This window comes from Diorhabda carinulata, chromosome X, assembly GCF_026250575.1.
Source record: "Diorhabda carinulata isolate Delta chromosome X, icDioCari1.1, whole genome shotgun sequence".
Classification (NCBI taxonomy): Eukaryota; Metazoa; Arthropoda; class Insecta; order Coleoptera; family Chrysomelidae; genus Diorhabda; species Diorhabda carinulata.
In genome coordinates this window covers 33,875,674-34,784,864 of record NC_079472.1, presented here as the reverse complement: position 1 = coordinate 34,784,864, position 909,191 = coordinate 33,875,674, and the positions used below count along the sequence as shown (strand labels likewise).

The 909,191-nt window shown below is 31.5% G+C and overlaps 12 protein-coding genes, 1 long non-coding RNA gene, 1 other non-coding gene and 1 pseudogene across 20 annotated transcripts; 6 read left to right on the top strand and 9 right to left on the bottom strand.

The window, feature by feature from the left end:
• Positions 1-5,121: 5,121 nt before the first annotated feature.
• Positions 5,122-11,133, bottom strand: LOC130901008 (uncharacterized). Its single transcript, XM_057812049.1, has 2 exons — positions 10,348-11,133; positions 5,122-5,686 (listed from the first exon to the last, which is right to left on the bottom strand). Exons 1-2 carry the CDS (start codon positions 11,086-11,088, stop codon positions 5,243-5,245), a joined length of 1,185 nt encoding a protein of 394 aa, XP_057668032.1. The 5' UTR covers positions 11,089-11,133; the 3' UTR covers positions 5,122-5,242.
• A 39,087-nt stretch (positions 11,134-50,220) lies between these two features.
• On the top strand, positions 50,221-266,105 carry LOC130901084 (diuretic hormone receptor-like). Of its 3 annotated transcripts, none has more exons than XM_057812175.1 (10): positions 50,221-50,361; positions 184,434-184,757; positions 195,983-196,160; positions 209,004-209,094; positions 212,265-212,355; positions 219,080-219,160; positions 222,102-222,178; positions 241,225-241,512; positions 261,844-262,010; positions 263,276-266,105. In XM_057812175.1, exons 2-10 carry the CDS (start codon positions 184,532-184,534, stop codon positions 263,448-263,450), a joined length of 1,374 nt encoding a protein of 457 aa, XP_057668158.1. In that variant the 5' UTR covers positions 50,221-50,361; positions 184,434-184,531; the 3' UTR covers positions 263,451-266,105. The 3 variants fall into 3 exon arrangements, with proteins under 3 accessions (XP_057668158.1, XP_057668155.1, XP_057668156.1); XM_057812172.1 differs by lacking the exon at positions 50,221-50,361 and adding an exon at positions 143,325-143,437; XM_057812173.1 differs by lacking the exon at positions 50,221-50,361 and adding an exon at positions 143,340-143,461.
• On the top strand, positions 117,114-129,381 carry LOC130900509 (clotting factor G beta subunit-like). The gene is made up of 7 exons (XM_057811199.1): positions 117,114-117,192; positions 119,541-119,708; positions 120,480-120,614; positions 123,030-123,136; positions 123,300-123,409; positions 128,238-128,658; positions 129,115-129,381. Exons 1-7 carry the CDS (start codon positions 117,114-117,116, stop codon positions 129,274-129,276), a joined length of 1,182 nt encoding a protein of 393 aa, XP_057667182.1. The 3' UTR covers positions 129,277-129,381.
• LOC130901085 (phenoloxidase-activating factor 2-like) lies at positions 130,675-136,367 on the bottom strand. Its single transcript, XM_057812176.1, has 4 exons — positions 136,020-136,367; positions 132,435-132,758; positions 131,759-132,243; positions 130,675-130,950 (listed from the first exon to the last, which is right to left on the bottom strand). Exons 1-4 carry the CDS (start codon positions 136,298-136,300, stop codon positions 130,778-130,780), a joined length of 1,263 nt encoding a protein of 420 aa, XP_057668159.1. The 5' UTR covers positions 136,301-136,367; the 3' UTR covers positions 130,675-130,777.
• Positions 266,106-297,171: 31,066 nt separating the features above from the next.
• On the bottom strand, positions 297,172-316,235 carry LOC130901703 (tetraspanin-9-like). The gene is made up of 5 exons (XM_057813242.1): positions 316,007-316,235; positions 309,927-310,115; positions 301,465-301,629; positions 297,725-297,973; positions 297,172-297,559 (listed from the first exon to the last, which is right to left on the bottom strand). The coding sequence occupies exons 1-5, from the start codon at positions 316,082-316,084 to the stop codon at positions 297,383-297,385; spliced, it is 858 nt and encodes a 285-aa protein (XP_057669225.1). The 5' UTR covers positions 316,085-316,235; the 3' UTR covers positions 297,172-297,382.
• On the bottom strand, positions 301,855-306,062 carry LOC130901702 (beta-mannosidase-like). Of its 2 annotated transcripts, XM_057813240.1 has the most exons (2): positions 302,531-306,062; positions 302,320-302,472 (listed from the first exon to the last, which is right to left on the bottom strand). In XM_057813240.1, exons 1-2 carry the CDS (start codon positions 304,613-304,615, stop codon positions 302,455-302,457), a joined length of 2,103 nt encoding a protein of 700 aa, XP_057669223.1. In that variant the 5' UTR covers positions 304,616-306,062; the 3' UTR covers positions 302,320-302,454. The 2 variants fall into 2 exon arrangements, with proteins under 2 accessions (XP_057669222.1, XP_057669223.1); XM_057813239.1 differs by having other exon boundaries at positions 301,855-306,062.
• A 42,499-nt stretch (positions 316,236-358,734) lies between the features above and the next one.
• Positions 358,735-748,552, top strand: LOC130901269 (lachesin-like). Of its 2 annotated transcripts, none has more exons than XM_057812492.1 (6): positions 358,735-359,281; positions 647,412-647,572; positions 702,455-702,665; positions 710,930-711,057; positions 730,139-730,307; positions 740,299-748,552. In XM_057812492.1, the coding sequence occupies exons 1-6, from the start codon at positions 359,227-359,229 to the stop codon at positions 740,397-740,399; spliced, it is 825 nt and encodes a 274-aa protein (XP_057668475.1). In that variant the 5' UTR covers positions 358,735-359,226; the 3' UTR covers positions 740,400-748,552. The 2 variants fall into 2 exon arrangements, with proteins under 2 accessions (XP_057668475.1, XP_057668474.1); XM_057812491.1 differs by having other exon boundaries at positions 702,443-702,665.
• On the bottom strand, positions 361,629-361,731 carry LOC130902813 (U6 spliceosomal RNA). Its single transcript, XR_009060469.1, has one exon. It is a non-coding gene; the product is annotated as a U6 spliceosomal RNA (small nuclear RNA).
• On the bottom strand, positions 372,686-480,404 carry LOC130901270 (uncharacterized). 2 transcript variants are annotated; one of them, XR_009060260.1, is made up of 4 exons: positions 480,256-480,404; positions 479,489-479,644; positions 473,841-474,020; positions 372,686-375,232 (listed from the first exon to the last, which is right to left on the bottom strand). It is a non-coding gene; the product is annotated as an uncharacterized LOC130901270 (long non-coding RNA). The 2 variants fall into 2 exon arrangements; XR_009060261.1 differs by lacking the exon at positions 372,686-375,232 and adding an exon at positions 425,151-425,479.
• On the top strand, positions 519,993-525,939 carry LOC130901142 (cyclin-C-like; annotated as a pseudogene).
• A 2,581-nt stretch (positions 748,553-751,133) lies between the features above and the next one.
• LOC130900745 (serine protease Hayan-like) lies at positions 751,134-757,628 on the top strand. The gene is made up of 6 exons (XM_057811563.1): positions 751,134-751,330; positions 753,306-753,584; positions 754,596-754,750; positions 755,949-756,058; positions 756,306-756,732; positions 757,399-757,628. Exons 1-6 carry the CDS (start codon positions 751,255-751,257, stop codon positions 757,582-757,584), a joined length of 1,233 nt encoding a protein of 410 aa, XP_057667546.1. The 5' UTR covers positions 751,134-751,254; the 3' UTR covers positions 757,585-757,628.
• A 1,604-nt stretch (positions 757,629-759,232) lies between these two features.
• LOC130900844 (proto-oncogene tyrosine-protein kinase receptor Ret) lies at positions 759,233-832,486 on the bottom strand. The gene is made up of 19 exons (XM_057811751.1): positions 832,293-832,486; positions 799,583-799,825; positions 795,552-795,803; positions 791,767-792,026; positions 782,541-782,700; positions 780,543-780,643; positions 780,379-780,467; positions 779,930-780,103; positions 779,514-779,717; positions 779,276-779,433; positions 778,807-779,052; positions 774,246-774,520; positions 772,475-772,589; positions 766,447-766,636; positions 765,655-765,832; positions 763,372-763,501; positions 763,027-763,228; positions 762,492-762,664; positions 759,233-762,305 (listed from the first exon to the last, which is right to left on the bottom strand). Exons 1-19 carry the CDS (start codon positions 832,348-832,350, stop codon positions 762,067-762,069), a joined length of 3,447 nt encoding a protein of 1,148 aa, XP_057667734.1. The 5' UTR covers positions 832,351-832,486; the 3' UTR covers positions 759,233-762,066.
• Positions 832,487-850,501: 18,015 nt separating this feature from the next.
• LOC130901811 (uncharacterized) lies at positions 850,502-854,968 on the bottom strand. Its single transcript, XM_057813418.1, has 5 exons — positions 854,845-854,968; positions 853,031-853,175; positions 851,051-851,248; positions 850,833-850,947; positions 850,502-850,738 (listed from the first exon to the last, which is right to left on the bottom strand). The coding sequence occupies exons 1-5, from the start codon at positions 854,894-854,896 to the stop codon at positions 850,535-850,537; spliced, it is 714 nt and encodes a 237-aa protein (XP_057669401.1). The 5' UTR covers positions 854,897-854,968; the 3' UTR covers positions 850,502-850,534.
• Positions 854,969-864,025: 9,057 nt separating this feature from the next.
• LOC130900760 (serine/threonine-protein kinase fused) lies at positions 864,026-872,829 on the bottom strand. Of its 2 annotated transcripts, none has more exons than XM_057811619.1 (11): positions 872,605-872,829; positions 872,425-872,538; positions 872,223-872,368; positions 872,031-872,143; positions 871,736-871,947; positions 870,959-871,146; positions 870,243-870,526; positions 869,747-870,009; positions 866,667-866,967; positions 866,306-866,613; positions 864,026-864,255 (listed from the first exon to the last, which is right to left on the bottom strand). In XM_057811619.1, exons 1-11 carry the CDS (start codon positions 872,713-872,715, stop codon positions 864,196-864,198), a joined length of 2,100 nt encoding a protein of 699 aa, XP_057667602.1. In that variant the 5' UTR covers positions 872,716-872,829; the 3' UTR covers positions 864,026-864,195. The 2 variants fall into 2 exon arrangements, with proteins under 2 accessions (XP_057667602.1, XP_057667603.1); XM_057811620.1 differs by having other exon boundaries at positions 872,425-872,561; positions 872,605-872,688.
• Positions 872,830-873,084: 255 nt separating this feature from the next.
• On the top strand, positions 873,085-875,817 carry LOC130901262 (uncharacterized). The gene is made up of 3 exons (XM_057812484.1): positions 873,085-873,232; positions 873,288-873,773; positions 875,442-875,817. The coding sequence occupies exons 1-3, from the start codon at positions 873,136-873,138 to the stop codon at positions 875,648-875,650; spliced, it is 792 nt and encodes a 263-aa protein (XP_057668467.1). The 5' UTR covers positions 873,085-873,135; the 3' UTR covers positions 875,651-875,817.
• Positions 875,818-909,191: the final 33,374 nt, after the last annotated feature.

Genomic DNA, 909,191 nt, shown 5'->3' with positions numbered 1-909,191 from the left:
ATAGTAAATAGTGAAACTTGTGGACTGAATTCTTTCACTTCTTAAGCATCATCTCGTTTCTCAAGAAATTGATTGTCTTGAATTATTATCAACAGACTGATCCGATCTAAGTATTTAAGAATATACAATGTTGGTATAATGTCGAAATCTAATATACTGTTAAACAAGTTCAAATCATAATAAAATGAAGAAATATATTTTGAATATCAATAAAATGGGCTCTATTCGATGGAAAATTTTATGACATTAATGTTTAAATATGATTTAGGCGATAGGACCTCCATGGCTGGCGAGTACAAGGGGTGATCTGTAACATCGTTTTTCACAAAGTTTTCGGAGTCGTATATCACTAATAACTGTTCGAATGTTATTTCTGGTTATTTATCTACGTGAATTTATATAAACCCAACGAAAATAGTTCAATGGGGCTAACTCAGAAGATCTTGGTGATCAATTAATTTTCCTCTTTGTTTCATCCAAGTTAAGTGGTTTCTGTTTATATTCTTTTCCTAACAATTTTATTATCTCGTTCTTTTGAATTCTGTCTCTTTTTGTGCTTTGTTCATTATTGTTAGACTGCCCAGTTCTCTCTCTGATTGTACTTCATATCTGCTTCATATCTGTTCAATATTCCTTTTCCTTCTAGTTTCTAAGTTAAGTAACATATAATTTTTCTCTTTTTGATGGATCTCAATATGTGATACCTCCATCTTGTCTTCTAATAATATGTTTGTTACTTATCATTGTTTTGTACCAATGACTTGTCAGTCCATAGAGCAAACCAAATAGTAATTTCCCATGTTTAGACAAGTTGTATTTTCTCACGTATTCATTTAGCTAAAAATGGGCTTAATCGGAAAACTTAATTTGAAATGGACATGGACATGGACATCAATATCAACTTGTACTTCAGCACATTCGTCGAATTGGCGATACATGCGGTGGTCGTTTGCTGAATAAGTTGAATGTTGGAAGCTTTTAATCTAAAGTCCCTGCGTAAAATCTACCATAAAGTGGAAGAACATAATCCTAATTACTAAGAACATCGAAAAATTCAATGTTTTGTATATATTTGAATACTTATATACCGTCTATAGTTTCTTCAGAGAGCACTGCTTAACGTGGAACCATTACTTTTATATTTTGAATACTAACACCTTGTAAAATTTACTTTGATACAAGGCTAAGTTATTAAATTGGTTGTAAAATTTAGCATAGTTGCCAACTGAAGCTAGCAAACCCCCTAAAAAAACTTTGTACATCATTGTTGACATACATCTATATTTATGTTGTGTTTTCATATCATATTTGGAATAGTATTCGAGGAAAATAGATTCAATTAAAGGTTATTCCAATCTAATATATATATCCTAAATTATTATTTAATACTTCGTTATAAAGCAAAATATTGTGATATTTCGATTCCTAGTTTTAAAAATTGAGGCTACGACACTGTATTGTCTCTTAGCTTCAAACCGCCTACGTTATCTATGTTGTCCAGCACTTTCAAAATAAATCAAGTTCCTTATGAACCCTCGTCCAGTTTATATGTGGAAAATGTCATCTTGTTATTCCCGAGTTTATATGTCCTCAACTAAGATCATGTTTTATCTAAGGGAAATCCTGTCGGCTTGTTACTCATAATGTTCTCATCGAAATGTTAAATGGGGATTCGTGTCCAAATTTATCATTAGTAATTATCCAAAAACAAAGTCCTTTCTTATAACAGTCATTTGAGATTTTGATTAATTAAATTTATAAGTCGATCATAGTTTGCTCAATTTCCATTAAATTCTCTAATTAAAAAATGTATTGAATATAGTTTGGGTAAAATTCATACGAAACTAAATAATTAATTCGTATTAATGGGGAGCAGTATAACTAATAAAGGCAATCACCAAAGTGAGAACAGAAGCTGGGAAAGTCGGCCTAGAAATAAACCAAGAAAAAACCAAATCATTGTTGAGTAGAAGAGTAGTTTCAACTTAGCAAAAGTGAAATGTCTGTGCAGCGTAGGCAAACAGCAGCTGCGAGTTTCATGGTCAACATGGGCTAGACTTCACATATTTTTAATGATTCATCAAATATTGAAAGAGTTCAGTTGAAGTATGTTGTTATTTTCAGTGGGTTTGGGTTCTTTGTTGAGAAATGATTAACAAAACTCTTGCTGAACAATCGTCGGATTGTGGCTCAATACTTAAAAATTCTTAAAACTACAAATTGTATCACGTTTTTGCTTCATACTATCACAGTCACTTAAACATATTTAAGAGTGCTTATCGCCTGTCAACTTAACTAAATTATCTGTTTTTATTGACAAAGTAGTGTGTTTTTCTAATAAATAGTATGGAGTGCCATAAATACAAATCGAGTCATAATTGGAAACAAAAGTTTGCAGAAACCGCGGCAGCAATTAAAGTGTAAGTGGAAGAAGACACAGTTAATGAGCGAACGGCTCATTAACTGTGTTGTAATCCTTTTATTAGTGAATATTTGACGCTTGAAGATCGTTCGCGTACAGGTCGTCCATCAGCGTGAGATATTGAGGTTACAATGGGAGCAATAGAAAACCATTCTAGTATTGGTACTGCCGATTATTGGAGTCTCTGGGACCTCGTAAAGATACTATATATCGCCAGTTAGAGTCATCAAGTAAGATCTATGAAATTTTAAAATGAAATGTCGAGTAGAGGTGTGGTGTGGTGTATGAGGCTTTATTTGAAAAGTATCAAGGTTGAGTTAACCTAAAGCAGTACCTCTTACAATACTAAACCACATAAACTCCTACAGTACGGATCTTGCACCGTCAGATTACTATTTATTCAGAACCGTGAGGGAATTCTTGGAAAAAAATTGAGTTCAAAGGAAATGTTGAAAATGTAGTGCGACAATTTTTTACATCCAAGCAATCGTGAAAATTATTTGAATTAGTTTTTCTTCAAGAAACACCCGAGTTTCACACGTGGAATGCAAATGTATATTCAATTATTTAAAATTTATATCAACAAATTCACTTTGAAAATCATGAATCAAGAAATTATTACTCGTCAATCCAATACTCCACAAAGTTCACAAGCAGGTGAAATAGTTCTTCATCTATCTTGTAACTAAAAATAAAGTTACGATTATGTTAGGGGAATCACGAGTGCTCATATGAAATCTTGCCGCGTATTATCGTTGACCGCTATTTAAGACATACGTGTCCGTTACATCTCAAGCTCATTCTAGTGTTGCTAAATTCTAATTACACCTACTAAATTAATTTGAGGCTTCGTTAGCTCAGTTAACTAATGTTGAAGTTTTACGGCACGCCCCTTAGGGAATCATTACCTAATGATAGTTGGAGAGTGCGACGAAAATTAGTTTCAGTCCCGTTTTGATGATACTCGTTAGTGTAAAGAGAGACATACTATGCTCGAGAATGAACAATCAGATATTTTTTCAACGTTTCGAGTATCGGTGATTTATTCCAATCCTTTATATAATACAATATATTTCAATGCCCGTTACCATTATATCTACATCAATATTATTTATAAATTTATCCAATTGATAATTGGATAATAATTTTGTAAAATTGTCATATGAAAAGTCACAGGTGGTAAGCTATGAGCAAAACAACTGCTCTGTTTCTAAAACTTGCGTCGTTCATTTTGCTGGTCATCGGTAATAATTTATGTGAGTGGGTGAAACTGAAGCTAAGCTGCCATGATATTCTGAGCCAGAAATTGTAGAAGGATAAGAATATTTTTAACTTTATTTTGATAAATAATATATTTTTTAATACAAGATATTTTCTAGTTTCGATGATAGTCGAAGGCTTACTTATGAGAGATACAGTGTAACAACTCGTAAGCCGATCGAAATTTTTTTCTCAAATCTTGAAACTAACAGTCTTAAAGTTGCGAGAGAAAGAGAGATATTCGATAGGAATTTTTGGGTAGGGTAAGGAAATTTTTTTTTATAGGAAGGTTTGTTAGAGTTGGCACTGATATAGGATTGGCTCTTCTGTAGGGCTGAGATTGTGGTGAATTGGTTTGTGATTGTGCTGTCTAAGCTACGGAAGAAAGAAGAAACGAAGACCAAGTGGTTCGAAGAAGACGAAAAGAGATATCCAGTCTAAGTAAAAACGGTTCCTTTCATTTTGGGGATATATTTTTGTATTTTTTTGTTGTTTTTCTGTTTATTTGTTTTGAAAATTTTCTTTTCTATTTATTTTTAATTAGAAAGCAGGTGATTGGGCAGCGGACGGGTACAGCATCGGCTGCGTTATTCGCTATTGTTTGCCATTTGACTAGTGAACTGGCTCACCAGATTAAAGGCTTAATGTTCCTAAAAACAAATTAAATATCCATCCATTACTATACCAAATTTCCTACTTCATTAATAAAACTTCAAACGTATATGAAACATTTAGAAAAATTGTGATTTATCGTAAAAACCTAAAGGATTTCTAAAATCACAAAATATAATTGCTTTCTCCTATTTTTTTGGTATCAGTTTTGAAAATAAAACACCACGGCGGAAATAGGCGCAATAACCTGTTAAGTAAATTCAAAGTTGACGAATTCTCAGTTTAATTTATTGCCGTGGTTTTATCGACTGGCCCTCTCGATCACCCGAATCCTTTAGACTATTTTCTGTGAAATCACTTAAAAAACATAGTTTATAAAACAAAACCTGCCAATAAAAAAATCAGTATTTTTTAAGGATTTTTACAAACACCAAAATATATAGGGTTATCCAATTAAAATAACAAAGCTCATTATTTTTCCGGAAAAAGAAAAGATCTGACAACAATGTAGATCGTTGCGCAAACTTTTTCAAACTAACCTAAAATTCTATTTTGATTTAAAAAGCTCTCTTCAGTCATTATAATTAAGTAGAATAACCATTGTAGTTTCCATGAGTCATTTTTGCATAAATACATACTTTGAAGTTTGATATCAAGCATTTGACATACTAATAGTGTAGTGATTCATCTCACAATATTTTATGGTTTCACTGTACGTATAATTTTTTTGAATTTTGACAAAATTAGAAGTTTGATTTATCTTGCTGCTCAAACTTCCTATTAATACTTACTTCCAAAATTACACAAGGTATTGAAGAAAGTGGTCATCGTTTTCATCAATTTTATTGTTTGAACTAAAAACTTCAATTATAAACATTACTAGATAAACTGTGATACATATTAAATTTTACGAAATTGTGAAACAAAAACTGAATCCTCGTATCCTCATCAAAATCTTATTTCAGACTCTAAAAAACCTTCTACAATCTTCTCCAACTTTTTTCTATAAGCTATAATATTTTCTGATCGAGGTTCTCGTGGAGCTTTTTGTACAGCTTCACCTCTTTCCTCTCCTTTTTTGAATTCTGTTAATACGTCATCTAATTTGAGCGATCCTAATTCTAAAGATGCTATGGCAAAACAGAATCCGTAAAAGGAGTATCTTTGCCAGTGGTCGAGGAGGGTGTTAACGGAAAATATTTCTTCAACGTTACATCCCAATGTTTTCAAAAATGAAGCAAGTTCTTCATGATAAAATTTCAAAAAGTCGGTTACTCCAGAAAAATAATCATTACCAATACCACTGAAGTAGTAGTGAGATAGATCGATTATTGGAGAATGAAGACCTGATGTCTGAAAACCTTCTAGAGCTACATCGGTGGCATTTTCTCCCTGAAAAAAAAAATAATACTAGCAGTTCCTAAAATCTTAATGAATGACAAAGTTCGTGAAACTGGTGGAAAAGTAAGAGAGAGTTTGATTATTATAAAACATAGGCCACGAATGTTATCAACGAATTTAGCTACTGGTTCGTGGTTATAATTGCTCAGGTGTCTAATTTTTTTGCGAATGTTAGTTTGATAATTTCTGAGCTGAATGCATCATTTTTTGATACCAGTTTCATTTAATACTTTGTTTTGGTACATTTCAAATATTTACCTAACTATTTCTGAAGGTACAGGTTGTTGTGACAATGATCCTCAAATAAATTTTAGTTTTATAAAACAAAAACATGTTTTATCACTATTATAAAACCGTAGGGCGCTTTTTATGACATTTTCAAACAAACTTTTCGTTTTGTAACCAATAGATTTGATCCACACTGTTCACACTACTACTACATCAACATTCACAGCAGTCTTCAGAGACGATAACGAAGACGATAACGAATACGATAAACAAGACGGCAACGAAGATATAACGAAGATGATAACATGGTTATCGAAACGCGCGACAAACAGTGTAATTGTGAGTGTTGGTGTAGTACTAGTGTAAATAATGTGTTCATTATGACTATCACCAACGGTTCCAGAAATTCCAGCTTTGTCCCTGTTAATAGGTTTGCAAACCGTCATAATTTTCGGTACTGGAACAGTAAGAATCCCAAACTGAATCACTAGAAACCTCTGCATATGCTTTAAGTGACGTTATGGTAGCAATCTCGGGCAGAGGAACGATTGGTCCTTTTATTTTAAAAATGCACAGAAAGGTTTTTGTTAATACTGACCACTAAGTTACGATATTGGATGTTTTTCTAGTTCCAGATGTAAAAACTTCACAAATAGTGAATTTAAGGACTTGGTTTCAACCAACCACACGTCACATGATTCCATGGTGGTTGTGAACCAGATGTTCCCAGGTAGACTGATTTCGAAAAGAGGTGATTAATAGAATTACATATTCATTATTGTTTGTGAAATTAGTGATAAAATAAAACATGTTGAAATGTTGTTTTTGTATTTTTTTATAAAGATATGTAAATATATGTTATTATTATATGAAGTGGAAGAGATTATTTCGATAAGAGGGTGAATAGTAGACAAAGTTCAATATTGCTTGACATTGCTTTATAAAGATAGAAATACAACACTCGAATTTGACAAAAAAGGGATTAAGAATTATGTAAGATGACTAGAGTAATTTTTTCTACTCTAGAAGCGGTGGACTTGATTTGTATACTGGGTATTTATTATGAAAATTGTTTGCTTTCAACTAAAATCTATTATTAAAGATTTCTATACCGCAATAAACCTGAACCTAATCCCGAAAATAAACACTTCAATAGTAGCAGAAAAATACAAATAAAAATGTGAAAAAACTGGTGCTGGGTGTCTGCGTACAAAATCTATCAGAAAGGTTGATCATAGCACGTTTAAAAGAATCATCAAAAAACGTTTACTTGGTAAGAAAATGTAATCGGTTGATATTGATTCTGATTCATGATAGATATTATAAAATCTGTTTTTATAAAATTTGGGTATAAGGAATGCTTAACAAAAATTGAATTTAAGCATTCTATTTGTACTGTAAAATACTATAAATGAATAAAAACTTCAAAATGCAGGTAATACCGATAAACACAAAATTTGATTTGACACAGAATTTCTAAACTCGTGGTCATAATTAGACGAACAAATTGCACGACGTTGAAAAGTTTGATTTGCAATTTAGGAGATTGTTTGAACTATGTTTTTCAAAATCTGTGGTTTTAATTTTTAATTGGGGTGAACCTACTCGAAACATGTTTATTATTTTTATTGAGCTTTACTAACAAACTAACTAAAAACATGAAAAATAATTCAAAATTGTATGAAACACATTTTTTGTATGAAAACGTTCTCTTTGTCTGTGTGTGTGTGTGTTGCCCCATGCTGCTTTTAAAATTATCTGCCCATGGTCTCAAAATTTGAGCATATCCTCAACTACCCCCTTGTAGTTTTCAACTTCAAAATTTCCTAGAAATCCAAAAACTACTGCTTTATAACTAATTCCACTTGATTTTTGACTACGATACAGAAACATTGGGAATTTTTCATCGAAGAAATATGTCTAATTTTCAAATCAAAAAGCCCAACCTCAACTTTTGTTTCAGATAAATTCAAGGAAAATTTTTTCAACCAAATATATCTAAAGCTGAAGTCTTTCAAAAAAATTGAATTTAATGTGTAAATATGGTATTAACTTCAACAATCGACTGAAAGTTCTCTTTTCTAACCAAAAATACTGTTTTTACAGGCAATGATGCATACAGATCATACGGATGCTTCAAATATTCGCTCTGTGGTTCCAGTTAAAATCTCATACTTTCTATATCACCAATCAGTTTTACTTACCATACTTCAAAAATTCAAGTAAAAGCCGCTTGATATATATAACGTGCAATGCAATACAAGGCGCGCAGATTAAGTGCAGCTGATTGTTTCATGCAAGATCTTGCACTTGCAATATTATTAGTTTGGTGTCATTTTTATTGCTGCGATTCTAGCTTAAAATCTAAAGAAACTTTTGACTTACCAAACAACTTGTCCATGGGCTTCAAAAACAAGCCCAATGACCTGAGTTTTTTCATTCTCATTTTTAAACCGGTATAAAAATATTAAACAAAATTTGATGTTAGGAAATTTTACTAATGGAATTTTTGTTAGTGTTAACTATGATGCAATCGCAAAAGTTTTTAATAATGTCAAATGACGTGCAATATTCATTTATGGAATATTTCACAATTTACTGAACGCCCCATGTTAAGCGGGATTTACTTGACACGAGTTGCACGTCGTTTGTAAGTCTCTTGGCATTGCATTATGGTTGCCACTTCCAAACCTCAAATTTTATTTAATATTTTGTGCGGACCCTGGAACGAGGATCAGGCTCGTGACCCCCCTTTATGTTATGCAAACATTGCAAACAATAGCTAGCACGTGTGCACCTAATTAAATAGTAATTAACCTAGATCAAGAATTTTCATAAATCTATGAAAATGTGACATTGTCATAATTATAGATTTGAATCTACGGTAAAATATTCTTCAATAAATTAAAAAGTTGCATTAAAAGAGAGTTAGGCCCGGCCCCCGTGGGCCCGTGCCCTGTGACCAAAGTTGCACCAGTCCCACCCTTGATTTTGTAGGCATTTTCAAAATGAAAATAACAAAGCTAATTAAAGTAAACAAAAAAAGTGCAGATGTCTTGCTTTTGGAATCTGATGGACAGTTTAGCTAGAGAATTAGACAAGAAAAATTGGTTGAGAATGCATGAAGAAACATTTGAAAACTTCTGAGAAAAATAAAGCAAAATATCAGCAGATTAGAAACTCATTTCTCTCTTGCAACTTGCAAGCAATAAAAATGTCATAAAATCGATAAAGTTGTAAGTATGAGCTTTCACGCTTTTTGTGGGGAAGCAACATTTGCTAGGATATTCCAGGACCGTCTAAATATGCTTCCTAGGTTCCATAGTAACATAAGTTTGTATCTTACTTCTCGAACTTTTATTAAACTTATTTATTAAACTCATCAGCGTTAAGGTTTTTCTCGATGGCATTTAAAGTTTTTCTAGACTTGTAGAAAACACCTGATTGTTAATAATAATGTTAATAATCTGAATGTAAAACTATAATCACGCAATATTTTGGAATATATTAAAGTTGATTAGAATTTTAGAAAAAAAAAACCAAATCCTGTATTTATACCAAAATACGGTGTTTCCTTTTTGTTTGTGTGCTAATTAACTTGGAAATGTAAGGAAAAATAACGAATATTTTTCCAGTAATGGATGAATGTTATAGATTGATTCCTATTTTAGCAAAATGAACGATGAAAAATAATCAGCAACCAGTAAACAGGACTCTATCCAAATAGACAAAGTTTGTTTTCAGGACATGAAATGCGAAATTAAATCTAAATTGCTAAGTACGTAGAAAAACAATCTGAAACAAATCGAACAGTCAGTGAATCCTTGGCCACAACCAAAATCAAACAGATCACACCAAGTGAGGCTTACTGACTAACCAAAAGGCGAAGCCTGTGATGTAGAACTTAGTGGTAAACATATACTAACTCTAGGTGAAAGCATGGATGTAGAAAATATAATTGGTTATTTAAAGAACACCGGCTCATTGCGGCGACTAAAAAAAGAAGCGATGGAAAATAAATTTGTAAACTTTTTGTACAGGAGGACTGCTTAACAATAATTCTATTTTAATTATAAAATATAGAGTATTACATTTAGAAGAAGAAAGGAAATCAGTCCGTTCCATTTAACCTGTATACAAAAGAGAAATTTTAACAAATTATGTTAGGTGAAATAATTTTTTTTTTATAACGTACATTGAGCTAACTGAACATCATACTCACAATAAGCTTCAAATGTCTGACACAATATTGAAGGACATAATTAATTTACAAATGACAATTATATATCGGCATGCGCAGAAACGACATTACTTTCTAGTTTCTAATCTTTTGCATCTCAGTTCACAGGAATATAAAAGCTTTGTTACCATTATTAGACTACACAATACGATGGAGCAGTAGTATATAACAATTAGGTACACACCTGAAGTTTCAATAATACACTGTTGTGATGAAAGTTACCGTGAACCAATACTGATTTTTCTACTGTTTCATTCAAGATTTCTAAAATCTTGTTTCCACTGAAATTCTCAAGTGCTTTATCGAATTTTTTCAATAAATCCAATCTCATACGCAATTTCAAATTGAATTTCAGCTTTTCCATACGAGATGTGAAAAACTGTGCTAGCTCTTCAAACATGTTTTTACTAATCATACGACAATTTCCAAGTAGTTCGTCGAATTTGTTACGGTGTAGATGACGTAATCCAAGGGATAGACCATGAAACTTCGCAATTGTTTTTAGTACAAATTTGTAGTTGTGTTCATTTAAATCACCTTCTATTTTGGTATATCCAGCTTTTTCCAAATTTTCAAGTAATAAAATTACAATTCCGTCTTTATCCAGATAATTGTAACATTTTGGAAATGTTGTTAAAGGATTTTGTATCTTCAAATACTTCTGCAAGTCTAGAAATAGTGGAATTACATTTTTTAATATATATGCTTCTCTTTTAAATGCTTCCAAAACATTTTCACTCTTTCCTATATTAGCCACTAGTTTTAAATCTTCAGAAACACCCTGCTTTGATGCTGTTACTTTAACTAATGCCTGATTGGTTTCTAAAGATTCTTCTATTTCAACATTTATATCTTCAAAGGTATCTGCGAATAATATTGTTTTCAATGCTTCTTCTATATTTACGTTCAAACTATTTTCACTCATGATGAAAGCGTTAGGTGCGATTTCACTGGTTTTTTTTTGTATTGAAGTGAGATTTAAAAGTGGCAATTCATAGTTTATATTGTCGGTAGTACTAAGAGATTAATTGATAACTGATATATAATTATTTTATAATCTCACCACTCCTGGATTGTAGATAGGAAATTGATAATTGTATAAATTTACAAAGGTTTCAATTATCTATGGATTTTTGTTAAATAAAAATCGTTGTAAGAAATAGAAGAACATGAAAATAGATTAAGATGAGTATGAACTGTTTTAAAATTTTGAAACAGAAGAGACCTAAAATCAAGAACATGCATTAATAAATCAAAAGGACTGAGAAATAAAAAATTTATTTAGCGTTATCCATTAATTTTTATTAATCTGAAAATTGATATGTAAATCGAATATACTGCAACAAAGGTAGTTTGAAAGTGTTGGTCGTTTTGATGATCCTGCGAGATGAAGTGATTTTTGTTACCAGGATCATTTTAATATAAGTGAGATTCAAACTAAACTTATTTTAATATTTTATAGTAATTTGCGTAATACAACATATTTTTTATGATTTTGTTGGAACTTCCCATAACATTTTGATAAAATTCTACATAGATGTGTTTTGGAAGCTGATACATCCCAATGAACCTGATTCTATATCTGAATCTCATAGAGGTCGCTATTTACACGGTCCGTACCAATCAGCATTGAACATTTGAACTTTTTCTAAGGTTAGATTCCTCAATCTACATTTCGAGTAAGGAAAAATTTATTGATTAAACAAAAAATTAGAAGGAGAATATTGAAATAAAGACTAAGAACATAAAATAAATCAAGTGTTCAAAGTATCCTCATTATTCACAAATATACAAGTTTATACTTTTTTCTTAATCGTATGAACTGTTCGGGATCAGCAATAAAGTCATTGAAGTGACGTTGAATTAATTCCGTCTTTCAATTCTTGACGTGAATTCACCTCTATAGTCCAGAGGATTACAACCGCATGACCAAGAAAGCCAATGAATCAGTTTCTGCAACTCTACCAATCCATCATTCTGGAAAGGTTACTCAATTACGATACCCTCTATCAAAGTACGGCGGACTGTACATATCACCATTCAAATTCCCTTGTAGAACGTGAAAATCTATTAATTCTGCATCTAAAGTTGCCGTCTCAGTATTAACTTTAATCGAGTGTTTACCTTGCATCATGCATCATGTCGCGAAAAGGTGGCCCCGGTATAAAAAGAATTCATTTCAACAAAATTGGGTTTAAAAACCTAATCATTGTTAACTTATCTTCATAACTATCAATTCCGGGGCATGAAGATAAACAAATTAATAGTAATAAATATTTTTTCTCAAACGCTACATGCAAGGAAAGCCCTCCAATGCCAATTTTTTAAAATGTATTCGTTTTATAAATGGTCTCATTTACAAAAACCATTGAAATTATATTAATGCATACTAATTAATAATTACAGAGAGTTTCTTATATGTAATGTTTGTGTCCATATGTGAAAATCGAAGGAAAATATACAGTTAATAAGCGAACGGCACAGTTTTGGTAATCATTGTAATTAATAGTGGAGATTTGATGCTTGAAGATCACGCTCAGATTCTTTCCTCTTCATGGGATATTAAGGTTACAAGGGAAACAGTAGGAAACAAATTTGGTACCAGCCTTTGTCGATTTTTGGACTTTTATGAATATTCTAAAGATATTAAAGGTATAATTATATTATATTATATTAGGTAAGATCCATGTATTAACTGAGATTCTTGCTATGTGTCTGGTGGAATTATGCACATTCAGTGTACTCAGAAATCATTTTAGATAATAAAGTCAACAAAGCCAAGTTATTTAGTATATGTATGAGGTTTTTATGAAAAAGCAGTTAACCAAAAACAGGTTCACTTATAACAAAATAATGCTAAACTACATATTGCAAAAGATACGCGGAATAAGATCGAAACGTTTGTTGGTGTTCAACTTCTACCTCATCTAGCATTTAAGTCGGACCTTGTACCGACAGATTACTAATTATTGAGATCCATGACAAAAATTTGCATCCAAAGGAAATGTTCTAAATACAGTGTGATGAGATCAGAGAATGGTTACACCAAAGCCTCAAAGAGTTCGCTGAACATTTGGTCAAACTATAGAATACGATAAGCTATAATTCGAATATGGAAGCTTCCTTTTTTATGATTATTATTATACTATTAAATAAACAAAGTGCACACTGGAAACTAATGTTATCCATAAGACACACTCTATAATAACTTCATCATTACATTATACCATCAACATATTTCATAATTTTCTAATGGAAATAATCTAAGAACAATACACAATATCGAATTTTCGAAATATAAGGTAACTTTTTGGTTAAAATTGAATGATATGTATGTTCACTCGAAGTTTTTGATTGATAAATCCAATCTCAAAAAACTTATGTTCAATACTATTTGTTACGAATAACAAGCGCCCTTTAAGAGAGTCCGATATAAAAACACATTCATGGGATGTGTCAGATCCAAAACATACTGATTCGCCTGAAATGTAATTTTAAGGAATATAAATGCAGACGTCAACATTTTTTTCTTCAACGCACTTATCCTTGAATACGGATAACGTTATCTGTCCTTGAGATAGGGTCACACCTTGTCGAAGACAAAACATGATAGTTCTTTATCTTGGGTACTTTGATATTGTTAAATTAGTGGAATGTGACAATTTGAACAAGATATGTTCCTGTTAATTAATTCTATAAAAATGAGTTTCCCTTACTGAATACACTATTTTCACCACCATTACACCAACACTCACGATTATACTGTCTGACGCGCGTTTCGATAACCAAGTTATCGTCTTCAGAGACTGAAGATAAGTTCACCAGTTTACCAGTTTCTGAAGACGATAACTTGGTTACTGAAACGCTAGCCAGACAGTGTAATTGTGAGTGTTGGTGTAGTGGTGGTGTAAACATTGTATTCAGCCAACGGTTCAAGAAATTCCAACTTGAGTTTCCCTTAAATTATTTGCACTAACATTTCACCTCGTAAGTCTTATTGATGCATATGGATAGAATTATATTGTCAATCATTGCAAATTCCTGTGGTTTACCTTGAACTAGAATATATTTTCATCCGAAAGTATGAACGAAAATAATAGATACATCTGCATAGTTTCTTTATATAAATATTTGTATAAAGAATGTTTGGTGAAGTAATCTTGCACATTAACTGTAATTCCGTACATAAGTTGTATAAACATTATGCGAAAAATCATTTTAGATAACGGTAATCTAAATGCCAGTTGGTTTATTCAAATACGTGTCGACTAGAATGATTTATGATTTTTGCAAATCGCTATTCTGGAGTTTCAGGATAAAATGAATATTTATAATAGAATTACATAATTTGTTTTTATAATTCTATATTCATTTAGAATATTGACGGGAATCTTTGTATGAAACACAAAACTTAATCAATAACAAAACAATAATCCACCAAAATCATTGACCAAAACATTCTTTAAGTTTTCTAATAATAATTGATATCAGTAGTTGCCTTAACCTCCCATCAAATTGATTACCCAATCGAGCTTCATCGGAAAAAATATACATAGTAAGTACTAAATATATGTATTGATACTACAATCTATTCTTATAATGACAGTAAACAGTTACAATAATTTTGAAAATGATACTGTCGTGTAAAATAATATTTTGTATGAACACAATTAATATATAGGGTGTATAGTTATATTTTCATCCAATTAATCTGCTTCTAAAAGGATGAATATAAAGAAAGCCAATTTTTTCTATTATATTATATTTTTTCACATGGTATGTTAAGAATATTATATCATACTGCTTATATAGATTTGAAACTTGAAACTTTGATTTTGAAGAGTTATTTTTCCCATTTTTTTTAATGACGAAAACAAAAAAATAAAATTCTTCTCCCATAGAACCGGGGTAAAACTAAATATTCTTCGAATTTAGCTAATTCTGTAAATTCCCGCTACTTTCGTTGAGGACAATTTTCCTAAAAGTCTCGAGTAATTATACAGTTCTAAGGAAGATTTATTATTTGTTCGAACATCAACATTCATGTTCTCATATTAATCAACTAGTTGATTAAAAAGCCAATAAACCACCTTTAACAAAACCATTTAAACTGTCTATTCCCCTTTCCTGTTGGTTGATTGTTGGTAGATAAATTATATAGAAAAGCTGGTCTTCAACTTGTAATGGTTCTATCTTGTCAAAATTTATTTGGTGTTGGTCCCTAGTTGATCCATTTTTCATTTAAATAAAATAAAAAAATCAAAGTCTTTCTATCAAATAAAATACTATTCAAAATTTCGGAATTATTATTTTTATTTCCATTGTCTTATTTTCTACAACTGCGATATCACTATCTACAAATTTTTTTGCCCTTAAGGAACTTTAAAGATAAATAATTCAAATTCAAATTAAACAATAATGTCTGTCACTATAATTTCTGAGCGACATGGTATCCGAAATCCAAAAATATTACATCAAATAAACATTAAGTTGCCAGTCAATTCACAGATTCATAAAAATCATTTCTCGCTAATCTATTTTGTGTATTTGCTCAAATTGAATTTCAATTTTCACCATGTAATTCAGGACGACAGTTGAAGAAAGTATTTTAAAAATTATAGATGATAAATTCATTTAATGTTATTGCCGTTGACGGATGTTTGAATTAAAAATATACTCCATATATTCAAAAACTGTAATATATTTCTAAATATAATCGATGGGGTATGTGCAGACAACCTAAAAATAGTTATAACACATACCATAATAAAAAAAGATCATCGTAGTGTTGTGGCATGGTGCTCTACCTACAAAATAAGTTGGTCTGGGCTATAGGTCTCTTGTTTTGGAATGCCGAAGTCTGTCCGTAGTATTACACAGTATTACACAGTAATGGCCAGCATTTACCATTTCACCAAGTGGAAGTTACAGCACATCGCGCATGTCAGTTTTTTTACCGTAAGCGTTTATTTGAAATTCGAATTATCCAGAAGTCTTTAATGAACTCACTACTGTTTAGTTTCCTCGATTTTGTGCGAAGTTCAAGTTATATCGCAAGTGACGACGATATCTAGGAATTCGTCGCCGTTATTGAGATATCATTGCAGAAATGTCAGTGCTACACCTAAGTATTGAATTTTGTGTTGTTGTGACAACGATCATTATCTAACAAACAGAATTCAACAAGATCAACGTTGATGAGGAAGAGTCTCCACAGTATTCTTCATAATAGACACTTTGACGACCTTTGGAAATCTTTTTATACCAGCAATGCATCATCTACTATCTTATAATATTAGAATATTGGACAGATAAGTTTCATTTAGTATAATGCTTTGCGCATTCAAGACCAATAATCGACCAAACCTCAAAGGCGGCGAGAGGAGGAATAAGAGTTTCCATTCCAGATAACTACAGCTACGCTACCGATACGGACCTGTCTTAATAGTATATGATAGAGCTGTCATAAATCTGTTACACATTGACAAAGAGGGAACCTCGAAGTTGAAATTTGCAGAAAGAAAATCGTTCAATTAGACGCATTGTTACTTGCGATGAAACATGAAAAGAAAGGTTGATTCGAGCGGAGTCTTGTTATGTGTCTGATGGAGGTTTAATGCACTTCTAGATCATTCCAGATGGTCGAGCTATTGATGCTGAACGCTGAGGTATATAGTAAACAGCTGATACGAATGCGGAGAAATACCAGGTTTAGTTAACCGGAAGCATCAATATAATTTTGAACCATATACAGCGAAAGTTACACGGAATAAGATCCAGCACTTAGTACTATCAAATTACTATTCATCGCATTAACATATTCTTGTGTGTATAGGAGTTGTTGGAAAATCAATACGACAATTTTTTGCATCTAGGCTGAAATAATGGTTTTACCAAGGTCACAAAGAGCTTACTGAACAATGGGTTAAAACCATACGATGGGTTATACTTCGAATATTAACGCTTTCTGTTTATATAATTATTTTATAAACAAGGTGAAGATTGGAGATCGACATTACTTGTTTAATTTTCTTCTTCCTAATATTATCACGCAAACTTTCATACATTCGACATAATAGATTATTTCCCTACATACATAATTCAGCATTTCTCGGAACTCATCTAATTTTCTTTAGGGTCAGAAATTCACTGGTTGTTATATCCGTTCCGAATTATTTGTGCTTGGCCTCCGACTACATAACTGATATTATCTTTATCTCCTCGGGACTGAATCTTTATCCGCTTTGTTAAATGCATTAGGATGTAACTGAAAAGCCATCTGACGTCCTGTTTGGTTCCGCAGATAGCGTAATTCTAATTTAATATAACGATTAGATCGGGATCCGTTTCATTTGAAGATATTTATTGCTCCAGTTGTTCGAAAAAAACAAAATCATTCAATATGATAATTAATATAATCGGTTCTTATAATGCATCTCATTTATTTCATTCATTAATAGTAAATTACGTTTGTCACTTTTTTTAAAGATTTTTAAAATAGTTTTAACACCAAAATAGTAACAAACTGTACAAATATTTTGAAATTAAAATTTGTTATTATTTTATCATCAGAGCAAAACTGAAACAGAAGATGATTACAAAGTTTTCATTTAACTTTTTCAAGAACCCATATACCTTATTCTTCTTTTCGAACATCTTCGTTATGAGTAACATAGACCAAGATAATTTAATTTGAAATTTTTGGCAAACGTTTGAATGGAGTTTTTCTGCTACATTTTGACTCAGAGATTACGACGAATGAAAATTGCGAAAAAAGCCGCAAAATCACATGCTCTTTTTTGGTCCTGCGTATATTTTGCGAAGCTAGGTCTTGTATAAGTTTGGTACTACTCGGCCTTGTTTCGGTTTTGAGAACCTGAAGTGGGTCTAACTTTTTGACAATAGATCAAGACTACAAGACAAAGACCAGTCTCGCTCATCACTAAGTACGTGTGGCAGCTTTAGCTTTTTCTACCATCTGTGGCAGAGTGACCATTATTTAATGACAGAATAGGATAGGATAATATTTTGTTACAAAAATTGACAACAGAAATGTCATGACGTTTATTTCCATAATAAGATAAAAAAATGCTACTAATTTTATGAAAAATTAGGAACTATCACTATTTTAATTTAAAGTATGGAAATAGATCAAATAAAGTCATATGTAGATAACAAATTGATTGTCATTCAATTCAGTCAAAAACATGTTACTGTTAAATATCACTTACAAGGAAGATTGACAGAGTAGTTTTGATTTTTGCTGGCTTGGCCATAGAAATATTTATTTATATTAAAAGTCATGTCGAGAACGATTATGCGCCGGAGCGACCATGTAGGAGCCCCCAGACTTGAACGATGGGGCTTAGCTTGGGTCAACGCTGGGACACCAGGTCTTGGCACACCTGGTTGGAATCTGAGTAACTTAGCGCCGGCCATTATATAGTCATCCAAGCCGGGCTGAACTCTGGGTAACCCGACCTCGGCCATCTTCTGGTCAGCCAGGCTTGGCATAATTATGAGTAACCCGGCCTCCGCCATCGTATATTCACCCAAGCCGGGCTGAACTCTGGGTATCCCGACCTTGGCCATCCTATAGTCAGCCAGGCCTGGCAGAACTCTGAATAACTATATAAAGTTTCATTATAGTATCTTATCTATAATACATATCTCAACATTTAAAGTAATAATTTTTTTTAAATAAAATTATTTTATACATAAAAGAATGAAAAATAAAATAATAAAAAATAGTATCATTTCTTTATATGTATTATTTAACTAACATTTATATGTATTTATAGAAATTAATAGAAACCAGTCTTAAGTTTATGTAGGCAACCAGGTCCAGGCTTGCGAACCAAACGAGGGACATAGTTATCATCCCAGAGTCTCACCAAATCTGGGCTAATAATGGCTTCCAAGCTATGGCCATAGTTGTACATACTTTGCCCAAGCTTGCGCCTATATTGGGCCCATCGTAAAATCCTGTATGGGCGATTGCTAGGGCTGACAATAAAGATCGAGATTTGTAGATGTATTTACTCTGAGGTGATTATACTTTTCGCATGAAACAGATTTTACCGGTTTCTATAGCAATACAAGCTTTGTTATTCTATCAATAACGTCAAACTGACATTTTATTGTCAAAAACTGAAATTTTGATTAGTACGACAGTCAAATTATTTAGAAGAATCAGCAAATATTGCTTCTATGTTGCTTATGTCGAGGTAGATGTATAAAGCAGCGTTTTAATACTTCAAGAAAATGTGTCAAATGAAAACTGAATTTCCAGAAACCGTACTAAAATCTCTACGAATGTGGTGTTAGTATTTCATAGTCAAGGTATTAGATACCTTTTCGGTAATTTACGTCCTATGAAGTAGGTTCAAAGTAGGGAGGAGAATACAGTTGATTTTTGGGTATTTTGCAGTCCAAATCGATTGTTCTGACTATGGACGAAACCTGAGGAAAGACGAAGACAATCTAGCCCTACCAACTAACTCCTAAAAATATTATTGTATGATCAACGGCGATGATTTGAGTTCTGCTGGTGATATAATTTGAGTGTCGCATTTAAAATCAAAACAATTTCATATTTCTGATATTTTAGGTCGACAAATGTGTCAAATGAGAATTCATCATATCAGCAAATCGGGCAAATCTATGCATATAATTTCTCAACTTATAATCTAAGCTTGATATTGACCGAATTCCATTTCAAACATAACAGTATTGTAATGAAATGATTAAAAATTGTTGTGGAAATGAGTACACCAGATTAAAATAATATTCTGAAAAACATTTTGCAATCATTTTGTCGATATCTATGAATTTTCAACTGATTATCATGGTTTTGAGTACCAGACAATCTTATCAATTTTTTTATATCTCGAAATTTTGTTTGTAGCACTGGCTGTATTGTAGCTTCACAGGAAATAGTTATCAAGTCAAGTATTTATAGCAATATATTTCAATACTATAAAAGTCAAAATTTAAGTTTAAATAAGAGAATTAACTAAACTACAATCATACGAGAAAGAATTATAAAATTGTTGATGTAACGGTTCCTTTGGAGTGATTATAGATTGGAGAGTATGTAGAGAAGTGCTTTACCCATATCCTCCACATAAAGGGATCAAAAAGTTTGAATATGAAGGTCTTTTCTTCACTATATGTTGAAAATTCTTCGATTTAGTATTAAAAAAACTATATTTCCAGTCTAAGATTTTACAAAGCTTGTTATGTTTTTTTAGAACAATTTTTTGCTTGCCTCAAAATTTTATTGTGTTTTAGAGATTACTTTCTCATTTAATTTATATATTTCTCTATTTTTCCAAATTTACAAATACTCCGAAGTCCATTTTTCATAATTCTACTATCTACTACCATTTTTATTATGTGTCTTGAATAGTGAATTATTTATTTTGTATATGAGGCTCTTGCTTAATGGTTTATTCTCCAATCAGACCAATACATAGAGTGAGACTCATTCTTAATTATGTCCATTAACATTATGCTACGCGAATTCCCAAATAAAACATTGCAGACACTTTTAGGGGCTGTGCGAATAAACAGAGGAAGTCGATAATTTTTCATTGTAGAAAATCACCCGAAGCTTTTGTAAACATGTGGTCTAAATAACAAAGAAAACTTTGATTTTATTCCAGGAGATTTTAGATAATTGATTTGATTTTCATATTATTGTCGGTGTAAGCAAATGAACGAACAACTAATGATTTTTTATTGGAGAAAATCTCCTGATTGTAATGTTACTTATTAATTTAAATCACTTCTGAAATCATACTTTTTGGTAACTTTCTCTTTCTGTGATGATGAACATAAACTACGACCGGAGAGTTACCCAGCGTTTTATGTAAATATTATCGCAGAAACTTCTCACCACATAATAATTGAATTTTGTTAATAGAGCTTCCCTAAAACACTAGTCAATTAGAAACGGTGTGAACTAAATGGATGATCGTCCAGACAGGGTTTTAGCTAAACAATCGTACAGGTTCCTACTTTAAAATTCCATACAACTCAAAATATGATCAACATTACATTTCTAGGTTATATTTATATTTGGTGAGTAATTTTCAAGTGCGAAAATCTATTTCAAAATCAAAATAAAATACCGGATACTTTGTATATTAGAGACAGGTGACATTTTTGTTTTGAGGATTTTGATGATGCACTTTTGGTAAAACCTCTAAAAGGACTAACTTCAAAACGATCTATGCACTATTCTATATTTCTCTGGCTATTTTTAATAGTTCCAAAAGAATAGAAAATCGTTTTCTATGCTTATATGGGTCAATTATACAAGATTTAAAAACCATTTTCATTATTTTGAAAGAATCAGAAATGTTTCCTATTTTTTTTTTGAGCGAAAGGGATTGATAAAACATAAAAATAACATGTAAATGTGTAAGAAAAACTACTGAAAAATTAATCATCGAGTTTCAAAAACTCCCTCTTAATTCTCTCTAATATATAGATTCTGGAAAATTTCGTATCAGAGATAGTAGGCAGGCTTCATATCCCAAAAACCCTACTCCTTGAAACTCCTGATGCATACACTCATCTTTACTGATATCTCCCAAAGTTTCAAGAAACTTGTCCAGATGATTATGGAGGAAGTGAAGTTTTAATCTCATATTGCACTACATATCTTTGAATTGTAGCAGGTCTTCTACAAGTTCAATATAATTTTCAGATTTTATATTTCCGAGGTAATTCTCCATTACAGAAACAAAAGCTGTCAAAGCCTTTAATTCTAATTTAGGAAATTTTTGGCAAAAGTGAGAAAAGCTGTAATTGTAACTAATGAATTTTGCACTACATTTTTCTTACCCTCTCCATTATATTCTCTCAAGGGCTAGTTTCTTCTACCCTACACTCTTATTCAGCTCTAATGTCCCCAAACGTATAAAATAGAGAAACTTAGTGTAACCACTTTGTGGACCGAATAAGAATGTTCACTATATTAAAAAAGACACAAATTTGCTAAAATACGCTTGTTATCGATTAATATGTACTCACACTTGAATGTCAAGAATCACGAACAAAGTAACTTTGATGTTAAAAAAATTTGAGGGTAGATCTGATGAAAACAAATCATTGGTGAACATTATCAAGCAAAAAAAGTGTTCACAATTCACAAAAAAAGAATCCAAAAGTAATGTTTCTATTCTTTTTATTAATTGGAATGCATAAATAATGAACATGCATAAATTGGGACCGATTTTTTATAAATTGATTTCTTAAGAAACCGAATCTAAAAGCCTTTACTGGTTTGAATTAGTCCCATCTATTGCTATACAGGTTATAAAAGATACCGATGCTGTGTACGATTATAAAGACAATGATATTTTGGATCTTGGAGACAACAATGTACTAAATCTAGATTATCAATTCCACAAATATAACATTCAAAAAGCACCATGAGCTGCTATAGTGCGAATTTTACATTTATGAAATAGAATTTCACTTTCTACTCTAGAGAAGCTTAATAGACGAAGGCTTATTCCTTTGATTTGTCTTTTCAATACAAAAATTGACAGTGATCAATTTCATTATTCAATATACTCTTAATTAAAAATCCTACATTGTTTACATTGATATTCAAACTCTTCTAACCACTGATTCACCCCATATATGACTATATTTTCTAAAGAAAATCATAAACTACGATAGTGCTCTTTAAGTTGTTTCAAACAATCGGTTATCGCTGAAATTTGAAGAATAAGGCTGACGCTCAATTGATTTCAAGCTTGCTTGAGCTTATGATCCTGTGACTTTGTGCGTTATCTTTTTCTTCTTCTTCTTCTTCTTGTAGTAGGGCGAGGTCCTGTCAGGTCTGCCCTCTTGTGACGCCGATGTCCAGCTATCGTACCAGCGTTTTGGGGGCCTACCGATTGGGCGTCTTGTACTCCCAGTTCTCTTAAGGTATCTGTGTTGGGTATTCTATCGTGGAGTGTGGTACCCTTTATTGTTCGTAATATCTTCATCTCTGCTGTTCTCATTTTTCTCTTTGTTTGTGTTGTGTCTGCCCTTGTTTCTGCGGCATAGGTTAGTATGGGTCTGATACAGGTCTTGTAGATTCGCGTCTTACTTTCTATGCTCATATATTTATTTCTCCATATAATGTCCCGTGAATATCCCGATATTCTAGTTGCTTTCTTGATCTGCTTATCTATCTCGTCCGTTATGTTTCTGCTGCTCGTTGTTTCTACGCCCAAGTAGTTGAAATTCATTACTTGCTCTATAATGCGCTCATTTACTACCAACTTGCATCTTATTGGGTCTTTGGATATTACCATGCTTTGTGTTTTCTCGCATGAGATTTGCATGTTAAGTCTCTGTGCCGTCAGGTTAAATTTATGAAGGAGGCGTTGTAGATCGTCTTCATTTTCAGTTATAAGTACAGCGTCATCTGCGTAGCAAAGGATTCTCAGGCGACGGTTATTTATTTCGAATCCTGCATTAACTTCGTTTACGCTCTCAATTATTTGGTCCATTATTACGTTGAAAAGGCATGGGCTGAGGCTATCTCCCTGTCTTATGCCGGATGAGACTTTGAGTTCTCTTGTTAGCCCACAGTCTGTTTTTATTCTTGTTTTGGTGTTGATGTTAAGTTGCCTTACTAGATTTGTATAATGCTTCTTGACGCCTTTTTGGTTTAGTCGGTGGATTACATCGTTGAGTTTTACTCTATCGAATGCTTGCTTTAGATCTACGAAACATGTGTACATGGGTTTATTGTATTCTATGGATTTCTCTATCAACTGGCGTAATATAAATATTGCGTCTAAAGTGGATCTGTTTGGGCGGAAGCCTTGTTGCTCTTCTGAGATGCCTACCTTAGCAGTTATCTTATTTGCAAGTATCTTGGTAAATAACTTTAACACACTACTAAGTAGCGTTATGCCTCTGTAATTCTTCGGATCTGATTTTAAACCTTTCTTGTATAGTTATACTAGTTCTCCATTCTTCGGGTATTACTCCAGTTCTTTCTATTTTATTGTACAGTTTTATTAATTCTTTTTCGATTTCTGGGCCCCCGTTCTTCAGTAGTTCATTTTGGATATTGTCTGTACCTGGTGATTTTCTATTCTTTAGTTTCTTTATGGTTGTTTGTACTTCTTCTAATGTGATGGTTTCTTGCTGTTCGTTTGGGGATGGCGGGTTTGCGACTTCTTCTTCGTCCCTGCTTCCGTTGTTATCATATAGGATCTCAAAATGTGCTGCCCATGTTTCCTGATTTATAACATTTATCACTACCTCCTCGTTGATTGGTTTCTTCCTTTTTCGTATCATGTTCCATATTTTTTTCTGGCCTCCGTACAAATCATGTTCCATTTCCACTGAGAAATTTTCCCAGTATGTTTTTTTCAGTTCTTTTATTGTGTTGGTTGTTCTATTTCTCACTCTTTTATAGACTTCGTATTCTTCCTGTGTTCTATTGGTAATGTATTTTATGTACGCTTTCTTTTTTTCATTTGCCAGTTCCTTAATTTCTAGAGTGAACCAGGGTTTATTGTGTGTTCTATTCGTGTCTATTGTTCTTTCTCCTAGGGATTCCTTTGCGCTGTTCTTTATATTATTCTTTAGTTTCTCCCAGGCGGCTTCTACGTTGTCGGTTTCTTTTATAGGGTTTTGGACAATTTTTTCGCGGAGTCTGTTTTGATAGAGGTATTTAATGCTTTCATCCTTAAGCGACTCTATATTAAATTTCGATACGTAGTTGGGTGTTTTTCTTTTCTTCATTATGTGGGATACGCGGTATTTACACAATACTAAACCGTGTTGTGTGCCGATATTTGCCGATGTTAATACCCGTACGTCAAGTATCTGGGAGGGGTGGACTTTCCTGTTTGTAATTATGTAGTCAATAGTTGATTTTTGGCCTCTCGTGTTAGCGAAGGTGTACTTTTGTTGTTCCTTATGATCAAAATATGTGTTGTTGATACGTAATTCGTTGAGGGCGCATACATCTATCAATATATCTCCATTATCATTCACTGCTTCTTCGTTGAAACTATGCATGATTCCTGGGATAACTGTGTTTCCAATTCTTGAGTTAAAGTCGCCCATAATAAACACTTTGCCTTTACTGAGTATTTTGTCTAACGTAGCTTGCAAGGCATCAAAAAAAGCTTCCCTTTCTTCTTTCGGTTTGCTTACATCCGGTGCATATATACTTAGTAGGTGTGTTCTTTCGTTGGCCAGCTCTACTGTTATCTGTATGATGCTATATGCTTATATACTGTACTTCATTAATATCTTTTTCAAATTTTTTATTCACTAGTAACCCTACTCCTCCCCGTGCTCGCAAGTTCTTGTCGACTCCACTATAAAACAGTATGTAGTTTTGGTACCTTTGACTGCCATGGCCTTTCTTCTTGGTCTCTGAAAGTACGCAGAAATCTATTTTGTTTTTCTCTATTTCTAAGACCACCTCATAGTCTTTGTTGCTCCATGATGTAATGTTCCAACTTCCGAGTCTTACTATATTTTCTTTCCATACTCGTTTTTTCCGTTTTCGTGCCGTGTCGTCGTCAATGCTCCGTCCAGTTTCCGAGGCTAATGTGACAGTTCTGTGAGCGTTTTTTCTTTTTACGAGGGGCAGGTTGCTGGCCTCACCCCTTAACCCTCCTCCTTTATCCGGGCTTGGGACCGGCAGTGATAGTCAATGGGCTACTCAATCCACCCATCATCCACCCTAGGCGGAGTTTTTGTGCGTTATCCTGATATAATAACCAATCAAACTAAGTCTTCATAATCCCAAATACGGTTAGAATGGCTGAAGTATCCGTCTTGATATTCTCTCTTGATATTTAACGTATCTTCATGACTGTGTTATTATGGTGGTCAAGATGAGGTGGTGATAGAAATTCAGATAGAAAAGATAAGAATGATAAATATTTTATCCTTTATTATCGTTAATACGCCAAGTATTGTATCATTACAAAGACTAGACCAATGAAAGATGAAGGAAGAGTGAAGAGAAGAAGCGGCAAAAGTTGACATAAAAGCAATATGATTACTGAAAATTGTAAGTGGAAAAAAAGAAGAAGTCTATAACCTCAAATAATTACAAAGGTTCTAAATGGAAAGCGAAATAAATTAATTCATGACATTAGGAAAGTGAACAAAAGCAAACTTAATTAAATAAAACAACGGAATACTTTTTAAGAGTCTATTTAGATATCGATAATTTAGTGACGTGAGAATCATCACATTTTTCAACAATTGATTTATTATATCCTGCAAATATTGATGTAATCAAAATCGTCTATGTCTAATTATTGGAATCTGGGTTGTTACAGAATTTATTCATTTCGGGAATTTTCACAGGAATGCTTATATCAATTTTCTTTCTGTGAAAGTTTGACCCTGCTCACAACAAACGCGATTGTAGACATTGTAATGGTCAGAAATAGTCGATCGCTTGACCTGGAATTTTACTAAATTGTCATCCCTTCAGCATCTAAAATTAGATTAAAGGAACAGTAAGTGGATGTAAGGGGAGTGAGATCAGTCGCAACCGTAGTCGGATTATGAACACATTATTCACCTAAGTTAGCAGAAATTATGGAGGTTTCAATAAATTTTGATTTTCTAGTTGATGTTTTAATCAAATCGCCAACAATATGGGTTCAAATTAGGTCCAATGAGAAATGTTTGAATTGGAATTATTTGTTTATTTTTTTATTTTTTCTGTTCATTCAGTATACAATGATTATTAATTGCTCCTCCATAGCAATATTTTATATTTGACTTGAATGAGACATTGTTCTCTATGAAATTTATGAGCAACATTCCCGCCTCTATAATTATTTGCCAGATGACGAAAATTTGCTTAATTATTTCTGCCTCTTTGATGTCTCAGATCGGAGGGAATAGGAGCACAAGCGGCGGTTTCCTAATATTGTTTACACTATATAAAAAAATCTAATTTTTAATTATTAAGACATTTTTTCCAATCTCACTTTTTTGTCAATCTAAAATTACGAATCACAGAACGTATTTGGTAAAAAAATTAATACAAACGGTTAATGGACAATATTTATTAACAAAGATAATAATTGATGGAAAGCTGGATGGATTTTTTGATATATTTGTTACTTTTTGCATGTCGGTCTGTTTGTTGATTCATATCGTAAACTAAATATCATAACAAGTCAATTTGTCTTCAGTATAAATTTTTACTAAATGGTTGAAAATGTATGCATATTAGACTTATCGATACGACAATGATAAATATATTTTTTTGTGTTATGAGTACAGTAATTTGAAGAATCTATCATGTTATACTGTTTACTTCCTACCAACGTTATCTGATAACACATTTTTTCCATGACCGTTTTTATTCTTCAAAATAGTCTCCTTTTAAGTCTATACAGGGTGTTCCAGGACGTGAAAATACTATCTGAAGGCCAAGGGGACAACCTGTACAATCTTAATAAAGCAAAAATGAATTTTTCATTCCATTTTTAGAAGGTACTATTTGTTTAACTCGATAAAATATATGTAAGTTTTTAGATCGTTGTACGGGGTCCTTCACGACGAGCTGACTGACTGACGACAGCAACTAGCGTTCTGAAAATTTGCTTTCATGGGTTTTCCGAAATGCTTGGTAGGTTTCAATTTACTGCACGGCTTACAATTATGAATGAGCCACGTAAGTGTATCAGAGGTAGGTCATGGTATATTCGGATATTGCAGACGGAAAATATCGTTTTTTCAAGTTTCTAAAAAAAACCGTTAATTTGAGATATATGAATTTACCCTTAATTTAAAGCGTAGAATCCAATGGTAAAGAGAAAAATGGAGGTTGCCATTTGCAAAAATGAAGTTTTCGAAATTTTCAGATAGTGAAATTCGGCACCATTTTCTGAATACCCTATATAAATTTTTGTCAAGGTTTTCACAGATTTTGAAAGCTATAAGTGTTATTTGTACATATGGGTGATTCCGTTCTAACTGTGATTTTTTGTATTCAAAATTTCAAGATTTTAAAATTTAACTTTTCTAACTTTTTTATGCATATTATTCATCTATTTTACTGTAAAAATAAAACTCTAAGAGGAATTTACTACAACTTCAAAGTATCACGAGCAAGACACAAATGTCGGATTTTGAGTTCCACGGTATTGACTCATTTATCCACGGTACTGACATGGTAACTTAAGATATTAAACAACAAGTGCATCAATTTTCCTCAGTTTGATCATAAACATTAGAATTTATAAGGTAATTAGTTTAAATCATTTGTTACGACAAAAAAAATTAATAATTTATCGGTAAATTCTAGGAATGGACATGACACGGTACTGACATTCAAGTGATGTAGTATAAGTTTTCTTTAAGTGGCAAGTTATATTGTATAAAAATAATGTTTAAATATCTTAAGAATTATTCAATTAACACAAAATTTTTATTAATTGATTATTAATTAATGACTAGTACAAAAAAACAATACAGGACATTGAATATCACAGTTAGAACGGAATCACCCATATCCCAAAAATATTATACCTGACTCACTCAAACCAAGATTCTATCTTAAGCGTCACAAGTTTATTCTATTGTTAATTTCGTTGCTTGTGTAGTATATAACAAGCTTTTAAGGAATCCCTAGAAAATTGAATCCGTTATATTTAATACAGGGGAACGAAAATGGATCTCACCGACCAATCCACCTATTAAGGAAAATGTTATTATCATGTTTCAAATTTTAAGTATTTTCCATACATTACAATTTATGATAATTTTCATCAGAATGTTTCTTTATGGCGAACGGTTTTTTGGGATGTACAACGATCTAAAAGTTTACATATCTCTTAATCGTAAATTTTATCGAGCGGAACAAAGAGTACCTTTTTGTTCAACTTGTTACTAAATATTTTCCATAGTTCCTATTTCGCAGCATTGAATGCCTGTAGCTCAGAAACTAGGAGTCTTATGAGGGAATTTTTTCTCTTCAAAAGGAGAATTTCTTTTGCTTCAAATGCAATCAATCTCTTTCAATGTCTGTGAAAAATCGTCACTGATTTCATTATGAGTTCTTGCTACCTAATGTACTATCAAAACATTTTCAACTTTTAGTTAATAGATGAAATCAGTATTCCACATTCTTTTTTCACTCTGTGATTGAATCCGCAAGTTTAATTTGATTTGTTTCTCAAATTAGCTTTAAACAAATCTAACAATATACTGTACTTTCAGTTCTTGACATTCAATTTTGATTAAAAAAGCTCACTTTGGTAACAATAAGATTAAAATAAAATAAGAGTACTATAGTTTTTACGTAAAAAGAACATTTTTTGCACAAATACATATTTTGTAAACTTGATTTTAAGTATTTATCATTTTGTAATAGGAGTTTATTCAGATACCAACGAAATGGAGAAAAAAATTTCTTATGAAATACACAATTAAGTTTTATATTATGGCATTATTATTACCTGATATGTAGTATGTCCAGAAGCATCAATTTTTTAAACAATGCAAAGAGCGAAGTGGAAGAAAATAATGTTAAAATAATTTCGTCTTTATACGGTATTATTTGTTTTTTAGACTAAAATTCAGCACGTAGAAAGTACTTTGCCATGCTATATAGTATTTTATTATTCTATTTTGATAAAAAATAATAGAATATGGTCTTCTAATCAAATAAAAGAAGTAGTAAGAGGTTCAATACATAATCGTCCAGTAGTTTAGTGCTTTCCAATTTGTTTCCGACAAAGGCACGCCTTCGTTTATACGCCAGCATGAGAATCATTTTTATTCAGTTATTTATTTCGAGTGTAGGTAATGATGTAGACGCCGAGAATAGTATGTCTTATAGAAAACCATTGAACGCATATATAGTACAGTAAAATTAGATTCTGGAATAAAAATGGGTAGCTGAAGAAGAAAACAATTTCAAATGAAAAAAGTATTCGAATTCTGAAGCACTGTTGTTAAAAAATAAAAGTTCATTGAATGTTCTAAGAAAATTTAATTATTTTCTCACGAAATCCAATTGATATCCCGGATGCAGGATTCCTTGCTCATTTTTTCGTTGGATTGCTGCAGTACAGGAAAACAAACAAACTTCAACTTCAATGACTTTGTTGAAAATGATCGTAGAGACAAGCATAGAAGTACGTTGTGTTTCTTAAGACGTTCAGTTTATTTCCCAATCAAAGTTTCTTGGACCCACTGTGAAAAAGGTTTTTAAGTAGTAGTAGTAGTTGTATCTTTTCGTGCCATTCCAGGTGACTTCTTGAAATTGATAAAACTCTTATTAAGTTATATTTACAAATTATAATGACAAATTAAACACAATCACTCTGTTTTACTACCCGAAGACAGAAGAAAATTGAATTATATGAATCCCTATTTTCTTGACTCGAACAAATTTCACGTAGAAAATAATCTTTAATATACGTTTTATATGAAAAGTGGAGATATCAGATTCAAGTCGCTGTGTCTAGCCTTTCTGGAAGCAAGTAATTGGAATGAAGCTAGGATCTAAAAAAACTTAGGTAGATTCAAAAATACATTGTCCAGAAGGAAATGAATTTATTTTTCTTTCCCATGAAGAAATTATCCCTGAAGATTAACGGAGTACAAGATTAAATCAATTCTTTTGGACTTCTTTTTCGGTATCCTTTTTTTAAATATGGAAAAATAGTTCTAAAGTAGAGTTTCCGAAAAAAAAATCAATAGGAAATAAATACAGCGTACTTTGATGCGATTATTTTCAGTAACTAACTAATGGTCTATAGGTAAGATTGCCAAAAAGGACAAGATATTGTTTCTGTAGGAGATTTAAGAAACTTTCATTCTGTTAGAGCAATTTCTTTCTAAGAGCTTCGGTTTTCAAAAGTATAATTTTTTTTTTTCAATTTTAAACACAAAAGTTTTGTGCCTGTCGCCACTTCTTTTTCAGTGAAACAATTTGTGCTCTTTAAAAGGCATTTTATCAAGAAAGTGTGCGCTAATATTCACTTCTAACTTTACAATTCTGGCTATTTTCTGCCTTCTATTCCTGTACTAATATATGAACCCAAAAAAACTAATTCAGTCTTGATAAAATTCGTTCAAAATATAACATAAAATTATTATAATTTTGACAAATTCATTAGAAACTCAACTTTTTGAAAATTCTGTGAATTTTGCGTTATTTTAAATATTTCCAATTTCAATTTCCAGCTAATTAATATCATATTAAGATTAAAAAGGATATTTTCACCTTATAAAATCTGATTTAATTGATAAAGTGCCTTCTCTATATCAAATTAGTGTCGAATTGCTGTTTGAGTCAAAGAGCTGGTTCCCTTATTAAAAGATGTTCCAATCTTGGTGACAGAATATTTGAAATTAGTTCACATTCTCTTTTCCGTCCGCTATGACAATTAATATCGAAGTAATAGTTAAAACATATCAATTTATTCCTCTATTGAAGGAAAATATATTTAATTAAGGCATTATACATAACGATATATAGGCGATAAGGAGATTACGGCAATAATTAAATTTCCACTAACATTTGAGAAATATTGGATGATGAAATTTTCCAACTTTTATTTGGAATGGTTAGAGTGATATCTTCCTGTTTATTATCATTTATTATTATATTGGACACAGTAGGAAACAACGTATCCGTATTACAAGAAATTGGTTCACGTACAAGGCTGCTAACCAGAATAAATCGCATGTATCTGCAGTACCTGGTACATATAGCTAGAAGATCAATGCCCAAGAGGCAGATCTCTAACTAGACCAAACAAAACCCTTAATAAATATGAGACTGCATCATGCGAAAAAGATTGCACAATATAGACAAGCAAGGAAACAACTGCTGAATCAAATACAAATGGTTCACTTCAACCTTTGGAGGATAATGGAATGAGGAAGAGGAAGAGATATTATTAGATGAAAAAACTTTTAAGATGAAGGATGTATTCTTTTGGAGTTGCTCTCAAATCAATAATGAATTGTTCCAATCATCTTACCTCTGACGAAAACAATTGGGCTAACAAGATACAAAATCATCATAGATTTGAGCATTCGACTCTATGATTGGAATTAATAAGACATGGCACCTGGAATATTGTAAATATAAACTAAATTATATGAGTTTTTTATATCTCTAGTGTTCTATTCTGACAGGAGTATTCCTTTTTTCTTTTCCTTCCTCAACAATACCATCGTCATAGCGTCAAATGCAGCACTCGTTGTTAATGGCATCACATGTCTCGCATAAAACGTTTCGTCTAGACGCCCAAAGACATTTTCACAAAGTGACCACCCTCCATTAGGACAAACTATAACAAGAGCTCTCCTATCCACGGTTTGTGGATCGAATGACTTTCAAAGAAAATAATGAGAACGATAATTAGTTTCCCAGTGGTTATAACCGCATCCAAAGAACTCAAAAGATTGGAAATAGGTTAATTAATGTAGAAAGTATTTGATCAATGTGGTTTTTCAAGTATCGTGATACTTAGCAATCAATTATACATAAAAATCAATAATAAAGGAATCAGTAATAAAAGGAAAATTTTCGAAAATAATATACAAAGTTAAAAGAGCAAAATTCAATGTGGAATAACCTCTAATACGTCGTTTTCTAAGATGAAGCAAATTAGGGAGAAAGTTCAAGCGACACATTGGGAAAATTACTACAAACAGATAGATAAAAGGCCGATCCCATCGTATCGTAGTCGACAAAATCGAATTAAAATCACTTAGATGAAATTATACATATCAAATTACAAATTTTCCAACGATAATTTTTCATACTACGTTCACTTATCAGAAACAAATTGAAAATCGATTTTCTATCAACCTTGTTATATTTATTAATATCAGTTAATTTATGCGTAGAAACTGTTAAGTCGTTTAATACCCGCCGTATCTAATTTCATGATTAATAAGATAGAAATGGGGATCGTAATATTTTTATATGTTCTATTTCTAGCTGCCTATCCCTCTATGTGTGATAATGTAGAATTCGCGAGTCTAATACTACCGATACAATCAACAGTTTACTTCGTTATCAGGGAATTATTTTTTATTGAACCAAAAAGGATTCATTCGAAGTCATATTTTCATTTCGAGGTTTTAATACACATAAATAAATACAGTAATAGTAGAGTCATTTAAGCTTAAATCTATAAATACTTAAATATTGACACCTTAAAAATTTTCTCAAAACCTACATATGATATGGTGTACGCAACTATTAAATTTCAAGGTCAAATGTCACAAAAATCGGTTTTTTGTGCTTTTTTTTTGTAGATATCTCATTTCCTATGGTTCTTTTGCTATATATGTTTATTATTATTATTTTAATTTTACGAACAAAAAAATTTTCTTTAAAAAAGTTGGGAAAGGAAATGTGAAAACGGAGATATACTCGACTAAAAGTTTTGATAATTATCCTCATTCCAAAACACATATTTTATTTCTGTACGCATTTAGTGGCTGTGACACAACTTCTGTGCTTTTTAAAAAAGAAAAAAAATCATTTTTAAAAGTTTTTGAGGAACTGGCAAATTTGGATGAACTAACTGCAACATTTGAGGAAGAAAATTGTTCGGCCCAGAGATTATTAGTGAGTGAAACTCAAACCTTTTTGGGAGTCTATAATGCTCCGAAATCAGTGAAAAGTCTCGATTACCTTCGTTATATGCATTGCGTCAAGTCTACAAAATTTAATAAACCTGTGCAGCTTTCAAATATTCCACCAACAAGTGCAGCTGCTCATTAACAGTTCAAACGTATATATTATCGAGTTCAAACTTGGTTAGGGCATGATTTGGAACCCCAGGTATGGGGTTGGGCAATGCGAAACGATTTTCTGGGGCCTATCATGAAAATTTTACCACCTGCTCCAGAAGATTTGCTAAATACAATTTTCTGCAATTACAAGAATGGTTGTGGCTCACGATGCGTATGCAGGAAAGCGGGCTTGCAATGCTCTTTAGCTTGTGGCCAATGTAATGGGCAAGCTTGTCTTAATGCTCTACCATATCAGAGCGACATTAATGAAGATGGAACCTTTGACCCCAAAAGCATGGAAGAATTGGAGACAAATGTCGTTGAAGACGATAAAATGAAGACCAGTTTGAAATTTACCAGCAGCCGGAAGACGACGATAAAGAGGAAGAAAATGATTAAAATTATAAATTATAGTTTTTTACCTTTTATTCCATTTTTTTTTACTTTTAATAAAAATAAATGTATTAAATGATATTTTTCAATAAAAAGATTAATTCATAATTCATTTGTTTTTTTTTCATCATGTAAGAAGTTATTAATATTAATTAGGTTAAAATTCAAATATAATTCCTATATTTTCATTAAGAATTCTGCAATTACATGGGCAGGTAAGTGTTGTTAATACTGAATAAAAAGTGTATAGGTTAGGAAAAAAATGATAAAACATAATAAAATAGTTAATAAAAATTGACAAATATTTATAATCATTGATTTATCGATAGTTCATCAACTATATATGGCGCGTTTTCAACTGGAGACACCCACCGGTTGACTTGAAGTGATCCTGTGACCGCGCTCTCTCTGCCCTCTATCTCGAAAACGGTTCCTATATAAAAAATTTTTTTAATCAAAATGTGTAGAGAATTTTTTATTCTATAATATTGATAATAAATACAAACATCAAAAATCCATATGAAATGAGATATTTACAAATATAGCGCAAAAAACCGATTTTTGTGACCTTTGACCTTGAAACTTAATAGTTGCGAATACCCTACCATATGTAGGTTTTGAGACCTCTTTTAGGGTGTCATTATACAAGTATTTACAGACTTGAAGCTGGGCATTTCGAATTCCGAGGTGCACTTACTATAAGGACATTGGACTATAAGGTGCAAATGAAAGGAGATAAACCGATATCCGTCGAATATGCGTTGTGATACATTAATTGGAAGGTATTTCTTTTATTTATTCAGCCATCTCAGTATATCTCAGAAGCCTAAACTGAGTGCTCCAATTGTTCACCTTTAGCTAAAATATAATGAAACGTGCCACGAACCCTTCTCAGTACGTGTCCTTTCTATATTGGTACACTTAAATTTTCAAGTATCCCCATAAAAAGAAATCAAGATGAGTCAAATCAGGTGACCTAGGCGGCCATTCTATTGTTCCTCTTTGACCAATCTACCGATTTGAAAAGACGTTGTTGCGCAACAAGACAGCATGGTGTGGAAGCGCACCATATTATTGCAGTCAAAAATCATTTATGTTTGGAAACAACAGGTTCAATTCGGAGATCAAGAAATTAAAAAGAAATTTTAGATATCCTGTCGTCGAAAAAGTATGGTCGTATTTTCCGTAACAATAGCAACGCAACTACTGGCATACGCAGAAGATGTAGTAACCCTTTCAACATCGGAAAACGAGCTTAAGCAAACCTGCAGAGCCTTCACAGAAATGGCAAAGACAGTGAATCTACGAGTCAACGAAGATAAATCGAGGTTCATGATAATGACAACACCACAAAGTAAAATAGCAATGAGAAGTTTGTCGATACAACTGAACGAAGAAAAGGCAATGAGCTTAGAACAAGTTCAAAGTTATGTATGTCTTGTAGTGGTTATTAAGAACCACGCTAATGAGGGATAAAACCTAGAAGCGAGGATGACGAGAGGAAGTGAAGAGTTGGAAACACTGGACGCGTTAATAAGATCCCAAAAAATCTCCAGAAAAGTGAAGCTACATCTATACAACACAATAATAAGACCAACAGTGAGCCGTGGAAGCGAAACGTGGAAGGAAAGGACAAAAGGCGGTAAAAAGGAGGTAGATTTGTGGCTGAGGAGAACAAATAATAAATTAAAGAATCTATTTGGAGATGCAGATCTAAGCAGAATAATAAGATGCAAACGAATAGAGTGGATGGGTCATATACAGAGAATGCCAGAGAAGCACAAAAAATTGTGGACATAGAACGAGGAAAAAAAGAAGACCAAGGAAAAGATGGTAGGCAGAAGTGATGGAGTACATAAGAGAGATAGAGAGGAATTTAGGATTGGAAAACGAAAGTAAAAAATAGGAAAGAGTGGAAGGGAAGCACATTTTATTGCCCTAAAAGTGCTGCATCATTACGAACAAATGTGACCAAAATAGACAACGAAATATCACTGAAATCAAAGATAGGATAGTGAGGTTACATAATATGGAAGTTGTAAAGAAGGTTTGAGAACAGGTCACGGCATGTTTAATCATTGAATAACAGCTGAAGTTAAAAATTTGAGCACTCAATTTGGGTTTCGTTGTATTGAGTGGATTTATTGTAATAAAACAAGTATATCAATTTTTCAGAAGAATACACACAAAAATTTATGCAATGACGTCATCACGATCACATAGATTGCGTCAAAAACAAAAAGGTATATCCTCAAAGTCGCCGGTTCATAAAATACTGAATTTATTCCTTTCATTTGCACCTAACTGTATATAATTCAATGGAACTGGTTCAAAAATTGAATTCTTATACACCAAGTCGACTTGTTAACTTGGAATATCTAGAAGCGTAGGTGATATTTATACTAAATACACTGTTTACTATCTTCACTACACAATTCGTAATTACATTATCTTCTACGCGTTTTGATTACCAAATCTTTAGACACTTTTAGAGGAACTAAAATCTACCTATATACACTAATTTTCTTGCACAAATCACGCTTTCCAGCGAGAAAACCTATTTCTCACATGCCTATCTAATAAATTTTTAAATAGGTTGTGAGGAATTGGTCTCTTGTCTCTATTTGACTGACATATTTTAAATGAGTAGGTGGTCTTTATGCGGAAATTAACAGATCTCCTTGTTTGTCCAACAAATTTCATGTCATAAGCATAGCTAATTTTGTGAATACCACTTTTCTAAATACAGTATGTTATCCAAAACAAATTTTTCAAAGTGTTGTTTTTTTGGATTAATTTCAAAGCTATTCTATTGAAAAGTGTGTCCTACTATAAGTAAAGAATAAAGAGATTTCTTATACTTATGATTAATATGTACTCTTATATACTTTTTTCCTTTCACAACTTAACGATTATGGAACGGTTTTGTCCACAATCAAATTTGTCACTTTGTTGATTCTTTTGATATTGGGGAATCAATTAAACTATTTATAAAGGAATGGAAATTGGTTAGTTTATGAATTTCTCTATTCACCTTGCTTCGTTTTTTGTTTGTTGATGAATTTGGAATCTCGTAACGCAATTTTTAATTGTATTATGACTTCAAACTTGAGGCACGTACTTCAAATTGATGTATTTCTTGTTCCTAATATTATATTTTGATTAAAAAACTCCACTTCAGACATAACAATTAATTGAAATAATCATAATTTCCACGTGAGTATTTTTTTCGCATAAGTACTTAATACTAAGTACTAAAATAAATTTCTCAGAAGAAGTGGTACTAAATCGAGAAAGAAAAAAGAAAAAGAAGTAGCATCTCATATCTTTTGGTTACATTCCATCATACATGATCCTTTAAGGATTAGTAGCTGAATACACTGCGCGAATAACTCTCATAGTTTTTCAGTTTTTAATAATGTCAGTTAGTTTTTTCGTGGATCAAATATTTTTACCAAGATTTCACGTTTTTAGTTACTGTAAGCAACACTCTTATAGCCATAAATGGAGGGTTCAGTTTCACTTATTATCACCCGTGTGAAGAGGAATCGCTTTTTTACATCGGCAGCGGTAGCGACAGTCAACCACAAACGTTCGACTGACTGTTGTCAGCTTCGATTAGAAAGTCGTCCTTCTGAGACCGACATTAATCGTTTGCAGCGTCTAAAATCAGTCTCCTTTCAGTTATTTTATCTCTTCCCGTGCTTTTTATGGAATTTTTAAACTAGTACAAATAGTTGATATAAACTTACCAATAAAAAAACGTTTCTATTATAATAGGAATTCTAAATATTTCTGCGGATATAAACTTTTTGTTTTATTATACTTTATTAAGAGATAAATGAAATTTCTATATCAAAGAGTATCATGCAATATGAAAAGATTGGACAGTCATATTTGATTTACAAAAGTTGCAAAAGAAGAAGACATACGTGACTAGATGAAGAATAAGAAACAAAAATAGAAGTAGAGACTATCACAATGCTTAAAATTTTACTGTAGAAATAAAATATATTAAACACTCATTCCATTATTAACAGGTGTTACTTCATTTAATGAATATCAACAATTCAATGGCGACTAGTTGTTTGCAATGTTTACAAAAACAAACTAACTTTGTACAATGTTTCTCCCTTTTTGTCAGATTTCCATTGATTTTATCGACTTAAATTATGGATCGTTTGAATGGTTACCACACAGGAAAAATGCATACTTCAATTTTATAGTCTTCAAAGAAATTTCTATATTTCTATATTCAGAGATGTTATTAACACCTTGAACAGATTAAACAATTCTTAAAACTTACAACGCTGACAGATTTTTCTCTATACTAACATATGCTTCGAGACTCACTCAGAGTTGTACCTAAATTAGCCGAAACTTTCGTAGGGTTAGCGATGAGTTGCCTCAAAAAACTGCTCCTATAAATAAATCTAATACTATCATTTATTTACAACAAAGTGTACCTATTTTTTTCATTATGCTTGTTTATATTTAATGAATGACCGTAATTTAATCGGGCCGTAATATTGGTTTATCCCATGTAATTATTAAGATTGCTTTTGGAGTCTTTCTTTCTTTCTTTTGAAGTTTGACTGTTTGTTTATCTTCAAAATTAAGTGCTCTAGATCGGTGACTTCTGTATATTTACGCTTCATCGCTACCAAAAAGTGGGCAGGGAAAACAATATAATGCATTTTTATAACAATAATAACAACTATTTTTGGCATGATTCTCTTGTGTAGTTTTTTCTCCTACCTAAATATTTATGATTTCCTATAATAATATTAGGTAATTCCCCACATTTAGATTTCAATTCCATCTTTTCTTCGTATGAATATTTACAAAATATTTTAGTATTTAAATTAACAACAACTGCTGCATTCTGATCTTCAGTAAGATTATGTTTCAACGTCTTTTGTTGATCACAGTTAATGAAGAATACTTTTTAATAGATGGATAATATCAATACATATTTTGATGGCAAAGTTACTGTTAGAGCAGTTTTTTCCGGAGGAATACGTATATCCGATTAATATTTTGATATCACTAGATTGCAATTTGAAATTAAAATTAATGTGAAAAAATATATTAGGTATGCAGATGACGACACTGTAATACTAGCTCACACCATTCAAGATATTCAACAGCTATTAAACAGAGTAAATACTATCAGTGAAAATCACGGACTTAAAATGAACTACAGTAAAACGATTCATGGTATTCATAATTCATGGTAATATCGAAAACTAGTATAAATAATGTGTCGCTATTAATTAATAACCAACCCATAGAGAGAGTACACCGTTTCAAGTATTTGGGAAGCTAGCTAAATGACGAGTGGGACCCAGATGAAGAAATAAGGACAAGAATAGAGATAGCCAGGAGCACGTTTATTAAATTAAACTCGCTTCTCACAAGTAAGGATCCTCCCCCTGTTCCTCACTCATACTTCTCAAGTTATGAGAGAAAATATTCAAGTGTTAGTGCAGAAAATGAATCTTCTATCAGTTACTTTTTAATTAGTATACTTTCAGTCTCCGATGACGATAACTTGGATATGTAGGGGCAGACAATGTAATTATGATTGTTGGTGTAGTGATATATAAGAAAAATCGTACAAATTACTAAAAATAGAATTCCAGCATCACTTTCTTTCCCATATTCTAATATATTTTGATTAGAATTATTGGGACAAGTTGAATTTAGAAGATCTTTCGATTCAGTTAGAGACGAAACATCGGCATATACAATAGTATTTTTATATATCGTATTTTTTTCCACCTTTCATCGTATCACAAAACTAACAGTCATTAACAGTGATCACAAAACACATGTGGTAGCCAATTTTTTTCTTAGTTCTCAATAATCATCATGATTATGCCGTTCAATCTCTTGGATTATGAATAGCGCTTCAATTTTCTGAGTTTATTTGGTGTTTCAAAACATTTTTTGTCTATTAATTAAGTCAAACGGGCTTTTAAAATAAATAAACATCATGTGTTACCATGTTTTTTTTGACTATTTGATCCATTGTGTAGATCATCTGGTCTGAACCCATCTAGGCATATTGTCTCGATGAGTTGATGAATTTGTCTTTTTATTTGTTTTCCTTCATATTTTAACAGCTCAACCTCTATTCCATCTTCTTCAAGGGCTTTCCCATCTCGCAGATTTTCTTTTTCTTTTTCTATCTGAGTTTTGTTTTTTCCTCTTATTTTTTTGTCATGTCTGAATGTCTGTCCACATGTTTTTACGTCTTTGATGTTTTAGATCTTCATAAAATTGTCTCATATTTGTTTCACGTCCCTTTTGGTCTATCTTTTCTAATTTATATGTAACCATGTTAAATTTGCTGTTTCTTTTCCTCTCTTAATCTCTTCTGAATTGTTCTTCTCGTTTATCGATCCGTCTAATTCTTGCCTTGTTTATTGGTTTTCTGGCTTCTTCACACTCTTCGTCGTACCATTCTTCATTTATATTCTTGCATGTTTTCTTTGTTAATATTTGTTCTGCGCTTTTTATTTTCTTATTTTGTAGTTTTCCATTGCTTTTCTATATTGTATCCATTATAATCTCATTTTATATAGGTAATCCAAAATAATGAACGAACAAACTTTTAACAAATCTATGGGGTTTCTTCTCTTCATCTGTCATCTGAGAAAAAAAAATGATTTGGTTGAAGCAAATAAATAATAATAATAACATAATGGAGTATTTCTGCTACTTTTTAGTTTATGTAAGGTAGTTTCAGACATTTAAACATTTGCTTTGGGGTAAATAAAAAATGACAAAATATATAACTAGTGTTATCTAAATGTGTTACAGATGGAATTGTTATGTAACGTTTCATGTACAGTAAGATTGCTTTGAATTCTTTGCAAGAATATACGATTTTCATGAAAGAATAACATCTTTCATAACCATTTGATATGTTTGTGGAGCAAATTAAAGTTTTGTTTGACTCAATAAAACGGAATTATTGAAAATAAAACTATAAAATATTCATCTCTCACTATAATAATCTAATTGATTCTCCATCAAATACTATCGTTCAATAAACTAGCCTGTATCTTGAGGGAAATTTCAGTTAAGTTATAAAAATGATATAAAAAAGATTCCAGTTCTTATCGATACTATGTTGCATTGACCTACATTTTTAGACGATATCGCTCTATCAACGTTGAAGGCTAATAGCACGTTGAAATTTCATGTCTTTATTTAAAGTTTAAAGGATATAATATTGACTGAACTTTATCATCATGTTTTCACAATCACAGAAAACAAAAGTAAAATATAATGACTATAATCACGAATATATACAAACGTAGCAAGGAAAGAACGAGGTCATGCACACACTATGCGAAAATAAATAGTGTTTGATTCCCTTCACAAATAATTAAAAGAAATGGGATTTTATGTACAAAAGCATTAAAGATGAGAAATGAATAATTTTCGACTTGTAGATATTAAAAAAATTAGAATATATATTGAAATCGAAATCTATCTATTGATTCTGACTAATTTAACCGTTGTAAACAAAATTCTACTAACAAAATTATTATTGAGACAACTGAAGTTATATTTCATATTTCTGCTATATAGACACCCAATTTCTATAAATTTTTGAAATAGTTGAGATTTCACGTGGATCGAAAGTATAAATACGCATATCTATTCACTTGCTAAGTAGATGATAGTACGTTTTCAAGAGGAAACAAAGCTGTCTGGTAAGGAATCAAGAGAATGATTGATGACATAGCTCATAAGAGAGTTTGGAAAACAATAACTAGTGACCTGAAATACAAATAAAACCAAGAAATAACAACCAGATTAATACGAGCTCGATTCAAAATATGGGATGTTATAATACAACATCTATTATCAAAAGTAATAATCCAAGGACATTGATAATTGTTAGAGAGAATTTTATTACATATTTTGAAAGCTTGCTGATTGGAAAGTGGCCGACGCCGTAGACCGCAGGCAGCGGTTTGTTACCTATAAACAACAAGCTTGAGAAAGTTGTTATAAAATTTTTTCGAACAATATTGCTGTTAATAATTTGTTTATTCGTTAATATTCAAGTAGAGTTTTATTGAGTTGGCATTGTTGTGACTCGCAATTTTTATCAGCCTTGATTTTGTACACTACTTTTTGGCAATCGACGTTTAACCCCCTCAACTCCGATCACCTTTAAATTTTAATATGTTGTATATGGGTGATTCCGTTCTAACTGTGATATTCAATGTCCTGTATTGTTTTTTTGTACTAGTCATTAATTAATAATCAATTAATAAAAATTTTGTGTTAATTGAATAATTCTTAAGATATTTAAACATTATTTTTATACAATATAACTTGCCACTTAAAGAAAACTTATACTACATCACTTGAATGTCAGTACCGTGTCATGTCCATTCCTAGAATTTACCGATAAATTATTAATTTTTTTTGTCGTAACAAATGATTTAAACTAATTACCTTATAAATTCTAATGTTTATGATCAAACTGAGGAAAATTGATGCACTTGTTGTTAATATCTTAAGTTACCATGTCAGTACCGTGGATAAATGAGTCAGTACCGTGGAACTCAAAATCCGACATTTGTGTCTTGCTCGTGATACTTTGAAGTTGTAGTAAATTCCTCTTAGAGTTTTATTTTTACAGTAAAATAGATGAATAATATGCATAAAAAAGTTAGAAAAGTTAAATTTTAAAATCTTGAAATTTTGAATACAAAAAATCACAGTTAGAACGGAATCACCCATATGCTGAACAAGAAGAACTTCAATATATTTTCTGAGCTTTCGACTAATTATGTATTCATCTTCTGTGAAATAAATAATTTGATTTTTGATATTTTTAATGCTTGTATAAATTTTTAAAATCATAGAATTAAAAATTCAATATTAAAATTGTCGTTGAAATATTCTAATATTTCTATCAACGTCAATATATTTCTAATTAATATATTTATACACCTCTATCATTTATAAAATCAGTTACATCTAAACTTTCTGGTATCTTTAAACAGCACACAATAAAATAGCATACAGTCAATTACTCAATATTCAATCTATTTTTACTAATTTAAAAGATAAAACACCAATCAATAAATTACCTAACATAGAATATGAAATACCTTGTTTAAATTGTGACAAAAAGTTCATTGGTCAGTCGAAAGGTCACTGATCAGTCGGATAATTTTCCACAAGAGTGATAGCAGATTATATTCTGATAGATGTTCATTAGTGACTCATGTCTATCATGACACAATATGAATTATGAATCTGCCAAAATTTTGACAACTGAAAAAAACTACAAAAAACGTTTATTTTTAGAAACAACATATATTATCCAAAATTATCAATGCATTAGTTAAAAAAACGTTAGTGTAATTTATGCATATTTTTTAGATTTTGAAAAAACAAATTCTATAAAAATTCAACGCCATTAACAACCAACTAAACTCACCTATCCCATAAATTTCAACTTCAATTATAACGACCTTATCTATAAAATTTATTGTCTTTTATATTTTAGCCAATGAATATTCAACTACATTCATAACGACCTAACCTATTGAAGTTTAATGTTATCCATAAATTTACCAATCAATATTGAACATCATTCACTACAACTTATCCTTATCTAACCTATAAAAAGTCAACTTCATTCAGAATCTAACCAATTAAAAATTAATGAAAACGTGGCAAGGAAACATCAAAGTGGACTAACTTTAATATATTTTTTCTAGCATTCAAATATTTATGTATGCATCGTCTGGAAAATAACTAATTAAGATTTTCGGTGGTTTTGGATAGAATAAATAGGATTCAAAATTCACTATTCAAATTGACGTTTATAGAAATATTGATTGATATTGAAATATCGATTCAAAAGTTGTCTAGTTTCTTAACACCCCCTCCCGTCCCTACTCGCAAATTTCTTCTGCATTTTTTGCGTTGGAAAATAAAATAAAGACAATAACTTAATTTTATGGTAAATATATTCCTTAAAAAAATAAATAGAAACATAACCTAACTAGTCAAATAATAATTTTCTCCCAGCCCCTATTCACAACTTCTTTTTGCATCTTCTTCATATATCTTCTATAATAGAAATAATAATTTTTATATTTGAGCCTCTTTTTGACATCAATTTTTCCAGTAATCTGGACAAACCTTCTTGTCATTTTCTATTAAAAATTTAGCTTTCAGTATATATTGCTGACTCACCTTGGCAAGTCTTGTTGAATACAGGGTTATATTCTTGTTTTGTACAGAACCATCGTTGTTATACAAGAGAAGTCAGTCAACAAAGCAGCATCTTCCCCACCTCGCAAAGCTAATTCTACCGCAGCTATGCGATTGAATTCCGGTTGCAGCTCTCAGAGATGTTTTCATTTAATAACTTTATCATTTTCTTTATTTCTACAGAGCTTAATGATGTCGAACTTTCTTTCCTTTTACATTTGATTGCAGTTTTCGTCGTACAGATTGACGGAGAGATCGCGCTTTTTGAAATACAATACTTTTGAATGGATTAATAATAACTTTCATTTCTTTATAATATTATCCTTGTGAAAGTTTACTTGATAGATTCCACATAGTTTTGACCGTAGTTTCTTTAAACCCTGGACCATCTTTTATTCTCCTGTTCATAGCCCAATCCTTTAAAATCAATGTCAATTCTTCCGCCGTTAGACAACTATAAAGAGCTTACAAGAATACTGTATATTGAGTATAGAAGCCGAAAATAATGGTAGAGAAAAAAGATGTTGATAGAGGTAATCAATTTTTATCAAAATTTTGAGTAAAAATTTATATATATTTATGTTTGGAGTGATAATCGTTACAGCAAAATATATTTCATACATTAATCATGGGATTTAAATGGTTACGTGTCTGCTTATTATGAATTAGGATCAATTATGAAAATAGCTTGAAAATTTTGAAATCTTCCATAACATTTAAATTAGAATATTTTTTGTTGAGCTCCAAATTAAATTGCTGTGGGCATCGTTAAGTGATTTAAATACAGACGAAGAGTTTCAAATTCTCTTTCAATTGCATTGCGGAAGTCTAGAAGGGTGCGCGGTCTTTTAGAAGGCCCTACAGGATGAAGAAATCACAGGGTATCAGGTCATATGAGCGTACTGGCCACTCAACGAGTCCTCATCTATTCATTGTCCAAAATAAACATTGAATTACACATAACGCGTAGTGCACGATGCTCCATCTTGCTTTGCTGTATATTGCTATTATTAGGAAAATTTCAAATCTCAGATCTCCTTTCCTAAGTCTTGGGGTTTTAGTAAGATTATGGAATGTTATTTATTGTTTATTCGGTCATTACTAAGATTTCCACAAGTGAATTTCTGTTTCTACCACATTTATATTTATCGTTACAAATTTAGAAAGTCCGCTAATCCGATTTATCCCGACGCTTCCATTTACAGAGACTTGATTTTTTTATTTTTCTTTTCCAATAACTTGGTTGTATTCGAAATGAATGTTTTCTTATATTCCCTAGTTAAGCGTTGGCAAGAATTCGTTGAATTGATCACTATAATTGAATTAACAAGAATGTTTGTGAACATGTTATTGATTTTTGCAGTTCTTCATAAATGTCAGTCTATAGAACAAAGAAATAAGACCACAATTTACTAAAATAAGATGAGAAATTTGGGTGACTAATCCGTAGATTTGCTGCAAAATGAGTCACTTAATGCTTAATAAATATACTGTTTTTTTCCAATGTATACAAATTTTTCAAATAGAAAATGTTTTAGTGAAACAATTAGTTAATTGATAAGTTGACTTTATAAATGTCCATATTTCACTTGTACTTAGTTACCGAATATACTGCTTACTACAACTACACCAACATACAATTATACGATGAAACTGCTTACCTTTGTCTTTTAACAGATTACATCAAGGAAGAGGACAGCGTAAGGCTTATTACTACCCAACATTCCAAGTACATTTTTCCGTCGATATGTCATAATAGATGTACACCATTATATCGCAGAAACAAAAATACAGTCAAGACAATGGATTTTCTCATACTCACAAGCAAACACAAATCGGATCTTTAGCAAATAAGATCCTGTACAAAATGCTTTAATTGCGTTTTAATGTTCCATTAGTAAGTGTTGCAGAACTACGTAACAATATAGAGAAAAATGCTTTATTGTCAAAAAATTGTTACAATTTGTAGACAAAAGCTTGTATAAACAAACATAAAAATAACCAATTAAAAATAAAATAATTGAAATAAAATTTCAATATACAGAATAAAACCACAATGAGTAACTAAATTATAGGTTATAGCAATAGGTAATAATTAGTAAATAAATCCATAGCAAAAATTAAAGCAGTATGCACCATGCACAAAATTAAATATTATTATTAGAAAAGCACTTTCCAGTCAATATGCCCTCAAATTATTGCGGAATGCGGGAAAAGATGATATCGATTTAATTTCAATTGGTAAGTGATTGTGCATTTTTTTTGTATTGTAATATATTGAGCCCTTAACTAATTCTGAACGTGGAGTAGGTAGGTAGAGGTCGTGCTTCACGTTCCTAAGTGGATAGCCTTACAACCACCTTTCTGAAATTGGAGAAGCGTACTTACGAATTAAATAAGGCAAAGAGATTCAAAGATGAAAAGGAAGAAAGAGTCAGAATTTTTAATCTTTTAAAGAAGTCCCTACAGTGTGCCCTGATGTTGAGTCCGAGTAAATAAAACGTTGGTTTTAGAAACATTGAGACAGAGGTTAGAATCGTACCAGGATTTAAGGGTGATTAGGTCACTAGATTTAATCCTATGAAGTGCCGTGAGATCAGGGCTGCTCAAAGAGAAGCTAGTGTCGTCTGCCATTGATGTCTAGATAGACGATGTCGTTTATAAACAGAAGAAACAAAATAGAGCCTAGTACTAAGCCTTGGGGCACTCCACATTCTATTGGATAACATCGTTGTATCAACTCTTACAAGCTAGTTAACGTGGGAAACAGTGCAATTGGGCGATAATTAAACGCTTGTTTTTTATGGTGCCATTTTCAAATGAAACGTTAATTAAAGTGGTAAGAAAATTTAATGAGTATTTATTTTTGATGTCATTAATTGTACTGCGAAGCTCTGTTGAAACTACGGGCCTAAAGAAGAAACTGTGTAAGTTAGCATTAGCATCAGGTAGATATGAAAGCGGATTATGAGAAGGAGTTAAAGAATTTGATAATTTCCTCAGCCACTATATTCACCAGATCCTGCTTTTCAGATCAATATTTATTTCCAAGCTTAAAAAAATGGCTTAGGAGGAAAACGATGCCAGACAAATGAGGATATGGCAGGGACAAACCTGTATTTTCGCGAATCACTCAAAGATTATGGTTGAGAAAATTGGTTGCTGGTTTAATGCGTTGAATGGAGATTATATCAAGTAACTTTTTTACTTAAAGTCGCTATTTCATTAAAACGAATAAACTGAACGTTATTTCGTCAAATCTTCAATGATTAGATTAAAATATTTAAATACCAATAAGGACTGAATCTACAGGTTTTCACTTTGTTTTATGTTCGCCTTATTAATCTTACTGTTAATGATATCTCTAGAAACAGTCACTAACGCTGCCAATAGCAAATTAACCGGATTGATAAATGAGTTAAAAATATTATTTACTGATGTTTGAATGAAAATATATTTGTACAATAATCTTAAGAAATTTTAAAGTCTAGAAAACGATACGCAGAAATTAGCAATCAAGTATTTATCAATTTAAAAACACATGGAATCTGCGCCACGTGATTTGCGATTTCGTTATGTTCTTTGAACTCTAATATTCCCCAAAATTCATTTATAGAGCTATATTTAAATATACTGTATCAAAAATTTGCATAACGGACACTGGATTGATGAGGTGATAGAAAAAAATTCTATTATAGTTGTCAGCTAAATTGGAATAACAAGAAAAATACCAATTTATTCTGTTAAACTCAGTTACTTAACCTTTATAACTTTCTAGCCCTCTGTGTGAAGCATGTAGGCTGAGTTTCTTTTTTCTTTATGTCTTTTTTCAATAATTATCTCAATTTCTGTCGATTCTTCGTTTGTGATAACATTTTATTTAGTACATTCTCTCCATTCTCACTTGATTTTGTCTATACGGGTCTTCCTTGGCCTTTATCTAGTTCGCTTCTTATTGTTTTGACTTCGAATATTTTTTCTATCACTCTTTCCTCTTCAAAATATCGAAAGATCTTAGCAGGTTTCATTTTTAATATTTGTCCATTTGTTTCTTTCTTCTTCTTCCTCCTCAATTTTATGGAGGAATTCCATTGCTGTATCTTTTTTCTTATGTTTTTCGCTGGTCCATCCCATAAAAATGGGTGTAATTTCCCTTTATATTTTTAGGTATTTCATTTTCACCTATTAATGATATTACGATCGAATTGAATAATTTTCCTGCGCTTGTTGTCCTTTCTGTGATTTCTTTGTCACATTTTCAATATCCCACTATCTTTTAACCTAGATTGTCAAAGTTTCAGTTTTCTTTTTCATATTTTAATATAATGCATTTTTGCTTCCGTGCTTCTGATAGTTGCCTTGGTTTTATTCATACTTTATTTTAGGTTTGGTTGTACAATTTGAGATTGAGATTTAAGATTCCTATACCTTTTTTATGGCTTTATCTTCTATATGTCTTATCTGCTTCATATTATTTTGTCTTACACCATACATATTCTTCATCTTTCATGTTTACATTATGATTTTTGATGTTGAACAAACTTGTAATGATTCCGTTAGATTTTGATTAATTCTTCTTTGTTCTAATATCATCCAAAGATCTCCTCTATTTATTGTATCAGGCTTTTGTTGATCAAAGAAATTTTTTTTCTTGTTGTTTATCCGATGTTTGTCTCATTCTTAATATTGCCTCTATTGGGTAGAAATCTGATTGTCTTCTAGAGTACCATTTAATTTCTCCTTTAACCTTTATTTGTGATATTTGCAAATACTTTCGCTACGTTGCTCAAAAATGGTTTTGTGATTATTATATTCCTTACTGACTCCTTTTCTGTATATTGATTAAAAGATTGAAAACTTTAGGGAGCTGTTGTAATTTTCATTATATTATTCATTAGATGTTGTAAGTACTTTAGAGTGCAGTAATTTTATAATTTAGTTTGGCTTAACGTTTTAAATTTAGAATTTCTTTCAATGTGATTTTCTCTTTTAGGTAATGTTCTCTTTTTTGTTTTTCTTCACTTTCGTCTTCTCTATTAAAAAGATTTTTGAAGTATTTTCGCCACATTTTCATAAATTAGCCTTTCTTCGTGATTACTATGTCTTTTATTAGCTCTATGTTTATGTTGTTCATGTTCCTTAATGTGTTAAAATAACTTTTGATCACATATTTATGCTGTTGTAATTTTTTGTTCGAAATTTTTTCTAAATCAATTTTCCAAATTTTGTTCTTTTCAATTTGTATTTTCCATAGTTTTCTTGTTTTTCTAATTTAAAAATCTTTTCTGATCTATATTTTGGTTTCCAACTGCCGTTCTTATACTTTTGTTGTTTCACAGTATTGTGACCTCACTGGTGCAAGTATATTGCACTGAATAATTAAAATAATTGCTCTACATTGGATAAAAAAATCGTTTTCTAAAATCTTCTGTCCAGCACACCAATAATTTTCTTTTATTACTAAATTTTAAATAGCTCGTGTTCGGTTCATTAGACATAGTTGCAAAAATACAAGATACAGTAATTTGTTCTTCAAGTTGCATGCCTGAAGTGCGCATGAAGTGAAACAGATACCCGAGACGCTCATTTAAACGAACAAATTCAGCGTCGCAGTGTTCCCAAACCAACGCAACAGTTGCTGTTGGATTCGCGAATATCTTCCTTCTGACGCGGAACGAAAAATTTTGAAAATTTAAAAGTTCTTAAGACAATCATTTTGTTGGATAGAGAATTGTTTTTTTGGGATATTTTACTATATTTTTATGTAAGTTCATGCATGAACTGTTATTTATGTGACTATACTATGTTATAAATATAGGAAATCGGGTATTTAATAAAAAATTTTTTTTATACTGCAAATAAAAAGCATGCAAAAAATTCAACGCCACATTAAATAGATAAAATTGAGGTTACGGGAAATTGCAAACTTTCTATATTTTATGGATTTAAATTGTTTTTAATAGGTATGCTGCTATAAAAATTGGATTCCACTTAAACTCCAATTATATTCGACACAAAATCCACAATGGCTCTACAAATGAATTCAGAACGATGTATGTCGTATTACACTGACTAAATTTGTGTGTTGTGTTGTTCCAGCATATTGATTCAATAAAGCGATTATAAAATCATAACTATTGAAACGGAAATGATTTTGTTCTTTATTACTTGTGTGATAAAAAAAACTTTCACTATCAAATTCACTATTAAAATATTTGATTTGATTATTTCGAGAATTAGTATCTACCTATTAGACCTGTAATTGAGATCATAAATATCCAATCCACCTGTTGCTATCACCTTAGTTGTACAAATTCAATGGCTGTAATAACGTTTGTCCTCCTTATTTTTGTCATTATTTTGTACTGTTAGTTTCCCAATTTTATTACTATTAGTATAATAAGAGTCAAAATGATTATTCTTCGCTCAAATACATACTTTTAAGACTTTACATTAAGTCTTATATATTCCATTCTTAATATACGTTTAAGTTTAAGTTTAAGTCACTATATCACTAAAACTTTCTGGGATTATTATTATTATAGACGAATTCTGTTTATAGTGAATAACATTTTTTTTTTTGCATATTCAATGTGCACCATAGGAAGAACTGATAAATGTACTTTCTCTAGATACTTTAACAGGCGTTAATAACTAAACAGACTGATATTTATATAGAATGTGCAATAAAGCTCTTTAAGCTTCTGGTGAAACCATTGGGTACAAGGCTCCGTCTAAATACTGGTTGTTTTAGGAGTTCAATACCATCAAGGTCTTCGATCTTATTCGCACTATGTGGTTTAACGTTGTCTTGTTGTAAGAGAATTTCTCCAAAATAACCTCATACATTGGCATCAGCTGTCCTCAATATACTCAGATAGCTTGATGGTTAGAAATGATCTCGATGTACATTAAACCTCAATAATTCCACCAGATACAATACAACATTTTCCTTCCGAATAGATCTCTCTTTGCGACGGGTTCTGGTAATTGTATGTAGTATGAATGCTTATTAATTTATTCATCAGTTCTCCAAGAAATGTTTGATTGTGTTTTAATACCCCCTTTAAGTATTTTCAATAAATAATTACAATTCATGATAATTTTCTTCAGAATGTCTTTTTATGGCGAATGACACGTACAACGATTTAAAAATTTAGAAATCTTTTATACTATAAATTTTATCCAGTTTGGCAAATAGTTTCTGTTGAATAATCGATTGAAAAATTCAAGTTTGTTACCTTTAGATTGTAAAGATTATCCCTGTAAATGTTAAGTATTGTTAACAATTAACTACAGACTCCAGGAACACCCTGTACATTCTGTTGAAATACTTTGATAATTTTAATTTTATAGTTTTCAATTGAGAATTTCTCGTATTGTGAATGATCAAAATCCTTTTGTCTCCGATCGTTATAAAGAAAATAATCGAAAAGTATACATTACAATTAGCAACAATCTATACGTATGCTATAAACATTGTTATTTTTTTCTTATTATCGTTGCTTCAAACTCTATTTGCTGAGCCAACAACAGCAACAAAGCGAAAATGTTATTTGATTTTCATCCAACGTACTCCCATTTTGGCGTTTATATAATAAAAATGATTTCATGCGAATTAATTCAACTGTAGTTGAATTATTTACTAAATTTGCATACTAGATGGCAAACTGAATTAGAGCCATTTTTCTAGACAACTGTTCCATTTCCAGATTCTCTTTTTTTTGGAAAATATTCAAGCCGAACATATGCATGAAGTTGAAATCATGAGTTTTTATGTAGATATGGTAATTTTAGACCGTGAAAACTCACCAGAACTTTTTGTTTTTTCAACCATCACCGTCACGTTCTAAATGTTATTATAGTTCCAGATTATGACAGAATCAACAATGTTTCAAGTTTATTTAGATCATTATTACAGATACTTTACTTTGTTTGATCTCTATTTCCATGCGACATTTATAGATATGTGAGAATACTTTGAATTCAATTATATCTACGTGTAATAACTATGTTTTAAGTCATTCATACGAGGTTTCTATAGTTTTAACATAATTCGGTACCTTTCCAACTTCCTGCTAATATTATTATACGATTCTTGGTGATTCTTATAAATTATTTCTGTCAACTTATATATTTTCGTAGTATGAATGTGGCCAAAATGTACTAACTCTAATATATCCCAAGCTATCGTATACTTATGTATTCATCGTCTGGGAATCAATTAGTATAAAATTGCAGTGTTATAAAATTTGTAATATCTTTCAAAAAGCATTCGTTCATCTTTTTGTCATTCATTGTAGTCTGTATTAACTGTAGTATATTGTATTTTCTTAACTTTTCAATCTCCTTGTCGTGGATGATATTCTGTTATATCTAGCTGACAAAAAATTGTTTTTTAAATAATTTTTAATTCTCTTGTCCGTTGCTTTTGAAAATAAATTTTCCATAGTTCAGGTGATTTATGGAATATTTTTTGACATCAATGGATCCTAAAATATGTGTTTGAAGCAAGCATTAACTTTTTTCCTTCGATTACCTTAACTTAACTAACAAACAGTTCTGCTTTTGAATTCCGAAATCTCGATGTAAACATTGTCTTTGGAAGAAAAACAAATAAAAAAGAGCTTGAATGAACAATAATTTTAGTATAACAAAAAGTGGATAGTGTGAAAAAGTCAGTTGGGTGCATATGGTTTTGTTTAAGGAAGAAACAGAAATATGTGGCTGCTAGGTAATGAAATATCAACGGTAAAATGATAAACTAACAAAATAAATTTGATTTACAGTACTACAATATTCCGTCGAGGGGTTAACAAAAGATGAATTACTGAATTCGTGGGTAGGCTGACACTCATACATTCCTTTTCATCCGGTTAACTTCTCACAGGAGATCCTCTTAAGTGCCTACTACCAAATCCTATTTTATAGACTTTTCGTATAAAAAGTTAGAGCATTGGATGGATCTGCCAGTATAAGAGAATTTCACACAAAACTGTATTGGTATACATTGTACAGTTTCTCTTGATTGATGAGTATCGTTATGTTGTGCTCGTGTTTTTCTATCTTTTTGATTATATAATCTTCTGCACCTCAACACCCAACAAGCGAATTGACAGCGATGGGGATATTTTATAGTTAGATAGATTACTTCTACTCCATTCCAGAATGTATTCAAGATGGTTATTGATGGTGATGATCTGGAATTTCTGGAACCGTTGGCGATATTCATACTGAATATATTGTTCACACCACCACTACACCAACACTAACAATTATACTGTCTCAGTCTCTGAAGACGATAACTTGGTTATCGTAACGCGCGTAAGACAGTATAATTGTTAGTATTGGTGTAGTGGTGGTGTAAACAGTATATTCAGTGTGATGATCTGTTGCTACCAACGGATTTGGGTGTTAATCGAGTTTATTAGGGTGGTTGATTTGAACGACGACACCACTATCGTCGTCTAAACTATAGATCGGGTTTGTAGTTTTATCTAGTAGATCGTTGATGTACAGGAGAAAGAGACTAGTTGACAAGATGCATCCCAGAAGAACAGTATCGTTGACTTCAAACCTTTCTGAGGTGTCTCCATCGATGGCGACCTGGATGGATGGATGTTTGAGAAAGCTACTAAGCCAATTAATAAGTGAGGACGACAAATCGTACGATCTTAATTTATTTAGAACTTGGTCATGCCAAACCCTGTCAAAAGCCTTCGATATGTCCAGAGCGATTTCTCTGGATTCCCCATATTTCTCTATAGCTTCAGTCTATACGTTGGTGACATAGGCTAGGAAGTCCCCGGTTGATCTATGTTTACGGAAGCCGTACTGTTGGTCGCTATTGATGTTAGCAGACTCAAGATATCTCATAACTCATACTTCGATCCCTACCAATAGCACACTCCTACTACTTGTTAAAGAAAACCTACCAATATCATTGACTCTGCTCCAAAATATGCCCAAGAGTTTATAGAGCTGGAAACTATGTTTTAGATGGTCCAACTTTGGCACTGTATAAACTCAATGTTTTTGTTCTTACATTCCGAATTGTTCATATTTCTATTCAGGTAAGATAATATAAAAAAATTAGTACAAAATGCATAAAATATTTGAAAGGTTATCAGCTGAAAATTTATAAAGTCATAATGGTTTTTGAGGAAAAAATTATTATTCATATGTTTCATTCATATTCATATTCATATTATAATAATGTTACTTGTAGTTTGAATGTTATTCATGAGTGTATTTATGCAGTCAAGGAGTCAAAGGAATATTGATTAAAACATTATATGCGGCAAGGTGAAATAATATACAGAAGTTAATTATTTTGCAGAATATTAATTTAATATGCTGCACTCTGCTGTAACTATATGTATTCAATAGAATGAAGCTTATAAGTATATTCATATAGTCGACTTGCAACTAAATGGTAATATTACCAAATAATGTTGATACTGTTTGCAAAAACAACTTTAATTCAAACATAACATACGATGTTAACTATAAGTAAAAAAGAAAATTTTCAGATAATTATATCGATTTATTTTTTGATGGAAGGAGACATACATCTATTTGATGGTCCATATTTTCAACGTTTTGACGTGACCTCCTTTCCCAAAACAAGTCTAGTGGACACGGCGTTTTATTGACATCCCCACAAAGTGATACATCGCCATTAAATTTGTTTAATTGGTTGTCTGGTACCATCTTGTTGGAACAATATTTCATTAGGCACCGTATACTCAATTTTTGGTTACATAAAGTCCGTTATCACCATTCAAGGATACTACTTGGCCAACTTCATTTTCAAAGAGCTAAGGGCCATGATTCCGCTAGTCCATAAAACGTATATATTCATGGAAGCATCGGTTTTTTTTTAAATAGTCATTCGTGGATTCTTATTTGGTGATTTTATAACTGCTTGAAGTCACTTCTGTTCGTTCATTTTATATTAGGCTTATTGTCTATACTTTAACTGGTCAGTAGGTTTGGTTAATTGACCTTGTAAGTGTGTAAATTCAAGCTTCTATTCAAAATTATCGAATTGTTCAGTATGACATGAATCGAAACCATTGATAATATGAATTAAAAGATGTAACAGTTGTTATCACAAGTTTGAAGTTATCGATTCTTCCTATTGAATTTTGTTTTAGATGCTTTCCATACGTTTTGATTCTCGAGTTAATTGAATCTTGTAAGCGTGTAAATTCTAGCTTTTATTCAAAATTATCCAATTGCTTAGTACGACATGAATCGAAACCATTGATAATATGAATCAAAAGATGTAACAGTTGTTATTACAAGTTTGAATTTACCGATTCTTCCTATTGAATTTTGTTTTGGATACTTTTCATATGTTTTGGTTCTCGAGTTAATTGAATTTTGTAATCGTTTGAATTCAAGCTTCTATTCAAAATCATCCAATTGTTCAGTACGACATGAATCGAAGTCCTTCTATCTTCTAACGCGATTGTCTTCCGCAGAACGAAATGAACAATCATGCTTAGCTGAACTCACATCTCTTAAAGACCCGGTTTGTTGAAATTTGCGTACAAAATCTCCCGATTGTGGATACATTTGATCGATTACTGTGACATAAAAAAATCTCGTAATACAATACGTTTTAATTTGGATATTAATTTTCTTAGCAGGTTACAACCAGCTTGCGCTGCTTAAATTGAGTCCTTTCATGTTTGAAGATTTCAAAAACTAGAAGAAAGAAATGTTAAATGAAATTGGGCAAGAAACTCGTTGTTAAAGTATGAATAATAATTAGAATTTGCGTTTTCTCCCTATCTTACATGTTATATTTCAGATATTAGGGATATTTAAGATGGCGGGCATAATTAAGTTCTATCAATTTTGTTTGGTTTCCTCTGGGAACTATTTAACTATTTATTGAAACTAAACATTAATTGATAATATAAATCGTAAATCTGTAATAGTAGTAATTACAAGTTTGACGTTACCGATTCTTTCTATTGAATTTTGTTTTGGATGCTGTTCATAGCCAAACATTTCGTCAATAATATTACCCTGCGGCTTGACGTAATAAACGCTTTTACTGATACAGTTTAATTTCAAATATAAAGCCAGTAACCTACGCTATTTCTCATTTAAACGTTCATAAAAAAGTGACTATTTTTAATATAGACCAATAAGAAACAATTTAATTATGTGAGGTCGAACCCGAGCGACGATAAGTAGAAGGTATTAACAAATTTTAAATGCGCGAAAGGAAGATTCCATTTACTGATCAGTATAAATTGTTTCCAAAGCCGCTTATTTTGGAACAACGTTATAAAAATTTTGTTACTTTGCGTTAAGCTGCTCTAAGAGGCTTGAAGTAAAAAGAGCCTGATGGAATACAATACAAATTTCAATTCAATTGCCTGTCAGAGGCGGTACATTAAGAATTCAAAATATGAAAATATGAAAGTTACATTTGACCGGATGGAAAAGGTTTGTTTTAGACGGTCAGCCAGTCATATAGCTTCAAGAATTCCAACAGTTTCAATTATATAAGGCCAACAATTAACAATAATAATAATAAAAGGCTTCCCAATGAAAGCGGAATAGTAGGTTGGAACAAATTATTGGAATCGAGGGTACACCAAAAACAGGCAAAGATACAAGTATACAGAACAGTAATTAGATTATTAGTAACATACAGTTGGAAAATTAAGTAATAAAGAGGTAGGGAAAGCTTGTAATGAGACACAACTCATCATATACAGAAACAAAGAAAATTAGCTGGGGTATATAGACGAAAAAGTTATATGTCAGTAAAGTTCTTTTGAAAGAAAGATGGGAAGGGTAAAAGCACCGACGGAATTGTAAGTGGTAACAGGTAGAAACAATGAATTTGAATAGAAATAAGTGATGAAGGATAGTAGTAAAACGTATAGAAGATTAATTGTAATTGTAATTTTTTCAAACTTGTATGTGAAGTATGGAAAGATAATGGTAAAACAAAAAGTATGGGAGATGAGATATATTGAAACATGTGGTGAAAAGAGAAAATAACTGAACATGTATGAATATTCATGAAGAATGGATGAAAACATATTGGAGAAAAAGGAGAAAGAAATGAAGAGAAGGAATATGACAATCTTATATGAAGTTGAGGTCGCTATAGGAGAAACATATTTGATTTTTCATTCAAAAAAAAATTGATTTGTACGTCAATTAAAAAGCTAAGAAAAGTAGAAGTCATTGTAGGTTAATTTTCCGTATATTCTAAAGTAATATAAAGAGAAATATTGAATTAATTGGCTATATTATTTCAATGAAACATTTGCTATGGTTACGGCAAGTGCAAATAAACCGAAAATGCTCGTGATGTTGAAAATGACAGAATAATTTCGCAATGGTGATTACTTTGTCATTTGGCAAAAGGTTAACATAAATGCGACATTTTTGATACCAATATGAGAAGTACTATTTTCGTTATTGGGTGAATATCGATTTTCTCTCAAAACAATGACATAGTGGAAAGTGATTCCAGAAAAAAAATAAATTATAGCAAAGACAAATCCGTATATTGCATCAAAATTCGAAAGGTTATTTTCTGTATAGTTTAAAAATAGTGGAAACTAATAATTGGAGGGAGGACCTTAGAGAAGATTATACTGAAATATAATGAAGCTTTAAAATATAATGAAACTTCGTCGATAAAATTGTACAAATTAATTTAACTATCACTCCTCTATTGTGGGATCCCGCTTTTTATATGATTTTGCGATGTTTCAAATCATGATAGAATCTTCTGTGTCTAGGTACAGTTATCTTTTACTTTCAAATACATCTGGAACAAAAATTCAATGGTTACTCACTAGAAGGAGCCGCTTACATAGATAACGTAGATAGGGCTGTGTCACAATATGTTTTTGCGCAGAACTTAAATAAATGCGACCGCATTTATTGAAGAAAACAGTTTTATTCCAAATACATTACCATTTTTCACCGCATCTGCCATATTTATATGATTTCTCTCCCTCTTCCCAAACGTGAAAAAAAATTCGTTAGAGAAGTATTTCAGACTAATTTTGAGATTATACGCGTATTTTGCCTAACTTCAGTGAGACTATATTTTGGATATTTTGAAACTGAGCTGAGTATTTAGAATTTAAAGGTAGTTATATTGAAAAATAACTTTTTGATTGACTTTTTTGTTAAACTACCCTCGTACACATATCGTGCGATTACGACTGTTTAATAAATAGTTTCGCAAGGTCAGCCTTTTTTATAAAAAAATCAATTAAACGCAGAAAAACAGAGAACAGAGTCACGTATCGATATGAATAAATTCATAAGACTTTGAATACCGTTTATTACAGTATGATCACATAACATAACACAAATATTCTCAACGAAATATCTTGAAGTTATAAAGAAAAGAGTGACATGAAATTAAAACTCTTCAAAGAATTCCGTAATAGGATAGAAATGAGATAAAATGGTATCGTCAAAGGATGTCAGCTCCTTTAGGGAATATTTTTTTATAAATATCTTATTTGAGTTTTATATTCTGTTTTACCATTGTATGAAATTTATGTAATTCCGTATAAATTGACTACAGAATGTTTACGCTTCCCTTCCTGGGTATAATAATGATCTCATACAAGGATTCAAGGAAGGAGCAAATGTGACTTTATTGAGATAAAATTAATAAGAAAAGATCAAACAAGATCATTTTCTGTGATATAAATCGTTTCCAGTTTTTGTATGAAGCTTTTTGTACTTTGCATATTACGATGACATATCCAGAAAGTATTAAGCTGCTCTTTGGTTCATGAAAATGTTTTTTAATCCGAATGTTCTTAGGTCATCATGATCTGAATTGAATAAAGATCATCATCATCATATTATCATTCATAAATAATGATAATAATGTATTTCTCTATCAATTATTTTGATAGTATAAGAACAAGAGAAGATGTGAATTGATAAAAATTGAATTAAATTAAATATAGGTGAAAGTGAATGAATTACTAATAACATCAAAAATAAATCTAATAAAGAAGTTAAATTTAACAAATAAATAAAAAACTGAAAGAACTGTGAAACCTTGTTCTTCTTTTCAATGTCTTTATGCTTTTTCGAAACTTAGAGCATTATTTTTCACTCTCTTATGTTATTTTGCTTTTGTCACTTTTCTTATTAGTCTTATTTTGTTTGCTATCGGTTATCATTTGAGCTTATCTATAATTATCTCATTTTTTATCTTGTCCATCCTCGTTTTTTCTTTTATTTTCATTAGTTGTTTCAACGCTGCTGTTATTATTCATACGGTCAGTACTATTTGAAACGAAATATATTTCATTAGCTCTTCTTACTCTGTTCGATATATCTATGTTTGAATTTTTATTATTTCTGCTAATGCAGTTATTTGTATTTTATTGATGACTTTTTAATCTATCTTTTAAATATTCACATGTCTGCCCTATGTAAATTTATTCAAATTGAGGTTTACAAGCCAAGAATATTACTATTTGATTGTTTGTATGAAATCAAAATAGACATTTCCGATTATTAATGAAACAGTATTAAGATAAACGTTTTTGAGTAGCTCTAAGTTCAAAGTAAACAAAGAGATTATCTATTCGATAAAAGTATGCGGCTAATTGAGGTGATCGAATGCTAAATAAATTCAAATTTCCCATCAATCACCGCCTAGTAATCTAGATTATAATTATACGAGAATAGAGAACCAAAATTTCAGCACATACATTATTGAAGATAATCAACAATCTATTCGATATATGATTTACGAAAGAATATTTATCAAATAGAAATGAATGGATATCCAGAGGAACTTCTTGGTTTTTAAGCAGCATATAATTCAAATAGAAATTTAGAGAAAATATATTCTATCAGTTATTAGTCCGAAACGACAGAGTGCACTGTTAGTGAAAAAGAAAATACCATCGATAAAAAAAGTAAATACAATCGAAGAGGGAGAATACCGCATAGTGAGAGTGAGAGAAGAATTTAGGTAAGAAGAAAATATACCAAACAATATAGCGATTAGTTCATTTAAGTATAACAGCTAAATTCTCACAAATATTTGAATAAACAAACAGTTTAGAATTGAAAAGGGGAACTTTTTGATCCACATGATTTATTAGAATTCGACTAACAAACGTACTTCGAACAGCACATAATACTGACAAAGTAGCAGAAGAATATTAGAAGACGCAAATAAGACTAGTATACCAAATCAGTCAACTGATGCTCTAACAAGTGAATACATTCCATAACCATCCATGGTTTCTATCAGAGTAATATGAAACAAAACGATCACTGCCTCAAGATGCATAAGACCTCAAAGCTCCATCAGTGGCCTCAGGTTTGAGAGAAGCAGAAGGCATCTAACCAGCAGATAGGGCCCCACGTGAATATCCGCATTAGCGCTCCTAAAATGAAAAACCTAAAGAAAAGCCGAACTTCAATGGCATAACAACCCGTATGCAAGTATCCTAAACATGATTTTTATAAATATTTAAAAAAGAAGCGAGCTTTTTTCACAAAAGTTATAACTTTCATAAGAAGATTTAAAAATGGAGAACATGTTTGCAATTTGTGACTTGAGTTGCATGAAGTACAAGTCACTGTATACGACTCGAAGAATTAAAAGTACGATCCGGTGGACCTTTCAGTATGATAGCTTCTATGAGAGTTAAGTTTTTCGACTTGCCACTCACTCAAAAATTTGAATTGGGTTTAAATTATTAGGATGACAGCTTCGAGTACAAAATGACCGGTAACAAATTGAGACTCTTTAAGGTTATATCCAACTCAACCAAAAACGATTTCAGGGAGCTTTTTCAAGACAGTTTCGTCTACCAATTGGCAGTCTTTTTATATAACAAGGAAAAACGTAGAAAAGTGGAAAATTAATACCTGCAAATTAAGTAGATATGACAATTCGACAAGCTTAAGTCCCTTTTTAAAATTGCTTGAATTTGTTCGAAGCACGAAGATAAAGTGGGATCTCTAGCGAACGCGATCATAAAATGCTTGTTGTTTAGGTTGTCTACATCGTAGCAAAATAATTGAGAATTTTCATACTTCTAATAGAAATCTTCCTGTTCTATACAATTTTTAATTCAGTGCGAAATTCAAATGTCTGCTCAAATACATACTAAATATATTGAAAAAAACCTCTTCTAGATCCTTCAATTTTGAAGTAAGTACCATAATCACATCAATCCTCTTATTTCTCTATAATTACGTATCATTAACCTTATTATCATATTATTACTTGATTTACGGAATAGAAAGATTTGGAAGTAAACTATTTGCCATCGTGAGTTCCTTCTATTAAACGCAGTTAATTCCCACGGGAAAGCAATGAACTGCGAAAGCGAGATCTTCCAAAAGCAAAATGTAATAAGATTTTCTTTGGGAGCCGTTGTTGTTCGATTTTCTTAACGCTTCAACTTGGGAATTTGAGTGGATTTCCAGTATGCCAGAGAAATCGTGTGAAGTTGGATCACATTTTATTATTAAAGATCAGTTCTAATGATATCTATAAAAGTTGTGATGTTATAATATTATTATAATATTATAATATCAATATAAATTCAAGATGGATACAAAATATGGTTCCTGAAGTACCTGGCCTAACCTAGAGATGGCGGTAGCTGCTTGAAAAATACTACTGCTTTGAAAAGTACACAATTTTTACAGCATATGTTTCAAGACGCCACGTTGATAACTATTTGTTTGGCAGCTATTAATAGTGAACGTTTTCAGTGAATTTATAAACATGAAAAAAATTGGTCATCGCTATGTGATAAAACACTTTTATTTGAAAGGCATTAGTCCAACAAATATAGAAGCTGAACTAGATTCTATTCTGGGTGGGACTGATAAACAGTAAAATATTGGAAGGCAGAGTTTGAATGAGGCCGTACGACCTGCGAAGACCAGTATCGTACTAAATGAGGAATAAAAAATCCACAAAGCAGTAGATGCTATCGGCAGTCAACAGCTGTTTTGAGAAGCTTGATGATTATTATTATTATTAATGTGTATCGAACTTATTGAACATCGTTGGGAAAAATGAATGGGTCTAAAAGGAGATTACGTTGAAAAATAAATAATTTTTTTCAAAATTTTTGTGGGCCAGGTATTTGAGACCATTTTAGTATTTATCAGAGAATAGACAAGCAATTGATTAAGTACGAAAAATATGGTATATACCTTAACTTATCTTAACACGCAACACAAGAATCGTTGTGTGGGCCTTGACTCCCTCAATAACGAACCTCCATAGCATTTTGTTCCTTGACTAGGAGCACCATCCCGTAATTCGTATATTTCGGATATCAACCGTGACACTGTCTTATCATCTAATTTGTGGCCTCCCTATTCTTCTCGTCCTCTATTCTTCAATATTTACCACTCTCTTGGCATTCGGGAGTGTCTTAAATACGTTAATTATGTCCAAATCCTTTTCTTTGAAATCCGTTTGTTCTTCAGTAAGCTGAGATTTGAATAGTAGATCCAGTTTATATGAATGCTGTGCAGTTTGAATTGTTATCTATTAAATTAAAAAGTTACTTGACGATTGTTACTTCCGTGAAGTTACTGTTTTCTATTGCAAGGTCTAATATGGTTCAAGTTTTATCCGCTGAAGTCATATAATATGTTTCCATTAAATAAGAATCACCCCTCTCTAGCTTTCTCTTCTATTCCTACGAATGACATCAGTTTAGTTTGGATTCTTGATATCACTGCAATATCATCAGCATATGTTGATTTGTTAGATATTGTATATTGTCGGGGTTATGTTTTAATTTACTATAATAATGTTTTATTTCAATTTTATTATTAACAATACCGTTTTTAACATTCTACGTTATCGTTTTCCTTTCCCAGATAATACTAGAGTAGATGAGTTTTGGATACCATTGGTGAAGTATATTTCATATTTTTCGTATATTAAATGAAATTTTTCATGAATGTTGCGTTAACTTTCTCAACACTTGTTGTTGGTTATATAAGTGCAGTAATAAATAGGTGATTCACCCTAGCAGTTAAATTAACTAACCCAAAGATCTCTGTGAGCCAGACATTATTTCATAACTTGATATCATAAATTTCAAATTGTTCTGGTCGTAGCAACATTCTCCAGTAACTTCAAAACTACAATAATTTCATACTTGTGTATTATTTGAAGTGGTAATTACTACAATTAACACAAGAGAGGAAGATAAGGTTAGCATCTAGACTCATAAAATATGAGTTAATGCAGAAATAATGGATATTCATAATCTAGCATGCAATTAAAATTACCAGCGAATACTTAGGAGAGGAAGACGAGTACATCATACTTAAAACGAGTTAAGCTTTCTCGTACCATTAATCTTATAAACGATTATTAAAGTGCCAAAAATTGGCGAACATTGATATGAATGACGTGAATAGTATTGAATTTATATAAAATTGTATAAAACTTTTAGGTATGTGTCAAGTCGATTGTAATGTGAGCGAAAGCAGATCCTCACATCTGCAAGGTATATTCACAATTTAAGTTCAGATTCAATATCACCGGCAGTTGCTGCTGCTATTGCAGTTCCGATCATTCACGGAATTTACTTTGACTCAAGTAAAAGAAATGTTCCACTTTTAGATCGCTGCTGCCAACGTGTTCTTTGCTGTGCTTTCTTTATAATCTCAGTTTTAATGGAAAATACCGCTGCTCGTGAAATCAGATCTATGATTCGTCTTCTAAATGCAAAGAAATTTAAATTAAGTAGAATTTATTGGAGGACAAGATACAACGAGTGATTAAATGAATATAAGATAAGTCCAATAGTTCAAATTTAAAAAGAAACAAAAGACCGTATAAACCACCATATGATATTGGCGGACGTTTACAAATCACCAAACGGAGTTACCCCAAACACTTGCTTAAAATTCAATTCCACTTCTACATCCACTGCAAAAATATATGCAATGCACCTAGCACTCATTCATATTGAGGAATAAAAGAAGTTTCCATCTCTAATATTAACAGATTCACTTAGCTCATTTCAAACCAACTAGTATACGAGGTCTGGCTATTACATAACGAGACTGGTTACGAAAAAGGGTTTTATTATAAAACTATTCTACATTCGACTGCTCCCCTTAAATATACTCCCCTCCTCTCGCTACACACCTTTCCATACGCTTTTTCCATTGATTGAAGCGGTGCTGGAAGTCTTCTTTGGTCTCAAATCGGGTCCCTTGCAAAGCATATTTTTTTTTCGGAAATAAAAAAAATCGTTCGGTGCCAAATCTGATGAAAGCAGCGATTGTTCGAGCACTGGATTGTGCTTACTAGCCAAATAATGCCTCATAGATAGCTCGTTTTGGGCAGGTGCGTTCTCCTGGTGCAAAAACGGACCGTTTTTTACGAACTCTTTCTCGCAGTGATGCCAAAACTAACAGTCTGGTTGACAGTCTGATCCTCTGGAATCCATACAGTCATCACCATTCCGTTAATATCGAAATGAACGATCAACATTGCCTTGAATTTTGATTTGCTCTTTAGGCTCACACTAAAGCGCTAGCACTAGTTAAAAACAAGCGCATGAGATAGAGAATTGTCCCCATAGGCCTCTTGCAACAATTTGTAGCACTCAGTCGGAGTTTTTTTCAATTTAACGATAAATTTGAGTTTGATACGTTGCTCCTGTTTTTCATCACACATCGGCACGAGAAAAAATACGTTCATTTCAAACCGCTACTGCATAAATACTATAATAGGAACGGAAACTTGTATAGACAAGATATCTAGATTCCCTCCCTGTCTAGGGCGCCCTCTAAGCGCGAAGTCGCGTATACCAACAACCCAATTACTTTACTGATCAAAGCAAAAATATCCGACTAACAAATTGAAGAAGCCCCCATCGAAATTGTGTTTACCTTCTGGTATGGAAGCAAATGAGGGGATAGACCAGCGACTCTGTCCAAATAGACAAAGTTTTTTTCTATGACATGAAATGTGAAACTAGTGTTGAGTGTGTGGCAAAACATATAGAGTCCAACTCAAAACAATCAGTGAATCCTCGGCCCCAACCGACACCAAACATGCCACACCAAGAAGGAATGTAACACTAACGACTGGGCCATAGCAATTTTTTTTATATTTATTTACCAAATTTCTTTACAATCTATTTCTAAGTGGAACAATAAGTGAATCGCAGGTGACTACAGAAAAATAACAAGTAGAGTAGAACTAATATAAAAAAACATGTATGAAAAATGGAGATATATCAAAATTGGTGTAGTTACTTAAAAGATAACAGTTAACGTAGATGGCATTAACGTTCCTAGTCAATTTAAAAAAATTAAATATGCTAGAATGTAATATGTAGTAAACATAGAAGAAACTTCTCAACTAAAACTTCAAATAAAATATAATTAAATCTGCTAGCGATGTCATACGTTGTAAATCTTTTGTATCTACGTCGGATAATAGATTCTAGCTCTAGCTGAATTCCATATGTCCACCAATAACTTATTCTCGATAAATAGTTGTTATTTTCTGCCAATTATCCAATATAGTTTACTAAGTTTATACCCCAAGCTATTTTCTTTCAGTGAAGAGGTGTTTGTGATGCAGCTAGAGGATCTCGTTGTGGAGCTAGTAAATCAGCGTCATCAGCATATGATTCACTCCTCTGTTTGTTTTCTGATGTGGGTAAATCAGCTGTATATTGAACATATAGTAGCGGAATCAAAACGCTACCAAGTAGAACACCTGCTCTGAGTAGATAAATCGAAAAATGGTAGTATTTCAATCCATAAAAGTCTTATAACACCAACTGAGTTACCAAGATCATAAGAATGTTGGGAACAAACATGTACTGTGTGTAAACAATATGAGGTCACAAGAGAGAAATACGACATTTCAGTGGATTCAGCGGACACTCACAAGGTGAAATCATGAATATAGAAAACATAATTGGTGATTAGTGATTCGAAGGTTGATAAATATTTGTAAAATGTACTTCAATATAATGTGTATCTTCTGTCGTTAATAAAAGTAGCTGAAGCGACTAGAAATAATAAACAAAGAAGACTATACAGTTCATCAATTTGGAAAAAAAATATGAAAAATATTGAACTATTCTCATTTTAGAATGATATAATGCGGAAACAAAAACATAAGTTTTTACATAATGGTCTCTTTTTATAATTTCATCATCTCGAGATTGAAGACGTAATCGATAACATTGTCAGACATATTATTCATTCTATTCTATTCAAATAGCCATAAGCAACTACTGAATGAATAAAATGAAGATATATTGGAATATAAAGAATATATACATTTTGAAAAATAGGATACATTTATATTTTTCTCTTTCGCAATATCCATTTGATAATATAGGGATGATTGAATATCGTATACTATCCATTTTATCTTTATTTGTCCAATTTTGTGACTTCTTTTGTCGATTGCTGAGCCGTTGCATACATACCCAGAATCTACGCTCAAAAGAGTAGGTAGTGATAAGATCAGGAAACCTTTTTTCTGTGTTGTATCGGATATCGAAAGTGGGTTGATAATAGAGAATGTCCTTAAAGAGGATTATTCGTATCAAAATAGCTTGACTCTCTTTTTAGAGGTTTTCATTTTATCAATAATTGATGAAAATTGTAAGACAGATTCTATTGAAATACATTGATTGTTTTAGAGACTTGTTGTTTGAGCAATAAGGTTATATTTCGCAATTCAGCAATATTCTCAGCCAACAAAGCAGCTTTAAAAAACTATTGCAACAGTTGGAATGAAATTTAAGAGATTACGTGATTAAGTCATGATGTCGGTTGTTGATTATCCACTTCACAAATTTTACAAACACGAACTGTGTTGTGAGCACATGTACACGACATTTATTTGGGGAAACAATTATCATTTAATAGTAAAAATGATTTGAAGAAGCATCCTATGGAAAGTGGAATTATCTTCAATCAAAAAAGTTTCATGAGATAAAAGAAGGGAAATTGATCAGAGCCCCAACAGGACTTACAAGGAACTAATCTTTGTCGTCCATCAAGAAGCAATAAAAGTAGTAAATTGATAATATTGTTGGTGAGGACGTGGAGGAGTTTTCAGATCAGGTTTATGTAAGAAAATACTAAAAATTCATCCTCTACAACTCTGCATATACATAGGAAACGTTCTGATGCTTTAGTCTAACAACTTGGTGACATATATTGTAGTTGTTTTTGAAACTGTACCTATTTAAGATATAGTTAATTCAAGAATTGAAAGTATATGATTAAATTTCAATTAGTGAATGAATGAACATTTTGGTCTTAGAAGAAGCCTTGAAATTTTTGAGTAGAGCATATGCTGAATTGGAACACCTGCATTTTCCTGCATTTCACCTGCAGTTATGGTTTGGGTGACATTTTCTTCAAAGGATATAATTGGCTTGTACCTTTTTGAAGATGCATGCCGTGATTCAGTTACTATCAACTTTGTAGAATATGTGAGAATACTACTAGATTTTTTAAACCAAAGTTACAATATTGTGAAGGTTACAATATTAGAGCATGCAGCACATCCAACTAGAGTTGAAGAAATGTTCCTAAATAAATATCTTACCCAGAGGAGATATTCCATGGCTTCTACCTATATATCTCCATTTTTTTTCTAGAAATGATACTCCCATCAAAGCAAAACATTCGTGAGGTAATGGTTGAGATAACTTGCGATATGTATCAAAGAAAAAATCTCAGGGCCAGATTTTCTTATTTTAGTTTGAATAACATTTGTTTGAGTACGCCTTGCTTTCATATTTTATAAACAAATGATAAATAATGTCAAATACATAAGCTTTGTAGTAAAATCACTTTTTTATATTCCCCTTCCAGAATATTAACAATAGCTTGGTAATTTTATAGAAAGAAGATTGAATTTTATTCAAAATATACATATAATAAAGATGTTGGACGAACCTAACCTTAAATTCTTCGAAATTGGGTAAAAAAATATATTCTCTTTCAATATTCATTTATCGCTGTCAATTAATTTACATTCAGACCGTATTCATTTTTTAAGCTATCTCAGATTTTTTTGTTGAAATTCTGAAATACCCCACGAAACAAATCGTCCAAGAAAGATAAATGGCTTGCAACCACTTTTTCGCTTTACATCCCTTAAACAAATTAGCAATTTGATTTTCATCAGAACTTCGGCGTGTATCGTTAACGTTTTATTCATAAATATCTTGATTTCAGGTCTATTTTAATTGATAACGTCTTTGTAAGAAATATTTTTGACGTTTCGACTTTCTTTTCTCTTTTATATAAATATAATCTGATATTGACATCAAGATATATAAGTTAATAGATCATCTATCATATTAAAATCAAAACAAAATCTGTTTCAACTATACAAAGATTTTACCTCGTTAATTGTTCTTGTTAAATTCTCAATCAGAAGTCTACGGGACGCCCAAGATCAACAGGAACAAAAGACACAATTCATTTCAATTAGAGCTTCAGTTCAACGTAATCCTGGTTATCGACTCGCAGCAGAACTTGTGGTATCTAGAATATCTTTGTCGAATTTTATTGAGAGATCTGAAATTACATCCGTATAAAATTCAACTTCAACAATAAATTACAGCCAAATGATTTAATTTTGAGACGAGCTTTTGTTGGAATATTCTGTTCTCCAACGATGCCCATTTTCACTCAAATGAGCATGTCACTAGACAGATTTGCCGTTGCTGGGCTGCAGAGAACCCACGTTTGGGCGGACATATCAGCGCACGGATTCATCGGACCCTATTTTTTTCAAAATCACTGTCACTGTAAATTCTGAACGATACATAGCCATACAAGATGGAGCGACATTTCATATTTCTAATGCCTCTTTGGCGGTCGTAAACCAGATGTTTGCTGGAAAACTAATATCTCACCGAGGTGACATTGCATGGCCGCCTAGAAGTCCGGACCTAACACCAACGGATTTTTTTATGTGGGGATACCTAAAAACTAGAGTCTACTGCAATAACCCAACTACGCTTAATCAGTCCAATAGCCGAGAAGAAATAGCAGCAATTCCCCGCGCAATATGCCAGCGAGTTTTAACCTAATTGAGATCTAGATTTGAGGAATGTTTGCAGCGCGATGGTGCACACCTGGATGATGTTCTTTTTAAGAAATGAGGTTCCCAGATGTTTGTTTAAAAAAAAAATAAAAAATTATATGTGGATTATGTTTAGTTTTTTTATCATTATTTTTTTAAATGCGCAAATCTTTCTGGCTATAATTTCATCCAGAATAACAAACTTTCAATATTGAGTGGAAAAACTTGATTAGTCTTTCTTTAATAACTATTGTAGTTATAGTCTATGTGGAAGCCCCTACATTATCGTTTACTTTGCTCAAGGTTGACAGTTATTTCTTCTAATGATTATTACTCTTAAATTCAAGGCATCTTGTGTAATTTTAAAATTCTTTCGTGTCTAGCCTAGCTGGCTTGAGTGTTACGACCATCCAAATTGTTTTCATTAAACTTAATTGTACATCATTTCAGATCAGAAATATTTTTTTCCAATTTATTAAAGCAACAATAAAATGTTCGTGATAATATCTGGTGAACCATTTCAAAAAATATGGTTACTCAACGCCGTTGCCACTTTGCGGCGTGAAGGAATTTCCTTTAGGATAATTATACTGAAAAAATATTCAGCGAAGAGCGAAGAAGACAGAGTTGTTGTTAATTTTTATCTTTTTTATAGCACAGCGATTGAATTGGAAAAGGAGAAATGGAAGCCGATCGATAAATGGCCTATTTACATTTTATAACCTCACGCTTGATGGGAACGTTTAAATTTTTATCGTTTCAAGAATAAATCTCCGTAACTGTCTCAGTTATATGGTCCAATTATTGTTCAATTCTGGATAATTGAGATTTTGAAATTAATTGTTTGCAAACGAGCTAATAAGAGTTTCGCCATATAGCCAATATTTGAATATGAATCAACTTCATTTTATTGGTAAAACAGAAAATTAACGTCTGAAATTTATTAGTGCCTATTCTGCTTATTTGAACTAATCTATTCACTTTTGAATAATAAATAGAAAGTACAGCATTTTTGCACAGAGTTACGTTTTAGCAATTGATTAGCAGATCCTAGACTCTCTAGGTACTACAATTATTTTTTCACTTCTTTCACGCAGCTCGTAACCGAATAAATCGAGAGTGAGGAAGGCTAGCAATCCTGCAACCACCTCTTGTAAAGACTCGTGTCTAGAGGTTCTAGATTCGGGCAATATATATAATCGGAGTACTGATTGAGGTTCATATTTCTTTGGACTCGCAACGTCGAGGTTTCATTGCATCGTTTATCTACAGAACGTTTTGGGAGTTGTTGGTGTAAATATCTAAATAAGCAAAGAAGCTACCTTACTGTCATGACACGTGTCTTTGTAATTGCAGGCGGTAGGTGTGCTAGCCATCAACACTCTCCATTTTTTCAGTTGCATGCTACGTTTCTACCATCATTAAAATTGCTTGTTGTACAACAGACAACATAAAACTGCGTGAGTGCCAGAGTTTGCATGGTACTTTCGCACTGGCATTCCCTCGAGTAGCTTAAAAATTGATCATTCAGTTAGACATATCAAATGAGTGAATAAATATTGAGAATGATTGAATTTTGATCGATCAGAACAAAGTTTTGCTATAATTAACATGTAATAAAGTGAATTATATTCTTTTATATGATCTTATTAAATTTGATTCTACTTTCTATTAATTAGCAACCGAAATATTTTTCATATTGAAGTGAATTGATCAGTCGAGGGATTTCGTCTAGATTCTTAGGCAGGCGTAAATAATGTGAAGTGACTGATTTAATTAGATACTCAATAACTGATACTTTAGTTTGGATAAGAGATTGGTTTTTTAGAAAGTAATTTTGTTTGTTTTATCACCAGGACAATATAAAAGAACAATTTTTTTATTCAACTGGTTGAGAAAAAACATTATTTTGTTATTTACAGTTACAACAATTACGTTTTTAAGACAATTTACTAGTTACTGTATCGATTTGATTGAATTTGCATTCGAATTGATTATTTCCTCACATCTGGAAATTTTTTCAAATTTCATATGTTAAAAGTATGTTTTCATTATACACTGAAAGTAGTAACGAATTCTTTATCTCGTGTTGTAAGTGTTATTTGAAAGAAATACGAAGAACATATTATTACAAATTATTGTCGCGCCAACAAAAGATATCAAACATGGAAAATCTTCACAATTGATACCGTTCCACTATTCAAATATCTCTGTGAGCGGAAAATATTTTAATGCCGGCGACGATCTAGCCGACGTTGTGGCTTTTCAGTTTTTCGCCAACCTCTCATTGCTAGGTTTACGGAAAGCTTTTGTTCGAATCCTTTAAATATATGAGTCTTTTTGTCGTAATATCAAACTTTATCCATGAAAGCATATTTCCGTATTCATAGGAATATGTAAAAATGAAAGAATCACATATTTAAATTGAGCAACTATCCGTTTCATGGTCGATATAACTTATAGCTATAAACCTTACATGTATATAAATTTTTATTGAACAAAATTAGATTCATATGGAGAATGGCGAATTGTTATGTGTTTCTAAATCAATAGTAATAATACTAGATCCAAAGTAAGAAGATGTGCCATTCGTTTTGGTACAATTTTTGCACTTTTGATTTAATTAGTGGCTTTCTATCGTTGTATACTATCTGTACAGTAATTTTACTAATTATTTTTATACTATTTTACTTTTACTAATTACTGCTTCATAAAAACGAACCCAAACTATTTCCACAATGCTACACATACGTTTCAATTGTGATAATTCGACTTAAAAATGCTGTTCGGCGTGTGGGATAAAATTGAATTGTTTTTATGTAATTAAGTGCAGAATTATACTTTTTCAGTGCAGACGCTGCATGTTTCAGGTAACACATCAAGTGCTCTTTTGCATATTCAACTGCTATGCCGTCAGTGGTTTCGGATGCATCTGCATATGCATAGTGAAATGTGAAAACTTATCAAGCCTAGGGGCAAATGCTTTCTTAATTAGGAGGGGAGTTTCTAATTGTTAAATTTGCACATTGAAATGTAGTAATTCCAATTTTGTTAGAAAGAAGATTGGGAGCAATGAGCTTAAATCATTAAATTTTTACCTTTTTATTAACAATTCAAACAAAGAAAAACGCATTTCTCTATAATTTGTAGTACAGAAAATAAACAAGTGATTTATTAAAGAGCAACTAAGAAATACGAATTTTCTCATACAACCATTATCTCGAATAATTAATCTGCCCAAACTTTGTTATAATCGTAGGGAATTTCTAGAAATGCGGGACTTTTCTGTATACCTGTATATACCTTCGTTGTAATTTAATTTTCTACTGGTTTTTTGGTTTTGTTCCTTTCTTTATCGAATAACCCTCAAGAAAAACGATACTTCTCAAATGGATATTGGTTTTATTTCCAACATAAAAAGTTTGAGTAATCAAAAAAGGTTTTACAACGTTGTTAACTCATTTTCAACAGATTGTCAATACCATCAAAAGGATAACACGTACAGACAATTTGGAAGGGATGCTCAAAAATTGCCCTTGTAGCCACCGAATCCAGAGGGAGTTATATTGATAATGTTTTTATGTTAGTCCCTTTTCTCAGAGCCACTAAAAAAGTTCATAACAAAATAGATTCCATGCTTTCAGATTTATTTTTAGAATTAGAATAGTTAATATTATTTCTATTTTTTTACATAGGTATACATAAAAATGTATGATATTTCCGGGCAATTTTCACGGAAAAAATAAATCGTAGCCATTTCCTTTTTATTAAATGTTGCATGCGGTTGATTTTTCTATACAATTTTTCTACATAACTTTTTCGTTTCAACTTTTTTCTTGCTTTCTCAATTCTTATCTCATTCGAATCCGTATCTAGCTAGGCTTTGCACCTTGTTTTTGATCTTCTGTTGCTCTCCTCATTCTCAATCTGTTATTTTCCTTAGTGGAAATGTCTCCGTATCGTCCTAATCTGCGTGTTATTAACAATTTCTTCAAGTCTTCTCCATTATTATTTCTCGCTATTCCATAATTCTTTCTCTGTTGTTTTAACTAGTCCGTAAATTTGTCTTTTCGACCCCTTCAATTTATTTCTTGTGTCTTATCATATTGGTGCTTTATGTTCTGTCATTTTTGTTGTGTTTTTTTTTAAATTGATTTAAATATTTTGTTCCATTTTTATGCAAACAAGGGAAAATTTTTCGATAAAATTTAGTTTTTCTTTTCATGCTCGAATAAAATTCAATTCAATTAGTTTTATTTCTGAAAATTACAACGATTTTTGTAAAAGTTTTCATTAATCTTTGATCCAAGTGAGAAGTCCAATGTAAAATAGCCTCGGTAGATCAATAGTTCACGAACGCAGTTTACATTTTGTTTGGTAGATCTAATCGCTATAGAGATGTGTATATAAAAGTCGATTTTTCTGAAAAAAAACTTCACTTCCAAACTATATTTATTATTATACAGAGAGTTAATTACAAAATTTACTCTTAAATTCTTTTTTGCTAAAATCTGTAATAATCAGACTTTAAAATTCATATGAACAAAAGTACTTTCGAACCTAGTACGTACTTCTAATGATTAGCTGAAAATTCTGATATCGAGTGAACTCAAAATACTAAACTAAAGTAATATTGAGGACTAGCTATCAAAATATGAGATGATTAGTACATCTAGGAATTCAGAATTATAATTTGAAATAATTTATCTAATTTTGTATTATAAATTTCTTGCTGATTCTCTATGAATTGCTTATTTTATCGATTGAAAAAGAGACAACAACCTTCCAGCTTATTATTTGTACAAATATATTGTTAACAAGCCGCACATGAAATCTATTTGAAACGGCACTGATAGGGATGGATGTTCGAGGTCATAAATAAAAGCAGATAATCCAAGGGAAGAAGCATTGGACTAACTCAACCCTATCCATCCACCACATTACAGTTGACCGAACCCTAGATTATTTTTCAGGCGTAACCACCTTAACTTAGTCCATTCTAAGGTTTCTACAAAGTATTAGATCATTCATTCGTAATGAATAGAAGATTAGATTAGAAGAATAGATTTTTAAGAAATTAACATACAAAATGTTTCTAAATCCATGCGACAAAATTCCGGAGTGATTGCTCGTATGGAATTAAAATGGGTCTTTCCTATAACAAAATTTCATCAACTCACACCTTTCCAGCTGGTGACTAAAATAGAGTTTTAATTTTTTTTCCAAAAATTTCAGTGAAGCTAGAAATTTGAAATTCTGTAATTTTCGTACACACGTAAAAGATTAAGATCATTTCCAGTATCTAACATGAATCGTATTACATTTTACCTACTACCAATATTGAATATCAAACATTACGATAGTAATATGAGTTTCGTAATGAGATACTTTACCACACTAGTGGAATGAACTCACGAATAAAAAATTAAACCTCATTTATTATAATAACTAAGCATAACACCTGTACAATTAGTTTTTATTCCAGCTGACGTGAGGCAATTCGAGAATTGTAGTTTTAAATTTCAATTGAATTTTTTGTAGAAACGATTTCTCCTCCTATTATTTTGGTAGGTAGCTATATTTTTTTTGTTTTCTAAGGATGTTTCTACATATCCTTCAGCGACACTACTGGATTTCCATCCACCATGTCTCTTCAAAATTTGCATATCAACACATACCAATTGGTTGAGAAAAACATTTTCCATTTTTATATAAAATAAAAAACCGGTCATGGACTATATTTTGAGGTCGAAGTCGAACATATTTTCGGACGTTATTCAAACAGTCAAAACCAACGATGTTTCTTTTAGTAATAGCAAATTCACCTTATTTATGAATAAAAGAGGTAAGAACCTCCATCATCAAGAATTGATCATCATTGGCTTCTTTAAAAAATCTGTGTATATTTTCCTTTGAAAATATACTGAATTTTTTCGGCTTGTGACCTTCACTTTTCCGCTCCAAAAAAGCCAATAGATGTGAATATTTACTTATGTCCACATTTTTCTTCACAGATGTTATTGTTCTCAGCATACTTTAATTTGTCCATAATGATGATGCCTTTTCTTTTTCAGCTTTCCCAGCAAAATAAGCTAATAAAATTTTCTCCGATATATCACGGACTTTTTTTTAACTTTTAGCGGGTACTGGGGTTTGTATTGCGTTATTTGCAGCAAGTTCTATATCAGAATTCACACTTTCATAGTCGGAACTCATGTCGATACAATTATACCAAACTGAATTGAACGCGTCAAAATTGATAGTTCGCAATATAAATCAACAATGAGCACAACGTTTGCTTGTTACATGATTCTAATATCATTAATTTCAGGAATATTGACTAATTTTGAGTAAATAACTAACATTATTGGTAGTAGGTAAAATAATGTACTATATTCGTAAATTCATATTACGATATTCAATGGGTTGACAAATTTCCCATCTCATTTCGAAATATGAATCTTTACGACACTTATATCGTAAATATCTATTATATCTTTACTGTTTCCTTCTCTATTTATTCAAAAAAAATTATGAATTATAGTAGTTTTTACTTTACTTTATAAAACTTCATCTTAAAAAATTTTTGATGTGTAATAAAGTGAGGGTTGCCTATTTCACCCCCATAATATAATGGGAATATTGAAAAAAACCGCAGTTATTCTTTAGCAACAGCACAAAAATTACTGAGATTTTAGAAAAAAGTAGAAACTCAATTTTTCTTACTAAATTTTAATGATGATATCTCGGAATGGGATGGGCCGAGAAAATTTTGTCCCATCTATATTTCATACGTACAATCACCCCCTGAATTTTTTCACATGAATTTAGAAACACCCTGTATCTATCACGATGCAGACATCAGTTGTTAGAAACCCCAATTCTCAAATAGGCAATATACCAAGCGTAGCACACCATATGAAAAGCCTTTATATGAGTATTTAGATATAACAGCCGTCAATGATTTTTTTATTGATAAGAACAATCCATGAAAATTGAACGCAATGAACGCCTATGGTGAATTGAAACAAATATTAGTTATTTGATTTGACAGTTGGTTCGAAAAACTTGTTTATATAATTATATATGTTGATGTTTGGCGGCTATACGGCTTACCACTTTTGGTTCTAAAAAGCGTGAATGTGTGTAGCTCAACTTTTGTCGAGAGACAGCTTCACTTTCAACTTTTCAACTTCTATTTCCACTTTTTCTTGATTTTGATAGCTTCTTGGGAGATCTCTAGAAGGTAGAAGAAGATGTCCTGTCTTTCTTCGATCGGATTGTGACGAATTCCCACTTCAGAGTAACTTTTTTGCTTGCTGCAGCGAACTCACCGATTGCTTAAATCTCCATACTAGCTTTGATTAAATTTTATAGGAGTCAAGTGCTTGTGGCTTCCACTGCCACACAAAGTACTCATAACGCTCTTGTTATTGCAGAGAGTCTCCTTTTGTAGATTATTTGGGGTCATTCACCCAATGTTGATTTTTATCTTGCCACCATATAAAATCTAAATAGCTTATGATAGGTAGCGCAATAGATTTCTTCCTTTCATCTGAAATCAATTTTAATTATTGTACAGTAGCAGCATTTCCTCTTGCTTGCAGGTGCTGTCTTCAAGTCAGTCTCTGGTCGTAAGTCACCTTGAGATATCTGTACCTTAGAACCAGATGAACGTAAGTCCATATATTACAATTTTCAGGTTAATACCACCATTGTATGAAGAATTTGGTTTTACATTGAGCCATAACAACTTAAGTCCTCTGAAAAATCCCCTTTTATATTTTGAAAGGGTTGTAAGAGCATAAGTCCTCACCTATGATTGAGCCAAACGAACTTAAATCAACTTAGCTTGTTGTGGCTCTAAATATTTTTAAATACTCAAGGCATACTCTTTTCTTCTTGGCACCTTTTTTCTTTGTATTAAAAAATCAGCTGTGTCTCACTCTTGTTTACTTACCGAATCCTGTTAATTTGATAACCTATTGTTCTTTCATAACTTGAGTGTATAATTAAGTTGAAGATAAATTTGAAATGAGTGAATACAATAGAGGAAGATTAGTATTATGTTTACTACAAAATAATAACAACTTAAATAATAATAATGGTGAGGAAGATGTTACAAAGGAATAATTTAAATATTTCTATAATGCACTCAATGTATATACAAGAGTGCAAGAAAGATAACTTCAAACCAAGGGTCTATTCCAAAGTGTTTAAAGAATACTTCAACTTATCTTTCCACTTTCCAGACAATGACACTTGCGATGTTTGTGACGAACTGGACTGCCAAATTAAAAGTAAAAAAAATGATGCAAAACTTAATGAGCTCAAATTACAAAAAGGAAATTACCTGAAAGAAGCTTCACTTGAATATGAAATGAAGAAAGAAGACAAGGTAAAAGCTTGTGCTACTGACGGCTTTAGAGTTGTTATGTCTGATATCCAAAAGTGCCTTCCAACTCCAGATTTGAAGAATTCTCAAAGCTTTTATTCTAGAAAACTTTGAACATTAAATAGCAAAATTTATGATGCCACCGTGGATAAAACTTGGTGTATGATCTGAGATGAAACTACAGCCGGTCGAGGAGTAGCTGAAATTGCATCATGTTTATTTACTTGGTCATAATGAAGAGTTTAGAAATCCTGAGAAACTTGTTGAAATTTGACAGTCTGGACAGATAACTGTAGTGGTCAGAACAGGAATATCAACATGGTCTTTATGTATTTATGGCTGCTGGAAAAGGTTACGACACTGAAACAAGTCAATCAGGTAGTGTGTTCGAAAGAGCAAAAAAAATCGAAAACCACACTATTTTTACCACAAATCACTGGGCTAATTTTATTGCTTCATGCTCTAAAAAGAACTCATTTGTTGTGAGAAGGATGCTAGATTTTCTTCACTTGATGAATAATGACCCCCCATTTATTTCAAGCAAGAAAATAATGACAATGAGTCATTTTTAATATCACATGCAGTCTGGTTACAGTTATCTATGGGATGTTAGCCTTTTAGAACAAAACACATGATTGCTGTGTAATGTTTATAAACATACCTTGTCATAGTCCTAAAACGATGTATAGTTAAAAAAACGTAAGTCCAGTCCTGCTTAAATAAGTCGTTGATTCTAAACGAAATACCTATGAATGGTTTAATTATATAAAAATTTAATAATCTCAATAATTTTTTACTGACTGATTCAATTATAAGCACTGCAGCCAGACCTAGAGTTCAAATCTTACAGAGGTACAGTATTTAGCATTTGTTTTAACACGTTGAGCCCCAATCAAACTTGATAAACTTTTCCCTGGGCCCAAAAATATTTTTCTATTCTTATGTGGTGTGGATTCAAGAAAAAATTATTTGAAATAAAATCAGCGAACAAATGATGTTTTTTGTGTGCGGTTACAAGGCGCGTTTTGGGTCTGAAGTGAAGTTTACCGTTAAAACTTTCCCCAGGGCCCAGAACGAGAGATGTTGATGCTTTCCAAAAAGCATGCTGATGAGACAGTAGGGAATGACACACGATTAATTGTGGTTGTAAAGCCTCAAACCGTGGTTGACTATAACAAAGGCGATCTATCTGACCAAATAGCAAATTACACAAGCAACACTTTTTTGAGAAAGACGTTGATTTGGTAAAGATAAATTGCAATTGAGCTGTTATTTGCTATAGAAATGATAATAAAAAGAGAATATAGCAATTACTGATGTTTTAAGTGTAGCAAATAAGTTACTGAAGAAAGAAACTATGCATGTTTGTAATCAAAAGACGCCAAAATCAAAAAACCCATTACCTAGTCAGCGAAAAAAAAAATTATTGTAAAATTCAAAGTGAAAAAAGTGATTACTTATTGCAGTGTTTGTCTTGTGAAACCACATTATTGTAATTAGTGTTATGCGAAAAATAGAAATAATTTAGATTTCAGTAACAATTTTTCAATTTTATATTTATATTAAAATATGTTTTTCGTCATGTTTTTTTTATACAAAATTAATAATTATGTCTAAGAAAACAAAAAATATGAAAACTAAAATAAAATGAAATGAACCGACTGTAGGGTAATGTTCCGAGGACCCAGGACGGTCCATCCTAACTGTAAAATATATTTAAATACGGTTCCTTGGTCGTGAAGAAGGTTTGGATTGAAATATATCTATAGGACCACTTTGGTTTGTGGGGAAAGTTCAGTTGCGGGCCTATGGATCGCATCAGAGCTCAACGTGTTAAGCATCCAGTTCAGTCTCAGGAACTGGATGGAATGGGTTCCTCCTAGTAAAGACAATTAGGGTGTTTCATGAATATAAAAATGATCTATTCTCTTGTATAACGAACTGCGATTGTTTCCATAATTTTATGGTGAACACACTATTAATTACTACTACCTCACTAAAACTTATATTGAGCTGTCTGATGCGTGTTTATATAATAAAGTTATAGTCTTCAGATATAGAAATTAAACATGATTATTCTCTTTACGGACTCCACATCTTCGTTGATTCTCCATAAGACTTCACAATACTTCCAAGTGATTCATTTTCTGGATCAAATTTTCCATTTTCTAGAATATAATAATTCTACATGTTGAGTTATACACTTATTTTTATGAAAATAAATTTCGTCATTCTTTTCCTACATTTAATTTCTATGTTTGGATTCATTTGAAATTCTCTTTACAGGATGCTGGCAACGTATGTAGAATCTCACTAGTGAAACAAGCAGTTCACAAAGAACGCGTTTGAAATCCTGCGCATTCCTTTCTCTCTAGTTTTAATTATAAAGTCACGCTATTTATTCCTACTTGTACCATATATCAGTGCCTCTGTTCTATTTTTTACATAAATGTTTCCATTTCCCGTGAAATTATAAAATTTCACATCCATTCTCATAATTTTTTTTCTATTTTTTTTTTAAATTTTTTCCATTATATCCCGACAGTGAATTTTTTAAATTTCGAATTTCTTACTATTACAATGAAAAGCGTTTTGGTATGTTTAATATATATTTTAATCTCCTGAACTCCTTATGTGATCCACGATATGTACGAAGACTAAGATTGATGTTTTAATCATATCATTTCATGCTGTCACATAATTTATACTTATACTCTGGGTTTCTTCGAACTCTAGTCTACATAATTCGTCTGAAGTTAATCGCATTTCTTTTCAAGCTGTCCTCTTGTCTGTATATTGATCTCTGATTTCTAAAACGATTTTGTACGAGGTGTTTCATAAAAAATTAAGTGTTGATGTAATAATAAAATTTAATGAGAATAAAAAACGTTTTGGACTGTTTTTTATTTCGTCTATCTTAATCGTCGTAAATCGTCTATTTAAGCGAACAGATTTGTCCATTTTGCAATTTTTTTTTTAGTTTTTGAGATCGAATCACGTCACGAACCTTTATTATCCTAAAATCACTTTAAAATCACTCATACCAGTCATAAAAAGTCTACTACATTATTACTATAGAGAGATTTTAATATTTTATAAGCATCTTTGGTAATCTTTTTAAAACTCAATGTTAATAACCTGTTCAATATTCATGTTTCACTAGAGACACGATCTCACTAAAACTCGTGTAGTAACAGATGACCCAAATTTGTCGGTATTTGTCTCGAAATATAAAGGCATCAAATATACAAGTTGAAATAAACACAAGTAATTGTATTATAAAAATGCAATCGCTGATTTTTTTTATCAAACTCAAAACAGATAATATTAATTCTGACTTCTGTGCTTCAGTAAATGGAGAGTCCCCTACTTCCCTAATTTGTGCCGCTGTTTGTCCCGTATTTTCACGAGTAACAAAATTAAAAAGAAAATAAATGAAAAGTTACATAAAATGTTTTAGTAAACATTGTATTATGCCAGGAAGGAGTGGGGTAAAGGCTTAAACCATGTATAGGTAATGTTCACAAGGCCTCATGCAAATATTACTATTGCTCAATGAGATCGTAGTGATGTTACTCAACATTCACAAAGTGGAGAACATAAAAGAAATAAAGTTACTGCTACTTCCCGTTCTTCGATAAGGATTTTTTTAGGAATTGAAAGTGACATGCTAGCTTTGGCAGAGTTAACCTCTGTATTTCATACAGTTGAACATAATTTATCTTATATGTCAATGGATTGTAGTCATAAGCTTTTACCTAAACTATATGATGACTCAAAAGTGGCCACAAAAGTTAATCTGAGGCTTTTTCTGCTGATACTATAAATCCAAACATGGGTAAGAACCAGTCAGCATTCACTTTGTTGAAAGATAAAAATCCAAACTTGTTAAAAGCAGGCTGTTTATGCCATGTTATTCATAATACTTTCTGCCATGTGCTGTTCGGCGAGATTCTTTGAAAGACATTTGAATATATTGATGAAGAGTACAACTATAAGGAACTTCTAATGCATGTTATTATTCGTACAAAGTTGTTTAGTTTGGCACCTCCTGTTGGTAGAGTTATTAGAAACTAGTCAGCTTTGATGGCATTTTTCTTTTCAGAAAAGAACAATGTTCCATAAATAAGAAAAATGTTTTTTTTTGTCAGAAGAAACAGTATTGAAGTAAATGAACTTTCTATAGCTCTACACTTTATTAGTAATGTGTCCGTGGTCTTTGAAGCTACCAGCAGAAAATTGCTAAATGGACTAACGACAGCAGGTGAAATTTATGATTTAATGGTTAATTTTGTTAAGCACGTAGAGAGCAAGGTAAATGATGGGTTTTATTGGTCCTTTGTATCAAAAACTTATAATGAAGAAAATTCTACATCATAAGACCAATGAGCTTAAGTCATGATTTGATTTTCATGATTTAATTAGAATTGTTCATCAGCTTCATATTGAAAATAACATAGTAGTAGACAATATATATGAGAAATTTTTGATTGTAACGGACGTCCTTAAATATTTAACACAACAAAAAGAAATCGATGTTGGTTCTAAGTAGATGTTGTTTGAGAAGAGCACGGCCGATCTATCAAAAATATTCAAGTTTGTTTCTTATTGACTAAGCATACATCCCTCAAATGCCTCTGAGAAAAAAATATTCTTAACTTCACTTGAAGTGGACGGATATTAGAAACAGCTGCACACCTGAACTTATCTAGGCGGAGCTAATTGTAGCAATTAATTCATCTGTTCGGATTATTTTTAAATATTAGAGTTAACGAAAACAAACAAAAAAATTATTGAAGCAGTGCAATCTAACAACAAATATCAATTCAATGTATACCACAAAGTGAAGTTATATTATATTGTTTTTTCAATTACAAAGAAAAGAAAATAAGTAAAAGCTATTTTAATACTCTCTAAGTAGTGTTCTTTTTACCGAACCTAAATTTGAATTATGAAAAAGCTTTCGCTTAAAAATTTTTTTATTTAAAAAAGAAAAAAGTTCATTCAAACCAAACTTTCGTTTATTTATTATTATATTTTAATAATTTGAATAGAAAGTGGTTAAATAATTAATACTTATTATATTAATATTAAGGTCCATATAATACATTTTAGGAAAATACGTTTAAAAGGTTTTTTTTTCAACCTTATGTTTCTTTATTTCTATGAAGATTTTACCACTCTTTGTTTTCGAGAGGGGAGGGTAGATTGTCTGGTATTCAGGAACCAAGGATCTGGCAATGTGTAGGCATGTCTTCAAATGTTTGTTTCCGTATGATTTGCATAACTGTACCAATTTATGGTGAAATTAGATCCAGAAAAACCTGTATCTTTGATAAAGTTAGACAATGGGAAATTTTTTTGCAATATTCCATAAAATGGTTATTGATATAAATGATAACAAATTCAGTGCACTACCTCTAAATTTGTTTCCATAAATACAAATTGAATGAGCTATAATTATTCACAAAGAAACAATGTTTATGTATATTGATGCTTTTAAGTTCTTAAATACAACACAGCTGGAATTAATGGAATTTTTATTTTGAAATCTTGTTACCCTTATCGCGAGCTGGTGTTATAGGCTATTCAGAATTTATGATACCTTGAAAGTTATGCTTTTATAAATTTTTTAATCATCATATCATGACCCCTATATTATTGAATACAGTCATGTAATAAATATTTAATTGTAATAATATTGAATATGAATTAATTGGACTTCTGAATTTTTATATAAAATAAGAATGAACTTTGTGACTAATACTAAAATATGGTAAAAATACTCACATATTTTGAATCTAATAATTTTCAATTTCTAGCCTCTTAAGGGGAGACAATCGAAATTATTCAAATTTCTCCATTTTCCTTGGATTGCATATTTTGCTATTTTTCACGATCGAGATAAGCACTCATCTCAATATCCATTCTTCAACTTTAATCTCATCTGCGATATAAATATTTATACTTCTACTTGTAGCTTATTAACTTCCACAATTCACACTTCCTGGGAAAGTTGTTAACATTCTTTGCAAAGATATAATAATATTAGAAATTGAAAAATATATTTATACAGTCTTCGAAAGATATTCTCGTTACATACAAGAATATTTGCTTAGGAAGAATATTCTTTGTACAAAACATAAAAGAAAACTTTCAAACTCCTTGGTTAACAAGATATTTCGTTATTGAAGGAAGTTGTTTTGCATGAATAAGTATATAAACCATTAATTTTTATAAGAATTAAAATTCGTATTGAAAACTAATCTCCTTTCTTTATAAAAGTTTTTAATTAATCTTCGCGTCTTCAATAACTAAGGTGATACCGAATTAGATAAAATACTATACCTGGAGAATATTTCTACTACGTTCTCTATGTTATCTCAAGTTCTATGAATCATTTAACAATGTAGAGAGTGATAAAATCAGCTTAGTTAGCTGTACAGGACAATCAAAAAGGTTTGGACTAGTCCTGTGTATCAACCTATTAAATACCGGTACCAAAAATGGTGACATCCAAACCAGTTTTTCTTTGGAAATAGTTTATTCACTCACAGTTCTACATAAAAGTAAAAAGGAACAAATTATTTGCCTCATATTTTTTGAAGAGTCTTATATATGGGAAAACAGAATCACAAAATGTAAAAATTTTTTTGTGTGATATGGTTCAAAACATTCTACGTACAACGTAACATTACATTTAGAGCAAAATACCTCTGTACTGGCACCTTCTATGATTGTTTCTGCGTGGAATCCAGAGATGTTTTTCTTCTTGCCCAATGTCTGCAGCATGCGTTTTCAGTTCTGTATAATTGCTGTTGATTTTTAAATATGGCACAGCAACTAATTATTGATTGTGCTCCATATCCACGCATTGGTAACAGCCATATCTATTACACCAATGAATATTGGCCAGTACCAGTTTTTCCATGGAACTGAATTACATATTTTCCCAATAAACAATCTTGATGATCAACTCCTCCCATATGCTGGCACATTTTTCCTTTCCTGGGACTGCTCCGACGACTAGCTCGTCCCTATGGTTCGTACCCATGATGTATACCTTGATTGTCAAATTTAAAATAGTAAGAATCGCGTGCTTCTCTTCTTAATAGTTTTGAAGATTTTAGTGGACACGTTTTTGCATAGTTTGCCTTAAATTTTTAAAATGTATTGGCAGTTCTTGATTAGAAAAAAAATATCAAAGTACACCACGTGATCCTGAGGTACAGCGATATATTTAAAGAGGTTGATAACAATTTCCAGCCCAGTGCTGTCGTCTGTCGTACTCTCTCCAGAGAAATTAAAGTTGTAATCACTAGAGCTGCAAAGTGCTCAAAATTTGTAGCCAAATCTAATCGGCTTGCCATGATGAAATGTTTCAATCTACTCGTTTTATGGCCATTATATTTAACAATAATTACATCAATGAAGATATTTGTAGAAAAAACTCCCCACTGTTGATAGACTTTGTTGATGTTTTGAATTAGAGGACGCACTTTAAAACATTTATTTTCAGAGCCTACGTAATCGTTATTGGTAAAATGTAATACTCATTTTATCTATAAGTAGGTATTTCTTGACATTGCTTTTTTCACAAATGCTAGGCCTAGATCTTCATCAATTTAATAACATAATTTCTCAGACGACAGAGTAGGGTACCCCAATAAAAATTTTGAGATTGTCAATTTCATCAATGTCATCAAAATTGAAGTCGTTTTTCACACGTTTTGCATAGTGGATAGTTTCGGAGCGAACATCATCGTCCAAAAATTGTTTTAATAATTGAAGCGGTGTAAACTTTTTCATATAACTTTTCAACCTCAGTTTACCCAGACTCAATAGTTCGTAACATGTTTTTACAAACAGGAATTTTTTTTATCCATTTTGGTGCAACTTCTGTTAGTTTTCTTGTTCTTCTACCACAACTAGTAATAAATAATCTTCACCAGCTTCAATTTTTGGTCTCTAAGTCTCAGTTTTCTCAGCTTTAGCAATGTATTAAGAGTCTAAATTAGCAGTTCTACTTAGATGACATTGATATGTGATGGGTTGAAGATTGCGTACACGTATCATAAGATTTTTTACTATAAGTACCAATAAAAGTGATAAACTTTGTTTTATTTTAATTTCTATAATCTCTTTCCGACAAATCCGACAAATTTCACGAAAAATACGATATTAGGTTTTTCCATATAGTATAGAGGATCAAGTCTATTCTTACCAGCTTAGTTGCAGCTAGCAACGTGGAGTGTGCAATCCACTGTGAATTCTAGTGTAATTATTAATGATATAATGCAATGTAATCGTCAGAAAAAAGGTTCTTCAACAGTTAATGCCACAAATAAATATCTAATTGTTAACACATGCAAACAAACTTTCATGTAAATGTATTATTGATACAGTGGAATTAGTAGGTAGTACGAATAGGTGTTGGTATTCTACGAATTACACACTTGAACAAAAGAAACGTGAAAAATTTCAAAGAGTGAGCTACAAAAAATCAAAATTTTAATTAAAAAATCATTTGAAAGGAAGACTTTCGAGGTAAATATATGGGTTCTTCTTTAGATAGAATTTCCGATGGTACACACTCTATGGAAACTCTTGGAAAAAAAAGCAGTTGATAGAAAGAAATGATGTTGTAATATGGAGGAGAAATAGTAGAAACCAAAGTAGAAATATATTCTATTTATATAAAACATAAATCAATGAAGTACGTGCACTAAATATATATTGGTTTGATGGAACTGTTAGTTTTTTTAGATAATTCATCTACTCATCTACTGTTTCAAATCTACCAACAGGAAAAGGGAGCAGATTAATAATAGTTCATATCAGCTGATCATACAGTTTTGTTAAAAGTGTTTTATTGACTTTTGAATCTATTCGTTCCTTTGACTACCATGAGGTAATGAATGCTGAAGTTTTTCAAGAATGGTTCGCACAATTAATATATATTCTTCCTCAGAAATACATTATAGGAATGGGTAATGCAAGTTACCACTCGAGAATTTTAGATAACTTTCCCACTACCAAGTGGTTGAAAAATTACAGAATTAGTAAGTTCAAAAAATATTGAGTTACATCCCGGTTCTGTGAGAGAAGAACTGTATTCTTTGTATTTCTTTTATGGTGAAATTGCAAAAAAATCGAGTGACGGTGGTTATATATCCACCATATCATTGTGAAATAAACTTGATTGAACTGGTATAGACACAGTTGAAAAAATAATTGTTTTTAAATGAGTGAAGTTGAAAATTTGTCTGAAAATGTGGAATTTCGACAATATACTGATGAAATGATCCCACTCATTGTGATTATAGGTTGCAGCGGTTAATCTTCTGATTTCGATTCTAATTTGGATTTATGGAAAGTAGCTTGACTTATAATGAGTTATATTAACTTTTCATATTGAAATTATTCTTTATGAAGCGTGAGGTTGTGCAATAATCACCCTTTGGAAAGGTTTAACTTGATCTGTCAACTAAAACAAGTGTTACGCTTATGGATTACGAATGCCTCTTAATTTTATTACTCTCTGATTCATACAAATAGACTATAAGAACGGGGCATCAATCAAATGACACTTAATTAGTTGGTTAAAAGAGGTCTAAAGGAACCAGCAGCTAGTATATAAAATATGTAGTCTAGTGGAATCTTGGTTAGTCTTCATAATATCATTCAATGGAATGTTTGGACAAATTATTGAATGTATTTTTAAATTCCATTTACATTTCCATTTCACATACAATCGTTCGTTATTATATTAAATTGATAAAAGCTTTCAAAATTTACACAAATCCAGATTTATAGCGGAAATATATGAAGTTAATGGTTTCTTGGAAAATAAGAGTCGATTGCAAATAACATTCTTGAGGAAAACAATTTACTGTGAACGATATAGTTCAACACAAAGTTAATACTTACTGAGCTGAATCAGCATCTGATAATTTCATGGCTTGAAACAAAGTTTCAGTCGATTTGCTTTAGGTTTCGGAACACTGATTAAACAAGTAAATTGCAAATCTCCTTTCTTCTACAATTTCTAATCCTGACACGTTTCTTGATGATTACCAGAACGTTGATCAAAAATCGATTGTCCGGAATAATTAACAAAGGAACTAGAAATTGTAATTTGATTCGATGTTATGTAGTAGCTCTGATTAAATTTGTATGTCACATATTTTTTGAAGATTAGATTGCCTGCTCATGTTCACACATTAAATTTTTAAATATACTGAAGGTAGAAGATTCTGAATTCGTTTTTCGCATTATACAATCTACACCTAAAAGGAAAGTTATGAATTTATATGAAAAAGTTAACATCTAGATAAAGGTAACATATTATTTTCGTTCTGCAAAGCGGTGAGGCCCCCATGAGAGGCAACACTTATTTGTCATAATGTTTGTTTTACTAAATATCCATACTTTTTAATGACGAATCATTATTGTTTCAATAAAAATGATAATTACAGAGTATTTTATTCAATTTATCTATTTATTTTGGCTTTCCAGATATACTATAATGTTTAGAGTAGGCCTTACTAGTTCAATCTGGAGTGCGCGTATTTATATCAGGATCAATAGTTTATGGTTTATCTAATCGAGCTTAGGACAAATTAGTTTGGACAAGGCTATACTAGTTAATCCAATCGTGTATAGGAAAAACTTGTTGATCCTAGTCAAATCTAGTTTGTCCTGAGGTAATCAGGTTCAGCCGGTAACATATATAAGTTTTCACTTCATTACTTTTTAATTTTCTTCATAACCTTTATCCTTTTTAGATTAAATGATTTCAATAGTTTCATTCAACTAAATTTTCTGGCACTAGTAGCTTTTTAAGCAGACGTACAGCAATGTATTTGTCTAAAATTCGCCTGATTAAACTCAAACTATGTTTTTTTGTGGTTTCTGACGAAGTTTATTTGACTTTAATAGACGTCCAAACGGCTGATTTACAATTTAAATGGACTCTCCTGATTTTATATTGATCTTTGTGTTTCTTTGAATTGATATCAAGTTAGTTTTAAATTTCATCATAATTTGATGTCTCATCAATATATATTTCTCTCTATATCCTATATTTTCATGTGCTATCATATAATTCTTATAATATTATGTTCACTTAGTATGATATGAGTAGTAATATATTGAAAAATATACACCCCACAAAAATTATCGCATTACCCATTATTTTTTAGATATTTTAAATGTGTTGTCTGTTTTTAAAATTTTATTATTATTACGAATAAAAATGCCAATAGGCCTTTTGCAACATTTATTTTTATCAGTTTAATCTTCAGAGGACAAAAAGTTTGATTTACCAAAATATAGAAAATATTAAAAAAATTGTACAAAGCATCTATACAAAAATATGAACGGTGCTTAAACTAAAACCAGCCAATGAAATTCTAATAGCGTGTGTTGCCGCCCCTCGCTCTAATTACAGCTTCCATTCTTTTTGGAAGGCTTCTAAACAGGTTCTGGACATATCCTTACGGCATGTTTTCCCAGAAGTTAAAAAGAATATTTTGAACATCATCTAGTGTTCTTATTGGTGCCGGATGTTGCTGAATTTGCCATCCTAGATGGTCCTGACATGCTCTATTGGGTTAAGGTTCGGGCTACGTGCAGGCCAATTCAGGGTGGGTATCTCGACCTCTTCTAAGTACTGCCGAACTACATAGGGCACTACATGGGGCTCTAGGATATTGGATATGTACCAGTCAGCATGCAGTCTTCCATCATTCACTAATACTTACTCCGTGCGACCCTTGAAAGAAATTCCTCCCCAAACAATGATAGAGCCACCACCAAAGCTTTCAGTTTGACAAAAATTAACCTGCTCGTGCCGTTCACCATGTCGCCTACATACTGGTACACGCCTATCTGATTAATACAGACAAAATATTGATTCATCCATGAATAAAATATTGGACCAATCTTGAATATTCCAGTTTACGTGTTCTCGAGCAAATTTCAATCTTGCTACTCTGTTCTCTGGTAAGACGTGGACCTCTAGCTGGCACTCTAACTCGTATACCTGCTTTTCTCAGCTTATTTCGAACTGTTAGTAAGCTTATTCGATCATTACGAGCACTCAATAGATCTATTCGCAGCCTTCGAGCGGTGGTATGCCTAATTCTTAACCTCAAATAACGATCATCTACTACCGAAGAAGTTACCCTTCCGCGGCCTTGTCCGGGTCTTCTGGTTAGTTGCTCTGTTTCTTGGTAGCGAATAACAACTCTGGATATGGTGCTTTGTTGAACTCCAATCATCCCGGCGACTTATCTTTGACTGCGGCCATCTTGTAAGAGAGCCATGATTCTAGCGGTTTCTTAATTCGTCACATGTCTTGTTAAACGTTGAGGCACATCCATTATTAACAAAATAAATTTTAATTTTCACTATACAATAACACAATTTCTTCTCGACCTCATTGCACTCTCCAAGACAGAAATGATTTACTCGAGCATTTTTGCTTTCAAAAAAATTTGTAAGAAATTATGAGAATTTTTTGCCCATAATAAGAAACCAGAAATATCTATTGAGTTGATACATACATAGATTGTCCAAAAAAAACTAAAATTAAGTATTAAAAATATCCTAAAATACCAGTGATGCGATAATTTTTGTGGGGTGGTTATTTTTCTGTGTGTATGTTGGTACAATTGGTAGTATAATTTGAAATAATGCATGCTAATGATGACAAGGTCGGTACAGTATATTTTGAGGATATAGGTACTGAAATGTTTGTCTTAGAGAAATTAAATCTTTAATTATTGAAAAATCCGATCTTAAGTAAAATTGTTACATATGAATCTAGTTCTTTTTCAAGTCTATAAAGTTTGTACGGCCATCTGTAACATTTTCGACCAATGTAAATGATACTTTACATTATTCTTCTCAAAATATCAAAATAGACGTTCACGTATGCGATAATTTTCTCATTTAATATTAATCGCTCTCCTTCAAGTGAAACTTTAAGGTTAAGAAACAGAAAATAGTCACTTAGGACCAGGTCTAGTTAACACTGTGGGTGGTCAGTTTCATTTTTACTTATTCCCTTCAAAGTATTAGGCAACGATCCGTAATATTTTTTGCTTTTGTTTTACCTTGTAAGAAAATTTTTTTTTCCAGTCGATGAAACCGTCTTTGTCTTCTTTGAAGCAGTTTTAAGCTTTCACCTTATACATTTGAATTTTTATCACTATACATTTCACTTTCAGATGTATCATATATTTTCCATATTCCTATGGACGTTATTATTTTTAATGAAATTTGTACGTCACAAAATAATATCCCTATCCTCTTCAAAAATAGGTACTATTGTTTTTTTAGATATTTACTAGCTAATATACAAGTTAATTTCATGTAGAATTTTTTTCCCATGTTATAGATACTTAGGTTTAGGCCTCTATGTATTTTATTTGAAAAATAATTTAAGCAGTTAATCTTTTATGTTTCCAAGAGACAGGTTGCCGTAGTATCGAATACCTGATATTAGTATTGATCAATTTATAGCATGATTATACTTTCCATGACTAAGAATTGTTTTCGGAAGTTATTGAATGCTTGAAGGTATTGGAATGATAGTTCTAATGATCCACGCTGCTTTCATATTTTTATACATTTTTTATTTGTTTCTTAAAGTTGAAATTTGTGAGTGATTAATAGAATATTGACACTTCTCAGTATAAATAACTTTTATACTATTTAAAAATTGCTTTGAGCCGTAGTATATTCAGTTCTTGTTATCGATTGATTCAGTATATTTATAATGACGAATGAAAAAGCGGACAAGTTACTTTGTAAGTAGATAGGAAATTTTTTCTGCAATCTTCCCGAAGGTCTTGATATAATCTTGACAAAATGTAACAGAGCAAATCATTTCTTACATTTTTACATTTGAGACAAGGATAAGGAAGTTATGAATAATGAAAGAGAACAAACAAAAACGTATGCTGATTTATATGAATACGTTCACAAAAAGATCTAATTTCTTATAACCTGGATGAATGTAAAAGCTAAGAAAACTTTTTTAATATAAAATCATCCACAGGTGAATGAATACACAGCTTGAAATTTTGTAGAGGAATTTAAAATGAAATCTTTTTCATATCAAACCAACTCAAATACTCACTAAAAACTATTTAATAATAAAATCCATCGTTTTGTGATGATTAGTTTTGAAATATTGATTATTGTTATTAAACCGTCCATTATTGTAGATGATCATTGCTCTAAAATTAAGGAAAAGCTTGATACATCAAAACTGATAACATTAATTAGGTACCTTTAAATAAAAAATCTATAAATTCGAAATAAAAATTGAAATCTTACATTACACCGACGAGCTGGATGGTTTTTGAATTCAGCCTTTATCTATTATCTATTAGAATTATGCGGTATATTTTCAGGACAAACAGCGTATGAATAGGGATGAAAATAATAACTATAAACTTAATGAAAGTAATAATTCTACAAGAGTCGGGTAGTAAACCAAGCAACCTTTTTTGTTATTAGTACCCATAGGAAGTGCCCATGAATTCTAATTTTATAGTTCCGCTTTATCTAGAATTTTTTGTTAAAAAATTAGTATATTTCGAAGCATATCTAAAAAAGCAGTTATCCAACTTTTATAATTTAGATATTTTGTAAAATAATAGGAAGATTATCCTATAAAGTAAAGTTAATTATAATAATTTAAGTATTATGCTCTGAAAACATGATAGTTCGTGTGTTTGTTCTTAGCTGTTTCTTTGAAATTTGATAAAACCTAATACATCGAAACATTTAATAAATTTTTGAAAATTTCCAGGTCTTAGTTTCATTTTGTAGCTTCTCAATATAATTATAATAAATAATCAGAATTTCATTGGAATTCAACCATAGTTTCCTTTCTTTGACTTCAACATACAATCTTTCAACAACTGGAGAATGGTATACGAACTTAATTCATACAGTTGCTTAGATTTTAATGCAATAAATTGGGAAGTGAGTGCATGACGTAGAAATAATACTATGACATAAAACAAGTTCTCATATGACCATTCCGTTCTGAGTTCTGAGTTCTAGACATTTAAAGGTGCTTATATTCAAGTATATTTTCTAAAGTATACTTTCGAATATTATGAATTTTTTATGAATGATTACGTATGTCCATGTAGTGCTTTTGTCAGAATAAATATTATGCCCAATAGTTAACAGTCTGTAACGTTTAGAGTGACAACCTGTACAATCTAAAAAAAAAAATAAATTTTTAATCGATTTTTCAATAAAAATGTACTCTATATTTACCTCGATAAAATTTATGTATATATGTAGATTTTTAAACACAAGGAACGAAACGATCGATAGAATAAACTTCCATTGTGATGCTATAAAGCAGAATTTTGGAATATCCTTCCAAGTTCAAACTCCGGAAGTGCAAGACGCTCACACTGAAAATTTATTTTTTTGTTTTTATTTGAAGAGTTGTAGGCCAACCAACTAAAATTTTCTCTCTACATTTCAATTTTTCCTCAAGTACACGATGTTTGACAGTATGCAGTTCAATGTTTGATTATATTTTAATACCTCTTGTAAGTATTTTCAATAAATAATCACAATTTATGATAATAGTCCACAGAATTTTATCTGTGTATAAATACACTACATGGACATACGTAAACATTCATTGAAAATTCATAATATATGATTCAGAAAACACACTTAAATAAGTTCTGAGTTCGCAACTTCAAATGCCTATAACTCAAAAGCGTATTTTGTATTAGTTTTTTTTCATGTAACACCATTAATTTAACGTCTTATACTCACTACCAAATTTTTGTCCCATATATTAGCTTCGTACTTATGAGGAATAGTCTTGTAACTAGAGCGTTTTATTTTCAATAAATAAGCATACATTTCCTTGAGTTTCATTTATCTTGCGTTCATTATACCACTCGAGTAAACATCCGAGGTTGTATCTCTATTCAACAAGTTTTGATCATTAAGAGACTTTCCTTTTCAATAGCGACAATAATCAAGGATGAAGAAATATGGATAATAACTATATAATAAGAAGGCCTCAATTTATGTATCAGTTTTTTAAATTACAGGGTAAACGAAAAAGAGTTGTTCTCCATTTAAGGACGCTTTTTATTCAAAGCTAAAATATTATGAAGATTTTATTGTTACGAACAAGTTCAAGACTTGTGCCGTGAAGCCAGTCCTGTCCGGTTGTAATGGAATTCTAAAGTTTGACGCATTTACGACGCTTTGATGATTATTTTATCATAGCAGATATTCGTTTGTCAGTTTATTTTCTAGAATCTTTGAGAAATTCGTTTTGGGTATGTAAAGGATTTTGTTTAGCGAAGTTAGTTTATAATAAATAGTCATAGTGAAAGGAACGAAATAGAAAAGTAACTAATTAATTATTGTAGAAATTAGTTAGTTCTAGTGTTGGTGCTTAAATAAAATAAGTAAGGAAAAGATAGTGCTTAAAAATTCACCCCACCGATAGAAATAGTAAAAAAAAAGAAGAAAAACATTGAATTGTAATTAAATATTTCTCTAACTAAAATTCATACAATGTGAATAATTTCTTTCTGCCTTTTATCACATAATAACATTTCTCAGTAATATGGTAGAATAATTTTCATGAAATAAAGTTTGCCTAATATTTCTACTCTGACAAAAAAAGTTTCAAGGTCTAATCCATCCCGTCAAACTTCCTTAAAACACTTATGATCCTTCTTTCATGAGTTTTTTATTTATAGCTTTTCATATGTCCATGTTCTGTGGATATACATCAGACACATAAGTAACAACTTGATGGAACTTACCAATTAATCATCCAATTTCTTGTTGAGTTTACCTTACAGTATCTTTTATTTCATTTAAAATAATGCATATATACTTATAAATTAAATTCAATATTGTTATGCTTTCATTTAAAGTTATATTAATTCTCTTTCGATTAACATTGTAGAACTATAACCCAAAACTGTAAATGAAGTACTAAAGCCAAATATACATACCTTTGTTTCCGTTTAATTCCAGAATCTACTAGAACTATTAATTACCTCAACTATACGCAAGAACAACAAACTAAAAACTTAATTAACTTGATAACTTGCTGTCATACACGGAGATGTTGGTTTAACAATTTAATACCAAACAGCAGTTCACCCTTTATGTTATATATATTGTATAGTGTATAGTGACCCTTTCACCGCACAATGCATATCAAACCTGACCCCGTAATATAGACATATGAATAATGGATTGTCAACCCTCAAATGAGCTAACGACTTTAATGTAACTAATATGTTTGACTAATTATAGAACTGCCCTTCGTGCGTATGATCCATGAACTGAATTTATATAAATACGAGACAGAATAACTGTTATAAGTATATAAGTATCTTATAGATTTTAAGTCTTATTCGACATGTGACTTATATTAACTCGTAGCCATACATAACGCACCACCCTTTATTTCAATATCAAAACCTAAAATGTTAATCTTTTTTTCTATCACAAAAAGTTAGAGTGTCTTAAATGTTATCGATTAAATGTAGCAAAATTTCTTATCAGCAAATTGTTTCTTTATTCTATTGTTGTACCAACTTGTGGACAGCAGTAATTTAAGTAAATCAAGGTGTGTTAAAGTCAAGACTAGTTAAACAAAATATGAATAGAGTTAGGCAGTTAAGTGAGCGCGAAACTGAAAGAATAGCCGAGTTGGTAGGGAGGGAAAAAGTTATCGTGTAGTGGCAAATCTGCGTACACCACACAACCATTGGCAGATTGTTGCAAATATTTCGAGAGACCGCTTCACATTCTAGGAGGCCTGAACAAGGACGTCCTTCAGTTGTAACTCCTCGAGATGACCGTTTTTTGCAATTAAATTCATTAAGAAATCGGTCAAAGACAAGTGTCCAGCTCAACAACCTTTTACGAGAATCTCGAAATGTAAATATCTCTGATAGATCAATAAGACGACACCTTCAGAATGCTGGTCTCCACAGCAGAAGAGCTCTTCAGGCACCTTTCCTAACTAGGCAGTATCGTGTTGCTAGACTAAGATTTGCAAGGCAGCATTAAGATTGGAATTTAAAAAATTGGTGCCAAGTTTTATTTACTGATGAGACAAGAATCAGTCTAAGTGGTCCAGATGGACGTAATCAAATTCGAAGACGGCGAGGAGAAAGATTTTGCGGCGCAGTCTTGTATTATTCCCTGGTTGCCGTTCCAAGAAGGGTCTATCATGTTTTGGGGAGGAATTTGTTTTGATGCCCGCATAAAATTAGTGTCTCTTCCTAGATCCCTCCTTAACACAGGAAGTTACATATATGACATTCTTGAAAATCATTCGTTCTTTTTGGGCCATTTATTAGTGATAATTCCCGTTTAATGCATGATAATGCTAGACAGCACGTTGCGGCAGATGTTCTGAATAACCTAAATGAAGTAGGAATAGCCTGGACTGGCCATCAAGAAGTCCAGATATGAATCCTATCGTGCATGTCTAGGATATTTTAAAACGCCGCATTCGTTATATTCTACTCATAAAGTAGAATCTCTTCCAAACTACAACAAATTAAAGTTTCCAAAAAATATTTACTGTTCTCTATTGATAATATTATTTGCAGAAGATTGAATAATTTCATAGCAACGGTTCCTGATATACAACTATAACAAAAAATATAGTTTTTAGATAAATCTCTTTCCGAATTCCAGTTTTGATCATTTATATTTAGTACTAGCTGTCCCTCGTCCGTTACGCGTGGCGTAAAATATAGATAGAGCTATTAAATTTTGATATAAGTAGAATATAAACGGATTTTACCAAATTCTCGCACGCGGATGATAAATTAGGATCTTATAAATTAATGATTTCACAAAAAAAGAATAACACAGTTTTCCGCATCACCCATGAGATGCGATAGGATGTGTCCCCTTTGTTTAACGTGGCGGGATCCTCTGTAGGCTTATACCATGGACGCCAGCATTAATACCATTGGCTCAAATCTTTTCAATACTTCTCAATTTATTTTCTTAATCAGGGATTCCGCATGGACCAATGTATTGTTGCATATAACTTAACAAATAAATAAGTTATAATATAAATATATAAAGTTATAAATAAGTTAAGTTATTTTGATTTTCTATCAACCAATTATACTCATGATTCATTTATAATTGAATATGAGATATTACAGTGAAACTAGATTTTTTTTTGCTTCAATATGATTTTATTGTAATAACTTTAAAAAATAGTAAATACAATTTTCATATATTTAGCTTCATAATTATGTTGAGATTATTTGTAATTGCCTGGCAAGCGAAATTTGATGGAATTTGTTTTTAGTCCTGAAAATAATATTTGTACCTAACCAAGTTTCAATTTTATAGCAGCTACAGATTTAAAGTAAGAAATTTCTTTTATTCTTAACGCCCTCGCGTTGTGTTAATGTTATTTCGTAAAATTTGTTTCTGGGGAAGTTTATTACATCAAAACGAATATCTTAACCAAGTCTTGAATCTATAAGAGCTATAAAATAAAAACGTGAGTTTTTTTAATTCAACTCCCCCGCAACTCCTTCATATGGTTCAGGAGATATCGTGATTAGTACAAAAATGGGATTATTGCTTATGGAGTTATTCTTGAATGAACCAGTCTTCTATTTTCTCGATATGACAAACATTTTTCCTTTTCAAATTTAGCAATTTTTAGCAGTTGGAATTTTGTAGAGTTTCTACTTTCAACCAAATAAAAATTCCATGTTTCGTTAAATAATTAGAAAGCTGCTTTACTAAAAATATATTATGGTAAGGTGCATTATCCATTATTTATAATGAGTTTCCTTGATATGGCTAGAAGTTGATAATATATTGAATTTTTACTTATTAAAATAGAATAGAAAAGTGAAAAGGTTAATAGAGTACCCAAATTTCCAAACAATTCGCGAAATAATGTGCAATAATTAAAAAAAAGGATACACAACATATTTTTATGTGTATATAGGCGTCAAAAAAATTATTTCTTTAATCTTTTTGTTCTATTGCGAATGACTAATGGCTGGATTAAGTTTAGACCTTTTTCTGTAATTAGAAGCACCAACTGAGTATATATAATCGGCGTTTATACCATAAGCATGTATTAATTTTTATTTTTTCAATATACACACATACACACACATCTGCTTAAATCAATTAGCTAAGAATTGCGGAGTATTAAATTCGATTATATATTTTGAAAAACATTACATTAATCTACTTCAAAATTCAATATTCAAATTGACGCTTACTACAAATATTGATTTGAATTTATCCTAGTTACTATAAAAATCGTTATTAATTTCCATTGGTTATATTATGAGAGACATTAAATTCTTTATAGGCTACGTCGTTATGAATGGAGATGACACATTTATTGATTCGATTTTGAATGACATTAAATTAGGTCGTTATTAGTTAAGTTGAATTTAATAGGTTAGGTAAGGTTAGTTAAATTAGTTTAAGACTATAGCTTAGCATCTATTTCAACACAAAAATATATTATTTTAAGAAAAATAGATTTTTCACGTTAGTATTTTGAATTTTTAGAAATGAACTTGAAATTAACCGCAAAAAAGGCCAAGATGTCATGGCGTCTTGAATGACGTCACACCTCGCGAATCATCTGTGTTTGTTAAGGACAGTCAATTGTGTTTTTTGATAAATAATGAATTCCTCGTATTATAAATGCTGTATAGTGCCCCAATGTGGAAGTATAACGATAAAAACGCCAGACAAATTATTCGTATACGTTCCAAACAATAAAGAAATACGAAGAAAGTGGTTAAAAATGGCAAAGAGACAATATGCTCTTACTTTATCAACTAATTCCACAAATTATTTCTGTTAAGATCACTTTGATGTATCAAACAAAACTTGTATCTATTTATAATTGTATAGTGAGAAGAATGAATTTTGCAAAATCTACCACAATATACCACACATAACATATAAAACGTTATGACATAATCATGTTAAAGTTATTGAAACTTTGTATTCGTTAACCTCAAAATCACTTAAGTATTCTCATCCCACAGTGGGTACATTGGACTCTTCTTCACAAAATACTTACATATAAGTTTTCACACTGCGGACTTCCAATGAACAAAAGTAGGTGTTCATTGCAAAAAATTTGTATAGCATAACGACGTTAATTTGGGGCAAATTACTGCAGTTTGCTTTGTTAAATCCTGATTCCATGGCAAATTATACCTGTCTTTCAAGATTAAACTAAAAACGAACTTTATTAATTTAACAATAATTGCTTGAAAACTCGAAATAACCTGGTAACTTTATACGAAGATGACAGCTACAACATAGCGTTTCACGAGGTGTGACGTCACGCTTTTCTGATTGGTATTTATTGTCACGTGATTAAACGCCTCATTTTGTCGATTTTATTTTCCAAAAAATTTATTAATCTTTTATTATTTTTGTAGAAAAGTAACTCAAAGCCATCCGATTCATTCTTACTGGAAACAATCCTATTGGTTGCCGATGGCGTTGAGTTTCTTCTACAAAATTTGTTTTTTCAAAAATAAAAAATAGGCATATATTAATGCAGTAAGAACAAACGATTTTTACAGTTGTCAAAACCTACAAATTGATAATTTATAGTATGCCCTTCATAATCGCTAATGAACACCTATCAGGATATATTTTACTATCGCTTTTGTGGGAGATTATCCAACTGACCACTTCACTATTTGTCACAATTTAAACAAGGAATTTCATTTACTATGCAAGGCGATTTATTGGTTGTTGTTCAAAGATTCTAGAAATCTTAGGAGTAACTGATTTTATATATTGTGAGGTGCATATATAGGTGAGACATAAATAGATATCGGTACGATGGCAAAGTCAGTGTCAGATCTTTTATACATAATTCATTAAAAAGATATGGAACTTTTTATAAAAAAGTTTGTAAGGTATTTTAAGGTTCTTTCATAAAATATAGGATCAGATATTTTAAGGACTCTATTCATCTGTTTGATCAAATTAATCAAAGTGTCACTTGGGTGATATGAATGATAATATATATCTTCCAGAACTTATTAGTTTTCTATACCAGTTAATTAAAATTTTATTATCTTCGTTTCCAATAAATCTAGTGCCAAGAAAGGATAACGATTTTTCAATATTCTCCTCTTCTCTAATGAATTGTGTATAACGATCGAAACTATTAGTTGTGTAGAGAGTTGGATCATTAGTCAATTCTATCTGGGCTTACTCGTAAATATTACCACAACGTCCATGAAGAAATGGGAAAAATATTGATTTCCAAAAAGGTACGTTTACGCAGTAAGCACTATAAATATAGAAATCATGTTGTTTCTTCATAAAATACCAATGATCCCTATCTTTACAAAGGTATTGAAATCGGAAACGTGGACAATAACTTCATGGAAACTTCCTATCAACTTTCTAAGTCAAAAGTCAAAGGACATATGTGACAATGGAAAAAGCGATAGTGACAGCTATTGAAGTGGAACGAACCAGGTGTGCATGTGTACATACCGCATGAATTTGTCTACCTGAAAATATTATGACAACCAATACGAAGATGAAGACAAGAATCAACAAAAGGATGTTGGAGTAGGATGAAATTTAGGGCTTTTAGGCTTAAAACGTTAGAAAGAACGAGTTTTCTTGACTTGTGTTTTGACCATTTTGAATAGAAATTAATTTCCTGTTATACTTCTTTCTCATTCTCTATTCAGGGATCTTGAATTTTTAATGATATGATTTCGTTTAGACTCGGAAAATGTTTGACTGATGAGTTGAGTTCAAGAATAATTAAAGTTTGAATGAATGCATTTTTGAAAAAATATATGAATTAACGAAAAAATAACAAAAAGAATATTGAACTGTTAACATTTATCTATTAACCTCTAATTTCTTAATGCTTCCGATTGTCATCAGTTGTTAATTTTATTATGAAGGTTTGTTTTTCCGAAAGCGAAATAATTCATAATTTATATAAAAAAAGCACTCAACACATCTGAATCTCCTAAAATTTGTGATACCGAAACACAGGATAACCCTACATCGAGAAATGTACAAGGATGATCCCCATAGCCAAATGCTGATTTTCAGAAGTTTCAGACCATCTTTTTATTTAAGTTGATTATTTCAAGATGACATCGCCATATATTAATTGATCAATAAATTTTCAAATCGATCTGATACTTCTTGGAAACTGTCCGAAACCTCCAAAGAAATACGGAAAGTTGTCGAATTATTGAGAAAATACTTACGTGAGCTATTAAACTGCACTTTGCTTGAGCATCACTCCTCCAAATATACCATGAAAGTAATGCAGGAGACGTAGTAGCAATTTAAGTGTTAAGAAATTTGTTATACTATTTTTTATCCAACTAGTAAGATCAGTTTTATCCTTCAGTGCGTTCTAAGCTTCCGTCTATGTAGTCTGGAAGCTTTCTGGTGAAATAAAAACTTTTAAACAATTTCCGTAAGTTATATTCGTTAATAAATATTCGAAAATTCTTCTTGTAATGATATTCCTCCCAATTGGAACTTAACTACAAGCTGTGAACGAGTATTCATTAGAGATCGAGGGATAGGAAATGATATTGCTTGGGATGTGTTCAGGCTCGATTGATCTTGTTTGTATATTTGAATTGAACTTTTTTAATCATACAATATTATTTTTTTTGACGTATAGTATCACAAAAGCGATATAAATGTCATAATTGATCATATTTTTCTTCAAGTTAACAGAAAATTTGTAGCCATACTGTATATTATTGATCGAGGAAATGGTTCTATTGTGGGTGTGAAACTTCACAGTTTTTTTTCATTTTTTATTTGATCCTGAGCTAGCTTATCGTGCGGTATGTAGTTGTCAAGTCATATAATTTTTCCTCCACGCCTTTCTTTCTTCCGTTTGTTCTTTTATTCCACCCTGTTCTTTATTCCTTTTATCACAGCAACTTCTATTGTATTTTCTATGCATGCTTTTCTTGTTCTGCATCCATAATTTTTACCTGCTGTTCTGTATTCCAACCTAATAATTTTTCCATTGCATTTAATAATTTACCCACTTTTCCTTTTTTTTTATTTATTTCCTGCTTGTCTTTCATATTATAGTAATTTATTTCATAATTATAAAGTTGCCATACTCGAATTAAAAACTATGGTTTGAAATGTTGTTTGCAAAGTGTAATGGATGGATTCAAAAAGTTTCTAAATGTATGTGTTCCATCGCATATGAATAATATAATTAAATTATGTCTATTCGCATATTTCAAATATTTTACCAATAAACTAATAGTTATAATGTAGTTTTCTAATCATTACATTATTCCATATAATATTTCAAAATATCAAAATAAGTAATTTAAATTACAATTTCGACGGTATTACTTTTTGGGAAGTTCGAAAAAACATTTGCCCGTCATGTTATCTACATAAAAATAAGTGAAGCACATTTCTTCATAATGCAATAGTTGCTTCGTTATATTTTACTTATCAGATCACGGCACTTTCATTATAAACACTATTGTCTATGAATACGAAAAATCTATCATCTCTTAACATCCTCTCAACCCTTTCTTATATAAGAAAATGAATATTTAATAAAACGAAACCTTTTCCAATATCCTTTCGCATCAAATAAAAAATATCTACTTCGAGTATCACGAAGGATTATTCGTATTTCATTGTTTGGGTCGAATGAGTAAAAGTCGGATGAGATCCTTATCCGCTATTGGGATTACCTACCTATATATTAATTAACTGTAATCTTACAGGGTTGGTTTCATTGTCAGAAAGATTTAATTTGGTAGTATGTAGTTTGTAGTATTTTATATAATACTCTAGGAGTTTCAGTCAGTACAGTAACTGTAATTTAGTTTTGTTTAGTGTTTTTGTGAGGAAGTGAACTAAATTCTAATAAACACGCCCAATTATCGGCGTTGAAAGTTTTAATTGAGCTACTTTGTCAAACTAAGCTTTAAAATTTTACCATACTGCCCTATCCAACCAGTGGCAACTAATAATACATTCTAAAAATATATTCTAATATCTAAAATACATACAACAATCATTTTCAGAAAAATCTGTGCTTAGAACGTTGTGAGACAGGTTTGTTTAACCCCACTCGAGCGGGTAATGGTGCGAAGCTACCATCCATGGGAAATGCATGAACGCCTCTAAGGCCGTATCCTTTCTGGTCAAAGAGATAAACTATATCTCTTGTAGTTCGGAGAGGTGAAAACTGAAAACAATTTGAGTTTTTATGAGATATTATCTGTGGACGGTGGGATCGATCCTTGCTATGTACGACACGATCTTTGAATAGACGAAAATGAGACAATCATTTCGATGCTAGAGCTTGAAATGGTCTGTAGACGGCGTACGTACCTTGTAGGGAGTTGTAAATGGTGTACATAATAAAATATACGAGTATAGAATGTGCCATTCATGATCCAATATCAAAAACTGTTTCTTCGAATGAAAATGTTATGAAAAGTTCCTTGAGTAAATTTATTCCATATACTTTTCCCGTTGTAATGGGATTAAACTTCTCAAATTAAAAGAATGCATTGTAAGAATCAATGAATAAATTTGATTCCGTATAATCAAAGGAATTAAAACGTGGAGCTACTCAGAAAGAACATCAACTCAAATCAATTTTTGAATTATTTTAATGAAATAACTGTTTGTTAATATCAGTCTTACAATTACCCATACCAATTTTATTATTATAGCCCTTATAACTGAGAGAAAAGCGAAATGAATTTTAATAATAGTAAATTATTGCAACAGACTTGGGAGTCATTGAATAACATGTGCTTCACGTAACGAAATTTTAAAAGATCTCGAAATAATAGAAGTACAATGAACAGGATGCTGCAAAATTTAATCGTCAAAGATGCTCCAAAATCTTGACGTCCAGAAATAACTACTCTGTGATTCACATACTATATAAGTTATAGTATCTGAGAACAGTACGTTTTTTCCCTGTTTCAAGGGTATTGCCAATAACTTTGACCCACTATCAGAACAATAGAAGTTTGACCAAATTACACACTACTCCAAATAAGTGATATACAAAAAGGTAGAGATAAATTATCAGAATTTCCCCGCTCTACAATGATTAACTAAGCCACTCATCAGTCAAACTTCGCAAAAAAAGCTCTACAACGTTAAAGTTACGAATTATAAATAAGAATTGTCGACAGCTATGATTACAAAAAAAGCTTCAGCATCCTCTTATATATGGAAGGCCACTTTTCAAACTAGACGTGTTAAAGTGAAGAATGGAACAAAAATTATGTGCCTATATCTAAGAGCATGTAGAGTGATACCTACTTTGACGTATTTCTTCGACAAAGTCATCCTGAACTTGACGAGGAAAACATTTCTTTAATGCTGACAACTCTAACCAAGATTCATTTCAATACAAAAAAGATAGAGTAAATCAGAAGCGAGTGGATGAAAAGGAGTATATTTTCACCAGATCCAGAAAAATTCAGCTCTTCTCAAAAGAAACAGCAGAGATGATCATTGACAAATATTCGTACTACATGTAATCTACGGTGCATAAACTATTGTTGTTTGGTGCTGAAATAGTCCAGAAGTTGATTCTCCCAGTTGGAATATTGTCGGAAGAGGCACAGAAAAGTAGAACTTAGACTTTCAGGATCATACACTCGCAGAAAATATCTCGAACATGAGACTGGAACCAGAGAAAAAGCACCTGAAAATCAGTGATGCAGTTAAGGGACTGTTAATCTAATTTCCTTGAATTTGAAATCGTAAGTTCAAAGTGAACAACTTTTGTCACTGAATTTTAAATTGTAAGCATTATTTAATTGAAATATACGTTTCAAATATGAATTTGTTGTAAATTTGATATGAAGTACCTATCATAAAATTTTCAGGAATCTTATCTTGCCAATAGTAATTCCATTCCTCATCAGTTCGTCAATTTTCTTAGAAATTCCAATTAAAACAGTTCAACTTGATGAATTTGTTACTCTGAGACTATTGAGATCTCCCGAGGTTCAACTTCACAAAATATTGGGGGATGATCCACAGACGTGTGAAATATTCATTGTGATGAAAATCCAAATCCAAATATTGAAATATTTTCAAGCGAAGCAGTTTTCTTTAAGAAATTTATTAAATTGGTACAATTATCGCTACTGGACAAAACACACCCAGCGTCTTAAAAAATTAATGTCTGGGAAGGAATAGTCGGGGAAAGATTAATGGGTACTTATTTCTTTCGGTAAAATTCTGCTGGTATATCTTTATTTGGCGGTGTTTCCGGACCTAATTGCGCTATTTTCTAATGCAACTAATAGGAAAACCTGGCCACCTAGTTCATCTGATCATAACCTTCTCGATGTTTTTCTAAAATAAACTTATGTAACCGGAGAACTTAAAAGACTTAATAGATCGAATTAGACATGACATTAGACTCCACATATGACAGTTTATTTGTTTGACTCATGTCAAAAGACGTGGAATAAAATGAACAGTTTGATGTATTTCTACATGATCATTGTACGTTTTATGAATTTTGTACATAACTTAATGATAATCTTAATCAGTTATATTCGTGACGTTACAGATTATATCTCCCCGTATATCGTGAAGAAAATAAAAAGTAATAAGAATCATAAATTGGGGCGCTCCTGCGATTGCAAGTATTCCTTGGGGCTTACTTCATATACACTTGGTTAAAATGCATTAAAGTTTCCAAACTGCAGCGTAAATTATAATTTCTAATTCTATTTGTAGAATCTGTAGGACCAATTCAGAAAATCAAAATGAAATTTACGTTTTATGACATTTTTAAGTATTGGAGAGTAGTTTGGGAAGAAATATGCTTTTGTGGGTCATTTGGCGAACTCGTAATAAGAAACAAAGTTTCTGAAGTTTCTTTTTCATGTTTACATCAAATATTACTTATGCGGGAGTCGAAACTTTCGATTGTTATGTTAAGTATAAGAACTTAAACTTTGTACTATTGAAATTTGCATTTTCGTGCTTGTAAATCAAGAAAAAAATATATTCAAATTCAAGTTGTTACTCCTTACCGTGATATATAAATTGGAAATTAACCCAGTGATGGGAAAATAATACAAAACAATTGCGTGGTTGTGAAAAGCACGAGCAAGATTAATGTCTCCCCGAGTTTCTATTTAAAAAACCACTCATCATAAAAGTGTTACTTCGAGAAAAAAAATCACCTTGCAAAGTTTCTCATGATTAAATATTTCAGCCTATTCTTATTTCTTTAAAAATTCGAGGCACACAAAGCATAAAATGATAATATTAATGATGTTCTTGACGTTAAATTATTTCGAAACATAGGTTTTTTGGAAGTACACCATTTTGGTAGGAGATACCAGACATGTTAATTATTCAAACGTTGTATACTTCTCAAATTCTTTTTACTCTTTTTTTTTCTAATTTATATTTCACGCAGATGAAATCCAATTATTTGTTCACTTTCTATAGCTTTTAAAACCACGAATAATTGCATAACATCTGAATTTCAGCTGAATTTTCCAATTGATACGGGTTGAACAAAAGCTCATTCATTTACCAAAAAAATATTTAGTTAAGGTAGACAATAGATAATACATTTATTATGATTGATAAGATGAGAGAATGAATAGACAACATGGAAGTGTGAAGGAAAATAAATAAACCAAAAGAATTTTCGAAAAATAAGAGGGAAATAATGCAAATAAAGAGCAAAGATAAGAAAGTAGATTCAAAGCTAAAAAAAATATTGACAGTGAAAATTGGGATTGCGACATCAAATAGAAGTAGAATAAATGGAAATTCTACTGGTTTGATAATTGAGAAAAAAAATTCAAAATAAGATCACTCAGCTTGGGAAAGAGGGAAAGATAACTGAATCGGTTCGTGAAGAATATTTTATGGAGACATATTTGCAAAATGTTTAATGAAGAACATGCCCTAAGTTTTCTTATTACGAAAAATCAATATATGAACTAGGCGAATCAAGTCAAATATTCGAGGATAAATTGATAGACTACGTAACAGAATTATTCAAAAGAAAAGGTAATAACGAGAAAATCTACATATCACATATAAGGACGTAGAGGTTACCAATCAATACCTGATGACCTTATAAAATAGAAAATATTCCGGACAGGATAGGCTCCATATTGAACTAATGAAGTATGGTGGACAACATCTCAAACAAGTACTAATATGAGAAACGAATACAATTATACTCATGGTGGACAAAAGAGATAGAAAAGAATCGGCTAACTACAGGGGATTAAATCTGCTGGATACAACCATAAATCTCGTCGAAAAAATTATTAATAATAAAATTAACTCGTTCGCAATACTAGGAGACGAGCACTGAGGATTGAGATCAGGAGGATCCTACGTAGATGCAGTAGCTATTCTACGACATAATACTACTACGACATAATCTCGATTGAGAGCAGCCCCTGCATAACAATACCAAAAGAGCCCATTAAATGAAAATTAGAATTTGAAGGACAAATAATAGAGCAAAGACGTAGAAGGGCAGAACAAGTAGCCAGAGCAAATGATGTCGCTGGATGTCTTTAAAACGTCGTATGGTGTAAGATAAAAGACAAAGGCTTAATTTACAAAGCAACATTTGGACCTATAATACATTAGAAACTAGGCCAGAATCATCAGAAACGAAACAACTCTCAGAACACAGACGATCGTGTGGCATAGATAATATCAATGAATGGGTACAGCAGCGTAAAAAACAATGGAACCAACATATAATTTGAATGACAGACGGAGTAGTAGTCGAAATGAAAAGTGAGGATGAGAAGAGATATCGAAGAAGGGTGAAGCAATAGATTTATTATGGAAGAAAGCAGAAGAAGCATGAAATTTATAGTATTAGTTCTATTGTTTAATGATTATCACGTTACTAAGAACTCTAACATGATTGGGTTCGAAACTGACGTTGAAAAAAATCTTAGTTTACATTGATCATAACCATATTATTTTTATATTAAATTTGGTTATACTGCTACAAAAAATGTAGATAAACTATCAATAATAATGTATGAAACTCAAAAAAAAAACTACGAGACGAGAATATGGGTTGATTTATCCTAATCGATCGACCCCTTCGGCAACAAAATTTTTATATACTTATCGTAGTGTCATAAATAATAAAAATTATAGCATCATATAACATCTTAAAGGAGTTCTTTAAACTTTGTTTTTAAAGTATATGAATAAGATTCATTTTCACGTGGAAATTATACTAGTAATTTGAATTAATTATTGTGACTCCATTGAGTAGAGTATTATGAAAAAACCATACATCTATTTCGATAAGTGTTTTAAGATTGACAAGAATTTTCCGAGTTCAAATATTTCAAAATTCTAATCGAAATCGTATCGCGAGATGATTATCGACATATAAGACAATATATGAGAAGGTGAAGAATTTACAATGTTGCATATATTCAGTGATTCGTTTATTATAATAACTTATTAGTAATTAATTAAATACTTGCTCTTTGACATATTATGCTTCTACAAGGTTTGAAATCGATTTCACTGTATAAGGATCTTATTCGGAAATTTCGAATAGAATCATACTGTAGTAAATTTCTTGAGCTTTGGTTTCCCTTGGAAATTTCGCAATTCAGCTAGAGGAAATGAACTTTGAGAATCATCTAGAATAACTATAAATGTCATAGTAACGAAGCTTGTGTTTTATTTTTATTTTCAAACCCCGAGAAATTTCTGTGTCAGCGGAACAATTGGGAGCTATAATATCACTTACGTATTGAGAATAGAAACCAACAGAGTTTAATTGATAATTTGAAGCTCGGTAAACTATAATCTTGAGTTCTAGATATCTAATTAAGTCGTTGATAATGCTTTTATATAAAAACATTTGATAAGCTATAAAATGGAATTCAGCGAGTTGTGGAGAATTCCTAAATATTCATTCATCTCCATCGATAACATTCAAATTTTATCTTTGGAATGAAATAGTGCCTTTATCAGGCTCTTTAAATTGTACTTGTTATAGAGTTATGCATTATCATCCAGTATTATTGGCATTATCTTATGAGATAAGTAAGAATGAGTCCAGCCTTTGTTAAACACTATTTTCTGACTTTTATGCCTTTTATGTGGCGAATACAACAATAAGTTATTGATGTCACTTATTCAGGATCAACATTTGACCAAACACAAGGTTAACCGGACAACTCGAATTTGAAATTTTTTATGTTAATTCCTAAAATCAAAGACTGATATTTGTGTCAAAGTCATAGAAAACACGTGGTATCCATACAATTTGACGAAAAAGGCAAAGAATCCATATTACAACATGAAACACCCATTATAGGATAACAGAAAAGCTTATGATGAAACTAATGAAGATTTTGTTTTAGTTGCTTTAATTTGAATAGATGCAGATGCCAAAATGTTTTAAGAAGTCATTGTGTAATTACAGCGTAATGAGTAACGTAATTATTTACAAAAAAATTATTAAAGGTGTTTTGTCTTTGTAAAACTGTTGATATTAAAGCTAAGTCAATCTTCATTTTGTAATTAAAGCAGGAAGGTAGTATTTCAAAAAAGTGAATGTTGGGCGTGCCGTGTCTTACGAGCTAGGAACATCCTTTAAATACCCATTCCAGCATTATGGCCGCCCTGCTCATTCTACACAGAAGATTCATGTTTGGGTAAAACAAATGGTTCATCAAGTATGTATTCCAAATGATGGTGAAGATAAGTAGCTTTTTGATAATTCCGAAAACATATTGAAAATGCGCATCGCCTAACCTCTACTGTGAGGTTTTTAACTTATTCAAATATCACTAATTAATGTTATGCCAGTAGTCATAAGCTGACTGTATTTATGTTTTATATTACAATAAATATTGGAAATTTTAATGCTTAACTTATTTCGAAATTTGGTGGATAACGTTTATTGTAAACAGCTTTTCTTGATGACTCTATTTATTAATTTCCACAAAAAATGTACTCTAGTCTTCAGAAAATTTGACTTTCCAAATTTATACACCATTTATAATGAGTGTAAGAATCGGTTTTTCAGAACACACTGTAAAAAAAATTAAAAACTAGTAGACTACATAATATATGTAACTTTATTGAGACAGTGAATCATGTTCAATATTTTTCTTATTTTTTCCCATTCTCGTAATTCTGAGATATCCGATGTCTGTTTTTGGATGATCAATTTAACAACGTTGACAAACATCAGCAATATTTTTTAACACAAATTGACTTATTTGTCACGTAGCTATTTTCAACGGAAAAAGATTTCCACAAACTCATTCATATCTATCAAGATTTCAGTCATTTGAAAGCAGTTTTCGCAAGAGATAAAAGTTGAATTTTCATAATAATACGCTAGGGACATACAAATAAACTTGTAAGAATCGTTTGTATGCATGAAACGGCTTGAAAAAGTTTTAATTGCTTTTATACGTTTTTGCTCAATCTTTGCAGACAGGATTATATCACTGCTTAGTTAAAATTAGCAGAAAAAAAAACACTTTTCCTCTTGAAATCATGGTAAATAATTGACTCGTCTAATACAGCTGAATTATTGCGTTATATTATTGATAGAACACAATTTTATAAATTTAATCACCACATTTATTTCACAAAAGAATCACAATATATTTCTAAGCATAAAAATAAATGGATAAAAGGTGTTTATAGGAAAATTATTTGTGGTTTCGCCTCTAATGTATGAAAACAAAAAATGTATGAAAAATGATGTAATACTAACATCATTGTTTGTATGTTAATATCTAATATTGAACATAAGAGACTTTACTTACTTCTCTATTTATTTAATTACACACTTACACACTGAACTATTCACTAACACAACTAAGCTATTCACCAATACTTAACTTACTAATTCATTTAAGTACACCGTTTGGTTTAGTTTTCACTATCAGGATTTGTTCACTATGAACTCACCTTGTTTTATTCACTCAGTTCACATTTTATATAAAATTCCTATTCCAAAATCTTCACCTAGCGTAAATAGGCAGACCTAGTAAATACAACAAATGACCCGGCGAACACATTGGCTTCCAAATTCATAGATACCCATGAAGAAGTTCGACTATAGTCTATATTTACAAGTCTCAACTCAGATCTGACAAAAATTCAATTACCTATATGCCCCTTTGGCCCTCGGCTTCGAGATCATTCGCTATTTCTATCCATTTTTCCCATTGTTGACCCCATTTTGACATTCCTTCACTTCCATTATTCTCAAATCTTTTCTAACCTTTTCTAAATCCTTTTTTTCTTGGTCGTCCTCTTCTATCATCTATCATCATCATCGTTTGCACTACACATTCTTTAATAATATTTAATTCCATCGTAAATCTTAATTATTTTGCCGTTTTTTGGTACAATCTAATTTTAAATTTTCGCGATACATCTTTCGATTATAATATATTTAATACCCGTTGCTGTTTTCATTCATAAAATAATTTCTTTATGATTTGCAATCATTTGTAATTAGTCTACTTCTTGTTAGTTTTTTTGTCCATGAAATTGTGAAATTTTCTTTTTTGTCTTAATCGTAAAAATGAATTGAGTTGAAAAAATTGTAGTTATGTTATCAATTGGAGATATGACCTCATATCATTAATATAAGAAACTTGCGCAACACAGGATGAAATGAAGAGAGAACTCGATTGATTCGTAAGTAAACAAAAACCCTTCATGCTGTTTTATTAAAATTTGTCTAGTGAATAATTGATCCTTTTCAACAAATTTTCGGTATTATTGAAGAAATTGGCGTATTGTTGACTTCAAATAAAACATTTAGCGAACTTTTAGAAATATAAAGGAAACTTTGAAGGATCAATGTTTAAAAAGAGCTTCAGTTTATTTAAGGATTCTACATTCAAGAAGAATCGTTGCACATCCAATTCTATTCAATGATCGTTTTTTAATTTTTTGTAGTTACGGAAATTTTCCCTATTCAATTATAATATAAAAAGAACAGCTCGAGAATGGTATTGATGAGAAATCAATATTACTTTGATCAGGAATAAGAGTTTGAGAAAATTGAAAATGAATAGAATAATAATATAGTAGACATAAACATCGTTTACTAGGTAATGACGTTACTTCAATATTCTAATTAATTGGATTTTATTTGTTAGTTTTTTTCATAATATCCAAAAAATTTAAAATTATTAAAAATGTTCCTATCCCTTCATTTTTATTTTTTTGTTGTATTTAGACTGTAAAATATGAAGATCATACTTTACAATTGTTTTTCAACCAATTCAAATTGTTTTTATTTGTATTTAGAAATGAACAAAATAAAATATCGGACTCACTAGATTTCTTTTTATTCAGAAAAGAATCGTAAAATTTTATAGAAATCAAGGACAATTACGGTTTGTATTCAAAATATTCAGCAATTATCGTTAAAATAAGTGATAAGAAGCTATGTCTTTCTTAGTTGAAAAACCCATCAACTGAAAATTTTTTAAATTGAGTAATAAAAAAAATGTAAATGCAAATATTAGACTGGAAAATAAATAAGTATCAGCTCAATTGAAATTAGACAGGAAAAGAAAACAGAAAACCTAGAAGATGTTGATGATGGTAACGGAATCAGGCAGATGAATCTATCAAAAATGATGAAACACAAAAACCAAAAGATGAAAACATGAAGATTAAATAGGAATCACTTATCTCTTACCATAAAAAAACTCACAATTGTAGAGAAACAGACTACTTCGTCCGGATAGCCATTCCAAACTCAAAAAGCAGATATTACCAGTACCTTCGATCAGACATGGTAACATGGGCGAAAGATAACGAAGAAAAAACAGAGTATGGTTCAAACCCAATAAAATGAATTTCAATAGCTTTAGTGGAGTTAACAACCATGATCAATAGAGTATTGGTTAGTAATTCCAAAAGAAGTACCAGTGAAACGTAAATCCCAACAATTCACCAAAATTTCAACCAAATTCTCAACCAATACAACTGCTCCTATTCATATCGAAATTATTTGAAAAATGAATACTTTGATAGAAAACCAAAAACTTATCCCAAATTTTCAGTTGGGCTTTTGGCAAAAACAATCTACAATAAGGTAAATCGTAACACCAATTTAATAGAATCTGCATAAGAATTGAAATAAAAATATTCGACAGTATTTTTAGATGTGACCCAGTGACAGAGTTTAGCATGAAGATTATGCGTAAGCTAAACAAGATGTTGCCCAATCAATATCCTGAAATACTGACATCATATGTTTCACATAGCAAGGATCTAATTTAGGATCTATTCTCTATTCCTTGTTCACCAGTGGATATTCCAGATATAGGAAAAAACGTAATAGCCATATTCGTAGATAACACTAAATAAAAATAAATTAATGCTGAAAGGGGAAAATTCTACTAATCTAGTTATTAAATGAACTTTAGATTATGAAATCACAATAAAAGAATAAAAATCTGTACAACATGAAGATCTAACGAATTAGATAAACTAACCCAAAGGTATTGAGCCCCTTAACAAATAGAAAAAAAAGTGAAGTATTCAGGTGTATCTTTTGTTGTTGCACTCATAAGAAAGAGCATGTTTCAAAGAAATATATTTAAATATATTAATACTTGTTATTATGCCGTAGTCCAATTTATTTTATATTCAATTTAATATTTAATCGGTTAATAAATTCTGTGTGACTTTTTGGAATATACGTGTGGTGATGTAGGAACATCAATATTAAGAACATTTACACTGTTCAAAACTAAGTATTACGCAATAAGGTAAGTGTCCTATAAGTAACAAGAATCTTCAGAAAAATTTAGATAAAGAGGAAATAAGGAGATTGTTTGGTAAGCACGCAGCCCGACCACATCTTCTGAGGAACAACTTTGGAGACTTTCTCTCGGATTCGTTATTTGTTTTTTCACATGACAAATAATGTTCAATCTTCACTCCAAATTCATTTCTCTCCATATTCACTCAACATCGATTTATTTTCCTTCATATGAGTAGAAAAACGAAAATGTCTGTCAGATTTGAAAAAAATTTTGAAGAGATATGAAGAAAATCAAAAATATAAACACCATGTTCATAGTATTACTGAAAAAGTTTCTAATTTTTTAAAATATCCTCGTATTTGGAAATTTCTTTGACCTAACTTACATTATATAAGAGAAAGGAATCAATTCAAATACTAACAAACACGTTTCATGAAACCTCCTACATACGTTTCGCTTCCAGCAGATTTATGAATCAACTAGAACAATTGAGCACGTTCGTAGTTATTGTAAGGACACCTTTACCTGGATAATAACATATCAGGTAGCAAGATCTATGGTGGGTTTTTACAAAACTAAATGGAAATAAGATGACAGTGTAGAATGCTTTTTTTATTGTATCTTGTTTGGGAAACTTCCCACGGTTTCCAACTATTCTGCGACTACCGCAAAAAATGAATGGATCTAACGGACGAGCTGGAATTCTGCCAAAACATTCTTGATTAACGAAACTATGGAAAAACTAAAAAGAAAAAAGTTATAGAAAGTTGGGCTAATTGAGAATAGTCTCAATCTGTATTTATATTTATTTCTTGTTAATTCAAACTCCCATTTCGATTACAAAATATAAGTAGAAATCGAGTAAGTGATTAAAAAAATCAAATTTCTATGAGAAAATTTTTCCAGTTGAATATTTTCAGATAGAATGATTACAACTATTATAAACAGGAAAAGCTCGAAATAGATGGTGCTTAGAACTAAATCAGGTTTAATATTATCATTCGAAATGAATAGTTAAAAATGTACATTGTTCTGAAAAATACTACACTAGGTAACCAATTGCACCATCAGTATAGGAAAAATGATACACTTAATATTATTGACAACGCAAGAAAAGGAAATAATGAAACATTTCAGTTATTATAATGAGTAATTCATATTCAAAATAACATTATCATGCAGATACGATTTCTGTATATTCTGTTCATTATTTTCTATGTATTATTTCATAATAAATGACTAAATTGTAGGTAATAATATGTATAAATTTAAGGGGTCGGTTTATCATTGTGAAGCTGCTTTCATCATAGATCTTATTTTTTGGTAAAACCAAGTTATATCTATTCACTATTGTATTGACATTGCATTCCGAAATTAGGTTTAGAAAAAACTTATATAAACTATAAATTGTATATAGTCTATACAGAAAAAATAAGTTCACTTTTCCCAAGAATATCTTCACGTTGATTTGAATAGAAAATATCTAAGATAAGACAACCTTGAATCCAGTGCAGATGTTTAAGTTCATTAAAACGTGGAAATATTGTTGAAAACGGCTCTGATGAAAGGCATAATAATCATAAAGTTTCAGTACAATTCTACATCTATTGAAATTTCGACACTAGATCCCATTGGTAGGCTTGGACGGAACAGGCTTTAGCGGAGGACACCGCTAGATAAGTAGACTTCGCTGTGATCAACCCCATAGAATCACAATCATTTCATTGGCACTTGGGAAACAAGAAAGCTGATTCCTCTGCCAAACAAGGATAAGTAAAACCATAAACCGCTTAGAAGTCTGCTCGCAAGACATCCTCCACGAAAATAGATGGAAACACCTTGCATGAGACAAGGTAAGGTACATATCAGATCAAAAACTATGATCAGCTGATAGGTTGATTCATTTGCCTATGGTTTTTTGAATTTCAGAACTCATTTATACTTCCTAAATGGCTGCCTACTATTAATTCCCATGAGTAGCGTCATTAATAGTTAATTTTCCGTTTCCATACTTTTCAGCCATTCAGCATAATAATAGATTATCGGTTTTAAATTTAAGTGTAAAATCCGTAAATAGTTGATAACTGCTTATTAATAACAATTATTAAACATATAGATTCTATTATACAATTAAGTAAAAATCATCATTCAATAAAAAAGTGATAAAAATCAAAAGTTTTTGTAGATCATGTTTCAAATTTGAAATTTCCACCGAAAATTGATTGTGACGTTCGGAAACTGCAATCGAAATCTCATTCTGGGCTAGGGTCTGCAATTAACTGATCTATCTGACCACAGTATCCGAAAAGTCCTATAGATGGGTCTGTTGAATGTCTTAACAATGCCGTTGGTGCATGAATGATAAAGAACTGCAAACTACGTGTTAAGTTTAAGCCCATGGGCAAACCTTTGGCAAACCATGGGCAACAATTTATTTAGACTAAAATCAAGGTGTATGATTACCTTTCCTAAGAACATTAGCTTACGGTAACGGTTTATTAGGAGGCATATGTGAGTAACTGTTCCTGACCACCCACTGTCTTAACCATTGGGTATCCTACGGGTATGTCCAGAACAAGATGTTGACAATATGAAAAGTAAAGATACTGACAAGAAAAGCAAAAAGATACTTGAAAATCTAGTAGTAAATTGAAATTATTCGAAACCTTAGTTCCAGTGAATAAACGAATAATATTGTGAAAAAAAGAACGGAAGAGCTAATTCAACTGAAACAACACATACCTGCCAGTCGTTAAAATAATTATATTTTATACCTTTTACTATATTTGACATATAAGTAATCTTAAATATGAAATATATGAAATTCGCATGGATGTACTATTCTACTATTTAGAACTTAAAAATATGACATGTGATGTTATTATTGATGATAATTTGTTAGTTAGAATTCTTGTGACATACGGTAAAACCCATTATTTATATTAAAAATGTCATATTTGTATCGAGGTCGGTTGCTAAATACATCTATTTATTCAACATTTTTAGTCAATATAATATAATAAAAATAATTATCAAATTAACTTTTGTTAGAAATACATGCTTCCGTTTTTCACATCATAGTAGCGTCTAGTTGTTAATAAACTCAGATTATTTTATTCAGTACTGAAAACATGTTGGGTAACAAATTTTTTGACAAAATAATTTTTATAATTCTGTGGTGTACAACAGGGAATCCGGTTGCAGTGAAAAGTAAGTCCTACGGGAATTTTATTAAAGCAACTCGTTGTTAGAAAATACTGTCAAAACATCACTTCCAACGGTTTGTTTATGAAATCTAATGAAATTTTCATCTCTTAGTTTTAAGAAAATGGGACAACCCTGAAGTATTTATTTGATTTAATTAAATCAGAATTTGTAGTTTAATTTTACGGAAATATTTCGGATATAAAAAAATCAAATAACGCATATGAACTTGATTGTTTGGAACATTGTGTTCCAATGAAAATATGCAAACTAAGCTGTTAAAGAAAGTGCCTCTTTGATCATTCAGCTTACAAATCGACTCGTCTCCTTCATACTTAAACAGAATATATTACGTGCTTTTTACATTATCTTAGCATAAATTCAAGTATAATCAAAGCAGAAAAGGAAATAATTTCACTCTACTTTTTTAAAATGATACACTTAGGAGAAGTAATTTCTTGACTCTGATATCAACGTTTTATTGTTGACTTTGTTCAATAATTGTCAGAGAATACCAGTTTAGAAAAGTTCGCAAGTTTGGGGATTTCAAAATTATCATCATGGTAACAACAGGGACAAACGGAGGTGTACCACCAATGGTGCATTCCACTAAGTACTCACGACAATCATGTTCACGTCCACGGTCTTTTTCTTTCCAGTTAGCCCAGATCGTAATATTCGAAAACCCAAGTGGAATAGATTATGAAACCTTTTGAGCGTTGGGGTCAATAATAACAAAAAATAAAACAAAAAATTTAAGAGGTTATGATACAATTTATAAGTCATTGAATTTTTGAGTTGAGGATTTAACTAAATTACATGGTGGTCCGTCGAAAGTACTTATAATATCCCTTTCTGCATCTAATAATGAGATATATTCACATGAACCCATCTCTTGACATGGATCATCGTGAGCGTTAGTAATGACTAGTCATTAATGACCCTAATGATGGTAGTCCCCATGTGGAACGCCCAAAAGAGTAATTGAGATCATAAGTATAAATTTTTTGTAAAAATTTGCGACTAATTATTTTAGAAAAGAGCTGAGTCCTGCATATCATATCTCCTCATTTTAATCTTTGGTCTCTTTCCATTCCATCTATGATTACAGCTTCCAATAACTGCAGAGCACTGTGTGGTTGACCGTTTTATAAAGAGTTATGGAAGCGATGTGATTTAATATTGAAAGGTATGTGTACAAGACTATTTGAGTAATGGTTTGGTCGATATTTGAAGTAGCCCCTGGTTACCAGATTCAAAATCTGGGGAACATATGTGGGATATGATGAAGAGAAGATGGTTCAATTTTGCACCATTCTACATAAATAGTTAATTCTCGGAGATTTATACCATATCCTTTTGTTGACAAGTATAGGTATAAGTCAGATTGTGATCACATTGTGATTGTGATTGGCACATATTAATGAAATATCATCATTCTGTTCAAGAAGGTTATGACAATACCAAGAAATCATTACTTCTGGATATTTGTGACAATGTTACTGAGTATATTATTATCCAGAGGAGCGTTCTACTGCTACATTTTGAATCGATTCTTAGTTGTATAGAGGCGTATTTGCTCTATATAAGTATATAAAAGAATTAGTGCATGAAAATGTTTATAGGTAATTGTGTTGTCCGAAACCTGTCCTAATATCAGATAACATATAAAAGATTAGATGGTTTGATATATGAAAAAAGCCATAAAAAACGCTATAGATTCATTCACTTCTACCTATATATGTCATGACGATACCTATAAATAATAAAAAATTATTGAAATAAAATGGTTTTCATATCAAAGCAAAAATATTGTTGTTTAGTATATTGCTTGACTTCATTCCAACTAATTTCCAAATTATAAAAAATTATCAATTATATCGTCACAATTGCAAAGAAGAAGAGTATTAATAATGCAGAGAATTTCAACTAAGATCAACGACACGAAAATTTTTACTGAGTGGCATAACAAAAAAAATATTATTCATTAGCTCATTACTGCATCTTATTCGAACTAATTCATAAACCGTAAAATATACAGCGTGTTCCTGGACTTGATCTAGAAAATTCGGGAGTGAGTGGATGACATGAAAATATGACATAAAAAAATTTATCATACGACCTCTTGCTTCTGAGTTATCAGAACTCAGAAGAAGAAGAACTTGCCTTAGATCAGAACTTATAAATAATTGCATTGCTCAATGTTTCATTTCAACTGCTGTTTCTCTAGGGTACATATACAAAATTTCTGAAATTCTTTAATTGTGAAACAAACTATTCAAAACAACAAATTTCATATTATATTTGTGTCTATTTATAGAATATACAATTATTTTCATAAAATGAAATTTTAGAAGCAAGTATTATAACAACTGAGGGGGATACGCCAAATAACCAACAGTGGTCTCTTCCTTTCTTTGATAATAATTTCGGACTTATCTCTAATGGAGCAGCAATAACACCATCGCCCCCACGAGTATCAATTGTATCAACAGCACCACCAACACTATCGACAATTATCGGTAGGACAAATAGTATTAATACAGCACCTGCTTTTGTTTCTAATAGTAATATGAATCAACCTAATTCACAATTACCTCCAGTACCTATTATCAACCCTACGGCTACTTCACCAGAAACAATAGAGAAACCAACAACAGTCCATCCGATTGCGCTTGTCGTTGATCCAAATTATATGCTCAAATATTTGTCAGTTGTACCTACAATTACTTCAACTAGTGAAAAATCTTTCAATGCAACACCTTCTACCAAATCTTCATTTTTTGTTGTCGATCCATCGTATTTTCTCAATTATACTACTGGGATTTACCCTCTAGTATCCACTACAGCTACTTCTAGTACTACGGTAGTTTCTACTACTACAATTCCAATAAAATCAAATATTACAACTGAAATTACTGAAACTACTGAAACTACAATAATTCCCGTCAACGTTTCAACTACGGTTTCTAATACTGTAGCTACTACTCTATCGTCTACTGTTTCACTGAATGAAACAACTTCATTAAATAATACATCTTCAAATCCATTGTGTACTAGTACTTCTTCGTATAGGCCCCTTGGTCTCGATTGTGACTATAAATCAACAGAGCTCGTTACCACAGAAAGTACTTCAGAAAATTTTCAAATAGAAGTTCCCGCTGTAATTAAATTTGATTTGAATATAACATCTATACCGAATTATATAGTGAATTTATCCCCTGTTACCCAGAGTGACTTAGATATAATAGAAATAATCAGTTCCTCATCTAATAAGTTAGTATCTTCAATAGAAACCTCCTCAACTTCTGCAAGTACTGTTAATATCGATCTCTCTAACACGGAACTTAATATAGGATGGAGGAGTTCGTCGGTATTACCAACATTTGCAACTGCTCCGCCACCACGGAACAAAATATCTCAAAATAGTGAATATTTTTTTGCTAAATAAAACATACATGGATACTAGAATATCACTGAGGAATTTACAGTGCGGAAAAGCCAAATACAAACGATATATCAATCAAAGGGTATTTTATGTTCAAGTTTGATGTACCTATTACGAGATTTTTTCGAAACATGTGTGCCAGACGACATAATAAATTCATTATTTGGCTTTTCCATAATGTTCCATATGAATGTATCTTCGATAAAATTATTGATGATAAATTCTAGGTAATGCAATTTGGGGATACTGACTTTTTTGAGCAATGTATGAGACAACTAACTTTGGGAAATATTATATTCATAGGAATCAAATTAGTTTGATTCAGGTGTTGATATTTTAAAAGCCACTTTTTTTGAATTCGTTACATATCAAGTAAATTCTTTTTTACGTATGTTGTTAAATTGTAGCTTAATTTGATGTACTATAGGTTATGATAATAGGCAACTGAACGTTCGTATTTAGTTATTTAATTCCTAAATCTCGCGCTCGATTCCTATCGTTATTCAGTCATATTTTTACGGATATTCAGAAGAACTAAATATAGTATAATAGAATATCTCAGTTTCAATATTGGAATAGTATGTTAAGATCTAAAGAGAATAGAGGAGTTTAATATAATATAATGTATATAATATAATATAATATAGACAAAAATTTGCCATAAATGAAAAGTGAGGTTAGAATTTCGGCATTTTATAAACAACTGAACTAAATTGTGTTCGTGATTTAGTTAATATGTAGATAAATTCAATTAATAATTTTGTTTCAATCTTGTCAACAATATATGGTATATATGATAATTTCAACATTTGAAGTTAGTAATGATATCAATCTATAATTTATGATATTTCGAAGGAAGAGACAATTTTTTACAGTGACAATGTGTAATATTGAAGTAAATTTTAATGGCACATATAATTAACATATCGACCTTCGCTATGACCATGTATATGAGAACTGACAGAAAAATTAATTATAATCAAATTAACGAAAATAGAATGTCATGCTGGCATCTTCGAAAAGAATAAAAAGTGAAGTGAGATTGGATGAATATTTGAGAGAGATTCATGAAAAAACTGTGGGAAAAAATTGATAAATAAACATTTGAATTCAGAATGAGTAGAGAAATCGTCTGTTTAACTGAACTTTTATTTGTGAAATATGCTATAGAAAAGTCGATAAATAAGATATTTGCTGAAAGGTATGAGAATAGACTAGACAGTCTATAAAATAAAAGGTTAAAATAAAATTAAGCACAGTTTAACATAATTTGTTATCAATAGTTATATAACTAATATTAAAATGTAATTATATCATACATCTACCTACATATGTGATCTTAAATAAGATCTAATAAACTCACAAATCAAAGTTTAATAAATCCAATTCTGAAAGAGTAGATCATTAACCTACAAAATATTGCGAATCCTTTTAGATTATAGATCTACCAACTAAACATATATTCCTATTATATTGTATTTATGGTGAAATATCAATATTTCTTTCAAAATTTGTGTTTATTTAGGTATATGTTTACATTACTTTAATTAAGTTGTGAGATACGAAAATGATTCAAATACTGTGATTAATAGTTGAATTTCCAAAAGTAGAGGACCTTATCTACCTCATAATTTAATTATTCCTTCATATATAGGGTCAAACAATAGTTAGATGACTTGGTAGTGAACACCAAAACAAAGAACGTCCTTCTTCTTCTTCATCGTACGTAGGACTTGTACTGTTTTTGCATCATTGGTTGCCTAGTTGCAGCTGGGAGACCAGCTTTCACACCAACTTTCAGTCGTCCTGGCGGTCGCGATGTATTCGGTTTTTCTTCCTTTGCAATCTTTGCCAACCTGTAATCTGACATTCTATCCACGTGGTCTCTCCTCTCTTTTCGTCGATTTCTCGCCCATCTCACTACATCCTGGATATCACATATCTTCCTTATTTCATCATTTCTCTTGTGTAAGTTAGAATTTGTGAAAAGGTTGGTGATAATCATACTGAATACACTGTTCACACCATCACTACACCAACACTCATAATTACATTGTCTGTCGCGCGTCGTGGTGTAGTGGTATTTCTCAGTATTTCTCTTGTGGTGAAATAATATGTGTCCCGCTAATGATCTCAGCGTTCGCATTTCATTAGTTCTTAAAAGCTGATTAGTTATGGTATTCTGTACTCTGGTCTCACACAGGTCTTGTATATTCTGATATTGCTCCTGGTAGCTCTCTCATAACATATTCAAAGTAAATGTTAATAATTATTGATGAAATATATTAATAACTGCTCAATATGAAAATTTTACTTTTTGAATATGAATATTTATCTATGTTTTCAAGTTTTTTCGAAATTTCTAATTGTTTGTTCAAAGTTCATTGATCTACAGAATGTGCTGAATACTATAGCACTGGAAGAAGAGCTACCAGAACATCGAAAGTACAAGTTTTTATTATTAATGGTGAAATTTCTAAACAAAAAGAGTTTCCTCATATGGTAAGTTTCAACTTTTTTTATGAAAATAAAAAAAATAATATAAAAATATGCAGAAAAGTTAGAAGCTTCATATAATTTGAGAAAATTGAAATTTTTAATAAACAATTTGGATAATCCAAACATTTTCACTAAAATGGATCTAAGTTTCAATTGAAATTTTAAGGCAGCTTTGGGTTATGGTGCAAAGAATGACAATCAGTGGTTGTGCGGAGGAAGTTTGATAAGTGAAAACTACGTTGTAACAGCAGCTCATTGTTTATCAACTAAATCTTTGTAAGTATACTATTTCCAGTTGAGGTGGCTATGTTTAAGTTGTAATTTTTTGATGCAATTTCTAGCTCTTGCTTGATCATTATTTCTAAATAATGGTAGCAGCAAAGTGAATCTGAAGCACATGTTTTTGTTCTCAGTGTCTGGTGTTCAAGAGAAGAAAAGAATTTGAAAACTTGGAATGTTGCTCTAGATCTAAGACGTTCAATTGTAGCTTTAGACCAAAATTAGAGAGTATGCTTGATCAGCTCATTTAATCCTACCATCGTATCTATCAACTGGTTCTCGATGTATTGTTTTAGTTATAGAGAATATTTTTCTTTTCCATTTTGAACCATTTCCTTTTACAATCGATCCAATTATTATATCAAGCGTCTCAAAAAATAGAGATGCCATAACTTTGACCGCAGACTGCTTTTTTTGCTTGAATTGAATGGCTTTCGGCGGGTACAAGCCAATCAAATGAATACATCGTAGTGGAGAGGTCATGTCGCATCTGATATTACGTCTCGACACAAAAATTCATTTTTTTTTTGCCTCAACACCTCTAAACAATGCTTTAACCAATCAATTATTTATCCAAAAAGAGGCTATTTCAGCATCGAATACTCATGTGAAGTTATGTGGATCCTCACATCTAATATTTGTGTCTACTGTATGTTTTTAATATCACTTTCAGGTTCTCTATCACAATTTTTGTGGTATAACTACCTCTTTGGAACATTTTCTGTGATTGATTTCCTCACAATTAGTGGTGGCTCATGTTTAGCAATGTTTCCATCAAAGTTTACCTTGTACAAGGCTTATCGTCTCTAATTTTATCGGCTTCTGTACTAAAACTATGGATCCGTTGCAATTGCCACACAAAATAAAATATGAACCAGGTCTTCACTATACTCGACTAATTCAATTTTTTGTTTTTGCAGAAAATTAGCATTTTTCAATTTCCAATAAAATTATAAATAGCTTACACAAATTCAATACTTCCATTAATCTAAACGTGTTGAGAGAGTGTTGACTAAATTAAGGTATTCTACGGGACTCACTTACATCTAATTTAGAAGAGTCTAGGAACTATTATTGGAAATGTCGCTTTAGTCATGTCTGCGGAGAGCTAATTTCAATGCCACACAAAATTAGATACGATACAATTTTCACGATATATACCTATTCTTCGACATATTTTTATTATGCCTAGATTGAAACAATGAGCAGAATTTAATTCAGCCATAATATTGGTTGATCCTAATAGTGCATAAAGTTTGGGTCACATATATCTTACACATTTCCGATCAGGCTTCCATCATACAATCGGCCAAGTATCTGAGGAGTAATTTCTCAAATGACTTCAATTGGTATTGTTCAGATTTTTCAGAACGACTTCGAACTCCCTCCTAACCGTCTCCAATCTTCCATATGATCATGTTCCAATTAAGTAATTAATTGTATCTCGATACGCGTGTGGCGAGGCATTTTCTTTATCGATAAAGTGTTTCAAAATACTGAAAAAAATTTATCTCTTCGTCCAACAGATGACGTAAGATTGTGGAATATACTCCTGTAGATTATGTAGAGTCGGTGTTTTCTGCTATCCTCCACTGAAGCTCCGAGATTTTCTTAATTTTCTTCTCCAAAATACAATGCGATCATTGTTACATAGCAATCAGTAAATTTTTCAAAAATTTACGCACGAAACCACTCACAATATTGATTGAATCAATACTGGCAATAGTGACAGCGAGTATAAGACATATTGAGACATAGTCAGAGCAACGCACTGCAGCAAAGAGCAGAGTAGTTTTTGTTGTTTCGTATTCTCTGGAGCGCGCGCAAATTGTGGCGCAAGAGAGGACAGAAGAGCCCAGCGCTTGGACTGTCTTGTACATGTGACCTAGGCACAGAAACTGTGTTAGATTGTTCACTAGCAATGGTATATGCTAGAATTTGATAATGGATCAAGAAAATTGAAGTGGTGCGTGTTAATTCAGTTTTTATGCTACCAGGTATAGTAAATAAATGATAACCAAAAACAAGCAATAAATCTTCGAGAAAACAACCTGAAATTGTGGATGTTGATGAACTTTGTGTGGCTAGAAAAAAATATTTCCCTTTATAGTCACAATAGCTCACATTGCTTTCCAATATACGAGTACGATGCAGAATTTTGGCTGACCTGTGATGTGATGCGCTGCCCGGACACATGAGACACACAGCTCAATATGCGCCCAACCTAATCAAATATCTAAGAGAGACGGATCTGTTTTCGAGAGGCATCATCGGCATCGGATCGGAAGTGTATATGATATATTATAAGTGTTCCAGCCTTAACGTTCTCCAAAAGATGAGTGTGATGTGATAAAAATATATGATAATTTTCAGAAAATGTCATTTAAATTACGAATTTATAATTTTTTTTTTATTTTTTTGCTGTAGTGCTTATGCAAAAACCTCCTCTGCTCAAATAATATTTTTAAGCAAAGTCTTTGCTTCTGCGGCATGTATCGATTCAAATAGAATGTTTGATAAACACACGGAAATCTTTCTTTTTGATTCTAACTACTAGAGGAAAAGAAATAAAAATTTGACAGCTTTTCTTTTGAATAATGGTAGTTGAAACTTTAAAAATTTTCTCATTCTATTCGTATTTGAAATCTCTGCTTTCAATTTTATTCAAATCGGTTTTTCTCATTATAGTACACCCATATTTTGGAATAATCTCGACTAAAACAGAGAGCTTTATATCTCCTGTAAAAACCAAACACAATGGGTTTCTTTGGAATGATAACTGCTGTTAATATTTATTATTGTACCTTCGAATAACCCTTATATCAAACTTCGTCATAAGATTTGTACAACTTGTAGATTCTTCCATCCTCGTCAACGAATAAAATGTAAAATATTCTATTTTAACTATCTCTAATAGCCTTTTTGTAGTTGTGAAAGTAAATAAGGATATTAGAGACTCATATAATCCCAAGTATCCTATTAAAAAGTGATAAATTACTGAAAAGATATATTACAGAGTTTGGAATGAATAATAAATCAATATTTGTACCTAAACGCGCTTTGCTACAGGACAATCAATATCTGTGATGATTGATTTAATTTTATATAAGATACAATATGAAGTGATAACATGATGTGCTCTCTTGTTCACCCTGAGCAATTTATCGTAAAATTCGTCGTCTTAAATCGTAAATCTTGTCATAAAAACATGAGCCACAAAGAATGAGTCGTTTATATCGTTATTAAATTCATTATGTTTCTAATCTAGTACAGTCTTTATTTAAAAATTGTGAGAAATACGATATAACGAATGCAATTTATTGTTTAGGAATATGAATTCCGTTATATTTTTCGCTCCTTTTCCAAGTGTTCTGGTTAGCAATGAAATCTCCACTGAATCCTTTTATTCCCAGGATATCGAGCGATTTGTAAATATATGAAAATCTCCTATTCTTTCAAGGCTTCTGACTTGTTGACGGTAAGGCGCTCAAATAATTCTATTGAAGCAAAAAATCGTGATATTTAATAATAAATTCAACTTTTGAGACTACTGAATCTACTTTTAAATAAACGAATGTCAAAATATATATAGATGAAAATGAAACCCAATATTTGAATTAATAACTTTGAGCTATGAGGTTTAAAGGTTCAATTTTCCGTTCAAATTTTGGAAACTATGCGTACTAAGTTAAACTTTCCAATGATTAGTATTGTCTCTTGAAAGTATGTAGCTTTGGAAAAAATTCACTTTTTTCACCATTTAACTTTATAAATATGTATCTAACAAGTTAATGCTATCCAGACCGTTGAAGAACATTAAACCCTTGTCAATAATAAGAATCAAATAACTATTCGAGCTACGCTACTTTTCTTCTATATGTTTTTGTCGTATGGAAATATCAGATCTAATCACGATATGTACTTTAGCCACACAAACACGCTCCGGTATTCCCATAAAGTAATCTTCTTTAAGATAAGTCTCACATACTTCAAGGTAAATCGAAAGGCTTTCGATTGGTTAAGAAATGGCCGATAAACGGTGACGCAATCCCTTAAGTTGGTTTGCTAGACACAGTTAATTATCACATAATTTTTTCTTTTGCCAACTGATTCCTTTATGACATCGGGTTCGAACTCCATGAAGATATCAAACGCATTAACGTACTGGTCAACAATAATATGAAGATGACCGGAGAAGTGTCGACGCTCTCTACTCAGAGAATCAGCCTGAACGATCAAAAAATTGTATGTCGACGCCTACCACTCAGAGATCAGCCAAACTATCTAAAAAATTGTATATCGACGCTTCCTACTCAGAAACTCAGCTAGAACGATCTAAAAAATTGTATGTCGGTGCTCTCCACTCAGAGACTCAGCCAGAACAATCTAAAAAATTGTATGTCGATGCTCTCCACTCAGAGACTCAGCCAGAACGATCTAAAAAATTGTATGTCAACGCTCTCCACTCAGAGACTCAGCCAGAACGATCTAAAAAATGTATAGTAACTCAATTACACGTATAGATCTAAACTCTTGCGCATGTGAGAGAATTTAATTTGTGTGATTTAATATGTATGATTGATGAGAAAATCATTGTGATTGAAGGAAATGTGGAGAAAGGTAAAATCTACCGTTGTTTTCAAAACATTTTTATTGGAAAGTAGTCTTGAAGGAGGTACATTCCAGACCGCATTTTCACAATTCTTTTCTATTTTATTTTTCTTGCGAGAACTATGATGTATTTTTGAAAAGTAACAACTTTTTTTTGTGTTAATTGTATTTGGCTGGAGGTAAAATTTTGCTTTTGTTGGACTCTTTATTTCAGAGGTCCCGTTCAATACGTTAGACTAGGAACAACAACTTTACAGACCGAAACCTTACAATCTGAAGATTATAATGTGATTCAGAGAATTCCATATCCAAGTTATGTAGAAGGTCGCCAATATGATGATATTGCTCTTCTTCGACTGGATAGATCAGTAGAGTTTTCCGACTATATAGCTCCTATATGCCTTCATTCATCAACTGTTCCAGACAGCGTTAAATTAACAGCGACTGGGTGGGGAAGAACTACTCCTACTGGAAATACTGCCGAAGAGTTAAGAAAAGTTGAGCTGGACGTTGTTTCGTTCTATGTTTGTCAAAAAGCTTATAGTGTAGCATCAAAGGAGGAGCTACCTTATGGTATTGTGGAAAATTCGCAAATTTGCGCTGGATCTTCTGACGGATCTAAAGATACATGTCAGGTATTTACTTATATTAAGAAACATAATGAATAAAATCAATTGTATAAGATTGAATGATAACTTCTAATACAATAAAGTATCGGAAAACTTTTTGAATAAAAAGGTAATACATGGATAGCGATTAGGTTTCTTATTGAGGAAGTGAATTTTGGAAAATTCCGAGAAATTTCTTTTTCAAAACCAAAGACTGATACAAATTTTGATAACGTAAGACTATAAACCCTTTGAGAAGTTTATATGTATATATCTAATAAAACTTTCTGTTTTTATGATACATAAAACGGAATATAAACTTTATATGATGAAAACAAATAGAAATACTGAGGCAACATACTCGTATTAAGTGATCCAAATTCAATAGAACTGCCTAATCTGGTTCAAATGTACTGCACACAAACTTTCTTGAAGCGTTTAAATCTATACACCTGATAATTCAAATATAAATTCACTTTTTAGGGTGATTCCGGTGGGCCACTTTCATTAGTACGAGAAGGAAGATTATATTTGGTGGGAATTACTTCATTTGGAATTGGTTGTGCTAAGCCTGGAATTCCTGGGGTATATACTAGAGTTTCACATTACGTACCTTGGTTAGAACAAACAGTTTGGGGGCAATGATGAATTTTGTGGTCCGTTCACTTGGATAGCTCATTTTCGTTTATTATTGTGAATAGAAAGTCCAATCTGACAAAATATTAGTCTACAATTATGGTTAATTTGTTGTAATAAAAAAAATAATCAAATACTATTTGCATTAATACATTATTTTGGTATTTTTTTACACTTGGTGCGAGTCTGAAGAATAAGCCAAAAAATTGTCGAATTATTATAACGTATTTCATCTCCTAATGCAGAAATACTACACTTATTCGGAGTAATTTTTTTAACGAAGTAAAAAATGCATATTAATGTCCAGAAAATATGGACCAAACATTATACTGGCATAATTGGGTTTGTAATTGCAGAAGTTTTTGTTTTGCTTACGCGGTTTACGTTTCGATGACATAAGAAATAGAGAGATAACTAAAAAGCTTCATAAATTAGATGGTATATCAGAGTAATTGAATAATACGTTGATGCGGTTTTATATAGAATATGCCATAAAGCTATGTGTGATAGCGATAACTTCTATCCTTATTTTATTTTATTTTAAATTCACTGTAGAATACAATGTGACCAACCTTACAAGGTATCCTATGAATCTTGAGAATTTTGAGAGAAAGATGTGACTTCACTACACTAGTTATCAGCTTATCTTCTATTTGATAGTATAGATAGTAAAGAAAAAACATATTCACCAACTAAACTGATTTTACTTTGATACATAAAAATGTCTGTCTATCCACTATAATTTCGAAAATCAATACTTCGAATATGTTTTTCAACAACTTTCCTGGCTAATGCCTCGACGAATATTGAATTACAACCTATATGAAGAGCATGTTGTAAATCAACCTTTTGGTCAATATTAACATTCCCAATAGCTCGCAATTGCAAGGAGAGGGTGCAACTACTGACCAGTTTCGACTTTATAACGTCTGATCAGAGCAGTTTAAGACCCCTCGTTCGGGCCCGAAACCCAAACTGAAGACAACGTCGCATTTGATACATGTAGTTAAACATTTCCCAGCGTATGTGAATTATTGGTCATGTAGAAATCTAGCGTAGTCGCTGATAATACAGATTTAGTTGGTAAAGAAGGTGTGCAAAATGTATAAAAATAAAGGTTTTCTACTATTCATCTCTGAAATAATTTCGAAAATGTATTCCGCCGTTCTTCGAAGGAGAAAACGACTACTTTCCTGGCTAATGCCTCGACGATTAATCAATGACTCCTCTGAAGAGCGTGATGTAAATCGACCTTTTTGTCCACATTCTCAATTCAGAACCATGTCATTCAATTCTTTGATAGTTATTAGTACCTTTCGTTTCATGTAAGAATAAACTATTTTGTCTAAACTTTAAAACGAAGAAGCTTCCATTTTTGGGTTTGTTAAAATAAGAAAACAAAAATTCTATTATTTTATCAGTTTTTATTCATAAAAAATTCCTACATCCTTAACTTGAATACTCACAATTATATAATAGAAAGAAATTCTAAAGTTAAATACTACTTATCCTACATTCTTTCGCCTTTCATCCGTGGTACAAAAGGATTGTCCCGATCGTAAAATAAAGTTGGTAACCTATGCACCGTCATCTGATTATCGATCCAATTCCTGAATTCTGTAATATCTACGTAAACGCCTGGTATATCTTTTTGGGCACATCCAATTCCCCAAGCAGCCACACCTACAACAAGAGTGAAATTTAGAACTTATGTGCTCTTATGCTCTATGTCTTAAAGAATCATTTTCAATGGGATGAATAGGCTCTAATTACGTGTTTCTAGACTCATTCTGCTTAGCTATACTTGAGATACCTAAATTCTATTGTAAAGATCGTCATCAAGCTTTCACGATTTTAAAACAAGTAATAGTAACATAGTAATTAATAATGAAGAAGAATTCTCCATTTTGATATGATATGATACTCCTCCATTAAATACGCCGTTGCCGATCGAGTAAATAAGAAACATAACCTCAAATTAATGCTAAAGTGCAGTTTGTTTGTTAGTGGTTTTTGTATTATTCACACAAAATTTGTAAGGAAATCATTTTTTGTAAGAATGGAGGCTGATCAGCATTTACTTTATAAGCATACTTTTGAAAAAAAATAAAAAATAATTACGTTGATTGGTAATCATTTTACCACCGTCTTGACTACTGAGCAATATTTAAATATTTAAAGTCAAGTGAAGGATAGTAAGAGAAAGAACCAATGTAATAAAAAGCTGACCTATCAAAATTATAGACGTCTAAATAGTTTTGGAATTATAAAGATAGGGGAGAGAGAAAATCTTATTGCGAAACGTAACAACGATGCTTCATTAAGGTATTATTACTGGTCAAAAAAGAAGATTACGTATGGAAAAAAATTGTTAAAAAGCGTAATTGAATAGTATATCTGTTTCGGCATCTGGCGTGTCTAGTTTGGACCTATGGCGATACGTCCGCGGGCAATGTGCCTTCATCATAACCAACAAAAAAGTATAACATACCTGCAAAGTAGTATCTCTTTGGATCATCATTCCATGGACAAACTAATGGACTACCACCGTCACCGTTACACGCATCTTTACCCTCTTCACCTCCAGCACACATGAAGCTGTGGTGTAGTTCGAAGAATTGCCCAAGTCTAGTATTTCTTAGTAACTCTTGACATTTAGATTTGTCGATATAAGGAAGGTCCACCTTCTTCAAAATACCTTGATAAACTCCTTTTTTTCCATATTTATTCTTACCCCAGCCTGTGAAGTAGCACCGATTTTGAGAAGTGTGTTGGTAACTTTGAGGTGGCAAACAAATTGTGTCGATGTTTTTAGTCAAATTAACAGCTTGTTTGAGTTTAAGGAAAGCAATATCGTTGAATAAGGCTCTTGCGTAGTAGTTTTCATGAAGTGTGATCGATTCTACTTCTACTTCTTGAACTGGATACACTTCAATTTTTTTGACGATGTCCCATTCACCAGCACGAACTTTCCATCTAAACAAATTATTTCATTGTAATAGAAACTTTCATATAGTGTCATATATCAATTTAATATTTGCTCCTCTCGCAATTTTGGCAGATGAGAATTTTGCTAATCAGTCAAAATTGGAATCCATTCATATAACGTGTAGAGTGAATAATCACTAAGAAATACTGTGTGTGAAGTATCACATATAACTAATTACCTCTTAGTCATGTCAGCTACACAATGAGCTGCTGTAATAACTGCTTGTGGATGAATCAAAGCACCGCCACAAACAGGTCTATCGTTAGGGGCATTGGGTTGTGTATGTATCGAGACCATCCAAGGAAATTCAGCATATTGAGCCTCGTTATCTTTAGTACCTGTAATTTGAAACTCCACTCCGTCTACTCTTCGATAACCACATCCTCTGGGGTCGGTAGTTTCCGTAGGAGATGTATTTGGATTCGTAGTAAAACGGTTATCCGTAACAGATTGCTTTTTACAGCAGACAAGAAGAGCATTACCACATGGTCCGTCATTTAACCTGCAAATTTCAATTAGAACAAATGAAAGAACAAGATGATCCTATATTTGAACGCGATTGAAAATTACGAGGGTTATTTTGAGATTAAGGAGGTTTTGGGTGGGTTCTTAGTCATCACAACGTTACAACGTTACGTTACAACAGTAACGAAGTGATTTAAAAATTTTTTAAGAATTGGAAAATAATAGATATTGATGATAAATACCACCAAAAGCATAAAAATGCTTTTGAGAACTAGATTATACAAACTCGAATTGATTTTACAAAATAAACAGTAAAATACCAATTGGTGGAATGTAAATGTTGTTTTCAATTAATCCGAAATACGAAACAAGTTTCCAACACACGGAAATTCATATAGAATTTTTCATTAAACATAATTTTTATCTGAGGAATTTTTTTCAATTTATATAGGATACTATTAGATTATATCAAATATCAAAAAAACAGAATTCACTTCTATAATTTAAAGAATTATTGTGAGAGAAAACTCATCGGGCTCTGGGTATGTCATTAAATTCATATCTTTTTCCGTTTTAAGCACCCATTTTTCATGAGAACATTTTATAACTCGGAGAATGTATAGAAATTGGCGTCAATATTGTACGACGCTTGTTTTGAAATACATTAGGGACGGAAACGTTATTGTCTAGCAAAGAAGAATGGATATAAGTGAAGAAGACATCTAATACAGAATTTTCAATTACTGCAATATACATTCGCTTATAATTATTGACCCATCAATAGTGGATAAACTGAATATTGCAATATCCACATAATGATATTTGACAAAGTTGTAAAATGTTTGGTGTATCTACACGTTTATAAATAAATGAAAGGCTTTGATGACATAAATCATTTCTCGCACATAAAGTCAAATCAAGTCGTGACGATTCTAATTCTGCTCTCTAGAACTAGAACGAAAATTTCCGAAAGAATCAATTAATGAGGCAGGTAACATAGCAGAAATCAAAAACCTCCAAAAGAAGTGATAATCAAAATAAGTGGAAAGTTTTAAAAATGAACTAGATAGATTAGATGTATAATGAGCACAAGAAAAGAAATGATTGGGATGAGGAGCTTCAAATACTCGAGTTTTAGTGAAAAAAAATGAGGCGGACAACATCAGTGACCAGAAAAAAATTAGAAATAGAGCATACTGAAAACTGAAAAAGCAACTGATATAAGAGAGAACGGCGTCAAGTGAACAAATATTTACGAAGCAGCCATTAAACTTTGTAAAAAATGAGAAAATTGATGAGATAATGTAAATATAAGACATATTTAAGCGAAGGGGAGGAAATGACATGTAAAAATTTGGCAGCAACCTATAATAGGTAAAGACTTGGAGATCGATGGAAAATAGATGAAAAGGATTTCCAATAATAAGGTAGGAAGAACGAAAAAAAGACAAACACTCGTAAATTTGATATTCAAGTCATTAGACACCAGGTCAGCAAAAGGAGAACATGGAAGAAGCTATGAGCCACAAAAATCTTTAGAAAAATAGAGGAGACGAGGAACTATAAGAAGGCAATTAAGTCAAGCATTTTGCAAACATTTACAGATTAGTTTACAGCTTATTCTGAAACAACAATAAATATTAACTTGAATTTGGCCTGGATTCTACTATAAATTATATTCTCAATTTCTAGACAATCTCCATTATTATTATTAACTGTTTCTTTAGGTCTCTCGTTTGTGTGTGAATTTTTGTCGAAACGTGTGAACTATTGGAAGCTTTGTCCACAATGGGTATTGAAAAAAAAATAGAATATAATCATAAAATCAAGCGTATAGACAGTGATTCACTTTTTATTGTAGCACGATGAAAAAAGCGTGGATAATACACCCTCTCATCTCCTCTCATTTCTTCTATAAAGGACACTATTTCTATTGTCACTTATAAAGACTTCAAAACTAGACGTATCATTCCCTTCCACAGTTTTATTTATATAGTCGATGAAGGTTTCCTTTCATCCAAATAAAACTATACGTATCACACAAAGTAGTTTTCCAAAACTCTTACCTCATAAACTTGTACGAAGAGAATCCGGATATGTGGATATTGAGGTTTCTGCAGCAGTATTTTATAGTGATCTCAACTGGCCATAATTAGTATACATTTTTAGTTTCATTATTTTTTTTAAGGCTGTTCTGTCTTTATAGTTGTTTCCTCTTTTATTTCTTTCACATTGTATCTTCATATGTTTAATAATTCTATAATTTCGAGATATGACTTCCTTCTTCTAGTTTTGTCATCAATTATTCCACCCTCTGCCATTTTTCATTTAATTACATTAGCTACAGCATAAAATTATGATATTCGCTGCCCTCGATATGAGCTAATAATAAATTTATTCAAACTATGATTTTTATATATTGAGGATATATCCCTCCTCTACCAAAATTAGAGAATATCTTTTATTGTCATGTAAATAGTTACTATTGCAGTATCTTTATCAGTTGAAAATTAAAGTTGGAATTAATTTCAAATGCTTATTTTTCAACAGTTTTTCTTTTCGACTTATGACTATTTGAGCTGAGTTGCGATATGAGTGAATGAGACAGAAATTGTTAGTTGACGAGTTTTTTTTTGAACTTACTTCAATCACCTGTAAGTGTGCTACATTGTTTCTTTGCAACAAACTCCTTCAGAATCTATTTAGTTCATTAACTTGAAATGATCAGATTGCATCAAAATTAGGTAGGTTAATCAATAATTAATAGTAATTCAATAGAATTGATTAACATCAAAATCTTTCATTTATAATAGAATAAGATTATTATAAAAATTCTACCTGGCTCAAATGATGTTAACAAACATTTTTTATTTTTAATTGTGAAACTTTAGCTAGAATTTGTGCTTACAAGCTTTGTATAAAAATTTTGCTCCAATTTGCTTGTATAGCTTACGGAAAAGTGAGAAAAAGTTGGTACAGAAAAATCAGAAACACATTTCCATATCAAATTAAAGAGAGCTCTGAAGGTTTTCTAAATTGTATTCATAATTAAGTATATGTTATCCAAAGTAGTTATTCAAAATATTTTGTACAAATTTTAACTCAATTATGTAAGCTTCTATTTTCAATTGAAATATAGCATCACCTTCTTTAACGTGTTCTGATTGAAGTAATAAAATTTAGTAGATGTGAATATTGAATTAAAACAGTCATCGTTATCGGTCGAAATATTCATCTAATATTTTGAATACTAAAGTTCAATAATTATTATGAATCATTGATAGTGGTATGAACTAACCTGATATCAATTATATTAACCCCGTTGGTATTCAGTTTTCCATCGCGACATTGAAAAAAAGGTACGCAAAAATGTGGACACTCCGTAACTCCACTGGGCATTTCATAGGGATTTTTCGGTGTAGAATCATCGTTAATAGGCTGGAGTGATACTGTAGTAGACGTTTGTTTATCTTCGGAATGAAGTTCGTCGAGTATTTGATTGACTTCTTGTTCTAATTGTCCATTACAAACACGTAGCACGAAAAAATTTAAAAAAAGAATGAGAAATCTTGTGGTCATTTCTATACACTTGAATAATGTATCTCATATAAAGCTAACTAGCAGCTTGTCTGACTTCTTGTATACTAAATGTTAAAAACAAAATTTTAATGTAAACGGGTTTCACAAACTGGTATCAAGAAACTAATGACCATGGTATATCTCTTATTAATGATGTTCTGGGAATGCATTTCAAATTTTAATTAAGAGAAAGAGACCAGATTCAACAGTTTTCGTGTTTTACTGTTATTAATTTTTAATTAAATTAAAATTAAAAACCTCTAATCCGAAAAGTTATGATATTGTAATAACCCGACATTGTTCTATACCAAGAGAAATATAAAATATTGCATCACTATCACTAATTTACATAGTTTTTGATACCCACCTGAGAATTATCGATTATTGTTCACTTAGATTATACTGGTTACACTCAGACAAAAGGAAAGATGAAAATGTTCTTAATAAGAAAAAAAATGTTTTCTCTTATTTCAGATCAAAGTAATATCCTACTATTATATTGGTCTCAATATCCCTGATAGAACTCTTCAAAAATCTTCTCCCCATTTATCATTCATACTTCATAAGTAGTCAGAGAAAAATCATACGTACAGGAAATAGTCAAAGACAAATCGCATCCTGTCTGTTATTTTTCAATAATTCACCCACGGTCTCTCATAATTTTGTACTTTTTTATTTTTCAGAGGGTCCTAGTCAACCTTATTCAATAACTTCTCAGCAGTTTTTCTATTGGCAGATAAAAGACTTTCAAACCGAGTTTTTTTTTAACTTTACGAGAACCAATGAATATCTCTTCTCCTAGTTTTACTCCTACGATCTTTATATCTGAATATTTACGGTTATGAATGACATCATATTTTATAAGTTAGGTCATTACGATTGGAGTTGAATTTTTTATAAAATTTCTTTTTACAAAATCTCAAAGATATGCATAGATTAGTCTAAGATTATTTAAATCAGTTTTTTTATTAATGCATTGATCATTTTGGGCAATATATGTTTGTTAAAAATAGACTTTTTTGTAGTTTCTCTAAGTTGTGAAAACTATGGCAAATTCATAATTCATATTGTATCATTCATAGTAAACATGTGTCGCTAATGAGCATCTGTCAGGATATAAACTGCTATCACTCTTGTGAGAGGTTATCCGATCGGTGAGAGACCTCTTCGAATGACCAATGTATTTTTTGGTACAATTTATACCAGGAATTTCATATTTTATGTTGGGTGATTTATTTATTGGTGTTTTATCTTGTATTTTAGTGAAAATAGAACGTTATCTTAATATTGTGTTGTTTAAGGGTAACTGATTTTATTTATGTATTATATATAATACATAATGTTTTTGACATATTCATATTCAAATCCTATTTTACATATTCGTCGTCAAATTTTCTAAGCATATAATCTGCATCGTCCTCGTCGCAAGTTATCACTTGGTCGTCTACGAAACGTTGTTAGTAAGTTGTTATGAACTTATCCTCAAATAATGTTGGTGATAAACTGTACCCTTGTCTCAAAGCTTTCGAATAATAGAATGGTTTCGAAATGGTACTTCCTACTCCCTCCAAAAGGGCATCCACCAACGCCACTAATATTCTCTGTTATTTTTGCCTGCAGTATATTTGTTTCTAATAGGCCAATAACTTCTTACAAAATGATTCTTTGTAGCTCTACTGTCCCATACACAAAAGAAAAAAAAATATTTGGCGAATCCACCATTAACATACACATTGATTCACAGCTTTCTCTACAATGTACTGCGTGTCCCATAGGTTTAGACAGTTTCTTATTCCCGTTGCGCTATAAAACAACTTTAAGATTGAATTTCGAAGAAGCAACCGATTAGTTTCATTCTGTTTCATTATAGTTTTGATTCATTGCTTCAAATGTCTGGGACTGTTGGAACCGAAATCCAAGAAGTAATGCTTTAATTTTGCAGGGATTCCAAGAATCAAATTTTATGTTCTATAGTTTTCCATTAAAGTTTTAATACTCACAGTAATATGTTTTATATTTCCATATAAAACAAGTAAGTGAACTGTTTTATTTTGGATATACTGTATACATGAACTTAGGCTCTTCCAAAGACACAGTGTATATTTAAATCTAGTCATAGCACCAAACATTGTCAATCTATTACTGGAAAAAATGATAGCTTTAATCAAAGAATAGAATAATGTCTTTTAACAAATTGAGGCCTTCTATGAGTCGTTGGAGCCGCGCTCATTCTCAAGGATTGAATTTAGTTTGGTCTGCAAAAAAGTATCTCCAAAATGGAATGAAAATATAGAAATATTTTCTCAAGGGACTAACACATTTAACTAAAAATTAACTAGTCGTTCAAGTTCCATTAGAGATTTTTGATTCTCTTATCTAATACTATGTTATGACACGCTTGAAAATGTGTTACAAAGAAGCTTGATATAATAACAAAAGGAGGTGGATAGTCAGTTAATTGAAAAATTAATGATGCAAAACGTAGTTTTTTTACATCTCCGAATCATCTAACAATACGTTTTATAATAAAACCGTCTGTTCCATAAACAACAAGGGAAAAAAAAACAAACGAATTCAAGTACTCTCAAATTGTGTATTTCAGAGTGGAGTTTATCCCATTTGTCTTGCTAAAAACCGGCTTCAACCGTTTTAAGTATTACAAATTTACATAGTGAAGTGTTTTGATGAAAGTAAATTCATATACCGCTTCAAGTCAATAACATTCAATTCAGGAATTGGTAGATTGCTTTTGAATACATAATTGACAGACAAAAGTACCCAATTCCATTCTATAATAAAACTGGTTATATTTGGATCAAATAATTAATTAAATACTTTAAATCAATAACAAATCTTACTGTGAGGGTCAAACAACGAATTAATTATAATATCAAAAAAAGGTTATTCCAAACGTGAAAAAAATTGACAAAGAACTTGAACAAGCTAATAAAAAATACTGGGGAGCTTGAGAATAGGAAAATGGAGTGGAAGATATTTTAAAAGGTATGTGAGTCAAAAAAATATTTGAACATATGAAACTAACAATGGAGCATATACATTAAGACTCACAAAACTATCATTTCAATTCTACGGTGTTCTAAAAAGATATGTAAAGTTCTGCACTTGCATAGGATTTATATAAAATCTCAAATTAAATAGAAATGAGAAACTTCAGGAGGAAATACAAACTGAAATACTGATTATAAAATAAAATGGCTGAATAAATTAAACCAGAGAGGCAGTTATTTATAATATCGAATGAAATCGATATAATAAAAAGCAACGAGGATGCTTGGAAAATAGATATATACTGTTGGAAAATTAGCAGTAAACGTATATTTGTCATCAAATTTGGAAACGCAACACCTAAAAAATTGATATAAGCAGAGCTACATTACAATAATCTTCAAGGGGGACAATTTCTAGGTAAATAGAAATTAGGGTTGAGTATTACATCATTTCAAAGCTTATTTAACTTTATAATCTGAATTAGTGAAATTTTTTTAATGTTTCTGGTATAATATAATAAAATGGGAAAAGGAATCTGAATCCAGCGAACTTAGCTTCCATTCTATTGATCCTCTTCGACTAAGCTATCTGTCAGAAAATATTTCATTAACTAGAGGACATCTCAGAAACTATGGTCAGGTTAACTCAATCGTGATCTGAATTTACGGAAACTAACGTCACGTTAATTGTTCTCGGACCCGTTAGATCCGTGGCTAAATACGATCATCTGACTGGTTTCATTTGCCTATAGTTTTATGAAATTTGAAAATTATTTATTCTCCTCATGTAGTTAACTAATATCAATTTTCATGAACAGCGCTATTGATAAGCTACTGAGGTTTGTGGTTTTCACTGGTATTTTATCAATAAAATAGCTGATTAGTATAAAACTTTCGTGCAAAATCTGTGTGAGGGAGTAAATAGTTGATACTGCTCTATTACAATCATTAAACATCTGAAATCTATTACACAACTAAATAAATATCATGAAAGAAACAAAAAAGTTATAGAAATCAAAAGTTCTTGTAACTTGTAAATTTGGAATTTTTTCCGAAAATTGAACGCAACTTTCGGAAATGGTTGTTTGAATCTCGTTCTGGAATCTACAAGCAGCTGAAGACTGATCCACCTTAACCCGTGTTATCGTTTGCAAGAAGTCGTTTCGAAGTAAATCACAATCATGTTAGTACAAACTTTTGAAGAAAACTTAATTAAGGATCACCACTTAGATTTTTCTCAAAGAATACCGGTCCAATAATACTATTTCGAGGAATATCAGTCCAAACGCTCATTTTATTTGAAATCTGTGTACAACTTGTGATTTCACGTGTTTTTAATATGCCCTTGAAATCTTAATACACAAATTTCTAGTTTCGTTTTTTTTACTTAGTTATCATTTTACGTTTTATTCCATCTCTACTCTAAGTTATCAGTTTTTTATGTCAGCCGACAACATCGTAACAAACATAATATAATGATTAGACGAAAAGCACGCGAGTTTTAGTTGTTCACAAGACGTTTAAAATATTTTGTGGTACCGAAAGTCGTAAAGTTTCCTGAGAGAAGACTGAGAAGACGTAAAGACGACGGATCGCTTAAATGTTAGACTTAAGGCTTGGACACATCTATCATGCATCGTTCCGATCCCACTACGATCATACAATCGGACGAGTGTCTCCTACACGATTCTGGTCATACATCAGATCGTGTTCCGATCGTGCAGTCGGCTACAGGACGCGTGTCGGCTGGAATTTGTAATAGTATTTTTTAGTTTTGCAGTGTTTGTTTTCTTTACTTAATTCGCAATAATGTCAGGTATAAAACCGGAATAGCTCATTGAAGCAGTGAGGAAGTATCCAGTACTGTATGACCAAACCAACTAGCAGTACCGAAATGCCATCTACAAAGACATGATCTAGAGAAAAGTTGCGAAGGAATCATAATCAAACGTACAATATAGATTAGAATATTGTCCTTACTTATAACATAAAGACATAAATATTTAGTGAAATTTTCATTTCATATAGGACATAAGGGCTCACCCCCTACGATCCCACAACGATCCTTTCTTTGCTAGTGTGTCCCGATCTTTAGATATGTGGGTCGACCAATATTTAATTTCGTTGCCTTGTTATTTCAATTGTTATTTCTTTTGTTTTAAACTTTATATCGTTACCGTTTTTGTTGATATAAAATTTTCAACTAACGTACCAAATGTTGCATTCTAAATAATACCCTAGGCAACAGGAACTAAATTAGAACTCTACAAATAGAATATTCTACTTTTCAAGGAAGACATTATAGTTTAACAAAGTTTAATTCAAATCTTCGTCAAAAACCAGATCGACTGGATACATTAACTGATTCCAGGACATATTTATGATGCAAGTTAGTGTTCAGTTATTATTTATCAATTATTATCATTCATAATAATTGAACATAATTTCGATTATTTCGTGAAGTATAAACACTATTTGGATAATAATGAACATAATAACACATGGATTATTCTTTCCACGTTATAACTACAAAGAAATTACCTTCTTTCTAATAATACTAATCACTTTCTTATAACAAGATTTCATTCATTTCAGTTGATACAAACGATATCTAGTACTTAAAACTTATTTACATATTGCAAGTGATTTATTCATATTTATTTATTTAATTAGTATGGGAATTTTCGAACATTTGTACTGCACTCAGGCTGCGATATTAGAGATGAAATTTCTATTGAACGATATATTCGCTGCATCAAAAGTTCAAAAGTTGTCCTTGTTCCACAATTCCGGATATGCCCCATCAAACAAATAAAAGAGCCTTCTCCAGATGTAAACCCGGCTTTGAAGTGGGAACGCGTTTGGAGAGAGCCACTGCCTTATTCATTATAAAATAAGAGTCACTTTTTATCTCCAACTATTCGTTGAAGCGAGACGATGCATATAATTGATCGGTTGATTTTGTCATTGGTCGACTAAGGTTGCTTAGAAATGTTTGTCGTTTGTATGACATTAATTTGCTCTAATTTCTGCTTATAGCTGGTTATTTCATCCCAAATTGCAGAAAAGTCTCATAATCAATTAATCATAGTCAACAAAAATAATTATTGCTAATATACTCATGAAATACCCCTATCTCGGCAATCCATAATACATATTTCCAGCTTTTATACCATTATGAATCGGATTACATTTAACATTTTTACTGTGTTGTACTCAATCTATTATAAAAGAATATAAATGGTGTTTATATTTTCCATGCAGCCGAAGTAAGGGCTGCTAATTGAACCCCCGTATAATGTAACAGGAATATTGAAATAATACCCGTGGTTAGCCCATATATTACAGAATTTCAAGTCACTCAATTTTAGTCACAACCTTTTAAGGGTGATGTCCTAGAATTGGGTGGGTTGAAGAAATTTTGTTATAGGAAAGACCCTGTATATTGAAAATAGTTGAAAAATTAAGGTGATAATATGGAATAGAGACAGCATAAATAAATAGACAATTGATAAGATGGAATTGAGAATAAGAACACTAACATTTATAGGGTTGAGAGCTTGTATACTTTTGACAGGCAATTTCTGAAAAGCTACATCAACTGAATACGTTCTGTTTTTTGGTCAATAATTGATGTAAAATATGGATATATCTGAATAGTAGGAAGCAACCAATATTCAGTGTGTTTCAAACAACTAGAAATGTCATAGCATTAATGAAATCATCGCTTTTACGACCAATTAGACATAATATCTTACTAAAATTGAAGTTTATTGATAATTATCACGAAGCACTGTAATAATGATAGGAGAAAATATAATTTGAATATTTTTCTTTGATTTTTGTGTTGCTTTAAATATAAACTCAATGTTTTTAATAAACAAAGGTCAAACTGATTGCATAATAAATGTATAAACAATCATACATCAGTAGTGAATAGATGTTCCTAGCAACCATCCTCAATTTAATAATAAATAATCTTTAATACTTAATTCATTTATTATTATTTGGTTCATGTTCAGTAGTTAACCGTCCTGTTATACGATGTGAGTTGTTATAAAATGAACGGTCTCAACTATTTGTTTAATTTGTGATGTGGTTTATTCTAATAAACTTTTAACTTTTGAAGGTAACTAATTCTCTGAGAGCATAGGTGAATAAATTTATATGATAATGAATATGTTGTTTTGGTTATAGATGGGTTTTTTAATCTAATACATTTATCTCTGAAGATTTCAATATTATCGTGATTTTTTGTTTTTCCACAAAAATTATAGTGAAAGTCTGTATAATGGAATAGACGATCATGATTTTATGAAATTCTTCACTTCATTCTATAATTATTGATTGACACAGTAGAAATTACCGGCTAGAATAAAATTATTATTTTCACTGTATTATACATCATAATTGAATAAATATTTCTTCTATTGAAACCAAATGTTGAATATTCATAGGACTTTTTGTATTTTTATTGAATCAAGTTGTAATATAGAACAATATATGAATGTCAATAGTGAGGTAGTTTTTATTTTGGAGCATATTATTTTAATATAATTACTTTCCCCGAAGTAACAAATTATAATTATAGAGAAGGAAAAAACACTATAGTCTAAGAGATGGTCGCCACTTCGACTAAGGTACTTTCACAAGGCTGAAACTTTTTCAATATATATAAAGTAGGAAATTAAACTTCTGTTAGGATTAGCGCGGTTGCAACAATATCCACTGTTTTTTGCATGTTGCAAATTTTTTATTTGAAAAAATATATCTTTACAAATATGGCTTTCGAGAATTTTCTGATTAGACAATTTTGAATATGAAAAAAAAATTGCCAGATGAATTGCAAATATCTGCAAAATGGATCGAAAATTGCTAACAAAAAACAACTTTTCATATAAATGATAGTTTTCTGGAGAGCTTTTGACCTAACAAAGAAATCAGACCTTTTTTTTGGATCTCGATAGATAACCGACCTGTCATCATGACGACGTAATGATTTTATCACGTCTAAGAAAATGAGATTACTCTGCACGGAGTAGATACTTTAAACACACTTTCGAGTGCCTAAAACTTTAAGTACCACTTACCAATAAACACTAGCGCATAAAGAAACAAACTTTGAGCAGTAGTGCATTAAAAAAATTATTTTAAAGTCTCCGTAGCGTTGTGGGTAGAGTATAAGGCTTACATGCGGGAGGTCCCAGGTTCAAGTCGCGCTCATTCCAATTTTTTTCCACTTATCTAGTAATAATTATTTTTAGATGGAATCTATGCATGCCCAAAAGGAAAAATTTAATTATTGCACAAAGTGCACCTTTAATATTAGTATTGTTACTAGTTGAATTCGTTAATTTTTGTGTTAATTTGTTCTAGTCTTGATTAGAATAATCAAAATATCAATAAATATATAATATTTTTTATGAGGAATCAATAAAAGAGTTGTAGTTTCTTATAATAAAATATAAAACTTACTCTACGCAATAGTGCGTGAAGAAAGTTACCACTAAATACTAATAGAAAAAATATTGTATACTGTTCGCGTATAAATGTCTTTGACATATGTCATAAGAAGGATACTCTATACATGTGTTACATAAATGACTATTTTGGCTCTTCATCTATGTATTATCTATGTATTAAGCTGATGTGACCATACGACGTAGAACTGCGCCAACACATCGAAAATATCGAGTTAATTGTCAAGTATCATTCATTACTTGAGATTATTGTGTTTCTAAGATGTTTGAATTTTATGCTATCTTAGTTTTATCTTCTGATTGGATTGGAATTAAGTAAAAATAAGAAGTTTATACATTTCATTCATATTTTACAAAAACCATATAAACTCCTTTGAATAAACGCACTCCAAATATTGAAAAAAAAACATTTTTCTTTCCAAATACATCTTCGTTTTTCCTTTGCAGTCATTTTTCTGTTTGTAATCGTCAATTTTAACGTAAACTGCCGACGATTACTCCGCCCAGACAGATTTTTCTTAATTCTGAATTCGACGACCGTGCATAAATTAGTATATTTTTTTCAGTTTTAACGACTAAATCTGCTTACAGAAGAGTTATCTAATTATTCTTTCCAACAATTTCACAGGAAACTTTTAGTTAGAAGCATTTTTTATCTTTATTGAGGAGGTATGCTAAAAGCTACTCGTTTGCTTCATCAAAGGATTCAACAAAAAATAAAAATTCGTATTACATAATGACACGAGTTGATGTTTTATTTTCCAAGTTAAAACGATCTGCTACAAATTAAAAATTACTATCAAGGGATAAAGTAGAGTGACAAACTTAATCATTTGGGTATAAATTTAGATCGATTATAAACGATATGGTTTAAAAATTTTATTTAGGATATATCCCTGTATTCGAGAAAATTTAAATTACCTAGGTACGAAGTGTGGCTGTTAAGTAACGAGATTAGCGCTGCTACAGAATAAGATAACGCATGCGCGAAATGTTGACGACTGCTAGCTGTCTAAAGCCTACTCTTTCGAATGCGATATCTACCATGTCTGTATACAAACCAGTATAGCCGTAACTTTTTTGTATAGGGGCTGGTTTTTGTTTTACAGGAAAAATTACTTGATGTGAAGTTTCATATGGAACTTGGAGAAATTGCAACTGAAATTATGATTTATTAAAACAAGTATATGGCAATGAGTTTTTATACCGTTCACGTGTTTTTTAGTGACTTAAGCGCTTTCAAGATGGCCGAGAAGATGTTGATTCAAGCTCGAGTCGTTCTTCCACGCCAAAAACGGGTGAAACTATGGAAAGTCTCAGTAATCTTGTTCTTTTGATAGCTGAATCTATAAGAATTAACAAAGAACGTGTGCGGTGTATTGTATATCAAAAATTTAACATGCGAAAAGTGTGTACAAAACTAGTGCCTAAAATTATTTGAAAATGTAATAACGTGTGACAAAAGTTGTGAAAGAGAAAGCAGCGTGCGTCCTGAAGGAACTGATAGAAAAAGACTGGACTGTTCAGGGAATAATCGCGTAGAGCAATGTAGGGTATATATTAGTGATAATAGAGTAATTCAATTACCTAATATCAAAATAAACTGTTTAATAAGATCCCCAATATTGTTAATCAATAGCCACACCTCCAATTGATATTGCTACTTTTTTTTACCGAAGCATATCTTTTATTTTCAATGACGATCATAGGGAATTCAAGAAGTCCTATGAAATTTTGTACCCTGGATTTCTCAAGGACACTTTATCATCCTTTCCTGATAGTCGCGCTGCAACCATATAAAAGTGGAGTTTATTAATTTCTGGGCAGGATTTGATTCCTTTATTTGTCTTACTAGGATTTTCTCTACAATTGAGCGACTTTATGAAGATATTATTTATATGAAGCAGCATCAAATGTATTCACAAAGAAGTCACTTCCCAAGTATCTGGGTATATCAGTGCATCTATTTGTCATATTGTAGTTCTTGTATTTAAATTCAATATTCTTTCATCGACGGATCGATTCCACGTAGCCCAACAATCTGACCTCTCTTAGTCACTTAAGTAGAGCAACTGACCTGTGCAAAGCACTTGAAGTCTTTTCCTCGACTCATAAATTTTAAAATCAAAACCATTCTTGCTAATGATTGAATCACTTCAATAACCATCAAAATAATTAACAAATAAACCTAAAAATTTAATTGGATTTTCATTTTGTGGTGTTTGGGGTTTTTTTGCCGAACTGTATATTCACGTGTCCCCTACATTGTTTCGCAGAAAGGATGTTTATTACTTCAAATATCTAGTGCGGTCATAACTGTAAATAAGTAGTAAAATTTGTCTAGTTCATATAATTTCGTTGGCGTAAAATTAGTAACATAATTATCCTTATTAAAATATGTATGGCGTGTAATTTCAGAGTCGGAATAATTTCTGAATGGACACTAAATCAACAAACATAATAGTTATTTATGCAACAAGTGAGTAAAGTAATACTTTTTTTCACGAGTAGGAAGGTTTGACCAATTGCAATTCCTACGAGGGAAAAAAAGCTACTTTACTTACGAGATTCCTACAACTTTTACGTTACTATAGTTACATTACTATTGGTACTTGAATTTAACGAGTTCAAAGGAATAACATCGTCTATAGTTGTATTAGTGCTTTAAGTCGAACTAGTTGTTCCCGTTAAAATTTTCACTGCGGATTCCATTTTATTTTTTATTGAATCGTCTACGTTACCGTCCGCAACTGTGGATTTCCACCCACCGTGCTTCTTTAGTTGAATTATATCACTACCGGAATCTACTATTAGAGACTCCGAAGAGCGTCGAAATATATGCCCAGGGTAGTTTTTTCTATTAGGTCAATTAGTCAACTGAAATGACTTTTTGAAAAATAATTGATACCTACAGCTTGGGTTTCGCATTTCCCGTTTCTATACTGAAAAAAGAAATGATCTATTTTGACATTTGTGGATCGTTGATTTTTATATTTTTTATAAATGTTTACCAAGTTTCAGATATTTCACCAATAACACTAAATCGACGTTGAACATGAGTTTTTGTATTGAGTACTGTGATAATTAAAACATTTCCGGTATTATTAATATCGTTACACTTCATTTCATATAATTCCTCCAGAGCTCCTGCGATTCCGAATATTGAAGCAACCTGGAAGATGTTACAAATACAGCTTACATTAAAATTTCTTCATAGGCAAATGTTTTAGATTTCTTCGGTCTATATCCATCCGATTTATTTTTCAAATATGCAATGAGTTTCGAGTATTTACTTATGTCTACGTCGTTATTTATCATTAGGGTGCCTTTCAATTTTGAATAAGTCGACCAAAGTGTTGAAGACTTCCACATTTTGAATTTAGTTTCAAAGTAAGCTAGAAACACTCTTTCTGTGAAGCTGATTACTCCTTCTTTACTACGCCATTCCATAAAAAAAGTATTTTCCTTTAAATAATGTTCCCTAGATTTCTCAGTGAGAAGATTCATAGTTGCTGCAGCTGTTGATTCAACATCTTCTGGTGGGCAGTTTAAACTGCCTTCACTATTACTCTCCATCACTAATAATAATACTACACTCCTTTTAATTAGACACAAAACGGATTTTCTTGAACGAATATCAAGAACTAAAAGTGTGACAGTTTATCGAAGAAACGAATTGACATAAGAAAGAAAGCGTTCACGGTCCACTATTTTGATAAAATAATTTTAAAACTGCGTTAAAAAATGACACGTTGCGGCACTTTTTTTAACGAAAAATCGTGAAAAAATGAACCGCTACGGTACTTTTTTCAAGCTTTTTGGACAGATTCAGAAAGTACATTTTTTATGGATGCAAAAAAATAAATATTATAAATAAAATAATATTTAGTAATATGACACACTTCATATAATATAGAAATACAATAATTTGTTATCCTATTATTTCTGAGATTCTCGTAGATTTTTGTATCTGGATGAAATCCGGTGCCTAATAATTTCGTTCGATATATGCTCCAATTTAATGGAAAAAATCACACGTTTTCATTTTATCTGCTTCGACTCCTTTTTAGGCTACTATCTCCTTGCCAACCTGTAAACAGTTTTATCATGGCAAATGACACCCATTGAGAAATATATCTTCTTCTTTTCGTTTCTTGTTATTTATGGCTTCATTTGCCTTTACAGTGATTTTTTGTGTATATGAATGATGTTATTATATCAAATTTCCACAGTATTGTTGAAGCGACATTGAAGAATTATATTGAAGGTTGAGCGTTTTAGATACTGAAAGGTTGGATCATAAAATGTTCTTAAAAAATTTGATGAAATTTCAGACGTGACCTACTCTAATAAGATATTTGAAGATGATATTGTGATAAAAGAATATTTATTTTTGAAATATTTATACTTGATTCTCACAAAATCAATATGAATGTTTTCAACTTAAGTTTTATCTTTTTATTGGAAATTAGTTATTGCAAAAGGTAAAAATATCGACATTTCGACTTATTTCGGTCTTCATCAAAATATTACTTGATACTGACCCATTCCATAATTATATCAATCAATAGATCATCTACAACATGAATATTGAGTTTGTTTCAAAGTTGTCATATCTCAGAAACAAGTATTAACCGTTGATTCAATTATTCATGATTAGTTCGAAACTTTGAAGAAGAATTATAAATGTTTCTCCAATTGCTGTTTTCATCATTGACAGCTTTCTCGTTAGTTAATGCCGATTTTTCCTCATTTTGATGACCTTTTAATGTATTTTTTGAATACTTAGATCTCCATCTTATGTAAATAGCACCTGATTTATTATAAGGTACTTGATATATAATATGTTTTCTTTTCGTTCACTGAAATATTGCGATAATATATTATGTCTAATTTCTAATATCTATCTAATACGGTATCTAATACGATTGTAGATTTTTTTAGTAGAAACTACATAGTTGGAGGTGCCTAATTGACTGCTTGGCATATTCTACCTAGTTAAGCCTCAGAAGGGCACAAACTAGACCTTAATGAGTCGCATTAGGACAACCACATCGCCTTAAGGATTGGGAAATTCCGGTGAAAAAGTTCTTTCAAATAGAATCAGTTATTATTATCTAAATACAAGGCTGATAATAATATTGCTTAATGAAATACCAGAAACCAATCATATCTATCATAATATAGACATCAAACTCATATAGTAGGATATCTATAATCCTGAAAAAAAATTGATATTTACTTTTGTCTAAATTCACATTTAAAGACACTTCATGTGGTAATTTCCTTAGCACTTACTTGACAGCTATATTTTCCACCACGTTTAATAGCTGCTCAGAGATATTGATCAATGATTCTTTTTTCCTTTTGAGACATTCGAATAACTGATATTTTCTTCCAACAACTTTTCGCTTTCAACTATTTTTCAATAAATAGGTATAGTGAAGTGAAAAATGATGAATAATTTTCACATTTAACTGGAGGAAGACATTCACAGGGATTTACGTGTTTCACAATAATGATAATTATTCCATAAATATAAAATTTCCAGCCAGTCACTCAATTTTTTTTCTTATCTAATTACTCGAAGGTTCAGTTCAATGTTCCTTTTTTTTCTAAAATTGTTGGAATAATTTATCATATAGCTACTCTTATCGTACAGTTTATAAAATATTTTAGGGTTTCCTGGCGGCACCTAATTATAAGTTTCTCAATGTTAAAAATGTTTTCGAGATTAAACATTATGACTATGAAATATGATGATATTTTTCAGTATTTTTGAATATTCTTTCCATAAATACATGTATTCCTATGATATATTGATGTTTTAATTCAGCAGGAACTAACATGTTTCATAAAGTTTCATAAACTCTAATGATTAACTTCTTCCTGAACTTTAGAATAAAAAGCCATCAACTGATATCTTCTTCGCTACTTACCTTTACATACGAGTAAACACATTATTTTTTATCATTTGAATAGTCATATATTAACTCATGAAGTTTGGTTCTTCTGTCATCTAATATAAATAGAATTATTATATTTCATTTGAATGTGTTTTTTCTATACTTTACTATGGTGCTCATAAATTATCATCTAAACTGTTAGTTTATTTCCATATCACTCTTAATGATAAATTAAGTTAATTAAATAATTCATCGATCAATCAATGTGACCAATTGTGAAATGTATTTTTCATTGGGCGACGTTCGTGGTTGAAATTGTACAAGTTGAGTGTACACTTAAAACGTTATTAAACTACAAATACCTAATTACCAACTAATTACCACACAATACAAAAATTTCACATTAGATGTCACCTTTTTACTACCCGGATAACTTGTATCGTTCTTGTATTCAATGTTCAGGAAACTGCTTTATGATAAGATCCTGCTATGCTTTTGAAATATTTCCAGAACATTGTATAACTTCCATGTCTAGTTACAGTTGACTTATTTTTCCAGAAACTTCAAGCACAATAGCCCAATAATTCAATAATAGATGGAGCCATTCACCATAGGTTCGATAGAACTGACTAAATTTTCTCATCTATCTATTACAAAATTAGATGAAGGATTGAATGTGAAAAATATCAAGTTTGAAAGAAGCTGAAGTTCTATTGTAACAATAAACAGGAGCTTTGGGATAAATTAGAGGCCTCTCTGATTAGTTCAAGGGTCACAATAGTATGAAAAAAAATCATCAGACAATGTTTTCAGTGAGTGATAAGATTAAATGACCAATTATCTTACACAATATATTATTTAATTTGATCTATTGTATTTGACTTTTCTAAGAACGTTCATTCTGGTCTCATTATGTATTTTTTGTATATTTCATCATTATCATTACTGCTACATAAGTGAGTGCGGGTTTAATAAGCTAAGAAAAAATCATTTTGTGTGTTTGCATTAAGACTACTCGTTGAAAGATGCAGGTTGTGTGAAAGTTTTTCAAAATTTTTGTAACTTTGTTTGTTATGAACAATTTTCACCATCGATAATACTTTTAATGTTATTAATACTTCACTTAACTATGTATGCAAGATTTTCATGTTTTGTTCTGTTTTCTATATTGGTTTAACTGATGTGCATGGCAAATAATAGGTTAGTCCGGATCGTTAACCTTCTAATAGACCTGTCGTCCGCAATTTACTATTAACTAACAGAGGCCGATGTCCTTTGGAAAGCTAATCAGTCACTTTGACTTTATCCTTTTGAACTTTATCCTCAGCAAAAATTGATATCTTTTCTACATTTCTATTATTATACGTTGATGATAATTCTTTGTAGCTATAAGCTGGTCCTGAATCGCGTACATTAATCATTGCATTCAGTTGTCCTTTTTCAAGCTGCCATATACCACGGTAATTATTAAATATCTTGTGTCGCTTTCTACCTTCCTATTTATACTGTTGTTGTGTTCTAAGTATTGTAATTTTTCCATACATTTCTTTGACAGCCATGTCCAATTGTGAGTGAGTTTTCGTTTCAGTAGTTATAACCCAAGGACATTAATAGTTGTTCGTAAAAATTTTATAACAGATTTCGAAAGGTGTTTGCTTGGAAACAGACCCACGCCGTACGCCGTAGGTTGCTTATAAGTAACAATTATTAATACTCAAGGGCTCCTAAGATAGTCAATATTTTTGCAAATTATAGAAAAAATACAGAGAAACAGCAATTTATCCAGACGTGTTAATTTCTGTAAGTGATGCAGATGTATACGCTAATATTATTGTGACCCGTGATTTTTATGAGCTCTTACTTTTGTACACCAATTTTGAACAATCTACGATTCGTGGTCGATCTGTTGGGGTGACAAGCAACTTTTTTTCCTTGTTGCTCGAGCCAATCGCTTCGCCAGACGATTTTGTCAAATTCCAAATTGTGTTTCCTCCACTGATTATCATATCATTGATCATTTTCGGATTTTCAGTGACGATTTTTTCTTGGTAATGATCTTGTTGATTTTGATATTTGGGCCCTTCGTCTATATCAAGTTTTTATATAATCTGACAAGACAAACGTTGCTGTCATTGTTTTCTATTGGAAATTTGCTTTCATACATTCTTGAACCACCTTGCAAGCCATATACTGTATTTGATGGCTCGTACACCTTCAGTCGACAATCATTCAGTACAAGTGTTAATTTTCTTCAACATTTCTGTCGTAACCTCATTTGATTGACTACCCAATATTTTACTGTTAATTAACGAAGGAGCTGTCTCACCTAGTGTAGAATCTAGTGTAGCTTTTATATTGGTTAGGCCAACACCTTTTAAATGAAAGTATTGTATCACTTAACGATGATCAATTTTTTCCATGTTCAAAAATTTAGAGAAAACTTTGAACAAATAGCTGTATAGATTGTGTACTCTCTAAATCAGTGGTATTTTTCAAACAACTACCAACCAAACAACTCTCTAGGTCAGACCAGGTAATACTTGGATCATTTTCGTATTTACTTAAGGTTAAATAGAAAGAAATAAATTTAGTGAGGGCATCTGATTCGTCGTTTTTTAATTATTCTGCCACACATAGTTTTTCTCTGTTTACTGACATTACTGAAAGAACTTTAAGTTTCAACCTAAATAACCACTTTTCCGAGAATCTACACTCACATCTTCGTAGCTACTTGAAGCAAATAACTTCATATATCAATTAATTTTATAGTGATCCCAAACTATAAATTTTCTAACGTTATTTCACCACAAAGTATCTTCTAAATTACAAGATCTCATGCAAATGCCAAAGATATTATCCTGTATAATCTAATCACTTTGTGATAAACTTCCAAATAAACGATTTGACATTTGATAGTCTCTAATTTTCCTCGAACAACTGACTTATCTGAACTTGAAGCTATTAGGTAAATTAATTAGTGACCTATTTGTGAGAAATACTAGACACACGTATAGAAGTGTAGTTTATCAGTGTACTCAATTGATTGGTTATAGATTCTACTGTTAAATCCTTTAAGAATTGACGTTTGATCTTATATTTCAGTTGAACTATCTTGTACTCTAGAAGGCAAGGAAATATATGAGTTTTAAAGGGAATTTGGTTCTGGTAATTTAGGTGTAGAAGATTATCTTTGGCACATAATGTATTTTTTGCATATTTGTTATAGTGTACTTATAAATGGGAATAGTATAGTATGCAACAAGTGGAGAAAGTTCATATTATTGTCACTCGTGAAAAAAGTACGTTCTCCACATGTTGTACAATATACTTTTTCTTCAACTGCACAAATTTGTGAATACGAGTAAAGAAGCTTGGTATTCATTTTTACGGTTAGTAGATCAAAACGAACTAATCTGTTAAATATTCCGTTTCAAATTATAGTTGATTTTATATGCTGAAATTTCGAACGTCAATTTTTTCCAGTAAATTCTCTGTTATATTGATTGTAGAAGTTGATGAACAATTTCAATAGAGTAGAATATTTTGACAGCATTAATTTTATTGTTATTAGAGTCTTTGACGTATCTTTTTCCACAGAACGGAATTACCATACTCCAGAGTGATTTAATGTTTATATACCTATTCACTTTAATTGCTAGCGAAGAACGTCTGAAGCAGTGACCTGTATATAGATGGAATGGCTTTCTAATTTGAAAAAAACTTTCAATTTTGTTTGAAATCCTACCGAATTCGTTGAAACCAACTACATATATAATAGGTACATTTTCTATAACAATTTCGATAGATTATCGTCCCCTATTTGGTTCTATTTGCTTTTCAGGATATTCCAAAAATGTGACGGAAAAGTAGGACACGACTTTCTGACATTCCTGACAATTTCTCCCACAACAACGCAATCGGGTTGAGGTTGATGTTGATGGCCGAATCAATATTTCAGTGCATTCTCCCCTTCCAATTCTTTCAAATCCTTTTTGCACAGAATCGAGGAATGCTTGGAATAGTTGTTATTTTGGTGATAGATAAATTTTGTTCCAATCAGGCGCTGACCAAAACGTACTACGTTTTCCTTCAATATTTTTTACAGTCCTTGCTCCAAAACATCCACAAACCATCACCAAGTATCATCACATCATACCTGGATCTGACAAACGTTTTTCCTTTGACTTCCTCTTACATCCAAAAATCTCAAACTTTGACTCATGACTCCATAAAACTGTCTCCCATTCTTCATGCGTCCAATTTTTATGTTTTTTGGTCTACTGCAACCTCTGAATTTTTCTTTATTGCCACCCTTCAAAAAATGCCAGCTTTTCTCAATCTCTCATTCAAGCTAGAAATACTCAGATCCTCCTGAGCTGTTATCTCTGGGCCGTGAGTCGTCGATTACGTTTACTGATCAATACAAAATGTTTATTCTCAGCTCTGGAGGTTTTCTATCGCCAAAGCTGCTTGTGGCATATTTTTTCACGTTGTAGTCCATTCTACGTCGAAGTATTTCTAATTATGTAGCAATTGTATGGTGTACTCATTTTCAAATTCACAAATCTGAGTTTGCGACAACAAAAACAAACCGTATACGAAAAAAGATGTCTAGTCCAAAAGATATAAACAACATCACGTTCTTGCATCTCGCAGGTCTAACTAGAATCATAAATAGGAAGAAATAATTCACAATTAAAGAGTAATAAACAAATAAACCGATTCTTGAAAGTACAACAAAATATAAAAATGTACTAGTATAAAGTAAACATATAACGGACACTATTATTTTTGGTTTATAAGACACCGTTTCGGCCTACGCTTGACAATAAGAAAAAGAAATTCAATTTAATGATTGACTTATGAGATGGCTAATGACTTTTGACCGGTAGTGTATATTATGAAATTTTGTCGTTAACGTAAACGTTTTTGGTTACTTATTTTTGTGTAATTTTTAACAGTATTGCTGAATTTTTAATTGTAAGGGACTAAATAAATATCTTTGACAATTAGAACCATCTTAAGTCTCGATTTTTCTGAAATGAGAGGGATTGATAGATCACCACTAAAGTTTGAGCATCCCTAATGCCATAGAAAGAAAGTAGTAGATAAGAAATGATGTCCTTTAATCTAAAAAACAAAGTAAAAATTTACAAACAACAGCAAAAATTAGAATAAAAAGCTTGTGGTTCCGTGCAAATCATTATAAAAGATAATTCGTGTTTGAATTTGTATGAAATTGAAAAGTCATATTCGTGCAGATCCATGCTCAATTGCCAAAATAATTACGGTAGAACATCGGTCAATGGCTATGATACTAAGGCTAAATCAAAGGTCAGCTCTAAATTGTAATTATCTTTTTCTTAAAAGTACTGTTAATATTCATTAATGAGGCTGTAACTATCGCTTTCTTTTATTGCGACTGCAAATTGCAATAAGAGATTGTTGAAAGTAGAACATGTATTAACATATTTGGCAAACATCTTTATCTAATTGTTTCCAAAATATATTTTACAAATGGAACATTTGCATTTTTATGTCATTTTATAAAACAGGACGTGGTTGGTTGATACATACATAAGTTTAGAGTCTTAAGGTCGCTTGACATGATGCAAGACAACGTGCAAGAAATTGCATGCAATTTATTGCAAGTTCAATGTATTTCATAGATGAATATTTTATTTTATTTAATATTTGTGTGCGGTTTAAAAATGAAAATAATAAAACTAGGTGACGTAAACAAGAAAAAAGTGGTCAATTCATCACTAGCTTTGATTATAACTCCTGCTACTTTGCTTTTGGAGTGTGATAGATAGGAAAAATTATTAATCAAACTCCTAGCCTCAAATTTCATTCAGTAAAGTTGTACGAAAATTAGCCGATCTGTTGGGCCAAAAGTAACTAAATTTCTCCCTAGAACTGCAACTATTACACACAATGAAATGACATCAAACCGATAAAGCTGCAAGTACGATATTTTGCATTAAACAATTAGCTAAACTTCATCTGCGCATGCTTTTGATCAAGAAATATTGCGTCTTGCATTGCATTGCACGTTGTCTTGCATCATTTCAAGCAGCCTTTATTGAATTTTTATTAGTGACACAGCCATGTTGCAATGACACGAGACATGCGACGTGCAATATTCATCTATGCAAAGCGGCCTTTAATAAAATATCTTTAGACTTAGCGAGAAAAATGTGTATGATAACAACCTTTTCATGGTTATTTTCTGACGATTTGCGGTGATTTTCAGAACTTTTTTCTCATTAGTAATATAAAGAGTTCAAGACAGCCGTCTACAGAATGATAAAACAAAATAAAATAGTCATTTATATCAAGCAAATAATGAAAACACCAACACAATAATTTTACAAGAATTTGAACTAATATGATAAATATTGCGTCTCAGACTGAAAAAAAACTTATTCTCACAGCTACATAAATAACTGACACTTGACAATAATAAAAAAACGATAAGTTCGGATGGGAGTGAGCGAACATAAATTTTTCAAGTTGACTCGATGGCCTCATTAGTTTTTTTATTAATACAAAGAACGTGCATCGAAGCTATTTTTATGTTGTTTGAGCAAACTACGGTTTTATTAATATATACGGGGTTGAACCAATGATTAATTTGAAGTATATCTAGGTGATCGACGTAATTTTGACGGTACTTGACTAGTACAGATTCAGGGTTTTGTTTTATTTCTGTTTATTTTAAATAATTATTTGGAGGTAATCGTATAATTTAGTTTATCACACTTGTTGACGGCTGCTTGATTTTGGCGTATTGTCCAAATGAAGTTCAATACTTCATTTTTATCCTAATAGCATTACTTAGAGATAACAGCAGTCTATGCTTCGAATAGTTTATTTAGTGGAATGTTTTGAAGTGATTGAGTTCAGGGTTTCAAAATTGAGAAACAATTGCGTTGAGGCAAAAGCTTGGCACAAATATTATTGTAGTTAATAGTATCAAAAATTACAAATTATTAGCTTAGCCGTACTATCACTGATGATGCCCAATGTCAAGAGGGGGTCACAAAATTGAAAAAGTACTGAAAATTCTGATGGAAAGTCAAATTATTCATCGTACGTTAAGACTTGTTTACATTAATGGTTGCTTAGCTGCAGCTGGGATGATGCAGAACAGCTTTTATACCATCCTGGTGATCAGGATGTATTCGGTTTTTCTTCCTTTGCAATCTTTGCCAACTGGTCATCTGACATTTTGTCCACGGATTCTCTCTATTTCCTTCGCCGATTTCTCGCCCCTCTCACTACATCTTGTTTTTGAAAGCTGCTTTGTTGTGGTGGTCCCTGCTCTGATCTTTATCCATCTCTATCAGAAATATTCTACATAAATCTAAATGAGAATTTCAATCCGAAGAATAATTGATTATTTGAAGCGATGTTTGGAGATGCTTAGTTTAGACAAACTACCGAAAAATCGGAGGGCAAGGCTAGAAAAATGAACATTAATTAACAGTAACTATAAAAGTGTATTTTAAACTTTTTGTAGAAGAAAATCACTGAAGAAAGGCCCTATTTTATTTCTATGATTTTCAAATTCAATGAATTGCTTCTGTACCTGCCTTATTTTTCCGGTGCGTCCATTCTTTAATAAATTAGTTTGAAAACATAAAAAAACGCACTTTCAGCAATAGGCAAACTGAAAAGTAGAAAATAATTCTCAGCATAAGAATAAAATTATTGATGATAAAACTAATTTCAATATGACATATTGTGTGCTTGGTATGATATTTTTAAACTAACTTTGAGTTTCATAACCAATAGATCTGAGTCTGGTGTGATCCCCCAGGGATGCCTAACTTATTTTTTCGATTGATGAAAATTAATTGAAAAGGACTTCCCTTCCCACCATTCTATTTCTTACCCATTTTCTCAATAAAATCAAAATGACTCTAGACGATAAGTTGGACGGTAGTGTTTCTCGGTGGGTCTTTTATGTTGATGACCGAAATATAAATTCACCAGATTCAGGACTCGATGTATAATTTTAACTAGATTCATTCCGAAGCTTAGAGTTAAATGCAAAATGTCACAGAAAATACCCCACTAGCTCTATTTACCTACAAGTAAATAATAAAAAAGGGCTTTAAGAGTCCTGATGAATCTAATCAGTATAATCAGATATCTTGATGAAATTATTACACTGTCGTCAGTCTTTGAGAAGTGTGGGGAGTTTGAATTGAATTTAATCGTTCAAAGTAGGCCAAGAAATCAGTTACAAGCAATCAAACTTAAGATACTAATAAAAGCATGTAGAAATGATTCAAAGAAATATTGATTAATCCGGTTTCCCAAGGACATGCTATATTTGTCCCAAAACTTAATTGTTTGGAATTTACTATTCTGATATGATGTGTATATTTCACCCTTAAGTAATTGAACTAATAATCATCATCATCATCATCTATCAGCCATCTTCCATCCACTACTGGATATAGGCCTCCTCTAGTTTAAACCATCTATCTCTATCTTGAGCTGTATGTATCCAATTTCCTACAATTTTCTTTACATCGTCACTCCATCTTGTTGGCGGCCTGCCTCTACTTCTCTTATCCATTCTTGGCCTCCACTCCAATATTCTTTTCGTCCATCTATTATCCGTCATTCGGGCTACATGGCCTGCCCATTTCCATTTCTTTTGGGCTATAATTTCAATAATGTCCTTAACGTTTGTTCTTCTTCTTATGTTCTCATTTATAATTCTATCCCTTCTCGTAATTCCCAACATTGCCCTTTCCATTGCCCGTTGCGCCACTCTCATCTTTCCTGCAGTTTGTCTCGTGAGGGTAAGCGACTCTGCCCCATAGGACATCACAGGTATAAATAATAATACAAAACTATAACTTGCAAATTCTCGGTAATTCCAGCAGTTCCGCATCTTCAAGGACTTTCATTCTCTTTGCATGTAATTCGTTCTAGATCATATTTAGTTTACACCACATCACGAATCAAATATTCATCTGTTTTATTTTGTTCACTGGAATTTCGCCTCTCCTATCTAGAATTCGTTCAATAATTATTTATTCTTATTGCATATATTAGAAGAATTGTTGTAATTGTTGCTGGTAGATACAATTCTTATTGACTTTATTTAATTAATCAGCCGGGATGTACCTACACTTAACGGTGTTTTTCCTAAATACATCGAATTCTAGCCTATTACTATTTTTAATTACTAAAATATCTAAAAATGGTAACTGTCCATTATTTTCCATTCAATAGGTGAATTTCATAGATGGATATTTTGAATTAAATTCCAAAATGAATTTTTCTACGTTTGCCATAGCAATAATTTGCAATATACGCGGTATAAGAACAATAAATTGTATTCTTATTTGTAGTAATTTCAATTATTTATCGAGCTCTAGTTGTTACTTTTGAAAAATATCCAATTTTCGAGAACTATTCTCACAAAATCTTGCTACGTCCCGGTAAGCACAAAATGGCAGTTTTAATATTGAATATCACATCAACCTCACCAGTATGCGTAACCTCATGTCATAGTTTAGAGCATGACAAAACCAATTTGTGTGACGGATAGGATTTTTCCAGTCTCTCCGTTCCAGCTTTTAGTGTTATATATCGTTATATCTCCATGATAGGTACAGAAAATGTTAATTAAGGTACATTTCTATCACAACAAAACTTATTGTGAGAAGTAATGCAATTTATTACATTCAAAAGCCAATTGAGTGGAAAATACGTCTTATGAATATGTCACGAACAAGCCAACGATGTGAAAGATGAGGATATGAATTAAAGGGAACAGCTGTCATGAAATTAGGAATATTATTTGATGTTACAATAAGTATAACTGAAAAGCACCGACTTTCCAAACAATATATTCATGGAATTTCAATCTAAAATTCCACTGTCATTATTGTGAATTGAATTTTCAGTCAGTTTTAGAATCGTATCATCAATTTACGTTTATTATGAACAGGGATTTATTCAAATAACTAATCTAGAAATCAGAGATTTAAGTAAAATTTGAATACTTATCTTCAGTCGATAATTCAATAGAAACATCGCTTATATAAGTTACGTATCGTTTTTAGAGATAAAAAAGTTGATTTTGTTTCAAAAATCATTATTTCGGAATACTCATTTCTTCCAATTGCCTCATCCTTCAAAAGTGACGCTAGTAAATCGCTGATTACTTCCCAATTCAGCCCCAATATTGCATTTTATAGTTGAAACGGTAAAGAAAATGTATTTTTCTGTGGTTGGGATGATTCAACTCATCCATTAATTCGATTTCCTTTTCGAATAGATATTAGCATCCTTAGAATTAGATTCCATAAATATGAAGAGAATGCATAATAATTCAAGACGTACCTTGTAATTCATTCAAGCCCAAAGAGGCGTTGCACACATAATGGGTCTTGGATAAGTTGTTAATTTTTAAGCCTCATTTGTACATCAAGAAGTGGAATTTGGCTCTTTGTAATCGAATCTATTATTTCACACAAATAATTCTATTATCTTTCATTTTATCTCAACCGAAGAATGGTAAACTCAAAACTGTCCTCATCAGCAACATCATTTGTAATTTTCCCAAATATCCGGATGAAATTGAGAATACATACAATGGAAATAACTTGAGGAGAGTCTCACGTTGGAACGTAATTTGTAACCTTGAAACCCTCAGTTGGAAACTCTTCTTCAGTTAGTGGTATTCAGTTGAAGTATATACTACTTAAACAAAAATTATATACCAAACACAACTAATCAATTATGTGGTGATAATAATTCTAGACATCCATATGTGAAGTTATCTAAAGATCGTTGGATTTTTTATAGCTCTCCCTTATGAGGGAAAAACAGGCAGATAGGAGAGAACTGAGTAGAAAGAACCTTAAACTGAATTTGATTTGTATTTAGCAATAGAGAGAAGACTAAGATATAAACAGAGATTACAAATTTTCACGGATTTGATTCCACGGAGCTGAAAAAGGGAATAGATAAAAAATACCACCACAAATCTATTTTGATAATCAATTATCTGATGTCTGGGAGGCATGGAAGAAAAGAGAGTTTGAAAATCAAAGTCTATTCTCAGAAAACGAGATTGAAGAGAGGAATCGACAAATCAATTTCTGTTACGTTGTGATGTGGCTATACAACAAAAAATACTCCTGCGCTACAATAAATACTTAACTGTATGAAAAGAATCAGAATTAACAACAAATTAGAATTAAGGAAATGTTTTTGAGGTCTCTAATTATCATCAACATTAAAGTGCTGAAAATAAGATTGAAAACGCATCCCTTTTTATTCAACTTTTCATAGGGGTAGCTATTACCCTTAGGAGAATGCAGTATTCTCAATCCGTATTCATGATTACGCGAAAAAAGAATTTATTTGTTACAATAAGACCTTACTGGGTGTAAAACTGAATTTCAATCATCTACAATTGTATTCTCTTTCCAAGACGGCAATATTATTCTGATAACGTATTTTCCAACTAACAATTAAAGTTTTTCGTTATCTTAATTACTCACAGAAGCATAATACTCAAGAGAATAAATAAATAAACTAACGAAGAACATTTCTAATTCTTCATCTGATGTGAAATGTTATTGTTTCACTTCTAATTCCACGCTGACGTAAAAGTTTTTCTAAAGAATGAGTCGGTTTGAAATTGAAAGACGGTGTGCTATAACCGTTTCGTATATTCTCAGTTTGCTCGTTCATTACCCTTGCCTCGAACTTTGGAGTGAATCAAGGATTTATTGTACTCATTGTATAATATATTAGCAACCTCCAGATATTTAAGACTTTCAGTTACTCCAAGTTACAAATTACTCAATTGGTCTGTGTTTTGTATCGGTACAGTCATTCAATGAATATAAATATTACTTGTGACAAAATATAAACCAAGATGAAAACTTATCAATACTTATGATTACTCGGTTCCGCTACATCCATTCATAAAGAATCAACAGTAAAGTGCTTGACATGGAGAATGTTATTTCATTATTTAGAATATTAATAACATTTTCAGTTTTATTCTCATACTGCTTGTTGTGGATCGTTGCTATTAAATATAAATTTACCTATAAGTCATGTAATTTATTACGAAAAATCATACTATATTCTCAGAATTGGTTCTATGAATCTTATAAAACAGTGAAAACAGAGAATGTTTATCTTTTTTAGAAGACTGGTCACAGCAATTCAAAAACTACTACATTTGCAAATTTGGTAAAATAGCTTCGGGAATTTTTGCAGTGTACTTTTGAAAATACTGATACTTTGTTTTATAGTTTTGTGAAGCTCAAATACTCAACTTTAAGGATGCAATAAAGTTTTACGTAAAAAACTATTATGGGTTGGCTAGAAAGTAATTTCGGTTTTGTATTATAATAAAACCCTTTTGTTAACAAAGAATAGTTTTCAATCAATTACGAGTTTATATTTTCCACTTTGCTCAATGACCTTTTGCCATCTTTCTTTCAGCTTCAGGTCATCGTCATTTGAAAACTTTGACCATTTAAAGAATTCTGCAATCTCTAAAATACATGGTGATCAGATTGTGCCAGATAAGGGCTATATGGGAGGTGTGGCATCACTTTTCAGCTAAGCTCCAGTAGCTTCCCACGAATTGCAGACGATGTTTGAGACGTTGCATTATTATAGTGGAACACTAAACCTGACAATTCTGGTCGTTTCATATCAGAATTGATCGTTTGGTTTATTGGAAGCAGCTCAAAAAACACAAAACTTTTTTGATCCCACCAAACTGAGAGCATGAGCTTTATTTGTTGTTTTACAGCTTTCGATGTGGTTTGTGCTGGTTTATCGTGTTTGCACCATGATCGTTTTCGAACTATGTAACTGTACAGGACCCATTTTTTACCGCCAGTGATGATTCTTTTCAAGAAAGGGTAGGTTTAATTTTTTTAAGATGCATATCGCAAATGTTGATTCTTTGTGTTGAATGAATTTCTTTCAAGTCGTGAGGTACCCAAGCTTCTTCACTAGCCCAAGAAATTTTAAGTGTTTTCCTGTTGTTCTATATGATACATGTCACCTTTTCCCAACCTTTCGACGATCTTCTCCAATTATGACTTTGATTTGGTCATCATCAACTTCAGTAGGTCGACAAGAAGGTTATTGAGAAAAAAATTTGCAAATCGGAATTTCTCATACCAATTTTAACTATAACTGTTAAGCATCTCAACACAGGATGTATGTGTAAAAATCTCATTTTTAGAATATTCATAATTCCAAGGTCTATATTACCAGATAGGATGATTCCTGAGAAAATTATGAATTTCATTGCAAATATATTTTTCAGTTATTTTTCTATTTATATCTAAGTATCTACGTACATTACGCAATGAGCTTATCTCCGTCTATATACTTTCTCGAAGTTTTATTTTCCATGATGTGAATTGTTTTCCATTTCTAATTCCATAATACCCCAGATAATTACTAAGCATTTGCTGCCAAGGTTTTTAAATATGAATTCCAATATCATTGAATAGAAACGTTGTAGATTTTTTAAGCGTTATATAGTTTTGTTCTTTCTTGTGAATATCGATATGTTCACTTTAAACCTTCATTCAATTATGTTCGATATTGGATATCAAGAAAGCATTTTATAGAGTTACTTCAATATGACACACACATGGGAAATAGATTCAGATCTTCTATTGAATTTTTTATTCTCAATTTCAAAGGCAATTGTTTCGTAAATTTCATCAGTAAGCTTCAAGCATTACTTAGATTTCGAAATGATATAAAACATTTGTATTATCTCGGAGAAAATATGAAGTTATCAGATTTTTCGAGATAGTTTAAACATGATTTCTATTTGCGTAGAAAGAATCTGATAAATGACAATTTCTAAAATTTCGCAATGCGTTTTCCATGTTTGACTTGAAGTAATAAAGAAGCATTTACTATGATTGAGTTATTTCTGAATCATCAAATCAAAGTGAAACCGGAAAGTAATGCAACTTCTAACTAAGTTTTTGGATTCGATAAATAATCTAATTGCCTTCATTATCACAAAATTTTGTCACCTGGTGTTTCAATTTTTAATTCCAGACCGATGAAAATCAAATGATGTTTAAATAAAATATTTCGTGATGTCAATTTAAACATCACTAAAAAATTTAGAGAATGAAAATCTGAAGCAGTGCCTCTCACTCCAATTAATCGATATTGCAATTTCATGCAACTTTTCTGTTGACCATCTACAAATACTTATCGATTCAAGATTGGTTCACTCGATCTTAACTAAAAAATTGTATTAACAGTTTATTCCAGCACTTCAAAATAAATAATAAATAATAAACCAGGGTTCGAAGTACTTCGTGGTGATTTATTTGGAGAAAGTCACTGCCTTTTTCATATTGAGTTATCATATCAGATCCATTTTCTGTTTACATCAATAAAATGGCAAAAAAACTATTATGGATGATGCTAGATTTGTTTTGTTCGGGCAGATTATGGTGGACCTAATTGTTCTTTGATGATCGACCGAAGTTATAAAAAGCTTTGAGGGTTTCTTGTTATCTGACATGGATCTGTATCCACTTCTACCTTCAGCAACTCGTTGTCAAATGTTGTTGGTCTTTTTGAAAAATAGAGTCAGACACATCGAATCTATGGAATCTAAACCTAAAGCACAATATTTATACGTTTAATGCGTTTCGATAAATACCTCAAATACTTTTGTTGACAACTGTTACGTTACTACCCTTGCAAAATTCAAAATCAGGTTGTATATGCTTTTTTAGTATGTATTATGTTAGCATTTTAACCCAATTCCTAATAAACTTAAAATGTCTTTGATACGTTCACAATGAGAAACAAATATTGAAAAGCGCGAAAAATTGCTTTCTAATCTACAAATAATTCCGAGCTGTCAAAATTGACACATCGATGAAATATTGTAACAGAGTCAAAATTCGTAATTTGTACTAAGTTTGACATTTCAATAGAGTTACATTAAGAGGAGGTGATTAGAATAAATCTGTAGAGAGTGGGAGGAAAATTGAACGAAATGAGTTGATGAAAATTGAAGTTAAATTTCTATTATTTTGTTTCGTTAAGAAAACTGATCAATTGTTACCTATTTATGATAAAGATTTATGAATTTATGATACAAGTAAAATTAGTATAACAAAGAATAATATAAAAAATATGACCTAGAAAAACAGCTTGTTACTTATTTCAGATCCTTAAAAAACTCTAATTAGTTAATATCGTAGTTATTCATTATCATTTTCTGAAATCGAGATAAAACAGGAGTTTTCTAGTTGGAAAAAGATTTAGAAATTTTCATTATATAAATTAAGGAGATTGGGTTTTAGTTTAGCGTAGAAGGTTGTCGGTCTTATTTACTTTTTAAAGTTGTTTAGAAAGGCTCCGAGTTAATTGGTTTGGGTTTGTTTTGCTTCCGAATCAAAGCAGGTTTGCTCAGAATTATTTAAGAACCACTCCGTTCACTCAGTAAGCTTTTTTATTCATCGAGCTTTCTAGAAAATTAGTATATAGAAAATTTGTATGACCAATTAGAATTATTCATTGTTATTATCAATCAAGCATAATGTGATATACCATTTCAATCTAAAATGGAGTGTGCAGAAAAGATTATAGGAGGGCATTTTAACGGAAGGATGATTTATAACAGGTTGACACCATACTGAACATACTGCTCAAACTACCACTCTACACCAACACCCACAATTAAACTGTCTGACGCGCCTTTCGATAACCAAGTTATAGTCTTCAGTTTATCTTCCATTTCAACTTGGAAGCGCACATATTAATTTTAGACATGATAATTCTGGTAGTTATTAGAAAAAGCAATGAGAAAACATGTAGAAAAAAAATGATGTAATAGCTTAACTCATAGTTTTTCATAAAAAACAAATTTACAATAATATTAACCTGAAACCGTTTTATAAAAATAGTTATTAATGGCTATTTGAAAAAAAATGAAGCAACTACCGTAGAATTTCAAACGAGTTGCAATAAATTGCATGAAAACGTTACATATGAAAAAGCTAACTCAAAGTTATGTGTTGTGATGTTTGATGCTGATCAAAAGCTTATTCGCAATAAGTGACTTTATTCGTAATGGCAGATACAAACGCATATTAGAAAAGTTACAACGTTATATAAAACAGTGATTTGAAATTATATATGGCTCATTCCGTGAGAACTATTTTTTAACAAATCCCACCTCACATGCAGTTATTTCAAAAATTATAACGCAAAGATATGCCGAGAAACTTTGAGGTAATCCATACTTCAGTGACTATACTTCATTGATATAACCACATATCAAAAATGTTGTTCATTTTCAGAAAGAAAATCGAAAATATTAACATAATCTAATATAACCTAACTAAAAGTGGTATAGTGGATGGTGAAACATGTTGTAGCTTGGGAGAACTGGTTTCAAAGCCAAGATAGGAAAGAATATTTTTATTAAAAATTCAATATCAACTATGATATTGCGATAGCAGTGGCAGCGTCGTCGTCGTAGATTGAGTTGTGAGAATCGAAAATTCATAATAATTAAGAGGAATTTTTTCTAATAAAATTTGAGTGCGTGGACGGTTATGGTTATTTTCACAGTACATTTTATATTATTAAAATTTGGGAGGGTTATTTATTGAATGATAAATATCTCTGTATTTGCGTGCGTTTACGAATTCCTCCCATTCCACCCAGTTGTTATTTCCAGGATGTAAATATGTTAATCAAGCTTCACCTACAGCACCTATGTCAAAAAAGTTCAACAAACCGAAATAATTCTGAAATAAAAAGTATACTGCATCACCAATTAGTTTATACAACATAGAAAATGTACTGGACTAGTAGTAGTTGGTAAAAAAGCTACGAAAACAAAAATAACCATAACGGTTTCCCTTACATGTAAATCATGGGAATTAATAAAACCGTCACGTGTGAAACCGGCTTCATCAGTAAAAAGTACTTTTCTAACAAATGTATTATCAAGTCGTTGTTTATTTAGAAACCAACCAGCGTAGGTCAGTCTTGCTGGATAAGTCTTCCACGGCACGCACTTTCTGAATATAAAAGGAGTAAAGAACTTCCTCCTGGATTTCTGATTTCGCAACTTTAAAGGTCTACAACTCAATAACGAGGAGTCGTATGAGAAAATTTTTGTCACTTCCGAATTTTCTACATCAAGCCCCGGAAAACCCTCTATAGGTTACCAACTTGGTTATCAATTTTAGTGTCAACAGTAAGAAGATAATAATTATAGAGCGTCAAGTAATCCAGTGCCATGGCAGAAGGTTAAAGTTGTAATAAAATGGTCAATTCTATGGTTAGAGGTTTGAAATTATATTTGAAGTTCAAACTATGTACGCTATACGTTCAGACCAATAATTCATATCGTTACAATTCAATTTTTTCAAGTTTTCAAGTTTTCTCCACATAAACTCGACAAACGCAACTCAACTTAAGGGAAACGAGAAACTGAAATTTCTGATCTCACTTTTCGTAACTCACAATGAGAATCCCCATAATTAATTTATATTTGCAAGTTTCTCAATATAATTTAAGGTCATTTCTGTCAGAATAATAACCCGAGGAGTTATTATATTTTTCAATTAATTGAATGAACAAGAAAATCGTGAGGAGAACTAAATTTAGCTAGAGATGGGAAACAATGAGAAGTTCACTTCCTCTTCTTGCAACTGAAACTGAAGGCATGTTTTCTAATGATTGAAATTTATTGAAATAAGGGTATATGATAAAGTAATTCAATTTTTCATGGGAACAAACAATTTCTATAATAATTTTTACCAATAGTGAGGTATTTGTCTTATCCTTTTGCTTATAGCCTTCAGATAATTCTGACATCTGAATTGACATCACGACTCCACTTAATTCATTTTGACATCGTCGTCCTTGTCACTCAACGTTCCGGTTTTAGCTTGTCGATGGTCGCTCTTCTCATAAACTGATTTTTCATCACAAGGAAAGTGAAAGCATTATCCAAACACTTGATTTCGTACATCTTCGTTAAAATTTATAGTGACCAAAGTGAATGAACGATGTTTGAATCATGGGTGGGTAACTTTTTGTGTATCGATTACGGTTCATTTCTCAGACGCAGTTATTCAAGTTCTTCATTTCAGTTTTAGAAACTACATTTTCCAATAGAGCTGTTTATAATGATAATTTATACCAAATAAGGTTAAAATGTACTGTGTTATATAAACGAATTATCATTTTCTGTGTTTGGAAAATGAAACAACTGAGTTTTTTTAATACTTTTGTTCACAATGTGGTGTTTCAACTATTGAAAATATAAAGGAAGGTGCTCAGTTCTATAATTCGTGCCCAACTTCATTCGGGGTAATCACAGCATTAGAACTCACTAAGTTTGTTATGCTTTTGAATCTAAATTATGAAGGAGTACCTATTCTAATATGTTTATCCGAGTATAGGCTCATATGCAGATTATTTAGGTCCATAGCCTTGTCACTTCCATGCAACTAGTTTGAAGAGCCTGCTTCGTCCATTCGTTCTAAGTGATCTAGTCATTGCAATCTTTTTGTTGCGCAGAAAGATGAGTAAAAACATCTTACATAGGACACATCTTACGCAACGACAAATACCTACCGATAAAGAACATAATGCAGGGTAAAGTAGTGGGAAAGAAAGACATCGACAGGAAGAAGATATCCTGGATCCGCAACATAATAGAATGGACAAATCTCAGTGCTGAAGAATTGTTATATGTTGCGATAGACGCAATCAAAAACAAGGTTGCCAATCTTCAATGAGAAAACGGCATGAGAAGAAGAAGAAACGCGCTGATTGATACCTCATTGAAAATTGTATAAATTCCATGATTTTATTTTCTCTCCAATCCTAGCTTTATTCGCTTTCCTCCAAAAATTCGTCTTAATATGTTTCTCTCCCCGTTATCCATTTTCTGTAATTTTATTCAATTCTATTATACGTGCCCACCTTCATTCGGTATAATCACAGCATTAGAACTCACTACCTTTGTTATAATTTTGATTCTAAATTATGAATGAGTAATTATTCTAATATATTTACTAAAATTAAAGGTTATTTTAGTTATGTCAAATTTTTTTATTTGGATAGGTCTTGTAGAATGTTTGGAATGTTAGCTTGTGAGCCGAAGATGGTCCACCTATATGATATGATCGTTTGGTATGAAATACTGAGAGAAACTCCATGGAATTGATCAGTTGAATCATAAAGCATCCATATTATTTGATGCTTCAGTCAATTTGTGTAACTCTCGTTGCAGATTTCCTTAAGGGTAATTACTTATGGAACATACCTAGTATCCGGTATGTTGACTTATAAGCAGGTCTCCAAACAACTGGTTTCGGATAAAATGCACTTCTTAGATGAATGATATTTAAACTTGAACTCTAAAAAAGTAACAAAGCTATTGTAATATTCAATTTTTCATTTTTCTACATTCGTTTGTGTATTTTTTATTTTGGTACTTTATTTTGTCGCTTTGGTGAACAAAATGGGAAATATTGATGTCAAAATTAATATTTTTTGTATAAATAAATACTTTTGAGACTTGATATTAAGCTTATACATAGGAGATTCATGTCACATGTGAAGGATTTGTTTTATTCGATACCTAATTTTACCATAAGATTCAATAAAATTGTTTTAACTACGAAAACGAAATTAATTATATTTGTATGCTTATTACCTGAAATTTTGTAAAGTTTGAATAGTAATTCTATTTCTACTATGACCATATATCTTTTCAATAAAACAATCGATTTCCTAACAATGTGAAAGTTGATTCTAATTTATTTAACAGATGCATGAAAAGGAAAGGACAATTGAGACATTTATCCAAAAATGATTTTGTGCCCGTATAGAGACTTTATATCAAAATTTAAACAACAACAACAAGTTATGTAAGCTATATTAAAAAAATATCATATCTTTTCTGGACAAATTCACTCAAATTTGTCTTATGATATCAAAACATGAAGTAGTTTAATGAACCGCATTTTTTCACCCTCTTATCTCTTGGGGTTACATGCTATTCAAGTTTCGAATGAATATAATATACCGTTCATCAAAGACTATTATGTTTGACACTACTGTTACAAAGGACTTCAGATAAAATAATAGCCTCAATACTTGAAATTTCACGTTTCTGCAAACAACGACTGTTTTTATTTGCATTTATTTCCAGATAAAATGTTCCACAACGAAAAAGTATTGATAGAAAGGAAACATTGTTTATAAAAGAGAAAATGTGATAATGAATATAATTTGGGTTTCATTCCATTTAAAATATTTTTTAAAAAAATGATGCAGAGTTGTTCAATGCAATTATGCTGTTGTATAAACATTGAAATCACCAAGATGATGCTAGTCATTGCTTGCAAGTGAATCAGTGCAATAAAGATCTCCAAAAGTTTGCAAAATCCACAGCCTTGGTATTCATATATCGGATTATGGATCTATGTATAGGTCTTTCAAGATGAGTCAAATACAACAAAAGTTATTCGCGCACGAAGCACTCCGAAGTCAATGGTTCTAAAGGGTATAATTATTGACACAGAAATCGCAGCACCAAGATATGATGATGATAGTCATTGCTTGCAAATGAATCAGTGGAATATTCATCTAGAAAGTGTGCAGATTCTACAGTCTTGGTATTCATATATCTGATTATCAATTGGTGCCCAGTTCGAAATCTGTACGAAAATCTATATATGTCTTTGATCACACGCCAACTCGACATATGGGTGATATTCAATTGCAAAACCTAAAAGTCGCACGTCCGTAGCTGACAATCATTCTACTGAACACATTGATTACTGCTGTCAGTACACAAATAAACCAGTGTAGAGGCGCGATTGGAAAGCCACGAAAGAGCAATGATCTTCGATATGAGGATCTATATTCCTGTTTAATTCAATGAGAAAAACAAATAATAGGAGTTAGGATCTCTCTAAGTGTTGAAGATAAACACCTATTTCAACGTTTTTTCAAATTGAACCTCTAAAAGTGAATAGGTGGATGAAAGTGTCCATTTTGTGCTTGAGCTAGAAATTGGAAAAATAATAAACTCGCTACTAGGATTTTCCTAAAGGGTAAAAAGTCCTTCAATTTGCCTTAACGAGTTTCTTCTACTAAAGATCATTTCCGTCAAATTCATTAGCACTTTGTGACTCAAATAAATTCATCAGTTCAGAATGGGTGGATGTCAGAATCTCAAGTGAAAACAATAAAATTTTCAAAAATATTGAATAATATAAGAAAACATTTTATGAAATCTAGCTATGTTATTATTTATAATAATTATAAAAAACTATGCGAGCAAAGCCGCGTACAACTGCTAGTTAGGAATAAATAAACGTAATGTCGTGTATTGAGATTTATAACATGATACTCCGATCAATCCCTACCGCTTGCATTTTGATAACATCAAATATTCCACTTTCAACATCCCGTGCTTGAAATCTCCTAGAAACACAAGGTAGATGGCATTGTTCATTAATATAGTATTTATTTTCTATACTACTCTTCAAATTTAGTTAAGGAATTCGTACCAAATAAATTTTTGAATGTACGTGCAGCCAGTCAAAAAGATATTGAAGGTTGAAAGTAACAGGTGAAGTTTCCTTATCCATCATATTATAAGTAGTACTTCCTAGGGTTGGTGTACTATGTATTATTGTTAGCATTCCGTATAGTGCAGATCAGTATTAGTTTTGGTGACAAGTATCTTGACTGAAAGAGCTTCGTTGTTTTTTTCTATATCTGCAATTTTTATGAAATCTAATTTTGGTGAAAAGAAATTAATGATTTGGCTCTCCTTTTAAAAAATTTATTTCGTGGCTTTTTTGTTAGTAGCTTGTGAACTGGAATTTCAGGTAACCTTGTAGATCAATTTGATGTTCAGTTGGATATTATGGTGCCTATTCTAAGGTAAGTTCAAGTTACAAAATACATGAAAACCACAAATATGAGAGAGAATTCCCAAAAATTCTTGTATTTACTTTTGAAGGTATCAGATTCTTAAGAGTGATTATTTTCATTATTTCTCAATATTCTCCATTTATTATGTAAAAGTCTTAAACACAAGTATTTGATCTAATGTATAAATCAAAAAGTTCATAATACGCAAATAAGTAAAATTCAATAGCAATCATATGAAGTTCAATGCGTTTCTTAATCAATGTCTTCAGAGCATTAGGCACTCGATGTCACCTTTTAAGTTTGTCCAGCACATGCTTAATTGGTGACAAATCTGGAAATGATTGGGAAAAGGAGTAAGATTTAATGCGCAATTTGGTGAAAATAGTCCAAGGTTTGTCTGGATATAGCAATATCTTCTTGAAAAGTTTAATTTTGATGAAGAATCGAAAGAGTTCTGAATATTTTTTGAATGTTTCTTTGATATCAAGACCGATTTTATCGGAGGAAAGATGGAAAACTTTGATATCAAGGTGAAATCCAGTTAAAGATTTGATAAAAAAATGGAAATGTCACATTGTTTCTATTAGAAATTGAAAATTATAACACTGCCAGAGTGCGTCAATTGTTTTAATAGCTTTCCACGTTTCGTATCGATTTTGTGGTTCGTTGTGTGGAATACATTATGGTGAGGGGTGGAAATGTCGCCAATATGCAATCTATTCATGATTGTGTGTCCTTTCAACCGGAAAGTTGAGTGTAGCTTTAACTGACAACACTATTTCTCTAGCATTCGTTTGGTATGATACGATATCTCGTAAATATGAAGAGCTTTACTAAATATTGATAGCACACAAATTTTATCAGAACAAAAAATGTTTGGAGACTTGCTACTTAAATTTTGAAATGTAACAACACTGTTGTGGATATGTCAAATTTGCCATTGCCATCATGAAATATGAAGTTTTAAATGGTTAACTTGCTCAGAATGTGTTGCTATGTGAATGGTTTACAGATACTTACAACATTCGTCTTGATAAAACAATTGAATTGAATAACGAACATTTTCATTCGAATATTTTCTAAGACTTTCGACGTGTATGAAACCAACAACGGTGTGCCAATCAACTCGCTTTTTATTTTATATTTATGGAGCACCATGTCGAGCCATAGTTTTTCGCTGGTTTTCTGAATCAAATCGTTGTCGCACTTCAATACCGGATAATTTTCAAGGAGGTCGTCCAAAATCGGCTGTGCGTAAACTGATATTGCATAATTATTTGGCTGTCAAAAAGATTTGTTCGATCTTGACTGACGACGAATTATGGATCTATGTATAGGTCTCTCAATAAGAGTCAAATGCAACAAAATTCGAGCACGAAGTAAATGATCGCCAGCGTTCCATTGGAGCAACGTAGAACGGACAATTCTAAATAGTACATCTGCATTTGTTTGCCAAAAAACTGATTGCAGAAGACGGATCATTCTCCACAACGAAAATGCGACCTCCTCAAACAAAAACATTTGGGAATAGTCAAAACATCGAATTCATAGATCCTCCAATGTGCTGTTTTTGGTGGCTCCCAGTGATTTCTTCCTATTCCTGAAGATCATAAATACATGGCGAGGTCAGTTTTTCTACAACTGAAGAAGCGGTTGATGCGTTCAAAGATCCTCAATCATAATGGAAAAAATGCTTTAACAACTAGTTCAAGCACATGCAAAATTGAATTGAAGGTCAATGGAGAATATTTTGAAAAACCATGATGCCGTAACCAATTACAAATATTTGTTTTTATTCTTTTATCTCAAAACTCAAGTAGAAACCTATCGAACATATAACAGAATTCGAATGAATTCATTTCAGCACAAAGTTCTTCTTTCGCTTATATACAAAATATATAAGTTGAGGATAGATGTGAGATTTCACGTAATTTTCCAATGCTTTCGTAAAATGGGATTCATGTTGTCCCTCTCAAACTATAAAATTTAAATGAATTGTGAAACAATATTCAGTTTTCGAACTGAATTAAATCTAATGTTTACGATATAAAATTCTGTTCAATGTTCATTAATTTAAACGGTTTACTTTAAACTTGTTGTATAGCTACTTTCAAATTTATATCAAAGAATTCTGATCTTCTCATCTTATAATATTTGATAGAAATCGTTTACTTTCAAAACATTCCAAAACGTACAAAGATTTAAGTGATGAAAAAAATAAAATAAAATGCGAAACTCGAATTGAAAGCTATTCTTCCATCAGATTAGATTGAATTTTGACGCAGTCAAATTATAATGCTCAGAATACGAATGGATACTTTATTTGATAAGTCGATAACATTTAACATCTGTTTTTAAACTTACATCGCGATAGTGAAAATGGATAAGATTTGGTTGTCAGCTTCGTATTGACTACGTTTTCAAATAAATATATTCAATAGTTATTCAAAATTAACTTTTAATTCAAATCAACAATCAACACTTCTATTTGTTACTTAGTCGAGCCTATTTTCTCCAAGTGATCTATGTATTTATATGAGTCTGTAGCTGGTAATATTTGATCATCTTCATTATGATAACAAATTCTCAAATATTTCATTCAAAACTACTCATGTAGTAGGAAAAAAAAGAAAATTTTCTCCATTTGTGGTATTAACTTCATTGTATTTATGTATGACCACTACTCACGTTTCACGTAGAACTCATTTTTGTTTCAATTAATCACAAAAATTTCCGTTCCTCTTCACAAAATCTTTGGTACAAGACGTGCACTTTCAAGGGTTCATCACTTACTTTATTTTTATCATCAAAAAAGGAGGAGAGAATAATTTTTGACAGGTACAATAAATATCCTAGAATGCACAAATAAATGTCTTAATTCACATTTTTGGAGTTATCCAAGAATATAAATCTATTGTTGTACACTGGATTCGTCCTGCAGAAAGGTTTTAAATTGATTTCCGAATAAGTAAATTTAGGACGTATACGGTCTTCATGCACTTCACTTCTAAAGGCAACTTTTCTTTTTTGGTATTCTTGTTAGGTACTCTTTTTAGTATTACCATCATTCTTTTGTGATTGTCTTTGATTGCAAGTCAATAAGTTAACTTCAAAAGAAGTTTGCTGTTCCAAATGTTTTGTCTGTTATTTTTTCATTGATTAGAGTGTAATTTATGCAAATCTGAACTATATTACAATCGATAGAGATCTAGTCTTAAAGCTTTCGAATAACACCATATTTGGTTCACATAAAATTTCAAGTAATTTAACAACAACCTAAAGCACAATTCAAATAATTCCTGGAAAGAGCAACCTTCTATTTATATCTTGGTAATAAAATTAGTTGCTTCAAAACAAAATACGATTTTAGTGATTTATTCATATAAATGAAGAGAATTATAATTCAACAAATCCAAATTTTCAGACAGATATTAGATATGTTGCGAACAACATAGTAACTTATTATTCAGAGGAGACATGGGTCAATGTTGAACATACAGCAGTAAAAGTTAATTTTGGAGGTTCAACAACAGGTTTCCAAATACAAGTAGTGGATTTCCGAAGTAATGTAGAATGATATTTATATCTATAAAAACTTTACGACACCGTTTCGAACTGGAATTCAAAATTGTTTTGCATCTTGTTGAAGAACAGTCTATTTTTGTATCAAATAACAATTTGTACCATAGTCCCTGAAGTGAAGATATTCTTAGTACAATCAAAGCAAATTTCATGTGAAAACTATCGACTAACAACATTCCTGGCTACGGAATATAAGAGACTGATGTGGCGTTCAAGGTGCGGCAATAATTATTTGCAAAAGAGAGGTGCTTTCAGATAATAGATTAGAAGTTTTGGATAAGAACACACTTACACGCTGCAAAATGTATGGTACTTGAAGAAGAAGAAGAATTCAACTATATCAAACGCATAGCAATCAATAAGTTAGCGATGGAATGGAACAGTAATTTAAATTTCATAGTTGTAGTATCATCGCGCATTTCAGTACACGAAAAGATTTTCGTGGATCATCATAATAAAAATCAAAAGTGTTACAGATTAAGTTACAAGATGAAGAAATATGAGAAAATTAGATTTTCTACTAGATGCGATGTTGTGAATCAAGTTGGGAATGATAATAGTGACAACGATAGTCTTATTGATGAAATTTGAATCATTACTTTATTATTGTTACAAACAAGCTCACGAAAAGGGTCGTCAGGATAGCCCTGTATAGCTACAATGAAATTTTCAAATTGGGTGAATTCGCAATGTCTTTCATTGGTTTCTTTGTAAATGGTGGATGCGCCTTTGAAGAAGTTTTATTATAAAGGCGGTTTATTACAGTAATTCTATTAAATAATTTCTAGGAAAATCTATTTATTTATTTCTTGTGTTACTTTTTATTCTAGAACTTTGTAGAACTATATTTGTGGTATATAAATAAGTTTATGTAGCGCAGTTGGTTAGTTTTAAATAAATAGTCATATTGAAAAGAACGAATTAGTGAAAGTAGTTGCAGAAATTATTTAATTTATATTTATAAGTAAATTATCATAAGTTAAGTGTATTGTATAGTGTGTAAATAAATTAAGAGCGTTAGAGTCAGTGTGTATTAATTTAATCCACGAATAGAAATCGTATAAATAAATTAGTAAAACGTTACATTATAAATATCTCATATTTGTAAAATATCGGACATAGAAAAATGTTTTTTTTGTGCTCAATAATTTATTTCAAATCAAGAATAGAAATGGCTAGGAGGGATGAAATTTTTGATAGTGTTTCGTGGATATACCAATTTGGTTTAATAGAGATTGTTACAGATCATTATTTTCATTATCGTATTTCTAAAATACGACCATGGACGTTTCTAGGTACTTGCAGTGTTAATGATAACAAAAAAATCAATTTATGGTCAAATAATATTCAATTTGCAAGAATATTCTAATCATCCCATTCATTGAACATAAACGCACTCAAGTGTCATAAGTAATATTATTTGATTCTATTGAAGGATAAGAAAATAATTATATCTCTTGGTTTATCAACAAAATGATATACGATAGCCTACTTGTTGCTTTCTTTATAATGATTTATCTATTTGTACTAAAGTAGAAATAGTATCAACAAGTATCAACTTTTATGGAGAAGTACATCATGAAACTCTAAATTTGGAAGCTATCTAAATAGTAATTTGAAAATCCCACATCAGTACATGTAGTTCATGTGAACAGTTTGCTAATTCGAAGGCAAATCTATATAATGATTTCATTCGATTGTATATAGATCTATTATGAAATGTTCGGTTCCTTGAGTTAGTCATTGAATTGATATTTGATTAAAGCTAGAGACATTAATTTAATGAAAGTAGTACAAGTAGAATAGGAAACAACCCGAAATTTAATTCGGTGCTTCTGATTTTCCAAATTTTCAGAGGTTTCCAGTTACTGAATGAGCTGAATGAACCGGCACAGATTTTCGAAATTTTGGATCTCAAACAGATTTTTAATATCTCGTAAAGTAAGAGGAATTCGAAAAAGACTGTGTCGACAAAAATGTAGAGCATAACATTTTCTGAGTGAAATGCATCATGATCTACAAGATATCTATTTTCTTCTCGGCTGAGCTAGTGTATTTTTTGACTTACATCACTCGTCATATAAACAAGCTAATCCAACGAGAGATTTATCGTTCGTGTTATTATCAAAATTTTCGTGTATATAAAATACATGAAGTACTGCTTGGTTTCACATGAACTAACTTTCATGTACACTATCTTCTTTCTCGGTTGATTTTTAATCAAATATTCACAGACTTTTCAATAGTTTTCTTTCATAAAAGTGTGGCTACTCATTTTGTGCTCTACAGCTTTGGCTCCGGCACTTTTTTTCGAATTCTACATAGTTTTCAAGATTTAAAATATTTTTGACCGTTCAAATCCATTTTATAATGGAAATTTTGAGATTAGGAAAAAATTGAAACTTTTTTTATGCAGAATGTTGTGCTTCACATTTTTTATCCCTGCAGTTTGTGTCGAATTCCTCATATTGTTCGAGTTATCGGCAATTCAAAATGTTTTTAAGTACATTAATCTATTTTACGTTGAAAATTTTGAGGTTAGGAAAAAATTCTAATTTGTGAACAATTTTGCGCCGTACATTTTTTGCCTCAGCACTCAGATAATTTTTTGTAGAGAATTTTGTAACTTACATTTTTTGTTACGGCAGTTTATTCGAATACCTCATAGTTTTCGAGTTATTTACGTTTCAAAATTTTTTGTCAGTAACAAAATTTCGAAAACTCGTGCCCATAATTTTGTTAAGAGTTGTTAGATTTATTTAGTATGAAACAATCTAGAAAATCAAAACCGCCTAATTCAATGTAAGGTTTTAGCTCAAGATTTCACTATATTATAGATAAAAAATCAAAAATATTTCTTTTGAACAGGTATTTATAAATGAGTAAAAGTAGTTTTATGTACATGATACTTAAATTCTCGCCACATAACTTCCGAGGAAAAATGTATAGTATTTCACATTTTCAAACATTTAGATTTCGAAAACGAATATCAACATGTCACTGCAATAATTAATTCCACAGAAAATATCCTTCCGCTCTCTTTGCGTCCTTTTAAAACGGAAGGAAAAATTTCAAATATACTCACTGATGATTAAAGGGCTTATAAAGTTCTGAAGTCATTTCAATGCTCTTATCTTGAACGTGAATTTAATCATAATTCATAGATAATCATATATCTCCACTGCCAAGTGTCAAGGAAAATCATTACAATGGGAGGAAAAAATTTTTCTCATGGTGTGACACATAAAATGCATTTATGAAATATTGGAGTTTTTAGGTCGTATACAACACAAGGGTAGCCCAAGGGGTTAAATGGGGATTTACTTGATAGTCGTGGGGACCGAGTGCATTGTGAAGATTAGGTGATAAGGATAAAAAAATGTCATGTAATGCATATCATTGAAGCGGTGAGGGAAGTTATTGATATTATATAACTCCCATGTGACCCTCATTGCAAAGTTATATTAGACTGTTAACAGTATTGAGTAGTGGTAAGTAGGAGGCGGTTCAACCAACCTGGGAGGTTAATTAGGAGTACCATAACCTTGAAGCTTAACAGTTTCTTCTCTGTCAGTTGTTTTGGAATAAATATTCTCAAACCATTCATAATTTAATTCAAAAACTTTTCTACTGTCATCATTTTTCGTAAAACTTCATTTCCAAGGTTAATTAAAAACATGATTTCAGCAATATTATTCAAAGTAACAAAAAAGTCAAGAAATGCTATGAACTTATTATATTGGATGGATATTTTATTGGTTTCTTCTAAGAGAACTGTAAAAGTGTGCAAAAATATTGTAAGTGGTTTTCCAATCCTGTGGTTTCTTAAGAGAAACGTTTGGTACTGTTAGAAAATGGGCTTTTAAATAAGAAATTTTTTTGGTATTGATCGGGAACGTCCTGTTCAAATGGGTGAACAAAAACTTATTTTCGATTCCATTAACGATTATGGCATATTAGCAACAGAAATCTATCTAAGCAAAGTGGCATATGAAGATCATCTATATCCTGAGCTATTAGATGAAATTCCGTTTATCCATATCATGCCTAAAATGTGGAAGAATTGGTTCTTTAAGATTTAGTTCAGCGAGTGAATTTCTGTTGATTTATTTTACGCATATTCACTTTCGACTAATGAAGCTCGTGGAGGTATAACAAATATACATAAATTTTAAGAGTTTTTGGGCGAAAATCTCCATTTATAACGTAAGTTTAAGATCAATGTTTGATTATTTTATTGAAATAGGTTTTTTTCCAAACCGATTCAATCGACGATTTGCCATTATAATTGAGATGGGAAAATTGTTTTACGCATGGTAGAGTAACACGTCATTCACGTAGGAGACACATTTAACCTCCAATATCTAAATAAGTAAATTGGATAGAGAAGTAATTGTCCTTAAATTAGCTTCAATGGAGAATTAAAATCCCGAGAAGAATCCTGGAATCGTGATATAGACAAATGCTATCTAACTAAAAAAATGATCATAAGCTTCTGGCTAGAAGCAGAAAATAATTTGTGTCCGAGATAAGATAGTGATTTTCATCAACAATTTCTTCAAATTATACAAATTCATGTTTATCTACAATATTATTAATTTAGATTCCCAGTAGATTATTCTTATTGAAAATTATTTTTCAATTTGGTAAATATTTAAAAAAAATTTATAACTCACTTTGTGTGCCAATATTTCTTCAAATGAACTGAAATTACAAGTGTGAGGATGAAGGATAAAATGGATGTTACATATTTCCGCCTCATCTAAAAAATTAAGTTCCTCCTGTTTTTGCGCCGAGATCAGTTTCCAGAGAACTGAAAATCCACCTAATTAACAGTTTAGTATTGAGTCGCATCTACGATATGGTGCGATTCAACTCTAGCGAATCTACAAACTACAGAAGAGAACTGTTAGATATTCACTTGGATCAAACAGTAGGGCATTCTGCAACACTTCTTAAAAAGATTGAAAATTCTGACTCTTCCTTCCTTATTCATCTTTGAATCCGTTTACCTAATACGTAAGCACGCTTCTCCAATTTCAGAAAAATCGTTGCACTATATATGGCTATACACTTAGGAGCACGGGGCACGACCTTTACCTTCCTACTCCTCGTTCAGAATTAGTTGAAGGCTCAATATTTTACAATGCAGAGTTATTTTTGTGTTTGTTTTTTAGTTTTTAAAAGCTTTTTTTTACAAATTGTAAGAATTTCTTGACATTAAAGCATTTCCCTCTTTTTCTTTCTTCTTAAAACTAACATTATCCGATGCAGTCAACAGTTTATTACAGTGTATATAATTAAGTATTTTAAAGTTAAAAGTATTTTCGTCTCCTTTATATACCTCGATTTTGTGTCGGTTCTTATGGGAAGCACCTTGTATATCACCGTTAATAATAAACATAAATCCAAAAATTTGCTGAAATTTTTGAAATGCGAACATAAGGGTGAATCATCATGATTCTTGAAATCGGAACTTTCCATTTATCAGAAGAGTAGTTTCAACTTCCACCTTTCAGCTATAGAATATTCACAAACCCGGCTTCACAATCAAAGGAAATATCAATCATTTCGAATGAATCATGTATATGAACTTTTGATAGAAATAGATATCTGGTTCTTAATGGACTCCTATCACAGTATTCATCAGATTTAATATACCATATACGGTGACTTAAGAATGATGAGCAAATTTAGAATCGAATAGTTTAGTTTATATGCAGAAATTTATCAACAAAATCTGTCGATAACAAATTTTGTATTCTTAGGTCTCAACAGTAATTTGATGTTTAGAATCAACCATAGAATTGCTAAAAAAAATTAATATTAGTGACGCATTTATTATGAAATTAACAGCAACTATGTCTTGTGATATTAGGTAAATACACTATTAAAAAAATAATGAATGCGCAATTACGGATATGCCATAACTTTTACTCATTTGCTAAAAATGGAGAATGCGCCTAAAGACCACCTTTAAATACTAAATAATTAAAGGAAAGAAAAAATTTGTATTTACTGACTTAGCTTAGCTGTTATTGCATTATGATCGTATTTTATTTTGTATTGAGTATTGGCTGACTGTAATGAGATGCTAGAGAAATAAACACCCACAGTTATTGATAGAAACGACATTCAAACAAACCAAAATAGAATAAAGTATTTTTGTATGACATAGAATAAACTGAAACGGAACCATCTAGTTGGATAAATTTACCTGATGCTTCAATTATATATCAATTCAATAAGCAGCATCAATTACTTGAGGCTTATTATTGAATATCCACAGTGAATTATATCCTATCAATATCCTATTATTCACAAATAATAATAGAATCTAAAGGTACTGAGTATGATAGATACATACACAGAACTAATAAAAACATCATATGTAGGTCAAATAGTGAGAAAATTTGCAAATGATTGAAGAATGTGACATGATAATATACAAAATATTTGAATGAAAAGAAAGTAAGGATGATCGAGGGAGAAATCTATAATAGATGACACCCTGTCTCAATAATCTCTATCAATACACAAAACAAAATGATTTTTAGTGAAAAAGTCACCCACAATAATGTGTACATTGTTTGTATTTAATCCACACTATACAGGGTGTTCCACGACGAGTTAAAACTATCTCTATATGACAAAATACTTATAGTAAAATCATGAACATTTCTACGTTTGGGTTTCCGGATCTACAGGAAATCAACTGTAAATTCGTTATTTTAAATAAAACACCCTGTATACCAATACATTGAAATCTACGTGAAATTTTAGTATCCTTCTTTGAAAAAATGCATACTTTTCGAGTTATTAATTTTATTGTAAAAAAGTTTACATCTGCAGACCCTTAGAAATTATTTCTCTTCCTTTGCTCTTAACAAGGTCAGGCTTATTTGAATCTATGTTGAAAATTTTTCATTTAATGCAGGGTGTGTATAAAAAGTGTTCAAAGTTTAACTTCATAAATATTAAATTTCTTTATTTTTTTAAAAAGAACCATCTGGTTTTTTCCATTTTAATGCATTCTGCATTGATACAAACACTAAGAAATAAAAATGTATATTTTTTTATCTTGTCAAGGTCTGTAAAAATCAAATCAAATTGTATTTACTAATCCTATTCCAACTTTAGTCGTTTTCTAGATATTTGAGGCTTTAAATTATTATTGTATTTTTTAACAAGTTAAAATGACACTTATACAACTATCACTAGTGATTTGTTGATACTTTTAAAAATCTTCGAAATGGCTCGTTCTCAATTTAACAACGAATAGAAAGATTTAGACCACACCTGCATCTCTAAAAATGTACATAAAATATTTAATGTCTGGATAACGATAACAATTAGATATAGGAAAGTATACATGAATTTTCTACCCCTAAATGCATTAAAATAGAAAAAAACTGGGTGGTTCTCTCTAAAAAAATAAAGAAATTTGAAATTTATGGAGTTAAACTTTGAACACTTTTTATACACACCCTGCATTAAATGAAAAATTTTTTAAAAATATTGTCCGACCTCACTAAGAGCGAAAGAACAGAAACAATTTTTATATCTTCGAGGGTATGTTTGGAAAAAAATTATTTTTAAGGTTCTTCAACAGTCCAATTTTTTATAAAAAAATTAATAACCCAAAAAGTATGCATTTTTCGAAAAATATTTCAGACAAAAGTATACTGGAATTTCACGTAGATTTCAAAAATGTATTAATATACAGAATGTTCTATTCAAAATAACAAAGTTACAGTCGACTTCCGGTAGAACAAGAAGTCGACCATCTTTGAAAATATTTTAATTAAACAGATCATATCCGAAAACTCAAACGTAGAAGTTTTCATGTTTTTACTATGAGTATTTTGCCATACACATAAAATTTTAACTCTTCGTGGGACACCTTGTATATGTTGTTCTGATGAAATAAGAAAAATAAGAGAACAAGCAAGCACCATATTGATTCTTTATTTTATGCGGAAAATTCTTCCGAACATGGAAATCAATGGAAAAAAAACATTATTGCTTCGGGCTCACGGAGAAATATATTCAAAAATGCGAACGAAACCAAATATTCAGCAAGAAGTTTCGTATTAGTGAAATTCTGAATATCGATTTTAATAAATTATTTCCGTTCCAAAATACCCAAATATTTATATATTTATATCTTTTTCAGATCCTGTCACAACTGCAAACATCTTCAACTCCAAGTTAATATGATTGCAGCTTCCTAACATTCGAATTCACGAGACGTTTCGTATCCTGTGAATTAATATGAACACCTCATTACTTGAAGATGAAATATTCAGGACCAATCTCACTATAGATCAGTGCAAAGCAAAGTATGCTACTGAAACTCAGAATTTATCGGAAACTCAGCCCCAACGATTTTGTAAAGTCATATCGGATAGTGTTTTGTGTTGGCCACCTACTCCTTATAACAGCACTGCTACAATTAGATGTTTTTCTGAGTTATTCAATATCAAGTATGATGACACACGTAAGTATATGGTTTAGTTTCTAATATGTTCAAATTATTATCATGTGTTCTTCGAAATAATTATAGATATTCATATGTTTTGTAACTTCTTATTTATTTTATGTTTTTGTTACTAAAAAGTCATAGGTGTCCTATGTTTGAAAATTAGTTTTTGAAACAGGTAAAAAATATGACTTGACATTAACAACACAGTATACAAAATATTTCATAGAACTAAAATCTAAAACATTCAAAAACATAATTATACAATTTGTTAATACCAAATCGCATTTTGATAAAAATCGAAATAGGTTAGAACGTCAATTTTCATTTGTTTGGAAAACTAATTAAAATCAGTGAAGAGGATTTAGCAGAAGATTTATTCAGACATATATCTATCGAATAAACTAAAAATATTGGAAATTATAAGGAGAAGGGAATAACAGCAACAGTAATTTTCATCATTTGATTTCATACATCATTCGACAAGCAATTCAAAATTATACACCGGCGAGCAAAAAATTGAGGTCACTTTAAAATTTTCAAGTTCTTTGAAATTTTACGTTTTCAGATAGTATTCACAAACTGTACATCATTGCATGTGCTATTCTAAGCTGAATGTTATACTCTGCTACTAAAGAAAAATGTATTTTTTTCTTTGAAGTGATGATTTATTCTGAAAAAGCAACAAACTAACATTTTGGGCGAAATTCAACATTTTGTTATTAGGGAAGCTATGGAACTTAATTGATGACTGCTTGAAGTCGGCGCGGCATACTTTAAATTTTGTTGCGGATCACATTCTGGTCGATGTTATCCCATTCCTGCAGCAGCAATCTTCTCAGCTCCTGAGCAGTTATTGGTGCTGGTTATTGTCTGCGGATCAGTTGTCCTAACTTGTCCCAGACATGTTCTATGGGATCTATGGGATTCATGTTTGTGCAAATTTCCTCAATATTATGAACTAGGTCCCTTGCTTCTTTCTAGTTTATTGTTCGTTCATTCATTATTTCTGTTATAATTATATCCCACGTTGTTCTTGGTCTACCTCTTTTTCTGTTTTCCCCAGTTTTTGCTTTCCATATTCGTTCTTCATTCATCCGTTGTAAGTATCCCCACCATTTCAGTTGTCATTTCTGTATATAAGCTAATGTAGGTTGTATATCTAGATCTTCTCTTATTTCTATGTTTTCATTTTTTTTGTGAGTTACAAATAAGATCACACAATATTGAAATGAGACACTGAATACCAGTTTCTTAACTCACCAAAAATACTCGTTAATCAAATCAAACATCAAAGTCAACGTCATTGTTTTCTTCAATCGTTCTGTTAACTGTGAACTGGATCTTGGAAGGTCTGAGTTTGCTAAAGCCGTTGGACAATATTCTTGGCGTTAAGAAGGCCGCTTCAAAGCAGATGAAAGCTATCACTAGAAAAGCCTTCCAGTAATACGTCCAGTTAATCGTGTATGAATGCAATGTTAGATAAAAACATCATTTTGTATTGAATCAAAATATCACTTCTCCATAATCACATATCATGGTCAATGAACTAACAATTCCTTCTCACATATTCTTATAGACTGAAGGTATAATCATGTTTAGCGACATATTGAAACTATCTTAATAAATAATATAAAATAACATAAATTTGTCGCTGCACATATTAGATTATTTTCAATATTAACAATGATGTTGAACTTAAAGAGATACGATGTATTTGAAATTCGTTCAATCTGATAAAAAATTATCCAAACACACACCTTTTATAGTAGGGATATTATTGAAATATTTCTATACCTAACGAGAAACCTCGTTTATTATAATTTATATGGGGTAAATATAAATGAGATTAATAAATTCTTACCGCATTCAAAAGGAACTGCACAATGAATTAGGCTTTTAGCTAATGCTCTGATAAAACATTCTGTGTTTGCCATGCTATTTAATTTTCTACTTACCTTAGAGCATACGGTAGTCCAAGTTCTGCTCGGTTATCTGTATGGCCTTCGGGCACTAAAGTTGAATATAATTTTAATTTTCAGATTTCCTGGAAAACGGAACGAATTTTCTTTTACAAAATATGAATTCAAATTAGATAATTTCAATATTTTAATTGAAAATCACGTAAAAATGAAGAGTATGCGTAATGGAAAAATATTATGATGTCTTCCAATTTCTTCCTAGCAATTTTATTTCTATTGAAAACGTTAGACAAATAGCTCATGTGATTTAGTGTTAGAAAAGTCCTGCAAGGAGTTTGATCATGAAATTTTCCACAACAGAAAGCATTCATTATAAAAAGAAAGATACAGAAGCTTTTGATGAAACTTTCACTATCATCCGATTTATAAAATCGCAAAGAATATGATGGATAAAACGAATGAAAAATAATAGTTAAAAAAATAACAAAATGGAAGTTTGTGGATATTGGAGTAATACCCAAGACGGAAGATGAAAAAAATGGGAAAAATAACAGAAAAACCAAAACATGTAGGAAACTAGTTTGAAAAATAAAGGAGAATGAATGTAACGTGGATTGACTCATTACAAGAAACGACTAAAAGAGCTGAAGAGCTCTTATTCTTATTATATATATATATATATATATATATATATATATATATATATATATATATATATATATATATATATATATACAAACCAATGTCATATCTTGGAAGGAGTTATATCCAATTTTGCTGGAAATATGAACAATATTCAATTTAAATGTATTGAAAAGCAAAAAAATGTATTAGGATTACTCTAAAAAAGAAGTGTTCCGTTTTTTCCACTGTCTGTTAAGAATATCATCTCGTTGTCAACTCAGTTACAACTCAAGCATGAAATTTCAATTTAAATTCTGTATCGAACAACGTTGTTTTATTTTTTTTAGTGTGACTGAAATATCTGGATAAGGCGTGCTCTTTTACATTCTGATAGAAAGAATTTTCATTTCTTTCAATAATATTGTATATCCCTCAATTAAAACTTATATTTCGATCATTTTTCCAATTTTTAACGGGTACTGAATCTTGGAAAAGGGCGTTATTTCAATGAATTCATCATCGTTCCAATTCATTTTATTAAGGTTAATAGAATGGACACAATTATCAATCGAATTTCAATTTGCATGAATTTTGTCTTGTCTTATTCCCTGTAGTATTGGGAAAGCATTCAAAACTGTATATTTTTGACAAAAAAGATGTTATTTGCATACAAAATATCCCGTTTTTGCGTAATCTGTTTCGCAAATAGTACAATCACCTACAAATTCACTTAAACTTATTGTTACGATTTCATCTTGTTCCTGGAGTCAGTCCTGCTTGGATATAGTAGAATTCTAAAATTCGGCGATGGCGCCGCCTTCGATGAAATACCTGGAATTAATTTAATTTTTGATTTTATAGCAAGCGGTTTATTTACATTGTTTCTTTTGAATAATTTCTAGGTAGGTCTATTTACTCATTTGTTTTGTTTCTTCATTTTTCTAAATCTTTGGAGAGTATTCTTTGGATATATAAGGAGCTTTTGTTCAGTATATGATAAATAGTCGTAGTGAACAGACCGAATTAGCAAAGTAACTTAAATAAATTATCAGGTAAACAGTTTACCTTCAGTCTCTGAAGACGATAACTTGGTTATTGAAACGCGCGTCAGACATTGTAATTGTGAGTGTTGATGTAGTGGTGGTGTAAAGAGTGTATTCAAAATGAATATCGCCAACGGCTCCAGAAATTCCAACTTACTTAGACTTTTTGATATGTTATGTTTACAAATTGATTTCAGGTCTATGCTATTTTAAAATTAGTTTTTTCATAATTGTTGAAAGACAGATTAAAATTTGTCGTTTCTGGGTGTTGCGTTCTTCATCAAAATATTTCAATGAAAATAATCTCTCTGTGATTTCTTAAGGAATATGATTTTGTGAAGATCCATGGAGATTCATGATATATCTACCAGGCATAGTATTTTCTTGAGAAATGCAGTAGTTTATAGATGAATATTCGTATTTTCTGTATTAATCTCTCAATTTACTCCCATCTACATCTTAATCCCGTATATTACCATTGAATGTAAGAAATATCTCGTCACTTATTGCTTCAATTATATCAACACGGGAGTGAACTATGAATATATTGAATATATTCCTCAGAACCTAATCACATTCAGATTTGTTATCCACTTATTGTTAAGTTTACACCCACAGTTAATAGCTATTTAGTTAAAAGGTCATATAATATTGTTTATTGAATGTTCCCGTAGATTTCGCAATAAATGACAGCTCATTATTGTCTCTAACGTACATCACTGGCAGGAAGTCAATAAAGGAGCTCCGACGCCCATTACAAAGCGAAGTTGTTATGAAAATAGCAACACCATTTCTGCTTATTGACTTTGAATGAAACACTATGACACAATACCCTAAAAGTTACATGGTGTGGTGAAGATAAATCGATACAATTTGTATATTTCTTAAAAGAAATGTATGTTTGTTCCTACCAAAATTATTCCAAATACAATTATTCTGCATCTCTTATTGAGAAGCTTTCAAGAACCTGCGACATTGTTAGCAAGTTATCTATTCGGATATTTTGCTTTTTATTTGACAATAAATTTGCATGATTCGATAAGCTCATTCCGACATCTACCGAGGTAACTAGAACATATACAAAGTGAATGAATCAATTCTGAAATATTGTACCTATATCAATTTCAATGTGTCCTCTCAAAACTTCATGAGCTTTCTCGTTGATTTTGAAACTACCGTTTAACGGTTAAACAGTTTCTATTTACCAATGACACCTAAAGCTTTTGTTAACATATTTTGTGCCTTTGCAATAACTTTTTTAATTCGTCTACATTACATCAGAAAATTCTCATCTAATATGTAACTCTGTTATAACCATGAACTGAACAAATCACTTCAACTAAATTAAGATAATTTAGTTTGTTGCCATGTTTCAACCATATAAGAGGCGGTATCTGATACCATAAATGAAATTTTTTCCTTGGGTCCATAAAAATTCATGAAACATCTATTAACAAATCTTAAAATACGATAGTAATCAGTTTACTCTAATTGTCGGCATGCTATTAAAAATGATTCACAATTTTTGTGAATACTTTAGAGTTCTATAGATTTTTATTTGAGGAAATGTTTGCGCAAATTATGCATAAGCATTAAAGTCTAGTCGTTCATCAGAACGATGGTTGACCGTCTAAGGGTAGTTGAATTTTTTTCGATTCATTGAGATTTTTGCATTTTGACTTGTGGAATTCTGTTCCGACATTTCACTACAGGTTTTACAGAATATTTTTTTAATGGTTGTGAGCAAGCTTCTCGTCTGGGAATTAATCAAACTCGAATTATCCTTTGGCATTTTGAACTTCTCAGAAACAATACTTGTAGCGAAAAATTTAACGTTCAAATTGATAAACTATCGGTCACTGATGAAGTGGTTAATTATTAAACAGAATAGCAAACATCAACCCCTATTAAGAAAATAGATATAAACCCCTAATTAACTACCTGCATTATTCTACTCGATTGAAACGGAAAGAGGCGCTAACTAGACCATAATGGGTTGCATTAGGACAACCAAATATAGGTGAATTATGAAATTCAGGTGGAAATCTATTCATTCCATCAAAAATTCTTCCAAATATGCATATATTTATAGAAATGTGCATAAAACTGACAAAATGTCCAAATTGGCATATGGATTTAGCATAGAATATAAGTTTAATTACTTTAGACTTCACCAACAATTCAACATGTCCAACTTAATTTTGATTTAAAATGAACGTGTGTTGCTTCTCAAACCATCGATTCATTAAATATCATTACATTGTCCAAGTGTCAAACTCCGGAAATCAATTTTTTCACTAGCCACACTCTATTTCCATATCACCGTTAATTCCCGTGGTTGCACTTTGGATGCATTTTGAAATAAAAAAAAACTCATTAGAATCTCTAGCTCACACAGAATAATGAGATTACTGTTATATTTCTGCATTTTTTCATCCACTAGAAAGGCGGATTGCTTTTGAATCTCGAAACCGACATAAAATATAGATGTGCTTCCAGCTAAGTGGTGAAACAAAAACAAATTGTTTGTACTTCAACAATTTCAACAGACAGTTAGTGACTTATCAATGTCATCTAATGTAATACATACTCCACGTTTTTGCTCTCGAAGGAATAAAAAGATAAAATACTAAAAAGCGTCCATATAAAATTCTGAAAAAAAATATTTCATGAAATAAGTCAACTTTTCTTTCAACATACTAACTGTTTAAAGTGATAAATACGTTAAGGGAGAATCAAAACCGCAAAATGATATTGAGAAGACCACGATTTTATATTTAAAGAGAAAAGTAACCAAATATTGGCCAACATTCTGTTTTTGTCACAAAAATAAAAATCAATTCAAAAATTAACAGGCTTTATAATACATTTGAAGAAAGATTTAAATTTAAAGTTCTGATTAAATTAAATCTCGCCTTTCATAATTGTCATTTAGTCTAATTGTTTATTTAATTCGAATTCTAAGGTGAAGTCGGAAATGATTTACTCCAGCACATTGAAGTTTCCTTTAGCGGTAAACGTAAGTTGGGAAAAAATGGCAAAATTACTATATATCATGCTTAATCAAGTTCGAACTCAAGCTAATCCGAAGAGGAAAATATTGTTCGGAGACGACATAGAAAAATCTTCTTAGAAATATACGTCGATTTATTTGTTGCTCAATTTTCAGTAACATCTTTATATATCTTCACCTCATCAATCAATAAAAGTAGCCCTAAAATTACTATTATTAATTCTTTTTGCATTCATTGCTAATAACGAACTTGGATTAGAAAAATATTATAATTGAAAATAAATCATGTGAAACCTTTAATAGTTATTATTACAAAGTAAAAAAACAATTGTTGGATAAAACGTTTTTAACGTCTTTAAGGAGCCTTTACTCGAGAAACCATATTACAAATCGGTTATGGGACCATTTCAATCTCAAGGAACCTTCAGTTGAAGTGCCAGCTAGGGTAAGATTATGACACCGGTTTAAACACTGGGTACTTCAGTATCGCAGCAAGAAAGGGGGACAAAGTGTATGCGAGACCCAATAAATAGACGTTACATATCTAAGAGATGTTCAAATATACACATACTTATAATATTTTGTAAGAAATTGTTCATATCATAAGAGCTGAAATTTCTAATATGAATAGCTCAAAGAAACTTCTCAGTTTACAAAGATCACAGTTCTTCTGCTGCGTTTTCGGAAAAAAATCCTGACATACCCGCTGCACCGGCAGAGTCAGGAGCTTCTCTCCCTATGGAGTATCTGGTTAACTATCTGATCAAACTCGATATCTTCTTCACCTTCATTTTCAGTGTTCCTGGTCTTGGTTTTCTAATTTCTTATATTACTTTTCTTTTGTTTGTGTTCATTTTTTTCGTCTCATTTGTTTCAAAAAGGTCATTTCTACACGACGACGAAGTTATAATTAAGGCCACAGAATATAATTCTAGAGTCTAGAGTTCTAGACGTAGACTGCTGAAATCAATCCCGGAAGACGAATGTTTATTGTCATATGTTTGTTCATGTCCAATTGAGGAGCATTTTTTGTTTCAGGTCTAGTCAATATTTAGGACCCTATTTAAGGCCCATATGCGAATATCTTCACCAACATCAACTTGATTGGGCACTTTACAAATCATGTATAACAAACAATAAATCATCTGAAATTCATAAAATTGAACTAATTCTCTATAATAAAACACAGTTACAGTATTTAGATATTTTCGAAGGTTGCAACACAAGTATGGCCGACAACTCGCATCCAACTGACTGGACAAAATGAATGAGATGTTGAAGCGAATGAATATGATATACGTTTGTACCCCAGATCAACGCCTATAGCGTCTTTTGATTGTTGATTGTTGAGAATTGAACTAGTCCATATCAAAACCCGAGCTCCCATTTAGTTACTCCCGTCCAGATGTGTCTTGTTTTACTACTAGTAGTGTAGTTATATATAAGAGATAATAGACACACGGAAAACTTGAAGTTTAAGTTGATTATAGCAATTTCAGACAGGTAATTGCTAGTGAAATGAGAAAAGTTGAACCATCTATTTCAAGTTGGAAAATCTTTAGCATTTATATATTTTATTTTATTAATATTAGACGTAAAAATTTTTATTTTGCATTATCTCGTAATGACCACCCCGCTCTATCGTATTTTGATATTAATGAAAATCAATTGATTGCGTGGGAAATATAATATCATTAATTATTTAGTACATCATTGGATTCGAAGCAACTATAGTTGCAGTTTAATTAAGTGAAAGATAGAATCACAGAATTTAGCAGAGCACTAATGCTATTGGGACGTAAAATATGTTTATTTCGAAATATGAATGAAGCCCCTGGTTTCTCAACAATGAAGCTATTCATGATCTTTGTGTATAGTCTACGCGTGAACAATTCGGATGATTCACAATGGGAATATTAAAATTTAGTATGGCAACATTGTGAAAAGTATTACTTTAGAAAGAGACATCAAAATTAATTGTTCATTTAATATGTATTCTTCATTAATAATTTCATATGAATGGATCAATAAAACAATTTGAATATCTAGAATTTTGTTGTTTATGACATATTTCATTGCTTGATAAGGCGTTATACGAGGGCTACTAGTTGAGATAGACAAATAACAAATATTAATAATTTGATACGGTTTTATTGTTTTTCAATATATTCTCCATTAAGATAAATAAACTTTTGCATGTGATCCAATTGTCGAAGCATTTTTTCCATTCCGAATGAGGTACCTCCAAAACATGTGGTTTGAACGCATCAACCGCTTCTTCCGGGGTAAAAAAACTTTGAACTCGCAATTTATTTTTGATCTGCGGTAATAAGATTGTTTTTGTGAAAAATGATTCGTGTTCTGGTTTCCCTAATTGTTTCAAAGATTTCTGGCCAAGAAATACTGGTGTACCATTCTGAATTGACCGTCCCCCTTTGCTTTAATGGAACCTTGGTATCATGTTATTCCGAAAAAACAGGTGGATGGTCTTGAAAGACCCATACAATCGACTGTTGTTTAGTTTTGTGTCCATATGCATCGATCCATGATTAGTCGTTTATCAAGATATTATAGACTTCCTTTGCTCCAATAGACATGAGATTTTTTTGTTTTTTGAGCAATAATCAAATTATGTGCAATCCAACGCCTATAAATCTCTATGACAGCCAAACCTACAAGCCATATTGAATGTATGTGAGTGAAACTAATACCCAAGTATGCCTCAGTCTCACATGAAGATCTTGCAACATCAGCTCACGCACAATATCAATGCTTTATGGCACAACAGCACTGTAGCTCGAGATGGTGCTTCATCATCAAAATTCGAAGCTAATTAATCGGCTCGCTGCACTTGGTTTAATCCACTTAATCAAGAAATTCATCGCGCGAAAATGTTCACGCTTCAATTCCATTATTAACCAAGATGAATGTTTAAAGTTTCTGTAAGCAACTCAAATAACTGAGTACGTTCACTATTAAAAATGTCAGATTTGCCACAATCACATCAGTGTTGCCATATCTCAAAACTTAAGTAGCAACCCTCGAATGAGTGATATCTCAGTGGATGCTAAATTTTTTGACAAAATTCATTTAATAAAAAATCTATGATAATGCTCATTTGACTATAATCTAGAGTATTGAATCATCATAATAAATAGAGAAAAACGGAACGAAACCAAATCAAATTACTACTAACTATATTATATTGCCTTTTAGACTGTGTACTGCACGTAGTGGTCTTGGCATACTATCAATCAACGTTTGGCAGTCAAGTGGTATGAAACTGTTCCAAATTTCTTGGAGGTGACTTCGCAAACCTGGAACGATTCTTCTGGGACTTGTTATCTTTTTCTTCATGTAACGTATCGATGTTTTAATCAGTGAGAAATCTAATTTTTCGGCTCCTCAGCAGTACGAAAAGTGATACCATTAATAGAATGTATGTTTTCAATTTGAGGTGTTAAGCACATTAAGGGAGTCATCTGCACTCGAAATACCTTCCACGAAGTGTGTTTCAATTTATTAGCTGGTATGGATACCATATCAAAAAGGAAAACTTCACTTTTTATTGAAGCTAGTCGTTTAGAAACAGTTTTCATAACACGACTCCCAGTTTTATCAATGCATATCAAATGATGAAAGTCTATTGGTTCGGATAATCTGTTTTTCTACTCTGAGTTTTGTCAACAAGAGATTCTATTCAAACTATGAAATAATGATTCAACTACTGATCAAAAAAAACTTTCTAGGCTCCTGAATCTAGCTTTTTGGACGTTAAAGCTGCGTCATTCCATATGTACAATTCGTTGTTCGAGTATGTAGTATGCCAATTTTGATTATAAACCTTTCAAACACTGTTAAGTTGCTTTTGGAATACTACGGCTTTGTATGATTTCATATTGTTTCTAATGGTATATATATTTTTATTCATTTTACGATATCCAATTTTACTTCTAGTAAACAGAAACTGATCAATCAACTCAATTCATAAGGGGACATTAAACGAAAAAAAGAAATTGTAATATCATGTTTTGAGTAGTTGGGTTAACTTCTTTGTGCCATACAGAAGACATTTATCTACTATTGTATACAAGGATTGCAACTCAAGTTTTGAAATATGGCAACACTCATGTGAATATGTCAAAACTGACAGTGCCATAATGGAGTTTGACACTTTTAATGATGAACATTTTGAATTGTTGCATGGTTGTAAGGTATAATTGCACAGTAAATATCATGCAAGCTCTCTTGGGTAGTTTATCATATGAGCGGCCACTAAAGGAACTCAATTTTTCAATGAAAAATCCAGCTGGCTATAATATAATCGTTTTTATATGAGCAAGGAATCTGGTATTTGAGAGAGCTGGACGAATTGTAATTCAGCACATATTTTGAATCTTCTAACTAAAATTGATATAAATATAAATTGAGTCTTGATATGAAACAAGATCTCTTTGTATATGTCATGAGGGGCATACGTATTTTCTGGAAATATTTGATGCATAGTTTTTGTTTACAAAACTTATATTTGAAATGTCTCATACATTCAATTTCTTCTCCCATAATTTCATTATACGACAATATGAAATCAGTGAGATACATTTATCCTTTAACACCTATAATTGTTTTTCATTTTTTCAGAAAACGCAACAAGAGAATGTCTTTGGAACGGTACGTGGTCTAAATCCAATTATTCAGCTTGCAGAGAAATCATTGCGTTACCTGCAGATGTTGAGACACAGACAACAATCTACTTTATTGGATATACGTTAAGTCTGGTAACTCTAGCTATAGCGATGACTATATTCACATATTTCAAGTAAGTTCATATATAACTATCACATTGGTTTTATTGTTGTTGACAATTTTCGTGACTTATGTATTAAATACATTGAAAATGTTTAACCTCTATCATAAAGTAAGGAACGCCTGCAAATGAATCTTTCTTCAGGTCTTGTATGGCCTCACTTCGGTTAGTAATAAGTTGTGTATTTTGTTGCTGTGTATTATTCAATCCAAATCTTCTGCTTTAACAATCTAAATAAACTTTTTCTATATGAAAGTAACTGCTAGTTACTCCTATTTTCCATCTTCACTTTCTGCTTCATATTTTACGAAACCGCATCTTTTTATTTATACGACGATTGCTCAATACCGGCTAATTATATACGTTTTCTTGCTAGTGTCTGGTAAAAAGTTTGATTTGTAAATCTCATTTTTGTTGAAAATTGTTGTATATCCAAAAAAAAAAACGTAGTACTGAACTATTATTTCATTGTTGCACACTGGTTTTGTTAATAACATAAGAAAAAAAATTAAATTCATACTTCTTTTACAATTTGTAATGTTTCCTCAAAAATTTTCCAGAAAAATATCCCAGATTTGTTACTGAATGATTTATATTTAATGGCAACGCTGTCGGAAAAGAGTTATGATGATAACACGTGCTCTTCGAGTAGACGTGATTTCAGAATAAATAATCGATACAAGTTATCGCTTTTTTTGTTACATCGTTTATCGGATCATGAAATAATGTTGACCTAATTTCAACTACAATTTCCGAACTTGTCGCTACCAAATCGTTCAACAGTATGAAGAAGTGACACCCGTGATTTCTTTCTGTGGGCCTTCTCAGGGACCACGTTTGCAAGACCACGCATCCTTCTCGACCTCCGAACCGCAATTGAAGAAGAATTCGAAACTCCCAGCGGGCAGCTTGATATACTTCGTCGGACCTACCTATCCGTTGAGAAACGTAGCCTTAAATGTATTGATGGGCATCAATTTTAACATTTACAGAAACCTTTTTCGAATCCCGTTAACACGTAAAACTTAAAAATTAAAATTTTGTTAACTAGCCTAAGCGATTGTATTGATTCGAAAATAATTATATAAATCAGATCTCAAAGGAACTTATCATAAATTGTCGTTATTTGCATACTTCAACAAATATACCAATATTATTTGATTAATTATATAAATTAATTCACAATAAATAAATTACTAGCTTTTAGCTGTGGCTTAGCTCGCATAGAAGCCACTAAATAAGAGAAAGAGATCATTACAATAGAAATGACTCCATATGATTGAAAGCAAACGTTATACTTTCTTACTTAACAATTAAGTTTTTAAGAGCTCTTCTGGTTCACCAAGTAATGGAAGTGAAACTTTACTACAGGAACAGCACATTCTAACAGTTTGATCTTTCCATTTGAAAGCATTACAATAGTGACATTATGTATTGAGCCAATAACAATCAAAAGATGATTATTTAATGCGTAAGGATTAGTCAGTATTGGATAGTACTAGGTTCCAATATGATCCTTCAATAACAATCAAAGGATGATTGCGATATTAAATTGAAGGATTATATCGAAACCTATTACAATTAAATACCGACTAATCGTTAAGCATGAAATTTCGACGACGCGTGATCTGAATTTCTACATTATGAATTCTTCTCGTCTGCTATTGTTTTGGCGTTTCTATCGCTCTTCTAGCTGCCTGCAGCGTAGCTTGTCTTTCTTAACGAACTAATACTACTTTTGCTGCACGGGGCTTTTACTTCCGAGGCAAAAGAAGAACAGAGTAAGAATGAAAACCAAAGAGTAAGATATAAAATAATGAAGAGCATGTAATCAGAAAAATGACACCTACCACAAAAATTCAAATAGTTCTATACTGCATATATAATGACAGAAAAAAATAACAATAAATAAAGAAAAATTCCTGAAACTATAGTCAATTGCATTGGATATTGACGTGACAGTCGGTATTACAGTATTCACGGCTAGAACTTCATTACTGGAATGCTAGATCGTGTTGGTGAAGTTATATTTTGAGATTTTTTGACAAATAATCGTGTTATATTTCGTAAAAAATAATTTTTTTTATATAAAAAGTATCCTATATTATTTCTAATACCACCAAGAATATGTGTACAAAGTTTTATGATGATAGGTTAAGTAGTGTGAAAACAAACAAACTTACATTCACATTTATAATATTAAGTGAGGATCTAATATTATTCTGAAATTTTTCCTCTTATTAATTTAGCTGAAACTAGTTTCGAACCATGTATATAACGAATGTATTGAATATATATTTTAAAGTTGACTTACGTTCAAATTGAGTATGAAAAACATGAAATAAAATATAATTGAAATTTCCGGATATTGTTCACAAAGATAGTTAATATTATCTAACCCCAATATCCGCCGAAAACCGAATTGAGGATAATTCTATTTCCTCGACAACCTTCATAACCTTCATAAGTTTGGATTAATTCCTAGAAGCAATCCAATTTCCTTTATCTGGACGAAGCTCATTGCACATTTAAAAGAAATTGTTGCACCAAAAATAAAAGAAAGTAAATTGACTGCAGTCGCTATAGTTATTGTTTCTGAGAATAGTTCATTGATAAAAGTTTTAAAATATACGATATTTATTAACAATAATACTTCAAAATATCAATCTTAGTGAGCACAAGTGAAAAGGCTGGTGAAAAAAAAAATATCCTAAAATAAACAGAAAAACATTTATCAATGACTCCACTTCGATACTATTATTTGCTGATGTACAAGGATGGTCTAAGAAGTATCTGGCTCAAGAGAGAAAATACGAAAATTTTGAAAAAAAGTATATTTATTTTTCTGCTTTTGGCTCCACACACTTTCCCCAACGATATTTAATAGTTTCGATGAATCGCTGAATCTGGCGAATAGGGTGCATGAAGTAACAATGCAAACTTAAATTCATTAATTTTGGCCATGTGTGAGCTGGTGCATTGTCTTGATGAAACAACACTTTCTTCTTAGCCAATTGCAGCCGTTTTGCTTTATTTCTTCTTTCAAACGTTGCAATAAATTTGCATAAGACTTGTCGTTGATATTTGTTCCTTTTTCAAGATATTGAAAAAAAATTATCTCACGGGTATCCAAAAAAAAACCGATGCTATGACCTTGCCAACAGATGGAACGGAATGGAATGTTTTGATTGTTCTTTTGTTTCGGGTGTGAAGTGATCAACCAACGTTCTATCCATGCTTATGAAAACATGGCTTTATTTCTGTAAAACATTGTCAAGCACTCGATGGAAACATCTTAACCACGCTGTTTTTGTTGCATTTCGAGCGGCATCCATCTTGCGCACAGCTTTCTCATGGTCAAATTACAAAGCCACGCTTTTTAAACACCTACTATGTCAACTAGCTCGCGTACGTTCAGTCGACGATCATCTAGTACCGATTTGTGGATTTTCTTTAACATTTTTGGGGTCGTCAACTCATTTGGTCAACCACTGCGATGCTGGTCTTCGAAGATCGTACGGCCTCGTTTGAACTCTGCTCCCCAATATTTTACTATTGATAACTTGATAACGGAGGAGCACTCTCACCCAGAGTAGAATCCAGTTCGACTTTCATATTGATTCAGTTAAGGCATTCCAAATGATAATATCACAAAACGATGATAAATTTTTTCCAAGCTTACAAATTCACTGGAAACGTTCACTATTGATGGATGCCAAACAAATACTAAACAACGTGACATCTTCAAACTTGAAATATATGCCGTATGAATTGTATACTTTCTAATAAAGCACATGCCGCCATCTTTAGGTCAAGATACTTCTCGGACTATCCTCATAAGCAGATTCGATACTTCAAAAGCTCTTATGAAAAATAAATATGGAAATATCAATTTATGTATATGAAAATGCGATGAAATTCATAGTTTAGAATTTTCTTCTCGACATCAATTATGTGATAGACAGTTTCAGTCGTCAATTCCCTCTTTCCCAGCCATACTCGAGTACTAGATCAGTCGCTCTGTATCAATCAATTAAATATGTCGATTAGTGTTGTTTCAGATATAAAAAATTTATATTGCAAAAGTTAAAGAAATTATTCAACCTTATCACGTAAATGAGGAAAGAGTATGTAATTTTCTCACGTGTCGTGAACTGTACTTTTTCTATGGATGTATTGTTTGAATTTTTTTGTGTGCGAAACGTGATTCAAAATTAAAATGCATATCATTTACTTATTCTACTCACTCATATATCGATTATAAGTGTAATCAGGAGTTATATAATAATTATTTTATTTTAGCTCTAGTGTCGCTGGAAGCCGAATCAATTCTGCAACACTTTTCAAAATTCTGTCAGCTTCAAAGTAATCGATATCTGATTCAACAACAATTCACCTTGTCTTGCATTCTTTTATCCGTAAAGTTCCTATATTTTCTATATACGACTATCCTTCAGTTTTGCATAATATCGCTGACTTTAAAAGCGAATGTTTTCGGACTTATTGTGTGAAAAGAGGAATTTTCCAGGAAATTTTTACCCAATTGACCTAACTCAGAAGAATAATCAAACTATCGCAAAATCTGTTTCGTATGATCAAACCCCTCTACCAAGCAAGCTCCAGGAATTAATGTTTCGCTATCGTGTTATAGCATGTGGTTGGTTTCATGCAGAATTTTAGCTCTACTGCTCAGTAGCAAAACCCCTAGCTATGCCATCAAATTCGAATTTCTGAGATGTTCCCTGTTTCTAAGTAGTGGAAAAAGTTCAGACAAGAATGTGAAAAACCAACTGATAATCGAAAATTGCTAGCCGAAGGTGATTCTTCCCAAGCTCCGGATGTTAATGGTGCATTGGTCGTTGGTGCTGATCAATGTGATTATAGTGACCGTTTTAAGCGGTTTATCTCCGAAATTTAGTCGAAAACTTCATTTTTCAAGTCTATTGTGAATAATCGTTCTGGTTCCAGTCGTCGAGTTATTTCAACTCAATTAGTTCACTATTATATAACATCAGTTTCCATCGCAGCCCATCTGTATCAGTCACAACAATACTTTAGGATTATCCACGTCGCATCATACAAAAGTTTTAGATATTAGTTCATCAATAAACGAAATTATTATCAAAATCACTCATTCAATTTGCGTTTGAATTTTTTCATTGAGTATTCTAAATATGTTATTAACTGATAGGTTAGAGTAGTATTTGAAAGTTTTCAGTGTGAGTGGATTTTAGTTGAATGTTAATGAGGAAAGTTGAGTAACAAATGCAGAAATGTCACAAGTTTTGAAACTTGAACTTCCCCCACATCGAAAACTAGAGGAGATAATAGAATTGAGTTTCATACCTGGAAGAGATGTTTCATAAAATTCATTACCTCCAAGAAAATTTCTTTTTTTTTTATTTAATAATAATAATAAGTTCCACTGAAAAACGATCGCTTAAAGGGAGATAAACACTAAAACCTAAAATTCCATATCCAAATTCCCAATCCCGACTTCGAAAATCACAAATCAATTATCACAATTTTCTTCATGCATCAATTGCAGGTCGTCTGAGGAAGAAATAGTTTTCTTGGATCAATATAATGTGTTCACAAATTTTTTCGAAAGCTCGCTGATATGATTTTTAATAACATTGAAGACAATAGAAAATTCACGGTAATTATATACGACGATATTACTGAGAGAAGGAATAAGGGAATTAAAACTGAATTTTTAATACGCTGATAGTCACGATGAACCCATTACTGCTTTTCCTCAATCATTGGCTTGCAAACATTTATAGGAGCTCATACTGTGAAAAATAGTTGGAAAAAAATTATTACATAACTGGAAATTGCGTCTGCTAAGTTCATAATCTCTGTCTCTTTTATATGTCCACTAGGAAGCCCCTTACATTCAAAATAGGATCCAAATTTAGACTTTTTGTCTATAAATTTGAGGATTATTTTAACTGAGTTCAATATTAACATTTAGGAGTATTTGTTCGGAAGTTACAATAAAGACTATGTCATTTATTAAAAATGTATGTACAGTTTCAAACTTTTGTAATATAATTTGCTACAAATAGAAAAGGAATGTTTTGAAAAGGAGCACATTATTCTGCTTGTTGTGAAAGTATTGAAAGCAGAAAGAGAGAATTAGATTTCATGATGCGTCTGCTTGCGTTTTCGTCTGTTTATAAAAAATATTATGATTAGACAAATTTTACGAGAGTAGTAGTTTTACTTTGGACTTCCTAATAATTTTTTCAAAAGGATTTTCCTGACATTTGAATCAGCATTTACATTAATTGAAGTATAATTTTCTCTAAAATTCCAGTTAGATGTAAACACTCATTGTTTTTGGCGTACATTTTGGTGCAAAAATTGCTGATAATGATTGAATGAAGTAAAAATTCCAGAAATGTGGAGGGAAGTTGGTCAAGTAGAAAATATGATAGTTCGTAACGAGATCCTCACATCTCACTTGATAATATTCAATCAATACAAATTGAATGTGTGGTAATGTGAAAAAACTCATTGAATAAATCCCACAGCCACTACACTACACTACAACACATTGATGTGTTGTAGTGACAGACAATAAAATAATCGTTGGAATCTTGAATAGTGGATATATATTGATTAATAAATATCATGATACATTAATATTTCAAATCCAATTTCAAAATTTCATTATGAGAGGAATTAATTATTGAAAATAAGTCCACTAAATGGACCGGGCAGTCAGTTCTGTTCGGCTATAATAGAAGAGTTTAAAGTTTGGCGAATGCGTCAGTTCTCTAAAATCTATTGATATTCGTTTTTTACATATTTTTGTATGTACAGCGAAAAAATTCACCCAATCGTTAGAAAAAGGTCGAGAAAATAAGTAAACTAATCCACTATAATGGTTTTTGAAATAATTATTGAAATATATTTTTCAACTTTATCTTCATCATCATCTACTATTTGATTTATTATTGAAGACAAGCTTTATCAAGATTTACGACAAAAAGTTTATTGCAGTAAAAGATGGTTTCTCAATTCACCTTATTTTAAATATTAAACTGGAAACAGTCTTAGAAGAATTCAGAACTTTTAGGAAAAACTCACTTTTCTATTCACTTCTCCATACTGACAATAGGATTGTAAGCTGCGTTTACGAATCATTAGTCTTCCAAAGATATTTTACATTTGGGAGTTATTTATTTGACAAAAAATCTTCAAAAAATATGAGAAATTGAGGTAGAATCACTATTATATACTGGCATACATCTAAAATAGAACATATACTCGTAGATATCAAGTTAATTAATTTAATCAATCTTATAAAAAGTTTCAACAATTTTTTGAATGAATCAAATGTTCTTATCAGAAGCGAGAAATCAAGGAGATAAATGAACAAGCAGACAGTTAGACAAGTTAATTGAGTTAAAAAGAGTGTGGTAAGACATGATGAAAACATGCGGATAGAAGACTTGACGAACAATATGGAATAATTTAATGAAAAATATAAGTTACAATAAACAGAGGACATTTGAAAGAATGTTTACCCTGTACAGAGCCAAACAATCTGAATGGATATTGAAATGGTCTCTATGAATTGAATTCAGCTAGTGGGCGTAATTACATACAGTATAAAATTAAGATCAATTTTGGTTAAACAAAAAGTCATGACTGCATTATTGTTTCATTCTATATTAGGATATCACTACTAGTTTAATATCAAGATGCTTATTCCAATTATTCCGGATATTTCAGAATAAGAAATTGTATGTGAAAAAACTAATTTGGACTCAAAATTTTACATACATCAAATGCAATTGATTGATTCAATACATATTGATTGATTTATTGGTTGGTATCACTAGGATTTAGATGATATGAACAATACTCTATTATATCGATTTCTGGTGATGTTTTTCATCGTATCCATAAATAAAGATTACAGTATTATTATACAAACAGATTTGTTGGAAATTATTACTTCAACTGTAGCAATCAACGTAATTCGTAAATATATGTAACAATGTGTTTGTTAATAATCAGCGAATTCGTTTGATTTCCTTACATTTTGCTCGCATGGCTACTTCCTCGTTTATTTGCGTATATTGATACATATTGAGTAGTTTTCAACTTAGTTATATATGCATTGGTCTATGTTATTACATCAGGTAATCCATTGGAGGAATGTTATATTCATGTGTTCCCAAGGGAATATCTTTCTAATTTGATAAGATCATGAAAAATTGCTATTAATAACAACAACGTTCTTGGTAATTCATAAAAAAGTCTTATATCTACTAACTTGCTATGGTTACCACTAACTTTTTTAAAGCGACGTACGCTATACGAGGATGGTTCCAGAAGTACTTGACCCGGTAAAGAAATCACAGAAATTCTGGAACAAAATAAATTTATTTCTAAGTTCTATACCCTTCTTATAATAAGAATCGTCAAGGTCAATCTTTTACCACTGAGCCACTTTTTTTCAAGTCTGGGAACAGAAAATGATGCGATGGGCCAAATTTGGTGAATAAGGCGTATGAGGTAGCACTTCAAACTTCAATTCATTAAGTTTGGCCCTTGTAATATGATGGGTGAGCTGATACATTGATGAAACACTTTCTTCTTAGCCAAATACCGTTTTTGCTGGATTCTTGGCTAAAACGTTGAAATTAGTTTGTATATTACTCGCTGTAGGAAGTTTTTCCTTTTTCAAGTTAATTAATGAAAATTATCTAACCAAATACCCGATGGAAACGTCTTCACTACGCTGTTTTTGTTCCATTGTGAGCAAACGCGGCAACCATGTTGCGCACAACTTTCTCATGTCCAAATTTTTAGTTAATCGCGATGTTCCGCACTTTTTGAAATGCCTAATATGCCTGTTGACTGTATTCAGTCGACCACTGCGATGCTGATTTTCGCTGAGGTCGTACGGCCTGGTTTAAATTGCCACCCAATATTTCACTACTGATAACGAAGGAGCAGTCTCACCTACAGTAGAATAGCTTTCATATAGGTTGGGCTAATGTCTTTCTTTTCAATAAATGTATTGTATCGATATCGATGATCAATTTTTTCCATGTTTACAAATTAACTGAAAACGTTCACTATTTAAGGCTGTCAAACAAATACTAAATACGTGGCACCTTCCAACTTTAAACATATGCTATATAGATTGTATGCTTTCTAATTCAGTGGTATTTTCAAGTAACTACTGCCATCTCTAGGTTAGGGCAGGTACTGGGACCATCCTGGTATTTCAAAATAGTTTTATCCAAAAAACTAAGATAACACACATGGTGTATTATGTTTATCAATAACAAATAACAAAAAACTTATGATGCAATTCAAAAAACGTCAATGGGTTACCAATAGTCTAACTTCGTATGTCAAAATTGTAATTTTCACATTGTTCGTTGATTTTCCCTGTGACTCACTGTTAGCTATTTCGAAAGTTTAGTTGTAAACGACGATGCCAACAGCATCTCATCTTGCCACTTAACAAACTTGAAATGAAATTGATTTATGTGGTCATTCAATTCTGAAGTACATTAGAACCTTCGAAGTTTGCAACTGCACACTTCAAAGGCAAGTTATCTGAAGTTATCTGAAGTTTAAATTATCATCAGTTGAATTATCACATAGATGTTGGAGAGATTTCATATTATAGGTATGCATAATGACTCAAAAATATTGAGAAAATTTGTTGTCATAATGATAAATAAATTTAATAATCTTTTTCCTTCTATATTGTAAACAACACATTTTGACACTGTTTTAAGGAACCTAAAAGTACCAAAAAAGTATCGGTTGTCCTTGTTAATAATGCACTTTGAATCAACTTACCACACATAGGAAATACTCATAGTAATTTTGTATACCATTAACATAAAACTATTAAAGAATTGTAACAATTGAGTCATATCAAGTGATGAAGATAATAAATATTAATAGTATAATTATTAGTACTTAGAACATTGTTGTGTCTCGTGAATTATATTTTGATTGACAAATCAAAGATTTGTACTACGATTCCAGGGGAACACCTCTCGTAGATTTTAAGTCATACCTTAGCAACATAAGTCAGCTTGTAAAGGTTAATCTAACGGTATCTTCTAGAAATTCAATAAAAGGTGGATGGCTCAAGGTTCAGTACTAGGCCCTATATTGATTCTTCTGTCCATTAACGACCTTGCCTATCTATACATCAGCGGTGAAATATATCTCATTGAAGACGATAAATCATCGTGCGATTCTTATCTTCTGTACCGCAACGTTTCTAAAACTAAAGTCTTGTCAATGCACAATCATTTGCCAATTTAAATTAAATCAATTGGGAAGTGCCTCCTACCATACGCTGGTTTGATAATAATATTGATTTTCAATACAGTTTTTCATATATTTTAGGATTGTCGTAAATTTAACTTTCTTACCTGGTTTATTAAATTTGTGACAATGTGACATGTACTGTATATTACCTATAAAAATGTCGGCAATGTACATTTTAGAAAGTATTATCTTATTAATTATATTTTTAGTGTATATATTTTATATTCAAATTTTATTTTGTTTTCATTTAGTTGTTTGTGTTTGTTTTGTAGTTATACACAAGCTGTTTTCGACAAATTGTGTACAATGTTTTAGCAATGAAGAAAATTTAAAGAAATGTTTTTTCGTTTTCTGTTAGTTTATGTGAAATGTTCTGACTCTCCATTTCTAATTAAATGTTCTGACTCTCCATTTCTAATTAAATGTTCTGACTCTCCATTTCTAACTGTTCTGTTACTTGTAGTGCGGGAAACTTCTGGCTCCGTTATATGGTATGAAATGTTATTTGCAAACTAGCTGGGGTTCTCTTTTTAGTTCCTCTGGAACTAGGCACTGATAAGCAATATTTGCCGATAATTCTACATCCATTTGGCTGTTATACAAATCAATAATTCCAATTTCTGTCAATTTTTTATATCAAACTGTCAACTTAAGGTTGTTGATGAAATAACAACGGTTATAATGCTATCAAAACAGTCAAAGCTATCCAGAATTTCAAGAAAAGAATGTCGAATCAATGAAAATGAATATAAATCAAAGCCTACAAGATGTGATAACATTTACTTGTGTTAAACTTTATTGCCGGTAAAATCGTTCTCGACTTGTAAATAAAACTTACATTCCCTGTAGTATAAACAGCAATTTTTATACCTATTTTCGTAAATCGAAATACATAATTGGTGATCACAACAAACAAATGCCGATTTAATAGTAAATTATATTTCTATATTCCAATAAATCCACGTATCTTTAAAAACAGTATTTTGTTGGTATTATATATTGCATGGAAACATTCTCAATTTCCTGTTAGGAGAGATTAATTACATCACATGGTTATTTGCAGTTTATTTTACAGGTATTTGCTTTCAAAAGGTGGTAAACAGACCGTTGCTCTTTACAACTATTTCCATTAGTATTATAATTAATTTGAGATTGAAAATATACACTGCAGGCATATCTTCAATATTTGTTACTATGCCAAATATATTTCTAATGATTGTGGACTTTATATAAAACAAATAATGACGGCATTCCTATTATCTGATATGCACATACCCATAAAAGAATGAAGGAGATGAAAAAAAAAAGATTATCAGTAAGTATACTTCAATTGCGAGTATATGTATCAATTGCTCTGAATAATAAATTTGTAAAATCAAAACTCACTTCGCTGAGGTTAACAGTGATACTGGCATTGATAAGAAATTTGAACAAGAATGCGAGCTTCGGCGCCTTCAAGGAGTCACGACAGATTTATAGGATGAAGTGCAATGTCATGTTTGGTTACTTTTGTAATAAAATACAAATTTGGGGTTGAGGAGCTGTAGAAGTAAATGTGATCAAAATACCAAATAAGAAATAAAGAGAAATGATACCAAATGGTACAAAGATTGTCCCAATCCAGCAAACCAAATCAAACAATTGGATAGCTTTTGCAAAACAATATTTTTCAGAAATATATGCAACTAAAAAATGTATTAAGTTCAACTTGGAGAGGAATTATCGCAAATAGAAGATTACCATCTTATCAAATAGTTAAGCAACTGTTAGAACTTTGAGCTACAATTTCATAAGATTCAAGCTGATTTGGGAATGTTGAACTTGTGAAATGCATCAAGAAAAAAGAAGTTTAGATCAGGTATTTTCCAAGCACTTCCGAGGAATATGCTATAGAGCAATGTAGAAAACATTTAAAAAACTGTTACTGGCAAAATTTGCAGAACTTGAGGCAGAAAAAAATATTCCTGGGAAATTAATACCATAAATGGTCGACTGACTATCAATTTATGTGATAACATTTTGTTAATAGTTACAGGATATTCAAAACACACCTGAAGATTATCAAATCTCAATCCATATTCTCTAAAGGAGCATATCGAATAGAAGATAACGATGTTTTGGCTAGTGTCAACCGATGTTTTCAGCTTCTGGAATTGTAATAATAGATTATTCCCAGTGCCTCAGCAAAGGGGACACGATAGATAAGGATCTATATACACACTATTCCAAGTTATTTCTTCTGGAATCTGTTCTCAATAAATAAAAAACAAGTTATTAAATTTCCATTGAATTCATTTGAATATTATACAAAAATATAATATGTAATTGAATAATCTCACAATCAATGTGTCGCATTTGAGATTTTTCTGCTGTTATTGTTTATAAATCACTTTTGAATTGGTACGGTTATTTTGAATAATTTTGAATGAAATTTAGAACTTTCATTCAGTATACTATGAGCTGATTACTATTTATTCTGTACTTCATAACCATGTAAATACTTCACAGAAAGATATTTATTTATTTTTTCAGGGAACTACGCTGTTTACGAAACACAATACACATGAATCTGATGTTATCGTACATACTCACGTACTGCATGTGGATTGTTACTCTAATATCGGTAAGTGACATTTTCACTATTCCACACAGTAATTATTCTTCCATACTAGGTAAATCACAAAAAAAAAATGTGTTATTTCAATAGTTGCTTCAACAGAAAGTATAGAGAAGAGAGAATCGATTCACTCCAATTAAAATCGGCTGATGAAGTCATCAGTAAACGGATCAGATTGCCGACTAGCGTAGTAGACTCAGTTGTTTGTATGAAATACAATATATAAAATTCTTATTTAGCTAATCAATCTGGAAACATTTTCAAAAATCATCGTAAAAATTTGTCTTATCAGATAAACAATTGGATCGAGCAGGTTAATAAATTGTAGTTATGAATGGTTTTCTCTTGGTTTTGGAAAATACGATTCCCACCAGAAATATTTTACAACAAAGTATACCTAACAAAAACTGGAAATCTCTGGAGCAGTATCGTTTCCGAAAGATAGGGTTAATATACAAGACCAAAGGAATCAGGTTTTCTACACAAAAGTTTCATCAATATTCTATTCTCACCCTTCATTTACCAAACTTATATATATATATATATATATTAAAATACTCAGGTTCATTATATTATATAAAAACAAGTACGCCGAGTTTGTTGGAGAACGAAAATGCACCCAATATTTTATTAATCCAATAATCAATCAATATTTGATTTGTGCTTTCGAAAAATATTCAATCTATTCTTAGATTATAATATTTGGCTTAAGATTTAGTCATGTTGTCGAGACTTTTAAATAGTTAATGGTTAATAATTGTTCCATTTATTTTTTCTGTAATTTCAAATGCTATATTTCCAACTTATAAAGTATTTCAGATATTTCCAAGCCAGTTTTGTCAAAATATCATAAATTGACCGTTCTTTGATTGGAAGAAAATGACGAGCAATTCAAGAAATATATCAATCAACAACCTTGCATTTTTCATGTCTTTACGTTGACTTTAGATATACTATAAGACCAGGAACCAGCAGTAAAGTAAAAAACTTTTGTTATTCAACGCCGATTTTCATGAAACTTCATGTTCAAGCTCTACTTACCCCTTCATTCCAAATCTACCCTGTGCCAAACCGGGCTTTTTATATTTTAGAGGTGTCATAAAAAATCGTTAAAAATTTAAAAATTGTAGCATCTATTTCAGTAAAATGGAGTTTAAATGTATTATTCGTGAATCTTTTGACATTCTCAAATACATTTATGATCAATTAGATTCCTAAAACTACTCCAAATCATCCCCTAATCGTATGAAAGAATGATCTCAACGATTCTTTTATAATTGAAAATTATTAAAAAAAGTTTGTTTATTGTTGAGAATATTTCATCAGTATTTTTAAGAAGTGTTGCTTTTTATATATTTCAACCCTTATGAAACCCTCTTTCAATGACCAAAAATTTCAAAATTGCAGTTGTAATTTTTTTACAGAAATAATAAAGAAATGAAAATAAAAAAATTTTTGAGATCAAATGATTTTTTATTTAGAAAATATAATGAAAAAAAAGCAGTTGGTTCTTCGACAATAACTCGCTCAATTTTCAAGCTAGAAACTTTTATAAAAAACTGTTTTTTGTAAGAGATTTCAAGTACTTCAACGTAATATTGATTGAAGCTTTTTTCGGTTTTGAAAAGGGTGCAGCTCAAAGGGGTTGCATTTGGTAAGTGAATGCAAACTTTGAACTAATGTATATCATTCAATTTTTATAATATATGAATTTGAAAAAGCTCAAAATGATTGGTAAAAAAAAACCCTACAACTAATATCTGAAACTTTTTCTCATAGCATGGATAGTTTTTGGTTTATTAAAGACAAGTTCATTATTTTTCAAGATTAGGGAAATATAATGTTCAATTTGATCAATTATTTTTTCTAAAACAATAATACATAAATAAAGTTACTTACAAGTGGATTACGATCAATTTCAATTAGGGTGGTAAAGGCGAGGGTATAATTATTACATTTAAAAAAAAGGGAATAGAAGAAACTTTATTTATGTTATAAATAAGTCAACTTTTTCGCGAAAGAATTTTGACAGTGCTCATTTTAAAGTTCCTTTAAAAAGATCTCTCGCATTTTTTTCCAAAAGTTTCCATCAATTTCAAGTTATTTGAGGTTAAATGTTCTCAATTGAGGGGTTCCCGAAAAATAACCATCCTTCAATGAGCAATAACTCAGTTATTATTAAATTTACAGAGGTACTTAGAAATCTAATCTCTTTGTTTTTTCAGCTACATTTTTGTTTTCAATTATTTTGCTGATAAAATGGAAACTTTTTAAGTTATTGATGAAAAACTTATATAAAAAATATATGCGTTTTTACTCTAAAAGTACCAACTTTAGAGAAAAACTTTGTACAATAAAAATTATTTACAATTAGTCAATCTATCGAACTACGGGATTATTTTGATGAAATAAATTTTCATCTCCAAGAAGTGGCTTTCGCCCCCGGACAAAAGCACCGTTCGGCAGAGGGTAGATTTTGAAAAAGGTTTTAAATACTACCTTAATACCAATTTTCAAGGAAATCGACCAAAATTCCGCGAGAAATCGGCTGGTACCTGACCTATATAGCTGATATGTTCCAAAATTAAATCTAACATAAATCAGCATTTATAGTCAATAGTCAACCTTGTAATTGATATTATATCTTCGTTTCTACTATTTATTGTTGTAAGAATACATTATTTCCATTCTTGGTAGAAATTCAAACCAAATCAAAACGACTAGAATTTTATTCATTACGTTGGAGCTCTTTAGAAGTCTCATTCATATTCCATGAATCAAGTCCCTTTTCCACTCATCATTCTCGTCTCTTGCTTAAATTTCACATCGAATTTATTTTGTCCAAAAGAAATATCTCCAGTTCTAGCCTAGCTTACTAGATTTCCTATTTTCTATATTTAATATTGTATTACAAAATATTTTTAATGATAATTCTGGGGCTAATTTCTTTATGTCTTGAGCTACTTTCGATGTCTTATAATTGATGAAAACCAACATTTAATAAAACAATCAGTAAAAAAGGAAACCATTGTTGTGAGAGTGTGAGAGATACTTGTATCGAAGTTGATAAAGAACAAAATACTCAACATATGTCAACGTCATTCAACAAAATAGTTTGCTGATAGAATTCAAAATTATACAAATCTTTGTTTTCCAATCATGCTTGTTTGTTTCAGTTGAATTTTGGAGGTAGCATTCTATGTATATTCATCGTAACATTACTTCACTATTTCCACATCACAACTTTCTTCTGGATGTTTGTTGAAGGTAAGAATAAAAATATTAAAAGGCATTGCTGACGTTCTGTAAACATTTTTGTTAACATTATTATTTCTTATCTTATAATAATTAAATCTGACAAACACGATTCAACAAACTCAATAATCATAACACGGTTCATACAGAGTGGAACAGCCAGTGAAACACCAATTTCACATTTTACGACGTGGAAATGTCATACTTCTACAACTTCCAAATTTACAAGTTTTGTAATATTGTGATTTCATTCTCTTAGCTTCCTTCTAATTGCAGAATTTTTTTTCTTATACCATTATCCAAAGTGGAATCAAACAACATAGTAAAGTAGTTTCTGATAAACTATATTTTTCGTTTTGTGGTGCGTAAATAAACAAAGATGACGGTTTTCCGACGCGTGAACACGCGACGAATAATTGTTTATGCGCAAAATAGGGAAACTCAAAGTTGATTCCACAAACTTCCAACGACTATCCTTGCGATTTATTTATTGTCATTGCAAGGGCCAGACATACCGGAAATTGTAAACGTTTAAAAGCAAATGGTGAATCCCTTGGAATCATCGGTACAGGAGGGATCAAGACATTCTCATCTGTATTTTCCCTTTATGATTGTTGCCTCGATGACGTTAATCATTACCTGTTTCACAGCCAGTCTTGTTCTATTGTACAGTCGAAGTTGATTAATGTAACGCAGCATGATCTTGCTTTTAACTGCAAATTGTGAGGTGGTAATCCAGGTGATGAATTCAAATAGGAATAGTTGACTACGTCATCCTGGTTCATAATGGGGTTGACTGATTTGAAGGATATCAACTGTCCCGAAAATTCTGAATGGTCATATTGAGATCTTCGACATCTTCATTTCTCACCGCTAATATCGCTCGTTCACACGCTGAATAAGCTCCTCTTTTGAGTCCGTGATGTGACAGAAATCGGTGGGTAATGTGATGAATCCGGTCGAGGTGTCCACTGTGACTTTATTATATCCAATGTCTAACAACTGCTTCGCAGACATATTTGCAGTTTTCGAAGGATCATTTGAGTGAAGAAGCTTCGCGCGCACATATTAGTTGGTTGTCAAATCTCAAATATTATCGTTGCGTTCAGAAATTTAGTTTGTGACAAAACATGAAGGAAAAACAAAATTATTGTTTCCAATTTATTTCGAGCATTTTCATATTTATTCACCTTTTAAACCTTCTCTGAATTTCCACAAATATTTCAAGACCAAAATTAGCCAAATCGGTCCAGCCGTTCTCGAGTTTCCGCGTTATTTATGTGTACAAGAATACATGTTTCTCCTTAGTGTATCTAAGTTACGTACTATTTTTTAGCTTTAGTACATCTTTTGTTACTTCAGTCACATCAGTTTTCGACCACAAAATATGTAGACATAATTTTTGTTTATGCTAGATAATAGCAAAGGAAATTGCCTGATCGTCGAACTTACAGCCATCTAACATTCCGGTCAGTTTTCAATTATTTGTTAGAAAACAGTACTTTTCCCAGTCGAAGAACAGAACGTCATATAAATGGAGCGCAGGAAGATGACATTGACGCTACTATGAACTCTAAAATAAGAACTAGAGAACTTAATGCTAGTAAACCAAAAGTAAGTAGAGTCTTACAAAAAAATCATCGATATCCATGTCATAATCGAATGGTTCAGCGAATGTATCTTGCAGATGGAATCCATGGGTTGGAATTTTGTAGATGGATTCACAATCATCGTATAGGTCACTATTTACAGATGAAGCGCAATTTATGAGAGACATTATAAATAAAAATAGCCATGCTATTCGACAATGTAGTTACCACCTGAGTTTATCTGTTAACGTTTGGATTGGTGTCTTAAATTACCAATCAGTAGATCCTCACTTTTTTAGTAGTGCTTGACAACGTGAACGTTGTTATCCGAGGGATGGATTTGCAGCATCATAAGCCATCCCGCACTTTAAACTGGCAATGAAAAAACATCTACACAATGTATATCAACAAAAAACAAAAATGTGTAGAGGCTGCTAAGTTCCCTTTCAAGAATCTACTATAAATTATTTTTATTCCGTTGCAATTATTATATTTTTTTAGTTCTTATTTTACGTCTCAACTACATAATTTTAGTTATTGTTCTAAAATTGTTGCTAGTTATTATTATTTCTGTTTTTTGTTGTTTGGTGTTTGTTGTTATTGAAAATTAGAAACAGTTTATCATTGTAGTAAAAAACTCGAAATTCAAAACATTTATCATTTGTTCGGTTATACCTCGAAAATGTTATAACAAGATAATATAAACAGACTGTAAATTCCGATAATACATATAAATTCCGTATTTGAATTCACTTAGACGACTTCACGAAATTGCGTTACGCTGTCACCTCTTATTAGTGACATCAAAGGCATGCATAGGTACATATTAGATTCTACTTTAAATATACCCACACGCAATTTATCAACCGAGACAGCTGTCGGCAATGATTACGGAATATATTAATTCTCTCATTATTGATTGAATCCAACGTCTTTTAAACATATACCCATTCCTTGACTCAACCGTATTATTAAATAAATTGAAATTTCGGTACAGAATCTACTTAGAAACACATTTTAGTGAGTATAGATTTGTATTAAGGTATCAAAAACTTATTTTAAATAGACTACATGACTGTTCTATAATAATTAACTCCTCTTGCTGGCTAGCATTAATATAAAATACAGTGCAACTTATCCTTTTTTGGTCGTAAATTTCCTCAAAAATTATTTTATATTCTCATCTCCTCTTTTTAGATTGATTACAATTTGAAAAAAAAATTCATTCTATACGGAAATACCCTCACCAAAAAGCAACTTATCGACATAAATATTCAAGAAATGTTTCAACTCAGTCACGGAATATCAATAACAAATCAGACGTTATAAATATATTGTGCGGCAATTTTTGAATCAAAATTCGAATGAATAAACATTGAGTGGAAGTGATTGCAGGAACGGAATATAAAGAGTTGATGGATTAAATTAATTTACAAAACGGAGAATGAAGATAAATTAACTAGTGATTGTTCTAGAAATAATGGAAATTGAAACAATAGGGAATGTGATAAACATCATAATATAAAACGAATAATGGCATAACACAATAGGAAAAAAATGTGGTTACCTCTAAGATATATTACATTTGTTTCGTTGTTAGTTTTTTTGTGAGTAAATTCACAATTTTGATATGGTATACTTTGACCCCTTTCAACTATAATGAACAATAATTTCAAATGAATGAATTTTTCTGTTATCAATAAACTATTATTATAAACAAGCTCACTTTCTTAATTAATTGAAATGAGATTAATTCTACTTAGATATCTTCCTTATCCACTAAATTTTCTTTTGACTCCTTAAAAACTATTTTATAGCGAACAATAACAGCATGAAGTTTTATATATGACTGTCAAAAATGCAAAGAAGCAAATAATTCTGGAGTGCTTGTACAACCAACAATCATCCGTTTGAGGTGCTTTAGCAGACGTCAATAACGAAGCACGAAGATCATTTTTATATTACCTGATATTTTAATTTGCATAGTGGATAATTTCCTTGTAAACAGTAATTTTATTTGTATTATGACAAGAATTATTTTTCTTAATTGAACAAAATCATCAAAGATTAACTGCCAATATCTCGTAGAAGAATATTGGAAAATCAATTTTTGTTTGGTGTTATCGCTTAGGTATATATGTTACAATGGGAATGGAGAATAGAAGAATTATACAAATGAATGATTGAGTCTTACACATTGTTAAAAACGGACACTGATTCCGTGATTTGAATAAAATCAATTTTGGGAATTTCAACTACATTTTCTAAGAAAATAAATATCAAAATAATAATTTACAGAGAAATGAAGTCCCTAATACAATTTTTGGGGAATTATACAGATTCACTTAATGTTAAAGTTGTAAACTGTATCTAATGCTTGTAGCATTCGCCTGAGGGAAATGGTGTAGAGGGTACTTCATAACATTCGCGATTGTAATTAAAAAAACGTAGAACATTCCATGTCCCAAGTCTGTTATAAGGTCTTTTTATGAGTACAAAGTCTGTAACCTAGAAAAAGAGCTCAAATACTAAAACAATTCTTGAGAAATACTCGTCTATTATTATTTTGCTTTAGAATAATAGTATACAGGTGTCAATTCAAATTAATGAATCGTTGATATGAAATAGTAACCCTTTCACTATTGTCTTTATAAAGTGTGTAAGTTTGAACTACCAAATAGAAACGTCTCACAATTGAGTAAAATTATAGTTATCAAAAACTTCAGACTATTCAACAATATTCTAAATATGACTCAATTCATTTTGGATATTTCTGATGACGAAATTAATCTATTCTCATTTCTCATTCCTCCTTTCTCAATACATGTTGGTTTGGACACTATCTGGGTATCTTGGTGGTAACTTAAGAGCTCCCCATCTTATCTATTTGCGTGGAAATATAGCTTGAGAGACCCTCGAACAGGACTCGCGAAAGGAAGAGCTGCGAGATGTGTTTAATGACTCCTCGAGACATTAACATATACCGAGCTAAGAATAAATATTGAAGATTTAATTATTTTCGTAAGACTTCCAAATTTGGTACTCCGTTTATAGTTTTAGCAAAGAAAATTGGTCATTCATCACACCAGAGAAAGATATATTTATCTGGTAATACCATAATTAGTTCATGAAGTTGCAGCATCATCTTCCCATAATTCCTGAAGAATTGTAAGTTGTAAATCATGAGATACCATATGATATATACATCAGTATTTTCTAGAGTAGTACATCCACCACTTATTTGACAATTAGTTTCAACTCAAATGGATGTAACCAGAGTAGTCACTTTTTATTGGCCAAATGTGGCAGCTATTTCTTCAATTTGGCATCGAATCGGCCCAATAATACTGCCCTTTGACCTTTCTGTTTTTCTTTAGGTAGATCATAGCGTATAAATTTCATAAAACTGTGGCCATGACCTTTCCATCCGATAATACTATGTTTCGACTATTCCTCGGTCTCTAATGTGAATCCAGTGAATTCGTATTTCGTCGGATATCACGAACAATGTGCAGATTCCTTCAGCGGTCCGCCTATACAAGATCGTAGACTTTTGTCATGTTATCTTTTGGGGCATCTTGATATAGCTCATGAAATCACGATGAAATTTCTTAAACGAATTTTCGATGGTCATTATTGAAGGAGAAGCTCTTTACAAAAAATAAGATTGACTGACAGACACTGATATTTTGCAACATAACTACGAATCCGATTCAGGGATAATTTGGATAGTAGCTTTCCACGAGAATATACTACACAATTGTGAATTGCTCTTGAAGTACTGGCAATGTCGAGCGGTGACGCTAAGTACTTATAAAACTATCATTAAACGTTTTTTTATATATAATTAGGTACCAAAAAGTAATTTGTAGTAATTTCTACCACCGATATTATCAATAAACTTTCTAATACAACTCTTAGGTAATGTCACTCTATAACAAAAATAATGAGTACGTCACTGATCTAAGAGTATATCATCGAAAACAATTAATTCCCGAGAGGCGGTTACCTCGTTGATTACAGAACCTCCCCATACACATTGTTTCTAACTAAGTGTTTGTATGCTACTTCGGATAACATTTCTATTTGTAGCATTTCTGTCTTGAAGATTTATTTTTTTATTGTTCAGCCCATACGAATGAGGAACTTGTAAAATATATTATAAGATCGTGTGAAAATTAGTTTTACTAAAAAAAGGCTTTTTAAACAGCTAACGCACTTTGACTCTATCCAAAGTTATCGTTTTTGTTCATGTTAAGACCCGGTGTCTCATTAATAGTAAATGATCAAGATTTGTTCCTCTGATTTTATTTCTAAGAATAGTAGGTGTGTTATCATTTTTATCGATTGTAGTTTTAAGAAGGCTAGCTACTGTTTGGTAGAACTCCTATATAGAAGCACATCATTAGTTGCAATTTATCAGGATATTGTACATATGCAATTATATAGTGATCTACAGAACGTTTGTCCTTCCACCACCTTTTAAATATACCATGTGTGCCATCATTAGAAAGAAATTTGGATCGAACATTCAGGCATAATCGATGTCAATTATTTTTTTGGATATTGTGTTTAGTTTTCTTCTATGAAAGGAATTGCACTTTTTATTGATCAATTGTTTCGTAAAAATAACTTTGTCTGAATACTACATCCAAATTCTATTATTTTGATGTAATATTGAAAATAATGGGCTGGGGAAATTTAACGGAAGGTATTGACGATATTGACAAATGATAAATGTATCGTAATTTTATTTCTTTTCTTTAGGAAAAAGATAAGCGTGTTTAATAATTCACTAAAAATCTAATTAATACTTCTGAATATCATGCTGGTCTATATTTTGTGGCCCATTCTTCATATTTCAGTATATAAAGATTTCATTCAATCACTGTATAATAAATATTAAATAACAAATTGACTTGGATAACAATTGTTGGTTTTCAAATATTCAATAAAATGTTTTGCATTATTTTGTCGTATTCACTGGATGATAATGTCCAATTTATGTCAATTTCCCTAAAGAATCCAATTCCATTACTTTTATAGAGCATTGATGCGATATAAAGTACTGGCTTTAGTAAAACGATTTAAAATTTCAATTTTAACCGAGTGAACATAATTAGTAATTAATGCTGGTGTTTTTCCAGGTCTCTACCTTTATATTCTGGTCGTGGAAACGCTCACTAGGGAGAATTTCAAATTGAGAGTATACGCCTTTATAGGATGGGGTGAGTTTTGTTTAAAGTTCGAAGATTAAAGTTCTGTTTAAGAAATTAGGTCTTTTAGAATGGTACCTACGCATAAATAGAATTTTCAAGAAGTAATAACTAGAAATAAATTAAGTTTCAAATTTACAACAGTTGAAAAGAAATTTTTTCCTCATGATTTTTAGTAGGTGTTCCCTTTTATACATAAATTTACAATGGTATACATTCAATCGTTCAAATTGAGCTCTTTTGGTTTGAAGGAGAGTAGCTCAAATTATAACACTACCAACTACAGGTTATCACATTTACATTTATCTGTCCCTATCGTATACTCATTTTATATACTCTACAATCTGATCTTTCCAGCTACTGTACAGTTTACCTGGCAATATTTCCTCGTTATATTTCACTATGAAATCTTCTTCATCCCTTATCCGTTACCATAATACTTTTAGTATTCATTATATGCTTCATAGCACGTTTGAATCCAAGTACTCAAAGATATCGATTATTTTAATTAATTTGTCTTTACGTGCTCTTGATGCTAAACATACTTTTATTAAACTGTCTTCCGTTATTTATTATTGATCAAATTCTCCTATTACTTTTTCTAAGGTTTCTCCAAAATTCGGTTTACTATTAATATAGTTAAATCATTGGTATATGATATCATCGAATATAATTCTATACATATCAAAAAAGTCCTTATTATGCCATGCTGAGAGCAGTTGTTTGTTTTTACTTATCCCAGGGTATCATCAATTTCCATTCCAAGTATTATTTTTTCTGTATACGTCCAAAACAATTTTTTTTCTCAACAGACTGTCGAATGCTTGTTTGATTTCAATGAATAGCATTTGGAATTTCGCTTATAAAAAAGTATTCATAGAACGTAGTACATCCTGTTCAATTTATTTTCTAACTAATTTATGGGAGTTATTGATAATAATAAGTGATGAAAAAGCAAGCAGATTCTCGATTCACATTACTGTCAAATGTTTCGCTACCAATATTGATAATTCAAAATTATTTCGTTTAGTCTCTAGTGCCTCAATGAGATTTTACATATTGGTTTCGGTAATGTTCAGTTCTTATGCATATTGTATTCTTTTTTGTAAAATTAACACCATGAATCTTATTCAGATGGATAATCACACGATTGAATATTGGTGCTTGCTGAATGACCAGCTGTTTCTGTTCCAAGGTTATTTATTTAAAAAACTAGAAGAAACAATATTTGTGGAGTTGTTCAAATACATTAATTTTATTTCATATTTAGCTGCTTCATTGTTTGTATTATCTTTCTAATTCCACTTAAATCTTTCAATTACAATGTTATTGTTTGGGTTTTCTATGTTATTCTCGTCTATTTTCAATATTGATGCTATTATTACGTATTATCTATTCCACCTCTTTCAAATGGTTTGAAGATTTTCACCATAACGATTGTTTTTTTGCAGTTGCTAGTCGCTGTTCTATTGTTTACTATCACTATCATTGGATACTGCCTTTCTTGTTTCCTGTAAATATCTAAAAATATGCAGATAGCTGCATATTCACATTTTAATTATTCCTGTTGATTTCACTATTCTCTGTTAAATATCGTGTCCACAATCATGACTCCGTCAATGGATACAATTTTCAAACATTTATTTTATTAATTGTGATGAATGGAAACCTTTTTTATGGATCATAAAATCTCCCTATTCAATTCATTTTATTTAAGTTAAATTTAGTAATAAAAACCTCAACTGTTTTCGCCACATTAGTTTTAACGTCTTTTTTATGTGATACGAAAAAAATTAGAGTAATTGTGGGCTTTGCGTTTAATATTATAAATCTATTAAAAAATTCACTCATAACAAGAATTTTCCAAATACTTCATTTTACATTTGGACGAATTGGTAAAAGTTTCTTGTACCAATTTCTTCGTTTTCCAATTACGTAGCCTCATTCCATTACCAATCTTTACCTTCAGCTGTTTCTTTTTCATTTTTCTATTGTTGTTTCTACGTTCTTATTCCTGTTCCACTTGATTGTTTCGCCATTCTTCTCAGTTAAATAATCTGCTTGTAGTTTATGTGAACAGATCTTTCCTTCGAATTGTCTTCTAATAACACCAAGATGCAAAATACAAGGGCTGGTCTGAAAGTAGTTAGACTGGTTTTTTCCTGCGGACATGTAGACGAGAGGCAATCTGCTTGCATACGGTTGGAGAAGATTGGCAACACCTGAAAAATCGTCAGTCAGCTTACTGCTGTTGAAGAGAGCAGATTACTTTTACTGTTAATGCTTGTCTAAACGCCACGTTACGTTTAATCATGGAGCGATTACTGGAGGCGATGAGATTCATGATATGAATACGGAGACCTACGGTGATGCTGTCATGGCTAGAGCGGTTGTTTTCAGAGACAGAAAACTTAGCTATGAGGAAAGCTATCTTTCAGGATCTTTTTGGTTATACTAGACTTTTTCTATTTTCAAGAATAAAATAAACGCTCAGGAGAGGAGGTCCAACAGACCGAGGCGCAGGAGCTGAATAACATTCCGGTTCAGACGTTCCTGGAGGCGTACGAAAACTGAAAACTCGCAGGAGTGTATAGTTGCAGGAGAGTGCTAAAATTCTAATCGTTTTTACTGTTTGAATCTTAATTTCAGAACAGACACGATATGCAGATGTCATTGTTTCAGAATTTCTTTTGGTAAATTGATGGTTTTGATTCTAGTTTCTTTCCATCATTTCGGTTTTATATCTGTTGATAGAAGGATCGTAGCTGAGAAAATTGCATCATAAGTTGAATCAGTATTTTTTTTGGCAATTAATTCCTAATTAATTGAATAATATCAATTAAAATATCTGACCTTTCTTGGACTCAATAAAAAGCAGTTGTTTCTCTTCTCAATAATATTTTAGTGTTAAATATACTTTTCCAATAAAAATATCTATTATATTTTTTTCCAGGAATGCCGATGATTTTTGTACTGATATGGGCGTCGGTTAAATCTGTTATTCCTGCTAATGATGACCTCGCGAATACTGTAAGTATAAATATGTATTTTTACATATAGGCTGTCGCTAATCAAGTCGGAGAAAATCGATTGTTCAGATCGCTGCATTGCTTATTTCCTACAAAACTGTCTTTATTTCAGTTTATAGCGTTATAATTCATGGCGTTTTTTTGTTTATCGTGAATAACTGTGTTCCTTTAGTTCACTAACACAACTGAACCTACGGAGCTGCAAACTCTATTCTTATCATGCAGCAGCTATCTCTTTGACGTCCCAATAGACCTCCAATTAATAGTTATCTTTGTATTAACTAAGAAATATGAGAAACAAATGACCCCACTTCTTATTTTGTGCTCGCAGAACTGGATTTTCAAAACAATTATTAGGATTTTACTGTAAAGACTGACTGCTAGTATTCTAAGTTTCCAAGGTCGATTCTTGACATCCCACCCCTAATTTTATTATTTGTTCTCCTCTTCGAAGCATATATCAGATAGGAGAACGTGCATATTATTTTAATTACTTTGATTTGTCTTTTTTTTCAAATTGAATAATATGTAGTTATCAGCTTATTTGCAATTCTCAACTTCACATTATCACACAACACAGGACATCCGTAAAATACAAAAATATATCAGAGAAGGTCAATAAAAACAACAAACAGATCAAAACCCAACTGGGTTTTACCGAACCATCTCCAATACTAACAGGAATTTGACAAAGTGACAGTCTGAGCCAATTCTTGATAAATTCAAATATGAATAAAATAATTGATAGCGCCAATAGTTAGTTTCTGGAGGATACTAGATGGGAAGAAGATCAATAAAAATATTGTTCTATGCCGACGACGCTAGGAAGACCTGCAGCGTTTGCAATATCAGTTCCAAGCAATAGTGGAAAACCTTGATATGTAGGTATCTGAAGAAAAAATAGAATCAATGATAATAGTAAAAGAACCTATAAGATGAAAACTAGTTGTGAACAACAACTCCATTCTCCACTATAAGCAATGTACATACTTAGCAGTCAAGATCATATGCGACAGAAAGTTACAATAAGAGATACAAACCTAAGTAAATGAAGAGTCAAGAATCTCTGGCTACCTGGGGGATCTCATATGGAAAAACAAATATAAGTTCATCGATAGTAAAGTCGAGAGACATTGAGAACTTTTGAAGGAGTAACCCAAAGAGATCAAATAAGGAGCAAAACTATAAGAGAAGATCTGAGAATTCAGAACATAGTACTATTCACGAGATCGAGATTACGTCCATAGAAAGATGGGATAAGAATGAAAAACATACTTTAAGGAGACTCCCGGCCGACTTCCCAGTAAATGACACGGAAACTGGATATCTACTACTCATGAGGCTGAATAGTGGAAGCAACAAGACTGAGTCACAAGCAAATAAAAAGAACTAATAATAATTGCTACCAACACCATTTTGTGTAAAAATCCGAAAATACTCTTTATATAACCAATTATATCTAAAAATGGTGAAAAAATTCAATTGCGTCACTTCAAAAGACGTCTATGCGATTGCGACAGATTACGATTCATAAATCTATCCATATTAACCCAGAACTGAATCGACTGTATGGGTCTTTCAAAACGAGCAAATCCAACAAAAGTTGATCTCGCACGAAGTACTTCGAAGTAAATGGTCGGAATAACTAGACATTTCGTCATTGTTCCATTAAAGCAACGTGCAACGGTAAATTTTGAATAATACACCAAGCTTTCATTTGTCAGAAGTTTTCGAGAAAAATCAGAGAAACCAATCCAAGAAAACGAATCATTTTCCAGCATCTCACCACATCAGTTCGAACAAAAAGGCTTTTAAACAGTCAAAACATCAAATTGATAGGTCTTTTGCCATACACTCCTTTTTTGGTACTCTAGGATTACTGCTTATTCCTGCAGATCGAAAATAAATTACCAGGTCGTTTTTCTACACCTGAAGAAACAGTTGATACTTTTAATTCACATGTTTTGGAGGTACCGCAATCAAAATGGTGAAAATGCTTCGACAATTAGTTCTATTGCATGTAGAAGTGTTTTTAATGAAGAATATTTTAGAAAACGATAAAAGCTTCATCTGATTTAATAAATATAAGCTCAAAATATACGATTAACACATATTTCAATCTCTGTTTATTTTTTGGGATTTTTAAATTACTTACTACAACTACAAAGAAGACATTTCATCTGAAACTGTAGCAATATTGAAATATTTTTCATGGAATAACTCAGATTAAGATTGTCAATTTTCTGTCTACGTTTATCACATGAAGCTGAAATTCTATTTCTAGTGTTATTACTTTACAAAATAGCAAAACTCATATACTTGTATCTAGAATTCCAATGTACATGTTCGGAGTTGATATGTAGTAGATATGACTTTTTTATCAACTTCGGATTCAATTAAAAACAAATGACAACTAAGTTTCACAATTACACCTTAAAACAACTTGGAAAAAATTTACCAGAGTCATCAAATATACAGTGTACAAAATTTCGTAATTAACACCAGAATATAGTTAAATCTGCAAAATATTTGATATACAATGCAAGAGAGGTAATAAATTCTTTTATAAAAGATCCTTCAGGAGTGATACGAGTGGGCAGAAGGAGAGTTTAGAGTGGTTTAGAATTCAACCTATAAAAAAATCACTTTTTCTGATATGCTATTAATAAAATGGAAATTAACATTAGGAAAGGACAAGCATTCTAAGAAAAACTATTCAATCAGACGAACTTTTCATCGATTCACTTATTAACTTATTGATGTATGCTTCACAAAAATTGTAACAGTGAAAATCTTAAATCAAATCAACAGAAGATAATTGTTTGTATACACTTAATTTTTCAAACAATAGTTCGTAGTCGAGAAATAAATGGATCATTCAGTATTATGTCAACTCTACAGTCTTAAACAAACTTCACACCCTTTAACTAGTTTTTCTTCGAGTGACAAAAAAGTTTCAAGACAAAGTTTGTGAACCGTTTTCTTTTGTTACTTAGCTTTACGAGCCTACTTTTAGGGTGAAAGTGTGAGGAATTTGCGAGAGCCGAATGAAATCACACCAAATTGAATATGAGGAGAAAGCTCGAAGCCAGAGAACTTCAGTGAGCGTTAACCTCTCCCAAAATGATTTTCAAGAGTTTTCTGGGAACAAAATACTTTTTATGAAAAGAGCTTGAACACTAAAATCCATTTATCATTATTTGTTGGAAAGATTCACATGAAACGATATCAAAATTCACAATAATTCACATAATTTCTAAAATGCCATTTCAAAGTGTCTCTTATTTGAAGAAGGGTAGTATGAATATTTTACATCACATGTATCACTCCCCATATTACAAAATTTTCTGAGTCGACCCTCTTTGGAGATTTTAACCCTACAAGATGGTAAGTAGAAATGTTTTTTTCTATAAATTTGAATGCTGATAGAATAAAACATTACTTCAAATTTTATGCAATAACAAAGGTCTATTTACAAGTATTTTTTCACCACTATCTTAATATTATAAAAGGGTTCCTGATATTAGTAACCCTCACCTGAGTTATGATCAGATTTATTTCCAAAATTTAGTTTTTTAAAACAAGAATACATCATATTATAGTAAGTTAATCTCGGTGAAATATTTTCCAACCTGATAATTCATGATCTAATTTCGTCATACTACTTTAAAAGCTCAAACGTAAAGTAGGAGAAGATCTGAGTTATACAGCTGTTTCAAAAATTCATAAATGTCGGAAGTCAATATTGAGCTGAAACGCTTTCAGTTAATTAAAATTTAATACAGCTCATTCACCTTTGTAACAGGATGTGCTAGATTACGATATACTTTTTGCATATTAGATAATTTATTGAGTTCCACTTCAAAACAGGTGTAGACGAATAATTTGAAACTGTTTTATGAACCACAGATTATAGTATAATAGAATATTATCGATAAGCAAATAATGACGGCTATTACTCCTGTAATTTATCGGTAGTGTAATAGCCATTACTAGCAAATCAAATACTATATTTCATTTATAACTATGAAGAAAACTGGATTTTCTCTGCCCGTCATATCATAAATAGTACTTCTCGTGTCGGTGGTGATAAATTGTGATATTGTTAACTTTGTATGATACAGTAAACTCTGTTAATTAATCCAAAACAAAAATTTTGAAGACAAATATATTCATTACACAACGTCATTTCATTTTAGCTACATAAACTTCTCGGATAAGTCAATAAGTTCGATATCCTTTTCATACTAAGAATCGTCAAACTCCTCAAAATAGCCACCAACTGTCGCCATCACCTCTTCATTTTTAAAAAATCTTCAACAGAAAATAATCCGAGAGAATTAAATCTCGCAAATATGCCACATAAGGTGGCAGTCCAAACTTTAATGCATTAATTTTGGCCATTGCAATAACGGATGTGTGTACTGGTGCATTAACTTAATGAAACACCACTTCTCAGTTAAATGCAGTCATTTGTACCTCATTTCTTCGTTCAAACTTTGCAATGAGTTCACATATTACTCGCCGTCGATATTTTTCACTTTTCCAAGATAGTCAAAGAGCGCAATTCAAAAAATCCGACGCCATGACATTGTCTGCAGATGGAACGGTCTTTGCCTTCTTTGGATCCGGTTCTTCCTTTTCAGTCCATTGCTTTGATTGTTCCCTGGGGAACATTGCCAAAAACTAGATAGAAACATCTTCCCCGCTCTGTTTTTATTCTTTTCTGAGCAAACGCGGCATCCATCTTGCGCACAATTTTCTCATATTCAAATTTTTAGTTAATATGCGATATACCACACTTATTGGAATACCTACAAGGTCTGCTAGCTTGTACATTTTCAGCCGACGATCATCCATTACCGCTTTGTGGATTTTCTCCAGCATTTCTAGAGTCGTCACCTCATTTGGTAGAGCACTACGATTCTGGTCGTCGCAGGTCGTACGGCCTCGCTTAAACTCCTCTACTCAATATTTTACTATTGATAACGAAGGAGTAGTCTCAGCCAAAGTAGAATCTAGTTCAGCTTTTATATTGGTTGGGCTAAGGCCTTTCCAATAAATGTATTGATTTACATTTTTTCATGTGAACAAATTCACTGAAAATGTTTACTACTGATGGCTGCCAAACAAATACTAAACAACGTGGTGTCTTCAAATTTGAAACATATGCTGTTTAGAGTATTTGATAAACTGGATTTTTCAAGCAATCTCTATCTCCGCTATCTCTATGTCAGTCCAGGTATTTCTGGTACTTCTCATAAAATTCCGATCTTAGGTGGTAAAAAATTATTAGAAAATTTTTCAATCAATTAATTTGTGGTCTACAGGATTAACTTATTTGAAACGACTTGAAAGAAAATTTGATATGAAGTTCCCGTGGCTTTCCTTGTTTCTATAAATTTCGCAGAGATCACCAGAATGAACTATCTAGCTGGCTTTGTATTGGTGGCAGGTGTATTGACTATAAGAAGTATTTTTTAATTTTCTTTCCAAAGGATAGATCCATTCAACCCATGATTATTGCAATCTGTGGAAAACTACTGAAATATTTTTAAATTTCCTTCTAATGTCCGTTTCACCTAAGGGAAGAAAACAGAAATTATACAGCCTATGATCCGGCGAATAAAGCGAATGGTCTGCCATAGGAATGTTAAATTTGGCGAAAAATGAACAAAGCGGAATGAGCCGTCGCCTTGTTTGATTGATTATTCATCAATTCCTTCTTAACATGCGCGTTTGTCTCAATAATGATACGTGTAACTTCTAAACAATATATTCATATATAATCAACAAAAGACTTTAATGGTGAATTTGTAGGAATATCTTTGTTGTTATAATAGGTAATCTCCCCAGGGAACCAAAGTTTTAATGTTTGTAATATCTACATTATCATTAGTATTATCCATAAATCCCATCCTTATTACACGTAATAGGAGGACCTTATGGCAGACAGGAATGAATCATGTTAGTTCAATTTTTTTTGGAAAAATTTTTAGAAAATCCATAAATAAGCTTTTGTGTAATCTATTAATTTTTTTTATTCCTGCTGTGATTAAACGATAATTATCGCAGTCCCTTAAAATATAAAATTTGCCGTTAATAAATGAATTGTATCGTCAAAATGTTTTTAAAGAAAAATATTGTTACTATATGTGAATATTCCATTTTTTCACAATTTAGGTAATCAGGATTAATGGAGAATACATTATACATATAGAGTTTTCTGTCTGCTCATCTCATAGGGACGTATTATAAAAAAAATGTTTCTAAATTTTCTAGTAATATGTAAAATTTATAAGATGTGGTGTACGTGTTGAGGGTTTCAATTTTGAATGAAAAATACATGAGTAGGAGGTACGTCTTTAGTGTGCGTTAGTGAGAGAAACATTTGAATGTATTTGACGCTGATACAAGCATTTCATGTAAACTAGAACTCTTGATATAAGTTTCATGAAAGTTTTTATTTTTAACAATGTATGTCGTGATATATCGTGACGTCTCCTATTAGTCACCTATTACGGACGTCAGAATGAAAAAGAATTTCTCAAAAACGTGGGAACAACATTATTGAAAAATGTGCTTATAGTATATAACGGAATGGATAATAGCATTTCATTTTCCAGTTTTAGATAAGGGAATTAAAATTTCTTACTATTGAACTTACATTCCAAGAGGTGAGAAATCATTTTGTATTATATTGAGAAAACAGCATAAATGATTTTTTTGAATGGCCATTCAGTTGGTGGACGTGAGGCAATGAAGTTTTATCAAGGCACAGTCCATTGGCCTTCATGCACTGGAATACTGCTATTGAAGTTTGCTTTTCCAGAGGATTTCCCTTTGGAACTCAATTCCATGTGAATCATCATGTTTAGACAAACAGCGGTTAATCTGCTGGAGTCTTTCTGCCCATCAACTGAGAACACTGAAGCAGTGAGATATTTAATGTCCACCACGGCGTTCTGCACACAAACATGCGTCTGATCTTCTATTTTCTGATCAATCTGTGAGTAAAATTGGCTGCGAAGATCTACATTTATATCCTTTCAAATTTGTGCTTGTACAGAAACTCTTAGAAAGTCACTACAATTCCATTAGGCACGCGTGTGAGATTCTTATGGATGTAGTTGTTAGTCGAATTTTTCGAAGAACAATTAGACTATTACGGTCGGGTCGGCATGACTAGAAGAAAAATGGGGGGCACATCATTTTTCCCATGTTTTGGGAAAAATATATATCTGTTTAAGCTACAATTCTTATTTTCGTCTCTCGAGCAATTGCTATGGGTGCGATTTGGTTCAAAATTAGCATAAATGGCTTTTTTGGCGGCGGATTGATGTTATTAGAGTTTGGTTGAAAACAAATGAATATTTCAAGAGGTCGCAGTTCAAAAAAAGTGGTTTTTGACCTTTGCTCATCTCTGCAGGTCAAACGAAAAGCGACAGAAAAATGAAATTTCACATGTAGGTTCAATTAGTTGCGAGATGATTTCCTGTCTAGGGTCGAAACTTTTCATCTCCCTCCCTCTCCATTTTATGGTCATTTTTGTTATATTTTCTTATTTTTTGGCCAGAAAAAGTTTAACTAGAGGGTTCGAACTTCGCATGCAAGTAGGGGTGATGTTGAAGAATTGTCTTTCTCAAGTTCAAAGTTTTCTTCTTCAGTTCTTCTAGCACAAAACGCCCGAAATCATTTTGATCGTTGTAATTGTTGAATTGGACCGCCTCCTATTTAATGAATAATACGAGTATGATCGTTGCTAGGGTGATTTTTTTTACTTCCCATTTTCGAAACTTCTTGTCATTATGACAATTTTTTCTTTGTTGTCAATTGGAATTGAACAAGAGGGTTCGCGAGACCACTGGGTCTATTGAAATTATGAATTTTCATTCGAGAGAGAGAGTTAACTTGTGAAATGAAAAGTTATTGAGGAATAGCAAATTTTCCATATAAAGAAATAAAATTGAGAATTGATATCATTTCCAAGAAATTAATTTTATGGAAAGATTTGTTTGTGTATTAGTTAAATTCTTCATTCGACGAAAAATTCGATTTTCGTGATGGAGCTCTGCTGCTCACGGCTTTTTTTTTCTTTTTTATTAATGAAACTCGTTCCTATTTTTGCGGGTCCACTGATAAACAAAATATGTGCTATTGTGCTGACTTGAATCTACCAGGATTCTATAAAAAGCTTCTATATCCACTTTAAGTCAGAGGGGTGTGCAATTTTTTCAGCTGCTATTATTGGTCACTAATCCTTTGAAGGAAATGTCGCAGTGTCAATGAGTTCGGGCCAGTATTCAAACATGTTGTTGATCTTGAAGGACTTTGGTTCCAACAAGATAGTGCAATTAGCACAGTATAAATGACTCCTTCGAGGCAGCACTTCCCAGAGGCCTCACAAAAACCCTGTTTTTTTTCCTTGTGATTTTTTTCATGATTTGAAGAATAAAATCTAGGAAAAAATTGGAAGCGTCAAGAAAATCGCCATGATTCTGTATATTCAATATATTGAGAATGAGGGACGACACCCTATATAATTTGTTCTAAATATGTGAACCCACATAAAAAAGCCAGAGTGAACTTACTGATTCATAGAGCGAGGAAAATTTATCTCAAGCTTTCTTCAATAGACCAATAGACCTGTACAGCAAGGAACAGTCAGGATTACAGAAATAGGAGTTTAAGGTATTGTATAGGTACTATTTTCAACTTATCATGAAACTATAGCTAGAAATTTGATACTGGGAAAGTTTTCATATGGTGCATACAAATATTTTCGTTAGTTTAATTAACTAAATATCGAATCATTCATAATAAAACGAAATTTTGTATAGTGTTGGTTTGTATGGATATAATGGGAAAACTCATTTGCATACCATAAAATATACATTATGGTTAACATCCATTTTGATTTGTAAATACAATCTCATTATTTTGTAAATCGGTAACTGAATTTGAATCGAAACCATTGTTGGATAGATGGAATTTGTTTTAATTATGGTTCTATTAAAAAAACATCAGTCTGCAGCATCTACTCAAATTCAATTAAATCCTGATAGCACATTCCTGTCAATTACAAGCTTATTAGGACATATTGGACAAAATGTTTGTGATCGTTCGAAAAGAAATTTACAGAAAAAGCAATTCGAAATAAAAATAATGAATGTACAGCCTTCAACTCGAAAACTATTCTACAATATAGTAATGGCGAATAGAATGGTGTCATGAATGATAAATTTTGATAAAAAGCTCAAAAATGTTATGCTTGAAATATTTTCTCCAAGTTATAACCCTGGACACAAACAAATCAAGAAAGACGACGAGATGAGAAGAAAAAAGAGAGTAATGAATTTGGAAAATATAAAAAAAGAAGGCTAATTGAAAAAAAAAATACTTATCAATTAAAGATATCTGGAGGAAGCTTCAAAAGGCTTTGGTACAAACAGCGAACTTTTGTATATAAAAGCAAAAGCAGAAATATGAAGAAAACATAGTTTGATGAGCGCAAGGTAGCATTCAATGAAAAAATGGCAAACCACATCTGCAGAACTCTAGAAAAACACTTGAAACAAAATGACAAATCATTACTACTATAAAAAGAGGAATTTCTTTAGAGAAACGAAGTAAGGGTAAGATATGATGACAAAAACTAATTATTGTAGATACAAAGAAGACCAGGAGTCACAAAGGATAAACTAGACAGATGGGCAGGGTATTCTAAGAAAATATACAGGAAGTACCGAGAGATAAAGGGGATCGAAATGATGGAAAACTAACTTAAAAACGAACTGATGAAGAGCCAGAGAAAATGAGATCCTTTCAAAAATAGGATGTAAAAAATGGTAGTAGACTTATCGCCGAATTGATAAGAAATACGTTAGGGAAGTATGGATATAATTGTAGAATGCCTTGAAGGTTTTAGAGCAGGGCGAACAACTGAACTCGATGCGAAAAATTCGAAAAATAATACTGTGACTTAAAAAAATGCCCGTACCCCTCATCTCTGAGTTATAGACCGTTAAAATTGCCAAATCAGACCTTTTTGATATATGAATTTTTAATGGATGATTACGTATGTCCATTTAGTAAGTTTGATGGAAAAAAAATTCTACGCTACTATCTGAAGGCTAGTGGCGGCTCATACATAATAATTAACAATCTACAACTTTTACAATGACAACCTGTACAATTTAAAGATAACAAAAATAAATTTTTCAATATCTTTTTAAGAAAAAGGTACTCTTTGTTTGAGTCGATTAAATTTATGACTTAGGAGATATATAGATTTCTAGATCGTTGCACATGCCAAAAAAACCGCTTACCATAAAGAAATATTAAGAAAAAAATTATCATAAATTGTAATTATTCATTGAATATATTGAATTAAAAAACAATAAAAAATTTCTAATTGGGCTGCATACTGTCGAATATCTTGTTATTTACCTAAAAAAGAAATTTAAATCTAAAAAATTTATTGGTTGGTTCAGGAACACCCTGTAGAACAGAACATAGAATGTATGCCTACATATTTACGATCTTTACGACTCAATACAAAAATTGACTTGTATGTGATGCGAGCGAAGTTTCATACATTTCAAATCATCATATGGAAACTTTGTTACAGTTTTTACCAATTTGCACGCAAACTGCTAAAAAAAGATGAAGTCTGATGTATGTTAAAATGTTGTTGAAACATCATTTAGAATGAAGTATCAGTAAACCGCCGTTTCTATCATCATAATCATAATCAGCCTAAAATCTATGTGTCTCTGGAAAAATTGTTATGTCTTTTATATCTTTGAATTTACTATGAAGGCAATAACCAAAATGACATCGTAACATTCACTATTATTGCGATTGATATAACATAAGAGAATATTATTGACTGTTCCATTGTAGCTGCTTCATACTTTGACAAACTTTTCATTGTATCATCTCAGAAGTTGTATATTGTTGCTATGTTAATACTATTCAAAAACTATGACACATAACAGTAGTTGTCAGTTTATGGGAAAAACAATTTAGCGAACTTTATTCGAACAAATCAATACCAACGTCCAATAAAAATGTTGTACCTATTTATATGAGTTTCAGAACTACATAAATGTGGTTGATCGAACTGTCTTTGCATCATTATCAGTGAAATGAAAATCAAAATTAGTTTTTGATAGCCCTATAAATTGATATCATCCAACAAAGCTTCGAGACTATTAATTATGAAACTCTTCACAATATATGACATCGTGTCCCTTGTCTGGCGGGCTTGGAAACTTGTTAGAGAGGATATCATTGAATGTCCGTCATCCACATTCAAGTAATACCACTCATTCCCATTAGGGAAATGCCTGTACTACCAATTGTTGCTAGTGTTAATATCCCGTATTGGATATTTTAATTGCTTGGACATTTTTTACACGTAGATGTAATTATTTCCAAGCACTTAATTTTCATCGAAAACAGAGAAGTGGATGTGACTTGGATATGTTGAAAATCACGTATCTAAAATTAAAAAAATAATCAATTTGATTGAGAGTTTATTAGTAAATAAATAAAATAGAATACCAATATCCGAGATAACTGGTATATCGGAGTTTTCGAATGAAACTCAACAGCTCTATACAGCTGCAATCACCTCAATGTGTTAGCACGTGCTAAAAACTCTGCCTAAAAAATATACTAGCTTAATATGAACGCAAATTGTTATAATTTTAATTGTGTGCGAGATAATATTTTAAATGGTGTTTCTATATTCGACCGACAACGCTCTCCCACAGAGAGATCTCAATAAATGATTCATTTTGATATAGGAACACAAATTTTTACGGAGCTTAGTTGCTGAGATATAAAGTGTTCAAAATTTTAAATCAAAAATTTGCCATAAATCAAGAATCCCTTAGAATTTTGTTTTATAATTTGGTGACCAATATGATACTCAATAGAGAAATATTTTGACGTAAACAAAATTTGGAAAAATTTAACCAGTGGCGCAATTGAAGCAAATTCTTTTTTTATTTTGCCTCTAAACAAAAGTCTGCAAACACGTAAGTAATTTATAAATAAATTAATTATTCATTTAATTTCGAATATTGATCAAGCATAAGTAGTTCAAAACAAATAAAAATTATTCATAATCTCAATTTCAGACAAAATGTACTACAATAATAACAAAATTGTCAATGAAAATAAAAATAATAATTGCACAAATTAAATTTAAACAACTCTATATCACAATTATGAATAATTTTTATTTGTTTCAAACTACTTACGCTTAATTATTATTCAATATTAAATTATTAATTAATTAATTTGTGAGTCACTTACGTGCTAGAGGCAAATGTCTAGAACACCGTTCATTTTAGCTCCATAAAGGGTCATTAGTTTTTTAACTAAAAATATTCAGGCAATTTAAAACAAAATTAAAAAAAGAATTTGCTCCAGTGGCGTAAAAAATAGAGGAATCACAGTGACACTAACCCCGACAGCGCGCCACTGGTTTAATTGTTCCAAAGTTTGTTCATGTCAAAATATTACTGTATTAAGGAGCATATTGGTTACCAAATTTGAAAAAAAATCTGAAGGCATTCTTGATTCATGGAAAATTTTTAATTTTGATTTAAGATCTTGATATCTCAGCAGTAAAGGTTCGTATTCCTATATCAAAATGAATCAATTATTGAGATCTCTTTGTGGTAGAGCATTGTCGGTCGAATATAGAAATACAATATATAATAACTAACAAATATTCGTTGCTACTAGTTCCAAAATAATAGAATGGTGAGAAAAATTATGAATATGCAATATTTTTTCACGAAAATTGTACTCGCTTGGAATAGTAACAGAAATTTAGAGTAATATCAAAAGTTATATGTGAGTTAGTCAAGAATTTCTCACACTTTTCTTTATACAACTTCATTATACCAAAATTTATTTACAATATAAAAAATTATTCAATTCAGTCTCCAGCTTTTAGCAATGCACTTGATCTAGCAGCCACAAGCCTTCATCGTAGAAAGTTTTCAGTTGGTTATCAATCCACTTTGCACTGCATCCCGAATGTCCTTGTCTAAGGCAAATTGCCCACATCTTGAAGCTGCCTTGACCGGCTCTAAACGATGAGAGCTGTACGGAGGATATTCCAGAGTCTCAAAGCCCAATTAATAGATGTTTCCATAGTACGATGGAACGTGTATGATTGCAAGTTATTGTATAACTACAAAATTTTATTTCAGAGCAGACCACGGCGTATGTTTCGAATTTTCGGCTTAAGCTTATTAGCTAACAACTTCTCGGACTACTTATGGTTGTTCACCCTTGTGATATAATTATATGGCAAAGCTAACGTACTTATGCTATATCTAGACGACTATTATTCCGAGCGCAATTGCATAAACTTGACGCATTCGCTTGCAGTAGTCTTGCATCTTTATTCATAAAAGCTGGAGAACAAAAAGTAGTTTTCGATTTACCTCAGTATATCCACGTGTCATAAAGAAAGCTAGACAAAAAGATCTTTAAAAAATTATATCATAAACATATATATAAAACAATAATTAAAAAGAACGGACCTTTTATTATTTGAATTATTGTGTCTCGATAACTGAGATTAATGATACAGGGTTATAATAAAATTTTAACGTAGAATTTAACTATGACATCTTATCATCAATTTTTGACAAACTGCTCAGAAGTGAGAAGTTAAATGTCATTATATAGATGCCTTTTGAATAATGGATTAGGCATTGTAAATGTTCCGCAAAATTTTTAATTTTTTAGCTTAATCTGGCAATGCTGACATTTGGTAATGTCAGTAGAGACCAAAAAATGAGTCAGTCGAGTATGCCTCATACTGTATCTGCGTATCTTTTCGGCTCAAGGAAGGTAGTTTTTTTAAATCAATGGACTCTGAATTTCATATAGCTTAGTGCTACCACTTACCCAAGAAATTTGTTAATCGGTGGATTGTCTTATCCTAGTTATCAGATTTTTGCCAATTTATCACTTTGGTGGCTAGCTTTCGAAGTTTCTTTGGTAGTTTGACCTGGTATTTTATTTCCATATAAGGCGGTAGCGGAATTGAATAAATGTAACATCAGTGCTTGCAACACAGTGAATAGTGTCATGAATTTTCCGATTAGTAGGATTTATGAGGTATATTTGTCTAATGAAGTTTATTGATGTGAGAGAGTCGGTGCATATAGCTGATTGTTTGTCGTCAGGGGAAAGACAATTTAGAGCTTGGAGGATTGCGTATAACTCTCCTGTGTAGACGTTAGCGAAGGATGGTAGATGATGTTGTTTAATTATTTGATGGAAATTGGTTACGGCACAACCTACGCTTGCCTCTGATTTAGAGACATGTGTATTCAGAATTGATTTAATAATATTTACCAATCATTGTTTCCATATATCGCTTTGTAATTCATGCTTGAACGGAAATTCAGGCTATATCAAAATTTATTTTCCTAATTCCTCCAATTGAAATGATTTTGTTATCAAAGAAATTTTAGTCGGCAAAAATTAATCAATGATCAAGTTCTGGTTCAGTAGTGTCTGATTGGATCACAGGGAGTTTATATTCAAAACTTGGAATGGATTAAAACATAATAAAAAATATAAAAAATAAAATGTCAATTTGAATATTGTTGTTTATAAGATGAGTTTCTAAGATGTCGCAGTAACTGCTTTGGTGATTGGAAATCAATAATTGAGAGGATTTGATTTAGTCGTAACTGATAAATTGACACCGGAAAGAAAAATCCAAGAAGTTTCATTTTAATTGTTTGTTTTTTATTAATATTGCTTTGCATTGAAAATATATTGGACACGTATTTAGCATTGTTAACTTAGAGTATTCCTATTCCAATCAAATGTTCTTTGATAAAAATTTTAAAAAAATGGAGAAGATAAGTCAACTTTATAACTCTATGGAGAATTTCAATACTGTACCATTATACAACGAAAAAATAATACCAAATATATTGAATTAGAACTAAAATCAAGCAAAAACCTTCGTGTTTTTGTACTGACAACTAAGTACTTGTATCACGATTAATATAATAGATAATTTTCTAGAAACAATGTTTAGAGACAAACCAATTTTACTATTGATTATGATTTTATATAATTAATCCACCTATCAACAGGTGTGATGCTTCATGTCATCCTAATTTTGATTAATATTGAAAAGAGAATATCAAGTTACATAAGTTGTATTTCTTAAATGTTTGCGGTTGTGGAAAAAAGTATAATATGCAAATTATCCAGGAAATTATTTTTCAGCTGTGTGTTTGCTTGTTGCAAAAATTTTTATATTCGTGACAAAAATTGACTGTTTCCAAGAAGAATTGATTCTTTTTGAAACGCAATACGTACGTGAACGAAATAACATATAGATTCAATATTCTAGTCACAAGAAAACTTTCTCAGTCGAACAGGGAAATTTATAGATAAAACGTTTAAGCAACAACTTCAAATCCTTTTTATGCTATTTTCCCAAATAAACTGCAATGAATAAAATGAATTTTGTGCTTATAAAATTTCACTCAAATCTGACATGAACCATTATTTGGTTCTATAGACATCGACTAGTAAGAAATGTGGAATTTGTTCGTCTTGCGGTATTGCATAATAATTTCTTTATATAAAAATTATTCGAGGAGCTATGATTTTCTTTGTTATAAATATATAATATATATTATTGTTATTTTTCTAGTATTCGTGCATATTTCGGAAGCTCTCAAATTTTTGAGACAAAAGACATCATTGAGGAATAAATGATAAGTTGGTTCCGGAAAAGTCAGGTTCCAAATAAATATGACATTGGAAAAATACAGTTTTCAAATACCACCCACGATTTGTTCTTGAAAAAGATAACTTTCAAGAACACATAATGATTAGATATACTTATCTTTAATTATGGTCAAGAACAGGTTAGTCTTAGTCTTCCAAGTGTGATCTTGATCTTAGTTTAGTATTGTAATAAGTGGTCTTTGTTTCGCAGGTTCCAGTTTTAATATTGGCCTTGCACCAAGACCCTTGTCTTGTACTTTCTTGGAAGATTTTGAAAATAGTTTTAAAAAGATTCAAAGTGAATTTGTGATTGAGAAATAAGGAATTCGATTTATATGGTATGAATATTATGAAAAGTTTTTAGAAATATGTCGCAGGTTAACAGCAGATCTAAATAAACGGTGCTTACGTGATTCTAGAATCATTTTTTAGAATACACATCATCTTCTCAAAATGTTTAACTTGTATGAGAGCTCTGTAAATAAAAAGTAGTTACTCCCTGAATACTCAATATTACTACTTGAGAAGGAGTCTTAGAACATACTACTTCTGTTAATTACTATAGCTGGTACTACACGATGCGTCCAAAGTTTGCGCCATTATTCACGTTCTAACGTACGACTTAACGTTAGACTTTACTTGAACTTATCTAAGGAAATGAAAACATGGCTAAGAAGTGATGAACAGCATACAACAGATATAAATTGTTTTAAAATGCATAGATGATACTGTCAATTTTGCTTTTCCATATAAAACAAATTGCATTCACAAGCAAAAGGCCAAAAAGTTTAGTGTGTAATTTTACGACAAGTGTTAATTCTATATTTATTCCAATGTTGGGTATTTCTTTGACCAACTTCACAAGGCCAACGTTCAAATTCCAACATTGGAACTGGAACATTAATCGAATGCCATGCTCCCTACGATCACACAATGGATTGGACACATCGTGTGGTACCGGCTTAACACCAGCCAAATAACACAAAGTAGGTGCGAGGAACAAGGAAAGGACGACTGTTGAACTCTTTATATTTTATAGGGACAAACAAAATCTATGATTATTCAGATCCAACGTTTTTGCTTTTTCCATTTTATTATAGTTCTTCATGTAATTCATGAATCATAAATTGTGAATTTGTTGCTAAGTCAGTATTAAAATAGAATTGTTTTCCATTCAACTTTTTTCTTTCTCTTTTAGTTTTCAAGATTCCAAATACCCAAAAATTTTTCCTCTATATTCTGACTCTAAAATTAAAAAAGAAAGTATTGAAACTAATAAAAATTGAGAGAAAAACTGCAGGCTTGATCTTGGTCTTGCGTAAAATTTGCAATACTAGGTTTTCATCTTATATAAATCTTGCACTGCTCGATCTTAATCTTGCGGAACTAAAATTGGTCTTGTACAAGGTTTTCCAGAGGAGACCAGAGAAGACCAGGATAAGCTTTAGGTCTTATTCTTACTCTTACTTTTCAATCAAGACTAAGATTGCAAGACCAAAATCAGCTTTGCGCATCACCAAACATATTTACCCAATAAAGATCTGCTGATATACTTGCATATGATTTGAGGAACAATAACCTACTCTAACCATTCGAAAATAAGAATCAATCTTGGAATAAAGGGTTTTCATGGATTCTGCACCCAAACATAACATACAGTATGATGCAAATGAATGGAATAAGGAATAAAACCAGCTAGTCTTAAGGATACCTTTTTATTTTTAACGTGATCTATTTGAGCGTGATGACGTCATCGCTAAAATTTTTGAAGGGAAATGAGGGTGTTGTAATATATTATTTGAAAGGTCTTTCAAATACCTATTCAGCCATATCAATATGTAGAGTAATTGATTTTTGTATTTGTTCAAAAAATTACTCATTAAATACAACGAAATCTGAATTAATCAAATTGTTGACCTTCAGCTAAAATACAATGAGAAAGACGTGCCGCGAACTCTTCTCGAACCTTCTCTATAACTTCCGGAGTTATTTGTGCAATCTCAATACGTATCCTTTCTTTGAGTCCATTGATATTTTGTGGTCTATTTTGATATATTTTACTTTTCATGTATTTCCATAAAAAGAATCCAGAGGAGTCAAATCAAGTGACCTAGGCGGCCATTCTATTGTTCCTCTTCGACCTATCCACCAATTTCGTAAGACGTTGGTCAAAAAGTTGGGCACCAATACAGCATAGTGTGGAGGCGCGTCATCTTGCTGCAGCCATAAATCATTTCTGTTTAAAAACAGCCGGTTCAATTCAGATATCAAGAAGTTTTGAAGAAGTTTTAAATATCGAGGACCTATTAAGGTTTCTGTCATTATCTAATGCTACTTGCCGTGAACTGGTATGAGGATTATCTTTAAAGGCTAATACAACATCTAGTTGTTTGTTTTCTGATATTGATTTTCTACTACCTTTAGGAAGGTCTTTCACAAGACCCGTTTCTCTGAATTTCTTCTCAATTTTGCTTATAGTGGATTGTGAAATTGTTTCTTGGTTAGGGTATTTATTATCAAATAACGTACATACTTCTTTCTGCGTACGTGCTTTATCTGCACAACCAATCATTATTAGAATTTCAACTCTTCGCGTTCCAGTCAGCTTCAGGTTGATAGATTCAAAGACTTTTTGAATTCGTCTAATACAATAATACCCTCAATCATTTGACAGAAAGTTAATTATGTCCAAGTAAAAAGTAGGTAGATAAGACATTTCATTACTAGTGACGGCCTTCACAAAATTTATTTTTGTGTGTTAATAAATACATCAAACCAATACTTAATACATTTTATTAAGAAATCTGTTGAAATTTCATAAATAATATTTGTGACAATACGCAAACCATTTACTGTACATATTGTACACATACACATATTGTACTGTACATAGACCTTTCAAATAATGTATCACAACACCCACATTTCCATTTAAAAATTTTAGCGATGACGTCATCAGGCCCATATAGATGACATCAAAAATAAAAAGGTATCCTAACGAATAGCCTGTTTTAAAATAAAAATCGACGGGTTTCAGGATTGTTCCGGCTAAAGTCGCCGGCTTACACGAAATAACGAATTTATTCCTTTTATTTGCACCATACTGTATATGTTGCCTTGTGCTAATCTTTTTTAGTTCATAAGTCTCTTCATGTCACAATCGACAACTATTATGAGAGATGTTAACTTGCTTAACGATAACTTTGTGGAGACATCATTAAATGTTTATTAATTTGTTATTTTTTTTTTCAGTGTCGTTGGTTTGAAAGCCACACTATCGACTGGATATTTCAGGCACCGACATTAATTGTCCTGCTATTGAATCTCGTTTTCCTACTCTGCATCATGTGGGTCTTAATCACAAAACTCCGTTCTGCCAATACAGTAGAAACGCAGCAATATCACAAAGCAGCTAAAGCTCTTCTAGTCCTCATGCCTTTGTTGGGTATAACATATGTAATCACTATTTATGCACCGACTCCTGATAAGACTTCTATCAACGTATTTGAATGCACTAGAGCAGTTCTTTTATCAACGCAGGTGAGCTTAATACTTTTACATAATATGAAAAAACACTCAGTACAAATAGTGAAGTACGGGTCGTCGCTAAGTTTTAATTAATATTATAACTCACCTGAATAGACAGTATAAGTATATGGTGGTTGCGAAAAGTGGAAATGAGTTAGGAGTTGTTGTTTTAAGTACTTTTAATTAATGTGTGAATGGATAAAGCCCCACATTCTCCACTGAATAAATTTGTTACAACATATCCCTTAAAATATCAATGCTATCTCCTGATAGAATATAACTTTGCATTTAGAGTGTCACTCAACTTGATTAAATCGTTGAGTCTCGCCCTATTGAGTAATTTTGTTTCAATTATGTTAACAAGAGGCTGAACGGGTTCAAACGATTTGAAGGTCATTGTATTCCATTACAATTATGTAATTAAACTACTAAAAATAACATCCTCGTCGAGCATTTCTTTAATGATGAATATGAATGGTTGATTTCTTTAATTTCTTATTTCTCAGACCCTTTGATATATTGATACATCTAAATAATCTTTATTTTAGGTCTCTCCTATTTTCAAATTAGTTTTTATAATAATATTTTGATAAAGACTTGAAGAATAGTCCAAACGTCAAATTTCTTTCTTTTTTTTTAATTCCTTCTTCCATCCAAAAATTATTGAGAAAATTAATTGTAAAACAGAAGAGATCTAAAATCAAGAACATTTAGATGCATTAAATGATTGATTCCTTACTGAAAGTTTTCTTTTTTGGTCTTGGAATCAAGTTAACGCATATATGTCAACCTCCTGATAATGAAAATTGTTCTACAAGATTAATGGAAAGTTCAGTATTCACTATCTAGAGAGATCTGTTAATTTCCATCAATGATCTTATTTATAATTCAATTATGAGTTATTTATGAGACATCCTATATAAAATGGTAAATATATAAGAAGTAATGATACAAATCCATCCATCCGTTGGCGATATAGAGATGGCGGCAGTGGAAAAATAGCACCTTTGCAGTGGTCGACCAAATGAGGTGACGACTCCAGAAATGTTGAAGGAGGCATTTCAGAAAGTGCTAACTAGATAATGAGATTTTATCAGGTATATACCAGTTCCTGCAGAATATCTATCAGATACGATACCACTTTTTCCCATATTTACAAATTAATTGAAAAAGTTCTCTACTGATGGCTGCTAAACGAATACTAACCAATGTGGCGTCTTCAAACATATGCTGTGTACTTTCTAATATTTTTCAAGTAACTACCGCCATTTCTAGATCAGGCCAAGTACTTCTGGGAGCAATGTCGTATGTATAATGTGAAAGATAAAGAAATTATTAAGACGTGGATTTAGCTCATATTTTTTCAAAAACTTATTCATATATTAGATGAGAAAATGATTTGATATATAAAAAAAACTGGATCAATCATCATTGAAAATTATATTATAAACAGACAAAAAATTTACTTTTTAGAAATTGAGTAGGTACTGAGGATATTATAATTTCTATTTGATACCTACTTTGAACATACTTTTCTCTTTGAAAATGGGGTAATTACAGGCTTATTCAACGCTTGAAAATATAACCTCTTTAGTCCTTTGCATATATATGTTCCTTTTCTTAACTCGTCGAAAACTATAATAACACAATAAGAAGAGTGGGAAACAGTGTTAGGTTGAAATATTCAAAACTAGACGACCACAATTTTTTTCAAATTCTCTCAGGATTTACATATAAAAAGCTCATATTCGTCGTTATTATGTGAAATATGTGGGACTTCTTTTCAATACAACGACTGATTTCACAATTATGGATCCAATTTCGTGTTCGATAGCTACACTATGCTGGCATATATTTTTTTCAGAGGTTTACCCGTGGGAGATCGAGTCAAAATAGTAATTTTACTCCAGAAAATGGAGTAGCTTTGATGAAGTATGAATTGGAAATACTACGGAAACTTTGGATGAAATTTCTTGATAAACTTTTCTGAACAATTTTGTTAGCAGCTAATTTCCCCAACCGACATAAATTCAGGAAGGTTTCATAGGATTCGGGTCGTTTAATTTATTTTTTGATTAGAGAAACACTCTACAGTTTGAAGAGGTTATAGTTGATTCATTCTCTTCCTTGTTTATACTTTACGAGTTTGAAATATTCAGTTACCTTTATGCTGTTTCTGATTCTTGATTTGTTGTATTTACTCAATGAATAACATTTTAATTGGAATTTTCGGAACCGTTTGTTCATTGTGTGTGTAATTGTGTAGCTAGCCGCAAAGCGACCAAAATCATAAGGTCGCATCGCATTACATATTATAGTTTAATGTCGAAAGAATTGGAATAATCAGAATAACATTAAGATTTTTACATCCGTTTTTAAAATCACAGTCATTTTCATCACGACTATATCAGATTTGCACGTTAGTTTTGTATAATTTTTGTCCAATCTGTAGCTTTGGACGTGGTCAAAGAGTAGGAACACGTTAAAAGGATTTTATTTCTAATTAAAAACCACCGTGAAAATCCGAAAAAAGTGACTCACGAAATTATAAAGGAGCTGCTGTTGTTGCAGAGGAAGTCGGACTGGGGGAGGACATTACATCAATGCCGCGTATTATGAGGAAACAACGTCATATAAGCAATCATTCAGCAGAAAGCCCTTTACAATACTGGGAGAGGTCTTTAGCAATAACATATTTGGATTCAATTATCACCTCCCTTGAAGTACGTTTTGCTGAAGAAAACACACCATCATTCGCATTATCTAAGGTACATCCGGCGCAGATGCAAGAGATGACAACTGAAACCAAACTAAAACCAACTTGTGAATATATTGCCCAGTTTTATGATTCACCGAACATAAAGAATGAAATCGAACTTTGGCAACAATTGTGGTACGAGAGGCTTAATTTAAGAAATCTAACAGTTGTTGATGTCCTAAAAGGAATAAATTCCTCCATTCCCAAAACGGAAAAAGCATTAAAAATTATGATCCCTTTACTATGTTCGACCTGTACAGTAGAGTGATAGCTTAGCAGCCTCAGAAGACAAAAAACATGGCTAAGAAGCACCATGGCAGAAGATCACTTTAATGGTCTACACAGAGCTATAATAAATAAAAACCTAAATAAGTTCAATGATAAAGTGGTTGAAAGTTTTGCGAAAAATCCCCGCAGTTTATCTTTTAATTGAATATTATTTTTGTTATAATAAATAATTATTACTGTGTTTGAAAGTTTGATTTAGTTATTGTGCTTCGGGGGCTTATAAAGTTTTATACATTGATATTGATATTAGAACCGTTCTTATTACAATCGTCATCGATGCAAAGACTTCCAAAGTGTAACGCTTCATGCTCTCGACTGTAATAGTCGTTCATATTTTTTATCCTGCATAATATTGCCCCATTGTCTCCTCCTTAGTCATAAGCAGTCGACGCCCTTGGTTGTCAACATAGGAAGTCCGAGTAAACTTTTTTTAAACGATTACCAAATGTGGACACATTTCATTATTAATCCACTAATACAAATTTCAAGAATGTACTTTCACCCTTCTGCTGCCTTTTCACTTTCAGAAAAGAATCGATTTGTTCATTTGTTTATTACAGTGGTGACTTCCACAAATTATAACACTGATTATAACCAGTTATCACATTAGTAAAGTCAAGCTGAAAAAAAAGGAACAAGCCCAGAAACTGAACATAAGAATTTCAACGGTAATGAATTATATAAAAAGTAAAATTTTCGAATGATGATTCTGCGTTAGATTTTTCTTGCACACATTATAGGTTTTGAATTGTCACTTCATTTTTAAAAAAGAAATTATACACTAAAATCACTTCTGTTATGAGAGCAGTAATTAAGCTGATTCGCATCCGCAAATTTCTCTACAGAGTGTACAACTACAAAAACAAAAACAGTTTACCAAAGCTTAATTGAACCTGATGCAGTTTACATTGTTTGTCTTAGTCATCGAACGTTCTTCACTACTTTTAATGGATAAAGATTCCGAAACGTGAAAGGTACGAAGGAATGTAGAAAAATTATTTGATTGAAGTTCCATTCAACTTCTTAGAACTTCGATTAAAGCTACTACAGGAAAAGCTGTTTTGTCTTAATTGAGTTTACTTTTCAATTAAAAATAGAGTTTTAATTAAAATTTTCCACAATTTTATGGAGTAGAAACAAGTAACAATCGTTTAGTTTTAGTTTTCAATAAAAACATTTCATAATTTCATGAAGAAACGATATTCTCGAAAAGGAACTTAGCTCAGCTATGCTCATACCTTGTTACTTTTTTCTAAAACAGTGATTTTCAACAATGTACTCAAGTAACTGAAGCAATAACTCAGTTTCTTCTACTGCCCGAAAACGGATAGTTGAAGGGATGGACATGTGGATTGGATTCGAGCATATTGTTTCTTTTGTACGTTAAAATAATTTAAACAATAGAAATTTAATAGCTCAATGAGTTCAATTTTAACACCAACATATTGAATTCATCTTTTATAAATATATTTTTTAATTGGGATAAACGTTGCTTCCAAAAAAAGGATTGGAGTTAATCTTCAACATGAAAGAAAGTATTGTGATTCAAATTTGAAATTCACTTTCAATTACTGAAATAATACTCATGAGGGATTTACTATGCTGAAATTAATCAATTTATGAAGACGAAAGGATAATATACGACAAAAGAAACAATTATAAGAACGAATGAGAACGGAAGCGGTTAGAAGGATGGATATTATTCTGTTTGAATTTCAACGTTATTCTTAATCGAAATGTACAATTCTGGAATTAATTCGTCAGACCAAGTTTATCCTGTGAACAAAGTAATATGTATTGGAATTATTTTTTGTCTTGATGAATGTAATTATTACAGTAAATAAAACATCAATTTTCATTTATTTTTCAAAATTTATGAAGAATTCCAAAGCTTACCTGAATTTCATAATACAGGAATATGAGTTCAGCATTTGTTTAATCAACAGAACTCGCGTAAACCTGTCGTATTATTCACAAGAATTTTAGAATTACAAAAAAATAAAGAGAAATGCAGTGAATAGATTGATAAAAATTTTTGTTGGATTGATAGGTACTGTGGAATTGAGATACAAATAATATGACAAGACTTTGAAGATTGGATGATTGAAATATAAACCTATCAGTCGGAACAACAAAATGTTTTAGAATGATAAAAGTAAATGTTTTATATCGAAAAATGATCTAGAAAATGTTGAAAAGGTCTTTGATTTGTAGTTAATGTTTTTGAACGTCGGTAATTTATGACCCCTTGTGCTTTTATCGAACTACTTACATTGATTTGGAAAATTGGAATAAAAACAATCAATGTAATAACAGTTCATGAAATTCGTCGAAACATTTATCTTTAGTGGAACTGGATAACTCTCGCAAACTTCTTCACATCCCATTTATTACACATTTTTACTGCATGGATTTGGGCCACATCTATTTTAATTTTGTCTTTAGACTGAAATCTTTCACATTTGGGTCTCATCTACTGTATCATCAATAATTCCGCTTATTCCTCTTTTCCAATTAACTAATTCACATTTCATGGTCTGCTTTCCCCAACTGCTCCGAAGTTTATCTGGGTTAAATCATATATCCACTTCACCGAGGTAAGACGTTATGAAAATATAATGAAAAGCCTCAATCAGGATATTTTTTGTGTAAAAAATCAACAAATTTTAGCACAAAATATTCCACAATACCTCGACTTTCTATGGTCGTTTCTTTGTCTTTTCATCCTTTAAAAATGCATTCATTCTCAGCCGTATTTTCGCCATTATGTCCAGAAGAGTTATGTATATACCTTCTGAAAGAAATTGAGGACCATGTACGTCCAAATTCTCGGCTTTCTCTAGCCGTTCAGCAACTGAGAGGCTTCTTTCTGAAAACGTCAGAATTGTGAATAGTTCGATGGATGGTCGTTAACAACCCATCGAACACAAACGTTTCATCATTCACGTATATCATGCCCAAATCAGATCAAATGAAGTCATATATTTAAAAAAAAATCAAACAAAGATATAAATATTAATATATGAACAAATAAATAACACGAAAGTTTCTAAACAATTATAGTTTGGACAAATCGGTTCTTTTCATATTTACATTGGTAATTCGTATCATCTAGAAACTATAAAGCAAGTACTTCATTCTCGACGGACGTAATTTCAGTGCCCTCTTCAAATGACACTGGTTAATAGATTCTTTTTCAGTCTGGGAATCAATAACGACCCATTGGGCAGTAATAGATCAATTTATATTTTAAGTCGGCATTAATATCGAATTTGATTGACGCAGCTATAGTTACATTAATAAATACATGTTTGAGAAAAATGTTTTAACAACAAAATAAAATGGAAACTACCGATGATAGATTCCGTTCATAGCAAAAGTAGTAAATTTTGGTATAATTGATCTGAAATGATTCACATAATATATAGTGTTGATAAGTAAGTTTGAAAAAGTATATTTTGAAAATAAATGTGTCATATCAGAACTATAACTTTCTAGTTATGTATTGAATTAAGTTAAAAGTCATTGTCATTCACACTGAAGTACAATGTGACAAAGTTGAAATTATGAAAAAAATTTTTTCAATTTAAAGCGTCCATGATTTACAATATAATTTAAACAGGACAAAATCAATTCGATATTCTTTACTTATGCACCTTACCATTTAAGTTGAATTTAGAATAAAACTGTGTTAACAATTTCTCAAAAATTGCTGATTGAAGCAAACTATTGAAAGTAAGCTGTTGATTGTAATTTTGAAAAAAATTAACTTGACTATCCTGAATGAAGGATAATCGATGCGATATGTTGCTGGTTTGTTAGGAAGACATCATTCCAGCATCGATCGCATAGTGAAGCGATATAATGCAACGGGTTGGTACCATCGAAAACTAGTACCAGGGCGAAAACTTTGAACTAATCAAATTGTTTTTTGAGACAACGTGCTCTGAGAAATAAGAGAATCACCAGCAATCTGCTGGAAAATGAATTATCCAATACTCGAAATATTGATATACCGTCCCTAACCGTTGGAAGACGTTTACATAAAGCAGGGTTAAGCAACAGAAAACCAGTCAAAAAAGACTTGTTCACCAGGTAACTAGAGCTAGACTTAAAGCTTCAGATGAACGTGAGAGTAGATGACGAAGACAAGAAGGAAGGTTTGTCAGCTGTAATATCTCTTTTAAAGTGCCTTCTGGTGGTGGCTCTAAAATGTACTGAAATGTTCATCATACACGAATGAATGCCCAATATTACTTAGACAACATCATGTAATGCCTTTTGATCCGTTTGCTGGGCCTAATTTTTTATTGATGCAGGATAACGCTCGTCCCTCGTAGCGAACAGGTTATTGGCTACTTACATGATGTCAATATCTATTTATTAGAGTGACCACCTAACAGTTCCGATAAGAATCCCATAGAACATCTATGGGACTATCTCAAAAAGAGGATTCGAAGTTATAGTCTTCCTGTTTCTAATCACAATCAACTGATATAGGTCGCTATTGAAGAATTGGAGAATATACCGCAAGCTTTCGTTGAACAGTTGAGAGAAGGGCCTACGCGGTATTAGGGTTGATATATGCGTTTATTCTCCTTCAGTTATTTTTCTTCAATTTGGATAAAAGCTTATTTATGCATTTTGAGCACAAACAAACTTTTATGAGAATCATAAGGAAAATTAAGGTTGAGGTCATATTCACCTAATTTGTAGGTGTTTATTATTATTTCAACGTAATTTAGTTGTATCTTGTGTAAATATTGTGAATATTTAGATTGTTAAAAGTGGTGCGTTAATTTTGTCTAGGAGTTTATTATGAAAATAGTAATAATGCGGACTCACTTCTAGATGAAAATTTTCAGCACAAATGCAAAATAAGAAAAGGCACACTCGACAAAATAATGATCATTCTAGGAATAATTTCTATTGAGTCATGTAGTTAAGCAAAGGTTGAAAACACAAAACTACATTTAATTAAATTCGATAAATTTAAAAATCTCTTATCCTAGAAGAGATTCAATTCTCGTTTCTAAACATGAGATACAGAAAAGAGGAATAAATAAGATCTCGGAATAGATTAAGCTTAATAGCAGAGAATGTTAATTCTTGTTCTGAAATTTTACTTTGTTTTCACTATGTTTTCGGCTAGTCAAAATCCACACGTTTTGACTCTGTGAGAGTCACAAAAGGAGTCGTTAATAGTCTTTCAGAAACTAATTTGAAAATATAAAATAAGGATTTTCATGGTTTTTCACCAATTTTGACTCAAAATGTTTTTGCAGCCATAATAATACGATTTATTCCAAGCTACAATCTAGTATCAAAACTTGTTCAATAGTTTCTATTAGAAATTAGTTATAAAGTAGTTGACAACTGATACTTCTAAGACCGTTATTTATATTTCTTGTATATCTGTTTCGTCAGTTCTTGTCAAGTATGGGAAGCATAAGATGCATAAGTTTAAAAAAAATCTGCTCTATATGCCTTATTGAAATAAATAAAGATTCCATTCAATAAATTTTCGAGAGATTTGAGAGTAGATACTTCAGGAATATCTCATATTATTGACCGAATGGAAGACGATTGAGATTTTTAAACTGCCTGTAATTTTATGAAATTTTGTAGTAATAATCGATCGTTTTGAAATGTTTCCCAATTATGACTGACATCACTTCTATTCATTATATATTCAAAAATTAATTGTAATCAAACCATACATCAGTGAAAATCTGCTTTTATTAGGACATTTAAGTACATAATGAAATTTCGATTCTGAACCGTACACAAAATGCCAGAAAAAACGTTGAAAATACATTCTCAATATAAAAATCATAAATATTTTGTGGATATCTTATAGTGGATATTCTCAGGATCTCAGTAGACTCGATAAATTAATACCTCATAGATAGTAAAAATTATGTTTATAAACTAAGTAACAAAATGTTGTTCACTATATATTATATCATGAAACATTGATTAAGTTTTCTCTTGAGTTTATAAGTCGGAAAATTAGATTACTCTCACTGTACCTTCTGAGAGATCCATAAAAGAGGCTGCCTCTGCAAAATGGAAATAACATTAACATGGTAAATAAAGTTTTGGTGGGTTTTTCATTCGATATTTTCTATGAAGCTTCGTTAGATACTCTAACATTTGACCCAATACCAACTTCTTTAATATTTTAACCAATTTGGGAACGAAAAAGCTTTTATAGGTTACGTTTTTTTAGATATATTTCTGATCTGATGTATATTACCAAATACCTTATTTAAAATATAAGTACAAAAATTTTATGAAATGAGATCGTATCAAAGAAATCTAGTATATGAATCATATGAGGTATGTTTCTACTCCCATACTATTAATCCATCCTAAATTCCAATTTTCAAATTTATATTCTCTTGTAAAATATAACACATTGTTCAAAAATCGTTTTTTCACGACTTTTGAGACTAAAGCTCTATAAGTAACACAAACAATCTAGAAAGTGAGTTGCTCTTCACTTTTCTTTGATAGTAATCTACGATCACACAGTATGGAGTAAGCTATTTACGTCTATTCCTGGAAGGTGGTCACATGGAAGAGATCCACAGAGTGAACTAACACTCTAACACAACTTTAGTTAAATTAATAACCAAAAATTCAATGAAAAATTAACTGTGATGAGAAATTTTGAATCTAAAATTTCGAAACAAATCATCTAAGAGATGAAGGTGATGCAGATGGAAGTTTTTATCCGACGACCATAATAATAAGAAGCACCTTCAATGTTTTTAGTGATATCTTTAGAAGAACTACTAATATTGACGAGTCGGAATTTGTTACCCACATCAATAGGATTGAAAAATAATTAATCAACATGTTCATGTTCAACATAAATTGAATCTATCCCCAATCTTTGCTCAATATTTGAGATATATTGAGAGTTTCTACAATCCGACAATTCATTTTCGTGAAATTGAATGTACTATAATGTTAAAAAGTTTAATGTCAAATAGTTATTCGCTTATGATAACCGTGTATAGATACCGATAACCACATTTTATCAAAAAATGGTTGGTATCACTAATTTTAGTGACATCAATAGGCATTACATCTCACAAATTCTGCTTACGAACTAGGAAATTGAAACTTGATCAATTTTAGTTTTCAAAAGAAGTGTATGACCACGTACAGATATAAAATTCAATGCCTCAATGCATTTTTAAAAAAATCATAATTATTTCTTTATTTCTTTGTTACCAAAGTTTCATGAAATATCACTATAACGTTTATAAGTGTTCTGCCGGAAGCTTCAAATTAAATGGAAAAAGTTTGCATCGATCCGTTTGGGCCTAAATTCCTATTTTCCAATGTTTCTAGCTCGAAGCGGTCTTTATAAACACATATTGTTGAATATTGACTAGGTTATACACGTTGATTTTGTTTCCTACATACATATTCCTATATAGATATAGCCTATAAATTTATGGAACTCTATTTTGGATAAAAATTCCAAACGTAATTTCTCACTACTTTCAACGAGAGCTCTCTTGCAAGCTCAAAGTTGGAAGACAGAAATCAATCGCTTGGGTCCAGATCTCTTGAAGACGTTGGGTGATCCACCAATTCCAAGTGCAATTTCTGAATTTCTGAAGACTTATTTTTGTCATTCCTCAAAAGCAGCTACCTTATAAGGCAAAAATGCGTAGTACTACTCTATGCTATTGTACCGTTTTGAGGATATTCATTGAAAATATTCCATAACTATTTCAAAAATCAGTCGCCAACACTTCAACGGACATGTTTGTCCACTGCTTTGACTGTTTTTTTATTTCGGTAATGTTTAGTGAATCCCAATTTTATATGCAGCTATAAATCGACACAGAATTCCGACCCATTTTCATCAAATTGTTTCAATAAGGCCTGAGCTTAAACTAACGTGCTTCTGTTTCAAACTGAGCAAACGCGGCATCTTGAGAACAAGCCAAATGAGGTCTATTGATAACCTTAACATTTAACCGGAAAACTACATTTCTGGAGGACACGTATATTTCGTTTATATCACTTGCGTCATCTTCGGCTTCATCAAACCCCTGCATCACAGTTTTAATCACCAGAGTACAATCTTTTACTATCCAATCATTCTTTATAATTCTAAAAATTCACACTAACAGAAAGGTAGCTAGGGATACACTGATTTAAATCTCAATTATCCATCTCAATTAGAAATCCGAAAATGGGAGATAAGAAAGATGCCCAATCACTCAAGGATTATATGGCGTGACCGTGCCTTAGTTTGCCATTTGCCACCTTTCCGGTTAAGGGTTAATCCAACAATCGTTCAGTATCATTTGGTGAATCTCTGTACACAATGTCTAGCTCGATGTTCAACGTTTCCTATTTTCCATTATCAAACAAAAAGAAAACGACCAGAAGAGTGAAATTTTAGTGAGTCAATCAAGGCATATGCAATTAAACATCTGATATATTGATAAGTGCTTCCGTCTCCTCTCTTAGTCCTCTTTCGCTTATCGATCGTTTTATTCTTTCCATCCATGTTATCCTTGGTCTTCGTCTTCCTCTTTTTCCATTAAGTGCTTTTATTATTTGTTTTGCCTTGATTCTTCTCGATTTTATTTCGGCGTCATCGGTTCTTTGTTTATTGAAATTCACGCTTAAATAGCTACAGCTATCACATTTTTTTTATTGTTTCATTATATTACAGAACAAGTCTCTTTCATCAATGCACAGATTTTGTCTTTTCGTGAAATTGATTTTTCGTACTCTTCTTCAAGTTTACTCGCCATGTATTCAAGATCCTCTTTCTGGTCATCGGTGAATTGTAGAGTGTGAAAGCAAGTATTGTCGTCAATCTGTATGTCCATACCTCTCTTTCCTTTCCATGGAGAGAAGAAGTATCCTTGTCGCACACCTTTGTCAATTTTAAATCTCTGATGTTTAATTACCTATTTTTACATAAGATCTCATATCCGTATTTAGATTCTGAATGGTTTCTACAAGCGTATGATTTATAACTGTTTCTCGGAGTACTTCCTCTAATTTCAAAATGGATACGCTATCGTAAGATTTCAGAAGTCTAAGAACAATAGATGTGTTGCCTCATTTTTTTTAACGTATATGTTCAATCTCATAGATTTTTAAATCTTTCAAACAAAAGATTATCAAGTTCATATCATTCTAGAGCTCATGACACTTTTTCTATAGACCAATTTCTTATTTCACTTGTAATTATTAATTCTTTCATTTTATTGATGACATTAATCAAAAACAAAAGCCCGGACACAATCAAAACATTTCAAAGTTTCTTCTTAACTTGTCATCTCGACGAATTTTCCAATTTCTCTTACACCGTTTGTCGCTGACAGTTTTGGTCGTACTCAATTCAACGAGAATTGGAAGCAATTTTTATTCAGAAAACGACAACTCACTACAGGATGCCATGTATGCTTGCTTATTATGAGGATAGAGTTTTTTGGAAGTAACTTGTTGAAAATATGTCAGGTTTCCTGAAATCGTTGGAAAAGAAAATAATATAAAGTTATATTTTCAATACAAAATCCTTTTATAAAGAGGTGTAATTTAAAGGGATTGGGAAGGAGACTATAGTAGATATAATACAAAATTTGAAACGCAGCGAATCGAAAGACGTTGTTAGCTAAATCACAGAAAAATCAAAAGAGTTGTGAACATTATTAGAAACCATAAATTTTTTATTAGTTCTTTACTTTAATCACATTATATCGACCATTCTCATTGTTCTCCCAACCCCGACTTAAGAAATTAACGATGATATGGTACCACATTTTTTTCAAAAGAAGATCCAATCAATTTTAATCAATAATTTTGGATATATTTGAACACTTCTTCGATAATTGTGCTCAAACATCGTTTGAATTATCATCTGAAACATTCAGAAATTGACAAACTCACCAGGACATTCTCAAAATTAACAACGTGATTACAGTTAGAGCTCTGTAGCTTTCTAATTAACTAAGAAATCGACAGAGTAATTTAATCATCTCTATCCAAGATAGGGTTTTATTTAGATTTGGTACGGTAGTATTGAATAAGGAGTAACTTATATAATACTGGTGAATTAAGAAGATTAGTCACAAACTTTTGGGGAATTGAGGCATGAAGGTCATAAACAGTATAATAATTAAACCTGTTACGAACATTTTAATTGTCAGTGACAGGATAACAGTGGTAATCCTTTCACGGTACAAATATATAAAATATCTGAATGATTATGGCATAGAAATAAATTGTAAAACAATGTTTTGAATCGCACGTATTCTCTACATTATATGATTGAAATTTTTTCACAGCCACGTGCTAATAGTTATTAGTAGCCACGAAAAGTTTCATTTTCTATACTATGGAATAATAACGATGATAAAGGGTGGGTTTTCTTGAAGAATAATAAAAGAATAACATTAGTGGCCTGATTTCGATTTTTGTAAATTATAGTAGCTGAAATATACATAGTAAAATTTTACTACATTCATTTATAATATAAAACTCTATAGTTCACCTATTGCTACAAGAATTTCAGTAGCCAAAGTAATTAATTCCTATTGCTCCATCACGACTGAATGAATTCACTTTGTTGTAGCTTGAATTTCTGCAATTGTGATAAGATTTCATAGTGTTTTATACATAGTATTTTCTTGTCAATACTGAATTTTTACGAGTATACTAGCTGACTAGTTTTGCCATACACATTATTTCTAGGAAATATTTTTTTAGGAACTATTTTTAAAAATAGCTAACAGTATAAGTGTGTGGGGATACAATTATAATTGAAAGAGGAATGAACTGATTAGTAAGTTGTGTAATACAATTGGTGTTGTCTACGAAAAATTGTAAAATGACTTCAAACTCAAGAATGATCATTTGATGGCAAAAAAGTTATTGATTATCATTACTGCATAACCCGATCATTGCTCAAAATAATTCTCTTGTCGATTGCATCGACATTATTTTGTGCCGAAAACAAGTAGCAATTAACTGCAAGGTTTTTCAAAACAAAATCCATATACTTAACAAATCCATAAGCAGTTTTCACAATCAAAATGCATTGTTTGAGATACCTTAGTAGGATTGAGAAGAGTATTTTGGGTAAGAAGCAAATAAAAAAGTAGATTGATTTTAATGAAGAATATTTCCAATAAACAAAGGACATAGTATTGAACATGATTCCTTCATTTTCTAATGTAGGGCTAGAAATCTGAATAGTACCCCTCATATGAAGGATATAAGCTATATCCAATTCTTAATTATAATTTCACAAATATTTCCTACTTTCTTACTGACCTTTTCACCTGATATGTGTGGTGTCAGAGCGTTCTATACTAGAAAATTTACTTTCTAGGTACACACGTTTTTCGTATTCTGATTAATTCTTCATTCTTGTCACCTACAAAGAAATGCTTGACACGCCAGTGCTATTTAGAAGTGGATTAATGCGAAGCCTCTTTATATACTTCAGTATAGAATTTTTATCAAAATCTCGTGTACAATAGCAATTTATTCTAGATTGTATCCTAGGTATTTCAACGTCTTAGCTCCCATTGCAGGTTTTCTTAAAGAATGAGATTTATTGTGATGATTGTAATTAATTTAATCAACAAAAAAAATGTATGATGGCGTATTCATAAAATTGAGTGCTTCTATTTGTATCATATCAATATAAGGATATGGAAAGTGGAAATATAAAATTCTGTGAAATCTTGTATGAAGTCGAAAAATGGTAGAATACGATGAAAGCCTTTTTAGCAGATTCGCCTCATATGTATAAGTATGGAATCTTCTTCATAAAAATATATTTGTGAACATATGAAGATATCCAATTTGAACGAAGATAATACGACTATGAATACTTATTATGGGTATACAAGCAGGTAGTTGCCCTATTCGAAAGTATCGTTTACACTGTTACAAATCGTGTAGTTGTTACTTAATATTTCCTTATATTTATCGCTTGAGTGAACCATAAAGGACAATAACATATTGTCTTGCTTTCTCGTTTGTTTAATCCAAAATTTAGACAAGAAATCGATTATAAAAAATGTTGACAATCTAGCAACTTTTAACGAAATGATTCCTCATGATCTCCTCCTCTTGAAAGCAAAGTCATAACTCATATTATTATTATATCTGTTGCTCAATCCACCAACTTCGTAAATCTACTCGAACGAGGCTGTAGTAGCGGCATAGTGAAAGTGGAAATAGTGAAATGGATGAGTTGATTCAATTTGCATGTACATCAGAAGATAGGAAGTTTTTTTTGACAGATACAAATTAATCTTACGATTAAACGACATTTTACATTTAACCTCTACTACTCTACTGTCCTAAGTATTCCCAATGGTTCACTTAAGAAATTAGTATATTATATTATAAGGATTAGAAGTGCATATTTTTTTACGAGCAATATTTGCAGTTGCGAGGCGGAGCGCAGTGCAGCCGAGTGAATGCAAAATTGCATATCAGCTATTCATGGATTGATGTAAAGAAAAAAATGTACAAAACTATGTGGAGAGTGTTATTATGGTGTATTTCTCAAATTTAACGAAGACCGTCAAGCCATCCACTCTTTGATCACAGTATTCAATGTTGCGATTCACACTGGATATCAAAAAAGGTGTGGATATTAGTAAATATTCAAAGCATTTTTAAAAAGGCAAAGTGATAGATACACCTAAAAAGTCTAGGGTTTTTACAAAGGAGGAAGTGGATCGGTTCCTGGATATGGCACCTGATAATTTATATTTGACGATAAAGGTTGAGGTATTGAAGGGGCTGTGCGTTGTGACGAAATAGTTTATTTGAAAATTGATGACAATGAGGATATCGACTTGGTCCTGGTGGTAAAAATTTTGCAGACAAAAAACAAAAAACCTTGTTTGTTTACCATTATAGGCGATAATTATTTTGCCTTTAATTCGAAAATTTCAAAAATATGTTGCACTACGGCCATCAAATATACAGGAACTTTGTTTATTTTTGAAGTATGTTAATGGGAAGTGTCAAAGAATGGTTCTTGGTATTCACAAAATTAGTGCCGTGCCGCAAGAAATGCAAAATTTTTGAGGTTAGAATATTGGATGGAGTATACTGGACATTCGCTGAGAAGAATATCTGCTACACTTCTTATTGGTGGTGGAGGTGACCTCACTTCACGTATCAACAAAGAGAATACTGCCAGAAAAATATTGCAACCTGACAAAGAAGGTACAAGTACCTGATGAGATATTTCCTCGAATGTTTCATCAACAGTTGCGAAGAATATTTTGAGTTGTTCTAACATTAATGAAAATCTTTTGAATTGTTCGAAAATTGTTGATGATTATTTCAGTGGTGCTTTGAATTTTGGCAATAATTGTTCCAATTGGACATTCAATTTAACTATAAATAACAAATAAATACCTATATATAGTTGCCCAATTAGTTTGTTTTACTAAGTTTGTAATAGACAATGCTTTTTTCTTCAAATTTCAATTAGAGAGCTCAAATGCAAATACTTTTAGTCCTAAGATTGAAAGTAGCCTTTTTAATCCCAGGATTAAAAGTGTTGCTAAGCAACGAGCAAATTGTTGTACGGTAAGGGAATTGATGGCTTTTGCACCCGAAAAAAGTACAAAAATGTCAACATTTTTTGATGGTTCGAGAAAATAAAGGTTTATGCACATTTCACTAGTGTAGCTACTAACTATTGAACTGGGTTAAAACTGTTAGTGTTCACACAAGTTCGAAAGGCTTGGTGCGTTTGAGCTTGCGGAGTGTGTCTTGATTATCGAGAAGTTCCAACATTTCGTTATTTATGTAGTTATGGAATCGTTCTTTGTGACCTTCAGCAATAGTTTTTATCTCTTCTATGACTGTTTTTATATGAAGTTCTAAGTGCAGATCTCTATTGCTGACATACTGCGGGGCGTTAACTATATTCCATAGTATTCGGTTTTCAACTCTTTGATGGCAAGCATAATTACTTTCACCTTAATTACCCCATTGTTGTAAACCTAAAGTCCATACTGGTTAGGTATGTATACTAGCACCTTATTTTTAATAATAAGATGCGAGCTTCTTCCTAGTAAGCAATAGAGTTTTTATATGTTCCTGGCCCTTTAGTTTATATGGGCAGATTTTACTTCATTGATTTTCCACGTCAGTAGATTTTTTTCCATGTCAGTAGTTTTGGTAAGACGCAAATGCATTCGCCTTTTTAGAATCATCACGTGCCCAATAACTGGCGGTGGCTAATAGAATATTGTAGAAGGATAAAAGCTACTGAAAATGATCTTTTCAATGATTATAACGATATACAAAAACCATTAAGTCAAGAGAAAAAATAATACTCTAAAGAATGAATCTTGTACCTTTACAAAAATTTTGAAACGTACACATTGGACCCGCCATTAACTGTTAATTCAATTTCTGCACATTGTATCATGATTGAGATACAGAAATTTTATTGTTTCTCCGTACCACTAACCCTAATCCGGTAAAATTACTTTTTACTAACTTTGTATGAGAATTATTGTTCAGTAGCAATAATTCTTTAGTTTATTACTGAAATTACTCTCGTTGATTGGAAATGGGAGAACATTTCATTATAATGAACAATAAGCTGAGAATGGTAGGGTCTAGTGACCCTATTATTATATGAAACTTCTACTTCAGTGATATATCTCGCTCCTTATATTCCTTTGGGCAGTTTTTGCAATAAAGAACTCAGTATCATAGAATGAATTGTTATTAATTATCCATCATTCTTTACGAATTGATCAATAAAAGAGAAAAAGAAGATATTTACTGGAAATTAATTTCGTATTGGATTTTGGAAAATAATCTCATAATCTACTTCATATTCTCCACATAATTCTATAAGAAACCTTCATAATGTGTTAGATAAGTTATAGCGGATTTCATAGGTTCACAATTGATTTTTTACTGAAAAAATGTTTTGTAAGAAAGTAATTTTCCAAAAATTACGTCAGTACATCAACGGTTTTCATCTCAAGAAGTGAAATATATCTATACTTATTATAAAATAACTGTAACTTCTTAGATCGCTGAAAATCTGCTAATTGTTTACGAAGATGGTTGAAATATGAACCGAAATTTTTGAATAAACGCGCGAAAAATTTAATATCGTGAAAGTGGCAGCATTAGATGTTAGACTAATATGTTACGTTATCTGTTAGATAAGTTAAATCCGCGGAAATTTTTTGAAAATTACTGCAGCAATTCGAAGATAAATGCCTCCCATGACTCAAGTGTATGAATTTCTTTCCGAAAAGGCCAATGTGTAACTGATAATAACGTCAGCGCTAAAGAAAAACTCATTTTGGAAGAACGACTGAACGCGGCATGGCTGAAGAATTGGACATCAGCTTAGGTAGTATTGAGCAAATAGTTCATGAAAAGCTGGGAAATTTCAGCCAGATGAGTCAAGGCATGTGAATTTTCAGCACAAATTCACACACTTGGAAGTTTGCTCGCTTCTCCCGCATCAGTATAAAGAGAAACAAAAAATTTATTCACCACAGACACCATGCGACTATTACTTATTTGGTTCATTGGGAGTTTGACGCAAACTATCTAGAAAAACTATAAGAAATTTCAGCTCGGTGACTCAATAATAAAATTTCGGTTTATTTTTGAACCGACCTCGTACAATTATTATGGGAAGGCTATAAATCTTATATTATGCAAAAAATTGAGGAATACAATAGTTATTTTGAATTCTCTGTATCTGGATATTTTTAAAAACAAATTTTCAAAGATAGTTTCGTATAGTTCTTCTTTGAATGTTTATAGAATCTTTAAACAAATATTAATCTGAATTCAGGTACATAATAAATATGTGTAATATCAAAAATAGTATCTACAAAAATATCACTAATGAAAAAATCTAAAAATACGCATCCAATAATCACGTAATGAAAACCGAATTAAAGCGATCAATACATAGAGTTAATGAGAACTCAATCATTTAATCAGTTCTTCTCGTATTAATTAAGTTATCACTTTCAATTCAATAAAGAGTTCTTTATACCTTCCGAGGAATTTCGATAAGTTATTATTAGAAAAAGTACCCATTGTAGCAGACACGCTCAATTGAATTGGATGGGAAAATCCAGAGCATTAATTGCCTCACATTGACATTGTTTTGTGATGGGAGAAAGTGAAGCCTAGTTGCTTCACCTTATAAAACCAGTATATAATGAATAAATAATCAACCGTGCACTTAACCAAACAATATCACTTCTCTCATTTGTAATTATTACTTTCTATAATATTACTAAACCGTCTAACTGTTTACTTCTTTATTTTTTTCCAAACGTGATAGTAGTCCTGGCTGCCTAACTACTCGTATACGTTTACTATTAGATGAATTTCAAATCTGGATTTAGTCAGAAAACAAAACTGTCAACAATTGATCTCCAGACTAATTTATGCTAAGTGATGAAGGTTTCCTGATATGTGCATTAACTTTATGCAAACGTCCTCTCATTATTTGGCTTTCAATCGTTTCTGTACCCAAATATTTCGGACTTACACTATTTGGGTCACAATATTTTGATGTTTGCCTTCTTTACTTATACTACTTCTAACGGTGGGGTGAATTTAAAAACACTGTCTTTGTCTTACTTGATTTATTTGAGCACTGCACTGGACTTAACTAACTCATATGATAATTAACTTATCACAACCTGTATAATCAATTATTTATTCACTACTTTATAAATACTTTTAAAGTTTACTTAAATTCACTGATTACTTTTCTATTTCGTTCCGTTCACTATGACTTTTTAATATAAACCAAACTCTCGCTGTTAAATAAGTTGGGAATTTATATCAAAATAAATGAACGGCGCCGACAAACATTAAACGATTCGGTGTTTTCGCCAAATTTTAGATTTCCAATAAAACCAGATAGAACCTGCTTCACGACCCATGTTGTGGACGATTTCGTATCAGTATCTTTGCCCGACTGGACTAATAACACTTTGAATTATACTATTTGAATTTTAGTAGAAAATGAATGCATCTTACTTTCAAGAACAGTTCAGAAAACCTCTTTCTACTCTTATTTTTTTACTTGGAAATGATTGAATTACTTGTTCATAAATAGCAACTCAATTATGTCTTCTATAGAGTGTATATACATTCTCTATTGACGTTGATAATTACGATAATTAATTCATGCATTTGTACGCTTGATGATGAAAAAAAATTCGTGTTAAAGTCATTCAGCTATTTAAAATAATTATTAATTCCAGGGATTCACTGTTGCTTTATTCTACTGTTTTCTGAACACTGAAGTTCAAAATACTCTTCGACATCATTTCGAAAATTGGAAAACAAGAAGATCATTGGGACCAAGAAGTCTTCGATCTGGGAGTAGGAGTAAAGACTGGTCACCAAGATCAAGAACTGAAAGTATTAGGTGAGAAAATATTGATTTCTTTCAAAATAGTATTTAATTTCTTCTAATTTCAACATTCGAAAAGTGTATACAAAACCGCTGCCTAAAATCCTCAAATTTGAAAAACAAGTAGTCTTCAAAAAAATTTGTATTAACAATTTAAAATGAAAAAAAATGGTTTATGTAATAGCCAAGCATTTTATTTTAATTATTTGTTTGAGAAAGCAATCAACAGTGATTCTATAGTTAACTCTTACTTTGGGTAGGATATCTCCAGGATCTACTTATATTCTGTGTTTCTAACTGATATAAATCATTGTCCCACTCTTGTCTTTTTTATTAGTAATTATATAATTGTAGAGTGTGCAAGCTGCTATATTCGAAAAGACAAAGTACGGAAATTAGTCGACGAAAAAAGCTTCCCCAATTATATTTTCGATGGCCGAAAATATGTTTTTAAAAACTTTATTATCTCAAAATTAGAATTAATTTCACAAGCGAATTAACTATAATTTATTGAATGAACTATATATTCAAGAACGATACATATTTTCTCTATGCAACTCCCTTAAGCAAACCAAATATGCGTTTTTTGCGTACGATGATTTTTGCTGATCAACCAAGAAATTCTTATTTTCCTAATTACTGAAGATCAAGAAACAGGAACATCGTGTAAACAATATATTATGTTCGATTTTGTTATAAAGTTCTCGAAAAATTTTTTGCAATTCCACTGAATTTAGAATTATGATTAATATATTATGGAGATGCAGTTTTCAGATATATTTAGTGTTTGTTTTGGAAGAGATATCATAATTTAATTAATCAAAATGTAGGCAAAAAGACTAAAGGCTCATTCATAAACTTGATTTTCCGTTTGCCGTTGCCGTAAACGTTTGCCCTTACAAAATTGAAAATATTGATTTGCACAAGACTATTCATAGTTGCCGTTTAACATCGCCGTCTTCCATTAGTGATTTGTGGTGATTTTCCATAATATCATCGATACACACCGGATTACAAACAAACACACAAAAAATACCAGGAAAACAGAAAGCAGTATACACGTCAAGAAGAATAACAAAATTTTTAGGTTAACGGCAGTAACGTCAAGTTTATGAATAGGGTCAATAGACGTCAAACGGTAAACGTCACCCGTGAACGGCAACGTCAAGTTTATGAATGAAAACTTGCATCTGTAATAACCTAATTTAATTTAATATCAAATGAAATGATAAAAAAGTTGTGTTGGCGTATGTATGTACGAATTTAATCATTATTTTCAGGTTATATAGTCAGCCAACGAATATATATCACAAAAGGGAATCTTGCACTTCGGAACTTACAACTACGACTGTAGTAACTGTCAACGGGGGAGGAACAAGGCCGACAAACGGAACCCCTAAAACAAGAAGCCCATTTTTGTATCCACCCAGGCCTAGTTACGGAGGAAGTGTGTGAACTTTAAGAAGAAATACTATGTAATTTCTTTTCCGTTCAAAAATATGCAACAGGTGGACCAGTTAATAAAAAAATATGGTTTATTTTGAAAAATATTCAAATTAAATGTTGAAATATAATTTTATAAATCTATATTTAAATGAGATTTCGGTTGTAAGACATACTTAAATGAAAAAAAAATAATGGAAATTTGAAACGAAAGAATAAAATTTCTTCTGTTTTCTTGAAGTAATTAACAGAATTTAGTACGAACGTAATGAGAGAATATATTTATGTAGCCACCGAGTTTGCTAATTAAATTTTTTTATATTCCCCAAATGATTAAAGTTATAATTTGAAATTACACATTATTACGAACTACCCTTTCTATGATACTGTACTGTGTGGTAATAAACTAACTTGCCATTAACTGTTGGGTTATTTATGATCTATCAAATTACGATTACAACTGACGGGACACTTTACAGCTATTGGAAAAAAAATAGATTACAAATGACATTTCTTCTTCTTATTGGTAGATTCCAAATTTATAATCAATTATCATCATCATCAATCAATTTGTCAATATTCTATTTGTCATTCACAATATACACTACCGGGTCTGAAGTTGTTCACACCATAATCCAGTCATTAAATTTCAAAATAATATACAATTGTCTCATTAATATTGTCAAACAAAGGTCGAAACAGTGTCTTACAAACTAATAATAGTGTCCGTTATATGTTTACTTCATACGAGTGCATTTTAATCGGTGTTTATGATTGTAGTTTAGTCCCAGTTAGTCCTATGAGACGCAAGAACGTGCAGTGACTTAGACTTTTTGGATTAAGATATCTGTTTGTGGAATTTTGTATATGGAATGTTTTCGTTCCCGCAAATTTAGACTCGTAAGTTCTAAATGAGTAAAACCAAGAAACAAACGGTTGAAACTCGAATATTAATCACAATTCCTTAGTCGATATAAAAGTAACCGTATCGTTGCAGATGTATTGAAAATACCTCGACGTACTTTGGATTACAACGTGAACAAATATGCATCATCGCGAGTTTTGACGATAGAAAACATTTAGGACGGCCATGAAAAATCAAAATCGTTAAAGATAAACGTATTGTTTTGATTTGACTTTGAGTGTTTGTGCGCGGGTCAAAAGATGTTAGATCTATGTTTAAATCCGATTGTAAGACATGAAGGCTCGGTGATATTTTGGAGGAAAGATGTCTGGAGACCTTGTGAAAATTGAAGGAATTTTGAAGAAAGAAGACTATAAAAAATGTTGGAGGAGAATATAGGGCTTTCTTGTTCGGCAATAAATATATCTTCCAAAATGATAACGATCTCAATCATTCCTCGAAGCTATACAAGTAATATTTGAAATGATTGGGAAAGAAGAATGTACTAAAAGTAATGATTTGGGCACCAGAGTCGCCCGACCTCAACAAGATTAAGTTTTTGTGGGACAAATTGGAGAGGGAATTCAAAATACAGTGTCCTCCTTTTATTTCTTCTTTGGAATATCCTGAAAAATGAATGGAATGCCAAACTTTATATCAAAATAATTAAAGCAAACCGAGGTTACATCGAATCAAAATAAAAGTGAATAATAACAAATATGTAACAATTACAGACTTTTGACCTGTAGTGTATTTTCAAACTAGCATTTATAAAGAACCTTATTCTTATCTAACTTTTAATCCACATATCTTCTTTATGAACAAAAATCAAAGTAACTTTTTGAATTCACTCTATAATTCAACCAGCACAAATTTTTGGAATAACTAATAGATGTTGCTACCTCATAATTTTTTTTCAGTTTATTGATCAGAACGTATATTTCCAGTTTTCATGAACAGATCTATGATTAGATCAACTCAATTAATTTTTTAAACAAATGTAACCGCAAGTTTTTCCATCTCTCTTGAAGTTTCTTGTTTTAATATTTGAAAATAATGCTTATCGGCAAATCCAATGTGAAATGAATTTCAATCCGAAAGTTAAAGAATTTACTTTAAAAAATTAGTTAAGAAATATAATTCGTTGTCAAATAAAAAATCTGATTGTAAAACTAAATTTCTGAAAAACGTTTCGTTTCTCCAACAGAAATAGAGAAAACAAATAGAAATTGAACGAAAATGTTCGAGTTATATTTCAATAAGAAAAGTATCTGAGATTTCAAAATGAAATATTCAAAAGTATGTTGCGTATTGAAATAAAACTAGTTAGTAACATAAAATAGCACTCCATGAAGCAAAATAAAAAAAAGAATATTGTAACCTTTAAACTCAACATAAAAAAAATTTTTGCCTTTATTCCATTTTCTCCTATCCGTTTTTAAATATATATATTAATCAGTACATCCAGTATGATGATTACTATTATTATTAATATCAGAGAAAGTGCTATTTTTTTATTTCTCAAAGTTTTTGTAATAAACTTCCCGAGAAGTCATCGGTGAACGTATTTATTTTGACCAAAACGTACATAACGTATTTACATCAGAAGCTTGGTAAATTGAGATGAATATTTATGAGTCAATGTTATTTCAGCTTTGACGATACTCAGCCTGGACAGGCGATTAATTAGAAAAAATAAAGTTACAACAAGCTGTTAATAAAAAACAGATATTTGAAAATATAACTTTTGAAAATAAATAAAATCTGTTTTTCTTCTATCCTAAAGTATGTAATAATGAGAAAACAATGTATCACATTTTCTATTATCTGATAATATACTCATAAAATCAAATGGATTCCTATCCTATCAAGTTCCAATTTTGTTGATTTATCTATGAATAAATAATGTAATGGATTGTATTGTATTCCATTTTAAATCCATTTATTAGCATCCATTTTGAAGGAGTGTTGAATACAAAAAATAAATCTGTCTAACAATCAATCAATACTCTGAGAATTATAAATATCAGCTGGAAAAATGAATCAGTTGTGAGAGTTGTTTCCTCTCTCATGTTTTTTGATTTAATCATGATTGTAATAATTATCATTAATTGAGCCCATAAAAAACAGAAGTTCATCCTACTATCTTCGATTCCATTTATAATTATAAATTTCTTCAAGACTCGTATCTACATTTTCCGAGAAAAAATAAAGCGATGTTGATAATATGTTTTCTAAGCATCATTATCCATTTGCAATGCTTTTTCAACTATGTCATTTGAATGTTATAATACAAGGAAAAAAATAACAAAAAATCAGAAGACTTGAAACAGATTTAATAAAAATATTGAATTTTCAATCTGTGCAATTAGAAAATATTCGATATGTAATATGATTTCTTCTATTTTAGCGTGACTGACAAAATTAAACAACCAATCAACTCTTCAGGAGTAGCGTCACTGTCTTCCCTAATTATTATAATCATTTCTTGAGAAGTGAACTGTTATTTCGATCTCTGCTTTTCTATCCTGTATCTTTGCTGACCAATCTGATTCTTGCGCAGTTGATTATTTTCAAACGTAAAAATTCTAATTATATTTTAGTTATTGTAAAAATCTTCTATAGCTAGGTAGATTTAATTTTAATTTAATATTGTCCCCTAAATACTCTGTACTTGTTCATTCGAACCTAGATATTTCTCCTCTTCAGTGAAAACTAATTTAGAAGCTGTATATTTCACGTATGGCAACCATGTGTTTTCTATAGAGTCAAGACACCATGGGAAATCTAAATTTTCAATTGTTGTAACAACTTTTCAATTTAATCCAAACTTTAAGTGTCTAAAGTGTATTATGAATGTTGGGGTTACGTTGTACAAATTTTGCCAATTTTGCTTTTTGTTACTCATTATCAGATAATCTGTGTATGCATAATGTTTTCAAAATTCGGCAAAATGACGTTGATGATAAATTATCATTTAGAATTATTAGAGATATATTTAGATTAATAAAATTTTGTTTTGGAACTTAGAACTGACAAATTTGATCAAATGATGTGCTAAAATTTTGTATTGTCTTATACGAGGGAGGTCAAAGAGTTTGGCTAGGAGTAAATCATGAAATTAGTACTGTTTTGCTGATATTTCAAATTCAATACTTCGTAAATGATTCATCGTTCTGCTATATATCTGTCTTTCTTTTTTCTTTCTCTCTGTCTCATTTTCATCTAGAATGTAAATATATCAGAATTGTATCGAAAAAATAACGCATGAATTTAATTTCATTCATTTTATCATCATCAAAGCATTTCAATCTAAGAATTGTACATCAAGGACTCCTTTTGTGTTATTGAAAGTCTTTTCTACCATTTTTTTTCTAAACATGTGATACTTCTTCATTTACTTTCACATCTTTGAGTGAGGCTTACAACAAATAGTTTTGAAGTTCTACTACAAAAAGTCACACAGCTATAAATTCAGCGAACGTGTAGATCAATGGAGATTCTATTACCCAAACGTAAAAACATGGTTAAGGAAACATATAACATACTTTTTAGGGTTGCAGCTGTCTCATGGAACTGTGTTTTGCCGTGTTGATCACATTAACTGCAAAAATTTACGTAGTATTTCTACAACTATTGATTGTTACACCACCTTCTTCGAAAAAATTGGATAACAAAAGTACCAATTACTCCAATCAGATTGTAGCTAAAGATATGTGCAGTAATCTATGATGCAATTCCTGTCAGCTATTGAATAAAAGAAGGTTTCATCATTATCATCATGCTTTTATCCACGTTATAGAAAATAAGCTTTCCAATGTTTTGACTATTTCTTTACAAATGTGATATATTGCATAGAGTTTAATCGTCTTTATTGTATCATATGGAAAAATGAATCTTAATGTTAAATTTATTAAATGTAAGAGTAAAATTATTTATTAAATAGTATTACTCAAAATATATCTGAATTATTTCAGAATTATTGTAATTTACTACCTATCCATTGTCTGTTTATGTGGAAAGATAAATTTTAATAAAAAATAAGTCCAAGACTATTTGTTTTCCTAGTTTCCTCACATAATTTCAATATTCCACTAATTGGTTTTTTCTGAAAGTACAAGAAAAAAGCATAAATTTGGCACACACGTATTTTTAAATAAATTTTCATGAGTGAAGTGGTAGTGGTTTTAAAAAAATAACCGTACCAAATGAAAAAGCGTGATATTCTGCATTAGGAATGATTTTTTAGATTCTCAAAATGTTTTTTCTTGGTCGAATGAATTTTTTATTGAAATTCTAGCGTTAAAGCGCGCGAGCTTGATTATTATAAATTTTAAACGTCTTTTTCTTTCTCAACTTATGCGTGTTTAAGAAATCCCAAAAAATTATACAAAATTGCAAAGTAGGTACTTCCAAAAATTTTTAATTCATCAGAGATAGTTTCTTCTCTGCGGTCAACCCTCATAATGGATTCTTCTATTATCTGCTTTAAGGTGCCAATTACTACAACTATGTAGAATTTCAGTTCATTTTCTCGCAATTCCAGCTCGGAGTGATTTTTGATTCCAAGTGACTGGACTTTAATTTTATCCTGTTACTTTTAAGTCTTTATGAGTTTGTTAGAATTGATGATTAAACATTCAGTTTTGCTATAAATTTATAGAGCGCCACCTACATGTCAGTAGCTGAAATTGCTTAACGTATACAAATAGGAATCCTCAAATCAATAATTATAAAAAAATTATATTTGGCCAAAAATTATAACAATTCATAAAAATGACGAGGTGGGTCACATCTATTAATTTTCTTTCAAACTTTAATAGAGGTGAGCAACAATGCCAAATACGAAGTAATTTTGTTGTTTTATAAACAATAGAAGGTGTGATTTGAAACTTTAGTATAAATTAAAAACGTGGTGAAAGTTGTAATACACTTTTTTGTAGTTTTTTGTAGATCTTCAAATCTCTTCCTCCCGTACCAACATGAACAAATTCATTGCAAATTTTTAACTATATTATTCAGATTAATTCTTTTCTCATGAGACTGGGAAATTAGACCTGACGTCTGTAGGCACAAACTTTTGATGATTTTTGGATTTTTTCCTCCTAGGTCACGTAATACTATATGTTCCACTTTCAAAACCGTTTGATCTTCTTTTACTGGTCTGCTTCTGACTCCAATATATTCAATGATGATAAAAAGGGCTACTTCAATTTTCGTCATTTTCAGATCGATTCTTGAACAGAACTTTTTGCTATAACAAGTTCAAATAATAACAATAATCATAAAAATAGAGAAAATCCTACCAAAAACACATGAAAAACTAAACAGCATCAAACACCTTTCCAGATTCCATTGCTGTTTACCACTATAGAAGCCAAATTCAGTGACACGTGATTTTCGATAAGAGAATATTAATCTCATATGAAGAATTGGGTCAAACTAAAATTTGGATAAATTAGTTAAGAGGAGAAGGGTATTAGAGAAAGGCGGTAGTTGATTCTTAAATTTACAGCACATTTTTTAGACTCTTGTTTAGTATTTAGTAATGATAAATGATAAAAATGAAAATGGAGAAAATAATATTTGGGAGCCGTTTAAATGAAGCCAAACGAGAATACAAGATGCAATACATCGTGCAATGCAATGCAAGACGCACTATTTCTTGATCAAAAGTTCATCTGATTGTTTTATGTAAGATCTTGACATTATCGGTTTTGTGCCAATTATCTGGCGTGCAAGTTACAATCTAGTTTTGGGTTAACAGATCAGCTGACTCTCGTAAAACTTTGCTTTGTTATTTTAATTGTTAAATTCGTACAAAATATTAGATGAAATGTGAATTTGGGAATTTGTATACTTTTACTGTTTACAGAGACTTGAATGTAATCTCTTGAACGTTGTATTGCATGATGTGAAGAGAACCAATAAGTTACAATCCAATTTTGTATACTCGTATGATTCAGTTCGAAATTAGTTGAATTAGGTGACTGAATTAGAAAAATTCACTCACACTATTACACCTTTTTCAAAAGACTACTAACATAATAAGTAACGAATCATAAGAAATGTAATCGTTCTAATCCTGGTTTTCCTTCAGAATTTCCTTAGTACATGACTACAATAGAAAGTTTTGATAGGAATATGTTACTATATATAAATATTCAAGTGGATTGAAACCAAATGTGTTTCAAATATATTCGAACAAGAGAACTGGGTTAACATAACTTCAGTTTTAACGATCAATATTGCTGGAAATCTGAATAACTTGTTAGACCGTCTAGCTTAATTTGATATGGATAGCCACAAATTGAAATTTGAATTATTTAAAATCTGCGGGTATCTTATTATCGATTTAACATTGTGGACTTTTGCCATCTATAAGATAGTAGAACAACTAATTGAAGATTGGCATATTTCTACGATAATACCGGCTTACAAAGATCATTACATAAAACTCAGTTAGGATTTTGGAAAATAGATGACACGTAAAGCGAGAAACGATTCATATGCTGTAAATCTGGGAAAGTTTAAAAAAAGTACAATTGTTTATTATTTCTTAACATTCACATGTAACACTAATATGAATGGTATGACCTAATTGGTAAAGAAAATTGATCAAAACTATAATTAATAACATAAAAATGAATGAGAAAAACATTAACTCAATCTTGTGTTCTATTTTTCTTTATTGACACCTGCCGAAGCATATCGCATATAGTACCGATAAAAATCCTCAATGTTATTAGTCAAATTTATTGGAAGTCAAAGGTATATAAATGAAATTAGTCTTAGTCATATGGTATATATTTTGTGTCCAATCTAAAAGATTTAATATCAAGCCTCAAAAGTATATATTTGTGCAAAAAATATTCATCAACACATGAATATTACAATGTTTATTTTAACCAATTATTTTCCCTAATATGAGCTTTTTAAATGAAAAATACATCCATTCAAAGAGAGAATATTGAGTTTTACAAGAGTTTCAGGCATCTATGTACCCCAAACTTCAAATCAAAATTGAGAAGCTTGTTTCCAAAAATTTTCAAATCCAAATGATGAGTTTTTTTTCAAGAATATCAATTACTTGATCGGCTGGAATGTATGATTTACCACTTTCTGGAAAAAACCATTCAAAGTTGAGTTTATACTTTCGCACTTTACGAAAAGATAACCAAATAGTTTTTATATTCCTAACAATAATTATAGTTTTCAAGAAATGCGTTACGACGTGTATTACTTGAAATTGATAACTTGCCAAATTATATTGATTAATGGATTACCTACAACATGGAAATCAATGCTACTAAAAAAATTGCATTGACAGCCTTCACTTATTTTTGGAAACAACAACTGAAAACCAACATAAAAAAATCGTTGTGGTTAAAACAGATTTTTATTATGATATTCATATAGAAAATCTGACAGCTAGGTAGTCACTGTTATTAAAACAATTGATATCATATTGTTCTCATAACAGAAAATTTACAGCTTTTTGTCACAAAATGTAATCGAAGTGGAAAAGTTAAACTGTTAAACCACAGTAACCACACCTGTCAAAAATATAAGACATCTGGTTAATGTGTTTTCACATAGGAGTATATCAAATCGACTGTCAGAAATTGCTCACTTCTATTTCATTATCAACATCTTTCTTCAACGAAATTGAAATAATACCCGACTACATGACAACCTTGTGAAACGTATTTTCCTGTAAATATCGATAAAATAATATAGAAGTCGAAACGTTAAATTATTGTAACTGATTTCAACAACATGTACATTTCGAAGAAATATGTCTCCATCGCAGGTCAATATACTGAATACATCTGATTGACAGTTGGAATGAAAAAGATATACTGGATTTTCATAGAAGAGTCATGTTATCAAATTTAGAACTAAATTTATGAAAATACAATCAGAAATTTTTAACTAAAATTGGAAGTACTGTACATCTTGTTATATTTTAGATTTATTGTATAAAATTTAAAAATTTTTCGAATAAATTGATACAATTTCAAATTAATTAGTATAAAATAAAAATTTGGCCTACTGGTAATGATAACTATAAAACGATATTGATGTCTTACTCCGAATTGAATATTGAAATATGCAAGTCTATAGTTGATTATAGAAAGGATGTTGGCGACGAAATTAGCGAGGCTGATGAAACAAAGTCAACTTGAACAGGTGTTTTAAATAATATTGAAGAGAAAACAAAGACATGATTATAGTTGACAAGATCGATTAACGAAATAGTAAGATCCTGAAGAATAGAGTGGGTAGGGTTCAAATGAAAAATTATGGAATATACGCAGGATCAAAAAAATATAGTGGTAATATAACATTGAAGAGAGAGAAGGAAGGAAGAGGTAATAATAAAATTCAAGAAGGGAAAACTAAGGGAAATTATGGGAAAGATAAGAAAGGAAATCACTTCCAGGCTAACGACTTAAACGGTATATTGTAGTATTTGATCCATTGCATATACTGAATATAAGAAACTTTCAATTTTTTCAAAAAATCTTTCGATGAAAGAGGTTTTTAGAAAAAAATAGACACTAACTGTTCAGATTGATTCGATACTTATATCCAGAAGAACATATACGATTGAGATTAGGAAAGATGTTACTAAATCAGTTGATAGAAAGGATGTACTAAGAAGGCAGTTCTTTTTGGGTCCGATGGTTGATAATTCAATAGGACACTTGCCTAGACGAAGCGCGATCATATTTTAGACTTTCAGGAAACTTTAGGCATTATCGTCATGACATGATCAGAATCATCCACTGGGCCCACTGGATTTGATGCATCTCTTGTCATAGCTTTTTCCAGTTGTGTACAATTCTTTTTTTGTTTTCGAATTTTCATTATAATTAGCATTTCCAGATTCGATTGTAGTAATTTTAGTGCTCAAGTCGGTTTTCCTAACTGTGAATTGAGAAATTCAATGTTTTCACTATAATTTTATTCGCTATTCATTATTATATTTCACTTTCATTCTTGTTGATGTTTTCTCGTATATCTAAAACTAAATCACTCTGCATTATTTTATTCCAATAACTATGTTGGTTGCAGTTAAATATTTAAAATAAACCTCTAGTTATCATGGATGTTCAATATCGTTGTTTCCTGGTAATTTATAATGTTAGAGGTCGTTTGTTTGACACATCGAAACGAAACGACATCAATAATTTCTCTGATCTTGAATGCTTCGCTTAGCATCACACTAAGAATGAATGTTGTTATATAATCCTCTCATGTAATTCCTTCCTCTTTTATTCAGTTACTTAATAATATAGGTCATATGAATCATATTTTCATACATTCATTAATCAATTTACGAGTAAGACTTGATTCTCTAGAAACTATTCATACTGATAACTTTGAACTAGTGTTTTTTTAGTAAAGAATAACGGTCTAGTATTCCTAACACGCAGTAATCTCAAGTGAATGTAAAATCTTAGATGGAAGGTTCATTATAAAAGTCGGAATAGGGTGGATATATTTCTAGAGAGTGAATGCATGTAGTAAAACTTCCAAATTATTTTTTTATGCTTGGAAGGCGAGAACTGTTACTATGGTAACAAATACATAGAAAATTAATATCATAGTAACGTGACAAATATACATGTTTTTATTTTGAATTGTGATGTTTCTATAAATATTTCTATGTAACATACAAGAAGCAAATTTCTAATTCTTATCAACTCTTTGTTTAATTCTTTGTAGTTTTATACTTCGTAAGCTATTTTTGGAAACTATTATTCCCGCAAAGTTTTTGAAGTTCATGATAAACTTACGTATTTATTATCGCATTACTAAACAAATCTAAAAATTTTGATCATCACATATTGCCTTTTGAAAAGAACATTCCAATAATAACACTGTCACCAATAATGTATTTTCAAATAGTAATATAAAGACCTAAGCTGAATAACTTAAATCACTACTTTGAAAAAACAATTTATTGAGCAAAAAATAATTAAATAACTCAATAATCTGACTAGCGTAAAATATAAAATTGATGCTCATGATATTTTATGCGTGTGAATTCTGAAAACGATAACCTATTGTTGAATTTTTATCAAAAATTATTTAGAAATAATTAAACTCTCAGATGAGAAAGTAAAATGAACGCAGACAAAAATATATTAAGGTCTCCCATCAAAGGGTCTAGCAACCGTTTAAATTTTGAAACAACACGACTACCCTCGAGTTTAAAACAAATTATTGTCCTTTGTTTTACTTCTCTTCTAACATTTTCGGGTAATAAAACCAATAAACCAATTTTTACGTAATTAGACTGTGTTTCCACAAACAACCACTGCGCAAATCAAATACTTTCTGGCAAACCTAATTAGAAGTTGTAAGTATCCCAGTCATGTATCAGACGGTACTGGGTCGGAGAATGAGCACCTGGTGCACAAATCCCTGTTTCTACATTAGCGTGTATTATTACACCAAATTAGGGAAATTAAAAATGTTGATACTGGTTAATTATCTAAGTTAATTACTTTACTTGATAACTTTAGTTGAAACTGCTCTACTATTCTGTGCTCGGAAGGATTAATTATTAAGATTGTGAAGAAAATATAGTTTGTAGTGCAATAGATCCATATATTTTTTATCCTATAAATTGGAATCCTTTGACCTTGTTATTAAGTATCACATGGTTATTTTGTTTACAAAGAAATATTGATTAGTTTGATATTGTTTTTAAATACAGTTTTGTTGTCTTTATTGATGAATAACTTGAATTTTTTTGAATGATTTTTAAATTTTGTGCACCTTATCATGAAACTACAAACAAAATTATTTTCGTTCGTAAATATATGAAATTTTGTAAAAGAAATCAGATCTAACGATTTAACTTGGCAGCGAAATAATTCCAATTTTGTTGAAAATGCCGGGTAATATGATTTTTGAGTTTGATTCAGCAAGAATAGAAACCTTACATAAACAAGATTTATCTAATCACCACATTGCCCTTCATCTGAATATATCACTTCGGTGAGGTGGCCCTTTTCCAGGAAACTGGTAGCGTTGCGCGAAAGACCGCGAAAGATGGGTCATCCCAGAGTTACATCAGATAAGGAAGACCCTTAAATAGTTAATTTCATCCGAAGAAACCGATTTATAATGGTAAAGGTCGTTGTGAAGTCACTTTTTGTTAACATACCGAAGGGTATGTATGATGGTAGCAGTACCATCAGAAGAAGATTATATTCATCGAATATAAGGACAAAAAGACCTTATAAGCTGCCAAGACACATAGCTGCCCATCTCCAATAGGGTGGAGAGCGGGTTATTCAATAATGGTGTATCGTTCTTTGTTATGCAGCAAATTTCATTGCCAGACCACATTGCACGGAATTCGTATAAAACATCCTAGAGGAAGGAAAGAATCGGCCAGCAAATTCACTAGACATGCATTACGTAAATTTAAAATTTTTCTCTTGACATATATTGGTATCACATTTAAGAATAAGATTGAGCACATTTTATGAATTTAAAAATATTTTTTTATTAAATAACCAGGGATGGCCAAGACTTTTGGAGATATGAGTCTATTCTGTATATCTTCAACTAAATTTATATTATAATCCAATTGAATTACGTTGAAATCTGAGGATAAATTAGTGTCATTTATGAATATTAAGTATTCCAAATTTTCTTATTTCCTTGACTCGTTCTACCTGTAAATACTTTCTCAGTCGGTTTTCTTTACGGTACCATATTAGGTATTCAGAATGTTGAACAATTTTTTTCGGAATTATCTTTTTTAGCGTCTCAATTATTGCTTCTGCATTTTATTGTCGCAATACTGTTTCTTCGCGCAACTTCTATCAATTGGTATCCTGATCGTTACTAAGAACTGGTTAACTGGTTGCTCTATAAATCTTCACAGGATTTTTTCAACTTTTGTTTCACAGTTATCAATCAGATTAACCCAAATAATTCAAAAATATACTGATAATAATTGAATTTATATCCTTTTACCAAGAACAAACCAAATTATAAATGATACAATGATTTATGCTAGATCACTAGAGTGTAATTAGCTTTATTGAATTAATCCTCCACCACTGTCCGTTCAACCACGAAATCTGCTTACTTATTCAAAATAGAGAGCTGTACACAGTTTACATGTATAATAAGACAAGCTACCGATTTGGCAATTATGCTAGAAAATTACTAATTGTGCAAGCAGAAAAATAGGATTAATTAAATGTTATGATTGTTGATAGTTAATTATCTACAAAAAAATACAAAAACGGAAATGAATCGATGTTATGTCACTATTTAATCATTGTATTTATCTATGAATGTAACATTGTACGTCATCGATTTAGTGCATAATATTCATTATTGCCAAAATAACATTTATATATGCACAAATTATTTTATTAACTCATTGCCAATTCTCTATTTTCTTCTATCTGCCGAGACAAGTACATCAAACTAATAATTTTAGTTTTGAGAATAGATAAAAATCGGCCAAAGTTATACGAGTATTGGATTTGATTTTTTCAAATTGTAATTATTCCTTTTTGTTTGTTTGTTGTATCCTAATAAATCAAAACCTATCACAATTCTTATTATATTATATTAACCAATATTGCAATTGACTGATTTTAGCGTGTATTCTTAAATGCAGGTGTGTCATATAACAATTTTTTGGAAGGAGAAAATTTGATCAATTAAATAACTCTCTCTTAAACTTAGAGTACAGTTAAAGACACCGATCATTGTCTGATGGACAAGAAACTTTCCGGAATGTCTCAAATATATTTAAACGCTGTGTTTTATTAATTTTCACATCTAGAAACCTCTGGAAAATATCGTTGTTTAATAATTACAGCCGTGTTGAGATGCCTGTTTATATTGATCTTGAACTTCTGTAGATTGTAGAGCTCAGAAGAGCCATTCCACAGGCTTGCACTTTTCCAAATAAATGATTGTGTTCTTGGCATCTGTAGGCGAACTCGGATTGAATCGAGCATCTTAGAAGCCTTACTCCAAATATGCGAGCGTTATTCTAAAGATGGACAACCATTGGTCTTGTAGAGGATTAGAAGCAGTTGCAGGGTATATAGCTTTTTGGTTTCAAAGAGGACTTCAAGTTTGTGTGAAACTGTCTACATCGGCTACGTTACTATGATAGGACATATTACTTCAAACCTCAACACTCAACAAGCGAATTTGCGATGATGGTAATATGTTATGTTATGTTATGTTCAGAGTATAGTATCAACTGTATATAAAAACAAATCACGTAAACCTGGGAGTGATCACAGCACAAGAGGATATCCAAAAGAGGATCATCCAACATCCTTAAAGCATATAAACTTAGCCAAATCCATTACTACAGCAATTGTTAAGACAAAAAAATTGGTCAATAGACCTTGTATGAAGTATAGATTTACATCCAATGGATGTAAACCAAGTTATTGCAGATTCTAAATTATCTAGCACTCGCGAACAACTTAACTTAAATATTCCGATTGTTAAAAATAGTTTGTTATGGAAAAATCATAATTGGTGTCGTTTTTCGTTGAAAATAATGGAATAGAAAAGTATATATGATTTTGTAAATTTTCAGAACAAACATTGTAGAGTAATGAATATTTCAGCACATTGTAATACTTTATACGCGGTTAGAAAAAATTATATTTTTTAGAAAATACTAGAAAAAAAGTAATCCCAATCACACATGACCGAATCAGGAGATTAAGCTGGATTTATAAACTCTTACGTTCATGCCCGCGCTCTTGCTCATGTTCGAGCTTGAGTTCGCGTTAGAAACTATTTTAAAATTTAAAAATTTCTTTTGTCACTGGAGATTTAATTGACGGGTACTACTTTGATAAATTAGACCGATTAGACCAAGTTTGAGCATTTTTTAAATTAGTTAATGTTGTTTTCATTCTAGTTATGGTTGAATTTGGTACACGTGGATACCTGTTTTCATTCACTGAGCGCTAGAACACGAGGGTCGAACATAAAAGTTGGGCATCATACAGCGCGAACTTGGTGTGAACTGAAAAGCGAGCACGGGCATTTATGTTTATAAATCACATGCCGTAATCTGTTTAATTTACGTTAGATGCGAACGATAGGTTTAGCGAGGGCGTGAGCGCTTATAATTGACCTTTGGAGTGGATGTTGAAAATATATCTGCTGTGTGACAGTATATTATCGTGAAGAACCTCTAATACTTAAATATTGATCGACTCAAGTAGTGTGAGTGTAACATTTTTTGTGTAGCAGTGTATGTTGTTCAAGATAAATTCCTTTTAATAATCTCATAGTACAGAAGAAAACAGATTACATAACTTTAGTGACAGACCTTTGCTTTTTAACGTGAAGTTGATCATGTAAAATTGAGTTTACTGTGATAAATCTAGCGCAAATAGTTTCGTCAATCGCTTGATTGGTGCGTATTCCATCATGTATTCCACTCTAACGTTTCCAACAGTAACTAGAGGACAGGGATGATCAGCACGTGTCTTGCCTCGAAATAATATGTGCCTTCTTTTTAACACAATTGCTTGTTGCTTGTTGGTCGTTGCTTTTATTCACATGAACTGACGTTAACATCATAGTAGATCATATCGCGAATGTCTTCTATTTATTTATGTTCATATTTCAATAGCAAACTGTATGCACTATTTACAATGAAAGCAGCGACTTAGTAATATCTCAAAATAGACATAGTAGCCCTTAAGTTCATTAAATTTTCCCCAATAAATTTAGAGGAATTTTATTCCTTATTACATATCTTTCAGCAGTAGCTGACGAAGATAACATCAATAATACGGAAAAAAAGACAGTTTGGTACTAAAGTGTATTTCATACTAGTTTAAAAAAATGGGAGTACTAGATTCGGTCAGAATTTCTTCTTGATGATTCACGGATAAATTGCGGAATTTATATCAAGATATTTATCGAGACAGAGATAGCAGGCGTCATGATGATTTTGAAATTTCTTTTTCCAATTTTCCACATACATAGACCTTATTTTGAAATGATGATAATTATGAGTTTTCTCCACAATTTACTATTTTACTGTACAATCGGTAGTTGATCATATGGAGTGAATTAAATTTATGAATGAATCAACTGAATATTTGTGACACTAAAATTTCTATTGTCGAATAATGAGACAAAGACATAGCCGCATATCGGTCCACTTAATGTGGTTCCAACTATTGGGTAGCTATTAAACTACTGTTCTAGATGTTTCTGGAGGAAAAACGTTACTATTACCAAATACTTTGGAAGGTTCTACTATATTCTGCGACATCGCAAAAGTATATGTAAAGTAGGAGCTCACAGAAGAAGGATCCATAAATCGATATATGAAGTGAAGTAATGGTTACTAAATTATTAGTAACAAAGTAATTAGTGTAATAATTGCTGTGCAATAAAGTAATAAATTGACTTCTGAACCTTTACCAAAAAAACATTACAATAGTATGAAATTTAATACCAAATCAATATTACTAAGTTTTTCTAATTGAATATTAAAGTCTTGGATATAAAAGAGTTCTAATAAATAAATAAATAAATAAATAAATAAATATATATATATATATATATATATATATATATATATATATATATATATATATATTTATATATATATATATATATATATATATATATATATATATATATATATATATATATATTAGTACGTCCAGAATATTTTGTTTGTCTGAATTGTGGTGAAAAGTTTTCTAATAAGAACTGTGGTATTTGTTACCGTTCATAAAGGAACAGATAGGGACTCCTATATCAGCACGGGTCTAATACAGACGTATAAGATAGATTTATGATCATTGCTTCTAGCTAACGCTGAGTTAGTTCTTCTAGTCGTTCAGCAGGACAGGATCCAGTTCTTCAGACAATTCTTATTAAGATACATTTTTACAGAAATAATTCTATTTCGAAAATGTGACTATATGAAAAATTATGATTTTAAATTATTGTATTATAAAATGTGATAAATAAAACAGTTCTTTATATAACTAAACAAATCGAATTCAATGTCATAGATTTGATTTCAATTGGCAAATGAAAAAAAAAAGTATATTTTTTCTCATTGCACAGTATAGAGCCTTTAACTAATACTGTATTTGAAGTAGGTGAATAAAGATCATTCTCTGGCCTTCTAAGCAGATAGCTGTGCAAAGACTTTTCTAGAATAGGGGAAGCGTACTTACGGATTATGGACACCGATATAAATATGAGTAAGATTCAATATTTTGAATATTTTAAAGACGTTCCTGTATGAAGTTCTACTGTTTAGTCTAAGTAAATATCTAGCATCTTTTTTTTTGTAGTTTTTAGTTCCTTGGAAACTGATTTTATTACTAAACAGGCTGATCTTAATTTTCTAGATAGAGCAGTATTATGTAACTCCCATTTCAAGAAATTATCTATAACAAGCACTAAGAATTCTAGTTATCAAAATTATTTGAATATGATTGAGTCGCTAGCTATGAAGTGCCATGACATCAGGGTTGCTACAAGAGAAACTAGGGTCGTTCGCAAAGAATCATTCCGCCACTGATTTCTAGATAAGCAACGTTTGATAAACAGAAGAAGCAAAGTATGGCCTAGTGTTGAGCCTTGGGCATTCCACAGTATATTAACTTGCAAGCAGATATCGTTATACTAACTCTTAACCCCAAGCTGACTTCTGTTGATAAGGGATGACTAAAACCATGCAAGGGGTTACCCTGAATTTGTAATACTGCAATTTGTTCATTAAAAAAAGTAGGATTCACACAATCAAAATCCTTAGAAAACTCACAGTACGTTGTTGCATTGGAGTGATGGTTGTTTAGGCTGGAGTAAACATTATTTAGGAGAAAGAATATAGAATCATTTGTGCATTTTTTACTCAAACACGTAAATTGGTGAGTAGTGGATATTTTATATTTAAACTCAAAGGATTAGAGCCTTTTTTGACGAATTTTATATAACGTAGGAATAAGTGCGATTGAATACAGAGACTTACTATTACTATTTTCAAAAATAAATAACATATTAGAATTTGAATTCAGTTCTACTAAAAGCAAATTAACGAAGTATGATTTAAGCTGAGTGAGCCCCTGAAAAGAATATTTTTGGTATACGATAACATGGACTGTCGATTCAGGAAGACTTATTATCTTTTATTTGTCGCATTCTGGATCCCTCTCAAAAATTAATCGAAATACCTGTACAAAGGTGAATTGAAATACTTGAAGTTGAACAAAACCGGTGATTGGATTATATGAAATACTCGAGAAAAATAGACTATTGACCAAGGACGACAACGTACCAGGAAGTCCAAATGAAAATCGGCAGTTGATAAAAGCATCACACGATAACCCGATAACCGCGAAATGAATAGTTATGATAATTTTCTTGGTAAATTATTTTATTTTAATTAAAAAGGGAAAAGCCATAATTCTATAACATATAATGTTTTTTGTAAATGAGTGGATTATTTCTAATTTGGTCTAAGTTACACACCCCAAATATTTTGTTAATCATCTAATGTTGAGAATCTAGTTTTTTCCCGTGACAGTAGCACGTTTATTTGAAAACTCCCAATCTCTTTCACACCTGAAACCTCCAAAAGAGCACATCTAGAAAATATATGCCAAAATGGTAAAAGTTAAAAAAAGTTGCAGATTTTCTAGAAAAAGTTGAGAATTCCAAGATTCCAATATTATTAGTACATCATATGGATACTTTTTAAAAACGTTACAAAACGTTATTCATCAAACGTCATGAATTGCCCATCACGAGCATTCCCTCATGTTATTAGCTATAATTTCCTCACTTTTAAGTTTATAAAGGAATCTTTTAAGTTGCTTTGAATGAATTACTATTACGATCAGTGTATTAGTACCACATTTATAACAAAATGTTAAAAAAAAATACTACCCTCATTCACTCTTTAACTTTCAATCTAACAACCATAGGATGTAAGCCGCAATCATGAACCATTGAGCTATGGAAGCTATTTTATATTTAAAAACTCATTGACATTAAATCGTTATAAATTAAATTTAATTACTATTAAAGAATGGATAAGCACATTTTGTGAATTGATTGATGAAAGGAGAAAAATTATTACGAATTACGAATATAGAAAAAAACCTTACAAAGAACAAAAATAAAAGTGTACGTGTTCTAAAGGCCGCTTGACATGATGTAAGACAACGTACCAGAAATTGTATGCAATTTCTTGCAAGACCAAGATATAACATAGACTAATATTTCACGTTGCTTCTCATTACGCTAGTCTCTTGCGAATCAAAATTCCATAAGAAACAATAAAGAATTTCCTAACCTCAAATTGCTTTTCATGTATTTGTGGGTGGCTTAAAAATGAAGCTAACAATAGTAGGTATATTAAACAAGGAAAAGTGATCATGCTGCCACCTTGCTGATGGGTAGAGGGGAGCACCCAGGCGTTGGGAAGTCAAGCCTTGACTAGATAGAACAAGGGGAGTTTAGTTGGATGGATGAAGAAACATTCGAGAAACTCTTAAGGAAAATAAAACATAAAATAACTAGGAATCCTTGACGAGAAACGTAATAACAGCAGAGCAGAATTTTCTCCTAGAATTACAACTTAAGGCCGCTTAACATGATGCAAGACAATGTCTAGGAAATTGCATGCAATTTATTGCAAGTTCAATACATTGCATAGATAAATATTGCATTTTATTTAATACTTGTATGCGGTAAATAACAATAACAACAACAGAGAAGAGTATCAATTAAAATTCTAACCTCAAATTTCATTTAATATTTTGTGCCTAGCTTAATAATGAAACTGAAGCACAGTTTTACGAAAGTCAGTTAATCTGTTGAGCTAAAAGTAACTAGATAATGTTGCTAGTGCGAGATCTTGAATTAAAAAATCAGCTGAACTTCATCTGGACATACCTCTGATGAAGAGGTATTGCGTCTTTATATATAATATTGAATGAATCTTCTAAATTCAACAAATTTGTTATAAGATTCACGACCAAGTACAAATGAGCAACAATATTTACCTTTTCAATAAATGTTTGATGTATAAATAAACAAAACTATCCCACTCTCAAGTAACTACTCATCAATATTGAGTACTATACTTTTATATTAATTTTTATTGTTTGTTTGGCGCTAAATATTTTTCTACTAGGATAGTTGATATTCTGCAGTCCACGAATCGAATCAAATAGAGTAATCCCAGCAATCACATCCGTCATACAAATACTCAGTAGTTAAGTGATTTCACATTAATAATTTATATAATTTTACAATTCAAATTGATTTCTATAGTAAGGAATAAATTAATTTTACCAAAGCTTGCTGGATTGGTTTTAATGGTATTCATGTATTAACTACTAATACCTATGTATAGTAGGAAGAGGATACATCAGATGCTTGGGGAACATACGTAGAAGTGTTAAGATGAATTAAGCATGATTGATAAATGTGGTAGTGCAATTAACTGGTAAATCTTCTCAACACGTCTTTGTAGATCATATACAGAGAAATACGTTAGAATAATTAATCACAGTTAGCGCTGAGAATTTGGATTAAAAATAATTGAAGAACAAGTCATGATGAAAAGGAATAAAATGGAAAAGTTTCGATATTCATATCATGCAATGTTGTTATATGTGTGGGAGTAGGATTGGTCTCAGAATAAGGCTATGGCCGGACATTTTCTTTTTATATTGTACCTAATGAATGCTTCCTTGACGTTATCGCAGCTGCAAAATGGTGACTGTAATAGCCAGTGCACTGGAAATAGTCTAGATTTAACTTTAGTCGCGTTATTATTACTGTGAATTTTTTACTATAATCAAAATTTGTTATATGTGAAATACTCAATCTGATTATAATACTTTTCTCTGTGACCTTTCACCCAAATGAGAATAATTCGTTTATTATCAATTTTCAATTGATAAAATGAGTTTTTCTACGTCCGTTATAATATGCCCGTTTTTTTTTTCATTCTTGTATTCCCAAATGATGTATTTTATGGATCGGTCAAAAAGCGTAAAAAACATCACCGTAGTGGTTCATTTTTTTACGCTATTGTGTTAAAAAAGTCCGTTACGTGCATTTTTTAACGCAATAATAAGATTGTTTTATCGAAATACTGGGCTGTGAACGTTTTCTCTCTCATGTCAATTCGTTTCTTCGATAAACTGTCACACTTTTATTTCTTAATAATCGTTCAAGAAAATCTGTTTTCTGTCTAATTAAATGGAGGGTAGTATTATTATTGGTGATGTAGAGTTATAGTAAAGAAAGTTTAAACTCCACACCAAAAGATGTTGTTGAATCGACAACTGCAGAGACTATGAATCTTCTCCATGAGAAATCCAGAGAACAATATTTAAAGGTATATAATTCTTTTATGGAGTGGTGTACTAAAAAAGGCATAAACAGCTTTAATGAAAGAGTGTTACTACCTTACTTTGAAACTAAATCTAAAACGTGGAAGTCTTCAATACTTTGGTAGACTTATTCAAAACTGAAAGGCACCCTAATGGTAAATAACGACATAGGCATCAGTAAATACTCGAAACTCATTGCATATTTAAAAAATTAATCGGTTGGCTATTATAGACCCAAAAAATCTAAAACATTTGTCCGTGAAAAATAAATAAGTTCATGCATAAAGTATGACAGCAAAAAAATTGATGTAAACTTAGATATTATTTGTAACATCTCTCAGGCTTTAATATTCGGAATCACAGGAGCTCTGCGGAGGAAGGCATTATATAAAATGGAGTGTAACGTTTATTAATAAAACCGGAGATGTTTTAATAATCACAGTAGCTGATAAAAAACTCATGTTCAACGTCGATTCACTGTTATTGGTGAAATATCTGATAATAGATTAAACTTGGTAAACATTTATAAAAAAATATATAATCCAACGACCCACAAATAACAAAATATATCATTCCTTTTTGCAGTATAGAAATGAAAATGCGAAATACAATTTGTAGGTATCAATATGTTTTTAAAAAATCCCTCGCTTATTGCAACATATTTGAATTTACCTAACCTAAAAAACTACACAGGGTATACATTTCGACGCGATTCGGAGTCTTTATTAGCGGATTGTGGTGGTGATATAATTCAACAAAAGAAGCAGGGTGGGTGGGTCGCAGAGGGTTACGTGGACGACTCAATAAAAAATAAAATTAATTCCGCAGTGAAAATTTTAACAACAACTAGTTCGACTAAAGCATCATTGTAAATGTTCACGATCTAATAAGTACTAATACAACTATAGACGATGTTATTTTTTTGCACTCGTCAAATGTTGCCAATTCAAGTACCAATAGTTAAGTAACTTCTTCTTCACTTCAAATTAATAATGCTCACAGCAGTACTTTTGATATTACTATTACAAAATAAAAATTGATAAAAGTTTGTCGAATTTTTTCAAGTTTACAGACGTAGAAAAAAATTTTCTATGAAAATCGTGAGTAAAGTAACTTTTTTTCACTCGTAGGAATTACTCATGTGAAAAAGTATTCTCACTTTTTGCATAATTAACTGTTTTTATTTTGAAAATCAGTTCATGATTAAAAAATTTTTATTGGAGATCATTCGAAAGCTTGTAAAATTGATTTTGAGCCTGTCATTATAGCAACAGTTTAAACTTGATTTAGTACGTACCATAATAAGCATTGTTTTGCCAACGATTCGGAGGAGTTAACTCAAAAAATGTTTGCAATTCAAAATTTTCTAACATGATTTATATTTGAAACAAAAAATGCTGCTCATGTTCCATCGTCACATTTAGACCCATCTGTAAATATTTTGATTACATTATCTACGAAATCATTCAGTATGGTTGTATTAAGTATTAAATTATTTAATCCATGTCGCAAGAATGTTTATATCCAGTGACATTTATCAAAAACTGATAAATAAACAAAACAAAGTAGTTGCTTGCAGTGATTCTGCATCCCAAATAATGAGAAATCTACTAACGTCGTATAGAGACAATGGTCAGTTAAAAAACATTTGGGCGATTGAAACACAAAGATGTTCAAAATAGTAAGATATAGGAGATTCAGAAAAATCATTGGTGCTGGGTGTGTTCTTCACAATTAACACAATGAACCACGAGCAGTGTTTTATAGTCGTCTATTTAGGATCTAGTATTTCTTTATCTACTTTATGCCGCCTTGATGATACAAATGCATCTTTAATTTCAACTCAAAAATAAATAACAACAATCATTATATTATAACATTATATATAACATTAAATAACATTTGAAAAGAAGAATATGATTTTTAACGAAAAGATGAGTTTTTTCAACAAAACTGAATAGTTCGACCAACGACTTGATCAAACAAGTCTCTCTAAAATTCACTCAGGTATCTCAGAAAAATGAGAATTTAAAAAAATTCCAGAAAACTTCAATGGTAAGAGTATGATAAGCCATTGATGATACGAGAAATCGATTTATCATATCCATTTTTTGCGGAAACATTTACTTCCATAAATACCGGAAGTGGCCATTATCTCAGGAAGGCTAACAGATATCGTACCATGGATAACTTTGTTAAATAGATCTTATCAAGATCTATCTGTGTGTGAAAGTATTGAACTTTCATTTGCAATTTGATGCTCTCTCTATCAACATATTGTGTTATTCCTCAATATTTCATTCATTCGGAAGATTAGGAGGACAAAATCATAGAATATACATGGCGATGAGGATGACATGAATCTGAATAAAAAATAGGCTCATTCATTTCATTGATAAAAGAAATCAAAAAGAGATTTTCAAATGTGAAAGTTATAGATTTAAGTCCAATTAAAATATTTGAAGAAAATTATTTTTGTATCCTTCCATTTCAGACTTTAGCACAATCTAACCTAACCTAACCTTACAAAAATTACTAAATTTTCATTTTATTTATTGATTTTTCATGAAAATAATGCATTTGAATACTTTTTCCACAGAAATCTGCGTATGCGTCAATCATCAAAATTTTTCACACACAGATAGATCTTGATAAGATCTATCGAACAAAGTAATCCGTGGTTCGATATCTGTAAGCCTTCCTGAGATAATGGCCACTTCTGGTATTTCCGGAAGTAAATGTATAAAATAGATACGATAAATCGATTTCTGGTTATTTCAATAGTCTAAGTTCTCGTATAGAGAGTTTCATGATGATCGTTATGGGGTGGCTTATCATATTTGTGCCATTTCACTAATTAATTAAGACGAGAAGATTACCCTTCGCAGAAGCCTCACCATATTCTTCCTAAGGGGCTCTTCATATTGTAAAAGTAAAGTAAAGTTCCTCATGACTCACCCTGTATGCAATACTATACGTAGTTATTATAAAACAGTGTCTGTTACAATATATTATGTCTCATATATCCCTTTATTCACAAAAAAAAACAATTGAAATATAAATCTATTTCGTTTGTATTTGTTCTCATACCAGCAACTGCATTTGACTAATTAACAGGAATGTCACACGGGAGCACACACTATATATTCATCAAAGGAATAGAGCTCCGAATTTGTTTTTGTTATCCTCTGAGGTTGGCAGCGCTGCTCTTTACACACATAAAAGACTTGCATTCAATGCCGATGCTATTTATCGATTCCGTATATCTGTAAAATTGAGTATTGTGATATCAGGTTCTGTTCGTCTGCTCATATCATACGACAGGGAAATTCAATAAATTTAAGAAGCTTTTGTAGTTTATATATCAGTCGAATGTGGAGTATAATTAGGTAAGGAAATCGATAAGATGATATACAAAGTTTAAATTAAAACTTTATCATAATGACTGCATCTTCATTTTTATACAGATAAGTTAACTCCAATATGAAATGTATCACTCAAAAATGACTGTTTTGTCATTTTGACAGCGTTAAAAAAGGTGCATCGTTTTTTATCGCTCATAAAAACGGCTGTTTATCTTAAGCGTCTTTAATGTCTGCCTTGTCAGTTATTTAAGTATTGTTGATAATTGATACTAAAACGTTATAAAATGAGTCGTTTTAGGGTAGTTTTGACTCAACAAATGAAAAAAGTATAGAAAAAGCAATCCCGCAAACCACAAAAAATTCTGAAGCGTCAATATAGAGACAATTTATGAAGTTTTGTACGAACTTCGAAATTACAAACTGTCTAAAATAATTCGGTTACAAAAAGTAGCAGATATATCAAAGGAGTGGGCCTATAATATGAAAAAGACGAATGGAGAAAATTATAAAGGATATGCAGTTAAATCAATTTAGAATTCAACTGCAAAGACGATTCAAAAAAAATATTTCAATGTATACAATATTAATTTTGATCCTTTTGTCGACATAAGTTTTGAAGAATCACGCGATGCGAGAAATAGTAAACGGAAAAAATCACAAGTTATTCCAGAGAAAAGAAAACTAAGTTCTATAGCATTGGAAAAGAAAGATATAGTGAAAATGGCCAAATTGTGAAAAAGAAACGGATTACAAAAAAGATTCCTTCATATGGCTTCTTACGGGTTAGCTTGGAAGGTGAGAAAAACTGTAAAATTACCAGTTTTAAAAATAAAAAAAATCAAGATGGAACTTCAACAAAATTTGAATACAATACAATATTTTCAAAGACGACACAGGGTGGATGGAAAAAATTGACAGACAGCAAATGGCTAACAAAAAATGAAACGGATGAAGGTATTTGTCCCGTTGCATTGTTAAAATTAACATTTGATCGACTTTTTTAACTCCAAATCCCTTTAGAAAAAGAAAAATTCTAAAGGTTGGTACAAAAATGTTTCACTGGGTATTAATACAACTACTACTTGGACCAAATATTCTGCAACTAAAATTGGACTTGACGTTACAAATAATAAAATTACCGATCATCATCTTCTACCTACCTTCAAATCGATTCTGAACATCTAAAAATCTTATTAGTTCCTTACGAGCTTCGAGTGAGATAAATCAAAAAGAATATTCTACATGTGTGAATACCAGGGAAGAAAATTTTGAAATTAGTACACCAAACCAAACAATTTAGAAAAATTGTGTACTTAGTAATTGTTCGTTTAAGTTAATTGTATCAATATAGATAAATATTGTTGTTGTTCATTCATATATTCGGTAGTTAATTTATCTTGCCAAAAAACACTCGAGCTTCTCTTTTAAGGATATATTTCTTTTTAACTATCAGTAATTTTGCTCGAAAAACTGACATTTGACAAAATTACTCGACCTTCGGTCTCGCGATCGCAGTTTTTCTCGTAAAATTACTGATTGGCGAAATTATTTCGTTACTAATAGAAATTTGCCCGATAAACAGAAGCTTTTGTATTTTTACTGTTGAACATTACATATGAAGAACTTTGTATACGTAACATTAATAAAAGTTTCCCATATTTCCATACGTTGAGAGGAAGGCATATTTTATTTGACTCCAATGGAACAAGTTTCATATAAACCTCAAGATAAAATTTCCACTGGTCTCTACAGTAAAAGTAATATTTCCTAGTCATTGAACTGAAGATATACGTAAGGCATATCTATACATTCAACTTATAGTCTTAACTCTTATAACTGAACGAAGCCATAAGCTCAATTCAAAAAAGGCACGAAACGGAACTAGGAGAGATCGTTTTGTTTTATTTTTATTAGGAAGTTTTGTCTGCGATGACTTTTGCGGTGTGTGAATTCCCAAGGGATGGCAAAAAGGATATCATTCTCCTACAATTTTTATTTAACTTTCCGACGTTTTGTTCCATATAATACTAGAAATAAACGTGTGGGCTCAATTTCGGATGAAAAGTGTTATGAAACAAATCAATTTCTTTGAATTATATGAAATATGAAGATGACTACACAAGATAAATTGAGTGAGAAAATATGCACTTCGAAGGAAAAACTGTTTGAAAAAATGACAACTTGAGACTACCTCTCTATTAAGAAGGTTTTTGATTATCGAAAACTTCTGTCATATTTCCATAGCCTTCAACAGTCATTCGAGGACACTTCTTATCTAATTAGTTAACGTGTTTTTTGGTTCCTCTCAAGCTGTTGTGCTTATGTATATTTTGGATTCCCGGCTTCTGCAGGTCATAATTCTCTATTGAATAGGACGTTCTCCTCCTCTCCTTCCAGCAATGTCATAAACAGCAACAGCAAAAAAACATTTCAATACATAAGGCAGCCTTGACGATTTTTTGATATTTTGAATATGGTTTTTAGTGAAATTCAATGGTCGCTACAAATAGTGTTTTGTTATAGTTCTAGAATCATCTTATAATAATATGAGCCTTATGGTTCCATTATCCATTTCCTGAACTATGCTAGCATTACACTAGGTTGAATATGATTCTGTTTTCGTTTTCATCTATGTTTCCTGTAACTGTCTTTCCCTCGAGTTTTTAATCACTTTTTGATAGCAGTTTAGCTCACGAGCAATTTGACTTCAGGTCAACCCTTCTTTCTAAGTCCATAATTCCGAGTTTAATCCAGCGCTGTATTGTTTTAAAAACAAAAAAGACTAATTCACACGAAACGTCTTAGTGTAAAAATCGAACACATGTACACAGTTAGAAAACAACTGAGTTAGTAATAATTCTTGAATACACCTTACAACAAAAAGTAAACATTGCAATTTCACTTATTCGCAGGTCATAATATACAGTTTTTTTGCAAAATCTGATGTCTGTTAATTATAAAAATATATAAAACCAAAGGGCATGTGAAGCTATTAGACGTTCTGATATCATGAGAACAGACTGTGCAATTAACTAAATTACCTATTAATTTCATGACTACTTCTATTAAATCAGAAATTAATCCCGATGAGATATTTTCCCCATAAAAGTGGTTCAATATTCTCATACAAAAGTATTACACATCTCAATCTCTCTGCTGTGAAAGAGGGTTTTAAAAACAAGATTAGGCATGGTTGTATGTATTTGATTGTGGGGAAATTATAACAGTTTATTTAACGATAAAACTAAAATTTTATATTCTCATACGATATATCATAAGTTTTGTTACAATAAATTTCCAACTTAACCTCATGTCAATTAAAACGTTCTCATTTTTCAATTTTACTTCTATAAATAAATGAACGCTGAAATTTAGCATTATTAGTTATTTTTAATTTGGAGGAGATTCTTCTATTTTTTATAAGAAAATTTTCTAATAAAATATTTTGATTGAATTGCAATAACTGCTGTTGGTTTAATCTATGTCGAATGTTATAGAAAATCAACGCTTGAAAGTTCAATTCCATTTTTTGACCAAGATGAATGTTTCATGTAATCTTTGATTTTGTTTTTCATCTGCTTTGCTTAAAGTCCATGTTTCCGCTGCAATGGGGAAGTTGAGGGCATAAACTAGACGAAGTTTCGTTGTTTTCGTGATAAATTTGTCTTTCAAATTTTATTTAACTTGGTCGTTGATCTTGCCATAGTCAGAAGACGGCGTATTTCGCTTTCGCATTTCCCAGTGTTGTATATGTTGAGTACGTTCACCATTGAAAAAGTCAAACTTTATGATTTGACATGTTCATATCTGTATTGCTATATGTCAAAACTTTTTTTGTGTTTCGTCGTTTCATGTTCATGAAAATGTTTGTATAACAATATTATTCACGCTCATCTTTGATATCGTTGGCCATTGCTGGTCATTTCAACGTTTTTTCAGTTAATATTTCTCCTCAAGGAATGAATACAGAATAAAGTTCATAATTATGTGTTTCATTGTTATTGAATATATGAATAATATTAAAAATACCAACGATATGATAAAATGATAAAGTAAAACAAAAAAGTAAAAAATCTAGGAACGTTTCAAAATAAAACAGTTTTATTTTTCCTCATCATAATACATACTGTCACTACTACAAGCCCAGATATAGTATGTTTTTGAGCAGTAAAATAAACAATATTCTACTGGAGTCTGAGTATTTTATAGCTTTTACTGATTTTACATCACCGAACTTCGAGTGAAAATGTGTTTTAAAGTTTCAAAGTACTGAATTCCCATCGATTTCAATTTACATGGATTTCGTAACAGTTTGAAATAATTTCCGTTCCATAACGACAATTAAAGTATTTTCTTGGAACGAAATATCGTAGAACGGAGTACAATTTGTTGAACATGGATTCTCGTATGATTCAAATTCAAGAGGTCAGTATAGACAGGAGGATCGAATGCAATACACTGTAAAATAGAGTCAACACTCTACTACTTGAATAAATTGTATACATTAGTATACGAAATATTATAAAGATTCGATAAAATGGTCTTTACGTGTTACGTTTTTTCAGTTTGCTAATATAATTGCTGTAATCACTGAGCAACTCTAAGCTTTGTTTCATTCTAAAGTACTTGCGTTTTAAATGTGTAAAAAGGCAGAACTCAAAATCTCGTACAGGTACGGAAGATATCTAAAAAAGGGGAAAACCGTCTTTCTATTTATTATTACAGAAGTGCGTTTGATTTGCTACTTTTTGGCCACTGTTTATTTACATCCCACCCATTTAAGCTCCATACGACTATTACCTCTCCTCAAAAATTTCGTTAGATGCTCCAAGTTCTGTTTTTAACATTGAGATTAATGCCTGATTCGATATAAGCAGTGATTTTCAATATTAATTGTAACGAAGTTGACTTGGAAAATAAGCATATCTGACTCACAAGGCACAATTAGGTTGAATATAGTATAAGAGAAAAGAACCTGAACTTTAATATGCTTGAACTCCATAACACATAATTTAATCAGACAAAATAATAAATCTTTATCACCTTCGGAATATCTAAATATGGATTCTGGATATTTCTAGTTTGAAAGCATTGACAAGCATAACAAAAAATATACTAATGAAAATATGTCAATATTATATGACTTTTTTACAAGCATGGAATTCTAGTCCCTAATTGGACAAATGTACTTATTGAATACGATTGGTATACCAATAAGAAATCTACAACTGGATGATAAAGCAGTTAATTGATAATCATATACCTGTCCTAACCAAAACAGCTGTGCCAATCTTGACCCAAAATTGAGCAGAAAATTGAGATTAAAATATTTTCGACCTGATTGTATTACCGATACCAAATTACATTAAATTTCACTTAGAGCAACATTTGCAAGATGTATGAGGATGTATTGATATCTAATTAGCCTAGACCAGTTTCATGCATAAACATAATATTGCGTTACCATAGCAACGAACAATAACTTATTAGAAGTGTCAGTACAAAGTTTGACGTCAAAAAAGTAAACCAAAGTTATGCAAAAATTAAAAGAAAAAAGATGTCCACCGAAATTGTGAAAATCGAAAAAATTGAAGTATCGAGCCATCATCAATTACCTATATTTAAAAGAGTTAAGAGGTAAGCAGATTTACGAAGATATGCTCAATACCCTTGGTGATCAATGTCCTTCATATGCGACCGTAAAAAATTGGACTGCAAGCTTCAAAAGAGGTGAATTTTCCATTGAATATGATGAGTGATCGGAAAGGCCAGTTTCTGTGGCCCCAAAAATATCGATGCAGTTCATGATTTTATCAGACCGTCGAATTGGGCTAAAACGGATATCTGAAGCACTGAATATTTCATACGAAGGCGTTCATCATATAATTCACATCAATTTGGACATGAGAAAAACTATGGATGAGACTTGGGTATATTTCTACGATCCAGAAAGAAAGCAACAATGGATGGAATGGCGACACTCTGGTTCTCCAAGATCTAAGAAGTTTCGTGTCCAAAAATCTGCTGGAAAAGTTCTGGCTTCAGTTTTTTGGTAATCATAATTGATTTTTTGGATAAGGGTAGAACAATAACTGAAGATTACTATTCGATATTACTGACCACTCTACATGAAAAAATTGAAAAGAAAAGACGAAAAGCTATCATGCACACAAATCTCATGTTGCCATGCAAAGAATTCGTGATTTAGGGTTTGAATTACTGGAATGCCCCCATTATTCACCAGATTTGGCTCCGTCCGACCATCATCTGTTTTCTCAACTGAAAAAAAGTTTAGAAGATCATAATTTTTCTTCCAATGAGGAGGTAATAAAAGCTACGGAGGTCTGGTTTGCAGAGCAAGAAGAAATATTTTTTTAAAGGTCTAGAGATGTTGCAGGTTTGCCGTAATAAATGTATCCAATTAAGAGGAGAATATGTTGAGTAATAAAATATTTTGACATTGAAATTTTGTTTGGTGGTTTATGAACAGTGTACTACTAAGGTACATTTCCGAACTCTACAGCTTAGTTCATATCCATAGGCACTTTGCACATAGCGTTCACCCTCACTCTACTTGCTTTTCACAGCAAAATTGCATTACTCATTATGGACCACAGACTCAATGCAAAAAAGGACATAAGAATAAAACATATAACGTATAATGAAATTTAAGGGGTCGAAGGAATGTATAACGTCAAAAAAATTGATGTATCGATGACTTGATGAGAATTTTTTAATGATATTGAATTCAGTTATAAGAAATTTCACATTTGATCTCAATATACATGAATGAAATTTTGAAGTGTACCGACTATGTAAGCCAGAAAGTTCGTATTGGCAGTTACGTATAGATCGTGAAAACCAACCATTGTAGTATAACCGACCTTTGATAGCGAAAAAGAATAAAAGAAAATCCTTCATTTTTCTCCCGTGAATTTTTATAGGCTACCAAAATTGCCATTATTTACAACAAAACTTTTGTAGGATATGAAATATAAATCAAAGAGGAATATGTAAGTTTGGCAGCAGTATTAGTTTAATACTTATCCATAAAATATTTATTATTCCTATTTCCTTTATATAAATTTATTCAAAGATATATACAGGGTGTTCTCGGACTTGAAAAAATACATTTAAACAAAGGATGATTACGTAGGTCCTTGCAGTGTGTTTGACGGAATAAATAACTCTACACTACCATCTGGAAATTAGAAGCGGCTCATTTCCAATGGTTAATAATCCGTAAATTTCACATGGAAAATCTAAATATAACAAAAATTTTATCTATATTTTCAAAACTCGGCAGCTTTACTGGAATATACAGTATTCAACATACATCTAACTATTTTCATTTAAGCTAACTATTACCGAAATGGCGGCGAATGTCCATTAATACAACCAACCAATAATTGTACGTTAAGTGGTTCGGCAGTGACAGTTTGGTTTAGATTAGAATGGAGTTGTAGCGCTTCGCATCATTGACGAAACCCGTTAATAGATTAAACTGACCAGTCCCGAAAATTCGAAGGGAATTTGCGGAAATGAAGGGGTTATTACGGGAGATGTAATTCTCTGATAAAATGAGCCAACATTTACTATCAAATCCTTAGTTCAACCCTTTCTATTATGCTACATAATAGGTAAACGTATGTAATAGGAAACAACTAAATTTATTTCTAATTTAAATGGACTCAACAGGTTATTCAATATCAAATATAATTATACCAAGAATTTAAGAATTGCTTCATTGTAAGTAAAGATATATTTGGAGGTTCTTGATATCTAAATTCATTTGGCACATATTTTCAATTGTTTTTCATGAAAAATTTCTGGCTTCACAGAGTATTGCGCTCGACTTATACTTGTCTTGCTCTTTTTACTTGCATTCTGCAGACAATTCTGATTCAAAAATTCTGTTTGAAGACTGTCTTGAAGCAGTGGAAAGAGAGTATTACACTATAGTGAAGGAGGATTTTGGTGAAGACAGGCATCCAGCAAAAAGTTTATCTTATCAGAAGGTCTTAGAAATCCAAGGTAATTTAAAACTAAACAGGGCAGCAGTATTTGATTGATTACAGTAGAACACTTCATAATAGTTAGTGAAAATATAATTGTTGGCTATTGTTAGCAAATATATAACAAACTACAACAATAGACAAAAAGGCTAAATAAATGAAATAGGATTATTGAGCTCATAGAAACCACACATCTTATGAATTGGTTTCTATAATTATTCTAAGAGGAAAGTCCCAGAAGTACCTGGTCCAACAAAGAAAACACAGAAATTTTAGGAGAAAATATATTTATCTTCCAACGGAACCTCCTTTCAGTTTCATACACTTTTTCAGTAATGTTCAATAAGTTCGGAACCCTTTTTATAATAAGAATCATCAAGTTTGTCGAAATAACCATTAACCGGCGACATCACCACGTTGCATAAGGTAGCAATTTCAACTTAAATTTGTTAATTTTTGCCATTGCAATAACGGATGTGTGAGCTGGGGCATTGACTTTCTCGTTCGATGTAGGTATATAATATGCTTCAGTTACCTTGGTAGATGTTAAAAGAAGCTTTTCGAATAATTAAATAAATTTTCAGATGTGAGGTAAAGTTCTGGATAGATAACTTGGAAAACCACCCAACATAAATTGTTATAGAAGGTTTTTTGTTAAAATAATATAAAAATCCGCAATTTGTGGGTGCAGCTTTCTGAATATATCTGTTGTTATAAACAAAAAAAAAATTCTTCACAATTAGTTGTAACAAACACAACCACAAATAAGTCGGCAACTGTGAATATAACTACTTTTGTTGCCAAAATTGTTTACAGTCAATTTATTAACAAGTAAAAAAATAAAGTCATTCCCAACATATTTTTGGATGTAATGGTTATAGAAAAATTATAGGATACCACTCGCGTACGGATAGAAGCATAAAGTACGTTATTGTGACCAATAGCCATTACTTTCTACTAATCAACATAAAAATATGAGAATTTATTATTGTTTCTTTGTTTAGGATCGTGGTAGGTACGAATTGATAAAAAACATTGATAATTTAATATGTATATATTTCAAGGTTAGGTATAATAAAATTCATTAATTTTTACATTGAAAATTGAATATCTAATTGTAAATCATGTATATCAAGTAGAAATTCTAATTTAAAAAAAACTTTATAGATAACAAATATATGGAAAAAAATTATTTAATTATAACATATTGTGATGAAATTACAACAAATGTTGAAGTCTCACATTTTCAAGCTTCAGAACTAGAGGGCACATAAAGCACCGGACTAGTTTTCTCTTTTAAGTTAGCTGCGATGGAAAGGGACTCGTACAGTTCTTGTCTTCTTGTACTTCTATCAAGTTCGATTTGAGTTTTCAATTTTCTTATAGATCTGGCCAATAGATGAGCAAATATTGCACCAAGTATCTGAAAATTCAGTTGAAATTGAAATGATTTCATTAACTATTATGATAACAAAACAAAAATACATGGAAATAATAATAGGAAAATTGAGGAAAAAGATCAAGGAAATCTTTGAACATTCATGTTTGATTCGATGTGTGATGTTATTTATAAGTATAATGAACGTACCTGAATAAAAGTAATGCACATCGCCCCTACACCCAACAACAGGGCACTTTGTGAAATAATGAAAATTATTTTAGGAAGACATCCTTTAAAGTAGAGGCTATTGAGGTTGTTACAATGTTCATATACGCAGCATGATGCTGGCACATAGTAAGGATCAGAATCTGTGGAGTTGATTGTAGAGAAATTATAACCATCTTGGTCTCCATATTGATTCCAGTCAGAAGGTCCATTTACACCGCAACAGTGCAACTGAAAAAAGACAAGAACATGATTAGTTTAAATAAATTACCCAATTATATATTGGAGACAGGAAATTTGTTGGTTCGGGGATAGCCATGCAGTGCAAATTGTGGAATCGACAAATTAATAATCGAAGAGTCGAGTTAGAAAATATATAGAGTAAGAAAAGATGCCTGGTATTGAAGTTGACATGAGATCGGAGAGAATATACAGGATCAGACTGAATGGTAATTATATATAATTGAGGAATGATAATATTGATAATAAACATACAAGAAAAAATGTTAATACTCTTTTAATAAATACAATAAAATAATAAAATGCACAATACAGAACCATAAACATAACCATAACAAGTGTTGTTGAACTACACAATAAGAACAATAACAGAAAACAAGATAGGAGAAACCAATGAGAAGTTAGGAGAAATTAACAAAAACATCACCAATAAAATAATAGGTAATCAAATGGATTGAACGGAAAAGAATACAAAGAGACCAATTATGAGTGTGAAAATTGATTGAAAAATCAAGAATATAGATGTAGGAGAAGGTAGGAGAAGAATTCATACAGAAAATTGAAATATATATAAATGAATTTCGATGATGGAATAAAAGAAAATAAGTTAATGGAATACCAAAGAGAGAAGGTACAGCAGTAGAATAAAATGCATGTAGGCATGGAGGAAAACAATATGGATCAACATTAGTGACTTTGCGAGAATTAAGTGCTAAAAATTGAATAATAGTTATGGATATTAATGGAAAATAAATATATTCATAAAAAAGCGGGGAAATGGAAGTGAAAAATTAGGTACATGAATTGAAATTAAAATACTTTTTAGCAAAGATATATTGTACTTTGAGAAGTGGATAGAATTAAAGTAAGAGAAGAATTAGGAAAAATGATTGAGAAAGCTGATACGTTGGGCATACAAGCACGAAATTACAATGAGAATCACCAATTAAAAATCAATGTATATGAGAATAAGAAACATTTTTAAAAATCATAAGAATTTTATAGGAAATAATTATTTTGCATAAAGAATGTGAGGAATATGGACAAAGCGGCATGTAAGTGGAAATTTACTATTAGATGAGAGGGAAGAGCAGTGGTTCACCAATCTCTATCTATTTCTACTCGCCAATAAAAACAAAACGTATGATTCTCCTCCTATCGCGTTCCAACCAGTCGAAATTTTGACATCATATCAACCCAAGTAGAGAGAAATAGAGAGTGGTATATCGACATTCTTTTCCAGTCTATCAATGTCTCGGGCTCACATAAACAAGTTCCTATATCTCCATCTTTAATATTAGTTCCATCGATTATTCCGTTGCTTGACCGTATTTCGTTACAATTATATAATCAATTTTTCCTATTCACAAAATTTTTATAATGAAAATCATTACAAATAAATATCTTTATTCAATGCAATTTGATAATTCGTATACTTTGATAATAATAGGTTGACACGACATGTTTTTATCACTTATTTAGAATTGATTGCTAATAAAAAGAGACCTAAAATCAAGAATCATATATAATTTTCAATATTTCAAGTTCCTTTTGCAAGTATTTTTGGATAAATGTTGAAAAACTGATTAAAATTGTTATGGCTCCAGCGCAGATGACGTTGAGAAGCGATCGGCGTATATGTCTAGTTCGTTCACACTATAGATACGGCCCGCGGGCCGCTTACGGCTCCCAGGTCGTATCAATAAGGCCCGCGATCGCAATGTGTCACAGAAAGGAGAATCATGTTTTTTAGAACTTTTAGACTTCATTCGATTCCTCTACGGATGTCTTAAATACACGTACTCTCAAGTCTACGGATGTTTATGGAAAGAAAGACAGTATCGCCATCTTTTAGCAACAAGCGAAAATCCTATTATTTTTGTCGAGAATGATAGAATCTATCACGCGCTTCGAGTCTAGACTAGAACTTTTCTTAACCATATAAAACAAGTGCCTCGAAGCGACGTGAGTCAGTTGAGTCGAGTAATCGAAGCGATACGATTGGAGAAGGATTTTAATTGTACTGCTCAACTTGCTCGTTTTATACGAGGCATTAACAGTAACTTTGAAATAACTGAAGAGCTATTGAAGTGCGTTCTATTAACAGGTACTACAAAAGCAAGTGATATCTATTCTGGAATTAAGCATTTGATAACAGAATATGAACTCGGTTGGAATATACTTAGCAGCACAACTACATATGGCGCTCCTACCCTGCCTAGCAAACATTCGCCGTTATAACTAAATTAAAACAAAAAACATCAAGGAATTTTATGGAACAGAGGACTAAATCACCAACAATTTAGGCAATTTTTACAAGAGCTGGACGAAAAGTTTCCTGATGTTCCTTATTCCACCGAAGTTCGTTGGTTCTGTCGAGGAGTAGTTTTAGAAAGATTTTTTGTATTACGTGACCCTATTCAAGCTTTCATGTTAGAAAAGCAAACCAATTGATTATGACAATGACTAGTGGATTGATTGTGCCTTTTTGGTAGATACTCGTATGAATAAACACTTGACTGATCTGAATATAAAGTTACAGGGTAAAAATCTGATTGTCACTCCAATGTATTCATATATTTAGCCTTTGAAACATAGTTGAGGTTGTGGGAAAATCAGATAAAAAATCAAACTTTGGACCATTTTCCTCATTAAAAATCATTTGGCATAGTAAACCAATAAAAACTGGATGAATATTCTCAACTTCTGCAAAATTTGATTGGGGAATTCAACAATTGTTTCAAAGCCTTCACAAAATGAATGGAATGGAATCTTTTCAATTTTGAAGCTTCATAGGCAACCGTTCATTTGCAAATGGAGTTGATAGATCTTCAATCGAACAGTATTTTGTAAGACAAAGTTAATGAGATTAACGCTCTTACATTTTATACACAATATTTCAAGAGTTTGGATAATTACCCGGAATTAAAAAGCATGCAACACGCGTTCTCTACATATTTGGTAGCACGTATTTATGTCAGCAGATGAAAAACATCGCATAAGACTCATGAATGAACATCTCCAATCAATTATCAAAATAACTACAACGAATATTATACCTGATATCAATGAGCTTGTCGAAAACAAGAGACGTCAGGTATCTTTGATATAATTTTTAACAACCGTATATTATGTACTTATATAATTTAATAAATAAAATGTTATAATTCAGTTCATTTTTTTATTTCCCTTCTGGTCCACCTATGAATCCAAAATTTAATATATTGCCCTCTGCAAAATTGAGTTTGAAACCTCTGCTATAGATATAATTGCTCCACGTATTTATAAAATATTTAGGAGCCATTTCGAATTTATAAACGTTTTCTGACTTTTTAAGAAACTTGTTACTACCATAACACATATTAATAGCTTATCTATACACCGTGAAGATGATCCATTTTTTCAAGAATCAATGATAATTGATATTTAAAAACAAATGACTGCTGTAAATAGAGTAAAAAATGTTGATTGCATATACTTACATTGTACTGAGTAGCCCTCCATATGTAATTGGTTTCAGTAGGATAATAATCCATACTAATCAACATATCTTCTTTGACAGTTTTCTGCAAGTTAGATCTCGAACGGTAAGCTGTGATAGTTATGGCTACTTCCAATATCACAATTACCAAAAGAAGAAGAGCATACTGAAACATAATCGATTGGTCATAAAAAGTTTCGAAGTTCAGTATTTCTCTAATGATAAGTAATATTGAGATTCGATAAGATCCAAATAATTAGAAAATTGATAATTCTATTATATTAATCTTCATTCAAAGGAACTATACCTTCTCATTTCTTGTTCTAGCAAATGGATTTTAATGTAGTGAGAAAATGTTTAAGTTGTTTTCTAGGTGGAAAAAAGACCCAACTCACTATTATTAGCATAATATATTACATATTTTCATATATTACAAATCTAGAGGTTATGAAAAAACATCATTATTCATTGGTGAAATATTTTTGGTTCAATAAATGAGTGATTGTGATAGTTTTCAACAAATATTCGGTAGAAGTTTGTTCTTCCGAATTGAAAAAAACAACTCTTTTCGGTTGTACCATCAAGAATCCATTTTCTGAAAAATTTCCTCGTATATCAAGAGACTCCAACCACACGAATAAAGCGATTTGATCTGTACTTATTTCAATAATGAACACACCAGCATCACTAATTTTCCTGATGTCATCAATTTTAACATGGGCAGTAGTAATATTTGAATCTTTTAATGCGTCTGGAAAAACGAAATTATCAGGTGACACTTTAACTTCGTTTTTTGTCACAGAAAGGTAGAAAAAACAATTGGTCCGAGCACTAGATAGAGTACCGCAGCCTAAAGCGGACAAATAATCGTCGGTATTGTAGGTTTTGATATTTTGAGACGATCCGCTTTCAATAGTTTTAGTGAGATTTTCAACATTCACCGGTTCGCAGGAATTCCAATTGTACACAGTGATAGAAATGGTCAAATTCATTAACGGAGATGGTAGATCTGAAATCAAGTATATTTCCAAAGTACGGTCTACTTTCAAACGACTCGTTACTATTACCGGAGCGAAAAATTCCATACTATGATATTGCAGCATTTTCCACCGACCTAGATAATCTATACTTGACCAAGAAGGTGCCACCCACACATCATTAAGCTGCCAATACAAAGCTCCCATTGTATATCCTTCTCCGTTTTCCTCTAACGAGCTCCGACAGCTACGATAATGTTCTGTTTCTATTTTCACGGCAAATGCTTGCGCTATTTGCGTATAATAAATGAAAGCTTCATTGAAATATTTATTCGATTCTTCTGGTACGGCGAAAAAATACAACAATAGGGCTTTTAGTTCCAAATTTCCTAAAGGATGATGTTGTCTATGGTTCATAAATATACTATTGATACTAGTATCTTCTGTATTATTTGTAACAGTAAACCAAGATTGAAGACTTGGTAATGATTGATAACCGTATTCTGAAGAAAATCTTGGTGTGGGATAAAAATTTGTGTTGAAGGGATTCAGTATGTAATTATAAAAATGGACATCGCCGTAAAGTGAACTACCTGGATTTTCAGCTACGTAGTTTTCACTATCAGACTTCTTACCATTGGTAGGACTAGACGTGATGAAAATACCCCTGTTATGAGTTATTCTCAGAAATTCAGATTTTATAGTGGTAATATATAATTTAACGTAATCCTCGTAGTACGTAGAGTAATTTTGTGCTGTATTATACCAATTTTGCCGAAGAGCTCCCTCATTTTCATTATTACCTGAAAATACTGCCAAACTCGAATGACTATATAATCTTCTCACTTGATGTCTTACTTCTTCTACGACATTTTTCAAATACGAATCGGTTGTGGGATACATCGCACAGGCAAACATAAAATCCTGCCAGATTAAAATACCTAATTCACTTGTTAATTCATAGAAATAATCCGATTCATATACACCCCCTCCCCAAACTCTTATCATATTAATATGAGAAGCATGAGCGGCTAAAAGAAGTTGCTTTACTTTTGTTTTATTTTGCCCTTTCTCTGGTAAAATATCTATGGGTATTTCGTTAGTGCCTTTCATGAATATCGGTACATCGTTAACTTTGAAGTAAAAAGTCAAACCCAAATCAAGCTTTTCTTGTACTAGTTCGATTTTTCGAAAACCTATTCTACTCTTCTTGATACTAATGTCTGATTTATCTTCATTCACATAAGTTACTTCAAAGTTATATAATTTACTCGCTCCATATCCGTTTGGCCACCAGCTGTTCACATAAGCTTTCAAAATATCCATATCAACATTGATCATAATCTCACCGTTTTCGTCAGGTTTTCCATTCACTTCAATAATTTTCGTTATATTCATCAAGTTTGTTTCTAAATCAACTTTCACTCTACCTGTTACTCGATTTTTATTGTTGTTTGCCATATATATGTCAACGTTGAGAGTCCAATGGTCTGTATCTTTATCAATGACATCACTAACCACGTATCTTATGACTGAATCATTATAAGCTTCTATATATACGTTTTTCCAAATTCCTATCGAAGGAAATGATGGTCCCCAATCCCAGGCAAAAGAAGATTGCATTTTCCTTATCATATTAACATGGCATTCTCCGTTGTATTCTAATGGAGGACAAGTTGGTGGGATTGTATAATTTTTTGATTGTTCTTCGTGTAATTTTTTGGCTACTTTCACCGGAGAGGAGAAATGAACTTCTATTTCGTTGATTCCTGCGTTGAGATATTTTTTTATATCAAAAATATATTGTACAAACATATTTTCTGACGAACCAACTTTGTTACCATTCACTATTATAGAAGAAAAAGTATCTAAACCCTCAAATATCAAATTAACATTCTCTTGATTCAAAAACTCGGATGAAATAGAAACGTTCTTGTAATAAACCCAATTCAAATTTTGTATCCATTTCAATTCGACATCATTATTTCCATAAAAAATATCTCCGATTATACCATTGTTCATTAAATCACTGTATATTCCACCAGGCACTGTCGCCTTCATATTTTTATATTGATTCGTATCTTCACTAACAATCCATTCTCCATTTAAATTCACTATTTTTGTACTGGCACACAAATTGGAGTATAATATAATAATACACAATAACTTTGACATGACTACAAGTTAACAATGATTTGTTTTAATGGACAGTTTATTGTTGTTTTGTTAACATTCAAATAACTATTACGGTCTCATCTCCTATTATCAGTGGAATTTGAATAAATGAAACAAGATATGTTGTCATGGGCGTAGATAAAGGATCAGGTTCGTTTTGCAAAATCTATGTCTGCTCTAATGATGCTGAAGCTTATGAAAGTTAATCTGAAGATAGAAGGGAAAAAGTTATCTTGACGACAGTAGTTGACTTCAAACCTACAATAAAGTACTACGCTAAAAGATTATTTACACGACAATTTTTTTACAGACGATTCAATGACAATAGCTGTTTCTGAAATCTTTTTTGAACTGATTCTATATTTGCTTTTCGTATATCTCCATTGCGTCTAGATTTTGTACAATTTCATACTCTAATTTCAATATATGAATTTCATGAAGAAAAACACTTTTTTTCGCACATGAACAATACAAATTTTGATTTCAAAATTAGTTTACGTGTACAGAGATGTATGAAGGAAAATGAATAGTTGACAAAAGATGAAATTTTAATCAATTTTTAAAAAAATTATGAAGAAAAAGAGAAGTACATTCATGCACATGTTGAATCCAAGATTTCTGTAATGGTGTAACATTTTTTCTATTAGATTTTCGAACTTGAGATCTTTATTATTGCCCAGAAAACCGCGCACAATTTTTTAAAAGCTTATCCAAGCTACTTACTTTTCTTAAAATATGAGTCTTCCATCAAAATGAAGAGACCTTCTTTTTGCCTTGGTTTTTTCTGTGGTAGCGCGGGTAAATTTTTCTAAAAGATACCTGCAGCAGGCGCATTCCTTTGATAAAACGGGGTCACAAATTATTTCACAAATACGAAATTTATGTGCAGTGATGGTAGAAAAATCTACGAATGCGTACATCGAGCGCACTTGAGTCGAGGGCACGGTGGTTCGAGCGCACAAATTATATAGGAGGCTGCATCGAGCGCACATTTATACTTATAAAAACGATATCTTCAATTCCTGTATTCAGCTTGAAATGTTTATTACCGTAAATAAAAAGGAAACCTAACCCAACTAAAGAAAAAGTTTTTCTATGAATTTTTGTTCAATATTTTATATAATATTGAACATTTGCTCATTTTGGAAAATTTTGCAGATGGTTTTTCGTTTTGTTTTAATGATAATAATTATTCCAGAGTTCGTATGCCCATCTCTATGACTTTCAATCTTTCGGATTCGACACAGTTAGTAAGTGCTAGCTGTACGAATTGTTTTCTAAATTCGATTGTGCGCTCGAAGCACGTGGGCTCCTCGCACCCCACGAAATCTACTCAGGGTCAATAATTTTTCATATAAGGTAAAGAAATGTTGTCGATAAAGGCCCCGATTTGTTTGTGTCCCATTATTCAGCGGCCGGGAACGAATCATCACGAAAGAAATTATCGACTTGTGAGTTAACCAAATGTGGTAGAAAAAATTGCATTTTTGTCATCAAATACACATCGTTTATTATAACTAGTACGGAAGCAGAGCTTTGACTTACAGTTGTTGGGATGGGATTTCTTCTAAATTTGCTAAACTATCCTCAAAATAATTTTTTTCATGAAAATAGGGGGGTTGAGGGAATTAGAATGTTGCGAGAGCTAGCACAGCACACAGTGACAATTTGTCACAAACTCAGAAATGATAAGCAATTTGTTTTCTGATTTCCTCGGGAAAAATCGGGAATTCATTCCGATTTAAAACTAATATTTTCGACTGTTACCTGTTGAGTCATTTGATTGAAACGAATACAAAACGAATCAAATTTTTCTTCTATTACTTTTGCATCCCCTCGCTTGCGATGAAATAAATTCACGAATGAAAATCTGCTTGAGCTTCCTAATTTCTACGCCTATGAGCTACGATTAAATCTATATAAGTACACTCTCCAAATGCCTTTTTATTGTTGTTTAACGTAATATAATAAAATTTAATGATAAGGTGAGTATTCAATTGCCTGATAATTAATAATAAAACCATTTTATTAGTTATTTTCTCAATAACCACCGCTTTTTATTTGGGACTGATCAAACAAATAAATAAGTTTTAGACTTATTTTTATCTGATACTAGTAGCGCTTCGGAAAATTAAATTTAAATTTCAGTTAATAGTGATTAATTTGGGAATCAACTGAACAAATTTATTCACGCTTTTGAAAAGATGTACCTTTATAACTACATGACAAGACTTATGGTAATAGTACATCTAACTATTTTTGGCGTGTATTACAATGCTATTATAAGCTGTGACAGAAAGAAAGAGATTCGTTGGATAGAATTTTGTAGGATAAGGAAAATTTTTATAGGAGGAGGATTTGTTGGAGTGGGCCCTGATATGGGAATTGCTCCTCTGCAGGGCTGGAGTGTTGGTGGTTGCGTGGGGTTGTGTTTGCAAACTTTTCTGGAAAAGGAAAAGATTTGGGATTTTTGGCCAGTAGAAAACGAAAAGGGAGCTTGCAAGTAAAATCGGTTCTTTTCGGTTTGGGTTTTTTTTTATTTTTACAGCTGCGGCTACGTTATTCCCCATCTTCGTTCATTTGGCTGGGGAACCGTTTCAACAGGTTTCAGTGAAACTATAGAAAACCTGCAACACCGGCGATCGACGAAGAGTGTGTAGGGCGAGTGAGTTATTTGATTCGATGGTACGATCATATAACGGGCTTGGAGGTGATTTAGGCGGCTTCAAAAGAGGGTTATGTCTGTATTGACATAAACGGTGTTGCTAGGGCTGAATTTATACTTGTATTGGCGATACCTGAGAATATAAGCTGTGAACGTCTCTCTTTCTTATATAAAACAAAGCAATAATGAGCAAATATTAGTTATTAATTCGGATAATAGTTATCAATCATTATATCACAGTAAAAAAACGCGTATTTCTTTTTTATACAAACAATTCATTTCTATGATTACAGCCACTTCTAACATAGACTCACAAAGCTTAAGAAATTGTCGTCAGAAATTCAATAAATGTTTATAAATAATTTTAACTGAGTTAACTGACTCTGCTCAATCAAATGGTTCACATTACTTACATTCTCGGTATACAGATCTTCTCCTCATATACCTGCCTTATCTCCACTAATTTTTATTACAGGAATATAGCTTGGTGTATTTCAGATCGATTCGATGTATTTCCATCACCATCTACCAGAAGCATTAATAATGAATATCTTCTTTCTCCTCTCCCTTCCATAGTAGGTCTAACGCTTGTTCCTTCTTCATTGTCACTTTCGTGGTCGACTGCGTGCTCCAATTAAAGATTTCTCCCTTGATATCTTCATCAGTACACCTTCTGTAATTCGACTTATATGTTGATTGCATTGTTTTTGCCCTATGATACCCATTATCTACGTCACGCAATCTTCTGATGTTTTCGCTTTTATCTCGGTCTAATAGTATTTTTCCCGTTATACACTGTGGTTTCCAAGAGTTTCGTTTTCAATGTTTCTTGTCTTGTTTTTGATTTATAGGTCATTATAGGTCTGATTGTCGTTTTGTAAATTCATGCCTTTGATTCTTCTCTTAAATTACTTTCTGAAGACATCTCGCGACCTTATTTGTTCTTTTACCTACGTCCCAAAACTGATTATGTAAATTCTTGTTGTATTATTTGACTCTCTAGTTCTAATTTGCATCTAATGGGCTCATTGGATGATGCTGTCATGGATACGGTTTTTCCAGTCGAGATACTCATATTGAATTTTTTGCTGTGAGATTAAATTTAATATTCAATAATTTTTCAAGATAATCTTTATTTTTGGCACTTATGGTGGCCAGCGGGGACATTATCTGGACAAAAGGGCAAAAGTTAGACTGTTAGACCTGCGTTAGACCCATATTGACATAAGCTATAGAAGCAAGAGCGGACAACAAAAGATCTAAAAACATAATTCGAACAACAGAAATGAAAATACTCAGAAACATATGCGGATACATACTAAGAGACAGAAAGAGAAACGGACACGAATGTAAGGTGGAACACATAGTCAGATGGGGACGTAAACGTAGAAGAGCTTGGAACGAACACGTGGACAGGATGGCCAAAGAAAGATTAGCAAAGATTACACAAGATGGTAAACCAGGGACACAACGACCTTTGCGGAGACCTCCAAAAAGATGGATAGATTCATGGACCTAAACATCTCAAGGATGACAAGCTGGAAACTACATGCATATGGCCTATAAGACGTTGAATAAGAAGAAGATCATGACGTTTTCGTCAGCTTTTTATGATCTCATTCATTATTATGTTGAAAAACATCGAACTAAGAGAGTCTGCTTGTCGGTCTGCTTGTCGGTCAAAGACTTTTGTGAGGCCAATGCAGCATAAGAATGTTGGTATGTTATATTCTATGGATTTCTCAACTAGATTTCGTAGGGTGAATATTGCATCTATACTGAATCCTTGCTGCTTGTCTTCTACTGTTGTTTTTATTTCGTAGGTAATAATTTTTGTAACTAGTTTCCATGCAGTACCCATAAAAATTCAGCTCCCAGTAGTTAGCCCTATCTTTTCACTTTCTATCTCAAATATGAGTATAGTTGTTTTGGTTCGCCATTTGTCAGGTATTTTAAAACGTAGCAGAATTTTTCGGGTTAGATTTGTTAATTCTTATGTGATATGCTATATATAATATACGCCTTGAACTACTAATCTCAAAGATGGCAATGAAACTTCGATGGCTGCAGTCAAAGAGCTTTTTTCAGATAAGTTCCACATCTAATTTTTTTTCACAATAAATATATTAAAACTAGAAATTTCAATGAATAAAAGCTCAATAATAATTATTCACATGATATGAGCCTCTCAGGAGGTTATAATTTGCAAACAGATCAAACGAAACGGTTCTACTTTAAACAAGAATTCTATGTTAGATAAGAACAATTTACAATTCTCTGAAGTCGAAATTATTATTTGTATGTGCTTTTGATGTACAAATTAAATGAATCTATGTAATTTCTTTCTTAAAACTAGTTAATAGAAAATATTCTAGGAATAGATTAAAATATAATGAATAAATATTAATCATTCAGTTTCTATTTGTAAATATTGCATTAACTTTGAAATTTAATTTGATAAGTAGAATTGATAGAGAGTCAGTACATAACAACTTTTTTGATATCTACAATACGTTAAAACGTAGATTAAGATAAATGATGAACAGATCGCTTATCGTTAGTTTCTAGAAAATCGAATCGTTGTGATAGAGATTATTATGTTTTTTATTTTGGAGAACAAAAATAAAGCTTATTCTGAATACTCACCAAGTTAACGAGGCAAACGCTTCCTTTCAAAGCTCCAATACATCCGAATAAAGCTACTATGAGGATTATTATTCCTACTGCTACGGTTAAATCGGATGCTTTGTAATTGTGGCTACTTAGGAAGGCATCAAAATCATTGTAGATAGCTTTGATAGTGTAACCAATAGATATCAGCAGAAAACCAATTAACTGTGACAATAAATACAAAATTAGAAAAAATTAAATATCACATCTACCTGTATATGATAACTTTCCCTCTCTTTACTGTGAAATTGGTATAAGTATTCAAAAATGTATCCTTCTGAGATTTAATTTAAAAAGATTCCTCACAAATATTTAAAGATATATAAACATTGAAACAATCTTTCGAAGTTAGAGTGCGGTTTCAATTCGATTGTTCAATACAGAATACATAGCCTGGATTATAATTTTGGATATTTATTTTGTTCACTTGTTCACAACTAGATTTCTTTCGTGATTCCCAATCCTTCTGGATCAATGAAGCAACTAAACTGAAAAATTCAACACGACAGATCAAACCTTTACCTGATGGTAGCTTTATAAAAAAGAAGATTATCAAAATTCAGCTGCAATTATAAAACAGTTGAAATCTGTTATAGTGCAATATATACTTAATTTTCCAAAAGCATCATTAGCAAATGAATATGAACGTAGAAATTTGGAGAGAGATTCTCAGTCTCAAACATTTATTTGAAGTAGGAATTTTAAAAAAGGACATTATTTAGAGTTAACTTCAAGTAGAAGAATGTTACCATCTGTAAGTAAGCATTTTCAAGGAATAAGTGTGAACCTAAGAATTTATCGATCCTTATTTTCGGCAAGATGCAGTATCAGCTCTAAATAACTTACCTAAAATACATGTATCTTTGTCTTGAATGAATAATCTTAATTTTAAGTAAATTTTGATAAATGATGTGTTTTTTAAAGGAAAAAATTTAGGTATACATCCTAATTTCAGTCGGGACCACAATATTTTGATGCATACCAAAATTTCATTTCATGTAAAAAAATATTTTAAACAATAAGCATTGAAGAAATTTGAGTTATTGTATATGATAGAAGTTATGGAAACTGTTTGGAATTTTTTCCAAAAATTATAGCACGTTTCTTCCAGAGTTGAAATATTTAGAACAAAAAATATGACAATATCCGAATTCATAATGTTATCTAGGTTAGGTGGGTACTAGTAACCTCGATCTAAATTCGTGGTTCACTTAATTCTCCACAATCTGGAAATTTGGTTAACTACCTAACCACCCTGCCATAAATTCCCTTTTTATAGATCATTTTGATACATTTACAATTTAAAATGGAATGTTTAACTCTATTCCTCTAATTCTGCTATTTCTTTGAGAGAATATACCGTGGGATCAATCATCTCTTCTTCTCTCTAACACTTTCTTCGCCTTCTCCATTTCTGGAGTCATTTGTCCAGAGAAAACTTTAATGGTATTTTGTATTGAATATTTCATGAATCGTAGTATTTTTTTCAGTTGTATCTCTACTGATCCTTCGCCAAATTGTGTACTCTCTTTTGTTTGATCATATATCCTGATCTCTGTATCAATAGCAGCTACTAACAATTCAACCAATACTAACACTATAACTGAATCTTCGGCATCTTTCCCCATTGTCTCACTTTTTGTAATATCAATTGCATTATAATTCTTTTCAACTTTATAGTATCTACGTAAACAGTAGAAGCCTATTCTAGTGATTCATTACTTTTCCTCAACAGAAAAATCAATTATCATTAAGCAAATTCTACATATTTATCGCTTAATTTAGTGAGAGGTACTAGTAATCACATGAAGTAAAGAACAATCAAATTTAACAATACCAAATTTCTAATTCTCGAAGCCACGTATACTCGGTGACATCCCAACTCGCATATATTCATAAACCACTTGAAATTTGAAAAAAACACGTCGATTTGTATTGGGGGGAATGTTTAACAAAATTCCCAAAAAAAGTCTTTGCTGTCCTGCATCAGTCTCGTCCTTTGTTTCAAAAAACAAAGTGTGGTCGAGTGAAAAAATCAGTTGAAAGGTAATCACACAACATAGCGATTTCTTTCAGTCCACTGGGGCTGCTACTTAAGTTATGAGTCAAATAAAAAATAATATTTATAATTGTATGTGATTTTATTGTTTATCAAAATATGTGATCTAAATGTATCAACCGCTTCTTCAGGTCTAGAAAAACGTTAACCTCGTAATTTATTTTTGATCTATGGGAATAAGGAGAAATCATTGGGTGTACAGTGGATGACCAATCAATTCGAAATTAGGACTGATAAAAAACGTTTTTGTTTGAACTGAAATGTTGTTAGAGCTCGTATTGTCGTGGTAGAGGATGATTCGTCATCTGCGATTAATTTTTTTGAATACTTCTGACAAACGAATGCTGGTGTATCATTCAGAATTAACCTGTCATGCCAGATTCAGATATTCCATTAAACAGGTAACCATTCGCTTTGTAGTGCTTCGTGCTCGTAGATAATTGTTTAGTATCGAGTTCACATGCAGAGATCGATGACCCATCGCCTGTCACGATCTTATAGACGTCCTTCAAAGCACAGCATTTCTTTGTACCAATAAACACGAATCCAACGTGAACAAATATTTTTAACAGCCAAATATTCATGGAATATTAAATTCCCAGGTATGCCTCCATCTTAAGGTATGTCCCATGAAGATCTGGCGTGCCGATGTTTTCTTACACAACAGCGGATTTTGGACGATTTTCACGAAATACATTATGTAGAGAGCGACGAGCACGATTAAGTTCAGAAAACCAGCGAAACACGGTGGTTCGATATGATGCTTCACCACCAAAAGTCGAGCGAATTGATCGGCACAATTCTATTGGTTTAATCTACGTCAAAAGTAAAAAATCGTCGCAATAGAATGCTCGCGATTTAGTCCCAAGATCAAAATGAATGCTATAAGTATCTATAAACAACTCAAATAACTTTCGTTTGCCACTTTTATAATGTCAATGTCAAAGTTTACATATTCACATCAGTGTTGCCATCTTAAAACTTAAGTAGCAACTCTCATATAAAATAACTTAGTAGTGGTACTAGAAGTGGAAATAGAACTATCAAATCTCTATTATTTCTATTTCATAAGCATGCTAGAAAAATAATAAATCGTATAAATTTATCAATACTACTGTGTTGAAACTGTCAATAAACGGAATGAAACAATTTACTGAACTAAACTCAAACCGATACGTTTATCCAACATTATTGATCAGTCCACTATATCCAGAGCCTATTCATTTAAACTTAATGTGTGCTGCTAAACACCAGTACATCGATAAACTCATCAATACGCACTGAATAATTTGTACGATTCAATTAAGAATATAATTGACCAACAGCATCATCCGTAAAATAGGAAACTGTGCATAAACACTGACAAATTGTAATGAATTACTTTGTAACAATAATTAAACGTCCATTGATTGTATCGAAGAATATATTTTGGGAATTACGACATTAATATACTCTATATTTTTCTATGTTTCTCTTTCCGTCTGTCGAAAGAGTAACCACATGTTTAGTTTTGACCAACTGTTTTACAAGGGTTGTCTGAAAAGTCTTATCTATATAAGTTGGGAAATTGAGGTTGCGTTCTGACTTAAGTTTCAGCTATTTTGAATGAAAAATTTCTGTTCAACAATCGTATGAGTGAGTCGTTGTGAATATTGTTCTGAGAAGGAAAAAATGAGTATCGAGCTGTCATTAATGAAAGAGGAGCTATAGTCTGTTTATTGTGACCATCATTTACAACTTTGGGCAGCTGAACTCAAACAAAGCCGTATCAGCTTGTATTGAAGAAAATTTCACTTAATGGTTCTGGAAGACCATCAAATTAAGATGAGTTGGAGAAAGAGACAAAGGGAAGAGACTTTCTAAAGTTTGCAAGCGTAAGATATCCTCGATTATGGAAAAAATGTCTTGCATCTTTGTTAGGCTTCAACAACCCTCGCATTTTATGTGGTAAATAATAAAAAAAACCGAGAAAAAGTTACGAAAATATTATCTTCTTTCGTTCTTCGTACCATTAAAAGATTTGTTGTTATTGTTCTCTGCTTTAAAAAGGGGTCGTGTGAACACGATTAACGTTTAGGATCGTCATTCACGTACTCCAGGAATTATTTGTGAAATACTTGCTCTTGTACTCAGCTATTATCGAATAAAAGTGCGTGAGGAAAATTCTCCTTAAAATTGGTGTCGCGATTGGTTAATGATAATATGAAGCTCCAGCGCATAAAAAACTCAAACGTTGGTTTGGATATTATAAAACGTATTCCAAGTGCATGTTTCTGTAGAGGAATTTTAAACTCCGCGTAAACAAAAAGACTGTCAAAACAATGGTTTTGATATAAAAGACCTGCTCCTAAGAAAGTTATAACCGTGTTTCGAAATTCTAGATTTCATTTTTTTTGAATATTTAGAAAAGAGCAGTACGATAAATACGATAAATAGCTAATATCAAAAAGATGACCATGCTGATTTGCTGACACATTTTCATGACAAACTCAAGAAAGAAAAGACTTTGCTCTATCATGACAATACGCTGAAGAAAAATTAACCGTTACCACTCGGTCCATTCAACATACTCACCTGATCTTACTCCCTCCGATAACTTAAAATTAACAAATGATTTGGTGGAAAAAAGATTATCTTTAAGATGTTTTGTTAGAAATTAATGATAATTGAACAAAATATATTAAAGAAAGATAACGCACAAATTACGAATAATCATTAAAATGAGGTATGACTGTGCAAAAATCCAAATGTGATTTCCTTGAGATGATAACAAAAATAAAATCTTGGAAAAGGAAAATTTATCAACTAATTGCAACGTTTGGGAGAAATAATCATGTAAAAACGGTCGCATTTGGCTAAGAAGACAATGAACCAGCTCACACATCCCTTATTGCAATGGCAAAAATTAATGAATTAAGGTTTTGAATTGCTACCTTATACACCCTATTCGCCAGATTTAGCTCTCTCTCTGATTATTTTCTGTTCACAGACTTGAAAAATGGTTGAAACTAGAAGAATTTCACTTTTAATTTTATATGCCGATATGGATACATTGCTTATTGAAGAATTTAAAAGAAAATTAAGTGGGTGAGTGAATTTTGGCAGAGGATAAAATAATAAATATAAATGTAAATCAATCTGAAGTTTCCGTTAAACGTTAAGAAGAGAAGAAAATCTGAATATTTGGAAAATTGTTGCAAATTGCAATATCTTTTTGAATCAACATATTCAAGTTTTGAAAAACTTGCTGCATCAGTCGCCCTTAAGGAATGAAAATTTGGCAGCACCTGCTATCTACCAATGCCTCTTCGAAAACATAGATAATATTGATTCAACTGTATCAAGATATTTTTTATTGATAGAGAGAGATGTTTGTCAATTTTTTTGTGTTTGGAACGAGGATATTAATCATATGAGGAAAATGATTTAGTAGGTTTGTCCTTGACATAGGAAATATTCTTTTGCAGGGAAAATATTGAGAAAGTTTCAACCATTATTACCTTCATCATTTCCGTGACTAATTTATGTATCGTTTTCAATAACTTTTTCAAAAACGGTATGTTTCTGATAAGGATAAGGAGATTCAGAAGAATTATGATATGAATTGGCTCGAAGTAAAAAAAAAATAATTTGCCGGATTAAAGATGAATTGTCGATATTACATTATTTATTATATTTTGTAGACGTGTTAAAATTAGGATCACTTATTGCTGTTCAATCTCAATTAATCATCCTATTGATCATTGTTCTCATCATATCTAAAGATATTTGCATATCAATTTATATATTTTTGGCAATAAAGTAGCCATTTTATGATGAATAAATTGTGTAATTTCTGTCTCGCTAAAATTTTCAAATAATTAAACAATGTTAGTTATTGTTCTAGTTTATAGATGATAAACCCGCAAAAATTTATTTATACTTTTATGATGAAACTTCAATAAATCTTTATCAACATAACAGATGCTACGTGTTTATAAAATAATTATACACTCACCATAAACATGAAATTAGCTACGAAAATCATATATTTCACACAACGCATACCTAGTTTTAGCTCGCGTGTTTTGGTCATTTTGAAAAAAAAATCGTTCAAATTAAAACGCAAAACTAAAATTATTAACTAAATACACGAAATGGAAGGAAAGTAGAACTGACTAGTGCTATTGTTGTCACCTGATTGAACTTCTGCTTATCTGTAATAATGATAAGATAGCAGGTTGTATGTAGGCAAGCGAGAATTTATTTATGTAGTTAGTGAATAATAAAAATAGATTTAAAATAAACTTGTTTATATTGTACTGAGTGTAGTAGATATTTCTATTTTCTACGATGTTTATGATTAATATTTTCTACCAAATATTAGCTAAATTAGTTTTTTCAAATGTGCAATAGCTTTGCGCATATTCTGTTGTCAGAACAGTGTTTGTGTAGGAGTTCCTCATTTGGTGGGAATTACATTTTTTTCATCATTCTATACAATAGTAAAACTTTTATTACTTCAATTTCTTATGTCTTAGACCTTTTGATATATTAATGCATCTAAATGTTCTTGATTTCAGGTCTCTTCTGTTTAAAAGTTAGTTCTTTTTTGATAATTTTTAAAAGAAAGATAAAAGTTTCGACTTTTCTTTAAGTCTTTATCAAAATATGATATTGACACTGACAATTAACTTTATTTATATTGATCTATAGATCACCATCATAATGAATATCAAAATAAGAATAAAATCAACTAAGAACTTTGTTCCAATAAGAAAAATTAATTTTTCCTTGGTTTCCACATCTCAAATATATTAAATTTATTAGAATTTACAAGATAGAGCTTTAAATTCCACTTAAATTACTTAGATCTTTTTTATCATTTATAGCTTTTTCGTTCTTATTAATGTGAAATATTTCTAAAAATTCACTTTTTTCGTGCATAAGATTCCGTTTCTAGAATTTTTGAATCTTCATAATTGAATTTATATTTTTTTGATATCTCATGGTTCGTTAATGCAGTTCTATATTTTTTATGGTATTAATGACTTCTTAGTCTATTTTATAAATACTGAGATGTTTGCCCTAGGTAGACAGCGTCACAATTAGTACAAGGCACTTGATATATACTTTTTTTGTTTTTTAGTGTTTTAGATTTCAATTTAGTGAAGTAATTTCAAACAGAATAGAACCAAAATAAAAAATATTTAGATGCATTAACACTTAATACTAGACTGTTTATTAGGAGAGGGTATTATTTTCCCAGAAAACAATGTTTTGTAAATGCACTTCATCTTTCAAATATCATTTTTTTCTTAAAAATTATAGTAGCCTCTATTTTCATTTCAAACTAAATTACAGAATTCTTGTTAAACGAATTCCAAATATCGTTTGAGAGGTTCGTATAAGTTTGTTGATCCTGCAAATTGATTTTCTACAATCCAATTCACTTTTTCTGAGCATCAGGTATGGCCTTCCATCATCCAGTGTGGATTCTTCTCCACCCCAATATTCATTTCCTGTAAACAAAAGATTTTCTACTACAAAGACCTTCGTGTCTAATTTATCCATCATTTGTTCTCAAAACTGGAAATTTCTAAAGATGCAATTTATGTGATACTGACGACTAGTTTATTCCAACATCATCAAATTTTGTTATCAACTATCGACTTTATTCAATATTACAGACTCACATTGTATAACAAAATCCACATATAATCTGAAACTACTATAGAAGGTAATTGACATTTCTACAACTCGTTTTTTCTTGCCAATTATCTAATTGAAGGGTCTAATAAGCAGCATTGATGAAATTATAACATTCTCCAATCAATTTTCAGCTAATTGAAAGTTATGAACAGCATGAAGGAAAATTAATCATATTTATCACTTTTGGATAGCTTTGATATGTCAGAATTAATTGCATTGGAATTATTTTGAAAGTGCTTTGAGACAAACACAGGAATTGCCAATCAGCTCGACCATGCCTTGCTAAATACTTACCAATCTACAATTTTTTTCTCTCCAATCAATTTTATTTTAAAAATCTTGTTCTCAATCTGAGAACGTAATTTCCATTTACAACTCGCCTTTAATGTCTGGATTTTTCAATTAACCCAAAGAGGTTAAGTATTTAATTGACCTTAATCTATGAAGGCCTGTTGTAAAAATGACAACACGGGAAATCGGGCTTTTGTTGACTTTTGTAATGTTACGAACGATTTCGCGATATGGCCGGTCTTGTCCGGTTGTATTGTAATTCTCAAATTCAGTGAAGGCGCAACACGAGTTATATACGTTTGATGTACCCGGAATTCGTTTGATGTTTGTTTTTATATAAGTTTTTATCATAGCAGACGATTTGTTCACGCTTTTATTTGAACTAATTTCTTGAAAGGTCTATTTGTATGGATACTCGTATGTGTGAAATGGGGTTAGGCAGAACCTTTTGTTTAAAAGAGATATTAAGAACAGCTAAAGCTCGCTTTTTGAGAATTAAAAGTAATTTATACGTTGTTTCTTGATAATATTATCTTTTTTTCACGAAAAATATTGACAAAACTATTAATAAATACCCATGCGACGTACACTAATGATGTTAGAGGTTGCATACGACTCTAACTGCAGAAGATCAGAGAGAAAAATGCCCAGTTGTCGTCCATCTTGGTCTTGTAATGCACACCAACTGATTTAAAGACATCGAGACGATAACCGGCCAAAAGTGATTATCTAAGGAAATTGCCTGAACATTAGAAAAAAATAGAAGAAAAAATATATTAGCGTCAAGTGTGCTGTAGAAACAGTAAATGTTACCACAACTGCTCCTAAATATATTGAATTCATAATAAGAGTAAAGCTCGAGAAGGATCTAAATTCTTGAAACTGAATATTTGGAAAATTCACATTGACTGGAAAATAATTAAAAGACATAAAACTGAATTATTTCTATTTTTTTTTTTTCATATGGGATAAAATTAATCATACGTAAATCTATTTGAAAATATCAACTTTAGTAGACATAGAAATTCGAATGTAAAGCTGAAAATATTTACATTCTAGATGAGAAAAAGCTTTAAAACATCTCTCAGTGATTATTGAATGTGTTCAATTTTCGACCAGAATAATTTCAGTTGGTTGCTCTACTATTTATATCGAAGTCTCAATTTCAGATTTCAGGAATATTTCATTTTTGTTTGTTTTTTTCTATCCATTATATTTTATCAATTACAGTTACGATAAAAACTACATTCCGCCAACATTCACATTTAAAATGCGATATGTCGTGTTTTCGATTCATTCTATATTCATATCATAGGGAATATTTTTAGGAGGTCTCTTTGGAACGTCACCAACTATTTTAAATATGGTTTTTACCGTTAGTATATTATGCTATGAACATTTGTATTGTGTATATTAGACAATATCATCCAAATCAAGCTTTTATAATTCCCCAACGATCCATAAATTTTGTGTAAATCAAAAAGGGGAGAGAGAGGGAGGGAGACATAAAATTTGCAGGTCACCAATGTTTACAGGATGATATCCTGGGAATGACGTTAATTAAGCCTTCACTGTCGGCAGATATTTATAAGATTTATCGTAGAGCGGTTAATTAGCAAACTTCTTGATTCTTCCTTCCAATATAAAAGAGAAGTGTAAAAGATTTATAAACAATATGAAAATAAACGAAAACATTGCCCATATATTTGTAGTAATACAATAATACTGGGTGCCCAATTGAGACTGTAAGGTGGATAACCCATCAATTCGATGTTTTGTTTGAACTGATGTGTAAGAGCTCACACTAGAAATTAATTGAAATTTGTAAATTAGAAAACAAGTTGGGAAAGCTTAAAGTGCGAATATTTAAAAGTCACAATTTAGATTTGTAATTATTACATTTTTACACAGCTATGTAAACTATACAGCTTCATAGCACAAAACAAAAGATGAAAAGTCTTCATTCACCCAATATTCTCCTCATATTTAATCTTGGTTGGCAAGATATACGTTGATTCAACATTTTTTTTCTCCAAATTATGTCATACTGGTCTGCAGGTATCCAAACACTGCGATGAACATAAAGCCTGCTCCGAGTTTTATGAAGAGATATCTTTCAATAGGAAGAATTTATTATAAGAAATATAGAAAGGTGATAATGAGATTGGAGCACATACTTAATTTACTTTGAATTAGTCAAACATCTTTAAAAAAAATTTATCCAGGCAAAGTCAAAATTTATCGCACTTTGTAAAGAACGAACGCAGTAAGAAGATTGCAATTCTGTTTTTCATTAGAGAAACAAATTTTGAGGGGCAGACATTTTTATAAACGAAAATTTCTCTCTGACGGAAGTTCTTATACCACAAATGGTGTTCCATCTTCCTAAAATTAGCCATATTAGAGAAATAGGCTATCTCCATTACGTAATTAAAACAAAATTGTAGTATGTGAAAAAAGTTAAATCACACGAATTATCGAACCATTCTTTATTAAAGGAACGTTAGATTAGCCTATTACTTACAGATTCTGCGAATATTTATCTATGACTTTCCTCTAAATATTCGAGTAATTTTTTTCAACATGCCGGCTGCCCTGTTTATACTTCACGGATTGGCTAAATCTGTCCACAGATTTAAAAAATTTGTTACTTTTTATGGGAAGGAATAAAACATGTAGTTTATCAACAACACATTCCTATTTATAGAGAAATACTAAAAAGCAGGATCACGCAGTTTGATATCATATGCAAGGAGCTTTCTTGGGAGCTTAATATTTAATCCGGGATTTCCAAGTATAATTTTTTATTATGATAAAAATTGAAAATGATACTTGACAACTGATCTCGAAATTTGCCGTGTGGGCATATATTTGTTGATTCTAAACAACTGTTTTGCGTTGTAGCCACATAGAACACATTTTACTCTACAGAGAAATAGTTTTTTTTAGAAAATGTCCGAAGCATACTTGATTTTCATCATGTTAAAAATTGGATTTTCATGAAGCAGGCCCAAATATTTAAAAATAAACATTTGAATCGAGATATTTGCGATTTTTTTGGAACCTAAGAAAAATTTGGGAATATTCATTTACATTTATTGAGTTTATCTGCTCACGAGTGTTAGATAATATCACATCTATAATGTATTGATGAGGTTTACATTCATTGATGTAACCTCTAATAACTTGTACTAAAAGTATTGGTGATTTTTCTAGTCTTGTGTTTTTTTGGTCTTAACAATTCCTCTAGTTCTAGATTTGGGTGAGTTCCTATAGTTTTTTGATATTTAAAATGATCCTATGTTCAATATTTTCCATTTAGGATCTCTATATAATACTTATGTTCTTAAATTGAACTCCCACAGCTTAATACCATATGTCCATATAAGTTTTATGACAGACTTTATTTACGTAATATTCTTTTCGAAACTAAATAATCAATAACCAATCACCATTATTTTTTTCCAAATAGTCCGCATTTCTATTAATATAATCATTCATTGAGAAAGATATGTATGAAGTAATAATTATAGCATAGTTCTTTTTAAATGAGATTTTGTTTATCAGATGAATGGCCCTATACATTTCATAGTTCACCTATAAAATAGGATACAGGACACCGACGATCCGCATCACATAATGACTTCGACAGGGTCTCTATCGCGCGGCTTAATTAAAAGATAAAGTAATCAATAGGGCGTTTATCAGGACCGTAATATGCTTATCTTTCGTCCGATAAGCTACCAACTAATGGGTCGACAATGCTTCGACACAATCGGGTGGTAGTAAAGTATTTCTCAACGGATTTCCAGGATACTTAAAGTACTGTTGGAGTTGTGTTTTGTACCGGAAGTCACCCTCTATCTACACGGTCGTGTTTTCGGGTGGCGCAGATCAAACTTATTAGGGATTATTTTTTAAGAGTAAATATTATGAGCAACTCGCTCATAAGTGTCTCAATGATACATATTATTCTAAATATGAATAGAATCACACACTATTTACATGGTTTATATCCCAATTTTTACTACCAGAGCCTTCTAGAATATTTAGATGTACATCACTCCAATTTGGTTCTTTTATACCAATAACATTTGCATATATTTTGGAACTTTCTAAATCTATCCAAAAATTTCTTGAGCTCTCTAGAACATTTTAAATAGCTTATAGTAGATTGTACTGATTTTAGAATTATCTGAATCATTATAGAAATTTATAGAACTTTATCGTACATTTTAAATCGATCATAATAAATTGCACTCATTTTGTAATTTTCTAGATCATTTGGGAACTTTTTTGAACATTTTAAATCGATTATGATAAATTGTATCCATTTTGGAGCTTTCCATATCATTCCATAAATTTTTAGAGCTTGTTAGAACATTCTAAATCGATTATAATAGTTAACACCTATTAGAGCTTTCTAGACTTTTCCAGAAACCTTGAGATCGTTTCAGAAGTCCTCATGCGTTAGAAAAGGATACAAATTTCACATCATCAATTGAACAGCGCTATTCAAACTATTTCGGATTTTCTGTGAGGAACCAAAATGAATCCTGGGCTCTACAACTGTGTCTTAAAATGCAGTGGATTTGTATATTTGGAAGAGATGTTCCCAAACTAAGGGACAAAAATTTAAAAGGGAATATTTGTAAGTTCACAAATATCGCAAATGATAAAGGTTAATAGTTTTGAAGGAAAACTAAGTGATCAGGTAAAACTCGCCTGGAAATTTTTTGTAAGATTGTCCAAAAGAAAAAGTAAATCGAAAAGATAAACTAATTTATAATGTCATATAAAGCTTCGAACTCTTAAAAATACTTATGCCGGACTTTCTGAATTTCCTTTCGGTACACTTGGGTGCTGTGATTGACGAACAAGGCGAGAGGCTCCATCAGATATTTCCTTGATAGAATAGCGCTATCAAGGAAAACGGGAGTCAAGTAATGCAGATTTTTGTTGAGACTTAGGAAAAACTTTCCAGGAGCCAAATATTTATTCTAAATCAACCAAAATTTCTAAATATAGCTGTTGAAAATAGAAGTTTAGATGTGACGAGGAAACCTAACGTGTCAATTTAATATACATAAAACGAGAATATCATTACAAGCAAGATATTTCTATAGTTCTATCACTTACTGTTAAATTTGAGGAGAGTTGATTTCAGAAATAATTCCAAAATTTAAGGTTTTTCCTCCGATGACATTTTTCTTCGGGGATATTCAGAAGTTAAACGATTTCATAGCATAAAAAGCTGCTTTTCTTAACGGAAGATTGAAAAAAATATTATAACTTATATATAAATAGCTGTGTAAGTTGTATAATGGATTTTGGTATTGGTCAACTCAATATTTGAGGTTTTATAGCGATAAGGTTATATTAAAAAATTCTTCTCAATACATTATGGTTAAATACAGTTTCTTCTATTCATTATTTTCTTCTTGTCATTTTTCTTAAACTGCATTATTTTGATACAGATATTGCCATAAATTGAGATAAATATTCTCAGTTTTGTGCAATCGATGTACATCACCTCGCTCTTGTTTGAACAAGGAAAGATTTTTATTTTATTGAGTAAGGTACTCAAAAAGTGGAGTGAAAATCCAGTTTAACATTTCGGTTTCTAGTAATTTTATCATAATTCATGGTAGTTCTATCGAAATATGCACTAGTAGATTGGAAAAAGGTTGTTTAAAGATGGTAGAAGGCAGAGATCATAGTTTGATTAGCTTAACGTTATATTTTTTATCACCCTATTATGTTTTATTTCATTGAAATAATTATTGCGTAGTCTTTAAATGACACCAATAAAAAGAACCATTTATTTATAGCATCAACTATTCTTGTAGATTCTGTAGCAAGATTCATCGGTCTTTTCCACAAACATTTTCCACTAAATTCGAATAAACATAATGATAGATATGAGATAATTCAACTTTCCAGTTGGTTAATAAACAGTCATCTCCTCTATTTTTAGAGAGGAAATAACTTTAAAACGCAAATAAATGTTTTTTCATTACTCTAAATTGAAGATAACTTCATTATGATTAATTTGCTAAAAATATTTTCAACTATGGAAGATATAATCCATGTTATATCCATTTCTGTAAAACACAGAACTACTGGCTGCTAGACAATCTAAGAAATTGAGTTACCCTTCAAACGATCCACTTAATTGGGGTTCTTGACTGGATAGGATCTAAGAGCTGTAGGATGCGAAACTTATTCCGGTAGTTAATGCAAATATGTGAATGTAGAAAGTTCATTTTGGAATTTATTGAAATATCAAAGTAGTTGATACTACAACAAACAACATTGTAAATGCCTATAATAATTCATAGAGCCAATAGCCAGACACCACAAGTTTTTTTTGGTCGGTCAATTTGATATGTGAATAGATTATTTTGTAAGGCCATATTAGGGATGGAGTGTAGAAATAAAATAATTCTCATAACTTTTTCGTCGGTAACTTTTTTCAGGTCATGAATATTTCTCCAGTTTTATTTAGATTATGTGTACAAAAAATATTTATAAGATTAATCAAGGTCTGATAATAATCGATTGTTGATGAAAACATAACAAAAAATAATCATGTGGAATATTGACATGGAATATGGAAATGGAGAATTTCAATACCATATTAATATGAGTGGCACTTATCTGATTGCCTGTTTGATTGCATCTCGAAGTACTTGGTGTACTTATTATAGAACTACCTAATATAGAAAAATTTTTTCACTCAACGTTATTTAAAATAAATATAATTGTAGCTGCTAAAAATTACATAATAAAATTCGTATTATCTGATTGAATCGTGAATAATTAGTGAATAAAATTTGTGTTCCCTTTTTTATTAAAAATTTTGAGGTTTTCTGAATTATCTGTTTTCTCTATTTTTGTCGGCTGCTTTTATAACCAATTCGATTTCCTCTTTCGTATTTCATTGAATTGAAAACATTTCTAAATTTTCGATAAGTGCATAATCATTTGAATAAACTCCGAGTTCCACGGAACAGAAGAATGAGCTCCTTATAATCAGTTTTTCTGGGAAAACTGTACACCATAAGTAGTATCTACTCAGAAAATTTGTTAAAGTAATATAATTCTATATAAGACAGCTTTTGTACATACTAGATCCGGTACCATCTTGTACATCAAGAAACGAGGTTTTAATTTCTAATCCCAGAACTATGAACTTTCATGGAACTGTTATTTCTCATCACTTACTTAAACTCGTTCTGGAATTGTCATCACTGTTGTCCTACTCTGTTGAACGTTCACCTCTGTTCAATCTAAGCAGTAGCACCGTTCAATTGCATAGTTATATCCAACACTTTCGATGCAGCTTCTATTATTGTGGTAATCATTTTCGATCTCCCTTGGTACCTCCAGTCTTCAATTCTTTACTTCAACTCACTTATTTCCTCATTAAGTTTCTTAATGTCAAACAAACCTCACATCGAACCCTTATTCGTAATGAACGATTTGGGTAGACCAGAGCTACAGTCTTTGCAAATGGTACAGTATAAAAAAATCGCTAAAAACATCGGTGCGATTTTTGTTCATTGGAGTCTCTGCTTTCCAATGGTGTGAAAAATATGGTTTTCACAGTAAATTTACTCAGATAATAAATGAAAAACAAAAAACCAGAATCCAAAAATTTGTTTCTTATCATTACAATTTGTAAGTATTTATTAAAATTTCACTTCTTAATTACCTATTTTCAGGAATGTAACATGTAACAGTTAAAAATGATACATGCGTGAAATTAAGAAACTTTTTCACAAGTTACGAAATTTTTTATTACTCACATCCATTTTCCATAGGATTTGAAGATTCACCGCAAAGAGCGTTAAGCCGTTTTCACCCTCAAAATCTCACTCCCTTCCACTTCTTGACCAGAGGTTGACCATAAATTATTTTTCTTCCACTTTTATTATATTCTATTCCTTGTCAAATAAGTTTCGTCCCACTGCTATTTTATTTTGTTTCAAAAATTGTCGCCCCTGGTCTGAGGATCGACTGATTTATTTCAGATTTTAAATACTAACAGAAATTTATAGTTTGTCTTTATTACAATCTATAAACTTTTTTTCTACTCCTGTTAAGAAAAACAGATAACTTTGAAATAAACAACCTATCCTATATTTCTGAGGAATTCCTTCATTTTATTTGAATTAATCGTCTTAAGTCGATGATTTGTGCTAGATTCTTTTCAAAACAGAATAAGAGTGAAAATTTTAGAGCTGATTGTAATTTATTACATATCAATACATGAAATTTGAAACAACCATATCTGCAAAATACAAACGTTCAATCAATATTTAAATATTATTACAAGGATTTCATCTACAAGTTAGTAAAAGCGGAAGTCACCTCTAGCGATTCCTGGTTGGTGCAGCTATGTATTACGAGAATTGTATTGCATTTGGAAAGACAAATACATATTTGATTTTAACAAACTCCATCCCTTAACGTTAATTAAACATCCTAGCACTTAAACTATCCAATAGGTCGTAACTCGCTCTGGTTATCGAAGGAAAATTTATGTGTCGTATTTCATGGTCTGGAAAATTCTCGAAAGAAAAAACGAGTCGGTTTGATAGTTCCATCTGCTCAATACATGTGAAATTGCCATAAGAAAAATAGAAAAGGATATAACGGTTTTGGTCTAACACTTAGTGGGTCAGCAAAGGAAAGAATAATATTAAAATTACAGGCTGACTTCTAGTTTTGTTTTCGCGGATAGGAGAGCTATCCACTTAATTGTATTTATTTGTTCAAAATTTTGCGACTGATTATATATATTTGCTTCTTTTGATCCCAAAAATTTGAACTTACACATCTTGATATGTGTAATGATGGGTCAGTTGAAATGTAGTACATTAAAAAAATGTAATAAAATCTGGAAGTTTGCGATTTTAATTTTTTTTGTAAGAATAAAATAAAATATAAACCGTTTAAATGGATGTTCTGACTCTTTTGAGCATATCCTGACCATAAATATACTCTATTCTTGAGGAAAATAATGGAACGTGAAATGAAGAGGAACACATTTGGAAAAGTGAACATATGAACAACAATTAAACATAACCTAAATTTAACTATACCTTTCTGGCTTCAGATTAATCGAATCTTTTTCTTCTGTTCTCCAGAGCTTGGATTAGCTATTAATGCAGAGAAAAAATAAATAAACACAGCTAGGTCGAAGTAAGTGAATTTAAAAAGCCTTTATTTCTGGAATAAGTAATTGAAACCCTACAAATACGAGTAGGTGTCGGGTATAAAGCTGCCTAAATTATTGATTACGTATAGAAAAACGATTACCGAATTTATTGAAATGGGATTTAAAATGTGAGAAACGAAACGTTGGGTTGTAAGATAAGGGTATAGGAATCATCTAGTCAGACATTTGTAACGGTTCGGTTCATTATAAGAATACTCCAGTGTACTCGTCATTTGGCTGAATAGATCTTCATATCACAAAAATGTGAAAGGCTTGTTTGGTAATGAAAAAACAGTAAATTATCAAACTGCAGACAAGCAGACAAGCCCCTTTTAATTTTGGGGATATAATGATTTAGTAAATTGATAAAACATACTGGAGACTAGTCAATGCAACTCATTTAAGATGGAAATTAATATAATCGGAATACTATCAGTGATGTAGAGTGATTAGAGGAAAACTGATTCTAAGGAGGTAACAAGATATATTATTCTTCTTTTACCTCTTGATCTCTACTTAAATAACTACGCAACCAAGAGGTGATATGGTGAAACTGCGAGAATATTCTTGTGGATTCAATTATGGAGGGTAAAGGTAAGGAGGACCATCTCATATGGGAGCTTAGCTTAAAAACTATCCGCTTGTAGACGGTAAATCAAAATTCAAAATTTGACCAGAATGGCGCTTCTGTCGGAAGAGATATCATATGAACTAGTTATTTTAGATAGAGTGAAGTATGCTGTGTAAGAACATTGAATATTTCAAATGACTAGGCTGGTTAATTAAATATTCGTATACAAAATCTGAACTATTCACGTAGTCCAAAATAATTTTGTAAATATAACTTTGAAAAGCTACTGTGAGATAACGCAGAATGTTAATTGATTATTGTCAATTTGAAACAATTTTTGCAAGTAATTATAAAGTGTCGATTATCTTAAAACTTTGATAGACAATAGATACATAATGGGAAAAATTTTCTCAGTGAAAAGTTGTCCAAGCGGACTTAAAAAAAGAAATCATTATCTTTCTTTAAACTCATGCTATAGTAGCACCTCCCTAACGTAAATGATTTGATGGACACTTTCTGTAGCACAGAGACGGTTCTCCTTACATCTATCTCCCATAAATTCAATATTGATATTTTAGTTTGAGCTACAACTTTCCCTCATACTATTTTCCATTTTCAAAACAAAAATCTAGAATTAGTTTCATTTAGATAATATTTCATTATAAAGATTTGATTGATGGGTGTTAATATAGTGAAGTTATTGCAAATGACAATTTAAACTAGATTCTGAATCTATTTTGAATTAATTAGCATTCTTTATACAACTAACATCATCGTTTAGGATCTCATATATATAAGCGCGTTCCAAATAAAGATGTTAAAGTTGATAAAACGCCCTATTATGTTCCTTATGCCCTCTGTAAATTCACATTTCACCCTATCCATTGCTTCAATATCGTTCGATTAGTCAGAAAATCTTCTTTGATTAAAATTCTCCATGGGGACAACCTGACAAGTCTCGGAGACTAAGGAGCTTAAGAGGCGCCTGAAATTATGCAACCCTTAAGATACCTTGTGAATCTGTCGTGATAAATAGGGCTTAAAAATGGAAGATAAAGTGTAAGATACTCGTTTCAAGAGTATATTTGTAGATGGCATTAAAGTGAACAATTTTCGGTTAATTGAATTGAAAATATTTATTGTTCTGGTCTGAAATTGTGAAATAATTTTCAAATCTAATTCATTTATCCCAGATTCCATAGATACATTGAATCGTACATTAATATGTGATGCTAACTAGAAATAATTTATTGCAAAGGGTTTATTATCGCTATAAATGCGGGTGAGCTCGTCTTTCCTTTCTCAAGACTCTTGTTCCCCTGTTTCGTATATAGAAATACCAGCTCGAAGGTATTTCATAAAGGGAATGAATTAACCTTCTGAACTTTATTAAACTAACAAAAAATTTTAGTAGAGAAGATATTTGCCGAATTTTATTGGAAACAAATATTTTGAATCAGTTTTTTAGTTCTTAAAATCAATTGTATGACAATTTTTCTAACATTACTAGCATAAATAAAGCCTAGAAATTTATTAATTACAACAACCTGGAATATTTTAATGAGTAAAAGACTAACGTTACCTGGTCTAAATTGTTCTATAGACTGTGATATACTGAATATATTCAATTATGATGCCATATATTAAGGAGAGCCTCAGCCTATTTTATACTGTTTCGTTTTCCATTATTCTCCTCCTACTTTGAATTACAAGTCTCATGCTTTCATTGACGTTTCTGCTCATCTTTTAATATTCTTCTGTTCATATTATTCTTTCTGTTCTTTTCTATGCTTATCATTCGAACTAAATGTTTCCATCGTATATATTTGTAATTCAGGATGTCTATTGTATCAGTTTTTCTTGCCTTCATAAAGGGGACAATCAATGCTTATTCCGGGACTATTAATCTACGTTTTCTCAGAAAGATCGGAATGTCATATGAGTTAGCTGCCCAATGTCTTCATTTTCCATATTATACATCCCCAGCTACAATTACTCTGGAGTTCCATGAAGGTTCCTTCCTCTTCGTGGCAAAAATTACTCGTTTCATCCTTTTGCTCGCCATCATAAATGTGATCAGTGCTTTTTCCAGGACTAATCTACGTTTCCTCAGAAAGTACAGAATTGTACGGATGAGTTGACTGCTCAAGATCTTCATTTTCCGTATCAAATATATTCAGGTATTTATCTCTGGAGTTTCGGAAATGTTTCACCCTCCTTGTAGCAAACGCTATTCGTAGCATCCTCTGCTAAACCGTTAAGCATAGCGGTGTCCATCGAGGCTACAACACTCCTGTTAATATTTGTAATTTGTTAGTACTTACGCTGATACAATCGTTAGATCATAGATTTTATTTAGTTGTTAGTTCCAGAAGAATAAATACCTGTCTCAGCCTCTGTAGATTATTGAACTGGAACCCATTGAAAAGTATTTTCATTATAATTGCCTAGCTCGATTAACTTATGCAAGCATTTCCAAACTAGTTTAAAGCTTAAAACGTAAAGATACCTTTGAAATTCAGATTTGTCTTATTTTTAACTCAATCATTTCGATCTATTTCTGTGACTCCAAATACGATGATGGTCTTAAAGTACCAAAAAAATATATTTACTTTTCAACGTAATTTCCTTTTAGTTCCATACACTGTTTCCAGCGCTAAGCAATAAATTCTCTTCATTTTTGGATAAAACAACACTTTCTTCTTAGTCAAATTCGACCGTTTTTGATTGATTCCTTCGCTCAATCATTGCAATAAGTTCGCATAATACTCGCTGTTGATAGTTTTTTCTTTTTTTAAAAAAGGCAATGAAAATTATCTTGCGCATCTCAAAAAACCGACGCCATGATCTTGTCTGCACATGGAACGGTTCTTGTCTCCTTTGTAGCCGGTTCTACCTTTTCAATAAATTCCTTTGATTGTTCTTTTGTATGAAATGATTGATCTACATTTCATCGGCTTTATATTTATAGAACATTGCCAAATACTCGTCAGAAACATCTTCACAGAACAGTTTTTGTTCAATTGTGAGTAAACGCGGTACCTATCTTGCTCAGATTTTTCCAAATGTCCAAATTTTCAGTTAATATACGATGTACTACATTTCTGGAATCGTCACCTAATTTGGTGAACTACTGCGATGCTGGTCTTTTCAGGTTGACAACAAGGGAGCAGTCTCACCCAGAGTGAAAAATAACTCAGATTTTATATTCGTTGCCTAATCTCTCCAATTTAAAAATTAACTGAAAACGTTCATTTTCGATGGCTGCCAAACAAATACTACATTGTGTTCCATTGTTTCAATCTTTTGTATATTATTTCAATGATTGAAATTTTGATCTTGGGAACTACATTATTATTTCATTGCTTTTTCTGTTTCTATTCTTATCGTGTTTAATAGCTATTAGAATTTTTTCACTAGTTCGATTATATGTTCTCCCATTTCCTTCATCTATTGGTAGGCTTTTCATTGCTCGCTAAATTATCAGTGAAGGTCTCTAATGCTGTGTTGCGAGACAGACAAAAATTGGAATTGTTGCCACGTTCTCATTAAAAGAAAATATATAATAATCTCTAATAAATAATAATTTGTTCTAGGCATTTACTAATAGGAGAAATCTCTTCTACTATCGACTTGGATGATGAAGTAATTATTATCGTGATATTTGATGAACATTTTTTTGAATACCACTACTACTGTACATAGTTCATGAAATGCGAATTAATTCGCTCACTTTCCGTTTAAAGAATTCGATTCAATTCCACGAAGCATATATCAAACAATACATGTCTTTTTATTGGACGCAGTATTCCTACTGTGTATTCTTGTCTCGAAAAGAATAAGTATTAAGGCGACACAAAGAACTGCTTCCTTGAATTTCATTAGCGGCCTAAACGGTCTGCTCGAATTTATTGCAGTTTTTGTTAGTCGAATTATTCCTTTCCTGGACTTTTCTTGTACGGTTTCTTGAAAACATAACAAATTGTATATAGAACAATGTTTCTGTTAATGAGATAGAGATGGATAAAATAAGAAATATTCAAAGTATATTGTGAATATTTCTCGAAGAATCTAGATCTTATCACAAATTCAAGATAAGATCGTGATATTTCCAGATGAAGGATTCTTCTTAGATTCAAGATCGCAGAATTTCCCACAGCACTTAATTTTGTTGGAAATCTTATTAGTTACTGAAAGTGAAATAGATCAGATCAAAATACTTTTTCAGATGAACATCATCATTTATGAAATATTTTGTTTCTAATATTGAAAATGTTACTTTACATAGCATATGGAAACATTTCCACTTGGCGCATTTTTCGTTGTTTCCCTGGTAGGTATACAATATTATCTTATAATACGGGTGGTCCAATAGAACTTGCATTTATCAAGTATAAGATAAAAAATAAATACATAAGGTATTGTTGAAATAAAAGATATGATGATTAGGTAATTGAATGAAGGGCCCTCTCAAAGGAGGCATAACTCTAAACGCGAACGCAGATTTGTGAAAACTATTGTCAATAAATCTGGGGTGATTGCTGCCATTTCCCGGCGGATTATTTTCCTTTAGTTGACTGTTATCCCGTGGATTGGTCTTGTAGACTTTATGTTTGAGGTCTCCCCATAAAAAAATCAAGGGGCGTTAAGTAAGGGCTACGTGGGGATCAAGGGATATCACTTCTTTTGGAAATTAGTCTTGTAGGAAACATCTGTCTCATTGCCGCCATAAAGTCATTTGATGTGTGACAGGTCGCTCCGACTTGTTGGAATCAAGTTCTCGTGTTCGCTATTCTTCATCTCGCATATTCTGGAGTCAAATATCCCTATAACGGTCGGTGTTAACGGTGATATTTCGTCCACGTGAATCTTCAAAGAAGAAAGGGCCAATAATTCTTTTGCTTGAGATTGCTGCCTATACCGTTACTTTAGGACTATGCAGTGGTTTTTAATGTTCCATTTTTGAATTTTTTTCGGTCCAATAACGGAAAAGTGGAAAATTTGCGCTGTGAGCTTTATTAATGTGTCTTAATCCATATTCTCAATGATACAGTCGCCTTGTCAAGACTTATGAACGACCGTTCTAGTAAAACGTGCGAACACAAAAAGCGCAACGCTTTCCGTTGAAGTGACTCATGGCTACTAAAACTCCACGAGTGCAACTATCCAACCCTGCTAGGCTCCTCCGCTCACGCACCGTTTACCTCACGGAAACAGATGATGTAATATGCACGTTCTATTGCGCTACCCGTTATTATTTTTTGTGTTGTCTCTAAATGGTGATCTCCACATTCTGATACAGTTCCCAAAAATTAAATTAACAATCACCAAAAAGGTATCAATTGTCCTTGACAACGGGCTGTTAATCAATTCAAAACACTTAGGGGTGATAATTCATGCGATATTTACCTAAAAAACATTTCATCAAGTTTCAACTAAAAAAATAGGAAATGCCTCCAAGTTTTCAATTCAACAGGAACATCAGAATGTAAACGATTTATGAAAATTGAGTAATATTAGCAGATATGAATATTAATGGTATAATTATTAGAATTATGAATATTATTTTGAAATGTTCCTTTTTCTTAATTTGTATAAAATGATCAGATTTTGTGAATCCTCGACCAAATTTTCCTCTACTTTTTAGTACAGCTGCGATCTTCTGGCTTCGTTATATTGTATTAAATGAAATATCTATTTGGCAGTAATACACATTTAAAATTCCTCTCAATTTATGGTGATAATCTGTCAACTTAACGTTGTTGATACAATGAAAAAAATACTTATGATGCTTTTGAAACCAGTCAAACCTATCCATAATAGTCATGAATAACTAGACCTCATTTCAAATAACTAATCTCAAATATAAACAAATTGATGAACTTGAGTTAGGATTTTCGACAATTGATATGACATTCAGCTTCAGCACCGACTAAATCTAACTCAAAATCAATTCGTGCTGCAACAGCTTCTGCTATGCTTCGGAAAAGGTTCGAGATTCTCTCTAAATAGTTCCCTTGAATGAAAAATCCATAATTCATAAATTTCAAGTGTAAAAATTAGATATCGAGTGAAGATTTCCCTTTTATTTTTCTATAGAAGACAGAGAAATTAATGAAGTATAAAAATTTTTGTTTATTTGATTCTCAAACATTTCAGAATTGTAGTTTTTCTATTTCATATCAAAATTGATTCAAAATATATCATTCCTATATCCTTAATAAGTAATTTTGGGAGACTCAAAATATCCACATTGTGATAAAGTTCAATTCACTCATTTGTAAATAGATTGAAGCTAACTTGTAAGTTAGGATGGAATAATCCACTATAGATAAAGCCACCATCAAAGCGAAAGCCGATAGAGAATACCATGAATAACTTCAGTTGACCATCATGACATAGTGTTCAAAAAAAGGTTGCATTAATGGTTTAAGAACGAATGTGGACAGCTTACATACTTTTGAGTAGTGTTAACAAGAGGAAATTGAAGTCGTTGCTCAGAAAACATATGTGGCTAACTTAACTATTCAGCTGATATTTTCAGTTCTAGAAACACCAGATTCCGTAACGGAGATTGCATTTGTCACAGAAATGAAATACTCACGCACAAAAGCTACCGTGTCCTTGGATAAATGGAAAAGAATGTGTAATAAGAGCGGATTGATTTGAGCTCGACAAATCCTGATGCACTTCAATTCAAAAGACCACACGAAATCTATTTTCTGGAGATTTGAGAATATCAGTTTTCAAACTGGAAATAAATTTTTAACAGATATTTACAGATTGGACCGTTATTGGAGCTAAATTTTTGTATGGAGCTACAGCATATTAAAAATTCCATTTTCTCAAGAATATCATGCCTTGGTATTGCCAGAAGTTAATTGAATCACTGAATCCGTCTACAATTTTCAAATTGAAAAGCTCTATTTAACATGGAATATTGCTAGAAATTTTGGAAATACATAATTTTTTTGCTCAATTTCTGTTTTTTTATCAATAACATATTTATTAATTGATGAAAAATATTGTATATACAGACGACTTTATTCTCAAATACGTATTTCAACATCAAAATTCTTTGTTGTAGAAACATATTTGCTTTAAAAAGAAAATTTTGGTCCAGCACTGTAGACTATATTCAAAATAAAGAGCCAATACTTTTTCGTGATTAAGATATAATCGAAATCTTGAGATTGCATAAAAGTAACAAGTTTAATTGTATTTCTAAAATCGATATCTGAATGATTTCGGTCATTTATTAGAGAAGAAAATCCATTGCTTAGATTCCCTTGGATACATCCAGTTATTACGAACGAAGACACAATTAAAAGGCGAAACGTGTTGTATTTCTGGCCGATTGAATTTCAAGGATGCTACTACAAAACTCGAAGTATGAAGGAAAAGAGGAGTAGAGTTTCCTGAGTTACCGAACGGTGGGTCCTTTGATCTCATTTTACCTGTCGGCAATGTCTGCTGCAGTCATTTTATTCCATGAATTTTAAATCTTCATAGACTGAATAAGCTTATAATTCGAAATGAGCATGAAAACGTCCATGTAGTTATTATAAAAAGTTATTTGGATCCAAGCGAATTTGTATATTTTCTAAAGTATATACAATATCTCCACGTAAATATGAAAAAAGTTTTAGCACTAAAACTTTTTTTTATTTTAACTAATGGATGTACTTACTGGTACAGCTTCACTCTACAGAAAGATTGAATTTCAACAAAAAAAAAGGAATTTATCCACAGGACAATCAGGAGTCTGCATTGGGTGTGTCAAAAAATGGGGGTTGACAATCATAAGCATGGATCCATGAAAATTTACTTGGTTTCAATAGTGAAAAACTAAAATGCTGGCTTGACTTCTCCTATTAATATAGGCAGATAATATTTTAAGTATCTCAGCGACTGTAACTTGTAAACACGAACATTTTCCGTATTCAGTACAACGCGTCGAGAGTTGCTGTTACCGCGCTGGACGCTGTCCCGTCCGCAACGCTTGTTCAGACGTGAAAATTAATACGACTTGTAGTGTATGTACTCGCAATCTAGCGTGAACTTGTTCGATTCTTCAACGATATAAATACGAATGTCAAAAATCAACGTAACTTATTTGTTCCCAAAATTTCAAAGAGAAAATGAATCGATGTTAGTGTTGCCAGTGACGAAATTTGTTTCCTGACTTTTTAAAAGAAAAGTGAAGTGAATCGATACCAGTGATTGCCAGTGACCGAAAAGTATTTTTATCTTTCAAAAATTATTAAAAAAAATAATTTAAAAACAGAAAAAATTGAGAACATTTAGGAGCATGAATATATTATTCATTTTACAATTTATTTTAAACAAAAAATGGAAATTAAATGGAAAGAAATCTCTTCCGAATAATCTGCTATATTGGAATGGGTGAAGAAATTCATGACGAGCTATTATTTGTGAAAACTTTGAAGGTGAATCAATATTTAATGTCTTGAGGAAAAACTGATTCCATTCAGAAACATTATTACACTGGCAAAAAATGACATCAACAACAACTGACATATAGTAACGAAAAATTTGAGTGATATGAAAATTATGAAGACCAATTGCTATTACATACCAAAGTATGTTGGTTATGGAAAGGTGCATGTTTATGAAGATACTATTCACTTCTGATTCTGGAGATCTTGATTTAGAAGAAAACCCCGACCAATTTTGAAGCAGGACTCGCGAATATGACAGGACAACTCACAATTACAAGGAGGCAGCCTCAATTCAATAAAAACACCGTGAGTAATTCCTGCTTTTCTTGGTTAATTGAAATTTATGAAAGTAAGGATATTGATTGGCGCGATTTTCCACAGTTTTCAAATAGAATGTCTTGCTGAAGATATTCAGACATACGGTCAACGTTTGATCGCCCCGCATGATGATTTTATAATCAGATCTGAAGAAAGAAATACCACCATGGATCATAAATTTTTTTGATGAAACGAAAGTGGAGAATGTGATATTACAAAAGGTGCTACTCGAGCTTAGTACTAATGACGAACCGAAAATTTTGGTTGCAGGTAGTGAAACCCTAAATATATGCTGAGCTGTCGAAAAAAGTTTTAGTGCTGTTATAAACTTGTTAATAAGTAAAACCGATTGAATATCCTAGCACGGACAATGAGAAGTTTTCTAAAAACAATTTGTGAAAATTGATTAGTTTTTGTGCTGTGAGTTACTGTAGATTTTAAAAAAGTAAAGTTTGATGGAGTCACTTATTTGATTCGCTTTTTTGATATCCCCTCACAGCACATTTTAATTGAAAATTTGCTTAGTTGATTCTATTATCAAATAAATAACTCCATCAAGCAATCAACTTCAACCATTTGTTTCTCGAAAACTGTTAATTCATCGTTGAAATTCACTTTTTTTCAAAATTTGGAAATTGTTAACTAACGGATTCCAAGAAAATTTTGAAACTGGTCTATAAAACGAAAAAGAATTAATGAGAAGCAATGAGTTAGAGTTGTGTTCTTTTATAAACTTGAAAATGATCCCCTCGGTTCATTATATATATATATATATATATATATATATATATATATATATATATATATATATATATATATATTTCCGTAATAGTCGACAGGCACTGAAGTAACTTGTTGAATTAACCACTAGAGGCGCGGACCGGGTAGCTATTATTGTAGATTGAGTACAAGCAGTAATTTTTGTGCTCGCTTAGGGCCATAATGTGGTTCTTTGCTGTGCAATCAAAACATAGCTAGTAAAAGTGGAAGATTGGCCTGCATACCCAATATATAAGCAGTATGAAATCAAATCAAATGTGGTGTAAGAACAAAAATGTATGAAGTTGTTCAGAAAATGTATCCATAGCCTTCCTCTCTGAGAAAGCGATTAGTTGTAAATCCTCTAAGCTTTGGAGCAAGTATACGATGTTAAAATCTACACTTTTAATCAATTTTAATAAATAAACACCTCGGCAACTGATCTCCAGGCTCGCGACAAATGTATGTATGTCTTGTTACATATTTAACCATTTTTCTAGAATAATCTACATTTACATCAAATCGAATCCAATTCGATTTCAATGTACAAATTAGTTTTTACGTTTGGTAGTATTCTTGCAGAATATTCTCAAAAATCGTTTATAGATTAGAAATTTGATTTACGAGAAACGCTGGATTGAAACTGACCCTCCAAACAGTTGTCAATTTTCTTCATTATCTGCAGTATTTTCCCTTTATTAGAATTTGTTTTTCATTCATTGTTATCATCAATGAGTAGAAGTAAGTACCATATAATATGAAATTTTGGATTCGGGATGAAAATTACTGGCATTATACATCACATCCTATTTAAGCAGAATCGGCAAAAGGACTACAGAACAGAACAAAATTGATTTATACATATTGAGGGCTATTAAGCTACAGATTTATATTTTTTTTCTTTCGACAAGATTTGAAAAAAGTTCAAAAACTATTTACATATTTATATACTATATGTTTTTCATCTTGTCCAATAGATCGTTAAGTTGGAATTAGCTTATCCTATTTGACAATGTTGCTGTTGCTTGCATTGAAAATAAGGTCTTCTTGTACTCCGTGAGTCACAATATTGAATAAGGTAAGAGAATAGTTGGGATTCAACCATTCATTATTTCAATATTTTTTTCTATTCATAAAATACATCAACAGGCTTTTTATTCAGTCGTTCATTGTACGTCGAAGATTGGATCTGATTAGTCAATTCTCTGCTTCACCAAAGCGACGTCTATGTGCACATGAAATCTGTGCACTTGTAGCTCGTGAATGTAATTATCTATATAGATATATATGAAATGACGAACAATAGCGTGTAATATTAGAATATAATTTTTTTAACCATCTTACATAATCCTGAAATCTGAAATCAAGTGTATTGACTTAGATTGTAGATAAATACAAAAATCGTGGATGAAAACATGGAAAATTTTACTAATTAACAGACGTGATGTGAGTGATATTCTTTGCTTCTTTTTTATTCCGTAGTGATAGAGACTCAACATGATCTGGCGTTAAGGATACAATATCGATACAAACTTTCCTCGGAAAAATAATGTTATCGAAACACAATCGATTCAAGAGCTCCAAAATTGTAATGAAGTAGTTATTGATGAATTCATTTGGAAATTAACATAAACTATTATCTGTAAATAGAATTTTTTTGTCGGGGCTCATTAGAATTAATAACATTATTATAATTAATAACCAATATTGACGGTTAACAACGCCAAAAAAGAATATTTTTGTCCTGAATCATGTGGCACCCATTCTTTTACCTCACGTTGTACATTTTCAAAGAATTAACTATTCGCTGCCTTCGGTGTTCATCAGGATAACTTTTTTATTTACTTAGAAAACTATTATCAAAATAGTTCTTTTGGGGAAGATTTCATTTAATACGTTTGTTTTAATCATTATCTTGGTATCAAGTTATTTACTTCGATTCGTCAATATTCTGGACGTTATTAACCGGAAAATTTACGGAATAGTTCCCCACACCTACTAAAAATAGCCACGGAGAGCCTAGAAAACCTTATCAATGATCGCTATTTCGCAATATACCAGTGCGCGCAACTATTCCAAATTGCAAAGTCGTAATAACGGTAAATAGATATCCTAGACACGTTCGTATCCTACGTTGTTGGCAAACAAAATAATAAATTAAAACAAAAATTGCTCACGTATGTTGAAAGTTTGACCAAATTCAGTTAAAAGATAGTCGAACATAAACCACGAATTACGACTGAATGTTATTCTCAGCTGAATGGTTAAAAGAAATAGCGTGACGTGCCGAAAGAAAACCGTTGCAAGATTACAAGTTAAGAATATTAATGCAGAATATTATCCTCCTGGAGATAAAGAGAATAATTAAAAAAAACTTTCCACATTTCAATAATTAATCAATAATTGTGAAACCAAAAGGCAACTGTTTCATGGGAAAGTTATAGTGGAACTTTCGGCGATAACTATAATCCACAATTTACAAATTTGAAATCTAGGACTTAATGAGAAGAGAATAGAGAAGACAGTGTGATAATTAATTCAAATGAGTTCTCAAATAATGCACATCTAGGTTCGTATAGTTGGCCATTATTTAATACAAATAACTTTTTACTGATGGTAACTAAAAATAAGTGCAAGTAACATTTCTATCCTATAGGCTGCGCCAGATAGTTAATTGAATTTCGAACTATGCGAAAAAATCTATATTGAGAAAATATCTGTGAGCTTTTTATAAGAATTGAACCTATGGAATCGACTGCTTGTTTATAAATATATCTAAAAATAACGACTTCTTCCAAATTTATATGATTTCATATCTAATTCTGCACGCCATAAGCGTTACATTTTGCTGTCTCCAGTTCTGGTTTTGTTTTGGAATTTCTAGAAACGAGTTGCTACACTAGAGCTGACTGCAATTTATGGAAATTAATTTTCTTTTCTTTGAAAGGAAATCAGTAGGAATTTTGAAATAAGCAGGAGCAGTTCAATGGAGATAGCATTGAATAATGTCAGTTTTAATCGAATTTCAATAAGCTGTGTTGTTTAAGGAGATAGTGCTATTGGATTAATGCTATAGTTACCTGAGAGTGTTGACACATCACGGTATGTTTGTGATTAATTAAAATTGAATATAATGCAATGATAAAATTATTAGTTTTGGAAGATGTATCACCAAAATAATCCTATGAAAAATAGTAGAAAATATTTAAGGATTCTTCGCCTTCAATTCAAACAGCTATTGCATTCAAAACTGGTCTTAGCTACATAAAGTCTACTGATAGAACATACAAAAAGTATCAACATAATAAAACATAGCGAAAACATTGAAAATATACCTAGAGAGATTAAGTTAGAGCTTAGCATCTTTTGTTTGGAATCAAATTATCGGATAAGACTATCTCAATAACAATTGAAATATTTGAGAAAGGATAAATATGATTTTGTACACAGTTTCACGAATATATATGAGATTTGGATATACTATTGTGATCCAAATAAAATTAAAAAGCTAACCATAAGAACCCTTCACTTTGGCTCTAGAGTGAGTTGGGGTCCTGAAATTGGGCAAGAAGATGTCAGTTTTTGAAGATGCAGAGGGACTTCGCTTATAAATTATCTCAACAATTGGAGTATTTAGAGAAAATAAACATTATTTCACGAATATATATGAGATTTGGATATACTATTGTGATCCAAATAAAATTAAAAAGCTAACCATAAGAACCCTTCACTTTGGCTCTAGAGTGAGTTGGGGTCCTGAAATTGGGCAAGAAGATGTCAGTTTTTGAAGATGCAGAGGGACTTCGCTTATAAATTATCTCAACAATTGGAGTATTTAGAGAAAATAAACATTATTTCACGAATATAGATTAGATTTGGATTCACTATTACAATCCTGAAAAAAGTTAAGAAGCCAACGAGCAATGTGAGCTCTTTAATTTGGCTCTAACACGGGCTAGGTTCTTGGGCAAGAAAATGTTAGTTTTTGAGTATACAGGCTTTCGCTTGAATATTATCTCAACCAAGCCAACGAACAGTGCGAGCTTTTTATTTTGGCTCTAAAGAGGGTTAGGGTCCAGGGCAAGAGAATGTCGGTTTTTGATGAAAACATACAACAATTAATGAACATTATTTTGTGCATAGTCTTACAAATTTCAACTAGATTTGAATTCATTAACACGAGTTTGAATCAAGCCAAGAAGCTAAGGAGCGGCGAGATAGGGTTCTAGATTGGATAAGAAAAGATACTTTCGCTTATGGATTATATCCTCACTAGTAAAATAATTAACACAGAGTATAATTGTACTTTTTGGAATACCTTGAAGTGTAAAAGTTATAAAAAAAATTCTGTTACACAGTTCGAGAAAAATATTTTAGAATTTGAGTACAAAATTTTGGAAAATCTACCCTATTATATCGACTATTATCAAAAAACAAATTCTTGCGCGATAACGATTTCCATTCAATACCATGAGATTTTTACATATTACAGAATATAACGAATGATTGGATTTTTCCATAATAAAAGAAATTTTTCAAGTTTTTCATAAAGAGAAATATACAAAAAGAACATACCAACAACATTGATCTTAGAGAATGACTTTTATTTCCAAATAAGACCTTATTAACCTAACCAATGGAATGTATGAACTTTCGAAAACTATTTTTGAATATCATAACAATTAGATATGGAACTCATCAGATTTTTGAGACCAGTGAAAATACATAATCATTCAAATTATTCAGTTCTCAAAATCAGAATATTTATTTTTGATAAATCGTCTTGATTTTGGAAAAGATAATTTTCTTGATCTTAAGCCCCTTTATCTTTAATATACTATGTTGAACTTAGTTGGATACATAGCCATTAATGACATATTTCTGATATTCCGGAACAACATGTGGATAGATTTTTTCAATTGAACAAGTTGCCTCGCGGTAGATTCATAACAAACAAATTCTGGGAGAAAAGTACATAATATCAAAATAGCTTTCATTACAAAAAAAGGAGGAAACACAAAGAAAATACAGCACACAAATAACTGCGAAAGAATTTGAATTTTTGTGAAAAACAATGAATATTTTAACGAGGATAAGTGAATGGTAGATAGATATACGTAGATTTAATTAATTAGTTTAAAATTTACTCGAAAGTATTAAGACACTGAAATTGACGAATCGGAATATCGTAAAAGTCTCATTATTGTCTCATAAGGGCTAGGGCGAATTGAAAATCATTTTTTTAAACAATCATTTAAACATCATTTTGACTTCATCTTTCAATTCTTTACGAGAAATAAAAAAAAACTTATGGTTTTCATGAGTGTGATAGGTAATGATGGTAATCAAATTACTTGTTTTGGTGACAATTAAAAGTTTCCATTACTAAAAATGCGTATTATTGATATTTTGAGTGTCGAATATATTTCCATCACATTGTGGAAAGTTAAGTACTTCTCCAAATATGAGACAGTAATTGGAGTTTCAAATTCCTCAAATTAGGGTTAATAGATAGTTAATCGTCTGAAGTAATTTGTGTTTAGGTGAATTCAGTTGATTATTGTTCAATCTACTGGAATTAAACATGACAATTCCATTGTAGTATTGTATTCATACTCTTCAATGCATCATATAGTCATTTCTTTTATGCATCCTTATTTTCATTACAGTATGTTGAATTACTATGAAAAAGAGAAATTTAATTGCTTGGGAATTTTTTGTTGATACTCACAATTATATATTCATATATCACTTACCGACATTATTGACATTATCTAATGTTAATCGATTGTTAGTTAAGTCTCTAAAATTATATACAGATTGGACTATTTTCTAAGATATCAATTATTTTATGTGCTTAATTTTTTTCGTTGGTGTAATTAATATGGTAGGTATCATAAAATTGTAATTTTTATTTCCACCAAACAATGAATTTACAATTAAACGACGCATGATTAAACTTATCAAAAAACTTGATCAAATCAAGAAAAATTACAACCACAAGATGACAGTGAAATACCAAGCGAAGCTTTGCTAATATGTAATCGAAGAAAAACTTTTATGGAAACAATGAAAAATCAACGAAATTTTAAACCCTTTTAAGTTTGTAATAAAAACGTTATGTCAATGTACCTTCTTGGATTTATGTAAGTAAAAAGAGGTGCGTCGATGCAAATATTTCAGAAACTGATTTTCAGTAGACAGTCTTATTGATTATGAGTTATCTGATATTTTGTAAGACCTTATTAGAAAACGCTCTGCAAATCCTGGGGATTAGTTTACTGTTAAAATTTCTGCTATTCATTCAATGAGAATCATCACTGGATGAGCGTAGAATATACTCAATATCCTGAAAAATAATTATTTGGACAGAAATTTTTGAAAATCATATCGTAGGTCTTTTTTTAATTGTTGTTGTTGTTGTTAAGATAAATATTTAAAACTACTCTAAAATAATAAAATTGACAAATTTATATTCTGATCCATTAAATCTACAAAATGTAGCAACATCCCATTACCAAATAAATATACTGTACTTGGACAGTACCTGAGCCATTTTTTCCAAATAAGGAAGTGAGGATCGATAGAAGGGCCACCACGATCTTCTGATCTAACGCCATTTGTGTTTTTGGGAATATGTCGATAGTATTTTACACAAAATTGAATCCGTTAACACAGATTTGATTAGTTTTTTGTTTTATTTGCGTTATTAAGAAATAATCCATATCAATAGTTAGGCTTTTAACTTCAAAATTGAGCATTTGAAGATAGGTATAGAAGATTTAACATGAATTATATTTAGAATTTTCCAAAGTAGCTAACAGTACTTTATTTTATTCTGTAATCAATGAGCCATGATACAGATTCAGTTTTACCAATCCATACATCAGATTATCTTCATTTAAATTTTAGAAGGTTTCAGAAAATGTCTTCCAAAAATCTCTATCCATACGCCAATTTTTTCTAAGAAGTTGTTTCTTCTGTTTAGGTGAATATGGATACGTATTTTCCCAATAATGTCGATCTTAAGAATATGCAATACCTTTTCTCGTGAATCAACTTTCTTCTGACCATAAAATATGATGCCACGAAAATAGAAGAATTAGAGCCGTCTTTCGGTGGTGAACTTCGACTGCAGCTATCACAGAATGGATAATGGTGAATATAATTTGTCATCGAAAGAAAATATGCGCGTACTATGATTTACAATGATTTAAAATCAGTTTAAGTTGACAACAAAGTTTTAAACGGTTGCAATGGCACTGGTGAGAGCAATTAAGATTGTACATTAACGTATAGTTACAGCAAACGGGTACACCACTACAATAAATACAACACACACTACATAGCTCATTGAACATCCATCTTATTCTCCAGATTTGGTCTTCTGGTTATTTTTTACCTAAAGAAACATTTTCGTGGTTGGCGTTTCATGAAAGCGTTATTCAATAGAAGTAGAAATTGAATTGAAAATACAATCAACAGCATAATAACAATCAAATATATAACAATATAATAATTATTCTTATAACGTATGAGCTGGTGAAATAAAAGGTGAATACGCTTAAATGGATTCATTGTTTTACAGAAACATACGATCGAATTTCGAACATTTAATTCCAAAATTCCACTTATTACCGAGAAAACAATGGCATCAAATATTTATTCTCTCGCTGGGAGAAGTATTGTGTTGAATAAGAATGAAAGCCTGTAACGGTCCTCCGAAAAGCTTCTCAAATTTATAAGATTGAACGCTATCTACGCTTCCTTGTCGTTGAGATTTCCTTCCTTAGAAAGATGAGAGAGTCGTATTTGTGGTTTTTGTTCGATTGTCAAATGCGGATTTCGTCGATTTTGATCCCCGCTAATTAGTTGCAAGTTAATAACTGCTCAAAAAGTTTGTATTTTTGCTAAAACAGATTATTTTTTTGTTATATTCAGTATTTTATTGGGGGAAAAGTGAAATTTATACTTTATACTACATTGAGTACTACGAAATTTTCACCAAGTTTTTCATATAACTTTCGATGTATGGGTAAACTCTGATGTATAAAATTACTCCATTCAATAAGAATTTTTACCAGTTTTTTTATATTACAATCGATGAAAAAAAAATCGAAACAAACCGATAAGTATATACGGTTTGCAATAGCACAAGTTGGAAAAATATATATTAAGTGAGGAGGAAAAGTCATTTTCTCACGTGTCGTTCATTGTTCTATTTCTACCTATTTATTTTTTTTTATGTGTTTAAAACGAGGTTTAGAATTAAAAAGCATATTACATTTAACATCAACTTATACAAGGATAGAGCCAGAAGTATCTGGTCCGACAAAAAATTTTGGAAAAAAATGTATTTATTTTTCAACGTACTCTACTTTCAGTACCATAAACTTTTCTCGGCAATACCCTTTTTATAATAAGAATAGTCTAGTTTCTCAAAATAGCCATTAACTTATCACATCACAATGTTATTGCTGGAAAACTGAGCTATTTCTTGAGTCTGGAAGAAAAAATAATCCGAGGGGGCCAAATCTAGTGAACAATTTGCATTAGGTAGCAATTTGACCTTCAATTCATTAATTTTGGCCATTGCAATAATGGATGTATCAGCTGGTGCAGTATCTTGATTAAACAACATCTTCTAAGTCAAATGCGGCCGTTTTACTTGGTTTCCTCGCTCAAACGTTGCAATAAGTTCGGGTTTCACTCTCTGTGTTTTTCCTTTTTCGAAAGAGTCAATGGAAATTATTCCATGCGCATCCCAAAAAACGGACGCCATGACCTTAACTGCAAGTGGTACGGTCCTTTGGTCCTTGCTTTCTTTGCCATTCTATCAAGTCCGGGAACAGAAAATAATCCAAGGTGGCTAAACCTGCATGAGGTAGCCATTCAAGCTTTAGTTAATTAATTTTGTCACCTCATCGATACCACTAAGATACTGGTCTACACATGTCGTACGATTCGCTTAAACTCTGCTACTTAATATTTTACTGTTTATAACGAAGGAGCATCTTCATTGGTTAGGATAAGGCCTTTCAAATAAAAATATTGTATCATATAACGATAAGAAACTTTTTCTACGTTTAAAAACTCACTAAAACGTTCACTAATGATGGTTGCCTAACAAATAATAAACCACGTGGCGTTTTCAAATATATGGTGTATAGGTTGTCAAGCTGCTACTGCCATCTCTAGGCCAGCTCAGGTACATCTAATTAAAAATTGTAATTAACAATTAGCCATGAAGTTATTGATATGTAATGCAGCAGCATTGCTAAATTTTCAACAACCATACCGGCTTAGTCTTCCCTTGTATTTACTAAAAAAATCGCAAATGACTTTTGGAAACATTATATAATTTCGGTTTAGGCAATAATTTCGAAATATGTCCATTTAGGTGAAGTGAATGTCCAGCAAATTTCATAGAAGGTTGAGAAAGACAAAAAGAGATTTGAAGTTGTATAAAACATATAAGTGGAAAGGGTGTTTGACTACTTTCATTTACCAGAGACTTCATTTACTCATGTTTCTTCAAACATTCTTCGTTATTGAAGTTCGGAAGATTAGTTCTCTCAACGATTTCTTAAAATTCTTAAGTCTGAATAATTAGAGAGTGGTAAAAGGTAAAACTTTGGAGGCTACCTAATCAAATATACCCATACAAGTTATGTTTAAATCAAGTGGAAAGTCAATCCAGATCTATTTTCAGAATTAACATTTGCGTCTGTGCGGCATGAAGATAACAACACCTGAAATTTGACCACGATACAACAATCCTCTGGAACTTCTAAGAAAGAAAAAGTATTGGATGTATATGTGATATTATATATGGACACATTCGCATTTTACACAATTTTGAACTTACGTCATAGTTAGTCTCTCATCCGGCATCGTGAAATCTTTGGATATTTTTTTATCAATTCAGTGAAATTACTAAGAAATTTTGTTCAAGCATCGAGTAATTTTATTGAAGGAATCAAAATGTAAGTTTCCATGTCATCAATATTTTGCCTATATGAAGCGATAATTCTGACTTAGAAACCAAAAATGAAATTTTTTCAAACACACCTTTACGAGCCAATACTTTACAAGAAGTGTATCTCTTAGAATTTTTTATGGTAGTCTTCAGCATTCAAAACTGGGATCATGAAAGTGAATGTTCTATTTTTCTTATAAATTCTTCAAATAAACATAGCAAACGATTTTCAGAGAGAAAATTCACCATGACTTGCATTCTCTCACGTTATTTTAAGCAATTTTATTTTTTTGTCCTTATGTACTTTGTAACCAGTTATTACAAACCGTGGATGCTTCAAAAGAAAAATATTTGGAGGATAATTTTCAAACTGTAAATCTTCATAATTCATAATAACTAATAATAAACAACTCGGAGGTCTTGGTGCGAGAGACTATAGCCCATTTTTTACCTTTAGCTACCAGTAAATATTAACAAAAATCTTCTATTCATAAAACGAAGTTTCCATGGAAAACGGAACGAAAAAAATAACGTGAATAATTTCATTTATTCAATAATTCTATATTCTTCCTTGACAATTCTTGACAATAATAATTGGTTTATGAAATCTAAAATGACCTCATATGACATTAGTTGATTTCCATTGACGCCTATTAATATATTTTCATATAATTTGATGTCACTTGCCCAATGAGATTATGTTTTGCGTAATTCAATTGATTTTTTCCTAATAATGCCTGAAATTTCTTTCACTTGGGCACATCTACAGGTATACAAGAATTAAGTGCAAAAACTCCAGCTCGCCACATGCTTCCTGTGAGGAGATATCGCTGCTACTGATATACGGACGAGTATTTAATTTCTACTATATCCTTTCAAACTTGGGTAGGTAATATTTCAACTTATGTAAAATAAACGAAAAACTTGATATAAAATAAGAAAAATAGTTTAGCGACAGGGCCGGCATGAAGATTAAGAATGCACAAATATATCGAAAGGACAAAAAGTTAGTAATACTAATAAATATAAAACATGATTAACATATTATAATTGCAGATGATTCCCCGGTCTGAACTTCTGATTTTTCATCATTAGATTCTATGAAATCTCTCATTTTTTTGTTCTTGCATTGTAAAACCTGAAAATAATTGGGAAAATAGCAACCTCTTGTGCAAATCTTGGAACAAACATAAGTAATTTAAATCTATAATCAACCGTCAAATTATTTACAAAAAGTTGAGACTATTCGATCCTATTTTCATTAGTTGTCTTGCATATTAAACATTCATCATCAATTTAGACAATAACAAAGTAGGACATCGTCTGGAAAAGTATAAGAATTGCAAACACATATTAAAGGTGTAAACATTTGATCCAAAAAGAAAGTTAACTACAAGAACACTTTTTTATGGATGAATTTCCCAGGTACAACTATATTTTTTCTTACATAGAATTGGGATATGAATTTCAAAGTTCCACTAATAAAGCTTTTCCACGTGACCATGATATATCTGATGTTAATCATTATGTTACTGAATATTACATGACGAGATTATCAAATTAATTCGCGAGAATTACTTTCCCAAATATGTGTATCATTCGTGTTTATCATTGATCACGTATACATTATAATAGGGTGGATGTGCTACTGTGTCAATAATAGAATTTGTTAAGCTATTTCAGGGGGTTTATCATTACACCAACAACATATAATATGTTCCTAGATTAGTTGAACAACATGATATTCAGTCGGAAACTTTGGAAAAGTGATTTGTATACTTCTAAATTCTCAATTGTTACACTATATTTTGTATATAATGTCAAATGAGTATTTCTGCTCATGTAAAATGTACTTTCACAGCGAAAACAACAACAATATTCAAAAGGTTGTACAGTTGGTTATTTCTCTACTCCAACTATCAGTTGGAAGCAATAAGAAATATAAGTTTTTATTATAAAATAAAAAAAATTACAACTCTTGAAATATGAATAACCGACAGTGTTTGTTTTTAACTGTCAACTTGAGGTTGAAATACATTGACTGTTCTGTTTATTAGCATTCTTGGGCTAGATCTGTCGAATTGGGTACATAAGGTAGCAATTTCAACTTAAATTTGTTAATTTTTGCCATTGCAATAACGGATTTGTGAGCTGGTGCATTTTCTTAATGAATCAGCGTGAAAATTCTGCTTCATTTCTGTAACACATTGCCAAATACTCGATGGAAACATCTTCATGACGCTGTTTTTCTTCCATTGTGAGCAAACGCGGCAACCATCTTGCGCACAGCTTTCTCATGTCCAAATTTTCAATTTATTTGCGGTGTATCTCACTTTTTGAAAAGCGTACTATGTCTGCTAGCTCGCGCACTTTCAGTCGATGATCATCCAGCACTGCTACCATTTTGGTTGGCCTAAGACTTTTGCAAATAAACATGTTGTATCCCTTAACGATGACCAATTTTTGCAATGTTTACAAAGTCACTGAAAACGTTCACTATTGATCTCTATGTCAAGTCAGGTACTTCTGAGATCATCTTCATCCTGATAAAAAAACTTTGGCTAAAACTGAAGATAAACAAATCATATTATTTTATATGTAATGAGGTGAAAGAATTCTATACAGGTGCAATTATTTATTTATTTTGAGAGGAAATAGTTGTATTTTGAAACTTACAAATGCACAATGGTACAACAATGGGTTTCTAAAGCTACCAGTTGTTTGAAGCACATCAAACATTATCTACAAAACAATTTTATTGTGAGTATAACTTTTTTATACCCAGCACTGGCTGCTAGGTAAATGATGTCAGGAGATTGGCATGCGACGAATTTATCATAAAATGAATATATACTTGAAAAGGAATGTTCCATAAGAAAATATGTCGGTTTTTCGAAGAAAAAATGAAATAGCTTAGGGTCAAACATTTGATGTTTATCCCGAATTTAAAAAGCTTTTTGAGTTCAAAATTTATAGAAGTCAAAGTTAAATAATTTGGGTGAATCAATTATGTTTTTAAATTGTTTCAAAAGAAGAAAATATGTTTCAAAATATATAATTCCTCATTATATACAAATGTTGTGTCCAAATTATCTGAAACTCACGTTATCAAGTATTGAAACATAAACATTGTATTGAAAATTGACAAAAAAATTCCTATATTTGAGATGCTCTCATATAACTTATATTATTCACCACACGTGTGAGACCATAAAAAAAGTTTTTGTAACTGTGCCTCAATAACCACTATTGTTGTTAAGTCACTTTCAAAATATGAAAGAAATTAATTTGTGGACACTCACACATGAACACCGTTCGATTGGTTTAAAATAACAAAAGATAATTTTCAAACGCTCTGTACTATTCTACACATCTTCTCTAATATGATGTGAATGTCCAGTGTTAATGAGACTGCTTCTTCATACTTCTCATTCTAAAAAGAAAGAACGAATTATATTTACAAACACAAAACAACACCTTCACGACTGCAATTTTCCATCCCATCTAATTCGTTCCGCCACTGAAAGCACAGAAATTCTCAATTTTCTTTAGATTCAACCGCATTTAACCCTCCGACGCCAACGCGTAAACGTCGTCCGTTTCTAAAAGAGAGGAAATGTAGAGATTCGACCCGCATTTCTGTTTGTGTCCTTCGATGATAACCTTACACTTCAAAGGAAGTTTTTTGTAATTTGTTCTTAGGTCGAAAATGTTGATACTGATACTACAACTACATATTTTTGTGTTAAGAGTGTATTGAAATTCAGTTTTAATAAAATCACTATATTGAATTGATTTAGCTATACAGAAAAATGAAGAAAGAAAATTTAAATGTAATAAATTGACGTAATGGAATCATCAGGAACAATAAAGAAGTTAATTGATCACAAGATTTTATTTGGAAATCTAATACTATAATGTGACAATTTTTTCCCTCAGAAAGTTTTTCGTGCTTGAAAACATTCAGTAATCACCGAAGACAAGAGCTGGAGGCGCAAAAGAAGTCAGCGCTACTATATTTTTCAAGTTTAGTCTTTTTCAATTGTTTGTCAGTCTACTTATTTATAAGAACGGGGACTTACTGAGAAATATATATATATATATATATATATATATATATATATATATATATATATATATATATATATGTTGTAAATGTAACTATCTGAATAAATAAATGATAAACATCGAGATTTGATCAACAGTTTAGTATAGAGCTAAATATTTTTTTTACTTTGATTTCACATTTATATTTCGGTTATATTTCCATTTCTTTGAATTCATCTTAATTTTACTGACCTAACACAAACAACGTGATGAAATATTGATTTAATTTTCAAAGTAGATGTTATGAGGAAAATAAAAATCGAGAACTATTAATTTAATTAATTTATTTACTACATTATCTCAACTATATGAAAATATGTAGAAAGTTCTAGCAATAACATACACCAGCTGCTTACTGTATGAACTAATACCAATAAATTGGAACTGCGCCAACATAATTCTAATACACAAAAAAGGTAGCAAAGAAGACATCAAGAACTATCAACCAATAAGCCAGCTACCAGTCATGTAAGAAGTATTTACAAAAATTGTTAATAACAGAATACTAGGCACACATACATAAGCTTAGAGAAGTTATGAATCGACGAAAAGAATCGATTTCGAGAAGGCCTTTGACTCGATATACCTCAAAGCAATTATAGAATAAGAAAATAATTTTAGGAATCGGCAAATCATACATGGAAACTCTCACCAGCATATACGAGAAAACTGTAGCGAGATTTATGACATAAAATAGAAAAAATTAGAAAATAGAATCTTATAGTTTAAGCCCGATTCTTATGTATGGGAAGGTACTATCAGATAACTCTCCCATTCCCCTGACAAAAAGCTGTGTAACAATCTTAGTTTAAACATGACTTTCCTTTTTTGGATTTCAACCGTTTATAACGATTTTTGTATGAGTTACAGGCTATATTTTTTTTTTAATTGAATTAAAAAAATTATCACATACCTATTACATTTTTCGGATATTTTCACGAATATAACAATAAGAAGACACATTCACAGACAATAGCGAAACTTTCGACTTGATTCGGATTTCCAAATATTTTAATCAAACAGCCTCTGTCGAATAGTTGTACAAGCCGCAATCCGTTCGAAGGCACTGTTCCGGGAATTATTTTTGGGAAATTGTTAAGCGGTTAACCGATCACACTCTTTCGTTTGCATTGGAGTTTCGCTGAAAAATAGTGCCGCTGAACTTAAACTTGCCCCAGCAAATCCATGTTACAAATTACTACTCACTTTGATACACAAAATTTATGGGTCGGTGAAATAGGAGGGGAATTTTCGGAGGTTTTGCGAAACCGGGTTGAATATCCAATACACTTCTGTGAAGTATTACTAACTGAAATGTGATATTACGCTTAGGTTCGATAATATTGAAAATGAAATATGCTAAAATCTAAAATATGCTTTTTAATTATATGTAATTAAAATAATGAAATCTCCAGAGTAGATTGGTATCATTTCACGTGAATTCTTGCAATATAATTTAAAATAAATTCCTTTACTCAAACCAAAATTAAAGATCCTTGTGGTAAATTATATAAAAGGTGTTCATAGCACCAAGAATACGAAAATATTATGCATTTAAAATTATTGCTAGTTGACTTCCATGTGTTTGTTTTCAAGAAGAGAAATTTCTGGTAGTGTAGAAACTATAAGCAGATGTTGTCAGACATACCTAGTACCAAGAAAACCGAATAGGATTATTCTCAAGCGCAAGTGATCTAGTCAACATTGGTATTGAAGATCGTCGCATAAGTTAGTTCTAAGAAATCATTACCTATCGACAAAAATAGCTCAGTGATTTGAAACGATGGAATACGAAGTGTTTATAGACTAAATACGTTTGGAATATTGTTAATAGCAATTTCTATTCGTTTCAATTTTTACTCTAGATTATCAAAAAAAAAACAAACTTTATATATATTGATAATTAAAATAATCAGTGATGACTCCAGGTCCTTCTCATAGATAATTGCCAAATTATGGAAAAGATACGAAGCGAATGTCGTGAATATCTATTTTATGTTGATGTACATCGTACTTATAGAGTTGTTGTTTACATGTCAATGCTCACAGCTCTAAGTAACCATTAGAATTAATCGATAGCAAATCGATTATTATAAATCGATCTACTCAAGATTTAGTAGAACCTCAAATGATTCCCTTCATCAGGACACATCCTACTTCTCAGATAATATTTAGCTTCATATAGATACATGAACATCTGAGCATTTCCAACAAGCTCAAATACACTTCCAGCTTTGTTCCTAAATTCTAGAATCAGTTCCTACAATATTCGATACAAGCTTAAGACGCTTATCAAAATCTGCCAGTTCTCCCACTTGAAATAGCGTGTGCAGGGATTCAGATAACTTTATAATTAGTATACTTAGATGCATCAAGGAATGTGTAGTAAAGAGTGTAGATTGATCCAAATATTGAAGTTGATAATTTAATATACTTCTTATTCCATAATTCATTTAAAATGTCTTTCAACGGCTGGTCATATTTATACTCAATGACTTTCACTTAATTCATTTAAACACTTACACTAGACTTAACTAACTTAAGTTATCACTACTTATATAATTCACTATTTTCTAATTTATGTATATAAACTTACTTTAGCTGATCAACAAATTAGTTTTTATGCCCAAAACGATTTTTTAAAAGATTCTAGAATATAAACAAATAGATAGAAGCACCTTTCCTTGAATAACAATATAAACATCTCGCCGCTGTGATAAAAACATGTGAAACCATGGGGACCAGCGTTTTCGTCAAATTTTAGACTTCCATTATAACCAGAGAGGATCGGCTTCACGGTCTATGTCGTGGAGCAGATTCTTCGTTAATTTGGATTGAGAATTTCTACAAAATTTTGATCGTTAGTAGACGGCAGCTTGCTACTTAGTATAAATTCACATTTTCTGTTCATCCGCTAATTCCTTCTTAGCCATGATATGAATTCCAATGGGGTTTATAAATTCATTTTGTTCAAATTTTAAGATTATAAATTCGAAAAAAATGTTATTTTGTTTCGTTACCGTAGTATTGCTACTAATTCCTATTCTAGTAGAGCAATAAAAATGTAAATATTCTCAGCTGACCGCGTTGTTGCCAGATTCTCATTATACAACAGCAATAAAAAGTTCATATTTTTTTCCTTTATTAATAATACTGGATGCAATACCTTGGTTAGTTGTTGACATCAGTCTAGATCATTTTTTAGGGCGAATTATATTTTGAGTAAATTGTACTAGAATTACAGAATTGATCAGATAGCCAAATTATTTTGTTTTTATTTTTACTTCTCATCATTTTTCACTATCCAATTATGTAATGAAGAAGTCTATCAAATATATGTTGTACTAGTACGAAATATGAGAACTTTTGGAAATAATACCGAAAATGGATGGGAGACTACCTGATATGAACTATCTTCGTCCATGCTGAGACATTCAAGTTTCCTATACGATATTACGTATTCATTTGGATCACTGAAAAGCGAATTTATCTCTTATTATCGCATCGTTCCAAAGGTAACTCATTATGTCATTATCTTTCGATATTCCACACTCATTAAGGCCGGGACACACTTATCATACGATCCGACTCCGGTCCGATTTCCCGCTCCTGCTCGATACATGCGACTTTCGGTACTCTCGATTCAATGAACATGTCTGCAACTGCGATTTAGTCATAATGGGACTTTGTTTAGAAGGGGAAGATGTACCTTTGACAATTTAATCCATCGCAGATTTTTTCCAGATCAGTTCTTTCGTCGTTTCGATTCTGCTCGTTTGTCTGGTTAGTACTGGAAACTAACACACTTCTCCAAAAAGTTCTTTCGGATTTATATCCGACATTATTACCAATTTTTCTAAAAAAATCAATCACTATGAAAACTTTGAAATATTATTATAAAATCCAACCAATACGCTACCTACAGCCGGGACACATGTCGGAAAGATGTATATTTTCTCTCTCAGACACTAGTCCGACTGTATGATCGTAGTCGGATCGGAATGATGCATGATAGGTGTGCCACGGCCTTTAAGCATAAATGAAATTTTGTTATCGTTTACTTAGGTACCTCATACTTATTAATTCTGTCAATTTATCGAAATATCATTATCCATCTTGTATATTTTCAAAAAAATTGATTTGTTTGAACCTTGAACCAACGCACTTTCTAAACACACTAATAAGTTGTATTAGAAGTTATTACGATAAAGTATCTTACGCAGTTCTTGTAAAACACGGCTATAAAAGTATCTCTATAATAAAGGTAGTTTCGCGAATATAGTTGAAACAAAGAATTTCTGTTTCTGAGACATATTCTGTAAATATCAAAAGTTTATTATATCTGAAGAATTTCCATATGTTTTGTTATGACGGTTTCCTTTTCAATTATATTGTCGTCGAGAATATTCGTAAACTTTGGGAATGCTATTTGGTAACGTTGAGGATACATTTCTCTTCAGATTTTGTAACTTTACATAATAATTAGGAGAACACTTATTTACGATTCACAATTCTATGATTTAAATTATTTTTAACAAACTAATTCTAATTTAGAAATAATAAAGTGAAAAATTGATTCTTAGACAATTTCCAATACATAAGTACAACACATCTGATCAATTATGGTCTGAGTATAAACAGAATTATTGTTCAAAGAATTAAACTGCAATTTTACCCAAAATATTGAGTATACTTAGCTATTCCTAAAACAAAATTTATCAGTTTACTTCGTTTTTGACGCTTGTCAAGGCATCTAACCAAAGTACCCCGAAATTTGGAAAGGATTTGAAAGGTACACCAAAATTTCAATGAAAATTATGTCTTCAGATTGCAGATTCTCTCACAACAAATAACAAAGCAGAATAAAGAAAATGTAGTAAACAACAAAAAAAACTTCTGCTAATCATTATATGTCAAATAAGCGGTAATCAACTAAAAAAACTACGGTTTATTTATGCAATGAAACTTTTAATATAAAAATGTTTTATACTCTGTTCAAAGACGCCACTAAAATCAAATTCACACGAGTGAGGTTCATAAGTATATCATGTGTAGAATTGCATATCTCACTCTAGAATCTAGATATATGGTAATGAACCAAAAGAAGCAAGCCTGAGACAATTTTTTCTATTTTCTTCGTTATTTGCTTCAAACAGTTCATCTACGATATAACCAATAGTATAGTCGTAGAATGTACATCGATATAAAAATAGTAAAACGCGTAGAATAAGAATTCATATGAAAAATATTCGTTATTTCTCAACTAATGTTAGATACCTTCAAATGATAAATAAGTTATCCACAACTTCTGAGCTGGACATATATTTTCCGATCAACTTCGACGTTCTTATGGAAATATTATTGAAAGTGAATATAAAAACTACAATTTACGTATAATTTCACACACAAAATAAATTTAGAAATTCTATTAATTTATCGATCGATATCCAATATGTGACTTCATTCTGTTGACATAACAAAATGGGATGAAACTCAGTTTCTGATGGATGGCTTTACTCAAAATTATCCTCAAATTTACTTTTCATAAAGGCATAGTTCCAGCAATGTCACGTACTTTCATATAAATTTTATATTTTGAGTAATCCATCTCGTCGTTTAATGACATTCTAAGCTCAAACTTCTTTCCAAATATTATGATAAATATTTTCTGATGAACATTGTTTTTCAAAACAGCACGAGTATTACTAACCAATTGAAAATATTACCATTTCTAAAATCACCGTGAGATGAAGAAGGATTTTTTTCAATTTTCACACATTGATACAGTTCTATTCATTCGAAAGAAATTATGAGATTATTGAAAAGCGAAGAGCTTGAGAGCTTGAGATATATCTCATTAGGTAATCTTCCTAGTGATCAAAAGAAGGTTTTCAATAGGATGCTAAGTATGAATACAACTTAAAGAAGGAAATATTCCATTCAAAACTCTTAGAAAAAGATCACTCAATCGTATACAAGAGCAGGATATGCTGCTGAAGAATCCGAGCCTGATAACTGAAGCTCTTTACCGCGATGCTCCTTACAAACATATTTCAGACAAAGATATTTGCCTTGGAAGGATGTGTGGATGTAAATCCAAGGAGAAATGTGTAATGACAATGAGGTTTATTTCGTTTGCTTCCAGGACATTTGGGAATCAGGGGTCAATATAATGGCCAAGGAAAGAAAAAGAAAGCTTTCCATTGAACAGTAGCTTTTCCGTGGCAAAGAAAAGTGCAACGATAAGAAGTAATTTCATGTAATATGAAGATCTGAATGAGAATTACTTCATTGGATGTTTCCAGGATTGGCTAACAACAATTTGTTTTGTAACTAGAATATTGTGAGATCTGAAAAATATGCTACGTCTTCGTAGTAAATTTTTTATAGGATGTTCCAGATTCAGAAATCACCTTAAGAGACATAAACTGACAAGTCTAGATTTTGTTAAGAGAGGAAAAAACTCTAGTTCACTTAATTACAAAATAAATTACCGTTATAGAACGAAGAAGAAAATGCTTCAGAGATAAATTTTCATATGACATCTTAGAAGTAAGCCTAGATTCAAGAACTCTTAAATACTCTAGGAGAACGAGTTTTGAATGATACTCGATAGAAGTTTATCTGTAAATTCACCATCTATCCAGCTTTTCATATATCTATATATCCATTTTTTTCTAGGTTTACTTGTATAAAATCATTGGTAGCTTTCATTTTACCTAACCTGTATATTTATTAGCGAAATTATTCCTATTTGTATCCTTTTCATTATTATACTTCTAACAATTTCATTCTAATTCCTAAATAAGCACTATAAAAGTGTTTAATTAGGAATTAGAATTTGTTTTTTTTACAAATCGAAGCTATTTCTTTACTTTTTATTTCATCATTTTCAATCTCGAGATGCTGTTCTCCATTATTCAATTCTAAAAATTCGCTCTTTTATCTCCATTACATTTTTAAGAAGTCCTCAAAAAGATTTATCATTCCCTCATATTTTTCAAAATATTGTTTAATCAACATCCCCGTTCGAAGGAGATATATCTCTCATTAAAAACCTTTAATTATTTTTTAACATCATCAAACTTTCTATTTAGAGTGCTGGTTTTATGATATTAGAAATTCATAGATGAATTAAAATCTCATCCGGGTATCATCAGTTTCATAATGATGCTTCTATCTAAGTAAAAAATAGAATCAACGTAATCTTGCCGCGCTTCTAAGCAATACATATTTTGATTGCGCTAAATTTAGATTCCCGAGTAGTTGGGTTCCCAGTCTCAATGACAAATGAAATGGAAACAACTTATTTAACATTTTTATTCTCTTAGTGAGAATACAGCGTTCAAAAGCCGTAAATATATTATACAATTGCTGGAAACAAATTGACCCTATACAGCGAGTTTTTCAAGAATTTTTCATTTAAAAAGATTAGATGAGTATAAGTTGGGTATAGATCGTCTGCGTTGCGCCTGTGTCGTTATATTTTCGTAGGTTCTCACCGCCGTCAGGGTGGCGTGACGCTCAGTGTGCAGAATTTCACCCCTAACAGAACACGGCATGACTACAACTATGCAGTTCCACTATTTAAATTGACCGCGTTTCAAGAGAAAAACAATAAACATAAATAATTCATGACGATTCTTGTTGCAACTGTTAGAATGGTGTACTATCCCATTTAGGAAGGTATATATATTCGGTAAAAACATTGCCACGTGACTTTAGATGAACGTTGTTTTTGAAAAAATGTGAGTGATGTGAGTTTTATTTTGGTGACAGAATAAATTGAGGATAGCTTCTTTTGAGTGACATAATGTCTATAAGGCGGATTTTTGGGCTGGTTGCAGTTGCGCTGCTTTCAAATACAGGTAAAATACACGTAGATGGCCTAATTATATTTATATGTTATCGAGTAATTTGAATATTTTGTTATACGAAAATATCAATTTTTCTCCTATTATGAGTATTAGCGATCTCTTTTGAGTAAATATTTAAAAAAGCAACAATCTAAGTTTGCTACCTCGATGAATTGATAAACTCCACGCTGATAATAATTCAACAAATTTTCTGATTACAAAAATGACGAATCTATGAGTTATAAAATCTGTTGAATGAAAAGGTTTCTAAAATGCAAAGGTATAAATTTGCGATAGGTTTTTTTTTTATAATAATGAAAACCTTTTTAATAAACTCATTATCCAACTTACACCAATATTCTTCTTTGTGTAGAATGTCGCTTCATATATACTTATGCATCTTCTTTTGTAGTTGAATACAAAAAGTGTTCAACACACATCCAAATAGGAGTTATAACTTGCTGATATGAAAATTTTCTTGGAGAAATACGTGTACAGAATTCACTTCTTCTTTTCTTTTTGATTTCTAGCATGTATCATCTTAGTCTGTTGTCCGTAGTTTCCTTTTTTGATAACAGTCTTCATTATCATTATTACTATCATTTTTCATTTCGTCTCCAGCGTTTCCTGAGTTTGCCTACTTCTACTTGCAAATTTGTTAGTGTAATTCCCTTTTCCACACATTATATTATTTATCATAATAATAAAGTCCATTATGCCCAATCGATATAAACTATTCTATTTATAGAAACTTTTTTCTATAAAATTCTATAGGAGAGAACCCAGCTAATTCTGGTTAAATGGCATTTTTCTAGGTGAAGCACCTGGCCTGACCTAGAGATGGCGGTATTTTCTTGAAAAATACAACGTACACAATTTATACAGCATATGTCTGTAGACGCCACATTGTTCAGTATTTCTTTGGCAGCCATAAATAGCGAACATTTTCAGTGATACAATATGTTGCAAAGATCTTATGCCAACTAATATAGAAGCTGAACTAGATTTCACTCTCTTTCGTTATAAACAGTAAAAATAGCGTCGTGAAGATATTTCATTGAGTTTCACAGAATCTATGCATCGTTTCATAACCATGGATGAAATGTGGGTCTATCACTTCGCACCCGGAGCTAGGAAACAATCAAAACAATGGACTTAAAAGGGAAAACCGGCTCCAAAGAAAGCAAATACCATTTCATATGCAGGCAAGGTCGAGGCGTCGGTTTTTTGGGATTAACATGGGATAATTTTCATTGACGATATTTGAAAAGAAAAACTTGAAAGGCTTAGTATTATGCGAACTTATTGTAACGTTCCAGCGCATTTGGCTTAGAAGAGTTGTTTAATCAAGAAAAAGTAACAGCTCACAAATCCATTATTTATTTTCTTCAATAAAAAAAAACCGCGTCAACCATGAAAGGTTATTGGCGGCAGGACAATATGAGTAAAGTCCTAATTTAAGTTGACAATACAATCAAGCACTATATTAATTTGAACAAGCTTTAGAAACTTAATTATTTAAACACTGTTGACATAATCCAGCGCACTTTTCATTTCACGAGGAAGTTCACTTTCTAGTCGTTCCTGATGGTAGAGCGGACATTTGACACTAATATGTTCTACTGTTAAAGAAGCATCGCAGTCGAAGCACAGTTTCGGTTGCTCTTTCTTCAAGAGGTACCCATGGGTTAACTTGGTGTGTCCTATTCTGATGCGATGCGATGTATCACTTGATCGCGTCGTCTGATGTTTTCCTTTTCTGGTAGTAAATTTAGGTTCAAACGTTGGAGTTTATTGTCCTAGAACCTTCTGATTGTAAGAGGTGGTTCATTAGCTTCCACATAGAGGTTTCCACTAGACTGGTTCTGTAAGCTCCAAGTACAAGTCTTAATGCATTGTTTTGTATGATGTACAGTTGCTTCAATAGGCAACCTTTGGCTGAAGAGTACACTATAGAACTATAATCTAGCTTGCTTCGAATTTGTGTTTTATAAACAGTTAGTAATTATGATTTGCTAATACTTTAAGAATGTTCATGTTTTGCCTGCAGGATTTTTTAAGTTGTTGAATGTGACTGTACCACGTTAGTTTTGGATCCAGAGTCATTCTCAGGAATCTGTGTTCTCTTACGTACTGCAAATTCTCAATTCTCTTTGTATAATGTCAAATTGGGTAGGTTTGTTTGGTTTTCTTACCATCCTTCTAGAGACTGGTTGGATTGTTGTAATATAATTGCAGCCGTGTGAATATTTCTGTTACTAACAAGATCATCGGAGTATAAACAAGTTTTAGCCGGAGTACAAATATGGTCTAGTATTTGATGAATTGCTACTAAGAAAAGTAATGTACTGAGTGTTGAAAAAATGTGGAACGCTTCAAGATTTTGCGTGTCATCCTTGCGCAGGGGCCACGCTAATATTTTGTGTATCGTTCCAATTTTAGTGTATGTACTGTATACATACACTAGATACAAAAACATCCTTCATTGCAATGGCCAAATTAATGAATTAAAGTTTGAGTTGGTACCTCATGCAGCCAATTCCCCTTATTTAACCCTCTCGGATTATTTTTTTTTTCCCAAGCTTTAAAAATGGCTTGTTGGTCAAGGAAGAAGATGTGATATAGGCAGTTAATGGCTATTTTAAGGAGCTTGATGATTCTAATAAAAAAAAGGAATCGGACTCATAGAACATCGCTGGAAAAGGAGGTACTTCTAGGACCATCCTCGTAGATTAAATATAGTATTCCATTCGCGGGTTTGCAAGTTATATAAAAAATAATATTCTATATAGTTTCCGTAATTAATCAAATAAGTATTTTTTATTGATTACATTATTTTAAAAAAGTTGATATATTGTCTTCACTTATCTATAATCGCTATTGAATTAACATATTCTCTTTGTCTGACAAGTGAAGGATTTGATGTCGTGTTGAAGCTATATTAGTCTTCGCCATAATATATTTTCGATTCGCGTTCTGTTTGATATATAGCATGTATTGGTAATACGAGAAAAATATTTGATTAATACATTTATTTCAGACATATCGTCTGTTATTTCGTTCTTTTTTGTGATAGAATGCAAGAAAATTCTTTTTTCATTTTTTTTATTCATATTTTTTTATTGCTTCTATATTGTTTTTATGTCGACTCGTATGAACAACCTCATTTTTTGTTTCGTTGTTAGTAATTCTTATAACTTCTGATGCTCCTTTTTGTTTCCCATATATTAATTTCCTCTATCCTACAATTTGTCCAGTATTCACTTCATACCGCGCTATCTACAAATGTAACCTGAAAACAATAACAATGATGAGAGCGATGTATCTACAAAAATAATAAAAAAATGTGGTACCGGCAAAAAGCAAGGAATCTAGCAAATTTACCACTAAAATAGGTGTCAAACAAGTATGTATTAACCCTAGTACTGTTCTCAATAGTGATAGAACAATAAAAAGAACAAAGGATCAGATGAGAAAATTCAGTATAATAACTTGGAGGATGAAATTAGAACATATAACGGATTTGATATGCGCAGATGATTTGATATTATCGAAATCGGAAGATGATCTATAATATAATCTAGAATCAAATACTGAAATTAACGAAATGAATATCTTAAATTGAATACAAAAAGAATAAAAAGAATGATAATAGCAAGAATGAAGTATATATTAATCAAATATTAATCAAATATAAATAAAACAAATTGAATGAGTGAAAATCTATTATTATCTAGGTGCCATAATGAAAGTAATGAAAAGTTGATTCTTCTGTTTTTAAAAGTAATTGATTATTGATGTTTCGTCAACCAATTCTCCAAAATGTATTAGTTGTACATAACCATTTTATTATCTCAAATGGAAGCAGAGCTCTTAATTATTCAATATAAATTGCGAGAAAGAGATAAACAAGTTAATTCAACTTCATCTACTGATTTAATTAATTTGAATTAATTAGCTTTTCTGTTCCGTTTACCAGTAAACGAATGAGAATTTGATGTTTGATAATCATACATACTTACTTAAGGTTATTCGAAAATGGCTGTATAGATTTTAATGGATTGGTCCCGTGATACGCTCTCTTGGTTTTGCTAATTAGACAAACTTTTGTTGAATTCAAGTTAGATTATAAGTGGATTTAAGACTCAGTGAGTTCAAAACACCTATGATAGAAAACTCAAATTTAATTACTGGAATATTTTCGTATAACAGACACATGTTTTTTGATATATTGAAGTTTAGGCTCAGATTACTGAAATTTGACTCTTTCCAAAAATTCTAAATTATTTCTAAATTATGTATCGTTGTGTTTAATTTAAAAAATTAGAAAAATAAAACTAATTTTAGATTGATCAGTTATCCCTCAGTTTTGTGTTTCTTCTTAATTAGTTTCAAAATAGTGCAATTTTATTAACGGCTACTATGAGCAAAAGTTAATTGAAACTAAAAATTAATAGTTCAATTAAAAATTTCATGTACGACAATGTTTATAATTTATAAATTAAATTTTTTCTTGTACCAAAATTCACTTATTTCGAACATAGCTGTGTTACGAATGATGTTATTGAAAGCAGTAAAGGTTTTTATTTTTATTAAACATTTACAGACTACATTAAATTTTTTTAGCCCTGTAAGCTTATTAACCTATTGATGTAGAGAAGTTTCAGAAAAGCTGAGCCACGAATTTTTATTAAGTTTGAGACGGACTTTAGAAAAATGAGACATTGGGCTAGTTCAAGGACAACTTTCAATTCCCGATTTTATTAATTTCATCACGGGGGGTCTCGGTACCGAACTTTGGAGTAGACCGCCAGGAGACATCGAATTCCTTATTTTCTTCCATCCCGATTCTCTGAATTAAATTAAACATTCGCAAGACTATACCAGAGTATTATATATGGAACGGATCAATTATCTTAAAACTTTTTGAATTATTTGTGTAAATTTTTATCTAAACGGGTGTGGCCAATATCGTGTTATCCCCGTTTTTGTGAGATCTGGTTTATAATATATTGGAATTTTCAATTTCGGATTGATCACATTTTGGAGATGTTTTTAGGGATTTTATATTTATCGGGGCATTTTATTGGATATTTATAACCTGAAGTATTTATTTTCCTCATTTCAAACCAAACAAAATAAAGGTGTATCAGTATCAGATTTGAGGAAAACCATTTGTTACTTGTTTTCGATAATCACGAAAAAAGAATTTCAAAAAATGATGTTTCTGGAATAAATTATTCATTGATTGTTTAATGGTATTCTATCATTTTTATTGTATTATTGATTTAAAAAAATTTATACATTTATATTATAAATATTGAAATTTTTTTAGGAAGAATCTCTAGTATTTGCGGGGATTTTAGTGGTTTTTGATTAGGGCTTAGGGGAGATAGATTTTTGAGAAATGGAAACACTGTAAGTAACATTAGTAACAATTCTGAAATACGAATTGCTACTTGGATTAGTAGACACAAAAATAACAAATATTTATAACTGGATATTGATTCTCTGTTTTTCAAAATATTCTCCATTAAGAACGATACGAGCTTTCTTTCAGCGGTATCCATCTCAAGACTTACGTAGCAGCCCTCGTATACTTATTGAGTAACAAAAATGAGAACCAAAACTGATGTTGACTGCTAATAAAGTTGTATTCACTTATTTGGAAAATAATGAATTGAGATTTAAAATTAGTTTATATATATATATATATATATATATATATATATATATATATATATATATATATATATATATATATATAAACTGAAACAGATTGGTTCTGTGAAAGATTTCTACAAATTAGGTCGTAAAAAATCGGTTTCGAGTGAAAAGTAATCTTTAGATATTTTTCTTATATTATAAAACGATCCATACGTGAGATTCGGATGAATTTCCAGGAAATTTGATGTTTCTCAAACTTCCGTAATGAGAATTTTACATGGTAATATATTCCATCTATGCAAAGTGAGGTTGATTCAAGAGAGTTGTCAGATGATCATTTCAATAGGAGCTGGTGTTTGCTGACAAAATGATGAAGAAATGATTCAAATATTTTGAAGTGATGTTTTTAGATGAGGTCATTTTTAGTATTAATGGAAATATTCTCGGAATTATTTTAAATACTAATCACATTTCGTGTGTTTGAAAGATGGTGTCAAAAATCTAATAAGATTCAAAACGAGTATATTTGTTATCCTTGGAAGCTGCTAGTCTACAGGAGAATTGGCTCAATTACTGAATAAGCACAATTTGTCAAAAAACTCACTTATTATTAAGCTAAAGTAGCTTCGGCATAGAGATAGGCTAAGAGCAATAATCACAATTTTTAGTTAGATTTCACAATAATAATCGTTATCGTTATATAGAAATCACCAAATTATGAAAATTTTCAACATTGAAATAAATTTTCATACAACCGACAGTTGAAATCCATTCGGCACTTTTTTCAGTCAGTCAACATTATTGTGAACTTGTTTGTCTGCAAACAATATTTTTTAAAGAGCCTTTTTTTCGCATTCCTCAAGAAAGTTATTATTCTTTAATTGAAAAACAGCGTTCGGCCTCTAATGTCAACATATTTCAACAAAAAACTTATTTAGTAAATTTTTTCTGCAAACTTTTCAACGTTAAATAGGTCCAGAGTCCAATAGAAGAGAATGTCATTCGTAATTACAGTATAATAATATTTCAAACTTCCAATATTTTTTCATTTGAAAAGCTACTGTCAATTTGGCGTTTTTTAAAGAGGATATCTCATGAGAAACATGCAATTTCTAATCGTTAATTATATTATCTATTGGTAAGAATTTTTGGTATTGGTTTTTCAAATTTTCTAAATGTTGTGGATTGATCTGTTTTTGTTTTGTTGTTGTGTTTGTAATTGTTGGAATATTATATCGACACGAGGCATAATTTTCTAGGAAATTGTCAAATGAAAAATGAAATCAGTTAACCCAAATGATAAAGCGCCGATATCATTGGGATTTAATGTAACACTCATAAATTCAATTAGTTCTTTTTTAATTTCGTGAAGGGTATTAACTTCTCTGGAAATATCATCTAGTCCGTGACGATTGGGAAATATTTTAACATTAAGAGTGGCTACAACTACGAAGTTTTTATATTTTTCTGGATGGTTATGAACGACTATCCAATAACAAGGTGTAATTTGTTACTTATCTACATCTGTAGTTCTATCAAAAGGAATAGCAATATGTTTACTTTTATTATTTTAAACTTTATGTAAACACAAAAAAAATGTTACAACTCACAATTAAGCAGTCTCTCCAATAATTATCAATTTACAAACGTGAAGTAATTTCTGTTGAACTCTAAGATGGACTAACGTCGTATAATCAGCATATTCACCTTAAAAAACCTCCCCGTACCTCGCGAACCTGCTGCAACTTATAACTTGACGAAACAAATTTTTTTTCATTATCCATAGCAAAATACGGAGTATTAGTGTACATATAAGTAGGAGCATTGCTTTACATGACTGATAACAAAACCTGTAAAGCACGGCAAAACATTTCTACAAGCCGCTGCAAGAAAGATTTATATATAGACAATGATATATTCGAAACTTAAATAGTGATTGCTCATTCGAATGCTTTGGAAAAAAGTAGGTTATCAAATATATTTAACAAGAACGTCCATTATTCCAAACTCTCAGACAATAATATTCAGCTTTTGTTATGTAATTTTTGCTAGGACGTGAATGAAAAAATGATTCAATATGATCATCGCAATCTGTTATTTTATCTTCTTTATATTGTTCCTTGTAAGGTCTCTCTGCCGTTGGCAATCATAATAACAACCTGCTCCTTGTTTTCTGCTTCTCTTAGCAACTGTTTGCTGTTCCTTAACTAGATTTTTTTTCTATGCTTCTCTAGCCCTCTATTTTACCATTCATTATAAGTTATAGAATCCTGTAACGATTTTTTCTGAGAACTTCACCGAGTAATGACAATTTTCAGCATTTAAATATCAAAAGTTTATGATCTGCATGTGCTCTATACAAGATTTCCTCATTTCCTCGCCAAGTCATCCGTGGTATTCTCAGCATTCGTCTATGTAACCACATTTCTAATGTTACTACACCAACCCCAAGTGTCCAGATTTCAGCTCCTTACAACAGCACAGACCAAATAAAACATTTAATCATTCCTTGTGTCAGTTTTGAGTTCACACTATTGTTAAAAAGCAGTGATCTTATTCTCTGAAGAGTTGCACAGGCCGATTCAATCCTGCATCTAATTTCCTTATTCGGATCCAAATAGTCTTTTGAGTATTTAAAATTTGATACTCTCTTAACGTTGTCCATTTATCTTATATTTGCCTAAGCAACATTTATATTCAGACCCATTTCATACCTCTCTGCATTAAAAGAATTCATGAGATTTTGGAGAACCAGAAGGTTATCACACAAAACAGCGGTATCGTCAGGAGCAGCGAGTTCTGTTAATTAGTTCACCGTTGACTTTGATACTGATGTCCTTTTACTATGAGTTTATTTAAAATCTTTGTCGGAATATAGAAATTCTTGTCGAATGCCTCGTTGGATTTAATGTTAATTTGGTTGTTTATTACACGTGGGTCATTTCCATCAACACCAGCATCTCTCAGTATATATAAATATATATAAGCTTGTCGTATTACACTCTGTCGAACTCCTCTTCATAAAGCACAAGAAATCAGCTTTACGGTGGTCGTGACAGTTCTGGAGAAGAATATTCAGAACGAACATTGCTTTCCTGGTACCAAGGGTAATTCAAAAACCGAACAGCGACACGTCTATATCATTTTCGCATTTGTTTCTTATTGAAGAGTTTATGATGTTAAAAAACGCTATTAGTATGTGGATCATTAGAATTTTCAATCTATGATCGTTACAACCCCTTGCATGTTGTATTTTGGGATCTGTTTTTAACTTTTTAATATATTGCGAATGTTGTACTCAGAAATTATAATAACTAGATGTAGATGAGAATATATTTAGCAATGCTTCGGGTTTTTATGGAAAAAACCGTCTTTTACCAACAGGTAAAAAGAGTTAACTTTTAAATTACCGCTTAGCCATTGGAATATATGATTCTCGGCATCTATTACGGAATTTCACCTTTTCTTTCTACAAGTAGAAATTATTTAGGTTTGGAAAAAAGCTAAAATATTATCCATTTATAATACAAATATACACATGCTTAAATTTGTTGTCAAGTAATTTGAACGATCGTAACATTCATCATCGAAATTTGAACATATAGACACATGAATATATGTGATTGATGAACATATTATGATGCATATATGATTTATGATAAGCGAAAAATGTATGTTACAGTTTTGAGGATTAGCAGCAATTGTAATTCTCTTTTGTTTCGTATTCTGTTGTGAGTGGGTGCTAAAAATCTCGATAGGCCAGGATGTTATACTTAGAGATACTGAGAAAAATAGGTGAAGAATTCTAAGATATAGTTATTATTTTATCGTTTGTTAGCACGTGGAAGTTCTAGAAAATAGCCAAGAATTATGTCTTCATGATTCAGTTCTGCAATATGGCACAAAAAATATTTTCTCACTAAAACGATCAGAAATATTAACAGAAAAAAATCATAATTCTATCATAAATTGGTTTCTCATCACATTATTATTTGAAAGAACCTGAAGTCAAATGAGTATCGTTCACAATATGAATTGTAATTTGTAATCATAAATTTAGTCAAACATTCCAATCAACTGATTTATACACTATACAAAGATAATTAAACCATAAACTAAGTTATGTCTAATCTACCATTACTAATTTTCATAAAATCTGATTATATATTATGATAACCTTGGTTTTACATTGTTAAATGAGGGCGTGTGAAATGGATCAGTTTTCTGTTTATTAACTTGCAATGTAGTCATAACCTGATATATTGTAATTTAGAGAAAAATATGAACCAACGGAAAAGAAATAGATATATTAATGGTAATCAATATTAGTTGGGCTAGACTATCTAAATATGAAGAAATATTAAACTCCAAAAGTAACATATTTTCATTTCCTTTTTAATGCATTCTATAACTTCTATGGAGAGTTTCGAAAAGCTAATATGAAAAATAAAAGTTGCATTCTATAGGGTTAATTTGGTTTTCAAGAAATTTTATTTTTGATATCAGTATACTTTTAAATTCTAATATATACGAATAATAGTAGCTGTTTGACACTTATATTCAACAGAGGTAAAATTAATTTAATAGTATTTCTGTTATACTAGATACAGAATATCTACTTTTGTCATTTTCGTATGACAGAAAGTTTAAGCATCAACATTCTCTAGTAGTATTTATTCATGCGCAGTAGATCTGCAAAAATTCCAAACCTTTGGAAAAAATGTCGTTAACATGAAATCATGGGATGCTTTTTTCATAATTTTATATAAAATTGGATTTGATATAAAAATTTGTCCAAAGATTAGAATTGAGAAGTTGACAAGCATCTAAATACTAGAAAGTAATTGAGTGATGAAAAATGGCGAAATTCATAGAGCGAAGTGAATATCTCAACCCTTCTGAGAAAAATGTTTTCCAACCTCTTGTGGAACCAAAACATGCTTTCTTCAATAGAAAGCTACGTCATGAACAGTAAAGAGCAAACTTTTAACAGTTTTAATGATTAAGAGATGGGAAAAGTCGAGGAAGATTGATTTGTTGATCCTCGGAGTCGTCAACTGGCTGACGATATTAAAATAGTTTTATCACGAAACACAGAAATCCATGTCATCTATCAATCTATTGCCTTCACTAACTTCATTTTAATTCTGAAACTGTACATTGCGACTATAAATGGAAATATTAAGGTTATTGAAATTAAATAATACTAGCTGGCTACTACCCGTTTGACTGTTAAGATACAGGAGAAATGCCAAAAACAACGAGTTTATAACGGTAACAGAAGACTTTTTCAACAATAAAGAATATAGAATCAACTTATGAAAAGCTTGAGTTTATTATATCACAGCAAATATAGCAGATGAAGTTTTTGTCGATCTTATCTATATCGGAATTAACCTATTCAGTAAAAAAAATTTATTGGTGTTGAACACTACATCTCTAAATTTAGAATATGTAGGTACTAATCATTGTAATCTGGTGAAATAAAGAAATGAATTTTTGTTCTGTTGGTGAGAAATTTGTTCTTTCTAATGCAAATTACACATCGCAATTTCAACCTAAAATATCGAACCTTGAGAAATTTTGAAAATAAAAAGTTTTGGGGAAAAGTATTTCTTAGATATTACTTACTAAATAAACCAATTAAGAATATAAAAATAACCTTTTTAGATACAATATACGACCAAATAAAAGCCAATTCTTTGGTATTTGTCCAGGTAGTGTATTGGGGATCATCCATAAATTGAGACACACGAATTTTAGGATATTCCAACCCTTTCCCCTGATATAACATCACACATCACGAGATTATGTATATATTAAAAAATAATCACGAGAAAACAGTTATTTTTATTTTTTTTATTTTATAATCCTTAAAAAAATCAACATAAATTCCAATATTTTTGATATCGGAAAAAACAAACCACTAATGAGAAAGCAATGAATGACTATTTATGTTAATTGAAGATACAAAACTCATTTATTTTGTGTCCATGGATTTTGGACTCACTGCTTTATATTAGCTATGTCTGGTAAATGAGACACTTCATTTTCGTACTGAATTTGAACATCAGGAACATCTTTAGTGTCTATGTCGTTTTTTTCATTCATAAATAATCGTCATCATTCATTAAACAAAGAATTTATTAGGTACGTCTAGCTGCAAGTTTTTTAGAACGAATTTGTGCAATAGGTAGCAGAATTTATTTAAACCCATACCAATCAGTACTAGATGCAAACTGTTGTTGATTGAGAGAAAATTTCATATCGAGAATGGTAAATTACTAATAAATATAAACCAAGTTTGTAAATCTTTCGAGTTTTTTTATTCATATATGAATTTCGCGTTATGGATTTTTAATGTTAACATGTGATGTCACAAAGTTTCTGACTACCCCTTGCCTCTGGGGATACCCTTCCCCCAGTAAACATGTGACATTATTCATGGATAACACTTTGACCACAAATAGGCCTCGTACTATTCGTTTCATCTCTACAGTCAATAATACTATCACTTCTTTCTTCTATCAAATGACCTCTCAGATCACAAGAATCTTCCTCGATGACTTTTTTATCTGAGGTATTGAAAACAATCCATCTGCATGGATTTGAAATAGTAACAGATATCGAAACATTAAGGGAAAAAAATAATCTTAATAACTTTGTTGTAGTACTGACTACCACTGGGTTGTAGATTAAGGAATCATTCAGCGGAAAGAGATAAATCATTTGCGCTTATATTGTTCTTCCATCGTGATTAACTCTTTTTTTTGGTAATGATCGATATAGTTTAGAAGTAGATGAATGGGATTCCAGTAAGTTTACCATAATATATCGAAATGTTTCATGGAGTTCTACCCTAGTAGAATAACAGCAAGTTGGTTATAATGTTTACGATGATATTCTGTAAATTTATTCCCAGGGAAATATTAATTTAGTTCATAAGTTCACATAATGTCAACTAAAATGAATCTCAACTAAATCTCAAATACATAAAATAGAATTATTTTATCAACAAATATTCACAATTCAGATAAATAAACTGGACTATTACGGAAATTATAATGGTCTTTCGTTTAACGGTCTGTTTGTTTGGGAAAAAGTCTTAATGTTACACGTTGACAGCGTTTAACATTTATAGAATAAATGAGTGTGGAATAAAAGCGCAAAAGAGAAATGCTAAACGCACACATTAATATGTTTTTTTGCTGGTAAAGCAAGGGTGATGTGATGAATGAAAAAATAATCATCCTCGTGGAAAGTATTAGTTATACTTTATTCTTCATGTTGTTGGATTGTTCAATTTTTTAATGAAATAAATTTTTAATCTTTGCGTGTTTCTCAACTTCCATTTTCGTATCTACCAACCTTTTTTTGTTAATATCATTAATTTATGCAACTCCAATATCAAGTAAATAATATCTATATCATTATACCGTTGTTGTTTGATCTGACTTAAACCTTCTCCTTACAGTTGATTAATCTTTATCAATAAATATGAACTTTGTTTCATTCTATTACTAACACAACTTATAAATCCATTTCTCTCTTTATATTCCAAAATAATCAAAGTTTCTACCAATATATTCTGTCTTGACTTACTACCTACAAACCGACAATGATCTCTGTGGAAAAAGTCCTTATTAAAGCTGGTGGGTTTGTTGATGAAGCCCTTACTAAACCCTAAAGCTTTTCTTTTCTTTGTTAGTAAAGAAATGAAAGGGATGAGGTTAATTAAGACTTAAATTCACTTGGTTGTTTATTTACGTTAACTAACAGAATTACTAAATCACTTCAATAAAGAACACGATTTTAAACAGGCATGAAAGCTCTGAGAATAATCAAACAGTTTAATATATTTTGAGAGGCACTCTTCAATTTTAGAAAAGATTGAAAATAAATGAAAGGAGAGTTTCAAAGGGGCAAGGGTAAATATATACATTACAAATTAAATATATTGTCGCAATCAATTTTTGTAGAACAACTCAGATAAAAATTTGGATATGAAATGAATAACACATTTTCTATAATAATTTTAGTATCGCTGTTGTCTTTATTGAGGTTAATAACCATTCTGGGATTCGTTTCACATTACATTAGTTTCTGTCCAACTAGAAATTATAACTACCCTATAATCACTTTTATCAAGGTAATTAAGTTACTGCCTCTGATGTTATAATAAAGTTGTACGTCCAATTTAGCTGACCTTAGAATCTATTCCATCCATACTTCTGCTAAATTCTCAGTATTAATATTTGACCGTCCCAAATCTCTTTTTAGAAAATCCACCATATTTGCGATTCTACAAGGTTCAAAGTGAAATAAACAACACTACCTGGTAACTACATTTGTACATATTTGTAACCGTAGGCAATATTTACACACGTTGAATGGAAAGGGTGGAAATCAATTAAAGTCGTGTTGAATTAGACCTTAGAAAATTTTGAAACTTGAAATAGGCTCATTCACTTCATTCATATTTCCACTAGTCACCTCTGAAATAATTTCTAAATTCAATATTTCGAAAATAGGAGGAGAAAACAACTACTTTCCTGTGTAAGCTTTCTGAAAACTGTAGAGTCTTTTCTACTGGGGTTTCAACTTCAAATATGACTGAGTTGCCATTCTGTCTTGGTTAAGACAGTTCACCTAAACAAATAATTGACTCATTTGACCTCCACCATTAATATCATCTAACAGAGTTTCATAACTTACCTCAACCTCATGTGGTACCTGTAAAAGTTGATAAATTATAGAATCATAGACATCACATGATATCATCATGTGATCATCATCCATAATCAATGTGACTTAGTTATTGCGAATATCTTCCAACGATTATTGCTAGCAATAGTACATTAACATCTAGGAATCATTCTCAAATTGAACGTAAGTCACTTTTTGGCATACTATTGTTCCTTATTATCCTGTTCCAAACTTTGTAGATCACATCCAGTAGTGCTATACCCTGTGGTTTTCATAGCAGTTTTTCTCACCTTTCTTATAAACAGGGCATATTACAGCGTTGTTACAATCATCTGGTAACCGCCCCTCTTCCCAAATATTTCTTATCGATCTGCAGTTCCTTTTTTGCAGCTTTCTCTCACCTATTTTCAAAATCTCTGCTGTGATACCATTTTATGCTCCAATTTAATTATTTTCATTTGCCTTATTTCACGTTTTATCTCTGAGTCTGAAGGTTCTTCTAATTTCTTCCATCATCCTGTTCTGCTGACTGTTGATCCATGATATTAGAGTTTTCTCTGTCGCCCAGTATATTATCGACATATTTATTTCTACAGTGTCTTACTGCTCTTTAGTTTCTACTTTGTGCTCTTCACCAAGAGGTGGAACCTTTTGGTGAAAATTTCTCATTTCTTTGTTCACATTCTTTTCTTCTATTGCTTTCAGTTTCTCCTCCATGCGTCTTTTCTCGGCATTCTGTTTTTGCCAGTTCTTTCGCTTCACTATATCTGTCTTGGTTTTCCTTTTTAGTAAACCAATCCTTTTCTGTTATTTTTCTTCGCCTGTACAAGAGATTCTTGCAAGATTTTTATCAATGATGAGTTTGCTTCCATTCCTCAACATCCTCTATTTTTGGCTTTTCATTCAACTTTGTTATTGATGTGTTCTTGTTTGAATGAGTCAGTCTGCAGTTTGAGGATCTCAAAGTTAGGCTAGTAAAGCAAAGTTATCGGCATATGTTAAGTGTTTCATCTGATATAAACGTTGTGAATCTTGTGAAACAGTTGCGTTAATATTAGATGTTTTATTTTGATACTTGACCTTGAAATAACGATCCTCAGAGTAGGAATTGGGAACGACGAAATAATTTGGGGAGAGGAATTTTCTTAGTTTGTAAAGTAGAATCAAATGCCAGAGTAATCTAGCGCTTGATTTACAGGAATATCCCGGAACAGTACTTTTTATCTTCCAGATCTTGCATGATTGATCTTGTATTTGCACAAAGGTAGCATGTTCCGCTTTGAATTTGAATTGGTGGTTCGGAATCACTTCGCTTTTATCAAGAATGGATATTGATCTGATTTTCATTAGCTTCTCTAACAGTTGTATTGGAGAAATTTTGAATTGAAGATTTAAAAACATTACCAACAGATTGGTTGACATAGGTATGTACATATGTCTCCATCACTCAATCATAATCTGGGATAATGATATTATATTAAGTCTCAATTCCTTTGTTTTTTAATCGGAATAGATTCCGTGTTAACTTGGCTACATACTCACCTACCGTTTCTAATTGTATCCCCTTTTTCATTATCTTCACTACCTCTCCTGGAAAATAAGAAATTACGCAAGATTACCATAAATTTGCATAGTTACATGCAACTAAACAAACTCGAAGGATCAAAGAGTTAAAACACCATTAAAGACCTTGTTATAAATATAAATGAGTTAGCATAAAGTTAAGTAAATTCTTTGATAATTCCGTTTGGATATTATAGTCATAGAGTAGCAAAGTAGGTATCACAAATTATGTTACATACTGTAATGTTTTTCTTCTCTATTTATACGATTTCTATTCGTGGGGTGAATTAATATACACTGACTCTTACAATTTTAATTTATTTAAATACCTCACACTACAATCAACTAATTTATATAATTCACTCATCACTATCACTTAACGAACTTTAATAATTTATACAGATTCAAATTTATGAAACGAAGACAAAGAGTACTCGCATTTGAGGACTGTGTGCATGTATGCAATTCCTCAACAGTTTTTTGTTTCAAATATTTAATTATTATCTACTGATCTTATCATTTATCCGAAAGTGTGTTCTATTTATTCATTATTAAACAGCTAATGTATTGTTGGATAAATGAGATTAGACAAGTTGCTGAATAACTTGACTTTGCCAATATTCTCTTTTCTCGAGTTTTTGATTTATGTGCGTATTTCGAAAACTGCAGCATTTTGAACTTTCTTTTATAAAATAATGATGGTATTCGATCGAATCACAAGCGAAACTGATTCAACACTGAGATGGAATTTTGTAATTCTCACAGTCACTAAAATCTTTATTATGTCAATAGGAGAAGTAAGAAATCTTGAAGCAGATCTGGCAAGATACACTTTTTTGAGTTTAATCACAGAGCTAATGAATTCTATCTCCGTCAACAAATCTATTAATCTGTTTCTGTTATCTGGGACAATCAAATTCACAGAATTTACAGTCAAATAGAGTCTTCTAAATAGTTGCAAAGAAACTTGGCAAATAGTTTCGGGCGATTACATAGAAAACCTGCGAAAAATGGCAACTTTCCTGAATTTGATTTTCTTTCTGGTATTGCTTTCTACAAGTTTTGTGTAAATTGTAAATTCAATCCCGATACTACTAAAACGGCTAAGAGATATAAGTTTTTATAGTCAACGCAAAACTGGTGCTTCTTTAAGTTCTGCTGCTGCTGGATTTGGACTTGAATCTAGAGAATATGATCCTGGACGAATTGAGGTTTCTTCCCTCATTCATTAGTCAGCCTGTTTAACATGAAAGTTCAATGAGGAATACTTCAAAAATAACGAATTTGATATTCGAAAATGAAGATCGATAAATCCAAATAAAAATATCGATCTTATTCATCAATTATTTACTGGAAAATTTCATCAAGTTATAAGATTAATTTTAGTAAACTAAAAATTATTTGAATGCTCTGTGAGACACAATTCATCAAAACTCGCAATCTTAGCGGAAAATAATCGATCGGCATACGAGATTATTTCTGCCACAACCATAGATTCAATTGTAGAGAAAAATTTTTACTTTCCAGAATGAAATATGTTAATTTCGGAATTATCCAAGTAAAAAAAAGGGACCTCAACTAGTTCAGCCGATGAATTATTTTAACAGTTTTCCATTAATCATTAATATCATAGAATGGCACTAAACATTATGGTATGCCTACAATGTCGTTATACATATGAGGATTGAACTGGGGATGAATATCTGTTTAATCGTTATCCATAGTGAATTATGCTATTAAGTTATTAGCATATTTTCACATTATAAGATCATATTTCACGCTATATGTTATAATTAATATCAATTCACAGATTCCAATTTGTATAATATCCATACAGAGTACTGTATATAATAAATTGGCTTTAGAAAGCCGATAAGTCTTTACACAATTTGTAGAACTCCTATTATGGGATTAGGTATATTATCCACCTTTTTGATACCTTATTACGCAATAGTGATTTGTCTTTGTTGATTGTGTATACATGTGATGAATGAAAATCTCACTATAGAAATATACACGACTCACAACTGATTAATCTACCCTAAGTAATATCTATCAAATGATTAAAATATGTGGTGATGCAGAAACCCAAATCAAAACTCGTTTACAAAACGAACTGAGGCCAATCTGGACGTAAGGATTTGAGATCTTGAGCAATCTGTACGAGCATTCTGAGAATTAAACGATTCCAGGTAAAAAGACAGCAACAGCTAATAGCATCATTCACCATAATATTTCACATACAGTAAAATATTCCATCATCTCTATTAGAACTATGAACCTAGATTAACTGGAAATCTACAATATATTCGCAGACTCAGGATTTGGTCATTTCGTTCCCACTGCTTTTATCTGTAATATCACTAAATATTTTATGGAAGATATGTTGTAACGATAAAGGTTTGAATAAAACAATTTAAAGCGTCCCATTTCGAAATATAATTGTGTATGTGCATCACACCAATAATATGTAATAACTTCTCAATGTCCTCCCAGTTTAGGTATCACGTAGTTTCTGTATTCAGTACCACTGAGCAAAAAGAGAACGCAGTGTTTTATAAAAATTAAAATTAACGTTATATGAACTGTCCTCTATGCTTCAATTTCTTAATCGTGAGGAGGATACAATATAATTGCTAGCTTTTATCAATGTTTTCTAATTGGTGTTTTGGAGTTTATCTTTAAGATATCCCAATTACTTTAGTCTTGGTCTGACGCGAACGGTCTCTGTTTAAACATTGAGAAAACTTCAACAACAATGACTTAATATGATCCTCAAATTCGAAGTTTCTTGGTCTGTATATTGACTGTGCTCCTCAATGGTCTATATATGTATCCTAAGCGAAAAGCGAAAACTAGCACGTCTATTCATTCAATACACACAGACAATGCACGAAACGTAAATATACACGACTATCTTCTACAACTGCCACTATTGTACTGACAGCTTTATTATCGCTTTAACAACTTACTACTCGTTGTGCGAATTGTATCTTCACTATGGTTTGCCTTTCTGAGGGTCTTCTGGTTTGATCCTCTTCGAATCTATCTTCAAATTACAAAAAGAAGCTTTTCGTTATAATCATGGATTGATATTTCTGTTCTGATTTAAAAAACACAGAAATTCAAATCTCCTTGCTTTTCTCATATTACAATCCGTTTGTTTGGTTGGCAATCAATTTCACAACTTAACTGAGGGACCATAAATCCAGTATTTTTATAAAAGTGAAAACTCTGGATAATTCAATGGGAATTCAATGCATATTATTTATTTAATTCTGATGCATAATCCTTCTGGAGCCACATTTAGTTTGGCACCTGATTCCAGTTAAAATAAATTTCCAATTTTCTTACATGAAATTCGGTGTGTGAGGACATCTTCTTAATTAAAACAAAGTAAGTTAGCTAAATGTCAGTTTACATTGTTTGTGTAGTTGAATATTGTGAAAACTGAAGGTTCTTAACTCAAACAGAACATTACAAGCTAAGTCAACATAAAAGCGGACATTCAAATTTGTTCTCATTGTATTAAGGAGTCCTGTTCTCTACTATAAACATTATTCGCAGGAATACGTGACGTTATCTCTCTTGTTAGAGATTCACTTCGACTTTGAATAGTGTAATTTTCAGGACGATATTACGGAATATGTACATCTTCGAAAATATTGTTTATCTATGGAACAAGCATCACACGTTCATACACTGGTTTCATACCCGAAATTAACACAGGTGAACGATTAGAATACTTCCTTATTGAAAATTCATTATAAAGTTGAAATTAAAGGAAAAGTCTTATGGATGTGAATGATTCAACAGCACAGGTAAAACACACTTTTTGATCAAAAAGTTACGTTTTCTACAGGTAGGTATGACTAACATAACAAAACTGGCTAAAAATAACGCTGCTTAATTTGACTAAAAACTTTTCGACAGTCACTATTTTGATGGATTGAATAATCTAGCACATTTTCTTGATAAAGAATACCATTTTCAATATTTTCTTATGTAGAAGAAAAAAATATATCTTCAATTGATAATGGCTAGTTGACGACTGGTAGTATTGGATTTCTATCAACTAAAACAACACACCATTGCTTTTTCTTCTCCATAATTTTTAATGGAACAGGTATAAGCATCTAACATCGTTGTTATGAAATTTTACTTAAATAACCGATCTTCTCTCGCCAATTGTATGCGCCAAGAATATTTAATTGATGATTACTTCGAGTTGTTTTTTCTAGAAGATAAAATCCATTTACGCACGAAGTATTGGACTAAAAACTCTCTTCCCAAAGATCAACCCGAAACTGCTCAACACGTTATTTCGATTTAAGATCCCACTTTGGTTCTCTATTCTCAACATCTTCATCACATCACTGTGTACTCTCATAATTAGCTGATGTACGATTCTAATTACTTTCTGACAATATTCCATGTTCACAATAGAAGAATTTATGCAAGGACTCATCCTGCACCTTTGCCCATCCTCTGTAAGTAGCGTGCAAAATACTCATGTCCAGATATAAATTGTTCGAAGTTGGTGATTTCGAATTAGATCATCCATGTTTTCCATTTTGTCAATTGGATTTGACATCAGAAACTAGGCTAGAAAATTCGGAAACGAAACGTTTGAGGACCAAAGAAGTGAAAATTCTTAGCCGAATGTCAGGAAAAACATTAGAAGATGAAGAAAGAAGCGTAGAATAAGAAGCGATATACCCATTACGAAAAAAAAGGAGATCTATACTGGAAGACTGGAATCATCATAAATATATTCTTGGTAATCTTTGAAAAGCTTAAATTACTCATAAACACATGTAAGTGATACAAACTTATACTTTACAATCCTTAATTCAATAATTAATAGTTTCAAATGAGGTATCACAAAAATTTCGTTGCTCATTAACTCTAAAGCGGATGAAAACAACGGCTAAACTGATTTGGTTACCGTACCGAAACAAAAAGTGCCGTTTGTGCACATTTATTATAAAGCATTGTAAGAAGCGGAGAAAAGCCATCACTTGACTAAATGTTTTTATGTCACCACTCTTTTTAGTTATGTACACTTGAGTTTCTTTTTCATGGATAGCTCTTAAAAATTGAAATTGTGCAAGATTCTAATCCTCCTGAGAACGTAAACGTTTGAAATGTACCCTATTCCAATGATAGATTACAATCTACTATTAGTGTGATAAGTAACTAACAAATAACTTCCTTAGTAATGATTTTTTCGATATCCTATTAATCTTAGCATTGTCACCCATTTGTATAATTAAACATGAAATTTATCTATAATTATTAAGAATAACCTCTTATTAGTCAATTGAATTGTTTTCATCATATTTTATAATATTTTTTAATTTACTTTACTAAATATATCTGTTAGGAATTGTAAACCTTAATTACAAAATCCGATGAAACTTTCTCTTTCAAAACTCACCCCAAAACGTGCTAACGACAGGAAAACGTGTTAGTTACATTCAAAAGAAACCCTTTCAAATATTTAACAAATAAATCAGCCGCCCAATAAATTGAGAGGCGTTTTTACAATGTTGAAGATTCGTGAGATGGAATGAAAAGGATTCTTGTAAATAGCCATGACTCGCGGATTGCTTACTTCGTATAACTTATTTTAAAAAATTAAAACTCGACATTTTTCTTTAAAGCGAAATATTCAAACTTATCTTTATAATAAAGTCTTTAAGAAAAACTTCCTTGAAACGAATGAAATTAGGAAAATATTTGCAGTTTTTTCATGTTCTTTGAGATGGAATAGTTGCAAAGTTCACAGTAGCAGCGTAAAAATCGAGACTTTACTATTTTGACGAGATAGATAAATAAATTATATTTTAAATATACTAAAGAACACGCTTTCAGCAACAATCAAAAAGAAAAGTGAAAATTAATGTCATTATTATATAAACGTGGGATGCTTTCTATGACAGTCTTTGACGAGTGTACAAAGTTTAAATCTGATCGTTCGAAGTAAGATAAAATGAATGCAATACAAACTCACAGGTTTCTTTTTTATTATTAAACACTCCTAGAGAGTAATGTTTTGTTACATTACCATCTAATAAAAAAGAGATCAATGAACAATATTATTCTAACTTAAATTACTAAGATTTGAAAACTTAAAACTAGGGTCTTAATAACTAATTTTTCAAAAACAACAGCATGTTAAACTTATCTGCACTATGCTCTGCTTTCTCACTAAATAATTATTGCACTTACTCGAAGGGTTTAATCATCTTAAGTCTTCTGGTCACGTTTGTATTGTTTAGAATCTGGATTGCCTCGACGTTCACATGATGATGTTCATAGCATCTGGATATTTGGTTGTCGTTGGGTTCAGTTTTCATCTGAAGATCCCGATAGATGTCTCTGTTTCAGCAGTGCCAAGGCCCATCTATGATGTTCCTTATTATCTATTCTGGGATCGTTGAATAATTTCTCTTACTAACACAACCCCTTAGTTTTATGCCATAACTTCAAATTGGTCTCAATATTTGCTTGGATAAAAGTACATGGAATTTCATCCTGGTAGTCAATACATCGTTTAATATTTAATAACAAGCTCTTCGCGTTTCATCTCGATATGGACTATCCAACGAAGTTTCACATCGAGTGTCATACCCAGATATTTTGCTGTATTAACATAAGGAATATTAATATTAGGGCTGGTAGCACATCTGAGAAGACAGTTGAACAGAACTTTTTTTCTTCTAAGGATTTCTCGATACTAACCGTGATTCTATGGACTTGATCTATGGTCGATTAGTTTTCCTTAAAACCAAATTAATGGGTGGGAATCAATTTCCTATCTTCTATTATCTGCTGCAATGTCTTGAGAAGCAGTTTTCATAGAGCTTTGATATGACAGGCAGCAATAGATGAAGCGTCATGAAGAGCCATTCCAGGTTTGAGGATCATGATAATTTCGGCAACTTTCTACATCTTAGGAACATATCCTATCTTAATAAAGCGTTTCACTATTGACTTTTTTGGTACTTGTTTTATAACTTCGCCAGTGATCATATCAAAGCTAGAGGCTTTGGAAATTCCAACATCTTCTGGCTCTGGTTCATTTCTATATTTCTATCTTCAGGATCTTCTCCATCATTCCATTGGAAGATCGTCTGTAGATGACAAACTTACAGGTGAAACTAATTATCGTGTTGAAATAGATACCTAGTGAAGTTTTTGCTGGTAATGTATAATTTCTGTATGATTTTTTTATCGAGCTTCTAGAACTCATTGAGATACTAGATACATTCGATATTCCTGGAAATTCAAGCTACCTTTATCGTAGAATATGAAATGCTTTTCTAAAAAACGAAACGAACGAAAAATGTTCATTCAAAGTATATTTGTTATAGAAAAATTTCATTTTCTACAGTTATGAATGAAAATTCTGTTAGTGATTCATCACTTATTCATCTGAAGGAAATTAGGCATCACAAAAACTACTCATTTGAATAGAGAAAAGTTACCCAACATCTAATTTTTGATATTTCATTAATTAGTAATGGAATGCTCATGATTTGATCCACGTAATTTGTAAATTTGCAGGACTTAAAAAGTTGGTATTGTTGGTAATGCTATTTAGGATTTTTTGAAATTCTAAGTAAATATGGATGACATCACAGAAAAAATTGAAATGTTTTTATAATTGTGAATTTGGATTCTAGTTATTTTAAGGGTTATATATACTATTAACCATAAAATAAATATTAACAAATGAATCTATATGAAATAATTGATCCTTCTATATACGGGGGTTGATATTTTTAATAGTGAAATCACTCAGGACGTGTTGTGATACGAGTGCTATTTGAGTTGTTCACACATACTTGGAACATTCATCTTGGTAACAAAATGGAGTTAAATCGCGAATATTTTCTCGTGATGATTTCCTATGACTTAAGATACGTGGATTAAACCAACAGCAGTGTGCCAATCAACTCGTTTCAACTTTGGTGATGAAGCATCATCATATTTCATTGGTTATCGGAACTCAATCGTGGTCGCACTTTGCTAAAAGATGAAAAATGTGAAGATCATCATCCAAATTCAGCTGTTGTACCTGAAATTATCGATGTTGTGCGTGAATTGATATCGCAAGATCATCATGTGTCAAACTGTAAGATGTGGACATACTTGGTTGTTAGTTCCTCTCGTATACATTTAACCCTTCATGAACATGTGGTTGTTAAAAAGATTTACTTAATATAACAACAATCGACTGTATGGGTCTTTCAAGACGAGCCAAATACAATAAAAGTTGTTCATGCTCGAAGAACTTCTAAGTAGAACGATCGATTCTGAATGATACACCAACGTTTGTTTGCTAGAAGTGGAGCCAATCGCAAAACGACATTCTCCACGGCGACAATGCGGTAGTTCAAACAAGCATTGAAAAAAAATTAAATCAATTGATTCGCGACCATTCACAGAAACTGCAGAAACTGGATTGTATTCTTCAGGTTAATGTACAATTTCACGAGAAAAAATCAGTTTAAGAACTTTTAAGATACAGTTTGTGAAGAAATTGAAGCCAAACAACTATCGATGTGCCACCATATCACTCGAATAGGCTGAAGTAAAACTTCAAATTGGTATTGAATCTCGCTACAAATGTTTGTTCTCCAGTGAAACTTAATTTTGATGGAATAGGTATGTATATAAACAAAATTTGGAGTGATTATTATTACATTTTTTAATATGTTGATGATCAGAATATTACTGTGAATTTTAAACGTTGAAGGTACCAAATATATTTCAATGAATCATTACTCAAAGAGCTATTGGCATATGTACCAAAAAGTTTGTGAAAAGTGATATTCCAATTTGCGGATTCTATGCGACCTCATGGTCGAAATAATATTTAAATATGTATGGTACAAAATTTTCTATCCCATAAGGGCAAAAGTATATTTTTTTCTGTGATATTATGATTTGAACTTGTGTGTATGTGAAAAAGCACCCCTTATTTGAACCCATAATGAGCACCCTCATAAATTTACCTTTATATTGATTTTCAATCACCGCAATTGTAGATATTGTTTTTGGGTGGGAAGTTTCGTATCTTTCTTTGAATTAGAACGTAGCAATGTATTTATTTTTGATGATATATCAAAGCTCCTGCAAAAATAGCTGCAGTTGGTTCCATAGGAATGGTGTTTCACTGTTTAAAAATTATTCAAATGAAGTTTTTCAATATAGGTGTATTGGAAGAACGGGCGCAATCTATGTCAAAAAAAATAAGTATCTTCACATTAGGGATATCACGGACGACCCGAAGTACCCCTAGTGCGTCATCTATCTTAACAGTTTGTCATCGAAAGGTTCAAGCCTCACCTGCTATAACTCAATATTTCTAATCGGTTTATCTAACATTATTCTAATATTTGCAAAAAATAAAGTCACTGTTGTTGAAAATCATTAGAATGGATAAAAGTGGAAAATTCCTGTTTTGTATCACAAAATTTTTCACATAATCAAATACAAAACCATTTTTTGGGAGAGTGTACAATTGAAATATCATGCTGGTCATATTTCTGTAACCGAAAAGACCATAAAATATATTTTATGTGATTTTACTATTAAGGTACCTGTTTGTAGTTACATCTTTCCGTTGATTTATCTGATGCAGAAAATTTATTCATAGAATTAAGTTGTTTTGAAATTGAATATTATTACAGGAAAGTTGGGTTTACTGAAGTATATGCAAATGTTGGAACGGTTATGCAAGATCCGCAAGTTATTTTAGGACTTTGATTCCTTCGGGAAATTTAATGTGGAAAAATAAAATGAAAGTACATTTGCAGGAAACAGGCTGATATATTTACCGAGGTTATGGAAATTCAACAGTTAAATTGTCGTTTTCATCTAATACCGATCTTCAAAATTACTACTAGAAACAAAAACAAAATTATCTAGTGATATGTATCTAACGGAATTTGATTACATTACAAACATTAACTTTCTGTGCTTTGTTTGTAATCACTACACTACATGAAAAGTGTTAATCCTTTACATAATATAGTAGATGATGGCTTCTGACTTCATCAAATATATTCTTCAAGCTTATGTATAAAAAATAATAAATATTGTTAGTTTTTATACCAGATTGTTTTCCAGTCTACTGGTCAAAAAAGGTCCTAAGCAAAAACATCGATGTCTCGGGAGTTCTTATAATACCACGAACCAGAGACGAAAAAGGTTATATATTCAATCTTGATTGGTAGGTCGTGATAGACCCTTGACCTTATTATAAATAGGGATACAAATGTCTGAAAATTGACTTGAAACTCACAAATTCAGTGACTAAAACTAGAAAAACGATCAATAATCCATTTAAATATTTATGAAGTATTCATTCTTTAAAAGAAGGCGTGTATTTGACGGCTTGAAATCAAATCCCAAGACTACACCGGGAAATAAAATACTCAAATTGATTAGGTATAAGGTTACTGTTTAGATAATAAAAAACTCTATATCTATAAGGTGTTTTTTCCATTTTCCAATTATCCCGAGAATCAAAAAGTCTCCATAGACAATAATTATGGTTACGAAAAATAACTTTCAATTTATAGCTAATGTTTCAGTAGTTATTTCAAGTATTATATAAGGGCCTATCGCTTTACTCGATCCATGACCTATTTATAGTATAGAACTGGCGTCTTTAATAACATTAACACATATTTCTAGGAATCTTCATTCGCCTTGAGAGAAAGATTATTAAGTCTTATATAACTTCATCATCCGAAGAAAATTAGTTACCATATAATCAGTAGTATTTGGTGGAAAGCGAATTTTGAAAAAATGATGAATAGTTAACTAATTAGAAAGCTGACTGTGATTAGCTTTCACTCAGCATTATTTTTGCATAGACTCATCCTATTTTGTAATTAGATAAGCATATTAAGCACCTGTAATTAGATGTGATATTATCCAGGGTCTTAAAATATGGTTATTTCTCTACTAAAAATTGCATCATGATATTTTTTCGCCGTCACTGAACCTGGATGTTTCCACATTTTTATAATGCATTTGGTCTCTACCTCATAGTGACTCATGTACAGTTAATCATATTACTGAAGAATTGAGTTCGTCTTGTCAAGAGTGCTTTTTTTGAGATTGAGAAAATAAAAATCCAGTTCCGCTAAAGATACGAAAAATGAGCTCAATAATTTTAAAGATATACGATATACAAATAAGAAAGCTATATGATAATCCAGAATTCCTGGTCTGAAGATATGGTAGATATGAAGATAAGATATTATATTATAAAATAATCGGTTACTTAGGCCTTTTTAGGGCTATTCTACAAGAGCGACAAGAACGCGACCGTTCAATCGCCCAAACGCATAAAAATTATGCACATTCTACACGAGCGTTTTTTGTTTTGTTACGAACAGAAGTGCATGGAGTGATAGAATACATACAATCATTTTAGCTGAGAGTTTACGAAAATACTACGTTTATCTTTACGTAAGAATCTTATTGTGAATCATTAAGATCTTCCTTAGCAATCTGCGGAAGTTTGTTGCTATATATATATATATATATATATATATATATATATATATATATATATATAGAGCTTAAAAAGAATATTTTAATAGCTACTAATCATGAAAATAAAAACAGCTGAGATTGAGTTAGTTATTTTATTTTGCTTTTCCAGAGTTTTTCCACGAATAATATCCCTAGCATGTCAATTTCACTTAACGAGAAATACTATTTATATATTGTTTTCAAGGAAAAATCAAATATTATTTTAATTCTGAATTGGTTGTTTATACTACTATTTACTGACATTATTTTATTTCATATTAATCACGTCAAGAACGAAGAAAACAATTTATGACTCTATTCAATCAACACGGACCAATGGATATATTACTGATAATATAATCAACTTCACAACAACTGTAACGAGTATCAGATACAACAAAATCTTTTCAACGTATTTCTTTTCATCTCTTTACACTTTTTGTGGCGAATTCAATAAATCCAATACCCTTTTTATAATAGCTCTTCAAAATGGCTATAAAATACCAACATAGCTTCTCTATTATTGGAAAATCTTTGACCATTGACCATTTTTTCAAATTTAGCGACAAACAATAATCTTAGGGAGTTAATCTGGTGAATAGGTATCAATTCAAGCTTTAATTCAGTAAATAGGGCCTATTTAGTAATAAATTTGAAAGTTTGTACATTATCTTCAAATAACAACAATATTTTTACTCTTCGTTGAACGTTCCATAGTCGCATAGAACTTAATCTGGATAAATTTTAATGTTTTAAGATAGTACATGAAAATTATCTCATTCACTATGACTTCATACACAGGTTAAAAGTTCTTCACATTCCTTGAAATCGGTTCTCAGCAACCAATTCATTATTTTCATTGTTATTTTGTGTCTATTTGGCAGTTATGAATCCGTTATACATTAATGGTAATAGAGCGGAACAAAAACTTTATTCATATCAATTGAAATATTCTATAACTATTTTTGTTACTTAGCTTTTTTTAAATTAATCGTTGTTAAGAACGATTATGACAACCATAGAACTCGCATAATGCCAGATATATCTAGACTGGAGTCAACCAAAATAACTTTGAATTTGAAAACGTTTCACCATCTTTTCCAGCTAACTTGACATATTTGAACCGATTCAATCAAAATTTCTATTGATCGATGAAAGCTAAACGTTTAATGTTTTCTTTTAGGACTTTTTAATGTAGCAGGCAGTTTATTAACAGTATTTATTTTGAATAATTTCTAGGAAAGTCTATTTATCTATTTGTTCTGTTTTTTTATTCCAGAGGTTTGTAGAATTAGTTAAGTGATATTTATGAGTGAGTTATTATAAATAGTGTATAGCGTGCAACTTAATTAAGAACGTAAGCATTAGTGTTTGTTTATTCGCCCCATGAATTATGAGAGGGTAAATAAATACGAAAAATGTTACATTATTGATTAACGAATTTTCAAAGAATCGATATCAAATCAATGTTTCTTAGGAGATATTTGACTAGTATCTTAAGGTAATTAATTAATATCTCATATAGTGGAATTGTGTTTCTTGAATTTGTTTTGTGATTATTTTGACATAACCTGGATACAGATTCCTTTATCAAAATCTCAAAATGCTGCATATTATATTTTTGATCTTTTTCTCTATAATATGATATTATGACACAATAAATAAGATTATCAATAAGTTTTCTGACATAGACTGCAGATGAATTATACTGATATAAAATGGGTCCCAAGTATTAAAACGTTTTATGACGTTAAAGCCCAAAATAATAGGTAATCAATAGATATAAAGGACGTACATAACATCGGCCGCCTTCTAAAATAGACACATTTATCGACTTAATGAACTAATAAAAACGAATTATACATTTCAGAATGATAAATGAATCCTGGAATAAATTCAGGAGGATCTTTGTGTATTGGAAATATATTGTGTGCGAAAAATTCCCTGTGGCTTAAAATATTTGCAACTAAGGAGATAATTTGGCTGTTTTATAATGAAGCGGTTATTCTGACTAAAAATAATTATAGTTTAAAAAAACACGGTTTCAAAGCATATCAAACTAAAAAGTTGAAAAATGTTTTTTTTTTCCAAATAATCCTAAGTAATTAGTTTTAGAATATTTGGTTGATACATAAGTGATGTGAGAAATTGGACAAAATAAATATCAAGTTTAACTATGGAACGAAAATAAAAGAGAATTTCCCATCACTCCATGCTCACTATACGTGAGTTTTTCACTTCTAATCAGAGTATTGTGAACAATTCGTGAAAATCGTTGTGTTATTCAGTATTAAACGGCAAAAGATGATTGCAAAATGAGTTTACAAAAATATTTGTTGAATATTAATATTGATTCATAATGTGATAGTTAATCCTTCTCATTTAGAAAGTAATTTTGAAAATTATCCAATTTGGGTCAACCTATCAATTGATGGAGTAATTAAAAGCTTTGTGTTTGGAAAAACAAATGTTTAAAGGCTGTAAAGCTGATAAAAACGTTCACCACTGAAAAAATGAGAGACTGCTGGAGAGAAAAAAAATTTGAGTAACGTGGAATTACTGGTAGAATATTGATTAATAAATACCGAGACCATTAGAACACAGTGGTGGATTGTTTATTGGAGTTATCATACAAAAAAAAAATCGTATATTTGAAGTATAGTCTATCGAATTTCATGGTTTTATTCCAATGATCAGCAAGCTCTTTGATACCTTGATAACACAATTCTTTAGGCTTGAATGCAAAAAACTGTTACTCTGTATTTTAAACGTCTTCTTTGGAATCAAAATTCCCGCCATAGATCTGAATAAACAGAAATCTGACAGTGCAAGATCCGATGTAGTAGGAATTCAATACTACCAAGTTCTTTGATCTTATTCCGTATAGCTTTTGCAGTATGTAGTTAATCTTGTTGTAGAAGGACTCGCTTTGGGTTGATGGAATCTGTTCATTTCCCCGATAAAATTTGAATAAATTAGCTTCATAATTCTACCAGATGAACAACAAAACTTTCCACTATGAATATGGTTATTGCCCTTTGTTGAAATACCGATTTTCCATATTCAGGTTGTTTATATTTCATTTTTTATCTGAAGTAACAATTATTCATCTAATGAAACGATCAACTTTCGGCTGGGTGAGGAGCTTATTCGACGATTCGCTTGAATTTCGATTTTTAGTGATTTTTAATGGCGATATATGGTATCTTTAGATAGGAGTCCGATAATCGATTTCTACTACTTTCCTTGTAACCTCAATCTCATGCAGGTCATCAACTGTGTTTTTCCTTTCAATTTCACATATTTTCCCACTCCTACAGCCGCTTCAAACTTTTGAATTCAAATGTCATAGAATACAGGAATTTCATATTTATCGCACTCCATACTATTTAATATGGAAACGTACCGCGTCGTCAATGAACAAAGAGATTAAAAGAAATTGAATTGTACTCCTCATAGAGTTCGAAATCATCCTGAACAAGTTTAAATTGAGTCGCAACATATGAAAACCGATATTATTTATGAGCCACCCCTATATTAACATATGGATACTAAATGAATGAAAATATTTAATGAAGCAGGTACATCAAACTTGATTGCTCTAAAAGTCAATACGCAACTCTGCTCAAAGTTGAGGATGGAGAATGAAAAATTTAACTTAAAGAATTTGGAAATTATATTCAAATATCAAGGTTTGATTTTCAAATGTAAATTATTCATGATAAAATAAATAGAGAACAATCTATTGGTAATGCAAGATTAGGCAAAAAGCTTTTTAGAAAGTCAGTTTTTAGAAAAAAAATTCTCCTTTTTTCAACTTTATGATGAGTTTTATATTTATCCTGAACTTTTTTCTGTCGTGCTTTGGTGATTTTCGCTTGCAGGCACTCTACAAATATAACAGAACTATTAAAGACACCGTCTTTTTTTTATTTTGGTATTCGACTCATGCTAAGTTATCCTTCTCTCTTGCTTCCTATATATCGAACTTGAGTCGGTTAACAAATACCTCGGCTATAAATCGAGTGGAATTTCTACGAGTTCTTTCGCTGAAAGATATGGAGATATGGAAAATATATTCGGGATGTGTTTGTATATGAGCGAAGACTAAACGCCTTCAAAAATATATCCTAGAGATAAGGAAATTATAAGTTTGAGTAATGAAAAATATATTCAAAACGATCGTTGCAATTGTTATTAAATGTGTAAATCGTTTATATAGGAATTTCTTAGACGTACACCACCTTCTTTTAGTATAATTAATTTATTTGTTAGCACTTTTAATAGCTTTTAGTTATTGAGTTTGGTTCGAAATATAATTATAGATACCAGAGCTTACACACTTGGTTCCGCTAGTGAAACTTATCGAGCACTTCATTGATAATTTGTGTCTCCTAAGACCGAAGAAGCTGTAGCCGCTGCACAAGAAAGCATTGAAGAATATCCAAATAAATCCATCTGATGCCGTTCTACATTCTACTCTACAAAACGATCGTGGCTAAAGTGTTTTCAAGATTCAATTTCGTGAATTGAAATCAAATGGACTGAAACTCAAAATAATATTGAAATTCCAGTTTTGATGGAATGGGTACATAACGAAGCAGATTTTTCGACTTTGGAATCAGTATAATCCACGTAAAAAAACCAGAATATCCACAGAAAATTATCATAACGGTCAAAATATTACTATTAATTGTAAAGGAGAATTTTTCAGTGTCTCAATTAGCTGGCATTAATCTTACTGTGGTTTTGATATGTTAAAGTCACATACTACACTGGAGGTACTTGAAGGAATTTACCTTTGATGAATAATTCAAAGTGATGATCGCTGAGATCGTGTGATTGACCCCAATGAATTATTTGCTCCAGGTTTATGTAGTATTACTTGTTTATGGCAATAATTGAACTCCTAGAAATCAACATTCGTAGAGATCCTCACGAAATATAGATGTTCATACTGAGAAAAGTTTGTGGTAATTGATAGTCCAGATTTTACCCTCTACGCGCGAGCATTAAGGATACCATGGCCGATGTCATAGTTTTACATTATTGTCCTAAAATTTTATGTCTAATGAAGCTCATTCTATTGGTATTGATAATATATTTTTATATTTTTTGGTTTTAATATGATACAAACTTGTGTTTGCTTAAAGAATCTTTTATCTTTATTTTCTATCTGGATACTTATGCATGCATCAGTGACAAATATTAACAAGCTTTATACAAAGTTTCAACTTGTTAGTTGTTATTCTTGATCTATTTTATATAGTAGATAGCATAGCTTACAGGACCTCTTAATTAAATTGTTTTGAAAAATGTCTCTTAATCGGTTTGCGTTATAAAATTTTCTACTAAAGTAGGATTAAAACCAACACAAATCAAAAACAGAATAGAGGTTGTTTACGGTAAATTATGCACATTATTTTCAACTATAAAAAACTAGTCGATGGGGACGTGAATCATTAGAAGATGGTGGTGATTCTGTGATACAAATACTCCAGAAAACATTAAATTAGTGGAAGAAGTTGTTATAAGTGATCTAAACCTAAGAACAAATAAATTTCAACAAACACTAGCATTTCCAAAACAAGTGAGAATATTGTTAGCGATTTTTAGAGCTTTACTGTCAGAACCAAGAAAGTACAATCCAATAAATTGTAACAAGTAATGAAACTAAAGTCTTTCACTATAAGCAGACATCCGAAAGAGATTCCATGGAGTGGCATGGAAAAAGCGAAGTCACCAAAAAATGATTGCTATAATATTTTGATTGACTCCAAGGAATAAAACACAATCGAGAAGGTGGGCTTATTACTTTGACTTACTAAGGAGTTTCGTTAAGAAGTTATCGAGAAGGTGTTGCAAAATCAGCCTTGCTACATGACAATCCTCGAGTCCACACTTCGCTTCGCTTTCCAAGGTTATTGTACACGACCACCCACCATATAGTCTTCATTGGGCCCTGTCTAACTATTTTTTTGTTCGCAAAGCGGAAAGCCGAGTTAAAAGATAAAAGATTTAACGGTTGAACGTACATTGTGATTAAAATAGTGGCAGGTATGCTTTAGTCAGATATTCTGAAAAGGGAGGATGTATTAAAACATGGTGACAGTTTTTTTTAATTACGACTTTTCTATGCTAGGCAAAGAACTCATGGATCGTACCATACTAAATATATACTAGAAACTTGAAACAAACACATGAAACCAAAATATTTTCAGCATATTGTATTAATAACCAATAATTTAATAGGTCAGAGATATCGTCATTTTTTTATCCAGTCATAAATTGCAAACATAATAATAAAATAGACTGATTGAACCAGATAGTTGATAATTAAACATTAGTAAACATTTCGCTTTTCATATAATCTGTGATTAAAAATATCAACAGGAAATTATTGTTGAAATTTTCAATTATGTCACAAAACAAACTCTTCATTTTCTGTTCTTCATTTCAGTCGAATAAATTAGGATCTCATTGTTATTACTCATCAGAGATTTCATTAACTTCATACTCCTTTGTGTTCTCTAATTTAATTTGGATTCAAATAGATAATTGCAGGTCAATTGTTTAGTAATTACAAATTTGATTAAGCGAATTAGATCAGCAATAGTTCTTTCCACAACTCGTGTTTCATATTTCCTGAGTTGTTTCATGGAAGAAATTAAATATTTATTATTGTTGTTATTGCACTATATTATATTTGACGCGGACATTGAGTCTTGTCCCCCCTAGGAATCTTCGTTATTCTAGATTAGGACAAAAAATTGTCACCACGTCAAACTTGAAACCTAGAAAAAAAAATGTTACCACTTTTACCTCCTACCCTTGACAGCTATCGACTCAAATGTTTTTGATAGCAAGGGGGGTCGTATGATACGTCGATGAAAAGGGTTTGGAAAGCAAAATTTTCATTTTTGAAATTTCGGTTGGAATAAATAATTAGTAAATATTATCAAAGAATAATATGTTACATTAATTTTTTCAAATTGAATGAACTGGAGACTACAAGAGATGTTCGAAATGTTCTCCATTCACTTTCGGCAGAACTAGATTCTTTTTTTCGTTACCTTCCTAATCTTTTGTTGGGTCTAAATATCAATGTTATAACATTCTTTGGCTGAGCTCAGCATGTGTCGTCAAATGATTCAAATGGATGTAAGACACAACCACAGGTAAAAGTCTAGAGGAGTCAGATCTGCTAATCTTAGTAAACAGTCAATGAATCCAAGAAGCCCAATCCATGTTCTCAAATAAAAATTATTGGAAAAATTTCGAACTCAAGCAGCGTAATTTATACTCCAAGTGAATTTAAATGGATTGTTTCCACTAGATCATTAGTTGCAGGGACTATTTGTAGCTGTAACAGGTTAAGTTAGGTTCCTCTCGTTAAATTTCTGTCGATAAAGAAAGCGCCTATTATATGATATTGATCGGAAAAACAAATATGTCTTAAGTAATTTCAATCTTGTTTAACATTATTATCTATACTTTTACAATACGTACTGGTATCGTCGATCTGGATTACCATCTGTCAATTCGTACGCCATTTCCACTTTATATGGATGGAAGTTTTTTTTTTTAATTGTTTCGTATTCGATTGCAACATTTCTACTTAAACCGGATGGATTTACTTCAAATTGTGACAAAAAATCCACTCGATTTTCTAGCATCCAGTTCATTGTTTTTGAAAGAACCAGTTTCAAAGAATTTTATAACAAGTAGTTCATAGTAATGTCGATCAATTGGGCGACCTGGAAAACGTTCATTCTCATGCTAGTTTTCTAGTTTTTTCTACTAAACCACGAGGCTGTACCATTTTGATTGTTGTGAATAGAAAATCGATGCAAGTGTTAATTTTACTTTCTTCTTTTCAATATTATTCACAATCAATTACAGATAAATTTTTAGTTCTTTGAAATCCATCAGAACCTGAGACAGTCCATCTAGATTTTTAAAAAAGTGATCTAACCACGGTACATTCAAAAAGTACGAAAAAAAATCGGTATAAGCATAAAAATCAGATAATTTATATCGAGGGTCCAAAATTAAAGCAAAACCAGTAGCTATCTTGGATGGAGGGTGACAAATTTTTGTTTGTTATAAGAAAATAAACTGAGATTCCCAGTGGGGGCGAGACTTATTATTTCAACAGTATAATATACACTGTATATGTGTCTTACTGATTGTTAGAGTTCACAACGTTCATTCACAAAGGATGTTATGATAATTACAAGATTTTGAATATGAATATGATAAGAATAAGAAGACTTAGAACGAAAGAGTTCTAAAAAATGAGATGGAACAAAATTGAGGGAAAGAATAGTAAACGCATAGAAGACGAATAAAAGATGAAAATAGTAAATGTCAAATTATTTTCGAACAGTAGCTTCATTCCAAAGGATTTAACGATGCTGAAAATATTATGTTATATCAAAAAATCAAACTTCAATAATATTCTCTATTCTTTCAAATTCACACGTTCAAAACAAACGCTCATAAATTTACGGACATTGCTTTTTCTATGCGACGTATCGTTATTGAAAGCACATGTTGTATATCCACAGTTGAAAGAATGTGACCTTTATTTTAAAGAATCCTTTTAGGACGCAATCATAAATTTTTATAGATACCTACACGTTGTTTTTTACGTCGATATTGAACGGTACACTAGATAAAGCGGATATTTCTAAAAGTGTTCGTACATTGAGCCCTTTATCAAATTGGAAATACCAACGCTTTGGTAAATAAAGGCTTTCATACATTTCTGCCATAAATCCGCAATTGTTTGGTGTTTATTTTCCAGAAATACTGGCTCGAAAATGAATTAATTGTTCAACAGAACTCGTATAAAACTCAACCTCACTAAATGAAAAATTTTTAAAATAAACATCAAGATAGTATTTTATGCGACGATTATGTAATAATACACATTAACATATAAGAGTGAGTATACAACATTAAAATGTATTTTGTATTCCCGTAAGTATTATTTGATTAATTATTATTACAAACAAGTACAAATAACAAGATTATTATTTGCGAAACTGATTCCGGTTCTGAAATTGGAAAGCTAATTAATGCCCGTTTTTAGTTGGATTTACTTAAATCCAGATGTATTCATATTATTCTGTCCACATTCCTCAATCTTTCACATTGATGAAATTTCATCCACCGTATTTGTTTAGGGTAATATCACGCCACCATCCACCAATATAATCGTATCTTTCCTCCCTAAATTGTAGATAACGCATGTTGACACTGCTTTTAAGATCGTAAATAACAATTAAAGAAAGGTATCGATTGTTCTTGATGATGAGATGTACTTGCCTGACTTATAAATTTCGGTTCTCGAAATTTATTTTTAAAAATTTTATTTTGAATATTTGAATGAATACAATTAATCTCAAGATCGAACTAATTATAAACATTAAATATTATCAAGTTGTTTACAAAAATCTTATAGTAAAATAAATACTGATACATGTTTACTATATTTGATACAAAATAAAATAGATGCTGATACATGTTTATGATATTTGATACAATTGTATTGTTTATAAAATGTCCTTCAAGAATTCTTCCATGTAACTCCTGACTTGGTTTTATACTTAACTTACCATTCTTGGGTGGTAATAATTGATACCATATAACTACTAATATAAACTATCAATCATTCATTTCAATAAAAGCGTCAAACTAACAAATATTTATTAAAATTGAGTAATATTAAGTGAATAATCACAGTATATTTATTAGAAGTATTATATTTAAGCTCAGAAGCTGAGAAACATAAAATAAATTAATATTTAGAATAAGCTTGATGGAGCCTTCATCACTGAAGATTTTTCATGAAAATATGCCAAGAGCATGACTTCTGAAACTGTAGTAGCAGTCTTTGACAGCTTTTCTTTAAGTATTGCTTCATGCTTCTTCCTCGAATTTTCTGGAGGTAGCGACACACAAATAATATCTGTTAATTCTTTTATCTCCATTTGACATTTTAAACAAATCAATAATTTCAATTTTTAGTATGACAAAGCTTATGACGCTATAGTCAGAGCAGCGTATTAAAAGTATTAAATTGAATTATATAAATTAATAAACTTATGTCAAGAATAATTCTTGCCATTAGTATAAAATTGATAATGTAAAAATTATTGTCTCCACGAGTTTTTACAAACTTTGCATTCGATCTGAGTCTGATTCCCAGTCCAGGATTAGTGGGAATGATGTTTTCGATTACTGAAAATCATTTACTTTCCATTATTTCACAACATTTTTAATAAACTACTACTAATAAACTGATGGAGCTCTTAGCGCGTCACCAACAGGTTCGATTCCTATTCCCGGTCGACCTAATTTTTTTTTAGTCGTTTTTAATTCCTTTATTCTCTATTTCCCTCTTTACCTACATCGCCCATAGTTTCTCATCATTTATAATATTCGTATCCCAAGAATTATTTTCTACTTTTTAATTCGATTATTTATAAAAGAATGTGATTCAGTTTTTTGCTATTGTATCACAAAAGATTTTATTACACTAAAGTTTTTTCATTTGAAAAGCAAGAACAAAAAGGTAAACCCTATTACACTAGAGTAGTTCGAGTGGTGCCTGCCGCGTGGACATGCCTGTGGATATGGATCTTGAACTTCTGTATGTAGTATTGTTCGGGACGTGCCTTGGTAGCTGATTCTACAGGTTTGTACTTTTCCAAAGAAAAAAGTCCCGATAAACTGACCGTTTAAAGGCATACTCGGTGTTCATGAGCTACGTCTACCTATCGAGTAGGTCTTACAAATAGGTGAGATTATGTTGGACAGCTCAGAAGAGCATATGTCGTGTTAGTATCGGTAAAACAATATCAGCTCAATGACCTTTCTTCTATGCTCTGAGCCGTCCAAGTTTTTGGTCAATTCTGGGTCACCTATAAGTCAAATTGCTCTTTTATGAATTTTAAAAGTATGCTTAGGAACCGAGCTCTAAGTGTGCGAGAAATACCCCAAAGATGGACGAATTTGGGCAATTTGGGCATTATAGAGAATTAGAAGCTGTGAAAGAGTATATAGCTTTTTGATCGTAAAGAGGGCTCAAAGTTTTTGAGAAGCTGCCTTTGCTAAATCGGCCACGTAACTATGCTATGACATGTTGCTTCCAACATCAACACCCAACAAGCGAATTTGCGGTGATCGTGATATTTTATGTACAGACAGGATATTAGCTGTAGTACCAGAACCTTCTTTGTAAAAACAGTAGCATGGGTCTTTTATGCATTAAGCTGAATAAAATTGCTTCCTCTCTACTTCAAAATTTGCTATCAATGTTAGTGATCTGTTGCTGCCTACTAATATGGGTGTTAGCCGAATTTTTAATTTGTTTCGATGAAAAATTCGTGCATGTGAATGAGACATCCTTAAACAATCCAATTCAAGAATAATAATGTGTATTCATGGCAACTTCTATGCTGGAAACTTATTCGAAGATATTGCTTTCTTAATTATCTTTAGAAGCGTATTTCTTAGTGTTTTAAACCGTATTCTATTTTTCACTCGTCATTCCAATTTGCTATTTTAAACAGTCTTCAGTATGTACAGATGTATTGATGGTTGCATCTGGGTTATGTAACTTTGGAACTGTGAGTTAACTTTATGTCTCTTACTAATAATATGATAATAATATAATATAATTAGTATAAAGTGTTATTTTGATCAAATTATCTCATTATTTTCAGTGTTTGACAGGTGTGCAAGGTTCAGATTAAATCTGATCAATCAAAATAGGCCGAAGTTGATGTCGAAAATTCAGTTAAGCACATTCAAACATAATAGTGCAAATAATCAAATCGTGTTAAAAAGTGTGTCTAAAAAACACTTTTACTAATCTCAAACTTTATTGCCACCACTTGTAGAATAAATAAATATTGTGTAATCATGAAATTGTGTAAGTTTTGCCTGCGGTATGTTTCCTTAAATTCGAATATAATCAAACCGAAATATTTGAAAAAATTCACATTATCAAAATTAATTACCCCAAAAACCAAGCAGCGTATGGGTAGGGATCGAAACATGACCCTGGAAATACATAAATTTCAAAACCTGCCGTTTACACCGCTGGGTTACGGCTTCTCGCATATTTAAGGAGAAAAATTACATTTAAAATTGAAAATGACTTATTCATTTAGGAAGTTATTTTTGCTAATTTGATGTAATAGCAAATACTTTTAAATAAATGAGTTAATTATAAAATGTGCCTAGAAAACTCCCAATTTCATCTGTTAAAAACATAGAGCAATTTTTAATAATAAATTCTTCGAGTTTTCTTTTCATATGACTAATCATTTTCTTAATATTTGATCAAACCCCAAAGAATTTCGGTTAATTAATTTATCGAAAAAGTTAAAGCCCTTGGCTAGTTTCTAACCCAGTTATATTCTTCTCATAATAGGAGAAAGATAAATTGTCGACTTAATTGATGGTTTCCGTTCTGGAGAAAGTCAGTTTAAAATTCATAACAGCAAAGATTTACTGCGAAAAGACTCAAATGTCTTCTCAATTTCAAAGATTGTGCTGTAAGATGAATTGTACAACTACAATAAGGTGATATTTTCAAGATTAACGATAGTAGAAAAAACCCATCAATACCGAGAAATATACGTATTTAATCTAATTATAATACAGCAGATTTCCATGGGAAGTAAAATGTAATTTGAAGTATATAGGATCGAAACCTAATTGAATTTTTTAAATCGAGAAAATAGTGAATTTAAATAAGCCAATATGTAGTATTCAAAAAAGATCATTATATACATTAAAAGCAGACAATTTTTTTTGAAATTGATCATATATCTGCATGGAATAGGAAAATTTAAAACAAACAATTGACTTTTACTCTGACGTTGTATCCAAACAATTGAAGAAGTGCACTTTCCAATAAATATTGTTCCTACAAACATTAAACTGTAGGATGTGGTCATCCAGTTCCAAGCTTAGGTCGTGGCTACAAAGAAGCTTCTTGATCTTTATGTATGATACACAAGCTTCCTCGATTCGAATACTTATCTTCAAATAGTAATCTAAGAAGCAGTTAATACTTACTTGTACCTAAGTAGTCATACCTCTCGACTCTTTCCACTCATTCGCCTTCCACATTGGGCGCATCAATCATATATTTGGTCCTCTTAACCGTTAAGTATCACACTATATTCTCGACTAACTTTGGCGTTATTATTCAACATGTTGCCTATATCTTGCACGTTTTAAGTGATAAGTACTGCGTCATCTGCATAGCGCAGATTGTTTAGTGGAATACCGTTAACTCTTGTTCTACCTGTATCATTTTCGAGGGTTCGGTGAGAATTTTCACTGAATAGTCGTTGAAAAGTTGTTAATTTGGGATTAATCTATGCGTTATAGACATGTGATTGTTTAGTGATTTTTAATCGATGTTTTTTTCGCTTAATGCAATGATGTAACTCGCATGCGAAAGTTTTGAAATACCCTGTATGTAAAATTTGGTATATGGACGATATGGAATTAATTTAATCCAATAATAGACGTTAATCTGTCAACTGTTTGTTAAGTAATTTCGAATATTTATCAAATGAAGTCCTCAATGTTTTTGCTCCAGTAAGAAAATAAATGTTTTGACCCACTCTCTGGTAATATGACGATATTGATTAGTTATAAAACGTTAGTAGGGTCGAGAATAATCATTGTTGGTTACCTGAACGCAAGCAATCTAAAATAAATGTCAAGTTGGGCAGAAAACATGATGTCGACGTCGAAATGATTAATCTGTAAGGAGTCGCGACTCTGGTTGGTGTTGTTTTCGTTTAGGGTTTTCATTCTAGTCCACTCGTTTTCCTTGACGTTATTGATACTATAAATTAATTTAATTTTATTTTGATAGAACACTGATACTTCATTATGTTTATACACAAATGTCACGAGGTGATAAATCATTATTGGAAGCAGATAATGTATTAGCTTGAATGCTTTGATGATAAGACGATACATTTAGCTACGAAACTATCTAAAAATGGTAGAATTTTTCAAACAAAATCTACTATTTAGATGAAACATTGGTAAATAATGGGGTTGATAAGAAATTGGAAACAACACAAACAACAGTTTATATGTTCTTGAAGATTTATTAACAGATTTTCAAGAGGCCACTGCAGTAGCTCAGAATAACTCACATAGAAAATACAAGTATTTGTACCTACCACTAGAAAGTAAGGATCCAACTATTTAAAATTCGAAAATCTAATATGTAATATTAGCTGTGTGAAACAATAATGATAACTATCAAATAACATCGGCTTGCAACCGTGTAACTGAAAACTTGCTAAACCTCATTCAGGTCTAGAAAAATTATTATTTGGAGCACTACAATATAACATTCAAAATAGTAGAAGTGGAGCACTTGCTACGTAATGCAATTCATTGAATTACCTCTTAACTATTATGGAAGTACGTTCAGAAATATGGGCAATGTATTAAAAACGAAAATGGTTGGCAAGTCACAATAGAGGTAAATACCAATTTTAACCCGCTTGATCCTTGGTTTACGTCAATTTTGTTGGGCACGTGAATTGATGATTGAAAAAATACTGTTAGAGCCTTCATCGCGGGTCTGAATTAATCCTTATTCCATAACATGACAGAAAACTTAAAACATCGGTATGAAGTCTATCTTCAGCGAGGAGGAACATATTATTTCAGTACTATTCATTATGGGCTCTTATTTGGTTAATATTCTAAATATGAATGCTATGTCGAAATTGAAGCACAAGGCCCTTTAAAAATAAGCCGATCACAACATCAAAAATCAATCTAACACTCGTAAACGAATGGGATGTGCACCATTACATTCCAGAATAACTATGATTGATTTTCTGGCCAGACACGAAACGAGAGCAACCGTATGCAATATATTTGGCTCCCTGTGATTTTTTTCTCTGTTTAACACTTAAAAATCAGCTTCGAGGCTCGTGTCATGAATCCATTTAAGACATAAATAATAATTTGCTCAAGACCAACCCATCTGAGGCTTACAACATGTCTATGGCGTTGGTATGCTTGTATGGTCTAGAAAAGATGCTGTTTTGAAAGCGATTTATGACAAAATGCATCTTTTTTACATTCCGATCAAATTCAATCGCAAAGAAGAATCATATCTATCATATCAATAATAAATTTGAAAACTTTAGTACAAGCCAATTCTTCACGTGTATCTTTATAAGACCCGAATATCCTATACAGATTATAACTCATCAAAAATTTTCCGGACCCTTTTCGAACCATGATATGAGCGACGCGCTGGATTTTTCTAGTTAATTTGTGATAAACTGTCGTTTTCAAGTGGCAAAAAGATTTCAAAATACAGGGAGTATAATCAGTCATCTTAAAAAAGTCTTTTATGTCAACAAGAATACCGGACTATGATTTATGTGTGATGTTGGTTGGTTGTGTCATAAGTTCTCACTTCCTCTTATTTACTGAAAGAGGATTCAATAGTTAACGCGTCGATTGTTAGTTTAGATCGATTATATCACATTTAAAGAAGATTAAATGAAACATTTTCTATATAGAAGAGTCACTAGTGTTTTTGTTAAATTTAACAAATAGATTGACTAAAAATTTCACTGTCCATAATAATAAGGACGGAACACATTTGGAAACCGAATATTTAATAGATAAAAGTATGTCAATTAAAAGAATCTAGAACACTTTTGGTTAGAGATAGCAATGATGGCGATTATTTATTGTTCAAAAATTCGAAACATTAAAAAGAGAATCCTCAAATTGACACTACAAGAACGTGAGGGTTAAGAAAGACAACGGAAGGAAGATATATTTCATGTCTGAAAAACTGTATTGGAAGATATCCTTCCCGATATTTATGAAATATCCAGAAGTTCAATTGTTTTTACACGTACCTCATACAAATGAAATTTATTTTCAGTGAATGACTCACTTCTAAATGTTTCATAACCATGTAAGTCATGTAAAAAAAACATCTAAAGCTTAATCTGGTTATTAATACTATAACGCAAGAAAGTTACTGTAACGTGGCAATTGCTTACATTATTATGCCCGTTCAGAATATTCTGGAGATTATATGAGTCTTCTAGAGATCTTGAAGCTCATTAGAATAATCCAGGACAGCAGATTGGGTATAGAAGCAGCGCTGCAGAGAAAGGAAGTTGATTCTGGCAAACAGATAAATAAGATTTTTAGTATGAAAGTTATAAACAAATTAGAAAAATCAATAATTGAAATTTGTTATATTTTCACTTTTTACTAGTTTTGATAACCTATAAGGTCCATGAAGAAATAAAAAAAGGATTTTAAAAGATAGTTGGAAGAGAGAGTTTAAGTCCAAAGGGGGACAGAAAGTGCTGATTGATACTAATTGGATTCAATCAATGCAAGATTTATTGGACTTAGTTATGGCGTGTGATTGAGTACATAGAATTGTGATGGACACGATTTGATTTACCCAGAAAAAAGAGATAGCGAAAAAGCAGTGATGGTTGCGTGAAAGGCATTACAAATAATAATCATCATCAGTCACAATAACGGCTTTTTCAACTTCAAATTAAAAATAATTTCAGAATAAGTAGTTGCGACGATATTTTTTTGCAAACAAGCAAATGAAGCATGAACTACAGTTAAAGGTAACTGTAAAAGTTTTCAGGCTGAATACCTGCAAAGATCCATTTTAATAATGAGATCAGGGTGCATATGGTTTTTATCTGCATTCAATCTCGACGCAAATATAGCAGCAGAAGTCTTTCGGTCAAACATCTGCATAGGTTCTGTTCGGTAGTGAGGTGATACTTCCAGTAACCATCTGTTTGGCTGTCTGTACGATGCTGTTGCTACTGTCTCGATGAATGTTGCCAATGGATGTTGAGATGGAGAATTATAAAGTGGAATCTAATAAATAATGATTGTTACTGTGATATTTTCGTTTAAATCGCTATATATTTTACAGTTTGGACTCGGATTCTTAGCCCAGTTCTTTTTTGAATCTCATAGAGTTTGATACATTTCAGCCTACTTAATCTACTATATAAAAATAAGTCGGGTTTTCCTTCCTGACGCTATAATTCCAGAACGCACGAACCGATTTCCACGGTTTTACATTCGTTGGAAAGGTCTACGGTGCCGTGAGGTTTATAGCGAAGAAAATTCAGGAAAAAGTCGGGTTTTCCTTCCTGACGCTATAACTCCAGAACGTACGAACCGATTTCCACGGTTATGCATTCGTTGGAAAGTCTCGGGCTCCATGAGGTTTATAGCAAAGAAAATTCAGGAGAAAGTCAGGTTTTCCTTCCTGACGCTATAACTCCAGAACACAAGAACCGATTTCCACGGTTTTGCATTCGTTGGAAAGGACTCGGGCGCCGTGATGTTTATAGCAAAGAAAATTCAGGAAACATTTCAACAGAAAAGCGAGAAAATCTTTTTTCCCATACAGCGTCATCTCTGATACATAGCATGTACTACAAACCAATATTTTAAGTCGATCAAGATGTGACATAGCTTTGGCGTTAGCATCATCTTGAATTGCGGAGACTCTTCTAGATGGCGGTCGTAGTGCATATTCTGCGCTTAAGTTGTCACTCAATTTACACACAATTAATACTCCAACAAGCACTTAACTTCACACTGAAGGATCTTCGGCGAACTAACAATATCTTTGGCGGCTTGATGATATTGTTGGCAGGCGATTTCAGGCAGACATTGCCAGTAATTTCCCTTGGAACGACTGCAGATGAATTGAATGCTTGCCTGAAGGCATCACCTTTATGGAATAACGTAAAAACCTTATCGCTAACCACTAATATGAGAGTTCATCTTCAAAATGATAAAAGTGTTGCACAATTTTTCAAACAATTGTTAGCTGTTGGAAATGGAAAAGTCCCAGTTGATGCGACATCTGGATTCATTACTCTTACCAACGACTTTTGTCGATTTGTAGACTCTCAATTAGCTCTTGTTGAAAATGTTTTCTCAAACATTAGTGAGATTTATTAGAATTATACTTGGTTAAGTCAACGAGCAATTCTTGCCGAAAAAAATTATGATATACACGCATTGAATTTCACCATTCAATCAAAAATTGCTTGCGATTTGGTGACATACAAATCCGTTGATTCCATAATAAAACCCGATGATGTAGTAAATTATCCAACGGAGTTTTTAAACTCTCTGAAGTTACCAGGCTTTCCACCACATAACATGCAACTCAAAATTGGTACAGTTATTATGATATTGCGTAATTTGAATCCATCGCGACTTTGCAACGATACTCGACTTGTGCCGAATTTGATTGAGGCAACCATTATTAACGAAAAGTATGCAGGTGAAAATGTATGTATTCCTCGAATACCAATGATTCCGACTGATCTTCCGTTTGAATTCGAATTGCAATTTCCAGTTCGCCTTGCGTTCGCAATGACAATTAACAAGTCGCAAGGCCAATCGCTTATTGTATGCGGGATAAATTTAGAAAATCATTGTTTTTCACATGGACAGTTATACGTTGCGTGTTCACGAGTCGGGAAACCATCCGCTTGGTTTGTGTTAACGTCAGACCAAAAAACAAAAAATGTGGCTTAGCAAAGAGCACTTCAATGAAACGGATAATTTGCGGACACGTAGAACGCTTCGATTCAGTATTTACTTTGGATTCACTTTTATTTGGAGAAGTTCAACTAAATAACACTTCATTTTTGTAATCGAAATGAATTCATTACTGTTGTGAAATGAAATAACATTTTTCCTTTTCAAATATAAAACAAAAAAAAATTTTCTTCATCTTTTAATCACCAAACGAAATTTTACATAAAACGAAGCCATCTGGTGGCGAAACGGAGTTCGCCGGGTTTGCTAGTTCCATATGATTTTGATTACTTCATTCAAATTACGACAGAGAAGTGTAATTCGAACCGCAAACAAAACTTGTTGCTGTATCAAATTGCGACAGGAAATGTCTGTAATCTATCGGAATTAAAAAAAATTGTTCCGATGGTGCCATCGTCGGAACAGTAGAATCACAGAATCCAGAGGGAGATATATTGTCCCGTACTCTTGATTGCATGTCGAGCGTGTTGCCAATTGTACCGCAGAGAATTTCTACAATTCCCTTAGCCAATTAACCATCTCAGCACTATCGTTTCTCAGCAATGGAATGCTAACCCCATTCTTCATTATTTATTGATAGGCGATGCTTGTTGCCGGCTGGATAATTACTAAAATTGGGACATATTTGCTACAAAGTGCACTGAAATCTGTGGAAACGGACGTAACAAGGAAATCGGAGTAACTTATAATTCCAAATATACTTGTGGATTAATATTCCATATAGTGGAAATACTCTTCAATGAAATTTCACACTTTCGTTAGATAATCTTGATGAGTTTAAATAACTCACATACTATGATAATTTTTTTGACTGATATATAGGAATTGAACAGCAGCTATTGTGGGATATTTTGAACATGACAATGTCTCTATATTCTAACATCAATCAAATAATATTGATCTCAAGGCAAATGTAAAAAATAGGCGATCGTGAAGGTAATGGAAACTTGAAAACTATAGAGTTAATTGTCTTACTAGAAAAATAAAATGCCTAGAATACTCGTAGCTACAAATTGAGACTAAGAGTAATTTTTCATACAAATTATTCATTACATTCAGATTTTTATCAAAGTATATTTCTTACAGAGTAGGAATTATGAGGTTTTGATATATCTCTCTTTTCAATCAAGAATTTTGTTGCAAAAAATTTGATATATTATGATGTATCTGAGATGCTGGGAGGAGAATATTCTTCAATATTCAACGATTTCGTCCTATACAGATAGGCAGAATATAAGATTGGTTAAAAATTACACAAGAATCGCAAAATAAAGATCTGCAAGACCAAGGCGAAAAGTAATAGCTTTGGCGATCCAGCAATGCGGAATAATAAAGTTGTACTGATTTCTATATTAACCGTCGAAAATTAAAAATGTAAATTTCTCAACAACGTTTTTCTATTACTTCAACCCGTGAGAAAACTATATAATGATAACACATAAAAATTCATTGATTGATTTTGCAATACTAAGACCTAGAATATACCGAAACGAATACCCCAAATTAACCTTTGTCTTGGTTTTCTTATCACTATTAAGAGTAAGGAAGAATTGGAGTGACAACAATGTTTAAAAACTCGTTAAACATACAGTTAGCATATTTTTTAAGTTTGATTTTTCACAAAAATGCTGCCGTATCACTAGTCTCTTGGGAACGAGCTTTGATCGTACTATACCCTCACAATATTAGAGAATAAAACCATCCCCTAGCTACGCAGATGACACCACCATATTGTCTGCAATACAAGTGGAAATGGCGGTTCTTCTAAACGGAATAATGGAGAGTTTGTTCCAACAATAAATAGAGCCAAAACAAAGATAATGGTAGTGGATAAGCCTAATGTAGTGAGCAGAACCCATTTACTTGACGATCTCGAAAAGCTGAACTGCTTCACATATCTGCGATCATGAAAGCAACATGGGTGGATGTTTAGATAAAATTGAAAAGAGGATATTTTTGGCCTAATGTTTGGAGAGGCTCATATTTAACTAAAAACGCTAAAATGAATATGGTCTTCTCAATCTTCTTATACGGCTTAGGATCGTAGACATTTAGAGCTAAAGCGAATATATTGATTCATTTGAAATGAAAGTGAACTAATCGATCCAAAGTGGAGAAGATGACAAACTATTATCATCATACATGAATAAAGTGTAGCAATCTTTGAGACACATATCTAGAAAACGAGGTGAAAATATAAGATGGCTTATAGTGATGGGAGAAATACGAAGTTGAGGATGATCACCTAAGAGATAATCTGATCAAATGAAAAAAATCATAGATCAACTCCAAGCAGTAAAAAATGGGATAAAGACATTCAAAAGAGGTTACGACCCTCATAACTAAGGAAACGGATAGAGAAATAATGAGAGAAAAAGTACTAGCAAACTTAATTGATTAAAAAAGTGTGTACCTAATGAATTCGCCTTTTTTGTTAATCACACTTCTCATTACACATATACAATTGTAATTAGGAACAAGCTTAATGCTATATATCATATCTCTACACACCCTCAGACTCTCCTGTAACTTCGTTGGCAATGTACGAATTCAAATATTAATAGTAAACAGTGGTATACTCAACAACCGTATTTCTCGTGATTAAAATTCCGGAAATATTTGATGACATCCGAGGAAGGATAGGCTTGCATTATATATTTGTGGTAAATTACATCATTTACCCAAATGCCCTGCAATGTATACGTCAAATATCTCAATCTACATTCATTGAATTCCGATGAAAATGAATTTAAACATATTTTGTCAATGTTTCGTTATGATTTATACTAAATTTGTTTGTTTTTAAGTTTCGATCTGTTCTACAAAGACAAAATGAATCATGAAATTCCAGTGTATTAGAAGCAAACGACTTGAGCACAATGTATATGTATAACAATGTAATTGTTCTATCTAGGTACAGCTATTATTTCTAAAAAAAATCTGAGATATGTAACTGGACTATCTGGAAATGGTGAAAATTTCAACGAGATAATGATTATAATAACCATATTTCCGAATCAAATTTATCGAAATTTATCGTTGAGAAAATAAAGAGGGTCGCTAGATTATATGAAGAGAAACTCCCAAATATACTCTCGTCGATATGTTCCAGCTTCTAGAAATTCAAGTCTAGATACAAATGATCAGAAGAACTAAACCACTTGAGCTTGTGCATGTGAGTGTAAAACGGTCAGTGCTCTACGGTGTAGTTTAGAAACGAAGTACGCAGAATACATTAAAAACTAAGATTGACCACAGTTGATGCTTGAAACCAGATGAGAATCTAGTGGTGAGACATATTGAGAATGTCTTTAAGACATACTGAGAAAGGTTTAATTTTGGTTTCGGTCTTGCATTCCAATGGAAGATACTTTATTTCGGGTATTCCAGACATACTTGTCATTGCAGTCGTTGAATAATATACGTTGTAATACTCGTACCATTGCATAATAACTACCACTAACCTTTTCCTTTTGTTTTCAGCTATTAACCGTCAGAATGTGATGTGAATAAAGTGACATATATGAATTTGTTTCGAAATTATTTTTGTCAATTAAAAATGTTTGTCCTGAATCTTACATAATCGATAAAAAATCAATTTGAATTGAGCTTTATCCATTAATGAATGCATTTTCTGATAAACACACTGTATTTACAAGATAAAATACAAATATCAAAAACACAGCTAGTACAAAAGTCAAACTTCATAAAATTTAATTTTGAATCAGTTTATCCAAGCATCCAGTTTCTACCTCCATACTCGTATCACTTCAAACGTTTTCCCATTACACTTTTTGTACACATTGTCATTTAGTTTTGTTAATTAAGAAATAGCTTGAAATTTAAAACGCAAATAGAATTCTCTACCCGAAGGGGTGAAGGATCGTGTTGCCTTTCAAGTATATATATAGTTTCGGGGGAAATAAAAATATTTGTATATTCTTTAAAGTATTTAATGGTTTTTGCATATGACACATTTTTTGCGATACGACGATATAATATATGGAATGCATCACCCTCATCATTTTTTTGAGTTGATATAATATTGTTACTAATACGAGATTTACTAACGCTCTCACTCATTCAATACGGCAGCCATTTTGACAGATTATCACTGAGTAAGGGGCTGTTTGAGATAAACCTTTAAGTTTGACGGAAAGGTTGTTTGATACAAATTATTTGATGTAATAATAATTTGGATTGAGAAAATCTCAAGGGCCTATTTCCTATAATTAAGCAGGTGCATCTCGGCACGCTCTCCGTCAGTGGTGAAGGGATCAGTTCACCTGTGTAGCGGGTAGTGTAATTTCGTGACTTATCTTGTAACTAATTCGTTGTTGGTTCCAAGACCAAGAAATGAAACTAACAATAAAAAAATCAATAACGACATTTTCAAAAGATGTAATTGTTTATATTAATTATGTTAACGATTACTTAAAATTATAAACTGTCAGTGGGTAAAGAATCGAAGAGCGCGCCGTCACGCTATCCGTATTGAATGGGTTAACAACATCAAAATGAATGATAAAGTGAAATATTTATTTGATACAGTATCAACAATAATTGAAAATTTTATCTGATAGTATTTTGTGAGATCTTATCAGAACAATAAAATATTGAGGGTGTTTTCGTTTTTAATTCAGTCTGATAGTCATTGATCCATGCAACTGATAAATCAAGCTAAAATATTGATATCGATTCGTGATGAATAACTAACTAATTTTATCCCACATCAATAAGTCTAAATCCCGAAAATAGCTCCCCCCTCGAATATAAGTCGCCCCCTTTTCTTACAGGAATAGAAATCATTCTAGTATCTCGATACCTCCCCCCGTATATAAGGTATTGCACGCGCCACGGTAATGTACTTTTTAAATCCTTGTTTAATGTATAAAGTATGTGTTTATCAATTATTTCAAGCATTTTTTAGCACTGAACAATTTTTTGGGAATAATTTCTTTAAAAAATCCCGATTTTAACCCCCCATACATTTAATGCATTTGTTTTGATTTGTAAAAAAGGGGGAGATTACTTTCGGGATTTTACGGTAATATAAAAGTTTGTTCGTGACGCTTTCACGGGAAAACTACTTAATCAATCATCAATCAAACTTTGTACACGTATTCTTATAGGTATTAGAAGTAACATAGAATGTTTTTATATAAAAAAGTATTTTTTACGAATGATTAAAAAAAAGCTGCGAGAATCTTCGGCTCACGAAGAGCTGAGAAGACAACAGAAGACAACGGAACGACAAAGTGTTTTGAAAGCAACTGAAACTTCTCTTCAGGTACGAGTTCGTTCAGGAAGACAATCTATCCTGTACGTAGCTAGAAAATAAAGAACAATCGTAGGCGAGAAGAAGTCGAAATTTCATTCGTAAGGATAGGTCGGCGTTTCAAAAATTATTTTTGAAACAGAGGAGACCTGAAATTAAGAAAATTTAGACATAAAAATATCAAAAGGTTTAAGAAATAAGAAATTAATTTTAAATATAGTACGTTGAATATTCCATAAGTTGAAATTAATTTTTGGAAATTTACTCTATATGTCTTGAACTACCGATTTTTAACTTACTATTGAGATCACGCGTTAATTAGATTCATTTAAAATGAAGCGAAAGTGTGAACCCACATCATTATCAAACTGGCGGTTAAACCCCCATTCATTATCAACGCTTCCACCAGCCTTGTGGCAAATAAATCAAATATGATTAATTGTAACCAAATTAACGATAACAAATGCCTCGAAAGTAGAATTTCAGCTATATATGAGAATTTACGAGGTGGAGAAGCTTTTTTGGATCCAAGTCAGGCGTCATAAGTTTTTTGTCAAGTCATTCGAATACCATTCAAACTAATTCATTATACTGCAAACTATCTCATTCATATAAATTACCAAAGATATTGAAGGTGAGTATTGTACGCGAAGATGGAGGATAGGTCGCTGCTGATATTAGGATAATTAACTAGAAAATTAACACCTCATAATAACTTGTAGTAATTAGATGTGTCTAGGAAAACAGTGTGGAATAATCATTTATAATATCAGGAGAGTTTTGAAAATAATCGATTAGTCAGGCGTAAATTGCTAAAAAATTGCTATGAAATTATAATTAATAGGTAGCTGAAAGAGGAAATCCTGAAGGGTTTGTCATGAAAGAAGTACATGATCTTTCTTTAAGCATCTAATAACATCTAATTAAACATGATGTATGAAAGCTACAACACGAGCCTTGGCGAGTATCGTAATGAATGTGTGTCTTAAAAGCCACAAAATTACGAAATAAAAATTTTGGAAAAATTATTCCGCCAATTTGGGGAAATTTATCATGTTGATGGGGTAATGTTTATTGCATCATTAGTGTGGCTGTATTCAATCGAATTCGAAATTTCATTGTCTACGTTAATTTTATCTTGAAATGATTCATCAATGTAGCTTCCGGTCAACGTCTTGGTTTCTCATCCACCGTGACGCTTAAGCGATTCGATATTACCCACCTTTGTCAATTAATATTGTGGCAAAGCTGCGACGGAAGCAATTTTAATTATATAAATTAGGATTTGGAAGATTTTAGAAAGCAGCAGCAATTTTTTCCTATATTTCCAAACTTATTTATTCCTACGTTTTGTTTGGTACATTTTTCTTTCAAGTTATTTATATATTATTGGACAGAGACTCATGATATTTTCCACTAACATTAAATGTTCATGTTGCTTTTGTATCTTTAGCTATTACTATGAGGGTTTCAACTTTTGCAGCTCATCCTTTCTGCAATTTTCCATAATACCAAAAATACATGCTACCTACTGAAATCAGTTTTTCAGTTTTTCATTATTTTTCATATTTCCATTCACATTACATTAAGAACCAAAAGATTTACTTAGATTGGAATATATATATATATATATATATATATATATATATATATATATATATATATATATATATATATATATATATATATAACCACTTCATGTTTGATAGATAGTGTAGATTTCAAAATTGAATAATGTGTCCATAGTCTTGTAGGTTAATTTTTCAGATAACTCATCAAAATAAACAATAGTCTGAGAAGCTATAAACTGGGAGTACAATCGTAGGTTCTCCCAATAATTGGTTTTGCTTATATCTTCTTTTGCATTGCTTTTTCCATTATTCTGTAGTTGATACTAGTAGTGAAGGGTTTGTCTGCCTACGCTTTGGCAGACAAGCCCTTCACTATGACCATTTTCCACCGGTGTATCCAGGAATCCATTGTATGGTAACTTTATTTTTCTTGCCTAGCGAGATTGTATTTGATATTGGAATTCAAAGCTCTAATTGCTGCTTGGGTATCGGATCGAAAAATGCTTGGTGTGTTGTCCAAGCTTTCAGAATGTTTGGAAAGATTGGAGATGAGATCCTATATAAAAGTAGATCTAATTAGGTATTCTGACGACTTAAACACCAACAAAAGTATGGAAATGTCCATTGTGATTCCATGATAAACGAAATATATTACAAATGGAAACATTGTCTTTTATCGGGTAGAGAAGCTATTCTAAAGGCAATCAATTCCTAGAATATCAGACCAAAACTATTTCCATAGCGTGAGAGGTCGGTCAGGAAGGCTATCAGGGAAATAAAGAGGTCGACATTTGAGTCAAAGAAGAAGCAACAAAAGCCTTGATAAACCCATAGCCTCTTTGTTAGATTACGCAAGCCTTCTTTAACCATCTTTCAAAAACGGCATATCCAACGAGTTTCAAATTTATATATAATGTATAAAAACAGAGAACGGCAAGTAAACTATACTCAAATACGGCTCACCGACTTACTAGAAATCACAATCGAGTATATCAGACTATCATGACTTAGAGAGAATAGAACTGATAGAAAATAACATATTTGTATAATTTTTGGTATGGTGTTATGATTCCACTTACTTCTATAGCTTAGGATTGATGAAGTTTGGTCATTATTTATGGAAGAATTTTCTTTGGTGAATCTCGCTTTTCAGTACTATATGGAGACTTGGAAGGTTTAGAATCACTTCTGGTGCAGCTGTTGGGTACGATTTAATGGATTCGGTTGCACATAAGCAAGTCAGTCTTTGAGAGATTGTTCTACGTGGTTTAAGACTAGTTCTAGTACCCCAAACCATTGCCCCATACGTGATGATTGGTTTTACAATTACCTTGTACATCCACTGTAAAATATTTGGGTTACAACCCCAATTAGTTAAAAAGTCATCAGTTTTTAGGACAATTTCCGATTACCATATGGAATGACGTCCGCGGATTGAATATAAGGATTACAAACCTATGTATAATTTTAATAAATATAACGCGTCTACTCAATTTCTTGTTATATCGGCTTGTTTGTGCTCTTTCGAATTCAAGACACAGTCTAGAAAGATAATATATATCCAGCCTGATAACAATTGAATTATGTGACAACCAAACTGCGGATAAAAGAACAGTATTTTTCCATGGGATTGGAAAAGTTCGGTTTTGGAACAAATATAAACCAGTCATGATAAATTAGATGCCATATTTCATTTGGAAAGTAACTAGTTGCAAGCAATAGATTCACACCAAAAAAAATTTCTAATAAACTAATCGACACAAATAAAGATGCAAATATATAAATTAGTGGTTTAGTCGCTTATTATCTCAAAAACTTTCTAAAAAAACTTTTCAGCTTAAAGAAAACTATAGTTTAACATAATATAAAATATTCAGAAGCTTTATTAGATCTTTGTTCAAAATATTGACACCCGACTGTAGATGAAGTTCTAATTTTGATATTCGATATTTTTTTAAAAGCTGCACTGTGTATTTTTATATAAGGATCTAGTTGGAAATGTATTCCTTCATATTTTGTTTTAGGAGAGGTGAATCTCAATTTGTGTCAGCGATAATTTCAATTTGCGATTCTTATGAACTATATACTTGACATTTCATAAACACTTTCAAGTTGATTCATACAGAAAATATGAAAATTATGAGCGATATCAATTTTCTTATACAAATAATTGAGTTTCTATTTTTCAATTGTAATGAAATAAATGTTGTGCTCTTTCCATATACTCCCGCTTTTTATCTAGAGAATGCACCATCATTCTCAATTTTCTACATATCCATTACGTAGTTATTAAATAACTACATTCCATTTTATTATGATATTTATTTGGGTTGCTAACTGAATTATGAAACGAGCCAAGAGCTTCATACTCATTCATTATAACTATAGTTATTTGAATAATGAAGCTTCCACTTCCATACTGATCATTTTTGGAGTAATAAGAATACAGTAAAACCTAAAGGAAAATGGAATAATAAAACAACTCGATTTGTGTATTTTCTCACATTTCTGCTATGATATATTGAATAACTACAATGCACAGTGGGCGCGATGATCTGAAAACTTGCTAATTGTGCAAAAAGAATGTTGGGTCTGAAATGGGGTGCAATATTTGCCTAAAACGTTGATTTTTCTCATTTAAGGTCTCTTGAATGTATGCAATCAGTACGCATCACACAATTGCTGATCCAATATCTAAGTGTGTAAATCTAAAGAGAATTTCGAACTATTTATTAACGTTTTGGTTATAATCTAGTCAACAAATAGTAAACTTTTTGTAGAGATACAAAATTAGTCACGCCTAGTCAAGTATTGGGTTTTTTTTTCAAAAGTATAGTATAAAGAATCTGCTAAAAAAAATAGCTGTCTATATTTACCCCGTATGAAAATATGGTATTTTCTATGTACCGATATTTATATGCAGTTGCTCCATTTTACACCTTTTTCTTTGAAACTTAAGAATCTTTTCACCATTTGAAAATAATACTGGAAAATGTCCATTTGGGTGCGCTACCACTCGTGACGATTTTTAATCCGTTGAGATAAGGACGCGCCAACTCGTACAGGGATATTTCAGGTAAACGAAAAGGTAGTCCGAGTACATAATACAACTCGTTGGATGGATTCATCAGGAGGATAACCTAAAATTTAGTATCTAAGTTGAAATATCCAAAAATTAAAACCTGGAATTTATAAATCCTTTAAATTTGATTTTAGCATCAGGTAGGTACTAATCAATATCAGCTGAGAAATAAATTACTTGATGATTTTGAATTTAAAAAACTAATGTTGAAAGATATGTAGCATAGTGCCATAACGATGGAAGTAAGTTACGTTCATTTCATAATTAAATCGCTAGTTGCAAAATTTTCCATTACGAGTTGTCTAATCTTCATGACAACCACGATCATGAGTTGGCACATTGTAAGAGGGGTTGAAATTTGATGACTGGTATTAAAATCACGAGTTGGCGCACGCCTCTCTTTATGTTCAGGATGCTGTTCGTGATTATTCAACATCTGAAGGGCATAGTGAAGAACCTAAAAATTTGTGGAGCGTAGCTCTTATCAGCTGTGTTTTGCATTCTCGAGAACTGCTAATAGAACGAAAACAAGATTTTTAGAGCAACTTTTTTAATAAAACAGACCCAAGTAACTTTTGAAATCATTGGCGAGGAAACTAGAAGAAGAAAACCAAACTTCGTAATTTTTTTTATAATGTAATTACCCGAAAAGCACAAGAATCCATGAATAAACATTTGGAACCATATCGGAGAAGCATAAAAGAATGCATATCTTTTTAATATTTTACTTGTGCCATCCGATCCAGTTATTACTAGTTTAAGAAAGTCAATAGAGAAACGAAAAAGAAAACATTATCGCCGAAAATTCTAGAAGTTTTGGCGTCAATTGATAAGCTAGGGAACATCTGGGACCCAATTATGTTCCCTTCAGAAGAAGAAAGTTCGAAGGAACCCACAACGAGTGATAGCGATGATAGTTTATAAAGGTCATTTAAAAAAAACCATCACAAATTATAATAAATTATCAGTATTCCAATATATTTCAAAAAATTGAATTGGTTTTTGACAACATGAACTTAACATATACTCTTGACCAGATTTTTATGCACTTGTAAGTATATGATACACTTTCAACATTTCACAGAAACTGGAAAAAATTGAAATATTTTTGAAAAATAATAAAAACCAGATGAATGGGTAGTATATAATATGACGTTGCATCTAGATCGTTCATCTCCAAGTGAAAATTTCAAATGTTTACAAAGTCCGTAAAAACAGATATAAGAGTATTGCGAAATGGAAATAAATACTTCAAACTAAATTTTGAGATCAGAACGTTATCTATTTGAACAACAACTATGAAACGGTTTAGAAAATGGATGGATAGTGTTATTTCTGCCTCATAATACGTTTGAACAGTGTTTAAATGTAAAATGTAAACAAATTGCCGCCGTACATAAAAACATTAACATTTCGCATCCGCCAAAATTTAGATTATTTTAATAGAACAGGAATGGCTTCACGATCTACGTCAGTGGACAAATTTGTAGCAATTCTATTTACTATAAGTGGGTATTCTCACACAAGATCACAATCAGCAACCTACATAAACAGTTGAAGCATCGTTTTCTGCTATATAAATTTGAAATTAGGGGAAGTGACCATTCATTTGTTGTATACTTTTTGAAAAACAACACGATCAATAATAATAGCTCTTAGATTCTATTAAGACAAGGTACGTATTGAAGCTAACAGAAAGTTTCAACAACAAAAAACGTAATATAACCATAGATAGCTGCTTTTCATCTATCCGATTAGTAGAAAAACTTATCATGTTCGGTACTCTGCTCGAGAATGAAAGGAAAGTACCAGTAACCTTTTTTTAACGTCGTCAGATACCAACTTCAGCGTTTGATCTAGTGTAATATTAGTAATCTTTTCGATGATTTTGTTAACAGAGATACTGATAAACCAGAAATTTTATAGGACGTCTTCTCATTTCATAGGACGAAGTACACACTTTTGAACAGTTATGTCACTTACTATGAAAAAAGACACGGAGACATGTATATTTTTTCATATTGACCGAAACGCATATGTCTTATACAATTTACAATATACATGATGCTAATTCCAAAGTATCTGGGGTCGTTATTAAAGTTGAATCAAGTTTCTAGTGAAACGACAGTATTTCAACCTAAGTCTTTAATTAATTACGTTTAAATGCAAAAGATAAACATTCAATTCATATTTTAATCAAGAATAGACGTTAACAAATAGACTTTAATGAATGGAAATTTCTGCAAATTTCATATTATGAAGTCATCATTGAATATTTCAACTACATAAATATAAACTATTCAACTGACTGATTAGAAAAACAGAATGTTCAATAATTTATGTTTGTATAGTGTTATTTCAATGTGAGATATGGAAACATCTGACTCATATTACATATATAACAACTAAATATATTCCTTCTATCAATATATTTGTTTTTATTCGTTGCTTCATACCAAATAATTAATTCTAATGAGAAAGTGTATGTATTCTACCAGAAATTTACCAAGCTTATTGCTAATTAGAGGCACCTTTGAGATTGATATCCCTTTTTGGTATAATAATTATTCCGCTCAAATGTAATACGATTGAATATTGATGTTTCCAACGAGAGTTTTCAGAGATGCACATTCACGGAGAGAGAAATTTGAAACCAAACTTTTGATAAAATGCTTAAATCCAGCAAAAAGCTCGATTGGTTATATACTGAGGTGGATATTATTCTGCATTATCAAAGAAAGAATAAATTGTATATTTAATAAAGTCTTCAACAATTTGTCTTCTTAGTTCCTCGCAAATTTCTTTTAAAGAAAATTTGTTAATATGATAGATATTGTTGAGGTTATTGATGGGATATTAATTTAAAAGCTTCAACATCAAGATACAGATATTTCTATATTTTATATTATGAACAACTGTATCGGAAATGTTATATTTGATTGGTAAATTTTCACCAATTTTATTATGCAAGAGTCTAAGATGATAGATCTTCAAAAATTTTGAATGTTCTTGCCTTCATATATTCCCAACCAAGAGTTAGGTTTCGCCTAAAATTTTAAATTGAGTTTTTGCATACTTAACACGAAAATACACAATAAGCTTCTAGATGTCTAAGAATCAGTTAATGGTGATGTGAATAAAGAACCTTAATAGTTTTAATGGAAATATATTTCACATATATTTCTTAATCTTATATTAGAATTAGAGGTATGAGATTTTTCTAAGCAAAGACTTAGTAGAATAGACTGTACCCGTATATTAATACCTGACCTTAACAGTGACGGATTATGTATGGTCCCAACGCCTTTGTCTGTGTCTGTTCATTTCGAGCGAGTATTATAAAGCTTGATACTCTTTTAAAATGTCTACCAAACAGCGAAAATGTTTGCGTTGAGGCAAAAATGATAGTTAAAAGTCAGTAGAGCGATGCGACATCAGCTTTAACGAACATCCCTTAAAGTACAATTTGGGAAATTGTGAATAATTCGATAGCTTCTGAAGAAGCATGAAAAGAGACAATGGTTTACCAAAGTAAATTGATTTGTTTCAAGAAGACTAAATTTGCCGCAATATTTATGTAATGTATGCAGAACAAAAAGTACCAAATTTATTGTATATGTATTAATATATTAAGTATCATTCAGTAGATTTGAAATTGAAATTCGACAGTTCCAATTTCAAAGCCAACAATGGTACAATGTAAACCAAATAAACCTTGTATTGAAATCAAATAAATCTCATAAAATTCAAATGTTCATCTAAACTTTTAAGGAAAATTCTAGGTATTTTAATGTAAAAGTGAGGCTGGGCAAAGTTTTCTTATAATAAATGACCAGAAAGTCACGAGTTTTGTGTCTTATCAAATTTTTTATGGATTTTTGTAGTAATTTGTCTGGTAGTACTCACAGTAATTGGTAGCATGGATAGCAAATTCGACAACTATAAAAAGATGTTAACATTAAAGAAATACATAGTAGTTATTAAATTCATGTTTGTGCTATAGCGAAGGAAATTGAAAATATAAATCAAACATTCAATTCTTATCATAAAAAACTTTAATTCTTAATCGTAATCGAACAAAATAATGAAATTTTTGATGTCACCCTATATGAAATTAACAATAACATGAAACAGAATTAGTCGAAACCAAATTTTCCCTCAAAATATTAAAAATTTATTTCATATCATCCTATATCTCAAAAAAGATGAATGATTTTGAGTTTGTACTGATTGTGACGCTGCTTACATAGGACAGATATTTCAGTATTCAGGAAATGGATTAAAATGATCAATACGGTGAAAAAATAATACAAATCTTAAAATGCGATAGATTCAAAAAGTATTGAAACATGAAAAAATAGAAGAAATAGTTCGCATACATCGAAATAAGGAAAATGTTTATGATAAAAAGTTGAACAATTTAAGTGAAATTTACAGTTTTATATTTTATGAACTACGGTGTAAATCAACTGATGGCTGCTACTTTTCTTTTTATCCGGATAGCTAAATATAGTTTAACAAGCAGCTTCATCTATTTTTGTTGATATTCCAACATCAACTGACACAGAATAATCAGTCTTTTGTCCCTTCTCTGCTTACTAACGAACGTCAAATATACGGGAAAACAAGACAAGAAACAGTCTCAAATATAAATGAAAAGTAAACACATGAAAAGGAATACGCCACTGTTTATGTATTCAAAGAATTTATGAAAAGGCTGAGATGTTGCCATTGTGGTTTGCATTGGCTGTATCTTTTTTTGTGTTGAGGTTTCGTTAGTCTTTGAATTCTTTGAGGATCAAAGTGTCTACTTGTAGTAGAGGGAATTAGATAAAAGTTAGTTTTTTACTTACTATAAGTTAGTATTTGAATTTTCTTCTCCAGTAATCTTCATTTTTAATTTGATTTATTCCAAGTTTGTGGTAATATTAGTTTCGTTCGATTTAGTTCTTGTTAGTTTAGAAAATGGGAGATTCGCAAACATCAAATTCCTTTAGAAATAAACTAAAAATCAAAAACTTTATCTACAGCAAGATCTATTTTAATTTAATTTGGATTGAGATTTTTGATGTTCGAGTGGAAACAATAAATATTGGACTTGGAAACTAGCAGAAAATAATCTAATTTCTGAATATACTATTCAACGGGTAGATTTGTTCGTTTGTATGAAGGTAATAATTACCATGGAGATTATTTATTGAGAAAATAATTGTCCTAAAGTTCATTTCCTCTACTATTTTCTGATGAAGCATGCACTTAATCTTGCCCACCCTGTAATATATGATTCAATTTTTTTTCTAGATAATTTACTCGTCTGATCAAATATTCAGTTAGAGACTATAGACTTTGCGACAACTGATTTTCGAAAAACTAAATGTTTATAACAACTGGTTACACACTGTGCAAGTTATATAGTTCAAGAAGAGGTGACGCTACTAGATTGAACGTTTTAGTTCTCTCAAAGTCGTACTCTCTTCATGGGACTTATGAAGTTGAATTTACGTTGGTTTTACGTATATCATTGAACAGTGAACGTAATACGTATTCGAAATTTCATTTACAGTATTTTGGAAATGAGAAAAAAGAGTTTCTGAATTTTTTCACATTTATGTATGATGTTTGGGTCCAGCACCATTATCTTGAATGAAAATGAAATGATTAGGAACGAACCCGTTTCCTCCAAAAACATGTAGAGACCAAATTGAATTTTGTAAATTAATGTATGAGCCGTTGTACCATTATTCGTGATTGTTGTATCCACCATTAAATGAATCCAACGAGGCAAAACCTCAATAAAAAAACAGCAACAAATTGAATCAACTTGGCCACTGTATGGGAAAACTAGGCAGACTTATGGCTTATCAAGGACTAAAAGAAAATTTCTATAGGGAGTGGAAGCTATGAGATAGTGGAAGTATGGGAGCAGAACAGAGACGTTTCAATTCAAATAACCCGTTTCGTGTTTCTCATGATAATCCTGATGATTAGCGAATTTGTTGGCGATAAAACCTTGCTTATATATTCACAATCCCTTTATTCACCAGATTTAACACCATGTCATCATTTACTTTTTTTAAAATGTACTAGAATGTGATATTGAAATGGCTACGATAGAGCAGAAGAGGCCATTTTGTAATAAACCTATAATAAATGCTTCCAGACATAGATTCAAGTTTTATATCACTTTTTTACATTTTTTATTTCAAACATTTGCTTCGTTGTTTGTTTTGATAATGACTTTGGAAAATTGCAACATATTTTGATTAGAATTTTACTTAAACACCGCAAATCCTCCTCAAACTTAAAACACTTTCAAAGAGGATGCACTTTTCGTATCTTGTATTCTATTTTGATTAGAAAATCTCACAAGAATCAATTAGAATGGGACCTTGACTAATAATTTCCTATGTTTAGAATACATTTATCAATATAGCCCTTCTCACTGAATTCAATTAGGACTGTTTTGACTACGAACAAATATTTCACATACCCTCTGGACGTTATTATAAATTTGTTTTTTTTTAATATTGCAGAATCATCATCAAAAGTACTGATACCTTCGATGTACATTGGCAAGATGCTTCGTCAAGCGTCAATAACGAAGTAGACTGATAACCATGACAAAAATGAATTCATTTCATTTAACTTGAGTACAAAAAGGGAAAACATGTTTGAAAAATGTGTCTGACCTATGTTTAATGATATAAATCACAGTATTTTTCCATTGCGCCTCGTATTATATTCCTATTCCAAGCATATCATATTCTATTTTGAATGAATATTATATTATTACCATTCGAAATGCGAGTCAATGTCTAACAATATTGATTCCGTCTTATATTCGAGTCGAAAAGGACAAACATCAGCAGGCTTGAGTCATTTATTCCACTTGTTAATATTACCGAATTCTCATTGGTATTTGGAACGCTGTCTATGTAGACAAACAACATAATTTATTGTGACGTTTCCATTTTCTCTCGGCAACTTTGAAAATATACGTTTCCAGTAAGATAAAGATACTGGATAACTTTTGAGGTCGTATAGCTTATACTAATAATGATATATTCGCTTCACCTATGTCGTGTGATTTCATATAAGACAATAGAGAGTTGATAAATCTTCACGTAACGTTTTCTAACTTTGTTGCCCTTGGGGGCCTGCTTAAAACTTGATAGATTCACGGTTTCTCTAACTATTGTTTGTTGAATCAACATCAAACTCAATAATTGAATCATGAAATATATATACTCTTAGTTTGTATTTTGGGATAAAATTCATTGTTTGCCACTTTGATTGCTATTTTTATATGTGTGATCAGTAACACATAACTTCTAAATATCAATTTTTTATCTTTACTAATCCGTAGCTTTACCGTAGCTAGGCGTGGATAGAGTATACCTTCGTCCCTCAAATTTATACAGTTTCAATTTTTTACTATTATTAGTATGTACCTAGTCTTAAACCATTTTTGTGATATACATTTATCAAGTACATCCTGAGGACGAGAGAAAAGTCATAATAAAGATAACGAAGCGTTCTCCAAGGTAATATGAAGGTTACAAAGGCTTTGATCTTCCAGGTAGAACTACGAAGCCGATAAATCTGAATAATAAAACTTATATCAGATTTTCAACCATAAATAAATCTATCAGTTGCTGATGGAGTAAATCAAAATGCTTTTATGGAATGGAAGCTAGTCATAAAAGGACACCTCTACGCTGAGGAAAAATCGATTGAAACCAAAAAAAGGGTGGCAGCTTACGAGCCATATACAGAAAAACGCCGACAACAGAACACCCCCACACAAAAGAAGTGTGTAACAAAAAAAGCATGACAGACCTGTACAATGCTACAGGTGACAAGACTTCCACCACAGAAAAAGCACGTGCTGCAGTAAAATAGAAAAACTGTGGAGGAGAGCACCGTGCGAACTACGGGGGTTGACTTAAAAACTCGAAGAAGATAGAAACAAATAAATCATCGACGAAAACCACACAACCAGGAGGTAGCAACGTACTAGCCGCTAATAAAACGCCAGCTTCAGCAGGACAAGTATCGCCTGAACTATTGAGTATACTGCAGAATATGAAGACACTCATAGCAACATTGATCGCGCAACAGGCAAATTAAAACGGAGGACAACACGATCGATAGGTTGAGTTAGGTTAATAAAAAGTTTTCAAAAAAAAAACACCAAAAAAAAAAAAGGAGAAGATACCAGGTTTTCCGAGTGAACCAACAAGAGTGTGCAACCACGTCTATAATAGTACACGCAACACCACTGATATCAATTATAAAAAAAATCAAAATTTATACATTGCTATTTCTTTGAACACCAAAAATCTAGGTATTAGACATGAAAACTACATGACTGTCGTTAAAAATAGCTTGAAGTTTGCAAATATCTATTAGTAACACTAGCTATATTTCCAAATGTCAATCCCTTGGACTTTTTGTACAAGGATGCTTGAGAAGCAGTTCAAAACGATTAATGTTGAGAATCTGGAAGCATAAATAACAAAATGAAGTAGATTGATTTCGCCTCGAGTCAAGTCAGGGGATAATTTGAGATTTGTACCCTACAAAAACCTTCTCTCCTTTGTTCTAAATACCGCGGAGCAGTATTTTTCCATACTAGAACTTCTCTATTTTACTATGTATGACTGAACCTCTATGGTCCTCGTCAATTTTTATTAACAATATTTTTTCCACTACCCAAAAGTCGCCAACATTAATGGGAGAATATTATTGGATCTCATAGGTACTCCCTATTAACATCGCTACCGTATAACGACCAACTTTGGTAATCAAATCTCAAGTGTATCACAGAGCTCATCACCTGAGCAAAACTCACAAGGAGGATCTTCTCGGATGTTGATAGACATCCGTTTCTAGTGAGAAATTTTATGTCAAAAAGTTTAGTCACCTTGATAGTGGGAAATAAAAACAACAGACAGCTAGCTAGCTACCTTTGAATTAAATATGTGAGGCTGTAATCCATTTTGTCGTATTTCCTGAAACAAAATCACACAATGTGGTGTCCTCACGATCTACTGTTCGAACATTCGTTTGTGTATCCTCACGAGCTTGCCGAGGGTCCTAGATAAACGCCTTTGTTCAAAAGATAGATTGAGATTGTTTGCGCAATAACCTACCTTTGATACCTTACGAAGTGTATAATCGCTTGCATTGTTGCAAAGTAAGAAAGAAGATTACTCTTAGGCTATCGGTGTTTGGTATTAGTCGAGAAAACGTTGCCATTACGACAGCACGGATGATTTGCCACTGCAATGTTAGTGTCTAGTCTATTATCACCTAGAGGTCTTTAACAATGTCAAGTATTCAATTAACATTATTGCAAATTAACGAATTCAACAATGGTATTATATTTTTGAATTGGAAATAATAAATAAGTAATTTTTATTTTTGTATAGTATTCTAAATGTAAATTAAAATTAATTACATCTCAGCTATGGACCGTTTGAAAAGCAGAGATAAAATTTTCATTGGGATCGTAATGGAGCTGAGAAAATTCAAATATTTTTATGAAAAATAATAAAAACAAGATGAAAGGAGAGAATATATGACGTTGCATCTAGATCGTTCATCTTCAAGTAAAAATAAGTTTTCAAATGTTTACAAAGTCCATAAAAAGAGATATAAGAATGGTGTTCTGCGAAATGAAAATCGATACTTTAAGTAAATTTTGAGCGAAGAACGTTATCTACTTGAACAACAACCCTGAAACTACTTGGAAAATGGATGAATGAATTCAAATAAAGGATATATTAATTTGAGAACATATAATTATTAAAGTTTTCTATATTTGCCTTACAATTCATTTAAACTATATTTAATGGTCTATTCACACAGTGTTTCTAGTTTATAAACTCAATTCATCCACGCACTGCAACAGTAAATGCATTAAACTAATGACTATCCACACTACAACTATACACTAGGACTTATTACTAGGCACTGTGTTTCTTAATATACTTATTTATTTAAACACACTGTTTACTTGTCTATCAGGATGTATTCGGGATGATATCAGATTATTCACATTCTCACTGATGAACGAGGACCAATTTATAAAAAACGCACTTCTCGATCATTCGGTCCTAGAATGTAGACAAACAATAAGGCCTTCTTAGAAATAGATTCTAAAGAAATAATGTAAACAAATTGCCGCCGATTATAAAAACACGTATAAAGCTTTTCTGGGCATTTTGCGTATCCGCAAAAATTTTGTTTCTTTTAATAGAACAGGACTGGTATGTCAGTGGACAAGTAGTAGGTATTTTTACACAACATCAGAATCAACCTTTATATACAGTTGAAGCATCGTTTTCCGCTATAGGAGTATGAGCACTTTTCTTGGACATACAGTTACGTATTGAAGCTGACAGGAAGTTTCAATAACAAAAATCGTAATATAACCATGGATACCTGCTTTTCATCGATACGATTAGTAGAAAAACTTATGTTCGGTACACTGCTCAATAATGAGAGGAAAGTACCAGCAACCTTTTTTGAAACGTCGTCTGATACCAACTTCAGCGTTTGATCTTAGTAATCTTTTCGATGATGTGGTTAACAAAGACACGGATAAACCACAAATTTTCCAATTTTATATGATGAAGTACACACTTTTTATCGGTTGTGTCACTTACTATGAAAATGAAAAAACACGCAGACATGTGTGATGAAGTTGCCGGATTACTAAACAAGCAGTTTTCAGAGCAAAATTATCATCTGAATTTATCCAATTTATCAATTACTGATATTAAAATTGATTGCATCTCAACTATGTAACGTGTTAAAAAGAGAGATAAAATTTTCTTTGGGATCGTAATGGAGTTCATGAAAAATGTTGTATAGAGAATTTTCCAAATTTTTTCCCCAAAACATACCGAAAATTTATCGAAATAAATTTGGTTGATTTAAAATAATGGAAGAATTTTAAACGGTTGAGGAAATTATCCATTATTAAAATTTTATGGCAATAAAATCCTCAATTATAAATGCTCGTTTCTAGCAAATATAACTAAAACTACTCCCGAAATGTAGATTCTAGCTTAACGTTCCGTAGTTTTTATTTTAAACATTCCGCAAAATAACGGCTTCTCAATTGACTCAATTCAGAGTTCTTATTGCTTTTCTCATTCAGGGCGTTTTATAAAAGAAAAGAACAGTAAAATTACAGAAGAGCAAGAAGAATTCAAACTCACTTCTTGTTTAGCTAATGAAGTGCCTAGTTTTCCGCTGGTTAATGTCGTTTTCTATGCGACAATGAAACGCAGTTAAGAAAGTGGTTAATTATATTTTTTGCTGAGATGTTGAAGTCTAATGACGTCTATACCATGCAATTTGAAATAATTTCACATACTTTTTGAAGTTTTCGTAAGTGAGTTAATTATTTCGATTATTAGTTGTTCGCATGTTCACTTATCCAGAAAAAGAAAACTTCAAAGAATATCAAGAAAACTTTTTCTATTTGCACTGATTTTGTACCTCAGTATAGGTTAAAGCTAACATGAACATACTGCGAATTATGAATCAGTTGAAGCATTGTATTCCAAAAAAATCTGATTAATTTCTCGATTAATTCTGGTTTGATCTATTCGAAATCGAAAATTCATGGTATTGTTAATATACCCAATTCTAATATACGTTAGAATTAGTTTTCTCACGTTTTGAATTTTGATATTAACAGAATTTCGTTAGTGTTAGTAGAATTATTGAGATTTTGGGAGAAACTACTTAAGTTCTTAGTTGTACTGCCAACTGCTTACTGGTTTAAATATTAGGATCTTCTAAATTTGATTGTCATTCTAACCTAGTTACACCTGTTACTCAATGTCTTCTCAGTCAAAGTCACAGTTTTATGATATATAGACTAGTTAATATAGCACGAATTAAGTTTGGTGTGGGGATTGTCACCAGAATCGTAAATCTCAAGACAGCATCGAATTCTTCTTAAGTGATCGTTATAATGCCGTTAATATGTGGTTGTCAACCATCGAATATGGGTGTTTATGTGAAACGTTAGAACTTTTGATACAAAATTTCAAAATTCCCTACTAACAAATCAGATTCTGAATTTGGCCTGTATTTTGTTTCTCTAGTAAATGTTTTCGATGGTTTTTATGATGTTATATGGGATTTGCCTGTTGTCTAGAAGGTGTACCATGTCCTTCAGTTGTATTCAGTCAAATGCCTTTTCCACGTCCATAAAATATATGAACGTCGATTTGTTATACTCGATGGATTTTTCAGTTATTTGTTGCGGGACAAATATCGCATCTGTACAAGGTCTTCCTGATCTGAATCCTTGCTGTTCATCGCTCAATGTGGTGAGTTCATTCATTATGTTTGTCATGATATTTGTTACTAGCTACAAGGTTGTATTTAAAAGGTTTATGCCTCGGTAGTTTGCGGGTATCTTTTTGTCTCCTTTTTTGAACAGTTAAATTGTGGTACTTAGGCGCCTTTCATCCGGAATTTTCTGATTTAATAGGATTTTGGGAGTTATAGCTGCTAGCTGCTGTTTCAGGCTTCTCCCACCGTATTTGAGATTCCGTCTGGGCCCGGACTTTTTCTGTTCTCAATTTTCATTAATGCGGTTTCTCAATCTCTTTCTTCTATTTCAGCTTCTTCGTTAATTGTGATTTCTGGACTGTCCGATATGCTTTCTGTATCTTCTTCTTTATACAGGCCGAAATCAATGGCATACCTACTGAACGAATTCCGAAGAAAGGGTATAAAATGGCGAACCACGACGTCAAGATCCTATGCTATGCCGATGATGCTGTTCTGATTGCAGAAAACGAAGATGACCTACGGAGATTGCTATTCAAATTCAACACAACTGCAAAAAATTTAAAATTGAAGATATCTGCAGCAAAAACAAAATGCATGATCACCTCAAAAACACCTATCAGATGTAAACTGGTTGTAGATGATAGAATTATACAACAAAAGATGAAATTTAAATATCTAGGCATAGAAATATCAGGATACATAGGGCAGACTTCTTAGTAGGTAGAAAATAGACTAAAAGGTCATCAATACGATAAAAAAACAAAACTGCATTAACGAACTATGAAATATCAGAAAAATATGAATTTAATTATGAAGATTCAAGGTTCACAATCATATATTTTGTAAATTCTAATAAAATCTTTTCTTATTATAACAAATTTCTATTTGGATTTTATTCTTATTTTGATGTTCATTATGAAGGTGATCTATTGATTCATATGAATATGCAACTCGTCAGTGTTTATATCATATTTTGATAAAGACTAAAAGTCAAAACGTCAATATCTATCTGTCTTTCTAAAATTATTGAAAAAACTAATTTTAAAACAGAAGAGACCTAATATCCAGAACTTTTAGAAGCACAAAAATAATTATTTCTTAATCGCTAACTACAGTATTTATCAAGGAAAACCAGAAAAGTTCCACCACTTTTTGAAAACAAACAGTCTTTTTCGTTGAAAGAAATAACTTATGCGGTTCCTATTGTTAGCTAAAGCACGATATGTTGTTAGAAATCTTTTCATTTATGAATATAATACCGGTTTAAGTTTATAACGCTTGTTTATTGTGAAATATTCAGTTGAAAACGTAACTTGTTATTAGAAGAACCATAAATTTGTGAATTTCTCCAGGGATCAAACTGTCATATGTACTCTGAATGTGAACATGAAAATTTGACAATAAGAAAAATGAACGTGTCTACATTTTCTTAAATTACGAAAGAGTATATATGACAAAACATTTTGGTGAATACTAAGTCGAGTACGCTTTCTACCGCTGAGATGAATATGCGGTATTCCAATTTCCTTGGCAGGTGCTCCCTCTGGGGATCCTGGAAAACAATTTTAACTGTAATTGCAGAAGTTATTCAGTGTTGACAGAAATGATGAAATGCTCTATTGTTTTTCGCTGAAAGTAATTGGGGAAAATAACTGTAATCAGCAATAACAGCAATTCACGAGTATATCAAGTTCAAGGAAACATAATACAATAATAATAATAATTAAAATCAGGTGAAGATATTTGTTGAGTAAACTTGAGGAACATGTAAATTTATTTAAAATAATGTCACAACTTACGAGAAATTGTGATATACATGCTGGATACTGAATTTTCCTTTGACTTCCTATATTTTGAATATAGAGTGTGACAAACTAAAAAGTATTCCGTCATGAAAAGATTCATATCTCGCAATTTACCATATTTGATGTTTAAAGTTTACTATGATCGTTTGAACAATAATTATGTGAAGTACCAGAAATTAATGTAATTTCTGCGCATTTGTCAGGTCGTTTCGTACGTCGTTTCAAAAGGCATTGTGACTTGTTCATCCACAAATAATTGAATAATTGTTTATTGGACTCTTTACGAAATTTGAGGTAGAATAGTCAGCCAAACATCAGGTAAGTTGCTTAGAAAAACATTTCCAAAGTACATGAAAGGTTGGTAAAAGCCAAAAAGTATATTTTATATCAGATCCGATAGTTTCCATCTCTAAGTCTCTCATCCATCAGGAGACCATGATTTCCTTAGTGGCGAAACATTTGAAAATTATTATGATGACTAGAATTGAGTATAGAGGTATTTTACTCAAAAAACAATTGATATTATTTGACATGACTTTATGGTTTCCTCAACTAATTTTACGACTGTTTGATTTGTCCAATCATTAATATTATAAAGCAAATCAGTCAATAGTTTTTGTATTTTCCTAGATTATGACACGCTAGGTGGATGATATTTTCGCTATATTCAATAAGATAATTCAATTCAAAATGTACACTTATAAAATGGAAAATAATGGACAGTTATAATTTTTAGATGCTTTAGTAATTAAAATAGTAGGTACATCTTGGCTGATTTTTACCATAGTATCCAACATAATATGGCCACTTTCACTTAACATCAAGAGATACAATAAGAAAATTGATGTAACTGCACTCAACGGATATGATAAAAGAATTCTAAATACGTTCATTAACCGTCATAGTTTTTAGAAAACACCTTCTTTGAAATAAAAATGGAAAGAAAATGCTATGGTACCTTCCAATCTTGTTTATATAAAGGGATTCAAAGGGAATTCTTAACAGAGTAGATTTTAAATTGGTTTATAAACCCAACCATATTTTGAAACAGATGCTGGATAATCCCAAGGATGAAATACCAAATTGGGAAAATTAGCTATAGTAATTGTGACGGGAAGTATATTCGGAAGACTAAGAGATCCGTTAGTTTCCGGTTTAAAGAACACGTAGCTGATTTAAAATATGAACGGACCCAAAAATCAAGTATTGCCGATCACGAAGCCAGTCAAAATCATGACATAAATATTAATTAATATATAATTAATATTCTAATATTAAACTGTTAGATGAATTGTAATTGCCAAATGTAAGAAGTAAGAACAGCTTGAATAGTAATAAAGGACCAATGTTTCACAGCTAGCTCTATAGTTTAGTAGTGAAGAAATAAATGTAAAAATTTCCAAAAAGGAGGTTTTCCCGCTGTAATTAATTTTCGCGGGAGAATGGTTATTGGTGGGAAAATTTACGTTTACGTTTCAAAAATTCCTACTTAGCGAAACTCGAATACTTTGACTTCCAGGAGCTTACTTTCCAATTTGAATTCGATATCCATTTTTTATTATCGTTTCCTTTTGTTCTAGTTCCATTTCAGCAGTTTGATTATAATATAAATTATTCAGCAAATTTGCAAAAATGAATTAAATCTCGTGAAACCTTCGGATAAGATATATAAGTATACAGTTTACAAGCAAAATTACACAGTTGAGTTATATTAAGATTGTTCAAAACTTCCTACAAAAACAAAAAAAGATTCAACTTGCACAACTCACCAAATAGCACACAAACAATAGGTATTGTGTTATTTTCCACTTAAACTGTCAACATTAGTCAATGTTAAGTAAATTGCTTGGTTTCCAAACAGATCTTGTGAAACTCCCTTTTGTAGTAACTTTGCTTTACGGAATAATTTAATCCTTTCTGGAGTGAGCTTTCATAATTGCAAGGAAAAGACTCCATAGACCATAGAGTGGAGTTTTATTACTATTACATCTTATAATTCAATTTCATAAAGTAAAAATTTCTTTAATATATCCATTAGGAAGATCGTTTCCATATTAATACCTAATAGTTTTCATGTTTTTAAGTGTTTACTATTGAAATCTCTGTTCAATCCAGCCTACGACGAATTGGTGCGCAATAACTATATTTTTTTACTAAAAATATTTTTTTATATTCTTATACTTCTAGCAAGCTATTGGAGTAAAAGCGCTGCCTAAGGACAAAATAAAACATCAAGATATATTTCATTTATTATTTCTACTTCCAAGTGTTTTGTTCGCTTAAGAAAACAGTAGAAAGGTAGGTCAAACCCTCGGTGACGTAACATTACTATTTCAATAGGGTACAAGCATAAGAAAAGGAAAAACCTCATTTCTCCCGACATTTAATACGATTTTACTGTTCTACGCTTCCTACTGCAGGTGTATAGATATTCATTTACATAATCGGATATTGCAGAAATTGAATTCAAGATATAGATTTGAATCGTTTGTATCGAAGTATTCACCGTGATTTTACCTCAACCATTGGCAAGTTGGTTATTGTGCTAATTTTTTTCCATTTTTAAGGAAAACATCTGGAGCTGAAAGAACATATTAGTGACTTACGAACTGCTTCAATTTTATATTTATAAGAAAATCGCTTACTCGTTACATCATTATTTTTGGTTTAAGGGTATAACTTCATTTGCATTTGTAATCAACACCTTTAATATTACCAGATGGTGAAAGTTCTGTTTTATATAAAATATTTTTATTCTTTCCTGTACATAATATTGTTTGTCCTTGTTAACAGTAACATTGCACAGTTCAGTGCTCATTAAGCTTAATAGTTCTGATAAACTTAACGATTTTTTTTCTCACACACCATGATTTATTTCACAAAACTTTAGTTCAATAAAAACGTCTGTTCATCACTTTTATCCTAAGAGAATTATAATTTGTGCAAGGCTTTCTTTGTTATTCCCATTTTTTTTTTGGCAAATATACAATATTTAAGCAATTTCTCCCAAAAGGCAATTTTCAAAAAATTCTTGAAGTATTTCTCATTTTTTAAATATTATTCATTCCATTCAATAAATAAGTTTCATAAACATATTTAGTTATTTCATCGTACTGATGAATCCTGAATCTATTTTTTAGAAGCTGAGGTGTTTGTCTCATATTGGAACCTCTTATTTTACGGCGGATTGACATAAGAGTGATTTTTCAATAAAAATGTTCCTTTACCATGAAAAATATTGCATCTATCAACATAACCTTTCAACTCCAAGCAATCTAATACACAATATCTGGGAATTTCTGCGAATATACGCGGTTTTCTTTGCCATTGGTCAGAATTTTTCGAAATTTGGGAGCTATATTCACTGAATATAGTATTTTGACCAACGGTTTCTAGCTAACAATTCTTTCAAGACAAAACGATTGTCATAAAATTTGGCATGACAGTAATAAATTACTTGAGGTTCAAAAGTTGTTGTACTGACTTGTTTATTTCCCCTAGGATTAAATGCCACCCCTCTACGTGAGTGAAAATTATCAAATGCAAACTATTTTTGGAAATTTGTGGATGAAATAAATTTAAGAATTTAAGAAATTAAATTTACTTTTTACTAAGGTAATCCTTTTTTTGCTACTCACTATTGAATCCGATGAGTTTTCTATCAAAAATGTATGTTTTTGGACTTTTTTAACAATAACAAAAAAACTATGCTTCCCACTATGAAGTTCAAATACGAGGATTGTTTATTAAATAGGGTTTCCAAAGAGCTGAAGACGTTAGAAACACTTTCAGGTAGCATCTGGTAGGAGTGGCGTGTAACTTGGCTCCTTTTTCCCAGTTCGCACCCCGGCGAGCTGACTATAATGTGTATTTTTGTAATGAGTGTCATTGGATTATGACGTCCGGTGCAAATTAAGTAATGTTTACAGTTTTTGTGTACAAAAAACGTTCTTCCTGTAGACGTTCTTTCTCAACTATGTAAGGTGTATAGTAAAAAGTATATTAGTGCGCAGCATTTGCAAATAATTCAAAGATGGACGTACAGATTTGGATGGAATACTGTCTGACATCCTTACATCACAAAATTGGCAACCAGTGATTAACATCTCTTCCCTGAACTGAAGAAATATTTCAATTTGAAAAAACAATGCAGAAGGTTTAAGAAGGAGCATTTTTCAGTTATTCCAAATAACTATTTTTTATAGTGATTATAATAAAACAACTATGCAATTCCAAAACATTGTAATCATGATCTTCTTAACGTCTAAAATTGGTTTTTACTTTCTTGTATATTCTTTGAAACAAGTTCCTTGTTTTGACCGTGTTTATGTATTTGTATTTATAGTGTAAGTAAGCTCTAGGTCAGGTCGCACCCCCCTTTCATGCAAATTATTACATATACGTTCTTTTGGAATATTTACTTTATTATTTTTCTTGGCGATCACTACGTACTTACACACGGACTCTTTCAACCCTGTCTGGATTAATGAGGATGGTAACTTATCATTTATATGAGTATGAAAACTAATATATCAGATTCCTATCGAATATAGAAAAATGTCAATAGACAAATGGAGAAATTTGTTTCCAATAACATTATTTCTCTTAGTTTTCTCTCCTTTAGATTTTAATGCGGGTTTATTGGATTTAGTAAAATGTACTTCATTGAATCGTATTATTTTATTACTAACCAATTTTTTCTAAAACCTTTTCTTGGTTACTGTAGTTACCATCATCATTTTGTTCACTCCGAATCAAATGCATTGATATCAAATCGAAAATTAAAAATCATGTAATCATAACATGAAGGAGGAAAACCAGTTTTTAATGTCATACCAGCTGAAAGTTATTAATTTGTGGTTTCCAGCCTTACATTAACTTCCAATTAATTTTTATAATGACTCGCATCAGCTATATAATGAATGGTGTAATGAGTCTCTTTTGAAAATTTGTCACATCATCAATTATTTTTTAAGTAGAGACAAGCGAAGAATCATTTCCTTTAATAAACTGAGTTTTTTTCCGGATAATTGAATTAAGAATATATTATAGAAGTCCACGGAAATCATTCATGAGCTTACAATTTTTTCTAGTTCAACTTTATAGTTGTAATAGAAGACTACTTTTCCCAATGGCATCAGAATTTGACATTTGGAGTGAAATTTTCCCTACTCTTTATTTAAAAAATAGTTAAGGTGGTTGTAAAAACTTTAGCGAAAATTTCACACATTTTATGTAGGTACACTGATAATTGAACTTGACATTAAGAGTCTCTCTGTAAGCATTAAACATTTAGATTTGGAATTACTCAGCATACTTTGTCTCTTTACGCCAGGGAGCTTCTATGTCTGTAACAAAAATTCGATATTTGTTCTCATTAGGAACGAACGCTTCCATGGTTAGACAAAGCTCAGTTAGTATTATTATTTCAACTTTATCAAACAGAGGCGGGTTTATGTATTTAAAACCACATAATTTGTATTAAAATTAATATATCATCAGTGAATAACAGATACCCGATATAATTATTAAGATAGACACTTGTAAATTGAAAGATAAATATATTTATTATGAATATCTTTCACATTAAATGAAAAAGATGATCATGAAGGATTTTCAAGTCCACTTCTATCCATCATTGTATTGGATGACATAAAAAAGAAATAACCTGGAACAAATGGTATTGAATAGTGAAAACGGAAGAAAAAGGAATAGAAATATAACAACTGTTTTGATTAGTTTCAATTTGATTGGGACATATTCAACTTAATAGTTGAGTGAATGATTTTAATAAATCCCTAAAAGGCGAATATTACGAAACTTTCAAAGTTTCCAAATTGAATTATCGGAGTTCCTCTATCTAGTCCGATCCTGCAACATCATTATATTTAATCTAAAACTTCACCAACTTCAGTAAACATGCAATTTAATCATATTAAAGTCACCGCGTTTAATGCAGCAGGTGTTCTAAATTTTCATATTCATCAGTCAACAAGATGGTCACAACAATTATAAAGTTTACAGAAAAGAAAAATAAACTGACAATTAATTGAGTCAGTGATAAATTCAATAATTGCGATGGATTGCAATAAGATGTGGTTTTGATATGGACATGTATACTATTCTTTCACAACTATTCATTTTCACATCTACTAACGCGTATATCAATTTCTATTATAGATTATCAATTATCTCTTAAATTTATGTAAACAAAAGTTATATAAATATGAGATTCACTCATCATATATTGAAAGCCGTTTTCTTATATTCTCAATGAAAGTTTCGACTCCTATTCAAACCCGTCTCTGTAGCAAAACTAATGTGAAGTTTACCAAAGTTAACAAGAAGAGCAGGGGATAAACACAAAAGGGAGTTGAGTGTATATTGCTCTTGTAACGGCTTAAAATATATGATATTGTTCTTTTACTTTCGGTAAGTAGATCTGTAGAATTCACAAGGGTAAACAAATTCAAGGTAGGGACGCATATGTGGAAAGTGATAAATGATATTGTATTTTTTTATGTAAGTTCAGCAAACGATTCAATCACGGGAAAATCCATAATATAAATAGATGAAATTATTATTTGTGTAATACCTGAAATGTTAAGAACTGAATATTGATGTAAATGTAATTTCTTAGGCAATTTAAAGTGAATTTCAATACAGTATACTTGATTTATTTCATCACAAACGTTGCCAATCGATTTTAATTATAAAATAATTCAGTCGAATAAACTCATATTGTTGTCATATAGAAAAAAATTTATGCGATTAAAATCAATAGAATAGAGCAAACCAATGGTGTGATACGGATACTCACTATCAGCACAATTTTTTCATTGCATTTTTTTATTTTGCATCATTATTAAAACTCGGATATACCTTCAATAATAGTAACAACCAGTTGACAAATAATTTTCCTTTGACATATACCAAATACCTAGTTTTATTTTTTAGTCTCTGATGCTGAATAATAAAATTTTCACAAAGATGCAGATGAATTTTCAAAATCGAATCTTCCAGATGAGATTCGAGAGTGGAGGATCAAAAAAATATAGTGAACATAGTGCAGTATGAAAGGGCAAATAATAGATTAGCTCTGCGTCGCAAGAAGAGCTCAAAAGTTGAAAAAAACAGAGTCCAGTTGAAATTAATATAAAAGAAGATTAATCAAGTTTGAATCAAAAATATACGTTTATTCGAATTCATGTTACCCATTAGGATAAAGTTTATAAAATAAAATGACAATATTCTTAACTAGGACGCCAATATTAATATTAATTCATAATCACTTGAATATAAGTATGTGATCGTGGAATGAATATAGTTATTAATTATCATTATTTTGATTCAATAAATATCTTAACATTTCTAAACTAGGAATGAACAATTAATTGAAAGTACCTAGAACATCTGCCAAGTATGAAAAATGAAAATTTGATTATTATGAAAATAGATCTTTTTATAGTAGTTCAAGTCATTTCCTATGCTATCGTGAAATTTCAACCGTACAAATTTTTGAAAATGATATTTTTATAAATTTTACCACGACCTTATATAAAAGCTGAAATTTTAACTTTTCTACAAATTATAATTTGTGCATGGCATATTAAATAAGTTTTCTAAACATGCGACTTTCAGTTATTTCCATAAAATATATTATTCACCCTGAAATTAATTATGATCTAACATTGAAACCAAGTTTTATTACTACAATTACCACAACTTCTTTATCACCAGAATACACAAAAACTTGACCCCTCAGATATTAAAAACCCTTAAAAAATAATATATATTGGGAATAAAGCGATTTTCATACAATATAATCAGCCTTGCATCAACCACACTCTATTTGTAGATGATCATATACACTTCAACAACTTCATTGCGTTTTACTTCATCCTTTGTATCGTCAACTTTAATTGTGGCAAAAAACTATTACATGATCAATTTCTTAGTGACTCATAGTCTTCGCTTAGCTAAATGATCTCTTTTTCCTTTGATAGAACATATTATTTCGGTAAACGTTAATAATAATCTGTGTTACTAATAAACTCATTTCATTGATAATTTTTGTGTTATTTTATGAATTCCAAATAACACCAAAATAAAGTTTAAAATTCTACAACTCGGTATTATCAAATAAAGTTATGGGTATGGATTTACATATAACTCAATTGCTCATTGTAAACAAAAATTATCAGTCTGCTTCGCTATTGACACCTGCCGAAGAATCTAGCCAAGAAACCTCCTCACTTGCAAATACAAAAATACTAGTGATAAATTATATATTATTGTAGTGACTGGAATTCTTTGAAATGTGACAAAACGACTTTGGTATTAAAATTTGTAACAAAAACTTACAGCATTTCTGTTAATCCGTCAGAAAAATACTTCTTTGTGAGCTATTATTTTTTATTATGGGATATTTAAGAAAGTTGATCATATTAAGTGTTTAGTATTTAGTGTTTATGTATTTAGTAAAATGTTAAAGCCCCCATATCAATCCGCAAAATTATGCATCTGTGCAAATAATATCAATTTTAAGTGAAAATCATAATGCTTATTTAAATTATTTATTGTAGGTCAAGTACACTTTTTTAATCGTGATGAAGTATTAGAGAATTGAATTTAAAAAGAGTTTTAGATATTGAAGTACATCAAAGTTGAAATTGCGGATTCAATGACAATGAAGCCAAGTGAAAAGATTCGGACAAAATTCAATATTTTGTTACGAAATCAGTAAAATCTCAAATCGGCTATTAACAAAATTGGTAGTTTATGCGGGATTGCAAGGGCTAACTTTCTGTATTAATTGATTTGACGTGTATTACCACAATCTGAAGTTTCTCAGGTGGGTCAAGCTTTCCTCGTAACATCATGTAACAACTAAGTACTTTCGCTTTTTACTGATAGGGAGCGTTGCTTTATTTTTTGAATAACTTATGTTAGTGCTTTAATTTGTCGTTTGTCACGTGATATAAGTCACATTGACGTATCTTTAGAAACAAGTAGTTCGCGATTTTTATTAAAGCTACTAGTTGCGGATAATTTTAGATGAAGTGCAGAAAAGAACGTATTCCGCAAAAGTTACCTTACCAGAAACCTGCAGCGAATGACAAAGAAATAAGTAAAGTTTATGTCTTGTCAGAATTGATAGAAAAAATTCCGTTCTGGACATTTTTTCCTCAAAGATAAGCAACGTTATGGTCGGCCTAGCAAAGTTGATAATGACCAAATCAAACTCATAATATAGCCGACCCTTTCTTCATCCCTGGTGATGAAAAAATGCTAACACGATAAACCAGTACAAACCACATCGATAACTGAAAAACTACAAAAAAAACTCATGCTGTCAATTTGGTGGAATTACAAAAGTTTTGTGTTTTTTGAGCTGCTTCAAAGGTGCCAAAGATCAAATCTGATGTTTGCTATCAACAATTAATGGAACTGGATGAAGCAATCAAAGAAAAACGGCGATAATTGTCTAATCGGAGAGGTTTTGTGTGCCATTATGATACTGCAGAGCCTCACACATCTCTAACAACTCGTGGGAAATTATTGGAGCTTGACTGGGAAGTGATGCCACATGCCCCATACAGTCCTGATCTGGCACCATCTGATTATCATACCAAACCTAACTAAGTTTGCAGAGTTCTACGAATGGTGAAACTTTCACAAATGACAATGACCTTCAATCGCACCTGGTTCAGTTTTCTGCTGATAAAGACCAGAAATTTCATGAGCGCGGAATCATGAAGCTGGAAGAAAGATGGCAAAAGGTCATTGAGCAAAATAGTAAATATATAATTAATCAAAAATCATTCTTCATTTATACAAAACCGAAATTACTTTATCTCCAACCAATATATGAATTATACGTTTCTCTGATATTTTATCTAATTACTAATGATTTTGCCATTATAAATTGGAAATTGGATCAATCATACACAATTATGAAAGTATGGATTTACTAATTGAGTTATAAAAATTTTATGAACTCTGCAAAAGCTTCGTGAAATACTTCCTAATTTTGATCATATTTCAAGCTGTTCCACTGCAAAATCTCTCTCGATTTTACTGTTTACGAATTGCTGCATCAACGGCTTAACATATATAAACTGGAAAATGGGTGTGTTGTTAATATGTACCATTAATATTCCACCAATCATCAACATAAATTCTTCTTTGGTTTCATCCCATTAAAATAAATCATTTTCTATTTGTATTTTGTATACGGATGAGTATTTCAACAAACTACTTTTCATTGCTTAAGCGGAAATCGAACAAATCGATAAATAACAAAATAATATTATTATCAATCATTTTTTTCATTGGAGAGAATGAACTTGGCCTTAATAGCTGGAACGATAAAATATAATTATTGGAAATATCTGGAATCAGAATGAAATTACTTCCAGTTAAATTAATCGGCTTTCCAGCGAATTACTCAGAAATGGGGTTAAAGCGATTGAAAAAACTGGAAAAGAGATATGTCCCAATACCTGAAATACGAAAGGATTACCAATTTTTTGAGGCGAAATTAGTTGTTTCGATGATAATATTACCGTTGATGTTAAGAATTGTTACAAGACTCGTAAAAGATTATCTATGTCGGTATCAGAGGAGAAGTCTAAAAAAATTAAACCTGCCTTCAGTGAATCGATAAGAAAACTGTATTTCCAAGAAGTAAAAGATGTTTGAGGTTTCATATTATACAATCTGTCAACCATTCATTCCACTAGATCAGTAATTAGATTCGGTTTTTTGTTTCTTCTGAAATCGCAAAAGACGTTTATTATGCCAAAATGAAGTCCATTTTTCTGAAAGCTTGTTATCATTATGTTTCCCTTTGTGGTTCATGTTCACTTAGAGGAGACAATGGAGCAGTAAAACTGGAAATTAACTAAATAAATAGTCGAAATCGCTAAAATTATTAAGAAATAAGTTTAAAAATTTTCAAAGAAAACGTTTCAAAACGATTAATGATCTGAACGTTAGGAATGAAACTTTGAATGAATTAACACTAATTCTACTATGTTACAACGTAAATAATTTAGGTTTTCAATATTCACTTTATTCACTGAATAATCATAAAAAAAAAGCATTTCCTCAAAACCTTAGTAAAACTATTATTTGGGCTTAGATGCAAAAAATTGCCGCTCCACATTTTTAACTCTAGTTTTGATTCAAATTTCCTACGCAAATATTTCACCGCGATTGTGAATGAATGGTCAACTGACGGTGCAAGATCCGGACTAACTGCTGGATGTAGTAGAAGTTTAACTTTCGCAGTATGTGGTTAAGTATTGTCTTGTTGCAAGATATTCTGCTTTCGGATAACGAAACCTAATTATTTTTCGACCATCTGGAATGATTTTGAAGTGCACTAAATCTTCATAAATCCAATAGACCCACAATAAGACTTTTCGCACGAATCGACATCTCTTTGCAGAGTTATTCGGCAAGCTTCGCATGAATCTTGGTACTATTCAACAACTTCTATAGATCTTATATAATGATTTCAATCCCAATTTATAATATTTTTGGAATATCCACGAGAATCAGGCTTTCTTTGTAAAATCAATATCACATGGAGGTGGACGACTTGACCAAGAACGATCTGCAAACATCAAATTTTCACTAGACAATTAAACAAAAGCTGTACCATGGGCTCAATAACTGTGACTTATCTTTAAATTCCAATTTTCAGCGGCCACAATTGCTTCTAACTTTTGATTACGAAAATGTCTAATAATACATATTTTATATTTATCGCTTTCCATAATATTTATTATAAAAACGTTCTGAGTTGTAATCCATATTCCATAGAAGTAGATATCAAAAAATTACAATATTTACATCAAATGGTGCTTAGAAATTACCCTTTGTTTATAAGTTTTTATTAGCCGGATTATTTGTATCGTTCACTGCTGATTTTTAGAATTCAACTAACTACTAACTCATATACGCTCTTGCAATGATTCTATAACCTCGTAGAAACTTCTACTTAGCTACAGAAACTTGTAAAACAATAATTGTTTAATAATTAATATAGCTACCCACAATCTTTTATAGTTTCCATTGCATCGAATTAAGACTAGCGCCGTCAAAAGGCGCTTAGCCTTTCATAAATTTCATTGGTATTTGTTGTTTATATGACATAAACGAATTTTTCCAAAATTCTAGAAAATAAACAAACGAAATAAATAAATAGAAAGAACTTCCTAGGAATTAGATTCAAAAAACACACCACTGGGTTAACATAACATCAAATGTGGCGCGAATTCGCCAAATTTCAAAATTTCATTATAACCGGATAGGACCGGCTTCACAGGTTATGATATGAACGAGTTCGTGTTAGTATCTACCAGGCTACTAACTTCAAAGTTTATTTAATTTTGCACACCTAGGCATCATCATTACTACACCTTTCAGGTATTTGTGACTGTTGTCACAACAATAATTAGGTGGTTGTTGTCATTGAATAAGTTGGCATACAAAAATTGTTACTCAATTTATGAGACTGCTGATTGCGAATCCTGATTCAGAGCTTGTTGGTTTTGTCTCAACAATATTATACCATTTGAAACATCAGAGAAAAATTATTTCCAAGAAGTGAAGGTACGGGAGGATATGCTGACCTGATATGATATTACACATAACTCAGATTCTTGTTAAAATTACTTTGTTTCTGGAATATGTCGATCAAAAATTTTCTAGAATAATCCACTGGGTGGGGACGAAAAGAATTATTAAAAAATGTTCTTTACTCTATTTTTACCTTTTTCTCAAAATTGTTCCAATATTTGTGGCCACGGAAGACGAAATTTTGTATTTCACCTCAGAATTCGCATATAAAACCCAATTTTCTTCAACTAAAATGTATTTAGTTACAGTAGAATGACATGCATAAAATATATATGTATATATATATATATATATATATATATATATATAATAAAAAATATTGAGGTTGTTAAGAACTTTTAATCAGAAACTTCCTATATGATGGAAGATTATTTCAACAAAAAAAAAGTTGAAAGTAAGTCTACCGTTTCTCTATTTTCATTTTTGTCAACATCTTTTTAAGTACATAAAATTTATTGCGAAATTCACTCCTATATTTTCATATATTTATTTCCTGTAATTGTGAGTATTTGCACCTGAAAATTCTATTTCATGTCTTCGTTAAAAATAAACCAGAATTATATCCATATTTCCGACTTGTTTACATTTAAAGAACGCCGCTTCTTGGCCGTGTGATTAATGCTTCTTCTGGGTAAACGTCTTTAGTTAAACATGCCACCTTTAAGAAAAAAATTGTGACTACACTTTTCCCAACACTTTTTAAATTTATTCGATCGTTTTATTGTTTTTTTTAAGTTTCAAATGATAGTGCAAATATTTTTTTATTTGATAATAATTGGTAATAATAAATGATTGAATAACTCGAAATAGTTCAATCGACATAATCAATTTCAAGGCTATGTAATGTTGAAGCTCTAATACAATTTTTTGAAACGATTCTACACGACTTATTTGCAACTTCGCTATTATCATATAAATTGGAATTTTCACAATAATCTAAAGGTTACTGGAAATACCTTTTTATTTGATAATAGGATAAGGACTCCGTTGCTTTAGTAACGCTTTACAAAACAAATTGGTTCTGGTCGAGATCTACACGAAAGTGCCTGGAGCACGAAAACAAATTTCAAAATGTTGAATAAATTTTGAATTTATTCTCAAACTGAAAGAAATGAAATGTTTTCAAATTGATTTTGGTTTTACTTTGTTTTTGTTGTAAACATGTGGCTAGAGAAAATATTCATAATATTTTTTGTAAATGGGTGTTCAGGTACTTGATGCAAAAAATTCGAGAGCGAGTAGACGTGAAAATAATGCTGTATCATAAAAAAAATTCTCATACGACCCCTCGATTCTGAGGGGTCTAGACAAAGCTGCGAAGTCAGAATAGCAGAATTGAATTTTTCTATCGATACTCTTTGTTTAACTCGATAAAATTTATGGCTTAGGAGATGTGTAGATTTGAGATCGTTGTACATACCAAGGAAACCGTTCGTCATAAAGAGACATCTGAAGGATATTATCATAAATTGTTTATTGAAAATATTTATGTATTGAGATAGAATAAAACATTTCTTAATTGAACTGAACACTGACGAACATGGCGTTACTGACAGGAAAAAATTGAAATGTAGGAAAATTTAGTTATGGACGCAAATGAGTCTACCAGACCAATCCACCTACTAGGAAAGTTATTAAGATGATTTTGTACATTGTTTAGGAAGTCAGAAGGGTCCCCATCGTAAATGAACCACATGTTTCTGCGAATGCTTAGAGCAATATCACATAACATGGGTGGGAAACCATTTTGAAGAAATTCTAAGTGTCGCTGATCATTCAGGCTATAATCAAAAAAATGTGGACCTATTAAATTATTACCCAATATACCTGTCCACACATTGACACAAAATCGATATTGATTCTTTGTTTGGATTGTACCATTAGTATTTTCATTTGCCCATAAATGTAAATACGGGGATTAATAAAACCGTCTCGTGTGGAACCAGCTTAATCAGTAAATATTTAAACATTTCATATAGATTCCGGTAGACTAAGTGTTTAGGAATACAAGGTGCCCACTTAGAACATTCATTATTGTTTTTTTTTGTTTTTATTTGAATACGTGAATATTTTCAATAATCCATTTATGATAATTTTCTTCAAAATGTGTCTTTATGCCGAACTGTTTCCTTGGCATGTACAACGATCTAAAAATCTACATACCTCCTAAGCCATGAATTTTATCTAGCTAAGCAAAAAGTACCTGTGAAAGTACAGTTTAGAATTATTCCCTATTTTGTACTCCAAACAAATATCAAGTAAATAGTACCTCATTCTTTTCAAATCACGGGCTGTTTCTCAAGTTTCTTATTCCCATCAATGCGGTTGATTTACTGTTATTGAAATTTTCTACCTTTGAGTTGGATAGAAGAAATCAGAATCTCATATATGAATATATTCGCTTATCTTGAGAATTCGGCAATTATCATGACAACTTTCTCTATTCCAAATACTTCAGTACATTTTCCTTCATGTAAATCAACAAAAACTCGTTTTAAATCTGGTTATACGAGCAAAATAGGTATTTTTGATACCTGTTAAATAAACCAGATATAACAAACAATAGGTTCGATGATTTTCGTTCATATTTTTGAATTTCAAACATCAAATATGACAAGAATTGCTCAAATATTTCATTTATAAAGTAACTATCATCTTTCCAGTAAAATTAATTTTCTGTAATTGGAACTATGATATATAAAAGCTCGTTTTCCGATGTAATAAAATGAAAATTTTCCAGGTTATCGTGAAAAATAAACCAAACCGTAACAATGAAAACTGTTCTCTTATTGTTCTTAACCCTCGTTGGATTTATATACATTTCAGCTCTCCCAAACATTGCGGAGAGATATTTTCGATTAATGGACTATTTAATTCGATGGAAGGGTTAATTTGAATCCATCGGGTAGAATTTATAATAGGTTTTATTGTTCGGAAATTAGGAATTCATTTGATAAAATGATCGATATTAATGAAAAAATATGTATTAAACTGTACTTTCAGGAACGAATCTAAATGTAAGAGGAGAATCATAATTCCTTTTCATTTATTCTCTTTTTTTTATACATATAATGAAATTTCGTACTACTCTATGTACCCATTACCATTTATAAGTCTCTTTTGAATTGAGTTCTGCAATGTTGATAATAGTTATTCTGTTCCTGATCTGCTTTGTTGATTCAAACTACAGGAAATATTTTTGCTTTCTAATAAAGACTGATTCGATTTTTATGAGAAAGAATTGGATAAATGCTTGAATGTTGAATGTGTTTTCAAAGAGATTTACACGAGAGTTCTTGAAGCGCACCCTTTGTCTGTTCAAATATGTCGAAGAAATTCTATTTTTCGATGTAAACAAGACTTATCTGGTTAAACATAATTCAGTATACTGTTTTCCCCATAACTTCAGGCAAAACTGGCAATTGTTTGATATTATTTGTACATATTATTTAAAGATAAAATTCCAATTCAATTTTCTTGGACTAAATTCATAAGCCAACGAGGATGATCCCAGAAGTACCCGGCCCAATAAAAAAAACACTGAAATTTTGGAAAAAAGTATAGTTATTTTTCAGCGTAATCTCTTCTTAGCTCTATACACTTTTTCCAGCGAATTGTCAAGCTCCCAAAAATAGCCATTAACTGCCGACATCACCTCTTCATTGCTGGAAAATCTTTGAACCACTAAACCATTTTTTCAAGTCTGGGAATAGAAAATAATCCGAAGGAGCTAAATATGGCTAATAGGGTGCAAAAGGTAGCAATTCAAACTTTAATTCATCAATTTTGGCCATTGCAATAACAGATGTGTGAGCTGATGCATTATCTTGTTGAGACAACACTTTCTTCTTAGCCAAACGCGGCAGGTTTTGCTTGATTTACTCGCTCAAATGTTGCAATAAGTTCGCATGATACTCGCCGTATCCTTTTGCAAGAAAGTCAAGAGTAAATAAAAAATATTCCATGCGCATCTCAAAAAACCGACGCCATAACCTTGCCTGCAGATTGAACCGTCTTCGCAGGTCGTAGAGCTTAGTTTAAACCCAATATTTTACTGTTGATAAAGAAGGAGCAGACTCACAAAGAGTAGATTCTAGTTCAGCTTATATATTGGTTGAGCTAATGCCTCTCAAATACAAGTATAAATATAAATAATTCAAATAACGATGACCACTTTTCCCCATGTTTACAAATTCACTGGAAATGTTTACTATTTATGCCTGCCAGATAAGTAATTAACAACGTGGCGTCTTCAAACTTTGAACATATTCTGTAGAAATTGTGTTTCCAATACAGTGGCATTTTTCAAGCAACTACTTCCATTTCTAGGTCAGGCTAGGTACTTCTGGGACCATCCTTGTATTCAAAACTTCTGTTGTTTCTATAACTTCAGTTACAAGTCTCTAGACACATATAAAAGTTATTGACAATTCAGGGAAAATCTATCAGTGCATCAATGTTTCAATTCACTTTATTTTTTGATTCAATTTAATTTGTTCCATGGTTAATAGTTCTATTCTCCACTTGAAACCATACATGTCGGCGGAATGAGATGAAACAGACCAACAACAGAGTCGGTATAGAATAAAAAGAATAAAATATCGATATATCAAATGGAGTTATTGCAGTATTGTTTTGCTTTAGGTTACCTTAAAAAGCCAATACACAGTCAACAACGATTTATAGAGAACTTACAAACAAAACTCAATTGTGTTGTTGAACAAAAATAACGATAAATTTATTTATGGTAAGTGAAAAAACAGATCCACGAAATTTTATTCTGGTTGAGGAAGCCCAATTAGCCCAGTAAAACAAGACTTTGAAATGATAAAAATTGTAACCAAGTCTTCAAAATCTCAACTTGATGAATGGGATTGTATCAAATAGGAAAATGTCTGATCAGCGGAATTTAGGATAGATTTGGGGGGTTGCGAAAAGAGGTTTCAAGTTACAATTTACAAGTAGATTGGACAACTGGTTGTAAAGAAATAAGAAAATTGTGGATTTTGTCGAAAAATCCACAATTGTTTTTGTGTATAAAAGTCGCGTATTATCAAGCATAATCAAACTTTGTGTGTAAAACACTTTTTAAAAGAAAAGTGTACTTCGAAAAATCATATTAGAATTCCCACATCAGTGTCATCTTCCTTTCTTAAACAGAAAAATATAGCTGACTAATTTCATTTGTAATTTGTTATGATTAACGACGAGATAACTCGGGGACGAATTAACAACTTCGAAATTTTGTGGCCCTCTTTAGCATCTACCAGTATCCGGTGATATGGGTTATATACAAATATTATAGCAACGAAAAACTGAAGGATGAAGATCTTAATATCATTTCCGTGAACTCTCTATAAAGAATTTTAAAAAATGTTCGAAATAAATTCTACAAAGCCGATATTCTCGTCTCTCTACAAGACGAAAATTAAAGCCAAATGAATTTATAATGCTTGACGCTATCTGAGTGTTATATAAGAAAAAGAAAATTGTATTAGCAATTTTCGAAAGATGTTGTGATTTATAGATTACTTAGCTGAAGTGAGAATTAACACTTTCTTACTCAATTTCTAGATAAATCCTCTCGTTTTGGTTCTGGAACCCACCTGGAGTGGTTTGCACTACCTTTAACTTCTTGTTTCAATCCAGAACCATAGTGGTAAATCCAAATCACATACAACATCCACTTTCTATCATTTCCAAAATCCTCCAGGTTTCCGTTGTCGAATATGGAACCCATCTACAAAATATTGCTCATTCTATTGAACCTCTTATGATCAATAGCTTGTCATGCTTGATTTTACTCAGAATTTTTGATATGCTTTTGCTGCACTTTTTGATCCTATCCAAGTAGATTGTCTTCATGATATACATTTAACTTAATAGAAACGTAATGCCAATTTAAGACATCTAAAATCTCTCACTGAAAGGCAAAAGTTATTAAACAGGCGGTTGTTAACACTAATATTTTTTATTGACCAATAAGCCCACCCTTGAATGAAGTAGTTGGCTTTATTTGTAAATTATTGATAAATCATCGCTTTTTAATCAACTAAGATGAAGATACTAGGTTTAGTTGAAAATCAGATCAAACCCAATATAACATTGCCCTTATATTTCATACTAATAATTTTTACTAAAATATTGAGACATTGTTGTTGTGATAACTATGGATAAATATCATCCCTCTTACTCTACATAGGAGGTTATTTTATCAGAAAAATATAGTACTATCATTTCATATACCAAATTATTTGTTAAAATATCGATGATTTTGACGTGATGTGTATATAGAAAAGTGCATATCGGAAACAGAATAATCAATAGCATATTTTATCAATATTCACATGACTTATATCGTATCCTTTTTTGTGATAATATACTTCGAATGGACATAAATGAGATACCGCAATGGAACTGAGCCAACGAAATGGGATATTAAGAGAGAGCCCGATGAATAATTTACCTAGCACGTCAGATAACTTCTACAACGTGATTGTCAAGATGTAGAATAATGTATGTTGAGGAGAATTCAATTTCCAGTCCAGCAAATATTTGAAATAATTGAAGAACCCAGTAAAAGGAAACTACAAGGCTTGTCCATAAATTAAGGTTCTCAATGAATTTTCACAATGAAAAACATGTTTATTGGCATTAAATGATACATCTTTGAGAAGATTAGACTTACCTCTCTATTCTTCGACATAATCGCCATTCAAGCCTGACTCCTAGTAGAATATGGTAATCACTTGAGGACTGGTCTGTAAGACAATTTTCCGTCCAAATTTGTGCGTCTGTCTCTGAATTTTCTGCACTATTTGCACAATTAAAGACTTTTCCTCATACACCTGACAAAGCTGCTAATGAAACTGGAGGAACGTTTTTTTACACGAATTACAGAGCATAATTCCCCCTGGCGTGAGAATCAAGTGAAAGCTTAGTTTTCAGAGCTATAAAAACAAGAATGAACGATGTGGACAGCTTGCCGGGGTGGAAACTGTGAGAAAGGGAGCCATGTTATATGCCAGTCTCGCAAAATCCCGTCTGAGAATGTTCCTAGCGTCAGCAGCTCCTTGGAAAACTTTTTCTATGGACAACCCTCGTATATTTCAATGAAATAGCTTTTTGGTAAAAAAGTTGTATACAATTTGTAGACGAAAGCTTGTGAGAAACTGAGAAACAAACATAAAAATTACTAAATAATGCACAAATAAAATAAAAAAGTCTTTTTGACCAATCTGATCTTAGATGACTAAGACATTATCTTTTCTCGGTGTATATATGATATAGCTACTTTAGGATTTGGATCGAACTCAAACAAAAGTTTGAATGTTTTCAAGATTGTTTCAATCATGATACTTTCAAAACTTCCAATGAATTTTCATCTTTCACAACTTTACAAATTTCACAGCAGAGAAATCTCATCAAAATTCAAATTTTATCGAAGTTTTAATCCATCCAAACACGATAAACAAATTTATAACATCCTCTATTACTTCTTTTCGAGACTAATATGACCAATAGAGAGATCTTTTTGTTACAAAAAGATAACAAAGAAACTTTGCAAACACCACCAAATATTCTCCATCAAAAGAAGGGATTCGAAACTTTTTGAAGGGCTCAAGCTGCTTTTGTGTATAAGTGGGAACAAAGACCGATCTAGTTTCTGGAACGTCATCTTTTTGGCGTGATTTATGTTTTAACTCCTCTAACAATGAGGAAGTTACTGTGACTCTTGAGAGGAGGAGATGCAAAATTGAAATTGATCCCGAGCATTCATACTTTCGGGATTATTATCACCATAGTATTAATTTCTTGATCCAATTAACATAATCAGGATTCGGTCGGATTGGAAATCAAATATCGTATATTTTACGATATAGATAGTAATATTTAGTACTGTAAAAACAATTCAATTGGAATTTTTTATGTATAGTTCATATTAATCATAAAGTATGCCATTATTCAGTTCGACACAGAAGAGCTGCAACTATTCATCAATTTTTTTCAGATATGAGTTAATGAAACTGTTGAGATTTTCTCGATAAACTGTCAATTTCCTAAAAATAATATGTGGTGTAAAAAATGAATAGAACTATTTTTGTAGAGATAGCTAACAAAACGTCGTAAAACTGGGAAAGAAAAGTCATTATCTTACAAAACTCTAATATCTTGTGTTATAGATCTAATGAACCATAAAACAACGAAAACCAATTTAGTAGTTTCCCCAAATTGAATTTTTTCACAGTGGAGAAATTTCGCTGACTCTTGATAAAATATTTGGTTAGTGTTGCAAACTATAAGAAACTCTGAATTGCTACAAGGAGTGAATAAACTGATTTTTTTATGGTAATCAAATAAAATGTTTAGCTTATTAATGTTTTATAGGAATTTTCATTTTGTTTTGATAGTCTTACAACGATTTAATAAACTTAATGTTACACATTTAATGGGAAAAATGTTGAAAACATCGTGAAACGAAAATAAAATAGATGAAAGTGAATTAAAGGCAATGAAAGAACGAAGCAACTGATTAACATCAATTAAGTATGAAAGAACTAAGAACTGAACTAAGGGCCATGTCTTCAATAACATATTTGTTCGCAAAATTGAAGGAAATCGTACAAGAGAATAATCAAGAATATTAATGAGGATTACTACTTGTCAAATTTGATACTGCCATCATTAAGTTTGACATTTTCTATGGTGAACGTACTCAGAACCTAAAACATTCATGTAGGTAAAAAAATGGAATAAAATAAAAACTATCTATGCTGTGGGTAAACTGATATTACAAGATCGACATGTAACATGCCATGAGATTGAGGCATACTTAGACATTATTTCCATTTGCATACCGCATAATTCAACAATCGCTCAAGAAAAAGCTCGTCTATTAGTGCAAAGAAATGCTGAAAAAATTGAATCGCGGCGCTTCGAAAGGTGTCCATGAGATCGTGAAAGAAGACGAATCACGGATCTTTGCATATCAATCCGAAACTAAACAAAAATCGATTGTATGTGTCTTTAAAGACGATCCAAATATAAAAAAGTTGATCATGTTGTCACTTTCCATTAAAGCAACGTAGATCGGTGAATTCTAATGACGGAGCATTCTCCACCACGAAAATGCAACCATAACGTTTTTGAACATTGTAAACATCCAATAGATATGTCATCCGCCACACACTCCTCGTTCGGAACTCAATGATTTTTTCTTATTCTCGCAGATCACAAATAAATTGCGAGATCATCGTTTTTTTATAACTAAAGAAGCGCTTGATCAAATCAAATTTTTTGGAAGTACCTCAATCGGAATAGAAAAAATGCTCCGACAATTGGTTCAAACGCATGCAAAAGTATATTCACTTTAACGAAGAATATTTTGAGAAGCAATACAGCCATATCTACTAATGAATATATATTCAATTATAAATATTTGTTTCTATTTGTCTATCTCGAAATTTATGCAACAACCCTCGTATATCTTCTAAAATCGACTGGGTATTAAAAACTTTTTGCAGTTTATATCTTATTTTTTTTCAATTTAGAGAGGTTATACTTATAAAATAGTGTCTAAGAAGTCGTTAATACTTGTAAAATAATTCATACTTTTTAAGTAAAAGCTTCAACAAAACATTCAGGATTTTTTGAATTAAAATATAATTGTATTGAGTATATTAGAAGTGGTAACCTGACAATTTTTCTAGCAGTAGGATTAGGTACGAAATTTTGATATAACGTTTATTGAAGTTAACATTCAAACGCAACAAAAAATCCACTTGATAAATATCTTTACCCTTAATAGCGAATAATTATTAAATTGCGTGTTCAAATACACTGTTCAGTAATCTATTGTATATATTGTGAACCGAAAAATTACCTACATGTCACATTAATAACAATAAGACCGATATAATAAGGCAAAATGAAGTTTGTCTGTGATATACGAGGATCAATTCTATGTTTTTGGCATTACAATTTTCACTGTCAGATAAAATTAACAGTCAATAATCTGAATGACAAAAAATAACATTGATTCTAAAGAAACGAGCATATAGCATTATTTATTATTATTATATATAATTAAACAACTGGAAGAGAGATGCTGACTTATATAAAATACAACAGCCTACCTCTAGTTTGAGGAATCAATAATTACTTTTGACTAAGAGATTTAACTACAATCTTGCAAAGAAATTAGATAGTGTAAACGGATAAACACTTTTTAAGAATTAATTTCATTCGAATACAACGTCTACAAACACTAAGAAAAACTCGCCAGCTTTGTACGATTCAACACAAGATTGGAACTTTGTCAACTACACAGTATTATTGCAAAATCAGAAGTGCGAATATAAGACCAGACATATAAATAGAAAACCTCATGTTACCTTCATACTACTACTCCAAGGATATGTTACTGTATAGAAAAATGCTACGTTTAAGAATGATTTAAAAGATATACTTTGCAACTAAAAAATAATCCAACGACAATGTCTACATATATCTTTTCGAATTGACACAAAAACTGAAAACCGCTGAATCCTGGCATCCTCACAAATATCTGCAGCTGTCATTTACATAATGTTGCACCTTACGAGACACAACGTGCTGAATATAAATTTTATATTGGTGTCAAAGCAATAAAAACTTTCCTCGCTATTATATCTATTTGTCGTTTTATGTACGTTTCATAAAATGTTTCTTTATGCCTTAAATAGTTATGATCTCAAAAGTTTCCTTAGGATAAACATATAATTGACCTATTTTTGAGAATTGGTCTTTTTGTGTTAATAAATGGATGTTTTGAATAAGTTCAAATTGTATGAAAGCAATAACAACTTGTTATTCACCGAAGAAATATAAATCATTCAAATGAAACTTCTAGTAGAAGATGGTACAGAATAAGAGACACAAAATTGTAAACACAGAATTATTAGAATAATCTTAATTATTTCCTCTATTTCAACCCATTATCATCAATGATAGACAGCTAAATCGATGCTAGATTAGCCTACACTCACGTGCTTGGAACTAACTTTTCTCTAAAACATTTGGTTTGATTCTAAAAGTGATAACGTTTATCGGAAATTATTTTTTATGAATTTTTGGTTTGTTTTTTTCCAATAATATCATAAGTGAGTCATATTTTTTTCATTATGATGATCTCAAAAGATACATGTTTTGAAGGGAAACATTTCCAATACATCTTCATTGGTTTAAATTCTTTCCAAGCCATTACAAACATATTTAGATAAAAATTCTCTATTCAGATATTATTTCTCGTTTGTTCAAGATCGAAGGTAGTTTTTGGAAAACTGGAAGAAGCTCTTGAGTATTCGGACGAGATCGAAAATGATAAGATTATTTTACAACCAAAGAATGATGGAGAGATGTTTGATCATATCAACCTTGACCTATCAGTTGCATTGGCCATTGAAGGGAATTCTAAAATATTCTTGCCTCAAAGAGATGAGCCAAAATTTATATTTAGAAATGATAATTTTCAAAATGTCAAGAAAATACAAGAACAAACGCCTATCTAGACATCACTGGTAAAATATGTCTATTTGCAGACGACACTAGTTTCTTTTGGAGCAACCCTGATCTCACGACACTTCATAGGACCATATCTAGTGAACTAATCTCCCTCAAATCATGGTGCGATTCTAATCTTCTTTGTCTCAAGTTTCTAAAACTAAAGTTTTGTCATGTAAAAATACACCACCATTGAAGTTGTTGATTCTGTAAAATTCTTAGTGCTTGTGGACAATTCCTTGAAAAGGGAGTTACATATTGACGTCTTATCTAAAAAATTAAGTTCCTCCTGCTTTGCGCTGAGATCAGTTTCCAAAAGACTGAACTTATCCACCTCCTTAACAGTCTATTATGCCCTTATTGAGTCGCATCTCAGATATGCTCTTCAGTTCTAGAGTACGTGTGGTGCGACTCAATTTGAGCGAATCAATGCAGGGCTCACTGCAGGGACTTTTTTCAAAGATTAAAAATACTGATCCTCTCTTCCTTATTCACCTTTGATTCCTTTCACATAATTACTAATTTCAGAAAGGTCGTTGCACGTCTATCTACTTACGAACGCGAAGCACGATCTTTACCTACCTCTCCACGTTCAGATTTAGTTGAGGGCTCAATATTTTACAATGCAAAAAATTCACAATCACTTGCCAATTGAAATCAAATCGATATAATCTTTTCCAGCATTCCGCAATAATTTGAGGCCATATTTACTGAAAACTTTGTACTCTGTAAACGACTTCTATTCTAATAATAATATTCAATTCCTGACATGTTGCATACTGGTTTAATTTTTGCTATGGACTTATATACTAATTATTAGGTACTTATTAATATTACCTATAATTTTGTGTTTTTCTTCTGTATATTGAGAATTTATTTTATTTGTATCTTAATTTAGTTATTTTTATGTTAGTTTTTTTGTTCTTACAAGCTTTTGTCCTCAAATTGTAACAATTTTTTTGACAATAAAACATTTCTCTGTCAAATGACTAAGGGATGAGGAAGCTTTCAAAATAAGACCCCTTTTTTTAATGTAAACAAAAATAATGATCACTATTGAATTCTTGAAGATAGGGAATTTGGCAAAAATATCCATTTTTTGATGATGATTGTGAGATTTTACACTCACTGGTTTATAATTTTGTATGAAATATCCCATCAGTTATAATTGTAGATTTTATCTGATGACGTGCATATTGTTTTTATTTTTCTATTAAACTGGAAAAAAAAGATATCCAATCAAATAAATCTTTATGAACGACCTTAAAAATCAACCTTCTTTGTTAATAAAAGAAAAATAACGATCTATACCTTAATCAAAAAGATGCAATAGTATTCTTAGGAAAATATTTTGTAAATAACTTTGTTCATATATGCAGTATAATCTCATATATGCGACAAAATAACAACTACACTGTCATTGATCAACGTATTCGAAGGATAAAAAACTGACAAAACCATATTTAGAGTATCCGACTTGTACGTAAATCTGAATAATACCGACAGGTAGATCTGCGAGTATGTGATTTTCATGATATATACGATGTAGCTATGTAATAAGGTTACTTTTTTTCATTTCACTAGTGAAGTCTGTGTTTTTTATTGTTTTTTGAATTCTGTTGTTTCATGATATACATCAGGATAGGAATCAGGAAATTTTGAAATTTGTGAAACATGATTATGATAACCACTCTAAGGAATATATTAAAATGTACCTATAATATACAGAATATTTGTTATATTGATTCAATAGCTCCAAATAAACTTAATTCCTTCTACTGAAGCACGGTTCATCATCCATGAGTGAAGAAAACAACTTTTTTATGAAAATATGTATCAGATAGTATCAATGCTGATGTAATGATAGATAAAAATATGATTAGTATGAATATTATAACCTTACGAATGATGATGATAAGGAAAAAAATGAGCAATAATACCAATATCCCCAATAGAAATTCATTCATATGAGAACAACACTACAAAATATATTTCTGAATAACAAAGATGAAATAGAAGATTTTTTGTGTCTAATCAACCCCTCAATTTGTTAGAGGATATCTTTTCTCACCGTATATTTCGTACGTATAAATCCTTGATATTATGCTAGTTTGTTTAGGTAATTATACTCTATCACGTATATAAGATCCTAATTGAGTGTACTCAAAAGTCTGATTGATTCAAGAGTGCTTTTTGAGAGATTCCTCATCACCCAAATGAATCTATGATAATCACTATCTCACAGCTACAATGCACAAGTACTAACTTTTAACAATAAATACCCAGTACCCCAAAAACTACAAAGAATGCGATTAGTTATCATAATAATGAAACATGGGCGTAACGTAAAGGATTATCTTGATGGAGTAGGACTGTAGATTACTGTATTAAATTACGAGAATATATTTTGAATGGATTGGCATGTTCATTTGAGCTGCAGCTACTAAGAAATATTGGATATCAATATCTATGCTATACCATAATAAATAAATTTCATTTTCTCATTTCCTTGACATTTGATACATTAATTATTAAAAAAAACTAATTTTAAAACCTAGAGACCTAAAATAAAGAACATTTGCATCCATAGTAAATATTGATATGTAAATTTATTAATCGTAGTAAAAGAATTCTCAATAATGATTATTGATAAGTCTTGGCTTTATACGAATTTCTCACATTTATTAATAACTGATAGATAACAAAAATGGAATTAGAAACCAGAAAAGGGACTGATATAGCTAAAAACTGAGATAAAGAAACAAATGTATACAATATAAATAATATACGGGTCCAAACGACGGAGTACATAAGAAGCAGATAAATGAGTTCAGGGAAGCTATACAAATAGAAACGGATAACAGCTTTGGAACTTCAATGATAATAGGAAATTCGAATGGAAGACTGGTAGAGCAAATTGAGAATATAGAGAAGTTTGGAGAAGTAAAGAAAACAGAAATGGTCGCAGAATTATAAATTTGTGAGTGGAATGACTTGTTCCGTTAGCAGCGTCTTGTAGAAGAATAAAAGCATTCATAATAAATTATAAGGGTGAAGAGGTATTTCGATATAGGTAATGATAATTTTCTTAAAAGAATACAGTGATGGAAAGAGAGAAAGAAAGAAATATGAAAATCTAGAAAAAAAACATAGAATACAGGACTAAGAGAGTTAATAAACTATAAAGAACGGACATGCAGGAAAAATACGAGAAGAAATGTATAAATAAATGAATCGGAATATAATATCTGTGAAATTAATTTTGGAAAACGTTCAAAACTACATTTGGTAATGTAGCTATTGAGGTAAGTAAAACAACAACACAAAAGAAACTAACATACTGGAGGAACTAAGAAATCCAATAAAACACTCAAAAACTAAAAATGGTAATATCATGAATGAACAAAATAAAATAAAAGACAATTGGGAGGAACAGTTTGGAGAACTACTAACAGTGGGGTATATAGAAGCAGAAAGAGATGAATAGCAATCAAAAAGAGGAAGATCCAAATAGGGAGAAAATATCACTTCTACACCTATGATAGACGAGGTTGAGGATTGTAAGTTTCACAAGTTAGAAAGCTTGGCAACATTTCAATGAAACTATATATAATAACATAAGTAAGGAAACGTCCAACAATTGAGAGACAGAGATCTCCATCAAGCTAGCAGCCATATATTCGGAAAAATTTAAAAAAAAAAAATATGAATCGAAAGGATTTTCAATGCTCGTTCTAAAAATCCAAACCCCGAATTTTCTCGTTGATTCGATAAAAAGATATTAATTAGAAATTATTTTTTATTTCCTGCCCAAAGTTTACTCTAGAAACACTAAAGCTACCCATCAAATGCTCCTAATTCTCTCGTTCCAAAAATATCTTCCTTTTTGTCTAAAGTGTTAGAGAAACCTGAAAAAAATTTACCTAATTATCATTCATTGCGCACAGACCTGTGAGTTGACTGTGCGCCTGCAGAATGAATCGTAAAGTCTCCATAGGATGGAGTAACGGACGTTTGTTTTGATGTTTGAATCAATTTGAATCAAGTGATTGAAATAGTGTAGACGATAGGAGATCGTTCTATTTACTAATTAAGTAACGTAATCACAGTAATAAATGGATCTCTCAAAAGTCATCGGCGTCGTTAGATGCAAAGTATAGCATGTCAAACTAATATCTGAAGTAAAAAAAGGAACTGGCAGTGCATGTTTGTGTAATGAAAAGTTAATTAAACGTTGAAAGTGCATTAGGAAACATGTGACTTCTGAGAGATCCATTTATTACTGTGATTACGTTACTTAATTAGTAAATAGAACGATCTCCTATAGTCTACACTATTTCAATCACTCAATTAAAATTGATTCAAACATCGCAGCATCATCAAGTTCTGCGCACGCGCACAGCCAACTCACAGGCCTGTGCGCTATGAATACTCGTAATTCGGAATACTAAGTTAATTTTTTTTTTGGTTTTCTTAAGACTTTGGACAAAAAGGTAAATATTTTTGAAACGAGAGAATTAAGAGCATTTCATAAGTATATTTAGTTTTTTCAGAGGTAACTTTGGACCGGAAATAAAAAATATTTTCTTATCTGACTTTGCAACCACGCTTTTAATTTACATGTTTCTATCGAATCAACGAGAATATTCGGGGTTTGGATTTTCAGAACGAGCATTGAAATCCTTTGCCGCATATTTGGCTGCAAGCTTGATGGAGCTGAGACAGAGAGAGTCAAAATATGTACAAATATGTCGCATTCTGATGATGTAAAAAGTCAATATAAATCATATTTATTTCATACAAACTCAAGTTCTATAGACATTTGATTAAGGAAGATGTTCAGTTCATTGACTTGTATGCAAATATATAATTACTAAATCTGGAAATTTGACGCATTGATTGTTTCACCAAAAGTCTATTTGTTTTATTGCCCTATTTTCCCCTTCTGGGCTATATCTCAACTCATATTGGTTATTTTGATTTCAGCAAAAATATTTTCATAATTACTAGATATTTTTCTATATAATTCAGATCCACGTTAATTTTTATTGAAATTCATTATTATTTCGATTGAAAATGGATTCTTGAGATTTGGTGATTCCGAATTTATCTAAATTTTTCTCTCTTCATAAAATTATGTACGGATATTCACAAATTTCTGCGATTGACTTCATCAGACTCTGTAGAGTACTTATACCACTTATATATTCAACATTTTGAAGTCATTAAAATAAGTGGGGTCAAAGCAGCAGATGAAATCGTTTGGGAGAAGACAACGTTCTGAAATGCGTCTAAATAGAGTCGAAAAATGTAGATTATTCGGATTGAAGTATAATCATAATCGCTGGATACAGAATGACCACTTCTTTTTGTGAATAATAGTGAAACATCTTCTGTAAAAACTTGTGCTTTCATTTTTTTGTACATTAATACTGTAATCGTTTTATTGATTTTTATTTCCAGTCCATTATATTGACTACAGCTGCATATTACATTTTCAAAATACCTCCATATCAAGCAAATTTAATAACTGATTGAACTTATAATTTTCAACTGGTTGCTTCAGTTACCGTATTATGTGAATGGTATATCCATGACCAACAGTCAAAAAGATTATGCTGAACATTCTCCATACTGTGTTTCCAAAGATACCTAAATCTTTTATTTTGTAGTGATGGAATTTTTTAACGACAAAAATCGAAATATTCATGGAGAATTTACGATAAAGTCGCACCATTTTCTGGAGATGTAAAATAGGCTTTATTATTTTATTTCTTTTCGAGTTGTAAGCGGATACCAAGACAAAAAGAGAGAACTCCATCTTTGCTTTGTTACCTGTAGCGTGTTATTAATCCAGAAGATTAAATAGAAGAGTAGAGGTATGCCGGTAACAGTTCCAATAGTATGGCAAGAACCAACCAACAATTTTTATGACTGCTATTTTCTAAAAACCAAATCATTTTTCGCAAAAAAAATCTCAGTTCTTACGGCGTCTTTCTCACTATTTTCGTATTTAGAAATATTCATCGTACTAGTATGTTATCCAGCTCCAGATTACAGCAATAAAGAATCTTCAATGTTTTTAGAAATAATTGTCATTGAATGAGTCTCAGATTCACAATCAAATCGTTGAAGCTTTAGGTTCAGATAAAATGTTTATTAGTCAGTGTAGATCCACGAGTATAGTAACCTGGAAACAAAAGACGTTTTTAATGTTTAAAAGAAAATATAAAACAATTCTCTGCAATTGTCTGGACTTACTCCTACCACGACGCCACTGTTTTAATTGTACGTCTCACAAACAACTCCATACCTTCGAAAAAGAAACGTATAAAACTTTACGAAGTAACAATTACCAGAATCTTTCAACTGTGAAGTGTTCAAACCCATCAAAAAATCCATTTGGGTTGTAAAAATAGAAATAGAGAATTGAATTACCCTTATTGCGACAAAACATTCGAAACTATTGTCGAACTCGTACAGTAAAGTACAGTAATACATACATAGCACCAGTATTAAGAGAAATTTAGACAGCTTTAGAAGAAATCCTAACACATAAGTTGTTTATTCAACTTCTGAAAAGGATTTTCGTTAAGAAAGTTTTCTTTCGCTTTCCGTTTTAACGAACTCGCATCTTATGAATATTCTTAACTCCCTTAATCATTGGTAGAAGAAGCAATGATATTATCATGTAGAAAATATTTCTATAAAATTCAAGTTTCATTTTTTTCAGCATTCGCGAATAAAACAGAGATCTATGGGTTAGGTCTCAGCTTACTAGTCTGGAAGTTATTATACCAATTCATTATGGAGAAACAAAACTTCGTTCGTCTCACATTTTTTGTAGTTTTTTTTTAAATTAACCAATCAAGGCCATAAAACATCGGAATCAGTATCTAATATTACAGGTTCTTGTGAACTTAATTGAGAATTGAATATGAAAATTGCAGTATATGTGATTTGGTAATTGCACTTGGTTAGATTGCATATCGTTAATTTCGAAATAAGAAAGTTAGTGGAGAACTCGTGTAAGTTCTAGAAATACGAGTATATCAATTTTCAGTCTTATTTCAGTTCTTGCTATTTGGCAATACTACGATTCTCTACTACATTTTTCTGAAAAGCGTTATTATTATCACTTTCTCGGCATATGGGTGATTCCGTTCTAACTGTGATTTTTTGTATTCAAAATTTCAAGATTTTAAAATTTAACTTTTCTAACTTTTTTATGCATATTATTCATCTATTTTACTGTAAAAATAAAACTCTAAGAGGAATTTACTACAACTTCAAAGTATCACGAGCAAGACACAAATGTCGGATTTTGAGTTCCACGGTACTGACTCATTTATCCACGGTACTGACATGGTAACTTAAGATATTAAACAACAAGTGCATCAATTTTCCTCAGTTTGATCATAAACATTAGAATTTATAAGGTAATTAGTTTAAATCATTTGTTACGACAAAAAAAATTAATAATTTATCGGTAAATTCTAGGAATGGACATGACACGGTACTGACATGGTAACTTAAGATATTAAACAACAAGTGCATCAATTTTCCTCAGTTTGATCATAAACATTAGAATTTATAAGGTAATTAGTTTAAATCATTTGTTACGACAAAAAAAATTAATAATTTATCGGTAAATTCTAGGAATGGACATGACACGGTACTGACATTCAAGTGATGTAGTATAAGTTTTCTTTAATTGGCAAGTTATATTGTATAAAAATAATGTTTAAATATCTTAAGAATTATTCAATTAACACAAAATTTTTATTAATTGATTATTAATTAATGACTAGTACAAAAAAACAATACAGGACATTGAATATCACAGTTAGAACGGAATCACCCATATAACGAAGAGGTTATCTTAGATGAAATTTTTGTTCAATCTCCAAAAGGTGACGTCTGGTGAAGAGGAGAGAAGAGGGCTGACAGACAATTTTTCGGAACTGAACGCACCAGATGAGTTAGTAAATTTATGGAATGAGTGATGAAACGAGATAAAATAACTTCTGTAAGAAAAAACAAATGGATATTTATTGGGAATGAAAATGTTGGTCACACTTTTGATAAGAATAGCTTTACAAACGTCGGCCCCTTCGATTTTTATAAACTCAATAGGATTTTTTGAGATACGATACAAAGGAAACTGAAAGTTTTATATTATTTTTTATGAAATAAGTTGGTCAAATTGGAAGATGAGCCTATCAATATTCTTAATTTCAAAGTAACTTGTGATTGAATGAGAGTATTTCGTTCTTTTTAAATATAGGTATAATTCCTTTCCAACAAGAAGTTTAATTGGGATTATTGCACAGAGATAAAAAATAATATGGATCTCATAGTCAAAACTTATGGTGTAGTATATTACCACAGGAAGAAAAGGGTGTTTTTTCACTTAGCTCATTGGTGCTCCTATATATAAAATTATCGCTACTGTGAATTAAATCTGAGAACAATCTAACCAGATCCAATCAAAAATGGATATTGTAAGAACTTTTTCATCCCAAATACACAATCAGAAAGCAAAAAATAGTTCATTACTTACAAATTTTCCAAATGGTTAAGAAAAACGTTGTACGAGTATGTAAATCTATGATATGTACAAAGTATGTTCGAAACCTGATGGCTGGATTGGAAAATTTATTGATCAAAATGATAAAATTTGTAAATAATCTCCCAATTGCGGCCCTTCTACATCAATATTTTGCCATCAAGATTTCCAAATGATATGGGCATCCTAGAAGGCTTCATCTGGAATCTCTTCAGCGTCATAACGGCTCTAAGCTTATCCAGGATCCACAAATGTTGTCCTTCTATTGTCATCTATTGAGCCCACAAGCAAAAAGAGGTCTGGCGGGGTGAAGTGGGGGTTGTAAACCGACTGTGTATGACGCTGATATCGTTTTATGTCCGTCAGTTGGTCGCGAGGAAGCCGATTGTGCGGGCGCATTGTCGTAGGGAAGCTTTCAAGAATTCTTCATCACCAACCTGACTCTTGGTGCACTCTTTGTTTGTGGTGGTAATGTTTTCTATCTTTTCCCGACCATCATGCAACATCTTCGATATACAATAAAATCTATATAGGTATTATGAAATATTGCTGGCTCTGGCTCTATAAACTAATTCAAGCGTTCTGTCACACCAGAAGCTTGAAGCTCACTGCATGCCGATCTACTATGTTGCCAAGTCACCCCTTTATCTATCCATATTCCCGAAAGCGAGTTGCGAGGTACAGTCTCTTTTGAGAAAAAGGCATTTTCTGGGAATACCCTGTATTAACTGAAATATAGATTCAAGTAATATTAACTTTTATATGAACTTTGATTTTTGTTAGTAATTGTTTCACAAATTAAAACATTTGGCCCTCTCTATTATTGCCTTTGACAATAGCATAGTTTTATGAAATGAAATATTCCTATTTTTTTCTGCAGCTTATTATCTTAAGCGTCTAACTTAATTCGAAAATAATGACCTTGAAGGGTTAAATGATTTTATACTAAATAATTTATGAATAGAAAACATTATGAGTATATGCTTTGTGTGCAAAATTAAGTTTGAGTTGAAATGATGGCTTAACTAAAAGTCAAGTATTCATTTCGATGTTATAAACTGAAAGATTTCAAATAAATATTTATTTCCTTTGTAATGATAAATGATTCATATAGCTTCATACCCTGTATAATAACAATTCAATCGAAATATACATTATATATACCCGATTCCAAAAGCGGTTATCGGTTCTCTGAATACTTTTTCTGGAATTGCGTTTGCATCATTCGATTTATTCGTAATCATTTCCACTATTTACGATATCTTTCAGTTATTCATCAATAATAAATGAATTCCTAGTATCGGAAAGCTGAACAAAACCAAATTAAAATATAAACTGATGAATACGAGATGCACAAATTAACGGAATTAACATTAATTGATAATAATACAAATACTGCAAATTCTTAACAGTAGTGGACTTTGATTTAAATTCACATATTCAAATATGATTATTTATTTTCTGATCCTTATAGAAAAAGTGTGTGATTTCGTGCATTTTTCATATAGAACAGTTTTTTGTATCCCTATAGTCATATATCTGTGACATAATGAAATTTCCAAGTGACGCAGGACAAGAAAATACCATTGAATAATAAAATATCGTTTGAGGTGGAACGAACTGAGCGAACAAATTTGTCTTTCTAAATTATTCAATTTTATACGAAATTATTTAATGAAAAGGCATTAATTCAAAATAAACTTTCCTGTATTTTGAAATTCGAATTTTGCGCTTGGTTTGAGTATATTTATTATTGAAATGAAAAAAAGTGCCTTCGGCTATTTGCCAGAAGTCAAGCATTTTGTGGAAGCAGAAGTTTTCTCTTTATTGATTCAATAATAGAAACTCGACTGCCTTATATTCAAAGCTAAACAAGTTGTACATCTGCAGCTACATAAACAATTATTCTACACTGAATTTCTATACATTTTCACGATTCTCTTATCTAAGGCTCATTTCCCCATATGACTCGGTCTTCCTCCACATTTCTTGCGGATATTTATCGTAAAGTTCATTCTTCTGAATGTCCAGCTTCTTTTCTGTTTGTATGATTCCGTTTTTAAGTTTCTATTCTATTTTCCTGTTGTATCAATTTCTCTTTCAAACTTTTTCCGCTTTCCACCAGCAAATATTATTGGCCCTACGATGTTCAATAAGTACCAAATCCTTTTTATAGTAAGAATCGTCAAACTCCTCAAAATAGAAATTAACTACGGACATCTCCTCTTCATTGCTGGAAAATCTTTGTCTACCGAGCCAAGTCTGGGTATAGAAAATAATCCGAGGGGGTTGAATCTGGCGAATAGAGTGGTAGAAATGAGAGAATAAGGTAGAAATTCAAACTTTAATTCATTAATTTTGGTAAATACTATAACGGATGTGTGAGCTGGTGCTGTCTTGTTGAAACACTTTCTTTTTAGCCAATTGCGGCCGTTTTTGCTTAATTTCTTCTCTTTAACGTTGCAATAAGTTCCCGTAATACTCGCCATTCATATTTTTTCTTTTATAAAATGAAGGTAGAGTCGTACAAGTAATATTGCTTACTGCTGGAAATTCTCAAGCATTAGACAATGAATGGCCCCGTATAAAGTTAGCATTTCTTCTTTTTTCAACGAAATCAGAGCATGAAGCACCCAACAAAAATTTTCTAATATGGTAACAATTTTTTGTAAATAAACTAATGCCGCTTCAAGCCACGTACTCTATCTTGTCACTATGAATACTTTTTTTATTTCAATCAAATCGTCAACAAGTGGCAACTGACTTCATACTTCCTGGGAGGTCTTATTGGCTCATGCTGCATGAGCAAATGCTTTTTTATATTTCCATGGTTTTTCTATAATGAAAATCGGCAGTCATTTTCCGTAACCTGCTTCTACAATATTTTTCAAGAAAGCTTCTAAAACTAGAAATATTTCACTTATTCAAGGGTATATTCGATTTAATCATGGCCTTTCATAAATCGAACTTTAAGTTGTCTTCTATATTGTTTGAAGAATTGGTTGACATAACCTTTCTAATAGACATTAGCAGGAGTTTTTGCAAATTCTGTTTCTTGCAATCTCGTATACTCGACAACTCAATTATAGTTCACAATAAGCGTTTATACAAATTCTTCTTGAAAAATCTTTCGACCTAATCTTTTATGCCTGCAAAAATGAATCCGATGTCGGCTGCGCAGTCACTACAAACCACGAACTAAAAAGTTTCTTCCGCACCATATTCACTGACTACATCATTGCTCATGATATAACAGTATCTGTCATCCGGAATAGAATCACTGAAAACGAAACTGCCGATTGCCATTCAAAAGAAGCTTCCAACAATCTTTCTGAAATCCTAGTTCAGCTTGATATTGATTTCAAGACTCACTTCAAAAACCCTATCCGAAAATACACAAAATTTACTCACGGTTATGTGAGGTCGGGTAGTGGTCCTGTCTGTCAAAGTTGACACTTTGCTGTGACTGTCACGCAAATCCCCACTGACTGTAGACAATACTCTACCACATGTGAAATTTGAAACCGAACCTCAAGGGGACACTCAACTGCTCGATAGAAATCAACAAAGTCTTGGATACCCTTAAATCTACCAACTCTTTCACAAATATGTATTTGGAATAATAAAAATTATTTTGAATGACCTTTCTACCAAACCATTGAAAACAAGAAGCTCCTTTCACCTTTTCTCACAGCTACAAAATCTCGAAGATTATAGGTCACATTCCACTTAAAAAGGAATTAGGACCGGTAGGTAATGAGATAAGGGAATCCCAAAAATTGCCACTATCGACTAATGTTGTACTTAAAATCAGATAGAATGAGTCTCATATTGAAAAACCAACTTAAACTGAGAAATATAAACAAAAATATTAGAGTTAGTATGTACAAAATCTAGAAAAAATTTAAAACTAAACATAAATTTACACAACCAAATTTGCAAACAATATACTAAATTTACAAAAATATGCATTTTCCATATCATCCGAGCTCTATTTATTAAGTAAAATTGATTTTAGCTCCTACTATTGTTCATTTTCGTTATTTGAAGTTCTGCATGTTAATTTTCGTATAATATTGCCTTTATATAGAAACCAAATGACTACTGGGCTTCTGAACTCACGCAATGTAACAAATTATATGATGATAATAAAAAAATTCTACAAAATTCAAATTTTCCTCCATAGAATTATTTATGAGCCCTTACATAGTTGGAGGAATTTCGAACAACAACTTTACTCGTAATGTCTTAGTCAATTCAGAGTTATGAAGTCCAACAGGTGTTGTATTTACTTTTGGATGTTCTTCCAGTGAAAGTTTTGTGTTCATTTTAAACCTAAAACTTAAACCAGATCCATGAATAACTTTATTTAAAAATTTAGTACCTGTTCAACATAAAAACTTTTTTTATATTTTTATAATGTTTCTCACCAATATTACAGTTCATTATAAAATCATTTGTTTTAGAGATATAATTCCATAGAATAGGCTTTATAGTAAGAATCTGAAAATGACTGAAAGTCATCGATTATTATCAAAAAGAAATCGATATAAATCATCACTGACCAATGTAATTACCAGATTATTGTGCTGTAACCTCAAATTATTATATTGGAAAAGGGATCGATGAAAATCTTTCAAACAGCAATGAATAATTTCTTAGTTTTTAGCGCAAGGTTGTTAATATTAGAGCTAGTTAACTCTAAAACTCCACACATCAATGTAGGTTTGCAAGAAATTTTTTTATCATCGACAAAAGTACCAGAAGGAAGAGCAGTCTTAAAAATGATTTGGTACTACATAATCTCTGCAATCCAATATTTCAAGAGGTAGAAATACATATGGATGTGAAGGCAACCATCCACTAGGGGCGCCAAAACACATGCTCCAAGGGAAAATTGCAAAAAAAACAAAAAGTTGAGAAATCTTATAGTGTTGGGAATAAATACACACGAAATTTCATTATCTAGTTACTGCCAATTCCTCTGTTACGAAAACATGTCAGGCGGTAGTTTCTTGATTTTCACTTTTCAGACATGAGTAATGCTTGGGGCGCTATAAAAAATGCATGGTGATGATGATGGGGCAAACATCTCTATGTTTGCCCCATGCGAATGCGAGAGTCCTTTTTGTACCTTGTGCGGCTCATACTTTGAACTTCAGTAAATGACGCTTCTAAGGTGACAGATGCTATAATAATTTTTTTAAATCTCACAAGAGTTATATTATATTATAGTATTTTTTTCTCATCCACAAAAAGGTGGAAAGTTATGAGAAAAAATATCCCCGAGTTAGTTTAAAGCCTCTGAGTGAGACAAAATGGTACAGCAGAGTTTATGTAATAATGTCCCTAAAACTTTATTCAATTAAGGTTCGCGAAAGTTTTCTAGAAGTAGCTGATAATAATTACTTTCACATTGATGCAAGACATAAATCGAGTTCCTTTTCAACGCCTGTAAAAAATTTTCCATATTTATGTGAAATTATTGTTTCATATGAATATTGTCAGCAAACAAATATATAGTGCTACAATTAATATCAAAGTATACCAAGCTAACGTAAAGAATTCAGTTGATCACTTCCAGCAATAGACCTGAGTAATCATTTTAATTAATTCTTGTACAAGCGAAAGAAGTAGCATTGTCTCTCGAAATTAAAGGCACTCCAGCTATGCCAACGGTGATGAGGGAATTTTAACCACAGGTTTCAGTTTTTTTTTTTCAAATTATAGATCAAAATTTAAGCTTCGATTCGACTTATTAGATAAGGATGATAATACTTTCGAATTTGTGAGAACTATTCCAAATTAAGTGACAACGATCTTTTAAAATATTGTTCTATTCTTGAAGCACGACTGACAGATTAAGATAATAGTGATATGGATTCCAATGATTTGTTTAATGGAATTAAAGCGTTAAAATTGTAATTATCACTTGATGATACTGAACCCTTAAGTAATATATTTATGTATTTGGTGAAAAAAAAAACATCTCCACTTTTCCAAACGTAAGCATTTCACTAAGATTTCTTCCGACATTACCTGTATTTGTAGATTCTAGCTAACGAATCTTTTTTAAAGTTAAAAATCATTAAAACTTATTTAAGATCGACAATGCTCCAAGAAAGATTGCCTGGGCTAACAATATTAGCAATTACACAAGAAATTTTTAATTGAATAAATCTATAATTAATGAACTTGCAATATCAAAGTCTGCTACTATAATAGCTATTTTTTATTTTTCCATTGTACCTATTTTGATTTTATAACGAAGTATCTGCGTATTTTCTAAAATTACAAAGTATTAGTGGTGAGTAGTACTTATTTATATGTAGAGATTAGAATATTACCGTTATTTGTTCTTAAGAGAATGTGATCTTTATATAAGTGTATTTTCTAGTATTTATAAACAACGTGTCTGTACCCCATTAGTTGAGTAAATGCTTTAAAATGAGTGTGAACAAAAATTTATTCCAATATATTTTGCTTCATTTCATATTTTAGTCGACGAATAAATATGACTTCTTAATTTCAGTTATTTACTTTACTTCTACCCCCTAACTACCTTATAAATTAATTGAAAAAACATTATCCAAAATGCTTTAAGGGGCGACAAAATTCTTATTTGCACACAGGCGCCAGTAGCCGTCACGGGGGCCATGAATATCAGTGCTGGACAGACTGTGGTAGTTGAAAAAAAGGGTAAATTGGAATGATATGGAGGTCAGATTTTTTGGCATTAGTGGTCAATTTTGTATTGTGTTTTTTTATATTGAATATAATTGTGAAATTTTCGGTTGGGTGTGAATATGTACAAGCCACATTAGGGGTGTGGAAAATTTGTAAATCCTTTTTTTAGAATCAACGATACAAAATTAGAGTAATCTTTTCCTATGTTTGATTCTCTTAAATGTAAGACTTCATTTAATACAAATTATTGCCGACTTCATTAAAGTTTTTAAGTTAACGTGGGGTGAACTGGTCAATTGTATAATAAATAATGTCATTGTTGATATTACTGTCCTTCTTAGTATATATACATATTCCGCACGAATAGATGATTCTCCTGTTGAGATACATCTCTCAGTCATAGATAGATCAAATTTTATACTTCGACTGATGTCTAATAATCTAGAAAGCCTTGATAAAGATCAAATGAAAGATCGAAACGTTGGCATCTCAAGAAATACTTGAAAATTGAACATAATAATCATAATCTAATAGATTCAACTAAATACCCAAATAATTTAATCATAGTTCTATATATTTAGTTCGATTGGATGAAATATGCTTACAGCTTGAAAATTTTTTCTTTTCTTGACCTGTTTTGAAAGTAGAAGGCACATTTAAAAAAACAATTAATAATATCAAATTTACTTGTTGGTGAGTGTATTGTGCTTTGTTTTTAAGTTCATTATTCAAACTCCAATTAAATTGTAAGTAACCCAAATCCTCACTCGCATAATATATTTACCGTGGTAAACAGTCCCGGGGTATAAGATTAGATATATTTCAACATTACATCACAACTCCTTGCTCCCTAAATACATTAAGGAAAATAATTATGCAATGAATTTCCCTAGCCTAGGAACGTATACGCATAGTTACACTAATCAACAAATCATCAGATATCGGACATCACAGCTAGATATTCGTGCGTTTTCTTTGCAAGTAACAATCAATAGACCATTATAAAAGAAGATTTCAATCAATAATAATATGAAAAATGAGAAATGTTTGTAATAATAAACTCTCAATCATTGGAGCTTCAATTAGCTTCCAATTATTATACTAAAAATCTAGGGTGAATAGTGCGATCGAAGGATAGAGACCTTCAATAGGTTTTAAACATAATAATATAATTCAGAATCGAAATTTGAAGTAATCTCACTCAAAAACGAAACTGGGACGATGGGTTTCTTGAGTTCCAGCCCAGTTTGATATACAAAGAGATCAAAGACACGACTGAAAATAAGATGTAGCGACGGCCCGAGAATGGAAGCGACTATAAAGTTTCCGTCCTTAGCCACAATTTTCAAAGCAGAGATATATGCAGTTCTGATGCCCAGAGAAGCAGAAGGTTTAACGGAAAATGATATGACAAGTGAACTGCGAAACTACTCTCAGCCACTCGAAGATTTGATCATATCTTTCTAATAAACAGAAGAGATATAGACCACTGGCATGCGCACACCAAAACTCTATTCAGAGCGCAATCCAAAGTATTGGTGACGAGTCTCATCTAAATTAAATAAAATTATCTGTTCATTTTGGAAAAACTTGCTTTTACAGTTTATTACCTAGCCCATTAACAACAATTTAGTCACTTTTTTTCAAGTGTGTGCTTCATTTCTTACATCGGAGGATAGTTTTTCTCTGAGCATCCACGTTATACTGGAATTTTTGTAAAAACATCAGGAAAATCTCTGTATTTCTAATATTTTTTCTCTATTTTTTACTGTAGTTTTATTGAGAGAGCTGTACATAAGTTACAGCCTTGTGAGAAGTGCTAAAGTGCTAGGCTAAGTCCGGCAACAATGCAGCAACAGAGTGGTTTCCACTATCTCAACCCATCTGTTCGCGATTCGATACGTCGCTAAGTCTTCGTTTGGCAGTGTTGATCACCGCTTCCGTTAAGTATCACATTCGAGATGGTTTTTCCACGCAAGGAAGTTACCACTCTTAGAAATCCATCGGCACCGGACTGTGGTTTATTATGAAGTCTACATGTTCGTTCGTGCGTTAAAAATTGTTCAGGTCTATTTCTGATGGTCATATGGAAGTTCGGACGCTGAAGTCCACAAGCTTCGGATGCAATTTTCGAGTAGATTAAGCTGCTCAAAGAGCGGAAAGTCACAGTCCTAGAACTTTTTGAATGCATTCAGGAAGCTTTCCATTGCATAATTGAACGTTGGGTTTCTGCAAAGTTAGTGCTCGTTGGGTCCCCTGGATGCTGACTGACACCTTGACTGTGCTCGCACGTTTCTTAACAATGTGGGAGGGTTGGCAATAAGAAGAAATAAAACAACAATCTCGTTATCTCATCAACTTGAAACAGCAATAAACTCATACAAATATTGTAAAATATTGACCAAACTCCATAAGAACGGCTGAAAGAGGGAATATCGCTTTTCCACGACAACGGTCGAGCTCTCGTCACTCGTTAAACACAGAAGGTTGTGAAGAAATATTGGAAGGAATTTATTACCCATCCATCCATCTAAAGGAATATTCAAATGGCAATCGTTTCAAGAGCAGCGATGAGGTACAAGCACACGCTTCCTCAACGCATTAGTGGAAGACTTCTTCCTCTTAGAAATACAAAACATGGAGTATTGTCTCCTAAAGCGTATCGAAATGGTGAAAATTAGGAAACAGTGTGAGGTTTGGGAACATAAATAAATCAATTAACATCATCATCTAGCTCATCTCGATAAATAATTATAGGGTCACATGATGGAAAATTTTTTGTGTATTATATTTAATAACAACCAATAAAATTGATAGGATACCATTTGAGGAAACATTATTGCGTGTTAAGTTATATTTGTTAGTATCCGTTTTCATTTGCGCGTATTTACCGCATTTCTCTCAGAATCAACTCCCAGTTGAAACAAATCTCAGTTACACTGAACGTGCTACTGTTACACCTGATTTAGTGTAAACCAATCGAGTTGGCGTATTCGGTGACCCACGTCGATTGTAACATTTCAACTATGTGAAACAAATGAGCCGCGATGCAGGCAGTTTTGTTTCCAACAGTAACATATTTACATCAAAGCTGATACTATGTTTCCATGACGATCACCAATCGATAACCCTTTAGAATAGCCCATGGGGTATAGAGAAGTGTTTACGAGTAATCATTCATTTGCATAATTCGATGGGCACTTGAAGAGAAAGAGAAAATCGATGTAAAACTTTTTAGTGTGCAGACATTGACATGATTCAGCAAATTTTCAAGTTGAAAATAACGATTTTATGGAATGGAAACGTTCAAATGTAAATTGTGATAGATATGTTCATATTTAGTAACCTTGATAACAGAATTTGTATTTCGACAATATTGTTAATTATATTTATGCAAATTCAACTAAGCTTACTTGAAATTAATACCTAGAAGGGCTGGAATTAAACACATCATACCAAAACTATTCAACTTAAAACAACATGGACTTATTTGGATACCATACTTTGACATCTCTATGCCTCAACAAATAATACAAATATGTGAATAAAACTTGGTTTGAAGTGATCTCCATTTTAGGAAGGGGGTGTTGATGGTATTTGTACTCCAGTAGTTTATTTCTTGGTTTTTTCTTTCTCTTCAAAGACTAGCATTTGTTACTAATACCGTGGTATTGTATCATTTCTCAACGTTTCTATTTGTTTGGTTTTACTCAATATTTTCCCTTTCTCTACAATTTTCTCTAAACTTTCTATTTTCTAAAGTTTCACTTCCATGTTCACAAGCAAATTTCAAATGATATTTCTGGGAATAACTTATTGATAATTCAGTAATCGTGGAGATATGTCAACAACATCGACGGTGTTCTGATAAAAGATCTAAGGCGTCAAAATTACCTGAATCAAGATAATTATGTTAAATTAAAGCTGACAGTATTCCTTGTTGATACCATAAAAAAATTAACTGCCAAGAGTCGTGTGTGTTGGCTTGTCAGTCGTGATCGCTGACAAGCCAACACACACATTCTGGCCACGTGGTTAGTGTGGAGGCTTGCCTAGTATTATAAGTAAGCGTAAGCTAAAAAAACGTTGAAATGTTGCGTTTTATCACGTAATTTTAATAATTTTTACTATAAATTACCAGAACAAGATTGATCGAAAATAAAAATATAGGTAAATGAATACATTTACCTATTTATGCTTTCGTCGACATAATAATTTTGTTTCTCTATCAAATCAAACATTTCTGCAGATAGTTCAATGAATATTGGCAATACTATTCAATTTACGGTAACAAAACGATATTCATAAGATTATATAAGCACAAAAAATTAACCTAACCAAAAAACTGGAAAAAGTACAGTCTTTTAAAAACGCAACGGCTTTAGACGCGCCCGAATAAGTGGCTTCTATGACACTCGCGAAAATCTGATCCAATTTCTCTTGCACTGTGAAATTTGCACGCTTGCTAACTATGGAAAAAAGTAGTTTCACAATAATCCGGTAAGGAAGGGTTCTGCATTTTCATTTAGTAGTGAAGCATCAATTTTCCTGTTACATTCTTACTGCTTAGCCTTGTTGCCTACATTAAATATATTTAGTTCTTCTTCATACACAACTTGGATCTTTTCAAATCTTGATACTGATTTTAAATGTAGGCAACAAAACATTGTTATATATTGAAGTGTTCTTGGAGACAGTATGTGCTGGATAGATTTATACTAACAGAAAATAGATATAACTCTTTTTTTAGAATCTAGATATATATTAAAATCTTATTGAGCAGGTTCACTTATCAATATTATAGTGGTTTTGGTGTTGATCAGTTTGAGAATTCTAATTTCATCTACACAGTTTGCCTTGGTACTAACAATAATCTTGAATGAAATATTTATGTATATCACTTACCATTGACCAACTAAATTTGCTGCTCAGAAACAATAGCTCTAAATCATCAGTTGTCTGCTGATAAGTGTGTTCTCTGTGAAAACAAGCGGCCAACAATGGGTACACAAAATGGTAATCTACTCCAATAAATTACGAAAAACCCTCAACAAATCACAACTGCTCATGCCAGGTTATTCAGGTCTGAAAAATACGTGCTAATTAAGATAAACCGGTTAAATTGCTCTCAAAATATAATCCAATTAATATAGTCCAGTGATGGTTGAAAATAAAATTGACTAGCAGGTGTAGATTTTGGATTATTTCGGGGATATTGGATAATAATAACATTTGTGGTTATTTCAAGTGATTAATGTCTCAATGTCACTTATGAACGTGTATTAATTTGAGCCCGGTTAATTCAATAATTGATGATCATAAAATTGTGAAAGTACTAATTTCTTCATATAATTTTCATAGGAGGTGATTTGACTCGATTTGTAATGAGATCCAAATAGACATGCAATTGGTAGCAATTCGAATGGAGCAAGATCAAGGTTAAAACCATGGAACACGATGGGCTGCTATGCTTCTAATATCAAGGTTTTTAAACAAAGTGAATATTGGATACTGACATTATTTGTGAAACACCTTCCGTATTTCGTTTATATCTATTTTCTAGTTTCTATTGTAAATCTAGCTCAATTCTATTTGCTTAAAGTGCTTAATATTAATGGAATCATTGATTATTTCAATTGAAACATAAAACGAAGTAGGTCAATTTCTGTTAAACATTGTTGTACTTGAACTATAAATAATCAATTCGAAACTAATTAGAATAACGAATTTCAAACTTGAAGTACATTTTACTTTCGACATGAAACTATATACTCAATTAACTATTAATAGAATTCAATTGTATTATATAAATTCATTGCGGTAACGTTATTATATCAATATCTAGAAGGTTACATCATGTACGCACGAAACTGCTAATATTTAATTTAACATATACTTATGTTTCATGAATCTGCTGGAGAATTTCATGTATAAGCACCATTCGTTCTATTCCTGCATTGAATTTAATTGATTCGCATACCTATAGTGATTTATGTGAATGCTTTGATTTAATCTTTAACTAAGTTTGGCGTGAAATACAAGCCGCATTCGATTATTTAATGCTTCGGACCAAGCGAACTAGTTAATTACACATAAGATAGAATTAGTTCGTATTCCTGAAATCACACATTCTATGGCGCAAAAAATGTATGAAATTGGGTGTCAAAAATGTGGCGCAAACATGTATCGGAAACCAGTTTTCCTAAATACCATACTATTGTGTTGATTTAGAAAAAATGTGCACACGATGGCCCGTCAATAGCTTCTAGATAGTGGGGAATCAGAAGTTCACAAATACCAATACTCAAAAAATAAATAGCATCATCTAAATGACGGCCCTCTCGAAGACGGCACTTTTTTAAACGTGAACGCAGATTTGTGAAAACTGTTGTCAATAAATCTGTCTAAATTTTCTTGACGGATATTTTCCTTTAACTGAGTGATTTCTTTCAGATGATTCCTGTAGACTTTGTATTTGAGGTGTCTCCACAAAAAAATCAAGAGGCGTCAAGTCAGGGCTACGTGGGGACCACCTCTTTTGGAAATTAGTCTAGTAGAAACATCTGTCTCACAGCGGCCATAGAGTCATTTGATGTGTGACAAGTCGCTTCGTCTTGTTGGAATCAAGCTCTCTTATTCGCTATTCTTGATCTCGCAAGTCTGAAGTCAAATATCCCTTTCACATCGCTGTTGGTGTTAACGGTGATTGGCCAATAATACCTTTGCTTGAGATTGCTGCAAATACCGTTACTTTCTGGCTATGCAGTGGTTTTCAATGTTTCATTTTTGCATTTTTTTCTTTCCACTAACGACAATTTTGTCAGTTTACGAACCAATTTAAATTAAAATGAGCCTCATCTGAAAATAGAATGTTGTCAAAAGCGGAAAATCGACTAAGCATTTCTTCAGCAAATGCCAACCTTGCTCCAGAGTCGGTATCTTCTAATTCCTGTGTTAACTGGAGCTTATGATGATGCAGTTTAAGATCCAACTTCAAAATTCGCTGTAAACTTCGTCGCGACAAGTTTAGAGCCGCCGATCGCTTCCGTAGACACATTTTCTCGTACTGACTCCTTCATCCTATCAATATTGTCTGTGGTTCTAGACGTTCTTGGCCGAACTTTTGCTGGTAGTTTAAACGTGGATTTCTTGATGTGTACACAACGAGTTTACAATATAGTTAGTTGTAACTCAACTCATCAAACACTTAACTTGGTAAATAACATAAACTTGTGTGTCAAGTCAAGTCAAAATATGTTTATGTTTATAAATATTATGGACTTTAGGTCTCTTCTGTTTCAAAATTAGTTTTTTCAATTATTTTTTAAAGATAAATAAAAATTGACGTTTCGACATATTTTCATGAAGACTTAAAATAAGTAGAAACGTCAATTTTTATCTATCTTTTAAAAATTATTGGAAAAACTAATTTTGAAACAAAAAAAATCTAAAATCAAGACGCGTAACCATTTAGTGCACACTCTGCTTATATGAAGATTAACATAATATTTATAATGAAAATAAATTACTCCACTGGGCCAGCATAGCAACCATCTATTACTAAATTTACCACTAGGATTCTTGTCAGCGGAATTTGAATAGTTTTGCCAATGAAAGTCATGTCCAAATAGGTACAAAACGTTGGGATAAGTCAAAATGAGGTCTGGAACACGTACAAAAACTGGCTCACCAGTCTCTCAGAAATGTTTGATGCCTTCAAAAGTAATGGTACTTGTTACAAAATTCAATCCAACATATACAACAATCACAAGAACCAGTTACCAGATAAACTGCATGGAAACTTGTTATAATCTCCAGGACAGAGTGAAGAATAGCAAGAAAGAAAAAGTGTGAAAAACAGCCACATGGCTAGTTCATGCGCTCTAAAAATTACTATTTAAACCACGATTAATAAAAACAACATTTCTGGAGAAATTTCTAGAATAATAACAAAGATATTTCTCCAATACTTTTATTAGCCAAGACATACAGTGTATGTATGTTACGCTCAAAGACCGAAAACGGACAGTGGACGTTTAAAACAGCCACAATGCGTCTTGCATCTGCCAGAACGCGTTGTGGCTGTTCTGATATAGCCAGAATCCAAATTAAATTATTTTAGATTTCGGAGAAGTCAGTTCATGTAATTTAATGCTGCTTATTAATAATCACTTGGTAACAAAGTAGTATAACACTCATTATATGAATAAATGTTTAATGACAACGTATTCATATATGTTTTTTATCCTTATAGTTGATACAACTAACCTAAACTAACATAACCTAAGCTATCTTAATTGCGTCAAACATGAAGTTCAAGCAATTCAAAATGCCACAACAATTCCCCATGCAAAAAAGTTAAGACAACTGTCATTGTAATTGTAATTCATATTTACCATTGACCTTATGGATATAAAATATATATAAAAACGTTTTCATTAAACATTTATTCAAATGATGAGTGTGGATCTATTTTATTACCAAATGATTATTGATAAGCAGTATTATATTACGTGAGCTGACGTCTTCTAAATATAATATAACTTCATTCGGGGGTTCTGGCTATATTAGAACAGCAACAACGCGTTCTGTCAAACGCAAGGCGTTCAGAACGCGTTGTGTCAAACGCAAGGCGTTCAGAACACGTTGTGTCAAACGCAAGGCGTTCAGAACGCGTTGTGTCAAACGCAAGGCGTTCAGAACATGTTGTGTCAAACGCAAGGCGTTCAGAACGCGTTGTGGCTGTTTCTTCTGATACGCGAATGAAACGTGCAAATAATGGAGAGTCATAAAGGTACTGAAACTATTTACCAATTGTTGATTCTTACAATTGGTAAAGTATTGGTAATCCTCACAAAAATAGAAAACACGAAACAATTCGATCTCGGGTGAGAGGAGGGCACATAGCTGGCGATATATCGTAACCAAGGCACTAAAGTCAAGAAGAATTATTACAAACCGTAGCTATTACAGGGTGTGTAAAAAATAAAAAAAAAATGTGTATATTGGGAATATGAAATTATGATTATTGATACATATTATATATAAGAAAATATATCGTTGTTTAATTTGATATTATTGAACAATTAAAGAATACATACATTGTAACGTGATTATAAATTTGATTGCTGAAAAATCAACGTTACAATTCCAACAGAACAAAACTTTTTGTGTATCAAGATATCAAGATATGAGATATCAAAGGCAATTTGTATGTATAGACAGTACCGAGCTCCAATGTCCATTAATTACTCTTTTCAATTCAATTTCTCTTCCGAGATTAACAGTTATGGCACTACATTCTAACAGTAACTCGAGATCTAACATTTGATTGGGAAAAAAAACTTCCTGAGGATCGGTAATAACATCCCCTTCAATAGATGTTTCCCACAATTTATTGTTGCGTTGCGTTGCTACATAAAAACTACGCTTGCGTGAAATATTAGCTATTTAGACCGAAACCTCATCTTTCGAATGCAATGTCTGCCTTATCTGTTTACAAACCGGTGTAGCCGTTGCCATCTTTTATATAGGGTCTATTTTTTTTCATTTCCCACCCTTCCACGTCAAAAACGGATGAAAATATATAAAACTTCTTCCATCTGACCGTCGGTGTGGGCTAAGTATTTGTGCGATTGTTGAGTCTATAGGAATTGATAAAAAATAAAAATTTGAACACGCAACAATTTAGTATGATCAAATATGACTCTTACCCATGAGAAAAGAGAATGACGTGTGACGAATCAAATCTGCATTGAAAGAAACAAGATTTGAGTTTGTGGAAGATGTAAAAGCAAAAACGGCTCGTTCTGAAGGAACTGACGGACGCAGACTTCTGTCGAACAATGGAAAATTCTCATAGAGCGATGTATAGATGATAGAGGAGGGGTATGTATTAAAGGACATAATAAATAAATATACGTTATATCAAAATAAGCTATTCCATATTACCGGTCTAGTTATTTAATATTTAATTTTTGTGCTTCGAGATTTTGTATCTTTTCGTTATCTTTAGCAGTAGTTTCCAGTTGGATGATAGTGCTAGGGACGGTGCAAAGAGATCAAGAACTGTTTGATATATTTTCAAGTTTTTATTTTAGAACGAATTTTGATCTCACTTCCACCTTAAGGAGGTTTGGGATAACTTTTAAGAGATATGGTACAATGTTAAGAAGAAGTCAAAGCATTTGAAAAGCAAAAGCAACGATAGCTTATTATAAAGACAAATACAGTTCAATAAACTAATAAAAACGAAGGAAGCAAGTGGATTAAAAAGATAATTAAAAATTTCCAAAGATATTTTCTCAATAGAAAATAGTCTGATTTGAAATTTCAGTATACTCAATAATAATGTGAAAATATAGGCTTTAGAAATTTTTTTAGGTTTGATTATGTACTCAAATCTCCTTTAATAGTGTCCCAAACATATCAAAAAGATGTGCGTTTTAGTTCACATAGTTATTAAGCAGAAATTGCTCTTTCAATTTTTCGGAATAGAAAAAAAAATTGTGTGTGTCAGCTCCGACGCACGACTGGAGTTTACTCTTACTTACTTAAGTTCGATAGTCTAACCAGACGCAAAAAGAGTTCATTTAACTTAAAAAAGATTGGTTGATTGCCAGAATATTTTGGGCTTCCTTCATTAATTTTTTTTTAATCTGTAAGCTCGCTGTCTCTCGGCTGGAGTTTTTGTAGGTTTAGATTTTTTCCTAGTCAAAAAATATAAAAAAAATTAGAAAATGTTTAAATGCATAATCATAAAAATTTTAACCGACTATAAAAAAATTGATGAAAAAAGGTTTTTATGAACATTTTTTTTAAATTATTATAATTAATTTTCTATTTAAAATATAATATTATCTTAATAATTAACAAAAATGGTTATAAAAAGATAATTATGTCATTAAATCTTTTACATACAATAATAAATAGTAGATGAAAATTATTTAAATAAGCTAAAAAATAACTTTTCGAAAGAAAATTATATAAAAACATTACTATAATGAAAAAATATTGTCGATTTTTCTGATAATATTATCGAATTATTGACTACAGTTGCTAATATTTAAAAATTATTTATAAAATAAATCATAATAACGTGGAAGAATTTATAGGCATCGACAAAAAAATTAATTTTTGGTTAGGTTAGAAATTTTCTATTTTATGTGGATGCGCTTGATAATTCATATTGGGTTGATTATCTAATTTTATGTGTTGTTTTCAAATATATATTTATATGAATTACATCGATAATTATTAAAATATTTGATAAATACAAATTGCACATGCTCATACTTATAATACATGAATTATAACGTACCTTGCAACCACGTTTTGTTAGATGTTTCGGCAATATCATCTACACCTCTTTCTGCCATAGTTATTTGAAAATACTTTCAGTTCACTTTAGCGGAACACAATGATAATAAAGATTAACAATGACAGCAATATAAGTATGTTGACACTGACAAATTAGAAAGTTGCGCATCATAGGGTGCGCACCAAAAACGTAACGAGGTCATTCATCGATAGATTTTACTCTTCACATTTCTCTCATACCGGGCCCCTTATATATGCAAATCGATTCTTAAGGAGTAAACTCCAAAAATAGAAAAATAAAAAGGGAATAGTATCAAATACCTACACCCTCCTGTACATTCCAATCAATTTAAAATGTGAAGAAGTTCATCCAAATTTTTAATTAACTGTGAATTACGTATGCTGTTATCATTCAACAAAAAAAGATGTCGGTTTACCAGATGAGCTTAAGGTGTTGGCATTTTAGTTGATAAATCTCCCTACATAAGCAGTGAGTTTGTATTCCGAAGCAAATTATTTTGACGCGTGAATATTGCTTTATGTCACGACTGATCATTGCGCTTGGAGCAGCGGGATTATTGTGACATGATTAAGAGACTGACAACTACCATAACGAAATCTAATTAATGCCGGTACGCAGAAATTGCTATAATAAATTCAATAGATGCGACTCGCTAATTTCTCCACCAAAACGAGAAATTTCGCGCGAGTTGATTTTGAATGTTTTATATTAATCCTATTGTAGAGAAAACGTGGTAACTGAAACTAAATAAGAAGCATTCTTGAAGTGTCAAATGACATCCACCTATCTCGTGGGTTATGATTTTTTTTAATGTTATTATTAAACAATGCGCTCAAATTATGCAATATTACTATTATTACTTCGTTGTTTTAACACATCTTATATATTGGCGAAATTAACTTCTACAGTATTGAAGATTAGTGGTTTGATCGGTCTTTTTGGGAAACCTACTCATTCCTATCAAAATATTCACACTCAAGACAATGTTCAAATTGAGCGACAGAATGTTGCAGACGATCTTAATTCGACAATTGTGCATGTTAAGCCTAAGACTAGCCTAAATTATTTTAGTTGAATATCCGAATCGGGCAAAGAGATTGCCAACAACGACTAAGAATTGCTTTTCGTTCTCACACAATGAGCTACACACATTTAATTTTTCAATAAATGTGTCACATAAAACGCATTTCTATTCATATTTTTACGTCAACAAACAAAACTGTGGATCCTATGACTCCGAAATGTTGGTTTTACTACAGAGCTTTTTGAGGTTAATTGGGTTCATCCTAATATGTGGTTTGAACAAGTACGGATACTATCAACATGGTGCGTAATTTTTGGTTCCTGGAATATGTGATTTCAAGAAATGAGATTATCTTTGACCGCATCGTTCTCTACATTTAATTGCACCCGATTTTTTCATTATTATACAGCTGAAGAAAAATATTCGAAAGCAAATACTGACCATCAATCAGAAATATCACATAATTCGATGAAATGAAGAAAGAGAACAAAATAGTGGACATTTTTCTAATGTCATATTTCACACAAAACTTCCATAGTATTTATTTGATGAATAAGAAAACTGATCGAAATAAATGCTTATCATAGGAGTTTTTGAATTAGTAGATATTATATTCGGTATACTTTGTGTCCTACCGATATTTTGTTTCATATTCCACTCTCACATTAAAACCAAAATTAGACCAGTAAACTTTCACCCTTCTAAATTTCTGTAAACACGGGGGATTGGAAAGTAATGTCGTTTCTATACACACCGATATTTAATTGTTATTTGTCAGCTCATTGTGTACTTTGAAGTCGTGTCCAATAACTTTTCCACCCTCCTAAATTTATGCAAACAGGGGGGATCCAAAGAGGTAATGTTGTTTCTGAACATGCTGATATCCGATTGTTACTTTTCAGCATTTTGTACTTTGAAGTTTTTAAAAAAAACATTTCATAGTTATAACAACTAATTCATTTTTCGCTTCTTCTTGTAATTTTGTGTGACTAGAGCAAGTGTTCGGTTCCTCTAAAATCTGTCTGAACAGAGCAAAGCCAACTGATCAATCATATAAAACATATTGATAATTGGGGGTGAATAGTGGGATGTATAGGATAATTGAAAACTCAAAAAAGTAAAATCTTTATTGTAAATCGAGAAGTAGCAGACGATTTCCAGCAGAAAGGGCATTATTTTATTACAAGTCAACGCAAGACTAAATTGTGAAAGACTTAAAAATAGAAATCTATTGGATCGAATCACTCTCTGGTCCCCCTTTGTAGTTTCTGCTTCAGAATTTCAGCTGTTTCATATTTTTTACCATTTTTTTCATATTACTCCCAGAAGATGAGGATCTATCCAGTCAGGACTAAATTATCTCCTGTGAAAGCATTAAAATCCCATTATTCTCCATTATTAGATATTATTGCCTTGTCCCATCCTAAAAGCATCGTTTAAGAATCCCATATGGTTTGTTTTTAAAGTGAAAGCGAACCCAAATTCTGTTAAACTGAGAAATGTATAGCAAGAATCTTTTATGAATTGCGGCGTGACAGGTAACCAGTAATAAAAAAGCTTTCAAATTTGAAAGGATTTTGAATTTACTTTATTCACTTTTGATTTAATGAAACTAATTTACATTTTTCCACGTTCCAATGTTGATATTTTCCAAGCCAAATGGGTTTCCTTCATAATGTGTTTTTTTGCATAACGAACATATATTAAGCGTAATTTAATGAGCGATTGAAGTGCGAGATACCGGTTTCCAGAGTTAACGACAACTATTAAAAAAAAAAACAATAACAAATCTAGATCGCGCCTTTTGTTACGTGATCACATCTAAATGGTACTTTTTGTGATATACCGTCCAGGACGTTCGTCATATAAACGGGTGTGGACTACGTGAGCTGTTCGGCAATTAACTAGTAATCGCATAAAGCAGTTCCAACTGATAAATTGCCACTTTTAATGACCTGCGGACGGTATGCCACTAATCATAAAATAGTTGGGGAGCAAATCTAATGCTTTCATATATTTTTTCCAACAAAATATCTCTTCACTACTAAATTTAAGTAAGATATTGAGAACTTTTCTAAAACCAAAACTCAGAATGATTCAATTACACTGTCTAGCATTCGTTTCGACCGATCATGAACAGATTCAGTACTTTATAAGCTAGATATCCCAAGGTATTTTAGAAGTTATTGCAAAAGTCATAAAGTAAGATGTAAAGAATGATTTAATATTTAATTGATTGTCAACTGAATTGAATCATTGGCTACTAACGTGAAACCCACATACAATGTATTACGAAATGTCTGGATTTTGACTGCAGTGAATTTTTCAAGAACTTTTGCTTCAGTTTCATTGTTCTAAATCGTTTTCCATTGATCTTTAGATAGCCTCAAATTCGCTCCAACAGTTGGATCGGTGGGTGGTCAAGAACCGTTGCGCCTATAGGCATTCTGCTAGACCCGTCGTGTCCCTACTGAAATTTGATGAATTTGAGAATCTGAACTCTTCAACCTAACAGAGCAAACTGTGAGACTAACCATGTTTTTCAGCCTCGCACGTGTAAGAGCTGGGCACTTACCAATGACGTGATTTACAGTTTCTTCCCTCTTCATGAATCCGCGGAATTTCAAATTTTTTGTCTGTAACGACTATAAGTTGGAGATGGCATCTTAGATGATCGTATCACGTTGAAACCCCTTATCACAAGTCATATTTTGTGCCTAGTGGACTGAAGGCGTTGATTGGTAAAACAGCCAGAAGGCTCTTTTATATGTGATTTAGTTTGTCTCATCAAAATATTATCATCTATCTCCGGAGAGTTTGACTATCGAGCAGACTGCACTTCTGACTTTTTGACCTATTGGTGGTTTTGTTGATCCCATATTGGCGAGAGAATCAACCTAGTTGCCGAGTGACTGGGCACCCAAGGAGATAGTTCTCACTGTCAGCGATCACCAGTTCTTCGCTCTCCAGCCGTACCATTTTTGGCGCTTTGGTCTCTATCTCTCTGCTATCTGAGTAGATTGAGATTATTTTGTTTCTATTGTATCACAAGATCACATTCCGTCATAGCGAATAGTTTGATTTGAAAAAAGGTAAAGTACTCCCCGAGCTTATTTTTATATATCTTTAACAGAGATTTGGCTTTGCCCACCACTTCTCCTAAAGAATTGCGGGTTTTGAGTCTCCGTCTACAGTTTCTGGTCAGTAATGTGTGCCTCCAAATCCATATTATTGAAAGATACTGGCGCTATTTGATCACTGTCAATCAAAATTATTGAAGAGTCCCCTACGGCCTCTCATAAGCTTGCAGCACGTTAAGGATATCTTTTTTCTCTAAATTTCAACAATTCACCAAACTTTGATATCTTGACAACAATCATCATTATATTTGACAGAAAAACATATGTAGAATGATTTCTATGATACGTGTTTATATATTTCGCCTTCTATTTGTTGATACAGTACAGAAAATTATCAATAAACAATCTTGTTATGATTCAATTTTGCATTTCATTGTAAGGATTGGAGATTTTTATCCACACAGTTCTTATTTCAGAAAAATTAGCTCACTCCATTTTTGAAATAACTGCAATGGAAAAGTGTATATGCAATGTATTTACCCTACTAAAAACTGTATGTACGAATGTTTCTCAGTTTATTTTTCAAATAAAGTTTTGTTATTATGTTTTTCAATCCGTGCGAAATCAATAATGTTATTTGCAATATGACGAGAAAATACATTTTTTCAATAACTAAATACTCTTTCACGGGTTCACTGTTTTTTGAGACCTTTCCATTAATTTTTTGTCGCTGTATTGTGTTTGGGAAAAATGAAATATGAACACGGCTATTGAATTAATCCCAATTTTTCGATGAAGCTTTTTCCTAATTATACTTTCATAAGTGGTCTTTTGTTATTTTTAGAGATTCTCTGCAGAGATAATTCAAGTGAATAAATCTCACGGAAACATTGATTTTCACTGTTTCCTCAAAATTTGATATGAAAACAATATATTTCCAATCACAACTGTTTTATGAAGTAATCAATATAAATTCAGCAAAGCTTTTTCTTGGGAGAGGTACCAGGCATGTCAAGCAGGACAGTCTCAATAGGGTTTTAACATTGTAGTTATCAAATAATCAACTTGAAGTATTAATTTCATCACTTCCAGCCCCATTTACTTTCAATTGGTTTTAGAGAACTAAACATCATTATTTTTGTTGGATTATCGATGTGATGGAACAAAAAATATTCAAATTGAGTGGAAAACGAGTTAAAAGAGTCTTCTAGAAATAAAATTGTATATATTCAATGTTTACTTCCATTATAACTTGGAAAGGTTAAAAATATGTCAGTTATTCATCAATACTTTGATGTTAGGATTGAATACATTTCCTTCGAAGCTTGCTAAAAGAAACTGGAATAGGACCATTTATATTTCTTTCCGGTGGCGATGGTATTTCAGCAGAACTTTATATTAAACCATATTTTCAATAACTGTCAGTCACAGGCTGATAAAGGAAAGGGTATAATAATGGTGTAGCAGCTTGATTTTTGTGGCAGAGTAAGATATAAACCAGCGACGTATTCATAGGCGGCTGCTGTTAACAGCAGGAGGGTGTGTAAATGGATCTATTAAAGAACTTAAACAAGAGAGTGAAGTGAAAAATACCTACTTCGGGGGTGTTCCTTTTACGTCGTCAATACGTGGGTCGATCATAATCGATTTTAATTATGAAATTTCCGCTTTTTTTTTAATTTGACTTTACATCCTAATAGACATTAACATCATTATTCTTACCTACTAAAGTGAACTTTGAGCAAAATATTCCATCAATATTTTTATTTTTATACCAGTGACATCTCTGAAAACTGTTCAAGTAGATGTTTAACTTTTATTGTGAGATGTGAGGGAAGTCCTCCGGTTTTTATTGCTTGCGATAAAAAATGTAACAAGAAAGAAACAATATGAATTAATCAGTCGTAGTACCTGTAAATTTAACCATAATAAGTAGAGAAATAATTTATTTGAAGTTGAAAATGGTTGCTCCGTACTTTGTGCCATCAAGTTTGGAAAAGAATCAACTAGCTAAAGGTATTGAACTGAAAATTGGCACTAATCCCGATTTAAATAGAGAGATATAAACTAATAAACTTATTAAAATAATTATCCTCCTTGACCTAATAACGTGAACGTCATAAAGTATTTCATCGATATTTTGTTCTTCCTTTCATTGCTCCAAAAATACTTTATAGAAGATTAAAATTATGAATTCACTCTTAATATGAAATGAAGAAGAATTCTTCCGTTTTTAACCTAACCAGTCGATTGCTTTAGTCCCAGCAATTACCAAAGTCATAGAGATAGTCTTTAACCAGCAAGTCTTAAAATATCTTGAGTCTGGTAACATCATCAGCGACCGTCAATACGAATTTCATGAGCATAGATCCACCGAGGACCTCCTGGCTTATGTCACCAACGTATGGACTGAAAATGCACTGGACATATCAAAGAATTTCGACTAGATTTAGCATCACAAGCTTCTAAATAATTTGGGATCGTACGGTTTGTCGTCCTCACTCATCGACTGGGTTAGTAGCTTTCTCAAATACCGATCCATCCAAGTCTCTATCGATGAACACACCTCAGAAATGTTTGAGATGAACGCTGGTGTTCCCCAGCATCAACATCAACTCGACGAAACTGCAAATCCGATCTATAGCTCCACCGACGGTAGCCAACTAGGGTCGTTATTCAAATCTGTTGTCCCAATAAACGCGACTAACGCGTTACCGTAGGCGGCAACAGATCACTGCCATCAATACCGATCTTAAAAACATTCTGGAAACCTAGGGTACAGTTTCTGCAAAGAAAGCTGGCACTACGATCCTGCCTGGGCATAAAATATCACCATCACCAGAAATTCGCTTGTTAGGTGTTGAATTTGGAAGCATTGTACCGATTTAGCAGATTTATGCTTGCTTTTTGCATAGATACTAATGAGACAAGTAGAGAAGTAAGTTAATTAAAAAATGATAGAGGCTCATCTGTACTTTTTGTCATCAAGGTTGTAAAAGAATCAACAAATCTAGAATGAAATAGATTTAAATTCTCTTTATCTTTTTACAAAAAACCTAGATCAAAAATGGAGTGATTTTGAGTAGTACTCAATAATGTACTCGTCATAAAAGCATAAAATAGATCTTTATTAAAAAATTATTATTCAACAACTTTGTGAATTTCAACTTCATTAGCGAATACGGTGAATATAATTGTAACTAATTGCGACAAAAATTGTTTTGAATAAACTCAATATGATGTACAATTTTAACATCACGACACGTAGCAGTAGATATAATCTTGTTAATAACAAACACTTATCTAATGATTTGCAATAATTAGTAGATTCAAGTATGTAGCAATTTTCCAAATCTGCTCATTTTTCCAAGTTAATATCTTGAAAGAAACTAATCATCTTGGTTTCTCGCCAAGTAAAATGGGCATTTCTTTTAGGTTCGCACTAATTTGATAATTATCTCGTTTATTTCCATTAGATTAAACTTCCATTAGGGTTTACTTCACTGTAACCTTTAGGCTAGAGTAATACTGACACATCGGCAAATTTTCAGTTAGTCGTTATCATCACCCAATGATCCGATTTCTTACTAGAGTTTCATCTTCTGTTCTTTAGCTGTGATTATGAGGCGGATCATTCATAAAATTAAGTTTCTCTATAATAGGTCTGGTCGTATTTTTTAAAAATCGTTAACTGCAGTTAACGATTTATTTTCTTGGCACTCATTGATTTTTCCTTATGCTATATCAAGAAATTATCATTAATCTATATCTAAATTTCGAGATTCGAGTTCTTTTTTGTCGCACTAATGAAAACACCACAGATTCGTCTCGATTTCAAAGAATTAATAGCGCATTCATCAAAAATTCCAGCATTTCACCTAAATAAATGTATTTCATGAAAGTACTATTTTCAATCACTTGCATAATCACTTTCCGCGATTAAGTTCTTGTTCGCGCACTAATGAAAATCTTATTTTCATCGTCTCGATTTTTGAAAATGATTAGCGCATTCACCAAAAATTTCAACATTCCACAGGATTTATTAGTCGGGGAGGATTACAGACCTAAATAAATGTACTATTTCATGAAAAAACTATACTGGAGAGGCCCTCTATCATCTGACTTGGATATTCCTTCACATTTTTTCTTCTTGTAAATTGGATAATCCTTTAGGTTAGGTTAGATTAGGTTACATTAGGTTCGGTCAGGTTAGGTAAGGTTAGGTTATCGAAACTAAGTTCACAATTTTATTAATAATATAGATCTTTCCAAAACTGATCGAGGAGAATATTTTTTATTGGAAATGATTTAATTTATAATATAATTACATTTGGATCTGAAATAAATTAGTTGCTTAAAAAATAATTTGGCTTTATAATAATAATTATAATACATATAATGTTATACTTTATACTAAACTGAATTATCCTTATTAAACCTTTTGTCATTTTCAATGTCCTAGATTGTTTGTCATTTTCAATGTCCTGGATTGTCTTTGAAATGAATTCAAACTACGCACTTTCTAGTCACTACTATTATATAGATGATCTTAGTACCAGAAATGTAAAATTTATCTAATTTCCAATGCTTTACACTATATGACTAATAATAATATTAGTTAGAGTTCTACAGAGAGGAAATTTCGGGTTTATTGTGAAGAAAAATGAGATCAACTTTTCTTTTGCTATAATTTGTAGTATAAGTTAACATTTTATTGATATCGAAAAAAAATTTTTCATCAGACATCGATACCATTTCTTAAATCGTCTTATATCATAACGAGTGAAAATTTATCGTATCTAAATTGATAAAACTGTATTTATATAATATTCCCTCTGTTTTTCCTTTGTCGTCAAATTTTTTTTAAAAGACTTTTTTCCCTTTATATTATTGAGTTAATTTTATATTGCTGGAAAACAGGAAAAGTAATGTAAGTTGAAAGTCGAAGGTAATTCTTGAAAGTCACTGAACATTCACCTTTTAGCATTATGTTCAACATTAATAAATTAAACATCGAGATTTTCCTTCAAAAAATGATAAGAAAGTCGAACTAAAAATGGAAATGTGGAATCACAGATTTGAGAAAATATATATCGATAATTGTTTTATATTTTATATTTTATAGTCTTATGAATAAATTTCTACTACAAATTTTATAGTTTTATATTCTGTTTATACTTTTGTAATTATAAAGAGAAAACTACTGTTTCGTTAATTTGATGTTTATCCAGCTTGTCATTATACTGCCGTTGAGTGAACTTTCTGGAAAGATAAAACAGTACTTCAACTAATGGTAACGTATCCTTAAAATTGCGTCTAGGGAATGTGTGAACAATTATACCCTTGGCTTTATTTTTCTATGCCATTGCGAGATACACATTCTTCCAGTGAAGTTATAGAAAGTATTTATTTCCCATCATTATGTTTTTCAATAGAAACATATTTCATTAATTACAATAATAAATTTTTACTATTACATTAGAAACTTGTCTAAATTTATATGCAGACAATATGTAGCACCTGACTAGTCTTAATTTAAGTTGTAAAGAAATATCTTTGCTGGTACATAGTTTCTTCGTGTCATTAAATGAAGCTCCGTAATCGTATTTCTGATTCCTGGTACCAATTCGCATTTCGAGATATGCCTAAGTTTCTACCCGATCTATGTCCTGACTTCTTATCGTTAGACGCACTGAAGGGTGTTTAGTTCTGTTAATAATCATTAGTAGTATTGTGCCACAGTAATATGCAATAATAGTTCAACTGGTTAAGATACTGGACAAAGTCACGCAATTGCATGGAATATATCAAGCAGAACAACTAAGAAAAGTAGTTGAATCACTCCACTGGTTAGATCTGGTCGCAGTTTTTACCCTGGTTGCTCAATGACTTTTGTGTTTTCATTTTAATTGGTAGGAATGTTCGCTACTAACCAGAGAAATTGAATAATTTGGTTGGGAATTTCCTAATGTTGAGGAAATATTATCCACCCAAAAGACATCTTTTTAAATAATAATATCTTCAATCATGTAGCAATAATAAATGAAATCCTACCGTATACTGGTTGAAACTTGTCAACTTACTATAATAAAATCAACAAAATTCACGACAAATGAAATAGAAATTACAGACTAAGAGAATGAATGATAATCATGAATTTGTTTAGTGTGCTGGGTTGGCATTAACGTTCGCAGCGGTTCCAGGTTAATCTTTATCTTCTTCCCTTTGGAAACTCGGTTTCATTTTTCAAAAGGTGATAACGTCATTTGTGGACAAACATAGAAATAGTTTCTTGAAGTATTTCTTATGCTTATCATTATGTCAATTCATAAGTTGGAGGACTTTGTCTAAAGGAATTTTCACTCTTGATTGTTTTCAGGTATATTCTTTTTTCGTTTCCTATCTTCATATCTAGAAGCATTAGAATAATTTCTCCATGATTAGCAAAGAGGTATCTTGGTAATAGTGATTCTATAAAACAGATACTTAGAGATATGTTTTGTAGCATGTGCTTTGGATTTAGATTTCTTATGGGAATACTGCAATTAACTTCCAATAATTTTATTTTGAGCAATTACTAACAATTTGCCTTCAATTGCAGCAATTGATAGATGCATTACTCGAATTTGACATTCACAATGAGCTTCTCGTTTATGCAAAAAAAAATATTATGACCATGGTGTACATTTTCGTATTCTTAATTTTAATAATCCTACTGACTGCGCCAAATATATATTTTATTATATACACACTTTTCAAAACTTGTTTGTCTAATTACAAACAATAAAATCAACAGAAGTTACGACAAATGCAAATACATATTACATACTGTTAGTATGTAGTCTAATATTTGACTATTTATTCAGTGAGATGACTTCGTACTAATATTTGCAGTAAGCAGTGGAGGCAGTAGACATTGTGTAATTCTGACCACTGGACCAATTGGTGGAATTCAACTTACCTGATTCATTTTTAGTCATCTATGTTTAGTTCGCTTCCAACGCGTATTCCATAAATGTTTTAGCACCTGCTTATGTAACATTTCCATTCTACTTTTACCAGCCACCGTGTATTGCCTTTGTTCGAAAGAAAGCCACACGAATAAATTTAAACTCGTTCCCAAAGGGTCATATAAGCTGAACAGTAACTACCCCGAAGTTATAGTTCGCGGATAACTTGCATACCAAATTGTGCAAATTATCGGAAATTGTTCTTGGACATTAGTAACGTGTTCATCCCGAGGCCAGCGTGGAGTTAAGTTTATCTATGGAAACATCTAAGTTTGTTCTAGACTTCTCCCATTATCAAATGATCCTTCTTTCCCAATAAACTGATATAAAACAGTTTAAATAATCTAACATGATTTAAATAGTACTTGTTATTCTTGTTCAATCATAAGAAGTAACATAAACATAATAATAATAAAATTCATCCCCATTCTCCACCATTGCCGATGTTTAATATTCAAGAAACCTCGTGTTCGGTGTATGTGCGTGGATCCGAAATCTGGTCTTGCCGAGATATATTTGTCAGCGCTGCTTGGTTTGATATAGAATTTATTCCTATACTAGAGAGAATACAAGTGGCGGGTTTGCAATTGATGAAAATTGTTGGGTGGAGTTCAACATGAATTTATTGAGTTTATGTCAAAAGGTGTTTCATGAGACTTTTGGGGCAATTGGTGCAATTTTTTAGACATTTCTCACAAAGTTGGAAAATGAATGAAGAAAGCGAGGAATCTATTATGTGTTTATTGTCTTCAATAACAATATATTTGCAAGAAGTTTTTGTTTACTTTTATGTTGTATTTGTATTAAAAATTTTCTAATATTTTTCTCTCTTTTACAGGTAAACTCAAAAGAAAACAACTAAGATAAAGCGAAGTGAGTCAATAAACTTTTTAATGGATAATTCGAGGTTCTGATAATTATACAGAATATTTATTTTTATCTACCCAATATTATAATACTGATCCACTCAAAGTATTTAGATCCAATTGTCTTATAGAGAACTGGAAATTGAGAGTAATCATTATTACGGTGGTTCTAAGTATTAATTAATAGATCTTGTATTTTTGTGCCCAAGATAAATAATAATACAGTAATTGTATACCATACCTCATTTACAAAGCAACAGCTTCAACTGTTGATTCAAATCAATACAGCTTTCGTAAACATAGATCAATCAGGGATCTCCTGGCCTATGATACGTAATGATAGGTATGGACTGAAGCTATAGAGAAATATAGAGCAATGGCACTTGACATATCGAAGGCATTTGATAGTATTCGGCATGAAAGCCTTCTAAATAAATTGAGTTAGTATGGTTTGTCTTTCTCACTTATCAGCTTAGTGGCTATGTCAAAGACCGATCCATTTAAGTCGCTGTCGATGGACACACCTCAGAAAAGCTTGAGGTCAACGCTGGTGCTCCCCAGGGATAAATATACTTTCTCTCTCCTGTACATCAACGATCTTCTAGACAAAACTACAAATCCGATCTTTAGCTTCGCCGACGATAGCACACTAATGTCGTGGTTCAAATCAACTACACCAATAAACTAGGCTATTACCCAAATCCGTAGATTACTACCATCAATACCGATCTTGAAAATATACTCGAATGGGGTGGAAGCAATCTGATTGAGTTCAATGAAGCTAAGACGCAGGCTGCTATTTTTATAAAGAAAACTAATACTGTAGCTAAGGATTTGGTCCTATATGAGCATAAAATATCACCATGAACAGAAATTCGCTTGTTGAGTATTGAGGTTGAAAGCAATATATCCTGGGATAGTCACGTGGCCGATGTAGCAAAGACAGCTTCACAGAAACTTTGAGTCCTCTTTATGACCAAAAAACTATTCTCTTTGCAACAGCTTCCCACCCTCTGAAACACTTCAAAAATTGGAAAAGCTGTTCATTCATGCAACAATTATAGTATATCAAATCGAATCGATTCTACTTGAAAATATGAAGGAAATATTTTATAAAGAAGATGGTGTTCCAAATGTGGAAAAATCAAAATGGCAGTCATGTGAACTGAGTTTATATTTTCTTCTCAATGTCCGTTTATTCTATGAATATAGACAATTTCAAAATACGATTTGCTCCAATTGACACAAAATTTTATTCACAAATTTTTCAACACAATATTAATTGATCAATAGAAACCGATGCAAACAAAGTCAAAGTCTGCAAGGTACTAATAAAATACTAAGAGAAATTTAATTTAGTGATATTAGGTGGACTATATTGAAATTTAATAAATTTATAAAAAAAAATCCTCTTAACTTTCATGGTTATAGTATGACTTTTCTCAATATATATGCATATTTTATAATTTTCATAATAGTTTTAATTTGCGTTCTTCTGGCTGAGTTCAAGCTCTTTTAATTGCAGGTTACGAGAATATATTGAAAAATTCTTAGTGTTGAGTGAAAAAAGAAGGTTAGATTAGGCTTGGTGAAACTAGGGAAATCGACAAAAGGTTAATGAAATGGAAAAATTACGTTGAAAGCCTTAGAAGAACCAATAAAATCAAAACATATTTTCAGAGCCTTCAAGTTACACATTCACAAAACAGTTATATAACTAAAGGTGCGGTATGGCAGCAAGTGTTGTACCAAGAACAAAAAAAAAGGAAACATATGTAAAAAGATATATTGAAAAATTCTTGGCCTACTATAGAATCAAACAAAATTTCAATGTAATAATATTTTATTACTCAAAATATTCTCCTCTTAATTGGATACATTTATTACAGCGAACCTGCAGCGTCTCTAGACGTTTCTTCTTGCTCTGCAAGCCAGACCTCCCCACATTTCTTACCTCCTAGTTGGAAGAAAATTTACGTCCTTTTAATCTTTTCTCAGTTGAGGAAAGAGCTGATAGTCGGATTGAGCCAAATCTGGTGAATAAGGGGGGTGTTCTAGTAATTCAAACCCTAAATCGCAAATTTTTTGGATGGCAACATGAGATTTTTCTGCAGGGGCGTTGTCCTGCGAAAACAGAACACGTTTGGATAGCTTCCCGTGTCTTTTCTCTTTAATTTTTTCCCGTAGAGTGGTCAGTAATAGTATTGAATAGTAATCTCCAGTTACTGTTCTGATCATGATTACTACATGACAATCCCAAAAACCTGAGGCAAGAACTTCTCCAGCAGATTCTTCTTAGGTCTTGGAAAACCAGAGTGTCGCAATTCCATCGATTGTTGCTTTGTTTCTGGATCATAGAAATGTACCCTCATCCATAGTAACAATTCGGTTTAAGAAGTCTACATTGTTTTCAAATCGAGCACACATCGAACGCGATGTTTCTATCCTTGTAAGCTTTAGGTCAACATTCCAACATTAGGGGATCCACTTTGCAGCAATTTTTCTCAGATATCCGTTTTAGTCCAATTCGACGTTCTGATAGAATCATGTCATGAACTGCATCGATATTTTCGGAGAGTGACACAGAAACTGGCCTTTCCGAGTGTCATCCTCTTCAAACGAAAATTAACTTCTTTTGAAGGTTGCAGTCCAATTTTTCATCGCATACGAAGGACACTGATTACCAAGGGTATTAAGCATATCTTCGTATATCTGCTTATCACTTAACTCTTTTAAGTACAGGTACTTGATGATGGCTCGATACTCCAATTTTTCGATTTTCATTATTTCGGTGGACATATTTTTCCTTTTAATCTATTGCGTAACTCTGGTTTACTTTTTTGTTGTCAAACTTCACACTGACACTTCCAATAAGTTATTGTTCATTGCTATGGAACTGGTCTAAGCTAACTAGATATCAATCCATCCTCGTTATGGAAAATATAGTATTGGGCGCTTTATTGAACCTAGCTTGATACGTTGCCTAGTCTTCATTTTTTTACAAGCTGCACGTTCATTTTTATTTTGTTTTACTGAGCATCTATTTAACTGTTTTGCCCCGACAACGAAACTGAATTCACTGGATATTCACTCACTACAAATTGAGTGAACAACCTTCATGAAAATCAAGAAGCTTCCTTGTAGTCACGAATGCTCCAGTGATATTATCAGTTCTCTTGAATGGCGTTAAACCTTGGATCCTCAACGCTTATTGCAAGCGGAGACTAGAGACATTTGATATGTGTACCTAACTTTGAATGTTGCAAATATTAGGAATAATGTGACTAATGTAACTGCTATGTGAAAAGTTGAGAATGGCGTAGAGATCCATCATGAAGTGTGAAGAGGAAATTTTACAAAATCATGACCACATGAAGATAGATCCAAAATAGAAGAAAAAGGTTTATTGGAAGAAAGAGAATATTTGAATATTTTCGCTGGAGGTGCCGCGAACATGGTTGCACATCACATCATTTGATTTATTTAGGGCTGTAGCATCCGAAGTACAAATAGTTATGAATACAGCCGTCCACCAAAATGGATCTAATCACCTTGTCACAAATCGTTGAAGATGAGTGGAAATTTGTATAAATTGGGTTTTGAATCGCTTTCGCATCCCATATTCTCTAGATCTAGCTCCAGGTTGCTCGTTATATAGGAAATTTGCGCTGACGGAGACTCTATCGCCTAAAATCAAGCCTATTTTAACTTTCAAGATAAATCGTACCATAACAACGATATATAAAATTTATATGACTGCTAAAATCATTACATTGACAAGTATATTGAATAATGAAATCAAATTCTATACACATAAATTTTATGATCGCATTTCCAGGTTATTTCAATCTCTCTTCTTTTTTCTAGACAATGTGTGCATTCTAATTTATTCTTTATAAATTCATCAAAGATCTTATTTCAGGATCAATTAATTATTCATGATTTGAATTCGTCCTTTTAAATTAAATATCGAATTTTCGTGAGAAATAGTAATTATTGAAAAATAAAAATAAATAACTTTGAATTTAAAAAGCACTTCATTATAATTGAAGAAATTGTAGGAAATATAAAAACGTGATCTTGACGATTTGTCGTAAACGATTTTATAGGCGTCTGTTAAATGATGCAGCAGAAGGAATTTCACAGCTGTATTGAGGAAAATTTAATTAAAATGTATTCGAAACGACGTAACGTGACTTTTGTATTAATTGGAATATAAAAATTGAGAAGGCAATCATCAATAATTGATAAAGATTATATTGATCACTTGGATTGCGAAATGGAAAAATTATGGTAGTTTAAATATAGAACGGAATAGAAGCACAAGGACGAGCACAAACCATAAGAAATTAAAAAGAAATCTATTTTGGTATAAGTAGAATTGGTATTTGCAATATTACTATAAGTAGGTAGTTAAAGAGAACTTATTCAAAAATAACAAAACCAACGTAGTAGAATAAGAATTCCTCTATTTTATTTTGGGTTATGTACCAAAAAATGAAGTTTTTAGCTGTAAACGTTACTTTTTATTAGATTCTGTATTCAATTTGTACCTGAAAGCTAAGCTTACGTGCGTTATATTCCTATTCTTTAATAAAAACGTTGTTCATAATTCAAGTGATAGGGTCTTGTGAATAGACGTATAAAAGTATAAAATTCGAATTCGAAACCTCCAAATGAATTTTAAAATTGGCCTGAAACGAAGCAACTAATATCACAAACTACTTTCGTGAATATTCTTTTGAATTTAGAATCTCTTAGAGTTTTAAGAGGTAAACAAGAAGTAATAAGTAAAATTTTGGCTTAAAACAAGGAAAGGATTATAAAATTCAGTTCAAAAGATAAAAACTAATATTTGAATCGACCGTATAAATTTTTAAATTGATCTGAAATAAAAATGGAGGCACTAATTACTCAAAAGAGATAAAATCCACTTGTATACAGAATCTCTTTTTGAGAATAGCTCCAAAAAAAAAGAACTTATAATAGGATTTTCACATGAGAACCAGGAAACAGAATATGGAATCCGTTTGAAAAAGAAAAACAACATTCAAGTATGCCAAATAAATGACAATGAAAATGATACATCCATTCTATGAATGAAGTTCGTGAAGAAACTTTTGGATGCAGAATTTCCTATTTTCGAAAAAAACGAGATCTGATAAATGAGTTTTGAAATAAAAAACCAAACAACAGAGTATAAAATTCGTTGAAAAAAAAATAATACTGAGATCTGCCAAACGAATTTCGAAATTGACCTGAAATGAGAATATAGTCCATGAAGATTCTATCAGGTTTTAAGAAAACTCTTTCCCCCATTTCATATATGGTCTCCATAAAATTTGTCTTGTTTTCCCAATATAATATTTGTTTATGTTTCTAAATGTTCTTGAATTTAGGTCCCTTTTGTTCCAAAATTAGTTTTTTCAATTATTTTTAAAAGATAGATAAAAATTTTACGTCCCAAATTTTCCGAAGTCTTTATCAAAATATAATATTGATATTAACAGTTTGTGTATTAACATTGATCAATAAATCACCTTCATCATGAATATCAAAATAAGAATAATATCAAACAAAAACTTCTAGTAAGAAAAATTAATTAATTTAATACATTCCTATTGACATTTGAAAGTTGAAATTTGTTTTAGATCGCCGACAAAATGCGAATGACCAGCTTACTTTTGAATGTTACATAAATCGGTGAAACATCATTTTTATTTCCATATAATCATTCTGTTTGTATATTAAAAGCGAAATCTACATAACAACAACACAGCAGAATAATAGTTTTTGTTTAATCGAAACAATACGGTACAAGCTCTTGTATATTAATCATATATAATGAAATCTATTGAACCAGGTATTATACTTTGATTAATCATGGATATAACAATACTTGTTGCCGAAGGCACACTGTTAGTCCAGGCTCAAATAATAGATTCTTTATTTATACTTCATAGATATTGACCATATGTATTGAAATTTGTAGAATATATTCCTTTTAATGGATGCTTTTTGAATATATTATATGAAAATATAAATAGATGATGTACATTTGCAGTTTCACTTTGATCTACGATATACAATGTTCTGTTGGAATCACAACTTGTTTAGGATCTACTTTGAGATTACTACTATGAATTATAAACGAAAATATTGCATATCTATGGTGGGGTACGAGTAATATTGAGGTAGTAACTATCGGAAACACAATGTATTATCAATTTTTTCTCAAAATGATAATAAATATTGATATCACTTTACTCATTAAAAGTTACAAGATCTTTGTGCAGTGTTAGAAAAAAGCGTTCCTTGGTAGCTCATTCCATAGGTTTGCACTTCTCCAAAGAAATGGGTGTCATAAATTGAGCGTCTCCAGGCGAACTCAGTGTTCATAAGTCACGTCTGCCTCAACTGGGTCTTGCAAAAACTGCTCTAGACGAAATTATATTAGACAACTTGCAAGAGCATTTGCCGTAGTAGTATGGAAAAAGTAGAGTCAAGTCGGTGACCTTCCTTCTATCCTCTAAGCTGTCCAAGTTTCTTGTCAACTCCGGATCGCCTATAAGTGAGTTTTTCGGTACCCATCACATTAAAAGTAGTATTTATTGTGGTAATTGTCTCATTATTCATTGTTGTTAATACTTTGTTTTCCAAAAATTTTCCTTTCAATTTGTTATTTATGTTATGTCGATATAACCTTTAACAACTGCGGTTGATTTCTACACTCATAATTTTTCTACAGCTGTTATGGTATTTCCCTCTCTCAAACAAATTGATATGAGTGTAGAATTCAATTTAAGATGGATCGCAGTTAGTATATTTTCCAAGAATATCGTTAAATTCGTCATACATCGTAGACGATTTTGATGGCATGCTTATTGACTTTGAGTGTTACGTATTGATCTTCTATATCTTCCACCTTCTTTAAATGTGTCTCGTTCGAGCGGTAGACTCCCATTAAACCCAGGATAGAATCAACTTGATGAATTTTGATGGAATGAATCCCTTCGTTGTAGAAGTCTTGACTTTTTTGTCTTGTAATTTTTGTTTAATTTAATAAAATACATGTGTTAAACAGTTTCAGCTTCTTTCGCTCCACTACCAATCCATTAAATTCTTGTACTAACTCCATTATGGTAGTGGTGAAGTGTTATAGATTTCGTCTTCATAAAATGCAATGCATAGTGAATTTTTGTAAAAACAAATTTCATACTCAGAACAGATCACCTACTGCGTCAAAATATTGGATTACGATTCAACTTTGAGGTGGTTTTTGACATTATAATTGAATAATTCAGCAATCTAACAAATTGTCAAAATAACCGTGAACAAATGCTTTTGCCGTAAGTTTTTATGTAGTGTGTGAAATTATTTGTTCGATTTTAAACATTATTATTCACAGTTTTATTACGAAATTGCTTATTAAAGAGCTGCTACTGAAAGAAGTGCGAAATATCTTCCCGGAAGCGTAGCTCTATCCGAAACTTGTAGAGAATGAGCAGAATTTTGACTGAAGCTCTTTTCATATGATTGCTTACCCCACAGTAGGTATTTTGTAAATGGGCGTTAGCTGATTTTGACAATTTGTTAGATTGCTCAATAGATTTTTTGACAATTGTAGATAAACAATTTTTCTTATACTTTGTTCGAGAATGAATAGGTGAATCAGAATAAGTATGATTATAACAATATGAGGATCAAAAAACCAACAACACCTTCGGATTAATAGCAATCAGTGCTCACAAAATTATCGGTAGAGTTTGGTAACAAACTCTTCGTGATACAACATTTAGTACATCTTTCCACATCAGACTTCTAATTCTTCTCATACCCCCTTACTTCTTTCTGCTTCGTTTCCATTACTACTCTGGTTATTTGATGTCTAAATTATTCCATTTTCTCCTTCATTTTTGTTAAGCATGTCATCGGTGAATGGAGTTTTCCTATAATTTCATCTTATTCCTGTACAAATCTATGATGTTTTCAATATTTTGCAATGTCTAGGTATCAGAATCTTGAATAACTACGTGCTTAGTCCTTCTGATACCACTTGTTTATCCGACCAAAAGTTATAGTTTCAAAATTAGTAAACTAATATTGACGTTTTTACAGCAACTAATTTTCATAGAAAATCAAAGAAAACTATGATAATTATATAAGAACCAAATATTTAATTTACCAATTTGGAACATCCTTTCCATCAACTCTCTATTTAATTCAATACCATCGAGAATTTCTGACACTAAAATTGATTGTACGTGCTTGTTGCTTGTTCCACCGTTCTCACTATTCCCCATCGAGCACTATCAACAGAACTGAAAGATCGAAATATTAGGTTTCGAGTGATTACACTGCTAATCGATTAGAAAATTACATTTTGAACATTTTGACACGCAGAGTTTGAGGTACATTGGGCCCAGTAAATGTAATATGTGGTGTAAACTACGAGTGAAAATATTGTTGTGGGAAACCAAGCGGAAGGTTGTATTTGTACAAACCCACTGGAAATCAACAATGCTCGCGGGCATATACTTCATGAATTAATGGGAAAATTTTCGTTTTTAATAGAAATAAATTATATCGAATGGTTTATATTATCGCAATTTATCACAAATTAGAAAACTTATAGCAGATATTTTTATATACTGTTTTCCAAAGTGCAAATATCTTCAACTTTCCACCTCGAAATAGGTGCAAAAGATGCGTACTTACTTTCGGCCGGAATAATAGTATACAGCACACACACACGGACCAAAGTTTTCAATTATCATCTTAGTGACGGATGCCTGTTAGTTATGAGTTCTGACAATGCATGATAAAAATCCCGTCACAAATTTTTAATCATTTCCAAAAATTCGATCAATGAAAATAAAGAAATAAGTTCAAGCGAAGCCTAAGATGACACATTAAAAGATCTGTCCGTAAAAGCAAAATTTGCTTCGAAGCCGAAGATGCAAATAAAAAAATTAACAATCTTGACATTATGAAATAAATACTGCATGTTATAGTAAAAAAATTATGTCACTAGTAAGTCACTCTGACTAAAAGTTAATTGAAGAGATTAAAGTAGAATCTTGGATTCTATTTTTGTAATAACTTCAATATGTCTTCCATTACAAAATATCAATAATCCAATATTTATCGAACTCTGAACAAAAAATAAAACCAATAGTTATTGGATACATTATTTACTTCGACAAATTTTTGACTTAACACCCCTATCCATTAAACATAGTTGATAGTAAATGTGGACATAGATATTCTGTCAAGTAAATATCTCTTCAAATATTAGATATGTCAAAAAATAGCAGAATTAGTGGTTTAATCCATACAGAGCATGTCGCTCTATCTTATTCATTCACAAAATGTGATATAACACCTTTATCGATTTTTTTCTTGAATCAAACACTATGCACTAACAGTTACAAATTTCAATCTAGTCCCACTTATCGATCTGCTACTATAGCCACTTAGGACTATAGGACCTAAACACTTCTGTGAAATTGGTTACATGACAATTGAGATAGGGAAAAAAGGCATATCAATCTAAATAAGAATCATTCACGAATATTAACAGTGCACCTTTCGGTATATTATTACCTTAATAGATACCTGAACGCTATGTTTAGCAAAAGAAGCAACTTGTAGATTCTACTAAGTAGAGGACATTCTCTCGAAGTGTGAAAGACGACGAAATATCTTTGGCAGCTAGAACCATCCCACATAGGAAACTCTCTGAAAGAATTTGGATTCATAGATCACTGAGTATCCCCAGCGGTTTGGAAAGACTAGGAGGCACAATAGGTTACTGGAAACGTAGTGTATATGTTATCCTGAAGTATATATTTCAACGAAATTCTTTGCTTCTGTATTAGGACAAGGATTTGGTGTCTTATCTATACAGTAATTAAGTATTTTTTATCGTAATCAGGTAGTATAGTGTTCTTTGGTTGAATATTTTGAAGTGACAATGGCTCATGTCTAGAAAAAAGTTGTTGCTTAATTAGTGGAGCGCGAACTGAAATTTTACTGGAACGGAAGCGTTATTTAGCTTTTGTAATCCATAAACTTAAAACGGAAATGACAAAATCTGATGAATTCACATAATATTGTCGATTTTCCTATTCTCAAGAATCAATCATCAATCGTTGTACACGTGAATGTGACATATATCAAGAAATTTATTTCTCCCCAACTACGTCTACTAGCGGTCACGTAAGCCACGATTACACAACCGACTGCCATTCTTACAAACCACTCCTATGAGGCAATATTTATTTAATCCTGTAATGAATCTTGAAGCTTTCCCAATACACTTAGGTCCGAGGGAAGTTCTAACACTTCCGTAAATCTATTACGTCGGTTGGTTTTGTTTACACTGAGAAAAATACATTCTTAGTTTGCGTAAATACAGAACCTTCATTTTCATAAGTTTTCATTTCATAAAAGCCCGTAGAAAAATATTTTTTCGATACTATGTTTGTATTTGAACTAAACGTCACACATGGCTTCGTCTACACAACCACCAGTAGTATTGAGGATACTAATAAAGGATAAGGTCATCTAGCGGTTTCGTGCATTTACACTTACCTATTAATTATGGTGAACTAATCCGAAAATCAATGGTTACGGTCCTATTTTCATTTTATAGCAGTAGATTAGATGAATTATCCAACAACCTAGCGGAAGATATCGTGACCTTTCAATAATTACACTATTCCTACTAAAAATACCGTCAAAGAAAAACAGTTGACGGTTTTATTTAATTTTGATAGGAAATTCCCTCGGATATTGCTTTTTAATAATAATATAACAGATAAGCGTAGTAGATACGGCTTTTCGAATCGTTTCACAGCCACTCATATTTTAGTAAACTTTCGACTCTGCCGACCTCCGTGTATTTTTACTAACTCATTTGTTTCTTGAAAGTAGACAATGTTAACTGGTTTATGAGGCTGTTAAGCTAAAGGAATAAGCGTCAAGAGGTCATACTATCACAAAAAAACACTACATCAATAAATCAACGATTGGTAATAAAGAGGCTTTGATTCAGAAAGAAAACAACAATGAGAACATTTTGTTTCTTAAGTGGAGACAATGTTAACTGTTTTTATGAGGCTATTGGGCTATAGAAATATGCTTCAAACGGTCAGACTATCACCAAAAAAGACTACATCAATAAATCAAGGATTGGTAATGAAAAGGCTTTGATTCAGAAAGAAAACAACAATGAGAACATTCTGTTTCTTAAGTGTAGACAATGTTAACTGTTTTTATGAGGCTATTAGGCTACAGAGATATGTTTCAAAAGGTCAGACTATCACCAAAAGAGTCTACATTAATAAATCAAGGATTAGTAATAAAGAGGCTTTGATCCTGAAAGAAAACAACAATGAGAACATTCTGTTTCTTAAGTGTAGACAATGTTAACTGTTTTTATGAGGCTGTTAGGCTACAGAGATATATTTCAAAAGGTCAGACTATCACCAAAGAAGACTACATCAATAAATCAACGATTGGTAATAAAGATGCTTTGATTCAGAAAGAAAACAACAATGAGAACATTCTGTTTCTTAAGTGTAGACAATGTTAACTGTTTTAATGAGGCTATTAGGCTACAGAGATATGTTTCAAAAGGTCAGACTATCACCAAAGAAGACTACATCAATAAATCAAGGATTGGTAATAAAGAGGCTTTGATCCTGAAAGAAAACAACAATGAGAACATTCTGTTTCTTAAGTGTAGACAATGTTAACTGTTTTAATGAGGCTATTAGGCTACAGAGATATGTTTCAAAAGGTCAGACTATCACCAAAGAAGACTACATCAATAAATCAAGGATTGGTAATAAAGAGGCTTTGATCCTGAAAGAAAACAACAATGAGAACATTCTGTTTCTTAAGTGTAGACAATGTTAACTGTTTTTATAAGGCTACATCAGTATACTTCAAAAGGTCAGACCTTAACCAAAAAAGACTACATCAAAGAATCAACGATTGGTAATGAATGGGCTTTGATTCAGAAAGAAAACAACAATGAGAACATTTTGTTTCTTAAGTGGAGACAATGTTAATTGGTTTACGAGGCTGTTGGGCTACAGGAATGAGCTTCAAGGGGTTAAAATATATACCAAGTATCGGTAAAGTATGAACAACCACGAATTTGGTAATATGTTCATCTGATTCACTTGGCTGCCAGTAAAAAATACAGATAATAAACGGGACAGCTTCATTGAGCAATAAGTGGCAACACAGCCGGTGCCAGGTGGCGTTTGTAAAAATAATGTTAAATAAAAAGTCATTGTCTTGTTATTGTCTTAGAATTTGCTACAGGAAGAGGCGTATTGAGTTTTGGTGAAAGTGCAAGCGTATCACACTTCTGATAAGAGTTACTTCCCTGTTTGTGACTGTTGTTTGATGAGGATACATTTTATGCACTAATAATAACATCATCAGTTTTTACTCTCGCCAAGAGAGAAAAATGACGAAAACGAGAGAATTGAAGGCGATTCCAAAAACTTATCTTCAGAACTAATACAGGAAACGGAAATAAGGATGTGAAGAATAATTTCGGAACACGTGTACTGTTTTTGAAATATAGTAAAACTACAGAGGTATTTAGCAGAAAAATACGAATTGAGAAACAAATCATAAATTAAGAAAGCTTTGGAAATAAAAAAACTCAATCCTTATTATTTTGAGATAACCACAAAATAAGCGTTTATCCTCCAACTTGTGAAAACACTTTCTTGACCAATATAGTAAACATAACATCTAATTTTTACTGATACATAAAATACGAACGTAATAAAAAATATAACATTTAGTTCTGGCGTTCATATGAACCGTCGCATTCTGCTTTTATGAAATTTACAGCAGGAGACGAACAAAAGGTAGCTGAGAACTCCGATCGACCGCGCCAATTTCACCGAACCAATTTATATAAATATAACATCCGAGCTGATTTTGATGAGATCATAAATATAGATTCTCTTTCTAAACTTTGATCTCGGTATCTGAGGTATAACTATATATTACTTATCAAGTTGTAGATTGTCGAAATGAATTTGAAATGAGATGTTATATGGTTCATTAATAATTTCTAGGATTACCAATAATAATAAAATTTGATCCCTAAAAATCCGAAGAAATACATTTGGTGACAAAACCATTCTCATTGCCAGGATGCGCCGTCTGTAAACATGAAAAACGACTTTATGTGAGGAAGAATATTCTGAATTCTCATTTTTTCAGTTAATATTAAAAATCAATAATTGATATTACAAAAAAACATATTTCCCATTAAGTTAGTTGTTGGGAAAATTTGATTAAAAGTTATATAACGAATAGTCAACATTTAAGAAAATGGCGCATGATAAAATGTGCTGGGAGTGGCCTGATTAATGAAATTCACGGCGGCAAATATTCGAATCAAAATCTCTAACTGAAAGTAAACTTTGTGGAAAATTTCATTTAATAATGTTCGTTTCATTTCCGGATATCAACATTCTAATAAATTGAACCGTTTGGTGAAGGCACTGAAAATTTAAAATCTGTTCAAATAAGTTTCAGAGAATGTAACAGATATGATGAGAAAACGATGGAAAGTTCACTCTGGTATAAATTATAAGAATATATTGGAAAAAAATGACAGAGCAAATAGAGTAGAATTAATTAAGCTTGAACTACATTAAACAATTTACCAGTTAGGGTACCGAGTAAATGGTTGTTGATTCCTTACGACTTATACAAGTATGTAGTACTATCAAATATATCAATCAATCAATCTTCGTTCGTTGTACTTTGTCTGCGTTCTCATTTCACCACCGTATAAGCCCAAATGGCGATTGTTCCTCTAAGAATTTTCTTCACATTTTTGTACCGGGTGGGCAAGTAAGAACTGATTATATGGAAACTTCGGAGGAAACAAATATGATCGAAGTGGCATCGAGGAATATGTGGAATTATTTTCGAAATCTTAGGTCCACCACTAGAGGGCGTATTTGAGAATGTAAAATTGAGAAGCAGAATTTCTTAAAACTTACCTAATTAAGTAGCACTTTGTATAATCGAAAATTTTACCCGTTTTTCAATTCACAAGTTTTAGTCTATTTCTCGAAATAAGAGATGGGCCTTGTTTTATATATTCGAGATGTTGGGATCTCTCTTTACAAATTTAAATAGAATCATAACAGTTCAAGTAGATCTTTCAAGAGTTAAATAAATTAACATTAAAATAGAAGAAACCGCAAATCGATATCTTTTCTTTGTTTCGAGATATCTTAAGAAATGTGAAAACATCGAAAATTTTCCTTGAAACTTTTAGTAGGCCGATGAAATGGGTAGTGTTGAATCTTCAAATCATATAAAAGGTTATATTTGATTTTCATCGAATTAAAGTATGAAATATATATTAAAATCTATAAATCTGTCAAAAAAGAGTATATGAATATGATACACACACATGATTCTAAAAAGCTACTGGACAGATGAGATTACGTTTCATATTAATGGTAGAATAAATCACCAGAATATACAGTACTGCTCCGAAACGAATTCCGGTTGTATGCAAGAGATCCAGCATCAAGGTCGTTGGTCCGTAAATAATTTGGCTATTTGATATGAATATGACAGTTGAAGGAGAACGATATTTGGACTTTTCAAAAAACGAAACGTCATTTCTTTTTGAAGACATACTCTTAGCCTTTCGTCGTGACGTTATTACAACATGATGGCTGCTCGCAGCATATTATGTTCGATAATTTTTCGATCAAACGTACCCTGACAAGTCGATATTTATTCAACCAGTCAGATGTCCAGACCTAACTTGCTTAGATTTTTATTTGTGGAGCCGAATAAAAGATCTCGTTCACACCAATAGACTCACAATAAGAGATGATATCATTGGAAGGATGCGACAGGCAATACGTTTGACAGACAAGTTTTTTCTCATTTTAAAGTCTATATTCTATATTCGTATGATATTAATAGCGTTGATAAACTCTACTTACTGTTTCATTTTTGGTCGAACATTTGTCTGATTTTTCCAAAAACATTACATTTGTCTCTCCCTCATATATACGAGTAAAATCTACTTTCAATACTTTTATTTTCTTCCTCCAAACCAACTTCTAGTCACAAATCAATTCTGCATCGAATAAAATGCACCGCCAGACTTTTATAAAGATTAGTCGATGGAGTTAAACAAAGCCATGGTATTACGTGGAAAAATGTCACGGTTTTGGAAGGACAAAACAAATAAAAATTGCACATGTTACTAGGATGAAACTTTTATCCATCAATACGAATCAGTCCCCAAAAATTTTTCGAACGTTGGGATCATTCACATTCGTTAAAGGAAATAAATAATTTTCTCGTACATTTATCTTCGATTCTATTTTATGGTTAGTGAGAGAAATACGGAATATGACGTCAGTCATAATAACGGAAATAATACACTTGATGAGATGTAGATTCTTTTGTTTAACATGGAAATGGAATATCATTATGAATTATGTATATAAATAGAGCTTGTTTCCGCTTAGATACTTCAACTTTTAGAATATGTTAAAGTAAATTTATTATTGTTTGTTATTTATTTTCCGGAGAACGGAAATAATTTCTAAATTTCACTGTAAATTAATTGAATAAACTGCAGGAAAATTCTCACAATGAATGAATTAACCATATTTACGTTTTAAGTTGATAAAATATCTCAATTTAATCAATACGATTCAACGGAAAAAATTATTGGTAAAAATCTTTGAAGTGAAAAATCGAATATATCCATTGAAATTTCATGAGTAGTAGAACAAAAGCATGAAAATTGAAACGTACAATCAGAATAATATCTAATTTTATCTCTTTTCTTACAAGGTATAACAAACAATAGAATTAATCCAATTTAGAGAAACAAAAGACATATTTTCTGTTCCAAGTAACCTCATGAAAGTATTACCAACAAAGTCAGACAGCAGCACATCTTGATAAACTTCATCTATCGTAATTTACAAACAAGTTTTCTGGAGATACATCGCTTGGTTTATCAGTATTCCAAGAGTGAATTTGTTGAAAGAGCCTTAAATAAGTCCAGGAGACGGGGAAGTTGAAGGTTAGGAATTCGAAACTTTGATAACCCCTTTCTCTGGATTGCGATGACAACAGATATTCGGTCTGAAGTATTCATTCAACACAGTTTCACAACAATTCTCGTGAATGTGTATTCTCAATAAGTAGAAGGAAACTGTTCCAAAAATTCCACAATGAGATTGAAGGAGAATACAATATTGGATTGTGAAATTTATTTTATTTGTATATACCTACTAAATTTTATAACCTCATATTTTGATCGATAATTGTCAAAGTGAAAACGAAAATTATTAGCCCATGGTTTCATAACTTATTTCAAATATTAAGTAATATGGAATAATGAAAGAAAAGAACACAAAACGTCTATCATGAATCATGTTTTTTTGGCAACTTTAGTTACAGGATGAACCCTTTTTATCATAAGACAATAGTTAATCGGCCAGCACCTTTGGGTTCCACGTCCCCTAATAACGCTACTCCTTCTATGAATTGATCTAATGGAACTCCATATTCTTACAACTCAAATTCTGATAAAAAAAAGTCCAGATGTGAGACTAGGAAATGAATTTTCAGAAACATGCTGCAACTGAATTCTTGATAATCAAACTTTCTAACAAACTTGATATCTAGAAAATTTTCAAAAACGTTATTAATAGTTATCAGTTCTGGTTTTCTAGACTGTTAAGTTTTGCTTCAAATATTATATCTTCTTTTACCTCCCTGATTTTATCCAACGAAATTTCTCTATCTCATCTTTGCGATTTTTCTCCCGTTAAATAAAAAATCTTTTTACTATTGAGATCTATCACCTCAACAAAATATTTCTTTGTCGTGTAGGCCATATTTTCATATGATAGGTTTTGTTCCAACCTGCTAGTTTGTGTCGTTCTTGGAACGATTATTGGGAGCGTTAAAATGATATTTTCTGCGGAAACTCCACCTACGCACGGCTCTTGTTACAGTACTTGCTATAAAGTATCTAAAAGATCGTTCCGGAAATAGTTCATAAACGATACCTAAGTGGGTTGGTGGACGGTTTTTTGATGGGTTGGTAAGAACCTAGTAATTGCGTTTGTCCCCACTATATCCCATTCATAAGGAAAACATATGGATTATCTGATCCCAAGCCTATAGGCGAATCAGCCTCATCGTTACCCATTCATTATTATTATATTATTAATGCAGCACACGCAATCGTCAGATCTGACATCTTCGTGTATATTTTTTAGTCGATCAATGATTCATTATGAAAATTATTGTAGCGATGTTTGGCTCTGTTTATTATTCTGTTTCACAATTTTTTTTAGATATATTCTATAAAGAACTGTCACCAAAACACTTTTTTCGTATGTTAACCTGTTAACAGACTGTTTTATTGTGAAAGAGCATGGATGGTGTTATACGAAATCCTTCCTTATCTTCAAAGGTGGAGACACTAACACCAGGGCTCACTGTCGAGTCTTCTTAAAACTATTAAAAATATTGACTTTCCCTTCCCTATTCAGTCTATAACATCTTTTCCTGCATTTCGCAATAATTTACTGAAAAGTACCTTCTACTCTGTCAACTACTTTTATTTTGGTTTTTGTTCTTTATTGTAGTTTTCTTGTGTATACTTTATATTTGGATTTCATTTTTTTTTGTGTCTCCATTTAGTTGTTTGTATGTATGTACTTCTAAACATCAAAATACTACTACCACAAATTCTTATTCATCAATAAAGAGCTGCTGAGTGAATTAGAATAAAAGGAAAGTTTTGAGAGATTTTCTAAAGCTCATCACCTTATTTACTATGTAATTCTCTATACTTCTTGATCATATTTTATCATTATATTACTTGAAATTAAGTTTTTGCTCACCTCAAGTTTATATCAAACAGCAATAAATTAATATGTGAAATAGCAGAGCAGTAAATTAAATGAGTATATTTGGTTTATCACCAGTTTTTGTGTGGAATTATTTGGTTTCCTTCGAATTATAGAAAGTTAAATGAAGTTTGTCTATTCCTCTGACTTGTTTATTCCACAAGTAGAACAGTTCGACTCTTGTGAATGTAACTCATCGTCGAATATTTAGAAACAGTTTCAGGAAGACAATCCAGTTGAGTATATTAATGAAGGAAGTTGGTATCTACAAATCACTATCTGACATGATTCCGATTTATGAAAGATTAGGGTTTGAGGTGGAGTTTGAGTGACATTTTTGGATGATATATTATTAAATAATACATTCGAAGCGATTATGAGGAGTTTATATTCAAAATCACATAATATACATAGAAAACTTCCTATTACTACTAAAATGAGTAATTGACATTCAAACATAATTGAACCAGTAATATCGAAAAATTTGCAAATATTTTAAGTCTGTTTATGACGTGTTTTCTATTTCTGTAGTGGTAATTATTGAGTATACAGTGTATATAATATTTATAATTGATGTAATAGTATGGTATGGTATATATTATAATTATGGATCTGCTCAGAATCGTCGATTAATTTCCAATCGAGATTTTATACATACAATTTCTTCTTACTATGGCGACTTGCACAGGCGCAGTTACAATATATTATCACATGCATAAGCATGCAATTATTCTGAAATTTATGAAAAATGTACATATCTATAAGGAATTGAAATAGATTGGTAATTTGTTCTAAATCGTCTAGTAGGTCTTTGTGATTGGGTTTAAGCTGAAACTGGTGAAGATGTTATTTGTGACATTCAGCCAAATTTTGCTCGATATTTAAATTGGAACTACAGCTGGTACGAATGGGTCTAGATACAGAAGACATTAGATACTTATAGGTGCGTCCTGAGTGATCGATTCTCGCCATGGTATAACCATGTCTTGACAGACATCTATTACTTAGTTGAGTGGGACATAAGGTGTGTTGATCTGAAGAAGTACCAACGGTAAAGTTTAAATCATTAATTTATCGATGAGGGTATATGTAAAAACAATTTTTGCCTGTTGGTCTGCTATTCCTTGCTCTCCATGACATGACAATGTGGTAACCTAATATAGTAGGAGTCATATTACAGACTGGATACTAGGGTGCCTATTTGAATCCTGCAGGTGGTTGGAATTGGAGATGATTGTAGTGGAAATGTTCAGTGGAGGCTATATGGATAGGGCTTGTTTGTGAAAGATCTATAACTTCAAGAACCTGTGATAAAATGATTATATAATGATAAAAATAGGGATTAGAAATGATTGGAGGAATAAGATGAAATTACTTAGGATTTACGAGGTAATATTAAATAAAGGCGTTGCAAAGAAAACAAGTAATAAAATAATCAAATATAGTGACAACGCATCGCAAAATTGTATCATATTTTGTAAACTGTTAAAATGGTCTTTTTGAATGCAATACTGATTAATATCTTCCAACTCTGATCTGAATTGTGAGTTAAAACACAAAAATTTTAAATCGAATAATAAAAAAATGCTGTTGTATTCAAATTTACTGGTTTTGTCTAGAATAGTCTACTATTGATTCCTAACGTGAGACGAAAAATCTTTCACGTCAATAATGTGCTGGTACAACGTGGAAATTTTTGTTGAAGTGATACGCTGCTATAACGATTCTCAATTCACGATTTCTAGAGCACTGGCAGGTATAGAAAGATTGCTAAAAACCAAAGGAAGACAAAGACGCCACAGAGTGAAAAATGATAATCGATTCTTAAGATGCGAGATAGAGTACGGTACCATAGTAAGAATTTGTTTCTGGATATAGTGCACCGAAGCTGGAAGAAAGCAGAATTATCTCTCTCCTGGTCCTAACTATCGCTGACAACGTAGGTTCCAAATTATAATCATAATTTGGATGGGATAACCTGAATTTTAACACTTATAGGACAAGTTGACTCAGCTGGCTAGAGTATTATAGCATCCATCAAAGGTATAGATGAACTGTCATTTAGACTAACGGAAATATTGAATTGTACTGAACAAGTGGTTATGAGAAAATTTTTTTCAAATATACCAAGAAAACTTGCAGTAATGATCCAAGCAAGAGGGGAAATCGATAATATTAACTCCGTATTTATCAAAACTTTTTTGCTCCAATCCAATAGTTTTCTGATGGATTTATTGCAGTAAAGACGTTGCTTGACACGTTCAAAAGCTTTTAGTCATTCATAATGCTAGACGATAGTATATTATATGAAACATATCCAGTAGTATTTTGATGGATTATTCATTGTAGTAAAGAGGTTGCTTGACACGGTTCTGTTCTGTTCTTTTATGTATATTATATGAAATATGCTTAATTAAATCGATATTAATCTACACTAATTAGTTTTTTTTCGCTGATTTAGTTCTTTTTCATCATAATATATTTTCTTTATCACTTGATTCCCCACGATACATATTAATAATCACAGTATCTAGCTGGATTCTCTTCTTTCTAACATCGATAATTTTGTTGATTTGCAACATGAACTTTGATCCCTCGAAAGCAGTGTGTTCTCTAGCAGATTGTTTTCCTTCTCTAGTTAACTTAAATTAACAATAATTACCCTTTTACACACTTCATTGCAAATTATTTATAGATTCATATTTCTAGTTGTAGCACCTGTGGATCAAAATATTATATTCCATCATAGTTTGAATGATATGCTTCTCAAAAATTTGTTGACATAAACACACTTTTAAATTTATGAACCTATATTTTTCATAGAAAACATTTGAAACTTTATTATTAAGAAAGTTTTCTATTCGTATATGATACAATAAAATTTCCATTACTTTTAACGACAGTTGTTTCGAAAATTGATCTTTATAGTTATATTTTATGATGATTATATGGTTGAATCGCTTCCAAACATGCGAATCGTAGTAAATCTCTACCATGGACAAAAAAATTATAGGGTTGTTTTTTATAAAACATGCTCGTATTTTAAACAGATCTTTTATTTCTGGAAAATTTACATTTCGTGATATACGATTACAATTTGCGTTCGAATATGAATGATACTACACCTGTGTTATTGGAGAAGGTATGATGTGCTCAATTTCATACTCGATTTTCCGTTCCAGAGACTTATCGGAAAATGCATAGGTGAACAGATCGTAACTAGAAATTCATTTATGATTAATTGGGAAGTACTGTTAAGATTCTAGTTTTAATTGTATTGAGCTATAAAAATTTAAACTAATGGTATTATCGTAATGATGATAAAACCTGTTAATTCAGCGTTGTCGAGGTAGTAAAGTCCATTTGTCGAGGTGCCAATTGTCAGTATATTAGTACATCCGATTTTACCAATAAATGCATTACTTGATTTCCGTTGAGGATTTTTGAACTATATCTTTGAATTGAGTGACATATTGTAATTTAAATGGCCTATTTTAACAAAATGGAGATTTAGCTGTCGAGGACAAAAATATATAGTAAGAAAAGATACAAAAATAATTACTGTCCTTTTTTTTATTCAATCTACTTTTATTTACATTCGAATTTGAAACTGTATATTGATGTTATTAAGCAGGCTAAGGAACGCATCCATTTTCTCATTCAGTTACGTTAAGTTACGTTTGGTTAGATTAGGTTTGTGAAGATGACATATGCGCTCCTTTAAGGATACAGAATACCTATTTTTTTAACTGTGGAATTTATCTAAACATTAAGTCAATAACAGAAATCAGTATAAGGTACGCAGCTAGACCAGACAGCGTGGTAGAGGTCCTGCTACGAAACGAAAACTTATGGAATACCATAAAAGAGATTGTTTTCGAGGAAAAAAAACAGTGAATGGCTCAGAATAAGGAAATGCCATCGTTTTTTGAAATCTAAGGTGTGGTTTTTATTCGGTAGCGGTCTGACAGTAACCTATTACGTAAGTACGGGTTCTCCATGATAGATGATGATAGATACCAACAGAAAAAAAGTTTTAATTAGATTTACTTTAACTCATGTTAGGTTCTTATCTCAAATGGTGGGGTCAAATTCTTCAGTGAAACTGCATAATCAAGAGGAACTACCCAGAGCACCTAAAATTAGCGTATTTTTATCGATTGTCATTATCAATATTTATTCCCGTAAAAAATAAAGGGCTGAGGACTGAGGGCTAGTTTAAAGTACGAAGAAGATCAATGTTGACTGAAATTTGATATTTATTTGCTACTTTATTTAAATTATTTATGAGCGATGAAGAAAAGTCTGATATGACTATAATTCTCAAAAAATTATCTCCTTTATTGTAGTGATTCCGTTCCACTCTTAATTTTTCTAATCCTTTTTCTTTTTCCTCTTATATATATACTCCCACATCTTTGAAGTATTGATTATTATTTTTTGTTTCATTTCTAATATTCACCTTATTTCTTTTCCTTTTTTATAATTTAATCTGTTGTTATTTCTAAATATCTGCTAATTATCGCTTTGTTTGTTTTCATGCAGATGCATTTTACATTTTACCTGTTTGTCGAGGTTGTTAAAACAAGCTTATTGTTGCTTTTCAAAATGCACCTGTTTTTTCACAAACATCCTTTTATTGGTGTTTTCTCCCTAAAATATCAATGAAAGTTTCTATTTTGATAACTATATGAATGTTGGGTTATCACGATGTACTTTTTGTGTTTCTCAAAATGCAATTATGGTTAAACTGGGCAATTCCCTTCGAATTTACTAGTATTTATAACGTGCTTTATCACAAGTTATGAACCCACGGCTACAGTAATAATCAAAATTCATGCACACCAGCGAAATCAATTTTAGGTTATAGCGTGATAATTTGTGTCTCATAAATAGCTCTACCAAAATCAATTATACAATCTAACCTAATGTCTATTTGCGCATACACAATCGTCATTGATTTGCTGAAGTTTGAAGATTATAAAAAGATATGTAAGAAAGTAGTGATTTGAGTAGGTTCTAGAAAATTAATAATATTTGATCTCTGTTAACCTGAAATAGCTTCAAAATTTACATTTATCGGAATAATTAGGAAAATAACTAAACAAAAATGAATTATAGAAAAAAATCCGTAATAGAAACTACAACAAAAATTAGGAAATGAATTTTTAACATAACAAACCGCGGGGTGTTTGATACCCATTAATGCAGATATTTTATGTTGATAGATACTAGATCGATAAACCCAGTGGGGATAATGACATAAATTTATTTTATGTCATCGATCCTCGATGTTTTTGCGAAATTTCAGATAAATCGGATTTTCTGTAGTACTACAAAGTCGATTTTGATTGAAATTGGATGTCATTCTGTAAAATACTCAAATATAAAATTAGTGAAGAAATTTGGCATTTAGTTCATCTTAGATTTGTAATGGCTCTATAATGTTTACATTCCCTTCTGCCTTCTATTTTTTTATATTTGAAAAATCATGCTAGTTTTCTAGTTTTTCGGAGACACCTTTGTTCTGAGTACTTTATTCGTTATAGTTTTAGGTAGTCCATTATCAAATCATTTCCTGCTTTCTGGATATTCGTTGTCATGTTTTCTTTTTCTGGTATTTTTCCTTATTTCATATTTTTCATTGGTTCCTGTTCTTCCTTCCCCTGTTTTCTGTTCTCTTCTTTCCTGTTTATTTCCTCCTTCTGTTGTTATCTCACCATTTTTCCTTCTTTCGTTATAATTTGTCCTTGAATTTCGCATTTCTACAAAAACTAAATCTTGATTTTTCCCATTCTAAGAGCTCCAGTTTATGATTGTTGTTTTCTTTCTCTAATGATTTTGTTGACTCTTTTGTATTTTATTCATAATAACTTGTACTCTCCTTGAGGTTTTATATATAAGTGAATCTTTATTTTTTTTTGCTATTTTTCGCTGCTCTTTCCACTATTTTTTCATCAAATTAATCTTCTATATCTTTTGTTTGTAACTTTTGTTGTACCCCATATCATTTCCAATTAATTTAATACTGCCTACTTTTATTTCAACCATAATTTCTCTACCATCCCATTTTCGTTGCAGCTGCATTTCATTTAGATTTACTTGATATATGACCTTGGTTTGTTGGTCACATCTAATCTTTTCATTCATCATTTTTGTTTCCTTTATTCCCAATCATCTCCCTATTTTTCTCCATCACCGGTATGAAATGATAACTTGGCCTGTCTTTTTTTCTGTCCACAGTCTTTTGTTCACTAAGAAGTAGTCTATTATTGATTCTTTCTCATATTTTTTTCGTACTCGTTTTTATTCATGTCTTTGCACTAGCAAGGGCAGAAAAGAAAAAGAATATTAAGAACCAGATTCAATCAAAAAATAATAATCTATAGACACTTTAGTACCATTTGTATTTGAATTGGCAATTAAGTCTTAACCCATAATCTCAACTATCTATTACACACTATTACAGATTCATATATGCAAGGTTATTCTTTTTATACCATCTCTTCATATTCTCACAAATTGTTAAATATTTTCACATTCAACGTTCACTTCAAGATGAAAAAGATCCTTCATAATATTTCCGATTGAACACTTTTTCAAACGATCGCTATCGTACTTTTTTATGCTTTGTTCCAAATCTAGACATTAAAAGAATCGTTTGGATACTGACTAAAAGATAAATCAATCTGAGAAAGATTGATCAACTCCGCAGTTTTAACGATTCTTCTTAGAGTTTGATGTTTCATTAGGTTTATGCTTACACCAATAAATAAATATAAGAACCATCAACTTTCGTATTGAATTTTTTCCACGTCCTTAAAAATGAATTATGAGGATCCTTAAAGAGGATCAGCTTTTGAATTGGGAAACAATAGTTTCTAAGTTTATATAACCTTGTTTATAAAATATATGAATTATATCACGGGTATTACAAGAAAAGTAGTTATTTGTTGTTTATGAGGAATATATATATATATATATATATATATATATATATATATATATATATATATATATATATAAATCGATAAATATAGTTTGGAAAAACTTAACAACACGCTTTTGAAGCATATCAAACCAAAAAGTTGAAAATGATTTTTAAGAATAAGATTAAAACAATAACGAATGAGAAATGATCGTAGTATTATGAAAAAAGCGTCGGGTGGTGGATCTAAAAGAAATATGGAACATAGCGCCCCACGTTTTTTTCACAATAATACGTTTATTTCTCATTCATCATTGTTTTAAGCTAATTCACAACTTTATAGTTTGACGTACTTTTTAGTTTTTTTTTTTCAAATTATATTTATTTCTCACTTTTCAGTCTCATGTGGTTGGGTCGATTGATTTTTCTATAAGTTCTAACATTAGTAAATCTCCAACATAAGGTGCCCGGATGTAACATTCTTTTCAAACGACATAATAAGATTTAAGGTGTTGATTTCTAAAGTAATACTATTGCAGGTAGTATATTCAATCCCCAACACAAGGTCGACAGTTGTAAAATCTATTAGTGAAGACCAAATTTGCAGAGTTAATTTCTAAAAAAATTGCCGAAAAAACTTTCTTGCAGCGGTTGACGTATTAGCTCGGCTAATGAACGCAATTAAATTGGTGGGATATACTAACAGTATAAATCCACATTCTCTTAGTCTAAAGGAAAGTTCACAAGCTTATAAACGCACATATAGGTAAAGCTGATCAAAGTCTCTTAATGTTATTATAAGAAGCATCTATTCATAAATATCTGAATTTTGCTCAAATTGCTCAAATCTCTTTAAAAATTGATGTAATTTTATGTATGTATGTGTGTGTGTATATATATGTTTTATGTATGCAAAATTACGAAAATATTTTTATGTATATTCTCACCTATCTGCTGGTTGTTTGAGGCTGTTTAATTTTTTCGATAGTTTTGTGGCCCCTTCTTCTGTTCTTTCCAAACATGTCTGTCCTATGGGAACAGCATCACAATTATTACAAGGAAGCTCATTTATTTTATTGCTTCGTCGATTTTTTCGAATTTCAAATTTTCAACTAGTAAATTATTTTATATAAGAAACACATTATTCATTCAAATAGATATAAATTCAAGAGCCTGAATTCTTTGTGTTTCAAAATACAATCAGAACTTATAGAAACAAGATTTAGAGTGGATTTGATATCACAGGACAAATTATTCTATATAGAGTAGAGAAGAAAAAAAATACGGCGAAGGTTAAATCCATTGCTAAATTAACTTAATTGTATCATAATAATATAATGAAATTTTTATATTGGAATTATATGGTATATATAAATTGATAAATCTATCTAATAAATACTTGTTTTCTCCACAACATGCTTTGGTCATCAGAGAAGAAAGTCTTTAAAGGATAAATGAAGAAAATTAACAATCTTTTATATCTTAATGCACATGTTGATTAGCGTACTTTTCAATACTTATACTACAATGGAGTTGATATAGGTAAAATTATTTACTTTTGTCGTTTGCCTTATTTTATCAGTTTTGCGCTGGCAATTCTTTGATACTTTTTACAGTTTTTCCAGTAAGAATCGATAAAGTATACTAAAAACATCTTTTCAAAAATAATATTCACTGTTATTAGATATATAAATAGTTCAATTGAAAGATATGAATTATAATGTCAATTATTGTAGAAAAAAATACATTTATTCCGTGAAGTGATATGATTAACTGTGTGATAAAAATATAATCATCACAAAATACGTTCATCAACTGTATTTCTATATAATAAAGTTTCTAGTAATAATATTTCAAATTAAATATTTTCCAAAGCTATATTCTTTGGAAAAATATATCAACCCAGATATTAAATTATATATATAAGGTTGAACTTTATTGACATAGAACTGTTTTCATTTGAAATTAAACGGAGTAATAAGTTTCTTACCGAACGGTCACGACATCATCGCTGATTTGGTGTACTTTCCACTCAATTTAAGCCCTTTACTCAAATTCATAATTCATATTGGACTAGGAACCGACATTCTTACCAAAATTCTGTATTTAGGCTTAATATTACATCTTGGGGTAGAGCTGCAGGTCAAACTAAAGTTTGAACTTTAGATTAAACTGAATTCTGAACCAAGAATAAACAAAGTAACTCTATTATAGAGTTCGCAGATGGATTCATATTTTTCCGTTCATTATCTCCTATGTGAAAATATAACTCCACTTTTGTGAGAAAGGTGCTGTTTTATAAAAAACAAAATCCAAAGATGATCATGTCCAATCAAAAAAAAAGAATTGTGAATTAAAATGAGAAGGATAAATACTGCAAGGAATCAGCGAAGGAATTTAATTATGAGAATACAAAATGGTTATGACTTCGGTAGAACTACAAGTTCTAAAGAAAGTAGAGCAATTAAAAAAAATCAATTTTTTGTTTATTTTGTAATTGAAAACAAAAATTTTTATTAACTAAGGGGAAGACTACTGCTTCTTATCTATTACTGCAATAGATGAAAATATAGAAAAGGTAATAGGGGTCGGTAACAGAATTAAAGTATATATTACATGTGAGTTATATAATTACTAAGGTAAATGTAAACAATATTTTCGGAACCAGGTCAAAGCAGTTGCTACAATCAAGCTTAAGCTAATCAAGACTCTAATTACCAACAAAAATACTGCATCAGCATCATTTCTATCTGAAATGGTGATATTCCATTGATCATTTTCGAGTTAATTGAACATGGTGCGAAAAATCAACACTAAGCTTAAGATACTATCGTGACAAGGTGAAGAAATGGACAAAGCTACGCAGGAATTACCAGTTTCATATTATACTCAAGTTTTAAGGACACCTAGAACGCAGGTAGCATTTAAAACGAAGTTGGTCAGTAAATGCCAGGTTTGGTAGAGAATACATAGTGATGAGGATGCAACAGATCAAAGCAAGAAGCCGGTGCCTCAATTGTTGAGAACGACATGACGAACGAATTGTGCTTACAGTGTTTTGTACCCCCTTTGTAGCTCAAAAGTTATAATTTTATTTTCTAAGAAGAAAACATGAATTTTCTATACTTGTTCAAAACAATTTAAAACAAGCAAAATGAAACGTACAAATAAAAAAAAGTCATTTATATTTGCAACAGTTTTTTCCGGTTCCATTTAACATATGAATTCAGGTCAAAACTAAATGTTAATTCAGGTATGCACTATGCCGGAATAAGAAGTTTCTCGTCCTTTTCATGTAATTTCTAGAAGATTCATTATATTCTAGAAACAAAACAAGATCAAATATCTAGGAATGATCTTCGACTCGCAATTAAATTGGAACAAACACATTAAGGACAGTGTCGTCAGATGTCAAGATTGATTGAACCCATTAAAAGTTCTCTCAAACAAAAACTGAGGATCTGACCAAGAGACTTCACTCTCAATCTACAGGCATAAGATCTTACAGAACATCTCCCATCGAAAATTAACAAGTAGAAGTAGGAGAGCCGTCTCTAGCTGGAAGAAGAGAAAACCTAAGATTGGGATATGCCAGTACTATAATGAGCAACCATTACCATTCAAACTACAATAACACCGTTATAAACAGATATCAAAGGACGTTCGAATTCAGGAAAGGAGTTAACTATCCGTTTTATCTGACAGTTTCCAAATATATCAGACAACTAGATATGCAGATTTGTCCCATTCTAAAACTAGATATCGATATACTTCCATAATGAATGATTAGAACTCCGAGCATTGACACAAGTTTGAATATCTTTAACAAGGAGGAAACGCCAGCCTTCATAATGTAACAAAACTTTCACTCGAAATCTCCATGTATCCTAACTTCCATAAAGTGTACGCTGATGCATTCAAAATCCCTGGAACTTGAGCTACTTTCATCACTTCTCATAAACCTCCTTCGAAATATAAATTACCTCACGTAAACTCTGAATATTCAGTAAAAACAAATGCATATGCTATACAAAAAACTGTAATTATAACAGACTTAAATGCCGTGAGTTCTTTAAAAAAATATTTATACCCACAACTTTCTTGAACTACAAATCAAGAAATAATTGTATCTAATACAAAACAACAGCTTAGATGTCAAATTTTTGTGAGTGTCCTCTCATCAAGGAATATAAGAAGATAAGGATGCTGACAACCACGCAAAAGATGCTACGGTTTGAATTTATGTACATAGAATGAATATTAACGACGAATATAGTGACATGAAAGCATATATCAATGAGTGAGTGGCAAAAATCATTTCAAAAACGGAAACGAATAAAGGAGAGTGTTGAACAGTGTATGCGAATATGCAGTAATCGTCCAAACAAAGTCATAGTTACTAGACAAAGAATAGGTAACACTAAAACTACGCTCGAATATTTACTATGTAAATGACTTACTGTAAGATATATATTTTTAGAATGTACATTATACAAGTCGCAAAGACAACAATTTTTCAAATGACATGAAAATCTTTAATTAACAAGTTGTAAATATATTACCAAATCCATCGCTAATAAACAATATGGTTGATGTAAAATACTTGGAATATATAATATGTTAACACAGTACAATTTAGTTCGTACCAAATATCAGTCCATAGACAGTGAGTGGCTTAATGTGACGAAATTTGGATCAACACATAAACAAAGTTTTTTGAAAGTACTCAGAAAAACGTACTCTACTAGGTTTTAGTCGTTTTCTCAAAATTGTAAATAATGTATTTATATCAAATGAAAGGTTTGAAATTAAATTTACTTAAATAAATTCCCATACTCAATTTCAAAACGTTTCATATGTTTATCATAATCCTCAAAAGAGTATTCCTTTTGTATTATAAAAAGATGGATCAATGACAATCGCGTTTCGACCAAGACAATAAACACTTTATCATCCAAATAAACACTCTGTTAATTCGGTCAAACAGCGAAATGTTTAATAACAAACAAGCAATTACTGTAATAAACAGGAAACATTTTCACACACAGGACCTAGCGTTTGACGTATTTTTCCTCTTTTGGAACACACAAACGTTTATGAATTCTAGTCGTGATTCCTCGTGCGATGTAATTTGTACAACCACTCCACAAGCAGCATAAGAGCAGGTGATGAGTCTTGTCTCTGTGTGTGAAGTACAATAGGAAATGTATGTTTGACATGAAACACACCACAATGTAACTAACGGTAGTCAGTTTCTATTTGGTCTACTGAAGTATTGATTGTAGTTAGTGGAAACTGTATAAGGAAGAGTCTAATCGCCTGATTCACAACAATTTATAAGCAGCTCATATCCTGAGTTTTAAAAAAGAATTCTAAAAGCATATATTTTACGCTCTCAGAATTTATAGTCCATGATGCGTGTCTCCAAGGATGTATTTACAACGTGATAGTTTGTTTAACATTCAACAGAATTTCTCAATTTCGAAAGCAGGAAGGACGAAATCGAATTAAGGTAGATAATGCAATTAATCTATAACAACCGGCCCTAAGTGTGTCCTCTATAATCCTATCTTTGAATTCAATTAAGGTTGTTATATACACTCTGTTTGATTGCATATTATGAAGATAATTCATTTTCAATCAAGTAGCGACTGTTCGCTTCTGGTAATGAATTAGTTTTTTTATTTCCAGCACGCGTTAGAGGTAACTACGTAATTACTATATAGTGAATTTGTTACTAAATTGTCTTGATTTTAGGCTCTTCCGAATAATAATTAAAATATAAAACAGATAAGAAATTGACGTAGCAACTTCTTTTTGTGTTTATCTAATTTTCATTCAAAAGAAACTTGAAATCAAGACACCTTAGCAACAAATATTTAAGAAGGTTCTTAATATTTTATTAAAAAAATTAGGATAGATTTTTTCTCGTTTTATTTTGTGATTTGTATAGAATATATTCACCCCATAGATGCTGCGTCACTAACTAACTGCTATTTGTGAAGTACAGCAGATAAGATTTATTTTTTTATTGTAGACGATCTTCGCTAAATAATTTTCGATAATAGTTGCAAATTTCCATCCTCCATGTTGTCAAGACATCTAATCCAGTATTAGCTAATAAAGTGTCCAGAATATTGTTTAAAAACCTCAAAAGTTCTGAAATTTAGCAGCTCTACTTGGAATTAATAGAATCAAGTTTTTCCCGACAATATTTTCAATTTGATGTCGCATGAAGAAGCGAGAATTAAAATTAGTTTTATGGGATCTCATATAAATAACAAACCTGTTCATAGCCACTTTAGTCACTGTAAATTTACGTTCTATACACGTAACCAAGAATTATAACAATTTTGATTTTATTCTTTGATTTGAATTGTCTATTTTTATTATCAACAATGCAGCAACTTATTGACATCGTCTCTTCCAAACAATTAGATTCAGCTTGACTCCATCATATCTCCTTTTTTTAATGCCTTAACTTTATAATACTTGGAAATATATTTGTTTTTCTCTATGAGAAAAAGGAAGAATTTAGTTATTCATTCATATCATTAGTAAACTTTAATACATCAAATTTTTCGTATTGATAGGTCTTTTAATATCACTTCCTAAATCAAACAAGTGAGAATAAATTTGATTTATAATCTGAAAAGGAGTTACGTATTATCTAAATATTGGCCTACCCTAGATAGGGTATCCCAAAAAGAGTATATTTATATAGATTTATTATGAAAGCATGTTTTTTGGTTTTACATTTTTTTGTTGTAAAATTGGTTTTTATGTAAAGAGAAAATTTGCAGTGATAAAAAAAAAACATTGCTGATAAAACATTCTTTTTACAGCGTCAACGAGATTTCAGCCCACGACCGGTGAATCTGGAGGTTGACGCCTTAGCCCGCTAATTAAAGGGTGGGATATACTAACAGTAATAAGCCATTCGCTATTAGTCTCTAGTTACATTTATCTCAATTTTGAGCGACCCTAGATAGGGTATCCCAAAAAGAGTACACTTTCGCCGCTCTATCTCTATAATGAAATTTGATGTTGATTGGACGCCTAAATCGCTTAAGCATAAGATTTTATTCAAACAAGCAGTAGCGAAGCGTAGAATAATATAAACTAAAGCGAAATCTAATCGGCGAGGACCCTTTTGCTTTCAAAATTTCTGAAATTAAGAGTCGCAGTTTTACTTAATTGTTATGTTCTTGGGATGTACCAAACTAACACGCTCTAGAATCTATCGTTCTTTATCAAGTGTTTGGGGGTACCGTCTAACAATGGGTCTTCACTGAAAGTATGTGAATGGAGGCCTACAATACCCATTCCTAGCTATGCCATTCTTAACAAGATAACTCCATTTTTGTGGAATGGATAAAGATATATCACTACAGTTTTTGAAAGATTACGACTGAAGCAATGAAACCTAATATAAATTTTATTTTCAATAAATCTTTTTTGTTTTTGGTTAAATATTCTTCTTCTGTAAATGATACCGGAATCGAAACGATTGTATCTACTTAGCTGACGAAAATTCTCGTGTATTCCAAAAAACACGTAGGTACCCAACATCATCTCGAATATGTGTCATAAAGCTTGAAAGAAGAATCAAATCTTGAACTTCTAGAGAAAACATTATCCCGCTCTCACAGATATAATCGAATAATATATAGTTTTTTCAACGGGACTCTGCGTACTTTCACATCACAATAGAACTGAATAAATTAGAATAAGATGATTTACTGAATGACCTACAAAAATTTCTCAATTTATTTTTCCTGGATTTTGTTTTCTTACTTCGATACTTTCGACGTAATTTAGAATAAATAAATAAATCGCAAAATAGCGAATCAACGCATTTTTGGTGAGATAGAATTACAATTATCTCAAAATATAATCCATGATACTACTATATAATGCAATACAAGTAGCCTCATCCTATGAGAGAAATCCCAAATTCGTTTAACATTATATTACATTATAGTCTAGTTGTATGTACCCTAAAGAAATAAAACTCAATTTCTAATCGAAAACTTCGGTTATTTTAAATATTATTTCAGAACAATCTGAATATTTCCTGAAATTGTCATAAATTTACCTGAGTTACAACAAGTTTTCGGTCTTTTAAAACCATGAGCTGTATAAAACAACAGAAAATGGTTTCTACAGGCAGCAATAATTTGAGGGCATATTAAATTAGATATTTCGGTTAAAAAATTCCATTATTTTAGTTATACAAACATTCGGCGAATAATTGAAATCTAGGTAATAAGTTATAGCAACAGCCACAGTATATTTTAAAAGATTTTATGCTAAGAATGCATTAAAATGTATGGATTCAATTTTATTAACTCCTACTTGTATCTTTTTGGCATCAAAAGTAGAAGAATTTGGGGTTATATATAATACAAGACTTATAACTACTTGTCAGACAGTCAGTATATTGGTATATTTGTAATATGTGTTACTATTTACTTGATTATTTTTTAATTAAAAGTAAATTTAGTTACGTTTACACTCAAGAATATCCTTATAGGACTAATCACATTTTAGAATGCGAGTTCTATCTTTTAGAAAACTTGGATTGTAAACGATTCCCTTAGAACTGAGCTTTGTTTACTTCATCCTCCCTATCAAATAGCAATAGATTGCTTACAAATAGCTTATGTTATTTTACAAAAAGATCTCAAATCCTGGTTCGCGGAATTGAACTGTGGAAAACTTATGATCAAAAAAAGGAGATACAAGGACTTTTAGCTAAAATTCCGAAATTAAAACCTGCCCAGAAAAGATAGAAAATTTTCAAAGTTTTTGATTAAATTTTCATTGTTTCAATAGTTTTTTATTCAATCATATATTTTATATTTTGCATTTTGACTCAATTATTGGTCAATAAGTATTAAAAAATAAAAGTATGCTTAATTTTGTGTAAGTACTTGTATGCTGACTGAAATACAATATTTTAAAAGTACTTCTCTGTGAACGACTTCTATTCTAATAATATTCAATTTCGGATATGCTGTTTACTGGTTTAATTTTCGCTATTGGCTTATATACGACTTATATATTAATTATTATGTTATTACTATCACCTATAATTTTGTTACTCATTTGGTTTTATGCTGTATATCAAAATTTTATTTTAATTATATCTTTGTTTAGTTATTTTAATGTTTGTTTTTTAGTTTTTACAAGTTTTTAATCATTCACTACTTGTTCTATAGTCCATATTTTAGGTTATTAAGCCCGTATTTGATGTCATGAACGTACAATTATATAAAAAATCTATTCGGTAGTATAATTTCCAATGAACCTGGATATAATTAAGTCTATAGCTGTTCCAAACATCAATTGGCTGCGTAGATATAATCAAGTTTGTATCATCAATCAACACATAATAGCCATAAAGCCACAAATGACAATTTCAGATACCGATGAACAGGTGTTGAATAACAAATCTTATACACTGCGGTTTCCCATTCGAATGTTTATTGTAAACTTACTCATTATTCAATAGATCGATATAAAACGAAAAAGAGTGAAACTTTTCTTATTTGATTTGATTTGTCGATAATAGAAATAAGAAATTTGAGAGCTTTAATCATAATTGTTGCAAATACTTTATTCAAACTGACATTTATCTCTAAGATTCTTAAGAAAAATTAGGCAATATTGAAAAAATTAATGGATTCTTATAACAAATATGGAATAATTCAGAATATTCAAGAGACATACAATCATATTTATGAAGGAAATTGAGCAGAATTCTTTTTATGAGCATACGTTCGATATAAATCAAATTCTAATCCTGGTATTATGATTAGAATATCAGAATTTTATTATTCTTGTTCGGTTTATTTCATGTAAATTCTTATTTCAGTATTCAACAAAACTATACTAACTTATATTGCGTTGCAGATAAACTGAAATATGAATGAAGCACACTTTAATTGGAAATGAGATTTTGTGGTAAATAAAATTGAAATTTTGTAGGACAAGGAACATTTTATATAGATAGAAGTCCAATTCTTTATCCAAAATTCATTCAATAGATTATCTTTTGATTCATAGTTACTACCATGATGTCTATCTAACCGTCCTGGACTACGATTTCCTTTTGCTAGTTCAGCATTTACTGGTGTCCTTAAACTGCATCACGGACCAGGATGCTGTGTAGTCGATAGTCAGTCTGAAGTAACCATCTATGACTTATGTTAAGGCTTGGTGTTGACCGACATTAGATAATTTCTCATAGAAAATTTACGTTTCAAGTCGCAATGCTCCTCGCCTAGTGAATAGAATAGTTTTTTGTAAAGTCGAGCTGTCTTCATCACAAAAACTTCTTTCCATCGCACTCTCAGTACAATGTAGTTCAAAACCATCTGTCTAACGTGAACCACCCTGTAATGTACAAAAGATGCTCCAAACTAACTTGAGTAATAGAAAAGAGTAATCACGTCCGTTTCCGTTTGCCACGTGATTTTGACATATGACTTTGGAGCGTGAAGTTGAGGTTATTTCTTTTTCTATTTGTTTCTTTATAGTGATCTTCTGCCATTACGTGTTTCCTCTTCGTTATTTTCCTTAAATATTGGATTACAAACAGAAACACAAAAATATCACGAAAACAAGAAGCAGTGAACACGTCAAAAATAAAATTTGTAGGTTAATGGCAATTTCATGAATAGAATTTGCAACAAACGACAAACGGTAAACGTCACCCGCGAACGGCAACGACAAACGGCAAAGTCAAGTTTATGAATCGGCTTTTAATCTTCGACTCGAATATTGATGTTAATAGTAATGGTTCAACTAGCTTCACTGTATAGATGTATAAATTATAATTTGCCTGTATCCATATTATCAAGCTTGTTTATATTTATTTGAAGATCTATATGTAGAATGAAACTTTTCGTTATTGAGGGAATTAAATAACAATTACTTAGAAGTTAACCCATGGGAATTACTTTTTCAAATTCTCTAAAGAGAATCGTAAATATTTCTTTACCTGCCTGCACTTCTCCATAATAAAGTGAGTATCCAGGTGCTCTGGATTGTTTTGGTTTTGTTCCCTGATAAATATTTTATGATTCCTAAAACAGACCTTGTTTATTATTTAGGCTTCTATTAGAACTCTTAGACAGACATCCGCCCACTCAAAAAATACTTAAGGTGAACATTACAGGAGCTTTCGAGCCGATGGTTAACAATGTATATAAATTTAGAATCTCATAATCTAAGTGCTGGTAGCCATTTTGGTTGTTCGGCTCTTCGGCTCTAAATTTCGTGTTGAAAACTGGATTCTCAATAAACTTTATTTATATTATACATATAGATCGCGGCTCATATTTTGGTTATTTTCAAAATACATTCTTATGTAATATATGAAATAATTAATATTTACATAAATGATAAGAAAGTCGTTTGATTGTAAATTCGAAATTGTGGCTGATGTACATGGGGAAGTGACTCTTCTATATATTCAAGCACTCAGTAAAACATTTCGTTAACATGATTATGGTTTATAAACTCAATCTTGTATGGGGATATGATATCCAACTATGAGAATGCACAAAGTAAGCAGCTTAGCAATCGTCCAAGAATTCCAAAACAAAGCATCGAGAAACATATTGGATGTATTGCTTAGGGTTGCCAGGCCTAAAAGTTGAAAAGCCGAACAAAGATTTTGATTTACCCAGTGTATTTATGACTTCTTTAACCAACGAGCGAGTAGGTTAGCAAAAAGATGTATATCTGTAAATAAATTAACAAAGTGTAACTTTTCCAGTTAATAAAAATTGAAATAATATTTATTACTTATCAAATTGAAACTTGAAGCTATTCTTTGGCTAAATAATCTTCATTATAAACTTAAATTGAATGAAATATGACTGACTACCTAGTCCTAGGGGTAGGTGAAGGAAACAATAATAACATCATTTCCATCTTGGCGTTACGACCAGGTATCGCAAAGTAATATTCTACTAGCTGTAACAACTCAGAATAGAATTCCTCATTGTTATAAGATTTGAGTATGCTGCCGATTTTTGGTGTGCCAGAAACTTTTTGAATTCAGGTTTATCCTTATTGTTTTGTCGAATTTTGCGAAGTTCTGAAACTGGTCAAATAGTTTGATATCATCAAGTTGTAAGTTTTTGCGACAAAATTTCGATTTTTCCTGCAACTTCAGCCAAAATTATAGATTAAAAATGATTTGTTTCACTGGTAGTGGTACATTCGCAATAGTAAGGTCAATAGGAACCTGGAAATGGACACTATTGACCACACCGTGAAGAAATCAGCCGAGAGTTATAAATATAAATTCCACTATCATTTCAATGTCGAGGTCATCTATCTCCTTGTCAATTCAGTTTTAGAAAAAAGATTAAAAAGGATCAAGTTCTTTCAGATAGTACAGTATTTTCAGTGCAATAACAGAGCTTATGCGTGTAAGGTAAACAGTGTAATCTATACTACTGAATCTAAAGATGACTGATGGGTAAACATAAGTTTAGATTGTTTCTTGATCACTGTTTGTAATATACTAAATGCCTTTTGAATATTTAATAATATTGAAATATATTCCACTTTCCATCGGATGTACTATTCAATAGCGACAGCAATAAACGAAACCACTATAATTGCAATTGCTATACCCCGAATAATGTTGTCTATGAAGTTAATGTTTTTTGCACCGTGTAATATCAATGAAACAGAAATTGTAACTTAACTTTCCCGGCTGAAGACTCTTTCTTGGAAAGTGGTATTCGGCCTCAATGATAATAAATAAACAATTTGTAGTTAGATGTAGTCAACAATTGATAGTGAATTGGACGCCACCAGCTTTTTAACGAACGAGGTTGAAAGTGTGTAAGAAAAAGGTGGAAATAGCTAGAAACACCTTATGAATTGAAGTAATAAAAATGAGCTCAATGAATAAAATCAGATATAAATTGAAAGAGATAGCTTTGGGGTTGGGTGCTATGTGTGGTTAAAAAAAATAATATAAAAAATGAAAAGTATATAAATATAAGAACTTACGCTTTAAAATATGAAATGACTGAATTTATTTTTTTTTTTTTCAATACAAACCAAAAGGGAATCTATTCTATGCTATTAGATCTGTTTCCCAAAGAAATCACGAATTTACATAAAATTTCTTATACAAAATTTGCTTAAAACAAAAGGAAATTGATGTAGATAACTGGAATTTTATGAGCACTATATAGAAAGCAAAGATATAAAAAAAAAACTCACTAGCGAATATAAAAAATAATATCATTAGAAATGATACAAACATCTTTAGAATGTGGATACATAGAGGACGAAGTAACCACTGAGCCATAATACGTGAACAAGGGAATATTCAAAATGTTTGAAGAAAACATTACAAGTTGGATGGCATGTTATAAAAGTATTTATCGTTTCTATAGATGTCAAAATTAGTTCAATATTAATTTCTTCAGAATACGAAAGCTCTACAAATATTTTAGTTTGCACAAATTACATTGGGTTCTCATTGTATCGAATTTCGCTAACTAGCAAATTTATGTATGAAGTATTATATAACGATCTTCTTTTCAATGCAGAATGGTATTTTGAGAAACTGAAAAATACCTGTCAGGAACGTGAAACGGAAATCAAATTGAATTTAGGAATGATGTGAACTACGCACAAACTCTTTAGAAAGAAAGCAAAAGATAATACGAGAAAAAAAACGTTAGTCACATATATGTAAATAGAGCAATAACGCTACCTTTCATCGACTTTTAACATTCGTATAAAGTTTCACGTATATGAAACAGCATCTTCGTTTTTAAGATAATATCGGCGAAAACAAACAGCTTGGCATTCAGATTGTCTCAAAAAAAGAGCACCAAGCTGATTCTTCAAATTTTAAAAATGTTATAATTTTTTATTCCTTTTCAGTATTTTAGTTCTAAACGATGTACTAATCAGAATTGATACTTTTACTTTTGATCATTTTTCAATTGCCTAACAGTAACTTAAATGTAATTAGAATGAATATTGTGTGATTCTAATTAATGTCATTATTTTTAACTAAATACCAAATACCCTGAATCTGGAAACACACCAAAGCTGTTTTTATAACCAATAGCAAAGAAATTGAATTATGTTGGTGGAGATAACTCAATAAACTTAAATCAACTTGTTTGATAATAGGAAAATGCCAATTAATAGTCTGTTGCAAGATTTTGAGGAATTTTTTCTATTAACGAGTTGCTAGATTGCTAGATTTTTTGGTTTTTTAGTTCCAAACTCTCACAGCAAAAGTAATAATTGATATGGGAAAGACATTCTCTCTTCACTTGTAATTGAAAGAGTGAATTTGTGTGTTACGAGAGTAGTAGAAATCAGGTAACTTAAAGTTTTGGAAAAAACTGAGAAATAAGAAAGAGAGATTAGGAATGATTAACTGTAACATTTTTATACCACAATAAAATGATGAAATACGGATATTCTAAATGCTAGACATTTCCGCAAAGATATTGAAGAAGTGTAAGATCACAGTAATAGTTAATTACTATTACAACAGCAAAACAGAATAGAATAGCAACAAATTAGATTGAATCCAAAGAAATTCTGTCTCTAACAATTTACCATAGATAAAAGATACCAATATGTACCTAAGAACATCGACCCTATGATTTCCGGCTCTTTTCAATATAAAAGTCGAAAAATGATTTGAGAATACTGCAAACTTTGATAAAAGTAAGATTAAATTTCGCCATTGAGAGGTATGCACAATACAGGAACCATCGGAAATATCTCATATAACATCTTACACCCAAGCGGTCATGAGAGCGATCAACTCTGCCACATTGGTCATGGAATATTTAGATACACTTTATAATTGGAAATAAAACAAAATCTATTCTATTCGGGTGCTTGTACTCTAAAGAAAAAATGGCAAGTCCCCTTCACTGGACTATGATAGTTCTGTAGTTCTGTTTCCAGTTAAAAGTAAAAGTAAAGAAAAAAATAACCATGGTAGAAGAAAATCACCTTTAGACTATAAGAAGATCTGAAGCACAAATGCTCGGCTCTGGTGAGTGGTCACAAAAAATCTTTTCAGGTAGCAGTGCATCTGCAAACCCCTTAAATTTTCAATCTTCTTCATAGTTACTTTTGGGACATTTCTGTATAGAATGGTCTTACACTTTTTTATTACTGTTTTCCTACTTTCGAAAGATGAATAATCTGGTTATAAGAAGGGATTGCCTCCTTATAAATTCGCTCAATATTCTTTAGAATTATCTCATATTACTGTCTTGTTCTTTTTATCCCTCTTTCTAAAGTTATCACTTCTTTTGTCTTTCTGCAATGATTCATCACATCTCTGCTTATTTATCAAAAATCCTACTTCGTTTTTCTGCATTTTGGATTTGAACTTTTCTTTTAAAATTGTATCAGTCCCATCAAATTGTTTTATTGTTACAAAAAGTTCTATACAAAATTCTTACCATACCTAGGAGCATTGGATTTACAGTTTTAGACTGACCATAATAGGAATAACCTTTACCAAATTGGATTGAAAACAGTGGTGATGAAGAGCAACGCTTAATAAGCACTGGAAAAATAACACGAGTCCTATTTACAAAGGAGAGAAATGAATCTTTACGCACACCAACAGAGCTAAACTGATAGTTTCCAATGGAATGAAGTATCTAGGAGTTATCCTGAATGCTGAACGCTTACTTGGAACAATCATCTAGGCAAGTTATTATCAGAAGCCAATGCGGCTATACGAACTTGTATCAAGTTCGTAGATAAAACATAAGAGCTTGAAATATTTAGCTTGCTTGCTTTGATCAAAACAAAATACAAAGACTGATTTGTGGGTATCACAGATCTTCAGCATGCTAGAAATTAAACTCTATAGTATACAAATAGTATGTAGCTAATTGGGCATTTTTGGACGGAAATCTCTATATAATTGGAAAAACTATCTTCGACTTTTCATGTAGAGTTTCTAGCAACAAACATATATGCTTAGGAGGGTTTAGATAAGAACCTTTCTTGTGAAATCAGCTACAGGACAATAGAGAAATCACTAGAAAAGTATGTAGTTAAAAAACTAATTACTGGAATTATATTTGAGAACTTATGATCAAAGATCCATTCAATGTATCAACCGCAGTAAAAAAAAGCTACGAGTACTTACACGAGTCTTGTCGGGGTGTTAGACACATGAAGACGTTAGGTTTAGAAGAAGATACAATATGTAGATTCTGTTAACGTCGAGGACTAATCTTCTAGTGATTATCTAAACTAGAGTGGGAGTGTTAACAAATTCTAAAACACTAGCTAACAGAAACAAAGTAACTCTAATATGGCTACCAGAGCACTAGTACATACCAGACAATGAGGAAGCAGATATGGACGACATATTTTGGACCAGAGCCCTGCTGTGGCCTCATGAGATGTTACTTGAAATAACCAAATAAGCAAATGGCTAAAGAATCAGATTGAATCATACTGAAAAAAAAACTGAAAAAAAACCTCTATGTCTAGGACAATGTGAAAGAGTGGTGAAAATATTAGCTAAGAAGTTTAAGGAACTGAGGAACTCGAGATGTCTTTTAAATTTACGTATGTTTCAGTTATAGGTGCTGTAAAATAACTGAAAAGCCAAAACAACTCCCCAAGCTATCTACAATCTATAATAAGCCACAGAAAACTTTGATTTCCTTCCTAATAACACCTAATTCACTGATTCTATTAACCAGTTGTGACTCTATTTTTTCCAATAATTCGACATTTTCATTTTCACGGTATCTTCTACAATAATTTCAAACTATAAATATTTAATTTTATGCTTAAGCGAATAACCTATATATAAATGCCTTTTCTATCGCTGTCTTAACTGTGGTGTCGCATAAATTGATCTATTCAGTAAACTTCAAATTATTCCATGAAATCATACGTTAAATATTGACTTTCTGGAGATAACATGTCAAATGTTACATTTTGTATAAAAACAGTTAATCTGTCCCAGTTCAAATAAACGCAATCGAATAGCAATCCTGGAGCTATTTGAACGACTACAGGATATACATTTTCTCTCTGTAGATTAATCTCAATCCAATTTCCATTAAAACAAGACAATATCTCGCTATATATTGAAGCTGTCCACTTGGGAGAGTCGAATATAGAGTGAAAACAAATTTTTTAATTACGAGAAATGTCAAACACTTTTCAAGTCCACTGGTAGTGAAACAAAAGCGCTACTGTCGTTAAAACAGGAGAGAGAAATAATCAAATTATTCTCGTTTTGGACGGTAATGAATTTTGTAAAAAAAATGAGTGAATTGTCGAGTTGATCCCGTTAAACCTTTTCACCACGGTTGGACGATAAGCGAAATTGAAAAGTCGTTACTAGAAATTACTTTCATTCCTTAATTTGTTTTCTTTTTCAAACCAATCACAAATGACAAATTAAAATTGATTGGAAACAGTCGCTTATGTGACTGTTTTAATTCATTGATATCGATAGAGTGCCAATTACAGAGTATTGGCATTGTATTGAGTATTGAGTATTTTTTATAGTTGAAGTTTTGTAATAAATCTTCCACAACAGTAATCAACAATTCATCTAATTCAATTTGAGCATTGAATAACAATAATATTGCCATTAGAAAAATAATACAAGTAAACTCGATTTTAGAGACTGATAGCTTCTTCAAATTGCTTCATGTTGCATAACACATGCCACCAAAGTTTCAAAATATGATTGGCCTTCATAATCTTGTTATTCTTAACATTATGTTTTCCTATTTGAAGCTCGATCGGTTTAGGCAATTAGAACTGCTTGCATGTGTGCGTCGGTTACAATCTCGGAAGCAATTTAGTGTATCCATTTTGCATTCCTACGAGAAAACCTACCTTCTTGAAATCACCGACCAAGTATACCACTTACACTTTAAAGCTAGAAGCATTATATTTACGCATTACATAATGAGATAGTGATAGAAATGGAAATTCATTTCCATTTTGAAGTAGCTGTTTTTAAACTTTTTATCGAGCTCGATGAATGTCGATGAATAGACACCATTCCAAAAGAATGCAGAAGGAAATACATTTGCTACAAATAAGATTTTCATATCATTAACATGATAAACTACGCATAGAAAAAAAAAACTCGAAATAGTATTTCATGTGGGTTATTTCTATTATCTCAATATCTATCATCCTTCTTGAACAAATACAACTATTCAAGTGTTCATTCTGGGCATCATGTTTTCTTTTATAAAACTCCGGTTAGGCCATTAGGGCTGCTTGTATCAAAGTGATTTGGCTCTTCTGTCCTACCAACAGTTAATTTTGCCTCCATGAAATCCCTTTTCACTGGCCAAAAATTTAAGGAACTATCTTAACGTTCTCGTAATTTTATTTGAGTATTATAGAGTGAGATAATGATGGAAGCTTATCTCCATTATAAAGAACGGGAGAAAGAGATTCCGATGGATACAAATTAAACCTTCACTTAGTTGTTTAGAGTCTCTTACTCTTTGCAATATTCTAAATTGATAAGATGTGCTTCAACAGACAATGATTCGATTCGGAACTCCACATCTACGATAGGTTTTTTCGAATTTGAAAGAGTAGGCACATGAAAATGTTTTCTGTTGATTTTGTATTTGGGCTAAATTTTTTTCGCATTCTTGCCAGCCTAGCGCTTGCATAGATAAGCTACAAAGGCGTTGTGATCATTTATGTGATAAATGAATTTCGTTCCTAGTCTTTGTGATGATATCTTTATGCTTTCGTTTCTTATTGATAGAAGGCTGGAAAAAATAATATACATGTACAGATACACACGTTAACCTTAAAACTCTACATATCATTTATATTTTGCGATTAGTTAAGACATAAGACTTTAGGGTCTCACTTTTTATCTTAACCTTAAATGAGGAAATAAAATGTGCTATACAAAATTATTTGACATATCTTTAGGATCTTACTTTAATGAATTCGTTGTAAATATGGCAAAATGAATTATTTTGAGACTTTTTGGAAAACATATTATATTTTTCTCATTACAAATGACGTTGTTTCTTGAAAATTCTCTAGCGCTCAATATTTTCGAGATGACCTGCCACTCTTAGCTTCAAAACGTAATCCTTCCGTCTCTTGCTCGTTAAAACTGTTCCTCAAACAAAAGTAAACTTTATTTGCCAAATGTTGTGGACAATCAGAAAATGGTTATTCAATAACAAAGTTAAATGGTAGAATTGCTTAATCAATGAACTGCAAGGTGACATTGGAGCAAGTAGATAGAAATTTCAATGATGATCTGTAATGGTTGTGGTCAGTGGTGTAGTGGAACAGTACGTGCAAATCATACCAGAATGGCACTTTTCAAGATTACTAGGAATTTTGATTAAATATGTGGCAATTAATTTTCTTGTGTGTATTCTCTAGAAACAATAATCATTTATTCTAATTACTATTTCGTCAAAAAAAATTCATTCTTTTATCGATTACCTACAATGTCTCTGATTATTTAATTCAAGTAAACGTTGGAGAAAATGCCGCGGGTAGAAGTGAAAAATCATCTGAAGCTGTGAACAAATCACATAAAAACTATTCATTCGTTCATAATACATTTATTTATGATAAGATTGAGAAATAATACATCTCACAACCAATAAAAAATACATTCCACTTGTTAATAATTAGCACTCGAAAATTCTCCCATAAAAGTTTAAAAATATGATAAAGTAACTTTAAGAAACATCTTAAATTCTCCGTCCTATCAAACATTGTTATTGGGTTATTCTAGCAAATTGTACTCATTTTACTGTGAGTAGGTAACATGTAGCGGTAGAGATCCCATTCGGAAATGAGATTAAATCAAGATAAGACAAAGGCTTCTCGAGCCATTTGGTAAAATTGGACGAAAGGAGAAGTTAATTGTTTGAAATTAGTTCACATCTTCTCTTGTTTAGATTTGGTTGGAAATCTATACTTTCTCACTCGTTTTTGGGGATGGATCAAATAATCCTAACTAAACTGTTTGGTTTCCTTGTTAACAAATTTTAGGTAATTGAATTCGAGATTTTATTTACATCAGAAGATTGTAGAGCTTCTATTTTGGAGATGGAATCGAAAACATATTTGGTATAGGCTCTAATATAATATTAGTATACAAAAAAAAGTTATTTCAAAAATACAAATTCACTTTCTAATGGAAAAAAATGTTTCCATTAAAATTGCAATAATGACTATAATTCAAATTAGTGCTAGAAATTTACACAATATCTAAACTCGTTATAATAAGTCTAAATGGAGTATGTATTCGTTAATTTTATTCACAGTATAATAGTGGTTTTCGACACGTGTTGATTGTTTTTTCAAAAATAGTAATTAACACTTTGACTGCCATGTAAACACATAAATATACACATAGTATATCATACCACGTGTATGCTTAGCAAGCACAGCATTACGAGAATTAATATAGCCGTGGCTTGTCTGAACTAGAAAATTTGCTAAAAGCGTATTGTCAAGGATGCTTCCGTTCTAGATGTATCTACTTAGAAAAAATCGGACAATAAAATAAAATTTGTGTGAAGAGTTGTATAATTTCGATCACTGACTTCACACACAAATAGCTTACTAACAAATTTTGTGCAAGTAAGCCAATATATACAGGAACATATATGTCAAAACCATGTACGAGGATGGTTCCAGAAGTACCTGGCCAGACCTAGAGATGTCAGTAGCTGCTCGAAATCTACCACTGTATTAATAAGAACACAATCTGTACAGCATATTCTTTAAGTTTGAAGACGTGACTCTGTTTAGTATTTTGTTTGGCAGTCAATAGTGAATGTTTTCATTGAATTTGTGCACATAGAAAAAATGGTCATCGTTATGTTATACAATATTTTTATTTGAAACGCCTTAGCCCTTACAATATAAAAGCTTAACTAAACTCTACTCTAGGTGAGATTGCTCGAGTGAGTGAGTTCGCGAGCTAGCAGACCGATACATCACATATTAACTGAAAATTTTGTACATGAGAAAACGTTTGCAAGATGGATGTCACGTTTGCTCACAATGGAATATGAACAGGGTCGTAAAGATGTGTCCTTCAAGTTTATAGCAATTTTTCACAGAAATAAAGCCGAATTTTTGGGCTGTTTCATAACGTGAGTCAATTACATCCCATATGAACCAAAACAACAATCAAAACTATAGACTGAAAAAGAAGAACCGGCTCTAAAGAACACAAAGACCGTTTCATTGGCAGGTAAAATCGTTGACTTATTGCGACGTTTGAGCGAACAATCAAGCAAAAATGGCCGCATTTGGCTAAGAAAAAAATGTTGTTTCATCATGACAATATACCAACTCCTACATACGTTATTACAATGACCAAAACTAATGATTTAAAGTTTGAATTTCTCCCTTGGATTATTTCTTGTTCCCAGACTTGAAAAAATAGCTCATTATTCAAAAATTTTCCAACTATGCAGAGGTGATGTTGGAAGTTAATTGCTATTTCAAGGAGCTTGACGATTCTTATTATAAGAAAAATATCAATCTTATTGAACATGAAGCTAAAAGAAGATTACATCAAAAATAAATATTTTTTTCATAAAGTGTTTTTATTTTTTTTGGCCAGGATCATATAGATAAACTTAACAGTAAATGAAGAATTAATTTCCGGAAATAATGTGAATATTTGTAGCTAATAGCAAAAGGGTGTCAATCAAAAGATACACTATATTATCAGGAGCTACCAAATGGATTGTTTTCAATGGAGGCGGCGTTTTTTGGTGTATTGGGAGAATTCCGACTGCAGCGGCAAGAACTTGTTAATATGTGAGTCACAAATATAGACTTTAAAAGTTCAGTCTGTATAGTAATAGTGCCAAGAATGGCTCCTCAGAAAAAAATTATTTTCACTGACAAGGCCGCGGTATCTCAGGTCCTGTTGGGAAAAACAAGCAAGTATGACTACGCTGAAGTTCTATGGTAGATACAAGAATAAATAGTTACTGAGAGAAAATTATTAGATAGCATATCCTTAAAAATAAGGTTTCGGGTATGTTGGCAAACGTGTCATTTAGATCTCACATTGCAGAAACCAGAAATCCGGCAATCTATCAAGAATCATTTTTTACGCAAAAAATTTAGTTATCGAAGAATACTTCCAGTATTGGTAGGATGCGCGACATTTCAGAGTTGCATAAAATAATGCTCGGTAATACTAGTATGCAAGATTCGTATAAAAAATGCTTTGAGAAAAGTGATAAAATATTACGATGAAAAAAGTAAGTACATTATGTACGTAGTATAAAAGAATAAAAACATAATTATACACTGATGTGGCATGAAGTGAAGTGAGGATAGGAAGAGATATCCAAACGTGTGAGATAAAGCGTCGAATACAGTTAGGATGGATAGCTTTTGGCAAGTTGAGTAGTACCTTGAAATCAGACTTACCAATAAGCCTAAAGAGAAAAGTATATGAGCAGTGTGTTATACCTGTGATGTCCTATGGGGCAGAGACGCTTACCCTCACGAGACAAACTGCAGGAAAGATGAGAGTGGCGCAACGGGCAATGGAAAGGGCAATGTTGGGAATTACGAGAAGGGATAGAATTACAAATGAGAACATAAGAAGAAGAACAAACGTTAAGGACATTATTGAAATTATAGCCCAAAAGAAATGGAAATGGGCAGGCCATGTAGCCCGAATGACGGATAATAGATGGACGAAAAGAATATTGGAGTGGAGGCCAAGAATGGATAAGAGAAGTAGAGGCAGGCCGCCAACAAGATGGAGTGACGATGTAAAGAAAATTGTAGGAAATTGGATACATACAGCTCAAGATAGAGATAGATGGTTTAAACTAGAGGAGGCCTATATCCAGCAGTGGATGGAAGATGGCTGATAGATGATGTGGCACAATAATTATTTATGTATCAAGTCATAATTTGTGTCACAAAGGTTCGAGATCGGTTGCCGAGGCCTTTAGAAATCGCCCAGCTTCAAAAATACTTGCGGAAATATTTGGAATTGAGGCGAGCAGAATAGGTTATGAGTGCCGCGTTTAGTTTAGTTTAGCCGATTAATACGGCATCCAAATCTTATTAATTTCAATTTATTCATATTAATGGTAACTGCTGTCGAAGATGAAGAAGATGACAGCTCAGTTACTTCAGTGCCTAAGCATTAATTGATTAATCTCGAAGGAACGTTTTAAATTTATCATCTGTTTTCTATTCATCTCTAGTTTATATTTGCTCGGTGTAAAATAAATTCATCTGATCTGAAGAATCTCATACTTCATATTCTTCAATTTTACTGAAGAGAACACGAGTAGATGCTTAGATACATCGCTAATTCGAAACTTTGCCATCTATTTAGAAAATTTGAATGTGAATCGTCGCCTAACCAGTTCAATTAACCAAATTTTTAACGTTTATATTGATATGATTCATAAATTTGGTACGTGAAACTTCATCATGAGAATGTCTTCAACTCCTCATGTTGATCAAATCCTTATCTTACAACTTTAAGACAAATTTGACGTTTTATGGAGGAAAGTACTAAATATTTTGTTGTTTGAACTTCGCTTTTTTCATTTTTTGGGTAATTTCATCTTATTTAACGATACCAATCATTTTAAAATTATTATGTCATAAGCAAACGATTAATCATCTTTACAGTATGTGCATCAATTTGTTGTCAATAAATATTTAACTTTACTCGTCTGAATAAATTCAGTAAATATTGAAAATCTGCCAATGATAAAGTAACGTTGATATGAATTCGAAAGAATCTTCAACCGAAAAAGCATGGAATTTATATATAACTATATAACTCTTCCAGAACGGAATTTCCTACGGGTTCATTTCCAGGAGTTTTAAAGATGTTTTCAACATAGGTTGACGAAAATGTGAACCGATTAAAATCTCGTTATTTTCTTGTAGGTTGGAAATGCCTGTGAAATGCCGTGGAAATTCGCTTCATCACGTTTCGTGTTCGGCGAGGAGGAAATTAAGCGCTCTTCGAGTATGTGTGTTCCAGAATTATAATTATTTTCACCAAGGAAAGGGAGAAAAAAATCCCATTTGTGCTTTGAATGAAATTATGAAGTTTACTGCAACGGAATGTCATAGCTTAACTATAATTATGATGCCAATCACAATAAAATATGTGTAATTGTTTGGTTGTTGTATATTTCTTCATACAGGAAACTTTATATAATGACTGTTTTTTCACAACACTCCATATTTAAAAAAAAGTTTCGAAGAGGTTTTTTCATTAATTTTCATATTAAATATCATTTATATTTATAACCTTCTCGCCGATAGCTAGTTCTCAGACGAAACCAATACAAATTGGAACTCATAAATAATAGTTATTTATACAACAAATGCAAAAAGTAAATTGCACTCAACGTGAATAGAGTGCAATAAACACTTTTTGTAAAAGTTGCTACAATATTTTGTCTACGTTCATAAAAAAAAAAGTTTTATTTAGATGTAGAAAAATAAAAAGTGTAATTTGAGAGCAAAATATTCAATTAATTAACACTATCGGTTAACATTGAGAAAGTTAGGATCCAATAATTAGGCATTAACTTAAGCATTATTTGTACCATTAAAATTAAAAGCAAATGTACAATTTTTGTAATTTTCAATATTAATATTTATTAGGGAACTATTTTTTTAATTCTACTTCTTGTTTTGTGATTTCTCTAAATGTACTAGTACAGGGCCGAGCCGAGGTTGCGAGGGGAGGCGAAAGGCAAAATGTCTAAAAAAACAGAACCTCATCATGCAAAAAATATTTATTCGCAAAGTGCCTTTCTTTGATAGCGGGATTTCTCGGAAATATTGTTTTCTTATTATTACAACAATACCAAAATAGTGCGTTTAGCCGCTTGCCGCAAAAACAAAAAAATATAGGAATAGGTACTTTTCTTTTGAACTAGACTAGAAATTTACCTCATATCATGCCTCACTTATCAAATTTTGGCTAGGTACGCTAATAGGTCGGCATATTTTGTTCTTGCTCCTGTTCGGCTCGGCTCTGTATTAGTACTTGGAATATGTACATTGTCATTTTCTTCAGCTTAACAGCAATATTTGTTTTGAAACAATGAGTTTGTTTGCAAATAATTGTTCTACGTATCCTTCCGCTACTGTTGACGATTACCAACGCCGTGTCATTTGAGCTCTATTATATCTGCTCCAGTATCAGCAAGAAGTGTTGCGGATGATCTGAAGCAGCGACCTGTGTATAGATCAGGATTCTCCAAATTCAGAAATTTTGCAATTTCATGCGGGATTTTAGCAAATATGTTTACACCAATAGCTTGGACAGTGCACATTCCATTTTGGTAATTGATAAAAAAACGTTTATGTGGAATATATATGCGACATAATTTCGTGTATTTACGGTATATTTTTATCAAATTTAATCCTTCTTCAACCTCACCTCTAATGACAAAACTTCGTTTTTTGTCAGTTTTCGAACATGGCACTTTTACAAATAATGCCTCAATTTTTGGAGCTAATTTCTACGACATGCCCTTGCCCTGATTCACTTTTTTCATCAAATACTGGGAATTCGGAGCTTTTTGTAGAAATTAATGGATGTGTTCCTTATTAAATACTTTTATTTATTGCAAAAAGGACTAAATATTTTGCCTATTTGTATGTTTGTGTTTGTCTTGATCACATACATCTGTACTATAATGACAGATGGCTACAATAAATATTTATTGCACTAGTGCAATAAAGATCTCCTTTTTCCAGGTTCAATACTAGTTCAATAAAGCCGTGTTTATTGCATGAACGTAGTAAAAGGTATGCACAAATTAATCTGTTTCTGGACTTGATAAAGTAATCAATTAATGATAAAAAAACTATGATTAAATAAGAAAATTCTTATATTTCTGTACCTTTGAGATGAAGAACACCAAATCTAATTTTTGTATTTGTTCAGGAGAGCGAATTTTCCATATCGTTACTCATAGAACCAGCTCAATCAAAGCTAATATTCAAAATAACACCTAATGTACATAAGAACATGTTTTATAGCCAAAAATTTGTTCAAATTTTCACCAATATGTCAAGAATTGACACATTTAAAAAAATCGCAGATCTGAGTGTTATGATGATATGTGTTTTCAATATGAATGACTATAGCATGATATCTCATACTAAAGGGGAAACACTTTTGTAGCCTTATCTTCATTTCATGCATCAAATCAATCAAGGATGCTGAAAAGGAACTGAAAAGACGTAATCAGAGCAAATAGCGATCATCTTACTGATAAACAACATATACTTATAGTTATTTCATTTTAAAAAGAAGTAACAGGCTATTTTCAGGAGAAACCTTTCTTAAAATGCGGGTATCTTGAGTGAAAGGTAATAGCAAGAAATTAGTAGTAAATAATAAGTTATTTTTTGCATCAATCATCTTCTTCGAACTTCCTGAAACCATATGATATATAATTAAGAGTTGCAATATGATACTATCCCGTTTAATGCCTACATTATCTAATTCAATGAAAATAAGGAATTTGTCTGGAGTTTTCAATTAACCATCGACAAATCTTGTTAATTTTTTTATTCATACCTCTATTAATTTATACGACGTAGGTCTTAATACTTTTAATAATCTAATAACTCCCATAACAAAGCAAAAAGCAGAACAACAAACTCATTTGACTTTCAAAAACGTAACCCAATAGTTAAAAAAATCATGATAAATGCGTTTCTAAAGTTGAGGTTTTTGAAACAAGAAAAACTCCATTAAGAACTCGCAAAAGTTTACATTCATTATTTAATTGATTCAGAGCGCTATTAAGATGAAATTTCCAGATTTTTTCACCTTAATATCATTAATTTTTCTTCAGAGAATTGTTATATGAAATAATAGGAAGAGGTTGAACCTAAAGGGGAAATGTTATTAATATCTAGGTTCAAACTCAATTTTGTCGATCAACTCAATAAATAATTCTAGTTATTTGTTTCCCGTATCAACAAGCTCGGAGTTCCAGCGATCCTGGACTGTTGGCTGTCTGCTCTATCAGGGCTAAAAAATATTAAGAGAGAACACAATTTCAATTTTTCAAAGTTTCATAATTAGTTGCATATTTCACTATATTGTTTTTAAGATATAAAAAATCTACAAGCTAGCTTACTATAAGACAGGGAACATAGAGTTGTATGAGGTTTTAGAATTTTTAGATGTCCCAAGAAAAATAATAAGAATACTGGAACTGACGCTGAATAGAACTGAGATCAAAGTACTGTCCGAAGAAAGACCATCAAGGAAAGGAAAGCGCAAATATAAAAATAATCTTTGATCTACCATCGGAAGCATTGAATTTTAGCATATGCAGGAGATATTCTGTTCCTATCCAGATACTTAGGGATATAAGAGTTTTAAGAAGAGTGAAAAATTAAGTAAGATTCGGCCTCAAGGTAAATAACTAAAAAACTAAATATATGAAAATTCAGCAGCAAACGAAAAATAATCGGGGGAAAACAAACCTCAATCTACTTCAATGCATCTAAGTCAACAGTATCTGACAAAAGTAAACGCCAATACACCCAAATATATAAAAATTTATGAGATTCAACTTCAATCGGGGAATGCAAACAGAAGTGCCAAGAAAGCACAAATGAAGGGAGAGGAAATCAGAAGAAAAGGCAGGCTGAGAAAGAGAGGATTTGAGACAAGTGGGAATATCTGAGTGGAGAGTTAGACCAGAGGACAGAAACGGATGAAGATGTATGGTGAAAAGAGTAGAAATATATATTTCATTGTGAAAATTTATCCATGCTCCTTGAAGATCTGAAGTGTATAAGTATAAGTGTAATAAACCCTGAAAAAAATCTTGGTTACCTGGAGGAAGTTACACACAACTCTGTATACTACCAAACAGTATAAGGTGTTGCATACATTATAGGGAATTACGTTTTATTTCAACTTATTGCCTGCAATATCGATAAAGATTATAGAGTATCCTAATCCTTTGATTTGATGAATCTTGAATAGTTGATGTGAATGAGGCTTGTGTTTTCCAAAGTGAAAGTGTCCTATTTTTAGCAATTTTCGTTAATGACACTTGCAGTGGATTAGTTCGTAGTTTATAGGTTATAATTTATAATATTTTTTATAGAATAAATTGAAGTTAGTGAACCTTTGAATTTTATAGCCAAAAAGAATTCGGAATCATACATGCTATCATATACCAACGATTTATGTACAAATTGATTCTTTTAATACTACGTGAAAATTTTTATCATTACCAGTTATAGGTTATGTAGAAAATATTATCACTTGTCATGAGAAGATAAATCATATTTATTTTATCAACCCATTAAAGTTTTTTATGATCAAATAAAAACAAATTTTTTACTAGTAACTTAATGTACTGTATTTAATTTTTATTTGCTTCAGACTTAAATTGGTATTTCTGTAACAGTTAATGATATTCATATTGAACACACTGAATACACTGTTTATTTACTATTCCAATACTCACAATTACACCAAACAGTTCACCTTCAGTCTCTGAAGACGATAACTTGGTTATCGAAACGCGCATCAGACAGTCTAATTGTGATTGTTGCTGTAGTGGTAGTATTTACAGTATGTTCAGTATGTTTCAGACCTTCCATCTTGATATGTGATAAATGAACATGATGATTATAAGAATTTTTTTTTCTTTCGTGATGCTGATTTCACTTTTCCATTAGAAAAAACTATTTAAGGAAAATCTCCTTCACTTTCTAACTTCTTGGACACTTTCTTATGTGTGTGTGGTTAAATCATGATGATTTTGATATCTTCTGATTATTTTTTAAAACTTTTTCGATTGTTTTAAGAACTAATTTTAAATCACAAGAGATCTAAAATAAAAAAAGTTAGCCAAGAATGAATAATAACTCTTAGTTCCAATCATAAAATATAATACAAAAAAAAAATTGATAAATAGAGAGAACTTTTGATTTGATTCAATGTGGTTATACTCAAATGAAATTCTCTTTATTATGACAACGATAATTGCAACTTTTAAGAAAGCTTAAAAGGGGATAGAGCAGATTTCCCTCATCCGCTTGTCTGGTAAAATGGTTTTAAAAGTCTATTCAATCTACTTACTAGTGAAAATCCTTTATTTGTTGAGGCATCAGTTTTCAGTTACTTATTCCAATACAAGAATCCTCGATAACAGTGCCTGTGTGTAGCTTTCCTTGGTGATTAGAAAAAACTTCAGGAAATACATACCAAACATTAATTAAAAGTTTTATCAAGGAAGTTGAGAAAAGTCTTCTCATATTTTCATGTTTCCCAAGAGTTTTGTCAAATATTTATTACCAACAAGAGCCATTGTTCCACGAATAATGAAGTTCACAGGGGTCAAAAGATTTCGTTTATACCATTATTGAAGATTTAATGAAACTCTCCATCAATTTATTCGATACTCATTTTCGATATTGATTTTTTTCCATGAGGATAATTAATCTCAAGAATTTTTGAGTTACTTTGATTTTTACTATAATTACATAAATTATATTTGAATAGTAAATATTCTAAAGAGGGTTTCTCATAGGTAATGATGGATTTCGTATGTGATTATTTCTACGCCTCAATTTAAACATATCGTAACTTGTTTAAACTAGTCTCTCCAATTCTATGCCTTACTTTCTCTTACGCATTTTTGTTTTTTGACGACGCAGTACGTTTGTTTTTAGTGAATAATATGGAGTGAGATAAAAATGAAATTCATGTATTGTTAAGACTTTGTTGGAAACTAAAGTTTGAGGCAGCAATGGTAGCGATGGAAATATGTCAAATTGAAGAGAAAACACGTTGGTTTAATCGTTTTGGAAGTGGAGAGAGAATCGTGATAAAGAGAGGTCAACAAAAGACTTGTTGTGTGTACCGGGGAAATATTTTTAGTGTACTTCGAAATCACTCCAGTCCAAATATCAACGCCATGATATTTATTGGACAACTGGTTCGAATGTATGTTCAAAGAAATTGATGGTATCGAACTCCAACCACATTCCAGATTACCAGATTACTATTTATTCAGATCTATCACGGCTTTATTCTTACGTTTTTCGTCTAAGCACAAAAAATGATTTTACCAAGGTGTCAAAGAGCTTGCTTCAAACTATAAAACACCATGGACTATAGTTCGAATATTGAAGCATTCTTTTTGTTTGATTATTCAATATACAAAGTGAACATTGGAAACTTTTTTATTATATTAATAACGCAGTAGTGCATCTTTAGGTTGATGTAGATATATATTAATTCAACATCTATAAAATTGTTTCATTTCTGTTTATTTCATGTGTATTTATAATACAGGAATAGTGAATGTTATCCATGTTTATCATTCAAATTGACGTTATTGTTTTTTGAAATATTTTTCATGAATATCAATGAACTTTGCACATCAAAAAGTTTGAATACGTTCAAGCTATGATAGAAACATTATATTTTAGAGACTTTACAGTTTCACAAATAAAATTGAATATAGAGATTCACTTTATAGCTTTTTCATTTTGCTACTTATTTATTCTACTGTTTCATGATACAATTTACTCCGATTGTAATGTAGTCATATTATTAAATTGATCAGCAATCGAATATTTTGATCGGATCAAGATACATTGCAATAATTGTCGTTGTAGAAAATTCACATTTGAATACCATTAATAATAACTAGGGTATAGAAAATATGTTGGTAAAAAGTGGAGCGAATATATAATTTGTTTAGAAACATACAAGAAAAAGAACAGATGTCAAACGCAATCATTTATCCAGTACATAAGAAGAAGGATGTGACAGACTTGTTGGATGTCTCATACAAAGTCCTAGTTAAACTAGTAAGAAATAGATTAGGCAAATACTTTGCTGAACAAGTGTGTGAGTACCAAAGAGGTTTCAGAAAGAAGAAGCGATCAAATTCTCATTCTGAAGGCAATCCAGCTATGATCAAAGATTAAACCTGATGGTCTCTTTGTGGGCGTTAGCTAGCAACACTCGGAGTATCTGGGAGAATGAACAAATGATCAAGTAGTTGTCGGAGGAAGTCTATCAGAAAATTTTGAAACAAAAAGAGGTTTGAAGCAGTGCTCTTCAACCTTCCACTATGAATGATCCTAAGAAATAGTGGTATTCGAGTCCATGGTAGAATTTAAAACAACAAAACACAAATCTTTGCCTACGCAGATTATGTGGTACTTATAAGTAGAACGAAAAAAGATTTAGAGAAAATATTTCTACTTTTTGAAAAGAAAGCAAAAGAATATGGAGAACAAAAGACCAAATATATACAGATGGGAAGAGACTTCAATAATTTCCGATTAAATATGACGACAAAGCAAAAATTTGATGATCCAGGAGTTTGAGTATCTGGGAGTTACAATGACAAACGAAGGTTAGATTGGTCTAGGTGAAACCAGAGAAATCGACAAAAGGTTAGCGCGAGACGGAAAAATACGTCTAGAGCTTTGGGAGTACCATTAAAATCGAAAGATATTTCAAGAGCCGTCAAATTACACATTGACAGTTTATAGCTAATGGTGTGGCAGCGAGTGTTGGACTAAAAACAAAAAAAAAAGAAAAAAAAAGCTGGGAGAGAAAGGTATTGGGAAGAAATTCAGGAGGAGATTGGGAGCAGAGCGAGTAGAGGAGAAGAACAAACGCAGAGATCAAAGCTCTGGTCTGGTCAAGCTGAGATGAGACATGTGGACAGAGCTAAAAAACTCAGTGAGATGGGGCATATAGCCAAAATAGACGAATATTGTTGGGTGAAAAGATCCTTGTTAAGGAAAGGAAACAAGAGCATCAACGGAAAAAATGGATAGAATCATGTAAAGAGAATATAGGAAGAATAGAAATAGAGAACTGGCGTGGAACAGCCATGAACAAAAATGAATGAAGGAAATCAGTTGAGCGATTTCAAGCCTGTAGAGTTCTTTGGTATAAATATGTAGATAGCTGATTACAGCTACAGCTACATGTCTCAAATAATGTAAGTCATAGATTAGTGCAAGTCCCTGATGTCGCCTTTGTCTACCAAAAATATTTTTTGGAAACTTCATGAATTAGACCTTGTGAGGAAAGACTTTACTATATAAATACGAGACGATTGAACAGTGAGTCAGTTAAATAGTAGTTTCAAGTGTTTCAAATCCTAATCAGTATATATAATCTATAAATAGTCTATTTAATATATAAATTAATGAGGTGAGTTCAAATTGTTCTCACTCAATAGGATAAACAATAGATAGATAAAATCACTGGTGTCATGCGAGGAAAATTACAAGTAATTACATTAAAATGTCTTGAGGTATTGAGTGACTTAAGACTGATGGAACTAAGAGCAGAATTGGAAAATTACCAATTGAAAATGTGAATTAGGTGAAGAAAACAATGGATACAGAAACGTTTTTATTCAAAGACAGCTTCATCCACCTCGCCATTTGATGCTAATATACTTTAATATAAAGAAATATACAGGGTCATTCACGAGAACCGGATGTTTTTGAACTGGGTTGTACAAGGGCGCTTTAACGTTTCCTTTATTTATAGCATTTACATTTCAGTCATTGAGATGGAGCCGTGAACGGTTTTGTGCGAAATGACGAATCAGTCACTGCTGTTCAGCGAGATTTCCGCCGTCAGTTTAATATCCATCGTAATGCAAGTGTTCCTTTTCGTAACACAATATTGCGATAGGTAAACAACTTTAGAACAAGTGGTTCAATATTGAAAAAAAAAACCACCTGATCCCCAAATAACTGCTAGCACTTCGGAGAACATTGAATGAGTAATGAGGACTTTGTGAAAAGTCCACGCTGCTCTATTCAGAGGCATTCAGCGGCACTTCAAATGAGCACAAGTACGGTAAGACGAATTCTAAATACAGATCTAAATTTCCATCCTTATAAGATAGCCGTCGTGCATCAGTTAAAACAGCAAGATTCCCAGCGGCGATTGCAATTTTGTCGACAAATGCTTAGCATTTTTGCAGAAAATGAAAATTTGATATTGTTAATGAGTGTCGAAGCCCATTTTCATCTGATGTACTTTGGAGAACCTAAAGATCGCAATTCATCGAAATGTTACTCAGATTGATGTAGACATGCTGCAAAGAATTGATGCCAGTTTCCGTCAAAGGCTGCAATAATGTATTGCCCAAAATGGACATCTCTTGCCGGACACAATCTTTCGTGAGTAAGTAACAAATACTATGATTTAACAAGTGTTTCTGTACCTTATAATAATATATTTTTTTATTTATTCCTAATTAATCACCTTGTCAAAAATTCCTCTTTCTATTTACTTATACTAATTGCCAGTTTTGTATCGTGATAAATGAAATTGTTTATACAACAACAAAAAAATACATATGCAGAATTTCTAATACTTCCAGTTAGGGATACCGAAATTCAACCCTACAGCAAATTAGATTAAGTTAACTTTGTACCTCCAATTCTGTCCGGTATTGTACTGTATTTTCGTCACCGGCGGCAGTATTTAATGCCTCTTCGATGTTTGGGTTTCATTGTTACAATAAAGAGCAATTCAGCTCGTACAAAATTAACATTTTGTTTAACATACACTAGAAACAGTGGTACGACAAAACGGGAGTCAGTAACGGTTCGTGATTAAAAATTTAAGTGTTGTGTTGAAATGATAGACCACATCATATCTTTGCGGGAGATGTTCACTTTACAGTTTTTCTTAAAGACAACTGGGAATATTTCAATTTTTTAAAATAACATGAATAATAACTATCTTAAGATAATGTTTACTAAACTAAAGTACGCTTCGAGATTCACTTAATATTGCATTTAGTTCAGCCAAAATCCAAGGAATATGCCACGAATATCGCTTTCATCAAGTCTTCGGAGAGGTAAGTCAAATACCCCACACAACTAAATGAAATCAATGATCTTTGAAATTAGAATTACTAGAAAAATTTTGATTATGTATCTTCACATTTGACCAATATTCAGAATCTATTCAAGTCATAACATCCCAAGCAATTATTGAGAGAACGTGTCTTTCTATCTTAAGTGCATTATAACGGCAAACCCTATATATGTCTATATAAATTTCTTGGGTGTATTTTATTGTGTAGCTTTTTTCCCTACTTACATCAGATTTTTCTATAAAAATATTTGGTAATGTTATACTTTTCGTTTTTACTTTTTTACACGAAATCACAGATACCCTATTATATTTAGTTCAACACCCTATTATATTTAGTTCAATTCATTCTAAAGAACGAGAGCTAGTTTCTACAGTTAAATTATGTCACTCTTCTAGACTACCAGTCCGGTCAATTTAGACATTCGATTTCACATAAATTCTCATCATGCTGAAAATCAATGAAATTAATTAAAATACAATTCAAAATAAAATTTGTTCGTACATTTCCGTGTATGGAAAAAAATTTATTCAAGGTCAAAGGTCAAAAAATTGAGTTCTTCGCAATTTTTAGCAAAACGGTGAGTTTTATGATAAAATACCTTTGAAAATTTTAGATCATAAAATTATCTACAAAAAACGTATTTATACTTCTTTTCCTACAATCCGCTGTTTCTGTTTTTATGATAAAACTTAAATTTTTACTGAAAATCCCGAAAAATAGATTTTTTTGACTTTTGACCTAGAATTAAATTTTTTCCACGCACGGAAATGATGGGGAACATTCAAATTTTGTTTTCAATTGTATTTTAAACGAATTCACTGATTTTCAGCTTGTTGGGAGTTTATGTAACTCCACTCATATTTTTGATCTAATTTGACTGGGCTATTTGTGGGTCATCCGGAGTCATGGAAAGAGAACACAAGATCCGTTTTCGTATTACAGATACAGATGAATTATCCAATTAGTCAAGTTCGTTATTTTACTTCTTAATTTTTTTAGAGCTCTGTACCGCTCAATTACTAGCCGCCTAGGGCGGATATTGAAATGTTTTATTATTAAAAAATTCGCATTAACACCATAAACTGGTAATTACCGATTCAGTTTTTTTCAACAGAACAAATTGAATATTAATATTTTGCTTACAAATATTTTTTGAATTAGGTTTATGATAAAAATCCGTCTAATATTTCCTCACCTATCATTGTTACTTTTTGAGATAATATCTATGCGTAAGAAAAATGATATTTCTTAAAGTCATCGTCTTCATTTATAGAGGATAATAATAGAATGAGAAAATCGTCATGTTATAAAGTCCATATGAACATATCATTGCACAGTGAAACAATTCCCTTTTTCCGAAACCTATAAAAGCAGGACTTCGAAATTTATTGTACAACTTTCAAAAGTTTTTGATTGTATTGGTTACGTTCCCATCTCGACATCACTTTCAATGTTATAACAAAAGAATGATATTAAAGTTAGATTCTAAAATTGGAACTTTTATGGGTTTAATTAAAAAATACGTACAATTTATACAATAAACGAGATGGGAGCTTTAATACAGGTTTTAATAATGAATGGAGATGATGAAATATAAGCCGAAAGAAAAGGAATAAGTAATTAAGTCGGTGTATTCATTATATCAGTTTTTTTTTATAAAAAAAAAGGTTATCATACTTAGAATTTTGATACTAATAAAAAGACATTCTCGTACTGACTTAATGCATTCATGACATAAACAACGTTTCAATAGAATAATGTCTTTGAGGCTCACGTATATAACCAAATAAAAATCCAATGTTACTCTCCAAAATTGCTTCTCGAATATTCTCAGACTTTACCACGGAGAATAAAAAGCAACAAATTCATACGTAGCTTAGCTCATTCGATAAACATCACACCAACGCTAATTAAAGACAGTCTAGTAACTCGATGAATACAAAAATGTTGTACAGCTGACGAGCTGAATCGATATGTATATGGGAAAGTGCTGCTATTAGTGTTCTTCAAATTTGCTTGCATGGATTTTCCCAAATGCTCGTTTCAGCTAAAATAATTTCAGTTTTGTGAAACTTCCGGTTATACCGGAAGTGGACCCAAACTTCGTTATTTTGAACGGAATGCTATAGTTTTTAGTTTTTATGAAATTTTTGGAATCTATGCAAAATTTCATTACAACTTTATATGAAGCATCGTATGCCTAAAGTACACCATTTTTCACATATTTCACATTTTTGAAATATTTGGACAGACGCAGTACTCCACTAGAAAAATTATATTTCTAAGTAAGTCAGGTGTAATATTTTTGAGATTTGAACAAATAACACTTACAGCTTTCAAAATCTGTGAAAATCTTGACAACCATTTATACAGGGTTTTCAGAAAATGGTGACGAATTTCGCTAACTAAAAACTTCGAAAACTTAATTTTTTCAAATGGCGACCTCCATACCACCATTTTCTCTTTACCATTGGATTTTACACTTTAAATTGAGGGGACTTTGTTACTAGATTCATATATACCAAATTAACGGTTTTTGTAGAAACTGAAATTTTGATAGTTTTTAATTGTCGGTTGCATGGAGCGACCAAAAAAGAGCTAACATATCAAAAAACAAACAAACAATGAAAAAAGCAGACGTTTAAGCTTTTTTTCAGGTCACTCCAGACAACCGATAATTAAAAACCATAAAGATTTCAGTTTTTTCAAGTTTCTACAAAAACAGTTAATTTGAGATATATGAATTTACTACCAAAATCCCCTCAATTTAAAGCATAGAATCCAATGGTAAACTGAAAAATGGGGGTTGCCATTTGAAAAAATTAAGTTTTCGAAGTTTTTAGATTGCGAAATTCGACACCATTTTCTGAACACCCTATATGAATGCTTGTCAAGATTTTCACAGATTTTGAAAGCTGTAGGTTTTATTTGTCCAAATCCAAAAAATATTAGACCTGACTCACTTAAACTAAGAAATATAATTTTTCTAGTGGTTTTTCTGCGTGTTTCCAAAAATTTCAAAAATGTGAAATTATTAAAAAATGGTGGACTTTAGGCATACGATGCTTCATATAAAGTTGTATTGAAATTCCAAAAATTTAATAAAAACTAAAGCATTCCGTTCAAAATAACGAAGTTTGGGTCCATAACCGTAAGTTTCAGAGAACTGAAATTATTTTAGCTGAAACGAGCATTCCGGAAAACCCATGCAAGCAAATTTTAAGAACACTAATCGCAGCACTTTCCCATATACATATCGATTCAACTCGTCGTGAAGGACCCTGTGTATATATTCATATGGACTCATCGAAATTTCATAGATTTTATTACACTAAGCTCTAAATGTATGCTCTAAGTATCTCTTTGCTGATACAAATGCAATATATCGAGCTACAGACATATTCTCTTAGCTTAATAATAATCTTCAAAAAATCACATCGCGAATTTCTTGGCAATCAAAATTAAGCAGCAATTGCAATATATACAAGATAACAACAAAAAAGAATATTATTGCAGGTAGACCTTGTAGCTAAGGAAGCTGTAAACAGTGATAATGCGGAGTGCGTGAACGTTCTAACTAGTGCCGATATCAAATCAACCATAAAATATAAAGCGCTGAATGGATGGAAAGAAATGGTCAACGTCCACATCCAAGCTTCTTGAAGTGAAAGACCCGGTGAAGCCATGGTCAGTTCTACCGAAAAATCGTTGAGATGAAAGTTGTTTAAACGTGTCTCCCTCTAGGCCATAAGCGACTAACCTATAGCTATTTATTTGATGCTAAACCTAAACCTAAATGTGACATCTACTCGGGACAATATCTGAAATTTTAGGACCTAAACACAATATAACTCACCTAACCTAACCTTAAAAATTACCTCTGAAAGATTTTTATCATAATAGTAATTTAACAAATATTTGTAAACAAAATACGAATATTCAATTTGTACTGATGGAAAAAACTGAATCGCTAATTACCAGTTTATGGTAATGATTAATTTTTCTAAGGTACAGACCTCTAAAAAAAAGTAAGAAGTAAAACATGGAAATTTCTAATACTTCGTAGTCGACTTTTTATAACTCGACACACAACTCAACGAAGTTGACTAATTGGATAATCCGTAATACAGAATTGTTTTTTTTGTCCTCTTTCCATGAAACTGAAGTGGTAGTATAGAAGAGTGACGTGATTTAACTCATTCTTTAGGACGATTTGAACTAAATATAATAGGGTGTGTGTGATTTCGTGTAGTATGGAAGAATTAAAAACGGAAAGTTTACCATTACCAAATATTTTTATAGAAAAATCGGATGTGAGTGAAAGGGGAGACGGTAGAAAATAGTAATGTAATGCCAACCTGATACTAGACTATATCTACACTCTAAAAAAGGATTTGTAAAAAAATAATATAGTGCAAAAATAAGTATTTCAGGTTAAAAGTTAATGAAATTAGATGCTGAATAAGGAACATGGATTGGACGATTAAACTTCGTATCTTGATATGTTCTCAATCCGGAATATCATCTTCCAGACATCGACGTTGTACAAATTACAGTTTTTAGTGTAATGGGACGCACGTCGTTCTAAATTTCTACTCGTTTTACGAGCAATTTACTTTTATAACCATAATATCAAGCTAAAATTTTAATTGAGTAATTTATGAAACGGGTGAAAAAGTTATCTAGATAAACACGAAAATTCGCATTAGACAGCATATTAAATACAGGTAAATATGCTATAAAGAATTAGGCTTGGATGTACAGTTCGTGCATAGAATATTTTCCGACATGAGAAATTCGTCTTATTTAGGAGAAATGTGTGAAAATAATTTGAATTTAGAATCGAATTTTTGTACAGGCAGTGAAAAAACTGAGAATAAGCCTGTTATTCTCACTTCATACGAAGTACGGAAGTTGTTTGAAAAGTTACAGACGCCAAAATGACCAAGAAGCCAGTCCTGTTTTATTATGTTAATAGAATCTTTAGTGAACGCGGTGGGTACAATTCCCAAAAATGTGCATTATGTTTTTGCTATATGGCGCCTTTTCCTTTATATTGTTTCTATAAATTATTTACAGTATGTTGTAGTCGTTTCATAGAATCAATTTCTAAGGATGGCTTTTTATTTGTGTACAAAAAACTAGAGATTTTGAAAATTCTGGATATGATCAAATTTTATATAAATAAGTCTCTAGAAGTCGTTATAGTTAGTAAATAATCTGATATCACTCCATACACTTTGGGATAGACAAGGGAACCAAACGGTAAATTTAAATAAGTGCATAGATCAGTGGATAATTTAGTAAATAGTTCAATGCATTTAGTGCTAGTGCATAAATAAATTAAGTTAGTAAGTCACAGCGTGTCTCTAAATTCACCACACCACTAAAAATGTTTGTATAAATCAGAAAATATTATTATATAATTAAATATTATAGTATCTTGAACTAAGAGAGGATTAATCACGTGTGATAATTTATGTATAGCTTCTCTTGTTATGTTATGTCTTGTGCGTGGTCGTTTTTTGCATGTGAATCTATAAATTCATAAATCAAAGTTTTGTAGACTTTAGTTTCAACATAATCACCAATTGTATTTTTGGACAAGTATTCTCATGCAAATTTGCCGCCAATCGGTACAAATGGGCATAGACGTTGTTTCGAAAATACTCTCCGATTAAAAAGCGCTGTGATCCTAGTCAAGTGCTCAGTTCTAGAAAAAGATGCTGGTTGCTAAGTGAGAGCTATGCGGTGGATGATCGAAATAGTTTCAGGTTACGTTTGGTTGAACCAGATGTGTGTGGACGAGCCTTGTTATGAATAAACAATCTTCCAGAAGGCGTTTGTTTTAATTAGCTACTCGCAAACTTGGAAAATTGCAATCATCACTAGATAGAAAAACATGTTTACAAAATAACAATGCTACATTCCAACTATATCCATCCATCCTCCATTAGTTCTCTTCAAATATGATGAAATCTATTCCTAGTCCTGATTGATTATATTTATTAGATACCAAGTCGCCCTAACAATATTTTTCCACGTTTTTTTCCTTAAATTGAACAAACGACATATGTTTTTCTGTCGAGAAAACTGATATTTGAACGATTTGTCTTGGTTGAGATAGATAAATTCCCAATAATATCCCTGCTAAACGACCTAAGGTCATCTAATCCTATTCACTAAATTATAGTCATCCCAAATTTATACCCTTCCAGTCAGTATGTTAGTTGAGAATGTACATCATTTCAACTTGAGAAGGGCAGTCCTCGACCGTCCACAATAATTTTAGGGTAAACTAATATTTGTTTTGGAAAAATTTTCTTGAATTAAGAATCAGAGCATTACATAAGCTTTTTCTGGATTCTAGAGTATTTGAAAATAATAATATGGAAAATGAAATCACAAAATTGATATCAATCAAAATTAATATGACGAATTATGAAGGGTTTCAATTCTCTAATAGGTTCATTAAGAAAATACGCAAAAATTTCGTAAAAACGGAAAATCTAGTAAAATGAAATCAAATAGTGTCGCATTATATTCATAGTGAAATTTAGTGATTTTGATATAAATGACTTGCAATTTACAAAACAAAACGTTAATCTACAACCACAATTCTTTTTTACAAGTCTACAAACTTGTCCTGGTATGTTCTATAGTTCTATAGTTAGTTATAGAACATTGTGTTTTAGTATAGGTATAGATACATCTTACAAATCGAAATAAGAAAAAAAACTGCGGCAACCAATATTCACAATAAGTGGCTCCATCATTTCATTAGTGATACTTCCATTTCCACATTTTCCCTTTACCTTATCCTTTTATTTATATTTACTGCAGCTTCCGAGTTTTCAGACTTATTTACAACAAGATCATTTTAGAAGAATAATTTTTTCTTTAAACTTCTTCCATTATCTTTTTCCATACCAATTTAATCAGATATAGTTCGCATTGATATCGTTTAACCATCATTATTCCTCGATTTTCTGCAGTTTTATCAATTTCATATTATATCAATAACAACCCTTTAAGGGCATAAGCATTCATGTTCTCATATTAATAACCGGGAGGGGTTGGTAAATCTTGGTGTATACCCCATGCGTTTTGTTGTAGTAGTAAATTATGATAATACAGAAATGATTTGCCAGCCATTTGGTTTTATTCGGAAGAAAAGACAATTTTAAATATCTATAAATATTAATCTATAAAAATTTTTTATTTATAAATAAATGTCTCTCAAATATATTTGTATCACTTGGGTTAAATACCTAAATAAGATTCCGAATTCTACAATTAGTTTGTTTTTTTCATAAAATCGTCATAGGAAATCCCAACTGGGAACTACTTATGTAATTCTTCTCCCCTGCTAAACCTAAATAGTCCCATAAAGGATATTAAGTGAATAAATAAGAGAAAATCCCTATAATTAGTTATATTTCTAATTGAGTTTTATCGAAATGAAATTCTTCATAAAATATTAATTTCATTTAATATCTTATTTCTCAGACCTTTCGATATGTTTCCAAATAATAATATTAATTTTATACCTTAATTTAAGTACTTCCTACGTGATTATTACTAATTATAATATTTTTTAAATATTTTACTGTTGAATAAAGTGTAGTGCGTAAAGAAAATTATAATTAAAGTGTCCATAGTGTAGTGGCTAGAGAACAAGGTTCACATGTTTTAGGTCCCAAGTTCAAATCTACTTATGTAGTAATAATTATTTTTAGGTGGAGTTCATGCGTGCCGAAGAGAAAATTCAACGATATCCACATTCATCCTAAAAAAGTGAATAACTATTATCTATATTATGTGATATAAGAATAGTATGGTATAAAAGTTCTATCTTCATCTTCAGTTTTGAGTATCCTCAAGGTCAAATATCCTTTGAGTACTTCTTGTCGAACAAACTTTATTAAAGGTTGATATACAGTTGATATAACAAGAAATTTGCCAATTACTGTAGAATAGGTCATGTTTGACGATTTGCGGTTACCTAATTTATACCCATCCAAGGACAATATGTCGCTGTAGCTAGACGCTGATATACCGACAGCTGAGCTGGAGGTACTACACCAGAATCGTTCCTACATCTAACTAGATATTGAAAGAAACTTTTTTTCATAGTGAAAATAGATAAAATTAATGACTAATCATTTTAAGTATACAAAAGCAATATATTGATTAATTGAATTGAAAAAGTTTCGATATTTGTATTACGATTGATTTGTTCTTCACCTTGACATACTCCAGGGTTCTGTATTACCCGTTACATGGAATATTTAACATTTTAATATCAGTTTATTCACTGTAAAACAAAGTGATAATATATTCAACTTATGTATTAATATACTTCTCATGAGAAATTTCGACTAATCTTTTCAGTTCATCGAACAACAAACGGAGAATTTGTGAAAATTTATGACATTTTTTGGTATACTTCTCGTATATCTACTTCGAAAAATTGTCGAACATTCCAAGTGTACACATATTAGGATGTGTATTCTAACCTACTTTATTTACTCTTCAGATTTTCCTAATTTCATTTTGGTCACGCGTCGGAGTCCTCAGCTCAATCTTTGGACATGAAAAACCACTTTACTTTCAAGTTCACTTGAATTTATAGCTGTTCAATGTTATCCATCTCTGTTTTTTGACATTCTATTTATCTTTTTTCGGCTTCTCAATATTCCTGTCAGATATCTTATTTTCGCAGGTTGTTTGGTTTAAAAAAAAAAACTATTCGTAGACCGTCAATGGTGTAGTTTAAGGGTTTAAGGTATTGATTATACAATTATACATTGTATACTATACATATAGAAGAAATTATCAATAGAAACATTTCTCAATTCTTCGTTTTCTGAAATTGACGAAAAGCAAAAATTTAATTTGGTTCATTCCCAACTGATACATACGATCTAGAAATTGAATAATTTGTCTAATAATGGTGATCTCAATAATTTCAATAATTTCAATCTAAATTGAAAGTACATTTAACATCAACAGGATCTATCATAGATTAAATCTGCTAATAAGTAACGTTAATATTTGATTTTTGGGCATGAAGTATTAATAACACTTTTGTAAAACGTAGAAAATCGTCCTTTAGTTATATTAGAAGCCCTCATCATTAGCGCATCAGCCACAACGAATTGGTTTATTTTTCGTTGTCTTTTGCTTTATTCAACAGGTATCTGTCATCACCTTAAAAGCTCTTCCAAACAACATCAAGTTAATAGAAATCGGCTAAGCAGAATACGCCTTAAAGACATTTTTTCATAAAAAGGCACCTCTTATTTGGATAGATGGACTAAAACTTTTTGAAATCAAAATGCTCAGAATTTGTTGATGAGTTCGATAATCATGTGTAAAGTGCCACTTTTTTATTTTATAGATTACAAAATAGGTCTCAAAGTGAAAATGAGATTCATCACTACCTTCAACCCCTTCAAACGACTGGTACAACTTTTTTTTTCAAATGACAAATATAGACTTGTGATTTAGCGTTTGAAAGGTTTCTTCATTGTGATATGGTTAAAGAAATTCAATAAAATATTTATATTTTTAGGTGGTCATCAAATATACTTTCGATAGTGTCCGTGCCAACGTCAGTTTAAATTAAAGGCCTCGGCAAATTGTTTTATTATAAGTCTTCACTAGTATCATTCATAGTTTGGAGTTTCAATTCTTTTCGATAGTTACATTATTGGAAATACACAGACTTAAGAACATAACAGTAACAATCTTGCTTACGTTAAGAACAAAATTCCTCAATTTAAGGCATAATTATCCTAAGGAATACTTAGTGAAAACTAGAAGCAGTTTGGCAAGTTTGGTCATGTGCAGTAATGAAATTAAATAAGATGTAATGCTTGAATTTGAGGGAAACCCACATATATCAAGTAGACAGACATGTATTCAATGTTAGCCAAATAATTAAAATGATACTCCATTGACACTTTTGTGAACGATTGATGAACATGCTGGATACCATTATCAACCAATATTAAAACGTTAATTTTTCTGTGCAGTTTTACACTTAAGTTAATTTCAATCAGCAAAATTTCCGTTGCTAAAAATGGTGATATGTTAAAAAAAAAACAATTATATTTAAAGGATATTGGTAATGCGTTTACTGTGAAAATTTTGAACATCTACTTCATTGACATTCATATAGTTAGTTCTATCTAGTTTTTAACGTTTTATCCCATTTTGCTTTTAGTTTTCGATTGAATTGTAGCCAATTTACGATCATATATTATTATTCTATTCTGTCCCAATCGCTGGAATGAACTTGAAAACGATTATGAAGCCTATACATTTTAAAAATTGGGGATTTTAACTATCTCGACTGCATTTTCACTATGTCAATTTATTTTTTGAATCATGTTACGGAATTTATTCATAAATATGAACAGTAACCGAAATTTATTACATTTGACATTTACCCACTGCATAATGACTTTTGAAACCTGAAAAGTAGGTTTAGGATCAGTTATATGTTCTGCGTAATAATACCTCTAGAATATGAGAATACAATTTGGACAGTCTTTACTTTCATATATTTTTATATTAGTGATTGTATTGTTGAAAACAAGCTCGCGAAATGGGTCCTTAGGCCGGCCCTGTCTAGCTACAATGGAATTCTAAAATTCGACGAATTCACTTTTTTTATAAATTGCGGACGCGCATTTGATGAACTTTTTATTATAGAATTCGGTATAATTGGAGTATTTATTTTAAATAATTTCTTTGAAAGTCTATTTATTTATTACTTTTTATTTCTGGAACTATGTAGAATTTTATTTTGGTTTATAAATGATTTGTGTAAACGCAGTTACTTAGTTTCAAATAAATAGTCGTGGTGAAAAGAATAAATTAGTGAATTGCAGAGATTATTTAAGTGATATTTATAAGTAAATTATTATAAGTTGAATGTATTGTATAGTGTGTAAATGAATTATAGAAAAGAACGTAAGAAACCCCACGAATATGAAGAGTGTGAATAAATACGAAAAACTTTACAGTATTAAACAAATTTCTACTACGACAACTCAAGATATTCAAAATGGTCTAAGAAGTAAAAAGTAGAAGGAATTTATAGCTATATGACTTAACCTTCCTTGAAATTTTTTAAGGGAACTTATATAAGTATTAGCGAAATATATTGAAATTGAAGTTGGTTTATTTCACCACTAAATTAGAAAGATATATCCTCGACGGTTATTTAAGGAGTACATTCATCGTAGTAATTGAATAATCTAAAATACAATGCGAATGAAAACATCAAAAATTCTTATCTTAGATGCAAGCTGGTCGTAGATGACAAAATAATCCAGCAAAAAATGAAATTCAAATATCTGGGTATAGAACTATCCGGATATGGTGATATTGAGACAGAGGTAAGGCAGCAAACAATAATAGCAGCAAGAGCAGCCGGATGTGTGAACGACACTATATGGAAAAGCAAATACATTAGTATAGAAGCCAAGTCAAGAACCTACAAATCTGTAATGAGACCCAAAATGACATACACATCAGAAACTCGGCCTGATATAGCAAAAACAAAAAGGCTCCTGGAAACAAGCGAAATGGAAGTTTTACAAAAAAGTACTGGAAAAACGCTCCTACACAGGAAACGTAGCGACGATATAAGGCAAAAATGCAGAGTGGAAAATATTAACAAATGGGTACTGAGCAGAAAGCGCGAATGGGACGAACACATAAGTAGAATGAGCGAGGAAAGAATAGTACCACTGGGGAGAAAAAGTATGGGAAGGCCACGAAAAATATGGAGTGATAATCTTACCATCAATTGAGGTAATAGGCATGTTGCGAAGAATGAACAGGCAATCTACCTAAAATGGAGAAGGACAAAGAGAAGAAGAAGACAATGCGAATACTATGAAAAATTGTAATAGTGTGAAAGTGGCCATATTGGTCGAGTTCCATTCAGTTGAATTTGTACATTGCAATATTAATACCGGCTTGATATTATTTTAAATAACTTCAGTCTTATTTTCAACATTATTTAATTCCTTGAAAACCCAAACAGGATTTATTGTTAGTCTAGTTGTGGCATTCGAAATAGCAGACTCAGTTATTTCTGAATTGTGCTGTCAGCAACGATGTGGTTTCCGCATTGATGATTATCGACCTACACAATTTCACGGCCGACCGGATGAATAAGGGACAATTTTGTGGGAGTAGCCAATGAAAGCATTAAACCAAAAGCAATGTATATACTTTCATTTTATTTTATGTACGAGTGAATGAGGTAGTTTGCTGAGATGAAAAGGACTATAAATAAGCTGTTATGGATTACAGGGAAAATATGTTTGAAAATATATCTGTATTGAAGGAAGCAACGGAAGTGGTATAAATATGAAAAGGAAAAACATTTGGATTGCATATTTGATGACATTATATCATATTGAATGTGTTATGGAAGATTCGTCAATTTTAATCGTGGAATTCAACCCATTCAGAGAAGTTTTTGCGAGGACTTGTTTTTTTTTTTCAAGTCAGTCAGCGGATTAGATATATTCCAATGTATCTGACGTATGCGCTGTATTTCTGAGGTATTTGGAATTGACATCATGTATTCTTCGATTTTCTTCAACGTTTTTTAATATTTTGTAGCTCTAGTAATGCTATTTGGCCAGATTTTCATCACGGTGCCAGTATGGTAATGGCGTCTGGAAATATTTTGGAAAGTAATACTATTGATTATGTCGGGAAGCATACGAATACATACAGTGTTTGAACTCCTACTACCATTTAATCATTAATTAGAGCTTTTTATTGATATTTGATTGGCAGTTAAGTGAAGTTTACTGAAGTAAGAATAATCATATCCTCAGGTTCCATCTTTTTTGCATAAGCTTGTTATTCGTATTCGTCTAATTAATTCGATTAATGTTTTAAGGAATGAATAACGTTCACTGACGTATTATATTATTTTCCTTTTTTTTTCTTCGATGTTTGTTTATTAGTAAGAGGAATTTGAATTTTAATTATGAGTGCTGAAACATCTCAATTATTTTCCTAATGAAAAAAGTTACTTGATTGTAGTTTTTGTCCTCAAATTTCATTTTTATTAAAAAAGCTTACTTTAGAAAAAATAATTAATTAAAATAAGCACTATAATAATTAGAATGAGAAGGGCAGAAAAGTGCGTAGGCTGACACAACGATGAAGCTTCAAGTATCGAGCCCATAGTCAATAATCCAAGTTTAAACGAAGCGAAATTAGCACCGAGGTACACATTGAATATCACAAATAGGTTGCCACCGAAGGATACATAAAAACATTCCCCATATAACTGATATAATTGATGAAACATGGCATCAACAAGGTAAAACTGTGAGTAGCGACTTTTAAGTACCCTTATTGGTGCGAAAAAGAAAGTGTTGTTTCATCAAGGCAATGTACCGCATCCCTAATCAATGGAAACTATGGAAAAATTGCATATATTGGGTTTCTCTCGAGAAACAGATTCATTTCAGTTACAGAATTTGAAATGAGATATGTGTACGTCCATAAAGATCTGAATGATCTATTTCTATCTTGTGTTTTCGTGTACCCTGTCTCCAGTTCTAGTAATAATAAATAGTCTACAAACTATAAAAATACATTCCACTGAATTGTTATTTGACATTTGGCTCTTCCAGTAAGAACAAAAAAGATGAGGATCTAACACGTGCATTTCAACCGTAAGCTCGAAGTTAAGTCCAATAGCCAAATAGAATAAACGAGGACAGCAATTGGAAGAAACGAAAAAGTTTGGGAATCAATAAGATTTATTCGGACGATTGTAACAGAACAATTTTTTGCTTCGCAGAAGAAAAAAAATTCTTTTATCATTTGATGTCGATTTAAATAATTCTATTTTATCTTATGACATAATGGAATCTAAAATTTAAATGCCACATTTAGTGTTTAGTGTTCATTTATAGTTTTTAGGAGATAATAAATTATCACTTGATACTCCCAATTAGCTAGAGCTAGGCTGGAGATAAATACCATAGTTCTTCTTACAGTCTCAAAGCATCTATTATTAGAATAACTTCAGGAAGGTTTTATTTTCATTTTCAATCGCAGTCAAACCGAATCATTTAATCCATTGTTTCACTTTTTTATACCCTCAAGGTCTTGATGGTATAAGTAATAATGTCTAGAAAGGAAGAGTGTCAAATGCTTGGAAGTGTGAAAGGCGGAAACAAGCGCTTCAACCGTAGAAAGGCCTGAAGTATGGTTAACATATGGTAAGATATAACCGATCGTATCATTTTTCATCAAGTGTTCGCACAGATTATATCTTATAAAAAGATATTTAACGTTCAGTTTTCAAATGAAACTGTGTTTTAGTAATAATAAAATGATAAATTGAGTTTCTTCTCGGGTAAAATTACTACATAGGAATGTAATTAAGAAACTGCTGAATTATATGTATGTTAAAATTCAAATCCCAGAAAAGTAACTGAGTAATATGGATCGTACTCGTTCGAAGTTAGAAAATTTTTAATTATTTTATGCAGTTTACTACAAATTTGTGCTTAATAACTTAACAGATAGATTCCAATTTTCTCAAGTCCAAGGTAAGTACATTTGACATATGTTTCCAATATAGAAAATACCTTGCAAATATATTATGAGATAAAAGTTATTTATATTTTAATTCAATCGGTGTTCATCGAATGATTAAGACCGGGTATACACTCCATTATAATGTATTCATATATTTGCATATCCATACTCAATGTATTCGAATGAAAGATCAACTTTTGTATCTACAATTTGTCATAAAAAATTCATGTAATTGTACCTCCATTAAGGAACAAAGTTTTCGTCGATAATTACCGCTGATTCGAACAAAATGGTCGATAAATATTTCAGCAGGCTAACAGAGTCTGCATAATTCATCGTATTCGCTAGGTCCGTTCGTATATTTTATGATCGTTGTTCATTTTGAATTCGACGTGATTGATTATAAAAATAATGGATGATATTTGACGAGTGTGTGCTCGTTTGATTTATAGATTAGACTCCTATCTAACAAAAAACATGCCTGTTTCTAGCTTTTAAAACTGAAAAACTGACACATACGTATAAAGTTGATCAAATAAATACGGTTACTGTTGAAGATAATTTCCTGATAAATATGTCTGCAAAATATTTTCCGCTAACTTTATCATATTGATTTGCAGTAAATGTGTCATCCTATCTTTCCGGGATTACTGTCATTAGAAAATCTCCTGAATGAGAAAGATAGTAGAATATTTCAGCGAATGTGTCATGAAAGATTAAAGCCGGCCTGGTCACGCTTCACCACGGTCAATTAAATATATCGACCCTTTTTCTAGGCCCTTCTGACCAACTTTGCGTGAAGGTTTTTGGAAAAATCTGACCCTCGAACATCGGCATTAAATCAGTCAGGAAGCGCTATTACAAACAGTGAATTTTATGAGAGAAAAAAACAAATGTTTCAAATTATTGTGATTCTTTTGTTCGCAAATTGAAGAGCTTGATTTTCATCGAATTTAATATGAATATCGACGCATCTAAGTCGAATATACATCAGTGTTTGTGACTATATTTTAATAATAATAAAGTTACAACACGCACTTTTATCACTTCTCATGATTAGGACTAAACTTGAAAATGTAATAGTTATTTATGTACACCAATGTAATTTGAAATTTCGAATCTCGGGAAATCCGCAGTGTTTCATTAATAAGACGATAACCAGGAATTGAAAATAATTCAGAGCATGTTTGTGAAGACTCCACACATAGCTTTGCTATTATCAAAACAAAAGACCAAAATCTGAGAATAATTTAGAGCATGTTAAAGAAGAAAGCATCCCCACACATGGCTTCGCTATTACCAAGGCAAAAACCAAAAATTAAGAATAATTTAGAGAATGTTTGTGAGCACAACAGTCCCTCAAATGGTTGTGCTACTATGAAGTCAAAGTTCAAGAAGTAAGAATAATTTTGAGCATCTTTGTGAAGACTGCTCCCGACTCTTCAACAGGCAACATAAATGACGGAGAATAACTAATTTCAATGAAAATGATCGTTCATCAAATGATTCTTAATAATGAGAAGAAAAACGACGGGGGAGCTCAATATGCCCAATCTTACGGCAAACTTTGTTATATATGTTATATTAATAGATATAAAAAAATAGTGCTAAGGAAAATAATATATTAAATTGAGGTCCATAATTTAAAGTTATATTATACTGAGTATTGTATAACTCTGTTATAAGCCAAACTTCAATAAACTACTGAACAGAAAAGTTTTGACCGAGATGAGACTTTAATCTCCTTAAGCTATATACTCCGCAATAGCTTTCAACTCTCAACTTTGCTCATATATTTCAATCTTTGAAATGCTGCTCCCACATTTGGATCTAGGCTCCCAAGCATACCCTTAGGATGCTTTACTCAATACAGAAGAGGAAGATTCGACTTATAGGCAATCCAGAATTGACCAGAAACTTGGACAGCTTAGAGCATAGAAGGAAAGTCGTTGATCAGACTCTGTTTCATCGATCCTACCACAGAGATATTCTTCCAAGCTGTCCAACGTAATCCCACCTAGAACAGTTTTTGCAAGACTACTCGACAGACAGACGTGGCTTATGAACATCAAGTTTGCCTGGAGATGCCCAAAACATAAATGTGTCGGAATTTCTTCCTTTGGAGAAGTGCAAGCCTGTGGAATCAGCTACCAAGGCACTCTTTCTTGAACTCTACTACATACAAAAATTTGAGATCAATATCCACAGGCATCTACACACGGGAGACACTACTCGAATTCCTCGACTGGAAAAGGGTTTACCCTCTTGTGCTCGCTTTTCACATAAAAAAGTACACGTTGCAATAGCTAAGAAAGCATAAAAAGATAAACATTGCCTGTTATTGTAAACTTCGCTTTTATGCGGCTTTGACAAATATATTTCAATTACTTAAACGATAATTAGAATAATGAATCAATATTTGCCATTTTTATCTGCGACACTTCAGTAAGACTTTTGAAAGTTTCGACTTGTTACGCAAGAAAAGTTTGAAGAGACTCTCGCAATAATGCATTAGGCTCATTTTGAATGGCCCTGATACAGGATTGTTCTCCTCTGCAAGGCTTTCGTTGGGATATTTCGCGACTATATGCTTGAATGTTTATATTGAAAGATATAAGGGAGGGATACAGCTGCAACCGCATTATTTCCTATCGTCGGCCATGAACCTGATCACCAAATTATGAATGAAAATGAAAATCGCAGAAAACTTACTTCTAAGATTGAGGTAGAGTGGGCTTCCGAGATGTGGGTTCCACATTATGGCGATAGTGGAAATTTGTAATTGATATTTCTACCACTGAACAGAGAACTTTGTTCATTTAATATAAAAGATAACATTGAAGCTGGAAACAAATTATCGTCATCTAGAAGCAAATTAATAGATAGGAAATTTGATCATAAAAAAATAAGAAGTTCCAAAAATATGGTACAATGAAAATTCGGATACTCCCGGAGTAATGCTATTAGAGTTTGACATAATGAATTTTTAGTTAGTTAGATATCATAAATAAAATCTTTCTTCAACTTAGCGTATTTAGTCGAAGTACTTTGTATTATAATTACGTTCTCAGCCTCTAAATTTTATTCTAATGAGGGAATAGTGCTTTTAATATTTCAAATTTAATTGCTCGCGAACTATTTCGTCATATATCCTGTTAAACATCTTCAAATATTACCGTAATATCCACAAGAAAATTTCTGAGCCCGAACCTAGGGGATATAAAAGCTCGGAGCGATTGCGTTTTTCCATTTCACGCTATACGCCTTCTGTGAGTGATAGAAAAACCACAAACTGGTCCAGACGTAATGTAATGAAATCCACTCTGGAAAACATTTAATCCAGGACGTGATGTTATCCCAGAACAATTTGCGTGTGCATTTACCAAATCAAAATTTGAATAAAACCCTAAAACTATACACGTAACCAGTCTTTAATGTGTGTTCACAAAACGACGTGTCTGCACCATTAGCTATCTATTTTTGTTTAACACATTGGAAATATTTACACAACATTGTTATGAAATAATAATCGCGTATAATTATAGATTATTTGAAGTCTCTCTCTAATATATGCTTACAAATCATCTTCTATGCCTTCAATTGTCCACTACCATTTGCACATAATAGCAGCTGCCATCACCTCATCTTGCTGACTAATAATTCAGATGCTGTCTTAACCGTTTTGAAGACATGTGCATAAGATTTTTTTTATATCCTAATATTTTTTTCGTACTGCTGCTATTTCATAATATCCTCATCAATTATTTGACTATTTCATCATTCGTCATTCATCAATTTTCCACTTAAGTTCAAGAGATTTGTACATGATCTAGCAATTGATCTCTTTGGAATATCTCCATGGTTTGACCAGCCATATGTGAACATTTTTCCTTTGGATAGTTAGTCTTCGATGTTATCGACATTAAAGAATCGAGTCGTCTATATTTTTTCTTCAGCTCGAAGTCGTCCTGGTCCTTATGTTGACAAGTAGCGGTCACATTTAACGAAATCAGCCTAATTCAAAATTTTACATAAAGCATGTGAACACGCACTCAATCTGTTGCATGAGTGAAGTTCACGAATGTTCCTCAACTTTCTCTAAAGCAATAATGCAATGCTCCATTTTTGAATCCGATTGTTTCCAGTATTCCTCTTTTTTCTAGCCCGAGGGACATATAAGTGCAGGCCTATTAGTCATCCATAAATTGTTTGATGAAAGACGAAAAATCACAGTCGATTTGAAGAATCCACAATTAATTTAAATTGTTGTAATCATAATATGTTAAATATATCATTTCCATCTCTACAGGAAACTTTTTTAATTTAACTGCATTTTATTAAAAACAATGTAAAAACTTTTCCCTTCATAATATGAATCACCTTATCGAAAACCACAGGAGAGGTACTGTTTACTTCTATATTATACCTTCACGGATAAATTGCAAGCTCCCTAGGGTGTGCATTCTGTAATATGTAAGTCGCTTCATAGTATCTCCGCATATTGGTTTACTAAAGTCGCCCACCCCCATCTTATATGATTATTAAATAATGTATATACATATTACGTAAATGAAGGAAACTTAATTCTTAACCATCGAACTAGATAAATAAATGGTTAGTTCAGGTTTCATATTATGGTTTTTGATTTGGAATTTGTGAGGATTTTGAAGTTTTATGAATACAAAAATTAGTGAAGTATGTTATTGATGACATTTTTATCATAGTTTACCACATATGCTGCTGTTATAAGCTTGGGAGTGGTGTTATTTGAAGCCAAAGTACAGGTACGATTTTTAAGTGCTTGGACATTTCAGAACATTAAAGTTACCTTTCTAATTCATAATGGTGTTGAACTGCGTTGCATATAATTTCAATAATGTGCATGACACAAACAAGGCGTTTTTTTTATACGTAAGTGTGTTTTCGATATTTTTTGCCACAAATATTTCTAACCTTGAAAATGTTTTTGTAGTTTCCATTTTAAACGTCCAGAAATTTTAAAACTTCGTATAAGAGTAATACGCAAGGAAGATTTGAATCCGTCGAGAATAAGTAGATTATGTGGGGAACATTTTCTACCATTAGATTACCAAGATATACCCGGTAGCCAGTCTTTAAACTTGATGCCGTTCCGAGTGTATTTGATTTTCCAAAACGTCTACCATTAGACAAATAATGAGAAAACTAATTTTATTCCATAATTGCCAAAGCTTGTTATTTTTTAAGCTATTTCATGCACTAAGTGGAGCTTTATACAGATTAGATTTAAATTTTTAAGGTAATTATATAAGGCTTTGTGTATTCGAATCGTATATGATGCCTGCAATTCACTTATATATTATGTTATTTTTCCCAAATATACGTTTAAAAATTTCAAACTGTAGATTTTATTATAGTAGCGAAGTAAAATCAGGAAATCCATTATATTGAATTAACTATTAAGTGAATAAATAGTAGGAATACTCATAATATTTCTCATGTGTGCTACCCAATTTATCATTCAATTTTCATCCAGTTTACAATTTATATTAGTCCCTAAAGGTTTCCATGAGTTTTAAGAATCATTTGTTATTAATAAATAAAAAAAATATTCAAATCATTTATAATAATGAAGATATATTTGAACACATGAAAATAGTTCTTGCAATTTGTGTAATTAGGAAGAGTGCGACGGGGATACTACAATATAGCTATTTCAGTTGGCTTTACCTTAGCAGCGCTACGTGTCCGCTCCATTTATTTATTGAGCTCGATATTCATAGCCACGTGCTAGACCAGACATGTTCCGAGGGCCGTTTCCGGCCCCTGGGCCGTATCAATAAAGCCCGCGATCGCAATGTGTCACAGAAAGAAGAATCATGTTTTTTAGAGCTTTAAGACCTCATTCGATGCTTCATTTAAAATCATTTGGCACAGTGAACCAAAGAAAAAATGGATGAATTCATCAATCGTTTTGAATGAATGAAGTGGAATTCCCAATTTTCAACAATCCTTTCAAATTTGGAGCACAGGCAACAGTTCATTTGCAAATTGAGTTGATAGATCTTCAATCGGACAGTATTTTGAAAGAAAACTATAATGAGATAACGGTCTTACATTCTATACACAATATTTCAAGAGTTTGGATAATAACCCGGAATTAAAAAAGCATGCAGCACGCATTCTCTGCATGTTTGGTAGCACCTATTTATGTTAGCAGATGTTTTCCGTCATGAAAATAAATAAGAATAAACTCTTACGAATGAACATGTCCAACCAATTTTTAAAATAACTACAACGAATATGATACCTGCCATCAATGAGCTTGTCAAAAACAAGAGTCAGGTTTCTGGATCCTCGGGCTCAACATAATTACCTACCATATTTTATAACTTTGATATGATTTTCAACAACCGTATATTATATACTTATATAATTTGATAAATAAGATGCTATAATAATTCAGTTTATTTTTTTTTAATCTGGCCCACTAACGAATTCAAAATTTAATGTATGTCTGCAAAATTGATTTGACACCTCTGTGCTAGTTAATTTTTTATATCGGTCTGTTATATTAGTTGCATATATTGGTTTTAGATGATTGTCCAATGAATCCGGACAAATGTTAGAAATGATTGTTGATATATAGAGTTCCAAATAATTATTAATATCAAAGATAGGAATTAGAAAAATAAGAAATACCTATTAGGATTAAATTGTTTTTTGTACTTTTCTGGTAACCCGCTGTTGTATTGTTGTTCTATATATTGTAGGGTCTATTCAGAACAAGCAATTGCCCATATGAGAATGTCCATGCAATATGCAATAACATAAAAAACTTGAATATTTCAAAAACATAGCAACTGCATTAAACAAACATAAACAAAATTGAAAGGAATAAATTTATTTCAACAAAACAATAATAACAACTTAAGATAAGAATTTATATATAAAAAAATGAAGGAATATTTAATGATAAACAAGATAATAAAAATAAAGATAGGTACATAAACTAACTCCTAATGCCACTTTTCATTGATATTCCATGGGACATTATTTACTCACAATTTTTTAAATAATTTTACAGTTTTAACAATAGTTTTGAATATTTGCTAGAAGTTCATTGGATAATGATATGGTGGATGTCTTCATTTCTGTTCATGTTTTTTTCATAAAATATTTGTCGTCCCTTTTTCCTAATTAATAATCACGTATTAATTGCAAGAACGAAATTTTGACTTGTGCTTCATTTGGAGATCATTCTTTTCGAATCTATTTCATTTTAAAAATATTTTTGATACTATTATCTAATAGTATTATAAAGAATATCTCACTATTGACCTGTTTATTTCAGAAAATTCAATTGAAATGATGTTTTCCAGTAATATCTATTGAATCTCAGACAAAAGCAATTCATTTAATAGTGTTATTGTGAAGAACTTTGGAATGTGGATTGAAAACGATCTCCCAATATCACCTTAGAAACTGTAGAACAGAAATTGACACTGAGCATGAAATTTCGTTGCTTGTTTCTTAACAACTTATGTTTTAATATAAGTGGAAAAAGACAAGTGAAATAAGTTAGTTTTGAAATGAATTCTTTTAAAAACTTAGATTGATTGGGAATACGAATAAGTTTTATTAATTCGATTAAATTCTCTCAACAAATATTTCTAGTTTGGATTAATATTCTCGCTTAACTTATTTGATTATAGGCTCAATAGAATTACCATAAAATGTTTTTAACTCTCGATTCACATTCTCTCATTGAATTATAATCGATATCCTTATGCTCCATTAACTCATTTGACTCTAGATTCAAGTTTACAAACCAAGTTAGAAGTTTCTTAAAAGGCGTAGGCTGGATGAAACTGAGGAATAAACTTGATTGATTCAAACTACCGAACGAAATCGGATGGGTGAAATTTGCATATATGATTTATCATTATAATGAATGTTGGTAATGTAATAGTAATGATAAGTTCATCTTCAAGTCAATGCTATCAGGCTTGAAACAAATAATGGAAAAAATGGAACGTCGCTTCTTGTGACAATTTATATCTATTTCATATAATTGGAGTTTACTCCTTAAGAATCGATTTGCATATATAAGGGGCCCGGTATGAGAAAAATGTGAGGAGTAAAATCTATCGATGAATGACCTCGTTACGTTTTTGGTGCGCACCCTATGATGCGCAACTTTCTAATTTGTCAGTGTCATTGCTGTTTTTATTATAAATGTCAATAATTAATATTGTTATTGTGAAGTTTTAATTTTTATCATTGTGTTCCGCTGAAGTGAACTGAAAGTATTTTCAAATAACTATGGCAGAAAGAGGTGTAGATGATATTGCCGGAACATCTAACAAACACGTGGTTGCAAGGTACGTTATAATTCATGTATTATATGTATGAGCATGTGCAATTTGTATTTATTAAATATTTTAATAATTATCGATGTAGTTTATATAAATATATATTTGAAAACATCACATACAATTAGATAATCAACCCAATATGAATTATCGAGCCCACATAAAATTTCTAACCTAACCAAAAATTAATTTTTTTCTCGATGTCTATAAATTCTTCCACGTTATTATGATTTATTTTATAAATAATTTTTAAATATTAACAACTGTACTGAGTAGCGATTTTAAAGTGGATTTTAACAAAGATGATATATTGACATTAATAAAATTTTTAAAATCTGAACTGAATTTAGATATTGTTTCTGATAGAGCAATGGGGACAACGAGGTATGGTACAACCATTGATGCGGTATTTTCAAGATTCGTGAACCACGTATCTACGAACGTCCATGTGTCTTATTTTAGTTACCATAAACCACTTGTCACTGTAATTAATAATGCAGACAATGTTGATTTAATTTATATTTAAAAAAAATGATAATAGTCTGATAATAATAATTACATAATTTATCAACATTCCTAATGATATATTTATGCACATCTGAAATTGACTATTGTAAAAAGTTTAATGTAAAATATTTCGTTAGTTATAATAAATGTATATGAAATGAATAAATTGAATAAATATATATTTATATATGTATTTATTTTCATTAATTAACAAATTTACCCTTCCATACAGTATCAATCTTTTTTTTAATTAAATATACTCTTTTTGCGTCTGGTTAGACTATCGAACTTAAGGAGTAAACTCCAGTCGTGCGTCGGAGGTGACACACACAATTTTTTTTCATAAGATTTTCGTTACTGTGTTTTCCAACAAACCAAATCTGTCTCTACTTTTTGGGTTGTTTAACTTATAAATGTTGTTACTACTTCAATCTTCTGATGATAGCACATAAATTCAACTAGAGTATGAACTATCAAGTGAGCGTATTGTTTTGCGTGAAATTCATAGATTCAACGTCTGATTACTAATACGGTGCTGTAAAAATCACTTCAAAACAACACAATGTCTCAATTTCCTATCGTACTAATATACCGACACTACCGTTTCTATTTCTGAATCTTTAAAAATTGAGTCCTACTCATTACATATTATGATGCAGTACTCAATTGTTCCAGGTATCTAGGCACACATATTTGATCCTATTTTGAAGTATTTCATGATAGAATACTTCATACACAGTCCTTCGAAGTGGAACTAATTCGTTATGGACCGCTCGGACCTGTGAGAGCTTTGTACTGAAAAAAACCAACTTTCATCAGCCGTAATGATGCCTTGCTTAAAAAAATTTTGAAGCTTTATAATGTGGAAATCATGGTGAAATGAGCCTATCGACTTCGCGGTTGATATTTCGTTCGCTTACAACTATTGGAACCACAAACCAACTACTGTACATGCTGCGAGTTTGTGTCAGTGCGCACCTGAACCGATCTGCAACTTCGTCTTCCATGTTTTCATGGCTATCCTTGAACATTTCATAATATATAAACTCTTATGCACGGCTTTAAGATTATAATCATATATGTTACCTTAGGTTTCAGTCGCTGAATCGCCAAATTTTTATGACTAGCATCATTAAGGCACAAATACAGTTTGAGACAACTATTAATCGCATGCATCTGAGAAAATATATATGGATTAAGCAGCGTTACCACAATATGAGGTAGACATTTCGGTGCTGGAAAGTTATACGAAACTCAATTTTTGTATAACTACTTGACGTATCTCATATAGTTTCAACAGAATAATCTAATTCAATTAGTGTTTGTATTGGTGTGGTCATGATAACAAGAGATACGAGATGATTTAAATCTACTGTTATATAATAGAAATTGACTAATTAAATCACCATCAAATCCTTTTAATATCTACCAAAAGGAAAGACGTTGAATAATTGAAGACTAAAACAATCCCATAAAATCACTAAAACTAGTTCTCTTAGTGTACCCAGACCAAATGAATTGTTTTCCCCAACATAATTCAACAGCTACTGACCTTACCCAACTTTCGATTGTGTCTTGTAAGTCCAGGGACTAATTTATAACACTTACCAAAGGTACATTGTTTGGGAAAGTCTGGAATATTATTGTGTTATGATACACTGGATAAACTTATAATACGAAAACGGAAGTTTGCGGTGAAGGCTAATTAAATCTATGTCGAAACTTAAGTAATCCCTTTTAATGGATTTACAAGGTGACATTCTGACAGGTCATGCGCCTGTTCGTTAATGAAACGTGTCTGGTATTTACGCTCATTTTGTTCCGATAATGGGGTTGAGAATGTTTAGCTGTCATAAATAACAAGAGATAATACCTCAATATCGCCTGTTTAAGTTCAAAATGGTTAATTTAGAGCTGTCCAAATCTTAATAACTTCCTTGATGGTTTTTATTGTGTTATCTTGGAAACTTGAAAAACCAATATATTGTTTCTGATTCTATTTATAGAATGGACGATACTTCATAATGATTTATATTGAGATAGAAGCTAACTTCTTAGTTTACCGCAGAAGTTTCACCAAATTTTTATATAAAACTTTTGAATGAGAAAAAATAGGAAATTTTAGAAAGTACGTGATTGTTCCAAACTTCAACTGTGCGGTATATATAATAAATTCGACAGAAATTGTTGAGGCTCATTCATCTAACATATTATAGCCCAAAAAGATTGTTCCTTTCGTCCCTTGTAGTGTAATATACTATTTTATAATATGGTATAGACCAGAAACAAAAACACAGTCAACACAAGGGATCCTAGGAACATACCCTAAAATAACAAAAATCGTTTTTGTCGACAATTTTTTATTTATACAGTAATGTCGTGTCAGCTCTATTTTGTTGTCGTTACCAATTAATAACTGCGACGACGATACAGTGAAAATAGCTGTGTCTGACACACAAAGCATAAGATAATTGATTGGGAGACTTGTACAAATCCATACGCATTGGATTATCTCCTCCTGAATCATATAAAAGCTAGAACTTATAGAGAACCTATCACCTAGCGATCTTATCAAACTGATTTTTTTTAAATCAAAAGCTAAATATGAAACAATAATCAATTTCAGTGTCGCACTCTATTTTATAGTAGTGGCCTTGGCTAGGTTAGTGTTCCTAAAGCTTAAAAAACCTGTAGAATCAGCTTCAAGAACAACGTTTTCAGAAGCATTCTTCTAAGGGCCCAACACATTTTTGTTACATCCTATATACCCTAAAAGAAAGGACGTACCGCTTGTAAGCAGGAATAGCTTTTAGATTTGCAGAGGGTGTACCAATGATTTTAATATTGGGCTCATAATCGCGCGAGACGTTATTCAATTTTTCTTCTTGCTCACAAGTAATAACGTATACTGAACTATTAAAAAAACTGTTAAAATCAATGACCATGAAGTTATTCGTGCATATTCATTCAACTTGGAAATAGAACACGTGAAAATAAATGAGAAGTAAAAGCTGATACTTAATCTTTATGTATGCTTGTAAATTCATAGTGAATAATTATGAATAAGTCAAATTGGGTTTTAAAAACTAGTATCAAAAAAAAAAATTAGAGACAATTCAAGTTCAATTGAACTTTACCGAGAGAATTAAATGCATTTCGTACGCTATTGTTTTTTATTTATCCACTCGTTTTACTGGAAACCTGGATACCACTGGATAACTGGATACCACTGGATAACTCTGTCTTTCATGGTATGTTTTTTCCAGTTCCCTGAGGGTCTACCTCATCTTCATATATCAACCATTCTGCGGTTGATATATCAATGCTTTCTTTGACCACCTGTTCTGCTCCATCATCATCATATGTCTGTACCAGAGCAGTTGCTTAGACTGTACTCTCTCTGTAGTCGTGTACTCTACCTGTTCTTCGTTGTATATCTTCATTTCGTATATGCTCTGTTCTGGATATCCTGCACGATCTACTCAAGTAATCCATTTCTTAGGCCTCTATTATTTTCTCATGTCTATCCGTCATTTGCCAGTACTCGCATCCATACGTTAAAATGGGCTTCACTGTGAATTTGTATATTGTCACTTTTGTTAAGTTTAATTTCTTGTTACCGAAACTGTAATTTCAGAATTTGTACTCTATTTCTTATATTTTCTTCTTATATCTTCTTCTAGATAATATGAGTTTTATCCCATTACGATAATAGGCTTGCTCATGCGTGGTTGGTTGTAGAAAAATTTGATGTGCCACGACTTATTGTCTTACTCAACTGATTCGGCTCACTCCGATCACTTTCTATTCAATAACTAGAAAAAAAATTAGACACGCATTTTGGAAAAATTGGAAAAGTTATTGAATGTGATGTTTGTTTTTCTTCTGGTTTTTACAGTGTGGCGAATTTATACAAAATCTTTGTTACTTACTCACTCAATTTAAATGAAAACACACTAGAAACAATTAACAATTCACTGAAGTTATAGATATTTATAATAATTATCCACTAATGCTCAACTATTCACTAACTATACACCTCCATTGTTACTAACTGTCAGCTGTCGATTTATTCATTTATGGTTTACTCCATAAAACTCAAATCTTGCGTTCATTTTGCGGCGACCTTTACATTTCTATAATATAATGAAGTGTTGGTAGAGAGGTTCATGGGAGGCAAAACAATTGAGAGACGTCAGTATCAATCAATGTCATTGTCAATATTTATACATGGTACATCAGTCAAATACGAATTGTCTGTGCTAAAATGTCACTTGAAATGTAATGGTCTCTTTGATATGCATGTCTAATATTGTGAAGCTTTGTGAATACAAAAATAAGTGTTGAGAACATTATTATAACACATATGCTGCCGTCGAAAACTTGGGAGTGGTGTTATTTGGTTTTTGCCCAAAATATCCTGCTAATAAAATAATTGCCACACTAAATTGGTTTTGGTTGTTCCGTAGATTTCTTAAGGCTCTATCTAAAGCTTCTAGAGGTTTCTTATGCGCCATGGATTGCTGGAGTTTCATTGCTTTGCAGGTACGAAGGCAATTGATACTAACGTTACTCAATTGTGTTGCCTTTCGTATTCCTCTCCACTAGCTGTTTTCGAGATTTGCACTTAGCAACATTCTCAGCGATTTATTTTTATATAGTAGAAAGAAGAAGAATATAAAATATAGTTTGTAGAATTTGAACTGGAAAAACTTTTCACATTTTTCGCTCCCGACAACATATGCATAAAAAAATCGGAAAATCGAGCTCGAAACAGTCATCGGATGGTATCGTTTCTTTCTCCAATATATTTTTTTGTGTAACTACGAAAATAGTTCTTTTCTTATCTGTCGCGTTTAGCTAAATAACACTCAACTCGAGTTTTGTTCGTCCTTAACCAATAAAACTAGATAAAAGAAACATTTTCGGTTTCGATGTCCTTCTTCTCTCAACTAATGTTCTAATAAAAAGGGAAAATTCGACCTGATAAGAATGATGTATAATGAGTGACGTACATTGACGGTTCCGGATAGTCGCCTTTTTCAAAACTCTAGTGCGACGGCTTTGTCTACCCAACAAAAAGTTTTGTCACTTTTATAGAGTTGCAGTCTTATAAATTCACACTAATTAGGAAGTTTAATGTTGTTTTTGTTTATATCCGAATGATTTGTGGTAGTATGCAATAAACTTTTTCGTGACAGTAGTATAAAGTTGCTGTCACTGTGAAGAACTTTTATTCCTACAGTTTATTCTTACAATTTTTCTTACGAAAAAAATAATTTATTTTGTAATGTATTTTATAGATGTATAATTGTTTTAACGACATTCATGTACGGGGAATTTTAAACTTAAGTTTCGTATCGAGTAGAAAAAAAAAAATTTTAGAAAATCAAATTTTTAGGAATTATAACGAAGAGGCTTATGACATCTGAAGAAAGGCTTGTATGGTGGAATTTCTAATATCTAACATATAATATTATTTTTTATTCAAATTCACTCATCAATTTCCCAAAGCTCATATGATTGCATGGAGTGCTTTACGAGGTGTGACTGTTAAGTAACGCGACTACCGCTGCTTCAGAAAAAACAAGCATGCGCCATATGTAAGAGACTGTGAACTGCTTATTCTGAGGTCTACTTTTCCACAATGTCTATAGACAAATCAGTGTAACTGTTCTTTGTACAAACTACAACTGAAACGGATAATTTATTGAAAAAAGTGTTTAGCAATGAATGTAGCGTACACGTGATTTTTAGTGGTTTAAGCTTTAAGATGATTCACGTTCGCGTTGCCCTTCCACGTCAAAAAAGGATAATATTATTGAAAAAGTCGATAATCTTGTCGACTAAGTATTCCTTCAATTGCTGAAATTTTAACATGGGAAAAGTGTGTACAAAATTAGTGTTTCATTCCGCACTGTCCGTCAAGTGATTTCTAGTTAAGCACAACATCCCAGTCCACCCTTATCTTGCACCATGCATACTCATTCCTAAGGTTAAATCTGAATTAAGAAAAATAAGATTTGAGCCTGTTGAAGCTTTGGGAGTAAAGACGGCGCGCGACCTGAAAGAACTAACAGAAAAATTACTAACGTACTATTAAAAAAATTTCTACTTGGGTGTGCATTATTGATTGAGTTATCTTTCATTCCGACCTTAAACTGAAGATGTCAACACTTATCAATATAAGTTGAGAAATTGTCGCTATAAGTTCAGCTATTTTGGATGCTTAGTTTCTATTTGACAATCGTGAGTCAATGTTAATAGCGAGCCGTATTTAAATATTTATTTTTAGACGTTAATATGCCTACACAAATAAAAGAGGTGTTAGACTGTGTATATGGAAACACTGTATCATCATTTACTACTGTAAAATTTTGGGCAGCTGAATTCAAACTTTCTTGTATTAGTTTGACTGAAGACTAGTATTCCTGATCCCCCAAAATATGCTAAAAGGCTATTGGCATATCGAAAAAACGTATTCGTTGTGTACTGACCGAAGAATTACACGTTTGGTGCCGCGTTTGCTGACTTTGAACCAAAAGCGCATTCGACTATACATTTTCCAGGCCTCATTGACGAGGTTTAAGTATTAAATAATATAATAATAGAAATGTATCATGCATAGTTACTTTTTATGATAAAAAGCCCGCATTTAAAAGAAGAGGAAGTGTTTTTCTATCGCACCCGTCCATACTTTGGTAATCACTATGGCTAAAATTCACGCATTGTAATTCGAATTGTTTGATCACATACCATTATCAACAGAAATCGGCCCCGCCGACTTCTCCCATATACTTAAACACCTATCATAAAGAGAAAGAAGACAAGGTGAATACATAGAAAGGTACCATGTTGAAAATTGACAGAAAGAATTATGTCTTGTTTCTTAATTAGTGTGAAAATTTTTCAGACAACCCTTGTAGCCTCTAAGGGTACAGTGTGCTACTGGAGGATGCTATAGAAACAAACTTTTTTTTGGATTTTCAAACTATATTTATTTTTCAATCTCTAGTTCGATTTATTGTCAAAAATAACTTTTTTTTTTCAAGTTCTAATCATTAGTATCGTGAATCTCCAACTGAGTACAGACAGTTGTAAAATTTGTTTCGATGTGAAGAGAAAATTTGCAGTGATAAGTTCTAAAAGAAATTTGCCAAAAGAATTTTTTTTCACAGCGTGAACGGAATTTGAACCCACGACCTGCAAATCCCGCTCGGCTAACGAACGCAATAATAAGTCACTTGCTCTTAGACCAAAGGAGAGTTACAAACTCACAACTTACAAACTCACAGACAGGTGAAGCTAATAAAAGCTTGTTGAAAATCGAAAGATAAATTTTCTATTAAATCAAATTATATGAACCTCAAATCATATGTAAGTAATTCTATACCTATGTTATTACTAAAGTAATCCTTTGTTGTCTTGAACAGATATTCGTTGTACTTCGAACTTTGTTGTCATTTTAGCTGAAACGCGCATTATATTCCTTTGTGCATAAGCAACTGAATATCTCTTTCGTTGAGGCTTTGCGGTTTGTGGTCAGCCTGTTTTGTCAGATTATTTCATGTTCTGATAAGATTGCTGCTACAAACCATAGAAAACTCGCATTTCAAACGATTTTGCTTTGTCAGAAATCTGTTTTGAATGGATGAGAATTGGTTCGGTATAAAATTGCATATTGACATAATCGTACGTTTCACTAGAATAAGAAAGCTTCTAAAATAATGATGCCAAAATAAATCAATTATTATATCTCGTCTTTCATGATCTAAATTTCTTTGTCCAGATATAATAATATATCTAGAATATTAAATTCACCAGAAAAACACCAAATGAGGCAGAAAAAATGCTGCTTAAATTACTTCTTTGGAATTTAGTTTACTAAGATTTCCACTAATGGCACTCCAAATTATATTTAAAACATTTTTCGTTTTTATTCTCCACCGTGTGAGCTGTAGGTAGTTTACCTGTTGTGCATACCGTAACGTGTAAGCCGGACTTGAATTTAATGTATAGTTTTGTCACTGTTAGTAATAATGGTATGTGTTTTTGTCATAATCATCTAATTTAAGAGTTCAATGCGCAATTTAAAAAGAGTGTTTCTTAAAAAAGTTTTGAGTGAAGATAAATTGGAATGAACTTTTAATAAATAGAACTTATAATAATACGTAAATTTCGAAAAGTAAAGGAGAAAAAGGCGCTTCTTCAGGCAAATATTGAGTATTTATATACTAATAAATTGATTTAATATTCTCTATGACACTAAATTGTTGATAATTTACAAATGAGTGTTTTCTCACATTATTTTATTATCAAAACTTTCATATATTATTAAACTCCTCATATTTTCTGTACTTAATGCTATTTTTTATGTTTATGGATGGCAAAGATAGTATAATATATTCAATATAGAATAATAAATTCCGTTCGGTGCGGAATAAGAAATAAGAAACAATTTACCTTAGTTACCATATGTTTATTTGATTTTATTTATTATTCTCTATCTAATCAACTAGCTTTTTAATGGAATAATGTATAGGAGCTAGTCTCAATTTCGAAGATTCAAATATATTTTAGCCTTAAAAATATAATTACCAGGTTCTGACATTAAAAATTTCATTCAATTGAATTTTGAAACTTGCTTCGAGCTAGTTATTCACCTCTCAATTACAGATAGAGATATCGAGAAACTATTTTCATATCTTCACCCTTAATGGAGTCTTTCTGAAAACTATTATTATGATTTCCATCAATTTATTCATCAACGGAAATTCATTTTTCATGCAGTTTCATTCATTATGCAACAGCAATGAATTAATTGGCACGAAAAACTTCACATCAATAACAATATTCAGTGTGTAACTCAATGATATGTCACCACAAACTAAATTTATTATAAATCATTTTTCAAAAACATCACAAAAACCAAACTAGAAGTAATCATGCATTGGTTTGAAAAGTTGAGTTAAAATAAACCTTAAATTCAGACTCTTCATTTCCTATCGATATATTTACACCCTTTCCATTTCTCAATTTTCAAACTTTTCACTTCCTTTTCATTAAAAATGTTCCTATTAATATGATTAGCTCATCAGTTCATTTCATAGGACTTTATTATATGAAAATATTGAATTAATATATTGAGCAACAAGTGGGAAAAGTTCAACTTTTCTCACGATTGTGGAAGTTTGTGGCACTGTGCCTGAGGGGGCGAATACTGAAGTGTCCTCTTAACTGTTGATTAATATTTAAAATTGTAGTTGATTGTGAAATTTTCATAATTTTTTATAGTTAAGCCCGGAAGGTCATTCCTTTTTATTAAATTTTGTGTTATGTTAAATTTAGATGTTGAGGGTCGATCGATCATATACGGTGTATTTTCTGTCTCCATTTCTGTAAAGGGTTCGAGTGGTTTTTCAATGTAGTTTATTGGCAATATTAATTTTATTTTTAATAGACTCTTCCACGTATCCTTCTGCCACGGTACTTAAATCGCCATTCTCCATGGCGATTTGAGGTTAATATATTCCTTCCTGCATTTACTAAAATTGTCGACGAAGAACGTCTGAAGCAGTGACCTGTGTACAGATGGGGTTTTCTAGTTTAAAAAAAAATTACAATTGTCTTAGCCATACTACCGAATTTGTTAATGCCAACTTGTCTTGTACATTTTCAGTGTTGGTAATTTAAAAAGAAACGTTTTTTTTAGCAAATCAATCGGTCGAAGAGCAGCACATTTTTTATACCTCATAAAATTCTCCCGTTACAGTTAGCGTTCTTGGCTTTTTTGTTTTCGTTCAAAAGTAAAGCTGAACTTAAATCCTCTAAATTATCGATTCTTAACTTCCACAACTCCTCTCTACGATATGCCCCTGCTAATAGATTTTTTAATGATTATTTAATTCTTTACATCTACTGAAAAACCCATTAATTAAAAAAAACTTTATTAGTAGATATTCTTTGTATGGAGTTTCGTTTAAAAATCTTTGCAATTGGTCTGCTGTCAATATGTATGATTTTTTGGGGACGTAATTGTCGAACTCTCTTTTCAAAAATAAACGTAAGTTCTGATACGTGGATATATCAATGTTGTTTTTTATATTGACAGTACTTAGCAACATTGAATATTGTGACCAAAGAGTAGACACCTTCAAAGTTTTCGACAACTGTTCAAAGTATACCAAAAGTACAGTTTCCGGAAAAGATTTTATTTTTGTATTTATTCTCCATTACATAAATTTCTCGTATGCTAATTCATATTTTTTTTTGAAATTTCTAAACTTACTTTTGCTGCTATTTTCTGTATTATCAAAATCGTCACTACTGTCAGCGATTTTTATCAAACCACGAATGAAAACTAGCTGAAGAATTCAAAAAACTTCTATAATCTGACAGTTGTGTCAACTATTTAAAGTTGACAATAGCCAACTAAGTTTTCGTCCATTTTTAATGATTGTCCATATAAATGTATGAGGTGTGAGAAATAATATTTTTTCTCAGTGTGAACAATGTGTGGTTTTGAAATTAAGTTAGCAATGAGAAATACGTCACTTTTCATAGTAGTTGTAGAAAACCTCTGTTTCCTCACACTTTTAAAAATCCTGTTGATTTTTTACGGTCTCTTTCATAGATTGTTTTCAGTAAAACAATGTCCATCCTTATGTGTACGTTTTGCTGTTACTAGATTTGAACCTTATAGATTTGGAATATGATCAAGAACATTTTACTGAACTTACACCACATTCCACAGATTGTAACGTATTTCTAATCGCTTGGAATAAGATATCACAGAAACTTCTATTTATGAGCATCAGTTAAAGTTAAATAGTTTTGTAATCATTCTTATCAAATGTTGTCAATCAAACAAATAAGTAATTGGGTATATACCTATTTACTCTATTTACCCATTTTTCACGTTTTTCATAAGAGCTCCGCAACTTTAATTAAGATATTTAATCAGCAATGCCTTCTGTAATGAAACTATATTTTAAAAATTATATCGAAACCAAAACATTTCTTTGATGTATTCATATGTCTCGTATCGCTCTTCGGTCGCTTGCTTTCTATAATAGTTAATCTCCTTTTTCCCGGCCGTTGATATTCGACCCACATTTTTATTTTCACTTTGTAGGTATTTCAAAACAGTTCGTGAAACATTTCTTATAGCACCTTCCGATTTTTCACTCAGTTTTCTCCTCCTGATATCAGCACTCACATCACGTCCGTTATTATGAATTATTTCAGAAATGGTAAAAACTTCAGGTATACACTGAGTTGAAAGTTGTGTTTATTTAAAAGGGTGAAATATATATACTCGTACACTTTGTAGATTAATGAGAAACTTGTGTCAAAGTGAATAAAATCATTTTATTTTATGTATTTTTGGTGCTTGACAATTGAAAATAACTCTATCTCTATGAAATGCATAAATAAATCATTCATCAATCACGGGTATATTCTAGTTCTAGTTTGCTGATAATATCTTGTTCAATTGAGAAGATAATTGAAATTTATAAAAACTACTTTGAAAGACATTGAAGTACTTACTAATAACGTATTCAACCTCTCACTCTATATTAAAATCACACTTTTTGGATATTTTAATGGAAAAGAAATGCAAAGAAATTATATAGTCTGAGTCTAACCTAACCTAACCTAACCCAACTTTACCTAAACTAATCTAGCCTAAGCTAAGATCTAGCAACTTTTTTGAAATAGAATTTCAGGTAAGCCAGTTTTGTAATATGCTATCTTTCTCACTCTCTTAGACGTGATGCGAGCTGTCTGGCTGGCGGTAGTGGTTACATTCATCAGTGCGAATCCTATCTGTATAGGTGAAACATCAATTTTTTAAATTATTCTTAGTCCAGGCTACCAAAGTTTTCTCCTCCAATTTCCGTAAACCTGTATCAATGAAATCGAAATGTGCTTTTGTTCTAGGAGTGAGTTCCATCCCAACTAAGGACTGAAAATTTCTATTTTGAAAATAATCACATAAATTGATAGAGGTTTAAATTTCAAGCAAAAAATGTTCCTAGCATTGTTTTTGAAAAATCAATAGTTATGCGCTATTGAAAACTTGAATTCATCTTGAAAAAACCACGTTTTTAAATGATTTTCCATGAATAACTCAAATACTTTTGATTTTATCACAAAAAATGTTTGAAGCAAAAATTAAGGTTATGAAAAAACGAAGAAAATGGTTCTCTTAAATTTCCGGTAGGCTTAATAGAAACCGATTTATAATTTATTGAGTATTGGATATATTTAGAATATTTTTATCTAACGAAAATTTTTTAAAATTCAACGTCGAATAACGGAGAAACGGTCAACTTTTCGAAGTAATTGTATGAAACATTATCAAAGAACTTCAAGTTATGGCAAAAATAAGATTGATTTATACATATTTTTTTTGAGAAGAAACCCAAATTTCAACTATAGCAATAGTACTCAAATTGCAATAAAAATATAATCTAGTGATGATTTATTTAATGTCTATAATGATTTCTGGAAGTTGGAACGATTTAGAATGCATAATTTCGGAAAAAATCAATTTCGAACTATTTAAAATTATTTTTTAAATTTCTGTAAAACTATAACATATACATAAAAATAGGTAAGGAACAAAAAGTCAGTATTTTTTTTAACAAACATTTTGCTTTCTTCCTTTTGTAACTTCTAATACAAATGAGATTTAACCCTACAAATCGTACCTTAACGTATGACTGATACCATTTTCGAACCCTTTAAACGTTATCCTTCAAAAAATAGAGAAGAATTTCAAAACGTTTATAACCTTAAAATACATAAAATTCCCTATAAATCTACGTTTGAGCGGCTAATTTGCTCGAAAATTAACCAAGATATGGACAAAAAATTAAATACATTTTTTTTAAATATTGTAGCAGGTAGATTTTGGAGTATAAGTGAAAGTATGCATCAGATATGTAAGTATATTTTTAATTTTTTTGTCATAACGGACGATTTATTGGGGTTGATAATTTCAAATATATAATATTCAAGTTGAAAGAGGTAAAAAATGTCTGTAAATATTTTTTTCTCCGAAATAGCCGATGATTTATATGGGTTTCGTTTATTTTTGTTATTTTTATTGTTGACCAGAGTGTGCCAGATGCTAATTTTGAATTCAAAAATAGTTTTTTTTCCAAAATATTTTAGTATGATACAAATTTTTATTTGATATTATTATGTATCTAAAAACCTAAAAGTGAAAAGTTATTGGGAAACTTGGAAGAGTGTAGACAATCACGTGTTAGTTGCGCAAGTGAGATTGATGGCAGCAGCTGTTTGTAGTCAAGATGGCGTTAGTTTAGTCACATTGGTGTATTCATTGCTCTTATTTTCAATGTTTTTGACAAATCTGTGTTACAGTGACTAGTGAAAAATTGGAATGTATTTTTTGTAAAGACATAAACAGCAAAACTATATCTTTTGTGGAAAGGAAATTAAAATAATGTAAAAAAATGCTACAAGTACGTGTAAATATCAAATACTGCAGTACATGCTAACAAAACCGTGCCAACTAATACGTCTCAAAATTCACATACAGAAGTCAATATGCAAGAAATTGACACTCATAATGCAATTATTCGTCATGAAGGTTATTTGGCAAATTAATTTCAATTTTTTGCGCCAATTAAATAATATCATAAAAAAATTTCATTTGTCATTTGTCAGCTCTTCGTGGACGTTGCAATCGTATCAAAGTCATTGTAGCTTGTGCACTTATGAATTCACATATCTATGGATCAGGAAGACCAATAATATAAGACAAAAACATCTAAGGGCAGAAGTTGACGTAAATCCATGTCAGATAATTGAGGAACTCAATCAACCTTGGTGGAACAATATCTAAGAACATTTGTAGCAGATTAGAAAAATATGTAAACAGGTGTTTGGGTCCTCCATAATTTATCTGAAGAGAACAAAATCGATTCATCACATGCATTACTTCAACGGCATCGTACAGAACCGGTTTTTGATTGCTTGATAACTGGAAACGAAAAATGAGTCCTATGTGATGAACACTAGTTTATAGTACATATATTTCATGTTTCAATTATGTAGGTATAAAACAGGAGAAATTAGTATTACCTTTATTAAAAAAATAGTTATTGAATTCTGAAAAACTTCTTTTAAATACTTGTTTCTGATCTATAGAGTTTCGAGACAAAAAGTGGTCAGATATCATATTTTTTAGTTGCAACAGGTCTTTAGTTCACTATAATTTTCAGATTTCTTATTTCCGAAAAAATTCTGACCCACGTAAACGGAAATTACCCAAGCCTTCAGTTCTAGGTCTAAAGTGAGATCTTTCTTAAAACAGTTTTTCAAATTTCAAAGATATTATATATATTTTCAGATTATTCCAACTAGAAAGTGAAAATTTCCTTTTTAAAATAATACTCATCGTCAACCTTGTTAGAAGATTTTTTTGGTTATTTTTCAAAAAAAGTGATAAAAGGTATTTAAACTACGAGTTATCAAACCAGATATAATGGATCTCTGTAAAGGCCCAAAATATAACAACATGTTGTAAGCACAAGTGTCCTGTGATCTTCGACATTGTTAAGTCGAACTGTTTTTGAATAAAATATAATTATTTAACTAATACATTGTTACTTAATATATAACCTCAACACTCTCCATATACAATCCTCGATGCTTTGAAGTATTTTTTGAGCAATAAAAATCATTTATTTTCGAAAAATTTGAATTTTCCATTCTAACGATTGAAATGTATGAAGTATTTTCTGAAAATTATTACATGACCTTTGTTGAAATTATTTTAAATAATTCTCTGTCTCGATTTGATCTCTGAGAAACGTGGCAATTGTTCGTTCCTTGATTTCAAAGTTTTCATTGCATATAAGATGCATCGAAGTTCAGGTACTAAAACTTTTATGATTACTCAAGTTTTGGTTTATTTTCTGAAAGGCGGAGTGTACTGATAATGATATAAAATGTTCTTCACGTCGTTATTAATTCATTGAAAACTTTCTAGTGAGTAACAAATAAGATAAAATGTGCAGCATTCCATTCGTCGTAGTTAACGATAATAAATTTATAGAAACGGCTTTGTGTTTACAAAATATCAAATTTGAAGACTTCCTCCTTTAGCAACTGAACATATTTTCTCATTTCAAGGCAAAACTCAAACTAATATACTATCTAGTAATTATAAAGATAATAACATTTAAACATTCTTCTGAACACGTGGACAATTCCAAGAACTGAAAGAATTTGAAATTAACACGAGAAAATGATGTTTGCTTTATTTTAGTATCTTATATATGCATTAATTCACATATGTGTATATTTATACACAAAATTATATACATAACGAAAAATTTAACCTAAATCGCGCGTGCTGAATCACTAGAAGCTACTGAGTTCCGCTGAAATCTAGATGTTCGAAATTTGATGGCTTCGTTGTTTCCTGTTCAATTCAAAACGTCTCGCCTGGGTTTTTGTAAATGTGTTAGCTTTTCCTAAAACGTGTACCAGGTATATTAGAGAGGATTTAAGTTAATTGCTTGCTACTAGAAGATTAAGAAGTTTATATAAGAAAGTATCGGTTAGTCCGTTATTTTTTTGATTGAGTATTTTTAAATACGATGACACATAATGTGGTCGCCACAGATACCTTTGCCAAAAGAATTGATCATAGTGGCATGCCACATGTCTCGGAAAAACAGTATGAATTTTCTTGACTAGCCAATCCAGTAACCAAATCTAAACCAGATAGGAAATTTATTTCGTTTTTAAAGCGCAGCGTTAGATGCTATCTATATAATAACAAGAAGAATGGAAGCACTGAAAGTACTTCAAATGAAACGCGATTATTGTTAAAATCTAGCAAAGGATGGGATTGAAATTTTATTAATAAATGGATGTCGTTCCATTCGATGTTTTTGATTAATCTTGATCTAGCTTATTCCCTTCTACGAGGTCTATCTACCATTCTGAACCCTTCCAAATACTAGTTGCCGTCTTCATTCTCAAAAATGCGTCGACATAAAAATCTCTCTCCCGAAAGGCTAGGAAACGAGGGGCTAAATCTGGTTAATACTGTAATGGGTTCAGCAATTCGAACTACACTTACCTTACTATAAACATGTTTTATGAAGTTGAAATCTGAACTACGCGCTGGACAATTCTATTGAGCAATATTAACTTTAAAGATACTTAACAACTATCCTATCAAATCAAGCGTAAGGGACAACATGATTTTATTTCTAATATATCTAATGATATTCAATGATCTTCTATTTACTGATACTAATTTCCTGACTTCAAAAACATAATGTATTTCTCATGTTACATATCTGTAAATTGTTTCTCTTGGATGCAAATTCGCTATTACTATTCAAACCTAGGCTACCTAGCTCTAATTTCCTGCGATACTTATAACAGTTTGTGGAGAAACAACTAAATTTCTGGCCTCGGCTAAGTCATATTATAATTGTCTTGAAGTCACGGGTCTGAAGGATTAAAAATTCACTGTTGGTAGGCGTATTTACCCTGGGATGGCCTATTACGGGTCGTCTTTCATAAAGCCAAGTTTCTCGGTGCGTGATATCGTTGACTGGTTTACACCTACAAAATTTGCCACGTACCTTTGACTCCGTCCATCTTCAATTGGAGACATTATTCTAAATACGCGGCTCTGTAGTTAAATTCAAATTGGTATTATAGCGACGTTCTATATACAGATTCATTTAATACAATTATAATTTAACAGAAACTGATTGCAGCAAAGAAAAGTAAAAATTATGACGAAATAAAACTAGTAACAAAACTTTCGCAATCTCATCCACATTTAGATGGTTTGATTAAGTGATGTTGATATTTGACTGACAAGCCAAATATCTGTAGCTGTTTTTGGTAACAATAAAATTCTTACTACTAGATATCATTCTTAAATGTATTGATAGTCTAACAAAATGGAATTTATGCTTATCTTATAAATTATAGTGAATCCAGTCGGTTCTAGAATGATATCTACTACAACTTGACCGGCAAAAAACTTTGAATAAACAACATTTCGAAAATTACCAAATATATTTGAAATTTTGTTGATATAGTAATTTGCCTGCTCGAGTCCAGCAAGCAGCGGAAAAAGCGTCAGGACATGAAACAACACTCATGTTTAAACATGATCTGAATGAGTGCTTTCCTTTCTCATGAATTAAAATGATTAAGATGACATGTGCTAATATTGCGTTGAAATAATTTACTAACTTCGCCAATAATTAGATCAATACTTTGTGATGTCATAGCTGTGACCACTGAACAAGAATTAGAGCAGCTTAAACAAAACCAGACAAGGAGATGTTTCTCGTAAGGAAACATACAGCCCATTCAGATCAAGACAGACGAAATAGAGTCTAGATACGAAATAAAGTATTTGAAAGTGGCTTTAGATACGAAGATATCTTTCTGGCCCCACATACGGAAGGCAGCTTAGAAAGTGGCCGAGAGGACAGCATTTTTTAGCAGCTCAAAGGCACCGGACCACAACCGGAGAAACGAAGGCTCCTGATAGCGACAACTCACTCAATTTTACTGTATGGGACGGAGTATGATGATGGTACAGAAACAAGGTGCACTGAGAATCACCAGATGCTACCGTACTGTCTCTGCACATGATATTAGACTGTGGACCGAAAGAGAGTTTCGAGAAGCAAACTTCAAACACCGTATTGTGGAAACGACAATAGTCCGTGGTTAGACGGAGATGACAAAACAAAGCGGTTTGGGGGTAGGCTACAGAAGATCCACAAATCCATCAGCTCTCCTGGTGAACTCCGTTACTTGGATTCGGCTTCTTTCTAAAAAAAATTCTATGTATTGACCTTGATACTTCTTTATGGTATCACTGCATTAGCCACTCCTGTGTAAGAGTACGTTCGATAGAATCAATTTTAGATACCACTTTCTATAAAATTATATTTGAAAAATGCAAATAATGCTACTGACAACTTACGTGGACATTTAGTTGGACTCACTTATACTAAATTCCTCGGATCATCCAACTACATGTTATGTTTTCGTAATAAAGTTTTTCCCTTTTGATCATACAACCGAATTTCCTGAATTAGTCGGACCGCTCAAGTCACGTTTCTTTTCAAGAGAAGGCGTCATGTTTACTTATTTGGAAACGTCTCTGAGGGTTGACGACAGCTCTTATTTGTATTCCAAACAGTGTAAGAAACATATTGGGAGTACACTCGTAAAACAAGCTAAAATGAATAGTCAATTGGTGGAAAAGCGTCTGCAAGGGATACTGGATAGACTGATACAATAAATATGTTTTTTCTGTAGCCTTCTCGACCGTAAAATTTTCACTATTCTTTATTAAATCGAAAGTATTACTTGTCACAAATAGTATTAGTACAGGATCCCATCGCTTGATCTTGCAGGTATCTGTTTTTTTGATGAAATTAATTTTAAAGGTATCTTGAGGATGTATGGAATTGATTAAGGATACGTTGCCTTGTAAAAATTAGCCGCAATTACCTGTAATTAATTTTAATGTCATAAATATATTAATATGACCTGCAGCTATATGTTTTTTCAGTCAATCTTTCAGCATTTGAAAATAAAAAATGGTTGCCAGCTCTCGTCGGCCGCAGCATTAGGGTTGCCAGGTGTAAACAGGTATATTATTGTTAATTAACTGTGTTCACCGGTTTTATTTTTAAAAAATTCTTATGCAAAGTTTTATATACATTGAACATGAAAATCCTTGGTTGCCAGTTGCACAATGGCCGCAAACAGAGGTTGCCATGATTTTTTGAACGACTCTCGCTCCAGCTAAGTGGAAGCGCAAGAGAGAAGATGCACACATTGTTACGTGCTGTTAACAATAGTATAAAGTTGTGAAAAGTAGGTTTTTATTATTTTTTCACTTATTATTTATAGAACATAAATTTTTGGGCAATTTTCATCGCTTGGGTAAAGACCCATTTTTCACTGAAAAAGTTTTCTACAGAATCTTTAGAGAAAATTATAGTTTTTCTCTTTATTCTTTCTTTGTCCAAGGATACTAAGATTTTTGTTTTTACTTCATTAAGAACTACATTTGCTTTTATTTTTAATTTTAAGAATATTTTTTATTCAAAAAGTAAAAATCCATTTCGTTTACACGTTATTTGTCGTAGATTAGGTTTATTCTAAATGCAAATCTTATAATTAAATGGTCTTTTAGTCCATTTCTATACTTTCTTTCATATTTTGTTGTTGATTGTCTAAAGCTAATTCTTGCGATGCTAACAAGATGTCATCGACAGTCATTGGTGTTGGATCGCCAATGAACCACGTTGGTTTTAAATCCCTCAATTCTAACCAACCGTAGTCTTCTGGATTGAAGGAGATACAACTTGGCTCAGTTGCATTTGGCCACATACACGTTATTAAAATAGTTCTCAACATTTTCTGCTTTTTCTCCAACAAGATGGAATTAATATTGAATCATCATTTTCTTTCAAATGCTGAAAGATTGACTGAAAAAACATATAGCTGCAAGTCATATTAGTATATTAATGACATTAAAATTGATTACAAGCAATTGCGGCTAATTTTTACATGGCAACATATCCTTAATCCATTTCATACATCCTTAAGATTCCTTTAAAATTAATTTCATCAAAAAAACAGATATCTGCAAGATCAAGCGGTGGGATCTTAGACTGTATAGACAATAATTTGGGGACGATTTGGTTTCACATTCGAAACAATTTCTTTTTGTATTTTATTTCGACGTCGTATAACATTTGGTTGTTTTATAAAAAATAATAAACGTTGTTATTAACATTTCTAGACAAACGACTACAACCACACTTGTGGAATTTCTATATTATTGAATTGAAGCAATTTACTAGCTAAAAGTAGCAGTACGAGGCTTGTCTATGAAGTTTTAGACCAAACATTTCGAAATTTATCATGTTCAATTTATGTTTTACAATCGTATAAGTGGGTCCTTGTAAATATTTTGCTATAAATGGAAAAAATTGAGTCTCGAGTTGTTACTTAAAATTTGCTAGGCAATAAAAAGAGAAGTTACAATCTGAATCATTATTTACGATCGTAAAATTTTTGGACAGTTGAATTTAAACGTGAGAATATGAGTTTGACTGACACCTAGCGTTCAGGCTGTATAAAACATGCGAAAAAGTTGTCGACCATCAGATTAAATTTACAGACAGAAAAGACTGTATACTATCCACGCTTTGGATGTCGCGATTGCTCATTTTGGACCAAAAGCGCTGCATTCAAATGAAAATAACCCAGGCCTTATTGACGTGATTTTAGCAAAATGAGTCGGATGTTTCGGAAGTTTTTAACTGTAGATGAAACCTGGATCCTCCACTACACTCTTGGAGAGATTATACAGTCAAGGCAAGGATTTCAAAGCGTGACGCTGCTCGAAAAGAGCTGGGAAAAGGATGATAACCATTTTTTATAAATATAAAAAATAGTGCGTTCAAAGAATGAGTGACATTAATTTCGAGCAAAAGTAATATCAGATTTTGCTTTAGGCGTACTAGATTTTTGTGCAAAGTCTCAGGTGGCTAACGTATTTCGTCAAGATTCCACATGATTTGATGGTTTAATGAATTTTCAAAATAAAAGCAGTAAATGTGAGGCATTCTAGCTGAGAGTTGATATTAATATCGATATATTTCAAACACAGATTGTTAGTTGACGATTAGAATTACAGCAATAATACTTGCTGAGGTAATTGCAAAAGAGCAACTTCATTTGAAGGAAAAGAAAATCTTTTCTAGTTACCAAGACACTGTATCCACCAGCTCTAACACCCACCGACTTTTTCCTGTTTACTTACCTTAAAGTTTTACTAGAAGGAATAAACTAGCTGGAAAATATGAGAAAAATGTTTTGTTTCTTTGTTAGCTCATAAAATTTTCAAATAAACCTCATAATGTAATCAACTTAATGAGGTATCATGTATGAAAACTAATCAAATTGGTAGAGAAAAACTTTCAAAGAACTGAAGATCGTATAGCTTTCGAAAACAAGTATGTCATGAGAAAATTGTAAAGAGTCTTTTTGTACCAAATGAAAAAAAAATGTAATAGAATAATGTAATAAGAATGCGAAGAAATGTATTTCATTATATCAAAAGTTTTATCTGAATGTTTGTTGAATTTTTCTTGAAGCTAAACTTGGAAACCTGGTGAAAACGTTACCTAGAAGTCATTTCTATATATATAGTATGTGACGCAACTTGTCAACTTCATGAAGCTTCTGTCTACACCGGTGAAGTCATAGAAATAGAAGGTTCCATATTGTAGTACAATTCTTTTTTGGTTTAGTGTACAAAAAATATATTGTTATACAGCCATACTACATGTATAAAAGTATTATATAATCTTTGTTTCAGTCTATATTTGTTCTATTTTTTTTTTCACTTTAGAAATTTGGTTGCCATTTTATCTTTTCTCCAATCAAAACAAACATACATTATTCATTTTGATATAGTATAGTAGTATACCATATATACCGTATCCCAACGAACAATTTTGTGTGTTTTAAAGCCAATTGTCCAACCGTCATTTCATCGCATCCTTTTTCACATTATATAAGGGAATTTTATTTTCTTCTAGATATCTTTGTATGACGACCTGAGTCGCCGTCGCGTCGGTAGCGATTTTGATAGCAGTGTTGCCAATCTATGAATAACAATTATCCAGTGAATGAGCGTTCTTTTTACACTTTATATAAGCTTCGTTGGTCTATGTAATAAAATCTCTGAAATCGATTTTCAATTACTTCAAAACGTCGGATTAATATGAAACTTTTCACAATTGTCTATGGCAAATAACAATACAATAATTTCATAAATTTGTCCTTGCGAGAATTACGAGGATAGTAAGTAGAGAACCCTTTAGACTCTATTTTTGCCAATGTTGATTTACATTAACTCAAATAGTTCACTGATGTTGACGACCCAAAGTAATACAATAATTTAATAATTGTGTTACATACTTCTTATCAAAATCATAAGGCTGACCATATCGAAATTGATAAATATTATCTGAGGTAAGATGGAGATAAACTAGTGGGAAAATTATAATTAGAAAATCCTACGCTAGACAACGACTGCAAAACCTGAAAACATTGTCAATTCATTATTGTGGCAATTATATGTAAAACAAAGTTATTGTATTCAAATTGCGATACTTTTCATCAACTATGTGATGTGCTCAGAGCAAATTGGACCTAGAAAAATCTAATTCTGTTTTGAAAATGTTCAATTTGTGTTATTATAGCGATGATAACAGTGTGAAAACGTGAGAAAGCTCCATCTGTCACGAAAGTATTGTCAACAACGCAACAAGGCTGGGAAAAACAGAAACTAATTTTGATTATTTTTAGGCTGGTCTCTGAGGAGGGGAGTTTGTGTCGGGATAATTAATGAGTTTAGCACCAGATAATATTGAGTAAACTGGAAAGGAGATAATTTAATAAGTTTATAAAATGACAAAGGACGTTACGCTTTTCCTCCTAATTAATAAAGAAAATCGCAAGAATTTTTAAATTAATTAGAACACCTGAAAATATTTTTTCAATATAGGTTCGAGGACTTCAAATAAATGTCTAACAAAAATATATTCTTCCAATTTTAGGTGGAGGCTATCATAAATAAGAGTATCGGAGACGTGCGTGATAAAGGATGCCAATTGACATCACAATGAACTTATTGTTGGCATTATATCTGAATTATTTTGATTTGATTAGTTTCAAATGAAAATAGTATATAATTACTATGAATTGCTTAGCTACCAAACTTACTTTATCCTAATATACGATGATTGTGGACATTGTTTCATAGCTAACAAAAAAATAAAATATTTTTTTTTCAATATAGGCATCATAATTTGTGATGTCGTTCCTTTCTGATGAAAATTTCCTCCTACAAGTGAATCTTTAAGGTTAGAGAACAGAATAAACTCGATGGGAGATCTCGAAGTGTAAGAAAGTACGTTGACGTGATGGGAAAACTCTTTCTTTTTCTCAAATGTGGTGTTTGCAATTTCTCGGTTCAACATCGCAGATAGTCGATGAACTCAATCCTATAACGGTCCGCACCATATTTTCTGCCGATGAAAACGTCTTTGCTTTTTTCAAAGCAGGTCATCCTTTGCAATCCACTATTTTTTTGTTTCATGAGATCAGTGATAAATCCAATTTTTTATCTCTAGGAATCGATACAGATTCTGCTCAAACAGCATCAAATAAAATAAGGCCTGGAAAATGTCTAATTCAAGGCACTTTTACTAGGTATATAGACATTAACTGATGAGACTATCAACGATATGGCAACATGCGTAGTGCGTAGTCATAGACGTAGCATAGTGTAATATACGACATGTTTTAGTAGTTTAATGAGTTTTTATAAGGTCGGAAATCAATGCAACGCCTTCAACTTAAGGAAAAATAGAAGTATCAACAGAATTTGGAGTTCAGATTGTTGATTGACGATAATAATTATCAGGACACAATTCAAATCAGAACACATTCTATCAGATTTTGACTTATGACTAGGAGATGAGAAAGATTTGCATGGAAATGTCTCCAAATCTTCCACAGAAATAGGACATCAGTAGAGAGAAGTAATTCAACTTCTGGGTATCGATTGAAAATTGTCTCTATTTTTCTTAACATAATAATATATAAAATAGCAAACACCAGACTTCTCATGTCTCAAAAGACGTAAGAATGATGGAATGAAACAGATGTTGATCTGTTTCATTAGAACGAATTTTCGGTTGAACATCCTTGTAGTTCATTAACCTCCTCAATCACTTAACATGACTTATTTTGGGTATTTTTCTCTCTCATTCATGTAAAGTCATCTGAAACGACTTCGTTTTGGAACATTAAGAAGTATTTAAACGTTCAAAATCGATCAACTAAGGCTATTCCATTAGCCTCCTGCTATGCGAAGTATGATAACCGTCTCTAACGTTACGAAGTTTCCCAAGAAAATCACTTTGAAGAAGACAATATTCTTTTACTTATTGTATTCATTGTGTATTGTTTATGGCAGAAGTTTATTCACACATTATAAATCAACACGACAAAACTGATAATAAAATGTATAGGAATGAGTATTTTCAAACCGCAATAATGAAAATACTTTTTTTGTTGTCTACATAGATAACGTATTTGTTTCTTGTTTAATTCGAAAATATTTATTCAAATTTATACTACTTCAATGTACCATTTCATTTTACTTAAATCGAGAAATCATTTATCAGCATTGCTCTCCTGGCACAAGTAAATCAATGTTCAGTGAGGCAAAGTCTAAGGCTCGATTCCAGTGGAGCACTTCCAATACGATTTCTAGTTTTTGATTTAATTTGTTTCAAAGAGGAAAAAGCACTTTCGCACACATACGTTCTGCCAAACAGCGATAACACTTTCAGAGAAAATTTAGTTCAGGAAAACTTTCCTTAGAAATGGTATTTTCAAAAATATACCACATAATTTGGTAGAATGGGTCTACCTGAATAACTCAAACTTTCATATCCATGGCATTGCTAAAGAATGCGAGTTTTGGTTTCAGATAACTTCAATATAGCTATTATATGATTGTTACATACAAAATTGGACCAGTAACCAAATATTGAATTAAGATATTTATCCAGTAAGAATGGCAAGAGCTAACAGATCGTATTCAGCCGCAGACTAGTCTACACTGCATTAAGGCCGAATCACCTTAGCATCACGCCACGTCACTCCACGCTATTTATCGAATATGTGTGCATATATTTTTCCATTTAATTAAATTGTCTGCGCACACATTACCCCTCCGCCACCCTACGTGGGACGGTTCACATTTCTCCTCAGTTGAAACGTGTGAATGCCCCTGTCTTGCCTTTGTATGCCAGTCTATGGAAAGTTTTATCGCATTTGGTTTATATTGATTTTTCTAACAACTCTAGGTGCCTAGACGAACTACTAGAACTCTCCATAACGTGGTAAAAGCCACGGAAACTTTTTCTGTTTGAAATTATAGAATAAATTGTGCCTGTCGTCACGTGAACTTCTACAATTGTATACACAACAATGTACCACGTGAACCGACGTCGCATGGCGTGGCGTATTGCTAATAGGCTTAGACTGTTAGAGTAATTACCAAAATTTTTGGATCTTTTTAAGCTAGTCAACGAGTCTGTTATCCAGCTCGCGTTTCTTGATATATTGACCACGAAATTACCTATTATTTTCCAATTTTCAACATTAAATTGAATAAAATTTTAAACTTGGTCATGTAAAGCTATTGCATGGAATCAAAGTTTGTTTCTTAATTACTTCGTTTTCTTGTAATACACCCAATGAATGAAGCTCATCAGCGAATGCCGGTGTCGCGGACACAATGGCACGAAGTTTTTAAAAATAGTGCAAGCTCAGTTAAATTCTCTTCCAAGTCTAATTAATCACTGCGTCGATTTTGTTCTGGATTAGGGGAAAATTAAGATTCATGTGTTGAGACAGAGAATTTTAATTAAAGAGATAACTTTAAGTTACGTAATAATTTACGAAACAAGCGAATAAATGAGAGAATACTCTCATAATATATTTTAAATTCGTTCCATTACATTTTGATGGAATTTAAAAAACAGGTGCTAAATAAATGATCATGATTTCCATCATCAATATAATTTCCTCGTCTTCTTCCATCACAAATTTATCATTCAGTTATTGTATGAAAAATTATCATCATTTTTATTTCTCGCACTCCAATTCATGCTACGTTTTTGTTGACCTCCTATAATTTGTCAGCTTCAACACTTAACGAATCTACTTTGCACGCTATAATTTATTTCCAGAAAATGCTCAAAAATGCTGGGATTGTACTGATAAAAGGTATCCTGTCGGTTATAAATCTACACTTTATTCAACTAAAATAAGCTATCTTGCTGTCAGGAACTGTCAACTCCTGCAGTAAAGAACAAGCACATTCTGCGAGGTTGTCCCTCCAATTTTTCTTTTTAATACAACAAAAGTTTCATATTATATATAGGTATATGAGATTATGTTTAAAATAAAAACATATTAAATGTTCCTAATCTTGTTAGTGTTTATTCATACTGAATGGAATTTTAATAATAATTTCATTTACTTCGGTTGAATATCCTATTTTCAAACTTACTTTCTCACATGTATCTGGAGAAACAACCCTACATTCTGCAAAAACACTTCTAAAACATCTATATTGTCGTTTTCCGCGACAAGAACCTTCTATACAAGAGGAAATCCAAACGTGTGAGGTACGGTGATCGAGTTGGACTTTACATCAAATCTCATCATTCAATCCATCTATTCCTCATCCATCTGCAGTTTCACTGTACTGTTATAGTGTGAAATATCACTATTAAAAATCCAAGTTTACTCAGTTCAGCGCTTTTTGAGATATCACCATTAGAATGTGGTGACCGAAATTGAGTAATACTAAAATTGATATTCTGTAATTTTCGTAAACTCGCAAACGAGTAATTTTTCAATATTATTATTACATTATACAAGTGTGCAATCAGCAACCCTTAGTTTATTCCATATCAAAACTTTTTTTAGGATGTATTTTAATAACAGATAATTATAACACGAAAATCACCGAATTTCAATCTTCTACATTTACGGAAATATTAGAAAAAACAAATAAAAACTAAATTTTAGTCACCACCTGTTAAAGATGATATCTCGAAAAGGGGTGGGCGTAGGAAGTTTTGGTTATAGGAAAGACCCATCCTAATTTCATTCGAGCAATCACCTACTGAATTTTGTCGCATTAATTTAGAAACACCTTGTATATACTACTTGGAACAAGTAACAAAAAAATTAAAAGCTGGTATTCAGTCTGGAAAACAGTTTTGCTTGTGTTGCCGGCTTTTATTTATACGGTTTGCATTTACTTGTGGAGTATAAACATAGTTAGCGCATTGCATCAACTTATTATTTGAAATAGAATGTTTTAGTTTGAAATTCTAGGACTGTATTTGATTCGTTTCAACGGAATACATATACAATATGGTAGCTAGAGAATAAATTGGAAACAAATAATATTTGCGTACGTACAGAGGGCATATAATATTGTTTCAATAGTTTTTAAAACAGTATCTATCTGTTTCCGGAGTTCACAACAAAAATAAACATGTTTATTGTTGAGGTACTATTCCGTTAACATCCATTTTCATATCAAGTACATAAAATGTTTCAAATATGTTTTCCGGCAACATTATGAATTCCTGGTAAATAAATCGTAGGGCCTACTGCTAGTCTTTATAAGCATCCTTTTTGTATTTCAAACATAATCAGTACTTTCTCATTTTATCATTTCATCGATTGATAATTGATTTCGTTTTCTTTACCTATAGTAGCAATCCATATAACTGTATGTTCTAAAAAATTGATGCAATTATATGTTTTCTGAATTTTATTCCCTGCCCAGTTTTATTTTTCTTCATTAATTGTATTTTGGATAGATCTAAAATTCTAAGGATCTATTGCTTAATCGAGAGAAGAGTAGTTAGTAGTAGAATAAAAAAATGTCTCACCGTTCAAACAAATCATTATGAGTGAAGTGTGATAAAGATATACCTATGAAAGATTAATTGAAAAAAAGAGTAATAATTTAATCATAAACGCACTGGCTATAAGATTATTTGACGAGCAAAAACAATTATTATAAATAACTGATCCAGCAAATTTCATAGGTTCATGTTTGTTGCAGAAATATTAAGTATTTGGAAAGGCTAGAACGAGTAGTTGAAGATCAAGAACTCGCGCAATTTGATATGAAAGGCGTGATTTTTTATCAAGTTAACGAACGACCACAGACTCTTACAGTTTAGTCTGTAAGAGGAAAAACTATGTGAGTTAGTATGGAACGTTCTTCTGCCACGTTCTCATCAGATTATCAATTGATTCGTTCTTGCAAAGTTATCTTCTAAAAAATATTATAATAATGTAGTTTGGCTAAAACACACTTTGATTGAGTTTTCTAATCAATATGACAAGTACTTTGAAATACTCGTACAATGAATAATATCCTATCTGAGCTTTCGGCACAAATTATTGAAAATGTATTGATTGCCACTAGACACAACTAACTTTGAAATATGACAAATCACGGAAAATGCTCAACCTTCTTGACTGTTTTATAAAAGCCAATTGCTAATACTAATTGATTTTCTAAATCATTTAGCGTTTTTTTAATTACATTACTTAAAACCATATTTAACCGAAAATGATGTTGTGACCTCAAAGTTCTCAACTGAAGGCTATTCCATAATGCCACAAGAAGTGGTATTCGGCCTCAGTTAATCTACAAACAAATTATACTGATAAATTCACCCTTTCCGACAGTCAAGCAGATGTAAAAGCAATTAACTCACAAATCATTTGATAATGCAGGAATAGTAAATGAACTAGAGGAAGACAATAATATTCTACTAATATCGCTGCTAAAAGTATACATGAGGAATGAAAAGCAAACAATTTGGCAAAATTGAGGAGCCCCGACTTCCTACAGAGAAGCAGAACCATTTAATTTCCCAACGAGAATCCTCTTATATTTAGAAATAAAAAAAGGTAGTAGCAGTCAAGCATTCGATGGGCAGTCTCAGACTCTCAATAATTTTCCTTGGATACTACGATCACGTAAAATCGAAAAACTAACCAATCCTAATAGGGTCACTGTCACTTAAAAGAACACCTCGAGAGAATATAAATATAAAACGTCAATGAGAAAACACAAAATTTCTGACAGCAAGTACCCGTATCCGGATACTCGGTTTGATCGTGATCCAAAGTAAAAGAAAATGTGCCTGAAGCTGTCTCAAAAAATAGAATTCATCAATGCTCTACATATAAAGAACAGTGGCATATATTTCCAGTCTAAATTTAGCAACGGAGGGACATAATAAATCTTTCTGGTCATATTGCGTATACAAATCTCTTATCTCAATAAAATGGAAGCCACTAGCCTTTTAACGAATCAAAAACTAGAAATCCATCGAAAAATTTTACAAGATGTATGTTCATGAAAGAAGCTAAACATTATGTATATTTGAAAAAACGAATAATATGCGGTTATAAAGAACAAATAATATATTATATAGGTGGGTTAAAAACTTCGTAGATAAGCGAAGAAAATATCTTTTTTCTTTTTTAGAAATTGTATTTTATCATTCAATATAGTTGCTTTCGGTATCGTTTTTATAGTACGATTTATCTTTAGTCTCAAAATAGATTTTGGTGAGAATCTTCTTAAGGTATAAGAAAAGGAAAAAGTCGCTACAGACCAAATTTGGAGAATAAGGTGAATGCAGAAGCAAGTCGAAGCCTCTCTTCGAAATAGTCGCAACTCAGATAAATCAATTCGTGGTTGTTTTTGATAGATTTTGAGCTCTCGCGGCACCTACTTGAACAGAGCTTTCACATACCCAAATATTCATTCCCGTCCAACACGTTCTTTTAACATCTTTAGGGTCTTAGCAATAATTACCCGAACTTTTTCTGAGGCCTTTTTATGTTTTCGTTGGTGACAACCTCTATGGAGCATCCACTCCTCGTTTCTACTTGGCAAACCATTTTTAAAAGTTTTATTTTTTTTTTGGAATAATATTTATCAAGCCAAATATTGGCTTCAATAGTATTTTCCAATGGTTTCGTAACAAAGAAAATTCATTTTTATTCTAATAACTAATAGTAGGATATCTCTAAAATTAAATAAATTTATACACGTGTCTTTAGAAAGTTAGGCTTAACTGAAAATCATATAGATTCAATACCACCAGCACCTATAAATGATCTGGTGTAGTGATTTAGACATGTTCTAATAGCTATAAGTCCAAGAAAATATCAACAAGAATAGATGAGAACAGTTAATGACTAAGAAACTAACTAAATTAGACTCGAAACCAAGTGATATTTGAATTAATAATAGAAATAGATACTGCGCAACTGTAATTCATCAACGAAATGTAATAAATATTTAATGAAATAAGTAACAGATCGATTGAAATGTAATAATATGTATTGACATGACACAGAGAACATTTTAGATAGCTGATAGGAACAAATATTACTGGATAAAACACTTTGTATATAGTTCTTACTTCCTCCGAAGTATGTCACTTTGGTAAAACTAGAACTAATTCCACTATAAATTAAGGAGAAGTAGCTAGAGAGATATTTGTCTCTGAGAGATTGCATTAGTCGTCACTAGGGAGTTATGTACACCAATAAAAGGCATTGTAATAGGAAATATAATACCTCAAGTTGTATTCTGAATCTAGTTGTTGGAATTTAAACTATTGATGACGAAACTTAATATAGTACACTTGATTGCGAGATGGTACAGAGTGTTAAAACGAAACCGATACCTGAGTGTAGTATAAGTAATAATTATTTTCAGTCGTATAACTAATAGTTTAATGCTAAACCATAAGATTATCTCTAATGCAATGCTCTTAATCTTCTGAAGCTCCATTTCCTGTGACAAGATTTTTACTGCAACATGGTCTGTTTTATCAATTTCATCTCGAATCAATATTTTAGATTAGAATGGAGTATTTTAACTAATGCAGCAGAAAATTTCTCATCAAAAGACTAATTTTGTTTTCCCTTGTGACGCCTTACATATAAAGAGCATTTATTCAAAAAAGAATACCCTTGGAGGCGACGCAATATCCATAGTATTTTAATTTTATCGAGCATTAACTCAAGGCTGTCGGTGAATATTTTTGTTACGGGTATAATACTCAGAAATATAGAAAATTTTTGAAACTATCAATCCTATTACTCTTTCAATAGTTACACTATCTGATGTGATTCAGAAACATAAACTAGTAAAATATTATAACACTGCTTTCCTGGTCACCACACAAATATAGAAATGCAAGATCCGAATTAATTTTGCCCTATTTAGTTCTCAAAATTTGTTTATGAGTTTCTTCAGGTCATTTATATTAACGTGACATATAATGCCATATTGTCATATTGTCATTGTGAACCTAACCACAAAATAACTATTTGATTGGTACACTGTTTGTACAGATTTGGAGCATAGAAATGAATAGTTTTGTAGGACAAACAAAATTATTATTCTGCTTCCAAAATGAAATTTTTGTCAACTATTTAACAAAACGTCTAGTCTGATAAAAAGTGCTTAGAATAAATCATAGTATTTCTAAGAAACGAATAATACCATAAATTTCTTTTCTCTGTTAATGTATCCTCTATCTCTTCAACACAATTTGTTAAAATAGATTAAATTTGATGATATCTGACGAATCTTACGTTATGTCTCTTACCACCGTACAAAATACAAGAATTGTACTAGAAGAATGGAGATGAGACACCTCTACTACTAATAGTTTCAATGTTTTCCACCTACTTTTTATTGTAACATCAAATGGCGCATAAATTTCATCAACTTTCTCACAGAGTTTGTTGATAATGTTCTATCCTTATTTCCTTAAATTTAATGACACAAACCTAGTCAGCAATTTATATCTCATATACCAAATTTATATCGTCTTAGAATAATGTTACGAACTCGTTCCCGACATGGACCATGAATCTCGTCCTGTTCGGTTATGATGGAATAGTACAAAATTTAGCAAATGCAACGGTTTTGTTTACATGTTTCCATCACAACGGCTATGTGTTTACATTGTTCTTTGCAAACTAATTTTCAGGAACGCTCTATCGTGTATTTTTTGTTTGTTTACTTTCTAGGATTCTAGAAATTATTTTATGATATAAATCCGTACTTGAGAGAGTTATTAAGTGTATGTGAATAAATCAAGTGAGTAAGAACACCGCTAGAAATAACTATACCTTGGGATACAATGTATTCCTTTTAGCTCTAGCTAAAATTTTCTATTCTTCTACACTAAAAGTGTTTTGCCCAAAATTTTCGTACCAATTGGAGAACTATATAACTCGTGAATAGATTAGGCTGTTGTTTCGAGAAGAAGTGAACGATTGTGTGAAAAATTGGGACTATTTTTAGTTGATATTCATTTGGATCCAGTTGCATCCATTTTTGAAACCCCGTTTTTCAGCTGTTTGTCAGGAATAACTCAGTCGAATGATTCTAGGAGTTACATCTAGGGACAAAGATTATTACCCACAGTCACGACAAGTACATCTTCAGATCTACAAGAATCATCCAAGGATCGCCAGAACACCAGAAATCAATACTTTTATGTATATATTTAGATTATTTGTAATTAGGGCACTTGAAGCAGTAAATAAAGACATTTTTTAATGATAAAATCAACATTTTTTTGAATGAATTTGATCGTAAGAACCACCACAATTTATTATATCATGTCAATGATATTTTGGATCCTCTCAAATCTACGTCCTTGGGACTCTACTATTTTCATATGTTTAGAGCTATAGCGAGATTTCGCGAGTTTCCAACTGATTTAAAAATAATATCTCTGCTTTGCCTAAATCGCATTTTACTCCTCAAAATTTATTTTTAGATTCATTTTTCCTCTCCGCAAAGTTTACATTAAGTGTTATTTATATTCATTGCCAGTCGCGCTTCTTTTGTATTTTTTTTTCTTTCGACATGGTATTGTTCAAACTAGTATCATTTTTAGTGATTCAAACTAGAAAACTGCGTGTGATAATTTATACAATAACAATAAGACGCAAATTTTAGAAAGAAATTTATGGAAATAATAATTGAACACACATAAAAAAATATATTCTTCGAGGACAGGGGGACTTTTCAATGAGAAAGTAATTTTTTTTCTCAATATAACTGTATTTAAAATCTACACACAATCTAGGAGATTTCTATTTTTTTAAAACATTCAAAAACTGATATTTGAGCAAAATAAACCATCGTGGCATTTCTTCACTTATCTTCACTTCACAACTGGTCGTCCAGTTGAGGTGATTACTCTAGAAAACATAAAAAAAGTACAGAATTTGATTATATCTAATCGAAAATTGGAGCTGTAAATATATTAGAAGGCAGTGTGTTTGCAATTATGAACGAATATTTGATCATGATAAAGCTTTTCTCAAAGTGGATGCCGCGTTTACTCACAGTTGATCTGAAACAACAACGTGTTGATGATTCAGAACAGCAACTGGCTATATTTACATGTAATAAATCAGATTTTTCATGTCGATATGTGACAATGGATCCATCACTTCACTTTGGAATCAACACGATCGAACCACGTCCGAAGCGTCCAAAGGCAACAATCAGCTGGGAAGGTTATGGCTTCAATATTTCGAGATGCGTATGAAATATTATCCATCGACTGGATCCAAAAGAGAGAGACAGTCATTAGCAAATACTACATATAGCTGGCTGTTGGATCCTTTGAATGCGAAAATCAAAGAAAAACAGCCTCATACGTTGAAGAAATTGTTTCACCAAGACAATACACCGATTCACAAGTCGATAGCAACGATAGATGAATTGAATGAATTTCACTTCAAATTGCATCCCTATCCACCGTATAGTCCATATCTTTCCCCTAGTGATTACAGGTTATTCGAAGATCTCAAAAAAAATGCTCGCCGGTAAGTAATTCAGTTCAAATGAAGAAGTAGTTGCTGAAACTGAAGCCTATTTTGAGGCAAAAGACAAATCCTTTCACAAGCACGGTATCGAGAAGTTAGAGAATCGTTGGAATAATTGTATTGCTCTTGATGGAGATTAAATTGATGAATAAAATCTATTTTTGATACAAAATGTGTTTATCTTAGTTAGTTAGTCACACGACTTATAGAGTGATAGTGGTGAATAATTTATATTTTGTGGACAAAAATGTAATCCGTCTGTTTGAAAAAACTTATTCACCAATCTGCATGGTGAAGTAGGATTCAAACTTCACGACAAAAAAAATAATGACTTGAATTATTATAAAAAAATATTTTAATCATAATTTATTGAGCTTCATTTCCCACTGGTGGCAAAACGACCTTTCAATTAATGAATTTATATTTGGAGTAAGTATGAAAATATTATACAATTTCTAGCTACCACATTAACCAATATATAAGTAATTTGCAGCATGTACTGACAAAAAATTATTTATCACAATGAAGACTCAAGCAAATAGTTTGTGGAAAATTCTGAGGTTTACTTGATTGAAATTATGCTGAAAGTTTTTTTTTAAACAGATTCTAGCCTTATAAATAAAAATTGGAATCGAGGATTTTCCATATCTTAGAAAAGTCGTTTCACCTGTCTAGGGACATATTGTGTAGTTCGAACACTGTTTTCTTTGTTTTTTCTCCCATGTGTCCGTATGCACCTATTCTAATACATGCTCACATCACTTTACCAAAAAAAATTATTCACTTTATTACTGTTTACTCTAAGGTTCAAAGCATTTTGTTATATATTTTATCCTCCTTTAATAGCAGCTGGAACTTATGGAGAGCATACCTGTATGAAATATCTAATTACATTACTTGATTTACATTTTATAATTATTATTTGTTTAGTAGTGCTTAGTTAATAAATTCATATTTTTTTGTTTTAAATTGGATACTATTCACCAAAATCTCTTCACCATTACACGGTTTGTTCAAAAAAATAAATATATTAGGTTACCTAAGAACCAAACAATTTCTCTGTATATACTTCAAATAGCAAAATGTTTTATTCATTTTTGTGGGAACATTTGGAAACATGATTCTGCTACCTTCCAGTATTATCGTAATTTCTTTTCTGTGATAAAAGTTTAAAAGCTTTCTTCTCATTCGAATCGGTACAGTATTTCTCTGTTTTTCTATATTGAATGACTTTCGGATACAGCATACGATTTGATCAGAAATCCATTTTCGTCAGACTAACCTACATTCATTATTTATTACTCTATAAGAACTTCCAGAAGTATTGATTTATCTTTTAAAAGAGGTGTGAGTGAAAAACTGAAATTCCTGATATATTTCTAGTTTCAATAGAAGAACTTGAGGACTCTTCTCGTTATAAAACGGAACATATTCGTTAGAATATTTGATTTCAGTTCAAAACAGTGGTAGAAGGTCTTTATTAACAGGCGTATAACTTTCAAAAGGATATATCTGCAATTTCCACTATATTACTACCGAGCTGTAAATCATAATTTTGAAAATATATTGTATATAGCTATGAAAATTTCTATTAACTAGTTCAAATTTTTATGACTAGTGTATTTTTATTAAAGAGAATAATTGTTTTATTTTAACCTTTTACTTTATCTCGACCTCGTCAATATTATGGTCAATTATTTAAGTGTATGGCTTCTTATTTCTTCAATTTTTGATTTTTTAGAAATTTTCAAATGATTTTTTGTATAATCGTCTTCATTTTAGGTTTTTTTCATAGGAAATTAGTTTCAAGAAACAGGTAAAAATTGATGTTTCGACCTTCTCCGGAATTTATCAGAATATAAATCTTATCATTTAATGACTATGATCCTTTGGTTTCACAACAGCAAATTTATTAAATTCACTTACTTTGAAAATTCTTTGGTTTCCGTTATATTTCGAGACTCGATGTTCTGTCGTTTTTTGTTTCTTTTTTATATATTTTATATAAAATTAGAGAAATTGAAAGTACAAGATCTTATTTTATAGTTATTCAGATGTGAGCCTGTATTAAATATTTTAATAATGCTTCTAAATGTTATTGATTTTAGGTCTCTTTTACTTTAAAACCAGTTTTTTCAAATAATTATCAAAAGATTGATAGAAAATTGTCTTTAAAACTCAAAATTTTTCAAAATCTTGCAAAAATTGTTGAAAACAACTAGTTTTAAAACAGAAGAGACCTAAAATCAAAAAGTTCAAGTAGTCTAAGTTATATATATTATATAGATATGATTAAAAGCCGAAATAGGTCAATTTTAACATGTTTTTGAAAACAATTTCATATCAAAAAAGTGATAAAATCAAAACGATTCATGAGTATGGAATCAGACACAAAATTCAGTTCAAATTTTTCATAAGAATTATTTTGTTTGAAACATAAATTATATTTATCTGATCTATCATGTAATTTTGCATCTCATACATCAATGACGTGAATATATTAATGTCGTTGAGAAAAAAATTATGATACAGGGTACCTCATGAATTATATTTAAAACTGTACTGTATTCTAAAAAAGCCTTATGTTAAGTAATGTTTAAATATATTATCTCAAAAATTATGCTACAAACGAAACTCCATTCTATAAAGCTTTGATAACCCAAAACATCAAAACATTTATATGTTCAGTTATTCTAAATTATTAAGTAGATTATATTGAAAATAAATGGAACAAAAATATTGTGAACCAAAAAAAAAAACTGAATTAGGTTGTATGCTGTACACCAAAATAAATTTATCTGTAGGAAATGAATTATTTTACAATAATAATATTTGTACATCTTTCGCAACCGGTTTGTTGTCATAGAAGGAAACCTAATATTGTCTTTATTTCTAGCCTAGCTGAGATACCAAAAAATGCCACTTTTCCTGCCAATACGTACCATTTATTTTTTATCATTATTGTCATAGTACTAGTCCCCACTAGTCCATCTTCATACCTTTATATCTGAAAAATAAAAACTCATTGTTCAAATTTTTGTGTATTGTATCCTGCGTCTTGTCTAGACTTTAAACTTCCGCAAAGTCTCAAACCGTAGGTAAACCTTGTTTAGACTGGAAAATTCAGGTAAATCGTGGTAATGCATTTGATGTCATGCACCTTATCCACGTCCAAGCAATAGTTGTTAATCATTCTAGATTCTCACCTGAAACCGATTGACGTTTTCCTTTTCTACTTTTAGCAATGATTCTTCCGTTGCATTACTAATATGCATGGTCTAGTTTCAAGTAAATTTTCATGTAAAAAATAACATACTGTAATTTAGAAAAAATTGGCCGATCAACAGGACTTCATATATCACTGTCATGTCCTGACCTGTGTCACAATTAAGAAGAGAGACTAGTTTTTTAGTTGCGCTTGTGGTTAAACTGGAACAAGGAAACTTTCATCGCTTAATGTGCTTACGTAGCTTTATTGGTAGATATTTATCGCTAAGATGTGTGTTAGTGATGCTCGTCAAAAAAATTGAGTAGTGAAATCTTGAGCAACGCGGTAAAATTTTTGACAACTTTCGGTGAACTATTGAAAGTGTTTGATGAGGATTCTTCAAGCGTTGTACAAGTGTTTTCTTGACATGAAAGGTGAACCTTAGAAGCTTGGCAAACAAAGTGCGAGGAGAAAGATAGATCGATGTTTGCATTGACAATACAGTACAGTATGTATGGACCGTTATCCATACCATCAAGACCGGTTTCACCACATGCCACCCTATTCGCCGAATCTATCGCACTGCGTCTTTAACAGAATGCATTATGAATAGATTGAAGACATCCAAAGAACTATAACGACAATAATATCGGAGGTTTTGGTCAATTTTTTCCGGAATTCACAAAGCATGAGTAGCACTTAGAATTTTTTTATTTATCGCCTAAGGATATCGCTCATCACCTCGTCTCATCAATAAAACTCTGTCTTTATAGCCATTTTACATCAAAAATAGATAATTATTTAGTTTCATATTTTGCTAAAATCATTAATTAATTTATAATAACATATCATTTCATTTTCTAATTCAAATATACCTCCCGTATATCTTCTTAGATGAGATAACGCACATCCATAAATTTGTAATCGTAATTTTCTTGACGTTCATCCCTTACTGGAATGAAAGTTCTCTAAGTGGAATAGTTTTTGAGATATTAGCAGAAAACGATTTTCGGAACTTTATGACAATTTGTAAAGACCTTTACCTCCCCCTTTTGCCCAGTTTAATTACGAATTTCAAACTACTACTTATAATATACCGAATAAAGCTTGAAGATTTTTTGAAGTTCAGACTCTTCTTTAACAATTATAGTTGTTTGAAATCAAGGACCACAAACAAATTTCGAGCTTATATATAATAAACTACAATTTATTAGAATTAATTGCTAATAATATAATTTCATTTTTCATGCTAAGATATTATTAATCAAATAAGGTCCATAAATTGTTTACTAGTGGGAAAATTCTTATGTCACTGATTGTAAGTAGGAGTCATAATTTAAAATACGAGAAATTGGACTATTATCTTGTTGTTGATACTGTTTGCAATGTCATGAATACTTCATTAAATGGGTAAAAAGTTTTGAATTAAGTTAAAAACTTTTATTCGAAGTTGAAATTTCCAGAATCTTGAAATGCCCTTACAAAGCTAAGATGTTTCAATTATTATGAAGTCCTCGAAAATCAATAAGGACTGAAAGTCTAACAGGAGTTTGCTGAAGTAGACCTGAGTAGAAGCCTTCGAAAATGATGAAAGTGGAAAAAAATAATAGTAGAATAAAAACTATTCTAAAAGAAGAAGAATATAATAGAAACGGAAGGAAAAATAATTTACGGGGGATTTGAGGTAGATGTAGAAAAAAAACTTGGATTTTGTAGTTAAATTTCGGGGTTATGTGAAAAAAAGTATAAACGTGAAAGTTGATTTTTTCATTACATACAACTTTGCTATTCAACTTTGTCCATAGAACTTGTAGTTTTGGAGGACATCGAGTTAATCCGTTTCTTACCCTCAAAAACTATTTTTTTATTGTCACCCTTAAGAACCAAGTTTCATCCTAGTATAATTATTTTGGTTACCAAAATTATGGAAACTGGTCCAAAGTATTTGCGCCCAGATTAAATAGAGAACTAGGTCATGATATTAAGTTGTTATCAGAAAGATAAAGATCTGTACACTCCAGACAATTAACAACTTATTAGTGATAATTAGAAATGTAGATCAGAATTTCTTACATAACTCCAACAACTGTTGTTCAAATGCTATTGGTCATTATATAACTATAATAACAGATTAAAAAATGCTTCAAAAAAGCAGACACACATGTCACGAAGCTTTCAAACGAGGAAAATATATAATTTTATTATTAGAATTGTTTTGGGTACTTATATTGTGAATGTATTAGCATAAGGTAATTTGTTAAAGATTCACAATCAAACACATCAATGATTAAGACTTGGTGTCCATTTATTCAAGTAGTAGAAAATTAATTGGGGTGAAGATAATTGCGAGAATCAGTGGAAACTATGTTAACAAATTTTGATTTTCTCTATTGTAACCCATTAAAGTACACCAGACCCACCTAGATATAATTAGAGAATTCCTAATAAACTCTGATAGAAATTCAAATATTCAAGTGACGAAAGTGACAAATAACTAGCGTATAGAAAGTTTGTGATAAGTATTTGGAATCATCTATTTCTTCTAATAATTACTTGCATTCTTGTGTGTATTTGATAAAAACGTATAATATATTCTAATTAAAAATATCTCAAGAGATAGATCCCTTCTCTTTAAAATCAATCTTAAACTAGTTTTCTTCAATATAATATAAAAATTGTTCCTTATCTTCCTCGTTTCAATTCTAGATTAAATTCGAAATCCAATAATAGTGATTGCCAGTGGCTAGTAAGTCTTCAATGTGGCAAGTTTAGAGGCTTAAATTGGACATAAGCACGAAATATGAGTGTTGTTGGAGTCCACTGTCTATAAAGGACAAACCTGATAATACTTTCGACGGATAAATTGTTTGATATATTGCTCTCAAGTTTATCGGTGCTGGAACGTTTGTATCTATATTTTATTTGAGTAAAACCATTGAATTGATAAACCAGGTTCAGATGTTTCATAATTTATCATTCATTGAAATGTTATAGTCAATTACTATGGATAAACTATATACTAAAGTCGTAAAATGTATTGAGCTTCTATATATTTATAAAATTTTTGAATCTAAATTGAAAATGTTACAAAGCACCAAACATATTATTCAATTTGAATCCCAATGTTTTTTCAGTGAAAAAATAATTGAAACGTAATTGTCACAAGCTACTATCTGACATGAGAGATTAAATAGCAAATTTAATTTTCTAGTATAAACCAACCATCGGCCTGTCGAGTTTTGATGGTTTCATGATTGATGGGGAGTTTATAAGTCTAGTATCACACATTCGCACCGTAAAGAGGGCCTGTATTTTGTATTCGACATAATTACATAATAAATACATAATAAACACCGTCGATTAATTTTTATAGTACTGTGAGTACTTAATTATAACTTTTTATGCTATTTAACCTATCTACTATGTCGAATCATCCCTCTTCTTCTCAATTTTTGTCAGACTACCTTATTTCTACATTTATTAATCCTCATATTCTTCAAATCAGCTCAAAATGAATCATTCTGGTCAATCTATTCGTCTAAGGTAGACATGGAGCTACCCTGTATTTTTCTTGATCATTTTGGTAGGCAGGGGCAGTTAATAGGTCTTAGATGCCTGAGATCCATTGTGTTACCGTTATTTTCTGCAATTTAGGAACTTAGTTATAGATCAACCACCTCTTTCATCTTCTCCACTTTTATAACTCCATGGTATTTCTTTCACAATGAAATTTTTAACTACTCCTATTACTAATTCTGTTATTTCTTCGAAGCAATCTACTGTATCTTCCCCCAGCAATTAACGTTGTTTTTTGACATGTCATGGCACCGCATAGCAAATGATCAATCGTCTCTTTTTCAACGTTTTACTTTATGCAATAGTTATTCGTTGTCATTCCTTTATTTATATAGTGTTTTGTCAACAGTACAAATGACAATTTTATTAGCCAAACCTTGTATCTTATGTTTCACCATACATCTTGATGTTTGGCTCTTATTAATGTGTCAATTCCATCGGTAGTAGCAATGTAGCTCACTCTTTGTCATCCTCTCGTCTCATTCCACTTTTTGCACGTCTATAAATTTTCACTTCATAGTGTCTAGGTATCCAGCAGATGCTAACTTTAATGCCAAGAATGTAGTAGAATACCACACGATAGTTTATAACCACTTTTGATTTTTTTATGGTATTTTTTTGGTATAATGACTTCTATGTCAGAAGCAAGATCAGAAACATCAATAAAGAAAACAACTTTTGAAGACCACAGAAAATTCTCGGGCGCAAAAACAATATTACACCGAGAAAGAAGCGAAACCATCAGAAGATTATGTGACGTAGATAACATTAACGAATGGGTATCACAACGTAAAAAACAATGGAACCAACATATAAGTCGAATGATAGACGATCGAATTGTAAAAAGAGCGAGGGATGAATCTCCAATTGTAACTCGGAATAGAGGACGGCCGCCAAAGAGTTGAAGTGACAATTTAAAGCCAAGAGGAGAAAAGAAACGCGTTAGATGAAATAAGAAAAAGAAGCTTGAATATATGTGTGGATTGTCGTGTTTTTGCTGAATACATCATTTTTTCTTGTATAACAGTCTGACAGCCTTCTCTATTTCCTCTTGTAAGATATCACATCCATAACATCTCTCAGTTTCGTTGGATATACATTTACTCTGCATTTTTAATCAGTAAGTCACGAGTTTACTTTCCCTGAAATCTCTCTCATTGATCATATAGTACTTTCTCATACTTTTTCCTCCTATTCTATGCCTATGCCCTATATTTCCCATGTCTCCAAAGGTTACTCTTCTCTTAATTGCCTTCTAAGGTGAACCCTTCATGGTCACTGCCAACGATTTGTTGGATTTAAAATTTTGGCCCTTATATAATTTCAAAAGAAAAATGTTTTTCTTCATGAGACTTCCTTAGATTCATTACGAATTCAGCAGCATTAATCACAATTAATACAATTTGTACATTATCTGGCTTCTAGTTTCAGCTTACATGATTGAATTTATCAATACTTGCTATAATATGTATTCTAATTGATGATATGCTAATTAAAACGCTTAAATTCTCATGATAAGCAATATTATGAGGCACTTGAAATGATGTATAATTATTTTAGTGAAAACCTACATTCGAATTTGATTTATTTTCAATACAACGCAAGTTATTAATCAGTTTAATGAGATGAATAGGTAACATTTAATTGTATAAAATGATTGTGAACCATTTATCTTATTTTCGTCGAACGAATAAACTTCATTTCAGAACAGTTTGAAACAATACATCTTATAATTTATACATAAGAACTTTAATATACCTGGAGTTTCAAATAATTTATTTTTCTTTCTCTTCTAATAGGTCAATTTCGATTATTTGACTAAGCTCTTTTTGAAATGCAAGCTCAAGCTTTCATAACCACTTTTTGGTAGTCTGCCTAGTAGTTTTCGTGTGTTTCGATTCCGTATTTTTTTTGTAGATTTTGTTCATTTGTTGTCTAACAAGTTGTCTAACTCATCTCACCACCTCTTCTATAATTTTATCACTTCTTATTCTTTCTCTTAATTATATTAGCGTTCTCATTCCAGTCGCCCTTATTTCTTTTTTGTTAGCTGTTGCATTAATGAAAAAAAGTCTTAGGCATGTTTTGAATATTCATATTTTGCTCTGTATACTCATCATAAGGTTTTTATACAACATCTCTGTCAAATATCCACTGCCGCTTACCGCTATTTTCGCTTGAGTTGGTGTTTTCTTTACTGCGCTTCATTCTTTGTGGTATTATATTGTAGTCTTTTACATCTAATCAGATATTTAGCTAAGACCATTATTGCCGTTATTCCATACATAATACTAATTATCTATCTTCCATTCTGTAACCTGCGATATCTATTTGAAGATTCTTTTCATGATAGTATTGTATGTAGGTCTCTCTTCCTTTATCATCCTGGTTATTATCCCTACTTCTTCGAACATTATTATCTAAAATCTCTGATTTTCAGTTATTCAGAGAGGTCAATAAAAGATTAGCTTATTGAACTTCTTATGTATATTACGTCCACCGTGGTTATTTTTAAAATTTCTTTTTCTCATCTATAGACCGATCTGACACCGCATATTTTAATCTTTTGATCTTATTTTTTATGTCCTCGATAATTCATCTTATTAATACCAGGTGCTTTTTTTATTACATTTTTTTTCAACTTCCTCAATTATTATTTCTATTTCGTATTTCGTTAATATAATCACTTACTGAGATCTCGGTATATTTTTATCATCAAAAATGTTATATGTAAATTACTTGTACTTGTACTGGTTTTTTCATATTACGTAGTATGCTCCAATTTTTCTTATGACCCCCGTCAGATGGATGGACGGAGAAAACGGAAAAATATCCAAGACATGGAAACAAATTATTTAAGATAATGTACTCAAAGAGTTTTTTTGCAATCAATTTCCTCCAAGAATATTCATTTTTCAGATCAATAATTTGTGTGTTTCACATTCAATAATTAGTTTTGCATTCGATAATAAAATGTTTTAAGTACTTTCCACAAGACCGTCTTGATAAATTTGTTTTCTAAAAGCACTTTTAGTATTTTCCTACATGGTTTTCATCAAAATTTAATTCGAATTTGTTAATTTTGTTCTTAAAAACTTTTCATGCATTAGTTCATGTTCTCATCTAGGGACCTATTAAAACTCAAAATGGATCTTGAAGATAAAAAACGAACACGAGTAAGGCGTAGATGTCACATTATATATCAAAATTTGCTGATGTAAGAAGTCTTAATTGCCATTTTTTTATAAGAGTTGAAATTAGGACATAGGACAATGTGATTTAATGAGCTTGTTTCTTATACGTTTTTTTACATTCATCCTGTCCTGCTTTGTGTGAGTTTTGAGTTTGAGGGATGTTTGTACTAAAGTTAGGAAACTCTATTAGCGTTGTACCGCAGAGATTTCGCAAAAACTTGGCCTGTAATGTTAAATACGTACAATCATGGGAGAAGAGTTGAAATGAATAATGCGTCGAATTCTCTAGATTCCACTTATTTATCATTAACGCCAAAAGCAGACCTCTTGAGAGCGATTCTGTAGCTTCTTCGAAGTTTACCACTACACTTCTGAAGTTAATTCCTTTGCAACAGACTTCTCGGGTCATTATTTTGTTAAATGGCGAATTATGGTTATAACTCTGTTTCATACTTACAATTGTAACTACCAAACATAACTCAACAGAAGGGTTTTTATGCTAAGAACGATGAGAATATTAAGATGTGTCTCCAATTTGGTCTGAATTGATATTATTAATTAGAATGTAGTCATTCAGTTTGAAAACTAAAATGTCAACACATTTGGCCATTAAAAAAATTTAAGAACCGTAAATTCTTCTCAATTTGTCTCAAAAAGTCTACTTAATATCTTTTTTAAAGAATACTGAATTTTTTTCAGAAATAACATACAAAAATGAACAATTTGAAAAGAAAAGAAATCCCTTTCTCCATGCTTAATGTCTTTATGTCTAAATGATTTGATTAGTGTTTAAAAATTTTCTCCTTAATAGAAGTAATATCGCGGTTAATGATATAATTCTATTTTTTATGAACCAAAAAAGTATTAAAATTTTATTCTTGAAACTCGTGTCTAAATTTTATCCCAAATGTACCGGTACAATAAAGAAAATGAAGAAGAAAGCTATTAAAATTATTAATTTCTCGATTTTTGATGATCAAAAATAGGGTGAATCCCATCTCTAAACATTTGGTTTCATAAGGATCACCACACATTCACGCACAGGGGGTCCGGTATGAACTGATAGGAAGATGTTTTCATGCAAAAAGCACAAGAGGGCACAATATTAGACTCAGCAATTTGGATATCCTAAATTAAATAGAATCAACAAGAAGTTCCCGTTAATTATTTTGGTAGGAAAAATAATACAAATTATGTGAATAGAGAATGAAACTATGGAAACAAATACAGGTTCACTATTTGAAATATACGAGATTATTTTAAAGTAATCGTATTGAAAGAATTTTTGGAAATAATGAAATGAACCAAAATTAAATCACTATATATCTGTGATGGGGTTATTTTCTTATCTTGTGTGAACACAAAACTGCTGTTAACTGATTATGAAAATCAATTCTCTCAGCAATCAATTCCTTGACTTCTTTGTTAAATAGAATCTTAACTGCTCAACGCTACTGGTAAAAGATTGTTCAAACAATGATTCAAACATTTGACACTGTTCGTGAAATTGTAGTCAAATAAATGAATAAGTAACTTTTGTATGTGACTTTGTGACTGCGCGTAACTCAACCACGTATTTTTTTAAAGCTGCAGCTGAGCTAATATTATTGAAAAGATCAACTACTGCATGTACTTTCAATTGCAAATAACGCCTGTATTCCAATATCTCGTCTTAACTTAGAATGTGCAGAGTAGAAGTTATTAAGGATAAGTCAAAACCTCTCAAAAGAGATCAAAACGAGATATGCTTCCAGATAAAATACCGAAAAACTTGAGCTTTGAGGGACTTATATCTTAAAACTAAGCTGTAGTACACTACATTAGACATAATCAGAAATGCCATCAAATAATATGGCACCAAACCAGCAAAAAGAACTAGAATAGGTGTGAACTTGAATCAATATTCTGAGATTGGACTATAGAAAACTTATCTGATAGTCAAGCAGCGATTAGAGCTCGAGGTCAAAACATAAGATTGAAGCTGGTTTGGAATGCCAAATTCCTGGACAAATTGAATGAGCTTATTAATCAAAAAAAGACTTACTGGAGTGATACGGAATGCAATAGTAGACAAGCTTGCTGAAGTAGAAGTGGATAAACCCTCTTTAAGACATGAACCGTCCAGTGGTTAGAGGACAATAGGGGAAATACTAGAAAACAAGCTAGATCAAAAACAGTAATCGCAACAATCTACAAGGGCTAACATACCAGGAAATTCTAACCTCAATGAATACCTGAAAACGCTAGGTTTAGCAAGTATGCAACGTACAGATAATGTTACGTACAAAAAGAAATCTCTATCCACATTCTCTCGAAGTGTGAGGCTATGGAACTCAATAACAATACACCTGGGAGACTGTGAAACAAAAGATGAAGATATTTGAGAGCCACATCCTGAGCTTTCTGAAGATCTGAAGATCAGTTGTGAAGATTAAGCATCTCTAGTGCCACAGTAAAGAAAAGGGACGCAATAGATACTTTGGGCCGCACCCTTAAACTCAATACTCTAAAATTTGTGCTAAATTTGAGGCTATGGAGTGGAAAATATATATTCTGTTTATGTGCCTTGTAAAAATTAAGTTAGGTCTGTTTATGTGAGGATCACGACAGTTTATATAGTCGTATTACGAGCTGATGGTATTTCGTAGGAATGTTGTTTTTCACATGAAATCAGTTCTGACAGACTGGAATATGAGGAATGTGTAAAAAGCATCTGGAATAATTCTACGATCAAGAATTTATGAGAATTATCTAAAAATGATTTTCGTCCCGAAATTGATAACAAGAATTTTGGTTCAAATCATCGATAATATCAGTCATGTAAATTCATTATTAAATAAAATATCCACTCTAAATTCTTGATATTAAATGGAAGTATTTCATCCCAAATCAACAAAAACTCTGTATGCGTTCTTACATCACCTATCGACAGAATACGACGCAGCATGTCTCGATGTATTCAAGACTTTAGTACACAAATATAACCCAAGTCTGTGTGCACAACTGTATCAGATCCCTGCAGCTCTAAATATGGAAGTATGTTAAATTTTGGAATCGTATAAAAATCGATTGGTACATACCCACTGCATATAATATTCGGTTGCAATCACCGTGAATGCATCTGAAAGGAAAAATAGTATATTGAGTAAATTTCACGGATATGGAGGCGTATTGAGTAGATTTCGTATCTACGGAATCATATTATCTTTTTATTTTCGGAAAAGTTTAATTCATTCCAAATTGACTCGCTAGCTTTAATTTTATTCAATTGAACAGATTTATAATATCGACCACACGAAGTAGATCATTTCAAGTAATAAGATTGTAAAGAGAAATATCTCTAGTAATAAAAAATATATTGGAACATACATAAAATCTAGAACAAATATTTGAGAAAATAAACATGAAAAGCTCCAAGAAGGAAGACAGTGGAGAAATTTGTTTATAGTATTTATCTTGATACATTCTATAGAGAAACACACTATCTTTGAGTTTCGGAGGTCGCAGAAACCATTTATTGGAGTCCCAAATATCAAAAATTAGTTTTATCAATAATTAGATGGATTGGTTTGTTGAACTGGATTTATGAATTACACGAAACAGAAGTTACTCTTCATTATAAAAACATATCGCTCTTCACAGAAAATTAGTTTTTCAAGAATTATCTATCAATTAGGGTAACCTCTCCTAAGCTAAAGTAAACCTAACCTAATCGAAGCTAAAGTGAATTTGATCTAATCAAGGGATAGTACACAATTCCAATATAAATAGGAAGTTGTATAAATAAAAACATAAAAACTTGAAATACGACTTTTTTCTTATTGCTCATGTTTCTCCAAACTAAAGTATAGCCAAAAACGTGTTATTGCGTTATAGCGTAACCTCCGATTATACCATTATTTGGCCTGGTACTTTGGATAAGTAAAGGGCAAAAGAATTATAAGCACCAACGTCTAAATAGATTTGCACCTTTTTGTTTTTCATTTATCGCTAAATGATCATAAATCATTTTTAATTAGTTTTTTATTCATTTGGATTCATTAAAACAACCAAGGTAATATAAAATCGCATAAAAAGTCCTTTAAGTTCAAGTTTTCAAACTTTTGGCTGTAGTAATACATGAAATAATTTTTATTGCTCCAGGAATATTAGAAATTATTCCTTTTCTTCTAAAGAGAATAAGTTTGATCAGCAACTTCTCCTTTCTAGGAGAAAATAAGAAAAGAATCATAAAGCATTTTTGATTAGTTTTTGATCATTTTGGAGTTATTCAAAGGAACGCAAATTATACAGAATCGTGCATATTCATATAAATAAGCTTTGACGTTAGTCCTTAACATTCTTTTTAAGGAAACGACTTTGATAAGCAGCTTTCCCTCCGTTGCAGAAAGTAGGAAAATAATCATAATGTACTTTTGATTAGTTTTCGATTATTTTGGAGTCATTTGAAAAAACTTATATAGAATCGTACATAATCGTATAAAAAAGCTTTGACGTTAGTCCTTGAAGCTGTTTTGCCACATTCGGTTAAAGCAGGGATACATGTAACAATTTTTATTGTTCAAGAAGTATCAGTAATTATTTCTATTCTTAAAGAAAATGAGATTATTTGGTAAACATTATTTCACTGGAATACTTTAATGATCTAGTGATACTTAACCCATTACTATAAAGCGAAGCAAATGGTTTTCATCTATTTTATGAGACATCAAATTCACCTAATAAATTGAATGATATTAAAATAACAAACCCCATTGTAGAGGAATTCAACTAGCATAAACATTTTAGAAACAGTAAGTTCAGCATTTTTCACATCAAAGAAACGACTGCAGTTTTTCGACTGTAAAAGGATAGTCCAAATAGAAGCAAAGGATAAGGAAAGCCGGAAAGTAATTTTCCAATTGTTTTCCTCTTTGTAAATCTGTGTTAATTGTTTCGAAATGAGGATTTTTTGCGAGAATAACAATTAGGGAAACGCGCTTGATAGTCTACATGGCTTTGATGTGCAAATATAAGTCAGAAATATGGGTTCTATACACTGTTAACATTAAGTTAGTTGATGAAGTTTTATAAAAATAACAGTTATATATGGAAATTGACTTTTGACTTTATTATTACAATTCAACCATAGTGTAACAAACTAAACATGAAATTGATTAGGTATTCTAACAGTATATAAAACCGAATAGTCAACCGAGACTTGCGGAGTTGTACCAAGGATTCATTATGAAGCTGTATCTACACAAACATCTAATTACAAACTACTAAACTTTCATTTATTGCAGTACGTAGCAAATGATCCACGCTTTCTATGTCAAATGTTACATTTATAGCGAAAGTAATTCTTTAACTGTGGCCAAATAAGTTCATAGAGTTAAACATGGAAATTACGATGCACCGTTCAACTCAGAGAATATAATAAGAAGAATTTTGCTTTAGAACAATATAATCCACTGAATTTCATCTTTTGGTACTTGAAAACATATCCATAAACAAATTTACGACCACTTGTAATGATTGAAGCATTTACCCATAACTTGTTCAAATAACAAATTTTAATTTCATTCTACAAAGGTATTTACGTGGTTCAGATCATTTCTATTATTTTGTGATACAAAAACGAAATGTAATGGAATAGCAATTTATATTAATGATATAATTATACCATTCAATCATACGTGAAATTACCAATGATCGTTTTACAAATTTTCCGCCAGTAAAAATGGATAAATGCTTTGTAATTAAACAAGATATAAATTAATTTCTAAATAGCGACTAATATTCTTCACTGCATTAGATTATGTATTTACTTAATACCTGATATCATTTTGTAGCTTATTCAATTCGATTTAAAAACTTATGTTATATCTGGGATTATTCGCAACCGAATTTGAAAAACTGTTAAATAATATAAACTTGGCATCTAAGTGCTTTCGCTTATGTCAGTGCTGTACTTTGCCGTTTGTCACGTGATACTGGTCACATAGACGTAACTTCATTGAAGCTATTAGTTGTGGTTCAATTTTGAATGGAGTGCAAAATTTTTGGAGATTTTTTCCTCATAGATGAGCAGCGCTCTGATCGGCCTACTGAAGTTGATGATGAACAAATCAAACTCATCATTGAAGAGGCTACACGTATTGCAAACAATAATTGAAAAGCACTTGAAAGTCTTGAGCAAGTTAAGAAGCTTGAGTAGTACCTCACGAGTTGAAAGGAGCAACATTTGCGATATGGAATACGATGAACCAGCACAAACCACATAGGAAGCTCATGCTGTCAATTTGGTGAGATTACATAGGTGTTGTGTTCTTTGAACGGCTTCCAAGAAACCAAACGATCAATTCTGATGTTTATTGTCAACAATTAATGAAATTAATCGTCAAATCGGTAAGGTTTAGTATTTCACCATTCATCTTTGGTAATCGTGGGAAAATATTGGAGCTTGGCTGGGAAGTGATGTCACATACCCCATACAGCCCTGATCTGGCACCATCTGCTTATCATCGATTTTGAAGTTTGCAGAATTCTTTCAATGGTCAAACTTTCACCAATATTTTAATTCAATAAGCGCACAAATATTATACTGACATCTTTTAGTACCTTATAATACCTAAATGACAGCAGCCTACTAGATTCCGATCAATTGTTAATTGGGTTTTTGACTAATGTTTAAGTATTTTCAAATTTTTTTTGCTGAGGTTTAACAGAACAGATACGAATACCTGATTATTTCTAGAGAATTAATTTTCTCAGCTATGCTTGCATCGAATTTAAAAACCTGCTGAACAGAGAACTAATTTTTTTCTAATTAGTGTTGATTAGTTTGATGAAAGTTTCGATAAATTTTCTGACATTTCACGCCTAAAAACGCTTTCTAATAATTCTATTTCTGTTTGTTATCCAGAAATATCATCATCATTCAAACATAAAATTCGCCATGAATATAAATAGGAAAAGTCTTCTCTAGCGTAAATTCACAGCCCTAGCAGGCTCACAACAAAGTATTATTCCTAAATTAGCGGCTGGAAGTTCATTAGGAGGCGCATAACCAAATCATAAATGTCAAATTTATTTCCTCCTTACAATAGGAGTTCGCGAGAGCAGAAGGCTCATTATTTTTGCAACATACACTTCTCTTTTGCTCTTACTGCTCAGCAGTTAGGCCGGTCTAACGTACACATGTGAGAATGGTAATGTATTATGTCCTTTAGGTAATACGGTTAGGGAAGCAAATGCTGTTTGTTGTATTTAAACAGTCACCATTTATAATAAAGGTTGTTTCTAAATGCATGCAACGAAATTCGGGAGGTTATATCGAATAAAAATGATGATGGAGCTCTTTTATAACAAAATTACTTCAGTCTTACCAGATGATGGCCAGCAAAACTCAATTTCATTTATCACTGGAAGGGGTGGACTCAGGATATTTTGTTATAGGAGAAACCCATCATAATTTTATACTAACAATCACCTGACGAATCTTGACGTATGAATTGTAAACCAGATTTCGAAGGATTCTGTTTTCAAGTTTTCAAATGATATGAAAATGGAATGTGGGTTTTATATTATGTTATTATTCTTCCTATGAGAACACTTACCGACAAAATCTATGAATGATCCGACAAAGAGGGTCTTATGCTTATTATGGTTGTTCACAATGCAGTCAATGGATAAAAATCATCATTATACCTATTTGAGAATAATAAACCGAAAGCTGTGATATTGTAGAGAGTCAATTATGACTGTATAATTATATAATTACCCCATTGTCTCTAATAATTAAATATTAGATTCCACTGAAAATCACATTTTATATATTGCATCCTTGAATACTATATTTCAAATGATAGCTATTGTATTTTAAATGTATTCCTCTCAATTATTTGCTAATCACAATTAAATAATGGAAAAACTGACTTGTTTTAATTGATAAATAATTTAATAATGAATGTCGTTGGCACAAAATGTCAAGGTAAATCAATCATCATTCACAGGTATGCGGAGCTTAAAACTAGTGGTATAACAGAAAATATTAGAAAAGTTCTGAATAACGTTTATTATATATTAATAATTATCATTTAACTTTTGAATCCATTGAAGCAGATAATTATGGATAATCGACCCAACAGGTGTAAGAAAAAACTACCTTTCATCCATGAACCTACGAAATTACTATTGCACCTCAGTGAAATGTGAAATAAGGAAGGAATAAGTTCATTCACTTCGTACATGTAATAATTAATATATACAGGGTGTTTCAAAACGTTCGCATGCGAGTTATATCACTGCATTAAGCGAAAATATCGATTAAATATCACTAAACAATCACATGTCTATAACGCATGTATTGATCGCAAATTAACAATAATGTTTAGCCAATCAAAGCTTGTGGAACGTTTAAGTTCCTCCCTATCCAGCGGTCGAGAGAGCCATAAAAGTATTTAGCTGCTGCCGTATTTTTAATTTACCTCTGTTTCTACAACGTACTCGAAGGTTTTCCGGTGCATATTATTATCGATCGTTGATTTTTTTGGCGTTTTTAGAGGGTAAAATGCTTCTTATTTATTTTAATTGCGATCGATAATAATGTACAATTAAGTTAATTTTACGTTGGTAGTTTCATTTTAATTAAAAGCTCAGCTTTTTGTGGTTGATAGCTAGTGAAAACAAAATATGTCGAGCTATGTATCCTCGAAATTTTATTATTAGCTATGGGTTTTTAATTAAATCCTGCTGATGCATTATTTAGGATCCTCTGCTTTCGTGAGGAATCTAATAATGAAAGGCTGTTAATATTATACAATTTTATTTCTAATACAGTAAGAACCTTTATCTCCTACGTTGTTCAAGGTAAAACTGGAATGGATAGTACGAACAAGCAGACTTTACACCCTGGGATACTAAAAACAAAAACTAAATATTTGCTAGTATCTGTAGATGATGCGGTAGTCAACAAGTAAAAAAGAAATTGTAGAACTAGCAAACCTGAGAGTAAACGAGAAGAATTCCAAGTTCATGAAAATAATGCATCTCAAAACGAAAATTACACACGCCAAAGATAATTGAATTCGAATCAACTTGGAACACGTATCAAAGAAAGTGACGATAAGGAAGAAAAAATAGAAGCTAAGTTAACTCTAGAAAACAAACAAGCAGGAAGAATAAACAAGGTACTAATATTTAAGAACATACCACAAAAAACTAAGCTATATTCATATCGGACAATTATCATATCGATAGTACTTTACAAGAGAAACATGGTTACTGAATAAAGCAGAGGAGAACAAGCTACATATAAAGGAGAGCAAATCATTTAGGAACGCATTTGGAGAGTGAAAGGAGGAAAGCATATCGAGAAGGACAAAACAGGAAATAAAGAACCTGTATTGTAAACAAGGAATTAGCAGAAATATAAAATCCAGCAGTCTGGAATAGCTGAGACACTTGCCGTAACTTCAAAGAAAATAACTGATATAAATATGAAAAAAAAAACCGAGAAAAAGAAATACCCAAAAATAAATGGTATGCGGATAGGGTTGCCAGATCGTCAAACCTAATAGGCAGACAAACCATCCGGACATTGGATAGAAAGGTCGGACACCCTATATTATTGAAGATTTTGTCTCAGAATTAATAGATACGGCAAAAAAGTTGTATGTAAAATCAAGCTTTTTTGATTATTATCATAAATCTTGTTAAATTCTAGTGAAATAATAAATTTTATCAACATATTTAAATTCTTCTTAAATACTAATAAAAGGCACAAATAAAACTTTTTTAACTAAAAAAAGGAGATCTAATGGAGCGAATAAATTGGAACTAGAAGGCGAAGAGAAGAAATAGAAAATTATTACCACGCTATGAAACTAGATGTCCTCTCTCCAGCACGTTATTTTTATATAAATATTTATGATACATCAATACGCTCTTTTCACAGTCTAGGTAAATTTATGTATATCCAAAGAATATGAAGAAGTTACTAGGTTAGCTAAAATACAAATATCTACGAGTAAACTGAAAATTATACCCTGTAATCAATTAGATTGGCCTACATTTTCCCGAAATTTATCTACATCACCCTTAATTTTAACAGTATTATATAGAATATGAAGAATTTTGGGTTAGACAGGTAGCTGTGGGTGAAGTGATCCCACCCTAGAGTGTAAATCCCATAATCATTAGTAGAAATTTAAATTTGTCTAATAGCCGCTGGAGCGTTATGAGAAAGGATTTCAAATAACATAAATGGATGGTTCGTAACAGAAGATATCCAACAAAGGAATTATTCACTGGAATAATCCCTCTGGTCATATTAAATTTGTGTTTATATGTTCATTTAGTTTTCACAAGGAAAAACTTTCGATATTGTTAATGTTCAAGCTTAATAACAACTTTCATATGCAGATTTCATAACCAATTAAAGTTATAAAATTTTGATATGTAGTAAATCTTTCTCACAATCTGACTTTAGTAAGTGACTAATTTCAGTGGTATGACTAGAGCTACTTGTTGTTTAAACCTTTTTAGTATCCAATCATACTTTAAATTCAATTAGTGCTTTTATAATTTACGTTATTTCATATTTATAATTTGATCATTTGTACTAATAATATACACATTTTATTTACATAATCAAGTTATTTGAGCTTTGATAAATTGCATTTTCTGTGTTTTTGGCTCATGAGAACAATTTTTTTCATATCTGCAGATATCAGTACCTGTAAATCAGTATAACGAAAGAAATTACGTCTTAGAGCTATGAACATTTTTGAGGTAATGTGGAGATACTCAAGAAGAAAATAACGTTTCTGGGAAAAATTAGGCAGTTTAGTACAAGCATTAAATGAAATAGAAATAAAATTACTAAAAAGGAAATTCAGGAAACGTCTTGAAGATATTTGAGAGCGAAACATATAGTATTTTGAACTTTTTTAGCTCCTTAATTACACAAAATGTACGTATTTAAGTCAGTAACTCCATTCGTGGCGCAGAACGATAAGTCTTAATGAAATTTAATCATATTCATCCAATTTAAATCTAAGACATTATTTTGACGCAGTTGGTCAAAATTTCAACAAAATCGTTTGTTATACAATTCCGTTGAACAACTTTACTGTGTACAGATTCAATATATCATTTTAACACTGACTATCTTCCTAGAAAAACAACAGATTTGACAACAATGTGAATATAACTGAAATTGAATTGCTCAAAATTTTAACTCTCTTTAAGTCGAAGTGAATAGTGAGAACCTACAAGCTGTTTCTTCACATATTTTCCCTCTCTAACTAGAATAAATTAACTTGACCCCCGTATCTCGAATATAAAATGATTACCCTACATAAATATCTCATTTGGATAATCAATTCTATGAAATGGTAAACGAATTTATTGCTGACTTGAGGTTTTCTGATGGCGATTGTAAAATTTAAACTTAATTGGGATTTACGGCAATTCACATCAAATTTGACTCCCACATGAAGAAATTAATAAGCGATGAGTGTGAAGCGTAAATTAAAAACCTTCAGTCTTGCTGAAAAGTTCTCGAAGCAGTGAAAAATAGTGAAAAAAAGAAAGATGTTGCAGAACAATTTAGTATACGAGTATGTACTCTTCCGACGATCATGAAGAATGCGACTGGTCAAAGCTTGTTGTGCAAAAAACTGCGAGTTTCTGAGTTTACCGACTTGAAAGGGTGATAATTAGAGTGGGTCAAACAATATAGTCATGAAAATATGAGCGTTAGTGGACCATTGTTACAAAAAAAACTGAAATTTGTTCGAAGTTCTAAGGATTGTTTGATTTGAGAGCAAGCAATGAATGGCTAGAAAAGTTCGTCTATTATCACCTCCTAACACACCAAAACTGCAACCGATGAATTAGGACATCATCAAAAATGTTTATTTATTATACCGTTAAGAATATGTCAGATGTATAGATGTATTACAAGCAATGCGAATGTCTGATAAAGCTTGGTGAAACTTGACTGCTACTGCTATAAACGAAGTGTTTTACTCATTGTGGTTTTTCTTCGTCATTAATTGAAGATATTTCTCTACAATCTCCTGAAGCATGGGATACAGTAGCGCCTAGGATATTTTTCGAGGACTTCATACAGGTGACGATGAATAATGCCTGCTGGAATATTATTGGTCGAAGAGATTCGCAATTCAGTATGTAAGAACAATAAAATAAATGAAGATGGAACAGAAGATCTGAATAATGTAAGATGCGCCCAATCGGTTTCCATTGGAGAAGCGAGAATATCACTAAATACGTTACATAATTTTATAGAACCAAAGTAATTCAGAAGAGAAAGAATTAGCTGCTGTTTGTATTTTAGACAATGCTATAGATAGAGAGCAACATTATTTAGAGCAAGAAAAAATTTTTTCAATAAATTTTTGGAATGAATATGTTCATTATCTATGTAATTTTAATTTGTATGTGTATATATTTGATTTTTTCTTTTCTAATCGCCCCTACCTCAACTCGAAACCAGTTGCCACCTAACTCGAAATCCTCCAAAAAATTCTGTAACTCGAATTTTTTTTGGAGTTCGAGTTATAGAAATTCTACTGTATATTATTAGATAATGAATAGAAATAAAATATGAAAAATATTTTTAATTTTTTGAAAAGCAAAATTTAGAGTGATCTATCTCAAGTCATCTCAGTATATTCCTAGAAAAATAAAAGATTTAACAACAATTTGAATATTATATGAAATATTAATTATACCACAAAAGCCTCGATATAACAAAATTTGGAAATCTTGTCACTCATTTTCTTTATAATTCAAGTATTCCATACTTGATTGATTTTGTTTGAAAACCGTTCGATGGCCCTCTTTAAGAGCTGTACTCGCATTTCATTATTTGCTCCAAAAATACCCTGAAGAGAAATTAAACAATCATGTGAAATATCTACAATATATCACAATCTTATATATCAATAAGAGATGTGACGAAATATTAAAAAAAAAATTTAGATTATGCTTCTACGAGGAATGTCTAAAAGGTCTCCGACATCAACCTAAAGATGAAAGCTCAACGTGATAGGTAATTTATATGCGCATGTGCTAATTGATTCTCACTAAAATTTCAATCTTTTTGAATGCTTAGTTTCTGATTGATAATTGTTTAAGAAAATTGGTGGAGCTGAGTCGAAGAATGTGAAATGAGTATCATTAAATAATTGTTTTTGATAGGCAATATTTCTATGTAAAAAAAGAGACAATGTGTAAGAAGTTATTAGCGTATTATTAAAAACGCATTTGCAAATTAAAATTGAATCAACTCCTACAATCATGAAAAAAGAAACAATCAAGACAGTGGATTGCAAAAGTTGGACTCGCTCCGAAAATGTCAAACTCGGTTATATGGAAATAAATAATTCATTTAATTGTTTTCATGGAATATCTTCAAAAAGAGGAATATATTGAGATTAATTGACTATAAGGTGAAGGGAGAAATTGCAAAAAGTTATCGCACTCTCTCACACGTCGGTTATCGCCATAACCAAATTATACTTCAAATTGGTTGACCAGGTACCGCATTCGACAGATCTGTCTCCCAGCAACTGTTTCCTGTTCCTGTACCTTGAAATTTCACTTGCTGGAATGAGATTTATGTTATGGCATAAGTAAAGCCCTATTTTGAGGAAAAGGCACGGCAAGTATTATTTGAAAGAAAGAAAAAGGTTAAAGTGTAGCTGAAAATATATTTAAAAGGGGACTATGCTGTAACATAAAAAAGATTATGGAAACAAATGAATTGTTTCCTTGGGATTTCCTCATCCAGTTAGCGTCATATAAAAGAAAGAAGTTTATTGTTGATTTTTAAGGCATTCAATACGAACATATACCCTAACACAGCCTATATTTTCCCTCTCTTATCACAAGTGGTTTGTATCCACAATGAATGTATTCATCACTTTTCACTTATTTTTTGTCTCGATTCAATAAATTCAAAAAATCAAACTTTATTCAGTTTATGAAAAGTGTTGGTGAAGTTATTCAACCATTTGTGGAATTCTCACGCCATTATGGGAATATCAAGTATCATTCGATTGGAAAATATTATTTTATCAACAAAAATTTCCTGCCATGTATTTCTATTTGCTAATGTACAAAACGCAATATATATGCAAATATAGTTACAAAAACCATTAGGGTATTGCTGGAAATTAAACGTGGCGGATAGAAATCGAAATGTGACCAAGGTATTGAATTCGTAGAAAGAATATTAATAAGCCCATAGATATTTATCGTTTCGATAAATCCATACAACTTCAATGAGAAAATAGGATTTTATATTCTTATTATTTGATATTTACCTTCCATTGAGGAGTTTATAATACAAACTATTGGGAAAATAATGTAGTTAAACCCAACGTAACATGTCTATGTATATATGTAGGTATGAATTTGGGGTCACCGCGCCTTAAAGAATCTGTTGTGTCCCCCCTTTCTTACTGCGATACTGGAGACCCCAGTATTTACAGCTGTTCCATCAATACCACTCCTTTTAAAAAGTCTAGAACGTGGTATGGTTTTAACGTCTTCGCCGCATTATCTGCTAGGTCAAGCGTCTTCAGGTATTTGTTGAGGCAACAGTGCCCCGATAGAACACCCTGTTAGTATTCTTAGATTGTTCTCACTTAGGTTGATACATTCAGCAGATCTTCTAAGTTTCCCAAAAGAATCTTTGTCTGTCTCAGCCTCTGTAGGTTGTCCCAATAATGGGTTTTACTCCTATCTACCCTCTTTTCCAGTGCTTTTTCATTGTTCTCAACTGATACCAAAGAAGGTAGCTCTTTAGAGAGCTGATCAGCTATTTCATATACCTTTGCTCTTGTCTGTCCCGGAATCCATTGTTGGGTAATTTCATTTTTCTTGCCTAGCTCGTTCAATTTTTTAGGTGAGTTTTGATTTTATGATATTGGAGCTTAGAGCGGCTGTTTGACTATCGGACAGAATGATTATTTCCTGTTTGTGATAGTTGCATTCAATTCCATAAATTTCTGCTTGAAAATGCTTGGTGCGCTGCCGAGGCTTTCAGAGTGCTTGGTTCTGGGTCCGTACACTTCTATTCAAGTTCCATCAGCTTTTTGATCCATCGGTATACCATTTAATGGCATTTCTGTTCTTTTCTTGTATAGTGCTTCGATCCCATTTGGTGTTACAGTTTATTATTGAGGTGAAGTTTTTCACAGCATATCTAAGATTGCTTTGATGATGGTACATGTTTAATGACGATATTTTCTCTTTATTCGGGAAATTATCAGAAAATATTGAACGTTGTAATAAATGAGAAATAACAAATTAAGAAAGAAATTAGTTAAATATATGATTGTTACGTAAAAACAATCGGCCATTTTACGAAGGTAGAATCTTTACCAAGATTCATAACCCCTATTTCTCTATATTTAGCAAAAATCTGGGCAAAAATCTTAGCAAATATTCACTGTTCGGTTTGTTGATATTAACAAATTCTATATATTTTTAGGCTAACGTGCACCTGAACCTCGTCCCAAGGATAGTTTTGACTACAACTTTTTAAAAAATAGAGAATGACAATCCTGCATTAATTTAAAACATATGGACAAAATATGCCCTACATAACGAATTGTGTGTCTTAACTTACAATTATTGCAACGCCAGAAGAAATGAAATGAAAGCATGGCTCGACAGTGAAGTACCATGAAGTCTTATATTCAAATATTTATGGTACAAAATTATGGAAATGTTAATACCTTTTGATAAAAATATTTGATAAAAATACACAGTTTCTCAAATATTTGAAACAAAATTTGGTAGTTAAAAAATTAATGTCATTTATTGATACAAGATCTATTTTTCTTTTTGAAAAATCCAATTATTTCAATGGCATATTTTTTAAAAATGTCTAGTTAACATAAATTACAATATAAAACAGAAAAATAATGAGAAGTGTGGTTCCACGATGATATCTTAAGCTTATGTAATAAACTAGTAGAGTCAAAGCCAAGACGCGTTTTTGAGGCCATTTCTGTCGATAGTTATAGACATAGTTATAGAGTAAATATGAATTTTTGAATAATGTTACAGTGAATTATAGATAAAAAATAAGATTTCATAATTTCTATTCTATTTTCTCCAATTAATTCGATGAGTATAGTGGTACCTTCTCGTATTCGGTAACAATTCATTATCCATAATATTCTTCAAAAGACTAGTAGCATATTCGCCTTTTGAATATCAAATTATTATCTATAAACAACTTAATTCTTTAGATTGACTGTTAGTCCGAGACCATGTTTTTATGTATGTTTAATGTCAGTTTTACTATTTTTAATGTGAGGAAATAGAATTCCCATGGTAATTTGGAATTCCCAGCTTTGTACTGCTATTACGAGCTTGTCATGTAACCATTCGCACGAAGGATTCTACTTCCGCTTTTCTTTCAAATTGCAGTCCGCCAAGTACCTCTTTCAATTTACCAAATAAATAATAGTCGCATGGCGAGAAATCAGGATTATAAGGAGGGTGTTTCACGTAAACTTTTAAGCGTTCTTGGTACCCATCTACATCCTTCTCGCTTATTGCTATAAGTACACTAAAAAGCGAAGCCGTGCAATTCCACAACTTGACTCCTTCGTCACTTCCCAGAACCACCAATCAAGTAATCTTCATTGTGAAGGTGACGAGTTTCCTAACTTATCGTTTCCTGTTCCTGGGTTTTGATATTTCTTTGATAATTTTATATAATTATTACCGATTACCTTCCATTTGAAGCATCAGTTGTTGTGTTAAAATTACTTCTATATTGGTCTTTACATATTCACTGAGATGTCTCCAAATATCCCATAAAAATATTGAGTTTTCATGTATATCAGTTTGGTCACAGTATACGCATTTATCTCTTTGATCAAAATTTTTTCAATTTTTTCTGGATATGAAATGTTTTGATTGAGCTTAGATAATGTAATAGTCCACATTTGATTGCCAATATGTGAACCATTTATTCAATATCTGGGATGAAACTGAACTGCTTGTTCCAGTTTGGGTACTATCACAATCATGTTATTGATATTTTTCCCTTTTTCACAACGAAATCTATTATTATTGTCCTTATCACTTCTAAATTTGAACAAACTCGATCTACTCTACTAAAATCTAAAAATCTAAAAAAAAAAAAATTTTAAAACAGCAAATAATGTTTTGATTCAAAATATTTTTATGAATTTACTTATTTCGTTAGATGATTGCATTGTAAAATGTTTGATCAACATTGTTTCACTATAAACTAGGAGATTTGTAGACATGCAAGTTGCCGTAAATTTAACTAACTATTTGAGATTTATGAGTTATTTTGAAGGTTTTCAGCTTGAGTCTGCTGTAAACTATAATTAAACACAGCTTTCGTTAATTAGAATGTGGATACTTGTCTTATAGCGAATGTATTAGTGTTTGAATAATTCTGAAATTTCTAATTTGAAAACTTCATATATCTAGTTACTAAATATTTCGTTTGAAACTGGTATGCTAATTTTGAAACTCAGTTTTAATATGAGACATTTCTATACATAAATATGAATAAACTTTCGAAATAATTATGTATATCCATTAAAAACATTTGCGGGTGTTTGTTTCCATGAGAATTAATAACCAAACAAAGGGCATTTTTAATGCTAATACTATTTATGTCAACATCGATTGCATGAAATCCCCTTCGCTATTGGAGAACATAGACAGTTGGTAGGAAATGTATCCATACGCTTTTTATGAATAAATTATTATTTACTAGAAAATGGTTTCTTTCAAATGCAATGAACTGCAGGTATGTATTGATACAATGTGTGTACTTAATTTAAATTGAATTAGGAAGATTTTCAAACACTCTATGATGATCTCACTTGATCTATAAAAAATGATGTACTAACAGACACGTCAAGATCATTTTTCATGGTAGCACTACAAGTAATTCTAGGCTTCTCCCTATTGAAAGCATTTATAGAAAGTGAAGCAACTAGATAGACAATAAGAGAATATAGAGAGAATATAGAGACCTAAGTAAGCATCTCAGCATTCTACAGGAGTGTAAGTTGTCTATTCATATGTCATGGATACAATACCTTTCAAGTTCGAGTAAAACAAGGTGACATCAATGAGAAAATCCAGAATTTGCATTCAGGAAAGGCTTATTGGTATTATACACTGATGACTCAAAAAACTTGCTATCTCAATGGGTTCAGAATCTTCGGTTCCATACACTAATCGCAACCCATTTCGATGCAATATAGAGATATCTATTATATCAGATATTAGAGCAACCATCCAAGCAGTTAGTACTTGAGTCAAAGCTAGTATGGGATTGATGATTCACTGGAAACTAGCTAAACACCTTTAATGAGGGTACCCGGCCACAGCGAAGTTCACGACAAAGAACTCATGACCATTGAAGATCTTGGTATAGGACTCAACCATAAAAAGTTATAAAACCATGATCACAGATAAGTTGAGAAACAAGGGAATCAGAAATGTACAGTCTGTTTACACTGAGATGCTCAGTGGATATAAATCGGTTAACTACCAATTGAAGAACATCGCAAAACAGAGCCCCTTCTCTCTTAGTACGAAGTTGTCTATTGACAAAAGCTTCACTTCTTGACACACTAGTCAGTCTAATCCAATAATACCTGAATGTGAAACATGGTATTTCAAGAGGTCGCATACTCCAGCTGTGAACTCATTTGAAGTTAGATACTTAAAATACGAATAGCATATTTAAGTTGGAAAATCCTTATTTGGATGATAATGAAAATAATTTTAGGATAATCCATGTTCTTCTATAAATTTTCATAATGTTATCGAGTGAAGGCATATATGCTCAACAATTTTCATGTTTAATTGAAATTATAAGAAAAAAAACTGAATGTACCAATGCCATTTTCTATTAAAACATGTTCATCGGCTTAACAGATTGCTCAGTTTGCATTAATTAAATCCTTTATGAGTCCTTGCATTTTCCAATCCTAATTTCACGAGCACTTAATTTAATCCGTGTAAGAGGATTACTTCAATTATGAAATATGAAGTAACGTCCAGTATAAATAATATTTCTTCGAAAAGTAGAAAGCTGATGTTTTTCTCAATATTTTCATCAAAAAATGGCCTTGAGAAATTACATTGTTATACCAAAGAAAACAACAAGTGTGTGACATAGGGTTGTCATACATCAACTAAACGATGATTTGTAACGCGTTTTTTGTCTAAATTGACACCAACTGCTTAAGCATATTAATTTGACATCAATCTGTCATATTGATTATAATTTTACTTTTACATTAAAAGAATAAAATGCAGCGCCAAAAACAATTAACTAGATGAAATAACAGGAGGGTTTCAAAAAAGAGTTACTGTTCATGTTGACACCCATCTTGATAAATAGATTTACGGCAACGTTCCTTAACAGAGAGGCATGTCCAGCGAAGCATGTCAAGCTGACCGCGAAGAGTTTCAAAGTTGTCTTCAAGTTGCAGTTAGTTCAGGAAGATCTTACAAAAGTTCAGCCTCATAAAAAGAAATTACAAGATACCAGGTCCCACGACCATGCCGACCAATCAACGAATCCTCGCCTGCCTATCCATTCTCAAAAAGAACATTGAGGTACTCCCGCACACTTAACGCGTGGTGCGGCGAAGTTCCATCCTGCATGAGATGACGCATGTTTGCGAGTGTTGTCCCACGTAAATCTTCTAGCATTTCCGGATAACTTTGGTGTGACCACTAAAAAATTATGGATCCACGAGAACTCCCGCAGGTTTAATTGTTCTTCAATGAAGACGTGAGGATTTTGTTCGCTCCAGCACACGCAGTTATGTCGATTGACGGTTTAAAGTTGCTTCATCTGATCACAAAATGATATGCTGAAAACGCGGATCATCATGATTGCATCCGAGGTACCACTCGCAAAATTCTAATCTGCGATCGAAATCATCTTCGTGAATTGCTTGGAGGAGTTACGATGCATTCTCAGCATTCGTCGTAAAGAACGATGGGATAGAGAGCGTTGCCTCGCTATTATCCTGTTTATCAGCGATAATTGCACTGTAGAAATCGAAAATTGGGTCGCAAGTTGTTAGAGAAAAGTCAGACCGGCATTTTATTGTTTTTAATAATGAGATATTGTGATAACGTCATTGATGGCAAAGAAGTCAATATCAAATGTGTTTTCAGTTCACTCGTCAAGAACTGTTAATTACCGCTAGGATATCGCGTAGTAACTTCTATCTATTCTATACTTGTTGTTTGTTTTTGAATTTAATTACAAGAATTTCTATTTTGGTAAAGAATCTAACTTTTGAATAGAGCAGAAAATGATAGAACCACATTCAATCACAGCTGTGTTGGGCGGCAGTTCACCATTTTTTTTATAGAAAAGGTCGTACGTTCTTTTTGATATTGACTTGAGATTAGGCAACAAAATGATGAGAATTATAAAAGTTATACTATAAAAATCATATGAATTGATGATGATACTATGATACAATATAATTTTCAACATTCGATGATGTTTAGTTCAAATCCCCCCTGGGTGCAAAGAATTCTGGAAACATATACATAAGAAGTCAGGAAAAAATCAAAGCTCTAGTTTTCTAAAGCGACTAATTCATCAAAATAGTACACAGTTTACATTACCACCTCACTACATTCAAAATTATGTAGTCTGACACGTGTTTCAATAACAAGGTTAACGTCTTCAGAGACGAAAGATAAACTGAAACCTATTAACTTGACCTATTCAACAATAAATTGTTGGATACATCTTGAGGCATTCAGATTGTTACATATAAGAAAATTTTGAATAGGGACAAAGGGTCTCCCTTGAGAAATGAATGTGAAATTTTCCACTGTAATTTTTTACCCTGAAATTTTGAGTGTGTTCAGTATTCCAGCTTAGAGGAAATAATGGTTTTCGAAAAACTATGTTTTCTGTTTTATCTTACAAATTGATTTTGCGGAGAAGATATAAGTTATTTAAAATTATATACAATATGCTTTTTACCAAATTTACTGAACAAGAAGATAACCATTGTGCATTATCTATGTGGTTGTTCAGGAATAACATTTCCCAAAATATTAGTCCTATTAAATTACATAAGAAATTCTTACAGAAAAATAAAGACAAGGCTTTTCCTCACACTGAATCCGTCCAGAAATCATAGTATTGGTTCAAAAGCATACCTCCTGTATGAAATTTGATTAATGAGCTTAAAATTTACAGACAAATGTCACTGAGACATCATAGAATTTTGATTGGAGAAATACAGACCAACTCTCAAATTCAACAGAGCTCGTATTTGTGGCATGAAAAATTGTAGTGAGAAAAAAAAATGTGTTGAATGTTACTGACTAAAAATTGCTGTACCTCACTCTAAATTTAAATGTCCACCTCACAACGAAAACCACTATTTTAAGTTTATATTCCTATTAAACTATTTGGATCGAATTATATGAGAGAAATTATAGCAAATCATTGTTACACCAACAATCTGAATTTCTCTATCTTCTATTCTAACCGTTTATCAAACCCGGATAATTCCACAAACGATGGTTGCTTAAAAGTGTTATTTATGTAGAGTATTGTTTCTCTAGGATTTTACAAATCCTCTGTACCAATCAACCACAACGACCCTCTCTAATCTACATTTTGCATTAATTGAGAGAGAAACACAAAGAACATTATAGTTGAATACATTGAAAATAATGGTAGAGCTGAGGTAATACTTTGTCTAAAATCCTCAAGTACTGCTGAATTAATTATTATTTAATGGAAAGCAAAATATTATTAGACCTTTTGATGTGGGAATAGATGTAACGTGAATTTGTGGAATTTGTGGAAATAAAAAAAATAATGATAGAACATCGATTGATTAGAAGAGGATATTTTTAGTTTTGGTCATGGCAACACTATTTTAAATTGTTACAGACATTCTGGTGTAGATGTTACCTCAACAAGTTTTCTTGTTTGCAATTGATTGTAGAGGGTAGTTTGGAATATATTATCACGGCAACATTACATCAACACATGATGAAGTGATGAAAATTCTTCCTGGAGCACTGTGAAAATTTGAATTTGAACGTGGTTAATGTTGAATCTCGGACGAAATCCGTAATATCTGTATAAAATCTTCATGGTACATATCGTAAGAATATTTAGCTTCGTTATAAATAATATGAATAAGATACCACATTATCATTTGCATATGGAAACATTTTTTTTGTTTCACAACTACAAATGGTTTTTCTCAATAGTGCTACTAGCTTTTGCTGAAGCAAATTGTGAGTTTATTTACATCGACGAAGAATCCTATGGAAAAGAATGTAATGCAGAAAATTTCGAACGGTCTGCTTTGGTGAAAATATTCAATAAGGTAAAAATTGTTCCCATCCTCAAGCAAATCCCCCAATTTCAAATCTTGTGTAACTTCAGGTGTAAGCTTTCCGCTTACATCGAAATATGTTTATACCATACTCCCGAGAACATGCGATTAGAGACAACTCGAAAGCTATATTGAAGGATTTGATGTAATAAACTCATTTGCTATATACATCAGCTCTGACGGAAAGGTAGGCACCTTTCAGGTGTTTAATTGCTATCCCAAAGAACATTGATCCATTGATCTGAATTAGAAACCTAATGTCCTGAATTTTCCAAAATAATTTATCTTACATACTGTACAATTCACAGATACTTATAATAATAAGTAAAAAAATATAAGTAAAAAGTAATCAAATTACTAAAAAAGAACTTACTTGGTTTTCCAACTTTTTTGGCAATTTCAGCCCACCCATTATCCTTGACCCTTGTAGAACGCGTATGATAATTGCCATAGTGAGGGATGATTTGCGATTGCCTCGAAAAAAATTTCATTATCCATATCAGAAAATTAAAGACCCATGATGCGCGGTGATCTTCTCGCAACGAAATATCGTTGACGATTAACGATTATATTCAGTCCTTTCCTAAACGACTTTTCAAGACATACGATCACCTTAAACGATTCTAGCAACAGTCGTTCATGCCAATTCCTTACAGCCCACTCTATAGTAATATTATAAATGTGAAGATTTTCGCCAAGGAGGTTATTCCACTGGACTAAATTTTCGCGGGAGAAAGTTTATTCGTGGGAAATTTAGTATAAAACAGGTTTTAGTTTACCTTCAACTTAGCTTTAGTCATAGGTCTTCGAAATGAAACAGCAATTAAATTTATGAGTATCTCAGTAGAAATTGTTCGCAGAAAAAGTTCTTTGGCATTAGTGATAATGTGGCGAAAAGTCATTGGAAAAATTTGGAAAGGAATGAGTTGAGTTTTTTCTTTATCATGTCAATGTAAGCTCTCCCACTACTGAGTAAACAATTCATTTTCAACTAACAATAAATAATGATTAAAGTCTTTGTATTGCAGGCACGGTCTTGTTCTTGGTCTCGCACTTTTTTGCTAGAATGTCATCGGAGACAGTTTTTTAAATACATAGATGCTCATGAGTGAACCAAAATATGAATATTCATTGATCTTCTTGATGATTGAAATTTGTTCATTATTTTTTATTGTGTTACTTTAAAAAAACTAGTACTTTGTAAAAACATATACCAAGATTTTATGTCCTATAAAATTTCTTAGCAGACCCATTAATGGAGATTTACTCCAAATCATCAAAAAACTGAATATCTTCTGTGTACATTTCTTAGCAAATAAAATTATTCACAACTATTTTACTTACTCGTTTATGGTAAAGTGTTTTCCTTACTCATATGCGGGACATACTATACAGAAAATAACGCAAAATTTAGTTGATAAGTTCTTCAAAGGATAGAAAAAACTTGTATTTAAGACACTAAAAGTCTTCCAATACTTGATCTTGCTTAAGTCTTGCCCTACTTGATATTCTCGGTCATGGTTTTGCATACATAAAACAGGACTTCTTCTTAGTCTTGCTTTTCTGCAAGACAAGTTCAATCTCACTTATTACTACTATTCAAAATGTGTCTATCCAGCTCTGATTTCTCATACAATCACTTTTTTGGTCTTACAGAAAAACAAATTATTTTGTCAACGATTTTCAATACTGCAAAATGTCGTTTGTAATTAAAACACATATTTTGGATTCGAACTGATTGGATTTATTAGAAAGCTTTCAAAAGGATATATTAACAGATAGAAAAACTAGTCTTGTTCATAAATACTTTTTCATTAACATGTTACCTAACCTATATAATTGAAATAGTGTTTTTTGCTCTCTGCTCAAATATATGCTTAATTTTGTACCAGTAGTAATTATCAGTTTGTTTATTATTTCGTTTGAAGAATAACAAAATACACCGATAAATATTTATCAATGAAGAGGGTTCCACATATATATCTCCACCATAGTTTACTAAGTGGTTTATCCAAAATATATTCTCACAATGACTTTCCATTAGTTTATCAACAAACAAACCCATTATGATGTTAATTGATCCGGAAATTGTATGTTTCACCGTATTTACAGAAAACTCAAAACAATTTATCCAAGCTATAGTAAACTATATATTGATGAATAAATATACGTTATGTATAAGTATGAAAGAATACTTTGGAGGTTGTTGCTCGGAATCATTCTACAATTTATCTCCCCGGACGATATTCCGACCTATGTTTCTTTCTACTGTCTAGTTCCGCCATTATATTGATTAGAAAGGAGAAGCCGTGAGGATATTTGTTTTGAATCATATCCTTCTTTTTCACTAACTTTCATGTCTCGGAGTAAAGTTTCTTCACTTGTGGTTTATATATATTTCTGTCAATTTTCTCGCCATTAGAAACATAATGAATTTATTACTTAAGTATCTCTTAAGTACCGTACTATAATGTATTTTAAAGAATGTGGGGAAATATTTTAAGTAATAAACAAGGAGATATAAGAGATTAACTGAATGAGAGAATATACAAAAAATATTTATAATTTCACTTATTTATAGAAGGAAACGTAATGAAAAAATCATGCCGAGCTTAGGGGAACATCAAATTTAAATGTTTGCTCAAGTTATGCCAGACAAAAACCCAAATCGCAGAAAGTACAGAAATTAGAAATATTCTAATTCTTTGCCTTAGAAAGAAATAGTTAAAACAACGGGTCTTTGTCAATGCAGTGAAAAGACTATTAACAAAGAAGTTTTGCTTAATATAGGAGTCACTTGTTGTAGCCTTAAGTAGTTATTTTTGAGGAATTGTTTTTTGTGGTTTTAATTATTTGTTCTTGGGAAATCGTTTTCTCCGGTCTAGAGTAATTGTACTAGTTAGACAACAATTACTTCATTGGATTCGCGTTAAATGAAATGCACGCCTGGTGCAGTTGTCAATGCCTTTTGCCAATTATGCCTTATGACCAAACCACGTCTACAAAAATTGCTTGCCCTTCACGATTTTAAAAAAAATAGAGTTCAGTTATTCCCCTGCTTGACAACGTACACCTAACCATCATTTTGGGACTTTGACGTGGCTGTTGATGCTTTAAGCAGAAGCTTTGTATTTAGGAGACCAATAACGACAATTTTGCTTGTTCACTCTTCTATTCAAATGAAAATGGGATTCATCACTCCAAAAGATAGTGTTCACTGTGCGAAATCGCTCCAACATTATCTTACAGAATTTTTTACGCATATTATGATCATTAGGCTTAAGCGCTTGCACAATTTGAATTTTAAATGGGATTCATCACTCCAAAAGATAGTGTTCACTGTGCGAAATCGCTCCAACATTATCTTACAGAAATTTTTACGCATATTATGATCATTAGGCTTAAGCGCTTGCACAATTTGAATTTTAAATGGATGAAATTCATGATCCTCCTTCAATATTTGTTGCACTATAGTATTTGGAAGCCGCAAGGCTCTCTTGCTAACGGACTGACGCGGATAATCGTGCAAACGAGTGCACTCGTTCTCGACGTTCTGCTGGGTTCCGGTCTGGGTTGTTTTCTGTTGAAATTGTTACCCGTAACCTTCGCACCTATGATCGAATAAATCTACGAAAAAATTCGAAATTTAATTTCTAATTCTGCCACCGGACACCTTTTACTTGGCAGAGATTTGGTCAAAAACCTTGTGATTGTTTTAAAACCAAATTTCATAAAAAATTATAATTATATCACACATTTTGAAAAATTTTGTATCTCCATTTTCTCATTTGCTTTCCATTGCTAATAATATCGCATTAATTGTCAATAAACTCCTCAAATTTAATAATTCTAACTTCCCATCAATTCATCTAAAACTCGATAATAAACCACAACATTTTTGAAAGAGAAATCTCATTATTCACTGAACTTCCACCTAGTTAGGGCTGTTTGTTAAGAGAAAGAGATATTTCAGTATTGAAATTTAATTACTGTATCGAAGTTGAGACAGTGAAAAATTAAGTAGAAGTTGGCAAACGAGTTTTGTGGAAACTTTCAAAATTATATCAAGTAGCTGGTACAATTTTATAATTGCAGTTGAAAGTTTGCAAAGCAATCTGCAAAAGTTGCCAGTTACATTCGTCATTTCTGTTTGCTCTTGAATTAGAATAGAATTTTTATTCTTCAAAATTGAAAACTCGCTAAGATTCATTACTCTTCTTAATTCAAAGCAAAATTGCCTTCAACTGATTAACTATCAATAAATCGTTAAAATATAAATTAGTTTGTGAAGAAACGAAGATGATTATTATATACAGGAGTGCTGGCAGAATCTCAGAAACAAGAAAACTGAAAGGAATTATTTTTGAGAGCTATTTTTTGAAATAAATACTCACATAACTAATTTATAGTCACAAATCATAGATAGCTATATAAATGATAGATAAAATGCTTATGGTCATGTTAAATTTCAGTGATTACAACCACTTTCTCTGGCTCCTAAGATTGACGGATGTACAATCAAAGAATTGTGTGTGACATGATTAGTCACAATTTGAATTTGCTTATATAATTCATAAGATATTCGTAAGCTCATATTCTCAGAGAAAGTGATTAAATGAATCTAAAAATGTGATAATAATCAACTAAACTAAACTAAAATTAATAGCGCAAAATAAGTCTCTGGAGGACAAAAAGGACATAAAGATATGAAGCTACTCCAACGATGCAATCTAGATAGCTGAAAACGGGCATGACCTGCCGCGTTTACTATATCGGTTCCAAACAACAGCCAAAAACCTTAAAATGCAGATATCTGCATGCAGAACCTACATTAATAAGTCCTCAAGAATTTTTGGCCTTCCGGAAGACCTCATCTGGAAAAACAAATATATTTCCACCGATAGTGGAGTACGCATATACAAAAGAGGATATATATTCACGTATGCAGGGGAAGAGAGATCAAATCAGAAGCAAAACTATGAGAGAAGTTCCGAAAATTCAGCATATTCACGTGATTTAGATCAAGTCCACGACATTGGAGATATAGCCAGCTTCCGGTCAACCTCCCAAACGTTGGTACGAAAACATTTATTTCTGAATAGTAGAAGAAACAGGACTAAGTCTTCCTGAAAGAGAAAGAAGAACATTTCTACGTACGAAATCACACTGATTCCTGTCGCTTTTATCATGTCTGTCGTTATTTGGTTTATTCCTGGTTACCAGTTTCTGTATTGCCTGTCGTATTTCTTTTGAACTAATTTTATCTTGTGCTGCTCGGGTTTCCGTTAATTTTACTATTAGTATTTTCTTCCGGCAATAGAATATATGTAATTATATATTGCTATTGGCTCGCTTTATGATACTAAACTCCAATAGGACTAGCCGTTAGTCTATGTGTATTGAAACAGTTTGTACCAATTTATATTTACAAGCATTTATTGCATCAACGATTGCAGAAATATAAAACCGAATGGAAATCATTTTGATTGAAACATTTGATGGACGAAGAATGTTTTCAACATGTTGTATGGGTGTTTGGTAACATTATGTCTCATTTACTCCAAAATTAATAGAAACAGTTATCTAGATAGTAAATTGCTGAAAAATTTGCATCGATTTCCGAAATGAAAAATCATTTGAACATAGCAATGATAAATGTTGACACTCTAAACTCATGTTCTTCTTCCTAATTGAGTGTGAATATGATACTTGGTGTGATAATAACAATGATAATATTATGATCTTGATGAAAAAAAAACATTCCTTTTCTTAGAACATGTTACAAAATTTTTGCAAGGTAAATATGAAGAGAGTGAATTATAGAAAATATTTGTTGACGTAGAATCAAACACAATTCATTATAATCATTTTTAGAAGTCATCAAATCTTTCTATTCTGATTGATAGTAATAGAGCCACTTTCCACATCACCAAGAAATCTCATTAAACTTGGTACCTCTTCCATGAGTGTATAGAATTGCCTGTCTCTCAGCTACTAACTGGGCTAGCGCCATACTGACTGATGTTGATCTGATACCAAATACCATAGTACTTGATACAATGAAACAAACAGTTTGCCGCATATGACGCTTCCATTTCTTGATGTTTCTGTCAGTATATTTTTGAGTACTGGAAGCTGTTTGTTTCAACTCAAATCTAATATGAAAATTAAAAGTCCATAAGCTTCTGATAAATGTACAGATATAATTTTTCTATTTTATTTTGATTTTGTGATAGAAATACTGTGAGAAAAATCTTATCCGCTAATCAGAATTCCAAAAAATTCTAACAGCTTATCGTGAATCGAAAAAAGTAAAACGCAATTTTCACTTTGGTTGCACAGAAGGATCGTTCCATTGGCTTAAATGAATAATTTCCTATTTCAGAAAAAGGAACCGAGGGTGCGCATTCTGCGTCCGCCAATAAATCAGAATCGAATTCTCCCTCAGATGATTAAGAAATTCAACATTCCTTTTTATTAAGCCTAACTGCTTCAAAAATAATTATATCGAACAGAAGCTTGTATTCCAGTTGTTAATAACAAGTATTTATGAAGTGGTTTTATTTGTAAAAAGTAGACGTTTGAATAAATTCTATATATAAGATCGATATAAAATTTTTTTAAAAAACATGATAACGCACACAATAGGATATACGCTACAATAGAGACTATTTTGAAAGTTATTATTTGTTTCCCCCTTGATTACTTCTAAGAAATTCAATTACTGAATATAGAGATCATTACAACTCTTATAATATTATAACGAAATGATTCAGAAAATGAGTAACTAATCAATTTTTTATTGTTCTAGTATTGGGAGCTCAAACAGGAGCTTCAAATAGTGGCAATGCTTTAACAGAAAGTACTACTAGAGGTCCACATTTTGATGCAGCAGCGTCAAAAAACGTCACAGCACTTCTTGGAAAGACTGCTTATCTAAACTGTCGAGTTAAAAATTTAGCTAATAGAACAGTGAGTGTTACCACAAAAGTCATACATTTTTCCGCTTTTGCATGCCATTAACACTAAACCACATCGATTCAGCAAACACTAATCTGCAACATATTAGGCTGCATATAATTTTCATTTTCATATATAAATAAGAAAAAATATTGCAGAAGTAGCTTTTAACCTTTTTCAACCTTCCAGTATTCATAGAATTTCATAAACATACTTGAAAGTACCAGCTTTAACTTGTTTTCAAACGTTGATCAGAATATAAGACGTTTACAGTTCGACGGAATCATACGTATTCAGATTTTCTGCCATCTCACGTTCAAAATCTTGACGCTTGGAAACTAGTGAATTTTTATTTTAAATATGTTTGTAATTTTGGGGTAGAGGGTAGGATATGTTAATAAATGAGAATATGTATCTAAATAATTGAAAATCAAACTTCAGCAACACTAATGATACAGAACCAAAGTTTGTTTTGTAATAGCTCATTCAAATTTCAAACTTGAGCGTCGGGGCGCTAGTATCTACTTAAAAGTATCCTCTAGCTATAAAGTCCTAGTTAGGACTAGATATAAACTCAAGAAACTTGTGGTAAAGGCTATAAATAATTAACCGAATTACTTGCAAATTTCAATCAACGACAATTTGGACTGTTGACTTCTGTATTTACTTTCACACAATAATAGAAGGAAAACCAATAACTGATAAGAAATATAGAGAGAAGAATTTTAAGTGGGAGACGGTAAGTGATGGACGGAAGTCGAATGATGCATTTGAGAACTAAAACTCAATGAATAGTGATACCATAATGATTTTACTTCATTGACAAATCATGGACATCATTTCCCTGACTTCACGTCTAAAAAATGTGATTTTATATACGATAATTATAGTAGTACTGATGAAGAGAAGAAGAAAACGTTATATTCATTTTATTCTCGCTCTTTTTTTCTATCTTTTCAAGAATTACCTTATTTATTATGTGATCTATCCATCAATATTACAAAAAAAATACTTTGGAAAAAAAGATCTTCATTTTATACGATTCAAAGAATTTGGTTTCACAATAATACAACAAATTTATAGCTTAACACTTCGAATGAATGATGTAATTGTTGGAAAATTTCATTTAGATAATTTAAGAGTATTAGTTCACATTTTATACGAATCCAATTGGTTACTTGATTTTATAATAAAATTACTGCCTTATCTGAAATATCAATATAAGTTGAACCTCAATAAACTTTGCTCGCACTTTTCAAACTTTATAAGGCAATTACTTACATCAAACCCAAAAGTTCGAGAGGATGGCGATAAGTACCGCATAATCTTGTCATTGACCCATTTTCCTTTATCCATTTGTATGAAAACATTATATAATACGCCGTAAAGATCGACCAGCCGTTTCCATCATTAAGTTTTAAGATCATTTTCCATTAAAGTGGATATAAAACAGGCCTAAATCCACAGCACAACGTAGATATTTCTTTATTCAATACCGTACGTAATGAATATCTCAAAGATAAGTATCTAGAACTACCTAGGTATTTTTGATAAAATCAGAATTTTAAATGTAGAATTGTGACGCGAATGAGATTTCTACTAAAAATTACGCGAGGAAAATCTCAAGGAGCGTTTTGTAAACTTGAACTTACTCAAACAAAATTTAATGTTTTCTTATCAAAACCCGATGTTTGTCTTTTGTGCTCTCGTAAAATGATCAATTCGGAATAATTTAGAGATGGTTGTACACATAAAACAATATTTGCATAACAATGCTTATACAAACTTCGTTTCACTTCACTTTGACAAGGATATTGTTTAGTTTATGAAAGTTCATTAACAATTTCAAATAATACTGTGGAAGACATGAATTTACTTTATTTATATCAACTTGATATAATCAACTTTATTTCCTTTTGTTTTATAACTATGAAGCTCCCTTATGTACAGCCTGTGAAACTTGAATTTTGTTCACTGATTTTATATCAACATTTGTCACAGATCGTGTTGAAATAAATGATTTCTTCCTATTTTTTAAAAGGACACTGTCTATTTGGAATAATCAGCATTCCTCTGAGCACCATCTTGGAACGCGGAACCCTTATACTATCTTTTTGGTCCGATTAGATGCCTCCGTCTCGTCTGTTTGGTTCCAACTTACAGTAATAAAAATTATTAGTTTCTCTCAAATATCACTTTCATCTCTGATGTCACTTCCTCAATTGTTTTTCGAGTTTTAACGTAGTGGTCATAATACCATTTTTTGTTGATGCTTCGGCATTTGTTTCCAATCATACGTTTTAAGCGTGTTTTGTATATTTAAATCTCACTTTTTGCACTAATTATATTGTTTTCCCATATTATTTCTTTTAAATATCGACTGATCTCTGATGAAGTTGTTTCATTTTTTTTGTCATGATTCGCATTTCCTCTGTTGAAATGTCATTTGATATCGCTATTTCAAAGTAGTTTATTTACATTGATCTTTGCATTTTCTCTTATCGACAACTAGTTAACATCTAATCGAATATTTTGATATTGAATCTTCTTAGATATTATGCTCATAATATATTCACCTGCCATTAGCTTCATCCTGTTTAGTACACGTTGTACTCATCTTCAGTCTTTGCTACTAGTACTTCATCATCCATATAACACTATATATGGGTGATTCCGTTCTAACTGTGATATTCAATGTCCTGTATTGTTTTTTTGTACTAGTCATTAATTAATAATCAATTAATAAAAATTTTGTGTTAATTGAATAATTCTTAAGATATTTAAACATTATTTTTATACAATATAACTTGCCACTTGAAGAAAACTTATACTACATCACTTGAATGTCAGTACCGTGTCATGTCCATTCCTAGAATTTACCGATAAATTATTAATTTTTTTTTGTCGTAACAAATGATTTAAACTAATTACCTTATAAATTCTAATGTTTATGATCAAACTGAGGAAAATTGATGCACTTGTTGTTTAATATCTTAAGTTACCATGTCAGTACCGTGTCATGTCCATTCCTAGAATTTACCGATAAATTATTAATTTTTTTTGTCGTAACAAATGATTTAAACTAATTACCTTATAAATTCTAATGTTTATGATCAAACTGAGGAAAATTGATGCACTTGTTGTTTAATATCTTAAGTTACCATGTCAGTACCGTGGATAAATGAGTCAGTACCGTGGAACTCAAAATCCGACATTTGTGTCTTGCTCGTGATACTTTGAAGTTGTAGTAAATTCCTCTTAGAGTTTTATTTTTACAGTAAAATAGATGAATAATATGCATAAAAAAGTTAGAAAAGTTAAATTTTAAAATCTTGAAATTTTGAATACAAAAAATCACAGTTAGAACGGAATCACCCATATTGGATAGTTTAGAGCCATAGTTGTTACCCTGTCTTATCCCTATCCCGGTAATAATTTGTAGTTCTTGTACGGTCATGTTCTGGTTTCAATTTTTTGATCTATGTTATACTTGAATAAAGTATCCAATATCGAAACCTCATTATTCATCCTCTTATCTTCAAGCCCGTATAAACGATATCTTTCAATACTGTTTCTTGAATTCTCGAATTTTAGTTTACATCTTTTGCTTGAAATTTTGAATTTGATTTTATTCCATATTTGGGCTTATGAATTCATCGAATTCATCTGCCAAATTGATAATGGTGATATTACCAATAACTCCTTAGAAATAAAGAGTATAAAATCATTTCTCTAGATCTTAACTTGAAAACAAGACATTTTCTGTGGAATAAGGATTAATCATATATTTTAACTTGACTTAACTTTAACTTAATATATTTAACTTAAGTCACATGGATCTCTTGTAACAGTAACAGTAACAGTTTCAGCCTCTGTGCATAATGTTTGATAGTCCTAATGTCACGTGTTTAAGAAGATTAATTGCCACTATTCGTAAAGTGCCTCCAATATTCATCTACTGCAAAAAGAAGAAACACACACGATGCGAACTCGTAAAGGCCGTTCAGAACATCAATTCGTTATCGGTCACAAGAATTCGACATTTCAGGCACTCTTCAGCTAAATATCACTAAATATTTACAGCTGCATGTCCACAAAATCCAACTGAATCAACAACTTCTGCTAGTAGACCATGAACAGCGGAGATAATTCACCAATTGATGCCTTGAGTAATCTACTGACTTTGTGAACATAATCATTTTCAGTGATGCGGTCTAATTTCATCACGAGAGCTTCGTTAATATGCAAAACTGTTGCATTTTGCGCTCATAAAATCCTGGAAACTAACAGTGAATGGTGAACGTTAGCAAGCTATGATAACATATTTTCTTGTGCTTCATTTAGAAGCTATTGACCTTGATGACATGTGGTTTCAGCAGAACGCTACCACATGTTATACCGCCCATGACGATCTTTAACGTATTTGCTTCTGGTCGTGTCATTCCCCGATGTGGTGATCAGAATTGTTCTCCATGCTCTTGCGATATAAGACCTCCTGGCTGTGGAGTTATCTGAAGTCACAAATTTATGCAATAACGTTATTGAATCTGTGAAATCTGAAATTCAATCAGATTCTGCTGCTGCCTAAGTTATATTTAATGTTTGGCACTGTTTCATACATTTCCCTACAAATCTGTAACTATTTTCGTCAACTTTGTTGAATATTTAATGACTCGAATTGTATCGATAAAATTTAGTTCATTACATAGTTTTATCCAATGCTTCTATTATGAAACAAAAAGCTATTCGTTAAACGCACCTATACTATCCATTCATCCACCATCAATATTTCAATACACGATTCATTTAATAGCTATAGGTCATCCACATGATACAGCGAACACAATACTGTGTAGCCGGGCTGAAAAATTACAAATAAAGAGAAAAATGTATTCGCTTTTTTTCATTCGACGGAAAAGCTCCATGGAATTTCACATAATTTTTTATTTTAAAATTGATCGTTGTCATGCTAATAGTCCAGTCAATCGGCAATTCCAATTAGTCGAAAACAAAATAAGAAAATTCAGATAACATTAATAAAATTGCTGCTATTTGAGGTTGCCGGCTGCTCCGACTTATTCTGACTGAAGACGAATGATTGCGAAAACCTTGAAAAACCAATTGAAAGGAAACATTCAAAAATTGATAAGTAGGGTAAAGTTTTACTGTAGTTTGGTCGTTAATTCGGCGACGATATGCTCCTTAGCTTGCAAATATCCTTCTTCAAAGCAGCGTTACAGAGCGTTTTTTTTTCTCATCACTTTGTATATTTCTTGATATATAGAATTCTCTTATAATCCTGATATATGAAAAGCTAGCAAATGAATAAATCTCCATTTGTTTAGATGACTTCTTGTCAAGTTTCAAACACTATATAGTGTATATAAAGCTCATTTAGCTTTATTTAAAAATTGTGTGAGTTTTAAAATCTAAAACTAAACATAGAAGCTGTAGATCTTCCCGTTTTTTCGTGCACATTCGATCAGTAAAACTTTTACGGACAGCATCAGCTAAACTACGAGGACGCATTCAGAAGAAGAAAATGCGGCTGTCAGGTCAACAGGGTATATTAGGCAATAAGAAGCAGACAGCCTTGCCAAAAAGGGGCAATTATACGAGGCATACTTTTTAAGTAAGTACAGTTTTGCGAATCCGCCGCCACAACCCCAAGGTCGGCGTTCCGCACATGCGCGCTGGTTACCTACATCTCTTGTCTACGCACTGACGCCATTACAATCTGATTCTTCATTGTGTACGTTGTTTACTGTTTAAGATCCCGCCGATTGTGAAGTACGGGCTGTTATACGATTCCTCAGTGCTAAAGGCGTAAAACCGATCGATATTCATCATGAGATCTGTGAAGTTTACGGACAAAACATTATGAGTGATGGAAAGGTAAGGAAATGGGTGAGTGCAGGGTATCGTTTTGCTGCATGACAATGTCCGTCCACATGTGGCTAATCGGACCAAAGATCTCATCAAATATTTTCAATGGGAAACTCTAGATCATCCTCCCTACAGCCCTGATCTGGCGCCCAGCAACTACCATTTGTTCCTGCACTTGAAGAAACACCTGGGTGGTCAGCGTCTTTAAGACAATAACGAAGTTGTGATACAGTGGTTAACAAGTCAGGCGGCAGAATTTTATGAGGAGAGTATTAAAAAACTGGTGCCACGTTATGACAAGTGCCTCAATATTCACGGAAATTATGTAGAAAAGTAGATTAAGGTACAGGCTTTCATGTAAAAATAAAATTATTGCGATATCTTTGCACTTCTTTTTTTAATTACAAAACGGTACTTACTTAAAAAATATGCTTCGTATATTTCAATATTGAATCACTGCGGCTACATGATATATCACAGTAACGAACTGAACGGATGGCTACAGAATCAGGCAGATGAAGTCCTACTAGAGAAACACTTCGGAAACAGATTCATAACCGTATCTACTAAGAAGGCTGAAGAATTTCTCGCGATTTTCAGAAAGTATAATAGGTATGGCAATGAACGAAAATTACAGATTCTAAGAACTACTAAACTCTAGGACATAAAATGTAAAGAAAAGTAGCTCTCTTTCGAAGCAGAACAATGATATGGAAAGTCTTGTACAGAGTATGTTTTAGGTATAGATGCTAAAACTCTAAATCGAGCGGGGAGACCTACAGCGTCGTCACATTGGTACTTTTGAAACAAGGAGGACTGGTTTGATGACAAACACTCTGCGAATTTATATCAAACATTATTAAAAATCGAAACATCGACGAAAGCTAAATAATCTAAATAAGTGTGATTCGGTGCGAAACAAATTGTTTTTGGGGATAGAGTCAGCAAGGAATATAAATGTGCATATTTTTTCAATTTTACTTGAATACAGGCAAGTTGAATACTTTATACATCAGGTTACATCTTGTAATTGTCTTGAAAGCTGAATACCCAGAAGGTTGAAAAATCCTAAATAAAAGTCACTAAGTATTTTTGATAATAATTTGTTTAAATATATATTTAATTTGAACTAAAGCTCAATATTAATTTGTGACGTGTTTCGCTAACACAGTAGCTTTGTGAAACGAGTCATGGTATAATAAAGTATTTTCAATGTATACAGTGCATTAATACTGGATTTTAAGATTTTGACAAAAATTATAACTAAATGTTTACATGGAAATAAAATGTAAAAAGTGCCTAAATACGGAAATCTACCTATATTAAGAAAAGAATTGAACAATTTTACCAGGAAATTAAATCTCTTAGAAGTCCTTGTGATAAATGAAAGCAAATATTCTAGTAATCTTCTTACCGACCAAATAGATACCAATCATTCACCGTTATCAAACCTATTCACCTAGATTAAGTGATTGTTTTGAATGAATTTCATGTTAAATTTGTTCAATACCATAAAACTTTATTTTTTAATTAACTTCTAAACTCCATATTGAATAAAATGTATAAGAGTACAACAAAAATGAATAATTTCACACCAAAATGTTACGACACTGTAATAGCCGCAACTTATTGGCACAAAATGAGTTCTCGACAAATTCCGACTCGCATGACTATCGCGCATCCAAAACTCAAGTCTAAAGCTACACTGGTCGAGTTATATTCAGTTTTTTTACTAGACCTTAACAAGAAATTGTTGGAACTTATGCAACCTCCAAATCGATACTTAAGTAGGTCAAATAATGTTACGCTTGGTATCATTTATGACGCATTACCTGCTTTTATTTTTATGACAAAATATCGAGGAGTGATCCGCATTGATTGTGTGTTATCTTGGTTATTATGTATCAAAAAAATACATATCTAAAAGCAGTCACGTAGCTTTGGGCGTTTTCAAAATTTCAAACAAGAAAAGTTCAGAAAACGATGGTTTTAATACTCAAAAAATACGTTATTTACTAAATAAGTAGAAAAAATACTTTTTTTGACGAGGCCAATGGTAACAACACATATTAATTGTGATATTTTCTTAACTCAAAATTGTACTTTGTGTATGTATGAGTTTTCTGTACGTTAATTGATGAGGATATCAAAATATTTCAAAAGAAATAATGTGACAATCCAATGATTCAATTTCTATGTAAACAAAACCAACCCAAATTTTTAAGCTGGACTAAAATTGAGTTACGTCTAGTAAATTTCTTTTAAATTCCAAACAACCAAAAAATGCGGAAAGCTTTCTACTCCAATGTACTCACGTAGTATAATATGCAGGAATAAGTGCATAAACAGAAAGATATGATCTCTATTCATGTCATAATGCTTTTCTGCATCTCACGTTTGTTGTTATGCTTTTTTGAATATAACTCAAAACCACGGACAAATATTCTCACATCATTTTTTTGTCAACAATCGTTATCAACACCAGAAATTCTATTTATCTCCTTTGTATTTACATCACATTGAAATCAGAACCAGAGATGCTTACTGCAAGAGAACAAGGATATAAAATAATTTCTTCAATTAAATTTGTAGAGGAAGTCTAATTTTTGTAAATATATTGAAATGAAAGAATGTGAGAAATTAAACAAATATTATGTGAAATTGTTGATTGTAAATAGTTATTACTATGACCTCAATATTCTCAATTTTCATAGCTGCGTTTGTATAGGACCACTTTTAGCTCGTCCCCCAGTTTTAGAGCCCTTATGAAATCTAATCGGCGGGATATGAGATAAGATTTTCGCTTCTGTGTTGGATTGTAATTATAAAGTATTGTGTACCTAGGTGATTTCTCTCTCCCAAACAATTTACACTCGTCAGGTGCGTCCTACAATGTTCTATAAAAAAATATAAATTTCTTTAATTTCTTAGACCTTTTGATATATGAATGCATCTAAATGTTCTTGATTTTAAATCTCTTCTGTTTTAAAATTAGTTTTTTTTTTATAATTTTTAAAAGAAAGATAAATTATGACGTTTCGACTTTTCTTTAAGTCTTCATCAAAATATTTTAATATTATAACAGAAAAGACCTAAAATCAAGAACATTTAGATTCATTAAGAAAATATATTTACTAAGATCTTAATATTTCTTTGATCTTAGAGAAAGAACAAATTGTCTGGATTAGTCCAGTTATGGAAGCATTCACTTTCAGAAATTTTCTTTCTTCGGAGGGTCTTTCAATAATAATATATTTGATTCGTACCCTTGAGAGATTCCACCTTGCAATGAATAGCAACAAATTTTCAATGAAATTACAGTTTAATGGATACAGAATGCCATTAGTTGTTTGGGAAGATATATGAGCTTTTGGCAAAGCTCATATTTCGGCTCAAAAATAATACAAAAATATTGTGAAATCATTCCTACCAAAATTATTTAGTAAGAACATGCTCCTTTTCAAAGTACTTCTTTCCTACATGAGTACACTTACTACAGTGGTTTTAACCAGAAGCTGTAGCGAATCTTTGGTTGGTATCTCGGACAGCATCCCTGGACACTGTTATTTTGATGTTCGCAATATATTCAAAATGCGTTTATTTTATGAGGTTTCGGTTTTTTTATAAACATTTTATATCATGCTTGGTTCTCCTTGAACATTTTATGTTATGAATGAATCAAAAAATGTCAAAAAAACCTATTGCCGGAATTCAATATTACGTTTTCAGTATATAATGACTGAAAAATATTAAATCTGTTATGAATAGCGCTAGGTTAACTTACTTATTTAAGTTACTGTTACATAATTAGATAAAGTTGTCAATTTCAATAAAAAAAAATACCAAAGTGTATCGCAAAAATTCGACAGAACAAACATTTCCAATGAACACTGTTCACGATAGGTAGAGTGTTTCTAGCAATGTAATTTTCAAATTGGTATAAAAATATCATTCATAGTGTGGATTATTCAATTGTATGAAGTTATATGAAAGGATTTCAATTGTGATTACATTCGACCTTCATATAATATTATTTAGATTCATATTTGAAAGCTTTTGAATTTTGTTATTCAATCGTTCGAGGAACTTCCTGTTGGACTGTGAACATATCAGCAATTGACTCCTGTGAAATTAACTATTCTAGTTAGACGTCCATTCTAATTCAACTTAGGAGTAGCTCGGCGCCAAACATATGGTATTTGATATCGTGGATATTGATGGATTCAATATGTTATGGAGAGTATTTATCATTTTTGATAGCTGATTTTTATCGTTTATTCCTATATGTCTATTCATAGTAAACATAAAGTTGATAATGAAATAAATGACGAGGCAATAATTTATATTTCACGAGATTGATATTTGTCATGTCTATCATAACCACTCACAAGCTTACTGTAACGAACCAGTTTTTTTTTATTGAAAGCATTAGTTTTCTTTATAACTTTCACTGTTGACAAGATTCTACCGTCCTTTAAATTATCATCTAATTCTGTTTTTTAATCTTCTCTTAATGGGGAATAGAAATTTACATGGAAAAATGTAGAAAGGTGACTCTGAAGATCTATTTACGTATCGTAAAATTTTTTATACCTTTTTAACAAAAAATATTTTATGTGGAGGGTATTACGCCGTAAAAAATGTCGACTGAGATATAAGTTATTTCGACAGGATATATTTGGCGAGAAAAAATTGTAACTATGTAATGGCAAATAAACAGGCAGATAAAAATAAAATATTCCTCGTTTTGAGATGAATCAGAGACACATTTAGACTTACAGTGAGTTTAATATTTATATGGGATTATAAGAGCAAACGAATATCATCCAATACAGAACAATGTTTGGAATAATAGGTAATTACATACAATGTTGTACTAAAATATTAGGTTTCTTTATATTTTATTCCAAATAATATATAGTTTTCTTTTTAGTATCTTATTATTTCTCCAATCCAAATTGTCGGTATATTATTAGTAAAATCACTTTTACTTGTCCAAAAATTAGCAAATCTTATATCATTATTATTGATTCAAAACTTAATTCTAAGAAACTATTCATTTCTATGTCACTAAATGATAAATATTCGTTCAAAGTATGTATGGGTTGAAATCTTCAATCCACAATGCAAAACTACATATAGTTGTAGTTAAACTAATGGTACTGTTAAGATATACACTGCTACGAAGACAAAATCCAAACTAACATTGTTCAAGATTCAAACGTGAGTGTTTTATAATAAAATTTGTACTCCAAACCAACGTAATGAGAAAAGCATGACCTTGTGTGATTGGCGACACTGCATAGTTTACAAGTTACCCATCAAATGCGATATACGGAGATGGTCCCAGAAGTACCTGGCCTGACCTAGAGATGACTTTGCTTAGAAAACACCACACCACGTATACAATCTATACAGTATATGTTTGAAGTTTGAAGACGCTACAGTGTTTGATATTTGTTTGGCAGCCATCAATAATTAACGTTTTCAGTGAATTTGTTAACATGGAAAAAAATGATCGTTATGTGATACAATACTTTTATTTGAAAGGCTTTTGTCCAACTAATATAAAAGCTGAACTAGATTATACTCTGGGTGAGACTGCCCCTTCAATATCAATATCTTCGCGGTACGACCTGCGAAGATAAACATCGCAGTGGTCAACCAAATGAGGTGAGGAATCCAGAAATGTTGAAGAAAATCCACAATGCTTTACTGGATGATTGTCGACAGAAAATGCGTGAGCTAGCAGACATAGTTGGCGTTTCAAAAAGTACGATACATCGCATATCACCTGAAACTTTGTACATGAGAAAACTGTACGCAGGATGGGTGCCGAGTTGGCTCATAATGGAATAAAAACAGCGTATTGAAGATGTTTTCATCTATTACTATATTTCAGAGAAATAAAGCCAAATTTTTGCGCTGTTCCATGACCAAGGATGAAACGTGGGTCCATGACTTCACACCCGAAAAAAAAAAAGAACAATAAAAACATTCGACTGAAATGGAAGAACCGACTCCATAGAAGGCAGACAAAGTCACGGTGTCGTTTTCTTGGAATTTGGAGAAAGTTAATATAAGAATGGTGGTGGAGTTGATCCAGCGTGGAAGATGAAGATGGTAGGATGCGGTGGAACAGAAAATAATGGGGTAAAAAATTGAAAACACATGACTATCATCACAATATACTTAATATGAAACAAAACAAATATGTACCGTAAGTTTTATTGACAGCTAAATAAATATACGTAATTTCAAAACACCTGTGACCTTTGTTTATCGCATGCTAATATCTGGATAGGAAAATAAATTTTGTGAATATCAACATTATTCAACAGGAGAATTTATTACGTCGGTCTTAAAGGCTATTTCCAAAAAGTCATTTCCATCATTTTATTTGATAAATTCGAACATTCTAATTTTTTGTATGTTCTTAAAAGCTACAACCTTTTACTTCCAATCCGTTGTAGACTTTCTGAAAAAAAATCTTCATAATAACTCAACTCCGACCTAACCCGTTCCCAGGATAAAAAGGATCTATTGCTTATAAAGCAGAGTAGTCTCTAGAGATTAGTTTCGAGAGCAAAACGGTAAACGGGCGGTTGTAGCGGCAATCGTAGTTAGAGAATCCGATTTAAGTGGTGTATAAATTACCGAAAAATTATTGGAAAAAATTCCTTTTTCAACATATACTTTCGCGATCGACTATAGTTACTGAATTAACAAAGATATTTTGTATTAATATTTTTTTAAAGCTTACAATAAGGCCAAAATCAATTATAGGCATTCCAAATTCAGAAGATTTTCCAAATATTACTGCTCCAAATTCATTATTTAGCGATTTTTGGACCACTCCCAAATTGGTGGAAATTTAGTGTTTCCAATGACTGAGGTTTGTCGCTTTGGGCTGGTATAGTGAGGTCCCAAAATTCTGAAAAAAATCAAATTTTCTATCCAATTCGGAATGTTTTCCCACAAATTTCCACCCATGAATCTCTTAAAATTTCGTCCACGTGATTATTGATATTTTTTTGACTTCACAACGTACTTTCCATTTTTCCGCTATCGTGTAAGGTAAAAAAGTTACAAACCTTTAAATAAGGTGCTCTGAAAATTCCGACTTTTGGTTCCACCTAGACCACCCAAAAAGAGAAGCAATGGCGAGAAATAAGAGAAATCAGGTCTCTCACGCTGGCCTATAGTTTTGCCAAAATAATAAAAAATAATTTGGAAAATTACTTTTCAATCATTCCCCGTAAATAAACCGTAAATAAATTATCATTACATTTTGTAATCCCTTATGAAATTTAGAACTGAACTTAAATCTAGTTTTTCAAAATGTTTTGCGTGGTACATATTTCAACTTCAGGTTTTTGACTTTGACTTCTTATTCTTCTTCTATTGCGCTACAGCCAGTTTCGAGCCTTGACCTTCCTAAGTTTTCTTTCCCAGTTGCTCCTGTCGAAACCCCCTTTTCCAATTGCGTATCCTTGCGTCTTCTGTGACTTCTTCCTACTACCTTCCAATTGGACTACGCCCTTTCAAAATTGGATACAAGTACTTTTGTGATTGAACTATTGAGGTATGGAAAATTGTCTTTCCTGAAGCACCCGAAACTGACAAAGGTGGCGTTTGGGCAATGCAACCACTTCACTTGTACGATTCGAAGAAAAATATGATGATTTTTCATAGCCTTGGTTACGATAAGCTTTTGTCAACATTCTGCTTATTGAACCCAAGATTTGATCAATGCTTTTGGTTGACAGAATAAGTGACAGAATTCTTTGACGATATGCTTTGATTGGTTCTATTAAAATATAGTTCCAAATATATCGCAATTAATTATGAGCTTAAAATATAATAAATAGCCATAATAATAACTTGCGTCGATTATTCGAATTTATTCCAAGCGAAACTATAATAGTGCTTCAAAATCTTATTCTTCTTATATTAATCACCAAATTGATTTAATGTGATCAAAGAGTGTTTATAATTGAAAAATTGTCAGGGACAGATAGGATATTAATAATAAATATAAAAGAGACCGGAACGAAATATACAAGAGACGAAACGATGGGATTTGAAAAAAGAATTGGACGGATCATAAAGTTTATTTTTTTTATGCGTGAAAAGGGTAGAGGTTGATATTTTTCTTAGATATAAATATTGGAGTAGACAGGAATATTTGTTATTTCTTTCCCCCAAGTCACACTAAGGAATAAAATTTATTGAGACTTTTAGCGAATGAATAGTAAGGGTGAATGTTCTGATTGTATCGAAAAAAAAAGGTAATTGATTCTGTTATCTCTTTTACCTGTTTTTAGCGTAGGTACAAAACTATATATTCAGATAATTTTGAATATGAATAATCGATTGATAATTATTAATGATTTGTTATAGTTTATTCATAAATCATTTATTTATTTGTTGTTATCTTACTCATTATCAATACTATTTGCCTTATAGCAGAATCACCTTCAAATTCAGTTTTCACCATCTTTTGTACTATTATGGTTGAAAAATTAATGTATCATTCATATTTTGGTGTATCTGTTTCTCAATATAAATTATTTGAAGAAAAATTAGAGATGAAAATATCAATTATTGCGTTTAACTTTTGATCCAAAAAAAGCAACATAAGATCTTGATGATTATTTCTTCATTTCAATCATAGATTTGAAAACAATCTGTTCTACGTTTGAGGATTGAAATGAAAAATTGGCAAGTTATTTAAGAGAAAATGTTATTTGTCTATGAGCTGGAGCTTCCATTATTTGTAACGCACGTTGTTTGGCTTTAGGTATAGCTTTAGAAACTGAATAGAAGAATGACCACTAACTTCAATAACCTCTTATGAGTTTGTTCAAGCTTTTGCCTAATGAGTTATTAGAATGATTGGTTATTATGTCCGTATTTTCCAATCTGGATTTAAAAGTAGGAACAATTAATTCGTTTTGATGATTGGTCTTCTTTTGCTCGACAGTTTCTGTAGTAGACGCGCACTGGTCACTTGTGTTGGCATCCATTGTTCGATGTTAACCATTTAAATGTAGCGATAGGGCTTTCTCCCGCCCTATACAATTTTTGAGAATGTGGTGTTGTATAAATTCACCATATTTGTCAATTTCGTCCCGTAGTAAGGGTCGGCCGTAAAGGTAATATACTTGAAACGTGAAACGTCTACATCTGAATTTTTGCAGCAAAGTTCCAATAAATGGATATGGAAAATTGATTTTGTTCGAAGATGAAAGGTAAATGCAGGAGCCAGAAAGATTTTATAAAATACTAATCAAAACCCATTTAGATTCTAATGAAGAAAATTTCTTCAGGCTCGATAGGAATCAATTTGATTTTGTATTGACTATGATTTGAAGAAGTAATCCATATCAACGTGTGCTCATCAGTCTCCACTCATTTTTTGGCAGTCGAGGCGCCGTTGTCTACGGCTGGCCGTAGCGTCTCCGAGACGAGTCGCGTCAACGAAACTGTTTCCATTGAAAAGCATTATAAAAGTGCTCGACGGGTGGACGTCACAGCAGGCCGAGACCGCTGGACGAAATCACTCTTTTGCCTCACCACTCGACTGCGACGGCTGATATTTGATAGAACGTTGTTGTAAGCTACACGATAAAATGTCATCTGAGCTTCTCGTAATCCTTGAATCCAAGAAAAATTCGAAATGATTGAACTACGTTGCCAAATGTACAATTGCTTATCTATACACTGTAGTTATTATTAATCAATGTGTCATTTCTATTGACTAATTCCATCATGAATTGAGTCAATTGAGTATTAAAAAACTAAAAAAATATTGGTAGGCAGCCTCAATACTTATTTTAGAAAATAAACCAAATATTTTGTGCGGAAATGATGCCGTGAAAATATGGAAAACCAATTTATCAAGCGGTTTGATAACTTTTTGAGTATACTGTCCGATGTTATTCAAATATCCATAATTATTTTTCAAGATTATGTATTTATGTATAGAAAGATATTGAAAATGCAGTGAATTTCACTTATATTCTCAGTTAATAATTGTGAGGATAACCTTCTCATTCTGTTATTTGTATAAATAGAATTTTTCTTTGACAAAGTAAAAATATTACATATATAAAAGAAAATGAATTTTTTCACTTTCTACTTCCAACTGCTTGGTTTTTTTTAATTTGTAAACGAGCTTTAAGTCCTGCTCGGAGACTTCAGACTAGTGATTGTTTTTTTAATAGCATTGTCTCCATTAAGTAAATTGGATGAAGTAAATTAAAAATTTTAATTCAGGTGAAAGTTGGGGATAATATTTGCAGAGTAAAACAAAATTCAATAGTTTCAAGTTGACATAAATAATTAGATTTTCCTCATTAATTGTCATTATGAAGATATTTTATGTCTTTATCATAATTTTTGGTGCGAAAAGTCAATCTAAATAGGTTATTTTCAAAAATAGAAAGTTGTTTTCTTAGCTTCATAATTATTTGATAATTTAATTTATTTGAAGGTTAGTAGATATGAAGATAACTTTCTGTTCAAAACAAGTATGATATTATGGAATTTTCTTTTATCCAGAACATAATTATTAGACTGATAATGATTGTAAGAAGGAAATTTACGACAATATAACAGAAAAAATGAAGAAAACTTTCGAATATTACTAGAAATCATCAGTTTGGCTTTCGCAAAAGGCATTTCGCAATAGATCGAGTAGATCTTCTAACAAATATAATAGAGCTTGAGAAGAAAATAAAAAATGCTCAGCTATTTTCTCATACATTTTAAAAGGTGTGATAGAGTGTAGCATAAAGTTTGATATTGAAAATTAGAAAATATTTATCTACCTGGAAGACAGTACAATCACAATCAAACCAGATAGTGAATATTTAGAGGTTTGATTGAGTAAAGACAGTATTTTTAAACTACCACTGTATGTATCATATGAAAATATACTCATAAGAAAAGTTTCGCCTATAAACAAAAAAATGATTCTCACAGTTCTCATGAGTGAGCTTTTCAATTGTCGGTTCTCTGTGTGATCGTTAAAAATACAATATAACTAAAAAAATAACTAAAAACTAAGTAATGTTAATAATGCTATCAAAATTATTTATCATAACAATATGACTCCCTTCAAGTTATTTCTTTTACCCTCTAATTCACCGTCTCCAGAGATTTTTCCAGGTGTTGTAGCGTTTGGAAGGTCTTGACTTCAACCTCCGGCAGCATCCTTTTTACAGTCTTTATTCGATTCAAAATGCATTATTTTCACATTTTCGTTATCTGATATCCCGTTCTGTTGTCCTGTTGTCCCCTCACAGTTCTCTTTGCACATTTTATGTACTATGTTATACATGTTCCTTTGTATATATCAAGTTTAGTATAATAGATTATTCTGAGTAATAAACTATTTGGCAGTTCAGTTAAGTGGAATTTCAAACAAAATCAGTCTTGTTTATATTCATTTATCAAAATTAAAATAGTAAAAAGATGGAAGCTTACCAATTTTTCGTGAGGTTCATCTCAGTCTTACGTTCTTTTGTACTCACAGACATTTTCAAAATTCGTAGTGTAAATTACTATTTCATACTATTTTTTCATCATTATAATAAACATACAGCTATGTGTATGATGTTAAAATTAAAATGTGAATTAAAAAATTGATTGATTCACGTAGAAACTGAGTCTAACAGGCAAAAATCTGAAATATAAGTTTAAATTCCAATCTCGATGCAATAACTTGTGTAAATGCATTCGAATGAACTATTCAATTGCAAAATCACATGTTTTTCTAGTAAAATTACCAAAGTTTGCTATAAAACATCCACAATTTAACTGAATATCAAAGGTGACAGACAGCCTTTGCCTTTTTAATAGCGTCCGTCAACCAATCCTAAATTATTTTTGGAAAAGAAAGTGGATGAAAAGCGATTCAGTTTCACAGAGGAAAAACGCTGTTTATTTTGGTCCAACAAAGTGAACAAAAGTTGGGAACGCTACTTTCACAATCAACGTGATTTATTGGAAATTCATTGATGTCTTGTGCCAATTGATTTCAAAGGAAAAAAGATGAAAAAGTTACACTGTAAGGAAAACTAATGACGGGCCTTTTATAGATTTTATTGATTTCTTGAGTTGGGTTTACATTTTAATGGAATGAACATATCGTTTCAACGGAATGAGAATATATCTACCAACATTCAACAATTCTTAACTACTGTTCATTGCAAATCTAAAAGTAGTATTGTAGCTTTGATATCTCGAATATAATTCAAAGTTAGGGGATTCAAAAGTTATTTGAATTTTATTTTCTTAGAATGATTACGCCATTAGAGTTCATTATATTTTGTTATTCCTAGAGGTTCAAACATTTTCTGAGTAAATTTATATTTACAGCAACAAATGATACAAAAAACAGACAAATGGAAGATGAAATTTGAACACGTAACGAACAACAAAAGGCATTTGCCCCTTACTTAGACCGACTCCACCTGAAGAAGTAATGAAAATTATAGAAAATAGCATTAATGTCAAGAAAGCCCCCAGAGTCGAACTAATAAAAAAACAAATATTAAGACAGTTACCGCTAAAGGTTATTATGAAACTCACTTGAATGCAGTTTTCAGTCTCTTTAAGGTACCAACAACTTGAAACAAAGCTGGAGTTATAATTGAATTCTATGTTGTTCCAAAATTATTTGAAATCATAATTCTAAAAAGAATACAAAAAATAGTTGATCGAAACGAAGTTATTCCATCCTATCATTTTGGCTTTCGCAACAAGCATTCCACAATATCGAGTACAGACCTTTTGAAGAAAATGGAATATGATCAGATGTTTTCTTATACCATGAAAAAGCACTGATGGAAGGTAGCATAAAAATTAGGAAACAGGAACACCTGCTCATTATGTTCTCCTAACTGAAAGACCGTACACTCAGAGTCAAACCAAAAAGCAATTATTTAGAGCTTTGATTGATTAAAGACAGTGCTTTGAGACTACCACTGTACCTATTGTATAATTGTGACTTTTCTATTATGGAAATTATTAAATTGGGCACATTTGTAGACGATATTGCAGCAGTAGCCTTTGAAAAAATTAATTGGAGAGGTGGCCGTGATCGCCAAAATTCAATAATAGACTAGAAAATGGTATATTGATGATAACTGAATAAAAGGTGGCAAACTGATGGCAATGAATTGCATGAACGATTAAATTAATTAATGAGAAATATGTAGAAAGAAAAAAAAATGCCGGAAAATCGGGGAATAATGAGAAAATGGACGAACAGTTATAAAACACAATAAAGAAGATCAATAAGATTGACAAAACAATAGAGGTAACATGTTTCTCATGTAACTTAAAATAATAACGGAAGAAATAATAAAAACCAGACAGATATTGAAAAGCTGTTTGTATATTCCCAACAAGAGTTTGACTCGAACAATGGAGAAAAGAGCAAGGGATAAGAGCGAAATTGAAAATCAAAAGCAAATGAACTGACCAGAGAAGGAGAAACTGAAGAATTTGCAACTAATAAGCTTCAGAAGTTGCGAGTGTCAAATTGTAGCATATGTAAACGACAGAGTTTCAATTACAAAGAGGAGAATATGTTGAAGAAACTGACTACAGATGGAGAAGAAACATAAACAAAAATAAATAGAAATAACAGAAAAATTATAAGAAACGGAAAGCTATTCAAAATAGAATTATGTATTTGAAGCACCGTAAATATATTGTTTTATGCATACGATGGTATTACCGTAGCAGAAAATGAAGACGACTTACTACGTCTACTATATAAGATGAAAATTTCTGCTGAAAATTTCAATTTCAACAAGACACAATCAATGGTAATGGTAAAGGAACCTAACAGATGAGGCACGAACACAAGCGATGAAAGCATCAAAAGTCAGCGGTTGTTTGAGAGATACAGTGTGGAGAAACAAAGTGATGAGCTCACAGACCAAGACAAATCTATAGAACTTGTGTGAGATCTATTCTCATATATGCTTCAGAAACTAGAGCCGAGACATCAACAACAAAAAGAATAATAAGAACCACAGAGATGAAAATAATGCGAACCATCAAGGGAGTCACCCTTCAGGACCGAATAAAGAGTGATGACATAAGAGAAGAATTGGGAGGGAGCACGTAGAAAGCATGCCAGAAGACAGATTGGCAAAGAGGGCTAAAACTCAGAGACCGAACACAAGCAGACCTGTAGGCAGACCGACAAAGAGGTGGTACGAGAGCTGAAGTTCAGCTTCTCAGGAAGATCCAAGAAGAGGGCCAAATGTTCAGAATTGAATAGGATCTGGTCCTATTGAAAGAGGAGGAAGAAGAAGTAGTTGAAGCAATGGAAAAATCAAAATTTATGAAATAAATGATTAACAGTAATAAATAAATAATTTTGAAAAGCAAATTACTAAATAAGAAGACCAAAATTAATATCTACAAAACTATACTAATGTGCAGCGCAGAAACGATGACAAAGACAAGAAGAGAAGAAGAATAGTTGAGAATGGGAGGAATAACAATATCAGAAACAATCAAGTTTGGATGGGAATTAATGTACACAATATGCGAATTATGAAATAACGGCGGAAGTTGAAGAGTAAGATACTTAGAAGAAAAAGAAAAAAAAAAAGAAATTAATGACTAGGGAATCTTTGGGCAGCAGGCAAAAATAGCGTAGCTTTGTTAATGCTACATTGGGATCCACGAGTTTGAAGAAGAAGGGGAAGTTCCAGATAAATTCAGTTAAACGAAGTAGAGTGAAATGGGAATCAAGCGATGAATAGAAAAGGCTAATAATAAAATCTTATGCAGGATAATTGCAAGTAGAATTTATAGAAAACTGTGTTTTATCCGTCCAGTAAAAAGAGTCTGGAAAGACTTACGTGGCTGAAACTCATAATGGGTGTGTAGCCATATATATGCCCATAGCAACTTTATTTATGAAAATATAAACTCAAATTCATACTACTACATGTGGATGGTTAACCAAAGTGCCAGGGGCATATAAAAACTGAGGAACTGAAATTCAAATATGAAAAATTAAATACCTACTAGGAGAAAGCTCACAACTTATTGTTAAAAAAAAGGTGCTAGTATGCAAGAATAGTCAAATCGATATGGACGTACAGTTTACTAATATGGAGCTTCAAATAAATACCCAATAAGAAGGAATATAATTCACGTTTTGTGGTATGTCGGCAATAAAGATCTGCACTCAATATAGGAACAGTTAAAAAAGAAATAAAGAAGATTGTCAAAGATCACTTCTAGTTACTAAAACACAGTCTGTAGGCTCAAACGCACGAAGTGTTTTCAATTTGTATGGAAATGCAGAGTTGCGCATGAACTTTCACATTTGTTATATAAACCATTGGGAATACAGTCTAGTACTTAGTAGATTAGGTCAAATGTAAAATGTTAGTTTATTATCAAGATTAAATCCATCGATACTCTCGAAAAAACATTATTCAGCAGCATCAAATATACGTCATCTAGTCCTTAAACTGAAAACCCAAAACATATTATAACATCTTTTCGTTATTCATACAACGGACATTTCTGCGGTCACTGTCAAACCAGACCTCGTAAACGAATGAAAGGATTGAACAATGAAAACATTGAAACTGCGTGGACGTTTTTGTTTGAAGAGTCGACGGGTTGAGGATACATTACAAAAATACAATACGCCATCGTATCTTTTGAAACGTTTTAACGAGCATTATGAACCTATTATCACTAAAAATACATCGAATAAGGCTTATGCTTTTATGGCTGGACAAATCGTTGGTTTTAATTTACAAGAGATATATTGTTCACAGAACATGCGGACTAGTGAAACAATTGCTTCCATATAATCAGAGATTGTCATTCCACTAATTCACTCTTCGAAGAGACCTTTATAATCACAGAATTTTTTGACCATTTGGTTGTAAAAAGAAAATACGATCATTATAATATAATAATAGTCCTTATTCGTCGGTTTACTATTAAAAAACGACAATATTAGAAGATCCACTTTTTAAGTATCATTATTATGTGATAAAATCTTTCGTTTTCATATAAAATTAATTTCCGTTGTAATAAACTTCGTATGCAAGTTCTGAATCTTAATACCTACGCTATTATCTGTCAAAAGGTGATTGAAGCTCCCTCATTGCACGATGTGCAGCTATAACTTAAAACTTTTCCGTTGCATATTTTGCTATCTAGATTTATTACTTGCCATCATGAGAATTTTTACTTCGTTCAAGAAAGTTTACGGTTTCAGCTTTAGAATTCGCGGAACGCAAATTGAAGCCATATGCGCAAAGTTTATAACGTTCATGACGAAAATTTCCTGATGTTATTATATTATTTGGTTGATAAAATTATGTCACTTAATTCAGCACTGATTATCTTTGACAAAATTTCATAATTTGGTGTAATTAAATGAGAAAATACTTTTATTTATTATTTATCTTTCTCTAGACAAAATTCGTATTGAATATAATTATAGAAAACTTCTTCAAAAACGTGGTAGATGTACTGATAAGGGTTGTGAACAAGATTATATATCTTATAGTGGCTGGTTAAAACAAAATAAATGAAAGTGAATATTATAAATTTCAGTATTTTAAACATATTTTCCATTAGAGAATATTTTTTATCGCATTCCATGCCACATCGTCTCCAGTCTTCTCAGTTTCTTAGAGTCAATTGCGGAGCAGTAAATTACAGCATTTATCAATAATTCATGGTAACAATAAATAATTGCTAAAAGCTATGGATGCTACACAATGGACAAATGAATAGAATGTTGTTAAGAAAAATAAGTGTTGCAGAGACCACAGACTTTCAGAGCATTTGGATTGTTTGAAATAGGAGATGAAGATTTTTAGCAGCTAGAGCTTTGTCACATCATGAAAGCTCTGAAAGAAATTGCATTAATAGACTAACAGAAAACACTAAGAAAAGGGGACACAATAGATTTTCCCTCCGCAGTGTATATGACACCCTGAGTCACAACGTACATCGCACATACATGGTAATGTGGTATAAGTAAATTTTCCGCCTACAAAAATCTCAGAATTTGTACCAATTTTGTGTACCTGGTTCAAGTTGTAAACCAATTAATGTAAGATTAATATTGCTCGGACAAACACATTGCTCAAGCAAATAATTCTAACCAAAAAAAAAAACATTTTCAACGTTCTGGAAAAAATATGAACCAAATTATTGTTCATACTGCCACTAGACCAAAACTGAAAATTACAGTGTAAGACAAGCGTCTCGTCTTCAGAAACAGAGACAGTAGACAAAAAAATAAAACTGATTTCGAAAAGGGGTGGACTGAAGAAATTTGTTATGAGAGAGATTCATCTTAATTTCATACGAGCAATCATATCCAGAATTTTGTCGCATGAATTTAGAAACCAAAATTAGATCATCGTACAAAATATTTTTTGAGGAAACATCTTAAACATCATTTAATTTTACAGCAAAAACGTACTCTCTGGATAAAACTCGATATCGTGAATTGTTTTTGGATAGTCATAACCGATGCTGGTATTAAAGTATGGATAAAGTTTTTAATTATTATTATTAATTAGTAAGCATTATGTGAATTGGAGATTTTTTGTTGCGTAAAGAGCATGGCAACATACATTTTAAAAAATTAAGAGAGAGGACTTTCGTTTAACAAAATCCAGTCTAATCAGTATAGGTTCTTGTTTTTCACATGTAAATAAATAAGTATGGGCACTGAGCTATTGGAGGCCTTAATATGGAACAAACAACAATTTGATGATCATGTATTGCGATTCTGGAAGTCAAACTGTTGTTTGTTTCATACTAAGATCCTTAATGGTACCAATAATTATTTAACTTTGAATTTCACATGGCAATAGCATTTCATTTGAGTTTCCCATTGAAAACTGTCATTCATTGATAGATGATAGACGTTGAGTCAATAATAATTACATTTATGAAGCCTTGTTATTTGTTAAATTAAATATTGATATTCAAAATGTACTTAAATTTGACATTTAATTAACTCTAGTACAGAAGACTTCATGATTTTCAAATCAAAATAGCTTTCCGAAAACGATACACAGTATCGAATTTTCTGAAGAGTACCTTTTTTGTGTAAAATTTAATGATGTTTAAGTTCACTTGAATTTTTCTTAATAAATTTAAAATAGATAAAATGATATTAAATACTACTTGGTTCGAACCGTGTAACTAGCGCCCTCTATAAAAGTCAGACGTAAAAACAAATCGACAAAAATGTTTATAATGTTTTTTTTTGTGTAACGCCCTTTATTTTGAATAGGGATGGAATGTTTTACCAAGCAAACCCAAAATATTTTTCAGTTTTCTGTCTAACCTAGGATCACTATTTTCGAAACACCTTATATATGGTTCACCACCATAGTAAAATATATCGATTTTCTTAAATTCAGATTACTCAGTATTGAGAATAAAAATTAAATTGAATTAAGCCTAATCTATTTATTTCTACATTTAAAAGAAAAAAAGCGTGATAGTGATTCTATCTATAACTGACCAATGCTTGAGTGAATCTTTCATAATATACGTATCTGATATCTAATCCGCTTTTTATGATGAATCATCTAACTTATTTCAATCTGTCTTGGAACGCTTGACAATCACATTTGCTATCTTTGTTTGCTGTCATGTTCCAAAGTTGTTGGTGGGTCAGTTATACATTTATTCTTCATCACGAAAGCTGAACTCAAAGGACAATTAACAGACTGATAGATCATTTTTCATGAGGTTGGATTTCAAGTATCGGTTGTTTGGTTCAAAATACAATACATAAGATTGACTTGACAGACTTGACAAATCTCTAATTACAACACAAAATAACAATGTGTTATTTTCAGTGTCGTCTATAAGGGGGATAGTTTGATGATATTACGAGGATATATTGAACAATTCTTAGCCTACTATAGAATCAAACAAAATTTTAATGTCAATATATTTTATTTCTCAACATATTATCCTCTTAATTAAATAAATTTATTACAGCGAACTTGCAACGTCTCTAGACCTTTAAAAAAATGTTTCTTATTGCTCTACAAACCAGACTTTTCCAGCTTTTATTACCTCCTTCACCAAACCTGGTGAATAAAAGGGGTGTTCTAGTAACTCAATCGCTAAATCACGAATTTTTTACTGAAGCAAGAACTTTTCCAGCAGATTTTTGGACACGAAACTTCTTAGGTCTTGGAGAACCAGAGTGTCGCCATTCCATAGAATGTTGCTTTGTTTCTTGATAACAATTTGTTTTGAGAAGTCTACATCGTTTTCAAATCGAACACAGACCGAACGCAATAATTCTACCCTTGCATGCATTTGGTTAACATTCAAACAATTGCAAACATTTTGCAGCAATTTTTATGTCCAAATTGACGTGAACTATATGATGAACGCGTTCGTATGAAATATTCAGTGATTCAGATATACGTTTTAGCCCAATTCAACGGTCTGATAGAATCATGTCATGAACTGCATCGATATTTTCGGGGAGTGACACAGAAACTGGCCTTCCCGATCGGTCATCATCTTCAATAGAAAACTTACCCTTTTTGAAGCTTGCAGTCCAATTTTTCTCGTTCACATACGAAGGACATGGATCACCAAGGGTATTGAGCATATCTTCGTAAATCTGCGTACCTGTTAACCTTTTTAAATACAGGTACTTGATGATGAACGGTGGACATGTTGTTTCTTTTAATTTATTGCGTAACTCTGGTTTTCTTTTTTGACGCAAAACTTTACAATGATACTTCTATTTTCAAACCATCCAGAAAACTATCTTTCTGGAGACTACGCAAAATACGATTTTTTAAATTGGGAACAGAAAGTGATGGGAAGGAGCCAGATCAGGTGAATATAAAGAACGAGGCAATAAAATGCAGTGTGACTAATTTTTCTGTAATAATAACTGACCAACGGGCAGACACATTGTCGTAATGGAATAAAATTTTCATATGTCATGAGTCATGAGTCAGCATACTATAGACAAATCCAAAAATGCAAGATATACAAACATACAGAAAATTCATAATATAGGATAGAAAGACAAACGAGAAGAAGAGACGAGAATTTGCTCTACTCATGTTCTGCGTTGACGTAAGAACGATATCAGATATATGTAGAAAACACAGTAGATTGTCTTAAAGAAATAGCAGAATCAGAAAAAGAAAAAATGGGAAATTTCTCTCTGGGTTGAAAATACTTGAAAATAAGATGCAAAAGGGCAAAAAATGGTTGTTGGTTAGGTAGTTGTGTTTCCATATATTAGAAAATAATCTTATAGGTGTCGTGTCCTTCAGTGAATCAAATACAATATAGGTAAAGGTTCCTTAAACAAATCTAACCTAACCTTCATCTTTGTTTTCTGTGTGATCTCATTAATTTTATTTGTGATGAATTTGTAATGAGTTTAAAGGTTATATCTAGCAGATTCATCCTCCCGTAGTGAGCTGAACATTGTTTATCTTTTCTAAATAAGAATAATTGCACCCTTTTCGAGGATTATCTGTTTTTTAAAGTCTCAATACTTGGTCGACTTATTGAATGGTGACTTCCACGTTATTTCTCGTTTCTCTAAATAGCTCTGTTAAGTAGTTTATCAATTTGTCTTGATATTTGATTTGATTCAGTTATTTCTTTATGTTAAAGTCTTATCCTACATATTTGTTTTTGGGGGCTGTATAAATCTCCCTCAATCTATCTGTAAGTTTATAATCGGCTAAACTTCCCAGAAAAGAATTGTGCTATTAGAAATACATAACAACTAGTTAACATTTCAGCGAAAAACTGATATTCAAAGCGGTGTATTTAAAATAATTCATGGACAGCAATAATAAAATTGATTAACGCATGCTTCAATAATAAAACAAATAGAAAATGGAGTACAAGCAAATAAACTGAAATATGACAAAAAAACTGGAAGGAAATCAAGAACATGCAGAATAATTTTTTAAGTATTTAGTTTACATACTCTGTATATGGATGAAATATAAGAAATGTCCGTGGGAAGAAAGTTGAGTGGGCTTCACTGGATTTACTGGATAAGTATTTTCAGTTCTTCTTGAGAATAAATGTTTAGCATGGGGGGGAGTTGAATAAAGATATTTTAAATTCTTACTATCAATTTATTGTGTACTCCAATGTGAACTACTTCTGATCAAAAAGACTGTGATTTTTACGTACTATCTCTGAGAGCTGTATTTCCGAAGAACGCTATCAAGTTTATTAATTCACTCCATCAAACACAGAGCTTCGATTTTCTCCGAGATTCGGGATAAATTGTGATCGAGGGCGTATGAAGTTTCATAAAACAAACAATATATCATTGAGGGTGTTGGTGTATCTTCGTAAGCGTATTATAAGTGTTGCAATGGGGAAAAATTTCCATTAAAGATAATGAGTGAATGTTGTTTACTGTAGCTCCTATCGATATATCAATGAATTGAATGCTCCCTTGAAATTATGTTGAGATTATTTGCAGAGGTAATCGAAAGGATAAGCCGATAAAATAATACGATGGTGGATATTTATTTTAGCGCCCAAACCTCTAACATTCACGATGTATGTATCTACATACATTCAATTGAAAGTGGATATAATAAAAAATACAAAATGAATAGTTCAACTTTCAAATATTAAGTTTTTACCGTAACTTTGGTTGAAGACTTCTTCAGGAAGTTATATCTCTCCTCAATTCAATTATTTATATTTGGTACTGGGATGAGTAATCAGTATTAGATTGAATATCATCTCTCTTCAGCTGAAGCCAAAAAATTCCTAAAAATGTAATATTACTTGATTAAAATAGAAGCTATGCGTGAATATAAATATGTTTTATAAAAACAAAAATAAATACAGGGCAACAACTTCAACTTATTTCAGGAGGATAAAAAATAAATTTATCTGTTCAAAGTCGGGTTTGTTGTAGTAATACATGGTGCTGTTTTTTTTGCTTTTTCATTTTGGCGTATGTAGAGCTGAGACTCTTAAGATAAATAGTTTAATTTTGCTATAGACTTATATACTAATTATTACCTATAACTTTTTTGTTTTTCCAGGCTTTTGTCTAAAAATTGTACCCATTTATTGGCAATAAAGCATTTATCTCTCTCCCTCTCAAATTTAGAGGGCAAGAACGTTTCAGAACTAATTAATGAAACAGCGTTTGGCATGTTACGAGGCGGAGTCACTTATATGTAGAGTGATATACCAAAAAAATTCATCAACCTTCAAATAAAAATGAATATGAATCACTTGTATGTTTGGAACATTGTTCATTTTTCCACAAACTTTGCATTCTTCCGCCTACATAGATTGCAGCATCTGGTAATTTCTCTATAAAGGATTCGATGTTCAATTTGGAAAGCTAACTTTTTATTTAATCGGTCGTAAAACCTCAACGATAAGTATCAATGAAATTGGAAAGAAGGGGAATTTATTCCATTATCATTGTCGCTATTGCAATTAATCCAGGTGAAAGAAAGACCAGAAACAATCCTGGCATCAATAGCCATCATCGTTTTTCCACTGACTGAATGAGGGGATTTTCTAGGAATATATTCCTTTTTTTCAAAAATCTTGATCTTTAGATTTCTTAAATTTTCAATAGTTTTATTTTGTTCCACGAGTGATTGTTTCTATTTGCAAGTGTCTGCTAAAACGTAGTTTACTTTTGGTGCTTTGATTCACCCACCAAATAAAGCTCTTGCTTTCAAATATGTAGTTTCAAGAATTTAGTAGCACATTCACAGACAAGGTAGCGTCTCATCTAATGAGAATTATCCATATAAGAAGTAGGAGAAAATATTTGCTCTGGTTTTGATTAGCTTATTAATGGCACATAACTTCCTAAAAGATCTTGTCAAAGCTCGATACCTAATTGTTCAAAGTATTGTATGAGAAATATCTACTCAGCTAACTTTATTCCAAACATTTGAATAAAAAATGGGGTTTTGAAATTATAGTCTCTTCACGCATTCCAAAATATAGTATGTTAGTAAAATTTTAACCTAATTTGAAGCAAAGAAATTCTTGTTTACTATTTTCCCACACACAATTCACTTAACCTATACTTTTAGTTTGTCTTTTTCTTTCTTGGTTTGTCAGTTTAGATGGAATTTTCTAATAAAACTTTTAAACAAGTTTTTGACTTGAAATTTCGCTTACTTCCAGATTTTATTTTCGTACGTATATGTCATTAACAGCATGTTTTTAACACGTTAACTGCCGTCTATGAAATAATTAATTTCCTCAAAAAGATTTTTTTTTAATAAATTTATAAAATAATAATAATTTTAATTTGGGTGATAACTTTGTATCTTAATTATCGTTTTTTCGGGTATAATTCGATTAAATTCGATAATTCTGAAAATTGCCTTGGCAGTTAACGTGCTAAATCATAGACTAACAGAACCAATATATACGTGGAAAATTTTTTTTCATGCATTTTAAATGGAGAGTGGTTTTTAGGAAGGTTTCAATTCAATTTTTCACGTATTTTATGTTAATGCTCAGAGTTTTAGTGAAAACACGATTTCACTAAAGCGGCTTCTGTAGCAAACGAATAATGCAAAACGAGTTCATACTGGTTATTGCTTGTCATAATGTCATTTTTCATATAAAGATACGTTCACCGTTTTTTGTACTAATTACGATAAATAAATGAATTCCACTACCACTGCAAATGGGTAATCTATATATCTGATGTGTAAATATGCAGATAATGATTTCTAAAAGACGTTGATTACCCAATTTACCTCTATGCTTTAGTAGCTTGCTCTACTCTACTTCTTACATTGAAATATAAAGTTACTTTCAGTAGTTATATGAAACTTTGTTAGAAATCAAATATAAACGAAATCACTCCCTCTCTTACTGCACGTTTCTGTTGATTTTTCTATAAAGTTTATCTACTTAGAAGAAAAAAGTTTCGACCTCTTGGTAAAGGAATGAGCACGCTTTTCTCAATATCTTCTGAAGTAGAAAAAAAAATTTTTATAACAAAAAAATTATGTGACGAAAGATTCAAATCAACATATGTTCAGTTCAATCTAGTGGCAAGATCAAGTGAGTAAAAACTTCAGTTTTATCATTCGAGCTAATTAATTATCGTATTTTCAGTTCTCAATTTTTTTGTGACACCACAAGTCTCCCCTGGTTCAATTTCCAAAAATGTATTTTCTGCGAAAAGAGTTATCTTTTATTTATGTATGAAATCGAATTCGGATATAAATAGCTTGTCGTTTGCCACTAATGCCCCATACAGAAGCAATTCCATTCGAGATTCTTGATTAAACGCCTTGAAGTCGTCCTTAATGTAATTTAAATTCACGTTGCATCTAGTATTAAAAAACATTCATTGAGATGCGACTGGCACTGGCAGGGCGTGAATCTGGGTGATGAAAATTCATATTTTCATATAGACACCATCTCACACTACATATTACAACAGAAGATAAATAAACATAAATACAAAAGATAAATTGTTTCATCCTGCTAGAGATTATTATCATTGTTAGATGATGAATTTATTAGGTAAGTAAAAAATAAGTCCAGAAATCTTTCAGCGTCATTAATAAAAAAAAATTAGGTCTCCGAATACTTTTTCATAGACATAATTTCCTTTCCTGACTAGACAAGATAATCAATGATCTCTTAGGTTGAAACGCTGGAACATTTGATGGTGACATTAAGCACCTACTGATGATATCGCATTTACGCTTTGTACAAAGGACGAATTATAGTTTTGAGTATATCTCTCAGTTGAATCTTCACAGATGTTTGTAGGATCCTTGTGAGAGTAAGTGTCTCATTTAACAAATATATTCTATTATTTGTCTATTATTTGGGAATCATAGTAACTAGTCGTCATCATTTATTCATGTCATATTGTGGCTACTCTCTAATTTCCCTTATTTTTGATTATATTTAGATTTAAAATCGCAGAATGTTTGGAAATAAAAAAATAGTCACTCGAAGCTAAATCCGGAGAACAAAGTGTAATAGTCTGAAACAAGGAATTTTGCCATTGTACACCAACCTCGCATAGGTTGGAAAGATCTTTTCTCTTAGCTAAATACGAAAGTTTTTCTTCATCTAAGTCCTCAAAATCTTAATTACTTACACTCACAATTGCATTGTCTTTGGTGGGAATCTTCACGTTTATTTCTTAATTACTTAAGTATAGAGTGAACTGTAACATAAAAATTCGTACATGGTCCGCAATATTTACCAGATATGATCCCAGAGGCTCTTTCTCTCTTTTTTCCTTAAAATTACATTTGCAGGAGAACGAAGAATTAAAAAATTATTGCATTTAGTGTTTCGCGAGATTGCTTCACTCACAATTTTAAAATATCTTTAATTATTACGTCCAGTTTTTTCGGGTTTCTTTGTTTATTTTTTAATAAATTGAATGAAATATACATAAAATCAAGCATTTTATATGTAATAATATATTTAGAAGTAATTACGAATATGAACATTTTCCATCATAAAACTGATATCAGTTTAAAATTATATTGTATAAAATGAATTTTATCTCTATCTCTTCATTCTATTTTTCATATATTCGCCAACCATAAAAAATTGGAATACAAGGAAATATTCGGAATTACATTAAAATTTCTGTTCCATTTTTGCATATATTGCTTGTTATATATAGAAAATTCGATATTAAAAATTGTGAACATCCTAGCAAATTGAAGGCTTTGATTGTTCCATAAAATAAATGAAGATATGGAATTACTAATAATTGATGCTTTCACCGGCATATTCAATTTCGATAAAAAAACAATTCCATCGGTTTCACGGTTTTGTTTTTATTACGTCAGAATACATTTCAATCATATAAAATCACTTGAATCGTATAATTCAATTATATATAAAATATCCCTCATTTAAACAATTTTATTTGCTTTGTTGATACTATTTATCTATTTAAATCTTGTACAAAACAATTCAATCGACCTACTTTCTAATAGAACTCTAATTGCTGTTTGAAAACAGTACATTCAAAAGTATTATTGTACTTAACATCAATTATCTTCTTTGTCGGGAATCGGGTACATTACCGACTCCGTTATGAAACCCATTCTTCTATCATTATTTTCCTATAAAATATCAAAAGCGTGCTCTCAACAAAGCACAACTTCAAAAAGAGCATTATGTCGTCAAAGTTGTTTTATCTTTAACGAGTATACCGTCAAAATACTAATATCAAGTTACTGTTTAACGTATAAAGGAAAACTTGAAATATTATTCCGATTCCTATTTTCTCGAATTTGTGTTAATAAATAAAAATAATTGGTATATACGTGTTATAAGTTTTTTGTATTAGAAAAGGTAGATAGTCCAGGATACCAAGGTAAAAATTTGCATGGAAATTTGGAATTTAGCTGGATCTACCCTCATCTGCAAAATCTACCATATACCGATATGTATTTATCACTCTAGTGGTTAAAACTATCCCTTAAGGCAAAAAATCGAAAAAATTAAAAGTATAAGCATTTAATGAGTGGAAACATACTTTTAAGGTTTGAATAAAAGTTGTTTGATACTTAATCCCTTTGTGGTAGCTTACTTATATTAAATTAACTCTTTTTGTTTGTTTCAACTTAAATATTTTGCACCCCAAGTGGTCAACTCTTATAAATCATTCTTTACTGGAAAAAGTATTTATTTATTTGATCATTAATCAGATTTGATTTGATTTAAAACTTGGCTTATTTATTTCAAATTGACAATTTTCTATCTCTTTTAGCTTGAATATTATATATTCAAATTTCCAACCCCTATAAATCATCCCTTATGACAAAACAATGAAAAAATTCTTCGATGCACACTTTCACTTATACTCCAAAATCTGCTTCAAAATTTAAATAAAAGTGTATTTAGTTTTTTGGCCATATCTCGGTTAATTTTCAAGCAAATTAGTCGCTGAAAACGTATGTTTATAGGGAATTTTATAACCTAAGAGTTTAGAAACGTCTTTATCCTCTATTTTTCAAAGGGCAACGTGCAACATGTTAACTACGACAGTTTCTCTTCAAAAGTCTATTAGGCTGGTTCGCCCAAATAGAAATTGAAAATTTATTCTGGATGGAAAGTAAATTGGTCTCATAATAATTTTTATTACTGCCGCTGGATGCATTATCCAAATTCAAAGCTTATATTACTAACCAAGAGTCCAATCAAAAAATCAACTATTTAATCTAAAAATTAACAACTTAGGCATAATTTTCTATACATGATATCAATCGCTAACGAGTGTATTGGACTGTGCATTTTCAATTACACATTGAAATACTTTCAATCATATCATCTCTTGTTAGGGTGAACAAAATCTTTCTCCATGCCCATTATTTCAAATATATTCGGAATTTTTTAGATCAAACATTCCCTGATAGGTGGATAGGATGTAGAACTTAATTTACAAGATCATCCAGCTCGCCAAATATAAGAAAGTAGCAAAACATGTAGAAGGACAAAAGTTAGAACTGTCTAACATGACTTTGCATGATAATTTTTTATTCCCTTGGCTGCTGTCAATGATACCAAAGAAATCACGAAATTTTCTTAATACTTTATAGAAATTAGAAACCATTTGAATTGTTATAAGAGTGTCAAAAATGATTATAGCCTTCTTGAGAAATCGAGATCGATTAGTAATTCCTAAACGAAAAGAAATAGTATTGCAAAAAAGATGAGAATTCATGAGAACCAATTGATTTTTGGAATATTGAATTTCATTTTTTATGAAAACCAATCAAAAATTATATATAGAGTTTGTATAACAGTATAGTCTATAAACTCGTCTGAAATTGAATCCAGCGTTTGATAATCCCACAAGTAACGCATTTTAAATCCATCTCATGGTCAGCTATACTTTGCTTCTCGTAGGCCTAGTTACACGTAGTATCATAGGTCTTGTGAACATTTTTTTATGTTCTAAGTAAATTTGAAAGCACCTCCTGCAATTTTAAATTTCCACTTTCCCTTTTTTGCGAAGACTTATTGGTTTTGGTCGAAAGCTGCAGTAAATGACCAATTGTTCTGATGGAATACAAATGACACCTGTAACCGGTATAGTAAAATCATAAATCATTGAACAAAAAACAGTGGACGAGGACGCAAAGCCTGCAGTACTAAATAATAGAACCGTCTGGTACGTTTATAACCCTAGTATGAATAACTTGGCGGCAGCAGGCAGAAGAAAGTCCAAAATAAACAATTTTTTCTCGGGAAATATGCACCGGCTATGATAGAATGTAGAAAGACGATCTTTAATCGACTCAGTTATCTCTATTAAAGTAACAACGGTCGAAAATATGTAGTCTAGGATAGTTCTGCAATGGAAAAAGTTCTACATTAACTAGTGAGTGATATCTGCAGTTCGTTCAAACTGTTGCTCACTGAAGCAAGTAGCCAAGGCAACGACTGAACTGATTCATTCGACAGGAGAAAAATTTTAGGGAAGATACGCATGGATAGAGATCTTAAAAATCGACTGCTCCACTAAAACATATGATAAATTCAGCTGGTTACAACAAATAAGATCCCCTTTCCATGCAATATATTTTACTTCTTTTGCACTAATAATTTCCAGATTACAGATCGAGACGAAGTTATTGGCATGCTGTCATCTTGTATAATTGAAGCGATTGGGGTATTAATAGTGGGGGTGTTCAATATGGGCTGGATTTGTTCACACGTGGACTTCGTGTGGGTGGTGCATAGGCTGAATTACATTTGTGGGCAGTTTATTTCGCGCAGTTCATATAACACGATAATCACAACAATATTGAGTATCGTCTCTGGATATTTCAAGACCAAAATACATACAGTATGGTCTCGTTTAATGCATGCAAAAAGTTTTAATAAAACTACAGATTTTTGCTTATTAAATGAAAACGAACCCAACAATATTCCGAATAGATATTTTTTGTGCTACCACTGTTGACGTCTCGACATTTCATATAATGGAAAACTTTTCAAATTTATGTCTACATATTCAGTAGTAAGCTTCAAGTTCGCCTACGTGAGGTGGGATTTCTAAATTTATGATCCACATATATTAAAAGTTTACCTCTAAATGTATGTGTTGAGTTTTTTGTATAATCTCCTGACAGAATCGTTTTGTACCTGTATCTTCAATAATGTTATTTAAAGTTTCAATGAATTATTAGAGATGCAAACTACTCGTATGATAACATTAAAAAACTTTTTTTTTTTCGTTTCTTTATCTGAAAATTTTTCCTGAGAACTATTTATTTTGGATTGAGTTGAATGTACGGGTGGTTGCTTCAACAGAAATCATCATCTTTATCATCATTTATAACAAAAACGAATCTATTACATATATACCGAGCTAATATAAGCTTGTTTATATTAAGGAAAGTTGTTCCATTATTAGTAAATGGAAACTGAAAATTGAGATTTGATTAATTTATTCCAATTCTCAGTTCCATATTCAGCATTAAGAGAAACATAACGAAGAGAGATTTGTAGAAAAACATTTTTAAATCCTTAATAAATGAGCAGAAATAAAAATAATTTCTTTTGGTAGAATGTGCTGAGAAAAAAATCGATCTATTGAAAACAAATAATCTTAGCCTTGAAAAATAAAATAAGTAGAGCTGTAATTAATAAACAAAGTTTAAAGCTCAGCATATATACACTCTATTGCCTTTTCTTGCAGTGGTACTAGGGAATCTCGGGATGCTTACGGAATGTTCACATCGGATGTACTTATCCCACTCCTTCCACAATATTTCAGAATATAGGATAGATCTTGATCTTCATTTTTCATTCCACATGCTTCACAAGTACAATAATCAGCAGTCACATCATTGAGATAGTTTTCCAAGGATTATGGATTGAGATGCCGTCCTCTACGTAGCGGAATTTGCACGATGAGTTATGTATTATATAGTAAGGTTCATAAAATTGTAGACATTGGATTATTCGATGCGCAATATAATTCTGATAAAGACGTTTTTGCAATTACAATTGTTGTGAACGCAAAATAAAAAGAAAAGAATGTTGGGATGTTCTTATTTTTAAAATAGTGACATGTATGTGGAAAGCGGAATTCTATCCAATCAGATGAAATGAGAGATGAACATAAATAATTAAGATGAAATAGGATCTGTAACAATAAAGATTTGTGAGGAAAAAAAATGTTATCAGAAAAATTTGGACTGTCTATTTTCACGCTGTTGGGATTCCACGCTGATACCCAATTTGAAAAATATATTTATGAGTATAAAATGTTAATCAACGGATTCAAAAAAAAAGGTGAACTCTATACATATTAATGATAAAAATTAAACCATATATTGTTTTTTCTTCATTTTTCCAAAAAGTAATGCCATTGTTAATCAAGAAACTTTTCTCAATTCTATTTGTTTATGAAAATCTACTCAGAAGTTTGAATAATAATCGTACTAATTTTTTGAAGATCTTTATTGTGATATTTATTGTGATCTTATATAAATACTGTTAAAAGTAATGACAGAGAAGTTCACATGAAATTATTTATTTTCTTGGTTATTAACTAATAAACATTACAAAGAGTGAAAAATCGAAGTATTGTTTCAAACAGATTTCATCTCATTAATTTCCAATAATTGTGTTCGTAACAATTTTTTGTAGCAAGCGTATTAATATTATTGAAGAAAATCATTTTTTGGCAATCGACAATGTATTTTTAAAACAATATTTTCAAATATTATGCTGTGAATAGAAAAAATAGCTTCACATGAAGATGAAGTGACTGAATCAGAAACCCCGTTTTGAAAACTGCATAGAAATGATTAACATTGACCTTGCCTTTGGGAAAAGAAGAAATTTCTTCCTCTTCAGGATTTTTTTTGTCATTGATATCATGATTCATCGTTATTGATCTATAAACATATATCAAAACGTCAACTAATCACAATATATATTGATATAAGTTAAACTTATTTTCGATTGACAAGAATATCTATTAACCTCTGCAGAATCTAATTGTAATGATAATGAAATCAAACAGCTCGTGAAATCAACATACTTTTCTCATTTAAACATTTCCTAAACGCATTTGTGTAAATCTCAAACTAATTTCAGACTTTCACTAAACTAAAACACAAATTTATATAAATAAGTCTGAAATTGACGTTTTCCTAATTAAACATGCCAAAATCTGAAATGGTAGAACTGGTTCCTTTTCTAAACTTATGATTACCTTGCATTAATTTCACGGTGAAGCATCCGTTTCTAAAATACGGAAGTATTAGATTTTAATGGATTTTTTTCGCATCCTTAGATAGGAATATATTGGAAAGTTATGATGGCATACTTGGAAAGAAATGAAAAGAAAAACATTTTGTAGAAGATTTGTTGTTTAATTTTGTATTTAATGACAACAACCTGAATAGGTTATGAGTTATAGAAATTCTTAACCAAACTGATTGAGTGAAATCTAATTAAAACATACTTTTTTCATAGTGACGTTACTGGCTCTCAAGAATAATAAGTAAAACTTGATAATTTTTAGTGATAATTTCAATAATAGTAATTATCGTATTAGCCTAAAAAACTGTTTTTTTTTATACAAATGGCAGTGTAGAATTAGATTTCCTTTGGTTATATCAAATCAACAACCTTAATGCTAAAATGAATTATATTTATATAATTTTGTAGCCAGATTCAAATAATGAAACTAAACCAATGAACCACAATCCTTTGTCCAATATGCACAACAAATCAGTTCATAAAGCATTGAAACAATGATCACAGTGCTACTGTGAAAAATAGTACCAAATATCAGAACAAAGTAGAACAATATATGATTTTATTACTTCGGAATTCAGTTAGGAAAACTCACATTACATTAAATTGTAAAGGGAACATTCATTGTGAATATCGTATGTTTTTGTCTTTTCTATATATTTGACATCTTCGGATGCTCACAAATGATTTTTGAATATTTATAGAAGCGAGGTATAGTTTTTAATTTTCTCATCCCTTTCTTAATGTAAATTCGTGTACAAAAGTATCTCTTCCTTTCCTAAAGCCGCTTTGCGATTTCTCTAGTTGGTTGCCTTTTATTTGCCTCAGTATATTTCCGCGAACATCCACTAACACGCTTAGGATTGTTTCTTCTCTATAATTATAACAATCTCTTTTGTCACCTTTCCAATAAATTATGAAATAATACCTATGTATTAATCTGTCAAAATTTCTTCTTGTTAGCGTTTGTATATTTCTTTCCTAAATTTTGTAGCATTTTTATTATAACATTGCCATAGCTCTCTGCCTTACTTCTTTTTAGCTTCTGTTAGCTTGTTTTTTATTTTTGTTCGTTTCCATCGTTTTCTAGTTGTTGATGCTTCTCATATTGGATTGGATTGATTATTTCTCAAAGTTCTGTAATTTTTTCAGCATCTTGCATTAGTGGATTTCCCTTTCCTAAGGGTTGTTAGAACTTCTAACTTTTTTTGGTTTTGTTGCTATTATTGGATTGGCGACAAAATAATTTTGGTTTTGTAGTATAAAATAAAACATTTTTTCTAAAAAGAATAGTTTTTCATCAACTATATATTTTTCATTTTCCTCAATAACCTTTTGCGATATTTCTGTCAGTTCCAAGATTCTGGGCTTATAAAATTTCTGGTCCTTTTCACCAAAAATCTGAACCAGGTGCGATTGAAGGTCAACATCATTTGTAAAAGTTTGACCATTCAAAAGAATTCTGCAAACTTCGAAATAAATTGTTGCCAGATGGTGCCAGATTAGGGCTGTATGGAGTATGTGGCATCTCTATCCAGCCAAGCTTCAATAGTTTCTCACGAGTTGCCAAAGATGTATGAGGCATTATCATGATGGAACACTAAACCTTTTCGTTTTTCTTTGATTGCTCCATCCAGTTTCATTAATTGTTAACAGCAAATATCAGAATTGATCGTTTGTAATCCTATCAAACTGACATCATGAGCTTTGTTCTTGTTTTTTAGCTTCTGATGTGGTTTGTGCTGGTTCATTGTGCTTGCTCCTTGTTCGTTCTCATACTATGTTACTGTACAGGACCAATTTTTCATCACCAGGAATAATTCTTTTCGTTTAAGGTGCATATCGGAAATGTTAATTCTACCTAACTAGATAAAGTGTCTCACAATTGTTATATGCGATACATGTATCCTCTTCGCAACCTCTCGAATAGTTATATGACGATCCTCTTCAATTATGACTTTGATTTAGTCATCATCAACTTTAGTAGGCCGACTAAAACGTTACTCATCTTTGAGGGAAAAATCTTGAAACAAATCTTGAATTTCGGCGAATTCGACGAGCTTGTTCGTAATATAATGTTGACGCAAGTGAAATTTTTATTAGAGAATATATGACTACAAGTATCCGCATTCTAAGAGTCTCAATCCTTCTTTTTACACACAAAAGTGTGTATTTAAGAAGTTGTTCCTCCGATTATTGTTTAAATTCGACTGACAATTCAATCCAATACCAAGGTTTTCCTCCGTTGAAGAGCACATGAGCAATGTCAAAATTATATTTTCCATATGCAATTGGAAGGAAATTGTGAAATGAGCGGAAATTGATATATTGATTTCAAATACGAGCACACGAATTAATTTTAAACATTAAACGTTCTGTTGATATTGAATATATGTAAGTGTATAATTTATTTAGGTTAAATACAAAGACAAATTATTTAAATAGGAATTAGAAAATAATTTTATAATGTTATAATGTTATATATATTTTTATGAAGCTTCAATTTCAGACCATCTAAAAATGTATTTGAGAAGAGGTTTAGATAATAGTCACTTTAATACTTTTGGATTGAATTAAACTCATTTCCAATGTGTCTTATATTGTAATTTAACAATAAAACTACTTTCGAAATTTGGAAGTGAATTACAAGAAAAGTGAGCTTTAAAATTCACATTCAATGAAAATTTGGACCAAGTATTTATAGGAAAATTAGAGTAAATGGGCACTATAAATATAAAAAAAAATTATAATTTGAAAAGAAGTATCCACGCGCTTCAATTGTGAATAATGGGCGAACTGTGAATTTATCTTGTTTGCGACGTATATTGCCATAAAATCAACATCATCAGCAATTCGTTTCAGTACTAAATCATTTCGTTTGCTGTAGACTTCTACTAAAGTCACTTCTGTGTTCATCTCTCACTTTTAAGTTTATCTATCAGTAGCATCATATTTTCTTCTTGATAATCTCATTGTGAAGAACTGACAGAAAACGTTGGCATTAAGGCAATTAGTTCATCTGTAGCGATGCTATTGTCCACTTTTTACTTCATCGTCAACGTTCTTTGATTCACAATTTTGATTTCAAAGAAGCGAGTAACGAGAAATCAATCTCGTTATTACGAGAAGACGCCGAAGCAAACGTTTTCGACAAGCGGCTCACCAAACACATTATTAAGTAATTCAAAGAAAAATCCGACGGACGGTTACTAGCATACTAATCCAGATTGCAGGCATAGATTTTGGAACAAAGTTGAAAATGCTTTTAAATTTGGTGGTATTTGAATGATTATTTCAACAATGTCTAGTGCATTATTGGAAAATTTACACTAAGAAAATGGGGCCACTAAAATTTGCAATAACTCTGATTGATATTCAACAAATAATTGGCATAATAATCTGAAAAAAGAATTGTGTACAAATAACTCGGCAAAGTAATATTTTTTTATAATATTTTCTACCATTACCATACAATAGTGGTTGAGCATGTTAGGAAGTATGGCCTTATTCTAAACATTATTTAAATAAACTTTTCTTTGAATTTACTCAATTTGAAGCTTGTTAATAATAATCAAAGTTATTGCAAACTTTTAATTTTTGTAACATTATCTTTAAATTAATATGCCATTGGTCGTGTATAATTTATTAGTGAAAAGTTTTCAAAAATGCATTTGGTATACTAATCATGCAATTTCACCCGTCTTCGAAAATTTGAGTTAGCAAGCCGACAAGCTTTCGTCGGATATTTTTATATTCGCTTCAGCTTTGTGAGCTTGTTTGTTTTTAACTATTCTTTGTCACTTATTGCTGTTAGTATATTCCACCTCTCAATTGCGTTCGTTAGCCGAGCAGATCAAGCCATTAACCTCCGAATTCGCCAATCGTGGGTTCAAATCCCGTTAAACCATTTTTTTTTCAGAAATTATCACTCCAAATTTTTTTCGTGACATTACGAAATTGTTCACCTTCTACTAGAGATTTAAAATACCGATGACTAGAATTTATTTTTGACAATAAATCGATCTAAACACTGGAAAATGAAAATAGTTTTAAAAAACCAAAAAACACGCTTTTATGGCATATAGTTTCATATGTGGAAATAAAATGTAGTTAAAAAAACTGAAAAATACGGTTTTAAAGCGAATCAAACTATAAAGCTGAATTTTTTTTTAATAAACTTAAAACAATATTGTGGAAAACGCGTGGAGCGCTTTGTTCCAAATTTCTCGGACATCGAATGCCTGACGTTTTTTTTCATAGTAATAATTTTTTCATTTAGTATTGTTTTAAGCTTATTCAAAAAAAATATTCCTAATTTTTTAATTTGATGTGGCTTGAAAGCGTGTTTTTTACTTTTTTGGAATATATTTATTTCTTAGAAGCTTCCTTTTATAATTTTTGCACACTTGCAGGCATCATTTGAAGATGCAGATTCCTTTCAAATTCATTTCCAATAAGAGTTACAATTCCAAATATAATTAAAATTGAGTTAGATACTGTGGCATACTAACATAAAGTATCATTCATGTAAATCCTAGTCCATTTTTATTAAGCACTATAATATTACAGGATTTTGAAAAATCATGGTACAATTGCAACTGGAATTAAAAATTCAAACGTCTGATGATCACAAGAAATATTTTCGACGAACAACGATAGTAATTAGTTGGGGAGAATGTTATTTCAAATAAAATTTAAATAGTTTACAGCATTTAATGCAGTCAAATTTTCACAATAACCATCGAGAGAGGAAAAACTCTATTTTTCTTTGAAACCATGATCATTTCAGTTTATTTTATTCTCGGACAAATTCTCCATTCCATTGGTAAAGCGGACCTCGATCTGTATAACCCCGAAACGGTTATATCGATATCATTTATCCCGAGTTACTTGCAAGTGCTCCGAGATACAGTTTAAATAAACTCTCTTGATAAAGTTGAAGCGACGATTTCTTTCTTTCGTGTAATCTTTTTGGACAGAACTCTTAACTGAAATCCACATTCTTGATGGGTCGTCAGTGACTTTGATCAATGACTTTTTTATGTTGATCGAATGTATTTGCTGGTGGAAAGAGACTCAGCGGAAATCAAGGGATATTTCAGGCGATAAGTCGGAAAATAACAATTGTAATCGTAAGCGGTTTTATAAACTGATTAATTCTCCCATTCGAATAATAATTTGGTGAATTATAGAATCGTGATTTACCCGTAAAGCTAAAAGTTATTTAGAACTGAAGTTACATGCTATTATGTCCATTTAAACTAATTACGTTGAATAACTAAGTAAATAACTGAATAAATAAACAAATGAATAGATGAATGATTGAACAAATGAGTGAATGAATAAAAAAATGGAAAAATAATCGAAAGGATCTATGAATAAATAGATGAATATCGAGGATTTGAGTTTGTTACAGCAAATTCTCATCTAGTGCCAGTTAGGTTGTCGATATTTCTAGTGTTCGTGAGATACATGCATTATATTATAAGAAATATTGTATGTATTAAAAATTTTATATTTATATACTTCAGGTTCTAGTCTATATAATGTGTAATCTAACTAAATAACAATCTGATCCTATTTCATTCAGTGCCATAAAATCAGGTTCTCCACCAAATGTATATACTAGGAGTTAGTGAAGGTACTATCTATGTTCCTTTGCATGTTAGTGAAGCGCTGTAAGGAACCTAGGGCTAGTCGATGAATCTATATATATATATATATATATATATATATATATATATATATATATATATATATATATATATAAACTTGGAAATGCATTTTTATTATAGTTAATGAAAAAAAATGTGCGATCTCAATTTTTTAATAATTTAATAATTTTTTGGAGTTTTCTTTCGTTTATATTATAACAAACTTGATCTTGGGTCTCAAGGGACTGCAGGTGTACGGATGAAGGTTGAGGAGGAGAATTGACAACACCCAACAGCAGCTGTGAGTGTGATAAAAGTTAATTACTCAACACAACTATATGCTTTTGTAAACAATTATGAATACCCAATTGTATATAGTATAAAATATATCGACGACAAAGTTATTATGTAATAGTAATATTTAATATTATGAAATAATTAATTATGATATACAGGTAAGTTATAAATACAGGATTATTCTAAACTCAAACTCATCCCACACACGAGCAATTGTATCTGCTGTAATTGAGTACACGGCAGCATTAATAGGGCTCCGCAGATCGTTCGGAGTTGTTTGTAGAGGCGGCATGAAAACAGCTTGCTCAACATAACCCTATAACAATTAGTCACATGGGGTGAGATCAGGAGATCTCGGTGGCCAGAAGTATAGAGCTAGATCTCCATTTCCCCTGCGACCAATCCAATCCAATGAGGAAGGGATTCATTTAAAAAGCCTCGTACATCGAGGTGCCAATGGAGTGAAAAATGAAGACCTGAGGATCTTCCATAATATGGAGGAATAGCCATTGTTCCAATATGTCTAGGTACGTTATTCCAGTCACATTTATTTCTGTAAAATAAATGGTCCATAAACTTTTGTACGTGATAAGGGTATAGAACACGTTTATGTTTGGTGGGTCTCTTTCGTATTGTGATGTTGCATGTGAATTTTGCAAACCACATATGCAAACATTGTGCTAAACATAGCTTTATCGCTAAAAATGATACGCTGTACAAATGTGTCATCCTCCATCATTTCTAGCACATTACCGCAAAATTCGAGATGCTTATCTTTGTCATTAGGGTTTAGAGCCTGCACGAGTTCTAAACAGTTGGGATTGTACAATAAACGCCGTCTCAGAGCTTTCCATACAGTTGGTTAGGGTATTCCAAGTTCTCTACTATCTCTATTGGTAGACTTACTTGGACTGCGAACAAAACTGTCTGCTATCCGTCTGATATCATCTACTGTCACACGCGGTCGGCCTTTACAGACACTTACAGTCTCTTTAAATTGATTAAACCAACGAGTAGGCTTTTTCTATTTGGTGGTTTAATACCAAATTTAGCACGAAATGACCGCTGTACTTTTGCTTTATAAGGTGCCCTCGCAAAAATAAAAGATCCTAATGTATAAGGATATAACTCTTTTTGAAAGCTATTGCCAAAAATACCTGCTTTTGATTTTGAACACAGTATTTTTGGCTTGAAAAAGAAATATTGACATAAGAATGGGGTTGAAAATATGAACGCTGAATATTGATACCAATGACGCAGCGACCAGCTCCAGAATCTTCACTAAAATTACTTTTGCGGGTGCAAGAAAAATGGGTTAAACTACAGTACATCTTGCTTTGAATACAATGGTGACAGCTGTATTAATACTTCACCTACAATCTACATCAAAGAGACAGACGACAAAGACAATAATGTAATAATGTATATAGTTAATTACTCTACAAACATAATTGATTTCTTCACTTCAAACATTCTTTTCACATTCGTTTCCCCTTCCGCCCCTCATTTTTCATTTAATTGTTGTAATCGAGTTCGGCCAATTATTTTTTCATTACTTTTATTTGAGGTTTCAATAATGTAGTCAAATACTTGCTATACAGATTCATTGATTGGCCGTGATTTTATCATTTTTATGCCTCATGTGGTCCTCCACTATATTGGAATTGACGGCAACGAGTTAGCAAATACAGCTACCCATGAAGCGACGTTGTTGGATATAGAATATGTATCAAAAAATTAATCAAGGAAAAGATCCAAAAAGAATTGGATAGCGAACAAAATAATTTCAAAATCCTTAATCCACAATTCGTAGACTACCGTTAACATCAAGGCGGCTAGAGCAAATTTGAATAGCAAGGCTTAAACTTGGCCATACTCAAATCACTTTTGGATGTAAAATATCCAAAGAAGACCCCTCCAAGTGATATGTGAGTTGGACCAAAAAACAACAAAATCTGCAGTGTAATGAACGATAATCTAATAACTTTAGATTAAATCCAACGAACAATAAAATACCTAAAAGATATTAAACTATATAATAATGTGTAGAGAAGGTTTAAGGTGAAACAAAATAGTAGGAGTAGGTTTCAGTAGAATAATGTTAAGGTTAAGTGCTGATAACCCTTAACGGTTGAAGTGAACACAAAAAATAAATATCAGAAAAATTATACATGATTTGATTTTTATGTTTGTCCACAGAGCATATATCACATTTTATATATAAGAAATTGCTCATAAGATATTGATGAAAATACCAGATATGAAAAGTCTCGTACTGATACAAAAAAACTCTTTTTTCACTTTTCATATATAAAAAACTTCAGACAATATTTGTTGAGTTGAAAGTTAATCTAAGAATTTATTCATTTATAAGTGATTTTTTCTAGACGGTTCAGTGATTTTTCATCTAATTTTGTTCGTCCTGTAGGACATTCTATTCAGTTATTTGATTGGGCAAACTTCTGGGTATTTCTCAAATAAACTTTTCCCGGTTTCTACCTCTTTTCATATTCACTAGGGACGCTCTACTTGGCCAATTGTGTTGTATTCTTGAAAAATGAAATTTGATTGAAACAAAGATTTTCGTGTTCCATTTAAGTTTAGTGTAACATTTGGTTCCTTGATTATCATAATATGTTTGAATAATTTTACCTTCTCATAATAGCAGTAGTAGTTTGATGTAGATATCAATATAAGATGACAGATGAATTTCCACTTATGTACTTTTTCAATTCCAATTTCTTATTTTCGAAACAGTCCAATTCAATCCATTGAAACTATATATACAGGGTGATTGATTAGAGTGATAAAGCTGAATGCCCCCTTTGCCTTTTGAGATATCAATTTGAAAATTTGAGGGATGATAGCCATCATTAGTCTTCAAATCATTCAGGGCGCTCCAGAATACCATGACATATCAAAGTTACATTTTTAAAAATGAAATATCTTATATTCTATTTTATATTTGGAATTAGGTTGACTTCATTATTAATGTAACCTAAGAAAAATGAATTCATTTTATTGAAATCTCGTAACCTTGATGGCTACTTTGCTGGACCATTTCTTCAGATCAATCTTCCAGAAAATACTTTACCATTAATTATTAAATAGCGTGCGCATGCGCACCAACCATCCAATAACCACAGTCTTTGACATGTTTGAGCATTTTAATGTTCTTAAAAAAATATTCACCAACAATACCTCACCACACATTAAATGAAAAATCAGAATATCTCAAGAACTAATAGTTTTAGGTATAGAGGATGCTGTTACATTGTACAGAATATTGAACTTTTATGAAAAATTGATTATAGCTTTTTAAAACACGTAGAACACATCACAACCCTTTATTATTGTGATGAGGAAGTTAAGCTGATTGCAATCTATAATATAAAAATGAATCGCAAAATGTGTTGGTAAGCGCATAACTCAACAACGCCTGGACCAATTTGGCCAAATCTTTTTTTAAAATGTTCGTTGAAGTTCAAGGATGGTTTTTACGGCGAGAAAAATTAGAATTATTGCTGGAAAATTCCTAAAAATAGCTCTTTTCTTTTTCCCATACAAATGATTTGTAACTAAAACGTAGTCAATTTGAGCACTCACTGTTGTCTAAGCAATGTAGGTGTGTTCCTAACGTCAAAGATCATATCTATCAAAACAATGTGTGTGTGTGCGTTGGAGCACAGAATACATAGTTGGAGGAGTTTAATGTCGCGTTCCGAAACTCGCGTTTCTTTTGTAAGGTGTGTTCCTAACGTCAAAGATCATATCTATCAAAACAATGTGTGTGTGTGCGTTGGAGCACAGAATACATAGTTGGAGGAGTTTAATGTCGCGTTCCGAAACTCGCGTTTCTTTTGTATTAGTTTCGGCACGCGAGATAAAATGCAGCAGTTTCCACGTCATTACATCAGTCAAACAAAAATCGCGTTAGTAACAGTGTTTTATTATTTTTAATATCCAAACAAAAACAATTCGTACGGCTTAAAAGAATTTGACTTCAAGTCATATCAAATTAAAAAAAAAAAGCTAATTACCGATCTAATCGTACTGCACAAGAACGTGACGACGGAAATGAACGTGAAAGAATTCGGATATCACAAACGCGTGAAGCGCGAGCGCGACATTCAACTAATAATCGCGCAAGTTTGAATCGAGCTGCTTTCAGTTACGATGTATCAATTGACTACAGTAACTACCAATGTGTTGTTATTGGTTCTATGAACTCGGTTTGCTCACACTGTAAGGCATTAAAATACAAAAACGAAGCCAATGGATTGTGTTGCGCAAATGGTAAAGTGAAATTGATACCATTGGATCCACCACCAGAACCATTGTACTCATTGGTTTCAGGAATAGGAACAGATTCTATACACTTTTTGACACATATCCAACAATATAACAATTGCTTTCAAATGACTTCATTTGGGGCAACAAATGTAGTTCGGGAAAATTTTATGCCAACTTTCAAGGTGTGTATTATAGCAGTTACTCATAATTATTTTAGCGAACAAAATTTTCTGTCACGAAAGTTAAGATGTGTCACTTATCTTCAATTTCTTAATCATTACGAAATATATCACTTAGTCATCATATTATATGGTGATTCAGTTTCAGTGACACTTTTATTATATTTTATATATTTGATAGATATTAGTTAAAACTAAATATATACTTTTTAAGATCAAATATTATTTAAGTTTGGTCACTGACAATCCATTAATTTATACCACACCATAATATTTTTCTTATTTACAGATACAAGGGCAAATATATCACAGATCAGGTTCACTGTTACCAGTGTCAGATAGCGACAACAAATTCCTGCAAATTTATTTTATGGGCAATTCACCACAAGAAATTGATCTGCGTTGTGCACATAACAATTTAGTAAAGAGGTCTATTATAGAACAATTACAAACTTTATTTCATCAACACAATCAATTGATTATATTGTTTAAAACTGCCCTGGATCTGATGCTATCCGATAATCACAAAATTGTAATCAGAGCTGATAAAACACCTGCAGGTCAACATACAAGACTTTTTAATGCACCAACTATTGATGAAGTTGCTATCGTTGTAGTTGGAGAAAACTTGGAATCCCGTGATATTGTTTTACATCGTCGGAATGATCAATTACAACGTATAAAGGAAACACACCGCTCATATGATGCACTGCAATATCCCATTATATTTTGGCAAGGTGAAGATGGCTACGATTTCTCAACAAAAATGATAAATCCCATTACAGGTAACTAAAATATTAGTTTAGCTATGGCGATAATATTTCAGTCATTATATTATGTATTTTAATTTTATATTTGAATGTTATTAAAACAAAATCTATTTACAGGTTCTGAAAGCAACAAAAAAGTCAGTTCAATGAACTATTATTCATACCGCCTAATGATTCGGGAAAATGAAGATAATCACATATTGAAATGTCGGCGATTATATCACAAATATGTTGTTGACATGTATGTTAAAATTGAAACGGAGAGATTAACATTCATCAGGTTGAATCAAACCAAACTCCGATCTGAAGAGTATATTCACCTTCGAGATGCGATTAATACTGATGGAAATGCACAGAATGTCGGTCGGATGACTATTCTTCCAGCAACATACATCGGAAGCCCTCGGCATATGCACGAATATGCTCAAGATGCCATGTCGTATGTTCGTCATTATGGTACAGCAGATTTGTTCATCACATTTACATGCAATCCGCAATGGATAGAAATCAAGCAGGAGTTATTCTCTGGGCAATCACCCATTGATCGTCATGATATTACAGCCAGAGTCTTTAGACAAAAGTTGAAATCATTAATGGATTTCATCGTAAAACATAATGTGTTTGGTGAGACACGCTGCTGGATGTATTCTGTGGAGTGGCAGAAACGAGGATTGCCACATGCACACATTTTGATTTGGTTGGTTGAAAAGATAAGGCCAAATGAAGTTGATGCAGTGATATCAGCTGAAGTCCCTGATGTACAAGTAGATCCTGGATTACATGAGGTAGTTATCAAACACATGATACATGGTCCCTGTGGAACTCTTAATCAAAATTCACCGTGTATGATGGATGGTAAATGTTCAAAACGATATCCACGGACATTAATATCGGAAACAATTACTGGTAATGACGGTTATCCATTGTATCGTCGCAGGTCGACAGCAGACAATGGAAAATCAACAATTGTCAAATTAAATCAACAAGATATTGAAATAGATAATCGTTGGATTGTTCCATATTCACCCATTTTATCAAAGACATTCAAAGCACACATCAACGTTGAATCTTGCCATTCAGTGAAATCAATTAAATACATTTGCAAATATGTAACCAAAGGGAGTGATATGGCTGTGATTGGAATTGGTGCAGAGAATTCCAATGATGAAGTTACCCAATACCAAATGGGCCGCTATGTCAGTAGTAATGAAGCAGTTTGGGGAATATTTTCTTTTCCTATTCATGAGAGACACCCTTCTGTTGTTCACTTAGCTGTGCATTTAGAAAATGGACAAAGATTGTATTTTACAACACAGAACGCAGTACAAAGAGCTGCTCAGCCACCATCTACTACATTAACCAGTTTTTTTGAGACATGCCAAAACGATGATTTCGCACAAACATTGCTATATTCTGAAATGCCAAAATATTATACCTGGAATCAATCCTCAAGGAGATTTATACGACGGAAACAAGGAAAACCAGTTCCAGGATATACAGATGTATATTCCACCGATGCGATTGGCCGGATTTATTCAGTACATCCAAGCAATGATGAATGTTTTTATTTACGACTGCTATTAGTCAATGTACGTGGCGCAACATCATTCCAACAGTTACGAACTGTTGATGGTGAATTGTGTGGATCCTACAGAGAAGCCTGTCAACGTTTGCAATTACTTGAAAATGACGCTCATTGGGATCAAACTCTCAATGATGCTGTAATATCATCACACGCTCATCAAATACGAACATTGTTTTCTATAATCATATCTACATGCTTCCCATCAAACCCAATTGATTTGTGGATCAAGTACAAAGATTATATGTGTGATGATATTTTGTAACAAATGATGAAACTGGAGGAATTTACTTCTTAGATGCACCTGGTGGTACAGGAAAAACTTTTTTGATTTCATTAATATTAGCAACAATTCGCTCACAAAATAAAATTGCACTTGCACTCGCTTCGTCGGGAATCGCAGCAACTTTGCTTGAAGGTGGTCGAACAGCCCATTCAGCACTAAAATTGCCATTAAATATGCAAAGCAATAAAACTCCAACCTGTAACGTTTCGAAGAACTCTGCAATGGCAAAGGTTTTGCAGCAATGTAAATTGATTGTTTGGGATGAATGCACGATGGCACATAAAAAATCTTTGGAGGCTTTAGACAGAACCTTAAAAGATCTACGGAGCAATAATAACCGATTTGGTGGTGCAATGATTTTATTAGCAGGAGATTTTCGTCAAACATTGCCAGTGATTCCACGATCAACGCCAGCTGATGAACTCAATGCATGTCTAAAGTCCTCCAATTTGTGGAAACATGTCAAAGTACTTCATTTAAGCAAGAATATGCGTGTCGAGTTCCAAAATGACCAATCTGGAAACATATTCTCTAAACAACTCATTGACATTGGTAATGGCAAATTACCTATAGACATGTTGACTGGCTGCATTAACTTTCCTCAAAGTTTTTGTCAGTTAACTCAATCAAAAGATGAACTTATTCAGAAGGTGTTTCCAGATGTTTCTCAAAATTACAGAAACCATGATTGGTTGAGCGAACGAGCTATACTGGCTACAAAAAACATAGATGTAAATGAATTAAATTTCAAAATTCAAGAACAAATTACAGGCGAATTGAGGATATATAAATCAGTTGATTCGGCTACTAATCAAGATGATGTAGTCAACTATCCACCGGAATTTTTAAACTCCCTGGATTTGCCAGGATTGCCACCTCACAATCTTCAATTAAAGGTCGGATCGGTGGTTATAATGTTGCGAAATATCAACCAACCGCGTCTTTGCAACGGTACACGGTTAGCGATAAAAAAATTACTAAACAATGTGATAGAAGCAACTATACTCAAAGGAAAGTATAAAGGAGAAGATGTTCTCATACCGCGCATCCCAATGATTCCGACTGATGTGCCATTTGAGTTTAAACGACTACAGTTTCCAGTGCGGCTTGCTTTTGCTATGACTATAAACAAGTCCCAGGGGCAATCATTAAGTGTTTGTGGTATTAATCTAGAAAACCCATGTTTCTCACATGGTCAATTGTATGTTGCCTGTTCCCGTGTTGGAAAACCATCAGATTTGTTTATCTATGCGCCAGGTAATCAAACAAAAAACATCGTATACCACAAAGCACTACAATGATAATAATAATTATTATTTATGATTCACATGATTAACAATAAAGCGATTACTTACTTTTAAATCCTTATATATGTTTTATTTAATTATTTTTTATTCACAACGCCCTATCACCAGGGTGACGGTTCTGTTCAGGAGAATTTTTTAAAATACGTAGGCACAAAAACTGCCACATTACAAATCTTTTTGACAGGACGAAGTCGGTCGGGTCAGCTAGTATGCAATAAAATATAGGATATTTCATCTGAAAAATTGTTACTGATATGGCACAGTATTTTAAGTTTTCAAAGATACTAATGTGTTTGATTTGCTTTACTGGACATCCAGTATGGCTGGAAAATGACGTTAGATGATACCCCTTATTCATATTTGTATGATTATTAGAACAACATTTTGCAAAATATCATCTAGTGCTCACTAGAGACGGTATAAATATAATTCTTCTGTTCTTCTGTGGGAACATTTTCCACACATTCTGTGTCCAAGACATACTCAGACATTATCCATTGAAATGCTATTGTGAGAGTGAACAAATCTCCTCAAAATTGAGAAGGAGAATGAAACAGCTAAGATTTGTCGACAGACTGGAATAGAGGAAAAGTGATTAGAACACCAGAGAGTTAAAAATAGTACTGAATTGTTCAATGGCATGTTCAATCATGACTGTTGGAGCAGCATTAAAAGGACGAAAACGAACGACAAGATCTGCAAGAAACATTGTCTTAGTCTGTACATCTCACAATGAACATTGTTTCGAAACATTCGCAATTTGGGTTGTCCTGGAATTATAATGAATGTTTAATCAAATGACTCTATTTGTCAAAAATTGAGTCTTATAACGCCATTACTTGGGTATCAATCCACAAAGTAAATATGAAAAATTGTATCTATAAACTTCTAACAATTCATTTTGTAAATATGAGACACAATTATAAGCAAGAACAGCTTCATACCAAACTGCTTATTTCAACTATACAATTCACTGTCGCTATCAAAATAAAATATTTTTAAACTCGCTTTGATAATTCACTGATATTTTACATCCTATTGAAGCTGTTTCTCTTGTCTTTACAAATTCTTATTTTATCAAGACAGACCTTGGATTGATTAGAGGGAATGGTGAACCATAACCTCACAAATATAAATTCAAGTTTTTCAATAGAAACCATGAACTCCATCGGAGAAATGTTGATAAATAGATTGATTCAATTATTAAAAGAAAACGTAATAGTTTTTTAATAGACAAGGGAAAAAATTACTACATTTTAGTTAGAGAGTGAGCTGCGAATCGAGATACAAAAAACCGAAAACTAAAATCTAGTATTTTCTGTGATAAGAAAAGCGATGATTAAATAATGAGAAATCATATGGGAAATTTGAGTTTTGAAATGTGTAGGCTATGTTGGAATTATAGCAAATAGCAAAATTGTGAACTTGGTGGTTGTTTAAAAGCTATTGTTGATACTATAAAGTGAAAAATATTTGATTTCGAGTTTTCTTTGACTCCACCGGAATTAGTAGAAGTAGCCAAAGTAACGTCGAAAAAATTATTGCTAGCTATCGCGAAAAATTTACGAAACTGCGTGTTCAGGATTCATGGAATGAAAGATGTTATTGGGTCATTTTTCGAAATGGTCCAACAACAAAAGCTATCAACAGTGTTTTCGAATTATTCAGTAAGTTACTATCCTATAATAATGTAGACATTCCAAAATATTTCAAACTAATTACATTTCTGGAACAAAATGGAAAAGGTTACAAGCCCAATAAAGCAACACAAATTAGTGATCTTTCAAATAATGCCCTCTATGAAGTTTGCTTAATGGCCAAGGTTGTTGTTTTATTTGGGATTGCAGTAGCTAATCGAATTGATGAAATCAGCCAGATGAAATTAGATGATATTGAATTCAGTAATGTTATTAAATGTGAATCTCAAGGAAATAAAGAATGATATAAACAACAGATTTGTAGTTGAAAAATATGTTAAATTTTTCCGAATGTACATAACCATTCGTTCAGCAGGAGTAATGGAACGCCGCCTGTTTTATGCATATCATAATAGAAAATGTATCAATAAGGTTGTTGGTGAAACTCATATACATATCACTGATTAGTTTAAGAAACGTGACATTCATGCTATGCTTATTTAATAATTTTACTTTCGATATAAAGGAAGTGTAATTTCATTGAATAATAGAATATCCTATAATTGGATATCTACTTCTGCTTACGTGATTTTCCCCAAGTAATTTCTCCATAAAAAGTGACATTTTTTTACCTATCAACAGAAATAAATTGTCCAACGTTCTAATCTTCATGGAAAATAGTTATTTTCCTAACACGTGCGGAAAGTGAAACTTTTCCGCACGCGACTGCAGTTGTCCCGCGTCGTTCGGGCAAGCGGTCAAGTGCGGAAGAGACACTTTACGCATGAGTTAGGAACATTATTTTTTTTACGACCGTATATACAAAAAAGTATACCAACCCATTTTTCTAAAATTATTTTATTCCAACAAACATAATAATATACAAAACTTTAACTAAAAACTACTGATTATTATAAATATTAATATTGAAAACACAATTTGTTGTATTCTGTAGACTAGTAAAAATTGCCGGTCCAGTGGAGTTATTTGGTTTCAACTGGAGGGTAGATGACGTCGATGAGTATGGCATCGGTTGCAGGTCGCATAAAGATGACGATGACGGCAACGGTTTTAAGTCATTTGGCAGGTAACAGCTCGGAATTAGTTTCATTTGCAGCCTTCAAAATGGCTTCGGGAAGTTCTTCGTCGGATAAATCCATTAATATTATTGTATCGGTTTTGGTTTAATGTTGTTTAATTTAGAAGATTGCACTTATTCGGACACTTCTATGACGTTTTGAACAACTTTGACGTTCTAGTAACAATTACATGGTTATATTTTCAAAAAATTAAAAATGCTACAAAAAACTAGAAAAGGTTTAATTTTTATTTGATGGACTATTTTGTAAATATTTATTTACCTGTAATAACAATAGTTATAATCTCAGAAGTGAAAAACTATCTAATAAAGTCAAAATTTGCATAGTGCGCTAGTGCGGGAAAGTGACACTTTCAAAACTAAAATGCGTGCGCGAAAATGGGTTAAAACGCACGGTCGTAGGAAAAATAAATTTCTGGTTTTTTTTTTCGACAAATTCATCAAAATTTAATCGAAACTATGAAAAACTATTTCAAACAAATCACAGCATGCTATAATCAATCACTTACAGCTTCGCTCTCCATCACTTGCTTGTTTCATTAGGCAACAGAACGAAATGTTACTTGCAGATGTCTCCGCAGGTGTCGTGGGTGAGACATAGAGACGTGCATCTCCTCACAGTCGGTCGATATACATATACAAGCGATCAGAGATTCAGGGCCATCCATCAGCCCCATTCTGAAGATTGGACGCTTCAAATCAAGTATCCTCAACATAGAGATTCCGGTGTATATGAATGCCAAGTCTCATCTACGCCGCATTTATCGCATTTCATCCATCTTACCGTTATTGGTAAGTACAAAGTTTCATATATTAGTCTTATCAGAACTTATTTCTGGTTCTGAACCTCAACTTCATTAATGTGAGAATAATTTTAACTTGATGTTAATGTTTATATTGCATCGCTCATATTTAACATGGAAATTATTTGAAATTGAAATAATATAACCAGATACAAAGCTTGAACAATGGAGAGCTTCACAACACAATCTATATGTATGTATAAATTCAACTATATATTTAGTGTGTCTTTCTATTATCTTTTCAGACACAAATCGCATTGAGGAATAATTTTTGATAAATAATAAATTAAATTAATTGGAAGTCAAACCTCATGTATGTGTTAATAAATGTTGTTGGTATGTAATTAGAATTATATCATGATAATTCATTGTCTCTACAGTACCAAATGGAAATGCGAGCAAATATAAAAAGTTTTAGAAGTTGAACGTTTGACGATTCTTGATATTTTATACCCCTTCGACATAGAATATGCCGACCTCATTTTTGTTTATGGGTTCTGTAACGGTAATGGTAGTGCTGCTGTTAAAATAGATCCTCAAACTCCCACGAACTCTACAATAAGAATTAGATGAAAAAGTCGAGAGCTCAATGTTACCCAAAGAAAAGTAAATAGAGTCTCACAAAAAAATAACATCATAATTAAATGGTTCAGCGACCACATCCTAGGAATGAAATCCATCGATTTGAATTTTGTTGATAGATGGAATCATCGACCATTGCTGTACATGAATACTATTCACAGATGGAGGCCAACAAAATACTTAAAATTTATATTATTTGTGTGAATTAATACCTTAATTGGTGAGGCCTCATGATGGTTGTTCAATGTTTGAACTTTCTCGTATATGTAGTTTTCACTGCTGATTAATGAAATCATTAGTTGTATTAAAAAAACATTATACAGAATGCAATATTTAATACTAATCCCAAAATTGATTTTCCCAAATCCTGTGCTAGAATTTGTGAGTTTGTTTAGTACCAGTTGAATGCTTGATCGTAATGTACTTCATAATGAAAAATTCATAAAACCAGCCAATTAAAATTTATGGTCAATTTCCCAAATTACCCTGTAAATTAATAAAGAAGAGGAGTTAACATATTTTAGAAGCCACATAATATCCTCTTTGAGGGACTCTACTCATAGTAGAAGTATGTAAAGATATTATATGGTTTCAAAGAAGATAATGGCAAATGTACAAAATATTTATTCACAGAATTACAGCATGCTATCAACTGCGCAAAACAAGGTGGATCACCAAATTTGTAAGCTAATTCGCTAGAAGTAACTAAGGTAAGATCCAAACAACATAGAGAAGACATATCAACTCCAATTAGCGGAAGTGTTACCTCAATAATAAGACCATTCAAGTGAAACTTAACTTAAAATAACACGGGCTAGAGTAGATACAATTTTGTTGTTGGATCATATAATAAACGAAGGAGGTACTGTTATAACAATGCATAAAAGAAAACCAATTCTAATATTAAACCCATTTAATAAGACAGTTACTGATTCTTTAGGAAAAAGAAAGCGGTTTGGTAAAAAGAAGAATCCGTTGATTTGATAATTTGTGTGAATCAAAGGCGGATAAAGTGTCTTGATAAAAGGGGGGTCATTGGTATTAAAACGAGTCTTCCCCCAAAGGCATGGCATTTTACATACAAAATATAACAACTCTAGAGTAGGATCTGGAATGCCGAGGTGAGACTAAGTCCCGTAGTGGGGGGCCAAAGGTGGGCAAGTGAATCGAAAATCGATTCTTTCGAATCATTCATCTAAAAGAGCGCTCTTTCGTACGATTCCAAAAGATCTCTTCTTGCTTTCCCTCGCTAGCTCAACTTCCTTGTCTATCCCGAAAACCGACCGACTCTTCGGGTGAGTCGATTATTAAGTTTACTAGTTTACTAGACATTTGATTCTTTAGACTAGACCAACTCCTAAGTCGTTTACCCATAGAGCCCTAGACCGACTACCGCTTCGTTTATGTCAGATTCTTCTATTTCTTCGTCTTGAATTTCCTGAGCATTTCTTTTTGTTTTATTAGGTAATGTTTTGATATTCGAAATATTTGGGGGTATTTTTCCACGGTGTAAAATAATTCGTACTTTCACATAACCCTACTTACGCCTTTTTGTGAAAAACAAAAAACCAAGTTCATTAATTAGGGTTTAGGGGGGGACAGACCCCATGACTCCCATGACCACGCCTGGATCAGCGCTTGGTGTGAATGGTGCGTTTAAATATACATGGAGTTATTTAGAGCTGTAATCAATATAAAATAGTATTAGCTGTGATAATAAACCAGCTTTCGTCAACTTCTTGTGGCAGAAAAATAATTAAATAATTCCTAAAAATATTGAAGATTAGTGGTGGATACGAAGTTAATTGATTAAAAAGTGTATAAATGAATTATTATAATTGAAGCTTATATTTATATATAACTGTCTTGAAAAATTAAGGAATTTAATTAAACTTTGATTGCATTTATTGAATTATATTGCCCAGACATTGTCTTTTCATATCAAAGTAAAAATATATCTAAGAATCTTTTGTCCCATTGTTTACACTAAACACAGAAAAATAAATTGATGGAATATGGAAACAATTTGTCGAGTGTAAATTGATTTTTATTGTTTGGGTAAATCAATTATCGGGAAACACTGATAATCAAACGACATCCTTTGAAACTACAGAGGTGAGCTAATGGAACGGTTAATTGATTAATTTTTATACCGAACTTCAAATATTAAATTTCGTAGACACATGAAGGTGAAGTTTATGGCACTTCAAGGCAACGTTCGGTGTTGAGAATATTCATATAGCGCCTTTATAGCGAAATTGATAAATGGTAGCTTGTACAGTCATAGAGAATGTTCTTACAAGTAAATCCAGATTCATATAGAAATTCGGATTCGGAATTTGATTAGTACCCCATAGACTATGAGGATGATATTTCATGTTTGAAGATGATATTTTACGAGCGTAAAGAAATATATTTGCACAAGCGTTGAAACGATTTAAGCAAAATAAGTCAATATTTTTTTAAATTAATTCATGACTGTACATGAATCCTGCAGTTGTCGAACCTGCTCCAAAAAAGAACTGTTGTATTTGGGAGAATAATTGATATTAGAAGGATTGTCTTTTATTTGAATTAGAAATTTGGAATTATATGTTTATGTTTTCATGACTTGTAGCTCGAAAACTTTTATTTAGAAAATATTAAAAAACTTTTTTTACAAGGTTGACAACATGTTCAACTCATGATATTTAAAAAGAAAAGTTACACTCTCAAATTGTAATAAACTTAAACTATGAAAAATATAATGACTTAGAAGAGAAGGATTTTCCACTCAACATATCTAGAAGACGAAGACATCTTGTTACACCTCTCCAGCGACATTTTCTTGTTTCTTTCTGTGAACTTCCACTTACAAGAAAGAAATTTTCATCAGACGAGGACGTTATTTCACACGTAAATGCCTATTTTGATGAGAAAGAAGGCAATTTTTATGTAAAAGGCTATTAAAAATAGGATTATGACTGGGTAAAATAAAAACATCTTATTTCTTCGTTACTCTCGAATGGAAAAGATAATCTATTTTCTTTTTATTCATTTTATAATTCTATTGATACCTTTTTATAATGACGGATGTATATAATAACGTAAAATACCATAAAATTTATGAAGAAAATAATGAGTTTCGATGGATTAAATACTCTATACTTCATGTACTTCTAGTGGGTACTGAGATTAATATTTACAGCAATGTTAACTGAAGTACGTGGTTGAATTAAGAGATTTTATCTGAAATTTAGATGTTTATCGTATTGTACCCAACTGTATAATTATAATTAGAGTCAGTGACAAAACAATAGCACTTCCTAAATATAGTATTTTAATTATACCCTCAGGAAATGGAGTAATGAGGGAAAATAGGAATTCAAAATATAATATTTACGATGCAGACGTTTAAACCAAGGAAATTTAATTATGTAGCAGGTTCTATAGTCTCTAAGAGCAATAAAATATTGAATTCAACACCTGGAATGGTAACTTCAAATAATTTTTTTCCAAAACATCAATTCTCGCGTTTAAAAATCTATCAAAAATTTGTATTTTTCAGTTAAAATTGCACTAAATTTAGAAAAACTTTATATTGCTGAAAAGACAACCTTTCTTATTTATAATTTTCGAGTGGTGCTTATAATTCAGAGGCGGTGTTCGAGAGGGATAATATTTTCATACTGTAAATTGTCAATCTTAGAACAAAAATCGAACTGTTTGAGATTTTTCTCACATAGTACGTAATATATGATTGTATACAATTGCTAATAACTTGAGTTAATTGTGAGATGGATAGTTTGAAATCCACAATACGAAAAGTCCGACTTTGGAGAATGCTAATTAGTTTTATGTCGATTCAAGTACATTTTGCAGTTAAAAATGGTTAGAAGCGTATCACCTTGAATGTCAATTATACGAATATTTATAGCTGCTGTAAATTTTATGGAACGTTGTAGGCTATAAACTAAATCGTTATATGTTATGTGTTGACAGCCTGATTTTTAATTTATGCGCCTATAATGGGAGTTCATTGGGCTGTAACTTTCTCGTTATTTCCAGGAACGAAGTATTTTGTAATGGTTTTAATATCTTCTGAGAATTTCAAGCAAGACGAAATTTAAGGTTTCTAAACGCAAGGTAGTATTTTCAAGTAGTAAACATTAAAGTGAATGAACATCAAATTGTCATTATGAGTTTACATGTTGAATTATAACTCTCCACATAGGACATGAGTTACAATATAGTTTCATTTAGTAGGCCAATAATATGAAACGTTTTTATGTAAAACTCTGCCATAAAATTCGTAAATGTTAGGAAGACACCAAAATTCTAAGGCTTATAACTTCGTTACTTTTGGACATAAAAAACATTGATAATACCGCTGGGAAATCCAGAGAAATGGGAATTTTGTACGTTATCACTTTTTCATGAATATTAGTGCTGAAATTGGTCATAGAGATATTAAATCATATAACAAAAAAATTGGACTACAAAAAATTTATCACAAAAGTAGAAGGAAGAAGCTTTAAGTGAATCAAGTGTAATTTGGTATTTAACTTATTAATATCAAAATTATCTTGTTTTAAAAAATTGCAGTTTATATAAAAAGCCAAATCTTCATTATGAAAAACATCTCAAAATGCTGGAAGTAAGGTTTCAGTGCTGAAGAACTCACAATAATGATACTATAATTGATACTTTTTTCGTCTAAATCTGTAAGCTTGAGCCAAAAGTTGCTTGAGGCCATGTCTGACGAAAACGGTGGACGCGGATGCAAATCCAATTCATTGAATTCGACCATAGTTTTTATCGGCTTATGTAATAAAATGATTTCCCTTCCATATGGGACGGATATCCAAAACAATATGCCAAGGGAATCTCCAAATATAGAGATCTTTATGTTTCTAAATCGTCTTTTACGTCTCTACTATTTTTAAATTAGTTGTTTTTGATAATTTTTGGATAAAAAAAGACAGATAAAAATTTAGTGTGTGTGGTTTCGACCACTTTCAGTCTTTATCAAAATATTTTAGCAAATTTTTAACTGTTTTTCAAAAATTATGAAGAAAAATAATTCTAAAACAGGAGAGACCTAAAATCAAGACGATTTAGAAATAAAAACATATATAAACGCACTAAGAGATAAGAAATTGACGAAATATATAGATCTTTAGCTTGCCAGTTATTTTTGCTGGTTTCTGATGACTTTAACCAGATCCAATTCACTCAAATGATTATCATTTTGGCCCAGATATGTATTAATGCATCCAGATTCCATTCATAATCACGAACCAATACAAAAAGTATTTTTTTTTCACTTAGACAGCTCATCAATTCGTTTTTGACTTTGTTCCATTCTAGGAAGACGCGCCACTCATTTTTCTTTTCCAAATTTCTATGGAAAATAGGTGTAAACAGATAAATCTATTAAATGTTGCGATTTTTCATAACGATTTCCTTTTTACTGGCGCAAGCTTCTCTCCTGGACGTTCTCAGCATTTAGCATACTGCCTCTTTTATGCCCGCGTCTATGATGATTTATTTTCCAGGAGAAAAGTGGTCATAATACTTTACCTTAATGGTCTTTTTCTGGTTGTAAAACAATGCTTGGGGAATACACGGATTTTTCATTCATTGCTCATGGAAAATATTGACCTTTTCGGTAAAAATATATTGGTTGTAAGTAGCGTTTCCAGATGTCTGGATGAAGCCGGACATAGTTACGCTTTTTGATTGCGTGTCTGGCTTGTCTGACTTTTTACATCTCACAAACGAGCAATCTTCTAGAGAGGCTAAGCGCACGCGAGTCGACTCTTTGCCGCTCAGAATAATACATTAATTTCAAAGAAATACATATCAGCCATATAAAGATTGTTACAAATGCTTCAGCCACTCAAGTCATATTTCCTGAATAAAAGTGAAAGAATTTCCTGTTATGGACTTTATCAAAATCTCATTAAAAATAGTGAGATAATTGATATTTATGTGAATGAGGTTCTGGAAAATAGATAATGAATAGAATGAACGTAAGGATTGTCCAAGATTTTTTCCACTGGAAATGACAACTTCTTGTAATTTAGAGATAACAACGCAAATTTTGGTCAGATAGCTGCATTGAAAGAGGATATCAGGAATATTTGCATTATTGTAGTACAATAATCTAGATTTTTGTATAACAAAGACAAAAAATAGTTCCCATCGATAACATCAATCAAGTTTCCGATACTGTAAGTAACTTGTCATAGAATAACTTGAAGTTGACGGTAGCAAATGTTTTCATCAACTGCAAAACGTCGAAAGTTGTTCCAGAAGCTAGCACACAATTGTAGAATCATGTTGAATAGATGAATAATTGCAGTATTGCTTTCTAGATTTCTTAGCTAATTACATATCAGGACATAATTCAAACAGTTTATCCTTGAAAGGTTAGTAATGCTACAAATTACATTTTGATATTGTAGCTGAAATGTTGCATGCTGATTATGAATATTATAATTAAAGAAAATTAAAGCAAGGATATTTTTCAACGTTGTATAGCAGATTTCTGCCGACAAAAAATATGAATAATTATTTTTACTCTTCAACTTTTTCTCCTGGATTGTTTTGTTGTTTTACTTTGAAAAATAATACCAGGTAAATGAGACTTATTTTCATTTCATTAGCATCCAAGCAGAATTTGAAAATGTATTTTCATAATTTGATTTTGACAAGACTAATTTTGCTTTTGATTTTATTCTCATTTCATTATATTAAATTTAATTATATTTATGGCAATAATCAAAAAAGCTTGATGTTATTAATAATGAGAAACAAAGTAGTTGAAATTTAGAGTGTGCGGTGTTTTTACTCAAATGACCGAATAAAATGGCTTGTTTCTTCGACTATTAGGTTTTACAACACAGCAATTAAAAAGCATATTAATGTCAAACCCCAAAACACGTGTCATATGTGGACGCTAATTTGAATTGTATCTCGTAATGCCCCTAAGGACTATAAATTAATCTAGAACTATAGCGGGTATTTTTAATGAGCTCGAAAGAACTTGAATTTTATTCATGATACTGAGATGTGGAAAGGATATAAATTGAGAATTGAGACAACCTCATCATTCAGTTTTATTCTCAAACAGAATCAGTTAATTTCATTATTTACGTCTAAAGAGTGTATTAATTGATCAAATTACTGAAAATCTGTTCAAAATAGAATAAAAATACTTAAATACGAGCAAACTTGAATTGTTCTACGACTTTCAAATTAAATTGCTTCCTATGTATCTGGATTTAGCCAGCGGGGATGCAAATAATTGGACAGAATATTGAAAATGAAAAATATATTGTTGAATCAACTACATCGATATTTAACGAGCAATTCAAGGATATGATGCGATGCTTCTTCTTTTCCTAGATAAATTGATTAATTTCAATAAGAATCCGGAACTTAAGCAAACGTAGCTGCCACCTGTTGTGAATAAAGTTAAAGTATTAACATTCTGATCGAGACTCCACTCCTTTGATTGGAATTGTATGGGATTGTATGTTATATTTAATAATAGCAGAACTACTACTAAATAGTATATTGGAGACATATTATTATTGTTGAAAAGATTTTTCAGTTTTTCCACGAATTTTAACCTACTATTTAAACTATCCTGAAACTAATTTTGTACGATTGTTAATATTTCAGAACCTGATACAGAAATCGTGGGCGGGCCTGAGCTATTCATTGATCGGGGGAGCACTATCAACCTCACCTGCGTCGTTAGACATAGTCCCGAGCCGCCGGCCTTCATTTTCTGGAACCACAACGACGCTGTAAGTACATTTTCGTGCAATTTTTTCATCTTACATACATTAATATATGAAAGTAGGGAGTTGAAATAAAACATAATCCGATATAAAAGTATTGGGAAAAAACCTAATTTTGTTTCAACTTTTCAATAGAAATGAATAAATTATTTATGTTAATGTAGCGTTAATAAAAATCTGTATACATTCCAGGGGCTAGTGCCTAAGCGCTTGAAAGCTCTCAATTAATTAAGAATTAAAAAATAATAATTTTATACTTTTGATAATAATATATAAACTAAAACATTTTCTATCACTTATCCAAAAAAAAATGACTAATACCCTGCAGTCGCTTTGTAATATTTTCATAAAAATGTCAGCGCTCAGTGAAGTCTATCAGTTAAATACTCCACCTATCTTACGATTTAAACTGTTGCAGTGTTATTAATCCTCTGAGATACACGAACGTGCTCTACGTGCTCTTTCGATAACATACATTATAAATGTAACGAGGTATCGGGGAATAATTCTGGATAGCACATTTACTTTAATTTCCCATGTATAAAAAACTATATAGAAATTGATGTCAAAAAGTATCTGATTTGTTATTAAAAAAAATTTATTCAATAATTTTTCCTGTTTACTCTTTTGTGGAAATGGATTTTGGAGGGAAAAAGGGGTAACTGATCTACAGTATATATAAGTTTGAAAGCGAAAAACATCAAATTTACAAATATAAAGAGGCATAATAAATATGTGTCTCTGAATATACGAGTAGTTATATATTGTTGAAAATTATAGATTCTTTATTGATTTTTAAGGAACATTGGTCTCTGAGGACATGATGAAGGCCTGGCAGGTTTCGTCGACTGAATCTAAATGTATCACGAGGAATACCTTAGAAGTGTTTGATAATTCACATTTTGCTTGTCTGTCAACTATGGCAGCAATCCATTATCTTAGTACAGAAGTCGATATTAATGAAAATTTGACAAAAACTTTTAAGAAGCAAGTTTTGTTTGAAAAGTTGTGAAAAACCTGAAATTTTTTATCACGAGTCGCTACTGGTACACCCCACAGACGAAAACTCGTTTACCGTCTATGCAGTTTCTCAAGATAGTTTCTGATCAAAAACTGCCACTTTTGAAATTTATTCAAAAATTTTTATATTACATATTGAAATTCTTAGTCATTATACAATTGCTTTGCGTGAAATCTGCCTAGTTAGATTCTCCTTTCATAATAGTTTCGTAAATATATAGGAGAGTTTCTATTCATATTTCCAGAAACACTAATTCTTTCTGACTATTAATGATATTTTCGGTGTAAACTTTATATTGTTGAACATAAACTCAACCACAACATTTGACCATTTGAGTGCAGTTGGTTTTGTTCACATTTAGTTGGAAAATGTACTTAGAAACAATTGAATCAATCCGTGAAAACTTTCATGCAAATATTAAACATAAATGTTGTTTATTAATAAACTTCGCACAATAAATGAATTTTCATTTCAAAACGCTATGAAATATTGGTATATTTGATTCAAACCTAGCTGATATTTTCTCCAGAATGAAATCTTTAACGCAATAAATAATTATGTTTAAGAATATCGATTGAAATATTGAACTGAATGAATAAGATCGTCATATATGAGATTGGGGCAACTTTGAAAATCAGGCTCGCTACCATATGATACTAAATTGCACGGCATAATCGAGCTAATACTCAAAAAAAGGTTTGCATCAACTGGTACATTAAGAAAATTCACGTAAATAATGTAAAATACCATATAACATCTATACCAACCTTCTAAAAGATAAAGTTCATAGACCATTTACCATACAACACTGATTTAACACTAATTGACTTCTTCTTTCCTACACAATAAAAACAATCTACGAGGATCAAGAATTTTCAACGCCAGAGGAAGCCAAAATATATTCGAGAGATATATGTACTTGTGTTGAATGTGGAAGATTTATTCAAACACACGGAAAAGTCTAATGCGAATATTCTTTCACAAAGCAATTAACCTTTAATTAAATCATGACAATTCATTTTCATTCCATTGTTAGACCAGAAATATAATTACAAACTTGTGTAGCAATTTCAAAAAACTAAGACCGTATAAATGTTCTCGATTTTAGATCTTCTCCGTCTTAAAATTTTTGAAAGATTGATGAAAAATTGACGTTTCGACTTAACTTCAGACTTTATCAAAATATGTGAACCATTTCTAAAAATTCTCTTTTTCGTGTATTACACTCCGTTCCAAGAATTTCTCAATCTCTCTAATCGAATTTATGCTTTTTTGATATTTCATGGTTCGTTAATGAAGTTTTAGTTTTTTATGGTATTGATGACATTTTAGTCTATTTTATAAATATTGGGAGGTCTGCCCTATGAAGACAGAGTCACAATTAGTGACATAAGCACTTGATATATAATATTACTTCTTTAGTTTTTTAATGTTTTAGATTCTAGTTTAGTGAAAAATAACGTATTATGTACTAATATATTTATTAAAATAATTTGATAGTAGTTTTGAAAGTCCTTTTACAAATAATAAGGAAAAATGTTTTAAGTTTTGATGTTCCGTTTTTACTTTTCTTTCAATGCAGTTTTTGCTTTTTGAATAGCTAGGCATCTAAATTCAGGACGTAAATTAAAGTTCAAATATCTTGAGGACCAAGTTGATTTTGTATACCAGTCTGTTCTTATGTTATTTTTAATTTTATATAATGTGACATCAAGAAATTGGAGAAATAAATTCATATATCACGTAAAATAAATCAATATCATGCTAATCAAGTTGTCACTGATGAAAATTCACTCTCACTCCGTTGGTTTCAATGTGTTTAAAAAGTGTATTACATGCATTTTTACGATGCTTCCACTGTTTTTACCACCAAATGAAACCATCGGAATATATAATGTATTCCATTGTTGTATGCAAACACTTCAAACGCTAACTTAGGATTTCAACAAAGAAATTACAAGTAAAATTCCAAAGTGTGAATGAGGAATTTGGCTAATGTTATGTAGCAAATGACTCGCACGCGTAGCAAAATTCCATTATTAGTAGAAACTTCTCTTGGAGTTTGAGATTTCACAATTCCCAACTTTTATACATATAATACGAAGTGATTTATTCTCAAGGACAATTGCATATTGTTATACTATATATTATCCTTAAAACATTTGCACACATGTTATAACAGATTACAGCTGGGAAAGCAACGAAAAGTGCGACATATGTTTAACTAACTCAATTTTCTATATTGTATCTAATTTTTGGAGTTATTTAAATTGATTATTTTCAAATAATAGTAATACTTCTCAAATTCTTAAAAACAAGAATTAGTATTTTCTTATCTTCAAGCAGCTGTCAGAATTGTGACAAAATTTGTATAGAATAATTAGTTCATAATCAAATAATCAAAACGAGCTCATTGAACAAAGTAATTTTTAATGTGAAAAAAATATAAATAAAAAGGATTCTATATGTTAAATTGAGAATTTAGGTTATAAAAACATAGTTAAGTTGATTGTATTATTTACTAGGATCATAGATTATGAATCAATAAAAATTATAAATTATATATTTAATGAAAAATCAGAATAAAGACTAATTATGCAATTGAGAGGCATAATCAATCAAAAATACTTATATTTTCTGAAAAAACTGAAAAATTTGTCTTTGTTTAAATATGTATGGTTTCTATAAGAATGAGATAGTTACACTGGGGAAAAATAGACGTACATATAAATAAGAAAGGAAGTTGGGAGAACTCTCTTTTTGTTCGTCAAGCTCTTGTTTAAATTCGTAGTTTAGTTCCTAAGCTGTGTTATTTGCTGGTAGGATGGGACGAGAGGCGGAGAATTCACAAATCTAAATAATATAAGTGGGATTAATTATAAGCTAAAAGTATTACCAATGAAAAGAGCGAAATATATAAAAAACTAAAATTAGATTAAATAATTACCCACTCAATCAAATTTAACTGAGAAATCTTTTTTATTGTTATCAGAATTATATAATTAAGTTAAATATGTAACTCTTCATATTAAAATAACTGATTAAAAATTAGTAATATTAATAATATTTATTCAGATTCATTCAATTTCAGTCTCTTATGTCACCGACTAAAAATTTAGAGCTAGCCGTAGTTACAATCAAATTATAAATAATCAATAAAAAAATTAATACATATACAGGGTTTATACAAAATAAAAAAAAACGAGAGAGAAAGACTCAGTTCCAGACTGATCGTACTCAGGTATTAGATTGTCAGGATACAGACCTTTAAACAAAAAGTAATTACTTTTAAGCATATTTAATTGTATATAAAACGTTTACGTGCCGTTTGAGTTTCTGTTTGGAAGACAGTAATAACACAGAATGGAAATAATTAACCCAGGTGAAGTTCTGCGGTACAAAGAGACGTCACATCAAAACCATATATAATTGCGGTAGAAAGAGAAACGCAGATAATAACCTTTAACCGCGTATTTTATCAAGAAATGGCTATTTTAATTTCGAGGAGAATATTCCATTTATTTACACAGAAAGGGATATAGTCACTTCTTATATCTGTAGGTATTATAGAAATAAACAGAATGTTCTTTATTTTGACAAAATCACCACATCGAAAACAACAGAATCTTTGTTCGTTCGAATTTAAAAAAAAAAAACTAGGAAATGTAGATTCAGGATAATACAAGTTTCCGTTTTAATGGAATTCATATCATTAAAAGTTTCGCCCACATCCGAAATTATTTTCGTATTATTATAATGGAAAAAGTTGTTTCACTGAAGTTTTGAACAGTACTCAGATCATTAAAAAATGTCTACGGCCTGCTTCTAGAAAATTTCCGCAACAAATTTTTGAATTTGTGCTTTTATCTGTCGCCTTCTGTTGGGAATTTGTCAGGCGATGCGACATTTTTATTGATAGAAAAAGACAATTTCGTCATTTTAGCGCCGTTATGATAATTAAAAAGAACCTGCCGATAAATTTTACCCACCATATCATTTTTATGAGGTAGTGTTTTATTGGTCTCCACTATCATTGCACGGTCCTTATTACTATTTCAACTCCGTTGTGAAATATAGTGGAATTGTTCCTCATTATCCGAATTGCTTGTTCAAGAGGCTCGTTTTCCCAGAACATAGTAGAAGATACCGTGAAAATACACTTGTGAATAATAATGAGAAAATAATTTGTAAATGCTACACTACCAATGTAACTGGGATCCTTTACAGGTGTGTAATAGCCATGTTAACTTACCTATAGCTCAATCCAATTCAAATCCACCACACAATTTTTCTTTGAAAGATAATAAGGAAATAATCAAGACAAATACATAAAAATTACTGTGAAAACAATTAATTGTGTCAACTTTGTTTTATGAATATTGTTCTATTAATTGAAAACATACAAAAGACAATTGACAGCGTTTTTCATAACAACTCATATCAATATCAAGAGGGCGTTAGGAGAGCGGAAGCTGGAAATCCTCATTTTAAAATCGATCGAAGTAATGTTACTATAACGTAAAGTAACGGCAGAAATGAATGGAATAAAATCCACTATTGCTATAGTGAGAATGTCCACATTTCGGAATTTTTTCAACCTCACTGTGTAGACTGATAGTGGACAAAATTCTTACTAGAGCAGCGCCGGATTCACAATCCTAGGCTACTCTGATGATCTGATAGTACTAGTGAGGATCAAACATGAAGGTATAATCTGTGTCTGGATGCAAACGGCACTAGACTCTCAATAACCCCGGTTTAACAACACCAGGAGTCATAAACAAGGTAATTTTCAAAGATACAACGGCTGTATGGACTTGTCACCAGCAAAAATTGGCAACAGCTCAGTACTTTGAACAAGAGCGCCACTGTAAATTCTACAACGAACATAATGAAAGGTGAAAAATACAATAAAGTTTTTAGGACTAAAATGAAGTTGTCTGATTAGATATTTCACATTGGCACCAATCAGGTCGATTGTTTATAGGTCGTTTCAAAGAACAATTGTAACCATATAAATTTTCTATTTAGCATCATATTCAAATTACTGATGATAAGGCCGTTACAAATTTGTATGGGTGTCTAAGAACCGGAAATTGAGTTTTGGCGAAGATTCTCCAAACTGAATCAGATCATTATATGCAAAAAAGAAGGACGGTAAGTAAACAAAAATATATTCATACGAAACTCCTTTGATTCCGATTACGTTTTCTAGAATGGTTGACGAAGATCTTATCTTTCATGCAGTGGTAAATATTTATATTGCTATTGATGATTAAAAAAATTGCAGAATGATAGTAGTACATGGCTCATATTATATAAACAAAATACGGGTAAGGATGATGAAAATAGAATAGATTCTTCACCCGTCTACAATGTAGTATATGAATTCGGTTTCTCCACTGTGCAGAAAAAGGCACACTGTTTAAAGGAGAACGAGGAGTCAACACGACACTCCCTTACTCCAGTGCTCCTGGCAATTTAATTCCGCCAATGATTATTTTCAAATGAAAAAGAATGTACCCAGCACTTGCCAAGGGTGCTTTATCTGGCAATTCGATTGAAATATCGGATTCGGGATATATCAACGAGCTTTTTGAGAACTTGTTGAAATACATATATATCATACGTAAAACCAAGTAAAGTTTTATTAGTATTTAACGGTCACGTTTCATGAATTTATTTGTGTTAACTTCTCGTAGTCAAAAATGAACTACTTTCTGATTCAAAATATTGTAATTTCGTATTTATTAATACTCTTTTTATTCGTGGGGTGAATTAATGTCTCTCACGTTCTCAATTTACTTAATTACTATAAACTCACACTAACTTATAATTCAGTTATCACTATCTACTGTATAAAAATAAGTCGGGTTTTCCTTCCTGACGCTATAACTCCAGAACGCAAGAACCGATTTCCACGGTTTTGCATTCGTTGGAAAGGTCTCGGGCTCCGTGAGGTTTATAGCAAAGAAAATTCAGGAAAAAGTCGGGTTTTCCTTCCTGACGCTATAACTCCAGAACGCATGAACCGATTTCCACGGTTTTGCATTCGTTGGAAAGGTCTCGGGCTCCGTGAGGTTTATAGCAAAGAAAATTCAGGAAAAAGTCGGGTTTTCCTTCCTGACGCTATAACTCCAGAACGCACGAACCGATTTCCACGGTTTTGTATTCGTTGGAAAGGTCTCGGGCTCCGTGAGGTTTATGGCAAAGAAAATTCAGGAAATTGCAACAGAAAAGCAAGAAAATCTTTTTTTACATACAGCGCCATCTCTGGTGCGTTATACATTGTTTGACAGCTACTCATTGTTCTTTACTCAGTTAATTTCATGTGACAATCCGGTATTGTGTTCACTGTGAAATTGTGAAAAAAATAGTAAAAAAAATGAGTTATTCGCTTCCTAAAATTTCAATTGGAAACCATCAAATCAATCACGTGTATTGTGTAAATTTTTATTCAATTTCAATAGCAGGCATTTGTCTTTAAGGTGGTAAATTGAACTGTGTAAATTATGTGGATCGTGCATTTGAGGTTAAATTCACCACTCTGTCCATAGTCCAAAATGCCTAGAGGACGACGTGCGAACATCGGGCGCCGCACAAGACATGCAAGCCAGCAACAAGTGTATTCACAGAACTTAAGCGAAAAAAGACAAAATATAATAAGAGAAAATGACCGATTGAGACAGCGCGTGAGCACACGAAGATCATTGGCATCATACAATCGCTTGGTATTCCAATATGGTCCCACTGCGAACTACAGTGATGATGAAAATTTAGATATTGGACCAATGACAACTATATGCCGATATTGCAATGCGTTAAAGCTCAAAAGAGAAACGGCTGGATTGTGCTGCGCAAGTGGAAAAGTCAAACTGGATCCATTACTTACACCACCACAGCCACTGAAACCATTGTTCGATGGAAGTGATCCCGATTCCACCCATTTTCATTAACACATTCTTGAATACAATAACTGCTTTCGCTTTGGAGCTAATATCATTCGAGAAGGCGGCTTCATGCCGACTTGCAAGGTAAAAGATACAACACACATAACCAATCACTCACACCAACACAATGATTTGTAACACATAACAACCACATATACACCACACACTACACCATCACACGATCAGAAGTTACACCGTATTCTTCAACAAATGATTGTTTGCAATTACAGATACAAGGACAAATATATCATTTGCATGGTTCAATAGTGCCAACACCAGATGAACCGCATCAATTTCTGCAAATATATTTCATTTCGTCGATGGTGGATCAGCTGAATGTGCGGTGCAATATACAGGGAACACAACAGTTAAAGAGGCGAATTATTGAATAGTTGCAAGCATTTTTTCACGCTAATAATGCTGTACTTTGTCGTAAGAGCTGATTGTACCTCAACAGGGGAACATGTGCGAAGATTCAATGCACCCACCGTTAATGATGTTGCTGCAATTATTGTTGGCGATCCAACTAAATCGCGAGACATGGTCGTTCAGCGAAGAAGCAATATCATGCATCGTGTGAACGAGACACATCGTTTGTACGATGCGTTACAATATCCATGCAAAAAAAACGAAACCAAATGAAATGTTACATAAAACGAAGCCATCTGGTGGCGAATCGGAGTTGGCTGGGTTTGCTAGTCACAAAATAAATTATATAAATAAAGCAATTGCTATAAATTTTGATATAAAAGATCAAACGAATTCCGAGTGTTTCATCAAAGGCAGTGCCTTTGCTCAATTTTATAATTCTACTATATTCAAGCAGGACCAGTTTCAGGGCGGAAATGAGTTCTTAAAAATATGTATCGATCTAACACAGATTTAGCAAACACAAGTTTGGAAAAATGATTTACAATGGCAGTAATACATGTCCAACTCGTAAAATATACCTGAAATATCATACAATCGTTAGCAATGATACCTTGACAAAAATTCATGTTTTAAATCTGAGAAAATCTGAAAAGTGGTGCGATATAGACACCCTTGTGACTAAGAACAATTCTTCTTCAGAAGAGTCTAAAATTCCAGTTGAACATCAATTTATTTTCGTTGTCTACTTGGGTGCCTTATTTTTTACTAAAATGCTTGTTAAAATAATTTTTCCTCCTAAGAAATGTTCATACCACCTATCAGTTCGATTTCGTATTTTATTTAGTGATTTGAAGTTCAGTAAATATACACGTTGACTTCAAAATATTCAAGCTGCAAGTTTTTGTGTAGTTTATATAAAAGTTTTATAAACTGTAGAGTTCAGATACACGGTTACAACAATGCTAGGTTTCAAATAAACAGAACAGCATAAGGCAAATAAGTTGGTAGATGCTTATACGCCAACAATATTTCATGGTTTTTATATACTCAATTTATATTAAAACGTTTATCCAGCAACAAATTCAGCGTGATATATGTTGTTCTGGATTCTCTTTACTGCAACCAGATTATTTAGATATCATTGCTTCGGCAATTTCCAGCGTTAAATTGCAGATTAAAATAATATATTGAGATAATTTTATCACAGAATTAGCTTTCATGCTCTAATTTCACAACTGGACGTTATACATTACAAGACTAAGATATTGGAAGCCGTCAAAAACCGAAACAGAAATTTTTCCCCATCATTCGGCACTTAAAGTTTTATTAATGCTAGGAATAATTGAATTAATAATCATTCACTTTGTGAAAACGAGGCAACGAAATAACAACGTTGTTAGAAATCATATATACAAAATCCTATCAGTGACTACCTGATAACATGAAGATTTCGAAAGAAAATGTCATTTGAATATATAATATAATGATAATCATTATCAAGTAGCCATTAAAACCTTGAGGGTGATAGATAATACTAGTGCATTGCCTTTTGATCAGTTGATTCCTTGTAATTTGCTATATGTCTCCACTATCATCGTTATGTTTCAGCACTTTGCTCTTTTTCAATTTTTTAATGTCTATATTCCTTTTTCACAACATCTCTTCTTGTTTTTCTGGGTTTCCATTCCATTCTCATCTTCTGTCTATAGTGATATTTATCTTATAATGTTTTCAATTTTCAGTTCATCGTTTATTTCTTTATTATGCATATTAGTATTTTATATCTTGTAGAAAATAATATTATTGATAGGAACACCTGACATACGGCAAGGTGAGGTTCATATATAAGAATTTTCTACTTACAAAACAACTGCTTCACTTAAGCGCAAAATTTGGGAAAGCCTCTCAGATTTTTTAGTGGTGTCAAAAGGTTGAAGCCGATGTGACTGATTGACGTATCAAAGGACCTCGGCCTTTAGTAATTTCAACTGGGACACTATCAGAAGGCCTACGTGCTCAACCAATCCAACTATTATTATAATTATAAATTATAACCTTGAGGCGAGATTAAATTGTTAAATCTCAACTGTAACGTTTCTGAAAGTTTCGTTCGAAAAGTAATGAAGGTACAAAGTGGTCTGATTTCGACACACTATTACTTTACGATATCGATTCAATACGTATGTTGTCAACTTTTCATATATTCATTTTCTTTTAGACATTAGCTTGCTTGGCTCAATTTTGATGAAAATTTTAAAATGTTTTATTTTTTATAATGATAACTATATGATGTGACAAATCTTTTACGATGTTTCGTTAACTTCGAAATACTGAGGTATGAATTTTGAAATGAAATTTCATGAAATCTGATTGGCAACTGCGAAATGCTGCTATGGAAATGATTTACATAAATTTGTATATGTGCTACCAAATTAGACTCTTTCAGAATCTTAAATTAAATCGTCAAAAAAATTCCAAGGGGTGTTAGGAGATACAGATGAACAAACTTGGATACGCATACGAGTCAGTGCTTCTTGTACATAATATTAAAAACTCCATCTTTTAAAATCATAGAATGTGATGGATAGATCCAGATAAACATCAAAATATCAGACGTATTGTAATAAAATAACCAAATTCATGAGTAGTTTAAAGTGTTTAAAGTAAGTGGCCAAAAAAATTTTTTTTCCAAAAAAGACTTTTTTCGAAATAAAATGAAAACCATTCGAGTTATTTCTAAAACTTTATAATCGGGTTGAAGTACATTTAAAACATTTTTGAATGGAACTCGACTTCACTCATATGACCACCGCGGGCAAGTTTGCAGCAGTTGGACCAAATTTTCCATTACTCGGCTGCACATTTCGGCCGAAACGGCTGCTATTTCGCGTTCAATATTGGTTTTGAGCTCTTTCAACGTCATCGGCTTATTAGCAGTCAATGACTTGACGTAGCCCCAAAGAAAAAATCTAGAAGCGATAAATCGCACGAACGAGGCGGTCAATCGACTGGTACATTTCTTGAGATAACACGCTCATCAAACTTTTTCTTCAATAAATCGATTGTAACGTGTGATGTGTGGCTTGTGGTGGCGTCCTGTTGAAACCACATAAAGTCCACGTCCATATATTCCAATTTGGGCCAAAAATAATCGATAATCACGGCGCGATAACGATCACCATTCACAGTAACGTGGCGACCACTTTCGTCGACGAAAAAATATGGCCCTAAGACGCAGCCGGCATGCAAACCGCACCAAAAAGTTATCTTTTGTGGATGAAGTGGTTTTTTATTAAGCACATGTGGTTTTTCACCCGCCCAATAACGCATATTTTGTTTATTGGCAAACCCATTGAGCCAGAAATGAGCTTCGTTACTGAAGATGATTTTGCGATGAAATTGAGAAATTGCAGAGTCCAATCGGAGAACGTACGTCGCTTCGAATGGTTCATCGGCTTCAATTCTTGAGTGAACCTGATCTTGTATGGGTGTAAAGTAAGATCCTTACGCAAAATTCGCCATAAAGTGGTCTCGGTGATGCTCAACTCTTGAGAACGCCGTGGAATTTACTGATTAGGATCATTTGCTACGGACAATTCAACGGCAGCGATATTTTCGACCAACCCGTAGTCTAACTGGCACGGCTAAATCACACAACGAATGTGTAGACTCAAACTGTTTCACTCAACTTGTTACTGCCTGTCTACTAGGTCGAGAATTACGACCGAAAATAGGAGTTAACGCTCTTAAAGTAGCGGCCATCGACTCGAATTTTTAGTAAATTTTTAAGATATGCAGACGTTGTTCGTTCGTGTACTTCACCATGATGAAAATGTTGTGTCTACTGAATAAACTGACAGTGATAGTTCGATGATAAGTGAAAAAGTGCGTTCAAAAACTGAATTCAAAATTGTTCCTATTGGAAAACCCTTTATCTTCAAAAAATACTATGCAGAACTTGAAATCAGTATTTGAATCAAGAATTGAACAAGTGGTAATTGCTGTTGAAGTATTAAATGACGAAAGATTACATAAACTGAAACTGAGCTTAAAATGAGAATGGAGTGAGATCCTGATGCTAGCATGTTGCATAGGAGTTAGATACTTGAAGTTTCTGATATTCAGTAATAAATATGTGTAGGGATTTTTTAGAGCTCTAGAATTTTCGTCTCCTTAAAATACCGGATATAGACTTTTGACAAAGAAAATCGGTTCACAAGTGCTTACAATAAGTGGAAAATGAAACATGAGCTTTATTGTAGAAATATTGAGCACTGTAATACATCATCGTTTATTGCGTTGAAACATCTTTGGCCGCGTAACCTTCATCGTTCTACATCTCATTACCGACTGATCCCGCTTTCATGTTGATCGATGGCTACTTGAGCTATTGGTAGTGTCGTGCTCCAAGCGTGGCAGTGAGGTGAAATTTTGATACTTGTGATACCCGAGACTGTGATATTTATTCAATCCTACAAATGAATTAGCTAGTTACCTTCTTCGAAGATCTTAGACGGTCTCACAAAAATATAACCAGATCACGGATGTTTTAATTATATAATGCACCTGATATTCCACGCAAGAATTTTAGAAACACTATAAGCCTGAGATAATGGTTCTGATAGATAACCAGTCGACTCTCATCCACCACTGAGATCAGCTATTTTAATACTTCACTGAAGTATCGCCTAGAGGGAGAAGAAAAACTTTTAGAAAGAGAAGTTTTATTGAGTTATTGAAGTTAGAAGTTATCGGCATATCAAAATAACCCATTTACTATATATTGACGAAGACTTATGCATGCGTAAGCTATTGTGCATTGGGTACCGCGTTTACTAGGAACTTTTCTGACCCACTTGAAGTGGTTTAAGCAAATTAAGACGGGTTATTTACGTCGATTCTTAACTGTAGAAGAAAACTGAATCCACCTCTACACTGCTGAAATAAACATCAATACTGTAAATTGGAAAGAACGAACCTACTCCGAGAAAAGGAAAGACGGTTTTATCGGCTGGAAAAGTGATGACAACTGTTTTTGAAATGAATGCTTGATAAGGTAAAGAGAGATATTGCAAGAAAGCGAACGGGCTTAAAAAAAGGAAACGTGTGGTTATATTCAGTGGGTTTGGGTTCTTTGTTGAGAAATGATGAAGTCCATAGTTTTGACAAAATATTCAGTCTATTGAACAGAGTTTTCAAAAGGTACCTGTCAATGTACACAAAAATTAGTATCTAGCTTTCACAATTTTGATAAGAAAAATATTCAGGACTTTATATAAAAGCAACTTATTTGTTTGTTCACAATTCTTACCATTCTGTGAAAGAAAATTAATGAACAATGTTTTGGCATGTGGCGACAAGATTTGAATACAAAAATAAAGCTTAATTTTATAGAAATGAACATACCTTTTGAATCGTTTGACAATACTTATTTTTATTAACAAAACTCTTGCTAAACAATTGTCGGATTGTTGCTCAATTCTTGAGATTACAAATTGGAGCACGTTTGCCTGTCGCCATTTAATTTCGCTTTTTCGGTATCGCGTGAACATATCAAAACGTGCTTATCGCCTGCCAACTTAACTAAATTAAAAATTAACATGAACATGGTTACCAACTTGAACTCTATATAAAACAAAATAGTGTGATGTTAGGATAGGGTCATGGTTGGGATAGATCGGACAGCTGTCATTTTGATCATTTCACAACAAAACTACTTTTCATCATGACAGAGCCCGCTGTTCCCTAACCTTAAAGCGTCTTTTACAACAGATAGATTTTTATCTGATGAGGATGTTGCCTCATACGTAAACCCTTATATACTGTCAACAGAAATTAATTAAGATAGTGTTTCAAATGATGATGATCTGTATTTCCATTCTCTGTGATTTTTACCAACAAATATCCCTCATTTTAATAGTTTTTCTATAATTCTTTGCCTGAGGCAGATATGGATAAAAAATTGAGTTGTTACACTCAAAAATAAGGTTTTGAGAATACTGAGAAACACTCTTTCAAGCAAACATGTTTCTCTGTCGTTCACAAAACAATGACGTGCTATTATTACTATAAAAATAGATCAATGTATGAATAGTTACATTTATTTAAGCCTTACCAAGAAAATTGTCATGCCTAACAGTCTTTTCGTCATTGCGTTTAGTCTGGAAATAATTATACATTAAACAAGTTAAATTATTTTTGCAAGTACTATAATTTATTCATGATATCTCTAAATTTTATGTTCTTAGTTAGTTAACAATATGTATTATTTATGAAGTTGGAAAAAGTTAACCACCCCCCGTATTTTAATAGGTTAGAAAAGCGAATTAATAATTAATGGCGAGGATGCTCCATGAAAGTTTTCTTAATCAATATAATTATTTGAGGGTAAAATGTGAAATCGATGAAATAACAAAAAGTGAAGTAACGTTTAAAGGGAATGTCATGAGAATCTACTTGATGCTTTACCAGGCAAGACATACAATTTGTCTTACGGATGATTTAAAAATTTATTGGAGAAAAGTATTATTATGTTATCTTGGAATGAATGAAGTCGAGCTTCGTTACGGCTTACTTCAGTGTTTGAAAAAGAAAGTAAAATCCAAGAAATGTTATATAATGATAAACGTATAGTGAATAAGCTTATTTTGGTTCTCTCACTCCATCTTTGTAAGCAATTTTGATGGAAATATTTTAAATTTATTAAAAGATAGCTTTCAAGCAGTTTTTTCATCAATAATTAGCGTATAATATTAAATAATTAGGTAAAATCTTAAGAATTAAATAGAAAAAATAACATTTATTCATATTCATTTTAAAATCACAAGCATAAAGCTGGAGTTGTGGAATTCGCATCATTTGAATGATTGAGGAATGCTGTTATTGTTATTTTGAATAAACACCTGTAACAACAATGTTGAGGGTAATGTCTCATTCCTGGTGATACTGTAATGATTCACAATACATTTCATCAATACACACATAAGAAATATCACAAAGAAACAAACAAAAAGATCACACAGAAGTGCACTGGGAATCACCGAAGCCATGAGCAGTATTGCGAAAGCAGCACCAGTAACAATCCTAGCTCTGCAACTTATATTATTAATCGATAAAAAACGAACTATGAAGGTAAAATAATTCCTTATAAACACCTATCCTGTAGGAAATCTGTAGGCTAGGGAAAAATTGAGGATTTGATATCTCATAACGCTATATGATCAATAAAACGGAACACAACAGTCTATACAGCCAGTCAGCCTTATAAGTAATAACATAAGAAAGTAGTAATAAGCTGTCCAGAGACACTCTCCTGGATTCGTGACACTAAAGTGAGCCTCTGTTGAGTATCTCTTCACTATGAAGTGAAAGGAAACTCTAAAGCTGAATAATTTGCAAATCGTTTAATGGAAGGAGAGAATTCCGATAAGGCAGTTAGAGTTCTACTACCAATGGAATTATTAAAGATACTATTGATATGAGAACCAGAGCCAATCATCAGAGTTGGTTGTCAAACACAAGTATTTGTACGATTGCACGATATCCACAGTGAATTGTTTAAGGACAAGACTCCAGAAACGGAGCGTGAAAAGCAGCATTAGAAATTGAGAAATCACATATGGAAGGAAAGAATATTGATGAGTGGTAAGATCATTAACGTAATTACCAATATGTGGGAAATGAAGGGTATTACAATGACCCAGAGAGGAAACCAACAAAACGAAAAGCATTGTTCCGGTAGCCAAACTGAAAAGTTCAGGACTATAGTGGGAAAAACAAGAGTAAATCGAATCAGGAACACTGACATCAGGGAACAATGTGGGGTGCAAGACTTTGTAAGATGGGGGAGATAAAGGAAAAGATACTGGTACACCCAAGTAAGAATAGAGTAGACTGCCACGCATCATACTTGAAGGGAAACCAAGACCAATGTAGGTCGGAGTTACCCTTACCAACTAATCTAACTTAGAGTTATAAGTTCAGAGGTTCAATTGAACCTCACTTTATCAATGAGACTCAATTTGATGATCTCTCATTAGAATTATAAATACTTTATTATATTAAAATATTCATATGACATGATATGCGTTTCTATAAGGAATTTATCGTTTTCAGATACCGATACGAACTTACTACTGTTTGTTCATGTTTTAAATCATCTTAGCGCTTGTTGGATCTCCAAGTTTGCTTGATATACTTTCTATCACAATCATTTCAAACCTCTCTTTTCCAAATCTAGTATTCTATCTTTTGATCAACTGCTTCCCAAATAATTTTCTTGTGTGTTTAAAAACTTCCACATTTGTCTCGCACTATATTTTTGGTAATGTTTTCTATCTTATTCAGTCCACTATGATTTGCCAAACATTATATCTATTTCCATGCTTATGTATGTTTGCTTATATCTCAATTTTGTATAATGATCCATCAATTCGAAAACCTGACGTTGTAAATCAATCAATTTATTGATGAATTTGTTCGGAAATGATAAACAGTATGTAATAGATTATTGATTATGGTCTATATTCAATGTAGGTCAAACTATAGTTTTCCCTTTGGCGTCATCCGATGAAGACACCTGTCTCAACCCCATATCGTATTTGTACACACTTTCCACCCTACCCATATTCTAAATCGAGAATCCACAGTCTGAAGTTCACTACATTCATATACACTCCGCGTCTTGCATAATAGTATCAACGGAAAACTAAATTATTCTGTGTTTTGGAAGTTGTGTAGTATCACATGAATGGAAAATTACGAAAAACTCAACAAAGGGAAGTGAATTTAGGTTACCAAAAGCATTTTCTTTGTACTTGATGTCGAGCAAGTAAGAAAAAATCTCGGCAGTCGTTATCCATTTTATTAGAGTTATTCATTCTAAAAATATGATTATTACAACAATTTCTTCATAATGGTATTTCGCTGTAAGATTCTGTATGGAAAAATATTATATCATATTATTAATATGATCGTTCCTGTTATATGCTTTCATCGTTTTCTAACCTTTGTATCTTTTTTTACGAAGAATTATTCATCTCAAAATTTCAACAAAGAACGTTTTCTTTTTATATCAAATATACCGGTAATTTTGCCAAATAGAAAAATTAAAATGCTTGGAAATAAAAGTGAATTTTGCCTCGTAGTCAGTGTTGAGTAGTAAAATTTACTTGTGTTTTCGAAAATTGCTCAAATAAGGTACTAGAAATCATCACAGATCTCACACATCTACACATTAAGTTAGGAATCAACCTTGTAATGTTCAAGTAATGAACATCTCACCAGCGAATCATATTAAACCAACGAAAAGGCCATAAAGTTAAACCAATATATCTACTAATCAAATTTTCAAGGAAACCTCAATAAAAATTGACATTATAGTATTCTAAGCTGCCACCAGGTGCTCAATAACTTTAGGCTCCTGAACGATCAAATTTCATCAAAAATTTCTGGTTGTTAAAATAAATATCGAAAGAAACTATGAGTTATGTGAAATAACGATTCATTCCTACAGTCAAGCTGCAATCAAAGCAAACTCCGACGTTATCAATTCGAAACGAATCTTAAAAAATCATATAAAACTCGATTGCTTGGTGAAGGTCTTTCTGACTTTTCGGTCAATTGGGACAACGAAACTTTCACTGCACGTAACCGTTTTTGAAACCTTGAAAAGTGCACCTACAAGAAAGTGTTAAGAAAGAATTATCTAGAAGAGAATTACTAACTTCGAGGAGTTGACCGCTCCAAAAATATCCTCAGAAACTTTGGATATTAGCAAATATATGATAATTTGGTTTTCGCATATGCCACTTTAAAAAACAACTGATGAAATTAGGACTAGGAAAAATTGACTAATGCAGATTATGTATGAAACTATCTCCAGATCACCTGATTATAAAATTTCTTTCCAATACGTTGGCTTCCGTATAAGCTAGAATCTATAATTTATTTTTATAATGGAGCAAATATGTGGATGATTATGATTTGTTACTTTGACGAGGGTTGAGCATTTTGAGTCTGTGTGCGTGTGCGCTTTCAAGAGTAGGTGAATGGAGAAAGAAATAAAAGAGAAACCGCAAGGACCAACAATACCAACCAGTGGTGAAATTGAATTTGGTGGCTTACCTTATACAAATAGAAGAGTTGTTTTGATAGTTTTTAGTAAAATCAGAGTATTGAGGGGTAATCTGAAAGGTCAAATGGGATGAGGAAAGTTTTTGACAAAATATTATATACAGTTTTGATAATGTCTAAATGATACATTATAAGGTACTGCATCTAGAAATTCTTATTTTTAATATTTTCATTCTACCTCTTTGAATATAAACCGCTCTAAAGTACTTAGTGCCGAAAGAAATGGATAAAAATAGGTAAACAATAATTTAGGTTCTGACCCTCCAAAAATTTCTAAAATTGCATACAAAAAACTGCAACGACCTCTAGAGATACTAAAGCCAATTTCAGTACTTTTTGTTTTGGTGAGGCATATTCGTTACTCAAATATTTTTTCCAAAGTTGTGCAAACGGAAACATTCTAATTTAAAAATAAAGAAAATAATTCTCAAATGCATCATGATTCCTATAAAAACGGAAGAATAGTATTCCAACATTCACATTTCCAAAATTGACGAACCTCTTCATGAATATACATATCCAAAAATAGAATAAATTGGCTGTTGTGGTTATTTTTTTTTTTAATTCAAACACAATCAACCTACATAATTCACAATATTCTCTATTTCAGATAATTAGTTACACTAGTTCTCGAGGTGGCGTTAGTGTATCAACGGAAAGAGGCGAAACTAGTCGAAGCGTCTTATTAATTCAAAAAGCCAAAGCTTCAGACTCCGGAAACTATCAGTGTAACCCTTCCAATGCCAGACCGGCCAATGTCACTGTCCATGTTTTGAATGGTAAGTAACAAAAAAAATTTTACATTTTAACCATTCTTCCAACAATTTTGACATATTTGAAGCTGAAACAACAATTCATGTTTTTATTTCTGTCAGAATGTGGCGTTAAATATGGAATCACTGAACGCCACTTAATGTGGTTGGAAAATTGTTGAAAGTAAGAAAGACGATCTAAAATAAATATAATGAATAATAACATATTATTCACGAGTGTATAATAAAGGTTATTAATCACAAAGTGAAGTTTACTGCATAAATCACCAAGTGAATTTTTTAACATTATTAGAAATACGCGTACTATTAATTGATTCTAACAAATATTTCGTATTTATGGTATGGATGGTTATAAATAATCTTTTCTGCAAATTCATATGCAATAATATATACTTGCCTTGACTTTTCCGGCAATAAATATAATGAGGCAACATCAGCAGCTTCTCTAATATCTGATGGTGTTGAAGAAAAGTCCTAACCTAACCTAAAATAGCGTAACTTTTATTTTCTATATTTATTTTAAGTTGGTATTTCAACACACACACGCAAACACTAATGTTAACAGGTTTGAATCAAATTTATATTGTTTTAAAAAGTACCTCAAGTTATAAGTTGTTCAAACAATCATAGTATGTTGAATAATTGATATCCGACAAAAATATTCAATGTCGCTGATAGCTCAATGTTAATGTTTCCTGCATTCAAACTGCAGGTTCCCGGTTCGAATCTAGCTTAGGCAAAATTACTTGGTTTTCTCAGAATCACACTTCGAATAAAAACCACAAACATTATGAAAAGCTAAATAATATAAAAAGTTGCGACTGCCACCTCGTTAAACGGAATATGGTAGGTGGAGAAGCTCCACTGTAGCAGTTACACCTAGAATTTTTGATGCTTGATATGGAAAGAAATATTTTTTCTAATATCAATCGTTCACCTGAATTCAGCCTTATCAACTTATAATTGTAAAAGTGAATATACCCCTGATACTATAATTTTGTGCTTGGCTTTTTGTGGAAATTTGAATATTCCCTTGTTTTGACGTTTACAATTTACATTTCAACTTCAAGCGTTTTGGTTAGTAAATATTCATACTTATGTTACAGTTTAAGTGATGAAATGGATTGAAAAGATGAACATTTGACACCAGAAAATCCTACAGAATGTTATTTGAATAAAGTTCACGTAAATTTCAACACTTTGAAATTACAATCTTTGTTCAAGAAATAATACAATTTGTTCGAATTTAAAATTTTCGAAATGAAAGAGTAGCTTATATAGCTAGAAGTTATAAGAAATTTCTGGGGAGAGGCGGTCTAAATGATGAAGAAATAAGCGAAAGAGTTTTCAAACAGAATTTACCAAATTTGTACTGTAGAATTGGTGTGACATGGAAATAAAACAACGTCATGGATATTTGCCTATTTTAGAAAAGAAATTGAGAAAAAATCGACAAATATTATTGATATCTATTTTTAGTACCTAAAATTAATCGACAGAAAACAGGGAAACAGGAAAATGTTACAAAAACTGTCATGTAGCTGTTACTCATTTAGTGAATATTCGATTTCAATTTGTAATAGTAATCTACAAGTAAAATGAAGTAATTTCATTATTGTGTAATGAGAAATTATTCAAATAATAAATTATTCTGTTTTTACTCCTCCAATAGTAAACTCCGTAGTCAAAAAATTCTGCAGTATATTTTGAAAAGGGGAACATTAGCGTATCTTTCGTCAAGTCGCGGTCATACAATCATTTTAACTAGTTGATATCGTTCTGTCTGCTTGCGTTTGAGAAATCTCTTCTATCTCTTCACATCCGCATTCATTTATCAACTCTTTTCTAGTGGTTACCTGTAAATTATCTTCTTTATTGACACAAAAGAACAAAGGTTAGTTGTCCCTATTTATTCTCACCTAGTTTACTCGAATGTTCATTTAATAAGTAGATTAATTAAACACGATTTTATTTCAATATCTCTCATTTAATATTCAATGTCGCTGATAGCTCAGTGTTAATACTCCGTGCATTCATACTGCAGGTCCTGGGTTCGAATCTGGTTTAAGGAAATTGGAGAGATTATGATGTCTCTGATCTGTAGAAGTAGACGATGGAATTACTGCTCATATTTTTATGTCTATTGAATGAATTTGTGGCATTTTCAATTCTCATCAGTCAACAAGATAGAAATCTTATCTTTTTAATCAAAATTATACGTAATTTTTCCATTATTTTGGCCTGGATTTCCCTCATTTTAAATAATTAATATGACTTATCAGAAAAAGTACTTAATCAAATAAACAAACGACTAAACCAATCAAAAGTAAGGAAACAGTTTCTGTACGTTTCTGGTATGTTTATGTGTTAATTTGGTCGCCATCTTATTTCAATATGCTGTTTATTTTTGAAAAATATTCCAATTATTAAGAATTTTGTGATTGGAAATTTAGAAGGATTATAAAAATTTGAATCAGTTTGTGAATATAAAAAAAAAATAAAGATATATGTTGAATGATTTTGGAAAGCTTATCTATTCAATAGAACGTTCTTTATAGACACATTAAAATAATACGATTCTTCCTTCAAGTATACAAGTAGTACTTCCAATTAATACACAAAAAATCTATATCCAATCAAAATAATCCTCTATTTTTTGCATAACTCGAATATAAATATCTTCCCGTTACTAATTAAATAAAAAAAAACAATTGCTTATTATCGAAGAAAAACAATGAAAATATTATTTTTGTTGATTTTAGTATAAAATAAAATATAGCAAATATTATTTTCGGTTGGAAAGTCCGTAATTATAAAACCAAATATTACACAATCAATCATTATTTCATTATAAGGGTTACAAATTATACCAATTCCATGGGTTGTTTGACAATAAAATCAAATTGATTACTGGAAAAAGGGAAACGGAGGATGGTGAGAAGTATAAATATTACTTTATCCAGCATTTACAAAATTACACTAGAAGGAACGCAGTGGATTATTGAGGTTGTATCGAAAACTCATACTTTCTAATTTGTTGTAGGATAAAATAATTAGAGCAAATAAATTTCATAATAATAGCGATGTTTGACGTTTGCGGAATATCGAATTACATATTATCATGAATAAGACGCCAAGAATAATATGAAAATTGAAGAAAAGAGTGATCAAATATGGTCTGATTTTCAATGAAAATGAAAATATACAGGGTGTGTTCCAGGTCTTGATGCAAATCATTCGAGAGTGAGTAAACGACATAAAAAAATTTTCTCATACAAACACTCGTTTCTGAGTTATAGGCTTTTAAATTATACACTCGAACCATTAGAAATCTTTAAAGGATGATTACGTATGTCCATGAAGTGTGTTTTACAGAATAAATGATTCTACACTACTATCTGAGGCCAGGGGCGGCTCATGCCCAATGGTTAACAAGCCGTAACTTTTACCGGTACAACCTATACAATTTAAAGATGTTAAACTATCTGTATATGGCAAAATAGTAAAATCTCATAGCTCATTTTCAAAATACCCAATCTTCAAACTTGAATTCATTGGATTTTATAGCATAATTCCTTAACTTAATTCAACTATTCCTTTTCACAAAAATTATATCATGTATAGATACTTTTGCTAATGGCCACAGTTATCAAATGCATATTATATATAAGAGGTATGACGCTGGTAATCAGAACACAACTGAGTTGAAGTAGAGGAAACAAATTTATTGTTCATGAATAATAGTATCAGTTCCTAATTGCAAGTAATTAACAATAATTTATTTTAAAGAAATGATTTATTAAACGTCTACAAAATGGCTGAATTGACATGGAACGTCTCTTTATTGTCATGTAATTCCGTTCGACCCACAGAACCCAAGAGTGAGCTTTGTTGTTTGACCATGCATGTCACTGTCTACTATTACGACACTCGGTACTAATTAAAGTAAATATATTTTCTTTACAAAGATATAAAAAGGTCGTCTCTTGAAACGAAATCTATAAAGGATGTATACTTTGAAACCTAATTTTGAAACAAATCTTTTTTTATGTCTTCTCTCTCGTTAAAAGAAAAATGTAATTAACGAAACACTCAAGAGTTACTAGCAACAGTCGTTTTTTTAATCCCTATTGTATAATGATGATCAAATTAAATATTCTAGAGAAAATCCCGACTACAAAGGTCAACGCGTTCGGCATTCTCAATCGTGGAATTTAATTACTTCACTTCAAAATTCGAAGTCGCGTACTGGGACTTTTACCACCTTTTTGAACGAGATTGAATTAAGAATGTTCGACTAGTTTCTCGAATATTCTCAAATAGAAATCCATTAACCAGAAACTCCAATTTAAAATTAATATTTTATTATTTTGAAAACGGTGGAAGGATACAGGACCAAAAAAATGACAAATAGAACAATAGACTGATAATAATTAATAGATTTAGAAATGCTAAGGAACTACAATGTATTCAAATGATTTATACAACAATAAATTGATTTATTAGTACTGTTTCTAATTTTCACAAACTTTCTTTTCATTTTTTCGTAGCCTTAGTTTTTTCCATCGTCTCTTCCCATTGTACTCTCACTTGCTTTCTAGCCTGTCCTGATTTAGTGATAAGAAAGTTTTCTGGAATAATGGGTCTTGAATAAGAATCGTTTTTTGTCGTTTGTAATTGTTGGCGGTTCTTTCCTTGTTTTTTATCATTATCGTAATTTCAATTTGGTTTTCGGATCTATCATGTTCTTACTTTCATTCGTGTTTTTTGTTATTTCAAAATAAAGTATTTCCTTGAGTGACAAATCGATTTATATGAGTATAATTAAAAGTGCCGTTGAAATAAATGTAGCTAAATTGAACAATTTTCTAATCAAACTATAGAACCACATCGTCAATTGTATTTTGAATTTATTTCTCGAAATATCTGCTGTATGTTAAAAAATAATTATATTTTAATCTCTCAAAGCTGTCTTGAGTGTTCTTTGAAATTGTCGTATAATTTTATCCTCCATAGAATCTTTTTTCTCAACATTATGACCATCCAAGAAAATGTCTCACACTTCACTTTCAATTAGTTTTCATAAAACGCCCTTCTTCCTATCTCTCATGCATATTAATGAATTATTTTATTCTGTTTTTCTTGAGTAATTAGTCTTTCGAAGTACAGTACGCAGGTCTTTATAAAATTTTTGCATAAAACATGAAGTTTCTTTAAAGGATGGCGTTTTTGCTCTCCTGAGACCGTACAAGATAATATTCCTATTACAGAAGTATTAATAAGAAGGAGAGAAAGAAAATATTTTCAAGATACATCCGTACATTTTTTAACGAAATTGAACATTGGAATAAAATCTAATAAGGATAAGTTTGAATTTCATCTATCGTATAATTGGTATGCTTCTCAAATTTAGTAGTACCCATAAATTTTAGAAGTGTCTGGTGATTTAGCAATAATCTACAACATAAAATTTTACATATGAAATGAAAATATATGTTTTAAAGTCAAATTATACTTATGATTAATATCAAAACTTGATATAGTGCTGGAATTTTTGTGAAAGGTAGAAGAGCACATTTATCAAATATCATCAGACTTTCAGGTATCAGGTAAGAAAAAATAATGCGGATTTCGCATAAAAACTATACTTATAAATATTTTCCCAGCCATAAATCATATTTGCCGCCTTATTAATAACTATTGCTTTATCAAAATGAAATAGAAGTAAAACCTACTATAATTTTTCCTTGACATACACTCTCATCCATATTATCTAAATATTATAAATGTACTGTAAACTAGTGCAACTAATGATATCATTTTTACTTTCCTAAACCTTACTTGTACTCTTTCTTCTTAATTTCACTTGTACAACCGCATTAAGTCCTCGAATGATTCGTCTGAATGGTTTAGATTAGTCAAGTCAAAGATACAGCCAGCGGGCCGCTTCCGGTCCCTGGCGATCGCAATGTGTCACAGAAAGGAGAATCATGTTTTTTTATAGCTTTTAGACTTCATTCGATTCATCTAAGGATGTTTTAAATACCCGTACTCTCAAGTCTAAGGATTTACTTTCAAAGGCAGCGCGAGAGAGAAAGATAGTATCGCCATCTCTTAGCAGCAAGCGGAAATATCCTATTATTTTTGTCGATAACGATAGAATCTTCCACGCGCTTCGAGTTCAGACTAGAACTTCCCTTAACCGTATAAAACGAGTGCGTCGGCGCGACGTGAGTCAGTTGACTCCAGTAATCGAAGCGATACGATTGGAGAAGGATTTTAATTGTACTGCGAACTAGTGATTGCGAAAGTATTGCTCATTCGATTGTGTAGTAAGCGTGTGTTATCCATAATTGTTGTATTGAGTTCCATAATTGTTACGATTTTGGTATAATGTCACAAAAACGTAAAGTTGATAGTGAGTGAGTTTTTCAGTCTAAATGGCAAATATCGCACTAAACTTACGAATGAACAACTCCAATCAATTCTCAAAATAACTACAACGAATATGATACCTGACATCAATGAGCTTGTCAGGTATCTGGATCCCCAACATAATTACTTACCATCTTTTATAACTTTGTTATGATTTTTAACAACACAACTCCGCATCCCACCCAATGCTTGTTCAAAATACATGTGAAATGTGTAGAATAATGTTTCTCCCTATATCTCTCTGTTACATTGTTATATAGTGCCTACTGTCAAATTTCTGTATTCGAATCATTTTCTTAGTGGTAAAATCATCCCCATTCACAAGGACCTCGACAAATATTGAGTCAAAGTTGGTTAGGGTCTGTAAATACGTCATGGATTTGATAACATAATTACCATACTCTGTATACTCTGCCACAAAAGCTATCTGCGGAATGAAGATTCCCATATAACAGCAAACGAACGATCGGAAATAGACCAGAAAGAATTAGAAAATTCAATTGTGACCTTGTCTCAGAGTGAAGCACTAGAAGAGACCAGGTTAAGTAAACCAAGTGAGGGGAAGCCCAAATCGAAATGTTCATGAAGGTGCCCCATTGTGAAATTTGATAGATGACACATTAATCTCTAATTTCCCTTAATGATGTTGTCACACCCAATAGCTCACAATATATTGTTATTTTTATTAACCCAAAAATTTAAAATTTTTCCGTGATGATTTTCTTTATATTTTTTGTGTATGCTGTAATATGCCACGAAACAAATATTTTGTTTATAATTTGACATCAAATTAGAAACACATTGATCACCCCAATATTTATCGATTCGCACCATATTTTCGAATCTGTTTGAATTCTTGATGTTCTATTCTCCATTGTCTTCTTCAAATTTCTCATTTTATTCAACGTGATTCTTTTTTTAGACGTTAATAACTATTCTTTGTTTTCTCCCTTGTTGATTGAATCTATTTTTTTATGTTTGCCACTTGTTCGTTGGTAGTTTTTTATGTAGATTGTTGAAATATCAAACACTGACTCGTATTTGTTTTTCGAATTGATTTGTCGAGTTTTGAAATCAAACAACAAAGTGAAAATAAATTTTTTTTCCGTTATGCGCAGTACGGGTCCGCTTTATCATTTCAAGCTGAAAACCACTTTTCATGTCCATTATTTCGGTTCAGTTCACGTTCCAGACATAATATTTGCTTGTTAATCAATATTCCAATCACACATTGCGGATGGAAATCTCAATTTACCATTTAACTGAATGAGCAAAATTTAGCAACATATCTCTTACTTTATAATGCATAACTGGATATTAACAACGATTCTATGTTACCTTATATTGATGCATACCAATTTTCTTGTTTTCTATGTAAATATGCGTTAACCGTGTATGTGCGTTCGGGATAATATACTCAACTGTTTTATTAACATCACCCGTTCTCATTTCTAGATTTTTTATTTTTAAAAAAAGCTCAATTTGATCGCTGTAAGAGTTTCTTGACTCTTAGAGATATCATAGTGAACGTTGTTATGATATAATGAAGCTTTGGGAACCTACTGCAGCTCTTTCTTTAACAATCCAGAACGTTTGGTAGAAATTAATAATGTTAAAATAATTGAAACGTCCAAGAACTTTGTACAATATTTCGTTGCCAATATTTTCTGTCGCTACAACTCTCTTTATTCAAAATTCATTTTATTGTTCCATGCAACTTTCCTCTACCATACTCTACACATGCCCGTACCAAAACAAGTGCTTTTCCTTAAAATGTTGTTATTTTCAGGTCCATTTGCTTTTTTATACTGCTGTTTCTGACCCTATCTAACCTTGACTCTATTTGTTCTTCTTGAAACGTCCATTTTTTCTTTAGTTATTCTTTTAGTCTTCACGTTTCCGATTCATATACTAACGTCCTAATCATTGCATTGTAGATTCACAATTCTCGTTGTTTGCCTATTGAAGTATTCCATAATATTCCATTTTGTTATTGCTTTTACTGTGCTTATTTTACATCCCGTTTCTGTATAATATGTTCGTTCATAGTTGAAAATAACTCCTAATATTTATAGATTTAACATCTCGCTAAAATGTCTTTGTTCTATACCTAATTTTATGTCTTTTGTATTCTCGTTTATTCACAGTTTGCGTGCCAGGTATTTTAAGTCATTTCTATCGTTTCCACGTAATACCCAAATCATTTGCATTTCTTTTCCCAAGTTTTTAGAGCTATAGAGAAGTATACTAATATATTTCTTTCTGTGTTCTATATATCTATCAATTGCTCTAAAGATAAAACTAGAGCACTTTTTCTGTACAAGACCTTCCATCTCTAAATATATTTATGTTTCTAAATCTTCTTGATTTTAGGTCTCTTCTGTTCCAAAATTAGTTTTTTTAAATAATTTTTGAAATATGGATGTAACAGACGTTTCGACTTTTATTTAAGTCTTTATCAAAATATTTTGAACTAATTTTGAAACAGAAGAGATCTCAAATCAAGAAGATTTAGAAACATAAACATATCAAAAGTCCTAAGAAATAAGAAATTAAAAAAACTCCAATATAAACGGATGACCCACGCACAAAAAACTTTAACTTTGTTTAAGATATATATCATTTTTTGTTAAATAACTAGGTGAAGATAGTGTGATTATCTGCTCTCAAATTGATCCGAAATATGCTGGAATTCATTAACTGTGAATAATTTAAGAAATTCAAATGAATTGTAGTTTCTCATTTTGTGACAAATCCATGAATCTTGGTCAGTGCTGTTAGTTTTGTAAACAATAATCCCATACACCTCAATACCAGACACTAGCTTCGATTTGAAAAGGTATAGTCAAAAAAAGGACACCATAGGAATTTTGGCAATCAAACAAGTCTACTATATTTGATTCAAATGGAATTGAATAAGTTTTTTATAATACTTTTTATTTATAATAATTCTGGTGATAGTACAGAAATCCTGTTCAAAGAACTGATCACATGTTTAAACTAAAATATGTATGCAATTACTTCTATGTTTTTGCGGAATTACTTACAAAAAAATAACCAACGAACTAATGTTGAGAAAAGAAACTGAAGAGAAATTTTGAGCAGTTTTCTTTATAGTTGTCAAATCGTCAAACTATCATGCAATAAAACATACTTTACGCTCTAATTGAACGTCATTGATGATAAGGAGCCACGTAATGCTGTTCTTACCTCAAGAATGGTGACACTATTCAATGCTATAATTAAATATTTCACATAAGAGAAATGACGTAGTTAAATACCCAATTCAAAGGTTTTCCTGGTCATATTTCTGTAAAGACTGTCATTTCAACGTCGTCTTCATTGTACCATTGCAATTGGAAAAAGTTTGAAGAGTACAAAATGTATCTCTAAAAAGTGTATTTGTGGAAAAAACTTGAATCTACTCAACTCCAGGCTTATGCTATTACAAGAATTATCTCGAAATAATGATATTCATGATCATATTTATAGAATCATAAAATTGATGCAATTTTGATGTTTATTTCAATTTAGTTATAAATTATATTTTTTTATGTTATAGGTGAACATCCCGAGGCGATGCAACACGGCGGCAATCAGAGAATGGGTCCCTCTTTGGGCGCGTTAGCGTTCATTTCCTACGTTTTGTTGGCTTACTGTTAACTTCTAGACCCATTAGTCGTCTATTGATAACGGCTACTGTCGACAATGTGCGTGTTAATACTAAACATTCGAGGAAATCATTCCCCTATCGTCCTGTGGTGTTTCATCAACACATTTCTCAGTGTAATATTGTTTTGTTTATGTCACTTTCTCGGTGTACTTATGCTTAACGATGTATGAATTTCGATTCGTCATCTTTTATTGGTGGTAATTAGAAAGCGAATTGTACACTAAGAACTTTAATGTGAGTTGCACTAAGAAAATTTCACTCTTATGCAACACTATTTGACGATAGGGAAAAGCTCCCGTGTTGAGGTCCCAATTCAAAATGGTACTTTTGTAAAGGGGTACCGCAAGATGACGTTTATTGTCCTATAAATATATTTTTTTAATAGTTTCTAGAATTATCTGTAATTAAATTGTGTGAGACTTGTTTTGAATATGTCTTACAAAGGTTTTACATTTATATATGTAATAGTTCTTAAAAAACGTAGAATTCTGTCTTTTCTTAATGATAAATATGTAGATAATCCATGAAATAAACTTCAAGAGAACAGAACATATTTCCAAAAAGGTGGCCATTGGTACCTTCGTGTCTTAGCTGGATTTCTTCTACTTAATTTATTGATAGTGGAAGATAACAAAATTTTTGATCAAAGATTCGAAGACTTCTTGTCAAATGATCAATTCATCACGACTTGACTTTGTACTTCATTGTCTTCATCTTTCTTCTTCTGCTGTCTAAATATTGGTTATGAAAGTCCTAAATTCTAATTTTGAAAACGAATGTCTTAACACTACACTTTCATCTATCGTAAATCTTCTTTTCGAATAATATGATGCTGAATCTGTCACAAACAAAATATTGGAAATATATGGAATTGAAAAGTATGAACATTTTGGTGGTAAATAATTTTACTGACCCGTTTTTTACCTTAAATATTACGTTATTTCTATTTAGATCAATTGTTTGCGCGGAAAATACCAATTGGGGAGAACCTCAGATGAAAGTGAAGATTTCCATCTCTTTATTTATCGGAAAAAACAACTATCTTCTAAATTTTTGTCTACAATATAAGTACACAACAATCCTCATCCCATTTCACGAGTACATACTATTACTTTGACGTACTTTCACATTTAGGAAAGATTGTTCTTTATCAATTCCTTTTATTTTTGAAATATCTTCTAGATGCTTATGAATTATCCATCAATTTTCTCCTGTAATGATGAATCTACTCAATATTAAAACCGGAAATGCAACAGCATGAAAAGTGCCGAAAGGAAGCATGTTTTCAAATAGAAAATTTGCTAGAATTCATTTGTATATTGTAAATATTGGTTTGTGTAATTTTGAGTACAAAGAAAATTTTTCATAACGATTTATTGAATTGTATTCTTATGTAATATAATTCGATTTTTTATTATAATTACAACTCTATTGGAAATAATATACTTGAATTTGGATAATTTTCTTAATCTGCTGAAGTTATGGGTGCTAAATAATTTTCAATATATTTCGCACACACTTTTCATATTGTATTGTATTAAATTCGAATTATGTGGTACCTTTTTTGTAATTGTATCAACAATGTTTCAAAATTATTTAACTGATATTCTCAATTAGCTAGTATTAAATATTGACTAGATGCAGAGGATTGAAATTCTATTAATTTTATTGTCTGGCACTCATTACATTATATTCTATGTTGATATGGAAATTTTTGCAAATGTTTATCATACCAAAAGCCTATGTACTTAATATGATGAAATATCCAAATATCTAATAGTATTTTTTCTGGATTTTGTTGAATGACAATGTAAAAGTAAAATTTAGATAATGAAAAAAAAGACACAGAGTAGACGTGAAACAATAAAAACGAGTATAGATAGGATGACAAATTATAGAAAAGCTTAAACAAAAACCAATAGAAAACATAATAGTTACAAGACGTTCAAACTGGTTCGGACACATAAAGAGAAGAACACCACAAAACATAACAAGACATTAGAAAAGAAGGTGAGGAAGACTCAGAGAAACATGATTTCAATAAGTAACACAGGGAAGAGGAAGATAGGGAAAAACAATGGAACAAATGAATGGAGTACCAGATGATCGGAAATAGTAGAAAAATGGTTGAAAAAAGAATGAATATTTTAATACTTTGACGCTCTAAAAGGCATAAAGCATTCTAGAGAATAAAAACAAGAAGTTTTTTCACAGTCTTTGTCAGTTTTAGAAACATTTTTTATTGTGGTATGTAACATTACCTCTGAAATAAATCAATATGTCGATTCTGACATCATTAAAATATTTTTACTTCGATGATCTCGATGCAACGGGTTTTATTATATTCTACCTATGCAGCTTTCTCGATTTGATTGTTCTTCATGTCAAGTGAGGATTATTTTCACACACCTGCTTTATATTTGTTAATCCGTATATATTTCAATTTTTGTTTTTTGCCTTTTCGTGCATCTACCTTTCTCGATCTTGTTTTAAGAAATGATGCGCGTTGAAAATGTTCATCAAACAGCAACTGCAAATGCAATGAACTAAATACCACCCAGTAAGCAGAAAAGTACATCATTTCGCCATGTACTTCATTTCAGTTTTGTGAACCTAACCTAAATTAAAAAGCCTTCGTCCTTAATTATTATTTCCTTTTCTCTATATTCATATTTATTGTCTCTTTTCCATTTACAGAACCATTTGCAGCTTTGTAGGGAACGTATATTTTCTCGTAAATTGTGTATTTTTATTTCAGTTTTAGGTACACTCCTTGACATACAAAAAATTATGAAGGTATAACATAATTTTTTCAGCCCACCTCCAGAAGGATTATGAATCTTAGAAATGTTTTAAAATGGAAAAGGAATTTAAGTGATATTTTCCAAAATATACTCCTTAATGAAATATTCCATATGATATAGTAGTCCAATAACGTGGGTTTTCAAATGCGTTCCTTAATTTTGAATATGACTTACTTCGAAGTGTGTCTAAAAGACAAGAATTCCTTCACTGGATACGAGTGAAAAAAAATAATAAAAAGGTGAGACAAACAAACGACAAGAGAAGTTGTATATCTGTTTACTTTACAAAAAATTTTTCGTTCAAGTTTTTAATTATTACCAATATTTATACCAAAATTAGGGGGACTAAATTTCTGGCCCACAATTTTAGATTTTGCGACAATATTTAAAGACTCTAAATTTAGCTAACAAAGTTATAATGAATTCAAATTTTGAATTTCCATTGTTAACCACATTGTTGCATAAAACATTTTTTTTTATTTATTTATTTTTCAAATTATTTAATAAACTCGCAAGCATTCAAATGTTTCTTGGGCCTAGTGCTAAGAAATTTCTCTCAATCATAATTTTTAATCAACTTTCTTTGAACAACTAAAAAGCTATCATTATCTTTGAACAAATTTTACTTAGTTCAAAAAATGAAAATTATACAAAATTATACAAAATTATCTAGAATTTGCACTTGAAGATCCATTTTCTTGAACGATAAGATAAGAAATACTGATTTCTCCCCCTTATACTACAACAGAACAAAAAATCAACATAGGAAACTCAAAATTATTTAATTCACCAAGTTTTAAAATGGAATGATATCTTGGAATGGGTCGAACTGGGGAAATTTTGTTTTAGAAATAATTCCATATTTATTTTTTCATACGGCACCCTGTATAAGTATGTAGTCTCGAATATATATAAAAACTCTCTATAAAAATGAGATAATAAATAACAAAACAAGCTTTTTCTAGATCTCAAATATGTGTAAGAAATTGATTCAACATAATGATTGAGCAAATAAGATGTTCAAAAATATTTTCCACAATTCATCGTGTATAAAATCTGAATATACATCGATCGATTTAACCACTCCGAATAATTGTACTGTAATATAATTATATTATTATTATATATATTATAAAGTCGAAATGATGGTTGTGGAAAACCGTTATGAAAATATTGTTAACAACCTGAAGGCATTTTTTGATAAATTCCACGTCTCCTTTAAATAGTTCTTAAAAAAAACATCAAAATAATACCTAGTAGCTTCTAAATATTCCCTACATTTCAAATATATCTATTACCATTATTTTGTCAGTTCTTCTTCATCATTTTCTCTTTAAATCCCTTCCGACATATCAAACTTCTATTTATTTCATTATTTTTTCTGTTTTATTCTCTATTGATTTACTACCAATTTTCCCACTTATGTAACAGTAAGAAATTTGTATTGATTTATTTCTAACAAATTGTTTTGCTACCGATTTGGTCTGTGCATTTTAATTATAAGTTACCCAGTGTTTTCAATTATAGTCTAAATGTAATTGGGAACTGTTTAGTGAATATATAAATATCTTATTACTACTAAAAAATTTGTACTGAACTAATTAAAGTTTTAGTTGAGAACTATTTTGCATAGAGAATCGTGCGAATTTTGAAACGATGCCTGTCTACTTGCGGAGCCCCTTCGAGAAAAAGATAAAACCTGTACTAACTCTGGAGACCGTACTAACATTGTGTTATAAGTTCCCTTAGGATCAACTGAAACTTCTCAGCACTATCTTCGGAGTATAACGTTTTGAAATAGGAGTTGGCGTTGATTAAACGTTTACCAAATTTACGAGACTTCATTGTTTTACCCATGTCAAGTGTCAAATTATGATTTTCGATTTAATGCGCAGATTTTATAACATTAAAACTAAATGAGTCAAAACTAATCATTATTCAAAAGTATTAATAGTTTTTTGAAACGGTATCATTGGAATCATTAGATTTTTTTTTTTTTCGATAAGAAAAATATTATTTTATGGTCTATAAAAATTATTTTTTGAGACGTGAGGCAGAAGTTATAGGGATCCAAATCTGGCGAATAGGAAGAATATTGCAACAGTTTTTACTTTAAATCTCCGATTTTCATGAGGATATTTGGAAAGGGTGCAGTTAAAAATGATTTTTTAATTTAAACAACTATTTTTTGATGAATTTTCTAGTTTTTTCAAATAATTACAATGAAACTTTACGTTTATTGGTTTATAAGCAGATAACCAACAAAATTTCTAATGTTTATTGAAAAAATTGATACTTATACCTTCTTCATCCGATTTTTGGAATGTAACTATATATGAAACTGAATTACCAGGTTCCTTAGTCTCATATTTTATATATAAAACGATACAAAAAATCATTGTTTCGAAAGTCGAGCAAGCGGCACTCAATTTTAATAGATCTTTCTCTTACCAAAGATCTCACCCCTATCGAGACTTCTTTAGTATCTTTTTCGGATAATAGACGATATTGCTTAATCACATCCTGGATTTTTACTATGATTTTATATGACGTAAATAGCTTCTATGACCACCGTCTTTGGATGAAAAACTGATATCTGGGATAAACTCTAGATGTAAACTTCTTGATGTGAAATAAAAAAGGAACTAACTACAAAGACACAAATAGTGTGCACAAATTTCGCAGGAAAAAATGGGCGGTATAACTCAAAGATCCTGCTGTGGATTTACGAGCGATAGTGAGACGAATCATTAATATGGCATATTATTATCTTGTTAAATAACCATTATAACTGAATTGAAAACTTAACTTGTTAAATGAGTCAGATAAGAAGAAAAAAATTAACCTCCAATAAGTTTCGGGATACATTGGACTAGGAGAGGATGGAATAGCTGACAAAAATGATATAATAGTTGCGGAATCAAACCTTCATATGACCTGTGCCCTTTTGTGAAATCGACTGAAAAATAAGATAGATAGGGGTAAAAACAGTCACTTGACCAATCTACACATAATCCTAGGAAAGTATAAACTAAGAAGATCTGTTGATGTTTCAACCTAAGTATAAAAAATAACGAATAAGGATTCCTGTCAATACACTTCCAAAGAACGACTCTTCTTGTGTTAGTACACTATATTTAAGTGTTCCAATTTTATAAAAATACTGTGACGCTTCAATTTTGATTAGATGCGCGTAAGCGGATAACCGATTTATATTAAACTTGTTCCTAAAAATCATGAGAGGACCCAAGCGAAGATTCTAATGATATCTTATTGAATGACATATCATATTGAACAACCTGTAGATATTATTTTTTCATTTACTTTTCGATGAAAGTTTTTCCGAATAATTTGAACAAGTTAGAAATGAACTATCTGATGCAATAATTTTCGCTCTTAAATTTCCCCAACAATATTCGCATTTCCATGAGAATTTAGTAATAAGTTGTTATAATACTGATTAATTTTCTTGTGATACCTCTTTGTATTAATTACTGGAAATTGAATTCCATAATCCACCGTATTTAACAAATTCCAAAACAATAATCAGATTCAAAAATCACTGATTCAAAAAAGTAAATTGTAGATACTGTCCTCGTTTAGATAATAGCTTCATTACTTCATCCTTACAAGAAATAGAGAACAACGTCAACATTATTTGAAACGATATACCAAAGATGTTTCTAAGGATATTTAAATTAATCGTGATATTGCACAAAAAATTCCTTTTCAAATATCCCCGCACTATTACAAGAAACACTATTGGAGAGGCTGAGAAGTTTTTACAATATTCCTGTACTATACCTGTGTAAATGACCCGACATTTTTTCTACATTCCTCGTCCCCCTATTTGACTTCTCGTTTTATAATTTTAATGCTTTGTGCGCAAACGTAGTAAGTAAAACAGTAATTTCATTGTTAAAAATTTTTGACTCTGCATATTTAAGTTATGGAATTAATCAAAATAATATATCTCACTAACCGTTAGTAATAATTGCAAAAAAATGAAAAATAAAATTATCAAACTAAATTGGAATCAGAAATGTTGTATACCTGCAGATGAATAAATATTATTTCATACTTAGCTAGCACTTTGATTCTTTTTTCTATGAAATATATCATGATGCTCTTAGTATGCAACTAAAAATACGCCTACTTGTTATGCTGGTTGCATAGATAGACGGACAAGTCTTATGCTGGTTGCATAGATAGAGATAGACGAATAGTCTTATGCTGATTAGATATCAATTGTTTTAATTCATGCATGCATTAGTTATAATTTATCAGCTCATAATGTGTAATATACAATGGTACGCTTGATATTTCTTGATAGCCTTAATCTAATTTAAAATTTATGGAATTATTGTATTACTTCTTACAAGTATACACATTTTTAAATGTGTGAACATCATGTCCATAAATTCATTTACGTAACCATTCAAATATTTGAATGGAAGAATATTTTTTATAGATATAAAAGTTTAAAGAAGGACATAACGATGGCAAGATTTGAAAACCATTGAAAAGAGGGAGAGAAAAATGAATTTGAAGTATTTAAAGTGAAAAAAAGAACTTTAAACAACAAAACAGTCAAATATGATGCTAAGAAAACGATTTGAACAATTATAATAAGAATCCTTATAGAATCTGATTATGGATTAAGAACAAAATCGGTAGGAAAGAGAATCAAAAAAATGACATATTAAAATAAAACAATACGAAGCAAATAGTGGATTTAAAGAATTGAAATACCAACTAGAAACTAGAGTTTAAAGTACATAAAGCTAAAAAATATGACAGATATATAAGGAATTGACAAAAATAGTTAAAAAATAAAAGCGGGTTAACCAGCTGTATTTGAGATTGAGTTATTTTGAGTACTTAAAAAATCTCGAATAACAACATGTAGATTTCATCCAAATTGAAGATTTTGATTTATGAAATTAACATCAAATTTTATTACCAATTATAATTTTCAGTTGAACAATTTTCAAATCTAAATTTACCAATTTTAAAGAGGAATAATAATATTTTAATTTATTCAAGTATTAACTGTTAAGCGCCAAAATTTGATTATTATAAATGAGAAGTTCGTATTCATTCAATCTCACCTTAGTCTTAAATTATTATAAAATTGTATATATAAAGTTACTATATGGCAAATTAGTGGAATAAGGTGGAAAAAAATATGTTAAATTGATTTTCCTTATTTAAAAAACACTGTTTCGTTATAATTAAATGTATATTTTCTGTTTTCACTTGCCAATTTTAAAAAATATCTTAAATTGTTGGTAAATTGATCTCACTGAATATTGATTTGAATAAATATTAAGAATACAACCGTATTTTTATGCATATTGATATCTTGGCAAAAACACAAGTGAACATGTTTTCCCTAAAGTCATATAACAATAAAAATATTCTGTATTAAGCGGTGAAGAATGGTTCACAGTAATGTTAATGATGCTTGTGATTTTACTACCGTCGATAACTGCGCTATGCATGAAATCACACTCACAAAAAATCATTTAATTCATGACAATGCAAAAAAATATATAAAGAAAGCACAGCGATAGCAATATAATAATGAGCTAACAAAATAGGTTGCTCACTTCATAACCTCACTTTGTTGTGTATCGTAGTATAATATTTCGTGTTCAGTACTTCCATCCTTGAGGACCGGACACTTTTGCCATAAAGGAAAATGGAAACACCTCGTATGAGACAAGCAAAGGCACACATATTTGGACCTTTTGCCTCAAGTATTCCAATTAAAAATTGACTGGACATTAGACACGGACAAATCCATACTATAAGCATCAAGAATGGTACAAAATGCTGCTGGTGAATGTAGGACGAAGAAATTCTAGTCCACGTCTTCTGTGAGTGCTCAGCATGACGTGTGAGGATTCAACACTCAAACGAGCCTCACCGCTTACGTCATGATGATTAAAGGTTCGAGGTACTTGCTTACCTTTTCAAAGGACATCGTTTTTGGTACTAAAAGAGCATCGACCTTTTGCAGTTTCAGGTCAACTACGACAGAATGACTATGTGAAATATATGACGATGATAATTACTATTTGGAGAACTTTGTACTATTTATGTAATTTTCACCAACCGTTTCTAAAAACTATTTTGAAAACTATAATAGTTCAGTGGGAAAAATCTTGTTCCATTTCTTACTTTGATGATAATGTTACTTTATCAAAAATTTACATTCTTGTCAGTCTTAAGTGACGCAAAAAACGTTGCGCTTAATTCTTAATCGCATAATGATGTAGACAATTGAAGAATATTATAATCTGCTTATATTCGGACGCCGCCGTAATCATCAAGCGTGTTTAGCAGAAATAGGGCTTTATCTTTAATTAATATGATATCTGAAATAAAATGAAAGTATGAAAAATAAAAATCTTGGAATGGCATGTCTGAGTCATCAATCAGAATCGTCTATATAATAATCTCACATGCAGGAGTATTTCAAAATAGTGATTATTTCTTTTTCGATCCATTAGGCTTTCGAATGGAAGCATTGTAGGCCTTTTTCAACATCCACCCTGAATATCTGAGAAACAGGAATAATGCGAAGGAAAATTGGCACCTCCTTTCAGATAAATTAAACTACAACCATCGGAAGTGATGTGTGATGATTTAAAAGTCTATAATTTATAATTTTAAACAAAAAAACCAATTTTTTCCGTTACAAACATGTCCTTCAATATATTTTGTTTGTCTTTATTGAATTTTGATTCTTATTATGAAGGCGAAGAAAAAATACAGTCTTTAACTCGGTAAGTATAAAAAAAGATATACAAGGCTGCTCACTCATTCTCTCTTGTAACGAAATACTAGAAGAATCTATGTTTGTACGTAAGGTCTGTCTACGAGGATGTGGATACGTGCTAGCAGACATAGTAGACATTTCAAAAAGTGCGGTACATGGAATATTATTTGAAAATCTGGACATGGGGTGCCACGTTTGTTCACAATGGAACAAAAACAATCAAAACATTGGACTGAAAAGGAAGAACCTGCTCCAAAGATGGCAAAGACCGTTCCATCTGCAGGCAAGGTATGTCATTGACTATGTTAAAAAAACTATCAACGTGGAGTATTATGCAAATTTATTGCAATGTTTAAGCGAAAATATCAAGTAGAAACCGCCGCATTTGGTTATGAAGAAAGCGTTGTTTCTTCAAGACAATGCACCAGCTAACATATTCGTTATTGAAATGGCCAATGCTCAAAATTGCTACCCCATACATCTTTTTCGTCAGATTTAACCTTCTTAAATTATTTCGTGCTCCCATGCTTGAAAAATGGATCGGTGTTCAAAGATTTTCCAACAATGAAGAGGTAACGTCGGCTATTTTGAGAAGATTGACGATTCTTATTATAAAAGGGTATCGAACTTATTGAAAACCGTTAGGAGAAGTGTACGTCGAGAAACAAATATATTTTTTTTTCAAAATTTTTGTATTTTTCTTATTGGCTCAAGTACTTTTGGAACTATCTCCGTATTCCTCCACCTAATAAAACTACCACTCAACTATGGAAATATTTTCTCCACTTATATCAAACTCACATTCCCATCAATTTAATTTATTATAAGATACTTTCAATTCTGAGAATCCCTTACTAATAAAAATATAGGTAAAGTTACTAAATTCATGAAAAGAAATTCAGTAAATTTAAAATTGAATATTGATTTTTAATCAAAAGCGTTACAGTTTTTTATTTTTGTCGAAATTACACTTTATAAGCTTATCAATGGTAGGGACAGATATACAATTTTATTACGTTTGTAATAAAAATAACAAATATCCAAACAAACTTGTTTTCATCAATGTCAACGATGTTGCCTATATATCGCAGAAAATATTAATAACTGCTTTGATTAAGAATAAACAATAAAGACGTCCGATTTTCAGAATTCCCCATGACAAGCAAGTGGTCGCACCAATAGTACTTGACATTTCGGTATTACACTGATAATCAAACAGTACTGAGTGTTAGTTTTAGATATTTGACCTCAACAATGATCAAATCGTACAAGTATATAATCATAGTTTTGATTCTATGTGTTTACCTCGAGGTGAGAGGACAATATGAAGGTGAGTGTTTCATATTAAGATTATGACAGACTCGTAATTATCATACTCGTTTTTATGAAATGATGATCAACGGATTTTTATAGTTATTCGTTGAAACAATATTATTTATATGTAGAACTACTTTTTGTTTGCAGAAAGTCAAAGATTATCAAGGTTTTGTTAACTTTTTGAAATGAATATCATTTTTTTCAAAAGTTGGAAATTGATAAACGTAAAATTGAGAATGTTGTTTGTTATAATAGAAAATCTCACGAAATATGAATTTCAATTAAAAAAAAAGCAGTTGCTTAATTTTGAAATTGGTCGAAAGCATTAAAAACAATTATTATTAGATTCGAGATTTTTGACAACTAGTTCCACTCAATTTTATTTTTACCTCTGCCCGTAATTTCAATTCATTTTTGAAACTTGGGGTTTATTTAGTAAAGGGCTGTAACGGAAGTAGTTATGGTCAGAGAGCTGGTCGCCAACTTGACTAAAGTACTCGCCACAATGTTAAAATTTTTTATATAATTAATTTCATAGTAGGGAAACGTATTTCTGCCTGGGGTGGCTGGGTTACAAAAAAATCCCCTTCATTTTTATTGTTGTGAAATATTAAAAAAACGATATTGTTCCACACATCTACCGTTAACATACGTTTTAAGTTTTATTATTCGAAAATTGGCAGAAGATTCTCGCGGTTGCAAGTACCTTTAAAATTAATCTAAAGGGGATGCATTTGCTGTACTTTTTCGATCAGTTTATCATCATCTTGACAGCTACCTTAGATTGTAACTTTTGATTTCACCCTATCAAAAAGTGGATGGACAAAGTACAGTCAAGGGAAATGGAGGTTTAGTAGTTCAAACGTCCTCATTGTATGTTAGTATTAAAGTATCATAAGTTTATAATGACAAACTTCATCATCAAGTTCTAATACTATCGGGAAATAGTAATGAGATCTATTTGAAAATGATGTTAAACTGCTGAATAATTATTTTTCTCTACTATACATTTAAGAGCACGTTAAATAAAATAACATATACAAATATATTTTAGCTTCTTCAATTTCAATACTAAAAGTAGAATGAGAAATCAAATCATATTAAAGCTGTAAATGAAATCACATGAAGTGATTTCAGAAGAAGGGAGTTATATCTAACCATGCGCTGTTGGACTTAATAACGAAAAGTATGAGCTTGGTTTACTCCAAATATCTATTGTAAATGAAATTTTGTCATATTGTTTCAGCAAATAATTAATTTTTCTGCTAATTTTGCATAAAACTCTCCACCATTTTGTTCCTTGAGTTCATGCCGCCGCTCCCCGGAAAGTGAGTCTTTAGCAAAAGCTGTTGTTGTGTCCTCGCCCTCCGTGAAGTTCTTAGCCGGTTTCCTGAGGGCCATGGTTGTATTGATTTTACCCTTTGCCAAACCTTGTAAAGCCTCGAAACCGTAGGTGTGCAGTCAAAATATTCACAGAATCATTATTCTGACTCAGTGGAATCAGTCTTTAGTCTGAACATGATTATTTTATGATCAGAGACAGATATTGCTCATTTGTTATTTTCCAGTTTTTCACCCATTCTTTTAGATTTACGTATTTGTCCATCTAATTTTCTCAATCCCACCAAATAAGTCCACTAAACTAAGATATTTTTAAAATTAAATCTTTCATTTTGTAACTTTGTGAAATGCCTAATATTTATCCGGGTATTTTACATCATTATTTCATATTAAAGCGTATCTATTAGATGATATATGTATATATCAATTTCGGTATTATTCTGAGTATAAAATTGGAACATGATGTTTTGAATTCTGTATAGAACGTGCTAAAATATTATCTGTAAAGTGTAAGGTACTCGGTATGGAATTAGAAGGTAGGACGTTCTGGTTGAAACAAATTACATTTTAATTAACTGTATTTCTTCTAATTTCGGGAGTAAACATCTTTATATAGTTTGAAAATCAACCAACTCCCTTTATTTTAGGGGACGATTGTAACACCGAAGCAGGTGCAGCGGGAATCTGCACTTACCTCACGGCTTGTCAAACTGCTAGAGACAATATAATGAAAGGAATTTATCCAACTGATATTTGCGGTTACGAAGGGACCCAAGTTATAGTTTGTTGTGTTGCTAGTACACAATCAACAACTACTACTACCACAACAAAAATACGACCTACGCGAAAAACTACCACCACTACCACTACTACTACTACAATGAAATCTAACGGGGGTACTCAAGTTGGAGATAAAGCTAAAAAAAGTGAGATACATACTAATTCCATCTATTATATTTTTAAATTCGATAGATAGATTCTTGCGATCTAATTTTTGCTTTACTTGTATTTCTAATCTGATGGATACTGAAAGAACTTTTCATAATTTCCACACCGCACTTATTTCGAATTATCAAATTTTGCTGGTTCTATTATCTGATTGAAAATATAAAATAGGTTCCGAGAAAAACTTCTGGTTCTTTGTTTATAGCTACTATAACTTAATGCAAATTCAAAATCAAATCTAAATCTAAAATATCGATTTCATATTAGGCAATGTTTGAAAACCGTTTCAGAGACGGTCTTTTCGATACTTGGTTGATAGCAAGTACTGTTACCAGAACAATATCATATAAACGCTTCCAAGAATGGTCCAAATTAGGTTAGAACGAACCTCTCAAATGTCTGCATTCACGTTAAATTAATCGTTGACGTGTGGAAATTCCGTAGGCACGGTTTGAATTGAGAAAAACATATGACTCCATAATAGCTGTTAGTAGCGCAGCGAGGACTGTGAAATTACCTAGTTTACTTACATCAGAATAGCTGTTTTCCAAGGGAGAAAAGCAGCCGTCTTATGTCATAGTGAATTAACGGAAATTCTTGGATATAACGCTCGGTAGGTAGGAAAGTTTTGTTAAGACTTGTCTTAGCTAGTGGTGAGCAAAGTTTGAGACGACCAATCAATATGCATACCAAAATAGCACATTTCATCATTGAATAGTTCATAGATAAAGACATACGATGGACACTACTGGATTTAGAGAGGGTAGGATATTGCGTAATGAGCTACTGTTTGGTAGGCCATTATTTATAATGGCTTCCACGACTTCATTCTAATATTCCTTTGCTTTTCTTCCTACATTGCGCTACTGAATCTGAGTGACTGATTTTACACCACATTTGTTGTGTTGCATACACAATATGCCTGCACATGAATCAACTTTCTCCCTATATTTTCCGGATAAAAATGTAAAAAGATAAAATTCATCTTGCAGTGTGTCAAGCATACTCTCAATACGCTTACGAAAAAATAGAAAATCCAACTTTATCAGTGACTGCGACATTTTCAAAGGTTCTCGAATGTCCGTTCCAAAATCAAAAACTAATTGTTGGGGGTACCAAGGCAGGTAAACGTGAATTTCCACATATGGTAAGATTTCATCCAATATATTAATTCAAAAATGATTACTGATAAATATTACTTAGAAATATCATGCAACACAGTTTCACAAGTTTTTCTGTAAAATATTATTATAGCTAGCGTTTTCTTCGTCCATTTACACCTGGGGATTTCTACAGTTAATTTCTCTATAGCTTTAGATGTGCTGAATCTAAAGGGGAAACAAAATTAGACTAAGCAAAATTTCTATTTCGATATTCATGTTGTAGGTGATCTATTAATCAATATAATTTTGCAATTTATCAACGTGAAGTTGAATATTTTGATAAAGACCACGACAGGTCGAAACGTCAAATTTTTACCTGTCATAAAAATACCAGCGCTTAAAATGCCTCGAGAGCGCGACAACTTTTTTACTTGTTGGAAGTTGACTTCAACCACAAAAAAGTTGTGGCCCCCCCCCGGCAGCATGCAGTCTCCTTTATTATCGTTTTAAATATCAATGCTCATGGAGAATTCAAAGCCAATATTGAGGAAGACTCACTCATTAATTCACAACAGTAGGTAAAGCTTCAGATTATTGACCGTCAATTTATAGTGACTTGCGGAAGGGCGTTAGCAGAAAGACATACCTTCGACAGTGGAGTTGCAGAGCCCACCCGTTTTTTTTAATTAGAAAATAAAGTTTGAAATTATTTTGAGTCTAAATCAGTACTGGCCAGTATGAATTTCAAACGTAATTAGTAGCGATCCGCGCCCCCGGAAAGAGCTGCAAGACCCCCTAGCCCCTGCAACGGGAGCCTTTCTTCAAATAATTTTAAACTCAGGGTATATCAGGTATATATTAGTACTGATTACATAGTACTTAAGGATTGTTAACTTTATAGTTGATTGAGGTATTAAATGAAATAATAAAGGTCAGTTAGTCAAATTTATATAATAAAAATGGTAATATCAAATTAAAGTATGTTTTTTCAACTACTTTTCTTCCGACACTTAAATGATTAATAGCAACATTGGACTTACGCTTCGCTTCGCTTCACATAAAACTTAGAAATATACATTTTCAAGAATCAATTTCTCAAAAGCTATTGATCCCCGCAATTTAAAATTACGTATACAAAATCCTTACTCAATGAACTATTTGCTATATAAGATTGTGAACATCCATATCGACGGTTCATTATCTAAAGTTTAACCCAACAGTATTTTAAATTTGTTCATTCAGGTTCAAATTGCTTATGGAACTGGAGACAACATTGGTTGGGATTGTGGTGGTTCACTTATCAGTGAAACGTTTGTTCTAACAGCTGCTCATTGTTTAAAAAGTCTCACCAAGTAAGTTTCTAAATTAAAATATCAAGAAAAAATAATATGAATTTAAATAAGTCTGAACTCTCTTTGAATATGCTGAATTTTTATTTTAATTTTATTACTTTTTGTTTGTTCATTCCTCCATAATTTTTCAAATCCACGTTCAGTGATTATTCTGTGAATTAAAATAACATATCAGAAAATATTTCTTAGATTTCGTTCATATTTGTTCGTTTAAATTAAAATATCAACTGATTGTTCTAATTTCTAGAGGAGATGCTAGACTAGTTAGAGGAGGTATTTCAAATCAAAGTGACACATTACATCTACAAGTAAGAAACGTAATTGAAAGAATCAAATATCCAAATTACGATTACAGAAAATATCACGATATAGCTCTCTTAAAAGTGGACGAAAGTTTCGAATTAAACACATATTTGCGTCCGGCTTGTCTTTATACAGAACGTACATTTCCTGTTATAGAGGCTATAGCGTCAGGATGGGGGTTAACAGATTTTGCGAGTGACTCACTTAGTCAAGATTTACTAAGGGTCGATTTAGAATTTTTTTCTACTGAAAAATGTAATAATACGTACAGAAATTTGATTCGGATGCAAGATACTGAGTTGCCATTGGGTATTATAGAGGATATCATGGTTTGTGCAGGATCAAGAACCGATAGAAAGGACACATGTCAGGTAAAAATATCTTTTAATTCAATGAGATATTTTGTTTTTAAAGAAAAAAAATATTTGTAGTTCTACATTTTAAAATTGCAAAAACTATTCAAATACTTCTAAAGAATGAAAGAGAGCATGTTTTGTACCTCTTATTTTCGGGCAACGAACAACAAACAACATAAACCTTTTAATTTCAAATGTTGTTCAAAAGTTATCATTCCTAACTCAAATCAGTTTGAACTGAAGTTTATTTATATTATAACGGGTTTGACAGAAGGTGAGACCATCTTTCGATAATATGTTCCATTCAACCATTCCAAATCCTGTCATCAAACTCTTCAATTTTTTGCAACTAAATATGTGATAGAATAGAAAGCAAGTCTTAAAAAGAAATATCTATTTTTTGTTGTACTTTTCGTAAGATCATTTCCAAGAGAAGAGATTGTTTTCAGACTCAGAAATCATCTCATCATTTCTACAATTCTATTTGGTATCTTACAAATTTTCTGTGCGTTATTATTGATGACGATTACTGACAGATTAAATAAAATGTCTTTATGTAATTTGCGCAATTCCATTTTCTTTCCTATGGCTAAAAATAAATTTTAAACAATAAAAATCTGATTTATTACGAATCGGTTGTTAGATGCTTGACCAATACAATATCTTTATGTTTACTTATAGGGTGATTCCGGAGGACCACTTCAAATTATTCGTAAAGACACCAATGATATTAAATGTATGTACGATATAGTTGGAGTTACATCTTTTGGAATAGGTTGTGGTTTGGCCAAAAATTTACCTGGTGTATACACTAGAGTATCATACTATATCAAGTGGATAGAACAAACAGTATGGCCGTACATCTAATTATTGTAGATATCAACAATTAAATAAATTTTTTATATTCAAAAGTGTTTTTTTATATATACACTTGCGTGCGTAGAAATCGGCCCGCTGTAAACATTTGACGTTAACTATATTTTTTTATTCAATCATCAGATCAAAAAAAGAAACATGTTGTTCATAAGACAATTCAATAATGTAACGTGTGTGTAAGGGGTGATTGTGAAAAAAATTAACAAATTATTGCGTTTTCAACAAAAATGTGTATATTATTCGTTTTTTATAATCTTAGTAGTGTTCAAGTGTGTTAGTTTAATGCATACTACACCACAAAAAGCCGACCAAGTTATTTCTTTAATCGAAAATAGACTTGGTCAATGAGCTGTTGTAGATAATTGGATATGACGCAACAGTTCGAAAGGTATGTAAGAGTTATGAGGAGATTAGATCCTTTCATAGACGACTTGAAACAGACAAAAGGCGACTTACAACCGCTCGTGGTGACCGCATTATTGTGTCAACATTAAAATATCTTCACCTTAATGCCGATCAAGTGCAATTACAGCTCTGTGAGGTGCGAGGAGTGGACAGTAAGACGAAGATTGCAAGAAGTAAAACACCTGTTTATCGAAGACCAGCAAAGCCATTCTGTGTTTACAGAAGAAGAGGTTTAACGGCTGATAGATTCTAGCAATTCATGTGGTACTTTACGTCGACTAATAGGAGACGGTTTTGCATGACGATGCAAGGCCGCATTCCGCCAGAATCGTGCAAAATACAGAAGTCGGTTTTCGGGTTATGGAGTGGGAAGCATACAATCCTGACCTAAATCCAAAAGAACATTGATGGAATGGGGTAAAAAGAAGAGTAAAGGAAACAAAGCTAGTGCAATAGACGAATGTGTCCAGGACAACAAAGGGAAGAATTCAAAATATTTTCATGTAGTTGTCAACCATAGCAATCTTTGTTCTTTGGTGTTAAATACTTCTTATCTGTCCGAGATATAACGAAATTTAAGATGTAATTATTATTATTAATAAATAATGTCTTGACACCCTAAATTTAACTTGATCCTTTCTGTTTCTTTTCATTAAATCAAATGATTACAAGATAAAAACATATAATTCAAATTCCAAATAGAAACGCAAATTTTCCGTGGTGTATTTATTCAAAAATCCGTTTAATAGATACATGAAATTACAGATTATCTACTGGTTTATTTTGTTAAAACCAGAATCAGATATCTGAAATTTTTCATGATATGTCTCAATTAGTTTCAGTTGATTTCTATACCAAACATTACAAAAATTAACGTCCTGCATGTGTAAAAGAGATCCTTAACAATATCTGCTCCGGGATTTGTTTTTAGTCAACCAATTATATTAGTCGTTGCTTAGAAGCTGTGGATGAAACTAAAAATTTTAAATCATAAAAACTAAAACAATAAATTTTTTTTATTGTATAAAATGTATGGAATAATAAATTTCTACAATTTCTCAATTCTCAAAGTCTGTGTTGATAAATCAACCTGATTATAAGTCTTTTATTTAATTACAATGTTTCTTTAATAGACATTACTTTTTGATCTAATTTTAGAATTTCAGTTTTCGAAAAACAATGCGATATTGATATCGCAAAATTATCAAAAATATTTCAACAAATAAAAATGCAGTCTTGTGAGTAATTTTATTGAATACTTTTTCATATAATTAGTTACTATACAAAATAATTAATGTACAATTATTTATCCAACAACAGATAGTACAATAATACACAATTAATGGAAAATGATTACAAAAATTCAAAATTATTGATTGTGTTCTCAGGTAGTCCATTTATAGTTATTTAAGTAACTTTTGGTTTGAATCATGTACAAGTTCAATAATTATCATCACATAGCTGTCTATTTACTGAATAGTTAGTTTTTGAAAAAGCACAAAGTACTTCAACAATATCAAACATATCAAAATACGATTGAATTTTATATGAATATCAAATGTAATCTGACGAAATTAACAAGAAATTTGTCAGCTTCAATGGTGATTCACTCATTAGTGACTCGTCAATACTAAATGCATGTTGATTTAGATTTATTTTAGATGTACTTTTGATGTTAAAAAATATCATAACATATATAAGTAAATATCGTTACCTGCTTGACTTCATTGTGGAAGAACATGAGATATTTTCTTTCTAAGAGAGCTATTATTTACATATTAGATTTAAACGTTTCATGGATTTTATTTTACTATGGTGAAAATATGAGATTAAAAGCAATTTGAGAAATTGAAAATATCATGGTAAAATTTTTATTCAACTAAAACTGCTGCTAGTCACTCGAGTGGTCTATTGTTGTAACTTTTCACAGGAAAAACTGGAAAGGAAAACATTATTTTTGTATTTTGCTATTCCTTCATTATCTATATTTCAAATTCAATGAAAAGATGTGAAAAATATATTTATTAATATGATAAATTTATTGAGACATTTTCTTCCACTTCCACTTTTTTCCAGAAAATCATAAACGGATTATTTTTATTTTTCTTCTGTTCTCTTAGCAAAAATACTACAAAGTCGAGTCGATTTTAATTTCTAATCTTTTCACTATTTTATTTTATAGAAAATGAGTTCTATAATTATAAAAAACTATAATATCGTTATAGTTTTTGACAAATTGTCTTCATGGGGCCCCGTAATCCGCGAGATAGGAATAGATTTTTCCGGAATAAGGTCCAAAAAATGGTTATTATTTTATCTCATTGTGATAGAGGAATCTACATATGAAATTTATTTTGAGTACCACCATAAAATATGGATTGTTGACATTAAAAGCAAAAACATGTTGAAAATATATCAATAAAAAATTTAGTTTGTAATTCAAACTGTGGATTAATAATTTTATAATAACATTTCTGATTAATAAAAACTATTCAGCGAATATATCTTCTTCGAGAGCAAATTCCTGTACTTCCCGAACTAGTTAGACGTCTAGACACAATCTGAGAACACGATCGACGTTAGGTTAATCTTCAAACATTATCTTTGACATGCCGTCGGCGAAGAAGTCTCTAAGGATACGATGCCACCAGTACAAGTGTCGTATACAAACCTGTGATACCTCCCGAGGTGATTATATCTAATGTTGGCGGGAAAACTTTGTTGTTGAAGGCATACAAAAGGATGGAATCCTTACAATCGTGGTAGGAAATAAGAATGTGCTCGTAATTGTGACAAATTTCATTCACTTTATAACATGCATGTTCGTAACCTGAACATTACTAAAGGTGGTCGCTTCAACCACTAATTTCTCCAATAAGAGGACGCTAATAGGGTCCACGTTCAGCTTCTTTACCATCGAGATATGTTAATAGATTTTGTGCCTGGTTGCACAGTTATTTCTTTTGAAAACGTTACCAATCCCAAATCTTCAGCCTTACTTGTCCTATGTGTTATTTTATATTCTAATCCAATTTGGAGAATCTTGGTGGAATTGACTTCTTTCATCATCAGTCTTCAGTCTAATGGCGATAATATCAGCCGCTTCGTAGTTAAAAATTAAATTTTTGGATACTTGATAGATTTAATAAAGATCTTTAATGTCTTCAGGTTCTTATGGAGTGAGCTGAATAATGGAATTCGATTGAACAGTAATTTGGTAAATTGGATCGTAAGGTCTTATTCGAATTTCCAACGAAAAGTCAGCAGGTGGATTCGGATTACCAACGGCGTCACATAACGAAAAAAATACCAACGGGAACCATACGATACCAATAATGTCGGTTAATAGAGCAACTCTCATCAAATATTTAAGAGTTCGATTTTTTTCCTGAGCTCTCGGTTGAATATATTCGTCTTCGAAGTGTCTCGAACATTTTAAGAGGAAAAATGTCTTCCAATTTGGTCCAATCGAATATGGTCATCGAAGTTTCAGTCCACATCTGATCCATACAAGTTCTAAGTTCGAACAAAAACGGTATCAACATGAATCCTTTGAACAGGAACATATTAAAGTAACCGCATCCTTCGTACCAAAATTCTCGTCGGATTTCCGCTTCGTATTTGAAACGTTGACAGTAACAAGTAGCGGTATCATTTTATTTAATCCTAAATAGTAAAATTATTGAGCCGATGTTGCTTGGTTTAAATAACCAGAAGTAATTTTAGTTACTTAATATTGATGATCAAATTTTTATTATCATTTTTTGTATTTATTCAAAACCATTTTGAGAAAATAAATTTTTTAGGCATTAATGGGTTAACATGACAAATACTGAATAAAAAATTTCTTGCAGGCTTATATAGAAGAGAAAGTGATAAATTTTTATATTGAAATTCAATGAACAAAATTCCACAATAATATTAAAAATATAATTTTTATAAATCTATTCTATATTTCTCTTTATTATTAGAAGCAATATTCCAATTCCCATTCGAATAACTTGAAACATTTCTTCAAATTCTAACGGGGTAATTACATCCTGTACACATAATTTATATTGCAATTCATCATTTTCCTCCCATCTCGGTATACTCTTGGGGATCTTCATTGCTAGGAGTTTTCACCCGTCTCGGTATTTTAACTGGAGTTTCGTAGCCTTGAGTATTTGATATCTTATCATCAGTCATTTTTTCCAATTCATCATTCAATATTTTCTCTCTTATTTCGCATTTTTCTAGAGACTGAGTTCTCGATAGAAGGTTCAAGGGACTTATATCCGACGAATCGTCTTCATCGAAGTTATTATCTGTAAATCAAAATACTTCCTTGATAATAATATACTTATTTTTATGTATAGTTGATAAGCTAAAAGTATACTTATTTAATAAGATCAATTTAAGCCTCTCTAGACTTATTCAAAACTAAATGCAGTGGATCAAAGTTTATTGTGAAGAAAATTAAAGGATTAATGGTAATTTTGGTGGTATAATACCTTCATCTTCTTCAAATGGGGAAATGAAGTACCCTCTATTGTATATTGCATTATTTGAAAGATTTATATATTCCATTTTGTCCTCTAGTAGCTTCTCAAACCATTTGCTCAGCTCGTGAAAAGAAGGTCTTTGATCAGGATCTATATGCCAACATTTCCTCATCACCTTATATCTAAAAAGTATTTTCAAATGAGTTTACACGATTCTAGAATCAAGAAAACAAAAATAAACCTAAAATGAATTAGGTCCGATAAACGAAAAACGATAAACGATAAACGAAAAAAAGAGTGGATTTGTAGTAGAAAACAAGAAAGTTGCATCAAATTCTAGTGTTGTAAATAGGAAATTGATTGATTGATCGAAGTACATAAATAGAAGAATATTGTAAAGTAATTTAATACGGCTTCAGCCGACAGATGACTTTGAATATATAGAATATAATTTAATTCTTAACTGAAGTAAAGCTGTGGTATTATTCGAAATTGTTTAATCAATTTCAATCAATACTGCAACTTGACATTAAAATGCACTTACAGAGCAGGAGAACAATTATCTGGTCGTTCCATTCGATAACCTTGACGAAGGAGATGGAACAAATTCTGAACAGCAATACCAGGATAAGGTGTCGCTCCCAGAGTTACTAGTTCCCATATCAATATACCGAAACTCCAGACATCTGATTTTGATGTGTATATATGATCTGCGAGAGATTCCGGTGCCATCCATTTCACAGGAACTGAAAATATATTTCGAATCATCAATAGGATGAGAATTCATTCATAATTCTAGTTAATATTATTGGTTCTGAGCTCCAATATGATTTGTGCTCACGCTGAATTAATTTGGAGCAAATATTCACTATAAATATATTGAACTTACCTCGGCCTTTGCTTCGTTTCAAATATGCGTTATCTTCGTAAACGTCTCTTGTTAAACCAAAATCTGATATTTTACACACTTTATCTTCAGCCAATAGTACATTTCTTGCAGCTAGATCTCGATGAACCAACTGCAAAGTAAGAAATAATGGTATGATAAAAAATTGATTTCGCTACCCAATTACCCAGTACCTAATTACTATTTATCTAATTCTCATATCTCACTTATCAAACACACACTTCTATATAGAATTCTCTGACCAGCAATCTGACTTCTTTCTTAGCAAAGCTGGTGGTCTCCAAGTAAGTGTTCTAAAACAACTGCCCTTCCTACTATATCTACAGAAATATCAAAAAACCAACAAACAATACTAGAAAGGCCTCAATTTTTGATGATCCAGCTATCCTATCTACAAGTAATGACCTGGTAGCAGCCATTAAATACCTGCAAAATCACCTTGACTCAATCATGGAATGAAATATCAAGCGAGCACTGAAATCAGCCACATAACCATACAAAACAATGAAAAACTCTGTCTTCAAATCATTGGTTCGACATATATACTTAATACTTTCTCTTCATATACAGAGTGTCCCACGACGAGTTAAAACTATCTGTACATGGCAAAATACTTATAGTAAAATCATGAAAATTTCTGCATTTAGGTTTTCGAATATGGTCTTTTCAACTAAAATATTTTCAAACATGGCCCACTTCCGGTTCTACCAAAAGTCGACTGTAACTTTGTTATTTTAAATAGAACTCCCTCTATATTGATACATTTTTGAAATCTACTTAAAATTTTAGTATAGTTTTGTCTAACAAATTTTTTCGAAAAATGGATATTTTTTGAGTTTTAGTTAATTTTTTGTAAAAAATTTGACCGTTGCATACCCTTATAAATTCTTTTTTACGAGGATACCCTTAACGATATGAAAATGGTTTCTATTCGGTTGTCTTTAGTAAAGACAGACGTATTTGAACCTATCTTTAAAACTTATTCATTGTATAAATAGTGTTAAAAGTTTCAAACTTCAAAAATATCAAAATTTCAAATAGAAATACCCAGTTTTTTCTATTTTAATGCAATCAGGGGTGACAAATAAGGCAAAGTTATGTATACATATATATATATATATATATATATATATACTTTTTGTATACATTTAGTGCTTTGTAATAAATGACACTTATTTAACTGTCAGTAGTGAATTGTTGATACGTTCATGAATCGTTAAATTGGCCTGTTCTCAATTCAATAACGAATAAATCAAATTTAGACCACACCTGCATCTCTAAAAATTTACAGAAAACATTTAATATTTGGATAAAGGTAAACTTTAGATATAGGAAAGCATTTATGAATTTCCTTTATTTATTACCCCTGAGTGCATTAAAATATAAAAAATTTGATATTTATGAAGCTAAACTTTGAAGACTTTTTATACACAACCTGTATGAAATGGAAAATTTTTCAACATAGATTCTAATACGTCTATCTTTGCTAAAAGCAACCGCACAGAAACCATTTTCATATATTTAAGGGTGTCCTCGTAAAAAAAGAATTTATAATGGTCGGCAACGGTCAAATTTTTTACAAAAAAACTAATAATTCAAAAAGTATACATTTTTTCAAAAAATTTTTTAGACGAAAGTATACTAAAATGTTACAGTCGACTTTTGATAGAACCGGAAGTCGGCCATCTTTACAAATATTATAGTTTAAAAGATCGTATCCGAAATCCCAGACGTAGAAATTTTCATGATTTTACAAAAGTAATTTGCCGTATACAGATAGTTTTAACTCTTCGTAGGACACCCTGTACATTGTGAATATGTAGATAAATTAACAAAGTTTTGGTTCGTAAATACTCCTTGTAAATACACTTTAATAACATAAAGAGATTACAACATTTCGGGAGCTTCTTTACGACTTTCCACTACAATGCCAATCTCACTAAAGTAGTAGACTGAATAGTCTAAATTAGTACAAACTTAAAATTACTAGTCTAATACGAGCGACAAATCAGTTCAAATAGAAACAGCTATGTAATTGCTATGGTTAGAATTCATTAAGTTCACAATATGAATTTTTCCATTAATTAATGGAGCAATTACTTACACTGTATCTATTTGAACTGATTTAAAATTTGAACTAAATTTGAATATAGAATTTATTGGGTTCTAATGTTTTTAAACAGTCTCATTACGACTTGAATCTTTGTATTTCTTTTCTATATACAGCAGTCTTAATATTGATGATGTTATATCAAATTAACTTACTTTCATATCGGTTAGAAAAGCCATTCCATTACATATTTGCCAAGCGAAAGATAACAGATCTTTTGATGTTACATTACTTATTTTGGGCTCGTCGTAATGGCAAGCGGGGCTCTCTTTTTGTAATGATAAAGATGAAGTCGAGTTGTTTTGAACGTGTCTTGTTCTCCTCAAATAATTTCTGAAATCATTCAACAATCAATTCATTATTATTTCACAATAAATTTCCGAAAAATATTTGTAATAAAAGATTATCATATTTATTTAACGAATCTCATGCCAACTTATCAAATAAAAATTATCTACATCTTTTTATATTTGTATATTATACATTCAAGATTGATGTAATTCCTAAATTCTTTTTAATTTAATGAAATAGAACATGGTTCCTAATAGAATTTTCGTGTCCTGCTTGCATATCGAAGACCAAAGTCTTTTTTTGATCGGATGTTTGCCAAACAATTAGATGTCAAATATTTTTGATTTGCTTGGGATCAAAATCAACTAGTAAATTCTCTCATAGTTTCTCAAGAGTCAATGAAATAAACGTGAACAATAAAAAGCATAAGCGCACATCTATCAATATTAACTAGAAAATATGTCGTTAATCTGGTTCTTCTAATCTAAAAGCTAGTAGTAATATCATGGAAATTGTGTACCCTATAAGTTATTCTACTTTCATTCTCTCACAATAAATCTTTACATAAAAAGATATAGTGCTTTCGACATAAATAGCCGATCAATAGTTTTTATAAAAAAAACTGAGAACAGTTGATATCACCCAAATAAAGTTACCTTAATGAACCGAATTCTGCATATTCTATTATGAGGTAGACTGGTCCTCCAGCTGCAGTGCATACTCCGAGTAAACGTATTACGTTAGGATGTGAGACTTCTTTGAGGAGTTGATATTCCGACAATAGGTCACTAAGTTCGGATTCTCTTGCATCGTTTTTCAAAGTTTTCACAGCTACTGTGGTGTACCCTACAAATGTAAATGGCACATTTTTTTATTTAGCTAATGAATAATGCAGTTGATAAACAACCGTATAGGTACTACAGTTGGTTTATTTTATTTTCTTCTCTAACTGAAACTTTAGATGATTCTTCAATAAATATCGGATTTTGCCACACGATTTTCTCACCACAAACGAGGCGTATTGGGACAACGTATATTATAAACACAGCTGAATCACTAGCATCGGAACCATAAAAAGCCTGTTTGTATGAACTATGCCCTGAGCGGCAATCAAAACGCCATTTTAATAATGAACAGAGTTTTTCCAGTTCTTCTCTTTAAGTGTCTCAATCACAGGTTCCAGTGTCATTAATAGACGTTTCACAGTGTGGTCAAGTAAAGCTTGCGAGGAACTTCTGCACAGGTAGAGGTCACTGTGATAAACTCATTTTCTGGAGAACAATTTTTTTTTGAAGCTTGAACTACTTTGTAAGAAGGAAATTTTTCTGAAGCATTCATCCTGATTATGTCATACTGGTGTCGAGATAACTTCGCGTCCACAAAAACCGCTAAAGTGTCTTCACCTGACATACGAGGCGACTTCTCAAATGCTTTTTTCTGTAACGACTCGCACGTTTCGGAGATGTGTTGATAATATCATCTAACACTTTTGAAGCCTGCGTTTGTCCAGTAGCTTTTAACTCTGAACTGTTTTGTTTTTAGACGTTTCGTTCGGAATTGGAATATCTGAGCGACCTTTTTGTATCAAGCCACTCAGCATTATTTTTGAGCAACCTTTTTTCTAGCCTGTGCGCTTTCAACCAGTCCTATTTAAACTGTGATTTGAAATATGATGAAGTTTATGTTAAGCGCTTCCCTCTCACATTTCGCTCGCTTCATTATTTCATCTTCTAAATAATCAAATTTTTCATTAGTTTCGTTTTTATTTGAAATTCTGAGAATGTTAAAAATGTGCAAAAAAACTAAACAATTTTGAAAAGCTAAAATAATAGCAATTATAAAAAAAATATTTGAAAGCTTTAACTATATTGGAACCCAACCAAAAGCTTACATTTATTTTGGAAAATGTTGAAATGATATTGTTTTATTTTGTATTTTGTTGTAAATAATATTAACTAAATACATAATATAATATAATTTTATTAAAATGTTGTTACATACGAAGGTTTCATGTTGAAATTCAAACAGAAACTATGAAAATATAGCTTTAAATCCACTCAAAAAAAATTCAAATCTACAACAGTACACGTAGACTACCGGTAGAAAACTGACTTAAGTACGTGGATGGTTAGTAAACGCTTGGGATTAATGATAACATTTACTTTGTTATAATGAAGGAGATATTGGTTTTCCCAAAAATTATGAAAAGTATTCTTAATTGTTATATTTAACAGAAGTTTCTCGTAAGATTGTCAATAAAGGCTCAAATTAAACTAGATAGATGAAATCTTGTTTTGGTAATTTTGTTGTTTCCAAATATTTTTGCTGAACTTTTTTCACGTTTTTTTCTCTCTGTAGGAGAGTCTCATTTCTTTTAATAAAAAGTCAATTCCTTTATATGCTGGCATAACTTGAGAAGCGCTAGATATATTTAATCGTCTTAAAAAACATAATGACTATAATCCACACGTACCCAACAATTGTTGCTGGATGACAACCTTCAATACAGCTAGAGAAAAGAAGAAAATCATAATTTTTGTTATTATAACTTATAATAACAAAATAACATAATAAAGTACGATACGCGATCTAAAATATGTATTGACATGGACAGATCCACATGCTCCCAAATCTAATCAACATATGTTTACTCGTCTTGAAGTAGTATTAAACAAGTTCAATTTGTTTCTGAAAGAACTTTCTGTTCATTACTTAAACTTGACATTGCTGGAACGAAATTTCCATAATGCGCAGTATTTTGTTTTATTTTTCTTCTTCGCGTGTCATTACCATTATCGATAGTTGCCTCCCATGTTAGCTATCATATTAACAATCGTCGCTTCATTTTCTGCTGCGCGCAATAACAGAGATGTTGATTCTTCAAACCATTGACAAATATTTATTAATCACGATGTTTACTCTGACCGATGATGATTCTCCTACACAAATTATAATTTTCGGTTTTCGAAAATTATTTTTAAAAATTTATTTTACACAAAATTACAATAAGTTGAATGAATATAATTAATCTCACAAGCGAATTAAGTATAAACATTGCCAAGTTGTTTTGTATTTGTATTTATAATAAAATAAATGCTGATGAAGTGTTTACGATATTTAATACAATTGCATTATATAAAAATGTTCTTCAAGAATTTTCTTCATGTAACTCCTCCATCCCTAAGAATGAAAAATGACGGAGGTATTTTTCATGTCTTGTTGTCTTCTTTCTTCTAATTCGATGGTTCCTTTCTTCGTCACCTGAATCTAGAGTTCCAAAAAGCCATTTATCTATTTTGCCTACTGCATTTATTAGTCCTCTTTGTAATCTTAAATGCGGATAAATATTTTCTGATTTTTTGTGTTTGTAATTGTTATGTCTTCTGTCTTTGTCGTCTTGTGAAGTAGTAGTAATATTAATACTGTTGTCAGCTCCATTATTAGCTATCTGAAGTCCCGAAGTTCCTCGTTGAACACGTAGATCTAGTGCTGCTGTACAAGTACGTAGTATCACGACCGCACTAATCCGAATGACTGCGCCAATTATAATTTTCGGTTTTCGAAAATTATCTTTAAAAACTTTATTTTACACAAAATTAAATGTATACAATTAAGCTCAAAAGCGAACTAACTAATATCCATTGAATGAACTATATATTCAAGAGCGATACATATATTCATTGCCAAGTTGTTTACAATAATTCATATTTATAATAAAATAAATGCTGATGAAGTGTTTACGATATTTAATACAATTGCGTTATATAAAAATGTCCCTCAAGAATTTTCTTCATGTAACTCACATTATTTTTTTTGCAATACCAAGTCAAGAACATCGTACTTAAGAGTTTTATTCATACGGTGCTTGATCTATATCGATCGATCTTATGGCGATGAGCTCATATCTTCATAGTTCCCAAAAGTTTGAAAGAAAGAGATTTTCTGTGGGTGTCCATACATCTGCCCCATTGAATTCACATAAAAGACAACATCGTTTTATCATCATACGCAGATCGAAGTTAAGATCATAGCTGCAAAGGAGTTTCATGAAACTTGCTTTCGCTTTGGCTATTGTTGTCCGTATCTCCACCTAATTTTTCTGCTTGAGCTTTACGTTTTTTACCGTGATTTTTTTTTTGTATTAAGCTTTAATTCGTGATTCTATCAAACTATAATAAGATAGTCTATGAGCCTCTGTAATTCTTTGAACTAAATGGCAAATGAAAGATATATTGATGATAATTATTCCAACAAAATGGAATTATCCTACTTTCCTTCTTATTTCAACCTCAGGGGACATTTGGTTTCTACGCAAGCGGTCTGACACCAATAGATATTAGCAATTAAGAATATATATTCATTATTTCCCTAGAATACTAATGTACGTCTCCGCTACGTATACTTCAGTGGAAAATCGGTTGCCGCCATGTTGTTTCCGTAGTTTCGCTTTTCCTCCTCCAATGTAAGGTTCTAGTGGTTAGTTAGCTACATGTTCCCTTCAAGTAAAGAGTGTTATTGTGCCAAATTTAATATTCTCTACAATGAATAAGGTAAGTCACTACGTCTTTTGTACGTACATTAGTTTGAGTACAGCACCAAATATATGGTAGATACTATTCCATATCTTGGAAAAGACAGTGAAACTATTAGAGGGAATGTCCCTGGCTATTATGTGGAAAAGTTAGTCGAGACCATCAAGTCCTCCAATAGAAACTTGGCTATGGACAACTGGTTCATGAGCATCCCACTGGCTCAAAAGCTGTTTAATGAATATAAACTAACGGTTATTGTAACCATCAGAAAAAACAAAAGGGAACTACCGGAGGAATTTGTAGACATGAAGTTTGAAAAAAGGGGTGTTAATTCTTCCTTCTTTCTAAGCCATGACAATGTAACAATCGTTTCTTATCAGCCAAAAGCAAATAAGTTGGTCACCTTGATATCTAAAATGCATCATGGAGCTTCTCTTAGAGAAACTTCTTGTAAACCTGAAATGATTCATACTTACAATGAAACAAAGGGTGCAGTTGACACATTTGACCAAATGTGTCAAAATATGAATTGCGGAAGGAAGACGAGACGATGGCCGTTATGTACTTTTTTTAACATGGTGAATATTGCGTGCATCAATTCGTATGTTATCTACGCTCATAACTTTTACAGACAAAACAACAATAATGAGAAACCTTTGACAAGGGTTGAATTCATGCTACAACTGCACGAGCTGCTAGCGAAACCTTGGCAGCTACTAAGATTAACAATTCCAACAATTTCAAATGAGCTGAGATTGGTTATCAGACAAACTTTAAAATTAGACGATTGCTCTATAGAGCAACAGGTGGAAGAAACGAAAAATATTGGAAAAAGATCATACTGTTCTATATGCAACTATAGTAAAAGGAGGATGACTAAAACCTATTGTGGCACCTGCAATAAGCCAATATGCGGTGAACATACTCATAAAATATGTCATCAGTGTACAAACGAAGGAAAGTGAATCTCCAACTGTTTTATTCAACCAATTCAATTAAATTGTTTGTACAATTTTCATATTTTATAATGTTGCTGTTTCATTTTTTTGAATAAAAATTGTATCTTATATGTTGTTTAAATAAAAATGTGTTGGTTTATAAAAGATTGGCCTTTTTATTTCACCTTAAATGAAAAAAAATCTTATATACGTCACTAATACGTACATTAGTTTTGTACGCTTACTCAGGGAACGTTAGTATTCTAGGGATATATAGGTGACTGGTTCAGAATTTCTAGCATTTTATGTATTATTCTATCAGACGTACATATTCCTACATCTTTGAATCGGCATTTGAGTTGTGAAGGACTAGGAGTTGTAGTTATATTAACTTCCAATATATCAAGTTATTAGAATCAGGACATCATATAACATGTGCTATCGGTAGAACGTATCAAATTAATAATGTCAATTGAACACATTCTAACGTCGACGGAAAATGAGATGATTTACGACAATAATGAATCTAATGTCTAAATAAATTTTAGCCATTACGATGATGTTTATAACCGAATATCATGAAACTCGCTATCACTTGGATTATAATATAATAATATTATTATACCTTATGAAGTTTTTTAAGGACGTGAAAATTATTCATTTTGGGGACGCTAGATATCACAACTCAAATTTTTTAATCACATGTTCTTAATGGTTAGAAGAAGAATAACAAAAGCTGAACACCCCAGACATTGTGGCTAACGTATTAGTCGCTAAATTTAATGAAAAGCTTCTCGACAATCACTTCCACTACCACAAATTTCATGGATTTTATCGTTTAATGTTACCAAAAAAGGTTAGCTGCCACACATTTCGACTATCTATCTAATTAGTTATTAGAAAGATTTATGTGAAGACAAAAGTAGACTTAACATCGACAATATCTATAATATACAGATTACCAATATTAAAACCCTAAAATCTATTAATTAAAAGCAAAGGAATGCAGTCAACAGAGAGAGAGAGGTATCAAATAGACCATGTAGTCAGGTACATATATAATCAACAGATAGGGAAGATATTCAGAGCGTTATTGACGAATTTTTTTCCTACACTTTGCTTACTACTTTCGCTTGTAATTATTACATTCTGTTTCGATTTAACATTTGTTTCTAATAATTTTTTATTGATATACATTTTTTTTAAATACAAACCTGGTCTTCCGGCGATATTCAATGCTTTTGCTCTCAGAACTTTGCCGAATTCTCCTTCTCCCAAAGTCTGCTCGATGATAAGCTGCGATCTGGGAAATTCCCATTTGGGATCCGGCTACAAATAACAAATTATATTAGTTACTGCTTATACATCACAGTGTCTAATAACGTCGTTATCGTTAAGTATTAAATTACGCTTAGTTAATGACAAGAAATATAAACCTAACGAGATGTGAGAGATATTCAAATACTAAATTTTGTTGTTTTGTGGTTATAATAATGATTAGGATATAGAGTTTAATCAATATTAACACATATTACAGGCTTTCTATACTACCTAAGTAATAGTTAATAGCACTAATAATGTTTTCAAATCAATTATAGATAAAATGATGCAGGTACAGTCCCCCACTGCACAATCCATTTTTTTTAGTAATCTGGAGGTTCTTCAATAAAAATATATTTGATTTATTAAAGTTGAATGTTGCTCCTTACATAAAAAAATCAAAATACTGAACTACTTTTGGTGGGCTATAAAGTTTAGCAACTTGAAACTGCCATACAAAAAAAATATTGTCTGAAATGGACAACGTAGACTGGACTTTTGATAGAACTACATAGAAAGAAATCAGACGAAGATAAATTTTTTAAATTAATAAACTCTTGTTGGATGTATGACACGTTGCATCATATTGCTGCATCCTTATTATATTTCTGTAACATTAAAAATTATGTAATTTTGGTTGAAAAAAATCTCATGGCATTTTCACATATTTCGCAGAGGTTTTAGAAGTATATAAAGGTCCTTGGAATTTTAATTTACGGTTTTTGTAGAACAGTTTACACAGAACGCGAGATGTTATACCATGAAACGATCTATTATGTCTAGAAGATAAACCAGAAGCGAGGAACTGGACCGGTTACATAATTAAAAATGATATGTCCCAGTATGTTTGGAACAACAGGAATGGAGTCACACTGTTTACTCCTAAGGGAATCTAACAACTTGGTCAACTATTTCTGTCAAAGAAGAAATTGAAAAACAAATCGAGAATTTTTTCGGTAAAGATCTTCATCCAAAATCTCAACATTTTGAACAATCATTTCATTACATTTCTAAACTATACATTATGTATTTATATTAACTAAAATGTTTTCAAGAAACAGTTTCTTATCCGACCAATCAATTTGTACATTGTTGCAAGCAATTTGAATCTTTGAAGTGACTTTGTGATGATCTATAAATGAAAAATAAGTCTTACCCTTCGGTAGGGAAAGAAAAGAATTTTTAAATATAATGGTCAATTTATTCTATGTATTAAATGGACAAGCGTAAATTCCAATCGGAGATTGTAATCAATTATTATAAACCTAACAGTACCAATGGATCACATGACACTATATACTTTTCTGGAATTTTATTAGCAGAATACGAATTTTCTCAAAATTACCAGAAAAGAATGTTATATCGAAGTACAGGCAAAAATAAACCACCTCCTTAAGCTAAAGAATACCTAAATCATATCTCTTAGCTATTTAGCTATAATTCTGCAATTATTTTTGTCGATTATTTTAAAACGGACAGTAATCCTGGGAAATAACTTATTTCATTAAAGTTCATCTCAATGTTCTAATGAAACTCAAGGTAAAATGTGATTTAAATGGTTGAAAATCAACATCGATATCTTATATGATTTTTCTCTGAATTTATTTATATATAAATCAAGTTCTAAATGTTGTTTCATCCACCATAAACAAATTATGTACTTACCGAATACTTATTCATAACGGTATTTATAAACGTCGTATCGTTAGTTATTGTAGTTAATTGAAAATTGAACGCTAAGGGTTGTCCTGCGTCATTTCTTGTTCCAGAAAGGGAAAGAGGAGCTGTCAATTCCTGGCTATCTTTTTCATTCAAGTGTCGTGTTGACTTCCTAGTTTTCCTCACACGCCAACAAACTATTATCAAGATTGTTGAGCATATGAAGAATAACGAACCTGCTACTATACCGGCTATGCATGTAAAACCACATTTGGGGTTCACTAAAAATAATAAAAAGAATATGGCTGTTGAGCAACACGTATTACAAGTGAATGTTATAGTGCAATAGAACTTTATAGTTTTTATCAATACTTTCATACATTATAGTTTATTAAACTAATTATTGACCTAAGTATTAAACGTTAATGTTGATTTATCCACTATAATCATTCAACCCAGTGATATAATTATTTATTTATTTACAAAAGTAACAGTACATTACATTACAAAGTGGTACAAATCACAAAGTAATCAGACAGAGGAAAACGAGTTTCCTGTTTTCTGCGCCAGTCAATAATATTGTGTAGTTTGCTTTAAAAATAAAATTTGTTATCATTACCAAAAAATTAATAGGACGAAGACGCAGCGACAAAATACATTTATTCAGTTTGATACAGACTCAGAAAGATTCAATTACATTACATTACATTACGCTACTAAGAAAGATTTATAGTCCAGGCGAGATAGCCCAAAAATCATCATTTTGCGTAGTTTTCCACGATCAGTATGAAACTTTGTATTTAGGTGGTGGATAGCGTGTACAATGACATATCTTTATCCGTGGTCTGAGAAATTTTTTTGTCATTGTCAAAAGCACCGATATATGTCGAATTTTAAGGAAATTTCTCATTTTTTGCTTATAACTTCATTGCTAGTGGCTTTACCAAAAAAAAGTTAAATTCTTTTTTTTTTGTCATTAAAAGACCTACAAAAGTAGACGTCACGCGTTGAAAAATATTAATTTGTTAAAGAGATACAGTAAAACACAATAATAATTATTATTTTTATATAAACAATGATAAAGTAGCTTAATAATTGTCATTGGTTCTTGTAATTGTGCAAAAATACTCTGAACTATCAATAAATGACGTGTGCAAAAGCTGGAGATTGTACGTTTAATGGTTCATGAGTTATGGCCTTATAAACAAATTAACAGCAATAACAAATAACTTGGTCTGTGCGTTGAATGTGGTTGTGCTGATTTTTTTATGAGTAGATTTCATTATTTTATGTAGGAAGTCGACGTTCATTTAAAAAAAAATTGAATTTTGCAATCAAGGGAATTTATTTTTGAAATCCCCTCTAAGGGGATTTCAAAAATGAAATCTCGTGCGGATTCGTCTTTTTTCATAATTTTTTTTGACGTAGATCGTAAGTGCATAAAAATAGCTTTCATTTAAAAAAAAAATTGAGTTTCGTTGGAAAACCACGGAGATACAGACCGGGAAAGTGAAAAATTAACTGTACAACAAATTTAGCGAGTTGACGAAAAAAAAATACCACATAATTTGTTATTTACAGTATTGTCTTTACATGAAAAATCACGTATCTCGTGGAAATTTCTCCCTGCAAAAAAAATTAACAAATGTCAGCGGAGCGCTCGGTTTGCCTTGATCGCGCGCGGTGGGGATAGCGGATTCAAGCGAGAAAAAAAGTGGTTTCGAGCGTTCAAATTCGACCGCGCATCTTTAGCCGTACTTTTCTCGGGAACTAATTGCTATAAAGGGATGATTTTTTTTTTAATTTGATACCTCGCCTCGAGAGGAATCGATTGGCATAGCTAAAAAATACTCAATACACAACCACATTCAACGCACAGACCAAGTTATTTGTTATTGCTGTTAATTTGTTTATAAGGCCATAACTCATGAACCATTAAACGTACAATCTCCAGCTTTTGCACACGTCATTTATTGATAGTTCAGAGTATTTTTGCACAATTACAAGAACCAATGACAATTATTAAGCTACTTTATCATTGTTTATATAAAAATAATAATTATTATTGTGTTTTACTGTATCTCTTTAACAAATTAATATTTTTCAACGCGTGACGTCTACTTTTGTAGTTCTTTTAATGACAAAAAAAAAGAATTTAACTTTTTTTTGGTAAAGCCACTAGCAATGAAATTATAAGCAAAAAATGAGAAATTTCCTTAAAATTCGACATATATCGGTGCTTTTGACAATGACAAAAAAATTTTTCAGACCACGGATAAAGATATGTCATTGTACACACTTTCCACCATCTAAATACAAAGTTTCATACTGATCGTGGAAAACTAAGCGATTTTTCCTAAATTGCCTGGACTATTAATCAAATTGTGGGTTTAAAAAGATTTTTCTCGCGAACATAAAATAATTTGAAGCTTTGCGCATTGATAAAAATATGAGAAGTGACTGTTTTTTGATTTGATTTGATGTTACCACACAAACTAAATGAGATTTTAATATTTCAATATTTTCAACTTTTTCAGTCCCCAATCAAGTAATATTCCAAGAAATTGTTTCGTTCTAGATAATGATAGGCAATAATTGAGGTTTCTTTTTACTTTGATAACAAAACTTTAGAGCATTTAATTTCATTTGTAATATAATATTACTGGTATAACCAGTAATTATTCCTAAACTATATAATTGAATCAATCAACTGCCGTTTGGGTGTTGGATGATAGCATGTAACCTGTCATTCGGCTTGGTACGTTTTTCTTTAAATATATTGAATATTCCTCTTTCCACTTATTGTGGTTTAGTAGTCACTTCTATTTTAACCATAACGTTCAAGTTTTCGAAAAAATTAATTTTTTCTCGTGCTCCCACTCTATTCGAAAAATTCAATAAAATCTCCGTGTCTATCGTGAAATGTCCTCTATCTATCTAAACTCTACCTACAACTGAAGTTCAAAATTAAAGTAAATTCAGTAAATTTGTAGAGGTACCATTCTTCATATTTACTTTTCTACAGCTACTATCAAAGAGCCAATTGGTATAACGTCACCACATGAAAAGCAACTTCAACTCATTTGAGGGCTGCAACCATCCCGGCCTTCCATAGATAAGTCCCAGTTTTTATCTTATATATAGAATATATAGAAATCTAAGTTGATTTTAATTTTATAACTGCTTTTTATTTTGGATATTAATTGTTCCCAGCCGGGAACGTAACGTTATTTGGTCTTAAATCTAAATTTTATTATCGAGAGGATTTTCTACGTACCTCTCGGCCACGAACGTAAACTTCCCTATCCCCCAAAACGAATATATAGTCTCCTGCCCTACCAAAAGTGTGGCTGAAGTTCAATGACAAGTGCAGTCATCAGAATTTGGTAATTTGTTTCGTTATAAAAATGGACATCAATCCAATACAATTTATCCCAACTATTTGGTCATAATATCCACTTTTTTAAAGTTTTTGGAAAATAAAATTTCTTTACAACTAGTATGCGAAATACTTGGGAATGCCTTTTGTTTATGTTAAAAATTATCGCGTAATTGCACACGTGTGCCAATAAATTGAATGGTACAATTGTCATTCTGAAGAATTAGATCAAATCCAAGCACACTGCCCGACAAAAATCAATCCAAAATAAGATAAAGGTAATATACTATGAAAATAGAAGAATTAATAGTAAAATGTATTTTCTACCCATTGCTAACAGATGATTATGCCAAATAGCTTGTAACGTATCATCTAAAAACAAAATTGTTGCCTATATGAGGTCTAGCTATTTAATAACGAGACTGCGCGCCTAGAGGACGCCCTAGACGGGTGAGGTAAAAAACTACTATTATAGTATTTGTGCAGTAGCGGTGTGAAACGAACGTGTTTTCTTATCGTGCCGAAAACCATCTCTAATTAAATTTAAAAAAACTCCAACTGAGTGCTATAAATTGTTGCCATAGGCCCATGGGAACAATTTTCTATCTCGTGCGCGTGTTTTTGACTGGTGTAAGCGCATTAGTGAGGGCCGACAGAGCACTGAAGATGACCAGCGCTTAGGTCGTCATGTGACTGTTTTAACTCCGGAAACAGTGACCAAAATCAATTAAATTGTGCGTGCAGATCGTCGAATGAGCATCTGGATGATTGCCGAGGTTGTAAAGGTCGATAAAAAAATGGTTAGGAAATTTTTACACGAGGAATTACACATGACAAAAGTTTGTGCGAAGTTGGTGGCAAAAAACTGACGCCTGACCAAAAGCTCTTGCGTCAACGGGATTTCCTTGAAAGGTTAGAAAGGTTAGAAATCATCTGCTTTGAAAGGGATCCGATATGAGTCGATGGAAGCGCAAAAAACGGGAAAGCTCCTAAAGGCACTCACCAAAGAAGACTTCTAGCACCGCTTCGATCAATGGAAAAAATGTATGGAGAGGTGTGTGGCGAGGGGAGGGGAGTATATTGAAGAAGAGCATTAGAATTTAGAATAATTTTTATGATAAAATTTTTTTTTCGTAACCAATCTCCTGTATTAAAACTTCAATAATCACTTTGAATGAAGTAACTCACCTATTGCAGACAGTGTAATATTCTGTTTGATACTATTTGTATGAACAGAATCGGAACTTTTAATATGTTTCTGTTTCTGTTTGTCCCTCTCGATTTTATTTCCTTTCTCATCTGTTCGATGTTGTTTACGATTGTATTTACCCGGAAGATGCACACTACACGAAAGTGTACTGCAGTATACAATTCCTGCTGCTTCGTCCACACCACGTCCACTTTTGCCTAAACGAAGCGGAATTGTAACAGTTCCTGAAATGATATTTCTGTTAAAATTCACAACTCTTCTGTCTTAAAGCTTCTTTTCTGATTTTTTGGTAGATTAAACACCCAACTTGGAACGAAAGCCAATTTTTTCCTGACATATATTTTTTAGGCATAAAATATCGGAATTTCACGCTTTAAAGATAAAGTCAAATTTTAGTCAAATGAAGTTTAGCAAACAAATTTGAAACATTCATAGGTTGATACTAACCTACACAATCCTGCGGGCATATCATGGACCTCAATTGTTCTAATGAATCGCATATGCCATCAGGACAAGTTTTTATATCTGGAGTACATGTTGAATACAGATGACTTTTTTCGGTGGGCACCTCGTCACCTCTCCACATACAACGTTCTGGGGCTTTCCTAAAAAAATTCCCATTAGAATACGATGAACGGGAAACTATAGAATTTCAAATAGTGCTTTTGGAAATTCAAATATTTACCTTGTTTCGACGCTAGCATATCCGCCAGTACCCAATGCACATGAATCTGATCGAAGACAGTCCTCAATATTATCAATTTCAGAGCAATATGTCCAATTATTGAAGTGATTCATACCGGTACAAGTTTGATTGGGCTCATTAATTATTCGTATCGTAATCTCATCCTGTTCTTGCTTGTTTCCGTTTATCCAAGAAATATTTAAACTGAAATTTTCGAAAATACAAAACTTAAATAATCAAAAAAGTGAGTAAAACCACGTGTTTATGGAAATATTTTAGAGAAATTCTTATATGAAAATAATTATTTTTTATTCGACTTTGAAACATCTGTCAATATTTGTATTAGAATGTAAATATTTTTGAGATAGTTACCAAAGTATACTCTTTTTGATATATATTTCTGAACAATTACATACCTTATTGATTGCGTTTTCACTTGTCTTAATTTAGAAAAATCATTCACATAAACGATTCCTTCAGTTTTCGTCACGTTAAAGATACCCCTGAATTTCGAATCAACTTTAAAGGTGAAATTTGTACAATTATGTATAACTGTTGGTTGACTTACTCTTGCTAATGGTGCGGCAGTTCTAAAACAGAAAGTAAAAATGTTTCATTGATTAAAAAAATACTTTATATGGAAGAAAATAATAATCAATCTACTTTCAGCCTGATTTTTATCTTTTTTATTGCCTTTATTGTTTACCATTATAAAATTTTCCATTTTTAGTGAAAAATCGATTTAAATTTTTATATTCCAATTCAGTTAAGCAACCCTTTTTTTCGTAATTGATGGCGGCTTGGAGTTACATCCTCCCAACAATCTATAACCATTATCAAGCTACGTATAATAAAAATTAATTACCTGAAAATTTTCGCTTGGCTTGGATACAATTTAAGCAATGTTAGTGACTGCGGTTTGTTTTTGAAAACAAAGTCAATCGGAAATTCAGCCTGTAAAAAATTCAAATAAAAAATTTTGCCAATACTTTATTTTACACAGTCCTAGAAATAAATTGTTATACTCACTGTAGATTTTATCTTTTTATTCTTCAACGAAGTATCATTCAAAACTACCTTAAATGAATACCTAGACGAACTGAAAGTTATATTTTCTTCCAGCTGTAGCCCTGAAAAAAATTGAATAACTCTGAATAAATTCACGATGTAGATTCCAGGCTGCTATAAAAATTTGTGGTATAACCATATTTTACACATATATATATAATTAAATTTACGAAAATTTCAGTTAATGTAATCATATACGGTCAAACGTATCCATTTTAATTAAAAAACTAAATTACATCCAGATTTTTCTATATGAGTTATGTGAGTTCATATATATCATATACATATATTCATGTACATATATATATATATACCATCAACTTGATATGATTTTTGGGAGTGTCAAAAATATTTTGAACATAAACTCCAGTGTATTTACAAAAGTCAGAAGTAACCACGAAATTTTAGATTAATAAATTTTGTGGGATCAAAATTATGGGACAACGTGTACAACATTAATTCTACATATGTTGTGAAATATCCAAAATACAAAAGTTTTCATGTAAATGCCATGAAATATATATAAACGTATATTAAGATAAATTGACCATGAGAACCGAATTTCGAACAACATGAAAACAAGATTCTTTATATAAATTGTAGGACTTCCAGTAATACAATATGTTCCACGTATATGTCAGAAAACAGAAATTGTGTGATTGAATATGAAATTTTAGAATTTACATATTTTCCTTGAATACATTCTCTATGAGAACCAAATTTCAGGTTATTCTGTAAAGAAAATTCTTTATATAAATTATGGGACATCCTTTATACATATAACTTTTACATATATAGCTGCACAATTTTTCAATTATTGATTATTTCATAGAAAATTTATATATCTCAAAATTATATTATGTTTAATAAATTTTAAGTGAATGCCACCATACGTATGAAAAGTTGTAATTAACTACGAACGAATAGTAAATTCTCATAGGACCAAAATTATGCGACAATTTGTATAATAGTATCATATCATGTGACACGTAAGTACCAAAAGATTTTCAAATTCATTTGAATAAATAAAAAATCTTTACGTTAATACATTTTTTATAGGGTCAAAATGTGAGGCTATCTGTTAACAATAACAACTCATAGTGTTATACCGCTTGATTCACAAAAATTTTGAATTAACTACAAAATATTTTGACAGTTAATTTTTATTTTTTCATGTAAATATTTTTGCAGCAACATTATCTCCAACTATATCCAAGATCCATTATATATCCCTTAGAAACAATCCAGATTTCTCAGTGTAACTAGAATCTTGATTTCACCAGAATGGGGAAGGTGATAAATCGCTTCAATCTCAAAATAATTTCTTCTAATTACCTCCTACGCTTAAACTGGGACACCAACAAGGCATTATTGTCAGCTTAAGTAAACTGAACAACCTCAAGATATTCACTCCCTTTCTATTGTATTTTCCCTGGCGGTTAATAATCCGTTTCATGAATGAATACGTTAACCTTGACGTAGTTCGAAATTAACTTGAAGACTCCTTTGCAATGGCTCACGTTGAATGGTCGTAGTTTGACCTATTTATTTTGTATTAGAACAGTCATTTGAAGCCAGCTGTTCTGGAGTAACATTTTCGTGATTGATGGATTATTAGCTGATTAAGTGATTCTAAATATTGCGAAAATTGGAACAGAATAACAGAGAAAAGGTTGAGATGATAAAGATGAACGATAAGAAGCTCACTAGAGATAAATCATCTCAACTTGACTTTTTATTGTAGTTTTTGCAAAATATATCACGAGAAGTAGGAATAAGCTTTTGTTTTATTGTTAAATAAGGAAACTATTTAATGAAAAACTTAACGGATGAAATGTTACACTCTATATAAACTCAAGATTTAGTAAATCCCAATTTTAAATATGCCAGTTGACTTTTTTACACATTTTATGGTCATTACTTATCGTAATAATAATTAATAATAAATCAAAAACTCACTACAATGTATATACGTATTTTGTGGAGTGAACTCTTCTTTTTGACAAATTGGGGTGATGAATTGTTTACCATTTCCGTGCTCTATGCGTGCTTCATAGTTATTCACATTTTCTGGATCATCATCCATAAATATTAAACGACCATCATCAATTATTTCACCCTACAACAAAAGAATCACAGAAATATGAGACTAAATTTCTATTCAATTGTAATTTGGTTATCAAAAAGTATTAATACATCTTTCTTTATATAAAGAAAAAGATATCCATAATTTTCCTCCACTGAATGGTTTTCAGTACAAACAGAAATCTTCTTTTCCAGAAAATGCTTTTCTTTGTATTCCTGGAAATTATTCAATCAAAATCGAAAGTGAAATAGAAATTTATTTTGTTCTTATCTCAAAGTTGCTGTATACTTTTCAATTATTACACATTTCATTCTTTTTAATTCGAAAAGACAATCACCGGAAACAAATAACAATGACACAATATTCAGTTCCAAATATTTATTCTTATAATGTAAAAGTATTTGTAGCTAGTTGATAACTAGAGAATCAAATTCAATAACTCATTATCAATCGTCAAATTGAAACTTTGATATGCTGCATACAAATTCAAATTCAAATTCGATAGATACCAAAATCGATGTCAGATTTCCCAAAATTATTCACATTGAATCAAAATACAATAAAATATATGATAATATTATATATTTTTAGTTTGAATGAAGAAAACAATAGCAAGTAACTCGAAAGGTTTTATTTTCTTGTGTTAATAAAATTAATAAAATAGCAATAATATTATGAAATTACCAAATTACTGGCTACCAAATCTACATTGGATTATGTCTACTATCATTATGTCTACTATCAGGTTCCACGTAAATAAAGATGCAATTTTCCCTAATTGACATCTTCTCATTTGTGGTGATACAAATGGTGTCTTGCTCTACTCCCTTTTTGCTGGTTTAATCCATCGAACTGTCCTTCTTAATCCTCTAGCATCTGATGCTCTTTCGACAGCTTCATGTGGAACATTGTCAAAGGCGTATTATATGTCCGAAACTACACATACTACGTTTTTTTTTGTTCGTTAGAGCATTATAAAATTCCGTTACTTTTTAGTAGCTTTTACTATCACAGCCACAGTGTATCAAACTTACAAGGCTTAGAAAAATCTCTGGTGGAGAAATACCTGTAGAATTCAGTTTGAAAATGTTAGGCTTCATAATTCAGAAAGGTCACAGTTGAATAGACCACAAGTCACCTTCTTCTACTTCTAGATTTTGCCTTCTATTTGAATTGATTTTATCGACAAATTATTTTGCATGTTGTTATATCCAAATTTCATCGAAATTACTAGGAATAATATATTTTGCATAAATTGATGCCACAACCATTAACAAATCCTGGTTTCCTTTAATATGTAACCGACCAGAAAATCACAGTGTACAAAATTCCGGAACATGGAATAAAAGGGTGTATGTTTAACAGAAATATGTTTATTAAGGTTCATTGACCACTAATTATTGAATAAAGTTCTTTTCGCAATGTAGATTTCTCATCTTAATGACAGATTACTTAGTATGATGATTTTTTTATGAGTAACAGAGCACTAAAGTGAAGAAATCTGAATTAACCTCCTTCTGTAGCTACCAATGTTACAATGATTGTAACTTTGAATCCATTGGTATAAGCATTTCTCGAACTGAGGTTCACCTCTCCTGTAGTTTATTCCACAATGGTGAAAATAGGATCAAACCGTATTTTTCTCACTACAGTACTTACTTCTGATCAAAGACAGAAGTCCTATGATGCTAAATCTAATAATTACAATGGATGTGAATAGACGGGAAAACTTATATCAATCAAATTGTTACAAAAAAATCCATCATACCTCGTATATGATTATTTGTAGTAGTAGTGAATATTTTCATTATTATAAATGTTAATTATAACGACTGCTCCCGGTTTTTTCTTTCCTAGCAGTTTCCTAGGACTGTTGTCCCAATTTAAACAAATTAATTATCTTGTCATTAAATAACTTCTAGTGTTGGCGAGTGATGGAAGATTCCACTCCAGTTTCTCCAGTTCTCCAGTTTAAACGTGAGAAGAGTCGCACTTTAATTTTATTGTGGAATTTTCATCAATGCTTTCTCGAAATTCCATTCAATTAGCAGGATCAAATATTTACAGCGAAGTTTAAATTACTTTAACTTATACTGATTTGGAGAATTCAGCATATTTATAAAATTTCTTGTCATTAAACTGGTTTTATGTTCACAAGTTTCCTCACAATAATGTAGATTTTCAATTGATACAGTTGATTTTTTCAGCCGGCACTTAATTTTTCTACTGTTTTTCTACTAAACATTCCTCTTCCTGTGACGATTTCTGAATTTCTAATAACTTTTTCGCTCATAGCGTTAAAAATCTGAATTGAACATTTCAAGCTGTCTTTTCTCTGTATATGCTGCGACAGTTATTTCTATCTTATAAGCAACCCTCACAAGATATTTATGCTTGATTGGAAGGTTCCTACAATTTACGTTAAAACTCTTTGGTATAATGGAAAAAACTCATAGAGACAAGTATTGAGATTATTAAGTCATTATATAAGGTCTTTTTTTATAATTAATTGTTTATTTTCCGAATATAAGTATTAACGTTCAGCTTCTGGACCCTGTAGGAACCAATTAGCCTTAATGAATGCTACTAAACGCTCTGCTGCGTATAATAAAATAAATCCCAATTTGACGCAATCGATTACTGCAAAATAAAGGCATCGTTATTTCCAAAATTCAATTCGACGTAAACCCCATTATGTTCTATCAAATAGCCCGGCTTGTATATACTATATTTGATCCTCATCAATTTCGTCGAAAAGGTGTTGAAAAAGGTAGGAGATAAATGTTCGTGAATTGTAATGAAATCGTTCCCAAAACAGTTTTGGTCGGAACATAAACACTACGTGAGAGGATCAGTGGAATTAGTTTTAATGAAATACACGATGAGTTTCACATTTTTTTAGTTTTCTATTCTATTTTTTATTTGCTTTCCGGTCAGTTGGAAAATGGATATGTGGGTGTTTATATTTTCCCAAAGCTACAACGAATATTTCAAATAAAAGACTTTATTGTTATCTTCTATGGCAGGTTGAGATTCAAATAAGTAGCCCCCACGAAGGTTTATTCAAAGTAAACTTTTATCTGATATTACTATGGTATTATTAAATAAATCATAAAACACATGTTGATTCAAGAGTTTATTCAGTATGAATTTCTTTGTATGCGAAAACGATAGTTCTTGATACATCTAAACAGGTATTAGAATATATAATGGTACAAGATGCTAAAATTGTAGCTAAATTATTATAAATCTACTCATTTCTTTTAAAATACCTTGTATAAAATTGTGAAACTGTATATTATAGAGAATATTATAATAAGATGATAATATGATAATAAGAATCTAAAGCTATAAAAATATAAACGGGATTTGAATATTGCTTCATTTAATCTATTCCGAACAAACCCCTAAAACTAGTTAAAATGAAATTTGTTCATGGCCTATTGAAGAATTTATCGATATTCAATTAAAATTGGAATGGAAGGTTGTAATAAAATCCTCAAATTTGAAAATTTATCCTGTTTTATCTCATTGATAACATTCTACAAACTAAACTAACTTTATGGTCAGGTTCATCAATATGGTGTGAAGCAAAATATGTTCATTCGATTTTTTCACCTGTTTGAAACAATTTCCTTGACAGGATTAGTGACTTAGTTTACTCGTCATTTATTTTATTCTTGTGTGGATAATAACTGTTATTTTTCAGTTTGATTAACTAGGATTGTGCCTTTTGTTCATTTATCGGTAAGATGAATATCAAAATGTTGCAAAATACAAAGATAATCCAGATAACACTTGGTGCTGCTTCTCAATATGATGGTAAATTGAAAGAGTATTTGAATGAGGAATCAAACGGAACGGTCAGTTCGATTATCGGATCACACTGCTTTGGATCTTTTCTATGTGGTCATCTTTATACAACTGAAGCTGACGATATTGATGTCTTTTGACTAATTGTGGTAGAACAAAAGTACGAAAGTATTGGTCACAATGACCCTGTGGCAACAAAGGAGATAAAAACGTCTCCTATGGTCACTAGGAGATTAATTTACAACTGCTTCACTAGTTAACGTGTAATCCTTTCATGCATAAGAAAGTTGGTTTGGTACATAGTCGCAAAGTTCATCTATTCCACTTACTTTATATGAAAATTTTCGTGAGCAGTTGATTTTTCTAATCAACTCTACAAACAATTATAAATAGAATGAATCACAATACAGTACAGAGTTTTCCTCATAAAACAAAGCCTAAAGGCTATATCCTTGTACGAAAATCGCTTTTAATAGTTTCGAACTTTACATGAATCAGAGTATATTTACAAATATTATCCTTGGTGTTCGTAGAAACTTTATATCAAACTCGAAAAGTACAGGAGCTACGATAAGGAGCACGAGTTTTGAATTAATTATCTTCTGTGTAACGTGTATGTTAGATTATAATAGTGTTAATTGTAGGTTGTATTATAATCATGATCCAATTTACGAGAGTTGCTTACTGTGTTGTCTTACTAAGAATCGTGAAATTCAAGAATTGGAACATTGTTCGAAAGCAAGTAGTAGGGTATATCTGGCTAATATCAGAGTAGCGAAATAATTCAGTTAAGATAATGAAGATTTGTTCACTTTCACGAGTTATCTAGAAATATTGGATTTTGTCTCTGAATGAATGGTGTTTCTTAGTTTCTAAACCAAAATACCCATTAATATACACGAAATTGGAATCAGTTAATTCTAAAAAGCAACTTCCAATTTTCCTTTATATATAAAATCAAAGTTGAAGGTTATATACCGAGTATAAAAAATTTTATTATGTTAAAAAATTATGCATTGCAGAAAAGCGAAAATTTCAATTGGTACTTTACATTAGTTCATATTATCCAAACAGTATACAGGTACTAACAAGATGATTATGCCCTGAAAGAAACATTAGAAGGTTTATAATTCGCCCTAGGATGCTCATGTATTAGTAGCATTGGAGATTAAAAACTTTTATGTGTTCATTTTGAATAATAAATAACTTTTTTATACAATTCTATTCACCTTCTAAGAGATTGATGCGAAAAATAGTTCCTAACATTGATAAATGTTATGACAAATTCCATTGAGGAGATTAACATTTGACCAAAACCTCCAAAACATTTACACTATTAAATAGAAACATCAGATTGAAGTAAATCAGCAGATTCATGATTTTAAAGTTATAAAACTTTGTTATTAGTTTGTTGGATAATAGATCATTTGACCCGCAAGTGTGTTTATTTGCATAAAAAGCAGTTTTATCCTTGTTTCTTTCTATACAATTATTGTAACTTGTAAGCTTCATGTTCTCGTGACTATGATCAAAACAGCAAACAGATAACAACAATTAAATCAACGTTACTAGATATTTTTTTCCCAATTGAAGTATATTTGTGGAATATTCAAGCAATTTGATTTCATTTAAAAGTCAGTGGTGGAATGAATATGATATCGATCCAATATCTGAACATGATAGGCAGAAATTTATTCAAGTCTTATGAATTTTGAATTACTGGTTCAACAAAATGAAATAATTGATTTCATATAAAAATTCTAACTATCCGTACTTCCACTTATTTCAAAAATATCATTCGAGTTATATCTAATTCAACCTCGGCTTTTCAAAGCGATATACTCAAATTGTGACTGTTTTATCAAAAGTCAAACTTCGTTTTATCATCATCATTTAGTTGGAAACGGTCGTTTTAGAATTTCCAAATGAATAATTCAGGTGATTTATAAATTCTCTTGTGCAAGAGAATGGACTGACATTAATTGATATTTTTTGAGTGTCTGAATTCCGCATAATTTGCTTCATGTAATATTGAGCAAAGAAATTATCTTAACAAGAAGTAGTCGAAACAATAAATATAAAATAATATAAAATGATGACAAAAATAAAAAATAAAAGGTCTCTTGTCTATGAAAATCAGTTTTAAATAACATGTAAAATTGTTTACAACTAAAATTGAGGAAAATCATGACGTAAATTCAATATTTATATTTATAGTCCTACAGGCCTTCAAGGCCCATTATTTCTTTTTCTTTTAGCATCGGTCTGATTTAACTGATTCAACAATTCCTCTCCACAGGTTACGATTCTGTACTTTTGCGCTCCAATTCAGTCCTACCTCTTAAAATCCGTCAAAACTGCCATCAACCATATTTTTTTTGTCTTCGCCTCTTTCTTGTTCCTCCTTTCACTTCTTGAATGACTTTTTTGCAAATTCATTTCCCGGCATCGTTTTAATATGCCCCAACCATCTCACTCCTTGTTCTTTTATATATCTTGTTATTGATCGTCATTAGTTCTTCTCCTTCATAGTCTTGCATTTGTTTCTACACCCTCAAGAATTTTCCTCATAACCTCCCTTTCCCGTATAACCAGGTTTGTTTCTTCAACCTTGATTAAAACTCATATTTCACATCCGTGTGTAAATGTTCGTCGTATTATTTTTCATTATATTCTAATTTTAGATGCTCTAGATAACTCATCTAATTTTATTATTTTACTTAATGATTTCACGACTTTTATTTCTTTTGGCTATTCTCTTATTTTTTTTTTGTCCTCTCTTCATTTTTATTTGACAGTGTTGCTCCCAGGTATCTGAATTGACAACCTTTTTTGTTCTTTCCCGCTCTGGGTATTCCTTTCTAACAATAACATTTGTACTTAGCACCATATACTTTGTTTTCTCTAGGTTTATTCTTAACCCATAATTTGCAGCTTCTTCTAGTTTATAGAATCCTTTATATTTCTTTATTGTGATTTTTAAAGCTAAAACGTCTGTATATGCAATTACTTGCTGTTTATAACTAACTTCACAATTTTTTTGGGAGTCCTAGTAGATTAAACGCAACATACATTTTATTTCTATCAATTGTGTCATAAGCCTTTCTTCTCTGCCATTTTTGATAACTTCTGCTGCTCTCTAATATCTAATAGTTTTTCCAACTCTCCATTTGTTCTAAGAATTCTTTCTCACTTGGTACCGCCCTGTCAGTCTCATTTTCTATTTTGTCTCCTATATCTTCTTCCAGTTCTGGCTCTTCTTCTTTAATATTCCTTTAAAGTATTGAGTTCATCTTCTAACTTTCACTCGTTGCTCCTGATACATATACTTAACTATGCTCTCTCTTGATTTTTTGACCTCTTGGTAAAAATGTCTCAATTCTCTGTTTCTAAAGTCTTCAGTATTTTGTAGTTTTTATGAACATGTATATTCTCCTCTTTTGACTATCTTTTTAGTGTTCTTTCGGATTTCTGAAAAATTTTATCTTGACTTCTATCTTTAGAGTACTTAGTCGTACTGTCCTCCAGTTTCTTTTTACACGTAATTTAAGAGATAAAAAACTGGAAATATAAACCGAGTGGCCGTTTGTCAAGAAATTGTAAAAATTTCTTACCATAAAGCATTTCTTCCTCTAATAAATTCACACAGTGGAAAAGAGATACAAGTGAATCAATTTCGTATTAATTACTTCAAAAAATATGATCTCAAAACAATCCTCAAATTCGTTAGAAGAAAAATGACACGATTAATTCTTGAATTATCAATTTGCATATTGGAATAACCGAAAGCAAATAACTATATAGAAATACCACGAATGCTATGAGAACAGGACACGAAATTTCGAAAAACATGCAGGACAAACGCGCGGAATCGGTTGTTTTGAAGAGAGTATTGAGAAAGCAATGAAGGGACACTCTAAAAGGTAAGAGATTGGAATAAGAAAGAGGTCAAAGTCAAAATCTTGTGATCTTCGAGAATATCAACATTAAGATAAAATAGAAAAAAAAACAGAAATAATGATTGTCTTCTTCTTCTACTTCTTGGAGATCTGTCTATCTGTTTTTATTCTGAAGCTGCCTCTGCATCTTTTCCTGAGAGGTGGATTGCCAACTATCTTTCCAACTTTTAGGTGGTCTCCCAGGAGGCCTTGAGCCTGGCGGATTGTCTTCTAGGACTATTCTCGAAAGTCTGTTCTCGTCCATCCGTCTTACATAGTTGTACCACTGTCTCTTACGTTGTCTTCCCCATCTCACAATGTCTTGTATCCCGCTTTGCTCTTTGACATCTGTATTTCTTACTCTGTCTCTTGTTTTCCTCACTATTGTTCTCAGTGTTTTCATCTCGACCACCCTCAGATTTGTTTTGTCTTGTTGGTCTCCTCGCGGACTTCCGTGCTGTACGTCATGATGGGTCTGATACAAGTCTTGTAGATTCTAATTTTGCTATCTTTGCGCATGTACGGGTTGGACCAGACTATATCTCGTAAGGCATCCTGATAGTGCGGATGCTTTGTTAATCGGGCTTCTTAGGTCTTTAACTGGGCCCTGGGTACTTCATATGTCTATGCCCAGATATCTGAATTGCATCACTTGTTCTATGGGATTGTCCTCCACCACCAGCTTACAACTGAGCGGATCCTTCGCGATTGTCATACTTTTGGTTTTGCTGATGGAAATGTTCATATTGAGTTGGCGGCTTACCAAGAAGAACTGGAAGAGTCGTTTTCTGATTCGGCGATGATTGCTGTATCATCGGCGTAGCATACCATACCAACTCTTTTGTTGGCCATTCTGCATCCGAGGTTGAAACATGTTACTTTGTTTATAATTTTATCCATGACGAGATTAAACAAGAAGGGACTTAGATAATGATTGTACGTTACAACAATAAAGTACATGGAATATAATTGTGAAATAAAATGTCTACGATCAAAAACAATAAAAAATGGAAGAATCGATAATGAAATAGAAGACAGAACGTAGCGGCAGAAAAGCAATTTGGAAGTATCATAAATACATTCTTGGCAAAGAAAGAACAACACAAATTTTCAAAAGAGTAGCCACTCTTATAGTGACTTTCGGGACGTGGATCACAATACTACACAAATAAGATACAAAGCATGGAGATTAGATATCTAAAGAAGCGTAGCCAATATTATTTGGAGTTGCTCAAAGAATTTGAGTAGACAAAATTGTTAGAAGAGTATACGAAACAAGAACAACAGAGAAATATCAAAAAATGTAAAAAAATTTGGATAAGAAAGTTAATAGAAGCAAACAACTCACCTTTAAGAAACTTTTCTTATAAAGTTCAATGGTTATGTTGGTTCGTTGCGGTCTGGGAGGATATCTATCAATATCCAATAATGAAATTTCAATTTCTTTAGATATTGTTCGAATGGTTCCCTTCTCCAATCCAGCAACAGTTTCTACTGTACAACTCACTCGAGATTTTATATAATTTTTGTTTTTTCTAGTTCTTCCTGAAAACGCTACTGACCAATAGTTGGCGTCAGCAGTAGGTGGTATAAGTTGCACGAGGGCGTCTGAAATATAAAAAAAATATCCGTTTACAACGAAAAGAAATTATTTAATTATACTATGAAATCTGTGAAATATCAGTAATATAGTATATGTGAAAGAAATAAACTATAAATAACACCAACTCTATTACTTTAACATTAAATATATTTTATGGTACTAGCCATGAGTATTATTAGATGAGGCGTCAGCCTCGTGTGATAATATGGCGTGTGCCATAATGATTATTTATGATCCAAACTCTTATATTTCAGCTATTTTTCTAAGTTACAATTATATTTGTGTAATTTGTTTATAATCTCATGTTATTTTCAATGTTACAGTTATTAAAAATTGTAAACAACATTGTGAAATGTAATATCATTCTTAGAAATAAAATTTACTTGATTGTTCAATTGCTGGTCTTAGAGAACAAATCCATGTTGAATGAGATTGTTGAGAATGTTGGATATGAGAAGCTATTATCAGCTATTTTTTTCATTTCGCGATTCATTAGGTCTGTTTAATTTAACAACAATTAAATATTGAGATAACTAATTGGAGAGAACACCAGAAAGAGAAACTAGTGACAATAAAACCTGCCCCGTCGCCTCTACTGCCACCATTTTGACTGTTGAAAGGCTACGATCCTTCTAAATTCGATATAGCTGTTAACAAGAATTAAATATTATGATAACTAATTGGAGAGAACAACAGAAAAGAGAACTAGTGGCAATAAAACCTTCTCCATAAGTTCAACTGCAACCATTTTGACTGTTGAAAGGCTACGATCCTTCTAAATTCAATATAGCTGTTAACAAGGATTAAATATAATGATAACTAATTGAAGAGAACACCAGAAAGGGAAACTAGTGGCAATAAAACCTTCTCCATAAGTTCTACTGCAACCATTTTGACTGTTGAAGGGCTACGATCCTTCTAAATTCGTTATAGCTGTTAACAAGAATTCAATATTAAGATAACTAATTGGAGAGAACAACAGAAAGAAGAACTAGTTGCAATAAAACCTTCTACATAAGTTCTACTGCAACCATTTTGACTGTTGAAGGGCAACGAGCCTTCGAGCCCTCTAAATTCGATCTAACTTCTCATCTCAAATGTTCGCTAACATTAACATTGATAAAACTAACAAACTAATGCGGCTTATTTTCAATACAAATGTGCAAATCTCTTTTGAGATATTTCTTAACCAAATCTTCTCAACATATTCAATAACATAAAGGGAATTAAGATATCTGCAGCTATCACATTCATGGAACGTCAAGAAAATATTGACAAGGTATGGCAGTTTTCAATCTTGTTAATCAAATATTGACAATTTCATTGTCAATTGTGCATCCGAATTAATTCTTAATACATTAATTTGACGTAAGTAGTTGGTGCAAAACAGAGATGGTGATGACATGTGTTTTTACAAGCATTAATTGTGTCATTTTATGCATTGAGTGAAAACGAACTAATTGTGGATTAATTTGATGAAGTTTTTTATTTCCTCTGCAGAGCATGGATAGGGTTCCTTTTGAGTGGAGTTGTGTGTATGTGTACTGAAAACCCTGCTGCTAGAGCTGATAGAAGGATTAACTGAATGTTTCATTTCACAATGACAGAGCTTCAGAAACTCCTTGTTTGAAACTGTCTAAATGAAACTAGGTTTGAATAATTTTATGGAAACCAAGTGTCAAAAGATGAGTGATTTGAGCGCCAACAATAATGATGATTCATCACTGAATCAAACCTCACTTTTTGAGAAGACATTGACAAAATTGATCTCCATTGAATGGGGGTAGACAAACTTCCTAACCTAACCTAACCATGAAAGTATATGCAAATTTTGTTACCAGGGTAATTTATAGTGGCTGTCCTTTGAGATGGGCAGTCGTACTTTGCTAAATCTTGGAGGAGCAATTCCAAACAAGCACAGAAAGCAGTTGAAATAAACAAACATGATTTTTGGATGTCCAAAAGATTCCTTATTTTTAAATGGGTCTCGTATGAACTGATTTTTGAAATATAAAAATTCCCTTAAAGTAAAATAATTCGATCATTTCCACATTAAGTTCCTCACATTAAATGTCTACCATGACAAAGTATTTTTGCAAATGTACAATAATGGATTTTAAAGACGCGAGAGTGATAGGAATTTTTGATCCAAGTTTTCATGATAAAGTTTTCTTCTTTATTCTTTCCCAATGAAAATATTTTCACATTCAATTGAATTTTTCCGGAAAAATCTGAAAATCAAACTGAATGACAATAATTGTTAATCAATTCAAGACGGTTTCAAAGAGATTTTATCAATTCACTTACAGAGAACAAGCTCCTACAGACAATTTATAACCTAGGAATAGTTCATCAAAGATTTATTTAGTCCATAAAACCGTCGGTGACCTCTAAAGTGGGGTTAATGAAAAAATCGATGTCCGTGTGAAAACATTTTCCAATCACCGGAAGTGTTAGGATACTGTTTTTGAACTTTTCATTTTTTTTATTTCCATCAATACATATTTTGTTATGGATATTGAATTACTTTCAATTACTGAATCTAATTTTTTACGAACATTTATAATGAATGTTGAATTTTCTTGTGTAGTAGAGCACCATCAATTCATCTTATTAATAAACATTAATGTGTTCATTATATTAAGTGCCCGATTAAGAAAGCTCAAAGTCAAAGAGTCCTTGATCTACTATGGATTCTCAACCATGAAATTATAAAAAAAAAACAATACATTACTCAATTCTGGACACTTACAATTGAAAACTGAAAACTGAAAACTGAATATGAATAAAATACTATTTTTATGTACTGGAATATTCAAATGATTTGTAGTTGAATACCATTGGAACAGATTAGTTTGAATATCTGTTTATGAAGCAATAGCTTGTAGTCTACAAACAGGGTGAAGTTTCATAGCTATTTTCTAATGTTAATATGACAGTATCGTCTGCAAAAGGTGCCAATGTGTCTTTTTCTAATTTACTTATTTCATTCATGTACAAGAGATATAAGAGAAGTCCCAGCATACTGCCTTGTGGCATACCGGCATGAATTTGCTCAATATCAGATTTGGTTTTCTGTTATTTCTGTCTAAAATATAGGACTCAAAAATATGCTTATCGAAAATCGATACTCTATCATCTATCAACTTTTCTATCACATTTATAAATTGGTGGACTCGATCGGCAGTAGAGTATCTTCCTCCAGACCTGAACTGATGAGAGCGGATCAGATTATACTTTTCCATTATTGACGCAGCAATTCATCGGATACTCTTGACAGTTTTGAGCAGTGTCAACTGCATTTAAAGGAAGGAAATATTCACAATTTTACAAAAAATAGACTTAAAACGGACACTAATATACGAAAAATATATTGAGAATGTGACAATGGAATACAAAAGTAGACTAACTTTATGATTAATTAAACTTTAAGCCGGTTTTAAATTTTTTTAGTTCTTGTGAAAACATTGAATTCATGGGTTTTGAAATTCAATACTCAAAATGAAGTTTGGTAGAAATATATAACGTACCTCCTTTTGTGGTATAATTAACGGTATAAGGACACATTTCCTGTAAACGAAGGGAAGACAATGGTCCTACTGGAACCCCAACATGTTTTCTTTCTATCTTATAAGTCGCTTGTTCCCAAAAACATATTTCTTTCACGTATTTATTACAATCAAATTCTTTGAAAGGCGATATATCCAATTCCAACGTCATATTATCTGAATCGTAGTTAATAGTGTCCTCCACAGTTACCGCTATCGGAATTTTATCTATATCTGAAAAAGACAGTTTCTATTAGTGGAATGAGAAGCAGATAATACCGAAAATATCTGAGTCGTGGGAGATTGAAATTGATCGGTTTCTATTTTTGGAATTATTGTAAAAATCCATTATAGAAAAATTCCATCTAGTTAATCAATCAAGATAGAAATGAATTAGATGATTAAATTATCAATTGCAATATGTATACCAATAACGAAATTTCTATATCATCATAATTATAATTGAGAACAGTTTCTGATACTTCTGTATGTAGATATAGATTTGGGGTCACCTATACACTGCGACTCAAAGAATCTTTCGTGTCCCCCTTCCTTGCTGCGATACTGGATAACCCAGTGTTTACAACTGATCCTTTAATCCCACTCCTTTCAAGAAGTCTTGAATGTGGGATGATTTTAATTACCAGAGATCTTCGTCTTCTATTTTAAGTGATCCCAGGTGTAGTGCTCTACAGATCCTTAGTTTTTCACACTTCGAGAGAATGTGAATAGATGTTTAGTCCTTTGTACAACAAAACCTACAAGCCGCATTATCTGCTTTTCGGGTGTTTGTTGAGACCCCAGTGCTCCGATAGAGCTCTTATTGGTATCTGTAGATAGTTCTTACTTAGGTACACTCCTATGTAGAGAGGATTCAATTAATGCACAGTATTTTAAACTTATATTAAAACTAACCTATGACAGTTTCAACTGTTCATTTGTATGAAACATATCTATTTATTTTTAGTTTTTATACCTAAGCAATCATCATTTGTAGCAAATAAATTTTGCTCTCGTACATTTCATGATGAATAACTGAGATTTCAAAATTTTTGCAGACAGCAACGCAAGAGATGGAGTTCAGGAAGATGAACGACGTCATTTGTGTTGCGCGAAATTTAAAATGGTTTTCAATAAGTACATTTTCGTACAATTACATTACATTAAGAGTTAACAAAATTAGGTTATCGTCTAAGTATACGCAGCTTACGAAGCGTATTTTCCATTTGAAGTCAAGATAAATTTTCATATAGTAACTGCAATATCACATTATAAGGTGAGAGAGAGAGAGAGATTCGTTGTGAAAATTTAGGAAGGAAGGTTTTTTTTTTTTTTTTGGTTATTTGGTTATGATTTGCTTAGGCCCTGATATAGGAATTTTTTCCTCTGCAGGGACATTATAAGGTAAGAAAGTACGTCATAAAATTCACGGTTCCTAATTGTAAAAAATGTACGATGTAGCATCATCTTCCACTGATACAAAATACTATATTCATGAGAAGTAATTGATAATAACTTTAGTGAAAAATTGAAATTAGATTCTCTATATGTAAAACGCAGTCTATTTATTTCGAATTGCTTCAAGAACACAATTTTCTGCGGCTTTCCTGTTGTTGAAATGATTCATTCGCCAAATATCTGACGTTAGGTAATGATACAACTGTAGCCCTTGCTCAAAAATACATACTAAACTGTCCAAAAGCTGTTTGTTAGTCATTTTATTTTGTTTCGCTCCTATTATTTTCATTTTTCATCCCTCACGGGGTAGTAGGTAAACGCAAACATATTGCTAACACTATCCCACCCCAGAGAAAAATCTTTCCTATATCAGGGTATACCCTGTAATATTTCTACATGAAAATATCCTCATTTTGCCAAAAACCATACGCCAATGAGTCTCTCTATGTCTTGGATAATTTGTTTCTTAACGAAATAGAGTTTAATAGAGAAAATATTTAGTTTTGTACCTTTTTCAAACAAGTCTGAAGCTCTTCATTTCTTTACTATAGACATTTGCAATTCATATATCACAGCCTTGAAATAAACTCTAATATAGAAACGGATTTTCTCACGTAATAGGAAAGGGGCCATCCCACTTTTTGATCATAAAAGAAAAATCCTAGTCCTCTCATGAATTCAATAAATCTTATTGACAATATGTTAAAATGACAATTCTTGTCTGAATCTAATTATGAATGTAGCTTGACTTTTTTATATTTTTAAATAGTGTTAATTATAGTGTTATTAAAACGTAACATACTGCATATTAATTCTGTTGAAATAGTTATTCGTGTGCCACTGAAAGTGCCACTTTGTTGGAAGAATGTGAAAATTGCGAGACGAGCGAAGACAGCGAACAACAGACGAGTCCAACAAAGTAGTATCTCAGCCGCGGCGTACACAACATTTTTTCTACGACGCATAAGAATATAACAAGAACTCTATTATATTTTCTCTGATTAAAGTTTTTGATTTTTTTGCAGTGTACCCTTGGTTTTATTTCTTCAGGAAATTGATGAGTTTTGGATATTTGTTGATGTAAACATCTTGTTTTATTGCGAGAGTACTTTTAATCATTGAGAATGTAGACCATAAAGTAGAACTTTTCCAGATTTTAGATTTTTGCACGAGATTTATCCGGCAACGGCAACTGCAATTGCTTTCTTCAGCGAGATCATGTGGCGTGAATTCGAGTAACTCTTCATCGCTGTTGTTTTCATTAATCATCAATTATTATTGATTAATTCGGACAAAACAAATAATTTCAGAAAATTAAAAATTTAAGGTTATGCAAAATCATCGAAGTGAAACTGTCAACTGTCAACATTGAAGTGGCTAGGGTCACATTTAAGGAAATTGAAGTTGTCTACTCAAGAGCGTCCCGAAAGTGTTTTGCGGTACGGAGCTGTCACTGTCACTACATGGAACACTCAAAACGCAACTTTCGGTATGTAAATTAATACAGAACGAACAACTTTCAGATGGTGTTATCTAAAAAATAAATTTTCATGGGTCCGCTTTTGACTATAACACCACATAAGAGATTAAGGTTTACAGCATTTTATGAAGTTCGTAAAAAGTAATTCACATGAACAGTTTTGCAGTGTAAATATCAACATTTTATGATTGCAGAAGATGATTATATTTATCTTTTAGAGAAACCTTCAACGTTTCAGAAAAATTCATACTTAATAATCAATTTACGGATATAAAATTTACGAAATAAAGACATAGAAAATAATTAACATCTCCAGAAAATTCATAGAGCTCAAAATTTCTAAGCATCACGTGAAATGATTTCCTCACAATTTCTAAGTAACAATTATGCTAATGGAAACAATTTGTTACTATAAGTGATAACAAGTACAAGAGAATTGTTTTGACCCAATTTTTTGTGACATTTCCACATTTCTTTTAATAAAGCTGGTCATTATTACGAGTAGTCTTTGTCAAGTCATCATTATACTTCCAAATCATAAACTTGCTATCGGTCTCTTCAAGAGAAAAAAGGCATTTTTCCTTTCATATAAATTTGAATAATTTCACATAACTACGAGTGGAAATATTTTCTATCATTATACATCTTGTGAAGAAATCCGAATAGTAACTACGACCTGTGAATGATTAAAATTTCACTTAAGTATTTATATAAGAACAAAGTGGTTTTCCATTATTCCCTACACTTTCCCCAATGCATCAGAGGAGAATATCTATTCTATTCTATTCCATGGTAAAGAACCATCAGAGTTCTTGTTTGTGACCTTAGGCGACGTAACGCAACGTTTCTCATTTTCCTCTGAAAACTCGTATTTCAGCACTGTCAGATATCTAAGAGTGAAAAACTAGCTTCCTACTGACAAGATTATAGAAACAAAAGGATGATTAGCAGGGTGTCACGTATTAATATTGGATACAAAGATGTCATGGACAAAACTCTCGAAGAACTGTAAACGATATAAAAGCCCTCAAAACTACAAATTTTTAGCTCGTATACATAAAAATATCATACTCACTGTGAAGTTTGTGAAAAAATGTTGGATTAAGAAAAATCCCTCCGGTAGATTCGTTGATTCTAATATACGCATCAATTTCAGTTACGGAAATGAGACTATAAATTAAACGGCTTTGCTTATTCCAGTCGACTGTTATGGAACTCAGATTGAATATAGGGTGATCATGAATACGTTCCATCGAATTTCCTATGGCTGAAGAAATCGTCAATTTTATATCGGACATTGTGAAATAAATTCCATATGCTGAAATAAAGAAATATGTTAATTTCGCCAATAATAACAAGGTACATCAATCTTTATTCAAGTTTTCAATTTTTTCGATAGATTTTAGTTTTATTATCTAAGAAATGCTAACTAAAGTGTAGAAGCAAATCTAAAAATGTGAGCTAAGGGTATTTACATTGTAGAAATCAAGAAAATTTGTAATTCTGACATGATAAATTGTTTGATCACAATAAAAATTCATTATTCAATTCAAACTCTATCATATAATTTAAGATGAAATTGATGTTGTGTGAACGCTCATGTGAACTTATTTTGTGATGGTGCAAATGAAAGTTTAAGTTTGAGTTTTTACATATTTAATTGTTAGAATGTGGTCAAGTTTTTCAAACCATGCGCGCACGATTCCACTCTAATTTTGCTAAAACTGGTCTTAAATATTCAGTTTTCCCTCACTTATCCATTTCTGATGTACTAATGCTAGTTTTCTTTTTCTAATAGTACCATAAAAGTCTAAAATATAGTCGGGCATTCAATTTTGCCTATTGCGTCAAATTCATTTGGTTGTGAAGGCTTCATCTAAATGGCTTCTCAACATCTAAGCATGATGAGATGGGGCTCGATTCTGGAACAGAAAAATTCTCGTCTCAAATTAGTTCTACTTGTTGAATTTTCCCTCGTAAATATAAGTTCTTCTGATAATGTCACATACATCCAATAAAGATTGACCTGACCAATATAAGTTTTGTCTATTCATCGTTTAATATGAACGTTGATACGTTTGATGAGAGAATTTTACCTGAATCTATTCCATTTATGTTGAATAATTGTCTAAGTTTTCCGCAGAACTTCATTCTATAATCTGGATCGTCTCCTGTTAGCTTCTGCAGAAAAGTCATTTAATGTGTATGGAGTTTTTCCTTATGGAAACATCGTAGGACAGTTGCATGACTAGACAATATTTTGATAAACTACATCTTGGATTCTCTTCAACTCAAAATCACTATCAATTGTGCTCAACAAAGTGCTATTTTTCTTTTTACTAGTTTACTACTCCGTTTAGTACTCCGAATTGTGTACGCATTTCAGATGCAGTACTTTGTGAATAATTGAACAACCCTAATTAAATAAGTTTTGCACTTGATGTTTGTAATTCTCTCCATAAAGAGTCTTAATTAAATATTCCATTATCACCTTTACACGTATTCAGTTTTTCATCAAGATTTTACCATGCTCAATATCAAAATATCTCCACATTAACAATCGATTACAACATTATTTAGCAATTTGGTTCAATTGATTTATTTAGACATTTTAATGAAAATTTCATCATGATTTTAATACAATTGATTATTTATTCCTAGATTATCCATTATTATCAAAAATTAACTTTATTATTATCAAATTTGTTTGATATTGTCTATCTAAAGAATATGCGCTTTGCAGTAGTTTTCATTTAGAGTAATATTGGTGAGCTTGATGAAATGTTTTTGGAACTCAACAGAGCAGCAAAGAACGTTGGATTAACAATGAATATGAGCTTAACAAAGATAATGAGCGATACAATAATAGATATAATCACAAAATATCGTATTATCAAATGTCAACGCTTGTGCCTACTTGGTTTATAATAAAAAATTGGACAAAGAAAACCAGACCGCTGAAATGGACAAAAGAATTTGCTTAACTTGGGCAGCATTTGGTAAGCTTCATAAGACAGTGAGTAAATAATGTTGGGCGACGACACAAACAAATATGAACCATAAAGGCTTCAATATTTCCATCAAGAGAGACTAGAAGACCAAAAGCGCTGTCTCAATTATTTTAACAGTAGCCAATATATGAAGAAAACATAGTGGTCTATGACCAAGATTGGATACGTAACGACTAATGAACATCAAGATGGAGATATCAAAGACAATAACAATTTTTACAGTAAAATTCATGTTTCAGTTCCTCTTTGCGGTTTCAATCCATCGCTACAGTTTTTTATAATTCATCAATTTATCATTTATCAATTGCAATGTAATCTTCTGAATAATTTTGAGGACACACTGTCTTTTGTACATATTTTATATAACTTATGAATAAAATATCATCAAGATTCTCTTTCCCAACTGAAAAGAATCATGAATCCATGCATATATATACTTATTTCACACGTTTTAGCATTTTTTATTTGAAATAGAGAAACACAAACATCAATCATATTTGCACATTAAAATGAAAATTCCTTTGTGGTTGTTGGACTGTAGCGTATGGAATTAAAACATTCAAACTATGCCTAACGGTTCCACTGATATTTTTTCCTATAAAAAATCTCCAGTCCAGCGTTTTTTGTATTTCTGTAATGCGGTTGTTTGAAGTACAATGAAAACATAAAAAAAAATGTTCATTGAACTCTATTATTGACGATTTTGGCGAATTCGCAAATCCTGTCGCCATTTTCGTGAAAAATTGTTTTAAAATGTATGAATAAGAGTTTTTTCAACAGAGCGCATGTGATAAAGTAGATTCTTATCAATTAACCAGAAGAAAATAAGATTTTTCAATCTACATTACATTGAATAGCTATTTTTTCTATTTTAATCTTTAATTATTATGAGAAATATATTTGCTCGATTTGGAAAACTTCAAATTATCCCAAAATTATATGTATCATCCTTTATTAAAATATTTTGAAGTTAACTCGAAGGGTCAATTTTTCATCAATCTTTCAAATTCAAATTATTAAAAAAATTAATTTTAAAACAGAAGAGACCTAAAATCAAGAACATTTAGAAGCATTAATATATCAAAAAGTCTAAAAAATAAGAGATTTAAGAGTTTATAATAGGGTTTATACCTTTGAGAAGAACTCGAGAATGATTCCATGTAGGTTCGAAACTAATCGTTCAATGAAGAATTTTTAAGTGGACGGAACTATCTTTTTGCTTCTATCCAATGAGCTGTTTTGGTGGATGCAGAGTTATGTCCACCATTTTTTCGATTGCTTTGAATTTCTTAAAATATAATAAAAATTGTTTAAAAACAACCAATGAACCAATTTGAAATAAAGTCACATTGTGAGGAGAGCAGGAATAAAATTCTGGGTATGTGATCAGAAAATCCATCAATAGAATACTAATCAATGCGCAACAACGGTTATTGAAATTTGTATTCCATCCATTCCTTTTTTCGAATCCACGGAATAAAATTTATCTATTACCAACTACAAATATTTGGTACAATTCTATTAAAACATGGATGAAAAACTTTGAGAGTTTGAAAAGTTTGTCCAATTAAAACTTCTCAAATTCGTGAGATTTCAGGAAGATACAAGGAAAATATCGTTCAAGTTCACCCGGTAACTGATATAATTGTATCGTTAGAAATTCGAGGACTTTCGTCTTCTATCTGGAAGTCGTTATTCTAACCTAAATCTTTTAATGGGTCAGATTTATCAGCAAATTTATTCTGCTTTGTTTCTAGTTACCTCACTTGGATTATTCCAGAAGTCTATCTAAGCTTGGCTTTGAATTAATAGCGTAAAAATAAGGCAATAAATATCGAAACTCTCTGCAATCTTAATTAGAAAATTGTTATTTCGTTATTTCTCTATTTACATCGCTTTTCCTAGATTGTGATGAATTATAACCAGCTCACAGGTGGAATTTCTCACATTTTGAGCTTTTCAATGAAAAGCATCAATTTAATAACTATAATATCAATGTCCTTATGTTTTAAATAATTATTGAATCGGTATGATATTATATTCAAATAGTATAATTAGATTTAAACAGCTTCGCACTTTCTGGGAAACTATTTTCATGTTGATAAAATCCGCCAAAATTGCAGAGATAAAATTTATATGATGACGAATATAGAAGGAAGAAGGATGTTGTTTACTTTTTACAGCTCAGAAGCTTATTAATGTGATAAATATAGATATTGAATACATAAATATGTTTTCTCAATATTTCCTCATTGATACAAAACGTAGGGTATTTTGTGATAATAACTTCTTCAAATTCTAAAATTTATGCTAATTAAATCTATTTAAATTACAATCCTTGAACAAGGAACCAAATTTCAGTAGCTTGGAGAGTGTAAAGTGATAGTTTCCTTTTGGTATTTTTTGGTTTTTCTACAAAGCATGATTTTTTTATAACAATCAGAATATTTTATACATTCTATTGGTTAATTTGCTGGCGAGCGCTAGATAACCTAACATCTATATTGTCTTATTGTCTTGGTGAGGTTTACAACCAGTGATTTAACCTCTTATACATCATCTCAAGTCCAACTTTTTTGCCTTTCTTGGCGTTAACATTTCCTCTAGTTGTGGATTTGGGTTTTGTGGTGTTGGATGATCCTTTCTTGGACAACTTCTTGTACAATGGGCACTCTCAGGTCCATGTAAATGGTGAGATTTGTTACATACCATGGAGCATCTAATAGTTGACGGAGTATTTTAGATTAGTTTCTCTGAATAATATTCAAATTAGATTTGGAGTCCAACCCCACAGCTCTATTTCTTATGTCCATATAGGCTTGATGACAGATTTGTAGATGAGGATTTTTTTTTCAAGTGAGACTTAGGATTTTCTCCCAATCAACAAAAGTAGTTCTCTTGCTTTTATATCAAGTTGTTTTCTTTTTTTTTGTGATGTGATACTTCCATTTAAGTCTTTTGTCTAAGTGGATTCTTAACTATTTAGCACTATCTGCTTGTGGTGTTTCCGTTCAGTTTAACTTAATCCTCCATTTTATAGCCCCTCTTGTAATTGGTTGAGCCTAGACATTTTTTGTTGCTGGTTGTGGTTCTTGATCAGTAGAGACAATAACTGTATCGTCAGCAAAAGTTGCTGTTGTTGTATATTATGTCTCTGGTATATCTGACGTATACGGTATGTAAAATAGCGGGCCTAGTACGCTACCCTGTGGCACAGCTACTGCTATAGAAAAATGTTCGGACTTTTTCTCAAAAACTTTTGTTTCGAAAGTTCTGTTATTTAGGTAAGATTTCACAAGTGGGTAGTAGTTTAGGGGAGTTCTTTCAATTTGGTATAACAAAGCATGAATGAGTGAATCCAGGTAATCCCATATTAGGAATTGAGAGGAATCATTCTTCTAATCTTCACGATAATAGCTCCAAAACGCAGTTCATAATCAGTAAATGATTCCTTAAGTACAGAAATTCAGAATTAACATGGATGATTAATATTTATTCATCAATGATATTTTCTTAAGAAAGTATTTTACCACTCTCTTCTGATTATTTTTAAAAATTGGCAAAAATATAGATCTGAGTAATTTTTTCTCTTATTTTATTTCGAAAGCCGACCCAGAACTTTCCACTAGATCTTATGAATTTAAGCAGGATAAAAAAATTGGTTTTGGACTTGTATATAATCATTTCTCATCAAGCTAAATTTTTCTTCCTAAGTGAACGTTTTGAGAAGGTTGATGTATAGAAGGCTTAGAATTACTTTTCTACCCTTATAAATATGTAGGTATAGTTTATGGTATGATATTATCAGAATCATTAAGAAAACATTGAAATAAAAGAATTTTAGCCAAAATAAGTGAATTAGTCTTTTTTTAGTAGTAGACTGTTCAATATATCATATCGTTATCATGTTCAAGACACGTATATTTCAAGTAAGAAACTTGAAAATGAGAAAATTTAGATAACATATGACTTTGCCAGAAGCTATCAGAGGATAAGTGATATTCCAACTTTTTGCTCGCCTCCAACACCGAATTCTTCTTACCACCACATTCGTAGAATTCGTAGAATTTATAGTCTAGTTTCCACAACTCACTTCAATATTTCTTATTACTTCCACACTAATATCATAGTAAGCATTGTATTACATAAAATTCTGCATGGCATACAGATCATCAATAATCAATTAAAACATACCATATGTTTCATTTGTGTCTTATATTTACCAAAGAAATCAATGGCTTTCAATACCTTCATGATTTTCATATATTGCATTGAGTATTGATATTTTCTATTCACTATAACTATTTATCATAAACCAACTCTCGTTGTAAAACAAGCTCGAATATATATCAGAATGGATATTTCTAGAATTCTAGAAAGTTATCAACAAAAACAAATGAATAAAAGACCTTCCTAGAAATTAGTCTAAAAAAATAACATAAATAACTCACCGCTGTTTATAAAAAACATACATCAAAGGCAATATCAAAGGCTCCGATAAACATCAAACGATTCAGCGTATTTGCCAAATTTTAGAGCTCGATTATAACCGAACAGGACAGGCTTCATGACACATTTCAAACTCAGAAATGTAATACGGGATCCATGTTTATGTCGATTTATCATAGTGATTTTTAGCCTTAATTCCCAGACAAGGTCATAACTTATCTCGATGTATATGATTGAATTTTTTAGTGATTGTGAGAAAGCCACCAATTCAAAATATATTAATTAGATAGTATATGTTGGATATAGGTCACAATCTAAAATTCTGCTATGAGTTCCTCATTTTCAATAATTCATTGGAGGAAATTTTTAGACGCGTGCAGGAAAATTCTGGTTCTAACCATGGAGAAGGGTAGGAGTTCTAAGTTGAGTCAAAAATATATCTCACAGTGTACAAATCAAATGTTTTCTTTATATATGATTGCACTAGATGTTGTAAATCTTTCAACTCATTCTGCTGGAGGTCGATTGATTCTTATCATTGTACTTCTCTTGAAATTAGAACACAAGTCAAAGAAGTCACAGATCCGTAAATTACATACAAAAAATGGTAAGATGGAAAAATAGATCAAAGACGTCAGATAATTTATTGCTGGCCAAATAATAATCGATGAAATCCGTACTTGATTTAATATGAATATGTCTAATTATTTTTGACTGGTTGCATTTTTGCGCACCAGAAAAAGTATCTTTCCAATGACATAACGAGAAAAATTCTGTCAGATAGATCAATATCTAGTTTTATTCAAGAAGGTTTTCTTCTTCTTCTTCCTCTTCTTCTTCTAGTTCAACCTTAGATGTCAATCAAATATTTATTTCACATATAAAGAATCTGGGATAACTGTGCTTGTTATAGTACTTTTTTTTAAAAAATCATCCTCATAGAATGATTACAGAGTACAGCACCACTCGATTTCATATATTTCCATCGTGCCCCTAGTGCGGCTCCCGGTACAAAAGATCATAGGTCCCTCCTTCCCATCATAAAATAGTATCTTTGCATACCTGAATACCTTCTTAGTTGCATTTTGAGTATAATATATAATAGTCAAACAACAAATTGACTGTAGTCTCATTACACTGCCGAATAATACCTTCGGTTATATCTAACTTGAAAACTTCCCCAATGGCATTTCCACAAAACTTGTCGATATTTGAAGTCTACGCTTCCACTTTGCTAATCAAAGAATCAAAGAAACATCGTAACAACTATTCCTGGAACTATTTTTGTCATCTTCAATCTTCCTGACCCTTTCTGGGGTTGCTTCCACCGGGATTTTTCCTTTAACGATGGTATTGCTTTTATTGCTTTTATTGTCCACCTTGCTTAGTTCTTATTACGCCATCACCATTATCCAATCTGCGTTATTAACTCCAACTCTCGGCTACCATCCACAATTCAGTTGATTTCTTGCCTCGAATCCACGCTTCTCATAGAAAATAACCCTACACCTGACACTAATTAGTAATGTATTTGAATTTCTAAAATTAAAAATAATAATTATATCTTCAGACTAAATTTCCCAATGCTTCTATAGTTAAACCGAGTTCCGTTCTCTGAACATACCCATAATATTCTTCAACTCTGTAATCATAAAGGTGAAGGCCTAGTAACATTAGAAAGAAGAATAACCCAGAATATTTAAAATAAATTTCTAAAATCTGTCCAGTTTGTATCATGTGAACTGTTCAGAAAGATTTTACTCTCCAATGTTGGTATTTTTATAAATATTGACATAAATCACATTCTGACAAGCAACCAATTATTTGAACTTCAATGAATTAGAATATCATCAATATTTATTTCGATAGCTAAGATTATCATTTGTTATGTATTATCTAAACTGAATTACGTGCCTTCTGGCCCTCTCTATATATACAATACTGTCTTTCCACACTGCTTATTCCCCTAAATATATTCTTTGAAAACTTCCTCGGGAAGTTTAATGAACACAATGGGCAAGTCTCTGATAAGCGTAATAAATCAAAGATGATTGTAATGTAGCTTTAACTTCCAATAGTTTCACTTTCCTCATAAGTTGTAGCAGTGAAAAATTGTGAAGTTTTCAAACTATATTCATTAAATATTCTGAAATTTTTCATTTTCACATGAAGAATGGGATTATGTTGAAAATAGGAAGTAGATCTTGTATTAAACAGCTAATTAATAGGATATTATTCAACGAGCGGTAATGTACAAATTGATTAATCAATTCACTCACTTCCCATCAACGTATCCCTTACCCTTAATAGTCAATAGTCTCCAACCACCGGCATGAGGTTTCAACAAAGTTATATTCCCTCCGACATCTTCTATTTAAGTTACATATAAGCAAAAACAATATCCTGTATGTGAATTAGAGTCTGGAGTATCTTCTTTTTTGGTCATATTTTCCCTTGTAAAATTTGAAGAATTGAATCTTTCACTATATATTAATACGACCAATATTTAAATTATTCTCAACTACAGTATGATCATTTTCTGACAATTTTTGTTTTTGTATTTGGAACAATGACTATAAAATTATGTACTTGATATTCAAAATCAATAATTTGCACTTATCATACTTAAAATTCTACCTAAAATAAATTATGTAATTGACCACATGATAAAAATCATTCAATTATTGTGAAATCTAATGCTTACGTCACCAGATGTTTCTCATCGTATTTATAAAATATGTTTTAGCATAAAAGTTTCTGCCTTTTTAGTTACATGTTTTTCTGATTGTTATTATAACTCATTTTATTAGTTTATAGTTACCACAAATAATTCGAAAGCAGTTGAATAATTCATATACCTCCCAGACTCCAAACAAATATATCGCTTCTCTCATCTGGCTTCTATTGGAGATGAATCCACAGATCACCACAGAAGCCATACAACCCTTCAGAAATCCCAGTGCAGGTTGAGAATAATCTCAAAATCAACGCCATCTAAGATTCTTAGTAAGATCTTTAGGACACCACTACACAATATCCATCCATCTACTTATCATATCTACCTAAGATTTCTGAGTAGGAGGGAATCAGTGAGAATAAGAAGATTCCGTGTTAACAACACCAAACTCAGTTTGCCGAAATTGTGACGAAACTCTCCCATACACCAGCGTTTGAATTTGGAACCTAACTTTGAAGTCTTTATAGAATTATCATATTTTTTGTTTCTGTGACAATGACTAGCGTTGTCAAGCCACGTTAAATCGAAATAAAAAAAATTGATATACAATTCGATAAAAGTAGATGAGAATAAGTATCTGTAAATTTTCAAAAAATTTAATTTAAGAATCAGTTTGAACTACAAATGCGGTGCAAATATAATCGAGACAAACACTGTAGACGACGTCTGTATATTTTGAAGGTCGCGGTTTAATTATGTGTTAACTGGGTCTCATACTAATAGTGTGACATTGTTTTTGTCACAAACGCATGTTTCCCCCTTTTTTTGGTGTAGAAAGGCATTAGAAACACAGAATATCCTAGGCGTTTCGGTATGTAGAGTAGTGCTGGAGTAGCTGTATTTAAATGGGCTAAAGCGTTCAAAGATGACCACGAACCAGTATAACACCAGACAACAGAGGACCACAAGATGATTCTTCACAAAATTTAGGCTGAAAATAGCATTTGTACTGGTAGTTTAGTTTCTGTCATCGACGAACATCTTCAATATCCCAAACTGTTGAGCTTCGAGTAAAATTTCATGCGGTTGGAAGATTGGAGCTGCGTGCTGATGCAATACGAGGTGGAAGGAGACGGTTTTTTAACGCAAATTTTAACTACAAACGAGTATACTATAACACTCCCGAATTCATGGTGTCCTCTAAAGAGTGGAGGAAGATGTTATCAGCGTCGCCAGTAAAAACGAAGACAACCAGGTCCGCGAGTTTATATGTTGTACTTTGTACTTTCGAAAATATGAGTGGAACCTGCTTATCGCTCCAAATGGAGTAGTATTTCAATACGATTTTTCTACAAGATAACTCGCACCTTCATGATGCGCGTCTCTCGCTGTATACAATAACAGAGCTGGGTTGGGAAATTCTATAATATGCCTCCAGATATCAGCTTCTGGAGAGTTGCCAAAAATGGGTAACTAGTAAAGAGAATAACCTAGAAAAACTGTAAATTTTTGAAAATATTTCCGATAAGTAAATGTGTTAGACCGTCTGTCATATTTGAACTACCCCCGTATATACTTAACTCAAGTAAATATTGTATTAACCGCTAAAGGCTGCTAGACAACTAACGTCAAAAAATTTGAAGCTATTGTGTAACTTCAAATAAAAAGAGGTGAATTTTTAGTCAATGTTGTGCCAGATAACAACGTCTCTCATTCTATAGATATTGAATAAAGCAAAAATCCATTTTATACGACAATTTGGAAGAGAACCTAATGATGAAAAGAAGTATGTGCCATAATAATATTCGTTTGAGTTAAAAATTGTATAGAAGATACTGAATAGAATGTATTATTAACAACGAAACATCTACCAGTTAATTTAAACTCAAAAGAATATTTTCAAAATTTTTTTGTCTGATGTCTGTTATACACACTATTACATATATGATTTCAGTGCTCAAATTTCACAAAATTTTTATTTTTGTAACCTTTCTAGCTTGTTAGATAAAATCTAGAAAACCGCTAGGAGGCATGGTTGCTTATACACAATCACGAGTTTGATTATTTTGGTGATACGCTGTAGATGCGTATTAGAACTGCAAGTTTCTTATTTTTCAAAATAATACCCTAATAGTTTTATTTCACTTCCTCATCGAAATTTCTTTTGAACTGTTTCAATATTTTCTTTAATTATACTCTGAACATCAGACGCTTGTCCTACAGATCTTTCAATTACAACACTTACAGTTAAGCAACTTCCAGACTTGTCTTTTGTTTCTAGAAAAAATAATTCTTTATTATATACCTTTATTTCTTTGTATCCTAGATCGTATTCCCGTAAAGAAAACATAATTTCTAACTGTAATGATATAAATTATTAAACCTCCAATGAGAAAATGTACATTCTACATTGTAGTGATAGGGAATAAATTTTTATGTTTTTCATAGAAACACGTACGGATTTTTATTAATATTGGAAACTGGAATCAATAAACAGAATATCTAAATGTCCCCCAATCTCGAATTGCACCTTATATTACAAATCCTACCTGGTGTTTCTCGGATATGGTCATCTAAGAGGTCAATATAAAACGATATTTTTATCACCGATAAAACCGATTTTATTATTCAAGAAAATTTATCGGGTTGTTGAACGACTTTTTTGTTAGTTTTTGTAACCATTTCCAATCCTTTCTTGCCGACCATAGTACACATGAGAATTGTAGAAACCAAATAATATCACAGTTTCCTTGTAGAGTTAAATTTACAGGGAGAAAGGTTATTTAATATTTATTTACAGTCTTTCTATTCGTGGGGTGAATTAATACACACTGTCTTTTAAGTTCTTAATTTATTTACACACTATAAGTACACTTAACTTAAAATAATTTACTTATAAATATCACTCGAATAATTTCTGCGATTACTTCTAAATTTCTACTATTGACTACGACTATTTAATACTAACTTACTTACTTAAACTTATCTATATACCACAAATGGAATTCTACAAAGTTCTAGAAGAAAACGAAACAAAAAAAATATATAAATAGACTTTCCTAGAAATTATTTAAAAGAAACACTTCTATAATAAAAAGTTCATCAAAGGGATGACTATCATTTATGGAAAACAGATTAAAGGCACTGCACGAATTCGCCTAATTTTAAAATTACATTGTAGATGGACAGGGCCGGCTTAAGAACCCATTTTGCGAGCTTGTTTGTAACAATACGTCTTATTTTGTGTTCATATAAGAGGATTAGCTATTCGTACTACAGTTCTTTTCATAGAAACGTTATTACAAATTATTTATAGTAGTGCATGAATGTTGAAGCTTGGAAGAATCGTTGAATGACTTTACTAATGGAAAAAGCGGTAATACAAACAAAACAAACTCAAAAAGTAACAAGTTGTAATTCATAGTTATTTCTATTTGAATATTTTTCCTAATGAAATTCTCTTTATAATAGTGTCATACAGATTCATAAGAAGTTCTATTCAAATCATGTCTTCGATTGCCATATTAAACGAAATTGCATAGATTATATCGAAATAATACCAAAAAAAAATATTGACAAATGTGCAAAAGCAAGAAACCTCATAGACAGAGATAAAAAAGAGAATTTGGGAACTTAGATGGAGGTTGGATATTTGGAATTGTAAAGGACAGTACCGTTGAAAGAAAGAGAATAAGCTAACTTTCTAAAAGATTTTCCAAATTATATGAAACTAGAATTTTTTCAATCATATCAAAAAAAATGAGGTTCCTTATGATAAATATAATTTTATACATAAGACCTCATATTTAGAAAATAGATCAAGAAGTCATCAATTCAAAATTCAAAGATATTTTTTCTATTTTCACACTAATCAAGCTACCTACTTCATTTTTCTATCAATAATTTTGTTACTTGGTCACCTCACATTACCCTAGATTTTATTCTCATATCTTCCTTACATTCCACATTTTTTTGCTTATTTTTTTTTTCATTCAATCAACTTTATCTTCCCTGTAACCCCTTCAGCTTATAGCTTTTCTTCATTATTTATTATCACAAATAGATTGTTTATTCTCCTTAAATACTTTCCTATAACTTGCATACTTTTTTGTAATCCACAATTAGTTTTTTTATTATGTAGACATATTCTCATATCTCTAATTTCCTTATGAATAATGAATTCTTTTTAGTGTATATATTTATTTTTTTCTACATCCGTTATAATATTCACGTCTTTTTTCATTTATTTGCATTTTCTGAATCGGTCAAAAAGCGTGAAAAAATGTACCGCTACGGTACTTTAGCGTCACACTTTTATTTCTTGATATTCGTTCAAGAAAATCCGTTTTGTATCTAATTAAAAAGAGTATAGTATTAATATTAGTGATGGGGAGTAATAGTAAAGAAAGTTTAAACTCCACACCAGAAGATGTTATTGAATCGGCAACTGCGGCGACTATGAATCTTCTCCCTAAGAAATCTAGCTCCAGACGATCTACGAATGTAAGCTTAGATATTATTTGTAACATTTTTTAGGTTGATTTAATATTAGGAATCGCAGGAGCTCTACGGAGGGAGGAATTATATAAAATGAAGTGTAACGTTTATTGATAATACCGGAAATGTTTCGATTATCACAGTACCTGATATAAAAACTTATGATCAACGTCTATTTAATTTTTATTGGTGAAATATCTGAAATATAAAAACTAATGACCCACAAATGTCAAAACAGATCATTTGTTTTTGCAGTATAGAAATGGAAAATTCAAAAACCCAAGTTGTAGTTATCAATACCTTTCCAAAAATTCCCTCGTATATCGCAACATATTTCAATTTACCTAATTCAAAACACTACACTGTGCATACATTTCGACGCTCTTCGGCGGTTCTATTAGTAGATTCCGGTGGTGATATAATTCAACTAAAGAAGCACGATGGGTGGAAATCCAACAAAGTTGCGGACGGTAACGTAGACAATTCAATGAAAAATAAAATGGAATCCGCAGTGAAAATTTTAACGGGAACAACTAGTTCGACTTAAGCCATCATTGTAAATGTTCACGATCCTACCAAAAATCCAATAAGTACTAATACAACTGTAGACGATGTTATTTCTTTGAACTCGTTAAATGTTACCAATTCAAGTATCAATAGTAATGTAACTTTTTCTTAACTTCAAATTAATAATACTCATAGTTGTACTTTCAATCTTACTATTACAATTGATGAAAGTTTTATCGAATTTTTTCAAGTGTACGGACGTAGAAAAAATTTTATATGAACCTCGTGAGTTAAGTAACTTTTTTGCACTCGCAGGAATTGCTAAACCGTGAAACGTGTATTACTTCACTCACTTGTTGCATAAATAGATATTTTCGTATTTGATTTAAAAAATTGTTAGAATAAACTTCATTTTTTGTATCCTTGACCCAATATTTGTCCTAATATTAGCATTTCGACGGCTCAAATTTTTTCTTTATACTTTCAGCGTTGAGGAAAACATTATTCGTCTATTAGTATTAAACAGTATTTATACTTGACTGATCCTCTGGAAAATGTTCTTATTTCTTATCTTTTTTACTCAATATTTGCCGTAATATCCATATTATGAAGGCCTCAATATTGTTCATCATAATTTTAACATTGAAGGTAGTAAACCAGTTGAACCATTCTACTATCGCATATCTGTGAAGCACATATATACAAAATTATGTGTTTTCTATAAACTATATATCTGTATTTTTTTGTGTAGCACAATAATTAATGTTTTTCGAACACTTGTAATTATCCATGTTATCAAATTGAGATTCATGAATTGTGACAATCTTATCAAAGTAAACAACAGAATCGAGCCTGCGAGATGGGGATTTTATGATGTATTGTGATACAATAAGTACCATATGGATTATATACCTGTATGGTCCATAATTAAAATAGCCGGAAGGCAACGATAATTTAAAACGGGAATTTGAAACAATACACATTCGCTTGACTATTTGGTTAACAGAATTGGATGAAACACACACAAGATACATGAAGATAGCGACTTCATCATTTAACCACAGCTGCTGAAACACAGACAGATGACCTTTGTTCCAACAGGTGCTATTTGACGATGATGATAAATGATCATATGGACATCAAGAGAAGTCAAACTATAGAGTTTCTTTTTTTCTAACAGTCTATTATATGTTCACATTGGATTCATATACGAATAACGAGTTTTCTAGGCCAGATAATTGTTTTTGAAGTACCCCGTATTAATCATTTGGGAGATTATAGATTATTTTATTCATTTGTGAAGCAAACTTCTCCAAGTTTTCAAAACTCTCAAGTAAGACAACAAAAATCTTGACTATAAATGAAGTAACGGAAAACTTTATATAGTGAGTGAGTGATTGTTTATCTGTTCTAATTTCTGAAGTATTACGTCACCCCAAGTTACTTTAGTCTGCTCAAAATGTTTGCGATCGCTCTATAGGAATTTCCCTGATAGTGGGTGAATCAGATGGTTGGAAGAATTAAAATACACAAGCGGGTACGAATATGATAAAATAAACTTGGTATGATAGATTTTTTCATTTTACTTTATAAAAACTCATTGGTTTGAAAAATTTATTTTAAAAAAGCATTTCTTGACATTGACTTCTTTTATTCTTTCCTTTCATTTTTCTGTTTTTTGCTTTATTTGTCAGTGCTCCATTCCCACTATTCTCAAATCTCTTCTAATCACCTCCAACCATTTTAGCCTTGGTCTTCCTCTTCTTTTTCGCCCACATTCTCCATATTTAAGTACTCGTTCCACCCATCATTCTACCTATATGTCCAACCATCCTTCCCTCTGCCCCTTAATCATATGAGTTATACTTGGTGCTTATACAATTATGATGGTTTTCTGTTTCTTCTCCTTCTGTACACTCCATATTATTAAACAAACTTGATCGAAAATTGTTTGAAAAATACTTCACGCCAAAAAAATGAGAGCATTGAGCTGAAATTTTAAATAATTTTTGAAGAAGATTAGATGTATGTAGAAAAAAATTAAGACTTTACTGAGTGACACAATATTGGAATTACAGGGAAGCAAACTTGTTGGAATATTGATGTAAAAGATATGCTTGCTTAAGATATTATCCATATCAATAGAATAAGAGCATTGAGCTGAAATTCTAGAAAGGTGTTTATGAAGGCTAGATGTATGTGAAAAAAAATTAGAACTTTGATGGGTCCCATAGCATTGAAAATACGTGGCACCAAACTTTTTTGAATATTGATGTAAAACATAGACATGTTTTAAAAATTATCCAAGCCAAAAAAATTAGAGCATTGAGCTGAAATTTTACAAAAAAGTTGAAAAAGGTTAGATATATGTGAAAAAAATATGTTATACTTGGTACTTATACAATTATGATAGTTTTCTGTTTCTTCTTCTTCTGAACACTACATCTTTTTCAATTTCTCCGTAAATCTATTTATACTCTTCATTATTCGATATTCATACTTTCATATTGCTAGTTTATTTTTACTTCTTTGTTCCTTGTGCAGATTTCACCTTTGCTTTTTACACCACTTTCTCTAAGAATTTTTTTGCTCAACAATTTATATGATATCCAAAAGCATAAAAAATAAATGTAAATCCAGAAGTGCAGCGAATTATCAATAGCATTTGAATGAGTTTGTTTTTTATTTTGGCTAGAGTTTGTTTTTATATTTTTGCGAAAAGTCCGATTTGCAGAATTGAAAACAAACGATTGGAATTTGTGAAAACGCGTTAAATGGGATTATAATTTCGTTGACGCAATAATAAAGTACATCTGAATATTTTCCGAATTAATTGAGAGTTGGAATTCATTGAATTTGAAAATTTCAATAATTAGAAAATAATAACAAAACTTAATTGAACTGGTAAAATAGGAATATCAGTGGAAATACAGTAATTAACAATATTTTGTGTAGATACGTTGATGGAGTTAACAAAGGAGAGTTGACTTGAGCTGGAAAATCTCTTGAGTTTGAAGGTTGGTTATTGTCTCACATTTTTTGTAATAAAAATCACATACATCTAAATGTAAAGTTGGCTTTTTCTCAACCCCCCCCCCTGTAGTTGTTTCCGGTAAGAGTTTTTTGCATCACTGGATGACTTGAATTGAACGTCATTGGATGAATATTCTTTTAAATTTGGTAATATTGGAACCCCGCTTTGATGTTGCATCAACGATATCAACTTGTGATTCAAGATGAAGACCTATTAACCAGCTTTGCCAAATTATTACTAAAACATTTTAGTTTATCAAATATTGATCTAGAAGACAGAAATTTCCAAAATATTAATCTTCTATATCTTATTCATGAACCTTCAGCTTTCGTTAAATTGATTTTTGTTTATTCTAATGATTGCCGGCTGAGTTAGTTTTGCGGTTTCCCAATCCTCGGACAAAATTCTGATTTCATCAAAATCAAACAGGGTGGTAGAAGTAAATTTTCTGATGATAACATTCGTTACTCCTCATTTTGCATACGGTAATTACCGTTATCCTGTTAAACTTCTCTTAAAAAATCGAAAAAAAAAAATCTGCAGCGACTTGCTGTGTTCAAAATATATTACTAAAACTTATCTAATTTCATTTCTCTTAATATTCACACCGTTTTTAGTTATTTGATGTACGTTTATGGTGGATAACATGAATTGCACAATAAAAATAGCCCTCAATAGAAAACTATTTTGCAAATGCCAATGTGCATCCCCCGCGTGCAGTGCAGACAGACTAGGGTGACTCACATAACACAATAATAAAGATGGGGATGAAAATGTTTGTAGTTTACGGCAGACAGTCGACGGCAGTGGATTCCTACGTACGTGGACGCATAAAAAAGTTTAACGACTAAAAGGGATTATAATTGAATGCAAAAATTCTATAAAAACTATACTACACCATGATGTTTCATCATTACTTCAAGGCACATTTGTTAAAGATATAGCTACACTACAGTATAATATTATTATTCTACAGCCTATATGGGCAGAAAAATGTACACTATAGGAAAATAAATCAGTTTTATCAATACCATACAGAAAAAGCTTGTTTTACTACTATTTTATCGATACTTTAAAAATCAATAAACATTTCTCTCTGTCTCCTTCATTATAGCAAAAAATTGCAATCCTTAGTTATACAACACAGTTTGTTTATGTAGGCAGAAAAAGTTCTCCATAATAAAACAGTTTCATCATTACAGATGACATATGTGAACAGAAATCTACACTACATTATATTAATAGCGTTTCATGAGTATCTCCAAGCACTGCAAGCGTACATGGATAGTTGTACACCGAAAAAACTATACTATGGCATACTAAGACAGTTTTACTATTACTTAGAAGTATAGTATGCACGCTATGGACAATTGAATACATAGTACTGCATAATATAACTAACAGTCTTAAGGGGTGACACACCTCTAGAATAGATAAGTATTGTAAGGTCGTGAGGCGGAGGGCCGGCTGTTTAAAGGTTGTCCAAAAGTTTATTTTGATATTTTGCTAATTTTTCGGAATGTATGTCTGTGTTGACGTTGCGTTTGTACAATTTGTTCATTTCGTTTAGGTTCTTGTAGGTTTTGGTTAGGTTAGGAGGCATACAGCCTAGGTTAGGTTAGGTTAGGTTAGGTTAGGTTAGGTTAGGTTAGGTTAGGTTAGGTTAGGTTAGGTTAGGTTAGGTTAGGTTAGGTTAGGTTAGGTTAGGTTAGGTTAGGTTAGGCTATTTATTTGTAAGGATTAATTGTTTTCGGATGTTATGTCGCGGATATTTTGAGACTGATATTCTGTCTGATGATATGGAGGCATGCAGCAGTCTTAAGGGACTAGTACTTTTATTAAGGTAAGAAATGACGCATAATTAAATATTTTTTTTCTCGTTTTCTTTGATATAATTCCATATAAAACTTTTGGTTTAATATCTTTTAATAATTGAACATTTTTTTCTTCAACATCATGATAGCCTCCTACTGCGATGAGATAATCTCGAATTTGGTAAATACGAAACAAAAAATTCAAAAAGCTTTTTAAAGAGGAAAATAGCTTATATCGTAATTTACCAGCTTTGAATGAAAAATTGGAAAAAGAAGCAAAATAGTAGCTGTTACAGTAAAAAACAACAAATCAAATAAAACGCAAAAAGAATTAAATAAATCTGTCGATCGGTGACGAAGAATAACGCGTGCGCACTCGAACTATTATAACTTTTTCATTATTTCGTTTTTTGCTTTGAAATTTTAGTAGATGTTTTGTGAAAGTAAAAGGATGCGAAAAATGTGAAAAAATCAATTTTGTGCAAATTATAACCGGTACTAGTCGCTTAATACCAAAAAAGTTGTACTACAACATAATATCATGAAATTATAATCATTTTAAGGCACAAATTTTGTTTATGAACAGTTGAAGACAGTTAAATCAGAATAAATGACTTATCTCACAAGAAAAAAAATAAATTATCGTTTAAAAAATCGTCACTACAAATTACTCTCTGAGTAAGTTTTTTCTTTTATTTGCGATTTTCCCATTTATCTAACTCGCTCAAAATGATATTATGAATTTAAGACTCGTTCTAATATTTTAACTTGTTTTATTCAGATTTTTTGATCGAATAATTCCATTTCCATTACTTTAGATTGAATTTCATAGTTCAAAGTAGAACAAAATTGAGGTCGATAAGTCACACACACAACATACAATTGAAATTGGAATCGTGTTCATAATGGTTCTAAATTTAAAGCTGTGTGTATATGAACGAAATAAGGATATGAAAATAGACCTAACATCAATTCACCAAGAAATTATACTATTCCTTATGTTATGATGTGATAATAAAAGGAAGACGATATTTCAACTTTATGAGAAATTTGATTAAATTTATAATTCTAAAAACATGATAAGGACTGAAAATTTTATAAATAGGCTCAGTATTACATTTCTTATGAGAGTAGCGTTGCTTTTAAAAATAAGATCAGCAAATGTTATGAGTTTGAATATCTGATCTATTGAAGAGTAAATTGCTCATTCTATATTAATAAATTGATTGATGGTACAGTCGCCTAATGAACAGATGGCCCTTCACAGAAATGATAAAAAAGTATTAAATTGACCAAAGTAAAGAAAATAATATCGCCAGAAAAAGATCAAGACAAATAAAAGTACCAAAGAGATTTGCAGTAAATGATTAATATTGTTATTGATAAAAAAAATTATTTTCTTTGTGTTTGTATTGAAATATCAATTTTTGGAGTTGAAAATTAACTCAAAGGTGGGAGAATGTTGAGAGTCTAGCTTTTTGAAAATTATGAAAATAATCTTTTTTTGTTCAATAAATAGTTTCAGTTTATTGAATTATTTGACATTGCTGTAAGACTTTTAAAAAATAAAACTGATAATTGATTAAATATAAAAGTCCTTATCTAAAAGTTTAATTAATTAAGGAATAACTAATTATTAATATTTTTTAATCTAATCATAAAATTATCTACCTAATTTTAAAACAGAAGAGACCTAAAATCAAGAACATTTAGATGCATTAATAAATGTTTTTACCATGGTCAAGAACCCTGTTTGATTTTAGCAGCAGGGTGAATCACCACACTTAAGACTTACTATTAGAAATAAACCGAGTTTTCTGAAATAGATTGATTGTAAGAAGAACTGTAATTAAAAAGTCAGTCGATTTATAGCTGTTATATTATCTTTCAATCGAATTAATAAAACATTTGCTTGAAATATTTTTTTGTGAACAGAAATTGAAATATGAGCAAGTTATGGTACTATATGGACACATTGTATCAAGGGAATCCTTAACCTATATCTGAGAACCTATAGCTTATTTATAGAAACCAAACTCATTCTTTTTTGAAAAAGAATTAAACACTTCTGTCGCTGAATGATTTCTCAGACTGCAATTTCTTTTCAAAACAAATATATGTAAGTACAAAGAAGGTGTTCTTAGTTTTCATCCTGTCGGTCGGTAACTGTTCGATAAATCTCTGTTTCTATAAGTTTGAATCTACAGGAATCTAATGCGATTTCAACTGAAAAGCTTGGATATGTGGGAGTCATTAGATTCTTAGCATTTAAAAAGGGTGTCTTCTGCGAAATGCGAGAAATAGAATCCAATTCAGATCCTAATCAATATGTTAACGTTGCGGGACAGTTTTAAGTGAATATATTATTTATGTTAGCTGAAATATTGTAACTTTTAAACATCAAATAATTCTCTGTATAGTTTTTTTTTAATATAATATTGAAAAAATCAAATCAAAGGTTATAATATTTTTTTATATTAGAAATGGTAATTCGTAGAAAAACAGCGTAGATATAACTAAAATTTACAACATTTTTCAAATCTTTTGATCATGATTTTTCACGTTTTCTTGTCAAAACTTCCTCATCGCAGCATCACACCAAAACACAAGTGCTAAATATGTTGAAGAGAAATTTAGTGCTGAAAAGCTGAATAGTGTGATTGGAGATAATATAAATATTTGCTAAGATTACAATTTGATTGTGTTTAATTGTCTGAAACTGATAAATAAACATATTCATGTAGATAATTTACTGAAAGAAATTGTTCAATATTAAAAAAAACGTAATATCAACCAACATTAGTGATATAATTTGAACATTCTAGCAAAGTATTGAAACAAAATTCAAAATTCTTGAGGCCCTAGTACCTGACCCAGCACAAAAAATTTGAAAAACAATATAGCTTCATACACTTTTCTCAGCGATGTTCAATAAGTTCGATATCCTTTTTATAATAATTTTCTATCTTTATTTATGTGAAACATCACCAAACACTCGATGGAAACATCTTCACAACGCTGTTTTTGTTCCATTGTGAGCAATCGCGACACCCATCTCGCTTTCTATTGTACAAATTTTCAGTTAATATGTGATGTACCACACTATTTGAAATGTCTTTGTATAGATTACGTACTTTCTAATACAGTGGGATTTTTCTAGCAGCTACCGCCATCTCTAGATCAGTCCAGGTACTGCTGAGACTATCCTCGTAACTGATTTGCATTTCCAAATGAATGTTTGTCTAATTGATTTTCAGCCCCTCATGCGCTACGTAGATGTTTCTTCTTTCACTTAAAATTAGTGAGGTTACCTGAATCCATTGTTAATCAATTTTTTTATGGGTAGTAGATTTTTTAATTTGAGATTGTACCAAATATCATGCATATTTGTTGCTTTTATGCATTGTAACAAAAGTGGTAGATTTGCACAACTTAAATTAGATAATCTTTTAAGGCTTACACGAAGATAAAAAACTAAAAACACATTCGAATGTCTGATGAGGTGAAGAACAACAATAAAATTAAAATAACTAGACTTCTTGAGACCCTAGTTGTTTGAAATCACTACAATTTATACAAAATAAAAAGCTCCATATCTTTTGCAACCATGTACAATCTTTCAATATTTTCTCGTGTAGCAATCTCATTATACATCTTAGCATCTTATTTGATAGTGTCGCTAGTGTTTAATAGAATAAGTGACGTATGCGATTAAGAGAATGCCTTGGAACCCGCGTACTGTTTTTCTCCTCAATAAATGCCATTTCGAAATAAGGAATAAACTTCCTGCTATTGTCAGTTTTATCTGAATAAATGTCATTGTTCAACAAATACACAAATTACAGTTGATTTCTTGGTGTTTATGGCAAAATGAGTGGCAATCATCGAAATCAAACCTACGCAATGCGAAGCCGAAATTGAAACCCTGGTCGTAGTCAATCAGTGAAACATCACTTGAGCCTCTTATTTTCAAACAAACATCAGTAACTTATCGATATAAGATGAGGGTGGGGGCAGAAACTGAAATATTAATCATAATACATCATTCTTAATATGCTCAGACTCAAAACTTGTTATCGTGTTGCGGGAGGATAGTTAAATTAACTAGGTTACGAATAGGCCATACTAAGCTTATCTACAATTATTTAACTACAAAAAGTGAACCTCCCATTGGGAACTTTCCAAGACACGACTAGCTATAAAATACCTAATAACTGACTTCCCCAAATTTAAACAATAAAGACAAGATAAAGATAAAAATATAGAACAAAATTGAAATATCCACAATCTTTTCAAATATGTAAATGACATTAACGTCTACAAAAATATAACCCATCTTATGATTCCTGTCGCTAAAATATATGGTTTGAAGATTTGATATGTCTAGAAATTTTTGGTACATTTTTAAACTTAATATGGTTCTTGGAAGGTTGTGCATTGCATGTAAGTCTGAAGAATTCCTCTCATTGATATTATAGTACTTTTAGCATAGAATAGAAAGTTCATGAAGACGATGATCTATATTTAGTGATTTAGATCGCTAAAATATGCCTTAATAACATTTTTCCCATAAAACCTGCTATACCAATCTTGAATATTTTGTATACGTCTCTATATATGTTTTAGGATTTCTAGGGCAATAAATTCTGTGTGACAATATTAGCTTCTTCTTTCTGAAATGTTTCTGATTAATATATTTAGCACAATTTATATCATATTTATTACAACTCATGTTTTTGGTTTAAAGATAAAATCAATAGCCCAAAATCAAATGCATAATCAATATATAAATTAATAGGAGTAACAAATTTAATGTTTGCCATAAATCAAACTTTCAGAATTCTATCAAAAAGGCGTAGCTTTTCAACCGAAAATTCATCAAAGAAATTAACACATCGATTTATATAATCTGGAATGTTATCTACATTGTATTGATCTCATTTCTTAATCACTTTGTTAATTATTATGCAAGTCATCTCATTCCTCCTACAACTTTATAGTTTCTATAGCGTAAACCTACGTACTATTTATTTTAACCCAATTGCTAGTCACGATTTAAACAACAAATTAAATGGATATAACTGATTTGAACAATAATATTCATTTGATTTCTTCAAATTCATTTATTTCGCACTCTTTTCCCATCTCTATTACATTCTGTTTCCTCAATTCAAAGAGCTGGAATTTCTCTTCGTTACAAACTATTTAAGTAAATACTTGTAGTCTCTTAATTATTGTCAATTTTTTCCATTGAGAAACTTCTTTAAATACCCAAAAAGATAGTAGTCAGACGATGCCACTGTGGATATTTTGAAATATCTCAAGCTCAGTCCATTTTGGTGGAATAGCCAAGCTACTATAAATAATTCGTCTACCACACAAATTTCATACGTTAAGGTCGGTGCTCTTAATAAGACTTGGATTCAAACATGGGTCAGGTCTCATTGTAAACCAGTCCAGGTCACCAACATAGTTGGGTTTGTGGCTGCGAGTGTCCTTGAATAAAGAAAGGGTGAGAGCAACAGCTAGATTTTAGTTATGAAGTATGTAAATTTGGATGATATAAATAAATATTATTAAAAAATACTGTATTCCAAACTGTGCCAATATGGGCCTTATTTGGAACACAGTAGTTTAAGTTTCCATTTAATCTACTTTGTTTCAGATCAATCAAAATAACAGCTAGGATCTTTATAAACCAAAAACCTGTTGGTAAAAGGCTCAGAAGCAGTTTGTAATGGTATGTCGATGAGTACGGCAATTGCTGCGTCAGAATTTCAGAATCGTTACGTTGGCTGATATCGGCATCGACTACGTAGAAATAATAAGATTTGCACACAATTTTACCAGATTTGGAGGTCTGGCTGGTATAAATGGGCAATATGATTATTCAGATATTATTAGGCGGAAATCACTGCATATGAAAATTACTAGAGCATCCGAACATGATTGATGTGTGCTGAATTCGATCATTTTTGGTGCAACGATAATGTAGATGACTAATTTCAGTTTTAGTTTATTAGACATATAGTTATGAGAAATTAATAAATAGTAACATGTAGTTAATACCTAAAACAATATCATCACCTCATTTAATATGATAAGATATAGGTATTTACACATAGATTAAATATATAACAAATTTTATCTAATTAAAATAATTGAATTGTCATAAAGGTGGTAACTCAAATAAAATTATAATAACTTGTTGAGATAATTTTTACCCAGGTGTTATAATTTTATAGATACATAGATAATCAATTTTAATCAAGTTCCTTTATGCGACAAATAACCTCTCAAATAATATCAGATATAATGTTGGTTGGTAATAAATATAATTTTGAAAATATTTTATAAATATCTATGTATTTTTTTCGGGTTATCAAAAGACTAAAATATATTGAGGACTAAGAATATTGATACATTCATTTATCAAAATTCGAAAATAGTTTTCAAATTATCAATAAATAAGCCTTAAAACGATTTGTTCAATGTTTAGGCAACATAAGTAAAATATGATTGAACAGCAATGAGCAAATTTTCTGTTTTTCAACTATATATTAGGGCAAGATACTTGATTTCCACTTTGATACAAAAACAATGGAAATATAATAAATATAAGGGTGTTCCTGGACTTGGTGGAGAAAATTCGGGAGTGAGTAGATGACGTGAAACTAATGCTGGATTAATTTTTTTGGAATACCTTAAAAACTTGGTATATTCAACATCGCTAAACACAAGGAACGAAGTGATCGATGGAATAAACTTCCATTGTGACGCTATATCCTCCGTAGACTTCAGAAGTGCCCATTTCGAAAAATTATTATATTTTTTTTTTGGTTTTATTTGATAACTTGTAAGCTAACCAACTAAATTTTCCTACAATTCAATTTTTTCCTTATGTAAATAATATGAGGTTCGATAATATGCAGCTCAATTTGATTGTGTTTTACTCGTATTATACTATTTTCAATAAATAAATACAATTTATGATAATATTCTTCAGAATGTCTCTTTATGGAGAACGATTTACTTCAATATAAAAATCTATATATCTCCTAAACCATAATCTTGATCAAAATGAAAAAACAGTACCTCTTTGTTAACAATTCGATTGAAAAATTGATTTTTGCTATCTCTAGATTGTACAGATTGTCCCTGTTACGGATAAAAGGTAGTCAAGGACTTATAAATACAATGCCCAGGAGAATTCATACAAATCCAGGTAACAAAAGCTACTTAATATTTATAAAACGTTGTTAGTTTGTTGTTTATTTAAGTATAATTAATATTAACAATGGAAACAAATCCCAACATCAAAATATGGAACATTACTTGTGAGGACTTTCTGAACGACTATCAAATTATATTGATTAATATAATTGTCATAAAAGTCATAATATATCAACAAAATATTCTACTTAATTGAATCGTGAGTTACTGTCACTACAAAAGTAAATTTAGTTTGTTAATAAATAAATGCTGTTTACATGGACAGATTATAAATATTCAGAAAATTGAATAAAAAGTTATCAACACTACAAATGAATGAAACTATATTTATAGACAATGCAATGTCAAAGAAAGACACATTCAACTATGAAAATCTTCGAAACACGTTCTAAGAATGAGTATTTTTCCATATGGGTCACATACATATAAATGGAAAAGCTATTAATTATAATGAAGACCTAAACAAATTTGGGTAAAATCTATAGATTTGTGATTAATTTCAATGAATGTGTCACTAAGTGAGTTTAGACAGATTTCATTAGTACTGATTATATTAGCTTCACCTGTTTGCGGGTTATTTAGGCTCGATACAAGTTACGACGAGATGTAGGTATATAAGCAGGTATATAATTGAAAAAAAAAACAAAAAACTTGCTATCATGACATATAGAACTAAAAAGTGAAAAAAATATAGTTTAAAATAACTGAAAAATACTCTTTTAAAGCACATCAAACTGAAAAGTATTTTTCATTCATTAAATGAAATTGAAGTTTTTTTTAAAAATAATTTTTAATAATAATTTTTTAGTTTGATATATTTTAAAAGCATGCTTTTCAGTTTTCTTAAACTATATTTTGATTTTATTTGTGGGTGACATAAGTTATCAATATCAGATTATAGCGATATAAGGTCAAAACAGTAAAAATTAGTGTCTATTAAGCACATAACTGATTGAAGGAAACCCATAATCAAGACGATTTATGAGCCAAACATATAAAGCCAATTCAAGGAATATTATCTATGATTTTTCCGAAATAATTTTTGAACTAGTTGATAATTGTTGGCAAAATGCTTGATAAAGAATGAAACAATTGATTAGTTTCTCATCTAAAATACTACTTTCTAAAGTTATGCCAATTAGCGAAGCGAGGCTCCTGTGACATTGACTAAACTGCAATCCTTTCTTCCAATAGCCATTATAACGTTATCTTATAACATTCGTACCTTCATTGTTTCATCAAACTTTGTTTATATTTGGGTTGAGGACTTTCCCAAAAATCCGAGGCAAATTCGAAAGTTTACAAAACAATGCTACATTTTTGAAGCATGTAAAATTTGATTATACTGATGAGTTTCACCTAATTTGAGTCTAAAATGTAAATACCTAATCCAAAAATTCAATATTTCAACTCGTTAACTGCAATGTCAATCAAACTAAATTTGTATTATAAACAATTAATTTCGTTCTGGTTTTATTTATTCTACCAGTGCTTTTTCCAATAGAAAACTTTATTTTCATAGCTGTAGCAATGACAAATGAGTGATTGTTGTGTTAAATTTGAATCTACATACTTTAATCATTTGTTAAATTAGTCGGACTAATTCAATTAATAAAATAAAAAACAAATAACAGGATACTTTGGTGATAGAACGAAATCTTATATGATAAAGTCAAGCGAGTCGACAGTTTAGAAATTCATCATAAACATGATAATGAACTTGTTTGAGGTTAACAAGAATAGCGAAACAATTGATAATTTATAAAATTTCTCTTGGAATATTCACTAATTGAGATTTGTGAGATATTGAAGTTACAATTCTGAAATTTTTCCATTCAATCAATTACTAGTTACATTTCTAACAATCGGTTCGCTGTTTTGTGTGAATTTTGGACGATCTACATTTTTTCGATAATAAAGTATTCCAGGCCATCACGATCACATATTTGTGATTATATAGACACTAATAACATACTATTTGAAAGCATAACCATTTCACGTCAACGTGAAGTAAATCAGCTACCTACATACCACGATTTGACCCCGTGAAACTTTTTCTCGTGCAATTTTATTAGATTCTGATCAATACAAAGACACAACAAACCTCATCTGCCCTCTAAGTGAATGTACTCTATGCTATCTACCAAATACAGCCTGATATATCTAGAAGAGTTATGGAACATTAAATATTTCGAATGATTTTTCGAATGAGCGCCATGCCTTGGTGACCCAGCGCACACTTTTGTTAAATTCTAATATCAATGTAGAAAAATGATAATATCAGCATTTTATAAATCTATTATAATGAATTTGACAGTATCCTTCGAAACTGAGATATAAACTTTGTTCTCAACAAAGTTGAAGATTAATTTTAAGTTGGACAGTAATGGATCGTATACATTCAGTTTATTTCTTCAGTGCACACAAATCTAGTCGTATTGAGCTTCCTCATTTGATAGTATAACTATTGAAATGATTCTAGAAAAGTATTTCTTTTCTAATATCAAAATGTGGTGAGATTCAATGAAAAGCTGCAATTAGAAAGTATTAGTTGCGTTACAATCCATGCAAATGTCATGACCCAAAATGCTCCAGAGATTTCCAAGTTATGGCTCTATTTCAGATTATAAAAGAAGCACTTGCTGTATAGTTTGGATGTAAGATGTTTCACGAATATGTTTATGGTGAAGAGTTGACAGTAGAATCATACCATTCCACTTGAAGAAGAAGATATTAGAAGAAAATTTGAAAGTTAATAATACTACCTGTGTCATTTAACGCAAAATTAGTTAATTACAGCTACTAGAACTACTTAAGAAGAGCACCACAAAATCCTCAATGAAAGGGACAATATGACAAGATTACAAAACTAGTTAACACCTGCTGTGTCTATGAACAATCACAAAAAGATTGTATCAAAGATATAGTGGTAGTAAAAAAAAATACCTACACTTACATGCCAAATAGTTGCATCTGAACTATATGAATTGAAATGAAAAATTTTCCTTGAAATCTGCGACAGCTAAAAGGTCAGTCTTCATATGAAGGTACAGAACAACAAACAGAAGGGGAAATTTAACCATAACACATCCAGTTCACATCACCATCAAAGCAACGGGATCTCCGAAAAGCAATTCATGTAGCCAAAAGCATATTAAAAAATGTAGTATTGACAAGTTCGATGTTCAACTTGCTTTAAACTGGAGATATACACCAAGAAATGATATTTTAGGTTCAACCAACCAACGTCTATACAGCAGAATAACCAGATAATTATTACCTATAAAAGAGAGTAACCTAAAGCCAAAAATAATAAAAGGAGTCACAGCCGAACTAAAACGATTAAGAGAAGAACAAGTCAATTAACGTAATAAACACACAATTAATAAAAAAGTCAGGCACAAACCTGCTCATCGCCAATGGGAAGAGGCGAGAGTGGTAGAAAAGCCTGAATATCTACCAAGATGTGTATATAATCAAAATGATCAAGGCCAAATCATATGTAGAAACTTTATTCATCTGTATAAGGCACTATCAACAACAAAGTAGTTTTTTTTGAAACTTAATAAACAGATGAACCAGCAGTACCACAGGTTCCATCACAAGAACAATTACCAGCTGTTTCTAAGCCAGAAACGAGCTCGTCACCAAACACTTCTAATCATTAACAGAAGTCAAACCTGGCTCAACTAGTGACAGCACTAAGATAAAAATTTGATTAACAATTAAACCTATAGTGTTTTGAGAATGCCTATATTGTGAAATTTATCATAATTTTTCAGCTTGTGTAAGATTGTTAATTTTCTTTCACAATCACTAATATTTCCTTCATAAATACTACGATAATTTTTTGATCCCCTCTCTTTTAGGATCTTATGGAATTGAATTTGTAGATAAAATTAACATCTACTTTTTAAGTAATTGCTCTACTTACAAAAAATAACCTTTATTGGTCTATTAAAAAATGAATATGGTAGCGAAATATGCATCGTAATTTTCGCTTTATCACGCAACCTGCTACTTTTAATACCTGAACTCTTTTAGAATTTGCAAATTGCGTGTTTTAACTTATTTACATCGGCATATGGTGTATCGGTACATGTTGAAGTTAAGTTATAAAGGGCAAAGTGTTTGCTATAAGGAATATAACAGCTTAAGAAAAATTACAGTTTATTTTTTAAAATAAGGGATATAATAAAGAAACTAGAATTTATTTTTTCCGTAATTCATTTGCATAATAAACATTCATGTATTTAACCAAACATTCACCAAAAAAATGGCTCGTATACAAGAGAGGACCCAAAAATAACCGGAATTATTTATTCCATTTAAAAAAAAGGGTATCCCATTCAAAATGCTTTCTATTACTACTGATACATTCGTCTCTTCAGAAAATTTCTTGTGCTCATCTGTATATATGACTTCTAAATTGTTCTTTTCTCAACCTCTTGAATAATGTATACTTGCTACTATTTTGTCCTTCTGAAATTCATGCGTGGGGATAAGAAAAATTTACTCGTGGACATATCAGGCGAGGGGCATTGTTATGGTGGACAAACAAGTCACCTGTATGACTCAAATCGATTCATTTATTAAAAAAAGAAACGTAATCTTTTCATTTCCGAATAAGAAGTTTGATTTACGATCTGACATGAGGAGAGAAACTCTGCATGACCTACACCGTTAGCGTCAAATTAGCATTATTTTGATATTTAATATGCGGGCTTCTTCTATTGATGAGACTGTTGCTTCAATTCTCGATCATAACCATAGTGCCATGGCTTATAAGTAATAACCTTTCACAAATGAACTGTTCCTTGAAAGCATGACAATGTTCAATTCGATATCCTTTCTGATTGCCTGTGAAAGCTCAAGATGCAACTCTTTTCATTTCGAAAAATAACCCACTACTCACTGTCAGTTGATCAATTGTCACTTGATGGTTGGTGAGCAAAAGATCTCGAATGTTTTTATTATATTTATCGATTCGAGCAGTTGATGGTCGGCCACAACAAGGTTTGAGATATATCGATATATCTCGCATCTCAAACCGTGCAAAGCACTCTTCTTGTTGATCTTTGTAAACTGATTCCAAAATTAAAAATGTTCCAACAGCATCAAAGTTTTACAGCTGCACGTTGTTCACTCGACTTGACATCATAAAAACAAAAAAGTGAAGATAGAAAAAAATAACCACAAACGAACACATCGGCCCATGTTGATACCACAGAAGGCATTGAACTGATAATGTTGAGCTTCTGACAGAAAAAATGGTTACTACAAAAGTTGCGCTTGCGGTAATGCTATTCCAGTTATTACTGGCTCCTAGGTATTGCAAAAGATTATAGAAAAACACATTCACATAATATATAAAGAATAAATCATTGAGTTTCAGTTCTCGAGTCTTAAATAGAAATTTCATTTGGCTCCTTCGGAAGAACATGGAAGAAAAGTGTATTTCCACTATATTTTCTTTTTCTTTGTGTCTCACGATTATATCGAAACATGTAGATAAACTGTTTAAAATAATCCTTCGACTGTTTGACCTATCCAAAATATGACAATAAGATGCTAGAGATTTGAATACCAAATACGTGTTGTGTTCATAAAGTTTTTAAGAAGCATCACAATTGAAATGTTTTTTATTCGCTTAGGTCCTTAACTTTGGGCACATCATCATCATTCATAGACGCGTGTGCAACGAATGACTCGATGCTATTCTAGTAACACTTCATTGGAATGATTTTTCCATTATAATTTATGTTATAATTAAATATTTGTATTCAATAAATTTGAGGACAATAAATATCTAATCGGTGCAACTCAGGCATTTAAAGTAAACATGTAAAACCGAATCATCAAATCTTCATGATCTAAGACTCCGTGTCTCTTGTGGGAACATAAAAGATCGAGAAAACATGTTTCTATTTATTCACTATAACTTTATTATGTTTAAGATGAAATTGATTTTGATTGAATTATTATTTATGGTTTGTTAACTTTACTGAATGATTTCTAATTAATGTCGTCTTCTTTTGCTTTGTGTAAACATTACCTGTAGCACGACATCTTACTATTATCATTTGGGGATCATTTAGTTAAGCATTTTCATTTTATTGCTGATTAAAGGATTATAAGGCATTAAAAACTTTATAATTGTTGAAATCTTCTGTATAATTGCGTTTTAAAATGTAAGAAGAGAAATTCGTATTTGAAATTTTTAATTTTAGAACAGATTCTAATGAAAAAAATTTGTGACAGATTGTTTTGGTCTATATATCTCACAATATTCGTCCGAAAACAAACTTTTTGTATATTGTCATGAAGTACTAGTCTCTTATGTGGAAAATACAACTTACATCTTCCTCTGGCATACCACCTGACTTATTTTTCTAATCAAGTTATCATGCTTATTTTGGCAAAATATACTTACTATAGTTTCAAAATAAAAACATTGGGTGTCAAATTATTTTTTCATAAGAAGAATTTTAACTAATATTAGATTCAATTATCATGTGAAATATATTCAAAACTTATTCAAGAAATACGAATGTCATACTCACCGAAATGTGCTTGCAGCATAAAAATCCACATTAATCCAACGTCCTTAATGTCCTTCATATTTTTATATTTCAAATACGAATTAAAGTTACTCACGTCATTACATAGAAGCTGCCGAAAGTCACGCGATCACAAATTTTACCGCCAAAACAGAGCTTTAGACACGTGGTAAGCTTCAGCAATGCTTTAAGGTATTAGAGACAGTGAATTGAGCGTCGCAACGCCGAACGTCCTGTCACATCCTTGATTCCGATTGCGCTTGTCCTCCCTAGACCGTGTCGACGAGGAAACTTTCTGTCTGCGGTTTGTGCAACAGGATTCACCCATTACATGCTTTTACTATTTCTCGAAGCTTTTGAATCGAAACGAAAAAAAAGTGTTAACCAAACAATAATGAAAAACATTGAACGTATTAGAACATATTATAACAGAAGCAGTTTATATTGATTGATTATATTGATATTTGATATCGGAGAATGTGAAAATATTGTCGGTTCTCTTTGCTTTCCTAAAAAATATCTTATTAGCATTTACGGAGGCAATCCGATAAGTTTTTAGCTCGATTCTGGCGAAATTAATTTAGTAGACGGCTATTTCCAAACTTCCAAGTAGATCGGACTCGTAGTTTTGTTTTGACTGCACATGGTGGCAGATTCTAGGAAAATGGGCGAAGAACAACAACTTTTATATCCTGCGTATGCTGATTCTTCTCCTCCGTAGTCGCACCTCAGTTTTTGATGAGTATTGATAGGTCGATTGAAAGTACGCGAGATATCTCAGACAGTAATCGATTCAAAATTCACGTGAGTCATATCCTGAAGAAGTTTTAGATATGAGAAAGCTGGCGGTGTGTTGGGTACCGTGTTTAATAATTCTGGTACAAAAGTAAGGCTACTTCAGAACAATGATTGTCACTGTTCAACCGCAATCCGAATGAGTTTCTCCGTTTTCAACAAAAAACGGACGGAAAAACTGATTAATAAATTATTGTTTAACGAGAAATACTGCTGAATCGTTCATCGCTTTTCTCAGATTTTAGTCAAATAAGATCATCGCCGCCACGGAGACTCACTTTGGCTGAAAGAATTTGGACAATCTATGGGTCAAGTTCATAGAGCTAATGCAAAATTTTCGTTTTTCTTTTGTAGGTTTATCAGACTACTCTTGTATAATATAGAGGTAGAAAAAGATTTTCAATGGAAATGAAATATGCATTTGTGTTTATGGCATCATATCTTCATTTGTCTAAAATCGTTTTCCACAAAGCTCTTTTCCATATTTAAAAATAGAAAGTAATCGCATAGATCTAGATTAGATAAATATTAAGGATGTGCCCATAAATATTCACATAATTCGCCTATTTTTTTATTTACGGCAAATGCGATTGTTCTTTTTTGCAAAAAGATCAAATCAGTTAAATTTTTTAGTTTTTCGAAGTAATCAATAAAGAGCACTAATTTGGAATCCAATGACCCTGTGACCAAAATCACAACTTTTCTTTTGCTATATTTTTCCATTTTTTTAAATTTCTTGGGTATAAATTTGTAATACTGTCCCATACACTATGACGTAACGCATAAAGCATTCACTTGGATCATATATAACTTTAATACAAAATATAAATAACCTATTCGGATGGAATTATCACTTTATTAGCTATTCCGTAATTTTCGGAGTCCATTGCTAAATAGAATAGCACGGCACTTTCCAAAGTACTTTGTCAAACCACCCTCGTATGCAATAATTTCTGATAATTCCTTAAATTCTTCAATTCCTCCATATTCGTCATATAGTATTGATATATAATTGTTTATACCTGTGTAATTTAAATAAAAAAAATTAATGGAAATTAAAAAAACTGTTTATACAATCTATATTCAAAGGAGTTTTTTCGAACGGTGTGCCCAGTTCCGGAAATCCTTCAACACGACTCACTTCATAATAATCTGCAAACTAATTTCAGTAATTAGCTCGATCCATTCTGTTGAAATAAAAGACCCACGCATAGACGTATATTCGTCCTTGATTGTCCCACCTAAATACCATGAACAACGCTAATTTTAGAGCAATACACCAGCGTACAACCAATTACATAATTATAAAATTATAGAAGCTATTGTTTTATTTTAATCGCAATGGATTTATAGGGAGAAATTCGAAAAACATTATTTCATTACAAAAGTCTGAAAGTATTCAAACAATCGTATTATGAATAATTTATATAATTAGATATATAAAGTAGCTCTTAATGAAAATGTTGGACTGAATTGATACCTTCCTGTTGCTTTCAAATAATTCGAAACCAAAGTAAATGCTTCAAGTTGAAATTAAGAAAGAAAAGTACAACTAAGAAACCCAAATTAGTGTGTAATTAACTGAATTTTTAAACTTACGTATATCAACATCAAACTCCTGTGTAGCATTTTGGATTTATTCGATATTTTGATAAATAATTCATCTATTAACAATAATTTAAAAATATACAAGGAATGGAAATTATCTAATGAATAATCTCAACTTAGCGTTTCATATGGAAACACTGGAAATATACGGCATGGAGTGATGACATATGTACATGCAATAAACGCCATGTACGAGTTTATATTTTTTATTACATTTAATAATAGAAATGAAATCTGAAGGATTACTTAACAAGTTTATACTATCATCCATTCCAGTTTTTAACGTGATCAGACTACATCTTTATTGTGGCTACTTCCACTAACTTCTTGCTTATATAAACTCGAACGGATTAGTTCGTTTGAACCTTCGCGTCTTATGTTGGTTGTCTAGAAACTGGATTACTTCTATATTAGAATGTGAAGTATATATCTTCTGCATACTTTCTTAATATTATTTGTATCGATATCAATTTAGAGAAACTTATGTTCCCAACATACTGTTATGAACTCGTCCACGACACGGTCCGTTAAGCCGGTCCTGTTCGGTTATAATGGAAGTCTAAAATTTGGCGACTACGCTATGGCCGACGATAGGGAATAATAAAGCCGCAGCTATACCAGCCCATCCCAAATTAAATTTAAAATAAACATAAAATTTCAAAAAACCAAAAAAAGAGCAAATAAAACCACTCAAAAATAAAAAACAAAACCAAAAAGGACCTTTTTTGCTTACCAGCCTCACTTTCCTTTTCATTTGGCCAAAATCTTCCTTTAGAAATAGTTAGACAAACACAACCCAACAAAACCACCACAACTCCAGCCCTGTAGAGGAGCTATTCCTAAATCAGGGCCTACTCAAACAAACCACATTTCTAACAAAAATCCTCCTTATCCTACCAAACTTCAACCACAGAATCTCTTTCTCGCTCTCGCTCTTATTCGTCTAACCTACTTTGTCCTGACTATTTTACCATAAATTGAAAATCCCTCTGAAAGAAGTTATTTTGGAATAGAAATCTGCTATAAGGAGCAAAAAAGCCGCCTACTATGAAATGTGGGTTTTCAAAAGAATTACTTAGAGGTAAACATTATTCATTTATACCAATTTGATAAATCAGAATCATCAATCAATTTCGTTGCCAGCCTGTATCATATGTGATACGAGAAATTTTTATAGCTGAAAAGGCCACGCACTAAAGTCATTGTGGATTATTCTCTTACTTATCAAATGAATTCATCAAAAAGCCAAAAAAAATTACCATAAGGGAGAAATTAAAGTAATAGAAATAATAGACACTGCAGTGCTTTCAGTTTAATTAAAACAACGGATTTTATACTCTAATTTGATTATCTCACAAGTAATTTAATCTTTTTAGAAAAATAAATAATAAAACAAATACATTCAAGCCTTGTTTCGGCTAACCATAAACAAGAGCGGCAATTGCAATTGACAAAGGGGGAAACTAAAATGCATATTAAGAAAGGGTTGAATTGCACTATAGTATTTTCGTAGCTCGACGTTGAGCATGAATGTTACAGTGATAATAAAAATGTATCTTTCATAAAAAACTATTTACAAAATGAAGAAAAAGTTGTTTTATTCCAATCAAATCAATTCCTAACCTTTCAAAGACGATTTTTTGCACGAGCATCATCTTTCAACTCAACTATCAATGACTTTAAAAGCATTTAAATGACTCTCTTCGGCTCAAAGTAGTTCACTGTAGATCCATAATTGGGATATATCAGCTTGTTAGAACCTGAAGATTATTCAAAATGTAATAAAACTGCATAATTACACGAATTGGTGAATTCTTTCTCTTACATGTATGCTTATTGGGAATAGTTAGTTTCAAATGTATACACCTGATTAGAAGTCTTTTATTTGCACCTCCTTTTTGTGTCTCTTCAATCTTTTCAATCAAGCTGAGTAGAGTCATGGAGCAGATCTTTATAGCAAACACTTCAATACGTGTACTATATAGAGCAGCCTAAAGTGTATGTGAAATTGTGTTAGAATTATTTTAGTATTGTTTCTTAGAAAAATTGAAAGATTTGATTATGTTATCTCAATTTATTGCGAGCAAAGTTAGAAAGATATACATGAATTTGTATTGGCATTGTTGGCGTGAATAGTTCTTCAAAGCAAAACATTGCGACAAAAGAATATAATAAAAAAAGAATCTCCCTCCAGATGAAAATGTACCTAATTGAACGAAAGACAGCTTGGACGATGAATTATTTCTACAGCTAGATTATCATTCGACCTTGATAGTTTTCCGACCATAGTTAAACCCATATCCATTTAAATTGATAACCTAACCACGCAACTGAAAATGCATTTTAACGCCAAAATTCATGAATAAAATAATAGTTAATTCTTTTATTCATATTTAATTATCAATGAAGATATAAGTTCAGCCAATGCTATCAATATAAGTAAGTCTTCATAGTTTCCATTTTCTCAATAAATAATCTTTTTGTTTGTTTCTTCTAGCACCATGGAATTTCTAAGTCTGATTCATAAATTTTATCACATTCTGTTTCTTATAAAAATTAATTTAGTTTATTCAAACGATATTATCAAATATTTTATCAATTTTTATTGTCATCAGTAGGAAGAACGTATCGGAAATTCCAAGACAATAGAGTGTAGAATGTTTGGCTGTTTAAATGAAATTTTCTCATCAAATTGTCACAAACTTTTAATTAGCCTAGTGCCAGAAATTTCTTCACCAACAAAATGCCAGAGCGGAAAACGTCTCCGTGTGAGTGCAAGATAGAAATATGGAAACCTGCGGGTTAGAAAGAGGGCGCTTATGGAAAGCAAATTAAAAGTTGTACAGAAGAAATATAGAAGTTGTATATACAATTTAAGATTAATTTTATTATACTAATTGAAAAATGACAAGTTAGGTTCGTGAAATTATTAAATTGTTAGGCTGTTAAATATAGAATCATTCGAATCTTCAATTTACTCAATTCAAGGCTCTAATATCTCATTATCTGTGAACAAGATTAATAATAATTAATATTTCACGATTTCATATATATAAGTGATTAATATGTAAGCAATTTATAGAAAAATTTATTTACTATCAATATTGGTAGGAACTGCTTCGACATCAATGTTACGATGGTGAAAATCGTACTGACCATCATTTAACACCCATCCATTGTCTTCTGCATTCAACAATATCGTCAAATACAGATGTGCATTTCAGCTTAACAAGGAGGCAAATGATACGTATCAAATTCAATTACTTTATTTTCAAATGGTTCATCAATTTCTTCAGTTGTAAAATTTTCCATCACAATTCTATATTTCTTTATAATTTCCAGTTAGATTGGCAAGATTGATACATTTTTGAACGACTACTGAGATGTTGAATCATACACTCCAAACCGTTAGAAGATTCCTACTTTTGTTTTGATGATAAAAGCAATATTCCTACATATTGTCTCTCCTAGATAAAAAGAATACTTGAAAGAGAACGCTTTTCAACATTTTAATATTTTTCACAGTATATTTGACTATGACCTAGAGAATATTTATTTCAAAGGAACAAAAAAATCTCTCTAAAGTAATGTTTCAACAAGATTAAGAGAAATTTTAAATTTATATCTAAAAAAATCGAAATATGCCTGATAAGCATTCTCTTTCTAGCCCGCAAGTTTCCTTATTTCTATTTTCCTTACATTTTCGCTCTGGTATATTGTTGGTGATGAAATTATGGTCGGCATTGTGAATTTTTTATTGTAGATGTATTATATATCTTCTCTTAAAATTTCAAGACTGATGAAATGACAAAAATTATTTATTTTTTCATGAATATTTATGACGTTTTATTAACAATTAGGAGAGGTATTAATGCCCATGCAAAAAATCCAAATCAAAATAATGTGAAAAGTAATTTCGTAAAATTTTAGGGCTGATATTTCAACTATAATAAGTCTTAATTCTTCCCCTCCTTAAAATTTTAGTGTTGTCTATCCAGAAAGGGCTGCCAGAAATGCTTTTTTATTTTCAGTAAGAATAGAAGATTTATTGTAGGAAGTTACATGACTTTTGAAATGACCACATAAAATTGGTGATTGGCTCTTTCTCTAATAGGCTAATTAAAAGAAAATTTGACGAGAAAATTTTATCCAAACAGTCAAATAAATTATGGTCAAAAACGAAAGTGATCTGTTGTCATATCATTTTTTGTGGAAATTTCATCCTCAATAATCTAATAAGTAGTAATTATTTTGAATGACTCTCCGAATTGTTTGCAAAACAAGGGTGGATGCATAATTATTATTACTGGGAAAGGTAGATAAACAGATAATAGTTATACTAGCAATTTGTGTAATCAATTTTTTTCCATTTTAAGGTTTTTATCGTACCTTGTGATAGTCTGGTGGTATTTCATTACTTTAATCACAATGTAAATTCCAATGTTTTATCTTGAATGAAACTATTCGTAAATGAATATAGATATTATATAAATAGTGATCAATAATAAACGCATTTCATTCATAAAGTAAGAAATATTAATATGCATCTTCTATTATCGCCAACTAATGGACGTTCACTACTAATTCACATCAAAATCATTCTAAATTCAAATTTAAAGCAACGCGGACAATTTATCTCACGAGTTTCTACATAAAACTCATCAAAAATGATTTAAAGTGAACGATGCTATAGAGATATAGCCGTCGCACAACATTTTTTGGAAATTTCAAATGAAGCGTTAGTAGAATACAAAATTCCTAAAATTAATTAAGAGCAACCGATGGAAATCTTGAATATTTCCGGGTAATAATATGTGAAAATTCATATTTCTGTCGGAAATTGAGATGCATTAAAATATCTTTGAGTACAATATTATGTTACAGGGTCGGTTTTATAACTGAATTACGCAAATAATCAAGCGCAACAAGAAGATAAAATCAGATACTATTACAATGAAAAATAGCGTCAATTACAATAAACCGAAGACCGTGCTTCTCCGCCATTTCGTAAATTACTCACTCTCTTAATTGGACGGCTGTCATTGCCGCCTCTCTACCGAGACGAATTAGTTGGACAACATCTACCCTATCCAATCGTCATCTAAAAGGAAGCAGTCAACTCTTAGAAGATGATATAAGCTCCGCTTCTGTCCCTATATATATATATATATATATATATATATATATATATATATATATATATATATATATATATATATACACAACTTTTATTGCTATGTGTCTAATAGATCTGCAGACCGATAACATCGTTTGTTTTTGCAAGCCATACCATACCATACCATAACTCTATAGAGTAAAAGAATCCTATGTCAATACTATCCACAGTCAACTCAAAGCATCTCCGAAAAAATTCCTAGCCTAGTAGAAACTTCACACCTATCGCGCATTTCTCTTCTCTTTACAAGAAATCCTCGTGCTGTTTGGTGGCTGCTCAACACCATAAAAGTATTGTAAACGCTGCGCTGTTATTTGAGTGAATGAAAAAGGGAATTAATTGCTTGATTGTTTCTCAAAAATAACTACTTTTACTTGACGTTTTCCAAGTCTTGCGGTTAACAGAAGTTGCTTGTTGCTCAGACTGCTCAAGAAAAATTCCAGCATCAAGCGACGGCTACGAAAGCTTTGCAAAATTAGAGAAGGATCCATCGATTTGGTCTTTTACATAATTAACTCCATATCAAAATTTCTTTCTATGTGTCAATTATATTGGATACACCTTTCACATTTTTAGAAAATTCATTGATAATTCTTATCAAACTCTTATCTTAGTACAAACAGAATAACAAGAAATTAATCTCCTTTCCAAATTGAAAGCCGATGCTTCTGGTCAAACTACGTCGAACAAATCGGAACAATCAACTTTATACACTCGAATAATTCGAGTGGTGTCTGTCTGTGGAAATGCCTGTGGATATTGATCTGGAACATTTGTAAACCGGTGCTCATTTGGCACGTCTGCCCGTTGAGTAAGTCTTAAACATACTGCTCTAGGTGAGATTATGCTTGACAGCTCGGAAGAGCAACTGCCGTTTCTAGTCAACTCTGGATCGTTTTGCACTTTTCTATATGAATGGATATTTCAGGTCTAGACAGGACCAAATCCTGAGATGAAGTGCCGGCTTTTATTGTAAAAACAGCAGCCTGAGTCTTTGCTGCATTAAATCTCTCTCCAGAATGTTTTGTTTCAAGATCGGTTTTGATTGAAGAAAATAATGTAATAATGTGATTTTCATGTTTTAATACTTTATTTATTGTAGATTAATATAATTTCATTATATCTTGCATATGTTTAATTTCTTCTCCCTTTTCTTTCTCTATTTGCCCTCAAATTTGTTATCGCCTTCCTTCACTTCAAGATATTGAACTTTTGAGGTCATGAGTTTAACTCTTACAAATGATTGAAATTTCAAAAATTACTGTTGACCTTCTAGGAATCGAGAAATGAAGCTAATTCTCAATATTTTTTCTGTGTTAAGGATATCGATATCATTTTTTTCAGAATATTATTTTCAATTCCATACCTGATTTTTATGACAAAGTGCAACATGTTTCCATTAATTTGATCTATACACGGAATTATCCCGAATTTTCATTGTAAATTTGATATTTAGTGTACCTTTAAATGTATTGTTTCTATAAAAGTATTAATTATTAATATATAGCTAGGCTATCTCTTGATTAAATTGTGTGGAGATGTCTGTAGCTATTGATTTTGAACTTAGTATTCGCGAAAGACGTGCTTCGGTAGTTGATTCCGCAGGCTTGTACTTCTCCAAAGAAATAAGTCCCGATAAATTAGGCGTCTAAAGACGAACTCAATGTTAATGAGAGCCACGTCTGTCTGTCTTTCAAAAACTGGACTAGGCGGTATTATGCTGAACAGCTCGGAAGAGCATTTGCCGTAGTAGTATCGGTGAAACAGAGTCAGATCAGCGAACTTTCCAAGTTTCTGGTCAACTCTGGATCGCCTATAAGTCGAACTGCTCTCTTCTGTATTGTGTCGAGCATATTCAGGGTATGCTTTGAAGCCGAGCTCCAAATGTGATAGCAATATTCCAAAGATGAACGAATCTGGGCTTATTAGATTAGATTAGAAGCTGTTGCGGGTTATATAGTTTTTTGGTATTAAAGAAGACTCCAAGTTTTTGTGATGTTACCTTGGCCCAGGTTGTTCCTGGGCCGATATATATTCACAGAAGTCGTATTGATAGTCGCTGATGGTGGTAACAGACTCAATAATGCTTTTGATTCATACGAAGATTCTATAGTTTTCGATTTCATTGCTTCAGAATCTGATTTCCAGAAAAAAAGATTCAAAAAATTCATTGAGCATTTCAGAACGAACTGGATATAATTTCATATCAAACGAAATTTTTAATTAGAGCCTGAGTAAACCGATCGTTTTTTCCATGTTTAGAGCATTTTAGATGGCAAATGAAATTATTGTCCAAAAGTCAATAGTTTTGGAGTAAAAAATGAAATTCGCATCTTGTAACAGCTTAAAAATTTGAATCAAAAACTACAGAAAAGAAAGCCTTGAAACTTTTGGAAGCAAACGAAATGTAAAGTCTGAAGTCCTAATCTTACATACCTACCAGCTGCTTACACAATTATTTTCAAAACTATTGGAAGAAATTAGCATTCCGTAACTGAACAGAATAAAAAAATTAAAAGCTCGTTTCAATAAATGGAGTTCTAATTGGAAGCATTTACTGTCGATAGATTTATATTATTGTTGTACAGTGTATTGGCTACATATTTTATATTGTAATTGAATTTCTTCTAAAACAGAAATTTCCAAACCGTTTTAGGCAAGAGACCCCTTTTCCTAATTGAACTGATATCTGATACCCCCGTAACTGGTTTACAATTAATTAAAAAATTCTTTCTCTATTTTCTTTTTCTATTGTTACAAAATACTTACCAATTTAGAAACTTTGCGATTGGTTAAGTGAGTGAATTTTCTTTAGTCATTTAGTCAAAATTCTTCAGAATAAATACAATACAACTCAGTAAATATCAAATGTAATTAATAATTATTAATACAAGTCACGTAAGAATACTTGAGCTGGAATTATTTTTTGAAAAAACATTTAAATCGCGAAGTGAAGATGAAAAAATGAGAAATTCAGTGCGATGAGTGATGACTTTCTACCAAGCTAGCTAAATTCGGTTCAATATTAGTGAGTTGCAGCCTTAAATCGCCACGTTCGTTGATTTTCAAACGGCACCTTTGTTTTTTCAAAATGTTTGTAACCACACTGAAGCCTTTTTCGAACTCGGGTTAGTTAATACGGGCCGATTTTTAGACTTCGTCAACACCCAACAACAGTTTTCGTTCATGTCGAAATATCAGCCAAGGGCTCAATATCGACCACTTTGGGAATCCCTGTTATAAAATAATCATCCTCATAAAACTGTATTAAAATAATTCTGAATTCCTTCAATGAACAAAAAAATATGAAAGTATCTTCTTAAATATGACACAATGTACTAAATATATTCATATTAAATTCCTAGAGACGATTCTGCTTTGGAATATAGGCCATAAGGACTACTGAACGTGGACATACGATTATTGCCATGTCGGGTGTATGAAAACGTAATATCTTCATTGAAATTCATACATCTAACCAATATTTTTTATTACGAGTGTATTCAACCATTTTTGTGAGAATAGACTTGAAACTTTCGCTTCTCTTCCAAAATAAATCGACCGTTAGTCACAGCAATAGCATCAATTCCAGTAGTAAATTAATTAGCAAATATTACATATTTACATTAAAATTTACTCATTAAAATTTGATAATTGCATTAAATATGGTTCCACATTGAACATAATCAAATAAAAATATATCCAGACATTGGATTTTTTGTCATTAATTTCATTTTAATTATAGTATGTTTTGTTAATAGTAAGTATATAGAATGAGACACCCGATCTGTCTCGTTTATCTCCTTTCGCCTCATTTCACCCTTACTTGTTTTATTAGTTTCACTATAGTGGTAACTGCGAATGGAGCTAATGAAAAGACAGCATACAATTTCCTTAGTCAAATATTTACAGAGGAAGGGCTTGTACACGTAAACGTAGTAAAAGGGTGGACAGAAATTGCGTTCCATTACATTAAAATTAAATAAAAACATATATTTATTTCGATTTTGTTGAAAACTGGACCTCGAAAACTGAAATTCAAAGAAAAGTCGAAACGTTAAATATTCTTTGGGAACGAAACACCAAAGTGGACTAACTTTAATATATTTTCCGAGCTTTCGAATACTTATGTATTCATTCAAATATCGGACACTTCCAAACCATCTCAAGAACTTATGGTCAATTAGATGTTAAAATTTCAAAACAATGGTCCAAAATCAAAATGAAGATTACGAAAGAATATAACAGAAGATGCTTCCTACTACAATATAGAAAAAAGAACATTCTTCCTACCTATCTACAGAATAATATCAAGTATATTAAAAAAATACTCATACGCCAAGAACAAGAGACTAACAATAGTTATTACACCTATAATACGAGGCATATTTTTTAAGTAAGTACCGTTTTGGAATTAAAAAAAGAAGTGCAAAGGTATCGCAATAATTTTATTTTTACATGAAATCCTGTACCTTAATCTACTTTTTTACATAATTACCGTGAATATTGAGGCACTTGTCATAACGTGGCATCAGTTTATGAAGACGCTGACCGCCCAGGTGTTTCATCAAGTGCAAAAGCAAATGGTATTCTCTGGGCGCCAGATCAGGGCTGTAGGGAGGATGCTCTAGAGTTTCCCATTGAAAAGATTTGATGAGATCTTTGGTCCGATTAGCAACATGTGGACGGGCATTGTCATGCAGCAAAACGATACCCTTACTCAACTTGCCACGTCTTTTGTTCTGTATTGCACGACGCAGATTGTTCAATTGTTTGCTTAGATTTCACTTTTTTGGGTGATTATGAATCGCCTTTTACGCCTTTAGCACTAAGAAATCATATAACAGCCCGTACTTCACAATCGGCGGGACTAATGATTGTCGGAGGCATCTTAAACACTCAGTAAACAACGTACACAATGAAGAATCAGACTGTAAAGGCATCAGTGCTTAGACAAGAGATGTAAGTGACCAGCGAGCATGTGCGGAACGCCGACCTTGGGGTTGCGGCGGCGGAATCGCAAAACGGTACTTACTTAAAAAATATACCTGGTAGATTAGTACATAAGCTTTCAAATAATCAATTATATTTCAATTAATCAATATTTCTTTCAACATCAAAATCCCTTCTAGCATATGGTATGATGTTGGGAGGTATTTTCCTCTTGTCCATGTACGAATTTCCACCATTCTTTTTTTTTACTTTTTCTTTTGCATCATTCCAAATCAGATTTCTCTCTTTAAAGATTTTGCAATTGATTTGTCTCAGGTCATTTTTGTTCTTTTGATTTTGATTATATTAATAATCTTTTGTAGGTTTTTTCTTGTATTTACCATTATGACGATGTCGTCAGCAAATGCGCACTCTCCTACTTGTATTCTTTGCATATTGTGGTATCCGACATATAATTTTTCGTTGTTTTGGCTACATCCTTGGATGATATCGTCCATAAATATAATAAATAGTGTTGGGCTTAGCCCACCTCCTTGCCTTAGTCCTTTGTGTGTCAAAAATGTATCTGATCTCATATTTTCACTAATCACATAATTATTCGTTCTTTTATATATTGCTTCAATATTTCTAATTAGCTCTTTGTCCACATTTCTTCTATATAGACTTTCCTATATCTGCATCCTAGGTACACTGTCAAATGCTTTTTCTAGTTCTAAAAAGAAAAAGTAATATACGAAAAAAATTAGGTGAAACACCAGTGCTCATATATGGGATAGAAACATGAGAAATATGAAAAGCATTCACAATTTACTAGAGCACTATTTGGCTTTATCTTAAGGAACAAAAAGACTAATAAATATATTAGAGAGCAAACATACTCGTACATGGAAGATATTGTAATAACTATAATACTAGTGAAAATCCGCAGGGCACTCAACAGAATGAAAATCATCGATATGCTGAAAAAATTATTCAGAAATGGTAATTAATTAATAGTATCAAAGGCACAAGTGTATATTCCACAGTAAGTATCTTTTTTAGTTTAAAGAATGATTTGTTTTGGATAAATTCCATCTTCCTTCTCTCAAATTAGATAAGTCGTTAGAAACGAAATATACTTCTGCAATTAAGCCATCTTTCTTTGTTCTTTTCTTGTACTCTACAAAAATAAGTAGGGAATCCTTGGCCTTTCATTATTTGAAAGAGGCTTTGATTTACTACTTATAACTCTTAGTGCAGCATCCGCACTATCAGGATGCCTACGAGATATAGTCTGGTCCAACCCGTACATGCGCAAAGATAGCAAAATTAGAATCTACAAGACTTGTATCAGACCCATCATGACGTACGGTACGGAAGTTCGCGATTACACCAACAAGACGAAACAAATGCTGAAGGTGGCCGAGATGAAAGCACTGAGAACAATAGTGGGGAAAACAAGAAGAGACAGAGTAAGAAACACAGATGTCAAAGAGCAGTGCGGGATACAAGACATTGTGAGATGGGAAAGACAACGTAAGAGGCAGTGGTACAACCATGTAAGACGGATGGACGAGAACAGACTTCCGAGAATAGTCCTAGAAAACAACCCGCCCGGCTCAAGGCCTCCTGGGAGACCACCTAAAAGTTGGAAAGATAGTTGGCAATACACCTCTCAGGAAAAGATGCAGAGGCAGCTTCAGAACTAACAGATCGACAGATCTCCAAGAAGTAGAAGAAGAAGAACTCTTAGAGGAATATTTTATGAACGTATTAGCATCTATTACATGAAAGCCTAATTTCCTATCGACAACCCAGAGGCATCTTTTGAGTATAACTTATTATTTATGAAAATATATCATCAAAAAATAGAATGTAAACATCATCATAATCGTGAAACCCCTTGAAAATATATCAAACAACTACACTGACTTTTAATGTATCATCGCTAAAATAAATTTTATCGTTATTCGATGTCCTATATACCTGTCAGATCTAACAAAATTCCGACCGAAAGTCTTCATTAAATTAAAAAAAAAAGAAGGATAATCCAAGTGATACAGATGAAATGGGGTTCATTAACCTTGCCGTGACAACCTGATTTAGGTTACTAAACACATTTTCAATCAATTTATAAGTAGATAACTTTTAGTTTATCGGTGTAGCTATCTCATCTTTGACTACACTTTCCTCCTATTTAGTAATTCAGTTTAATTATACTAAAGAAACTAGATAAAACATATAATCAGAGTTATATCAAATACGGAATTCTTCCACAAACTAAATGTCACATGGATAAAACTTTTGCGATAGAAGGACAATTATTTTCTCATAATATAATAATAGAGAAAAGTCACTTTTCACTAAATTTAGTTGATTATTAGGCAACACCCACGCCAAAAAAGTATACGTTAGTTTCATGTTTTAGTAGTTTTTGTTCCAATTCCAATAATAAACAAGCCACAATTAACACACAAAACATATCAATCAACAAATCACATTAAGTATCGCAAAAATATAGTGCTGCCAATAAAAATTGCTACGTTAAAAAATTTTGGATCATTTTATGGAATATACCTCAAATATATGCTTAATAACTTATGTTATACAAAAATTTGTATAATAATTGTAGCGTTAAATTCAAAAAAATATTTTGATAGACTTTGAGTAAAGGTAAAATATATTTGATGTTTAAATATAGAAAATTCAGATGGACACCTTACTAATATATCATAAAAGGGAAAGAATACCCTAGGATTTGTGAAAAAAAGTACACGCTGCAACATTGGTAAGAGAAGATGTACACAAGAGAGTACATGACCTGAACTCAACCAATTTCTTATAGGTCACGGTGATTCCAGGGCGTTTTCGAAGAAGATAGGAAAAACTTGGGGCACTTGTGAAGATAAGTGAATTCGAGCCAAACTCTATTCGGAGTGATGCTGTCATTGAAAACAGAAAAAGGTTGTCCCAAAGAAATACAATATAAAGTAGTTCCAGAATAGTCATCAAGACTTTAATAGGGAAGTTTTTAGTAGATTCGTGTTAGCTTTGTTCGTTCGTGGGCTATTTCCTCCTCTCACAAAAAAAACATTAGTGAAATGTATTTTACACAATAGAACATAAATTGTATCAACCTGCAAAAGAGGCCTCTAAATCCTATGAACAATATGTCAACAAGTATGTAAATACTACATATTAACCACCTCCTTCGAGTAGCCAACTCGAATTCCCATTCAACTCCATCTCTTAGTTCGATAGCAGTACAAAACGTACATTGAAACAACAGTTTCCTTTCTTCTTTTGGCGGCATATTCCAAGAAGTGGTTCAGGAATTAAACAAGAAGAATAAGACAAACGATAGTTTTTTATTATGTACGCAAAATTACAAAATAAACATATAGATAGATACATGTTCGTACGTATATTGTGTCCCCTTGTCCCCTTCCATGGCTGCGATACTGACGATCCTCAGTGCTTACAGCTGGTCTATTAATCTCACTCTTCTTGGAAAGTTCAGAATGTGGGATGGCTGTAGCTGTCAGATATCTTCGTCTTCTATTTCAGATGTAGTGCTCTCGATTTCCGTAGTGTCTCACATTTTCAGAGAATGTGAATAGAGGTTTCGTCCCCTACTCAACAGAATCTGCTAAGTTCAACGTCTTCAAATATCCATTGAGGCAACAGTGCCCTAGGTAAATACATAATTACTATAAAACTACCACTATACCGTTTTTTTTTTGTTTTCTTAAGTGTTTGTATGCCATTTTGAACAAGAGATCCCCATCTTTTAATCTTCCATCTACAACTATATTTATTATAATATCTAACAAGTCAGATCAATTTTCAAACGAATCAAGATTATCACGAAGAATAAATTAATTATTGTTACTTGTTTTACCTCTTGATAGTTCTACTGGAAGGTCTAGTACTCAATCGACAGCTTGAGATGTTGAGGGCTGAAGCACAAATTCAATTATTGTTACATAAAAAAAATGCAGTATGATCCTTACACAGCAGTTACATGTGTGGAAAGTTAAAGGTACACATTATTACTTACCTGACTCTTCTTCCTCCATAAACTCTAATGAAGATTTGATCCTCCAAAGCAATGGCGGTGATGGGGTCGATGAATTTACACTCGCAAATGTAATTGGAGACAGTTATATAGGTCCTTGCTACTAACATCTTTCAAATACACCTTATATACCTACCTTTAACTTTTTCTGGTGTTTGAACCTCTGGTGGAAACCAAAAGTTATCGGGTAAGTGGTGAAATCTCCACAAATGCTCAGTGTATGAACACTATTAGTGTATATTTTTGAGCATTTACAATAATTAAGAAGATACCTTACCAACCAGTTAAATGGAGAGATGGCACCGCACCCTTTATTAACCCCAAACCTTTATATTTTGTTTCAAACACAAAGGGCTGAAATGTTTTGGACACTTTACTTTTATATATATAGAAAAATTGAAACGAAGTCTTTTTGTACTAACCCGAATATATATCCGTGCTTTTAGAATACTTATGTATTCATCCTCTGGTAATTAATTAGTTAAGCATTGCGGCGTTTCAAATTTCGTTGATTCTTCTAAAAAACATTAAATCCATTGATTTCAAAAAGCAATATATTTCCAATGAATACAAGTATTCGAAAGCTCGGTGATATATTAGAGTTAGTACATTTTAGTGTTCAATTTCGCCACAATCCTACTAGGAAAAAACTTACAATATAGTTCAGTTACAATTTGACCCTAAACCCTTTCACACACTCATTTTACACACAAAGAAAACGCTTTTTTACAACTAAACACGTGCTATAGTGGGAATGACAAGTTGGTAGGCAACAAATCAACTAAGCATCCACTATATTAAGTCAAATGTCAATTCTGTTCTATGATTGGCTGGACATCATGACCCCTAGTGTTACCTACCGTTACGTTTTATTTTCCCCTTCCGCGCCAGCATTTGTTTGTGATTATTACCGTGATGTAAATTTAAGTAAATCTTACTATTTAATCAAATATCCGGCTTATATGGGATAGTTTTCAGAAATTTTTCCTTTTTTAGTAATTTATAAATTTTTATATATTACGTATTCCGAAAATCATAATCAAAAGCTTCCTGACTCACATCAACTTTTTCCTTTGTACGTAAAAAGTCAGAAATTCGATTTTTTTTATTCATGGCTCGAATGTAAAACGAATTGGGAAATTTGGTTTAGTTTCATTGTCACTAGAACTAGCTGAAACATACTCTTAAAATTTTGTGAAAACATATTTTTCACATAGAAATCACAAGGTAATTGTCAATAATAGTACAATAATTTTTTCTTTTTGTTTAGCACCTCGAAAATATAGTCATAGCATAGCTGTTAAAACAAGGTTGGTTAGTTTCTCGTTTTCTAAACGACTTTCTCACTCATCTATAGACGCGACGCAGTCTAGAACAGCAACATCGAGCCTTTCCTCTAAAAAATGATTTCATGTGGAAATACAATCGTTGTATGTTTTGGATGGAATGCTCTTATTATGGTGGCGCTCAGATTTTTCTGTCTATATACTTAAAACTCACTCTAAATGTGTTTTATAAGAATTAATGGCTATTCGGATCATTCCCGGACTAATATATTCATCGTCCTCGTTGCATGAGGTTCTATGAAAATAAGAGGAAATATTTGAAAAAAATCTAGTTGAACACTTTATGACAATTTTATTCAGTTAATATATTTCAAGATTTTGATTCGGGATTCTCTTGACACCATTCAACAAGTTCCCAAATCTTTCCAGTAGACCACCAAACGGAGTTGAGTCTGTTCAGAAGGAAGTCACTCATAGTTTCAGAGAACGAATCAGTTTGAATAGCGGCAGGCAGTCCCACATCTATGAGAGTTGAAATTCCAGATCCGAAAAGTCCAAAACCTTCAGTGGTAGTCTGTAATTAATTAATATAGATAAATACTCCTCATAATACTAGAATTTATATTTCGAAACCCTCAAAAATATTTTTTATTAATCGAAATACTCACTGTAAGAGTTTCGGTTGTCCAAGCAACAGTATAATTATTCACTTGTTCTGTTAGGTTAAAACCTGGTTTGGTAACATTTATAGTTCCTATCCAGTTAGTCTCACTCCAGACAGTACTGAAATTTTTAATATTTTAATAAAGCGCAAGGTAGGTAATGAAAAATTCGAAAGTATTGTTGTTTCAATTGGCTGCTAGATTTGAATACAATAGAAAAATACCTGATATTTCCGATATAGTCTTGTTGCAAACCTAATTCTGTGAAACTGGCGTTAACTGATCCGTTAATTACCATAGTTGACCAGTAAACGTCGAAATCGAAAACTGCGAAAGCATCACTATCATTACTAAGTTGAGTTCCAGAAACGTTCCAGTTTGGAAGTCCTGCCCAAACTAAGTCGTAAAAGGTTAAAGTAGCTCTGAAAATTTTATTGAATTGAAGTATAGAATACATTGGTGCTTAGATGGATATAAATTTCACAAAAGTTAACTAAAAAATCAATTTATACAAAAGTAATAGAAATGTCTTTCTTCTCTCAAATTTTTTGTTGTAATATACTCTATAAGGTTACCAAGATTGAAAAAAATATTCAAGGTTTAAACATTAAGTGAAGTTAACCCTCTTTGAGATGCTCTAGTTTAAATTTAATCAACATGACCCTGTACAACAAACATCCACTTTAATAAAAAAACAGTTATATTCACCATTACCCTTGAAACTTGAATAATTACAATTTAGCAGAGAAGTGTTTTTACATTCAAATAAGGAAAATAAAAATAGAAACAGAAGTTGACCTTGACGTCTGATACATATCTTTATTTGCTCTTTATTCTATAAGGACGTAATAGTTTTATAAAAATTTTATTAATATATATATATATATATATATATATATATGTACTCATTTTTTGTTGTTTATATGTTCGAAGTAGATTCATTAAAAGATTTTGCACCTTCTTCTTGAGAGAAAAGTTAATAAACTCTTGGAAAGAATTAGATTTACAACACGTCGATACGTGTTTAATGGTTAATATCATCCATTAAAAAGGAAAAATACTAAGATCTGTTTTAGTTTATATGTTTCAATTTACTGAGTTTGATGAAGTGCATTGAGTTCCACAAGACATACCCTTATGTCCATAAAAATGTCCAGCTCCCCTTTCCTTATTAAAAACAACAGTAATGACATAATTTTTCAAAATGATATGTTTTGTTATGAGCCATACAAAAAATTCCTTAGAAATGACGGGAAAGAAAGAAACTAATTCTTATATATACATTTTTAGGGACAGTTTTGACAGTACTAGAAACTGAAAGCAGTAGATAGAGTTGGTTGGTGAGGAATTTGGTGTATATCCCTCCACCTTTACTGTGAGGTTGGGGATTATTATTGTAATATCCTACCAATTTATTATCTATGTCGATGAACTTTATACTCCCCCTGTACTTTAATGTTTGGTTTAGTCCACAAATTATCTGAATCAAATTTAGAAATTACTAATGAAACTTTGAGAAGTTGACATTTAGATTTACAACTCTACAACTAATCTCTAGAATGTTTTAAAGTATTAGAATTTAAAAATATACTGAATTTTAGTTAAAATTAAAAAATTTAAAAAAAACTTCTACAAAGCCTTAAAAGTTTTTCTTGTTAAGTGAAGAATTAAAAATTTTTCAAATCATCTAAGACCACCAAAATATTTAATTCAGAATCTGAATTTTTTTTCTTTTTCTTATTATCTGAAAAGAGAGCCCGTTGGAACTAATAACATCTTCGACATTTATTGTGCCAAAAACTGAGCAATAGTGGAAGTAAATAAAAATTTAATTGAACAAGAAAATTGAGTTATAACCCACAACAATGCAGAACAATCCACAATGTCAAATAACTTTTCTCCACTGGCATCTACAAATTTTTGAATTGCATTAGGGTAAACAAAGTTATAAAGAATTAACTTCTTATGTCCGAGCCCGTATTCAATATAGGCAGCACATTATACTTATTTGTCGCAATCTTCAATTCGAAACATCAAACTACAATAAATAATTTGATTGATAAATGATCCAGCTAAATTCAACTATAAGTCGTAAAAAAAGTATAGTTTTTTACTCGTATATAAAGAGTTTTATTCTTCTTCGTGAATAACCACTACCATTACATGACTGAAATAACATACTATTTGATGTTAAGCTTACTTACGATGCAACGTCAATGTCTCCTGTCCAAGAGAAATTTTCTTTTATGTAAACCGGGCTGTGACTTGGGATACCTAATTCTGAAACTCCATTTTCGATAGCTCTTCGAGCACAGGCCATTATGTCAAGAGCCGTGTCCTTATCGGATCCTATACATAAAATATATCTTTAAAACAAAAGTATCATATTGCATTATAAATATAATGTCCTCTGATAGCTTTAGATTTCACATAGTAGTCAACACACATCACTTAAAAGTGTGTTAGTTGCCTCCGTAATAATAAAGTATGCATTTTTAAGATTTCAGTGAAAGGACTTCTTCACCTATTTTATTCTTATACTTATACTCTAACAAGTATATTCACTTTTTTTAAATGATTTTCAAAGTATTTCGTATCATTTTTCAAAACTTTTGGGTACAACTACCCCCATCAATGATCTAGATAGATTTACCTTTTTTCCAATCGTTATTCACCTTTTTTATGATACTCTAACAGATATCTTTACTTTTTAAAATGGATTTCAAAGTATATCATATCATATTTCAAAGTTTTCAGTTAGAAATACCCCATCAATGATCTAGCTAGATTCACACTCGTTCTTCACCTTTTCTGGTCGTACTTCACCTTTTTCATGATCCTTCATCAATAGTTTCCTATTGTTCACACTCATTCTTCACATTTTACGAACGTTCTTCGCCTATTAATGCAGCTTAAACAAGAATCTTCACTTTTAAAATGATTTTCGAATCGTTTTCTAGTAGTCAATACCGTTCTTCACCTTGTCCAGTAGTTCTTCACCTTTTTTGTGAACCTTTTTTATGATACTCTAACAGTAATCTTTACTTTTTAAACAGTTTTTCAAGCGTTTCCTTTTATTTTTGCTGTTTTTGAGTGCAAAAAGTCCCATCAATGATCTAGATAGATTTACAGTTATTCTTCACCTTTTTCCAGTCGTTATTCATCTTTTCTATCATACTCTAACAAATATCTTTACTTGTTTAAATGGTTTCTAAAGTATTTCATATCATATTTCGAAGTTTTTAGATAAAAATATCCCTACAATGATCTAGATAGATTCACACTCGCTCTTCGCCTTTTATAGTCGTGTTTCTCCTTTTTCATGATCCTCCATCAAGTGTTTCCTAATGTTCACACTCATTCTTTACATTATACGAACGTTCTTCACCTTTTTAATGCAGCCTGAACAAGAATCTTCCTTTTTTAAAGTGTATTCCTAGTATTCAGTCCCGTTATTCACCTTGTCCAGTCGTTCTTCAACTTTTTTTGTAAACCTTTTACAAAAATCTTCACTTTTAAACGGTTTTTCAAGCGTTTCCTATTATTTTTACAAAGTTTTTCAGTGCAAAAAGCTCCATTGATAATTTAGATAAATTTACACCCGTTCTTTCCCTTTTTCAGTCCCTCTTCACCTTTTTTATGATACTCTAACAAGAATCTTTTCTTTTTAAACGGTTTTTCAAGCATTTCCTATTACTTTTGCTATGTTTTTGAGTGCAAAAAGCCCCATTGATTTCTTATTTTTAAAAATATACATTTTATTTCATGGATTTCAAATATAGCTATTTTTCTAGTACCACAAATAGATTTCAATAATGAAATATATATTAAAAAAATATAACAAAATTATTTTTATCGTGGATTCTACTTCAAATTAAAGCTGCTAAGTACTTATAGTTTTCATTTTTCTTGTACGAAAGATATTAGATACGGCCGAAATCTTATAAAATATCATTATGTGATTGAAAATTCTTGGAAGTATACAAATAATTATTTCAAACATAATAGATAAACCTACCTTTAGCCAAAAGGGCTAGTGTTAAAATTGTGACTACTTTGACTATGAACATGATTGTGCTTTAGTCTCGAACACCGTTAGAAAACTGATTTTACTTGAATCATTCTTTATTTATATATAGTTAGTAGGTACTCTTGAGTAGCTAGTTCCTAAACAATACAATTATATTTTTAAAAATTTCAAGTGATACTTAAATTGACTGGATGATAATTTATCTTTTTAGCTAATTTACGTATATACAAATAATCGATGATTTTTGTACTATTATCGTGTGGTCTGATTTTTAAACACATTTACATAAATTTGATAGCTTCCTAGGAAAATAATTAAGTATTTTGTTTCTTTAGCTGGTGTTATTTGAATATTTAACTAGTCCAGAAAATATAAAGTCTTTGTATCAATGGAGTTATTTATTGCTCTCAAATATATCATCATCGAATAATGTTGAATGAAACTGTTGCTTTATAACAATTATACTGAACACACTATTTACACTATCACTACACCAGCACTACCCTGTCTGACGCGCGTTTAAATAACCAAGTTTGAAGACGATAACTTGGTTATAAAAACGCGCATTAGTTAGTATAGTGCTGATGTAGTGATAGTGTGTTCAATTTGAATGTCACCAACAGTTCCAAAAATTCCTAATTTATAACAATTACAAATTAATTCTGTAAACTTCTGATTTCAACAGTTTTCTATAGTCGTTGAAATTTAATTGCCCTTTATAATAATATTTGTCTCCTTAAGAGTAGAGCTAATAAATTTCCAAATTAATTTTTGTTTAATAATAGTTTTCAAAATTTCATCTTTTGTGATATTATATTTTGAAATAACAAATTTGAAAATTCATTAGTTCTGAGGTAGCAGTAAATTAACTACCTTCAAATCATTCAAATTACACGCTATGAATAAAATTTGCCGGTATTTTATGAAGGATTTCATATCAGTAGTTCAAGTTCAGACCCCCAGACGACGTCAATTTTGTTTGAACAAACCAAAGATTATATACTCGGAACAAACATATATGCAATACTTCTATATGGACAGTTTACATATGTCGAAGCTGTTCCGACTAAGTAAGAAAGAATGTATTCTCAAGATGCTAAACCTGTACGAGGTGTCTGGAACGAGTGAGAAAATAATATAGGTATTGTCGGCACCTTAATAGTAGGATATTCCTTCCCATTTAATCTGTTCATATAAAAGAATTACACTTAGGGTATGTTCTGTAGTATTACATATATGAGAACAAATAACATTGTCTTGATCCATCTAAATATAGGTGGTCTTTGGTCTATATATTAGGTAAGGAAGAATCCTACCATATAGTTGTGATTAAACCAAAATTTGAGCATGTTTCTCTACCAAATTACAAGATATTAGAGGAATCAATGATCTAAGAGTGATTAAATTTATTTCTCAACACTGATTTTATTTCTAGCTAATAATTTATTATACAATACTTCAATCAAAATTTCTTTTTCAATTGTATAGATAATAGTTAGGAAGATTGTTATTTATTAATTTAATTTTCATTATTATACATAGATAATTTAGATAATACTTGCCATAAATCAAAATTCAAATAATTTCATACTTGAGTTGATTACAATTGATAATAAGTAGTGTTTTTAACTAAAATTGTTAAGAAGTTTTGTTACAACAAAACATCCGATGATTGGATTCTATGATTAATTAATTCAAAATTACCAATAATTACTTGTGGTGTGACTTAATGCACACTTAAAAATATTCTAATTTATTCAATTCTTACCAAGATTGAGACAATATTTCAAGTATTAGAGAGAAAGTTTCATGTTTGCAGCCATATCAAATTGTTCTGGTTGCCGATTTTGCTTCCAACATTTCCTAATTTCTCGAGGAACAATTCTTATAATTATTGTAGTGTATCATTTAGAATAACGTTGGATCCAACCCATAGCATAATTAAAAAAATTTTCTTCGATTCCAATTTCAAATGAAATGACATTAGTATAATTGGAAGAAGATCATAACTGGTACCTAGCATCCACAGTCTTCAAGATGATCTCATTGGATCTAATCGTCCTTATTGTAGTCTGCATATTTTAGAATCGGATATGCCAATCCTGTAAAGCAGGCCTTAGTGCCATACTGATTACTCCAGTTAGTTCCGAGGGCCAAAACCATATTATCATTGTTGCCGGTGGTAAAAAGTGAAATAGTCCACTGATGAAAAAAAAAGGCCGAAAAGGTACCCAACTTTTGAAAAAGGCTGCAAAACGGACCAAAGCCCGAAAAACGGCAACACTGCATATTATTAATTTTCCTGTCATTATCTGTAATTTCTAGATTAGTCGTAGAGTACGAACCATGAAGAGTAACGTGACACGACATCTGGTGGACACAAGCGGAAATATGTAGTGCCTTCTATCGCTAACAGATGGCGCTAATAGCACGTACAGAATAATCTCGTTGGTTCGAAAAAGGTCTGGTTCCTTCCACTCACATCTAGATGGCAGTAATTAGAATATATAAAAAGACTAGTGGCGCAACCACAAGTCAGTTCCTAAGACACTGTTGTGAAATAAAATAGTGCGTACCTCCTTAAAACGTGTTTTTGTGTGTTTAAGACATCTTTGTAACAGTATTTTGATTTGAATTGTTGCAGAAAATTCAAAGATCAGTGGAACATTCAGTATTTCGTAATTGAGTCCAGTAATAAGGTGCTATGTTTGATTTGCAATGAAAGCATAGCTGTTCTCAAAAAATATAAATTAAACGTCATTATGAAACAAAAAGTTTGCGGACTGAAAAATTCGAAGCTATGAAGCGCAGATTCTTTTTCATTTACAAAACTCAAAACTAAACAAGAGGCTGCAACTCGTGCCAGCTTTCGTGTGGCTCTTGAAATTGCAAAACTTGGAAAACCATTCGCCGATGGAGAAATGATCAAAGAATGCATAATTGCAGTAGCCGAAGAAATGTGCCCTGAAAAGGTAAATTTATTAAAAACTGTCAGTATGCCAGCAAACACTGTGTCTCGAAGGGTAGAAAACATCGCTGAAAATATATCCTCTCAACTGTTCGACAAATGTTGAGTTGGACATGTTGAGTGGTTTTCTTTGGCCTTGGATGAGTCAACGGCTGTGTCAGATACTGTTAAGGCGTTGATTTCTATTCGAGGAGTAGATAAAAGCTATGAAGTGCATGAAGAACTTATTGATATGTATAGTATTCATGGCACAACTACCCCAAGCAGCACAGTGTCGTTACTATGACGTCAATTATAGGCCATTGGCGACCAATGGGGACGTCTAAAAAGACGTCTAAAATGACGTGATTATGACGGGTTAATGTCACATCCTACAGACGTCAACTAATGACGTACCTAGTCCGGCTGGTGAGACGTCAAAATGACGTACTTACTTTTGACAAATGACGTATAAGTAGGATCAAAAATATAAAAAAATGCGTTCAAATTAATACCAGTTTATTACAAAATCTTAAAAAACTACATACTATTACACTTATAGAACATAAAAGTTGAAATAAGGAATTACTAATGATGCAATAATGAAAATGACAACCATTCCTGCTTGAAAGGAAAAACAATACATTTCGAAAAAACTTTGCGGCAGTGCAATAACTCGATATACTCTGATAAATTTTGGATGCGATAAACATAGAATTCTTTTGAGTCGACAGGGTATTTGTAAAATGAACGGTAATCCTGAAACCTCCTACCTAATATAAAAACTGCTCCATTATTATCCACTACTATATTTTCTATTTTGAAAACCAGTCCTTCGAAGGTAAGACAAAAACAATTTGCTTCTGAATATGATGCAATAGAAAAAATAAAATCTTTATAATGAAGCTTTTTATACTGCTTGCAAGAGAAATTTGGCGTTGGTCCTAAGAAATGGGACAATTCACATTTACAGAAGTGTTCATCATCAGGTGAAGTAGAGTCATGTTTTTCGTACACTGTCATTTCAATTTCTTTTAAGCGTCTATTAATCTGTTGTAACGGCTTATTCGGAGACTGAACTAACGATTTTAAATGGTGGAGATAATTTTCAAATGGAAATGCTGACGAATTGTCTAGTGGCCCGAAATTTTCAACGTCATCTGCCAAATGTAATAAGGAATGTACATTGTAAACTAAGAACTCTAATCCGTAGATCTTTTCACTGTGCGTTACGAATAAATGCAAAAGTTGGCGCGCAAATGGAACTCCGAATTTTTCAATATGGCGTTTAGAAATAAGTATCATAATTGAACAATGAAATAGCAAAAAATGCTCATATATTGCCAAATCGACATTCCCATACAAAGCAACTGGCCCAATATACAGTAAAAATGTTCGAAATTCCGTTGCTTTCCAATCTGCCAACTGAGACAAACTGCGCCCTTTCCGATTGAATTCTACTGGAATACATTTACTGAGAAAAACAATTTTTTCAGATACATTTTGAAATGCAGTAGAGCTCATTTTGGCTCGGCTTGCGCGTCCTGTCCAAATACGCAAAAGTTTTTTCATTACACCTAGACAAACTAGGTGCATATAGTCTAAAGAAAAGACATAGATCAAATCTATAGGAAGAGCTATTAGAGGGGATTCTCCATGATGATGAGATACATCAATTTTAGTCCGAAAAGATTCGTTGTCTCTCTTGTTAAAAGGTAAATTTTTGAAAATGACACGTCCCAGGTGTTCTCCAGAGTTGTCGCACCTTTCACAGGAACTATACCCTGAATGGGTCTTCACACATTTCAGATATGCGCGCGCAGGAGCATCGCAAACAAAGCTGTGAACTTTTACTTCATGGATATTATTATTAATTTCAATGCCCGTGGTAAGTAAGTTCGATAACTCAATTAAAAAATCTTCTAAAAACGCTGACAATAAATTTGGTTTGCCACTTCCTAAAAAAGAACCAACAACAAACGGCTCACTCTTAAAATTTTTTACAAGTGCTAAAATGGGCCAGAGATCATGTTTCTGACCATTTCTATAAATGGGCAGTCCATCTACATTAAATGAAATGTTGATAATGCTGTACTGAGAAATATTAGGCACTGACAATAACTTTAATTTTAAAGCGTTAACAAGTCCAAAATGACAATATTCGCCATTTAACAACGATTTTGTTTTCGTTTCTCTGGGCGTTTTCAGCAGCATTCGACTGTCTAACGGTAACTCATTATGGTATGGATGCAAGATATGCAAGAGATGAGTAACTACTGTACGTCGAACGTACCTTGAAGCTGCCCAGTTTGACAATTTCGAATGCAAATCGCTAGGCGGCGGTTCATTAGAAAATAAATCGTTAGGGGGCACGTTACTGGAATAGGAAGTCAAATGGTTGTATAACGTCGCATCATTGAAGAGCAAATTTTCATTAGGCGAGTTTACATTAAAATCTAAATCTCTTGAGGAACAGGTGTCATTTTCACTTTCACACATTGAATCAGCAAAAAAAATGGAATTTGATGATTCATTGGAATCATTATTAACTATTAAAGATGTATTATAACAATTCTGACTCACAGGTGCTAAATTTGCTTCTGCCACCCTTCTGTAGAGTTGTCTTTGACTAACAACACTTTTTTTCTTACGGGTTGCCATGCTGCTGCTTTTTCAATTTCTCTGGTGCATGTTTCAACCACACCTTGATGGTATCTTCTATTTCTTTCTGACTGACTAGAGGGGAGCTTTTTCTTACAGCACCTAAAAATGTTGTTTCATATTAATAATAAGTATGCACCTACAAGTGAAAACACTTACCAATAATCACATCCTTTACGTTTAAGTTTTTAAAAGCCTTTTTCTCACCTCGTTTGCCACAAAAATTCCAATTAGTTGCAAGAGAATAGGTGAACAAAAAATTTAAAATGCGGTTTGTATGTCCAGTAAAATCTCTCCCTCCAAAAGTCGATAGATATGCCGACTGGAATCACATAATTTAAATTGTAAAATACATATTAAGTGGTACAGAACACCCACCAAAGCCAGGCAATTATTTTTTTCACTCAGGTATGTTTCCAATTTGGTAATATCCTCTTGAAAATTCAAAGGAAACTGTACGCCTATATCATCTGGTAAATCTGTATTACTGGCGTGATTGCCACTGCGATCTTGTTTTCGGATCCACTGCAAAATTTGATTGTTCTGTTCTCTAATGGTCTTCAATAAAGTGATTACATCATCTTGAGTGTTTGCTGGCATGGACAAAATATACCTTAGTACCAAAACAGTTTTTACATTATTTTTTGGTTTTTACCTCCATTACTTTCCACTACAGCTCTGATGTTGCTCTGTACATCAGTTGCTTTACTAGTTGACGGATTATATGGTGACGAGTTCGAAACAGCAGCCTGGCAAAATGACTGATTTGACGCAGAACCTGTAAAATAGAGAATTAACAAATTCTCCTAGGAAATAATGGACATAAATAATAACTCACAGTTTAAAGTATACATTTTAAACAATTCATGCAAATGGACAATTATATTTTTTACCTCTAATAATTTGTCCTGAAGATTTAGTCAATTGAGTATCTTTTGCTGAATGTTGAGGTGGCAAATAATAAAGTTGATTTGTAGAATCACTATCCTCAAACGACCTTTGCGATTGTCCAGCTGAAGCTAATGGAAAAGTTTGAATTGGGCCAGAATAATCTAAAACAGTAGACAGTTAAAAATTTATATGTGCCAGATATCTTTAAGTATAAATCTCATTACCAGATAATATGTTTGTAATAGACTTCCGTATTATTGGTTTTGGTCTAGGTAGGGGTTTCTTGTTTTTTGGAAAATCATCTTCTGATGATGACAGCACTTCTTCCTGCTCATCATCAGTGGAAAATTTCTTTGGACGTATTTTCCTTCGATGTGAAAGCCAAACAACTTTTTGCTGCCGTCCGCCATTACGCGCACACGCGTTCACACCAGCAGTCCAGCACGCATGCGCTTGCACGTCTCGTATCGTATCGTGGCATTTCGATTAAAAACGCGCCAAAATTAAATCTTGGTCGACAGCCTCGACAGGAATCGATGCTAAAAATAATTGTTTCCTACTAATAAAATAGTTAAATAATTGTTAATTACAACATTCTCACTTCATCTTTAAATTCAAATTGCATTTCCACTTAAAACGTCAGTTTAGTATTTTCATTGCTAATTAATGAATTTATATTTATATCCAAATTTTAGGTAAACAACAATTTAAAATGTACAATTTTTTATAAAGCACGTATAGGGCTTAGTTTTTGTAATAAACTTTCGTTCTAATTTTTTTTATAGTTGATTAAAAAGCACTTAAAACGACCGAAAACAAACGTACGAAAGACGTCTCTAGACGACGTCAAAATGACATCTGAAATGTCACGTCATATGGACGTCGCTTATTGGTCTACGACGTCGCCGACTAATAATGTCCAATAATTGACGTCATTATAACGACACTGTGCTGCTTGGGTACTGGTACAGATATTTTTAAAAGAGTTGAAATGGACATTAATCAAAAGAACCTTCGATGGAAAAACTTGAAATGTATTACAACTGATGAAGGAAAAAAAACATGAGTGGGAAAGATAAAGGAGTGGTCGCTCTTGTGTCAAAGGTTGTAGAAAATGACGGTGGTTCAAAACCATTAGTCTCACATTATATCATTCATCAACAGTCTTTGTGCGGAAAATGTTTGGATATGTCTGAAGTTCTGAAACCAGTCATATCAACTGTTAGTTTTATCAGATCTTTTGGGCTGAATCACCGACAATTCCGACAATTTGTTGAAGAGATTGGAGAAAATGAAACTTTGAGTGCTTTGAAAATAAATTTTGATACTCGTTTCTCGGACTTTGATGCCATTGCGAATCAAATTAAGATTTTTCAGAATCCTTTTGATACTGACATTGAAACCCTAGCCCCGGAACTTCAAATGGAAATGATTAATCTACAGTGCAGTGATACAATTAAGAACAATTATCAAAACTTATCTTTGTTGGAATTTTATAAGAGTCTTCCCCTGACACAATTTGATAATTTGCATAAATTTGCTCATGGGCTGTTTTCTGTTTTTGGTACTACTTATTTGTGTGAGAAAACATTATCCAAAATGAAGTACACAAAAAATGTTTACAGATCTAAATTAACTGATGAGCATTTTAAATCTCTTTTAATAATTGGTACAAGTAAAATTAGTACACAATTACAAACTATTGTCAGTGGAAAATCTCAATTACATAAATCTCACTAGTATGTCATATGTCATCATGCTTGTTATAAGTTATGTTTTTATTTAAAATGTATAAAATGTTGGTTGGATTCATTTCAATTATTTGTTAGTTATTATATACTGAAGTTAAATTTTCTGCATATTATACATGTCTTAACTACATACTAAATTCTGTATTTTTTTACCCAACTTATCACAAAAACAATAACAATAAGCCTACAACAATGTTATGAGTAGTTAGCCCATGACCGTATCAATGTAGATGTCATATTAATAATTATTCAACATAACATTAGAATACTTCAGTAAACTAAATTTAATTTGCTATAAAAAATATGTTCTCTAAAAGAAGTTTTCAAGTATGCTAATAAAGGATGAACTCAAACATTCAGTGTCTAAGGGAAAAGCCAAATAGGATATTTATGTGTTTTTTAAACTTTTATGAACTTGATGTTGATTCTTAGTTCCATTATTTTATTTGTATAACCTAAAAATATTATAAATAGGAACTTTCACTGAAGGAATTGTGTGAATTATGAAATTAAAATGGGTGGACGCTAGAAAAAAGTTTCAAATGGAGACCTCGTCAAGACGCACACCAATGAGATGGTTCGACGATATTAAAAGAATGTAATCAAATTGGATGAATGGGATACAGAATCATTTCACTTCACATCGTCCTTATTGCAGTCTGCATATTTTAGAATCTGATATGCCGATCCTGTAAAGGTTGAACTTTAACACACAGTATACAGGGGAAAAGCCAAATAACAAAATCATCTCTAAAAATCTCTGATTTTTCATAAATATTTGTATTAACTAAAAACATTTAGTATTTATATATCTTACGCATTGTTATGTATTTTTAGAGATTTTATCTCTAGTTTTATCTGTTTTCATCTTGTGAATTAGACTGATGATGGTTAATTAGGAAAGAAAGAAAACTAAAAGCAATTTACAATATATATATTTTCACATTATTAATCATACAAATTTTAATTTGTGTACAATATCTTTGCAAATTAGTACTTTGGTTTTATCTTATCGTCAACCTCTCAAAATTTGACATTGAAATAAGTAGAATTTGATCAAAATTTTCCAACTCATGTTTATATAGTAATTCATTTCACTTCTTTATAATAATCTTTATTTTTGAGTTCTGAAACAGCATACTCGGCAGCCTAAAAAAATCAATAATTATATAAAATTTATTTTTCGATGAATATTGTTATTTCACAGAAAATAAACAGAAAGCAGTTAATAGAGCATTTTTTGTTTCTAACAACAATCATAGTTTAAAACTATCCGTTTATGCTTCCAATCCAATTTTTTATTTTATTTACAACAAGAGCATTCCATATTTCAATAAATCTTAGAGACTCATGTAAATTTTGAGGTAAATTTAATAAAAACTTTTAAGCAAGTATTAATTAACATTTCAAAGAAAATCTATTGGACTGACGTAGGGGTTGCGATATGCTGAAAATTATTATCATGAAGAGAAATTTTTTCCTAAAAACAGAGTGAAAGGTACAACAATGTACCTGTGATAAGACAAAATCTTTAAATGATCATCACTCGAGTGTGGCCCCTCATATTAATGCTAAACCATACCATCACTAATATGCTATAATATTGTAAAAACCTTTTATTTAATCTTCTGCATAGTGCGACATGTCCAAATATACAAAATCTGGACTTAATACAAGCGACAACGACCGCCAAGTCCATATTTTTTCGAAGTTGAGTGATATTGTTTCTAACAGATTTTTCCATGCTGATTTCAGTACAACTGTTATTTTATAGCAAATCCAGGCACATTCTAGTGTATTTTGAGGTAAAAGTTGAGGTTTAATTGCAATATCCGATAAGTCTAAAGGCAGTTACGCTATTTTCAGTTTCAAAAATACGCTAAATCCAAATTGGCCAATAGGAGTTTCGTCACATGATTACCCATGATCCTCTGCGGGTTGTTTACCCTTTATGCTTTATTTTCCACAGGGTTTTGAATTGATTGAGAGAGATTTGATAAAGAAGGACACTATTCTTAAGCCAGAAGAGTATGAAGAAATTCTGGAGAAACATGTTCATCATGTTGGAGTAACTGTCCCGGTTAAAGACTGGAAGTATGAATTTGAAAGATTGTAAAAAACCGAGCTTGTAGCACTTCGAGTTCAATCCACCAAAAAGATTATGCTAAAAGAGAACAAGAAGAAAAATAACATTCTGGTCCGGGGTGAAATCTTTTATAGAACTGAAACTTGTCAAGCAAAATCTATCACAGAACTAAAGTTTAATATGCCTCACATAAACCAAAAGCCTTTAACAAGAGGGTTAGCCGTAGAGTTGCAAAACTGTTAACAAAGCACTTTGGACAAGTGTGGGAAAACCACGAGATGCTAAAATTTTATCGAAAATTTAGAAAACCAAGAAGTCTCACAATGAAGTTGAAGATCTCAATATTAAAGAAGATAGAAACATTAATGTTTATGAGGAAATTGATACACATATTGTGTAATCTAGTATAAAAACTTTGTTTACTTTTTACAAAACATTAAATTTTATTTTATACTTTGCTATTTTTGTAATAATTGAAAATTAGAATTAGTATAGCTTTTACAGCTCAATCCCTTTGCTCATTTTTGTTTCAAATCCCGCCAAATCCCAATCTTAGTAACAAAATCCGACAAGTCCAAATATTGATTTTAAATTTTTCTAAATATTTATGAAACAATTTTGGGTATCTTGATCATACATGGCCTCTGTTGAGTGAAAATTATTGATTTTTGGTAAAAAAATTAATAATTTCTTATGTTTGGTCTGTTTGTGACAGTTTTTTTCCACTTTTCCGAAAATTTCTTGAGATGACTTGGCAGATTTTGATTCTAAGCGCCTCAATTATACAAAATTAAATCTGAGGCAAAAAGTTCTTATCTTGAAACTTGTAGTAATAATCTGAATTCGTACAAGTATTTTAATACTTATATATTACCAATAACTAGCTATAAAGTGTTATTATATCATAGCATACATACATAAAATGCCATATATATAACGCTCAATCAGTGATATCGATTCTTTATGTTTATTCATTAGAGACACAGTTATATGTAAGATTACGGTAAACCAAAGATAGAAGATTCCTGGTATTTTCTCTTCCTCAGCTACTAAGGTAAGTTTTTGGGCACTGTTATAATTATTTTTTACATGAACTTCATACTTTCTACTTACATTTCTCACAGTTTCAATAGAATCATAAACCAATGCTTCTAATGTATCCTTCACAGTAAAATTCCAAAACATTTTAATAACATTTAGTTGTTGAGTTCTACTGAACCATATTAAAAAATAACAAGTTCTTTCCCGTAATAACGAATCCGAATGTCGCATCAGATCTACAAAATTAACCTGCTTCATCTCCTGATTATCTACGCTGGATAAAAGAGTTTTTTCTATAACGTCGCTGTTTTCCGGTAATCTACTCATTAATCGCGTTAAAACTGCCAGAATGTCAGTTACTATTCGAATGCTTGTTTTATCTAAAAAAAGTTTATAGTATACAAAATAGAGCAATTAAATTAGTACGACTTACAAGTAAATGATAAGAACAGTTTCATCAGTAGATAAATTGACAATACAACAACCGCATCACAAAATTGTATCAAAAATTCGTCGTCGAGATGAACGAGATGAGCAATGAGCATAAAAATGTATTCCAATGTTTGGAAATCCTCATTTGTCAGTTCTGATAATCTTCTATATCGTTCTGCGGAAAGTGGCAAAGGAGAGTTTATTGGCGAAGTTGTATCTGAAGAAGAATCATTACCAGAATCGCGCAGTAAAAGTTTTATCGCATACACCAAATTAGGAACTACTTTCACTTCAGAATATACCTGCAAATCATACAAAGATATTACAGATCTTTTAGTACACAACTTTTTCAAAAAGATGGACAAAACACGAAAAAAAGAGACTTTAGGGGATTTTATTCATAATTATTAATAATATGTAAATACAAGCTTTACCCCAAGATTATGGCCGCCATATTGAAAACTGGGGTGAAAACACATTGTTCACGATACCTTTAACTTTGGAGCGCTATAACAGCGTTTTAAAATGAATAAAATTTAAAAAACTATAAAAGAAAATCTTCTTAAGGAGATCCTCTACAAAATTGTTCTGATATATTTTTTTGGTAAATTCGACAGAAAAAAATATGTAAAAAAAATTTCTCTTTTTTGCTCATAACTTTTTAAATCAGGGTTCCCAGAAAAATTTGCCTGATAAATTCCCTGACTTTCCCTGACCAAAACTCAAAAAATTCCGTGACCAAAAGGTACGCGCAAAATCAGCTTGGATTACATGTTAATAGTAGTATTAATCATTATTATTAGTATTAATTAAATTAATTTAAAAGCATTTTCAATTAGCTTCAGATTGATTTTTATAAAAAATTAATAAAAACTTAGAAATAGAAAATAAATTTGGTTAATTTGTAGCATAATAAATTGTTATGAGAAAATGAAAAAAAATTTAAAATTTTGAATTTATGACAAAAAGTCGCATAGATATAATTGTAATCAAAGTGATTTGCTACAAAATATGTCTTTACAATTTTTTGTAAGATTGATAGTTTCCGAGATATCGCGAAAAATAATGTTTTCACCAATATTTCCAAGATGGAGGCCGGGGGACAAGGGTGGCAACCTCATAATCTTGGGGTAAAGCTTGTATTGACTCCTCTCCTACATGTTCCATAAATAAAATAGCGTCCTGAAAAAAATGTTCAGCCCTTGTAACATTTCAATTGACCTAAAAAGAATAACTCACCCCTGCTATGTGGACAGAAAAAAATTGAGTGCATCAAAAAATAGGGGGAAAGTGTCCCATCAAAATAAAGTCACTACTGTCAATAGACAATATATTCAGTAAGTTTGTATATAATTTGGAATATCATCTACCAATTACTGGAGGGCAGTAACAAGTCCCATGTTTCAATGAAGGTGATCTTTATTTCTGCTTCAGATTGAAACTGTCTAATATTGGTATATACAGCCCCTATTAAGAATATTCACACATTTTCTTAAGAATTTAGGTCAAGGGAAAGAGAGGGCCATCACATGATATGCACGTCATTATCCAAAAACCATTCAAGAAAGAGCGTGCAACGTAAATAAGAGCGCTATCCTGTTCGGAAATCCAACTAGAGCTACAAATGGAAATAAATGAGTTTTTATCCTTTCTTGGTAACTAGTAACCTCCATATGACTAAGGAAAAATTCAGGTTAAGTTTACCATCATGGCCTTCCTATAACATTAATGAGCCTTTATCTTGCTGTCATTTGGAAAATATCTCCTCATATCATGCCAATAGAATGGAAGACTCTCTGGGTCAAAAATTAACAAACCTGGAACGACCTGTGAATGTCACATCATATATGAGAAAAAATATCTGTATGGTTTAGGAAGCCTTATTTTATATTGACATGACATGAGGAGTGGAGAAATCTCCAAGAGACAGTAAGTTGGATGCTCATTAATAGTATTAATAGTGTATGAAGAAGACCACCATTCATGTTAAGTTTACTATTATAATTGGCTACACGAGAGCTACCAGTTACTAACAAAAGCTAGAAACTCATTATTGTCATTTGTCAGAAGGAAGTGATGGCTAAGTTGGATTTTTCTACAGGATATTGCCTTAATATATGTCCCAATCTCTTTCTTAAATGGTCTTAAGATGCATATGTCAAGGAATGGCCTTCCCTTTATGCTGACCTCAAAACTGCCAAGGAAATATATGGGATATTCTTAGTCAGGCTGTATATACAAATAATAGGTAGACGTTTCAGTCTAAAACAGAAATGAATGGTGCCATGATTGAAGCCTGGGACAACATTGATGTTAATGTCCTCAAAAAATTAGTAAATGATAGATATTCCAGATCGTGTATATATACTTGGCATATATATTGGTTATTAATAGTAGTGGCTTTATTTCGATGGGATACATTACACCCCACCTCCCTCTTTCACAAATTTTTTTTTCCGTTTCATATGAAACAGGATGTTAATAATTTCTTTTAAAAGAGTATTTGTGTACCCACTTTCTTAATAAATTTGTGACGTATACAAGCTCCATACAAGTTACCTGTCACAACAACATATTTCTACACTGACAAAAAAATGTTTTTATTTTAAAAAATACCTTAAAGATAATTAACATGTTGCTGCAAATGACAGTTATAGTGCACATTTTGATTAATAAAAAAAGGAACAGTGTTAATAAGAGGTGTACTAACGCATGTATTTGTAATGACACAATGAGTAAATGACGATTGTAACCACTGAGAGTTTTATCAGAAAAAAAGTAGCTGAATGTGATAATTTTCACTTCCCATCATACAACTTATGTTTAATTTCATCTGGCAGTTATCAACAAATGAAAAAAAAGTGTATCTGAGCTCGGTCGTTAAATTAAAAGTATGCAGCAATATGATAAATATATATATATATATATATATATATATATATATATATATGAAAAAGTTATACAACCTTTGATACAAATTTAAAAAAAAAGAAACCTAAAACAAAAAAGTGACTTTTAGGGACCGCACTAAAAACCCTGATATTAATAGAACCATTATTAAACTTTAACAGTATAACTTACTTTCCTAATTTCTAATAAACAACTTGACGTTACTCCTTTTACAACAAAAGGTATTGACAGCAATCGTGTAACAAAACTAATCACTTTAGGACTTGCATTTGGATTTTTCAGAGGTGATACCAATACATTCGTCTGAGTAGACTGTGTAAGTGAGATCATTTCACCGTTTATCACTTCCTGGATTGTTTTAGTCAAAAATACAATCCATTCGTCAGTTTCTATTGGTTGATTATCTTCTATGAAATTAAATGTATTCAAAGAACCTAAAATTCATAGTTTAAATATAAATTAACAGATTTTAACTTCAAAAAGATCAAAAATATTTTACAGCTTGTTATAAAACAACAGTATTTAGTGTAATGTACAGAATTCAATTTCTAAAGTTGCAGACGTTTCTATATATTGTCAGTAGCACCAATGATACGAAATACAAGTACTCATAAACAAACGTTTCTCAACTCGCAATTTTAAGATATAGATAAACATATATAATTACTTTTTCTTTGATTTCCTAAGTTAACGGTTTCAGTATTTTTGGAATTGTCTTTTTTCAGATTCAAATTTAGAGAATTTTCTTCGACTATCAAAGTTTTTCCATTTATATTACTTGGAGTTGTATTTTTAGTTGAATTTTCTGGAACATTATTATTTTGTGAATCTTGATTAAGAGATTTTTTATTTGCTTCAATAGAACTACTATCAGATTGTTTGCTTGTCTTCATTTTAATAGGTTTACAGGATGTTGTTTGCTCTTGAACCTCATTATTTTTACTAGATATCCTGAAAAATGAAAATTACTTATTTTGAGTTTACCAAAAATAAATTGATTACGACAAAGTAATTTTGATTTTGTAGTATAAAATAAAAAAAAAGAATAGTTTTTAATCAAATATATATTTTACATTTTGCTAAATGACCTTTTGCCATCTTTCTTTCAGCTTCATGATTTCCCGCTCATAAAATTTATGGTCCTATCAGCAAAAAACTGAACCAGGTGCGATTGAAGGTCACAGTCATTTGTGAAAGTTTGACCATTCAAAGAATTCTGCAAACTTCGAAATAAAGGGTAATCATATTGTGCCAGATCAGGGCTGTATGGGGGATATGGCATCACTTCCCAGCCAATCTCCAATAGTTTCTAAAGTTACATCAATGTAACCAATATCATGTAACAAACAGCAAGTACAGCACAATTGTGGCCTCATTACTTACTTCACTAATTTGTTCTTGATACTTTCTTTTCTCTGCTGTTCTTTAGCATGGGATGTATTTGGAGATAAGGGCCTAGTCAAAGGTTGAGCTGAAGTGTTAGTTACAATAATAATGTGTCCTTTAACAAATGGGTGTTCCAAAATTTCCTCCCACGTTAATCTTTTCAATGGATTCTTCTGAAGCAGCCCCTATAAAAGTGAAATATAATAAATCTATTAAATCACAATATTTATTGATGGTACCTACAGTTTTACAAGGATAAAATATTTGAAGTAAACAAACATTTTGTGCTTAATTTTAAGCCAATATACTTCGATATTGAATGTTATTTAGCTTTTTATAACATTTTAATTTAATTTAATTAATGTTTTCCAGTGAATTATACAAAGTTTATATTTATAATAAAAGAAAAACAATTAGTCATTTTCTTGAACAAATCTTGAAAGGAAAAATGATTTTAACATTAAATGACAGATAATTTAATTGGTAAATACTGTAAACATAAATTCAATGATGTATTTTTTTTTTCTTGATAATTTGTCTTGATTTTAGGTCTCTATTCTATGAAAATTAGTTCAAAATAACATGAAAAAATTGAATTTTATTAGAAAAGAGACCTAAATCATGACAAATTATCACAAAAAAACATATAAAAAGGGCTAAAAAGTAAAAATTAAAGAAAACGCAATGATAAGTCATTTCCTATTAAAAGTGGGGGTTAGAAAAAATTATCTTTCTACTTTATGGATCAAAATCAATATATTTTCATGCACGTACCTTAAGAAATGAAATACAGTTATCTGACAAAAATGTAGGCCACTGAATTTGTTCGTGTCTTATAAGTCTTATTAGATGTAATATAGAAGCAGTACAAAATGGTGGTGATCCCATCAATAATTCATAAATTATACAACCCAATGACCAAAGATCAGCAGTGTAATCATAAGGTTGTTCATCTATTAGTTCTGGAGCCATGTATAATGGAGTACCTGTAACATATATCATTTGTATAGTATATAGGAATATCACTTATTTAATTAACATCAAATTTTTGCATTTATTATCTATTTACCTTTAATAGATGTTAGTACATGTGTTCCAGTACTCATGTTTCTGGCAAACCCAAAGTCACACAGTTTTGCAGCATTATTTATATCTAGTAAGATATTTTGAGGTTTTAAGTCCCTATAACATGAAAGAATGATACTTATTTGGAATTAAGAAATGTTTTTGTCATGTTTCAAAGGAAATCTGTTACTTTTACCTGTGAAGAACTCTATTAGAATGTAAATAATACAGAGCAGAAACTAGATCCCATACAATTTTTTGTACTTTATCTTCTGATAAATATCCAACTTTTCCCAAAACACCCGTCAATTCCTTATGAGCAAATTCAGTAATAACAACAATCTACAAAAAACATGTCTACAATTATGCTTTATCATTGAGACAATATAATAGAATACCTCGTTTTCCGTTTCAAAGGAATCCAACATTTGTATAATATTTGGATGATGCAAATCCCTTTGAATTTCACATTCTCTTCTAAAACCTTTCAATTCTTTAACAGATCTACCTCTCTAAAAATTGAAATACATTCACACTTTTTAAACATTAAGCTATACCAAATAATTGCTGATACATACTTTACTAATAACTTTGAGAGCTACAAAAGATCCTGATGATCGTTGTTTAGCCTTGTAAACTCTTCCAAAAGATCCTTCTCCCAACGTTCCAATCACCTCGTATTTTTCCATATTTCAAAATATTTGAAACTCACTAATCTGTTTGTATAAATAGCCTATCTTATATTGTTTATTTATATTAACTGCATACATACTTCAACCTAAAAAGTGTTAATTTTGTCATATGTCAAATAAAATAAGCTTCTTTAGAGAAAAGTCTTGAAGATAAAAGCCACAATAGCCACTTTTATTGAGATAACACCAAATTAGTCTATGTTCTGAATCCATTTTCAAGAAAAACTCCAATTTAGTTGTTGAAAATCTATATCAGTCAACATATTGAATATAATCTTTTTATAATAACAGATGGCCTAAAAGCTAATCCCGGCAGTACATTGTCTCAAAATAGCTCAAATGTATACTCTAAAAAAGAAGAGGAATGTTGGTTATGAATTTATATACGTTAAATAACTTTAAAATTAAATTTTGAAAATGTCTTACAAAATTGACCCTAGAGAGGTATTAATCTACCTAAACAAACTTGGATACACAAATATAAGTGCTCAACAGTTAAAAGAATTTATTATAGGTAGTTATAAACGTTTTAATATTATTAATTTCGATATAAATTATATTCTTTCTAGATTTAAAGAAAATAATAAAATATGAACAAAGGAAACATAAAACACTGGGGCACGATTTTGGTATATCTGATACTTACAATTACAGTACGCCTATATATCCTGAACCCAAATTAAAACCTCAAATGTATCAAAATAATGATATTTTCGAAATGCTTCATAACCATCCTACACAAGCATCAAAAGCTAAAATGGTTGATAAAATAAACGGACAAATTGCAGTTCATATAACACATGCAAAAAAGAAAAATATTGACCACGAACATTGTGTCCATTTAGAAACTGGTGTACAATCAAACATTTGTAATTGTAGAAAACCTTCAGAAAATGTACAAACTACAAGTAGTGAAAGAGTGAGTAAAGAAGATATACAAACTCAAACTGATAGGTCAAAACAAATGTCAGGATCATCAACAAATAAATCTAGACCCACTTCTAACGAGGCTTCCTCTGTTCCAAGTTCAAAATTAAGAAAATCTAAAACTGCAGGTACAGAAACTTCACACATGCAAATATAATGTCACATATATTTTATTTATAAATGTTTTTGATGTCTAATAATTTATTTTTTTAATAGATTGAAATATTTTAATAATATGTGTTTGATAATCAGTTAAATATTTTTCAAAACTTTGATATGTAGTTTAAATTTCATATAGAGTTTCATATATTAATTTTTTTTCAAAATAAGTTAATTTAAATTCTGGTATTGTTAAAAGTTCCATAATATCACAGTCTTATATCTAATCTACATCCTTTGGGACAAAAAGAATAGAAAATCGACATTTTCAGATTGCTGACTGTTCCAAATATTGCTGGACCATCCACTTATGACAGGTGTAATTCTGTTTTACTACATTTAATAAAATAATCCTGCATATCTATGTTGATTGTTAAGAATGTAGATATTAGTTGCTTCTCTTGAGCTACTAAACAAATATTAATAAAATTTGGAAAATTTTTATCCCCAAGTAACAACACAGACTTTTGGTTTTAAGATTGAAAATCTGTCACACCTGCCTCTAGCCATATAAATCTTGCATATTAACTTTTCATAAAGGCTTAATGAATTAAAAAGTTCACTTTGTTCTTTACATGGCCCTAACTAGTTGTAACAACAACTTTGTAAATAACTGCAACAAAAGATTATTAATAATTATGAAATATTGTTTACATGGGGAAAATTTGCCGGGTATAAAAGATAGTGAGAGTGCAGATTATTGTGTCGGTCCTATTCCTAATAGTTTTTACTTACAAACTGGAAATTCAAACAGATGGATTTGGTGAAACTTTTTGCAGTTGTAACTCTTCCTTCCCAGATTTCTCATTAGGCTTATTTAAAACAAAATGTTTATCAATAGAAAGAGTTACAAATCCTAATTAATTTAGGGAAAAAATAAAATAAGATCGTGATAGAATTGCAGCTGAATAACTCTAAGCTATGAGAATATCTTTATATAATAGATTTGGATATTATTTAAGTAATAGAAGTTGTAGATCAATTTAGCTCTTATTATGATATGATTTGGTTTAATATTGGTATAATATTGTTTTTCATCTTCTGTAGAATGTAATTAAGAATATTTCAAATTGATATTATCATGTTCACAAAAGTAAAACATTTCTATAAATATTGTTGTTTATAAAGGTATAACAAGGTATCAAAGAATACAATTTATTATTTCATTATATTGAAACCAGGAGACACTTGACCCTGGTTTCTTTTTCTATAGATTAATAACTTACGTAATTTTGATATTTTAAAATCTAAGAAAATCCCATGAAAATTTTAATGAGTATATATATCCCCTGAAATTACCAAATTTCAAATTTGAACTATTACTGAAATCTTAGGAATAAATAGAAACTCTATTTTAGTCACCACCTTTTAAGGGTGATATCATGGAAAGAGATGGGCTGAGGAAATTTTGTTACAGAAAAGACCAATTTTAATTTCATGTGAGCAATCTCCTCCTGAATTTTGTTCTCTATGTCTCAGCCATCTTACTCACATCTTTGTTATTAACTTCATTTTATTCTCTGTTACTGGATATTAAATGTATTTAGTTTCCATTAATACATTTATTGATATTGTAACTGGCTGAGAGTTGAGATAGTCACTAAGTTTTTGAGAATTGTATAGATATTATATTTCAGTCCTGAAGAATACATCTTCTGTTAAATCTTTGAAAAAATCCGATCCTGTGGCATTATACCATCAGTATCAACAAGAGTGGAAAAGTGTGAAATTTCCAGGTGAAGACAACCACTTAGATCTACGGTGGGCAGTTAGAGAAAAACTTATAAATGGACCTCCAGTAGAAATACCTCTGAAGAAACGTAGTCATAAGAAAAATGTATTTTAATTTTAAGGTATTTTGACGATTTTTCTTAAATAAAAGCAAACTAATTTAATGTAAATAACCTTGTTACATATTGTAGTTTCAACAAGTTTTTATAGTAAACTATTCAGTTCTTTAATTACAAAAATAAACACAAATTATTGACATATGTAAATAAAAAATGTGTGGTTTAATTGATTTAACAAAAATTCTTTTCTAAATCACATATGTCAACTTCCCCGTGCTCCTACCCTATGCTGCTTCTATAGCCAATCTGATAATATAGAATATGTTCTACAAAACAATTTAGAACACTTAAGAAGCCTCTAGAATATTCTATAACAGCATAATTGCATACACAATGGCCCAGTTACAGGGTAAAAAAGAATAATGTACCCAGTATTTTTTCGAATATGTGTATCCTTGGATGTTTGCTGAAGAGGAAAATATTACTTATTCAGTCATAAAAGCTCGTATTTATGTAATTTATGAAAATATATTAAAATACAGCCTGTTTACGATATAAAACCTACTAAACAGATTTTCATCTGGTTTTCACCTACAGACAGTGATTCGAAGAGGATATTTCATGTGTAATGTGGGTTCTAAGGAATTACAAGTAATAATGGAACTTCACTTTGCCCAAAATTAAATATTTGCACTTTGATATTCGAAAATAAAAGTGTACAACTGAAAATAAAATAATTCATGTCTAATATCTTTCTGCGCCCCTGTTATCCGTCACCCTTCACTATCAACGGGAGTCTATGGCCTCGATTGTGGAAGAGACTGGTCAGCAGTGGCTAGCTGCGTCCTAATTTAGGAGCGGGCGTTACAGGTGAATTAATAAGTTGGCAAGATTTTGTGTAAATAAATAAAATATGACACATATACCTTTGAAAGATAGCATACTACACCACAAGTATTTGCTTTTGAAAAAAAAACATATAGTTGGTTAATAAAAAAAGATATTTAGACAGTATTAATCCCAATTAGCTTAAATAGGTTAGTTAACTTAATCATGGTCAAGATACCCCTAGTGAAACCCATCTAGAACTTTATGTTTAATGACTTGCTACAACTGAATGGCCACCAATGTCTCTAAACTTAAAACTATTAGAAAATTTACTTCGGGAATATCTTAAAGACAAAACGTTTGTCACACAATGTCGGCTAATATCAAGATCTGAAAAACAGAATTAGAGGGGGTTCAGCTATTTAGCTTTTCTTTTGAGAATTGATAGCAATGTTGTCCGGAGATTTGGCGCGAACGGTAACTGGATTGTATCTAAACACTGTGCGAATTCATAAACTTAAATAATAGGGGTTAACAAAGAGTTACATAAAGGTTTTTTCTATCAAATAGTACTTGATTAATAGATTGTGTTACTAAAGTTTATAGCGGTAACATGCGTTATAATCACAGCCTGTATTTTTGTAAGGTTATTTAGCTATGTATTCTCAAACCGTTACCGTATTTGCAATGTTGCCATGTTTAAAATATTTCAAATAATCGTCGACTTGTTTATTTTGTATTTTAAATTGGATAACATTGCACGAATATAAATCAAGCAGAGTTAAATGATACTAAGTGTCTCTTATTTTACCCTCCATTAACGTATCGTCTCGGATCACTTAATTCTTGTGTTATATTATAGTGACTGTGAAGAATCACTAATTTACTCACTTAACTACAATTTATTATTTTATTCTTTAAGATTTATTGTACACTGACCGCTCCGAATGGGAACCAACGTCATAGTTGAGTGCTTCCAAGTGTCTCTTAGACACTTGAAGTTTAATTAACTTATCAAATTACTTACTTTTATTTTATATCAATGTGACTATAACAACCATAAATATAATTATTCATAGCTCTGTTTACAATAGGATTTTGGTAATTAAAGCGGTTTGTAAACAGATACGAGGTTCTTGATAGCTTGGCATTTGTTGAGTATGGTAGTCGGATTATTGAAACCAAGTTTAATTAATTATTTCCTTGCGTAATAAATAGTTTTCTATAAAGTAGTTTGTTTTAATACAGAGAATATGGTCAAACATTATTGGTTATCCCGAAGATACTTTACAGATGACAAACGCATTCCTCATGTTTAATATATTTTTTATTAAATGTGATAACACATTCTATGCTTGTCTTTTATGTATCTACCCACATAATATTAATATTTCCTTCAAAAACTAAGCCGAAAAATATTTTTTTTGGTTTTTTGGTGTTTTTATTTAACTACTAGGTAAGTATTTTGTTTATTTTAATCATGCCAAAGAGAATATAAAAAAATTGGGCTCTCCACTACAGGTCTGAAGATCTATCTAGGGCCGTCCAAGCAATTTAGAGAGTCTCATGAATAGCCCTGAAGCAGCCAATACATATATGATATACCAAGACGAACCTTCATTTTATTTTGTTGTATTTTGAGCTTTGTGTTAATTTGTGATGGATTTATTTTAATACGTTGTTTTATAGTTTTTGTTTCATGTTAAATAAATATTTTGCAACAATAATTTTATATACATTTTACGGTATTATTAATTAGTGGTTGAACGGAAAGAATATTATCACAAAATTTCGCACGACTCTGTATATCCAAGTCCCAAAATACACCACGAGACATTAAACAACATAATTAATCATTTAAATTGTTTATGCGAATCATGTTACACGTACGTGCGTTGATTATTGTATAATTGACTTGACTAGTATACCAATTGACTTTAAATGACTGCTTAACTTTTAAGTGGGGATATTTGACATCTCTTATAGCACTTTTACAAAAATTATAACCTAAAATAATAAAACAAGGGAAATGATCCAATAATTGGGGTTATGTAAGATGATATATGGGTTCATGAATATGAAAGAAATAATAAATATCATATTTGTAATATCATAAATTATTATAACCCAGTCAATAAAGTAATATCGTTATAAATTTTATGCGATTTCTTAGTTTCAGTTAAAATCGATTTACATGCATAAATATATTTTACAAAAGATATGTCGTCGTTCAGATCGGTCGTCCCAATAAGAATACTAACGCCCAAATCCATAGCTAGTAACAGATCACTACCATCAATATCTATCTTAAAAACATAATTAGCTTGGAATCAATCTGATTTGATTCAATGCAGTAAAGACCCAGGCTTCTACAAGGCGCAAATTTGTCTATATTTTGATTGAAAATTTGGAGCACGATTCCCAAGCATACCCTGGGGATGCTCGATTCAATACAGACGAGAACAATCATATTTATAGGAGATCCAGAGTTGACCAGAAACTTTGACAGTATAGCATAGAAAAAGGATGACTGATCTAACTGTGTTTTACCGATACTACCACGATATTTGCTCTTCTGAACTGTCCAACATTATCCCAACTAGAGCAGTATTTGGAAGACGTACTCGACATAGCGACGTGGTTTATTAACACCGAGTTCTCTTGCAGACGCATAGAACGTCAATTTATCAGGATTCCTTTCTTTGGAGAAGTCCTGTAGATTCAGTCTATCCCGAACACTACAACCTACAGAAGTTCAAGATCAATATGCACAGGTATCTCCACACTGCAGGTACCATTCAAACTGCTTGGGTCTAATAGCGTTTGCCCATATGTACTTGCTTTTTACATAAAAAAAGAAGGGCCTTAGATCCCAAATACGAGACAACTGGAAAGTTATACTAACAAGAGAGTCGATAACTTTAATTGCGAATGGTGGTTGTGTAGATAAACAGCAGTAATAAAGAAGTAATAAAATATGTTCAAATTAATTATTCACCAGGATAAATGTATAAATTAGACAAAAAAATTATTAGAAATATATTATTTAGTTATCAAACAAATAATTCCCATCATTTATTACAAGAAAAGTATATAATAATCATTATAGTATCTTATATGGAACTACAAGGAATCAATGCTAACCTAACAGACTAAAAAAGCCATGAAAAAATCAGATATATTAGAGTAAATTTGATCGGAAAAGCATAAGGTTAAGATATAAAGTAAGAACAATAAAGAAAAGACTTCAGTTTTATGATCATATATTGTTCATAAAGAATACATATAAAACACTTTTCTTAGTGTATTTTGTTGTGATTTACATTGTCGTTCTTCTTAGTAAGTTATAAGCTATATCATAAAAGAAATATTCTTCATTTTGCTCCACTTATTCTAACGAAAAAATATAATAATCCAAAAAACATCAAATTAATATTCCTCGCCAACAACCCACTGTCCCTGGACTAAGATATTTTGTGTAAATAATCAACTTTCAAAACATTAAGCCTTTAAACAAGACTTCATTGACCCACAAAATAAAAAACAAGTCTTGCAACAAAGTACCAAAATAATTTTATACAAGTATATTCTTAAGTATATTACAAAATTTTAGCAGGAGGAACCTGTCCATTTTGTTTGTTCTCCAATGCTTATTTAAGGTTGTTAAGAAAAATAAATTGCTGCATCGTTCTTTGAATATACAAATAGTTCGTCGGTAGGATTGAACCTTCAAATATGTTAATACATAATTGTCTACATATAAATGGAATTTATTCAGGTCCAAATGGAAGAATTGTAGCTGTTGATAGGTGGTTTTTTGAGGCTCGGAAGTAGTGTTAATCTTCGTAACCTAACCTAACTTTGATTCAATTTAACTCAATTTTTGCAACTACGTATTTACATTCTGTTCATATATTTCCATCAAATAAATGTCAACCATATCAAATTCCAAGAAGAATGAATTTAAAATATTTGAATTTTTCTGTTTTGCTTTTAAACTTTCCAAAAACAAAAAATAATAAATTTCAAATATAAGGAAACTAAATAAAAAAGAACAAAGATTCTCTAGGGTATTTGTATAATATCATGGTACATCCAGCGAAATTGATATTTATTGTATGGATGTCGACCATCTTTAACATTGTGTTAGCAAATTTTTTTAATATACCTACACTAGTTTGTTCATTTGTTATTTCTCGATTATTCAAGGATAATAATTCAAATTCAGCTTTGTAGTTAAACATGTTCATTTGACCGCAAAGAAATTTGTTCTAGTTATATCCCACACGCGACCTAACCAATGCCCACAAGCAGGTTATCATTTACTGATATCTTGTAATATTAAATGCTCATCAAAAGCTCTGACAAATCATTATTCTTTGAATTTTATTTCGAAACAAACAAATTGTCTTTTAAGGCGAGAAAAATCCAAAAGTTGGCGGAAGAAGCATAACAAGGAGCAAATGGCCTTGGTATCACCGGTTATGTAGCGTTAGAGCAGTGAATGAATGAATTCTGAATGGTGCACATGTCGGATGCGGCCCGCGATGCCATTCGTTGTGGCCCGCGAAATGTTTTACGAAGAGGATTATATTTTCTTTATCCTTACATACCTTACAACATGAAAATGCCGTGTCGCTTGAGCTAGCAAAGGCAAAAAAAACCTTTTACTGATGGCAATTTAATTAGAAAGTGTGCCGTTGAAATGGCCAAAGCTTTTGAAGATTCTAAAGTGGCGGAGAAATTTCAATCAGTGCCACTTTCACATCTAACCATACAAAGAAGGATAGTTGCTATGGGTGAGCAAGTAGAAAAGTCTATGCTTAGCCTAGTTTATGGAACGACTAAAGGAAAAGACATCTATGAGGCTGTGAAGAAAGCAGTTGATAGAATTGGATGTTTCGATAAATGTTCAGCCATAGCAACAGACGAGGCCCCATCAATGACAGGTAAAAAAAACTGGATTAGTGGATCTGCTTCGAGAGAATGGTGTTACTTGTTCTGCAATCCATTGTATTATACATCAGGGAGCTTTATGTGGAAAATCAGTCAAGCAAAATCAAGTTTTTCAAACCGTGAGTAAGATTATAAATAAGATTAGAAATCGATCCCTTTTACACAGGCAACTTAGGCAGTTTTTAGTGGAAACAGAGGCTGAGTATGGAGACTTGATAATGTACAACCATGTAAGGTGGCTGAGTGCAGGGAAGTGCATGGAACGGTTTTTTGCCATAAGGAAGGAAATTCCTCAATGAATACGTTTCATCGGACACAACTGAACTGAAAAGAAAGCTTAAGGATCCAGAATTCTTAAGACAGTTAGCTTTTTCAACAGATCTGACTAATCATCTTAACAGTTTATACTTGAATCTTCAAGGAAGAAACCAGACGGTTTCAGATTTAATAGGAAAAGTAAACGGATTTCGGAATAAGCTGAGAGTGTTTAAACATGCTTTGGAAAAGAACAACCTGACATAATTCCCTAGCTGTCTGCAACTAGCAGAAGAATTCAATAGTGAGAAAAATATTGAGTGTTCATGCTGCAGTTCACAATTTCAACAAGTTATTGATGAATTCAATACAAGATTTGAAGAAATCGAAAGTCTCAAAAGCAGTTTACTGCTTTATAATAATCCTTTTCGAGCAATCATTGAAGATAAACCACCCGACTTACAAATTGAGTTGTGTGACCTTCAAGCTGACATGTTCCTAATCACCAAACAAGAAAGGGGACCTGAAGTTTTCAAATTACTGTCTAAAGAGAAATTTCCAACTCTGTGAGATTTTGGACTGAAGATTACATCAATGTTCGGAAGCACATATACATGTGAAAGTGCCTTTTCTCCCATGAAGTACATTAAAAATCACAGCAGAAGCAACCTCACCGATTCTTCCTTACGTCATCTCATGAGTCTGTCTACAACTGAACTGGAGGTGGAAATTTCCTCATTGGTGGATGAAACCGATCGACCACAGTCTTCACATTAGATATAACTTTTTATTATTATTGCAATGTTTCTCTTAGCTCTCAAAAAAAATATGTATAAATTTTCCATTCATTTACAAAAACGTACTCGATGAGCAATAAAAGATATAATACTCTCTTTTTGTTTTAATTATTTTTATACCTTACATTATTTTGTTATTACTTTAGCAAAATTATTATATGGCCCGCAACCACATCAAAGGTTTTAGTTTTGGCCCTTGGTGCCTTGCAAGTTGGACACTCCTGTGCTAGATGATTGGAAATAATACGAAGTTGATCTAACAAGAGTATATGTAATTGATCTATAAAATTTCATCCTTTAGTTTATTCGGATTATACATACATATGTTTGTCTGAATGAGGTTTTAAACATTTTTGTCGATTCAAACATACAACGATGGCTGTAATTGTTTCCTTTCTTGTTTTGTGACTTGACGGAGATTATTTAAGTTTTATTGCAAAGATTAACTTTCTTATGTCAATAACGGAGAGTGTTGAAAGCCGGTTCTGCTTCTTCTTCGAGGTGAACGAACTTCTTCGTCCAAAAAATCCATCGGAACTTAAAAATAGCCGATTTGTTGTTGTCAGTAGGTTAGTGGACCAACGTTTACATACTTTGTCTATTCAGTTCCTTAGGCTCAACTAACTCTGAGAGTAATGTTGATATAAATGATATGGGTACATACAATTTCTATATAATTATAGGTGCAGGTAGGTAGATGAATAGATATCACCGTGAAGTTGTATGGGTGTATTTAGGAACGGAAAAAAATTATCTGAAAGTACATCTATCTACTTAGAGAACGTGTGTACAGAGTGGAGGTTGTACGCAGGTACGACGAACCGGATTGATTCCGGGTAACCGTGTTCGTGTTTTAAAAATAAATACAAGACTCATTTATTAAGGATAAAGGTCGCATTTGTTTATAATACGGCCTTTGATTCTATTCAACTTTCATACAGCTGCTGTTTCGGAAAACGATTTTTTTGTATTTATTTTATAATACGTATCATCATCATCAAATTCAAGTGGTTATTTTTTATATACCTGCTTGACAAAAAACTAATTTCTGACAAAGTTTTTAAAAATGAAGCATGCGTTCAAAAAAACTATTTTTTTTTAATAATAATAACTCAAGGAAATTGATAATTGTTCGAAAAAATTTTATAATACATTTCGAAAGCTTGTTGTTTGGAAGCAGATCGACACCGTAGGCGACATTTTGAGATATTACATATTTAAAACGTTAAAATCGAAATAAATATTTGTCCATGGCAACATGATAAAGTTAAAACAACTCATGGGATCTGTTTTCAGTATAATGTACTGATAGGTTATCTTCCATCAGATGACTGGAGCAAAAAATAAGTAAATATTCTGATTTAATGTTCCTGCAATACAGAGCCGATGATTCCTAGTTCTTAACACCAAACATCACTTTTTTGAACTACTACCTTCTTAAAAAAATGAAAGGGAGAGTATTTTCATTTGTTTTGGAAGGTCAAAATACTATTTGTGGTAACAGAAAAAAATTATCAATTTCTGTTTTGTAAAATTGGCTCCCCTAAACACAGCAGCAATCGTCTTGCTTCGTCACCTTCAACAAAATTTGATTGTACTGTCAAATTCTTTTTGCTTCATAAATAAATACTTTATGAACGAGTTTTAATTATCTGCATCTATCGAATTTAAGGCAACAAAAGTATCTGCATCAGTTTCATTATAAGCTTGTGTATCTTCGTATAAAGAATGCTTCCTGTTTTAAGAAATATCAGTATTTTGGACACATTTTACAGAACAAAGCAATAACCATATCGCCTCTTAAGATGTAAAATGTATAATCTTAAAGAATTTTTAAGGTTCCACATATAAATATAATGAATGGAGCTCCGTAGTTTATTCTCTCCAAGTTGCGGAACTTGGTTAGGAACCTTCTTCTGTCACCATTCTAGAGAAAATTTGGCAGATTCTGAACAATTCTGTGTAATTAATGTGTTTTGGAAAATTTTCTCCACCATTCATCTGAAGTGGCCATTTATCGATCTTTTACATTTCCACAACACAGTTTAACTCTAATGAAGTAGTGTTTGACATTTCATGTTAACATATTAATGTTGTTATGAATACAACTTAAAACGTAAAAGGCAAATAAAACACCGTAATGTACTATTTTTAATATATTCTGAGCTTTCGAATACTTTTGTATTCATCATCATCATCATCATCCTCAAAACTAAAACACTCATGTACTAGTTGGCAAAGACTTCGTTACAAGTTACGTGTAGGAGGTGTATCTCTTATGGGAGTAAAGTTAAAAGATGTATCCAGCTGTATACGATAAAAAACACTTCAAAAATCTTCCAGAATAGCGCTGGTGTGAACAAAGGGTGTGGTATAAGTGTAATAATTGTATATAAACTATTATGAGAAAACCCAAAGTGATTTAATTTCTGTTTTTCTCGCTAACTTCTCGGAAACTTCCTATGAAAAAAGTTTTTAAAAAATTTCAGCTAATAAAATATTCCTAAACGATAGTCTTATTTGATAGTATTCATAACTAGAGGTAAACTAAATGATAACATCGAACTAGTTACAGCTGCATACGATAAGAAGTGTCTTGAAAATTCTATGATTGGAAAATAAATTCTATAGTAATTTTTTAAAGAAAAATGTCTAATAAGTAAAGAATTACACCTTTATTAAAAATTATAATACTTCCAAATATATCTACATTAAAGTAGATAAGTTCGCAATAGTTTCTAGAAAGATATACAAGTTTTGTTGACACTGACAAATCCGAATATAAATCAAGAAATTAAAACCAATTAACTTATGAAAATAAAAAGTTATTGTTCAATTCAATTATTGTTAATGTTCAAATTTCATGAGGAAACGATCAATTCTTATTATATTATGATTCATTCAGGTGTTCAAGTAAACTGCCTTCTACTTCTAATTGCTAGGTAACGGAATAATCTTATATTATTTGTTTATAAACTAATTTAGAAATGCTTAATAGTCCGGTCCTGGCCAATACATAAAGTCGTAGTACCGGTAGCTCGTCTACGTCACATTTATTTGGCAATCAGCTGATCCCTCTCGTCGATACCTTTTTAACTAGCAATAGAAATAATTTAGTTTTTCAATTCCTCTCTACATATATGACGAAACTATTTATTTATTCACAATTTTGATAATTCTACAACTAAATGAGTTGTTAATTATACGAATAAATATTCATTTAACTAACATATATTATAATAATAAGTTTTTGATGTCAATTCGACGAATGACTGCAAAATTTGTAATTATATCTTGCCATAAATTACTATGCGGGTACTCATTTTTACATTCCTTTATCCATAGTTCTTTGAAAGGCATTTTATTGCTCAATGCACTGTACCCTAAATAAACTACTCTAGTCATAGATTTTCATAAATTTTTGCACGCGTGAATTACCAGAAATTAGATGTAGCCAGATCAGATGTGATTTTTTCTAGCCTAAACCAGGTTGTTTTCTTTGAATTTTTATATTCAATTGATTCATAAGATTTAGTCTGAATTTATTGTTTTTTCAGTACAAAGATGCATCTCAAAAAACTCATGTTGACATCTTCTTTTCGCTTTGAAAGCAAGATTCAGGCTTTGCACCCTTTCTAAGCCCATTGTTTTGATTCAGTGTTATGTGAACTCAAGTGTCATTTATAGTAATAAAACAATGCTCGATGTTTTCAAAATCGTTCCTTCCCAAAATCGTTTGTGTTTCAAAGTTAAAGGCGTCACAGATTGTAACTCAAGGCTTCAATCATATTGCTCACACTGCCTAGAGCTTCTACCAAATCTCTTTGGGTTAATTGACAATCTTGCTCAATTATATTCTAATAAGTGAACTTTTTTTATAGAAGCGAACATTGAGATCTAAAAATAGGAAGAAGTCGCTAGGAGCAATATCTGGAGAATAATGTGGATGCGGAAGTAATTCTAAACCCAATTGATGCAATTTCGCCATCGTTTTCATTGAGTTGTGACACGATGCATTGTCATGATAAAACCGCACTTTCTTCTACGTTAAAAAGGGATGTTTTCACCCGATTTTTTCCCTCAAATTCACCAATAAGGCTACGTAATCATTTATTATGTTTATGGATTATACTTTTTAAGATAGTAGATGAATATTATACCATGCGCATCCTAAAATTTTGCCAGTCTTTTCACGCGTCGATTCATTCATTTCACTCGATTGATTGTCGATTGAACTGCGAAGTCAAATGATGGTGCCATGCTGCCACATATTGAATAGCTCAAAACACTGCTCGCAATCATCAATTACCGTGGTTTTTGGACAACTGTGAGCTCGCGCTTTACCCATTTTGAAAAGAGCTTTCGTATATTAATTCACTATATATTTAACACGTTCCTTTCATATTTTTAGAGTAACAGCTTCACTTTATGGTTATCCCCAATTATTTTGTGGAGTACTATGATGTTTTTGTCGGTGATAGTCTCTTTAAGGCGTCCGCTGTTAAATTTATACACGTTTCTTTTAAATATTAGAGATAATTGAAAATCATAAGGATTTAATAGTAGTAGCGCCATCTATGTGTCAGCTACCTAATATATTCTTGCTATGTTTCCTAGTATTGATACACGTTTTCTTCATTCCTCACATGGATCGTTTTTAAAACTTTTATGTTACTAATTTCAACTTCCTCCCAAATCACGTTTTTTCTTTTCCCATTCCACAAAAAATACTTCGAACAAATAAGAATATATGAATTTCTAATAGACCTTATTGAACAGTCGGTTACGGAAACTCTCACAAACCTAAAATTTTGAATATCAGTTGGTTATGACATAATGGACTTGTTCCATACTTAAGACTCACTCTGTATACATTCATTAGCACTTCCGAGAAGCTTTTCTATTCGGTAAATGTCTCAAAATAAATTAATTATGTCCTATTTGTTCAATCGTTGGTTTCAAAATTTGGAAGACAAAAAGTTATATTATTTATTCACTTCAATTCAACGAAATGAAGATTAACTGTTAATATTTACAAAAAAATTAATTGGTATCAAAAAACGATAATTAACTAATTTTATTTGAGAACAAATTTGCTTACGGTGCACACCTGGAAGATAAAAGTACCGGTGTCTTTTTGACCACAAATTAATTTTCAAATCGATCACTATGTGTTTTTCGACGATTCGATTGGAAGCTAATCTAGGAGTGTGTTTTCTATCGATCAATTACCTTTGAAAACGAAAGCGATACCGCTTTGGTTAGCAGTTAGTACACTTTTAAAATGCTAATCGTACAAGGGTATTTCGAAAATTAGTAAATGTTCCATTTTGTGTTACAGTTCAACGAAAACAAAGTATGATCAAAAACGATGTGATAAATAATATTATGACGAATGATTTTATAAAAGCAATTTCATACCTTATTACGTTGAGACAAGCAGTGACACGTTTCTTCTTGTTAATTCTATTTAGTGAGATTGTATCGTGAAACATGGATTTGGAGCAAATACTTTGATTCAAGTTGGAAAGGTATTCCAAAGAAATGTTAAAATCGGTATATATTGTGATAAAGTTTACATGTACAAATATGTTCGAAAATTCAAAAACTACCGAACAGGCCCTTACAAAGTAACAGATTATTTACAATGTGCTGAGTGAGTGCCAAAAACGATACTGGATATAAATTGAGATCTGTAGCTACGATTCAACTTTTGAGTTCCCACTGGAAAATCTTGTTCTCAAGTCGGACATCAAGGTCTTTGTGATTGTATTATTGAACTGCGAGGATTGGAGATACTAATGCGCTCAGAAATGTCCCAAGGGGAGCCACTGAAGAATTTGATTTCACAAAAGAGTACTAGAACGTTTGCGGTTAATATATGTTGAAATGGTACTTAATTGAGAGTTCTTGAAGGATGGATCTGAACCATGTAATTTCTTGAAAAATGTGAAATTTATATCTTTAAAAAATTTAAGAGATCGAGATAATCAGAACACAAGACATAACAACAAATATTCTTCACTGCTTCTATGGATGTTAATATAGTTTTATAATTGGTTTTCTGTATTTCTAAAACAATAGGAATACTAGGTATGTGTAAAAAAGTTGTGGCTTTCCGTGATTAATTGAAAACGATGAAAATTTTAAATAAAGAGATTAGATTTTTTTATAATTAGATATGTATTTAATTAACAATTTTGTTTCAAAGTTGCGTATTTGGATAACAACTGAAGTAGTGATTAAATTCTTGTATAATATGCTTTTAAAAATAAGTAAATAATTTTTAATAGTGTAGTTCAGTTGCCCGTTATTTTGCTTTGATATCGGCGAGAACAGTAAAATACTTTTGCAATGGATGGAGGATATCCTTATTAATTTATGTTTATGTGAGTTTTAATTCATTTACATATACGCTATGTTCCACTTCAAAACTTGAATCTAACGATTATATGCTAATCAAATACTTTAACAGATGTTCTTTTCTTAGATAAAATGACGAAAGACGAAGAAAAGTTGGAAAATCACATCATAGACAATACTTCAATTTCAAAACAATATAAATAATATAATCACACTTCAACATAAAGAGAACTAAATCCCCATAGCAATTATTAGCAAACTGTTATTACCTCGACATTTATAGAAACATATTTAAGACCGACGAAAGAACTACAGAAATAAGGTAACTAGCTCAAAGCTCTCCGAAATAATCTTCATGATTATTATTGATGTATTGATTAGGTTAAGATCAAGGAACGAGCAAAAAAACGGAAAACAAAGAACTCAAAATGTTATGCTACAATATCTAAAAATCCTTAAATACAATTAATAGTTATCTCTGAGAGATTATACACAGATTATAAAAAATGTGTGTTAGACTAGGTGCAATTTAAACAAACCTATAAATATCAAACCAAATGATAAGTGCATCTGAGAATACGCTGGTACGAAACCTATTCAGAGTATTCAAAGAATAAAGTACAATAAGAAAATTAGGTATCTCTGTAGGTATCTAGGATTATTGAAATATATATCCTCCTTTATTTATTTAGAATATTGTAAGTTAAAAGACTAGTAATACATTCATTGACCAATAGATTTTTCAACGAGTTGACAATTTTTAACAGCCAAAAGTATTTATAAATATACACTTGCGTGCAAATCAGTCCACTGTAAACTTTTGACTTTAACTATATGTTTTTTTTTTAATTATTAATCACATCAAAAAAATTTGCTGTTTGTCATTGACAATTTAAAACCTAACGCTTAATTTCTTAATAATTGGTATGACCTTCTCTTGCCCAAATAACATTTCTCATACTATTAGGTGTAGATCTGATCAAGTTAGCTATTGTTTCTCATGGCATGTTAAGCCAGTCTTCTTCTACTGCAAATATAAACTCTGGGATCCACTTTAGTCTAGCTCAAATTCTTCTTTTTAGCTCATCCCATAAATATTTTATCAGATTTAGGTCAGGACTAAATGCTGGCTACTACATAACCCAAAAAACGACTTCTGCAATGTAATCTTGCACGATTCTGACAGTTTGCGGTTGCAGCCGTTAAACCTTTTCTTCCATGAAAACTGTCACCCCTACGAATGAATACAGGGTCGGTTCGTGCTCCAATAGATCATGCAGAATCAACCTCCGTTCTTCAAAGCAACAATTTGAAAATCGCTATCTTGGTCTTCGGTATACTTTTGGTCTCATCTGAGGTGATCAGATCCCAATTGTTCCAACTTCCCATTCAGATAATTTTGTGCAAAAAGGAGGTGTGCTTGCTGAAGAGTTGGAATAAGTTTTGGACCTATTGCAGGTGTTTTAGGGGTTAGGCTTTTACTGTAGGCTCACTGAGTTGTCGTTGCACTTGATCGACATTAAGGTTACGATTTCTTAGACACACAAAAGCGGTTTTGAATCGTTGTTCCAGGTCACATATGAAAGGATCCAGTTTCCTCATAGCACAGGCACACTCTTCGAACTGCTGCGCTGATCATGTCCAATTATCCAGCAACAGCTCGCTGACCAAGTCTATTTTCGATTAAAGCAATAACTTGGGCGGCTTTTGTGGTATAATATGCATTAAACTAACACATTCGAACGCTATTGAAATTATATGGAAAGTTCTGTTGCAAACGCAATTATTTTAATTATTGACGAATTTGTTATTTTTGTTACAATCACCAAACAAACATGTTTCATTTGTTTACCGGTTGCTACGCATATTTTTTCTGGATCTGATGAATAATTTGATAAAAAATTAGTCAAAAGTTTACAGTGGGCCGATCTTTTTGCACGGAAGTTTAGTTTCTTATTTTCTCAGAATGTAAATTCTTTTAATTTCAGTTATTATATTTATTATTATTATTATTTATATTTATTATATTAATTGTTCTTATTAATGATTCATTCTTTAGTTTAGCTTCTAGTTCCTAATTTTATGAAGTTCTGCTATTCCCCTATATTTTCTCCGTAGTTTATATGAAAATATTTTTTTTCAAGATATATTTAAAAATGCTTAAGGTAATGGCTTTGAATTTTCCAAACTTTTCATCTTTTGTAATTAAGTAATACTCTTATGTATATTTTTACCAAACTATTTATCAACATCAAGTTATTTCAAATCATAAAAAAATATTCCAAACTAAATACTTTTTCCGAATCCCCTGGTAGATTAAAAGTGGTCGTCCTATATCTCATCGAATCGAATAATATCATCAAAATCGCAATAATCCAAATACCACCACGGATCATCTACCTATGAGAGTGAAAGTCCCACTGCCCGTTGTGTGGTGTTTACCGCCGGAGTCTCGAGCACCCACCGGGTCATTGACACCGGACCAGAGAACTCAAATATCACCTGTTAGTCCGGTTATTTCTTTTTCTATTTTGCTCTGCTTGGGATTCAGGGTATTGGCTATTCACCGGAATATGGTGCGTTCACCTTTTTGCTGGTGCGTTGCTGCGGGATGGTTTCCCATTTGTAGGAGCTTGACTGGGTGGTTCATCCGAAAAAGGGTTAATATCACGAACGACTCTGATGAAAAAAATATTTTACCCCATTTTTAGTTAGTCGTTTAGTGAAAACAACAAGCGAGACGAAAAACTGTTCACATATCGTTTGTTCAAACAAGTAATTGGAAATAATTACGACCAACCTGATTAAAATATTCGCCACACAGTTTCAATTTACTTGTTCATATATTTCTATTTTAATGTTTAGCTATTATTAGAAAATTCTACAGAGATACATTCAAGCAAATCATTTTATTGATTCGAGATCATAATCTACTTCATTTTGTACAATTTAAGCTATTCAAATTATAGTTTTCAAGGTTTTCTTCAATAAAGGGTTATTTCTGAAATAAAATATTAAACATTTTTACCTTCTGTTCAGTTTACATACTGAAGATATATTTTTGGAAGGTCTTTTTGTTATTTATAACTTTTACGTTATACGTTTACTTTAAACAGACAGATTTTTTTTACTTGGTAAATATTTTTATGAATATTAAGTTGGAAAACTGAAATTTGAATTCCTATTAAGGCAGATACGAACACTTTTGGAAACCAATACACTGTATTTTATAACTTTGGGTTTAACAAATCTCGTTAATTTGAGGTTATGAACTATGTCTCATATTCACCAACAAAGTTTTTGCTTTGTTTTAATAATATCCCAGAAGTACATTGCCCGACAAAGAAAACAAAAGTTTTGGAGAAAAATCTATTGATTTTTCAACGTAATCTTCTTTTAGCTCCATACATTTTCTTCAGTGATGTTCAATAAGTTCGATAACCTTCTTATAATAAGAAAGCTCCTCAAAATAGCCATTAACTGTCGACATCACCACATTGTTGGAAAATCTTTGACCACCGAGCCATTTTTTCATGTCTGAAAACGAATAGAATGTATGAGGTGGTAATTTAATATTTAATTTATTAATTTTGGCCCTAACAATAACAGATGTGTGAGCTTGTGCATAGTCTTGATGAAACAACACTTTCTTCTTAACCAAATGCGGCCGTTTTTGTTCGATTCCTCCGCCCAAAAGATAATTTCGCATAATACTTGCCAATATTGCCAAACACTCGATGGAAACATCTTCTCGACGGTGTTTTTGTTCCATTATGAACAAACGTGGCACCCATCTTGTGTACAGCTTTCACATGTCCGAATTTTCAGTTAATATACGATGTAAGGTACTTTTTGAAATGCGAACTGTCTGCTAGTTCCCGTACTTTCCCTCGATGAAATTCGTAAAATGAGACGTTAATATGAACCTTAACTGAATGAGTGTCTTTCGTAGCAATAATGAAAAAAATGTAAACAATTCGGTTTCTTAGTTGTGATAATTTTCATTTTCGGTTGGGATTACTGAAACTGTAACTGAAACAACAACAAAATTTTTAGGAACTGGATTAATTATTGAGAAAAATTGACAAGTATTCAATTTAGCATAACACATATTTGACTGGTAGAATATGAAAGGTTTAAATCTGATATAAAATCATTTTGGATCTTCAAACAAAAACCTACTCAATTACGTTCACCATAACTTTTCACTTTACCTAACTGCAATGTTATTATAACTATTAATAAGAAGTAACCAATATTCTGAAGTGATTCTAGTGATGCACAAAAATTTTGTACGTGCCACAGTTAAGTGTGACTCAGTGCTTGTAAAGTTTGGCCCTGAAGACGGCATACCTGCCCTAGAAAGTAATATATTCCGAACGGTAGTTTATAGAAAAAAAAATATTGTGGTTTATAACTTAATTCGTGCGGTTTTCTTTCAAAATTTGAACGTTTATTTAAGAAAAACATAATACACAATAGTATTATTCAAAGTATTGCCCATCTGAAGCTATGACCTTTTCCCATCTTCCTAGCAATTTGTAGATACCATTCCAAAATAATTGCACTGTCTTAGAGGCCAAGAATGAATCAAGCCAATTTTTTATATCTTGCTTTGATGTGAACCGTATTCCAGTGAGGGCGTTCTGCATCGACCGTAACCGGAAATGGTAGTCAGAAGGGGCAAGGTCTGTGCTATAAGGCGAGTGAGGTAAAACTTCCCATCCACTGTTTTCCAAATAGTTCTTAACCGGAATAGCAACGTAGGGTCGAGCGTTGTCATGATGGAAAATTATTGCCTTGTGTCTGGTCGCATATTCCGGGCGTTTTGCTCTCTTTAAACGGATTAATTGGGTTCAGTAGCTTTCTCCATTGATGGTTTCACCTGGATTTAGTCAGAGACTTGGAACATTTATCTTGGTCAAAAATGAAATCAAATCACGAATCTTTTCGCGTGATGATTTTATATGACTTTCAACGTGAATTAAACCAACAGCTATCTGCCGAATAAAATGGATGCTCTGCATAAGCTGATATTGCACGATCATCATGTGACATACCGTAAGATTAAAGCATATTTGGGCATTAGTTCCACTCGCATAGATCCAATATTGCATTACAACATTTCGCTATCAAAGTAAAAAGATTTGTTTGCATAATTAAAATCGCACAAAAAAGCTCGTCTCAATTGATGCAAAGAAATAACAAAAGTTGTCTATAAGATCACGACAGGCAACAAATCATGGATCTATGCATATAAACCTAAACAACAATCGACTGTATGGGTTTTTTAAATCTAAATCCAATAGATGGTGAGAATAGAAATTGGAGCCAGTTATTCCATGCAAACAATTCTCTTCAACCAAAGTGAATTGTGGCTAAATTATTTCTTCAAATTTGCGAAGTATTTTTTGAAGAGCTACAAAAATTTACATACAATTCCAATAAAAAAATACATCTTAGTAATTTAATTATGAAAGACGACAGAATCCTTTGTTATTTTTTACTTTTATCGTATTCTTTCTTTTTCCAGTAAGAATAGAACTACTTTAAAGCTAATGCATTAAGAGGCGTATTCAGAAAATACCGAAGACATTACTTCATTAATTGTTGCTAACCTTTCGACATTAAAAATAACAATTTACGACTATAGAATTATGAAAGAATTTTTATTCTGCAACTATTACAACATCAACTTGATAATCTCACATATTTTGTGTACGTTTATTGCGTGGTATGCTATGTCAAAAATATTCAAAATACATAGTAAACTGAAAGTTTGTAGAAATCTCGTTACGCATATTCTAGTGCGTAATATGCGTATACATTTAAATTGGTACTACTACTCTAGTTACCTATTGTTCAATGTCACAAAATATTTTGTAATGTATTGTCTTACTCATGAAAGAATCTAGTTTCTAGTTGTTTTAAACTGACTTTCTATCCAAAGAGAACTAAAATCAAGACGATTTGTCAAGAAAAACATATAAAAAAGTCTGAGAAGTAAAAAGTTACAAAAAATTATTTTCTGTAATATTTTTAATATTTGTTAACGATAAAAAAACCATAGACAAATGAAACAACCCGTCACATTTACCTTCCGTTCTACCAGGATTCTATCATATGCCTACGACCCGAATAATTTGATCAGTTTCCAAACAACAATGAAAATGATCCGAGTTACTTTCACAAGGATTGTCTCATACATATATCTGAAGAACATACCACACATCTTGAGCAAGATCGAAGATTTGCCATTATTCGCTGAAACAGTACGATATAGAAAAGCTTAAATGTCTTCAAATGTAACTTTCTTCTGCCTTATCACTTGCTAACGATGAGCAACTGATGGAGGTATGATAGGAAAAAATGAATGGAAAACAACGATCTTTCAGAGCAATATTAACCACAAAGTTTCACTGCATAATACACCAAGAAGCGCTTTGTGTCCAAATATTGCTGGCCAAAATAGTTGAGGTTATGAATTTGGTAATGAAAAATGTTAATAGCATCTTGTCAAAAGCACTCTACCATCTACTCTGCCAGTTAAAAGAATTGTAGAATGTTCATAATAAAGGGCGATGGCTTTCCAATGGTAAGTTGTTGTTTTGCTTTGTGTTGGAACGAAATAAATACATTCGTAAATAAAAAAGGCATTAATCGTCCTAAAAGAGCTATAAAAGATTGCAAAATTTTAATTTATGGTGGATAAGCAGCGAAACTAAGTGAACTACATTTAAAATTGCAAGGAAAGGGAAAACCAGCCTATGATTTTGTAGAAAAATTAAGTCTTTCCTCAGAAAATATTCAGGGAGGTAAATTACCTCATTTTAAATTTTCAAAGCAACTGCAAACATAAATATGCTGTGCAATTCAAAACCAACAAAACCACTCTAGTATTCATTGTTAATCCTCTCAACACAAATAGTAACGAACTCTACATTCAGCCACATAGAAATGCTATTGATGGATTTAAAAAGTTTTGTGCAGATTTATTGAGTGGAAAATTTACAGCTTACAGCGTTGAAAAGCAAGTCCAGAAATGTATCTATGTAACGCAACAAAAGTAGATAGTACTAAAAGAAATGCCGCGAGCTTAGGTTCTTATATTCATCGCATGGAATAGTATTTCAGATTGCTACAAGTGAAGAAGTTGGCATTTGAGTGTTGACTATCTTCGGATTGACAAATTCGTAAGAGCAAACTTTCTCTCGTATAAATATAATTAAAAGTAAAGTAATTAGCAACTAACAAATGAAAATGTCATGTTTGAAACTTAAAAAGTTATGAGCCTAAGTTGGAATTTCTGGAACCGTTGCCGATATTCATAATGAACACTGTTTACACCACCACTATACTGTCCGATGCTCTTAACCAAGTTAGCATATTCAGAGACTGAAGGTAAACTAAAATTATGAGTCTAATTTATCCAAACCTCTGAAAACATGTAAAGCCAACGCTCCCATTAAATTTGTTTACCCAAATGTTCCTTATCCAAATACAAGTTAGGATTGTGAGTAAATGTTTAAATGTTTAAACTTGTTGCGACGAAGTTCACAGCGAATTTTGAAGTTGGATCTTGAACTGCATCCTTATAAGCTCCAGTTAACACAGGAATTAAAATATACCGACTTTGGAGCAAGGTTGGCATTTGCTGAAGAAATGCTTAGTCGATTTTCCACTTTCACGAGAACGAAGCATCACCGTTAACACCGGCTATTATGTTGCGATGTTAGAGGGATATTTGACTCCAGAACTCGCTTGATCGAGAATAGCGAATACGTGAACTTAGTTCCAACAAGACAGAGCGACCTGACACACGTCAAATGACTCTATGGTGGCTGTGAGACAGATGTTTCTTGCAAGACTAATTTCCAAAAGAGATGATATCCCTTGGCCCCCTGGTAGCCCTGAATTGACGCCTCTAGATTTTTTTGTGGGGACACCTCAAACATAAAGTCTACACGAACAATATAAGGGATATCAGTCAGGTAAAGGAAAATATTCACCAGAAAATGGCATCAATCACCCCAGATTTATTGACAAGAGTTTTCGTAAATCTGCGTTCGCGTTTAGAGGAGTGCCGTTTTCGAGAGGGCCGTTATTTAGATGATGTTATTTTGAAAAAATAAACTTCATTTAATTACCTATTAATCGTATCTTTTATTTCAACAATACCTTATGTATTTATTTTTTTATCCTATACTTAATAAATGCACGTTCTATTCCGCAACCCTGTACATAGGGTTCGGGCTACTAGCTTCACTAAATTATTTTGCTAGTATGAGTTAATTTCCTGCAGAGAACGGCAGCACTGATAGACAAAATGGTGTAAAATTGTTCAGTTAGAAAGAGTTTGCTGTTGAAAGTGATGTGCACAGAACTATTGGAATACTTTTTTTTGACGCAATTGCTTATGGTACTTATGTTGATTATTATTTTGTTGATATCAACTACTTTGTCCAAATCAGAGGCACTGGTAGTTTTTTATAAAGATAACACTCATATAATGGAACAGCGTCTGTTTGCACCTCAACTCCCTGAATTTGACGTAGTTCATCCAGCAATTGAAGTTGCTCAAGCACACAGTAGTCTATTCAATGGTTTTCTGAGAACATGTTAATAAAATATCAGGCAAATATCACTTAATTTATGATGTAAGGCTATCCTGTTACGAAATATAAAAGTTAAGATTTATTCTTTCTTATGTTATTGAGTATATTTTGCCCTCTGGAAAGAATTCATGGATGAACGACTCGTTGCTTAAATTTTTTTCGTAGTCAATATCGACAGGAAAACTTTTCGCACAAATAAACAGCTGAAAAACACACACTAATTGAGATATGGCGTTCATAATTTACACGATCACGAACAAAAGTAGCGATTCACGCGCGCAGACCAATTGCACTAGTTTGATTCAAATTTGATTTGACCATGTATTCTCCAATGTACATTTTTTTAGCTTTCTAGCTTTAATTTTACATACAAAACAAGAAAATATTCCATATGTAACAGAATAATAGTATTTTCTTCAAGACTTTATTCAATTTAAGTATTAAATTAGCCCGCCACTGATATTGACCAACCAATCAAAACATAACCTTTAACTGAGCTGTTTTGGAAAGTTGAACCAGTACACGACTTTTTAGCGATATGTATATTTTGGCATTTAGGACCATTACACTGGTTCAATGAACTTCAACGATCATAAATAATGCCATATAACAGACCTTTAATACACGGTGGACCCAAACAAAGTATTTAACAGCATTATCAACAAAAAGCAGATGAAGTTTTCGTAGATATAATTTTTAAATTTAAGTATAACAAATTGTAAAACTAAAGTTTCGAGGTTAAACAGTGCATACAAATCATACCACAATACCCATACGAAAAACATCATTTCCACGTATTTACATATTTCGTTCCTTTCCAACTGCCTGAATTTTATAGACGGGGATCAGGTAAATACATAGATCTAAATCTTTTATATAATCAAGCTCTTAGCCTAACATATAAAAAAAAGTCATGAATAAAAAAAACTGTTATTATTTTTCAATATATTCTTCCTTTGATTCCACACACTTTTCATAATGTCTATTTGGACGGGGATAGATCAGGGGTGTTCAATTGAAGCCACATTCGTGTACAATAGCCTTGGAAAGAGCTTCAGTGAAAATAGCGCGAAACTGAATTCGAGATATTTCTCAAAATAACTTGACTGAGTGGTCGTTGAGCTCCTCTATAATAAAATGGATCAAAGCAGCACTTTGAAACTTTGTGTAAAGCTTGTTGAGACTTGTCACTGACAAGTGCATAAAAATTTACTATATGAAACCAATAGTTCTACGTACTATGCTAGTATTAAGGTTACTTTTCACTAATTCCATTTTCTATGTTGGGTAAGATAAATTTGAAAAACAAACTATTGCATCTGCTAGCCAACAAATCAGAGTCTCACTTTCGACATTTGAATTTGAGTTCATTATGACAGAGCTTTTGTGATTATTCAATAAAATTTCATTTCTTCAGCTCAATGTTTCATATTATATTTGTTTTATCTTCTTGACTCTTACAAAAATTGTAGCATAGCAATACGACATCTGCTTTGCAATGATGTTAACCTACATATTGATATTATTTATTTCATTAGATATTCTTGGGTCAGTGCTTATTTATGTGAGACATATATTACCACAGCTGCGAAATAAAGCTGGGAAGAAAGTGGAAAGATGATGCATTTGTTACTCTACTTTATTGATATATAACATTTTAAGCTGTTAAAGGGTACCACATTCTTCGATTTAGACATTTGTTAACTTCTTTTACAAGATTTACTTTTGTTACAAAAAATCTAGCGAATGAAGTCTTTCAAAGTATTTAAAATTTCAAATAATTCAAATTGATGATACAATTCCTAAATGATTATTAGTTTTCTCTAATAGTGACTTTCCGGAAATTGTAAGAATATGGCAACGATGGATACCTCTACGCAATGGTATCAAGCCATGCTAATATGTCGTGTTCTTACTGACCTACTGGCACCGCACCAAACAAGCGGTACCACAATACCCGGAGCTGTGTCTCCACGAAGACCGGTGGTTTGGTCTGTGTCTTCATCTTCAAAGTTTCGTACAACGTTGCAACTTATCCTAAAACTCCTAGTTCTCATGAAATTCTATATAAACTTGCGAATTTCTTTTAAATAATAACAGAATATGGCGAGTCACAGTACTCTTTATGTTTTCATATTGTTTCTAGCTCTAAATAAACTGCTTTTAACTGGTTCTTTCCACTCCGTATTTTTTTTACTAATACGTTAAAAATTCAATTTATTCGATTGAATTTTTCATATTTGATTTGAGGCTACTTATTTGGTCAATTTTTGATAATACTAGTACACTTTTGTTTCTGATGTTCTTTAATTTCTGATCTGTAAATTTGTTCAGGTTTGTCGAACCAATTATTTTTTGGCCTTGCGCTTTTCTGTGAGCCTTTAACTGGTAATGTGCCCACTATATATGGCAACATACCTTTGTGACATCTTTTACCAGATAAAGGATGCCAATAAAACAACACAAACAAGATAAATGTTTAAAATAAAACCTCTGGTGTATGTACTTTGAATATTTTGGTAATTTTTTCTTCATTGAGAAAGAGAAAGTTTGTTTTTCTTAAGATTAGCACCAAAAGCCCTTTCTGCCCAAAATTACAATTCATTGTTCTGTATAAAACTTTGATTTAGCAGTTTAGCCATGATATTTGAAATTTTTGTCACTGTAAGTACTTTATATTCCATAAGCACGTTTTTTCTAATTTTTCAGTATTTATGCTAGTTTTTCATTAGAAATTTCAACAAAAAGTTTATAATTCCGATGTCTACAAATATATTAATTTATTTTGTGTTATTTCCTGGTGTTAAGTTATAAATTTTTTGACTAGAACTACAAATGAGCTGATGCATATTCTGAAAATTCATATTTTGGAAGGATCAACGGAACGTTGCCATGGGAATTATTATATTTTTAGGAGAGAGAAACACCAAGACCATTGAAAACATCAGCAAGGGTAAATTAGTTAGTTATATAATCCTATTATAATAATATTTATTCTTTAACGACAACAATATATATATATATATATATATATATATATATATATAGTTTTCGTAGTGGTATTGTAGAAAATTAAACACCAAAGTGTACTAACTCTAATATATTTCTGAGCTTTCGAATACTTATGTATTCAGCGTCTCCCATCTTCTAAATGCCTTTCGAGTGTTATCCCAAATATTTAATTGATTGGATAATTCATATTTAGGCATTTGTAATCGAACCAATTCAGACTGTTTTGGAAAACTGATGCGACTTTTATTTTCAACGTGCTTCAACAGGTGTATTTATAAAACTTGTGCTAGCCCTTGGCTATCTAGGGAGAGTATAATATAAATAATACTGATCTCATAACTGTGCCCTGTGGAACGCCACAAGTAACCATTTTTTAATTGCTAACTTTTTTAATGGACTGTTTCCTATGATACAAATAGGTTCCTCTCATTCTTACATGCTCTAATGTATCCACTAGTAAAGATTGTTCAAATGCTTTCGACAGATCTAATAATATGCAAAGGGAAGGTTTTCCTTGTTTATCGCATTGTGGAGCTTTGATGTTAATATATTTAATTGTTGCTATTTTCAAGGCAATTACATTTTTTACTCCAATTTTTAATATGAATGCGCTTACTAGTAAATAAAATTTGGAAAATATTACAAATTTAGCTTAGTATAATGCAAAATTTCAATTTTCAATACCGTATCTTTGAAGAATAGTATAATAAAGTTAAAAGTAGGAAGTGATCATGTAAGCATATAATTTATTTCAAATGTCATGGTGTAAAATAGATTCAAATGTTGATTTTACCATACAATTTATTGCCTAGTTCAAGTTGGCAACCATGTTTTTATTCTTATTTCTTGTTGCTTGGTGATGGTGTCACGTATTAATAGTCGCAACGAGTTCGATTAGCCATGAGATAGTATGCAGATTTCACGCTGTAGGCCATTCCGGATACACTGTGGATCAAATACTAAACACAAGAGTTACAGTTTTGGTTTTTATATCGTGAGATTTTTAATTATTTTAAGATTTATGATATGAGCAAATTTTTTAACACAGTATATGTTAGTTGATTGTTTAAAACAAAAAACGAACCATAGAATCTTTTTTCTAATCATAGTATAATAATAATTGAATAAAGTAGTAATATGGAATAATAAAAGAAAAGAATCTATCAAGAAATTGAATAAAAAGAAATGTTCAAAAAACTGCTCATTTTCTGTGTGTGCTTTTATCCAAGTTGACCTATAAATTTTCTGCCTAAAGTTGAGGAGGCAGACTTAAAAACTCCCGTATGGTATTTGGTCTAAGATTGAGGTCGAGGTTGGTTATTTATTTGTAGCTGATCCCTATCATGCTCTATGGGATTTAGATCACGCGACCTGGGTGGAAGCAGTAGATAAAGATAACTTTGATTTTCTATTTTTTCGAAAATTATCGCAACTCGATGTGGTTTCGCGTTATAATCAATAGAAAATTGCGGATCTATAGCGGCATGGCATGAAATTATGGCAGTATTTTGGGTACTACTTGATCCCTATATGGCTTGCCAACTCAAACAATAATTGTATATAATGGAAAAGGGGCAAATTTCAATGACAGACCGTTGACACAAGGGATTTATCCGTATTAGTTAGCGTCTATTACCTGAAAACAATTCATAACAAGACTCAGACAATTTTCAGGGGTTTTCTACGAGTAGTAAGTTGTAAGTAACGATCATCGATAGCGGTTGTTACTCAGAATTTTCCATTACTTTGTCTCGGCAACAGTTTCAATTTTCTGGAACCGATCAATTTGTATTGACCTGGCTTCGAGTAGCCCAATAGCCTGAAAAGACTTTTCGATAGTTACTTTTCTTCTAAGCATCATTAAAATCACTCTAACGGCTAGTTAATTCAGACTTCTTATTACAGATCTAAAAAATAAAACAAAAAAAATCCGCCCTAATAAAACTCATTTTTTCTTTAATAATAGCAAATTTGAAAAATTGATTTCAAATAGATCGATGTATTTCCGAAAACAAGACAATTTAGAAATATCCTTTTGAAAGATGTATAATATGGCTACGTTTTAAAATATGTAACAGAAAATATTTAGTTAATTCCTACTGACTTGTTTCATGAATATATTGAGATTCTTTCGATAAATATAGCGATGAATATGAGATTACGCATCCCTAATTGCTTTTATCATCTTTGATTTGAATGAATTATGATTAGACTTCTACTTTTTATCCATAAATAGCTATTGCTAACAAAAATAGATACCTAAGTACGTGTCAGTTGCATCATTCGTTGTCCTTTGATAGATATGCCTTAGAGGCTACCTCATTTTTGGTAATTTTGTAATGGGTAGACATTTCCTGAAGCAAAGCTGTGTTCATTTATATGGTCTATTTTTATGTTCGAAATGCTAAGAGCATTTTGAATATTATTATATAAATGTACCTGAGCCAATACAAGTTTTCGATCTTTTATAACCATAAGCTGTACAGAACCGTAGAAAAACCTTTGGAAATACCAAAAGCCCTGTTTATTGAAGATTGCTTAGCAGCGTCGTAAGCTTTGGCCAATAAGGGTTAGAAATTTTGTTTTATTCTGTTTTTACTTGCAAGCTTTCTTTTCGATTTCTACTAGCCAAAAATTCTAAATCTTCACAACCCCACGCAACCACCACAATCCCGGCTCTGCAGAGGAAAAATTCCTATATAAGGGGCCCACTCCAACAAACCCTTCTCCTATTAAAATTTCCTAAAAAATTCTATCCAATGAACTTCTCTCTCTCTTTTATGTTAGAAATCTCTTCTCAACAAGTTTTACCGAAAATATTCTTAACAGTTTAGTTTAATTTCAACTTGCAAGGGTGCAAGGATGCAAAGGTGCAAGGGTGCAGTGTGCAGAAAACAATAATATTTAATTGTTTCAAAGAAGGGAAATGATTTCAAACAGCACGTAAAGCTACAGAGAAATCAAAAATTTTAATAGAAAATCATTTGAAAGGAAGACTTGAAGAAAAGTGCATGCATGCATGCAGATAAATTTCTTGCCACGGTTTGAGATAATAAAGATTACCATGAAATGAAACTGTTACAAGTCGAGGACAGGCTTTTTAAAATAATTTATCCACTAATTTGAATAAACCATCAACAGTTTTGTTGAAGAAGAATTTATTGTTTGTGACTCCTCCATAAACAGAAATTGGAAAATATGATATTAATGAAGTTTCAGAAAATCGTGGTTGCATTGGTATGCGCGCAGAAAAAGGTTAATTAATTAGGTGAAAATAGAAGTTTACACCCGTTATATTAATTATATTTTTACAAATGTTATTTAATACAAAAATACTCGAAGTATAACTTCAAAAATATTTTGACCGTTTACTAAAAGCCAGTAATTTTTTGTTATATTAATTATATTATGATTGTAAAGTAGATACCAATAAAAAAATAAAGATCCCTTGATACATTTATTGACTATTTCCACAAAAATGAACCTAAGCCACCACATTTTTACTTATATTTTTTCAAATAAATCACCTTGTATGTTAAATATCGTTTTTCAATCGGCATATTAAAATGAAGCAATTATCGTTGAGAACGTGGTTCATCCTGCTTTAATATTAGTGGGTTAAACACTGGAAACAGTTACAACTGTACACTGTGTACGATAAACTGTATTCGTAGTAAAATGTTAATCAGGTATACGCTCATGTTATTAAAATTGTTGACGAAATAAAAAATGTTTGCCAACATTCTATGTTTGTAGAGACATAATGTTAATTGATGATTTCACGATGTTTGAAAAGAAAACTGCAAGTTATTTTTCTGTATTTGCGATAGTCTTATACGGTGAAGGTCAAAATTAGAGAGTTGATGAGTATATACACGATATTTCACAAAGTTTGATACTATATATCTCGAAAACCCTTTGAATAAATTTGGCAGTTATAAACCGTAGGTAGTATTAGACGTTTCAAAAAAATTAGATACTTTTTTACAATGTTATATTCAATCTATTAATTCTAACAAATATAAATAAAGGAAACTTAATAAAGTCAAATAACATACGCAAACGGCGTAGTTTTATTTACGAAAAGAAAGAACATAATGTAGATAAACTAGACTGGAAGATGTGGAATTGAAAATAAAACAATAAAAACTGAAGTATGAAATACAGAACTACAAATATCTAGGAATGATGATTAACACTAATGAGGAAAGAAGATAAGAATTGAAAGAAAAAATATGAGCAACTACTAGAGCATATGAAGCAAATAAGATGTTAAAAAGCAACAAACTAAATAAGAAGACCAAAATAAATATTAAAAAAACAATAACAATGACAAATAGAGAAGAAGGAGAGTTAAGAAAAATTGATTGAAGAAAAAGATTACTGACACTTCCAAACTATAGGTTAAAAAATAAAAATAAAACGAATAAGATGTAATAAGAAGGGGGGAGCTTTATTGTCAAAAAAATGTTACAATTTTAGGTTTTTTCTGTTTTAAAATTAGTTTTTTTTTGATAATTTTTAAACGAAAAATAAATTTTGACGTTTCCCTTTTTCTTTAAGTCTTTTGATAAAGACATTAATATATCAAAACGTCTAAGAAATAAGAAATTGAAGATAATAATTAGTAGTCATATATAAGTCCATAGCAAAAATTAAAGCATAATGCAGCATACCCGGAATCAAATATTATTATTAGAATAGTCTTTGACAGAGTACTTTCCAGTAAATACACCATCAAATTATTGCGGAATGTGGGAAAAGATGACAACGATTTGATTTCAATTGGCAAGTGATGGTCCATTTTTTTTGCATTGTTAAATATTGAGCCTTTAACTAATTCTGAACGTGGAGTAGGTAGGTAAATGTCATGCTTCGTGCTCCTAAGTGGATAGCCGTGGAACGATCAATCTGAAATTGGAGAAGCGTGCTTACGAATTAGGCAAACGGATTCAAAGATAAATAAGGAAGAAAGAGTCAGAATTTTTAATCTTTTAAAGAAGCCCCTACAATGAGACCTGCTGTTTATTCCGTGTAAATATCTAACAGTTCTCTTTTGTATTTTAAAGATCTGCTCATATGAATCGCACCACCTATACCCCAGAAGGGGAGATGCTACTTAATAAGGGTATAATAAACTGTTGTAGAGATGGATAAGTTCAGTTCCTGGGAAACTGGTCTAAGCGCAAAACAGGTGGAACTTAATTGTCCAACAACAAGCCCTAAGAATTTTACAGATTCAACGACGTCAATAATGGTGTTCTATAAAAAACGCAAAAATGTATTTTTATATGATAAAACTTTGTTTTAAAAATATTGAGACAAAGAAGATTAGAATCGCACCATGAGTTAAGGGTGATTAGGTCACTAGATATGGTCCTATGAAGTGCCGTGAGATCAGGGTTGCTCCAAATAGACATATTTTACCACTTATGTTCAGATAAACGATGTTGTTTGTAAACAGAAGAAACAAAATAGGGGCTAGTACTGAGCCTTGTGGTACTCCACATTCTACTGAGAAGACATCGTTGTATCAACCCTTACAAGCTATCTTCTGATGGTTAGGTATGACTTAGGAATAAGATGGGGAAAGTCTAGATCAAAAGAAGTTGAGTAAAATGATGAAAAGAAACGACTAAGGTTAGGATCGCATTGATAATAACGACAGAGTGGAATAAATGGATAATGGTGATGGATTCACACCTTAAAAAGGTTCTTCTCCAAAATTTGTTCCGTGGATTTTTCTTATACTAATTAGACGTTACTTATTTTTAGTAAGTACTTCGAAACAATAAACAAAGTTTCATACAGCTTTGAAAAAAAAAATATATTCTAATGACAGCTGGGTTGTTGTCATTGTTATGAACACTTTTTCATGATTAGAAGTTTAAACCTCATTATGCTTTACGTTTCACTTACGACGAATATGTCGATATAAAAATCATCTATAGATATTATAGACACTCCAGTTAAAAATTTTTTTTCCAAAACAACAAAAACCTGAACGTGAGCCTATTGTAACAGAAGATAATGTTATCATCATTCTTGGTTCTGTCTATGTGAATCCCCACAGTTTAATTCAATGTTTGCAACAATAATTAATAAATCTACTAACCAGAGCGAATTAAAGTAATGTAAATATGATTCATTGCTGAAATATCGTTGTTACGATTTTTCATGCATTTTCCCTGTCTAAATTATACAGGAAAAACAACACAAAGCTTGCACCACTTCGCATCCTCAAACTCAAATTTATTTTCTGTTGAATAATACGAAGTACTCTTGTATGTATGGATAGAATGGCTGTTCAAGCCGTCACTGGATTCCAGTATTAAATCATACAAAACTTGTAAAATGTCTTTAATGAAGCCCATTAAAGTGTATACTAGCTTGAAATATGGTTTTTGAATATGAATAAATAAAACACAACAATCGGTTGTTAATCTTGATTTCTTTGTTTCCTCTTTATGTAAGCAAATAATATGATTACATTACAGAGTCATATCTCTCCTACCATTTAATTATAGTATTATATAAATAAATAAATCAACTACACGATTGCGTTAAATACCAAGCGTAATAATTGCTCAGAAGGTTGGGCATTATTTCGAAGGTGTGTGAAAGACACGGTCGTCTTGGGTTGTCATCGTAGTCTTATTAGCGGAGTTCATTGACTCTTGCAGTTTTTCATCGAGGTTATTCACCTACTGAAAGTTGGAGTGGCTGATTACAATTGTCATGTACCATACTTGCAATCGACAACCCTATCTGCGTATTGGAACGTGCCACATTCGAATTAATTGAATTACATTTGGAATTCTATTTTGCTACGTATACTTTCGAATTAATAATAATAAAATTTCGATAAAACTGTTTCATACACCAGTTTATCAAATTCCTCAAGTCCAGTTATTGAAAAATTTATTGAGGTTAAAATGAAAATCTCATTTAAATTTTATTATACCAGACATATGCTTAGTCACACTTTATTCTCTAGAATCTTTTTGAAAAATAGGAGCAATCAGACACATTTACTTTCATTTATTCTATATTTCAAATTAAATATTATAATTTGGTTAGGGTGATGAGGTATCTATAATGTAATCAGACAATTATACGGGAATTTCTCTGTAAGCTCGAACAAGTTCTATACAAATGCTACCCTGGCAATTATTTTCATCTTCAAGAAAATTAACTATTACTTTACTAAGGAAAATAAACCTATTGAATTTATTTATATTATTCGAGTTATTAGCGATTTCCCAATCATGACAAGGAACTCTTTGAGGCATCAGGGGACTGTTCTGATCGTGACTTCAAGTCTTGATGACTTCGCATCAATAGTAAACAAAATTTCTTTATAAAAAATGGATAGAAATAACAACTTTCTGTAAACATTCATATCCAAAATTAACCTCAAGGGTTAGAAACATTTTATACTCCCTGCGATCAACATAATTCTTTATTTAGTATTAATTTGAATACCAACAATTATAAATATAATGATTAGTCTTTTCTCTCAAATATATGAAATATTCAATCAAATCCTAAGGATTATTCTAATTCAAATAAGGCACATAATAAACATTTAAAAAAACTAGCGCTCGAAAACGTCAACTTGAATATAAAATTGATAAAATATTCTCTTTCCTTTTATAATTAAGTCAGGACTATCAAGCTTTTGGTTTACTTGATCAAATGACATTTCTGAAATGTCCTTATCGTCTATTCTAAAGGTCTGCACTTTATGATCACAAACTTCGATGAAAGTAATACGTTTTCATCGACATTAACTCGTGCCTGCTGTATCAGGTGAGCTACTCGTTTCTACTTTATCATCATCCAATCTTTGAAGGAACTTAATTGGTAGAGGTGTCAATTCAGGTTCAGCAGATTCAAGATCGTATGGTTTGGACTCTGTAAATACTTTTACGTCCATCTAGGTTTTAGATGAAAGTTGATACTGCCAATCTTATATTGCTCACAAGAGCCGCTGTAGTAATAGCAGCTGAAACTATTCATTGTAAATATTTTACATTTATTTGGAAAGCCAAGGGTGAAGCTAGAATAAACACCTGCGACCTGTTGCACATATAAAGTGCCTTTAAAACCCTTTTGATCGGTACGGGTATTTTGCAGATTTTTGTTTCTCTTTAAATTTATCGATCCCTTCTGTCTCCAATAGGGTGTTTTCTTTTCAACTACTTTTTTTCTGGCTTATCGTGAAATTATGTTGCAAATACCCAAAAAAAATTCCCTGAAAGTTTGGACCCTAAATATTAATGTTATGTCTTCGACTGAGGGAAGTAAAGATTTCTCCTTAAAAAAAAACAGAAACTCTGATTTTTATAGCTCAGAACATTATCAAAGCATCGCTTCGACCATGTATGGTTGTTTTTCAGAATTGAATTTTCTACAAAAGGGTCCATTGCGGTCAAGCCGTAACTTGATATTGGTATTTAATGTAAAATTTTTGTATTTTTTATCTATCGAAAATCATGTCAAATTATAAAAAAATATCTCTTTTATTATTATCCTTCACTGCTTTCTCAACTAATTACTTTTTTAATGGAAAATTAAAAAAAAATTATTACATACGTACATTCCACCTCTTTCATCTCGATAGATATTTTAGTTTTAGCTAGTATATTATAGCTACCAAAATTTCTAACCTATCATTAAATATAAACGGAATTATTGATTTTGCCGACTTGGTGCTACCCACCTTTTTTGTATAAAATTGAATTCTCTACAAGTTTGTTGTTTACATT

Coding starts and splice junctions, on each gene's coding strand:
- LOC130901008 (XM_057812049.1), bottom strand. CDS start 11,088: ATGAGTGAAAATAGTTTGAACGTAAATATAGAAGAAGCATTGAAAACA. Junction 5,687..10,347: donor GTGTATTATTGAAACTTCAG/GTGTGTACCTAA, acceptor TTTTTTTTTCAG/GGAGAAAATGCCACCGATGT.
- LOC130900509 (XM_057811199.1), top strand. CDS start 117,114: ATGTTGGGTAACAAATTTTTTGACAAAATAATTTTTATAATTCTGTGG. Junction 117,193..119,540: donor GAATCCGGTTGCAGTGAAAA/GTAAGTCCTACG, acceptor ATGAAATTTTAG/AAGCAAGTATTATAACAACT. Junction 128,659..129,114: donor GATCTAAAGATACATGTCAG/GTATTTACTTAT, acceptor TTCACTTTTTAG/GGTGATTCCGGTGGGCCACT.
- LOC130901085 (XM_057812176.1), bottom strand. CDS start 136,300: ATGACCACAAGATTTCTCATTCTTTTTTTAAATTTTTTCGTGCTACGT. Junction 132,759..136,019: donor GTTAATATAATTGATATCAG/GTTAGTTCATAC, acceptor TGAAATTTGCAG/GTTAAATGACGGACCATGTG. Junction 132,244..132,434: donor GTAGCTGACATGACTAAGAG/GTAATTAGTTAT, acceptor TAATTTGTTTAG/ATGGAAAGTTCGTGCTGGTG.
- LOC130901084 (XM_057812175.1), top strand. CDS start 184,532: ATGAACACCTCATTACTTGAAGATGAAATATTCAGGACCAATCTCACT. Junction 196,161..209,003: donor ACTATATTCACATATTTCAA/GTAAGTTCATAT, acceptor TTATTTTTTCAG/GGAACTACGCTGTTTACGAA. Junction 219,161..222,101: donor ATACGCCTTTATAGGATGGG/GTGAGTTTTGTT, acceptor ATTTTTTTCCAG/GAATGCCGATGATTTTTGTA.
- LOC130901702 (XM_057813239.1), bottom strand. CDS start 304,615: ATGTCAAAGTTATTGTGTATTATTATATTATACTCCAATTTGTGTGCC.
- LOC130901703 (XM_057813242.1), bottom strand. CDS start 316,084: ATGACCAAAACACGCGAGCTAAAACTAGGTATGCGTTGTGTGAAATAT. Junction 301,630..309,926: donor GCGTTTGCCTCGTTAACTTG/GTGAGTATTCAG, acceptor ATTATGTTTCAG/TATGCTCTTCTTCTTTTGGT. Junction 297,974..301,464: donor GGAGGGCTACTCAGTACAAT/GTAAGTATATGC, acceptor GTCTTTTTTCAG/TTGCACTGTTGCGGTGTAAA.
- LOC130901269 (XM_057812491.1), top strand. CDS start 359,227: ATGTCTATAAGGCGGATTTTTGGGCTGGTTGCAGTTGCGCTGCTTTCA. Junction 702,666..710,929: donor CATCCATCTTACCGTTATTG/GTAAGTACAAAG, acceptor TTAATATTTCAG/AACCTGATACAGAAATCGTG. Junction 711,058..730,138: donor TCTGGAACCACAACGACGCT/GTAAGTACATTT, acceptor TCTCTATTTCAG/ATAATTAGTTACACTAGTTC.
- LOC130900745 (XM_057811563.1), top strand. CDS start 751,255: ATGATCAAATCGTACAAGTATATAATCATAGTTTTGATTCTATGTGTT. Junction 751,331..753,305: donor GGTGAGAGGACAATATGAAG/GTGAGTGTTTCA, acceptor CCTTTATTTTAG/GGGACGATTGTAACACCGAA. Junction 754,751..755,948: donor AACGTGAATTTCCACATATG/GTAAGATTTCAT, acceptor TTGTTCATTCAG/GTTCAAATTGCTTATGGAAC.
- LOC130900844 (XM_057811751.1), bottom strand. CDS start 832,350: ATGAAGGACATTAAGGACGTTGGATTAATGTGGATTTTTATGCTGCAA. Junction 799,826..832,292: donor TATGCTGCAAGCACATTTCG/GTGAGTATGACA, acceptor TCTTTATTTCAG/CATATGGAATTTATTTCACA. Junction 780,468..780,542: donor ATAAAAAGATAAAATCTACA/GTGAGTATAACA, acceptor AATTTTTTACAG/GCTGAATTTCCGATTGACTT.
- LOC130901811 (XM_057813418.1), bottom strand. CDS start 854,896: ATGTTCATAGTCAAAGTAGTCACAATTTTAACACTAGCCCTTTTGGCT. Junction 851,249..853,030: donor GGAGACATTGACGTTGCATC/GTAAGTAAGCTT, acceptor TAAAATTTTCAG/AGCTACTTTAACCTTTTACG. Junction 850,739..850,832: donor GGACAACCGAAACTCTTACA/GTGAGTATTTCG, acceptor AATTAATTACAG/ACTACCACTGAAGGTTTTGG.
- LOC130900760 (XM_057811619.1), bottom strand. CDS start 872,715: ATGGAAAAATACGAGGTGATTGGAACGTTGGGAGAAGGATCTTTTGGA. Junction 871,147..871,735: donor ACTGTATTTCATTTCTTAAG/GTACGTGCATGA, acceptor TCACTTTTATAG/GGGCTGCTTCAGAAGAATCC. Junction 864,256..866,305: donor CTATTGAAACTGTGAGAAAT/GTAAGTAGAAAG, acceptor TGATTTTTTTAG/GCTGCCGAGTATGCTGTTTC.
- LOC130901262 (XM_057812484.1), top strand. CDS start 873,136: ATGTCTTACAAAATTGACCCTAGAGAGGTATTAATCTACCTAAACAAA. Junction 873,233..873,287: donor GTTAAAAGAATTTATTATAG/GTAGTTATAAAC, acceptor TATTCTTTCTAG/ATTTAAAGAAAATAATAAAA. Junction 873,774..875,441: donor AAGAAAATCTAAAACTGCAG/GTACAGAAACTT, acceptor ATTATATTTCAG/TCCTGAAGAATACATCTTCT.